This window comes from Coccinella septempunctata, chromosome 9 (genome assembly GCF_907165205.1).
Source record: "Coccinella septempunctata chromosome 9, icCocSept1.1, whole genome shotgun sequence".
Lineage (NCBI taxonomy): Eukaryota > Metazoa > Arthropoda > Insecta > Coleoptera > Coccinellidae > Coccinella > Coccinella septempunctata.
This window is the reverse complement of record NC_058197.1, coordinates 10,224,804-11,307,704: the sequence shown is the minus strand read 5'-3', so window position 1 is coordinate 11,307,704 and position 1,082,901 is coordinate 10,224,804. Positions and strand designations below refer to the sequence as shown.

At 36.8% G+C, this 1,082,901-nt stretch overlaps 40 protein-coding genes and 3 long non-coding RNA genes across 78 annotated transcripts; 11 read left to right on the top strand and 32 right to left on the bottom strand.

The window, feature by feature from the left end:
* Positions 1-76,191: 76,191 nt before the first annotated feature.
* Positions 76,192-83,661, top strand: LOC123320357. The gene is made up of 4 exons (XM_044907654.1): positions 76,192-76,283; positions 80,672-80,844; positions 82,361-82,498; positions 83,085-83,661. The coding sequence occupies exons 1-4, from the start codon at positions 76,202-76,204 to the stop codon at positions 83,349-83,351; spliced, it is 660 nt and encodes a 219-aa protein (XP_044763589.1). The 5' UTR covers positions 76,192-76,201; the 3' UTR covers positions 83,352-83,661.
* Positions 83,662-125,779: 42,118 nt separating this feature from the next.
* LOC123320678 (signal peptidase complex subunit 1) lies at positions 125,780-126,480 on the bottom strand. The gene is made up of 3 exons (XM_044908062.1): positions 126,310-126,480; positions 126,102-126,248; positions 125,780-125,984 (listed from the first exon to the last, which is right to left on the bottom strand). Exons 1-3 carry the CDS (start codon positions 126,337-126,339, stop codon positions 125,877-125,879), a joined length of 285 nt encoding a protein of 94 aa, XP_044763997.1. The 5' UTR covers positions 126,340-126,480; the 3' UTR covers positions 125,780-125,876.
* A 20-nt stretch (positions 126,481-126,500) lies between these two features.
* LOC123320675 (NAD-dependent protein deacylase Sirt4-like) lies at positions 126,501-128,238 on the top strand. 2 transcript variants are annotated; one of them, XM_044908059.1, is made up of 5 exons: positions 126,501-126,639; positions 126,707-126,969; positions 127,020-127,441; positions 127,525-127,591; positions 127,634-128,238. In XM_044908059.1, exons 2-5 carry the CDS (start codon positions 126,729-126,731, stop codon positions 127,771-127,773), a joined length of 870 nt encoding a protein of 289 aa, XP_044763994.1. In that variant the 5' UTR covers positions 126,501-126,639; positions 126,707-126,728; the 3' UTR covers positions 127,774-128,238. The 2 variants fall into 2 exon arrangements, with proteins under 2 accessions (XP_044763994.1, XP_044763993.1); XM_044908058.1 differs by having other exon boundaries at positions 127,525-128,238.
* A 362-nt stretch (positions 128,239-128,600) lies between these two features.
* Positions 128,601-130,936, bottom strand: LOC123320674 (serine/threonine-protein phosphatase 4 catalytic subunit). Of its 2 annotated transcripts, none has more exons than XM_044908057.1 (6): positions 130,914-130,936; positions 130,012-130,161; positions 129,803-129,955; positions 129,446-129,746; positions 129,199-129,388; positions 128,601-129,058 (listed from the first exon to the last, which is right to left on the bottom strand). In XM_044908057.1, exons 2-6 carry the CDS (start codon positions 130,159-130,161, stop codon positions 128,929-128,931), a joined length of 924 nt encoding a protein of 307 aa, XP_044763992.1. In that variant the 5' UTR covers positions 130,914-130,936; the 3' UTR covers positions 128,601-128,928. The 2 variants fall into 2 exon arrangements, with proteins under 2 accessions (XP_044763992.1, XP_044763991.1); XM_044908056.1 differs by lacking the exon at positions 130,914-130,936 and adding an exon at positions 130,631-130,788.
* A 146-nt stretch (positions 130,937-131,082) lies between these two features.
* On the top strand, positions 131,083-379,189 carry LOC123320672 (flotillin-2). 3 transcript variants are annotated; one of them, XM_044908051.1, is made up of 7 exons: positions 131,083-131,294; positions 363,227-363,523; positions 372,975-373,207; positions 375,079-375,198; positions 375,851-376,065; positions 378,243-378,426; positions 378,608-379,189. In XM_044908051.1, the coding sequence occupies exons 1-7, from the start codon at positions 131,246-131,248 to the stop codon at positions 378,815-378,817; spliced, it is 1,308 nt and encodes a 435-aa protein (XP_044763986.1). In that variant the 5' UTR covers positions 131,083-131,245; the 3' UTR covers positions 378,818-379,189. The 3 variants fall into 3 exon arrangements, with proteins under 3 accessions (XP_044763986.1, XP_044763987.1, XP_044763988.1); XM_044908052.1 differs by lacking the exon at positions 131,083-131,294 and adding an exon at positions 324,517-324,702; XM_044908053.1 differs by lacking the exons at positions 131,083-131,294; positions 363,227-363,523 and adding an exon at positions 367,053-367,243.
* On the bottom strand, positions 131,833-145,509 carry LOC123320656 (glucose dehydrogenase [FAD, quinone]-like). Of its 2 annotated transcripts, XM_044908031.1 has the most exons (6): positions 145,396-145,509; positions 142,349-142,599; positions 139,663-140,004; positions 136,531-136,800; positions 133,187-133,345; positions 131,833-133,125 (listed from the first exon to the last, which is right to left on the bottom strand). In XM_044908031.1, exons 2-6 carry the CDS (start codon positions 142,581-142,583, stop codon positions 132,128-132,130), a joined length of 2,004 nt encoding a protein of 667 aa, XP_044763966.1. In that variant the 5' UTR covers positions 142,584-142,599; positions 145,396-145,509; the 3' UTR covers positions 131,833-132,127. The 2 variants fall into 2 exon arrangements, with proteins under 2 accessions (XP_044763966.1, XP_044763965.1); XM_044908030.1 differs by lacking the exon at positions 145,396-145,509 and having other exon boundaries at positions 142,349-142,712.
* Positions 148,387-151,402, bottom strand: LOC123320673 (glucose dehydrogenase [FAD, quinone]-like). The gene is made up of 2 exons (XM_044908055.1): positions 151,029-151,402; positions 148,387-149,365 (listed from the first exon to the last, which is right to left on the bottom strand). Exons 1-2 carry the CDS (start codon positions 151,330-151,332, stop codon positions 148,467-148,469), a joined length of 1,203 nt encoding a protein of 400 aa, XP_044763990.1. The 5' UTR covers positions 151,333-151,402; the 3' UTR covers positions 148,387-148,466.
* On the bottom strand, positions 151,263-154,784 carry LOC123320677 (glucose dehydrogenase [FAD, quinone]-like). Its single transcript, XM_044908061.1, has 3 exons — positions 154,023-154,784; positions 153,332-153,589; positions 151,263-151,628 (listed from the first exon to the last, which is right to left on the bottom strand). Exons 2-3 carry the CDS (start codon positions 153,375-153,377, stop codon positions 151,375-151,377), a joined length of 300 nt encoding a protein of 99 aa, XP_044763996.1. The 5' UTR covers positions 153,378-153,589; positions 154,023-154,784; the 3' UTR covers positions 151,263-151,374.
* On the bottom strand, positions 159,885-161,112 carry LOC123320680. The gene is made up of 2 exons (XR_006538785.1): positions 161,047-161,112; positions 159,885-160,198 (listed from the first exon to the last, which is right to left on the bottom strand). It is a non-coding gene; the product is annotated as an uncharacterized LOC123320680 (long non-coding RNA).
* LOC123320661 (glucose dehydrogenase [FAD, quinone]-like) lies at positions 172,538-176,902 on the bottom strand. Its single transcript, XM_044908037.1, has 6 exons — positions 176,818-176,902; positions 175,458-175,598; positions 175,025-175,258; positions 174,751-174,969; positions 174,132-174,506; positions 172,538-173,520 (listed from the first exon to the last, which is right to left on the bottom strand). Exons 2-6 carry the CDS (start codon positions 175,588-175,590, stop codon positions 172,610-172,612), a joined length of 1,872 nt encoding a protein of 623 aa, XP_044763972.1. The 5' UTR covers positions 175,591-175,598; positions 176,818-176,902; the 3' UTR covers positions 172,538-172,609.
* LOC123320660 (glucose dehydrogenase [FAD, quinone]-like) lies at positions 179,125-181,971 on the bottom strand. The gene is made up of 5 exons (XM_044908036.1): positions 181,812-181,971; positions 181,380-181,613; positions 181,106-181,324; positions 180,484-180,858; positions 179,125-180,078 (listed from the first exon to the last, which is right to left on the bottom strand). Exons 1-5 carry the CDS (start codon positions 181,948-181,950, stop codon positions 179,168-179,170), a joined length of 1,878 nt encoding a protein of 625 aa, XP_044763971.1. The 5' UTR covers positions 181,951-181,971; the 3' UTR covers positions 179,125-179,167.
* LOC123320668 (glucose dehydrogenase [FAD, quinone]-like) lies at positions 192,794-206,819 on the bottom strand. 2 transcript variants are annotated; one of them, XM_044908047.1, is made up of 3 exons: positions 206,620-206,819; positions 196,658-196,922; positions 192,794-194,722 (listed from the first exon to the last, which is right to left on the bottom strand). In XM_044908047.1, the coding sequence occupies exons 2-3, from the start codon at positions 196,911-196,913 to the stop codon at positions 193,128-193,130; spliced, it is 1,851 nt and encodes a 616-aa protein (XP_044763982.1). In that variant the 5' UTR covers positions 196,914-196,922; positions 206,620-206,819; the 3' UTR covers positions 192,794-193,127. The 2 variants fall into 2 exon arrangements, with proteins under 2 accessions (XP_044763982.1, XP_044763983.1); XM_044908048.1 differs by lacking the exon at positions 206,620-206,819 and adding an exon at positions 206,443-206,605.
* Positions 226,728-254,076, bottom strand: LOC123320667 (glucose dehydrogenase [FAD, quinone]). Its single transcript, XM_044908046.1, has 7 exons — positions 253,993-254,076; positions 253,777-253,908; positions 233,444-233,614; positions 232,863-233,031; positions 229,526-229,854; positions 228,106-228,321; positions 226,728-228,020 (listed from the first exon to the last, which is right to left on the bottom strand). Exons 4-7 carry the CDS (start codon positions 233,021-233,023, stop codon positions 226,867-226,869), a joined length of 1,860 nt encoding a protein of 619 aa, XP_044763981.1. The 5' UTR covers positions 233,024-233,031; positions 233,444-233,614; positions 253,777-253,908; positions 253,993-254,076; the 3' UTR covers positions 226,728-226,866.
* Positions 262,658-273,329, bottom strand: LOC123320665 (glucose dehydrogenase [FAD, quinone]-like). Of its 2 annotated transcripts, none has more exons than XM_044908040.1 (5): positions 273,118-273,329; positions 267,308-267,661; positions 266,897-267,252; positions 264,457-264,717; positions 262,658-264,264 (listed from the first exon to the last, which is right to left on the bottom strand). In XM_044908040.1, exons 3-5 carry the CDS (start codon positions 267,047-267,049, stop codon positions 262,810-262,812), a joined length of 1,869 nt encoding a protein of 622 aa, XP_044763975.1. In that variant the 5' UTR covers positions 267,050-267,252; positions 267,308-267,661; positions 273,118-273,329; the 3' UTR covers positions 262,658-262,809. The 2 variants fall into 2 exon arrangements, with proteins under 2 accessions (XP_044763975.1, XP_044763977.1); XM_044908042.1 differs by having other exon boundaries at positions 266,897-267,246.
* Positions 282,884-286,924, bottom strand: LOC123320657 (glucose dehydrogenase [FAD, quinone]). Its single transcript, XM_044908032.1, has 4 exons — positions 286,540-286,924; positions 286,068-286,318; positions 285,409-285,999; positions 282,884-283,919 (listed from the first exon to the last, which is right to left on the bottom strand). Exons 1-4 carry the CDS (start codon positions 286,902-286,904, stop codon positions 283,177-283,179), a joined length of 1,950 nt encoding a protein of 649 aa, XP_044763967.1. The 5' UTR covers positions 286,905-286,924; the 3' UTR covers positions 282,884-283,176.
* Positions 291,661-292,161, bottom strand: LOC123320676. Its single transcript, XM_044908060.1, has 2 exons — positions 292,055-292,161; positions 291,661-291,982 (listed from the first exon to the last, which is right to left on the bottom strand). The coding sequence occupies exons 1-2, from the start codon at positions 292,112-292,114 to the stop codon at positions 291,701-291,703; spliced, it is 342 nt and encodes a 113-aa protein (XP_044763995.1). The 5' UTR covers positions 292,115-292,161; the 3' UTR covers positions 291,661-291,700.
* On the bottom strand, positions 300,243-310,349 carry LOC123320658 (glucose dehydrogenase [FAD, quinone]-like). 2 transcript variants are annotated; one of them, XM_044908033.1, is made up of 7 exons: positions 310,096-310,349; positions 308,888-309,194; positions 306,821-307,153; positions 306,552-306,769; positions 305,712-306,062; positions 303,721-303,995; positions 300,243-300,559 (listed from the first exon to the last, which is right to left on the bottom strand). In XM_044908033.1, exons 1-7 carry the CDS (start codon positions 310,243-310,245, stop codon positions 300,262-300,264), a joined length of 1,932 nt encoding a protein of 643 aa, XP_044763968.1. In that variant the 5' UTR covers positions 310,246-310,349; the 3' UTR covers positions 300,243-300,261. The 2 variants fall into 2 exon arrangements, with proteins under 2 accessions (XP_044763968.1, XP_044763969.1); XM_044908034.1 differs by lacking the exon at positions 300,243-300,559 and adding an exon at positions 303,270-303,576.
* On the bottom strand, positions 312,156-320,839 carry LOC123320664 (glucose dehydrogenase [FAD, quinone]-like). Its single transcript, XM_044908039.1, has 3 exons — positions 320,589-320,839; positions 316,704-317,016; positions 312,156-314,007 (listed from the first exon to the last, which is right to left on the bottom strand). The coding sequence occupies exons 2-3, from the start codon at positions 316,995-316,997 to the stop codon at positions 312,433-312,435; spliced, it is 1,869 nt and encodes a 622-aa protein (XP_044763974.1). The 5' UTR covers positions 316,998-317,016; positions 320,589-320,839; the 3' UTR covers positions 312,156-312,432.
* LOC123320666 (glucose dehydrogenase [FAD, quinone]-like) lies at positions 326,615-333,746 on the bottom strand. 3 transcript variants are annotated; one of them, XM_044908045.1, is made up of 3 exons: positions 333,587-333,746; positions 328,461-328,758; positions 326,615-328,407 (listed from the first exon to the last, which is right to left on the bottom strand). In XM_044908045.1, exons 2-3 carry the CDS (start codon positions 328,752-328,754, stop codon positions 326,842-326,844), a joined length of 1,860 nt encoding a protein of 619 aa, XP_044763980.1. In that variant the 5' UTR covers positions 328,755-328,758; positions 333,587-333,746; the 3' UTR covers positions 326,615-326,841. The 3 variants fall into 3 exon arrangements, with proteins under 3 accessions (XP_044763980.1, XP_044763979.1, XP_044763978.1); XM_044908044.1 differs by lacking the exon at positions 333,587-333,746 and adding an exon at positions 329,553-329,813; XM_044908043.1 differs by lacking the exon at positions 333,587-333,746 and having other exon boundaries at positions 328,461-328,795.
* LOC123320671 (glucose dehydrogenase [FAD, quinone]-like) lies at positions 330,136-332,247 on the bottom strand. Its single transcript, XM_044908050.1, has 2 exons — positions 331,874-332,247; positions 330,136-331,819 (listed from the first exon to the last, which is right to left on the bottom strand). Exons 1-2 carry the CDS (start codon positions 332,159-332,161, stop codon positions 330,278-330,280), a joined length of 1,830 nt encoding a protein of 609 aa, XP_044763985.1. The 5' UTR covers positions 332,162-332,247; the 3' UTR covers positions 330,136-330,277.
* On the bottom strand, positions 334,179-336,222 carry LOC123320669 (glucose dehydrogenase [FAD, quinone]-like). The gene is made up of 2 exons (XM_044908049.1): positions 335,893-336,222; positions 334,179-335,838 (listed from the first exon to the last, which is right to left on the bottom strand). The coding sequence occupies exons 1-2, from the start codon at positions 336,178-336,180 to the stop codon at positions 334,297-334,299; spliced, it is 1,830 nt and encodes a 609-aa protein (XP_044763984.1). The 5' UTR covers positions 336,181-336,222; the 3' UTR covers positions 334,179-334,296.
* Positions 336,534-340,589, bottom strand: LOC123320663 (glucose dehydrogenase [FAD, quinone]-like). The gene is made up of 3 exons (XM_044908038.1): positions 340,424-340,589; positions 338,259-338,562; positions 336,534-338,203 (listed from the first exon to the last, which is right to left on the bottom strand). Exons 2-3 carry the CDS (start codon positions 338,556-338,558, stop codon positions 336,632-336,634), a joined length of 1,872 nt encoding a protein of 623 aa, XP_044763973.1. The 5' UTR covers positions 338,559-338,562; positions 340,424-340,589; the 3' UTR covers positions 336,534-336,631.
* Positions 347,169-351,190, bottom strand: LOC123320655 (glucose dehydrogenase [FAD, quinone]-like). The gene is made up of 8 exons (XM_044908028.1): positions 350,999-351,190; positions 350,092-350,490; positions 349,773-350,021; positions 349,365-349,714; positions 348,543-349,090; positions 348,302-348,473; positions 347,691-347,975; positions 347,169-347,303 (listed from the first exon to the last, which is right to left on the bottom strand). The coding sequence occupies exons 2-8, from the start codon at positions 350,469-350,471 to the stop codon at positions 347,236-347,238; spliced, it is 2,052 nt and encodes a 683-aa protein (XP_044763963.1). The 5' UTR covers positions 350,472-350,490; positions 350,999-351,190; the 3' UTR covers positions 347,169-347,235.
* LOC123320659 (glucose dehydrogenase [FAD, quinone]) lies at positions 352,986-357,870 on the bottom strand. Its single transcript, XM_044908035.1, has 5 exons — positions 357,759-357,870; positions 356,234-356,431; positions 355,971-356,141; positions 355,558-355,911; positions 352,986-354,308 (listed from the first exon to the last, which is right to left on the bottom strand). Exons 1-5 carry the CDS (start codon positions 357,787-357,789, stop codon positions 353,140-353,142), a joined length of 1,923 nt encoding a protein of 640 aa, XP_044763970.1. The 5' UTR covers positions 357,790-357,870; the 3' UTR covers positions 352,986-353,139.
* A 6,407-nt stretch (positions 379,190-385,596) lies between the features above and the next one.
* LOC123320877 (synaptotagmin-7) lies at positions 385,597-804,819 on the top strand. Of its 11 annotated transcripts, XM_044908353.1 has the most exons (10): positions 385,597-385,874; positions 393,494-393,680; positions 527,321-527,574; positions 778,945-778,956; positions 779,626-779,776; positions 798,174-798,314; positions 801,075-801,332; positions 801,394-801,562; positions 801,667-801,879; positions 802,749-804,819. In XM_044908353.1, the coding sequence occupies exons 3-10, from the start codon at positions 527,324-527,326 to the stop codon at positions 802,847-802,849; spliced, it is 1,296 nt and encodes a 431-aa protein (XP_044764288.1). In that variant the 5' UTR covers positions 385,597-385,874; positions 393,494-393,680; positions 527,321-527,323; the 3' UTR covers positions 802,850-804,819. The 11 variants fall into 11 exon arrangements, with proteins under 11 accessions (XP_044764288.1, XP_044764285.1, XP_044764287.1 ...); XM_044908350.1 differs by lacking the exons at positions 385,597-385,874; positions 393,494-393,680 and adding an exon at positions 520,181-520,365 and having other exon boundaries at positions 779,626-779,764; XM_044908352.1 differs by lacking the exons at positions 385,597-385,874; positions 393,494-393,680 and adding an exon at positions 520,182-520,365 and having other exon boundaries at positions 779,638-779,764.
* LOC123320882 lies at positions 438,702-439,876 on the bottom strand. Its single transcript, XM_044908365.1, has 2 exons — positions 439,699-439,876; positions 438,702-439,327 (listed from the first exon to the last, which is right to left on the bottom strand). The coding sequence occupies exons 1-2, from the start codon at positions 439,735-439,737 to the stop codon at positions 438,899-438,901; spliced, it is 468 nt and encodes a 155-aa protein (XP_044764300.1). The 5' UTR covers positions 439,738-439,876; the 3' UTR covers positions 438,702-438,898.
* On the bottom strand, positions 441,648-443,653 carry LOC123320884. The gene is made up of 2 exons (XM_044908366.1): positions 443,536-443,653; positions 441,648-442,214 (listed from the first exon to the last, which is right to left on the bottom strand). The coding sequence occupies exons 1-2, from the start codon at positions 443,566-443,568 to the stop codon at positions 441,852-441,854; spliced, it is 396 nt and encodes a 131-aa protein (XP_044764301.1). The 5' UTR covers positions 443,569-443,653; the 3' UTR covers positions 441,648-441,851.
* On the bottom strand, positions 444,323-446,360 carry LOC123320881. Its single transcript, XM_044908364.1, has 2 exons — positions 446,201-446,360; positions 444,323-444,925 (listed from the first exon to the last, which is right to left on the bottom strand). The coding sequence occupies exons 1-2, from the start codon at positions 446,219-446,221 to the stop codon at positions 444,461-444,463; spliced, it is 486 nt and encodes a 161-aa protein (XP_044764299.1). The 5' UTR covers positions 446,222-446,360; the 3' UTR covers positions 444,323-444,460.
* On the bottom strand, positions 446,475-447,307 carry LOC123320886. Its single transcript, XM_044908370.1, has 2 exons — positions 447,138-447,307; positions 446,475-446,936 (listed from the first exon to the last, which is right to left on the bottom strand). The coding sequence occupies exons 1-2, from the start codon at positions 447,177-447,179 to the stop codon at positions 446,634-446,636; spliced, it is 345 nt and encodes a 114-aa protein (XP_044764305.1). The 5' UTR covers positions 447,180-447,307; the 3' UTR covers positions 446,475-446,633.
* LOC123320888 lies at positions 449,647-451,277 on the bottom strand. Its single transcript, XR_006538814.1, has 2 exons — positions 450,909-451,277; positions 449,647-450,365 (listed from the first exon to the last, which is right to left on the bottom strand). It is a non-coding gene; the product is annotated as an uncharacterized LOC123320888 (long non-coding RNA).
* LOC123320887 lies at positions 451,414-452,148 on the bottom strand. The gene is made up of 2 exons (XM_044908371.1): positions 451,990-452,148; positions 451,414-451,787 (listed from the first exon to the last, which is right to left on the bottom strand). Exons 1-2 carry the CDS (start codon positions 452,122-452,124, stop codon positions 451,614-451,616), a joined length of 309 nt encoding a protein of 102 aa, XP_044764306.1. The 5' UTR covers positions 452,125-452,148; the 3' UTR covers positions 451,414-451,613.
* Positions 548,280-551,695, bottom strand: LOC123320885 (galectin-3-like). 2 transcript variants are annotated; one of them, XM_044908368.1, is made up of 3 exons: positions 551,605-551,695; positions 551,529-551,542; positions 548,280-548,738 (listed from the first exon to the last, which is right to left on the bottom strand). In XM_044908368.1, exons 1-3 carry the CDS (start codon positions 551,642-551,644, stop codon positions 548,430-548,432), a joined length of 363 nt encoding a protein of 120 aa, XP_044764303.1. In that variant the 5' UTR covers positions 551,645-551,695; the 3' UTR covers positions 548,280-548,429. The 2 variants fall into 2 exon arrangements, with proteins under 2 accessions (XP_044764303.1, XP_044764302.1); XM_044908367.1 differs by having other exon boundaries at positions 551,529-551,694.
* On the top strand, positions 637,953-639,546 carry LOC123320880. 2 transcript variants are annotated; one of them, XM_044908362.1, is made up of 2 exons: positions 637,953-638,106; positions 638,189-639,546. In XM_044908362.1, the coding sequence occupies exon 2, from the start codon at positions 638,214-638,216 to the stop codon at positions 639,117-639,119; it is 906 nt and encodes a 301-aa protein (XP_044764297.1). In that variant the 5' UTR covers positions 637,953-638,106; positions 638,189-638,213; the 3' UTR covers positions 639,120-639,546. The 2 variants fall into 2 exon arrangements, with proteins under 2 accessions (XP_044764297.1, XP_044764298.1); XM_044908363.1 differs by having other exon boundaries at positions 637,953-638,761; positions 638,818-638,999.
* Positions 746,638-749,844, top strand: LOC123320879. Its single transcript, XM_044908361.1, has 2 exons — positions 746,638-747,842; positions 749,738-749,844. The coding sequence occupies exons 1-2, from the start codon at positions 746,771-746,773 to the stop codon at positions 749,767-749,769; spliced, it is 1,104 nt and encodes a 367-aa protein (XP_044764296.1). The 5' UTR covers positions 746,638-746,770; the 3' UTR covers positions 749,770-749,844.
* A 2,237-nt stretch (positions 804,820-807,056) lies between the features above and the next one.
* On the bottom strand, positions 807,057-813,414 carry LOC123320315 (neo-calmodulin-like). Of its 4 annotated transcripts, none has more exons than XM_044907617.1 (7): positions 813,390-813,414; positions 811,989-812,104; positions 808,557-808,764; positions 807,878-808,021; positions 807,622-807,819; positions 807,394-807,450; positions 807,057-807,339 (listed from the first exon to the last, which is right to left on the bottom strand). In XM_044907617.1, the coding sequence occupies exons 2-7, from the start codon at positions 811,989-811,991 to the stop codon at positions 807,263-807,265; spliced, it is 687 nt and encodes a 228-aa protein (XP_044763552.1). In that variant the 5' UTR covers positions 811,992-812,104; positions 813,390-813,414; the 3' UTR covers positions 807,057-807,262. The 4 variants fall into 4 exon arrangements, with proteins under 4 accessions (XP_044763552.1, XP_044763549.1, XP_044763550.1 ...); XM_044907614.1 differs by lacking the exon at positions 813,390-813,414 and adding an exon at positions 812,200-812,224; XM_044907615.1 differs by lacking the exons at positions 811,989-812,104; positions 813,390-813,414 and adding an exon at positions 811,102-811,248.
* Positions 813,415-823,847: 10,433 nt separating this feature from the next.
* LOC123320317 (fatty acid-binding protein, heart) lies at positions 823,848-840,659 on the top strand. 2 transcript variants are annotated; one of them, XM_044907618.1, is made up of 3 exons: positions 823,848-824,204; positions 838,402-838,679; positions 840,414-840,659. In XM_044907618.1, the coding sequence occupies exons 1-3, from the start codon at positions 824,048-824,050 to the stop codon at positions 840,465-840,467; spliced, it is 489 nt and encodes a 162-aa protein (XP_044763553.1). In that variant the 5' UTR covers positions 823,848-824,047; the 3' UTR covers positions 840,468-840,659. The 2 variants fall into 2 exon arrangements, with proteins under 2 accessions (XP_044763553.1, XP_044763554.1); XM_044907619.1 differs by lacking the exon at positions 823,848-824,204 and adding an exon at positions 834,266-834,495.
* Positions 840,660-842,214: 1,555 nt separating this feature from the next.
* LOC123320314 (unconventional myosin-XVIIIa) lies at positions 842,215-962,172 on the top strand. Of its 4 annotated transcripts, XM_044907610.1 has the most exons (25): positions 842,215-842,445; positions 853,309-853,474; positions 856,395-856,942; positions 860,703-861,072; positions 861,155-861,292; positions 889,782-889,970; positions 890,030-890,209; positions 890,768-891,121; positions 891,189-891,501; positions 891,555-891,828; positions 892,012-892,413; positions 892,465-892,653; positions 892,712-892,877; positions 893,512-893,685; positions 893,747-893,956; positions 929,167-929,439; positions 946,448-946,537; positions 954,345-954,710; positions 956,963-957,241; positions 957,314-957,629; positions 957,775-957,996; positions 958,081-958,501; positions 958,564-958,956; positions 961,356-961,433; positions 961,494-962,172. In XM_044907610.1, the coding sequence occupies exons 2-25, from the start codon at positions 853,325-853,327 to the stop codon at positions 961,558-961,560; spliced, it is 6,162 nt and encodes a 2,053-aa protein (XP_044763545.1). In that variant the 5' UTR covers positions 842,215-842,445; positions 853,309-853,324; the 3' UTR covers positions 961,561-962,172. The 4 variants fall into 4 exon arrangements, with proteins under 4 accessions (XP_044763545.1, XP_044763546.1, XP_044763547.1 ...); XM_044907611.1 differs by lacking the exons at positions 842,215-842,445; positions 853,309-853,474; positions 856,395-856,942; positions 860,703-861,072; positions 861,155-861,292 and adding an exon at positions 888,992-889,701; XM_044907612.1 differs by lacking the exons at positions 842,215-842,445; positions 853,309-853,474; positions 856,395-856,942; ... (10 more) ...; positions 893,512-893,685; positions 893,747-893,956 and adding an exon at positions 926,799-929,077.
* A 1,753-nt stretch (positions 962,173-963,925) lies between these two features.
* On the bottom strand, positions 963,926-978,892 carry LOC123319758 (SART-1 family protein DOT2-like). Of its 5 annotated transcripts, none has more exons than XM_044906673.1 (8): positions 978,709-978,892; positions 978,530-978,652; positions 977,221-978,468; positions 976,753-977,115; positions 976,376-976,698; positions 975,781-976,114; positions 975,545-975,670; positions 963,926-964,202 (listed from the first exon to the last, which is right to left on the bottom strand). In XM_044906673.1, exons 1-8 carry the CDS (start codon positions 978,773-978,775, stop codon positions 963,988-963,990), a joined length of 2,799 nt encoding a protein of 932 aa, XP_044762608.1. In that variant the 5' UTR covers positions 978,776-978,892; the 3' UTR covers positions 963,926-963,987. The 5 variants fall into 5 exon arrangements, with proteins under 5 accessions (XP_044762608.1, XP_044762610.1, XP_044762613.1 ...); XM_044906674.1 differs by lacking the exon at positions 963,926-964,202 and having other exon boundaries at positions 975,268-975,670; positions 977,221-977,753; positions 977,790-978,468; XM_044906676.1 differs by lacking the exon at positions 963,926-964,202 and adding an exon at positions 975,268-975,480 and having other exon boundaries at positions 978,709-978,891.
* On the top strand, positions 972,290-972,900 carry LOC123319762. The gene is made up of 2 exons (XR_006538644.1): positions 972,290-972,418; positions 972,479-972,900. It is a non-coding gene; the product is annotated as an uncharacterized LOC123319762 (long non-coding RNA).
* Positions 978,893-983,187: 4,295 nt separating the features above from the next.
* Positions 983,188-986,244, top strand: LOC123319761 (larval cuticle protein A2B-like). Its single transcript, XM_044906684.1, has 2 exons — positions 983,188-983,345; positions 985,641-986,244. The coding sequence occupies exons 1-2, from the start codon at positions 983,334-983,336 to the stop codon at positions 986,157-986,159; spliced, it is 531 nt and encodes a 176-aa protein (XP_044762619.1). The 5' UTR covers positions 983,188-983,333; the 3' UTR covers positions 986,160-986,244.
* Positions 986,245-987,163: 919 nt separating this feature from the next.
* LOC123319759 lies at positions 987,164-1,000,175 on the bottom strand. 2 transcript variants are annotated; one of them, XM_044906679.1, is made up of 12 exons: positions 999,931-1,000,175; positions 997,378-997,687; positions 996,568-996,756; positions 996,074-996,299; positions 995,423-996,000; positions 995,111-995,342; positions 994,889-995,048; positions 994,683-994,834; positions 993,141-993,277; positions 988,154-988,306; positions 987,662-987,923; positions 987,164-987,514 (listed from the first exon to the last, which is right to left on the bottom strand). In XM_044906679.1, exons 1-12 carry the CDS (start codon positions 1,000,047-1,000,049, stop codon positions 987,252-987,254), a joined length of 2,781 nt encoding a protein of 926 aa, XP_044762614.1. In that variant the 5' UTR covers positions 1,000,050-1,000,175; the 3' UTR covers positions 987,164-987,251. The 2 variants fall into 2 exon arrangements, with proteins under 2 accessions (XP_044762614.1, XP_044762615.1); XM_044906680.1 differs by lacking the exons at positions 987,164-987,514; positions 987,662-987,923; positions 988,154-988,306 and adding an exon at positions 991,009-991,358.
* Positions 988,435-992,004, top strand: LOC123319760 (lymphocyte expansion molecule-like). Of its 2 annotated transcripts, none has more exons than XM_044906681.1 (5): positions 988,435-988,792; positions 989,470-989,693; positions 989,767-990,106; positions 990,178-990,312; positions 991,713-992,004. In XM_044906681.1, the coding sequence occupies exons 1-5, from the start codon at positions 988,521-988,523 to the stop codon at positions 991,918-991,920; spliced, it is 1,179 nt and encodes a 392-aa protein (XP_044762616.1). In that variant the 5' UTR covers positions 988,435-988,520; the 3' UTR covers positions 991,921-992,004. The 2 variants fall into 2 exon arrangements, with proteins under 2 accessions (XP_044762616.1, XP_044762618.1); XM_044906683.1 differs by having other exon boundaries at positions 988,462-988,796.
* Positions 1,000,176-1,000,202: 27 nt separating the features above from the next.
* On the bottom strand, positions 1,000,203-1,005,412 carry LOC123321105. The gene is made up of 7 exons (XM_044908607.1): positions 1,004,886-1,005,412; positions 1,003,424-1,003,771; positions 1,003,092-1,003,283; positions 1,002,801-1,003,031; positions 1,002,598-1,002,720; positions 1,002,168-1,002,434; positions 1,000,203-1,000,604 (listed from the first exon to the last, which is right to left on the bottom strand). The coding sequence occupies exons 1-7, from the start codon at positions 1,005,387-1,005,389 to the stop codon at positions 1,000,203-1,000,205; spliced, it is 2,067 nt and encodes a 688-aa protein (XP_044764542.1). The 5' UTR covers positions 1,005,390-1,005,412.
* Positions 1,005,413-1,082,901: the final 77,489 nt, after the last annotated feature.

The following is a 1,082,901-nucleotide window of genomic DNA, read 5'->3' as shown; positions in this document are numbered from 1 at the left end:
GGCACTGAAAATGAGTTACAAACTCATAAAAATCTTTCCTTTCACAATAAAAGCAAGACAAAGTATAAATTATATAGGAAACAAACAAGTGCATGGAAAATAATCAAAAATTTACAAAGATTACAAAAAAACAATGGATCCATAAACAAGAAGCACAATACAGAGGAAAGAAAAAAAACACATATAAAAAATTATATGCATACATACATAGCCAATAAATAGAATAAGTTAGATGGCAGAATGACTAGAAAAAGAAGCACAGAACAATTGATAGTTACAATATGAAATTGCTTTACCCACAGTCATTGAAATGAATAAAAATAATCATCAAATTTACACAAATCAACAACGCCCACAGTGTTCTTATGCCTGAAGCTACATGCTACAAAGAGTACATTTTAGGTATTACAACATTGATAGTGATTAACCTACTAGCTTCTTCTTCAATTATTATACCTTTATTATATTCTTTGCTCACTAGTCTTTTATACCTGTTTTGTATTTTACCAGTGGGATCCGACTCTAACACATATAACCAATACTGAGAGATGATTCATACCTTTAAAATTCAAGTATTAGTCGTTTGGTAACAATTTATTTGTATTAGTAACTCATAAATCAGTCAAAGTGGATTCCCAATTCATTTTTTATTGAAATTTAATTGTAATATTCAAAACAACCCTACTTAATACAAATATGACATGGTGAAGTGAGGAAAAATAACAAAACAAAAGGTAGAAATAAACTAATTCTCACGATGACACTCAACAATGTGAAAAAATCGAGGCACAGCTAAAAAATTCACAGTGAAGTTAATTGAGAATAACCTTCCCATCTTCCTGAATTGCTGATAATTTCTCAAACTTAACACACCTGAAACTTTGCTCACCCTGTAAAACCCGGAAGGGCAAAATTTCAAGCCTGTCAAAGATGAGGAAAATCTCGTTTGATGTATTCTTCTTTGGGCGATCTGAAAAGAAAAATTACGATTAATCTCAAAAGAATTAGGTATTAAGTATGTGGCCTAACCCAACAGACTCTTACAAGAATTCATGATTTATTTTCCTCATTCGGGAGGTGTTGAATAGGAACTATTTATTTTCGATTGTTTGTCGACTCCATTTGGCGTATAAACAATCTACAGGCTAATAAAGGTGCTGATCTTATGGTGGGGGTTTCATTATTGCTGTATATACCATGTGGAGAGAGGTAATGTTTGCTTATTACACACACTCACACGAAATATGGTCCTCATGACACTTAATGGCTTTCCAACTTGTACGAGTGTTGAAGTGTGTTGGTTCAACGAAGGTTCTACTCACAACAAGGAGTTTTTAACCGTCTCCAGGTTTCTTAGTAGAACGTGGAATCGCTATCGTACTAGTGGAAGTGCTGTGTAAACTCATTGGCGTAGAAGAGCAAGAGACAACCGTCGCACAAGATAGGCTAAAACGTTTAAATGAACGACGAGCGATTGAGTAGGCAGCAGTTGTCTGTACGATATTGTAATGCTCTCGAACATGAGAAAATTGTACTTATTGAATATTTATGGTCTGCAATGTCACAGCAATTACACCTCTTACCTGACCCGCTGCAGACATTACAACAGCTCGCCAATGCTTTGACGGGCATTTCGTAAAACAGTCCTCAACCTTTCAATGATAACCCCTTTGGCACAATACCGATAGAGTAAGAGTACTGCGCGGAGTTACAGGTGGTTACAACTTCGTTTAAAGGTGCTTGGAAGAGAAATAATCAGGGAAAATCTGTTTTTGTTCATTTCTCTAGCAGGTTAACTGTATAAAGACGCCTAACTTAATACATCAGACAATATACCGAATTGTTTTTCATTGCCTTTTATATATTATTACATGTACGCACATTATCCACTTTAATTGAATGATGAATTTGAGCAGTGTATCGAGGATTGTATTATCTAATAAGTAAGATTCTTCTGGTGCTTATTTTTCCTTACTAGAGGAGATATTCATTCATTCTAGGGGTGAAACTTGGACAGACACTATAAGTTCTGAAACCGATGACAACTACAAGCTTGTTTTTAATGGAAACTTAGTGAAAAATGATAAAACAAAGAAATGAATGAATAATAAAATGAATCTTATTGTTAACATAAATGTTGTAATAGTGTATGAGTAAATTGTGATTTATTCGAGACTGAATTTGTCTTTATTCCACTTGTTTATAAAGTGCTAATTTATATGGTTCATAAGGGACAAAACTCACTAGTAAAATTTTTTCCAATGAAGTTTTTTTCTCTCTTTTCTCTCTAATACTGACACAGAACAGTGGAAAGCATCACTCTCAAATACCGTTCGAAATCTTTGAGGTCCGGGATGCACAAACAAGATCATGTTCCATGAGAACCGTCCTAATAGCGAAGTCGTGGTCACGTTTCGACTTTTTAGGTGCGTGCATCGCCTCGATTTCGAAAGATGCTGGAGTCGCAAGGTTAATGTTCCGCGATGAACTCCATTCCCCCATTTTTCCCCCCCCCGGACCTCTTACGCCCGCCGAGCAACAAAGAAATCCGGTGACCTACTGACATCACGGGGAAACTTCCTACCGTATAACCGCGCTTCTTTGTTCCGCGACGCTTAATAGGACGTCAAAGATTGTCGGAATGATGCGAAGTGAACGCGGAACACGCTATGGTCCTTCCTGCGTGATGAACCGGACGGCTGAAAGGCGAGATTCCAGTGGCGGTGAGGGTGGATGAGGAATTCGGTGGTTCGAGGTCATCTTATTGGTTTCGCCGAATGTAGATTCCGTAAAACGCAGGAAAAATTCAGCGCAGCGAAGCTAAATGTACCTAATACTTACGTAAAGGATGAGATTTAAATTGGTTGCCAGATTGTTTGCCATGAATTCACATGATTATGGGCTTATGGAGCATGACAGGTCTGTCGGAGACAGATGAGAGTTGGTAAACATATATCAAGTAGTCTGGAGGAATCATAGATACGTTCCCAAATCCCTCACATACAGAGCTATTTGGGTATAGATGAAAACACTCGACAGAACAACAATTATTGAGGCTAAAAGAATATATATCTGCGAGAAGAACTTCAACACGATGTTATGTGAAAAGGAAGAATGCTCATGAGGATACGCCAAATACCAAAATCTCAAAGAACAGACCACAAGTGGTCAAGTATCTTTCGATCAGAAATACTCGCAATTAAAAGTCCTGTAGTCATAAACCTGAAAAGAAACTATCAACAATTTGAAATACTACAAATTTTTGAGCAATTATGTGGGAGACAGAAGCTTTAACTTGATATAAACGATGCATACTCAACCACAAGATATCTGGAGGCAGGAGTAATAAAAGGATGAGCACGAGGGCCCTTACTTTACAATATTTATATCCATGGCTAACCAAAGAATCTGAGAAAGATGCTTACAGATGACACCGGAATAGCATTCCGACCTAATAGTTCAGAAGTTATGCAAGATGGTGCATTGAGCGTAACATCAAACCTAAGAGGAGTTTATACCACGGGACTTTCTCGCTATGAAAAGGGAGGAAAGACTACCAGAATATGGGGAGAAGCCAGAACACTTGAACGACTAGTAGAAGTTGCGAATATTACAATAGTTTCCACAATCGTGAATCATAATGTAAACCTTTTCGCCATTTAAAGTGACCACTGAAACGGTGTGGACCACCCTTAATGGAAAAAAACGTTCTACTCAAACGAGAAACATGCTGTTGAAAATTTATGAAGAAGAATTGGGGTGGAAGAATGCATTGAGATAAAAATCTAGGGATCGCACTAAATGAAGATGTCCACATCATTTTCTTCGTTGGCTTACAATGACCAGGCAATCTGACACCAGGTGATTTCGAATTTCATCCTCCCCCCAACAGAATCTGCACTCGTCAGTTTGTGTCTAGACCTACTCTCATTCTTTCCTTGGGCGACAATGGATTCTAAGAAACCCAGTAAGAAGAAGAAGTTGTAGCATATTATTGCTAAGCTCCAGAAACTTCTTAAATCTCGCAGTGTCTAAGTTCCCAAGGAAATCTTTGGAATGTTTCAGTACTGGAAGGTTCCTCCAGTTGAAGCCTCTTTCGGGTTTTTCCTTCGTCTGAACTTATTTCTTGTAGGTACATTTTACCAATGAAAGCATTGGGGCCAATAAAAGGAGTTTGTGCATCTTCACTGACGAGGATTCTAGCCTAAAGAGACCTTGTTATTCTTGCCTAATTCCTTAGAATAAAAGACATGAGATTTCAGAGCTTGAATCACATCCCGACTGTCAGAACGTATCTCCTGGACATAGTCCTTCCCTGCCAGTTTCCATGCCTCTTTGTCGTGTGCTATCTGATGCCAAGCTTTACAAACGCTCTCTTTGACATCATCTAGCCAAAGTTTTTGCGGTCTACCAACACTTATTTTGTGCGTTTTTTCCACCTTGATTTATTCTGACGGGCGACATGTCCAACTCAGCTCAGATGGTTTAAACATTTCCCGTCAATTCTTATGCCTTTTCTATCCCATGCCAGTGTCTTGGAAACGTCTCCTAATTCAAGAGTGAATAACTTTGGATAGATTGTGTCACCCTGCCTAACTCCCCTCTTTATTGGAATTGTATTTGTTTCTTCATCTTCTGCTATTTTTATTATTGACGTTGCGTTGTTATATATATTCTTCAGTAGACCTTTATATCTGGAATCAACTCTTGCATTGTTTAAGGCTTCGAAGATAGACTCTACTGAATCGAACGCCTCATTTAACGTGGATGTATTGATATCTAGTTTGCCTAGACCAGTTCCATGCATACAAAAATATTGCGTTACCATAGCAACGAACAATAACTCATTAGAAGTGTCAGTGTGAAGTTTGAGGTCGAAAAAGTAAACCAGAGTTACGCAATAAATTGGAAGAAAGAAGATGACCACCGGAATTGTGAAAATCGACAAATTGGACTATCGAGCCATCATCAAGTACCTGCATTCAATAGGGTTAAGAAGATATGCTTAATATCCTTGGTGATCGTATGGGACCATGAAAAATTGGACTGAAGCACTGAATATTTCGTACGAACGCGTTCATCATATAGTTCACGTCAATTTGGACATAAGAAAAATTGCTGCAAAATGGATCCCCAAATGTTTGAATGTTGATCAAAAGCGTGCAAGGGTAGAAGCATCGCGTTCGATCTGTGCTCGATTTGACAACGATGTAGACTTCTTAAACCGAATTGTTACTATAGATGGGACTTCGGTACATTTCTACGATCCAGAAATAAAGCAACAATCGATGGAATGGCGACACACTGGTTCTCCAAGACCTAAGAAGTTTCGTGTTCAAAAATCTGCTGGAGAAGTTCTTGCTTCAGATTTTCGGGATTGCCATGGATTAATCATGATCGATTTTTTGGATAAGGGTAGAACAATAAATGGAGATTACTATTCGACATAACTGACCACTCTACGGGAAAAAATTGAAGAGAAAAGACGCCATGTAAAAAATTCGTGATTTAGAATTTGAATTACTGGAACATCCCCCTTATTCACCAGATTTGACTTCATTCGACTATCATCTCTTTCCTGAACTGAAAAAAAGTTTAAAAGGTCGTAAATTTTCTTCCAACGAGGAGGTTATAAAAACTGTGGAGGTCTGGTTTGCAGAGCAAGAAGAAACATTTTTTTTGAAAGGTCTAGAGACATTGCAGGTTCGCTGTAATAAATGTATCCAATTGAGAGGAGAATATGCAGAGTAATAAAATATTTTGACACTGAAATTTTGTTTGGTTCTATAGTAGGCTAAGAATTTTTCAAAAATCCTCGTAGTCAACGAAAGCAAGGTGTTGCGGTTCGTTGTATCTGTGTTTATTCCCACACATTGCAAATATTTCTGCTTGGAAGACACTTGGACAGCGGCCTAGCATTGGTGAGCATCTGGTGCCATCCCTAAATACTCCTGCGCCAGTTTTCGAACCATCTGTATACCATTTGGTAGTTTTGCTTTTGGGAATGGGCGATAATTACACAAAACTTGTTACTCAACTCCTGAGCAGCCATTATCAAACATTCATGTAATTTTGACGGGTCGAAGTATTTTCGGAGCTTCGATACCCGTCGGATACGTCGATATAAGGTTGGCATCCCTAGATCGGACCGAAATAAACTCCCCCCGACCACCTGGACAAACAAATTAAAAATCCCAATTAGAGAACGAAAATAAACCGATAGTTGGTATCGATGAAAACTTATTTTCGTGGTGGGCGGCAACTCCACAGCGGCTCACCGTCCAGATCATCGGAAATCTTATTAATAACTCCTCAAAACCAGTCGATGTTGATTGAGGCACGTTCCCCATGCCACGCTCCTTGCCAACGTAAATTGGATATATTCTAAAAATTCCCCCCCGGTCTAGCGGGAAAAAAAATTGTTTTACTGCCTCCGTATCCGCCATCAAGGTCTACGTGATGTATCGGCTGGGTATAGAGAAAATCAATTCGAACGGTGCTGCCCGAAGAATATGAGATGAGGTGATTCATGAGAGGCTTAAAAATAGATCGTTCCGCATGCAGAAGGAGCAGGAATCGTTGCTTGAAATTCGCGATGGAGATGGATTCGTTGGGAAATTGCTAGATCAAAGGTGACTGGCGAAGAGTGTCGTATTTCAGTGGATTTCTCACGAAACAGAGTGGAAAATACACGAATATCCTACCTACGAGGTATTTTAACCGATGATCACATCCATATATAACTAAAGCTATCTGAAGTACCCAGCAACAGACCTGAAGTTCACTTTCTCACGAAAGTATGGTGTTTTATTTTTTAAGACTCAATAAAGGCCTCTTACACCACCCAATTTCAAGATGAACTCTCCCTAAATGAGGCCTAAAGATGAGTTTACACTTCCTTGCTAATAATTCAGACCTACGAGGATATGTTGAAAAATTCTTCGCCTATTATAGAACCAAACAAAATTTCAATGTCAAACTATTTTATTACTCCACATATTCACCTCCTAATTGGAAACATTTATTACAGCGAACCTGCAACGTCTCTAGACATCTCAAAAAAAAGTTTCTTCTTGCTCTGCTTCTATTAAATCCTCGTTGGAAGACAATTTACGACCTTTTTTGCATGGCAATATGAGATTTTTGTGCAGAGGCGTTGTCCTGCAAAAACAAAACACCTTTGGATAGCTTTCCGCGTCTTTTCTCTTTAATTTTTTTCCGTAGAGTGGTCAGTATTACCGAATAGTAATCTTCGGTTATTGTTTTACCTTTACCAAAAAAATCAGTCATGATTACTCCATAGCAATTCCAAAAAACTGAAGCAAGAACTTTTCCAGCAGATTTTTGGACACGAAACTTCTTAGGTCTTGGAGAACCAGAGTGTCGCCATTCCATCGATTGTTGCTTTGGTTCTGGATCGTAAACATTTACCAAAGTCTCATCCATAGTAACAATTCGGTTTAAGAAGTCTACATCGTTTTCAAATCGAGCACAGATCGAACGCGATGCTTCTACCCTTGCACGCTTTTGGTCAACATTCAAACATTTGGGGATCCATTTTGCAGCAATTTTTCTCATGTCCAAATTGACGGGAACTATATGATGCACGCGTTCGTATGAAATATTCAATGCTTCAGATATCCGTTTTAACCCAATTCGACGGTCTGATAAAATCATGTCATGAACTGCATCGATATTTTCGGGGACTGACACAGAAACTGACCCTTCCCGATCGGTCATCATCTTCAGTGAAGAATTTATCTCTTTTGGAGCTTGCAGTCCAATTTTTCACGGTCGCATACGAAGGACATTGATCACCAAGAGTATTAAGCATATCTTCGTAAATCTGCTAATCTCTTAGTCCTTTTAGATACAGGTACTTGATGGCTCGATACTCCAATTTTTCGATTTTCACCATTTCGGTGGACATCTTCTTTCTTTTAATCTATAGCGTGACTCTGGTTTTTCGTTTTTGACCTCAAACTTCACACTGACACTTCTAATGAGTTATTGTTCGTTGGTCTAGGCTAACTGGATATCAATACATCCTCATTTTTCATCAACAAGTGACGAATTTATGGAGAAAATAAGCATGGAAGAAACTTTTGCTTTGATGTTAAGCAGATAAAAAATAGGAAAAGGAATCTTTTCACGGAATTGAAAAGAATCAGATTGAAATGACACAATTGGTTGAGGAATACTAGACAAAACCCGAAAGATCCACCTATTCTCTATTCAGTTCTATCCGTTCTTTCAGAGGGTTTAGTTTTATACTGACAAAAACAGATTTCACCTTTTAATCTTTCCCCAACGACCTGTTTTTTTGAGAAGGGGAATTAACTCGAGAAAACAATTCGCAGTCATTAATTTTGGCCAAAGCGTTAAATGATGCGTGAATTTGAGCATTATCTCGATGAAAACACAATCTTTCTTCCACCAAATGAAGCCATGTGGGTTGGTGACCGAAAGGTTGATTTCATTTATAGATTAACAAGTTGCAGGAATATGCGATTCAGGCCTGTTATATAAAATAAAATTTACAGGGTGTCCCATCTAGAACATGCCGTCGTTCGTTACTGAAAAACACATTATATCTTTATGAATTTTTGTTTTTGACAGTTTTCAACAGCTAGCGCTTGTTGAGAAGAAATTGAATAGTCCAATATTCGTAGGAAAACGATTCGAATGACTCACAGTAGACATTTCAAGACCCTGTTTCGTGTTATTCGATACAGCTTGAAATAGTATATGATTAATTCTTTTAAGTGCTCTCGAGAAATTGATATTTCGAGGCTGTGTGTCGAAACACAATTCAATCATCCAGTGATGGTTTCTTCAACGATTTATTAATAAATTTTCCCGATATCGACTCGGAGCACGTTTCAACGTAAAACGGGCCAATAAGGCTGGTTGAATGTAGGATAGAACATCTGGAAAGCATCGATTTCCAACGGGGTCACTTTCATTAGCTGCCTTGCTGCCATCTATCGTATAAATGAACATCCTGTGTTTCGATCACGACATAACCTGAAAATGTTGCATGGTCTGACTCTAGGAAAATTCAACAGAGTGGTGAATTACCAGAAAAATTGCGTAGGAGTGAAAGGTTTTGAAAATTACTAAAATCTATATGATCGGGCATACCACCCTGACAATGCCAGAGCACGTCGAAGCACTAACAATATCACAAGATGTTCTTTTGGAATAATATCAACAAGTTTCCTGAAAAATTATAAACTGATCTTCGTGAAACAAGCTGAACCATCTTGGGTTCCCGATTTATTTTGCCTATAAGTGAAAAATACTGTATTTTGCTCTCAAATTGTTGAGAAAATTGTGGAATGAGAGTGAATTTCAGGCTCAGTTGAATCTGTGGGTTGAAGCTCATGCTGATTTTAAATATACAGAGCGAGTTTTTGAGTGGTACAAATGAGTCAAAAAATAAACAAACGATTTTATCCGAATATCGAATAGAACGATTTTCGGAAATAAGATTTTCTTTGATTTGATGAATCTACTCCCAACACTAAATTATATCCAAAGCTTCCAGCTTCTTATTATGACCGTTATAAAAATAACAGAAACTCAAGAAACGCAACTCTTAAAAGTTAGTTTTGAATGCTCACTAACGAATTATTGATTCTGGAAATTTAAACTGTTCTTCATATTTTCTCATATGATGCGCTGTTTTTGAGTATTTTGATATTTAAAAATAAAAAATATCTGTGAAATTCGAAAAACTGGATACCTCGACTGAATGCAACTCTTCAAAAGATCCAGGGGTGTGCTATAGATTAATCTTGTTATTCTGACCCCCCGTTCCACGAAAATTGATTGCGTGATCAACGATTTGACCGAGGATTTGACGGTCACTCGATATCCAAAACGAAATCGCTGAAACTTTTTCATTTCTGAATATATTGAAAAAAATGCAATAGAGAATCATTAACTGGATGTATATGGATCATAATTTGATGCTAGAATGATATTCTCAATGCTCCTGACGGAATTATCGATTGAAAACAAATAAACGTTTATCCAGGAATCAAACGTTGATACCCCGATCAAGCTTTGTGAAACCAGGGGTTAATGTAATTTTGTTTTTCCGGGAATGGCATGTCTCATTATGAAAACCTGAAATATATACTGTATCTGGATTTTCGTCTATGTTATCAATGATACGACGAATTTTTCAGGAATTTGGACTTCAACGCTTTTTTTGTTGAATTTCTTTAAATCTTTACCAACGTTTCGGATTCAATTTGATCCTTTATCAAGGCTAAAAAAGGAAACAAAGTATAGTTAAAATTTGCAGAGTTCGCCCAGGCGAGCAAGAATAAGTACCCACCTCGAATTTACCTCAATCTAACAAGCATTTTTTGGAAGATCTATCATTTTGGAATTTTTCAATGTCACAAGGAAAATTCTTTTTTTTTCTCTCTTTTAGAAGTACGTGAGTGCGTTGAAATATAATATTCTTCTCTAGGTGGAATGGGAAGAAATGGTGAATTAAAAATTTTTTTTTTGACCTCAGTGATCTGCTGTTAAATTAAAGAAGGAACACCTGGGCTAGCTTAACGGTGAAGCTAGTAAAACCCAATTCTAATTTATTATGATTATTCTTGAAGGGTATATCGAGTTACACTGGCGAAACTCTACTATATGCTCACTTAACTTCGTGCGATACTACTCTCATTACTTGTGTTACTTGATTTACGCTTCGGGACACTTCAAGTCTTAAAAAAAACAATCGATGATGTCATATCTCAATGACTAACATTTTTTTACACAGAAAAGAAGGCAATTTGATTCACGGAATATGCTCCAAGACATTCAATGTCTTCTTCTTCTTCTTCTTCCTTTTGCTAGGACAATGTCCTGTCTTCATTCAATGTATATTTCATAAATACGGTTTATCGAATTACAAAGTCAAAATATAAATATTTTCTACACTCACCAACCATTCAGAGTTTTCTTCAGAGATATAATAAACCATCAATTCATTGCAAGAAAGATGACAAACTTCTCATCATTCAAAAATAAATCTCGACTGAACCATAAGTCCGAAAATTTCGAACTATCCAATATAAATTGAGCACAACTGCAACTTATATCATACGTTTCATCATATAATACGCTATATAATGAAGCCCAGATTCCACTGAAACCGACTTCGATTCAGTTAGGTTTCCGATCAATCCCGCCCGAAGGACCAATTTTGTCAAATCGGAACGGACCCTTCGAACCGTTTGCTCGAGCACGCTGCGTTATTCGCGACAACCGATGTAAACAAATTCCAGCGTAAATTGTGCCATAAAGCGATAATACTCGCACTTACATCATCGTCTCACCCTGTAAATCCGCTGATGATTCACCGCCGCCCACCTCCTAATTGGTATTTTGTTCACGGCGGAATTTTTTGCCAGATAAGCGACCCGGTAATTCACCCGAAGACCCCTCGCGCCCCGTACGCCAAGACCTGTTGAATGGAGCGGTTGGGAGGGACGGAAGGCAGCGAAAACAAAACAACGCCGTCTCCACGCTCGCTGCGCTCTCAACTCGCAATGACATAATGCCTGGATGCGCGTGGTGCGCGCGAACAAAGGCCTGCTCGGTCGTGATCTGGTCCGCTGTCCCTCCCCCGCGGGCACGGCCTACTTATCCGAGTCGTCGGAAAATGACTTAAGCTGAGATCGTTCGTAGCGGTATCTGAGGATCGCGGAAAGGTAATTACACGCTGCGCGGGAGAAATTGGACCTTCTTTTGTCCGTCGACTCGTAACTGTCGTTCTTGGATGACTCGGAGAAGTTGCGTTCACGATTAGATTGGAGTTAGGTGGGTTCTTCGTTCGTTACGAAGAGCGGGCATGGCTGCAGGCTGTGTTACGATCGGGTAGTGGGCGAGCGAGGAGAAGATACCTACTTTCTCAGTGGAAGTCGACTCTTCGCTATGTACTCTGGGAGACTCGGAGAGGTACACACCAGATTACTCTCATCTTACATCAGTTCATTCCACTTTGGGAACTTTGGAAGTACCAGGAGCTGAATCACGTATTGAATCGTAAACTGCTTCGTTGAACATGCACGTAATGTTTAATCTTTCAACTGTTGGTCAACTCCAAACAAAGAACCTTGTGAACTCGCAGATAAATCCACACAGATGGAGTCAATCAGAGTTTTCAGATGATTTGAATGAATGTTTACGTCTCTTGTGTAGGTGAGACTTCTAAAGTAGCTGGCAATTGGGATAGTAGTCGATGGGAACTTGAACACATACTGATGGTCGTGCAAATGGTACAATTTTCTAAATCTAGATTTATCTAGCTAGAAGATAACGAAGTAGAGAAAGTAGCTATTTACACTTGTGCAAAAGAGTGTCTCAAAAGGAATCTCAAATGGCACATATATATCACAAAGGACACCAGGCCTAGCTGAGAACCTTGAATTGAAACAGTAAGGTTTCTCTACTGACATGGAAAAACCTTGTGGCTCTCCTATAGATGCCAAAGCGTTTTGGTATCGAAGGAAATGAAAAAGCCAATGAACTTACGAAAAGGGCATCAAGGTTAGGTTAGGCTAGGTTGGGTTAGGTCAGGTTAGGTTAGAAAAGGGCATCAAGGTTAACACCTTCTGGACTTTTTCTGGGCTAGGAAAGCACCAATGTAATACAGAACCTCTGAAGGAACGTTTCTGGACTTGCACAGGCACAAAAATTCACTACCGTAGATTCGGGTGACTTGGGACGATTGTTGAATTCAACTTGTCATATTTTCAAAACGGTGACCTATTTTTATCTGAAAAAGAGGTTCGAATATGCTTAATCACTCAGACTGTTGATTAGGATATATTCCATGCTTCAGAAATCGCAAATAAAGTTTGAAAAAAATGAAATATACTTGTCTCAACTCACCCACCGATTTTGGAGGCTTGGGACAAGAGTAAAAACCATTGATTTCGCAACTCTCAAATGAAATAGGCGACTTGGGACGGTGTATGGTTTCGAAAAATTTGCAAATCTTCCATACTTGCTACCTTAAATGGTCTACACGCCTTTGTACTTCGTCGAGGGATGTTCTTCGTGCTGCTCAGACTTGTTTTGGCTCTTCGAGAACATTCCTCAACACGATTCTTAACCTCACATTTTTGACAGACGTTCCAAGTAACTATAAGGCCAATCTCCCCCTTCCACAGACCTCGTTACCAACGTACTTGATGTACTACGTTCAACAACAAACAACAATATTCAAATAAGACTAATCGCTGGATTCCATCGGCACAGAACAAAACAAATACAACGCCTCCGATCCCGTCTCCCTCCGTCAAATCTCACAATTACGTCCATCTACAGAGGCAACGGAGCGATGTCAGCACCAACAGCCATCAGTTAAGCCCTCTCCGACCGGTAATGAAATCTCTATGTAAATTTTTTAATGGCCTACCGCGATTATAAACAAATTTACCGCGCGGGAGTAACCGTTGTGTAATTGTCGCACGCCTGCTTGATTTTCCGCGGGCTGAATCATCGTCGTAATGCGTTCCAGAAAAATACGTACGTGAAAATCGCGTTTCCTGTTGATGAACGATGCGAGAACGTGACGTAACGTTGCACAATAGTGCGGTCGCATTGTTCGATTGAAATCTCCCCCTTTCAAGTTATTAGGAAGAAAATCTTTGGTCCTCTACGACCATGCCACCTCTAGCAACACTTACTAAACTTTTCCTAGAGTTTTTTTTAGGCAAATGACGGCGAAACACCCAAAGAATGCTCAAGAAGAAAGGTGAACATTAGTGGTTTTCTAGATGCGCTGACAATGAATAGAGAGGCTAACTGAAAAGTTCCAGAATAAGCAAACAACAAGACGTCGCCCAGAGTATTATAAAATGCATGGCAAGGGAGTTTGATACACAAAATGAGATATGTAGGATATTCGATACTATTATGCAGAGTTTCAACTAGGAACTATCTAAGAGAAAGAAGATATCTGTCTCTTGGAGTACCCCAAGGATCAGTATTGGGGCCCTAATTGTTCTTATTTCACGTGCAGTACCTCTACCGGGCTGAACTGAGGCCTAGTGGCCCAAAGTTCATCCGCATACACTCTGAGACACGCCAACAAAAATGCCACAAATCGACAGAGAGTATTGCCTATCACCATAAGAAGAGTGGATGTTGTGTTTCATAGGTGTGCTGCCCTCAAATCCTCAAGGTTACTACAGGTGAACAGAAAATGTTCAAAAGATTTCTGCACCAGGAACAACCGGTAAGTTCAATTCTCTTTGAATTTGTTCAGTGGCCAGTCACTGCACCAGTCTCCTTTTTATCTTAAGGGCCAGGAGTTTTTCGACTTCTCAATGAGAATTCTCGACTTTCCGGGACCACTTCCCGTGCTTCATTCGGAAGAGAATTTTCTGAGTGGCTACACATATGAAGGAGTTGCTGACAGATGTAAGACAGAGCCAGCTCAGGACCAACAAAAGCTGAGTAGTTTCCTGCTTAGCTGGTATGTCAGCCTTCTGGTTTCAAAGAATCCGCGTACCAGACACCAAATAACTTTCACAAAATTACCCGTGCTCATACTATGGGTACCAGGGCATTGTGGTGTTGAAGGAAATGGAAAAACCGATGAATTTACAAGAAGAGAATGAAGGTTAACACCTACTGGACCTGAGCCTTTGTGTGGGCTTGGAAAATACCAAAATGAGGCAGCGTACCATCAATGGGAGTTGAACAACAGAATAACCCTCCGGAGAAACACTCCTGGACTAACTCAGTCAAAGAAATTCGTGATGATTTCACCGATCTACACCAGAAAACTGCTAAAGCTATCACGAGCTGAGCTTCGGCTGATGGTGGGACAGTTGACAGGGCCCTGTCGGTACAAATATCACTTGTACCGTATGGGAAATTCAGAAGCAGACAAAACTGAACACTAAGGATGTTCAGCATGCAGACAAGAACAACGTACAGTTCACCCTGCGCCATGAAACAGTCCTTTCCAAGAGTAATGGGCTTGTTAGAACGAGGTTTCCTCCAGTGAACAGCACAGAGCCAACGGTGAACCAAGTGGAACGTTCAAGAAGCCTGTTTGGTGTAGACCATGGATCTCTATCTTGTAGGGTGGCCCTTACCCCAAATATTTATATCCATGAAGTTACAAAGAATTCAAGAAATCGGTTTGTATTATACGCAGTTGGCACAGTAATAGCAGTCCGACATAACAATCTAGTTTTACCAGGGTGATTTCTAGATGCTATCGATGAAATAAACGACTGGCGCATTGAGTGGAGCATCAAACTCCACAGACGAAAGAGCCAAGCGATTATACTGTAAAAGGAAAAATTGAAAGACCAATTTAGTTATTGATGTATAAAAAGTGCAGCAAAAAAACGAAAAGAGAAATATACCTAAGCATCATGCTAGACAAAGCACTGTCATGCAAAGCAACCAATTGACAAATCCAAGATAGCGATGGACAGGCTATACCACTGATAGGTAGAAGCAGCCACTTGTAGAAAAACACGAACTTGAAAATAATCAGTGTTGTCGCCAAACCTCAGCTGACCTTTGGATCAGTGGCGTGGGGATTCGCGACTAAAATCAATGACAAGAGAATTCGAGACACAAAACAAGATGCAATAGAGCACCTTGGTTTGTAAGGAATAGACAGATCTATCGAGAGTGGATATTCATGAAGAATATAAAGCCGACAACATATTGAAAACGCAGAAGAGACATCCGAATCAAGAACACAGGAGTGAAGTACGAATCGGAGGAAAACAGAGAAACAATGAGAATATACACAAAGATTAAAATAAGTACAAAACTCATAAAAACTAAGTCAAGAAGTTACAGTCAAACAGGATAACCACAAGATGCCAGGAACCAAAGAGAAGAGTTAGGTCTTCCACACTACTACTCAGGAGAGCTTCCTTCATAAAAGATTCCTTATGCTATATAAAAAATCTCCCCTTTTACTCGAAACCTCGTGGTTTTTAAAATAGCTGCATAGAAACAAACTATTTTCCAAGAATTAAATCGATCCTGTTTGAAAGGTCGACCAACCTTCCAAAATAAACTAGCTCGATCCCGCGAAGTGAGAATGGATACATGACCATTTTTTCTAACAACGAAAAATCATCGCTGTACTTTCGTGTTCCCATCCATTATCTCTTAGGTACCGTCATCGCGTCGACAGACTCCAAATTAATCAAATTACGGCCAATCAATCAATCATCAACACGGTCCCCGCACGTCTCCAACGTACCGTAAACGTCCAATTAATTTTTTTTCTCCAGAAGACCGCCGTATCATCTCGGAGCCGACGGGCCGAGTCAAAATCCAATAAATTTCGCCGGCTTCCTTTGGACCTTCTCCAAATCGGATGGGTCCATTTGTCACCGGGATATCCTTACGCACGAGCGCGAAAACGTCTAATTAGGTTTCCTCCTTTTTTACCGCCAAGGATGGAGGCGACATCTATCCGCCGATTAACGAGGCAATTTCCATGGCGTCGTGACGACGCTAACTCGATTGGTAAGTGACGCGATGGGCCGGAAGTCCTTTAATGAGGCACCTTCGGTTGTAAACAACGTCGGAGGAGACGGGGATCAGTGGGATTCCAGTTATGAATATGTAGATCTATTTGGAATTGGAGGAGTAGGTGAAATAAACCTTCAACCAACCCGTTAACATGGCTGGGAACTATATAAATAGAAGAAATTGAAAAAAGGGAGAAAAAACAAGCGATTCTCAGTAATAAGCTAGGCATAATTAGATTCTGTCAACTACTCAAAACGATTTTCAAACTAATCTATATTCCATTTTTAACTGGGTAACAATACCTGTTAACTGCCGCATTTTGATGGCCATAACTGGCAAAAATAACTAATTAGCCAGTTCAACTGGAAGAAGCTTTGCTGGACTACAGCTACAGCCTACAGCTACTTTCACGGCTTCTTTCTCTATTACTTAGCCGATAATATTAGTTTTTAACTAATTTACAATAGCGGCGGACTTGGTAATATTACCTGTTAACTGTCACATTTTCATATGTTTTGCCGACCTTTCTGAAGAAACTTTGCCTGACTACAGCTACAGCTACTTTCACGGCTTCTTTCTCTATTACTTATCTGATATTAGTTTTTAACTATTCTACAATAGCGGCGGACCTGGTAATATTACCTGTTAACTGTCTCATTTTCATACATTTTGCCGACCTTTCTGAAGAAACTTTGCTTGACTACAGCTACAGCTACTTTCACGGATTCTTTCTCTATTACTTAGCTGATAATATTAGTTTTTAACTAATTTACAATAGCGGCGAACTTGGTAGTATTACCTGTTAACTGTCACATTTTCATATGTTTTGCCGACCTTTTTGAAGAAACTTTGCCTGACTACAGCTAGACTTACTTTCAAGGCTTCTTTCTCTATTACTTAGCTGATATTAATTTTTAACTAATCTACAATAGCGGCGAACTTGGTAATATTCCCTGTTAACTGTCACATTTTCATATGTTTTGCCGACCTTTCTGAAGAAACTTCGCTTGACCACAGCTACAGCTACTTTCACGGCTTCTTTCTCTATTACTTATCTGATATTAATTTTTAACTAATCTACAATAGCGGCGGACTTGGTAATATTATGTGTTAACTGTCACATTTTCATATGTTTTGCCGCTATTACCTACTAACAAATCGATAATACTTATTAACTGCCACATTTTGATAATATCCAATACTGCTAAAGCTCCAGAAAGATCGAATAAAGATGGATTATTTTTAGGAGGGAGTATGACGGTTGAGTTCAGTAGAACCCTACAGAAAGCCAGAGAAATTACGCGGTGTATCCCAAATTAACATAACGGACGACCTCTCTGAAGAAACTTTGTTTGACAACTACAGCTACAGCTACTTTCACGGTTTTCTTTCTTTCTTCTTTACTTAGCTGATAATACTACTTTTTAACTAATCTAATGCAATAGCGTCGAACTTGTTAATATTAGCTGTTAACTGTCACATTTTCATATGTTTTGCCGCTATGGTGAGTGATTGACTGGTTAATATTACCTGATACTCAGGTGATATCGAAGCTATGTGTTGCAATAGATCTATTAGGAAGAGTCGGAAATTCCGCAGAGTACACTGTATTCCACTGGAAATAGGAAAGGGAGTTTTTTGAAGAAACTGTTCGAGATTACAGGTTGAATTTCAATCGTTGCTGCTCCTTTTAGTATCCACCTTATATTATTGTGGATTCTTCAAAGCTTCTTTATAACTAACATATCAACTAGTTGATATAATACCTGTTAAACTTTGCATTTTGAAGCACATGAATATTCATGATTAGTTAGCTTATATCAACAATTAACTAATTCAGATAATTGCAGAATGATTGAACACTACTACAGGGTGTTTTCGAAGGCTTTTTTTTGACAGAAAGTAGAAATAATCAAAATAAGTCGATATTGTCTATATAAAATATTCAAGATGGCTGAGCTACAATCCCTACAAATTCGACAAAATTCCAAATACGAGACTGTGGAAGGTGACTCTAGCATCGGAAAAACGTATCAAAACATAAACATATGGCTGGACAATGAATGGTTCAGTACATCCGAGCCTATTTGACTAGCTGCATCAGGTCACTTGAATAATTGTTAAATCGTGTGATTTGGGGTGTAGAAAATTGACACACTGTATTGAAAGTGCTCATGTTGACAAAATTGTATTTTTGTTACCCTATTATACCTCATTTTCACGACGATTCTTGGAAGGTTTCAAAAAGAAGAAGATTGTGATGACCATTGCGAAAAAAATTGTGAATAAAAATAAAAAATGATCTAGGGTCGTATTAAGATTTTTATCATTTTTATTTATTTTTTTCGTCTTTGTCATTCTGAAAGATTTGTATGAGTGATATTTGGCGAAACTCTTTATTTCGACTAGTTCTTCCTTCTGTTGAGAAAAACCCTGTATATACACCCTGTATTATGCTCACAGAAATTTCATTGAAGGAAGATCACTTGAGCAAAGACAGCTATGGTTGGTCAATTAGCTTAAATCACCTTCTAAAGGGGGTTGAAAACCGTAGTAATGAGAAAACCCGAAAATAAGGCTGAGTACAGGGTGTCCCATTAAAAATAAAACGAAGAAGTCGCCTAACAATGGTTTCTCGCTAAATTACTAGATTATTCCTGACACACGCATCGTAGTTGCATGCAGGCCGCAGTGTAGCAGCAGCTTAAGCAGTAAGAACCGGACTAACCGCAATTACACGTCCGTAAAAGGCTGTATCGGTGCCGGCCCTGCCTGCAGATTTCTTCACGGTGCCGGCGTAGCCTTATTATTTCGCCTCTTTACTATTTCCTTTTTCGGTCTAACTGATTCTCGTAGACGGCGCTTTACATGGTCATCTAACACGAATTGCATCAATCTTTCCGCTGTTATTTTATTGGGTTGGGTGAGCATTTTTGCCGACCGCCGCAATTTCCATGAGAACCAGCCGGTCTGTGGGATGGAGGAGGACCGACGTCTTATCTTCTGGACAATCTAGACGATTGCCAAAGGCGTCCGTGTAGAGGAAAGATGTTTGGCAAAGACTGGAGTTGCGTTTCTTTACTAGAGCTACGTTTGACCCAGCAAGGTTCACAAAGATTCTTATGAATTTCATCAAAGCAATCTGCGTTAATGACTGGTGAGAATTGAAGCCATATGGTGTTTTGAGGGTGTTTTTGAGGTATTCTTATATTATCCCAACATCATCATCAAATTAGAAAATTTAAATTGCTTCGAAACATTATTATGACGTTTCCATTTAAACTTTACAAATAGCTATCTACACTCCATTCACTTTTATTTTAGCACTCGGTTGGCCATGGAAATTTGACAAATTTCACTCTGTATACTACGGGTTATGAAGCTTGTCAAAACATTTTTGGGTTTTGAATCAACGCTATGTTGCCAGTTCTACATAAAAGTTTCTGCTATTACGTATTTTATCACAATGTCGAATCTCTTCGGAAAATATGTGACGAACATAATTGAAGTTTATACAGACTGATTGAAGGCATACCAAATCCAGTTATTTGCATGGAAAATACAAGAGATCAGTATAATATCATAATATGCACTAGCTTGAGGAGAGTTAATGTTCGTTATCTTCTTTGGCTAAAGTTTGAATACGTTACATCAGTTGTAGATTTCAAAAATATTAAGCCGAAGATGAAATGTATATGATGCAGTGGTTGGGAATGGGTATCTCCCGAAGGAATAAACAGATAATTACAAGAATGTTGAATTCTTCAACAAAAATCATCTTGCATCAATATAAGTAAAAGGAATTAAAGGAAGTTTCAATCAAGATGAACTTCACCTTTGAACAAAAATTTCACATGAATAAACAATAAACAGGACAACTGGCGCGTATTTGTGGCTGTTCATCTTAATACATTGATATAATAATTAGGAATTTATTGGTACCTTAAGACATTTACAATTTATAGAACAAGTCAAATGAAAAATAGAAAAATCAATTTTCGGAACTTATTCTACGATGACGTTCATCGAAAATCCTGTAGTAAACTTTTTGCATTTTCACTCAAACATAAAATCCTCAAATGTCCCCACTCTTTTGGGTCTCCCACAAGAAGGAAATTCTTTGTCATCCTCTTCATTCACAATCTTTCTGATTGTGGAAATATTCAGCTGAAATATAAGTCGTTTAGATTCAGATGAAACATTACATAAATTCTCTTACATTGAATATGTTCGTTACCATCTGACGTATTGTGTATTTTAGAATATTAAGGTATGACTATTTGAATGAGCGGACCTGAATTCTAAATAGCACTTCCTGAGACCCTGTCTCTTTTTTCAATCACTTTCCGAATTTTCGTAATAAAAATTGATATTAGTTATGGCAACGGCGTTATGACATTAACGACATTTCATGAGTGCCAACCTTACTCCGTTCTAGTTACAAAAACTTGAGAAAATTATTTCATGGCCAACCGACTGCTAAAATAAATGTGAATGAAGTATAATAGTTTGTTCTCCACCTCTCTACCCCCAATAGACAAAAGTAACGCTTTTTCTGTGAACCCACAACAATATTTTAGATTCCGAAGTTTTTTCAGTTGGAAATTCTACAGAATTTCTTTGGTGTTGTGGTTTTTCCAAGTTACAGAAGTCGCTCAAAATATATATTAAAATTCGTTGTATTGGTCAAGGCCTTCTGTTAGAAAAGCAATCTTTCTATTCAGTTCGTAGTAACGAAGCAGAACGCACAATAATGAATGTATTCATTAGAATTTGTTGTATACCAGTAGAATAAGTATGTCCATTTTAGTATGTCGTCAATAACAATTGCTCAAAGTATGGTGGCGCAGTCATCGATAAAAATATGCTCTCCTTATTCATTGCATGATGGATAGATAATAGATAGTGTAACATTTTCAAGGTGAAAAGTTCCAGTAGGTTAATTCAGTGAAAAACTCATTGAGAGAGTTCAAGTGGTGATAGAATTCATGAGGCTTTCTGATGTAACGAGAACTGGTAAATACAGGTTAGAGTAGGGAGAACAGAGTGTTGCATCTGAATGAAATATGATATGGAATAATCAAATGATTGAAGCTCTCGATCAACAGGCCTGAATTGTATATAAATGCACTACACAACCTGCTTGATAAAGGCTATTTTGTATCATAACTTCAATACCCCTTGCAACTTCCATATGATAATCACTTCCTCCACTTACTTCTTTGACATAGCGGTGAAATTCAAAGAAAATCAAACATTTTTTTTAACCACATTTCAGATGAAATACAATACCATTCTGATGACAGTGAGGAAAAAACGTCAATCCCAAAGATCACGTATAAGATGTCTAAAACTCTGGTGTATTCACTGATTCGATTTTGTTTTTAATTTCGTGGGGATATGGGATCAGTTTCGTTTTTTCCACTGTAGGTAGCGCTGTTTAGAATTTGACAGAGCATTGTCATTTGATATTTGAAAATAATTTCCTACGACGTACGAATATGTTGTATTTATAAGCGATTATTGGTGTGTGAAAATGTATTAGTTTCGGGAAAGGGGTGTAGAACATTTATTTATTCAACATGTCGTTCAGTAAGTTCAGTTTTCCATATGGACAATCAAGAGCTACAGCTAAGAATTCGGTGTTGTTGGAATTTGAAGCAGAACCAAATCAGATGAACGAACATTCGGGACCGATATAGCTAAGTTTTATGGAAACTTCAGCAATATTTCAAAGAAACTGTATTGGGAATACGTAATGTGAATTGTGAGCATGTATTGAGAATCAGGAATATATAAATCTATTCGAGTCTGTTACTTCAAATATTCTTCCTGAGTAGATATAGTGAAAATTTCCTTTCCGTCAACTGAATACATTGGATATTTGACCAATTAACTGTGTTTTATTAAAATCATATTGAATTACCCCCCTCACGAATTCAAGTTGTCAAGCGGAAATTATCTTGAAGAAGAACAGTAAATCCTCATTTGAACCCTTATTCGATAGTGTTGAAATATGTATTGACAGATTTGTTTTTGCAACGAAAATTGAACTGTAAAGCACAAATATTCCTTAACAGCTGACAAAATGCACCATTTCAAGTTCATATTTTGAACTCGTTGGACGTTGATCGACATTCGATATCAACGCAAAACAAAACGAGAGAGTATCATTGGACTTCCTTTGGTAGAACAAGGATAGAACGGAGCAAATGACATGGTGGCGCCGCCACGAAACTGATCCCATATCCCCGATTTTCTGAAATGTTGATGCTTGCAAAAAGTGACAAGTGCACACACCAGTGTTTTAGACATCTTAATCACGTATCACACAATGTCAACAGACAAGTGACTGAGACTTACAGGCTAGAATAAAACCAAGGAATCGTAGAAGAACTACCATAATGCAATGTTGTCATCCGCGTCTAATTCAAGGCGTAAACTGGCAGTGAGTGACATCACGTCGATGGTGTGATGAATGAAATGCGATAGTCTTTCTATTGCGGTTTTACCGACAAAGACACAAAGATAACGTATCAGTAGGAATGGCCAGATTTAACACGTCAACAGAATTGAAGAAAAGGCGCGTTTTTGACCTTGAAATGAAATCAAGCTGGATCAGATGCAAAACGGCATGGTGACATCATAGCGAAGATCATCGGTTCCGTCATCAATTCGTCAGCAGATCGATATTATTATCACAATAATATGCAAGTTATGATTCCCACGCTGTTTCTGTGCACTCAAGTCAGCGCTTAACTTATTAGCGCTTATGGAAGAAGTATAAATAGATCATTCATAACATGAGCGACAAGAAACGACAAAAATATCCCAGCTAGCAGGATAAGAAACGCCCATTCATGATATTAGGGAAGACATTATAGTTTTACCATGTAGAAACAGAAAAAACCACAACGTAATTATTCAAACAACCCCCAAAGAGATGAAAAACTGCAGAAATGATAGTTTTCAATAAGCCTGGAAAGGAACGGAAATTTCCTCAAAATTATAGACCAAGCAGGAAACAGAAATGTTGAAGATAATTCCACCCCAACAATTTGGATTTCGACGAGAACATTCGACTGAACTCCAATTGCTACGGCTCATAGAATACGTCACCGAAGGAATGCAGACCAAACAGGCCACAGGATTAGTTCTGATGGATATCGAGAGAGCTTTTGATAGAGTATGGCACGAAGGCCTAATCTACAAGATGAAAAAAGCAGGATATTCGACCAAGCTATGCAAGATTATGAGGAACTATCTGTGGAATAGAAACTTTTATGTGAAGATAGATGGAGCAACCTCTCCAACCAGACAATTGGAAGCGGGAGTGCCTCAAGGATCGGTACTTGGACCTCTGCTTTACGAAATATACGTTCATGATATCCCGAAGAATGCTAAAAATATGCTCATCTTGTACGCAGATGTCACAGGAATAGCGTTCAGACATCGACGCCCAGAGATATACACCAGAGACTGCAGGAAGCCATAGATGAATTACTCAAATGGTACATCAAATGGAAAATCCGAATCAATGAAAGAAAGACTCAAGCAATATTACTGCAAAAGAGAAGATTGAGGATGGAAGAAAACCTTGAAGTTGATGGAGAAGAGGTTGAATGGGAAAATGAAGCAACATACCTAGGAGTGAAGCTTGACAGAGGACTAACATGGAAAAACCACATCAAATGTTCAGTTGATAAAACAAAAGCCGCAATGAGTAGACTTTATCCACTCATAGGCAGAAGAAGTCATATGAATAAGAACATCAAGTTGACGATGATTAAAACTATTGCGCGACCACAACTCACATATGGATCGGCGGCATGGGGCTTCGCAGCCAAGACCCACATCAAGAGAATACAGGCCACTGAGAATAAACTCCTTAGAATGGCGATGGATGTACCCTGGTTTGTTAGGAACAAACAAATCTACAAGGACTTGGAATGGGAACCAGTTACAGAATTTATGAAGAGAAAGGCGGAAAGGATATTCGACAAAGCCAAACAACATCCAAATGAGGAACTACGAAGATTAGTCGACTACGATCCAACAGAAGAAGCTAGAAGGTCAAGAACCTACCACCGAAGACCCAGAGATCAGTTAAGGAATTAAAAGTAACCAAAGAAGAGCTTACCCTATAAAAGATATAGGCAACATACAACTATCAACACGACTATGATCGTTTGAGAGTCCAGAAACCATAAGAGTCAACTGGTTAATAGGTAACCTATGAAGAAGCAGTTAGGGTTTTTAGTGGGTCTGAAGCTCAGGAGAGTGAGAATCCCCACACTTGTTCCCCTCAGGAGAGGGTGTGTTCGTCTGTCTCGCAGATTTTCCCCCTGCTACAAAAAAATCCCTAAATTCCACATATCCAAAGGACTTCTAAAAGACAGTATACTCTGAGAATCTATTTAGTATTGTATTCTTCAAAATATCTGCACTTCTTTCAAAGTCAAAAATTTCAGTTTCATCAACGGCTTTTTCCCATGAAGATTCAACCAAACAATACTGGTACACTCCTGGCTGTGATGGATCTCAGTGATAAGCATGAGAACTGGCTTTGTGTTGATAAAGGTCAGCTTGGACCGAGGCTTGGACAGAAATTAAGGTTTCATGGATGTTGACTGTTGTAAACCGACGATAATGTTTCTCTAAACGAAATATTTCACACAATGTACCAAGGTTTAGCGACAGATTCTCTGGAGAATCCGATTCTACCGGTCACTAAAATTACACCCTTAGTAAGCTGTCGCAATGAAGCTCTGAACAAATCTTCACCGAAAGATATGAAATAGGTTTGAAAAGATCGGTTTCAACATCTTCAATTTTAGGTTCAAGTAATCGCACTTTATCAAAGGTCCATTGGCCAAACATGAAGTAGTCACGTCACTTATTTGAACGTATCTGAAAAAAAGACACAAATAATGCAAATTCTCCTCATGATCTTGGAGATCCCTTCAAATATGTGAATTATTTATGGTTGGCAAATGGATCTTTGAAGTGCAATTACTTTCCTCAGGTACAAGAAGTTGAAATTGATATTTTCGAATCGCCTAGGCATTTGTTTCTCTAATTCATCAGAAGCGAATATATTTTAAGACCAGAGTAATCTTGGGAAACAATGATCTAATAAAGGAACCATTTGAAGGTTTTCATAATTATGAGATTCTTTTAAATTCAATCATCAGATATAGATTCGATAGGTTACGAAAATTTTTGATAGCTTTTGAACCCCAAGAGATGAAGGTATAGTGAAATCCCTTCTTGTCTTTACGAGACATTGTAAATGATGAACATTTTCATTCAGAATTATTAATGCTACCGCTACTAACACTTTGGTAGTTAGGAGATATTACTCTTTCTCTTTCATATTTATTACCCGTATACTTCATTTAAATATCACGGATCAACCTTTTACAGTTTTACGTAATAATGCAGCTTTCAAAGTATGTGGGTAAAATAAATCATTGACCTTTTCTATCATCACCTTTTCAATTCGAAATACCTCGTGCCCTGTCTCGAAGATAAATGAGATGATTAATTGGTTTTACCATCAAAGTATCCGAATCTTCTTCTTAAATTTTTCACTTTTTTTTTAAGTTCTCTGAAATTAAAATTTGCTTGAAAGGACCTCGCATTTACTCCAAACACTGCTCACATACGAGGATGTATTGATATCTGGTTAGCCTAGACCAGTTCTATGCATAAAAAAAAACGAGGAGGTAATAAAAGCTGTGGAGGTCTGGTTTGCAGAGTAAGAAGAAACATTTTTTTGAAAGGTCTATAGACGTTGCAGGTTCGCTGTAATAAATGTATCCAATTAAGAGGAGAATATGTTGAGCAATTAAATAATTTGACATTGAAATTTTGTTTGGTTCTATAGTAGGCTAAGAATTTTTCAATATATCCTCGTATTTGCTGACAGATTCAAAAACGGTATTTGAAATGAATGATCGTTCTGATGAATTTTTCAAGTGATTCTAGTCTCAAAATTGCCCAAATCAGAAACAGGTATTTGAAAAATAGAATTCTTCGAATGAAGCTATAGGAAAATATCACATGGTTTAAGATCACACGATCTTGGAGGAAATTCTTGTTCAATATGGAGGCTTATGAGCTTATCTTGAAAAACGTTCTTAAGAGTAGGTAGCTAAGCTTTGTGCAGCTTTGTGCTGCAGCTCCATTTTGTTGAAATAACTATTGGACCATTCAATTCATCAATAAGAGGCATGATAATTTCGCTTTTTGCATGTCAGAAAAACTATCCAGAACGCAAACTTGACAGTTCACCTGGGAAATAACACTGAAGAAGCTGAGCGTTTAAAATTCCATAGCCTACGTGACAACGAACCGAGCAACGAACTCTCTTGCAAGCAGTCTATTCGAGTATGTGTGTCAGATAATTGTCAAAAGTCATCTGCGAAAATCTTAACACCAGATCCTGTAATGCAGCATCAGTATTTCTTTTATCCACCCTCAATCGAGCGAGCAACAGACCGCAGAAGCAAAATCTCCTCACTTGCCCTTGAAATAAAGTATTGACGTGAAAAGGAGAAGAGCATCAACCTTCATCCCATAACTGCAGTCTTTCATCGGGGCCAAGAAAGCAAAAGTTGCAGTATTCTCTATCGGAGAAAGTTGGGGTGGCTGCCGTTCTTTCAGCGTCGATCAACGACATCCAGAGAATTATCTGGCTTGTTCTCGAGCAGGCAACAGGCAAGAAGCGAGGGAGAGAGGAAATATTCAAGTTAATGCGGCGAAATGTATCGAGCCATTATGTCTTCTCGTGAACGTGAATCGTTGGCCTCAAATGGAAAGGAGTCTTTTATCCGTACCAATCTGAGAGCACAGACTGAATGGTCCGCTAGCGTTTTTAAGAACACGATGTTGGAGAAGTGAGTGCTACGAGAAGAGGCGCAATACCATAGATATTTATTTGCAGAATCGTGACTTAAACCTTCAACCTTTGCTTTCTTTCGTATAAGATAGTCCTTGGAAGAAACATGTTCTGTTCACGAAGGTTTTCATGACGGTTATGGATGCTGAAGAAGGAAAAAAAATAGACCAGGTTATTGGGGATAAAATCCGTTCTTTGAAATGATAAGGTGACCAGAGAAGTAGGAGCTTGAAACCAACCAATATCATCGTGATCATGATGTGAATTGAAGAGCTATTGTGGGTTAGCAAGAAGCTTTCTAGTTGCTCAGAGAAATTGAACCCAACGGGTTTGAAACACTATCATCAGCAGCTTCAGGGCATATGGACCACAAAAAGGTCACGATGTCTCCGAAGAGGAAGTAAAGACCAAAAAAGAATGAAGGCAGTATTGTTGATTTTGACTCAAGGGGAAGTAATACCCAGTGAATTTCCATTCAAAAGCAGCATTCAGTAATTCATAATTTACTCTTGTTATTTTTCACCTTGATAATTGCTTTTTTTTAATTGATGTAACTGTGCCTTATTTTTTCAATTCAACTATTCTTTCAATTGGGAAAAATATGTTGAAATGTTGTAGTACTGAGGTGTCTATGACATGTTTTGACTTTATAACAGTGATTTCAGCGATTCTATTTTCTATTCTCGGTATTTCAAAAGGGTTTTCATGAACTTGTGAAACGACGTACTTCTGGCGTTTGTGAATCATCTGGTTTGGAGCCAGGGTATTATGTTTACCGATCTTCTGATCCAATTGAAAGTTAGATCTACTTAATCTCTTTAAAAAATGCTAGATGGAAACTTGAATATTTCCACCTGTTCGAGGACAGGTACTGGGTGCTAAGAGGTCAATACACCAGAATAATAACTGGCCCAGAACCTTTCTGAGTTCTAGAAAGATTCACCTATAAAAAAGAATTGAACTCTTGAGGAATCTTCAAGGGATACAACATAGAACACTCCAAAAAGTTCCTTGGGAACTTGCCTAGATCCCAACATAAGTTACACTGCCCAAATGGCTTTCCTTCAAGACATTGTAGCCTCAGAAAGCACATGATGAAGAACTGACTTTTGGCGATTATGTGAGGATGAAGAAGAAACTCCCTCTCACTTGATAACAAAAGGCATCGCCATTGCAAGCCAACAGAAAGAATGCTTTGAACCAGACAGTTGTATTAGTGAGGACGTCACCTCCTTGAAACCTTTCCAGATACAGGAATTCATAAGACAAGCTTTAGAAAGCATAGTGAAGGATCAACTATGTTGGAGTGTACAGGAGACCATATGGTCCTCCTTTTCCTTGTTGTACTTCTTGAACTATCACAACTCCTTGGACTGAATTCCGAGTTGAATTTTCTCCAAAACGTTCATGAACTGCTTCTTCCAATATTCCACAATATCTTTCAACTGGAAATCGTCATCCCATACTTTTCTTCCAGTTCTCCCACCTGACAAATTTGTATGGTAGGGATGAACGTTCCTAACAGATATCAATTCAGCCCAATGGTTAACATCAAGTTGAGGGTGCGTGGTGATTCATTTGCGGCTCAAAGAGGAAATTCCCAACCCTAAACGACAATCGAACATTCGATGTTTGTCGTTCTGGGTTTCACATATACACGAAAACAACGAAAGCTAAAAGGGTAGGAAACTGCCGTACCCACACCATTATCCAGGACACATGTTACCTCGCTGTTTGCGTTCAGAATTGCGGGGTTCGACTGGGGGAGGCAAAAGCTGGTAAATGGATGCGGTTCCTATATTTACAGATTTAAATTCCTGATTTGATGTCGTTACACTGGTTGCTGTAGTTTGATTATTGGGCAACATGGTACTGACCTCTGAAATGTGGGACGTGTGACTTGTACGAGAATGAGAGAACAGAGATGGTCTGACTATCAGAAATAATGATTTCGATAGGATTTTTTCTCCTTCAATATTCGACGTTTGCCGTTAGTTTTGACGTCTTCTGTCAATTTTGAAGCAAATTTGTTATTTTTTCTCATCTTTTGTAGCAAATAATCAATTATCTCTAGTGTAATTCAGGGTAAGATCAAAAAGATAGAAATCTTCAAGTATCTTTTGTAACCTTATACGAGGATGTATTGATATCTAGCTAGCCTAGACCAGTTCCATTCATAAAAAAATATTGCGTTACCATAGCAACGAACAATAACTCATTAGATATGTCAGTGTGAAGTTTGAGGTCGAAAAAGTAAACCAGAGTTACGCAATAAATTAAAAGAAGGAAGATGTCCACCGAAAGTGTGAAAATCGAAAAATTGGAGTTTCGAGCCATCATCAAGTACCTGTATTTAAAGGGGTTGAGAGGTAAGCAGATTTACGAAGATATGCTTAATACCCTTGGTGATCAATGTCCTTCGTATGCAACCGTGAAAAATTGGACTGCAAGCTTCAAAAGAGGTAAATTTTCCATTGAAGATGATGACCGCTCGGGAAGGCCAGTTTCTGTATCAGTCCCCGAAAATATCGGTGCAGTTCATGACATGATTTTATCAGACCGTCGAATTGGGCTAAAACGGATATCTGAAGCACTGAACATTTTATACGAACGCGTTCATCATACAGTTGACGTCAATTTGGACATGAGAAAAATTGCTGTAAAATGGATCCCCAAATGTTTGAATGCTGACAAAAAGCGTGCAAGGGTAGAAGCATGGCGTTCGACCTGTACTCGATTTGAAAAGGATGTAGACTTCTTAAACCGAATTGTTACTCTGGATGAGACTTGGGTACATTTCTGCTAGTAACATAGCAACAATCGATGGAATGGCGAAACTCTGGTTCTCCAAGACCTAAAAAGTTTCGTGTCCAAAAATCTGCTGGAAAAGTTCTTGCTTCAGGTTTTTGGGATTGCCATGGAGTAATCATGATTGATTTTTTGGATAAGTATTTTGATATTGAAATTTTGTTTGGTTCTATAGTAGGGTAGGAATTTTTCAATATATCCTCTTATAACAAGTTGATGATAATGTTTCAACGAACAATGTTCCTTCCATGGGAGGATAACTATGTTTGAAAACTCTGGTCTCCTACTGAACGATCAAAATAAAAGCAACAAGAAACAAACTCCAGTGCCAGTGAAGAAAATATTACTTTCCGAGGGAGCTCGTAAAATTCGAAACAGCTTACCGAGTGATATTTTACAACCGTCGCAGATTTGGACGCGACAACGTGATGCCAGAACGGTAAAAAGTCGTCGAAGCTCGTTGACGGCCATAAATTCCTCGTGAAAACCGTCGAGATTCGAAAATCCCACGAATATACATTCTGTACAATGTTGCTTTTGGAGAAGAACTGGGAGAACAGTGCTGGAGGTCGATTTTGGGGAAAAAGGCCATGTTGGGCCACCCTATAGGCAAGAAATGACACGAGGAGCAAAGTTTTGGTCATATGTACCGATCCACTCGGTTCTGCTTAATCCATTCCTGGTCAACTATACTCCATTCACATTTATTTTAGCAGTCTGTTGGCCATGAAATAATTTTCTCAAGTTTTTGTAACTAGAACGGAGTAAGGTTGGCACTCATGAAATGTCGTTAATGTCATAACGCCGTTGCCACAACTAATATCAATTTTCATTACGAAAATGCCGAAAGTGTTTGAAAAAATAGACAGGGTTCAGGAAGTGCTATTTAGAATTCAGGTCGGCTCATTCAAATAGTTATGTCCTGATATTCTAAAATCCACAATACGTCAGACGGTAGCGAACATATTCAATGTAAGATAATTTATATACTGTTTCATATGAATCTAAACGACTTATATTTCAGCTGAATATTTCCACAATCAGAAAGATTGTGAATGAAGAGGATGACAAAGAATTTCCTCCTATTGGGAGACCCAAAAGAGTGGGGACATTTGAGAATTTTATGTTTGAGTGAATTAATGCGACAAGTTTACTACAGGATGTTCGATGAATGTCATCGTAGAATAAGTTCCCGAAAATTGATTTATCTATTTTTCATTTGACTTGTCCTATACATTGTAAATGTCTTAAGGTACCAATAAATACCTAATTATTATTATTATATCAATGTATTAAGATGAACAGCCACAAATACGCGCCAGTTGTCCTGTTGATTGTTTATTCATGTGAAATTTTTGTTCAAAGGTGGAGTTCATCTTGACTTGAAACTTCCTTTAATTCCTTTCACTAATACTGATGCAAGATGATTTTTGTTGAAGAATTTAATATTCTTGTAATTATCTGTTAAATCCTTCGGGAGATACCCATTCCTAACCACTGCATCATATGAATTTCATCTTCGGGTTAATATTTTTGAAATCTACAACTGATGTAACGTATTCAAACTTTAGCCAAAGAAGATAACGAACATTAACTCTCCTCAAGCTAGTGCATATTATGATATTATACTGATCTCTTGTATTTTCCATAATAACTGGATTTGGTATGCCTTCAGTCAGTGTGTATGAACTTCAATTATGTTCGTCACATATTTTCCGAAGAGATTCGACATTGTGATAAAATACGTAATAACAGAAACTTTTCGTAGAAAGGGCAACATAGCGTTGATTTAAAACCCAAAAATGTTTTGAAAAGCTTCATAACCCCACATTTTCGTACTATACAGTGAAATGTGTCAAATTTCCATGGCCAACCGAATGCTAAAATAAAAGTGAATGGAGTATATTGGACAATTACCTCTCTCAAAAAGAGGTCGAAAAGTAAACGCCAAATGTTAACATTACTAATTTGTCAACCTAGTCCTAAGGCGAGTCTTAAAGGCTCAAGGATATCTTTCTGCTTTTTGAGGATCTATCGATGATGCAGTGTATTGATCAGAAGCTGTTTTGAATCCCGTCAACCTTCATAATTGTGCATATAAACAATTATACGAAAAATCAAACATTTTTCAATCGATTCATGTTCGAAACGAAAATAAGCCGAATCTGTCATTTTCGTTGTAAACACACCCTGTCGATGGAAAAGAGCAGAACACACATTATTAGTAGAACATAAATATCGATTTATAGAACTTCTATGTTTACTATTCGTTAAAAATAACAGCGGAACTCCATAATGATGCAAGTTGTGTACATTCCAGATACGGGCGTCGATTTTTTTCCGATTTCCACAATTGCTACCGATATTATCTCGGACAGGCTTCCCTTTGTACGATGTCCAATTGTCACTCAATCAATGTGATTGAACAGCTGAACTGTTATAAACGAATGAAAGCCAACGGTGGTTTTTTTTGTTCGAGAGGGGTGATGATTTTTTCTTGATATTTATCTTGACCATTTGGGTGTTTCTCTCGAGCACGTCGTTAAATTTGAATATCCTCTGATAGTACTTGAGTATACACAAATCAAGACCACAATGGAAGCGTTAAAATACAGGGTGTATTTGAGGCTGAGGCTTTTTTTCAACAGAAGGTAGAACTGGTCAAAATGAAGCGTTTCAACAAAATTCGCCTAAACAAAAGTTTCAAAATGACAAAGTTAAAAAAAATTTACAATTATTACTGAAATACAATCCTAGACCGTTTGTTAGCTGAATTATCGCAAATCAGTAGGAAAAACTCATCTCCTGATTCGACCATGTACTTTCGTGTACGATATTGGCTCGTTCGATATTTAGGGGTAATGAAAATGGAAACTTAGGATTGCCGGATTGTTCTCATCATTCTTTATTAACTTACACGGATACCAACTGAGAGAAGAGACTTAGGACTCAAGTGTAAAAAATAGAATAATACTTCAAAATCTCACCAATAAAATTTTAAATCATTCACGAATTTTTTCTCAATAGGCATCACAACCTTTTTGTTCGTACATTCCAACAATTGTCGTAAACATGGGATGAAATGAGGAAATATCATAGCACTTTTTCAACATAACTAACATAAGCACTTTAATGAAACTGCCTCGATTTTCTAAAAATTTTTTCCACCCTAAATTACACGATACAACAATTATGATTTTCTCAAAAGCGACGTGATGCATCTAATCCGTTGAACTTTATACTGAACCATTCATTGTCCAGCCATATGTTTATGTTTTGTTTCGTTTTTGCGATGCCGTAGTCACCTTTCACAGTCCCGTACTTGAAATTCAATAAAATTTTGTCGAACTTCTAGGGGTTGTATCTCAGCCATCTTGGATATTTTATAGAGACAATTTTTGGTTAAACGACTTATTTTGATGAATTCTTCTGTCAAAAAAAACACACCTTTGAAAACACCCCGTCGACACCCTGTATAGTGTACTCGAACCTAAGGCATCTGACCAGATATTATATTGATTTGAGCTCCCTAGAGCTGGTATAACTATCAATTTTGGATTTTCTGCTGTCCATAATGGACTATTTATTCTAGCTCACTCGCGAAAAAACCAAACGCTAGACGAATAATTTGACACTGATTGGACCTTGCAGCTACCGCCATTTCATTATGGTCTACTAGTTTGATTCAATCGCAATAGAGAAAAAGTTATTTGATGTGATTTACGGTCTGATAGTGCATTACGACGAAAACGTTTGCTGCTACAGTTAAAAGGATGAATGCGTATTTTTTCCTGAGTTATAAACGAGTGTAATAGTATCTTGACATCTGATTCTGCATGTAATTTCAGCAGAGTGGTGCTAACCTAAGTCTAGAAATCAGGGGATGAAACATATTACCTTCGTGAGGCTTTTTTGACAGAGATAAACCACAGAAAATCTGACACAGGGTCATTCATGTCATTACTCTTTATTGTTCTCTTCTGGACGTATTATATTCAATCTGTATTCATCATTTTTTGAACATCTGTGATTCGGCCTCATGAACTGTTGGATGTATTTTTGAGTGAAAAAATTAATCGAAATAATTTAAGCAGAATCTCCGAGATAAAGCAAAATCCCGTAAAGTACTGTTGCTGAGTTGAATATGAATCTGGAATATGCATGAATTTGTAGAGTAAGTACCTACCTACGATATATAATAAATAATAACTCTAATTGATTAATTTTTTGTAGCCCTTCAAACGGTATGATTTCATTTCCGCTTTCCCAACATATTCTTTGTCGGGAAATAAAAGCAATGTAATATTATTACTCGTATTATTATCGGGAATTTCCTCTGGAAAAATTGGATTTATTGAGGAATATTTGTCGTAGAGCCTTAGGGGCTAGCTTGAGGGCTGTCGGAAAATTCGCTCATTACTTCATACTGTAATGAAACATTCATTTACTAATATTTTGAAATAATAATTGCATTTTCATGTACCTTCTTTCTCGAATAGAATTCATTTTATATGTTAATATTAAATTTCATCGATTTATTTCTTAGATTTTCATTCATATAACAAAAAATCGTACATTTCTGAAAAAAGGTTCAAAAATATTCTCTCCCTTTATCGTGTCCTTTACCCTACATTAAAAGCACACACGCAACCCACATAAGAACAGAATAGGGTGCATTTCAAAACTATTCCTCGAATTCTATTCATAATGGAACTACAGGAAAAATAACTGAAATTTCTCAGAAGATGTAATTCTAATGAAACATGTTAAAAATGAATTATTCTCGAAAATTTCGAACAAGTTTACACGAATTCATGGCAACTGAAAATATCCCAGTGAAATATATTTCGATTATGTACGATGTATGTATGATATACATAGGTTGTACACATATACTTTGTTCATGATGATTGGACTTATCGTTACTCAAGAAAATCGATATTTAACAACAGAATCTTTTGAAAATATGCAGATTGAAAATGCAAGTATGTAATTCGTTGTTGGCAGGTGATAAAGCTTCAAGAGAGCCTTATGTAGCAAACTCTTAGTAACCAAAAATTGAATTTTCACACGTGACACTTGAAATTGATTCCAACCAAGAGAAAAATAATTTGGTAAAAGTACACTTCAGTGTAGTGCTTCAGGTTTCACCTCAGATTTTTCTAGGAGGCAGTTGAGAATAGCTTAGTCTCCACCTCGGCACACTGAATTATGAGATAAATATTTTTTTGATTTCATTGAAATACGCGAGATTATCAATTTCATTAATATCAATTTTTTTGGAAGAAATTATTATTTCTCCACTGCCCCAATACCCTCATCAATTTCTAATTGATCTAAGCTTGGAATATTTCGAAGGCGAAGTAACAGATGGAACGTTCCTCTATCTTTAGCAGAAATTGAAGAAAAAACATACAAACCGACTGTGGTCCCGTCTTAAATCCTCAAAAAACAAAAGATTAACAAAGAAAAACAATCGACGAAGAACCCCAAAGTATTAGAGCAGCGTCCACACAAAATAAAACAAAAAACACCGAACTTCCCCGCAGTCAGAACCAAACCCGACTTCACCCCACGAAAGCGAATCAGAAACTGACCGGCTTTTGTTTCGCGCTTTGGCTCGGAAGCTCGTTCCGAGCGTTCGGTCGCTCTCGACCGCCGTCGTTAAAGTTCACAGGCGGCGAACCTGCGTCTGTCGGCCTCTTCCGTCTCTGTTTCGTCCCAGCCCGCCTACTACTCCCCCGCATCAAAGGGTCGGCACACCGATCCGCTCGGTTCCGACAGCACGTCAAACTCCGACGTGTGGTTATCGTCAGGCGGTACGGAAACCGATCACCGGCCTTATGAATATCGAAATAATGCCCCACGATCCTTTCTGACATCGATGTTACCCGATTTCGAGATGGTCGCATTTTACAACGGTTCTTACGCCGGTGCGACAGATGTACGTGCGTTTTTATTACGTTTCCAATCGACTCTTTGACCGCGGCTAACTTCTGTCGCTTTATGAAGGCCCAGGGGGTGGAGAGTTAACAAGTGGTCCAATTCTGTGGATTTTATGGGGGGATGGAAAGGTATAAGCTGCATCCCAGAAGGGTTTGCCGCTTGTTTTTCTTATCCGTGCAGGGTCTGGATGATAAGATTCTATTTTTGATGTGAGAGGGAGTGACTTTTGTCTCAAACTTGAATTATGATAACATGTCATACTAATTTTTTTATAACTATTCTTATATCAAACTACTATGCCATGTCAATAAAAAGGTATTTTACAAACATCAACGTTATTCGAAAATGGAGAAACATTAATAAAATAATTCGGGCAGTTCCAAAATGCACCGCCAATAGCTATTTATGTTATCAGTTACACAGAATGGCATTTCTTAACGTATTACATACAACATTTTTTCTAAGTAATAGTTTTGAATAAAGTAATAGTAAATTGTGGAAATATTACCTAATCAAGTCTCTTGACTCCTACTCCGTCACTTAATGTCAGTTGGATATTTTGTAAATAAAAAAGCTAGAACGCACACGGCTTTTATTTATACCTACTCCATTCACTTTTATATTAGTACTCGGTTGGCCATGGAAATTTGACAAATTTCACTGTATATCACGAAAATGTGGGGTTATGAAGCTTGACAAAACATTTTTGGGTTTTGAATCAACGCTATGTTGTCCGTTCTACGTAAAAGTTTCTGTTGTTACGTATTTTATCACAATGTCCATATACAAACTGATTGAAGGCATACCAAATCCAGTTATTTGCATGGAAAATACAAGAGATCATTATAATATCATAATATGCACTAGCTTAGGGAGAGTTAATGTTCGTTATCTTCTTTGGCTAATGTTTGAATACGTTACATCAGTTGTAGATTTCAAAAATATTAACCCGAAGATGGAATGCATATGATGCAGTGGTTGGGAATGGGTATCTCTCGAAGGAATTAACAGATAATTATAATACAAGAATGTTAAATTCTTCAACAAAAATCATTTTGCATCAATATAAGTAAAAGGAATTAAAGGAAGTTTCAAGTCAAGATGAACAAAAGTTTCACATGAATAAACAATTAACAGCACAACTGGCGCGTATTTGTGGCTGTTTATCTTAATACCTGGATATAATAATAATAATTAGGTATTTATTGATACCTTAAGACATTTACAAAGTATGGGACAAGTCAAATGAAAAATAGAAAAATCTATTTTCGGGAACTTATTCTACGATGACATTCATCGAAAATCCTGTAGTAAACTTTTCGCATTAATTCACTCAAACATAAAATTCTCAAATGCCACCACCTTTTTGAGTCTCCTAATAGAAGGAAATTCTTTGTCATCTTCTTCATTCACAATCTTTCTGATTGTGCAAATATTCAGCTGAAATATAAGTCGTTTAGAATCAGATGAAACATTATATAAATTCTCTTACATTGAATATGTTCGCTTCCGCCTGACGTATTATGGATTTTAGAATATCAGGGTATAACTATTTGAATGAGCGGCCTGAATTCTAAATAGCATTTCCTGAAACCCTGTCTCTTTTTTCAATCACTTTAGGCATTTTCGTTATAAAAATTGATATTAGTTGTGGCAACGGCATTATGACATTGACGATATTTCATGAGTGCCAACCTTACTCCGTTCGACTTACAAAAAAAAACTTCATAAAATTATTTCATGGCCAACCGACTGCTAAAATAAATGTGAATGGAATAATCTCTCACAAAATGAGTGATTCAAGTTCTGAAGAGATGCCAAGTGATGGAATTTGTTTGTCACTAATTGTGCAACTTGTTACACAAAGTAACATAACGCCAATCAGTTCTAAAATGTGGCACCTTATATGTCAAAATTTGAAACAATATGTTTCATTATTTTGTTTAACAAAAAATTTAAATACAAATGAATAAAAAGATTAGCATCGAAATGAGCGAAGATTAGAAAGGATATTAAGGGTACTGCAATATAGGCGGTAAATCAGGACACATATTATGTTATTTTCCTATCAAATTAAAATTTCAATCTTTGGGGTTTCAGTTGACTATGTCATTTTTTCGTTGGTGATAAATAATGAATATTCTTCTTTTTCATTATCGATGATAATAACGAATTCAGCTTGCAACAACCCTTATAAGCCCTAATATTTATTCACAATGAGTAATAATTCGTTGTTCATTTTATTTCTTTCTTAACCTGTATTTGTAAGAAGCTTGGTTTTGTTGTACATTTGCATGTGGTAAACGTCAAAAATGTTATTATTCTTTATTCGTTTTTAGGTCCTACCCCATAGATCTCCTGGACAAAGATTGATCAGCAAAATCCCTGAAATAAGTAGCATAGTCCTGTTAGAACTCATTAGAAATTGTTAGTTGTGTAACTCTCATTCAGTTATTCAAGAGGCTAATAGGGTAGGTATTTCCCCCAATAAAGGGTCAAATTTCCAAATCATCGACAACCTTGAAATAGACCATATGAATATGCGAAAACTACATAATACTTGTTTAATTTCCCGAGGGTATGAAATTCCACTAAGTAAAAGCCAGTCAATTCGGTTATTCATGAAAATTGATGAGATTTTGCGCGCATAACTGTAAATTGCTGATTTTATCTCCGGTATTCACAGATCTCCATGAAACCGAATTGTTGTTGAAATAATATGGCTTCCTAGAAATCCGATGGACAGATGGTTGAATCAAATTATTTCCAACATAAATTATCTTTGTGATGATGTGGTAGTTTTCAGGGTTGCTTTGCCAGATGGCAAAAACTGCCGAACAGAAACCTTTCGCTTTGTCGGTTCATCATTATACGTAAAGATGTATGGGTTAATATTATATCAAATTATTTCTTGCACGCACTGGCACCTTCAAGTTCGAAGTTCTTCTCCTGAAAATGTTCTAAGGAAAGAGAATGTATGCTACAACCACCTGAGAGATGTTTTGTCTAGTTTTTTCGCATTATAAAGAGTCAATTTTTCCTATTAATTTAGGTGTCTACCTTCCCAACAAACACAACACAGTTTCACAGTTTCTGTATTGATAATGCTGCATTTTAAGAATGCAGTATTTGATATACAGTAACTGCATAGTTTCTGTAGTCATATCTAATTTGGTATTCAATAAATGCAGTATTTGATATACAGTGACTGCACAGTTTTTGTTTTGATAATTCTGCTTTAAAAAACGCAGAATATTGATGATTCTGCATTTTGAAAATGCAGGGGTTTCAAGAACTGCTATTTAGAATTCAGGTCCGCTCATTCAAATAGTTATACCCTGATATTCTAAAATCCACAATACGTCAGACGGTAGCGAACATTTTTAATGTAAGAGAACATTAATTAGTTAATGTTTCATCTGAATCTAAACGACTTATATTTCAGCTGAATATTTCCACAATCAGAAAGATTGTGAATGTGGAAGATGACAAAGAATTTTCTTCTATTGGGAAACCCAAAAAAGTGGTGGCATTTGAGAATTTTATGTTTGAGTGAATTAATGCGAAAAGTTTACTACAGGATTTTCGATTAATGTCATCGTAGAATAAGTTCCCGAAAATTGATTTTTCCATTTTTCATTTGACTTGTCCTATACATTGTAAATGTCTTAAGATGCCAATAAAAACCTAATAATTATTATTATATTAATGTATTAAGATGAACAGCCACAAATATGCGCCAGTTATCCTGTTAATTGTTTATTCTATCATGTGAAATTTTTGTTCAAAGATGAAATTCATCATGACTTGAAATTTCCTTTAGTTCCTTCTACTTATAATAATGATGAAAGATGATTTTTGTTGAAGAATTTAACATTCTTGTAATTATCTTCTTAATTCCTTCGGGAGATACCCATTCCCAACCACTGCATCATATGCATTTCATCTTCGGGTTAATATTTTTGAAATCTACAACTAATGTAACGTACTCAAGCTCTAGCCAAAGAAACAGAGTGTATGCTACAACCACCCCAGAGATGTTTTGTTGAGGTTTTTCGCATTATAAAGGGTCAATTCTTCTTAAAGTCACGTATGTGTAATATAATACGAAGAAAAATTAGAAAAATATTCCTTATAAATAATAATATGTACTGATGTATTAATTTAGGTGTCTACCTTCCCAACAAACACAACACAGTTTCACAGTTTCTGTATTGATAATGCTGCATTTTAAGAATGCAGTATTTGATATACAGTAACTGCACAGTTTCTGTAGTCATATCTAATTTGGTATTCAAAAAATGCAGTATTTGATATACAGTGACTGCACAGTTTCAGTATTGATAATTCTGCATTTAAAAACGCAGAATATTGATGATTCTGCATTTTGAAAATGCAGTTTTTTATATAGAGTAACTGCAGAATTATCAATACAGAAACTGTACCGTAACTGTGCTCTTTCACCAAAGCTTCATCTTGGGAATAACCCTTAACCCCCTCTTCACATCTAGATAATAATATTCCATATTCAAAAAGGAATATTTCAGGAATATCATCCCACCATGTCCCCTCCGAGGCGCCATAGACGCCATCAAACCCTCCGTAGGGAAAAATAGACGAAATTTCATTAGAACTGTTTACCCGTCCTGGTCATCATCACCTGAAACTACCCCAGATTTATGTCAATCTAAACAAGGGGCGCAAAGCTCAATTTTACTCTTTATTTCGTCATTTTTATGGCGCGACGTAGGCTTGGCTCGGGTCGTTAAATTAAAATCGCCATGGCTGTGATCCAATTACTTAGACAAGGGGGGCTGTGAAATCGCCAGAAATTGGGGTTGGGTGGGAAGAAATGGTGAAAAATAACATTTCCTGGTGTTGAAGCATTGTTGAAAGGGAGGAAATTCTTCTTTCAGTACTATTAAAGGTTGGGATTGAAAAAATGTATGTTTCAAGAATAAGTATTCCTATTTTTAGTTTTTCGTATCGTTTTTTTGCCGTTATAATGATTTTAAATGATACTAGACTTACAGTCAAGCATGAACGCTTATGCAGAATTCGTGTTAATTACCTGGTTTAAATTAATCTCCATCAGGCTTAAGGAATGAAATTGATTCAACTACTGACATAAAAAAAAGTTCCCTCCATGAGTCGAGGTATACTCCATTCACATTTATTTTAACAGTCGGTTGGCCATGAAATTCTCAAGTTTTTGTAACTAGAACGGAGTAAGGTTGGCACTCATGAAATGTCGTTAATGTCATAACGCCGTTGCCACAACTAATATCAATTTTTATTACGAAAATGCTGAAAGTTATTGAAAAAAGAGACAGGGTTTCAGGAAGTGCTATTTAGAGTTCAGGTCCGCTCATTCAAATAGTTATACCCTGATATTCTAAAATCCATAATACGTCAGACGGTAGCGAACATATTCAATGTAAGAAATTTATATAATGTTTCATCTGAATCTAAACGACTTTATTTCAGCTGAATATTTCCACAATCAGAAAGATTGTAAATGAAGAGGATGACAAAGAATTTCCTTCTATTGGGAGACCCAAAAAAGTGGTAGCATTTGAGAATTTTACTTTTGAGTGACTTAATGCGAAAAGTTTACTACAGGATTCTCGATGAATGTCATCGTAGAATAAGTTCCCGAAAATTGATTTTTCTATTTTTCATTTGACTTGTAAATGTCTTTAGGTATCAATGAATACCTGATTATTATTATTTATCAATGTATTAAGATGAACAACACAAATACGCGCCAGTTGTCCTGTTAATTGTTTATTCATGTGAAATTTTTGTTAAAAGGTGAAGTTCATCTTGATGAAACTTCCTTTAATTCCTTTTACTTATATTGATGCAAGATGATTTTTGTTGAAGATACCCATTCCCAACCACTCCATCATATGCATTTCATCTTAATGATAATAATATTTTTGGAATCTATAACTGATGTAACGTATTCAAACTCTAGCCAAAGAAGATAACGAACATTAACTCTCCTCAAGCTAGTGCATATTATGATATTTTACTGATCTTTTGTATTTTCCATGCGAATAACTGGATTTGGTATGCCTTCGATCAGTTTATATAAACTTCGTCACATATTTTCCGAAGAGAATCGACATTGTGATAAAATACGTAATAACAGAAACTTTTACGTAGAACAGGTAACATAGAGTTGATTTAAAACCCAAAACTGTTTTGACAAGCGTCATAACCCCACATTTTCGTACTATGCAGAGTGAAATGTGTCAAATTTCCATGGCCAACCGACCGCTAAAATAAAAGTGAATGGAGTATAGTTTATTGATATTTGAGTTCTGTTATCTTCTCCACTGTTATTTTTTAAACTTATGTTTTAACAATTCGTTTAAAAGTTTAATTCTGAAAAGAACAAAATGCAGCTTAAAAGTATGCAGATAAATTTTTCAGTGGTTATCTTCAGTGATTTATCAATTTTATCATGTGATTAAATGAAAAATAAATTTCATATGAAGGACTCACACTAGTCTTTGACAAGGAATGACTTTTGAAATTTTTTCGCATCTATTCCTTTACAAGCCTTATAAATATTGAAATCTTTTTACGCCATAATAAAAAAACATTCAGAATTTCTTCTAAATTTCACATTACTTAGATATCATGGAGCTATGACTATACGAGGACTGAATTCTGTGAAATAAGAACCACCCTAAATCCATCTAGGAAAAATCTTCATTTGGCTTAAAACCAAAGCATCAATCACTGATGGTGTTATCATAATCTGCATAAGTAAACATCAATATTTCGATGACAATACCGGTAAAATGCCAAAGTTTCCCATCGATCTTTCGTGAATTCGAGGAATTTTCGGGGCTCGAAGTGCCGGGCTGGGATAGCCGCGTTCCAAGCTGGTCGTGCCGCAGGAAGTGGAAACAGCTGACAGCCAGGGGGACTGGTAGACGGAGTGACAGATGCCAAGGCACCTGCCCCACGTTGTTCTGTTTCGCATCAACAGCTAACCACCTTCATTATTTCATGGTTATCTCGCTCGTACTACTTCGAAATCAATGTAGAAGGAAGGTCTACGAGAACGGAGATAATAATGTTTTTCAACGGATGAAATATTCTTAATTTTAGCTGAATGAAATATGAATTTTCTTGTAACAGTCAAATATTACGCGAAAATCAAGATATTCACCCATTCAAGAATGATTGACATCTCAGGTGGCTGTGGAAGATCGAATTTGAGTTGGTAAGAGCCCAAAAAGTAAATATTTTGGCAGCATTCGAGTTACTTTTGAGAATGAAACCATAGACCAACATAAGTGTCTGCACAGACCGAAAATATTTTAATTTTTTTTTCTGTTGTTTGAGTATAATCGAACAATTCAGGAAATAATTGAATCAACTTTGTTCTGAGTTTGGTATTTCCTCAGTTTTAATATTTTTTTAGGTGATATCCAAATAATTTTAGTTCTATGATTCGAAATAGAATTAACCTGTTCGTAAATATCGAGTATATCATTTTTGTGCGTTAATTTTTACTCCCTGTGTACAGGGAGGGCAAAATTCGTTGTCTATTAAGGGAATCTCGAGAACTATAGCAGCTGGAAGAAAACGGATGACACATTCTCAAGTTCTTTTTTCATGGCTAATCCAAATCTGAAAATAAAATCGGCTAATCATTTTTAGATTTCGAGCTATAAACAAAAACTGAGACTTTGACGAATCCGAAAAGTTCTCATAACTTTTTTGTCTTTGAAGTTACAGATATGAGGATTGAACCTTTTTAGACACTTTCATACGAAGAATCTACTGACAAAAGTTTTTTTTTCTCAAATTCAATAAAAGTTTGCATTTGAAAAAATGAAAGTTCATCTAATGATTCGAAATTAAAAAATATTTTGAGCTCATCAGGGGATTCTACGTGAAAAAGTGCCTCTAGAAGGTTCAAGTTCCAGATTTATAACTTCAGCGTCAAAAAAGTTATAAGAACTTCACGAAATTGTCAAACTCAAAAACGAAGTACCGCAGGAGGCAGCGTTTTTCACCATTCTTTGCTTCTCCGAAAAAGAGCTCGAAAATGTGTCAACTGTTTTCTTCCAGCTGCTATAGTTCTCGAGATCCTCTCAGTAGACAACGACTTTTGTCCACCCTGTACAGGGTGTCCCAAATTCAATGTCCAGTGAGGGAAACTAGAGTAGCTAGTGCAAATGCGATGACATTTTCCGAGATATTTTTCAGAGAAACAAAGAATGGTAAAAACCATAGCCTCCTGGAATTCTTCGTTTATGAGTTATTAGCAAAAAATGAGGTTTTGATGATTTCCAAAAGTTCCCATAACTTTTTTGTCTTCAAAGTTACAAACCTTCTAAAGGCACTTTTTTACGTACAGTCCATTGACGAGCTCAACAATTTTTTTCATTTCGAATATTCGAATCATTAGGCGAATTTAATGTAAACTTTAATTGAATGTGTTTCTGAATTGGAACATAAATTTTCATCAGTGATTCTACGTATAAAAGTGTCTATATAAGAAGGTTCAAGTTTCGGATCTGTAACATCAAAGACAAAAAATGTATGAGAACTTTTCGATATCATCAAAATCTCAGTTTTTGCTAATAACTCAAAAACGAAGGATCGAAGCTACGGTTTTGGTCATTCTTTGTTTCTCTGAAAAAGAGAGATTGGAAATTTGCCATCGGTTTTGCTCCAGCTCTTCTAGTTTACGAGATTCTTTAAATGGACATCGAATTTGGGACATCCTGTAGATATAAAGTCAGAAATTCTTGCATTCCACCTTTCCTAAATTTTTTTTTCTGTTCTAATCTTTATCCGAAATTAACTGTATATTGTGCGTCCAAAATTTTATGTAAACCTACACCCGAAAATGCTATATTTTTGAAATACAAACGAATTCTGATATTTTCCGCTACTGATGCAGGAAAGCGATGGAAAATTGTATATTACCCAGATTCTTATCTGAATAAAAAAAAATTGTTTGGTTTCTAGTTATCCCTTTTACAATTGTTCGCTTATGTGACATGCTTCATGATGACTTATTATGAGAAAATAGATCTCATCTTTTTTATACCAGAACTTATTCGTGAAATAAATTCTTATCGAAAACAGTGCATCTTATACTATCTTTGTCTAAGATATACTTTCTGCTTTATTTTGTTTTGGGAATGCAGAAATGTACCTATAGAAAAATATACAGAGCCTGTTGCTGACCCCTCTTTCTGATATTAATGGTCACTGATTTAATATGAGCTAAAAATCTGAGGAGGTACGAAATTTCACCAATTTTCCTCCTATATTTCGACGACGAATACACCGTTGATTATTTTTTTCACATTTTGATTTATAAAGCGACACTTTTTAGAACTGATTGACGTTATGAATAGTCTCACTTCGAGTACCTACTTGCACAAATGAAAACTATTATGTACCTGGAGACGAAAAATGCCTATTATCCTCTATAGATGCAAAAAGGGATCATAACCTATCCGTTTCCTTGAGTCATAAATCACTCGTGATTCATGGTTCATTATTCACTGGTCTATCAAACTTCATGGTAAAAATCTGTCAGAATTTTCCGTAGCGAGTGTAGAAATATTATTGAAATTCAGGTAAGTTATTTAGGTAATAATTTTTTCACAATGGTCGATAAATTACAGTATTATACTGGCATATTATGGTTATTATTCACTAGGAGGAAAGCCAGAACATGCTCGTTGAATGATTCGAGTAATTATATACGCAAATTTATCAGATGTGATGTAGAGAGTTGGAACTAAGGTGGAAAAATCCCGGAGGGGTTCATACACGCCAATGGTGCGATTTATAGGGGCAAGGGTGGGTGTAGATCGAATTATGCAATAAAATGGCAATCGTTTAGCGATGTAAGTGTCGTTTCAGAAGGGGAAACGGTCCGCTATAACGCAACTCACCTAAAATAAGTAAGGCTCATAACAGAAAGGAATCGCAGATCAATATTACCACATAATGGAGTCCTTTCCTTTGAAAAACGTTCTACAAATGAGGAGACCCGTATAAGTTCGAAGTCGTTCGAAAAATAAAAGATGGATGTGGGTTGAATAAAAGCGACCTCACGTATATTTTGAGGAATATAAGAGGAGAAGCGAGGGAATCGAGGACTGCTTATGATCATTATCTGATTCCATTCTTTCTTCAACGTGAGCTTATCATTTTTTTTTGCTAGGAACACAAGGAATGAATGGAACATATTCGAGTTTATTCTTGTGAATCAAGTCTACTTCGTGCAATTCAAATTGGTTTTTTTATACAAGTTTTTCGCTTGTTAGCCGCTGGAAAAGCAATAAGAATAAATATTTCTCAGGGAAATTTCCTACATGGAAACTAGGTGGGACATATGTGAGGTTATTTTGGGTCAACTTGATTTAAATGTCTAAAATTGCTCACTATCTATGGGTTTAGCAAAGTACAGTTAGTAGATAGTGGAATGGACGATAATGCTCGTCCACACCGGCCAGAATTGTCCACGGCCACATAGAAATGGACATGTCTGGCCTGCAATGTCACAGCAATTACACCGCTTAACTGACCCACCTCAGATACTACAACATCTCTTTAGTGTTTTGACGGAAAGGCACAGCCTGAATCTTCCATTGATAACATCATTGAGAGAATGCCGAATAGAGTATGATGAATACTAAGAGCTAAAGGAAGCCCCACTACATATTAAATCTTGCACGATCTCAAGGTATTTGTTACAGAAGGAACTTTTTTTAAGAGGAGTTTATACCACGGGACTTTCTCGCCATTCGTATAAGCCGTGGGAGAAGAAAGACTACCAGAATGTGGGGTGTTGGAAGAACCCTTGAAAGATCAGTAGAAGTTAAGAATATTACAATAGTTTCCACTTTCGTCGAAAAGATGGCAGCAATTCAAGAACGTCTTCTTTCAATTTCAGCCGGTTTCGAATTATAGCTAATGGTGAGACTTTTCGAGGAATTTTTCTATGTGGAAACTCATTTAAAAAATCATTTCACCTCGGAAAGTCAATGTCATGAATGAGCATTTGTTCTTCAATGAAAAAATCGTTCTATTTTTTTTCCGTTGGACGAATAAAAATATTTCTGGCTTTCCAGACGAACTGATTGAATTGAATTATAATGAAAGATCCTTATAAATTTGTGGTTTCTGACGTAAGATATACCTTTCCTTATTTTGAACTAACTACTGAAACGGTGTAGATCCCTCTTAAGCCCAATTTCTCTTCTATGTGGTCGCCCTAAAGCAGTCTTGCTTTCTGTTGCCATTCCAGGCAGGTTAATCGTATGTAGATACCTAACCTAATCAACCTTAGTTAATACATCAGTTACAAAAGTTTCCCTGATACCTAATGCTTCAACTCAGTCTATTCTACTTTCAAAATACAAGTTATCACTTCGAATATACAGGGTGACAATTTGCCAGTCTTATTATGCCACGATAAGCATGATTTCAGAGGAAATGCTAGAACAGGTCAATTTTTATTCGTAGAGGGACATTTTTGAGCAGAATTGTAAGCCGAAATCTCCTCAACCATAGAGCTATCACCCCTAAATTCTCAATAAGGTATAGGGGGTGAGCTATACCTCAATTGAAAGATTGAGAGAACTTGACTTGCAAATTTTCATAGAATCCTTAAAGTAGTTACAGGGGCTGACAATTTGAAAACTTGCCAGGCCAATAATTATGTCTCGACAAGGATGTTTTTAGAGAAAATGCCGGAACAGGTCAATTTTTATTCGGAGGGGGACATGTTTCTAGCAGAATTTTTTGAAAGTTATAGCGTTCAAGTCTGGTAATTTGATATCCACGAAAGGAAGAAAACGATTATGGCAAATGACTTCAGAATTGAAAATAATTGAAATACTCATACCTTTTATTACAGGGTAGGCAGTCATGCTAAGCAACTAACTATAATTCATAAACAATTCCCCCTACATTCTTCACAGTAATGCAGACAGATCGTTTTCCACTGATTGACGGCATCAAATTTCCACCAGGAGACGCCACTGCGTCACTTTCAAACCCCCCCGTAACAACCCTCCTATAAACGCGATAATGGGTTTAATTTCCTGAGACGACATAATAATAAAGTTGATCGAGAAAATGTTCGACATCCAGATTACAATACGATGCGATGAAAGTTAAAATGCGCATGGAATGACGTGGAATAGAGTGATATATTGAACTTCGTTGGTGGAAAATATTACACCACCACTTCAGAGATTAGATCGAAATGCATTGACCAGCTACCACTTTATGAACAGAAACACCTTTGGATAGCTTTCCCCGTCTTTTTTCTTAAATTTTTTCCCGTAGCGTGGTCAGTAATGTCGAATAGTGATCTCCTGTTATTGTTCTACCCTTTTCCAAAAAATCAACCATGATTACTCCATGGCAATCCCAAAAAACTGAAGCAAGAACTTTTCCAGCAGATTTTTGGACATTCTTGGAGAACCAGAGTGTCGCCATTCCATCGATTGTTGCTTTGTTTCTGGATCGTAGAAATGTACCCAAGTCTCATCCATAGTAACAATTCGGTTTAAGGAGTCTACACTACACTCGATTTGCAAATCGAGCTCAGATCGAACGCGATGCTTCTACTCTTGCACGCTTTTGGTCAACATTCAATCATTTGGGAATCCATTTTGCAGCAATTTTTCTCATGTCCAAATTGACGTGAAATATATGATAAACTCGTTCGTACGAAATATTCAGTGCTGATAAAATCATGCTATGAACTGCATCGATATTTTCGGGGACTGACACAGAAACTGGTCTTCCGGATCGGTCATCATCTTCAATGGAAAATTTACCTCTTTTGAAGCTTACAGTCCAATTTTTCCTGGTCGCATACGAAGGACATTGATCCCCAAGGGTATTAAGCATATCTTCGTGAATCTGCTTACCTCTTAACTCCTTTCAAATTAAATACAGGTACTTGATGATGGCTCGATACTCCAATTTTTCGATTTTCACAATTTCGGTGGACATCTTCTTTCTTTTAATTTATTGCGTAACTCTTAAACTTTTTTCTTCTCTCTCAATCATTCAATTATTGTATCGGACACAGAATATTCTGGTGCTCCATGACCATCATTAACAATATGATAAAAAAGACTTTAAAAGCGTTTCTGACCTCTAACTCGTGAAAATTGCTGTGAAACACAGATAACAACCCCTAGAAACAAGAGAGGCCATAAAATCGTCAGTTTTTCATTTGATATCACCCGAGGAACATCTTCGAAAGACGAAAAGTAACCGTCCTAGTCCCAGTCCTCAAATTCAAATTGAAATGATCTCGCTGCGCGTTAAAAGGCTCGTAAAACTGTCCTTTAATACGGCACTTTTCACAAGAGATGGATTTTATATGGATTGAATCGACCATCCTCTCATTTTAGTGGATATTCTGGGGGATACCGTTACAAAATATCGGAATCTTCAACTCTAAGTGACAGCTCTTCCGCCGTGTAACTTCCTCTATTTCCTATTTGATTGTGGGTTGACGACCAGCCATGTTGGCAGCTCATTTTTATGCACGTTTATTTAAGCATCGTGGGAGGTATGATCAATAATTTCGCCTGCTTCTTGTAGATCTTATAACTAAGGTGTCAGAGTTGGGTAAAGCTTCAACACTAAACATTACAAATTGTGAGATTAATTTTTTTAAATCATGGCTTAACGGTATATACTAATTTCGTGACCACCCAGTGAAATAGGAGAGAGAGGAATATCAACTGAAAAGCCAAAAAAGAAGAAAATTGTGATTTTGACCGTTTACCAAACGAAATTGTAATAAAATCCACAGCAGTTTGACAATGCTGGCTGACAGAAGTGAAATAACCACAGATCACAGCAAGGGTTGATGTTTGGGACAGCTTTGGTCTCCAAAACTATCCTAGCTCTAAACCACCCTGTGTTTGATCATTTCTATGAAGGTTGATTTAGGTTGGAATAGTTTTGAGGTGTGTTGCACAATACATAGCATTGGCATTACTTTGTTTTGCTGCTTAAACATTAAGCACAATCCTCTGGAACAGATCAGATTGCATGCTTCTATCTTTGAAACCACAACCTTCTTGTGATATGTTCTCTAAAGGTTGATTTAGGTTAAGTTAGTTTAGCTTTGGCCAGTTTAGAATAGTTTTGAGGTGTGTTGAACCACACTTAGCTTTACTAAGTTTTGCTGCTTAAACATTAAGCACAATCCTCTGGAACAGATCAGATTGCATGCTTCTATCTTTGAAACCACAACCTTCTTGTGATATGTTCTCTAAACGTTGATTTAGGTTAAGTTAGTTTAGCTTTGGTCAGTTTAGAATAGTTTTGAGGTGTGTTGAACCACACTTAGCATTGGCATTACTAAGTTTTGCTGCTTAAACATTAAGCACAATCCTCTGGAACAGATCAGATTGCATGCTTCTATCTTTGAAACCACAACCTTCTTGTGATATGTTCTCTAAAGGTTGATTTAGGTTAAGTTAGTTTAGCTTTGGTCAGTTTAGAATAGTTTTGAGGTGTGTTGAACCACACTTAGCTTTACTAAGTTTTGCTGCTTAAACATTAAGCACAATCCTCTGGAACAGATCTGGTTGCTTACTTCTATCTTTGAAACCACATCCTTTTTGTGATATGTTCTCTGAAGGTTGATTTATGTTAAGTTAGTTTAGCTTTGGTCAGTTTAGAATAGTTCTGAGGTGTGTTGAACAACACTTTGCATTGGCTTTATTAAGTTTTGGTGCTTTAACATCAAGCACAATTCTTTGGAACAGATCTGATTGCTTACTTCTATCTTTGAAACTACGATCTTTTTGTGATATGTTCTCTGAAGGTTGATTTAGGTTGAGTAAGTTTGGGTTTGGTCAGTTTAGAATAGTTTGAGGTGTGTTGAACAACACTTAGCATTGGCTTTACTAAGTTTTGGTGCTTTAACATCAAGCACAATTCTTTGGAACAGATCTGGTTGCTTACTTCTATCTTTGAAACCACAACCTTTTTATGATATGTTCTCTGAAGGTTGATTTATGTTAAGTTAGTTTAGCTTTGGTCAGTTTAGAATAGTTCTGAGGTGTGTTGAACAACACTTAGCATTGGCTTTACTAAGTTTTGGTGCTTTAACATCAAGCACAATTCATTGGAACAGATCTGATTGCTTACTTCTATCTTTGAAACTACGATCTTTTTGTGATCAACTCTCTGAAGGTTGATTTAGGTTGAGTTTGGGTTTGGTCAGTTTAGAATAGTTTTGAGGTGTGTTGAACAACACTTATCATTGGCATTATTAAGGTGCTTAAACATCTAGCACAATTCTTTGGAACAGATCATATTGCGTGCTTCTATCTTTCAAACCACAACGTTTTTGTGATATGTTCTCTAGAGGTTGAGTTAGTTTAGAATAGTTTTGAGGTATGTTGAACAATACTTATCATTGGCATTATTAAGGTGCTTAAACATCAAGCACAATTTTTTGTAACAAATCTGATTGCGCGCTACTATCTTTCAAACCACAACCTTTTTGTGATATGTTCTCTGAAGTTTGATTTAGTTTAAGTTAGCTTAGGTTTTTTCTGTTTAGGTTTGGTTGTGCTAGGTTAAGACTACAGAAAACTTTTATTGTTTGTTGTGAAGGGCTAAGCATTGGTTTCGGTGCTTAATTCTCTAGCACAGCCCCAATATCTCCCCCAAACCTCTTAACTGAATCACAACTTATTTGAAATATCTTCTGCGAAGGTTAGTTTAGAAATATTACTGCCCAAATGATATGGTCAACCACTAGATATCTTATCATAACATAACAGTTAGGTTAGGTTTGGTTAGATTAGGTTGGGTTGAGTTAGGTTTATTCCTATGAAATGTTCTCGAAAAATTACGTCTTTAATGGTGATATCAAGCAATCAATTCATTAATCCCATTCAAACAAAGCACCTAAGAACTTATCTGATCCCTTATTCGATTGTGGTTGGATTTCAACTGCAATTTATTGTAAACACTTTGTCCACAAAACTGATGTGATATGATAGAACCAAGGTGATCGTTGAACCATGGAGAAACAACCTTAATCATCACCAAATCACTAAACTAGGTCAGATTATGTTAGGTTAAGTTACCCATATGTTATGGGTAACTCTAAATGTTAGGCCTTTGATGAGTCTTAAATATTGCATTAGTGTTGTTTCTTAGTGGACGAAGTTTCTGCTGAAAATTTAAGGAAACCACACATCATTTTCCTTATGTTATAGTGATTGGACAGTTGGAGATATTTGGTAGCTTGAAAGTAACACTTCTTCCACAAAGCTAAGGATATTGTGGAAAAAGGAGACTTTTCGCATGGATCAGAAAGATTTTAGATGACAGTACTGAGACATGAGGGACAGCAGCGTTCAAACTATAACTGCAGGAGCTCCCCACACTCAAATCCTTAGTATGCAGTGAGACCTCTGAAGGTATACAAGACACATATGCATCCTTCGTTCTTCGAGACTAACAATATGACTTCTGTTGAATGTGGAACTGATAATTTCCAAGAAAAATGATTCAGGGTAAAATCGATAAAGAAAAGAAGGACAGACTAAATTTTTCAGCCTAGTGAACTCTGTTCTTCGACGACTCATGTTCCATTTCGTTCTTCGGTCAGTATAGAGGGATGGAATCGATAGCTCGAAACGAAAATTATGAAAGTAAACGGGATAGACAGGAAAACGACTCGGAATCATGGGAGGCACCAGGCCCGAAAACCCATTAGCTAATGGTTGGTTGCGCCCAGATCTGCTTCCGAAGGAGTGGTCCTATCTAATGATGGTTATATTGCCATTATTGCCTGCCGCTCCTAGCCCGCCGCACCCAGAGCATACACGAGACTCTGGGGGCCTTCCACGAGGAGGCGGGGGATCAGTCCAGGCACGCCATCCTCTAACCCTCGAAAATTTGAAAGGGAAACCTGGCAGGGCCCACCGATATCGGTCAGAATATATTTTTTGGAACGTTTAGGGAGAAAACGCTGTTTTTATATTCCTGCTGCCGAAAGAGATTAATCAATTGAGAAAAACAGTCTGAAAGCTATTCCTTAATGAGGATTTCTTTTGAATTGGATGTTTCTTTGTATCGTCTTGTCGATATTCATAAGGATACAAAAAATTATAAGTCAATTGTCAATTAATAACGTAATCTTTTATTACAGACGCCAAAGATTGAAAAAACGAATTTGCTGAAGATTATATGAGCAGCCAATGAGAAGTTTTTTTTAATTTCTTCCCCGTTTTTTCAATTTTCTACTGAATAACCACTGGTATATCTATGGGAGATGATTCCCCAATATAAGGGGAACGCTGTAGCGTTCCTCGAACAACTGAAGAAAAGAAGAATCATCACTTGGAAGACTGGACCTGGTCGAAAGGCCCTCCCAGTCAAAAGCAAGATTTGGCTATTATTAATTTGAGTACTGAAGGCATTTCTAAAGACGAGGGTGATCCTCCACCAAGATCAGCCGAAGATTTTTGATTCCTCGCAATGCAATTGAAAAACAAGTTATGTACCTATGATTATTTATTTTTTTCTTCAGTCATCATCAAGTCTTGAAATAAGTTTGGTTGAAGGCTTTTTAATTCGCCTTTTTTTCTCGTTTTCTGCTCTGTTTCTTTGTTTCAGATATTGTTTCGAAATGGAAAGAGGATAAAGAAATTTTTTATGTCAATGGAAAGGAAGCCCTTCAGTATTTAAAGCTTATTCTGTAAACAAATTTGTCATCACTACACTTCTCACGGGGAGACAGGGTTTTTTTACTGAGGTTTTTCCCTAAGCTCTTGTATCATACTCTAAATTGTATGGTACCCTGTTACACTAACCTCTGCTAAAACTCATACATATGCTATATTGTTTGATAACTAAAAATGTATTGCTGACATTCAAAAGAATATATATATATATATATATATATATATATATATATATATATATATATATATATATATATATATATATATATATATATATATATATATGAGACCTTTAGGACCTGTTGTGTGAGCTAATTTTGCAGAGAATACGTGATGATATAATTAATTACCTGAAGATGCTATTGTGGTAGCGAAACACTTGTAGTGGTTGAAAAACTTATGTTGGAAAAAATTAGGTCATTCAGTTTTTGAGTTTGATTATTGGCCATATTGATTTAATAATCAATATCATGTTCAATACTTCGAATCCCAAGCTCTTACCACTTCTCCAACATCTCAAATCTGATCCTACCTATTGCCCAAAATGAGATTTGGAAAGTATGAAATATTGAAAAATTCAATTTTATGGATGGGTTCTAATACGGTTGCATGTGTAAATACTTTTTGTTTGTTTGTTTTTTTTTCTCTTGTATAGACTTGTTATTGGAAAATATTTTCCGTAATTGTGAAAATGGCTTTGCCGTATGATTGAATAAATAAATAAATATTGACAAATTATTTTTTTCTTGTTTTATAATTTTCATGAAAAGTGTTTCATTTTGATTTTAGCAAAAATTGTTGCTTATAGCATTGGGAGTAAAGCTTGGGGCAATTTTAAATGAGTAATTTCATTTTTACTCAATTGCTGTTGAATTGTCAATTGCTGTTGAAGTCATTTGAATGATTCGTACAAATATTTAAATAGTGGATTCTTGAGCTCATAACTAAAAACAAAACTATAACATTTTTTCCGATTCAGCCCTGATAAAAAGATAAAGCCATTTCGCTATATCTCATAAGTGCCACCCCAACAAAATTACCTTCAAAATAACTAGCCAGATCTGTGACACTACACATCTGTCGATAATTTAAACAGAGTTGTATCCGGCCAAAGTAACCAATTTTTCGAATTTCACAGATCCTTTTTGATTTTTGAACATCAAATAACTCAAAAACCGCGCATTATACGAGAAAAAATGAGGTATTCTTTTGTTTTACAAAACGCTCAAATATTCATTAGCTAGCGTCCAACTTAGTTTCAAGAGTTGGGTTATTTCAATTTTTGCCATTTTTATGGTATAAGCATTGGTCATTATGCGAAAAGTGGAAGACGGGGGTGATATCTTGTGTGAGAAAAAGATTCATCAAATAAATTAAAATCTATATTCCGGAATGCATTTCATCCGATAAAACCGTTTGTGAGATAGAACTAAAAATAATTTTCAACAGCCTGCATCTCTTGGTATAAGAAAAAAGTGTTTCTTTTGACCTCAAGAATCTACTGTTGAACTATTTGTACGAGTCAAATACTCATCATGTATAACAAATAAGAATGTTTTAAATTATCGATGAATATTTATGAACAACAAGAGAATTGTTGAAAAATATCAAATAAGCATGCATTGTTTTCCTCATATTTCAAATAATCGTTGTGTGATGTTCCAAATGACTTAATCAGGTACTAAATGATAAATTATCTTCTCCCAACCTCTCTTCCTTTAATTCTTCAAAATAACACCATCTATTCCATTTACTAGGAAATTCCTGTTCTAGTTCAGCCTGACCAGTTCGTAAAATTGCAGCTGAATGCTGAATAATGTGTAACCTGAATTGGCTTGTCCTTGGCACTCCATTGATTTTAATTAAGTGGAATAGTGGCAGATCAACGATTCTACCAGTATGAGTAATGCGTTGAACGAATTAAGTCATCCCAGCTAGATGAACTTTATGACTTATTTATTTTATGTGTAAGCGTCGATTGTTTATTGTATACAGGGACACACTGAATAGAATAGGAGGTACTTTTTTCTTAAGGAAGCCTAAGGAATGATTCTCGATGATACTCAGGAAAATACTGGCATTCTATTTTCTTTCTAAGCCAACGGAATATGTACACAGAAATCTAAGAGCACTTGTTAAGGCGTGTCGCAAACACTTCTCAGAGGTCGATCGATAGTTTTCCCTGTATAGAATGCCTGTTCGAAGAAGCAAACCACAAGTATGGGCCAGGTGAAGGAATCCAGACTTTATTGATTTTCCTAAGGTTATTTCAACACTGTTGTCGAGGAGTGTTGCCTGCAGAATAGGTGAATGTTATGGATTATTCTGTAAACAAGGTGTGGAAGTTTTATGTGGCATTAGATTCATATATAAAGAAAAGGTTGGTTTTTTTCACAGTAGTGTTGTTAGAGAAGGAAAGCCAAAAACATTTGATATGATATGGCACTTGAATTCAACTTTTTGTTTACGTGATGGAATATCTGCAGGAGGATCAATGGGGATAATAGGCTATTGCAAATTATCAATTGTGGATTAATTGTCACGTGTTGTCTAGAAGCGTCTAAAAGCCTTCCAACTTGCAGCAACAATTGGTGGGTTTTTGGATTATGCATATAGGGGGTAGAAGAGCAAGAGCTGAAGCTACACCTGTCGCACAAGATCGGCTAATGCGATAAATCCGAAATCCTTTCTTCACAGCATTCCGGATAGGTGCATAGGTTCAATTATTGAAGGGCAAGATAATCCGCCAGGCAACCACGCGATTGAGAAGGGAGTAGTGGTGTGTAAGATATCGTTGAGCTCTCGAACAGTGCTGCACTGTACTGATGAGGGACAATAATCCCGAAACCGGTCTATAGTTGTGATATTTCAGCCTCTTGGGAATTCCTGCGCTGATTCATGACTAGATCGCATTGCTTTGAATTAAGGTTATAAAACAAGGAACGCTAGATATATCTCGGCTATTCAGGGTGTATTTGAAGGTGAGGTTTTTTTCAACAGAAGGTAGAACTGGTCAAAATGAAGCGTTCCACCAAAAATCACCTATACAAAACTTTCAAAATGACAAAGTGGAAAAAAATTTAAAATGATAACTGAAATAGATCTTAATACGACCCTAGACCGTTTGTTAGCTGAATTTTAGCAAAGCAGTGGGAAAAAACTTATTTTCTGATTCGACCATGTGGTTTCATTTAGGATATTGGCTCGTTCGATATTTACGTGGTTATGAAAATGGATACTTAGGATTGCCGAATTGTTGTCATTATTTTTTAGTAACTTACACGAGTTTATTAAAAGGCTTATTTCGATACCAACTGACAGAAGAGACTTAGGACACAAGTGAAAAAAAAAAGAATAATACAAAATCTCACCAATAAAAGTCGTCTTAATTATTCACGAGTTTTTTCATAATGGGCATCATAATCTTCTTGTTCGAACATTCCAACAATAGTCGTAAAAATGGTACGAAATGGGGAAACATCATAGAAATTTATCAACATAACTAACATAAGCACTTTCAAGAAACTGCCTTGATTTTTTTATTTTTTTTTTACCCTAGATTGCATGATACAACAATTATAATTGTCAGAAAAGTGACCTGATGCATCTAATCCGATGAGCTTGATACTTGTCCAGCCATATGTTTATATTTTGTTTCGTTTTTGCGATGCCAGAGTCACCTTCCACAGTCTCGTACTTGAAATTCAATGAAATTCTTTCGAACTTCTAGGGGCTGTATCTCAGACATCTTGGATATTTTATATAGACAATTTTTGGTTGAAAGACTCATTTTGATGAGTTCTATCTTCTGTTAAAAAAAGCCTCACCTTTGGGAACACACTGTATAGCTGCTCTGTAATATGGTCACGTGAGCCCGTATTCTTGAGTCCATTAGAATTAAAATCTCATTTTATCGCAGATAAATCTGATGTTAAAATATTTGTACAAGTCAAAGATTCACCAGGTATAGGTATAAAAAAATGAAAAACTGTTGGACCTTTTGTAACGTAGAATTCTAATTTTACTGCACTATTACTGAGATAATAGTTAGAGATGAAGCAACATAGAAACTGATTTGGTGACTAAAGTCGTAACAAACAGCAAATAAACCCGTCATAACACAACCAATAGTCAAGCATCAATGCTTGGCGCGGTCGTTAACCGCCTAATCCTAGTTTCCAAGAACTCTCAACTCTATCCGTCAAACGTCGAGCCGCTTATTACTTGCGTTGGTCACAAATTAAAATGAGGAGTATCCAACCAAGCTCGCATTACGACATTTCAGACATCTGCATGCCTGGATGGTCTCAGACAAGGAAAAACACATCGGTAATGGCGAAACAATAGGCCAACGGACAGGACAATAGGAAATTATAGTTACATCAACGACGGGTTCAGGACGTGGAGCAAGGGGAAGGAAGATGCTGTCACGGTTCAGGTGGCAGATCATTCTATTTGCTTTCCGATATCGAACGTTCGTTCGCCGGAAGTACTTTGGGTGATCGCGAGGCGTGCCGCAAGGTCGCTTTCAAGGGCTCATCGAATCCAAACCGCGGCGTTGCGATGGATCGGGAGGTTCGCCGATGGATTTTGAGGTACGGGGTCGTGAGAATCGGACATAATTCACTCATAGATGGGGATTTTTCATTAGAATGTTTCTAAATAGTCCTGCAAGATGATTTTGTGGCATCTTCCGCAGGTTTGAAGCAATATTTTTCCCCGATGAAGGAGTTTATTGGTGCTAGTTGCAAGTTTTAAGCAGCTCATGGTAGATTGTAGAATCCCTTCCTAATCATTTTTTAGGTTGACTTGCAACGGCGAGGTATTCGGTCTCAAGGTGATCTTCTCTTAGATCCATTCTCATTAGGTGCTCCCTAAGTCTACAATACCCTCTGAGGAATCCAGTAAGGAGGTGAATCATATACTTTTTAGGATCCAGATACTTCTTAGATCAGTGTTAAAGATACCAAGGAATCTTTTGGAATGATTCATCCTCTGAAGATTCAGCCAGAGCGTTTCTCTTCCAGTTTTTTCCTGCACCTGAATTTTTTCGCTGTAGGTGCATTTTCCTTTACCACGGAAAACTCCTGGCCAATGAATCTGGCCTTCCTTTTTCATATTTAAAATGATTGTAATGATTTTATTTATCTTCGCTAGATATAATTCGATGAGATCGTTCGTGCAACATCGAAGTAGTAGCTTTTTGTATCGATTACTGAGTTTCAATTCAAAATCATTCATTGCTGTATTCCGTTACCGGGAATAAATCTACAAAAAGACGTAAAAAAGAACAGAATTTCTTAGGGCTAATTGCGACTGTGTGCCTTCCTGTGACTGAAGAGACCCAACCGTGACTCACAGATGCTTCCATACTCCGGGTATGGATAGTCACCAGCCAGATCTGGCCGCCGCTGTATTCTTCTCGAGTCTCCATTATAACTGTGTATCATAGACCTCCACTGTGATCTATCTAACGCTAGTTGTTCCCAGTTATGATTGGCATTAACTGATTTTAGGGATTGATGTAGTGTATCCTTAAACCGCTTATACTGGCCTTCTGGTTTCCGGGCTCCCTCTGCCAATTCGCCATACAGGGCTATTTTGGGGAGTCTTGTATCTTGCATCTTCAGAATGTGGCCGCTCCATCTGAGTCGGGCCCTCGTTACTTGAGTCTCAATTATTGTACAACTCGCGCGTTGCAAGACTTCTGCATTCGAAACTTGGTGGAACCATCTGATGTGCATTATCTGTCTTAGATGACGTTTTTGCGTTTGCTCAAGCTGTACAATATGTCTCCTGTAGGGCGTTCAGCTTACGCTTCCGTAAAAAAGCGTTGGGAGGACGACTGCTTTGCAAACAGCTGTCTTGGTCAGATTGAGGTCGTGATTTTGAAACACTCTGTCCTTCAGCTTCCAGAATGCCCGAGATGCCGAATTGATACGGTTGTTCATTTCCGTGTCTAGGTTAGCCCTAGTATTTATGAAGCTTCCCAATTACTTGAACTGCTCGACCTGTCCTAGAATTTCATTCTCAAGGATGATATGTGTTTGAAGGCTTTCTGGCGGACTTAGCAGGATTTTGGTTTTGTCGATATTGAGTCTAAAGCTTCGTATATATATTCAAGATCATCTGGTTACAGGATGCCTATCCATTACTAGCCAATGCATCGATTCGAAAGTGGACTACATGAACCAAATGGGTGATTGAAATAAGGAATTGGTCCTCGGCGTTTGCAGATGGAATAATTCTACAGCACGAGATGTTGGCCTTGGAACGCGGAAAATCAAAGCAGCTAATAAAGGTGGGCAGTCAATATCTACTGTTGTGCAGTAGTTTGTGAAGAAATTTAAGGCACGACATCTCTCTCCTACTCTGCAGCGAAACCAAACCGAATTTAGGATGATTCATGCTAGACCGTGTCGGAGCCGGGCCGGGACCGACTCCGGGCCGTTGCAACCGGGTCGCCTCTCTGAAAACACGGGCAGGGCACGTGTCCCAACCGGTGTAGTGTGGATGGGTCAATTGAAATTTCTCATATAATTCTTTTACCGTGTCCCGTCCGGGTCCCGGCCCGGACCCGACACGGTCTAGCATGAATCAGCCTTTTACCAAATAACATACCATGGTCGAATCCTCTTTGTGGATAAACTTCATCCTCCATCCAAACCAAGACTTTCAAGAACCTCAAGGTGGTATTGATGGCAAAAATAAATAGGTCACCAAATCATGCTGTCATATTTCAACTTGTTTCGGATAAAGGAATTGAAGAGACTCAAAAATGTTGAAGTATAACTGAAATACTTGCCATTTCGAACAATGAATCCACATGTTCTCGAGGCAGATGAAATAAGTTGGGAGATATGTGGGATGAACTAAAACTTCTGATAAAAGATCACACCAAGATCTCTTACCCTATTAACACGAGAAAGAACCTTATCCCCAACGACATAATCACACCTCGACACATTTATTTTCCTTGTGAATGTAACAACACTACACTTTGAAACATTTAAACCCAGACGATTACCCGCACCCACCAATTGGCAACACCATCCAGCTCGAGATGAATTCGAACAGTCCTCAAGTAACCGAATTACAGAAAACAATTTCAAATCGTCCGCGAACATCAGATGCGGCCACCCACAAACAGAATGAATAACAGTGGACCAAGATTAGACCGTTGAGGCATCCCAGAGGTGGGTATAAACCCCAGAAGACCGTATACCCTTCTGCTGGTGGAACTGATGAGAATCAACTTAGTAAGAGCATCCAACAAGGCTCTCGAAAAAGCAATTTTAATAACAGCAGCTCATGTGCAACTCTAAGGTTGAATGGCGAAAATATCTTTGGAAAATATGCTCATAACTTGATCCATCGAGACCATAGCAGCAGCTGGCATCGTCTACCTTATATGACTATATTAATATCTACAGAACACTCTTTGATTTTCTTTTCTTATGGCAGTAGACTGGCAAAGTTGGGCAGTCATTCAGTCGTACTGCTCTTTTTCGGGTGGAATTAAAAAGTTTTTATGTATATTTGAGTGCTGAGGTCCAATCATTGGAGTGATATTCAGATCCTGATCTGATACGGCTAGATATTTTTTGTAGGTTTGAACTACTGCTCATTTGCAGCAGAAATAGCAAGAAATAGCAATGCAGACTGAAGAATTACGGGCACGTCAAGGACGTGCAAGGGTTTCTTTGGCTGAAGTACCTCATCCTCTATCTATCTCTATCTATCTATCCAAAATCGAGATAAAGTTGCTGTTTTGTTCATCGAAGCCTTGAGTTGTACCAAATTCTTCTCAACCAGTTTATTCATCTTTTTGAAGTTTCCAATTTGCTGGCATCTATTTAGATGTGACTCAGAGGTGCTCAAAGTGTGTCATTGATGAACAAGAACATCAACGTGCGTTTTTCGGGATAAAGTTGCAACTTGGAAAGCTTTTTGTTGAAGATCGTTCCTTCTACCCAATTTTTCAAAGCATTTTCTATTTTCAACAAACCTAAAGGTATCAGAAAGACAAAATTATTCCCTCTGAGAGTATTCGAAAACAGCTTCAAACGCCCGACTCCCGAACGGGGGAGAAAAGCGTCCCCGACCCGGAGCATATGGACTCCTTCCCCGTAAAGTGGCGGGATAGCGCGGAATATAAATTGGAAATAGGACGACACCTGTTGCAAATGCTAATTTGAGGGGAAGTTCTGGAATTCTGCACCCGTGCCGGACGTCGCACTCGCAGACTCACAAATTACGTTAAAACATCCCCCGGCCGGTGGAACGGCGACCTTTGAGAAGCTTTTCTCCGTCTCTTTCGCGTCTGGTTCTGCATCTTGCTATTATCGGGGGTTCTGGGGATTGTGGACTGCATGAGTAACCTATATTGAGCCACTGCAAATATATACCCTTACAGAAAATATGAATAATTTCTTTTCTTACATATTTATATTAGGGATTAGGTATGGTACAGTTAGTACCATACACATGTCAATAAAAAAGTACTTCTGGTATACCTCAGGGACCTCTCTTGGGCCCTCTTTAATTTGTACAATACCTACAGGATGAGCCGTTGACTTATTTCAACAGAACTTTCCTGTGTTCCAAAGAAACACTTTTCCATTCACCACTTTTTCCAATTCGGCTTGCTTGAAAAAATACAGGCTATTGGAAAAAAGTGTAATGTTCATCTATATCTCTCAAACGTTTATAACGAATGAAATGATTTTCGGAATACAGGTTTTCATAGATGTAATGAATCTTCTTCGAACACAAAATTTCACCAGAATCTTCCAGTTTTTTCATCATGATAAATACCAGAAATTCAAAGCACACAACTCTTTAAAGTAAGTTGAACACTCACTAATGAATATTTGACCACTCAGGAAAGTAAAAGTAGTTTTCACGTTTTCTCGTGTAACTCTCCGTTTTCGAGTGCTTCGATGTTCAAAAATAAAAAATTTCTTATATTCGAAACATTGGGTACTCTGGATGAATGCAACTCTGTTTATGATCCATAGAATTGACCTTAAAATTAATTTCACTTCCTTCAAAAGGCGTTCAAGGGATCTATTGATTACCAAGGTTTATTATTTTTTTGAAGAATATAATGGAGAGTCTATTACCACTTTGAGCTTTTTTCAATAAATTTGTAATCATTACGATATTAGTATCAAGTTCATTTGTACCACTTATTGCTTTTTTGTCTATATTTACTCTTATTTTCGTTAATAGTTGTTTAAGATTATTTCCATTCGAATTTTTATGCCACATAAACCGAGCCGATTGGGAAAAATGGTAAAAAAAAGTGTTCCTTTTGACCTCAAGAATTTACTGTTAAAACATGTGTACGACTCACCCTGTATAGTAGCTTATTTCGAAGATTGAAATTTACAGTAATGTTGCCATATTAGAGGAAAACACATAGCAGAGGAGACTCAGGATAGCTTGGAATACAAAATAACCTACAAGGACCCTTTAGATAAACTAAAATTTGAAATATGCGATATAAAATAAGAAAAAAAAAGAAGGTAAGATGGAACAAAGACATTAAAAAAGTATCATGAAGAAAACTAAATATTTTACTTTCTCATCCTTTTAGCTATACGCTATTATTGCTTAGGTGGAGCGTATAATAACTTTATGAACTCATTACAGAGCTGATAAAACATAACACTGAAAATAATCTTCCATATTACAACCCTTTCCTTGCCTATGGAACTGTTGAGTTTGGAAGCCCTCATATATAATTTAGGAAAGGACTATAAAAAAAATACGAATACTAGGAAAAAAGTTCTGCAGAGTTCATAAAAAGAGTTTGTTGAAGAAACACCTATATTGAAGCCATGAAAGCTGTCAATTTAATGTCAAATGAATTTCAGGTGGTGGTGATTGATAAAAAAAAGAAAAAAGTAGAAAATGTGGATTGAGGGCCCTATATAGAATATCAATGTTTTTGAGGGGTGTTTTTGCTGTGAGTGAGCTTATGAGTATTTTTCTTTTCTGTATAATTGCTTTGTTTCTTGTTATTTTGTTTTTGAATGATACCAGTCCTACGATCAAGCATTGAATTGCTTATGCAGCATTTTTTGTGAATAAATAATTAGAAATAAAAAGACGATAAAAGTAGAAAATGTGGATTGAGGGCCCTATATAGAATATCATTGTTTTTGACGGGTGTTTTTGCTGTGAGTTAGCTTATATGTATTTTTTTTGTATAATTGTTTTGTTTCTTGTTATTTTGTTTTTGAATGAATGATACCAGTCCTACGATCAAGCATCGAATTGCTTATGCAGCATTTTTTGTGAATAAATAATTAGAAATGAATAAAAAGACGAAAAAAGTAGAAAATGTGGATTGAGGGCCCTATATAGAATATCAATGTTTTTGAGGGGTGTTTTTGCTGTGAGTGAGCTTATAAGTATTTTTTTTTGTATAATTGTTTTGTTTCTTGTTATTTTGTTTTTGAATGATACCAGTCTTACGTTCAAGCATTGAATTGCTTATCCGGATTTTTTTTTTGTGAATAAATAATTAGAAATAAATAAAAACAAAATATATATAATAATATTTTCCTCAATAACATCCAGTCTACATGTACCTTATGATAGTCAACGTTTTGAACATTGAAATAACAACAACAAAAAATGGAGTAAATATTGATGCATAGTCTTAGGTGGTTAAGAATATCATGAAAAAATTCACTAAAGTTTTGCAGTTATGTTTAAAAAAATTTTTTTTCAAGAGATTTCATTTTATTTTATTTATAGCCGAGTTCTGATTGTTCTGAAACTATGGGGGATCGCGAAAGATTTTTTCCATCTGAAAAAATTTGGGATGGGGTTATTACGGCTGAGGGGTTGTTGAAAATAGTCAATTTTATTGACAGGAAATGAGAGTAATTGAAAATCAATTTAATGGTTTCGGCGTTCTTATTTTGAGTTATTGGTTCAGAGAAATATTAATTTTTTCCATACTTGTGCCCAACCCTGTTGATAATTAAATACACATACTTTAATGTTGGAATCTAGAGATCCCCAGATATGAGTCGGAATGTAAATCAACCTTATTTTATTCGGTTCATAATCCCTACGTAATAAAATGATAAATGCAACATCTCTAAGATACGATGAGTCTACAATCTACAACAACTTTTCACACACCGTTGACGACGACAGTAGCCATCATCAAAGACCATCAATCAAAACCGCATTTGTTCTTAATTGAATAGAAATAAACACAGAAATTTCCCCAGACTTGCGAAGTTATCGGGCGTCCAACAGACCGCTAGAATGCGAAGAAACAACCATAGAAAACAATGAACAACGCGTGGGTGCACGACAATAATGCCAATTGAATGGGGCAAAGTGTCCAATAAAAATACGCAGAGGTGATAAAATTCATTAGAAGACCATCTCGGAAATTTGTGTGGGGACAATTGGTTCTAATTAATAGAGGGAGCGGCCGATGGGTGTAAGAGGAAAAACATATTGGAACACAACACGCCATATGGGGGTTTTCGATTAAGTAAAATTTCACGTGAGGTTTCTAATTAATAGGTTGATGGAAATGTCCTATTATCACCGATGCAGTGCAACGAAAAGCTGATTGAGGGAGGAGATAACTGCGAACAAGAATAATATCCATTATATAGGGTGTCCCAGCAATAATGGGAATGAATTTAGATAAAAGTTGAAAGTTGAGAACCTCAAAATAAGACGGAAAGTTCCCATTGAGGACTAGATAAATTACGTTGCTTCAAAGGTTCAATTTTCTCACAGTAAGACCAAGATGAACAAATTGAACTTTGCAGAGGTATTTTTCAACCCTCACTTTTCACAGGCTTCGAATACCAACGTTGAAAATTAATCATTGAGAAGATAATTTCATTTGAAAACTTTATTGTTTCTTGAGTTTTTAGCGTAAAATGGATAGTACTTCTGCAACAAATAAAATATATCCTTCGCTCTGTTTCTGAACAACCAAACATGATATTCTCTCGTTGTTTAGGATCGAATTATTATAAATTCGTATGCCAGTTTGATAACTAACATATTATTATGGATTTAGTTCGTTTTGTGTACTTAATTTGTGCACAAATCATGCCAAAAAATTTTCAAATGAGCAATGTGATGTTCAAAAAACAGACCAAAGGATCTAATTTATTTTTTTATGGACACAGTTGAGAGGCAAAAAAAGTTTCCAGATAAGAATCACTATATCAATACATATTTTTTGATGAGCCTGAATGAAAAGTTATGGTGTAAAATAAAAAAGGGTTACCGATTTCACCCCTTTGTAGTCATGGGGCATCGGTGAAAAATTGAATTCTAGTTGAATCTCTATTTGAAAAATACTACTACAAAATTTTATTTGTTCTCCTCCGCTCCTCTGAAAATATTGAATGAATCCATAATCAAATCGTCATTTTTGAAGTAACGTAACTTGGAGCGTTTCCGTTTACTCCATAGGAAATATGTGAGGTTTACTGGACCTATATCCGAATTTATGCACATTGATCCTGGGATACCCTATATACAGAATATCTAACATGAAACTTGTTCTAAATATTGAGCGATCTAAAATCAGTCAGTGTTTTTGGGGGATGGGGGTAGGCCACAAATCAATATATGAGAAATAAATAAATAATTCCTCAAATATAAACATGAAATTAAACAAAACTCATATAAACCTTATATAAATACAAATATAAGTAGGTACCATAAAAGAATCTATCGAAGTGAAAAATCCAGATGATGTTTTTCGTAAGGTAGGTAAGTGGCCATCGCAATTATTTTCATTGCAAGAGAAGTATTCAACATAGCTAAACCTGCTGATCAATTTTCTAATAAACAGGGTGAGTCTTTGACTCGTACTAATATTTTAACAGTAGATTTTTGAGGTTAAAAGAACAACAGATGTGTAGTGTCACAAATTCAGCTGATTCATCCGATACTTCTCTGTGTCTAAAAACTCGATTCTTTTGTTGCAGTGGTCGTAAGTATGGTAGGTACATAAACGGAATGAGTAAAAATTAACACTCAAAATTTATATCTTCGTTATTTACTATTTTGTAGAAAAATGCTATTCATAGAAAATAAACTTCGTCCCTCATGAATACAGATAATAATATAATTGCTTCATAACTAAAAAACGAAAACTTTTGGGAAAAAAATTCACTACGTCACTCGATTTCAGGCAAAAATTTTATTTGAACAGGGATACATTTCAATTCGACTCGGTATCTAAAAAACCAATAGAGCTAGCTTATTTCTGCTCGCGCCATTTTTAATCTAATAAAAAAGTAGCACATTATAGCGAAAACTTGGATACTCTATCTTTAAAGATGAGAGGCCAAAATGGGATACCTTGAATTTCTTCTTTTTTATGCAATATAATTTATGCATGAATAAAAAGCATTAGTCGCTAGTGGTCTTAACTCCAAATGTTAAAGACTCCAAAACGAATTCTATCGAATTTTCACCAACTTGAAAGATTTCATGAGATCTGATAAGTAATAAAATGAGCCTATGCATATTTTCCCCATCATAAACCACTGAAATCAGTTTTTTTTACTGCTTCATCGATGCTTGAAACCAGGATAATGGAAAATATTCCTGTGTGAATATTGAATATTTACGGGATATTCTCCACCTTTTTCATCGAATTTATGGTCTGCGTGCTAACATGCAAGTTTTTACTGTTAGTTATAAAATGGATGTTAACATATGTCCATGTAGAAAAACCCAGTCATGCGAGTTCCATACTGAAAATAACAAATTTTTGCTGATTGAATGGGTTGATTATTTTTCGTTGCGCCCTTCCAAAGCATTTTGTTCGCGAGGAAGTGCAAGGAATAAATTGAATGAATAACTTCCTTCATTTATTTCAAATTCATGCCATCTTCGATGTCGTCAGAAACGATACAAATTTCACTGGTCATTTCAGGATTCTCAGCAAGAGAAGAAAAAAAAAATTCTGCTACAAAAAATTATGGTTGTTATTCAAAAAACTCAACTATACTCCACCTGTAGAGGCTGCATGATGAAATCCTCAATTAAACAGGAAAAGTTACGTTTTTCGAAATAAGAATTGGCCTGATTCAGTAATTTTCGTATGACCAGATACTGAGAAAAGAAGAAAAAACTTTTTATAGGGGAGACATTCAGGGGCTGTTATCCTGAAAGAGGGGGCCTCCTGGCCCAAGTATGACTATATAGGTTGAGTATTTGACTCGTACAAATATTTTAACAATAGTTCAAAAGAAACACTTTTTTCCTGTACTATTTTTGAAGACTGAACCTTGACAAAATGATTTTAAGTGTTTATAATGAGCTGTGGCAACAAAATTACAGTATAACCAGCTGAATCAGTGACACTACACATCTGTGGATCTTTTCAGCAGAGTTGTATTCAGCCGAAGTACCAATTTTTCAAACTTCACCAATACTTTTTAATCGGCGCATTATATTAGAAATTATAAAGAATACATACTTTTGTTTTACGAAAAGTTCAAATATTCATTAGATGGCTTCCGACTTAGTTTTAATAATTGGGTTCTTTGAATTTTTGGTAGGTATTTTTATGGTACGTTATGGTCATAATGAGAAAACTGAAAGACGTGGGTGATATCTTGTGTTCGAAAATGTTCAATCAAATAAATAAAAAACTATATTCTGAAAGTTATTTCATTCCATAACACCGTTTGTGAGATAGAACTAAAAAAAGAAAAAAATTTTTTCATGGGTATTCAACAGCCCAGCCCGTATCTTTTAAACCGAGCTGATTCGACAAAAATGTTAAGTAAAAAAATTATTTCTTTTGATCTCTGAAATATTTGTAGAAGTTAAAGAAAGACTCATCTTGTATACTTGATTCATTTAGCAGAATTTTCGTTGGCAAATATTTCGTTTTTTTATCAACAAATTAGGGAATGAATGGAAAAATTGAAAAAGAAATAACAACAGGTGATGGGAAGAAATCCACGGATATGAAGACAACCAAGATCTTGCCATCGTTTCGAACTAAATATGATTCTTCATCAGGGTTCAGGGAAGTTCCCATAGAGACACCTGCTACTTTGTTGAAGGGGGTTCTTCTAGGGACACCCTACATAACGTGCTACCATGTTTTCTGAAAACACTAGTTGTAATGGGAAAAAGTCGAACACTCAATTTATTTTTGTTGAAGAATATGAAGTGAAAATAATCGATATATTTCTAGAGAAATTACGGATAACTTTCACGGTTAAACAATTTTTTCAATATGAATATTTATGGGATAAATAGTATACAGCTCCTTTAGATTAATTTCGAGTTGCCAGCTCAGCATTTCATCTCCCAAAAATATAATCTACAAATTTTTTCCCCGGATAACTTGCCGTCAGCGACCCTAAAACCGTCGAGACGAAAATATAAATAGTTCCCCCATTTCTCGGCTAGTCTCACATAGCAATTTTCAATTTTCCCCTACATTGCCATCTTCACTCGCACATCGAACGTTCCACAACGGACCGAAATTCTGGCCATGATGGTGTGCGACGCCATAATTTATATGCATCGAGGATTGAGCTATTCGGCCCATTTAAACGTACGCAATTTCGGTCGTTATAAAGTCCTGCTGATACGCAGGATATGGGCCCTTGTTTATGGGGATTATCTGCGGGTTTAATCCGACTCTGCAGCCTCACTTCAGTAATGTATCTAAATTGCGGACTCTACAGTTGGTATTATGCGGACGTCGCACTGGTATCCTTCAGTTTGGTGATTGAAATGTTGTATGGAATCGTAAGTAAGGCTTTTACAGTGTCACCACACATCTAAGGATCTAAGGTTGACCATTCAACGATACTATTCGCATCTGTAACCGAGCGAGGAACATAGCAGACGAAAATTGATTAAGGACGAAAAGTGAATGCGGACGAAAAGTCAAAAATAGTCGACTTTTCGTCCTTTTTTGTTTAGGTCGACGAGAAATATTTTTCCAGGGGAAATACAGACCTCCATTGATCGTTTCAATTCATGTGCTCATTGGCCCATTCCAATCGAAGTTAGTCGAACCCATCCCAAAAGTAGTCTATAATGTAGATTAACGTCTTCGATGAACTGTTTCAATCGAAATGAAAACACAAAAGATTTCAAAAGCCGCTGTTGCAAGATTCGACAAGTACCCAAAGGCTCTCTACAGTTAGACGTATACACAGTCAGAAACCGATCTTGTATGGGAGTGGAAGATCTTGGGCGTCCACTTCTCGGTCTTTCGGTCACGTTTCCAGTTTTTTGATATCGAACGAAACAACGTTTTCACTACCGGTAGATTCAGGTTACTTGGGACAGTCCTGTAACTTGGGATAATTACCGCCCTTGCTATTCATTTGGTATTATCTCTTGGACTACCACCGATTTAGCAGCTTTACAGAGAAAAATAAGGACGATGCTGACTAAACACAATAAACATCACCCCAAAAGCTCAATAGAACGGACAGAGCTACCACGACATCTTGGGGGTAGAGGAATTGTTGATTTGTCCAACCATATGACCCAGGAAATTGACTTCAAAAATATTTCCTGAGCAAGGCTGCTTCGTCAGAACTCCATCGAGTAGTTTGTATTGCTGATAGTTCTACACCCTTAAAGCTACAACAGGATCACTTGGAAACAGTAGAACACTCTGCAGAAAGTAAAATGCAGAAACTGAATGGCAAACCTTTGCATGGGAGGCACCAGAACGAGGTCCACCATGATTACGTCGACATATCTGCGTCGAACTACTGGTTGACTTCCGGAAGGTTGTTTCCTGAGACAGAGGGCTTCATGCTCGCTATCCAGGATCATGTGATTCCAACAAGAAATTACATGAAATATATCGCCAAGGATGCCTCAGTGGCGGACGATAGCTGTCGTTATGGCTGTGCAACACATGAAACTATCCAGCACATCACCGGGGGATGTCAGAAGTTCGCGGGCACGGAGTACAAAAATAGACATGATGCTGTTGCCAAGATTCTTCACCAAGAATTGGCACTAAAACACCAACTTCTAAGCTCGAAAAAGGTTCCTTATTACAATTACTATCCGGATGCTGTGTTGGAAAATGAACATCACAAGCTCTACTGGGATCGCACAGTTCTCACAGACCGGAAAATAACCCACAATAGACCAGACCTCATATTGCTCAATAAGGATGAGGACAGAGCACTTTTCATCGACGTGGCAATTCCAAATAATAACAATCTTCTAGAAAGGCACACTGAAAAAATCTCAAAATACAGAGATCTCGAGGAACAAACCAGAAGACAGTGGAAGCTGAAAGATATCAAGACCATCCCTATTGTCATTTCATCTACAGGCCTGCTACCGAAGAAACTACTAGAGAACTTGAGGAAACTTCAGTTGGACGAAAATATCTTTGAAGTCATGCAGAAGCCGGTACTGCTGGGAACGACGAGAACTGTACGCAAGTACATGGAAAATTCAGAGGAACACCGTCTGCTCCGACAGGAAGTGCGGGCGGAGCAGGAATCCAACAGGGAGCCGAGGAGCGACCCGGACCCGACCACCACCACGAGCCCGAAAACCTGGAAAGGGCTCCAACAGAGCTTAATCCTTTTGATATCTGAGATATCTCGGATAAGTGAATTTTCCTCTGGAGAGGAGTGTGAAAGCCGCAAGGCTAAAGTCATAATATCGCCTTGAAATGAAATTACATTCCGAAATCTCCTCAGCTAGGAGCTATCACCCCTAAATTCTCAATAGGGAATAGGAGGTGAGCTATACCTCACTTGAAATATCACTTGACCCCCTACATGAATACTATGGTTTGAATATTTCTATTGATTCCTTGAAGTAGGTGACAATTTGAAAACTTGCCATGCCAATTATGTCTCGACAAGGATCAATTGTAAGCCAACCTCTCCTAAATCTTAGGATTAGGATTAAATTCTTAATAGGGAATAGAGGCAGAGCTATACATCAATTGGAAGACAATAGTATAGGGCGTATTGTCTTTCAATTGAGGTTTAGCTCACTCTCTATTCACTACGAAGAATTTATGGGTGATAGCCCCTACACCTAGGATTGAGGAGATTTCGGCTTACAATTCTGCTCAATGACCCCCTCCGAATAATAAAATCAGGCTGTTTCGACATTTTCTCTGAAAACATCCTTGTTGCGACATAATTGGCCTGGCAAGTTTTTAAATTGTCACCCTGTATTGAAGCAGTAGCAATTCAGAATAATTGATTGGACGTATGAACATCATAATTTGATGCTAGAATAATACTCTGAATGATCATGACTTAATTAGAGAATGAAAACAAATTGACGTCTATTCGTCAATCAAGCGTTGATTCCTCGATCAAGCCTTATGAAACCCGGGGTTAGACTCCATAAATATTCACTTTCTGGCTCGATAAATATGTCCTTCAGACTCAAAAATTATTTCTCTTCAGGATTAGAAAATGGTTCTTCTCGAGAAGGATTTTTTCTGCGAGTTGATGACCATCATTTCTCAAGGTCGAAAAATATTAACCGGAAAATATCTCTTCTTGGGTTTGAAAGGTAAAACATCCCTTTTCATACCCGAAAAACATGTCTTTTATCGATCGAAAAATCAAGTGCACTCTAGAGGAAGCAACAACCCCTAGATCTGTAATAAACATTCCGGTTCGAATAGAACAGTCTCCAGCTGAGCTGAAACATCGAACGTCGCATAAACACCATCTGCATCCCCATTTTCTTGTCCATTTCTCTGGTGAACGTCCAAGTACCATCTCCTTCCCATGCAACTCGTAAACAAGAAAAAGAGAAGTCCTATGCAACCTCCTGGATAAATGTTCGAATCCAAACATGTGATGTAAAGGCGTCTTCCTAAACCGAACCGCGTTGCCAAAACTGGAGTAGATTATGCGATAATTTGGCATTGCAACGTTGTAACATGGAACTTGTTACATATCCGGTTACATAATTGCGTTGTGATTTGTGAAACGCCACAACCTAGCGACAATTCACAAACGCGATGCTCGCTTGCCTCGTGAAATTGTGGGTGTAGTCATTATTATTCCGGAGTCGACCCCTGCAAGGGGTGAATCTGGGGGTGTGGGGTAGCTTGCGATCGGGTCGTTTCTCGATGAGAATTAAAAATTTAAGCAAGATCTCATTTAGTTGTAAGAGAGCTCGATAAATTTTTAACCAGAAATCTGTTCAAAATGATGCCCTTGTGGGATGGTGCGTTGTGAATTCATTTTTACTAAAATGACCAACGCAGGTTAGATATACGAGGATATATTGAAAAATTCTTAGCCTACTATAGAACCAAACAAAATTTCAATGTAAAAATATTTTATTACTCAACATATTTTTTCTACAAACGTCAAACAATGACAAGGTTCGCGCATTGACAACAATATGCGAAGTGACCCTTTTTTTCATTTTCCTTCGTAACCATAACACCGTGCGCGAAGTAGTGTGCGAAATAATTACTTCGCACACTGCATGTAAACTATATGGGATTTTTATATCATAACCTTTATGTTCCTCAATCAAGCAAAAATCCAATAAATCATTCATTTATTAATGTATAACAATAATTAAGGCTTTCAAATTGTGAGAAAATTTAACACTACCTAATTTTATTTATTATTCACAATGTTAACATTAATGGTGCAGCCAGTGCACAAACCAATAATTAGGTATTCCTAAACCAGATAACTCAGATTCAGCTCGTGATATTGTAGTTTGCAAGCAACTGCCGTAGAGGTGACAGCACTTGATCCTGAAATTTCAATACTCTTTTTCATATTAAGCTAAATATGTTACTTATTTTAGAATAATATTTTTGACGTTTGTAGAAAAAATTTTGTTTGCATCTCATGCGCGAAATACTTTGGTGATCTCGACTATTTTTTTAACTCGGCTGCGCCTCGTTAAAAAAATTCAGTTCTCGATCACCAAAGTAGCATTTCGCGCACTAGATACAAAAATAACTATTCCTCAATTGGATTCCATTCCATTGCTGTATCCCGTTACCGGGAATAAATCTACAAAAAGAAAAAAAAAAGAAAAAATTGCGAACAGACTTGTTATTTCTTAGGGCTAGTTCCGACTGTGTGCCCTCCTGTGACCTGCAGATCCTTCCACACTCAGGGCATGGATAGTCACCAACCAGATCTGGCCGCCGCTGTATCCTTCTCGATTCTCCATTGTAACTGTGTACCAAAGACCTCCACTGTGACCTGTCTAACGCTAGTTGTTCCCAGTTATGATTGGCATTAACTTATTTTAGGGATTGATGTAGTGTATCCTTAAACCGCTTATACTGGCCTCCTGGTTTCCGGGCTCCCTCAGTGAATTCGCCATATAGAGCTATTTTGGGGAGTCTTGTGTCTTGCATCCTTAGAATGTGGCCGCTCCATCTGAGTCGGGCCCTCGTTACTTGAGTATCAATTGTTGTACAACTCGCCCGTTGCAAGACTTCTGCATTCGAAACTTTGTGGAACATTCTGATGTGCATTATCTGTCTTAGATGACGTTGTTGCGTTTGTTCAAGCTGTTTAATATGTCGCCTGTAGGGCGTCCAGCTTTCGCTTCCGTAAAGAAGCGTTGGGAGGACCACTGCTTTGTAAACAGTTGTCTTGGTCTTCAGATTGAGGTCGTGATTTTGAAACACTCTGTCCTTTAGCTTCCAGAATGCCCGAGATGCCGAATTGATACGGTTTTGTATTTCCGTGTCTAGATTAGCCCTAGTATTTATGAAGCTTCCCAAGTATTTGAACTGCTCGACCTGTTCTAGAGTTTCATTCTCCAGGCTGATCTGTTTGAAGCCTGGTTTCTGGCGGACTTACCAGGATTTTGGTCTTGTCGATATTGAATCTAAGGCCTAAAGCTTCGTATATATGTTTATAGGTGTCCATCATTATCTGTAGATCCTCTGAGCTGCTAGCGATGAGTGAACAGTCGTCTGCATATTGAAGTTCCGTGATGAACTGAGGCGCTTCAGGTTAAACAGGCCTCCATCATATATGAATCTCACCCCAACACCTCTTACGGGCATACTCATGTCTGCAATTATTGATACAGCTATGGAGAAAATATTGAAGTAAAGGCGCTAATACGCAGCCTTGTTTCATTCCGGAGTTGGTTGAGAAACGGTCGGTTGTGGAGCCATTATGCTGTATTCTAGCGGTGTTGTTGGTATGAAGGCTTTCACACACTGCTAGGAATTTTTCGGGTACTCCAAGACGATATTGGATACATTTATTACAGCGAACCTGCAACGTCTCTAGACCTTTCAAAAAAAATGTTTCTTCTTGCTCTGCAAACCAGACCTCCACAGCTTTAATAACCTACTCCTTGGAAGAAAATTTACGACCTTTTAAACTTTTTTCAGTTGAGGAAAGAGATGATAGTCGGATGGAGCCAAATCTGGTGAATAAGGGGGGTGCTCCGATAATTCAAAGCCTAAATCACGAATTTTTTGCATGGAAATATGAGATTTGTGTGGGCGTTGTCCTGCAAAAACAGAACACCTTTGGATAGCACTCCGCGTCTTTTCTCTTTAATTTTTTCCCTTAGAGGGGTCAGTAATGTCGAATAGTTATGTCCGGTTATTGTTCTACCCTTATCCAAAATATCAATCATGATTACTTCAAGGCAATCCCAAAAAACTTAAGCAAGATCTTTCCAGCAGATTTTTTTACACGAAACTTCTTAGGTCTTGGAGAACCAGAGTGTCGCCATTCCATCGATTGTTGCTTTGTTTCTGGATCCTTGAAGCCATCCCAGACACTGGAATTGATTAGTCATGAAGGGAGGCATTATAATTTTTGAAGTCATATGTGGGTGGTTAGGCTTATTTCATAATTCCAACAAAATTCGATGGAAAACGTAATGAAATATAATAAAAAAGAGCATTTCTATTTAGAGGAACGCTTTATGAGTATAAAAATAAACTCGACATTAATTTTCACCCAAAATCCTCCAAATTCGCGAGGAACTTGTTGAATCGATGAAATAAAAACCCACGCCTCTCCCAAACCTAATTATATACGCCCAATCTCTTAAACGGTTTCAAATTCACAATACTCCATAATAATAGACGGGGAAACAATGATGATCTTTGATAATTGCCTTTAATATTTAACAAATTATACCATTATCTTCCCGAAATTACCCAGCGTAGGAGCTTTTTCGCTTCAATAGATCCCCATTCTTTATATAAAGGTGCTCTACGGGTTTCTTCTAGAAGTATGCCAATTTTTTCCGGGTAATGATGTCCTATATCGATATAATGGGGGAAAACGATGATTGCAATAGTGAATTGAGTGAACACGGGAGGTTTTTGACCAAAGGTAAGAGCATTCTTGAAACTTCGTACCTATATCATAACAAAAAGTCCCTGATGAAATGACGCTTCATGATTGAAAGTGAATCCTCAAAGCATTTTCAAAAAGATGTCCTTTTCCTCATAAACGTCCACTTAAGCTTCTTTTCGGAGAAATTTATTTTCACCCAAAATTTCATTCAGGATCAGCACTCTATTTCAATAAAGGATATAAATGAATAGTTGCGATAAAAATTTAGGGTTAATTTATGGTCAAAAAATTGTAGAGGTTTTTAATGCAATTTTTTTGAGCTGCTTGAGATACAGCTCCCTATAGATGGCACCTGAAGAGCAATTTTTTCTTAGAAAAAAGAAAAATGACATGAAATTTAGCTATGGGAGCGAGAAAGAAATTGAAAAGTGTTGGATAGTCTTCCCAGCAGCTATTGAGTGACACCTTGTATATAAACGTATAGAATCTATTGGACATTTTGCATTCCACGTTTCAAAATTTGTACTCACCACGTATTGGATAGTAACAGCTCGTTTTCAGCCTCACTTATACCTGAAAGTAAAAATTTTATGAATAAAGTGCGATTAAAATTCAGGATCAATAAAAATGTGATACTAAAATATATTGTTGTGGTCACTTCAATCTTGGAAATCTTTCTTTCTGATTCAGTTAGGAGCGTTTCAGTACTATTCAATAGAAGAAGAATCTTGACAAGGGATTTCGAAGCCAAAATATTATATCTCGATATTCCTCAAGGTGGTTACATGAAACTCTAATTACATACAGGATATAGGGATAGGAAAAATTACCAAAACAATCAGTTTTTTCAGAATATACAAGGGTTTTCAAAAAATGTCCCTGCATATTTCAATTTATCACAGTATGTAGATTTTCAACAGCTCTCTCAACTTTTATGAAAGACATTTTTGGATAACCCTTTCGTATCCTTGAATTTTCTGAACGTTCTGTTATTTTTTTCTCTCCCTGTATTCGTACAAAAGCACCACTGATTACTGATCAATTATATTTCATTATTCCATTATATCACACCACAAATTATGATTCCAGAAATTCATAAACCGATTTTTGTTGAACGAAAAAAAATTCCTCACACACAGTTCAATATACTAATGAAATTCTTCTCTGAGTGGACTATAAGAAGATATAGGATTTTACCAAAAAAAGTTGCGTAATTTCTCTCGAATTGGTAACTGTTTTGCAATGATATCTAGATGAACTCTCATATTCATATCACCAATATATTCTTCAGATAATTTCTTTCATTGAAGTATAAAAAGAAATTATCTCAAAATAAATATCATTTTATGAATATAGCATAAATAATTGCTTTTATTTTTACATTGAAAACATCTTCGAAAAATGTAAAATAATTTATAAAAACATTGCAGATATAAAAATTGAAATTTATTTTTATACTGATAGTAAAAAACATTTCAATATGGATAATTCAAGCAAATGGTTTCAGATTGAAGAAATTTGAATTATGAAATGTGAAATAATGATTAAGATATCATCTAAACCAAAAATAAACAAGTAATAATTATTTAATTTTTGTGAAGGAGACTTCAGAACAAATGAAAATCAATATAATATATTTTATATCATACGAAATATAGAAATTTTCACCAACTTCATGATTTCTTGTGATTAGCTAACATTATTTTCTAATAAAACAACGTTTTGCTTTGGAAAATGTAATAAAAACTGATTTTATGGAAAAATTAGGATAAAAGTAAAAAGTTGTTGACTTACAACCACTGTCAGATATAATTTTCCAGGGAAGTATCAAGTAGGCTCATAATTTAGACCTGAATTACGTCATTTTTCTTATAATAAATTGATTTTTTCACCTCAATCATCTCAGAGAAAAGTTTTAACTGTTCATTTTTAGTAGTTCTCTGGATTGATACAAATGAACAATTTTTTACACTTCGCAAAGTGCTATTTCGATTGAAAATCATATCCTAGTTTCAACAATCCAACCTAAAAATGCTCATAGAAATAGGTACAATCAAATTTACAGAAAATTAGTTTTTCTTCAACTGAGCAGCAACGCAGTATTTATAGGCATATTCAAAAAACTGCTTGCCAAAAGTTCAAGCGGAGTTTAGTGCACATCCGTTAGGTCTAAGAGAAAACCTTGCCTGCCATAAAATGTCCCATGTGAAAAACGACCTTTAAGAAAAACGAGAGAAGGGATATACATCAAAATCTCCCTAAAGACTCATTCAAACGATATTGAATCTCTGATATTTCACAGACGAAAAGCGCCAGAAAAGGCAATTCAGTGTCAGGAGTCACATTTAATGTCCTCTCCATGTAGTTGAAATGTTTCGTTATAATTAGAGCTGGAGAGAACAGCTCTTTGCATCATTACATTTTGCGTGTTTGAATGAACCTATTAGTCGTCTATGAAGCACAGAATTTTTTCTGCATATTAAAATGTTCTCCACCATTAATTTTCAACGCTTTTCGTCTGGAGAAAAATAAAGTGTCATCGACTTATTATAGAGGAAAACGACGCTTCCATGTTTTCACAGATCGAAGGTAAAGTATCTAAGAGATGCCCGAACTATATATTCTGAAATATACACTGTATATTTTTCTGCTTAGGTAATAATTATAAGACCTAGCTCTAATACTTTTTGTGAGAAAATTTCCCCCTGAAGAGTACCTCTACCAAAAATTAGACCTGTATATAGAGAGAATTGTTTGGGACAGCCTGTCAGAATAATAAAAAACGAACATTGTACATTCTTGAGCGTGTCAGATTGAGATATACGAGGATGTATCGATATCTAGTTAGCCTAGATCAGTTCCATGCATAAAAAAAATATTGCGTTACCATAGCAAAGAAAAATAACTCATTAGAAGTGTCAGGGTGAAGTTTGGGGTCAAAAAAGTAAACCAGAGTTACGCAATAAATTAAAAGAAAGGAGGTGTCCACCGAAATTGTGAATATCGAAAAATTGGAGTATCGAGCCATCATCAAGTACCTGTATTTAAAAGGGTTAAGAGGTAAGCAGATTTACGAATTTAAATTTATTTCAAAAGAGGTAAATTTTCCATTGAAGATGATGACCAATCGGGAAGGCCAGTTTCAGTGTCAGTCCCCGAAAATATCGATGCAGTTCATGACATGATTTTATCAGACCGTCGAATTGGGCTAAAACGGACATCTGAAGCACTGAATATTTCATACGAACGCGTTCATCATATAGTTCACGTCAATTTGGACATGACAAAAATTGCTGCTAAATGGATCCCCAAATGTTTGAAAGTTGACCAAAAGCGTGCAAGGGTAGAAGCATGGCGCTCAATCTGTGCTCGATTTGAATACGATGTAGACTTCTTAAATCGAATTGTTACTATGGATGAGACTTGGGTACATTTCTACAATTCAGAAACAAAGCAACAATCGATGGAATGGCGACACTCTGGTTCTGCAAGACCTAAGAGGTTTCGTGTCCAAAAATCTGCTGGAAAAGTAATCATGATTGATTTTTCGGATAAGGGTAGAACAATAACCGGAGATTACTATTCGATATAACTGACCACTCTACGGGAAAAAATTAAAGAGGAAAAGCTATCCAAAGGTGTTTTGTTTTTGCAGGACAACGCCCCTGCACACAAATCTCTTGTTGCCATGCAAAAAATTCGTGATTTAGGGTTTGAATTACTAGAACACCCCCCTCATTCACCAGATTTGGCTCCATCCGACTATCATCTTTTTCCTCAACTGAAAAAAAGTTTAAAAGGTCGTAATGTCGTAAATTTTCTTCCAACGAGGAGGTAATAAAATATGTGGAAGTCTGGTTTGTAGAGCAAGAAGAAACATTTTTTAAAGGTCTAGAGACGTTGCAGGTTCGCTGTAATACATGTATGCAATCAAGAGGGGAATATATTGAGTAATAAAATATTTTCACCTTGAAATTTTGTTTGGTACTACAGTAGGCTAAGAATTTTTCATCCTCTTACATTTTGATCAAATCGTACTTACAAAAAAAAGAAGTGATAACAGGAGAAGAAGTGTCATAATTTTTATTCCTTATATCGGATTTGGTCCATTACGTAAACGATCAATTCGGCCTTCAGTTCAGTAGAAAAGAAATTCTGACGCCGGTCATTTATTCTTTTTGCTACCTTGAATCGAAAATTGCATAATCACCCAGTTAGGTAAAGATTTTTCATCCCTTAACACAGGACTGTTTCATACGCTTTTCATTTCCTTTAGAAGAATGAACCCACACAAAATCGTCAAACTACAAACAGTATTCAGCATTTTCAGCAGACCGTTTCCGAATTAACAAAAGACGCGAATGCGTCAATACGGCGTGTTTCAGACGAACTTATTATGCAACTTCCTGTTTTATATTTTTCAGGAGCCTTCCTACTCACCCCCTCCCACGACTTGAGCCTGGACAAAGCTGCCAACATTTGTGACAAGCTCAACTTCAGGGGGAGTTTTTCTCTAACGAAAACTGCAACTGGGATATTATTCAAGTTTTCGGAACCCGAAGATTTCCAACAAGTATTCAGGAAAGGTTTCCACAAGGTAAAATATTGTGGGCAGAGACAACTATCTGGTTGTGGGTGTTATGTTTTTCTTGAATATATATTCAATTTTACATCAAAAGGTTTATATCCTGAAATAACGTCGAAAAGTACGATGGGGATTTAATGATTGTTGAAAAATACAGGGTGAGTCTTTGACTCGTACGAATATTTCAACAGTAGATTCTTGAGGTCAAAAGAAAAATTTTTTTCTTCTACCATTTATTCCGAATTGGCTCGGTTTAAAAGATAGAGGCTATCGAAAAACCATAAAAAATGTTATTTTTAGTTCTATCTCACTAACTTTTTATCGAATGAATTAAATTTCGGAATATAGTTCATTTATTTGATGAATCTTTTTCGAACACAATATATCACCCACGTCTTCCAGTTTTTCCATTACGATCATTACGTACCTACCATAAAAATACCAAAAATTCAAATAGCCCAACTCTTGAAACTAACTTGGACCCTATTTAATGAATATTTTAAATTGTTATAAATAAAATTAATCTTCATTTCTGGTATAGTGCGCAGTTTTCGAGTTATTTGATGTTCAAAAATCAAAAAGTATCTGTGAAACTTGAAAAATTGGATACTTTGGCTGATAACAACTATGTTTAAAAGATCCGCAGACGTAAAGTGTCACAGATTATTTAGCTAGTTATATTCTGAAGATAATTTAGTTTTACCAGAGGTGGCACAGCTCATTATGAAAACTCGAAATAGCTAAATCTTTTAATCAGGGCTGAATCAGAAAGATTGGTATAGGAAAAAAGTGTTTCTTTTGAGCTGCTGTTAAAATATTTGTACGTGTCAAAGACTTCCCCTGTATATGTCTTGGAATAGATCTTGTCTTTGCTATGAAACCCCCCTTAAAATCAAGCATTTTTGGATTTTAATTAAAAAATGCACACGAAATTGAAAGCCAATTGAAATATTCTTCATCCACTGATCCAGAATTTGTGATTATTTTTGAAAAAAAATTCCCTAAAGAACAGATACATCTAGAAGAAACTTTTTCAATCTCTGGACTAGCTCTTTTTCTACATAAATTATCCGAACTCTTCAAAAAAAACTCGTTTTTTGTTGAAACCCTTCTGCTTCATCGATATTAACTTTCGTCAATGAAAGCACTAATAAAACAAACAAATACAAGAGGCTAAAAGAATATTAAGGCTGTAAGCACCAGTAAATCAGATGCAGATCAATATCAACAGACTTCTTCTGATTTTGATTTGCAAGGAATGTTGCTTAAACAAACAATGCCGATACCATTGTGAAGTTATGGGGCGACAAGTTTGATGAGATTGCATTCTTCAGAAACGAGAGTGTTCTTCAAGAAATTGAGTATCTTTGACGGGCTTTTTATGAGCATTTTTCGTTGTTATAAGTGCAAGACTTATTCCAAAAGTGAAACCAAAAACTGCTGATTCACACTCTATATAAATATAATTTTGCTTGTTCATCTATGTTGAAAATTTCATCTATAATCACTCTTTTATTTCATTTTACAGGTAACAGGAGGACGTCTCTATAGAAAAGTTAACATACCATGCAGACCACAAAAAACATTTTCACTTCTGGTACACGAAGTACCGAACGACCTACCAGAAGATGATATTCGAGCAAGCTTATACAGATTCTGTTCAGTGGTGAGATGAAATTTCATTCCAGCAATCACAATTGAATGTATAATACTAAGGAACGTTTTTTCACAGCACAATTTCCCAAAACTGGATAAATTAAATCATTGCAATTTCTCCAAACTGTTAACACCGCTGAACCAGACAAAAAAAACATTTCATCAGATGTAGAAGGGGTATTACCTCAGCCAACATCGAAAGCTAGTGTCCAAAAAAAAAAGGATCGCTGAGAGAATCTACTTCAAAGACTGGCTTTCGATGTTTGCTGATGTGGATTCTAGGAAATATTTCTTAGAATATGCATCATTTAAGCTGTGGTTCTGACATAGTACATAGTCCAACCAGATTCATCAACTTGTTTCATTACAGAGCCAGCTAAAAAAGTTTTCTTTGAGCCTAGTTGAACACTCCAAAAGCTTCAGCAGTTTAGACGTTGAACGAAAGTTAGTCTTTCCTTCAATCGTAGAATGCAAAATTCCTTTCAGTCTCTTTAGCGAGGTTCATTTTGTCCTCCATAATCTTATGATCCAATGCAATTGGCAATTTTAACAATTTCAGGAAGAACATTCAACTCAGTATAGCTACAAAATTTCAGGTAGAAGTCACCAGACTACCACCAAAGTTAGATCAAAGTCCCGGAACCCCAAATCCCATCCGCGTTACCGTAGCATCTCTGGAAGAATATAACAACTTGCTGCAACAAGGTCTGGACTTCTATGGAGCTACCTACTTCCCAACCGAACCCTTAAAAAAAGACCTCAACTTCAGGGGTAGCAAAGAAAAGCTATTACCAGTTTTCGATTCCGCAGGATTCTCTAGACTTCCACCTCCAGCAAGTAGGACCCTGAAACCTAGACCCTAATACAGGGTTGTCCACTATGAAATCGACATTTACGACCGTAGTATCAACGTTCATCACGAGTATGGAAAATTAGGGAGCTACCATATGGAACCCTTTCAAATCATTCTTATCTGGAAGAGAAGGATTCACCAATCTCATTCACAGCAAATCATTCATGACGTATTGGATAATTCTAGGAGATTAGCTTGGTACCTGTTGAAGTTTATGGCGATAGCTTAGGATTATGCATTTCATCAAAGTTCCTATATAACACTACTTGTTTCTGTCATTGTAATGTTGTAAATATTAACAAATATATGGTTTATCTAATCGTGGTTCAATTGATTTATGGGGGGAAGCCCAGCAAAATGAAAAATCTACCATGTTAGTTAGTGAAGAGAAACTTAAAGGTACCTAAATGCTCACGCTTTATTACCTCTCAAGAACAAGAGACATTTGTAGCGGTAGTGTGTTACCAGCAGACATGCCATTATCCAAAGCTGAGCTTGTGGTTTTAGGAGCCTTTTGGTCATCAGAATATATTTGCCTGTGCAAAACAGGGGGTGTTTCGTCTTAGGTTTGTCCTATTGTCCATTGTTGGACCACTGCCTTTAATTGGCTCACAAATGAGTTCAGGTATCTCCTAACCTTCTCCTAACCTGTCTGAGTGCATTTGGTGGATTTACATCAGACTTAAGACATTTTAATGCGATCACTGAAGGTCTGAGTTTGAATGGAGAATAAGTCATTTCTATTGCTTGCCCATAACCAGTCACTTTTATCAGAGGAAAACCATGCAATCATTGTCATATCAGGATGTCTTTATTTAACAGGTCAACAAGAGAAGGCGTTAAGATCAAAACCACACACATAGACAAGTTAAAACGGATAGCTGTTTGTCGAATTCAAAACAAAGTTAGATTAGCTCAACAAACGCCAGTTCTTTCGAAACCTATGGTTAGTTTATGCAGAGTCTCTATGAACTAATTATCTAAGACAGGGACCAATCTAACTGTGTTTGCACGTGTTTGCCGTCTCCCTATGAGAATGATCCCTTTCTTAATTATTAGTTCTTAGTAACTCTGCATAAACCAACCATTAGAGGCGGTGTTAAACTTACCCCATTTCCTGAGGTTGTTGTTCATTCGTTGATGTTATTGAAGATGTGCAATCTTACACTTGTTACGATTCATGGTTCTTCTCAATATACTTCTCGTTACATTACTAACGAGACATACATAAAAGGGTCGAAAACTGCTAGATTGCTCAAGCAGTGCAGAAATAATGACGAACAAAATCCTTAGCCGGAGAAGTCTCAACGTAGCGGAGATGATAAAATACGATGATGGTGTAGAAGCTCAGTTTATTATCCACACAAAAATACGGGATCTAAATTGGGGGAACAATAACAATATAGTATATATGTTATGCTCCACATCGAGAAATCTGATATGATAGCGAATGTACGCATCACCATTTTTCCCCAGGGGGATGATATAATTTTTCGAGGTCAATAGAGGCAACGGAGATCCACATTTCAACCCCCTGTTATGGGGGTGGAGAAGGAGTGTGTGTTTGATGATACTGCGGAAATTTTTCGTTACGTAAGATCCACTGTTGGAATGGAACAATAATTGAATCAGCCCTTACGGAAAAACGCATTTTACCTATTGATTGGAAACTCTGCATACAGATTCTAAGACTTTTCTATAATAGAGTTTAGTCTCTTTTGCCAACAATAAGCTCATTTCATCCTTTCCTGAGCAGCAAATCATTTCAAATTGAAATTCATCAGGCAATTATGCCTCGTTGTTCAACAAGAACAAAATAGGGAATAGAGGAAGAGAGGCGATAAATCAGAAAAAGATTTTTGTTCAATAAAAAAGGAAAGTTTCGAAAAATGTTCATAAGTTTTCGATGAACTCAATGAAAATGATGTTCTTTTCATTGTTTATCAAAAACATAATTTGCCTCATTAGAAATAAGAAAAAATGTACCTTAATCAAGAAGTAATTCTACCATATATTTCAATATGGAAATTAGATTTCCACCACCTCAGAAAAATGATGTACATCATATTACAATATTCGAATTTCCAACTTATATTTAAGAGTATTTCCAAGAGTCAATAATTTTTATTGCAACTAGACTTAAACATTTGTTGAATCAAAGAGTTTTTGTCCTTTCTTCGCAATTTTTGTTATTCAAAATTTCGGTTGATGCTATGGATGATTTGGTAATTAATAGGTTCAAAACTAAAAATTGGAACTCTATTGAGTTCCACTCTTATTAGAGTGTTCCAGCGTTTTAATTTTAAATTGATGTTCGAGAAAAAATTTGTTTTTTACCTATGCAAGAGACTTTTGCGTTTTTTTCAGATAACAATAAAATAAAAAAAAACACATATTTTGATGGAAGTTCATTTACCGTCGTGATCTTCAACGAGCCCACACAGGGTATATGATTTCATTTGGAAAACGAAAGGTTTACCTGAAGGGTGGAAGTGGCCATCACTGAGTATAAATCCACTCAATGTAGAGGTTAATTAAAAATGAATTGATTTTGAATTATTGATTGAAGAAATATCAGTTTTATTGCCAAACCCTGCGTATTATTATAATCATGTACTGCAAGAATTGTCTGATGTAGGTATTTAAATTCTCCGAGGATATTTTTGTTTACCTAATTTCATTCTTAAATTCAGTTAATTCTAAAAGAAAGATAGCGAATTTATGAATGCAAGGTAGTTTTCTCCTTCAAAAAGCTAAATATCAATAGAATAAGTGATTCTTTAATTTCCATTTCAATTACAATTTGAAGAAAAGGACCTGATTCTGATTGAACGAGGAAATTCCAAAATCTATGCAAGCACGATATTCAATATGTTATCCGATACTTAGATCATGTTTTTCTCCTGCATGTCATGAATCGTAAATAGCACATCAATTATCGGTTTTTCCAATTCAAATTGAACCAACGGTTTAAGGTCAGAGAAAATAGAATGAGTCATATGGGAAATACATTCCAGTACTTAATATTCGAAATTAAAAATCTCAAATTTTTTCATCTACTAAAACGGTTTTTAAATATCAACGAAGTTGATGCCGTCTTCATAAGGAATTTCTTAATAAGAAATATTTATAACTTCTCTTCGTTGATCCACATTAGATTTAGGTTAAATTCTTAGGAACTAAAAGTGGTGGAATAAAATAAAATGTGCAGTTGACAGAAATATATGCATAGATCAGCCTCTCATATCTGTAAAGTTTATACACGACAGAAAAATATTGAAAGGAATCAAATTTGTTAATTTAGTTACACCCCTTTAAAGGTTCTCAACGAAATTGAAAAAATATTTATAGGTTTATTTTTATAACATGCCTAAAAAATGTCAATACCTCAGCTGTCCACCACTTCCAAAAAAAAAAATTATAAAATTTTTTTTCTCTTTTTGGAAAACTAGGAAAGACCTAGGAGCTTTAGTCTATATGGAATACCTCCTTTCATTCTCGAGAAGGAATCAAGAACTTTCACACTTATTTGGTAACACCCTGTATGAAATAAGCCGTTTTTTTTTCGGGTTTTATGGAAGAAAACAAGCCAAACTTCACAACGCTCTTTATATGGAATAATCTCAGTGAAATATCACATTTCCATGGTGGGAGGAACAAAAGATAAGTTTTCATGCCGGAGGTCATTATTTTTAATGAAGGAATCAGATATTCCCTGAATTTACTAGGTAAATTAAACTGATGACATCCAAGACATGAGAAGAATGAAGTTGGAAACATAATAAACTATTTTAAACACATAGTCTTCGTTTCTTCTTGTGGAAAACATGAGATGAATAAGAAATCTTTTCGTATCGATAGAATTTCACATGGGCTACGGGTGAAAATGCATTTTTCTTTCCGCTAACTTCAGAGCTCGCAAGGCACTACGAAATCCACTCTACATAAAGTTGGAAAAGGTCATGCCCCCTGAACTGATTGATCCCAACACCAAAATTTGCACTTCTCGACAACCCCTAACCTCAAAATCAACCCCTCGAACCCACACCCCACCCTTACAATTTCACATCAAACTCACCCTGAGCCTCCAGAACGCTATCGCACAAAAAATCGAGCGGGCCATGCCTCCAAAAACAGCTGAGCGTTAAGGAATCCATGGCCTACTTGTTCGCGAAGTGTCCGAGACTGTCCTTCGTGGAGTGGCTGCGCGCGCAGCCGATTCTGTGTCCTGTTACGATGAGGGCATGCAACAGGCGATCAATATGGAGCTGACGGGTGGTTGTTGGGGGGGAGGAAGGGGCTACTGGAAGTGGTGAGGTGCCGACGGGACGACGCTGGATGGCTATCGAGTAGGCGGGGGGCAAGTTACGCAACGGGGTATATATTGGGACCGCTTCCTCCAAGTCCCATGGGGTTGTGGATGGTGTGGACGACCCCCAAGCTGAGGCGATAAGGTTGCTTCAGGCACATGATGAAATTTCGGGGATATTGACTTGAAGATTAGTGGGCTATAGGGTGTAGTTGTAACGAGAAATCTGGATCTGGAAGTGGATTTGGGGGAAGTGGTTCAGGCATCATTTTTATCATCCCCATATAAATAATTTTTATGACACTGGGTCTCTGGGGAGATGTGGTTCGATGCTTATTGAGCAAATGCATCAAGATTGATCTGAAGAATAGGATTTGAATAGAGAATGGGGTGTTTATTCGAAGGTATAATTTTACCTTCCTCGTGCAGATTCGAGGAAGAAAAAGGCAATCATCTCCATTACCTGGCCTTAGTTTATTATGATGTATATTTCAATGAAAGATTCATATACACCTGAATCTTACCATATCCCCATATTCTTCTTATCTGCGTCTTAACTTCGATACCCATGCTCGAAATGAGTGACAAGGATATAGCCATTGTGGTTTATAAGCTGTATCTGGCTGTTAAGACGATTGACAACAAGGATGCTGCATCAACATTGTCACCAGAATAATCCCAAAATTCGTATTATTGAGAATATGAAAAGTTATGCTGAGAATAACGATTCAACAGCCTACCACAAGTTGATCCTGGTTTTATTGACGATTCTATAGTAAACCAATAAGACCTTCAAAGCTAATTGCTGAAGTCATTAAAGGAAAAACAAGTGAGGCATCAACGCCATTAGATAACAATATACTAAATGTACTATCAACATCCTAGTCATTGAATAGTACAGATGTCAATATTGAAAATAAACAATAATGAACACTGTTCAAATATAAAACGAACAAAATTGTAAATTCAACACTCAGATAGTTGAAATAAGTAGGTAAATAAGTACCCATATAGTTGTTTTCTATTTTGACACATCAATGGAAAATCTGGACTTGGCTTTGCCAAATTGTAGAATATAGATTTTGAGTTGCATTGACTGTGACCTTGAGATCTATTGTGTAGCCCCCATAAAAGCTGTTCACACGCTGTAGTGTCAGAGTTTTAATGGACTACAGTATCTGGGATAGATTCAAGTAGGTTGCTAACTCGCTTATGCAATTTTTTCGTCTAAAGCATTTTTTTGCCTTGGCTTGCAATGTCGAAGCATATCATCACCGATGATCTGGAGATTCTTAGTCCTCCCCACAGAATCTTCACTCGTGAGAATGTGCTAGACCTATTCTCATCAGTGTTTCTTGACACAGCAATGCCCTTTGAAAAACGGAGTAAGGAGGTGTAGCATATACTTGCTAAAGTTTAGATACTTTTGCGAATGATCCAGCTTCGAATGTTTCACCAGTGGTGTTTTCCCCCTACTATTTTTTTTTAGTTATTTTTCTTTACGAGGTTTATAACCATCTGTATTACATTTGATGTTTTTTTTTTGGGAAATTTTGGCAGTGGGTTCTCTTTCTCAATATTCTTCGTCACTGGAAAGATATGCTGAAGTGTTGACCTTTGAGATAAGAGCAGTCTCTCTGATTAGTTATTCTTACATCTCGAGATATTCTTAGATTGCATACATGGCCTCCTGAGCTAATCTATCTATCCCAAGATGACAATGTGTGAGATCTTTAACGATCTTGAGTGCCATAGTTGGGCAAGTTCTCATAGCCTCAGTGATACAAACACAGGCTGGCCTTTGTATTCTATCTAGGACTTTTCTCGTTTGCCTTTGCACGCCAGGCTATTGTCCCATAACTGATTATTGGTCTCACGACATGAATCGGTAGCAGTATTTTTGGGTTACATCCCCAAGTTTCACCAGCCAATTACAAGCTCTTTTTTCAGTAACTCTGAGGTCTTTTGATTTAATCGTATGCTGTAGTCTGAAATTTTCCTCTCACAACCTACTTACTACTTTTGCTAACTTGCAACCCCTCAAACACTGCGTGTCTACCTTGAGATTTTTTTCAAACGAGGGCTATGATCAAAAATATGAGAGGTTAAACAAACAGAATGCATCATAGGCAAGAAGGTAATACCTCTGATGGGGAGCACAATAGACCTTAAGTTCGCATAGAAATGTAACGCCATTACCAAACTATACACTCAACTAAACTAAGCAAGAAGAAAGAATACTAAATCATCTCTACTCATAATGCTGAAGATCACCATCGTCTTCGAGCTCAACCCCCAAACCTTCTCCTTTAGCTCTCCATGAAAGTTGGAGTAAACGATACTAAAACCTTTTTTCAGCAGTCATAGTTTTTCCATAATGTCATTTGTTATGATTCGTCATTAGTCTATCAGTAGATGTATCCAAATCTGATCTCAACATTCTCTTTGTGGAGTCGAAGTTGGACGTTCATGTTTTTATTATACAACGAAACAGTATTCAGACATTTTCTAATAAACCTGAGCAATTAAACAGGTCTCTATTCTTGGGTTGCCTTCCAGCTAATAGCTAAGCAATATGTAATTAATTAGCTGTTATCACTTCTGTAACACGTCTATTGTGGCTCTCTTCAGTAGGAGCACTCTGTATTTGATACCCATCCATGCAATATGATGAAATTCGCGAACATTCTGAAGATTTCGAAAACTCCACATGCTGATAAAATTAGGGCTTTTTCCTTCAGTTTTCCAAGCTCCAAATGAAAAGCCGACAAGTGCCATTAGAGGAACGTGAAGAGAGCCAAAACAGAAAAATTCTACATCCACTACAATTTACCCGGAATCGTTCCTCTTTCGGCCCTAATAGAATTAAAGTAGATAGGAAATTTTCCTAGGGTGTTTCCAATCAAACGCATGTCCATTTCCGCATGAGAGAAAACAGCTTCGTCTAATTTGTCCAGGGCAGGAAATCTGTTTTGTTCGGAGAAATAACGTGAGGAAATAATAATTCAGTGTAGAAGAATTGGGATACGATTGGATCGATTATGTACAGAGGTCCTCAAAGTGAGCGCCTCGGCGCCTTGCAGAATGTTGGCAGTGGCGTCGGAAGTTATTACCTCGTTTCGTCTGAATTCGTCGTCAAGTAGGATATGGAATTTTGAAATGTGTGCTTAAAACTAGAGTTAGGATTGGGATTCGACCGCCATAAAGCTCCCAAAGTGTCATTTTTGAAGAGAATATTAAGAATTTCCTCAAGAATCGTTGAAATTTTTCATGCGTTTGGAAAAGTTATTCCTTAGTCCTTTGATACTTATTTCAAATTTCAAAATTGACTCGAAACTAAATCTTCGATAAGCTAAAGACTTGATTCTGAAAACCTTAAGAAACATTTCACTCCTATACTCACATGAATAGTTGGAAAAAAATATTTCAAATTGTTTCAAAAACCACTTCACGAAACGGGAAAAATGTATATAATTCTTCAAATCATCCCATAAGGATTTAAGAATACATACAGATTTTTAAAACTATACAGCTCTCACACAAAAGGCAATTCAATCAGAAAAAGGTGTTTATTGTGTTTTTGGCCCATTTTCAGCTGGGGAGCCTACGATGCTTAATTTACTCGAGCGTCTTCTTGGAGACCTAGTGGACTTTGAAAAGTAGATGAAAGCGTCTGTAGGTTTTAAAAGCGAGTCAAATTAAGATACTGTATACGCCCTAGGTGTCTCCGATAATAAACTCATGTTAATCTGACAGTTTGCGTGGTGGGACTGGCCGTACAGAAGTGTTGAAAAAGGTAAAAAAAAATTCGAACGTGTCAGTTTTTCAAAGGATATGTTAATTAGGCGCAAGGAAAGCTACTTTTCAAGAGGCTGACAATTTGTTCACGACGCAAGGTCACAGCGGTTCTTTGAAAATACCAAAAAAATCGTTACTTGTACATACTGGAGCGTGTCAGATTTTCCTAAAGAAGGTTAATCTCGGTGTTGCAGATGTGTTGACCCATTAATCTGACAATAATCATCTCAATCTGTCATTTTGAAGATGATAACAATGCATTTCTTCAAATATATAGGTTCTAGTTCAGCCGTTCTCTGCACCAGCCTAGTCAATCACTCAGGTGGAAAAGAAAAACAGAACAAACTACCCTATTTTCACGAATATGGGGCAGTACAATGCTTGGAAAAAGTGGTAACCATGAATAGGTGGAGGTCTGATAGTTCTAGCAATAATTCTCATAGAAAGATGTAGGTGTGCATCAATTTTTTGCACATGAGCACTATTAACCCAAACGGGTCAACAATATTCAACAGCCGAAAAAACCAAAGCGTTCGAACAGTTGCATCAGCACCCCATGAAGTACCAGCTAGTTTATGCAGGATATTATTCCTATTTTTAACTTCAGATGTAAATTTTCCAAACGCGCTTTGAAATTCTGCGAGGAATCCAGCTAAACTCCTGGATATTTTTTATTGAAGTTATGTTCCAGAAAAGAATTACCGAAAACTACGCTCAATTTTCTATATTTTTGATGATTATACAAATGGAAACACGAAATGTAGGTTTTATTTGGGTTAGGACGCAAACGCCACTTGAAAAAGTAATTCCTCAAAATTTCTAAATATATAAATAGATTATTCTCTATTTCGACTGCAGAAGTCTTGCAACGCGCGAGTTGAACAACAATTGAGACTCAAGTTACGAGGGCCCGACTCAGATGAAGCGGCCATATCCTGAGGATGCAAGACACAAGACTCCCCAAAATGCCATATCATAACTGGGAACAACTGCCGTTGGACAGGTCACAGTGGAGGTCTTTGGTACACAGTTATAATGGAGACTCGAGAAGGATACAGCGGCGGCCAGATCTGGTTGGTGACTATCCATGTCCTGAGTGTGGAAGGATCTGCAATTCACGGTTGGGTCTCTTAAGTCACAGGAGGGCAATAGGGAATACTCCTTCTGACGAAAATGATTTTTTATGAAACATCTTTGAAACGTCACATTTTGATATAACCGTTTTCCAAAAACAATTATTTTAAGCACCATAAAATGAAAAATAAAAATGGGTATTCAAAGTTTGAAGCGTTTTGTGAGAATTGTACAAGCTGGCAACATCGACTAAAATATGCCTTGATAATAAAGGACAACAAATGCATTATCTTGATGAGATAGACAAAGACGGCTGACTATGAAGTCTGCAACAAAGGAGGAAGGTCGTAGAATTTTATGAGATTTTTATGGCCGGTTGCAGTTGAAGCTCGTCAGTAAGTACGCGCCTGTAGATCAACAGCTGTTATTTTATAAAAAAGCTGATCGGACATTGTTCTTTTCATTGTCTTGTATGCGCTGTTGCCAAATCATTAACTCCGCACAAAGCGATTTAAATTTTAAAACGCCATATTGGAAGGATGATTTTGAATAGTTTCCGCGGTGAATTTGAAAAAACCACGAATGAAACTCATAATTATTCAGTTTAAACTTGCATATGCAGTGATAACCCAAATTAAGGAGAATTCCCCATTAGCCCTAAGAAATTACAAGTCTGTTCGCATCTTTAATTTTAATTTTTTTGTATTTTTGTATATTTATTCCCGGTAACGGTATAGAGCAATGATGTTGATAATGATTCTCTAAACATTTAAACTCCGAATGACGGAATGCGATGGCAATTTCATCAGCGTATATAAATTTCTCGGAAGAAGTAGTAGGGCTATCATACAGATGTGAATTGAAAAGAAGAGGAGCTAAAACTGATCCTTGTGGAAGACCATCATTCCAAAATTCGAAATTATAATTTGATATCATTCTTGCAGTGTAAACATTCAGTATCTAGAATATCTATACCTACAAAATGTTTCTGATCTCAAACATTGGATTTAATATCAAATTTAATTGGATCCTGTCATGATATAGATGTCACAGTGTCGCTTTGCAAAAGAGAAGTCTTTCCCTTTGTCGCACCTCCAAGGAGTGCCCCCATCACCGGTCCTTTCTTAATTCCGGTGACCATTACCGCTAGTAAATTAAGCCTGAAATTGTGTCAACACACCGAGGATTGATGGCTGTTTGACGACGGGGGGTGGGGGCGCGCTTGGCAGCGTCACGTGACTCGATATCGAATTGTATCGGCTCGCCTTTTCTTGATTACTTTATTAACGGGACATGGGGGAGACTGATGATAGAGTCGAGGGGACAGGGGGTGGTGGTAGGTGTTGATTTGGTGAGGGTATGAATTTTCACGGCTCGAGGCGGGGTTAGGGCGATCGATTGGGATAATTTTCATCGATGACATACTGACGAATGGTTGTTTTTTGTGGAAATGGCCCAGGGAGGGTATTGACAGTTTCCGAATATTCGTAATCAGGAGCAAATGGATATTCTACCATCTTTATTTATCGATATGAGTTGTAGGATTCAAACCCAAAACAGGTCGCCTTGGAAAAAATGAACGAATCAAAAAGAAGGTTTATCACGCACTGTTTTTTCAACTAAAAATCGATATATCTTAGTTAATTCGGATTAATGTGTAGGACATCAGGGATCTTCTGGGGTTGTAACCGAAAAACATGGAACTTGTTCCTCCACCTGGAGATGAGGTGTTGTTTGACAGAGCGTTCTTAACCTGGAAATAAAGTCGGAGAGCATTGACAACTGACTGTATATATCAAAAGGGACTTGAGGGTACAAGCCCGAACTTTAGGTCAATGTAGCTTCGACTTTGTGACCGGGTAAGGAAGGCTTTGGTCACATAATTCGCAAGATATTCTGCTCTTCTTCTTGGGTTGTTCTACGACAAACAACACAAACAATATGGGACCAAGATTCGGACCCTGAGGTACACCAGACGCATACACGAATGAACAAAAACCTTCAACAAATGCAACAGATAGTAGTCAATAAGGGGACATTACAACACTGATCTGAACCCCTTTCTGTTCTCTAGTTTATTAGGCAGAATTTGATGATTCACTCTATCAATGAGTCTTTTTGAAATCTGTATGGATAATACGAACTTGGTCATCTGAAGTTTCGAACAGAAACTTGTAAAGCGAAGTTAATTTGTAACACAAGATCGCCCTGGCATAAAGTCATGATGTTTTTGATTTATCTGATTCTTGAGACATGGGAATATTTTAATGTAAATTATTACTTCCGGGATCTTGGAGAAGTTTGACATCAGGGATATTGGCCGATAATTTTGAATCATGGCCCTATCACCAGTTTTAACGAATGTGTTATTTTTGCAGCCTTTCAGACACTTGAATACATAGAAGAATTTATTAAAATGTTGAGCAGCAATGCCAAAGATGCAGCAAGCCTACCAATTGCACCTATCCTTCACATAAAAACAAGGAGTACCATGTGGCTCTGATTTTTGTCCATTCTTCAGCTTCCTACTGGCCTTGATGACATCGAAAGGATGAAGTTTGTAGTTCGGGGTTCGCAAATTCTGTGCCAAAAATACTGATTCTAGTCAATTGATGAAGAATGAAATCAGATTTGCCGAGATGTTGGTCAGATTGCCTGAGTCACTCCGCTATATTGTGACCAAACAAGCCTTATGTATACTCCATTCAGTTTTATAAAAGCACTCGGTTAGCCATGATATAATTTTCTTAAGTTTTGTATCTAGAACGGAGTAAGGTTAGCACTCATAAAATGTCGTTAATGTCAACACGACGTTGCCACAGCTAATAAATTGATACAACAAAAATGCCGAATGAGACTGAAGAAGAGAGGTCAGAGAGTATCAGTGCTATTTAGAATTGAGGGCTGCTCATTCAAATAGTACCCTGATATTATAAATACTTACATATATCAGATTGTATCGAACATATTCCAGGCAAGTTAATTTATATTATAGTTCTTCTTGGTAAACGACTTATATTTCAGCTGAATGTTTCCACAATAAGATAGATCGTGGATGAAGAGGATGACAAAGAATTTCCTTTTAGTGGGATGCCCAAAAAGGTGGTGGCAAATTTTAAAAATGGACATTTCAGTATTGACGTACTGTGTCCATTATTATGGACACATGGAATGGTGGAATGATATGCGCAGGAAACCATTCTCTATCACTGCAAGAGATGCATTTCATCTCTGGGACTTTTAACCAACTCTTCTCAAGCAACTTCAATTTATGGGTCAATAATTTAATTTTCTTTCATAGCAAAAATTAATACAGAGTGGGTCTTTCACTAGTACGAATATTTGAACAGTAGATTCTGTAGGTCAGAAGAAACACTTTTTTTATACCATTTTTTCCGATGTGGCTCTCATAAAAAGATATGGCTATTTTAACTTATTATAATGGGCTGTGCCACCCCAAACAAATTACCTTCAGAATAACTAGCTAAATCTGTGACACTACACATCTGTGGATCTTTCAAACAGAGTTGTGCTCAGCCAAAGTACCCAATTTTTCAAATTTCGCAGATACTTTTTAATTTTTGAACATCAAATTACTCGAAACCTCACATTATACGACGAAATATGAAGAATAATTTTATTTTAAAAAACGTTCAAATATTCATTAGATAGCGTCCAACTGTCTTTCAAGAGTTCGGTTCTTCGAATGTTTGGTATTATTATGGTACGTAATGATCCCAATGGAAAAACTGCAATACGTGGGTGATATCTTGTGTTCGAAAAAGATTCATCAAATAAATGAAAAACTACATTCCGAAATTCATTTCATTCGATGAACCGTTTCTGAGAACTAAAAATAACATTTTTTTATGGTTTTTCAACAGCCTCTGTATCTTTTAAAATGAGCTGATTCCGAAAAAATGGTATAGGAAAAATGTGTTTCTTTTGACCGCATAAATCTACTGTTAAAATATTTTTGTGAATCAAATGTCCAGTTGCAGGGAAGTCCATTAAGATTTGATGTCCTATCAAAATTCAAAACTGTCATTTTTGAAGGGGAAAATGGAGGATTAAAATTTTAATGAAGTATTAAATTTAAATGGACTTTCCTGCAACTGGACGATTGGACGAAAGACTCGCCAGTCGTCATGTATAATTAAATCCGTTCAATTACTTTTTATAAACGTTAATTATGTTCGTCGCAGATTTACGAATTCATTTACTTTCTGATGTAAATTCCCATTGCGACAAATACGTAATTATTGAGAATGCACAAGATAGCGCTGATTTAAATTGTGTCAAATTTCCATGGCCAACCGAGTGCTTTCATAAAAGTGAATGGAGTATACGTGCTAAATAGCACTTCTAGTCCTTTCAGATCTTCTGAGTAACATTTAGGAGGAGATTCTCCAGAGTCAAGTTATGAATTTGCAAAAGCAGAACCAAGAAACGTAACGGACTACTTCGTATAGTAGAGCCCAAAAACGTATGGTATCAACCCTCGATTTTCCAAGATGCTTATTAACACCCTGTAAAGAAATGATCGTTCAAATTTCAATCTCACTAATTTCCCGGATATAATCAACCGACACATCAATCGCTCACTACCCTCCAAAGGGAAACTCGACAAACCAACCCTTACAAGCTAACCTTCTGAAATAGAACGAGCAAAAGGGCGCCGATTAAAGCGACCTTCTCATTTACCCTCAGAAGACCAAACCTTACGTTCGCGACATTTAACACGTGACTACGCGTTCAAACGGCGTGAATTGTGACATTTTACATCTCATCATAATAAATCCCTGACGACATCGGGGGGGTAGTTGGGAAGGTTATGGGGTTACGTGAAATTTGCCATTTCGACACCGGCTCGTTTCGTCATGGAGAACTTGACTGGAGACGGATGTATTGAGCGTAAAGGTTACGTCTTCATTTGTTCGATATAATAATAAGGGTGGTTTATGGTGCGAAAGGGCGTTACGAAATGCTCTAGGTGTATATCTGACATATTATGCGCTGAGTAGGTCGCTCGGGAATGGTATTTTTTATTTGTCGCGTTTTTTTAAAGGGACAATATGGTTCGAAAAGCATCGGGGCTGTTTATGGGGATGCCATTTAAAGGGTAATTTGTTTTCAGAGCAGCGAGGTGGATTGTTGTGACAGTCGATTTGGCAAATTAATATTTATTTGTGGCCTGTATATTTGGCCGTGCCGTTTGCATTTCAATGAAAATAGTTGGATGAAATTATCGGAATTTTAGTGAAGAAAATCGAAAAATCAATTGGGGATGTTATAATCATCATTATTATTATTAAAAAAAACGAGGACAAGCAGAAGCGTGAAGAGAGGGAGTTAGATAAAAAACGTGTCGTTTAAAAAAAAAAGTTTATCCTACCATAATTCAATAAATTTCTAGCGAGAGACTTTTTGGATCAATGTGAAACTCTTGGAATTTGTATGGATGAGGACCATGAGCTTTATGCAGTTTGCATTATACACTATTGAACGTTTGCTAGGAATCACGTATAAATTTTATTTTCATTCGTGGTTTTTGTCGGGTTATCTGAATCTTCTGTTATACAAGGGTTTTTTTAGTGTTTTTTTCAAATATACACACCGATTATACAGGCCAACACACATTTGTGCCTGCGATTTTTTAACTGTTCCTGAGTAATTTTTGGATGCAGAATGTAAAAAAGTTCTCAGATTTTGTCTATCAGATCTAGTTTTTGAGATTTTTCAAAAAATTTGTGTATATAATTTACGTTATAACTGTTATAATATATAATATTACTATTGACAGTTAAAAAAAACAAAGACACATCGATTTTAGTATTTATTGCAAAAACTTAATTTACATAATTACATTAGTCACTAATCACATAAAAATTTTCTTTTATACGATTTTCTAGAATGGAGTTTACTAGGGCAGTCTCGCTGAAGGCTCCAGCAGTAGTCCGCGATCATGTGGCTATCCCATCGTCCTTGATAACGATCTTCCATAGTTTTAATATCCTGATGGAATCTTTCCCCCTGTTCTTCACTACAATCACCTGAGTTTTCTGGAAAACGATCTAGGTGGCTGTGGAGGTAGTGAACTTTTATACTCATGTTACAGCCGAGAATATTAAAATCTGAAAGCATAGTTTCCACTAATTCTACGTAATTCTCTGCTTTATGATTGCCAAGAAAATTTTGTACTACTTGAACAAATGAACTCCAAGCGTTAGATTCAGTCTCGTTCATTGATGTGGTGAATTGTGGATCTTTAACAAGTTGCCTTATTCGAGAACCATCAAATATACCAGCTTTTAGTTTTTCCGTGATAATGCCAGGAAATTTACGTGACAAATACCCAAAACAATTTCCATCTCGATTTAAAGCCTTCACAAATTGCTTCATTAGGCCTAGCTTGATATGCAAGGCGGAAGTAAGATTTTTTCTCTTGAAACAAAAGGTTCGTTGATCACGTTTTGTATTCCTTGAATCATGACATCTCTTAAAGGCCAATTTTTGTTAACACAGTGCTCATTTTCAGCTCTGCTGTCCCAAAGACACAAAAAACAAGGATATTTTGTATAACCACTCTGCTGTCCAAGGAGGAAGTCAATCATTTTTAAATCAACACAAATTGACCACTGATGTTTTTCGTATTTAATTTTTCTCAAAACTACTGCTATTGTTTCATATTCTTCCTTCATGGTAGTAGAATGACCAATAGGAATTGAGCCATATTTGTTACCGTTATGTAAAAGAACACATTTGTTGTCCTTTATCAGAAAAAATATACCATTTAATCTGTAACGTGTATCTCAGAAACTAGAGCTGATAGAAAAAATCTGGTGGCATTTTTGGAATCAGCACATTAAAAACATCTAAAATCAGATGTTATATTTCCGGCACCAAATTTTTTTTTCATTTTGTTGGCCTGTGTATCCATATATTGATATATATGGGGGTTGTTGCAAGGATATAGTCGTTTCATATCTTTTGTTAATCTGGCCCTGGTCAGCGAGTGGTTCATATGAGCTTCGAATATGACACTATTCTGCCAAATACACTATTCAACAATTTATTTGGGTAACTGTTCTTCCATCAATTTCAAGATTCTTATTCAGATCAGATACCAGAATATTTGTAGTTGATATTTTGTTTTTCCAGAGAAGGAAAAAAGAGTTTCATAGAAAAAAATTTGTATTTCAAAATATGAGAACTTCTAGGGCCAAAGTCCCAAGCTACGTCCGAGGCGAACAGCGTGGGCCGAAGGCACGATGACCTAGCCACTGCCAAGACCGCGAATCAGCTTGAAATGATAAATCTACCTAAATTGTCTTTACCCTGAGGGCTTTCGTAACATGCTTATTAATTTTTTCGACTCGGTGAATCGGAGAGCGCTATGGAAAATCATGGGACGCCTTGGAGTACCCGAAAAATTCTTAGCAGTGTGTAAAAGGCTCCACACCAACAACACTGCTAAAATACAGCATAATGGCTCTATAACCGACCATTTCTCAACCAACTCTGAAATAAAACAAGGCTGCGTGTTAGCTCCCTTACTGTTCAATAGTTTTGCCATAGCTGTCTCGATAATTGCTGACATGAGTATGCCTGTAAGAGGTGTTGTAATGAGATTCAGATTTGATAGAGGCCTATTCAACCTGAAGCGCCTCAGGGCAAAAACCCGTAAGTTTATCAAGGAACTTCAATATTCAGACGACTGCGCACTTATCGCTAACAGCTCAGAGGACCTACAGATAATTTTGGACACCTATAAACATATGTACGAAGCTTTGGGCCTTAGATTCAATATTGACAAAACCAAAATCCTGGTAACTTCGCCAGAAAATGTTCAAACAGATATCAGCCTGGAGAATGAAAGTCTAGAACAGGTCGAGCAGTTCAAATACTTGGGAAGCTTCATAAATACTAGGGCTAACCTAGACACGGAAATACAGAACCGAATCAATTCGGCATCACGGGTATTCTAGAAGATAAAGGACAGAGTGTTTTGAAATTACGTCCCAATCTGAACACCAAAACCGCTTTTTACAAAGCAGTGGTCCTCCCAATGCTTCTTTACGGAAGCGAAAGCAGGACGCCCTAGAGGTGCCATATTAAACAGCTTGAACAAATACAACAACGTCGTCTAAGACAAATAATGCACATAAGATGGTTCCACAAAGTTTCGAATGCAGAAGTCTTGCAGCGCACGAGTTACATAACAATTGAGACTCAAGAAACAAGGCCCGACTCAGATGGAGCGGCCACATTCTGAGGATGCAAGAACCAAGACTCTCCAAAATAGCTCTGTGTGGCGAATTCACAGAGGAAGCTCGGAAACCAGGAGGCCAGTATAAGCGGTTCAAGGATATACTACATCAAACCCTGAAATCAGATAATGCCAATCATAACTGGGAACAACTAGCGTTGGACAGGTCACAGTGGAGGTCTTTGGTACACAGTTATAATGGAGACTCCGAGAAGGATACAGCCAGATCTGGTTGGTGACTATCCATGCCCAGAGTGTGGAAGGAACTGTAGGTCATGGTTGGGTCTCTTCAGTCACAGAGGGTCACACAGTCGTGAATAGTCATAAGAAATCATAAGTCTGATCGCATCGATAGATTTTTTTGAGTCTTTTTGTAGATTTATTCTCGGCAACGAGATACAGCAATGAATGAATGAACTAATTTTTTGATGCCGACTATCAATTATTATTTCTTTTCAATTCAATTTTTCGTAATGAGGTTTGTTGATTTTCTGCTCATTTTCTTTCTTGAGTTATTCTAATTTTATCTTAACTAGCGTTTTACTATGAAATATTATCAAGAAGGGAGATGTGAATGAGTTTGGAAACTACAGACCAATCAGTATTTTACCATATTTTTCAAAAGTATTTGAGCGGGCCATTTGTAACCAGATACTGGCTTTCCTCATGAAGAACCGAATATTCACCAAAAATCAACATGATTATTTGAAAGGAAAATCAATCCAAACAGCAATTTTCAACTTTGTAAGGAAAATAACGGATGCCTTTGAAAATGGAGAGCTGGCCCTGGGTCTATTTCTGGATCTATCGAAGGCTTATGATTGCCTCGATGTTGATAAGCTCTTGCACAAGCTGGAAAGCTATGGAATTATAGGACCAACACTGAATTGGATAACATCATATTTCAGGAAACGTACTCAGCTGGTGGAGATATTTTCAGACGGAGATAGGATAAGATCAGATACAGAAGAATTGAAACTTGGAGTGCCACAGGGAAGAATTGCAGGACCGCTTTTTTTTTTCATAGTAAACCTGAATGATTACTGCTTGAACTTTCATTGGAGTGAGGATAAAGTTGATGTTGAGGACTATGTCGATGACAAGAATCTGCTTGTGATAGAATCTTTGTGGCCAGATCTCAAGATATTAGCAGAAGAAGTCCTACAATATTCTGAAGAATGGTTTGCTAAAAACAACATGGTGTTGAATAAGAACAAAACTAACTTGGTTTTATTCCACCCTCCAAATTCCAAGTTGGAGGTTCCCGAGCATATGACTCTGAATTGTAGCAAGTATGAAACTTCACATAGCACCAGATTCTTAGGCCTACACATCGATGAGGAACTGAATTGGAAATAACATATAGAACATCTGAGTAAGAAAATAGGACCATCCATTTATTCATTCATTCATTCATTAGTGTATCCCGTTACCGGAAATAAATCTACAAAAAGAAGAAGAAGAAAAAAAATCGAACAGACTTGTAATTTCTCAGTGCTAGTTGCGACTGTGTGCCCTCCTGTGACTAAAGAGACCCAACCGTGACCTGCAGATCCTTCCACACTCAGGGCATGGATAGTCACCAACCAGATCTGGCCGCCGCTGTATCCTTCTCGATTCTCCATTATAACTGTGTACCAAAGACCTCCACTGTGACCTGTCTAACGCTAGTTGTTCCCAGTTATGATTGGAATTAACTGATTTTAGGGATTGATATAGTGTATCCTTAAACCGCTTATACTGGCCTCCTGGTTTCCGGGCTCCCTCAGTGAGTTCGCCGTATAGAGCTATTTTGGGGAGTCTTGTGTCTTGCATCCTCAGAATGTGGCCGCTCCATCTGAGTCGGACCCTCGTTACTTGAGTCTCAACTGTTGTACAACTCGCGCGCTGCAAGACCTCCACATTCGAAACTTAGTGGAACCATCTGATGTGCATTATCTGTCTTAGATGACGTTGCTGCGTCTGTTCAAGCTGTTTAATATGTCGCCTGTAGGGAGTCCAGCTCTCGCTTCCGTAAAGAAGCGTTGGGAGGACCACTGCTCTGTAAACAGCTGTCTTGGTCTTCAGATTGAGGTCGTGATTTTGAAACACTCTGTCCATCAGCTTCCAGAATGCCCGTGATGCCGAATTGATACGGTTTTGTATTTCCGTGTCAAGGTTAGCCCTAGTATTTATGAAGCTTCCCAAGTATTTGAACTGCTCGACCTGTTCTAGAGTTTCATTGTCCAGGCTGATATCTGTTTGAAGGCTTTCTGGCGGACTTACCAGGATTTTGGTCTTGTCAATATTGAGTCTAAGGCCTAATGCTTCGTATATATGTTTATAGGTGTCCATCATTATCTGTAGATCTTCTGAGCCATTTATGCATTCAGGGTAATTGCCAAATATCTGAACACAAGAGTACTAAAGTCAGTCTATCATGCAACCATTGAGGCAAAGCTGAGATTTGGCATTGTTTTCTATGGTTCAGGAAATGTTTCATCTGTGTTTATACTGCAGAAGAGAGCGATAAGGATAATGGAAAATTTGAAGCCAAGAGAATCATGTAGAGGACACTTCAAGAAGAATGGCATACTAACAGTGTATGCATTGTATATACAGGAATGTTTAATATTCCTTCACAAAAATAAAGATCTGTTTTTCCAACATTTCAATCTCAAGAAGAACCATAACACAAGAACATTGGCATTCAATCTGCCAAAATATAATCTGTCTACTACGCAAAGGCAAACAGAGTATAGATGTCTGAAACTTTTTAATAAATTGCCTAGGGATATACAAAGGATAGAAACTCTTGAACTTTTCAAGAAAGAAATTTTCAAGCTGCTGCTGAATATGGAACCATATAACATGGAGGAGTTTTTTGGAGGACATTAATCCTATTTTTTTAACTGACACTATTTCATTTCTTTTCTTGTTTTGTAAACATGAACTGTTTTGAAATAAAGAGCTTTCTTATCTTATCTTATTACGCGAGCGAAGCTACGAGTTTAAGCTACTCAATTATAAACCATGTTTTGATGTCCAATCAGCATCGAAATGTATGATAAGGAGAACGCTTAGTGAATAATGAAGGATAAAGTTGAAAAACTCCTCAATCGGTTGAGAGTACGAGGCGATAATTTGGAAGGTCCCAACAACTTTATCCCTAGATACAGGGAGATTTTCGGGGACATTCATATGTTCTTCAATCGGTTCGAATCCCATCCCCCATCCCTATGCTCATTCAAATCGAACGTACCCCAACACCATCCCCCATCTATACATGCACAACCAACCTGTTGCGTCCAAACCATCATACCCCAGGCCGCCACGTCTCCCTCCTCACCCCAATCCACCGCCCCGACCTCCGAACGAATAAACCTGGAAAATCCCACCCCCTGCGTCCGGAAATCGGTTTCGCATTCCCGTCATATCCTCATCATCTCCTCCAGAATCGACGGCCTCAGCGTGGCACCGCGACGTCGACGACGACGACGTCGACGCTAGGCGTCCCCGTCCGCACACACTGTTGATTCAATCATTAAGCTCTGTTTGCCGAATTAATGGCGTATGGAGGCTGGCGCCGAGACGCCCGGGCGTCCCCGGCATCGGCTGGGCATCCGTGTTGGGGACCGGGATGCCGGAAGATGGGACTTTGCGGGAAAACGAACGGGGTAATCGAATGAGGGGCTCGGAGGGCTGACCAGGACGTGGTTCTGGGACAATGGGGGGAGTTTGGAGGTGGATGAATAGCGATTTCATTAATAAAGGAAAAAAATTTTACTTCCCTCTAGCATCAAACACCAGAAATCAGAAATTATTATTATTATTAAACCAGGTTACAGAGTTGAGGTACATTTATAACCTATAAACTCTAACTTAAAAGTAATTAAAAAAACATACATCATCTGCAATTTCGCCTAGCAGGCTGTTCCAATGGTTGAACACACGGTTGCATAGGAAGTTATAGGCAGATATAGAATTGTCCAGTAACTTCTTCCAAGGCTGTGTCCGTTGGTCTTGAAATTTGACACATTACAGCCCTGTACAGGGCAAGATTGGTGATACCTGAACTAGAACTTCTTAACCCAACGAGATAGAGGAAAAGGAATGTGCCATTCATGTCGTCTCTTTACGAGAAACTAATATTTCCATGCATTCCTCTTCATCTTCTGTTGGTTTGGAGTTATAGGCCAAAATTTTAATTCGGGCGATTTCAACTTTGTCCTTATCTCCGTTGTTGTTTGTGCTAAAATGTTTAAATGAAAGCATTACACAGACTCTTTTTTATAGCAATCCAGTGGCATACTGAGATTTTTTCCTACAGGTTTATTTGCTGAGCTATAACATAAAGTTGTGTTTTTTCTTATAAGAACAGTAGTTCAAAATGACTTCAGAAATATATCATATATCGCCCTCAGTCTTTCTAATTCATTTTGAACTACTGTTTTCATGAGAGAAAACATTGTATATTTATGTTCAGCAAATGTACCTAATAGAAAATATCATAATACGCCACTGGATTGCTATCAAAAAATTGTCTAACATTTTTATTTCCGAAAATAAACAGGGTGAGTCATTGACACGTACAAATATTTCAACAGTAGATTCTTGAGATCAAAACAAACACTTTTTTCCTATTCCATTTTTTCGATTCCCTGATTAAAAGATATTTCCATTTTAATTTTTCATAATGAGCTATGCCACCCCTGGAGAAACAAAATTCTCTTCAGAATAACAAGCTAAATCTATGACACTACACATCTGTGGATCCTTCAAACAGAGATGCATTCAGCCAAAGTACCCAATTTTTCTAATTTCACAGATACATTTTTATTTTTTAACATCAAATTACTCGAAAACGGCGCATTGTACGAAAAAATTTGAGGAATACTTTCGTTTTACAAAACGTTCAAATATTCATTAGATAGCGTCCAACTTAGTTTCAAGTGGTGGGTTCATTGAATTTTTGGTATTTTTATGATACGTAATGGTCATAATGAGAAAACTGGAAGACGTGGGTGATATTTTTATGTTCTGAAAAGATTCACCGAATAAATGAAGAACTATATTCTGAAATTCATTCCATTCGATAAAACAGTTTGTGAGATAGAACTGAAAATATAATTTTTTTATGGTCTTCCAACAGTATCTTTTAAACCGAGCCAATTCGGAAAAAATGGTGACGGAAAAAAGTGTTTCTTTAGACCTCAAGAATCTACTGTTAAAATATTTGTACGAGTCAAAGTATCACCCTGCATAAAAACAATAAAAACTAGAGGCACTTTTCCACTGGGAATCAACTTTTTTTTTATCTGCTGTACTAAGGGTTGAAACTTCTTTATCAACTACGGATGGTATCTTTTTTTAATCTCACGCTTCACAAAAAAAAATAGCTTTTCAAAAATATATATCTTCATATATTACTTCTATATTCAAGGCAAAATCATAATTCTAGTAAAATTTCCATTCCTTATAGAAATCTATGAAACCATGAGACTGAAAATGTTAACTTCCAATAGGTAAATCTCCATCTCTATGGTACGAATTGAAGCTTCATTTGTTGGCTGAAACATCTATAATTTCAATAAAATCATGTAATTCATGTTACACTCAATTTGAATAAATATTAATTTTAATAAAACTCAAAAAAAACAACAAATTCAATTCTTTTCTGAATGAACACACTGTATTCAACGGCATAATGCGAGAATGGAATTCCTGACTCTCTCCTCTAAATCAGCCCTATTCTTGACTAGAGTCTTGATTTTTTTTTTAATATATCCCCTTACGAAAAAACCCAAAGGATTGAGGTCTGGCGATTTTGCTCTCCATCCACTGGCTGCCTATGGCAATGCTTCTTTCTGGAAAGAACCTGGAGCAAGAAATTTATGAAAATTGATCTCATTGTATGACTTTTACTATTACAATGTATTGAAGTGTTCTACCTCCACTTTACTCAAAGAATAATGTATGTTGGACTTAACAGTTAGTGATTATTTCAGTTTTATGCTAATTTTGCGTTAAAGATGTAAAAGATATTTTTGAAAAGGTGATTTTTTTGTATGATATGAGATCAAAAAAGGATGCATTCCTATTCAAAACAACGAAGTTGTTTTTTTTTTCAACCTTAGTAGGTAGAGGAGATTAAAAAAATTTGAATATATACTTCATTCACTTTTATTTTAGCAGTCGGTTGGCCATGGAAATTTGACACATTTCACTCTGTATAGTACGAAAATGTGAGGTTATGAAGCTTGTCAAAACATTTTTGGGTTTTAAATCAACGCTATGTTGCCCGTTCTACGAAAAAGTTTCTGTTATTACGTATTTTATGACAATGTCGAATCTCTTCAGAAAATATGTGACGAACATAATTGAAGTTTATACAAACTGATTGAAGGCATACCAAATCCAGTTATTTGCATGGAAAATACAAGAGATCAGTATATCATAATATGCACTAGCTTGAGGAGAGTTAATGTTCGTTATCTTCTTTGGCTTACATCATTTGTAGATTTTAAAAATAATAACTCGAAGATGAAATGCATATGATGCAGTGGTTGGGAATGGGTATCTCCCGAAGGAATTAACAGATAATTACAAGAATGTTAAATTCTTCAACAAAAATCATCTTGCATCAATGGAAGTAAAAGGAATTGAAGGAAGTTTCAAATTAAGATGAACTTCACCTTTGAACAAAAATTTCACATGAATAAACAAGTGACAGGGCAACTTGCGCGTATTTGTGGCTATTCATCTTAATACATTGATGTAATAATAATAATAATAGGTATTTATTAGTACCTTAAGACATTTACATTGTATAGGACAAGTCAAATGGAAAATAGAAAAATCCATTTTAGGGAACTTATTCTCCGATGACATTTATCGAAAATCGAAAGTAAACTTTTCGCATTAATTCACTCAAACATAAAATTCTCAAATGCCACCACTTTTTTGGGTCTCCCAATAGAAGGAAATTCTTTGTCAACCTCTTCATTCACAATCTTTCTGATTGTGGAAATATCCAGCTGAAATATATGTCGTTTAGATTCAGATGAAACATTATATAAATTCTCTTACATTGAATATGTTCGCTACCGTCTGACGTATTGTGGATTTTAGAATATCAGGCTATGACTATTTCAATGAGCGGACCTGAATTCTAAATAGCACTTCCCGAAATCCTGTCTCTTTTTTCAATCACTTTCGGCATTTTCGTAATAAAAATTGATATTAGTTGTGGCAACGGCGTTATGACGTTAACGACATTTCATAAGTGCCAACCTAACTTCGTTCTAGTTACAAAAACTTGAGAAAATTATTTCATGGCCCACCGACTGCTAAAATAAATTTGAATGAAGTATAGTATCTTATTCCCAGTGAAAAAGTGCCTGTAGAAAGTTTTTAGATATTTTCGAAAATATCGAAAATTATGGCACATTTTCGAAATCCACAAAACATCAAAATTTGGTTGTACCCTCAATACAAATGATGATATCGTGAAACCATATGGACTTTTCCACCAAAATGTAGTCTAGAAGTACCAGAAACAGCCAAAATCAAGCAATTTGGGATACCCTGTACAGACCAACCGACTACTTTTCTAAAAGTGAATGGATTGTAATAATTCCACTTCTAGCCTTCCCTTCAGAAGTGTGCGATACTCCTGGTGGCTTTTCTGCATGAGAAAACGCTCTATTCGTCCGATTTCAATCAGACGTCGAATAATCCCCAACAAACCCCTCGCACGGTCTCGCCACTCGTCCTTCCATAACTGGGCAAATATTCAAATTAATTTCACGTCTCGACCCAGGCCTGACCCGGAAGGAAGCAATTCCGGACTACGGTGACGATCCCGCAGCATCCTTGAGGGAATAATGAAGGATCTGACCGGGGATATGTGAAGGAGGAACATTTGCTTATTGAAATTCGGATGGATCAAGACCCTCGTATAATACCCTGGGATGTTGAGGCGTCGAAACTGGAAGAAAAAGTGGAAAATGACAAGTGTAGGAATTCGAGGACAGCAGGTTTATCATTGAATGGGTGAAAATTTGATGAACTCGTTGAGAACAAGCGAATTTGTCAAAAAACATAATAAAATGAATTTAATAAATACCGAGACCATCGTTGGATGAAGAGTTTTGGTAGTACCCATAGACAACAGGTTGTCTCTGGTAGTACCTATCCCTGTCTGTGTTCGGTACTAAACGTTATTTCGTTAAACTGACCTTAATCCATCAAAAGTCACTGTTTGGTGCACCTTATGGGCAGGTAGAATCATTGGTCCTTATTTCTCCGAAGATGATACCGCTCAAAACGTTACCGTCAATGGAGAGGGCTATGAAGCCATGATTGTCGACACTTTTCTTCCCCAGTTGAATGGTATTAATGAGGCAGAGCTGCGCTTTCAACAAGATACAAAAGCATTCATAATAATCTTAGTATCAGCCTATACAAGGTTAATATACCTATAAGGAGGCCATACAAATTCAGAAAATGTTCAAATTGTAATGAATATAGTCTGACTAGTCTGACTAATTTATTTACACTACTTAGTTACTAGTACTTTTAGTGAAGATGCATTTTGCACCTTCACTAAAATATTTATCTACACAATCACACTACTCAATTTACACCCTCCTCCTTTATCCGGGCTTGGGACCGGCAATGGAAATTCATGCTACTCGCATCAGAATTACCAGAGGCGGAGTTACGCGGCCCATCCTTTGACATGTCTCTATTATCTGTCTCGTTTCCCGAATTCGCGTATTAAACGATAAATTTTCCCGAACCGAATCGTTAACCGAGTTGGAGTTCAAAACTCACAACTTCCCCGCATTTTGGAATGTTTATCGGTCGTTGGTGGAAGACTACACCAAACTTGTATTCGATCAATGATGCAACAATGCATCATGCCCACCCTTCAACATGTTTCTAATGTCTGTCTCGTTTCCCGAATTCGCGTATTAACCGATTAGTTTTTCCGAACCGAATAGTTAACCGAGTTGGAGTTCAAAACTCACAACTTCCCCGCATTTCGGAATGTCTATCGGTCGTTGGTGGAAGACTGCACCAAACTTGTATTCGATCAATGATGCAACAATGCATCAAGCACACCCTTTAACATGTTTCTATTGTCTGTCTCGTTTCCCATATTCGCGTATTAACCGATTATTCCAAAATTTCGGAATGTTTATCGATCGATGGTGGAAGACTACACCAGTTATTCGATCGATGAAGCAACAATACATCAAGCCCACCCTTTGACATCTTCCTATTGTTTATTTCATTTCCCGAATTCGTGTATTAACCGATTAATTTTCCCGAACCGAATCGTTTACCGAGTTGGAGTTCAAAACTCACAACTTCCCCGCATTTCGGAATGTCTATCGGTCGTTGGTGGAAGACTACACCAAACTTGTATTCGATCAATGATGCAACAATGCATCAAGCCCACCCCTTAACATGTTTCTAATGTCTGTCTCGTTTCCCGAATTCGCGTATGAACCGATTAATTTTCCCGAACCGAATCGTTTACCGAGTTGGAGTTCAAAACTCACAACTTCCCCGCATTTCGGAATGTCTATCGGTCGTTGGTGGAAAACTGCACCAAACTTGTATTCGATCAATGATGCAACAATGCATCAAGCACACCCTTTAACATGTTTCTATTGTCTGTCTCGTTTCCCGAATTCGCGTATTAACCGATTAATTTTCCCGAACCGAATCGTTAACCGAGTTGGAGTTCAAAACTCACAACTTTCCCGCATTTCGGAATGTTTATCGGTCGTTGGTGGAAGACTACACCAAACTTGTATTCGATCAATGATGCAACAATGTATTAAGCCCACCTTTTAACATGTTTCTAATGTCTGCCTCGTTTCCCGAATTCGCGTATTAACCGATTAATTTTCCCGAACCGAATCGTTTACCTAATTGGAGTTCAAAACTCACAACTTCCCCGCATTTCGGAATGTCTATCGGTCGTTGGTGGAAGACTACACCAAACTTGTATTCGATCAATGATGCAACAATGCATCAAGCCCACCCTTTAACATGTTTCTATTGTATGTCTCGTTTCCCGAATTCGCATATTAACCGATTATCCCAAAATTTCGGAATGTTTATCGATCGATGGTGGAAGACTACACCAGTTATTCGATCGATGAAGCAACAATACATCAAGCCCACCCTTGGACATCTTTCTATTGTTTATTTCGTTTCCCGAATTCGCGTATTAACTGATTGATTTTCCCGAACCGAATCGTTTACCTAGTTGGAGTTCAAAACTCACAACTTCCCCGCATTTAGGAATGTCTATCGGTAGTTGGTGGAAGACTACACCAAACTTGTATTCGATCAATGATGCAACAATGCATCAAGCCCACCCTTTAACATGTTTCTATTGTCTGTCTCGTTTCCCATATTGGCGTATTAACCGATTATCCCAAAATTTCGGAATGTTTATCGATCGATGGTGGAAGACTACACCAGTTATTCGATCGATGAAGCAACAATACATCAAGCTCACCCTTTAACATGTTTCTATTGTCTGTCTCGTTTCCCGAATTCGCGTATTAACTGACTAATTTTCCCGAACCGAATCGTTAACCGAGTTGGAGTTCAAAACTCACAACTTCCCCGCATTTCGGAATGTCTATCGGTCGTTGGTGGAAGACTACACCAAACTTGTGTACATTCAACGATCGGATGACTAACACGTTATATCATTGGATGACGAAACAACGATTCGCGAATATCGGTATAATTTCTGAAAATTTCGGATTTGAACATATATGAATAATACGGTATATATGAATAAAAGAAATAAATAAATAAAATAAAAATAAATAAATTACACTTTTTTCTGCAGAGTGTTCAAATTCCAGAATCCAAAATTTCCACGAAATCTTACCCCTAATATAAAAGCATCCCATCGCTAAGAACACTGGACCGCAACTAACATCACGCGATAAAATGACTAATACGTTATCTAATCGGATGGCGAAACGACGAATGACGTATCTCGGGATGATTTGTGGAAATTTCGGTATATTCTAGAAAAAATACGATATTGTTGAACAATTTTTTCAAATTGATCCGGAATACTATTTACTACAGAGTGTTCAAATTCCAAAATCCAAAATTTCCACGAAATCTTAACCCGAATATAAATGAGTCTGATCGCTACGAACACTGGACCGCAACTAACATCACGCGATAGAATGACTAATACGTTAAATAATCGGATGACGAAACAACGAGTGACGTATCTCGGGATGATTTGTGGAAATTTCGGTATATTCTAGAAAAATTACGATATTGTAGAACAATTTTTTCAAATTGATCTGGAATACTATTTACTACAGAGTGTTCAAATTCCAAAATCCAAAATTTCCACGAAATCTCAACCCGAATATAAAAGCGTCCGATCGCTACAAACACTGGAGCGCAATTTACATCTCGCGATAGAAAGACTAATACGTTATATAATCGGATGACGAAACAACGAGTGACGTATCTCGGGATGATTTGTGGAAATTTCGGTATATTCTAGAAAAAGTACGATATTGTTGAGAAATTTTATTAAATTAATGAGTAATACTACAGAGTGAGAACTGTACGCAAGTAGTGGAATGCAGAGGAACACCGTCTGCTCCGACAGGAAGTGTAGATGGATCAGGATTCCAACCGACAGCAATGAGCCGAGGAATACACTGGAAAGGGATCCTTTTGATATCTGATGTCTGGGATAAATGAATATTCCTCTATAGAGGAGTATGAAAGCCGCAAGGCTAAAGTCATAATAATAACCTTCAACTGATACATTGAAAAGAAAATACTTAAACTCAATCAAAGAAACTAAACAAAATGTTATATTTCAAATAAATCCAGTACCATGATAATAAAAATTATTTTTAGGTGTTTCATTTCATTTTGGATTTGTGTACACAGTTTAACGTCATTTTGACAAAAATGAGGTTTGATCAAAGACAAAGGTGGTTAGTATAGCTGTATACCTATTGACTCCTAAAGCGCAAAGTAGTGTTGTTGGTCTCGGTGTTTAGGAAATTGTTTTCCTTATGGTTTCTTGATACGAATCGATCAGTAAAGGTGGATTTAACAAATAGGTGGGACTCCTGGCCTACCAGTCAGATGTGTAAACTGTGTAAACAAAGAATTAAAAAAGAAACATCATGAGGAAAATACAAAGATCGATGATAATTGAAAAGTATTGAGTAATTCCAAAACTGTTTTATTTCAACATAAACATTCAATGATAAATTGAAATACAGTGTTCAGTGTCTGTCAAAAGATCAAAAGATTTGCATCAATATCAATTTTTAAGTGTAAAGTAATAATAATGCATGTCCCTATCCTAGGAAATAAATTAGTTTTTTTTAATCCTGGTTTTTTTTTCCCCATCAAATAGCCTATGTATAGATTTCGTGGAGCATAAAAAACAACTATACCAACTACCCCTCCAACTCCCCTAATCTGCGAGATTGAGCACGCCCAAAATGAAGTGTTCCCGCCATATAAAACGTCAGGTGATGAGCTGTTGAAAAGTTGGCTATATATTTCGTCGTAAACCGATTAAAACTAGGTTCAGACTACGGAGAGATTGACTTTCTCCGGGCGTTCCGGCATAATTCACTTAGCTTCATGAATATTCAGCGTATTCAGGATACTTTTCCATCCTCGATTCCTCCGCTCTTTGTTGGGGCATCTCTTTTCCTTGGAATCTTCGCCAACTACACGCTTTCTAATTTTAGCGGATCGAGATCAGGCCTGCTTCGATTCTTAAAATGGGCGGTGGGAACGGGGCTTAATTTTGCGTGGCGGGGACTGCTGGAGGGTGTTGAGGGATTGCAGGAAATAATTCAAGTTTTGTCATGAGCTTAAAGGTTTCCTTGAGATGAATCACATCCAGATATCTTCGCTCGACAGGGTTGAGATGAAATTTACGCGAAATGATTTTCCTTCTCACATGGGTCGATTTGAATTTCGGAAACAGATCTTGGAAATAAATACACTGCAGAACAATTGATAGGGATGAGGTATGAATTTAATTAAGTTATCTGGAACATCTGTTATAAATGTGTTTTTTTCAGTATATTAGAGGATATATTGGAACTATAGAACCAAACAAAATTTCAATGTTAAAATATTTTATTACCTAATATATTCTCCTCTTAATTAGAAACATTTATTACAGCGAAACTGCAACGCCTCTAGACCTTTCAAAAAAAAAAATTTCTTTTGCTCTGCAAACCAGACCCGCACATCTTTTCAATAAAAGATGTCATAAATTTTTTTCAGTTGAGGAAAGAGATGATAGTCGTATGGAGCCAAATCTGGTCAAAAAGAGGGGTGTTCTAGTAATTCAAACCCTAAATCACGAATTTTTTGCATGGCAACATGAGATTTGTGTGCGGGGTCGTTGTCCTGCAAAAACAAAACAACCTTGGATAGCTTTCCGCGTCTTTTCTGTTAAATTTATTTCCGTAGAGTGGTCAGTAATGTCCAATTGTAATCTCCGGTTATTATTATTATTATTATTATATTACAATAAAAGTGGAGGTAAACACCTATACACTCAAAAAACAGCGAAAAAATTAAAAAAGTATTCTGCTTATAAACTAGTAGCCTACACCTAAATATGATTAAACTAAAGTGAGAAGAAAAGAAAAAAAAACAATCAACTCTCAACCCGCACAGGAAAATCTCTCCTTCCACCGATCATACCCGTTTTTATATTATATTGTTCTACCCTTATCCAAAAAATCAATCATGATTACTCCATGGCAATCCCAAAAAACTGAAGCAAATTTTTGGACACGAAACTTCTTAGGTCTTGGAGAACCAGAGTGTCGCTTTAATCCTTAAACCCTACTTCAAATGACTCTAAAGGAAGCTTTAAGCTTAAAGTGACTTTAAATTTGACTATGAAACTGAACGTGAATCTTTTTCGTTTCTTAGATATCTGGGATAAGCAAATGTTCCTCTGGAGAAGAGTGTGAAAGTGGCTAGGCTAAAGTCATAATATTCTTTATTTCTAAATGAACCATGTCACAATTTTCAAAAAAGAAATAAAGTCACGTCAGTTTAAGTTTTTACCGAGTATTGCTGCAACTTGCAACTCCATGACCAATCTGAAGATCTTTTGCCTGTATCTGTTTTTTTTTCTGTAGCAGGGGGAAAATCTGCAAATCAGACGAACCACCCCCTCCTGAGGGGGAACAAGTGTGGAAATTCTCACTCTCCTGAGCTCGAGACCCACTAAAAACCCTTAACTGCTTCTTGAATATTGGTTCCGGGCATTTGTCTATAAACCGTTCATCTCTTAGTCGGTTTTCTTCTCGCACACTATTGTGCTGGGATTTATGTGTTTATCCTCTAACAGATAACTCTTTATTGGATTTTTCAATAAGTTTATGTTCTTATTTTAATCTCTTCTTAATTGATCTCTTGGTCTCCTTCGGTAAATTCGCATTCTCCTTTTGTCTTCCTCTGGGTCGTAGTCCACTAGTCTCCTGAGTTCTTGATTCGGATGGTTTTTCGCTGTTTCGAATAATTTTTCTGCTTTTCTGTTCATGAATTCCGTTATGGTTTCCCATTTTAGGTCCCTATAAATCTGTCTATTCCTGACAAACCAAGGTGCATCTATTGCAGATCGTAGCGGCTTGTTTTCAGTGGCCTGAATTCTTTTGATATGGCTCTTTGCCGCGAAACCCCAGGCAACTGATCCATAAGTCAGTTGAGGCCTAGCAACGGCTTTGATTATCTTCAATTTTTTATCTGGTTTCATCTGTTTCTGCCCTTATTTATAGTGACACTCTGTTGAAGTACCCGATGCAGCAATATTTGGGTCCATGCTCAGTTGAAGTCAAACTATGTTGAGGATACTTTAGCTGGGTTGACCTGGTATTCTACGACGTACTTGTTTTCTCTTAAAAATTTTCTCTGTTTTTAAATAGGAAATGTAAGCATTCCTGAATGTGAACTGCTGGTGTTGTCAATATTCTCAATTGTCGGAATTGGTCCCTACAAGAATGCGTAACTCTCATCGTTAAAATTGTTCTAACAACTCGTTTTTGTAATTTGAAAATTTTGCTCGAATTTTTATGACCATATCCATAAAACGTATCGAAATTTGTGTGTGCCAAATTGTCTGACAGGTTTTGTATATGGTAGTAAGCTTTTCATCCAAGTAAATTCCCAAAAACTCTGCTCGCTCAGACAATTCTACAGAGTTGGCGTTAAGTTGTGGAATCCCTAAGGAGTATTAGGTTTTCATGAGCATGGCCTTTGTTTTGTTGAGATTACTGATGATTTCCCTTGTACCATGTGCTGATTGTTTGTAGTTTGTAGCAGACTCTCTGCAATTTCTGATGCTTGAGAAAGGGTTTTATAGGTCCTATAAGGCATTATAGACCGTATAAGGCATTACAGACCCTATAACAAAGGGTGATAACAAAAGATTTTATACTCACAGTGCTAGGGATCATATGTAAGGAAAGTTTTTTTTTGCAAGGACAAAGAGTGTATTCCACAATATCAATATCTAAGGATTAAAGAGTGCAAAGAATATTACCTACATACATATAGTGTATAATTCATTCTTCCTACTTGGACAATATATTTTCAAACTCATTTTCGCTATCAGATCCTAGAATATTAACTCTTTTATGTCATGAAACTGCAGTTTAATGTTAAAAAAGACTTTTCTACAGCGAATCTTGTTTTCGAAATGTAGGAAAAGCAAATCAATTCAAGCTCCTCGGGTTGCTTGTTACTAATATGGGATAACTTAGCCACACCAGAATAGGGTGGCCTGAATCTGAATGTCCATACAGCTATTAATAGCCAATTATGGACGAAGCTTGTTACGCGGATTGTACCTCAGGGTGACATTAACACATCCAAAGGATATCGCCGATATCGGCATTATAATTCAGTTATGTCGGTGATGTATACAGGGTGTAGATTCACCACTGTATACAGGTTTCTAGATTCCACAGAATAATGCTTTCAAAAAATTTTTGTATGATAAAATGCATTTGAATAATGAAACTAAGAACCTGTCTTCAATTTTATTTTCATTTCTGCTTGATTATGAGGAATCATCTATTGAATTTATATAAGTTTCCAATCTTGTTCGTGTTTATATTGAAATGAACTTTGAATCTCACCATACAAGGCAGACATAAGACAAACTTACTATATTGCCCATATTGTAAGAATTGAATCGAATTTTCCATAATTTACATTGAAGATATATTTTATCTGATTTTTTTGCAAGAGAGATTATCGATAATAGAACTATGGGTACCAGGGCATTGTGGTGTTGAATGAAATAAGTAAGCAGATGAAATTGCGAAAAGAGAATCAAGGTTAATACCTGCTAGAACAGAGTCTGTGCATGAAAAATACCAATATAAGGCAGCGGTCCAACAATGGGAGTTGAACAACAAAATAACCTTCTGGAGAAATACTCCTGGACTTACTCAGTCAAAGAAATTCGTAATGATTTCACCGACCTACACTAGAAAACTGCTAAAGCTGTCACGAGCTGAGCAACTCACGAGGTAAGGGCCAAGGCTCCTAAGGATGTTGTCGGTTTTATCAACACCATTGACAACCTCCTTGGGTTCCTATGAGTGAGTAGGATAGAGAACAAAAGATCTACATGGTCGCAGTTCCCGAAAAGATAAAGCCACACCGACCACGGTTTAGATAATAATAATAATAATTACAGGGAGAAATAAGGACGATGCTGACTAAACACAATAAACATCACCCCAAAAGCTCAATAGAACGGACCGATCTGCCACGACATCTTGGGGGTGGAGGAATTGTTGATTTGTCCAACCGTATGTCCCAGGAAATTGAAGTACTTCGAAAATATTTTCTGAGCAAGGCTGCTTCATCAGAACTCCATCAAGTAGTTTGTGTTGCTGGATAGTTCTACACCGTTAAAGCTACAACAGGACCACTTGGAAACCGTCGAACACTCTGCAGAAGGTAAAATGCAGAAACTGATTGGCAAACCTTTGCATGGAAGGCACCAGAACAAGGTCAACCATGATTACGTCGACATATCTGCGTCGAATTACTGGTTGACTTCCGGAAGGTTGTTTCCTGAGACAGAGGGCTTCATGCTCGCCATCCAGGATCAGTTGATTCCAACAAGGAACTACATGAAATATATCGCCAGGGATGCCTCAGTGGCGGTTGATAGCTGTCGTTATGTGTGTGCGAATCATGAAACTATCCAGCATATCACCAGGGGATGTCAGAAGTTCGCGGGCACGGAGTACAAAAATAGACATGTTGCCGTTGTCAAGATTCTTCACCAAGAATTGGCACTAAAGCACCAACTTCTAAGTTCGAAAAAGGTTCCTCATTACAATTACCATCCGGATGCTGTATTGGAAAATGAACATCACAAGCTCTACAGGGATCGCACGGTTCTCACAGACCGGAAACTAACCCACAATAGACCAGACCTCATATTGCTCAATAAGGATGAGACAGAGCACTCTTCATCGATGTGGCGATTGCAAATAATAACAATCTTCTAGATAGGCACACTGAAAAAATTTCAAAGTACAGAGATCTCGAAGAATAAACCAGGAGACAGTGGAAGCTGAAAGATATCAAGACCATCCCTAATGTCATATCATCTACAGGCCTGATAGCGAAGAAACTACTAGAGAACTTGAGGAAACTTCAGCTGGACGAAAATATCTACAGAGTCATGCAGAAGGCGGTACTGCTGGGGACGGCGAGAGCTGTACGCAAGTACATGGGAAATTCAGAGGAACACCGTCTGCTCCGACAGGAAGTAAGGGTGGAGCAGGAATCCAACCGACAGCAGGGAGCCGAGGAGCGACCCGGACCCGACCACCATCACGAGCCCGAAAACCTGGAAAGGGCTCCAACAGAGCTTAATCCTTTTGATATCTGAGATATCTGGGATCAGTGAATTGTCCTCTGGAAAGGAGTGTGAAAGCCGCAAGGCTAAAGTCACCGATAATAGAAAATGGGGTGTTCAACATAGAATACTGTATAAACTGATAAGCTCTGCACTTCAACCCTCAGTCTGAAACAGCAGAATCTGTATGAGCCTTTTTCCAATAACGAAAATCACCTTAGCAAAAATCCTAGCATCCCTCACCCCTCAAGAAAACCGCAGCCCCAACGTCATCCTGTCTGCGTCTTCGTCCAAAACGTCAAAGCCGAAGGATCAATTACTCGAGGGGACGCCGCTGTCGTATAACAGATGTATTCGATCATATTTTGTAGCGTCAAAAGGCCCCTCCAAATCTGACCGACAGACTACGGGGAAAACGACAAAAAAAAGCACACGCGGGGGATGATTGATGTAGAGCCGCAGAGCTGAGGCTCTAAAGGCCGATCGGCATCATCCGATACCGCAATTATCGAGTTACGGACCCCATGTTGAAATTTCCAACGGTTTGTTTGTTGATAGATTCGAGCGATCGATATAATTTTGATTTTTTTGAAAAAAAAGGTGTAATAGATGGGAATACGGTATTATGAGGTAATTTGGATAATTTATCGTTCGGTTTTAGATTGTTGCATATACAGACGCTGAGAAAGTTTCGTTAAAGGGAAATATACAGTGTGGTCCAACGAAAACGATTTTCCGGCTTTAAAACGAAAATGTGGAAAATTGCTCGAACCCGTCAATTTCTGATTCAAGAGGGAGAGACTTTTCCGCTCTTTGTATCCCTGTAACTGCAACCCCCTAACGGGGGTGAGCACAACCCCTTGAGTTTGAATAGGGATAAGGGTTGTTGCGATACCTCATGTTGAAGATCTTATCGAGTATTATCCGATCCTGAAATTTCGCTTCAAAATTTTCATCGATAACGAAATGACAGGTAAAAGAGTGGAAGACTACTTACATTGCTACATGACCTAAGACAGCCACGTCCCTTGCTTCATCTCTTTCATGCACCCTCTTTTTGTTTTCCACTGAACCAGTAGCGTCAAATTTGACAACACATATATTTTGGAGTTGAGAAATAGAGGAAGTTCAGTCCTTTTAAAGTATGAACGGTATTTTCAGAAGGATAAACGATCTTGAGGCAGGATTGAAGTAAAATCGAACATTTTTCGATGAAAAAAATTGTGGAAATACCTGTCGGACAGTTTCATTTTTCAGAAAAACCAACATTGAGTTGGAGCAAAGCTGTATCGCGAAATTTGTTCTTCATATACGAGTTTAGTCTCATTCAAAGTTGACTGCATTGTCCTACAACTTTCTAATGGCGCACTTTCATCGAAGTCGTTTCTGAAAGACCAATAATTTTGAGATCTTTCAGTTCAGGAATTGGTTGTCCAAAATAAGCATTTGATTTAATTTGAGGCAAAATTTAGTTACACTACAACTATCACAATAAGTTTACTCATTCGATATTCAGATTTCTTCTAGAGATATCATTGAAAAACCACTGACCTTCCCTGATGATCAAGTGACTCTACTATGGGTACCAGGGCATTGCGGTGTTGAAGGAAATGTAAAAGCCGATGAACTTGCAGAAAGGGCATCAAGGTTAGTAGCACCTGCTGGACCTGAGCCCTTATGTGGCCTTGGAAAATACGGTTCAACAATAGCAGTTGAACAATAGAATTACCCTCTGGAAAAACACTCCTGGACTCACTGAGTCGAAGAAATTCGTGATGATATCATGACTCTGTGGATCAGAAGAAGAAACAGCTGAACAAATGGTACGCTGGCAGAGCTGGCGGACCTAAGAACTACTCATATGGGGAATCCGGTCCTGGATACTCACGAGTTAACGGCTAAGGCCCCTAAGGATGTTGTCGGTTTTATCAACATCATTGACGACCTCCTAGGGAATCTTTTTAACAAAAAATCTACATGATCGCAGTTCCCGAAAGGCTAATCGAGCCACAACAACCCCGGTTCAAATAATAATAATAACCTGCCTGATAACGAAAACCTAAAATAGTCCCACTGAGTCACTTATGAAAACTTGGAAACTTTATTTGACTTATAGAAATTGATTAACCAAAAATCAAAATATAGCACTTGATAAAGAAAATCTACCATTGAAATTTGTTTACGAGTAAAAAATCCACCCTATATTTCGACTAATCTTTAGCACAGCATCATTAACCTCTATCTTCCGTATCAACCCTCTCACACTCGAAAAACCGACAAAAAAGGATCCCATCGTTTTCCATAGAAACCCTTCTATTCACTCAAACACCTCACCAACCCCCATCAGCCCCTCACCCCCATTCATCGCCAATCGATTAAGAAAAGAACGCCGGCGGTTTTTAAGGGTGTAATATACCCCAGTCACGGATTTTGCATTATCTAATGGACAACCCCGCGACGATATAATAAAACGCGATCCCCATCTGGTTTCCTTAGGGGATGGGGGTTGAAAGGGGGGTGGCCCGTCACCTGAGAAGGTGAAATAGAAGGTTGGCCGCGACATCATAGTCCGCGGCACGCGAACGTCAGCGAGCGAAAAAAACATTAGGGAAAGGGGTTGATATCAGCGGGGGTGAGTGCAGTCGCTTTTATATCTATTTCGGTCAAGGGAGGGAAGGCGCACTTTCGTCTAATGAAATTTATGTAAGCTGATAAGGGCGTAGCTGCGTTTGAATGATGGACTTTAAAAGTGCACCACCGTTGTTGGACTGTGAAGGTATCGCTCGCGAACACGATGGGGTGGAATTAATCAGGGGTTAATTTCAGAGTGCGCTGAAACCTGGAGGTCCCACAGGGATGAAAAGAGACATAAAATTTTTGCGTGGAAATTCCACAATTTGCTTCCTTTCTTATCGGATAATTCAGTCGATGGGGTTCAAAAATAGTCAAAATGTGACCAAAAATTGTTTTGCTCCCTTGATTTTTCCTTATTTTCAAATTTTTGGGTGTGCTGAGATCAGTCTAAAGAAATCTTTGGGAAAATTTAGATTGTATTTGGAAATTCTGAAATAGCATATTCATTTACTTGTTTTTCATATCATTTATTCATTTTATTTTATTTTGGACATTCACTAGGTGAATCCTAAATGTCGAGCAAAATTTGTGAGGACTAAAATAAAAATTGTCTGTATTATTTGAGGATACCAATATTACCAATACATGTCACATTAATACCCATGCTTCTTCGATTTTTTAAATTAATCAAAAGGGTAGTTATGAATATAGATGAGAGATCTTTCTATATTTTCATAATTTTGTTATGATTTTTCTAGAAAATGCGTAAAAAAATTGTGTGCTTCCTTTTTTAGATTAACTAGATTTCAAATGATGATATATCTTTCTATATTTTCATATTTTTTTAGCTTAACTTGGGTAGTTTTCAAAGGATGGGGAATCATTTTATATTTTCATAATTTTGTTGTGATTTTTTCAGAAAATACGAAAAAAATTATATTCTAACTTTTTTTAGATAAACAGGATTTCAAAGGATGAGATATCTTTCTATATATTTTATATTTTCATATTTGTTTTTAGATCAACTTAGGGTAGTTTTCGAAGGATGAGATATCTTCCTATATTTTCAAAAATTTGTTGAGATTTTTTAGAAAATACATAAAAAATTATGTGCTTCCTTATTTCAGATAAACTGGATTTCAAAGGATGAGATATCTTTCTATATTTTCATATTTTTTTTCAGATTAACTTAGGGTAGTTTTCAAAGCATGAATATCTTTCTATATTTCCATAATTTTGTTGTGATTTTTTTAGACAATACGTAAAAAAATTATCTGCTTCTTTTTTTTAGATCAACTGGATTTCAAAGGATGAGATATCTTTCTATTTTTTCATATTTTTTCAGATCAACTTAGGGTAGTTTTCAAAGGATGAGATATCGTTCTATATTTTCATAAATTGTTGTGATTCTTTTAGAAAATGCGTGAATAAAAACTATGTGCTTCCTTTCTCTAGTGAATGTCAACGGTTTTGATGTGTTGTCGAAACGTACATCATCCAATTCCTGATGCCTTAGTTCATAAAATCATAAATAGTCTCAATAATTGTGTCTATCATTCTAAGAAATTCAGCAGGAAATAAAAGAGATCCTCTTGAAACTTAACTTTAGATCCTTGGTAATCTTGCAGAATTGCATTCAGGAAACAAGAAATGTCAACTTTGCCATGCTCTTCGTGGAAAGTGAATGAAAAAGTGAAGTAATTCAGATACCTAACTACCGTTGATATAAAATCGACAAATGTTATGGCTGGAATCGAACTAACAAAACATTATCACTCAAAGTATTACAATTACAAAAAATTACATTTCGTCGAGAAAGAGTAGATGCTGACCATAGTTTCGGTATCATTTGACCTCGACATATCAATACAACTCATACCTCGACGAAAATCCAACGGATAATTCAGATTTTGACGATTTCTCATAGCTTTTTTTTCTTTGAAGTTACGGATCTGAAACTTGAACTTTCTACAGGCACTTTTATACGTAGAATCTACTAAAAAACGTTCTTTTTCCAATTCAAAATTAACAAATTCAATAAGAGTTCGCCTAATAATTCAAAATCTGCTAGAAGAGAAAAAAAATTTTCAGCTCATCAGTGGATTCTACGTGAAAAAATTGTCTGTAGGGCGAAGGTTCAAGTTTCAGATATGGTCATGAAATGTATGAAACAGATCTTCGTGAATAAAAACCGAACTTTTATCGTTTGTATACTGATTTTTTGTACCCAATCGAAGCCACATGTTCATTCTGGTCCACAGGGGGAAATCCTTTAAAAGAATTAATGAAATTGTTTTTAAAAGAAAAACTATTTCGAAAACTATTGCGACAGATTCTATTTCTAAGACACGAAACAATATGTGATACACTGGTAATACCGCCAAAACACAATTAATTTCAACCCTCTGTGGTACACGAATTTGTCGCAAGCTTAATTGGGGAGGCCATGCTAGTTCTGAATGGTGTCTCAAACGTTATGAATCAGTTGATTGAAATTGATAATTGTTACTTAGAGATCAGAGACGCCTCTGATCGGATCTAATTAATTGTCATAGAAACCAAATCGAAAGGAACTTACCTTTGTCAACATGGAATTATAACTCAGTCTGAGTACACGTTAACATTTTTTGCAGATTTCTTGTGTGTGAATAATTGTTATGTAATGGATGAGGAAATCGAACTCCTGAGTTTGTTTCAATTAACGCCAGTTTAGATTATTTGGTTTATTATTCAGGCTGATACACTTTTAGACCTGTCGCCTCACAAAAAAATGTTTCAGAATATTATTTTTCTGATTGCACATTTTGAAGATAATATATATGACATGGTCAAATATCTATAGCTAAAAGTAGATTACAGAGAAAAAACATTCACTTCAGAATGAGTGCAACCCTATTATCACTAAACTTTTGTTTTGGTCATTATTGTACCCCTGTACAGCGTGCTTATGGCAAGGTCTTCAATTTCGACAAATAACGATCACCCAAAATTCAAATGTAATATACTCAAAAAAATTTGATAAATATGTTAAATTTGAAAATAATGACCTTCTCGGTCAAAGTTTCAGGGGAAAATACTTATACTTGAATAAAAATGGAGCCCTGTATTGTGGTGTCATGGCTTGACGTAAAAACTGCTGAACCGATTTCATTCACTTCTTCTTTGAAATATTTCTCATACTTTGTAGAAGGTTTTAACAGAAGAAAAGTTCGGAAAAGATGATTGGAAAACTGGGAAAATCAAGCAAACTAGACTAAATTTAAATTCGTCGCGAAAGTGTACCTATTTTGGGTAGTCTTCTCATCTCTCAATTAACTTCCAATTTCTAAATATTTTTTTGCAATGGCAGGACGGCTACTGGGTCAGCTAGTATTTAAGTAGTTTCAGAGGAAACGACAGAAAAAGGTAGGATAAGAAATTTTCCTAGTTATTCCGTAGCTCGAAAAGCTATTTCAATCATTGAATGATGTTTGAGAAAACGAAACATTAACCAAAATGCATTCTGGGGATTTAGATCAATAGAGTATTGAAAATGGAATAAATATAGAAATAGTCAGGTGCAAATTGGTGGATGCGATAGAAATACCATATTATTACACGCATACTCTGGCGTCTAGAAATTGAGGGAAAGATCCCCCATCTAACGAAATCCTACGTAACATAGTCCGAATGTATACAGTTTTTTATATTGGAAGCACAAAGAAGTCCTTCTATACAGTGACTTTATCATACATAATAAATTGATTAAGTCACTTAAAGATTGTAGAGTTAACTCTATAATAATGTCACTGTACATCTATAAAAAGACTTGTACCCTTTATGTTCGGTAGAATGTTACTAGATGGCGATGTAATAAAATTTGGAATTTTACAATAATTGTTTAGTTTTTCGAGGACTTTTCGGGAAATATCAATCATTCGCATAAACAATCATCAGAAACGATAGCTTTTTCCACATCTCGATAAGCAAAATCGATATATACTTTCGTTATTTTGCGGAATAGAGTATATCGACATTGACAGAAATTGGCGGATGCGCTTGTGTGTACTAAAAAAACAATCGAATTTTTCTCGATTTATATCGTCAATAGTTGACGATCATCGGTTTTTCACAAGCGATCTTTTTCCTTCTACGATCAGAATTGCGAAATGACAATTTGATCACTCATTCTGATACCTACATCTTCATTTTTAAATTTCAACTCAGAGTCTCATCACTTCTATACAAAAATGAATGCTACAGTTTGAAAGATTTGGTTGCAAATCGATGAAGGCACCAGGTTTTCTTTGCCATTAATATTAGTAAAGTATGCTATGAAGTGCTGATTCATTATCGAAGAAAGTTCAAAAAATCATCCACATACTCCTCATTTCATTCAAATGGTCCATCACATTATTTAAACAGAATGGGGAGAAAATTCATCAGATAAAATTTTGTTATATGGTTCTCAGAAATGGAAAACACGATAAAATATATAAACTATTGTCTTCAACAATGGAATTTTTATTGTTTTACCAACCAAATATAAAACTTTTTAACCCTAATACTGTGAATATAGAGGTTGAAATCATCATTTTACTCATTTGGTTTTTTTACTCTTTTTGGAATGACTGTCTTTATCTCTATTTTTGACAGGCTGCCAGTTTAGAGGATTCTTACGATAAATAGGCCATGGTGGAATTGTAATCTGAAAGAAAAGGATTTTACACATCATAACTACCCTTTCTTTGGAATGTATACTAATACATTCCTCATTCTCACAAATGAAAGAATAATATAGTATAAATTGTATAATTGAACTCACCAAAGATGCTAATGCGAAACCGACTCCTAATATGTAGACAGTCATTGAAAATTGTTGAATAGCATAGCCGTAAACTAATCCTACGATTCCAAACAACGTAATAATTATTCGGGACAATTTTTCAGCCCATGCCTGACCTACATAATCCTGCAAAACGTAAAATGAGCGTACTCCAATACTTACACTTACACAAAGCTATATTCTTTACCATATGCCAGTTATCGACGAATTCCAACATCTTGTATCACGAATACCTCTTGCAAATGCTTATCTAATATTCTTTCGAGTCTCGGTTTTTTGAACAAGAATTCCAATTTCTACCTAGCTTTTTGTTTACCGGTAGGATAGGGAATAATTTTATATTTTATATGTACGTATGTCAGATGACGATGATGACAACATTGACAAAAACTGTCACTGTCAAGTTTTCTGATAGGTTATAACTATTTTGGGCATAAGCAACCGATTTTTAATTTTTTATTTGGCCCAAAAATTATACCATTTAATTATTATTAGCAATATAAGCATCTATAAAACGGTGAGTTGTTACATTTTCCAGGACTTTTCATAACTTCACATTCTCCATTTTCTCTTTTATGTTTCAGGTATCCTCACAAGGATAGTTTAATGTTTGAGGGACTTGCTGGTTTTAGCATTTCAGCTGGTTTTAGCATTACAGAAAGCATAAGAAGGAAAATGAATTTGAAATTTGTGAGTAGATTAATTACCCGTTACCACTCTACATCCCTACAATTCGTCCCGAAACATGACACTGTCTCTGAGAAAGATGTAAATATGCTCAGAGAATTCATAGCAAACTCCCAGCGAATGCTCATTCTGACAGGTGCTGGAATCTCTACAGAATCAGGTTGAATGGTAAGCATTCTGAGTGTCAATATACTCATGCGTGCCATGTAGGAATTCCAGATTATAGGTCTGCAGATGTAGGCTTGTACGAACGAAGGAACTACAAACCAGTCAAACATCAGGAGTTCTGTTCTTCCTTCCGAACGCAACAGAGGTATTGGGCTAGAAATTATGTCGGATGGCCAACTTTTTCTCAGCGACAACCTAACGTCACTCACAACTGTGTCAAGAATTTAGAGACGGTTCACAGAAAAATATCTAGCGTTGTAACACAGAATGTGGATAATCTGCATTATAAAGCAGGTAGTGAAGATGTCATCGAATTACACGGCTCAGCATACAGGGTGGTGTGTCTGGGATGTAACAAAAATTACGACAGATACTACATACAAGAAAAATTAGAAGCAGCTAATCCTAATTTTAAAGAAGATACTGAAATGGTCAGACCCGATGGTGATGTGGAAATATCAGCTGTAAGTACCTTGTCGATTATGAATTTGATAATTTTTTTTTCGATTCTTGAAAGTCAGTTAACTATGAAATGTTTTGTTTCCAGGAAAGGCTCAGTGAGTTTGTTCCTCCTAGTTGTGAGGAATGCGGAGGAATTCTCAAGCCAGATATTGTTTTTTTTGGAGATAACGTACCCCGTCCTAGAGTAAATTTAGTTAATGAAAAATTAGCGGAAGGAGATTCTCTTTTGATATTGGGCTCATCATTAACTGTTTTTTCAGCTTATCGAATAGTTCTCAAGGTAGATAGTTACCAAGGCCATTTTGAACTGTTTCTAATAATTTCAATATTTTAGGCTGCAGAGACCAATAAGAATATAGCGTTAGTCAACATAGGTCCTACAAGAGCCGATGATATTGTTGGATTGAAAATACAAGCAAGATGTGGAGAAATTTTGCCTTTAATATGTTAATCAATAGTTTAGTTACCTTAAGAAGGGAATTTCTTCGTTTATCATTTTATTTATATAAAAATTCAATAAATAAAATGGAGATGGGATGTTTGTCAAGTAATTTTTTAGAGAATGTGAAATGAATATACTTTGTTTTTGATTTGATTAAATCACTTTAGCACATAGATTTATTATGCTGTTCATTAATTGTTTAATTTATTAATGACTTTTTAAGTGGTCTAAAATGTTAAAAAGCTTATTTTATTGGATATAATGGAATTGTTAAAAACCAGTATCTTTCTGTAAAAATGTATTTCAGAAAAGGTTACATATTATTTATATAAAGAATAATAAATACAGTTGGAATTACTTATGTTTAAACTTTCAAATACTGAAAACCGCTTTGTACAAAAACTTGATATTCCATTTTGAAAAATTGCTCACCGTATGAAATACGACAAAATTAAAACAATTCTTTCATTAGATGATGAATTTCACATGAGGAACAAATTAATTTTCAAGCCTGTTATTTGATTTTTTTTCTGTAACGAAAATAATTGCAGTTATGATAGAACTTGATATTTTCATTATTTACACAGAATTAAGACGTTTCCATTAAAAAAAAGTTATCAGTGTTGGAAGTCTGAGAATTACTCGAACCTAAAAGTCTACAAAAAAACGCTGCACTCAAGAAAACATTGTAACTAAAAAAAAAATTGAAAAATCCATGATGAAACAAAATTTTCAGAATATTTAATGAAAAAATACAATGTAAATAAAATTTCACAATTTCTGTATTGAGTCATCAAATAAATATTAATATCATGTCACACGTAGTTCAAATTTCCTTATAATATCTTCGCAACTAGCAGGAAGAACACCACGTGAAATTTATGACGTAGAACAAAAGTATGCCCAGAAATTTGGTATGATCACACAATCGTCCCCGATCCAATTGGGAATTTAGCATTCGGATTCAATCCTCTGCTACGCATCGAGTAAAAAAAAAAATGGTGTTGATAAATGTAGGATACCACGCTATAGGTAGATGAATTTACATTATAAAAAGTAGTCCGCTTGTGGAGTTTTCGAAGGCAGTCCCCTAGCTTCCTGAGGCGCAGCCTCAAATATTGTGAAGTCTCTTTGTAAATTTTCATTAAGCTCTAAGATGGCAGCTACATTCCCGCATCTGTAATAGGCAACCAAAAATTATATTTTCATAGATAATTCCAACAAATAAAATTTCATAACAATATTTATGTACCCGATATGTTTTCGTTACTTAATTGATTGAATATTAAATACTTATTGGTGAATTTGGGGACCTACCTATAGCAGTAGTTGGGAGCCGACCAAACAGTTAACACAGTCTCATTAAAATGCCATTTGTAACCTTCCATAACAAGCTGATGGGCTCTGCATATCATATCTATTTCATTGGCAGCATTGAATTGGGCTACAACGTCGGAACCAAACAGGTACCCTGCGCCTCTAGGGGAAACACCCCATCCTTGTGTATCTGACATTATACCGTTGAAACGTTAGTTTTTGCGGCCTGAAAATTCAACTTTCTTACCTTCGGGGTCGCTCCACAAAAGATCGCACATGGGTCCGTCGTGAGGCACCTCCTGCTTCCTATCTATCACCCTGATTTGGTCGAGGGTCTGTATGGAAGGAGACAAACCGCCATGCACACAGAATATTTTTCCATCAATGATTGCTGATAAGGAAAGGTAATCGAATATTTCGGTACAGTATCTCCAAACCATGATAGAACCATATTTGCGGAGACACTCATCGTAAAAGCCGTATACTTGGGTGATTTGTCTAGATTCGTGGTTCCCTCGTATTAGTGTTATTCTATCTGGATATCTGACCTGAAACCATGAGTAAAAGTTGCGCTCAAACATAAAAACACCTAATAAAAGCTTACCTTCAATGCTAACAAAAGCAGAAATGTTTCGACACTGTAAAAACCACGGTCTACAAAGTCACCCATAAACAAATAATTTGTTTCCGGCACATCTCCACCAACTTTGAAAAGTTCTTTTAGATCGTAAAATTGTCCATGAATATCTCCACATACCTGCAATATCACTTAGGGTCAGTTTCATCCTAAATTATTCAACAAATATTTCTTACTGTGACAGGGGAGTCGACTCTTTGAACGTTGCTTTCTTCCACTAAAATTTCCCTAGCTTTGGCACATAGAGCCTTCACTTCTGATTCCTTTATTATTTCACATCTCTTCAGCTGCTCAATTTGTCGGTCTAAATCGCTCGCTTCACACATCTAGCAAGACAAGTTCAGAATATAGTACAACTAACTACTTTGACCCAATTCAAAGAACTTTCACCAATACTTTTTTAATAACGAGCATGGAACTAAAAGTTTTTTAATTTCTACGCGCATTTCAATCCTATAAATGTATATGGGAAAGAAAAATTAGTGTTTACAAAGAAATTAAAGCTCAATATTTGGGAAAGCTATGATTTAGTATTTGTGATATATTTCTGAAAAATGGACTTTGAGAGTCGTTGGTAATACGCCTGTAGTCAGTTATGTGAGGATCTATTGAACTGGTCTTCATACAAGGAGAAAAAATTGATGAAAGCTGAAAAACTCAAACAAATTGTTTCATTGTTAGGTTATGTCATAATCAAACTTAGATTTACAATAACTATAATCACATTCCGGAGTTAATTCCCATGAAATCACTATACTAATCATTGTTTCAACTGAAATTATAAGAATATATCACCTTTTCAACTTAATTTTAGAAGCAACGCGTTTTTTTCAGTCCAAAGCCCTACGAACGAAAACAAACGGACCACAGACAGATGGCAGACTGACAGATGAAAGAGACAGAAGATGGCATAGTTTTTGGAAAAAAAATAAGGCATTTAATTGAAATATTGATTCAATATGATTCCAATATTCACATTAGATATACGAATGGTACTCTCTGGGAGCTGTAATCGACAGATCTCAAAATTCCGATGAGAATTGTGATGAAATGGCAAACTTTAGATAGAAATACTTGCCGAATCATGAGTATTATCGGCATTCTAACCAAAAAATTCCTGACGAGTATCCCGGTTTTCTGAAATATCGTTACCCCCTATGAATGTGGTCGGGAAATGCCCATCCTCTAATGAATTTTCCTTGCTATATTTTCCATTTTTCGAATTGAAAATAGGAACGCATGCGTGTGTCCTGCCTTATCACAATCTGACTTCTTTTCATTCAAGATTCAATCGCTATTTTATCCCAAAAATAGGTTGACGGGTTCGTGTTTCGCGTGTACTAGTGTTTTTCGTTTCTGAGGTGTTTTTGTTTGAATTGTGACTCGAGCGAACTTTTTCAATTTGGAAAAATGGGAAATGTACATACAGTAGGACCTAATGAGGCACTCATAGTATCAGGTCAGTTTTTTCGAGTTTTCCTGGACGAAAACTGTTGAAAAACGCTTCTAAAAATATAGGGAAAGAAGACCAGTAACTTCGACGGAGCACTCTCCTTCCTTGAACTTTAAACGAGCACCTTCGAGAAGAAATAACACAAATCCACCTTTTAATCTAACCTAAAATTGTCCAATGTTTTTCCTATGATTCCTGGGTATATTTTGATGTTATTATTTTGTTTAATTGTATTACCTGAATCCTTCAATAAATTCCTTCAAATGATCCAGTTTCTTTCCTTCCATTATCTTAATTTACGTTTCAATATTTGTTTGTTTATAATTCTCAAGTTGTAGGTAGGCAACACGATTAACTATAAAAGTTTTTTGTATTGCCTATATCGTAACAATTCAGGATGTGGGTGTCAAGGTCTGACGTCTGTAATTAATACAGAGTGCGCTCAATAATTGTTCGAAGGCAATCAAGTTTAATCGTTTAATGCTGACGGTAATAATTCTTTCGTCAAATCGACGTTTTTTCAGTCTTTGAATGAAACACCCCCTGATCAATAAATATCGTATATTATTCTATACCGAGTTCTATACATCTATATAATAAATTATTCCTATCAGACAAAACTTTATAAATAAGAGGTATGTAATTGGATGTGGAAGCAATTATTCCACAAATAAACATCTCCTTTCGATCGACAATCATGGTCAACTATTTAAATATTGTTTTGACGACCAGATACAGGGGTAGATCGAAAAGTGATATGTTTCTTATACTTGAATCACAGAATCATTCCAAAACTAGATGGAATAGAAAAGTTCTTCTGGGTCCTCGAGGAAGGTCAATTAAGAACTTCGTTTCTTGACTTCGTTGGAAGGAGCCACAAGATCTTGTAAAGTGCTTAGGTTAGCATCATTCAGCCATTGCTCCTTGATCATATCAGCAGCTTTTTCACCTATCATGAAGGAAGGTGCGTTCGTATGTGCGCTGAGAGCAAAAGGAATGATGCTACAATCCGCCACTCTTAATCTCTTGACTCCATGCACTTTAAGCTGGTGGTCCACCACGCTGGTGGGATCATTCGAAGGCCCCATCTTCGCTGTGCCTACCTGGTGATGTAAAGTGACGCTTATGGACCTCAAGCAACATTCCCAATAATCGTCGGAGTCGAATTTGAACTGCGTACAACCTGGATGTCTGTTGGGGTTCAACACTGACCCAAACCTTTGGAAAGCGTTAGTTCGAGACAGCCTCTGCACGAACCTAATGGCTGCTATGAATGTTTTTATATCCCTTTTGTAAGGATCCGTGAAGAAGTTTCCGTAGAATTTCGGATAATCCTTAGGATTCCTCGATGTCAACTCCATCCATCCTATAGATTTGGGGTGTAGCAACATAGGGAATACAGTCCAGGTCGGAAGACCGTGAAGAGGTCTGAGCAACCCGTCGTAAACCTTATTGGTTATCTTCATCCCCCTCCTGGTCACTATACCATAATCGCTGGCTAGACTACCCCCCACAAAGATCAACTCGATGTCAGGTTGGGGTCCAGGCTCAGTGGCGTATTGCGTCTTGATGTAACCAATACCCTCAACACCTCCAAGGCTGGTCAGAGGCCCGGTTCCGTTCTGGATGAAGGTGCCAAGGGCATCGCCTCCCATAACTTTGGCCGGTCCCAGCGATTCCGTCTGGTTGATGATGAAAGCCAGGCCAGGGAACGTCAGGTGATCGTGGAGGTTTCTGCCCACCGGGAGGTCTTGGAGTACCTTGATTCCAAGGCCGCGGAGATGATCAGCCGGTCCTATACCGGACAGCATCAGGAGTTGCGGGGAGTTGAAGGCTCCTGGAATTTAAGAAGGCATCGAAGCTTAAAAATATACGTTTTGGATGGTTTCTCAACTGACCTGCAGATAAGATGACCTCCTTGGAAGCCTTGATCTTGTAGATTTTTCCACCAATTTCGCACTCCACCCCGTATACTTCCCTCTTAGTTTTGTGAATTAGGAGTTTTGTCACGTAAGCAGGGTGTAGTATGTGTAGGTTTGTGCGGTTTCTGACAGGCCCTGAAAAGTATAGGAGAATGTTAATTGTTGAGTAATTTGAATCTGAAAAGCCATTTTCTTTGGAATTTTATTAGGTTTTTCTGTAGAAAAAACGTGAATTGATTCAATATATCCTCAACCTGTGGCAAGCAGATCGCTGTTTAAAGGATACAGAATGCAATTGATGAACAATTATTCACGCAATATTGATCTAGTCGAGATGCCATTTAATGAATTTTTTATGAACGTAATTTGTTGTTTGCAGTTGCGAGAACAATAGTATTTGACGTAGATACGATATGGAGGAGAAATTTCATCTGAACAATTGTAATCTCAACAAGGTCGAACTTGAAGTTTGTTCAACTCACAAATATTTACCAGTCCATTTCTAAAACAAGTGCTCCAATGAACTTATCAAAAGTATGACGCCATATCAGCACCATTTTATGTCAATTCATTAACATTTCTTATCGTCGAACACTTTAACAAAAAATTAGGAGATCTACTTCGTTTTAAAGCTACCACAATGTTTAAAACAAGTGTTCAACTTCAAGAAATTGTATGGTTTTATCCAGGGTTTCATAATAAGCTCGCAGGTGACCAGTTTATATCTGTCCTCATTTTCATTGAACCCTTGTGGCTCTGAGATAGTCCTACTAAATATTGCTACTTTCTGTGTGGGTAATCAGAAAGAGAGTATTTCACTAAATAGTGAGACAGTAACTAGAACGCAATCCACAATTGTTCAAAAAATTATTTCAACTCCATATCAAATTAGGACACATACAGAATTTCGTGAAAGGATTAGTCTGCTTTTACCTGTATCAGGTTAAGCATTTGACTGAATGGGTTTCAGAGGAAAAAAGTTAAGCTGAAAAATAACTTGGGTTTCGTTCATCAACAATTCTTGGTCAAAAAAAGAGCTGCAAATTAAAAAGACATTGTTCAATGTCGTGGTTAGCAGTAGGTTCTCAAAAATTCATTTTTTTCATCACCATTTGGGTTTTTTCTCTCCGAAAGTGAGACCACTCCTTTAATTTCTAAACTTCTTCCTTAAAAACCGAAATAATTCTTATAAATCTTGGAATAATCGACCGACTTCAAAGATGTCTGAAACTATGATTATGAAGAAGGTGCTAAAAAATAGTTTGAATGTAGAATACCGTTTTTGAGCTATCAAAAACATCATTTCCTATATGACTCACATTTTTCTCATTTACCTGAGCATTTACCTATATTTGTGAAGAGGTGAAAAAGGCTGTCTATACAATGTATTCAATTTGTACTAAGTATTTCTTTAGTGATGACGAAAACGTTTCGGAAATTTCATTGGTCAATTTTTTCATTAATTTCAACCAAACAATTTGTGGATTGAACTTGTAACAAATAAAACAAGGCAATTAATAATGAAATTTCATAGAAGATGGTCTGAATGGCTTCCATCTACAGCTATGCATGTTTCAGTTGTTTTCGATAGATTTGAAACTTATTTTCCCAACATTTGAGGGTTATTCCGACCATCAGCACATCCTTCATCAACTCGCCGAATCAATTGAGCTCTGTTATTAATATATACAGGGTGACGGGTGACAATTTAAAAAATTTTCAGTCCAATAATGTCACGACAAGGATGATTTCAGAGAAAATGCCGGAACAGGTCAATTTCTATTCTTAGGGGGACATATTTTGAACAGAATTGTAAGCCGAAATCTCCTCAACCCTAGGTGTAGGAGCTATCACCCCTAAATTCTCAATAGGGAATAGGGGTTGAGCTATACCTCAATTGAAAGATCACTTGTCCCTCAACATGAATACTATGGTTAGCAAATTTTTATTGAGTCCTTGAAGTATTTACAGGGGCTGACAATTTGAAAACTTGCCCGGCCAATTATGTCTCGACAAGGATGTTTTCAGATAAAATGCTGGAACAGGTCAATTTTTTTTCGGAGTGGGACATGTTTCTAGTAGAATTGTAAGCCAAAATCTCCTCAATCTTGAGTGTAGAGGTTGTCACCCCTAAATTGTTTATAAGGGAATAGAGGATGAGCTATACAATAGTATTATGTAGAGGGACATATGTCTTCCAATTGAGGTTTACCTCACCCTCTATTCCCTATGAAGAATTTAGGGGTGATAGCCCCTTCACCTAGGTTTGAGGAAAAGTCGGCTTACAATTCTGCTCCAAATATGTCCCCCTCCGAATGAAAATTGACCTGTTCCGGCATTTTCTATGGAAACATCCTTGTTGCGACATAATGGGGAATTCTCCTCAATTTGGGTTATTACTGCACATGCAAGTTCAAACTGAATAATTATGAGTTTCATTCATGATTTTTTCAAATTCACCGCGGAAACTATTCAAAATCATCCTTCAAATATGGGATTTTAAAATTTAAATCGCTTTGTTCGGAGTTTAAGATTTGACAACAGCGCATACAAGACAATGAAAAGAACAATGTCCGATCAGCTTGTTTATTAAATAACAGCTGTTGATCTACAGGCGCGTACTTACTGGCGAGCTTCAACTGCAACCGACCATAAAAATCTCGACGATTTTACGACCTTCCTCGTTCGTCGCAGACTTCATCTTTGTCTATCTCATCAAGATAATGCATTTGTTGTCCTTTATTATCAAGGCATATTTCAGTCGATGTTGCCAGCTTGTAGAATTCTCACAAAACGCTTTACACTTTAAATACCCATTTTTATTTTTAATTTTTAAGTGCTTAAAATATTTTTTTTTGGGAAACGGTTGAAATGGTTATTTCAAAATGTGACGTTTCAAAGATATTTCATAAAAAATACATCATTTTCGTCAGAAGGAGTATTCCCTATTGGCCTGACAAGTCTAAATTGCCTCCCTGTATTATTCCTGAGAGTCTGGTCTGCAATCAGAAGATTCTTTATGATTCTAGCCACGCTTGTGTCTAATAGATTACTAAAAACTTGTGTAATGTAACAATCAACTAGGTATATTTGACAATTATGACTTAAATGTGACAAACATTTATTGTTGAATTACCATCCCTTACTGGATAGGCTCAGAGGAAACGGTACAAAAAATACGGTATAGGTATTTCCCACAACGTTTCATTTAGGATAGCCATCTTCAGAGTAGTTGGTGAAAAAAGGGAAAGTAATCAATTTCTAGTATTTTGCGATTGACGTCTATGAATTTATTAGGGTTGGTCACATTTGCAACTTACTCAAAAACGAAGTGGCAGCACTGTGCCTCTTTCCAGACTTCACGGTGGCCTGCACCCTGGAAACTCCGAAGGGGATCTTTGGCGAATTATAGTCGATATGAGGCAGACCCAGTTCCCCTCCGCCAGCTATGAAGGCGTCTAGAAGTCGCGATTTATATACGTTTTCCACCCCCAACAGACCATCGTTGTTGTGCACGTCAGGGTCCCTTTCAGACAGTCTGGCTCGCTCAGATTTCAGGAAGTAGGGCAGGACCTCGTTATAGGACCATCCTGCGGGAGAAATTGACGAGAAATCATTATTTTTCTTATATTTTCTCATCCCTTTGCACACAACAGAACTAATATACAGAGTGAGTCTTTGACTCGAAATAGTTATTTAATCAACTAGGTTATTAATGAAAGCGATTAATGTTCGAGATCATTAATTGTGTCTTGCGACCTCAAGAATCCACTTTTAAAATATTTGTATACATGGTTAAAACTATTTAGAGGGGACTACAGGGATATAGAAAACCGTTAGAAAAACAGGGTGGCTTGAATTACAAAAATGTTGCGTTATTTAAGGATGAGTGTGTTGGAGCGAACAGTTCCAAAATATCTCTGATAGTTCCTGGGATATCTCGAAAAAAGTGAAAGTCAAGATTATCTTTTTTTTTCATAACTCATTTATTTTTGGAGATAACCACACGAAATTCGGTTTGCAGTCATAATACTATATAGCCATTATACGGGTGTACTAATTATTTGTAATTTAAGACACCATGTATTTTTGACGGTTTTCGATATTCCAATAGTCCGCCTCTAATAGATAGTTCTAACCCTGTGTAACGTGGTTTCCTCGGAGAAACTTATCTCGAGCGCCAGCTATTCTTTTCACTAGGAAGAATAGCAAACCTACCAGAGTAGCTGCTAGTCGGAGACAGAGTTCGCTGTTATCTAGGGTGGTAGCGATAACGAAGTAGTCAAAATTAAATTATGTACCAGTTTATTCACACCTTCGGAAAATGATTATATAAACAACGGAAATATGTGTAGGTATTAAATATGAGCCAATCGATCAGCAAACATAAATTCTGGAAATTCGATCCGACCACGAGCACTTTATAAAGTTTATACCGGGTACAGTGAAAAATCAAAGGTTGTTCAATAAAATGCGCCAACCAGAACTGACGAAATGGATACTAAGGATCACCTCGCGAAGTGAAATGACTTGCTATACGGTATCGGGATGTAATTAATTATATTTCTCCAAAAATAAAAGAAACAACAACCAGGACGGATCTACTCGAGACTTTTATTCACTACCCCAAGGGCTTACGCTCCATGACTGATAGCGAAGAAAAGGTCTATTTTGAGCGCAACTACGGGATTTCACTGACGACGAGCGGTATCTCTTATTCTCTACTCAAAGGGCTTACGCTCCATGGTATCTCTTATTCTCTACTCAAAGGGCTTACGCTCCATGACTGATAGAAAAGAAGAGATTTCTATTTCAACACTTATTACGTGGGAACGCGAACAGGGGGGTTGACGGGACTTCCTCTTCACTACCCCAAGGGCTTACGCTCCATGACTGATAGCGAAGGAAAAGTCAGACTCGCGAAACAGGGTAAAATACTGTAAAAGATAGCTAAACAGAAAGCGATACAGTACAGCAGTGTCAAAGAAATAACCGGTATAGGTCCAATGAAGAAACTGAACGGTATAGAAGGGGACCTACCTCCTTTACTTCAAAGCACTCGCGGAAAACGAAAACAAAATTTAATTTCAAAGCACCAAACCTCGCAAAACAAAATTTACTCTAATAAAACGTCTTGAACTAAAAATTTGTTGAACGGCTCGTCGCAAACACATTTACACTGCTTATCGGAATGAATGCATTGAAGAGTTGAGAATTAAAATATTTTTAAAGGCGGAAATGTGAAATGAAAGGAATGCACTAAAATGAATTCCGATTTTCTCAGAAAATTCGGATTCATTACACCTGTATATAATCACACAAAATACAATTCAAGTACCTATATTAACTTGAAATGAACTCAGTAAATCGAAGACAAAAAATAAACGTGAAAATAAGGCAAAGAATAGCAGAAAAAGCCAAAAAACCGGAAGGTTGATAAATCGAAGCATAAAATGACCTCGAAATTATGATCAAGAACAAACAATTTTCAATGGGTTGATAAAAGAATATAAAATTTTGGCCAGACGAAATCTGGACACCCAAGGTATTCTGCTAGCTTCATATGAGGGTAAGTACATTTAAAATGATAGAAAGCGCCTAATAATGTTGAAAATGTTGTTGGACATAGAAATGTACTTCACAGAAATTCCTTCTTGATAACATAGGGATGGGGTGTAGAATTTTTCACAAGCAACGTGTTCATGGGGAATTCATTAACCCTTTTTCATATTCAAATAAATAAATGCAGATGTGGAAAATATGGAGAAATCCAAATTTGTTGGTCCTTTTATGCTTCCTGGTGATATTCTAACAATCTTCGGTCTAAAACCCCTGGAGTCCTGTAGACCATCTTTTATAAAACATAAAATATTAAGTTTTCCATGTATTTATATTCTAAACTGCCTGCTTTACACGAGGAAGAATATTCATTCTCAAAAAAAGTGTTGCCAATTTCATGAATATAATACTAGGCAAAAAGAAACCATTTGCATTCCAGCTCATAGAACGAGCAAATTTGAGTATTCTCCTATGTATAGTGGCATAAAATTCTACAATCATCTGCCTGATAGACTTAAAACGTTGAAGTTTTCGAGCTTCAAGAAAGAAATAAAAAAAATTCTTTTAGAACAGTGCTTTTATAGTAAAAGCGAATATTTAAATTCAGTGGTAGAGTGATATCACACTAGGTAGTATCTTGGGTGTAAACCGTTATCATTGTTATTTTTGTTTTTTTTTTTCCTTTAATTTTTTGATTTCCTTTTTCTGTCTCCTCTGAGGATAATTAATTAATGTCTAAAGCTATTTATGTTGACTCTTCCTATACATGTACAATGTCTCAAAGGATTCAATAAATTATTATTATTATTATTATTATTATTATTAATCCTCGATATCCCGAACATAAAAAGCACTGTCTTTTTCTACCATTCAAATACATAAAATAGAATCACCTGGATTTCCTTGCGAGGCCCATTTGTTGTAATCCACCGGGTTGCCTCTCGTGTAAATCATGTAGTTGATGGTAGAGGTGCCCCCCAGCGCCTTCCCTCTAGGCCAATGCATCCTGCCCCCCATCAAACCTTCGAACATCTTCGGCTGATATTCTGCGTAGTACTCCCAGTTGTACTTTGAATATTGAAACACTGGGGCTGCCAGGGGCACGTCCATGAAGTTGGTCTCGTAGTCCCCAGCTTCTATCAGAAGCACCTTCCATTCTGGTATCTCCGAGAGTCGGTTTGCTATTACTGAACCCGCAGGACCGCTTCCGACTATGATGAAATCGTAGCTTGTTCCTGAAAAAGTTGAAATACTTTGAAGGAGCTTAAGGTCACAACATAATATCAGGATGTAATGGAGTTTCTTCGCCGGGCGCAAACTATAGGTACTTTCAGTGCTGCAGAAAAGTAGCATACGAGGATGTATTGATATCTAGTTAGCCTAGACCAGTTCTACGCATAAAAAAATATTGCGTTACCATAGCAACGAACAATAACTCACTAGAAGTGTTAGTGTGAAGTTTGAGGTCAAAAAAGTAAACCAGAGTTATGCAATAAATTAAAAGAAAGAAGATGTCCACCGAAATTGTGAAAATCGAAAAATTGGAGTATCGAGCCATCAACAAGCACCTGTATTTAAAAGGGTTAAGAGGTAAGCAGACTTACGAAGATATGCTTAAAACCCTTGGTGATCAATGTCCTTCATATGCGACCGTGAAAAATTGGACTACAAGTTTCAAAAGAGATAAATTTTCCATTGAAGATGATGACCGATCGGGAAGGCCAGTTTCTGTGTCAGTCCCCGAAAATATCGATGCAGTTCATGATATCTGAAGCACTGACTATTTCATACGAACGCGTTCATCATATAGTTCACGTCAATTGCTGCAAAATGGATCCCCAAATGTTTGAATGTTGACCAAAAGCGTGCAAGGGTAGAAGCATCGCGTTCGGTCTGTGCTCGATTTGAAAACGATGTAGACTTCTTAAACCGAATTGTTACTATGCATGAGACTTGGGCACATTTCTGCGATCCAGAAACAAAGCAACAATCGATGGAATGACGTCACTCTGGTTCTCCAAGACCTAAGAAGTTTCGTTTCCAAAAATCTGTTTGAAAAGTTCTTGCTTCAGTTTTTTGGGATTACCATGGAGTAATAATCATGATTGATTTTTTGGATAAGGGTAGAACAATAACCGCAGAATACTATTCGCATTACTGACCACTCTAAGGGAAAAAATTAAAGAGAAAAGACGCGGAAAGCTGTCCAAAGGTGTTTTGTTTTTGCAGGACAACGCCCCTTCACACAAATCTCATGTTGCCATGCAAAAAATTCGTGATTTAGGGTTTGCATTACTAGAACACCCCCCTTATTCACCAGATTTGGCTCCATCTGACTATCATCTCTTTCCTCAACTGACAAAAAGTTTGAAAGGTCGTAAATTTTCTTCCAACGAGGAGGAAATAAAAGCTGTGGAGGTCTGGTTTGCAGAGCAAGAAGAAACATTTTTTTTGAAAGGTCTAGAGACGTTGCAGGTTCGCTGTAATAAATGTATCCAATTAAGAGGAAAATATGTTGAGTAATAAAATATTTTGACATTGAAATTTTGTTTGGTTCTGTAGTAGGCTGAGACTGAGAATTTTTCAATATATCCTCGTAACAGCCTGGGAAAATTAGGTCGTAAAAGAGAAAAACCTCATTTTTTGAAACCTTCTGTTGTTTGTAAAAAAAAACAAGAGAAGAAGAAGAAGAGCGGCCTGAAAAAGTAGGAAACACTGACGCCTTCATAAAAGTTTCGCATTTTTTGGTGTTTGTAGTAGAAATTTATCAAGAAAACGTGAAAAATTTTGACACCCCATTTCTCAGAACGGGTGCATATTCCTATTTGATCTTCACGAAATATTAGTGTTGTCCAATATAATAAAAACGGTGATTCGCTTTAGCTGGAGAAGTAATAGCATAGGATTATATTAAATATGACGGAAAGATTCAAGATTTTTCAGGATATTCGAGATTAATTCACAATTCCATGAGTTTGCAGGCTATGAAAGAAGTCTGAATAGAAACTGACCGGAATTTCTATATTAAACTTGATATATGTAGTTTCTATACGACCTAGCAGAAAACTAGAAGAAAACTGAAGGATGAATTAATATTATCGGTACAAACGAAATCTCTTTATTTGCATCCAACATCGTTTCATGCCAATTTTATGGTGTCTTTTCGGAGAACTGAAAATTGCAACATCAACTATACGGATAAGGTATATAATTATTCAAGAAAACTGGAGATCTATATTTTTACAAGCTTCCGATCTTCTTAACAGACACCTGAAATGAATTTTCAACGAAAAAAACAACAAGTGTTTTGGAGAAATTACTTATCATTTTATTCGTCGAACTGTTTGAAAGAACCGGTTGTGGATAAAAGAAAATGTGATTTATAGGTGAGCAAAATGATTTGATTATGAGGTCCAATGAAAATCTGGAACGTTAAAGAAGTTTCAACTAGTTTTGAAGTCATTTCTTCACTTCACGCAAAAATATATATCTTACTGGCGACCCACTTTAACATTTTTTAACTTATTTTCTCGTCAGTGATCCATATACAGGATACATAAAAATATATGATACACTTACTCAAGGTGAACCTTGGAATCCAGTCTTCAGTGCTCGCCCAGTAATCCTTGTCGATATTGTCGTAAACTTTACTGTATCGATTGACCACGTTGTGTATGTTGTTGAGGAAGGTCCTGACAGTCTCCTCTTCTTGCAGATTTTTTTCTAAAGACGCCACCAGCATATCCTGCACCTGGCTAAGAGCCTTCTCGAATTGTAGGATCGCCAAAAATGCGCAAATGTGGATGATCTTCATTGTGTACCATTTAGAACTGAAACAACACAACATTGGCGCCTTGATTTCGAATTTCCACCACTGGAAATCTCTAGAAAGCAACGACGACGTTTCGTTTTTTTAAAGCGACTGAAGGAATGAGGCTTTAAATCGATCTAGACTGAAGAACGGTATTCGAATGTTGTTGTTGGCCTCTTCTACGATCTACCGGTTTGAATTCTTTTTTTTTTGCCTCCGATTATGAGCGAATATCAAAAGTGTAGGTACCTGAAGATTGACATTCAAATTATCGCGCGATATTTTTTTTATGTAGTAGGGAATCTTTCTTAGATTAGGCTCATTGTTTCACTTTGATTACGGGGAATTTTGGCATGTGTGGGATGATTATTTAACAGAACTCAGATTAGAATTGGGATAAATTATCATAAATTCGTGAAATGCATTCATACGAAATTATTTCCGTAGAAGAAAGGATCCAAAGATTGACGAAAATTTCAGGCACACTTTTATCCTTTGCCAAACGCGAATATGTTCAGAAATATTCGTACTTCGTTTGAGATTAGATTTCCTGTTGTTTTCTCAAAGCTGTGTCCTTGAATTAAATACATGTTACCTACTTTCATCACATGAGATCAACTCCTAATTAAAATTTTGGCCAGTAATTCTATGTCTTCTAATCATATTTTATGATCATGCTGGAATAAATAGGATATGAACTTTTCTCTTTACATTTTACTCACTCTAGCTTAATTTTTCTAAATGAGCAATGTCTAACATCAAAAAAAGTTGAGTGGAATATGTGATTGAACTAATGTAGTTATTTTTCCTATGTTCTTATTTTTCCACATTTTTATTCGATATAAGTCGACAATGAGTACAAACACATGTGTGCGGTTACTTTTTTTCATTTTATGCCATTAAGTGGAAAAATTATCACGAAATGGTTCTAGCATAATAAATCTTCGTATAAAAACAATACATTTTTCTTTCCACTATAGGATGAACCTTGAATCACATTAAAAAATTCCATGACTCGAGGAACAAATTAGAATCAAGAATTTTAAGAACTAATTGGGTAAAACTCATGGAGTGGAATAAAACATTGAAACATAACATATTGAGGGTCTCACAAGAATATCTTGAATGGCTTAGGAATTATAATTTTTTATATCTGAAGTAAATATTACAATTTTCGTCATTTTTATAGTTTATCGATGGAAATTTGGAACTGGGAGGATAATTATCTGATTAACTTGATTTGTGCACCAAATTCTATAAATTCATTTCCAGTAGATCCAAGGAAAAAGTTCGGTTTATTATTACCAATAATGCTCGGGTGCAACATTTATAATGAACTTGTTGAAAACTACATTAATCTGTATCACTAAACATTTTTCATTTTTGCAGTGTCAGGAACAGCCAATAATGTAGGGTCTTTAATAGCATAGTACCTATAGAATTTGAAAATTGATGTCCACTATGAGGTTATATTGATGTATTAAGACCCTGATTATGATGGGCCATATTTATATTTAGGCATTCACGTATTTCCTTATTCTGTGTATTTTGGGAGCAATTTTGAAATTCAATTGATGTCGTCTTTCGATTTACATGCTTTCCTTTCATTCACCATTAACTATTCACTGGCTACTGATGAGCATATTTATACAGGTTCTGCAGTGAATGCCTTCAAGAATAAATCACATTCGAGAAAAAATTAATGATTTCTGAATGAACAACGTTCATCGGCTATTTTCTGATGGCCATAATATCATTTACATAAAAAAGAACATTTATTTAGGATTATGCCACTTTATGTGAGTTGAGAGTTCCAGAGATTATAGATAATCGATATTTTTATACTTCCTCTTCAACTCCAATTTTAAATTGTCTCACTCACCGATTTCTAATTGGAAAACCATTAGGAACTTAATTGATTTCCGAATGTTATACTTGGATTTACCGGTATTCATAATGTATCGAAAAAATCTCAGATAACTTTTCATTACCCTGGAAAATTGGTATTGTTTTTCACTAGATTCATTGCATTGTGGAAAAAAATTGTGCTCGTCAAAATTTATTGCAACTGAATCATATCGATGAAGATTTTTCAAAAATTTCTTTGAGTATTTTCTATAATTTGGTTCATGACTGAACGTATGTTTACTGAATTATATCATCAACTTTGTGCGGGAAAACTTTTTTTTTTTGGTATAATGGTGCATCGAAAGTGTTTCACAAAATTGGACTGAAATGAAAGGAACCTATAAACCTTGTTCGAAATAACGATGAAAAGTATTATGGGTGTTTTATTTGAAAGATACTCTATAGATCGTAAGATGAACGAAAAAAAGGTAGAAATCATGCTCAAATAATTCAAAGAATGAAATAAAATTGCATTGCAGCGTTTTTCTCGAAAAATAAGGCAAATAAACTAGATGAAATTTGTTACAAAAATCGATGCCAGCGATCCTTCAGTCTGCCGGTTCCGATCTATTCATTTTAAGGGTTTGTGAGTCATGAATCGTGAAAAAAGTATTTCCTAAACTGTTATTTCGTGAAGCAGCGGAAATATGAATTAATGAACCGTTGCAAACATCTGCACTTACAAAAATTGTAACGTAGGTCCATTTGGATGGAAAAATTCAACAATAACTCTTCATTATGATTCTTCAGGATAAAATACAGAAATTGAGAATTTGGAATGAAAAGATTTTTTTCATGCAACAAAAAAATTATTTACAGGAATTGGAATTTTTCAGCGAGAAGAATAAATAACACAAGAGGATTGAACCCATGGGGATATGACCGAGTTTTGCAAATTTTTACTCACTTTCAAAATAATCTCATAAAAACTCAGAGTAGGTAATATGAATAATGTAACCCAAGCATACAACACTGAACTTTTTCTTGCACTTGAGCACTTGAAGTTCTTGAAAATACTAGTAGTAGATCGCCATTCATTTATCATTTTATGAAGATCGTTTGTGGTCAAGGAGGGGACCCAATATAATAATATTCTTCTGATCGGTTCAATGAACAATCGAATAATATTACTTCTATTTTGATTTAAAGTTCGTTTCCTCACGCATAATTGACGGAATATAATATTAATTTAATATACTAGTATAGCCAGGAGATCCACCTTGTAGGTAGATTCACCTTTACTGGCAGATTCGCCTTTCGTCCGTAGCTCGGGCCTTCGGCCCTCGCGATACGCCTTTTGTTCGTAGCTCGGGCCTTCGGCCCTCGCTCGATTCCCCTTTTATAAATATCTAGGCCAAAAACGTTTTTTAAAAGCCCGATCGATTTAAGGCACCTCGTTCTGTGATCGCTGCCAAGCCGTCAAAACTGACGTTAACCTTTAAATCACACTCTGACATCGATTGTCAAAGTGCACTTTCACTTAATTTTCTCTGATAATCAATAGAAAATAATTTAATTTTGTGGAATGACACTCGATTTTTAATAGACGTCAAAAATTTTCAAAATTCTTACGCTTTTTTAGGTAATATCGTTCGGGCTCCGGGAAAAAAAACAGGCCTATTTTAATTTCGGGTTCTTCGAGCTTAGTTCGATACCCATCCCGGCTCTCGAGCTACCGCGGATCTCTCAAGCTAATCAAATCAAATTGGTACCTTTTCGCGAAAATCGTGAATTTCGCGATTTTCTCACGCAATTTTCGGACACTTCTAGACGGGGTAAAAATACGATCTAGGCATTTTCGGAAAGCTCGATTCTTACTCTTGCGTTCCATTTACCGCTCTACCCGGCCACGCGCCTTCGGCGCTCGCCATTTCAAATTTCCCATACCCTCCACCGACACTTCAACGTGGCAAAAAATTTGATACGATTCGGTGATCATTTTTTATCAACGTTATAGTATTAACGAGGATATATTGGATAATTCTTAGCCTACTATAGAACCAAACAAAATTTCAATGTCAAAATATTTTATTACTCAAAATATTCTCCTCTTCATTGGATACATTTATTACAGTCAACCTGCAACGTCACTAGACCTTTAAAAAAAAGGTTTCTTCTTGCTCTGCAAACCAGACCTCCACAGCTTTTATTACCTCCTCGTTGGAGGAAAATTTACGACCTTTCAAACTTTTTTTCAGTTGAGGAAAAAGATGGTAGTCGGATATAGCTAAATCTGGTGAATAAAGGGCGTGTTCTAGTAATTTAAACCCTAAATAACGAAATTTTTGCATGGCAACATGAGATTTGTTTGCAGGGGCGTTATCCTACAAAAACAAAACAGCTTTTCGCGTCCTTTCTCTAAAATTTTTCCCGTACAGTGGTCAAAAATGTCGAATAGTATTCTCCGCTTATTCTTCTACCCTTTTCCAAAAAATCAATCATGATTACTCCATGGCAATTCCAAAAAATTGAAGCAAGAACTTTTCCAGCAGATTTTTGGACACGAATCTTTTTAGGTCTTGGAGTGTCCAAATTGACGTGAACTATATATGATGAACGCGTTCGTTTGAAATATTCAGTGCTTCAGATATCCGTCTTAGCCCAATTCGACGGTCTGATAAAATCATGTCATTAACTGCATCGATATTTTCGGAGACAGACACAGAAAGTGGCCTTCCCGATTTGTCATCATCTTCAATGGAAAATTGACCTCTTTTGAAGCTTGCAGTCCAATTTTTCACTGTCGCATACGAAGGACACCAAGGGTATGAAACATATCTTCGTAAATCTGCTTACTTCTTAAACCTTTTAAATACAGTTACTTGATAATGGCTCGATACTCCAATTTTTCGATTTTCACAATTTCGGTGGCCATCTTCTTTCTTTTAATTTATTGCGTAACTCTGTTTTACTTTTTTGACCTCAAACTTTACACTAACACTTCTAATGAGTTATTGTTCCTTGCTATGATAAAGCAAAATTTTTTTTATGCATATTAGAATTTTTAATAATTCAATCATGGAACGATTTCATTAAATTCTTCAGTTCTTGCCAAACGAAAAAAAAATCATTGTCAAATTATCTCAAGTTTGTTTCAAGATTTTTAGAACGAATAGATATATCAAAAGCAAGGAATCTGCTCCTAATTGTGCAAGTGTATGTTTCAAAAAGAAAACTTCCTCAAAACACAAGTGCTTTTGAGAGGTGCATTCAAAAGTGGTCGAGATCGTTAAAATGAAGAATATGCTCACAGAAAGGAGTGTGGGAGAAATCGCAGGTGAAATTCACAAGCTTTCATTTTGTGATATCTTTCGACTTTAGTTGATTGAATATTCAATAATCGAATACTAATTTATTCTCGTTAAATGTTTTCTACAACTTAAAATACAACTCCCTGTAACATGTGCTGCCTATTCAATAATTGTCTTTCGTTTTACTGACCATTGTCAGAAGACAACCAAGTCATTTGTTGCCTTGGCCCCCTAGAACTCCCGATTTTTCACCCATGGACCACGTCTTGGACATTATGTGAAGAAGATTACTCTGTTTACCTCAACCTACATTGACCCTAGCAGCCCTTCGACATAAATCACTTTATTAATTATCATTTAACTGTCCCCATTACACCCTGTTATCAGGGCTACTATTTCTTTAGAACAAATTACATCTATCTACTGGTTTGAACAAGTTTATCAAGGAGAAATTCAAGAATGGTCCGATTACCATCTCTTAATTCTGTACCTGCATTGATGAAAGAGCTCTAAGGTATTGTTCACTTGGCAGTTGTGTTTTTTTGAACACGTAGGTAGTCCCAAAAGTCTTAAAATTTAAGTTCAATAAATAAGTACCTTCTTCTTCCTCAAAGCTACAGCCTCATTCGTTTTATTTTGTCGTTTAATTCCATAAATATTTACATTTCTTATAAATAAATAAATAAGGGGAATGATGAATTGAAATTAATTTACAAACATACTTGGGTCATATCACGTCATATTCTTCCTTGATCATATCACTAACCCTCTCTCCCATCATCATGGCTGGTCCACTCGTATGAGCAGATAACGTCACTGGTATAACACTTGTATCAACAACCCTCAGCCTCTTCACCCCATGCACTCGACACCTATTGTCCACCACAGCCTCCGGATCTTCTCTCCGTCCCATCTTACAGGTCCCCACCTGATGGTGTAAAGTTACAGCAATCAGTCTCAAACAGCATTCCCAGTAGGCATCGCTGTTGAACTGGTACTTTTCACAACCTGGCAGAGGCACATCGTGTAGTACGCTCCCAAACCTTTGAAACGCTGGCGTTTTGGACAGTTCTATAGAGTATCTTATGGCCGCTATCATGGTTCTTAAATCTTCACCTTCTGGATCGGTAAAGAAATTGGAGTACAACAATGGTGGATCGTAAGGGTTTCTAGATCTCAACCTCATGAACCCCTTCGATTTCGGATGCAGCAACATCGGTAGGATAGACCAACAAGGTGTATTCTCTATTGGTTTATAGGTTTGATCATATATCTCCCTTCTGATACCAAGGGTTGGAACGCTTACAATTCCGTAGTCACTCTGCAGACTTCCAATACCGCTGAAAATCAACTCGATGTCAGGGTAATCTCCTGGTTCTTTGGAAACGTTGGTCTTGATATACGCCAGGGCTTCTATGCCGCCAAGGGAAGTGTACGAACCCTTTCCTTTGACTAGGTACTTCAGGATTTCAGCTGGATCGAAAGCTAGCTCCCTCGGTTCTATTGTTTGATTGATTTTGAACGCCAACCCGATGTAGGATATGTGATCGTACAAGGTTTTTCCCACTGGCAGGTCGATAAGGGGTTGTATCCCTAGCTCTAGAAGGTGCTCGGAAGGTCCAATACCTAGAAAATTCTTCATTCACACCAGATCGCTTTGAATGCACACTGCGCAAAAAAATTAACGCACATTATGGAAACCTCAAATTTATTCTACAACTAAAGGTGTTCTCAATGATAATTATTTTTATCAGAATTATGCATGCATATGTTATCCACTTTCAACGGTTTTCTTCAGTACAGATGTTTATTCCCAGCAGGAATAAAAAAGATGATATTATCAGATTTTGAATGTATTGGCTCCATTCTAAAATCAGTTGTTCTCTCGATCAATTCTAGTGATCAATAGTTTTTCTTTCGTTTGATTTTCTACACTCCATCGCTATGCAACGCGAAACACGCAATTTGACCCAACAGGAATGTGCCCAAGCGGTAGTTTTGCGAGAAGAAGGGTGGACATACACAAGAATTGCAGAAAGGTTTGGAGTTTCCCATACAAGTGTGTCCAGAATGTTGCAGCGATTCAGGGAGACGGGTATGAATGTCCGAAGACCAGGACAGGGTAGACCACGGGTAACAACTGCCATTCAAGAACGTTACTTGAGAGTTTCTTCGTTGAGACAACGGTTTGCAACCGCTCGCCTTCTTCAAATTCAGCTTGAGCAAACTCATGAGGTGCAAATTAGCACTCAGACAATAAGAAATCGCCTCAGAGAATATGATTTAAGGCCTCGTGCCGCGGCAACAGGCCCAGCTCTTACCCCAGCCCATCGAAGGGCGCGTTTGGATTTTGCGAGAGAGCATATCCATTGGGAAGAGGCCGATTGGGAAAGAGTTCTCTTCACAGATGAGTCTAGATTCTGCCTCTACCATTGTGATCGACGTTCCCTCGTATACAGACGTCCACATGAAAGATATGCTCAGTGCAATTTCCTGAATACTACTGGTTTCGGGGGGAGGATCGATTATGGTATGGGGTGGAATATTTTTGCCTGCTCGCACAGACCTAGTGGTCGTTGATAATGGAGATATGAATGCTGATAAGTATATAGGGAACATTCTTGAAGAGCATGTAGTGCCATTTGCCCCATGCATTGGTGAACATTTCATTTTTATGGACTATAATGCCAGACCCCATCGTGCGCGCATCGTTCAGCATTACCTTGAAGAGGTGGAAGTCTCTCGAATGGAATGGCCAGCAAGAAGTCCAGATCTCAATCCGATTGAGCAGGTTTGGGACAACCTCAATAGAAGGCTGAGAAGTTCAGAAAATCATCCAGCTACTCTTAATGACTTAGAAATCCAATTCGGAGAAATCTGGGAAGGATTAGATCAGAACATTTTAAGATCACTCATTTTGAGTATGAACCGTCGTTGCCGAGCTGTAATCAACGCAAGGGGTGGAAATACCAAGTATTAAATCACTTATCAGCATTTCAGTATTTTGAAAATTGTTCATTTTTCTTCTTTCACGTAAGATTCGGTGAAATCCTGAATTTTTCTTCCATTTAATGTGTCTTGTTTCTTTCAAAACCTTCCCGAGAGAACATAAAAAATAAGTTATAAAGTCAATGTAGAGTTAACTTTCATTAAAATTGAGATTTTCAGAATGTGCGTTAATTTTTTTGCGCAGTATAGTTTATCGAATGACCCTCAGGGTTCAAGTCTCGGTTCAAGTAATGACTTCTTTGGAATAATGTGAATAATAAAGTAAATCTGAATAGTTCACCTGCCAACATGAGAAGCTGTGGCGAGTTGAAGGTCCCAGCCGACAATATAACCTCTCTTCTGGCTCTAGCTTGATACCTTCTCCCCCTCTTGATGTATTCGACACCAAGAGCTTCTTTGGTGATGGGATCCATCAATAATTTGACCACTCTAGCTGATGTTAAAACTTTCAAATTGCCCCTGTTCTCTACTGGTATGAGAAAAGCATCGGCAACGCTGTGTCTCCTTCCATTTTTGATGTTCGCTTGTATTTTGGAGTAACCCATGAAGTCTACGGTATTGTAGTCCACCTGTCTTGAGCCCATTTGGATACCTGCGAGTTTTAATGTTAAGGGTTGTGATATCTTTCACAGTGAAATAAATTTACCTCCTTGTACGAAAGCGTCTGTTAGAGGGGAAGAAAATGGACGGTCGACGCTCAAGTACCCTCCGGAAGAATGAAAACAATCGGTGCAGGTTTCGAATTCTAGGCGGCAGTCTTCAGATTTTTTGTAGTATTGCAGTACTTCTTCGTATGACCATCCTTCGTTTCGTTCGGACCATCTCCTGTAATCTTCAGGATTGCCCCTCGTGTAGATCATGTAGTTCAGTATAGTTGAACCTGAGAACATTGATGAGAGGTGATGAACAGCTTTGGGTTTTATTATAAATTCAACAAATACACTGCGCAAAAAAATTAACGCGCAAATTTATTCTATAACTGAAGGTGTTCTCAATACACATACACAATAATTGCAGAAAGGTTTGGAGTTTCCCATACAAGTGTGTCCAGAATGTTGCAGCGATTCAGGGAGACAGGTATGAATGTCCGAAGACCAGGACAGGGTAGACCACGGGTAACAACTGCCATTCAAGAACGTTACTTGAGAGTTTCTTCGTTGAGACAACGGTTTGCAACCGCTCGCCTCCTTCAAATTCAGCTTGAGCAAACTCATGAGGTGCAAATTAGCACCCAGACAATAAGAAATCGCCTCAGAGAATATGATTTAAGGCCTCGTGCCGCGGCAAGAGGCCCAGCTCTTACCCCAGCCCATCGAAGGGCGCGTTTGGATTTTGCGAGAGAGCATATCCATTGGGAAGAGGCCGATTGGGAAAGAGTTCTCTTCACAGATGAGTCTAGATTCTGCCTCTACCATTGTGATCGACGTTCCCTTGTATACAGACGTCCACATGAAAGATATGCTCAGTGCAATTTCCTGAATACTACTGGTTTCGGGGGAGGATCGATTATGGTATGGGGTGGAATATCTTTGCCTGCTCGCACAAACCTAGTGGTCGTTGATAATGGAGCTATGAATGCTGATAAGTATATAAGAAACATTCTTGAAGAGCATGTAGTGCCATTTGCCCCATACATTGGTGAAAATTTCATTTTTATGGACGATAATGCCAGACCCCATCGTGCGCCATCGTTCAGGAGTACCTTGAAGAGGTTGAAGTCTCTCGAATGGAATGGCCAGCAAGAAGTCCAGATCTCAATCCGATTGAGCAGATTTGGGACAACCTCAATAGAAGGCTGAGAAGTTCAGAAAATCATCCAGCTACTCTTAATGACTTAGGAATCCAACTCGGAGAAATCTGGGAAGGATTAGATCAGAACATTTTAAGATCACTCATTTTGAGTATGAACCGTCGTTGCCGAGCTGAAATTAACGCAAGGGGTGGAAATACCAAGTATTAAATCACTTATCAGCATTTCAGTCTTCTTTCACATAAGATTCGGTGAAATCCTGAATTTTTCTTTCATTTAATGTGTCTTGTTTCGTTCAAAACCTTCCCGAGAGAACATAAAAAATAAGTTATAAAGTCAATGTAGAGTTAACTTCCATTAAAATTGAGATTTTCAGAATGTGCGTTAATTTTTTGCGCACTGTAGATGATCGAATATTTTCATCGAACAAATCCTGACCTAACCTAACCTAACTTCTCAAATGGAGATTGTCTTATAATCTGAGACCACGCTGTCAGATTCTGGTTTAAGTCTCTCTAGCGTTCAACCAGAAACCCCGACCTAACCTAATCTATCTTCTCAATTGGAGGTTCTCCTCTTATCTGAGATCAAACTGTCAGCTTCTGGTTTCAGTTTCTCTAACTTTCAATCACAAATCCCGACCTAACCTAATGTAACTCCTCAATTGAAGGTTCTCCTCTAATATCAGATCAACTGTCAACTTCTGATTTAAGTTTCTCTAACTTTATGCTGAGGAACAACCGATGATCTCCATTCAACCATAAATTGGCTCTGAACAGGAAGAAGAAGAAGCACTTGATTTTTTAATGAAAGGAGAATGGAATTTCACAAACCTCCCAGAGCTTTTCCTCTCGGCCAAGGGCATACTCTATTCACCATACCCTCACAAATGCCTTCCTGCCTCTCAGTAGTGTAGTTCCAGTTATAACCAGTGGCTGCGAATATGGGTGCCAGAAGGGGTACCTTATTCAGTTCGTTTGCTGCATTTCCCGCTTCCAGAAGAAGAATTTTCCAAGTGGGTATTTCGGACAGTCTGTTTGCTAACACTGATCCAGATGAACCACTTCCAACTATGATGAAATCGAAGATCTCTGAAATATTATGAGTTTATTGTGAATCTTTTCTAAGGAAAATTGTTTTACCTTCGTTTAAAGGAGCATCCTGGATGTGTTTGAAGTGGATACCGTTGTACATGTACTGAGGAAATGGGGGAAATAGAAAGGAAACTGATGGGTTAATCACCAGCATAATCACGGAGTAAAGAGTCTTCCACATTGTTTTTGTTATGAATGGTAGTCTGGAAAAAATCTAAGAAAGTTGCATGCGGAATAAAATAATCTCTTTAAGCTGCCATAAAATAATTTGATAACAAAAATAATTGCTTGAAAATATTCACAAATAACAAAGTTTCGATAAGTAAACGATACGGGGAGAATAAATATATAGAATCTGACAATTATATATATATATATATTTTTTTTTTTGGAGATTTACCTTGTTTCAAAGGAGTTTAAAAGAACTTACCCCTAAGATTGTTGACCACATTCGCTATTTCTCAACTTGGCACTGACTGATCCGCCGGTATTATTCAATTCAAGACCAAATTTGCGAACAGGTTTTCATTATTTTAATGGTTCATCAACCTTGTAATCCCCGAACTCCGTTAAATAGAATACTCCAATTCTACCGGTATTTTGCCCTCGCTGTATGAGGGACACCGATAGAATTTTTACTTCCTGCTAAAGACATGGTTATTAACACAACCAATTATCTGATAGCGAAATTTGCAAGGATATCATTGGATGTTTTTTTAACTTAAGTGAATTATTATTTGCAGCCTATGTAATTTTAGTGAATTGGGGTATCAGCTGCTGATACCCCAATAACCCTGTTCACTGATGTTTTTTAATCTATCCACTTTTTGCAGCTACTGAGGAAGGACGATCCTATCGTTTACCCAATGCCATCTGTTATTATTTAACTCTTTATAGGTATCTTGATGTCTTGATTTCATAGAATTCGTCAAACTACCAAAATATACGGCTGGCTTTGCCTTATTGCCAATTACTGACATCGTACCCTTGGCAGGTCCAATTTGGATATCTCTAACATCATTTATCTTCTTTCATTAGGTGAACTGATCAAATGTAGACCTACTCTCTTATATTTATTCTAAAATAAACAATGAGTACCCAGACTATATTCAGAATATGCCTACGAAGGTTTAATCGAGCTAATGTGGCTTCTTGCAGGGTACTCTGAATGAGTGGTTCATTCTAGGGTCTTTAACATTGGTTGACCACTTCCTTTTTGCTCTGAATACTGACAGATATTTGCTAATGTAATGACAGTTTTCGTTGTCAGGTGCACCATGTCATCCCCTCGCTATGCATCTCTGCTATGTTATCCTCAAAAGTTTTTGTGTTATTTGTGTCTCGTCAACAATACTGATAGCAATCTTCACAGTGACAAAGCTATTTCTCAACTTAGTCTCTAGAGAAAACCTGGAAATGATAATCAGATATTGCAAGGGAAGGAGGTGCGTGCCAGAATTTTTGGAGTATCGAAGTTGATTCAAATTTTTTTATGGCAGTAGCCACAACAAAACTAAACCTAAGGACTGTTCACGCTGATCTAGATAGTATTTTGATGTCCAACACTGAAATTTTCTCTATGTGGCAACTCAAAATTTCCGTCTGTCATGTCAATTTCTTGCATAATTTCTAGAAGTTTCTACATCATCAGTATCTCATCTACACTTCTAGTAAGTCTTACAGCTTTGGCGAAGTATTTGTATGACTGGGCGACACCAGAAAACCTGGACATGATGATAGAATATACAAAAAGGGCTCAATGCATATCAAGCTTTTTGAAAATGTGACAAGACTTGAATGAAGCATCAAGAAGAATATCTGGTATTGAACATAGGCGAGAAGACTTTCAATAGAATATCTTGTAGCGAAGGATGACAAATATTGAAAATATACCTCATATATTCCCTTGAAGAATTTTATTCATATCAGCTTTCGTGTGATGAACGATTTTGAATTTTATGCTACGTTATACATATCACACTTGCTTCCTCATATTCAAGAGCTAGAGTAGTCAGAAGACAGATATATTTAATTCACAATTATGGCTCGATATCAAGTATCATCCACGTTTATTCAAAATCAATTCAGGGTGAAAAGAATTAAAAAAAGATTCCTCTATAACTTTATTAACACATTCAAACGTATCAAACCCTCCAACTCCAAAACTCTTTAATTATGTCTGATGCCTTCTCTCCTATCATGTACGCAGGCGCCATCATGTGTCCAGTGATCGAAACGGGAACAACACTGTTGTCTACTACCCTCAAATTAGTTATACCATACACTTGGAGGTTATTGTCCACCACGGCTTCTTTATCTTGAGGTGGTCCCATCTTGGCAGTACCTGTTGGATGACGTAGTGAGTACGATTGGTGCCTGATGGCACATTTCCAATAAGAATCGGTGTCGTAGTCGAAACCACGGCACTCTTGGACCATCGTAGGTTCTATATAAGCCCCCAGCTTCTTGAAGCTTGGTGTCTTGACGAACTTTTGTACCTGCCTGATACCAGACAGGAGCGTCTCGATGTCAAAGTCTTCCTTGTCGGACAGATGGTTCAAATCTATTAGAGGGGGCGTCATGATGTTGTCATCTGCAAGTTCTATGCTTCCGTAAGACTTTGGACGAAGAAGAACAATGGTGATAGAAATTGCATGAACTCCTATAACCTCCTCATCTTTCCTAGATTTCTTCTGGCTGTCGAACTCCTTCACGTAAGGTACGAAAAGAACCTCAACATCTGGGTAGTTTCCCTTGTCTCTGCTCACGTCTGTCTTCAGATAAGCCACGAGGTCGGTGAAGATGGCAGCTAGGGGACCCTTGCCATTTTTCAGGTACTTGATGAGGTCCTCGCGGTCATCTCTACGCAAAGCTTTGGTGTTGAAGATGAACTGCAAGCCTGGAAAACCTAGATGAGTTCTGAGGGGAGTTCCCACGTTGAGGTCAGATAATGGTTCGATCTTCAATTGTTTCAGTTTCTCCTTTGGTCCCACTCCGGAGAGCTGGAGGAGTTGGGGTGTGTTGAGAGCACCTGTTGATTAAAATCTTTCATAAATCGAAGATCCTATGATCGATTCTTATCGACAATACATGCATGAGAAAGATGATTGTAGCCAAAGATAAAGTAATAGAATATTTCTGATTCCACTTTCGATTTGTTGGAAGCAGTTCGAACGTCATCAAAGGATATTGTGTGAAAGATAATTGAGCTAGAAAAATACATATTGGCCACTGTGCTAACTGAGGAGGAATGCTTACTAGATTCCCTTCTATGCAAACCACCTGGAAAATGAAGACTTGTATGATTCATAGGAAGCGTTGGACACTAGGAGCTCCAGACTTGACATAGAACTGTCTTAATAGTGGGAGAAAGATGATATTAAAGAAAGTCTACAGATAATTCAAGAATGAACATTTTTCGGACAGTGCTTAAATAGTAGCGTTTTTCACAAAGTTACATTTTTGGACCTACCTGCAGACACAATAACTTCCTTCGTGGCCTTGGATACATGCAATTTCTCCTTGTGGATGAACTTGACTCCATACGCAGCTTTAGTCTGCGGATCGATCAGAATCTTAGTCACCAAGCTGAAGGGTTTCACCACCAAGTTTGGTCTGCTCTTAGTTTCCTCCAAGTACCCTTTCGCAGAGCTCCACCTCTTTCCGTTCTTAGTGGTACCCTGGGAAAAGCCGATACCCATCTGTTCCTTACCGTTGTAGTCGACGAAAGGTATGTGGAGTTCGTAGGCCGCTCTCAAAATACCCTCTGTGAGCACAGATCTGTCTTGGGAGTTCTCCACGTGAATTTTACCTCCATATCTATGGTATTTCCTATCGAAGTTGTTGAGGTGGGCGTCCTCCACTTTCTTGAAGTATGGGAAGACGTCGTTGAAACACCAACCCTTGTTGCCTTGGTCTGCCCATCTGTCGTAGTCTCTGGAGTTACCTCTGGTGTATAGCAAGCCGTTGATGACGGTGGAACCACCAATGGCTTTTCCCATTTCTATGACGCATCTCTTGTCGGGTTTTCCTGGAAGGATTATTCAGTAATTTTCATGAGGATATGAGTTGATTACGATCAGAATTGTTGAGAGTCTTATGCAAAAATGTTTATGACATATTGTTAAGCAGAATTTGGTTGAAATGCTTCTCAAGAACCACAAGTTCACAACAACACAACTCTGCAACAGCTCTATATTTTTGTTAAAGATTTTGCTATGTGGTTTTACGTTTTCCATCATTTATAAAATATGGAAATGTTTGATTGGTGGACTCAGCAATGAGGTTTTCCAAAAATATGTTCGAAAAAGCTAGACTTTTTTGCTCTGGTGTTTCATAACACCCACAATTAATGAATATTGATGTTTTTGCTGCGTTGTTTCATATTTTCTTGGTTCGTTAACATTGAACTCAGGATTTATGAACATTACGAATTAAGGCTATAAAGAATATCCTTGAAACAGCTCGATTCAGCTCACATTCAGCTTTGTGCTTTCATCTTTTCCAATATCTATTGAATGTGGATCTCTTATCTCGAAAGATGAACAATAGATATTGCTCCATGACTATTTAACTGCACTCAGCGTTTTTATTTACTCCAATGGATCTTTTGTGTTGATCTATATGCTTCAGTCCTTGACATTATCACCTTTGTTTCTTCATTATAACATAATTATTTTCTCAGCATTCCATTAGCTCGTTTTTAAAATACGTCGACTATCATGAATTCAACAATAGCAATTAATTTATTTTGGGAAATTGTTTCTAGAACCGAATCCTTTTGTTATGCTAAATTATGGTTTCTTCTGGGTCAAGTTGAGAGGTAAGATCAATATAATGAATGTTACAGAAATATGTTCCTCGGACGATTGAGAAACATTGATTCACTCCTAGGGGGCTAGGAACTTGTTTCTTTTTCACAATTTGAAACTCTAACACCGGGTTTCATAAGGCTTGATCGGGGAATCAACGCTTGATTGACGAATAGACGTCAATTTGTTTTGAATAGATAATTCAGTCACGATCATTCAGAATATCATTCTCGCATCAAATCATGGTGTTTATACGTCCATTCAATTATTCTCAATTGCTACTTCTTCACTAAATTAAGAAATGAAAAGGATTCACTGATTTCGTTTTAGAAATCGAGTAACTGTCAAAATCGTTGATCGGACAATCAGAGTATTATGAAACCCAATGTTAATGTCTCGATTAATTTTTTTTCAGCTATTTTCAACCTATTGTGAGGAATTTTGCTCTTCAGGCTGCTCAAGTTTTTCCTGAATTTGATATTTAACAATACGCTTGTAATCATCAAATGAATAAGATTAAATTCATGATTTATCACTTACCATAGCACCATTTTTTCTGGGGGATTGTTTTGTATCCCCAGTTATATTTTGTACCGAGTAAATCGAGAGCATAGTATGGTATACGGGTGATTTCATCTTCATATCCTCCTGCTTCTAATAACAGAATTCTCCATTCTGGTACTTCAGAGAGACGGTTTGCTACGACTGCCCCTGCTGCGCCTGCTCCTACGATTATGAAATCGTATTCTTCTGTTTCTGAAATGACAAAGGATTGTCAAGTTTTTCAAATTTTTACCGAATGAAGTGTAACAGAAAAAAACCTTCTGCGATTCCCTGAAGACGCCTGACTAATTCTAACCGAAACGTTGGATATAATAAACCAGAATGATGAAAATAGTACAATGAATCCCACAAGGAATTTTCCATCATCGAAACCTATGCAGCAATATTTTCACGATTCATATTTACCAAAAAACAATAACGAAAACATTTCCGATCTTTTGACCTACCAAGAATGATAACCATATGATTAAATGAAGGAATCTTCCATAACATCTAGGAAAGAGAACCAAAACGATGGATCAGTGTATCCTCTATTGAACTTACTTCTATCTGACCCCTAATAATACCTAACTACAAAAATGGAACAATTTGATAATGATTCCTGAAGAGAGTTAGCGAAACGAAACGTTTGAAATTATAATCCAAATTGATGAAGAAGCCTCAATGAACCTTAACTTGATTATTTTATTTCGTTTCAAGATTCAAATAGTCTTCATTATATAGGTTCCTTTGGAACAGATTAACATACCTTAACTGATCATTTTCAAGAATAAGGAGACTATAATTATGGCGTAAAATATTGATATGTACCTGGCTTGGAAAGTGACTCAAAATAAATTTCGAAGGATTCTCGAACATAAAATAGGTAACCATAAAAATATTCTTGAGAAAAATCAGTTGGAAAAAAAGGTACTCACCCCCAGTAACTTCCGTCAAATTGTACTCTCCCCTATCGGCCAGATCTGCTTGGGGGGCATACTGAGGTCCCAGGTCCAACAGTTCCTTGATGCCATTCTCGAATTTGTCCACATAGGCCTCTACATCATCGAAGGGAGTCCCCAGAACTTCACCCAAACAGTACAGTAAGAGTGTACATAGCAGAGGAAATTTTAACATTTCAGGATCGTTGACTTGGACGCGAATGATGCGTTTGTGGGGGTCAAACCGTTTGCGTGACACAGATCGAACGGGTCTTCTTCGGTGCTTCTGTTAGATCTCGGTCGGGATTCAGCTGGAAAAACCGATTCTGTTGCTAGTTCATGGGAAGAGACCAGGCGATATGCAAAAATTAAGATGAGGCTACATTTCAATTACTCTATCGATAAACCTATTTAAGACAACGTTGAAGCAACTTTCTTAATACAGAATTTTGGTTCATTATGAAATTTTTGAATTTCATGATATACAGAGGGTGATTCTTTTATTCGTACAAATATTTCAGCAGTAGATTCTTGAAACACTTTTTTCCTTTATCATTTTTTCCGAATCGGCTTGGCTACAAAGATACAGTCTGTTGAAAAGTCATAAAAATGTTATTTTCAGTTGAAACTCACAAACGGTTTTATCGAATGAAATGAATTTCGGATTATAGTTTGTCATTCATTTAAAGAATCTTTTTCGAACACAAGATATCACCCATGTCTTCCAGTTTTCTCATTATGACCATTACGTACCAAAAAAATTGCAAAAATTCAAGGAAACTGAGTTGAACGCTATTATATGAATATTTGAACTTTTTGTGAAATATGACAGTATTCTCCATATTTATTCGTACATATAATGCGCCGTTTTCGAGTAATTCGATAAATTAAAAAGTATCTGTGAAATTTGAAAAATTGAGTACTTTGGCTGATGAATACAACTTTGTTCAAAAGATCCACAGATATGTAGTGTCACAGATTAGGCTAGTTATTGTGAAGGCAATTTTGTTTTTCCAGGGATGGCACAGCTCGTTATGAAAACTTAAAACGGCTATATCTTTTTATCAGGGCTGAATCGGAAAAAATGGTATGAGAAAAAAGTGTTTCTTTTGACATCAAAAATCTACTGTTAAAATATTTGTACCAGTCAAAGACTCACCCTGTATACTTAGTTCAATAAATTGTAGAGAGGATCAGCTCAGAGTAATTCAAAGCTAACTGCGATATTACAATCATTTATAAAGACCTCGTATTCTTATACGCTATTTATAGAGATATTTGGCCACATGAAATTAAAGTGTCTCCCTGTATCGCATCGAGATAATTATTAATTTTAATTGTTCTTCGAAACAATTAGAAATTTAATTGTAAGACACAATTTATTGATTGATCCAAATGAATTAATTGCATCATACAATTGACAATTCAACTGCAATTAATTTCAACTACAATGGAATTAATTGTAATTTATTTGTGAATTAATAAATTGAACCATTGAAACCAAAAATGAGCTCCTACTATGATAAATTCGGTAAGCAATAACCATGAATATTGTCTGACTGAGATACTTAAAATTTGGTCTTCCATTTCTCACAAGTAGAACTTGTTTTCTTCAAGATTCTGTTTTGATTTAGCATGTTCGAATTATTTATGGGCAATTCTTACCTGGAGTCCAAGAGTCAATGCCCTCATCTGTTTTTTAATTCGAGACATCGAAGAATACATCGGTTAAACATCAGTAGGGCCATTATATTGGCGATCCATTTTACATACAAGCTCATACAGCCCCGGGGCTTACTTCATATTAGGTTAATATTTTTTCTTTTGCGTTTTGATCGGACCGTATTGATCAATGCAGCGATCAGGTGTTCGACATTGAAAATTTGTTGCGCTTGTAATTGAACTCACGATTTATGGCTTGACATTGACGAATCGGGTTTGAAATCTACGGTTTTACAACCAAAAAAATTTTTAATTGTGCTAGAATGTCTTCGGTTGAAACGTGTGAGAGTGAGATGTTTCAACATTTGGGTTTATTGGACGATCTTTCATAATGCTTTCGATATATGATGAATAGTATCTCCTGCAAACTTCCTGACTGTGAAACGCAAAGAAAGTGAATGGAAATGTCTAATTCTTCTAATCTACTGTTGAAATATTTGTAACGAGTCAAAGACTCACCCTGTATATCGTAATTTTGTATGGAATGTGGAAAGCCACTCTTTAGAAAAAAGGTACTACATAGTTGTTCTCCCAAGGTTAGAAAAGTAAATTGCTCCACATGAGTTAGGGATATTGACTTAAATTGCAAAAAAATATAGTTAAAATAAGATTTTTGTGATGAAAATTCATTTCATATTAATATGGCAGCGTATACAGGGTGGTTAAGAAAATCCCATGCATGTTCTATGCAATTCAAATCTGGTGAGTGCGGAGGTATTGGTAAATGTGGAATACCAAGCTCAATTATAGCTGCACGGTGCGATCTTGCGTTATCGTCTAGAAATTGAAAAGTTTCACCAATAGCAGCGTGAAAATTTGGCACAATATCGTCAATGACATGCTCCCTATAGTATAAGGCGGTCATATTCCCAGGACAAATGTAGGTAGATCTGTGCGCCCGTTGAAACATATCCCGGCCCATACCATAACACTAACCCCTCGGAATGGATGGACTTCTTGGACATAGCGACAATTACGGGGTATGCGTGGGATTGTCCATACCCTTATTCTTCGAGAATCTGAAAATCGTCCATATCTGGATTCATCAGTGAAAAGGACACTACGCCATTGATCGTTCCAAATGATATGTTGCCTTGCCCATTCCAGTCTTTGACGCTTATGGTCACGTGTTAATGGAACTCCTCTTAATGGACGTCTGGAACCTAGATTCACCTCTCTCAAACGTCGTCTGATGGTTTCGATGGAAACTTGGACCCCATCTGCATTTTGAAGAGTATTCCGTAGCATTCTACACGTAGATGTAGGGTTTCTTCTCGACGAAACGGTGATGAAACGATCCTGAGCAGGTGTTGTTTTTCGTCGCCCACCAAGCCTTGGTCTTTCCAACATGGAACCTGTCTTCCTGAACCTATTCCAAAGTCGAGATATCACACTTTGGCTGACTTGGAGCCTTTCCGCTACAACAACCTGTTAGGCCACCCTGTAGCATTCCGATAGCCCTATTAGCCTCAGCGTTTGTTAATTCACGTCTTGGCATTTTCAGACAACTCGTTTCAAATCGAAGCCATTATAAACTGACTTCATTTCAAAATAAGAACATTCATGAATCCTATGCAAAGAACCAAACTTCAGAAAAAAGGCGACCAGATTGACGAAATGTCTCATACTGATTTTTATTGGATCGATTCAAGTTGTTATTGAGCTTTAAATGATTTAACAGCAATTTTCTCGAAGAATACATACTTTTAAAAACGATTGAATACGATATACCTAACTCTTGTGGAGCAGATTATTTATTTAATTGAGTCAGAGTACAAGAATCCAAAAATGTAGGTAGTACAACTCTGGTTCGAGAAGATGGACTTTTTCACCAAATATTTCAGTTACATGAATGAATCACTTAAAAAATCTCAATATATGTTTAATTCTCTACAAAAATTGAATTGATGTGATCGATCTTTGATGAAAATTCAAAACTAAAGTAAATTACACGATTTTCATTAGAATGAGTTTCATCAAATTTGGTTACGAATTTGAACAAGCACGAAAAAGCTCACGACGCTGCTTTCAATATCTTCTTCTCACAAGTGATGAATGTAGGTAAAGAAATATTGATCCTAAGATGTAGTTCATTCGATGAGAGTTCCTATACTCAAATAATTATTTTTTGTGTAAAACTCACCCAAATCGAACGCGATGATAATGGAACAAAACGATCTCACCATTCACTTCAATCCGAATGAGAGGACCATAATACCCAAGATTACTCAAACAACAACAAAAAATTTCCTCCCCAAGAGAATCATCTACTTCTCCAATTTCCACTTCCACAAATCAACAAGAATCGACGCAAATTTCAGCTGGAATTGCTAACAGTCTGCCTTCGGGTGAGAATTAGGATTTCGACAAGGATTTCCAATGTAGAGTACGAAAAAAGCGAGGTCAAGAATTATTATTGTGGAGCAACTCGGCATTAATTCAGTATTTTCAGCGATTCGGGTAATTAATTCAGTGCAACTTTAGGGTTAAATAGTTATGATTATCTCCTTATCCTTGTTCATCGATCTGTAACATTTATTGGTTTTAATTGTTTTCTTCGAGATTTCAACGCATTTTTCTTAGGTAACATTATGTTATTTCACATGTTTCGGTGTTTTCTAGAATTGAGGAAAAAGTTTGATATTTCAACTATTTGTAGTCTCTTTCAGGTCATTCTGATCAAACTGGCCCTTGAAAATGTAGGGTTTTACGAGACGAAGAAAGAACCCAATAGAAATGACATATTTTTTATTTTACCAATTTACCAATTCAAGCAGAGTGTTTATTGTTCATTATGTACATTCATGCGAATGGACTATTGAAAGTCTACGACCTGTATACACATGCAGTGCTATTTATTTATCCTGTTCAAAGTATTTCTGCCATTATTTGAGTTTTTTCTTCATGCTGAATGAAAGTGTTTCTTGCAAATTCATTATTTTTCATCCTATAACATGAAAAGAATATTGAAATCATGGCTTTCGTAGAAACTGACAATTTCTAAATATTTAATCGAAAAATTCTCATTCCTACAGTGCGCAGTCTCTAACTCGATATAAATTCAGTAAAAAATACAGTTTTTTTGTTGTAAATATGTTCAGACAGGTCCATTAGTATCTAAAATTTGAGGAAATGGTATATAGATTGTCCCAAATTTCAGATTTGACGTCGTTGATAATTTATTTTCAAATGGCAATCCTAATTTCTTCATAACCTTAAAGGTACAGTTGTGTTATTAAACAAACATCAACTTATTCGAAAATGAAGGAATCTGATACAACTCCATAGAAAAACTCAGGCAGTTCAAATATGATATCTCGAGAGAAATTTGTTTATCATTTTTTGCGGAACAAAAACATTAAGTATAGCATTTTGTCCGATTTTTCAACGAATATTGTTTCTCACAAAACTGATGAATATCCTCGCTAACCTTCACTCGATGCAATACTAGTGTCCTTACTTATTTTCATTTAACTTTTTCGTTCGACAAATACATACAGGGTGGGCTTTTTAAAACGAAACAGAAAAGAAAACCATCTTAATTGTTGAAGAAAGTAATTACCAGTAATAATTATTTCGTTGTCTAATGTTGACAATTAACGGTTACCATCGTAACCACAGAATGAATTCATCAAATTATTGATGATTTCACATAGCATGGTTTGCGAAATGACTGATACTGTACGAAATTCAAAATTGAATATCTCGAAAACGAATGCATTAAATGAGAAAAAAATTAATACGCTGAATTCAGGCTAAAAAGGCCTTTCAAATGAGGTATCACTCACCCTATCTTTCCTATTCAAAATTTAGGGGTTGGTGTTCTAACACTAAGGGTTGAAGCGATATAGTTGTGAATTTGACCTTGAAAGTTGTCCCCCTCGAAACAAAAATCGATGTATCCGAGCATTTTTTCGGAATAAATTTATTCCACCCGTTATCTCGTCTGTTTCGTTTTAAAAAGCCCACCTTGTACTTACCACTCGAATAACCTTTATACAGGTTGATTTTTTTGAGTCTGAATTAGAATATGGTCTGATAAAATTCGGCTCTGCCTTTTTCCAATTTTTCTTATTTTGTATCCGAAAACCAAATTTTTATAAATGATTTCAGTATATAATAGTAAACAAAAATTTGAATAATTTTAGTTTACCTTTGTCCGTTCACTTGTCTAACACCCTGTGCCCCAGTGGCTCAAATTTTAATGGGCAATGGATTCTTAGTCAATACATTGTGTTATCTGGAATTAATTTTCTTCGAAAATAGTTTATAAAATATATACTATCGTTCATCAGCCAGGACCAGCAAGGAGGTGATTTTTTGCCAGGAATTTCTAACTGAGCGAATTTATTTTGCAAAATTCAATAAACAATATAGTTTTGTAATGTTTAAGTTTCTGTATTTCATCCATGAACTTTCGATCCACTATTAAACCCTGATATAAAAATCACAATATTTCCACGAAGCCGTTAACTTCAAATTGAAAAAAAAAACTCCTAGTGAAAATCATCGAATATAGTCGAAGTCGACACGAGAGAATTGATTGGGATTGCAGTGTGCGTTGGCCAGTGGAAATAAATGCTCTTCTAAAATGTGTGCTGCATTCTAAGGGAGGCTACTTAGTATGCAACACACATTTTAGAAGAGCTAAATGTTACTTCATTCATGTAAATTTTGATAGGTTAGAATTCTATGTACAGTGCATCCCATTTTGGGTGAGACAGCCAGGTTTCTCGCTTATTCTTTAAGATAGAGCCTTCCCGTTTTCACGTTCTTGTCCCACTTTTTTATGAAACACAAGTTGCCTCAATCAGATTTTGCATAACTGTTTCCGCTTATTATGAGATACAGGGCGATTTTGGAAATTGTTACTTTTCGGAACCCTCCTTTATCTCCGAAGTTATTAAAAATAATGCTGCGCTAAATCTTCGTCTGATACAGAATTTTGCGTAGAATCCAGTGGCGTACTCAATTTTTTTTCTCGGGTTATGGTTCTGAAGATACGACACAAATTTTTTTTTCAATGGAACACCCTGTATTTTATTACTTCGTTGAATTTGTTATTTTTTTTCCTTCAAAATTATGTATAATCTATATAGGTAGGATGTTCTGTTGATGCACGAAGTTCTTCGGGACTGTTGTATCTGAAAAACAATAATAATTCATAGCGATGACAGCTGGATCAGATTTGTTTTTCTCTCTCCAATGCCTACTTGATTGAACAATGCTCCCAAATGCATAGTAGCCATAATAAAAACAAGGATGTTTGTATCATTCATGACTTATTACTTTTAATAATCAAAAGGAATAATCCTCTTATTAAAATTCGGGAAATTCATGGCCCACTAACAAAAAATCATCATTATGTGATGTTTTAGTGTTTTTTTTTCAGCATTTATGAACATCCTACCTATATAGATTATACATGATTTTGAAGGAAAACAAGGGTGTTCCATTGACCAAAATATATGTTTGTGTCGTATCTTCAAAACCATACCCCGAGAAAAAAATTGAATAGAACTGGATTCTACGCCAAATTCTGTATCAGAAGTAGTTTTTAGCGCAGCATTATTTCTAATAACTTCAGCGATAAAGGAGGAGTCCGAAAAGTAACAATTTCCAAAATCGCCCTGTATCTCACAAACGGAAACAGTTATGCAAAATCATTTACGACAACTTGAGTTTCATAAAAAAGTAGTACAAGAACGTGAAAACGACAAATCTCTATCTTAAATAATAAGCGAGAAACCTGGCTGTCTCACCCAAAATGGGATGCACTGTACATTATGTTCAGCCTTATGAGGAGGCTTAGCCTCCTTTGCTTCCTCTGACGAGCCATCAAAGCTGTATTTAGATTTTAAACATTATCAATTACAACAAATCGGATTAAAATCGAAAAAAGAATAGCCAATTTTTTATTTGATCGAAACAAAATCCTCAATATTAATGAACATTTCCTCAATTCCAGAAGTCTTTTATCAAATCGGCTCCTTTCTCGCCAATCATGTACGAAACTGCCATAGTGTGACCACTTATCGAAACTGGCACCACGCTGGCATCTACCACCCTCAAGTTATTCACCCCATAAACGTTCAACTTGTTGTCTACCACAGCCTCCTTATCACTTTGCGGACCCATCTTGGCGGTGCCAGTCACGTGCCTCAAACTCCTACCTTGATGTCTGATCGCGCATTTCCAAAAGTCATCCGTGTCGTACTCGTACTGTTCATCACATTCCGGAGCGCATTCTGCATCGAGATAAGCTCCTAACTTCTTGAAGGCCGCGGTTCTTGCGAATTTCTGAGCTAGCCTCACTCCAGCTAGGATTGTGTCAATGTCGTGGCTTTCCTCATCGGATAAAAGATTAAGATCTATTAGAGGTGGCTTAAGAGGGTCTTTACTGTCTATAGTTAAGCTTCCTGACGACTTGGGATGTAGTTGAACGATTGCTATCGATAAAGCTTGCCGCCAATCTTTCCTCTCCTTCGATTTGTGGACGTAGGGAACGAACAGAAGCTCAACATCTGGGTAGTTTCCTTTTTCCTTCGATTCCTCCGTTTTGACATAGGCGATCAAGTCGGTGAATAACTTGGCCATTGGACCTTTGCCTTTCTTCAGGTAATCAACTAGATTCTCCCTCTCGTCCTGGTCTTCTACAGTGGTTTTGTTCAGTATTATGCGAAGACCAGAAAAGCCTAGATGATCTTTTAGGTTTTGGCCAACTTGGAGGTCAGAAAGGACTTCGATTCCTAATTTGTTTAATGCTTCTGCTGGTCCTATTCCAGATAGAAGAAGTATCTGGGGACTGTGAAGAGAACCTGAAATAATTTAAACATCTTAGTGGACCAGTTTGTAGAACCGTGGTGAAATATGGAGTGGTGTGAGAGGATAGTAGTGGATCCATGTTTATGAATGTGTTATCATATTAGTTACCAAATGATTGGTAACTGAGTGCTATATTGCACAGTTTGAGATATATTTATTTTCTGAACTGAGTCAATGATGGTTGCCACGATATAATCAAGATACTAAGCATCCATAAAAAACATTCACTACCATGCTGAGTAGGAAGAGAAATTAAGACCACCAAGTGCTCTTTACCCAAGAAAGCTCACCAAAATAGGCAAGAATAACAAGGTTTCTTCAGCCTGGGTTTTTAGGTAATTCATTATTTTGGTACCCTTTTTGGTATGCACATATATAGAGGTATATAGAGTTTCCAATGAAAAAAGAAACCAAAAGAGGAACACTGTTGGATCCTTCCAGAAAAACTGGCTCGGATTTTTAATACTGCGAGATTGAAAACTATTTCTTGAGAAGGAATATAAGAATTTTTGAGGCTCACCTGCTGAAAGAATTACATCTTTGGTTGATTTGGCGATACATAACTCCCCTTTGCTCAGATACTCAACTCCATATGCTTCTTTGGTATGCGGACTGATAAGTATCTTCAAAGCCTTGCTATTGGGCTTGATCACCAGGTTGTTTCTGGTCTTGACCTCATTCAGATATCCTCTTGAGGCGCTCCATCTCTTACCATTTTTTGTTGTTCCTTGGGCGAAACCAATACCCATTTGATCTTTTCCATTGTAGTCAACGAAGGGAAAATGTAGTTCCTTAGCAGCTGATAGAATGCTTCCTGTTAGAGCTTGCCTGTATTGGGAATTTTCTACGTGGATATTACCGCCCATTTTGTGATACTTCCGGTCGAAATTTTTGAGACATATATCTTCTATTCTCTTGAAATAAGGCAAGACGTCACCATGACACCAACCTTTATTGCCTTGGTCTGCCCATTTATCGAAGTCTCTGGAGTTACCTCTTGTGTATATCATTCCGTTGATAACAGTCGAACCGCCTAAAGCCTTACCACTTTCTATCACGCATTTATGATCTTTAGTTCCTGAAATGGAAACAGGTTAAAAAGTGGGATTTGGAGAATTTTCGCAAGTTTACCAAGGCACCAGGTGGTCTGTGGTGTGGTTTTGTAGCCGTAGTTGAATTTGGACTGGAGAAGATGGTGAACGTTGCTGGGTATCTGGGTTATGTCATCCTCTTCATCCCCAGCTTCCAACAGGAGGATCTTCCATTCTGGCACTTCTGATAGACGATTGGCCAACACGGATCCTGATGCTCCTCCACCAATAATGATGAAGTCAAACTCTTTGGCATCTATAAAAAAATTTGTCTCAAAAGGCCGCCTCCTAATGATGCTTGATTACTTGTCTACAAAACAACACTACTCTGATGAAACCGAATAAACAGGATAATATTCTTCTTATTCTGATTTTTCTATTCTCACCTTACTTCATTTTTCGTCAATTTTTTCTACGTTAACCACGTTTGGTTATAGTTTTGGATTATTTTCACCAGAAAGAGATATAATACGTATGAAAAAATCTTAACTATCCTGTACTAGATTAGGAATTTTACGTTGAAAAAATCCCTTTTGATAACTCATTCACTATTTTTCATATTCTACATTCAAATGGTTGTTTACAAAAAAATCTGCTGAAACGAAACTAGTGACTGCATTCTAACGAGAACTTTTTAGGGAATGAAGAAGGAATTTGGCAAGTTTTTAATAATTTTTTCATATATGAATTTTGGAATTGATATTAGAAATTGATTTTTCTTTTCTTCATATACCAATTTTTCAACATACTATCATACTTATTCTTTTTCAAAATCTAATACTGGATAGTTTTGCTTTTTCATACATATCCGAGCACATATCATATCTTTTCCTGATGAAAATAATCCAAAATTATAATCAAACTTGATCAGCGTAGGAAAAATTGATGAAGAATGAAGTAAGGTCAGAAACTTTTTGAAAAACACATGAACTCATATATCTCGGAAACTCTTGATTTTTGGTTATCAGTAAATATGGTTCAAACGACAGCAAATGATTGATACTAACACCTGCTTCAAGGTTCTCTCCTTATATTAATTAATATTTAATAATTAATTAATTATTTAATAATTAATATAATTATTATTTAATAATTAATATTTCCGGACAAGAGACTAAAGTTTGCGAACTAAGTAAAGTGTACTCACCTGCCAAAACTTCTGTTTCGTTATACTTAGACCTATCAAATTCTTGGTTCTCATCACGATATGCGTATTTTCCTGAAGAACGCTTCAACTCCTCAATTCCTTCCTCATATTCTTCTATATAATTCTCTAGGGCTTCGAAGGGAGATTCACTACTATAACTGAACGACAATGTTGAGTCTAATGAGAAGATGAGAAAGAGAGAAGTGAATATCAACATGTTTGTTTTAGCCTCTTAACCGGTCATGGGCGACTTGATGAGTGTTGGGGAAGTGATGGAATTCTCATCTTATAGTTCCTGAAGATATACACTGATTATCGGAAAAACCAGTTGTTGGTTTTTCGCAGAACGCTCATTTATGTTTTGAAAGTTCAAAACTCGATTTTTTTTTAAAGGCAAAATTTTAACACTTATCGAGAATAGGAACTCATATAATGGGCATCAGAATTATTTTCAGAAATGTTCAAGTATTCTTGATAGTTAGTAAATTAAAAGAAACGGTTTTCACCACAGAGCTGCTCGGTGTCCTTTGTCTGTATGCCACTGACACAAGGCATTTTTTTTCAATCCCTTCTTGTTGTACAGGGTATGAATGCCGGAAAGCTTACACTTAATCTCCGTTATTTTTTCAAGAAGACGAATTTCACGAGAAAAACGATATATCATAAACTATTTCCATAGTAAGGCATTGTATGTAGAAAATGACGAAAATATTCCTAGGTGATGACTTTCCTCGCGTCAGTTGCGTAAAGACTAAGCAAAAGTGACGAAAAATCCAACATCAGCGAAGAAATTTTGAAGTTATAGCTGGAATTTTCAGAGAAAGGAGTGATTTCATGAAATGGCGATATTTCCATAGCACAACGCATTGTATCCGAAAAGTGGTTAGGAAGTCCCGATCTGTTGACTTAACCATTCACTCATCATAAAAAAAAACATTCCAAAGCCCTCTACCACTCGCCAAAACAAACGGAAATTTTTGGCTGTCCTACATTCGTCCGCTGTACAAAACAGAGATATTGAAAAAAAATTGCCCTCTACACTGCCACACAGGTGAAGGATAATGCTTTGTATCTCGGGGTGAAAATCCACCATTACCAAAGGAATGTCGAAGTCACAACTAGTCAAACTAATGCAATTTTTCAGCTGTCCCAACTTTTGCTGTTTAGTTTATTTCATGTTTAACGTGTTTTTCATTACTCATACCAGGATTCGTTCTCAATAAATATTAACCCATGAACTATGAAGTAATTACGTTGAGGTAATGATTATGACATCATCAAAGATCCGTTATACTCAAATGCAATTTATGATACAATGTGGATGATAATTTTTGTTTATTTTCAGGTGAGGTATGATCGGATATACGACCAAACTCATTCATAAGGTAGGGTTCATTGGAGTGAAAAACAATTTAATTTCTGACAAATTACAATACAGAATATTATATCAAAGATGAGATGTCACAGTAGCTATTTGGTCTGTGGAATATTTATGGAAAGTATTGGATTTTATGAGGTGGATTTTTGATCACGTAGACTCGAGTCAGATTGTTTATATCAATAAACTGGGTTTTTCTCCCCTTCTACTCAAATCCTGATTCGTGGACATCAGGAGATATGAATCGTCAACGTATGTAGAGTCCTGTTTTTTTCCTCCTAATTGAAGGATATTCAAGGAAATTACGTAATTCCAAGATTATAGTTTATTCTCGCTTAATATTTTAAAATTATAACATCAGTTAAGTGCATTGAATTAAATCCGATCAAAATCACAGTGAGCATATGAGCATATGCATGCTCCAACTCTTTTGGTTCTTCAAGTAAGATCTACCTTAATTTCATTATATCAATGGGTGTAGTGTATAAACCAATGAAACATTATCTCAGTCCTTTTAAAATGCTTCTAAATATTTACGCCTTATTGCCCATTCTGACATTCACAAACTGTCCTTGTTTGTCTTCTTCCATTCTTCTTTAATCATATCTGCAGCCTTCTCTCCTACCATGATGGTGGGTGCATTTATGTGAGCCGCTAAAGGTAGGGGTATCACACTGCTATCAGCCACTCTCAACTTCTTGATCCCGTACACCTTCAGCTCATGGTCAACAACAGCTTCAGGGTCCTTTTTAGGGCCCATTTTGCATGTTGACGTTTGGTGATGCAGTGTTATCGCCAAATGTTGTAGTCCACACCTCCAATAATCGTCCGAATCAAATTCTTCATTCTCGCAACCGGCTATGGACCAAGGAACCATTTTAGCGCCATACTTTTGCAGGGATGGGCTGGTGTTCACAATCCTTTGGACTTCGCGTATGGAAGCAATGAGAGTTCTCATATCCTCATCCTCAGGATCCGTGAAATAGTTTCCGTAGAATAAAGGAGCTTCCTGTGGATCTTTAGAAGTGAGCTCGATGTTCCCATATGATTTGGGATGGAGCAACATTGGAAAAATTTGAAAACCCGGTTTTCCTATCAGTGGTTTCCATAACGCGTTGAATGATTCGTCGGTTAAACCAAGACTCTTTCTTACTAACGCCCCAGCGTCTGTGTGGAGTCCTAAACCGAGGAATAGAAGCTCGATGTCAGGTAGAGAGGTCGGCCCCTCTTCCTTAACCTTTATATAAGTGACAGCTTCCACTCCTCCAAGTAAGGTGTATGGACCTCTTCCAAATTTCCATTCAATAAATGATGTTATTGGGAGCACATCTGCAGGTGTGATAGTTATGGATTCGTTTACGCTGAACAAAAGACCTACGAATAAGAGATGATCGTACAATTTCTGTCCCACTTGGAGGTCCTGGATTATGGGAATGTTGAGTGATTCGAGTTGATCCTTTGGTCCGATGCCTGTAATTCAGAAAAAAATGTGAAGAAGTCATCAACCGCAAGGAGATAACGTAAAGAACACCTAACGATTTTGGAACTGGGATATTCTAATAAAAAAATTTAAACATTGCCTGATAGCTCAGAAGGTATCTTTCGCGTTTTATGATTTCCATAGAAATTTTGATCTTTCAGTGGCCCCTACAAGTTTGCTTGAGGTACCCGTGAGATTTAGATTGGGTCACCATTCGTAAAACCTGACCACCTTGTTTTCCAATCATTGATTCCTTACTGCATCGAATCTCTGGTCAATTTGATGCAAATACTTGCTTTTCAATGCTACAAAATATATGTGACAACCAAGAGTAACGAAATGAGCTAATTCTTTCGTTTTCACAGGCTCAAATTTAAAATACAGCAACCATTGTACTCTTCCAAGAGTAAGCTATGAAATCTTTCCAGTGTCCATTCTAGAAATGAGTGTTGTTTTTCATACGTAGTTAATGCTGAAGAGGATAGTTAAAAAACAAGTGTTAGATAGTCCTCATCGAGCTCGAAGTTTTTACTACATGTTCTTTGGAACAGATACCTAGAACACTAATTATGGAATTTCTCAGAATTAAAAGTAAACCTACCTGACAGCATGAGGAGTTGTGGCGAATGGAAAGTTCCAGCCGAAGAAATAACTTCCTTTTCAGCCATGGCCGTGTAAGTACGTCCCCTTCTGATATATTCAACACCGTAAGCCTCTCGTGTTACTGGATCAATGAGAATTTTAGTAGCTCTAGCTCCTGTGAGTATAGTTAAGTTTGGCCTGTCCTTCGCAGGTCTTAAGAAGGCTTTTTCGACGCTGCATCTTCTGCCATTCGTTATTGTTCCTTGAACGTACGAAACTCCTAGCTGCTGTTTGCCATTATAGTCCACGTATTTGTAACCAGCTTCCTGACTAGCTTTCACCCACCCATCAGCCGATTCTGTCCTGAAGGGAACATCTTGGACGGTTTGGTAACCTAAGGAGACATTTAAAAACATGAATTCTTGACCTGCATATTCCAGAAATTCGCGAAACTCACTAATTCTACATTCGTTTCTGTGGTATTGGCAGCGCGAGTTTTCAGTTCAATGAATTAATAAGTCAGGCAACAAGATTAACTGGTAGTCAACCCAAATATGTTACATGAGTTACATGAAAGAAAATGTGACAAAATAATAGTGAAGGGACCTTGATGAGAGGTATCTCTGTCAGATAATCACCTCCCTTCCCATGATACTCTGTGTCGTTCACAGCCAGCATGGCATCCTCAGATTTAAGGAAATATTTGAGGACATCCTTGTATCCCCAACCTGGATTGCCCATCTTCTCCCAGTTGTTGTAATCTTCCTTATTTCCACGTACGTACAGCATATAGTTGATGACTGTCGATCCACCCAAAACCTTCCCTCTGGGCCAAGGCATCCTTTCGTTGACCATACCTAGAGTAAATAATTTCATAAGTCCATGATTCATCTACAAAGAGGTAATTTTTACCCAGAGCTACCCCTTCCTGCTGCTCCATGGTGTATCCCCAGTTGAGATCAGTGAATTGTAGAGCCGGTGCTAGGAAGGGTATGTCGGAGAACCCTGTAGCTTCGCGACCCACTTCTAAAAGAAGGATTCTCCATTGAGGTACCTCGGATAGTCTGTTGGCAATCACGGATCCTGCTGAACCTGACCCAATTATCACGAAATCGTATTTTTGTGGTTCTTCTCCATCTCCATATTCTGAAATTGATAGCGAATGATCTACTGCTCATTAGTTTTTGACGGATCGTGTATGAACAGGTTGAAAGACTTCTTTGAACTCGTCCATACATGTTCCAGCTTCACCTGTATCACAACAAATTTACTGCGCGAGCATTGAAGCCCATTGTTATATGCCGATGATGAAATGAAATTCGAAAAAAAAATTAGATTTGCATACCTCTAAAATGTAATATGTTATTCACTTCTGGTTGTAAAGCAATCTGCTTCAAAATAAAATCTGTCATATCACCATCTATTGAAGAAATTAAGTACGTTGACAATAGGAACAGTAGAAACCACTGTAACTTCATTCTGGTATCTGAAAATAATCCAGTGTTGAGCCTATGCTTACTGAAAATTTGAGAAAGGTATAGTCATCTAGAATTGTCGCTGGAAAACTGGGCTAACCAAAACTAAGTAAACATAACGTACTCACACCTGTCTTTATTTAAAATGAAGAAATTTTCAGTATTTATGATCAGATTTACAACAATTGTTTCGACTGACCATGATTTTGTCAAGCTTACCAAAGTAACTAGGACACATAATGACTTGTTTATAAATATACAACTGACCTAGAGAAAGAGATGATACTCCATAAAAATTGTTCAATAGGCCACTTCAAAAAATATGAAAAAAGGATCTGTCCGAATATATGATCTCTAATTCGACGTTTCTAATAGATTCATATCGAAGGTTGTCTTTTTCATGTTATATTGTGTTTAAAATGTGTACTCAAATTTGTTCTTTCGTCTATTTTTGCAAATTTTGTTTTACTTTCTATTTCTTTTCCCAGAATCTCTTCCTTTTGGATACATTCGTTGAATAATCATGATTTTTTATTTTGTCTTTATATTTATTATTTTACCTTAGCTGTTATTAGTTTTATATGTGAACTTAAAATGTTCATTATTACTTGAAGCTTTGTTCAATGTTATTGTGATTGTACTATAGGTTGGTTTATTGTTTTCGTAAAGGAATTTTACTCTCGCTTTCCAATCGTTTTTTCTGAATATTTCCAATAATTTCGAAAATGCTTGTTGGATTGATTCGCATATTGCGTAGAATAAATATGAAATTCAACAAAAAATTGAATTTCATATTCCCTGAAATTGCATATGTTGGTGAACCAACCAATTATAAGAAAACAATCGATTTAATAAATATAATGCTTTGAAATCATTTGATCTGTCAAATATTCTAGGAATTCTATAAACACTTATGCTCTAGAGTCTTGATTCTAAAATTTCTAGAAGTTTTGAGAAGTAAAATTCTCATCAATACACCAAATTGTTTTCAATTGTGTAAGTGTAGGAGATTGTTATACTATATTTCAACTTTGTTTCACAAAAGATTTGTGTTATGGAACTTTTCAATTTTTGGCAAAAAAAAACCGTAAACGACATTTTATTTTTTATTAAGTTCCATGCATTCATGAAATCCTTCATGTGTTAGATAATAAAACTTCAACTTTGGCGTTTGAGAACAAAATTGAGATCTCATAGAAATACGTGGATAAATGAATAGAAAAAACTCACTTATCTCATGCAACAGACTGCAACACTACTTTTCGATGAATGTTTCAGAAATTCAGTATTTTAGGTGATTTATTTTTACTTGAAGACTAAATAAGGCACGTAATGAAAGAATCCTAAAGTACCTAAAAACTTTTTTCGATTACCAAACTGATAGCACGGAACTTTAAATGACCATTACCTGTATTATGAGACAATTATTTTATCTTAGTGGTAGAACGCTCAAACCATGAGAGGAATAGAGGAGTTATGTTGTTAATATTTTGACCCAAAAAATAGACGAACCATGTTTTGATTTACCTTAATCTATCGTGGATTTTTGAGAACGTTACATTATAAATTTGTAGTAGAATTAAAAGAGTATTCCGTGGAAGAAAGGGTGAAAATAATGAAATTATTTGTTAGATATAACGACTCTGAGCGTAGAACAGCGGTTTTATTCAAAGAACGACATCTTGAAAAAATGTATCAGTAGCTTACCATTTGAAAACCTCTTTTAGTGGGCGCATGACAAAATTCATTTATGATACAATGTGGATGATATTTGTTTTTATTTTCAGGTGAGGGTATTGGATAGGTATACGATAAACCTCATTTATAAGGTAGGGTTCACAGGAGAGGAAAACAATTCAATTTCCTATTAAACACAATACAATAATACTATGTCAAAGATTGGAAGTCGCAGTATTGACTTGGTCTGTGGAATATTTATTGAAAGTATTGGATAAACTTATTTTACGAGGTAGAATTTTGATCACATAGACTCGAGTACAATTTTTTATATCAATTGAGTTGGTTTTTCTCCCTCTCTACTCCAATTCTGATTCGTAGACATCAGGAGGGATGAATTGTTCAACGTCTAGAGTCCTGCTTTTTTGCCATTCCTCCTTCACCATATCAGAGAGCTTCTCTCCTATCATAATAGTTGGCGCGCTTGTATGCGCAGTCACTGCCTTGGGTATTACACTACAATCGGCTACCCTCAAATTCTTCACACCGTAAACCCTCAATTTATGATCCACCACAGCTTCAGGGTCACTTGGAGGACCCATCTTACAAGTGGACACTTGGTGGTGTAAGGTGGGCGAGATGTGTCTCAAAGCGCACTCCCAGTAGTCGTCAGAGTCGAATTCAGCCAGTTCGCATCCAGGTATCGGTGTTGGATGGATTTGGGCATTGTACCTCTGCATAGAAGGAAACTTCATTATCCTCTGCACCTCCCTGATTCCAGCGATGAAAGCCTTGATGTCGGAATTTTCAGGGTCTGTAAAGTACCTCCCGTGAAACTTGGGGTCGTCCAGGGGTGACTTGGAGTTCAGTTCGATGTAACCGTACGATTTTGGATGCATCAACATCGGCAGTACCATAACGGCGTTCTTACCCTCCAGAGGCCTCCAGAATTTATTGTATATCTCATCTGTTATCCCGAAGGATTTTCTGTATATCAACCCTTGGTCGGTGTTGAAACCTCCGCCGATAAAAAGCAGTTCGATGTCGGGATATTTCTTGTTCTTCTCCTTCGATTCCTTTGTTTTCATGTACGTGAAAGATTCCACTCCACCCAGAGATGTCACTGGGCCTCCACCCCGTAAGAACTTCATGATGCTCTTGGGCGTTGTCAACTCTTCCTGCTTGTAAACTATGCTCTCGTTGACTGTGTATGTGAGGCCTACGAATGTTATGTGGTCGTACATTTTTTGACCCACTGGAAGATCTTGAAGAACAGGGATGTCGAATTTTCGAAGATGCTCCCTTGGTCCGATTCCTAAAATTTAGAAAATGAGATAATTCAAATAAAGAACATCACTTTTAGACTATGAGATATGAATAAAACATGTTAGACCTTGCTGAGAGAAATTGAAGGCACGAGGTACCATTTTGAAAAGAAGAAATTGATAATTGGGGATTTCTTTGTATTCTTTACATTGAGCCTTATTTTCAAACTTCGTATTATTTTATCTCACATTTTCTGTAAAAACTATGATGGATGGCAACAATTGAGGGAAATCCAAGAAAATCAATCAATTCCAAGATAATAGTTTATTTTCACTTCTTATTTTAAAATAGTAACATCAGTCAAGTGCATTGAAATTAATCCAATACAAATAGCAAGAATTTTAATGAATTTAAAGCACAGTGGCCACATGAGCTACTTGTCAAAGTATATTCTTCAACTCTTTGGAAGATGAATATGAAGTTGTTTTTAAGTTTCATTTTCTTCAACCAAGATCCACTTGAATTTCACTACATAAATGGTTGTAGTGTAGAAACCCATTACACATTATTTCGGTCCTTTTAAAATGCTTTAATCGTTTTTAAATCACGCCTTGTTTCCCATTCTGGCTCTAAAATTTCACAAACTGTCCTTGTTTATCTTCTTCCACTCTTCTTTAACCATATCTGCAGCCTTCTCTCCTACCATGATGGAGGGTGCATTCATGTGAGCCCCTATAGGTAGGGGTACCACACTACTATCAGCCACTCTCAACTTCTTGATCCCGTACACCTTCAGCTCATGGTCAACCACAGCTTCAGGGTCCTCTTTAGGGCCCATTTTGCATGTTGCCACTTGGTGGTGCAGTGTTTGAGCCAAATGTTGTAGTCCACACCTCCAATAATCGTCCGAATCAAATTCTTCACTCTCGCAACCGGCTATGGACCAAGGGACCATTTTAGCGCCATACTTTTGCAGGGATGGGCTGGTGTTCACAATCCTTTGGACTTCGCGTATGGAAGCAATGAAAGTTCTCATATCCTCATCCTGAGGATCCGTGAAATAGTTTCCGTAGAATATAGGATCTTTCTGTGGATCTTTAGAAGTGAGCTTGATTTTTCCATATGATTTGGGATGGAGCAACATTGGAAAAACTTGAAAACCCGGTTTTCCTATCAGTGGTTTCCATAACGCGTTGAATGATTCGTCGGTTAAACCAAAACTCTTCCTTATTAACGCCCCAGCGTCTGTGTGGAGTCCTAAACCTATGAATAGAAGCTCGATGTCAGGTAGGGAAATTGGTTCCTCTTCCTTAACCTTTATATAAGTGAAAGACTCCACTCCTCCAAGATCAGTGTATGGACCCCTTCCAAATTTCCATTCAATGAATGATTTTATTGAGAACATATCTTCAGTTCTGATAGTTATGGATTCGTTGACGCTGAACAAAAGACCTAGGAATGTTAGATGATCGTACATTTTCTGTCCCACTTGGAGGTCTTGGATTATGGAAATGTTGAGTGATTGGAGTTGATCCTTTGGTCCGATGCCTACAATTCAGAAAAAAAGGTGAAGAAGTCATCAACCGGAAAGAGAAAACGTAAAGACATCATTCGTAAAACTTGACCACCTGGTTTTCCACTCGTTGGTTTCTTCATCGCATTGAATCTCTGGTCAATTTGATGCAAATACTTCGTTTTCAAAGCTACAAGATGTATGTGACTACCAAGAACAACGAAATGAGCTCTTCTTTCGTTTTCTCTGGATCAACTTTGATATACATGAAACATTGTACTCTTCTGAAATCAAGCTATGGAACCTATAATAGAAGTAAGATAGCCTTATCGAACTCGAAGATCTTGTACTGCTTTCACAAGATGTTCGTCTTGATGTTCTTTTGGACAGATTCCTATAACACTAATCATGGAATTTCCCAAAATTAAAAGTAACCCTACCTGAAAGCATGAGGAGTTGGGGCGAATGGAAAGCTCCAGCCGAAGAAATAACTTCTTTTTCAGCCATGGCCGTGTAAGTACGTCCCCTTCTGATATATTCAACACCGTAAGCCTCTCGTGTTACTGGATTAATGAGAATTTTAGTAGCTCTAGCTCCTGTGAGGATAGTTAAGTTTGGCCTGTTCTTCGCAGGTCTTAAGAAGGCTTTTTCGACGCTGCATCTTCTGCCATTCGTTATTGTTCCTTGAACGTACGAAACTCCTAGCTGCTGTTTGCCATTATAGTCCACATATTTGTATCCAGCTTCTTGACAGGCTTTCACCCATGCATGAGCCGATTCTGTCCTGAAGGGAACATCTTGGACGGTTTGGTAACCTAAGGAGACATTTAAAAACATGAACTCTTGACCTGTACATTACAGAAATTCGTGACACTCAATAATTCTACATTCGTTTCTGTTGTATTGGCAGCGCGAGTTTTCAGTGCAATGAATAAATAAGTCAGGCGACAAGATTAACTGATAGTCAACCCAAATAGGTTCCATGAGTGAAAATTTGGAGTTTATAGACACAAAATAATAGTGAAGGGACCATGATGAGAGGTATCTCTGTCAGATAATTACCTCCCTTTCCATGATACCCTGTATCGTTCACAGCCAGCATGGCATCCTCAGATTTCACGAAATATTTGAAGACATCTTTGTATCCCCAACCTGGATTACCCATCTTCTCCCAGTTGTTGTAATCTTCCTTATTTCCACGTACGTACAGCATATAGTTGATGATTGTCGATCCACCCAAAGCCTTCCCTCTGGGCCAAGGCATCCTCTGGTTGACCATACCTAGAGAGAATAATTTCATAATTCCATGATTCATCTACAAAGAGGTAATTTTTACCCAGAGCTACTCCTTCCTGCTTCTCCATGGTGTATCCCCAGTTGAGATCAGTGAATTGTAGGGCCGGTGCTAGGAAGGGTATGTCGGAGAACCCTGTAGCTTCGCGACCTACTTCTAAAAGAAGGATTTTCCATTGAGGTACCTCGGATAGTCTGTTGGCAATCACGGATCCTGCTGAACCTGACCCTATTATCACGAAATCGTATTTTTGTGGTTCTTCTCCATCTCCATATTCTGAAATTGATATCAAATGATCTACTGCCCATGAGTTTTTGACGGATCGTGTATGAACAGGTTGAAACACTTCTTTGAACTTGGCCATACACTTTCCAACTTCATCTGTATCACAACAAAATTAGTACAAGTACTGAAGTCCATTGTTATATGCTGTTTAAGAAATGAAATCCGAAAAAAATTATTGCATTTGCATACCTCTAAAATGTAACGTGTTATTCATTTCTGCCTGAATAGTAATCTGCTTCAGAAGAAAATCTGTCATATCTTTCTGTCCATCTACGACAGAAATCAAGTACGTTGACAATAGGAACAGTATAAACCACTGTAACTTCATTCTAGTATCTGAAAATAGTCCAATATCGAGCCTGCCTACTGAAAATTGAAGAAAAGTATGGGTCAGTCATCTAGAATTGTCGCAGAAAAACTGGGATAACCAAAACCAAGTTAACATAATTAATTTTTTTTTCTTTTTTCTTTATGTTTATTATTTTACCTTTGCGGTTATTAGTTTTATATATAAGCACAAAATATTCATTATTTCAACCTTTTGTTGCATGGTATTGGTAATTGTAGTAAAAGTGGATTAATTTTTTTCTTAGGGTAATTCAATACTTGCTTCCCAAATTTTTTTTTATTTTTCAGGTATTTCGAAGATGCTTTCGAGATTGATTCGAACATTGATTAGAATGAACATATGAAATTAAACCGAAATGCAGAAAAAAAGGAAATATAATTGGCTTAAATCACACTTTACAGGGTGTCCCACAGTGTGTAGCCCACTGAATGGCAGAACGAATCAAAGGACTGTTCTGAAAATTTGAGTAATTGGCAATGTTACTACAAACCTCGTTTTTCAAATACACTTTTCATTATAACTTTTTTCGCTTTTCTATCTCCGTCTTAGTATTATGATCTCATAGGAATACGTGGATAAATGAATAAATAAAAACTCACTTATCTTATGCAACAGACTGCAACACTACTTTTCGATGATTGCTGTAGGAATTCAGTATTTTAAGTGATTTAATTTTACTTGAAGACCAATAAGGCACGTAAAGAAAGAAACCTAGAGTAACTGAAAACTCTTCTTGATTACCGAACTGATAGCACGGAACTTTAAATGACCATTACCTGTACTATGAGACAATTATTTTATCTTGGTGATAGAACGCTCAAACTATGCGAGAAAATTGTTGATTCTACTGCGATGAGTAATTTTCTTGTTTTACAAGTTTTTTTCCGATTCACTTAGTAAATAGTTCAACATTTTCGCGTATTTGATATGGAATACGACACATTCCATAGATGTGGAATGAATACATTCGATATACAGGGTAGTCCAACGAAAACCTAATACCTCGATTTTTCGATAAAAATGACCTTAACGCCCTAACGGGGATGAGCACAACACCATGATCTTGAATAGGAATGAGGGGTGTAACAACAGAAATAGTAAAATAGGCAAGGTGGAATTTATCTCGACAATATTATTCTTATCTATCCGACATATTTCAAAGGTATTGAGTTGTTGATTTTTTGTTGATTTTCTTTACAAAAAAGTAGAGGGACCATGGTTTTGATTTACCTGAGTCTATTATGGATTTTTAGAACGTTACAAGTGTGCCAAAGCGATTGTTAAATTGTAGAAGAATTGAAAGAGTGCATTTCGCGGAAGACAGGGTGATAAAATACCATTCAAAAACCTCTCGTAGTGGGCGTATGAAGAAATTCTCTATCATACATTCAAAAGGTTGTGTGATTTGATATAAAAAGTGACCTATTCGAGCATTTTTTTTACAAAAAAGTAAATACCGAAGATATGAACATAAAATGAAGGATAATGAGGAACAGTTTGAAACAAATAGAAGAAATTTAACTTGTCTATAGTTAAATTTCTCAGAGAGTTGTGTCCGCAAAATTGCTTCAATTTTTTTGGAAATCGAATATATGAATTTTTTGCGATACTTTTTACTACTTTGTATGCCTCGATATATTATTGATTCAGCATTTGAAAAACATAATTTTGGTATCGGTCGCATTTTCTCGTATGAAAAAATTTAATTATTTTTCAGGTAGCTAAGATTAACTTCATTAGGTATTACATCTTTAAATACCTACCGGACATCCAATAACAACAGATGTTGATACTTGACTGTTTGAACTTGAAACACTTTCACAGACAGGACCCGTTCTCATAATAACACGTACCAGAAACATCTGAAGACCCTCGACCATTTTTCTCCAAGAGTTCTTCAACGCAGTCTCGTTGAGGTCAAATAACCCATCGATTCGATTTTCGCCGTGCGTATTTGAATAACGTCCCGTTTATTTTTTTAAATTTCGTACCAAAAGTTTATCGACCTTTTACAGAGATAAAGGAACCGAAAGGATTCCTGTTAATTGAATATCTGTCCTTGTTGAAAGACTCGAATTGGTCAAGGAGCATTTACTCATTCATTATTATTCAATGCTAATTTCAGTTTTACCTAGCGAAGAATTCTCAATTTTACTACAAATTCTGTTGAATAGCATCAATTATGGAATTGTATTCTTTATTGAGAACGAAGAAACAGCGAAAATATGTCATAACTATCAGATGAGTACCGATTTTGGAATACTCTGGAATGTTGCCAAAACAAATTTCCTATTATTATAGGAACATTGCGAACAAATTCAGGATACCAAAGTCTGAGTTGTTTGTATTTGGAAAGGCCCTTAAGACCTTCGTTGGGAAATGCTTCTTTCCCAAGATACAGGGCGTTGAAGTTGAATATATTCCAGATAAATCACGAATTTTTCCATATTTTTGAAACGGCCTGAAAAATTCGATTTGAAAAAATGGATACCTCATTTACGGCCAGTGGCGTGATTGAACTTTAAGTAGGTACCTTTAATTTTGAAGCTTTCTCTAAAACTACTAAAAATATCACTGAAGGAAGCTTTTAGCTTGAAGGGACTTAAATTTGATTATGAATCTGGACTTGAGATGATTTTTTTATGTCGAATACCTCGTTTTCAGCAAAAAATATAAAACTGTTTGGTACTCATAAGAAAACTTGAGTGGAGAGCAATCAAACAATGAATTTTATTTCATCAAAAAGCTTTTAAAACAACAAGAATTAGAAGTAAGGCTATTGAAATAGACAGGATGAGTCTTTGACTTGAACAAATATTTTAACAATCATTTGACCTAAGAAATCTACTGTTAAAATATTTGTAGGAGTCAAAGACTCACCCTGTATAATTCTTATATTCAAATTTCCATATCGAGAGTTTGATTTTTCGTTTATTGATTCTTCCACTTCTGCTCAATTTAGATTATCTCAATCAGATTGTACAATAGTTTAAATTCAGATTTTTTTTATTTAGTATCTTGTGTTATTAATTATAAGGAAAACTCAATAACACCAGTTAATTATTGGATTGATTGTGACCATCGTGAATCCTTACTGATACTCCCATTCATATCCACGATCCAGTCTATATTTTGGTGGTTCATTCGGAACTTGAGGTCTTTCTATCAGGTCACTTCCAGTAATTCGATAATTCAAGTTTTTGCCAGCGACGTAAGATTGTATTTTGGCCGAACCATAGGGATTGTAAAGTGGTCCATCACCAATTTCTTCGACCTCTTGCCTGAAATATAGCCATTCAGGTTATCCGATTATAAACACCTCACACAAAGTACGACATCGTAACACAGTACCAAAACCACACACAGCACATTCACGCCCACACAGAAACACTCAACAACCGGCTACTTAACCTCAACCACAACACACACCCAACTACCCACCCATAATCACAAGCGCAAACAAAGAAACAAACAAACATATAAACAAAAATACACACATACATAAATACACATTCAAAAACAATTCAAAAACAGTTCAAACACACTCACACACGTTTTTTGGTAAACGTAATGTAGCAAGTTTGATGCACTCACTTAACTATCCTGTATCCTTCCTCATCAGCAACGTAATGCACAGTCCTTCTGAAGAAGCCATCTTCGTAAGTGTAACTCCCAGTGACTCTAGTTCCATCTCTAGTCTCTTGCCTCTGATGTAAATTCCCATTGATATCATCTTGGACGTCCGAGGAGAAGCTGTATCTGGCGTTTTCGGCTTGGCTTTTAGATGTAATACGATCCAATTCTTCTTCGGTTTTCTCTATTGTCGCTACTGACTGTTTCACTTCACTCTGCAGCATATTCGTGAAATAATTATCTTTATATTTTCTGGTTACTTTTTCGGTGTATGTTGGATTGTATCTACTTTTATTTCGATTACTCTGAGTTCCTCGTCGAAAATGACTCTGGAGTTGTCCCAACCTCCTTTGCGAACTTGTCCTTGTTGAATTATAATGTGAATATCGAGGTCTGGACTTTGGCACACTTTGGGTATCTCTGAAACGATGCTGGGATTCTTCTTTACGAGGATTTTGCCTATTTCGAGTTTGATATTCAAACGTTCTAGGTATTGACGTTGAAAGAGGCGACCAAGATATTTCTTCCTGTGGTGATTCGTGAAAATGTTTATTGAACTCCTCTTGCCCTTCAATGTAGATATGCTCTTCTGGGTGTCTAGTTACATCTTCCGAATCGAAGTTTTTGGTCGAAGCTGTTTGGTTTAAAGGCTTCTCTTGAATACCTGTTTGTTTCCTCAGTTGTCGTGTGATATCGATGAGTTTTCTTACAACTAAAGGAGATATCTTTTGTTTAAGAGGAGACGGTGGCATGCTCAACGACTTTATGAGAGCTGTTTGTACGAACCGAATAAATTCATTTTTGGGATCATCCGACTCAGATCTGGTATCCTGAAGTTCTTCCATTGTACTGGATTCTTCTCTTTTGATGTTTTCATCCAGTCCATCAGCTTTCGCACTTGTCGGAGATGCATAAGTTGACGGAAATCTGGAGTCATACAAATTTTCTTTTGATGATTCTTGCGTCGTTATACTCGCAGGTGTTTCATCAATTCTAGTGCTGTCTTCTGACTGTGAATTCGATTGGTTGAGATTTGATTGTGTTGATTTCTCAGCGTTTAAGCTGTCATTAGGTTGGTTTTTAAGTACTTTCAAGTTGAAGGTATTTTTGTCATTGGTTTCATGGAGAAGTGTTGATTTCGTTGTCTGAAATTTAAGAAAAATTGATTAAAATTAAAAAATAATTAATAAGTTCGAGTTTTAGAAATGAAAGTGTCCCTTTGTTCCTCATATCTTATATCAGTATTGAAAATATTAATATACAAGATATTTGAGAACAGATTAACAATAATTATGTCAGCAGAGTCGAGTTTTTTTTTTGTTTCTCGGGGAGTCGATCCACTTTGCGAATATATTCATGAGCAAACTTGTTTTCTCTAAAAGAAACGGTACATTCAGCTACTCTTAGGTCAGTAGAACTTATTTAATGTAGGTCCATTTATATTTGCTCAGTCGAGAACATTATATAGGAGATATGTCCCGCATTGAAAATTTGTGTTTGAAAACTATTTCAGATTGGAAATTCCTCCAAGCAACTAAAAATAATTTTTTATTTTCATTTGAAACCAACATTGTTTACCTCTGCATCGACACTTATAGTAGAATGCATGTTCAAATAACTGAATAAATGAATGTGAAAATGAATGAATGGATGAATAAATACGGTTTTTTTCCCCCAATTAATATACACCAAAAATTCTTCGTTACGGAAATACAGCGTGAGAGAATTCATCCAAGAAATATATTTTTTTCAATATTTACATAACCATTTCATATTTTTCTATAATGCGCCAATCAGTAACCTATATACAGAATAACTGATGAAATTTTCAAGAGAAAAAATTGATATACGTCACTGTTCCATCTCTTTCAATTTTATTTCAATATATGTTGTTTCATATGGACGTTTTTTTCTGAAAAAAAAATTAGTACATCGTAATGACAAGGTTCTGAAAAAACCCTCCACTTTATATACCAAACCATAGAATTTACAGAGAAAAAGTTGTACTGGATGAATCAGTTTACAGTAATTTGATATGATGAACCGACTTATATAGGGGGTTAAGTTACCTTTTTTCAACACCCATAATTTCTATAGGTTTCAGATTGTCGTTTTGGGTTTTTTAGGTAGATGCCTTTTATTATAGCTATCGAATTGATGTTTGTGCCAGAAATTTCAAGGAATATCCTAACTTCGACCACCTTTTTACAAACAGGACATGCTGAATAGCTCTAATGAAGTGTTATCACAAAAATGATAGTTTTCTCTTGATTTTCCAAATGAGACGCCCTATATATAAAATGCATATAACATCAATGGCATAACACTGTGTTTTTCATTCATTTGATGGTTTTCATGAAAGTATTCCAGCTTTTTTCATTTTGAATCTAGTTTTTGGAATTCTCCTCTTTCTTAATAACAAGAAGCATAAGTATCTACTCCTAAATGCTAATTTTAAATGTTATTATCAATGATCTTTATATCATGCTTCTTGCTGCTATGCAATAGAAAAACACCATCTTCCATTGAAAACTTGGTCCTTTGGACAAACCTCTGTGAAATTTAAAAAAAAATCGAGAACCATCCAGTAAGATCCTCACCTGCTTTCCGATCCGATCTTCTTATTTCAAGGGTAGAAAATTGAAGGCAGAATGAAAAAAGCTGTAGTTCCGAAAGTGATGGTCATAATGTTGAATAAATTTGATTTCTAACAGACTTATGATAATAGATATAGATGTTGTTGAAGATACCTGTGCTAGTGCGAATTCTACTAGGAGCAAAATAGCGACAAATTTGGTTATCATGTTGCAACACTACTAACGTTTAATTCCGATGCTGGCCAGTCCGTAAGTTATTTAGCCGAATTTTTTTTCGTAGAATGATCATTTTCCTTCAAGTTGAACTAGTTTTGGTTTCAACTTCTTAATTAGATGACGCCCTTCACATTTGATTGGTTATTTCGTATTTTCCTGTTCTTCAGGTGAGTGGTGTGAAATATGTGGAATGAAGTTGAAAGGAGACATCACTCATCGAAAATGTATGAATGCATTTTTGATAGAACCCTTGTGAGCGATACAAATACTTTTCTGAGAGGAATGACTAACCAGAGTTCAGCTTTCAAGATGTTCTCGATGGTTTATCTTTGGAATTGCTATGGCTAACACAATGGATTTTTTACAAAATTCCAGTTCAATCTAAGCATTCAAGTAATAAAGAATTGAAGAGGAAATTTCAAAAAAGCAAAGTTCTTGTTTCTTCATAATATGATGACTCTTTTAAATAATCATTATTTTTCTGTTCTCTATATCTGGTATGGATATCTAGGATGAGTTTGACATTTTTGATGGATTGTGAGAATGTTGTGGAAAGAAAAGTCTACCAGAATTCACTAACTATATCAAAAATTTTATTACAATAAGGAATTGAATGAACACAATAATCAGAACAATGAAAGAAGCATGTACAATCATCATAAATTCTGTCCCTAGGGTAGCCTCATAGTTGTTCATTCAAGTTTCTCCACAACCTTTGGACCAACAGCAGAAATACTTTTCACCTTGTAAGACAAATGAGAACCATGAGCTTCAGTATCTACGGATGCTGTTCCTTCGAGATTTATCTTTGGACCTTCCAAAGGAATTACCTCAGACCTAAAATACAGTTTCTTTATGTTAGTTTTTGAGGGATATAAGTGACTGCATCCCTCGGTTTACCATTTCTGATCATGCAGAAAATGGTAAGCTATATAGGCTATCTACCACCTATAATATCGAATTTAAATCTGTGTCATATGGGGTCCAAAATTCAGAAGAATAGGAGATTGAGTGTATTGTTTCGAAAAAAATAATTGTGTTTGATATATTATACAAATTTTGGGTTAGAACTACTCACTTGACGATTCTGTATCCTTTATCATCTGCAACATAATGGATAAGCCTCCAGAAAAATCCATCGCTATAGCCATAAGAGCCCTCAACTTTCAGTCCATCCCTTACTTCACTCCTCTGCTGTGTTAGGTCATTTATTTTGTCGTCGATGTTCGTATTGAACGAATAACTAAAAATTAGAGTTCACCAGAAAAGATTTTCTCCAGATTTTTTTCAATATTTCTCTTTAACTTAAAGCGATTCAAATATGAGTATGTGTCGTGAAAGTAATGATATTGAAAATAATGATTCGTTTCGAATATCATAATATATCCTATATAGGCTAGGTTTAATTTGTCTTATCACTCATGAATATGTAAAGACTGAAAAGCATTTCACATTGGAAATTCAAAAATATTCAAGAAATTAAAACTCCTTGGTCACTGGCTTGAGGGAAGGAATTTATTCAGTATACGGGTTGTCCAGAGATGACACGGACGAAACTTATGGAACTGCTAATATGTCCAAAACTGCATTGTTACTCACACACAGAATGATTTGTAAATTTGGTCGAAATATGACTTAAAAATAGAAAAATTATCCGATTCGGATTAAACTTGGTCTATGAATTAAAGTGCAAGGCCTTAACGAGTACCCTTCTCAACGAAATCCACATCAGGACCGGAATATTCTAGTTTTTCCTGTTAAGTTCTTGTGAAACTAACTTTCCATCTTTAGAGGGCTGGACCCATACTATTTTTGACAAGGAATCACCCCTTGAATATCTTCGCAACTATTCTTTCACACCATGTTTATAATAATTATTTGTACATTGTTCGCACAATTTTTCAAGGGACTCACTGTGCATTTTTATTTTGCTGAAGCTCTAACTCCGTAGGTTTTTTGAGTATTGATGTTCCATTGGACCGGCCATGAACCGCTCTTGTGCTCTCCTCCAAATTTTCTGATTGTAAATGATGCTGCCATCTTGGGTTAGAAAGTTGAGGTAGGCAGTTTACAGCCACCAGCAAACTGGTCAGCAGAATCTGTTTTACGAAAAGTTATTAATGAGCGCTTCTGGGTAGTATTCTAACATCGGGTAACTTACGATTTTCATGTTTTTGAGGAGTTTGAATTGACAATTTCACGTTCACGAACACTGACCAAACTCATCATTTGGTTCATCATTTATATATGGACTTGTGCTGAAGAACGAAATAATTAAAGAAATTAGTTATTGATGTTATGAACTTTTGATGAGTTTGATATGATCGCTATGTGGAAAAACAGCAAAAGTGATTATTTATTTTAGAAAGTACCTAATCTACAGTTCCTTCGATAATCTATCGCGTTTATCCAAGACAGATCAATTTTATCTTCATGAACACCTCATAGTCAAACTATTTTGAGCATTTTTATTTCTCATTCATACTGCATTTATTGTCACTAAGGAAATGATGAAAGATAGTTCGTTTTCAACTCTGTTGATAGAGTTTATTGATCAAAATCATCCAGTTTTGAAATTTTTGATAGTAGTTTTTCAATTGTGATCAAATACATGAATCAGATATAAAAATCGCGAAAGCATCGATAAAAATGCTTTTTCCAATTTTGACGTATGAAGTGACGTTTTTTAGAACTGATTGACGTTACGAAACGTCTTACTTGGTGTAACTAGTTGCACAAAATTTATTTTGTATTATAAATTTTGATAACACAATTATTTCAATGTTTATTTCTTCCTCAATCTATAACATTTTCAAATGGAAGAAATGTTAACTCTGCCTTTCTGCTAGCTTCTGCAATTCCAATCATCATTACAACCTTAGCCATTGAGTATTCTTTGTCATCAGCTTCTAACAAAAATTTGGCAAAATCTTCATTGGTAAAACTTTTGACTTCTTAGCTTAGCAGTGAAGCCGTCCGATTGCCTTTTACTAGAGGCTATCTAATTTAATTTCAATTGATAATTTGTCTCTTTTCATTGAAAAATAGTCATATAATCATATAAAATGAAAATTGCGTAATCATTTTTTTATACCTCTAAGGCCGAATGTTCAACCTGATAAAAGTTAAATGTTAAAAGTTCGACAGTATTAAAACATTTCTATGTGAGTAATAAAGCAAGCAAAGCGAATAATTGTTGGTTGCCTATGATTCAAATCAAAGCACTCCATTATTTGGGAAGAATCTGTGAAATTATTTTGATTATTGTTCCTACTCAACTAGTCTGATTCAGTTCGTTCATAATCAATTCTAGTAATAATTCATAAAAAAAATTATACTTCCAAATACAGGATGTCTCTAAACAAATGCGAAGGATATAGTTTTATGACTCAGTGTTTTTAAGAAAGCGTAAAAACAATTAAAAACTGTCAACTCGTCCTCGCCTTCCAACAGCTGTATCTTGGGAATCGATTCCGAAAAAAATTTATTGATATTACCCCTACTTATTTTCATCGAGGAAGCATATCCCCAAGTCCTTCGCATTTGTTTACAGACATCCTGTATATACGTGTCGAATACATCAATTTTATAAAATTGAAGTTTCAAATCTCGGTGAGTAACGAGAATGAAAAAAAAAACACGTTTGAGGTTGATAAATCTTTTTCCCATTAAAATTAGTACTAGTACCTAAGTGTTGTTGGATATCACATATCAGTTTCTTCAAATTATCGGCCGAAGTGTTTTAAAACAGATTAGTTTTAATCGATAAGTTTACTTTCCCTGAAATGTGCAGTCGTAACATTATGTCCCATAGACGTTGAATATGAAAAAACATTTACTGGTTCATTTTAGAGCTTCTGAGAAATCTAGAGTTTCCAATATTTCTTGCATTACTCCATTTAATCTGAATTAATTCAACACTTAATTTTCTCATTATTCAAGAATTTCGCAGTCAGCAATATTTCATTTTTTGAACTATACAATTATATGGTTCAACGCCAGAATAACTTTTTTTACTGTTTGGCTCTTTTCGTCTGAATATTTTGTGTTATCAAGTAGTGAATTCGAAATAACAGTGAAATTTATGCCCATAAAATGCTAATTGCAATTTGAGGTACTATAATTATTGAATTGAATTATAATGTGCAGGTTGTCCACCTTGTTTTACGATCTTTATTTTGTCGCAGAACTTTTTTAATAAATATATTGATATTTTCGAGTTTTTTGTTTCTGATAAATGATATCTTTATCCTATGGTCATTTATTTGGAAATCAGTGGAAAACAATGAAATACAATGATAAATATAAAAAAACTATAGTTTGAAAATAGTTTGTTGATTCGAAAACTGAAAAATTCGGCCAACTGATATAACATCATATCATCATTCTTATCATCGTAATGATATTAAATTAAAATTCAGCCTAAAACAATGTTATTTCGATTGTCTGATTTTCATTAAAAATCATCTAATCAATAACGTTTTCTCATCTATGAAACATCATCACAAAATGCAAATTTTTTTTGGAGAGCACCAAAATATTTTCAAGTTTTAAATACATTTCTAGCTTTTTACACAACTGGAAATATCAGTCTTATATTAGAAAGCAAGCTCGTGAACAATACAAAGCTATTTCTTCAATAAATATAATTCACTTTCGTCAACCACCCTAGTTCAAAGTCTTATCACAGATGTTTCTTTCAAAATCAGTTCACTGTTTCCAACCCCAATCTTCCTTTATCATATCCGCGCCTTTTTCTGCAATCATGAAGGTTGGAGCGTTGGTATGTGCTGCTGGTATTTCAGGAATGATTGAGGCATCAATCACCCTCAACCCTTCAATACCATACACCCTCAATCTTGGATCTACAACTGCTTTTTTATCTGATGGTGGTCCCATCCTACAAGTGCCACTCTGATGGTAAATTGTGAATGTTAAATGCCTCGCCATACATTCAAAATACTCATCAGTGCCAAAGGTATACTGTTTGCAGCCAGGCATGGGTATCGTGTGGAGCTTAGATCCTATTTTTTTCAAAGCTGGTTGACTGGTTATGTTCAAAGTCAGCCTTAGACCTTTAATAATCGTGTCCATATCTTTCCTGTCGGCGAAATAGTTAGGGAAAATCCTTGGCTTCGTCTTATGACTCCTGGATTTCAACATAATCCTTCCAACACTCTTCGGCCTCAACAACATGGGGAACACCATGAAGGAATCAATTTTTTCTATAGGCTTGTACACTTCGTCGTAAATCTGATCGGTTATACCGAAATCCTTGCGCAAGAGCGGATCTGAGACTAGCGAACCACCTTGAAAGAGCAACTCCATGTCTGGGTAACCATCGAGATCACCAGGACGTTCGAAATCTGTGAACAGTACCACCTCACAACCTCCAGGCACCGTCATTGGTCCTTTGTGGTGGTTGAAGTACATACCAAGACTCTCGGCTGTAAGCATTCTATCCAGGGTTAATGTGTAGGGCTTGTCTATTATGAAGGTGAGACCGCCGAGAGCTATGTGATCCATTAAGTTGAAACCAACCCTTGAGTTCTTCAACACTGGTATCCCAAACTCCGATAAATGTTTCTTTGGGCCTATTCCGCTGAGCATGAGGAGCTGTGGCGAGTTTATAGCTCCAGCAGATACTATAACTTCTTTTTTTGATTCTATAAGGTATCTTTTCCCAAACCTCTCGAATTCAACGCCTTTAGTTTTCTTGGTGCTAGGGTCGATGAGCAATTTGGTGACCATCGAGTATTTTTTGACATGGAGGTTTGGACGGTTCCTAATTGGATGTAAATAGGCTCTACTTGCACTTTCCCTCACCCCATCTCTCATGCTGACTTGGAGCTGTGATACCCCGATCTGTTTTGGTCCGTTATAGTCAACATAAGGAAATCCAGCTTCTTGCGATGCATCTATTATAGCATCTGCTACTTTGCTTCTGTAAGGGGAATAGCTGACAGCCAAGTAACCCTTGTCGTTGTGGTACTCTGAGTTTTTATATTCGTCGATGGTGAAGTTCTCGATCTTCTTGAAGTACGGAAGGACATCTTCGAAGGACCAGCCTGCGTTGCCAAGGGCGGCCCAGTTGTCGTAGTCTCTGCGATTTCCTCTGGTATAAATCATGTAGTTGAGGACGCTCGAGCCTCCTATGACTTTGCCCCTAGGCCAGTTACACTGCTTGTTGTCCAAACCCATGCAATATTTATCGCTTGGCTCGGTTTTGTACTTCCAGTTGGAATCTGTGAATTGCAAGTAGTTGGCTATGATTGGCATGTCCATCACGTAATTTTCTGGTCGACCTGAAACGAATTCGAATGGATTTCATTATATTTATCATGTTCTCAAATCTGCAAATTTCACTTTTTTCAATTATTTGTCATTTATCAAAGATGCATGGAAAATATGAGTTGAATTTTTTTTTATCCACCATTGATGCATAACGTGATCATAATCTATCCGTTTCCTTGATAATTTATGAAATTCATAAATCACTCATGATTAATGAACCATTATTCACTGATTTTTTATCGAACATTAATCACTGGTGGTTCATGGGCATAATTTACCAAAATTTATATATGTATATATGAAGAGATTTTCGTTATTTGATTCTGTAGTATTCTCTCTACAGGGTGATTCTTTGACTCGTACAAAGTGTGAAATAGAACTTAAAATAACATTTTTTATGGTTTTTCAACAGCCCTTTGAACCGAGCCGATTCGGAAAAAAATGGTAATGGAAAAAATTGTTTCTGTTGTCCTCAAGAATGTACTGTTAAAATATTTGCACGAGTCAAAGTCGACTCACCCTGTATAATTAATATTCTCTGGTAGGGCTTAGCTAATTGATATCTTATGAATTTCACGGTGAAATCACCCACATTATGTTGGAAAAGTGCATATAGTTAGATTTAATTCTGAAAATTGCCAATATTTAATATTTCCGCATCAATTACGCAGATTTCCAGTTTTTATGAGTGCAATTCATTGATTATTCTCCCAGATAATTACTTCACATAATTTAATTAATCTTCAGTTCTGTAAACATTTCAAGATGGATACAGATATGTTCTAAATTTGTAAGATTCAGGTATTATAACCTTGAAATGGGTATTATAGTTGAAAATGTTTATTCGCAACAATTGTTTTAACCCACAGTTATTAACGAACGTGTTTTATATTCGGCTGGTGAATACTTTTACGTATGGTGGCCAATAAAATTTGACATTGTAATTTTGAGGTGATTGTTGTGAGTTGAGAGAGGTTTATCATGTCTTTATTTATAGTGCAACTACTAGAATATTTCATAAAGCGTACCTACTCATATATTGTCGATGATTTAAAGAATGATTCGATTAAGAACTTGCATTGATCACACTCATTTATCTATTAATATCCTAATGCAACTCGATAAATTTAGTAGAAATATCACGTAGCCTAATGCACACATTAATTACCATTCAATTGAATATTATATAGGATGTGCTTGCTGACAAGAATGCAAATCATACAAATCGTGTATAAACAAAAACTTATCGTAACAAGCGTCTTCATTTGAATGAAGGTTAGATTCCACTTTAATACGTTCCTCTCACACTTTCTTTATCAGTATCTTTGTCTCTATGTCTATTTTCATCTCTCCTATCTCTCTATCTCTGAATTTATCTCTATTTCTTTCATTTTCCATGTTTATCTCTAGTTCTTTCTTCATCTCTAGTTTTATGAGTTTCGATTTCTCTCATTTTTATATTTATTTCTCACATAATTTTGACCACAGTTTTTTTGTAACATTTGACTTCATTGTTGTTTGTTTGAATTCGAATTGGCGGCCTTTTACAAATATTTTTATTTAGTCCAGTCGTTCGTTGATGTCATAGCTGCTGCTGTGAGGGAGTTTGGCAATCCAAACTCCCTTGACCTATGTCAAATGTTTCTAGCACTCATTGAGGTCTCTTGCAGAGAAATTTAATAAAAATGTCCTTGCGCATTGTTATAGTACCGCCTTGAAATTGTGCCATTGTTGGTATGTATAGAATGGCTGCTACTTAGACACAACGGACGGCGGAAACGTTTGCTGAGTAACTAGGGCAGCACCACTTGTTTTTTTCACAGACAAGAGATCGTTTATACGCAATTTGATGATAATACCAAATCCTATATAATAATAGTTCATCAAGTGTTGTTTTCAAATCGGGGCCTGCTTATTAAAATTTAACTGTTAATTTTGAACCTCACCTGCTTCGATCAGAAGAACTCTCCAGTCGGGATTTTCAGATAATCTGTTGGCCACAACACATCCGGCTGTCCCTGCCCCAACGACGATGAAATCGTATTCGCTATAAAGATTCTGGGCATCTTCAGGTTCTGTTGTTGCCTGATTTTCGCCTTCCATGACCAACTTGATCATTCCTTCGAGGATTGACTGTTGGTTAGTGGGCCTGAACCAGGTCGTCACCAGAAGACAGTGCCAAAGGAGATGCATCAGCGACATCTTTCGCTTCTGAAAATAATAATGCTCTGAGTTAATGCCAAAAAGAGAATATCATCAGTAACTAATTATTTCCTATAATAATTGTCTGTGGATTACAGCGGTAGTAGATGTATCGCACGGTCATTTAAATTTACTACCGTCGATTTCCAAACAGTTTTAATGTTCCAAATTTCCTTACCTATATTTTCTGTGATATCTGAGTTGTTATTTTGCTACACTCTAAAAATGTTTCTGGCGAGGAATTTTATGAAAACCTTGAATATGACTAAGTTACTGCCTAGAGGAAAATGGTGAAAAATGACCAAATCTTGATTCTTTGGATTTGTCCAAAACTTGATGTCTTCAGAGATAACATATTGTGAATCTCTTCATTCTGAAATTGCATACACTAATTCATATGTGGCGCTCCATTGCACTGCCACCTTAGGGCCTATTGTGCCCTTCATCGTTCAAGGGTAGAAGTATCGCGTTCGATCTGTGCTCGATTTGAGAACGATGTAGACTTCTCAAACCGAATTGTTACTATGGATGAGACTTCGGTACATTTCTACGATCCAGAAACAAAGTAGCAATCGATGGAATGGCGACACTCTGGTTTTTCAAGACCTAAGAAGTTTCGTGTCCAAAAATCTGCTGGAAAAGTTCTTGCTTCAGTTTTTTGGGATTGCCATGGAGTAATCATGATCGATTTTTTGGATAAGGGTAGAACAATAACCGGAGATTACTATTCGACATTACTATGACCACTCTACGGGAAAGAATTAAAGAGAAAAGACGCGGAAAGCTATCCAAAGGAGTTTTGTTTTTGCAGGATAACGCTCCTGCACACAAATCTCATGTTGCCTTGCAAAAAATTCGTGATTTAAGGTTTGAATTACTAGAACACCCCCCTTATTCACCGGATTTGGCACCATCCGACGATCATCTTTTCCTCAACTGGAAAAAAGTTTAAAAGGTCGTAAATTTTCTTCCAACGAGGAGGTAATAAAAGCTGTGGAGGTCTGGTTTGCAGAGCAAGAAGAAACAATTTTTTTGAAAAGTCTAGAGACGTTGCAGGTTTTCTGTAATAAATGTTTCCAATTAAGAGGAAAATATGTTGCGTAAAAGAATATTTTGACATTGAAATTTGGTTTGGTTCTATAGTAGGCTAAGAATTTTTCAATCCTCTCATGTTGTGTTGTTAAAGTCACTGCGCCTTTTGTTTTTGAATCAATTATTTTTACAATCAAGAATATTTTGAAATCTAGTGAACATAAAACTTATCAGTTATGTTTATCTACGGTATAGTTATAGGCGGCAATTTGATTATCTACACACAGCAGAAATTTCTATAATGATGCGTACAAAAATAATGGTGAAAATCATGAATTACTGAACAATTTTTTGCATGCAGCATTTTTTTCATTTCACGTATGGTGCCTCTACTGTACTGAACTGAGGTCCTGTAGCATCTTGGAGAGACTCACACCCTGAAACACTCCAACAAAAATCCAAAGATGTCGACAGAGAATAGTAGGTGTTATGTTTCATAGGTGTGTTGTAGTCAACTGTGTAAGGTGAGCAGAATACGCCGGTTTCGCACTGCACTGTACTGATGAGGGACAATGATCCCGAAACCGGATTACAGTTCTGTTTAGGTGATTTAAACTTCTTTGGGATTTCCTACGCTTGTGCATGATGAGGCCGCATTGCAATTCTAGAATCTCTCCAATTCAGAGTATGTTCAACACTTTCATCACTGCTTCTACACCAGTGACACAAGACGGTGGCATTTTCTTCACATGTTTACTGAACAGTCAATGCACATCACCAGGCTCAGCTTTTTCCTCTCAAGGACCAGGAGATTGTCGATCAAGTTGGACTTTCAGGCACAAAAAGTCTGGTTGGTGTAGGCCATAGATCTCTCTTCAGAACCATTATCCCGTAGAGTTGACGAAGTAGAAGCTTGTATAGAAAAGGGATGCTTTGGCATCCTCCACCATCTTGGGAGCCCTCGCTTCCCTCCCCCCCCCTCAAACAGTCTACCATCACGCCATAGTGCCTGTTCCTAGCCCCTAAGAGCTATCTTCATGGCCACATCGATAACTGAGAGGTGCACAGGAGGTTAGCATTCAGCTTATAATATAACCTCTTATCGTAGTCATAAATACAAATCTTCAAATTGATTTACGCCCTATTGACATTCAAGATTCTTAAAGGGGTTGCCACATATTCTAGAGAGATCATCGTATATCCACGAATTCACAATCAAAAGATATCCTCCTATAAATGCAAATTGGAATCGATCTACTTATCCTACGTAAATTACTATGGAGCACACCATTAAAAGTCTAGTCTTATGTTTTGTTTTTCTTTTTCTGTTCAGCCAATTTTTCCTAGTACCCGATGATTGTGTACTTATCTCATTCTTTTGAACCTATAAATTATTCAATTGATACTGTTTTTTTCACTCGAATCACTCAATATAATTTAAATTGATACATATAATGTGAATTAGATAATTAAGATAACTATAAAAAGGAAATTAATCCACTACATAGTCAATAATTTTCAAACGTAGCTTTTTCTTACTGACGACATATTTACAACTTAAATGGAAAATCATTAGACGAATGAAATCTAAACTTTTACTACGAAAAATGACTCAACTACGATATCTACGCTTAGCATTTCCCCCATGAGGAAACAGTGTAATTGTCTTTTCCGTTACAAAATTGTTCATTAATTGACGTATGAAAATCAGTAATTTAGCTTTGAAAATCGTTATTTCGCACTGTATCATCATTTATGTTGTTATAAATCTGGATAATTTTATCGCATGTTTTTGAGCAACTTTGACGTTTCATTATTCGAAATGGTTAACGTGTGATTTATGGAAAATGAGACTGCTGTGTAGTAATCTGCAATTAGAAAAGTGCATAATGTTTGGTGTTGGGAAATCATCTAGTCAACAACTGGTTTTTATAAAAATACTTTCTGTGTTAAGAAAACAACACTCTCATTAAAATTAGCGTTTTACTCGTAAACGATATTGAATCGCAGATACAGATTCTCTTTCGATCTGATATCGAGTAATCGTATCGCATATTTTGCAAGCTTATTTGAACGAGGTAAATAGGTTCGCTTGGATGAATTTTGCGACATTACTCGATTGAGTAAATAGAACAGTTGGAAATGCCATATTGAATCGTTCAGTTGATATCTTTTCCGATTTTGAATTTACCACGCTGGCCGCAAGGCAGAAATAGATTTCCATGTCGAAACCAGCTGGCACCCAAATAACAAAATCTAACAAGAAACCTAGATCCACGGTAACATACGAGACGTCTCTAGACCTTTCAAAAAATTGCAAACCAGTCCTCCACAGCTTTTATTACCTCATCCTTGAAAGAAAATTTACGACCTTTTAAACTTTTCTTCAGTTGAGGAAAAAAAGATGGTCGGATGGAGCCAAATCTGGTGAATATGGGGGATGTTCTAGTAATTTCAACCTTAAATCACGAAATTTTTGCATGGCAACATGAGATTTGTGTGCGGGGGCGTTGTCCTGCAAAAAACAAAACACCTTTGCATAGCTTTCCGCGTCATTTCTCTTTAATTTTTTCCCGTAGAGTGGTCAGTAATGTCGAATAGTAATCTCTGGTTATTGTTCTACCCTCATTCAAAAAATCAAACATGATTACTCCATGACAATCCCAAAAAACTGAAACAATAACTTTTCCAGCAGATTTTTGGACACGAAATTTCTTAGGACTTGGAGAATCAGTGTGTCGCCATTCCATCGATTGTTGCTTTGTTTCTGGATCGTGGAAATGTTCCCAAGTCTCATCCATAGTACCAATTCATTGTGAGAAGTCTACATCGTTTTCAAATTGAGCACAGATCGAACGCGTTGCTTCTACCCTTGCACGCTTTTAGTCAACATTCAAACATTTGGGGATCCATTTTGCAGCAAATTTTCTCATGCCCAAATTGACGTGAACTATATGATGAACGCGTACTTATAAAATATTCAGTGCTTCAGATATCCGTTTTAGCCCAATTCGACGGTCTGTAATATCATGTCATGAACTGCATCGATATTTTTGGAGACTGGCACAGAAACTGGCCTTTTCGATCGGTTATCATCTTCAATGGAAAATTTACCTCGTTTGAAGCTTGTAGTCCAATTTTTCACGGTCGCATACGAAGGACATGGATCACCAAGGTTATTAAGCATATCTTCGTAAATATGCTTATCTCTTAACCCTTTTAAATACAGGTACTTGATGATGGTCGAGCCATCCAATTTTTCGATATTCACAATTTTGGTGTATATCTTCTTTCTTCCAATTTATTCCGTAACACTGGTTTACTGTTTTGACCTCAAACTTCACACTGATACTTCTAATGAATTATTGTTCGTTGCTCAATATTTTTCCTATGCATGGAACTGGTCTAGGCTAACTAGATATCAATACATCATCGTACATCCCTTTAAGTGACTACTGCATAGAAAATCCTAGAGTATATCACATCTAGACCTAAATATAATGGAGGAAAAAGATCCTTGGTACTTCGGGCTACAAATTGAGCAGGATTTTATCAATAACTTGGTGAAAAATTCTAAAATTTCCTTAGAGGTGGGAAAAACTAATAGGCTTGTGATCAGAAATCCTTTGAATGATCTTTTCTTCCATTTCGTTCTGTAATAAATGCATTTTTGACTTGACCCAAAGTACAGGTTGAACCTTTAGATGCTATCTCAACTATTGTTAAATATTGTTAAATTTGATTGAAGATGCTGCCTGTTCTTTCATGAAATAACGGAAATTTTTTTACTGGTACTGTAATTAGTTAGCGGTATATCATCTCTAGCAATATTTTCTCAATATAAAGTGCTTGATGTGAACATTTAATTGGAGTATTTAGGAAGCATTTAGAAAATTTCCGAAGTGGAAGTGATTAACTTGGATCATAAACACAACCGCGCTGAAATGTCCTTGGGTTCGAATTGAAGAATCGAGGAAATTCCCACAAAGAAGAGGCGAATTCTCCAGGTTCTCCCAATACGATATTCTTGTAGCATTTAAAGAAGGTCTGCAACGATAATGGCTGGTATTTCCCAAGTCCCATCTTCGACCAACTGGTCAACTTCACGACGATAATTGTGGAATCAAATTGACTAGAACTATTGTGAAGTTTGGGTTCGTTCACAGCAAAATTCGACAGAGAACGAAATACTTTTATTCAACAACCTTAATAGTTGACATTATCCTAAACAATTAAAATCGAACATGACTCTTTTACATACCACGTGACATTGTTGATTTTTTTCATGTGCAATCCATTTTCTAAAGACTAATATAATCACAGAATAAAAGAATCTCAAACGATTTTTTCATTGGAGTCTTCCAAAGGTGCCTCTGGGACTCCCAAAAATTTTTTCGAAACACCTGCAGGTATAAGAAAGGCTAAAAGTGCTATATGAAACTGCTGCCTAATAATAACATGCAATAATCACTCAAAATATTCACTTCAATTTCAATAGAACACTGGTGTGGGAATCTAAGGTATGTTTTTGAGTTCTCAATCATCTCTTTTCGAAAAAACTGAAACAGACAATTAGTAAAAAGTCAACATTAAATCCGCAACAAGAGCCTATGATAAATTTTACGTTCTCACGGTATATTCACCCTGATTTTTCGAATCGTAAATTTCGCGATTTTACGATTTAGATATAACAATAACAAAACAACTTTATTTTTGTTTTATTACTGGTGCTACTGCAACGATACTGCAGCTATAAAGCTGACCGGCAGTTCGATCCATTGTTGGAACAATGGATCCGTTATGGTAGGTCAAAGGAAGAGTATCCCATCGTTGAATTTTCAATTTCCTCTCCCTTATCACCTTCTAGCTCGAAAATGGTTAAGAGTGGACAAAATTGCTTTAGACAAAAGTATTTATCAAATCTGTTATCCATCCTGTTCATTGGAGTTTGATAGATAATGAAAAAGACGAAATTTTCGTGTCTGCTTCAAATTCTTTATTCGCCACTCAACAGAAACTCAGTCATTTATGTGTTTTTCTGTGGTTTCTGCGCTTCTTTCTGCTCGTTCTGTTTGCCTTTGTTGATCCCTGATAATTTGACATATTTACTTTCATCTTTTCTTGACAGATGATTTCGGTTATAATTTTAAACATGTAAGTTATTTTCCTTTAATTTCTTTTTACAATTCGACTCTCAATATATATTTACTGTTTTGTCTTTGTACTGTTGTTTTCTCTTTCCATGTACTTTTCTGTTGCTGTCTTTTATTTTATTACTGTTTTCACTACACTACTCACGGGGAGACGGTTTTTTTACTGAGGTTTTTTCCTAAGCTCTTGCGTCACGTACGAACTATTAGTCTCTTGAAAAGTGGTTTTCTACTTTTCCAATTCTTCCGTACGGCTAGCCCCACTACGCAAACTGTCAGATCAACATGAATTTATTATGAGACATGTAGGGAAAATACAGTATCTTTTTTCACATTTTTGAAAACCTGCAGACGCTTTCCCCACTGTTGAAAATGCATACATCATACAATTTTTTTTCTGTCTTCCATCTAATCTTCAAACTCCACTAGGTCTCCACGACACTCGACTAAATCCTGATTTAGCATCGTGGGCTCCCCAACTCTTTTGGTTCGCACTTAGAACTGTTCAGAAGTAGCAATGGTGTGGGAAGTTACGCGCGACCTCACTCTGAATTAATAAATGTGGAACCATCGTAAAATCGAGCAAAAATAAGCTCACTTATCACTTTTCGACCAGAGATAGTCGCTTTTGATGAATAACGCAATCGACAGATTGATTAAAATCGGGATTGAAATGGTCCAGTGGAAGCTCGGAGACTTTGATATGTTTTTTGCTTTTGTTCGGATCCTTGTGGAAATAGCTTTTCCATAGATGACATGGATTTGTCGGTCTTGATGAATCTAACACTGATTTTAACTGAAAACGCACGAAGTGAAAAAGTTCTTTCTTTTTGAAGATTATTCGTTGTGGAGATGAAATTGAAGTGTATATTTTGTTCGAGACAGACAATGGTTCGGTATGATGGCTGTTTGAAATTGAAACTTTATGAAAGTACACCGGAGAATGAGCCTATTTTTCTGAGGAAGCTATATCTGTCACCGTTTTTGGAGGGTGCTGCAAACCTCAAGAAAGGCCTTTCGATAATAAGAACTGTACCTGTAAATTTTCAGAGCTTTCAGAAGGATCAGTCCGAAACTTTCATTGCCCTGTTTAATTCAAATATGCTGCCTATTCTGAGTAGGCGTTTTCAGTGTTATATCATCTCTGGTGTTCCTTTATGCTTAGTTAAACGCTCCTTCTGATAGCATTTGAGTCATCCTGGCTCCTACTCCAATATTTTGATTGATTTTCTTATATCCTGAAATTCGTCGCTGAGCTCCAATGTTCAGAAGTGATGTGAGATGTGTCTACATAATGAGAGGCTATGTTTCTCATCCTCATACCAAAGTGGTATGCAACTTGCTACTCTTCAGTGGCACTTCATTATTATTAGTTTATTGATCAATTTTTTTCATTGACCATATCCTGGTGTCTTCAATTCTCGAAATGCAAGTGTGTTTCGACAAATGAATACGTTTTCAAGACCGTTTGATGCGTTCGAATGTATCACGTGTTTTCAATGAAGAAATAGACTAACCTTGTGAATCTAACTTTGTGGTTTCCTATATAGGCAATAAATACTTCGTTTTTATATATTCTTTGTGATTATCTCCGCCATTTTCAATACCTACTGATGACAGGAAGTATTTACTTCGTGTTATCTAGGAGATGAATTGAAGAAAGGGAGCTTCAAGATTTGAGTTTGAGTTTATTTTTGCGGTTGAATGCCACACTGGATCATATTATGACAGAACCTTGTTTTGATTCGTATGAAAATAACAAAAGTTTCTCGTATATTTTGTTCAGAATGGAATGAAATAATAATATAATAATAATCTATTTTTAAACTCACCCTGTAGATAATGAAAATGTTTATCTACTTCAAAATGCATCTTGAACTATTGGGAAAATAATGTTTTTCGATACTATAAAATAATATCTTATTGAATTCAGTGACATTTCATTCGATTTATACCAGCAAATAATTTGGTATTACCTCAACTCTGAAGCCACAATCATAACGAAACATGTGTAATGGTGAAGATTCCATAATAGTTAGAAATTATGTTATTCATTCCTTTTTCATCGAGTATCAATACGAAACATTGTATTTGAAATATGATTCAAATCAATATTTCATCTGAGAGTGTGAAATGTGACAAATTTTTTTTTGTCTCAACAGAATTGTACGATTTTTTCATATTTCAAGGTGGTCCACTACCTTCGATTTTTAATAACACATTAATTAATTACTTTTGGCTTGCAGTTCCTGCTAACTTGCATATAAATCTGTTTTGGACACGAAAGGATTGGGACTGGCTTGAAATTTCTATACCACGATGTCTATTTACAGAGTGATGCTCAGAATACGAACCGACAGTTTTTGAAGTAGATGAAATAAAATTCTGGAAAAGGATTTTTCTAGGAATATCCGCTTTTTGGACTTCAATAATTCCAAATAAAACATGAAATATTTAATTGCACAGAGCAGAACTACAAAAATATAAATTTGTCGACTCGTTTTACGGCAGTGGACAAATTTTATTTAAAAATTTTTTTTTTTGATCAAATGAATATTTCGATCATTAAAAAGGTTTATGGCTGTTATTTCCGACTTTTTGTCTAAAGATGCCTACCGCAGCTGTCAAACGGTGTAGGTACCGGTGTTAATCTGATAGAAAGCATGGAAATTAGAATTTTTAACAACAACCCCATAGTTAAGGGTTTGCCCGACCCTTATTTTTCTGTGTTTTTTTTTTGAGAAAATATTCTTATCACGAATTTATATTTATCGATTCGCATCTGAGTAATAGTTATAATTAATTAATATTTCAATTTCAAGCGATACTAAAAAATTTTTAGGAATTAAATATTTGAACTTATTGAATTCGAATTTCAATGCTTTCAATTCATTTCGAGGTCGTTGACATACACTTCATTAGTTATTGGCTTTTTTGAAGTCTTATCTGAAACATTCCTTGTCCGCAGGGTAGTAATTAATGAATTAAAATCAAAATTACAAAAATAAATGCGTTCTTCAATCTTTCATCCTACATAACCTACATAAAATGCATGTTTTTGGTAACACTTCAAAGACATCAATCACTTCTAAAGTATAATGTTATATCATCGGCCTCAAAATACATAAAGGAGTAAAAACTCGAATTTGAAAAATTTAAATATCTCTCCCATAATGAAAAAAAGGTTGATAAAAACCCCATCAAACATCCTACGGAGAGAAGGGTCTTTCATGACAAGCTCTCCTGAGTTATTCAGAATAAAAATTGACCTGCTCGAGCATTTTCTAGAAAAAAGTTATTACTTTTTGTGCGTTACTTTTTTTCAAGATTAATCAGTATGAAATTACCTTCTCACCACCCCCAACCTGTGTATGGATCCACCAACAAATTCACTGAAACTACCACTAACTGCTATTACCCATATACTAAAATTTTCCGTAAAATTTGAAAAACCACAGAAACCGCGCGCTCGGTACTCTATGACACTTTGCGCTTATTTGAAAGCAAAGGTATGATGTACTTACTGGTATTGCACCTATTAACCGGCTATTGTAACAGAATTGGAGTGCTTGAAGGTTTCCTTCTCTCAACTCCTACCTATTCCAATCACCTTCGGAACACTGTACAAGTCCTCTCTTCGGCGATGAGTTAGACGAGTTTTTCGGCGTTTTTTTTTTTTCTCTAGTTTAACGCAACAGGAAGAGGTACCACTGATGCGCATGCAGCTCGTCGCGATGTTTTTATGTTTCGGCGTCGATTGGTGACGTGACGTCTTCGATAGGCACAATTTTGCGGTCGGTGGTTTTTCTGGGTTTTCCGGGGTCAAGAACTGCAGATTTTTGTCTGATTCGGAGTCTGGGTTGTATGGTGGATGGATGACGCGGAAATGTGGGTTTTATTGACTGGCGGTTTTAGGGACTGGTAGTTAATAGTATCTTAGAGTTTTCAAACGGTATATAAGTGACGATATTAATGACCATTCAACTGGAAGCTCGAGTGTTAGGTTAGAAATTTTCCATTATGTATATTTTCCATCTCAAATTCGATTCAGAATTTCAGGTTTTCTCCTGCTGATAAGCTTCGAGTCGGTTTGATGAGATGATAAATACTTAAGAGGAGTTTATACCACGGGAATTTCTCGCCATCCGTATAAGTTGTAAAGTGAGAAGACTACCAGAATGTGGGGTGTTGCCAGAACATTTGAACGATAAGTAGATGTAACGAGTATTACAATAGTTTTCACAGTTGACGAACGTCTTTTTTCAATTTCACCAGGATTCGAATTGTAGCCAATGGCGAGACCTTTCGAGAAATTTTTTCATGTAGAATTTCATAGAGGAGATAATTGCACCTCGCAAAGTTAATAACATGAATGGATATTTGTTCTTCATTAAAAAAAAATTTTTTTGCCGAAAAATTGCTCTAAGTGATAGCGGCTAGAGGGGTAGTGATATCGAATTCATTTTTTGACCCGTCCCAGCGTTTTTTCCATCTCAAAGATCCAAATTCGGCGTGTGAAAGTTATCGATGGTCACTCGGTATAATAATAAAGCGATGAAAAAAAAATACACTCATGCAGGAAATTTAATTGCCTTTCCAACAAGGTGCTGCTCGACCCCTTTTCCCTATTCAAAAATGAGTGCTGTTAGGGGTAGTGATATCAAACTCATTTAAACACCCTTATTTGTCTCCCTTTCACCAAAATTTGACCTGTCTGAGCTTCCATCCCAAAGCTCAAAATTCGGGGTGAAAAGTTATGGATGGCCCACCCTGTATGATACATACAAATGAATTGGGAAAAAGGCTGTTTTTTCTTGAAGAATTTGGCAAAGGTACAAGTAAAAAGTTTACTACCTCATTCAATCTGTAATATACCTACCTACAACAAATAAAAAAAAAACTGAATAAAATTTGACAAATTTATTACATTTTATTTATAATAAAAGACAGATGTTTCTTGAAGGAATAGTGATTCGAGTTTCATACTATTTGGCCGAATCAGGAGTAAAAATTTGTTGAAAGTTAAATACTTCTCCAGTTTATCTGTAGTATACACCCTCGTATGCACCAAAAGTTGGAGAAAAGGACAGTTCAACAATTGCTTCTTGAAGGAATGGTGAGTTTATTGTATCACTATTTGGCCAAAGCATGAGATATAATTTGACAAACGTTCTGGAACACTCTATTGCATTTCTAATCCAAAAATAACAAGTTATTGAAAAACAGTGATGCTTGTATCACTCTTATTTGGTAGTGGCACGAATGCGAAGTCGTAAAAACGTTTAAATGAATTTTTTTCGACGAACATTTCGTGCGACTTCGTATTTAATTTGTGATACACATGAAGTTAAAGAAAAATATCGTGGTTTTGAGAAGAAAAAATCATTCTCTGTCTAATTATTCATTTCACTTATATAGTACAGGAATTCATTTCAATTTTTGTACTTATTTAGAAAATGGGATTAAGCTTTCGTTATATTTATCTTTACTCCATTGTCAACAGGTTCATTTCAAATTTGTGGTCGTTTTTTCTAGGTCCAATGCCCCACTTGTAATGCAAAAATGAACGTGTCAACGAAGCACCTGGTTCTGACGGTATTTGACCATACCAAAACAAGTAGCAAAAAGATTAAATATTCGTCTAATCATCCATTGTTTTGGTACTGGATGAATTTTCGATATTTTATCTCCACCAAATTTTTTATTGCCCAATCTGATATAATCTATCGAATAACTCACTAATTGAACCATCTTTGAAAAGAATGGAACTGATGTGGTTTTGTTATCATAAAATTAGTGGGCCAGAAGTTCCAGAAATCAATGACAGGCTAATTGTTCATTTCATTACCTCAACGTAATAATTAGCTGGATTATTCATCGGAATTGTTCACGGTAATTCAATCATTTATACACAGTGTTTCACGGAAAATTTTCCCAGAAAACGATTTTTGATATTGGAGTGTGAAGTTGAAGGTCATGCAATCGATCTTGAAAAAAATTTTGAATCACTAAAGTGACGAAACGAATTGAAAGAAAAATGGGCATAGGTTGGAATTTGTTTCATTTCTTCTCGAAATATGTCATGAGTTTCTCAGAAAACCAAAAAACAATCACTGAATAACAATTTTTTCACCAAAAAAACTTTGTTTACGATATGTAGTGTATCGCATTACGTCTATTAACCCACATAAAAAGATGCTAGCTGATTTTTTAATTCTCTCATTACATTTAGTTGCCCATCATCAAGCTACACTTGTGTATAAGTCTGATGGATATTTTTTCAGAAAATCAGAGCAGTGCCTCTTGTGAATTTTGTTTTTCCAAAGATGAAAGTTTTCCTAATCTCTCGTTTGAAAATTGATGCCGTTATCTAAGTAGAACTTCGAAATTGGTGGTATTTTCTTCACTTGAATCGAACAAGCGTTGTATATTGAGTGAAAAAAATATGTTTACAATGCGGTTCACAGTGGGTAATCTGTGGTATCAGGATAATTATAAGATTGGGTTATTCCAAAATAGTGCACTAGGTACCTCAACAACAAGAACAACTGAACATTATTTTAATTGCATTTACGTAGGTAGGAATTGCAGAAAATTTCCAAATTACAGGGCACTGTTTTTAGTGAATATCTGCGGTCATATTGTATATAATCAACTTTATTCTTCAACCGATAACCCCCAACACATGGTTTTGGAGAGAAATATGGCACCAATTTTGATTCCAATAACATTGCTTTTTATCATGTAAGGATGAAATATCATCTGAAAATTTTCAGGGTCAACTTATCCTAGAATTTTTTCGTTGCTTTTAATTTCGAGTTGCCATTAAAACCATGGACCTTGTCGCGAAATTAATCATTCAACTGGAAAAATTTATAACTTCAAAATAACAAGTTGACTTTGACACTGGAACCATATTTAATTCTTTTATTACCAGTATTTGTGGATTACCCATGAGGAGAGGTTATTGCCATTGAGAATTTGCGACTGCTGCATATACATATAGCACTTAGTGAAAGGTGTGGGTTGATACACTGCCTCAAAAGAATTTCTGCTTCGATTTAAAAAAAAGAAACCCTAGAAAACGAAGAAATTTATTTTTTCTCGCAATCAGAATAGCTCACAGTGCTCTTATGTCCTAAGATAACGAAATAAGGTTAGGCATTTTTAGTTTTCCTTTTTTTTTTGAGTAGGTAGTATATATTAGGAATTAAATATTCATCTTTAAAGTTCAAGGTTATTGATTTCAACTTTGTCTGATTTTCCTTTGTTTGTTGAACCTACACCTCAATACAGATCGCCTTTCTACCTGGATAGGAATGGGATTAGAAAATATTTATAAAAAGAAACAATAGCTACAACCGGGTCTTGCATATTTAATAAAACTTGATATTGTATTCTAGCCATTTTTGAAGAAAGCATGTTCAAAAAATTCGTCGTCAAGTAATCCAACTTCTGGTTTCATCAACACTATAAGGTTACTTAAGTCCAAATTTGTAAATTCGATAAACTGTCCAAGCTTCTGTACTTCTTTGGTCTTCAGAGGGTGGAAGAAAAAGAAATACTAGCATACTCTGGAACAATTCACAACCATTTACAATTTTCAACGTTTATTTGTATCGAACTTGACAGAAAAACTCTGAATTGGTATGGCAGAATCGAAGCACAGTTTATTAACCTACTAATTTCCTAAACCTACGTGAGGTTTATCTTCGAAAGCTCGATACTTCTTGGAAAAAAACTGTGGATCTGTTCTATCTGTTTCTATTTGAGTTAAGTGTTTCTATTGTCGATATTATGAATAAATTGTCTGTAACGAATCAACATAATTCGTATCTGTACGGATCATCAGATTAATGGTATTATTAATATCATGAGCTCCAGACTGTATGATTTTAATGATTCTTACTGAACATCTTGGATCGTTTACACAAACTTCTAATCAATTACATTTGCTTCGTCGCAATAACAGTCACTTTGTTTTACTCAATGAATCCACCTTAGTTTATATTTTCATATTTGATCATTGTTAACCTTATATTGTATTAGCAACCATTGAAACATGTTGAAATCTTCTTCAATGCAAATGTCCTTGTACCAAAATCTCAAATGAACCAGCTTTTTACCACTTCGCCTTTGGCTAACCTGATAATTCTCATGTATGCCTTGTTATTGAGGTTGCTTCATCGCCATTCTTGACTTTTTACTCTCCTTCAGCGGTAGAGTTGAACATGTCGGTAATTTTCAACACCAATGATTCTCTTTGTGGATTCAACGTATACGCTAGTATTACTTCAGATGATGATTTCATAGTCAAGTCCCATTCCACAAATATAATGGAGTTTTCTTTTGAGAATTGATGGAAACTTTTCAATTTCCAAATCATGCAGGGTGTCAATGAATAGCGAAAACATTCCTGGTCAGAAAATAGTATGCAGTGTGAAAATTGCTAATTAGGTATCATCTTTAGGGGGCTGTATCTAAGCATGGGCTGTTAAAAAAAATATATGAAGGACCTACTCTATTTTTTGATAACTCTTAAGTTTTTCGCAACTATTCATTCACACCCTGCATGACAGTTTATCCTACCTCTTTCTGATAGCTTTGAAATTGTTTTTTTTTACATTGAGGTACTGAAGTACCCTTTCAGAAGAAACTAAATATCACTTGAAATAATTTTGTACGAGAATACAGTTGAAAAATTTAAAAGGGGCTGCTTTTTACCTGAAAAAAATTTATTAATCGGATTTAGATGAGTGTTTATCGTTACTGATATATTTTTTTTATATTCCAGTTGGGTGACAGAAATTTTCAGGTTCGATTAATTGCTTCCTAGCAGTGAGAAAACATTCAATTAGCTTTTAAACGCCATTTTTCTTCGTAGACAAATAAGTAGAATAAACGGATTCGAGTACCTATCAGTAATTTTTTCGATAATGAAATTATCATTGAGTATAGGCGAATACATGAATTGAATTCGAAAAATGACAGCTGAGCCTCAATAACATGATTGGTATTTTGCAAGAAAATGTATGAACAATTCCAAACTGGTTGCCACCATGATATCATGGTAACACGATAAAAAGCAATAATTCACCATATTTCTTGATTCTTACTTAATGCTTCGATTTTGCAAGGGACAATGTACTGGAAAGCGTTAGAATCGGAACTAGTATGTAACTGTTTACTTCGGTACTACTCAGGTAGCATTCTTGTCAATGGAACAAGGATACTCAGTTCTTGTTTACTGTGTTTATACGCGAAGAATTGTGAATATGCAGACTTTTTTTCACGCAAAACATTTTCACTTTTGAGTACATTTTGCTGTTCTTTTATATTTCCAGAATTTTTCATATTTATTCATTTTTTTCTAGGTATGCTGAAATATCAAGGCTCATCCAAAGCAGTAAGTTGTTCGAAAACGCATTGCAACGACAATTCAGAATTGTCGAGTTAGTCATGAATCAGCAGGAATTCCCAGAGAGGCTGGAACATATGAAAACAGTGGTGTTTAGCGGTGTTGGGATCATTGTACCTCATCAGTACAGTGCAGTGTTACACATCTCAACCAGAGGATGGTGTCTTTGAGCGTCAATTGAGGTGTCAATTTCGAACAGAAAGTTAAGCTTGTCGATAAAAAACTCAGCTGACCTCTTACCCTCTTGGAGTACATCACAAACTCCTCAATTATTATTAGAAAGTTGCGTATCTTAAATTAAAAATTTGCCTAATCCAGAAATTTTTCACAGAATAGAAAATTCACTGCGCAAAAGAATTAACGCACATTATGGAAATCTCAAATTTATTCTACAACTGAAGGTGTTCTCAATGATAATTATTTTTATCAGAATTATGCATGCATATGTTATCCACTTTCAACGGTTTTCTTCAATACAGATGTTTTTCCCAGCAGGAATAAAAAAAGATGATATTATCAGATTTTGAATGGCTCCATTCTAAAATCAGTTGTTCTCGATAAATTCTAGTGATCAATAGTTTTTCTTTCGTTTGATTTTCTACACTCGATCGCTTCATCATGTCGCGCAGTCGAGGTATCGGTTGCTCTCAATGTTCTATTAAAATAGACAGAAACGATGATTCCGTTTGTTGCAATAGTTGTAAAAAAACTTTTCATATTAGATGTGTCAAGTTATCTGTGGAAAATTTCAACAAGATTCGTGAAAATTCCGCAAATAATTGGATTTGTGGGACCTGTCCTCAACCCGATGTTCCAGAGGTGGGACGAAATGAGTTGGTCGTAACTAAAGAAGACTTAGCCGCTATGAGGTTGGAAATCGTGAGTGAACTATCCTCTGTTTTTCTAAAGGAAATTGATTCCTTGAAAACTATGCTGGAATGTCAAACTAAACAAATACAGGACCTAAAAAAAGAAATATGCGTACTATCTATGAACAAAAACGTTATCACAGAAACAACTGTTATGGGTGATTCCGAGATCCCACATCTTGGGAATTCCGTTGCGGTCTCATCTGGGTCGAATACGTTTCAACCTAATATGGTTATTAATCATAGTAATAAAGAAAATATCAACAAGGGGTTAGCAGTGGCGGATCCGGATGAGAGACGTCTAATGGAAGGCGATGTCACTACAGGATGGAATGTGGTGACATCTAGAAAACAAAAACAAAAACTCCGTAAACAACCTCTTATGCCTGTTAATGTTGGGCCATCCAAAAGACTCTCGAGGCCAATAGTGGGCACATCAAAATCTGGCACCCTTCAAGTCGTCCCAAAAAAACATCTTACGCATTTACATATTTCGCGTCTGAGTCCTTCCACCACTGTGGAGGTATTGAGGGATTTCGTTGGTCAGCTCATACCCGATGTCAATTGTGAGAAACTATCATCAAAAAAACCTGACATTTACTCGTCGTTCAAGGTCACTATACCAGCTGAATCTCTACAAGATGTCTTGGATCCTAACTTCTGGCCAGAGGGTGTGGCTGTAAATAAATTTTTTATGAAACGTCGTCAACCAAGCGTGATCCCTTAGATGATAGATTGAATAATGTTAGGGTTCATGACAGTTCTACGTCTTTCGATAAGTTGACAATAGTACAATTGAATACTCAAAGCATTTCGAATAAAATTAACCAACTCGAGGTCTTCTCTGATCTCGAGAAGCCTGATATTTTGTCTATCGCCGAACATTGGTGCACTGAAATAGAGATTACTTTCATGAACCTCGAAAATTATGTCTTAGCCGCCTCATATTGCCGTCCAACAAGACTATGCGGGGGTACAGCAATTTACGTTAAGAATACGCATCAATTCAAGAATATTTCTCAGATTCAGAAATTCTCACTAGAAATGCACTGCGAATTTTGTGCAGTAAATTTGAAACATATGTCTTATAGCATTTGTGTGTTAAGTGTCTACAGGCCTCCGTCAGGTGACATTGAATTGTTCAGCAAAATGTTCACTTGTGCTCTAAATTTTTGTTGCTCAGGATGGAAGTCAATTTTCGTTTGTGGAGATCTTAATATTAATTACTTCGAATCCCATGGTTATTTGGATTGCCTTCTGTTAGAGTTTGGCCTTAGTACAACTTCTTCAGACGCCACAAGAATTTTCACCAATATTCATGGCAAGACGTCATCTTCCAAAATTGATTATATTTTAACTAACGTTGATAAAGAACTTCTGACTGCTAAGGTTGTTGATACTGATATTGGTGATCACAAAGCAATAATTGTCTCCTTTATTACAAACACAAGGAAGATCCCCACTACTTGTGATTATCGCGCATTTCGGATTTTTTCCGAAGAGAATCTTCTGAATCTTGCCACTACAGCCTCCTCTACTTCATTTGAGGACATATATAGGGAAACTAATTTTGAAGACGATTTTATGCAGTTTTCCAGTATTCTGAAGATTCTGCTTGACTCCGCTTGCCCCATCAAACATAAAAAACTTCTGAATGACCGGAAAACTCAGTGGATAACTGAGGAAATAAGGACAGCAAATCGCGAATTGAAAAATTCTCATTGGCTTTCACAACAGTTGAAATCTGACAGGACCAGAGAACTCTACATCACAAAGAAAAAGGAGTACAAGAAAATGTTGAACCTGGCCAAGTTCAGTTTCCATAAAAATCTCATAGATAGTTCTAGCAACAAGGTCAAAACAATATGGAACCTAGTTCGGAGGCAGACTGCTAACAAGAGCTGCCGTAGTTCAATCACTTTGAATATAGACGGGAGAATACATTGTGACGAATTGGAAGTGGCTAATATTTTCGCTGAATATTTTTCCAACATTTGTTCTGCAAGTTTAAACCAGCATTTCCGGAACGGGCTATCGAGCTCCTGTACAACTGAGCCGCTATCGGATAGAAATTTCTTTTTCTTTCCGGTAGTTACCGAGGAGGTCCATGCCGTTATCAATGGCCTGAAAAATAAAAATAGCTCTGGGTATGACATGATTTCCGTTAGGGTTTTGAGGGTTCTCTCACCTTATATCTCTGAGCATCTCGCCCATCTGATTAACTTGTCGGTCACTTCAGGCAGGTTTCCTAGCGTCTTAAAAACTGCTAAGGTTATTCCCGTACACAAGAAGAATGCTGCTGACGATATTGCGAATTATCGTCCAATATCTCTCTTGAGCACTCTGTCGAAAGTCATGGAGAAACTAATTCTCAATAGAATGTTGGATTACTTAAATAAATTTTCGTTGATCACAGAAAGCCAACATGGCTTTCGACTCAACCGGTCGACCAATACAGCTGCTTGCGACTTGATCAATTTTGTATACGACTGCTTGGATGGCGAATCGCATGTAGCAGGACTTTTTTTTGATGAGTCGAGAGCATTCGACTGTTTGAATTTCGATTTTATTCTGGCTAAGTTGTATAGCCTCGGATTTAGGGGTGTCTTTCTCGACTGGGTTAGAGATTTTCTGGAAAACAGAGACTTCTACGTTCGTGTAGGCCAGCAAGAATCTTCCAAATATCTGACGGAACTAGGAGTCCCGCAGGGTTCTGTATTGGGACCTCTTTTATTTATTTTATTTATCAATGATCTTCCTCTTTATGTTATTGTTTATGCATCGATCTTAGCACATATCAAAATAGTCTTGTTTGCTGACGATACTTCTTTTATAATTCGAGCATCCAGCCTTGTTGAACTCACCGCTAGGTGTGAACTTGTAGTGCGCTGTTTTACTGATGGGTGTTTTCGGAATTCTATAATCCTGAATATAAATAAGACTGATCTCCTGTACTTTCAGTCGCGAGATATGAATTGCCAGCTGAGCTTGAAACTTTCGACAGGTGAGTTGAAGAATTCCGATTGTGTAAAGTTCCTCGGACTGTGGGTTGACGGGGTTCTGAGTTGGAAGAATCATGTTGACTCAGTTTGTTCGAAATTGGGTAGTGCATACTTCGACATTAGGAGTCTCAAGCAGATTCTACCAAAAGAATCTCTAATTTGTATTTATTACTCACTTGTCTTCTCTCATCTGAGTTATAACGTAGTATTATGGGGCGAGTCGTCTACAAGTTATCGTGTATTTATCGCACAGAAGAAGATCATTCGACTCATATTCAATCTTTCACCTATGGAGTCCTGTAGACCCTACTTTGTTGGGAGCAGATTGTTGAGTTTTCCCTGTATTTTTTTACTTGAATGTTTACTATATATTAAAAGAAACATTGGTTCACTGAAGAAATGCTCTGATTTTCATTGTTACAATACCAGGCATAAGGATATTCTCTGTATTCCAAAACATAGAACAACTAAATTTGAGCACTCACCCATGTACTGTGGTATCAAGCTTTTTAATCATCTTCCAGAGAAGTTAAAGGTTTTGGAGTACAGAGAATTCAAGAGAGAAATAAAGGAATTATTGATTGTGAATTGTTTTTATAGTGTTGGTGAATTTTTGAATTTTTCTATTGTTTGAGGTTTATGGATTTTTTTCATTTACTTTTCTTTGTTACTAGGGTATTAATCTATTTTTCTTAATTTTTCATTTTGTTTTCATTTCTGACGTGTTCTATACAGATGTAACCTGTCCTAAAGAATAAATAAAATTATTATTATTATTATTATTATTATGCAACGCGAAACACGCAATTTGACCCAAGAAGAATGTGCCCAAGCGGTAGTTTTGCTAGAAGAAGGGTGGACATACACAAGAATTGCAGAAAGGTTTGGAGTTTCCCATACAAGTGTGTCCAGAATGTTGCAGCGATTCAGGGAGACAGGTATGAATGTCCGAAGACCAGGACAGGGTAGACCACGGGTAACAACTGCCATTCAAGAACGTTACTTGAGAGTTTCTTCGTTGAGACAACGGTTTGCAACCGCTCGCCTCCTTCAAATTCAGCTTGAGCAAACTCATGAGGTGCAAATTAGCACTCAGACAATAAGAAATCGCCTCAGAGAATATGATTTCGGGCCTCGTGCCGCGGCAAGAGGCCCAGCTCTTACCCCAGTCCATCGAAGGGCGCGTTTGGATTTCGCGAGAGAGCATATCCATTGGGAAGAGGCCGATTGGGAAAGAGTTCTCTTCACAGATGAGTCGAGATTCTGCCTCTACCATTGACGTCCACATGAAAGATATGCTCAGTGCAATTTCCTAAATACTACTGGTTTCGGGAGAGGATCGATTATGGTATGGGGTGGAATATCTTTGACTGCTCGCACAGACCTAGTGGTCGTTGATAATGGAGCTATGAATGCTGATAAGTATATAAGGAATATTCTTGAAGAGCATGTAGTGCCATTTGCCCCATACATTGGTGAAAATTTCATTTTTATGGACGATAATGCCAGACCTTGAAGAGGTTGAAGTCTCTCGAATGGAATGTCCAGCAAGAAGTCCAGATCTCAATCCGATTGAGCAGGTTTGAGACAACCTCAATAGAAGGCTGAGAAGTTCAGAAAATCATCCAGCTACTCTTAATGACTTAGGAATCCAACTCGGAGAAATCTGGGAAGGATTAGATCAGAACATTTTAAGATCACTCATTTTGAGTATGAACCGTCGTTGCCGAGCTGTAATTAACGCAAGGGGTGGAAATACCAAGTATTAAATCACTTATCAGCATTTCAGTATTTTGAAAATTGTTCACTTTCCTTCTTTCACATAATATTCGGTGAAATCCTGATTTTTTTTTTCATTTAATGTGTCTTGCTTCGTACAAAACCTTCCCGAGATAACATAAAAAATAAGTTATAAAGTCAATGTAGAGTTAACTTTCATTAAAATTGAGATTTTCAGAATGTGCGTTAATTTGTTTGCGCAGTGTATTTATTTCATATTCGATTCATAACCTTCATTATTGATGATGAGGGGTTGAAAAGGCAAAAACCAGTCAGTTTTTTCGTTTTTATTCCCTTTCTAGTGTGTATTAACGAAGTCGCTCGAGTGAGATTTGCAATACAATTGCGACAGTGAAATTTAAGGTGTACACAACGCATAATTCACAGAAACCAATATCTAATACGCTCCAGGTGATTGAAACAGGTGGAAAAATGCGTACAACCTTGCGTTCACGTTATTTTTGTTGAGAAGGAACGAAGATTCCAAAAGCGTTGCAACGATGTAATTTCTTAACCCGTAAGACAATCGGCAATGAACTTGGTGTGATTAATCATGTAGTTTATGAATTATTCAGGCGGCAGTGAATTGGGATTCGATGAATGCTCTTAGTTCTTCCTCGTACTGATTGAATAACATTAATCTTGATACATTTTACGGGTTTTCTCATGCAAAATCTGAACTACAAGGAAACTCACATTCAGTGACACAATGAAAAAGATGAGGGCTAAACGTCCAAAGATATATTTATGCAAATCATAAAAAACGAGGTTGTTGTCTTTGATATATTTAGATTTCCTGAATATTCCGTTCATTGATGCATTCGCAGTCTGAAAAACTGAACAGGTCGTAAAGTTTAAACAGAGGCGGCTTTAACGAATAGTAATGTAATTTAACCGAATCAGGATAGCTTAAAGTTCATTCTACAGTTGTTGGAGAAACAGCCTGATTTATAATTTATAATAGCAAAAAGTTTGAAACCAGAAGGAATCCATGGAAATTCAGTTATGTGAAGAGAAAGCATTCTGTAAGGTACTATAGTTGTATTTTGTTGTGTTTTTTTATTTTCTTTCTCATGTCTGACCTATTTTCTCTTCGTAGTGTGAATTCGATTATGAAAATAAAGATTCTTGTTATGATTTTCTTCTCCAGAGTAACATTCACTTATCCCAGATATCTCAGATATCAAATGGATCAAGCTCTGTTGGAGTCCTCTCCCAGTTTTTGGCTCATGTTGTTGGTCGGGTCCGGGATGCTCCTCTTCGTCTCTTTGGTCTCCGTTGGGTCCCTGATCTCCCCGCAGTTCCTGTCGAAGTGGATGGTGTTCTTTTCCATGTTCTTCTGAATTTCCCAGGAACTAGCAGTAACGCTTTCTGCAGGACTCTACAAATATTTTCGTGCAACTGAAGTCTCCTCAAATTCTCTGGTAGTTTATTCCGTATCAAGCCTGTAGATGAAATGACAATAGGGGTGGTATTGATATCTTTCAACTTCCACTGTGTCCTGGTTTGTTCCTCGAAGTCCCTATACTTCGAAATGTTCGATGTGCCTATCTAGTAGGTTGTAGTTGTTTGGAGTCGTCTATGAATAGTGCTCCATTCTCATCCTTATTCAGTAAAATGAGGTCAGATCTATTGTGAGTTATTTTCCTGTCTGTGAGAACCTTGTGATCCCAAAAGAGCTTGTGATGATCATTTTCCTAAACAGCATCCGGTTGATAATTGTAATAGGGAACCTTTTGTGATCTGGGTAGCTCAGTGCTGAGGAAGTGTAGGTATTAATTGCTTTGGTCAGGTTCTTGCTGTTTAGTCTTTCTCTCATCCTTCTTGATCTTCGAGTGAACTTCTCAGTCAATTATCTCTTTGTCTGGGTCAGATTGATCCGTCTTGCCTGTTCGATCCCTAAATACTTACTTGTAAGTATCTCTTTCCTTCAAAACTTCGATTTTCGAACCTTCCTTGAGTTTGAATGTCCGTCTACTATTTTGTCACTTTTTTATATTAACAAGACGACATTTTTCTTATCCAAACTTCATTTTCATATCGTGGGAGATGATTATCATTATTAGGTATTTTACTTCGATTTCTATAATCAGCTTGATTTCATTGTTTATTCCACAAAATTTCAGTTGAGACTCGTATATGCTCTCAGAACCCTCAGAAAGTTCCACTGAGAACCTCAGAAAAGTCTGTATCCTACTGAAAGTCAACACTGAATTCTGACCTATCTCCCCAAGTCTTCAACATCTTCATTGGTTACATGTTTTTTGAATAATTCAATTTGGGTAAAACACGAAATATTTCTTATTGGTATACTCAGCATGTATTATGTTGCCAATCCTTCACGTCTCGTAGTTGTTTCTTCAAATTTCCATTCTTCAACTTCTTCAAATGGATTCATGGCTATTCTGTCACGAATCATCGATAAATATACATAAAAACATATCAATCTTCCCGAAGAATGCCAAATAGGAACGCAAATATCGATGTTTTATTCATGAGATCATTGAATGGTGCAATATTCTGAAAATACCATCGCTTTGTTCATCAAGGACAAGGAATCTGCAAGAATAAGTGAAAGAATTGTTAATGGCAGTCTCAAAAATCAAGAACCAGTCGGGGAAGTTCAAAAATAATGGACAAAAAAGTAGTTCAACTTAAGGAGTATCTCTGTATTTCTATCCTAAACTTTATCAATCACTATCATTGATCGATTTATATGAGTTTCCTTATATGATAATTAATTGAAATAGGCTCATATTTCAACAAAAATTGACGTAAATGGATGATTTGATGCCAATATGGTAAACAATATTTGTTGGCATGATTGTGTTCCTAATTTCGGATATAGGATCTCCCAGAAAATAAGGTAGTACCTAGTAGGTATAATGAGGAATCAGACAGATTTTGAGACGACATAGTTGGCTTTGAAAATTCAAAGAGTCCTTCAAATAAGTTCAAGGTATACCTACTCGTAGTAAAGAACTCAGCTGCTCCACAGAATATTGTACTCACTGAACGTGGAATCCCTTAAAGTGTTTTTGTGTTCCTGAGCAATTTTTAAAAATAGTGCTTAGTGATTGGAAAACCAGAAGGCGTTAGTAGTTTGGCTTAGCGATCCCTAAAGAGTGTCCGCATCATTCAACTTTTTTTGTTGTTTTTTAGATCAGGAAAATGATACCTGTAGATTTGCACTTATAGATACGCATAGTGCCTCCGGAATTCATATACTTTTCAATGAAAGCATTACTCTCTCATAAGAAAGAAGTATCAAATCTGTTTTTCTTCGAAAAGTTTTTTTCCGTACTTACTCTGTTTTTTGTCATATTTAATATTTTGTTAAATCTTTCAAATCTGATGAATTTCAAGAAGTAAATCGAGAACTTTTTGTGAAAATCGTTCTCAGTGCTCGTGACACTTAGTGCCCTTTTTTCAGAACTCAATAGCCCTGCTAACACACCAATTTTCACGTATTAAAGAGTTTATTTTGGGAAAAGATTTATTCAATCAAGAATATATTGTGTTTCTTTTCAATTCTTCAAATTAAAGTCAAGGTGCTATTGTAATTGGAATGTGGCGCCATCTGATAACCACCGTTGAAGTTTTCATGGAGTAGTTGTCCAAAAAATCTATTCATGCAATATCCATGGGTATAAAACCTTTGCGGTATAACAAACATACGGCATTCTATCAATCAAGAGGTGAATTAAAGTCGAAAATATTGTTCCATTCACCGAAAGATATATTCAGCATTGCGCATTCACCATATGATTATGCTATTTATGCTCTTTATCAAAAGAATATATATTTTTTACTCTATGTTTTGGGAAAATAGATAGTTTTTTTTCTTAAATCTTTTATGCTTATTGAGGAAGATCTCTAGTAGTAGAGAGGAAGTTTTATCGTTCTTTGATATAGTTTCATTTCCAGCTCAAATAAACATTATTCAGAAAATTTGACGGACTCGAAATGGTTAAAAGAACATTCACCAAATAAATTCAATATGTATCTACATTTTATGTCTGAAGCTTGCTAGCTTCCTTATCCTTAATAATCAGTTCAATCTAACTTAAATAACCTTCTGATGATGAATTTAAGAGATGAATTACCTACATTTGAGCTCAGTTGATTTTTATCTAAATTTCAAATTGTCTAATCGATGTACATCTTACTTGAACAAAAGAATTTTTAGTCATGTGCAGTTTAGGGAATTTACAAAAATACTTTTTCAAATTTTTTGTGTAACTATTTGCACAAAGTGAAATATTATATTATATTTTATTTAACTAGGGATGAAACATAGATTTCATAATTAGTGACAAATTCCATTTATTTAAATGTTACTAGGTGAAAACATAAATTGTAAATTGATTATTATAAATATTGATAACACAATTATTGCAATTGTTCAAATTAGTTTCCGATGACAAACTTGTTTTATGGCTAGCACTGGCTGTTATTTGGGAAGTGGGGCATACTGTATTAGATGTTCCACCAAGTTCATCTTGTGTCTTTTTTTCATTTTCAATGGAATACTCAACATATCTCTCCGCAACAGTGCTTGATTTCCAAACACCGTGCCTCTTCAAGTTTGAAATATCTGATGCGCAACTGTCAGTTGATAAAGTTGCAGAGTTTCTTTTGAAGCAGTGGCCAGTATATAGATCAGGATTTGAAAGTCCAAGAAATTGTGTAATAACTTTTGGCACACTGCTAAACGTGTTACAGGATTCCTGGTACATTTCCATTTACATATTTCGCAAAAAATCTATTGTATTTAAGGTTTTGAAACGCTTTAATATATTTTCTTGAAATTTTAACAAAATTCATATTCATATTTTCAATGCAAACTGCTGATGTATAATTTCTATCATTTTTCTTGACGAAGGGATATAAACAGGAAAATGGCTTCCTCAATCTATAACACTTTCAAATGGAATAAATGTTAACTATGCCTTTCCGCAAGCTCCTCCCATTTCAATCATCATTACAACCTTAGCCATTAAGTATACTTGGTCATCAGCTTCTAACAAAAATTTGGCAAAATCTTGTTGGTAAAAACTTTCGACTTCCCAGTTTTCAGATTTGATTCGGATTTACATTGAGTAAATTGTTCTTAATTTGGATAGTTTTAGAACTTTCTCACACAGAATATCTCGCAAAATTTGGCACAATTATTATATAATTATACATAAATAGCTATTCTTAATCTTTACTGAATATTGATTCCTTTTTTGTGATTATGCCATCAGTTCGAAAAATGTGCTAATCTGAAAAAAAAATTGTGAGCTGTTTTTGTTATATAGAAATGAACGCAATTTTCTTTGAATCCCTAATTTCTTGACTTGAAAATTTTTTCGTTGGAAAAAATGAAAGTTCGATGACATAATCATCGAAAGAATTAGAAAAAAACGCTTCTCAAAATCAGAATTTTTTAGACTGTTCGAAATAGATACACACTTACAAGATGAACTTGAAATTTTCTATGCTTTTATAATAGAATTTATTACTTTTGTACATCAAAATATCTTCACTTACCTTCCTTCTCCAAAGAACCAGCAACAATGTTGGAATGAAACCATTTTTAACGTCAACAATTTTATTGGGAAAATATCAACAAAGATGCTTGATCTAAACAGTGATCATGAATTAATAAAATTATTCTCTCGCTATAATACAACATGTACACATAAAAAATTATCACAACAATATAAAAATAGTCCATTTCTTCACCTAGAGTATATTTACAACGTCGAAAAGCCTCATGGAATTGTGAACCTTGGCAACCTAGTCTCGGTATTCACAAGCTTACAACTACATATCTTCTTCGTAGACTGTTTTTGTTCATCTTAGCTTCTCTTAGCAATATTTCCGATTCATAAAAATTGTTCTGTAACACTAAAGAACCCGAAAACTTGGGTAGCTATATTGCAATCTGCCCAGCACTGAACGGATCAACTCCATTCTCACAAACTTAAAACTATACAATACAAAGAAATTAGCGTCCCATAAAAGGATGCTGATTTTCAATGTCGATTGGTTTCAACGAGATGGGAAGGTTAGCCACCTCGTTTAAAGAACTTCTACCGTTCCTTTGATCATTTACACAACAGGAAGAGCTGAATTTTGTTAATTTTCATATTTTTATAACGATTTTATTCTAATATTATGCAAAATAGTTGCTTCATTGGATACGGAACGAGATTGGAAATTCGGTAAGCTTGAAGGTAGTTCAGGCACGATTGAGTTTTATGTGCAAATCATGATATATACAGCGTGAAATGTCACAAGAGCTCACCAGAGTTTCAATAACTACAACTGAGTTTTCCTGAATAGTTATCTTCTAGATACTAAGCTCATTAATTATCTAGATGAGTTGGAAATTGGTCTACCAACTCTTGCTGAACTCTGGCAGATACAGAGCAATCCTTTGCCTAAAACTAGGGAAACTGATCGAATACTGACCTGGCAATTACTCAAGAATGTTCTTATTTACGAATCATCTTCCATTAAGTGAATCTGTGCTGAGATTTCGCGATCAATATTATTTCGATAACGTGAAGATTCATCTTCGTCTCATTCTACACATATACAGAATATTTTCAATGCGACTTTTTTATGGAAGGTCTCATGAAGTCATTTCACCAAAAATCACTTTTACGAGGTATTTAAGATTGCGGAATTATCATCCCCTCAAGTTTCCATTAATTTTCACTGGGACTGGAAGGCAACACCAGAAGAAAGAAGAATTAAGACACGATATTGAAAGTGCTTATAGTTGTGTTCGTTGTCAAGATGCTTTGTTTGCTACCGCACCTTTATCCCATTTTTATGCACGGTAATACTGTGCGGAAATCAAACTACTTGTGACAACTTTGAGGAAATCAGGAAGCCAAAAAGCTCAAGTTATCATCCCATCAAATGCGATGGATTTTCATTAATTTTCAAGTACAAGACTCTAAGGCAACACCAGAGTAGAGAATATTTAAGACACGATACTCAAAGTGCTTTTAGTAGTGTTCGTTGTCAAGATGCTTTGCTTGCTACCGCACCTTTATCATTTTTTTTTTCAGGGTAATACTGTGCGAAAATCAAACTACTTGTGACAACTTTGAGGAAATCAGGAAGCCAAAAAGCTCAAGTTATCATCCCATCAAGTGCGATGCATTTTCATTAATTTTCAAGTACAAGACTGTAAGGCAACACCAGAAGAAAGAAGAATTGATACACGATATTGAAAGTGCTTGTAGTAGTATTCGTTGTCAAGATGCTTTGTTTGCTACCGCACCTTTATACCATTTTTATTCAGGGTAATACTGTGCGACAATCAAACTACTTGTGACAACTTTGAGGAAATCAGGAAGCCAAAAAGCTCAAGTTATCATCCCATCAAGTGCGATGCATTTTCATTAATTTTCAAGTACAAGACTGTAAGGCAACACCAGAAGAAAGAAGAATTGATACACGATATTGAAAGTGCTTGTAGTAGTGTTCGTTGTCAAGATGCTTTGTTTGCTACCGCACCTTTATACCATTTTTATTCAGGGTAATACTGTGCGAAAATCAAACTACTTGTGACAACTTTGAGGAAATCAGGAAGCCAAAAAGCTCAAATTATCATCCCATCAAGTGCGATGCATTTCCATTAATTTTCAAGTAGAAGACTCTAAAGCCCGTGTGCAACAGCCGAGAATTCTTTACCGTTACATACGCACTTTCGGTAGAATTCTCTGTTCAGTTGCATACAAAATAATCTTTGCCGTTTTCTTATCAAAATTTGGTAGAGAATTCTCGGCTGTTACAAACGGGCTCTAGGCAACACCAGAGAAGAGAATATTTAAGACACGATACTGAAAGTCCTTGTAGTAGTGTTCGTTTTCAAGATGCCCTGTTTGCTACCGTACCTTTATCCCATTTTTATGCAGGGTAATACTGTGTGGAAATCAAACTACTTGTGACAACTTTGAGGAAATCAGGAAGCCAAAGAAGTACGATACAATTCCATTAATCTTCAAATACAAGACTGTAAGGAAACACCAGAAGCAAGAAGAATAGAGAAACGATATTGCAAGTGCTTGTTGTCAAGATGCTTTTTTTGCTACCGCACCTTCATCCCATTTGTATGCAGGGTAACTGTGCGGAAATCAAACTACAGTGACAACTTTGAGGAAATCAGGAAGCCAAAAAGCTCAAATTCCCTCATTCCCTCAAGTGCGATGAATTTCCATTAATTTTCAAGTACAAGACTATAAGGCAACACCACAAGAAAGAAAAATTAAGACACGATATTGAAAGTGCTAGTAGTAATGTTCGTTGTCAAGATGCTTTATTTGCTACCTCACTTTTATCCCATTTTTATGCAGGGTAATACTCTACGGAAATCAAACTACCTGTGACAACTTTGGGAAAATCAGGAAGCCAAAAAGCTCAATATTCTAAATAGAACCATATGGTTGATTCAATTATAACTCGACGAAGTGTTTTCCTTTTTTTTCTGATGAGCACAGTTTCGTTTGGACAATTTTTGGTGAAACGATTTATTTTGACCATCTTGACTATCTTTGAAAAAAGCATCGTATTTGGAAACATCCGGTATGTGAGAAGAGTATTAAAAGATATATTTTAATCACCGTAACCGAGATATTTCGGTACATTCCGTGGTTTACTTTCGAATGGCACATACATTGAGCTCTCAAACATAAATGGTCACGATTTTTCCGTCAGCCAATCCTCCTTGATCAAATCAGCTCCTTTCTCGCCCACCATGATAGCTGGTGCGTTCGTGTTTCCACTCGGTATAGTCGGCATTATACTGGCGTCTATAACCCTCAAACCGCTCACCCCGTACACTCTCAACCTAGGGTCCACCACCGCTTCCCTATCCCAAGACGGACCCATTTTGCAAGTTCCAACCGGATGGTAGATGGTCATCGAGATGGTTCTGATATGGCATTCCCAGTACTTATCACTACCGAATTCAAAATTTTTACAGTTTGGAAAGGCCACCCTGTGTATACGTGACCCGAACTGCTTGAAAGCCTGAGATTCGCTTATCTTGATAGCGATTTTAGCACCTTCCACTAGGGTTTTTATATCGAAGGGGTCATCGAAATAATTCGCATTTATGAGAGGCGCTTCAAAAGGGTTTTTACTCTGAAGTCTGACCCAACCTCGTGACCTTGGTCGCAGAAGGAGTGGCATCAAGGTCCAAACGTCCTTGTTGGCTATTGGTTTGTAAACAGTGTTGTACAAATGGTCAGTCAAGCCAAGGACTTTCCTGACCCTTGCTCCAGCATCTGAGTTGATACTGGCTGGTGCCATATGGAACTGTATATCCGGCCACGTTCTGTTAGCAAGGTAGGTATTCACGAAAGCGAGTCCTTCAACACCCCCCAAGGTCGTCATCGGTCCTTTTTCATTGACCACATACTGCATCGTCATGGGAAACGCTTGGAATCTGTCTTGCACTATTGACACCGGTTTGTCGATCAAAAAAGTCAATCCGCCCATACCGACGTGGTCTTGGAGGTTTTCCCCTACAGGAAGATCCTTGAGGGTTGGTATATTGAACCTACTCAGGTGGTCCTTTGGTCCTATACCGCTCAACATCAAGATCTGTGGGGAGTTTATGGCACCAGCTGAAAGTATTACTTCTTTTCTGGCTAAGACTATCTGTCTCCGACCGTGACGTATGAATTCAACCCCAAAGGCCCTCATGGTGGTCGGATTGATGAGGATCTTTGTGACGTGAGAATCTAAAGCTACGTGGATGTTTTTACGAAGTCTGATAGGACGTAAGAAGGCCTTGGCTGTTGAACATCTGGATCCTCTTCTGATAGTTCCTTGGGCTATCATGAAACCTGCGGAAAATTTATTTTTATTACTATAAAAAAAAATAACTCACAGAAAAATCTGAAACTGAGTAGTTTTATTCTGCAGCTATACCTGCTTGTTCAGCTCCGTTAATGTCCCTGTTCTGATAGCCCATTTCTGTGCCAGCTTGAACGAAGGCTACCACAAGGGGAGTTCTCCAAGGTGATTCTTGAACAGTCAATAGTCCTCCAGTGCCGTGGTAGGGGGTTTTGGCCAGGTACGGGTTTCTGTTGTCCTCTGATTTGATGAAGTACTTGAGAACGTTTTCGTAATTCCATCCAGGGTTACCTTGAATATTCAGTGATGTTCAAAATCAGAATGAGTCTCAAAAAAAGGAAGATTTAGCACTTAACTACTTTCGAACCTATTTGGAATGAAGTTTCAAAGAATATGTAACTGATTTGCGTCTTCAATGTTTCATTAGTTGTTTCAACTGAGTATAAATAGTATTGAATGAAATACGAAAAAGAGTGCTTTTGTAGCTGTACCAGTCCCTTCTTTTTCCACTTGAAGTTGGGAGAAGCTCGAACTTGAATTGACCAAATGAATTTCAGGATGTTAATAGATCCAGCTCACGCAAAGATTATCTGCATTCTTCAGTAGAAGAATGGTTAATCCTTGAAGATAACTACCATGACTGCTTTAATCTACTGTTTGATCAGATTCAGAAGGTTTAAGCTACAGAGTCTGTATTCTTCCTCAGTAGCTCTTTACTGTGTTTCAAACCAGAGATTTGAACCCTGAAATAATAATTTTGATGTTGTTTTCTAGGCACTCTTTTACTTCAGCCCTGCCTGTGGTGGTGTTTATTCCAATTATAGAACAGTAAACGAGGTCTGTGAGCCTTGCTCAGCAAGATAATCTGCCCTTGTTTCCAGAATACCCCTGTGTCTTGGAAACCACACAAGAGTTACTCCTTCAAGGAGTGTCCTTGGCATTTTGAGATCTGCTTGGATCTATGTTACATGCTCTCAAGAGATTTAAAGGCAGCCTTGCTGTCAAGTATATGAGGATTTTCTACCATGATACTTTCTCAAGAGAGATTCCGTTTCTTCTGTCATTTGGTGTTGATGATGTGGTGTCTGGAGTTCTCCATGCACTTGGCTAGTCAGAATAGAGAATTCAGAACTTTCCACTGCACCTTTCATTGTAACTATTTATCTTCAGTCTTGGTAAGGAAAAAATGTATTTAAGGTTAGTTGTTTTGTCCTGTGAGTCAGGTCATGTTTCATAGCTATCATAGTGAGACAATAATGCTTCTATTGTGATTTTTGATCTCCACAGAAGAAAAATTATATTGGGTTCCTACTGAGGTGTATAATGAGAAACTTTTGTGCTAAATCTCCCCGATGATTTGTGATTCAAAGCTTTAAGTAGTAGACTGTCATGATTCTGTTCACCAGTTGAAGTCCGTAGTCCATGTCGTACGTCTTTGGGGAGCTTTCTGAACACTTCCGGCACACTAAAATTAACACTTCTCATAGATACCTACCGAGACTTTCCCAATGATCATAGTCTTTTCTATTTCCTCTAACGTATAGCATGTAATTGAGGACGCTACTTCCTCCGAGAACCTTTCCTCTGGGCCAGTTGCACTGGCCGTTTTTCATGCCAAGACAGGCTCTGCCCGTGTTCATTGTCTTGTAAGCCCAGTCCAGCTTGGAGAGCTGAAGGTATGCCGCCAAAGATGGTACGTCACTGATTTCGTTCTCGTCCGGGCCTGCTTCCAGAAGGAGAACACTCCAGTTGGGGATTTCGGAAAGGCGAGACGCTACCACTGCGCCAGCGCTGCCCCCACCGACTATGACAAAGTCATATTCCCTGCAAGTAGAGGAGGCTTAAGTATTTGATGAAACATATGCTAATACGTGGAAAAAGCTTTGCATTTTTCCAGTTGGTACTTAAAGTTAGGAAATAACGTTTCATCTTAGTACTATGGAAACGTTGATTCTACGTTGCTTACACGTAGAAACTATCCTATTTGTAACCAAAAATCAACGGTGAAATAACGTTGCAAATTAGTTTCGAAATTGCGCTCAGATACGAATTATCTGTTTCATTACTTCCCTGCAGAACAATTTGATGGAGTAAAGTTCAGGTACGTATGATTATACTTAATCCATTGGGAATTTAATAACAATGTTAGTGGTGGGTAAACATGAAATTCAACGTTGATACAACATCCTATTGATTAAACGTTGAAGAGACACGATAATGTCACGTTTTATATTGCTGGCTGAGTTGTTTCGCATTCAACTTTGATGTTCTGTTTCTTACTCCCTGTTGAATATACGTTGTAAAACCACGATGAAATACGTTTCTTACTGGGGTTAGATTAACGCGTTTTCAATAGTTATAAGCTCATTGCCTATTACTTTGATAAACCACAATAAGGAATCATTTCCTATAAGTTGCTACGTTAACAAGTTGTTGAATGAAACTTAATCAACGTTAATATAATGTTTCTTACTTCTTATTGAACATACCTAGTGAGAACACGTTTCTCAGTGGTGACTATGGTAACGAGTTAATCATACGTTGATTATAGTTGAAATGAACGTATGGTTGAATTTAAGTTTCGAAAAACACGTCACAAAATTCAACGAGTAACCTCTATTGAAGATCCCTTACCACATTTAAACGTATAATACACGTTTATTCGTGTATACGAGGATGTATTGATATCTAGGTAGCCTAGATCAGTTCCATGAATAAAAAAAAATTGCGTTACCATAGCAACGAATAATAATTCATTAGAAGTGTCAGTGTGAAGTTTGAGGACAAAAGAGTAAACCAGAGATACGCAATAGATTAAAAGAAAGATGTCCACCGAAATTGAGAAAATCGAAAAATTGGAGTATCGAGCCATCATCAAGTACCTGTATAAGGGTTCAGAGGTAAGCAGATTTACGAAGATATGCTTAATACCTTGGTGATCAATGTCCTTCGTATGCGATCGTGAAAAATCGGACTGCAAGCTTCAAAAGAGCTAAATTTTCCATTGAAGATGATGACCGATCGGAAAGGCCAGTTTCTGTGTCTGTCTCCGATAATATCTATGCAGTTCATGACATGATTTTATCAGACCGTCGAATTGGGCTAAAACGAATATCTGAAGCACTGAATATTTCATACGAACGCGTTCATCATATAGTTCACGTCAATTTGGACATGAAAAAAAATGCTGCAAAATGGTTCCCCAAATGTTTGAATGTTGACCAAAAGCGTGCAAGGGTAGAAGCATCGCGTTCGATCTGTGCTCGATTTGAAAATGATGTAGACTTCTCAAAACGAATTGTTACTATGAATGACTTGGGTACATTTCTATGATCCAGAAACAAAGCAACAATCGACCTAAGAAGTTTCGTGTCCAAAAATCTGGTGAAAAAGTACTTGCTTCAGTTTTTCTGGGATTGTCATGGAGTACTCATGATTGATTTTTTGGATAAGGGTAGTACAATTACCCGAGATTACTATTCGACATTACTGACCACTCTACGGGAAAGAATTAAAGAGAAAAGACGCGGAAAGCTATTCAAAGGAGTTTTGTTTTTGCAGGATAACGCCCCTGCACACAAATTTCATGTTGCCATGCAAAAAATTCGTGATTTAGGGTTCGAACTACTAGAACACCCCCCTTATTCACCAGATTTGGCTCCATCCGACTATCATCTCTTTCCTCAACTAAAAACAAGTTTAAAAGGTTGTAAATTTTCTTCCAACCAGGGGGTAATAAAAGCTGTCGAGGTCTAGTTTGCAGAGCAGTTTTTTTGAAAGGGGTAGAGACGTTGCAGGCTTCCTGTAATAAATGTATCCAATTCAGAGGAGAATATGCTGAGTAATAAAATATTTCGACATTGAAATTTTGTTTGGTTCTATAGTAGGCTGAGAATTATTCGATATATCCTCGTACTTCAGTGGGTAATCGTAAGTGAGTAGCCTATGACCGGTTTCGCTCTTACTTGACCTCATCAGTAAACTGTAATTCCGAAACGAGGCTGCAACCTCCAAGGCTTTACTGTCAGTATTCTCCTCGTTAAATGAAGTTACTGAATTGTTTTAGCATTTGTTCATGAGAAACTTCATTTCAGTACTTAAACCTGAGAATTTGGATAGCCCCTCAGCAAAAGCTGTTATATATTCCTTTAAATTCGAACCAATTGCTTTCTTCTCGTTGGAAAACGTTCTTCTATTTGTTGGAATTTTCATGTCACTGCGGATATAATCATTGAAATAATAATAATTTCGTAAGAAATGTAATAAATAAATCATTAGAGATAAATACCGGTCCGTTTATTTTTTCGACATTTCTATGTACTTGTTACTTGAACTTGCCATAACAGCCACCTTCCTATATAAGTGAAAGTACCATTTGCATAATAAAATTGTTCAAGTTCTTCGAGTGCTTCATATAACCCATTAAATCAGCCATGCTTTCTTTTTCACACCTGCTCAACTATAATATATAGTGTAATGGTGTAAGTGACTATGCAATTAATCGGATTTGTAGGGAACCATAATAGACGTTCTGAATAAATTAGGCTACTGGTTTTGAAATTGTGGAATTAGATACTAGTATAATAGATTGAATGCTTTTTATAACTTCATAATACTGCATTAGGAAGTGATTATCTTCAAGTTGAAGATATATGAAGGCACTACAAATGTATTAACGGTGTTTCTGAAGAACATGATGATCTCCTGAAGCATTGGAATGGCCCAAGAGAAGAACCACTAGTGTATCTACTGTGCACTTCATATTCATTTGCGGTAATGACATTCAGACTTCATAATGTGAAAAAATTAAATTTCTTCTTCAGATTACTCACCTGAAGAGTGTTTTTCTATTGATTACCAGAGCTTCTGGGTCTAATTTGTTGTAATTGAGATAATTCACACTTGCAATAAGAAGAGGAATAATCCATAATGCGCTTCCAACGATACTTATCGTCTTCAGCGCTGTTGTTATCATCACAGTCTCGAACACCATTATGAATTCTAGAAAAAAAGCAATATAATTTTTTTCAACGATGGTGAACTCGAATGTTGATTAGACTGAGTTTTCAAGCTAAAGAGCAAGGGGCTATTGAATTTTTTAAGCCAACCCAAAAAATTTATTTCACCAGAGTATTAGACTCTTCACTCTTGAAATTCTAGATATTCAATGCACATATGTTGTTTAAAACAAAAATCAAGAACGTTTGGCTCTGGCGAATGAAGTTTCCAGTATATTTTTCAGTCTAAACGAACAAGAATCTTCCAAAAAACTCCTTTTAATTGTAACTTCAGAAATAAAGCATAAAAACCCAGTTGGAAGGTTTTTCTTTGACACTATTGTCAGTTTCATTGTGTCACGAATATTTTCGATATTTTATTTTCTTGTTGTTTAAACTATTGTTTATCATTTTACCTTAAATTATATTGACTAGATGCACTGAAATCTTCAAACTACCTCCATCCACTTCAGTCGGGTGGACGAACATTCATTCTTATCTTGTAACAAACCACTGGATTGTGAGTCCTTTGTAGGATACTGAAGAACATTTCTTCAAGTAGTGTGATTGACAGGTACCCAAATAGTCTGGAAAGAAACGGATTTTGTTAGAATATAAAAAATATAGTTTACCAATTTTGATCATTAAAATACTGAAAATGAACGATAGTAGGAAATTCATATAGGTGGGTATATGGGAAATATTTCATTTTACTCGAGAAATAATCACATTCTTGATTGATTTTTGGATCTTCTTATATGAGAATTGTGTTTCATCTTATTGCGAACCGTCAAAAATTATTAGGATCTGTTAAAAAATAGAAAAATAACTGAACTGGATTGATTTGATCATCAAACTGAGGATATTATGCTGGGCTACGCAGGAAATGGAATATACCTCTTTATTATGTATCATTGAATTGTGTTAAATTTGACTTTCTCAGATTTAAATACAGTGATCGAAAATCTGTGGAAGACCAATCGAGACAAATGTAATTTGATTATAACATCTGTCAGCATATGTTACTTTTATCGAACAAGACTTTCTCTCTTTGTATTGTGTTGTAACATTTCGATATATATGCAGAGTAAATGGTAGTTGGAAAGCATTTTATTGTTGTTTAAATGTTCATTTGAAATACCTTTACGATGGAGGAGATAGAATTTGGAAGGTAGTAAGAGTATTCCATTAAATTGATGCGTGGGAAACTGATGAAAATTAGATATCTGTATTCAGGGTATCTGCAATTATTTAATTTAACAAAAAATATGCTAATATTCACATCGATGTGTCCAGACTTTCGAACCATGCCGTATTCACAATCGTTTCTTTCGAAAAAACATACATAACTCGATAATGATGCATCCTATACTACTGTCAAGATGACTCGTACGAATAATTTAACAGTAGAATATTATTATAAGATCAAAAGAAACGCTTTTTTTCTTTACCGTTTTTTTCCAAATCGGCTCAAAAGATACAGGCTATTGGAAAACTGTAAAAAAATGTCATTTCCAGTTATATCCCACAGACGATTTTATCGCATGAGATTAATTACAGAATATAGTTTTTCATTTTCGACTAATTTGAAGTTCAAAAATCAAAAATTATCTGAGAAATTTCAAAAATTGGGTACCTTGGCTGAATACAGCTCTGTTCAAAAGAACTACAGATGTTTAGCGTCACACAGATTTAGCTAGTTATTCTGAAGGTAATTTTGTTTTTCCAGGGGTGGCACAGCTCATTATGAAAACTTAAAATGGCTATTTATTTTTATCAGGGCCGCATTGGAAAAAATGGAAGAGAGAAAAAGTTTTTCTTTTGACCTCAAAAATCGTAATATGTACTAGTCAAAGGCTCATCCTTTAGAGGAATGAATGTTCCATGAAAACCTAATCTGATAAAATATTCTACGCTATAGTGAAATTTCCATCAAAATCGAACATACAAACAGATAAACAAACAAACCATTTATAATATTAGTTAAGGTAAAATGTTTGACAATTTTTTTGAATCAAGATAAACCAAGTAGAAAACTGAACAAGACACATCCTGGAGATGGATGTTGAATGCTACACCTACGGATGCTACGGGTACGGATGATACACGAAATGATGGAAAGAGCTCAATTATTCCAGGAATTAATTTTTTATCAACAACATCAAGTTGACGAAAAATTTTCAGGAAAATACGAGGATCTATTGATATCTAGTTAGCCTAGACCAGTTCCATGCATAAAAAAAATATTGCGTTATCATAGCAACGAACAATAATTCATTAGTAGTGTCAGTGTGAAGTTTGAGGTCAGAACAGTAAACCAGAGTTACGCAATAAATTAAAAGAAAGATGATTGTGAAAATCGAAAAATTGGAGTATCGAGCCATCATCAAGTACCTGTATTTAAAAGGGTTAAGAGGTAAGCAGATTTACGAAGATATGCTCAATACCCTTGGTGATCAACGTCCTTCGTATGCAACCCTGAAAAATTGAACTGCATCTTCCAAAGAGGTAAATTTTCCATTGAGGATGATCACGGATCAGGAAGGCCAGTTTCTGTGTCTGTCTCCGAAAATATCGATGCAGTTCATGAAATTATTTTATCAGACCGTCGAATTGGGCTAAAACGGATATATGAAGCACTGAATATATCATACGAACGCGTTCATCATATAGTTCACGTCAATTTGGACATGAGAAAAATTGCTGCAAAATGTATACCCAAATGTTTGAATGTTAACCAAAAGCGTGCAAGGGTAGAAGCATCGCGTTCGATATGTGCTCGATTTGAATACGATGTAGACTTCTTAAACCGAATTGTTACTATGGATGAAACTTGGGTACATTTCAACGATCCAGAAACAAAGCAGCAATCGATGGAATGGCGACACTCTGGTTCTCCAAGACCTAAGAAGTTTAATAATAATAATAATAATAGTGCCTTTATTTGAATGTTAAAAAAAATACATCCTTTCACAGAACAAGGGCGAAGTCTAGCATAAGCTACTCAACTTAACCCTTCCAAATACATACAAAAAAAAAAAAACAATTAATTTTTCTAATAAAGTACATGAAATAAAACATTTTTAACAGCTTTGTTCGGTCAACAACCGTCCCCTTAATGCCGACCTCAGCGAACTCACGGAGGTCAACTCATACATATGAGCATGCTCATTGTAGAGCTTCACAGCGTTGAACGTAAAAGAGCGCTGAAACGTGGCTGAACGAAAACTAGGCAACATAAGCCTCTGTCCATGCCTGATCGCGACCTCATGAACATCCCCTCTGAAAACAAGTTTCTCTCGCAAATATGGTGGAATGGATGTCTGTAATATGCGATGTACTGCGATAGCCATCTGCAACCTGAAGATATTCTCGACCCTGAGCCACTTAAGTCTATTTATCGCCTGACTCACCCCCCTGTCATACTTCCTCAAACCGAAAATGAATCTGCAGCATGAATTTTGAACCCGTTGCAATCTAGATCTTGCCACGGCATCAAGACAAGGATAAAAAAGAATCAGACCATATTTCAATATAGACAACACCAGGGCTTCACAAAGGTATTTACGCGAGGATATGTCAAGGAAATGTCTTTGTCTATACAAATATCTCAAAGCAAGGAATGATCTCTTCAGTATCAGTGATATATGTTCCCTGAATCTCAGCTGGCAATCAAATACAATTCCAAGATTTTTGCAGGAACTGGAGGAGGGAACCGATTCACCTCCCATCCGGACATCGGCCATCATGATTGCATTTCTGGGAAAGAATGGCAGATAGGAACATTTGCCGACATTAATTTTCAAATTATTTTTCTTACAATATTTCACAATCTCCGACAAATCATGATTTATTTGCTCAACAGCTTGGTCAATAAGAGAGGGGTGAAAGGAAAGGCGAGCCTGAGCGTCATCGCAATAAAAATAAATACATACAAATCTGACTATTCGATACATATCCGCTATATATATCAAAAACAGGAGAGGGCCGAGAATAGAACCCTGAGGAACACCCGAAGTTATCTGGCAATATTCAGAAAAAATTCCATGCAGTCGAACCCTCTGATATCTACCAGAAAGATAAGACTTGAAAAACCTTAAAGCGGCGTTATCAAAACCAAAATAATATAATTTGGCACAAAGCAGATCATGGTCCAAGGTATCAAAAGCCTTGGCGAAATCTAGTAAAGTTAAAATTGTAGCATGACCCCTATCCAATGATCTCAAAATATCATCTGCTATATTCAACAGCAGTGTGGTAGTACTATATCCCCTTCTGAAACCCGACTGCGCGGCAGTGAGAATTCCATTGACTGTGACATAATCATAAAGTTGGCGATATAATATCTTTTCGAGCACTTTCGACATAACAGGCAATATACTTATCGGCCGAAAATCGGATACAGATTCAGGGTTTGCTACTTTGGGTAAGGGATTAACAACAGAGTACCTCCAAGCAGCCGGATAATATGCGGATTCAATACAAACATTTACAATATGCGTCAAGAAAGGCAGAATAACCTCGAGTGATAGCTTGAGCATTTTAGCAGATATGTTGTCAATTCCCTGTGCATTCGAACCAAGACTCCAGACTACATCTCCAACCTCCTGCGCACTAGCTGGTTTGAATGCAAATTCAATGTTGGGATTGAATTTATTGGAGTAATAATACTTAGTTGTTTCTGCGCAGGAGCCTGGTGGGGTGAACACCGACTGAAAATAAGCGTTGAACTCATCAGGATCCCTAAAACGATCCGGTACAGATTTTCCCGAATCTACCACATCGAGCGACCTGAATGATCTCCAAAAAACTCCAGAACCCTCCCTTCTAGCATGAGACATAAAAGCATACTTTTCCCGGCGCACAGCTGAGGTGACAGCATTTCGAAGTCGTGCATAATAATTATGATCCGCTAAGTTCCTAGTGCGCTTGTACCTCGACAGAGCCCTATCTCTATCCTTCATCATTCGTTTTACAGTAGGTGTTATCCACGGTGAAAATTTTTTGGTTATTCTTGACTCTACATATGGGGCGTGCTTGTCAAAGATGTTCGTCAAATACCCACAGAAAATTGAAACTTTCGAATCAATATCATCAACATACAGTATATCATCAAACGATACATTAGAAAGATCCGCCATGAAGTCCCGGTGAGAAAATCTCCGAAAGTCACGATATACTACAAATTTGGGGGACTTCAATTTTTTTATTAAATTGATTTTACAAAAAACGCCTCTGTGGTCAGATAAAGAATGATCAATCACGCCCGAATCAAGAACCAACTCCGGTTTACCAGAGCAAATCACATCCAGCAAAGTCTGCGATGTTGCCGTTATGCGTGTAGGCTCATCAATGAGCTGCTTCAAACCGTAGGATTCCACACAGTCGTCAAAAGAAGTATCGCTAAACTGATTTTCGTTTATATCCCCCGCAAGAACTATGTGCTCATAACTCGGAGAAACAGTAGACAAAAAATCATCCAAAAACGCAATAAAACTTGACAAAGCACAGGCAGATGTACGATAAACCGACCCCAGCAGTATAGTCTCCTTACCAATCATCAGCTCAACCCAAATATGTTCAACCCCAATGGGTGCATCAAAATCATGCAGTACTCGCCTTGACACCAATGATTCATTAACATAAAATGCAACACCCCCACCAACTCGATGGGCCCGATCATTTCTAAAAATTCGGAAACCTGGAATGCGGACACTCTCATCAGGGATATCTGTATTCAGCCACGTTTCAGTTAACATAACAATATCAATATTCTCAGAAAACACCACATCACTAAACTCATTTATTTTCGGAAACAAAGAACATACATTAAAATGAGCGATCTTCAGATAATTCTCCACTCTACTCTGCATAATCAATTCTAGATTTTTTTCTACTGATTTGATTCAAAAAATAATCACACTTGGAGCTATCTGCCCTGTGACACAAGTCGTAAGTAGTTTTAAACTTTGAATTTGAAAACTTACAATTTATACAGCATATTTCCTTCGACTCACATTCATTCTTGCCATGCTTACCTGAACATATAGGACATAAATCACAATCGCTCTTGCATTCCCGTCGGTAATGTCCAAATTTATAACATTTATAACATCTTATTAAGCTAAAATGTTCTCTTACTTGACACTTAGACCATCCCAAATAAACAAACCCCTTTCCCATTACCTCCTTGAATACAATTGGAGTCAGCTCCATAATTAGATTAAAACCATCTCCATTTTTAATCTTAGTAACAATCTTGATATCATCCGATGAACAGTTCAAATCATTTGTAGCAATCATATTTGAGAGCAAATTGGGTTCATCTGCCGAGCATGAATCAACACCATAAGCAATAATACGCGGATTCCATTTATTTGGCACTGAAACATCAAAGACGCCATTCGTTTCCTTATTTATAACTGATTTCAATTTTTCTAAAGAATCATTGTCACCGCAAGATATAACAATTCCATCCCTTATTCTCTTCGTTCCCAAAACGAGAGCACTCGCAGACCTTGGGTTCACTTTCGATTTTATTTCCTTTTCTACTGCAATATTATTTAAATTTTTATCATTCGTTTTTACCAGTAGCACGTGGGAATTCCGCCTGTCTCTCTTAACCGCAGACACATATGATAACGGCGCTGACTCATCTGAAGTCGTCAATCGGGACCTGGCAGTGTTTTCATTTGGAATATCTTTCGTTTTTTTCAAGATATTATTCGTAAATTCGAGCTCAGATACATACTTTTCTAATAACACTTTTTCACGGGTTAGGCATTCAACTTCTTTCTTTAGAACCACAACTTCTGTACTAGAAACGTTATCCGAACTTGTTTCATTTGTTTTGACATCCACCAGACATTTTCGACAAAAGTAGTTATTTTTGTCCACAAAAACAACCCTTCCGATAGCATCCAAGCACTTGCTATGAACTATAGTATCACAAACTTCATTTTTACACTTTATATCATTTGAGCCAGCGAATTCTGAACAAAATCGACATTTCTTGTCAGGAGGATCAGATGTTGAACCGCCTGCCATGACGGGTAAACAAAACAGTTTCGTGTCCAAAATCTGCTGGAAAAGTCCTTGCTTCAGTTTTATGGGATTGCCATGAAGTAATCATGATTGATTTTCTGGATAAGGGTAGAATAATAACCGGAGATTACTATTCGACATTACTGACCACTCTACGGGGAAAAAATAAAGAGAAAAGACGCGGAAAGTTATCCAAAGTTGTTTTGTTTTCGCAGGACAACGCCCCTGCACACAAATCTCATGTTGCCGTTCCAAAAATTCGTGATTTAGGTTTTGAATTACTAGAACATCCCCCTTATTCACCAGATTTGGCTCCATCCGACTCTCATCTCTCTACTCAACTGAAAAAAGTTTAGAAAGTCGCAAATTTTCTTCCAACGAGGAGGTAATAAAAGCTGAGAAGAAACATTTCTTTAAAAGTCTAGAGACGTTGCAGGTTCGATGTAATAAATGTATCCAATTAAGAGGAGAATATGTTGAGTAATGAAATATTTTGACATTGAAATTTTGTTGGGTTCTATAGTAGACTAAGAATTTTCAATATATCATCGTACTCGTTTCGTTGTCATCATCGATATTATACAGTCAATTTGAGTATTTTTCCGAACATTTGAGTTTGAGTCTCAATTGAACGGCTTTCTCGCTCCAATAAACTCTGATCACTTGTCACAAGTACACAAGCATCAAGTACCGTAAAATATCGCCGATGTCTTCCACCTGACAATTTCCATCCCGACCGTTTTCTTGCCACGATACGATAAAGATCGTTCATTTAAATATAAACATGATACGCGCCGGAATTACAGCGTATCCTATCCGTGACGTAAAAAGTAATAACGCCGGTCAATTACCGTCGATCTGGAATCGCATAAACATTTACCGGGCGTTCTTTTCCGGTCACCGGAGCGCCTAGAACTGTTCAGCTCACTTCCCAGACATTCTTCGACGATATAAGTAGGCAAGACCGTTTATTCTGCTGCATAATTCCAACTTCCGATTTCCTTAGGATCGCGGTAGGCTTCGATCACGATTACGTCAATTACTACCGTCAGTACGTATAACGTATTGTGGTCGAGGAAATCGTGAATTATCGCAACTGACATCGTTTCCGACAAGATCGACTGCTCTGAATGAGCTCTGGATGTGTATACGGACAGGATATCGATGTAGGATGCGGCAATTCAGATGGACTTCTTCTTTTAGAAGATCTCGATGTTTTATATGAAGAAATTTCTAGTTGGAATTGGAACATTTCGAACTAATGTGGAATACTGGGTAAAAATATTATTCTATTGCTATTAAATTAACCGAAAAACTGATGTGTCGAAATAAATCTAGAAAAGAAGGCAACAGGGCCAGAACCTCTGACAGTCAGGTTGCGATTCAATTATTGAACTCCCGCATCTCATCAATTCTGAGATCGTATGAGAGTGCTGAAGAAATGGGCAAGAATATCAAGACATGGGCTCTGGGTCACTGAAGAATAAAAAGTGAAGAAGGTCAACACACTAGTCAGGAAAGGGACACAAACTCTTTCCATTGTCCCGGAGCACTGCTGTAGTTACAGGAAATTGTACCTTCAAGGAAGAATTCAAGATGGAAAAAACAAAAAGAGAGATACTCTCCCGTTCTTAGGATGGATCATTTTGAAATAATTCTTGGGATCTTTAACACTGCGAGGTTCAAGAAGTATCACGATCATAGCAGGAATATGGTACACCTCCCTACAAGATTCTCTACAGGGCGTTGTCGCCTCTAATGAGAATGAGTTGAGCAGAAACTGATGAGACGGATTCTGTAAGGAAGAGGAAGAAACTCAAGATCACCTGGTGAGGGAATGCTTCGCCATTGCAAACTAAAAGAAAATGCTACAGACGAGAATTTTCCAAGAGCGAGGAAGTTAACTTTTTGGTGCCATCCTAGATACAGGACTACATTGGAACTCTGGAACTGGATAGGGTGCTGTAGACTAGATAGTGACCAAAGATTATATAGTAGAAAGATAGAAAATGCCCTCATATCTCTAGTACTAAAAACCGACTACATTTTGGTCAGTGAAAACACGCTTGACAATGAGATGGCGCTCAAAACGCACTGTCAATACAGATAAACATTCAATAACAGTTTTCTGTTTTATAATTGAGGGGCGCGAAATTCTAAATCTATTCCTTGTGTAAGTGTACGTTAATAGGAATTAGGAAGGTGAAAAAAATCAACAAATCTTAGCTAATGCCAACGTTTCGCAACATATATTGTCGCTTCTTCAGGGCAAAGCCAAATTATGCTTTCAAAAAATGGATGGTACAAGAAGAGACAGCAAAGAGTGATACATTGAAAAACTTATTATCTTGTAGCGCGTTTGACATCACTTCAACCGTCGAATGAAATTTGTCAACAATATATGTTGCGAAACGTTGGCATTAGCTAAGATTTGCTGATTTTTTCAACTTCCTAATTCACATTAACGTACACTTACATGATGTCAAGAGGAAGTGAGCTTTTAAGTTTTTTATTCCTTGTATTTAATTTCAATATCGACTTTGTTTCGATCAGAAAACAAACATCTAAAGGCCCGATTCCCAAATGTCTATCATTAGATAGTCTGAGGGACCAATAAACATACAATTATTATTATTATATCATAGAATTATAAATAAACAGCCATAAATACAAGCCAGTTGTCCTGTTAGTTTTCAATTCAAGTTCCTCTTGCCTTGAAACTTCCTTTAATTGTTTTGACTTTCATAGAGGCAACGATTTTTGTTGAAGAATTCAGCATTCTTGTAATTATCCGTTAATTCCTTCGAGAGATACCCATTCTCTACCACTGCATCAGATGCATTTCATCTTTGGGTTGATTTTTTTGATTCAACAACTGATATAGCGTCTTCAACCTTTAGTCAAAGAAGATAACCGACATTATCTCTTGTCAAGCTACTGCATATTATGAGTCAATAATTCTATTTTCTTCCATAGCAAAAATAAATATATTTGAAAACTGATCTCTTGTAGCTTCCATGCTAATAACTAGATTTGGTCCGCTTTCAATCAGTTTTTATGAACGTCAATTATGTTCATCACATATTTTCGACTTCAACATTTCCGAAGTGTTTCTACATTGTGACGAAATACGTAGTTACTGAGACTTTTACCTAGAACGAACAACATAGCGCTGATTTAAAACCCAAGAATGTTTTGACAAGCGTCATAACCTCACATTTTCTTACTATACATAGTGGAATGTATCAAAGTTCCATGGCCAACCGAGTGCTAAAATAAAAGTGAATGTGTGATTCATGTTTTTGAAGTGTCACACATCAAAATTACCCTTTTTGAAAGAAGCTCTATAAAACAACATTAAGCACCAAATCATCCTCAATCCATTACAAATACTTATAGCTACCCTCGTATATTGTGCATCAAGTTATAGATGAAAAGTTGCGTAATTTTCGAAAGAAAGTAATAATGTTCTAGTATTTTTCTACGAAATAGTATGAATACCGAACATATAGATTTTTTACGTCACTTTTTACCCACTCTGTATGTGTTAGGAATAGTTGAGTGCCTATAGCCTATTCTTAGATTTCATGGAAAAATTTATGATTTCCCGACCCATTAGATACAAGTTTTAACCCAATATAAATAGAGAAGCAGGATATATTACCTAACTTCATATTTTATTCTGTTGTATTTTAAGCATTAGGTGAAAACGAAACGTATCAGACTATCACAATATTAAACAGGAAATAGGAATACCCATCATTTAACTTGATGGACACACATCTGAATATCGTCATCTACCTAACTTTCCAAGAAAAGCATATATAATTCGAATATAATTTGAAACTTTTGTCTTAGTATTCGGAATGCTTTCTCTAGTTAAATGCGATACTAATTCCATTTATCATCTGAAATTGTGGGAAACCATGAAGGGAATTCTAATATTGTAGTTATTTTTCCTGCTAACTCCGCTGAGGCAGACTTTAACGACGGAGACTTCAACGATGAGACAAGCGAGTAACAGATTGCTTGAAATCGCCCAGATATCTGCGGAGACTTCAATAGTGGATTAGACGCGAAACCGTAACTCTGCAAGTGTGAAATTATTCCCTGTTTGCTTGTTTCCAACTAATAAACTATAAACAACTGAACATATTCTTTCCCACAAAATGTGAAGGACGAAAAGGCGAACACAGTGTTGAAAATTGAGAGTAGGTACTCAAAATGCTTGTGTAATTGTATGTGGTCAAAGTGAGAGTATTGCTACCTCAACTTTGATCCTTTTCACGCTGGACAAGGTCGTTTTTGTGAATTTCCTAGAATTATTCCAGAGGTACCGTTTAAACCCCTACAGGATTCCCTTTCGCACCTTCTTTTGAATCTCTCACTGCGACAACGTACCTCCCGACTAGTTTCCGATTAAAATGATAAATCCCGACGAAAGTACCCGTAATGATATTACGATTAATTTGCCTCGTAATGTTAAAAATCATCGCCGCTTCGACGTTCTAAAGAAAGTAAAGGAGTGAGGAAGTCGGAAGGATAATGTTTCCGTGTTTTTGTAGGTCAGTTTCAGTTACATCTATGTGTACGATTAGATCGTAGATAAATGTCGGCGCGTTCGGAGCTATTTCCTTCTTGAAAGTATTTCTATTTGTGTGAATACGAGAGGTATTCGAACAACTGCAGCAACTCGGTCAGGGTACTCTCCGAGAATCTGTAATGAATTGCTAATCAACTGAATTAGAGGAAATATGAGAAATATGCCATTGTCTTCGTGTGGGTTCTGATTTGGGGGGATTGAACCGGATCTCGTTTCATACTAGATGGCGCTCGAGTACTTCTGAATAATACTCAGAAGCTACTACCATTATTAATATTATTATTATTATTTAATTAAATCCCGTCAATTCCAAGCGTTAATCCATCGGAGAAGGAGTTGTGTTCCTCTAGTGAGAAGTGAGACCGAACCATGCTCAGCGTCTACTCTTCTTCTATGGAACGTTTCTCCTTTCGTTGTCCTGACGAAGACAAATTAACTATTCGATTAAGATAGTTACACTTGTTGATATTCATATCAGCGGATCGTATGCATCGGAAGTAATTCTTATTAGACACTATTACTAGTTTTGTATTACCTACTCTGAAAAGATTCTTGGAACTACGCTGTTCATTACCGAGTATAAGAGTATAATTTGCGTACATCCAATAGTATAACGAAGAGAAATGAAAGAACGTTTTCGTAAATGCACCGATGTACATATATAAAAGTAGCCATCTAGGCGAGTCTGTTTTAGAGTTACAACAAAGTAGAGAGTTTAACAAAATAAAGATTCCACCTGATGGAGTCTGCATACTGCAAAAGAAAACAATAATAGGTAATGAACTATACTTCATTCAAATTTATTTTAGCAGTCGGTTGGCCATGAAATAATTTTCTCAAGTTTTTGTAACTAGAACGAAGTTAAGTTGGCACTCATGAAATGTCGTTAATGTCATAACGCCGTTGCCACAACTAATATCAATTTTTATTACGAAAATGCCGAAAGTGATTGAAAAAAGAGACAGGGTTTCAGGAAGTGCTATTTAGAATTCAGGTCCGCTCATTCAAATAGTTATACCATACCCTGATATTCTAAAATCCACAATACGTCAGACGGTAGCGAACATATTCAATGTAAGAGAATTTATATAATATTTCATCTGAATCTAAACGACTTATATTTCAGCTGGATATTTCCACAATCAGAAAGATTGTGAATGAAGAGGATGACAAAGAATTTCCTTCTATTGGGAGACCCAAAAAAGTGGTGGCATTTGAGAATTTTATGTTTGTGTGAATTAATGCGAAAAGTTTACTATAGGATTTTCGATAAATGTCATCGGAGAATGAGTTCCCTTAAATGGATTTTTCTATTTTTCATTTGACTTGTCCTATACAATGTAAATGTCTTAAGGTACTAATAAATACCTATAATTATTATTATTACATCAATGTATTAAGATGAATAGCCACAAATACGCGCAAGTTACTCTGTTACTTGTTTATTCATGTGAAATTTTTGTTCAAAGGTGAAACTTCCTTCAATTACTTTTACTTATATTGATGCAAGATGATTTTTGTTGAAGAATTTAACATTCTTGTAATTATCTGTTAATTCCTTCGGGAGATACCCATTCCCAACCACTGCATCATATGCATTTCATCTTCGAGTTAATATTTTTGAAATCTACAAATGATGTAAGCCAAAGAAGATAACGAACATCAACTCTCCTCAAGCTAGTGCATATTATGATATTATACTGATCTCTTGTATTTTCCATGCAAATAACTGGATTTGGTATGCCTTCAATCAGTTTGTATAAACTTCAATTATGTTCGTCACATATTTTCCGAAGAGATTCGACATTGTGATAAAATACGTAATAACAGAAACTTTCACGTAGAACGTGCAACATAGCGTTGATTTAAAACCCAAAAATGTTTTGACAATCTTCATAACCCCACATTTTCGTACTATACAGAGTGAAATGTGTCAAATTTCCATGGCCAACCGACTGTTAAAATAAAAGTGAATGAAGTATAGAAAAAATATCATACAACTACAAGAAATGATTTTCGTGTAATTTTTTTCAATTGGGCCTTCAATGTCATGAGTATCATATTTTGTGTGTGCAAACAGTAAGTTCACTTTAATTTTTGAGCAATGTATTTGGATATCACCGACTACAAGCAGTTCGTAGCATACAGGGTGGTCCATATGAAGCTTTCCACCTGAATATATCGTTTGATACAAATGAAATTTTGAGATATCTGAAGAACATGTTGTTTTAAAATTCGAGGTTTTTATTTATTTCCATAATTTCTTTTTTGCTAGTTACCACTCCATCTTTAATCGAGGGATAAACTTCAAATGGTTATAGGCTGAGTAAACATGGTTTGGAACCCTTCTATGGAATCTGAACAAAATATTGGATATGATTTAAAGAAAATTGATTGTAATATGACTTCTTGAAGTGTTGTATTTCAAGTGATTTTTGTCTCATTCCTAGTAACGAGAAGCATATAATTCAGTCCAAATGTCTTTAATTTCCTGGCTTTGAGCCTGAAATATTCTCAAACTATTGTGTTGGGCTCTTTGCTAATGTTATCCTGATCGTGGTCGAATTTTTTGAAGAAAAGTGTTAGGGACTTGAACTCTTCGCTATATCAGTACAGCTTGATATCTGTCAACAATGTTGGAAGTAACGTTTGATTTTTACGTTTTTTTTTTGCATTTTTCGGATACATTTTTGTTGATTAACACTTGTTATTTTCTTGGTCCAAAGTTTTTCTCTGATCGACATAAATAGTTCTTGTACAGCATTAGCTGAGTATAGAATATAATTCTTCGTAATTTCATAGCCTACTAGGCTCATTAAAACACCTTCAATATGTACTAAACACAGAAGACTAAAATTGAACATAAAATTCAAGGACTGAACTATGGCCGAGACCGATTGTTCATATGAACCAGCCAGCAACTTCCTTCCTAATCAGCTGAAGTCTTTTACAATTTCCTTCGCTTCTGTAATTATTTAGTCACAGAACTCAACCAACGACCCTCCATTATTTCCACCACGAGACGATGAAATAATAGAGATGTTCTATGAATAATTTCACACAACTTGATTTTGTGCACAAAGCGTTTGATTCTCTTCTTTATAACAAAAACGAGCGTACAAGTCTAACGTGAAATAATATAATGTGTGGAATAGAAACTGATTAATTAGAAAAGCTCGAGTTTTTATGAGGAAATGCTCTGGGAAGAAGATGATATCGCTGTCACGGTGACTGTGAGCGTAACGGAAAATAAGGGGTAGAGTTTATTGCCCTTGGATGGGCGGTTTAGTGTTTGCAGGTACTTTTATTTCATATTTATACTGAATCTTGGTACCGTTTTTTCCCATTCGGCACTGATAAAAAGATATAGCCATTTTAAGTTTTCAAAATACGCTTTGTCAGAATAATGTTCAGAATAACTAGCTAAATCTGTGACACTCGACATCTATGGAACTTCTACACAGAGTTATATTCAGCCAAAGTACCCAATTTTTCAAATTTCACAGATAATTTTCAGTTTTTGAATATCAAATTACTTGAACACAGGGCATTATACGTAAAAATAATACTTTTGTTTTGCAAAACGTTCAAATATTCATAAGATAGCGTCCAAGTTAGTTTCAAGAGTTCTTTGAATTTTTGGTATTTTGATGGTAGGACGTAATGGTCATAATGAGAAAACAGGAAGACGCGGGGGATATCTTGTTTTCGAGAAATTCTCTTCAAATGAATGAAAAACTATATTCCGAAATACATTCGATGAAACCGTTCGATGAGAGAACTAAAAATAATTTTTTTTTATGGTTTTTCAACAGCCTTTATCTTTTAAGAGCCAATTTGGGAAAAAGTGTGAAGAAAAAAGTGTTTCTTTTGATCTCAAGAATCTACTATTGAAATATTTTTATACTGAAAGTACAGAGTATCCCAAATTGCTTGATTTTGGCTGTTGCTGGTTGCCGAAGATATAACAAAATTTAAAAATTTTGTCGATTCAGAAAATGTGCCATAACTTTTCATTTTCGAGAATACCTAAAAAAAAAATTCTACATGCATAATAATTAAACCCTAGGAACTGAAAAAAATTGACTTTTTTTGCCTCTGTCCAACTATGGAGTTGTCAAGTTTGAACAGGTACGTAAACGTTGTTGATATTGATAGCTTTATCGAATTTACATTTAACTACTTTAAAAATTCTTATTTTCGAAGTCAAAAAATACGCCGAATTCCAAAATATGAAGACGTTCATGATATCCAGAAAATTTAAAATATTTATATTCTGGCTCATAAAAAAAGAAACCCCCTATTCTCAAAGTCATATTCAGATTGGGGTGACATTGGCAAGTATTTTATCAAGTGGTTTATGTCTAAAATTCATCACACTAAGGCATACCATCTTCTCAAGTTATTTTTTCAAGAACGATATATTTGTTTCCAGAGTTTCCAATCATTTCTCCCTTTTTATGTGGGTTGTCAAAGCCACCCCTTAAGATCTAGATTAAAAATTACTCTTCATCGGACTATCCCTGTAAAAGCGAAAAAGCTTTGATTGATATAAAAAAAAACCTTGAAAAAAAAGTGGAGATCACCTTTTCGACTAACCATGGTGCGGATGCTAACGATTAGAATTAGGGGAAATTCAAAATGATACTACAGAATCAACATCGGTATCAAGGTCCCCCTTAAAAACAAGTTCACCCCATTTCACCGTAGTGAATTATATGGCACTTTATCCTCTCAACATTATGTAAAGTGTAAATTGATGAGTATAAGGAAGGGTGGTAAGAAGCGTTTCTTTGCGTTTCTTCAGACCAATTTTGGAACACCTCGTGGAAAGAATAGTTTGGCTTTGCCGTGAAAAAGCAAAAATATATTTGCGAAACATTGGCATCAGCTGAGATTTGCTGATTCTCACCACCTTCCTAATTCCCATCAACTTATACTGTGAATTTATCTCTCTTTGAGTTGAGATCTAAAATGAAATAATGTCTTAGTCGTTCTACGACTTTACTGAATGAGAATACACCACAAAAAATTTACAGCAATTCCAGAGAATTGCTGCTCACCATCATAGCTTTCGTCATCATCAAAACTGAAAAAAACCTCTCCCACTGAATCTCATTTCCCTCGACAAGATATAATGTTAGACCAGCCGTTTTCAAAAAACAACAAGACACCCATTTTCAAATCGACTACGGCTATCAATCATCCCGTTGTCTACCATGATCTACCATCTTCCTGGCGTCAACGAACTCCCAAGAATCTCGCATATCGACAAGAGGTTGAAGACACATTTATCCAAAACCCACGACTACGGAACCGTTCTCCATACGTCAAAACGTCACGAAGTGCATCATTCATCATCCCAGCCACGCCGCTAAGACTAACTGAACGCGTTGGCGCCGAAAAATCGCTCATTACGTTTCGATTACGTAAGAAACTTTCATCAGGACTCTTATGACGCGACCTTTCCTGCAATCGCGGCAGGCCTTGGAAGCGTGAAAGTGGATGCTGCGAAGATTTCGGGCAGGGCAGAGATGCAACAACGTTACATCTGATTTGTTTAACGGGATTTTATGCCACGGCCTTGTCGTGGTTCTGCCCAAGGTTCTTGGTATCAGTTTGTGACTGTTCAGGATCTTTGTTTGGGGAAATTTTATTAGTTGCTTCATTTATGAGCACTATAAATGGAGGGACGTTGGTTATTTTTATAACGGTACCTTTTATTGTTTCGAATTGGTTGGAATTCTCTTGAATCGATCGTTTATATCGGCGGATTTCTCAATTTCTCATGCAACTAATGGTCTCGCCTCCTTTCGAGCTATCAAAATTTTTTTTAAATAATTTTAAGTTGTGAAAACCTGGTTGATTCCATCTTTTCCATCACTTCATTACCTATGGTGAATGAGCTGGAAAACGTGCAATACATTTGCTGAAATTTAACAGGGACAAAATGTAGCACTATGAATTAAGAAAATTTCGAATGATGATCAAACTCTGAGTGACTATGAAGGAGAGAAGTATCCAGAGCTTTTATCAAAATACAAACTACAAAATAAAAATTCAAACTAATTGAATACTATTAAAGCCAAGCCTAATAGTCAGTGATAGAAAAATTTCTTGAACACTGAAAAAATTGACAAAATACTCACAGTACCATGGGGTTACACAAAACATTGATAGCTCGATCAACGATATGTCAGTCACTCAATTTCCTAAACGAATTCGCTGAAACTTTTTCATTTCCGAATATTTTGAAGAAGTAGGAATCATTGTATGGATGAATATAGATCATACTTTGTTGAGAGAATTATATTGATTCATGAATTATCGATTGAAAACAAATTGACGTTTATTCGTCAATCAAGCGTTGATTCTCCGATCAAACCGGGGGTACATTTGCAGAGCTGCAAAATTTGAAAGTTGACATATTCAATGGATTAGTGGTAGCCATGTTGATTACAATAGCTATTTCGAACGCTCCTTATACCTATAGAACTTACCAATTACTAAGATCGCTGAATGTATTTATGTCAAAATTTATTTTACACCACTAATTACAAAATAACTCAGTATTAGGTACCTATTTGAAATACTTATTGCAAATTACATTGGCCCATATATCATACAGGTACACGATTTATTTTTCACTTGAATGCATCCTGATTGGTCCATTTCACTCAGTATCTTGAGGCACGAAGTAATATTATTTAAGGAAGACAATAGAATTGGAGAGCTAATTCAATTTCTGATGAATTTCGCTTCATTAAAATAAAAACAAGTCGTCACATTACGAAATTACTTCTTTTACAGGTTATGACGTAAGATCTTGAAGAATGTGTGTCAAGCATATTCAGAAATTTTAGATTTTCGTCGAAGCTTTGACGGTGCGATGGACAGAATTTGTATTGACTCGCATATATGTAGTTCGAACTGAAGAAAATTCTTATTTTTAGCTGAAGGAATTATGCTGAAAGAGAAAAAATAACGTAGTATTACAGTAATCGATAATTTAATTTTTTTTATCAAGATTTAAAGAATATCTAACTCAGTAAAACATCAAGAAACTAAATGAAACATCAAGGCATCATCAAACTTTTTGGCGTATATTATTACTTAATTTTTCTAATAATTTTTTCCTTTCTATTGAAAATTTTTTGAATAACGTTTGCTTTGAAATTTTTTTATTCAATTTTATTCTTTTCAGTCAACGAACATGAAGAATGATAATTTTTCTCTGGTCAATTTCCGACTTCATTTTCATACAAACTTGCAATATTTCATTTTCATGTGATATATATCTACACAAAATTTCAGTACAATCGTATGCTACCAAATGGTTTGAATCTTTGAAATAGGTTTGTTGATTGCGTCTAAAAGTTGAATTTTCATGAAATGACACGTCAGTTTGTAGATAAAATGGGGGAAACCACTCCTCGGTTCAGGAAAGTTAAACGTGGAAATTAAGAGAGAGCACATTTTGTTTTATTATCTATTGAACTTAACCCGTGAAGTGCATAGTTATTGTTGATAAACAGTAAACAATTGGATGCACTTTAATTCCTGGAATAATGCAAAAGAAAGTCGAGTTCACTCTTGGAAGCTTAAAAGTTCATACTCCAACAGAATATCATGGAAATTGGGAATTTTATACAAATAGTGCCATGAAGGATTGGGAATTTCAACAAAAATGTGGACTCCTTATCATAAATGAACCTCTCGCTTCCTTGTTAGCACTAGGACTTTTCTTTTTATAACGCCGTGTGTTACGAAAATACCTAATACTTACTTTTGACCTAATTCGTTTTGTCTGTGAAACCCTTGTCTTCTACTGAACACGATTGAACATTTTTTGGATTAAATAAATCCATAATTTGTAGATACACGAAGATATCGATGATCTTGACAGTTACTGTCGGATTAGTCATAAGCTCTCTAATTGAAAAAGTTTAACCGATAGATCTAAATACCTTGGCGACTATTTTCTTAGTTTTCGTGATTTTATTGATCTTGAAAAGTAATTATTCTTCACACCTTGAAGAATCTTTATAAATCCTTAACTCTTTCTTCGAATTACCTTCTAAATATACCCCTATATGGTCATAATATGCACTACTTATTCTCGAAAACTAGTATTTATACTTCTGCAGAAATGGAACCATTATTTTTACAGAAAAAACAAATATCATTACTGAGAAGGACGTTCTATCATCAACTAGGGAATTTTTCTGTTGGTGAAATATTTCTGATTTAAATATAAGATTTCGTATGAGTTTGGATGTGGAAATATATTGGTGCAAAAGGCATTCCAGTGAATAATGAAAATTTCGAAGATTAAACTTTTGGGAACTCCAAGCAGCAAACTTGAACTTGTCGTTGTTCAGAATAGAACGTAAGTTTGTGAATGGCATGCTGGCAAAGCTTTTGCAAATAAGCCTGGATCATGATATGTACAAGAAAAATAAGGATTATGATTGATTTTTCGAGGCATTGAAAAATGTTGTTTCCAACTGAATGAACCAGAACCGAACCAAAAAATTACTTAATTCGGTGATGAACCACTGATTAAGTTAGGCATTCAAATTTTTTGTTCATTATTCATTAATTCCCAACATTTGAATTGAATCTCAGAATATTGTTGTGGAGTATAATAACGTGGATATCGTATAATTAGAAAATAAGAAAAAATAGGAAAATGAAAACGGAAAAACTAATTTAAAAAAAAACACGAAAAATTAATGAGAAAATAGGAAACGAACAAAAACAAAAAAAAAATCTAAAATCAACAGACAAAAATTGAAAAATTAACGAAAAACCTACATCTCAGAAAATATTCGCTGATGACGATCAAATTCTGCAACAATTTTCAAGACATCAGTTTTGAGCGAAATGCTCATCGTTTACTCGATTGGATCAATAAATTAGTAAATATTGGTTCAATTGATTTTTTCCTAATGTTTTTCCCATTTTTCTTGTGAGCCCTAATGAAAAGAGTAATATTAGTGAAAAAATAATAATTTTTTTTCAAATATTTCTCAACTCAACATCCTCCCATGATGTGATTTTAAAGCGCAATATCGTAAAATCTGATTTTGGAAAACTCACCCTCAAAAATTTTCTCCGATCCAGTGACATCTTTTCACCGTTTTTAAAAAAGTAACGAAGGAAGAGAAAACTCCAGAAGTTCCTTTAGTTATCTTAGATGCACTTGCACTTTTCACTCACAGGAAAAATGAACTGAAATAAGCAATAATATTCGTTAATTAACCTCAATAATTACCAATTAGTGAGCGAGTCATACTCGTTTTTCACATTAAGTACCTTGCATGTAAAATAACTGTACGTTATGAAGGAAAAAGTGTTTTTGAACAGATAGTTTATCACTGACTGATCTCAATGCCCGGCACATGAAACCAAGTTGAGTACCCAGAATAGGGAGAGAGGGGGGTCGGAAGAAATGAAGAAATGTTACACGCTCGCGACTTCGAGACGGATTGTTGGTGATGGTATGTACGAGGGAGGAATAGAAGTTTGGCAGTTCCTTTTCATCCATAGGTTTTTCACAAAAAATTTTTATTGGTAGGTATATGTTGTGAAATTGGGGATCTGAGGAGTTTTTTGATAATAATCTGGTTATTATGTCCAAGGCTTCTTATTTTATTTGGCAATAACTCTAATTCGATGGCTAGAATTATAACCCTCTTCTAGAATATTCCAAATATTGGACCATTTTTGCAGAAAATTATCAATAAATCCGAAACTGGCAATACGAAAATCATGAAACTACCGGTAGATTAGGGTGACTTGGGACAGTCCTGTTACTTGGGACAATTACCCCCCTTGCAGATTTCATTGTTTCTTACCATTTATGAGTGAAGGGACAATATAAGATTGTGAAGCGTCTTTTCGGTTAGTTTAACAACTAATCCCTGTTGTGTTTGCCATGACCAGAGCGTTTGAATTGACAGGAAAAATTCACGAATTCAGGAGGGTAAAAGCGCGTTTTTTATGGCCCTTATACATTATACATATGTTTCACTTTGTGCATGTGTAATTTTTTTTCTAGATACGTGGGATATTAGGATATTAGATATATCATGAAACAAGGTTGTTTACACATCAAACAGCAACACGGATCTCATTCATTTATTTTGTTTTTTCATAGGGTGATTTGCGACAATGCCGAATAGATACAAGCGGCGCATTGGCAGCAGAAAATATGCCAATTTTTCGCAGGATGTTATTATTTACGTTATTTCCACAAAGGAATCACCAAAGAATGAAAGAAATCAAAGTTCCCTTGTTTTGTTTAGTTTTTTTATATTTGAGTTGAATGATATTTACTTTCGCTGTAATAGGGGTTTATCATTTGATTTCCTTACCGAATTTCGACTATATAATCACAAATTCTAATTTTTTTAAACTATACACCTTCCCAAGTCAACTATTTCATTTGAGAGTTGAGAAATCAATAGATTTTAAATTGTGTCCTAAGCCTCCCAAATCGGAGGGTGACTTTTGTCTTCTTTAGCTATATTCAAATGTTGAATGAAACATAGGGTGTTCTATAAAAAAAGATAACGTATTTCCACTCTGTATACAAATGAGTAAGTCGTATAGCATTAATGAATTATTAAACACTGATTTATCCAGAACAAATTTTCATTGAAAATTTTTCAGGTGGCTTCTATAGTTTCAGATAGAATATAAGGTATAGGGTCTTTGTCTTGTTCATAATATTCTTAGATATTCTTTTTAATATATGCATTAATACTGGGTGTTCTGAAAGGACATTTGACTCACATGGATTCACTATCTATAAGTCCATACATTATTTTGTATTAAAAATTGCTGGCGATGTAAACAACTAATGATGAATAGATTTATTATCCTTGCACGATGCTCAGTCAGCTAATGATTTCTATTTGTTCAATGTAAGACTTGATTTTTTGACTACGAGGATATATTAGGATCCAGTTGCCTCAAACCAGTTCCATGGATGATGAGAATAATAATCAAGAAATGATAAAGTCTTTTTCTACTTCAAACGGTGTCCTACTTTACATCTTGTCTTGTGGTTCTTTCACCCCCCTCCTTTTTTGTCTTCCCAATTTTGATTATAAACCAAATTATGAGAATTCTTCAGGATCATCTGCCGAATATTTTGAAAGATACAGATTTTTCTTTTATTTTGCTAGTAATGTGATCCTAAGAAATTTTTTACATTTAGGTACTGATCTTCAGTTTAATTGAATAAAACTGAGAAATTAAATCTCTTTCTCCTATTGGGAAAAATTCGAAATATCGTGAATTTTTTTCCAATAAAAAGGTGCTGGAAGCTATGAGGCCTGGATTCCAAAATGTAATGAAAATTTGCTTCTGAAAGGTTTTAAGCTGTTGCAGGTTCCTTTCAATGAATCAATTCAGCGCTTAGTGGAACAAAAAAAAAATTCCCATTAAAAAATTAGTATAGTTTTAATGGTCATGAACAAAAAAGATTGCAATGCATATAATCTAAAGGCGCGAATACATGTCAATCTCAATTGAAAGGGGCTTCTAAAGACTTGCAGGTCCAAACTTTATGAGTTGTTGCCCACACATTGGATGTCATTGTATATTAACAGCAAAAATGTGGCGAAAATGCAGACTATCCATTCCTTCATGATGAATTCACTGTGAGTACAACTGAAGGAATATTAGGAGAATAAGCTTGTTTATCCCACAATAAACCTTGAGAGGACCTTCGCGCATTTATCGAAGAGAAATTAACCTTCAATATGGAACACTCCATATTCATAATCGACACTTCCAACAACGTAACATGGAGATATGCCTCATGCTATGTGCCAACAGAAGAAAGTACTTCCACGTCTTAATAATACATTCCATATTATCATACTTGCGTCGAAAAAATATTTCATAACCCGTTGATTAAACAATTCGACCCGTAGTATTATTTACTATTCCGAACGTAACATTCTCCAGTATCTCACGTAGTGGAGAATGAAAGTGCTCATTATTTGAAGATTAGCAAACCTTAGGCAATTAGCCTGCTTCCTTTGCATCTGATGTGGTTAATATGGTGATTAACGGAAGAGATTCTTCCAGAGTGCTTGAACACACCATGTTGAGCAACATCGTATTGTTTGAGGTATTCGACCGTACCAAACTAACGATGTTTGTTCCTGAAACAACCTTGACTGAATTCGGATTTCGCGAAATTTGTTTCCTGAAAGAAGACAACGTTCAGGATACTCAGGATTCGTGTTTGCTCAGTAGATCTCAATTTCACGATTGCTGATATGGTATGGGGGATGCCAAAGAAAACTCATCGAAATATGCAAGGATAACAAGGTCGGTTCACTCAGAAATGTCAACTCCTTCATTTGGCCAGGAATCTTTTTGTGGTGCGGGAAAATCGATCAACAGAAAAGAGTTTCAAGAGAGGCTGGATTATTCCAAAAGTCCCTTCTAGATTTCAGATGTTTGAGGATCTAAGCGAAAATATACTACACCTCCTTAGTGGATTCCTTACAGGAACAGCTCTGATGTACTAGGATATATTGAAGAATTCTTAGCCTACTATATGTAGCACCAAACAAAATTTCAATGTCAAAATTTTTTATTACTCAACATATTCTCCTCCTAATTGGATACATTTATTACAGCGAACCTGCAACGTCTCTAGACCTTTCAAAAAGAATGTTTCTTCTTGCTCTGCAAACCAGACCTCCACAGCTTTTATTACCTTCTCGTTAGAAGAAAATTTACGACCTTTTAAACTTTTTTTCAGTTGAGGAAAGAGATGAAAGTCAGATGGAGCCAAATCTGGTGAATAAGGGGGGTGTTCTAGTAATTCAAACCCTAAGTCACGAATTTTTTGCATGGCAACATGAGACTTGAAGGCCAGGCGTTGTCCTACAAAAACAAAACACCTTTGGATAGCTTTCCGCGTCTTTTCTCTTAAATTTTTTCACGTAGAGTGGTCAGTAATGTCGAATAGTAATCTCCGGTTTTTGTTCTACCCTTATCCAAAAAGTCAATCATGATTCCTCCATGGCAATCCCAAAAAACTGTTGCAAGAACTTTTCCAGCGGATTTTTGAACACGAAACTTCTTAGGTCTTGAAGAACCAGAGTGTCCAAATTGACGTGAACTATATGATGAACGCGTTCTTATGAAATATTCAGTGCTTCAGATATCCGTTTCAGCCCAATTCGACGGTCTGATAAAATCATGTCATGAACTGCATCGATATTTTCGGGGACTTACACAGAAACTGGCCTTCCCGATCGGTCATCATCTTCGATGGAAAATTTACCTCTTTTGAAGCTTGCAGTCCAATTTTTCACGGTCGCATACGAAGGGCATTGATCATCAAAGGGATTAGGCATATCTTCGTAAATCTGCTCACCTCTTAACCCTTTTAAATACAGGTACTTGATGATGGCTCGATACTCCAATTTTTCGATTTTCACAATTTTGGTTGACATCTTCTTTCTTTTAATTTATTGCGTAACTTTGGTTTACTTTTGTATCCTAAAACTTCACACTGACACTTCTAATGAGTTATTGTTCGTTGCTATGGTAACGCAATATTTTTTTATGCATGGAACTGGTCTAGACTAACTAGATATCAATACATCGTCGTAATGATTCACTGTAAATCCCCTTAAAACCTACAGCTTCATCTAGGTTATTCAAGACAGAGACCGCAAACTGGTGAAACCTCTGGACTATACTGCCAAAAATAGCTCTAGAGTAATGGCACCATTAATCTTCGTTTTGTCATTTTCATGAAAGCTACTTCACAAAATGCATCAATTCATGAATAAAATTTTCCAGGATATAATTGATATATTGGATTTGGATCCATACAGTGCACAGAAGATTCGCATGAATGAAGTATTGTCGTCAAATTCATAGTATGAACTTCGCTTGGTATAACAGAGTCGGCAGAAGATCTTGTCATACGTATCTAAATGATGGGTTTATATATAATTGCTAAGAACTAACTAGCAAAGTCCTAACGAGGAAACCAATACAATCGGCAGGCAGGTGTCACGTGATCTTGATCTGTCAATGAGATTTCTACGCTCTCAGATCTTAGTACTTAGAAACCACTATTGAAATTTTCACCCTGACTCTCAAAGACTTAGGAAACCAAACCGCCTAGAACAGTATATAGAACATCGTGTCCCAGGATTAATGGGTATAGAATAAATTTGGTTTACAAACTCAAAATAAGATGTAAAGTCCCCATTGAAGTATGTCTGAAAACGCTTCGTTGAAGGGTTATGTTGCTTCGAAGATGTAGACTTGGTTTTGGATTCATTCAATGCTTTCAAAGTAGGACCAAGATGAACAAATGAAATTCTGCAATTAAGCAATGTAACTCTTCAACGGAGCGTTTCCGAGCATGACTGCATAAGAACTGTTCGTCTTATTTTGAGGTTAGTACAGAATCTATATCCGAATTCATTCTCATTGATCCTATCTATCATTTTTGTGATTAGTGAGAAGAGGAAAGAGGGAAAAGTTTTGAGTATTATAATCCTGATTCTCGTTGACACCAAGGTGGTTGTCTTCGGAATATCTTCGAAGAGCTTGTACGACGTTTGATGTACCAGCTGTATGTTCTGTGCAGACCTTGTGTCTGTGGCGGAACACCACATGAAGCACAGGACTGTTAATATGCACCCAGTAGCATTGAGTTTATATTTTAATACTCAACGCCAGTAGTGAATGGTGGCTAATACCGTTTGAACTAAAATGTTTCTTTTCTAGCCCAAGGATTGAACTTGGAATCTCTGGATACTGAGCCGATTCCCTAGCTGCTGACCATGGGGACTCTCGAGGACTAATTGAAATAACCTTCTTTAAGAACGTAGGATTTCATTGTGTAACTATGTTTGAAGCAAACTGGTATCTCAGTCCCAATAGAGTGCAGTACAAGAATAGGAAATAATCCTTTTTCAGAACTCAGCTATCCAAACATTACACACTGACACAGAACCCTGCTTCCGCCACGTCCGCCAAGCCCTTACGTCACACCCGAAGGTGTCACGCGATTGCAGATTCAGCACAGATACCCAGATCCACTTCCGATGTCGAAAATCGAATCAACAACAACTCCCAATTTGCGCGTTTCGAAATTGGCGTTATGCAATCGGCGAAGGAACGGAACCTCGTGGCTCACCTCACGTAAACCTATCGTTACGCATCTCTTCGACTTTGGTACTTTCACTTTCTTCGTCTCAGAATGCGGAGGAGGTGGAGAGTGGACTGCGGGCAGGTTCGGCTGGCTGCGGAAGCATTTTCGTTTTGGCTTGACGAAGAGATCGGAGGGTTCGGTTTGTTTGTTCGACATGTGGAAGTGAAGGGATAATTGAAAGTAGGAAAGATGGAGACGATGTTTTACCTTTGTTCATTGAGAACATCGATACGATTGTCTTCAACATTCGGGCTGGTGTTTTGAAAAGTTTCCCTAAGGACTAATACTCGTTCTTCAGCATTTTCTATGGAGGCTACAAACCTTGTGCCACCAATTCCCTCAGACTGCTTGTTTCCTCTTATATCCATACAGATTCGATTGAGAAGGATCATTGCATACCTTTCACAACCATTTTAAATTGCTCTTCATAACCTCCCATAGGCAGATGCCTATGTATTAAACCTATATCCACTAATAGGATAAAGCTTCTGGTGAACTGACTCATCGATGATGAGTCATACGTTTATCTCGATGATGATGAACTTTTACGTGTTATTCTATTTAATTATTCTCATACCAATTGAATCACAGCTTGATCAATTCAAAGCAAAAAACTGAACATCCATTTCAGTTTCTAACACAGCTTCCTCGAGATTTTTTTCTTGAGTGAAACCACCTGTGGAAGAACAGTCCTATTTGGTAATTGTACTGTGTTGGTGCCAAAATTGGTACATGAAAGTAGAACCTATTTGATTCAGTGCCTACTATCACAGTTGTTTTTGCTGCTATGTCGTCTAAAGTTAACAGTCCAGTTCCAGAGGTGGAATGAACTCCAGCACTTGGGATGGACTCAACATTGTTATTTCTTCGCTATTCAAGGGTCTCATCCAAACCCTCCTCCCCACAAAATCAGCACTAGCCATTTTTTGCTGAACCCATTCTCTCTCATCAGGGTATGTCCTGTAAGAAATCCAGTAAGGAGGTGAAGCATATTTTTGCTCAGATCCGGATACTTTAAGCAACTGGTCGCAGTGTTGAAGCTCCAAAGGAACTTTTTGGGATGATCCAGGTTCAAAAAATTCCTCCAGAGGAGTTTTTCTCTCCCAGCTCTTTCTTTCTCCTCAAACTCTTTCTTGTAAGCTTCCTATACCACAGAAAGTTAATGTGCGAATAGAGTGGGTTCGTGTTTCTTTCGTGGCAAATGTGTTGACCTCTTTATATCCTCTAATTTCTGATTGATAGGGAATCCAGACGGTAAATATTTTGTTATTCTTGTCTATTTCGTTGTGTTTTCTTCGGCTACCCTAGACCATCTTGAAATCGATGGCATTACAGCTGCTCAGTGCTTTGATCGCAGCCTGATTGTCAGATGTCAGTTGTCAGATCTCAGTTGTCAGATGTTAGTTGTGAGATGTCTGATAGTTTTTATCAAGATTCAATTCTACACATCTTCTAAAAGATGCTTGGACCAGGGTCTGGTAATGGTGAGTATTTGGTGCCAACCTCGTATGCTGCAGCGCCAGTTCCTGTTGTGGTTTTATAACCATAACTATACCATCAATGGTATACATTTTTAGGATGGGTTTCTTTTTCCAATATTCCTTTCAGTCGAAAGCACCGTAGTGAATATCTTCTTCACGTCAATTTTTTGTATCATCTCGTCACTGACAAATTTTACAAATGGGACGTACTTGGTCATTCTCTTATTTCCTGCGCCTTCTCAGGATATTCTTCAAATGGCCTCAAGAGCTGATCTTTCTATGACAAGACGAGGTGGTGTGAGATCTGTAATGATTTTCTGTGCCCAACACTGTAACTCCAGTGTTGCAAACATATCTATCGATCATTTTCCTCATACTCTTCTGAGTTGCCTTCGCATGCCAGACTATTGCCACATTAGTTATTTTTGGTTTAAATCCCCAAATATCACCATCCAAACCTCTGCACTCCATCAGTGTCTTTTGTTAGCAGCGATCTCAAAACGAACCTCAGAGACAAAATGAACATGATAAAATACGAGTATTCCCTGGTTAGGACCGCTGAGTTGTAAATCACATCAGAAATGCATCGACTCTTACTAAATGTGGGCTCGCGAAATATATGTGACAAAAAAGTTGTTGGGTGTCGTTCAATTGCATCATGTTTTATGGAAATCGTTCAGATCCCCCCTTGAGCCATTCATTTGAAGAAGACAATTCATGCAGAATAGCTTGAAGCCAAACCAATCAATCCAGTGGTAATGAAATTGGATTTTGCAAGTTGTTCGAGAGTTTTTACGGAATTCTGTTTTCGCTGTATTCTCAGGGAGCTAGGGGAAATTAAAATTCCCAGAAAGACTTCGTTGGACATGTGTTTTATTTTCTTCCATTTCATTGTTTTTCAGATCGAATGCCAAATGAGTTTTTATGTTGACTACGAGGGAGTTATCTCTCATGCTCAAATGTCAACTAAATCAAACCCCCTGTCATTGGCTATTTTGTCGAAAACAACAAAATTTCTCCTCATTGAGTTGCAGTTAGCAATTATTCGATTCCCGTATCTTCTTTATTGAAATCTGTATTAAGTAAGGAGGAATGATAACTTTTTAAAGCCCTGTAAAAATTAATCCACTTTCGATATTTTTGATTGAGAGAACCGACACTTCTTTCCTCCCAAACCAAACCTATTTCTTCGAAAGTAACTGAAAAAACTAACCTAGGAGGATTACTCGAATATCCCTCCCTTATCATGATCAGTTGAACATTTTGAATATAACTTAAATTAAATACACTCTCTTTATTAACAAAAATATATTTTACAGTATTTATACAACTGGGCTAAGACTCTATATATACACAATTAAATAAATAAATGGAATCAAAGAATCCCGAAATAATGTGGCTTTACTCAAATGACTAGGGCACACCTTGATGCTATTCACAGTGCTACCTCACTGGTATGCCCCAATCTTCTTTTATCATATCCGCCCCTTTCTCGCCAATCATAATCGTTGGTGCATTCGTATTGCCACTCACTATTTTTGGCATGATACTTGCATCTATCACCCTGAGTCCTTGTATGCCGTATACCTTGAGTCTAGGATCTACGACAGCATCAGGATCACTTGGTGGTCCCATCTTGCATGTGCTTGTTGGATGGTAGATGGTAAATGTGAAATGACGAAGGCTACACTCCCAATATTCATCGGAATCGAAGGGATATTGCCTGCACCCTGGAAAAGGCATCGTATGCGGCCTTGAATTGAACCGTTGGAAAGCTTGAGATGCCGATACATTCAAAGCTATTCTTATACCTTCAATAAGGGTGAGCACATCTTCCTTATGCGTGAAATAATTCGGATTTATATCAGGATACACTTTGAAATCCTTCGATCTCAATCTTACCCAACCTGTACTCTTCGGTCTTAAGAGTAAGGGTAAGATAGTCCATGTCTCGGCATCTTTCAATGGCTTATACACGGTGTTATACACGCTATCTCTGAGTCCTGTGATTTTCTTCACTTGTGTCCCGTCAGAGTTCACACTGCTTGGCGCAAAGTGGAACTGGATATCTGGCCAGAGACCAGATTTCGGTGCGTATTTGGTGTTCACGAAAGCTAGACCTTCCACACCTCCTAGAGAAGTCATTGGTCCTTGCTCCCTCATCAGATACTCCATTATAACAGATGGCGTTTGGTATCTGCTTTTCGTGAACGTTATTGGATCGTCTATGATGAAGGTAAGTCCTCCTAGACCAATGTGATCCTGGAGGTTATGACCAACTTTCAGATCACTCAGCACTGGTATCTTGAACTTGGTCAAATCTTCCCTGGGTCCCACTCCAGAAAGCATGAGGATCTGTGGACTTCCAATGGCTCCCGAAGAAAGGATCACTTCCCTCTTGGCTCTCACAGTTTTGAATCTGTTGTTTCTCAGGAATTTGACTCCGTAAGCCTTTTTAGTTTCAGGATCTATTAGTACTTTGGTCACTTGGGCGTTCATGGCTATGTGGAGGTTGCTCCTGTTTCTCACAGGACGAAGGAAGGCCTTGGCTGTGGAACATCTGGAGCCTCGTCTTATGGTTCCCTGGGAGAGCATGAAGCCGGTTTGTTTGGCTCCGTTGCAATCTCGTATTTCGTATCCGAGTTCCCTTCCAGCTTGGAGGAAAGCTATGGATAAGGGAGTCCTCCATGGGGATTCTTGAACGGTGAGGTAACCGCCAGTTTTGTGGTAGGGGGTTTTGGAGAGGTAGGGGTTTCGGTTGTCCTCGCTTTTCAGGAAGTATGGAAGCACTTCTTCGTATGACCAGCCTTCGTTGCCGTCTTCTGCCCATCTGTCGTAGTCCAATTTGTTTCCACGGACGTATATCATGGCGTTGAGGACACTAGATCCTCCCAGAACCTGTGGAGGAATAGTGTTTTTAGAAGTTTTTGGAGGCTATGCAGATGATATAATGAGAATTGAATCATCTGACATTTAAAACGAATGTTTGATAGATTAACAATCACAAGGATACATGTTTTGGTCTGTCTGCGTTATGGCAGTATTCAAATATTTTCTTTGCAAGTAAATAAAATTTTGAAAGAGACTTACTTTTCCCCTAGGCCAATTGCATCTGTCTCCAATCATGGCAAGACAATAGGCGGATTGTCCTGGTGGTGACGTCTGGTACATCCAGTCCATCTCTGTCATTTGCGTGTAACCGGCCAGGGACGGAATATCAGAGATTTCATTCTCATCGCCTCCGGCCTCTAGCAGTAACACAGTCCAATTGCCAATTTCTGAAAGACGGGATGCCACCACCGCCCCTGCAGACCCGCCACCTACTACCACAAAATCGTATTCCGCCCTAACCTGAAAAAAAAGATCTCATTAAATTCGGTAAATGGACAAAAAGGTTGGGAGGAAGTTTAACTGCACGATAGTGTTCTTGGTATGGTCAATCTCAAAAGAATCAATCAGTTCAAATATGTCGTTTTCCTCAATTTTCTTCTAAATCACAATACTAATCATTAAATACAAAATGTTCTCAAAGGTACGTGCTTTTTATCAGCAGATAGAACTGATAAAAATGAATCCTCTAACCAAATACGAGGATATATTGAAAAATTCTTAGCCTACTATAGAAACAAATAAAATTTTAATGTCAAAATATTTTATTATTAAACATATTTTCCTCTTGATTGGATACATTTATTACAGCGAACCTGCAACGTCTCTAGATCTTTCAAAGAAAAATGTTTCTTCTTGCTCTGCAAACCAGACCTCCACAGCTTTTATTACCTCCTCGTTGGAAGGAAATTTAGGACCTTTTGAACTTTTTTCAGTTGAGGAAAGAGATGATAGTCGGATGGAGAAAAATCTGGTGGATAAGGGAGGTTTTCTAGTAATTCAAACTTAAATCACGAATTTTTGTGCAGGGGCGTTGTTCTGCAAAAACAAAACGCCTTTATTTAGCTTTCTCTTTAATTTTTTCCCGTAGAGTGGTCGAATAGTCGAATATTAATCTCCGGTTATTGTTCTACCCTTTTCCAAAAAAATCAATCATGATTACTCCATGGCAATCCCTAAAAACTAAAGCAAGAACTTCTCCAGCAGATTTTTGGACACAAAACTTTTTAGGTCTTGGAGAACCAGAGTGTCGCCAGTTCATCGATTGTTGCTTTGTTTCTGGATCATAGAAATGTACTCAAGTCTCATCCATAGTAACAATTCGGTTTAAGATGTGTGCATCGTTTTCAAATCGAGCACAGATCGAACGCGATGCTTCTACTTTTGCACTCTTTTGGTCAACATTCAAACATTTGAGGATCCATTTTGCAGCAATTTTTCTCATCAAATTGACGTGAACTATATGATGAACGCGTTCTTATGAAATGATCAGTCCTTCAGATATCCGTTTTAGCCCAATTCGACGGTCTGATAAAATCATGTCGTGAACTGCATCGATATTTTCGGTGACTGACACAGAAACTGGCCTTCGCGATCGGTCATCATCTTCAATGAAAAATTTACCTCTTTTGAAGCTTGCAGTACAATTTTTTATGGTCGCACACGAAGGACATTGATCACCAAGGGTATTAAGCACATCTTCGTTAATCTGCTTACCCCTCAACCCTTTTAAATACAGGTACTTGATGATGGCTCGATACTCCAATTTTTCGATTTTTACTGTTTCCTCGTATAGTTTCTATAAAATATTCAAGATGGCCGTATTATCAACCCTTCAAGTTCATTGAATTTTGAGTAGAAACTTCCCACTTGTTTTGATGTAGAGAACTTAACTTGTCTCTTAGGCCATGATAGAATGCACACAGGTGCCACATTTCACTTAGATTAGATCTGTCCTCAATATAGGCTTCTTATAGAATTTTTCTCTCGAACAAATTGAGCAAGAAATTGCAATAGAAATTATGAGCCAATGCACTGTGAATTTATGTGAGCGATGCAACCCAGTTTAATGGACCGATATGTAGGATTGAAAGAACAATGCTACGAAGAATAATATTTTGTAAAATTATCGAGAAGATAATTTTTCATATTTTAACCCTGATTACATTTACATATGCAAGATATAAATATGGATCGAATTGATTTGAAGTACTGAGAAATATGAGTTAACGAAACTTGGTATTGTTAATAATTATGCGTAAAATAGACGACTATCAATTAGAATTTGCTCAGCTACAATGCATGTGAGAAATTATAATACCCTAATTACCTCAACAACTGCCTATTATGAAACTTTCCATTTAGCAACGTAGTTACTCTTGATGCCGGACTAGATGAATCATTCAGTCCAGTAAAGTTCAATTCAAATTATACTTTTGCATTAATTGTATGGCGTAACTGTTATCTTTTACATTCGGCGCGTATCAGCTGAATGAAACCACTATGATATACAAGCAGCCGTGGCTAATTCATCACCTGGATGGATGACCGTTCTGTTTATTTGAGCGAACGCGTAAAAACTCTTGACTTCACCTCAGTACTTTCCTAATTTTTTAAACTTATACAGAAAAAGACAACTTACGTTTCTGACATTCACAGGATGACTTTCTGGGTCGAAATGGAGGTATCGCATGAAAGCCAACCCGGCAGCAAAAACAGGTACCAAACCAATGATGGTCACTGGACTGGTCGACAAACTGACCAGAGTTCCGATAGCTGTGACTATTCCAGACATGTCCAAAATCTCCTACTATAACTTCTTCAAAACCAATATTTCCACATTGCGCGATGGGTGTTCCCCAAGGATCGATTTTTGGCCCCCTCACTTCCTTACAGGTCACTAAAACTGGTCTGGTTCGATTTGTGCTGGAGACTATGTATAGGGTGGAACTAAACTTACATTAACGTCTACTGTCTTCCTCACAATCCTTCCTAAAACTATGAGAATAAATATTGCGACTCTCTATCAAATTTGACTGATTTGGGGGCTTACATCCACATTCCCATATTAACTTCTTGGTTCAGTATCTTCGGCGTGTAATTCCTGAAGGAGATCTTCCTCTGTTGGAACTGCCAGAGCTCGCAATCTGTACCAACGCGGGATTTGATCAAAAGGTTGTGTTTGAGATAGTCGTATTGAGTGGTTCCACTCTGATCTGAGTTTGGTCTCTTCTTGTATCCAGTGTACCTGTCGTTTGGTGTTGTGTTGTAGTAGTTTTGTGATGTCTTGTACTTGTCGCGAAGGTAGATTTCTGTGTTGTACTTTTCCTTTGGGATGAAAATATTCGAGTTGCTCGGCTCTGGGTCGCTCTTTCCCATCTCCTCAAGAGGACTTCAGAAGACTGATCTGTAACACGAAATTGAAAAGTTAGTTTTGTGATATTTTTTTTAAATCGATATTTTTTCAATTGTGGGTATAAATAATTTGACGTATAACTAGAAAGTGATTTTGAAGAAGATTCTTTTTAGAACAGAACATACAACTCATTAATTCATTTCATGAAATATTGTGTAATGATTCTTCATTTATTCATTCTACTTCAGAGTTCAAACCTCGTCAGTGTTCTTTAATTTTAACATAATTTCTGGTTGGCTTGTACTTTGAAAACGTTGAAAGGTCTCGTGGACAATCCACTTTGGACTAACCGCTTGTTTTACTGTCTCTTGATAGTGCAATCATCAGGTTGCAATACATTTCGTACCTAAACTATTTCAATTTTCAATTCCCTTGCTTTTGAATGGTTCCCATGGATTTTAATAGTACGAAAACTGCTTGTTGGGTCATCCCACATAATTCTGCAAGCTTCATTTTTATTTGATTCGAATCTTCATCTAGTAATACCTTCAATTCTTTGTCTTCTACTTTTATTCACAATCCAGAGACAGGCTTGTTTTATTGGAACGTCGAGAGCATTCCCTGCATGATTTATCAGTTGGAGCATTGTCACCATAAACTTTCATACATATCCAACACAGTAGAAACAAGTATGTATGGAATTCAAAGCGATATCAACAGAGTATTATGGATTGATATCTAACCTCTCTGAAGCCACTAAAATCAGCTGCCACCATGAGACAATACAAACAGTCTAAGCCATTTTTTCAAAACGTTCCTAACTAGTTTTCATTTTCAATATTGAAAGAGGCAGATTGGAAATAAAATAATATCACAATATAACGCCGTATGCAACCCTTTACTACATCACAAAAATCCGCACACAAATTTAAACACTTCTTAGAAATTAGCTCACCAGCAAAGGGAAAATATCTGCAACCAATTGACGATTACACTCTTATATTTTCTATAAAATCTTCTGGTTCACACATCCACTGGGTAACGACAGAACTTAACTGTTTGAGATGTTCACATTACACTAACAGGAGAAGGAATATATTCCTTTTATTGCATTAGGAAATCTGCAGTTTATCGATTTCACATGTTGGACGTTACGAAACATAATTGCGTAGGTACCAATGTACTTATTGCTTTCCTCGATTAGTCTTTGCATTTCTGTTTTATTGGTCTTATTGTTACTTCATTTTCCCACTCATGTATCTTTACTCATTTATTCATACTATTGTATTCATTTATGCTGATTTTATACGGGAGGACGCATATTCTAGTAACATAAAAAGTGACTATATACTAGGACATTAGGTGATTCATTTCTGATTGGGACAAAGTACTGGTTCCAAATGGTGGTAAATCCAAAAAAGTGTTGATTTGAATCTTTCGTGGCATAGGCATTGACATGATGGGTATAAACTAATTTGCTCTCATTGGTATATTCTGGTTTACTTTTTAGTCCAAACTGACTTTATGAATGGCTTTCCTAATTCACTGCATTATTTTCGAAGATGACAGTGATCAAAATTATTTGATTCCTTGGGCTGTTTACAAAAGAAGCCGTTTTTGAATGTATAAAAGAAATCTTATGGAATTCATACTTTGGCTAGGAAATTGGTTCTGACCGGTTCTCTTTGACATTTTCACTAAAAATTAGGAGCAAGGTCTTTCAAACTCATTCTCATAAGTACCCCAACGAGTTTTGCAATAACCTCTTGTTTACGAGAATGTGAGGAGGTTTTGAAATTTATTTAATGCTCCTAATTACCTCCAGTAAAACTATTCATTTAGGTTGCCAAATGAGTTATCTCTCAATTCAAATGATAATAAAACATTGTTGAACACAATTTATTCCATTCGTTTTATATACATCATTCGAAGTTCTTTTTTTCGCAGCCTATATTGGAACTTTGGACCAGTACCTATCGAATATCTTCGACCAAAACCTATATCGTTTTGCAGCCACCCTGTCTTCTTGATAAAGATCTTATGTACCATGAGAATCTCGTGAATATTCTGATTTCTGATTGAAATTGCGGTGTCAACAAACTTGAACTGTTTCCTTTCAACTTTCGTTCCCATACAGTCAAGAGGCTTGAGTTTAAATCTGTTCCGTAGTCGAACTTTATCATTAACATCGTTCAAGAATGTCATTATGGTACAAATTATTTACCAGGAGGGAAAGTGGATATGCTTAATCTCGGCTTATATAATACAGATGGAAGAATCTTCTGGTTAATAGAAAAATCTCATGCAACTTCCCATGATTTCTATACACAATGTACATTTGATTCTCAATATATACCTACCTGTACTTATACAGAGTGATTAACAAGTAAGTCACAAAATTAATATCTTTGGTATTAACTGTTTTGTAGACGTGATTTTATCTTAATTTTTTTATGGTTGCTTGAATTGAATTGAGTTTGTCATGCACCCTCTAAGAGGGGCAACCCTAACTTTTTACGTAAGGTTTTTAATTAGCCCTTCATTTGTTTCAGGAATGAATTCAACTTGTTGAATTCTAATTTTATGTCTTTATGTATTTTGAGGTCGGTGACATACAAATCAAGAGTGGTTGATGGTTTTGAAGTGTTATCGAAAACATCCTTTTTTGTAGAACAGTAGTTGATTAACTATCTGAAATTTGAAATTAAAATCACAAAAATAAATGAATATGTGAGAGTTGCTTCATTTTATCTTCCATCAATCACAACCCCACGAAGAAGGCATGTTTTTGGCAACAAAAAAACATCAATTTTTCCTAAAGTGTATGCCAAACATTTCATTTTGATTTGGAAAGAAGGGTTGAAAAGAAAATCTTATTGTTGAACAAATCATTCTCAACAAAAAACGTTTATCCATTCCTGACACAGATTGTTTGGCTTGACATTTAAAAAAACCAAACAACTCAATTAAAAATGAAAAGTTGATTGATTGAAAATAAAAATTGACTTGAATTGGAATAAAGATATGAATTTTGTCTGTTACATTCTGAAGTTAAGGGAAATTAGACAATTTTTTCATGTAAGCTTAGGACACATGAATAGTTTACACAAAAATATTAAGAGCAAAGTGAAAAATGCACAATTTTTCAAAAATCGTTCAATCTACATGATTCTTACTGTTTGAGACATATCTACTTAACTGTACTCGTTCAGTCAAGAAGATTCTGATAATCCTAATATCGAATATTTGTAGAAAGGATCGTTCAACTTCAAGCACCCTACCTTCAATAGTGGAGTAAAAAAAATTAGATGACAGTTTCACGTAGGATAAAGAATTCGTTAGGAACAAGTTTTTATTTATGAATCCTTGAAATGATACTTGATAGATGCAATAAGGTTTTTGGGTCAATTTTCTCCCTTGAAATATACTTAATTAGTTGAAATTGAGCAATTTGTGTAGATTTGGTCATTGGCACGCTCCTAATTGTTTCTTGAATTAATGAATCCTAAGCCAATTATTTGACTGTTTTAATTGAACTGTAAGTAACAAATCTTGTAGTATAGATTTCACTAAGAATGAGTGACAAAAACCAATAGAGTTGTGAATATAATATGTGTCCATTATTCTCAGTCTCTTTTAATTGTCTATTCTCTATTCCATGATTAGATCGAACTATTTTCATACATGAACTCACACGGTCATACCTGAACTTGTAGCTTTGGTAGATTTGATATGTATTTATATCTTTTTGAGTTAAATAACAGTGTCTGATTTTCTTATCGAGTATAGAGTTCTTTGGCACTGTCTCAGTGCATTGCACCTTCTCAATGGTATGATTAAAATGATGCCAACATTCATCACCTAAAAAAGTGCCTTGATCCATCCTTAATACTGTTAGGTATATCAGTGAATTTTTAAGGGAATACTACTTATATTTTATATTGTTAATTCTTGATGGAGTTAAGCGATGAAGTTTGATTTGTCTCATGGGTTCTCTTTAAGGACTTAAGGAGACTGACATATCTTGAAAGTTTTTTCAATGAATTTAATGGATTATGTTTCTCTAATGCTCACTTTTGAATGATAAAACTAATGAAATCTTGGCATTGATAATACTACTGATAAATGTTCACAAAAATTAACAGAGTCTTTAGTCGAAGATCATGTTCTTCATTTCCATATCTTGCTACAATGTAAAAACGAATTATTTTTTATCTTTTGTCTATACTCCTGACAAATTCTCCCTCAGGGAAGTCTATTTTGTTGTGTCTTTTCTGAATTGTTTCGACGGGCTCTCTTACACTCCTCTTATGTGTCTCAACCCTTATTGGTGCTCTGTAGAGAAAGTTGCAGAGTGCTGATTCTAATTTTGGATTGCTGGAAATGATTCTTCGACAAACTCACATCAATTGAAAGCGTGTTCTTCAATTTTTTAATTCGGTTGAGATAAAGGAGAGATTTGTCGGTAAGTACAAGCTCTTGGAGTTGGTAATAGAATAGCACAAAGATGCGCATGAGTTGCAGCCCTATTGCTGCTGGTCAGCAGCTTCCATCACTTTCTGCAGATACAGAAATAGGATCATCGAACGTGATAGGATCTGTAGAACATGACAAGTCTCTTCTCTGTTCCAACGACTGTAGACTGGGAAAAGTTTGGCAGTTCATCACTTTTTTTCTGGATATAATCCAAGAGTTGCAACTAATGTTTGGGTGGTGAGCTCAAACATTTGAGCAATATTCAAGTCTTGCTCTGATCTTTTTTTGCGTTGGGACATTATCCTGCATAAAAAGAAAAATCTTCTGCAAGAGCACCTCCAACAGTCGAATTATGATCTAGAAAAGTTCCTGGTCCATCTGAAAATAGGTCTTTCGTTCATTTTCTTATGGTCTTCTTTCGAAAACCAAGCAAAACCATTCAATCTCGTATTGTCTGGATAGCGGTGGAACTTTTCATTTCATTCTCTGACACAAAGTCATGCTCACTGATATTCTTTCTCATTTTTCTTTCTTATGGAAGTGGTTTGTGAAGTTCTGGATGAGATAATCCTCTATTTCTTTTTGCTAGCTTGGCTAGACGTCTTGCTTGTGGGTGTTATTAACCTTACGATAGCTTCATTTGGCTGATCAACTGTTTGGAATGCACCCTGATCTACTGAACCAATTTTTCCCCCACTTTGCACTATGCAAGTCATTCTTTCCTAATGATATACTTCTTAGAAACATGGATTCAACGAAGTGGAAAAGAGGGGTTGCATTTTTGATGCACATAACTAGAGAGTCAATTTGTTTAGAGATAAAATATTTTCAAAAACTCTAAGGTATTCCATATAAGTTTATTTGGGTGTTTCTTATGGTGCTTCCATAATCGAAATTATATTATAGTATAGCTATTTTTTTCTGCTGAATTTAATGAGAACGTATTTTGGAAACAAATTAGATTGAAATCAATCAAGCAACTTGATCGAAAAAGTTTGAATGTAACTATATGCATGAAGAGATCATTTTACCTTATTAACTTCCCAACGATGCATCTTCGGAGCCACTAAGCGAACATCTGCAACCTCAACAAAATCCCCGAAATCGATTCAAACACAGTGGACACCTTCTTCGAAGTATTCACTCAGAAAAACACACCAAGACGATATCACACGACTGTCCAATTAAACTGCCAGAAAGTGCAGCTCCAAGAGTTATCGCGCCGCCGTTCTAGACGTCTGCAGAGGGCCCGACCGGTGAAAACCACCTTCTCGGCGCGTTCCACCAGGTCGTGGGGATGGGTCGTTCGCGGGGGGATAAGAAAGAAAGTGGTCTCTGGCGATGGTCATCGTCGTATTGCGTTAACAATCAGGAAGTGAGGAAGGAAAGAGTTATAGATGGTTGAGTCGGTGGTTGGGAAATATTCGCGTGAAATTTAACGCTAGAGAGATCGCGAAGGTTCTTGAAGGTTGTCACGATGTTGGATGTCCTTGAATCAGGGAGGAGGTCATTGTCGGATTCGGAAACTTGGTGCAAGTTGATGGAATTCCAGTTTCGACATTGTGAATTCTACAGGGTGTTCCAGGATTGATTGGAATAAATTCAAAGATGATGACTTGATTATGGATTCATTGAATTTTTTTAAGAGGGACAGAGATACCTACGCAAATTAAATTTAGCAGTGGTATTCTTCACATAGAGATACACCTAGAACTCACCGATTCCCCATACCTACAGAGGGGTGAAATCGGCAACCCTTTTTATTTTTCACCATAACTTTTTATTCATGCTCATCAAAAAATATTTATTGAAATGACAGCAGAAGTATTGCATTCAGGTTTTTTAGTAGCGTTAGCTTAATGTCTCTAAAATTTGAAAATCATATTCTAGAATAAAATGTTGATTTTCATTCTATTTTAATGAAGCTTGTCGGGTTTTTGGATGGTACATTACAAAAAACAAACAACAAGGATCTTTGGCAAATTTTTGAACCGCATTTCCAAAATCAAAACAAATATCATTTGAGAAACCCACCCTAAATATTTTCAAAATATTTATCCTCATCAGTTTATGTATGCACATACTTAATCTAATGATCTTCGAGATTATAGGCTTGTCCTCTACTCGAAACAACTATGTAATAAATAAAAATAAATAATAAAATATTATGAAATGTGTATCGTTGATTGTTTACAATTCATTCGAAATTATCTGATTTGAATCACACTATCTTCTATTGAAAAACATACCATTGTAGAAAATACCAAGATTCCAAAAACATCGAATCTTACGAAAATAAAACATGTATTATTAGGAACAAGAAAATGGTATTAAATTTCGAACAGTTTAATTAACACACCCTTGTGAAAGTCAATTCCGTTGTGAAAGTTTCATAGAGGCTGGTTTATGACTTGAAAATTCTAGTTTGAATTTATTCATTTTTATTCACTAGTGTTGTTTACCTTAGCACTTTTTTGTTTGTCCATTGAAATTCATCTATTCTTTATGTTTAAAGCTTTCTATGTCTATAGAGCAAATGATAAGGAAACCTAACTTGACTACTATCAACAGTAAAATGAGTGATTTTCAAATTTCGAAGCTCCAGTGTTTCTATAATAATAGGAAAAACAGAGTGTACATTCTCCATTTCGAAAAATTCACAAAGCTAAAAACTTTTATCCACCGTGTTTTCAATATTCCTAAAAAAATGCCTCTTCCTTCATTCCAAAAAAGCAAATTTTGAAGAGTTTTACAGAAACAAAGAAACCATAATAAATTTCGAGGAACATGAATGCAATTCTCCTACAACAAATAACTATATCGAGTTCTGGTACACGCGTACATATAGCTTTAAAAACGCGGAGAGAAGGGCGAAGAAAATCATAAAAAATATTATCGGGAATATTTTCAAAAATATTGGTCACTTGTATGAATAATTCTCTTATTATTTATATTCATTAGGTCGAAAACTTCACATACATTCTTTGTTTTGTGGAATATTCTCGTAAAAAGAAACATTTTTATAGCTTTTCGAGGATTTTTTTGCAAGTATTTGTTTTCCAAAATTTGTCATTCAAATCACTAATCCCTTTCATAATTCCGTTATTTTAGTACGAGAGAATCATAAGAATGCTTTACAATTCCTCAATCATGTTTTCACAAATATTGGGCACTTTTATGAATCATTTTCAGATTCCATAGACATCCTATCAGCCAATATCTTGAAAAAAAAAGACAATTAACTTTGCGGAATATTTAATTTATAGGTTAGTTTTATACCAGATAACCATAAAAATTCTCACATTTGCTCTAGGATATTTCCAAACATTTTTCTCATTCTCGGAAATAGATTCAATTCAAATCATGAAAATAAAAACGTTCTATTATTTCATTATTTCACAAAATAATTCACTTCGAAGAAAATTTTTCGAGGACATTTTAAAAAATATTGGTCACTCACTTGAATGATTATTCTCAAAATCGATAGATATTTTCTTTTCCTCTTTTGCAGAGTTTAGGAAAATCCTATAGTTTTTCTGTATAGTTCTGTATTTTTCCGCGAAGTGTTTATCAACAATTGCAGATTGACACGACAAATATTTTTCTCGAATGCTTTATGCTGATTCCTAAAATTTTTAAATAAAAAAAAATCATTTTCGAGAATATTTGAAATGGTTCACTTCTAAAAAATTTCTCACATTTTTACCTTCATAAAGCGCACTATCAGAAGTTATTTTGTTCAGTTATCCTATCATGAACCTAAAGAATTCAAAACAATCTCTTCTTCGTCACTGCTTCACCCAAATTTCAAAACGAGTTACTTATAAACATCGCAGGTTGTTCTAGCGACAGTTTCAGTTTAACATTCCGCCACTTTCTCCAAGTCTATTAGCCATTCGGTTTTACTTTTAATTATTCAGATTGTGATCATGCATCACAACTTTGTATTCTAGTATTATGTTGCCACTTGCAACGCCTTATGACATGCGTCAGTTGGTTAACGATAGATGGGATTCAAAGAAAAAATAAGCAGTTATTTTTAGTAACAATAGAGGAGAATTTCTTGTGTAGGAGAGTTGTTAATTTTAAATGTGACCTTACCTTAGGCTTATCACTTTCATATTTCATTGGATCGACGTGAATGACCTTTTATTGACGTTGACCACAATGGCTCACAGTACCAGTTGAAGAAGGGTCATTTTTGTTGAACGCTTCATGACATGATTTCATCAAGATAGCAAAATTAACTTTGTTGCATGGTTGATTTGCTTTCACTCATTGGATTATGAGCTCCAAGTTTGTTGCTATTTGCATAAAGCACCTAGCTTGTTTTTTTTAATGGGTCTGCTGAATTCAGTTCAGTTAGAAATGACGTTGATTAAATTGAAAGTTGTTCAGAAGGGACTATTTTCGAGAAATTAGGAAGATTGCGCACTTTTTTGAACCTTTTAAAAGTTTACTCGTCAGGAACGCTATATTGGATACTTTTTATCATAACTGTTTTTTCTTTTGCAGGTGGGTCATTTTTATTAAGAATCGAAGACTTTCAAGAGGTAAGTAATTCATTCTCTATTTCAATACAAGGTATCATCTGTTCCAGAAGTTTGAAAGGGAATCGAGGTTGGCATAAAGCGTACAATAATAGGTACAATATAATTTTGAAAACTCCCTCAATGCATTTCAGCATTCATATTACATCATTATTCTCGAAATAATCAGTTTGGATGTTATTATAAGAAGGAAAAAAAATTCTTGCGAAACAAATTTGATGGGTGGCTTTTTCTACCCCTTACAATTAAAGGGTGTTTACCACCAAAAAATTTTATTGCATTTTCGCTCAATTTCATTTCTGTCAGTTCTCTGCCAGTTAAAGATAGGATGATGTATTGATATCTAGTTAGCCTAGACCAGTTCCATGCATAAAAAAAATATTGCGTTCCCATAGCAACGAACAATAACTCATTTGAAGTGTCAGTGTGAAGTTTGAGGTCCAAAAAGTAAACCAGAGTTACGCATTGAATTAAAAGAAAGAAGATGTCCACCGAAATTGTGAAAATCGAAAAATTGGAGTATCGAGCCATCATCAAGTAGGTACCTGTATTTAAAAGGGTTAAGAGGTTAGCAGATTTACGAAGATATGCTTAATACCCTTGGTGATCAATGTCCTTCGTATGCGAGTTATGCGACAGTGAAAAATTGAACTGCAAGCTTTAAAAGAGCTAAGTTTCTGTGTCAGTTCCCGAAAATATCGATGCAGTTCATGACATGATTTTATCAGACCGTCGAATTGGGCTAAAACGGATATCTGAAGCACCGAATATTTCATACGAACGCGTTCATCATATAGTTCACGTCAATTTGGACATGAGAAAAATTGCTGCAAAATGCATCCCCAAATGTTTGAATGTGCAAGGGTAGAAGCATCACGTTCGATCTGTACTCGATTTGAAAACGATGTAGACTTCTTTAACCGAATTTTTACTATGGATAAGACTTGGGTACATTTCTACGATTCAGAAACAAAGCAACAATCAATGGAATGGCGACACTCTGGTTGTCCAAGACCTAAGAAGTTTCGTGTCCAAGAATCTGCTGGAAAAGTTCTCGCTTCACTTTTTTGGGATTGCCATGGAATAATCATGATTGATTTATTGGAAAAGGATAGAACAATTACCGGAGATTACTATTCGATATTACTGACCACTCACGCGAAAAAAATAAAGAGAAAAGACGAGGAAAACCATCGAAAGGTGTTTTGTTTTCGCAACACAACGCCCCTGCACACAAATCTCACGTTGCCATGCAAAAAATTCTTGATTTGGGGTTTGAATTACTAGAACACCCCCTTATTCACCAGATTTGGCTCCATCCGAAGGTCTAGAGACCTTCCAGGTTTGCTGTAATAAATGTATCCAATTAAGAGGAGAATAGTTTGAGTAATAAATGTCGTATCTAGGAGTTCTAGGTCCTGATTTACAGAGTGTTTTTCAAATTTGAATGGAAATTAGATACTACATGTGGGCGTTTTTCGTGATCCTCTGGGTGTTTTCTATCTGTATGTTAGTGTCAGTACTTACACACAATACACTAGAAGCCGGTAGTGAAAACACCATGAAATTGGTCTTCAGTAACAAATATTGAACAAGAATGTCAGCACCTTCTTAGCTGACTAACTTCAGTTAGTTAGAACTCACCGCGAAGTTGGTTTACCATCACCAACCTGAAGATGCTATCATTGATGCGAAACACGTGTAATGTTAAAATAACTCATCTTTTAAAAAAAAAGGTTATTTCAGTTTAACTATGGATTTTTATCAGATATCGGACACATCAAGTCAATGTAAATAGATATAGGATAACAAAATGAACTTACGCTCGTTTTAAGGATAACAAAAACTTCAGTAACAATTATCGAATAAGAATCTAAGCTTCTTCTTAGGGTATCCGTACAATAGGAGCCGATAGTGAAAATAGGGTCAATGGGCACTTCAGTACTACTTATCGAACAACAATGTTTCTTTCGTTTTCAATTCCTTTCACCACCTTCTGTCGTTGGGGTACAATGTTATGAGATGTACTCACCGCAAAACCTAGCTCCCCTAACGTTTCATCCAAATCCTCACAGAAAAAACGACGAAATAACACTGGACGTTCTACAACTATCCCGTCAATAACGACAACTCGAATGAATTCGCGAAATCTGGATGATTGCCGTTAGATCGATATCGTTTTCTAAATTTTACATATTTTAGAAATCTAATGGTCCGTCCATTTTGAGAAGCTGTATATGAAGAAGATTACTTAACAAATTGCTGAATTATACGTCTACGGGATGCAAAAAACTCATTATTTCCTTTCACTGCACTTGTCGAATTGTTGGATGAGCTCGTTTATTCTTCGTCTTCTCATCTTAGGGATTAGGTTAGGTTTATTCTCTGCCTTCTTATATAAGGGGTTAGGGGTAAAAACTTTTCATTCAAGAAAAACTGGAAAGATAAACCATCAAAATATTTGCCAAGTCCCATTTTACCTCTCCCTTTTAGTCCTCATCCTACTCAAGTCATTGGGTCATCATACCACTGATGCTAGTTTATGTACGCCATCATAGAAAGCAAAACAATAGACATATCCTCTAGTGATCTTACCTGAGAGCAACAGAATCCAAAAAATATCAGTAATGACCTCAATAGCCTTTTTTTGGACTTGGAGAGGTTATTGTACTCCATACGATTATAATATCCAGCTTCTCAATGTGCATCATGACGCTCTACTGATACTAAACACTAAAGAGTATAGAAGGATTGGCAGAAAAATACATGGACGTACACCAGAGTTAATGGGATCTGCTTTTTTCTTGTTATGAGTAGGTTGTTGTCCCTGACGAGTATTATTCAGCTTTTGTGGGAACTCACGAAAAGAATAAGGGTTCTCTGAACCCATCTTTAACAACTCTGTGCCAACACTGCAAAACTCCAAAAATTCGAGAGTTTAGCCTGAGTAATTATACAGGGTGTATTTGAAATTGAGGATTTAAATTTAACAGAAGGTAGAATTGGTGAAAATAAAACGTTTCGCCATAAAAAAGACAAAGTTGGACTCTAGATCATTTGTTATCTGAATTATCGCTAACCAATGGAAAAAATACTTGGGACCAAGTGTAAAAAAATGAAATATTAGTTCAAAGTATCACCCATAAAATTCGTCTAATTTATTCACAAATTTTTCACAATGGTCATAAATATTTTCTTTTTGTTCGAATCCCCCAACAATCGTCGTAGAAATGGGATGAAATAGAGTAACAATGCTTTGTCAACATAGGCACACTTTCAATGAATTGTCTCACTACAGTGTTTTCACCCCTAATAGCACGATACAACAATTTTTGAAGTGACCTGATGCAAATAATGAGCAATTGAACCATTCATTGTCCAGCCATATGGTTATGTTTCGTTCAATTTCGTTTAATTTGATGAACTGTCGAAATTGTAGGGGTTGTAGTTCAGCCATCTTGAATATTTTATATAGAACTTTATATAGACTTCTACCTCATGTCAAAAACAAGCACCACCTTTGAAAACACCCTGCATATAACTGTGCTTGGGAAAATCAAATACTGAAAGATTGTTTGAAGTTGGTAAATCCTCTGGCAACGTTTGAGTTTGAGCCTTTAGCAAAAGTTTTAAAATGAGAGAGTGTTAAGTGAGTGAGTAAGTTTGTTTTCAAGCATCTCATTGCGATAATAACTCAAGGTCATTTCAAGAGGAGAAAACACAATATGAGTACACATAAACCAAGCCTTCAGCTTCCTCAAAATACAAACATTCCCGTTGGTCGCATTTTCATTGAATTATTCGTGAACAGCTAACCACAAAGGTCGCGCTATTGAAAAGAAAGTTCTCTGAAGACCAACGCTGTTCTGTTATGTAAGCAAATAACCATTTTCCAATGCCAAACATGAAGTCGTTCATACAGGGATAAGTGAGAGTTTTGATGTAAGAAGGGAGATAAGGAAAACGTGGTGTGGGTTCTCTTCTTTTACAACATAACCTCATAAGTAGTATTGTATGAAAGATGACCATTCAGTGATGCTGGAAACGTACCGATTAAGGAGAAAGCAATTGAGTGCTTTCGTGAGAAGATTGTGTTTTGCAACCAATTCAGTTTCAGAAGGGCAAAAGCAAGGTTATGCTAGTTAAACCTTTTAGACCTTGAATTACTGTAAGAATGAAGTGGAGGAACAATTTTTTTTTTCAACAAAAAGGCCTTCTCATGTTATTTGCTAATCCAAACCTTCTTCTATCAATCTGGTCAGCTTTACTTATGTGAGATAATGACATCCAAAATGATGGGCCACTTCTCTCAATAAAATATCTACTAAATTTCAGAATTCGAAAAAAAAAAACGTTGAATTGCTTAACACAAACTCACACAATTGTTTTTCATTAACGAGATATTCAGACAAGAAAGAGACTTGTAAATTTAATCATCATGTCCTTCTTGTGTTTCAAATTCATTCATTCCAAATGCGTCGCAACCTGAAAAAACTCACTCAAGACGTATAAACATCCAATTAGCAGAACTTTTCAAATGTCTACATAATATACGTGAACTATAATGAATGGGATACCTAATTCTGTCTTCAACGAAATTCTCTATTCATTCACTCAGTGAAATATGGAATGAGGAAAATAACAACTTGAATAATTCATAACAAGATGTGCAAAATTACATAAGGTATTGTTCACTTTCACTACAATTAAACAAGAAATCGAACGATTCTTAGCAACACCTATGATGACGCTACAGTATAGAATAACTTATTATGTTCTTCCTTTAAGGGTTTGGATGAAGCTCCACGATGAGGGTATAGCAAAGCTTATCGAAAATCTGAAAAATACAGTTTGGATCTATGATTCCTTGTGGGTCAAATTTCAACGTTACCAATATTATTATTGGTAACAATTGATGGTAGGTAGGCAACGAAAAATAAACAAAATGGATTGGGTGAAATGAAGATGATGATGAGAACCATATCTTCCATCATTCCTAAGATACAGGCTGTGTAGTGCAGTTTTCAAATTATAGCATTTTGTTATGAGTAGATAACAAGTGTGTTTATTTTCACTACCACTCATTTTTGGTGCGAGGTTATGAAAAAATCATTCAGATGTGTCTCGAAGCTGAATAGAGAAGGAATATATTGAAGTTAACTTTCAGGCCGCAACCCATGAAACAGAACACTAGCGCTTCTCACTCTGGCAAGACTTGAAGTTTCCGAGCAATCGTTTTGAAAATTCAAAACTTTCAAGTTCATGCATGTGATTGGGAACCTATTTTTTGTTATATTCCAAGAAGAGAAGTTTATATCGTTCTGGATATACAAGGTGATGATATTTAATATAGGTATTCCTACGTCTAAATGGAAATAGTCCTATTCCTTCCGATATAAATTGATGTCATTACTTGGGAGTTAATAGAGTTTTTCGAATCAGTGTCGCAAAGGAAAACTGTAGATTCCTCATGGAAAATAAAACTTTCTTCATTCAGCCTTCCAATTTTTTTTGTCCAGTCATTCGTTAGAGGTCGGTGGAAGAATATTCAGTTGAACTGTTGCATAATTTAGGGGTGAATCCTATTTGGTCCTTTTTCTTTGAGCAGCCTCTAAATAGATACAACTCCTCTAAAGATGGCACCTGAATTGCAATTTTCTCTCAGTATTTTAAAGCTTCATTTGTGCTGTTTTTGCAAGGAAGAAAATCATGCAACGATTCATAATTTGAATTGATAATTAGAAGTTTAATTTTCAATATTAAAAGAAACGAGGAGATCAATAAACTTTCCGGAAAAAGAAAATGCACCTACAGAAAGAAACCTAAAGAGAAACAATTGCAGAACAGTCATATGCAGGAGTTCCTTGGGAAATTCAAAGTAAGAAATAAAAAGTATCTTACTGCGAATGACCTTCCTCGTAAGACTCTTATGAGAATAGGTCTATAGCAAAAAACTGTGGGAAGTAAGAAGACATTCCTATTCATCTGGTTACAGATTGTAAAAACTGTATGATCGAGAACGTAATTCTCTAGCCATTCCAGTTTCTGAGGTTCGTTGAAACTCAGGAACTGGAGGCTTAGCTGCAGACGATGTAGTGAATTGGTTAAAAGCATGTTGAAATAAATGAATATACCCATACATGAAATGAACTATCAATTCGATACATAAAACTTTATTGAAAAAAGCTTCTGTATGCAACCATTCATTCAAATTGACAAATTTATATATATTATACAAATTGACTTAATCTTAATCAATACAAAATGTACAAAAGTCGTATCATAATAACATTGACGATGCTCCTTATTTCTAGTCAGTGTTTATGGTGAACAAGTCAGAATCAACAATCGTCACACTTTGGTTAATTTCTTTCACTGCTCAAACCGTCTTCACGAAACACAGAGCACATTCAAAACACAGTTGTAGTCTAACATTGAGCAACAATATTGTGATGGCAAATCCTCGACTATTTCAAAAAAATTATGGATTCCTATAGTTAATGACTTAGATATTCTATTGAGCATTTGGGTTCGAAACATTCAGAAGATGGTGGAATTAACATTACTACTTCTAGCTTCTTTTTTTCTCCTTCCTCCAAAACTCCTTCGAAGCCAGTAATTCTTCACCATATCTGCTCCTTTCTCTCCTATCATGATGACAGGAGCATTGATGTTTCCATTCGTTATGGTTGGCATGATGGAAGCATCAATGACTCTCAGTCCAGGAACTCCATAAACCCTCAATTCGGGATCCACGACGGCCATTGGATCATCACGTGGTCCCATCTTAGCAGTACAAGAGTAATGGTAGATGGACAAGGTATATTGTCGTATCGCGCAGTTCCAATACTCGTCCGTGTGCATTGGAAGATGCTTACAATTTGGCAGAGGTGGATTATGAAGCCTTGCACCGAATTTCTTGAAGGTGTCGGTGTAGCCATACGCAATGGCGGCCTTAAGGCCTTCCCTGAGCACATCTACGTCATGTGGGTGGGTGAGGTAGTTGTGGTAGAGAAGTGGGTAGTCGAAAGGGTCCTTGGATCTGAGTTTGATCTCCCCGCGACTCTTTGGACGTAGCATCATGGGAAACACTGAGAAACTGTCTTTGTAGTTGACGGGTTCGTAGATTTCCTTGTAGAACTCGTCCGTTAGACCATGAGCCCGCGCCACCTGTTGGCCACCGTCTGCGTTCACTGAAGCGCTGGTCAACATGAACTCTATATCAGGCCAGTCGTCTGTTTGGTTTGCGTATTTGGTGGATATGAAACCAACTGCTTCCAGTCCTAAAGATAAAAAACGTATAGCATTAGTATTTCTGGCAAGTAATTGATGGTAAGAAATTCATCAGACGCGATCGTACCATGGTTCTAAACAACTGAATAAATTGAGACTTATTCATTTGAAGTATCAATCAATAACTTCCTCGGTTTGATGAGAAGGATTTTTGGAAAAAAAGTAAAGTGTGATATCGAGAAAATGAGAACCCAGTCAGTACAAATACAGGAAAATGTTATTTGAAACATTACTTGGTTCCTGACATATATAGTCACATAGTTTAGTTTATAGTTTGGTAATGGGGTTTCATTCTACTGAAACCTTGTCTATTGGGCCCCCCATCAGAGCTGTTCTCACAACTGCGACATATACAGCTTGCCCTCCACCTAAAAAGCTTCAGTCAACTCCAGTATCGGAGATTGCTTTAAGTCCTCATTCCTCCTATAATTTTCTCGTCCAAGATATCCTTTGGGCAAACTTGCAATGACGAGACTATCTGTAATGAAGTGAAGAAGAGTTTTCTCATCTACTCCACAGAATTCAAACCCGTCAGTTTCTGATAAGGCCATCATCTCATCATATGCTTCCTTAGGCGTCTTGTGAGGAGGCGTGACTCATTCTTACTGTGATGTATAGACTTCATTGATCTAACAGTTTCGAAATGATATTTGTACCGACAGTGCCCTGTCAGCAGTCCCACCATCACCCGAAGCTCAGCTCTTCACAGCTTTAGCAGTTTTCTGGTGTAGGTCGGTGAAATCATCACGAATTTGTTTGACCGAGTAAGTCCAGCAGTGTTTCTCCAGAGAGTTATTCTGTTGTTCAACTCCCATTGTTGGACCCCTTATATTGGTATTCTGCAAGCCCCCAGCAGGTGTTAACCTTGATGTTCTTTTCTTCAAGTTCATCGGCTTTCCCATTTCTTTCAACACCACAATGCCCTGCTACCCATAGTAGAGCGATACGACAATGCAAGTTTCAAGTTATTATATAAAATAGCAAATTCTAGTTAACCTAACCTAACCGAACCTAGCCTAACGTTCCCTTTCAGGGAACATTTCAACTTGAAGTGTTGAAAGCAGTTGATTTGAAGGCAGTGATTCCTCATATTTCGTCATATTTGGGATTTGAATATCGAAGACAAGTGTAGATAGATATGCCAGTCCTGAAAGATCTCAAAAATCTACCAGAAAGAAATGAGACACTCTGATTCCTTCTAGTAGTCTCTTCGTTGAGAATAGAAACGCTTCAAGAGTTTAGGAACAAATTTTTTACTACTGGTATATCTCTGCAAGAACAGTGTTAATTTGGCGTTGATGTAACAGGTTTTTTCTAGTATTACTTATATGGTATATCCAGAAAGAAGACAGTATACCGATAACAAAATTGGGTAGAATCAGTTTTTCTTTCTTGAATGTCATTCATTATAATTTGATCAATGCACACCTTGTATTCATTAGTTCTCAAAGGAGGTTCTACATTTATGAACCTACTCACCTATACTCGAAGTTAAGGGTCCATTCTCCTGTATCGCATATCTCAGAGCTGAATTAATATTAACCAGTCGATTCATAACGATCGCCACCTTTGGATCTATGAGGAAAGTCAATCCCCCAACGGCTATGTGATCCTGCAAATTCTGCCCAACGCCCGGAGCATCCCTGATGACCCTTATACCCTTCTCCTGCAAATGCTTCGCCGGACCGATACCGCTCAACATCAATATATGCGGCGAATTGATGGCACCCGCAGACAGAATGACTTCTTTCCTGGCCATGACCCTGTAGTACTTCCCGTTCTTGAAGAATTCGACACCGTAGGCTCTCTTGGACGCCGGATCTATGAGCACCCTGGTCACGTGCGACCACAAGGACACGTGGAAGTTTTTCCGCAGTCTGATCGGCCGGAGGAAAGCCTTGGAAGTTGAGCATCTTGCGTTCCTCCTCATCGTGAACTGGTAGAAGGCGAAACCTGTCTGTTTTTCGCCGTTGATGTCTCTGATATCGTAGCCCATCTCTTGGCCAGCTTCTATGAAGGCTGGTCCTAAGGGGGTGTTGTAAGGGGCATCTTGAACCGTTTGGTAACCTCCTAAAACCATTAGAAACAATTCAATCACATCTTGGTCCATTTGGATGAAGTGATTCAGTAGACTTTACCTGTTGCGTGGTACTTCGTATTTTTGGCTAGGTAGGGGTTACGTTGATCCTCGCTTTTCTTGAAGTAGGGCAGAACTTCTTCGTAAGACCACCCTGGATTGCCTTGTTCAACCCAATGGTCATAATCTCTTCTGTTTCCCCTCACGTATAACATGGTGTTTAGGACGCTCGAACCTCCTAGGATTTTACCTCTTGTCCAGCTGCATCTATTCTCTATCATTGCTTGACATGCTGTGGGTTGCGGTTCAGTCCTGAAAGACAAATATACACGTTTTTACTCATATTTCCCAAGAGTGTGTGCAGCATTATCTTGAAGACATATTCAGTTGTTGAATGGTAACGAAACTTCAACAGATTGTGGTTAAATCATGTTGGCATTGACCAAAAATGATTATTTAAAATGGTGGATGCTCGAACATGAATTAAATGGTGAATTCTCTGTCATCTTATATATTCTTATACACATACTTACTTATATCCCCAGTCGACTTTGCTCTTGTGCAGGTACAGACTAAGGATCGGGACATCTGTGATTTCATTCTCATGACCTCCAGCCTCGATCAGTAGGACATTCCAGTTAGGGTTTTCAGTCAGACGGTTTGTCACAACTGAACCTGCCGATCCTGCTCCTACAACGATGAAATCGTATGTGTGCAGCAGCTGTTTCGTATCAACTATCCTGTTCTCTGGATCGAACTGATCGTAGTGGAAATAAGCCAGGCTGGCGAATATGAAGGGCAAGAGGGGGAATATGGCTAGGGAAGCAGCTCCTATGCCTAGGATGCCTACGGCCGATTTGAAGGCTCCTGCTACAACGGGAAATGGTACGATGCCCATTTTTCTTTTTGAGGTATTTTTTTTTTGGTGACTAGATAAGTTATTGTTTGTTTGTAGTAATTTCAGTGAATAACATTCATCCCTGGAATGTGAGTGTATTATGAGTATTCTTTAAATAGATTAATGGTGATGATGGGACGTCGCATATCTTCTCGTATAAGACGTGAAGGGTAGTTTTCTCATACTTCATTTTGGAGTTCCTGAAAAAAAGAAAGGTTTCCTATTACTCCTATAGATATTATCTTTCGACTCTTTCGAGTACTAATACAGTATGATCCATGTAGAATATACTTGAAGTTCTAGAGAAGTAAAGATCCATTCAACCAAAGTATTTTCATAGTGGATCGACTTCCCGGGTAGCAAGCGTACGTCATAATGACGTACCTTAAAGGTCATGTCAGAAGTCATATAGAACTCAAAGTTGACGCCTAGATGACGGTCAAATGTCAGCGTCATTATGACGTCAGTGTATGACGTTATTTTGACATCTTATGGAAGGATTAACGCCTTAGAGGAAGGCAATGAATATAATAAGAATTAATATAATTCAGATGCATACCACCCGCCGATACGAATTCGACATGAGTTACGATCTGAATGAGCTAGCCAATATCTCGACAGAGCTACATAGTTTCTTCTCCGATTATTGACGAATTGACGGACCCTTATTCAAAACTGGCACGCGCTACTGAGTACTATGCAGTAACGTCATGTGCAGACGTCTTTATATCGTTCATAGTACGTCATTTTTGCGTCGATGACGTTAACCGTCAGGAAATCACCAACTGAGTACGTCATCTAGACTTACGCTTGCTGCTTGGGTTATAAAAAAAATTCATGAAATGAGTGGAAAACTCTCACTTATAACTAAACAGGTATTTGATAGGATTATAATTGTACATGGTGTTTATGAGAAGGTTGTCAATTTCTAAAAATCAATGAAGATAAGAAACCTCAATGAATTGTTTCACATTTCTCATGTTGATTCTATTCGTAGAAATAATCTGGAACGTATTTTACACTCAAATTGAATAGCTTTTGAGTGTTTCAAGTAAATCGGAAAAGTTCAGTTTTTTTATGGCTTCAATTTATGTTTTCTGATTAACTTTTTGCAAACATTTAAATTAAGAAAATAACTTTTTCTTTGCGATGTGAGAAACCAATAAGGAAAGAGAAGACTTAAACATTACAGCACATTTTGCAATTCTTATGTAGTAACAATTATAAAATAATAATCTAAAATAACCTCCACAAAATGATGGTGGATTTCCGATTAACGAATTTCAAGAACTTGTTTCTACACCCAAATTTCCCATGTTACCTCCTCCTTTCACCGAAACCCAAATATTTCCACGGTTGTCTTGAATTTAAATTAGGGTATGGATGAACTATGGCGTCCCTGAACCTGTCGCTGAATACCAAAATACTTTCTCATTCGGTTTATTTGAATATTTGCACCTATATCTGGACAGTGAAAGTATGACTGGTTTTTTACGAGTGTTACGTTTTCTTTGTGAATCATCAACATTCAATTGGGTCCAGAAATAATTAAAAAAATTTCGATTGTGATTTGTATTGACACAGAACCTTGTTTTAGTGGAATTTTAATCGAAATGTTCGTGTAAAAGTTTCTTGTAGGCAATATATTATTACCTACAATACTCATGCAAGTGCATGTATTATTTTATTGCATCTCCTTATTTTCGAACATTTGAAACAACTAATTATTCGAGATAAACAGTATTGCAACTGTTATTATACCTCTCAAAATATGTAAAAGTTTGGGAGATTAAGACAACCACTTGCCATAGTAATTGGGTAACGCTGAAACTGTCCTCTATGAATTGGAATTGATCGATTTTGCCACAGAAAAAGAAGAATAATCTGTTCGGGCTTTATGGTGTATAAGGACAAAATTTTTTTGAAATAAAACTTTATTCCTTTTCCAATGGTGTTATCAAATTTCATTCAATGTTCAAGCTGAGGATGCAACGACCATTTTGATAAATTAAGGTCGAAAATAACAAAAAAATTCTGACAGCAAAAAATTTAATTTCTACTCGAGTGGAACAAAGCTGTGGGACAAATTTGGTAGCAACTCAGTTTTAGAATAAACGACTGTAAAGAATAATAAGTTGGGAAGTGAGTATAAGTTCTTGACTTACATTCTTGAGGGAGCAATGTGCCATATACACGTTCTGTTCGATAGTGTTATAATTGTGCTCCTTGCTGAATAGGAGGAAAATGAGTCTGCGAAATGAACGATCTATCCGAGGCCATCCAACAGGACCTTCAGGAATAACCCTAAAGCATCCCGACAAAAATTTCCTAATTTCACCAATATTCGTTTCTGCCGTAATAGTAATCACTTATATAAGAACCAATGGGTAGCTTATGTTGAGGAATTTCGTCTCTTTCTGTGGTAACCTGCACCAGAAGCCGACTTGGCTCGGAGAGCGGTTCACCATGAACCTGAACTACTTGGGCAAGTCGTACGGTCTCCGTATAAAAGTAAAATAATGGGCGATGTGGTGTAACTTGCTTTGTTTTGAATTGAATTTCGAATTCATGAAATACTTCGTTATGATAGGTATAGATACCGGTTATGTCGCAATAGTTACAATTATCGGACGAATGGTTATTCCGAGTTTTAAAAAATGTTGGTGCTGACGTGATACGTATCATGTTTGTCAGGTGTTAGGTACCCAAACAATCTCTGACCGAGATTCCTCTTGCAGATTCTAGCCTCTGAAGCGTTCTGTCAATGAAAAACCCGGTCATATCAAGCATTGTCAACACTTCTGAATCAAAGATTATAGAGAACTCTCTACTCTATAATCTTTGTTCTAAATGACTCATAAGAGATTGGGTCGCAAAATAATTGGGAAAATGGAATCTTTCGGTAGACAGGAATGCTCGATGTTGTTAATCAATATTGAACGAAATTGCTTCTTCCGTAACCATCAATTTTCAATTCGTGAAAATATTTAGATTACATAAAATACGACTTCGAACCTGCTTACATCAACTCAAATGAGTTTATTTTTCTAAGTTTGATAGGAGCCTGAACTCAGTGTAATTTTAGATTGATTTCAGTAGCCTCACAGTTGACAGAGAAAAAATTGACAGAAAAAAAATTCGCTAATAACTCCCAAACTGAGCGTCTTTTACCAAAACGGTTATGTCCGGAGTTAAAAAGAACCAAATTCACTACAATTCGTATACATCAACTTTTTGTAAACGTAATATCCATGGTGATATAGCCCAAGTGGACAAAAACGTTTTTCTTCTTTCCTACTGCCTCAAGATCAAGAACAGTAGACTTGTTAACTGTATTCCAATAAGAGTCCATCATAAAACAATCCAAAGTTGACCTTAGGAACTTATACAAATATAAACTTGCCCCATTTCTTATGTTTTCCTCAATAGAAGAAGGAATGCAGTAAATCGAAGCTCAATGACACATTTCTTCCCGTTTCTAATAAAGTAAGAAAAACTGTATTTCGATTAATATTAGGTTGAGAGAAAAAGGTTATACCCACAAAATTGTAGCAAATTCAATGGATTCAATGGTCTACAACAAAAAATGAACCCTTTATTTTGAAACTCTAAAAACAGTCCGACGATTTTGAGCAATTCAGGTTAAAAAACAGTAGCATGCAACTTACAAAACATTTATTGGTCCTGCTTTTCAGACATTCTAGCTATACATATGAAACTTTTATAGATTTCTGAAGACACCTCTTTGAGGACCCTTAAGGTATTATCCTCTTTGTACTTTCTTAACCTATTTAGATATACAGGATGTTTCAAAAAAAGAGGACCCCCGTCTCTAGGATAGGTAGAAGACTGAAAAATAATTGGGGTTTGCTCAGTTAAAAATAATGTCTTTGACTGGTTCGAATACTTCAACATTAGATTCTTGTGGTCAAGTAAAACACTTTTTTCTCTTACCATTTTTACCGAATCGGCTCGATTCAAAAGATACAAGCTGTTGAATTTTTATCGAATGAAATGAATTTCGTAATTTAGTTTTTCATTTAGTTGGTGAATCTTTTTCGAACACAAGATATCACCCGCGTCTTACAGTTTTCTCATATGACCATTACGTACCATAATAATACAAAAAATTCAAATAACCCAACTCTTGAAACTAAGTTGCAGGCTATCTAATGAATATTTGAACGTCTTGGAAAATGAAAGTATTCTTCATATTTTATAGTAAGAAAAATTGAGAAGTATCTGTGAAATTTGAAAAACTGGGTACTTTGGCCGAATACAACTCTGTTTAAAAGATCCTCAGCTGTGTATTGTCTAGTGTCACAGATTTAGCTAGTTATTCTGAAGAGTATTTTTTATTTCCAGGAGCGACACATCTCATTGTGAAAAATTAAAATGGCTTTATCTTGTTGTCAGAGCCGAATCGGAAAAATAATATCGGAAAAAGTGTTTTTTTTGACTTAAAGAACCTACTGTTACAATATTTATACGAATCAAAGACTCACCCTGTATATGAAGACTCAAGAAAAAACCCTTCAACTTCTATTATACAGTTTTCATAAATATTAGTATTATTTGAGGAAGAACTAAGTGATTATCAGTAAAAGAAATAGGTATTCAACATTCCTCCGAATTCAAGTGACTTCTTTCAGTGCACAAAAGTTTGTATAAAATACTTCCTGTTAATCAGATTTTTTCGCAAAAGATTTTATAGATGACATCGATGTGAATCAGATGATGTTTTCCAAAACAAATCGATTCTTATAATTTTTATTTCAAATTAACAGCAGACATTTTCAGTTGAAACACTGAATGAACATCTTGATCTCCTTACTGTCGTAAACTGCAGGCAGTTCTTTCAAGCATGTAATTATCCTATCTGTCTCTGAGTTTAGCTTTTCTCTATACCTCTTCTCCAAGACCCTTCCGTTTTCGTTTATGTAGTTTTCCTTGATTTCCACACATTTTATGTAGTAAAGCAGGGCGTCAGATAAACTCCTCACATCCGTGTAGTTGGCCTCTCTGACTTCCCTCAGGGAGACTTTTGTTTCCGACAAGCATTTCACGTGGAATTTTTTCTAGAGATGAAGTCAAAATCAAGATAAGCCTGAGATTTTTATGAACACAAGTAGACAACTTTGGTCACTTACTTCTAGCGTAGAAGACACGAAGGTAAGACAAAGCAAGAACAAAGCAAAACGGCAGAACATGGCTGTGCGAAAAATGGATTCGACTGATGTATTTATAAAAAACTCTCGTGATTTATGCGACATTTATAGGTGATGCCTGTTTGATCGGAAACGTTTAGCATGCTCAGAGGATGTAAATAAATAATTTGCCAATGATTGAAATATGTGTTATGTCATTGTGTCGATGTAAAAAGGGAACGCAGGCGAACTTGGCGTTAATTATAAAGCATGTCAAACTTAATTCTAGAGCGTTCAATGCCGGTATTCACCAAGTTTTGAGATTATAGTAATTGAACTCTGGCGGCAGATCTCTTTTTGTTACCGAATTATTCAAGCTGAACAACAATTTTTGTTCGACAGGAAGAAATCTAGAACTTTTTCGAATTCTGTTTCTGTCTGTTTTCTGGCTTCTCAAAAAAAAAATTAAATATTGCTTCTCATGTGCCTGCTCGAAAAAAAATTTTTTGAGAAGCAATTACCCCTTCATAATTTTTTCGAAATTATTCATTTTCGCCCTGAGGATCATCATTTTGTGAAAAGAAGAGTTATTGCTATAGAGGGTGCGTCCTTGACTCGTACAAATATTCAAACAGTAGATAAGTCGGGTCAAAGAGAACACTTTTTTTCTATACCTTTTTTTTCCGATTCGGCCCTGATAAAAAGATATAGCCATTTGAAGTTTTCAAAATGAGAGATGTTTTCGAGTGGTTCATCTCTCAATAAAAGTAATCTTAAATGGAAATGTGCTACATATTCTGAAAGAGCAACTCCTCTAGTAATAAATCTGAGAATTTTGTCCATCTCGGCGCAACCGTTCAGTCTTGACGAATTTTTAACTGAACCCATCTTATTCAGAAATTTTCGAAGGTAAGCTTTCGAGTCGTTTATCTCTCAATAAAATCAACCGTAGATGAAAATGTCATACATATTCTGAAAGAGCAACTCTTCTAGTAATTAATCTGAGAATTTTGTCCATCTCGGCGCAACCGTTCAGTCTTGACGAATTTTTAACTGAACCCATCTTTTTGGGAATCTTTCGAAGGTCAGCTTTCGAGTCGTTTATCTCTCAATAAAATTAACCGTAGATCAAAATGTGATACATATTCTGAAAGAGCAACTCTTCTAGTAATTAATCTGAGAATTTTGTCCATCTCGGCGCAACCGTTCAGTCTTGACGAATTTTTAACTGAACCCATCTTTTTGGGAATCTTTCGAAGGTCAGCTTTCGAGTCGTTTATCTCTCAATAAAATTAACCGTAGATGAAAATGTGATACATATTCTGAAAGAGCAACTCTTCTAGTAATTAATCTGAGAATTTTGTCCATCTCGGCGCAACCGTTCAGTCTTGACGAATTTTTAACTGAACCCATCTTTTTGGGAATCTTTCGAAGGTCAGCTTTCGAGTCGTTTATCTCTCAATAAAATTAACCGTAGATGAAAATGTGATACATATTCTGAAAGAGCAACTCTTCTAGTAATTAATCTGAGAATTTTGTCCATCTCGGCGCAACCGTTCAGTCTTGACGAATTTTTAACTGAACCCATCTTTTTGGGAATCTTTCGAAGGTCAGCTTTCGAGTCGTTTATCTCTCAATAAAATTAACCGTAGATGGAAATGCGGTACATATTCTGAATAAGCAACTTTTCTAGTAATTAATCTGAAAATTTCATACATCTGGGTGCAACCGTTCGATCTTGACGAATTTTTAACTGAACCCATCTTTTTCAGGATTTTTCGAAGGTCAGCTTTCGAGTCGTTTATCTCTCAATAAAAGTAACCGTAGATAGAAATGTGATGCATACTCTAAATGAGCAACTCTTCTAGTAATAAATCTGAGATTTTCATCTATCTAGGTTCAACCGTTCGGTTTTGACGAATTATTAGACAGCGTCCAACTCAGTTTCAAGAGTTGGGTTCTTTGAATTTTTGGTATTTTTATGTCAAGTAATGGTCATAATGAGAAAACTGGAAGACATGGGTGATATCTTGTGTTCGAAAAAGATTAATCTAATAAATGAAAAAATATAGTCCGAAATTCATTTCATTCCATAAAACCGTTTTTGAGATATATCTAAAAATAACATTTCTTTATAGTTCTTCAACCTAGCCTGTATCTTTTTAACCGAGACGATTCGAAAAAAATCGTAAAAGAAAAAAGTGTTTCTTCTGACCTCAAGAGTCAACTCTTAAAATATTTGTACGACTCAAAGACTCTACCTGTAGATCTCCTCAACATTGCAATAATACCCACTGAATAATTATTCAACATTCTCAATGAATACTCGAATACATTATTTGGCAACGAGTACCAGAATCTCACGACAACTAGATTTTCCTAAGACCCAATATACAACGTTACTTGAAAACGAATTGGGTAAATTCTGCAATAACGAACGCCACGAAAGTTCAGCACGTTATATAACGTAAATTGGTCAATATATCTCTTGACGAATACGTCCTAAAATTCTTCTCGACCTCGTTTTTCATTCGAGTTTTTTTACACATTGCTATTTATCGCCCATTGATTCAATCGGGTCGTCCATAAATAGCGATTTTACAAGGAAACTTTTATTCATGAGTGCTCATGGATGAGCGCTCTAGTACGTTTTATCGGATTGCGCAGAAATGATAACTCGCAAGATAAAGTTGGATCTCCTATGTTTGTTTTGATACGAATTGCTTCATGAACAAATTCATAAACAAAAAGCTAAATCTTCTTCTTCATCTTTTTCAGGAGTTACAGTTACAAATGACGCAAACTATTACACTTGACACCTATTTTTTTCATGTCAATTATACAAATTATGTAATAAACGTTTCTTTAATAATCAGCGGTTGGAAATCCCTGATAAATTTGTCGGGTGTGTAAATGTGGTCATTAAGTTATTGAATTCGGACATCCTTGTGCATATTTTACCATTAAATGGTATTTTGTAGTGTAAAGAAGAAAATAGTCAATTTCCATGATGAATAATTGCTTATACTTACAGCGGTAATGGATTCTTTTCTATCATCTATATTAGGAGATTAATACTACATAATCATCAATAATTGAGTTGTTGGATGCTTTATGATGCACTAGACTCAGTTGAGGAAGATCAAGATTCAATTAGTACCCTCTAATTTAGGTTACTATTTTTCAGACTCTATATAATCTGTAAATTATGAGAAATAACTGTTATTATTTCGCTTATGTGTTGAATCTATGAGGAAATATGAAAAAATTGAGTTTTGACGTTATGAATTCATCATCTTTGAAGCTGAGAGCTCTGTTCAGATTCAAAATTATCACTTTCCAATATCCAAAACCTTGTCACCAAAAAGTTTTTTGCAAGCTCGTTAATTCAATAGTTATATTTACACCTCAAGATCACTACTCTTCGTGAAAATTTTTTCAATTTAGGATTACGACATAGAAGTTCGTTTGTTATATTTACTAGTTCTCAATAGCAGTCTTGATCATAACTAAAGATAAACATTTTTTTATTCAGAATAATTAATGACTTCTAAAGTTTTTGTCGTCGAAATCAAAATTCATTGAAAAATAAGGAATCAAAATCTATCAATTTGACCAATCCCCTTCAATACATAAATGAAGAGTTGATAAGAAATCCCATGAACGACCAAATCATCCTCATGAATAGATCTAATCCACTTCTTGCACAAAAAGTTATGGTTGCCATTTAAAAACTAAACTACCCCTTCACTGCACTGGAAGAATTCATAACAAACTTTTTTTACAGAAAAGTAAATTCCAAGGATATGAATTTTGTGCATTATTTCCATTCACTCTCTAAATATAGACATACAATAAATGTTTACCTTCACAATGCGTTGATTTTGTTATGCATATTCAGTCGAAGAAATTGTTTCAAATATTTCACAAAATCATTTATCCAATTTTCGAAGATATATCGAAAAAAATTCATTCATTTAAATGTTATTTCTTATTTCAATTCTCGTACTGACCGTATACCGTCAATGGAGGGTTCCATGACTCAATGCTAATATCTAATGGTCAGTTTCATGAGCTTCCTTTAGTCGCATTAAAGATGACACTGAAGGAAGCTTCAAGCTTAAAGGGACTCCAAATTTGATTATAAAACTGACCGTAAGTCAAAAACAGTGCTCGATTTTATTTTTAAGTCAGGTTATATTTAATTGTCTGTTTCCACTTCATTTTCGATATACAGAGTGTTGAAATTTATTCCGAAAAATGAATGAACTAAGTCCAAAGTGTCATAAATTCTCTAGATGTTTTTTCTACAATAAAATTCGTGTCGAATTTTAAGCCTACTAGCCTTTGAGTTCATACAAAATTCTCCTTACTTTCGAGTTCAACCTCTTTATAGTAAAAAGAAGAGTGTTTCCCTTAATTCAATATATTCAATATCATCCTACTCAATAATGAGTAAAATGTGGTAAAACCTACCTCCAAACACTGAGATTTATCAGTTTTCCATAAATCAACACTCACGAAAACATTCCCAAAGAAATAAGCACTAGCCCAATTGTCTTTCAGCCCTTCGCGTCCAATCGCCCGAACGTAGACGCGTGCTCAGCATGTAAGTTAAAGCGCGAAGTCTCCAAAGTCCACGCCGTCTTTGGTGAAAGTAACCGGTGCACTGGTAAAGCCATCGAAAGAACGTGGTTGATAAAGGGGATACCTAAAATTGCCACTAACTATTTCTCAATTGGAGTGTATTGCCCAATAGATCAATGCCGAAGACCCATTAGCTTAAACGGACTTCACGAACGACATACGATCAAGGAACTAGCAGCTATGCAGGTCTTGCTGCATTTTTTTTTCGACGTTTTGGGAGGCTACACGATTAAAATTTCTTCATGTTGCAATGCGGTCTACAAGATGGGTTTATTTGATGAATGATATGATGCAGTGACGTCTTTTGCGTTGAAGACCAAAATACCAAATTTTCAGGAGCGTCGAAAAGAATTTCATCAGTTCTTTGTATGAAAACGACACTTCTTGAGATAAGTCTAATAAGATTCATTGAAGATCTTTGGGAATGTACGGGTGTTTTTTTGACAGAAGGTAGAACTCATCAAAATTTTACCAAAAAATGGTCCATATAAAATATTCAAGATGGCTGAGATACAACCCCTAGAAGTTCGCAAAATTTCATTGAATTTCAAGTACGGGACTGTGGAAGGTGACACCGGCATCGCAAAAACGAAACAAAACATAAACATATGGCTGGACAATGAATGCATGGTTCATTACCAAGTTCATCGAATTAGATGCAACAAATCACTATTGAGAGAATCATAATTATTGTATCGTGCAATTTAGGGTAAAAAAATGGCAGTTTCTTCAAAGTGCTTATGTTAGCTATGTAGAAGAAGTGCTATGATGTTTTCCCATTTCATTCCATTTTTACGACGATTATTGAAACGTTCGAACAAAAAGATTGTGATGCCAATTGTGAAGAAATTCGTGAATGATTTAGACGAATTTTATTGGTGAGATTTTGAAGTCTTATTATATTTTTTTTATTAGGTGATTTTTGGTGAAACACTTCATTTCAACCAGTGCTACCTTCTGTTGAAAAAAAAAAGCCTCACCTTCAAATATACCCTATATGTAAGTTATATTCAAGATCTTATAGTGCTCTCAATTCCGCGAGAGAAAAAAAAAGATGAGTTGATCATGAAACCGATTTCCTATAAATGGTTTCAACAGCTTGTACCTTAAAATGTACAGGGTTTTCCACGATGGGTTTTATTGACACTAAAGTTCAAGGTTTTTTCTCATAAAAAAAACACTGAATTAGGAAAAAAAAGAGACGAGGTGACATAAAGACGTCCTTTTAGAATGCCGTTTTTGAATAGAAATTCTTGAGGTATTACTTCCCCTTAATATCTCCGAAAGTATCAAGACTAGGGATAGGAAAGTGCTAAACAAAAATTCTTAGTCGTACCAAAAAGGTCATAAAAATTATTTTTGAATTCATGAAGACCTAAAAAAGAATACTAGAGGAATTTTCAAGAAAATGTACAAATTGTTAGAAAACACCATCTGATTCAAAATATGGACAAACTTGATCAATTTTACCGCTGAATTCAAAGATCGAGAAAATGCATTCCATCGGAATATTTGGACACGGACCTGTCTTTCAAAGGTGTTGATCCGGTATATCGACAAATGCAATGCATTTGTCACATTTATCGCCTTGCATAATATTCATTTCACTGTAAGATGAATTATTCTTCAATTATTGGAGTACTTACCTAGGCTTGAGACGATGAAGTAATTTTTCTAATGACATCTTAATTTTTATGGTTCATGATTATATCTTTCCCTTAGGTAATACCTCCCAAATTATGTCGATTCTCTTGAGTAATTCGGTATCGGCTAAATGATAAGATTAATTGTGTTAATTGTCAATGCCGACCCAGTTCTGGATAGATCGTTGATGATTTATGCACTTGCCAATTTGTCCAAATGGAATTCTAACAAGACAATAAGCTTCTTGTACTTTCGATTTTCAATTATTGAATGGCAATATTTCATGATATTGAGTAAAAACAATATTATTTTAGCAAGCCGTTTATAATTTATCCCCAAATTCGTTTTTTTTTTTATTTCTGAACTGATATAGGTAGTCTTATAAAATTTTGTTGCTATAGTGTATAATATGTGAAAGCATACCCTTCGAGGCAACAACTTATTTTTAGTCGTTTCATTCAGCGTTGTCTGATCAAACATAATTTTTGAGAACTAAGGTAAAACATGTTTTATTACAAAACACACAAAAACTATCTATTGCTCTATTGCTAACCTTCTGGATTTTTTCTAAATTTATACTATTCCGCCATAAATAGTCCTTTTAAGATTCGAATGCCTCTTAGACAACCTTAAAAATTATTAATAATTCATCTTTCTGCATCCAAATCGTAAAAAATTTCTTCTTGTTTCACTTCACCATGTACTCCTACTACGGTTGAAATATCATAATCTTGATTCATTCATGAAGATTATGCAATGAGAAATTGTGAAGAAGGATCCTCAATTTGAAGTGTTCTTTATGGGTAACATCGTATTTATTGAGTAACTTCAACTCTTCATACCCATATGATCGTTTGAAATAATAAAATATTTATTGCTTTCATCATCCTAGATGGTAAATTTGATCTGACCTACTAGAGGATGAGAACATCTTTTATGGGAATTTCGGGACTAAAATTTCGACACCATTCCAATTTAGCAGTATTTTTTCTTGTACATTTTTTTAATGCATCACCAATTCGTAATAACAATATTGGAGCTAGGAAATCTTGTAACCACAGGTTTCATTTCCATTTATGGTAATGATGATGTCATCAGATAGAGGAGATAGGTTTGCAATTGATGATGTAGAACAATATCAGCCAAATCTTCTTTGATCACGTATTCAGCGCCTTTTTCGAAAAAATTGAATGAATGTTCTTTTAAAATTGTTGAATTCACTATGAAGCATTGAAGCATCAGCAAACGAACCCTATATTTCAATTCATTGAAAAAAATTTTATGATCTTGCTAGACAACTGTATTGTTCGTTTGGGAGAAATTCTTGGGCATTGAAACTTTTCAGACAGAAGAACTACGGTTTTGCCATCTCGATAAACGTCTTCCACATCCAAATCTGTTCATTTTTCATGGTTCAGTATCGCAATCCATTCATTGGAACAGCCGCTCTAGCTACATTGAACAATATGGTCAAAAAATAAATTTTGTCCAAGAATGCACTGAACAATTAGGCGTTATGGATAAAGATTTTCATTGGAAATGCATTCCATGAGCTCCAAATGGTATTATTCTGCTTATCACATAAGCCTCCACTCTACACCCATTCGGTAAAGACATCTTGCTGATGATGTGCATACTTGAGTCTGTAGGAGTAGTGGACTATTCGTAATTTGGCTTCATACGCCTTGCAACAACGCCTTAAACAATTTGGATGCGTTTTTGTAAGGTATATCTACTTTCTACTATAGCAGCTCTGAAATATCCTACAATGAAACGTCTAGTGTGAAAGTTATATCGTTTTATTGACATTTTTTGATTTTTCATGTTTTAAGGGGAAGGAGAATTTTTCTGCTTACGCACTGTTAAAATTTCAAGATTTTTGAGTTGTCAACAGAAGGAGAAGATTATACGAATTTTATTCAACTGGACTCAAGTACAACATTGATGGCCGATTTCTTCTTCCTGTACATCGATAAATAATGAGGGTCCCATCGGTGTCGCAGGACATCCGCAAGTTTCTCACCGAAAAGAGCGTCAGAAGACATTCCATTAGAACGTCCGATGGTCGGTGAAATGCTGACGTCAGCTACTCGAAGACCGCGCACGTGTAACACCTTTTGTTCTTGATCTGTGACTGTGGAATTGTGACATCTGTGCCCCATCTTGGTCACACCGCCCAGCTTCCTCGTGGGCCTGCCAAGATTAACCATCAGACACCTGGAAAGGACATTCGCAAATTAATCAGAATCTTAACATTAGGTACATGAGCCTCTTAGCCTCTAGTAATTAATCATTTAGAGCGAGGGTCTGCAAGTAGGCATCCATGAATACTTTCCATTGGGAAAATGGGGTACCTACATATTTGTGGAAGATTGTTTGGTGACTAGCGAGTAATGAGAATTGTATTGGTTGTCAAATTAGTTATTATATTAATAAATGGCTGTGACTAGTTTCTCATAGTAACAGCCAATTTTGGGGGTTTTAGAGAGGTATTACATCATTGAGGGGTTCAGAGCTGAAGTGAACCAAGTCCATGCAGCCTAGTTTTGAGATGAATGGCTTAGTTGTTTATCACCAATTAATTCAAAAGTGACTTCTTTAGATTTTAAAAGGTTAGAATGTAAGAATATGCTTGCATAAGAATATAAATAAAAAAAAGTCACTTTTGAATTAATTGGTGATGAACAACTTCTTAGCCATTCATCTCAAAAGTAGGCTGCATGGACTTTGTTCACTTCAGCTCTGACCCCTCATAATCAGTTCATACCGGTTTGAATAGGTATCATACAAAAACCTTGTTTTCACTCTGGGTTGTTAGATTATGAGTTGACTAAAAAGCATTTGCAAGAGGTTTAAGTCTTGTTGTTTAAGGAAAACTGCAGCTTGAATGCATCTATGGCTCTTAGATGTTCATGCTTGCGACCCTCTCTGGACGGTCATAAAAACTTGGATAGCAAGTATTGGATGCATTAGTCGATGAAAATCAGAGTCTCTACAGGTTTCTGTACAATCGAAACCCATGGAAAGCAATCCAAAGCAAGATAATTGATGCCCATGCCGAATGGGTAAAGCACAGCCTCCTATGACGGCTGTGACTAAAGTCACATGGCAAGTTCTGGCGATGATGGTGGGATTCTGGATGCTCAAACAAGAATTAAAGGATCATCTGAAACATATGCATGGATTTAAAGATATTTTACACATTGAATTGCATAGAACGATTGGAGGCGACTCATTGATGAAGAATTCTGCTTACATTCAGCTGGCCATTTGTCCGTATCACTTTTAACTCCCGAAAAAAAAATGAATAGCAATTTTTCAGGATAGATTCAGATTCCGAATGCGCCGTTTGTTTTTGGAACAATCTCTCATCTCAACACAAATTACAAGAGGAAAATAATGTGATTCCTTCAAAGGAAAGCGAACAATTCATCGGGTGGATAGGCTGGAGTCTGAATAAATACTCATAAAATCTTGGAGGCCTAGGCTACCATTGGTTTCCACGGTTTCTCATTATCTGCTCCGTTTCAACTTCAATTTTTTTTTACTTCCCTTCAATTAACACGTCCAGTTAAATTACCAAAATGAACCCATTATCACACAAGATGTCTCACTCTATTACTATACTACATTCACTTTTATTTTAGCAGTCGGTTGGCCATGGAAATTTGACACATTTCACTCTGTATAGTACGAAAATTTGGGGTTATGACGCTTGTCAAAACATTTTTGGGTTTTAAATCAACGCTATGTTGCCCGTTCCACGTGAAAGTTTCTGTTATTACGTATTTTATCACAATGTCGAATCTCTTCGGAAAATATGTGACGAACTTAATTGAAGTTTATACAAACTGATTGAAGGCATACCAAATCCAGTTATTTGCATGGAAAATACAAGAGATCAGTATAATATCACAATATGCACTAGCTTGAGGAGGTGTTAATGTTCGTTATCTTCTTTGACTAAAGTTTGAATACGTTACATCAGTTGTAGTTTTCAAAAATATTAACCCGAAGATGAAATGCATATGATGCAGTGGTTGGGAATGGGTATCTCCCGAAGGAATTAACAGATAATTGCAAGAATGTTAAATTCTTCAACAAAAATCATCTTGCATCAGTATAAGTAAAAGGAATCAAAGGAAGTTTCGAGTCAAGATGAACTTCACCTTTGAACAAAAATTTCACATGAATAAACAATTAACAGGACAACTGGCGCGTATTTGTAGCTATTAATCTTAATACATTGATATAATAATAATAACTAGGTATTTATTGGTACCTTAAGTCATTTACAATGTATGGGACAAGTCAAATGAAAAATGGAAAAATCAATTTGCGGGAACTTATTCTACGATGACATTCATCGAAAATCCTGTAGTAAACTTTTCGCATTAATTCACTCAAACATAAAATTCTCAAAAGCCACCACTTTTTTGGGTCTCCCAATATAAGCAAATTCTTTGTCATCCTCATCATTCTTAATCTTTCTGATTGTGGAAATATTCAGCTGAAATATAAGTGGTTAAGATTCAGATGAAACATGATATAAATTCTCTTACATTGAATATCTTCGCTACCTACCTACATACTGACGTATTGTAGATTTTAGAATATCAGGGTATAACTATTTGAATGAGCGGACCTGAATTCTAAATAGCACTTCCTGAAATCCTGTCTCCTTTTTCATTCACTTTCGGCATTTTCGTAATAAAAATTGGTATTTGTTGTGGCAACGGCGTTATGACACTAACGACATTTCATGTGCGCCAACCTTACTCCGTTCTAGTTACAAAAACTTGACAAAATTATTTCGTAGCCAACCGACTGCTAAAATAAATGTGAATGCAGTATACTATACAAATTTGAACATTGGTGTCGGGACCAGGACTCCTTTTTCACAGTAAAAAAAATAGTCTTCTCTAAATCACTTCTATCAAGATATAATGACAACGAATCACATTTGCACTTTATGTTCTGCTTTTCTCTTCTCTTTATAATGTTCCGAATATTTCGAGTTCAGCATTTCACCAAGCTTATCGCCAAAAAGAGCATTTGTCGCCATCCTTCCAGCTCCGAGGTTCATGACGATACTCTGGTCGGCTATCCGCATACTCTCAACCCCCACAACTTTGAAATTAGGATCGACTATGGTGTCGTTCAAATCCGGTTTTCCCATTTTGCACGTACTCGAGCAAGTCCTCGGTGGACCACCCAAGTTGACGATCAAGCACCTGAAACGAAAAAAGTCACTAACATCCTCGCGTCTAGTTTTTGTCAACTTACGCCGATTCTACCAGTGAGATATCAACGAATCGTTCACTTTCACGTCAAGACCAAGACGAAAAATTGGAAATACCGGTGCCAAGTGTTCTCACCTGAAATAGTACTCGCTGCAGAACTTGAAATTTCTGCAATTCGGTATGTCGATGTTGAGGAACTTGGCCTTGTATCTCTGCATGGCCAAACTGTCCGTCAGGCTCACTATCATGGTAACGGCCGCGTACATGCTTCGGAAGTCTATTCCATTCTCGTCGGTGAGGAAGTTTGGTTTGATGACTGGCTGCGCTTGGTAGTAGGTTGAATTGATGTAGACCTCTCCACGGGAGACTGGGGAGATTAGGGTGGGGTAGAACAACATTATGTTGCGTACCTGGAAGAAGCAGGTATGCTCTAACTGAAGAAACAATGATTCTTCATAGAAAGAAACAATAGATTCTTCTCCTGTTGGAGAGGCTTTTGCATTGCATCATAGTAGATTTACAGCTACAATGAAATCTATAAGATGAGGCTATTCTTTGACAGAAGGTAGAAGCTATCAAAATAAGTCATTTCACCAAAAATTTTCCATATAAAATATTCAAGATGGCTAAGCTACATCCCCTAGAATTTCCACCCAATTCCATGAAATTTCAAGTACGGTACTGTGGGAGGTGACTCTGGCATCGAAAAAACGAAACAATACAAGAACATATGGCTGAACAATGAATGGTTCAGTACATCAGTGTCTATGTGATTAGTTGCATCGGCTAACTCAAAAAATTGTTGTATGGTGCTATTTAGGGTGAAAACAGTGTAGAAAATGAAGACAGTTCATTGAAAGTTCTATGTTGACAAAGTGCTATTACTGTTACCCTACTTCACCCCATTCTCACGACGATTTTGGAGGGTTCGAAGAAGAAGAAAATTGTTATGATCATTCGAAAAAAATTGTGAATAATTCAGATAGATTTCATTGGTCTTTGAGCGAATATTCTGCTTTTTTACGCTTGTTTCCAAAGTATTTTTCTGTCAGTTGGTATCGGAGCCATTTCATAAAATCTGTAATGTTAAATAATCATATGGTTGAGACCGTCATCATGAGATTTTCCCATTGCTTAGCGATTATGCAGATAACAAAAGATCTAGGGTCGTATCAGGATCATTTTTAATATTTTTTTGAACAAAGTTATTTTGTGAGTGCTAGAATACAGCATAATGGCTCTACAACCGACCATTTCTTAACCAACCATGGAATAAATCAAGGCTTCGTGTTCAATATTTTCGCCATAGCTGTCCGCCAGTAAGCCTTCAAACACATATCAGTCTGGAGAATGAAACTCTAGAACAGGCCGAGCAGTTCAAATACTTGGGAAGCTTCATAAATACTAGGGCTAACCTGGACACGGAAATACACAACCCTATCAAGTCTGCATCACGAGCATTCTGGAGGCTGAAGTACAGAGTGTTTCAAAATCACAACCTCAATCAAGACCAAGACAGCTGTTTACAAAGCAGTCGTCCTCCCAACGCTTCTTTACGGAAGCGAAAGCTGGACATATTAAACATCTTAAAAAACGCAACTGCATCATCTAAGTCAAATAATGCACATCAGATGGTTTCGAATGCAGAAGTCTTGCAACGCGCGAGTTGTACAACAATTGAGACTCAAATAACGAGGGCCACATTCTGAGATTCTGAGGATGCAAAACACAAGACTCCCCAAAATAGCTCCGTATGGCGAATTGACAGAGGGAGCCCGGAAACCAGGAGGCCGTTATAAGCGGTTTAAGGATACACTACATCAATCCCTAAAATCAGTCAATGCCAATCATAACTGGGAACAACTGGCGTTAGACAGGTCACAGTGGAGGTCAATGGTGCACAGTTATAATGGAGACTCGAGAAGAATACAGCGGTGGCCAGATCTGGTTGGTGACTATCCATGCCCGGAGTGTGGAAGGATCTGTAGGTCACGGTTGGGTCTCTTCAGTCACAGGAGGGCACACAGTAGCAATTAGCCCTAAGAAACTATAAGTCTGTTTTTTTGTAGATTAATTCCTGGTAACGGAATACAGCAATGAATGAATGAATAATTGAGATACCTCACCTTGTTATACTTCAGAACTGAAGCTATGACCGCTGGATGAAACCTCCTGTTTTTCAAAAACTGCTTAAGATAGAAGTCGTTTCTCTTGAAGTACGTGTGGAAGACAGCAATGTTGGGAGCGTCCCTCCTTCTCTGATTGGTGCTGATGTAGGCGACGAAATCGTTGATACCTGTGTTGGTGAAGAACCCGATCCTGTCCATAACGTAGTCCCACGTGTTCTGGTAGAATTCGTGGTAGTCGAAGAAGTCGTTCTGACAGTCGGGAGTGGAGCAGTTCAAGCACTGTCCGCAGCACTTGTCGATGGCGACGAAGATCGGTACCCTGAGGTGCACCTGGAGATTTTTTCCCACCTGTTGAAGCATTAATGTCTTTCATAATCATCGATGTCTTTACTAATGTCCCAAGCACAAACTCGCATCGAATCACCTAGGATTTCCCACAATTTTTAGGTACTTGTTAGCATTTTAGAGCTTGTTTTGTCCCATGGTCTTTCTCAACACAGACTCATCTGTAAGATGGAACCTACAACCTACTTGTTCTCAAGTTTTTCACGAATGTTTTCGTGAAATAATTGGTGATAGCACATTATATGGTAAATGGTGTAATAATGAATACGATTGGCCACCAACTGTCATTATTATATGTCCGCACTGTCTTGATCGACTTTGGTCATGAACTGTTTCAATACTGTATCTTAAATGTTTTACACTCTCTCCAGGCCACCTTATATTATGGTAGAACGCGATATTGTTAGAAAAGTAAACGTGGCAGAAATTTGGAAAAAATAAAATTTCGTCGATTTTTTTCTTGGAAAGCTTACTCTGGTCGTAAATACTCACGGGTAGGTCGGCAATGACTGGAATGTGATTGTTCTCCAAAATCTCCTTCGGACCAACACCGCTCATGTGGAGAAGTTTGACGTTGTTAATTGGTCCTGCGGTCAGGATAACCTCCTTACGCACGCGTACGAACTTCTTGAACTTTCCAATCATGATCTCAACTCCTGCAACCCTCTTGTCACCCGTGAACACAATTCTCGTAGCTGTCGTACCTAAAGCTACAACTCACAATATTAAAACCATCTGCCACTCAAGGTTTTCCACGTTACCCATATGAAAATTGGTCCTCTGCTTTATGGGGCCGAGAAAAACGCGGGCCATGTTCAACCTGATGCTTTTCCAGCTGGACACCAGCATGTCCCTATATCCTAGAGATTTTCCCCTGGTAAGTGGCTTATACCCTGCCGTCTTGTACATTTTCGAGAGTGGCAAGCGGAGGAAATGATCGCTTTTGAAATAGCTAAGGGTCAGGTTGCCCTTCGTGCCGACGTCAAAGGGTGTGGCTGTCTTCCCCACGTATTTCTCCAGGTTCGCGAAGTATTTGGATACCGTGCTTGATTTCCATTCGTCCAGGTCCCAACGGTCGTAGTCGAAAGCGCTGCCTGAAAAAAAAAACCGTATGAAAGGAATATTATAACATAGAAAACATAGAACTGGCACACCAGGAAAAGGCAAGACTTTCACTGATAAATTTCGCAGAAACGCAACGATAAAAAATTATCAATATCAGAAAAGTAACCCACTAATATCACGATCTGAATCGAACAAACCACCATTACTGAGGGTGCCGAACGAAAAACTGTCAGATCGAGGAATAGAAGGCCTCGTTGCTTTGTGTGGCTGGTGAAATTCTCTCGAAGATTATGGCTAATCGTCTAATTCCTGAATCCCAATGCGGCTTTCGACCCAATTTTTTCACTGCGACAGCTGCAAGAGAAGGCCTGTGAACAACAATCAAGGGCCTATATGGATTTAAGTAAGGCCTTGGACTCGATGAATCGGAGAGCGCTGTGGAAAATCATGGGACGCCTTGGAGTACCCGAAAGATTCTTAGCCGGCGTGTAAGAACCTTTACTGTTCAATATTTTCGCCATAGCTTACTCGATAATTACTGAAATGAGTATGCCTGTAAGAGGTGTTGAAATAAGATTCAGATTTGATGGAGGCCTATTTAACCAGAAGCGCCTCTGAGCAAAAACCCGTACAAAATTCATCACGGAACTTCAATATGAAGACGACTGCGCACTTATCGCTAGCAGCTCAGAAGATCTACAGATAGTGTTGAACACCTATAAACATATGTACGAAGTTTTAGGCCTTAGACTCAATATCGACAAAACCAAAATCCTGGTAAGTCCGCCAGAAAGCCTTCAAACAGATATCAGCCCCTGGAGGATGAAACTATAGAACAGGTCCAGCAGTTCAAATACTTGGGAAGCTTCATAAATACTAGGGCTAACCTAGACACGAAAATACAGAACCGTATCAATTCGGCATCACGGGCATTCTGGAAGCTAAATGTCCGAGTGTTTCAAAATCACAACCTCAATCTGAAGACCAAGACAGCTGTTTTCAAAGCAGTGGTCCTTCCAACGCTTCTTTACGGAAGCGAAAGCTTGATGCCCTACAGGCGACATGTTAAACAGCTTGAACAAACGCAACAACGCCATCTAAGACAAATAATACACATCAGAAGGTTTCACAAAATTTCAAATGCAGAAGTCTTGCAGAGTACGAATTGTATAACAATTGAGGCTCAAGTAACGAGGGCCCGACTCAGATGGAGCGGCCACATTCTGAGGAAACAAGACTCCCCAAAAGAGCTCTGTATGGCGAATTCACAGAGGGAGCCCGGAAACCAGGAGGCCAGTATAAGCGTTTTAAGGATATACTACATCAATCCCTAAAATCAGTTAATGCCAATCATAACTGGGAACAACTAGCGTTAGACAGGTCACAATGGAGGTCAATGGTACACAGTTATAATGGAGACTCGAGAAGGAGACAGCGGCGGCCAGATCTGGTTGGTGACTATCCATACTCGGAGTGTGGAAGGATCTGTAGGTAACGGTTGGGTCTCTTCAGTCACAGGAAAGCACAGAGTCGCAATTAGCCCTAAGAAGTTATTATAAGTCTCTCCGCAACGTTTTTTTTTTGTCTTTTTGTAGATTTATTCTCGGTAACGGGATGAAGCAATGAATGAATGACCTACTGGTATTATTTACATCATGTGGTATATCTGAAAGTCTTAAAAACGTATTGAGCTATGAAAGACTGCTTCATGATCCATTTTGTTGCAAATACTGAACCACAAATTCGGAAAGATTGATACTCACCCCTATGATAATGCATATTATTGATGGTCGTAGTACCACCCAACACTTTGCCCCTCGACAGAATGCATCTGCTATCTACGAATCCCTTACATGCGTAATTCTCTTTCGTCGTCAGGAAGCTCCAGTCTTCCTCTGAGTTTTCCAGAGTGGAGAAGAGGAACGGCACGTCAGAGGTGGCCGAAGGGTAACCGCCAGCTTCCAAAAGCAAAATATTGAAATCCGCTGACTCCGATAGGCGATTTGTCAGTATGCAACCCGAAGTGCTGGCTCCTATTATGACGAAATCGTACGTTGGACTGGCGGGGAGCTGAGGGAGGAAAGTTTCATGAGGTTGAAGTTCATTGGAAACAATTTCTGAAAGGGAAGAAGCCACGAAGCGCCTTTCCTTGTTGGTGAGCCTCAAATGGTTCTTCATCTTTCAAGGTCTACTGAGATTTTATGCATTTAAGAAAAGTGGGAATATCTTGTAGATCTTCATGTTCAGAGCCAAGCCACCAAATATTCTCTTCCTTCCTGTGTAGCCCATTATTTCTTCGCATGAAGTTGGAGAGACGCAGTTGAGGTGACATGCTTACAGAAACTCAGTAAAGTTGCTACAAGTTAACATAACGTTTCCAGTAATTTTATCAATGTTTCTGGACCTACAGCACAAGGCCAGTTAGAGCATCGAACTCAGTTGTTCCCTATTTAGGGCCAGGAGTTTTTCTTGACCTCTGGCTTGAAGGACTCCAAATGATTAGTTTCAATTTCCTTAGAGATCATGTCTAATGAGTACCTTCTCCATTTAGAGGAAAAATTTCCTTTATTTTCTTCGAAACAAGCAACAAAAGCTTTGAGGACGTGCTCAAGTATTCTCGAACTAAAGGACAATAAGAATATATTTCTTAAGGTTTCCGACAAACTGCCTCAAATACTATTTGCCATGGAAACAGATATTTCTATAAGATCCAATTCCTATAGATTCAAGAATGGTACCATAGACATGAATTTCAGTTTTACCTGGCATTCAATGTGTTTCTCCCACACAAGTCTCTCTGGCATACAGAAGACAGCAAGCAACTCTGCTTGGACAATGAAACAGTCCTTTCTCGGCGTTTTGGTGGTTAACTTTTTTTCCAACATATTCATATATTGGGAGATGTTTTACAGGTTGGACTTCATAATACCTGAGTAAAGGAGATGCCTGAATCTGATGACAATATTCTTACCTTCAAGAGAGTTTGCGCATAGTCCTTAGGGTACATATCCTGATCTCCGAACTGAACAACGTTCTGATAAATGGCAGTGATCAGCATGATGACAGCTTGACCAAGAGCCCCCTTGACAGGGTCCAGAACGTGAAGGTAGGAGAGGTCCATGATTGAAACAATTCATCGAACAAGAAGACACAATAATTTTTAGCAGTAGCGAGTCCCCTAATCACTCAAGAATTTATTTTAAAATGACGGATCTCGACTTTTGTCATTGCCGGCTTAGTGACTTTTCGACTCTGAGCATGTCAAGTGTATTTCAATCGCGTTCGACTTCGATCTCTGAGTATTCCCTTTTCTGTTCGGGTCGAGACGGAGCATGTTCTCCGATCACGCTCGCACTTCCCCGAGTTTGCTGATAGAGAACGATGGGGATCTGTCAAGTGTGAAGTTGTGACTGCCGTCAGTGACAAAAACTAACAGTACCTCTTTGAAAAACTGCCCCTGCCGCCGTAATAGAAAACAAAATGATTTTTTCGGACGGTTCAACTGAATATGAAGCAAAAATCTCGAAGTTATTGACATTGGGATGATGCCCTATTTGAAAAAATTTGAAGATGTAGAATTCAATCTGATATTGAAGACGAAAGTTTGTACCATTTCAGATGCCTTTACTTTCCTCTTCCTCATAATCCAAAAAGAGTTCAACACTAAAACTTATAATAGCATTGTTCAAATTCATTTCGCACTTTCAAATATCAGATAAACTTTCAAACAAACAAAAATCAAATAGTACAAATAATACCATATAAATAAATGACTAGGATATTACTATTTATTTCTTGGTACATAATTGAATCACACCAGCTAGCAGCACCTCTAGTCAATAGTGACGGCAAATTGAGCTCAGCACAATGAGGTCAGTACCCAGTACCAAATTTCTGTTAAACGTTGGTCGTTGTTTTTTTGAGCTCTGAGGAACTGCGGGAATCTTGAAAGCACCCAAAACAATTTTCAAATCTTCTCATTCTCACATATGTCGTGTTCCACCATATTTCAAAATGATCACTAATTGTTTTTACAAATTGCACTTATCGAATGCATATTATGCATATTAGGTCGTTGGTTTTCACCAATATTTCTATAAAATTATTTTCGGAGTGCCAAAATGGGACGCGGCAGAAAGTTGTCAACTCGTCTTGACAACCATTTGAAACTCCTAGGTGATGTAGACAGAGAACTCCCAGTACGTTCGGGTTTGAAAATGACCGGGAACGAGATCTAATAATGACGTCACGTTCCCCGTGCTCTCTCCGTTCGATCTGTAGAACTTCAAGCCGAACTCAGCCTGCAAGGTAATCTCGAAACTGTGAGGGAAAAAGCTTTTCTTCTCCTTTCGTTCTAATTCAAATATGCCTTTTTATAACACAAATTTTGAGTGTTCAATGCTGATAGGTATTTCATTTTGCCCTATTGTACTCAGTTCAAGTGAAATAACTGTATGCTCAAGATATTTTAATTCATAGTATTCGATTGTTCAATTTTCAAGCATCTTGAAAGGATTCACAAAGCAAATGCTTGCAGTACACGATAAGCAACTAATTATTGCAGACTAGAATGAATTATTCTCTCAAGAAAGTAAATATATTTGGAATACACCATGAAAATGGTGCTTTTGATTTTCTATAAATTATCTTGATCAAAATTAGTACAGGACCAAAAATAGAACCCTTTGGTACACCACAAATCTCTCACTGAAGTCTGATAGTTTTCTTAATCTAGATAATAATTTTGATAGTTTTTTTTCAAACCATGTTCTGCTCTAAATTTGTTCAGTCTCGAAGATCTTTGGCGCTTTTCAAATTTGGTGGCATCTTCAAATAAAGGAAGATACGGGGAAAGGGGAACTACAAAATCATTTATTTCAAAGAAAGAACATCTAGGTATTCTCTGTTTTTACAGAATTGCCGTAATAAAAAAGAATGATACGAATGTTCGTAATTGAAGTTCACTAGTACTTGAAGGAAATGAGGTTGCAGAATGTCCTCTTGTAAGGTTTTCAGAATAAATGAAACTAGTGAATGAAGATATTTTTTACTAAAACTATCGAGATCGAGTTTCTTTCCTCCATTTACAATATCTATTTTTACACATAATTAAGTAGGTATACACTAGTGAGTATGTTAATTCTAATAGTTTCATTATTGATGAAAATTTTTGCTCAGCAACTTAAATAACATGAAATATTTAATCTTCATTTCCCTCCATATTCCTCCAACAATTCAAAATGTTTCGTGTGAAATAACCTGAGTTTCCACGTGGGGTTCAAAGCATACTCGTTTCACCATCCACCACCTACAATTCTGTATGTATAAACTCATGATCATCTAGTACCATCTGAGCCCCCTTTTGACCTATCATGATAGATGGCGCATTAGTATTCCCACTGGTTATGGTAGGCATGATCGAAGCGTCAATCACTCTCAGACCTTTAATTCCACGTACTTGTAATCTTGGATTAACAACAGCCTCTGAATCGTCATCTGGACCCATCTTACAGGTACCAACAGGATGGTAAACAGTCATAGCCAAATTCCTGAAGGCGCATTTCCAATAGTCGTCACTGCCAAACTTTAACTTCTTGCACTTTGGTATTCCAATATCCAGTATTTCCGCTTCCAGATTTCTCATGGCTTCTGTCGCCAGCAACTTCTCAGTGAACCTTAAAGCTTCCAGAAGGGTTTCTAAGTCTTCATCCTTCTCATCCGTGAGGAAGCCACTATGGATCAGAGGTTTATCTTTAGGATCCTTGCTCCTCAATAAGACCTTTCCTCTGGATTTTGGATTGAGCACAGTCAGGAAGAAGGAGAGGACGTTGTTTCTCTCGTTGCTATGGACTATATTGTTCACGATTTGATCATCCAGATTCCAACATTTCAATATATCCGGTAGTAGTATGTCGCTTTGTGGATGCAACGAGAACATATATTGTATGTTGGGGTACTCAGAATCATTCTTGGTGTTGATGAGTCCCTGTAAATTTGTCAACCTGACTTGTCCAACTTCTCCCTGCCTGTACATGAAGTACTTGTAGAATTCGTCCAGGACTTGGTGTGGCTGCAACAGTCTATTCGAGAATTTGTTGAGTTTTGCGAAGAGTGTACTGTACATCAGGTGATCTTGAAGATTCTCCCCTACTTTCAAGTCCTGTATAACTTCTATTCCGTTCGATCTCAAATGGTCTTCAGGTCCTATGCCGCTCAACATCAGTATTTGCGGTGATCCAATCGCACCAGCTGAGAGAATAACCTCTTTCGTTGCTTTTACCTTTATAACTTTTCCACCAACTTCAACCTCCACACCTGTTGCTCTCTTAGTATCCAAATCGATGAGTATTTTTTTCACGTGCGAGTTGGTTGATAATAGGAGGTTTTCTGAGTCTTTGTTATTGCCCAAGAACACTTTGGCGGAGTTCGCACGTACTCCATCTTCAATTGTCATAAGGGCGTCGAAAAACCCTAAGGGTACCTCTTCCTTAGACACTTGGTAGCCCATTTCTTTCGCAGCATTGAGAAGCGCATCCCTTACGGGTTCTGTGTACTCATATCTGCTCAAAGGCAGCAAACCCATTGTGCCGTAGTTGTTAGATTTCATTATTTCCGGGGCTGCTAATCTCTCCGACATCCTGAAGAAGGGCATGACGTTGTCATGGCCCCATCCTTCGTTTCCGAGGGAGGCCCAATGATCGTAGTCCCTCTTGTTGCCCCGGAGGTAGAGGTTCACGTTGATGGAACTCGAGCCGCCGACAACCTTGCCCCTTGGCCATTTGCTGACGCCGTCTTTCATTCCTAGCGAAGATGTTTCGGATGGTACTGTCTCGTATTGCCAGTCTTCGTTCGTACCTTGAAGACTGAAAAGGAGGCTGGGTATCTGAAAAAGAGAATGGGGATCAGAAAGTTGATATCCAGGGTAAGATTCGTGATAGGAGCTTGAAAATTATGATACAGAGGTTCCCAAATGTACAGTTGTCCTCTTACATTACTCAATTAATGTAGTTATTATAGATTGTGGAATATGATATGTAATTCGTCGCTGATTAGTTAACTTGTAACCCCTCCTGTGGAGTCTGGTCATGGACGGAGAGGCTAACAGCAGGTGGCTTTAAAGTCCAGGCATACGCCGACGATATAGTGGTGACTGTGAGAGGCAAGCATGAAAGCCCACTGAGCAGCCTAATACAAACCGCTCTCAGGGTTAACTGTCAATCCCTCGAAGAAAACACTGATTCTGTTCACATGAAAAAGGAATCTCGACTTCAGAGCGCTGCTCCTGAATAGCCAGTCTCTGAAGTTCTCCAGTGAGTGCAAATATCCAGGTTTCATCCTGGACTACTAACTCAAGTGGAGAAAACACATAGATAAGACTCTTTCCAGAGCCACGGCGGCCATGTGGGCTTGCAAAAGACTCTTTGGAAAGACTTGGAGCATGAAACCGAAAATAGTACTGTGACTATACACAGCGGTGGTACGCCCTATTGTCACCTATTCGTCTCTAGCATGGTGGACAAAAACCAAAGAGGTCACCACACGAAGCCGGCTGCAGAAACTTCAAAGACTGGCCTGTGTTGGTGATACGGAAGCTATGCACACAACTCCTACAGCAGCGCTTGAGGTCCAGCTTGATCTGCCTCCCCTACACTCGCATGTGAGTGTAGATTGCTAGAAGCAATCAGAATATCCCTTAACGGTAATCTCCTACCCGGAAACTTGGTTGGACATATGAGGATATTGAATCAACTCGACTCAAACCTCTTGGCAAAACCATCGGATGTTTTGCCAATCATTTTCGCTTTCGAAACGCCCTTTGAAATGGTCATAGCTGACCGCCCTAGTGCAATTAGTTTCGTAAATCGTTTGAACAAAAAGTCATCCACGTGGTTTACCGACGGATCAACATCAGAAAGGGGCACCGGCATTGGCTTATATGGACCTAAACTGAGGATCTCTAAAGACCTCGAAAATGAACCCTCCCTTTTACAGACCGAGACACTGGCTGTTTATGTATGTGCTCAGGAGTGTCTTAAAATGAACCTCAAAGGTGCGCATATCTATATCACTACGGACAGCCATGCCACGCTGAGGTCCCTGGAATCAAACTACCAGAGATTTCTGCTGACATGGGAGCGCCGTAATACCATAAAGCAACTGGCCAGAGACAACAAAGTGACTCTACTATGGGCTATGTGGTGTTGAAGGAAACGAGAAAGCCGATGAACTTGCAAAAAGAGCATCAGAGTTAATATCTGCTGGATCTGAGCCTTTCTGTGGGCTTGGAAAATACCAATACAATGCAGCGGTCCAACAATGGGAGTTGAACAACAGATTAACTCTCTGGAGAAACACTCCTGGACTTAATCAGTCAGAGAAATTTGTGATGATTTCACCGACCTACACCAGAAAACTGCTGAATTTGTCACGAGTTGAGCTTCGGGTGATGGTGGGACTGCTGACAGGGCACTGTCGGTTCAAATGATGTGGAAAATCAGCAGATAAGATGTAGGCTCTGTGGATTAGAAGCAGAAATAGCTGAACACAGAGCTTGCGGACCTAAGAACCACTCATATGGGGAAACCGGTCCTGGATACTCACGAGGTAACGGCTAAGCGCCCTAAGGATGTTGTCAGTTTCATCAACACCATTGAAGACCTCCTTGGGTTCCTGTGAATGAGTAGGGTTGAGAACAAAAGATCTGCATGGTCGCAGTTCCCGAAAGCCTAATAGAGCCACAACGACCCCGGTTCAAATAATAATAGTAATGATAATTACTGAATTAATAGATCTTGTAAGCTTGTGCAAGAAAAAATGGTTCAGAATTGAAATAATGATGGCTGCTATCCCACGAATAAAAATCATTACAGTACATTGTAGAATGTCAATTTTAAGAAGGTTTGCATTGCTTTACTACCTTAAGATCTTTATCAGTGCAGCGTTTCTCTTTCTGCTTCCAAAGTTCTTATGAACTCCAGTATCTGGGATGGCCGCTTCTGCAAGTTTCTCATCCAGCGCATTTCTTCGTAGGCTAGCAAAGGCGCGTCATCTTTTCACAAGGTGATCTGGAGTTTCATCCTCCTCTCCACAGAATCTGGTCTCGTCAGTTTCTGCTAGACCAATTCTCATTAGGTGTTTCCTCAGCCTTCTGAGGAATCCATTAGGAAGCTATAGCAAATTCTTGCTAAGATCCAGGTATTTCTTAGATCTCGCAGTGTTAAAGTCTCCAAGAAAATTGTTGGATCCTTCCAGTCTCAGGAACTCAACCCACACTAGAGAGAAGAGGATGAAACAGGACCCTATCGATAACAGGAAGCCGAGAAGCAGCCTGGACTCGACTATCATCATGAGGCTCCATGATCCTTTTCATATCTGTTATATCTATGATTAGTGAATGTTTCTCTGGAGAGAAGGGTAAAAGCCGGAAGGCTGAAATCATAGCCCCCCATCATTTCCATTACGCTGCTGGTGTTTTCCTCCTGTAAGCCAACCTCAACTCAGTCTGCCTGTACAGGCAGACCTGAATTTTTAACCCACCAACTATTTACTGAAGTTTTTTTGCTTTAGTTTTTAACTTACATCGCTTGAAGCTGAAGGATAGTCTCCCGCCTCCAACACCAACACCCTGTATTTGCCATTTTCCGATAGTCTGCTGGCGACTACAGATCCAGCTGATCCAGCACCAATCACGATGAAGTCGAACTCTTCGTTTTCACTGAGACTGTCGGCGTAGTTGGGTGGATAGACATCTCTCCTTCCAAGGAGACACTGGCTGGCGAACAGTGTGTTGATTAGGGCCAAGAATAGGTTTCCACTGACGCCGTTGATGTTGGCAGGACATGGGGCTTCCAAGCCCTGAATGCCGCAGGTCATTCTCCGGTGATCTGATGATCTGAAAACAGGAACAAGAAGATTAAAATTGAATAGTACACAGGAGTATTTAGAGACACTCCATTTCGACTGAAGTTGAAAAGATTAATCGATATAAATCGGCTAGTTCCTTTCCTCTCATTAAGGGCAGTTATGTCTAATCTCGGTTTATATCCTTGGTGAAATTGGCCCTAAGTTTGATATTGAAACCAGCCGGTAGACATATAGACTAAACTGACTTTCTGGAAACATCTTAACAACCTGAAAGCTGAAGGAATCAATAAAATTCACAACGGAAGTCAATGAAAACAATCCACTTCCATTCCTTAACGTATTGATACTTAAACATCTTTATACCCATATCCTTCTTTTTCTCGTATGATTACTAAAAGACATTTTGTAGTTGTCCCTTTTCTTCATTATGCTTTCTAGGGTTCAGACCAAAACGACCCAAGTAGCATCAAGTGAAACTTTATTGATATAAAACCATCCCGACTGATGTGGAACACTAATGAATGATTTATTAATAAGTGAATCCCATTGGCAGAACTGAAGCTCACTGAGAGCATATTACGAACCAATTACAAGAATTTCAAACGATCTAAACCTAATTCAATCAATAGAGAGTTTGCTATTGTATCAAATTCCATTACTAACATCGGTGCTCTGAGTGCATATATAATAACATAATCAAGTGCTACACTACTTCTGCCAATGGAATTCGTTAAAACAATACATATTTCATGAGCAAATAGTTGCACTTACATAGAGCCTTATTTCTACTGTAAATAGTTATCTAGGGTTGAATTTTCCATATTTTGAACATTTCCCCCTTTTTCCTATTGAAGATCTTGTAATAACTGATATTTGAGGAAACTGTGTGAGCTACACAACAATGTCCTTAGTTCTGGGAAACAGCTGCATGAAAGCGTCATGATAATGCTTTTCTCCCCATGTGTACTGAGTGGCTTTCATACACTCAAAAATATTAGAAATCTTCTGCCTGGATGCAAGATCATTACAATTTTGGTCTAATCGATTTTGCATATCAGACAAAACCGATGCGGTTTTCATTATATTCAAATTCATGCACAAAAATAACATTGAAGAGCTGTTTTTTCGATTTTTGACGAAGTTGAGTTTGGCGTTCGAGGTCACAAACTTGGATTATTCATTAGGCCAACATCATAAACGAGTCTGCAAAAATCAGAACTACCGGATTTGACGCCTGCCTGTTTTGTATAAAGTAACTGAACGATATCTAATTGCCATAATATAGCCAAATCAGGAAGTCGAAATTGTTTTTTGTCAACATTTGGCCTTCTATTAAATCTTCAAGAATTTCAAGGAATAATGTTCTCACCTGTTCGACAAGGGTATAAACTGTTCATTTGGTAAACAGCAAACGCTATATCGCGTGTCTTCATCCACCGATCGATGCAAAATGGGAAAAGTTAGAAATGATCATCCCTTATTTATAAGTGACCCACTTGTTGTACTCTCACAATACTTGATTGGAATTGCGTAGAGGTATGGTCGAGAATATGATGAAATTTTATATCCATGACACATCCAACTTGTACAGGCTCCCAAACTACAGGATTTTTTGAATCGTCTCTCGTTCTCCACTTGTATGTTGAGAATAATTGGGCAATATCCTGAATTTTTGAATAAGTTCCTATTCATAGGCGAGGGTAATTTTTCTTGTGATTCAAAAAGTGATTATCATAATAACCACATATGAGCCGAAGAAAACCCTCACGCTTTCAGTGTAGTTCACCACCAAGAACAATTTTCTCTGAATTTCTGGCTTGGATATGTTGGGGATCAGTTATTAGGTCCAAAATTTCTACCACCTAAATTGAATGAATATACGTACGCTAACTTCTACAAGAAGAACTTCCTGTACTCTTCAAATTATTCTTTTGCGTGTCCAAAGGAGAATGACGTTTATGCATGATGGATAAGGCGAGGTGAACCTCAGTTCTGGCCTGACAATCATCAGGTTTAAATCCTCTGGATTTTACTCTTTGGGGCTATTTGAATCATTGGTTCACAGGACTCCTGTGCAAGACATGGAAGACCAGCAAGAAATAAATATTCGTCGAAAGAAAGCAACAAATGTGTTGGTTACAATCGATCTTTATTCTTACTATTTGTGATGTATTGCATTTGGCCTTTGGGCGTGTGCCTTTTACCTATGATATTTAATTTTCAAAAAGTTTAGGATTGTTTTTTTTTATTATAGTTGGGGAGCCCAAGAGGGAAATTAGGGATTTACTCGTGTGTGTCAGATATAAGGGAAGGTACCCTGGATAATGTAGAGTACCTTTACCAAACCTTAGATCTGTATATAGGGGAATTTATTTAGGACATCCTGTCAGAATAGTGAATGAAAACGATAATTGTACATACTAGAGCGTGTAAGATTAAAATATATGTTGTTAATTACATGTTGAAGAGTATACACTCTTTTAAATTGAAGTGTTTTTTTATCTTCAAACTGTCAGATTAAGAAAACCCCCCTGATTAGTGTCAGATTAATGGTTAAACACATTTGCAACATCGAGTTCAACCATCTGTATGAAAATCTGACACGCTTGAGTATGTAGTAACGATTTTTTTTTGCATTTTCAAAGGATCACTATGACCTTGCGTCACGTCCAAATTGTCACTCTTCTAAAAAGTAGCTTTCTTTGGGTCCAATTAACATATCCTCTGAAAATCTGACACGTTCGAATTTTTTTAATGATTTTCAACTGTTCCGTACGGCCAACCCCACTACGCAAAATTCAGATTAACATGAATTTACTATAAGACACACGTAGGGAATATTATACAGTATCTTAATCTTACACGCTCGAGTATGTACATCTGAAGGTGCATACATCATAGAACCTTTTTCTTTTCACCATCTGATATTCAAAATCCACTTGGTTACCACGACGTTCGAGTAAATCCGAATTAAGCATCGTGGGCTCTCCAACTATTACATTCATTCAATATTTGCACCAGTTCTCAATGAAAATGTCAACTTGACATCCGCCTTATAAATAAATTTAAGGTCTAAAATAATTCCTGCCTCTACGTCTCAGGCGTATTAACTATGTTGATAAATTATTTCTTTCCCCAAAAACCGTGAACTTCGGCAAGACATTACATGAAACCTCATTTGTTGAGGATGAAACAAGCTATCCACAATAAAAAACTTTTATCCTAAAATATGATTATGGAAAGAAGTTTCTTGCGAAGCATGGTTTAGGGGTGGTTGTTTCTATCCCTTGCAAGTGATGAAAATACAAATTTTTCTTCGATGAATTTGTCGATCTTCATATATAACACATCGATATTTCATTCATAAATTATCTGTGAACAATTCAGAGGTTTTCTAAAATATGAGAGAGTAGTATCTTTGACAGAAAATGATTTGGACAAAGTTGGCATTACAAACAGTAAAAACAGACATTTAATATTATCATTTTCGCGTACTAACGTAGCACATTCAGCGCATCATTTCAAGCCTCTCAGAAGAAAGGAAAACATTGTAGGCGCGTGAAAAATCTTGTCGAATCGAAATAATCCAAGATAACTCACACAAAATCCGTAATAACTGGAACCAAACACTGTATATCCGTGTTCAAGGCATAAACGACTGAACTGAATTATCCACAATGTTTATACTGTTCTATTTTGAGTTGTTGCCTCTTGACAATGACCTTAGACACTGCAGCATTCAACGTGGAAGAATCCAATGGACCCTTTCTTCCCGAACAACCGGTTGGTAATATGTATTAGGCTCTGAGCCCGGTGGAATAGGAAACTTAACTTGTCAATTATCTCTAGCGGTCAGCAGAGTAACAGACCTATGTCAACGAGTTGATAAAGGTGCCCATCCACTTGATATCAATTACAGGTGGTCTGTAAAATCGAAGTCTCCTTTCGTCTCATGCAGGTTGTCCGCAAGAATTTTAGCAAACGAAAAACGGAGTTCAGGTTACTCATGGACTTATTTTCTATGAACATTTTGCATAAAAGTGGCTGAATTTCATTTATACAACTCTCAATTTTCTCCCGTAATCCATGGATGTTTCTGGGCTCATCGACATATACCCCATAAAAATAAATCTAATGGTGTTAAATCACACGATGTAAGAGGCCAACTGATTTCTGAAACGAGAGCCTGTATACTGTGTGGCACTGTCTCGCTAAAACCGCTGATTGAGCACAACAATGTAATCCAATTTTGTTAAAAAAAACTCAGTTATTATATCGCGATATTGAGCACCAGTAAGAGTGACTTCTTGACCAGCCTCATCCAGCACAAAATCCCCACCGAACGCTGGGAAACTTTGTGAATATATTTGTTTTTCCATGATAATCAACGCAATCCTTCAATCATTGTTTTGTTTGACAATGACCTTATGTTTATGTTTTGTTTCGTTTTCCCGATGCCGAAGTCACCTTCCACAATTCCGTACTTGAATATTAATGAAATTTTGGTTGCAGTTCAGCCATGTTGTATATTTTATATAGACAATTTTTGATAGAATGACTTATTTTGATGACTTCTACCTTCTGTCAAAAAAACCTATCCTTTGAAAACACCCTTTATTTGAAATCAGAAGAAATGCTTCTATCGATTAGGAAAATTATATACATTTTCAGGTTTAAGATGCTTTTTTTCATTTCCTAGTACTGAATGCTCATAAAAATACTTCATTTCTCCCTATTGAAACGTTTTTGTAGGACCAATATTAACTGAGATAGATATTGAGTAAAATATGAACAATCACGTGGTACAACGATCTGAATCAATATTTTTGAATTTTTACCAACAATCTTCAACCCATCCAGTATCCATGGAATCCTCAATTGATTTATTCACAGCTGAAAAAGTTGGAGCAAAATTTTGACCTAATTTTTAGGGGGCCGTTAAACTTCATAATTTTCTTTATATTTTTCAATAATGAAAATTAAAATACATCGTTCTTCTTTCGTATACTCCATTTTCACTAACCCTAATCTGTCAAATGGATTTTTCAGAGTTAACAACACACATTTTGTATCAATTTTGCCTTCATTACAATGGGTTCTCGAACTGATTGTCTAGTTTCAGTCTAAAATCCCGTGAACAAAAATACTCGACGCCTATGATAACCTTAATGCTACAATTGTGTGTTTCGTGTTGAATTTAATGGTCGAGATAGTTCATTTCCATCTCTTCCTCATCAACGTCATCATCCAGCATATTTTTCGAAGATGTTATCGCTTGACCTAGTCCGCTGCTTTTGATTATCGCCTAACCGCTATCGTAACTTCTTCAATTATTCGGTGAGTTGTATAATAGATGGAGAGACCTAAAATTTTTCACTGGAAATTAATTGGTCGAAGAAAATGAGTTACTGCTCTCATGACAACTGCTTCTTGGGAAACAGGTTGTAAAGAGATTCCCAAAATCAAACCAAAATTTGAATTTGTCACGTTTCATGCTCAAAAAATTCGATTTACACAACAATTGAAGTCCAGCGAATATGCACAGCGAAAAGAGTTTGTTGAATAGCTTATTGAACATCAACAAGTAGGTGCTGATTTTTCCCGCAAAATCGCCCTAAGCGATGGAGCTCTCTTTCGCCTGATGGCTTTGACAATAATCGCCAAAATTGACCCATTTGACTATCGGAGAACACACATGTGACTGTCCAAAAACAAATACATCAACAAGAATTTTCAGTTTAGGTGCTGGTCCATAATAAACATCGATGAATGATTGTTTTGGTCGTGGATCAATGATTTAAATAAAACTCTTTTCTCTCTGGAAACGTATCGAATATTATCTATAATAGTTTATCCTCATGGCTCTATAACAATAAGTTTGTATCTACCATGGTATTATCAGTTTCTCTGTGTCAAATATTGGGAAATAAATGTTCGAAGAAGAAATTTTTGGACTGTACGGACACATAAGTTGTATAGTTGAAGATTAATGGTATCTATATACGTAATACAAGATTACAAGAATGAAATATCTTCTTCAGTTAATGTATTAAACCTGAATGAGTTTGAATTCTGACCAAGGATTTTTATCTAGGTATACCATCTGTCTGTCCTTATTGTGTAAGTTTTATTTTTTTTAGAAACATCTCCATTGGCATCTTTGGTTCAGAAACACTGAATCTTCGGCAAGAGATTTGGTTATCTCTGGGTAGCGGTTACACTTATATTGTTTGTGCCAAACTAATAAATACCATAACTTTTCTTTTGTCGATTCCATATTCCACATTCCTATTGATAATTTGGAGACTAATGAGTAAATTGATTGATTTCCTATAATGTGTTCGAAATAGTTCGAATACTTCGAAGATATCTTTCCACACAAAAGAAAGGGTCAGCAAGTCAACAAGTTTGAGAATGGTGCCTCCCAACCGAGCAAAAATCGAAAAAAGTACATCAAGTCGATCAGAAGTAAACTCAATGGTCAACATGTGCTTTTCTTCGGTGGGACGTTCTCCATTTAGTTGTCCTGACAATGGCAAATTGGCTAGCTCAATGCAGGTCGTAACACTTGCTGATATTCATATCGGCACTTGTTATACTCCCTGTAAACAGCGTGTAATTTGGCCAAGTTGCTTCGCAAAGGAACCAAACATCTTCTCGTCATGACTGATAGCTTCCATTTCTTCAATCATTATCAATTCAAATCGAACATTAGGTGTTTAAACGAGAAAAATCAAGATTAGCATCACATAGTTCATAGTTTTTTCTTCCACCATATATAGTCTGACCAATTAATCTATTAAGGCAACGGCTTGATAAAGTAAAAAGAGAAGACAAAGACAACTTAGAATATCTAATTTTTTATTAGAATACATAAAGGGCTGAGATAAAGTATGGAACCAAGTAGATATCTTTTGAACGAAAAGGACAATATTTATGAAATATAATAAGACAGATGTTGCAGATAACTTAACAGAAGCCACAAATAAAGAGAAATTTATAGGTGACCTCTTTTAATTGTTGAGCAGTGTAGATGTTTTTCACACCGTTGTGAAGCTAGTTGAACATCAATATGTTTATAATATAGAATAAAAATCATATTTGAAACTAATTATAATTATATAGGGTGTTCCAAATTAAGTCGGCACCATTGCCAACTACAAACTAGTAACTAGTAGCATTTTTAATGGCGTTCTCCATGCCGAAAACAAGAACAACATTGAGTTCTTTTTTTTCATCAAGAGGTTTCCTGGTTTCAAGAATTGAGTATAGCAAATTAGCGAAGATATTCAACCCTTCGCTCAACTCGAGTGGTATATAACTTACCGCTTCGATCATCCCTATGCCTTCGGAATATGAGGGGGATTCCACCAACCCTTAGGGGCGCCTGCGAACTTGCTCCCCTAACCACTATCAACCCTCGCACCCCCTCCACGGTTCCTGTTAACTACACACGACGTACACAATTCCATACACGCACAGTCAACGAACTGTCAGTTTTGTTCATGAAATTAAGTGCCTTATTAACAGCGGATCCGTAGTGGACTTACTCAACATCAATGTGTGTTAAAGCACGATAATAAGCTGCGATGCCATCATCAAATATAGTCCAGTTAACATTCCAAGTGCGTGAATTTGAGCAGTGGGTTACGCTATAAGATAGTTATGGGAAACATTTATACAGTGGGGCCCAACGAAGCTCTGATAGTGTCAGGTGAATATTTTCGCATATTTTTGCATCGTTTTCACATGAGTTTTTGGAAGATGTTTATCGAGACGTTGATACTGACGTTAGCATTGTTTTGATGGTTTCGAGTGACATTAATGAGCTTCGATGACGTGTTCACGTTTACTACACCCACGTGTGTAGTATTTATTGATTTCTATTATAAGGAAATACAGAAAGAAGCGCCGCGTATAATGAAGACGAACGTATTAAATGAGGAGTGTAAACAAACCTTGAAAATTTTTAAGAGTATATTTTTATTTTCGAATTGAGCCTGTCGCTGATTATTTATTTTCGAATTTTCGCCTTAACGTGTACCTAGTGAGAAATTAATTTGTTTCTCGATGCGCACTAGTTTTTCGGAAAACAACCACTTCTCAATTAGTTATATTGTTCTTTTTGACTCTTGTGTAAATGAAGAATCCTACCGGTAATTACGAGGATAATAATGTCTTAAAAACAACATCATATTTACATTTTTTTTACAAAAGTATTTTATAGATGAAACAATTCAATGAAATCATTCCGATTTGAAAAAGGAATGTCAAGAGGTATTTGTGGATCATTTAATTCACATTCAAATAATTTAATTACGCAAATAATAAATCTCAAATGTGTGACACACTGTGTAACATTTTCTCACAGCAAAATGAGAGCAATTTAAACTACTTACCGACATATCCAAGCATAATTTAAACAGTAAAACTGTCTTTGAATTATTGCGAGTTAGAGATCGACACTGAATACAAGGATAATCTGCTATTCGTACAAATATTTTAACAGTGAATTCTTGACGTCAAAAGAAACACTTCTTTCCCATCCTTTTTTTTCCGATTCGGTCCTGATAAAAAGATTTAGCCATTTTAAGTTTTCACAATGAGCTATGCCGCCCCTGGAGCATTCCTTCAGAATAACAAGCTGAATCTATGACACTACACATATGTGGATCTTATAAACAGAGTTGTATTCAGCCAAAGTACCCAATTTTTCAAATTTCACAGATATTTTTTATATAATATCAGATTACTCGTGAACGGCGCATTATACGAGAAAATATAAAGAATACTTTCATTTTACAAAACATTCGAATATTCATTAGATAGCGTCCAACTTAGTGTCAAGAGTTGGGCTCTTTGAATTTTTGGTATTTTTATGGTATGTTATGGTCATAATGAGAACACAGGAAGACGTGGGTGATATCTTGTTTTCGAAAAAGATCCATCAAATAAATGAAAAACTATATTCCGAAATTAATTTCATTCGTTAAAACCGTTTGTGAGATAGAACTAAAAATAACATTATTTTATGGTTTTTCAACAGCCTGTATCTTTCGAACCGAGCCGATCCGGAACAAATGGTATAGGAAAATAGTGTTTCTTTTGACCTCAAGAATCTATTGTTAAAATATTTGTACGAGACAAAGACTCACCATCAATAGTATTCATGTGAAAAACATTACCAAAGTTTGAAATTCAGTTAAATCTCTTTCCATAGTTTCGAATAAAGTTGATTTTTCTTCGGTTAAACTGTACTGTCTCACAATATCAACTATATAAATGGATGTGTGTATCTTAGTTAATCTCGTTTACACTTTTTAACATTTTTTCAATCTATTTATTTCTTACTCCAAATAAGTAATCTTAACGAAATGTCCAGAATTCCAATTCAAATCGAAGGTACAATAAAAAATTTAATACTTCTTCGAACTAACCTATCCCAATACTCCGCTCTGCCCTCGTAGAATTAAAATTTCTATTGATGGAGCTTCAGCCAAAGAATGATTGTTAAACCTGAAGCCTCAAAGTTCTTAATGATAAGTCAAACAGGCAAATCATCGTGCTATCAAATTTTCAAAGCGTTTACGAATGTTTGTTGCAAAGCAACCGTTTAAGACAATCAGTAACTTCAGTACAAAATATATTTTAATAGAAAAATTCTAAAATACATACAACAAAACACTTTTACACTTATAATATGTACCTATGTTGGGAAAATAAATCTCGCCTAATTTCTTCTCAAACTCAGCTATATCGATGTAATAATAAAATATTCATAGATGGACCTTCACGATTTTGTAACTGCTCGATATTTGCTGCATCAATATGTGTTTCTAAAGCGTTTGAACAATCACAATTCAGCGTGTTTCTGCTTGTAATCCTCTACAATCATCTGGGCTCCTTTGTGTCCGATCATTATGGAAGGAGCATTAGTATTTCCACTGATTATATTGGGCATAATACTTGCGTCAATCACTCTCAGATTTTTCACACCGCGAACCATCAATCTTGAGTCAACCACTGACCCTTCATCCTCCTCCGGTCCCATCTTACAAGTAGATGTCGGATGGTATATAGTTGTACCAAGATTTCGTACAGCGCATTTCCAGTAGTCATCAGAATCAAACTGTAACTCCTTACAATTCGGTATTCCAACGTCTAGGACCACAGGGTCAAGTTTCTGGAAAGCTGCAGTGCTCAAATGATCCTGAGCGAAACGAATGCCTTTTAGCATGGTTTCCAAATCTTCTTCGAGTGGATCTGTGAGGTACCCAGTATGAACAGCAACATTATCTGAAGGATTCGTTGTTTTCAACAGTACTTCTCCTCTAGATTTTGGTTGTAACAATACAACCAAACTCATCAGTATGTTATTCTCTCGACTGAACTCGATAATATTCCTCGATGTCTCTTGGTTCAGATTGATATTGTCCGAGTAGATCTCCTCGAAGAAATTATCTCCTTTGGGAACCATTCCGAAGGTCATCTGGATGTCAGGATACTTTGAATTGTTCTTAGTGTTTATGAAACCCTGTATGTTCGTTATGCTTATGGTAGACAGTTCGCCTTCTCCGTGTGCAAAATATTTATATAATTCATCGAGATTTTCCCTTTCGTTCTTGATTTTAATCGCTTGGTCGTTCAATTTTGAGTAAACGATGAACATGAGATGATCCTGAAGATTTTTTCCCACTGGAAGATTCTGGATAACTTCGATCCCGTGTTTTTGTAGGTCTTTCTCAGGTCCTATACCGCTCAACATCAGAAGCTGTGGGCTGTTCAAAGCCCCAGTAGAAAGAATAACTTCTTTATCTGCGTATAATCGCAATTTTCTACTACCAATAAGTACTTCGACCCCTTCTGCTTGTTTCTTCTCCGAGTTAATGATGATTCTTTGAACAGTAGCTTTCGTGGCTAGAGTCAAATGTTCAGAATCTTTAACGCTTCCAAGAAAAACCTTCGCTAGGTTAGCTCTGGTTTTTCCATCAGTGTTGAGAGGGGCTTCAAGAAAACCTAACTTGCCATCCTCTTCTTGTACTTCCAGATTCATTTCCTTCGCTGCTTCTAATATAACATCACGTATAGTTTCGTTAACGCTGTATTTAGTCAGTGGCAGTCTTCCGTCTTGCCCATAGTTGTAAGATTTTGCTTGGAGATATTTTTCGATTGCTTTGTAATGTTTCTGGACTTCCTGAAAGCTCCAGTCTTGGTTCCCTGACCTTGCCCAACTATCGTAGTCATTTTTGTTACCTCTTATGTATATCATACTGTTGAGGGTACTGCATCCTCCAAGTACTTGTCCTCGTGGCCATATACAAGATCCATTTTTCATGCCAAGACAAGATTTTTCACTTTGTTCTGTGTAGAACTTTCTGGTTTCCTCTAGCTTGATGGTGTTCTCAGCCAACAGCGGAATCTGAATCAGACCTTGTTAAACTAAAGTTTGTCGTCAATTTTTTCAATGCTCACCTCAGATGTTACCGAAGGGATGCCACCTGCTTCTAAGAGAAGAATCTTCCACTTCTTTTCTTCCGCTAATTTTGAAGAGACAACTGAACCAGCTGATCCTGCACCTACTACTATGAAATCAAAGTGGCTGCCATCTTCAATTGTTGGACCTCTGTCCTCAGGGTAGTTGTTGGGGTTCATCAAAGCACATTGACTAGCGAGAAGTGTGTTCAGTAGAATTAGTAGAAGGTTTCCAGATTGCGTATCCATGTTGGAAATACACGAAGTTTGAAGATTGGCCAAAACAGAATCCATTCTTCTTTTTCCCTATCACAGAAGAAAATAAAATTGTTACTCATACTGGAATGAACAGGAAATTTTGATTTGAGTTCATTAATGATCTAACCTATGGAATTTACAATACACGGTGGTAATTGATAGCTTCGAAGAGAACCAGAAAACGATTTCTTATCAAAAATTAGTGTGGGTCTTTCTTATATTTTTTTGAGCTGTCGCTGCTCGAAAACAGCTCCCTAAAGATGGAATTTGAGAAGCAACTCTTAATATTTCTATTTACAAATTTTTAGTAGTGTTTCCCTATGCAGGATAGAAAAAGCCACGTCTTCTGTAGTTCCTTGCTAAAACTAACGGTTTCTGAGAGAAAAAATTATTAATCAACAGGTACGTAGGACCTATCGGCTTGAATTACCTTCGAAGTTTAATCTACTAAGTAGGCGAATATGCAGACGTCATAGGGAAATATCAACAATTTTTTTTCTGTCGTCTTATCTCTCCTATCGAATATCTGCTCAATTTAATTTCTGTCAGTTTTTTTAAAGAAAAAAAAAACAAAAGTTGCTTTTCCGATGCCATTTTAGGAGGCTGTTTATAAGCAGGGGCAAATATTTGGAAGATCAACACAATTTTTCGCATAGAATCATGCCCGAAATATTTTTGTAACTATTCAAACTCTGTATAAGTTTGTCCTTATTTCGCCTCGTTCATTTGAGTTTTGAATTTGAAAAATCCTTTTTTTTTAATTTTTATATAATCATGAAAACCCTTTTTTCTAAGAATATAATGACAACATTTTGGTTCAATAATTATTCTTACCTTTCTACTGAAGATGGCAACAAACTAAAGTGTGGTCAACAGACACATCGAATAGAATAAATGATGACCAGTTCTCGATTTTTATCTTCCTTCATTCAAATTATTAATCCTGATATCTTATGAAAATAACTAGGGAAAAGAGTAAATGTGAATTGCGATAATCAATTCATATTCGATCAAAATTGTACGAGGTCTTGACCTTAGCGATATCGAGCTATTTTTTAGACATTAACCTTTTCAAATATTCTATTCCGATATTATTCTACACACGATTCTTCTTGTTCTCTCAAAATCTCAACGAAGTTTTTCTGGGCCTGATATGAACCTTCTAATAGCTCCCTCCCTTCCAGTTCTTTCTGAAATTTGATATTTTTATTTTAAGTAAGAATATGCCCAGAAACCACGCTTATTTCATAACTCTTTACTCAATCTGCTTAACGTTTCTCTATGGTAAGACAAGAGAGGTTGTGTATCCTGAGGACTAACATTTCACATTGCAAATAGTTTGATTATGAACACGTAGATGTTACACTAAAGATCACTAGATCATTGTGAAAGCTTCAGAAATTATCAGACCACAATGTACCATGAAATTTATTGAATTAGATAGCCACAACAGGTGCACAAGCTACTGAAACTGATGATAGTTGAATTGAAAAAAAAAACGCAAATCTTGGAATCAAAATGATCTCATGAAGGGTTGCTCCAGTTTGCGCTCTGTTCACTCAGCTGTGATCTCTCACTATCATCTGGCCTGCTCTACGTCCTATCATCATCGTAGGAGCATTCGTATTTCCACTTGTTATTGTGGGCATAATACTAGCATCTACCACTCTGAGTTTGCGCACGCCATGCACTTTCAATCTTGAGTCTACTACAGCTGCTGGGTCGTTAGATGGTCCCATTTTGCAGGTACTAGTTGGGTGATACATGGTTGAACCTAAGTTTTTCACAGCACATCTCCAATAGTCATCAGAGTCGAATTCTAATTTTGTGCAATTTGGTATACCAACATCCAACACTTCAGCGTTCAGCTTTTTGAAAGCTTTGGTCTTTAGTTGGGCTTCAGCGACACGAATACCCCTCAAGATTGTTTCCGTATCTTGTCCATCGTCTGTTAGGTACCCAGAACGTAAAACAGGAGATGACAAAGGATCTTTGCTATCCAAGAGAACTCTGCCACGTGATTTTGGTTGCAATAGTACTATGATGGTTAAAAGAAGATGGTTCTTTGCGTTGGCGAGTTTCAAATTATCCCAAACTCTCTTGTTCATGTTGATTAATTCCATAACTAGGTTCAATGTGTTCAAGTCGTTTTTTCTGATGGTGATGTAGGTATATTGGATGTCAGGGTAATTAGATCTATGTTTGGTATTTATGAAACCGTTGATATTTGTTATACCAACGTTGCTGAATTCACCCTCTCTTCTGGAGAAATAACTGAATAACTCTTCTTCTATCACCGTGGATTTCAAAGCATCATCACTCAGCTTAGAGTATAACCAGTATGTTAAATGGTCTTGAAGATTGTGTCCAACCATCAGATCCTTGATCACTTTGATTCCTTTGTCTTCAAGGTGCTGTTTTGGCCCTACACCACTCAACATGAGTATTTGCGGAGAATTAAGGGCACCGGCAGAAAGAATAACCTCTTTATCTGCATAAACTTTCATTGTTTTATCGCCAATTTTGACCTCCACACCTTCTGCTTCTTTTTTGTTTTCATCTATCATTATTTTTTGCACGTAGGCGTTGGTTGCCAGCTTCAGATTATGCGATTTACTGACTTCTCCCAAGAATACCTTTGCAGCGTTAGCCCTGGTGCCGTTTTCGATCGTCTGAAGACTTTCGAAGAACCCCAAACCTTCATACTCTAATACTGGATAACCGAGTTCCTTGACCGACTCCAAAATTACATCTCTGATGGTTTCATTGACTCTGTAGTTGGTCAACGGCAACAAACCATCTTTACCGTATGTGTCGTATTGTTGTAAGTTGTGAGCAACTAATTTTTCATTTTCTTTGAAGGCTTTCATGACGTTTTCGTAATTCCAACCTTCGTTCCCCTCATTTTCCCAGGTATTGTAGTTATTCTCATTACCTCTGATGTATAACATAGCGTTAATTGAGCTACAACCACCTAGTAATTTTCCCCTTGGCCAGTGACAGGATCCATTCCTCAGTCCAACGCAAGAAGTCTCTGAGGGTTCGGTTTGGTAATTCCATATTTGATCGGTCAGCTCTATGTTGAAGAAGAGCATGGGGATCTATAAGAATTGAATTATTGAGAGTTTGGATACTTGGTTTCGTGGAACTCTTACCTCAGTTGTTATTGATGGATATCCTCCAGCTTCCAACACTAGCACTTTCCATTTTCCACTGTTAACAAGTCCGTTCGTCACCACTGAACCTGCTGAACCAGCACCTACTACGATGAAGTCGAAATGGTCTCCATCTTGGATCTGGGAATTACCATCTGGTGGATATAGGTTTGGATTTGCCAAGGAGCATTGACTGGCAAATAGGTGGTTTATAAGTAGCATAAATAAGCTACCTGATTGAAAATCCGAGTTTGCCAAACATGAGGCTGCTGGGAATTGTTGCAACATTTTATTCAGTTGTACACTAATGATTTCCACAATAATGCAGCATATATCATTTGATCATCGCTCTAGTCTTAGAATTTCGATAATATTGTTTATTCTCATGCTTCGATAATAATGTTGTTTGAAGTGATTTCAATTCACGAAAACATAGGCGACTCGTTTACGAATCTATTAATTATGGAATTATTCGATTATATACTAATCCCTCACTCTCAAAGGTGAACAAAATGTCCCAGTCATCATTCCTTCCAGAACAAATCTTGCTGATCCTAATATGACTGTGTGAATTTAGGTTTGTGTGAGCTTTTATATTATGTGGATTTCTACGATGAAATTTTTAAAAAAACATTGTGTCCAGATTGCGTATCCATGTTGGAAATACACGAAGTTTGAAGATTGGCCAAAACTATATCCATTCTTCTTTTGCGTTATCACAGGAAGAAAATGAAATTGTTACTCAGACTGGAATAAAGAGGAAATTTTGATTTGAGTTCATTAATGATTCAACCTATGGAATTAGCAATACATGGTGTTAATTAATGACCTAACCTAACCTAACCTTTCTTTTTTTTTTGTCCACGAGGTAGGGGGAAACCGGTACCGTCTTCTCCACAGCTGGCGGTTCAATGCTGCGGATTCGTGTAGGGCTCTCACCCACCAAAATCCAACCTAACCCAACCTAACCTAACATATGGAACTAACAATACACGGTGTTAATAAATAGCTTCGAAGAAATCCAGAAGACGATTCATTATCAGAAATTAGTGTGGGTCTTATAATTCTTTTTTTTTGAGATGTCGCTGCTCGAATGCAGCTCCCTAAAGATGGAATCCGAAAAGCAACTCTTAATATTTCTCTCAGAAATTTTGTACAAATCATGTGGGGGCGAGAAGGCAATAAAAATTTTTAGTGGTGTTGTCCTATGCAGGATAGAAAAAGCCACGTCTTCTGTAGTTCCTTGCTAAAACTAACGGTTTTTCAGAGAAAAAAATTATTCATCAACAGGTACGTAGTACCTATTGGCTTGAATTACCTTCGAAGTTTAATCTACTAAGTAGGCGAATATGCAGACGTCATAGGGGAACACCAACAATTTTTTTTCTGTTGTCTTATCACTCCCATCGAATATCTGCTCAATTTAATTTCTGTCAGTTTTTTAAAGGAAAAAATCAAAAGTTGCTTTTCCGATGCCATTTTATGAGGCTGTTTCTAAGCTAATATTTGGAAGACCAACACAATTTTTTTGCATAAAGTCATCCCTGAAATATTTTTGTAACTATTCAAACTCTGTATAAGTTTGTCCTTATTCCGCCTCGTTCATTTGAGTTTCGAATGTAAAAAATCCTTTTCTTTAATGTTCATATAATCATGAAAACCCTTTTTTCTAAGAATATAATAACAACATTTCTGTTCAATAATTATTCTTACCTTTCTACTGAAGATGGCAACAAACTAAAGTGTGGTCAACAGACACATCGAATAGAATAAATGATGACCAGTTCTCGATTTTTATCTTCCTTCATTCAAATTATTAATCCTGATATCTTATGAAAATAACTAGGGAAAAGAGTAAATGTGAATTGCGATAATCAATTCATATTCGAGCAAAATTGTATGAGGGCTTGACCTTAGTGATATCGAGCTATTTTTTAGACATTAACCTTCTCAAATATTCTATTCCGATATTATTACAAACATGAATCCTTTCCGATTTTTTCTTCTTGTTCTCTAAAAATCTCAACGAAGTTCTTCTGGGCCTGATATAAACCTTTTAGTAGCTCTTTCCCTTTCAGTTCTTTCTGAAATTTGATATTTTTATTTTCAAGTAAGAATATGCCCAGAAACCACGCTTATCTCATAACTCATTACTCAGTCTGCATAACGTTTCTCTATGGTAAGACAAGAGAGGTTGTGTATCCTGCGGATTAACATTTCACATTGCACATAGTTTGATTATGAACACGTAGATGTTACACTGAAGATCACTAGATCATTGTGAGTGCTTCAGAAATTATCAGACCACAATTAACATGAAATTTATTGAATTAGATAGCCACAACAAAAACTAATGGAAGTTGAATTGAAAAAAAATTCGCCAATCTTGGAATCAAAATTATCTCATTGTGCTCTTTATTCACTCAGCTGTGATCTCTCACTATCATCTGACCTGCTCTACGGCCTATCATCATCGTAGGACCATTCGTATTTCCACTTGTTATTGTAGGCATAATACTAGCATCTACCACTCTGAGTTTGCGCACGCCATGCACTTTCAATCTTGAGTCTACTACAGCTGTTGGATCGTCAGACGGTCCCATTTTGCAGGTACTAGTTGGGTGATACAAGGTTGTACCCAGGTTTTTCACAGCACATCTCCAATAGTCATCAGAGTCGAATTCTAATTTTGTGCAATTTGGTATACCAACATCCAACACTTCAGCGTTCAGCTTTTTGAAAGCTTTGGTTTTCAGTTGGGCTTCAGCGATACGAATACCCCTCAAGATTGTTTCTGTATCTTGTCCATCGTCTGTTAGGTACCCAGTACGTAAAACAGGAGATGACAAAGGATCTTTGCTATCTAAGAGAACTCTCCCACGTGATTGTGGTTGCAAAAGTACAATAATGGTCAAAAGAAGATGGTTCTTTGCGTTGGCTAGTTTCAGATTATCCCAAACTTTCTTGTTCATGTTGATTAATTCCATAATTAAATTCAATGTGTCCAAGTCGTTTTTTCTGATGGTCATGTAGGTGTATTGGATGTCAGGGTAATTGGATCTATGTTTGGTATTTATGAAACCGTTGATATTTGTTATACCAACGTTGCTGAATTCACCCTGTCTTCTGGAGAAATAACTGAATAATTCTTCTTCTATCACTGTAGACTTCAGAGCATCATCATTCAGCTTAGAGTATAACCAGTATATTAAATGGTCTTGAAGATTGTGTCCAACCATCAGATCCTTGATCACTTTGATTCCTTTGTCTTCAAGGTGCTGTTTTGGCCCTACACCACTCAACATGAGTATTTGTGGAGAATTTAGAGCACCGGCAGAAAGTATAACCTCTTTGTCTGCATAAACTTTCATTGTTTTATCACCAATTTTGACCTCCACACCTTCTGCTTCTTTTTTGTTTTCATCTATCAATATTTTTTGCACGTAGGCGTTGGTTGCCAGCTTCAGTTTCTGAGATTTACTGACTGCTCCCAAGAATACTTTTGCAGCGTTAGCCCTGGTGCCGTTTTCGATCGTCTGAAGACTTTCGAAGAACCCCAAACCTTCATACTCTAATACTGGATAACCGAGTTCCTTGACCGACTCCAAAATTACATCTCTGATGGTTTCATTGACCCTGTAGTTGGTCAACGGCAATAAACCATCTTTGCCGTATGTGTCGTATTGTTGTAAGTTTTGAGCAACTAATTTTTCATTTTCTTTGAAGGCTTTCATGACGTTTTCGTAATTCCAACCTTCGTTACCCTCATTTTCCCAGGTATTGTAGTTATTCTCATTACCTCTGATGTATAACATAGCGTTAATTGAGCTACAACCACCTAGTAATTTTCCCCTTGGCCAGTGACAGGATCCATTCCTCAGTCCAACGCAAGAAGTCTCTGAGGGTTCGGTTTGGTAATTCCATATTTGATCAGTCAGCTCTATGTTGAAGAAGAGCATGGGGATCTATAAGAATTGAATTACTGAGAGTTTGGATACTTAGTTTCGTGGAACTCTTACCTCAGTTGTTATTGATGGATATCCCCCAGCTTCCAACACTAGCACTTTCCATTTTCCACTGTTAACAAGTACGTTCGTCACCACTGAACCTGCTGAACCAGCACCTACTACGATGAAGTCGAAGTGGTCCCCATCTTGGATCTGGGATTTACCATCTGGTGGATATAGGTTTGGATTTGCCAAGGAGCATTGACTGGCAAATAGGTGGTTTATAAGTAGCATAAATAAGCTACCTGATTGTAAATCCGAGTTTGCCAAACATGAAGCTGCTGGGAATTGTTGCAACATTTTATTCAGTTATACACTAATGATTTCCACAATAATGCAGCATAAATCATTTGATGACTGCTCTAGTCTTAGAATTTCGATAATGTTGTTTATTTTCATGCATCGATAACAATGTTGTTTGAAGTGATTTCGATTCATGAAAACATAGGCGACTCGTGTACGAATCTATTAATTATGGAATTATTCCATTATCTACTAATCCCTCACTCTCAAAAGTCAACAAAATACCAGTCATCATTCCTTCCAGAACAAATCTTGCTGATCCTTATATTACTGTGTGAATTTAGGTTTGTGTGAGCTTTTAGATTATGTGGATTTCTATGACGAAATTGTTAAAAAAACATGAGGGAGGCTTCAATTTTTAGTGAATAATTTATTCAACAAAACTACATTATAAAAAAGGCTATTATCGTCTTAAATATTGAGCAAATAATCAAGCAACAAGGACCATTCAGAACCTGAAGTGTTTGATAGCATCGAACCCATTCATAATCAACTGTGCTCCCTTTTGACCAACCATCATAGCTGCAGCAGCAAGTTCACCATAGGTGTTCGTTGGAATTACACTAGTATCTACAACCCTCAATTTACCGACGCCATGAACCTTTAGAAGTGGGTCGACTACAGAATGAGGGTCTATAGACAAACCCATCTTGCAAGTACCAACCAAGTGATATCCGGTGGTACCAACATTCCTTATGGCACATTTCCAGTAATCGTCAGTCTTGAATTTATGTTTCCTACAGTTGGGAATATCCACGTGAACCTGTTTTGCTGATAATTTCCTGAAAGACGTTGTTTCGATTTGTTTTTCAACTATTCTTATGCCTTGGAGTAGTACCTCTACGTCTACTTCTTCGGAAAGGTACCCAGGATCTACTATGGGTTTGTCATGGGGACTCTTAGTCTTTAGCATGACTTGTCCTCTAGATTTAGCATCGAGAAGGGTTATATGGACTAAGAGAAGATGTGAATTCTTATTTGCATCTGCCAAAGATTTGAATGTGGCTTCCTCCAAATTGAATATTCTTTTGTACTGCGTAAGAATGAAGGCATCTTGACGTGGAATAATGGTGTATCCAAGTTTGATATTGGGGTCCATTGAGTGATTCTTGGTACTCACAAGACCAATCAAATTATTCAAACCTGTGGTTGATAATATTCCTTCTCTATTAGCAAAATATCTATAGAGTTCCTCAGTGGGATTGAGTGATAGGTATTTCATAGCGGATTCGTTTACTTTCACAGCGAATATAGGGTACATAAAGTGGTCTTTCAAGTTGTTTCCAACCTTGATATCATGGATAGTATCAATTCCAAGTGACCCCAGGTGTTCCCTGGGTCCTATGCCACTTAACATCAAGAGTTTTGGGGAGTTAATGGCACCAGCAGAAACAATAACTTCTTTTTCCGCATATAAACTTATAGTTCTGTCTCCGATGTTCACTTTGACACCGTTAGCTTCCTTCAGATCCTTATCGATGATGATTTTCTCCACAAGGGCCTCGGTTGCTACTTTGAGATTCGGCAGAGATTTGTATTCTCCCAGGAAAACTTTGGCGGCATTCTGTCGTACGCCTTTTTTGATCGTTTGCAAAGCCTCGAAAAATCCGATTTGGGTTTCGTGGTTGTATACTTTATAACCTAGCTCCTTCGCGGAATCCAAAATTGTGTTCCTAATAGGTTGATGAAGTCTATTTCTGGTGAGAGGAAGGAGACCTTCAGTACCATACAGTTTGGCTGTTAGGAGTTCATGCGCTTCCAATTTCTCAGATTTCTTGAAATACGGAGAGACATCTTGATATGCCCACCCGATATTGCCTTCTTCCAACCAAGCATTGTATACGTGCTTACCACCTCTTGTGTACAGCATGGAATTGATGGTGCTCGAACCTCCCAAGACTCTTCCACTAGGTATGAGGCATCTTCCGTTCTTGAAACCCAGACAGGAATTGTTGGACTTTTCAGTATGGAACTGCCAATCCTCTATCGTCTCTTGTAGACTCAAATGGAATGCGGGAATCTGTGGGAAATAAATCTGATTGTTTTGAAGGTCGACAGGAATAAGGAATACTCACATCGCTGGTAGGTGAAGGGTACCCGCCTGCTTCTAATAAAAGAACTTTATTAGTTGAATTACTGGCTAGTTTCGATGCCACAGTAGACCCAGATGTGCCTGCTCCGATGATAATGAAATCAAATACGTCGTTATCCACCAATGCAGCGCCAGCGTCTACAGGGTAATCATCTTTACTACCTAACTCACATTGGTTCGCAAAGAGAGTGTTTATGAGGGTTAGGAAGAAGATTCCAGCATCCCCTGTCACGCTGCTCGGGCATGATATGGGCTGGTGTTGGTAGAGGCCAAATGCCGTCATGTTTCTGTGGAAAAAGTAATGATATAACAAAAAATCTTCATCTATTCTATTCTGTAGTCATTTGGGAGAGTGATGTTTTCATGAGGATAAACACCCATGGTTGAGATTTTTCCCCTCAACCTAAATCATCAACTTCGCTATATTTTTCATACAAAACATGATTATTTTCATGTTTGGGCACTCAAATACTTATTTGTTAAATCAGTATAACTGACGTTGAGGGCTTAAGAAAAGAGCTTGAAAATTTCAGGGTCAAATGTCAAGGTTCATTGTACAATGCTTCACGTTAAAATAAGAACAAGACTCAGCATTAGCATACCTTCAAACAATTTCTCACAATTTAAGTAAAACTATACATTCCGCTGCTTGTTCATTCTCTTCCTTCTTGACTAACAGTGTACTTTGATCGCATGTTTCAAGCCCTGCAGAAGAAGTACAGCTCTCGTGACGTGTTCATTAAAATGGAAACCTTAGAAGTTACTTATATGTATCAAGCAGTAATTACTAATCTGACAGTTCTTCAATTTAAAATCTTATGGATTGTAGGCAATAATGCCCCTTAATATGCTTTGTTTCAATAGGAATGCTACCTTTCGCTAAGTAAGCAAAATCCAGATGAGTAATTGGGAGTGCAAATTAGTTGGGTTCCCCAAACTGGTCAAAAATGCATTTATTGCAGAACGAGATGAATAAACCGCTCATTAAAAGTATTTTCCATCGCTGGCTGCTTCATTTTTGCTACTTCTCAGACAGTTTTTGAATTAAATCTCGAAAACATGCCTCGTCTTCCGAGGCGATCCAAGTTGAGAGTCAGTTTGCGATTTCTGCGAAAGAAGTGAGTCAGTGACCCGTCAAATTGTGCTACAACCAACACACAGCAACCAGTTATCAAAAGGAGCAATATCTGGAGAATACAGCGTGAGTGTAAAGTATCACATTTGAGCGTTTTTTTTAAATGTGTTCTACGACTTTAGCGAATGAGGCCTTTCAACTTATCCCTTCAATTCTCTGGCTTATGAATTTTTCCCATGGAGTTTAATTATAGTCAACACAAATGATTCTGCAAGCGCCCCTTGCGTTTGACTTGGATCTGCATCGATTTAATGCCCAAAATTCTTTGTTCTCGAGTGTTTTTGGGTGTCGGGAAAGAGGCTTGCCTTAAACGCTGAAATGATCATTTTTGAAACGTCCAAAGCATCTACATGATTTATAAGTTGAAGTACTGTCACTCTGAACTGCCACAAGCATTCGATGCATTTCAGCTGAATTTTTCTTCCAATTACAGCATAAAATAAAAACCTCCCTCAAATGCTCTTTAGTCGAAACATATTTAACTCCTTGAAAGACAAGGTATGAAATTCAAAGCTATTCGAACCGAACATTATAGAATGATATCTAACCTTTCTAACACCAATAAAATCAGCTGCCACTCTGAGACGTTATTAACAGTCAAAGCCATTTTTTCTAAACGGGTTGAATAAATGATAGTAAACTTGAAAGGGTTAGAATTAATCCCTCGACATCTGCATATATTGAATTGGATCTTGTTGGCTTTGATAATATATGGATAATATAAAACCTTCGAATTAGTTCACCAAACACCTAGAGGAAATTGAGAATTTACATATCCCAGCAAGGAGAAATAAGATTGTTTTCCTCGAAAAGTCCTTGCATTGAGCAGTGATAAACTTGAGAAAAAATTAATGTTATTATTCAGAGGAATTGGTATGTATGGTTTGACAAAATTGGCTTGTAGAGTGGTTTCATGTTGAAGAACCTCTCATTAGTTTTTATAAATCTGCTTAATTTTTCAGCTTCCATTCCAACACTATCGATGAAGACATATTATTCATTGAAATACTTACTATGAGACACTTCTCCTCTTCGAAAACAACCACCCTGAACTCAACTGAACTTCTCAAATCGCCCGAAAAACACGTCTTGAGAACTTTCAGCTATCAATTTTTTTTTCCGCGCTTATGACGCGTTAAACCGACCAGGTATAATCCACGACTAGCGCGAAGTTCTTTACGGAAACCCATCAGATCGTTAGGATTGACCAGTTTGCCTTGCTAAGACGTCGAAAAAAATTTCGGATACCTGTAATTTATGCGAGGTATCGGTTTGTTTTTGTTGAGGAAATGTTTTTATTTATGGTATGTTAATTATCCGCTATGGGAAGGAGTTTGCGGTTGGTGAGGTTGTTTGTATGACCCGTGAGGTTGTTCGGGTAATGAAACATTGTAATGGACTGTTCCATTATTGCAAATTGTCTTTGTTAATGGATTCTGGGTTGCGACATCACTATTGGGTGAGAGGTCAATAGTCACTCAGTTCTTGTTTCTTTTTATTTGTACTTTGAATGGTTATTCAGAGTATATAATCTTCGGGATTCCTGAAGCACCATCACTTTATGCATCGCATCATACTCAGTTAGGTGTTTTCATCGATTTTCCAAGATGTATGTTTGCACAAATTTCCATAGCAATGACTTTAGTCTTGCTGCTTTCACACTCCTCTTCAAAGGAACATTTACTTATCCCAGAAAGGATTAAGCTCTGTTGGAGCTTTTTCCTGGTTTTGGGCTCATGGTGGTGGTTGATTGCGCATCCTCGGCTTCCTGATGTCGATCGTGTGTTGTTCCCTCCTCATCTTAGTGGTGCCGGTTGGATTTCTGATCTCTACGAACTTCTTGTCGAAGTTATTATTTCTATGTTCCTTCGAATTCGGATCAGGCCTGTAGATGAAATGACAACAGGGATGGTCTTGCTATCTTGCAACTTCCATTGTTCTTCGGAATCTTTTCACCTATCTAAGAGATTGCTATTTTCTAGAAACGTTACGTCCATGAAAAATACTCTGCTGTCATCTTTATTCATCTGATACAGCAATATGGGGTCAGGCCTGTTATATGAGTTATTTTCCGAACTGTGAGAATATCTTGGCAATAGCATGATATCTACTCTTGATTTCTGTGCCTGCGAATTTCTGGTAACCCCCGGTGAACAGCCATAACGTCTGCCACAGAAGCATCCTTGGCAATATATTTCATATAGTTCCTTAATCCCGGATAGTACTGATGAAGCCTTCTATCTAGGGAAATAACCTTCCGGAAGTCAACCAGTAGTTTCAATATGTTGACGTTGACCTCGTTCTGGTGTCCTCCATGGAAAGGTTTGCCAAACAGTTTCTGCAGCTTTGACAGGGTAGAATTATCAGCATCACAAATTTCTCGATAACGCTCTCATGAAACAATTTTGTTAAGGAAAGATGGTCCAAAATCCTTCAATTTACTTTTTCATACGCTTGGATGAATCCACAATACCTAGCTTTTAGGGTGGTCTGCATTATTCTTATTTTTCTCTGTATTGCTGCTAAATCGGTTTTGGCCCACGAGATGAGATCTCGGCAGCTTTGTGCTGAGCAAGCGTAGGAATTATTGCCTTGATCAGATTCTTGATGTTACAACAAGGTTTCATCATTCTTCTCAATCTTCGAGTGAACTCTGCCGTCAATGCTCTCTGCATTAGACTCTAATTGATTCGTCTTGCCTATATAATCCCTAGATAGCTATACGTATCTCCTTCGTTTAATGCTTCGATTTCCTCACATTCCTCGAGTTTGAATATAGCCTCTTCTATTTTGCATATCGTTTTATCGACAAGAAGAAATTATTAAATTTCGTCATTTGAATTGGACATCTTCCCACACCATTTATCTGTAACTTAATTTGCAGGCAGTCTCCCCAAAAATTTCTTGATGTACTGAGTCCTCGTATGTACCTTCTTTACTTTCTCGTTTATCGAGTAGGCGTTGATATTTTTGCATAGAACCTTCTGATAAATCCAGAGACAACAACGAGACGCCCAACTCCCCACTATATTTCGTCCGATGTTTTGCATCCTTGTCTCACAGCATCGAACCTGTTTGTAGATGGCGCCAAAGGCACTGGTGTAGCGTTTAGCGCGGGAATTATGAATTATTCTTTTGTGTACTACTGTTTTCTTGTTTTGAAGTATGGGAGCGATTTCGCGCAACCATGAAATTGATGCTGAAATTTTTGCTATGTTGATTATTATAATCAATTGGCAAACAATTTCGCTATCAATATGGCTGCGTGAAAATTTTTGGATGGAAATACAACTTTTCGAATGGTGGTTTTACGATTTATTGGAATTTGAATGAAACTAATAACAAACATATAGGAGAACAATTGAAGTATTAAAAAAGGGAAATATAAAACAAAACAAGTAAAATAGAAAGCAAGTAACGTATAAACAACAAAATAGGTCAAATGACCTTCACATATTCTTCATTTTCATCAATTTTTTCGATTTGATTATAGCATTTTTTTGGTTTTTAAATTTCTGGTTTTCCCTTTTAACCCACCAGACTATTCCAATATTTACAATACTTTGCACTGTTATAGTTTCTATCTGTTCGCAATGTTGTTCACATGTTAACCATGAAAAATCAATGTGATTATGAACAAATTTAGAGCCATGATATGGAAGGTCAGAAATATTAGAGTTATCCACCATAAAATTCTCCAAAGAAGTTATACCTTGTGCAATGGATATTGTGAATACAACACTTGGATAATACAAACTCCTCTTATCATCTGACCATTCCTTGTTCCAGATGAACATGTTGTGTGCCTCCAAAACATCTGATGACAATAGAGCAGAACAACCCGTACACGTCATTTTCTTATAGATGCCTTTCAAAATGAAACCAGCAACATAAGCTACTGAAAAAGTTTCTGCACGGCCCCCATTCACATCTGCTTCAATTATGGATACCGTCTCCTCTGTTGATATTTCTGGCATACATATGACTTCAACTTCATTAGGTTGATATTCTCCTTCTTTCTCATCTTTCTCCAGAAATGATTTTAAATTGCTGAGAAGATCATTATTGTCCTTCTCACAGTTTGAATGAGTGGAACAATGAATTAGATTGTTTAAAATTTGGGCTTTCAAACTACCCACAAATTGAAAAGCAGAGGGATTATCATTACATCCTGATCCATATCTGATGCATCCAAATAGGTTCTCTAAAGGATCTTGATTTAGAGACCTTGGACGCAATACTGTAAATCCTTTAGAATGCACATATGCCCAGATTCCCCTGATAGCATTCAGAGATGTAATCCAACCCATTTGAGATGGTGGTGTACTTTGCTTGACCTGCCCGCTTTTTGAAAGCCTTTTAAATTTCCAACTCTTCACCATTTGCAAAGCTTTTGGCCAATATTCAATATGAGGAGAGTTTTCAGTAATATTACATTTCAACTCCTTTCCTGACTGGTTGGTGTTCCCATTAAAACTATCGAACAGCGTATCCACTTCCATCAGGAATGAGGCTGTAGCAATACACTCCTGTTGCATTGCTCCTAAAAATTGATATTCGATGAAAAAATATAAAGATAAATTTGAAATTAATTTTACCATTTCTTATCATCGAGTACAAATATGCTGACACAGTTCTACTCATTACTTGTGCAGCTATGTTAACCTTCATGGCATACTTCATGATTGGGTCAAAAAAATTATCTTTCAGCTTATGAAGGGACCTGAAGACATAAGGAGATGCCTTGTCATGCTCATAAGCCCAACGAACATGCGAGAATTTGGCCTCCATAGTTGCAACGCTTTCTTCTATTTGAACGTTCAGAAATACATTGTATTTCCTGAATAAAGCATAAGTACGCTTTAATAAATGAGGGACATCGTACATAATAAAAATTTTTTTGGCTCCATATATAAAATATGGTTTTTGAGTTGTCACACCCAATTCTTTCAGGCACTTGACATTGTTAACACCCATATCACAAATAGTTGCAACAATGTCTAATTTTGCTACGTTTGTAACAGCTTTGATGACATCAAATAGACAATTTCTAAGAATTTCTGAACTGCAACTCTTGTGGGTGAAGTAATACGCTATAGGTTGCTTCCATTTACGGTTTAGTCCCACAAGCATAAAGGCTAGAACTTTTCTGGCAGCCTGTTTTCCACTTCTTTCTCCTCCAAAGTCCTCAAAGCCAATGATTTTCTTCTGGCCCTTATCGTAGTACAAGTTTTCTTTGATGTCCATTTCATTAAAGAGCAACACGCAACAGCGATCAAGGTCCTCTTTTATGTTTTCATTAATATGCTCAAAAATGTTTTTATTTATTCCAGCATTCAATGGCACCTTTTTGAGCAAGTTCAATACAGTGTTACGTGAAGGAAGCGCAACAAAGGAGCTCAGCAATTTGTAGCATCTGGGACTTTTCTTCAATAATAATAGACATAATTTTATCGTCCAAAGTCCATCTTCTGCCTCTTTTACCCTTCACTTTCGAACATCTCAATTGAGACATCATGAAGTTCCAGGATGTTTTAGGCATGTTTTCATATAAATTTCGAACCTCTGGGGCATCAGACAACTCTAAAACGCTCCTTAAAGTTTTAGACTTTTGTCTACATTGTTTTTTGAGTTTCCGTAAGTGGTCTTCTTTTTGTTGGATGATTTTCACCAATTTCTTTTTCCTAGGTGAAGAGTGTATTATGGAGAAATTTTCTATATCTCTGAAAATTTTTCCTCTTCGTTTGGGTGTTTGTGGCTGATCCAACTGCATACTATTAGAGAACCCCTCTGCATCTAAAAACAATGTGAACTTCAATTTTTATATACCTACAGTTTTTGAGAATTTTCAATTCCTCTCACATTGAAATATTCTTGATAACAGCATACAAACAAAGGAAAAAGGGCGCCAAAGTTTATTTTGAATCGTGGCGTTGTATACACTAGAGATTCGGTCCTAATTTAAAACATACCTGATTCAATAATATTTGGGATATCAAATTCGATTGGCATATCATTGCTACTTTCAGATACAATAAATCTGCTTTCTTCACATTTTTCATCTGGCGTTGCAGAAGTCGAAGCGAGTGATTTATTGAAGAACTGCATTGGAACTGCATCTCTGAGCAGTCTATAATTTATAGAATCTGTGTATGATTCTAGAGTGAAATGTTTAGAGCATATTCTGTAATTTCGGAGATTCTCTCCCATGAATCTCATTCCTAATTTTTCTTGCCAGATTTTGGATCTGAAAATATAAAAAACAACATTGTATTCACAGTTATCACTGGTATAAATATCATTCATCACTGGTATTCGTGTCCTGACCAGAAATAAAGGTCGAAACGTCTGCATCTCATTAAGGATTTTTATTTCCCCTGTCCTCTTTGCCACTACATAGTTGATTATTTATGGTATAAATATCTTCAACTTACTTGTTAATATTAGTTGGAAATCGATGCATTTTTGGTACTTCATCTTCTCCAGCTCCACAAATAAAACATTTAACCATTTTAAAAGAATAATTTGTCACAAACAAAGTCTCACAAAATTTAAATTTCAAACCACTGTCACTCAGTTGACGCATGTGTAGCTGTATTCCGTGTTGCCACAAGTATTTGCACGTGGACTGATGAACATAGAATAGCGCTTTCGCCATTGGAAATGGAACATTGATTTTGTTAATTATCTCGCAATGGCAGTTTATATTTATACATTTGGCAACGCCAGCAGAACCGTATGCAGCGCCTCTACATTCAGGGCCGTTGATGTTAGACAAAGATAGATTTATGTTATTTTCATTGAAATAGACAAAGATGATTGACATAGCCTGAATCGGACAAATTTAGTGAAGGAGTTGACCGTCTCGTTGTTGTCTCTGATAAATCCTCAATTTCAAAATGTCAGTATTAGAATGAGCAGATATCAATAAATTCAAAATAGCAGTTTCAGATACTTTTATTTTTGTTTTTGGCAAATGGAAAACTTCGTTCTAGTTACAAAAACTTAAAGGAACTTTTTCAAGGCTATCTTACTGCTTTCATAAAATGGAATGGACAATATCTAAGTTCCGCTAGTGGTTTAAAATACTCCATGTTTCTCGTGTATTGAGAAAAAAATTGCCGAGTGTGAATTTTACCGTCATATACTTTGACGAATTAGTGCATTATCCGTATTGAAGGCAAGAGTACAAGCAGACATTTCTCAAGAGCTCCACTACGCCAATTTGAACTTAAGAAGATATACTTGTTTAAATGTTCAATAAATGGCCCTTATAAAATCTTATTTTTTCTTAAAATTGAAGGGATATTTTCGCCGAAATTTTTACATTTTAATACTTGGCTTTAACCTCAAATAACGTTTTTTGTGAGGCAATGGAGCACTTGATGACTTATAGTGTTATTCATCTACCGTAAACCGTAAAACCGGGAACTTCAATGTGGTCGACTTTCCTTAAGCCCGTTCGTAACAGCCGAGAATTCTCTGGAGAATTCCCTACCAAAATTTGGTAAGAAAACGGCAGAGATTATTTTGTATGCACCTGAACAATGAATTCTACTGAAAGTGCTTATGTAACTGTAAAGAATTCACGGCGCATGAATTCTCAAGTAAATTCTCTAGAGAATTCTAGGCTGTTGCAAACGGGCTTTAAATGGCAATTTTCGAGTCAAAAACAGTCGACAAATTGATTAATCGAAACACAATTTGGAATGACGGATCAGGAATTTTATTGAGGTCATACAGGGAAGAAAAGAAATATTCTACTGGAACAATATTTATTCTAAACGTCAATTTACAAAAAAGATATCATTATCGGTGCTCTTCTTCACCAATAATCGGGATCTTCATTCCTCGGTGAAGTCTTCTTCATAACTGGTTCATGTTTCTTTGAACCTGCAAAGTAGAATTTCAATCAGAACAGTTTTCTTATAAAATCTCAGTAAAATTCTGAAATTTTTAGATATATTCAAGATCTATGAAGGATTCACTTGTTTCCTTATCTAGAATGAAGCAGAGGATGGTGCTAGTTAATAGGTTTCCGATGTTAACATGCATTTAAAAGTGATGAATAATTAGATATTACACCGGCATTTTCGACCAATCATTCAATCAGTTTTTTTCAATTTGCTTTCAATGAATTCAGCGCAATACGGGCTCGAATATTGTTTCAAAATGCCACTGCAATTTGTAAGAAACACAAAAAAATTATAATTATAACCCTCAAAAGAATAGAATCCAATAGGAACCCTGTGGCACACCATCATTTCTTAAGCAACCAACCTTTTTTGCTGCCCACATAAACATCTCCACCATTTTCCGAATTGTCTTCAGTTCCTATTTCGTTGGAATCTTGGTATTCCTGGTCTTGATTTAAAACTCCCCAGTCTTCTTTGATCATATCTGCTGCCTTTTCAGCAATCATTATTATTGGGGCGTTGGTGTTTCCGCTCACTATGTAGGGCATTATACTACCATCCACCACTCTCAAGTTTTTAACCCCTCTAACCCTTAGTCTAGGGTCAACGACGGCTTCCACGTCTGTGTCGTTTCCCATCTTGGCAGTTCCTGAAGGAAAATAACGTAATATGAAAAAAGTCGTCAAGTATGCTATGGAATTTTGAAGGTCGATATTCTGTGTCTTAACGTAATTCTTAGCTTCTGCTGTACTATTTCCTAGGTGAACTGTCAAGTAAGCTTTCTAGATTGTTGTTGTATTAAAATTATCAGCAAATTTATCATTGAATCCTAGTCTTAAATGGGGAGAAAATAAAAGGGTAGTGGAAAGGCCCTATTGATAAATGTTTCAGCTACTTCAGTTCGAATATCCTAATTTGCTCACTCACGTTAAATGAAAGTTTTTTTTTGGCAGTTAGGAAAAGATGATTACTCACCAACTGGATGGTAGATGGTAAGTGTGTAGTGCTTGGCTTGACAAGCCCAGTATTCATCTGATAAAAATTCGTAATGGTGGCAACCAGGAATCCTGTAATGGTTATAGGTCGCGTTGTATTTGGACATTTCTTTAGACGTCAACATCTTATAGGCCAACTTGGCTCCATCAACCTAGAAATGTACAAATCGTTAACTCCTGTTGCTTAGCAGCACTGTAAATGATGAAATGTTAACACTCACCACCACATCCAAGTCATAGGGGTCAGAATAATAATTCGGGAATATTTTAATGTGACTCTTGGGATTCTTATCTTTCAAAAGCAGCTTCCCTCTACTTCTCGGCCTCAACAGCAGCACAATAACGCTAAACGCATCTTTGTATAAGATCTCCTCGAACACTGCTGAATAGATGTCATCAGTAATTCCAGCAGCTCTCTTACTAAACAATCCGCCATCCGTATTATCAGCGTAGGAGGCGAAGAAATACTGGATATCTGGCCAATCAGCTTCTGGATCTTGGTATTTAGTGTTCACAAAACCCATAACCTCGCACTCTGGTAGCCAATACATTGGACCTTCCTTCTTTTGCGCGAAGGATTTGATGGTGTCGTCGGAGAATACTTTGGGCAGTTCAAATCCGCATGTCTTGTTGGTGTATTCTTCTGGAGGGGTGTAGAGGAAGGTGCATCCTCCTAAGGCTACGTGGTCTTGGAGGTTTCTCCCAACATAAGGAGAGTCTAACAGCGGTTCGATGCCTACTTCTTCCAGGTGCTCCTTTGGGCCGATTCCTGAAGACAAAAAATTAAATCTGGAGTGAATGGATGCAATTGTAGTCTACTAAGATGCTTATAAAATCATTTTGCTGCCTTCAGTCACATTGAAATGTGATAGTCCAAAAGTAGTATAATCAGAATTTGTCAAAAATGCAAAATCATATACGTGTTCAGTGGGTATGCTATTTCTAGGATCAATTTTATGGATCACAGTGTTTATTGTATGGAAATGCAGCCTTCGTAGTTTCTACACAAGAAATCCTGGAATGAACACAAGTTGCTGTCTTACCTGACAGCATAAGAAGCTGAGGCGACTGTAAAGATCCAGCGCTAAGTATGACTTCTCTTTCTGCGTATACCTTCTTCTTCAATCCGAACTTATCCAGAAGAACACCTGTAGCTTGAAGATTATCCTCGTTTATCAAGACTTTCTCCGCCATTGTCATCAGACTGAAATGAAGATTTGGTCTTTTACAACAGGGTCTCAAGAAGGCTTTGGCTGTACTGCATCTCAGACCATCCCTTAAAGTGCCGTGGGATAGGGTGAAACCTGTTTGATATTCTCCGTTCACATCTCTTACTTCATATCCCATTTCTCTGGCGGCATCCAAGAACCAGTTTGCCATTGGTGAATGATATCTATAGTTCATGGACATTATTATAGAAACAATATTTTGTATTTGTATTTCAAACTTACTTGAAATGCTCCACTGTCAAATATCCCCCAGTTCCATGATAGGGATCGTCTTTGAGTTCTTCAATCCTCATGTCTTCAGATTTCTTGAAATATGGGAGAACATCATCGTAGCCCCATCCAGGCAAACCTTGATCTGCCCATCTATCGTAGTCCTTTTTGTTGCCTCTTATATACAGCATGGCGTTCAGTACACTGCAACCTCCTAACACCTTCCCTCTTGGCCAGTTGCAACGGCCACCTACCATAGCTCTACGATTATTTGACATAAAATTGACATTTCATCTACAAATTATACCTGAGGAATAAGAATCTAACTCACTTGCAGTAGTTTTCTCCTGGCTCTGTTTGGAATTTCCAGTCGAAGGGAGACAGTTGCAAGCTGGGAAACATCAAGGGCATATCTGTCAAACTGATCTCGTCCGGACCTGCTTCGACCAATAGGACGTTCCAGTAGGGGTTTTCGCTGAGTCTATTGGCTAAGACTGAACCAGCGCTACCCCCTCCGACTATGATGAAATCGTATGTGTCTTTGAGTAGTCCAATCGGTGTATCTTTAACCCTGTGTTCTCTGTCCAAGATGTCCGGCCTTTGGTTTAGTGTAGATGAGTGTAGGTAAAGCAGGAACCCAAGGCTGGGTCCTAAAGTTAGGGCCATTCTGGTGGCAGAATAGAGGTTGAGTTGTGTATGGATATTATCCATGTTTGCTGACCTTGTAGCCCTGTAGATTGAATCTATTAAATCACTTGTGATTGATGAACCCTTATTCACTGATATATCCAATTTCATGGTCACAATAAGTATCAGAAGATGCCGTAGCGAATATTGAAATGAATACATTCGTTCATTCATATTATCACCTAAAGCATGTTATGAACCATTATAGCCCACAATTTGCATTTAAATTTGTTTAGATCATAACGAAAAGTAGAAATACCTCATTCGCACCATTTGAATTTGATTTGAGGTACTCCCAACAATTTGTCAGTTCGAATCGAAATAAAATTATTCATTCTATTCTTATTCATCGCCTACATCCATGATCTATATCTATGAATAAGACGTTTATAAATTATGCAATACTTTTAAGGATAGGTTTTTTCCTTCTTGTACAAAATTAAGGCAATTTGAAATGAATCTCTTGTTGATTTCGTAATTCTGTTTTGTGGTGAGATATAAGTAAAAGCGATTTAAATTTTTGTTGTTTACGACAAATTAATATTACTTACCTTCTCAAAAAAAATCCTCGAAATTCTTTCAAATAACACGCAAATTCACATTATACTTCTGCAGCATTCACACTATTCCCAATTATTCCGTGAATTGATGAACTCAAATGCAAATGATAAATAAAGTTGCTGCCTTGCATTTTATGTGAGATACGATGCTTTCAAAGTCATTCTACTCCAGCTATATTTTCCGACGTTTCAACGAAAAATTGAAAGTGAATTAGTTGCTCGGTATTATTAATTAGATAAATGGTACATCCATTTGTTCAATTTAAATCAAAATAGAGGGGACTTCAGATGAAATGTATACATAGAAATTTCACAGGGAGTTTTACTGAATTTTATTTCAGAATTTTGTTTTTCTTCGATATTTATCGAATTTATAGGTGAATATACATGGAATGACGTCATCCTACAGAATCAAAATATTTTTAGATATTCTATTCTATTTGGAGTGAAGTGATTTTCAGTTATTTTACACTATTATCCATATAATCAATCATGATTACTCCATAAAAATCTCATCTCATTAAGCTCAAACAGTTTCAAGCGAATTTATGTGCTTGAAACTCTTTTACCTTTGGAAATTGGATGCATTTCTTCATCAAGACCAAACGATTCAACCGAGCTCGGTGTGGTTTCGAGATTTATTACTAGAAGAGTTGCTTCTTTAGAATATACAGGGTGAGTCTTTGACTCGTACAAATATTTCAACAGTAGAATCTTGAAGTCGAAAGAAACACTTTTTTTCAACATTTTTTCCGAATCTGCTCTGTTTGAAAGATACAGGCTGTTGAAACACCAAAAAAAAATGTTATTTCTAGTTCTATCTTCTATTCCACAAATGGTTTTATCGAATGTAATGAATTTTGGAATATAGTTTTTCATTTATTCAATTAATCTTTTTCGAACACAAGATATCACCCACGTCTTCCAGTTTTCTCATTATGACCATTACGTATCATAAAAATATCAACTCTTGAAACTAGGTTGAACGCTATCTAATGAACATTTGAACGTTTTGTAAAATAAAAGTATTCTTCATATTTTTTCGTATAACTCGCCGTTTCCGAGTAATTTGATGTTTAAAAATAAAAAATATCTGTGACAATCGGAAAATTGGGTACTTTGGCTGAACTCTGTTTGAAACGTCCACAGATGTGTAGTGTCACAGCTTCAGCTAGTTATTCTGAAGGGAATTTTGTTTCTCTAGGGGTAGCACTGCTAATTATGAAAACTAAAAATGGCTATATCTTTTTATCATGGCCGAATAGGAAAAAATGGTATAGAAAAAGTGTTTCTTTTGACCTCAGTAATCTACTGTTGAAATATTTGCACCCGTCATGCTAAAAGATTCTAGAAATAATTATTTTTCAAAAATATCGTTCTTCCATAGACCTATTTGAGGCTCTTCATCACAATTAAGAAAAAGATCCATTTTCATTGGTCAGGGACATGTTGTACTTTCTCATAGTACCGATAATAAATTGAACAGCAAAAATGATTACCGTGTACAATGAATTTGCTTTTAATTATGGTACACTTGATAATGTTAACAATTCATTACGGTTCGTTCTCTTTTCTTAAATTTTATTATTCTTCGATTAATTTTTTTTCGCAACTTCAACATGAGATTTCCAATTAGCTATTATTGTTTGCTATATTTCTGTCATTTATTGAAGTAACTACAGAGTTCTCAAAAATTATAACATCGCTGCTGGCTTTGGATCACTCTTTTTTTGACGCTCTTCTCAAAAAAATTTTTATATTTATCATCGTATATTCTTATAATTGACACCCACTGAGTCTTGTCACAAACACTCTCTCTGAATACTAAAATACTAAATTCTTCAGTTTTTAACTTAAATATCAATCAATATCAATATCAACATACTCTCCTAGAAATCTCACCTAACATGATCTTCTTTCGAAGAAGATTCATTTCCATCGAAAAATCGGGGGAATTGCAAAATATAGTAACTTTTTCTTCAACTCCGACATATATTCATTCTTAAATCTAAACGCAATACAATCTAACATATTTACAAAGATATAACTAATTCATAATATACATTTGCACTCAAACATTCCAGCAGCATGTCTATACAGGTAACATTTCTAACTCACGAAGGCTTTCGAATCTATTGCAGTACGTTCATTTTTTGGAAACCACCAAACCGCGATCTTTTTATCCACAAGGATTTGATCAGGTCCGCCCCTTTCTCTCCAATCATAATAACTGGCGCATTCGTGTTTCCACTCACTAACGTCGGCATTATAGAAGCGTCAATTACCCTCAGATTCTTGGTTCCGTACACCCTCAGTTCTGAGTCAACAACCGCATCTTCATCCCAGTAAGGTCCCATCTTAGCTGTACCTACAGGGTGATAAATCGTGGCAGAATAGTGTCTGATCATGCACTCGTAATATGGATCTGTATGGATTTGAATATGGTTGCAAGCTGGGAATGGTAGAAATTTGCTTTTGTAGTATTTAAAAGCAGGTGTCCTGCTCAGAGCAACACCGATCTTAACACCTTCGATGAGTGTCCTCATATCGAAATCGTCTTTGAAGTAATTCGGGTAAATTAGAGGAGGATCAAAAGGATTCCTGCTCCTTAACTTGATCAAACCTCGACTTCTGGGCCTGAGTAGCACTGGAAGCAGACTGAACGAATCCTTGCCAGTTATTGGTTCGAAAACTTTCTTGTAGAAATTCTCAGTAAGCCCGTGAGCTTTCTTCAGCTGAGCACCACCATCTGAATGTGTTGAACCAGAGATGAAATGGAACTCAATATCTGGAAAATCCTCTGAAGCATTGACGTATTTCGTATTAACGAAGGCTAAACCCTCCACGCCTCCCATGATAGTCAGCGGTCCTCCACCGAAAACAGCGTACTGAAGAACTGGTTGCACAGCATATACCCTGCTTAAGAGAATTGATACGGGTTTGTCGATCACGAAGGTCAGTCCTCCCAGTCCCACGTGGTCTTGAAGGTTGTGACCCACCTGTAGATCTTGGATGACTGGAATCTTGAGCTTTTCGAGGTCGGATTTGGGTCCTATGCCGGAAAGCATGAGGATCTGTGGTGAATTGACAGCTCCAGCGGATAATATAACCTCTTTCGTGGCTCGTATGCGGTAGATTTTGCCGTCTCTGACGAATTCGACTCCGAAAGCAACTTTGGTGGAAGGGTCTATGAGGACTCTGGTTACGTGACAACGCATGGCAACGTGGAGGTTTGGTCTGAGACGGATTGGGCGTAGGAAGGCTTTTCCCGTTGAACATCTCGCACCTCTTCTCACAGTTCCTGAAATAATGTCATAGTTAGTTGAAAACTTCTGGTGAATAACCCTAAAATAGGAAGCCTGAAGATTAATATCTTGGAAATCCCTAGATAGCTATCCTCTGTGGAAATCGCTGCTACCAAACCAATAAATGCTCTGATGGCGTGCAGAAGATGGCTTGGCCATTTAACAAAAATACTGCGATGAATGTACGTCTTGACTATGAAACCAATAATCACTTTTGTGGCATGCCAATAAAAGTCTGATCAGCGCAAGGAAAACAATGGACAATACACGAAAGCTAGCCTTTGTTTACATCACTGGTACTATGATAACGTGCCCAACTAAAGCACTGGAGATCACAACCAATCTCTCACCTTTTCATCTGGTGGTAAATGGGTTAGCCCATGAGGCCATTTCAAGAATATTCAGGGAAGGTGAGGGTGGTAAGAAAATTAGGAATCAGAGGTCCTAGATCTTTCTGACCAGATGAAAACTAGCATCGATAATGCACTCAGTAAGATGCTGAGTACAAAAAAAATCTGGAAAGGAAACTCATCAATCAAATCCCCAAAAAAAAACCTTCAAATGGCATACAGATTATTCAAATACCACGATAGGTACTGGTACAGGTCTAATCGGAGCTGGTACCAGATGGTCACTATCGCTAGACCGCTGTCCAAGCGTGTTCAACGTAGAAGTATTTACAATCGGAACATGTGTGGAAATTAACCAAAAAGAAATGTGAAATAGACATACATTCTGACAGTCAAACTGCGATCAAAGCACTGAACTCTCATGTCATCGGTTCTAAGATGGTACAGGAGTGCCGAAGAAAACACAACGGAATAGGTTAGGTTTGTTTAGTCTGCGTTCCTGGTCACTCAGGAATCAAGGTAAATGTACCTACAAGAAAGAGTTTCAGGAGAAGGATAAACCCGAAGGAGAAATACTCAGGAAGAATTTTCTGAGGCTGGATCATCCCAAAGAGCTCTTTGAAATTCAACACTGCGACATCTAAGAAATATCTGGATTCTAGAAGAAGATTATGCCACACTGCATTCTCTACAGAGCACTGCCCTTCAGGAAGCACCTAACAAAAATGGGTCTAGCAGAAACTGACGACTTCAGATTCTCTGGGGAAGAGAATGAAACTCCAAATCACTAGGTGACGAAATACCTCGCCTTTGAAAGCCAACGCAAAAAATTATTTGGATAAGAAACTTGTAGAAGCAAGGGCCTTCTCAAAGATATATTCTGCCATTTTCTTACCTTGGGCCAGCATGAATCCTGACTGGAACTGTCCATTTATATCCCGGTTTTTGTACCCCAACTGTTTTCCCGCTTCCACGAAAGCAGCCACCAGTGGCGTATGGTAGGGGGCTTCGGAAACTGTGAGGTACCCTCCTTCAGAGTGGTACGGCGTTTTCGTCAAGTATGGGTTCTTGTTGTCTTCTGATTTCTTGAAATAGTACAAAGCGTCTTTGTAGCCCCATCCTGGGTTTCCCAAGGATTCCCATATTTCGTAGTCCTTCTTGTTTCCACGTAGATACAGCATATAATTGAGTACTGATGAACCACCTATGACTTTTCCTCTAGGCCAGTTGCATCTACCGTTGTTCATTGCTGAAAAAACGATTATATCAAGATCTCTCGATTAATCGATGAAATTCAGAAAGTCCTACCTAAACAAGCTTGTCCTTGGGGTTCACTCTTGTATTTCCAATCGAGCTGGGATAATTGCAAATAGGCAGCCATTAAAGGTACATCGGATATTTCTGTTTCGTCTCCACCTGCTTCCAAAAGAAGGACTTTCCAACCCTCTATCTCGCTGAGGCGGTTTGCCACAACAGCTCCTATGAATTAGAAGAATTGAGTAAATCATCATGATCATCAGGATAAATGAAACTGCTGTTCTGAGAATATATCTGGTGGTTAAAAGGCTTACCAGCAGATCCAGCACCCACCACTATGAAGTCATATCTCTCGAGTAGCTCCTCCGATGGTACGTCAATCGGCCTTGACTCAGGATCCAGCATTTCGTATTGAAAGTATGCTATTGCCGCCACCAGAGCAGGAAGGAAGTAGGCAAAATTGGATGCAGCTGAGCTGAGGCCCAGCAGAGGCCCTGCTATGGCACTCATCGCTAAAAATTTGAGGTTACATCAGGATCTGAATGAAGAATATGTTATTGCAAATGATTAACAAGAAATTCGTCTAATGGTGTATCTGTAGACCCTTGCCATTTCGCCCCAAATATAATCATAGTTTACAACTTGGTAGTCTAGATTCAGATGCAAGAATCTGTCAATCTCAAATCAATTTAAGATTAAACATCGATACTTTACAAATAAATATGCGTTGAGAAACTCGCGAACACTAAAATCGAAAGTAAAACTGCACCTACCACCCCTAAAAAACACCATAGTATCTCAACCACACATGAACACATCCAATACACAACTGCCTTCTTCATATATTGTCTAATAAGACTTGAATGTTTGGCCAAAATTTTAGTTTTCCTATCACATACTTCACTTTCTATTTCTTCGGAACGTTAAGTAAAGTGTCCGATACGATAACTCTTCATTGGCCAATTGATGAAACAATGGGTGAATTTTAATGATATTTCGGACACTTTTTATGGTAATGCTCTGACTAACGGCACTCCTGATCGATATGGCATATGCAAGAAGTTGCACGTAGACATGGAACTTCAGATACAAAATGTAAAGTTATTATTTCCTTCACCAAGTAGGAGTATTGAATTGGTTTGCATTGCCATTGATAAGCTAGTCCTGTTGCTTGATATTGAAAGATAAATTATAAAAACGTATTCTGGATCGTGGTGAAGCAAATTTTCACCAAGTTAATGCTTCTTTGGTTCATTTTTGTTAGAAATACACAACAGCCCTTTGGACTGTTGTGTACTCCCATCCATTTGAACACAGGCAGTTTGTTTGCAAGATGCTGGTGTCTTTCTAAGTACTAACTTCTGATATTAATTTCTTTGTGTCTAACACATCGAGTAATAAGTATGAAAGTTTTACCTCTTTTGGTATTCATTGTGGGCGTCTATTTTTTCATGCTTTTTGTCGATTATTCATCATTAATTTCAATGTTGTTATTATCACTTTTACTAATTCTATGATTAATTGTAATTGTTTTATGATCTTTAGTAGTTTTACACGTTCAATCTCTACTATTGAAATGAAATATGGTTACTTGGAGTTAAAAGTTTTCCTCAAGTTATTTTTGGTTTCTTACGATCCGAACCCGGACACACCTTATGTATTTATGGAAAATAAGGTAAAAAATTCTTCCTCACTAGGTGTTTTTTGTAGATTGACAGATTGCTTATAAATGATTATCATAATAACGAAAACCAATTTAATTTTTTTTTAACGTTATATTAAGAAAACTCTTTGAGGTACTTGATTGATTGAAAAGATTCGAGTTATAAGTAGAAATACCTGGTCTTGTCCATTTGGTAACCAAACTCATGGGTCAATATATTAAAATCCGAACAATTCATGAGTTCTTTAAACTTATCACTTGGATCGTCATGTCAATGTAAATTTCATGATTTATTCATGGAAATACGAAACTGGAACAATGCAGAAAAGTCTACATTATAAATGACCAAATGTTTTCTCCTATGCCGAAATCTAATGAGAACGGGCATGAATAGATATATTTCAGTTTATTTCTATTTGGGTGGAATTTTATTCGCTATTATTCCATTGTCCAAACTTGCTCGTGGATCTTTGCAGATTGCGGGGCTATTTATGCTGTATTCAACGAAAACGCAGCCACAGATTCATCAACCAAATCTGATCATAACTCTGAATTCCCGGTTGTAAAGAAATTTGGGGAATTTAAAAAATTTGTATTATTTGTTTGGCTGAATTTGGTTACCCACGAGTTTCTTCAGAAACTTCTTAATTCCACTGTGAATCACTAGCAAGAAATCGTCTAACGTTTAGAACAGCTACATATGTTGCCAGATTGTTGTGGAGATTTCTAATAATGACCAAAATTCCCAACTAAAAGAGGTTTAAAAAATCCTGATAACTCATTTTTATTGCTAATAGTGGAGATTCTTGGAATATCTGACAAATCGGTTGAAGGAATTCTGGGAGGCAACTCTCATCCTCCGAATTCTGTTGGGCTGATCAGTAAAGATTATCGCAAGCTATAGGTAATTTTCTGAGCTTCTTATTATCCTTTTACTCATACATTCCCCAGATTTCTCGATTCATTTATAATGATTTATATTAACAAAAAAAATATTTACAACAAAGGACAAAGGATTGCTCAGGATGCTCACGTACCTACTTCTAATTTGAAAAGCATAAAATCACAATTTGGGAAAAGAGCAGTATTTTGTAGACTTTTCGAAAACTATGGTCAGTTCAGGATTTATTTCAAGATTTTTGAGGAATATGCAAGTCATCATGAAATTCTTCATTGCAGTGATTGAATTTTACCTGATACGAGGATGTATTGCTATCTAGTTAGTCTAGACCAGTTCCATGCATAAAAAAAATATTGCGTTACCATAGCAATGAACAATAACTCATTAGAAATGTCAGTGTGAAGTTTGAAGTCAAAAAAGTAAACCAGGATTACACAATAAATAAAAAAAAGAAGATGTCCACCGAAATTGTGAAAATCGAAAAATTCTTGTATCGAGCCATCATAAAGTACCTGTATTTAAAAGGGTCAAGGGGTAAGCAGATGTACGAAGATAAGATTTTTCATGGTCGCATACGAAGGACATTGATCACCAAGGGTATTGAGCAATGTCCTTCGTATGCGACCATGAAAAATGCCAGTTTTTGTGTCAGTCCCCGAAAATATCATGACATGATTTTATCGAATGGATCCCCAAATGTTTGAATGTTGACCAAAAGCGTGCAAGGGTAGAAGCATCGCGTTCTATCTGTGCTCGATTTGAAAACGATGTAGACTTCTTAAACCGAATTGTTACTATGGATGAGACTTGGGTACATTTCTAAGATCCAGAAACAAAGCAACAATTGATGGAATTGCGACACTCTGGTTTTCCAAGACCCAAGAAGTTTCGTGTCCAAAAATCTGCTGGAAAAGTTCTTGCTTCAGTTTTTTGGGATTGCCATGGAGTAATCATGATGGATATTTTGTTTGAAAGTAGAACAATAACCGGAGATTACTATTCGACATTACTGACCACTCTATGGAAAAAAATTAAAGAGAAAAGACGAGGAAAGCTATCCAAATATGTTTGGTTTTTGCAGGACAACGCCCCTGCACACAAATCTCAGGTTACCATGCAAAATATTCTTAATTTAGGGTTTGAATTACTAGAACAACCCCCTTATTCACCAGATTTGGCTCCATGCGACTATCATCTCTCTCCTCAACTGAAAAACAGTTTAAAAGGTCGTAAATTTTCTTCCAACGAGGAGGTTATAAAAGCTGTGGAGGTTTGGTTTGTAGAGCAAGAAGAAACATTTTTTTGAAAGGTCTAGAGACGTTGCAGTTTCGCTGTAATAAATGTATCCAATTAAGAGGAGGATATGTTGAGAAATAAAATATTTTGACATTGAAATTTTGTTTGGTAGGCTAAGAATTTTTCAATATATCCTCGTCTATCATTTTTCTTCTATTGTTATTCATTGTTCTTGAAATTGGATACACCGCCAAATCCTAATCTCACTATCACTTTCTTCAGTCTAGATATTCTAGAATTTTCCACTCCGAATAAGCCTAACAATTGTGTAAGGAAGGGATATAAAGTTCTGGTGATAGAAAAAAAGACTTACCTCATCGATTTCCTCCGGTCCTTCACCCAAACAGAACTGATCTTGCACAATATCCAAAAGACACTGCTGCAACTAAGGCCCAATCGAACATGACACAATTTCAGCAAGAGATACTTCTTCACCAAATTCACACCAAATTCAATTTACCCAAATATCACCAAGAACGTCCTTGAACTTGATATTGCCGGTCCCGAACTTCCTCTTATGATGAAATCCCAATAAATGACTGTTTTCTTTGTGTCTTCTTCGTTCATCTGATGAGAATGTAAGATATGTGGTACTTTCCCAGTCTACTACTCCTCCTGCGGCGATTTTACTGCTGCTTGACACCATTCTTCGGTTAACGGGGTTTAGGTTGATGATGGCCTATACGTTAGGTCAGTCGTATTACATCGACGACTATGTGATCGGTTTATTGAAGCGGAGTTTCGTTAGATATGAATAATTTAAGGGGTATTAATTTTGGGGTGGAGTAGAAGGGTTATACGATGTTGGCTAGATTATTCGACATCGAGAGGGAAGAGAATTAATAACAGTGGTTTGTCTTAGCTGTTCGGAACGGAGTTACTTATATCACATCCGTCTATAGAGATTCATTAGCTTGAGATATATGTGGTTAATTACATGTTGAAAAGTACACATTATCCAAACTTGTGAAAAAAGTCACGTGTGAATTCTCTTACATTTTTTTTCTCATTTTGATTTAATGATTCAAGAAGGACGGATGAATCATAATCAGAGAGTTTCAGCAAGTCGGAAGAATAAAAATTGGCTTCAAAGATCACGAAAATGAGTTATTTCGAAATATCTCCTCTCCTTTGCTTTCAATCGTATTCGCATTCTTCATAAAATTTGTAGAGCATAACATTATCTATAAATTTTGTTCGAAGCAATTTTTTCTACGTTCGAACGTTTTTGAGATAGGTATATGTATAAAGAATATACAGGAGATTAGAATTCTACATGGACTTGGCTCTTTCGCATGTATAGCTAGGCTCCTCGCCCTCATCACTCTGTACTGTCTAGTTCGAAAACGGTTGAAAGTATGTAAAATTGCTTTTTACAAAAGTTGTTTATAATTTTATTACCTACCACTCACAAAAATACGCACATACAAAAACGATTAAAGGTGAGGGAAAGGAGATATTAAAAAAAAAAATGCATTGTAATCATCTTCAAACTGTCAGGTTACGAAAACACCTCCTGAGTAGTGTCAAATTAATAGGTCTACACGTCTGCAACACCGAGATTATTCGTCTGTATGAAAATCCCGAGGAACCTTGCTTCACGTCTGAATTGTCAATCTCTCGAAAAGTAGCTTCTTTTGGCTACAATCAACATATCCTCTAAAAATCTGATGACGTCCGAGTTTTTTTTTTCACCATCTACTTTTTTGCCAGCTCCTCTAGGCAAACTATCAGATTAAAATAAATTTATTATCAGAGCCACGTAACGCATGTACGGTATCTCAATCTAACACGCTCGAGTATTTACACGTAAAGATTTTTTTACATCTTTGAAAAACTGCAGACACTTTTCCCACCGCTGAAAGTGCATACACCACAGAACCTTTTTTTTTACCATCTAATCTTCAAAATCCACCAGATCTCCAAGATGCTCGAGTAAATCCCGATTTAGCATCGCGGGTTCCTCAACTATAAGCTATCCAAATGATTCTCAGAATGAAACATCACCAAGTGATCCGTTTATCTATTCGCAAAAAAATATTGTGGAAGCAAACGAGTGATCAAGCTATTCGAGAATATCCTTCGCACTTCAAAGAATCATTGGTCAAAAACGAAGAAATTTTTTTAAGGATTTTACAAAAACGCAGAAATGACTTCTCTCAAGTCGCGAAAAACAATTCTTCCACAGAGATACCAAGAATCCAACAAATCTGTGGCGTTTGGAAAAATTCCTGGCAAAATTTTAAGTTGTAGGAGTATGGTTTTCTTCCTGAGACCAACAAGGAATTAAATATGATACATGGAATGCCATAACCATGCAGTATTAAATTTTTCATCGGAAAACTGGGACCATCCTTCGGCTTCAAGGCATCTCTGGCGAGCCCACATAATACTAGGACTAGATTATTGCTCTCATGTGTGGAGCAAAGCGCTCGAACAATTCTTGGATTCCATCCAGAAAAGAACAATACGTGCGATTGACTCCCAAACTTTAACAGCCAGTCTACAGCCCTTAGAAAATCGAAGGAATATTTCAGAATGCCAGATTCTCATGCAGCACTAGCACTACACATCGTGCACATCCCTATGTTGTAATTAACCAGTTCTACCAGAAATTTTTCTTTCTTCACACTATAAAATTATGAAAGACATATTTTCAGCTGTTGAATTTTCGTTGGAATATTATTTCCAGCATACTACACTTACTGATTGTGCATTTAGTTCAAATTTGGAATCAACTGAACGCTAAACTTTATACTTTTCTTGCTATTCTCCTCATGACTTGACATGAGAAGTGCTTCTCCTTATTATATTCAGATCATGATTCCAAAATTGAACCCTTCCAATTAACCATCGTTCTGGGAAATGACTGATATACCTACTGCATCTTAAATTCCTTCTCACATCTGCCCTTCATATCACCATTGACTTAACCTCTCCTCGGGTCATCAAATACACTCAAATTTCCGTTTCATTTGTTATTCTTCTCTCGTCAAGCTAAACGAATACGTTTGAAGAACAAGAGTACCAAAGAACGGTTATTGCACTTGAGGAATCTCCTGTGAAAGTTATTTTTCTAGGTGTTATTACCGTTTACAATTACCGGCTACGTGACAAATGGAACGTAGTACAGGTGGAGAAATTGTGGATGTTCATTTAGGAAGTGTGAAAAACTGAGAGTTTTTGATGGGAAAATACTGTGAATTCACATTATATTATGTTAACTTTTCCTCTCGTATGATATTTCAGAACCAAGATCGTTCCTTAGAATATTCCAAATATTTCAACGAACTGTCTTCGCGAATCATCCTGTACACAATCGAATGTCAATATTCATTAGATGATGTGTTCCTCTCATCTTCCTTGTTTGAATGTAGGGTGTAGATTGATCCAATATGTCGATCATTCGCAATAGTTTTCTAACTTTCCTTTTTTTTCATCTTGCAGGAGGCTGCTGTGGTTCTACAAAGAAGGTCACTGTGGTGGGCGGCTGGGCGTGGGCATGGTGGCTGGTGACAGATGTCCAGAGGTTATCCTTGGAGGTTATGACACTGAACCCTTGCTGTGAGAGCGTGGAAACAGCACAGGGTGTACCGCTTACCGTAACTGGGGTAGCGCAATGCAAGATCATGAAGGCTGATGAACTTTTGCAAACAGCTTCCGAACAGTTCTTGGGTAAAACCGTCAAGGAAATCAAGGCTACTATACTACAGACGTTGGAAGGTCACTTGAGAGCAATATTAGGTGAGCATTCAGTGTGTTTACCTCTTAAATCGAGGAAAAACGAAAACAATGAAAACATATCAAAAAGTCAGGGGTTTGGGTATAATTTATGTTCTTTTTTCATTCTCACTTGGGAATTTGATTCATTATAAAAGATTGATAAGGACATAAAAACTGTTTCCCCCCTCTCCTTTCAGCTCATTCTTTATGGTCATGCTCCTTTCTGTCGACTCCCGATTATTGTAGTATCTTGTGTTGCATATACTACGGAGTGTGATTGACGAAATGGTTGTAGATGGACGTATATACAGACCACTGAAAAAAAAAGCGCTAGGAGCATAAACCAGGGTATAAGTAACTAAATAATTCTTGTTATTGTTTATTTCAGTTATATTCTAACTGAACATTCACAAGAAATGGTCTCGAGTTGCGAGCACCTAGTACCGATTTTCCACAAAAATGTGGTAATTACTACGTATTTGCAAAAGTTAGGTACCTATATGATTTTCCGAGCATGCTTTGGATTCGAGATATTTTATTCGCTGTCGTAAGATTAAAATTGTATCCAATTTTTAAAGTCAAGCTTGCATATTTGAAATTAACAGATCAAGTTGTCATTTGTTACAATTTCAAAATGACCCTTTATTTTATTGAAAAATGATCTCACGAATGAATTGTCAAATCCATAGGCGTATCAGGATTTTTACAAACGTTCACAATGGAAAGTATCGTTTTTACAATAACAAAATATAAAAAAATTTTAAGGAATAAGAAAATTGTAATTCAATCTAGAGAGGAATTATGAAAAAAAAAGTTTATTGATTACGGAAACTTTTTACATTTTTACAACAGAAATGTACGTAATTTTTCATGATGAAAGGTTTTAAACGTTCCATTTTGTTCTGTTCTCCTGAACCTGTCTCCTAAGCGAATAAGTAAAATAAATTGAGAAAATCACTGCTGAAAAGTAGGGAGCCTCTTTGCGCTTGTACAAATTAATAAACAGGTATTGAATACATCCAACGCTGGTTGGTTTTTGTAATCTCGTATGGGCAGGGCCAGATTAAACTCTTTTGCTGCCCTAGGCCAATTACAATTTGACGGCATCATGAATTGAGTAAATAATTGAATAAATTTGCAAAACGAGTGATCTTCGCTAAAGAAGTTTATGAATATTTGTCACAAAAATCAAACAATTGAATTATTTTGCGCAATATTTTCATGTTTTTTTAGTATAAATTTTTGTACAGTATGTTTCACGTAAGAGGGCCACTGCATTTTGTAACATATGCTCCGAGCAAAATTAAAATCCGTCAAAGTGATGTTATTTTTTAATCAAAAATCCAAGTATGCTATCGGGAAAATAATGGACATAGGCTTGAAAACCCGTATTCCAAAAAATAATAAATTCTGCAAATTCGAATGGTAAGAGGCAGTCCATTTCAATTTAGGTCAATTTTTCACTGCTCATTATAAATAAGTTATTTTCGAATATTCCAAATGACGATTCAATTCTAAATTGCGGAATAAATATAAATTATATTTATATATCGATTCCAAATTAGAAAAAATTCGCTATATTCACATACATATTTCTGAAAAACAGTTTTTCTTGTATGACATGGCATCAAAAAAATATACGATCCGTATTTAAAATGAAAAAGTGTCGTATTCCTATTGAAAAAGTGCCTTTAGAAAATTCTTATTGTTTTTAGATATTTCCGAAAATAAAAAGATTATGGCACCTTTTCTAAGTCGACAAAATGTCAAAATTTGGTTATATCTTCAAGAGAAATGAAGCGGTTTTCACGAATGGACTTTTCACGAAAATCGAGCCCAGGACTCCCCTCAACTATCTAGTACCTACTATAGACAGCCAAAATCAAACAATTTGAGATACCTCTTTCTTGATTTCAAAATATGGCTAAAACTTTGAAATGTTGAATCAAGTATTTATTGCGCAATAACAACATGGATAATTTCAAATTTCGAATGAGATTCACAACATATTTAAAACCATTAATCATACCTCCGAATTCAGAATTGATTGAGCATTTCGAAAAATATGAAAAAAAGTCCCAACTATCTAGATAAAAGTTTGCCCTTTTTGGAGAAACTGGATATTAACGTGAAAAGAAGTTGAAATTTTTTACCACTAAAAATATCTAAAATTCATGCAAAAATATTCATTGTTCTTTGATTTTAATAGGAGCAATTTTTTTCTATTTATAAAATGTTTAATCTTTCTGCAGAATTCTCTCAAACTCCTGCAATTTCTCCACAAAATTCCCAATTCTAAATAATGTAAATGATATAACAAAGATATATACGTAATACGAATCATTATGTAACTCCATTCAAATTCTTCGATCATCTCCAGACTCCATCTATGAGTTCGCTTCTCTAATTGACTCGTAGGTCATCAAGATGGAGAAGATATTTCACAACCTTGAACTTGACACTTGCCCACATTCATTAGTGGAGTGATATATTACATTTGTCAATTCCGTTGAAGTAGGTTTCCATAAAATTAACTTCGAGTATTTGATTAATCACGTCACTTCTACAAAACAGGGGACACAATTTTTGTGAATTTAGGAAATTAAAAATTATCCTATTAATTATGGAACTGATAATTTTTTTTTACCATTTTAGCCAATATGTTATCCTATTGAATTGACTACGCTACTACGCATTGGCAAATTAGATGCAGAAATAATTTTGTTTTTTGTTTCCTATTTTTTCATCGGTCAGGAGAAACTATGACTATGAGTTATTGATTGAAGAAATATTAGATAATATAAACGATGTTTCGATCTCTCATTTCACTTCAAATCGTTCATCAATGAAAATATTCTAATGATGAATTTGTAATTTTGAATTCACGATTCAGCATCTAAATCATCGTTATCAAATGTGAATATTTATTTTTTTTACGAGTGCCTACTGCAACTACAATAAGTAGTATTGAATAATTGATTGTACATACAATTCGAATAAATAAACAATTTCGTGCTTTTGTGAAGCATACCTGAATAATTAATTTGTTCGTTAAATTATCTTGCAGTTTGCATTAATCAATTATGGGGAAAACTTGATTTTATTCATTTTTCCATGGTTATAGAAATATTGTTCGTTTGATTTAAACAGTTTCATCGCGAAAAATACACGAGACAAATGTAAGAGAATTGCACAACCTGAAGACGTAAGATACATTGTTTATTAGTTTACGAAATGAATAATTCCCTCAAAACAATCGTTATAAATTCTTGATTGATCTAGTTTCGTTCATTATTTACGTTGAAAACAATCCAATCGATAAAAGCATTAAAGTATTCAGTCAACAGTCGTGAATTCAGATGATTTTTGGTCCATGACGATAAGGCCTCCAGCATCCGACGTGAAAATCTGTTGCGAACCTTATCTCCCAGTTGCATTCATGTTCAAGAGAGGTAAATGTAAATAATTGCCGCCCCTTTAAACGCAGCCGGCGGAACGGTGGTGGGAGTCAGTGCTCAAAAGAATATTGTGTTTTGTGTTCAATGCGAAGAATCCGACAAACCGACGTCTGTGTCACACCTTCGACTTTACCTGGTTGTTGCTCTCGTTTTTGCCGAGTTAGAAGTGCCGATTTTTGCCTGTGTTTTTTTTTCTCCATCGGTGTCGTGTCATGGAAATCGTATGGCTGGCAGCGCTGAATTTGACTATGACCATTGGGGCCACTTATGCGATTGTCACGTGGTAAGAATTTTCTGATTTGACAAAAAATTTAATCATGAGAAATGTATGAATTTTGTGATAGGGCTAAGAGCAAGAGTAACTTTTCTGCAATTTGATTTTTTTTTCATTATTTTCCTTTTTTAATTTCGATTCTGAGATTTTTATAGGAATTTTCGAAAGTTCATCGATTAATAAATGCCGAAGGAAAATCAATTAATAATCCATTACTTATTCGATATTTTTTCCATTTGGACTATCTTTTTTTGATTTCATTGTGCCAGTCATTGAATGAATAATCTTGTTCGGTAAGAAATTTCTCAAAAAATATTGAAATAAATCTATAGTCTTTAATTTTTCATCCCTCCAATTGTGCATTGTTATGACTAAATATGCGACTTTGAAACAGGGAAAAAGAAACTGCTACTGCTGTAAAATCCAACTAAACATATTGATATACATACTCATTATATATTCTTCTGTACAATAGAAGGGGAGATAATTCATCATATTGATAATGAAAAAATCAATAAATTACACATGATGGCTTATTCCACGGATAATTTACTGATTAATGTCTATGATGCCGACGCTCTCATTTAATAAAATTTTTCTGCAGAAATTACAATTTTCACGTCATAATTTGTATGTCTATATAACTAGCAAGGTGAGGTAGTGAAAACTGGACGCAACAAGAAAAAAAATTCAAAAAAGAAATAACATTATATTAGCACACAAAAAGGATATATCGATGATATGAAAGCAACAACGATAATAATATAATCAACCGTTAATAAATGCTGTTTTATTTTGTAAAAGGTATGTAACTAGAAGTCTTTCAAGAAAAAAGGGTGTTAATTGATCAAAAAATTGGGACGTGCCTTGAACAAATCAACATCGATATCGAGATTTTGACGATTAGGTAATCGAATTTGTTCCATGAAATTATTTCAAGTGAGATTCCATACCTATAAGATAAGCTCGATTTTTCTCAATATAGTGGATTGAGAAATATCCTAGGAAATTATACGCCTGTTTTTTCTCAATTACATTTTTCTGAATGGGAAGGCGAGTTGACTTCTAAAGTGACTCTAGTATATGGCAGAGGATCAATTCATATATTCATCACCGTATGAATGACGAGGGGTTGCTATTTAGAGACAGTTCTGTTGTTCATCTAAACAGGAAGTGAACTGGCATAGATATTGAGCAAATAAATACAGGATGGGTTTATGCTCCATAGTTGTTATGGATTGTATTCCTTATATTAGTGACGAACCAGTCAGTATTCAACTTCGTTGTTCATTTTTAAGAACTCGCTCAAATTTTGCCACAAGTAAATTTGTTGTCACTAATAGACTAGCTAATCATAGGAGAAATAATGCCAGTTTAATTTTAAATTTAATCAATAACCGAATGAAAAAAAATTCTAGCACGTTCTAAAATCAAGGGTAATTTTTCGGATTTGGGTTATTTGGGTTGCAGTCAAATCAAACAGAGTACTCTTTTTTCTTCAAAACTTCCGTGTTCTTCTTGATGGTTCGTTATGCAATTTCAAAATTGGGAAATTGAGAAATCCAAAAATTCCGATGTTCCGTTACTAAGAAAATAGTGTCCTTCAACTAGGCAAAGTTTTGATTATTATCAGCAAATCAACACTTACTCCTCCTGTCTCTCATTTGATCAAAAATAAGTTATCCTATGTCTGGCAACCACCGTTTGTTACTTAGAGACATAATTGACTTGCTTAAATTCAGCCCACAATTTACATTTTATTAGGACCGTTTCGAACAAAATTGTAACTATAACATTCCCTAAAATTGTTTCATTTCAAAATATGGTTGAAAAGTGATCTAGTTTTAAGCATTATTGTAGATACCTCAAGGAAATGTCAGACATAAACCTTGTACCATTTCTCAAAAAATTTGCCAAATCTTGACTTTGACTCAATTATTTTCAAGGTAAAAAGCATACTACATACAGAAGTGTGGAAGCTGAATTAATGAAATCGGAAATATGTATAGCCAATAAAATTCAATTTATTGCATGATTTTATCTCATTCGGTAAATAATGGAAATTAATCTACTGTTTTACTGTTTAATTAAATTCATTCGTTATGAATCTGACAATATGGATTAGTGCGACGACATATTATGTTCTTCATAACGTCAATGTGAATTCGATATTAATGTAGGCAAAATTTTGCGATGGCTCTTGTTAATTGTGAGGTTCGTGTAAAATTTTGTGTTGATTTATTGTTCGTTTTACATATTTTTTTTTAAATTCTAACCTAGCCTCTTAATAAATGAAGAAATTCTTCTTTCGCCTTAGCAGTTTGTTAAAATTTTAGTACATTTAATTTTTTGCCCATAACTTTTTTACAAAGAAGTATTTTTATTGTTTAACTCATTTCAATTCAGTCCCAAATTTTTTTTGGGATTTCTATAATCAAGTACTCATTCCAACTAACGACGCCTAATAGATATAAATCCAAGAATTTCAACTCTCGTTTCGTGTTCTCCAATAATTACCTGCGCTATTTGTTATTTATTATTCTTTCATTTCGGTCACCTTGCAGATGATTTAATGTGCAAGTTACTGGGCTCCCTAAGGGCCCCCAACACCTGAATCCACAAAATCGACCATTTCGGTATTCCAGGAATAGAAACCCAAACATTTCCTGTTACAAAGATCTTTTAAACGACCGAATCAACCTGATTCTCAAGGAAAAGTACCACGAGATAAGAACAATGATATCTAGCCCAATTACCATTTAAACCTCACAACGAATTGTCGTCCGACAGTTTAATCGTTCCCAATTTTCCCCTCACCAATTGCACCTAATTCAACGGGGTCACTGGGTGAAGGTTAGCGGTGAGTCATAAATCTAGATTCTTCCGCCAAGTCTGGATCTCGAAGATTACGTATACTTTCGCAACATTTGGAAATAAGAATTTAGTTCGCATAGGTGTTGAAACATGGGGACTTTCTCTGAGACAGAAGTTACGACATTTATTCGATAGATGTCTCTTTTATCATTGCAATGAAATTAGAGGGATGGTTGGAGAGCCCACTATGTTAAATCGGGATTTACTCCAGCGTCGTGGATTTTGAAGATTAGATGGTAGAAAAAGAAAAAGGTTCTATGATATAGGCACTATCAGCGATGGGGAAAACCTCTGCAGGTTTCCAAAGATGTAGAAAAAAATCGTACATACTCGAGCGTGTCAGATTAAGATACTGTATATGCCCCACGTGTCTCTGATAATAAATTCATGTTAATCTGACAGTTTGTGTGTTGTGGCTGGCCGTATGGAAGAATTGGAAATGCTAGATAAACATTTTTTTTTCGAACGTGTCAGATTTTCAGAGGATATGTTAATTGGACCCAAAGGAAGCCACTTTTGAAGAAACTGACAATTCGGACACGGACGCAAAGTCACAGTGGTCCTTTAAAAATGCAAAAAAATCGTTACTTGTACATATACTTCATTCACTTTTATTTTAGCAGTCGGTTGGCCATGGAAATTTGACACATTTCACTCTGTATACTACGAAAATGTGGGGTTATGAAGCTTGTCAAAACATTTTTGGGTTTTAAATCAACGCTATGTTGCCCGTTCTACGTAAAAGTTTCTGTTATTACGTATTTTATCACAATGTCGAATCTCTTCGGAAAATATGTGACGAACATAATTGAAGTTTATACAAAATGATTGAAGGCATACCAAATCCAGTTATTTACATGGAAAATACAAGAGATCAGTATAATATCATAATATGCACTAGCTTGAGGAGAGTTAATGTTCGTTATCTTCTTTGGCTTACATCCTTTGTAGATTTCAAAAATATTAACCCGAAGATGAAATGCATATGATGCAGTGGTTGGGAATCGGTATCTTCCGAAGGAATTAACAGATAATTACAAGAATGTTAAATTCTTCAACAAAAATCATCTTGCATCAATATAAGTATAAGGAATTAAAGAAAGTTTCAAGTCAAGATGAACTTCACCTTTGAACAAAAATTTCACATGAATAAACAAGTAACAGGGCAACTTGCGCGTATTTGTGGCTATTCATCTTAATACGTTGATGTAATAATAATAATTAGGTATTTATTAGTACCTTAAGACATTTACATTGTATAGGACAAGTCAAATAAAAATAGAAAAATCCATGTTAGGGAACTTATTCTCCGATGACATTTATCGAAAATCCTATAGTAAACTTTTCGCATTAATTCACTCATACATAAAATTCTCAAATGCCACCACTTTTTTGGGTCTCCCAAAAGAAGGAAATTCTTTGTCATCCTCTTCATTCACAATCTTTCTGATTGTGGAAATATCCAGCTGAAATATAAGTCGTTTAGATTCAGATGAAACATTATATAAATTCTCTTACATTGACTATGTTCGCTACCGTCTGACGTATTGTGGATTTTAGAGTATCAGGATATAACTATTTGAATGAGCGGACCTGAATTAAATTAAATAGCACTTCCTGAAACCCTGTCTCTTTTTTCAATCACTTTCGGCATTTTCGATTTCGTAATAAAAATTGATATTAGTTGTGGCAACGGCGTTATGACATTAACGACATTTCATGAGTGCCAACCTAACGTCGTTCTAGTTTCAAAAACTTGAGAAAGTTATTGCTAAAATAAATTTGAATGAAGTATATTTAGATTGTCAGATTTTTAAGACAGATAGTTAATCTGTTGTAGAAATGTTGACCAATTGATCTGACACTAATCCGGAGGGTTCTCTCAATCTGACAGTTGGAAGATGATAACAATGCCTTTTTTCAAATATCTCCCATCCTGTACCTCTAATCGTTTTTGCATTCAGTATACAAGTTGTAGATAATAAAATTCTATACACCTTTTGTCTGAAGTCATTTTTCATACCCTTATCCGTTTTCGAGCTAGAGAATGATGAGCGCGAAGAGCTTAGCCACACATGTGAAAGGCCAAGGTCAATGTAGAAACCCAGTCTAATGTACATTCATCGCCATATATCTTAAAAACGTTTGAACGTAGAAAAAATTGCTTTGGGCAAAAGTTATAGAAAATGTTATGCTCTACAACTTTCATGATAAATTCGAAAACAATTTGAAGACCAGGGGAAGAGATGATTCAAAAAACTTATTTTTGTGACTCTTGTGGCCAATCTTCTGTCTACATTTCTCTTTCTCTTGAGGTTTCCTGGAATTAAAATGATTATTATTGAAAAAAAAATCAATATTATTCTCTTGAGTCTAGAATGTAGCCTCTGAGATTACGTCAGCATCTATACTGTTTTGAATGGCCTTCATGGGGATATGTTTATGAAAAATTTCTTTTTCATAACTTCGCAAATAAAAAATTCGATTTTACTTGGATGAATTATTCAACCGCTACACTCGTTTCGCTATCAAAATAGCATCTTCAGGTGTGTGAAAGTATACCACCTGAACATGCTACTGTCATAGTGAAACAGGTAGTGTGATCAAAAAGTGTATTGTAGTGAAAATCAAGTTATGGTTTATCATCTCGTATCGGCCACATCAGTCAAACAATTGGCTTTCTTTGGAAGCAAAGAAATATCATTTCATATCAAGTACATACTGGTGTTTCCACCGCCTCTGTTCTCGAGTAAATAAAACGGTACAATGCCCTTCAGCTTCACCTCTCTTCAAACACCATAAACATCAAAGAAAAACGTGCCGACTTAATAGGCATCACATAAAGGTATTTCAATTTGTTTTCCAGGAACTCTTACAGTAGAAGAAGTGTACCGAGACAGGGACCAATTCGCAGCCTTGGTACGAGAGGTCGCGGCTCCAGATGTGGGAAGGATGGGAATAGAGATCCTTTCCTTCACGATCAAGGACGTATATGACGACGTGCAATACCTCGCGTCGCTAGGCAAGGCCCAGACGGCAAGTGTGAAGAGGGACGCTGACGCTGGCGTTGCAGAGGCTAACAGGGACGCTGGGATAAGGGTAGGTTAATAGAACTTATGCTAAAACCCAGTTGAAAGCGATAAAAAAAACGATATACCTTCAGAAATAAAGAGATGAGATTTGGAATTTCTTTATAAATGGTCACAGCTGTCTTTGTCTTTAAGAAGGCTGTGATATGGTGATGCACCGCGATAGCCTCTATTAGACGTTTATGGAAAACGAATCATAATTCTGCTCAGAAAATTTGCATACCTATTTGGGTTTTCGACAATGAACTCGGCAACTTTCGGTAATACCGCAAACTACTTTCTTATTTTGTATGGCACACCTAGTATATCTCCGCATCCTAAATGCTGATTTGATGGCAATTTCAACTGTAGGTTTGCCATACCTTGAGTAAAAACCTAGAGGTTTTATGAGTTATTGGAAACCTTATGAAAAAATGATGAATACGAGAGGTTACACTTTTGAAATATTTCTGTTGAGGAGTGTTTTTCCAAATAAATTCTTGTATATGACGTTTTTTCATCTTTCGAGGTTACTTTACTAATTCTAGCGTTTTGAATGATAATTACAATCGCTTTTGAGTTGTCGAAGGCATAACTGATTGAAAACGAAAGAAAGATCAACGATCGCTTAAACTGACCATTCTGATTTTAGTCGCACATCTATATAGATCACTTTGTTCAGCACAAAACGTATAGAATATGATGACTTGGTTCATATAATGTCATATGACAAGTGACTTTTGCCATAAATCCGGTAAAATTTCATCTATGCAGCCTTCGATGTTTGATTCCATAGCGTCTCTAGTCCCAAGGTTTGTCGACTTTGAATATCTTCACAAATAAAAAAGCATACGTGTGAAATCACAATTTCCCGAAGGCCAGTTAGCAAGTTCCACATGTGGAGATTACCTATTCACACTTTTCAACCAATCACTGCATAATTATGTGCGATAAAAGTGTTGTTTCTCCTTATTATTGTTGTCCAGACACTGCTTGTGGATTGATTTCAATCAATTATCATTTTCAATTTCAAATCATTTGAGCCTCAATTGAATTCGGAAAAAAATTCAATTTTTCGAACTTTATCCAAATTCAAAAATTCATAAAAAAATAATTGTTGATGACAACTTTGGGTTATACCAAAAATTGAAGCATAATTCAGCTTCTTCCTAAAAAGCGAATCAATTATTTGTAATTCGAAATACAAAGTGTTTTTTTTTACCCTGAACACTTTAAATGAAGATTAATGAGTCCGGCCCTGAAATAATGAAATAATTGATATATTTCTGACTTGACCTTAGCATGTGTCAATAACCTCATAAGTTTCAATAATATCCGTCAATAAGTTTGGATTTTATGATGGTCTAAGTATTTCCATGAAGTTGGAAAATCACCCTGTAGCTTTCTAGGGAAATCCAGAAATTAATTTTTTATAGTCAATCCGTAACCAGCTAGTCCAACTCTATCTCTAGTAAGAGTATGTACAGTTATTCCCCGGACACCCTGTATATGGTATTTGTTTGAAAGAAGAATTACTTTGAACCTCATTCATATTTGAAGAGGGAAATAAAATGATTTTCGATATGGGAAGAAGTTCACAAAGGTTTAGTATCATAGCTCCCATGACCAACATTTATTTTCGATTTTTCCACGAAAAAACTATGTTAGTGGCATGTCCCTCACTGAAAATGTCCAAAATTGAAAACATGTCCTCCCTTTTGTGAAAACTTTCATGTAATTCCTCTAGACTGGTGGTTCTCAAAAATGTTAATGGATTCAAACTGCGTGTTTTCATTTATTTCCTTCAAAACTGAGATTCTTATCGAATATATAACATAAAAGGGTCAGTCCACTGAGTTTCCTTGAAACACTTGAGCGATGATTAACAATTTTTTTTTACAGGAAGCGGAATGCCGAAAGACCGCGATGGACGTGAAATACTCGACCGACACGAAAATCGAAGATAATTCTAGGATGTTCAAGCTTCAAAAGGCTAATTTCGACCAGGAGATCAATACCGCCGTAAGTGAAATTATAATTCTACCATGTTGGTGTGTTATTTTCCACTCCCAAATGTCATTTAGTTAATTGCTTGGCCATCGTGTTATTTCCATAATTTGTTTCCAGGAAAGCCATTGAACCTCTTCAGGTTGTATCAAATATCCTGTTCCTAGATAATTATTGTTGTTCTCGATGATTGGAATTCTCAATGAACTTGGTGTGAACTGGGATTTTGAATAAACAGAGTGAATAGTTGCGAAAAAATTTAAGGGGTGGTTCCTTGTCATAGAATAGAAATAGAAACCATGAAATTATAGAAATGAAATTAGAGTGGTCATTCTTTAGGAGAATTAGAAAAAAAATTTTTGGTGCTGTTCCCCTAGGAGAAGAATAAGAGGACACCCCTTAAATTTGTTTCGCAAGAAACTTGTTTCTTGATTCATATTATACCATAAGCTTTAAGTCTGCAATTTATTGTAAAGGATCCAACAGGATAATTTCAAAATCGAATATGCTTTCGAAAAATCAAAAGTTTCGAAACATTTCTTTTCAAAAACGAACGATGAGACAAATTCTCTTCATACGACTCAACTTCTTCTCGTCACTGGAAAATATCGATAGAATTGAGACTTTCTCATCAAATTTCCTCTACAAAAGTTCTTCTATCTTGCAGAAAGCTGAAGCCCAACTGGCCTATGAACTCCAAGCAGCTAAGATCCGCCAGAAGATCAGGAACGAAGAGATCCAGATTGATGTTGTAGAGCGTAAGAAGCAGATCGAAATCGAAGTGCAGGAGGTCATGAGGAAAGAACGGGAATTGAACGCTACTGTTAGATTGCCTGCTGAGGCAGAGAGCTACAGGTTGCAGATGATCGCTGAGGGAAATAGGTAAGGAGCCCTTGGTTTTACCCATTTCCGAATATCTATTGAAATAACTCTTTGGGGAGATCCTGTATCAGAAAATGTTTGAAATGTAAGTTTCCTAGTCTTCAGATGGACATCAAATGCTGACAGTCAATCTGACCTTCGAATTCGATTACAAGAGAAGTAGATTTTTTAAATATATAGGGAATATTTTCATTGCAAAATCTCATTCTTCGTAAAATGCTTGGCCCATCTTCTTTCTTTCGTTTTTGTCATGAAATGAATCGTTGTAGAGATATGAAGTGTTTTATGCTCAGAATGGTGTTCTGATGAAAATCATCTACACAAGAACTACTGAGCTTATATTCGAGGAAGTGAGTAATCATGAAGAGACAAATGACAAGTCGAAAATAATTTCTTTTATTAGAACATGCAAACAAAAATTAAATGGTTATCTTTGATTTAAAATTTGTTGTACTGTACTGCTAAACTTGAGTTCCATCATAATGAAGTCAAATACGCCTTCTTGTTTGTAAATCTACATCCTCTAGAAGACGTGGCAGAATATGAGTCAAAGATTGATATATCCTTTAGAGTAAACATCATTATAAAAAAACTGCCAATGAGGAGTCCATTAACTGAACCACTCCATATAATGACAGTCCAACTATCTTGACGATTGACTGTTAGTGACCAATGATGATTTTGCGCAGACAAATATTGACAGTTGAGAGGATTCAAGTCACCTTCGTTATGAAAAGTGCCTTCATCCGAAAACATGATATACCTGAAGAAATTTGGATCATTTTGCAATCTTCTGTGTGTCCATTGGCGGAATTGTAATAGATAATCTTTTAAAATCAGGTGATAACGCTTAGGTCAGAGTTTAATCTTCAAATTCTTGTAGTTGTTTGCCTGGAAATTCAAGATTAAATTCGAATTTGTGGTGAAACATTAGGCACTGCTGAAACTTCTATTCTATCTTAAGCATAAAACACTTCATACTACAGTCCAACAAATAAAATATACAGCAACTGTACAAATACTGCACTACAAGTGCCACCAGAATGCAGCACACAGATTGCTGTACTGAAACTGCACAGTTTCGTTATTGATAATTCTGCATTTTTGAAATGCAGTTTTTGATGTACATTAACTGCACAGTTTCTGTATTGATAATTCTGCATTTTCAAAATGCATTTTTGGATGTACTGTAACTGCAAAGTTTCTGTATTGATAATTCTGCATTTTCAAAATGCAGTTTTTGATGTACAGTGACTGCATAATTTCTGTATTGATAATTCTGCATTTTCAAAATGCAGTTTTTGATGTACAGTGACTGCATAATTTCTGTATTGATAATTCTGCATTTTCAAAACGCAGTTTTTGATGTATAGTGACTGCACAGTTTTTGTATTGATAATTCTGCATTTTCAAAATGCAGTTTTTGATGTACAGTGACTGCATAATTTCTGTATTGATAATTCTGCATTTTCAAAATGCAGTTTTTGATGTACAGTGACTGCACAGTTTCTGTATTGATAATTCTGCATTTTCAAAATGCATTTTTGGATGTACTGTAACTGCACAGTTTCTGTATTGATAATTCTGCATTTTCAAAATGCAGTTTTTGATGTACAGTGACTGCATAATTTCTGTATTGATAATTCTGCATTTTCAAAATGCAGTTTTTGATGTACAGTGACTGCATAATTTCTGTATTGATAATTCTGCATTTTCAAAACGCAGTTTGTACTGTACATTAACTGCACAGTCCACCGGGACATATACGGTCCTTTTTGGTCCAGTCACTGCATTACCGTCACTGCTGTCAAGTGAAGCAACGATGTGCAGTTTTTGTACAGTGACTGGATTTCAGTGTTTGCTGGGAGAGGATTTATTTTATGCAAGAAACGAAGGAGGCAGAATGCTCTCAGTTTTTCACGAAGATTAGGTAATATTCTGCAGAGAGAAATCCCAAGGTGTTATGATAGTACCTATATCTTTCAAACTGGGTCATAGTGTTTTTGATTTCGATAGAAACGAATATATAGGCAGGCTTAACATTGAGTCATACTCATTTCACTACCATAAGTCGGCGCAAACCGCCATCAGTCATTAGGAGTAACGCACTGAAACGCTCTGAAACTGGTCATAAAAGAATCACTCAACAATGTTGATTATCACTCTGCTCTTTTCAGAACTCAGACTGTTCAAAATGCTCAGGCTGACAGCGAGAGAATAAAGATGGTTGGACATGCTGAAGCCAGTGCCATCTCTAGTGTTGGTAAAGCTGAAGCTTCACGAATGAAGATGAAGGCTGCTGTATACAAACAATACGGAGATGCTGCTATTATGTCGATAGTCCTAGAAGCCCTGCCTAAGGTGAACATTTTCCCATTTCTTTTGGAAAACGAGTATTCAAATATTGATTGAAACATATCCTGGCTGGTGAAACTTCTGGGTTTCCCCAGCCAACATTTGATACAACACATCCTTTAGTCAATTCTTCAGATAGTTTTATCATTTTTGAACTATTTTCTAAACAACTTTTCAATCCCAACAGATCGCAGCTGAGGTCGCAGCCCCATTATCGAAGACCGAAGAAATAGTCCTTATAGGAGGTCCTGACAATACAACTGCCGAAATATCTCGTCTAGTTGGACAAATCCCACCAGCCGTGAATGCCTTAACCGGAGTCGACCTGTCTAAAGTCTTGTCTAGAATACCGGGTGCTACAACAAGCACCCTACAGCAAACTGCCACTGTTAAATAAATTGTACATAAGATACCCTATTGATATCGACGTTATCCGTGCTAAATCGACGATCTGCAAGTGTACTCAGTATTCCTTAATTTTAATTATGAAATACCTCATCTTCAGTTCTAATTTTTCATCGATTCAGCACGTATAACTGATTTTTATTTGATATACTTCACAATTTTTTTATCCAACTGAATAAACTTCAATTATATTATATGAAGCTTCAACAGTTAATATTTCCAACAGCTGAAAATATTCTACAGCTTACAATATACACATTTACATTTTTCTTTATGTGAAGGGAGTACTGGCCTTCTTTTGTGTCTTTTATCCGATCGGTTTCTTGACTCTTGTATATTCATACAATATAATGATACTGCCATTTGTTATTCTCTTACCAAATGCTTGGGAAGGTACTGTTGTCTTTAATTCAATAATTCTTAATGTTATTTGGAAAAAATTCCATTCTCGACGAAAGCACAACTCATACTATCTTCTATCATTCAGGGTTTGAAAAACCAATTCGATGTAATGTTCATTGATTTTAAGCTTTATTCACCACGTATCAAACCCTGAATAATGGAAGATTGAGGTTATCTACGACCTTTGATTCCTTGAAGTTCGTATTGCGATTATTGTTATGAGATTTTTATGGCCATTGCATGTTTGTAGCACCAGTGTTTCTGTGTAATTTTCCAGAACCAAAGAATTCAATTCGAATTGTTTAACGAATGGATGTCATTCCTAACGGAAACTAAGAAAAACTATATTGTAGCTTAGTGTATGATGAATTCCTCCTGTATTTTAGGCAGATGAAGGACGATTCCTGATTCGAGGATCCCTTAGATGAAGAAAAAGTATTTTTCTACAATTATAGATTCGGATATTTTTTTTCGATATGAGGAAAAAATTCTGCGTGTTCTGCATTAAGTCGCATTCCAATATTTAGAAACAGAATTGATTTTTATAATTGTAATATGCATTCGCCGTTCAACAGTTGCTGCCATTCTCTGAAAAACAAGGAAGGACATTTAACAAAATATTAGATACTGAATAATACGTTTATCTATCGCATAATATTGAATTTCAACCTACAGCAATTTCCTTTGCAGCAATAGCTATGATGTGAAGCAGTTTCTGCTAACCTTTGGTATTTACAAAATTTTACATTATAGGAAACCATTGTCTTAAGAAACGGCAGCAAGAAGAATGGAGAAGAAGTCTTCAATAAACACAATCAATTTAAATTCTTTGTTGAATTGTTTTTTACTTGTCTATGTCTATTTTGTGTGAATAAAGTGTATTACTGCAGCACTGCGTTTTAATTTGACCTAACAAGTCTCGATGCGATCTGGAGATTGGAAAATATTTTTGGACCACGAAAAACAAATTTCAGAACCCGGTAAAAAAACCTTTCAACTCTCTGGCAAACAGGCGAGACAATAGATAGTTTTTTTTCTAGGTTTAAAAATATTTCCTCCGGGCTCTAGCTCTGGAGAAGTGTTCCTGATTCGCTCGAAAAATCTAGAGTCTTACGTAAAGAATTAATTCGACAAGAGCAAATGAGATGTAAATTTTTCACAAATTTTCGAGGATACTTTCGAAAATATTGGTCACTCGCATGAATAATGCTCAGAATACATAGATATTCTTTCATTATTTTGCGGAATACTTCGGTCACAAGGTTATTCCGTACACAAAATGTATCAATTTTCCACAATGATGATGGTATATTTAATGTTTGGAAAAAATTCAGTGTCAGGTTTCCAGGGTGTCCTAGCTCATTGAAAAACTTAAAATGGCTTTATCTCTCTTATTTTTGCGGAATCGAAAAAACTGGTAGGGGAAAGAGTGTTTCTCTGCTGTTAAAATATGTGTACAAGCATTGAGTATTAATACTCAATGGTACAAGTCAAAGACTACCTCTGAAAGATCACTTTCGAATTGGAGAAAGCGCTGGGTTTCTTATTCTTCACTGCTTACAAATTATAATCTTTCAGGAAGTATGGTGTGAACTGTCAAGTGCTTACTTCTACATGGAGAATAGCTGATATTATTCACTGCAGTCCACAATCGGTCGGTATCCTTTTTATTTGTATATCAAATTCCAGAAATCTTATTCCACATTTCCCATTTTTGTGATTCGAACAATCCATGCATAGTTTTGGCAATGATGAGGAAAATTCCTCCAACTGGATTCCACTCTCAAAAAATTGAAGGTAATCATTCATGATTAACCTTCTTTGTGTGACTGCCAATCATTGTCACGTTCAGGGAAATTATTGTGCAAAAATATCAAAACTATGTCTTTCATTGAAAATGAGCTTCGATTTGGAATCAGCAACTTCGAAATATTCAGAAAACATATACGGCACTTCAATACCAAGACCTAGCAGATTCTTTCTAATCGACAGAAATAAAGGATAAAATAGGGCAAATAAACTCTTTTTTCTACAAACGTCAAAAAATGACAAGGTTCGAGCATTGACAACGATATGCGAAGTGACCCTTTTTTACTTTTTTTCATTTTCCTTCGTTACCATGACACCGTGCGCGAAGTAGTGTGCGAAATACTTACTTCGCACACTGCATGTAAACTATATGGGATTTTTATATCATAACCTTTATGTTCCTCAATCAAGCAAAAATCCAAGAAATCATTCATTTATTAATGTATAACAATAATTAAGGCTTTCAAATTGTGAGAAAATTTAACACTACCTAATTTTATTTATTATTCACAATGTTAACATTAATGGTGCAGTCAGTGCACGAACCAATAATTAGGTATTCCTAAACCAGATAACTCAGATTCAGCTCGTGATATCGTAGATTTGGGAGTTGGATAAGACTATCCATTTTTGATTTGCAAGCAACTGCCGTAGAGGTGACAGCACTTGATCCTGAAATTTCAATACTCTTTTTCATATTAAGCCAAACATGTTACTTATTTTAGAATAATATTTTTGACGTTTGTAGAAAAAATTTTGTTTGCATCTCATGCGCGAAATACATTGGTGATCTCGACTATTTTTTTAACTCGGCTGCGCCTCGTTAAAAAAATCAGTTCTCGATCACCAAAGTAGCATTTCGCGCACTAGATACAAAAATAACTATTGTAATATCCTATATTCAGAATATAATAATAATATCCTATATTTCAGAATATATTTGATCAGCATGCTTTATATGAAACTGCAATCGAATTATTTTCTTTATTTTACATCCTTCAGAAATGTAGAAATTAAATAGGCAATATAGCGACGAAAATAATTCAAAACTTAGAATACTGAATACCTTTGAAATGTCGGATACGAATAATATTCTCGATATAAATTCCAAATAGCCTTTTTCACCATTTTCGCTGTTATTTCATTATTGATGGATTATTTTGAAGCGAAATTTTAAGGTCAGGTAGGTAGTACTCGATACGATGATCTTCAAAATTAGTTATCGTAACATCCCTCATCCCAATAAAAAACAAGGGGTTGTGCTCAACCCCGTTAGTGGGTTGAAGTTACGGTGATAGAAAAAGCGAAAAAGTTACTCCCGCTCAAATCAAAAATTGATGGGTCTGAGTGATTTACCAAATTTTCATTTTAAAGTCGGAAATAGAGGTGTTAAATTTTCGTTGGACCACACTCTGTATTTAAATTATTATGACCCTTCTACGCCTTCGTAGTTCTTCGAGGATGTTTACGAAAGTAATGTTCACCTTCATGAATTAAACTCTGAATCGATAGATATATGTCCCATCGATCTACATTTTAAAAATCAAAAACGTTCCATGAATACTATCGTTGTGATATCACGTGTGCGGAATCCTTTGAAGTGACATCATGCGTTGTAGTACACTGGTATCATTATTGTGTCTCTAGACAGATGAAAACTCTTTAAAATACGTGGACTAACTTTGAACCCACACTTTGTTGCCGTGACGTGACTTCCCATGATAACACGTGAGCTCATATGTGACGTGGTAGCAGTAGTCTGTTTTCGCCTTTACTCTCAACAATTCGCATTATAGTCGTTATGTGAAGTAGGTTATTCTTCTTATCCTTCATTCCTGAAGAAATTGAAATGCAAGTAGTAGAGACAAGGCTTTTCCTACGATCTCAACCATCATTATCCTTGAATTAATGTCGCTGCACATATTCTTACAGAATATGAAGGGAGACATTGTGTATACCCAACATTCTATCCAGAATAGAATATTTATGATCCACTAAGAAAAAATTCAGTCCAATAAATGATTTAAAAAAATATACACCAAATTTGTCATATGCCTCTTCAATTTCTCTCGAACCATTTTCTGCTAAATAATGTGTTAAATTTTGTCCTTGCCAAGAAGTTTCGAATCAACCCTAGATAATATGAGTATTCTTCCCAATTTCAAAGGGAAGTTCGAAAGGTTTCCTCTACTCACCGTAGGAAAATTCTAGGTAATTATTCATCTGCGATGAATCGATTCATTTTGCATAATTCAGTAATCGAAATAGCACAATTATAGGACCATGTCAAATTTATCGGGATCGATACCAATTTCGTGCTGGAGGCTGTTGAAATTGGGCGATTATAAATGCAATAACTGAAATGTAATATACTGGGTGAGTCTGTGACTCGTACAAATTTTAACCGTAGATTCTTGAGGTCAAAAGAAAGACTTTTTATTCTTCTTTTTCTATCTTTCAGATTAGGCTGGTGGCCTGTCCTTTGATCAAATAAATTCACCTCTTTCCAGTTCGATGTCATCACTACATTTCTTTCTAGGATGGCCAACACTTCGCCTTCCACTTGGTGACTTATCTCAATTCTCATCAATCTGTCCTCCGTCATTCGTCCTATGTGCCGGTTCCATTCCACCTTCCTTCCTTTCACCCACTCGTTAACATTTTCTGTCTTACATGCTCTTCTGATGTTTTTACTCCGTTCTCTATCTCTCAATGTTTTGCTCTTGCTATTCGTCTTAGAATCCGCATTTCTGTAGTCTCCAAGAGTTGTCTAGTCTTGGATGTGTCTGGTCTAGTCTCTACGGTGTATGTCATGATTGGTCTGATGGTCGCCTTATAAATGCTGGTCTTTGTTTCCATTTGGTGATTTCTGCTCTGCCACATCAAGTTGTTTAAACATCCTGCCACTTTATTGGCCCTAGCGACTTGTTTCAGCTTCCTCTACCACGTTCCCATAGTTTGTTTGGCTCACATTCAGGTATCCAAATGATGACTCCTGTTTGATGACCTAACCATCCAGAGACACCGGACAACAGGTTGTCTCTGTAACCATCCATCTCCACTTTGCATCGCGAAGTTTCCTTTGACGTAGTCATGCACTTTTTTCTTGACTGAGATGAACACTTTTTTCTTTACCATTTCTGCCGAATCGGATCAGTTCAAAAATACCGGCTGTTGAAGAACCATAAAAAATGTCTCAAACGGTTTTATCGAATGATATGAATTTTGCAATATTGGCAATATGGTTTTTCATTCATTTGATTGATCTTTCTCGAATACAAGATATCACCCACGTCCTCCAGTGTTCTCATTAAAACCATTAAAAATATCAAAAATTCAAAGAATCCAACTCTTGAAACTGAGTTGAACGCTATCTAATGAATATTTGAAAGTTTTTTAAGATAAAAGTAATTTGATGCTCAAAAATTAAAATGTATCTGTGATATTTGCAGAATTTGGTACTTTGGCTGAATAAAACTCTGTTTAAAAGATCCACAGATCTGTAGTGTCACAGATTTAGCTCTTTATTCTGAAGCTAATTTTGCTTTTCAAGAGGTGGCACAGCTCATTATGAAATCTTTAAATAGAGCTATATCTTTTTATCAGAGCCGAATCGGAAAAAATGGTGTAAGAAAAAAGTGTTTCTTTTTTCACCGCAAGAATCTACTGTTGAGATTTTTGTACGAGTCAAACAGGGTAAGCCCTGTATACAGTCGTACTGAGCGATTGCTTGATCAATGAATTGAATCTGGTGATTCGAAGAGGCTATTATTTGTTCCAACCAGTAAGCTTGAACTTAATTCTTCACAAACTGGTTGACATGGATAAAAATTGTAATTCAGAACCCTTGAATAGAGTTTAGATTGGCCAATCTCCTTATTATTATCCATTAAAACAAAGAAATTTTGATTAAAGCAGGACAATTTGATAAATTAACCCAATAATTCACATTTTTTGGCGACGTTCAGAAGAAAATAGTAGCATCTCTATTATTTCGAAATCTGCGATATTTTTCTAATACAAAGATGACAAATTCAATAACAGTTCATATTCAAACAACAGAACTTTGCCGCAGAATTCGAAACCTAGATGAGGATATTTATTCGTGATTGTCAGTGGATTCTTTGTGAAAGAGAGTGCCTGTAAAAGGTTCAAATTTCCGATTCGCAACTTCATTGAAGACAAAAAAGTAATGAGGTCTTTTCGAAATCGTCAAAATCTCAATTTCTGCTAATAACTCAAAAACGAAGGATCCTAGGAGGCCACGGTTTCCACAATTCTCTGATTCTCTGAAAAATGGCTAGAAAACGTTTTACCCTACCTCTTCTACTTTCCGAGATCTCCTCACTGGACTTAGAATATGGGACACTGATCTTCTTGGAGTTCGACTCATACCATTTTTCGATGAAATTATTTGGATAATCCAACTCTAAATCTGGATATTGCCAAAAGAAGACTTTCTCTCGAAGTGCTGAAGGATATTGTCGACTGATAAGCGCTGATAATCAAGGCGCGCTCGGAGCGTCGTGGCGCTCTTTCGTTCAGTTGTTTCGACAGAGCGACGCATCGTGGTCGTGCTCAGGCGAGGTTTTTCTCCGTGTGAAAATGCGTTTTTACCGAAACGCTCCTTAGTTTTCGAATTAATGACATAGAGATTTAATCGCGTTTTATTTTGTCTGCATATCGCTCGGACATTTCCTGTGCTCTGTGCATTTGGACCAGCGTGTTCTATCGAAGTTTCGTGTTTTTATCGGACTATTTCCGTTTTCAATCATTTTACGTTTGTGATTAGGGTTCTACCGTGTGTGCTTCAGATACTGTTGTGTTTCGGGTCTTAGGTGAGGGTTTCATTGTTGGAAATTTTCGATTAATTTGTAGAAGGACCTCAACCGCAAAAAGTTGCCAATGATGAAGAATGTCGATCTTGATAACTGCAGCTTAGTGGATTCAGACTATAACTTAAAATGTTCAAGATCATGGCTGATCATAAAAAATTTTTCTATTTTATGTAGGAATGTGAAATTTCTACATAAATCCTTATAAATACTATTCAACAACTGAAAAAGCTCATATAGTTTCCAGGCACCTCTGTAGCATCCCATGGCTTGATCAAATTTTTTTCTTTTATCTCTATGACTACAGAGCTTTTTGGAGTTATGGGTTGGATTTTCCCTTTCAAAGGAACTCTCAGTGTTGTAAGCAATAGTTTTCTCTTGAAAGGCTGTGATGTTTTATAACTATATATTGTATTCTCATACAATCTGCAGAAATGATTTTTCATGTTACCATCTCTTCAAAATGAATCTTTGCCCAGAAATGACAATTGGTGATTCCATCCAGCTGTTTTATAGGTGTATCCTGTTAGACAGCAATACATCGCCTGCAACATTTTTTCTGTTGAGACCAATAGATGTTCTGCCTGTTTGGCTTGTTAGCAGCTCAACCATTTTTGCATTTTTGTCTTTTGTATATTTTTTTTCTGAAATATAAAAATCTATCTAAATTTGGATTGATACAGGTTGTTTTGGTGAAAGCTTAAAATGATGTACTGAATAGTGAATACTAAAGAGTATTCTAGGAAACAGAGTATCTTAGTGAGAACTAGGAATAAATTTAGTGTTTTCATGCCTAGATGAGAAATAATATCGATCAGTTCATCTTGTTACATGGGTATTAGTAATAAATTTATGATCTATATGATATGCTCCCCTCAAGAAGATTACTTCAGAATAAAGCATTTTGCAGTTTCATCCTAACCTTTTTTTTTAAAGGAAACCTATGAGCCTCTTGAAAAAGGGCGATTCACCAACTGCACGAACAAAAAGGGATTCAGAAATGCTCAGGAAAGTAGTTTTGAAGATCTTGTTGAACAATTCAATGCTTGAGATATATTATCTCTTCGGTTATTCGTTTGGTATATTAATTGATCTTTTTCATCGAAAACCATGATAAATCACGAAAAATAGCCAATCATTGCTGTAGAATTTTTCTGAAATATATTGCTTATTTTGAAGGAAAGAGAAAAATATATCAAAACGTTGAAAATTCCACAATAACAGTTTATTTTTCGGTTTATAGCAAGCTTAATACTATAAAAGATTTTCAAAATGTCGTCCATTATTTTGCAGACAAAGATATATAACCTTTTTTCAAATTCGGCCCTTAAAATTCATTGAGGAACACTTTACTGGTAATAGGTACTTTTCTCGAATAAATAATAGATGCGTTAATAACAGCGAGCTTATTAAGACAATCAACTTTGATGGGGATGGCAATATGATCTCACAAGAAGACCTCATTCACTTCCAACTGGACCTTTATCTAGTGAAACCATGGGTCACTGATCATTTCCAATAAAAATGGATTGGTAGAAGTAGAAGAGCTCGTTAGACTTGACAATTTTAGGTTTTTTCTTCTGGGGACCTTTTTTTATGCGGTTGTGTATAAAACACATCCCCGAGATGGAGAATAATTGAAATTAAGAATACGCACAGTATGAACAGAAATTCAAGTTAAAATTTTCCAAATCGTTAGGGTTGTATTTTAATAATAAGTAAGATTAGGAAAGGTTATGTTAGCAACAAAATAATAATGGACAATATTTTGAAAATCTTTTATGGTAAGTAATTTCCATTATTTTCATATTTCATTGCAACCCTTGCTACTTGTATATATTCTAGTTAATGCAGTACTGTCAAAAAATCTCAAGTTTAAGGCATTTTCGAAAGGGCAATCGAATTACCTTCAAAACAAAGTGTCATTCAACCCCCTTCCCTTTCAATATTTTAGGGGTTGCTGTCATCACGCTTATACGGTTGATACCAATTGATTGGGAACAACCTTATGAAGTGTCCCCTACGAACCAAAGTTTACATCTTTTGCAAATTTTCAGATTTTGCATGGGAGCCGAGATATTAAAGGTGGAACCTTTTCAAATTGACACACTGTATGCTAGGCCCCATCAGCATCAGCCAATATGTTATCATGACGCCAAATGATATTATCAAAAATAGCTTGTTCCATTGATGACTTTAGCCAAAAATCCGCTCCAAACAAAGATACTTTGAGAGTGCATAAATAACAGACTTATAATTTCTTGGGGCTAATTGCGACTGTGTGCTCTTCTGTGACTGAAGAGACCCAACCGTGACCTGCAGAGTGCATTTAATACATTGACGAAGTTGAAATAATTCCTGTCATATGTTTTTGTACGAAATTTTCACAACACTGGAGATATTGTTGACCGATGAAAACACGTTGTTTTATCGTGTAAAGCCCAATTCCTACTAATCCTTAACTGAAGTGTAAGCTGTCAAAAGGTTTGTCTTCAGAGTCAAACAAATGGCGACAAATTTCAATCTTACGTTGAATTTTGGAAACCCTCTATTGAGAATTAGGATATCTCAGTTGGTGCAGAAGGTTCTATAACCCCCAAAATAAACACAGGAACCTTATTAGTCCATTGCATGTTTATTTCAATGAAAGTCCCATAATTTCCCTCCCTTTATCTAGGCATCGAAACAGCCTTCTATATAATGAAAAACACAACGAGCGTATTCATGGAAGAAAAGGAAAACCGTTTTTCACCCTTCCACTATTTTCTCACCTTAACCCTGCGTCTTTCCCTATTTTCAGTCGTAATAAATCACTTCCTCTCTTCAGGAAGAACAATAGGAGAAAAACAATCTCTAGCGATTTGTAAGGACGCAATCGTACCTCATTTGAATCTCAAGGGACGCCGTTACGCCGGTAGAGACGGGTGGGTTTTTTTTGGAATCAAGATGAAAGTGAAGTGGATTTTGACGTGGTATCGTCAGAGGGCTTCGGAACCGCCACGCGAAAATAAGAAATACTATGTTATTTTGTAGAAGGACGTGGCTTCGAATGATCGATAATGCACTCAGTTGAGCATAAAATGAATTGAATCTTTTGTCAAGTGTGATTAGAGGATTCAATGTTATGGTAGACTATCATGAAATGCTGCGAATGTTATATAAATTGTATTCAGAGGAAGAATAAGAAATAGTTTGGGAAAGCCTTAGAATATGTATTTTTTGCGACGCGAAGTATAGGTATTCACCGGTCAAAATCTCAACGGCGTTTGTATAGGTGATTTTCCCTTGAACTCTTTGGCCTATTTCAGCATTTTCTTTTCAGAGTTGTAGTTTGATTCCTTAGGAACAAAACTGTTCAGATTCTGCCCTCAGATAGATTATTTCTTGTCATATAACTACCGGGGATAAAGAATGGAAAGTCACATTTTATTCAGAATACCCTGTGGAGCCATTCAAAGTGGAGTACGTTCTCTCGAAATTAAGAAACCGCAATGTATGAAGAGAGGAAATGTTCAGAAAAGATTGGGAAATATCTGAGTCTTCTTGAACATTCTCGTTCGTTAACGATGCACTTCACATGTTCTGAATAATGCTCACTTATTTATCTATCTGTTCACCCTTTTATATAACAAGAAACGAAGTAACTGAAGACCACTTTTCGAAGAATCAAGTTACAATAGCTGGAATATCTGGAGAAAAACAGCATTTAAGGTTGACAACAATACGTACTTTAAAGCTACATAACCATGATTATGGAATTCGTAAGGATCATCATCTCAGAATTGAATCAACGATGGGTGACAGAAATGGTAAATTGTGATTCAAAATCAGCTTTCAATAGTGTGAGATATGAATAACTTATTGGTATACTACGAGGTATACTCCATTTCTATAGCATAAAAGGTGCACCATTGTGCATTATATTGGGTGTATTTAAAGATGAGGCTTTTTTTAACAGAAGGTAGCACTGGTCAAAATGAAACGTTTCACCAAAAATCACCTATACAAAAGTTTCGAAATGACTAAATCAAAAAAAAAGAAAAAATGATTACTGAAATAGAACCTAATACGACCTTAGATCGTAGTTAGCTGAATTAGCGCAAAGCAGTGGTAAAAAACTTATCTCCTGATTCGACCATGGTTTCGTTTAGGATATTGGCTTGTTCGATATTTACATGGTCATGAAAACGAAAACTTGGATTGCCGAATTGTTCTCATTATTTTTTAGAAACTTACACGATTTTATGAAATGGCTCATTTCGATACCAACTGACAGAAGAGACTCGGACACAAGTGTAAAAAATAGAATAATAATTCATAATCTCACCATTCGTCTAAATTATTCACGAATTTTTTCACAATGGGCATCACAATCTTCGCTTGTTCGAACATTCCAACAATCGTCGTAAAAAAGGGATGAAATCGGGAACATCATAGTTTCAACATAACTAACATAGGGACTTTCAAGAAACTGCCTCGATTTTCTACATTTTTTTTCACCCTCAGTTGCACGGTACAACAATTATTATTATTCTCTCAAGTGACCCTTAATTCCATGAACTTGGTACTTAACCATTCGGTTTCCAGCCATATGTTTATATTTTGTTTCGTTTTTGCGATGCCGGAGTCACCTTCCACTCCTACTAGAAATTCAATGAAATTTTCTCGAACTTCTAGGGTTGTATCTCAGCCATTACGAATATTCAATAGAGACAATTGTTGGTGAAACGACTTCTTTTGATGAGTTTTATGTTAAAAAAAAAGTGTCACCTTTGGAGACACCTTGTAGTATCCTACCTTTTGACAAAAACAAAAAGTTCGGTGGCAAAAGTCAGAAAAGAAAGAAGTGAAATGTTGAGTTCCCCAGGGGTCAATACTGGGCTCTTTTTTATTTCTAATTTTTATAAATGACATGAATATACTAAATATAGTATGTTTATAGTCGATGGAAGTCAAGGTTCTAATCGATTCGAATGAATAATACATTTAATATAAGGAAATTTTTTATTTATATCAATGTGCCTGATGCATAACTGGTGGATGTTCCTCGAGAGTAGTGAGGACGCATTTTCTCTGATTTTTCACTGTTAATCTTAAACCTTCCTCTTTTGAATGAAAAAAGAATTGAATTTTATTTTACAAAAAAAAAAACGTTTTTACGAATCACATGAAACCTCTAACTGTAAAACCTCATTGAAGAATGTATTTCGAATATCTACAAATCTTACTTTTATTATACCAGTCTCTTTTCGGAAGATGGCTGTAGCCTTATCTTTGCTTTTTATCATCAGTGTTCATCGATAAAGAAGGGATGCCGCTGCTCACACAACGTATCTGGGAAAATGCAATTTCCTCCGTAGTTTTCATCTAGATTATCCAGGAAATTACGTTCCATCGAAGATTTTGCCTGAACGTTAAATGTCCACTATAAAAAACCATATTCCATTCATTGTTCAATTTAAAGTATCGAACATAATGTAAAATTTCAGATAGTCAACAAACTCCAATGGATATGAAGAGCACAATCGTAATATTATAGAGTAAAGCTGATCGAATCATCTGTTCAGGTTATTAACGAATATAAAACACATTTCCTTCAAATTGCATATATTATGTTACCGGCAATGTTTACCTATATTATTCAAACATTCTATACAGCGCCCAGGCATTGTATAGAATTGTACATACAACACAATGAATTAAAAATGATGCAAATTTACGATACGATATGGTAGTGAATGGAAACCGCGCGAATTTCCTATCTGAAAAATTCGATAAGATAAAAGATTTGTTTGCTGGGGAACAATGTTGAAATATTGATCGCATCGTATCAGCATGCATCAATATGGGTTATTCAAATGGGCGTAGTCTATAAAAAAATATAATTTTTTCGAGAAAGAGTCAGGCTAACTAAGAACGATGAATCAGAACCTTCTTTCAATCCACTACACTCACAGGTAGAGAAGGTTTTTTAAGGGATTTTTCCCTTAGCTCTTTCATCATACGTCAAATTGTATGGTACCCTGTTTAGCTAACCTCCATCGCCATTCTAAGGAGTTTATTCTCAGTGGCCTGTATTCTCTTGATGTGGGTCTTGGCTGCGAAGCCCCATGCCGCCGATCCATATGTGAGTTGTAGTCGCGCGATAGTTTTAATCATCGTAAACTTGTGTTCTTATTCGTATGACTTCTTCTGCCTATGAGTGGATAAAGTTTACTCATTGCGGCTTTTGTTTTATCAACTGCACATTTGATGTGGCTTTTCCATGTTAGTCCTTTGTCAAGCTTTACTCCTAGGTATGTTGCTTCATTTTTCCATTCAACCTCTTCTCCATCAACTTCAAGGTTTTCTTCCATCCTCAATCTTCTCTTTTGCAGTAATATTGCTTGAGTCTTTCTTCCATTGATTTGGATTTTCCATTTGATGCACAATTTGAGTAATTCATCTATGGTTTCCGGCAGTCTCTGGTGTATGATCTCTGGGCGTCGATGTCTGAACGCTATTCCTGTGTCATCTGCGTACAAGGTGAGCATATTTCTAGCATTCTTCGGGATATCATGAACGCATATCACGTAAAGCATAGGTCCAAGTACTGATCCTTGAGGCACTCCTGCTTCCAATTGTCTGGTTTGAGAGGTTGCTCCATCTATCCTCCTATAAAAGTTTCTATTCATCAGATAGCTTGCATAGCTTGGTCGAATATCCTGCTTTTTTCATCTTGTAGATTAGGCCTTCGTGCCATACTCTATCAAAAGCTCCCTCGATATCCATCAGGACTAATCCTGTGGCCTGTTTGGTCTGCATTCCTTCGGTGACGTATTCTATGCCGTAGCAATTGGAGTTCAGTCGAATGTTCTCGTCGATATCCAAATTGTTCGGGTGGAATTATCTTCAACATTTCTGTTTCCTCATTCAGCCTTTTAGCGACCTCTCGATGATTTTTCCGAGTGCTGATAGTAGACTAATTGGTATTTAATTTTGAGGAAATTTCCGTTCCTTATCAGGTTGTTGAAAACTATCATTTCTGCAATTTTCCATCTCTTTGGGTAACGTACCTTAAAGGTCATGTCAGACGTAATATAGACCTCAAAGTTACGACTCTTTGAGGTCTAGATGACGGTCAAATGTCAGCCTCATTATGACGTCAGTGTATAACCTTATTTTGTCGTTATTGTATGACGTTATTTTGACGTCAGTATTTGACGTTATTTTGACATATTATAACAGGGATAACGGCTTAAGAGGCGATCGCGAGGTATAATTTGTGAAACTAACAAAATGGCGACTTTCTTTCAATTGAATAGATAATTCTATTATTCTGTTTCATTGACCGATACCAGATTATTATTGATACATACAAAAATAACTGAATCGAGATTTCTACTGACCTAAACTCAACAGAAGAACAAGAAACACATTTCGGTAAAAAGAAAGGAGAAAGAAGGAAAGCGAAAGAATTTAATTCCAAGTTCTTTCCGGATCCACGAAATTTATGGGAGTTCTAAAGAATTATCATCGTGTTACAACCTTGTGCACCATCTTTGTGGCGGAAAATTTCCCGTTTTTGCCCTTTTTCACATTACGAATATTCTCGAATTATACCTTCCGCTTTTCTTTTCCAGATCGATCGCGTGTGAAGTGATACTCTGTGCTTCAGCCTCTTCTGGCGACATTTCCCGTGGAAATACATCGAAACTTTTCCTATTCCGTGTCCGTCAGGCGCCAGGAGTCGTTGTTTTCGCCCTCGTCACCCATATTTCTACCCCATGACGACAAACATGTTGTGAATAATCCAGGGTGCTTCAAAAGGTAAGTGAGTTGAACGTGCCGAAGCTTTCGCAACGAAATATACGACAAGGGTTATTTTAGATCCTCGAATGACATTATTATCATTCTTGTTGGCCAGAGACGTCTTCAGATTTTTAGATCGAGTCAGGGTCAGGGAACAATCACCAAAACGGTCGATTGTTACAAAAAATACAGGGAGTAAAGAAAAAAATTTCTTATGAGAGTCTAAGGGCTGTTAGAAATCTACATATCTATGATCAATTGAAATATACAGGGTCCTCCACAGAGTTGTGAAGAAATTTAGTTATACATGATCTATTTGAAGGTGAACCTTCTATTCTAACAAAAAGTATCACCTATACAAAACTTTCAAAACGACAAACCTAAACAAAAATTTAAGATGATTACTGAAATAAATCCTAATATGATTCTAAATCATTTGTAATCTGAATTATCGCAAGGCAATAAGAAAAAACTTATGTCGTGATGACTGACTCAACCCTATGGTTTCGTTTAGGATATTGGCCCTTTCGATTTTCACGTGGGAATGAAAATGGAAACTTAGGATTGCCGAATTGTTCTCATTATTTTTTAGTAACTTTCACGATTTTATGAAATGGCCGATTTTGATACCAACTGACAGAAAAGTACTTAGAACCAAGAGTAAAGAAATAGGATATTAGTTCGAAATCTCACCAATAATATTCGCCTAAATTATTCACAAAATTCTTCTTGTTCAAATCCTCCAACAAGCGTCATAAAAATCGGTTAAAATGGGGTAATAATAATAGCACATAGGGATATTCAATGAACTGTTTGAATTTTCTTCACTTGCTCACTCTAAATCGCACGATACGACAATTTTTTCAAGTTACCTGATCATCATCATCATCATAACTGTATCACGTTACCGAGAATAAATCTACAAAAAGACTCAAAAGCAAAACTGTCGGTGCGATCAAACTTATAATTTCTTAGGGCTACTTGCGACTTCGTGCCCTCCTGTGACTGAAGAGACCCAACCGTGACCTACAGATCCTTCCACACTCCGGGCATGGATGATCACCAACCAGATCTGGCTGCCGCTGTATTCTTCTCGAGTCTCCATTATAACTGCGGACCAAAGACCTCCACTGTGATCTGTCTAACGCTAGTTGTTTCTAGTTATGATTGGCATTAACTGATTTTAGGGATTGATGCAGTATATCTTCAAACCGCTTATACTTGCCTACTGGTTTCCGAGCTCCCTCTGTGAATTTGCCATACAGAGCTATTTTGGGAAGTCTTGTGTCTTGCATCCTCAGAATATGGCCGCTCCATCTGAGTCGGGCCCTCGTTCCTTGAGTCTCAATTGTTACACAACTCGTGCGCTGCAAGACTTCTGCATTTGAAACTTTATGAAACCATCTTATGGGCATTATTTGTCTTAGATGACGTTGTTGCGTTTGTTCAAGTTGTTTAATATGTCGCCTGTAGGGAGAAGCTTTCGCTTCCGTAAAAAAGCTGTCTTGGTCTTCATATTGAGGTGGTGATTTTGAAACACTCTGTCCTTCAGCTTCCTGAATGCTCGTGATGACGAATTGATATAGTATTGTATTTCCGAGTCCAAGTTAGCCCTAGTATTTATGATGCTTTCAAGTATTTGAACTGCTCGACCTGTTCTAGAGTTTCATCCTCCAGGCTGATATCTGTTTGAAGGCTTTCTGGTGGACTTACCAGGATTTCGGTTTTGTGAATATTGAGTGTAAGGCCTAGGGCTTCGTATGTATGTTTATAGGTGTCCAACATTATCTGTAGATCCTCTGAGCTGATAGAGATTAGTGCGCAGTCATCTGCATATTGAAGTTCCATGATAGACTTTGCACGGGTTTTTTGCTCTGAGGCGCTTCAGGTTGATGCAACTAATCATGTAGACTCGGAAGTACTAAACCATTCATTTTCTAGCAATATGTTCATGTTTTCTTTCGTTTTTCCGATGCCGGAGTCGCCTTTCACAGTCCCGTATCATTTTATGTCAAAATTCATTAGTTTTCTAGATATCATGACTTTTTGATCCAATGACTTAAGCTCGGACTGAACACAAAATATAAAATAAGAATTAATTCAGTTGCATACCACCCGCTGATATATTCTTCATATCAAGAAGTGTTACGATATGAATTGAGCTAGCCAATTTGCCATCGTCAGGGCCACTAAATGGAGAACGTTCCACCGTAGAAGAGCAGATGCTGACTCCCTTCTTCACTTATCCTATGATATGAATTTCATGGAACAAATTATTGCGTCAACAGCACAGAGAGCAAGAAAATTTTCGAATTCATAGCAGTAACCATTGCTCCGCACATGAAAATCACATAATAGATAGCCTTCTTCTAGAAAGAGTAGATACTGTCTTATTTGTATCGATCCCAAAGAGTTCGTATGAAAAAAGTATCAGATGAACATAGTCTACGGATTCATTGTTCCTTACAAAAAATTCAAATGGTATGCTTCAGTTTTGGATACCGAATTCCCATCTTGTTTTACTCCCTTGAAAAACTGACAATTCGTATGGAATTTGGATTGAACGATTCCCCAACTCCACCCTGAAGGGTATAGGAGCTTGGGGGCGGAATATGTCGTGGGACTTATATTTCGTAACTCGCAGCACTCATGATAAATAGGCCTGACGTGGAAACTGGGGAATATAAAAAAAGTAATATTATTCCGAAGCCTGAAGGAATGTTTATACCGATTTATCAGAATTTGTGATGTACGATACGCAGATCCAAGTTAGGAGTGGTGGAAGAAAATATTTCGTTGAAATTCTGTACCAAAAGAACAAACAATGATCTTTCAATTCGATGGTTTACAATTTTTTTACATGAAATTCATCGATGTTCCACATTTAGATTTATGATCATTTTTGATATTAATATAATATCAACGTTTTCTAGTATACAAACTTACCCACAAAGATTTGAATTGGTGTTCTCAGAAAACATAAGCTTATCCCGCTCAAAGGACCAGAAATTTTTCTGATAAAGTGTTGACATATTCTGATAGTTGACTATATCTCTCCATTCCGCATTTTCTCTTATGGCTTACAATTTCACTATGTACTACTAGGTATAACCTCAAAAAACTTGAGTCTCGTACATCTCTAGGACATCATGTTAATTTCGACAGAAGACAGTGACGACTAGCGTAAATTCCGCTTTAATGAGAACCAGGCAAAATTACCTAAACGACATAAATAATTCACTCATAATAACTGCGAACAGTCCTTCCAATTTCTGTTATTGGCATGTTGGATAGATTGCGTTCAATTGCAGCATAAACCTTTCAGTTTGAAGTTCACCTTTGTAACGGTTAAATTGTCCAATTGAGAGAAATAATCAGTTTCGTGATTGTGGGTCAATAATATTCCATCATCATACTGAGGGTGGAACATAAACCATTATTTGGTGTTTATTTGCTTGTCCCTTTCTATCATAATATGTAAATGTTGTGTGTTTGGAAGGAGAATACATGTCTGCGTTTAAAATGAAGTTTTGAATCTTTGGTGTTTTTTTTTGTGAAGGGCTATATTTGCTACGAAGGCGTAGAAGGGCCACAAAAAATACTTTCCTCTAAATTCAGACGGAATCTGAATTTCGAGTTTTATAGATGTTTTCTACTGCCTATCTCCTATCTATGACAATAAATAATTCGTTATGAGAATATTGAGAGACTTTTTCGAATTATTCCTTGAAACAACTGGAAATATATCCATATTCGATAAAATATACTGTAACGTGGGTTCCTCGGAGAAAACTTATCTCGAGCTCCAGCTATTCTTTTCATTAGGAAGAATAGCAAACCTACCAGAGTAGCTACTAGTCGGAGACAGAGTTCGCTGTTATCTAGGGTGGTAGCGATAACGAAGTAGTCAAAATCAAATTATGTACCAGTTTATTCATACCTTCGGAAACTGATTATATATACAACGGAAATATGTGCAGGTATGAAATATGAGCGAATCAATCAGCAAACATACATTCGGGAAATTCGATCCGATCACGAGCACTTTATAAAGTTCATACCGGGTACAGTGAAAAAAATCAACGGTTGTTTAATAAAATGCGCCAACCAGAACTGATGAAATGGCTGCCAAGGATGACCTCGCGAAGTGAAATGACTTGCTATACGGTATCGGGATGTAATTAATTGTATTTCTCCAGAAACGAAAGAAACACAACCAGAGCGGATCTACTCGAGACCTTTATTCACTACCCCAAGGGCTACGCTCCATGAATGATAGCGAAGAAAGGGTCTGTTTTGAGCGCAACTACGGGATTTCACTGACGACGAGCGGTATCTCTTATTCTCTACCCCAAGGGCTTACGCACCATGACTGATAGAAAAGAAGAGATTTCTATTTCAACACTTATAACGCGGGAACGCGAACAGGGGGGTTGACGGGACTTTCTCTTCACTACCCCAAGGGCTTACGCACTATGACTGATAGCGAAGGGAAAAGTCAGACTCGCGAAACAGGGTGAAGTACGGCACAAGAAAGCAGAAAACGATACAGTACAGCAGTGTCAAAGAAGTAACCGGTGTAGGTCTAATACAGAAACTGAACGGTAAAGACAGGAACCTACCTACCTAGCACTAACCCTCGCAACACAAAATTATTTCTAAATTCGTTGAACGGCTTGTCGTGCACACAATGAAAGTCGAATTGCAGAGAAAAGAGAGTACAGAGCGTAAAAGTGACAAAAGAGACTCAAGAGTAGAAGAGAGACTAAAAAGTAAGAGAGACCGTCGCGGGGAAAATCTGCTTTTATAGGCAGATCCCCCCACACGTTAAAATCTGAAAATTCCAGGATGCGACAAGAGTGTTCATCGCATATCAATATCAGAAAAACGTCAAAATCGGCATGCAAGAAAAACAACGTTAAACGCATATAAACGGTTTTTTACATTTACTCTGCCTGTCGGAATGAATGTACTGAATATTTGAGAGTTAAATACTTTCAAAGACGGAAATGTGAAATGAAAGGAATGCACTAAAATGAACTCCAATTCTTCTCAGAAAACTGGAGATCATTACAATACAACCCAGATAAAACCGTGTTTTGACAATATTGAAGCTGAAGAAGTTTTTCATTCAGATATTCCATCCTGGCGTTTCGAATCCACTAACCCAAACCAATATAATCGTGAGGATTACACGTACGTATTCTGGGAGGGATCTTCACAAATATTTTTCCACAAGATACGCTTTCTTCGTGAAACGTCCCCCGGCCTTAATTTCCACTGAATATTTTATCACATATCGGGTATATGGACTCCAAGTTGGAATCGATATGGGATGAATCCATTTGCTGTTTGAATACAACTGTAAACATGGTTTTTCTAGGACATCTTCACACAGTAAGCTCTCTTGGGAAAAAAAGAAAGATTAGATCGTATTTCTTTTATATTTTGTTCATTCGATATACTTCTTCGTAATCTTCGTAGTTGAAAGTTTGTAATCTACTCGAAAAAAAGGACATCAAGTTCTTAGAGTTGCTTCGATTTCATAAACTTAATTTGAGTTCACAAACTTAATCTGAGTTTTAAATCTTGATTCAACAGAAAAACTTCATGTTCATAATTTGATTAAAGTGAACATGCAAATTGTAGTTCACAAACTTGATTTTAGTATACAACTTCGATTTCAGTTCTCAAACTTGACTCAAGTTCAGAAACTGCAAAAGTATTTATAAACATCGTTCTAACTCTCAAACTACAATCAAGTTCGCAAACTCGAACCACTTGAACCAAGCTTCAAATCAATTCAAGTTGAAAAGCTTGACTTGATTTCATAAACTTGTTCGACTCAAGTTCACAAACAAATTCACTTGATTCGAGTGCACAATTTCGATTGAAGTTCACGAACTTGAATAGGAGAGATCACAAACTTAACTCAAGTTCACGATCCTGGTCATAAACATCGTTCTAGCTCTCAAATCTCAAACCATTTTCCCAAACTTGAACCAATTGATTCGATTGAAAGAGCAGAAGCTATAATCATCTCACAAGATCGGCTTATACTGTTAACTCCACGACTAAATACTTCTACTCAGCATCCTGAATTAATAGCACGTTCTGGCAGGCCAGCTAGGTAGGATAGTTTCTGTCTGCATGAGTCTCATGGGCGAATGTTGTTGTGAGGAGAACAGGGTCAAGCATTTGGAAGGCATTGAATGCGTAGTATTAACCGAATGGATTGGCTCGCTGCTTCGGCAGAACATAATTGTATGGCACATGTGTGGTATGCAATGTCTCAGCAGTTACATCGCTTGCATGACCCACCGCAGACATTACGAAAGCTCACCAATGCTCTGTCGAGCATTTCTCAAAACATTTCTCTCACCTTCATCACTAAGATTCAGAAAGAGACCCCAACCGATTAAACCTTGACTTCAAGGTGTTTGTAGCAGACTCCACTAGCTTCAATTTGTTCATATCTGTACTATGTCGTTGCTCTAAAGCAGTCTTGTTTACTGTTGCCATTCCACACCTAACTTTATACAGCAGAACATGATGTACAAAATCTTTTTTCATTTCCGTTTTTATATCACTTCACCTGAGCATGTTTCGTCATAAAAATAGCATCCACTATGATTGCCCAATACGTATACTGGTTGAAACTGATTCTAGTGGTAATCAGTATTCAGCGAATAATTGGTTAACTACGGAATTACTTGAAAAATCAATCGTTAATATAAGGGAGTTTGTTGGGCGAATATTTTGAAGAAAAATTTCGTGTCAAATAAAGTAATAAAGTAATATTTCAGTTGTTTCAGTGATCCAAAAAAGAAGGTTTACTCTAATTCTGGAACTCCAAGAGCTACAGGACAGTTAACTTAATTATTCATTGAAATCTCTTGGGAGAAAGAAGAAACCTTTTTCCTTCGGCATTTCAATAGATCGATAGATCTCGTGATGTTCATCAGGAATATTACGAAACAAAGGCTAGCACTTCCATTAGTTCTTCGCACAGTGATGAGTGTTAGAACAAGATTCTAGATTCTTTCCTCGGATTTCACCGAGTTTCTTTGCGATCCAAAGCCTTTTTCCGATGGCCCTAATTCCATAAATTATTCCAGTCTCTCTTCTTCCGGCGTCATGCTGGCATTATTTTTCACCGATAATTGAGTTCGTTTCCCATTTCCCAATAATTCAATGAAGATTCTTCGATATGATCCGAAGCTGCCATCCTGACAGGAAGATGTGGCCTTGATCTCATTTCCCAAGGGGAAATCGGGTCTGTAACAATTTTCCTCGGATTACACTACACTGGCCCTTGACAGATGACGTCGAGAGACGTCAGAGGAATTGAAATTTACTCGGTCGACTATGCAGGTTAATTTATAAGGGAGAAAAGTGACATCATCGAGCTCTCGCAGTGTGATGTAGAGTTTGGGGGATGGTTTCGAGGAGTTTCTTGAGAGTTTGTTGGTTCAGAATGGAGTTAACAATAGAGTTTATATTGAATGAACTGGTTTCATTTTATCCGTCCGGTCATCGTTTCGTCGATCGATGATATGAAAAATCATATATAAATATATAGGGCAATTTCGGTCAATTTTTATATCACTAATATGTACAAATTATTTACAGTTTATATGTATAAATATATATACATATTCATGCTGTTTTCCCCATATATATTTATACACTGCGCAAAAAAATTAACGCACATTATGGAAATCTCAAATTTATTCTACAACTGAAGGTGTTCACAATGATAATTATTTTTATCAGAATTATGCATGCGTATGTTATCCACTTTCAACGGTTTTCTTCAATACAGATGTTTTTTCCCAGCAGGAATAAAAAAAGATGATATTATCAGATTTTGAATGTATTGGCTCCATTCTAAAATCAGTTGCTCTCGATCAATTCTAGTGATCAATAGTTTTTCTTTCGTTTGATTTTCTACACTAGATCGCTATGCAACGCGAAACACGCAATTTGACCCAAGAGGAATGTGCCCAAGCGGTAGTTTTGCGAGAAGAAGGGTGGACATACACAAGAATTGCAGAAAGGTTTGGAGTTTCCCATACAAGTGTGTCCAGAATGTTGCAGCGATTCAGGGAGACAGGTATGAATGTCCGAAAACCAGGACAGGGTAGACCACGGGTAACAACTGCCATTCAAGAACGTTACTTGAGAGTTTCTTCGTTGAGACAACGGTTTGCAACCGCTCGCCTCCTTCAAATTCAGCTTGAGCAAACTCATGAGGTGCAAATTACCACTCAGACAATAAGAAATCGCCTCAGAGAATATGATTTAAGACCTCGTGTCGCGGCAAGAGGCCCAGCTCTTACCCCAGCCCATCGAAGGGCGCGTTTGGATTTAAAGAGAGCATATCCATTGGGAAGGGGCCGATTGGGAAAGAGTTCTCTTCACAGATGAGTCTAGATTCTGCCTCTACAATTGTGATCGACGTTCCCTTGTATACAGACGTCCACATGAGAGATATGCTTAGTGCAATTTCCTGAATACTACTGGTTTCGGGGGAGGATCGATTATGGTATGGGGTGGAATATCTTTGACTGCTCGCACAGACCTAGTGGTCGTTGATAATGGAGCTATGAATGCTGAACATTCTTGAAGAGCATGTAGTGCCATTTGCCCCATACATTGCTGAAAATTTCATTTTTATGGACGATAATGCCAGACCCCATCGTGCGCGCATCGTTCAGGAGTACCTTGAAGAGGTTGAAGTCTCTCGAATGGAATGGCCGAATGGCCCGCAAGAAGCAGGTTTGGGACAACCTCAATAGAAGGCTGAGAAGTTCAGAAAATCATCCAGCTACTCTTAATGACTTAGGAATCCAACTTGGAGAAATCTGGGAAGGATTAGATCAGAACATTTTAAGATCACTCATTTTGAGTATGAACCGTCGTTGCCGAGCTGTAATTAACGCAAGGGGTGGAAATACCAAGTATTAAATCACTTATCAGCATTTCAGTATTTCAAAAATTGTTCATTTCTCTTCTTTCACATAAGATTCGGTGAAATCCTGAATTTTCTTCCATTTAATGTGTCTTGTTTCGTTCAAAACCTTCCCGAGAGAACATAAAAAATAAGTTATCTATGTCAATGTAGAGTCAACTCTCATTAAAATTGAGATTTTCAGAAGGTGCGTTAATTTTTTGTGCACTGTAGTACGATCATGGTATCAACGATTGTGCTGGTTATGATGTTAAAAATTGCTAATAACCAATAGAAAAATTCGAGATTTACTCGAGCATGTCACCTTAATAAAAGGGAAGTTACCTTGGACCCTGTTGAGAAACTCTAAAAAAATATGACCTATATGTAAGTGGAATTGTCTAGGATAGTTTGTCAGAATATAAAAAAAAACAATCATTGTACATATTTGGGTGTGTCAAATATATGTGGTTAATTTCATGTTGAAAAGTATACATTCTCTTAATCTGACAATTTAAGCATGACGAAAACGTGGGGGAGAGCGAAATGACTCAAGAATAACAGAAAAAATATAATCTGACAGTTTTAGCAAGCCGAAAGAATAAAAGTTGGTCATAAAGCTCAGAAAAATCGGTTTTTTCGAATTATTTCCTTTCCTGGGCTTTAATTAGTTTTCGCATTCAATAGGTCTTTTTGTTTGCATAAAAAGTGTAGCACTTTTCTACACTCGATTTCATTATTCCTTTGCTGATTGGATTTACACCAGTGTAGAGGAGGTGTAGTTTATCTACACCACCTTTTGACTAGTTGTAGATTATCTACACCTTCTTTTGACTAGGTATAGATAAACTACACCTCCTCTACACTGGTGTAAATCAAATCGAGCGTAGAAAAGTGCTACGCTTTTTATGCAAACGAAAGGACCTATTATAAAAGTTGTAGAGCATAACATTTCCTACAAATTTCGTCCCAAGCAATTTTTTCTACAGCCAAACATTTTCGAGATATAGCGGTGAATGTACATAAGACTAGTATTCTACATTGACCTTACCCTTTCGCATGTATGACTAAGCTAAGCTAAGCTCCTCGCGCTCATCATCCTCTAGCTCCAAAACTGTTAGGAGTATGTAAGTAAGATTGCTTGAGACAAAATTTGTATAGAATTTTATTATCTATAACTTGAGTTTATTAAAAGAAGTAACTGTTTGTATAGCTTTTCATCAACAATAATAGAATAAAGTTTCGAAGTGTGGATGATTGAACTTCATTATGCCACTAATTAATTACAAATTGGAAATGCTGGTCACATCTCAATCAAACAATTCATTCAGATACAAAAAAGAGACAGAAAGTGATAATCAAGAGAGACTTTTTTGCAACGCCTCAATTGAAAGCTCGATAAAAAGAGAGTGTTGGAAAATCTCCTGATTTATACACGAAACAGAATTCTGAATATGGAAAATATGAACTTTGGGCGTTACTTTTCACACACGTTGTTTATGATTTTGAAAAAAACATTCATTTTGTTTTATTATATCCAATCAAAAGTGGTCATAGAGAAATAATCCATCAATTTTAACATCACAAAGGTAGATGAATTCCTATGTTATAAACAAAACGCGCCTACGGCTGAGTTCATATTATTATAATTACAAAATTCTAATCACAAAATTACAACATAGTTCGTGTATTACTATTACATAACAAAACATAACCGCCGCATCGTTAATTGAAAACTGGGAATCAATTTAAAATGTCGTTCAACTAATAATATACCACCTAATGAATTTCAAATTCCATATCGGACACCTTCAGTTCTATTATTTTTTCACAGGAACATCCTGATCAATAGATTCACCCACAAGATCCTTTGTTTCAAACTTCAAACTGGAAACTTTAAAGGAAAGCCTCTTTTCTTGTGGCCAAACCAACATTCATGCACATCCTGGGGCGAATTTCCTTTCGAAATAAAAGAATTCACCTCGCCAAGAAGCGCAACCTTATTTTTCCTCAGCTCGCTGGAATACAGCCTTCTAAACAACTCGGATGGAATCAGATTCGGCAATCGTTCAACATGTCCTACTTTTGTATTTCATATTATCGTTCATTTCGAACGGACTCGTATACAGAATGAGATATATTCGGTGAAGATTCCCGGAAGTTTTGATCATCGTTTCGTAGGGAGAATGTGAAAGAGATTCCTTACGTGTTCTGGTTTACGAGATCCAGAATTTAGAGCATGGAGATAGGGAACTCTTCGGGAAAGGCTCGGCGATATGACACTTCTAGCTTGGATCGATAACATTCGAAAAAATCAACGGAAATAAATAGATATCAGGTGTCATTTGCTGAGAAACCTAGAATCAGTTTTGTCGTGAAGTATTTTATTTTTAAAGATGAATATTTTTACACTCGATGAAGTAGTTGAATTTGGGAGCCATTAATTAGTGAAGGAATCTGCAGAGAACGTTGGGTTTTGGTTCAGTTTTTTCTCCATCCTCCGCTCGGAATATTGAGCACTACGCTGTAGTGACGAGGGACAATAATCCCGAAACCGGTCTACCGTTGCGTTTGGATGTTTCGACTTCTCTAGGACATACGCTCGTTAATGACTAGCTAATATTATTGGTAGTTCTTCGGAATAGTTGTTTCCATTAACTTTGATATTTTATTTTTATTTTAGGTCAATAATTGGCTGTTTTGAGATTGTCAGAGGTACACTTGAACCTAGGAAATATTAATAATTTTTTTTTTACAGATTATCATGATTTAATTCCTAAACATTCTTGATGTATGTAATTGTTTCTTTTAGACTTTCCGCAGACAAAGTTCAGAACTCAGATAGATTAATATTGTATTCATTATGGAACTAATTGAATGAACTTTTAACAAAATTAAATTGAATTTCCTCCCTTATAACTTCTAACCCTTGCTTCGGCTTTTTCTGGATTCGACCAATCTTCTATTCCAGCGCCACTGAAACGTAAGCCAAATTAGTTAATTCACTCGAACTGGCAATTGTAAACTGCATTCCAGAATTGACGTTCACCCTTAAGCTTGCCTTTTCTCATCTCTTAGCCATACTTCTCCCTCGACCTCCATCCTATTTTCGTTTGTTTAATTAAATTGCTCAATCGACGCTTCTGAGTTATATTCGATGGATGCCGAAAGTTTGGGAAGTCAAATACTCGTCATCCGAATAGAGAAAGCTTGCAAAACGTTGCAGATGTCACAGAAACTTTCATCAAATCAACTAATCCATCTTCGAAAATTGAAATATTTTTTTATCAAGAATTCCCTATTTCAATTCGAGATGAGGTCGACCGAAAAATCTTGTAATTAACTCGTTTATTAATTAAGCGATTAATCATCTTAATCATCAATCGCTGTCATTAATAACTTAGTTGAGTAAATAACTATCATCCAAGCAATCTTCGAAGCAATGCTGAAAATTAATGTAATATTATATTACGTCCACTTTTCAATATTTTTCTCTTAAAATGAATAGAGATAGGTACGAAACAGTTCGGATTCAGAAGGGAGCATTCGACAGAGCAACAATTATTAAGGCTAACAGAATACATAACAGAGGGATTCCAAAATAAACAAGCTACAGGTCTTGTTTTACTAGACGTCGCCAGAGCATTCGACAGAGTATGGCATGAAGGATTAATATATAAGATGAGATGTGCTGAATATTCGATCAAAATATGCAAGTTGATCCGGAATTATCTCAAAAATAGAAGATTTTAGTGGAAGTGGAAGGAGAATGCTCCACAACAAGAGATATAGAGCCTGGAGCACCCCAAGAGTCAGTACTTGCACTTCTGTACAACATATACATTCACGATATTCCGAAGAATCCAAGAACTATGCTAACGTTATATGCTGACGACAGAGGCATAGCAACTCGACACAGCAATCCAGAAGTAATAGAACGAGTTCTACAAGAAACGATTGACGAAACAAATGACTGGTGCATAAAGTGGAAAATCAAGCTCAATGGACAGAAGAGCCAAGCAATATTACTACAGAAGAGAAGACTGCGACCCACAACGAATCTAGAAGTTGACGGTGAAGAAATCGACTGGAAAAATGAAGCCATATATTTAGGAATAACGCTTGACAAAGAGGCAAAGAGCTACATCAAAAGAATTCAGGCCACTGAAAACAAGCTACTACGATGTGCAATAGATGCACCTTGGTTTGTCAGGAATAGACAGATTTATAAGGGCCTAAAATGGGAAACCATAACGGAATTCATGAACAGAAAAGAAGAGAAATTATTCGAAACAGCGGAAAACCATCCGAATCAAGAACTTAGGAGACTTGGTGACTGCGACCCAGAGGAAGACAAATGGAGAATGCGAATTTACCGAAGGAGACCAAGAGATCAATTAGGAAGAGATTAAAAGAAGAATATAAACTTATTGAAAAATCCAATAAAGTGTTATCCAATAGAGGACAAACACATAAATCCCAGCACGATAGTGTGCGAGAAGAAAACCGACTAAGAGATGAACGGTTTATAGGCAAATGCCCGGAACCAATATTCAAGAAGCAGTTAAGGGTTTTTAGTGGGTCTCGAGCTCAGGGAGTGAGAAACCACACACTTGTTCCCCCTTAGGAGAGGTTGGTTCGTCTGACTTGCAGATTTTCCCCCTGCTACACCAAAAAAAAAAAGATAGGTATGAAATTTTGGCAAGACTGTGGTCTTACTGGGTACACGATCTCTGTACAAAATTTGAGTGTTTAACCCTCAATGGTTTACAAGAAAGCGCCTGGACATGAACAGATTCTGTTTATTCGTTTTGTGTTGCCCACATATTATATCAAATCTTAAACAGCTAAAATTTCAGGAGAAAGATGAACTCATTATTATAAATAACGAAAGAGAAGCTCTTGATGGAACGTTCTACATTCGAATTCAATGAACAACGAATGAACCTGGATATAAATGAAAAAAAAAATCATGAAGTTTTCAAATATTCAGAACTCATTCGGAAAACCAGCAACAAACATGACGTCAAAGCTGAAAACGCGTTTCCATGAAATTACGAAGAGCCCAAACAACCAACGTAAATTTTGGGCCTAAAGCCTGGATGACATGAACGAGCCTTTAATCGTGCTATTTTACATACCTAGTCTGCTTCACGTTGCGTAGGACCGGATCATTAATCGAATGAAATTCATGAAAACCCTTGCTCGAATTCATTTCAGATAGGTATGGAAGCATTTTTCAAAGGATAGGAATTATCTGGACAATATCCCATCGTTTTTCGGATTCAAAATCCACTGGTTTCATTTCAGATGAATAATATTTTGAATAGAATACCTGTGTTCATCAACTTCAATCCTAAATATCCAGACAAAACCCATTTGGAAACTAGGAATATTTTTTTTTTGGTGTAGCAGGGGGAAAATCTACAAGCCAGACGAACCACCCTCTCCTGAGGGGACACAAGTGTGGGAATTCTCACTCTTCTGAGCTCGAGAGCCACTAAAAACCCTTAACTGCTTCTTGAATATTGGTTCCGGGCATTTGCCTATGAACCGTTCATCTCTTAGTCGGTTTTCCTCTCGCACATTATCGTGCTGGGATTTATGTGTTTATCCTTTATCGAATAACACTTTATTGGATTTCTCAATAAGTTTTTGTTCTTATTTTAATTTCTTTTTAATTGATCTCTTGGTCTCCTTCGGTAAATTCGCATTCTCCTTTTGTCTTCCTCTGTGTCGTAGTCCACTCTTCTCCTGAGTTCTTGATTCGGATGGTTTTTCGCTGTTTAGAATAATTTCTCTGCTCTTCTGTTCATGAATTCCGTTATGGTTTCCCATTTTAGGTCCCTATAAATCTGTCTATTCCTGACAAACCAAGGTGCATTTATTGCACATTGTAGCAGCTTGTTTTCAGTGGCCTGAATTCTTTCGATATGGCTCTTTGCCGCGAAGCCCCAGGCAACTGATCCATAAGTCAGTTGAGGTCTAGCAACGGCTTTAATAATCTTCAATCTGACCTCTTTCGGCATGTGTCTTCTTTTTCCTACCAGATGGTAGAGTCTATTCATCGCTGCTTTCGTTTTGTCGATTGCTTGTTTGATATGAATCTTCCAAGTAACTCCTTTGTCAAGCGTCAACTTCTAGATTCGTTTTGGTCGCAGTCTTCTCTCCTGAAGTAATATTGCTTGGCTCTTTTGTCCATTGAGCATGATTTTCCACTTTATGCACCAGTCATTTGTTTCGTCAATCGCTTTTCGTAGAACTCGTAGAACTTGTAGAAACTAGGAATAATATCCTGCACTAAGTAGTTGGTACTTCATGGGGTGCTGATGCATATTATCTTCGAACTGCAGCTCTATTTTTGTTTTTTTTTTTGGGTGCTAAATAATGTTTTTGACTGAAACTATTGAATCTTCACCTATTCAACGATTACCAGTTCTTTCAAACATTGTACCGCCCCATGTTCACAGACACACTGCAGTTATAAATTCTTGAAAGGAATTTCACTGCTTTCCCTATTCATTTCCAATTCTCTAGAATATCTTAATAATACGATTCCAAGTTCAGTAAACCTTCGTATTTTAAATATTTTCCTAATTTGAATTGGGACAAGGGCATTTTGTTGTCTTAATGGAATACGTGTAATATTTGAAACAAAGAATTATTTACTGATCCTTCGAATCGTATAAGAACACAGTAGGTATAGTTTCCTGATGAAATTTGGTTGAAAGTTGTGAATGCAAAAAGCAAAAAAAAACAATAAATCATCTGGTTAATAATTGTTCATATGAATTTGTGGATTAGAATTTTTTGTTTCTTGGATAGTATAACAGATAAAACTTTCGAATGTAGACTAGAATTTTTGAGGCGTAGGTATTCATAGTTTTTTTTTAACAAAGATCTAACTCTAATTTCCTTATGTGCTTCTTTTCCTTACCTAACCTACGTGGTGTGAAATCTAATATGTTGACATGAGTGAGAAAAAAATGCCCGTTTCATTGAGATTCTGAAATATTAAAAATCACTGTTTTTCCATCATTTAATAAAAAATGAATTTCTAATACATTGAAACCAGGACTATTTCAATGTTAACCTCATTACGCCACAACCTGTATGTGCTTTGAAGATATTACCTTGATTTGAAATCTTTTGAGATTTCGACGAATTTCGTGAACAGAATTTTGATAATTTTTAATCAATATAATACTATGTTTGATTATTTTTCGTTTTATTGAAAAGTAGAGACGCAGTATGTATTGGTCTTAGAGCCGGAGAAATAAAAACTCTGCCTAGAATTGACCTTTTTTTTGCCCTGTCCTGAAGCCAATACCAACTTCCCCTCAAATATAAAACTGGTCGAAGAATAGAATAATTATTCACAGTCAAAAATAATCAACGAGAACGTGAGAAAATTTGTTGTATTTAACCATCTCTCATACTTTAATCTGATAATTTATAATCCAATTCCACTCTCGTGAATGAAATTACTTTCAAGATTCGCTAACGAATTCAAATAGGAAATAAAAAGTGGAAAACAAACTTTCTGCATTGTAATGATCTATTCTTATTTTCCGCACCAGAAAACCACCAAAGGTACCTGAAATTTCACGTCCGGTCTGTATTGATTCAGGATTCCGAGGCAGTGGAGTGACAAATTGGAAATGAATGAATATTGAGGGATAGGAAGATTGGGTTTAATATTGAAAGAAGGAGTTGAAAGTAGAAAGGATATTTTCCGAAAGAAAAACTAACATTCTTGGAACGACCTATGCATTTTCAATCAGAACTTCGATTGTCCCAAAGTTTGTAGATGGGATATGGTTATGGATTTGAAATTTTTCGTCCATCTTTCAGTATCTGGCTAGGAAACTTCTGGAAACTTTAAGATGGAAATTTAAACTCCTTAGGTACAGATAAACCTCTACAAGTTTTGACCATATTGAAAATACACTGCTCAACAATTGGATCAGGATGTTTATTTCGATCAGATACCAAATTTTTTTAGTTGATATTCTCCTTTTTTTCCAGAAAAGGATGAAGGTTTTCATAGAAAAAAAATATCAATTTCTCTAGGTTTGAATATAAAGAGAAATAATTAAATGAAGAGAAAATTTAAAGGTTCGGTAAATCTGGCACTCAAGTGGCCCCCAACAAGCATGTCCTAAGCATTCAACTATTAGAGGCACACTTATAAGATAAGAAAATTCATGAAATTCTGGGACAGGCTGTACAAATATTCAGCAGAGCGTTAGGAAGCTGCTCCAGATTGTTAGTGGGTGGTTCTAGGGACAACAGTTGTCTAGACATCTCTTCCCAGACATAATCGATGCAATTCATGTTTGGATATCCAGCTGGCCAGTCCATCCTTTCAAAAGCATGAGAATCATGAGATTTCAGTTCTTCAGTAACCAGGTGCTGGTGAGCACACACACATCAATAGCTGCCGCAAGCGAAACGTTTTTATTCGTTCAATTACCATATCGTGATTCCTCCTAGCATTGATGATCAAAAGGCGATCTTGAGCAGCTGCTGTACTGCTCTGCCAACTTCCTCCATGAGTATAAGATACTGAGTTAAAGAGAAACACTGATACGTTGGGATTTGATTAAGTTAGACAGAAGACAAACATCTTTTCTGCATGATTGATGAATCTATTTCCAACTATTACCAATCAAGTTGAACTTAAGCGTTCAAACGAGAGGTATAGCAGCAAATAGCCAATGCGTTCTTATGCCACCAAGAGTTGTTCATCTTTGCACTTTCAACGTACTTATATTATGTATATATTATATATATATATTACTATATTATGAGGGTTGTAAGTGTCTACCGTTAATATGTGTCAGAGGATCTGTTCCATTTTATTTCTCCTATTTGTCACGAAACGTTCCCTCATTATTCTCCGTCTTATATTCACAATGCCCCCTTACAAACATTCTCCTAATTATTTCTGATAGGAAACTCAGAGTTCCACATTTTTCGCATTATTTCCCGTTGTCCCAGTCATGGTTTGACACCAGAACTCCATATATAATAACGTCAAATTTTCCGTTAACTCCAACGGCTCCACTTCATCCTTCCCCCCATTGGTGTTTTCCCAGATAAAGAGGGATTTTCCACGCGAAATTCCCGATGGAATGGCGCAATTTCCCAGATCGAGATCGTTTGAAAAATCGCGCCACTTAAATTTCCACTCCACCTTCCATATTTCAAAAGGGGCCTGCACCACTTTTTCCCATAGGGAAGTTTTTATTTTCGCGGTGGATAATGAAGTGTTTCGTCATTATGGAGTTGTTTGAAGTGGGCGGTAGAGCGATACTTATCCAGGAAAAAGAGGACCGTTTTCCATGTAAGTCGTTTTTCAGATAATGAGTGTGCCTGAAGTGATAGTAGTGAATGTTCGATTACCTATTCTAATAGATATTCTTGGTTTTTCATTATTGGAAACAGTGTTAAAACAGGTGTTTTTGCAGATCAATGTATCACCATACTTAAGTTGAATTAGGTTATGTCAATTAAGGTTAGGTTAGGTAAGGTTAGGTTAGGTTAGGTTAGGTTATATTAAGTTAGGTATGTAAGATAGTATCATAAATGGGGTTAAAAGCTGAGGGTGGGTAATTCTTGTTCTGACCGCTTCGATATCTTGGTCATTAGAGCAGAAATGGCCAATTAGATATACAAATCACAATGTATGGAGATTAAGTGATAAAATAAAAGTTTAATCATAAAGTTAATCGTTTTTCTGAAAAAAAAGTATGTATTGTAGCATTCTGTAGCAAAAAAGGTGTTTTCATTGAATGTCTCTTATTTTTAGAAAAATTTAAAACTGTTAAATCTGGCAGGTTGTTAACGTTATCAAAAATAATTCCTTGACTGTTTTTGTAATCAAAAAGGGGTGCAAAATCAATAACAATCAAGATAATTCATCTTAAAACACCATTTCAGTATGCTACACACTTGTTTCTTGAAGTTTACTCCTGAAATAATTTGTTGGATAACAAAGAGATGAAGTGATATTCGAACACTTTCCACATACATAAACAGATATGTTAGTTTCCGCTCTAAAACTGAGTTATATGAAATTTGAATATTCGTCATTAAAAGTTATGATGTCATTGGACCAAATCGTTGACATCAGTTGATATGACCATATCAAACACAATTTTTTGTGTGCAAATTTGAAAGTCAGCTACATGAAGAGAAAAACGCCCTTAACAAAAATCATATGATAAGGTGTGCCTCTAATTTTAGTTGAAAATAGCATCAATTTAGACAATCCCTGTATATCCGAAGTAACACCAAAATTATTTTCTGCAGCTATTTTCGAAATTGATTCAGTATTAAATAATGAAGAATATACTATTTTGTCATATTCATACCATAATTTTCAATCTGAGATTTCATATAAACGCTACTAATAAGATCTCTCGTAAGTCCAACTCCCATATATTTGTTTTTGTTAGCAAAAGAGGGCGCTCTCCATTATTTAGGTTCTATTTGACTTCTTCGGTGCCTCACAACTACCACATCGATGGAGAACGTCTCGGAATCACTGGCTGTATTCGGGTTCGAGTTTCGGACAGTCCGAGGATTGTTCTAGAGCTGCGCAAAACTGTTGCGCCCTAGTATCTAATCCTCTGCGCAGTTCTAGAACCATTCTCGAACTGTCCGAAATTCGAACCCGAATACAGCTACTAGATCCCAAATAAATACCAATCAGCATCTGCTCTTCCTTGAAAGAATGGTGTTTAACTATTTCTGTTGGCACTCTCAGCATGATGGTTCGTAGCTAGTTCGGTTCGCATGGTAACATTCGTTGATATCTGCCTGAATATTGATTTCAATATAAGTATTATTTTGATTACACCAACCATCATATGTTTGGTCTGGATCTTGAGAAGATATGGATGAATTGACGTCCATCCTTTCAACTGAATGACATGTGGTCAAAACGCAGCAATAAAATGATAAGAACTAGGTCATTCCAAAAAAGTCACCTATGGTTTATAAAATTTCAAAAAATTCTCGTTTCGAATGATCAAAATTTGGGCATTTTGAAGCAAATGAGTAAATTAGTTTCCACTTAAGTTATTGAACACAGTTTAATCCTCCATTTCAATGATGCTTCATCTCTTGCTACAAACTAAAGTATGGTACTATTCAACATCGGAATTATTGGGGCCAATAGAATTCCACGACAAAATGTTGAATTCTAGTCTCGAATTTATGGCTTCGCTCCACATCCTCCCCTTAATCATTCCCAATAAACAATCCCTCGGGAAAGCTGACACTAAATTCTGACGCCTCCTGCGACCCCTTCCGAATTTCTGCCTACCGAAGGAAATACGTGAAATTTGCAAATTGACGTGGGTAAAATCGTGCGACTCCGGAAACACCGTCGGGGTATAAAATACCGACACTATATCGGAACTGAAAAGAAGGATGTAACGCAGGCAGTAGAGCCGGAAACATGGGTGGAATAATCCGGAACAATGCATAACCATCGGGAAAACAAAGTTCGTCTAGGAATTGGCAAATAGCTGGGGACCCTGATATTCATCGAACAAGTTGGGGATGCCAAAATTCATGGGCTTGCGAATTCGGTCGAAATTTAGTGGTTTGTATTGGCAACGCGAAGTTAGAGGATTCGAAAGAAATTTTTTCTTAGCGAATCATTCGTTTTATTTCAGCATAGACTTATCGTCATAATATATGGCATGTTTTTATAATTGTAGTTTTCAACAGAAAATATATCAAGTCCAATGGAAGCATTTCACCATAAATCAGCGATACGAAAGTTTTTAAAACTGTTGATGAAATGAATCTTTTCATGACCCTAGATCGTTCGTGTTATGAAATATCACGACAGTCTTCTTCTTGTTCGAAGTTGCCCACAAAACCTTACCTGGCATAAAAATGTTAAGAAAATACCTGCCTGTTGTGTCCTTTATTACGAGTCAATGAATGAAATTTGTGAGCTGTGATTTTCAATTTGACCCGTTGTCGCCAATACTCCAGAACTCCGGAACTTTTTCTTGTACTCGAAGACACTGGGGTAGGTTTGCTATTTCCCCCTATAAAAAGAACCTGGCGCTCGAGATACCCCAGGAAATGTCGTTAGAACAGTTTCTTAAAAATTGACTTCAGAATTTTCTATAGAGATTCTCATGTAAAAATTACACTTATTGCGCCAGAACTCTTGTTGCAAATCTACTGTTGATGTCGGCAGTATATCCACTGCATTTAGTTGAGACCATTTTGGGCTCAAAATTTGAAAATTCCAGCCATCGTGGTGAAGTTACGAGGATATATGCAAGAATTCTTAGCCTATTATAGAACCAAACAAAATTTCAATGTCAAAATATTTTATTACTCAACATATTCTCCTCTTAATTGAATACATTTATTACAGCGAACCTGCAACGTCTCTAGACCTTTAAAAAAAAGTGTTTCTTCTTGCTCTGCAAACTGGACCTCCACAGCATTTATTCACTCCTCGTTGGAAGAAAATTTAAGACCATTAAAACTTTTTTTCAGCTGAGGAAAGAGATGATAGTCGGATAGAGCCAAATCTGGTGAATAAGGAGGGTGTTCGAGTAATTCAAACCCTAAATCACGAATTTTTTGCATGGCAACAGGAGATTTGTATGCAGGGGCGTTGTCCTGTAAAAACAAAACAACTTTGGATAGCTTTCCGCGTCTTTTCTCGTTAATTTTTTCCTGTAGAGTGGTCAGTAATGTCGAATGGTGATCTCCGGTTATTGTTCTACCCTTATCTAAAAAATCAATCATGATTACTCCATTTCAATCCTAAAAAAACTGAAGCAAGAACTTTTCCTGCAGATTTTTGGACACGAAACTTCTTAGGTCTTTGAGAACCAGAGTGTCGCCATTCCATCGATTGTTGCTTTGTTTCTGGATCGTAGAAATTTACCCAAGTCTCATCCATAGTAATAATTCGGTTTAAGAAGTCTAAATTGTTTTCAAATCGAGCACAGATCGAACGCGATGCTTCTACCCTTGCACGCTTTTGGTCAACATTCAAACATTTGGGGATCAATTTTGCAGCAGTTTTTCTCATGTCCAAATTGACGTGAACTATATGATGAACGCGTTCGTAGGAAATATTCAGTGCTTCAGATATCCGTTTTAGCCCAATTCGACGGTCTGATAAAATCATTTCATGAACTGCATCGATATTTTCGAGGAGTGACACAGAAACTGGCCTTCTAGATCGGTCATGATCTTCAATGGAAAATTTACCTCTTTTGAAGCTTGCAGTCCAATTTTTCACGGTCGCATACGAAGGACATTGATCACCAAGGGTATTAAGCATATCTTTGTAAATCTGCTTATCTCTTAACCCTTTTAAATACAGGTACTTGATGATGGCTCGATACTCCATTTTTTCGATTTTCACAATTCCGGTGGACATCTTCTTTCTTTTAATTTATTGCGTAACTCTGGTTTACTTTTTTGACGTCAAACTTCACACTGACACTTCCAATGAGTTATTGTTCCTTGCTATGGTAACGCAATATTTTTTTATGCATGGAACTGGTCTAGGCTAACTAGATATCGATATATCCTCGTATAATTCTCGGTTGCCGACAAGTTTGCCCAAAGTCATTTTCAACCGAAAAAAACCCTTCTAGTCCTACGCTCCATATTCCCGCTGAAACCTCCGCAGGAATCGTGCACGTTTCACCTCCAAATCGATTCGGCAAAGTTCTGTGTCAACTCCGCAGTCCAATTATTCAGTAATGCCCTCAGACAGGGGCTGATCCCAGTGACGATCTGCTGGAAAAGGGTCGAACTACATCCTCCGATGACTCGAGAATCAGTTTGCGTTTTCCTTCGAGATCGAATTGTTAATTTTCCAATACGAACGCGAGCTGGTGGCTTATAAACCGGAATCTCTTGACAGCTTGATGTATTCTAGTATTAATCTAATTATCGCAGATGATTGAAGCATTCCATGATTGATATGAGTGGGACCAGATTCTGAGAGGAGCATCAAACATAGCTTTTGGATCGGATGTGGCATCGTATATGAAACTTTATTGATATATGGATACGCTGTTCCCATTCTCTTTAATCAAATTTGGAGGTTTCATATAACTTCATTGTGTCTCTGTTGAAGGAATCATTGTATTAAATTTTGATTATTATTAAACTGGAAGCGAAATACATGACCTGTTATTAGTCTCTTCGAAAGCATAGTTTTGCTCAGTCTTTTCGCTGAAATATCAAAACAGTAATCTTCCTGTTACAATTATTAGTTATCCCCTTTCCTTTACTCGTCCTGTTAACCTCGAAGAAGAAGGAGGAAGTTACTTTATTGGAACATGTCCAAAACTACCCAAGCTTCTTCGTCCTGAAACACGAATTTTTTGTGATTTTGACACACTTTCCTTTGAGTTCAGTCAGCATAAATTTCATAACTCATGTCTGAGAGGTTTTCCTCTCTATTGCTCACCATGTTACCCCTTGGAAAGAAAAGAAGTGATGGATGAATCACTCTTGACTGACAGTTAACTTGCAAAATTTTTAAAAGTTAGTAGTATTATCTACATTAGAAAATTTTGTTTTATCGTCATATATGTTGAAAATCATTGTACAATTGTTATTTCCAGTAACACAGATTTTTGATGATGAAAGAGTTGATACTGATGATGATGAACCATCTGTTGACTCAGAAACTGCTGAACTCGAGGACTGCAGAACATTTGTACTCTCCTTACTACCAAATAATTTGCTAGACATTTCGATTTTTTTGTTGACCGAATCATCGACATAACTCATCGCAATTTCGGTGCTCTTCCTGCACGATTTAGTGCTGAAATATCTCCACCCGAATCCGCAACCATAGTGGCTCCAGTTCTGCAAAAAGAGTGGCCGGTGTATAACTCTGGGTCTTTTAAACCTAAATATTTCGCTATTTGCGTTGAGACACAACCAATAGTGTGCTGGCCAGCATTAAGGGAAATGCACTTTCCATGTCGGTATGTCGAAAAAAATCTTAGGCTTTCTGTTCCAGGAGGCCGAAGATTTACATATTTTCTGTATAACATGCAGGGCTTGAAGCTGCAGCCATCATCGGTTATGGTGAATCTTCTCCCAAATATTGTTACAATTTTCGCCAGCAACCACTGGTCATCAGGAGCATGTAAAAGAAATTGTTCAGCCTTTTCTTTACTTAATACCTTGGCCTTTTTTGGCGTATAAGGCCAATTTTTTCGTTTCAGAAACGCTATTACCTTTTGAAATCTGCAAATGACAACTAAACGTCATATTTTTCAATAAATTTTTCAAGGAAAATAAACCTGCGAACAGGGGCATTTTCTTTCATTTCCAAGCAGCTTTTCAGCATAGACCATTTTGCCCATAAAGTATAAGGGGTGATTCTAGCTGATAGTTGATTCAAGTAGACCAACAAAACATCTTCAGTTAACCCAATCACACTATTTTTGTTTTGCCACTTTTTGAAGTCGTCGTATTCTCGCTCGTACCTTGAAGCTGATTTTGCAGGTAATAAACTTGAAGCTACACTGCTGGCTGCCTCAATAATTTCTTTTGGTACATTCATTTCCGCTTTCCCCAAAACAAATGTAAAGAAAAATAAACAGACATGTTCATGGCAACGCTTCCATAGCTTACGACATTTGCGACAAATTATTCAGATTTTTTTGGAATTTATCTGACCTTTTTACAAATGAGAAACAAATAAAATAGAAAACAATACACGCAAGGTAACGAGTTTTACTGGATCAAGGAGGTAACTGACTCGCCTGCGGCTCGTCAGTTATATCCTCCATTCGCCAGTAAAAACCCTCTTACCTTGTTAGTAATGTTATATACTATTAAAATGACGATGGAAAAATTATCAAGATATCCTAATATGTTCTTAATCTAGTGGTACTCTGAAGATCAATTTATGCCGAATGGATAATCCTCCATATAGTTTTACTTCGAATGCAAGTAAATAAAGTGATGACCGAACCTTTGCTGGGAATTTGTTTTCACCTTTCTGTTGATAGAATTGTATTAGAACACCTTGACCTTTGTCTTTGAAGAGCTGTGCTTTGAATCTTGCGAAGTTATTGTACGTGAATTCAATAGTTGATGTCATTCAAATAGACTAAATGTCAGCAAGTGAGCTGTGAGATATTCATGTTATTTTTAAATGCTCAGAAGTACAAAATTGATTGTATTATTTTTTCTGCAGTTACATATGCGACAAAAGTAGCCTGTATTCAAAAAGCATCCCGTTTTTGGCTTTCAGACTGAAATATAATTCGATATGTCGCTAAATATTTAATATTTCCTATCCAAAAACTCGGTTCTGTACATGCTGACAAATATTTTTCTTTTACTCGTAGAAGAGAGCTGTTTCATTCCATTCCACGATAAATATCACATTAAACAGATTACAGCCCGCAGTCCATGCACAAAAGGAAAAAAATGGCTCGGCTTTGGGAGTTTCACAGGAAGATTTACAACCAACGTCAAAAACTCACAAGGTTCTGAAATTTTAAATGATTGACATCGAGACTAAACGACAAAGACGAAGTAGGCCAGGACTGCCAACGTGCCACATATTAAACAAATTTCATGCCTTCTACATTTATGAGGAATAGCTTTGAAAGTAGGCTCAATGCTTTTAACCTAATTGGACTTGTGAATAGTCATTTACGGTGAAAAACGAATAGGGTAATGTTGGATATTGTGCCACATATCCAGAATTGGACGTTTATATCAATTAAAAGGTTATTTATAGGTTCATTTTATTAACTATGTTTTTTATTTCAATGCCTAAAATCGGACCAAATCGATGCATTTTATGTTATTATGTGAAGTGTGGCTGACTGAAAATTCAATTCAAACGCATTTTCATACTTTGTTTCAATTAGAACAGATCGTTATCATTTTCTGATCCGTTGGAAACTTTAATCCCATTTATTCAACAATATCATTATTTTATGGATGGTTAGAATAGAAACTTGATCGTAAATTTAATGATTTATTGTATGAATCTGAATCTTTTTCGGTTTCACGTTAACCTCAATAACTTCTTATTATTGAAGCACTTTGAGAATTGTTCTGTTAAAAATTTTTTTTTGTCTATTGTGTCCGCCATCAGAGCTATCCTCACTACTACGCCATCTACAGTTCGTCATCCATCTCCAGAGCTACAATGAACTCAAGTATCTCGGAGAGCTTCAAGGAGTCCTATTTCCTTATAATATTTCCTCGTCCTAGGCATTCTTTGTGTTGACTCACAATGACGAGGCACTCATCAACTTTTCTGCACAGAACCTATCCTCATCATTTTCACATCATATATTTTTGAGGCGACAACTTCCTAAATGGAAGTCGTTGAGGAGGCATAACTTATTCTAACCAAAACTTATTTTGATTATAAGAGTGTCAAAATCTGAAGGAACTGTTTGAGGTGATCCTTTCCTGGAAGATTCCGGCAACTCTTTAAAATTCAGTATTCTAACCTTCGCGTTTTCTGATGAAATAAGAGTGTAACCATTGTGTTAATATTGAATTTATTGAACTCCTCAAAGTCTAAGTCTGACATCAAGTGACTTCTCATTTGAACTACTCTGGACCACTTCTTATTTTTTAGTTGAATAATGTCTCTCTGAGTCTATAGATGTTGCTAATATTAGTTTGCTTTTATTGTATTAACTTCATGCAGGTGACATATTCATTTTATGATTGTGAACGATATACAATAAATGTTTTTATGCCATCTCCAACTCAATTGTCTTGTCATACAGTCCACTACTCTTTAATTACAAAATCATAACACCCTCGATTTTGAACAATTACAATAACTATATAACTTTTAATATCGTGTTTTTAGCCAGTTCACCCACTGCCTATAGTGAGAATATGCATTATCCACCGAAGAGTTCTTTCTATCGTTAAAGACTTGATTTTTTGTCGACCAATTGAGAGCACTGGAAGATAGCACCAGCCTGTTCGGATTAATTTAAATATATTCCTGCAAAATTTATATAAATCATAACACACGACAATGGATTACATGGCCAGACACGAACCTGCAGAGATCTGATCCAACAACACGAGTTCTATACACCGAAAGTTGGAGAACAAGTTTAATATAAAGTTCAAACACGACTTGAACAATGGTGCAGTCTGTTTCGCGGCAAGGGTAAAAACTTATGCCTAGTTGTGTACCGGCAGCTTACGATACAGCGATTATTGAGTAGTTTTCGTCCTCGTTAGAAAGTTTTTATTATTTTTTTTTCTTTGAGCTCACGGCTGTACCAACTCGTTTAAGAACGCCGAGGAGATTAATTTTGCGTGACGTCGACGAACGCTTTGATATTCATGAGAAAATTATTCGAAATGTTCAAAGGAGAAGCTTGACGTTAAGAAAGTGCCCAAGAGCATTGGTTCGTATGAGAAAAACTTTAAACCCTTCAGATTATTTTTTTATGATAAGCTTTAAGTATGAAGCGCTAAAAAGTTATGATTCCTCAGTGGTTTTCGCAGTAGAACACCCGCTATTGACTTCATTGGAAAGAGCATCTTGGAATACATTTTTTCTTTAGCCGCATAATCTGCTTTTCCAACAATATGATGCACGACTACATGCAGCCAGAATACCGTTGATTAATTTCGAAGAGAATCAAGTCGATTTGTTGCCTTGGCCCCCTAGATTTAGAATTAGACGTTTTTCTTTAGGACACAGTGTGAACTGCTCAAATATAATTCAACGGTCAGTAGATAGCCATGATACTGGTTGACAGTCTCTCTTCCTGGTTCGACCCTGGAAGGTCTGCTCTGGTAATCGTGTACTCTCTCGATTTATATGTTCTCTTCATTATAATTTGTATTCTCATAGATATATTCTCATATTCATTCATCTTGCTCGACATACCTATTAGTTCTCAAGCCTTCTGCTCTTCTCGAAACCAACGATTAGTGGTTTCCTCATTAGTACTCTCATTTTGTACCTCTCATAATTTATCAATTGTATATTTTTTTTTCTGATGAACGTTCTAATCGCATTCTCAAGAGTAAGTTCAAATGAGAGATTGAAAATGATGAAGGATGATTTTTCATCATCATTTGTATGATCTCTTCATTATAATCTGTATTCTCATAAATATTTTTTCATATTCATTCATCTTGCTCGACATACAGATTAGTTCTCAAGCCTTCTGCTCTTCTCGAAGCCAACGATTAGTGGTTTCCTCATTAGTACTCTCATTTTGTACCTCTCATAATTTATCAATTGTATATTCTTTTTTTCTGATGAACGTTCTAATCGCATTCTCAAGAGTAAGTTCAAATGAGAGATTGAAAATGATGAAAGATGATTTTTCATCATCATTTGTATGATCTCTTCATTATAATTTGTATTCTCATACATATTTTTTCATATTCATTCATCTTGCTCGACATACAGATTAGTTCTCAAGCCTTCTGCTCTTCTCGAAACCAACGATTAGTGGTTTTCCTCATTAGTACTCTCATTTTGTACCTCTCATATTTTATCAATTGTATATTCTTTTTTTCTGATGAACCTTCTAATCGCATTCTCAAGAGTAAGTTCAAATGAGAGATTGAAAATGATGAAGGATGATTTTTCATCATCATTTGTATGATCTCTAATTATGATTCTCATAAATAATTTATCATATTCATTCATCTTGCTCGACATACAGATTAGTTCTCAAGCCTTCTGCTCTTCTCGAAACCAACGATTAATGGTTATCCTCATTAGTACTCTCATTTTGTACCTCTCATAATTTATCAATTGTATATTCTTTTTTTCTGATGAACGTTCTAATCGCATTCTCAATAGTAAGTTCAAATGAGAGATTGAAAATGATGAAGGATGATTTTTCATCATCATTTGTATGATCTCTTCATTATAATTTGTATTCTCATAAATATTTTTTCATATTCATTCATCTTGCTCGACATACAGATTAGTTCTCAAGCCTCCTGCTCTTCTCGAAACCAACGATTAGTGGTTATCCTCATTAGTACTCTCATTTTGTACCTCTCATAATTTATCAATTGTATATTCTTTTTTTCTGATGAACGTTCTAATCGCATTCTCAATAGTAAGTTCAAATGAGAGATTGAAAATGATGAAGGATGATTTTTCATCATCATTTGTATGATCTCTAATTATGATTCTCCTAAATAATTTTTCATATTCATTCATCTTGCTCGACATACAGATTAGTTCTCAAGCCTTCTGCTCTTCTCGAAACCAACGATTAGCGGTTTTCCTCATTAGTACTCTCATTTTGTACCTATCATGATTTATCAATTATATATTCTTTTTTTCTGATGAACGTTCTAATCGCATTCTCAAGAGTAAGTTCAAATGAGAGATTGAAAATGATGAAGGATGATTTTTCATCATCATTTGTATGATCTCTTCATTATAATCTGTATTCTCATAAATATTTTTTCATATTCATTCATCTTGCTCGACATACAGATTAGTTCTCAAGCCTTCTGCTCTTCTCGAAGCCAACGATTAGTGGTTTCCTCATTAGTACTCTCATTTTGTACCTCTCATAATTTATCAATTGTATATTCTTTTTTTCTGATGAACGTTCTAATCGCATTCTCAAGAGTAAGTTCAAATGAGAGATTGAAAATGATGAAGGATGATTTTTCATCATCATTTGTATGATCTCTTCATTATAATTTGTATTCTCATACATATTTTTTCATATTCATTCATCTTGCTCGACATACAGATTAGTTCTCAAGCCTTCTGCTCTTCTCGAAACCAACGATTAGTGGTTTTCCTCATTAGTACTCTCATTTTGTACCTCTCATATTTTATCAATTGTATATTCTTTTTTTCTGATGAACCTTCTAATCGCATTCTCAAGAGTAAGTTCAAATGAGAGATTGAAAATGATGAAGGATGATTTTTCATCATCATTTGTATGATCTCTTCATTATAATTTGTATTCTCATAAATATTTTTTCATATTCATTCATCTTGCTCGACATACAGATTAGTTCTCAAGCCTTCTGCTCTTCTTGAAACCAACGATTAGTGGTTTTCCTCATTAGTACTCTCATTTTGTACCTCTCATAATTTATCAATTGTATATTCTTTTTTTCTGATGAACGTTCTAATCGCATTCTCAAGAGTAAGTTCAAATGAGAGATTGAAAATGATGAAGGATGATTTTTCAGCTCCTTCAAAACTGCACTGAATGTTCGACTCACAAAGCGGTTGACGGTTGCTAACACAGGTTTAGAAGTCTGCACCTCCCAAGGCACACGAATTTCTTGACGCTGATGGGATGTTCTATTTCCTTTCGGATCCGTTTCATTCGCACTAGAAACGGTCCATTTTCCACATCGGCAATTTTATAGATTTTCTGTCTCTGTTACCCTATGATCTTCCGCCAGAACGGGTAAATTCGTTGAACGCTTATTCGATTCAGCGAAGTAGGATACTATCAATTTCAATATTTCGGGCATATCATCATGCGAAGCAAAGTACGTAAAAGCAGGAACGGACATATGATGGATTCACGTTATAAGGGTACAAATAGGAATCTTATTCATCCGGATGTTATTTAAATCTGAGTTCTCGATTCGTATATTGATTTCATCGAAGAAAGGATGAGAATTATAGATGCCCTTCCGAGAAGTAATATTCTTTTTCTATTTATATACATTTCGTCTCTGTTTTCCGGATTGAGTTGATCATTTCCTTGAGTTTTCCAAATTCTTATAATATCTCTAAATTGATGGTGAGTGTCATAATTACTAACTGGATGTATGGGTGGTCTTATAGTTGGAAGGTTTACATCTAGTTGACAATGAAAGGGAAGACTTGTTTTCTCAAAAATATCGCGAATGGAATTATGAGAACAGACCACTACCCAGAAAAATGGAAAGCAGTGGAAGTCATAGTGTTCAATAAACCATTCAAAAAAAAGAAGTTCTCACAAAACTACAGTCCGATAAGTCTATTGTCGGCGTTAGGAAAAGTAGTAGAGAATTATCGCCACGAGGCTAAATGAGGAAACCGAAAATCTGAAACTAATACCACCAGAACAGTTCGGATTCAGGAGAGATCATTCAGCAGAGCAACAATTATTAAGGCTCACAGAATACATTACAGAGGGATTCCGAAATAAACAAGCTATAGGTCTTGTTTTACTAGACGTCGCCAGAGCATTCGACAGAGTATGGCATGAAGGATATTCGATCAAAATATGCAAGCTGATCCGGAATTAGCTCAAAAATAGAAGATTTTACTTGTAAGTGGAAGGAGAATGCTCCACAACCTGAGATATAGAGGCTGGAGTACCCCAAGAGTCAGTACTTGGGCCACTTCTGTACAACATATACATTAACGATATTCCGAAGAATCCAAGAATCATGCTAACTTTATATGCTGACGACACAGGCATAGCAACTCGACACCGCAACCCAGAAGTAATAGAACGAGTTCAACAAGAAACGATTGACGAAACAAATGACTGGTGCATAAAGTGGAAAATCAAGCTCAATGGACAAAAGGGCCAAGCAATATTACACGACGAATCTAGAAGTTGACGGCGAAGAAATCGACTGAAAAAATGAAGGTAAATATTTAGGAATGACGCTTGACAAAAGACTTACTTGGAAAAGTCATATCAAACAAGCAATCGACAAAACGAAAGCGGCGATGAATTGACTCTACTCTCTAATAGGAAGAAGAAGCCACATGTCGAAAGAGACAAAATTGAAGATAATCAAAGCCGTTGCTAGGCCCCAACTGACTTATGGATCAGTTGCCTGCGGTTTCGCGGCAAAGAGCCACATCAAAAGAATTCAGGCCACTGAAAACAAGCTGCTACGATGTGCAATAGATGCACCTTGGTTTGTCAGGAATAGACAGCTTTATAGGGACCTAAAATGGGAAACCATAACGGAATTCATGAACAGAAAAGCAGAGAAATTATTCGAATCAGCGAAAAACCATCCGAATCAAGAACTCAGGAGACTAGTGGACTACGACCCAGAGGAAGACAACAGGAGACTGCGAATTTACCGAAGGAGACCAAGAGATCAATTAGGAAAATTCCAAAATAAGAATATAAACTTATTGAAAAATCAAATAAAGTGTTATTCAATAAAGGATAAAAACATAAATCCCAGCACGATAGTGTGCGAGAAGAAAACCGACTAAGTTATGAACGGTTTATAGGCAAATGCCCGGAATCAATATCCAAAAAGCAGTTAAGGGTTTTTAGTGAGTCTCGAGCTCAGGAGAGTGAGAATCCCCACACTTGTTTTCCCTCAGGAGAGGGTGGTTCGTCTGACTTGCAGATTTTTCCCCTGCTACACCAAAAAAAATGTTTTCTCTTGCACTTCTTTTTCGAAGTGCAACTCTTTGCAAAGTCTGGCAGTTCTCGTGCCATAGACATATTGAAACCGATATATATTTTCCTTCTACAATCCATTCATATGAACGCTATTTCAAGAGCCTTGATGAAGGAATCAACTAAAATTGTGGTTAACGTCATACCTATCTGAAATCTGGGACACGCTGCATAATATGTAAAAATTCACAGTCTACGAAGTTGAAACATCCAAATCGCAATGAAAATCTTTTGGTCTACTGCAAACGACTCCTATTCCGTTGTTCTATTTCAAGAATAACTTCTGCATTCGCTTTATTCTGTGGAAATGGAAAAAGTTTCTAGTCATATGTATAGCGTCATATTGCATGAGATTCGCGAAAAAGATCTAAAGGGTGGCACACATACGACAATCGAATGGAAGAGATGCCCAGTCATAAAAAAATTCATAGAAATTTCTATTTCGTGATGAAGTAGAATCAACAAGACCATTACTCATTTGGATCAATGAGATAATCAGATAAGGCGAGAGTTCAAGCCACGCTGTTAGCAGTCCAACCTTTGCATTCAACTCTGAATAGACGAGTTCTTATATCCGGAAACAGCCCTAGGATTAACCGGGATTCATTTCCCTTGAGCTTTTGAGGTTGTAGTTCACAGAAGTTATCGTCGACAACTCGAGTTATTCCAACTGCATCTCATTGTTTGTCGTATTTCCCACGCGAGAGGTTTTTTCTTGTAGTTTGGTCCTTATGGTCTGAATGCTCCCTTATTCATAAAGTGGAATATGCCATGAATAGACGATGATGGTCTACTGCTAAGTTTCGTTGACGAAAGTTCTCAAGTTTCTATTGTAACGGGGATTAGAACGATTATAATTTTCATAATTTATTCAAATTGATTCGAACATACCTCAAACTTCCAGATTCATTTCATTAAGTGGTCTGCAGAGATGACATGCAATATATATTTTTTAAATTCTACTCATTTGAGGGTGAATTTATATTCAACTTTTCTCCTTGGAAATTTTCATTTCTAGACATAGCGTATTGATCACTAACAATGTTCGAAATAAACAGGATGCGAGTGTTTGTTCGGATAGAACATATGAGCCATTTTCTCGTAACATTAAACTCGAAATTATTGCTAGTTTTGTTGACTCTGAACGTTCTTTGTCTGAATTAACTCCTACTGATTCAAACTATTCGGGAAATGTTTACTTAGTTGAATGCCAGCAAATTCCTGACGTTCATTGAGGAGCGAGAACAGATATAACTAAGTATTATCCCATTATCTGCTCCAACAATTGAAAACGGAACTATTATGGGAGGTATTGATTATAACCTGACTATAAATCTCATTCTCATTCAGAAAATTGGAATATTTATTAACTCCTCGTCAAATGCTAAGGAAATTCTTAAACAATATTATGCTCCACAACATTTATAAAGAATGCAAAAACGATTTGAATCCCAAGATAAGAGATAATTAAAAAAGAAGGATTTTTGTCACATTTATTGCCCATTTTTGTTGTTTTGTCTTGCTGAAACTATCAGGTTCTATTTCTTCTTGTATTCTTGAATCGTTGGCTCCAACATGTAAAAAAATCCACCTTTTTTTTGTGTGTGTAGCAGGAGCAAAATCTGCGAGACAGACGAACATATTCTCTCCTGAGGAGGGACAAGTGTGGGGGTTCTCACTCTCCTGAGCTCGAGACCCACCAAAAACCCTAAACTGCTTCTTCGTAGGTTCCGGGCATTTTGCCTATTAACCAGTTGACTCTTATGGTTTCTGGACTCTCACACGATCATAGTCGTGTTGATAGTTGTATGCTGCCTATATCTTTTATAGGTTGAGCTCTTCTTGGTTACTTTTTAAATCCTTAACTGATCTCTCGGTCTTCGGTGGTAGGTTCTAGACCTTCTAGCTTCTTCTGTTGGATCGTAGTCGACGAATCTTCGTAGTTCCTCATTTGGATGTTGTTTGGCTTTGTCGAATATCCTTTCCGCCTTTCTCTTCATAAATTCTGTAACTGGTTCCCATTACAAGTCCTTGTAGATTTGTTTGTCCCTAACGAACCATCGCCATTCTAAGGAGTTCATTCTCAGTGGCCTGTATTCTCTTGATGTGGGTCTTGGCTGCGAAGCCCCATGCCGCCGATCCATACGTGAGTTGTGGTCGCGCGATAGTTTTAATCATCGTCAACTTGATGTTCTTATTCATTATACTTCTTCTGCCTATGAGTGGATAAAGTCTACTCAATGCGGCTTTTGTTTTATCAACTGCATTTTTGATGTGATATTTTCATGTTCGTCCTCTGTCAAGCTCCTAGGTATGTTGCTTCATTTTCCCATTCAACCTCTTCTCCATCAACTTCAAGGTTTTCTTCCATCCTCAATCTTCTCTTTTGCAGTAATATTGCTTGAGTCTTTCTTCCATTGATTTGGATTTTCCATTTGATTCACCATTTGAGTAATTCATCTATGGCTTCCAGCAGTCTCTGGTGTATTATATCTGGGTGTCAATGTTTGAACGCTATCCCTGTGTCATCAAGGTGACCATGTTTCTAGCATTCTTCGGGATATCATAAACGTATATTACGTAAAACAGAGGTCCAAGTACCGATCCTTGAAGCACTCCCGCTTCCTTTTGTCCGGTATGAGAGGTTGCTCCATCTATCCTCACATAAAAGTTTCTATTCCTCAGATAGTTCCTTATAATCTTGCACAGCTTGGTCGATTATCCTGCTTTTTTCATCTTGCACATTAGGCATTCGTGCCATACTCTATCAAAAGCTCTCTCGATATCCATCACAACTAATCCTGTGGCCTGTTTGGGCCTTCGGTGACGTATTCTATGAGCCGTAGCAATTGGAGTTCAGTCGAATGTTCTCGTCGAAATCCAAATTGTTGGGGTGGAATTATCTTCAACATTTCTGTTTCCTCATTCAGCCTTTTAGCGATAACCCTCTCGACGATTTTCCCTAGTGCTGATAGTAGGCTGATTGGTCTATAATTTTGAGGAAATTTCCGTTCCTTTCAAGGCTTGTTGAAAACTATGATTTCTGCAGTTTTCCATCTCTTTGGTAGAAAAAAAATCCACCACGCTCGATAATGTACATCTAACTTTTTTTTTGCCTTCCCACAAATTTTGGTTAGGCTTGAATTGTTCAGTTTGAGAGGAGTTCATTATACCACGAGACTTTCTTGCCTTCCGTATAAGGCATAAAGGGGGAAAGACTACCAGAATGTGGGGTGTTGCTAGAACACTTGAACGATAAGAAGAAGTTACGAACATCACAATAGTTTCCACATTCAGAAGTAAGCTGCACCTAACAAACGTCTCTTTTAAATTTCACCTGGATACGAATTGTAGCCAATGGCTATTGGAAATTCATAGAAGAGATAATGTCACCTCGTAAAGTTAATAGCATGAAGGAATATTTGTTCTCCAATCAAAAATTTGTTAATTTTTTTTTCCGTTTGACGAATAAAAGAATTTCTGACTTTCCGAGATGACGAACTGATTGAATTGAATTATAATGAAAACCCCATATAAATTAGTGGTTTCTGACGTAAGATATTCATTTTCCCTTTTTGAAATGACCACTAAAACGGTGTAGACTCTCTCAAGAGAATGTTTAATTTTCAACATGTCCAACATGTTCAAGATATCTCCGCTTTCATTAATCGAACGCAGTTGATTGAATCCCGAATTTTCGTTCTGGGCTTTGCCAAATACTAATTTTATCTTGGGAAGTTGTTGCAGTAGTTTCGGGACAGCCTGTATATCATGATGTGGCAATTATAAAATGAAAAACCAATTGATTAAAACGCCGGAGGCTATACGGGCTTCTGGGCTACCTCTCAGAGCTACCCCCCACTCGCCTATAGGGTAGTTCGTTATTTTTCATAATTCAGGATACGGAAACCAACCGAGCAAATTAACCAGGGCGAAACCCAGGGACCACATTAATGACGGACGAATATTCTATGAGAAAAGGAGGAAACGTCGTGCGCGGAATGGGGGCCCCATCAAACAGCCATGCAATTTTAATAGGGACTGCAATTCGTACCACGAGAAGTGTCGACTACGTTTGAGAGGACTGTACGGACGAAGTAAAATCCAACATTCAGAATGGAAACGCCAGTTGTTTGAATCGTATGGAGAGATTGGATGCGCGTGCACTTGTTGAAATGGCACTTGCAGAGCCATTCTGGGAAATGTCAAGTGAAAATGGCAGTCACAACATGAGACTCTCGCAACAATTGAGATGAGAACCATCATAATGCAGCTCCAGAGTTTCTTACTCTTAATTATGTAACATTGACTTTTCGTAACTTTCCATTGGGAAGGGAAGTATCGTATCAGAGTGTTTCAATAAAGGAAACTGATATAACATTATGGAGAAAACTGTGAATTCATCTCAGTAATGAGTTGAACATTCAAGTGCAGCGGTTTTTGAATCAATTGTTGATTTTTCTGATAGACTGAAACCAGCACCAACTCAAAGGAATATTAAAGGAATCAAATCTCATCATGCTGTTTGCTGATGACCATTTTTTTATAGAATTGAGAGAGTTCCTTCTTCTTCTAAGTGCGGTTCTCCACTGGACTGAACTGAGGCCTGGTGGCCCATTGTTCATCCGCTTGTCTCAAATGCTGAGAGACGCTGACAAAAAAGCCACAAGTCGATAGAGGAGAGTCCCTTTCACTATGGGAATCGTGGGTGTTGTGCTTCCTTGATGTGTCATCCTTCAAGGTTGATGTAGATGAACATAATATGTTCAAACGTTTCCTCAGTGCTCCGGCACCAGTGACACAGGTAACATCTGGACAGTCCCATTCTATTTGAGTGTTTATTGAACAAATGGCCATTGCTCATTGCTCCAGTCACTAGACTCAGCTGTTTCCTCTCAAGAGTCAGGAGTTTTTTGACCTCAGACACAGGGAAGGGTCTCTCAATGAGAAGCCTCGACTGCCTGAGACCACTTCTTGTGCTCCATTCAGAGGACAATTTCTTGTCTAGCCATCTATTAAAGAAGTTGTTGACAGATGTACTACAGATGGGCAGCGCCGGTCCTAGATCAACAAAAACTGTGCAGGCTCTCCACTTAGCAGGTATATCTGCCTTCTCGTTTCCCGGAAGTCTCGCGTGTGTCAGATACCAGATAACTTTCATAATATTACCAGAGCCTATCAGCTTCCGCAGAGCCTCCCTGCATTCCTCTGAGTTAACCCTCTCCTGACTGTCACAACAAATACAGATGTGTTTACCGGAGTACCCTCTGCGGATATTCTCCAGTATGCAGGCCAGAACAGAAAACAGTTCAGCCTGCACTATGGAACAATCCTTCCAATCTGGGATGGACAGATTGAAAGGAGGTCCCACAATTCCCACTCCAGTTCCAGTGGGCATCACTGAGCCATCGGTGAACCAAGTGGGACATTCAGCCACAAGAAGCCTGTTTGATAGGGTCTCTGTCAGGAACAGTTACCCTGTAGGGTTCGGCGAAGTAGAAGCTGGTGCCCGCGCGGTCCACTCTATGGAGAAGAGATGTGTTGGTATCCTTCACCATCTTGAGAGCCCTCGCGTGCCCCCTGAGCAGTCCTCTTTTTCTCCATTGTCTCTGTTCTCAAACACTAAGAGCTCTCTTCATAGCCACCTCTGCAAATACAAGGTGTAAAAATGTGAGAGTTGAGTTGAAGTCTCATCTTCTCTCTTCAAAATAAGGTGACAACTGCATCAGTTCCTTCAAGAAAAAAGGTCAATGGGGCAAGTAACCTCAATTGTGAGGTAGGCTTGTCTCTGCAAGCGTGAGTCCTTGTGCTGACCTTGTATTTGCTGAATTCTTCTCCACCAACCTATGGAGCCATAGACTTCACAGTTTATAGCCACTGCATCTGCTTTTTCAGATAAAATTTTTTTTCTCTTCTCCTTTCACATTTTTCTTTACTTTTTGTATTTCACATTTCGCAACCTTTGTTCTGTGAGTTACTAGACTTTAATGAGGGAGGTAGTCAATCGAAGATTGATAAAGATAGGGAAAACTAGTCTGAACAGCAAAATCTGATCAGAGCGATTAATACATACGCTTGCTCAGCACTGAGCTACTCCTTCGGTGTCATCTCTTGGACCACCATCGATTTAGCAGCCCTACAGAGAAAGAGAATAACAATGCTTAGGAAACATTATTAAACAGCAACCAAAAAGCTCAATAGAACGAAGAGAGTGGCCAATTCATCTTGGGATCGAAAAATTGTTGATTTGCCCGACCATATGCCTCAGGAAATTGGAGAATATGTCCTGTTAAATCAGAACTCAGTTTGTGATGCTATTAGTTCTACTTAGTTGAAGCTGCAACAGGATCACTCAGAAATGGTCGAACACTGTGCAGATAGCAAAATGCAGAAAATGATTGGCAAATCTTTCCATGGAAAAGCTAGAATGAGGTCAATCATAAGAACCGCATTTCTGCGACAGCTACTCGTTGACGGAAAGTTATTTCCTGAGACATCTGGCTTCATCATTGGATCAAGTGATTCGAACAAGGAACTTCATGAAGATAACTGTCGTTATTGCTGAGCGACACTAGGAATCCATCGGGCGGGCAAGTATTACCAGAAAAGTCATGATGCTGTTGCCAAGATTTACACTTAGAATTTGCAATGAAATAACAACTTCTGAGGTATGAAATACTTCAAAGTTCTCATCGAACAAACCAGAAGATAATGGAAACTGAACAAAATAAGACCATTCCTATTGTTATTTCATCTACAGGCCTGATACCAAAGAAACTACCAGAGAATTTGAAGAACCTTCAACTGGCCGAACATATCTATAGAATAATGCAGAAAGAGTAACTGCTACGGACGGCGAGAACGGTAAGCAAGATCATGGAAAAGAACTTCGACAAGATGTGCTATGATATGAGAAACCGACACCAATAAGAAAAGGAGAAAACAAGACTAGATTGACAAAAGGGAGCCGAGGAGCAGCCCTGACCTGACCACTACGATGAGCCCGAAAACGGGCTCCAACAGAGCTTAATCATTTTGATACCTGAGATATCTGGAATTCTCTGGAGAGAAGTGTGAAAGCCGTCATAATAATATGTAGTTTCGTTACTTGAAAACTTTTTTCAACGTATCTTTGTTCATTAGAAATTCATTCTTATATTTCTTGTATATAATCTTGTGAAATTTCATGGATTCGATCGATCGTTATATATCACCTCAGACTTGAAAGCTGCAAAATTTATGAAGCTGAATATATCAAAAGTTACCCATCAAACCTGTAACGATTGCACACGAAAAGACGCATCCATAGTTGACACGCACGCTTTTCTTCTTTATCAGATAGCGTGCCAGCCATGTTTTTTTTTCCTTCCGTACACGAGCGAACAATTTAATCGAATTGATTGTGTGTTCTAACAAAACTACATAACTAAGTTAGTTGAAGCTTTCCGTGCTTTCTTCCGTATCTAAACGAAGTTATGTCTTGTCGAGAAACTCTGACGTCTTCGGTATCTACTGGAATAGTGTGGATGTGTCCAGATCCATTTATCACAAGGAATTGTTTTCAGAAAATTGGTATCACGCTCTCTATGAAAAATTGACTTAAATGTGTAAAGGATTGGAATTAATGATGATTCAACAAATTGAGAACTTGCAATCAGTTCTATACCCAACTATTTCTTGACCAGAATAAGATCTGAATTAGCTTCAACGCTGCTTCTTTGGTGCAGGTTCAGCAATGATAAAATCATATTTGTACGTCGAAACAATTCGAGTCTCTGTGATCATTTCCATATTTTTACGAATTTGAGTAGTTTTTAAATGATTTTTGATTCAATATTCACAGGACTGAAGAAGAGAAGTATTTCTCTCAAAACGTGGCTGTGTGGATAATTTGTAAATAAACTACTACCCTGAGACTTCATTCTCTATAGAAAAGTAGGCTTTATGTTGTCTCGAACCTCATGCGTTGCTCAAATAATGTTATTTCAGAGGATTTGTTGCAACCAAAAGCGTGCAAGGGTAAAATCATCGCGTTCGATCTGTGCTCGATTTGAAAACGATGTAGACTTCTTAAACCGAATTGTTACTATGGACGAGACTTGAGTACATCTCTACGATCCAGAAACAAAGTAACAATCGATAGAATGGCGACACTTTGGTTCTCCAAGACCTAAGAAGTTTTATGTCCAAAAATCTGCTGAAAAAGTGCTCCCTTCAGTTTGTTGGGATTGCCATGGAGTAATCATGATTGATTTTTTGGATAAGGGTAGAACAATAACCGAAGATTACTATTCGACATTACTGACCACTCTACGGAAAAAAAAATGAAGAGAAAAGACGCGGAAAGCTTTCCAAAGGTGTTTTGTTTTTGCAGGACAACGCCCCTGCACACAAATTTTATGTTGTCATGCAAAAAATTCGTGATTTAAGGTTTGCATTTTAGAACACCCCCCTTATTCACCAGATTGGGCTCTATCGCACTATCATCTCTTTTCTCAACTGAAAAAAAGGTCATAAATTTTCTTCCCACGAAGAGGTAATGAAAGCTGTGGAGGTCTGGTTTGCACAGAAAGAAGAAACATTTTTTTCGAAGGTCTAGAGACGTTGCAAGTTCGCTGTCATAAATGTATCCAATTAAAAGGAAAATATGTTGAGAAAGAAAATATTTTGACATTGAAATTTTGTTTGGATCTAGAGTACGCTAAGAATTTTTCAATATATCCTCGTATATGGAGTTTTCATTAACATTCAATTCACGCAGCTCGTCAATTTGGAAAGAAGGAAATTTTTTAAATCTTCAAATGAAAAAAAAAAGTTTTTCACTGATGAACAAATGTTCATTCATGTAATTCACTTTCCGAGGTTAAATGATTTTTTCAATTTCCACATAAAAAAATTAATACAATTTTGGTTTTCATGTCAATGTTCCAGATAGCGATGATGCAGACGTGGTTCCGTTTTGTGGATGGAACAGTTTGGTAAACTTTTTTGCTGTTTCAATGAAAAACAAAACTCTGCGTATGGAATTTTTGATCTATGAATCAAATTTTGATTTAGAGTTCAATTTGAACTCTGGAAAAATGAACTTTTGTGTACATTTCGAGGCTTTGTTCCCTCAAAGCTCGGATTCTGATATAAAGAGACCAGCAGAGCGAACTAGACAGATTTCGATCCATTCATCCTTGGTTTCGTTCTGTTGAACTTCATCACTTTCTTCATTCAACCTAACCTAGCGTCTGGTCGATATCGAGCCCTGTTCTAATGCCATTTTGCAAACTTAGTTGTCCGAAATGAATTTAAATATCCGCACAACACGGAACTTCATTTCAATACTCCGTTTCGTGTGCTGAAATGAAATGGTGGAGACGTCTCCCGATCGATTCACCAGGGAGTGGATAATTTTTCATCATTTGAGTAGCAGAATTCACGTTCCCCACATGGAATTTGCATGGTATCAATGTCGGTTTAGCTTGGGATATTCTGCAGAGAGTAGGGAACTTTTCGTTTTTCGACCTAGATTTTTATGTTTTTATTATCGTTGCCTTTCAGCTACCAAGAATTAGATGATTGCATTCGGAAATATACAGGGTAAGAACTATTTAGAGGGGGACTACAGAGATATCGAAAACCGTTAGAAATACAGGGTAGCTTAAATTACGAAAAAGTTGCGTTATTCAAGGTTGAGTGGGTGGGTGTAAACAGTTCCCAAATATCTCTGAAGATTCCTGAGATATCTCGAAAAAACTGAAAATCAAGATTATCAGTTTTTCTCCATAACTCATTTGTTTTTGGAGATAACTACACGAAATTCGGTGTGTAGTCATAATCCTATATGGCGATTATACTGGTGTACTACTTTTGTAATTTAAGCCACCCTTTATTATTAACGGTTTTCGATATTCCTATAGTCAGCCTCTAAATAGTTCTGACCCTGTATATAAGGGTGATTCGAAAGTTATGGGTAATTGAAGAAATTGACAAAATCAATTAAACACTCAGTATCTAATATCTTCATTATGAAGAGAGATAGACACTTTAAATATAGGTTATTCCGACTCACCTCAGTGTCCTTTATATTTTGTTAACAGCCCCTGCTTATGAAGAGTTTCCTTGCTTTCACTTGAAAAGCAATTTTTTTCTTAGAAAAGTATTCGTATTTCTGTACAATTGCAAGGGTAAGAAAAAGGCGTCACTTTCTGGTTTCAGAAAAAAAAATAGAATTGACTTCTCATCAGAAGCGCTCTTTAGCGGGATGTACTAAGCAGGGGCTGCTAAAAAAAAACTTAAATCAAAGACCCAAACTTTTTTGACAGGAAATCAACCCTTACATTTTTTCGATATTATTTCGCGTAGAAAAATAGTTGTGTACAATGGTACCCTATTTTATATCTAATGTTTTCTTTCTCTTGAGAATTCCAAATCTCTTTTATCTGAGGAAATCTCTTATACCTCTACTTATAAAAAGATATTAAGATAAGTATTCAGAAATAACTTATCACCTTGAAACATTTTATTATCTAACAGTGAGTTGCACAACGTTAAATATAGTTTTAATGGATCGTTAAATTAGAATTGACTTATGTGCTTCCAGTAGGTGAAGATGCACAATGAAAGTCAGAGGGAGTGTAAAATGAGCTCTTTGTCATCACTAAGAACATAAGGGCTCTATTATATAATTTTAATATCATTCATGACTCATTAGAAAATTCCCAAGAAATTATATAATCAGAACTCGATCACAGCCTTACATTTGCTTTTTATGTACACAATTATGAATTTTTTAATGTTTGCCTGATTGACGAAGATACAATTGTCATCAAGTAGCCAAGTAGTATCTTACGCCACTTATGGCGTTTTGGAAGTAGAGTATTGAGGAATCCTGTCTCTGTAGTCACAATATGTAATATCAAGAAAGCTGTAGTGAAATAAACTGAATTCATTTTTCCAATTTTTTGATTTTCTGATTGTTTCAACACAATATAACTCCTCTGTGAATTCATATCAGAGTTTTAATTTTAAAACACTTTTCTTCCCTTAGTAATGAATTGATTGAAGATATGGCTTTTCACAGTCAGAAAACTTGTTAAAAATAGGTCCTTTTTTTAAATTTTTTATATGAGACCTCTATATTGTCGAAAATCAAGTTGAAACAATTGGTTTATTCAGGAGCATTCAATATCTGGATAGTCAACAACATAATCTGATACTCACGTAACTATTTTCAAGCATTATTCTATTCCTGTTCCATGTCTATCAGACCCCAGATTCTCAAAATCGGGTAAACTAGGATACATTTTCCTAGTCTTGAGCATGGGAATTATATAAGAGAGGGCAACTGCTTAAATTACTGAAATTAAATCGTGCCAAGTTTAACCCTCCACTTAGAAGGTAGGTATATACGCTTCAAGTACAGGGACACCACACATTAATTTATTATTCTAGTCTTGGTTAATGTGTTTGTTTCCAAGGCCAATCAAGGCGTGGTGCAGAAGATCATTAGAGGTATGCGAATGTGATATTTCATTGGAGCTTTTCATCAATGTACATGTATATCTAGTAGGTATTTCAATTATTCATGTCCAGTTAGAGGAGGCCTATAAAAATCGTTCAATACATCAACACAACCATTAAAAGCGGAAATAAACTACAGTCCTTTTCCTGGCTTACTTTCTTCATTTTGCAATCCATTCTGAACTACAATCGGCTGTAGAATTACAGAAAAAAAATGTTTATTCGTCGATGAAAATAGATGATTGGCTTGACAAGACAAACTGAGTAGGAAAAAATTACAAAATTTTGGTGATCGATTGTGGCTGAACCACTTGAATGATTCAAACGATTTGTCATTTGAAGGGCTATTTCCGTTTCTATAAAAGAAGTAAAAACGAAAAGAAGTGTTGAAATCCGGAGGATTCTTGGTCCCCAAAAGTTAAGCCCTTGAAGAAAATTGGCGCATGCCCTTCGTCTTTTGAAAGCATTATCTTCTTGTAAGCAATTTTTAGGAAACACAGATCTTTCTTGACCTAATTTGCTACTATGGCTTCAACGATATAATCGTTAAAAATATGCAAGAGGGTTCACTTTGAAAATTAATTTTGATCGCATCTGTTGTACTATCTTGGAATTGACAAATTATCACCGAAAAGTAACACCAATTTTCGATATCTTCTGTGAAATAAATGAAAATTATTTACGAATTGATTACTGAAGCAGCAGGTACCAAAATAAATGACAAAAAAATTTAAGCCCATCATCCTGTATCTCCGAAAGGATTCGAGATAGAAAAAATTCCATTTTCAAATACTTCATATCTTATCACTTCCTGAAGTTATGACATGCAAGTTTAAATTATTCATTTATATTATTATATATTTTTTATATTATATTTTTCCGAAATTATTCATTTATTCTGAGGTCACAGATCTGTAAGGAATAAAATTAATTTTTTGAGTAAAATTGAACACCTTGTTATCTCTTTTGGTATAAAGAAAAATATACTCTGAAGTATATTCCCCCTACTGAAAATTCAAAGGTCACTATTTCGGACATTTGAAATTTCTGGATACTATTCCTTTCGAAACATAATTAGATGTGTTTACTTGGATAAGATTTAAAACTCAGTAAAATTTTGTTGATTCAATTGTTTTCTATGGAAAATCTGATAAAAAAAAACAACCAGAGAAAAACAAGAACATCGTGTTTATTGAAAATATTCTCGATAAAATAGAGAAATAAGTTTCAAAATTCCAACACGTCTTCTGTAAATATCACAGATACTGACAATATCAATTGAGTAAAAACATCTCTTAAAATAAACATCTACATGTTACATAAAAGTCCTGAATATTATTGAGATATGAAACGAATCAATTGAAACATCAAGGTTCTCCTACTTCTTGTTCATTTGCTCTTCGACCAAATATTCTACTTAAAGTATAATGTATATGGAAAATCTGAACATATCTGACTAGAGTGAAAAATAACAATTGTGCGTGTATCCAGGAGAAACAAATAATCATTATCATAAACAAATAAATTAATTTCAATAATTTCCAATTATTTGGCATGAGATGGATATTTGAATGATCATTCACAAGGTCTGCAAGAACTGTAACGAACTGAACAAATGAGAATTGAAAACAGCTTGATACGTATATCAGGAAAAAGAAATTTCCTATATCGTATAAGTACCATAACTTGCTTTTGAATTCCGGTAATTCGTCATCTTCTATAACATCCGAATTTTCAACCTCCATTTGAGGGACTTCTATTTGCTCCAATACTGGCTGATTTATTGGATGTAGTGGCTGAAAAAACAAATGATTTTTTATGGGAATATTTTTGAAATGTGTCCAATAAGAAACTGCTCTGTCTTTGAATGAATTTGCTGGAAATATTTGGTATTTTACTATTTTTGCTCAGTGACAAGTAGCAATCTGATCAATCCAACATAAAATAGATTAGTAAGATGGTTAAGTAATTAACAAATACTGAATAAATAGATAAACACCCCAAATCAAAAGAAACATTACATAACGGTTAATATTCAGAACTTTATTTAGCATTTCTACTTCTTTAGAGCTCTATTTAAAAATTGAAAACACACTAAATAACAATCAAGCGTCAGACGAGCAGTATGAAATCATAAAATTAGTTGAGTGATGTTAAGTATAGGTACCGGTTCCAATTCTTCAGGTTGTGGTGTACTCTGACACATTTTATAAAATTTCGAATTTAAAGTGTCGTAAAATAAAAAGGGAAGTTGAATAAAACAGATTCCACGTTACACTTTTCACGGAACTAGTTGCTTTCAATATGGAAAGAAATCATCGAATTTCATCATATGTTGTGGAAAAAAAACGGTCAGCTCTTTATAATGTTCGAGAAGATATAATATAGCTGCTCTCTGATTTGTGGCCATAGAAAATCCTGATTCTTCTTTAAAGGGTCTGAGTACTTTTCCATTTTCTTTGTAATCGAAGTAACAATTTCACAAGAAAAAGTCATGACACAACGAAGGATACATCTTGAATTCACCTTTTAAATTTGTTCTTAATCAAATTGGAATATTGAAGAATTTTGACGCAACATTTTGGGGAGGTTGATTTCTTCAACCCTTTTTATCATATTTTGCAGATGAAAAAAGTTGATTTCCAATAAGCTTCAACTGTCTCTGCCAGTTGGAAAAAGTGTTGGCGACAAAATATTCACTATTTATGAAAGGAAATATTGTGGCTTATTCCTGAATAAAATATAAATTGACAGAAAATTCAAAATAAATGAAGAAACCACTGGAAGAAAATTGAAAACTAAATTGAGAAAATGGAAATTCCGTCGTCGGATCGATAAAATCGAAGAGGACTTCAATAAGAAGTAAGAAATTAACACGAAAACATTGAAAGAAAGGTTGAAAATTACTGAGGTACTCAAATAGATTAATCCTTTCACAGTATTTGTCCCTGTGCAGGCACAACAAGAGTGAGGATATCAGATTTAAAATCGAATTATATTGTATATTGACTATCTGCAACGAAACACCTGAAGGTTGAAGTAGCATCAAGGATGTTTTTTTTTCAGTAGAAAAAATTTTTGAAACATTTTCTCTCTGTGTTACATAATATTGCTCAAAAAAAATTACATTAAAAATAACATATATGAATGTTTGAATGATGAGTCGAAACCTTGTTTTGAGATATGTTTCCACAGAAATATCAATGTCTTAGGACATTAAGGATCTCATAGAAGTTTCTGAAACATCTCTTTCCCTGTGAATGAAATATTTCATGTTGCAAGTCAAATATTTCAGCAATATCACTGAGACGCTTCAATGTTTACTTGGAACACTGGCTTTATATAAATGGGGGAATAATTTTGAACACATTTTCTCATTAAGGTGCAGTGGAACGTTCAAAAAGGTTTATGAGTTGAATCAAAAATTGAATTACTCTCCAAATATCCCCATAAGTTATGTTGTAAGAGGTTCTAGAGCTGTGTTTCTGCAACCTTTTTTGTGCCATGCGTTTTTGAAATTCTTATGCACACCTCCCTTATGTAATTCACACTTAATTCTAATTGAAAAATTGAAATAAATCAAATGATTAGTTTTAGGAAGAAATCATAATCAATTGTTTACGAAAAACAGTAAGTAAATTTACCTGATAACCACATGAAATTCGAATTTGAATAGAAATTTTTGTATAATCATTTATTATTTCAATTTAGAGTGATCTAAGAGCTCTCTCCTTGCTGCACAAACATTTTATATAGAATCTTTAAATGCATTTGAATGGCCGAAGCAAAAACACAAGTTTAAACCATTTGCGTATTGCACCCCCTTAGCAATCAAACTGCTCCCTATGTTGATTTAAAGTTTTCTTTATATTTTGACATACGTATATAAACTATGAAACTTGGCTAGTCGTATAATAAAAGAATTAAGTTTTTAATTGACGAGTTAGTATGTTTTTGTATCGAATGTTTATCAACTATAAATTATACCTACTTCTCATTTTAGGATTTAGGAGTTGAAAATGATAAGGATCTTGAGTAAGGATCACCGATGAATTGAACTAAATACAGTACGAATAAAAACGAAATATGGATTCTGGATGAAACAAAACAAAGAAAATTATGGAACATATTATTCGTGAAATGATATTTACATGGCCTTTCATATTCTGAGTAGACTGCATTTTGATTCATAATATTTCTGCTATAATGCAGAAACTATTAATAAACGAATCAAAATTTGTCCAATCATAAACTTACATCTAACAAGCTGATATCAACTATGAATATCTCAAGAATAAAATACACAAAAATTCACGAATTTCAAGTGAAACTTATATAATCTGATAAAGATAAGCGACCTCTACAGTAGAAAATATATTTTCTAAGAGCTGTCTTAAGTTTACATATTCCATAGACGAAGATGAGCGTTACTGTAAACACTAAACATATCATTGGCAAAATACGACTTTGAATCTTCTTGATTTTGATGTTTACGCTGGCTTCGGGCTGCATATTTCCCCTAATATAATGGTAAGTGTCGACAGCTTTGCCTCCAATCTCCTCCAAAGGTGAGTACAATGCAGAACACAAAAAGCCAAAGCTAAAAACAACGGCAAAATTGAACCACCAGGGAGCTCTATCAGGTAGATTGCCGAAGTGCCGTTGAAGGAATATCCTCATTTCCTAAAATGATGATGGTTAAAACATTTCATGAGCTCATGAAAGGGAATGGAATATTCTATTTCAGCTATACAGGGTGAGTGTTTCATTCGTACAAATATATCAACAGTAGATTCCTGAGGTCGAAATAAACACTTTTTTATTTCACCATTTTTTGCGAATCGGCTCGGGTTAAAAGATACAGGCTATTGAAAACCCATAAAAAAATGTTAATTTTATTTCATTCTCACAAACGGTTTCATCGAATGAAATGAATTTCGGAATATAGTTTTTCATTTATTTGATGAATCTTTTTCGAACATAAGATATCACCAATGCCTCCCAGGTTTCGCATCATGACCATTATGCACCACAAAAATACCACAATTTTAAAGAACCTCACTCTTGAGATTGAGATAGGGGCTATCTTATAAATATTTGAACGTTTTGTAAAATGAAAGTATTCTTCATATTTTTTCGTATAATGCGCCGTTATCAAATTTGATGTTTGAAACTTGAAACCAATCAGTGAAATTTGAAAAATTGGTTACTTTGAGCTGAATAAAACTCTGTTTAAAAGATCCACAGATGTGTATTGTCACAGATTCAGCTAGTTATTCCGGCAGTAATTTTGTTTTTCTAGAGGTGGCTCAGCTCATCAAGAAAACTCAAAATGGCTATAACTTTTCATGAGGCCGAATCGAATGTACTGTTAAAATATTTGACTCACCCTGTATAATGACCTGGAGATGATTCTGATTCTTCTATTTGTAGGGAACATATTAGAAGTACAAAAAATGACATGCTCGCTGACACTGTAGCTTTTTCAGGTTCACAATTGAAAAATGAATTTTGTGGATGTTTATGGACAATATTAATAACCTTATTAGACTTTTTTCTTTGAAAAAGGCGAACCAGAACTTACTCAAGTGCTAGCAAAACATTTTGAATGAATTTAAGGAGGTTACTACTGGTATTTTACAAATTGAAATTGAAATTCTATCAAGTAAATACCGAACCAATCAATCATGTAACAGATTATTTTTAACATCAATTTATCTCAATGTAAATTTGATGTACCTATATATTTAAATCACATTATATTTGAGGAGGATATAATTGACAAACAATGAATAACTACCTACTTAGATGAATATGCAAAAAGAACTATATCCTGACAACAAATAGGTTCATATTCTGGACTTAGGTCAATATGGAGGTAATTCCAACCATCCCATTTTGACAGAATAGATCTGTTTCGAGAATGAAAAACCATACTAACAACATAATTTTCCGACCATCAGAATAAAATCATCAAATTTGTTGTGATGTTCGGTATACAAACCTTCTCCTGTTCTTCAGTCCGTTGCGCACACATTTTATGTAAATATAATTTCGAATTTAAATGGTTGTGATAAATTAAAAGACAGTTAAATACACACAATACAGACAGAAACACTTTTCACGCAGCAGTTTGATCACAAATATGAACTGAAATCTTTGAATTGTATCATATGTTCTGACAAAAAATGTTCTAATGTAAAAATGTAATAAAAAAAAATTCTGTTCTTAGGAAGTGCTTCGGACTTCTTACCATAGATAGCGTTGTTATTGTGCAGAGAACTATTTTGTGAATCAATTTCTGAATGAAAAAAAACCTTCAAAGAATATAAGTTTGATGCGTATTACCTGAAAAAATATTGATCTCACCTTTGGGGGAGAAAAAATGAAAGAAGAGTAGAAATGTCGATAGCAAGAGTTGCAGAAAGAAATGAAAATAATGAAAAATATTATAGTATAAAGATTTTCAAAATGTTGTGCATTATTTGAAGGCAGAAATATAACGCCACTTACGTTTTGGAAATTTTCTTGGCATGCTGTTCTTACTTTCAAATCTTTTTTCATCATTATTATGTTTCATTGCAACTATTGCTATTCGTAACTATTCTCCTCTTTTTATTTTCATTTTTCGGAAGTGCAAACAGAAAAGAAAACTCTTTTTATTCAAGATTTTAGTGGTTGTTGTTATCATTTTTCCAAAGTTGATACGAATAGATTGCAATGATTTTAAACTTGTTATGAGGAAAAATTCAACTTAAATGTGACAATCCAGAAATTCCCCCAAGAAATACAATTTTCATCTGATTCGGAACTTTATTTGTTTCGATGAAGTTCAACAGCTGGAAGATTATAATAATAAATTAATTATGTTGACAAAATTATAATAAATAATTCCTTAGCAATGTAAAAACTAGAGTAAATAGGTTTTCTCAAACTGAATTCTCGAGAAAAACTCGAATACAGTAGTAATGCAGAAATATTACAATGTAAAATACAAACCGCGATAGTATAAATGCCAATTGTTTCCCTATTATCCTCAGTACCCTAAAATTACCTAGCTCTTTTCCTATATAAAGGGATGCCAATATCACTAGTACACTAATAAAAACTTCTGGACGCAGTAAAATTGCACCAATAGAGTACAATGATTTCACGAAGGCAGTAAACATTGCAGCATGGGATCCAAATGAAGCTACTGTTGGCAGATATATTTCTATCAATAGGTTTTTCACGGAATATGCCAAAAATACCCCTGCTGCCCCAAGGTGCAGGGTGATCAGTATGTCAGAGAATAAGGAATAGGTCCATTCTTCTTGTTCACCGCTTATCTGCGAGATCCCACTATCTGAAGTTGTGCTGGAATGGTAGTCTACTGTTTCCAAGGATGTTTCAGACTGAAAAAGATTGTTTATTAGGATATATCATTAATAAAATTTGTTCTTATGAATAAATGTAAATGAATATATACAAGAATGTTTCAGACTGAGAATTAAAAATTGTTATGATTTATGAGTGAACATAGATAGGTATAAATATTATTTCAAATTTAGTGAGGCAATGATCCACGTATCATTTCCAAAACAAATGGATTGGTAGAAAAGGGCTAATCGAATAGCCATCACGCTCACTAGACTTGACACCTTTAAATTTTTCTTTAGAGACATTGAAAGTCGGTTCTGTATAAGACACAGCCCCGAGATATGAATGAATTGAAAGAAAGAATATAAACACCATTCCAAGAAATTCAAGTTGAATTTTTTTAGGGTGAGAATAAATTTTATTTTTCCCTATAAACTAATGGACAATATTCTGAAAATCTTTTATGTTGAAAAAATCTTCATTATTTTCATTTTTCGTGGCAACTCTTGTTATTGTAATTATTTTACTCTTTTTTATATTTTGGAAGTACTAACAAAAAAGTGGCATTTTTGAAAAGGCAATCGAATTTCCTCTTAAACAAGGTGTCACACATCCGCCCTTACCATTCAAGATTTTAGGGGTTGCTGCCATTAATGAGCTCACAGGGTTGATACAAATTGGCACCAACCATATAAAATTTCTCTGTTCAAGGCAAGGTTACTTTTTTTGGCATTTCGTTTCACTCATTTTGCATGACGAACGGGATATTGAAGGTGATACCTTTTCAAATAATTACCTTTTACCGTATAATTGATAGGAATATTAATATTTTATAAATATTATGTCAGAAATCTTTAATTCAATTGTTCAGTTATTGTTGAGTAGTCTAGCATATGCAATAGCAATTTTAAATCAGTAAATAAAGAGTAGTTGCATTTTATTTCAATTCGGTCATCATACAAAATAAAAATATCGCAGATTCAGGCGTCTTTGAGTGATAGAAAAGTTTTTTTCTTTCCTTATGGATCAATCAATTCTACCTGTATTTTCTCATTTTTCTCATCAGAGAATCAAATTATAGATACCAATTTGTCCATAATCAATAAAGGCATCCAACACTCATAAACATATAACCTCAAATTTTTGTTTTCTGGGAAAAACCTTTTTCCATTCTCAATATTCAATCACCAAGTAGTTTTCATTGAAATTAAATCATCTTGAATACTTTTTCAGAATGGAACTCTTGTTTAGTAACCATTCCTGTATCAATAGGGATGGATTAGTTATAGTATAATGAAATAAATACTCACTTCATTAGCATCAGACTGCATCTTTCTCGATTATTATTGATAATATTGTTCACTCTTCCTATTCAAAATTATTGGCTAACAATTGCACATCGGATATCGTATTTTAAGATCGTCAAAGAAAATAGTCTTATTCGACATGGAGCTGGAACTGTTATTCTCAATCATATGCGATAAGGGATACATGACACGTGTTGAAAGAAAGAAAGGAAAGTAAAGGTTATATTCAAATCATTTTAAGGTTGAATTTTCCCTACCTAATAATTAAAGATGCATATCGAAATAAATAATTTATTTACGTTATCACAGTGCATTTGTAGGCAAAGTACTTTGTCATGTATAAAAGAAATGATTTTATATCATTATTTTATATCACAAAATTAGTTTATATTACAAAACAAACACATCAAGTCGAGCCAAGTCATTCGTTTGAAAGTCATTCTTCTGTTGTCTCCAGGTATAAATACGACAATAAGAGGTAAATTCCATATAAAATTGTCAGTCGAATCATAAAAACATTTCTCTTCGTTATCAAGAAGCCAAGAAAAAATGGAGCTATTATGTAGTAGAAAAATTCGGAAAAATCAACATCTTCCTTCTTGAAATAAATATTGATGAAAATGTAAAGCAAAAATGATAGCATCATTTGAATTGTGGATCGTGGATCATTTCCTGGGTTATTTCCTGGGCTATTTCTTCTCCTCCTTGGAGTTCTTCGTCTTTCTGCTTCCATTAATGCCTGAAAAAATATAATTCGATTAATTTTTGTCTTGGATGTTGAAAGGAAATATATAGAGGTCAACAAATACGAAATCATAATTTTTACACAAGCACCATTGATACTGTAATGATTTGAAGTTAATTGAAATAATATTTTTTTTTTCAGTTCGTTCAGTATTTGGAATTTTCCAGTTATTATGAAAATTTTTTCGAATCATACCATCACATAATATCTGTGATCATCTAAATCGTCTGAATCCATTACTGTTGAACTTCTTGATGTTGATTTGTTTCTTCAGCGACTGCTTCGAGATGAACTATATTGTTATCATGAAGGCATGTGGCATTATATTTTTATAGTAGGGCGATGTTCGATTGAAAACAGTACCTAATTATCTTCGAAGAAAACCTCAACAAGGTGATTCGAAAAATAATTGAGAGCATATGAAGCCAGTGCACCAATCACCTTCATGAAATTTTTGTCAAAATTTTTTTCTAAAGATGAAAGAGTTTCTCAAGTCGGTTACTCAAAGAATTGTTTTGAATTATTATCTCAATTGATAATTAGTAAACAATCTGGAAATTTGAACATTTCCTTACTGTATTTGATGTGGAAATAGAATGATAGAGTTCTGAAATAACTTCTTTTGTAAGTTCTTGTAAGTTGGGTTGTTGCTCTTCCGACATGAGATTTTGAAAATTCAGTGTCAATTATACAGTGTGAGTCTTCGACTTGTACAAATATTTTAACAGTAGATTCTTGAGATCTAAAGAATCGGCTCGATTTGAAAAATACAGGCTGTTAAAAAACCATATAAAAAAGATTAGTTTTAGTTCTATATAAAAAACGGTTGAACACAAGATATCACCCACGTCTTTAGTTTTCTCAATATGACCATTACGTACCCTAAAATTTCAAAGAAAGTAAAAGTGAAACTAAGTTGGAGGCTATCTAATGAATATTTGACAGTTTGATGCGCCGTTTTCGAGTAATTTGATGTTCGCAAATAAAAATATCTGTAAAATTCGAAAAATTGGAACTTTGACAGTGTCATTCATTGACATCCTGTATTTTATGTGATTTCGTTTGGTAAAGAAATAAATTTGGGAAAGATATTTACGAAGGAGTAGAAGAGCCACATAATATTTTAAAAATATTTGTGTTACTAGTTCATTTTGCAAATTTTTTCACTGGCACATGAAAATTTCATTGGGGTTCACAAAGAATATCAAAAAAAAAAATTCAAATGGTATAAAATCATTTATTTGCGAATAAAATCGTTGATGTCCATTCGAGCATCCAGTCTTTACATTATCAGGACTAAAACAATGTTACAGATTAAGACATTTGTGAAATCATCTTATACATTTAAAATATAACTCTGATAAGAAAAAGGCGATTCCATAAACAAGTTTCAAACGATCTCCGAAATATCGCTTCGTTAAAAGGACAAAAAGGAATGAAAGCAATTTTACAGTAGGAGTTCGTGAAACTCCGTTATTTTCTAAATAAGCAACGACTATCATATGCAGGTAGAACAACAGAAATGTGTCACAGGCCAGACTAAAATAACTGATATCTGAGTACCCCCTTGTCTGAGATTTGTTTTCTGTCTTGCTCCTCGAAGAACCCTACAAAAATACAGCCATTAAGAGTTAGTTAACACTCCTTTGAAAAAGTTTCGTGCTGGTAAAAAATTTTAAAAATCATCTCTGTTGTAGCTATGAAGTTTTTTAATTTTACAGATTCAAGATGACGATTTTGTTTTAATATTCAGGATTGTACAAAGTTATCTCTACTCTAATTTAATTTAATGGATAGAAAATTTCCATATAATTATCTCACCGATGAATTGTTTTTATCTGCCATTTTGTGTTTATATTTTATAAGCAATCTTCAATGCTTAACATTTATCGGTTAGGATTGGACTAACAACTCTTGAATTAAGGTTCGAAGGAAACACATGAACCTTGATTTATCATACATATGGAAAAGAAAGACGGATCTCCTATGAATTTTCGTTCTTTGGTCTTCTTTTCGACTCAGTGGCGTATCTGAAAAACCAAAAGGGTCTCAAAGTGGTAAGACGCCAAATTCTCAGGATTGCTGTCCGACTCTTCACCACTACAAAAGAAGTGAAGCTATGTTTTCGATAACTTTTTTGTTTATATCGAATTTCAACAATGATAGGGTAATATAGCCTTTATAAATGATTAAAACATTGCAGTTGGCTGTATATAAGAATGAATCTTCATGGTAGTCATGATCATCTGAAATAAGAATCAAGAAAATTAATGAGCATTTAAAAAATGCATTAAATATGATATTAAATTTCAACATTTCATTCCTATAAAATAATTCGCTAATTATTCAAGCTTTGAAATTCTATATTAATACCTTCCTTGTTTACAATGATAACACTGTTGAAAAAAATTGATGTTTTATTAAGAATATCTTTTAGGAGTTATATTCTGCACTTGCATCATTTTTAAAATATGTAAACTTGAACCCTTTCACTTCCAGGTCCCTCAATTTCAGGAATATTACTATGATATAATTTGCTGAAACATTACTAATCATGGGCAGAGATTTTTCAACGAACTGCCAAGGCATAGGTAGAGAAAATTGAACACTTATTATTCAAGAAAAAAATTATTAGTTTATGGATATAGAACTACATATCTATGTACAAATATAAGGAAATTTTCTAGGTAATTAATTAAAAGCCTTTTCGTTCAATAATGTTTATTTTGCAAATTTTTCTGTGATGAAGATCTGTTGACTATAATATACATCAAATATACTCCGATACTCATAGGCACAAAACGATTATAATTTAAAATAACGAATAAGACAACACTGAGTCTTTTTTGATATGAGCTATATAGGTATGCAGTTTCATCTGATATTTCATTTTATACCTAATTTGGTTCACAATCAAATTGTCATTCAACCACAATTCTTAAATATAAAATTCAACTATCAGTAACAAATTCATTTCCATAAGAAGAAAATGAAAAAGTCCAAATAATTAGAATATATACAATTCACAAAAAATAAGAATTCATATAATATTCATGTTTATATCATGATTAGATAAATAAAATGTAGGATTAATATAAAAAATGTTCACGAAACAATATCGCTTTCATTCTACCAAGCCCTAACCAGGTCGTAAAACCATTCCATAAAATATCTCAATTCGAAGAACGTCAACCAGAAACAGAAAGATAGTATCTGGTACACAAAATCGCTTCTCCTCATACGAGGAAATACAATGAGATAGCGACTCAAACACCACCAACCGTCCACACGAGTTGCTCTAGGCCCTTCAGGAAGGGGTGAAAAGTAGTCTGATGTGACGTTTATACATGTTCTGATGGTGTACATGGTTAATACTATGTAGACGAGGTCTGTTAGGACTCTGAAGAAGGTAGGCATGATGAGCTGCAAAATCCACAACCACAATCAGATACCAATATCCGTTTATGAACCGTTTAGCTGAATAAGTTAATTAAAAAAGCCTAATGTGAAGAGACACTCGATATATGTCGAATGAAGAATGTCCCAGAGTGTAAGAATCTGATACAACATTAGTTTATTGACCCTTTGAAGCAGGCTGCGAACAAGTAAAGATGAAACAAGACTAAAAAATAAAAAATTATAACTTTCTACACAGTGAATACCGAAGATAAGAATTTTGTGCATTAGTTTCTACCCACTCTGTACATTAATTTTAATTGAAATTTTATATCACTCAGAAACTAAATTTTGAGTTTGGGGTCTAAGAACTGAAACATCCCTCTTTGAATTGTATTTTTCTTTTGAATTTGATCAAACAGAACTGAAACTTCAAGAATTTCCTGAAACAGTCTGTTTCAGTTCTTCATTTTATATATAAATTTATACATTATAAACTGAATCGAAGATTTGAAAATTTAAAGAAATGAAAAATCAATGAAATGCTCAGAACATAGGAAACCTACTTACCTATTTAGAAGTGCTATAAATCTTACAGGAAAATTTTTTCGGTTTTATTTCGAGCAAACGATAACTTATAATGGAAATGAAAACAACTGAATATTTGGAGAACATATGTTAAAAATTGGCTCCGGAATGAAATCACGGTAGAAATATTTCTTTGTGGTATACCAACACATAATTCTTTCTGAAAATGAAAATATTCACTACGTAACCATCCATCTGTTCCATTTGAATATCACCAAATTCAGGGAATAAAATGAAAATAGGTAAATTATGAGAATATTTTAATTCAATTACCCTGTCATTGGCATATTATCGAACATAACCCAAAACTTATCTGTCTCATTTCAAGGACAGAAAATAAACAGAAATAAAGGAAAATAGGGGATAATGAGAGTATTTTGTGAATATTTTACTACTCTCTCATTCACATGATATTAAACATAATAAACTAGACTCATCTGGCTCACGAAAGGAAATTGAAATGTTTCAAAAATATAAAACTCAGTAAAACAATCACATAAAATTTATTCATCGTGTAAATAAAAATATAAAAATATATTTTATTCACAATAAGAAAATCGACTCGTCATGATTTTAAATATACACAACAAATCAAAACACTCAATGCAGAATGGAACACGTATACATTTTTGATATATATCGTTTCTGTTCTGTTTTCCTAACCTATATCGAGAAAAATTTCAAGATCTATATGATGGGCAAATAATGAAGAAGTAGCCTATATGTAATGTAACCGATGATTGGTAAAGCTGCATCTTGTATTGGAGCGACGCTTAGCACCAATACAGTCACGACTCCCACGTCAGTTAATATTTCTACGTAATTTCGAACAGCAGCCTCTATATCAAGTAGATTATTGACCTGCAAAAAAAAGAAAATTAGAGCTTTAAACGAATGGATGTTGAAAAATAGAATGATTGTTTTCACTATATTCTATGTTGAAATATACGTTCAAATATTTCTGATCATATTTGAAAGTAGGTATCATTAACGAAGAAAAACAAAATTTTCTTGAGGTTATGAGTTCTGCAAGTAAAATGAGTGTGATGAACAATTAACTCACTACATTCACTTCTGATATATTCATTGCAATAGGCTTTCCTTTGAACAATAAATTTTCTTCGTTTCGAAGAGATGAATACTGATGATTAATTGACAATATCATATGAGACATCCTCTTGATAATCTTTAGGTACATATGTTAATGAAGAACAAAGAAATACGAACTGAACAGCAACACAGAACTACGATTTTCTCATTTCGAAGTCACCTATAAAATTCAGAATTTTTTTTCCTCGAAATATTTCATGATGCAATGAGCGAAGATTAATTAAAGTTCCGCTTTTCATTTACGAGGATGTATTGATATCTAGTTAGCCTAGACCAGCTCCATGCATATAAAAATATTGCGTTACCATAGAAACGAACAATCAATAGGATTGTCAGTGTGAATTTTGAGGTCAAAAAAGTAAACCAGAGTTACGCAATAGATTAAAAGAAAGAAGATGTCCACCGAAATTGTGAAAATCGAAAAATTGGAGTATCCAGCCATCATCAAGTACCTGTATTTAAAAGGGTTAAAAGGAAATCAGATTTACGAAGATATGCTTAATACCCTTGGTGATCAATGTCCTTCTTAGCGAACGTGAAAAATTGGACTGCAAGCTTCAAAACATGTAAATTTTTCATTGAAGATGACCGATCGGGAAGGCCAGTTTCTGTGTCAGTCCCCGAAAATATCGATGCAGTTCATGACATGATTTTATCAGACCGACGAATTGGGCTATAACGGATATCTGAAGCACTGCAGATTTCATATAAACGCGTTCATCATATAATTCACGTCAGTTTGGACATAAGAAAAATTGCTGCAAAATGGATCCCCAAATGTTTGAATATTGACCAAAAGCGTGCAAGGGTAGAAGCATCGCGTTCGATCTGTGCTCGATTTTAAAACGATGTAGACTTCTTAAATTGTTAATATAGATGAGACTTGAGTACATTTCTACGATCCAGAAACAAAGCAACAGTCCATGGAATGGCGACACTCTAGTTCTCCAAGACCTAAGAAGTTTTGTGTCCAAAAATCTGCTGGCAAAGTTCTTGCTTCAGATTTTTGGGATTGCCATGGAGTAAACATGATTAATTTTTTAGATAAGGGTAGAACAATAACCGGAGATTACTATTCGACACACACAAATCTCATGTTGTAAAAAATAGTGATTTAGGGTTCGAATTACTAGAACACCCCCCTTATTCACTAGATTTGGCTCCATCCGACTATCATCTGTTTCCTCAACTGAACAGTCTCAAATATTCTTCCAACGTTGAGATAATAAAAGCTGTGGAAGTGTGGTTCGCAGAGCAAGAATAAACATTTATACTGTTATATAGAGTGCGAGTCTCTCACTTGGAATAAATTCGGTAGTTTAGTTGCGAGTTTTTTATGTAACAAAATGTCATACCTACAACGTGTTGAAAATTTGAAATATAACATCATGGATAATTTTTTAATTCGCCATAAAAGAGACGGGAATGTTACATCACATCGTTACTCAACAATTTTTGTTACTTTTATGTAAAATTTATGTCACTTCAATATAACTGTGTTTGCTGAAGCGATGTTTGTTCCGAAAAAATGCAGTTCGTTTATTTGAGCATGTGTCGAGTGCAACGAGTTTTTTTATGAATAAAGAAGATATTGAGTCTGAAGGAGATACTTTAAAACTTCATAAATGGTTGGCTACTATAAATGAACATTTTTTTGACTTCACCAGGATCAGCGGAATTTGAAGAGTTTTCGTATTCCATCTTCTGTTCCACAGATATATGCACATCACTGTTGGAATTGAACCGAAGTGGGGGTTTGAACCTGTCCGAATAACTTTTAATTTTGAATCCATTCGGCATGGATAACATGGAAGCCAGGAAAATGAAATTTTCCCTAGAACTTTGCCCATTATCAGCTCTCCTCTGTTCGCCAAAGGAATATTGGACGTAACGAGATCTCCCAGGTCGACGACCATGATGACTTTTATATATTATTCAGTCCACTCCTGATAGGACGCGTGCGGAATTCACAAGTACCCGAATCTGGATCCACATTAATGAGGATGGAACCTAAATTAGGTTACAGCGATCTGAAATTCAGAACACGTTACACTTTCTTCTGTCTGCGATGGGCTTCCGGCTTGCTCCACACATCAGCAGGACTAAATTATCAACTTCTGAGTCAATTAGAAGGAACTCTCATCTTGAGTTCCGTATGAAGAGAATTCGAGGATTTTAATCTTGTGTCTTGCATCCTCAGAATGTGGCCGTTCCATTTGAGTCAGACCCTCGTTACTTGATTCTCAATTGTTATACAACTCGCACGCTGCAAGACTTCTGCATTTTAAACTTTATGGAATCATCTGATGTGCATTATTTGTCTTAGTTGACGTTGTTGCGTTTGTCAAGCTGTTTAATCTGTCGCCTGTAGGGCTTCCAGATTTCGGTTCCGTAAAGAAGCGTTGGGAGGACCAGTGCTTTGTAAACAACTGTCTTGGTCTTCAGATTGAGGTCGTGATTTTGAAACACTCTATCCTTTAGCTTCCAGAATGCCCGTGATGCCGAATTGATACGGTTTTGTATTTCCGTGTCTAGGTTAGCTCTAGTACTTATGAAGCTTCCCAAGTATTTGAGCTGCTCGACCTGTTCTAGGGTTTCATTCTCCAGGCTGATATCTGTTTGAAGGCTTCTGGCGAACTAACTAGGATTTTGGTTTTGTCGATATTGAGTCTAAGGCCTAAAGCTATTGTTCCGCGATAAACTTTGTTCGGGTTCTTGCTCTGAGGCGCTCCAGGTTAAACAGGCCTCCATCAAATCTGAATATTTTTCAAACTTGCAGGCATAATCATGTCAGCAATTATCGAGACAGCCTGTATGTGGCCAATCCCTGGAAGATTCCACCAGAGAATTTCTCTTCCGGATTTCCTCTTCTCCAACAACTTTTCCCATGGGTGCATTCTTCTTTACCACTGAAAGGTTTTGAGCCATAGTATGTGTCCCATTTCTTTTTTCTATTAATTATATGTTTGTTCGATTGCTCTTATGAATTAGTTTGTACTTTTATGCATCAACTTCAACTACTGTTGTATCAGATGTTTTACCAATGTTCGACCTGTGAAAACATTATGTAATACAATTCATCAGTAAAACTGTCTCTATCTCTCTTTCTGACTTGTTGTTGCCTTCAATTGCCTTCCATGGCCGAGAATCCGGACTGGAAAAATTTTATTCTTCTGGCCTATTACGCTGCGTTTTCTTCGGCACTTCCATATCAGCATTGACTCGATGACATAGGAGCCCAATGCTTTGATAGCAGCTTGATTTATCAGAAGGGACCACTGTATCTTGATGGTTTCCTTACAGGATTATATCTGCAAATCTATGGATTGAAAGTATTTCTGCCTGAAAGACTCGAGCAGAAGCCTAAGTATAGTGGGCAAAAAATTTCATTTTTAGTTCTCACAAACTATTTTTTTATTTGAAAAATTACTTTTGCCGAATAAAACTCTGTTTAAGAGATGTGTTGTGTCGCAGGATGGCACAGCTTATTAGAAAACAAGAAGTTTCAGTGGATTTCTAAGCCATTAGAACTGCAGTCTTAGATTATATTTCAGAAGGAATTGAAATTTGTAATGATAAACTTGAACGAATATCTCATTCCTTGCTTATAGTAATACAATACAGATATCAGAATCTAATTTCGATTCCAATCATTTCAACCAACACCTGGGAAGCTACAACTGATATTCTCGCCCCTTTTCCCAGACGTACACAGTAATTATTACCAGGAAAAACAATAGTCGTTCTTCCATTGTTTACCCCGGATCGTTAACCATGCAATGTGATCTGTTTTTCGAATGGAAACAAAGGATAAACAAGGCTTCACCTCCAGTTGAAATTAAATTTCATGTTTCCCTCAGGTTTTTTCTCCCAATCGTGGACATCGATAAACAATGTGGTTATTTTTTTAACCTACGTCGAGTTGGCGTCCAGAAAGTTCTTTATAGTCTCGAAAACAACTTTATCATTTTTCTCCTCAGAACCGCCTTCGTGTAGCAGGCAGATTTATTTTATTGAAGGTCGATTCCTGCCGGCAAAATTCACCGACTCGTTTCCGCTATATGAACCGAAAATCGACTCTGCGGAGCAAACTGTATCGATTTGGATCGTTTCAAGTTCAGGTGAACTTTAAATGGTACAATAAATCTGCGATGTCAAAGATCCCCCTTTTGGAATCGACCGAGTTGTGTGGAATGGTCGACATCGATATTGCGAGGGGGTTCGTATCAATAGGGGAAGGTTTGGTGGATTCTTCGAAAACCCACCTATTATATACTTAGTGATATTATACAGAAAACACACAGTTACAGTTTTGATATTTCAGTTATATATGGGGAGTCCGGAAAAGTTGAACCCCCTTTTAGTCTGAAGCCACTTAAATTGTATCTGTAAATGGTAGCAACTCAGTTTTTTGCCTGAAGATATCTTGCCCAAATAGGTAACGATGGATAACAGTAGAGAGATGGTGAGATGAACATTTTGAGTAGGTAGAACAATTCGTTCTTTAAAAACCGAAAATTTGGGGGCGAGAGAGACTTAACCATAAGTTTGTTTATCAGAAAAAACATTGAAAGAAAACAATTCCCAATGACCAACGTTTGTCTATGTCAAGGTCAGATGTATCTGCTTCTGAAATACATACATATTTTCTATTTCAGAGTCACTCACCTATTTACGATATGTTTCTTACTTTTTTGAACCTTTGTTTATTTTTTATATTTATTTCTATTTCGAATTTTCTTTTTTTTAAGCAAACTATTGACTCAGTGCGGGAAATTTGGACCACTGATTATGTCTCCCGACCACAGCATAGGTAAAGTCTCTTGTACTCCCTTTCAGTCTATTCAACAGATGTTTCCTTTTACAATTATTATTAAAAACGCTCATCGTTTGCAAAACGATATTAATCAACGAAAGCAATAAAACTGAATAACACCACGCACCTATTGAACTTTTCAGACAGTGTAACAAACAAAAATTATTCAATTTATCACATCCTAACAACAAAATCACGTTCAACCCTCTCACTCCAGAACTGTTCTGATGGCGGCCAAAATGGAGCCGCCACTAGTTGTGCCTTGTTTTGAGTATGTCGCAAGCTATTTACGATACCGGTAACGCGAAATTTGAATTGAAATATTTGAGGTGCTTCAAGTCTCCTACCTGAGCAAGTCTCCTGGAAACAAAGCACGGCGTTGAGAAACGGTTTTCTGGGTTTGCACGCCAGGCAGAAGTCGTACTTCCAGCGAAAAGAACCCCAAAAGGATAAGGGAAAAGGGTGCACGATTATTTACCATTCTGGTTTCTGCTTTCAACGGGTGTACACTCCAGCCAGAAAAAATCGCACTCCCAGAAGTGATAAAGATAGGAGAAAATGCATATTCGTTTGCCCCTCTAGTTTTTGTTTCCAACGGGTTTGCACGCCATCCAGAAAACCTTACTCCCAGAAGTGGTAGAACTATAGGTAAGATATTATCAAGTTCACCAATAAAAACCCAACTCGAAGAAAAACAAAGAAGGCAAATACAATGAAATGTTGAAAAAGAAGTTAAAGATAAGGAAGGTACAACCAATATGAAAAGAGTACAAAAGAGACACGATCAAAAGAAAAAGAACTCAGAAATTCAACACAGGTTACAAAAAAAATGAAAAAGACTAATTTTACTGCATAATGTGCTACAAAAGGTATTGTAAACTCTGGGCACGTGTAAAACGAATTGCTGGCCGAAAAATCAGTTGATGCGTGTGTGATATGTGCCTTTTCTGATATTCTCATTTCATGAAGTTTCCGGTAAACAGGAACCACAGTATTTTTGATTTTGTTGATATTTTTTGGAAACCGTTGATTTTTTACTACCTAGTTTCATTACTCAGTGGAGAACGAGTAAGTATTATTGCATAGAGCGTAGAGCGGTTTCAATTTTGCCTCTGAAAAGTGACGAAAATTATATTCAGTATATCTTTGTTTGAACTTTTCACATGATAATAAATTAAACTGACCGAAAACCGAAAATCTCTTCATTAATCCCCTTACTAACAATACCTCCTGGATCAATGGATCCATTAGCAAACTTCAATAACTTCCCCGAAATCCGGCAAAAAAATCAGACATCACTCTGAAGTTACAACCGTTCTCATCTTTTCAGAAACTTCCGCATTTTATCCTTTATAACTATAACCGAGCCTGATGAACATCGATCGTCCATTTAAACTAATGAAACTGAAAATCCTCTCTGCAGATTCTATAGAGAAACCCATGTTTGGATCCATAAACTTTCGTTTCCGACCTTCACAGGGCTTGAAATAACCGATGTGCTAACAGGAGTTGATGCAGAAGACCGTTGGGATCTTTCACGCAAGGGATCATGTGGAATTCGGGTGTAGGTTGAGTGTTTGCGTAAATTTAAGTTCCCTCGAAGGGTCAGGGAGAACTTTATTGAGTAAGGCATCAACGTTTATGGTCTTAATAGAACGAATGTGTATGCAATGTCACAGTGTGACTGAAAAGGGATGGTCTAGATTGGGACCATATTTGGCCAAATCCTATTTTTCAAAATCGGGGGTGTTATGATTTTGTAAAAAAGAGTAGTGAACTGTATGACAAGATAATTGAGTTGAAAATGGTATAAAAAGATTTATTGTATATCGTTCACAATCATAAAATGAATAAGTCACCTGCATGAAGCTAATACAGTAATAAAACATTTACTCAGAGAGTCATTATTCAACTAAAGGCAGAGATAATCCAGAGCAGTTCAAATGAGAAATCACTTGAGGTCAGATGTAGTCTTTGAGGAGTTCAATAGATTCAAAATTAACACAGCGTTTACAGTGACAGAGCAATCAATAAAAATTGATTGCGATAGCCTCTTTATTCCATCAGAAAAACAGAAGCTTAGAATAATGAATTTTAATGAGAAAACCGAGTAGTAACAGTGAAATAGGCCAAAAGGTGAAACTACATTGTCTAAGGCTGATCATTAATGAGATATCACTACATTAAATAATAATATAATAATAATATAATAATAAGCCATTTATTTCCTACAGGAAGAACCCAATTACAGGAAATGTATAAAAATTGAACATTAAAGCAATATGAACTGAACCCAGAAAAAAAAAAAAAAAAAAACTCACAACCGATCATTACACCACTCGATGGTAACAAAGAAAACTCAGTCTACTGTTCACACTCCAAACTGCATAAAAGTACTTCAATAATACTTAAATGTGAGTTAACCAATAATTAAAATTTTACAATGAGCAGAACATGAATCTTACAAGTTAAATGAGAAGAGCAAAATTAATTAATCTGAGTGCTAAAATAATGTAAATCATATGAGAAGGGCAAGAATATTGAAATGAAATGAGATGATCAAGAAAAATTAATTGAATGAGAAGACCAATCTTAGTTGATCTGAGAAGAACAAAAAGAGTATTGGATTTGATTACAAATCAATTAATTAATATACATTTACATTTACATTTACACAGACGGACTATTCACGAGTAAGCACGATCAGAACGTCCATCAGAAAAACAGAAGATACAATTCATAATTTATGAGAGGTACATATCGAGAGTAATAATGAGGGAAACCACTAGTCGTTGGTTTCGAGAAGTACAGAAGGCTGAAAACTAACATGTATATCGCACAAGATGGATGAACGTGAGAATGTACCTTGAGAGTACAAGTTACAATGAGTAGATCATATCAATTGAGAGTGCACGATTACCAGAGCAGGCCTTCCAGGGTGGGGCCAGGGACGAGAGTGAGTCAACCTGTACCATGGTTAACCATTGATCATTGAACCATAGTTGAGAAGTTCACATCGTGTTCTGAAGGAAAACTACTAAATCCAGAGTCCATCCTGGAGAACATGAGGATTCATTCATCTGAAACTCGACAACTGTAATTAGTCATATGTACGTAAAAGGTGAAAATCAGTGTTGTCTTGAAAACTGAAATAAACTGAATGAAATGATCATGAGAAGACAATAAATCAGTATTCATTATCAATGAGAAGAAGTGAGAAAAATTGAATTCTGATGCTACATATTCATTTCCATGTGAGAAAATCTAGGGAGGTCGAATATATAGTTGAGACTCGAGAAAAAGTGTGAATTGAGCAGTAAAAAATGAAAATCAACAAAATTTTTTGTAGACTTTTTATAGTCTAGCACGTGGACGCATTTCATTCATAATGAAATCATGAAAAGTATAATAGGTACATGGAAATGGATTAATTCATAATTTTGAGAAGACTGAATGTATATTACCTTTTGAGTAGAACAATTTATCACCAGAATTTAATGATAATACTAGAAAAAGAATTACTCAAATGAGGTGAACAGAGAAGTTTTGCAACGAAAGCGAGAGTCAATTCACTAAACTAAAACTATAAAACCATCTCAGTCAATGTGAAATTGAGTTGTTAATTCCGAGAAAAATCATTTATTTTTGCCTACAGTGGTACTATATCATTTTATTGTGACTTATTTTTGAGGCCAATGGACACGAAAAGGTAGATTTTGCCTTCTAGTAATTATTTCATGAAAAAGATTAATGTAGAAAATAACGTGCTCTAGAACATCGCCAAAATGCCTCCTGAAAGATGCCTTCTCAACTGCCATTTATGGAAAGGTTCAGCTTCATTTCTGCTTCAGCTAAGTAAACTTCATCTTCATCATCCCTGAAAAGAACTAACGAACCAAAACTTCTCCAAATCCGAATAACGAATAGCTGCGAAAGAAGTTGATTTTCTTCCGTACGTAAACTCCAGAAATTTGACCTCCCCCTCAGATATCCCGTTTCCAAATATATTGATGCTATGAAATGGGACCACCAGATCGACTTATATAAGACTTTCTCGGAGTTCTCGCTAGTTGTGAAAATATTGGATTATCAAACTTTCATAACTCACACATCGGAAAGCAGAAAAAATTGCACCATTACTGGTTTTTCTTCCAGAAACGTGGATCCTCCAGGATATATATAAAATGAGGTTTTATGAACACTACTTGTTTATTTTAAATTATTTTCAAGTATACATGTCTTCATTATTATTTATTATTTAATTTTAGTGACTTTTAACTGTTTTATGTTCTCTATACATTTTATATCTATCTTATATATTTTATATCTATCTTATTCATATTTATTTCAACTTCTACTCATTGGAGTATTTTTGGTTTACAATTACAACTCTAAATTTTACCAGCCAGATTTATGCACATCATTAAGGTCCTCATGAGCATCTTTCCCATAAATGGAGTAATTTGGTTTCAGGAAAGTACACTCAGAAGAACAACTATTGAAAATAATTATAAAGAAGTAAGCAACAGAAAGGTCTTGAATTACTAGACGTTGCCAGAGTATTCGACAGAGCACAGCAAATATTTTTCATTTAAACTCCCCAAGAAAATATATATAATTATATAGGTTGAGTCTTTGACTTTGACTTGTACAAATATTAAATTGGGCTTCAACTGAATACAACTTTGTTGAAAAGATCCATGTAGTGTCACATAGATTCAGCTAGTTATTCTGAACGTAATTTTGCTTCATCCAGAGGGGGCACAGCTAATTATGAAAACTTAAAATGGCTTCAACATGTATCGACAAAAACGGCATAGGTAAAAAAGTGTTTTTCTTACCTTGAGAATATACTGTTAAAATATTTGTACGTGTCAAAGACTCACCCTGTATAGTACATCCACAGTTATATCAAATGAAAGAAAGTGATTTGGGAATTGAATATCAGCAATAACCAAAAGAGTTTTCGTTATCACAGACAATAAATATTCTGTATATTTCGTATTTATCACAGCGCTGATCTGAAAAACCACGAATCCGATCGAATTGTTGTCTCAAGGTAGTGAAACCGCAGAGGTTTCAGTTAATATGGGAATAAAGTTACAGAGTAATACTCTTAAACCATGTTATGTTTCTTCCTATGGAGTCCCAGCAGCTTTGAAAAGTTATTTATGATTATGGCGACGTCAATGGCAACATATTACCCTACTTAGTTCTTCGGTCTGTTTGTTCGGCAGACATCGGAATCATTTTATGTACACCCAACTATCACTGTCGTATATTACAGAGAGGAAGTTGCGCTGGTTTGGAGGTTTATTTGTTCTTTTTGTTCTATTTAAGATGGTGTGAAATATAGGTTGGAGATCCGATATTAAATTCATGTTGCTCTTCAAATACACCAGAAACGATTTATGGCCCCTTTATTTGGGATGCTTTAAAATTTCAGATTAGGCTGGAAATGGTTTATATCAATAATAGAATATTAATTGTTTCCTTCCCCTGAAACTTATTTACCTACAACATTAATAATTCCCTACTCTCTAGAGAAACTTATGAATTGAAGAATTGAAGGAAACAAGAGACCTAGAAAATGTTCATGGACACATTGACCTACAAAGTACAAGGCTATATTTGGCGATCCATATTCATCAATCACACTTACTAAGCTTTCATCAGCAATACCGTGTCGGTGTTGAATTAATGCTTGTGTTTCAGCGCTAATAAACTTTTTGATCAATAGCTCATACTTCACTAGACGTCAACGATCCACAAACCATTCTGATGGAACTGTTAATTCACCACTCAGGCCTACACACGTGGTAGTTCATTAATTGGATAATTTGAAATGAATGTCCTTCTATTAAGTTCTTCCCTACTGGTTTTATGAGCTTTGGGGCAATTTAAGGTACTCCCTTCATAAAAAGTGAGACAATGGATCATAATTAAAGTTCTTTATAGACAGTCTTTATCGACTGTTCATCGATAAACCCAATTGCTTATCCAAAAACTTGTTTCGATCAAAATTTTTCTTCGCTACTGTCATCAAACTTGCAGCCATAGTTTCAATGACACATTAATTTTCTCTAACTCATTATCGGGAGTTGTAACCATATGGAAACATTAATTTCAAATAACAATATAGCCAGTTCCCTGAATATTTCACCCGAATCATTGAACTCTATGGGAACTGGAATGGCTTCGTAGGTAGCAAAATTCATCGGAAATGGTGACCGAGAGAGAGGGAAGAAGTAGAGCAACCTTTCTCTCTCTAGCGTGTTTTTGTTTACACTATTATAACCTAAATTTAAATGTCATTTTCGTAGATAAATTTTAAATTACATTGTTTAATGTCTTTTTGTCAGTATTTTAGTAAAAATCATGGTGAAAACTTGTTTAGAAGCCATATACTTCCGATTTACATTCCTAAGAAACTCGAAAAATGTCTATATATCAAGTCAAGTTAGCTGTTGAACAGAATTTCTTGTGCTTTTTCAAAGCTTAAATATAGTTTTTTGGTGAGTGTTTTTTAAGTCTATGTGTTTCCCAGAGTGACCAAAGTGGTTTTTGCAGTAACAAAAAACGTTTTGAATAAGAAGAATTTCATAACAACAATGGTCCAGTATTGTGTTGGAAACGGATGCCATAATGCAGGGGACATAAATATAATATAATATTTTTTCTGTGAAGTGTTGGTATCACATAAACCAATCCATCCTGAACAGTTTTACAGAAGTGAGAATCCACAAAAAGAGAGAAGCAGTAAATAATTAGGAATTATGCCTTATGCTTTTCATTTTTTTAGGTTCCCTCTCCGAAAACCTTTTACTTTACAACTTTGGACCAAAGCTACAGGAAGGAAAAATTGGTATCCGTAGAAATACATTTGCAGAAAAAAATTTGCAGTCCCCCACAGGAAACATTTCTTGGCAGTTTGTCAAGGAATTAGAAAAAGTTCAAATGGAGGAAGGTCTAAGGTTGGCTAATTCCCTCTCATCTCAGCATATCAATTATAAAAATAGAATTATGAATGTCAGATTAGCTACTCAAACAATGAGTAATGGGGTAGCAGATGCTATGGAATCTTAATGTGTAAATGTAAGAACTTACAATTCAAAGATAGTGCCGCTACCGTTGAATTCATTAGAAAAATTGATAGAGTGTTTGACATTCTTAATTCTAGAAATCTGTTCCGGAGAGGGTTTAAAGCTCCAATTAGATCTTTTTCCCTGAGGTATGTTGAGGAAATTTTCAGTGAAACTATAGAATATTAAGAATCATTGGAAATTGATGATACCAACATTCTTTTTCACTATCGAAAGACATTCGCTTTAGGATTTATTTCGACCATGAAGAGTGCACTAGGGCTAGTGTAGAATGTTCCATCAATCAAAGTTAATGAATGATGAACTTCATGGGGATCCTCTACTATTCGTCAGAAAATGACTAAATTAATTTTATTTAATAATTGTTAAGCAAATGTAACATTTTTGTCCCAATTATGTTAAATAAAAATATTTCAGCAATTTTGTTCTTTACTTTTTGATATGATTCCTTTTATATATTGAACTATTTGGAATATTTAAAATCTCTCGCACTGACACCAGGGACGACTGTCTCTGCTCCAGAGACAACTCTGTCTTTGCTGACACTGCTTTTCATATGATTCCAAAGCTTTATCCGAGGCTTTTCAGAAGATCATTTCCTATATTCTTGCCTCAAGATTATAATTAATATTTATATTCAAATTACTCTAAGGCTTCTATTTTATTAATTCATCAAAGCTGCAAGGGTGATTATTAAAAATTTCGTTCCCGAAAGTCAGGAAATTATGATTAACATCATAAATCACTAAAAAAAGTGCAAAATTTTTAGAAATTTCGATTAGAACGACAAACTAATGATTAATTATTTTTAGTACGAACCGACTCGTTGAAAGATTTGAACAATTTGGGAAATAGAGAAAGAAGAGAATTTTTCCAATCAGTATCAAACCTTCAAATATTTTCAGTTCGAATATTTGATTCTTTCATTCTTTCATTCCCGCACATTGAAATGTTTACGTTGCTAATAGCAACGGCGTGCGAGAGAGAAAGGTTGCTCTACTTCTTCCCTTTCACTCTTCCTCATTTTGCCTGTATCGCGATGCCATTCCAGTTCTCATAGAGTTCAATGACCCGAATGGACCATGGTACCAGCTTTTTACAGTCTGGAGATACAAGTCTTGAAAAAAATCATGAGATGAGTATTTCTGATAGGGAAGCACATCTTGTTTTTTGCTGCATCATTAGAAAACACCCGCTGCATACAACGTGCAAAAAAAGTAACCTAACTCGTCAATAATTCTTTATTAAAATCCTGGCACCCGTTGACTTTTTATTTCGAAAGCATTTTTTCGTATGCTTTTTTGAATTTGATATTTCTCACCCCCTACACCCCGCACCCCGCTACTCCATTTTTTCAAATGGGAATTTATGGATTGTGATATATAGGTACATCAAATGAGGCTTTTTTTCACTTTGAAATCTCTCACCCTTTACGCTCCTCTATTTTCTTTTTCAAGTAGAAATATATGGATTGTGATATAAAGCATGCTAAAAAATCAACATATTCCCATTTGAAAAAAAAAGTAGAGGGGTGGGGAGCGTAAAGGGTAAGAGCTTTCAAATTCAAAAAAGCATGGGAAGACCTGCTTTCGAAATTACAAAACCATGCGGATTCGTGGATTTTCCTTAATAATAATTAGTAAAATTAGTATGATTGCATTACTCTCCAAGTCTCCAATCACAAATTGTGAATTATTTCGTAATTTTTCAATAAGGAAACGGCACAACCAATTTTTTTTTAGCCAAACCGCTGAATACGTGATCAAATTACCTGTCATTTGAGGTACACAACCCATATATTCCCATTTGAAAAAATAAATTGAAAATAAAATAGAGGGGTGCGGGGTGTAGGGGGTGAGAAACATTAAATTCAAAAAAGCAAAGGATAAATAGTTTTTGAAATTAAAAATCGACTGGTCTCAGGATTTTCCTTAATAATTCTTCGTACAAGAATTATTGAAGGGTTACTTTAATTTTTTGGCATGCTGTATTTATGGTAGTTTTAAATACTCACCTATTTTTTCGATATAAGTGTTGCAAATGCTTCTCTTTGTTAATGATTGTTAATTTTCTGATATGAGTACTTCATGAAGTAAGAAATATTTTAGATTTATCAAAAAGATCTTGTATACACTTCATATAACACCAGGTTTATAGAGAATAAGGTTAACATATAAAAAGATATACCTGTTTACTGCTAGACCGGATGACATCTAATACATCTAGAAAAAGAAATGTGTTAGCCTGTCCACATAAAGTTATTGTTTTATGTCAATTCAAAAGTATCTACACATAACCAAGAGTGACCAATGTGCTTCTATGGTGGCATGAGGTATCACATTGATCTGTGATATATTTCTGATTAATCAAATATTTTCTTGAACCTCCTCATCCAGTTCAAGAATGTTAGAATCTTATATTCACAAGTCTCGGTCCGATGATAGGCTAGGATTATTTTTGGTACCAGTTTCCCGGAAAAAATTAAGGGTTGATGAAAAATAAAAAAATAAAGTGGATTTTACATAGTAGAGATGACACCTGAAAAGCAATCTTAAGGGAACTGTATGTAAGCAGCTCTTAAGCTCAGCTCAAAAAATAATTCATGAAAGACCCATACTATTTTTAGAAAGCGATCAACCCTTAATATTTTTCGCAACTCTTCATTCACACCCTGGGTATAATATTTTTTCGTGAATTGTGTCCCAACGGAGCTCTCCAAAGGTTCCTTTCCTATAATGCAATTTATTTATTTTCTCCGACATTACCACCTCTGAAATGCGGTGGTAAATTATTGAGCACCAATCCGGGGACACCCTGCATAGGCTGAAAAATTTTCTAGACAACAACAGATGTATGAGATTTCTCCATAATATTCTAGCAAATTGGGAAAATTCACAAGCATACATTAAGTCATGAATTATTTCACCCAATCTACATCAAAACATCTCTAAAGATATTCATCACAAAGAAAAGAACTCGCATAACACAATAAGATAATTTTTCCATCAGAGCAGTAAGACCAATTATTCTAATTTAACTTCGATATTCTGTATCATCTCCCGCAGAACATAATTCGCTGACAGCCACCTCAACTTCTCTTTTATTTTCAGGTAACTTTTCCATGAACGTAGGTCGTGAAGGTACTGACCTACATCATGAAACTTGACGTTTTATTATCTACTAGCTCATCTCACAAAGAGCAGAGCTTATTCGACGCCAGGTTGGTGAGTTTCCCATGAATATTATTGCAATAAGTTGATACTGGCTAATCCAGTTAAGGGATGAAGTAGTTTGCTTCAGAACTCATTCTCCGAAAAATATTTAAGGAACTAAAAATACTCAAGTGATATAAAATATTCTCCTTTGGCTACAGGTCAACTATTTACCATTGGAATCTGACGAAACGAATTGGTCGTAAAACGATTTATTAGGAGAATTAAAGGATTTATTGGTGCGATATTTAGGTTTTTATATGCCGTAAAATATAATATGATATTTACTTTCCCAGATGTGATTGACAAAGTCATCAACTGAAAAAGTACTTACCGTTCAGAACCAATCGCAAGATACTTGAATTTGAACAAAACCATGATAAGAACGAAAACTATGGGATTAACTTTAGAGAATATCTATTTACGATCTTTAATTACTCTACAAAATCAAAATGGCAAATCCACGAATGATTTCAGCCCTATCAGCCCAAGTATGTGGGGTTGCTATTTCCTTTTATATACAGTTAAAATCTTTTCTTTCGACAACGTGGAGGTCCATGTCCCCAGCCCCCCTAAATTTGAATTTTTCACTTGTTTTAACGCTATGGTTTCGTACCGAAATGTACTGTCGAAAAAAAAATTGTACCCCAAATTAAAATGACAAAATACGAATTTCAATTTGGGATGCCTGTAGACATGCTCATCCCCCCCCTCTTTTGACATTGCAACGATAACTTTATCTTTAAAACAAGTTACAATTTCAAATTTGGGTGGCTGGAAACGTGGACCTACAACGCGGGTAGAACCTATAATTTGTGTTGCAGTTTGCAGAGCCATAACCAGAAAATCGAGACTATAGTGCTACAAACAATATGTGCCTTCGTGAACGCCATTCGAATGAGCAAAATGGGCCGAAAGAGTAATTCAGACTCGTTACAGCCGATGGAAAATTGCCAGATACTTCTGGAAGCTTTTCACGGAATTATATTTCCCGAACCTTGAAAAGCCATCAATAATCTGGTTTTTGTAGGGAAATATTTCATATTGCTCTCGTAAGGAGGGCAGTTCTTGAGATTTCCGTTGGTATGTGTTGACTCGAGGCCAATTTCTGAATTAGTGGTTAAATAGTGAAAAAACTCATTTCGTAATGAAACAAACAAAGGAAAGAACTGAGATCAGTTGAATTGGTATTTGTGGACATTCATTCTGTGTATTCTAAGTATCTGATTCATCACTTTTTTGCACGAAACAATTTTTTAAATCAATGTAGCCAAACGATATAAATCAGTGTAACATTTCGGAAGCTCCCAGACTTCCTCATCATACAATAAATTGAACTATTTTCCGACGTTTTCTTATTGAGAAACACGAATATCATAGGCTGCATTGTTTCAAAATATTATAAAACTTCTGGCACAGAAGAAAATTATTCGAACAACAGTTTTTCATTTCATTCCTTGTATGTATTATGCTTCACATGTTGTGAAAGAAAAATTCAGCTCCCAAAACATCCTGCATCAATATTTAAAACTAAAACACTCCCTTCCTCTCATAACATCCAGAAATTCCGGGAAATTCCGAACATAATTCCTTCCCTTTGAATCAGGGTTGATGAGCAAGTCTTGAGTAATTTCTACGAAAGTGAATTAAAAAAATTAACGAGATTTCTGGGGTAGTCATTAGAAAATTTTCATCGTGGTACTTGTTTGACTGCCTACAGCGTTATTTTTTTCTACTCATTTAATTAAAGCTCAGATGAATTTATGGCAAGAATTCCAAAGCGTGGGAAAATTATAAATCTCGAGATTCTTTGAGTAGGTACAGAGTTTGATATCATGTAAATGTGAATATTCTCTAGTACACAACTATAATTATAGCTGTGTAAATTTCAATAATATTCAATTCAAATACAATGTGAGTCTTTGATTCCTACGAATATTTCAACAGAAGATTCTTGAGGTTAAAAGAAACGCTTTTCTCCTTCACCATTTTTTCCGAATCGACTCGATTTGAAAGATACAGGCTGTTGAAAAACCATAAAAATGATATTTTTAGTTATCTCAAAACAGTTTTATCGCATGAAATGAATTTTGGAATATAGTATTTCATCGAGTTTTTCATTTATTTGATGAATCTTTTTCGAATACAAGATTTTACCCACGTCTATCAGTTTTCTCATTACGACCATTACGTACCAAAAAAATACCAGAAATTCAAAGAACCCAACTCTTGAAACTAAGTTGGATGCTATCTAGTGAATATTTGAACGTTTTGTAAAATAAAAATATTCCTCATATTTTCTCGTCTGATTTTCGATCAATTTTATGTTCAAAAATATAAAAGTATCTGTGAAATCAGAAAAATTGGGTACTTTGGCTGAATAGAACTCTGTTTAAAGGGTCCACAAATGTGTAGTGTCAAGCTGCATTCACAATCAATTCGCGGGCCGAATTGCACTTCGGCACGAAATTTACCATTCGCAATAATCTTGGAACCAAATACTCAAATGAATCAAAAATGTAACTGATCAAAACATAAGCATCAGCATCATCTATAGCCGGCACGAAATTCCTTGCCGAAGTGATAGTTTGCGACTTGCAAGAAATTTTGTCTTTAATTTCATTGTGAATGGTAACGGAGAACGCCGCGCCATCTGCTAAGCTTCCGTGCCGAAGTGCACTTCGGCCTGTGAATTGATTGTGAATGTAGCTTCACAGATTAGGCTAGTTATTTTGAAGGTAATTTTGTTTTTTCAGGGGTGGCACAGATCATTATGAAAACCTGAAATAGCTTCATCTTTTCATCAGGGCCGAATCGGAAAAAATATGTTTTTTTTTCACCTCAAGAATCTACTGTTAAAATCTTTGTACGAGTCAAAGACTCACCCATTTTGAAGAATATTAATTTTCTCAGAACCTATAGAATTAACATTCAGGAAAAAAAATAGAGAACCATCCCTCAACTATATTCTGACGATAAATGAAAACGGTATACTTAAATAACAAAATCATTGTCCGCATAAGTCTTGATGTTCCTCCGATAAATCATAATAATGTTCAATATTAATATCTAATGAAAATAACTATTAATTCAATGTGAGAATTCAATAAATCATCGATATGTCAGAGAAGCCTTCTTCCACCCACAAACTGCAAATATAAATCAATCAATATTGAAGTAAATTTGCATTTCCTAAATGAGAATAATTCGTAAAGGACAAAATTTACCGGATTAAGCACAAAGGTATATCTAACTAATGAGTGAATCTTAATGCCAGATTAACCCGAAACAACAGACCTACATGGTTTTGTTAAATAATTATAATTGCAAATTGGAAGAATTTTTAAATCAAGTTGAAAAAAATTTGACCTGAAAGTGAAATTCAGCTTGAAACCAAAAAAAAGGAAATACATAACTTAATATAATAATAATAATAAATAGATTGTTTCGTAAGGACTCAAGAAAACACATCCACAAAGATCATACTCGCGCACTTTTTAGTCTGGAGAAAGGAATTTACATGTTACAATGATTAAAGAGTACTCTCTGCTATTTTCATTTATGTCTGCTCCTTCCTTTCCATCCATGCATATTTCTATGCAGTTTTTTTTATCTAGGTCTATCTCCCCTGCTTTCTCTGGTAAACATGAACAATCAAACTACCCTTCGAAGCTAGAAACCTATGTGTGGACTCTTTCTATCAAATATCTGGACAAATTTGAGAAAACTGTAGGATAAGGCTGATTTTATTGGAAATTGAGAAGTGGGAAATGTAAGGAAACTCCGTTATGATACTACGATATGTTGGCGACAGATGGCGTATAATGCCGAGTGCTATATTGATCGTCCTCAACAGGAGCAAAAGATTTCTGCAAGAAATTTCCATCCCTGGATCTTTTCAACAAGAAGTTCATAGGAAAATCTCTAGAGGAAAGTTCAGACATCTGCTGGCTTCTTTCGAAAGCATTCATCTTGAAGAATTTGATGAAAATTAGATATTTTTATTCTTATGTAATACATATATATTCGACTCTTGTGGGTAGAAAAAACAATGCATTCATGTGGTAAGAGGAAAAGGAGTTTCATTTGGATTGGATTGAATGGACAGGATCTAGGTACTGCTCTCTCATTGAGAAATGTTGACATTTGCTCTTCGAAATGACGGTCAATTAGTTTATTGTTCAATAAATTACCATTCGGAGAACATGAGAGCGTAGAATATTCAGAGAAGATTATTTTTTTGTAATCCTTCTGGATATGAATAGCCTTTTGAAAATACTAACGATTAAAAAAGTTTTTATTTTCAAGGAGAAATGTTGAATATCCTAGGTTTGTTCTGTTCGGTGATGTTAATCGAAAATTTAACAAATAAGAGTTTTTCGATAAGAATTAGGACCATCCAACCACCTGATATATGAATTCGAAATGGCGACCAATTATTGAAAATTGCCTTATGATTTCATTGAAGATTCCTGAATTATTCATTAGAATTATCAAATAGTTACATTCATGGAGTGTAACTAGAGAAAGTTCACTTAAAATATCCATTTTTCCAAAATTCTGTGGAAACTTTTATGCATTAACCACCTATTGCTCCTTCTCGTCTATAAAATAAGGAAATGGTTAGTCTGATTTCCCAACAAAAGTTGTTTCTCACAAAACGACAGACAAATAAATATCCTCGCTCATCTAGGCTCCACAAAATGCCACTGCTTTACTTAGTTTCATTTGTGTTTGACAATAAATAATGATGAACAAATACCCTTCAGCATTTCATTTTTGAACTGAACTATTTCATTGAGTTATATCAGATTCCTTCATGTTCGAAGTAGCTGGTATTTGTTGAATATAAATATGTAGGTATCTTATCAACGCCAACGCCAAGAAATGAGAATTTGATATTTGGCACCCACAAGTTCCTCGATATAATTATTTACAACAAAAAACGTGTTTCAGATTGAGCGACTCTATTCAAAGTTGGAAACTCCCACTATATGTTTCGTGATGAATAAACCATTTACTTATTCTCTTTTGGTCTGGTGTTAATTCACTTGGAAATGATTAAACGAGAAAATTGACTTGATGGAAGACTGATCCTCGTTTTGTTGAGGAGAAGATGTGTTAATTTCACTGTTGTTGCTGAAGATGTCAGATAAATTGAAAAAGGTACTGAAGCTTTCCCTTTGAAAACACAGATGCCGCTAACGATAAATCCCATATAAATGTAACTGTTTATGCTCCAGAATCTCTACATGTTAGCGTGCCTGCTATATCGATCTCACACCTGGAGCCCATATATTCACGATGAACAGAGGCAGAGAGAAGCTGCACGTTTTCCATGACTCTCACAGTTCGCGAAGTTGACAGATGCGTTGAAGAATCTGCTGATGGATTTGCAGGATGCCATCAGGCGCAAAACTGAGAAAATTGCGCTGTTTCTGTTTGATCCGATGCGATAAAAGGGCTTTGTGCCGATAGAGCGTAGGATCATTGATTGATTGAGCTGATTTGGAAATTGAATAGTTGATCCCCTTACATAACCACGTTGATGAATTCACCCGAGCGTTTTCGAGATTTGATAGAGCTACAAAACTTCGATGTATTCAGCAGGTCTCGAATAAAATATGCCACCCTTATTACTGATCCATCGATTGATTTCTCCAAAACCATTTGGATCAGTAAGGTAGTCTTGAAATAGGAAATTTCCTTAAGAGTTTTCAAATTGCAGACTTACTTCGATAAAAAACTTTTCACGCAAAAGTTTGAGTAGGGAGTTTGTGTCAATTATCAATTTCTTGAAAGATAGAAGAACCCATACCACACCCAGAAAGAACAAGATTACTAAAACAGGACCTGGCTTCAAATTGGATCAGAAGATCGGTAGATTCAAAACACTGGCTTCGATCCAGAGGATTCACAAACGCCAAAAGCGCTTCATAGTAATATCAATATTACCCCTACATTAATTGCAGATATGTATTGAGACGTCATAACTTTCGCATTCATCACAAATCAACGTAAGAAACAACAATAAACTTGAATTCGGTAATGGAATAAATGCAATACAATTATTTTATCGGCGACATTATGGTCCTCTTTTGGAAGTAAAAATTATTTTGAACTCAATAAAACAAACCAAACGATTCAAAATCTCGCGCATAAGAAACAAGTGCAATAACACATAAATGAAAAACGTACCACTAAAACAATATAAATACAACACAACTTTCATAAGGAGAAAGCAATCAATGACTGAATAATATACAGGGTGAGTATTTGACTCGAACAAATATTTCAACAAAACATTCTTGAGGTCGAAAGAAGCACTTTGTTTCCTTACAATTTTTTCCGAATCGGCTCGGTTTAAAAGATATAGCCATTTTAAGTTTTCATAATTAGCTGTGACACCTCTGGAAAAACAAAATCCCCTTCATAATATCTAACATAATAAAAATAACAAATGTTATTTTTACTTCTATCACACAAACACTTTTATTGAATGAAATGAATTTCGGAATATAGTTTTCCATTTATTTGATGAATCTTTTTCGAATACAAAATATCGCCCACGTCTTCCAGTTTTCTCATTATGACCATAAAAATACCAAAAATTCAGAGAACCTAACTCTTGAAACTAAGTTGGACGCTATCTAATGAATATTTGAACGTTTTGTGAAATAAAAGTATCCTTCATATCTCCTCGTATAATGCGACATTTTCGAGTAATTTCATGTTCAAAAATAAAAACTATCTGTGAAATTTGAAAAATTGGGTACTTTGGCTGATTACAACTCATTTTAAAAGATCCACTGATGCGTAGTGTCATAGATTTAGCTAGTTATTCTGAGGGTAATTTTGTTTTTCCAAAGGTGGCACAGCTCATTGAAAACTTGAAATGGCTATCTTTCTTTATCAGGACCGAATCGAAAAAAATGTTACACTAAACTAAAAAAAATTTATTTATAATCGAGAATTCTGATTTTAAATTGCCAATGCACAGATATTATTACGCATAATGAGATAAGGATTCCAATAACCTTGAATTTGAATCGAACGAATGAAGTAATATCAATATTTACCGATCTGATGGCCAGTTTTCGAGCTTGTTCAATAACCCTCATTAGTTTTTATTTCGAAAACCTTAACGAATAGATAAACTGTCGTTAACTTTATGTGAGTGTCTGAGGTCATTTCCATACCAGTAGTATAGTGAGATTGAATGCCTGTAACGAAATAGGTTAACATAATCCAAAGTAATTAACAGTTTTATTTTCGAACGGGCCTCAGCAACTGAATTACCAGTTATTGGTCCATCAAGTTTATCGAATGGATAAACTTCCAATAAATCGAGCTCAGAAAGCGGTCATTTAAAGTACTCCATCAAAGCAAGACAAAGAAAACAATTGATATTAACATAAGAGAAATTTCAAAATAAAGGATAAACAGTTCTTTCAATTGAAATAATTCCACTTAAATGGGCCAAAAATCAGTATAATAAATTCCTCAAAATAATGTGTGATACCTGGTTGTTTTTCTATAACAAATCCAAGAGTAATGAAGTTGAACACGAGGTTGAAAGTCTACTCCTTTTTCCCAACAGAAAGGGGATGCCTAGAAGCGAGATAGACTAACAAAGGACCCCAGGTCTAAGACGGTAAATTTTTTGCGGAATCCAAGTATTATCTGCCCTCGCGGCAAGATTTAATTGAACCACTTCAGAAAGTCCATTATTGGAGGCGTCTTCGAAGGAAGATTAATGAGTTTTTTTATTGTCTATCAAGATTTATGTTTTGTACACGAAAATTTCTCATCTTTATGTTCTCAGCGGATGTATAACATGTGGAATGGCACTAGAACTCTAGATAAATATCTATGGATTCAACAATAAACCTTCAATATCGGATAATGCTTGAATTGTATTCCTCCTGAATAAAGAGTTAGTAAAAATTTTTTGGTATCTACTATTTCATAAAAAATCCTCTACCTACATATACCTGACACCACTAAAATTGAAACAAATGCGGAAGCGACTTCGATGGCTCGATCAATACAGAAATCCCCAAAATCCGATACACCAAATTCCATCAATCCTAGGCGACTCATTGAAATTCTATACAAAGCGCTCGTAAACGCACTAGAATTTCTGATTCGGCTATGCTGCTCTGAAATGGAAATTGGAATCAGGTTTATCCTTTCGTCACAGGTGGAAATGCGTATTGGAAAATCGAGAACTGAAAGCGTTGGTGAAGCTGTTTTTGTTTCATATAATCCAAAACTTTTCTCGGAAACTGGAACGATTTTGAATGAATCTCGACAAAAAAAAAATATAAAAGCTTCAATCCTTCAATTTATTTTCTATTTGTGGGGGTATCTGCGAGTGAAGTATTACCAATACTCAAGTCATTATTTCATTATTCAGTCTAAAAAAGATATGGAATTTTTTTATGGGAATTCATCTGATAATCGGCCATTTGCTTTTTTGACTGAATCGATCAATGGTTTTGCTTTTAGTTGTGCTGTGTTTTCGATCATTACATTTCATCAGAGATAATGAGACAATAATTCATTCAATAATTCAATTCATTGCAGATTGTTGAATTACACCGCTCGAAATTTAAGTGGTTATTCGAGAGAAAAATTAAAATTTTTAATTTTGCTGCTCATACGATATGGAGAGGCATATGTTTTCATATTAGGTACGCACACAAAAAATGGTCCTCATTACACTCGCTTAGTTTGAAAAACTAGAGTGGACTGACTCGGGTTTGTCAGGCGGTTTTTGTCCCAGTTGCTAGCGACACCTTGCGTGCAGGAACCAAAATTCTCCGCCAGTCAATCATCACGACAATAACAATTTCACTATCAGGAAAAAAATCAGTCCTCGGCAATCTGGATGGTGCCATGCAATATTATTTGGCGAATTGAATAAATTAATTTTACAGTTTACGCAGCAATCGAAGACATCATGAAGTTCATTATACAAGGTGATTTCGCGAACTGTCCAAATTTATGTGATACGGTCACGATCCTGCAAGTCGAATGATATTTGATTACAGTTTTCTGAAACCTCATGGAATCTATTTTCATTCCAAATTTCTTATGAATCAGTGATTCCGTTCAGGAGATAGAGAGTGGTTTAAATTTTTATTCAAATTTTAAAAACGGGCAGAATCAAGAACTTCTAGATACTACATATGGGTTTTTTGAGCCTCTAGGTATTCTCTATCTCACATTGAAATGTTTACCATATTATCGGGGACACCCTGTGGAAAATAGTATTAAATTTACGCAAATTATCCACTTATCCAATTTTAAAGCATTGTTTTTTCGATTGCGATTCTTTGTTCCTTTTTTTTTGTCAATCGTTGAGTAAAATCATAAGATGGCAAACTCAGCATGCCTACCCAGAGTTTTTAGGTATATGAGAAATGTAGAGTCCATATAAATGGGGAGCCGACGATGCTGAATCGGGATTTATTCGAGCGTCGTGGAGATCTAGTGGATTTTGAAGATTAGATGGTAGAAAGAAAAAAGGTTCTTTGATGTATGCACTTTCAGCAGTGGGGAAAGCGTCTGCAGGGTCTCAAAGATGTAAAAAAAAATCGTCAGGTGTACATACTCGAGCGTGTCTGATTAAGATACTGTATATACCCTACGTGTCTCTGATAATGAATTCATGCTTATCTGACAGTTTGCGCGGTGGGACTGGCCGTACGGAAGAGTTGAAAATGGTAAAACAAAATTTTTTTACAGCGTGTCAGATTTATAATAATAATAATAATTTTTGGAGGATATGTTAGTTGGACCCAGAGAAAGCTTCTTTTCAAGGGACTGACAATTTGGACGTGACGCAAGATCACAGAGGTCCTTTGAAAATGTAAAAAAAAAATCGTTAGTTGTACCTACATACTCGAGCGTGTCAGATTTTTATACAGATGGTTTCTCGGTGTTGTGGACGTGTTGACCCATTAATCTGACACTAATCGGGGGGGTTTTCTTAATCTGACATTTTGAAGATGATAAAAATGTTTTTTTTAGAATATTCCCCTACCTGTACCTCTGATCGGTTTTATATTCAATATGAAAGTTGTAGATAATAAAATTCTACACAACTCTTGTCTGAAGCAATTTTACATACCCTTAACCTTTCTCGAGTTAGAGGGCGATAAAGGCGAGGAGCTTAGCCACACATGCGAAAGGGCAAGGTCAATGTAGAATCCCAGTCTAATCTACATTCATCCAATTGTCAAAATGACAAGTTATTATTTCTATGATGACAATTTCGAAATTAGTCTCTGACTAAACCTTAGAATGTACTATTTTCCAACGAGTGAATTTTCGCTTCAGCATGTAGCGCTAAACACCTCGCATTAATCGCCATAAATCTCAAAAACATTTAAACGTAGAAAAAATTGTTAAGGATGAAATTTGCAGAAAATGTTATGCTACAACTTTTATAATGAATGCAAAAAAGATTTGAAGCCCAATGGAGGAGATAATTCAAAAAAACTGATTTTTGTGACCTATATGGCCAATTTTTATTTTTTTAGCTTGCTAAAACTGTCAGATTATATTTTTTCCGTTATTCTTGAATCATTAGCTTCAAAATTAGAAAAAACGTCACAGCGCTCGAGAATGTACACGGGAGTTTTTTTTTGCAACTTTGGCGCCCTCCCACACATTTTCGACACGCTTAAATTGTCAGATTGAGAGAATATATACTTTTCAACATGTAATTAACCACATATATCTTAATCTGACACACTCCAGTATGTACAATGATCGTTTTTTTTTAACTATTCTGACAGGCTGTCCTAGACAATTCCCCCTCTATACAGGTCCAAATTTTGCTAGAGGTACTCTACAGGGTCCAGAGTATATCCCCTTATATTAATCTGACACGCTCAAGTAAATCCCGAATTTCCTTCTTGGGCTCCCCAACTACTAAGGGAAACGTGAAATGGAGGACTTCCCTACATGTTGGCCAACCTAGAAAAAGGTCTAAAAGGACTACCATCAGGGAATGATTGCTTTCTAACGAAACCTACTTCATTCTTTCCGCAATGATCAAATATATTTATGAAATTCTATCGAGCTTTCTAGAGTTTACTGTTGAAAAGAAAAAAAGATTTTCATAACCTCGATTGCTGATTGGTTGAAATTTATGTTGGTATTACTACTTCTTGTGACAATTGACATGTTTCGTTGGCAAATGTCAAGAAGAAAAAAGTAATCTGTTAGGATATGGGCAAAGTTTTGGTTATGTGCACAATCTTTGCTTGAACGCATTCTTGTTTTCTTGTTTTTTGTAAGCTATGCAGCAGACAATATTAATATTATATATATCAGTAAAAATGACATTTGCCAATAAAATATGTCGATTGTCACAAGAAGTAGTGATACCAACATAAATTTCAACCAATCAGCAATCGAGGTTATGAAAATCTTTTTTTCTTTTCAACAGTAAACTCTAGAAAGCTCGATAGAATTTCATAAATATATTTGATCATTGCGGAAAGAATGAAGTAGGTTTCGTTAGAAAGCAATCATTCCCTGATGCTAGACCTTTTAGACCTTTTTCTAGGTTGGCAAACATGTAGGGAAGTTCTCCATTCTTGATACAATATTTCCGGACAATAATTTCTTTTTATTCCTATTTGAAATCCATTACTGTGTATTTCACACAGCGTGATAGGAATTTCTAAACTGTTTTTTTTCTTCATGTTGTGCAAACACACGATATTCCTACTTCATTCTAGAAAGCAGTCTCTTGTGGTCCATCTCTGATCGCTTGCAAAATCCTATTAGTACTAGATCCCACTGCAGAATCACTACGTTCATTACGTACACAGTCAAACACACAATTTTACATACGTTTATGGATAGGAGAATACACTGATAACACCGCAGCCTGTCAAAAGTGGCCGCAAGTAATTTTAATTAAATTAATGTTAATCAATATTCGAAGAGAAATTTCGTTCACTCCGTATTGAAATAAAATATCATCCACATCATAGCAATGCATGTAGAGAATACTAAAATCCATGGCTGCCGTTGCACACTTGGCCGCAACTACCTCGCAGCCAGGTGTAAGCAGGTAACATTTCGAAGTATTTCTACGTTCATAACGTACACGGATGTTTTTGATATCAAATTAAAGCTAATTTTTTTTCGAATATGATGATATATGGCTGCCTGTGAAAAAATGGCGGCAAGTTAGGTCTGCCATCTGTTGAAAACGCGAGATATCCGAAATAAAGTAAGAGAGAGTTCGACTCATTCTACACCATCGGGTTTTTACCCGATGTTCCGAGTTATAGCGGCTACACACTGCCCAACTCGGTCGGGCCGACAAGCCGACTTGGTTGGGTTGGATGTGAAATCGGTCCGTGTGTAGCTATGACCGCCGACAGAGGATTTGTAGGGTCTTGTCGGATCCAACCGCACGACCGACCGACCAAGTTGGATCGTGTCAGCTCAGTCGGGTGGAAACGAGGCAAACGAGCTCATTCTGTATTCAGATGTTGACTGGAGAGGTATTCGCTGCTGCAAAAATGGCCGTCACCATTGATCCGAGCGATGTATACTTCAGCGATCGTGAAATTCAACTGACCAAGTTGGAAGGCGGTCGTGCCGTCTTGACGCAAAGCCCAATCTGGTCGTCCCGACAGTTGGCCCGACCAAGTTGGGTAGTGTGTAGCCGCTTTAACACTGATATAATGGGATCTTTCACACGTGTTCCGGTTTAGTTTCGCACCGGAAAACAACCGGATTGCACTTTCGGCGGCGCTTATCGCCGCGAGATTTCCACCGTACGGATAAAACCCGATGAATAATTTTTCATCCGGTTGTTTTCCGCTAAAAACTCGGTTTCTGGGAACTCCCATACAGGTTGAAAATGTATTACGTACCTCAGCTAACAAATCTTCAGATGATGAAGATAAGTCTGATTGCGACGACGATAATGACAACTGCGATTATGAAAGCAGCGAGGAATCGGAGAAAAATGTAATATACTGATTTGAAATATCACTTCATTCAAGTGATACTTAGTGAATGAACAATTTTTTGTTATAAAATAAATCTCTTTATACTTCAAGTTTTTTTCATAGTATCCATTAGGTAATTATAATTTTAGATTAAATGTAAAGTCGTTTCTACTATTGTTTGAACCCCTTGCTAAAAACCCTATCTATCGACGCACAGAACACAACTGATTCTCCGAACTCGCACAAGCTTACGGAGCTTCTGAGGGGTACTTCGATACCTATGGAGAATCAGGATGATATGAATATATATATAAATATGAATATGCGCAATGGCTTTGAATACTCACACGGCTAGCATACACATTCCTAATCTAACGAGTGGCGTTGCGCGCCATCTCTTTCACTTTATTTCGAATATCTCGCGTTTTCAACAGATGGCAGACCTAACTTGCGGCCATTTTTTCACAGGCAGCCATATATCATAAAATTCGAAAAAAAATTAGCTTTAATTTGATATCAAAAACATCCGTGTACGTTATGAACGTAGAAATACTTCGAAATGTTACCTGCTTACACCTGGCTGCGAGGTAGTTGCGGCCAAGTGTGCAACGGCAGCCATGGATTTTAGTATTCTCTACATGCATTGCTATGATGTGGATGATATTTTATTTCAATACGGAGTGAACGAAATTTCTCTTCGAATATCGATTAAAATTAATTTAAATAAAATTACTTGCGGCCACTTTTGACAGGCTGCGGTGTTATCAGTGTATTCTCCTATCCATAAACGTATGTAAAAATGTGTGTTTAACTCTGTACGTAATGAACGTAAGGATTCTGCAGCGGGATCTTAGACTATATAGTTAGAAGACAGGATTTTTTCCTTTCTGCCATCATGCATAGTGTATGAACCCACTTTTAGCGAATAGAAACCCAAAGATTATACATGCACATATAGGCAAAAGTAGAGTGATATACACTAGCTTTTCATTAAGCTAGCACTCCACTTTATACCACCACTCCGAATTCATATAATCAGATAACTTCATACTGAATAATTCAAGTTTACACCGCCGAACACAATTCGCAAACACAATAATTCCATCCTCACACAACTTCAGATTGTCCTTTGAGCGTTAAAAAAACCTAATTGGGTTTCAGCCTCATCCAAGAACAGACTACCACTTTGACATGGCCATTAACAACGTCGCCCCTTTACTGGAAGCCACAAGGCGACGTTCAACGCGGCTTTTAATGACCCATTTTCATTCCTCTCCTCCTCGTTCATCAGATTTAATTTGTCCCCCTTTTATTTTCCTCGTAATATATAGTGGAGGCAAAATACCATTGCGAAATGGCCTTCGTTACTACTTTCTCGACGTAATGAAAGGAAGATATGAAGATGCTACGAAATCTGAGGTAGGGGCCAGGTTATTCCAGAGTGAGTTTTCTCCTTGGGTTCAGGAAATACACTCTGTTTTTTTTTACATTTTCACTTTTTACCTTCGTAGGTAAGTGAACCAGAGGAATAACGATTTCAGATTCTATTCTGTTATATTTATTCATTACTCTGAGTGTTCTCAAATTCTATTAAATGAAAAAAGGTTTTCCTTTCTCCGAAGGGTGTTTTGAGATCAGCTGACTTGATAAAAGGGATACAATTTTGAGAGTCGCTACATAGAACTGCAACCTGTATTACTTTCTCATTGTTGTTCTGGGGAATTGCGAAGAGAAAAGACTGTATAAAGAGTATATAAGGATTAAAACAATCAACTCACATTGAAAGAAGTGAAGCAATCAATTCAGAATTGAATTGAGTCAATTGCACATAATTAATATCAGTAAAATTTTGGTTGAATTAACACATTATTAGTTGAAAAGAGTTTTCTTCTTCTTCTTTCTGGGGTTCTTCACCAGGCTGAACTGAGACCTAGTGGCCTAGTTCATCCGCTTGTAGTTGGAGAAAATCAAACTCTTAAGGCGTATACTCAGTAGCGAGCAGCAACAGTAACCGCCCATAAAACTTCACGACCTTCCTCGTTAGTCGCAGTCTTTGAAGCGATCCGAGACTTGTCGGTCTTCGCCACTCTCAAAGGAAAGTGAAACCGTTCAGATAACAGAAAACGGTGCAGTATATTGTGGCAAACAAACGAGCTCAAGGAGCTAGATTTCTCTTTACCATCTTCTTGAGCGAAGAGGTAATGTCTGTCTGCCTTCTTCCTCATACAGGCAAGGCTTGCAGAGTCTTTCGTTGACTATGTTAAGTTGTTGAGCTGTGAGTCTGCAGTGCTCACTACGTCTGAAGTGCCAATATCATCCATTTAAACCAGCTATTATTCCGTTTCCTAACGAAGGAAATGAAAATTCCTATAGTTTGTTCCGGAATAATGAGCACTGCAGTAGCATCTTCTCTGTCTAGAGCATCCGATAACTCGTTTTCCCTAAAGCCTGAGTGTCAAGGTAGCCATATGCGTTGTTGTCTCTTGCTTTGTCCTAATTGAGAAAGGTTGGATCTGCATTCCAGAACTTTGGCCGAATTGCATTTATTGTCTGCTGCGAAAAATCCTGTGGCAGCTTGACTCTTCCACGGATTTCTATTGACTATTTCGTCCAGTTCCGGCCAAGAAGTTACCTGGCGCAAATGTTACTGACTAAAATTTCCTTGTGGAATGATATTGTTAGACTAGCCTGACTGGCAGAATAACCCTCTGGAGAAACACTCCTGGACTTACTCAGTCAAATAAATTAGAGATGGTTTCACCGACCTACACCAGAAAACTGCTAAAGCTGTCACGAGCTGAGCTTCGGGTGATGGTGGGACTTCTGACAGAGCACTGTCGGTACCAATATTGCTTGTATCGTATGAGAGTGTCAGCTGATGAGATTTGTAGGCTCTGGGGATCAGAACCAGAAACAGCTGAACACATGGTATGCCACATGGCGTCCAGAGATGGCTGGCCTAAGAACCATTCATTGGGAAAACCGGTCCCTAGGGATGTTGTCGGTTTTATCAACATCATTGACGACCTCCTTGGGTTCCTATGTATGAGTAGGGTGGAGAACAAAAGATCTACATGGTAACAGTTCCCGAAAGGCTAATCGAGCCACAACGACTCCGGTCCGAATAATAATAATAATAATACCCTGACTGGCACCGACCATGGTGAACTGTCTACGACTGTAGACTTCGGATCCAGAGCCATATGTTTGATTGAGACTCTGTCTTGTAAATAAAACTTCCTCTGGCAGTGCCTTATATATCTCTGGTGAGACCGGACTAGTTCCTAGATCATCACCTGCAGCTTCCAACGGCTCTAGCACCGTTTCTTATTCTGGAGACTTTGACAAACTTGCAAGGTCCTCATATAGATAAAGAACCTTGCATTGAGCATACTTGCTGGATACCAGGAAGCTGAAATTTCTACCTGAGCAAGCCGCAAGGCCAGTTTTCATGCTCAGCACTTCTCTCACCAGTGGTTGGTTGTAGCGAAATACTCTTGATATAATGAGAAACGGCTTCCTTTGGAATTTTGACAATTTGAGATGCTCTGAACAGGAAAAAGATCCTTGAAGGGGATGCGGTGAAAAATTCACTTTCTTTATCAATAAAAAATTATCAAAATTTCTTCCATGCTCTTCTTCCTTTTACTTTTCGATTACCAAAACAAGTGTTTTTCGCACTATTCGCAGATTTGCGCACCCTAACTATGTATTATAGGAAAAATTTGAACTCAATGTACCTTATGTGGGAATTCGGGAACGAAATGTAGTCTATTGCCTCCCGACTTTTGCAGTTTAGAAAACAATAACATGAAAAAGGAATGGACCACATGGGGAACGTGCTGCCTGGTGACGTCAATGCTAAATGTGAGCGCGGGAATTACGTCCTGAATTTTTCATGCTGTTCAAATGGTCTCGGTTACACCAAGCCGAAAAAAACTTGTTGAAATATCATTTTCCATTTGTTCAGGCGAGGTCGCATTGCTATTTTTCATATAGCGTTGGCGTGGCGTGCTGATGGATTTCCAGATTAGGAGCTAGTCGATGGAACGGGGTTGAGGTCGTTGTTTTCCATTTCAGCCGGGTATAAACAGGCTAGGTTTATTCGGATAGATAAATATTTCGTTGGTAAAAAAATGGGAACGATTTATGTTGTTTTGGGTTATTTCAATTGGTCTGTTACAACGTTGTCAATAAGGTGTTAGAAGTTTTCTGAATTTCTTTCTAGTTTTTGACTATTTTCTGATGAATAACCAGTGATATATCTATGGAAGATGATACCCCAAAATAAGGGTCCTGTAGCGTGCCCGAACAACTATTATAAAAAACTGAAGAATCATCATTTGGAAGACCTAATCTCGTCAAAAGCAAGATTAATTTCAATACTTCAGGGACTTCTTACGACGAGAGTAAAATTTCCCCAAAATCAGCCTAAGATTCTTCGTCTCAGTTTAATAAATGCTGTATATTTTCTTCTTGTTTCTCGTTTTCTGTTCTGTTTTCTCTGTTTCGGACCTTATTTCGAGATGGAGAGAGGACGAAGAAAATTTTATGTCAATGAATAAAAGCCCTTCTGTAGAGGTTATTCTGTAAATAATTGTCATCACTACAATACTCACTGCGATACAGGATGTCTAATTCGGTTTCTTCTTGAGCTCTTGTAACTTGTTACCTTACGCTAGCCTATACTATATTGTTTGATAACTGAATATGTCTTGCTGACATAAAAGAAAAATATTTGGTATAAAGTTTACAACACATCATTCTTATTCATATTCATATAATTCATTCATATTCTTATTCATATTATACTGATTCTCTCCATAGGTACCGAAGTACCCCTCAGAAGATCCGTAAGTTTGTACGAGTTCGGAGAATCAGTTGTGTTCTATGTAGGTTTTGTTACTGTGTCCTCCTTACGCCACCTTAGGCACAGCACTGTTAATTTGAAACCAACAGTGAATGGTGGTCCGAACCGTATAGATAAGAAAATTCCTTCTCTAGCTTGGGATCGAACTCAGTACCTTCAAGTCAAGTACCACCAAGCTACGGACGCTACTCAACATTCGATTGTTAATATTTACTTCTTCTTTAAGTGTCCACATCCCAGATGGTATTTTCACGTCGATGCAAATTTCACGTAAATATGACAATCATTAGCCCAATAATTGAATTCATTATTCAATCTCGACCGTGCTATGTTCCTCAGAAATAAATGCAAATTTATGAAATAAGAACCATCGAAGGAGGTTAGGTTAGGTTAGGAAAGGTCCATCGGAGGATGTTAAATACTTAACATACTATTTTCGTACCTATCCTATATCAGATTTCACAGCAGTTTGGTCAACATTAATCAACAATTGGTTTTGTACGTCTTTCTTATTTCATATGTTCTGAATTCTTCGTCGCTATTTACCTCAGGAGAAATATTGAAAACAATCAGCAGCAGTATCAACTGACTGAGAAATAAGTAATGAAACTTTTGTAGACATTCAAAACTGATATTGTACTGAGATATGAATTACTCGATTGATCCTTGATACTCACAGCTACAAAAAATAAAACGTCACCTCCATTTTCACGTTCGTCCTCAAAATAATTTAATACTGAAGCTTTGATAAATTTCAAGCCTGATAAAAATGGGAAATTTTCCTCAATTTGGGTTATCACAGCATATGCAAGTTTAAACTGAATAATTATGAGCTTCATTCATGAATTTTTCAAATGCACCGCGGAAACTATTCAAAATCATTCTGCAAATATGGGGTTTTAAAATTTAAATCGCTTCGTCTCTAGTTAACGATTTGGCAACAGTGCCTACAAAAAGAAGAAAAGAATAATGGCTTGTTTATAAAATAACAGCTGTTGATTCACAGCTATCATGAGGCGCGTACTCACTGGTGAGCCTCAACAGAAACCAGCCATAAAAATCCCATAAAATTTTACGACCTTCCTCGTTCGTCGCAGACATCATAGACAGCCATCTTTGTCTATCTCATCAAGATAGTGTATTTGTTGTCCTTTACTATCAACACATATTTCAGTCAATGTTGCCAACTCGTGCAGTTGAAACGAAACGCTTTAAACCTTAAATGCCCATTTTTATTTTTTATTTTTGAGTTCTTAAAATAATTTTTTTGGGAAGCGGTTGAAATGGTCATTTCAAAATGGGACGTTTCAAAAATATTTCATAAAAAATACATCATTTTCGTCAGAAGGAGTATTCCTTTTCTTAGGAACCATGCGACGGAACTTTTTCAATATGAAAATTTAGCATTTCTGTAAAACTAATGAAATATGAATAAAACAGACGAAAATTAATCGAAAACAGTCAAAGCCAAAGTTTATGAAATTAATCTAACTATTTGACCGAAACAAAACGATGGAACTAAATCAATAGTGCACCGGCAACGCAGCATTGTGTTGACAACACAAATTTTAAGAAATCGTTCGGTTTTGCGCGAATTCCAAGGTGGTTATACACTGCGCAAAAAAATCTCTGAAATCTTCTGAAAATCTCAATTTTAATGAAAGTTAACTCTTTTTAACTTATTTTTTATGTTCTCTCGGAAAGGTTTTGAACGAAACAAGACACATTAAATGGAAGAAAAATTCAGGATTTCACCGAATCTTATGTGAAAGAAGAGGAATGAACAATTTTCAAAATACTGAAATGCTGATAAGTGATTTAATACTTGGTATTTCCACCCCTTGCGTTAATTACAGCTCGGCAACGACGGTTCATACTCAAAATGAGTGATCTTAAAATGTTCTGATCTAATCCTTCCCAGATTTCTCCGAGTTGGATTCCTAAGTCAATTGAGTCCTGCTCAATCGGATTGAGATCTGGACTTCTTGCTGGCCATTCCATTCGAGAAACTTCAACCTCTTCAAGGTACTCCTGAACGATGCGCGCACGATGGGGTCTGGCATTATCGTCCATAAAAATGAAATTTTCACCAATGTATGGGGCAAATGACACTACATGCTCTTCAAGAATGTTCCTTATATACTTATCAACATTCATAGCTTCATTATCAACGACCACTAGGTCTGTGCGAGCAGTCAAAGATATTCCACCCCATACCATAATCGATCCTCCCCCGAAACCAGTAGTATTCAGGAAATTGCACTGAGCATATCTTTCATGTGGACGTCTGTATACAAGGGAACGTCCACAATGGTAGAGGCAGAATCTAGACTCATCTGTGAAGAGAACTCTTCAATCGGCCTCTTCCCAATGGATATGCTCTCTCGCAAAGTCCAAACGCGCCCTTCGATGAGCTGGGGTAAGAGCTGGGCCTCTTGCCGCGACACGAGGCCTTAAATCATATTCTCTGAGGCGATTTCTTATTGACTGAGTGCTAATTTGCACCTCATGAGTCTGCTCAAGCTGAATTTGAAGGAGGGGAGCGGTTGCAAACCGTTGTCTCAACGAAGAAACTCTCAAGTAACGTTCTTGAATGGCAGTTGTTACCCGTGGTCTACCCTGTCCTGGTCTTCGGACATTCATTCCTGTCTCCCTGAATCGCTGCAACATTCTGGACACACTTGTATGGGAAACTCCAAACCTTTCTGCAATTCTTGTGTATGTCCACCCTTCTTCTCGCTTCTTCAACTACCGCTTGGGCACATTCCTCTTGGGTCAAATTGCGTGTTTCGCGTTGCATAGCGATCGAGTGTAGAAAATCAAACGAAAGAAAAACTATTGATCACTAGAATTGATCGAGAACAACTGATTTTAGAATGGAGCCAATACATTCAAAATCTGATAATATCATCTTTTTTTATTCCTGCTGGGAAAAAAACATATGTATTGAAGAAAACCGTTGAAAGTGGATAACATATGCATGCATAATTCTGATAAAAATTATTATCAGTGAGAACACCTTCAGTTGTAGAATAAATTTGAGATTTCCATAATGTGCGTTAATTTTTTTGCGCAGTGTGGTTGGCATAGCTGATCAGCCGTTGGTGACGTCATTTCTTATCAACTTATCCTGCATCCACTTCAAATGAATCATTTGTGACCACAGAAGGTATATCAACATCCATCATCAGTGTAAAATGATTGAGAATTCATGGTGGATTAATGACGATGGAATTTCAGACATTTCTGGGACCTCCGAGCTAGATATCCGCATCAAAGAGGAGCGGAAATTAACTAAGCCTCCCTCGATGACCTTGACGCACTCCGCCACGAGAAATAATCCCCTTATGCACTCCAGAGGACCCTCGCAAATCCACATAATGCAGCCAACTACCCCAAAGGCACGCGGAACAATCTTTCGCATAACAGTATGAGTGAGAGATTATCAGAGGCCATCATACGCCCGTGCCAAATTAACGACCATCCCCAAAGTTGGCCGGCGTCCCCGCGGGTTCACCAGGTGGAAATTGAGTTTCCTCCCGGCCCGATCTGGCGCTCCGAGGGTTGCCGAACGGCGTCACCCCCAACTCCAAGTCGAGGGAGGACCAACATCTCGTGTTTATCGTCTAGTGCACTAGGGCCGTGTGGAGGTGAAATTGGCGAAGTTCATTCGGTGAAAACGGCGTCGTCCGCAACGTGTTGCGTCGCTTCGGTCGCCGGTAGCGTCGTTTTTTAACGGTGCGGTGTCTCCTTCACCGGAAGAGGTTTTTGAGTGTGTGAGGAACCCTTCTGGAGCGTGCTGTCGTTTAGCTGGGATACTAAACTGTGGATGAGAGGTGGAAAGAGGTTCACTATGAAAATAGAAAGATCGTTTTCGATTTTTTTTTCACCCAATATATCAAAAAATGTTTAGCTTTCTGAACGAGCAGACAACAATCAATATTCTTTTGTAATACACAAAAGTCTCTCATCTGCATGAAGGTTGTCACTTTCTTGTATCAAAACTATACATTTTTTTAAACTTGCGTTCAAAAAGATTGTTGTCAAGGAGGCTATAGAATTTTGAATGCTCATGTACGTGCATCTCTCCTTGAATCACTTTTGGTTGCCAAAATGAAAATGTTTGAGCATTGATGACATTAAATTTTCTCTTTTTTGGGAGTGGGGGCTGCATGTGCCTCTTGAAGGGGTGTTTTCGCAGTTTTTCTATCATACCTCCTGTCGTATCAAAAGTGTCGAAAAAAATATAAGCCGTAGGGCATTGAATCCTGCTTCTATTGAGAGCAGACGCATCTCTCTAGGATAATCTGTTTTTGTTATACAGGTCATAAAAGTTTGACCAATTCCTCAGAATATGGAAAAATAACAGTTTTTTGGAAATACTTCCTACAATAGCATATCAGTATAACATCTGGAGTAGTTGAGCATTCAATTCTGCATCGAACTTGTGATCAAGAGCGTGCTTTGAACCACCTGTTCCAAAAAAATATTCAATATCAAAGTTGGATTTATTACTCTTGAACATCGGTTCAAGACTTTCTTATATTTAGTTATGACCTTGGGGTACCTACTCAAGTTTTCATTTGACTTTTCCATCGATGTTCAAAAGTATGAAATATTTTTGAAATGGTTGGTACAAAAATACACTGCGCAAAAAAATTAACGCACATTCTGCAAATCTCAATTTTAATGAGAGTTAACTCTACATTGACTTTATAACTTATTTTTATGTTCTCTCGGGAAGGTTTTGAACGAAACAAGACACATTAAAGGGAAGAAAAATTCAGGATTTCACCGAATCTTATGTGAAAGAAGAGAAATGAACAATTTTCAAAATACTGAAATGCTGATAAGTGATTTAATACTTGGTATTTCCACCCCTTGCGTTAATTACAGCTCGGCAACGACGGTTCATACTCAAAATGAGTGATCTCAAAATGTTCTGATCTAATCCTTCCCAGATTTCTCCGAGTTGGATTCCCAAGTCATTAAGAGTAGCTGGATGATTTTCTGAACTTCTCAGCCTTCTATTGAGGTTGTCCCAAACCTGCTTAATCGGATTGAGATCTGGACTTTATCAACGACCACTAGGTCTGTGGGAGCAGTCAAAGATATTCCACCCCATACCATAATCCATCCTCCCCCGGAGTCAGTAGTATTCAAGAAATTGCAATGAGCAAGCATATCTTTCATGTGGACGTCTGTATACAAGGGAACGTCGATCACAATGGTAGAGACAGAATCTAGACTCATCTGTGAAGAGAACTTTTTCCCAATCGGCCTCTTCTCAATGTATATGCTCTCTCGCAAAATCCAAACGCGCCCTTCGATGGGCTGGGGTAAGAGCTGGGCCTCTTGCCGCGACACGAGGCCTTAAATCATATTCTCTGAGGCGATTTCTTATTGTCTGAGTGCTAATTTGCAGCTCATGAGTTTGCTCAAGCTGAATTTGAAGGAGGCGAGCGGTTGCAAACCGTTGTCTCAACGAAGAAACTCTCAAGTAACGTTCTTGAATGGCAGTTGTTACCCGTGGTCTACCCTGTCCTGGTCTTCGGACATTCATACCTGTCTCCCTGAATCGCTGCAACATTATGGACACACTTGTATGGGAAACTCCAAACCTTTCTGCAATTCTTGTGTATGTCCACCCTTCTTCTCGCACAACCACCGCTTGGGCACATTCCTGTTGGGTCAAATTGCGTGTTTCGCGTTGCATAGTGATCGATTGTAGAAAATCAAACGAAAGAAAAACTATTGATCACTAGAATTGATCGAGAACAACTGATCTTAGAATGGGGCCAGTACATTCAAAATCTGATAATATCATCTTTTTTTATTCCTGCTGGGAAAAAACAGCTGTATTGAAGAAAACCGTTGGAAGTGGATAACATATGCATGCATAATTCTGATAAAAATAATTATCATTGGGAACACCTTCAGTTGTAGAATAAATTTGAGATTTCCATAATGTGCGTTAATTTTTTTGCGCAGTGTATTTTCATGACATATATGGAAACCAATCCAGACAAGACGGTTACATTAATTGCTCCAGGAATGATATCTACGTGTATTCTTTCGGCTTAATGGAACAAAAACGCAAACTACAATTTATCTGCCGACGTTTCGTCAAATTCATTGACATCTTCACAGGCTAAAATAAAAAACAAGTGACACAGTAAAAAAAAGAATCAACAACAGAAATAAACAACAAAAATAGATTAATCAAAAACTGAGGAACTAAAATGATTAACAACAAAAATCAACAAGAAGAAACCGAACAGACTGAATGTAAGGAACTACAATGAAAAAGTTAAAATAACAATAACAAGAACGTCAACAATGTTGTCGTTCTTGTTCTTGCATCTCGTATGTTTACGTTTTGGAATCATTTTAATTGTTTATGCTGGTATGACCGATAATGTTTTTCAGCTAGGAACTGAATTGTTTTTGATCATTTCAGTTCCTCAGTTTTTGATTAATCTATTTTTGTTGTCTATTTCTGTTCTTGATCCTTTTTTTTTCACTGTGCCTCTTGTTTTTGATTTTAGCCCGTGAAGATGTCAATAAATTTGATGAAACGTCGGCAGATAAATTGAAGTTTGCTTTTTTGTTCCATTAAGCCAAGAGAATACACGAAGGTATTTTCATGACTTTCCTTTTCTTATTAATATGTTACCATGGAAGATATTTTCAAAAAACTTACGTTAAAACGAATATCCCATTTCATTCTGAAAAATGGGTCGAACTTTGATGTACAGTATGTACATTGTACAGGGTCGACAAAATTCGTTGTCTGAGGGGATCTCGAGAACTGTAGCAGGTAGAAGGAAACGGATAACACATTTTCGTGCTCTTTTGTCTTGAGTAATCCATATGTAAAAACAGAACCGGCCGAACATTTCTAGATTTCGAATTTATTAATGAAAATTGCAATGTTCATGAGGAGTTGCATATTTTAATAAAAAAATTTGCCTGTTTGCGCAGTTTTTCACGAAATAGTGACTAATAACAAAGATATGAATTTTGTGGATTACTACTTTCTTATTCCTTATTCTAATTTGAAAAATCATGAAATTTTTTATCTGATTTCAGATGAGTGGTACCTGATTCTTATTTGAATGTGTGAACACAGATATGATAAACTGGGCCTTTAATATGTAACGCAATATTCTCCTCATTATTTGAATGTATCTACCCAGGTGAAAAACTGTTCCACGAATTTCCATAGAATTTGCTTTTTCACGCATTGAAGCGTTAAATTACTCTCACGCGCTCCTTTTGTATGTAATAGCGATTTCAATAAAATGTCTTGAATGTTGGACAAGTTCAGAGGCACTCAACAATTCATTTTATCCTTATACAGGTATAAATACTGAGTGACCAGTATCTGATTTTTCAATGGGGTATCATTATTTTGACTTATCATGTTTTAAACAAAAAAGTTCAACCTTCCTGAACACGTTACAACGTGATTTATTTTTTAACTGATGGCTTTACAATCGAGGTGTTGATTTGATGGTGTCAAATAAGACAGAAAAACTATGGTCAATATCTAATATTCGTGGATGAAATGAATTTGTTGATTCCTCGAGTGATGGTGGTTAGATAGTACGATTAAGATCGTGAAAATTATGGAAGTTTCAAGCGATCGCGGTGTCTCGTATCTTGATTAATTCCTTTTAATATCCCCTGATATATAAGGAAGCATTATTTTCTTGACCCTTCTTCATTTTTTCCACTAAATAAAATAAAGTAGGCATATCTACAAAACATTTGCAACAAAGTTCTTCGTTTACGATATACCCGGCACGAGCCTCATCTCTTTAAATGATTTCGCTGGAAAATTCACAATCATCCAATTACTTAATGGATCCACTCTTCTCGATTTGAATTTGGGTCTTGTGGATGCAGTCTAGGGAATTCCACATCTACGTGCAGCTTCTACGAATATAGGCTGTGTATATAATGCCCACCTTCAATTTACTATTCTTTCCCCAGTTCAGAAGATGCCATTGTTGGCATATATTACTTTAATGAATTGGAAACAGATCAAGGAGACCCCATATACATTTGAAAGTTGAATACAACTGAGAATTCATTCAAAATTATTGTATTAGCGCGAAATCTTCCGTTCGTTTCAAATGTAAAACAGCTATTCCGATGTTGAATTGATAAAATTTGCTCCATTTCACTGCAATACTACCCTAGGGTTTGTTTAGCCTACGGGGCATCCCTTGGCTTCACAATTCACTGCTCACCAGATTTCCATTGAACTCCAGAATCAGTATCAGTATCGCACCTGCAAGTGTTTTGTCCAAGCAGTTTTTGGCTCAGCTACGAATGGCGGGGAATTCTGTAACCAAATCATCTGGTGGTTCTTCCTTCTGCCAATAGAATCTGCACTCTTCAGTTTGTTCCTGACCTATTCTCATTAGGTGGTTTATGTGGCGAACATCAAGGGAGGCTTTGAGGAGATATTTTAAAAAGATACTGGTAATGATTATGGAATATTTCGTCAGACTTATCCTCTTTTTCTTCCTTCCCTCTCTTGACCTTTTTTCATCCGGACCAATAAAAGACACTCGTGCAATTTCTGGCAAGTGTATTGGCTTCCTCGTTTCCTTCGACTTTCGAGCAACTTGGACCTGATGGATAAACAGTGTCAGAGTTTGTGCAGAATGATGGAAAGGTTTGATTTCATTTGGATGAACGGATTGACCAAGGCTTGCTGTTCAATGTGGAGACGTGTGTGAAAAGCTAATAAAAAACTACGTATAGATATCAATCTGGATAAAACAGTTAAATAGTTTGTAGGGAATAAACGTAAGCTCTGACATTGCCAAGAATAATGATGAGTAAGCCATTCTCGTCCTGAGGGACGAGACTCATGCCTCGAAAGGATGGTAACAAGGGTGGGGTATACCTTTCAGGTCAATTTGTGGATCACAATGGCCCAGCACTAGTCGCAGTAGCAGTTCTGGTAGACCGACCACCAGGTTTTCAATATGGAACGAATAAGCATGAAAATGAAAATCATAGAGGATGTAAATGAAAGAATTCAGGGCATGATTCCTGGCCCAAAAAAATTTCAGTTCTTTCAGTTTCCTGATTTATAAGAAAAAAATTACTTCGAAGGTGCCATCTCCCTGCAGTGCAGGCTCAAAATAAGAATATTAATAACCCACACTATTTTTCGATGAAAAATCAATCCTCAAATGTTTTCGCAACTATTTATAAACACCCTGTATAATCAAGAAGGTTCTAGAAATTCTGCTCATGGGTCGCCATCTAATCACATGTGATGTCTTTCTGCTGTCCCTCAGAGGTGGACTTGCTGACCGAAGACTCGTATAACCCCCAGTTGAGCCATCCCTTTAAAAATTTATCGAACAACCTGGTGATGAATTTATAACGCCCTCTTTAGCAATTTATCACCTGCTGAATTTCCCCTGAAACACTCTCCAAGTTACTGGCTTGTGCTGAGACATTAATTTCAAATGGATGGATACAAGATTGATGTACCAGTCTCTTTCTCTTACGATATTTTTCAGTTACAAAGAACGTGCCAGTTTCACGACGTTCATCATTTCAAAAGGCATCATTATAGAACCATATTTAATAAAATGTTCGTAAAAATTTCAGCATATTGATACTTTCCAAAGATGGATAATATTGCTTATAATTTGAATTTTTCTCTTCAATTAGATGAACTTCAAACGATTATAGACATCGTCAAGCAAATTTGAATCAAGTTTACTCATTGTTTATTTATATTCTATATGAACAGGGTGAGACTTCGACTCGTACTCGTTTCAAATATACAGGCTGTTGAAAAAACATGAAAAAATGTTATTTTTAGTTCTCACAACTCATTGCTGAATCTCGTTACCGAGAATAAATCTACAGAAAGACTATCGGTGCGATCAGACTTATAATCCTAGGGATACTTGCAACTGTGTGCACTCCTGTGACTGAAAAGATCCAACCGTGACCTACAGATCCTTCCACACTCTCGGCATGGATAGTTACCATGGATACCCAGCGAGCACAAACATCCCTGGGATGTTTTGGGATGTTTCGAAAATGTTGGCATGAGGATGTTTCTTTGAAACGTAATATGCACTTCCCAAAGAGGTCTCCAAAGGCTATTAGAAATCTTTATTTGTTCTGATCTGTGCCATCTGTGGCATTTCTTCGTCTACCTACTGAGAGGTACTGTCGTGTTGAAAATAATGTAAACGTGTGGATATCTTCTCTTGGCGTCGCATAGTTTGCCTTGGGAGGTTTATTCCAAATAAACAATATACAATTCACCTATTTCATTTTGCCGCCATTTCCACTTTCTTCGTAGTTTGGACTGTGGACTGTTCGGAGTTGAAAGTTGATTGGTGATTTGTATAATATTAACTACTTCTGTGTTGGTTTTGATTGTGAATTTAGGATCGATCTTTTTATAGTAACCAAATACAATTAATAAGTAAGTATAACATGAATTAAATGTATAGTATAATGTCCAGAAACATACATATAACCTCAAAAGAATCCACGCTGCGTGGTTAATATTATTTGTGTATTTGGGACTAGGTATAAGAGATCATTGTATTTTGGTTGGAGTAATCGAATGGTATATGGAAGGTTATTATAATTATTCAAGAAATAACTTTATAAAGTTTAAAGCCATATCATCGAGGATTTCAACATATTTCGATAATCTATCTCTGCCGTTGATAATTACCAGAATATTTTGTAAGACTCTTCCGACGATGATAATAATCATTCATCACTTGTGAATCACAAAATAATTCAAATTGTCCCAGAAAAGTTCTTGTTTTTGAAAACTCTTTTCAATTGTTGTATTGTATCTTTAAATACCAGTACAAATAATTAAATAAATAAAATCGTTTCGCAAATCAACCTGGTCAGGAGCTATACAACTCGAATCTTCCAGATCCTTTCATGCAGCTATTTTCTCTGTTATTTTAATAGGAAAAAATCATCTTAACATTCATATATTTTGTGAATTAATTGTTTGAATTGCTTTTATTTTGTAAATGTGATCCATAAAAAATTCCAAATCACTAGGGAAGTATTCGAACTCTATGCCAAAGATTGGTTTAGGCATATTAGGCAGAGGAGGAGGGACGATGAAATGAAGGGAAAATAAATTTTTCATAAATTTTTTTTCATTTTCCCTTTCGGTACATCTAAAATTATAATCAGTTTGTTTTCTATTATTTCTGTTTTTTTATGTTAAATGTGATATTTCTTTTTGGTTATTTATGTTTGTTTTATTGAATGTGATATATTTTTTTGTTTATTCTCCCTTTCTGTAGTATAATATTTATCAATTGTTTTTTGTTGTTCAATTTTTTATGTGAAATGTGATTTCTTTTCCTTTTGTACCTGTTGAAGTATCATTAAAATATTTTTATTCTTATATAGTATTCTGTATTTCATTTAAAAACTTTGTAGTTCATTTAAAATTGAATGTGGTATCCTCAAACATTCAAATGAAAGAAAAAAGGCCTCACAAAAGAATTTCATATAAAGTCTTACAAACAGCGATTTCGTGTGCGCAAAGCGCTTTAGAAATGTTCTATTGTGTACATGAAAAGGCTATCAAAAAAACTTCTGAGTAGTTCTTTTTGTGACATCCCAGGGACATCCATATAATAGCCGCCTGCGGCGGACATTGGCTGTTCTATAAAAGTTCTATTCATGTATAAACAGAACATCGCAGTGGATGTTCAATGTCTCGAAATCTCTTACTTTTAACATCTCTGAGATGTTTTTGTGCTCGCTGGGTAGTCTCCATTGTAGCTGTGGACCAAAGACCTCCACTGTGATCTGTTTAACGCTAGTTGTTCCCAGTTATGATTGGCTTTAACTGATTTTAAAGATTGATGCAGTAAATCCTCAAACCGCTTATACTGGCCTCTTGGTTTCCGAGCTCCCTCTGTGAATTCGCCGTACAGAGCTATTGTGTCTTGCATCCTCAGAATGTGGCCGCTCCATCTGAGTCGGGCCTTCGTTACTTGAGTCTCAATTGTTATACAACTGGCGCGCTGCAAGACTTCTGCATTTGAAACTTTCTGGAACCATCTGATGAGCAGTATCTTTCTTAGATGACGTTGTTGCATTTGTTCAAGATGTTTAATGTGTCGCCTGTAGGGAGTCCAGATTTCGCTTCAGTAAAGAAGCGTTGGGAGGACTTCAGCTTTGTAAAGAGATGTCAAGGTCTTCAGATTTAGGTCGTGATTTTGAAACATTCTGTCCTTTAGCTTCCAGAATACCCGTGATGCTGAACTGATACGGTTGTGTATTTTCGTGTCCAGGCTAGCCCTAGTATTCATGAAGCTTCCCAAGTATTTGAACTGCTCCACCTATTCTAGAGTTTCATCCTCCAGGTTGATATCTGTTGGAAGGTTTTCTGGCGGAAATATAGTTTTTCATTTATTTGAAAAATATCACCCACGTCTCCCAGTTGATCTTGATTATTATGTACCATAAAAATACCAAAATTTCAAAGAACCTAACTCTTGAAACTATGTTGGACGCTATCTAATGAATATTTGAACGTTTTGTGAAATAAAATCTTCATATTTGCTTTTATAAAGCGCCGTTTTCGAATAATTTTATATTCAGGAATTGAAAAATTATCTGTGAAATTTAAAAAATTGGGTACTTTGGCTGAATACAACTTTGTTTATAAGATCCATAGATGTGTAGTGTTACAGATTTAGCTAGTTATTCTGAAGGTTATGTTATATTTCCAAGGGTGGCACAGCTCATTATAAAACTTTAAAATGGCTATATCTTTTTATCACAACCGAATGGGAAAAAATAGTTTGGGAAAAGAGTGTTTCTTTTGTTCTCAAGAATCTACTGTTGAAATATTTTTACTTTTTTACTTATCAAAATGTCATCCTGTATAGTTTCATGAATCCAGCAGCAACAGCAACAGTGTTGAAAATGGATGAGTTTCTTCATTGTACGCTTTAAACTTAACTTATAAAACTGAGTATATCGCAGACAAAATATTGGAATTATACTGTCAGAGAAATACCATGATTTTTTCATGAAACTATGTCCATTACCGCAGTGTGAAACTCACGAATTCAGGTTTTTTTTAGAAGGCCTTCATAATTGGTTTTTCGATTAAAAACAAATTGGTGAATATCCCTTTATCAAAGTTCCTCTTTCACGAAATTGAGTTCTTTGGCCTTTATTCAAACGGCAATGCATTTCATGCCCAAATAATCGTTCAGGATTATACGAATTGATTCATGACAATTTCAGCGGCCATCTCTTAGACTTGAAGTAAGATTTTTCAGCCTTAATGTCCTTCAAAACAGGAGTGTTTTCTTTAATAAAAGACATTGATGGCCGGACAAATTGGGGCAAACCTTTTAGCTCATCTTGACCGCCTTGAATTGCTCTGTAGGAATATTTTTTTAATCGAGCAGATTGACATTTTATATAACCTTTCTACTGCGTCGAAAAATGGGACCAAAACTTCTATTGAATGAAAAGGAAGGTTGTTATCAATTGCTGGCGCTTCTTTGACAGGTTCACGGGATAGTGTGTTATGAGATGATTCCTCATTGAAAATTTCAGTTGGAGATTACGAATGCATTTTTACCACCTCGTACTAGAATGTTTTTTACTTCATTTTTCATTCGTTGTTGTAATTTCCTGAAGTCGAAGAAACTTCTGGCGAATTAGCAAAAGAATAAGCCCACTAAGCTGAACACTTCGTTGCGTCCTATTCAAGATTGAAGTGGTATATTCTGAAAAGAGCTAATTAATTTGGGAGCGAATGAAACTTTCGACTTGGAATACGAATGGAGGGTGAAATACAGAATTTCTCCTCGTAATAATCAAATAGGATCTTTTGAAATAATGCAGCATGATTCGATAAAACCCAAGATTTTAAGATTTATTCAAGAGCTAAGGATATTATGACTTATCATATTACTTGCTTATCCAACAGAACATTCATTGCGAATAATGGCTTTCTCTAGACCAGACTTGATATTTGATCGACATGAAGAGAGAGAAGTCAACCAGTGGTCTCGTAGTTTCCTGAATATTTTGAACAATTTAAAAATTTCTTCAAATATTGAATTGATGTATCCTTTACTTGATGAAAATCCATAACTGCACTTGAAACTGTTCATATGATTTTCACAAAATGAGTTTTAAACAACAACACGTGTTTCGCTATCACAATAGCATCTTCAGGTGGGTGAAGGTAAACTAATTTATATTATCTACACTAATATAGACTCAACTGTGAAGCTGCAAACCTCCATTCATCGTGTCAACTCACGAGGAGCAAAGAAACCATTCAGATATAATAGAATAATTTTTTGAAACGTTCACCAAATTGCTGAACCTCTTTTACTTTTATGGAGCAGTATACAAGGTGATTCATTGATGAATGGTTGGAAACTGAGGGGAGATAAAGGACACGGAGATGAGTCAGGAAAACCTATATTCGAAGGGTCTATCTGTCTTTGTAATCATGGTACAGAGTGTTTTATCGATTTAGTCAATTACCCATAACTTTCAAGCACCCCATATAATTTTATGAGATTTGGTGCGTTTACTCTACACAACAACTAGTTTATACTGACATATTAGAACATAATTCCTTAAATTTGACAGGGAAGCAGAGGTCTGATATAGGTAATAAATACATTTTATCGTTTTATGCTGCTGGACCTGGGTCTTTCTGTGAGCTTCGAAAATACCAATCTAAGGCAGCGGTCCAACAATGGGAGTTGAACAACAGAATAACCCTCTGGAGAAACACTCCTGGACTTACTCAGTCAAAAGAATTCGTGATGATCACACCAGAAAACTGCTAAAGCTGTTACGAGCTGAGCTTCGGGTGATGGTGGGACTGCTGACAGGCCAATGTCGGTACAAATATCACTAGTATCGTATGGGAGAGTCAGCAGATGAGATTTGTAGGCTCTTTGCATCAGAAATAGATATATGGTATGCAAGTGTCCAGAGTTGGCTGGTCTAAAAACAATTCATTGGGGAAACTGGTCCTGGATACTCACGAGGTAACGGCCAAGGCCCTTAAGGTTGTTGTCGGTTTTATCAACATCATTGATGACCTCCTTGGGTTCCTATGAATGAGTAGGGTAGAGAATGAAAGATACCGAATAAATTTGTGTTTCATAAAATTTACAGTGTGTCTCGATTGCCAAGAGAGATAGACTCTTTAAATATAGGTTATTCTATACTCACCTCAGTGTCTTTTTCTACCCTCAGCTTGCACCCATTTACCAGTGCATCACCTTCTTTATATAAGCTCTGTTTGAAATTTTGTACCAAGAAATTAGGCAAATAAACCCTCCATTTCAAAACATTTGCAAAGATTTTTGACTTCAGTTATATCGGAAATCAATTTTTGCAACAGATATGACTATGTTGGGTTGTTTTCGAGTTATTCCCTTTTTAAAATGACATATGATGGTTTGAAAGCCAGTTTGAGTTCCTCAATTTTCAGCCTTGAGTCACCCTGCATTTGATTCCTCAATCATTAAAACCCAAAATGAACGACTAGAAACAGAAGCTTGATAGCCGAGTGGTATTATTCGATTCCTTACCATTTCCTTACACATTTCCTATGCAGTTTATGGAAAAAATCAAGCAGCTCTTGTAGTTTCTATGCCTCTGTAACTCAAAATACAAACTGTGAAATTCACGTGAACTTCGTTGTTTTCGTGTCTCATTTCTAAAATTACCGAAACAACACAAAATTCATACTCCTTGATTGGATTTTCACTTTGTGCCAGTCAGCACACCTCTGCCAAACCCAGAGTAATTTGATTTCCATAATTCCTGTTCAGATGCGACAATGTATTTTCGAACGATAATAATGAATACTGTTTCGTTTCAATTCATTCGTTCACGTTCTGATAGAAACTGCATTCCATTAGTTCTGCGGTGCGTGAGTTGAAAATTTCGAATTATTTTGGCATAAATCAGCCAGAATTACAATCTGCTATACCCCAGGGGAACATTCGGTTGTTTCTGGAATCGCGTTCTGTACCGATTATCAATAAATAACAACAATTGAAATAGATATACGTGAATTTATAGTTATGATAGAGAGACGTAGAAAGAACAATGAAATTTTACAGGGCGAGTCTTTAACTCGTACAATTATTTCAACGGTAGATTATTGAGGTCAAAAAAACACTTTTTTTCTATACCATTTTTTCCGATTCGGCCCTGATAAAAAGACATAGCCATTTTAAAATTTGCATAGTGAGCTGAGCCACCCCTGCAGAAACAAAATTCCCTACAGAATCTGTAACACACACATCTGTGAATATCACGGATATTTTTCATTTATGAACATCAAATTACTCGAAAACGGTGCATTATACGAGAAAATGTGAAGAATACTTTCATGTTTCAAAACGTTCGAATATTCATCAGATAGCTTCCATTTAGTTGGGGCCTTGAATTTTTGCTATTTTTATGGTACGTAATGGTCATCTTGTGTCCGAAAAAGATTCGTCAAACATATGAAAAACTATATTCCGAAATTCATTTCATTCGATAAAACCGTTTATGAGAACTGAAAATAACATTTTTTTTATGGTTTTTCATCTTGTAAACCGAGTCGATTCGGAAAAAATGGTATGAAAAAAAAGTGTTTCTTTTGACCTCAAGAATCTTCTGTTGAAATATTTGTAAGAGTCAAAGACTCATTCTGTATATCATTATAAATATTCCCGATCTATACCATGGCAGATCTACGTATTTTTGAAATGTCAATGGAATTAAAAGTGGCTGAAATACGAAATACTACTCTTCTGTGATATGTTTCAATAAATATTCCCCCTCAACTAGCTCTATATTATAGGTACTTTTATTTTTTTTATCATTTCGAATTAAAGAAAAGAAATGAAAGTTTTGAAACTTTATTACAGACATTACAAAGCTTAATTCATTTCAGAACTTATTAATTTCCACGATTTTTTTCCTAAAAGCGATAGATTCCAATAAATCGAAGATCCACTCAAAATTCAATCAGAAAATTTTAGACTAAAATGCCAAATTCCTACTCATAATTATTCGCGAAAAAAAACATTTAACGATTATTAGAGTAACCTTGACCAAGCTTGTCCACCACTAGAACTGGGCAATAATTATGCATTGAGCTCACACAATTTTCACAGTTTAATATCAACTAAACTGTTATAAATCAATCTGGTATATTCCAGCAACTATTCAATGGATGCATGATTAAGCATATTATATGGGCAAATCCGTTGCTGATACATCGATCCAGCGTTTAATGGGGAATGAAACAGGAAATGTGGGTGCTCCAAGTTCTTAATAATCAGGCGTTTATAACACGCTGATGACGATTTTCCATTATCTTGTGCGAACAAAGGTCGTTCATTCCATATGAATGGGTAATTCTGATAGGGTGCCGAATTTCTCCAGACATATCCTTCCTAACCGTATCACATTGCAAATCCTCAATTTGACGCATAAATAATTGGGTTCAACATGTCTGCCATTTCAGACAATAGGGTGATCAATAACATTACCTGCCTTATTATACTAATGGAGGCGAAAGCCATCGCTGATTGGTACCTGGTGTTCATTACCGGTTTCAGAGTAATAAATGTAGAATTCTGAAATGCATTTGTTTATTTACTTAAACAAAAACTGGTCCCGTGATCCGTTTTTCAATTTAAAGGATAGTTGTTGAAATATGGACGCAATAACTGTGTACTTGAGATTCGTCGGAATCATACATAGGCAATATTTTCAAGGGTTTTTCACCATAGGGTGTCGAAAATCTACAGAGGCTGGTTTATTTTGTAAAACTTGACTAAGATAGTGATCCCCAAAATTCCCTGTATATTGGTTTAATAGGTTTTTCCTTTGAAAATTGAAGGGTGGTTGCATTGCTCCGGAACCTTCATCAGTTACAGAGTTCCAATGAACTCCAGTATCTAGGATGGCTTCAAGGAGGTTACATCCACAAGATTATCCCCAAAAGAAATTTTGGCGTTGGCTATAGAAACAGACAGGTGATCTTTAGTTCCCTCACCTCGTTACAGAATCTGCTGACTCGTCAGTTTTTGCATTCTCGTCACTGGAAAGATTCGCTAACTGGATGCACTCTACCGAAAAGGATAAGGCTCTCAAATTCCTACTTCATTATCACCCATGATAATCTATCTATCTATGATAAAGGGGAATGCGATCTGTAACGATTTCCAATGATCCAGTCCATAGCTTCAACGATGCAAACGTAATTTGTTTTTCTCTTACTCTTTTGACCTACCTTGACATGTATGACTATGGACTCATAACTGACTATTTGCCTCACAATCATAACGTACATCTGTCGCAAAATTTCAAAGTTAATACCAGATGTTCCTAAACAATGGTATATACCAGGAAAGCACCAAGTGTACACTAACGTTAGGCTCCTGTTCGAGTGTTTTTCAGGCAGAAATACTTGGAATCGAAAGATGCGTAGACATAAACCTGTAAAGAATCTATTAAGTATGTGACAAAGTGATCCATTGTGATAGTCAAGACGGTATCAAAGCATATCTAGGTAATATGGGAGTGTCCAAGGAAACTTAATGAAAGAGGCAAGAAATACAAGGTCTGTTCAGCCTGTTTTTCTCGGGAATAATAGGAAACAAAGAGGTAAACACACTCGTAAAAGGGAATAGAAACGCCTCTTACTGACCCAGACTCTTTTTGTGGTATAGAAGATTGAACCTATAAGAATAAGTCTCTGGAGAGCGAAGAAATTCAAATGAGAAAAACTCTAGAGGATTCTTCCAAGAATGGATCATTCCAAAAATTTCCTTCAGAAATTTGAAACTACAAGATCCCAGAAGTATTTGGAGCTCAGTAAGAATAACTAACGTTTACTCACTGGCTTCCTCATAGGACATTGTCGCCTTAGAAAGCATGGGGATGGAGAAGAGTAGGAAACACCTGTTCACCTGGTTAAAGAATTCCTCGCCAAGGAATGTCTTGGACGAGAAAATTATAGGAGGAATAAGGACTCGGACTCCTTGAAGCCCTCTCAGATACTTGAGTTCATTGCAACTCTGTGGAGCTGTAGATGGTGAATTTGTGTGAAGAGCTCTGATGGGGGGCATAAATGAATCTAAGTTTTTATCCCTAAGCTTCACCAGCTTACCTTCACCAGACTTTTCGCCTTGTCGCATGTCCTTTATTGCTTTGCCAGCAGTGATCTCAATATCCTCATTCACAGACATTGACGCACCCAACTTCGATAAGTTAAACTGATCGTGCCTTGCAAAAGACGCCTGTGGTGCTACTTTCTTATAGTATGCAGCTATGTCTGACTTCACCCCTTCCTAATGATATATTCCTGGGAGCGCCCTATTCACAAAAGCTTGCTATCCAGGTATATTTCAAGATATGTAATTTCATACATTCACCCTATAATGTCTCCGTTTAGGGAGAGGAATTTCATAGTTGAAAGTTTTTTTCTACGTGAATGAAATTACTGTAGCCTTGATTAGAAAATTGCTTAGCACTACTAACAAGCACCATGACTCAATAATTCTGAAGCCCTTTAGCATTAAATCTCATAGGGTGCTCTCGAATTTACCTTTACTATAAGAACCATGTCCATGATATAGCCTATACATTTGGAGCCAGTATTTACGAGTATAAGCCTTTGGAGCAGCTCATCCACTATTAGGCTCCATAGAAGGGGAGTAGTGCTGTAACGCAGATTTAACTGCTGAACCCTAGCTAGTTAAAAACAATAAGAAGACGAAAAATAAGCGTTTTCTAATTTACTCGTCCTTTTTTCAGTTCAAAATGAAGCACAGTGTATTTTGAGTCCTCAGTTTCACCCTTTCAGTGCCTACAGTTCTCGATAAGCTTATACATGTATATTGAGATATAGGATATATCAATAGCAACAAACTCGCTTGTTCTATCCCTAACAACATGTTCCCTTCATCCTTCCCGAAGACAGAAAAAAATCACGAGGAGCGAATATCCGTTCCTGTTTCATTCCGGCATACAATTCCACGGATAAACAAGCTCATAAAAAGGCGATATATTGTGCCGGCTTGTTATCCAAACCGCTTTTTATTATTTTCACTCTTCCGGGACCGAGATATCGATTTCACGGCAAGTCTTAACGAAGAGTTTTCGTTTTATTCACATTGTAGACGTTTTTCGTTCGAAATGTCAATGCTGGTTCCGTATAATTCAGGCATAAAAGAAACCGTATGGATGTCGGCTAAGTAACGGGAATATACACTGAAAGAGCCGTTGAATTGGGTATTGAAGTTTGGGGAAAGAAGGGAAATTAGGCTTGCTTTTATGAGAAGAGTTTTTCGGAGAGAAAATTCCGAATATGATGATAACAACTGTAAATTACAAGGCTTCTTATTATTATTACCTCTTTTTCTCCTGAGTGGTGCCAATTCCAGCTGAACGTAGGCCATAAGCCTCATTATTTTGCTGGGAAAACCCTTCCTCTATACACTGTATGATTTGGTTGAGTTGCAAAGAGACCTTCTCCATATGAATGAAGCGTCGATATTGCTTCCCTTTCTTCAATTATCTTCAATTCAAATCGAACTATTCGAATAAGAAAAAAAACAGGATTGGCAACAAGTACCACATAGCTTTTTATGCTACCATCTGCAAACCTACTACACTCAATCGATTTCAGATGGCAAGAGCTTGATACAGTGAAAAAAACTGGATTGACTTAAAATATCCCAGTTTTTTTTTAAAGAACACATGTTAAAGATAACTCAAAGTAGATGAACTTGAAAAAAACAACATCAAGGTTAATACCTGCTTGAGTACCTGCTAGACCTGAGCCTTTCTGTGGGCTTGGGAAATACCAGTACAAGGCAGCGTTCCAACAATGCATGGCAGTTGAACAACAGATTAACTCTCTGGAGAAACACTCCTGGACTTACTCAATGGTCTCTCTGTAGATCAGAAGCAGAAACAGCTGAACACAAGGTATGCAAGTGTCCAGAGCTGGCGGGAAACCGGTCCTGGATACTCACGAGGTAACGGCTAAGGCCCCTAAAGAGGCTATCAGTTTTACCTCCTTGGGTTCAAATAATAATAATAATAATGAAGGTTCCTTATTACAATTACCATCCGGATGCTGTGTTGGAAAATGAACATCACAAGCTCTACTGGGATCGCACGGTTCTCACAGACCGGAAAATAACCCACAATAGATCAGACCTCATATTGCTCAATAAGGATCAGGACAGCGCACTATTCATCGACGTGGCAATTCCAAATATTAACAATCTTCTAGATAGGCACAATGAAAACATTTCAAAATACAGTGATCTCGAGGAACAAACCAGAAGACAGTGGAAGCTGAAAGATATCAAGGCCATCCCAATTGTCATATCATCTACAGGCCTGATACCGAAGAAACTACTAGAGAACTTGAGGAAACTTCAGTTGGCCGAAAATATCTATAGAGTCATGCAGAAGGCGGTACTGCTCGGAACGTCGAGAACTGCACGCAAGTACATGGGGAATGCAGAGGAACACCGTCTGCCGTCTGACAGGAAGTGCGGGTGGGGCAGGAATCCAACCTACAGCAGGTAGCCGAGGGGAAACCCAGACCCAACCACCACCACGAGCCCGAAAACTTGGAAAGGGCTTCAACATAGCTTAATCCTTTTGATATCTGAGATATCTGGGATAAGTGAATTTTCCTCTCTAGAGGAGGCTAAATTATAATACAGATAACTCAACAAGACCAATAAACAAGGAGACATTTATACGTGATTTCTATCAATTGTTGATTAATGTATTTCTCGTGACATCAGATGCTTTTATCTTTCAAGGCCGAAATCAGAGCAGAACTTGAATACCTACTGCTCTGATGTGTAGTGGAGCTCATCGTCTGCAGCCAGTTTACAACCGTTTGAACATCAAAGGAATGTTGTTCAATATACAACTGCAAGGAATTCTGTTCATCAAAAACCTTTTATCACCGAACTGGAAAACTGTAGAACATGCTTTCAGGTGGTTTTGTTCCCGAACTGTCAGATATCAAGAAGAGACTTATTGGAAAAAAATAGTCCTCTTGTGTATGCCACTGTTTAACTAGCTTGGGTAGAACACCGTTGTGTGTCCCAGAGTCGGACTCGTAGTATATGGAGCAGCAGTTAGTAGTAGATCTAGTTCTCTGATGAGGAGCTTTATATTCCCAGCAGCCTACTGAATTTAAAAGTGAGGTACCCCTTGTGTAGCCACATTCCAATTTTTGCGTGAAGCTTGTCGATAGCTTTCACCCAACTGAATGCCATTTTATTTGATGCTTGAAAACTGAGCCTCCAAGGGATGTCCCAAGATTTCTATATCTGGTTGTGTCTTCAGTGGAAAGAGTTATGTAGCCTATCCTTGTTGGGAATCAGTTTCGCTCTTCATAAATGAATACTTAATTTAACGCCGAAAGGCTGTGACAAATAACTGAATCAATAGGACTGACGGAAATCTACCATCTGACATCTACTCATACAGAGTACGTGGCAACATCGAAGGTCTGTAGCGATAAAGCGGTTTCGACCTAATGTTTAAAGCCGGTGGCAGCATCGAAGTAATGAATAAATCGATGCGACATCTGCCGTTAAACGACCTAAGCTCTCTCTGACATGGCTACCCAAAAGTAGATATCTGCGTACATTTCTTATCTCCCATCACAGTGTTCTACAACTACTCCAGTCTGGAGTCTGATGCTCGACTACTCTCTATGTCGTTCGAAAAGCGCCTACTATTATATATAATATTTTCTTGACAAACGAGAGCTTTAGGTAATATTTACTTTGAGCCATTGTTCTGAACGGTGATCTCTTTTCAATAAATGTTGTTTGACGTTTCAATACAGTTGTGTTGCTACTGACATTTCTCAAATTTCAAGACTGGCTCTAACTTTAAGAAATATTTGAGGAAATCAATCGAATTCTTGGTGACAAGACATGTTCCTTCGCTTCCGCAAAGTGGTGTTAAATTGAATTTCAACGTGTTAATGGCAGTTTAAGTGTCAATGGCTTCTAGACCGAAAACGGTTTATTGAATTCATTCGGAACGTGACCAAAGAGGACCGGTACATTACTGCCGGAAACATTCACGCAACTTTAAAGGTTGGTAGGGAAGCAATTAGCTTTATTCAACACAAATATTTTCCGTAAGCTTTGTAATCGGTTGATTTCCCACACCTTGACTTCGGCTCTGCAGATCTGCATTGGATGGCATCAAACGTGGGCTCTCTAGTTCGGAGTAACTTCATTACAGATACTGATCATCCTTGAAAGAAGAATCAAAGGTTTTGAGACAAACAAAAATAATGATGCTGAAATTCTAGGTGTTAACTCTTGAATAAAATGTTTATATTTTTCATCGATATAAATAGAAGAAGATATATATTTACAAGTTTATTCACACTCTACTGGTGACACAACGAATTCTACATTAGTTATTTGTGGAAAATTGAAGCATTTGGAAATTGCAAATGAATTTACTTATAACATATTATTCTCGAGTCTCACATACTTGATATTATTTCATAAGTTTCTCCGATTTGTATTCCTACGAAATCAAATCACTACAACCCGTGCATTCATTTCCTTAAGCCGTTGACTAACCAAATATTTATCCTGTTCGTACGGAGTACTGTGGAAACTTTTCATCCCATATTTAATTTCCCAAAACGGAAGCAGATCCCCGTAGTTAATTCAGCGAACGTCTCCCAGCCTCCAGGATCCCCAGACCCCCTCAAAATTGAAATAAAGCCCGGAACGGGCACGTCTCTGGAGCGGCTACAGTCTCGTGAACGGCAAACTTTAATTGTCGTCTGGCTGGATCGAACCCTTTCAGATCTTTATTTCTTCGCCGCCGACGGAAATGCCAAAGTTGAAATTGGGCATTATTTGCTAGTTTCGAAATGTGATGTTTCGAGATTTAAGGAGGGTTGAGGGGTTATAAAAACATTCCTCGTGCTTTGAAATCTCTGGGGAATGAAAAAACTGTCGAAACATCGACTTGAGCATAAAAAATCGGGGGAATCAGTTTATCAATCATCTTTCACTTTTGAACACAGTGAGTTAAATGTAAGTGAAACAACAAATGTTACGATGTAACTTGAATCAACAGACTACCACCACTCAAAGTATTAACAGGAATACCACCTTTCGTCGAGAAAGTGTATATGCTGACCATGGTTTCGGTCTCATTTGACCTCGTCATAGCAACACAACTCATACCATAAAGGCCTAAAGGGAATATTTTCGTTCCATTTCCGTTGAGGTATATGTTGTGTTGCTCTGACCTAGTGAAATGTGAGTAAAACCATAGGCAGTATATACTTCTTCTCGACAAAATAGTATTTCTGTTTACTTTGAGTGATGGTGTCATAAAATGAGGTATTGGTCTTCCCATTTCTCTGATTTGATCATGTTTGGGTGGATATAGCAGAATCTAATAGTCCATGGAAGAATGATTGACATCTCTGGTGGCTATGGAGAATTTAGGATGGTTGAGGTTTTTTGTTGAGGAATTAAGATTGGTATTGTTAATAGACAGTGATCTATAGACGTGTTATAGCCTACATCGATTTAAGTAAGGCTTTTGACTCGGTGAATCGGAGAGCGCTATGGAAAATAATGGGACGCCTTGGAGTACCAGAAAAATTAGCACTTAGCAGTGTGCAAGAGACTCCATACGAACAACACCCCTTGAATACAGCATAATGGCTCTACAACCTACCATTTCTTAACAAACTCTGGAATAAGGCAAGGATGCGTGTTAGCGCCTGTACTGTTTAATATTTTCGCCATAGCTGTCTCGATATATGCTGACATGAGTATGCCTGTAAGAGGTGTTGGAATAAGATTCAGATTTGATGAAGGCCTATTTAACCTGGAGCGCCTCAGAGCAATAACCCGTACAAAGTTTATCACGGAACTTCAATATGCAGACGACTACGCACTTATCGCTAGCAGCTCAGCGTATCTACAGATAATATTGGACACCTATAAACACCATAATCCTGGTTAGTCCGCCAGAATGCCTTCAAACAGATATCGGCCTGGAGAATGAAACTCTAGAACAGGTCGAGCAGTTCAAATACTTGGGAAGCTTTATAAATACTAGGGCAACCTAGACACGGAAATACACAACCGTATTAATTAGCATACTGAAAGCTAAAGGACAGAGTGTTTCAAAATCACGACCTCAATCTGAAGACCAAAAGAGCTGTTTACAAAGCAGTGGTCCTCCCAACGCTTCTTTACGGAAACGTTGATTACTGAAAAGATAGTGCTTACCTTTGATGAAAAAGAAGAAAAATTATATTCTGTGTTATCTGTTTCTAGAAATACACTCTTCTGCATACTCAATCATTTCATGATACCTAGAGGATACATGGCTGAATAGATCTCATAAAAGTGTCCCTCTCATCTCTTTCATGTGGATTTTTACATAGGGTGATGATTGCTCAAGTGGGACAAGTTGTTATAGTTGAATAATTCTGATAGCATTTTAGCAATAGATGAGAAATAGTCTGAAACTTGAAATGGATATGCAGTTTCATTATTCTGACTACCATCTTCTTCTTTTCATTCTACATGCGGTGCCTCACCGGGCTGAACTGAGGCCTAGTAACCCATTGTTCATCCGCTTTTATTTGGAGAGACTCAAACCCTGAGAAACGCTTACAAAAACGCCAGAAGTTGACTAAGAGGATTCCCTCGCACCATAGGAATCGTGGGTGTTGTGTTTCCTAGGTGTGTCATCCTCAACTCTGTTGCTGCAGATAAACAGAATATGTTTCTTGAGTGCTCCTTCACCAGTGGCACAGGGAACAGCCGGTCAGTCCCATTATATTAAGTGTTTATTAAGCAAATGGCCAGTAATTGCTCCAGTCACTAGACTCAGCTGTTTCCTCTCAAGAGCCAGGAGTTTTTTCCACAAAGGACGATCACTCTGACCACTATAGCTATTTGAATTTCTGTATTTCACCTTTCAATTCAAATTTGTTAAAGAAATGCAGACCATAAACGAATTGCTCCGTTGAAATGGCACATCCGTAATCCAACAGATAAATTTTAAATGGAGATAGACTTTACGGCCACATGGTATAGTTTCACAGCATCTTGAAATATTTACTTCCTACTGCTTCGCTATCCACTCTATACTGTATGAACTCCAAACTCATCCTAATACATAAAAGAAATCGCATCCTATATCTTGTCAGATACCGTTCCTACTACCGGGTGAAATCACGTTGAAAATCGACCCACAAACGGGTGGTATTTTTTCAGGGAGTCACGTTCCCTATTTCGTGATTTTCTGTCTGCATCTTGCGGAATTCGCTATTCGCTGGATGGCCTCTACTGACTGGTACACTCAATAAGAAAGCGGATCGCAAAAATAACGATCTGCTGATCGTATACCGAGTGATTTTCTGGGAAATTTCTTGGACTCTTGTTGCCTGAACTTTGACCTTCCGAAGCTTCGTTCTTGACGTTGGATCACGTTTGTTTCGTCCTTGTGATTATCCTCCGGAACGCGAAACGCTTTGAGGGTAGCGTAAAGATAATAGAAATCACATGAGATTGTCTGGTTTTTTATTTAAATGGATAGCCGGAAAACTGTCACATAACTAGTGAATTAATCATCTTGTTTTTTCTTTGCTTACAATTCTTATCGTGGGATCCAACGAAATGCGAAATTTTTACGTGATATTCGTCAGTTCAAAACTATAACTGGGTACTATCATGAGTGCCAAAGACTTTATCTAGTAAAATTGCCAAATTTGCTTTAGGACAGTTGAAATTAGTTGTTCAATTAAATGGAATTGTAATCGCAAGAGATAAATCAAAACATAAATTAAATTAAGCAAGTTAGTACAAAGCTTTACCATAAAATCCACAAATATCTATACATATGCCATTTCCGAATGTGAATTCGAATCCTGAAACTACTTGTGGGTATTGTGTTCATTTAAATTGAGTGTTTCAATTCAATAGCTCGAAAATGTCTAATATTTAATAGACACCTATCCAACGATGAAGACTTGCTTCACTTCCTTGGTTCGACATGTTATATTATATTTTGATTTTTTTCTGAAAACATGTAATAATTCGAATCAATCTACTGTGGGCTTTTTACAGAATAGCCAGATGTATAATAGTTGTTGATGTACCAAAGAAGAAACTGTGTATTATAGTCCAGCCTGCAAATTGATGCAAGCAGGTGAGGAAATAGACAGATTTTTGCCGAGGTGCATAAGGAATTTTTTCGTTGACCTCTTTTTTTTACCTTTATGGAAATATGTACCGTAGATTCGGGTGACTTGGGACGATTTTGAAATCCACCTTGTCATATTTCAAAAACGGTGACTTATTTTCATGTGAGAAAGAGGTTCAAATATGCTAAATGACTCACACTATTGATTAAGATATACAGCATGGTTCAGAATTCGGATATAAATTCAAAAGAAAATAAAATATACTTGTCCCACCCAGTTGGGAGGCTTGGGACACAAGTTAAATTCTATTGATTTCTCAACTCTCAAATGAAATAGTTGACTTCTCATGGTATATAGTTTTAAAAAATTAGAATTTATGATTATATAATTGAAATTCGGTAAGGAAATTGAATGATACACCCCTATTACAGCGAAAGTAAATATATTGCAACTCAAATGTAAAAAAACTAAACAAAACAAGGAAACTTTGATTTCTTTCATTCTTTGGTGATTTCTCTGTATAAATAACGTGAATAATAATATCCTGCGAAAAATCGGAATATTTCCTGCTGCCATTGCGCCGCTTGTATCTATTCGGCATTGTCTCAAGTCACCCTATGAAACAACTCAATAAATTAATGAGATCCGTGTTCCGCAAAGAACCTTGTTTCATGTCACATCTAATATCCCAAAATCTCATACTCATCCACAAAAAAAAATTACACGTGCACAAAGTGAAACACATGTACAGGACACTAGAAAGTATAAGGGCCATAAAAAAACGCGCTTTTACTCTCCTGAATTCGTTAATTTTTTCTGTCAATTCAAACGCTCTGGTCACGGCGAACTCAACAGGAATTAATTGTTAAACTAACCGAAAAGACGATATACAATCTTTTAAGTTTTCGCCTTCAATCATAAATGTTAAGAAACAAAGAAATCTGCAAGGGGGGTAATTGTCCCAAGTCACCCGAATCTACCACCTTTTGCAGAAGTGTTCCAGAACTGCTTGTTCGCCTGCCTCGACTACAATCTTCTATAAAAATAATCAGAGTGCTGCAATAGTGTTGCCCGGTGACGTCACACATGACGGGAATCGCTTGGGCCATATCGCTATCCCTATCCAATTTTGTTTATTATGAAGACCAATATTCAAGTAGGTAGAATATTGTACATGGTTTAGTGTGTGAAATGATATTAACCATCAATTTTTAAAAATTATTATACTTCCAATGTGACAATAGAGTGGCGCAAGGCTCAAATTCTTCGTTTAGTTCTCAGATCAACCAAGAATATCACTGCTGTCTATCTCTTTTAAGGTAGGAACGTTTCTTTCACTTTACAAGGTCCAGAAGATATGCTGCTGTCTTGTTCAGGGCGCAGCATCCAGATATTTGTTCATACTCTTGAATGATTATTATAGCCAGAACAGATCAGTGCTATTGAATGACTGGCAAGTCAGTCTACAGCTGAAATATCAGGAGGGGAATCCCAAACTTCCTCTTCTATGGTAGTGGTCGCTCAGCTACAGGAAATTATGCCAGCTGCTGCACCATTCTACAGAAGGTTTCAGATGTAGGTACAACCCTAAACTTTTTGATAAATTGCTAAAGAACATATCAAAATCCTACAGAAAATGTACCTGAAAACTTCTAGCTGATGTGTCTCCATCAAATTATAATCTCTAGGAATTCAGAGTCCGAATAAACAAGCTTATCACTCAGAGCACCAAATAGAAAAATGGATTTTTCTTTTCCAGCGAAGACAAACATGACAAACAAACAAAAATACATTTCAGTTATTATCAAAAATTTCAGGACCTTGTTCAAGAAGACGACACTCGAGTCGTTTCAGTTTTTATTAAAAGTAAAACGTTCCACATTTGACATTTGAGTCAGAGTGAATGAAGAATATAATGCTCCCAGATTACGTATTCGTCGAGCTTTCGTGTTGGCCTTCAGATTATATCATGCCATATCCCTTTTTCACATGGAACGTTGAATTAATACCGAAGTTTATTCATAATTCCTATTCAAACCTGCTGGCAAAATTCTGAAATATCAGGCAATGGAAAATGTGTAATTGAAAAGAGCCTGAATTACCTGAATGAGGTCAAAGAATGGTCATCATGATTATCTGTACCCTTTATTATCTGAGTTCACTATGTTCAGTCCACCATTACGTGGAACCGCATCTGATATAATGCACTTTTGTCGATGTTTTCTCCAATATCCTAGATGGAAAAGTCCTTATTCTTTATATACATCTGCTTCGCTTATGATTTCGTATACTCAATGGGAAAAGAGAACCTTTGAGTGGCCTTCCGAGATTATTGAAATGTCAGAATTCACACAAAGTTGAGTCAAGAACTATAAATTTTAAATTAAGGTGAAAATATATCGAATAACTAATGCTGAAGGACGGTGTATTTTTTGATTCAAAATTCTGAAGATACGAGGATATATTGAAAAATTCTTAGCCTCCTATAGAACCAAACAAAATTTTCAATGTCAAAATATTTTATTACTCAACATATTCTCCTATTAATTGGATACATTTATTGCAGCGAACCTGCAACGTCTCTAGACCTTTCAAAAAAAATGTTTCATCTTGCTCTCCAAACTAGACCTCCACAGCTTTTATTACGTCCTCATAGGAAGAAAATTTAAGACCTTTTAAACATTTTTTCAGTTGAGGAAAGAGGTGATAGTCGGATGGAGCCAAATCTGGTGAAAAAGGGGGGTGTTCTAGTAATTCAAACCCTAAATCACGAATTTTTTGCATGGCTACATGAGATTTGTGTGCAAGGGCGTAGTCCTGCAAAAACAAAACAACTTTGGATAGCTTTCCGCGTCTTTTCTCTTCAATTTTTTCCCGTAGAGTGGTCAGTGATGTCTAATACTAATCTCCGATTATTGTTTTACCCTTATCCAAGAAATCAATTATGATTACTCCATGGCAATCCCAAAACACTGGAGCAAGAAATTTTCTAGCAGATTTTTGGACACGAAACTTCTTAGGTCTTGGAGAACCAGAGTGTCGCCATTCCATCGATTGTTGCTTTGTTTCTGGATCGTAGAAATGTACCCAAGTCTCATCCATAGTAACAATTCGGTTTGAGAAGTCTACATCGTTTTCAAATTGAGCACAGATCGAACGCAATGCTTCTACCCTTGCACGCTTTTGGTCAACATTCAAACATTTTGGGATCCATTTTGCAGCAATTTTTCTTATGTCCAAATTGACGTGAACTATATGATGAACGCGTTCGTATGAAATATACAGTGCTTCAAATATCCGTTTTGGCCCAATTCGACGGTCTGATAAAATCATGTCATGAACTGCATCGATATTTTCGGGGAGTGACACAGAAACTGGCCTTCCCGATCGGTCATCATCTTCAATAGAAAATTTACCTCCTTTGAAGTTCGCAGTCAAATTTTTCACGGTCGCATACGAAGGACATTGATCACCAAGTTTATTAAGCATATCTTCGTAAATCTGCTCACCTCTTAACCCTTTAAAATACAGGTACTTGATGATGGCTCGATACTTCAATTTTTCAATTTTCACAATTTAAGTGGACATCTTCTTTCTTTGCGTAACTCTGGTTTACTTTTTCGACCTCAAACTTCACACTGACACTTCTGATGAGAAGCAATATTTTTTTATGCATGGAACTGGTCTAAGCTAACTAGATATCAATACATCCTCGTATATTGAATATCGACCAATTGGTATGAGTATCGAAATTGACTCAACCTATATATTCAACCTGAACCATTCTTGTAATTCATCTCCATCAGCTTCATGGATAACTGATTAACTTCCTGATTGTGTATCATCAATCATTTAGTTTTTGATGAAAATTCCTACACCAACTCTGGGTGTAGGTAGAGCAGATAGTATACACCGATTTACTACGAATTATCTGGTGGTATTCTACATAAACATTTGTCTCAGAAGGGCTGCATTCCATTCACCTCCTAGTTGAATTTATGGAGCGTTTGCAGAGCGACGAGAGAATGGATAGAATCATTTCATGCTATTAGTGAAATGGGCACTTCTTGATGTGGTTATTTTGAGTGGACATAAGCCTACGAGTAAGCAAGAATTATACTCTTCAGAAATTCCAAGTTTTTATCGGTATCAAGACACTATGATTGAATAATCAGCTATCGCTTCCTGTCTTGAGTTTCAAATGATCATATTCCTTTAAACAAGGAACTTCTTGTGATGTCTTCACTTCAGGGGAAGTTGAATGTTATCTCATATCTTTGTGGAATTTTCTACTCCAAGCAATTTGATACCCGAATAAAATTGATAATTACAAACTGCCCGGTCACTTCTTGAAAATTTCTGTCCTGTCGCGCCTCATGCAGCTTATTATGTTATTGGTCTGTTACCAAAATATCACCATTTCCCTATGAAACACCTACTTCAATAAGAATCGAATAACTTGAATCAGTATCTAGTGTCATGAGTATTCTTTTGTTGCTCGCGTATGTTGATAATGTCAAGGGTTCACCGAAGTCAAAAGTTACCTTTAGAATAAATTTCGCAATATCAGAATGCTCTCACCTTTTCCACCTAAGAAACATCCTTTTCTTCCACCTTGTTTGAAGTTGATAGTGCTATCACGCAAAATTCTCGTTATCACAGACCAACAAGCGTGAAAACTTTCATTGATTCGCTGGATAACTTTTCAATTTCAGCACCTACCTCGTTTCCTTTTCCTCGAAGAATTGTTTGACTTTCATTTGATGCACGCAGATATTTTTAATGAGAAGGATTCTTTATTTGGAAGGTTGAAGAAATATATGTCACTTACTGAAAAGTGTATACCTGGTACCCATCTCATTCGATTTGAGAGAGCTTGTGAAGCAATCTATGCACTTTTGTGCTCGTAAGTGCAGTCCTTCCAAGCATTTCTTAATACAGTTGAACTCCATATATCGACTGATAAACTCTGTCTAAATGCATATCTGCGGCATATTCTATTCAGTTCAGAAATAAGAGAACACACACAAAATTCAAACCATACATTCAATAAAAAACTGATCCACGAAAACAACCAAAACTACCTGTTTTAAAATAAACTTTGAATGAAAGCATGCTTCTGAAAATTCACGAGTAGTCGCTGCATTGAATAGTTTGAAAAAAGAGTCCTTTGGTCGAGTTTATGAAGCAAATTTCAGGTATGCCCAGTGTTAGAAACACATTTCGTCATGGTTCGGCCCAGCTCTCTATTGACATATTGGCGGTTATTGAAATTTCATACTGTGTGCCAAGCCGAAATTGACGTACTCCTATATTATAGTATATAGCTTTCTGCTCGTATATCTTCCGCATGGAATGTTATATGAATTCACTATTAATTCACTTCAGAATCTTCGAATAAATCCTAATTGAAAACAATTTAGGAGCGATGTCACAATATAAAATAGAGATACTCTGACATGAAGTTGGTATGAGAGTAGACCAGCTATAAATTTCTTGGAATCTTGTATTATATATCTGCAAATGTTTAACTATCATTTATGCGGATGAAATTCAACGATAGAGATGATGGCAAGTTTGATGAAATATATTATTATTTAATAGCCATAAAATAATACTGTACTTTGCCAACAACTGTAAGTAGATTTTTTTCCTTAAATTTATCTAACAGTCAGATATCATGCTGACATTACGAGGATGTATTGATATCTAGTTAGTCTAGACCAGTTCCAAGCATAAAAAATATTGCGCTACCATACCAACGAACAATAACTCATTAGAAGTGTCAGTGTGAAGTTTTAGGTCAGAGAAGTAAAGCAGAGTTACGAAATAAATTAAAAGAAAAAAGATGTCCACCGAAATTGTGAAAATCGAAAAATTGGGGTGTCGAGCCATCATCAAGTACCTGTATTTAAAAGGGTTGAGAGGTTAGCAGATTAACGAAGATATGCTCAATATCCTTGGTGATCAATCCTTCGTATGCGACCGTGAAAAATTGGACTGCAAGCTTCAAAAGAGATAAATTTTCTTTTGAAGATGATGACCGATCGGGAAAGAAGGAAGGATCTATGTCAGTCCCCGAAAATATCGATGCAGTTCATGACATGATTTTATCAGACCGTCGAATTGGGCTGAAACGGATATCTGAAGCACTGAATATTTCATACGAACGCGTTCATCATATAGTTCACGTCAATTTGGACATGATAGAAATGGCTGCAAAATGGATCCCCAAATGAGTGAATGTTGTCCAAAAGCGTGCAAGGGTAGAAGCATCGCGTTCGATCTGTGCTGAATTTGAAAACGATGTAGTCTTCTTAAACCGAATTGTTACTATGAATGAGACTTTCGTACATTTCTACGATCCAGAAACTAAGCAACAATCCATGGAATGGCGACACTCTGGTTCTCCAAGACCTAAGAAGTTTCGTGTCCAGAAATCTGCTGGAGCAGTTCTTGCTTCAGTTTTTTGGGATTGCTATGGTGTAATCATGATTGATTTTTTGGATAAGGGTAGAACAATGACCGGAGATTACTATTCGACATAACTGACCACTCTACGGAAAAAAAATGAAGAGAAAAGACGCGGAAAGCTATCCAAAGATGTTTTGTTTTTGCAGGACACCGACCGCCCCTGCACACAAATCTCATGTTGCTATGAAAAAATTCGTGATTTAGGGTTTGAATTACTAGAACACCCCCCTTATTCACCAGATTTGGCTCCATCCGACTATAATCTCTTTCTTCAACTGAAAAAAAGTTTAAAAGGTAGTAAATTTTCTTCCAACGAGGAGGTTATTGAAGCTGTGGAGGTCTGGTTTGCAGATCAAGAAGAAACATTGTTTTCGAAAGGTCTAGAGACGTTGCAGGTTTGCTGTAATAAATGTATGCTATTAAGAAGACAATAAATCGAGTAATAAAACATTTTGATATTGAAATTAGGTGTGGTTTTAAAGTAGGCTAAGAATTTTTCAATATATCCTCGTATATACCTGCAATCATTTATGCAGATGAAATTCACCGAAAGAGAAGATGGAAAGATTGATGAAATATTTTATTATTCAATAACAATAACATAATACGTATAGAATACTGTACAGGTGTAGGTTGAGTTTTTTTAAATCCATCTAACAGTCAGATATCATGCTGACATTATAGTAGAACACCACCAACATATTCATATATTGTCTTTTAGTTTTTTTCACAACTATTCATTTACATCCTTTATAACTGCGAAGAAAAAATAAAAGTTGACTTACCACTGCTTTGATCATACATTCGGATCTCTTCAAAGAGATTTCTTGATACTTCTTTCTTCCCCTCCTGAAGTAACCCTCCATTTTTATGCATAATACATGAAAATTTTCAGACACCCTCGAAATACTGGAGGTCCGCGAGATATAGTAGAGCGAAATAATTCAGATTTTCTTCTGCTTTCGCTACATCCTTACTCGAGTTCGTATCTAATATATTCTTAGAAAGATTCAGGGCAAAATGCCGATACGGCTGAAGAGGCAGGTGCAGATCTTTCCGCATGACATATATGGCTTGAGAATAGAATGTTCGTCTCTCATATACAGTGACACACAGATCCTTTTTACCAGAGTTTCAGAATGGGGCGTTTTTCTTACGTTCGTTGCTGTGCAAAGTATTTTTTTTAAGGTGATATGAAATTCATTTAAGGGTGTCAAAAGAAAATGGAAGATTTTTTCTTTTCCCAATAATTTATTGATTCAAGCACCCTCAATAATGGGGAATCTTTCCACCTCTTATCTTTTGGAACACTTGAACTGAGTTGTCTTTTGTGTCCTAGAATATGGAGGAAGTTTGAAGATTCAGCTTAGTACTTTTTGAACATTCAAAAATCTGGTTTAGCGAAAAAAGATTCTTGTTCAATTGATCGTTTAGTGAAGAAGTGAACTTAAAACACGTGAAAATGGTGCACTTGGGTATAGGAGGCCAGTATAATCCTGGGGATGCAGCAGTCTACTATTTTCCGACAACTTCCGAAGATGAGATCAACTTTATCGAATCTAAGAAAGTGGTGAGTGACTGACATTTATTTGTTCAACCTATTAACAGGCATTGAATCGACTATTCTCTGTGGATTGATGGACAGATTAGAACCTATACTCTGTTCACTTTTATTTTAGCACTCGGTTGGCCATGGAAATTTGACACATTTTACTCTGTGTAGTACGGAACTGTGGGGTTATGAAGCTTGTCAAAACATTTTTGGGTTTTAAATCAACGCTATGTTGCCCGTTCTACGTGAAAGTTTCTGTTATTACGTATTTTATCCCAATGTCGAATCTATGTGACGAAAATAATTGAAGTTTATACAAACTGACTGAAGGCATACCAAATCCAGTTATTTGTATGGAAAATACAAGAGATCAGTATAATATCATAATATGCACTAGCTTGAGGAGAGTTAATGTTCGTTATCTTCTTTGGCTAAAGTTTGAATACATTAGGTCAATTGTGTATTTCAAAAATATTAAGATGAAATGCAAATGATGCAGTGGTTAGGAATGGGTATCTCCCGAAGGAATTAACAGATAATTACAAGAATGTTAGATTCTTCAACAAAAATCATCTTGCATCAATAAGTAAAAGGAATTAAAGGAAGTTTCAAGTCCAGATGAACTTCACCTTTGAACAAAAATTTCACATGAATAAACAATTAACAGGACAACTGGCGCGTATTTGTGGCTGTTCATATTAATACATTGATATAATAATAATAATTAGGTATTTATTGGTACCTTAAGAAATTTACAATGTATAGGACAAGTCAAATGAAAAATAGAAAAATAAATTTTCGGGAACTTATTCTACGATGACATTAATCGAAAATCCTGTAGTAAACTTTTCGCATTAATTTACTCAAACATAAAATTCTCAAATGCCACCACTTTTTTGGGTCTCCCAATGAATGGAAATTTTTTGTCGTCCTCTTCATTCACAATCTTTCTGATTGTGGAAATATTCTGCTGAAATATAAGTCGTTTAGATTTAGATGAAACATTATATAAATTCTCTTACATCAAGTATGTTCGCTACCCTGTGACGTATTGTGGATTTTAGAATATTATGGTATAACTATTCGAATTCTAAATAGCACTTCCTGAAACCCTGTCTCTTTTTTCAATTACTTTCGGCATTTTCGTAATAAAAATTGATATCAGTTGTCAGTGGCGGCTGGTCTGTGAGGGCTATAGGGCTACAGCCCCCCATACAAGAAATCACAAGAAATCAATCCTTTTATGCTATTTACCTTCCCATACGATTTTCAATGAAAATATTACTTTCCACGGTTATTTATATAATTTATTAATGTAAAACTTTCATGCGACTCCTGCAGTTTTGTTTATTTCAATCATAATCTAGCAGTTCGTCCCTGCATGGGCGATGAATCGTGTAGCCCCGAATTCTTGCATTCGGACAGTCATTCGGCTCCAGCCGCAACTCTTCGTGTCGGTCGTTTTAAGGAGTAAAAGGGCTACGATAAAAGTCGCCCCTATCCGCTTCATTCTAGCCGCTGCCGGCTAGCGTATAGACAACCTAGCGTGCGTTCGTATTTGTTTACGTTTTCAAATCACGGCGGACAATAGTATTCAAAATATTTTAAAAACTGATTTCGCGAGGCTTTCGCTCGCGGAAAAAAGCCGTATTCAACTGCTGGGTAGACCGGATCCCGATTTAAATTTAACCCAGGCAGATAAAGCTCCAAAAACTTCTCAAGACAAGTGTATAACAATTGATAACGTTTGGGCAAGGGCAGGATTCAGAAATTTGAAGCACCTTAATGAAAAAATTATGAAGCATGAGCTATCTGCCAAGCATGTAAATTGTTCGACAGAATTAGCCTTTCTGGTTACGACTAATATCGCTGCTCAATTAGAGTACCGGAATAATATTAGGTATTAAGCACAACGAGCAAGTAGATAAGAACAAGAATTATAAATTGCATAAAATTTTGCGGAAAACCGGTTTTAAAATTTCATATTTTTATTACCTATTATTCTAAAAGTAGCCCCCTAGTGAACTAGATCACGAGCCGCCACTGTCAGTTGTGGCAACGGCGTTATGACATTAACGACATATCATGAGTGCCAATTTTTACTCCGTTCTAGTTACAAAAACTTATTAATTCAATTTAAATTATTTCATGGCCTACCGACTGCTAAAATGAATGTGAATGGAGTATGGATGTCAGCTTCTTTCACTTCAATTGAAATCCAAAATACGCACTTTCAAAATGAAGACTAAATGTTAACGACTACAAATTATATTTTGCCACATAGATGCTGTTTCAGTGAATCAACATTTTCACCTAAAAGCACTCATTCTGCTAGAGCATGCTGATCTGGCTCATATAGGATGAAAAATTTTCATGATTTCCTGAATCTTCACGCATTTCATAGCTCAAAAATTATCCAAATGAATTACTAATCACACTATTGAATACCATCCTTCAATCCTCTCAGTCGTTGAATAATTCGCTAATGTTAAAAAAAAATCTAATGAATGAAAAATGAATCGAATATATAGTAAAATGACTATAATATAATAACTCTAAAAAAACTCATAATGAAAAGAGGGAAAGATTTTGTTATAAAGAATCAGCTGCTGCAAAAATAGCACTGAAAGTATTGAAAGTCTGTTGTTCGAATATTATCCTGCAAAAAAGTGAAAATCACTGAACAAAGTTATTGATATCAATTCATTTATTTCTATATTATAATTTAAAATACTTCGATGATATTCTTGAACGGATGGACAACATTGAACACATCATTTCCAAGAAAATAATAAGAAAACAGTCATTCGCACAGTCTCAACTGAAAACTCCGATACATCTCACAAAACAATAATGTTCTTCGCGTGTTTCAGTTTCCTTTACAGCGGTTTCAGAATTTTCCGATCCATCGATTTTCCTACAGTTCTTTCGCCACCCACTAGATGGCGCTGCACAATGCGTTCCTTCCCTTTCCAGTTTCCATTTTGGTTCATTCCAGTCTCACGTAGATTTCTGCGTTTTCAACATAGATTTTCCAAGTTTCTCTCCGCTTTTTCTCCACCAGATGTCGGAAGATTTTCCAGTTTCCACGAAAGCTGTGGAAACGCGGAAGTCACTGCCAGCAGTTAGATGTCTGCACCTTCTCTTTACATCAGATTTCTTCTCACATCACATATAATGTTGCTTCAATGTGGGCGCTAGGTTCGTCAGTAAATAGCAGAGGAGAAACAGTGCACAACAAGATGTTATGGAGAGCACTAGTACAGGATTCCTTTTGAATACTATCACCAAGAATATACTGAAGAATACGATAACTATTGCAAGAACTGGTAGCACCAAAGCAGCCTCCAACTGTTCGTGAAAATCTGGAAAAAAAATTATTGATATAAAATCTAATTATCTGGAAGAAAATCAAATGATATGTCGTGAAAAATTGTAAGCTGAAAATCTTGGGTTTTGTTGAATTCGATTTTTCTGATTCGATACTTTTCTCATAAACACCCTGTACGTTTTTGGTCCTAACAGGATGCACTCTTATGAAGCTACAGAATGGCAAAAGTGAGAATGGTGAAATTTGTTTGGAAAAAACGTGTCCACCAGAAATGTCGCTGATCACCTGTTCTCACCATTTCATTCATAAGAATCCTAAGAACTCATAATCCAGTTTTTACCCAAGATATTATATAAGTATAAATCAGCTGAAGATGCAAAGATATATAGGGTGTGCCATCAGCAATGGGAAAGTAGTCATTGTCCAAAAACCCCAACATCCAAAGTTTCAGCACAATATTTAAGACTTTCAGGATAAAGTGAGAAAAACAATGTCAAAACAATCAAGTACTAGAACAATTGAATCAATAAGTTTTTGAAGATTTTAAATACATTTTCACCAAAAAATCGTTAGTTTTATTTAAAGCAAGCTGCAAAAAAAATTTGTTGGCTTTGTTTCAAATGGAGGAGTAACAGGTCCCCATAAACTGTACTGAGAATTCATTTCCATAGTCATTTCTGGTCGTTCTTTATCATTTTGTAATATTTTTGACGATTTCTGCAATCGATATTGAATTGCCATGTAAAATGACGGTTCTGCAATATATCCAGTTCTGAAAATGTTTGTGTGATTCCATAGTACTTTCCATACTTCTAACAAGGAAACTAACTTCACTCAAAATAATTAGCTTGAGAGAGATCTGTCGATAGATATATTGCCGATCACACCGAAAAAAAATACCATAAGAGATGAAAAATGTCAAATTTAATCTCCAAATAAGAAGCTCTCTTTGGACGATCAATTCAAACTTCATCACAAATACGCAATACGCAAATCTTAGTGATAATTTATTACAGATCCAAACTCTATCTCTCCTCTAATTAATTACTGAGGCAACACATAAAGTTCTTTTATAGGCACCTTACATCCTACTAAAGGAAAGAATGTCGTGTGAAATATTTAGTGTCAGTGAAATATATTTTAATTACACATAGATACAAAAGCTTTTGTGGACGTGAAATAATTGAATTGTCAGTAGAATTAATCGGGCTGTCATTCAAGATTATTCTCTTCGATGTTTTGGCAAGAATTCGTCAGGAACAAAGCCGTTTTGGCCCTATTGGTTCTGTTATAAGTGGAGATGAATCAAGCAGAAATAATGCCTTCTTGTTATCAGGGTTGGGAATAAGGTATTAGCATCATTAATTGATAATACGAAGCTTCCACAATCACAATAAATTCGCTTTCTTCTACTGCTCATTTATGAAAGGGCAAAGTTCAAGATCACTTTTCTAATGAATAACTTCTTCAATAAGCATACTTTCCCCAGATTGAGAGACAGCCAAATTTTTTTTTCCGAACCATTCCTTCAGTTTAAGTTGAATTGAGTAGTTTACTTACACTGTGTTTCATTCAAGGCGTATTGCCATCGCTGTTGTAGCTGCGGCATTACTCTACTCAATTTCGAAATTTGCAATCACTCACATAAATAGAATTTTTCACTACAGATTATTTCAAAGTAAACAATATAAAAGAAATACTAATTCTCTACTACGTACTGATCTTTTGGAAAATGGATATTCATTCATCAACAAACGACTGTTTGTTATTAAACGGCGACTTCGTTTGAGAGAATCAAAAATTAACTATGGGAATCCTGAAGAGATAAGGGAGGTTATCGCGTTTGATTCTAGAAATTAATTGCCTTGGACATGAACGACTGTTTATCGATGATCAAATGGATTTTTTTGTTTTGATTGTCGTTCTGATGAAATGTAGCATGTCGGAAAGACAACGAAAAGAAATATGAATTTTGTTGATTAATTGATTGATGTACTTGATAATACTTATTCAGAAATCTCAATCACTCTCGGAAGTATGTTTTATTGACCTCATAATACATGAAAAATTAAAAATTCCCATTCAATGAGTTTAATCATTTCATCACTGAAAAAAGCGTTGACAAAGCAACCCCAATCCAGCCTCAAAAATAGGTCTATCTAGTGAAAATGGAGTATACAGTACTCCAAGTGCCAATCGGGCACGTCAGAGATGTCAAACTGAAGACACCAATTCCCAAGAATTTTGTTTACGACTTAATCCTCCGTTTGGAATATTCAGCGCTGCACTGTACTGACGAGGGACAATGATCCCGAAACCGGTTTACAGTTGCGTTCAGATGTTTTGTCTCCTATATGGGATTTCCAACGGCCGTTCATGACTAGCGCGCATTATTGGAACCACAATTCTCCAAAATTGTTGTTTCCAGTTGGAGAAGGTCTGTCGTTCTCGGCACAAAAAATCACAATTATTCTTTCAATCAATTTAATTTAATTTAATTTTTTTATTTTCTGATTTAGATAGTCACATACATAGTGAAAGTACTATTAAATTTTATTACAAAATGGGTGTCCAATCCAGGATTGAAGACCAGAATTCATCGCAGACTATGAATTCTCTCCACAAGGTCAATATTTTTTTTAATCTCTCGCATTGAAAAGAGAATTCAGTCTGCGATGAATTCTGGTCTTTAGTCCTGGTTTGGACACCAATTTTGTAATAAAATTCAATAATGCTCATATTATGTAGGTGACTATCTCAATCAGAAAATAAGTCCAAATAATATATTGACTCAGATATATTCAAACTCCTGAAGGCAGTCTACACTAGCAGAATCAATTTTTCGATATTGATCAGTTGTTTGGAGCTGAGAGTTCAATATCTCTTTACAAAATCCACAGATTGTACAAGTTGAGGGGTGTACATCCACCTAGCTAAGGCTCTGTATGGTCACTATCGCATTAATTATCTCCCAAAGATGATACAGATATCACCCGGTCAAGCCTATTTCGAACCCATTCGTACACTAAGCGAAACACAGCTGGCTCTTTGAAAAAAAAAACAGGAAAACTAAGTAACAATTTTGGATTAAAATCGAGGAAAACTTTACATATATTTTCAATGCGACAATTTATGAAATTTTAGGACAGATTGATCCAAATATCCAGCAAAGAGAAAGCTACTTCAAATTGTTAATCGGTGGTTCTAGAGAGGAGAAATATCTAGACATCTCTGCCCAGACATGCTCGATTTCATTCATACCTGGAAAGCAAGCTGGCTAGTCTATTCTCTCAATAGCATGAGCTTCCAGCGCTTCATGAACCAATCGACTACGGTGATTCACAGCGGGTTTCGCAAAACTTTGATTCTCCGATCAAGGATTTGAAAGTCACTCGATATTTCCAAAACGTAATCACTGAATCTTTTTTATTTCAGAACAAATTGAAGAAGTAGCAATTTATGCTCAGGAATGCATTATCAATCGTCAATCAAGCGTTGATTCCCCGATCAAGTTCTGCAAAAATAGGGCTAAATTGATTTTTAATGAATCAAATTAGTGTCTCTCCTTTGATTATTGCTCATCAGGATATTGAGATGTCCTCAGTCAGAAATAATCTTAATATAATAAAATTTCTCTTTCAGCTTATGATGCAGAAAAGAGACGTAGTCTTGACTGCAGTGTTCTCCAGCCTGGTCGCTCTCCTGATCATAGTAGGCCTGGCAGCAGCTTGTTACTTTTATCACAAACGCCGCCGCAAGCAGGAAGACGATTTCGACGACGACTCTCCTGAAGGCGGGCAATGTTCGAGGGTGGAAACGTCGACTGTCGCTAAAAAATCCAAGCTAAACGGATTTTTGTCGCTGAAGACGCCGTTGATAAGCACCAAGACGTTAGGGTGAGTGATGTCTTTTTTATTGAGGGACGATAAGGCAGAGATGGGTAATATTCACGTTAATGTCAGTAGGTTATGATTCTGTGGTGATTGATGGGGGATTTTGCAGACGTCGTTTTCTGTGTTCTCGCCCGTGTACGTGGTTTATGTCGCTTTTTATCGCACTGATAAATCTTTATTTTCTCGAGCAGTTATTATTATGCATCTATAAAGTTTTGTGGATACTCAAAAGTTTGATTGATGATGATATTAGGTTCCGGATTTACATACCATTGTTTTGATTTCACGAAGAATATTCAGAAGCAAGGGTGTTTCGGTTTCAATTGATTTTTTAGTTTCATTGTAGTAAAAAAGGATATACTAGTCGTTTCCAGTAGAAGTAGTGGACCGAGTGATTCGAAATCAATTCAGACACATATTTATGCTCATATTTATTTATTGTACACTTGAACAGGGTGAATGAATTGTTGTAGAGTTTAATAATTCAAGGGGTTATGCCTTGTCAGTTATAGTTTGGATCTATCACCATTTCTTTTTGATACAGATCCCTAAAAGTGAGCCTGAAAAGCAATTTTGTGCCAGAATACTGACAGAAATATGCAGACTTCATATGGAAGCGACGAAGTAATAATAACAATCTTTGGTGGGGTTTCCCCATAATGTTAGCAGGATATCCCACGACTAGGTAAATTTAATTTCAAAGATAATTGCAGCTTATAGGACTTACGCTAAGTACCTGTTGATAAATAATTTTTTCTCAAGAATCGTTAGTTCTAGCAAGGAATTACAGGAGACCTTATACGTTCAGAAAAAATTGGGAAGAAACTGATTTTTCGATGTTATGATATAGATAAATAGAAAAGACTACTCTTCAATTTCGATCTTTAGGGAAATGTATCCGAATTGGGGCTGCTCAAACAACAATCATTCAGCAAACCGACACTATTTTTGATAAGTAAAAACCCCTTAATTTTTTCGCAACAGTTAACTTACAACCTTCATATTTATTCAAACACTACGTTTTTTACTACACATTATTAGTTTCTTCAGATATTCCCATTAAACATATGGTTGCAGTTGGGTGCTAGAGAGTTTTGAAAGATATTATATGTATTTTTACATGTAAATCAAAAAAAAAAATAATTGTGTATTTTTATATAAAAATATAGGTTCTTTTACTTTCAATGCGTCACTTAGTCTCCACTTTCCTGAAAGATTTCACCACAGTGGATGGATAATGGAAATGGATGATTCAGTCTTGTTATTCGAAGTCCACCAAACTTCAATTATATAATACACTGCGCAAAAAAATTAAAGCACATTCTGAAAATCTCAATTTTAATGAAAGTTAACTCCGCATTGACTTTATGACTTATTTTTTATGTTCTCTCTGGAAGGTTTTGAACGAAACAAGACACATTAAATGGAAGAAAAATTCAGGATTTCACCGAGTCTTATGTAAAAGAAGAGAAATGAACAATTTTCAAAATAGTGAAATGCTGATAAGTGATTTAATACTTGGTATTTCCACCCCTGGCGTTAATTACAGCTCGGCAACGACGGTTCATACTCAAAAGGAGTGATCTTAAAAGGTTCTGATCTAATCCTTTCCAGATTTCTCCGAGTTGGATTCCTAAGTCATCAAGAGTAGCTGGATGATTCTCTGAACTTCTCAGCCTTCTATTGAGGTTGTCCCAAACCTGCACAATCGGATTGAGATCTGGACTTCTTGCTGGCCATTCCATTCGAGAGACTTCAACCTCTTCAAGGTACTCCTGAACGATGCTCGCACGATGGGGTCTGGCATTATCGTCCATAAAAATGAAATTTTCACCAATGTATGTGGCAAATGGCACTACATGCTCTTCAAGAATGTTCCTCATATACTTATCAGCATTCATAACTCCATTATCAACGATCACTAGGTCTGTGCGAGCAGTCAAAGATATTCCACCCCATACCATAATTGATCCTCCCCCGAAACCAGTAGTATTCAGGAAATTGCACTGAGCATAATTTTCATGTGGACGTCTGTATACAAGGGAACGTTGATCACAATGGTAGAGGCAGAATATAGACTCATCTGTGAAGAGAACTCTTTCCCAATCGGCCTCTTCCCAATGGATATGCTCTCTCGCAAAATCCAAACGCGCCCTCCGATGGGCTGGGGTAAGAGCTGGGCCTCTTGCCGCGACACGAGGACTTAAATCATATTCTCTGAGACGATTTCTTATTGTCTGAGTGCTAATTTGCACCTCATGAGTTTGCTCAAGCTGAATTTGAAGGAGGCGAGCGGTTGCAAAGCGTTGTCTCAACGAAGAAACTCTCAAGTAACGTTCTTGAATGGCAGTTGTTACCCATGGTCTACCCTGTCCTGGTCATCGGACATTCATACCTGTCTCCCTGCTGGGAAAAAACATCTGTATTGAAGAAAACCGTTGAAAGTGGATAACATATGCATGCATAATTCTGATAAAAATAATTATCATTTAGAACACCTTCAGTTGTAGAATAAATTTGAGATTTCCATAATGTGCGTTAATTTTTTTGCGCAGTGTATTTCAATAAAATTATGTTCATAAACGAACCAATAATTCCTTATACATGTCAGGCAACAGTCCTGTCGTTGAGACAGTACCTACTATTGAGTAGTTTATCAATATAAAGTATGAAGTTTTTTTGTTGGATAACACACTCTAAAATGAAAAAAATGCAAGCCCACTGAAATATCATAATTGCTGAATCTATAAAAGCAAATGGTTGATTCGATATTTGGGAATGTATACGAAATAAAAAAAAAACATAATTATTCAAAATATTCATATGAAGTCCAGTGAAAGAAAGCACTATTTATAACTTGAAAATCTATTCTAGAATTTATAGCTGATGATGTCGTAATAGAAACAGCCCAATGTATCCTGCAATCAATCAATGAATTGTCTTCATTAGCATGATACTCGAAATAGGTTTGTTCAAATATACTTCTCAGTTTTTTCCGTAATATGAATGAAAGCATCTTCAAAATCAGTTACTGGAGCAACAACTGAATAAACCATTCTAGCAGATGCAGTTTTTCCCATTAATTCTTGGGGGTGAATATTTATATTCAGTTGATAAACATCTCATTTATCCATATTGAACTGTCAAAATCAAGAAACCATTAACATCATTATTCGGTCCTGTTTTCTTCAATGCATTCTTTTCTCCGTTTTTTCCGAGAGAGTTGAGATGTTCCGAAATGAATATTAGAAACCAGACAACCTCAGAGGGCCTGGCATTAAAAAGAGACTGGAATTGAATAGCCAAAACCGACTTCGAAGTTCCCGCCATCGGCCGGAGTCGCTATTAAATTAGAGTTGATTTCTTTTCCTCTCGCCGAACAGTCGGAGAATGCTTTTTTTTTCACCCGAGATAAAGTCACGACGCGTTTCTGAAAACTCTGGTTGCTGTAGAATTTAACTTGTTCAGATGTTAATCCGGGTACACACTCAATTGAGTAGACGTGGTATTTTTACCATTTAAACAGTCAATCAATTTATCAGTTTATTATGATCTATGATTCAATATCAGGGTGAGTAGTAAAAAGTAACACAAGTTCATATCTTCAATACTCCATGAAAATTTTCATGTATAATACAGTAGTTGTTATGCACCCTCTACAAGAGATGGAGGGGGTTGGTGAAGTTTTTTAAATGGCAACACAGATTTTTTGGATAGACCTTTTGTTGCTGGGTTTTTTGATCCACTTTCTGATAGGGGGATCAAATGCTCGAAACCACAGAATTCAAATTTCACTTTTGAAATGAATCTTCAGGTGAATGACATACCTAGGCCTTATGAGCCATTGATGATGAGTGTTATCGGAAACATGGCTTTTTCGTAGGATCGTAATTTATGAATTATCTAAAAGACACAATCACATAAATAAAGAAACGTCTAATTGACTGGTACTTTCATCTTTTATCAATTATTACCATATAGAAAGAAGACATGTTTTCAATGACATTTTAAAACACCGAATACTCCTTAAGTAAAAATAAGTATTCAATGATTTGAGCCACATAACAAATCTAGACCACATAATAAATAGAAGGTGAGGTTGAGTGAGTAATAAGACGAGAATCACTGAAAAATTTTCGTTATCAAATCTGATTTGTATTCTTCTTCTTCTTCTTCTACGTGCGGTGCCTCATTGGGCTGAACTGAGGTCTAGTGACCCATTATTCGTCCGCTTGCAGTTGGAGAGACTCAAACCCTGAGACACGCTGACAAAAACGCCACAAGTCGACAGAGAGGAGTTCCTCTCAGGCCTCTCACCATAGGAATTGTAGGTGTTGTGTTTCCTAGGTGTGTTATCCTTAACTCTTCAAGGTTGATGCAGATGAACAGAATATGTTCAAACGTTTCATCAGTGCTCTTGCACCAGCGGCACAGCCAGTCAGTCCCATTCTATTCAAGTGTTCATTAAACAAATGCTCCAGTCACTAGATTAAGTTTTTTTCTCTCAAGAGCCAAGAGTTTTTTGACCTCAGGTACAAAGGATGGTCTCCATAGCCACCTCTATAACTAAAATACTGTAATACACTTTGTATTACTTTTATTATTTTCCTGGAAGATGAAAGCTATACTCATTCATTATTTGATCATCTGAATATTATATAGCCGTCGAATAACTTGACTAACTGCTGTTTTATTACTTTCTCATTTTCGTAAGAATTGAATAAATCGGCTCTTACTACGGTATATGATTAACTGAAAATTGAATTGATGAAAACTCGGTTTTAGTTGATCTAATACTGTAGATAACTCCGAACTTTATATCCGACTAGTCCGACTATACTAGTTACTTGGGAAGGTTTGCTATTTCCCCCCTTTAAAATAAATAGCTAATCCTCGAGAACAACAGGGAAGAAATCCCGTAACACTCCATTCATAGAGCCCACTGCGAGTCCATAATATGTTCAAAGAATATAAAACTGATTTATTCCAAACCGACGTTTGCCACAATCAAGAAATCACGATAGCCATTATGAGGCTCCGTATTTTTAATTGAATCATTCTTCTTCTTCTTTTTTTTTTCGAACAATTGGGACGTTGAGAAATTTATGACAGAAACCGCACAACCGCCAGGAGATTGTGCCATCTACAAGGCAACGGAATTGAATACCCAAAACGGACTTAAAAATTTTCGCCGTCCCATTCAGGTCTATTAAATTAGAGAAAATTTCTTTTACGTTTCTCTCCCTATATTCGTCTCGGACTTGGTTTCCCTGGAAAATTCGGCGAACTGCGGGTTCATATTTTTAGTTGACTCTTGTGGAAATAGAAGAGAAAAGAAAAAAAAGATAATCCAACCCAGGAAACGAGCTTTTATAGTTATAAGTGAAAACAATAAAATTTCTATATACACTGTAATTATACCACCGAATTTTTTGTTACAAACTAAAGCCATCGATTCTCCATCGTCACGCTCTATACCATTTATCAGCGATTTAAAGAGGGTGCGACGTAGGAAGAACATTCATCCTTCGGCAACAGATGACGCTCCTTTCTGTATATAGCTCAGTGCAGCCTCTCCTTTTGTGATATGGTCTTTCGATGGAAGGAGTGCAGATTGATCTAGTACTGGTTGAGTCAGCCTCACTGATCTGAGTTTGGAGTGAAGAGACACTCAATGCTCTAGATTAGTGAGGTCACACGGAGACCATATTTTATGCTTTCCTGTGTCTGCTGATTCATTATTGGCCGCTGAATTTGTGTCCATTTTGTTGGATGAACTCCACAACTATTTTTCTCGATAGTTCGAAGATTCTTGGAACCCCAATTGGTCAAGCTTTTGAGATCCCTGCTAAGGGCTGACATCATAACTAGTCTCTTGATGTTCAGGTCCTGCTTCTCAAACGATATGGTGGAGTAAAATATACTCTACAAAGGAGTGGATGGGGTTTCTATGTATGCACATAGAGTCATTGATGTGAATCATCAGAATTAGAACTGTAGCAAGAAGAGATCCCTGAAAAATAACAGGCTTTAGCCAGTTCTGATATTAAACATTTTTTCCCAAGAGCGTCAAAGATTTCATTAAGGACAGAGTATATACCTTCCAAAGCCTACTTAAGGACAAACGCTTGCCATTTAGATTCGATCTACTCAATTAATGCATACTACAACGTAGGAACCACTTGATTCCTGTAATCGATAATAATTCATTAGCTCTATATCTATCTGATTCTCAAGTTAGAGAAAGTCTTCTGTGGCCAAATGACCAAAATCAATGACATTTAAAGCCTCCCGTTCGACAAACTTCACGATGTTTCATCTGCCTACATCGAACTCCCCATTGAAGTCCAACAGTTGGCTGACCGTTACATAAGAAAAGACCCCCTAGACCTTCTGTGGGACCCTACAAGAAACACAGTGGGACCTTCTATGTCGGCGAATGCTCAACTGAATTCCACCTACGTTCCATCCCGCCTTAACAGCAAACTTTGACATCAAAGAGGACATTACAATCGTGTATAAACTGACAAAGAGAGGACTCAGGGTCCCTGTGCATAATTCCGCTTTCGTTCAACGAAATGACGGCTAAGCAGAAGATGGATCTAGATATCTTGCATAAGGTTGAATAGAGGGAGATTCTGAATGGAGAAGGACGGAATTTGAATAGAAACAAAAGGGATGATGGATAGCTCTGTAGGAAAAAAATATTTTCGTCTATGAATATACAGAACACAAGTTCTCGAAGGTTGAGGAAAAAATGAACCCTTTCATCGCATATATAAAATGTTCAAAATGGCAGAGCAGTCTTTTCTCAGTTCGAGATAATGGAAAAACGACTATAGTGCAGTATTCTCAGTGAAAAGTGCCCGTAGAAAGTTTTTATGGTTTTTAGATATTTTCGAAAATAAAGTTATGGCTCATTTTCGAAATCGACATAATATCAAAATTCAGTTGTATCTTAAAGATAAATGAAGATATCGCGAAATGCTTTCAACTTACGGGCCCTAAAATCCGAGCCCAGAACTACTCTCATTGTATTCCCTATCGAGTAGTAGTAGAAGTAGTAGTAGAAGTACCAGAAACAGCCAAAATCGGGCAATTTGGCATACCCTGTACACCCCGACGTATTTCATAGAGCAACGTAAGTGCAATAAATATCAATTTTTCTGATTTTTCTCCAATTTTGCTGGATTTCTAACCAGTAAGACACATGTATACAAAAAAAGGTTTCAATTAGGTCATCAATACTAGATGTTCTATGTTCTATGTCACTTGGCTCATGTCTCCCTAACCCATAGGAGATTTGAACAGGGAGCGGGAGAGACGAGACTTGACCATAAGTTTATTTATCAGGAATAACATTGAAAGAAAACAATTTCCATGGACCAACGATTGTCTATGTCAAGGACAGATGTATCTGCTTCTGAAATACATATTTTCTATTTCAGAGTCACTCTGACTTACCTCTTTACGAAATGTTTCTTACTTTTTTGAACCTTTCTATATTTTGATATTTATTCCTATTATTCAATTTTCTTTTTTCGAAACAAAATATTGACTCAGTGCGGTAAACTTGAACCACTGATTATGTCTCCCCACCATAGCATGGGTCAAGTCTCCAGCACTTCCTTTTAGTCTGTTACAAAGATGTTTTCTTGAAACTTTTACTTCAGGCTCATCGTTTGTGAAACAATATTTATCAAGGAAAACAATCAAACTAAATAACACCACGCATCTATTAGACTTTCCAGACAGTGTAACAAACAAAAATTATTCAAATTCTTACTTCCTAACAACGAAATCAAGTTCAACCCTCTCACTCCAGATATGTGTTACATATCTGTTTCTAGCTTCACGTTTTTCTTAATGTATTTTGATTTCGATTATGCAGATCATATATCTTCTAAGGTCTAGTTTGTCATATGTGATTCTTTTGATGCCTTCAATCTTCTGTTGAAAAAAAGCACCTCGAAAAAACATGATGGATCGATATTCGTGATGAAGATTGCATTTGGGGCAGAGGGTTTTGGCAGGCATCCCACTGACAACTGAAGGCTCCATATGCGAGTCTCCTTCAGTTACCTCTTCTATAAGATTATCGGCATCAAACCTCAGGAAATACAGGTACACAAAAACTGACGTCACACCTTGGAAGCGAGTTCAATCACCATAAACTGAATCAACTCTAACAACTTTTCCTGTTTCATCTCAGTTCGAAAATGCAATCACTATACCGTCAGATTTCATCTTCAATTCGGATCATACCCAGTCCCGCATTTCCAGGATGAATTTTAACTCCTCCAATCCTCCTTTCTGCTTAGTCCGGAAGGATTACGATTTTTACCTTTAGAAGGCGATAAAATTTTTGATGGGCACATAGATTTCTCTTGTTCATGATCCGTAGATATCTTATAATGGTTGGAGCGCTCTTGAACATATAAGGAAATATAACGAATCATCACGAATTCGAATGGGGACGAATTCTAGTGGAAACGTGAAGTTATAGTTATCCTATTATATCTTTAGAGTACCCTGATTTCAGAATAACAATCATTCAGGCTTATGCTTGAACAAGTTCTGTCAGGTAGCCATTTCTCGAAAAAATTAGGTGATTCTCTCCACCTTCCTCAGATATAGACTGATCATTGCGGATATTCAGGGTTTCAATGAATGGTTGCGCATAAAATTCAAGGGGTTTTTCACATAATGTGGCATCGGAAGAGCAATTCTTTTGTAGAAACCAAAAAACTGACAATAATAAAATTGATCACACGTTCAATAAGAGGTAGAAGTCAATCAGAATTGTTGGTGGTGTTCCCCTATTATTGCATGGGGAAGAAAAAACCCTGATGTAGACAAAGTGTGAGAAATATATTCAAGATGAAGATCAATATTTAGCTATAAACTGAACTTTTTAACAAGATTTTCAATTGACCAAAATTTTATGGTAGAAGAAAATGAAAAACGATATTTTTCCATTTTGTCAAACATAACAAAATTTATTGAGTTAAAATTACGATTGAAAAGAGGATAAACTCAAAAAATTAGGCGACCAAAAACACGTGAATTGACATCAAACTTTCACAATGATGAACCATTTTGTATGATCGCTTTTCAACTTGCGTCCATATAGTCACTCTGCGAATAAGATTGGAGCACAAGCTAGGCGCCAAAATTAATTGAGAAGTTCAAATTCATTTGCACTGTGAATTATGAAAACATTATGGCATATTTTCATAAAGAGTCAATTACAGAACGGATCGTAATGAATTATAAATTAATATTTTCCTTTAATATCAAATCGACCACAGCTAACGTTTTGCATCTCTGATTCATAGAATCCAGAATATTCTTCGCAGTCTTTGGCTTTACTTGTCGAGTAATTTCGAGATTATTTGGAAAATTTTTGTAGTTAATCATTCAAGTAATTTATAGTTGTTACATGAATGAAGAATAAGTATGAAAATAAATTTGTCTCTTCTCTGAGTTTCACGAAGTTGCCTCAAGTCGAAGACTAATGCATTTTCGAGTAAGAATTTTCTATCTCCAACAAATTTGTTCGTAGGTCCCGCGAGTAATTCAATTTCCAACATAAAAAGCCGGGCAAACTTTTCAGTGGACTTGATAGTGGCGGTTTTCCCAGAAGAACAATTCAATGAGGAAAGTTCCTTAAATCGTGAGACATATCGTATGTCTTCGAGATTCCTTTGACGAAGGGAATTTTTCACTATTGATTCTATTTCTGAGTGCCCTATGATTCGTGTGCAGGGTAATTTTTTCCTGAGATAAAAAAAAATTATTTCACTTTACCATTTTGAAGTGGTTAAAAAGATACAGCTTGTTATGAGGTTTCATTTTTTTACAGACATTTTTATTTCTTTTACAGTTCTGAAAAACGATGTGGCACAGTGAAAAACGTCCTGAATTGGGAGAGTACCGAGTGTTTGTTCGCAAGAACTGATAAGCAGAAGTCAAGACATCGTCATCGAAGCGAATTTTACCGATTTTCGGCATATATGAGAGACATTCCTTTTCCACCCCCCAGCGGTGGGTAGAAAAGGAGATGACCCTTCGCTGATCGGGTTATTCTGATTAATTTTGATTTTGAGTGTTCAGTTTCAATTTAATGAGTTCTGAAAGAATCGAAAGAGTTCGGGATTTTCTCTTTCGCTTTTAGTTCGAGCTATTCTTGAAGTTGCTTCCGTTCAAAGTACGAGTAGGTTTGTAGCCAGGTTTTATTTTTTTCCTCTTTCATTTGTTCTAAGCCTTCAAATTGATGTATGCCACCATGATCCTAACCTCACAACAAAGAGCTAGTGCCAAAACAACTGCTGGAGACTACTCAGTCCTCAGAGTCCAGAGATAAGAAAACACTTAATTGGAAACCTCAGTTTCAACCCTTATTCATACCTATTTCTATCATTTCTGGCAGTGCGCATATCGGATTTTCTGTCTGGCGTGCAAACCCGTTGAAATCAGAAACTATAGTGATAAAGAAGTTTGCCTTTTCCCCTATCCTAATCAGTTCTATCACACCTGGGAGTACGATTTTCTGGCTGGTGTGCAAACCCGTTGGAAGCTTTAACCAGAGTGTTTAACAATCGATCACCCTTTTCCCTTATCCTTTTTGGGTTCTCTTAGCTGGAAGAACGATTTCTGGCTGGCGTGAAAACCCGTTGGAAGCAGAAAACAGAGAGGAGAACCGTTTCCCAACGCCGTACTTTGTTTTCCCAACCTGGAATCCGGTAGTTTTGAAACTGAGCCCGAACTTCATTGCCCGTTGAGTGTGAGTCTTGCTTCTGGCTATCGAACGGATCTGTTACACCCTTGGCGCGTTTGGGATTGGGTTGCTATTTGTATTTTTTTAGAGGAAAACCTTTTTAGTTGTGTAATGTAGACTGTTCTTATTCCAGCCATTGTAATGAGATTTTCGCTTAACTGATTTTATAATAATTCATGTTGTGTTCCTCATTGCGAGTCAACCAATAAAATTTGTGAACTTCGATTTTGACTTTCAATGGTTGTCGCTAACACCCCAGACAGCACAGAACCTTCTCTTTGACCAAGGTAGGTTTGCTATTTGTCCCTTTAAAGAATAGCAGGCGCTTGAGAGAACCGAGGAAACTACAGGCTGTTGAAACTCTATAATAAATGTAATTCTCACAAATGATTTCATTGAATGCATTTTTTTTCAGAATGTAGTTTTTCATTGATGTGATGAATCTTCTTCGAACACAAAATTCCACTCAAATCTTTTAGTATCTTCATTAACCATTACATACATGATTGAGCTCAACTCATTTGAAAGTGATCTGATCGTTCACTAATGAATATTCGACCATAGACCAATGATATCGCCTCTATTTCCTCAATAATTATTGTCAACTCAAATCCGACTCAGGTATTCGATCAAGAAATAGGTTAAGCAATAAATACCACATGGTTTTCTAGGCCATCTGCAGCCTACTACTATTAATCCATTTAAGAGGGCCAGAACTCGAAAAAATAAAAAATATAATATGTTAAAAACAACTCAAAATATCCAAGACTTATTATTTCTCAGACCAGCAAAGAAATAGTTTCCTCCTAGAGAATACACAATATGTGCTTGTGTGTGGGTGTCGTATATTATTCTACAAACGACCGTCGCCAATATAAAGAGCTACGAGAATGCATCTGATTAAACCTGCATATTACACATAATCATATAGGCAAGGATGAACCAAATATCAACGATGTTAGGCATAAAGGCCGCGAGATCGGTAATGCCCTTTCGTAATAAAGAGCATGCTCTGCAATTATGCCGTGAACGCCGTTGAAATTTCCATTGAAATTCCTGCAAGGGGCGCCTCACATATAACAATGGGATGGAAGCCTAATGAACGTTTTACATATGGTATATTCATACTCGATAACATGGCATTGTAGATGATTTTATGAGCGTTCCATGGTGCTTAATTTGGCCGATGAAACTAATGACTTGTAACACTTGGATGGCGACTATTGTTGTAATTCATTCGTACTCTGCGGTGAAACGTGAACAGTGACAATAATATTTACAATTATGGGAGTTATAGATGAATTCTCATGTTAGGGTCATTCTATCCATATGTAGGAATTGCAATTGGATATTGAGGATAAATATTGTCGTTCATGAAGATTTTTAGGAAGCCACAAGGGACTACTTCAGTCTATTCAAGCTTCATTGCATGTTATGTACATGTGGTACTAAGCAATAACAAATAAACTGCTCCACAAGAGTTAGGGATATCGTATTCAATCATTTTTAAAAGTATGTAATCTTCGAGAAATCACTGTAGAATCATTTAAAACTCAATATGAATCGATCCAATAAAAATCAGTATGAGACACTTCGTCAATCTGGTCGCCCTTTTTCTGAAGTTTGGTTCTCTTTTTCTGAAAATGCCAAGACGTAAATTAACAAACGCTGAGGCTAATAGGGCTATCGGAATGCCACAGGTTGGCATAACTCAGGTTGTTGTAGCGGAAAGGCTCCAAGTCAGCCGAAGTGTGATATCTTGACTTTGGAATTGGTTCAGGAAGACAGGTTCCGTGTTGGAAAGACCAAGGCTTGGTGGGCGACGAAAAACAACACCTGCTCAGCATCGTTTCATCACCGTTTCGGCGAGAAGAAACCCTACATCTACGTGTAGAATGCTACGGAATACTCTTCAAAATGCAGAGGGGGTCCATGTTTCCATCGAAACCATCAGACGACGTTTGAGAGAGGTGAATCTAGGTTCTAGACGTCCATTAAGAGGAGTTCCATTAACACGTGACCATAAGCGTCAAAGACTGGAATGGGCAAGGCAACATATCAATTGGAACGATCAATGGCGTAGTGTCCTTTTCACTGATGAATCGAAATGATTTTCGAAGAATAAGTGTATAGACAATCCCACGCATACCCCGTAATCGCCGCTATGTCCAAGAAGTCCATCCATTCCGAGGGGGTAGTGTTATGGTATGGGCCGGGATATGTTTCAACGGGCGCACACATCTACACATTTGTCCTGGGAATATAACCACCTTACACAATAGGGAGCATGTCATTGACAATGGTGTTCCAAATTTTCACGCTGCTATTGGTGAAACTTTTCAATTTCTAGACGATAACGATAGACCGCACCGTGCAGCCATAGTTGAGAATGCGTGTGAGGAGCTTAGTATTCCACATTTACCAATACCTCCGCACTCACCAGATTTGAATAGCATATAACATGCATGGGATATGCTCCAAAGAATATTAGATAATCATCAACCTACCCCAGAATCCTGAAATGATCTGAGAGAGCTTCTGCCCCGTTTATGGGACCAACTTCCTCAAGAAATGTTCAACAACCTCGTGTGTACTATGCAAAGAAGATGTCAAGCTGTTATTGATGCCCGTGGATGCCATACATTGTATTAATAGTCTTCAAATTCTCGAATTCTCTGTGAATGAAATTTCGTTATATTACTCGATTTTTCTTAACCAACCTGTATACGCTGCAGACCTACAAACTAAAATTAATTTGCAACTTGAAATGATATTAATATGAATTTTCATCACAAAAATCTTATTTTAACTATATTTTTTTGCAATTTAAGTCAATATTCCTAACTCATGTGGAGCAGTTTATTCAGAGAAATTGTCGATTCGCCACTAAACAACGAAGGGAATGAAAAAGTGGTGTCATTTGTGGTACATCGTTAGTAGGGATGTAAGTAGAGTCAGAGAATGTAGAGACATTTTTCTTCGAAAAAAAAACAGGAATTTATGGAATTTCCGGTAAGAAATTCTTTTGAAGAACTTATCTTCTTTTAGATGGAAGTACGATTTCTGGCTGGCGGGCAAACCCGTTGGTGGAAAAAATCCATGCATTGTCCACATCCGCGTTGGCGATAATTTTGTGCTAGTTGTACCTCTCCAAAGTTCAGTTGACCCTATCATTATCTATGTATCTAACCCTCCTCGCCAGATTCATCCTCTCCATCCTTTCATAACCGAGATATCTTCCTGAACCCACGGAAATAGGACACTCTACACAACCAATTCTTAGGTCAAGAAGATGTCTCGACTAGCAACAAATCCCACTCTAGTTTCTTCGATCAATTCTCTTGCGGTGTGCACCTCTGCCACATGTGTGGTATTGCTAGACCAATCATCAGAGCTTTCATCGCAAGATCCCAATTTATAATTAGGTTCCTACCGGTAAATTCTGACAGAATATCACGCTCAATGCGGCATCAAATTAATTGTTATCTGATCGCTATCCGATTGGGTGAACTAAATCGATTTCAATCATGAAAACGATGTCAATTCATTGGCCTCTCTATCAGATCCAAACGAATCATCCTGGAAGTACATGGAGCGATTTTAATCTTCCACAAAATAACCTCTTTCAAATAATGAAGTCTTCGAAGAACATATAACGCTCAGTTTTTTAATTTATGAAAGGTATACACCCTCATCGAGGATAGGCTATAGAATTTCCTCATTATTATGGAAACCAATGAACCCTGAAGACTGTTGTTTCGAGATTGAGAACCTTTGATAGTTTCCAGAAATTTGTTTTGAGCCGGATGTAGATATTATGTGCCGCTATAGGTTAAATCGATGCAATTAAATTTGTAGACAGTGTGGATTGGATAATGCAATAGCTGAACATACATTTGGGCAATCCCTATTTCCATCTACACGACATGATAGCCAAGGCTTCTATGAGGACCTCGACATAACTGTTTATCGTTTGAGAATGCGAATAATTGAGTATAAGAACAGAATATCACATTTGATCTGATCATCTGGAAGGATGAATCATAGCCAAAAGACAAAATCTGAATCTAATCTAATTTAATATGGTATGATGTATAACGACATATGTCTAACAGCCTCTGGTAGTTTTGAAGGAAAATTCTAGTACGTTAATAAATTGTGGAGTTTGAACAGGTGTAAAAATTCAATTACCTCACAAAAATAAATTACAATGAACCTTATGTCCACTATATAAATTAATATTATTTCTTCATTAATATTCAGAAAGTACATCACAATATATGGATCTCATAATACATTGAAATCAATCTTTGAAAATTTTGGAAGTGTGAAGTTGACACCCCCAAATGAAAATTTTTAAACCAATATTTCACTGTTGTTGGTCCATCGTAGGTCTATGATTATCCACCTATTTTTTTTTCATTTGTCTAGGCACCATTTGAGAGATGTGGAAGAATTAGTTTTTTCGAGGTATTTTCTGAGCAGCTCAGCCGAATTGCGAAAGCGATGGTAAATATCGTTTGTCGAACGTTAGTCCACTTTTGTCTACCCAATTACTTCATTTGTCTACCCACAGAACCATAGATATCAATCTATGATACATATTGTGAATCTGAAAATTTTATTAATCTCGGCGCAGTCATTCGATCCTGACGAATTTTCAAATGAATTCATCTTTTTCAGGATTTTTCGAAGGTCAGTTTTCGAGTCTTTTAACTCTCAATAATAATACCTGAGAATTTCATCCATCTCGGTGCAACCGTTCGGTTTTGACGAATTTTTAACTGAACCCATCTTTTTCAGGATTTGTCGAAGGTTAGCTTTCGAGTCGTTAATCTCCCAATAAAAGTAACTGCAGATGAAAATGTGATACATATTCTGAAAGGACCAGAGTCGCTGCTAGTCGGACACAGAGTTCGCTGTTATCTAGGGTGGTAGCGATAACGAAGTAGTCAAAATCAAATTATGTATCAGTTTATTCACACCTTCGGAAACTGATTATATATACAACGGAAATATGTGTAGGTATGAAATATGAGCGAATCGATCACCAAATGTACATTCGGGAAATTTGATCCGATCACGAGCACTTAATAAATTTTATACCGGTTACAGTGAAAAATCAAAGGTTGTTCAATAAAATGCGCCAACCAGAACTGACGAAATGGATACTAAGGATGACCTCGCGAAGTGAAATGACTTGCTATACGGTATCGGGATGTAATTAATTGTATTTCTCCAGAAATGAAAGAAACACAACCAGGGCGGATCTACTCGAGACTTTTATTCACTACCCCAAGGGCTACGCTCCATGACTGATAGCGAAGAAAAGGTCTATTTTGAGCTCAATTACGGGATTTCACTGACGACGAGCGTTATCTCTTATTCTCTACCCCAAGGGCTTACGCACCATGACTGATAGAAAAGAAGAGATTTCTATTTCAACACTTATGACGCGGAACGCGAACAGACGGGACTTTCTCTTCACTACCCCAAGGGCTTACGCACCATGACTGATAGCGAAGGGAAAAGTCAGACTCGCGAAACAGGGTAAAGTACGGCAAAAGATAACAGAAAACGATACAGTACAGCAGTGTCAAAGAAGTAACCGGTCTAGGTTTAATGAAGAAACTGAACGGTAAAGACGGGGACCTACCTCCTTTATTTCAGGCACTCGCGGAAAACAAACGAAAACTAAAAATTAATTCCTAAGAGCACTACCTTCGTAAAACAAAATTTATTTTAAATTCGTTGAACGGCTTGTCATGCACACAATTAAAGTCGAATCGCAGAGAAAAGAGAGTACAGAGCGTAAAAGTGACAAAAGAGACTAAACAGTAAAAGAGAGTCAAAGTGGCCGTCGCATGAAAAAATCTGGTTTTATAGGCAAATCCCCCACACGTTAAAAATCTGAAAATTCCAGAATGCGACAAGAGTGAAAAACGTCGTCAGCTCCGGTTTGTCGCATATCAACATCAGAAAAACGTCAAAATCTTCAACGGCATGCAAGAAAAACAAGTTTAACACAGATAAACGGTTTTATGAATGTACTGAATATTTTAGAATTAAATATTTTCACAGGCGGAAATATGAAATGAAAGGAATGCACTAAAATGAACTCCAATTCTTCTCAGAGAACTGGAGATCATAACAAAATATGAGAATTTCATCCATCTCGGCGCAATCATTCGGTTTTGACGGAATTCTCAACTGAACCCATCTTTTTCAGTATTTTTCGAGGGTCAGCTTTCGCATTGTTTATCCCTCAATAAAAGTAACCGTAGATGGACATGTGATACATATTCTGAAAGAATTTCATCCATCTAGGTGAAACCTACTTTTAATAGTAGGTCCTTCGATGTAATTCTAACCATCTTACACGTAGCAACCTTTGTTTCGTGATGAAAATTCTACGAAAATAAAACTTTGGAATTTCGTTTCAAAATAACGTTGGTGAAATTCGAATTCTAAACTTTGGGATATACCATTAGATTCATACGTTGACTTTCAGAATATTATCGGTTGAATCTACTTTGAATTTTCGTATATTCCAATAGATATCGATTTCAATAATCAATAGTAGTATCAATAACAATTTCACTTGACTTGCGTTGAAAGAATATTTCTTTTTTATTATAAATCAACTCATTTTATAAATTTCAAATTACAAAATTACAAATCAAAAATAAATCTGTCACTTGTGGAACCTTTTTGGAATATAAAAACAAGATTCGGCGACAAGGTAACAAGTTGCTTATTCTTTCAAACGAGATACCTAATACTTATACTGTGTGAAAACAGCTCATTCGGAGAAATTTCTCTCATGATAGAAAAATCTCAAAACCGGTGTGTTGTAAAAAAATAATTCACTTTATGTGATCTAGAAGAAATTGTTATGGTGCAAAAATTGCATGAGATTTTATGTCTCATTGTGAATTCACACCTATTGAAGGAAACGCAGCGATGGGAGCCACATAACCAAATATTTTTTCGTTAGTTCACCCAGATACCTCAACATCAAATCTTTTTTGGACACTGAAATTTGCTACGCCTGCGGAGGGATGCTAATTGTAACGTAATTCCACTGTAAACGAGTCACCCCTGTGTGCTAAACCATGTCCATCCGTTTTCCGTTGCAACTAGCCATTATTTTCGGAAACATATCGGCAAACGTTGCCCATTTACTGGCAGAGTGAAACAGCATGTTACTTTACGTGGGTTGGAAATGACCCACCCCCCATTAACTGAAATTAATTAGCAGTCGATTGGTGTAGGCACAGATTGGAGGTTGTACTGTAGCACATTGGCTGTTTTACACTGGTCGTAGGACTGGTCTATTAATTGATTATATGAATACGTCATCGTTTATGGTATATTTGGTAAATTTATTTTCCTGCAATGTGGGGGATTTTTCAAACCAGTGAACTAGAAATGAAGAAAAACTCAACAAGAATGATGTAAACTGATTCACCAGAGATTAAGTGAACTGAATACAATAGATCACTCAGCTTGGAAAATGCAAAAACGCTTACGACGAGAACGGACAGTTATACCTCCACTGCATGGAGCAAACGGAATGGTATATACGAGACTTGAAAAAGCCGAAGCACTTGCCGACTCAATTGAGAGAGAAGCCAGAATAAACTACAGAAATGATGATGACAATGAAGATCTAGAAGAGGAAGTGGAGGCAAACGAAGAACTGATGATGGAACCACCGGAAACCGAAATCATTCCAAAACCGGCTTCACCAACAGAGATCAAAGAGATCATAATGAAATTGAAAAATAGGAAAGCGCCGGGAGAAGATAGGATAACGAATTATATGTTGAAGAAATTGCCTAGAAAAGGAATAGCAGCCTTGACGAACATTACAAACGGAGTGATGAGGACCGAATACTACCCAAAGAGATGGGTACAAATGATAGTTTTCAACAAGCCTGGAAAAGAACGAAAATTTCCTCAAAATTATAGACCAATCAGCCCTGCCATCAGCACTAGGGAAAATCGTCGAGAGGGTTATCGCTAAAAGGCTGAATGAGGAAACAGAAATGTTGAAGACAATTTCACCCGAACAATTTGGATTTCGACGAGAACATTCGACTGAACTCCAATTGCTACGGCTCATAGAATACGTCACCGAAGGAATGCAGACCAAACAGGCCACAGGATTAGTTCTGATGGATATCGAAAGAGCTTTCGATAGAGTATGGCACGAAGGCCTAATCTACAAGATGAAAAAAGCAGGATATTCGACCAAGCTATGCAAGATTATAAGGAACTATCTGAGGAATAGAAACTTTTATGTAAAGATAGATGGAGCAACCTCTCAAACCAGACAATTGGAAGCGGGAGTGCCTCAAGGATCGGTACTTGAACCTCTGCTTTGCGTAATATACGTTCATGATATCCTGAAGAATGCTAGAAATATGCTCACCTTGTACGCAGATGACACAGGAATAGCGTTCAGACATCGACGCCCAGAGATCATACACCAGAGACTGCAGGAAGCCATAGATGAATTACTCAAATGGTTCATCAAATGAAAATCCAAATCAGTAGAACAAAGACTCAAGCAATATTATTGCAAAAGAGAAGATTGAGGATGGAAGAAAACCTTGAAGTTGATGGAGTGTGTTGTGCAGTTGATAAAACAAAAGCCGCAATGAGTAGACTTTATTCACTCATAGGCAGAATAAGTCATATGAATAAGAACATCAAAATGACGATGATTAAAACTATCGCGCGACCACAACTCACTTATGGATCGGCGGTACGGGCTTCGCAGCCAAGACCCACATCAAGAGAATACAGGCCACTGAGATTAAACTCCTTAGAATGGCGATGGATGTACCCTGGTTTGTTAGGAACAAACAAATCTACAAGGACTTGGAATGGGAACCAGTTACAGAATTTATGAAGAAAAAGGCGGAAAGGATATTCGACAAAGCCAAACAACATCCAAATGAGGAACTACGAAGATTAGTCGACTACGATCCAACGGAAGAACATAGAAGGTCAAGAACCTACCGCCGAAGACCGAGAGATCAATTAAGGATTCAAATGTAACCAATGAAGAGCTTAGCCTATAAAAGCTATAAGCAGCATACAACTATCAACACGACTATGATCGTGTGAGAGTCCAGAAACCATAAGAGTCAACTGGCTAAAGGCAAAATGCCCGGAACCTATGAAGAAGCAGTTAAGGGTTTTTAATGGGTCTCGAGCTCAAGAGAGTGAGAAACCCCACACTTGTTCCCCCTCAGGAGAGGGTGGTTCGTCTGATTTGCAGATTTTCCCCCTGCTACACAAAAAAAAAGTTAACTGATTGGAAAATGTTCAGTTAAGACTTCACAAAATATCATTTCAATACATTTGAGTCAAAATATTGGATGAAAATAAATATAATATCGGTATCGGAGTATGGCCTGGAAGTCTCAGCCAGAATGGGTTCAGTTTTTATGCCAATCTGCTTTCCTTTTCAAATTTTGAGAAGTCCATGTAACTTGGCGCCCTGCTTTTTGTTCATACTTGACCTACAGACGGTAGTTTCAAGCTGCACAATCGTGTGCTATGAGTATGGCTTGACTTTCACTGACAAATTCGACATGTCTTCACAACAGCATAGTTGCGGATTCTATTTACGGCCTCATGCTCCTGCTGACGTTCAAACAAGAGTTTAGAAACCAGCAGAAGGACGCCAAGACTGGCATGGTGCGAGAAGCTGGTACTGGGAATCACCTGCTGATTATAGTAAAGATTTTTGATTGATTGATTGTTTGAAACATGAGATCATGGACATTTATAGTGCTCAGTAATTACCACTTTCTTGTTATTGCTTACTTAGTGCTTGAAACCCTTCTCTCCAGCGTTGGGCAATCGGCATGCTATAGGAATATCAGCAGGTCATGTGTAAAATGATGAGAAATTGAAACTCATTATAGTCTATTCACGCCAGTATAAAAGCTCACATTGAATAGTGTTATGAACATTAGAAAAACCTACACCCCAGCATATCCGTCAAGTTGGCACCTTTGGATTTCATGTTGCATATTCCCATACTTATTCCTCCATGAACCTAAGGACGTCCCTGGAGACCTTGTCCAGGTCCTGGAAAAGCACCCTGTCCTGGAAAAGCACCCTGTCCTGGAAAAGCACCCTGTCCTGAAAAAGCACCCTGTCCTGGAAAAGCACCCTGTCCTGGATACGGAATCTGTCCTGGATAAACACCCTGCCGTGGGTAAAACTGGCTGGGGTAACCATAGTACTGGTTGTAGGGAGCGTAAGGGTTGTACCGGTTGACTCCATAAATACCGCTGAGCCCAGGCAGAATATGGTCGGCATTAAAACCGAAGAGAGTTGATACTAGGATCAAACAGATGAAAGCCTGGAAAACAATGCACGATATTTTTATATGTTCAATCAAACTAAAATCCATAACATCCTTTGATATGAAAATCAACAACTGTAACGATCTGAATCGACCTAGACAACCATCATCACTCAAAGTATAAGCAGAAAGACGAGGAAGAGTAGAGACTGACCGTGGTTTCGGTAATATATGACCTCGTCAGAGCAATACAACTCCCATCTCGACGAAAATAGAATGAATTGATCACAATTCACTCACTTCACTCTAGATAGCAGTCTATATCCATTTGATTCAATCTCAGTTTGCAGAAACTGCATATTGCGGTCAACAATCTGTTAAGAAAGAGAGCGGAAACGTTCGCATTTATGCAGTTATCGTTGCGCCGAACATCTGAACCACGATTCTGACTTTAAAATTGCGAAAATATTATATGTTATTATATGCACTTAATAATATGATGATAATAAAAGAGAAAAAGAAAGAAATCCAAGTTTTTTCTCGATATCAATAACAAAGGAATCATAAAAAACAAAATACCGTGCCCAATTGAAAAAGATTCAATAAGTGAATTAGGGGAGAATCAAGAATTATCACGAATGCTAAAAATTGGTGCTTGAATGTTATCGAAAAAATGGTTTAGAATATTTAGATAAAAAAAACATTATCAAGCTTTCCTTCTCACAATATGAACTGAAAGATGGTATGTAGAATTTTGAAGAATGAATTGATATCGATTTTAAACTTCTATTTCTCACCTTGTTCATTAGGTTGAGAAGGAATAGGGGTAATGGCTTTGGTAGACGAAAACTCACTGTCATTACCTAAGACGCGCACTTAACGGACGGGTATCAGACCTCAGCCAGGTTAGGGGATGAAACAAGACGGCACAGATTCACGACAGCTCACCCCTGAGCGTTCTTCACCCCCTGAGTATCCACGCCAGCAGAGGTCTTCGATAACAGCAGCGGTGAGCGTCGAAAAAACGAGGGAGGAAAAAGGATTATCCACTCCAAAGTGCGTTCTGCACCCCGTGAGTATCCACGCCAGCGGGGTGATTCAGCAGTAGGGGTGGACCTTGGGGAGTAAGGGATGAAGGAAGTTTTTCGCCACTCCAAAGTGCGTTCTGCACCCCCTGAGTATCCACGCCAGCGGGGTGCTTCGGCAGTAGGAGTGGAACTCAAACTGGGGAGTAAGGGATGAAGGAAGTTTTTCGCCACTTCAAAGTGCGTTCTGCACCCCCTGAGTATCCACGCCAGCGGGGTGATTCAGCAGTAGGGGTGGACGTTGGGGAGTGAGGGATGAAGGAAGTTTTTCGCCACTCCAAAGTGCGTTCTGCACCCCCTTAGTATCCACGCCAGTGGGATGCTTCGGCAGTAGGAATGGAACTTAAACTGGGGAGGAAGGGATGAAGGAAGTTTTTCGCCACTTCAAAGTGCGTTCTGCACCCCCTGAGTATCCACGCCAGCGGGGCGCTTCAGCAGTAGGAGTGGAACTTAAACTGGGGAGTAAGGGATTGAAAGGGTGACTAAAGTTCCAATGAAGTGACCTGGGGAGGAACATCTGATTTTATACCAAAAGGGGGGGTGCGGAAATCAGATGTGCCCCGACTGTCGAAATTCGGTAAAATTTGCGTCGATGAAGACGTCTTAATTTCGACTTGTCTGTGCTAGCGAACAAAAAACACGGTTATCTTCAAATTCAGGATGTTTTATACTGTGCGACATCGTTTTTCAGAACTGAAAACGGAATAAAAACGGTCCGAATGTGGGAATCCTGAATTGGAAACTGAAAATATTTCTCTTCAAAATTAATTCAAAATAAAATGACTTGAAATGAAACTAAAAGATTATTCTAAAATGAGATTGCATTTTTGTAAGAAAAATACACGTTCATTACAGTACCCTAAAATAAAAATATAATGCAGAACTGAATTCAATCTAGAAAAGATGCCTCATCCTTCGAGGCAATCCAAATTGGGAGCCAATTTTCGATTTACAACATATTTTGCAAACTCCACAAAGTAGGCCACAAACACCTTAATAATCGCCAAAAAGCTCTGAAAAAAATGTCATACAATGGTGAAATGAATACTGAGTGTTGCACTAGAAACAGTCGAGTTATCAAATCAAGTGGATAGTTTGGATGGAAACAAAGTTATGGATCATGTACGCACCGCAGGGTCACCCTCTATATCAAACGGTCGAAATAAGACATTGAATCTGCGTTGGCTAGCCGCCGAATTTTATTTTTCGAATTATTCCATATAAAAGGTATTTCAGTAGAACAAAATTTCCTAACTCGAATTCAATATGGATCAACTTAGAGCCGAAGGTACTTGAAACAAATTAGCGCTGATATGAAGAAAAGTTCCCTCTATGAGACGAGCTAGGTGATGTATCTATTTTGTCGTGAGTATTATGGATACATTATTCATTTGTAACTTTCTTCCATAAGTTGCTGTCCTCCCTTCGTTGCAAACAACATCTCCAAGTACAGGTGTAATACCTCCCAGTTCATTTACCGCGATTTAGGGGATCTAGGCATCGTTGAATGCACTCCGCGAAACATGAAATATCGCCATTATTAAAGCTCCAGAACGGAAATGAAGTTCGGTGGGTCGGAAGGGAGTTTATACAGTCTCGCAGTAGGCTGCTACTCCGTGGAATGGTCCATTTGTCATGTGTTATCGCAGATATTTATCAAATTTTAGTAGCTGAGTGGTACTTTTCGATTCTTTTGAGATATGGAAGATCAAGGAATGAAAATATTATCCTCTTAAATTATACAAATGGACACAATACTCACCATGATTGATGGAGCTGAAAATTCAAAGAAGGAGCCAATAAATTGAAAAATCCCTAATACTAAGAATTTTATGTACATAATGTAATAATTACGAGCCACTGTCTCGTCCTGTGCATTGTGCTAACTGATTTTTAGGCAAACAAGGCTTGGTTCAAACATAATACCAGAAATTTACGAACCACAACCTGTCTTTATCTCAAAATAATAGTTATTTAATCACCTAGGTTATTAATGACATTAATATCTCGCTTCGCTCGCACGTTAAAATTGACTCTCAAACATTTATCGCTCAATTAATAAACGACTTGATTACAAGATTTTTCCGTCGATCACATTTTGAACTGAATGGGAATTCTTGATTGCAAATTTTTTTTATCGATACCTAGTCAAATTTGACACTTCATAAATTTTCTATGTTCATATCGTAATGTTGACATTTATGCGGCCGATTGAACAATTCGAGAAGTCCATAGACGGCATATTCGAGTTGTGACATTTTGAGTAAATCACATTGATATCGTTCCCTATAATATCTCTTAAAGAATGGAGCTGGTGGAAGCTGGAGTTTTAGTCCATAGATATATTGATTACTCTCTAACCAACATAATTTTTCTGCAACCTTTACAATTCATTCCTGCTCAATTCACCCACTAGGTACTACGAAAAGCAATGCGAAATACAAATGAAATAATTATTTGGGTAGCTGGTGAATCATTATCATCATTGCTGTTTTTCGTTAACGGGAATAAATCTACAAAAAGACAGAAAAAAAAAACCGGTGCGAACAGACTTATAATTTCTTAGGGCTAATTGCGACTGTGTGCCCTCCCGTGACTGAAGAGACCCAACCGTGACCTACAGATCCTTCCTTGTCGTCTCAGGTTACCTGTGCCACAAGATAATCTAGTCGTAGCCGCAACCAAAGTTGCACTGACAGCGTTACCAGTGCAGCTTTTGAACACCTTCAGTCGAACAGGACAGATCCTTCCACACTCCGGGCATGGATAGTCACCAACCAGATCTGGCCGCCGCTGTATCTTTCTCGAGTCTCCATTGTAACTGTGTACCAAAGACCTCCACTGTGACCTGTCTAACACTAGTTGTTCCAAGTTGTGATTGGCATTAACTGATTTTAGGGATTGATGTAGTATATCCTTAAACCGCTTATACTGGCCTCCTGATTTCAGGGCTCCCTCTGTGAATTCGCCATACAGAGCTATTTTGGGGAGTCTTGTGTCTTGCATCCTCAGAATGTGGCCGCTCCATCTGAGTCGGGCCCTCGTTACTTCAGTCTCAATTGTTGTACAAATCACGCGTTGCAAGACTTCTGCTTTCGAAACTTTGTGGAACCATCTGATGTGCATTATTTATCTTAGATGACGTTGTTGTGTTTGTTCAAGCTGTTAAATATTTCGCCTCTAGGGCGTCCAACTTTCGCTCCTGTAAAGTAGCGTTGGGAGGACCACTGCTTTGTAAACAGCTGTCTTGGTCTTCAGATTGAGGTCGTGAGTTTGAAACACTCTGTCCTTTAGCTTCCAGAATGTCCGTGATGACGAATTGATACGTTTGTGTATTTCCGTGTCCAGGTTAGCCCTACAATTCATGAAGCTTCCCAAGTATTCGAACTGCTCGACCTGTTCTAGAGTTTCATTCTCCAGGCTGATATCTGTTTGAAGGCTTTCTGGCGGACTTACCAGGATTTTGGTTTTGTCGATATTGAGTCTAAGGCCTAGCTTCGTATATAAGTTTATAGGTGTCCAACATTATCTGTAGATCCTCTGAGCTGCAAGCGATAAGTGCGCAGTCGTCTGCATATTGAAGTTCCATGATAAACTTTGTACGGGTTTTTGCTCTGAGGCGCTTCAGGTTAAATAGGCCTCCATCAAATCTGAATCTTATTCCAACACCTCTTACAGGCATACTCATGTCAGCAATTATCGAGACAGCTGTGGCGAAAATATTGAACAGTAAAGGCGCTAACACGCAGCCTTGTTTTATTTCAGAGTTGGTTAAGAAATACAAGTCAAAATTTTCGTGAACAACGCACTTATGTATTTCTATTTCAACTAGGCTTGCTTGAATTGCCGATATGTATCGGGAGATACCGTTCATTTCATGAAAGTTTCGGCAATTCTTTTGAGAAATTGATATCCAAAAAACTGAACATCAGAGAGTTATACTTACTCAACCCTCAGTTGCAAATTAAGAGTCATAAGAACTATATGTAGTTAACGATTACGTCCATCAGAGAATTCTGACTTCTTTCTAAGAATTCGAACTTGGATTTCAGTTTTTCTGAATTGCAACTTTCAATTGGGAATTTCGACTCACATGTCAGAATGAGTTATTTCTCATAATTCTGACGTGTATCTCAGAATTTCAACTCGCAAGACAATTTATCCCTTGATTCCAACTTGGGAATCAGAATTTTTACAATTTAGAAAATTTGCTTCAACCACAAGGGTTATTAGCGATGGAGTAGTATATGTTGGATATATATAAACATGTCAGTGTATCATTTATCTCCTACTAGAAATTCAGAATTCTGATTTGTAGATTTGTATCTCACAATTCCAATTTTTAACTCATAATTTTACAAGCAAGTCAGCGTATCCCACAATTCCAACTTATATCAAAATATTGACCTTTGTCTCAGAATTCTAACTATAATAGTGTTCCGACTGGAAATGAAGAACTATACTTTTCGAAAAACATAATTCTGTTCATGTGAATCTAATTTATGAAAGTTCTCTCTTGTGGAGCAGCATAGTTTAATATTACAAGTTCTGATAAGTTTTGATAAAATATTCATGAGATGCACTACTGTGCGTAAAATATTCAACTGAATATTTTACGTTGATCATTTATACAATGTTCAAAGAACACGTTATTCATGCTTTCCAAACGAACTGTTCAAGTTCGTAAGGAATTCCAAATTGGCATAAGCCCGATTGTTATCTTCGCGATAGCTAATTCAAACCGATTGAACGTCGACCATGTCCCTCAGCACGCATGGCCACCCTCTCTCTCCCAAAACCACCCCCTATTCGGCTACAGCGGACCAGCCTCCAACTCCAGTCGTGAATGAACTTTGTTCATGGCGAGAAAAGCCTTTACCGATTCTATGTAGTTTCCCCCTTCGCCATTCTATACTCTGTCGCGATCACTGAATTTTCGAACGGTGATTTTTCTCTCTGATCCTCCCGTTCTTCTTTCTTAAGAACACTTAGCTTTCTCACTCAGCTTTCTGTACATTCGTGTTGATCTTTCTAGTTGAAAACTGACGTTGAATTCTTGTTGTTATTTGGAGTGTATTGTTGAAACTTTGTTTTCTATTGGTTCTTCAGGAAGGTGCCAAGTGCTGTGAAATTCTGTTAACCATAAGCAACTTCTGACTGAAGTCTATTGAAGACCTCATTGAAAGGTACATGTGGTTTTATCATCCAATTAAATTTATCATTATTTGATTTTGGAGGCTCAGTTTTGGGATTAAAACATCGACAATGAAATTATATATATAATTAATGAAAGATGAAAGATTTGATTCGAATATTGGTTGCTGTTTTGATAATGCATCAGTTTAACAATAGCAAAACTAAGATTGTAATGAAGAGATGAGTCACTGGACAACACCATTTTATTGAAATCGGAAATCATTTGCTAATCATTAATTTCATTTCGTTATAGATCTGCAATTTTCAATTTTTTTCCTAGAAAGCGGAAAACTGATAGAAAAGAAATTGATCAAAACCAAAATGAAATGGAAAAAGTTCTTAAGCTCTCGATGGTATCCAAAACTATCATCAACCCTTGTATCTCAGTGAAGTTTTTTATTATTTTCTTTTTGAATATTCAAGTCTTATATTTTTTGTTTATTTGTTTTTGTTTATTTTTTTTTAGCGATTACACTGACGAAAATACTACTAGTTGAACACAAATAAATTCAGTAAAGGGGAGTCATTGAGGTCAATCTGGTCGTATATTTATTGATTTTCAAACTTTCAAACAGATTCAGTTTCTGACTTTTAGTTTCTATTTGTGAAATTACGAAGTCTTTGTTGAAGTTTTGCTCAGCATAAGACAGATGCTCACTAAACGTAGAATTTCCAGTGGCTTCTTTTGAAACAATTTCTGTATTCTAATATTATTTTCAGAAATTTTCTGATGAAATTTGTTTCATCAGAGGCACTGAAAATTCTACGTTTGCTGAGCATCTGTTGAATGCGAAGCACAACTTCAACGAAGACTACGAAATTTTTCATATGGAAACTAAAAGTCAGAAACTGAATTTTTCAAAAAGTCAAATAAATAAATATTATCGCCGGATTTACTTATCGACCAGATTGACACAAAAACTTCCCATTACTGTATTTATTTTGAATATTTGTGTTCAACTTATGGTTTTTTTGTCAGTTTATTCGCTAACAAAAAATAAACAAAACAAAACAGAAATATAAAACTGAAATCTAAGTCAAGATTATAGTTTTTGATAACATCAAGGAATAAATATTTCATTGTGAAATAATAGAAAATTAATAGAAAGTACCATTTTCCATATTGTTTAATTACTATCTGTAGTCCGTTTTGTACCTCTCCAAAATTGCTCTGGATTTTCCAAAAACCGTCATTAGGAGTACCTAAGAATATAGAGGGGTCTCTACTGAGTCAAATGCTTGCTTATATATTTTGTTTGGGTTCCAAACATTTCAGTTTACCATCACCCATCTGAAGATGCTATTGTGATAGCGAAACACGTGTCGAGGTATAAAAACTCATGAAAATCGTATAATTTGTTTTCAGTTCAATGATGGATTTTAATCAAGTATCGGCCACATCCATCAAATATTTCAAAGTGATTCCACGTTTGGAATTTGTGGTTTATGTAATGGACAATAAGAAATTTGAAGAAACGATATACAATCGATTCTTGACGGATAATCTTATCAATCATACCAAGCATTTTTGAAAAGCACACAGGTCATTCCATTTCACAAGATTCCTCGAAAAGTTGAAATATATTACATATTCGGTCGTTTCTCTTTGCTTTGTCAGCATTGCAATAATTTGTCCAGAATTCTTGTTTGTTTTCGTATTCATTTTAGATTGGGTGTTCAAAAAAGACCACTGTGGAGCATTGAAATTCGAATTTGTATAATATATCAAAGTTGAGTCCATGTCTATTAACGCCTCGTAGTATTGAAAGATCAAACAAATACAACTCTTCATTAAGTTGAAATTAATTGGCAATTAATATTTCTCTAATCATTGAAAAAGACATTTGGCTTCGAACTTGCTTATATATCTCTCATAACAATGACTGTGCTACTCTGTTGAAAAAAACCGGGCATCAAAATCAACGCAACAAAATAGTTCATTATTCAAAGGGCCTATCATGATGGCTTTTACGATTCAAATGTGAGACACACATGCTGGATCATCTGAGTAAAAGATAACCATAATTATCCAGGAAATAGTGCACTTGGTATACGACAGTGGACACATTATTTTTGAAATAATCATTATCTTATGTTTCTACCAAGGAGTGTTGAACCAACAGGTAACCGATAGAATCGTCACAAGTCCTCATTGTTTTTAACACGTTGATATTCGGTCCCTCCTGATTACAGAGAGAAAAAGGTAGCGTCTTAATCAACACTAGAAGCAGTAAAACGAAGGCAACAAGGAAAGAGAGAGACCATCAAGTAGGAAAAATAAAGTTCAAACAAAATGTAATTAAGTTGTCCTCATTAACGGTTTTCTGTTAGCTCAAGTCTAATGTTGTCAGCACTGAGTAAGATGGATGAATCCTATAATAGGGTTCCGTACATGCCTACCCTTTTCGTTTTGTTGACTTGTGAAATGGTCTTCTGTATCTTTGTCAGGAAAGTAGAAGAGTTAAAAATAAATGAAAAACCATTGTCGAGGAAATTGTACGAGTTTATCATATGGAGGATACAATTTCGTTATGGTTTCATGAATAATTATCATTTAGTGATGCCCATGAGACCAACGAGACGAGACTTTAATGAAGTCTCGTTTCGTGGTTTATAACGTTTTGTGAAAGCGGAATATACATTTAAGGCCTGGTACTTTCACCTTCGAATAAATTTTATTCAACGAATAATGACGTACCGATATTCGATCTATGACAAATAAACTCTTCTAATTAAGTTTCAATGACAGATTTATTCGATGAATAACACTATCTGAAAGTGAAAAGACTGCATTTTTACTAATCTTACGAATAAGACTTAATAAATGCGAATAAATTTATTTATTCGCACGTGAAAGTACCGGGCCTAAATCTAATAATAATAACTGCAGGATATATTTGAATGTGGGGCTTTTTATTCAACAGATGATAGAACTGGTCAAAATGAAGCGGTTCACCAAAAATCACCTAGAGATAGATCCTTATACGACCCTAGACTGTTTGTTAGCTGAATTATCGCAAAGCAGTGGGAAAAAATTTATCTCCTGATTCGACTATGTGGTTTCGTTTAGGATATTGGCTTGTTCGATATTTACGTGGTAATGGACATGGAAATTGAATTGCCGAATTATTGTCATTATTTTTCAGTAACCTACACGATTTTATGAAATGGCTCATTCGATACCAACGGACACAAGAGACTTTTAGGACACCATTGTAAATAATAGAATATACATCAAAATCTCACCAATGAAATTTGTATAAATTATATATGAATTTTTTCAAAATGGTCATCAAATCTGCTTGTTCGAACATTCCAACAATCGACGTAAAAGTGGGATGAAATGGGGAAACATCAAAGCACTTTTTCAACAAAAGTAACATAAGCACTTTCAGAAACTGCCTCGATTTTCTACATTTTTTTTTCACCCTAAATTGCACGATGATGCATCTAATACGATGAACTTGGTACTGAACCATTCATTGTCCAGCCGTATGTTTATGTTTTGTTTCGTTTCTGCGATGCCCGGAGTCACCTTCCAGAGTCCCGTACTAGAAATTTTGTCGTACTTCTAGGGGTTGTATCTCAGCCATCTTGGATATTTCATATAAACAATTTTTGGTTAAACGACTTATGTTGATGATCTTCTGTCAAAAAAAAGACTCACTTTTGAAAACACTCTGTATAACGGATACTCTAGTTAATCTACCGAGTATTTTTTCCAATAATTTGCATTTAGGAGTATAATTATAATAGTGATAATTCTTTTAAATTTGTTAAATGAATAGAGAAAGATTTTTAAATTTTTAGTTGCAATAGACTTATTCTGAAGATAACTTCACGAAAAATTGCAATTTTATGGAATTCATTATATAGTATGTCTTCGAATGTCAGAAAAATGTTGTTTTGCTAAACTTTATTTTATTCAGCTGAATCGTTTTAGCTATGACATTAAAATCTACTGTCGTTCAACTTCAACACCTGATATGTTGTTCTCACAACAAAAGCTTTTCAAGGTATGTTTGATCTTATCTCTATATGTATTTCGATCCTTATTGTAGGTCCTAGCGGTTATGAATCACCATGTATTTTTATCATAAAATGTTTACTAACAATGTTTTCTCAAAAATAATGAGAATAACTGTTCCAACGAAATTATTATTCGTATTATTCGACCAATATATTGAAGGCTAACGAAGTAGTCGCTGCAAAACGCAAAACGCAACTGGTTAAATCGTATTATCATTTTTATAGGACATAGCTGTTTCACTTTATGATCTATTCATTTTTTCAGAGTTTTTATCAATATATATTTATTGCAGTAGAATTAAGAATTTCTGTTCTCGATCAATGTGACAAAATTTTTGAAAAAAACAACTTTTTTAGTGCCTTTCAAATCTTGAATGTATAAAAAAAAAGAAAAAGTGAATACGAAAAAATTTATCCGAATTTTTCAAATTTACGATTCAACAATTGTATGTTTTCCCATAGGCATGTGCTTAGAAATATTTGGGCGATGGTTTGGTAGCTATTGTCTATAATAGCAAAAAAAAAATCACTTCGCAATTTTGTGCATCACTCTTCACATTATCTGTTACTTAAAAATCAATGAGCATCCTTCGTTATTCTCAGTGAATTGTCTTCAGTGGTCGAAGTGATAAAATACACCGATTATTCGCCTAAAACCAAATGGTTTCCGAACAAACCAGAACAAGTGAAGTCTAACCATCTTCAATATTATTCCAACCCCAGTCATATTCTAATCAGAAACCAACAGGGATGCCCTATCTGTTAATTTTATTCGGAGAGGCGCTTCTATTTGCCATGGATATCTTTCCCTTGACTGATCCCTCTCTGGTCTCATCGTCAAGATTTAATTGAAAAACTTCGGTCCATCCCAGCGAAGCACAATGTTGTACGATGTGAAATTCATGGCGCAAGAAGCCAAGCTAGGCCAGGGTAACGATGAATTTTTCATGAGAGTGACCAGTTGCGACTATAAAAGGCACAGGGTATACCCAAGTAATTTTTGATGGGCAGGAAGCATCAAACCAAAACATTTCCTGAAAATTTAACGTGGACAGGTTCTTCAAGCGCATGTATGATGCCAGGTACACGAGAGACTATTCTTTGTGATGTCCATTTGTTGACAACCGAATTACTAGGATCAGGTTCAAGGAATACTTCAAGATTTTCATTCCAATATGTCTGAATTCTGTAGATATTTACTGGCTCTCACATATTTTCCTATCACTGTATAATGACAAATATTGGTATTCGTCATTCTAACTCACTTAAAACAAGGTGAATATTTTTTTCTTGAGGTCAAAAGAAACACTTTTTTCCTATACCATTTCTTTTGATTCGTCCCTGATGAAAAGATATAGCCATTTGAAGTTTTCATAATGAACTGTGCCACCCCTGGAAAAACAATATTACCTTGAGAATAACTAGCTAAATCTGTGACAATACACATCTGTGAATATTTTAAGAAGAGTTGCATTGGGTCAAAGTACTCAACTTTTCGAATTTCACAGATAGTTTTTGATTTTTGAACATCAAGTTACTCGAAAACGGCGTATTATATATGCCGGTGACTACGTGGCAGGTATTTTTTTTGATCTATCAAGGGCGTTCGACACGCTACGGCATGACTTCATTTTGGATAAGATGTATCAGATGGGATTCAGGGGCGTGTTTCTTGAATGGATCAAGAGTTTTCTAACTGAACGTAAAGTTTATGTGAGATTGAATGATGTTTCATCTGATGAGTACACTAACAACATGGGTGTCCCTCAAGGATCTGTTCTGGGCCCGCTTCTATTTTTATTATTTATTAATGATCTGCCTGCATACGTGCTAGCCTATATACTGATAATGTTCGCTGATGATACTTCTATCGCTATAAGAGCCAAAAGTTGGCAGGAATTGAAGTGGCTGTGCGAAACAATAGTTCAGTGTTTCATTGATTGGTGCCACAGTAACGCACTTATTCTTAATCTGTCGAAGTCGGTAATAGTCAGATTCCGGAATCAAGATAATCAGAGTGTTGAACCTCTCATTATAAAACATAAACAAGGTGAATTGAAAGCGACCGACGACGTGAAATTTCTAGGCCTGTATGTGGACGGAAACCTCAGGTGGCATCTCCACATTGATCATGTTTGTGGGAGGCTAAACAGTGCTTACTATGCCTTATTACGCCTTAAGAGTTGTCTCCCTGTCGACGAACTACTGACCATTTATTACAGCATGGTTTACAGTCATTTAAATTACAATGTAGTTCTTTGGGGCTCCTCGGCAGGGGCGAATCGACTGTTTATTTTACAAAAGCGTATCGTACGACTTATTTTCAGACTTCGGCCATGCGATTCATGTCGTCCGATTTTCGCTCAATTAGGTATTCTTCCCTTTCCATGTATTTACATCCTTAATTGCCTTAATTATATCCACCTTAACATCAGTAAATACAAAAGATGCTCTGACTTTCATGGATATAAAACACGTCACGCTGATACCATTGCCTTCCCCAGACATCGTACAGCTAAATATGAGACCTCACCTAGCTTTGTTGGTATAAAATTGTACAATCATTTGCCTAGTAGGTTGAAGTCAATGAATGGAAGGTCTTTCAAGCGAGAAGTGAAGTATCTGTTAAATAACGGATGCTACTATAGTGTTGATGAGTTCCTTAAGGACTCTGTTCATTAAATCTCTTTGCTTTCTTCATATACTTATGTATAATATTTTAAATGACTTGTCCTATACATTTTTAAATGTCGAAAAGGATTAATAAACTTTATTATGACTTTAGCCTTGCGGCTTTCACACTCCTCTCCAGAGGAAAATTCACTTATCCCAGATATCTCAGATATCAAAAGGATTAAGCTCTGTTGCAGCCCTTTCCAGGTTTTCGGGCTCGTGGTGGTGGTCGGGTTCGGGTCGCTCCTCGGCTCCCTGCTGTAGGTTGGATTCCTGCTCTACCCGCACTTCCTGTCGGAGCAGACGGTGTTCCTCTGCATTCCCCATGTACTTGCGTACAGTTCTCGCCGTTCCGAGCAGTACCGCCTTCTGCATGACTTTATAAATATTTTCGTCCAACTGAAGTTTTCTCAAGTTCTCTAGTAGTTTCTTCGGTATCAGGCCTGTAGATGAAATGACAATAGGGATGGTGCTTATATCTTTCAGCTTCCACTGTCTTCTGGTTTGTTCCTCGAGATCTCTGTATTTTGAAATTTTTTCAGTGTGTCTATCTAGAAGATTGTTATTATTTGGAATTGCCACGTCGATGAAAAGTGCTGTGTCCTCATCCTTATTGAGCAATATGAGGTCTGGTCTATTGTGGGTTATTTTCCGGTCTGTGAAAACAGTGCGATCCCACATTTATTATTATTATTATTATTATTATTATACGAGAAAATACGAAGAACACTTTTATTTTAAGAAACGTTCAAATATTCCTTAGGCAGCGTCCAACTTACTTTTGAAGAATTGGTTCTTTGAATTTTTGTAATTTTTATGGTACGTAATGATCATAATGAGAATACTGGAAGACGTGGGTGATATCTTGTGTTCGAAGAAGATTAATCAAATAAATGAAAACTATATTCCGAAATTCATTTCATTCGATAAAAACGTTTGTGAGATAACATTTTTTTATGGTCTTTCAACAGCCTGTATCTTTTAAACCGAGCGGTTTCGGAAAAATAGTGAGGGAAAAAAGTGTTTCCTTTGACCTCAAGGAAATTGGTCACAGATGCTCGAAATAAAATTAAAACACCTACAATTTTTAGTTTTGTCAGGAAGCCCCTCTTTTGGTGTTACAACCCCTTGAATTTCGCCCCTGAAAATAATCTAAGAATCCGGAAATCACTGAATTTGGTACAAAGTATTGCGAAGTCTCAGAGTACTCATCATCATCATCATCATTGCTGTATCCCGTTACCGGGAATAATTCTACAAAAAGATAAAAAAAGAAAAAAATAAAGGTGCGAACATACTTGTAATTTGTTTGGGTAAATTGCGACTGTGTGCCCTCCTGCGACTGAAGAGACCCAACCGTGACCTGCAGATCCTTCCACACTCAGGGCATGGATAGTCACCAACCAGATCTGGCCGCCGCTGTATCCTTCTCGAGTCTCCATTATAACTGTGTACCAAAGACCTCCACTGTTACCTGTCCTGGTTTTCGGGCTCCCACTGTGAATTCGCCATACAGAGCTATTTTGGGGAGTCTTGTGTCTTGCATCCTCAGAATGTGGCCGCTCCATCTGAGTCGGGCCCTCGTTACTTAAGTCTCAATTGAGTACAACTCGCGCGTTGCAAGACTTCGGCATTCGAAACTTTGTGGAACAATTTGATGTGCATTATCTGTCTTCGATGACGTTGTTGTGTTTGTTCAAGTTGTTTAATATGTCGCCTGTAGGGCGTTCAGCTTTCGCTTTCGTAAAGAAGCGTTGGGAGGACGACTGCTTTGTAAACAGAGTACTACCTGTTTTGGCGATGGCCTCACTTAAGACTCATTCATTGCTGTATCCCGTTACCGGGAATAAATCTACAAAAAGAAGAAGAAAAAAAAAAAATTCGAACAGACTTGTAACTTCTTAGTGCTAGTTGCGACTGTGTGCCCTCCTGTGACTAAAGAGACCCAATCGTGACCTGCAGATCCTTCCACACTCAGGGCATGGATAGTCTCCAACCAGATCTGGCCGCCGCTGTATCCTTCTCGATTCTCCACTATAACTGTGGACCAAAGACCTCCACTGTGACCTGTCTAACGCTAGTTGTTCCCAGTTATGATTAGCATTAACTGATTTTAGGGATTGATGTAGTGTATCCTTAAACCGCTTAAACTGGCCTCCTGGTTTCCGGGCTCCCTCAGTGAGTTCGCCGTATAGAGCTATTTTGGGGAGTCTTGTGTCTTGCATTCTCAGAATGTGGCCGCTCCATCTGAGTCGGGCCCTCGTTACTTGAGTCTCAATTGTTGTACAACTCGCGCGCTGCAAGACTTCTGCATTCGAAACTTTGTGGAACCATCTGATGTGCATTATCTGTCTTAGATGACGTTGCTGCGTCTGTTCAAGCTGTTTAATATGTCGCCTGTAGGGAGTCCAGCTTTCGCTTCCGTAAATAAGCGTTGGGAGGACCACTGCTCTGTAAACAGCTGTCTTGGTCTTCAGATTGAGGTCGTGATTTTGGAACACTCTGTCCTTCAGCTTCCAGAATGCCCGTGATGCCGAATTGATACGGTTGTGTATTTCCGTGTCAAGGTTAGCCCTAGTATTTATGAAGCTTCCCAAGTATTTGAACTGCTCGACCTGTTCTAGAGTTTCATTGTCCAGGCTGATATCTGTTTGAAGGCTTTCTGGCGGACTTACCAGGATTTTGGTCTTGTCAATATTGAGTCTAAGGCCTAAAGCTTCGTATATATGTTTATAGGTGTCCATCATTATCTGTAGATCCTCTGAGCTGCTAGCGATGAGTGAACAGTCGTCTGCATATTGAAGTTCCGTGATAAACTTGGTACGGGTTTTTGCTCTGAGGCGCTTCAGGTTAAACAGGCCTCCATCAAATCTGAATCTTATCCCAACACCTCTTACGGGCATGCTCATGTCAGCAATTATCGATACAGCTATGGCGAAAATATTGAACAGTAAAGGCGCTAATACGCAGCCTTGTTTTATTCCAGAGTTGGTTGAGAAATGGTCGGTTGTAGAGCCATTATGCTGTATTCTAGCGGTGTTGTTGGTATGAAGGCTTTTACACACTGCTAGGAATTTTTCGGGTACTCCTAGACGTGCCATGATTTTCCAGAGCGCTCTCCGATTCACCGAGTCGAATGCCTTGCTTAAATCGATGAAGGCTGTATAAATCCTTGATTGTTGTTCACGGGCCTTTTCTTGTAGCTGTCGAAGTGTAAAAATTAGGTCCACCGTACCTCGATTTGGTCGAAAGCCGCACTGGGATTCAGGTAAAAGCCTCTCTAAGAGTGGAACCAGACGATTAGCCATAATCTTCGAGAGAATTTTACCGGCCACATTAAGCAACGATATGCCCCTGTAATTGTTGCAATTCGACGTATCGCCTTTGTTCTTATAGAGGTTGATAACTAAAGCGTCTCTGAAGTCTTGTGGCACATCTCCCTGTTCCCAGATCTTGCGGAATAGTATTAGGAGACTATTGACAATGTCCTCATCCAAGGCTTTGAATATCTCCGCCGGAATGCCGTCTAGACCAGGGGACTTATCATTTTTCATATTTTTAATCGCGCTTATGATTTCCGACATTGAAATTTCGTCATCAAGCGATGTCATCGGACTATACGCGGGAAGCAGTTCTAAAATGGATAAATCCGAGTCGTTATTTTGATTCAAGACCTGTGAGTAATGCTCCTTCCATCTTTCGAGAATTTTTCCATCATCAGTTAGAATAGCTCCATGAGCATCTCTTATAGGAAAGCTAGCTTTTCTGCTCGGACCGTAAACAGTTTTAATAGCTTCGAAAAAACGCCTGTAGTCATGGTTATCGGCGTAAGCTTGTATTTCTCTAGCTTTTTCTTTCCACCAGCTGTCCTTGATTTTTCTTATTTCTTGACGGACCTCGCGTTTTATGTTTATGAAACCTATTTGGGCTGCAACATCGCCAGGCTTGTTAATTGCGGTTTTCATCGCTTTGTGTTTTGCGTCCAAAAGGGGTGCGATATGAGTTTCGCTGTCTGCAAACCAGTCTGGGGATTTTCGGGAGCGTTCCGTGCCCAGTATTTCCTTCGCTGTATTTGTAAGGGATGACTTGAAACGGAGCCAATGAGTCTCAATGTCGTCGTTATAATCCGGTGGTGTTAGGCTATCTTTGACGGCAGCTGTGAATCTGTCCTTTGTAGAAGGGTTTTGTAGTTTGGATATTTGAAGGCGCTCTCTTAGATACTTCGGCTTGCGTTGGTATTTTGGGCGCATTGAGATTTTCATTTTCGAGATTACCAGCCTATGATCAGTCCAGCACTCCAGATCTGCTCTGGGTTTAGTGACCAACACCTCTTTCAGATCTTTCCTTCTCACGATCACATAGTCGAGGGTATGCCAATGCCCTGAGCGCGGGTGGCGCCAGGTTCCCCTTGAATTGGGTCTCGTAATAAAATAGGTGTTCGTTATACACAGATTGTGTTCTGCACAAAGAGCCAGCAGACGTTCTCCATTCGAATTGATGCTGTCTGTGCCGTGTTTCCCTATTATTCCCGGCCATAGTTCTGAGTCTTGACCTCTGCCCACTCTAGCGTTGAAGTCTCCAAGGAGAATTATTCGTTCCCGTTTTGGGATTTTACTTAATGTAGCAACGAGTGTTTCGTAAAAAGTGTCCTTTAAGTTGTCAGAGGAGTTCAAAGTGGGTGCGTATACTGCAATGATGTTCACAAACGTGTTATTCGCTGCAGGAAAACGTAGGGTCATTAAACGTTCTGAGATACCAACTGGATTTTCGGTAAGTTTGGCGGCCAGGTCGTTTCTAATGGCAAAGCCTACGCCATGTTGTCTGATTTCGCCTTCCGGCAAGCCTTTCCAGAAAAATGTATACGCTTGTTCTACCAAGCTACCTTCGTCCGAAAAGCGTGTTTCGCTTAAAGCAACTATTGCAATGGATGTTCGTTGCAGTTCCTTATCGATTAGGGCAGTACGCCTCTCTGGTCGGTCGGCCTTGGGGTTGTCTAGCAAGGTTCTGACGTTCCATGCTGCAAAAGCTATGTGCTTTTCATTGGTGTTTGTTCGATGATTCACTCGCTCAGGCACCCTCCCCCGGAGATCCGAATGGGAGGGTATTTTACCTCCGGATACGAATTTTGTCCTGTTCGACTGATCCATCTTTTTGTAGGAGCTGCGTTAGAAGGTGTTCAAAAGCTGCACTGGTAACGCTGTCAGTGCAACTTTGGTTGCGGCTACGACTAGATTATCTTGTGGCACAGGTAACCTGAGACGACAAGGTCTGAGACGTAACTTGAGCAACGCAGAGAGCCATTTCCTGCTCAAGCCACTTTTTACTGGACCACAATGTTTTTGGAACCACTAAACATCTACCGCTTTCTGTAGAGCACCCATTCAGTGGAAAAACTTTCTTGCGAGATTTTTTAGAAAAATCAGAAATGTTATTGACAAGTAAAATTCAATAAAAATCTTGTAATGCGTTGAATCACATTTTTAGATTTCCTCAAAACTCTTGCGGATATGAAATAATTTGTGACGCTTTTTGATTTTGACAGCGTTGGACGAAAACAATCTGATAATTCTCGAAATAGTATATTATGGCAACGACCAACTCTCTTGGGATTACTAATAAATATATACGTAAATAAGAATAATAAAATTTTATTGAATTCGGGGAATAATAGAATATACTATATGCCTCGGAAATTCCTGTGACGTAATTAATTTCATTGCAGGAACTGTAATTAAGATCCTTGTTATGTTCCGAGAAATAAATTTTATAGCCCTCCACCTTTCCTGACAAAGGGCTATAAATTCAGTTCAGAATTCAATATGAATAACAGTTCTTAGGATTACTACGATAACGTCATCTACAAAACCCATTACATTAAATATCAATGAAACAAAAAGAATATTTCGATTAGTTTTGAACCAGATTTTTTCACAGCTGATGAAGCAATCATGAGTTGCTGATAAGGCATGAAGAGAACGACTCTAAAAAACAGACCGATTTTTCTATCCCAAACTTAATACAATTTCCACATGCCTTCATTGTAGCCTGATCCGATTGTGTCCGACAGAATGACTATGCAAATTAAATTGTCTTTATTTATTTGCCCATCAGGAACGTAACTTCCCTGATCACATATGGAAAAACATCCGCGTTTCCATTCCTAATCGAATTTTGTCAGGGTATTGCATCGAAAAACTGAATTGCTATTACTGTAATTGTGCCTGCGGGGGTAGTATCTCCAATTGGTTTCTGTATTTACAGGGTTTAGCAGTGTTATGTTGCAGACCTATGAATATTTTCCAGAATACAGAACAATTTGAAGTACGAATGGAGTCCAAGAAGTTTCATTGGAAACAGCAGATTTCGAAAAAACCTAAACAATAAGAACTTACAACTGTATCATTTCTCTATGCTGAACATCTTCGCTGTATCTTTTTCCTTTGTTCGTATCGAAGCTGCAGAGCTGAACATTAGTTTAACTAACCATTAAATATTTATGACGATCGGAAACTTTTCCAATCATAATGCTTCCGGAATTCATTAAATTTTGTGACAGTTTCAGACAGAAACTGAGACTCGTTCATCAGAAAAAAGTTGAATTTATTCATTGGAAATATTCACAGAAGCGTTGCGACCTTATTATATCTAATCAGATTATAAGATAGTTTCTCAAAACACAAAACTTTTTCTCTGCACTTACAGACATAGATTCTAATTGTGAACGTTTATCTAAATCTCTACTGGTACCAAGGAGATAGAGGTACCAAGGAGATATAGGACTATATCTCCTTGAGTGCTACCTGGTGATTGTGTTGTTTGATCTAGGGAGTTCAGAGTGTGTCTGTTGGTGTTTCTCCAAAATCAAGAGAACACTCTTAATTCCTTTGGTGTTGTTCACAGTTCGATTAACTAATATAGTCGATGCATTTTAGTCAGTTTCGGAATCCAAATGCAACAATTTGCGAAGATGTTGGTCATCTTAGGATAAATTTTTCGGCAAACTGAAAGCATTAAAGGAATTTCCAGGATATCCCCTTTGCTGTGGTAATGATGAGCCAAGAAGGTTTCTACAGTGACCTTTGGACAATTGGTAACAAATTTGTCAAACCTTGTACGGAGCTCTTCACATCTTCTTGACCACTTCTATATACCGAGATCTTTGCTTTTGAAAATTTCCTCGATATTTTTTCATAATTACGAAATATCAAATAGCATTTCTCTCGTAATATTTTGTGCGTCTATTCATAAATGGTAATTGCTTTAGTGGTTGTGTTTTTTGTGTCAAATTCAAATTCGAGTTTGAGAAAAATACCGTAAAGAATACATGCTCTAGTGAATTCGATAAAAATAAGGCTTCGTTCATGAATTCTTTTGTGAGAAAGGATTCGTTCAGAGGCGTTGTAAGAGCAAAGTGGAGAGCTGTATTTGGAAGAATGCGGATATTGATGTTCAGCTGTCAGTTGTAATATGGAAGAATGAGATTGCACTTCGGTATAGATTGAAGAAGAAAGGAAATAAAATTTTTTCATCATGGGTATTTACAATCCGTTCAATACTGTATAACTTGTGCAACCTCATGTGTATTATCACTATGGAGTAAATTGTTGAAAAAAAGATTTCAATTGTTTAGATATGTGTTTTTTAGGGTTTTCCTTGTGGTTATTTGAATAAAAAGATTTCGAAAATCGATTCGTTAAATGTTTAGTGCCTCACGTTTTCAATAATGAGTATTTTAATGCTTTTGAGCTAAAACGTGTGTGTAGCACCTGGTTTCACCGGAAACAGATTTCCACCTCTTTTCTTTCAAGATTTTATATCACTTGAATGAATTCCTCATATTGAAATTACATTAATTATCTAGAAAACTTGGAGAATACCAAAAATAAGTTCTTGAATTGTGTTACCTAGAGACATACCCTCAATTTCATTAAAAAAAGGATTCACTAATGAATAGTTGAAATGAAAAGTAGTTTATTTAAGTACCTATCGAAGAAATAACTCCTCTTGTTGAGTGTAGGCCATATTTGAAAAAAATAATTAATTTGAAACCTTCATTAATGAAATTTCATGATGAAGACCAGAATGAAGATTTTACAGAAGTTCCTCTGCATCTCAAACTCAATACTATTGAAAAAATTAAATATCAATAATTTCCAAAGAACCAAATTCACATTATTTCTTCGAAAAACTGTTAAAGATCATTATTGTTTTGACTAGTTATAGCAGATGTGTTGCTCACTGATTTTCCATATATGTTTTCAACTTAAACTACAAGATGTGAAGTGGAAAATGAAAAAGATTGTTCAAAACCGTAATTGTTTGAAGCTTTATAATATAGCGAAATGTGTTATGTGCACTGCTCATCATAAATTTCAGCTTTGACAAAAAGTGTTGAACTGAATTGAACATTTACTTCAGGTAAATAAGTATCGACTGTCTGCTTATACTCAATTCTCGATTTCAGCTTATTTAATATTCTTCTTTTCACTGTTATTATAAAATGAAAAAGTTGAGGAAAAGTTTATGAACTCACAATAAAAATACGTACAGACATTCAAAAACACGTTACTAGAAAAGCTACTAGAAAAGCAACTACAGAAACCATATACCTGTAATTTCTGTATTTCCTGAAGAGTAATCAGATATTATTCCATGTAAAGTTATAACAGAAAGTTATAACTGTATCAAATGCAGTATATAAGGGCTGAAGGACTTAGGTCGATAGCCGTTTGACTGGTCAATAAAGTTTTCATTCAGTATTTAAACATTTTCTTGCTGTATGACCAGTCATAAAAGAAAATTGTAAAGGAAAAATATCAGAGCAGATAATTAATGCAGTTTGACAAGAGTAAGTTCTCAACCACAATACTAGAATTGAATGTATACCAGAAAGTAGTTGAAAACTAAAGGATTTTTGGCAGGCACATTGATATGAGCCATTTTCGAATTCATCAGAGAATGGCATAACTCGAACAATTGAGCGTTTCATTAAGGATTGATCACAAGAACAATTGTTATCATTTTTACATAAAGAGCTGTAGTTTGAAACCTTATAAACTTAAATTTAGAACTGAAAATAACATTCGAAATATATAATTATGTATATTAAAAATTAAATGAAGAATTATGGTAAAGAAGAGAATGAATTAATTAAATATGTAGCAGCGGGAAATATATAAATCAATCTTGATGTTGCGTTATCCATTTCGAACAAAAATAATCGCATACAGAGCAAGTAAAATAAGAATTTTTAGAAAGAGAATCTGTGAGTAAATCAGGATTCAATGCGTCCTGAAGGACTCTGCTGGCATCCCAAGCCATTCTCGAAATTCCCCTAAAACCGCTTCACTCGGAGAAATGAAAGTTATATGTAACCTTCACGAAAATGTTTCATCCCCACTGAAAGCTTTTCAGAACAATTCCCCAACCGCCACCTTGGGACATTTTTCATTTTCTGAGTTTTTCACTCAGTGCTCATTAACAAATTCCCACAGAAATCTTCCATAAGGAAAATTCCTCGCTTTTAATGCGATGAGAAGTAATCTGAGGCCTCCGTTAACGTTGGACTTTTAGGAGCAGATTTCCGAACAAAAACTGGCGGGAAAGATGAGAAAACTAGACAATGGTCCTCATGAAGCGTCGTATTTTTATCTCAGATAGACAATGAAGGAATGTGAGACTCGCTTACTGACTGAGGATATCAGTATTTTCCTTCCACGCCTTCATGGTTAAAAACAGTGGAATTTTTTATGTGCACTGCTAGACGAAAACTTGAAAAGATGGTTATTTAAAGTAAACGAAGATTAAGAGCTTGAGGATTAAAACTGATGCAATGGAAAACACGAGAACATTGAAAGGGTTTTGATATTATGTGAAGAAGAAGCCACATCAAATCATGCGTGGTTGAATTCACCAAAATTCTGTTAAAAACGAGAAGGTTAGGTTTTCCTTTCTTGGATCCTGCTGTTTGTCAGTTTCTCATGTTGTCTGGACCTAATTCCACAGGTCAAAATATAAAAAACTCTATAACGTACTTAAGAGAAGTACTTAAAAGCCTAATTAGCATAACCTCGTAATTTTCAACTTGTATGTTAAGTTTGGCTTAAGCGAACATCAATGTCTTTCGACAGACACAACTCGAAATGCAGAAAATATTGTTCAGTACTATTTCGGCAATTGTGTCAATTTGCCTGTGATTGCTATTCTGCTGAACACTAACGATTGCTTCAGAATTCCAAACATGCTTCCTGAAGCATGATCAGAGTTCATATTTTCAAACACCAATGAAATTCTTTCACACACACGAACTCATGATGAAGACAGCTACAGCTGCTTATTCGTCGGCTGTAGGCTTACCTTTTCGGCGATATAAAAAACTTCATTTTATCAAATAAAAAACAAACTGAATATTCATGTTAGGCGTTCAAATTGTTCTGACGTGACGTAGGAATGCACGTCCATCATCATGTCGGATCAGTTTGAACGCTACCGCGCAAAATCCTATGTTAGATTTTCGAATCATGCGCATTATGAAGTGTGCCTACGTCACGTCAGAGTTATCTGCAGGAACCTCAAAGGGTATTTTAAAATTGAAGGATTTCAGTTTTTTCTTATTTAATCACCCCTAATCGATAGCAAATTGGACAGAATCCTATCATATGAACTCAATGAAACACGTTGGCAGTTTTATAAAATATCGCAATGTTCAAGAATAGCTCAGTTGTCTAAACCGTAATCAAGCTTTTTTGATAGATTTGTTGCTTCCTCGACCTGTATATAAAAGTTTCGTATTAAACGACTACATATAGATACAGCCTTTGGAAGGCGATGACGGGTTGACAGTTTTTAATTTTTTTGCGGGTTCTAAAAAAACACTGAGTCTCAAAATTATACATAATTTGAAGCACTAAGGAGATGTTACTCACACAATTTTTTTAGATCTCAAAACTTTATTATTATGGGTGGAAAATAACAACCCCTTATGATTTTCCTTCAAAAATTGTTTTCGTTGGATAGATTTTCGAAAAATAAAATTCTCTCATGGTTTACCATTCAATGCTGGAGAAAAAGAGTCTTCTGCAAAATTTCGATACAGTTGATACTTTTCTCGGAATAAATGAAAACACACAAGCAGTATACGAAGGGCTATAAGGCAGAGAGTTGTTGCATGCAAGTATTTTACTGAAAGTAACAGTGACCAGAACTGCTTGAAAGTTTTTATTTATTCGTGAAAAGTATAGACTGTATCGCAATTTTGCGGAATACTTTTTTTCTCCAGAATTGAATGGGAAACCATAAGAGAATTTTATTTTTTGAAAATCTATCCCACGAAAACAATTTTTGAAGAGAAATCATAAGGGGTTGTTATTTTCAACCACTAATAATAAAGGTATAAGATCTAAAAAAATTGTGTGAGTACCATCTACTTCATATTATGTATAATTTTATGACTCAGTGTTTTTTAGAACCCGTAAAAAAATCAAAAACTGTCAACTCGTCATCGTCTTTCAAAGGCTGTATCTTGGAAGGGAGGTCGATTTCGAAAAAAATTTACAGGAACTACCCCTGCTTATTTTCATCGAGGAATCATCTCCCTTAGTCCTTCGCATTTGTTTACAGACAGCCTGTATAGAAGAAAAGGATGGTGGAATATTTTTCGGCAATCAACTCCGATAGTCCTCAGTTGAGGCAGAATATAAAAAAAGTTCCAACTCTGTAAAAATCTGAAAATTGGAGCTAATGGAGTTCGTATAAAAACGAACAAACAGCCGGCGATGCACCCAATTGATTCAACCGGTATACACAGCCATTTGCCCAGACGTAGGTCGGCCGTTCGGAATCGCTACCCATTATTTCGCTAAATTAACTCGCAAAACCTTCCAATACTATCACTCCGGTCGGACCACAGTCCCACGTGTGTCTGTCGCACTAATTCGTGTCCAATGAGGGGGGAAAATCGGTAATTGCATCCGTCAAATATACTTCTCCGGTTTCTGGGGAATACCTACCCCGTTCTCAGCTAAGGGTTAAGGGATTAAGTGTTTTAGACGAAGAATGAGAACAAATTGAATAACGAGCGATTGACAAAACTCATCGAGAAGTTCTTCGAAACTTTCAGAAAGACTTGTTCGAAAAAACTTGTGAGAAATGCTTGGAAGACTATAAATATACAGGGTGTATTTGAAGGTGAGGCTTTTTCGTTTCAACAGAAGGTAGAACTGGTCAAAATGAACCGTTTCACCAAAAATCACATATACAAAACTCTCGAAATGACAAAGTTGAAAAAAAATTGAAAATGATATTTGAATTAGATCCTAATACGACCTTAGACCGTTTCTTAGCTGAATTATCGCAAAGCAGTGGGAAAAATCTTATCTCCTGATTGGACCATGTGGTTTCGTTTAGGATATTGGCTCGTTCGATATTCACGTGGTTATGAACATGAAAACTTAGGATTGCCCAATTTTTCTCATTATTTTGCAGTAACTTACACGATTTTATGAAATGACTCATTTCGATACCAACTGACAGAAGAGACTTAGGACACAAGTGTAAAAAATAGAATAATACTTCAAAATCTCACCAATAAAATTCGTCTCAATTAGTCACGAATTTTTTCAAAATTGGCACCACTATCTTCTTGTTCGAACATTCCAACAATCGTCGTAAAAATGGGATGAAATGGAGAAATATTGTAGCACTTTTTCAACATAACTAACATAGGCACTTTCAAGAAACTGCCTCGATTTTCAAAAATTTTTTTACCCTAAATTGCACGATACAACAATTATGATTATTTCAAAAGTGACCTGATGCATCCGATGACCTTGGTACTGATCCATTTATTTTCCAGCCATATGCTTATGTTTTGTTTCGTTTTTGCGATGCCGAATTCACCTTCTGCAGTCCTGTACCTGAAATTCAATGAAATTTTGTCGAACTTATCTCGTAACTCATCCATCTTAGATATTTTATATAGAAAATTTTTGGTAAAACGACTGATTTTGATGAGTTCTACCTTCTGTCCAAAAAAGCCTTACCTTTGAAAACACCCTGTATAAATACTGTATAGAGTTGGCAAAATTCGTTGCCTACTAGGATCCCGAGAACTATATCAACTAGACGGATGACACATTCTTGAGTTCCTTCTTTCTGTCTAATCCAAATCTGAAAACAGAACCATACTGAGTTATATAAGGAAATTGAGGAATTGCCATTTTCACTGATGTTGAATCAGAATTAGATGCATAGGAAATGGCCCAGGCGAACCACGAGGGCGGCAGGACCGAGCCACACCCGAGACGCACTACGAGGGCCAGGTTTAGGCGACTCACGAGGAACGCAGGCCTGAGCCACAGCTCAGGCGACCCACGAGGGCCGCAGGCCCGAGCCACGCCTGAGGCGAACAACGAGGGCCGCAGGCCCGAGCCACAGCTGAGGCGAACCACGAGGGCAGCAGGCCCGAGCCACGGCTGAGGCGAACAACGAGGGCCACAGGCCCGAGCCATAGCTGAGGCGAAGCAGGAGGGCAGCGAATTATACCAAAAATGCGATTCAGTCCGAAAAGGCCAATCTACGGGCTCACCAATAGTAGTGTTTTCATAGGAAAATACGAAAATTATTCTATCAAATGCCGTAGTTTTCTCGTCCATGACATATAAGAGAAAAGAGGTATTGTAGGGAATTGAACTAATAATTCAAGCTTTTATAACTATGACGACGTTTTTTTTTTTTTCATATACAAATTGTACGTTTTGCCTATTTTGAGATAGTCGACTGCATTAATATTTCGTTTCAATAATTGCTTTTGATTGTTAATTTCAACAGCGCGAATTTGCTAAGGCGCCAGTGGAACAATAAGCCCATAAATCACAAGTGATTAATCAATGTTGGATGGAGAGTCACTGAGTAATTAATGGTTCATTAATCACAAGTGATTTCTGAATAAAATCTCAAGGAAACGCATAGATTATGATCACTTTATGCGCCGATGGTGGATAAAATGAATTTTTCATTGAGAACTGAATAAAACATCTCTCCCCCCACTATGTGGAGTTACCGAACATGATTGACCAAGAAGTGAGTTTCAACTGCTCCCCTCTCGTGAACTCCAATAAAACTGACATAGTGAAAAATCGTCTCAATTCTGAATCCAAACTCCAGGTCCTTTCCAGCGTCAACAATGATTTATTCGCTCAACCCCGCACTCTACACGTTATCGAACTTTTGCTACGACTACTTATGCGAGGAAATAGAATGTGCAAACACCGAAATCTCTTTTTCAAACCGCAAACTCCCTACGCTCCCCATAACTTAGCGGGACCATCTCTGCGAGAAGTAAGGAGCGGCTTTTCCGGTTTCTGTCCGATAAATTCATAAAGTACACATCTCGATAATGGAAAATGACGGTTCAAAAACAGAGATCCGGTTCTTCTGGATTCGCAGATTATTCCGGATTCCTGCGATATTGCGATCCTTTCAGATCTAGTCTGTGGAGGCAGAAAATATACAGTGGTTAATTTTTTTCATTTTTTAACTGCTGAATTACGTCATGCTTTCGTTGTATCACAATACAGGGTGATTCCTTAGCTCTTATTTATTTATTTAAAGAGTACAATGTTCTACAGGTCAAACCCAACTACAGAACAAGGTAAACAAGAAAAAAAAAACGAATTCAAATATACAAAATAAGACAAGTAAGACAAAGTCAGGCAAAAAAGTATGACTTGATATCTGAGATGCTACAATAAAAAATATCCAAGTCAGGACAAACAGAGTTACAGGCACGACACAAATTATAAAGAGGTGAATATTTCAGTGTATTATTATAGTTTATCAGACCAACGATTGTCTATGTCAAGCTTTTGATCATTAGATGTATCAGCGAATGAAATACATATTTTATATTTCAGAGTCACTCTCACTAATTCACAAAATGTTTTTTCCTTTTTTGAACCTTTGTATATTTTTTATATTTATTTTTTTTATTCAAATTTCTTTTTTTGAGCAAACTATTATATGAGCTCAGAGTGTGGAACATGAACTACTGATTATTATTATTGAAATATTTGAGGTGGTTCAAGTCTCCTACCTGAGCAAATCTCCCAGACTTCCACAACTGCTACAGAGCTGCCATTCAGTCCCAACGAAATTTGCCCTCCCTATACTGATTCATCATAAAACCCAGTCTTATCATCTGGGCCTCCATATTGGTGAAGAATTTTTTTTTACCAGTTGCATGGTTCAGGTAGTCTTTGGTAGCATTTCTTCTCTACGGCATGGAAAACAGAAAAGTGTGGAAATATTATAATTTCCTCACGTTTCCTTAATTAGAAAATCCTCAACGTGTCGATTCCATAATAGTCCAAGCTCCCAGAGCGACTTTGAAACATATATAAAAATCAGCCATGTGAAAATAAGCTGAGTAACACTTGTTACCTTTGCTACCTGGTATCTGCGCAGGTATCACTAGGCAAGCTCCACAAGTTCGCACTGTTCGCATGTATTCAAAGCACAAGAGACTCTACTGAGATCCTAAAGTTTCATCTATGTGAAAATAGGTTATGTCTGGCCGCTCTGGGATCTTACTCTATAAGAGAAAACCAGAAAACCAATTTTGTTAATTCGCGAAACAGAGCTATTTGGTCATGAAACTAAATAGAAGGCAATATTTTCCGATAGGAAACTGTAAAATTTACATTTCACCCTTGGCGAACTGCACCAAGAGATCCATGACGAGAGACATATTGAAACCGAGTTTAACGACTAGATATGGGAGGAATCCGAGAAATGTTGTATATTATTATCCTCTCTGCTAGATTGGTTTCACGGTGGAGAATCGAGATCGTAGAACAGTTGAGAAAATGAAAAATTGAATGCCGACGTTAAATATCGTTCGAATTAGATGTTGTAATGAAGTTTCATTTTTTCGCTAAAAATGTCCGTTTCGAAGATCTTTCTCCGATGATGAAAATCTTAATTAGTCTAGCTTGAAGTTTCAGCTTCTTCTTTCGTTCAAAATCAAAGTTGCCTAGATATCCAGTGACATGTGTAACGTGGTTTCCTCGGAGAAAACTTATCTCGAGCGCCAGCTATTTTTTTCACTAGGAAGAATAGCAAACCTACCAGAGTAGCTGCTAGTCGGATACAGAGTTGGCTGTTATCTAGGGTGGTTGAGATAACGAAGTAGTCAAAATCAAATTGTGTACCAGTTTATTCACACCTTCGGAAACTGATTATATATACAACGGAAATATGTGTAGGTATGAAATATGAGCGAATCGATCAGCAAACATACATTCGGGAAATTCGATCCGATCACGAGCACTTTATAAAGTTTATACCGGGTACAGTGAAAAATCAAAGGTTGTTCAATAATATGCGCCAACCAGAACTGACGAAATGGATAAGGATGACCTCGCGAAGTGAAATGACTTGCTATACGGTATCGGGATGTAATTAATTGTATTTCTCCAGAAATGAAAAGAAACACAACCAGGGCGGATCTATTCGAGACTTTTATTCGCTACCCCAAGGGCTACGCTCCATGACTGATAGCGAAGAAAAGGTCTATTTTCAGCGCAGCTACGGGATTTCACTGACCACGAGCGGTATCTCTTATTCTCTACGCCAAGGGCTTACGCACCATGACTGATAGAAAAGAAGAAATTTCTATTTCAACACTTATGACGCTGGAACGCGAAAGTTGACGGGAAGTTTGGTTGAAAGTTGACGGGACTTTCTCTTCACTACCCCAAGGGCTTACGCACCATGACTGATAGAGAAAGGAAAAGTCAGAATCGCGAAACAGGGTAAAGTACGATAAAAGATAACAGAAAGCGATACAGTACAGCAGTGTCAAAGAAGTAACCGGTGTTGGTCTAATGAAGAAACTGAACGGTAAAGACGGGGACCTACCTCCTTTATTTCAGACACTCGCGGAAAACAAACGAAAACTAAAAATTAATTCCTAAGAGCACTAACTAAGTAATACAAAATTTATTCTAAATTCGCTGAACGGCTTGTCGATCACATAATTAAAATCGAATTGCAGAGAAACGAGAGTACAGAGCGTAAAAGAGACTAAAGAGTAAAAAAGTCAAAAGTGTAAAAAAGGCAGTCGCGGGGGAAAATCTGCTTTTATAGGCAAATCCCCCCTCACGTAAAAAATCTGAAAATTCCAGAATGAGACAATAGTGAAAAACGTCGTCAGCTCCGGTTTATTATTCAATTTTATGGAAGTCAACCAGTAGTTCGACACAGACGTAATTAAGGTTGACGTCACTGTAGTGTCTCCCATGTAAAGGTTTGGAAATCAGTTTCTGCATTTTGCTTTCTGCAGTGGGTTTTCAAGTGGTTCTGTTTCAGCTTCAACGGAGTAGAACTATCAGCATCACAGCCTTGTTCGAAAAATATTCTCGAAATCCTCCAGTTTCCTGAGTCCTATTGGACAAATCTTCAATTAGTCTATCCCAAGGTGTCGTGGCAGCTCTGTTTATTCTATTGACGATTTAGAGTGATGTTTATGATGTTTCATCATTTCCTTATTTCTCTCAGTAGGCCTGCTAAATTATTATTACAAATGATGGCATTAAAGAAATTCTATGGAGCTCACTTACAACAATGAATGAAGAAATATCAAAATCCATTTTTATGGTTCGTAGATATTAAACTGGGCTTCATTCATAGTAGTAACACGGTTTCAAATCTGCGTTTTCTTCATGCCGAGCACAGTCTGTACTCTTCCCTTCTGTTCAACATCTATTTTGGGGTTCCATTAGCAGAAATTTGGTGATGTTCGAATGTATGTAATCTGTATAATGATATGAATCCAGAATCGTGTTTTTATCGTACTTCGAATGAGCAGCGTTCGAAATTATACGAAAAAAATTTCCCAAAAGATTTTCCGGTTCTGCATTAGTTGCACGAATAAAGATGAGTCCTTTTTAATTGAAACATTTCCTCTGAGTGGATAAATACGCCGGGATGATGCGGACGCCATCCTGGCTCTCATATTTTTCGCTGTTTCCTCAAAAATAGAGGAACACGAATATGGAATTCAATTCGCAATATCTTCGTCGATTCCCTAGGGATTTCGTACATTTTACGTGTTTTTCCAGGGGCGATTCGATTACCGGAACTCGGGAAAGGAACAATAGGATGCAGCCAGTTGATTGGCTCACAGCAGTCGCTGTTTTTGTGATGCGGAGCGAGCAGATGAGAACAATGTCATCTGCATGCTGAATTTTGGCGAAATGCCTCAGAATTATGCTATTCATTGTTCGGTACTCATCAACGAACAGTATATGTATACACATGCAGATTTTCTATGGCAATTATTCAATATACCCACTCGCAATGAGCAATCACGATGTCAGCATGAGCGATCAAATCCATGTTCGTAATTATCCATTAATTATTCAGAGAGAAGAGTCAAATGCAGCATAAAGAATATAAAGAATTTAAACGCCGTTTAAATAAAAAAATTAGGATATCCGAATATCTGGGCAGTCCATTGTAGAAGGACGAAAACACTATTAGAGATATAAATACTGATTTCAATTAGTACTCAACATGTTTCGCACTAATACAGCTCATCATTGGAAGAAACTCACACAACTGAAGCTGAAAATCATCGAGAAAACACAAAAACAATCAACCACAATATAAAAAGCTCAACATTGGATATGAAAAAATTAAATAACTCAACAGAATTACACCAATGAAATGAAACAACGGAATCAAAGGGACAAGAAATCCACAATGATTGGAAACTTATATAAAAAACTAGTTATATAAAAGTCATTAATATAAAACATTCAAGTTAATAGTAAGAAAGCTAGAAGATTATTAGATTTATCACTTGATTGTACTTTTGTTTTTGGTGTATTACGTTCACGGCTATCATTGAAACACTCGACGAAGATGAAAACATGGTTTATTTTGCCGAGACCTGTTTTGGTTACAAATGGTAACTTGCCAAATTGATTCTGAATCTGACGAACCACCTTCTCCTGAGGGGGAAAAAGTGTGGGGTTTCTCACTCTCCTGAGCTCGAGACCCACTTACAACCCTTAACTGCTTCTTGAATTTTGGTTCCGGGCATTTGCCTATAAACCGCTCATCTCTTAGTCGGTTTTCTTCTCGCACACTATCGTGCTGGGATTTATGTGTTTATCCTCTATTGGATTAACACTTTATTGAATTTTTCAATAAGTTTCTGTTGTTATTTCAATCTCTTTTTAATTGATCTCTTGGTCTCCTTCGGTAAATTCGCATTCTCCTTTTGTCTTCCACTGGGTCGTAGTCCACTAGTCGCCTGAGTTCTTGATTCGGATGGTTTTTCATTGTTTCGAATAATTTCTCTGCTTTTCTGTTCATGAATTCCGTTATGGTTTCCCATTTTAGGACCCTATAAATCTGTCTATTCCTGACAAACCAAAGTGCATCTATTGCACATCGTAGCAGCTTGTTTTCAGTGGCCTGAATTCTTTTGATATGGCTCTTTGCCGCGAAACCCCAGGCAACTGATCCATAAGTCAGTTGAGGCCTAGCAACAGCTTTGATTATCTTCAATTTTGTCTCGTTCGACATGTGGCTGAATCTCTCTCTGATGATTCTGGCTTGTTACACCTGCCCAATGGGTTCATAGACCTGCGCCAGACAAGGTTTCTAATCCCTTTTTCTGAAGGGTGAAGTTATTGGTGTTAGACCATATCTTTCGGGGCCTAGAGAAGGTTGAGTGTCAGATCTATGAATATCATTGTTACAAAATGAAGATATCTTTCTTCTGACTCATGAGTGACAAACTCGATGTTTAATTGCTTTTGTCACCACAAATTATTTAACTATTTCTTACTAATGGCCTTTTAGCTTTTTTACTTTTGACTTTTGAATGTTCTGTATTTATGACTTTTAGTTTTCAATCATCGTAGCTTTCTTCCCCCTTCGTTTTAGTTGTTTTATTTCATTTGTGTTATTCTGTTGGGTTATTTAGTTTGGTTATCCAATGTTACACTTTTTTTTTTATTGAGTGTTTTTGTGTTTTCTCCATGATTTTCTCATTCTCAGTTCAACTTGTGTGATTTGCTCCTGATGATGAGCTGTATTATGCAGAAACATGTTGAGTACTAATTGAAATCACCAAGGTATTTATATCTGGAATAGTGTTTTCATTCACCTACTGAGAAATATGCAGGTTGCTTCCAACAGTGAGGCTTTTTTCGAAGAAGTAGAGAATTTGATAAAAACAATAACTGTCATTTGCTGTTAAATTAATTATTCACGCAATGTTGGTGTTCAGTATTATCAAAAATGGATAGTGATGGTCCTAGACCCCAGATGCCTAGATGAGGCCATCAATCTGTTAACTAGTTACTTCATAAAGTTGTGTGAGGTTGACGAAAATATGTAACATACAGCTGATACAAAACTGTCTATCGCCTGTTGGCTATCCTCGGCTGCGCCTCGACTATCAGTTTGCAGTCTCGACTGTGATAAACAGTTTATCGTCCTTGGTTGGTTCATATATAATTATTATTTTTGTTACAAGTTCGTCACTTGAAAACATTCTGTTGAACAGAAATAAAATTATTCATAACCCGAAAAAAGTTGACATTTTGTAGAAACTTTCTCTGAAATAAATTGAACCGAAAATCTTCGAGTTCCCTTCCCTTCGAACGACAACAATAAGCGAGCAAATGCCAACTCTCCCCACACAATATCTCGCATTTTCCCGTCGAGAAAATCCACGATAAGCCCAGTTTTCCTTGCGGTTCCACCAGGGCCATCACGGCGGCCGTTTCGGGCTGTCATTCGGCAGCGTTCCCGGAACGCAATTTACAAATTCGCCCTAGACGTCGCCCCATAACGGCAGAAGGTCCTGGGGGCATCATCTCCTGGTCAAACAAAAGATCACGTTACTCAGCTGATCGCTTTCGGTCAGCTGGGAGCTCGAATTTCGTGCGGGAAAATTGGATTCGAAATTGGGTACATGCGAGATTAGGCGGAGTATGGTTCATTTATGGCCAGGGTAAATATGGAGAAATACGAGTTGGGCATGTTCCGCCAGATACTGTTACGAGAAGATGATTCGGCGAGAAGTTGACGGAGTTGAAGTGAAAATTATCTGGCGAATTGTAGGAAGTTATCTGGTTAGGGGGATGAATAATTGGTAACTGCGGAGGATTTTCTGCTTCAGCCAATTTCCAGCCCGCTGTTCGACTAACAATCCGGAAGATCTGAGCACTAAACGGAATATACTGGAGTTATTTGATCGCAGCGGTTAGGAGGGGAGTTCCTGTATTTGTTTTAACAACCCTGGCTATATCGAGTTATGAATTCGAATTTTCCCTCGATCACGAAGATAGCTAGTTCGAAATGCTCTCGCATCATTCTCGAGAAGGAATTTTAGGTTTATTGGCATTAGATGAATTTATTTTCCTGACCACTTTCATGTTTAAACTCAGTGGAAGTCGAATTCCCAGGAGATCACATTACATATAACAGATATATTAGAAATATATCCAGTGCTCCTTGTTTGTAACCTAAATATAGCATGCAGAGCACAAATATAGAGAGTTATATAGCAGCTATGCTCCTATGTCAGACTCAAACTAGGAACACATTTCCTTTCTGAAGAGAGCATATATAGTTCAAAAATCATGCAAATATGTGTTCCATGTGAGATCTATATGTAACACCTTCATGTGATATAAAAAAAGATTTGTTTTTGAGAACACTTCAACAAAAACATAACAAATTATGGAAATCAACATAAACTATTGCTATAATATTGAACTCAAATTTTGTGTTTTCAAAGGGTATGTTTTAATCAATCATTGTTGAAAATAACTTTGCAAAACATCTCACATGAGTTCAATGAGGTATGTGAACGAATGAACTCATATTGAAAAACTTTGTATTCGTATATTTCAGATTACAAAATTGATGTCAAAAAATTATTGAAAAAAGTAATAAAACTAGAAAGAATATATTACATAATGCCAACTGCTGGGTTCAAATTTGTTCTTCAAGAAAAATAAGGAAAGTTCTTTGCACTTTCAATCATTCCATAAGAAGATTAATCAACAGTTCACTAATCTTTTGGCATAGTTAAAAGAGTTTTCAGAAAAATGTTATGCGTTGTGGAAATCAGAAGAATACTACAGTCTTTGACTAGTACAAATATTCTAACTGTAGATACTTGAGGTCAACAGAAACCCTTTTTCTATGCCATTTTTTGCGATTCGGCCCTGATAAAACAATGTAGCAATTTTGTTTTCATAATTATCTGTGCCACCCCTAGAAAAACAAAATAACCTTCAGAGTAACTAGCTTAATTAGTGACACTACACATCTATGGATCTTTCAAACAGAGTTGTATTCAGCCAAAGTACTAAATTTTACAAATTTCACAGATAATTTTTTTTTAACTTCAAATTACTCGAAAACGGCGCATTATACGAGAAAATATGAAGATGTTTTCATTTCGAAATATGTTCAAAAATTCATTAGATTGCGTACACCGTAGTTTCAAGAGTTGGATTCTTTGCATTTTTGATATTTTTATGGTATGTAATGGTCATAATGGAATAACTGGAAGACATGAGTGACATCTTCTATTCGAAAAAGATCCATCAAATGAATGAAACACTGTGTTCCGAAATTTATTTCATTCGATAAAACTGTTTGCGAGAGAGAACTAAAAATAAATTTTTTTTATGGTTTTTCAACAGACTATCTTTCAAACCGAGGCGATTCGGAAAAAAAGTGTTCTTTTTGAATTCCTACTGTTGAAATATTCGTACGAGTCAAAGACCCACCCTGTATATGCATATTTTTCTTCGAAAAATTTGGAATATATAATTTATTCGTTCATTTCTACAAGTTACATGCAGTATGTGAAGGAAACCTTTATCATAATATAATTTTTGAATGTTGGATGTAATAAAATCGTAGCCTTTTATATTTCATAGGATTGCTATGAATACAAGAAATGATTTATTGACCCACAGTTCAACATCCATAGCATTTTCTTTCCAATCATTCACCATTCCACTGAAAAATCCCTGTGACACACACAAATAATTGAAACTGATAGAGTTTCAAGAATTAAATGATAATAAATACATATCCTCTGATCAAAGCGACGGTGTCAATAGCATTTCTCGTCATCCTCAATATTTTTTACGTCTATCAGCCCTAGCCCCCAACATTAGGTTGATAAAACGCTTATTATGTTATGCTCTCTCAGTGAGCTCAAAATGATACAGGGCAAATATAGAACAGAGTTACAAATTTGTTACGTGGATGTTATGGAGCAGAAACATGAAATTTACCAAATGGGGATCTAATATGGACACAACATAGGCACATCCCAAATATTGATCAGACAAGTAATGGTTAAAGAAAAATAATACATGACAAAGTTCCTTATAAGATCTACATAACAGATATGTAACTTGTACCTTAGATTATTTTTCCTTGTACCATACCAGCTTTCTTAGTGAAAATTTTCTGCTGAGTTACCAATGTCATTATTTAGTAAATTATGTCCTTGGGAATAATTTAAATGCTAAACTTTATGACTAATCGGCACCATGTTGACCAATAAATTATTTTCATATATTTTTTTTAATCGTAATCAAAATCCCTTATATGCAGGTAGTAGTCATTTGGCAACTTCAACATTTTTAGTCAATTTTATCGAATCCAAAAACAAATTTTAGCCTTCTGAATAATGTAATGTATTCGATTAGGGAGATAGGTACCATTCGACTAAATTGCTTTGAAAATTTATGTGTAGTGAAATCACCAACACTTTGAAGCAAATATTGGGTTCAAAGTATATTCAGAAAATATGTGTATAGGTGTACTCTGAATACGGATAGTGGCGTTATCAAAGATTCTATACGTCAGAAAAAGATAACAGCGAATGCTCAAGCCCATTACCGAGAAAACTTTTATTAGATTGGTCCCGTTGTGCTTACACAACGCAACGCAAAGAATATTTTTCTTCCCGCAGCATTGACACGTTTCGGGTTCGGATTCGAGAAAGTCTTATGAATTTATGCCTTCTCAGAGAGGGAAGTCCTGGAAGTCGGTCGGGGTTGGCCGAGTTGAATATACTATACGAAATCAAGTTTGGATAAGTTCAGATTCGATTTCATTTGTACCCTCCGAGCAAATTGAGCGTGGCGAGAAGTTGAACTCCGATTTAGTCGTTGTAAATTCACAGATCTGAGATTTTATTCCGCTTCGCTCGTTTCCTTGAACCCGTTTCAAGGCACAAACTAATTTCTACAAATTTAGAGGGTGAAAATCTTTTTTCATTTTCGGTTCCGTTCAATCAGAATTTCGTTTTAATATATTCGAAATCAAAAAAAAATCCGAAAGGTAATATATAGAAGAGAACCTACTCATAGGCATGTACGATTTATTACTTTTTCTCCATAGTAAACATCCTCTGTAAGTTTTTTTCAACTGGTGCTTAGTTGGAGAAGTTCCCTTTTCTGTAACTATAAATAACATAAAAATGGAGTAATTTATAATTTGCAGAAGACTGAGAGTACATGACCTTTTGCGTAGAACTAGGTAGCACCAAAATAAAACGAGTAGCATTTAAAAAGAATTACATGAAATGAGAATACAGAATTTACAATATTTGATTTCAATACGGGTAAAGAGAATTCATCGAGGTGAACAAAAAAGTATTAGAAGGGAATGAATAGTTTTCCACATCGGAAAACTCTGAGAGTTCTGACAGTTCCAGAGTGGGGCTGCTACGTCGGTCAATCAGCTGGTCTCGAAGTACCATAGAATCTGCGTATAGTAATACATTTGGAACTAGTCAGGAGCGTAGACAAGAGCAAGGTCGAAGGAGGCATTGTTCAAATCTGAACACTGTGAATGAATTTTGTAGTAATTCAGCAGTCTATACGGGTTACCATGCATTATAGAGTGTCATGCGAGTGACTTCAAGTGTAGGCTGTGTAGCGGATCCGATGCAAGCCACCACTCCATACTGTCATCTTGGACACTCAGCTTCAACCTTATCATCCCTATTGTGATAAGTGCTAGCTGGTGCTAAAGCCCGTGAACCACCGAAAGCAAGAAATAAAAAGAATTTTCAAGACAACGAAGTGATGAAAAATGATAGATACAATAGATTCTAATACGACTCGACTCTAGATCTTGTGTGATATTTGATATGCGTTTTGAGAATGACGACAATAATGTGAAATCGAGAGAAACACATGATATGACAAGGTGACTAAATCAACCATATATTTTCGTTTGGAATATTGATCTGTTCATGACAATTCTTCCTCACGTGAAAAGCACGAGTATGAAAAAGTGATATTGACTAATATAATTGGTCTGAATTATTCCCGAAAGTTATTCAACTTGTATAGATTAGTTTGATGTCTCTACCATCTCGCCCGATCTAAAATTGAGAGAAGAATGCAGTAGCAATAATAACTTTTTTATGACGAACAATTTTTAAAGCACTTTCAATAATTCATTTTGATCGGTCTTCTCCTGTCGATATAATAGACCCAAACCTGTATTTATATTCTCCTTTCTAGTGCTTGCCCATTCTATTTGTCGTATTGTCTCAAGTTATTCTCTCAATATTCCTTAAACCGAGGAAAAAGTGTGGAGTGAAAACAATTCCATTCGATTCCTATTGTCTCGGAGGGACGGAGAATGTCTGACTCTTTCATTACTAGCCACATCCCTCGAGTTTTTCTGAATCATCCAGAGGAGGTCCACTCTCATTTCCTTCCAAGCCTCATATGAAACTCCGAGTCTCAAATAAAGAAGGGAGGATTCTTTCGCCAAGTATTTTGTTCAAATTATTTTCTGTCAGGGTGAATTTTCCTCAGCGAATATATAAAGGTAGTGTGTCTAGAGAATGTTTCGAAATTAAGAAACTTCTTCTGTTCTAGAAACAATATCTTACTTATTCAAGTTAGTTAGTTATAAAAATAATGTTGATGAACACTATCAATTAAATTCCCATCAAATATTTACATGAAAATGAAAATAGTCCATTATGTAACTTTCTACTTTGTATACGCCGTATAATTTATTCATTGAAGGAAATAATCATTATACTATCGACAGTAATCACATTTTGTATAAAAATCGATGCAAAGAGTCTTTGGTACATCTCTATACAGGGTGTTCTCAGAGGTGAGGCTTTTTTTTGGCAACTCATCAAAATGAGTTTAACCAAGAATTATCTACATAAAATATCTAAGATGGCTGAGATACAACCCCTAGAAGTTAGAAAAAATTTCATTGAATTTCAAGTACGGGACTGTGAAAGGTGACTCTGGCATCGCAAAAACGAAACAAAACATATGGCTGAACAATGAATGGTTCAGTACCAAGTTCATCGGATTAGATGCATCAGGTCACTTTTGAGAGAATCTTAATTGTTGCATCTTGTAATTTAGGTTAAAAAAAATTTAGAAAATCGAGGCAGTTTCTTGAAAGTGCTTCTGTTAGTTATGTTGAAAAAGTTCTATGATGCTTCCCCATTTCATCCCATTTTTGCGACGATTAATGGAATGTTTGAAAAAGAAGATTGTGATGCCCATTGTGAAAAAATTCGTGAATAATTCAGATGAATTTTTTTGATGAGATTTTGAAGTATTATTCTATTTTTTACAATTGTGTCCTAAGTCTTCGTCTCTTCTGTCAGTTGGTATTGAAAAGAGCCATTTCATAATGTCGTGTAGATTACTAAAAAATAATGAGAACAATTCGGCAATCCTAAGTTTCCATTTTCATTGCCACTTGAATATCGAACTAGCCAATATCCTAAACGAAACCTCATGGTCGAATCAGAATCACTGCTTTGCCATAATTCAACTAACAAACGGTCTAGGGTCTTGTTAGAAACTTTTCCAGTGATCATATTCAATTTTTTTCAACTTTGTCATTTTGAAAGTTTTGTATTGGTGATTTTTGGTGAAACGTTTCATTTTGACCAGTTCCATACCTTCTATTGAAAAAAAAAAGCCTCACCTTCAAATACACCCTCTATACAGGATGAATCTTCGATTCGTATAAATACTTTAACACTCATTTCAACAGTAGATTCTTGAGGTCAAAAGAAACACTTTCTTCTTATAACATTTTTCCAATTCGGCCCTGATAGTCATAGTCTTTTTATGCTTTTATGATGAGCTGTGCCGCCCCTGGAAAAACAGAATAACTAGCTAAATCTGTGACACCATACATCTGTGGAACTTACAGAGTTGTATTCAGCCAAAGTACCTGATTTTTCAAATTTCACAGATACTTTTTAATTCATGAACATCAAATCACTCGAAAACGGCGCATTATACGAGGAAAGACTTTTATTTCACAAAACGTTCAAATGTTCATTAGATATAGTACAACTTAGTTTCGAGAGTTGGATTCTTTGAATTTTTGTTATTTTTATGGTACCTAATGGTCATAATGAGAAAACTGGAAGACGTGAGTGATATCTTGTGTTCGAAAAAGATCAATCAAATAAATGAAAAACTATATTCCCAAATTAATTTCATTCGTTGAGAAGAGTTGAGATATAGAACTAAAAATAACATTTCTTCATGGGTTTTAAACAGCCTGTATCTTTTGAACCGAACCGATTCCAAAAACATGGTAAAGGAAAAAATTGTTCCTTTTGACCACTAGAATCTACCGCTAAAATATTTGTACAAGTCAAAGACTCACCCTGTACATCTTTTCGTCGACCATTCATAATTGATTTGAACACTGAAATTGGAATACCGAATTTCAATTAAATACTTAAATTCGATTTTATCTTGACATCCATACTTTATTGAATCTTAAAATATATAGATATGTTGTCAACCTTTGGACAAAGAGTCTACTGTTGGATGACGAATATTTCTCATAGTTTCCATGAATTTACTACGGAATTTTTGGCACAAAGTACTGGAATAATCTACTGTGATTATTCAGCTTCCAACGACCCATAAAATGAGGATAATCACTGTTCCCACAACATGGCAGGCTTCACCATGGAACAAATTCTGGCTGTAAATCAAAACACGAACAGATATCCATCATAATTCCATAAACGAGTGCGGAAAAAGCGGAAACCACACGTCCCACTTCATCGGACATATCCGTTCTCGTGTATCACCAAACATCGAAATCTGCATTGTACGCGCCTTCCCGACCAATTCACCATCGTCAAGCTCCGCAAAGCGTAAACGTCAAATCCGGATTTGATTTATCGATGGGCTGCGTGAAATTAGTCAAGCGGAACCTGGACCTCTGCTCTTCCAGAAGTTGTGGCTAACACCACCGAAAATCCGTGTAAGCAGAGGCCGAAATGAAAACTCATGTGTTGGCCAGTATATATAAATATCCGGAAATGTTTCAATACGGAATTCTTGCAACTGGAAGCGAAATATTTCAGCATTTCACCATGTCAGTTATAGAGGCTCTAGTCTCCATCTGTTCCATAGAGAATTTAAATTGCACTTCGCAACGGCGGATCTGAAAAACTAGAGTGACTAGATAACGAATTCCGAGCTCAAAAATGCACTTTACAGAGAAACCACTCTGATTTATTCATATTGAAAAACCTTATGCAAAATTTATGTCCAAATGTTAAAGTTACTATATTCGTATGATGTGCAAACACTTCATTTATCTCAAGGAGCATCAAATACCTAGAGGGAGTCCGGGAGTCTTGCTCAGGTAGGAGACTTGAACCACCTCAAATATTTCAATTCAAATTTCGCTCTTTCGGTATGGTAAATAGCTTGCGACATATACTCGTAACAAGGCACAACTAGTGGCGGCTCCATTTTGGCCGCCATCAGAACAGTTCGGGAGTGAGAGGATTGAAAGTGATTTAGTTATTAGGAAGTAAGAAATTGAATAATTTTTGTATACTCTGCTGAAAATTTTAATAGGTGCGTGGTGTTATCTAGTTTTATTGCTTTCATTAATTAATATTGTTTTACAAACGATGAGCCTTAGCCTTTTTAATAATATTTGTAAAAGTTTCAAGAAAATATCTGTTGAACATGCTTAAAGGAAGTGCGGGAGACTTGACCCATGCTATGATCGGGAGACATAATCAATGGTCCAAGTTTCCCGCAGTGAGCTTAGATAATAGTTCGCTTCAAAAAGAAAAAATTGAATAATTGAAATAAATGTAAAAAAATATACAAAGGTTCAAAAAATTATGAAACATCTCAGAAATAAATTAGAGTGACTCTGAAATAGAAAATATATATTTAATACGCTGATACATCCAAGGATGAAAACCTTGACATCAACGATCGTTGGTCATTGAAAATTGTTTTCTTTCAATATTTTTCTTGATAAACAAATTTATGGTCAAGTCTTTCTCGCCCCTGTTCAACACTTCCATAGGTTTGGGTGAGATTAGCCAATTTTCGGTTCCTAAAAAAAAATTGCTGTCCTCAAAATTTTCATGTCGACATCATCTATCGTTTTACCTATTTGGACATTATATCTTCACGCAAAAAAATAAGTTGCTACTATTTACAGATACAATTTAAGCGGCTTCAGAGTGAAAAGGGGTTCAACTTTCCCGGACTCCCCATATGTAAATCTGCATTGAAAAACTCCTCACTATAATCGAAATGTCCGAGATTATGAAATTAATGAATTCCTATGGAGGCCTATTTAACCCGAAGCGCCTTAGAGCCAAAACCCGTACAAAGTTTATCGCGGAACTTCAATATGCAGACGACTACGCACTTATCCCTACCAGCTCAGAGGATCTGAAATGTTGGACACCTATAAACATATATACGAAGCTTTAGGTCTTAGACTCAAAACCGAAATCCTGGTAAGTCCGCCAGAAAGCCTTCAAACACATATCATCCCAGAGAATGAAACTCTAAAACAGGTCGAGCAGTTCAAATACTTGGGAAGCTTCATAAATACTAGGGCTAACCTAGACACGGAAATACACAACCGTATCAATTCGGCATCACGGGCATTCTGGAAGTTGAAGGAGAGAGTCTTTCAAAATTACGACCTCAATCTGAAGACCAAAACAGCAGTTTACGAAGCACTGGTCCTCCTAACTCTTCTTTATGGAAGCGAAAGCTGGACTCCCTACAGGCGACATAAAACACCATGAACAAACGCAACGTCATCTAAGACAAATAATGCACATCAGATGGTTCAACAAAGTTTCGAACACAGAAGTCTTCCAACGCGCGAGTTGTACAACAATTGAGACTCAAGTAACGAGGGCCCGACTCAGATGGAATGGCCACATCCTGAGGACGCAAGACACAAGACTCCCCAAAATAGCTCTGTATGGCGAATTCACAGAAGGAGCCCGAAAACCAGGAGGCCAATATAAGCGATTTAAGGATATACTACATCAATCCCTAAAATCAGTTAATGGCCCACAGTCGCAATTAGAGCTAAGAAATTATAAGTCTGTTTTTACCGTTTTTTTTTATCTTTTCGTAGATTTATTCCCTGTAACGGTATACAGCAATGAATGAGTTCCTATTGGCGTGATGGGCTAAAGAAACATACCAAAGTCAGTACACTTATTTCACCACCCAACAAGAGATTGCTAATTATGCCAAACATGCAGTTTTCGAGAACCCTTGTATGAACTGAAAATTCTTAGTATTTTCATTAGTAAGAAATGAAAACTGAAAAAATTACCATGTGCTCAAAATATTTTAGGTACCTTTGAATTCTTCAAACTGACAGAAAGACCCTTTTTCCTTTCCTTTGAAGATATGGTTCCTGAAGCTAACCTAGCTTACTTTAAGATTGAAGCGAATTGAAAGTGAAATAAGCACGAACTTCATCTAGCATTTCCATTTCCCCAAAAATAAATATATGGATGAAAGCGGAAGGCCGAAACAAATTTCCATCGATTCTCACTAATTACGTTTCCTTTACAGCAGAACGGAGTTGCGATAGAGTTGAGCCTCAATACATCCCCGTATTTTGAGGTTATATGTTTCATAATTGGATTGACTTCGGTGTTTTCCAGGCTGTTTCGATTTTACATCCGAGTGAGCACTCCAGGCTGGATTATATTTTCAAATTATACAAGTACGTCATTCGTGCGCATTTACCCCCGATTACAATTTTGTGTTTTTGGCGGTTTCATAGGTAGAATGTCCTTTGGGACTGGCTACATCCATTACTATATAGGCTATTAATCCTTTTCTAGGATAAAATTACACTCTTTGAGGAAATAGTCCTTGTTTGCTCTTTTTCCATCATTGCATATTGACCAATTTAATTAAGATTTTCATCTTGATCAGATACCAGAGAGTATAAGAACAGGTCACGGACGTTGCAATAGCATGCTTTTCAGGTGGAATTCGGTTGAAAGCCCTAGTTGTGAATGCGGGGAACCAGAAGAAACCATAAATCATCTAGTTAATCATTGTCCAATTTATAAATTTCAGGATGGTTTTAGAGCTATACATGCAGTTTCCGAATCTTTTTTGAATTGGGTTGTCAATTTTAGGTCAATCTGACATATTGAATCTAATTTTATTATTTTACGTTTTTCTGCTTTTGTTTTCTCTCTATTTCAGATAAAAGTTTCTGGTATCTTGGAGAAGACTTTCTGGATTTTCCTTTTTGTTGGAGAAAGAATCAATTTTTGCAGTGCGAGATGCCCTTCAATATGAAATATTTCAGCTTATTTCGTGAACAATTACAATCCACTACACTCACGGGGAGAAAGGGTTTTTTTACTGAGGTTTTTCCCTAAGCTCTTGTATCATACACCAATTTGTATGGTACCCCGTTACGCTAACCTCTGCTAAAACTGTATCTCATACACATGCTATAATTATTGTTTGCTGTTCAAGATTGTAATGCTCTATATCAAAAGAATTATATACCAGAGAGTGTTCAGTGAATATTCTTATTTTATTCAGAAGAGAATGAAGAGTTTCATAAAAAAAAACTTTGTGTTAGATCTATGAGGCATTCTAGGTTTGAATAACAGAAAAAACAAATTGAATAAAGAAAAAATTGGAAGTAGTAGAACTATGAAATTTTGAGACAAAGTGCTTCGAATATGCTGAAAGCTGCTCCAGATGGTTAATCAGTTGTTCTAGGGAGAACAGTTCTTTAGAAATCTCTGCCCAGAACTGCTCAATGCAACTCATGTCTGGGGAGCTTATTGGCCATCCTTTATTCCAGTGCTTCATTAACTACCGAGTTCGGAGAGGATGGTCATTTTCACCAATAGCTGCAACGAGCTAAATGATAATTGGTTCAATTATCATAATGTAATATCCTCTGCTGGTCATACTACTCATACTAGCCTTCAGCAAAACTCTTCCAGAAGCAATTGTTGGATCTATAAACTGTTCTCAATATCTTCGATCCCATTTCCTTTAAATAACAGTGCGCCCATTACAGTTGACCAAACTAAATCTAGACTCATCCGTAAACATAAACTCTAATTTTCAACTATTCAATTGCAGTGATCCTCGGCCTACTGAGCTCCCTAGTCAAGCTGTTTTGAAGCCTAGGTGCTCAAGAATGTGTAGTCAACGTCTTACAGTCTGATTAGAAATTATAAGTCCTGTTGCAACCTTTAGTGTCGCCCAGTGATCTGATTGAGTCTGGATGTCAGATATGTGGTATTCCACATATCATCGATGGTCAAAAAATGGAATACTTCTCTCTGGAAAAACCCTTCCTGTATCCATTGTATGATTTGGTGAAGTTGCACAGGAACCAAACGTATTCTCGATATGACTGATGTATGGCAATTCAAATCGATCTTATGCATTCAAACGAGAAAAAAATAGGTTTAGCAAATACACATAGTTTTGGGCCATCATCTGCATCCTACTACAAGGAATCGATTTCAGAGAGCGAGAGCTCTCTCTTTCAATTATTGGATGAATCTATTAGTTTAACGGATTAGAAGCACTCAGATTTCTTCGTACTTATTGGAGTTGGAGCTAGAAGTCCACGTTTGACAGTTTGATGAAGTTCTTATTTATGATCCAGGGAATCGGTCTATTTCCAATCCTCTTACTTATAGTTTTCCGCATCATCGATCTACTTAGTCGGCATGTTTTTGAGTTAAATGGGTAATGGACTGTCTAAAGTTCTCATCATTAATCTCTGTTCGTAAAATGAACCGGAATGATGATTCATTTCTGGTGAAGATTCTTGTTCTGAACATCGGATATAGCTTTGAAATATACTAGACGGGAATCCTCTTTTCATCATGCAGAATAACACGTAAAGTTAAGTACTTTTTTCAGTATTGTAGTTATTGCTTACTGGATATATGAAGTAGGTACATAATTGTGTAATATTTACCGTGCATAATATGATAATCTATCATTTTTGATAACTATAATGGTGGCATCCTCTTAAACTATTATGAACATTTATTGCAAGTAAAAAAGCTTCAACTGCCATCATAGTTGTACTTAAATGAACATCATCTGCAGACAAATCCCCAGAATCGGATTGAAAACTGAAGGCCACATAAACATAAACCAAAGCCGAACGAAAGTAAAATGGTTATTGAGTGGCTTCGCTTTTCAGGTTCTCTGTGTTGCTTTTCAAAGTCTTTCTGCCTGTCTGTCAATCCTATTTGCGCTGTCCTTTACTTATGATGACTTTTTGCAGAGCTACTAAGAAAACTAATCCCTAAGAAGGGGGCCCATCTTACTGGCAGATGGCGTGCACGGGTTTGACATCTGCCCTTGAGATTGGTCCATTTCTTAGGTATTAGTTCTTAGTAGCTTGCATATATTTTGTCAAACGAATTCTACAACAAACGATTGGCGAAACAAATGACTGGTGCATAAAGTGGAAAATCAAGCTCAATCGACAAAAGAGCCAAGCAATATTACTACAGAAGAGAAGACTGCGACCCACAACGAAACTGGAAGTTGACGGCGAAGAAATCGACTGGAAAAATGAAGCCAAATATTTAGGAATAACGCTTGACAAAGGACTTACTTGGAAAAGTCGTATCAAACAAGCAATCGACAAAATGAAAGCAGCGATGAATAGACTCTACCCTTTAATAGGAAGAAGAAGCCACATGTCGAAAGAGACAAAATTGAAGATAATCAAAGCCGTTACTAGGCCTCAACTGACTTATGGATCAGTTGCCTGGGGTTTCGCGGCAAAGAGCCACATCAAAAGAATTCAGGCCACTTAAAACAAGCTGCTACGATGTGCAATAGATGCACCTTGGTTTGTCAGGAATAGACAGATTTATAGGGACCCCAAATGGGAAACCATAACGGAATTCATGAACAGAAAAGCAAAGAAATTATTCGAAACAGCGAAAAACCATCCGAATCAAGAACTCAGGATACTAGTGGACTACTACCCAGAGGAAGACAAAAGGAGAATGCGAATTCACCGAAGAAGACCAAGAGATCGATTAAAAAGAGATTAAAATAAGAACAGAAACTTATTGAACAATCCAATAAAGTGTTATCCAATAGAGGATAAACACATTAATCCCAGCACGATAGTGTGCGAGAAGAAAACCGACTAAGAGATGAACGGTTGCCAATATTCAAGAAGCAGTTAAGGGTTTTTAGTGGGTCTCGTGCTCAGAAGAGTGAGAATTCCTACACTTGTTCCCCCTCAGGAGAGGAAGGTTCGTCTGACTTGCAGATTTTCCCCCTGCTACACCAAAAAAAGAATATATTTTGTCACCGTTTTTATACTGCGACGATTTCGAAAATCTTTACTTTTAGGAAATTCGTCTGTACACCAATTATTGCGAAAGACCTATGCCGATATTCTTGATAGTCAAAACCTACCTTCCCAAAAAAAAACAGCCAATATTATCACGTTGCATATTGAAATTATTTTATCGAGCACAGTAATTCCCCTTAGGCAAGGCGGTCTCCACCTTAGCTAAAACCGCCCCTACACGAATATCATGATCACTTTATGCATCGATGGTGGGGAAAGAAAATAATATGCATATAAATCATGAATTATTGAACGAATCAATTTTTTCAGCTCATTTTAAACGCTGATTCATTCTCGTGAAAAAAGCAGCGGGTTTATGCTAGCCTGGATATGAAGGGACTTCTCCTGTTGCTTCTCACCCCAACACAAATATGATTAACGGAACTCAGTTCGGATCTTTCGAGCACAAATCTCCTTTGGCGTGCGTCCAGAACGGATTTTCATTCGTCGGAGGCATAATAGGCAATTGTTTGGGCTGTTACAATACACCTGTTGAGGGTAGTTCAGATCAGCACTGATGGTTTACTGCTCCGGGCTTCCATTTAGACTGGTGCGGATGATTTTTATGTCATACGCGAATTTTTTCATTGTCCTTCGGTTCGAGCTGTACGTAGGTTTATTGTGCACAATTTCGAAAATTGCATTGTTAATTCTGTGAAGAGTGAATATTTTGCTAATGGACTCAGGTAGAACAATCGATGTATATTCTGAATGAAATATACAAGCTGATTCATGGGTAAATAATCTGAAGCTAGGAGTAAATATAGGACACTGAGGTGACTCAGAATAACTTATGTAAAGGGTCTACCAGGTTATATTAAAATATTTTTAGCCTATTATAGAACCGAACAAAATTTCAACGTCAAAATATTTCATTACTCAACATATTCTCCTCTTAATTAGATACTTCTATTACAACGAACCTGTAACGCCTCTAGACCTTTAAAAAAATGCTTCTTCTTGCTCTGCAAACCAGACCTCCACAGCTTTTAGTACCTCTTCGTTGAAAATTTACGTCCTTTTACACTTCTTTCAGATGAGGAAAGAGATGATAGTCGGATGGAGCCAAATCTGGTGAATAAGAGGGGTGTTCTAGTAATTCAAACACTAAATCACGAATTTTTTGCATGACAACATGAGATTTGTAAGCAGAGGCGTTGTCCTGCATAAACAAAACACCTTTGGATAGCTTTCCGCGTCTTTTCTATTCAATTTTCTCCCGTAGAGTAGTCAGTAATGTCGAATAGTAATCTCCGGTTATTGTTCTATCCTTATCCAAAAAATCAATCATGATTACTCCATGGCAATCCCAAAAAAACTGAAGCAAGAACTTTTCCAGCAGATTTTTGGACACGAAACGTCTTAGGTCTTGAAGACCCAGAGTGTCGCCATTCCATCGATTGTTGCTCTGTTTTCGGATCGTAGAAATGTACCCAAGTCTCATCCATAGTAACAATTCGGTTTAAGAAGTCCACATCGTTTTCGAATCGAGCACAGATCGAACGCGATGCTTCTACCCTTGCTCGCTTTTGTTCAACATTCAAACATTTGGGGATCCATTTTACAGCATTTTTTTCTTATGCACAAGTTCACGTGAACTATCTGATGAAAGCGTTCGTATGAAGTATTCAGGGCTTCAGATATCTGTTTTAGCCCAATTCGACGATCTGATAAAATCATGTCATGAACTGCATCGATATTTTCGGGGACTGACACAGAAACTGGCCTTCCCGATCGGTCATCATCTTCAATGGAAAATTTACCTCTTTTGAAGCTTGCAGTCCAATTTTTCACGGTCGCATACGAAGGACATTGATCATCAAGGGTATTAAGCATATCTTAATAACCCTATTAAATACAAGTACTTGATGATGGCTCGATTCTCCAATTTTTCGATTTCCACAATTTCGGTAGACATCTTTTTTCTTTTAATTTATTGCGCAACTCTAGTTAACTTTTTTTACCTCAAACTTCACAGTGACACTTCTTATGAGTTTTTGTTCGTTGCTATGGTAACGCAATATTTTTTTTATGCATGAAACTGATCTGGGCTAACTAGATATCAATACATCCTCGTATATTTAGTGGTAGGAAATTAAAAAAACTCATATAAAGAATCAAATGTCTGTGGCTAATACAACTGGAAAAAAATATCATTTTCAAAATCAATTAGGAAAACTAACGCATCACTGCCCAAAGCGAACGTGGATAGAATTAACGTGAAAAAGTTGAAGGAACGCAGTTTTTCCTGGATTTTATGAATCAGCAAATGGAATCACCAAGCCCAGGCTCTGTAGATCTAGAGGGCAGTTGAGAAAAACCAATAACCAACCGTTTCATCAGTAAAAGTTTGTTTTTAGGATGAATTTCCATACTTGAAAATACAGAACGTGCTCGGAATCCGTATTTCCGGCATTTTTGCAGTTTCCGTAAATATGGGTTGCGTCTGAATTGGTAAATATTGAATATAGTAATAAAGCGAAGCAAGCAAGAGCTCATACTTTGAGTGTTCTATCGCGAGTGGCAGTTCTGGATGAATTCGGTAGCATAATGTTTGATTTCAGTAGATGCTGGTAGGTAGTTATGGCGCATTTTTGATGTGCAACTGAGAATTTTATTTCATTTGTTTAACTATAACATTATCTAGTTGTAAATAAATAAAGAAGACGAAAGATGTTCAATTTCTTTGCAGAAAAACTGCGCCTCATACGAAAAAAGACAAAAAACTAATTGAATAGCTAATCCAAAAAAGATTTCACCAGATATCACAGTTTTATTTAAAAAAAGCTGAGATTACAAGAAAGGAAATACCTTCTCATCTTTCTCTTTGGAACTGACTTATTTGCGCTCTTTTTCTTATGCATCAAATTATTTTCCGAACTTCCCTATCAATGTTGAGACTCTTATTACTCACATATGTTGTAGTACTATAACTTCCAGACATCTTTAAGCGTTTTTGTTTCTCATCTGAAAGGGTTGGAGATCCTCCATTTCCACAATCAGTATTTCAAACGTTTACTCGTGGCCTCAATCATTTTTATAAAGATCTGTTTTTTCCAAGCCATTCTATAGGTTTTAATTTATCTAGTTCGCAAAGATTTCATGTTTCGGGAGTCCTAAATTCTTCCATAACCATAAAAGTTAAGAGTTTCATTAAATATTGAACTTTATTGTCAAATTATCACCCGATATTAAGCTAATTCAATTAAACTAGAGAATTGTCTGTTTTATGCTTGACGACCTTTTTATTATGCGTTGAGTAAAGTCGAAATTCATCTGATCATACAGTGAATTAATGACATCCTGCATAGCTCTTCCATTTCTGCGAATCATACGAGCATGATGGATTTCTCTTTATGTGCAATCGACAAAGGAAGTCACTCAGACGGCGCCTTTAGTGCTCCTTTAATCCAGTGGTTCTTTCTGGGTTGTTAATCCGAGACATCGCCATAGAAGACACAATTTGGTCGCATTAAATGGAGTCGTATTTTTTTTTGCCGAAAAGAGGGGTAATGGCCCTTACGTGTACAGCATACCAGGATGAATTTCTAGTCTTTTTCATCCACCCCAAGCGTGAAATGGGAAAGAGGGCATTGAGTTAATGGGGCGAGCTCAAGGGGTTTGATAATTACTGTCGGATTTAATTAATTTTTTTTTTCGGTGAGTTGGAGAACATGGAATTTCGCTTTTTGACACCAAAATTCACAGAACGCGTTGAACCTTATTGTATATTGTAGGTATTTTAAATTGGAAAAAAAATTATAATGTTGATGGAGTGGAAAGAAGCATTTCACTCAATCAGTGGTTGACAGGCGGATAATCAAAAATGTTTTACGAAGGTTTTTCCCTTCGATCATCATAATTATGAGGAAAAGAGCGGATATAAAAGAGAAAATAAATATTGAAACATAATTGATGGAATAAGAGATATCCCACCCAGTTCGAATTATATTGAACCTGTTCACCACAAGACTTTCTGAATATTTTGCAAAAAAAAAGGAAACTTTGTAACGGGTTTACTTTGCAAATGGTTCTAATCTCGAGCGCCAGATATTCTTTCAATAAGAAGAAATAGCAAACCCACCCAGGTACCTACTAGTCGGAGACAGAGTTCGGGGTTATCTAAGGTGGTAGCGATAACAAGTACTTTGAAACCGAATTTATTACAATAATCTAAATTACAGTGAACCATAGAATGATTTCCGAGTTAAGAAATCTATACAGCTGATGGCCCAGTTAAAAATGAGGAAAACAGAAATGCAACAATTAATCTGTCCCGATGGTCAGAAATTCAAACTCAACACAGTGAAATCAATGAATTGAACAATATTCAAATAAATTATATTCAGTGAAAATATCAGGTAGTAAAGAAAGAAAGAAATCCATAGTGGTCACTTTGATTCCTTCTGAGACAATGAGGGATGTACGGGGTTTATACAAATTTTACAGTAACCGATTGTCTCAGAAAGATCCAAGTCCCTGTAATGGGTTGATTTAGCGATGGGTTTGATCCCGAGCCTTTCAGTGACTTTCAGTGTACAGGCCAATCAGAATTGAAACTATTCAATAAACGGGACGGGGTTGATTCAGGTGAAACACAATGCAACAATGTACAGGATAACGGGTAGTTTATCGTGGTTCCTCCGTGGCAGCACGCCAAGTACACGCCAAGCATTACCAGCGCATCGACTTCGAGACCTCCGTCGATGATCTTGGTTCACCAGAGAGCCAGGAGACAGAATTCTGCGGTAAACAAGAACACGAAAACGGAACAAAACAGGGGATGGACGGGGTAGGCTACTGTAGTCTTTCTGTGGCAACCTTGGGTGTATACGCCAAGCATTACCAGCGGATCGACTTCGAGACCTCCGTCGATTGATCTTGGTTTACCAGAGAGCCAGGAGACAGAATTCTGCGGTAAACAAGAACACGAAAACGGAACAAAACAGGGGTTGGACGGGGTAGGCTACTGTAGTCTTTCTGTGGCAACCTTGGGTGTATACGCCAAGCATTACCAGCGGATCGACTTCGAGACCTCCGTCGATTGATCTTGGTTTACCAGAGAGCCAGGAGACAGAATTCTGCGGTGAACGAGAACACGAAAACGGAACAAAACAGGGGTAGGACGGGGTAATCTACTGTAGTCTTTCTGTGGCAACCTCAGGTTTACACGCCAAGCATTACCAGCGGAACGACTTCGAGACTTTTTTCGATTGGTCTTGGTTCACCAGAGAGCCAGGAAACATAACGCTGCGGTAAACGGGAACACGAAAACGCAACAAAACAGGGGTAGGACGGGGCAGGCTACTGTAGTCTTTCTGTGGCAACCTTGGGTGTATACGCCAAGCATTACCAGCGGATCGACTTCGAGACCTCCGTCGATTGATCTTGGTTTACCAGAGAGCCAGGAGACAGAATTCTGCGGTAAACGGGAACACGAAAACGGAACAAAACAGGGGTAGGACGGGGTAGGATACTGTGGTCTTTCTGTGGAAACCTTGGGTGTATACGCCAAGCATTACCAGCGGATCGACTTCGAGACCTCCGTCGATTGATCTTGGTTTACCAGAGAGCCAGGAGACAGAATTCTGCGGTAAACGGGAACACGAAAACGGAACAAAACAGGGGTTGGACGGGGTAGGCTACTGTAGTCTTTCTGTGGCAACCTTGAGTGTATACGCCAAGCATTAACAGCGGATCGACTTCGAGACCTCCGTCGATTGATCTTGGTTCACCAGCGAGCCAGGAGACAGAACTCTGCGGTAAACGGGAACACGAAAACGGAACAAAACAGGGGTAGGACGGGGTAGGCTACTGTAGTCTTTCTGTGGCAACCTTGAGTGTATACGCCAAGCATTACCAGCGGATCGACTTCGAGACCTCCGTCGATTGATCTTGGTTCACCAGCGAGCCAGGAGACAGAACTCTGCGGTAAACAGGAACACGAAAACGGAACAAAACAGGGGTAGGACACTGTAGTCTTTCTGTGGCAACCTTGGGTGTATACGCCAAGCATTACCAGCGGATCGACTTCGAGACCTCCGTCGATTGATCTTGGTTCACCAGCGAGCCAGGAGACAGAACTCTGCGGTAAACGGGAACACGAAAACGGAACAAAACAGGGGTAGGACGGGGTAGGATACTGTAGTCTTTCTGTGGCAACCTTGGGTTTACACGCCAAGCATTACCAGCGGAACGACTTCGAGACCTCCGTCGATTGATCTTGGTTCACCAGCGAGCCAGGAGACAGAATTCTGCGGTAAACGGGAACACGAAAACGGAACAAAACAGGGGTAGGACGGGGTAGGATACTGTAGTCTTTCTGTGGCAACCTTGGGTGTATACACCAAGCATTACCAGCGGATCGACTTCGAGACCTCCGTCGATTGATCTTGGTTTACCAGAGAGCCAGGAGACAGAATTCTGCGGTAAACGGGAACACGAAAACGGAACAAAACAGGGGTAGGACGGGGTAGGATACTGTAGTCTTTCTGTGGCAACCTTGGGTGTATACACCAAGCATTACCAGCGGATCGACTTCGAGACCTCCGTCGATTGATCTTGGTTCACCAGCGAGCCAGGAGACAGAATTCTGCGGTAAACGGGAACACGAAAACGGAACAAAACAGGGGTTGGACGGGGTAGGCTACTGTAGTCTTTCTGTGGCAACCTTGAGTGTATACGCCAAGCACTACCAGCGGATCGACTTCGAGACCTCCGTCGATTGATCTTGGTTCACCAGCGAGCCAGGAGACAGAATTCTGCGGTAAACGGGAACACGAAAACGGAACAAAACAGGGGTAGGACGGGGTAGGCTACTGTAGTCTTTCTGTGGCAACCTTGGGTTTACACGCCAAGCATTACCAGCGGAACGACTTCGAGACCTCCGTCGATTGATCTTGGTTTACCAGAGAGCCAGGAGACAGAATTCTGCGGTAAACGGGAACACGAAAACGGAACAAAACAGGGGTAGGACGGGGTAGGATACTGTAGTCTTTCTGTGGCAACCTTGGGTGTATACGCCAAGCATTACCAGCGGATCGACTTCGAGACCTCCGTCGATTGATCTTGGTTTACCAGAGAGGCAGGAGACAGAATTCTGCGGTAAACAGGAACACGAAAACGGAACAAAACAGGGGTTGGACGGGGTAGGCTACTGTAGTCTTTCTGTGGCAACCTTGAGTGTATACGCCAAGCATTACCAGCGGATCGACTTCGAGACCTCCGTCGATTGATCTTGGTTCACCAGCGAGCCAGGAGACAGAACTCTGCGGTAAACGGGAACACGAAAACGGAACAAAACAGGGGTAGGACGGGGTAGGCTACTGTAGTCTTTCTGTGGCAACCTTGGGTTTACACGCCAAGCATTACCAGCGGAACGACTTCGAGACCTCCGTCGATTGATCTTGGTTTACCAGAGAGCCAGGAGACAGAATTCTGCGGTAAACGGGAACACGAAAACGGAACAAAACAGGGGTAGGACGGGGTAGGATACTGTAGTCTTTCTGTGGCAACCTTGGGTGTATACGCCAAGCATTACCAGCGGATCGACTTCGAGACCTCCGTCGATTGATCTTGGTTTACCAGAGAGCCAGGAGACAGAATTCTGCGGTAAACGGGAACACGAAAACGGAACAAAACAGGGGTTGGACGGGGTAGGCTACTGTAGTCTTTCTGTGGCAACCTTGAGTGTATACGCCAAGCATTACCAGCGGATCGACTTCGAGACCTCCGTCGATTGATCTTGGTTCACCAGCGAGCCAGGAGACAGAACTCTGCGTTAAACGGGAACACGAAAACGGAACAAAACAGGGGTAGGACGGGGTAGGATACTGTAGTCTTTCTGTGGCAACCTTGGGTGTATACGCCAAGCATTACCAGCGGATCGACTTCGAGACCTCCGTCGATTGATCTTGGTTTACCAGAGAGCCAGGAGACAGAATTCTGCGGTAAACGGGAACACGAAAACGGAACAAAACAGGGGTTGGACGGGGAAGGCTACTGTAGTCTTTCTGTGGCAACCTTGAGTGTATACGCCAAGCATTACCAGCGGATCGACTTCGAGACCTCCGTCGATTGATCTTGGTTCACCAGCGAGCCAGGAGACAGAACTCTGCGGTAAACGGGAACACGAAAACGAAACAAAACAGGGGTAGGACGGGGTAGGCTACTGTAGTCTTTCTGTGGCAACCTTGGGTTTACACGCCAAGCATTACCAGCGGAACGACTTCGAGACCTCCGTCGATTGATCTTGGTTTACCAGAGAGCCAGGAGACAGAATTCTGCGGTAAACGGGAACACGAAAACGGAACAAAACAGGGGTAGGACGGGGTAGGATACTGTAGTCTTTCTGTGGCAACCTTGGGTGTATACGCCAAGCATTACCAGCGGATCGACTTCGAGACCTCCGTCGATTGATCTTGGTTTACCAGAGAGCCAGGAGAAAGAATTCTGCGGTAAACGGGAACACGAAAACGGAACAAAACAGGGGTTGGACGGGGTAGGCTACTGTAGTCTTTCTGTGGCAACCTTGAGTGTATACGCCAAGCATTACCAGCGGATCGACTTCGAGACCTCCGTCGATTGATCTTGGTTCACCAGCGAGCCAGGAGACAGAACTCTGCAGTAAACGGGAACACGAAAACGGAACAAAACAGGGGTAGGACGGGGTAGGATACTGTAGTCTTTCTGTGGCAACCTTGGGTGTATACGCCAAGCATTACCAGCGGATCGACTTCGAGACCTCCGTCGATTGATCTTGGTTCACCAGCGAGCCAGGAGACAGAACTCTGCGGTAAACGGGAACACGAAAACGGAACAAAACAGGGGTAGGACGGGGTAGGATACTGTAGTCTTTCTGTGGCAACCTTGGGTGTATACGCCAAGCATTACCAGCGGATCGACTTCGAGACCTCCGTCGATTGATCTTGGTTCACCAGCGAGCCAGGAGACAGAACTCTGCGGTAGACGGGAACACGAAAACGGAACAAAACAGGGGTAGGACGGGGTAGGATACTGTAGTCTTTCTGTGGCAACCTTGGGTGTATACGCCAAGCATTACCAACGGATCGACTTCGAGACCTCCGTCGATTGATCTTGGTTTACCAGAGAGCCAGGAGACAGAATTCTGCGGTAAACGGGAACACGAAAACGGAACAAAACAGGGGTTGGACGGGGTAGGCTACTGTAGTCTTTCTGTGGCAACCTTGAGTGTATACGCCAAGCATTACCAGCGGATCGACTTCGAGACCTCCATCGATTGATCTTGGTTCACCAGCGAGCCAGGAGACAGAACTCTGCGGTAAACGGGAACACGAAAACGGAACAAAACAGGGGTAGGACGGGGTAGGCTACTGTAGTCTTTCTGTGGCAACCTTGAGTGTATACGCCAAGCATTACCAGCGGATCGACTTCGAGACCTCCGTCGATTGATCTTGGTTCACCAGCGAGCCAGGAGACAGAACTCTGCGGTAAACGGGAACACGAAAACGGAACAAAACAGGGGTAGGACGGGGTAGGCTACTGTAGTCTTTCTGTGGCAACCTTGAGTGTATACGCCAAGCATTACCAGCGGATCGACTTCGAGACCTCCGTCGATTGATCTTGGTTCACCAGCGAGCCAGGAGACAGAACTCTGCGGTAAACGGGAACACGAAAACGGAACAAAACAGGGGTTGGACGGGGTAGGCTACTGTAGTCTTTCTGTGGCAACCTTGAGTGTATACGCCAAGCATTACCAGCGGATCGACTTCGAGACCTCCGTCGATTGATCTTGGTTCACCAGCGAGCCAGGAGACAGAACTCTGCGGTAAACGGGAACACGAAAACGGAACAAAACAGGGGTAGGACGGGGTAGGCTACTGTAGTCTTTCTGTGGCAACCTTGAGTGTATACGCCAAGCATTACCAGCGGATCGACTTCGAGACCTCCGTCGATTGATCTTGGTTCACCAGCGAGCCAGGAGACAGAACTCTGCGGTAAACGGGAACACGAAAACGGAACAAAACAGGGGTAGGACGGGGTAGGATACTGTAGTCTTTCTGTGGCAACCTTGGGTGTATACGCCAAGCATTACCAGCGGATCGACTTCGAGACCTCCGTCGATTGATCTTGGTTCACCAGCGAGCCAGGAGACAGAACTCTGCGGTAAACGGGAACACGAAAACGGAACAAAACAGGGGTAGGACGGGGTAGGATACTGTAGTCTTTCTGTGGCAACCTTGGGTTTACACGCCAAGCATTACCAGCGGAACGACTTCGAGACCTCCGTCGATTGATCTTGGTTTACCAGAGAGCCAGGAGACAGAATTCTGCGGTAAACGGGAACACGAAAACGGAACAAAACAGGGGTAGGACGGGGTAGGCTACTGTAGTCTTTCTGTGGCAACCTTGGGTTTACACGCCAAGCATTACCAGCGGAACGACTTCGAGACCTCCGTCGATTGATCTTGGTTTACCAGAGAGCCAGGAGACAGAATTCTGCGGTAAACGGGAACACGAAAACGGAACAAAACAGGGGTAGGACGGGGTAGGATACTGTAGTCTTTCTGTGGCAACCTTGGGTGTATACGCCAAGCATTACCAGCGGATCGACTTCGAGACCTCCGTCGATTGATCTTGGTTTACCAGAGAGCCAGGAGACAGAATTCTGCGGTAAACGGGAACACGAAAACGGAACAAAACAGGGGTTGGACGGGGTAGGCTACTGTAGTCTTTCTGTGGCAACCTTGAGTGTATACGCCAAGCATTACCAGCGGATCGACTTCGAGACCTCCGTCGATTGATCTTGGTTCACCAGCGAGCCAGGAGACAGAACTCTGCGGTAAACGGGAACACGAAAACGGAACAAAACAGGGGTAGGACGGGGTGGGATACTGTAGTCTTTCTGTGGCAACCTTGGGTGTATACGCCAAGCATTACCAGCGGATCGACTTCGAGACCTCCGTCGATTGATCTTGGTTTACCAGAGAGCCAGGAGACAGAATTCTGCGGTAAACGGGAACACGAAAACGGAACAAAACAGGGGTTGGACGGGGTAGGCTACTGTAGTCTTTCTGTGGCAACCTTGAGTGTATACGCCAAGCATTACCAGCGGATCGACTTCGAGACCTCCGTCGATTGATCTTGGTTCACCAGCGAGCCAGGAGACAGAACTCTGCGGTAAACGGGAACACGAAAACGGAACAAAACAGGGGTAGGACGGGGTAGGATACTGTAGTCTTTCTGTGGCAACCTTGGGTGTATACGCCAAGCATTACCAGCGGATCGACTTCGAGACCTCCGTCGATTGATCTTGGTTTACCAGAGAGCCAGGAGACAGAATTCTGCGGTAAACGGGAACACGAAAACGGAACAAAACAGGGGTTGGACGGGGTAGGCTACTGTAGTCTTTCTGTGGCAACCTTGAGTGTATACGCCAAGCATTACCAGCGGATCGACTTCGAGACCTCCGTCGATTGATCTAGGTTCACCAGCGAGCCAGGAGACAGGACTCTGCGGTAAACGGGAACACGAAAACGGAACAAAACAGGGGTAGGACGGGGTAGGCTACTGTAGTCTTTCTGTGGCAACCTTGGGTTTACACGCCAAGCATTACCAGCGGAACGACTTCGAGACCTCCGTCGATTGATCTTGGTTCACCAGCGAGCCAGGAGACAGAACTCTGCGGTAAACGGGAACACGAAAACGGAACAAAACAGGGGTAGGACGGGGTGGGATACTGTAGTCTTTCTGTGGCAACCTTGGGTGTATACGCCAAGCATTACCAGCGGATCGACTTCGAGACCTCCGTCGATTGATCTTGGTTTACCAGAGAGCCAGGAGACAGAATTCTGCGGTAAACGGGAACACGAAAACGGAACAAAACAGGGGTTGGACGGGGTAGGCTACTGTAGTCTTTCTGTGGCAACCTTGAGTGTATACGCCAAGCATTACCAGCGGATCGACTTCGAGACCTCCGTCGATTGATCTTGGTTCACCAGCGAGCCAGGAGACAGAACTCTGCGGTAAACGGGAACACGAAAACGGAACAAAACAGGGGTAGGACGGGGTAGGATACTGTAGTCTTTCTGTGGCAACCTTGGGTGTATACGCCAAGCATTACCAGCGGATCGACTTCGAGACCTCCGTCGATTGATCTTGGTTTACCAGAGAGCCAGGAGACAGAATTCTGCGGTAAACGGGAACACGAAAACGGAACAAAACAGGGGTTGGACGGGGTAGGCTACTGTAGTCTTTCTGTGGCAACCTTGAGTGTATACGCCAAGCATTACCAGCGGATCGACTTCGAGACCTCCGTCGATTGATCTTGGTTCACCAGCGAGCCAGGAGACAGAATTCTGCGGTAAACGGGAACACGAAAACGGAACAAAACAGGGGTAGGACGGGGTAGGATACTGTAGTCTTTCTGTGGCAACCTTGGGTGTATACGCCAAGCATTACCAGCGGATCGACTTCGAGACCTCCGTCGATTGATCTTGGTTTACCAGAGAGCCAGGAGACAGAATTCTGCGGTAAACGGGAACACGAAAACGGAACAAAACAGGGGTTGGACGGGGTAGGCTACTGTAGTCTTTCTGTGGCAACCTTGAGTGTATACGCCAAGCATTACCAGCGGATCGACTTCGAGACCTCCGTCGATTGATCTTGGTTCACCAGCGAGCCAGGAGACAGAACTCTGCGGTAAACGGGAACACGAAAACGGAACAAAACAGGGGTAGGACGGGGTAGGATACTGTAGTCTTTCTGTGTCAACCTTGGGTGTATACGCCAAGCATTACCAGCGGATCGACTTCGAGACCTCCGTCGATTGATCTTGGTTTACCAGAGAGCCAGGAGACAGAATTCTGCGGTAAACGGGAACACGAAAACGGAACAAAACAGGGGTTGGACGGGGTAGGCTACTGTAGTCTTTCTGTGGCAACCTTGAGTGTATACGCCAAGCATTACCAGCGGATCGACTTCGAGACCTCCGTCGATTGATCTTGGTTCACCAGCGAGCCAGGAGACAGAACTCTGCGGTAAACGGGAACACGAAAACGGAACAAAACAGGGGTAGGACGGGGTAGGATACTGTAGTCTTTCTGTGGCAACCTTGAGTGTATACGCCAAGCATTACCAGCGGATCGACTTCGAGACCTCCGTCGATTGATCTTGGTTCACCAGCGAGCCAGGAGACAGAACTCTGCGGTAAACGGGAACACGAAAACGGAACAAAACAGGGGTAGGACGGGGTAGGATACTGTAGTCTTTCTGTGTCAACCTTGGGTGTATACGCCAAGCATTACCAGCGGATCGACTTCGAGACCTCCGTCGATTGATCTTGGTTTACCAGAGAGCCAGGAGACAGAATTCTGCGGTAAACGGGAACACGAAAACGGAACAAAACAGGGGTTGGACGGGGTAGGCTACTGTAGTCTTTCTGTGGCAACCTTGAGTGTATACGCCAAGCATTACCAGCGGATCGACTTCGAGACCTCCGTCGATTGATCTTGGTTTACCAGAGAGCCAGGAGACAGAATTCTGCGGTAAACGGGAACACGAAAACGGAACAAAACAGGGGTAGGACGGGGTAGGCTACTGTAGTCTTTCTGTGGCAACCTTGGGTTTACACGCCAAGCATTACCAGCGGAACGACTTCGAGACCTCCGTCGATTGATCTTGGTTTACCAGAGAGCCAGGAGACAGAATTCTGCGGTAAACGGGAACACGAAAACGGAACAAAACAGGGGTTGGACGGGGTAGGCTACTGTAGTCTTTCTGTGGCAACCTTGAGTGTATACGCCAAGCATTATCATCGGATCGACTTCGAGACCTCCGTCGATTGATCTTGGTTCACCAGCGAGCCAGGAGACAGAACTCTGCGGTAAACGGGAACACGAAAACGGAACAAAACAGGGGTAGGACGGGGTAGGCTACTGTAGTCTTTCTGTGGCAACCTTGGGTTTACACGCCAAGCATTACCAGCGGAACGACTTCGAGACTTCTGTCGATTGGTCTTGGTTCACCAGAGAGCCAGGCGACAGAAGTCTGCGTTAAACAGGGGGATTAACGATAAGGATTAACACAATCAAACAAATAAAAGAATGCAACTTTGAATCACGAAGTATGCGGTATCAAGAAAAGACTTACGGTTTGTTCAGGTACGGTCCCACCACCAATAATATAAAAGAAAAGTAAACAGATCACAGGATCTTCGAAACAAATCTTCGAGACAAAACTCTAGACCTAGAACCTCTAAAAACATTTAACATTTCACAAGGCTTTGCAAAGATATGTTAGTTTAGGCTGAATTGGGTGAGATTTGAACTTACGAGATTGAAGATTCACGCCTTCTGTTGAAATCTTTCCAAAAAAATTTAAACAAAACATTATAACATTTGCAGCTTCGAATAAGTTCGTTTGGCTTTATAATACTCACAGGAAGTTACAAGCAGATGTTCCCAAATTCGAACAGAGAAGCACTCAATAATAACAGTAATAATAGAGTTCATCCACGAACAGATGTCGTTAAGGGATATAACGTTTAATCCTTATTTTTATCACCCTACACCACCAATCCCAGACGAATTATAACTGCTGCTGCTGCAGCAATAATATGTTATTTTCAGAACATAATCCCACTGTGAAAACTCGATAATGTTTTTCCAATGAGCTCTGGGATAATCGCTTACTGCTGAAGGGGTAAACATCCCAAAAAGGGTTTCCCAGGGAATTTGGGCATTCAAGAGATACACCTGCGGCTGCTTTCGTGGCTTGATGTAGATACTTTCACTGAAAAAGGGAATTTAATCCCTTGGGTACTAAACCCTGTCCTGATGTACCTAATTAGCAAGGGAGCGGCTCTTTCTAACGCGGTGTCGGTGGGATGACACTTTCTCCTGCAATTCTCAATGTGAATGCCACAGGATTTTTCAATCAGATATTATGATGTATAGAAAAAGAGGGATTCAATCCTTTTTCCGCACGCATTTAAAGTTGTAAAGAGTCACTTTCCCAAACAGTGCTGGAAAAAGCCTGCTATTTCTTTCCCGCAAGCAAATACATACATGCGTTTTAAAGAGTTAATTAATTTCTGTCATTTCTCTATGCACCAAACGCCAACGATGAGATAGCCATGGAAAAGACATGCAAAATTACATCGTTTTATATATGAATCAATCAAATCAAATTTGATTTGATTCGTGAGAGGGATATATTTATATATTTCAAGCGCTGATAGAAAACATATTGTTCCTAACTCTTGCCCACACTGACTTGCATGCCCAAACGGCAGATTCGTGCAGGAAAGTACCACTTTCCACACTTGTAAAAAAAACTTTTTTTGTGTGCACAAAAATTTCATTTCTGTTCCATTCAATGGATAAGAGAAGTTGTGCTTCAATATTCATATTTCACAATAATATAAGTTTAACTCTTGTCAGCTACTAACAACGTACCTAGTGAAAATCGCCTAATGTTTATAAGACAAACTGTACTTTTCCGTTGTTGTAACGATCGAAATATGTAGTTGTCACAATCGGAATTGCCCGCACGGTTGAACAATTCTATCCTTTCTCTGCAGATATTCACACCAATTCATGGCTCCAAATTTTAACTACTACGCTAGGCAGACAACATTCCATCGGGAAAACAGTGAAAATGGAGTACACAGTAGTACATCAAGTGACAACCAGGCACAAATTGTCGTACATTCGTTGACTGCAGGTAGTAATAAAATTTTGGAGCAAAAAATTGCAGAGAAAGTGAGGTGATGACGATCGAGGAGCCCATCCTCTGATTGAAATATTTAGCGCTACAATGTACTGATGAGGGACAATGATCTCGAAACCAATCTACAATTGCGTTTAGATGTTTCGACTTCTCTGGGATTTCCTACGCTCGTTCATGACTAGCTCGCATCATTTGAACGACAATTCTTCGGAATTGTTGTTTCGAGTTTGATATTTTCGACGTTCCCGGTTGGCACCTTGGGTACTGTGTACCTCATTTTCACAGTACAGACTGTATTTAATGTTTTTCATGATTGCAATTATATCCACATATTTTAAAGTTTCTGGATCGTCCATTACTAGATTGCATTACACTACGAACAAGGATATGTGGGATTGATAGTTGAAGATCGTTCATCCTCTCCAACATTCACGAAAATAGTCCATCGATATGCCCCTATCCTGCATATCCTAATGTGGATCGTTGAAGATCCTCATAATATGGAGAATCTTATACGAATCCCAGCAAGCCCTGCTTGTTTCAAACTGTGAAGCCCCACGCCGACGAGTTTCTTCGTTTGCCTTTGGGAGTATGAGCATTTATTGATTACATTTCGTGTTTCTGAGTTTCGGGTATCAGAGGGGTCTTCAGGGAATTTTCTAGATATTCGTGTAACTGTAAAATTAGATGATGGATTTCTCTGAAGTTGTTCTTGAACCTGTAACAGGATCTGGACCTCACAGAAGTATTTCATCCTGTCTCCACTGAAACAAAGTTTGACTGAATAGTTCCAATTGCTGAAAAGATGAAGTCGGGGAATTGAGAGCCTCTTCGGAAAACTTTCTCCTCTGGAAAAAGATGGATCAGAAGGATTCGTAAAAAAATTTTTTTTTTGGTTGAAAGTTCAAAACTTCAACTCTCTTTGAGTCTTATAAATTAATCATTATCACAGTTGATTGTAAAGAGCACCATTCAAATGATGCTAAGTCCAATATTTATCTATTTATATAATAAAACTTTCGGTACTAAAAAAACGTTTTTAATAAGTTGATCAACCTCTCTATTCTTCTTCATGATATTTTATTACAATAATTCTTTTCTTGCCATTAATGTTGGATTATCTTCTATTGCTTTATTTCTCATGCGAGGATTTCATATTTTGTTGATTAAAAAAAAACAAGCATTTTCATCTCATTACCCATGACATAAACAGACATATTTTCACCAAACCTGTGATGGATAATGGAAGAACTATTCTGTGATACTTGGTCGATTGGCTGTAGATACCTCTGAAATATTTATCGGGAATGACTGCATTCTTTTTCTGAACCTGAACTTCCTTTAAGACATCGATGATGTCTGTTTCTTCTTGATGTAAATAATTAGAAAGTATGATGTTAAATTTCCTCGGATCTCAATTGAGAAAAGAGTAATTAGCCAAATGACTCTCTTGGTTATTTCCTATTCCGGAACGAACTTCTGAACTTCCTCGCAAACTTCGCTTGGCCAAACTTGTAATGATGCAATACCTTTCACACAGTCTCCACGAGATCTAATAATCGCTACAAGTTAAAAAGTTTTCCCGAGTATTCCTTTCATCCTCTCCGAGACGGTATCATCTTACGACTACGATAAAAATCCAGGGATGGAGCACACAAAATGGCTGGTGAACAATGCTAATGTTTTGTTTTATCTTGGAAAGCTGAGAAAGATTCAATACTTTGGCTAGAGAGTGTTGCAGTGCAGATTGGTCCAGAAACTGGCTGCTGAAATTCCCTCTCACCAGTAAATACAAGTACACACCTAATCAAACTGGTATCATCATCAAGTTCTAGGCTTATCTAGATAGACTAGCCAAATCCTCACATCCTTTTAGATCTTTTTTCCTTCAACATCTCAAAAAGTATTCACCGGACTATAACATAGCGTCATTTCTCATGTGCATAGGATCTTGAGATGATTTAGGTGTATCTCACAAAGCTTGCTTGTTGGTCACAATAGACTGCATTGGTCCTATTGTCTTACTAATACAATATCGCATGTAATCTTCGATGTATATTCCACAAATCCTAGTTTGTACCTTGGAGTTCCCCAGAGCTCCGTGTTGGGACCACTATAATTTTTATTCATGAAGTATCGACGTATTTGATAGATTGGTAAATTTCCAGTGAAATTATTTTTCCAATACATTTTTATGATTGCTTTAGAGTACGCAGATTAAAATATCACGTTCTATATCTTATCTTCCACTTTATCTGGATTTTCTTCTTTCAACGATACTCTGTATATACTTAGATCTTCTTATCTCATTCGAACACCATACTAATAATGAAGATTCATTAGTATCCCAAAGTTCCAACCTCCAATTACCAAATGATACCCTCTAGGAAGGTGTAGAAATTGCCTAGCTTATTAATTCGAAATTCGTCATTATTTCTCCATTTATCAAACTGATGGCAACCTCAAGGCTGCTGGCGGTGAATGTCATCTTGGCAGGATAATTTAACGATAACTCACTTATTATCTATCACGAAATATCAGCAAAATCCAAAGAAACGAAGTCGGTGTATGCCTTCCTGAATCTTGGTTTTGGACTAACTATCTCAACTATAATGAAGAGTATGGTTAAAATTCTTCGAAGCACTTTGCAATCATAATACAAATATTTCAACTCCATTTCGTACCTTTTTGAATACTGGCGATTTTTTTTGGAAAAATGAATCACATACAAGAATTTCTACTTGTTTATTCATTTCATATAATTGCAGAAGGAATATGCTATTTTTCGATCTCAAGACTGAGCCTTTCTATCAAATCTTTCATTAGAACTAAACTTAAAATGTATCATTTCTTTCCACAGAAAAACTATAGTACCAACCTGTGTGATAAGTGATGCTACGTGATAAAGTGTCCAAAATTTCGAATATAGTGCTTTAAAAAGGATTTTTCTGAAAATCTTGTGATTCTCAAGTGCACTTCTTTGATGGCTGAGTTATAGAGAAGCAATCAATCTACATGGAATTTTTAGGAGGACTAAGGCAAAACAAGACTTTGTCTAGGTTTCTGTCACAATCTTTGTAAGTAAAAATAGTTTTTTTATAATCAAGTTTGAATTTCATAATCTTATTATTCACTAGAGTCTTTAAATATGAGAAAAATTGTGCTTTGGTGGTCGGTAAAAAAATTTCGCTATTTTTGACATATTGTTACTCAAAAGTAGTTATTTCAATCTGAAAAAGTATTTCAGCCTTATGAAAGCCGTCGGTTGGCCCTGGAATCGTTTTTTCAAGGAGTGTTTGGAACATATAAAAAGTCATTAATTCCAAAACGACGTTGACAACTGATTTTCACAAAATAAATTTTTGGATCTTTGAAGATTTGTGTTTCTATATATTTTCACCAAAACTTTTAGTTCAGGACAATAACCAACACTTTCAAGTATCTGCAATTTATGTGACTACAGGACTTAATTCTTTTTCTCATGAATAAACATTTTTACGAAATTTTTTGTCATTCTGATTAGGATTCAAATGATGACATTTTCGAAAAAAAATTTAATTTATGAAATGATATGAGAAGTATCGCTGAGACTGATTGTTGCTATGGTATATTACTCAATCCATAGCAAGAAGAGTAAGATAACCTTCATCCAATCATGCTCATGTTGTTTTATTTCACTCGTGAATTAAAAATGGATAAGCGTCAACTCTCCCTTGCCTTTATGGGTTGAATAATGACGTCATGGGAATAAATATATTCAATCACTGATCTCTTGTTCTTCTCATGCAAATAACTGGATAGGGAATCCCTTGCGTCAGTTTATAGAAACAAATAAACATTAAATCATGTTCGTCCACATCTTTCGAAATTTTCCCATTAACATTGTAGGAAATACAAAATTACTCAGAACGCACAACTACAGTGTGGAATGTACCAAATTTTCAAGCCCAACCGACTGTTTTTATAAAAGTGAATAGATTATAATCTAGAGGTTCTCAGGGCTCAAGAAAACCTAATTACCCACTTAAAAATGCGCTACGGTTGTATAATTGAATGCCAGTAATTCAGTTTATTCTAGAAATCCCTGGCTATGGTGTACCTTTTTCATTTTCGATGATTTCTTTCCTTAGGATAATTAGATTTCATCTGAAAAATTAATAGCAATCAATGATACGTCTCTTCATCACTTTCTTATCTCAACGGCTTCCGAGAGGCATTAAACGTCTCGCCATCTGTAGAACAAATCAGCAATTTCCACTGTCAATAAAAGTGTCGTCGACATGAAGTAAATGATGGAAGTATTTGAGGTTCCGCAGATATTCTTGAGACCACGAATGATTCAAGATTTGAAGTTTTACTTGCTGAACTAAAGAATAGATTTTCTCGAAACTTGAAAACGTTCAAGAAGGCAAATTCTTTATATGTCACTAATATGTATCCTGACTGTGACGCATGAAATTTTCAATTTGATCACAAAGAATTTATAATACCTGACCTCTTTTTACATGAACTCACGAAGAAATCACATTTGGTCGAAAGAATTGGGAAAAATGAAAAATACAATAATGTAATAAGTATTTGAAGATATGAGTGGCGACTTTATTTGACAGCAGAATCCTCGGTATTATAATAGTAATTATAAATTATTTCAACAGCAGACTTTCATTCCTCCATTATTCCCAGAAGCATATACTTTGGGGACAAGGAGCTTGTAATGAGAAATTGCATAAAATGCCACTCTATCAATTTCAGTGGAAGATGCACTTAAAATTCTTCTCATCAATTCAGAAACATCCTGTAAATTTTCAAGCATTCGGATAGCAGAACTACGGCCGATCCATATGTTTGAATTTCCCCAGCAATCCATCTTTCTTAAACCAATTTTTCCTTACGGATAAGGCGAGATAAAGCCATAAATCAATCTCATAAATCGCAACGCTCCTCGCCTCCTATGATTGAGAAATATCCCGTGTTAAGTGGTGATTTCATCTTTTTCGGTTCCCTATTTCACTCCTTCATGCACATGGCTATCTAGGACGCAAAAACAAGTTGATATCGATGAAAAAGTTAGGTTGCGAGGATATAGAATCGTGCACGCCTTTTCAGAGTCTGCATATAAAACGGGATCTTTTATCCGATTGCTTTATTGCTTTACTTTTTTGTTCGCATTAGAGACGTGGTTTTTTGGCATAGGGTTTGGTTGATATCTGTGGAAGGGGATAAACGTCGAGGTTGTCGTCGCAGTCCGAAGAAAAAGAATTTTACGATTACATTTTCGTTTCCGTATCCTCGTGAAGTTATGGTCGAACGAAAATCAAGGAAATTTCTTTATCATTGAAGAACATCAAAAAAGCGAAAACAAGGTAGATTTTAAAATTTTTCCAGGGGCTGTGTTGCACTGTGACCTTGAAATATACTGTGCCCCCATATGATTTATTTCCGCCTATTATATCGTTTACAGATTGCCTTTCAGTTCTAGAGTTCCAATGAACTCTAGAATTTGGGATGGCCTTTCAAGGAGATAACCTACTCGCTCCTACAAGTTTTTCGTCCGCAGCTTTTTTTTTTCTTTTTGGTGTAGCAGGGGGAAAATCTACAATTCAGACGAACCACCCTCTCCTGAGAGGAAACAAGTGTGGGGTTTCTCACTTTCCTGAGCTCGAGACCCACTAAAAACCCTTAACTGCTTCTTGAATATTGGTTCCGGGCATTTGCCTATAAACCGTTCATCTCTTAGTAGGTTTTCTTCTCGCACACTATCGTGCTGGGATTTATGTGTTTATCCTCTGTTGGATAACACTTTATTGGATTAATCAATAAGTTGGAGTTCTTATTTTAATATCTTTTCAATTGATCTCTTGGTATCCCTCGATAAATTCGCATTCTCCTTTTGTCTTCCTCTGGGTCGTAGTCCACTAGTCTCCTGAGTTCTTGATTCGGATGCTTTTTCGCTGTTTCGAATAATTTCTCTGCTTTTCTATTCATGAATTCCGTTATGGTTTCCCATTTTAGGTCCCTATAAATCTGTCTATTCCTGACAAACCAAGGTGCATCTATTGCACATCGTAGCAGCTTGTTTTCAACCTGAATTCTTTTGATGTGGCTCTTTGCCGCGAAACCTCAAGCAACTGATCCATAAGTCAGTTGAGGCTTAGCAACGGCTTTGATTGTCTTCAATTTTGTCTCTTCCGACATGTGGCTTCTTCCTATTAGAGGGTAGATTCTGTTCATCGCTGCTTTCGTTTTGTCTATTGCTTGTTTGATATGACTTTTCCAAGTAAGTCCATTGTCAAGCGTTATTCCTAAATATTTGGCTTCATTTTTCCAATCGATTTCTTCGTAACTTCTAGATTCGTTGTGGATCGCAGTCTTCCCTTCTGTAGTAATATTGCTTGGCTCTTTTGTCTATTGAGCTTGATTTTCCACTTTATGCACCAGTCATCTGTTTCGTCAATCGTTTCTTGTAGAACTCGTACTTCGCCACACAGAAGTGGCCCAAGTACTGACCCTTGGGGTGGATGAATTATAATTACCCTTACTCAATATATGAAAGGCGCTGTTTAGTTCAGTGTTTAGTCGACCAAATCCCAGAGAAAGAGTCTAATACTGCCCCTTTTGTAGATTTGTTTCCCTGCTGGTAAGCATGGTGTTAATCTGCCTGCATATATCAGGTCGAATGCACATTTTCATCTTGCAGAACATGATCGATTAAATCATATCCCACCCAGCCACAAAACCAATGAGGTCCGACTATCCTTATTATGGACCAATACATACACAGTTTGTGACAAGGCAGTGGAATACAATCCCAAATTTCGCAGGTTTATTTCACTAAAAAATATTTCTCATAACTTTCCTCTGATTAGAATTGTAAATTCCTAGAAAGCACGTCCGATCCGTACGAACAAATCCCATGTCATACGTCATATACTCCGGCTTAGAGGCTCGGAGCTGAAAAATTTCAATATCGCAAAGCGTGCGAGAATTAATCTTCGCGAGTAATTGGAACTCGTCGCAGATGAAAAACGCGAGTCTACCGACGCCTGCTCGCCACTGGAAGGTGCCGGGATTTCCTGAAAAATAATTTCCTGAAGATTGATGCCCCGCTGATAGTCGCTTTTAGAGAAGCGAGCGGGTTTGATGAAATGGAAAGTGTCAACGGGAAATAATGGAAAAAAATGGCGAAAGGAAATTTCAGCGGAGTTTATTTCGACAGAATCGCTAATGGTGATTTTGTTGGTTCTTGAGTATTGGCACGAGAGGAAACTTGTTGCTCATAGGATCAACAGATGAGCTGTAAACCCAATAAAAACACCAGTCGTGGATTTTCTGCCTAACCTTGAGTTATAATAAGTAAATGAATCCTGGCAAATTCTCACTTTCTCTCTAAGGAGAATGAGTTGAAATTAACGCACAAATTTCATATATGCATTTTGTAAAAAAAGTGTTCGAGTAGATTCATTTTATTTCGAATCACACTTCTTTCCATGTATAATCGACCAACTCGTCATACACCCTTCATAAGGGGTGGAGGGTATTAGGGTAGTTGAGGTTTTTGTTTGAAAGACAACCATACTTTCTTGCGTCAGAAATTCCACAAAGGTGAGAAAAATGTTATATTTTTAGAATGGAACACTATAAAAGTTGAGTCTTTGACTCGTACGAATATTTCAACAGTAGGTTCTTGAAGTCAAAAGAAACACTTTTTCTCATACCATTTTTTTCCGATACGGCCCTGACAAAAAGATATAGCCATTTTTAGTTTTAATAATGAGGTGTGTCATCCCTGGAAAAACAAAATAACTCAGAATAACTAGCTAATTCTGTGACACTAGACATCTGTGGATCTTTTTAACAGAGTTGTATTCAGCCAAAATACGCAATTCTTCAAATTTTACATACACCTAGTTTTTAATGTTTGAACATCGAATTACTCGAAAACGGCGCATCATACAAGAGAATATGAAGAATTTTTCATCTTACAAAACGTTCATTACATAGCTGTCAACTTAGTTGTAAGATTTGTGATCTTCGAATTTTTTGTATTTTTATGGTACGTAAACATAATGAGAAAACTGGTAGAAGTATACTCCATTCACTTTTATTTTAGCAGTCGGTTGTCCATGGAAATTTGACACATTTCACTCTGTATAGTACGAAAATGTGGGGTTATGACGCTTGTCAAAACATTTCTGGGTTTTAAATCAACGCTATGTTGCCCGTTCTACTTAAAAGTTTCTGTTATTACGTATTTTATCACTGTCGAATCTCTTCGGAAAATATGTGACGAACATAATTGAAGTTTATACAAACTGACTGAAGGCATACCATATTCAGTTATTTGCTTGGAAAATACAAGAGATCAGTATAATATCATAATATGCACTAGTTTGAATACGTTACATCGGTTGTAGATTTGAAAAATATTAACCCGAAGATTATGTAAATGCATATGTTGCAGTGGTTGGGAATGGGTATCTCCTGAAGGAATTAACAGATAATTACAAGAATGTTAAATTTTTCAACAAAAATCATCTTACAACAATATAAGTAAAAAGAATTAGAGGAAGTTTCAATCAAGATGAACGACACCTTTGAACAAAAATTTCACATGAATAAACAATTAGCAGGACATCTGGCGCGTATTTGTGGTTGTTCATCTTCATGCATTGAGATAATAATAATAATTTAGTAATAATTAGGACAAATCAAATGAAAAATAGAAAAATCAACTTTCGGGAACTTATTCTACGATGACATTCATCAAAAATCCTGTAGTGAACTTTTCGCATTAATTCACTCAAACATAAAATTCTCAAATGCCACCACTTTTTTGGGTCTCCCAATAGAAGGAAATTCTTTGTCATCCTCTTCATTCACAATCTTTCTGATTGTGGAAATAATCAGCTGAAATATAAGTCGTTTAGATTCAGATGAAATATCATATAAATTCTCTATTCTCTTACATTGAATATGTTCGCTACCGTCTGACGTATTGTGGATTTCAGAATATCAGGGTATAACTATTTGAATGAGCGGACATGAATTCTGAATAGCACTTCCTGAAACCCTGTCTTCTCTCTTTTTCAATCACTTTCTACATTTTTGTAATATTAATTGATATAAGTTGTGGCAACGGCGTTATGACATTAACGACATTTCATGAGTGCCAACGTTACTCTGTTCTAGTTACAAAAACTTGAGAAAATTATTTCATGGCCAACCGACTGCTAAAATAAATGTGAATACAGTATAAGTAATATTTTTAGTTCGAAAAAGATTAATGAAATAAATGAAAAACTATATTCCGAAATTAATTTCATTCGATGAAACCGTTTGTGATTTTTCAACAGCCTGTCTTAAACCGATCCGATTCGAAAAAAAAAACGTAAGGAGAAAAAACTGTTTGTTTTGACCTCAAAAATCTACTGCTGAGAAATTTTTTCGAGTCAAAGACTTACCCTGTATACAGGTTGTATTTAAAGGTGAGGCTTTTTTTTTACAGAAGGTAGAACTGGTCAAAATGGAGCGTTTCGCCAAAAATCACTTTTTCACAAAATTTTCAAAATGACAAAGTTGAAAATGATTACTGAAATATAAAATGTAGATCCTTATAGAATCCTAGACCGTTTGCTAGCTGACTTATCGCAAAGCAATGGAGAAAACTTATCGAATCGACCATGAGGTTTCGTTTAGGATATTGGCACGTTCGATATTTACATGGTAATGAAAATCGAAACTTAGGATTGCCGAATTGTTCTCATTATTTTTTAGTAACTTACACGATTTGATGAAATGGCTCATTCCGATACCAACTGACAGAAGAGACTTAGGACATAAGGGTGAAAAATTGAATAACACTTCAAAATCTCACCAATAAAATAAAATTCGTCTAAATTTTTCACGAATTTTTATACAATGGGCATCAATTGGTACTCGGTGGACGAGTTCAAAGGCATGAGAATCTCCGAGACCGACTTTCATTGAATTGCAGATCTATTATATATATTTGATTATAGACTTTCAATACTGTATGTTTGTTTGACTATTCATGTAATTAGTGCTATGCTATTTACCTATATATGTGTGTGTGCATTTTGATTATGTGAAGTATTGTTGTAGTATCTGATGTTTCTATCTCTGTACTGACCTGTGAAAGCATAATGTAGTGTGCAATTCATCAATAAATCTCTCTCTCTCTCTCCCTCTCTCTCTCTCTCTCTCTCTCTCTCTCTCTCACAATCTTTTTGTCCGAACATTCCAACAATCGTCGTAAAAATGGGATGAAATGGGGAAACATCATAGCACTTTTTAACATAACTAACATAAGCACTTTCAAGAAACTGCCTCGATTTTCTACATTTTTTTTTCACCCTAAATTACACGTTACAACAATGATTCTCTCGAAAGTGACCTGATGCATCTAGTCTGATGAGCTTGGTACTGAACCATTCATTGTCCAGCCATATGTTTATGTTTTGTTTCGTTTTTGCGATGCCGGAGTCACCTTCCACAATGCTGTACTTGAAAGTCTATTTTATATAGACAATTTTCTGTGGAACGACTTATTCTACCTTCTGTCAAAAAAAGCCTCACCGTTGAAAACAGCCTGTATATTATTGTTCACTTTGATTGTCGACTCATTGACTTATTGATCTCATTCGTGTTTGTTATGTTCCGATTTAGGGTGACAACGAAGCTTTTATGTCCATTCTGACAGAGCTCACTCCGGATGTGCTATAAATCTCTTCAGATCTTTCTCCACCCAAATCCCTTTCCACTGAAATAACACGTGTCACTGCTCCAGTAAACCATCAGAAGATCGGATGGCACCACCAAACCCCGCGTTACCATCCCTTCTCGGCCAAACGTCGTAAACATCCCTCCTATCGTATCCGGGTATTTACCTTGTCCTCCATTTCACTAAATCGTCATTTGCGCAAACATTTTCCTACCGAATTTACAGCCTCCAGGATATCATATTCGGTAAATTCCAGGCTTTTGTGTGTACGCCGTACACTGTATACCCACTCTCTGAAATGAACGAGGCGTGAATTCGCCATGGAATTCCAATGTATGGTGATGACGTGTTGAACCAACAAGCTGAATATTGAAAGTAGTTTGTTACCGGTTCAGCTGGAAACGGGAGAATTGTAAAATAAATTAGGTCTTAGTCAGTTTTTTCTGACATCTGTTACGGTAAAGGGTTGGTATGCAACTGTTACCAACGACAATTTATGCCCAATTGAACCTTCAAGAGCTGTATCGACAGTTGCAAGGAATTGTTTCTATGTTTCATTAGCTTCAACCAGTGTCATATGATACCCTCGTTATGAAAAGCTGTATAACTTATTTCATCACACCTACAGCTAAGCAAGTTTGATAGAGATTAAATAGTGGGCTCACACAAGGCTAGTTTGTCTTCAAGAGAGATAGCTACAAGGATTCACAGAAGTGTAAATATGGATTGTCCGGTATGGAGTCAAGTATAGGCTGTACATGAAGAGCTCGAGGTACACGACGTGTCAGAGAAGAACGATATTGCTTCAAGATCGCCTTGGTCTTTCGACTCTACAGGACCGCTTCACGTTCACAAAGTCCACTGTGGACTAACGGTTTGTAGAACATTAGGAATCTCGGACTCACTTTACACAGTCCTCACTCGTAGACAACATAGTGATCAAGAGGCTTGTTGCAAAGAATGGTCGATTCTTTTATTAAAATAACATTTTCTTCAATGATCAATCAAAATTCTGTTTGGCCATACACCGTGGCCATCCAAGAGAAAGGAGGCTGAAGAAAAGACTAAAGCCCAAACTTTTTGTGCACCACACTGTTCAATATTTTCGCCATTGCTGTCATTGGTATGAATGTAAGAGGTGTTGGAATAAGATTCAGATTTGATGGAGGCCTGTTCCACCTGAAGCGCTTCAGAGCAAAAACCCATACAAAGTTTATCAAGGAACTTCAATATGCAGACGACTGCGCACTTATCGCTAGCAGCTCAAAGGATCTATAGATAATGTTGGACACTTATGAACATATATACGAATCTTTAGGCCTTAGACTCAATATCGACAAAACCAAAATCCTGATAAGTCTGCCAGAAAGCCTTCAAATAGATACCAACCTGGAGGATGAAACTCTAGAATAGGTCGAGCAGTTCAAATACTTGCGAAGCTTTATAAATACTAGGGCTAACCTAGACACAGAAATACACAACCGTATCAATTCAGCATCATGGGCTTTCTAGAAACTAAAGGACAGAGTGTTTCAAAATCACGACTTCAATCTGAAGACCAAGACAGTTTTTTACAACGCTTCTTTACGGAAGCGAAAGCTGGACGCCCTACAGGCGACATATCAAACAGCTTGAACAAACGCAACAACGTCATCTACTACAAATAATGCAAATCAGATGATTCCACAAAGTTTCAAATGCAGAAGTCTTGCAGCGCGCGAGTTGTATAACAATTGAGAGTCAAGTAACGAGGGCCCGACTCAGATGGAGCGGTCACATTCTGAGGATGCAAGACACAAGACTCCTCAAAATAGCTTTGTATGGCGAGTTCACAGAAGGAGCTCGGAAATCAGGAGGCCAGTGTAAGCGGTTCAAGGATATATGCATCAATCCCTAAAATCGGTTAATGCCAATCTTAACTGAGTGGAGTGGAGGTCTTTGGTCCACAGTTATAATGGAGACACGAGAAGAATACAGCGGCGGCTAGATCTAGTTGGTGAGTATCCATGCCCGGAGTGCGGAAGGATCCATCTGTAGGTCACGGTTGGGTCCCTTCAGTCACAGAAGGGCACGTAGTCGCAAGTAGCCCTAAGAAATTATAAGTTTGATAGCACCGATAGTTTTGTTTTTGAGTATTTTTGTAGATTCATTCTCGGTAACGGGATACAGCAATGATGATGATGGTTTGGGGGACGTTGCCTACTGTTCATGGAAGTAGGTGACCCTAGAGGTGGCCTTTGGTATCCATCAGAGGCACGACCAGAAAACCGTGAAGCCTTGACAAACTCTCTATCTCTAGATGACAAAATGAATGATTTGGTTTGGTATAAAGACCTACTCAATTTTGACTGCAAATAAAAGAACTCAAAAGACATATGTGTGAAAAATTCAAAGTAACTAGGATCGTCTGCATTTATCAACAGAAATTCTTCAATTATCACCATTAGTTTGTTGTCCAGACTGTCTTACACAACTTGAAAATGCAACAAAAACACCACAGCAACAATTGCACTTCAGCACCGATCTTGGTCACAATCTGGATGCAAATTCGGTTTTCTCAGTCGTACATAAAACTAGAAGGACCTTGAAATGTATGGAAACTGTGAGAACAGAAAGATGAAACCGAAAGTTTTATCATTGAGAAAGAACTCTGATTTCGTATGAGGGATCTTATTGGTTCACTCTCAATATAATAATGGGTTGACTGAGATATTAAAATCACCCCGATTAGTGAAGAGAGATGAATTGTTTGAATGGGTGTCTGAAGCAGAACTCAATGTGGGGGACCATAAAACGTTGATGTTTATATTCTGGAGATTAAGGTATTCAAGAAACAGAAAGAGTATAACCTGTTTCCCTTCAGTAAAGTGAATTTTTTGCCGATTCCCAAAAGCATTCTCAAATCTCGAGACCCGAGCATATTGAGATGAAGAAACCTTATTATGGCATAACTCGAAATCTTCGTTGTTCTGGGGGAGATTACGTGGGACGTGGAAGCATACTCCTAAGATCCACAAGAAATACCCCGAACACCACGGATACACGAATTCACAAACTTCGAATTCCGCATTTTAATTGAATTTCTGAGTAGCAACCCATACGCCAAAACTTCGTGAGCTCGTGTTATAAGCACCGCACACTTATTAGCAGTCTGATGAAGAAGCCCTCGTAGCTCTCTTGATAACAGCCAATAACATTAGAGGAAACGCGTCTTGACAATTAGGGAAGACCCCAAACTTCCTTCCAACCCATTCGGGATGATATTGGAATCGTTATTTAATTGATAACAAAGAACTTCCGATTTCGCTTTCTACTTAATTGTTTTCGTGACTTATCGTTTTTTTGTGAGGACAAGAATCATTATAGCAGGAATAAAAGGCACTTCATCTGAGGACAGCTTTTCGGAATAATCGGAGATTATAGATTAAAATATCCTTGCCTCCAATCTTTGTATTTATATGGCTGAAGTTAGAGAAAAATGCACTGCTATACTCGGATTTTCATTTCAATTAACTCATTTTTACCAAAAGAACAAAGTTTCCAATATCTATTCTATATTAATTTTCCTTTCAAATGCAGCCTCATCATTCGTCACAAATTGCAATAACAATGCATTTATCAGCATTCTTATAAATATCTGATGAAAAATGAACAGCATGTAGACATTGAGTATTAATACTCAATTGAGTTTGATACTCAATGACGCAGACTAATCTTTGAATTTCAGAAAAAGTATTTTCTTGATCGGGACTTGAACTCACGACCGTCCCAATACCAATCTACTGCCCTACCACTGAGCTACCGGAAGCACAACTGCAATCTAGATTTCACAGCCCTCTTGGGAAAAATAAATTGATGACACTTCCCTTCTGGGTAGTACAGTGGCGGAGCAAAAGTTCTTCATCAAATATAGTTATCACAGACTTCAAACTGTCTTCTTTCCCATTAATGTGGATTGAGATATTCAACATTGAGACTCCACATAGGCAAATATTATGTGTATTATGCACAGAATCATGGTGTCCCTATACTCAACCATATAGAGGCAAAAAACCTGATAATATCAACCAAATTCATGGGAATTTCATATATTTGTTTAAAATATTTTTCCCTCTTTTATATTATGCATCAGAACTTTTCGAAGCATCGCTCTCATCTTCTGTGGATAAAGTTGAAAGTAAAAACAAGTTAAAATGTTATATTTTTCATGCCTTAGCTAACTCATGCAATTGTTTGTCTGATAACAAAGAAAAGTGGTAGTTTTTTCTTGGGTAAATCAATGTGTTTATATACATATTGATTTATTTATTTGTTCATTTCATCCACTGCTTTATTTGCTTATTTTCCCAACATTCACTTTCATGCGTCAAAAAAACAGCAGTAACTGCCATTCTATTATCATCAATGATCTGTCGAATTCCAGTCTTTCAATTTCCCTCATTAGGGAGGTAGGAGTAGTCCAGGAGACTTGGTCAGGTAGGAGACTTGAACCACCTCAAATTTCAATTCAAATTTCGCGCTACCGGTATCGTAAATTGCTTGCGACATACTCATAACAAGGCACAACTAGTGGCGGTTCCATTTTGGACGCCATCAGAACAGTTCGGGGGTGAGAGGGTTGAACGTGATTTTGTTGTTAGGAAGTAAGAAATTGAATAATTTTTGTAAACACTGTCTGAAAAGTTTAATAGGTGCGTGGTGTTATTTAGTTTTATTGCTTTCATTGATTAATATTGTTTTACGAACGATGAGCCTTTTTAATAATAGTTGTGAAAGTTTCAAGAAAATATCTGCTGAAAAGACTAAAAGGGAGAGCGGGAAACTTGCCCCATGATATGGTCGGGAGACATAATCAGTGGTCCAAGTTTCCGCACTGAGCTGAGATAATAGTGTGCTTCAAAAAGAGAAAATTGAATAAAAGAAATAAAAATGAAAAATATACAAAGGTTCAAAAAAGTAAGAAACATTTCGGAAATAAGTGAGAGTGACTTTGAAATAGAAAATATGTATATCATACGCTCTGTATTACATCTGACGATGAAAACCTTAACGGAGACAATCGTTGGTCCTTGAAAATTGTTTTCTTTCAATGTTCTTTCTGATAAACAAACTCATGGTCAAGTCTCTCGCGCCCCCTGTTCAACTCTTCCATGGGTTAGGCAGACATGAGCCAATTTTCGGTTCCTAAAAAAAGAATTGCTGTACTCAAAATATTCATCTCACCATCACTCTACTATTTTATCTATCGTTACTTATTCGGGCATGTTATCTTCACCTGCAAGCAAAAAAATGAACTTGCCCATACTATATGGAATCAGTTTTAGCCTTTAATTAAATAAGTATGGACAAATAATTTTCGATACCTTTTTTTCTCACTGAAAAGGCGTCCCTAGAATTGTGAAACATCATTTTTGAACATGAAAAACTGAGAATTTTGTGTATTAGGCTGATAAGCAGAGTTTATACGCTACACGACGATTTTCGACTAAAAGTTCGTATCATTAACTTCAGTGGTGAATAAACTGAATCATATGAACGGTGCTTTATTTCATTAGTCGAAAATGCTGGCAAATCATACTCCAAAAGTAAACTGAAAACTCGGCAGAAATTTGATGAGAGTCTGTTTGAAGAGTTGTCCGCCAAAAACGTTCAGACTATATATGGAAGTTTTCATCTGATAAGCCAGTATTTCATACGGAAATGATAGTATATTATCCTTTTCCCAGTTTGTTGCCCTGATACGCGCTCTCTGAGCTTGCAGCTCTCATTAAACGCCAGTCGCAGAGTTGCCGTTTTCCAGAAATTTATTATATCGCGATTCGCAATATTGTGAAATAGTCCCTTTTGTGAACATTGAGGTGCTCGACAACATTTTGTTTTCAAACGTTTAAAATTAGTGTCATATAGCAAGGTCGTTGAAATTGCAACACTGAGTATGTTCAGTTCATCTCTTTATAATCTGTTGTTATCTGCTGACCTGAATTGTTGCATTGTTTGAAGAAGAGAGTAATATAGAAGATGAGCATGATTTACCAATTTAATCATTCTGTGGCGTCCTTGCAATATATGAAGTTCAAAAGGATGGGTTAATGGATGATGCAAACTATATGCTCGTCCTTAAAACTGACGGAAATATATGAGCGAAATTGCTACAGCGATTCGCTTTGAAGAAATATATCTTCAATTTTTGAATCTCCTGGAACAGAACTAGGTCTCAACGCATTAAATGGGTTTTAAAAGATTGATTTCTTGACATTCGTCGAAATAAATATGACAAAAAGATACGATCTGAAATGAGAAATAAACACCACAATTCAGGCAACCTAATAGCTTACACGAGGGAATTCAGGGGTACGCAAATTGCCAGAATAACCGCATCGAGTCCATAGGTAAACAGCACTCCGTACTTCCAACTGGAAACCTCAGTTTCAACTCCCTATCCTATTCAGTTCTGCTGGGAGCATGATTTCCTGGTCGGCGTGCAAACCCGTTGGAAGCGGGAACCAGAATGGAAAATCAGAGTGACCCAAAGGCCCTTTTCCATCATCCTATTCGATTCTCACTGCTGGGAGTACGACTCCTTGGCCGGCGTGCAAACCCGTTGGGATAAGACAACAGAGCTGGGAACCTTTTGCCACTGCCGAGCCTTGTTTACCCGACCCGCGTCGAGCTCGACGTCATTGTCCGTGAAGTATGAGTCGTGGTTCTGGCTGGCGAAAGAATCTGTAGCATCCGAGGCTCGTTTATTTCCTTGTACTTAATTCTCTGGTAATTCACCACCTCCTCATAACTATCGGAATAACATTCCTTGAAAAACCGTTTCAGTTCTGTATAATAGAATCTTTGTTATTTCACCACTTGTACTGTAATTTTTGCTTGACTGTCTTCAGTTTAAATCCCTGTAAATTGGTGAATTTTAGAGTTGTGTAACAGTGCCTATTGTGTTCCTTATTGCGAAACAACGAATTCAATTTGCGAAGTCGGATTTTGACTTTCAATAGTTATCCCTAATGCCCTAGATAACGAGGAACCTTGTCTTCGACTCGAAGCCATCAGGGTAGGTTTGCTATTTTCCCTTTAAAGAATAGCTGGCGCTCGAGACATTCCAGGAAACGCCGTCACAACATGTTTGAGTTGTTAAGGGGTGTATTACTGGAAATCTTCAACAAGCGAAGTTTCCAGAACACGGTTCCTTTGATGTTTGGTAGGTGTAGTAGATATTTGGATACAGAATTTACAGAACGTCGCCAAAGTTTTAGGCAGGCTGTGGTCAGCGGTGATTGTGTGAACTTCATTGATAGCTGTGTCAGCTGCTTTGAAAAAGTTCAAGAAAAGGTTGTTCTTCATTTGTGAGTCACTACTGCGATTCGACTATTTCGAGCAGTCTTTTGCTTTCCAGTATCATGGAGAATATGAATGTTCCTTTTCAATTTGGGCTCATGCTGTACGAATAAACGATGTGCCCAACAGTATATCACATAGATAGCGTTTTTCAGTACACCCCAATCTATCGAATCCTTGGGGAATGGAGCGATAGAAGCCAACAAAACCGTCAATTTGCGACAGCTCAAAATTTTATATTTCGATAAACTCGCAGATAAACTTCATGACCGTCTAGCATGAATGTATAGACTATAGATCCGAAGTGGATACCTTCGACAGCGTGATAGCAACGAATAAACGTTGAATAGACTTTATTGTCTGCCTCCATTGAAACCAGACGCGTATATCATGCACGAAAATTGGGCCATATTTTAACGATGATTGATGGGACAGCTTATCGACAGACATGACACCCAGATTAGGTATTTTCTACTATGTTGAAGTGCTATTAGATTCGCTCGGCTTCATTTGGAGTACCTACACATATCATGCACCCCAATGAAGTTATCCCAGTATTCACTTAAGGTTTAACTGAAAATTGAACTCTAACGTTAGTAACGATTATCTTTTAATTATTATCATAAGTAAATGAATACATAAACTTCTTTATTTCTGAAAGTAACATTCTTAAGAATATGAAACTAGAAGAAATTTTGTAAAAAAAATTTCTTTTATTCAGTTTGGGTCAGGATTTGTCTGATACATACAAATCAATTAGATAGTTTTTATATGTCAGTCCTTGTAGCATATTAGGTAGATTGTTGAAGAAGTTAATACATCTGAATTATGTTTTTTTTTCTGTGAGTGTTATTCTTTATGTGAACTGAGTAGGCAGATGTCGTTGGTTCTTGTCTGATAACTATGGCTTTTTTCAGTTTGGAATTCGCTGGTATTTTGTATACAAAATATCGACCATTCAAAGATGTATAAAGCGTGTTGTTAGGATTTTGCGTGCTTTGTAGACTTCTCTGTAGCTTTTTTTAGTAGGTAGTACAGAGATATGATGAATATCTGTTCAGGACCCTGAAAATTCAATACCGTATTTTGCTATGAATTCAAAACAGGCTTGGTAAAAGGGTATGGTTGTTGCATTTTCAAAGTAAACATTGAGAAAATACTTTCAATGTAAAAAAACACTGGATTTCAAGTTATCAATTTGATAGTCATAACGTGAGCTACATACAACTTTTTCTGTTGCAAATTCACAACGAAATATTGAATCTCTCTGATCCTCACATGTATTACGCCAAGTTATTTGGTTCCTTCTAGTCATAACTTCAAATTTAGTAACCGCTGCACGAAAATACTTCCATATAAACTAGAAAATAACTGAACATGAAAAGAACTATTTAAGATTTATGGCAGTGAACACCAGGATGCAACATCACATTCAGTTGTGACACATTACATTGGCGCAGGAATGGTAATGGGCAATTTCCTGCGGGAAACAATGCAGATATTTTTCACTGTCAATTTCAAAGTCCGAAGTTTGCAGGAATTCCCCCAATTTAAACCCGCATCGGCTTGCGAAACAGTATGTCACAGGAATGCAAATGTAGTAGCCCATTTTTATCAGGGTTTCATTTAAGTTCTTCGTTGTATCGCGTTTCTGTTCCAGTTTTTTTCAATTGAAGAAACTTTTGGGCACAGAGTGAAAAAAACAGCATAACACGTCTCGAGTTGAGGCTTTTTTATAACAGAAGGTGGAACTTTTCGAAATAATGCGTAAGATCAAAAATTAAATATGCAAAACTTTCTCGGAAGAACGAAGTCAAAAAAGATGAGAAAGATTAATGAAATAGATCCTAATACGACCCTAGACCGTTTGTTAGATGAATAGGGAATACTCCTTCTGTAGAAAATGATGTATTTTTATGATATATCTTTGAAACATCACATGTTGAAAAAACCATTTAAACCATTTCCCAAAGAAGATATTTTGAGTACTTAAAAATTAAAAATATAAATTGGTATATAAAATTTGAAGACTCGTTTCTATTGCACAAGTTGGCAAGATCGACATAAAGGACAACAAATACACTATCTTGATGAGATAGACAAAGATGGCTGCCTATGAAGTTTGCGACGAACGAGGAAGGTCGTAAAATTTTATGGGATTTTTATGGCCGGTTGCTATTGAAGTTCTACTACAGTGAGCACGCGCCTTATAAACAGCTGTTATTTTATAAACAAGCTATTGTTCTTTTTATTTTCTAGTAGGCGCTGTTGCCAAATCATAAAGTAGAAACGAAGCGATTTAAATTTATAAACTCATATTTAAAGAATGATTTTAAATAGTTTCCGCGGTGCATTTGAAAAATTCATGAATGAAACTCATAATTATTCAGTTTAAACTTGCATAGGCTGTGATAACCATAATTGAGGAGAACCTTCCATTATCGCAAAGCAGTGGGAAAAACCTATCTATTAATTCGACCATGTGGTTTCGTTTAGGATATTGGCCCGTTCAACATTGACGTGGTAATGGGAATGGAACCTTAGGATTGATGAATTTTTCTCATTATTTGATATAAATGATTCAATGATATCGCTCATTTCGATACCAACTGACAGAAAAATACTTAAGACCAAGTGTGAAAAAATAAAATCTCAGTTCAAAATCTCACCAATGAAAATTGTCCATAACTATCAGCACAATCTTCTACTTGTTCGAACCATCCAACAATCGTAGTAAAAATGAGGTAAACCATAAGCACTTTCAGTGCTTATGATAGTGACCTGATCTGATGCAACTAATCAGATAGACTCGAAGTACTGAACCATTCATTTCCCAGCCATATGTTTATGTTTTGTTTCGTTTTTCCAATGCCGCAGTCTTGCAGACTTCCATCTTCTATCAAAAAAAGCCTATATGAATGAATATATGTAGACGATTATGAAAAATTAACTTCGCATTTGAAAAATTGGGTATACATTGATGTTGAGAAACCGCGTATCAAAAATGCCAAGTGATATGCATGATAAGCAAATAGAGGTTATAATCGCTCTATCGACATCAATTTCCCGCTCTCCCACAACAATTTTCCTTCCAATTCTAGATATACGAGAACTGAGATAGCTTAGGAGGGTTTTCTAGCTCTTTCTGCTTGAATTTGAATCAGAAAATAGAGGTGTTGAGGTTTCGTTAGATAACCCTGTATGTATCCATGGGATATATTTGTTATATCTGGGTTTCAAATTCTTCTTACTTCTTGAATTAATTCTTCCCTACATTACGAAAAGGCTTGTAGAAAACTCCACGAACTGTATAAGCAGGAGAAGCATAATCCTTATTACCAAATACAGCTTAGTGGATAGCATTCTTAATAGCAGCGTGAAAGCTGCTTCGAGAACGAATTAATGGCTTCCTAAATGGTGACATATTACCCTCTACGACCAGCTGTCTCCGTAAAATTGTTCAAACGAATCGATTTCCTACTGCGATAATTAAAAAGAAATACGCGGGAAATTATTCTAACTATACCCACGTGTCGTAAACAGATGTGGTGCTTTAAAATTGAAAACTGCCACGAAACGTGAGCGCTTTATATGATCAGAAACTGGATCGATACCTTCAGTTCAGCCAAGTTCCGGTAGAGGGCGCTAGTGGTTTAAAATCGATGGGGATTCCCAGATTTACAGGAAACTGTAGCGACGTTCGAATGTGTAGTTTGCTGTTGGTTCGAAACTCCGGGTTTATTGATCCGTTGGAAGATTTTTCTCGCATTCCAGTAACTTTGTGAAGATGGCAGTTCGGAGCCGAAGTCTAGATATCTGCAGACTCGAATCTTTATTGATTCAGGGTTTAGAATTGTCGCATTGGTATTCATAGCCGGACAGGAGGACTAGAGGCAGATCTAACTTCAGAGGTGTATGTGGGGAAGATTTGCCGTCAGAAAAGCATTATATAATTCGCCAGAAGAATTCAGGATCAAATTTCCTACAGACAATTTTTTGTAGTCTAAAAATACAGAATGGAGAGATGTTTGATGAGAGGTTCATGAAGAAGATATTGAATATTTTTGAGGAAATGTGTCTCCATCTTATCCCGATTCTTCGATTGTGTAATGATTTCTTCATTTCAGATATGTTCTTCAGTAGAAAAACAAAGAAAATAAATTCGCGAATTTTGCCTAAATTAATGTTGGTTTCATATGCTGTCATTTTTCTTCACATAGATAAAAGATAAAGATTATAGGATGAGATATTCTGACAACTGTTATGGAGAGACCAAAGTAAATTTCGTCCGTTGAAAAGAGGAAGATGTGAACATATTTCAGTCAATTCTCTGTCATGGCGTGTGAACCCATGGAGTCGTAAATCTGAATAGTCAGATCCTAAACCTTTTTTGCTTTTATCTATCACTCCAGATCCGATGTTGATCATTTCAATATATGGATTGGATCCATTCATTTCTGTCACTCTCAACGACATCTATAAAGCGGTCATTTTGCTCCCATTTTCCGATACGATGCTTAAACTTGACACCACGGCCTTTGTAAACTGATAACATTATGCAATGTACAATACAACCCGAAGAGCCTAACAAATTGGAGATTCGTTGGTGATTTTTCAACCCGACATGTGCAATTTGTCCGCACACATAATAGTCGTGGTTAGTCCTGGGATGATTTCAGGATGAGGGTCCTTGATAACTGAATTATATCCCAGGGATAATCAGGAAACCAATGTCCATCGGTTGAACATGTTAAACTCTGAGGAATAACGAGCGGGTTTGGCTTTTAATTTCGTTGAAAGTCGTTGATGTGAATGAAAACTTCTGATTTACGATAACATTCATCAATGGAATGATTGAATTCGTGGATAACTTTGAGCCCTTATCATTTGAGATCTTTTTTGTTACTAACTTACCCGAAATCTAATCTTTGAAGATGAAAGGGATATCCTGTTTCCCCGTGTCATAATCTAGATTGATGTTTCACCTCGTTTCATGTTCCATGAAAGCCATATCGCAGTATCGATGTTTTTTATGTAAATTTATATTTGAGAGCCCAACTGAATAAATTATCACATGTAACTAATCCTTCATTTTCCTTATGGAATTTCTGGATGAAGAATAAAATGCCAAATTACTTCGTTCTGGGTACAATGAACTAACATAAACATAATAATCATCTCATAAATTCTGAAACTGCTGGGTGGTCTTATACCGAATAATATCCTATATTTATGCTGTGTTGTACTGCCAGAAAGGGGCTCAGAATTAAATTTTGCGCCAGCTGCTTGCTGACCTGGTGGATTTGTGCGTGAGAATTGTATTTTCTTGCCAGATTGCTTCGCATATAACGCCCTACTTGGAAAGCGATAGTTTGCGGTTCGAGAATAGAGTGGTTTTGGGACATTTGGCATGCTGATTCAATATAGAAAATATTAGCAACACGTAACTAAAATAGTAAGCTAGTAGTAGCCTTGTAGGTATATCCAAATTTCAGAAACATTTTTTTTCACAATCGATATCCAAATTGTAAAAAACGTCATCTTTTTCAAGAAATGTAACTTTGTCGCTTATAAGCGACTAAAAAAGCTACTCATAATTTTATTTGAGTGAAAAATTTCCTGAGTAATAATTGTATATGAGCGTAAAGCAGCACATTCATTCGTTCACTGCAGGTAGCAGTTAAATCTGGGAGCCATGAATGAATGTGTAGGAGTCTGTAGAGTGAGGTTTGGTTCAGTCTTTACACAGTCACTACACTATGCTGATGAGTGACAATGATCCCGAAACCGGTCTACACTTGCGTTCAGATGTTTCCAACTAATATGGGATTTTCTTACGCTTGTTCATGACTAGCTCGCATTAATGGAGCGACAATTGTACAGAATTGCAAAACCGGGTTAACTCTGTTGTGTTATTTGTGCCATCGAGCGTCAAATTAATGCACTACACTACACGCTGTCCTGTAAAACTAACGAGGTATGTAAAAAACAATACTGACATCAGCCAATATACGAAGTGAATCGCATACCTTAAACGCCTATCTGTAGAATACGAACCACAAAAATCATGAACTTTCACCAAAGGAAAATTGTTCAAATTCCAGATGAAATATTTTTCAAGGCAAAGGCAAATAACACTTTTCATTACTCTGTGAATATTAATGAGAGATTTTATTGACAGCTAATATTAATTATGGAAGTTTTCGGTGCATGTAGACGAGATCACCTTGTGAAAATGACTATAGAAGACGTTGAAGACAAAGATTCGCTATTAATATTAAAAATTCCTGATTCAAAAACAAGAAGAATAATAATAACTAATAATTATAAAATAATAATTATAGAATCTGGTAATAGTCCATCGGTGGAGTTTTTAATAATGGTTATAAACAAATAAATGGTCTACTCCACTATATATTTAAATTATGCACTATGCATTTCGGCAAGGTAACTTGCCATCATCAGGTGCTCTAAAATCAAACAATTTGTCAAACAAATGAAAAGATCTTAAATTGAACAAATTATAACCTACCGATGCAGTTGTTAAGACGTCAACGATGTAATATGAGCAAAATGGAATAAAAACAAACAAAATCATCAAGAAAACACACTAATAACGACATCTATGTTTAACAATTAAAATCAAATTAAACATATCCACAATCACATGTTCAACAAAAAGGGGGAGAACATGCGAAAACACACACATCAAAGAAAGAAAACACAGATGTCGTCCCGTTCTCCGATATTGTCTAAAATTATAAAAATGAACAGTCCACGAACAAACAAAAACAATAAAACAATAAAACTCAGCAAAAATCAGGCACCTCGTATAGAATTGAAAAAAGTTGAACAGTCAAAGTTAATCTGCTCATTGACGCAGTTATATTCTTGAGACCTCAACGCTCTGTTGATTTCCAAGATCTCCAGAAGATCCAATTGAAGACTCTTCTCACAAACATGCAAAACTTTGACACCAGTTCTTGGATCGAAAGTGTGGCCTGACTCTAAGATGTGGTTGGCGAACTGTGATGGGGTGTTGACGATATCTTTATCTCTGTTTTTTTCTATATGTTTCAGATGTTCACCAACCCTTGTTTCTATTCTCCTCCCACTTTGACCTACGTAAGTGACATTGCATTGGGGTTGGGAGCAAAAAAGTTGGTAAACTCCAGACCTTTGTGTGATGGGTATTTTATCTTTAGTGTTGATTAGATGTTTAGCCAGGGTATTAACCGTCTTGAAGGTAATCAGAGTATTTTCTGTGTGAGCACTAAACAGTTTTGCGATGCTTACTGATATCTGTCCAAAAAACCTCAAGCTTCTATAGGTCTTCTGTTGAATTCCATCTGTGAGAGACCTATTCAGCTGCCTGTTCATGTGCCTTCGGTATATTCTCTCAATTACGCGCTCAGGGTAACCATTTCCCTCTGCAATCTGTTTTATAATTGACAATTCCTTTTGAAAATTGGAGGGACTAAGAGGGATGTTGAACAATCTATGGAACATGGAATGAAATGAAGAGAATTTTTGACTGTACGGGTGGTTGGATGTGAAAGGTATTACAGAATCAGTAGTTGTTGGCTTCCGGAAAATATCAAAATTCAAACTGCAATTATCCCTCTCAATAATCAGATCTAAAAAAGGCAAGCGGTCATTCACCTCCAGCTCGCACGTAAATTTGATGGAGGGGTGAAGACTATTCAACAAGTCGAGGAAAAATTACATGAGTGCCTTCGCACTCATGTAATTTTAGATTTGTGTACTTTATTAGACCTTGTCCTTAAACAGAATTTCTTTCAGTTCGAGAATAAATATTACTGTCAAGTTGATGGGTTGTCTATGGGTTCCAGCATATCACCGTTTTTATCCGAAGCATTCATGTCAAAATTTGAACAAAACTTGTGTAGAACAAGTTTATTCCTTAAGCACATCTTGAAGTGGTACCGTTATGTCGATGATGTTTTTGCCATTTTTAGGGGCACCCATGGTCAACTGATGAGTTTCCTCGACTTGTTGAATAGTCTTCACCCCTCCATCAAATTTACGTGCGAGCTGGAGGTGAATGACCGCTTGCCTTTTTTAGATCTGATTATTGAGAGGGATAATTGCAGTTTGAATTTTGATATTTTCCGGAAGCCAACAACTACTGATTCTGTAATACCTTTCACATCCAACCACCCGTACAGTCAAAAATTCTCTTCATTTCATTCCATGTTCCATAGATTGTTCAACATCCCTCTTAGTCCCTCCAATTTTCAAAAGGAATTGTCAATTATAAAACAGATTGCAGAGGGAAATGGTTACCCTGAGCGCGTAATTGAGAGAATATACCGAAGGCACATGAACAGGCAGCTGAATAGGTCTCTCACAGATGGAATTCAACAGAAGACCTATAGAAGCTTGAGGTTTTTTGGACAGATATCAGTAAGCATCGCAAAACTGTTTAGTGCTCACACAGAAAATACTCTGATTACCTTCAAGACGGTTAATACCCTGGCTAAACATCTAATCAACACTAAAGATAAAATACCCATCACACAAAGGTCTGGAGTTTACCAACTTTTTTGCTCCCAACCCCAATGCAATGTCACTTACGTAGGTCAAAGTGGGAGGAGAATAGAAACAAGGGTTGGTGAACATCTGAAACATATAGAAAAAAACAGAGATAAAGATATCGTCAACACCCCATCACAGTTCGCCAACCACATCTTAGAGTCAGGCCACACTTTCGATCCAAGAACTGGTGTCAAAGTTTTGCATGTTTGTGAGAAGAGTCTTCAATTGGATCTTCTGGAGATCTTGGAAATCAACAGAGCGTTGAGGTCTCAAGAATATAACTGCGTCAATGAGCAGATTAACTTTGACTGTTCAACTTTTTTCAATTCTATACGAGGTGCCTGATTTTTGCTGAGTTTTATTGTTTTATTGTTTTTGTTTGTTCGTGGACTGTTCATTTTTATAATTTTAGACAATATCGGAGAACGGGACGACATCTGTGTTTTCTTTCTTTGATGTGTGTGTTTTCGCATGTTCTCCCCCTTTTTGTTGAACATGTGATTGTGGATATGTTTAATTTGATTTTAATTGTTAAACATAGATGTCGTTATTAGTGTGTTTTCTTGATGATTTTGTTTGTTTTTATTCCATTTTGCTCATATTACATCGTTGACGTCTTAACAACTGCATCGGTAGGTTATAATTTGTTCAATTTAAGATCTTTTCATTTGTTTGACAAATTGTTTGATTTTAGAGCACCTGATGATGGCAAGTTACCTTGCCGAAATGCATAGTGCATAATTTAAATATATAGTGGAGTAGACCATTTATTTGTTTATAACCAATAATTATAGATATAAAGGTTTGTTGCCCAGAGGCCATCAGATGACGACAACCCGTATAGTCTATTTCTACGATATTGTAGTACTCTAAGCAAGTGATGGGAATGAATACGAGTATAGTTAATGGTGATATTATCCAAATGAAACCTCACAGAGGTTATAAAAGTTCTTCTTCAACCTAGGGACATAATGGCGAAAGCATTAATCATAAAACTGAGATGGTATAGCAAATCAATATTCCGAAATGCATATTGTTGAATGATACAAAGTGCAAATTTTCGGATCAGTTAACAATCGATTGTAAAATATCATGTGTGCAATTCGAGGGCAAATTTATTATCCATTACAAGAGAACTGTCGGTTTCAATCGTCAATATACGAGGATGTATTGATATCTAGTTAGCCTAGACCAGTTCCATGCATAACAAATATTTCGTTACCATAGCAACGAACACTCATTGTCTCATTGGAAGTGTCAGTGTGAAGTTTTAGGTCAAAAAAGTAAACGAGAGTTACACAATTAATTGAAAGAAAGAAGATGTCCACCGAAATTGTGAAAATGGAAAAATTGGAGTATCGAGCCATCATCGAGTACCTGTATTTAAAAGGGTTAAGAGGTAAGCAAATTTACAAAGATATGCTTAATACCCTTGGTGATCAATGCCCTTCGTATGAGACCGTGAAAAATTGGACTGCAAGCTTCAAAATAGATAAATTTCTATTGAAGATGATGACCGATCGGAAGGCCAGTTTCTGTGTCAGTCCCCGAAAATATCGATGCAGTTCATGACATGATTTTATCAGACCGTCGAATTGGGCTGAAACGGATATCTGAAGCACTGAATATTTCATACGAACGCGTTCATCATATAGTTCACGTCAATTTGAACATGAAAAAAATCTCCCCAAATGTTTGAATGTTGACCAAAAGCGTGCAAGGGTAGAAGCATCGCGTTCCATCTATGCTCGATTTGAAAACGATGTAGACTTCTTAAACCGAATTGTTACTATGAATGAGACTTTTGTACATTTCTACGATCCAGAATCAAAGCAACAATCGATGAAATGGCGACACTCTGGTTCTCCAAGACCTAAGAAGTTTCGTGTCCAAAAACTGCTGGAAAAGTTCTTGCTTCATTTGTTTGGGATTGCCATGGAGTAATCATGATTGATTTTTTGGATGAGGGTAGAACAATAACTGGAGATTACTATTCGACATTACTGACCACTCTACGAAAAAAATTAAAGAGAAAAGACGCGGAAAGCTATCCAAAGGTGTTTTGTTTTTGCAAGACTACGCCCCTGCACACAAATCTCATGTAGCCGTACAAAAAATTCGTGATTTTACTAAAACACCCCCCTTATTCACCAGATTTGGCTCCATCCGACTATCATCTCTTTCCTCAACTGAAAAACAGTCCAAAAAGGTAGTAAATTTTCTTCCAACGAGGAGGTAATGGAAGCTGTGTAGGTTTGGTTGGCAGATCAAGATGAAACATTTTTTTTTTAAAGGTCTACAGATGTTGCAGATTCGCTGTAATAAATGTATCCAATTAAGACGAGAATATGTTGAGTAATAAAATATTTTGACATTGAAATTATATTTGGTTCTATGGTAGGCTAAGAATTTTTCAATATATCCTCGTGTATACCTGCAAATATTCAGCTATCATTTATGCAGATGAGATTCACCGAAAGACACCATGTCAAGTTTGATGAAATATATTATTATTTAATAACCATAACGTATAGAATACTGCACTTTGCCAACAAGTGTAGGTAGATTTTTTTCTTTAAATTCATCTAACAGTCAGATATCATGATGACATTACAGTACACCACCAACATTTTCATATATTGTCTTTTAGTTTTTTTCACAACTATTCATTTACATCCTTCATAACTGCGAAGAAAAAATAAAAGTTCACTTACCACATCTGCTTTGATCATACACACATACATTTCTAAGATCCAGAAACAAAGCAACAATCGATGGAATGGCGAACTCTAGTTCTCCAAGACCTAAAAACTTTCGTGTCCAAAAGTCGGCTTCAGGTTTTTACGGATTGCCACGGAGAAATCATGATTGATTTTCCGGATAAGGGTGGAACAAAAATCGGAGATTATTATCCGACATTACTGGCCACTCTACAGGAAAAAATTGAAGAGAAAAGACGCGGAAAGCTATCAAAAGGTGTTTTGTTTTTGCAGGACAACACCCCTGCACACAAATCTCCTGTTTCAAGCAAAAAATTCGTGATTTAGGGTTTTAATTACTAGAACACGCCCTTAATTCACCAGATTTGGCTCTAACCGACCAGCATCTCTTTCCTCAACTGGAAAAAAGTTTGAAAGATCGTAAATTTTCTTCCAAGGAGGAGGTAATAAAAGCTGTGGAGGTCTGGTTTGCAGAGCAAGCAGAAACATTTTTTTGAAAGATCTAGAGACGTTGAAGGTTCGCAGTAATAAATGTATCCAATAAGGAGGAGAATATGTTGAATAATAAAATATTTTGACATTGAAATTTTGTTTGGTTTTACAGTAGGCTAAGAATTTTTCCATATCTCCTCGTATCTTATTCTCAGTCAAAATGAAGATCTAAGGGCTTCTGAAATGAACATTTATACGACCGGTTACAAGTCTACCTATTTTTTTTGCTTTTCTTTAAATCACAGGGCTTATTGGATCATTTCCTCACGGAAATATCACGATAGGCGTTGATAAATGACTCACGTTCATATTTCCCCCTCCTCAAGGTATTTTTGAAACAATCAATTCAGAAACCGTCGAACTCCATATTGCCTGCCCGGGTAACAATTTTCGAATTCTCCTCGTAAACTCCTTCCGCCACGTTCTCTCCGTTCGAATTCTCCCAAAAGGTTGGAATCACCGCTAAGGTTTCCCGTTTTGCGGATTCATTCCGAAAAAGGGATCCGATGCGGGCTCGGAAAAAGCTGGGGCATATCTAGGTCGTCGAGAAATCGTGACGTGAATCTTCTTTGGAATGGTCGTTCTATGAAATTTAATTTATGAAGCGTTTTCGCCCGGTCTGCTGCACTTGCCAAATGGTTTTTTCTAGATAGTGACATCAACAATCATGTATCGACATTATCGTATCGTTGCTGAAATAGAATATCATGAAACATATTAAAAAAATGTTCATCAACTATAAGCCTTCTTTCTTGAATCTTATATGTATTTTTCTTTCTCTTTTCTTTTTAAATTTCTCCCCAATCTGTTTCACTTTTCCCGTAACCTTTTGGAATATATTTTCCCATTTTCTGTTCCTCATGTTGTTACCATTTTTTTCTATTTATGTTACTTCTTCATCGTTCAACCATAATAATGCTTTAGCTGACATTCCTGAACATTTCTATTCAATAACACTGGTAGGGAGTGTTTTCCTTCAACTTTAGCAATGTAATTAAATTTTTATACCCTGAATTAATGATTTCAGGTGAAGAAGAATTTTCCTTGTGCATGAGTCTTTCTGATGTTTCAGTTTGTTTTTCAACATTCTCCTTAATTCTATTTAATATTATCGTCCAGGAGTTACTGGCACTAATCATTTTGGGATTAAATTTTATAATAGACTTCCATCAAAAATGCGGATGCTTCCACGAAATAGGTTGCTGAAGAAGATTAAGGAAACGTTAATTAAAAACACTGTTTATAAGTTCGAAGAATTCTGGAACATTAAGTTCGATGAATAACCGTGCTTACATTTTTACATTTACATGTTTGGACTTTTTGTATTTGTATTCAAATGTTTCTCGTCTTTTATATTTATATTTTATACTGTTCTATTTTTGAACTTATTGTATTTTGTCCTGCCATGTTATATATTTTGATGGTGAATAAATGATGATGATGAGTTCTTGAACCTCTTCTCGAATATTATTTTCGGTAAAATCTAAATCTTTCCAATTTCTCATCCCGGCTGTTTCTTCAATGTATTTTGTTGATTTTTCTTTTCATTTCTCCCAGCACATGCTTTGATTTTTTTCTATATACAAAGTAGTTTTCATTCAATTTCCTGAATTGTTCATTTAATTTAAAGATTGTCCATCTGTTTTCATTTGTTTATATCCTCCTTCGTCTTCAAAAGAATATCCAATATATTCGTCTCATTATTTATTTGTGTACCTTTTCCTTCTCTCATTTCTTCAGCTCTAGAGGTTTGCCTCTAGAAATCATATTTAATTTTTGAAATCACTCTATTCATATATTTCTGCAGTTTCATAAGTCCCACATTGGGCGCCAATTTGTTACGATCCGTTGCAACTTATTTTTATTTCATGTATTTTATTCAAATTATTCTTTCAACGAAAACAATTCAAGTATTTTCATAAATATTATATTATATTCTTCAATACAACTGACTTCACTAAAATACTGATTGAAAATTATCATACTTTGGACGAGGCTGTTACTTTCTTGCAGCCATCCCGAATACTGCCTTCAAATCTAGAACTGGATGGTATGTAGAAGACTTACCGGCGAAAAATAGCTTTGATGGGGATAACAATATATTTTAAGATCGCACCCCAACGTAACCCCCTTTTGAAATTTAGAAAAGGGTATGAATCATTGTTACACAGATATTTCATAATACACTATCTTACACACTCCCAGTATATTTTGAGCACAAAATGTTATTCAAAACTCTATTAAAAAAATTGACGTTCATCGATAAATATAACATGATTCAATTAAATGAATTAAATGAATCACAAATTGCTTCATTCAAATCAGCCATTTACTCCACATAACTTTCAATACTCCCTTTTCATTCATTATTGACAACAAAAAGAATAAAACTATCACTTCGATATTAATCAGTATTGATACATCGTGTAATGAAGTTTTTTTCATAAAAATGCACCCCCATCTTTTTTCTCGTTTTGGTTTTAATTAATTAACATACCTTTCATTCCAATTCGGGATTCAGACACCGTTCGAAACTGTAAACAATCCGGAACGTTTTTATTTCTTTTTCAGTTATGAAAAACGATGTAGCACCGTGAAAAACATCCTGGATTTGCAGATAACCGAGTTTTTGTTCATTAGGACCGATGAACCAGTGTGAAGACATTTTCAACCACACTAATTTTATTTTCAGCACATGAAGGGCAAACCGTTCATTCACCCTACCGGTGCGTACAGAAGGAGCTGTCCCCCCTACTGATCCATCATTCTGTACTCAGTATTCTGTAATAAGTAGTTATTCTGTATTTAGTCGCGAAAGTGTATAGATTGATTCTGATGAATTTTCTGATTAATCCTGATTTCCAGTATTCTGTGGTGGTTCTGACCTTTGATTATTCTTTCTGATTTCAATCAATTTTGTTTTAAGTAGCGATTCCGATTATTCTGCTTACGCCATATCGTGCCAAACCCATTTTACGTGAAAATCTGCAGTTTTCTGTGAAGGTACGTCCAATTATAGTTGATTGCGGGAAGGAGTCCACGGGTGCAGAAAACACTCAGAGGTGAACCGTTGTTTTCTGTGCCATCTTGCTGTAGCTCTATCCCTGCTGAGTTTCCACTTCATTGTCCTATAAGTGTAAGTGTTGGTTCTGGCTGGCGCACAAATCCGTAACACCCGTGGCGCGTTTGAGATCGGATCCCCGTTCCTTTCTGTTCAGCTCATTCCGTTAATTTACCACCTTCACATTGCTATTCGTATAAAATTATGACTGATTTATTCTATATCCCTTTAAATCGGTGTATTCTTAGAAATGTTTAATAGTGCCTATTGTGTTCCTCATTACATAACAACGAAAAAACTTTGTGAACTCGTATTTTGACCTTCACTAAATATCGCTAATACCCCAGATAAAAAAAACCTTGCCTTCCTTTTGCCGCTAGGGTAGGTTGTCTATTTTCCTTTTGAAGGGCGCTCGAGACATTCGAGGAAACGTCTTTACAATTGATATGAATATTTGTCATGCCTCAAACAAGTTGCAACTCCAATTGCTTACAGGTGATGACAGGGGATAGCGTGAAATGAAGCTAGCATCAGAACTGCCAAAAATTGCTTTCTTGTTGTTTTATTGCGATGTTCTGCTACTTCAATTCGATATTCTCTGAGGAACTACGAAGTCCGAACTCCAGGAACAGATATTCTGCCAATTCTCTGCAATTGAATGAGCGAAGATTACCTAAGTTTACTATATTTGCTTTATTACTATCATGAATATTTCATCTAGGTTGAAAGGTACATGGAGCTATTCAAGCTGCACAGTATTGAATAATTAATGAGAATGTCTTCAAATATTCCTAGTATCAATTATTATGGTTGCGCCTTCTAGGAAACCTTCTCTGATTATTTGGTATTTCTACCATATTCCAAACCGAATGAGAACTGTGTTAATTAATGATGAATGAAGTGCTTTATTTGTTCAGGTCGGGGGATCCGCGAACCCCAGAAATATGGGGATTATTGACATTTCCTAAAGTAATCATAAAACTTTCCTCACAATGAATATTCCAGGAAATCATCACTGCCATCACTTTTCGAGTCGTTGTGGTTTTTCAGAATTTTATAGCTCAATACATCCAGGAGATTTTTGCCAACTGATGAAAGTGCCCTTATGAGTGTCAAAATATCAGGATATCTCATAGAAAGGGTGGACAGCTTTTCTAAATGGAAAAAATTTATTCTGCAGAATTGCTTCTTTAGGCCTGAGTATTTGGTATTGTAGAAAAAAAATTCTACATGAATACTTGCATCGTGACAATGCAGAAGTATCATCTTCAGTTTTAAAGAGTAGAAATTTAGATGTTATCCAGCCATAAACTGACAAAGTAGGAAATTGGATGTTGGAAGCAAGGTAGCGACAATTTTATGCATGAGTTAAATCATATCCTATATAGAAGGATGAAAGAGCCTCCACATAATTCAGGATTATATAGTCTCATCTTCAATTTGGAAAAGTTGGAAAATTGTGAATTATCCCGTTAACTGCCAAACTTGGAAAGTTGAGCATTATTATCCCATTACTGAAAGAATCTACTAGATACTCGCTTCCAATATCCAAGTTTGCATGCTTGAGGAAAGGTAATTCCCTATCTGGATGATGGGAGAAACTAATTTATGGATGTAACCATCGAAGAGGGGATGTAGAAGACAAAATTCAAGTGCATCTAATACATAATTTTTTCATGAAGATGCTAGTAGAAAAACAGTCTACTCTCCAATAAGGATATTAGAAAATATATAACAGCCATCAAATATTATATGATAGCATTGATAGATTTGACTCAAGCTAACAAGTGGAAAAGTTGTATACGAAAACACCAAATACATTCAATCTTACTCATTTTTTTCTGCCATTCCCAATTTGTGGATGAATTTCAAGATATTTATTGAAGGGCTGGACCTGGAATGAGACTTTTTTATTATGTTAATCGATAGCACTCCTGACAAAGAACATACGAATCACAAAAATGTATAGTATAGTAGTGGTTCATAAGTCAATTAATTGACAAAAGGGAAAAAATCAGTAAAGCAGCCTGTATCTTGGTTATAAAGAATGGTAGACCCATAAAATATAGGTTATTCAGAAGCACTTAGGTGCCCTCCATCTACCCTGATTGTATGCGCATCTCCCAATGAATAATCCTGTATAAAAAACCTCAAAATTCCCATATGCATACAGAACTCTTTTCGACAAACCCTTTCCCGAACGCTCGAACAACAGACCTGAATTTTCTCGAAGGAAATTGATGGGAGTTCAAACAGCAAACATATCACATGTCACCGTCCTACCATCTTCACCATCCAGTTCGTGAGAATTCCATATAAGCTCAAGTTACCCAAAGTTCGTAGAACCACAACACACAAACAATGCCGAAGGGTCAACTGATGAATAATAGCTGGGGAAAATTGGAGAAGATGAAAACAAGAATGATGAATCGATATGTTCCTGTAGGATGAACGGGATATCTGACCTGGTCACGAAAGGGCATCGCCTTCGGTGTCATGTGATGAGCTATTTTGAGATGTGAAATTCAGCAGATCCAACTGAAGTTCTTTCGTCGATTAGAAAACAACGTTTCATCAAAATATTCATGAACAGGCATGTAATAATACATTTTTGATGATGAGCGAAAATATTTATAATTTCCTTTCACATTTCAGGATAGTTCGAGGATAATCATAAAGACCTTAACTAGAAAAAAGTTAGGTTAACACTCACTGTTACTTATAGACGTACAGTAGAACTGTTCGAGAACATTTTAGACAGTTGCGCCCTCTGAGATTCAATATCTTAACAAATACACATTTTCCTCCATAATCAGAGTAGATGCTGAAAATATCCATCGTTGCTTTGATGAAGTTTTTCACTAATTCAATTCCTTTGTTGGTCCAAGGGGAAGGTGTTCGAAAAATGGAACTTATCAAATTAAACCATAGCAAAAAATCACATGGTGTAAGATCACACGACCTTGGAGAATATTTATGTTTAGTAAACGCCCGCCGATGTTAAATCAACAAATTTTACGAGGCAAACCGAACTAACAAACTACCATCACTTTATTAACAGAAGAACCACTTCGCCGACAAAGAATATATACTGACCATGGCTTCCGTCTCATTTGACCTCATCAGAGCAACACGACTTATTCCTCGACGAAAATGGAATGATTAGCCAGTCTCCTTATTGATTTAACATCGGCGGGTGTTATGCATCTGAATTATTTCGTTTATCATTCACCTGCCTTACTCTTGAAGGCATTAACCATTTATGATGTCTCGGGAGGAACAGTTAAGGCCATGAATTTGGAGCCCTTCTGAGCTCTTTCTCTTTCTGAGAATCTGAGAATTTTAGCAAATGTATACATCTTACTCTGAGAGGAAGAAAATTGAATTGAGTTGGTCATCGTTTCAGATGTCTCTAGGATGTATTCATACATCATATCCCCTACTGACATCGAATAAAGAGCACCATTTTCGTCGATGTATGAGTTGTGTACCTCTAGCAAGGTCGAATCAGACCATGGTCTTTCTCGACGAAGTGGTATACTTTGAGTATTGGTAGTTTTTTATTTCGATTCTGAGTTACTGCCTTACTACCGTGCTTTTCAAGGGTAAGCATTTTTCATTTATGTTCAGTGTTTAGTTTAATATGCGGAAATACATTTTTTCTTGGACCTAAACAAAGAATTGCATTTTACGAACTAATTTCCGATCGAAACCCGACTATTTTTAAAGGCAAGTTCTTATCGTCCGCATACACTATTCGTCCGCAAACTATTTCAGTCTGGCAGTTCATCACTAGGTTACCAATACAAGTAAGAAGGTCGATTGAATACAGAATTTGATGAAGTCATAAGTGCCTGTGAAAATATTTACTAATGTCAAATTAATTCTTTGAGAATTTGCTAATAAAGCGGCCTAAGTGCACGTCAGCAACAAACTGTCTATATTAACTCACCTGCTTGCTATCGTCAGCTACGCCTCGGCTATCAATTAAGGTTCGACTATAATAGGCAATTTTTCGTCCTTGGTACAGAAATAACCATTTTAGGCTTCTGCTTCTGTATACAGGGTATAACCTGGCTTAATTTTGTCTAAAATACCAACGAATTCATCAGAATTTAATTCAGCTATTAAAGGCATATTGTTTTTATCTCTATAACGTTCTTTTGAAAAAGTTTTATCACAGAAAAAAAAGCCCTAATTCACATCTGACTGATAGCAAAACAAGAGAGAAAGAATGTGAAATGTTGACTCTATGAAAAATGTTTTGGTTGGTTTTTGACTTCTCCACATCCTCATATGTCGAGAAGGAGGAATTTTGGCTTCATTAGAAAGCAAAATTTGATTCAGGTTATCTATGAATTGGTTGAGAAACCACTGGTAGAAAACCATCCTAGAAGGTTAATCTAATTCTGAATTTTTTCAATAACATCTGATATATAAGAAAATAAATGTATGGCTTTCATAGGCTGTTCAATTAACTCCCGAAACTTTTGTATACCAAAAGTCATTCCTCCACCGAATTGAAAAATTGTGGAACAGCAATCAGCTCATATGCTTCCGTCGATGTGTGTTGCACAGCGAAAAGAATAAACGATCTGCCAATTTCTCTTCTGGAAACCAATTTGGGGACTTGTCCGTGTTATGATTTGTTATTTTTTCAATCAATTTGTCTGAAAAAATTGCGCTAATTGATTTACCAACACATTGAACTAATTCACATCAACCTATTGAGTGACGGCAATGAATCACGTGTCTGCAATGTCACATAAATGTGCTTATGGACTTCATTATAGATCAAAGGAACTGCCTTTATGGGTCAATACTGACAGAGTAGTTTCAGTGGAAACAACCTGGCAAATTGATCAGATCGTAGTAGTTGTCTTCGCACAAAGAGCCCGCCTTGGAGAGACGTAATCGACTTTCTCTGTCATTAGCATCCGCTAACGTCGAAACGTTGGATATCTCCGAACACCCTCTCCAGAGAGGTCTGATTGTTCTAAGGCACGAAACGGGTGAAAAATTTGCGTTTTCAATTAGAAGAGAATGCTGTGAAGAGAATATAATTAATGATGATTGAACAGCCAGTTGATTTATTGGATATATCTGTACGAGAGGAATATAAGCGATTAAATAAACTGCTCCACATGAGTTAGGGATATTGACTTAAATTGCGAAAATATAGTTAAAATAAGATTTTTGTGATTAAAATTTATATTAATATGATTGCAAATTAATTTTGGCCTGTAGGTCTGCTACGTATACAGGGTGGTTAAGAAAAATCGAGTGAAATAACGAAATTTTATTCCCAGAGAATTCAAGCGTTTTAAGACTATCAATACAATGCATGGCCTCCACGGGCATCAATAACAGCTTGACATCTTCTTTGCATACTACACACGAGGTTGTTGAACATTTCTTGAGGAATTTGGTTCCATAAAGGAGGCAGAAGCTCTCTAAGATCATTTAAGAATTCTGAGGTAGGTTGATGATTATCTAATCTTCTTTGGAGCATATCCCATGCATGTTCTATGCAATTCAAATCTGGTGAGTGCGGAGGTATTGGTAAATGTGGAATACCAAGCTCCTCGCGCGCATTCTCAACTATGGCTGCACGGTGCGGTCTAACGTTATCGTCTAGAAATTGAAAAATTTCACCAATAGCAGCGTGAAAATTTGGAAAAACATCGTCAATGACATGCTCCCTATAGTGTAAGGCGATCATATTCCCAGGACCAATGTGTAGATCTGTGCGCCCGTTGAAACATATCCCGGCCCATACCATAACACTACTCCCTCGGAATGGATGGACTTCTTGGACATAGCGACGATTACGGGGTATGCGTGGGATTGTCCATACCCTTATTCTTCGAGAATCTGAAAATCGTTCAATTGACATGTTGCCTTGCCCATTCCAGTCTTTGACGCTTATGGTCACGTGTTAATGGAACTCCTCTTAATGGATGTCTAGAACCTAGATTCACCTCTCTCAAACGTCGTCTGATGGTTTCGATGGAAACTTGGACCCCATCTGCATTTTGAAGAGTATTCCGTAGATACACGTAGATGTAGGGTTTCTTCTCGCCGAAACGGTGATGAAACGATCCTGAGCAGGTGTTGTTTTTCGTCGCCCATCAAGCCTTGGTCTTTCCAACATGGAACCTGTCTCTCTGAACCTATTCCAAAGTCGAGATATCACAGTTTGGCTGACTTGGAGCCTTTCCGCTACAACAACCTGAGTTAGGCCACTGTGTAGCACTCCGATAGCCCTACTAGCCTCAGCGTTTGTTAATTTACGTCTTGGCATTTTCAGAAAACTCGTTTCAAATCGAAGCCGTTGATAAACTGACTTCATTTCAAAATAAGAACATTCATGAAGCATATATGCAAAGAACCAAACTCCAGAAAAAGGCGACCAGATTGACGAAATGTCTCATACTGATTTTTATTTGATCGATTCAAGTTGTTATTATTTTCTCGAAGATTACAAACTTTTAAAAACGATTGAATACGATATCCCTAATTATTCCGAAAATACACACTGCTCAAAAATTAAACTGGATAATTTGGTCTTCATTCGATCAACCTGCCTGAAATGGAAAGAGCAAAACTACTTAGAGAAACAAAATAACAGTGTAATGAAGAGAACAAACATTTAACCTCGTTGAGTCCACAGGATTGAAAAAGTTTTATTTTCGGATATCACTTCGTGGTATCGTTTTAATAAGTTTCAGTACTCATTTCAATCTCTCCTCAATTGATCACTTGTTCTCCTTCTGTAAACCCTCATTATTCCCCTGTCTTCTGACTTTCCGAGATTACGAACTGATTGAATTGAATTATAATGAAAACCCCATATAAATTAGTGCTTTCTGACGTAAGATATTCATTTCCTCGTTTTGTACTGACAACTAAAACGGTGTAGATCCCTCGTAAACAATATGAATATCTACTTCCTGTCTTTATAACAAATTATTAACAATTGCACAACTTTTAAACAAGTTGAGGCCCTGCTGATACCACTCAGAGACGAATTCATTTGAAAAATTTAATTCAATTCATGCGTACAAAACTCGAAGATGAAGAAAAATGCCTCGACGTTAATATCATAAAAGTTTAAGAACTTTCCCTTCTTCTTGCTCATGTTTCACGTATTCGCAACATTTTTCATCTTGGAGAAAACGTCCCAGGTGGGGTGAGGTCGGAAAAGTGTCGACCTCTTCCACCCTCATTTCCCTAGACAATTTCCTTTCGCATCATCCCGTAACGGAAATGCCTATGTGCGACCCACATCGAACAAACCGAATTAAAATATCCAACCGGAATATTCATGTACAATCAGTGACGCAAATTAGAACCATTTGTTTGGCAGGTACTCTAGCTTCATTCGTATAAATAATGCCGACGTCTCCAGTTCGTTTAGGATACAATTATGGGTAGAGTTAACTGGAAAGTAGGTCATTATGAATGATTAATGAGTTAGGAGGAGAAGTTATGCTTCTTGGATGGATCTCATGGACTGTTTATGGGGTTGCCGGTGTTTTGTAGGAGGTTTTCAGGAAGGGATGGAAAATTGTGAAAATTATGCAATTAGCAGAAAGCAAACTGTTCTCATCCTTCTACAAGGTGGATGAAAACAGAGTACGAAGAATCGAACAGTATAGTCCATCCATTTTTATAGAAAGACCATTAAACAATAAACGAAATTTTTCATCAACAAAACAAAAGTTATTCTTCATTCAAGCTATCATATATCTATAGGTTGAATTCTTCTTTCCATTTTGGGCACAACAGAAAATTGAAAATAATAAATGAATTTGGAGGATATTTCTGGACTGTGGACTATATTCACACTTTTCTCGAAACCTCTAAACGAGAGAAAAGAAAAGAAAATAAAATTGAAACTTTCTGCAAATGTGGCTCGTACTGTATTATACTTGTAAAAAATACTGAACTTTGTCTATTCTAAACTTTTACGAAATTCATTGAGTCGACTGAGTTCTCCTATACTATCCTATAATGAACGTTATACTTCAAACTATACTTCGAAAGATTTGTTAGGCTCTGAACAAAAATTATAGAGTATAAAGATGGGAAAGGAAGCGACTAAAGTGATGTGAGCGCCATCTGTGGGTCAACTGTGATTTCAAGATGCCAGGACTGTTTAAAATATTAATTTGAGTGCCATTTGCAAAAAAATATAAAATTTTGTAAGATTTCAGATATCCATTTTGATTGAAGAGGTTTTGAATGTTCTGATTCTCGTACCGCTTTTAGTTTATCCAGCTCATTCTAGTTGCTGATTGTTGAATTTTTTTTGGGGTAATCACTTGGTGAAATCCAAAAATATCGTTAGAAAATTATTGAATAGTGAAGAACTGTGGTTCAAATAAGAAAATGGATTTTACGAAATCAAGTTTGTCACTCAAATAAAAAAAATAGAAGCGTAAGTATTAAAACTCGTAACAGGTCAGTCGGTCATTCATTGATTTTTATTATCAGTGCTCCAAAGTTTATTAAATTTTCGGGACGTTAAGAAAATGACTTCAGCTAACACTACTAACTACACCGTGTGCAGTAAACATTTTACTGCAATTCAAGAGAACTGTTCATCCACATAAATTATTGTATGCAGGAAGCATCCCTTGCATGAACGGCCCATTAAGGGGAAATACCTTCACAGATACATTCAATGATTCTCAGTCTTTCAATATATTCAGAGGTTTTATTGATTTCGTTGTTTGGAGAGCCGAAGTTTTATGAAACCTGCTGTGAGTGTTTTGTTCATTTATTAATCAATTTTTATATTGTGTCATAAAGAGACCATATCATAAGGAAATCATAAAAAAGCATAAAGAAACTATACTGACAGGCTTATATGCAGGTGTCATATACCTCTGTAAGGATTTTTTTCAGTGTGGTTCTGAAAATTTTATAAATAATACATATGTAAAGAAATGAAATGTGTATGCTATGATGATATATTGAATATTGATTCATATTGATTTCTAATATCTGTATATTTTACAAATTCAACTAAGTTTATCAATTCCTAGTCAAAGCTTTATTTGTTGTCCAATTTTTATGAACTTTTTATGAATTACAAATGAAAATACAGCTCATCCAACAGAGTGTTTCATTGATATTGATTAATTCCAAAAAATTTTCAGATGAAAACTTACATCCTGATCACAAAACAAAACCACACTTTTGTTTTGTCGCTCAGGATGTTTGTCCTCTGGTCTAAACATAGTCGATATTAAAATTCAATACAAAGGAAGATAATTCGAATTTCGCGCCCCTCAATTATAAAACAGAAAACTGTTATTAAACAGTTTTTCTGTATTGAAAGTAAGTTTTGAGCGCCATCTCATTGTCAAGTGTGTTTTCACTGACAAAAATGTAGTCGGTTTTTATTACTAGAGATATGACGGCGTTTACAATCTGTCTACTCTATAATCTTTGGCTCTACATGTGTGAGATACTCAATGCATTTATTCATTGCTAAATTTAGTTCGAATAATAAATAAAAATAAATAATTAAATAACAAATCTACAACCAAAAATGAAAAAACCGGAGTATCGGTGCTAACAAACTTATAATTTCTCAGGGCTACTTGCGACACTGTGCCCTCCTGTGACTGAAGAGACCCAACCGTGACCTACAGACCCTTCTTTTACACTCTGGGTATATATGGTCACCAACCAGATCTGACCGCCGCTGTATTCTTCTCGTGTCTCCATTAAAGCTGTGGACCAAAGACCACCACTGTTATCTGTCTAACACTAGTTGTTCCCAGTTATGTTTGGCATTAACTCATCTTAGGAATTGATGCAGTATATCCTTGAACCGCTTATACTGACCTCCTGGTTTCCGAGCTCCCTCTGTGTATTCGCCATACAGACTTTGGGGAGTCTTGTGTCTTGCATTCTCAGAATGTGGCCGCTCCATCTGAGTCGGGCCCTCGTTACTTGAGTCTCAATTGTTGTACAACTCGCGCGTTGCAAGAACTCTGCATTTGAAACTTTGTGGAACCATCTGATGTGCATTATTTGTCTTAGATGACGTTGTTGCGTTTGTTCAAGCTGTTTAATATGTCGCCGTCCAGCTGTCTTGGTCTTCAGATTGAGGTCGTGATTTTGAAACACTCTGTCTTTTAGCTTCCAGAATGCCCGTGATGCCGAATTGATATGTTTGTGTATTTCCGTGGCCAGGTTAGCCCTAGTATTTATGAAGCTTCCCAAGTATTTGAACTGTTCGAGAGTTTCATCCTGCAGGATTTTGGTTTTGTCAATATTGAGTCTGAGGCCTAAAGCTTCGTATATATGTTTATTGGTGTCCAACATTATCTGTGGATCCTCTGGGCTGCTAGTGATAAGTGCGCAGTCGTCTGCATATTATAGTTCAGGTTAAACAGGCCTCCTTCAAATCTGAATCTTATTCCAACAACTCTAGCAGGCATACTCATGTCATCAATTATCGAGACAGCTATGGCGAAAACATTGAACAGTAAGGGCGCTAACACGCAGCCTTGTTTTCTTCCAGAGCCTTGTTTCATTCCAGAGTTGGTTAGTACTAGAGATGTGAGAGCGTTTCCAATCTGTCTACTCTATAATCTTTGGTTCTACATATATAAGATTCTCAGTGGATGTATTAACATTAGACAAGTCGCTTGAAACAAAATGGTTGTGCTCCGGCGATTATCAGATAAAATCTGATGGAGTGTTCCTTATAGTATTAGCAGAACCGCAATTCGAATCCGCCGGAAAAAAAACCCAGCGGAATAAAGTTAGTCGAAATCCTCCTAATCGCTTAATAACCTCTGTCAGTTGAAGGTACACCGAGTTTTTCTGCATTTTCCGCTCTGGTCTCCGTAAATACCGGAGCGCAAGTTCGTTAATTGAAAATCGAAATGATTCGAACAGACGGACGTAGACTGCGTCCCTCCCCCAACGCCTGCCAGCGGACGGCCTTTTCGCGATCCAATAGGCATTGCCTATCGATTTTTAATAAATTTGGCATATCGATATAGCGTGCGGAATGCAGATATGTCAGGCCGCTGATAGTTTTTCACGTGGATTTAATGGGGTACGCAGTCACCCGCATAACTGGGGTGAAATTTGCCCATCTGAAGTCAGAGTGGATGCCACTATTGTTGGGGATAACTGCCATTGTTTCTTTCGAAAGGTAATACCTTCAGCGTTATTGAACCGTTGAATATTGAGAAGATACTGAATGAAATCATGAAATTCAAGAAAATGTGATACAATCAACACTGGAATCAAATAACGTTTTTAACGCATTTCGAAGTTTGATAAACTTTCATGTCCTATGGTAGCTTGGTGGCAGAGCACTTAATTGGCAATCATGAGGTCTCGGGTTCTAATCCCTCCTACAGAGGTACTTTTTCCATAATTCAGTAATTTTTCTGTAGTGAATTAATCACAAACATTGACCCATTATTCTTGATTAAGAAGATATGTTATTGATAACTTTTCGATTCGAAATTTTCAAGAATGATATACTCTCCTGATGGAATAGGCTTATGTACTCGAAGTAATTAGGAGTCTTGAAGATTTCATATCTTTATCTGGGCTTATACTGCACTGCAAACTTGAGGACTATGACAGCTCTTTTTACCGTTACACTATCTACAACTCGCTCTCCGGTTCCATGGCTTTAAAAAGATTCAGCATATGGTTAACCTGCAGGATACTATGTCTTTTCTTCAAAAAGTGTTTAGCCTAGAGCATTTTTTGCATTGTGTAAGAATACGAGGATATATTGAAAAATTCTTAGCCTACTATAAAACCAAAAGAAATTTCAATGTAGAAATATTTTATTACTCAACATATTCTCCTCTTAATTGGATACAGCGAACCTACAACGACTCTAGACCTCTCAAAAGAAATGTTTCTTCTTGCTCTGCAGACCAGACCTCCACAGCTTTCATTACTTATTCGTTGTAAGAAAATTTACGACCTTTTAAACTCTTTTCAGTTTAGGAAAGAGATGATAGTCGGATGGAACCAAATCTGGTGAATAAGGGGTTGTTCTAGTAATTCAAACCCTAAATCACGAATTTTTTGCATGACAACATGAGATTTGTGTGCAGGGGCGTTGTCCTGCGAAAACAAAACACCTTTTAGCTTTCGTATGCAGGGGTGTTGTCCTGTAAAAACAAAAAATCTTTCGATAGCTTTCCGCGTCTTTTCTCTTTCCCGTATAGTGGTCAGTATATTCGAATAGTAATTTCCGGTTATTGTTCTACCCTTATCCAAAAAATCAATCATGATTACTCCATGGCAATCCCAAAAAACTGAAGCAAGAACTTTTTCAGCATATTTTTGGACACGAAATTTTTTAGGTCTTGGGGAACCAGCCATTTCATCGATTGTTATTTTCTGGATCGTAGAAATGTACCCAAGTCTCATCCATAGTAACAATTCGGTTTAGGTTCAAATCGAGCCCAGATCGAACGCGATGCTTCTACCCTTGCACGCTATGGTCAACATTCAAACATTTGGGGATCCATTTTGCAGCAATTTTTGTCATGACCAAATTGACGTGAACTATATGATGAACTCGTGCCTATGAAATATTCAGTGCTTCATATTTCCGTTTTAGCCCAATTCGACGGTCTGATAAAATCATGTCATGAACTGCATCGATATTTTGGGGGACTGACACAGAAACTGGCCTTCCCAATCGGTCATCATCTTCAATGGAAAATTTACTTTTTTTGAAGCTTGCAGTCCAATTTTTCACGGTCACATACGAAGGACATTGATCACCAAGGGTATTAAGCATATCTTCGTGAATCTGCTTACCTCTTAACCCTTTTGAATCAGGTACTTGATGATGGCCTGATACTACAATTTTTCGATTTGCACAATCTCGGTGGACATCTTCTTTCTTTCAATTCATGGCCTAACTCTGGTTTACTTTTTTGACATCAAACTTCACACTGACACTTCTAATGAGTTACTGTTCGTTGCCATGGTAACGCAATATTTTTTTTTTGCATGGAACTGGTCTAAGCTAACTAGATAGTAGTATAGTATAGTATAATTTATTGATCCTTCCAGACATAACAATTTTATGTATAGGACACGTCATAGATGAAATAATCAATTTTACAATGAATTTTCTAAACTATCATACATGTACTCATTTATCGTGTAATACCCTTTTTTTAATAACAATGTCTTGACAACTTTCTTATATTTACTAAGAGTTAAGGTTTGTACACTAAGTGGAAGATGATTGAAGAGCTTAATACTTTGATACATCGGGGACGTCTCAAACTTAGAAGTTTTGTGTTTCGGATAGGATATTATTTCCTTGTTTCTAGTGTTATGAGAGTGAAAACTAGAAAGTTTGTTAATACAACTCTCATTCTCCTTTATGTATGTGAGACATTTCAAAATGAAAATGGAGGCCAAGGTGAGGATACCCTTCTCAACAAAAAGAAGTCTACAAGAGGACCGCGGAGCAGCACCGAACATCATTCGTAGTATTCTCTTCTGAATTATGAAGGCCCTGTTAACTTCCGAGGAATTTCCCCATAACATTATATTATAGCACAAATGACTGTACACCAAGCTATAATAGGCACTTATAAGGTGTCTCACAGGAAGCGTATCCTTAATTCTTGCTATTGCATAGTAGGAGCTATTAATTTTTTTGCACACTGCATCAACATGTGTGTTCCATTTCAGATGTTGATCAATATGAACACCGAGGAACTTGATGCTATCGTTCGAAGGAATACTGGTGTCTACAACACGTATTACAAATTTTTTAGAACCAACATTTGTCAGTGAGAAATGAACCAATTCAGTCTTGCTGACATTCAGCATAATAGCATTCAATTGGCACCATTCCACAAAGCTCTGGACCAGAAGTTCACACAAACGCTGTAACTCCTCCAATGTGTTCGCAGAAACAGCTATAGATGCATCGTCAGCGAACAAAATTATTCTTATCATCCTCAGCAAAGCCCGGTTTCCACGAGAATGTCTTAAAATTCTCCTTCTTAGATAAGTTGGTAGGTCATTGATAAATAACAGAAAGAGGAGTGGTCCCAGGACCGATCCCTGTGGTACACCCAACGCTATATCATGTTCAGTGGATACAACTTCTTGAACTCTCACGGAAGCTGTTCTACCAGTTAGATAACTGTGAATCCAGTCTAGGAACACCCCCCTGAATCCAAAATCATAGCATTTGTTCAAAATGAATTTATGGGAGAGACTATCAAACGCCTGGGATAGATCGAAAAATATTCCTGCGACACAATCGCCAACATCAAGGCATTCATAGATGAAATCCACAAAATGCAAAGCCCCAGTTTGAGTTGAGAGGCCAGGCCTGAAGCCATGCTGAGCACTATCAAGTATCTCAAACCTATCCAGGTATTTCATCATTCTATTGAACACTATTCTTTCAATTACCTTAGAGAATATACTCAAGATGGATATGGGACGGTAATTCAAAATATCATGAATACTATTCTTTTTATGCAATGGAATAACAACTGCCTTTTTGATAAACCGAGGAAACACACCTGAAACAATTGATAAGTTGACAATATGAGTGAAATGCTGTTCTATCTCTGATCCTATCACCTTCAGAAGCCGCGCAGATATTCGATCAACGCCTGAACTCTTTTTATTTTTGAGGGATCTCAAGACATCGTGAACCTCAAGCTCTGAAACTGGATGAAAGAAAAAAGTTTGAGCCTGAATACCTGAAGTAGTACATGAAGAGGATAATGAACCCTTATAATACTGGTAGAGGGTGGTCTCAGCAATAGAAGTAAAATGGCTGGCAAATATTTCCGCTAAAACTCTCGGCTCCTCATACATAATACCATCAATTTTCAGTGAAATGGACTTCTGTTCCGCGCTCTTACGGCCTGTCAAAGCATTAACCAAAGACCACACTGTTTTATTTTTATTGTCTGATCTTTCGACAAGGGCACTATGAAAGTTATATTTGGCACTTTTCAATAAGATATTATAAGAAGCTTTGGCTTTTTTGTATAAATCAAGGGTGGATGGGCTTTTGACATTAGTATATAACCAGTGAATCTTCTTCAGTTCTTGTTTAGCATGCCTAATTTCAGGGGTGACCCATTTTTTAACATTTTGAACATGATCGGTATATCTGATAAGCGGGCAACATACTTCAAAGTTACTCAAAATAATATTCGTGAAAGCTTCAAAGCAATCATCAACATTAGAGTGAAGGTAAATATCTTCGAAACTGCAATTTTGAATTTGATCAACAAATTTGCACAGGTTCCTCTGACTCAAATTTCTCACTAACCTAGTGACAGGTTTTTTTCTCAAGTCAGGGCCAATGGACAGTTCGAGCGAAATAGCTCGGTGATCACTCAGAAACGCTTCAAAAACCTCAGCATGACAAATTGATGGATCTGCATTATTTAGAATATAATCGACTTTAGACACAGACGTATGACCCGTTATATCAGTAAATACTCTTGTAGGAATGTTAGATGAGATGTGTAGATCATAACATTCCATTAAATCAATAAGTAATTTGTAGTTTATACATTTGTCCTTCAGAAAATCAATGTTCAAATCACCACACACAAATATGTTATCGGTTGAAGCACAACAGTAATTCAATGCAAGTGATAGTCTATCAAGAAAAATTTCAATATTACCAGAACATGGCCGGTAGACACTCAGAATACCCATCCGCATGTTATTAACAGTCACTATTGTTCCACATATTTCGCACTCCATTTCTTCCGAAAATCTGAATACACACAAATTCTTCGTTTGCAGACCAGACTTAACGTAGATTATTGATCCACCATGTTCTCTATTTGGGCGACAATAACAGGCAGCTTGTATATAACCAGGAATGGTCATGGTTTTCACATTTTCCTGCTCACACCAGTGCTCTACAATGCTTACAATCTCAGGATCACGCTCTGCCAAGATTGATTCCACGGTCACTATTTTATTTTTGATACATTGAGCATTCATTTGTAGAATTTTAATGGAAGCATCCTTCACAACTTTTAAGTTGCTTGATTGTTCACCGCTCACGGGCGAAAAAAACGATGAACACTGGCCTTATTTGGCCAGTTTGAACCGTCAAGGGCTCTTTCGTAATCAGAATTAGGAAGAAGTACCTTGAAAGACGAATAACTTTCCGGATATCTTGACGAGAGTTTCTCACACTTCACAATAGAGAAGTTTTTATTCAGAAAATTTTGTAATCAATACACACTCGTATATCGAGATGTGAAAAGTATCTGGATTTCAGCCCAGTGTTCACACTGTCATATTTGAATTCCAATTTCTTCTTCAAAATATAATTTGTAGTTAACGTTACTATCAAGAATGTTTTCATTCAAATATATAAATATTCAGGAAATACAAAGGTTTCAAATTCACGAGAGATAGAAATTTCACACGTTTGTGGAGTTTTCTCTTGGAATTGTGCCATCGAGTCTCTATACTCTATATATACCCAATTTTCACCATATTTTGGTTCAGCACATTCTCGTTGTATAAATTCACCCAGCTCACTGAGCCATCATCGAGTTGTTCCAATATATTGAGGCAAATGAGTGTATGGTAGATTTTTCAATTTCCATTCATACGATTGGGTTGCGAAATGGTTGAATAGGTACGTAGCTAACTGTTATTTGTTTGTAATTCCCACATCAGTACACATTTCGTCAGAAACAAATTTGTTGTGTAAAATTTCGGATGCAATATCATTCGATTAATCGAGTATTCAGCATACAAAATTTCTGTTTGAAATGAATTTTTTTATCCTGAAATGAATCCGATCCTAGTTTTTATATTACTGGATGAAGCTACCCATGATGAATGTTCGAGAATACCTTAATGCGTTTGCGATTTTTTGAAATATTTGGTGTATCATGAAATATGGGTATACAGTGTAAAAAAATTGAGACTTGAAAGAAGTTGTGAAATGTTTCTTTGTCGTTGTGCCATTTTTCTTACAGTTTGATCACCAAACTTCAGACTGGTAGACTGCACAATCATCAAATTGATTGAAATGACTCGAAAAATGAACAAGCGTGACTTGATCAAGAACAAGAGCTCTGAGACTGTTATATGTGAACTAGTATTCGGAAAATATAGAGGAATGCATTTTGTCGCATCACATATATAAAGAGATAGGTAGTATAAATTATATCTCATATTCGCTTGAACAGGTAGAGTGCTCACGATACGTTGTAAATCATTTTTAACAACCAAAAGCGGCTATACCAAATGCCACGATGCATTAAATCTTTCCAAACGATTTGTCAATAACTTTTACGTTTCCGACCTAGTCGATAAAATATTAAAGGTGGATATTTGTAGGGAACTTATATGCCACTGAATTTTCGGGATTTAAACTGAGAATTCAAAAAGTATATATAACTGTTTAAATTCTCTCTCAAACTCTATAGGATGTCCCGAAATTAATCCAACTAAACTTGGTCACAAGTCCCGAGAATCTGTGACTGACTTTCGTTGCAGTCATTTCAGGACAGCTGTATATAGAAGTGATTATTTCACATGCTTCAGAAAGCTGAGGTCGTATTCTTCAAATGGAGGAATTAAAAGTGAAGAGACTTAAGAGTACGCTTGGAATGATTCGACTGACGCTGTTAAAAGGTCAACCCTTGTAGATTAACCAAGGGACCAATAGCTATGGAATTGAAAGATAGACTAGCGATCAATTTCCTTGGCCGGATGTTTTGCACTGTTTCATCTTCTGGAGAAAGAATCCTTAAAACATTCTGAATAGAAAAAAATCGGTTCATTTGATCGTTGGGGGTGGCGTTCTAGGGCTGTCAGAATGAAAAAAATTTTCTGAGTAGATTCTGATACATTTCTCTATCTACCAATTTTCTTGGCCGGCCATACTGAACTTAAAAAAATGAGGAATAGGCGCCTTATCGTAAAATGAATAGTTCATTTTGATCTTCGAAGCTGTAGTATGAACAAAAAATTATGTTAGGATATTTAAGTCATCCCTCTATGTACTTTAGCCACCAATTTCCTCGACCGATCATTTTGAACTGACTTATCTTCTTCAGAAGGAATCCTTGAAACATTCTGAATGAACTACTCAAATGTGATGGACTAATAGAGAACTAACAATATTCAAGTTTAATACGGGAGAAATGAATTCATCAACGTGAAAAAAGAGAATCTGAGAAGAGAATGAATAGTTTTCCGAAGTCCCTGAGATTTCTGTTAATTCCAGAGTGGGGTTGCTGCGTCGGTCAATCAGCTGTTCTCGAAGTACCATTGAATTTGCGTGTAATAATACGCATTCGAACTGATCAGTAGTGTAGACAAGAGCAAGGTCGGAGGGCTGTAGTATGAACAAAAAATTATGTTAGGATATTTAAGTCATCCCTCTATGTACTTTAGCCACCAATTTCCTCGACCGATCATTTTGAACTGATTATCTTCTTCAGAAGGAATCGTTGAAACATTCTGAATGAAAAAAAAAACAGAATATCGGTTCATCTTGATCGTTAGAGGTGGCGTTCTAGGTCTGTCAGAATGAAACAAATTTTTTTATGAGTACATTCCGATACATCCCTCTATACACCAATTTTCTTGGACGGTCATTCTGAACTCAATCATGAATCAATTTGGAATGTAAAAAAGAGATGAAAACGCTCTGAAATATCTATGGTGTCCAGGCTAACAAAAACTGAAAACGGAGAAAATGGGCTTATCATCTCGAAATGAGGGTTGATTCTTGTTGAAAATCAAACATTACACATCAATTCGTTCATCATTTCATATTTCATTTGCTTCATGAACTCACCTTGTCCAAATTAATGAACCATCCGCTTCTCTAATGATTTTGATGCTCCTCCAGATATTTCTAATATAATTTAATCAAGACCCACGTCGTCGTTGTATGGTCACATCGCAAATTGTGCTTGTGTATTGTCTGAAGACATAAAGTACAACATTGAACTTAATGAGTCAATTTCAGCTAATTCATCACCCCATTTACATGCACATAAACAAGACGTTACCCCTCTCAATATTCAGGAATTCTCGGGTGATATGACAATGTCGTCACCACCAGCCCCCACCCGCCAAATTCCACCTAGTTATATTAGCCGCCCCCTGTTGCTCCCAGGCCCCATCTTTTTCATCCAATTACCTCTTGTCTGGTCTGTCTGTCACCCGGAACGAGTGAGTGGCGTCAGGAGACGGAAGACGACGGCAGGGGTTGTCCCGCATCGCCACGGAAAACTTTTGTCAAGGTCCGTAAGGGGTGGTGGTGGGAAAGGGGGTTAGTGGCTGACTCTTAAGAATTCGATTGATTAATGAGAAGTGTTGATGCCTGATAAATTCTGCATGTTCCTAAGGAAAGCAGAGGAGGACTCGAAGTAGATTCTTTCATCAATAAATCGCCTATTGAACTTTCAAGATGATGAAATAATTATAAATAACTTGATATGATACTTCTTCTGTGATCTGTGTTCAAAATTGGGGGTATTCAGATTTTATGAAATTAATGCAGTGGACTGATAAGATAATTAAGTTAGAGATGGTAGCGTGAAAAATTTATTGTATATCTTTCACAATCATGAAATGAATAAGTCACTCGCATTAACCTAATACTGTAATAAATACAAATGTAAACTCAGAGTGACATTATTCAACTGAAACAAAGGTAATCTGGAGTAGCTCGAATGAGAAGTCACTTGAAGTCAGACTTAGAAATTGAAAAAATTCAACAAATTCAATATTACCACAACGTTCACAATGACAGTTCAATCAATGAATAGTTATTTTCCTATCAAGTGCGGAAAGTGATACTTGATACTTGGCGTTTTTCCCGCACTCTTTGGGAAAGTGACTCTTTGCAACTTGGAATGCGTGCGGGAAAAAGGTTGAACGCGCACGCTTGTAGAAAAAATTTATTTCGAGAGCCTCTTTATTCTGTCAGACAAAGTGAAGGTTAGATTAATGAATTTCAATGAGAAGGTTGTAATAATAATAGTGTCGTCATCAATGTGATCAATACATCAAATATGAGTAATTGTAATTATAATTAATATTAATACCGTTGGTCTTGAACAGTGCAAAATTCATCAATGAATACAACATTTATATACACGGACTGATAACAAGAATGCACGATTAGACGTCCATCGGAAAAATAGGAAATACAAATGATGAAATATTAGAGTTACAAAATGAGAGTACTAATAAGGGAAACCAATAATCGTTGGTTTCGAGTAGAGTAAGGGGCTTAAGATTTAATCTGTATATGGAGCAAAATTAATGAATATTTGAATATTACAGTGAGGAGATCATACCAACTGTGAGAGTACACGATTACCAGAGAAGACTTTCCAGAGTGGGACATGAAGGAAACAATAAATTAGCCTTCATTAACAATGAGAAGGACATGAGAAAGTTAAATTTTAGTGCAACATACCCATGAGAGAGAGGTCTGAAAATCTATTTGAGTTCTAAAACATAATGAAATATTTATTCGTGAGGGGCACGTAAATGAGTTGACTCGGGTGAACATATCAATTGGGCAGTAATAGTAAGGATTACAAATTGGTTTGAAGATTTTTTATAATCTCGCACGTGGACACATTTCATACATAATGAAAGCATGAAAAGAACATGAAAATGGAGTAATTAATGATATATAGAAGACTGAGAGTACATTACCTTTTGCTTAAAACTAGTTAGCACCAAAATAAAACGAAAAGACTTTGAAGAGAATTACTTAAATGTATTGGACTAATAGAGAACTAACAATAATCAAGTTTAACAAGAGAGGAATGAATTCATCAACGTGAACAAAGAGAATCTGAAAATAGAATGATTGTTTTCCGCTTTCGAAAACTCTGAAATTTCAGAGTGGGGCTGCTGCGTCGGCCAATGAGATGTTTTCGGAGTACCATTGAATTTGCGTATACTAATACGTGGCTCGGCAGGAAGACGATCGATGGACAAAGAAAATTGTATATTGGATACCACGAGCACATAAACTTAGTTTAGTTTATTTATTAACTAAGTATAGGAAGACCACCAAAACGCTGGTTAGATGACATCAAGGCAGAGGTTGGACGATGCTGGCACCAGTTGGTCCAAGACCGAATGAACTGAAAGATTCAAGGGGAGGCCTATATCCAGGCTGTTGAAGAAGAATACGTTGACTTTGGAACTAGTCAGGAGCGTAGACAAGAGCAAGGTCGAAGGGGTCATCGCGCAAATCTCAACAATCTGCATAATACGACATCTCTTGATGATTGTATCTACTATATGGTTTCTTTCACCATCGATCTATTTGGTTTTTGAAAATTTGATTTAATGTTATATCCTTTAAGTTCAATATCTAATTCATGGATGACCTCAGACTTAATTATTGAGTAAAAATTGAATACCTACCTACTTTGGCTGAATATAACTCTGTTCGAAAGGTCTACAGATATGTAGTGTCACAGATTTAGCTAGTTATTCTGAAGGTGACTTTGTTTTCCCAGGGGTGGCACAGCTCATTATGAAAACTCAAAATGGCTATATCTTTTTATCAGATTTGTATGAGTCAAAGCCACCTCCTGTATACGATAAGATGATACTGTCCAAACTACCAGTCATTTCCTCAGTTGCTTTCCAAATATGTATCAATATATTTATTTAATGCTGTCCAGTACCTATACATTTTTCTTCAGAATGAGAAGTCTTTAGTGTCACCAGGAAATATCATCTCATCAGGCCATACCGTTTAGAGCTGTCATGAGATGTATCCAAGAGTACTCCTACAGAACGAGCCAAAAAATTTTTGGAAGCAAAGTCAAGCTTCCAAATTCCAAGCCAAACTTCTTGGTTTGTTTTTGGATGATTCCGAACGTTGTACGGAAGTCACAGTCGTGAATGTTCTCATAAATCGTCACTTAATGTCGCAAGCAGTTTAACGAATCATCCTTATCAGTCCACGGCTTTCCAGCCTTCCGAAAGATCCGCAGGACTTTGGGGGATCCCGCAGGAATTCCTTGCCCTCTGTCTATCCTCCCGTTCGTAGCTTCGACAACGCCGCCACGGTCGCAACTCCCGCAAAGCATGTGCGTCCCCCGATTTGGCGAATATACACAGCATTCCATCCTAGCCCACTTGATAACGTAGACTCATCATCCCTATCCAAGAAACGGGAATCCTGCCGGTTGTTTTGTGATCGCGAAAAGTTTTTCATTGTGTGATACTCGAGGACGGTCGGAGATGTTGTGATCATGTACTATTTTATGACAGGAGTGGTACAAAATTGCGAGAATATATTGAGGTGAGTACGAGAGATGTGTTTTCGATGCATTTTTGTTTACATCCGCGACAGTCGTGTTACGTAAAGGGGGAGATCTTCCGAAATTGTATCAGAAATTGTAGCTATTCTCCGTTATTGGCGTCGAATCACAGACTTTTATCTGTGATTTTGAAAAAAAAAAAAAAAAATAAACACAAAGTTTTCGAAAGGAAAATATTCATGTCTATTCAAGGTTATCTATAATTTCCGGATATTCTGATAGTGTGGATGTAATTTATAAACTCATATGAACATTTCAATTTTTTTAAAGTACATGAAACACAGATACAAGGGATCTACAGATGCACTGATGAGAATTTTTCGCGTTGAATTTTTTTTATTACTATACGTTCTAACTGAAAGAAGTATTCATGCTGAAAGTCAAACAGAAGTGTTTGATCAGAATTAGATGCTCTTCAATTCAAAGTTTTCCAAACATCGATAAATTTTGTGAAAGTAATTTTTTTAAGGAAGTTTTTGGGGTGGTGAATATTCCCTAAGTATAGCAATTAAATGCTCTCAAAAGATTTTTTCCTATAATTCTGGCTCATCGAGTGATTCAGTCAAGTCAGATATTCATTATTAAATGGTAAGTATACCTTAACACATTTTACTGAGCTGAAAAGTAGAAATATGACTTTGAACGATATTGTTACGAACTATTTTTCGCAATCTCTTCGATGATGTATCTCCTAGAAAATTCAATTATGTTTCGATATCATAATTTCTATTTTGATAACAATGCTATGTTGAATGGGGTAAGGAATTCTATAAGCTGATTTCCTTCTGTATAATAATTCTGATAAATTCTGTAAAATTCAGGTCAATAATATTCAAATAAGACGACCATTTTGATAAAATAATGCAAACAAAACTGGACGCAGATACTGGTTGGAAAATGGTTTCGTCAATTTTTTTATGAATATCAATGAACTCATGATATCGAAGGGTGGTAAAAAAAATTGGGATCATTTCAACCGACTATTGCATGTGAAGTTTGAAATATCCATACAGTCACTAATTTGGAATGAATTCAATATATTGATGACAATTTTTTTGCTGTGTTGAAAAGTTATGCAGTTTGTCCGAATATGATGTATATTGTCATCGTCAATTTTTTTCAAATGCAATTTTATTTTTGATGAATAGTCTTGAAGGGTACATCAAGTAACACATGATTACCTACAAAATATCAAATTATTTTTTCTTCTCATTGAGAGATATCAACAAACATCAACTAATCCGTAAATGAAGGAAATAATTTTACATAATGAAATACTATAATCAGTTCAAATTGAAAGAGATTCGTAACCAAACAAACATGGAAATAGAGATCATATATATTTGTACTAACCAATTTGCTTTGTTGTTATAGCATTCATTCTGTTATTTTCCTGAGAGATTAATACCCGGCTATTGTATATTTTATTTAATTTTTTTGACTTTTTTTCGAACTCAAAAATTGGACTCACCATTGTGAACAGACTGAAAAGATATTTCTTTGAATTGGATCAATTGGCTAGCATTTCTCAATTTTAAGTCTCACTTGTAGTTGAATTGATTAAAAATCGGTTTTAATTACTTATAATCGCTGACATCATAATCCCGAACACTAACTGGGTTAACTATTTCTCACTCTTTAAGAATAGCTCTCCATCTTTCAATAAAAATTGAGAGAAACCTCGTTACAAATCATTCGCAATGGGTAATTGCTAATAACATATAGCATATTTAGAGAGTAAATTCTTTGTCCACTGAAGTTTTGTAGCCTTATCGGGCTACTAACACATCTCAGGAAAGAAACAAGCAACATTTCATTCCTTAGGTGTCATCTACCATCATTTCAAAGTCGATTATCATACTTATAAAGGAAATTATTCATTACCCCAAATTTATTCACACTATGCCACTATTCTTCATTTTAAAGATTCCTTGTGATCTGGCAAACAATATACAGGGGGAGTCTTTGACATGTACATATATTTAACAGTTTATTTTTGCGATTAAAAAAACATTTTCTCCCTACACCCTTTTTCTCGAATAGACCCAGATAAATAGATACAGACATTTTGAATTTTCATAGTTAACACACTCCTGGAAACCTGAAGGTTTTTCACGTATTAGATATACCATTTCAACAATTTTAAACATTTAAAACAAGCATAATATCCTTTTTTTTTCATTCTGTCTGTCGAACTTAGTAGTATTTATTATAAATTAATGAGTTGGTTATAAATATCGACTATTCTCCTCTTGAATTTTGTTTCACTTTCGATAATGATAACGAATTAAGCTGGCAACCACTCATAATAGCTCTGATATTCTTTTCCATCATGTAATATTTTTAATCGTTGTTTATTTCATTTCGTACAAAAGTAACCAAATTCGTACCTAACCTATTTAAAGATTCATTTTCATACAAATAAATAAATGATACTTTCTCTGAACAACCGAACTTTGCCACGGAAAACATAGACACATGAGGACAACAAAGTTTCCTTCAGAATAACAAGCTGAATCTTTGACACTATAGGCTTGTTCGTAGAGTGGTTCACAACGGTTGTGAACTGTACAGAGCAAGCGCAAATGGATTTTCGCTACCCTGAAATGGATTGCGCTTGCTCTGTACAGTTCAGAACTCTACGAACAACGCTTATACATCACACTTCTGTAATGTGTTATTTGATTCTGTGCATCTTAAACAGACTAGCATACAGCAGCCAAAGTCCACAATTTTTCGAATTTCACCGATATTTTTTGTTTTTGAATATCGAATAATTCACAAGAAAATGTGAAGAATACTTTTATTCATCATATCAATAAAAACTATACCAAAATCATTTTATTCGTTAAAATCATTCGTGAGATGTAACTGGGAACAATATTTTTTCATGGAATTCAACAGCCTGTAATTTTTCAACAAAGCCTCTTTGGAAAAAATGGTAAAGGAACAAAGGATTTCTTCTGACCTCAGGGATCTGTTGTCAAACTACATATACGAGTCAAAAAATGACCTAACAGCACTTTTTTACAGTCGAGAAGTTCGGAAGTTTGAATTTTTCAATACCAGATCCTTCTCCATTTTGCAACAATGATCTCAACATATTCGAAATGCGCATTTCAATCGAAAACCATCGAAACCACCTATTTCCTTTCCCCGAATGCCTTCTCTACAGCCTTCACAATCAGCGCTCCCAGCCAGAGGGTCTGCGATTGTTTACTCTGTAAAAGTTGAAGTGAATTTCGATTCTGCTCTGATTCTGTCCGCCGAACCTTGTTGCCGGAGGTAAATTAGTTCCTTACTGCCGAAGTTATGGATTGTTAAACAGTTTATTGTCTTGAGGTAGAATGGATGAACCCCGTCCAATTTCTTGTTGTGACAAGAAAGACGTTTCAGTGTGATCGATTCACGTTGGGGATCGTGTAGTTTCATCAGAGTTGAATTTGACGAGGGCTGCTAGTTTGGATCAGTGTTAGATTATCGAATTTTCTTGGATGTTCTCACCCGCACTATAGCTGATTGAATTCCTTTGAAGCCGTGAGTGGAAACTTTGGTTGGTTCATGTCAGGGGCGTACAGGAATTTGCACACAATTCGAGAATTCATTGTGAAGTTATAAACCTTTGTAGTAAAGTTTTTATTTTTATGTTGAAAGTAAGTTAGTTTTTTTATTTTAATGATTCATAGGACCAGTTGCAGGAACGTTCATCAAGATTCAATGCTCCATTGAAATTTTAAACTGGCATCTTGGACGAAATAATGGAGCATCAAAATTTTAGTGGAGCATTAAATTTTAACGAACTTACCTACAACTGGGCTTAAGTCAGTTTCATTTTCAAGTCCTGCTGCTTTCGGATTTTTTTTCAAGAATTTCCCAGTGGGTGAATTTGATTGTGAATCCTCATCGCTGCCTTCAGAAGTTATAATCCAGTTTAATTTATGTTCGTATTTCCTCTTCATTTCGAAATAAGTCTACGATTTTTTCCGTTTTTGTTCTGATTATAATAATTTTAAATCCGATTCAAAATTCAGAAATTGTAAGAATTCATTAACATACCAAACCGTTTTTATATTTTTTTAATTTCTAAGAACGTCACAGCACCGCTTAAAACATAAAGAATTTGAAAATAACTACGCTTATATTCGTCAGTAGATACCGATAAATTGGAGCAAAGATATTCCCACTGCCAGATTTTCTACCATTTTAGCACATAGGAGACATTCCTTTTCCTCTGCCCCCCAGGTGGCATATAGAACAAGATCTTTTCTTGCCCGAATCGTAAATTCTTGTTTCTTGATTAGTTACCTACCGAGTGTTGAGCTGCTTTAGGGTTGAGAGTATTTTTTCTTACCTGAGTTATTGCGAATAGCGCTTCAAACTGGATTGCGAGTCCAATTAGCAAGGCTAATAATAATTTTGAAGAACTTCCATAGACTTCGTGACAGTCAGTGCTGTGAGTTAAGTGGTAAGCCACCCACTGTATACCTGTTGTTAAATTTCAACCTCACCTTAAGCTGTCCGAGTTCTCATTCTACCAGATGAAGTTTTTGTGCCGATGAGACAGCCCCTGAAAACGAGAAGGGAATGGAGAAGCAACCCCGTCTTGTCGAAGTTCTCTCAACAACGAAAGTATTTGGACTGTTGGTGCGGAAGCCCCTGGAAAGACGAAAAGGAGCGTAGAACAAACCCCATTCTGTCCGAGTTCTCTTTCTACCAGAAGTAACCTGCCTGGCGGTGCGCAAGCCCCTGGGAAGAGGAAAAGGTACAGAGAACCGAATCCTTCGCTATCCGTAAATGATAACTGGTAAATCGTTTCTGTGTTTAAAAGACATACAGCGGATTTAGTGAAACTTTGATTGTCCGATCAACGATTTGACGGTCACTCCATTTCTGAAAAGAAATCACTAAAACCTTCACATTTCTTAATTTATTGAAGAAGTAGCATTTGATAATAATTGAATGAACGTATGAACATCATAATTTGATGAGAGAATGATAATCTGAATGATCATGACTGAATTATCGATTGAAAACAAATTGACGTCTATTCGTCAATCAACCGTTGACTGTCCGATCAAGCTTTATGAAACCCTACTTTTATTCGTATATCCATAACCTGATCCGAAAACTTTCACCTTACACTTTTTTCATGGCTTGTAACCTCCTGAAATTGGGATCAAATAGTTGTGTTTATACCAGAACCTACAAAATATTGGAGCGAAGTCTAATAAAAGCTACTTCACCCAACAATCCAAAATAAATTCACGCGAAAAATTGCACTGAATCCTTGGGATCTATTGTGCTCTTCCATGGCGTGTGAATTCATGAAGCTGTGAATTGAAAATGGTTTTCAAAGAAGCAACGCTTTCAAATCAAAATATGTACCTATGTACCTAATCTTCTTTTGTGAACTAATTTTCGAAACTTTTAATGAATTCGGGATAATTCTTTCGAATCCTCAGTTTTAGAATTAAGAACATGAAGCATATCATCAAATTGCAACACTTCCTGCATCCACATTGAAGAGTTTCAAAAGCTGCATCTACTGATGAACGTTCTAGTCTTAGAAAAATAAAGCTCCTCATGAAAAAGACTAGTTTGTCATAATCATTTTTACTTCGCCTCAGGCTTGTTTTGAAAGCTTCATTTCCATGGAAGCCATCATCTCTTTACCAACCCCACATTATCCATAATTTAAAACTGAAATATTCATGTTCACCTAATAAAAAGTCCTGCACACTTTCTATGAAACGAAGGAATATGAATTCACAGAGGATTTTCATGTTATCTAGTTTGATCAAATTTTCCTGTCCGCCTACACAGTTGTTGACCTATATTTATATAACCTGCAACAAGGCACCTGAACTGAGTGCAATGCCCTTTTGCCCCTGTACGAGCTCCAAGGAGATGAGATGAACGAACTGCATTTGATCTTTGTATTTTCCTGCCCATTATATATAGTTCAGACATATTTTCTTGTCGAGGAAACATGATATGACTTGTTGCGTTCGGAAATTGGGAAGAAGAGACGTTTGATACTTCAGAAGTCGGTTAAGGATGTTGTTAGAAAGTGTAATAGTGATCAGAAGGACCTCGAAAGTTGGTTGAACTTTGTTGTTTTCGATCCTGCGAAGTTATTATTTTGAAGTTGGAAAAAAGTTAGATAACTAAGTTTCATATTTATTTTCCGCAGACGCAGCATGGAAAGAAAGGATTTTCAATCGTTATCAGAGGGGTTCTGGGTTCTTTACTATCTCAAAGTTCCGCGCCGATACGTAACAAGATTCTCGTACGAAATTGAAAATATATGGGGTTTGAATCTTCTATATGTCTTTGAGCTAACAGGGATATCTAGAAATAAAGAATGTGTTTACTTATGTGGGGCTCTAGGTACTGTTACATCCATAGAAGGGTTAGATAAAAATTGAGAGTTTATTCGACAATGGTGACATTTTTTTTCTGAACGAAGTCTTTCAACAAATTATATCGAAAAACTATGAACAAAATGATTCTGGAACCTTTTCTAGCCTAAATGTGACTTCTTCACAATGAATTGTGAATCCTCAAAATTATTATCTTGGATGGTCCTGCTGTCAATTCCAGAAAACATGACGCAAATTTTACCGAATTTCGACAGCCAGGGCACATCTGATTTACGCCGCCCAAAACCGCCCCCCCCCCTGTGGGTATAAAATCACATCACATGTCCCCCTGCAGGTCACTCACTTCCATTTTAATCGCCGAAATTGAGTCTGCGTTACACACCCGCCGTATTACTTGAACTATTGAGAATTTACCATTTTTGTTTCATTTTTTTTACTGAGGGAAAGTTTAGAGGGTTGGCTAGTTTATTTTGTTTTTCTGCTACTGTTCCGTTATGGTTGCATTAGAACTCAGAGGTAAGACGACACTGCGTTTTTTTACATTGTTGGAACTTCAGCCTCCATCTTCACCCCTCTCATGCCACAGTCTGAGTTCCACCCCCACTGTCAATAAAGTACCCTGCTGGTGTGGACACCTGGGGGGTACAGAAGGCACTTTGGGATGGCTACCCTTCCTTGAGTTTTTCCGTTCGTTCCTGTGTTCACCCCTACGGTTAGGGAAGCACTCTGCTGGTGTGGATACCTGGGGAGTGCAGGACGCGCCTAAGGACGATAGGATATCACCTCCTAGCATCTATTAAATCAATGAAAATATAATCAACGCATACTGAGGAAATTTCAGGACTCTGGACAATATTCCCGTTTTCTCTTAACCCAAAAAACGAGAGGAGGAAATCGATATAAAATTGGAACTTTCACGAATACCAGATATCCACGCACATAATTGGCTGATTCTTTCACTCACTACACTGCTCAACTAAATTTCCCGCATTTTTTGGCCGCAAACGATTAGTGCTTATTCGTTTCGCCTCTATCCGAGACAAAAGTGCATAAGACTCAAAAGCAAACGAACATCACCGTTCAAAAAATTCACTAAAGTCAACCTCATTTCATTGCTCTCTTTGTGTTTCCTTGCACAAAAAAGCCATTTCGAAAAAGTGTGTTGTAAGGATTCACATTATTCTTTGAAACGGCAATTCGTCATCCTAAATATACCCTCTGCCTCCTTTCCGTAATTCTTTCGGCATCATCAAACGAATCCACTAATTCAATCCTCGATAAATCAACCGAATAAAAGGGGACCTTTTCCAATCGAATATCTGATTAGGAATTCCTCATCAGATCTGCGCCTGTGTCTTTCAGCTGGCTCCTCTGTCTTTCACGTGATAAATCTGTGGAGGCAATCATCTCCGTCGGAAAAGTCAGCGTGGAAAATCAGGCGGAAATATGAATAAATGTGCAGACAGTGCACGTTCACTCAAATTGCCCTCTTAGATGGCACGACGTGATTTGAAAATTTCACGACATTTTTCGTCAGTCTGAAACGAAGACGGTTTTTCTACTTGGAGTTCAGGAAACTGCGTTAGACTGGATCATTTCAAATAAAATAACCTGAAAAGGATCTCGAAGCGAATTTTGCAATTGAACCAAGGACCAGACTTCATATCATTATGATTTGGTGGGTGGAAAAAGAAAGAAAGCAGAATTCAATATACCTAACACCTGGTAGTCTCTAAATTAAAAATAGGATCGCAAGACATCAAACATGAAGATATTGAAATTGCAATTTTCGAATTTTGAACAGGAAGATTCCGTCATAATATACCTTATAGTTTATCAGACGTCGTAGTATTCACAGGCAAGTGATCAAGTTCAAAACTTATATCGATATCTAGACTCAAACATATAAAGGAGTAGTTGGCCATAGGTGAATGCAGGTCACCCACGCCTTTCAGAAATCTTGCTTGTTTTGTATCCTATCGCTATTAGTTTCGGAGATACCTAAATTTGTGATAGCCATAGTGTCTGTCACTGTTTCACGCACTCCCAGTGGAAACTGAGGGTTTAAAATGAAAAAGAGTTGAACAGAATTTAAAAAACTTCAAAATCCCGACCGAAGACAATAAAAAATATCACCAGAAGAATAAGAACAGGACCGCATTAAAAAAAATGAATTCGTCTGATTCCTATTCCCTTGCGACAAATATTCTTCTTCTTCTTCCACATATCATAAGCCTTAGGCCTGTGTTTTCCAACTCTCAGTTCTCTTGAGATATCGATGACCACGAATCCATTAATCTCTTTGGGGGTCTTCCTAAGGGGCGTCGTGTCCGTGGTTTACCATCCCTAGCGATTTTTGATAGTCTTCCCGTAGTCATCCTGTCCACGTGATCATTTCAGGCTCTCCTACGCTTACGTCCCCACCTGACAATGTGTTCTACTTGACATTCGTGCCTTATGTCAGTGTATCTTTTCCTATCTCTCAGTGTGTAGCCTGAGATATTTCTTAGTATTTTCATTTCAGTTGTTCGAATGATATTTTTGGTTTTTTTGTTGTCAGCTCTTGTTTCTATAGCCTATGTCAACACCGGTCTAGCACAAGTTTTGTATATCCTAACTTTAGGCTTTTTATTCATAAATGTATTATTCCAGATGACGTCCCGTAGTGCACCTGATATTCGGCTGGCTTTATTAGCTTGTCCATTCACTTCATTTGTTCTATTTTGGCTTGAAGTAATTTGTATGCCTAGGTAGTCGAATGACATAACTTGTTCGATGATTTTATTTTCCAGAGAAAGTTTGCATCTCACTCTTTCTTTGGAAATGACGGGGGTTTTGGTCTTTGTGATGGATATTTGCATGTTGAGATTTTTAGCTTTTACATAGAATGCGACCAGCAGCCGTTGCAAATCGTCTTCGTTCTCTGCTATAATCAAGGCGTCATCGGCAAAACAGATAATTTTGATTATGCCCGTTGTGAGCGCATATCCTACTTTTGTACCTTTTTTTTGTGACAAATGTGCCATACAAAGTAATAACTGAATTCCTCAGAATGAATTATGTAGTTCTTAATGGCAATACCGAAATTTCTGTAAAGGATGTGAAAAATATAGATTTTTGAGCTTGAAAGAAAAATCATGATGTTCTGAGTACTGCCCTGAAAATATTGGTATTTTATGAGCCGTTCAAGACAGCTTTCTGAAGTGAACAAGCCCATCAAATTTGGTCGAAATTGGACCTTGCATTCTAGAGTTATGGCTATCGCAAATTCAGGTCAATATTCATGAGCAAATTTTCTGAAAGACCTGGATGACCTGCCTTCACCATTAGGCTATGGCCAACGACTCATGAAACACCCGGTAGAAATGAAAGCGTTTCCCTTTTAATTTTGAATGGAAAATGATGTTGGCTTCCTTCTCAAATTATAAGAAATTACAAAAATCTCGATTTTCTTCAGCTTTTTCTGCTGTGATTTGTTCACACTCGCCTTTCCTGAAAAAATACTTTTTGGTCCATTTCCATGGTTTTCCAGATCCCAGAATATTCGCTGGGTAAGATCCGTTTCCTTGACCTCCTCTTGATTCCATTTGCGATCTGTGGGTCGTAGCGGTATGCTCAAATAATGTAATTCACGAACCCTTTGAATATATTCGTCTTCCTTCTTGTCTCTTCCACTTGGTGCTTATGAAATTAGTCCAGAAAGCACATAAAATGCCGACACTCTAGGTATATTCGTTTATATTCATGAACACTGCAACCACTATGGAGATTACACATTTTTTGATATTAAGAAAAATTCATTCAGGTGAATGAATTCGCCGAAATGAATATCGACAGGATATGAATGAGCCAGCCAATTTGCCATCTTCAGGGCCACCAAATAGAGTAAACCCTATCGAAGAAGAGCAGATGCTTTCGACCTCGTCAGAGCAACATAGGTTCCTCTCCAATGAAGTAACGTTTGGAATTGACAATACTGGCACGTGCTACTGAGTACTATGCAGTAACTCATTGCCTTCCCCTTGAGGCGTGATCACTTTCATTATTTTTGGATATCATAACTATAATGGTTTAAGTAGAGATCATATTTGAAAACCGCTTGAGATTGACGTAAGATTTTCTTCTTTGAATTCCAGAAGAGTTTTCAAGTTTTCTGCTTTTCATATGAAAAATATGTCGGATAAAAGGAGAGTATGTCTTTTGTACCATCCATCACAGAGTCTAGGATAGTTAAAGCAAGTTCAAGTTGTTAGAAACGTGGCGCCACAAGTGAACATCGATCATGCCACTTTGTACATGCCTATATACTTGAACACGAGTGTACTCAGCTACTGGGGCGACCAAACAGATTATTAAAGTGTTTCAACTAATATTTAACGCAAATATTACACACGATCGATTATTTCCTAAGGGTATAACATCAATGTCACTGCGTGTAGTTGCGGAACCAAAACGTGAAACACTAAATTAGTCCACGCCTGCAGAATTTCATTAAAACCAACAGTTCCAAGTTCAATATTCCCTCCAAACTCGGCTCATTTCCAAGATACATATCTAATACGACCCTGTTCCGGTTCAATAAAGGCGAAGCCAGGAAATCGCCCTAATAGCTGGCGATACGATACAAATGGAAATTATCCCAACGGTCGTTCAAACTTGATTAACCGATATAAAATTCACGGCCACCTAAATTTCGGCAAACTGCTTTGGGGAACAGCTTCGGGAATTTCTACTTTTTCGAGGTAAAAACTCGTCTGCTGAGTGTGAAAAACGACAAACGATACAGCCCGATTTAATTTCGTATTTCCATGGTTATCGCGGTTTGTGCAGCAAATTTTTTGTCCTCAATTTGGTATGAATTAATTGGTAAAACGTCGTTGCTTTTCGTCCAGCAATACCACCGGTATAAAAAAAAGTCTTTCAACTGGTTAAATCAGTGTATAAACGTTGAATTTATTTTATTCAGAAATATCTCAGAATGCTTCAGTTTCTTCCGCTAGTACTAATTATTCATCACAATTCAGTAGTTGAATTCATCATGAGGAGTAGAAAATAATAACCACCCTTCAGAACGATTTTTCAGGCGCTGAAATGTAAGCGCGCTCCGCTAGATATATGCCCCCAGAAATGTCTAATTAATGGGTTTCTCGAGGAATTTTCTTCATTACCATATTTCACCAGTTAAATATGACTTGTTTTCATCGAAATATCGCTTCTTTTTATTGCCGTAATTCTTAGATTACTTAAAGTGAAATTTATGGAGCGAGATGAAATCGGGGATGCTGCGACGTTAGGGATGTTTCCGTATGCCAGGATTTTACGATGCGGTGGAAACTTATGTAGAGAAGTTCCAGGTCCACTAGAAAATAAACTGTACGAAATTTGAATCATTTGAAAAACGCAACAAGTAGAAATTTGTGTACCAGAGATAACATTCAATTACTTAAAGGTGGTATCTGGAATATTGAAACTTAATAATCTAAATGCAGAGTTTAACTTTGGGTTAAGATCGTGGCTAGTTCAATTTCTATTGTTCACTTTTATCTCTTACCATTCTTTCTGTTCCGGTCTAGATAAAAAGATAAAACCATTTTTCATAATGAGCTATTTCACTTCTGCAAACCTAACACTAAGCTCTCCTTAGCATCATATATACCATTTAAGCCCTCGAAACGAGCTACTACAACTTCTTCTGGGACAATTCGATGACCAGTCGTCAAATTGTGTCGTCTTCCAACTCAGCAGATTGCTTCTGGTTTCTTTTGTTTCACTCCGTTCGATTCATCCTGCTGAAGGGACGCTTCAGGGCGGGCGGCATGTCCGATCATGAATGTTAGCCTGAATCGGGTTTGTCAGGCGTTATTTGTCCCAGTCGCTAGTTGCACCTTGCGGGCAGGAAAAAGAACTCTTCGTCTATCAATCTTCACAACAATAATAATATCAATAATAAGGATAAATTCAGAGGCATACCACCCGATGATATTAATATCAACAAGTGTTACGTTCTGAATTGAACTAGCCAATTTGCCATCCTCAAGGCCCCAAATGGAGTACGTTCCATCGAAGAAAAGCAGTTGCTGACCATGGTTTCGGCCTCATTCGGCCTCATCAGAGCAACATAGCATTTTTCTACGATGGAGAACGTTTGGAATTGATGGAACTTTATTCAATATTGGCAAGTTCTACTGGGTACTATACATTTACCTTGGCCGAACGTTCCGAAAGATTTTCAAGAAACCGAGTAATCCTCTTATATATATATAGCCGCAGTTATCGCACATTTGTCATCTATTGATGATTGTGAAATCTTCATATTGAGTCAACCCTTGCGAACCATTTGATGAATACAATCAACGGGAATCTATCTCCATCTTGAATTGGTCTTGCGGTTAGATTAGGGGCAAAGCACTTGACTGATAAAATCAGGAATGGGTTCGCCTCACGCATGATGAAGTACTTTCCCCAGAATCCAACAATAATTTGTCTAAACTGCATTGTAGTACAATGTATAATTTGTCAGTGTTTCTTCAATTTGCTATTTTTTCCTCGTGCTGATTATGATTCGTATAATATCAATACATAACCCACTACTTTCCATCTGAGTTTCAACCTTCAAATACATTTCTGGGGGATGTGAACCGAATCTTCAGACACAATCATTCCACCTAATAACAACACTACGCCGAGGTTTCTGTATATTGAATACAGAAACTCCAATAACATCAATAGAGCCACATACCAGGTAACCAGACAATTGGAAGAATGAAGTGGCTCGAGAATGGTTAGGCCTCTCCCTTTTAATTAAACATGTTTAGGTTGTCTAGACTCTAGACTTTGAAATTCGCTTTGAGATATTCTGCGATGTTCCTAAAATCGCGCCATGTAAATGATTTCCTACGGTTGATTCGCCCCAATTTATGCCAGTAGGAGTTGTCGCTACTATTCTGCAATTCAAATCTTGAACCTGCGAAATGAGGAATGCATATAGCACCACTTCTTAGAAGTGGATCGAGAAGGCCTGGCGATATTTCAATTTCATCGGATTGGACCGCTTGCCGCTTTTCTGGTGATTTATTTTCCGGCTGAGCTATAAAAGGGTAGCTGAAAGGGTTGATAACCGGATTTATGGAGAAATTATTCAATTTTTTTTCTGTACCCCGAATTGGAAAGTTTCCATTCTAAAATTGATTACTTTTTCATTTCATATTATACATTATACATGTTATTCTATACACAGGATATTGACCTGCATGAAGCTCTCACAGTTATGAATACAAGTACTAACAATATCTATAGACTCGGTGAGATATTATTCAACTTAAAACAGAGAAAATCAAGAGTAGTTCAAATAAGAAGTCACTTGAGGTCAGAGTCAGGCTTTGAGAAAGTTCGTTAAATTCAAAATCAACACATCGTTCACAGTGACAGAGTGATCAATTTATTATTGATCTCATTGATTGCAAGAGCCTCTTTATTCCATCAGAAGAAGAGGTTAGAATAATGAATTTCAATCAGAAGGCTGAGTTGTAATAATGATGCAGGCCAAGATGTGCAAACTAAAATGTCTAAGTGTGGTCATCAATGAAATCGATACATTAAATGTGAGTCAAGCAATAGTATTATAATTCAAATATGAGCAGAGCAAGTATGGTATAATTCAAATATAAGAAGAGCAAAAATATTATAATTAATATCAATAACTTAAAGAGTCCAAAATTTATCAATGAAGACAACATTCACTGAGATAGTGTACATACAGGTAAGCAATAAAATACAATACAATTGATAAATTATGAGAGGTACGAAATGAAAGTACTGATGAGAGAAACCACTAATCGTTGGTTTCGAGAAGCGCAGAAGGTTTGAGAACTAATTTGTATGTCGAGCAAGATTAAAATGAGCATATATCTATTGAAATACGAAGTATACTGAGGACATCATACTAATTGAGGGAGTACACGTTTACCAGAGCAGACCTTTTAGGGTAGAACCAGGATGAGATACTCTCATCCAGTATCATGGCTTACTACTGACCGTGAGGAAAACTACTAGTTTCATAGTCCACCCTGTAGAATTTGAGGATTCATTCATCTGAAACTCGACAACAATAATTAGTCATATGTACGTGGGAGGTTAACAACAGAGTTGACTTGAGAGTTGAAATAAACTGTTTCAAACAAATGATCGAGAAAACAATAAATCAGCGTTCTTTATCGATGAGAAAGACATGAGAAGGTTCAATTCTCGTGCTATATACCCATTCAAATGTGAGGAAATCTAAAGTAGTCTGAAAATCTAGTTGAGGTGTGAAATATAATAAAATATTTATTCATGATTAAGGTGACTCGAGACAAACTGTAAATGAGCAGTACAAATATTTTTTGTAGATTTTCTATAATCTCGCAAAAGAGCACAGTTAATACATAATAAAATCATGAAAAGGACATGGAAATGGATCAATTTATAATTTCGGGAATAACTTTTTGCGTTCAACTAGGCTTTGAAGAGAATGACCTAAATGAGAGAAACTAACTGTTAGAGAAAATAAAGAGAAGTTATTTCAACAACGTGAACAAAGAGAATCTTTCCTGCTTCAACGTTGTTTTGATGAGACAGTTCATGAAATTTCGAGACAAATTTTTCCAAATATCCAGGAGAGAGTTAGAAAGCAGCTCCATATAGTAAATCGGTTATTAAAGAAAAAACATTTGCCGAGACATGCTCGAAGCACTTCAAGTCCTAAAGAGACCTGGATCTGATAGTGTTCTAGAAAACAACCAACTGTGTTCGACGGTTAAAACGAATGCCACCCCATACACATATGAGACCTCCTTCAAAAGCGGTTTGAAAACCATTGAGTCTTGTGAATCTTTTTTACCTATTCCCCTCAAAGCAAGAGTGCACCCATTGGAGTTAGCCGAAAGAAATCTAGACTCATACGCAGATGATTATCAACTCCAATCTTCAACCGTCAAACTGCGGTGGTCCTCGACCTACTGCCTCGGCATACTCTGTACTGTCTGATGTTCAAACTGGGATGCCGTGCTCGCCTACGAGCTCTCGAGGAACGTTCAGTCTGATTAGAAATATGAACACCTGTTATAATCCTTAAATATCTATCGGGCCAGATATATTGGATTTCTCCTAGCATTGATTATGCTTGAGCCTCTATACTGCGCTGTCGACTTCCCCCATGAACATAAGCTATGAACGAACTAAGGGAAAATCCTTCCTGTATCCACGGTATAATTTGATCAAGTTGCACAGAAGCCAAACGTCTACTCGGCATCACTGATGAATCGATATCACTTCCCTTCCTTCAGTCATCGTCAATTCGACAAAACAAGTTCAGTAACAAATACCATCTGGTTTTTTATACCACCATCTGCAGATGGATTTCTGACATCAAAAGCTCGATGAAGTAAATGAAGAAAACAATAAGAACAACTGAAAATATCCCAGTTTTTCTTTGAAGAACTCATATATAACAAATGTTTATAGTGAACAAAAGCTGTGCGATTTTCGACAAATGAACGAGATACCTTATGCCGATAGTGAAACTGAAAGAAATTGTACGGCAAGAATCTGTTGAATTCTGAAAGCAGTAAATCCTGATTGTAGGTCAAGTGCTCCACCATGGGATTATCCAAAAGAAAAGTTTCATCCACATTTTTAATAGTCCAACACCTCATAAACACTGTAATTCGTAGATGTTACAACCAACTTCAAATTTTCGATAAAGAGATTGCCTGATATGATGCAACTGGTCCTGCTGCAGGTAGCTCAGTGGCGAAATACTTGACCGACAATCAATAGGTCCTAGGTTCGAGTCTCGCTCGAGTAGGAAATTTTTAGGAAATTCAATGTTTTGTCTGCAGACCTCTTATTTTCCACCAGTTTTAATCATCACACTCATTAAACTCTCTTCTCCCAATCGATGATTCGCATCCTGGAAAACCAACGTCCTTTCAAATTCACTAGGCAACACCTGGCCCTACCAATATCACCTGACGCACCCAAGAATTCAATACCATCACGTTCATACCGTACATAATTTTACGCCTCGATAATCCAGAGCGCTGTTCGGCAAATAGCCCGAGGCGTATCAAATGCTAGCACGATGAAAATGATGTTGCGATGCTTTTCGAGCCATATTCGATATGTAACCTTGCATCAACCGTGGCAGGTCACATATTTGCAGAAATATCCCGAATATGAAAATAGCCCTGTAATATCTGGTTTATTGGTTAAACAAGAAGTACAGGAAGAAGATACACAGTGCGTTCCAATAGATTGGATGGAAAACTATCTGAGTACAGATTGACTAAAAAAATAATGATTTCTGGCTTTCCCGAGAAAGCTACACTCGGAGTTTCGAAATTCTAGGAAATACTCGGACCATCATCGAAGCCAAACCTGTCTATGAATTTACTGAAACTTGGGACGTTATTTACACATGCTTTACACAGCTTGTGCACTTTTTTTTTTCATTTGTTACCCAAGAAATGAATCTCAAGAAGACGTGTGCCATAATGCCATCCTCATTAAGAGATCAAAGTGCGTTCTGTACCCCCCGGTATCCACACCAGCTGGGTCTCTTACTAACAGTAGGGGTGGAACTCGAACTGTGGCATAGGAAGGGTAGAAATGGAGGCTGAAGTTCCAACAATATAAAAAAACGGAGTGTCGTCTTACCTCTGGGTTCTAATGGGTGGTTCACTCCCACCGGAACGGCAATAAAAATAAACTAAAACTTGTTATAAAATTCCCCAAAGTAAAAAGATGAGCCCAGAAAATGTAATTGACACAGAAAATTCTCGGTTGATCACTGCGTATACAAAGTAAACTCAGAATTTCGCACGGCAATTCCCGAGCCCGGTCGGGCGGACCGCCCCTGGAGCTTTTCCAGTCGACGGGTCGAGCATCCACAAATTCATATGCCTAAATTATAGATGACTAGAGGAGAAAGGCAGGAAGCTACCGCATTTTCCTCCCTTTTCATCTCCAGCGGTTGCTGTCTATTATCGGATCTCCTACAGAGGGCTGTATTGAATTTTCGAACTGAATATTGATACAGGTTTCATCAGCACATCTGATAGGGCGGGCCCCACTCTTTATCGGCGAAATGTTCATATTTTAGTCAATGCCATAAAAATACGAATCTCGCAGTGAATACTGTTTATACTATATAAGCAATGTATTTTTACTAATCAAACAATAGATATAGCATATGTATGAGTTCAGGCAGAGGGATACCACACAATTGTTACAAGAGCTTAGGGATGTCAAATCAGTAAAACCTTGACAAAATTTTTTTTCTTCTTCTTCTAGTGCCTCTTTTAATGAAGATTGGCAATGACCATAGCAAATGCGTCCCTATTTTGAACGGTGTGAACTTATGTTTGGTCGTTCATCTCAGTCCAGTCTCTGACATTTTCCATTCAGGAGTGTTGTCTTTTCCTGGTCCTTGTTTTCCCTCAATTTTGCCCTCAATGATCAACTGGAGTAAACCATATTGATCACCTCTCAACACGTGCCCGAAGTAGGCCGTTTTCCGTCTTAATAGATTTTAACAGTTCTCTGTCTGTATTAATAGTACATTACTAATTTTTCTTCAACTACTTATTCTGGTCTTCAGACTCTCGGAATATTTTCGAATTTTTCAGGGCATTTCATTGTTTCTTTTGACCTTAAGAATTTCCTGTTGAAATATAGAAGATATGAAGAATAGAAGATTTTAAATAATTTAAGTATTTTTAAGAGAAAAGTAAGAGAACTTGTTATTGAATTAAAGCCATATTCTTTCTATGATTATTTGTGCTGAATGTTGTTGACACCATTTCTTTTATGTTCGTTTACATACTATGAAATAAAGATACCTATCTATCTATATGTACAAGTCAAAGACTCACTATGTATAGTACAAAGGGTATTTCAGGATGATAAATGAATGCGAACGCAAAGTTCGGTAATAATAAATTGTTGAATATACGTATCCCAATATTTATGTGATGATTAATGGAATAAACAAACTGTTTCCTCCCTGTATGGGCTTCATTCAAATCTGTGTGGATACGAATTATACAACTCAGAATAATGGAAGGGGAACGGCTGGGTATTATTTCATCACACATACTATAGCATAACTATGTGGATTTAGCACACACTATAATATGAACGTTTTTGTGTTCATCAGAAAGGAAACATACAGACTATAACCATCCAGCAATGAGCTTTTTCACTGAAGTAAGAAATGTAGTCATCTGAATTTAATCAATGATAGGTTAAACGGTCCCGATCGAGCAGTCACAGGTGGTCGTCAAATTTAATATTGAAAGTTAACGAACACTTTATAGAGAGGATGAATATATGTATAGGTCCTAAGTCTAATTCAGTTGACTGTGTCATTTCTGTTGAGGACAACACAATAATAGACCCTTTTAGAAATTTAATTCCTGGTCCCTTAACACGTGTCTACAGTTAATATTTCTCAGAGGGTTATGTTCGTTGAATTTATTCTACCACATTAAAGAAGTTCGCATCGCGTTGTCAAGGGAATAAGCGAAATCCAGGGTCCATCTTGAAATAATTGATTCAAATAAATGAGATGAGATGAGAAAGTCATGAGAAAATACATATTCCTGAGGGGGCACATTCATGAGTTGACTCGAGTGAACATATCAACTGAACAGTACTATTTAGGATTATAACTCTGTTTTCGGATTCTTCTATAATTCACACGTGGATACATTTCATACATTCTAATGAAAGCATTAGAAGAACATGAAAATAAAGTAATTGATAATTTTGCGAAGACGAAGAACTAGTTAGCGCCAGAATTGAACGAGAAGACTTAAAAGTGAATTACTCAGATGTTATAAACTGATATAGAATTTACAATAGTCGAGGTTCACACAATGAGATATTAATTCATCAACGTGAACAAAGAGAATATAAGTCGCTCCAGCGCAAACGGAAGAATCTTACATCTCTGGAGTGGGGGTTCTGCGTCGGTCAAAAAGCGTTGTCTTATGCATCATAAAGTTTGCACTTGGGATTTGGGTACTTGTCAGTAGCGTAGACAAGAGCAAGGTTGGAGAGAGCCTATGGCTTGAGTGGTTCCGCTTATTGTCTGTATATCAAAGAAAAGCATCCCTATGCTCGTCGAGCTGCTCGAGTCATGTTGATAATAAACCTACACATGAAGCGGATCCTCGAGAGTCAAGTAATCAACAAATTACTCAGATGATGTGGACAATGATAGAACGAACACGACCGCGAATCAGACGAGCCACACCAGCCTATACTTCATTCACTTTTATTTTAGCAGTCGGTTGGCCATGGAAATTTGACATATTTCACTCTGTATAATACGAAAATGTGGGGTTATGAAGCTTGTCAAAACATTTTTGGGTTTTAAATCAACGCTATGTTGCCCGTTCTACGTAAATGTTTCTGTTATTACGTATTTTATCACAATGTCGAATCTCTTCGGAAAATATGTGAAAAACATAATTGAAGTATATACAAACTGATGGAAGGCATACCAAATCCAGTTATTTGCATGGAAAATACAAGAGATCAGTATAATATCATAATATGCACTAGCTTGAGGAGAGTTAATGTTCGTTATCTTCTTTGGCTTACATCATTTGTAGATTTCAAAAATATTAACCCGAAGATGAAATGCATATGATGCAGTGGTTGGGAATGGGTATCTCCCGAAGGAATTAACAGATAATTACAAGAATGTTTAATTCTTCAACAAAAATCATCTTGCATCAATATAAGTGAAAGGAATTGAACGAAATTTCAAGTTAAGATGAACTTCACCTTTGAACAAAAATTTCACATGTATAAACAAGTAACAGGGCAACTTGCGCGTATTTGTGGCTATTCATCTTAATACATTGATGTAATAATAATAATTAGGTATTTATTAGTAGCTTTAGACATTTACATTGTATAGGACAAGTCAAATGAAAAATAGAAAAATCCTTTTTAGGGAACTTATTCTCCGATAACATTTATCGAAAACCCTGTAGTAAACTTTTCGCATTAATTCACTCAAACATAAAATTCCCAAATGCAACCACTTTTTTGGGTCTCCCAATAGAAGGAAATTCTTTGTCATCCTCTTCATTCACAATCTTTCTGATTGTGAAAATATTCAGCTGAAATATAAGTCGTTTGGATTCAGATGAAACATTAAATAAATTCTCTTACATTGAATATGTTCGCTACCGTCTGACGTATTGTGGATTTTAGAATATCAGGGTATAACTATTTGAATGAGCGGACCTGAATTCTAAATAGCACTTCCTGAAACCTTGTTTCTTTTTTCAATCACTTTCGGCATTTTCGTAATAAAAATTGATATTAGTTGTGGCAACGGCGTTATGACATTAACGACATTTCATGAGTGCCAACCTAACTTCGTTCTAGTTACAAAAACTTGAGAAAATTATTTCATGACCAACCGACTGCTAAAATAAATTTGAATGAAGTATACTTCACAAGCCCAAGCAAGGCCTTAAGGCGTACCACATTTCCATCACAATATTGTAATCGGACTATTCAAACCGTTTGCGAGTTGTGGAATGAGTGAGTGCTACGAGTCAAGCCTAAATTGGTCCTCAACCAGTTATCAATTTTTCCAATGTAACGATTTATGAATGCAATAGAGAATGGAAGGAATTCTTGTGTCACAGCGAGTCTGTCGAGGCAGCATCACTCTGATAGAAACTTTCACCTAGCGGGAAACGAAAGCCTTTTCAGTGCAATCACAAAAATCAAAACTCCCGGAATTCAAATTTCCCCAGGCACTGAAAATAGCACGTTTACAAAATAATTGAACAGCCCTTTCAATAATGGATCACTGGGTCACAGTAGTCTGAAGGCGTTAAAAGGCTCTCTAGAGAATTACAACGATCTGCGGTCTATTCCTGACCGTTATCGTAATTGACCTTTGGATGGTTACGACCTGAATTGGGGTATAGCGTATAGCAGAAGTTGTCTGCATTTGTTTTGAATTAATTCGCATTGTTCGGACTTGCAAAGGTTGTTTACTTTTTCCGAGCGTTATCGGTTGATGTAACTCATATCTGGAACGCCGTTCCACGTGAGAAACCAAGAGAGGTCTGAAAATTCATGTGAATTGTAAAATATAATAAAATACATATTCCTGAGAGGGCACATTCATGAGTTCACTCCAGTGAACTTATCAACTGAGCAGTACAAGTAATTAAGGATTATAAATATTTTTAAAGATTGTCTTAATATTCACACGTGAACACAATTCATACAGAGTGAATGCATGAAAATGACATAAAATGGAGTAATTTACAATTTTGAGAGGATTGAGAGTACATTACGTTTCGACTAAAACTAATTAGCAACAGAATTTAACTAGAAAACTTTGAAGAGAATAAGATCAACTGATAAAGAAATATTACCATAATCGAGGTTATCACATTGAGTTGTTAATTGATCAACGAGAACAAAGAGAATATCATTCTCTTCAGCGAAAACGAAAGGATCTGACATCTCTGGAGTGGGGCTTCTGCGTCGGTCAACTAGGGTTGTCTAAGGCAAGCTCGGAGAGGCAATAGTCAATTTTTAACATGTGGAGTTCTCACAGGTAAACGTCAGTTTGAACAACGACAAAGATGAGCGGGTAATACCGATTCAATTCACAGAGCGGAAATTTGTCTTTTGTGTCCGATATTTATGAACTTCAGTCCATTATGGTTTTTTCAGACAAATCGGCACGAGAAGGTGAATATACCAAAGAAGAACACAATTCATACAGAGTGAATGCATGAAAATGACATAAAATGGAGTAATTTATAATTTTGAGAGGATTGAGAGTATATTACGTTTTGAATAAAACTAATTAGCACCAGAATTTAACGAGAAAACATCAAAGAGAATGAGATCAACTGATAAAGAAATATAACCATAATCGAGGTTATCACATTGAATTGTTAATTGATCAACGAGAACAAAGAGAATATTATTCCCTTCAGCGGAAACGAAAGGATCACACATCTCTGGAGTGGGGCTTCTGCGTCGGTCAACTAGGGCTGTCTAAGGTGAGTTCGGAGAGGGAATGGTCAATTTTTAACATGTGGAGTTCTCACAGGTAAACGTCAGTTTGAACAACGACAAAGATGAGAGGGTAATACCGATTCAATTCACAGAGCAAAAATTAGTCTTTTGTGTCCGATATTTATGAACTTCATTCCATTATGGTTTTTTCAGACAAATCGGCACGAGAAGTTGAATATACCAAAGAAGTTAATCTACTGGTCTACTAGTTCTGTTCATGAAATACTATAATGGATTTTCATCGAGGGATCATTATCAAAATTATACCACTTGGTGTATTTTGAAGAACCAAGGTGATTAAAAAAAAAACTTAAACCAAAATCTCTCACTAGTTCGATCAGCTTGTGAATCCTTCTATACTACTCCACATATAGCTCGGTAGGAACTGATTCGATTTCACCCTCCGAAAACGGTATACAAATGAAGAAAATTCGTTGTTCTGCAATTCAAATTTCCGAATTGAAATTTCCATACATTGCGCGAATCAAATGCGATCGGAAAATTTTCAATCTACCTTCAGTCCCCCATCTGAACAGTTTCCTGGAAAACAGCAGCATAGCTTGAACGCCATTCCTCCATTCCTTTTCCGCACGATAAAGAGGTGAGTGAAATTCTTTCATTCGAAGTTCGGTCAGAATGCTCGGTTGAATGCTGAATGGTCTGGTATCCTGTTTTTTTAAGAGGTAAATGTGAAGGAATTTCTAGGGAATAATTGTGCTCGTTATACAAGAGCGAGAACTGAAGTGGAAGAATGATGCGGTTCGTTGCAATACGAGAATTTTTAATTGATGTATTTTCAAAACGTAGAATATGCCAAAACTTCGTTTCTTCTTGTAGGTATTTGGTTGCTTTTCCAGTACTCTCTCTATTATTACTCCTAAAAAAACTCTCTCAGAATGATGAAAAATAAGAATGACTGGAATATTTCAACTGTTGTATATAAACACGATCATATACCTAAAGGTGTTATACTTGAAAGTAATAATATTTTCAAGCCAAATAATAAACACTTATTGACGAGTAAAATTTAAAAGATTTGAGAAAGATGTTCTACGTAGAGAACATGTCTGGGACATTATGAGACTTTGATAACAACCTTCACCCTTCACCTACACCATCTTCTGCAAACCCGACATGAGGTATGGTAAGTTGCCTGGGAGGCGATTCCTCAAGAGATAGTAGATCATATGTCCATAAGACATCGTGGAGATCTAACACAGATTTTTCCTTTTTTTCTAACGTTGGATTTTTCCCAAATTTAGTTCGATTACTTGTAGAAGTAAAGAAGTTCATTTTTCGTGTAAGTGGCAATTTCGAACATTGAAACTATTTTAGACAGACAGATCGGAAACGTAAATCTTAGCCCTCAAATTTTTAGATCAATCCTATGATCTGTTCTTTGTTCTCCTAAACTAACTAATCGGCCCCCCACCTTGGGAAACCCTGTATATTCTTTTGAATATCAGCGATAAAAAAAATAAAAATAAAACTTCTAATTGCTTGTTCAGAATTGTGCTTTGTACTTGTACACTGCGCAAAAAAATTAACGGACATCATGGAAATCTCGAATTTATTCTTCAACTGAAGGTTTCCTCAATGATAATCATTTTTATCAGAATTATGCATGCATATGTTATCCACTTTCAACGGTTTTCTTCAATACAGATGTTTTTCCCAGCAGGAAGAAAAAAGATGATATTATCAGATTTTGAATGTATTGGCTCCATTCTAAAATCAGTTGTTCTCGATCAATCCTAGTGATCAATAGTTTTTCTTTCGTTTGATTTTCTACACTCGATCGCTATGCAACGCGAAACACGCAATTTGACCCAAGAGGAATGTGCCCAAGCGGTAGTTTTGCGAGAAGAAGGATGGAAATACACAAGAATTGCAGAAAGGTTTGGAGTTTCCCATACAAGTGTGTCCAGAATGTTGCAGCGATTCAGGGAGACAGGTATGAATGTCCGAAGACCAGGACGGAGTAGACCACGGGTAACAACTGCCATTCAAGAACGTTACTTGAGAGTTTCTCCGTTGAGACAACGGTTTGCAACCGCTCGCCTCCTTCAAATTCAGCTTGAGCAAACTCATGAGGTGCAAATTAGCACTCAGACAATAAGAAATCGCCTCAGAGAATATGATTTAAGTCCTCGTGTCGCGGCAAGAGGCCCAGCTCTTACCCCAGCCCATCGAAGGGCGCGTTTGGATGTTGCCAAGAGAGCATATCCATTGGGAAGAGGCCGATTGGGAAAGATTTCTCTTCACAGATGAGTCTAGATTCTGCCTCTACCATTGTGATCGACGTTTCCTTGTATACAGACGTCCACATGAAATATATGCTCAGTGCAATGTCCTGAATACTACTGGTGTCGGGGGAGGATCGATTATGGAATATCTTTGACTGCTCGCACAGACCTAGTGGTAGTTGATAATGGAGCTATGAATGCTGATAAGGACATAAGGAACATTCTTGAAGAGCATGTAGTGCCATTTGCCCCATACATTGGTGAAAATTTCATTTTTATGGACGATAATGTCAGACCCCATCGTGCGCGGATCGTTCAGGAGCACCTTGAAGAGGTTGAAGTCTCTCGAATGGAATGGCCAGCAAGAAGTCCAGATCTCAATCCGATTGAGCAGGTTTGGGACAACCTCAATAGAAACCTGAGAAGTTCAGAAAATCATCCAGCTACTCTTAATGACTTAGGAATCCAACTCGGAGAAATCTGGGAAGGATTAGATCAGAACATTTCAAGATCACTCATTTTGAGTATGAACCGTCGTTGCCGAGCTGTAATTAACGCAAGGGATGGAAATACCAAGTATTAAATCACTTATAAGCATTTCAGTACTTTGAAAATTGTTCATTTCTCTTCTTTCACATAAGATTCGGTGAAATAATGAATTTTTCTTCCATTTAATGTGTCTTGTTTCGTTCAAAACCTTCCCGAGAGAACACAAAAAATAAGTTATAAAGTCAATGTAGAGTTCACTTTCATTAAAATTGAGATTTTCAGAATGTGCGTTAATTTTTTTGCACAGTGTAATAATAATGTTCATATCCTTTGCACAATTGCGAAATCTGTCTAATTGTTGTGAATGGTGAATCATCATCATCAAGAAAAACTCATTCAAATTTTAAAAATCTACCTAGGACAGGGATCTACTGTGCTACAGTCTGAAAATTCTCAATGACAGTTGATATGTGTCGCACCCTTTCATGGACGATAAATTTTATTTTCCCCTTCACCATCTCATACGACGATGTCAACATCTTAGACGTGGAAATAGCGTATGACGCAACAAAAGCTTCGTGAAACTCCCTTTAAAACGTGAGTGGTCCTTCAATTTTCCAGCTATTGTGTCCTAAAAGTGGAAAAAGTTCTGCAACAAGTTGTCCGGATCGTTGGATCACGTGATGAAAGAGGAGTCGAGAGGATGAATTGGAGGCAAAAACCGTTTGGCTTCAGAATAGTGTCCTAAACGATGAATAGTTCGGAAAGTCACGGCTTTTATCCGGAAATAATTCAGGGAGGTTTTCACAGTAAGAAATTTTTTCTTGTCGAATGAATCCTCATTTCAGTATTGTAGTTTAATGTTATTCTATGCCTGAATAATATTCGATATTTCGAATGGATACTCATTCAACGGTTTATTCAGAATGAGTAGATCGAAAGCCAAAATTCAAACATTTCTACGACACTGAGCTTATTCAATGGTCCAAACGATGCGAGGTAGGCTGGCCGACCTAGTGTGTATCAAGCGACGTAATATTGTAGGTACAGTTCAACTTAACTGCGTGCGTCGATAATTGCTGACTTGAGTATGCCTGTAAGAGGTGTTGGAGTAAGTTTCAGATTTGATGGAGGCCTGTTTAAGCTGAAGCACCTCAGAGCCAAAACCCGTTTATCACGGAACTTCAATATGCAGACGACTGCGCACTTATCGCTACCAGCTCAGAGGATCTACATATAATGTTGCACACCTATAAACAAATATACGAAGCTTTGGGCCTTAGACTCAATATTGACAAAACCAAAATCCAGGTTAGTCCGCCAGGAAGCGTTCGAACAGATATTAGCTTGGAGGATGAAACTCTAGAACAGGTCGAGCAGTTCAAATACTTGGGAAGCTTCATAAATACTAGGGCTAACCTGCACACGGAAATAAACAACCGTATCAATTCGGCATCACGGGCATTCTGGAAGCTTATGGACAGAGTGTTTCAAAATCACGACCTCAATCTGAAGACCACTGTTTACACAGCAGTGGTCCTCACAACGCTTCTTTACGGAAGCTAAAGCTGGACTACCTACAGGCGACATATTGAACATCTTGAACAAACTCAACAACGTCATCTAAGACAAAGAATGCACATCAGATGGTTTCACAAAGTTTCAAATGCAGAAGTCCTGCAGCGCGCGTGTTGTACAACAATTGAGACTAAAGTAACGAGATCCCGACTCAGATGGAGCGGCCACATTCTGAGGATACAAGACACAAGGCTTCCCAAAATAGCTCTTTATGGCGAATTCACAGAGGGAACTCGAAGCCAGGAGATCAGTATAAGCGGTTTAAGGATATACTGCATCAATCCCTAAAATCAGTTGATGCCAATCATAACTGGGAACAACTAGCGTTAGATAGATCACAGGGGAGGTCTTTGGTCCACAGTTATAATGGAGTCTCCAGAATAATAAAGCGGGCGGCCAGATCTGGTTGGTGACTATCAAAGCCCGGAGTGTGGAAGGATCTGTAGATCGCAGCTGGGTGCCTTCATTCACAGGAGGGCACACAGTCGCAAGTAGCCCTAAGAAATTAGGGTTTAATAGTACCAATTTTTTTTTCAATCTTTTTGTAGGTTCATTCTCGGTAGCGGGATACAGCAATGAATGAATGAACTGCGTGCGTCGTAGGTGTTATGTAGTACTATAACTTGCTCTAGCCTGGCACGGCTGGCCGATCCAGCGAGATTAGTGGACCGGGGGGCCATGTAGATCGAAATAAATTTATCGTGATTGGAATATCGGAATTGTTCATTCTGAATAACTTTTGAAGAATAAAATCTTTATAATCATTTTCTATTTTACCATTATTTTTGGGTCGGCCCGACCGATCCTGCATACCCTGACGAGACGTCATTGCATCGAGGATCTACTCTTCCTCGATGAGACATCAGTCGCTTCCTTTGGCGCCCTCAGTAATAGTGGTTAGATAGTTGTATTCAGATCGTAGATAATATTTGCGGATATTTAAATCGGCGGGTGTTATGCATCTGAGTATGTTATGTGTGTTATCTATAATTCAGTTTTGAGTTCAATTATTATAGATTTTAATCAAGTGGTGTGGCCACATCAATGCGATAGAAGTGTTTGCAGAGCTCAACTCTCTTCTCATTCTATTTTGTTCTAGAAAAAAATTGTTTCAAACTTGCTAGGGAATTTTTTTCCTGCATTATTTTACCTCCCTAAACGATTCGATCGCGTGCAGGAAATTATAGATAACTTATTCGAAAACTGTCTCCACTTCTGAACTAAGTATATATGGATGGGACACGACTTGCCATCTAATAATTTATTCACAATATAGCTACCACTCTATGTTATAGGTAATCTGAATATTTATTGAATATTATAATAGGTTGTAGTGAAGCCTTAACGAAAAGTTTCGTTAGAATTGATCAACGAATACCGCGAAAAAAATACATATTATGCTGGGTCTCTCAGAATGAATAGATAATTCTGAAACACCTCATAGCTATCGGGCACTCCCAAAATGAAAAAAATTTCCTCTGGGGAACTTGCACTGAGATATGTATCAAGGAATATTCCAATATACAGGGTGAGTATTTGACTCACAAATCATCATTTATAACGCATTCTAATATATGTAGTAATGTGGACATTGTATACCAAGTTAAACTTTTCACATAAACCATTAATAAAAAAAAAAAAAAATACATGATATTCAATCAAATTCATAATTAGTTTCATTACTGCGTTATGTTGCTTCCTTGATACCTCCGCAGTTCGAGAAAAGTATTTAATATTGCTGTATTCAGCTTCAAACCTCCTTTGAAACTTTTAGCGATAACTTCTTGTTCACACAAGGTGTGAAGAGTATGAAGATGCATTATATCAGTCTGAAATGACGCTATTCGAGCTAACATGTATATTTTTTCACCACGAAAGCTCAAACTTAAAAAAAAAACATCACATTCTAATATTATTTTTTCTCAATAGTGGAAAGAGCTATTAATATATTTTAATGCATATTTATTGGTATATTCCATAAAGAACATTCTACATAGAAGGTGATAAATTTTATTTACTTATAAGTAAATGATTTCCATACCAAGTTACTTTTCCGAGAACCACGGTTATATATAACCGTGGTTCTCGGAAAAGTAACTTGGTATGGAAATCATTTTGAAACAGAAAAGATTTCCGCAGGGGATTTCTTTTTTCAAAGCACCCAATAGCTGGATTTCTTTTAATTATAATTTTTGTGATTCCCAGAATGTTTCATATGCTTATCAGACGCTCATGTCTCATAAAAAACATTATATATATATATACATTTCTAATCAAAACAATTCATCGAGATTGCTCCTTGCTGTATTATTCTGCATTTTAATGATTTTGACCCTTCATCATGTACTTGCATATTTTTCAATCTCGATTATACTTATAATTAAGGGATTAGCATTAAGTTTTATGACCCTCCATAAAGATAACAATCACAATGTTACTAAATTAAACTCTGTCACTGCCTCTCATACACTCAGTGACAGAAAAATTTGAAAATGAAGTATGCATTTTCAAATTTTACCAAATTAGGGAATTAATGTATCAAACAAAATAGTCAACCAATGAAAAGTTAAATGGACAATTTTAGTTTTTTTATAGTAGGAACAAGAAAATTAGGATATTTATACAGCTGCGACTTTCAGAAGTAGGTAAGCTGGCTTGATATCACCACATTTCTACTGGTTACTCGCTATTCGATAACACAAGACGTGATTAAACACGTTCTAAAAACCATGCGTGAATTAATGGGGCTAATTGAAGTACAGCACCCCACGTTTAATTAAAATAATGTTATTATTTTGTTAGCTTTCCAGTAAATATGAACTGATCATTGTTGGGTGAACATTTCTGCCCAATTTGGCCAGGAAACTTTCGTCTACATAACATTTTATCATTTTCACGCCACATAGTGTAACTTTAATCAAACTCCAACTCTGAAAGAGCTCTGACCTAATTTTTCACCAGTTACCGCAACCTACCTCACACCTATCAGAATCCTCATCTCCGTAATATTTTAAACATGCGAGCTGACGTGATTTTAAATGAATTCAGTACAATTTTGCTTATCTCCTTACCCTGAAATGCATAATCTGCAGAATTCAAGTTGAACCGAGCAAAATATACCATTCTTTGAGGTGCAGGTGGAAAATATGAATCCGCATAATACGTATATTTCCGCTTTCTGCTTCTTTCTTCGTCATTTCTTCCTTATCGCGAACACAAATTCTTTCTCCGTTTTCCCTATTAAGGGAAAAAACTTCTGAACTTTCCCTTGCTATGACCCATTGTTTTTTTGAATTATATCAAAACATGAAGCTCGAAGAAAGATAGGACTCATGCTGAGAAAATTATATCAATGAACATTTTTCGAAATGAATATTTTACATGTTAATTAATACAATTTCTTTTTTCAGGTAAGTTGAATCTTCTCCCTATCAATGTAAGTAAGGAAATTAACAATTTCGGTGAATTATACCAGTGGCAGGTAAGTCTGTGCCTATCGTCACGACAGTGATTGTCAATTCATTCAATTCCATCTCCATAATCTCCAAAATACTTTACTACTTACTTACTTGCCATTCTGTATTCAGATGGATGATTCCTACCTCAAACATAACGTTATGAATTTGTGATAACATATTATGTTGGATGGATGTGAGATTTTTCAATTCAGCTATAATTGTTTAAATGTTAGTTGCACATGACAATATCTGAGTTCGAAATAATTTGCACATGGAAAGCTCTTCTCACCGTGTTTTTATTTTCATACTTAAAACAGTCAGGAAATATGAAACTATGACGAAGAATAAAAGAAAAGAGAGAGCGAAGAAACATCACACACTGAAAATCGCCATTCTACAGATTACCCCATTCCTAAGGGGAAAATCATCAAAGTTGGAACGCCATTTCAACCCTTTTATACCGTTTTACCCGTAATAATTCGATTGACTGAAGGATTGCGTGTCTATTCCTTTGCGAGTCCAAACGTTTTAATTAGGCCTGTGTTTATAATTCCACAGGGCCCGTGTTTTGCACGGAAATAATCAGCTAATGAAAAGCCTCACGGGTATTTTCGATTTTTTTTGTCGTTATCTAATATTAGGGTATCCATGAAGAGAATAAATGTTGGGAGTATTCCAGAAGGAGCTGACGCTTAATTGTTCGCTTCTGTATGGTTGCTAGATAGTATTGGGAATACCTCATCAGTGTTGTACTTTTTTCTGCTAGAATAATAATCTATTATTCTTCAGAATACGATTGCATCTCAGAGCATAAATGGATAATGGAATTTTGTTTACTTTTATTGTAGGATTGTAGGAGAGAAAAGAAACAAGTGTCATTTTGACCAGCTGCGTTTCATCGACCTTGAGTGTTCCCTGGATACTGGTAGGAGATGAACAAGAATGCTGATGTTCGTTGGGTTCGCAACTCTCAATTTGATTGGTCGCACAGTTTTATCGGTTGTTTGTAGTGAACTCTGGTCGCAGGGTAACTGGCACGTAACGTCTTCTCACTTCAAGGTTCGAATTCCAAAGTCAGATCTCACTCTGTAAATTGGCAGTGTATAAACAATTGTATAGGTGAATATTTTCGCTTTGTGGTTCGCCATTCTGGGGAAACCAGTGTCTCCCACTTGATGTAGGTACTCATCGGAAATAGGCAACCAACTCATATTTTGGACTGCTGGGCATTGTAATCGATAGCAACATTTTTCGTATTCGATGAGAGAAAAATTTTTAGTGAACAGGAGTTCTTCTTCTTGTTCTTCTTGTTTATTCAACATCATAGATCAGAGATGAGCCTACAGGGGAATCTGGCCAAGGCTGGCATCATTTCCACTACGCAGCTGGGTGGAGCAGTGACCTTGAAAATATCCGTACCTTCTGCCATTTTGTATGGGGTGTAAAAATTTGAATGAATATTCCACACATGGAAGCAGTAGCTAAGTCCTGGTATGATTTGGGCGTTGTACCATGAGAGATTTCGATCTTGTGAGATATATTACCTAGCTTCAGCACATATAACAGCTCATTCGAAAAAAGTGGTATTGTTCACCTTACGAGGATATATTGAAAAATTCTTACGGCCGGTTTCATAATCAAACCTAAAGCCGCTTTAACTTTAAAGCTTCCTTTAACCCTACTAAAAATGACATCAAAGGAAGCTTTAAGCTTAAAGTGACTTTTGATTATGAAACTGGACGTTACCCTACTATAAAACCAGGCAAAATTTCAATGTCAAAATATTTTATTAGTCAACATATTCTCCTCTTAATGGGATACATTTATTACAGCGAACCTGCAACGTCTCTAGACCTTTCAAAAAAAATGTTTCTTCTTGCTTTGCAAATCAGACCTCCACAGCTTTTATAACCTCCTCGTTGGAAGAAAACTTACGACCTTTTAAACTTTCTTCAGTTGTGAAAAAGATCATTGACGGATTGAGCTAAATTTGGTGAATAAGGGGGGTGTTCTAGTAATTCAAACCCTAAATCTCGAATTTTTTGCATGGAAACATGAGATTTGTGTGCAGGGACGTTGTCCTGTAGAAACAAAACACCTTTTGGATAGCGTTCCGCGTCTTTTCCCTTCAATTTTTGCCCGTAGAGTGGTCAGTAATGTCGAATAGTAATCTCCGGTTATTGTTCTACCCTTATCCAAAAAATCAATCATGATAACTTCATCGCAATCCCAAAAAACTGAAGCAAGAACTTTTCCAGCAGATTTTTGGACACGAATCTTCTTAGGTCTTGGGGAACCAGAGTGTCGCTATTCCATCGATTGTTGCTTTGTTTCTGGATCGTAGAAATGTACGCAAGTCTCATCCATAGTAACAATTCGGTTCAAGAAGTCTACATCGTTTTCAAATCGAGTAATTAAAGAGTAGTGGACTGTATGAAAAGATAATTGAGTTGGAAATGGTATAAAAACATTTATTGAATATCGTTCACAATCATAAAATGAATATGACACCTGCACGAAGCTAATACAGTAAAAGCAAACTAATATTAACAACATCTATAGACTCAGAGAGACATTATTCAACCAAAAAACAAGAGCAGTTCGAATGAGAAGTCACTCCAGGTCAGACTTAGACATTGAGGAGTTCAATTAATTCAATATTAACACAACGGTTACACAGTGATAGAACAATAAATTGAAAATTGATTGCGAGAGCCTCTTTGTTCCATCAGAAAACGCGAAGGTTAGAATAATGAACTTTAAGGAGAAGACGCGAGAGTACAGTGAAATAGGCCAGAGGTGAAACTGCAATGTCTAAGTCTGATCATCAACGAGAAATCGATACATTAAATATGAGTTGATCAATAAGTATAATGTAAATATGAGCAGAACAAGAATCGCACAAGTTAAATGAGAAGCACAAAATTAATGAATTCGAGAAGCCCTAGAATATTAAGAATAATATGAAAGGGGCAATAAATTCTAATTAAATGAGAAGGTCAATAATAATTTATCAAATGAAAGGAACAATCATAATTAATCTGAGAAGAAAAAAGTATAATTCATATACATTGAGTTGGTCTTGAAGAGTGCAAAAATGTATCATTGAATTCAACATTTACAGAGAACTGCTTACAAGTAAGCACGATTAGAACGTTCATAAGAAAAACAGAAGAAACAATTGATAAATTAAGAGAAGATCAAGAGAGTACTGAGTTATGAAAAAAATCACTAATCGTTGATTTTTGACATGTGCTGAAAGCTGAGAAAACTTACATGTATGTTGAGTTGATCAGGATGATCAATACAATTTTCCTCCAACAGAGTTGCCAAGGATATGCATGGACCTTAGCTAAATCATCTGTCGTGCACTGGGTTTATCCAGAAAATATTCTTAGTTTCTTAGAAGCATCGTCTTCAAATTTATCTTCTTGAGATCTTCGTTCAAGGAATGAAATAGGTGTCATCTATGGAGTTGAGTTCGATAGTGATATTGCAGCATTGTAGCTTGTATCTTTTATTATTTGAAAAGTCTCGAAACTGGTAGTCATTAACACGTAATAAAGAATGTGGGACAAAAGGACTTTTTCTACGAAGCCTTAATCTAGACGGCGATTTTGAATCGCAGTCCCGTAGCTTCTCTTAGAATTGCCCTGTACAGAAAAACGGAGAATCCATTCGACTTCAGCTTTTGTTTAGATACTGTGGAAGCCAATGATTCGCTCAAGAAATCTCCTTGATCCTCACTAAAGCACGTAATTTGTGCAGCCTAATTGCGTGAACTTTTCGTCCACCCTCTTCCACACTTCCCTCTCCCCTATTAACTCCCTTATTAATCTCCACCCCCAATTCCATAATTACATTTCGCATTTCGTCCTTTTCCAGCAACAAAACACCGTAAAAGATATAAAAACTCCCATTATCCGGAGTAATTACACGGGGACTTCTTTGTTAGCCACCTTCCCCCACTCTCTTTGTCGTGCGAACAAATCTTCTGCCAAATGATGCCTGTTGGCTGAAGGTGGTCCATCTACCGAGTAAAAATGGCAAACGTTTTCGAAGACGCAGAAGTCGGCTGGATAGGACCGGGCTTTTTCGCAGGCAGCAGTGTGTTCGATATTGTCATGGCAACGTAGTACTCGCAGTTGTGTAGAAAGGCATGGGGATGCAGCAAGCGGCTCTCTTCCGGAAGAAACGGGGGAAATACACTGCGCAAAAAAATTAACGCACATTCTGAATATCTCAATTTTAATGAAGGCTAACTCTACATTGACTTTAAAACTTATTTTTTATGTTCTCTCGGGAAGGTTTTGAACGAAACAAGATACAGTAAATGGAAGAAAAATTCAGGATTTCACCGAATCTTATGTGAAAGAAGAGAAATGAAAAATTTTCAAAATATGAAATGCTGATAAGTGATTTAATACTTGGTATTAAATTCCAGCCTTCTATTGAGGTTGTCCCAAACCTGCTCAATCGGATTGAGATCTGGACTTCTTGCTGACCATTCCATTCGAGAGACTTCAACCTCTTCAAGGTACTCCTGAACGTGCGCGCACGATAGGGTCTGGCATTATCGTCCATAAAAATGAAATTTTCACCAATGTATGGGGCAAATGGCACTAAATGCTCTTCAAGAATGTTCCTTATATACTCATCAGCATTCATAGCTCCATTATCAACGACCACTAGGCTTGTGCAAGCAGTCAAAGATATTCCACCCCATACCATAATCGATCCTCCCCCGAAACCAGTAGTATTCAGGAAATTGCACTGAGCATATCTTTCATGTGGACGTCTGTATACAAGGGAACGTCGATCACAATGGTAGAGGCAGAATCTAGACTCATCTGTGAAAAGAACTCTTTCCCAATCGGCCTCTTCCCAATGGATATGCCCTCTCGCAAAATCCAAACGCGCCCTTCGATGGGCGTAAGAGCTGGGCCTCTTGCCGCGACACGAGGCCTTAAATCATATTCTCTGAGGCGATTTCTTATTGTCTGAGTGCTAATTTGCACCTCATGAGTTTGCTCAAGCTGAATTTGAAGGGGGCGAGCGGTTGCAAACCGTTGTCTCAACGAAGAAACTCTCAAGTAACGTTCTTGAATGACAGTTGTTACCCGTGGTCTACCCTGTCGTGGTCTTCGGACATTCATACCTGTCTCCCTGAATCGCTGCAACATTCTGGGCACACTTGTATGGGAAACTCCAAACCTTTCTGCAATTCTTGTGTATATCCACTCTTCTTCTCTCAAAACTACCGCTTGGGCACATTCCTCTCGGGTCAAATTGCGTGTTTCGCGTTGCATAGCGATCGAGTGTAGAAAATCAAACGGAAGAAAAACTATTGATCACTAGAATTGATCGAGAACAACTGATTTTAGAATGGAGCCAGTACATTCAAAATCTGATTATATCATCTTTTTTTATTCCTGCTGGGAAAAAACATCTGTATTGAAGAAAACCGTTGAAAGTGGATAATATATGCATGTATAATTCTGGTGAAAATAATTATCATTGAGAACACCTTCGGTTGTAGAATAAATCTGAGATTTCCATAATGTGCGTTTATTTTTTTTTGCGCAGTGTATTACTGGTGGAGTTATGGGGTTGCTGGAGCCGAATTCCACGGAGTATAATCGAGGATTTGGTTATAAACGGTCGCATTCGTGTCCTTCGAGGGTGTTTTTCGATGATAAATTGTACATTTCAAATCGACATCTATCACAGGATATCGAAAAAATCTCAATTTTACTCTGTACTCAATTGCCAGCTTCAACGTTAGTTGAAACTTCTGATTCTAGCAGTTGTGTTCTTCTGATCACACATTTTATACATTGTGTCATTTGAAAAAGTAGAAAGACCACCCTTAATATCTCAGTCGCCATGCAAAATCATGGAAAATGCAAAAGGCGTTAAAGGGGGATATTTTTCATACAGTTGGCTTCAATCCATTTGTACCCTGTGAGCATGATGAAAACAGGTTAATCTACTCTTCAGAAATGCCATACATCCGACCCTTTTTGTTAGAATAAAAAAAAAAAGAATAGTTACGACAGCAAAAGTTGCAACGAAACATGAAAATAATGGAAAAACTTTTATTGAAAAAGATTTTGAAACTGTTTTTCATTATTTCATAGACAAAAATACATCATTTTTCAAAATTTGTTCCTTTCGTTTTCGAAAACTTCAACTTGAATTTCTCGGTAGTCTGTGCGTATTCCTACTTTCAATTTTTCAACATTTTGGGGTTGTGTTTTCGACTTGAATGTACACAGAGAAAGAAATCTGGTGTCAAAAAAAATTATAATAAAAACATAATTTTCAAAAACAACGAGGCCAAAAACATCATTCTATGTATCCGATCGATGTAAAACCTTGGAACATAGATACATGGAATAGCTATTGCAGAGCTACTAACTTATAACGATACTTCTCTATCCAACACGACCATAAGGCAGTAGCGTTATATGGATAAATTTATATACCTCCCTTCTTTTCCGTAGTGAAAATGGAGAATTCACCACAATTTGGGTTATCACAGCTTATGCAAGTTTAAACTTTATAATTATGAGTTTCATTCATGATTTTTTAAAATGCACCGTGGAAACTATTCAAAATCATTCTTCAAATATGGGGTTTTAAAATTCAAATCGCTTGGTTTCAAGTTTACGATTTGGCAACAGCGCCTACTAGAAATAGCTTGTTCATAAAATAACAGCTGTTGATTTACAGGCGCGTAATTGCTGGCGAGCCTCAACTGCATTCGGCCATAAAAATCCCATAAAATTTTACGACCTTCCTCGTTCGTCGCGGACTTCATAGACAGCCATCTTTGTCTATCTCATCAAGATAATGTATTTGTTGTCCTTTATTATCAAGGCATATTTCAGCCGATAATGCCAACTTGTGCAATCAAAATGAAACACTTTAAATTTTAATACCCATTTTAATTTTTCATTTTGTGCTTGAAACAATTTTTTTGGGAAACGGTTGAAATGGTTATTTCAATATATGACGTTTCAAAGATACTCCATAAAAAAAAATCATTTTCGTCAGGAGGAGTATTCCCTATTGAATTGATGTGATAATGATATCAGAGTCAACTGTCTCAATTGTGATTGGCGACACTAAGCAACTATCTCCCTTCAGTCTTTCGATAACAATAAATTGATGTCAAAAATTTTTTTTTCTTATGCATTTAGTGGGTATTTCTGGGTAGTTTAAGGGGCTGAAAGTGGTAAATAAGCATAATTACGTCTTTCGTGACGAAACATAGCTTGTCCCCGGTTCACTAAAGGACTTCGTGCGATCTCCTCATTCCATATTATTATTTTAGACGACTTCCCAGGCTTCGATCTTGACGTTCTATACCATAATGAAAAGGGCGTTTCTTAAAAGAACGAACTCTCGCTTCGCTTGAGTCCGTGTTGAGTATCTTCTATATCAGTCCATTTCTCTTGGAAATGATCTGTGAGCTATTGCCTCATCAAAACCAAAATCATATTTCCATCTACATCAAGTTGATTTTCTGAACTTAGTGTCAATAACAGTGCTTCTACATGAAAACCTTGTTCACTTCCAACCAGAAGGAGCTGCGTCCATTGCTGTTATCCAGTGAGACAACGGCTCTCTGATACTTTCCCAAAGAAATGGATTGGTATAAGAGGGCCAATAGAATGACCACCATGATCCCCTGATTCCGCACCTTTAGATTTTTTCTCTGGGAACATTTAAAGTCGTATATACCTATATTGAACACATCCTCGCGATGTAAAAGAATTGAAAGTTAAAATACGCAAAGCATGCCGAGTAATTCATGATAAAGTTTTCCAATACGTAAGGATCGAATAAAAAATTTTAAATTTATAATAAAATTTATAATAAAAATTTATTCATTATTTCCAAGATTCGTAAGGACTCTTGCTCTTGTAAATATTAAACTCTTTTCTTATTTTTCGGAGGTACTATTATAAAAAAAACGTAGAGCATCTAATGATTTTCCTATAAGAAAACCTCATGGTTTCGGAGATAAAGTCAAATTTTCATAAAAATGAGGGTTCTCAGCGTACGACTTCTGTTGCTACCGTAGAATTACTTCAACGTTAACTTCGTGAAAATTAAAATCATTGAAAACTGAACTGAAGGTGTTTGTCTCATTCATACATACAAGGAATTGTGTTTGTTAGACGAAATTAACAAGGAAATTTAACTTTTTCTCCGAAACTATTAGGGTTTTTGTGCAGAAACATGATACATCCTCAGGTCCGTATTTTGATATTTTCTGGAAATATCAGATAAAAAGTAGGGTGTTCTATTTGAAAAAATCAACTTTCTGCCGTTTTTGTATAAAGTGAGAAGAAAACAATTTTGGAATACCTTTCATAACACAAACCAAGTTTTTTCTACATGTAACTCATCTTCAGGATCTTAGTGACCTATTTTCAAAATCCCTTGGATATATGTTTTCGATATTTTGTATGTGGAACACCATTAATATTTTCGAATGTATCAGAAATAGGGAAAATGAAGTACAAAAATATTCACATGAGGATAGTTGTAGTAAATAGGCTGTCCGATTTTAAATATCAAAGTTTGTAGTATCTTCTCGTATAAGCATGGACGTCACAACATTGAAAATATTTTAGTCAGATAGATCAGAAGCGTAAAACCTAGTATCCAAATTTTTCAAACAATCCTATGAACCGTTCTCCGTGAACGTATTTTAGGCCACCCACCGTGGAACACCAGGTATATACCGATACTATTAATTTATATTATCCTATTATCCGGAGGTTATCTCAAGCCTGAAACGATAAGATTTTTCTGATTTGAAGCGAAATATCACAAAAAATCAACCTCATTTTGCAACAGCATCCTTCTTCTGTTGGCAATTGAATCAAAACATTGAATCAATATCAATAAATTGGAAAATATCGTGATGTATTCGCTAGTGCATTCGCCAATTTGCAACTGTTTGGTCAATGTTATATTGTTTGATCTGTTTGCACTACTCGAGATCATAGATTGCAATTACTCATCGATGTAAATTAACAAAAAATACATAGCTTCGTGAATGCAGTCGTGGATTCATTTCAGGAGGGATTTCAATCAACACAATAAAAGTAGAAACAACATGAATGTCGTCTGATTTCCTGCCAACGAATTAATGAAATTATTTCATTAACAAATTTTTGAGGATGATGATGATTTTCAGTCGAAGATTTACTACCTACTTGACCATCTATTCTCTTTTTGATTGTATTTCTCTGCAACCCTTCAGAAATTTGAAGATCATATTCGCTTGCTTACTCACAATATCTTGACCCCTAGAGGTCTTCATTTTCCAATTAGCTTTGAGCTTTTTCACGTCTGAATCCCACCCTGTCCAGACCGATGAGAAACTCTCCTTGCTGGATATCCTCTTTTGAAGATCTCTTTGCTTCATTCCAGATTTACAAACTTCCTCCATTCTTCAACATAAACGATACAGATAGCAGAAATACTAGAAAAATTAAACGGAATACGAACAGTGATACTCTGAAATGACCCCTGCTTTTTTCGAGCTTTTCCTTCAACATTGCGAAGAAATGACCTGGTTTCAGTGGAATTTCATAATTCTCCATATCTCAGCTTTAATTGAAAAAATTAGTATTCGAAACCACATTGCATTCTGTAAGGAAGAGGACTAGTTACCGCTTCTGCTACGCGCCTGGATGCTTCCACAACTTTTTCAACAAGCTGCGTTCCCCCTCAAGATTAATGGTGCATGAATAATTAGTTATTAATGTCTCCAAGGTAATTTCTACTTGAAACAACAGCTGCGGAAAGTCTATTCAGCTGTTTGAACATGCATTCGCTGGCCGGTATTGTTTCAGTTCGATTTCATATTCAAGGGTTGTTTCACTCAGACACAGATGTTTTTGTGTTCCATCGAAGAGGACTGGAGTGGTTTATCTTCATTTTGTTCAAGTTCATAATCAGTTCTGAACATTTCAAGCAAACTGTTCAACTCCAACAACAAGTTGCTAGTTCATATCAGAGTGATGATACATAATACGATGATATATTGAAAAATTCTTAGCCTACTATAGAACCAAACAAAATTTCAATGTCACAATATTTTATTACTCAACATATTCTCCTCTCAATTGAAACATTTATTACAGCGAACCTGCAACGTCTCTAGACCTTTCGAAAAAAATGTTTCTTCTTGATCTGCAAACCAGACCTCCACAGCGTTTATTACCCCGTTGAAAGAAAAGTGAATTGAACTTTTTTTCAGTTGAGGAAAGAGATGATAGTCGGATGGAGCCAAATCTGGTGAAAAAGGGGGGTGTTCTAGTAATTTAAACCCTAAATCATGCATTTTTTGCATGGCAACATGAGATTTTTGTTCAGGGGCGTTGTCCTGCAAAAACAAAACTCCTTTGGACAGCTTTCCACGCCTTTTCTCTTTAATTTTCTCTCGTAGAGAAGTCAGTAATTACGAATAGTAATCTCCGGTTATTGTTCTACCCTTATCGAAAAAATCAATCATGATTATTCCGTGGCAATCCCAAAGAGCTAAAGCAAGAACTTTTCCATCAGATTTTTGGACACGAAACTTCTTAGGTCTTGGAGAACCAGAGTGTCGCCATTCCATCGATTGTTGCTTTGTTTCTGGATCGTTGAGAAGTACAAAAGTCTCATCCATAGTAACAATTCGGTTTAAGAATTCTACATCGTTTCAAATCGAGCACAGATCGAACGGAATGATTCTACACTTGCACGCTTTTGGTCAACATTCAAACATTTGGGTATCCAGTCTGCAGCAATTTTTCCTCTTTGACGTTAACTGAATGGTGAATGCGTTCGTATGAAATATTTAGTGCTTTAGATATCCGTTTTAGCCCAAATCGACAGTCTGATGAAATCATGTCATGAACTTCATCGATATTTTCGGGGACTGATACAGAAACTGGCCTTCCCGATCGGTCATCATCTTCAAAGGAAAATTTACCTCTTTTGAAGCTTGCAGTCGAATTTTTCACGGTCGCATACGAACTCGCATACGAAGGACATTGATCGCCAAAGGTTTGAGCATATCTTCGCAAATCTGCTTATCTCTTAACCCTTTTAAATACAGGTACTTGATGATGGCTCGATACTCCAATTTTTCGATTTTCACAATTTCGGTGGACATCTTCTTTCTCTTAATTCATGGCGTAACTCTGGTTTACTTTTTTGACCTCAAACTTCACACTGACACTTCTAATGAGTTATTGTTCATTACTATGGTAATGCAATTTTTTTTTGCATGGAATTGGTCTAGGCTAACTAGATATCAATACGTCCTCGTATTTAAGCACTTTTTTACATTGCTCCAAGTACTTGTATCTTGTCAGTGATTCCTGATTTGCCTTCCACAAACGATCAAATATTTAGTATTTTCTGAGCTGAATTAAGGAATGGTTTTATATTAAGGTTTCTTCGAAAAAGAAAAGTATCAACGTCTGGTTTTATAACCAAATTCAAAGTCACTCCAAGGAGAAAGCTTCCTTTACTGTCATTTTCTCATTAAAACTCACAGCCCCACTGATAGACAGCATGTTGAACGACCGAGTCTTTCGGGTGACTATGGGATCCGACATCAGCTACCCAAGAAAAATGATGAATGGGATACCGCAGGGATCAGTCCTTGTCCCAATACTCTTCAGCCTTTACATTGCAGACATGCCTGGGACAAGATCGAGAAAGTTTGGTTCGGTTACGCTGATGAGTGGGTGCTTGCAACAAGGTGCAATTCGTTCGAAAAATCAGTAGAGAGTTACTTGCTTTCAACTAGATAACAAGATCACCAGAAGAGAACCCAACATACTCCACACTGACTCACAATGAAACTCCAAAGTATCTAGGCATAACCCTTGATAGAACACTATCTTTTAAAAAGCATCGGTAGCAAACTGCTGAAAAATGACAAACAAGAAACAACATAATTCAAAAACTGTGTGGCACAACCTGGGAAGCATCAGCCTCAACCCTGCGCTCTCCTTTTCTCGGTCTTGTCTTCTCGGCTGCTGAGTACTGCGCTCCAGTCTGGTTGAACAGTCCACATGTACTGAAAATAGAAGCACAGCTAAAAAACATCATGAGAATGATAGCTGATGTCGTCAAACCAACTATCACTCTATGTCTTCCAGTCCTATGCCACATCCATCATCATCATCATCATCATCTCCCACCCCTTCAACTGCGACGAATAAATGCTCTCACAAACGCATATAAAAAAAGTTGTGGACAATGAAAACTTGCCCATCCATAAAGACATCAAAGATTCTTGGTTCACCTGTAGTACCCTTAAAGCGACTCCTCTTTGTCTACTACTACTAGTAGCATGTTTGTCAGCGCGTCTAATGGTGCATGTGAGTCTCTTCAACTGCAGGCAGATAATAAACAAGGCCTCAGTTCAGTCCCGAACAGGAAACGCACGTAAAAGAAGAATTCCCCATATATTTCTCCCTATTTGGCATTCAAGATTTTATAATTAACAGCAGCTCATCTATGCTCTATAAACCAACTCAATGTTGACATTTTTCACCCTCCAAACTCTAATTAGAAACCTCTACTATAAAACACCGGCACTCAATCAAACCTGAAAGTCAACACCCGAAAATCTGTGAAAGCGCGGATCAAATGAATTGCACCATATTCTTTCTTATAATAGGAGATGCCAGAGGAAATGAGTAGGGAAGGCGTAATTAGAATTTTTGGAGGAGATTCTTAATTGGGATCTCCCGTCATCGCGTCGCTGTGAAAAGTGCGTTTTGAAGATGATCACGCTGCTGCCAAGTGTACACTTCGTTTTAATTGATGACACTGGAGGAGATGATTCTTCCGTTTCGATTCGTCCAATTTCGTTACGGGGCGTTCTGGAAGGGTTGAAATGATCGTGGTGTACGTGATTGAAATTTATTGAACTACGACTGAAGAATCGATGCTGGGTTCTGTAAAACTGAGACTTTCAATGATGTATAGGAAACCAAATTATGTCTTAACTTTCCTCGAATGCAATCTAATATTTATATTTGATTTTGATATTTAATTAGAAGAGCCAGATCCGCCAGCACTTTAAGGCAAGAGGTTTCAAGTGTCAAACACGCTGATGGACAGGAAATATAAACGAATATACAAGGTGATTCATTGTTAAATGGGTGGAAGGTGAGGGTAGATAGGGTACACTGGGACGAGTCAGAATAACCTATATTTAAAGGGTAAGGCTACCATCACAGAACAATAATATACAAAAAGTGAAATGTCCTAAGTAATTTGAGGTAACACCAAATGTCATTTATATGCTGTCATATTTGGTTGGGAAGTAGATATATGAATGGTGGGAATTTTGACTTTACAGGTGTTTGTCTACTATACCTACATACTTTTCGTTGTATTCACCCTCAATGTAAATTGACACCTTCTATCATGAACATTGATAGAAGCTGTAAATTTACATTACATCAAAAATAATATCATAATAGCAGAAAGTTAGCACTTCAGCAAATTATTTTTTATTATTAGTTAAAATTCAACAAATAGTATTTTCTAGAAGATCACATTTATGAAACTAATCATAAGGCAGCAAAATGCAAATACATAGTGAGGATGAAACATATTAAACAATATGAAATATGAGAAAGAATAGACTTATTGATCGTGATAACCTGTTCCCCATATAAATATAAAATCTCAGTATAGGCAGAAGATTTGAAAATCAAAGTAAAATCCTTAGGTATATGTATGATAAAAAAGAACTAGGATAAAAACCTCAGCAAAAATCTGTCCTCATAAAAGCGTATCATATTTAGTTTTTTCACATATAAGCTATTTATATTATCAGGCTCTTTCATTGTGATAAATGTTCTTGTTCCTTTCTCCATCTAAGAACTGCATCTGAAAGAGAAAAAAAATGAAAAAAGAAAAAGCTTAGTAAATAACATAACAGTAACAAAGCGATAGATGGAGTATGGAAATTACTAGAAATTTAGAGATCGAAAGTAGCTCTTCCTGTCCAATCACAACGAGTATCAGAAAAGATTAAATATTCTACTTCTAGGTACATTCGGTCGTTTGTAAGTTACAGCTCCTTGTATCTGCACGTGAATCTCCTAAATAATACACCTCGATATGAAGTATGGAAGTAACTTCAGTTAAATAATGAAATGTTAAGATTAAAAACATGGCACCTCAACATGACATTTTTTTAAACCTCAATATGTTGTCAACCAAAAGAATTAGGTTACTTTGGTTTTAACTGTCGCTGTCACTTCAACCGGAAATTAAAGTCAGTCATATTATTTGCTTGGAGATTGAACCATACGAGAGCGAGTTTCACCCCCCTGGGTGTGTTTATAAACTTACTCCGAGAGTAGAGTATGAGTATGGTCATGCTCAGAGAGCATACTCTGAGGAACTAAAAGTACGTTTGTGAACGCTTCGGGTAATCAGAGCTTACTCAGAGCTTGCTCTGAGTAAGTTTGTGAACGCAACCCCTGGCTACCATTATAATCAAGTGTTTCATTGATTTTGTCCATTTCTAAAATTACCCATAACTTTCGAACCAGCCTATATATTTTAATATTTGATGTGTTCATTCTCCGCAACAACTAGTTCATACTGACATGCATACTGAACTGCATTTTTTTTTTCATTTCCGGCCTAGGAAAAATATATGAATAAAATTCAACCCAAAAAAAACCCTGTATATCAAAAACCCTCAAATTTGATACTTTATACCAAAAAACGGGAAAGAGCTTAGGGAAAAAATATATTATAATAAATTATAATTATTAATTTTTCCGATTTAATTGAAACCTCAGCCTCTTATCATTTCCATACTTTTTGGGCCACAAACTTGACACACAAAGAAAAAACAATCTTTATTTGGATAAATCTGCTATAATTTCAAGTATTTTAGTACTGAACAGGATAAGTTTTATTTATTAGATACTCTAGTTTGACCAATGAAATTAGCACATTCACGTCTTGACAAACATAACATCATTTCGAAAACTGTTCAATACTTCTGAAAGTGCAATTCTTTCTTTCTGTTTCAAAGAATTTTTTTAAACATTAAGGTTTTTCATGAGGATGATTTTCAGAACTTATTTTCTTGTGGATTTCCAATTACGATATCTAATAAATAAATGTTACCTGAGTGTTATTATTTTCAGTTGTGAATAATTAATTGAAATCATTACAGATTTCTTCGAATACCTACAAACCTCTGCTTTCGTAGTGTTTCAAGTTTAGGCCCAAAAATTTCAATTAAATTGATAAAATTCGTAAATACCGAATGACCAGGAAGAAAATTTATTTTCTATATCAGTATTTTTGCTAAGAAAACATACCAAATATCGTCAAAATATAAAGGGTGGTTTGAAAGTTATGCGTATTTGAAATTCATGAAATAAATAATACACTGTGCATCTTGATTATAAAGAGAGACTCTCCAAATATAGGTTATTCTGTACCTGAGTGTCCCCTATCTACTCTTAGACTCTACCCATTCACCAATTAATCACCTTGTATATAAGGACAGTGTATATGAAAACCCCGAACCTAATTTTTAAACATAAACAGATTTGACCTTGTTATGGCATAGGGTGAAAACTACCAAGTCTGAATTCAATTAGTTTTATTCTTCCAAATATTGTAAAACAAATCGAAGAAGCATACAACTTCTGAACTATTAGCCGAATTTAACCCATTTCCAACCGAAGTCTAAGCTTACCCTGAAAATTTCAAGTTTCATGTTCAATGAGTCGAACCCAAGCTTAGGCTTCAATTTCATAAGTAACAGGCTTTTCAATTCCTAGTTAGGTACAAAAGCTTCAAAATGGATTAGAACCTCGCTCTAGAAAAAAAGGTAATTTTGACAAAACGCGTGGGAAACAAATAAAAAAACTCGTATTTATAAAACAGGATGTGAATCTTAAAAAAAGACTGATGAATCCGTAATTAGAGAAAATCTGCGGAGCAAGAAACCCACAAACATTTTTAATTATGTCTCTCCCTTCGCAGTTTTCATTTATATTCAAAACTTGTCAGACTTCCGCCAGTCTGTTCAGGTATGGACGGAGGGAGCAACATATTCCACGAATATTCATTAACCGACAGCGAAGTATTCGTGGAAACTCCGAAATTGAAAATTCGGGAAGTTTATAAAGCATGGCGATCGGCACCCACCAATGCGTTTCGTATTAATTTTCCGCAATTCAATCTGCCATCTGCTTCTTTCTTTTCGGAAATTTGAAAAGTTTTGGCCAGAAACGAAGCAATGCCGACGGTTTTTATATTCGCCGAAATATTGGGTCTTACTGATGCCAAGGGTACATCAAAACTCTTTATTTGATATGTTTAAGGAATTTGATTCATTAATTCATTCTTCATTGCTGAATAAATCTACAAAAAGACTCAAAAACAAAACTATCGGTGCGATTACACGTATAATTTCTTAGGGCTACTTGCGACTCTGTGCCCTTCTGACTGAAAAGACTCAACCGTGACCTACAGATCCTTCCACACTGTGGGCATGGACAGCCAGCAACCAGATCTGACCACCGCTGTATTATTCTCGAGTCTCCATTATAACTGTGCACCAAAGACCTCCACTGTGATGTGTTTAACGAAAGTTTTTTCCACTTATGATTGTCATCAACTGATTTTAGGGATCGATGCAGTATATCCTTGAACCGCTGGCCTCCTGGTTTCCGAGCTCCCTCTGTGAATTCGCCGTACAGAGGAGCCTTGTGCCTTGCATCCTCAGAATGTGGCCGCTCCATCTGAGTCGGGCCCTCGTTACTTGAGTCTCAATTGTTATACAACACACGCTCTGCAAGACTTTGAAATTTGAAACTTTGTGGAACCATCGGATGTGCATTATTTTTCTTAGATGACGTTGTTGCGTTTGTTCAAGCTGTAATTTGTCGCCTGTAGGGCGTCCAGCTTTCGCTTCCGTAAAGAAGCGTTGAGAGGACGACTGCTTTGTAAACAGTTGTCTTGGTCTTCAGATTGAGATCGTGGATTTGAAGCACTCTGTCCTTTAGCTTCCAGAATGCCCGTGATGCCGAATTGACACGTGTATTTCCGTGTCCAGGTTAGCCCTAGTATTTATGAAGCTTCCCAAGTATTTGAACTGCTCCACCTGTTTTAGAGTTTCATCCTCCAGGCTGATATCTGTTTGAAGGCTTTCTGGTGAACTTACCAGGATTTTGGTTTTGTCAATATTGAGTCTAAGGCCTCAAGGATCTCGATAATGTGTAATATAACAAGCAGAGGATGAGCAATTCAATTCGAAGCTGATCTAAAGTGTAATGACGTAGAAGTTGGCAATGTCAAGCCCACTGGTAGAACTTCTTAGCAGTAGCGTAGCATAGAGAGTGGGTAAAGTAATAAAGAAGGTGAAAAATACTTTTCTATTATAGAAGCTCCTGTAGTAGAAAGAGAATCCAAAATGAAGAGAGCTGAAAGAATCAGTGTTGGAGATATTTCGGGATTTCAAGATCACCGAACTGATTTGTAGGTACGCCCAATATTAGTATAGATTAAAATATTCGTATTAATGGAAGACAACCTCGGTTATTGATCACTTTTTTGACCCTGCTCAAAGCAAATTGACTCAGTCAGTCACTCAGTCCATACACCATCCCAAATCGAATATCAAATAGCCAAATGAGTGAGGTGGATAATAAAAAAATAACGAACGCGAATGTTCCAATTAAGGCTTCTGCTGATTGCAACCTCAGGGAATGGGGATGCTGCGAATTTATTCAACCCTGCGAGGCTCAAGGCTCCAACCCAATGCTAGCTGTCCTTTCATCTGAAACAGATGGCAGACACTCGGAGGACTTCTGAGAGTTTATGGTTTTCCTGTTCATTATGTTGATTTATTGCGATGATTGGTGTGGAGAGCGAAAAATGGGATATAAATGAATTAATGATTCCGCACAGCTATGTGGCACATATTTGGCTCAGAGACATAGGGTGGACAATTTTCGGATGTTGAGATCCTTTTCGAAATCATCATTAGGGGAAAGGGATAAGGTTACAGCGCCAACGGATATAAAGTCATTCCATTTACATTCATTTGAATACTAGGTCGCTATTATGAAGTCAGACAGTGGACCTGTTGGGGCTAATTTCAATTACATATATATTCTAATATTCTCCCTACTCTACGGCTTATCGATCCTTGTCACGCACCAGGACTCAACTGGAAAAACACTGTCACGCCAAAAAGAGCATTTGGACGTTTTCCCATCAACAGGTCGGTCTTTTTGCATGAACTTTACTGCTCACACAGGGTTTCAGTTGTGGATCATTTTTGTTTACTTATAAAGCGGGATAACTATTTTCGAGTTTTTGATATATGCAAGGTACAAGTATTTCAACAGATGATTTCTGAGATAAAAAAACGCTTTGTTTCCTTATAGGCTGTTGAAAATCCATAAAGATGTAGGTAATTTCAGTTACATGTCACAAACTATTTGATCGAATGGAGTAATTTTCGGAATATATGTTTTCATTGATGCGGTGACTCGTCTCTAAACACAAAATTCTACTAACATTTTTTAGTTTCTTCATTCTAACCAACTCTTAAGAGTGTTAGTTTAACGTTCACTTCATTGATATTCGACCATTTTGGAAAATGGTATTCTTCATACTAATTTGATATACAATAGTGGACAAATATCTGTAAAATAAGAACAATTTGGCACTTTGGCTGAATGCAACTCTGTTTAAAAGATTCACAAGTGTGTGGACTGTGGAGTCATGGATTTAGATCGTCATTCTGAAGGTTATTCTGTTTTTTTAGAGGTAGCATAGCTCATTATGAAACCTTGAAATGGCTTTATTTTTTCATGTAGGCTGAATCGGGAAAAATGGTGAGGGAAAAAGTTATTTCTTTTGACCACAAAAATCTCCTTTTTAATATATGTACAAGTGAAAACTTTAACCTCATCCAGTTCAATATGACGTGCTTTGTGTCAATCGTGTTTGCTCATTCTAGAAGTTCGATTTTCAGATAATCTACCACCGAAGTATCGCAGATATTTGTTTCATATTCACAGTTATGAGGGACGTTTAAAGAAGAGATAAATAAGCCCAAGTTACAACACACCCTATGTACTACGGCCAGTATTACCTTCTGCTATTGAAAATTTTTCTCTGCTAAAATTCATTTATACGGTCTCTCAACATAGGAAATATTTGAATATGAACCGATGTAGAACGTTTGGAATTGATGGAATCTTATTCAATACTGGCAAACGCAAGCGCTTAAGTAAGAGTCCATCAATTCCAAACGTTCTCCATCGGAGAAGAAGCTGTGTTGCTCTGACGAGGTCAAATGAGGCCGAAACCATGGTCTGCATCTGCTTTTCTTCAATGGAGCGTACTGCATTTAGGGCTTTGACGAGGGCAAATTGGCTAGTGCAATTCAGATCGTAACACTTGTTGATATTCATATCAGCGGGTGGTATGTATCTGAATTAATTCTTATTTTTGTATTCATTGTCTTACTGTTTAGGCGTGATCCTTATCACTTCTGCACCTTTGAAACTTAAAAGGTTCATCTGTTGTTGTTTGTGTAATGAAAACATGGTTCATGAAGAGGCAGTTGAGTTCTGGCAGTGGATATGATGATTCTACACAATTCTGGTCACACACCAAAACCACAACACTTCTCTGGCCCTTCCATGGCGCAGATTTTTAGAGAAGTTGAGAGTTTTGAACGAAAATGTTATTCAAATGGTCTGTCTTTGGAAAATCAGAGATCTAAATGTCCGTTTCATCGATTCTCTTTGCTTTCTATCCAAATCTAATCTAATAAAATATGGCTAACGCCAAACGACTAACGTTGAACGCTCTAACTTCCAACAAAAACAGAACAACTTCCAACAATACAAAAACTGTGCAGCAACTTCATTTCAAATAGCAGAATTCTCAATACAGAAATTGTGCAGTTATTGTATGTCTAATACTTCATACTTGAAGTGCAGTATTACCAATCCAGAAACTGTACAGTAACTGTATGTCAAAAACTGCATTTTTAAAATGCAATATTATCATTACAGAAACTGTTCAGTAACTGTATATCAAAAACTGAATTTGTAAAATGATGAAATATGAATACAGAAACTATGCATTTTTAAAATGCAGCAATAGCAATACGGAAACTGAGCAATTTTCAGTAAAGAAATTTCTGTGCTGCATTCAGGTGGCACTTGTAATGCAGTATCGTGTTGTGTTTGTTGGGTGAATCTTTATAGATTGACAACGCAGGCCTATCATGGTGGCAGATAGTGTTTCTTAGGATAAAAAAAAGTATTTTAATGATGTCTGCCACATAAACAAATCATACATGAATTTCGTCAGCCATCTGCCTAGTTATGACAAGAGCAATCAATAAAATATGCATGAAAAACTTCGATTCTCTGTTGCCAATCTGTATCTGTACTTAAACAGGGTGATCTAGGAATATTTTTTCTTCTTAAGGTGGCTCGTTCTAGTGAAGGTTGATTGGTGTTCCTCTTCCAAGCAATTTCTAATCCATCAGGGCCACGTTCAATTTCAATGGTTTCTTTCATAATCAGTTGAAGTAAACTATTTCATTCATGTATAAGAATGTGCCAACGATCAGATGTTTTTGGCCTAACTATATGGAGATTGCGAGCATTTAAGCAGAATTAATATCAGCAGAACTACACTGCATTGTTAAAGATATATTTTCATGATGTCATCTTTGCCAAATTAGCCAGGAACTTCGAAAGTCGGGTCCTTAATGAAAATTTTGTAAATTGTAAATTCTCCTAGATCCTACTAGGAGACCTCTTAGATCAGGTTCGCCAGCACTAGTCCTGGTACCAGAAGACTCAAACCATGGTGGATATCAGCGTCCTCTTTTCTGAAATGAAGTGCTCAATACCCTTATAGAGAACTAATTAGAAATAACTCAACATAACTTTGAATTTATATTATTAGGTATTGCAGTCAACTCAGGCATTCATCATTGGCGTTCTCAGCGCTATTACTATATGAAAGGAACATCGTGTAAAGCTAGAATAAAAAGGGGAAAAATTGTTTTTTCAATGATTTTTCATCATGACCAACATCGACCTCAAGGACGCCAACCTATTCATCTCTTCTCACATCGCCTATTTCCTCCCTTTGACCTTTCTATTCAGCTCGGCCTCAAGTGCCCCATACCTTTGTTATTATTCATCACGCTCTCCTTATTCCATCCACCCAAACACGCTCGTTAAAAAGCAGAAAGAAACGTGGTCCCGTTTCCATTACACCACAACACACACACACACACACACCTTTCCAAGTGTCCCAACCCCTGCCGCCCCAGCCAGCCGCCCGCCAGAGGGCGCAACACTCGGGCGTCACATGCTACAAGTGGCGGTAAAGTCTCCTGGATCTAGTCTCCTTCGTGCCATCGCGAGGTCGTAAAGCTTTTCATTGTGAATAGGGCCGATAAGGGAAATCGGAAAAACAGTTTGAAGGTGAAAAGTGACGGAAAATAGTGATTATTATTTCATATTTATGAACCGTCGAAGCTGGGATACGCTCTTTTGTTACCTCTATTACTTCCGGGGTAATAAGTGGTAACAATTAAGGTTTGAAATATTTGGAAATACGTTCGTTTCTAATTTAGTAAATAGCAGCTAGTCTGATCAGAGGGGTTGATAGGAATTCTATACCTACCATCTGTTGAGCGTCCAAAATTAAGGCAATCGATATGGTCGAAAAAATGTTCAAAAACTGTCAATTATACTGTGAAAAAACATTTAGAATATCCAGAACAATTCGAGAACCGAATTTGCCAGCAGTTGCAAATCTGTCCCTGAAAATTCCGTGAAATGCCCATTGATTTCTTCCTCACGCGCCAGGAATGACTCGTCATAGAAACAGCCCCAGTTGTTCGTTGTATAAAGAAATACAGGGAAGCATCAAGCTTCTTTTCTCTACATCAACGTTTTTTCATTTCCCGCCTTCAATGAGTTCCAATATTCATTTCCCTGAGTGATTTCTTGAGGAATCTAAAGAATCATTTCTTGGGTTTAATTATCAAACCCAGATCCTTTCGATCTTGAATTGTTTTTACTGTGAAGGTAGCAGAAAAAACATGGAAATTTCCATATTTTGCTACATGTAATTTTGACTGATTGAGAATACTATTTTTGCCCTTCAATTGTTGAAGTAATGGCAGATTCTACCATCATTTTGAGCTGGTTTTAGGCTATCGTTTAGAGCCACTGCTTATTTTCCTTGTTTACGTTTCTATCGAGAATCTTTTCGTTAACTTGTTAGTCTAGCAAATCCCAATTTAAAAAAAATACTTCAGGACCAAATCAACTAGATGAATAATTGTGGGTCTATTCAAGTTGGTTTACGACCCTATTAGAAGAATGATCGTGCAACAATCAAGAATAATATAGTGGCAATAATGGGGATTCAAACGAAATACAGATAGTTCCCATATATTTTTCTTGATTGTCAAGCTAAAACTCTTCAAATAAGTCAGAAATTCTGTATAAATTAAGTACACACTTACTATCCAGGTGGATTTATTTAAGGTGTTTTATCGTAACCCTGGATTGAAGAAAGACGAATGTTTCAAGAAGAACGTCCACAAACTTGACGTTAACGTAGTGACTTAAATCGGAAGCATACTATATTTTACAAAATTCACAATTAGTTTCGCCTGTATGTACCTTCTGAAGGAATTGTGATTGAGAAATGGGATTTGGACAATAATTTATTACATATTTATTACGACTGACTCATGGATTCAAATCCTAATTTTGATAATTCTAAGCACGTCCCATCCTCGATAACAAATATTCTGAGGAAGTATATTGCAAGAGTTAATATCAAGGAAAAATATTTAATTACAGCAGACCACCTGAGGCTGAATGCTCATTATACCCTTCATTATACAGGGCGAGCCTTTGACTCGTACAGATATTCGAACAGTATATTCTTGAGGTCAAAAAAAAACTCTTTTTTCTACACCATTCTTTCTGATTTGGACCTATTAAAAATATATAACCATTTTGAATTTTCATAATGAGCTGTGCCACCCCTAGGAAAACAAAATGACCCTCAGATTAACTAGCTAAATCTATGACACTACACATTTGTGGATCTTTCAAACAGAGTTATATTCAACCAAAGTACCCAAAGTACTAGTGCTAGTTCTAGACTCTTCACCAAACAGACTACTCACATCGAACAAAAGGATAATCAATTCGTTTAATTTTCCTCGAGGAACGAGTTGTGTCGCTCTGACGGGGTCGAATGAGACCGAAACCAGCGACAGCATATGTTCGTTTCCGATGAAATGTTATCTTTGTTAATGATTTGATATATGGCAGTTTGCTAGTTCGATTCAAATCGTGATATATGTATTTCCATTTTATAATGGCGGTTGTTATGAATCCAAACGCATTTCGTACATTATTAACCTGCCGAATGGCATGAGTATTTTTGATGTTTATTGGTGGAAGTAAATCAGGTGTAAAATTAGTATTACAGTATTTGTTGCTAAATTTTCCAGATCCAATTCATACTGAATACACCGCTGGGTACATATTTCTTCTTCGCATCAAAACCACAAACTCATCAATCCAAAACATTCAAACCATTGGTTCACCCTCAAATATACAATTTACTGCTTTTGATAACATAAAAAACACCATAACTCTCCAAGTATTCTCTCGAAAATCTCATCCTCCATTCATATAATAAATGACCCCAATTTATCAACAGGAAAATTTAATTAATCCAGGAATTCCTCATTCTTCTGAATATATCACATTTTTCATGTTCCCGCATTTTTCAGGAGAGTTTATATCTCCGAATTTTTTTTTAATGATCATTCCAATTAAATGTCTGAGATAAAACAGCACCTATCACATGACGTTCCTGATGAATTTCGCTCTGAGACAGATGGAATGCATCAAATAATTCATTTGAACTAGAGTCTCCTAACATAATGAAAAACTCTGAAATCTTGTCGCTCCTGTGGTGAAGCTTGAAAATAATCAATAGGACACACACGATTTCATAACGAGGTTCGCTACTGTAGGCAACAGCGGACAAATTCTCTGGTTGGAAGTCGAGAGAAATGTTTGTAAGTTTCGAAGTAACTGAACCATAACGAAATTTTTTTTTCCTATGAACAAGTGCGTTATACGTTGTAATTTTATCAAATCTCTGTGATTTTAGAATTTTGAACCACCGACAAATTTCTTTGTGAGGAGAAAAGTTAGAGACTTAAGTGTAAATTTAGGCTACCGATGCGTCGTTAATAAAAAGATTTACTCAATGAGTAGTTGTAAAGTACCGATACAAAGATACGAAATTTTGTGAGGAAAGTAAAAAATAATAATAAAATACAATCCGAAAAGTATTTTAATTTCGGACACTATTCGGTAGGTGATACTCGGATGTTATTTTTGAGACAAGTTAGTACTATAGTTCATCCCGATCGGATCTGTACAATGCAAGTTATCTCTAGCCTTCAGTACAGGAACTGTACAAACAAAAAAATTTCCAAAATGGTACAATTTCCTTCCGTTGTTAAATCATATTTCGTAACGTTCCACATATTTTCCACTAAAAATGAATAAATAATTTAAAAACTATCGTCTCAATCAAAATTTGTGGTAACGGTAGATTCGAGTGACTTAGGACAGTCCTTTAACTTGGGACAATTACCCCCCTTGTAGATTTCTTTGTTTCTTACCATTTATGAATGACGGGATAAACTTATGACTGTTGAGTTTGCCGTGACCAGAGCGTTTGAATTGAAAGGAAAAATTAACGAATTCAGGAGAGTAAAAGCGCGTTTTTTATGGCCCTAATACTTTCTAGTGTCCTGTACATGTGTTTCACTTTGTGTAGGTTTAATTTTTTTTCTTTATACGTGGGATATTAGATATGTCATGAAACAAGGTTGTTTACAAATCAAACGACAACACGGATCTCATTCATTTATTTTGTTGTTTCATAGGGTCACTTGGGACAATGCCGAATAGATTCAAGCGGCGCATTGGCAGCAGGAAATAGGCCGATTTTTCGCAGGATATTATTATTTACGTTATTTCCACAAAGAAATCACCAAAGAATGAAAGAAATCAAAGTTCCCTTGTTTTGCTTAGTTTTTTTACATTTGAGTTGCATAATATGTACTTTCGCTGTAATAGGAGTTGATCATTTAATTTCTTTACCGAATTTCAACTATATTATCACAAATTTTAATTTTTCAAAACTACACACCGTCTCAAGTCACCTATTCCATTTGAGAGTTTAGAAATCAATGCATTTTAACTTGTGTCTCCCAACTCATCGGTCACTTTTGGGACAAGTATATTTTATTTTTTTTTTAAATTTATATCCAAATTCTGAAGCATGGTATATTTCCTAATCAAAAGTCTGAGTCATTAAGCATATTCGAACCTCTTTTTAAGATAAAAATAGGCCACCGTTTTGAAAACAAGAAAAGTTCAATTCAACAATCGTCCCAAGACACACGAATCTACAGTACAATATGGAATAAGTTTTCGATTAGAATTAAAGTTTTCAAGATATACCTTGGTTTGAGTGGGAAATTTTTGACCTTTATTTTGAATGCGTATAGCGTTACGGAAGTTTTTTACTGAGCAAACTCCAACTATTCTTTAAATTTCTACCTTTTTTGAAAACACCCTGTATTGTACCTAAACTTGGTCGCAAAGGGTTGGCTACCAATTTCAGATGGGTCTAATTTCGGATATTGAGCAGAACTGAACAGGTGAAAATGCAAATACTTACGCCAACTGGCTTGAGAAGAAACCTAGGCGAATCTCCACTGTTCTGGTACCAAAAAGGGGGTGCCAAAGGGAAGGGAAACAGGGAACTGACCTTCCTTCCGTACAAGTTTCGTGGCACCTGTCTGATCGAGAAGACAGAAGACACCTCAAAGTTGCTCAATATCACTCTGGTTCAACTAATAGATGATTTCAGTAGAGATGGCAAACTGCGGTATACAAAAGGACCACTCGGTTTCTTAAAACCTTTTATGAGCGTTCGGAGACTACACTAATATTGTTGTGATGATTGACAGAAGACGAGTTCCTTTTCCTGCCCGCAAAGAGTCGCTAGTGACTGGGACAAAAACGACTGATGAAGCCGAGTCAGGCAACCCTATTCACGATCGGGCAAACTATATAAACTGATTGTGAAAAATCTTCGATTAGAAGCTGAGGATAAAAAACAACGACTACTAATTTCACTGCTAATAAATTGAATAGGTGAAATGCAGAATTTGCTGTTGAAATTGCTGAGTTCTTCGAACAGACTATATACGTCGAAGAAAAATAGAAGTGCACTACTCGTTCGACGGAATGTTCTGGCGGAAAATTCCCAAACTTACAGACTTTGAGACCCAGCCGTTCCGCCGAGAAAGAAAAGACTTTAAAGATGCCATCCGCCAAAACAAAGCACCCCCAACTTTTCTCCGCCTTCAGCTTTCCGCAACAGTTCAATCGTTAGGGCCGAATCAGGGCTCATGAATAACCCGCGACTGTCAGCTGTCACACGTACAAGGAGGGGGCAGGCCGTAGGTGGGGGTGGGAGGAACGCGGGGGGTGAATATCGCGATTCAGCTCTCCCAAAGCCAGCCGAGCGGAACGGGGCTGTTCGATGGCTACGAGATATATTGAAATTGTGATTTATTGTTAGCAGCAGGTTCGCAAATATACAGCGCGATCAACAGAACCGAGTTAATTCCGATTGTCATTCATGGATTTGTTTTCGGATTATTTTTGCGTCGGGGACGGGGGAGGATTTGATTTCCTCATTTCCCGACAGATTGGATTTGATTTGCTCATTCGTTGACAGATATACTGAAATGGGAAATATGGATGATGATGAATTCGGGTCAGAAATTGAATCTTGTTTTTTCAGCGACGTTAATCCCTTGAAGCTGATACACAAAGCGTGGCATTTAAAGGGATGTTTGTCCTGCTACATCCTTTGAAATTCCACAATATGCGAACATCCTACTTATTCCTTTTAATCGCAACGATTGCAACTAGATTTTCCTGAGTCTTTTTTTTCGTGGGGTGAAATAGCAGTTTGAATTTCCACTCTCTAAAAGAAGCCAGAAATACCTGAAAAATGCAAAGAATAAGATGAAAATTCTGAGATTCGTCCTGAATAATTATTTCCTCTTCGAAAAAAAAAGCCATCGAAAATAAATTAATTAGTCAATTTGACAACTGTTAGGGTTCATTACGCCTGAATTTCATTACCAGTGAATGAAATTGGAATGTAAATGGGTCTAAATTGATCGGATTTGTGCATAATATTTAGATTTAATTCCCCATTAAAATTCAAACTGTAATTGTTCAAGGAAAAACTGGACAATTAAAATTTCAATGGAGCATTAAATTTAAACGGATTTTTATGCAACTGGGCGTTAGTCAATGTTTTTATGCATAGTTTATGAACCGGATCAAGCGGAATGGGGAACTTCTTCAACAACTAGACATAATTGTTTACCAATCTTCCAGTATTTCACATCCGAAAATACATATGAGCAAAAATACATATTTGGGTGATTATCATATAATCAATTTTACAGGAAATTCAATATATTCGAAGGAAATATGAATTTCCATATGCATATGTGGAGAATCGATCAGATAAGTTCATTCCACGAAATTATGAATAATATTCTGGCTAACATTATTTTCGAAATGAATTTCTTGAGATCGAGGTGGAATATGAAAAGATATTTAGTGAAACCTTCATGACATTGAATCGATTGAAATATCGCTCGACAAAACTATTTACAACATCGAGGTAAAGTTTCATTCACTTTACATTTTATCTGGTCTGAATATCAAAACATACAGGTTAAGTTCACTAGTCAGTTTATCGACAGAAATTAATTAAATTGAGATTAAAATGGGTAAAGTTCACTCTAAACATATGAAATGTATAAAAATATCAAACGATGGGTGATTTTTTCAGGACTATAAGTTATCGAATAATACAAAAAATTCTTCGATTATACAGGGTGAGTTTTTGACTCGTACGAATATTTCAACACTAGATTGTTGAGGTCAAGTGAAACATTTTTTTTTATAAAATTTTTTCCGATTTGGCCCTGATAAAATTTTTCCATAATGAGCTGTACCACCCCTGGAAAAACAAAATTACCTTCAGAATTACTAGCTAAATCTGTGACACTACACATCTGAGGATCTTTTGAACAGAGTTGTATTCAGCCAAAGTACCCAAATGTTCAAATTTCAGAGAAAATTTTCAATTCTTAAAGATCAAATTACTCGAAAACGCCGTACTATACAATTCATTAAATAACGTCCAATTTATGTAGCTTCAAGAGTTGGGTTCTTCGAATTTTTGGTATTTTTATGGTACGTAATGGCTACAATGACAATACTGGAAGACATGGGTTATATCTTGGTTCGAAAGAAATTCATCAAATAAATGAAAAACTACATCCGGAAATCAATTTCATTCGATGAAAAAGTTTTTGAGATAGAAGTTAAAATAAAATTTTTTCATGGTTTTTCATCATCGTGTATCTTTTAAACCGAACCAATTCGGAAAAAATGGTAAAGGAAAGAAAGGTTTCATTTGACCTCAGGAATCTACTTTTAAAATATTTGTACTAGCCAAAGAATCACTCTGTATATTAGAATTGGCGCGAAATTCGAAATATTCTGCGAAAAGATATATGTACCTATTTCTACCTATAAGGTGTATCTGTCAATGAAGGACTAATCTGTCCGCATAGGCGAATCTAAGGACTTTCTAGTAATAAAGAATATAAAACCAAGAATCCTGATAGAATATCTTATATCGATGAACTGTGATCAAGGACGATCTTCTTTTATAACCTTCGGAGGCAAGGAGAAGGACTTTACTAAAGAAAAGTCTCGACAGTGGAGTTTTTTTGGCAAATAAACCGAAAAACCATACCAAAATTGAGATTTTTTTATGTTTATCAAACATAAATACACTGCGCAAAAAAATTAACGCACATTATGAAAATCTCAAATTTATTCTACAACTGAAGGTGTTCTGAATGATAAAATTATTTTTATCAGAATTATGCATGCATATGTTATCCACATTCAACGGTTTTATTCAATACAGATGTTTTTTCCTAGCAGGAATAAAAAAAGATGATATTATCAGATTTTGAATGTATTGGCTCCATTCTGAAATCAGTTGTTCTCGATCAATTCTAGTGATCAATAGATTTTCTTTCGTTTGATTTTCTACACTCGATCGCTATGCAACGCGAAACACTCAATTTAAGCCAAGAGGAATGGGCCCAAGCGGTAGTTTTGCGAGAAGAAGGGTGGACATACACAAGAATTACAGAAAGGTTTGGAGTTTCCCATACAAGTGTGTCCAGAATGTTGCAGCGATTCAGGGAGACAGGTATGAATGTCCGAAGACCAGGACAGGGTAGACCATGGGTAACCTGCCATTCAAGAACGTTACTTGAGAGTTTCTTCGTTGAGACAACGGTTTGCAACCGCTCGCCTCCTTCAAATTCAGCTTGAGCAAACTCATGAGGTGCAAATTAGCACTCAGACAATAAGAAATCGCCTCAGAGAATATGATTTAAGGCCTCGTGTCACGGCAAGAGGCCCAGCTCTTACCCCAGCCCATCGAAGGGCGCGTTTGGATTTTGCGAGAGAGCATATCCATTGGGAAGAGGCCGATTGCGAAAGAGTTCTCTTCAAAGATGAGTCAGATTCTGTCTCTACTATTGTGATCGACGTTCCCTTGTTTACAGACGTCCACATGAAAGATATGCTCAGTGAAATTTCCTGAATACTACTGGTTTCGGGGGAGGATCGATTATGGTATGGGTTGGAATATCTTTGACTTCTCGAACAGACCTAGTGGTCGTTGATAATGGAGCTATGAATGCTGATAAGTATATAAGGAACATTCTTGAAGAGCATGTAGTGCCATTTGCCCCATACATTGGTGAAAATTTTTTTTTTATGGACGATAATGCCAGACCCCATCGTGCGCGCATCTTTCAGGAGTCTCTCGAATGGAATGGCCAGCAAGAAGTCCAGATCTCAATCCGATTGAGCAGGTTTGGGACAACCTCAATAGAAGGCTGAGAAATTCAGAAAATCATCCAGCTACTCTTAATGATTTAGGAATCCAACTCGGAGAAATCTGGGAAGGATTAGATCAGAACATTTTAAGATCACTCATTTTGAGTATGAACCGTCGTTGCCGAGCTGTAATTAATGCAAGGGGTAGAAATACCAAGTATTAAATCACTTATCAGCATTTCAGTATTTTGAAAATTGTTCATTTCTCTTCTTTCACATAAGATTCGGTGAAATCCTGAATTTTTCTTCCATTTAATGTGTCTTGTTTCGTTCAAAACCTTCCCGAGAGAACATAAAAAATAAGTTATAAAGTCAATGTAGAGTTAACTTTCATTAAAATTGAGATTTTCAGAATGTGCGTTAATTTTTTTGCGCAGATAAGCAAACCATGGTACCAGAATAAACCCTCACCTGACGTTTCTTACAAATACAAGTTAACGTCATTTTGACACAAAGGAGAGGTTAGTTTTGAGCACTGGTGATGCCCACGAGATAAAACTTTACTGAAGTGTCATCTGGCCGATAAAACATGAAGTCTCGTCTCATTCGACAGTCTCGTAAAAGTCTCAATTTTTCCTGATTATCGATAACAAGTCTCGTTTTCGAGACGTAAGGAGACGGGACTCTAGAAAACGAGACTGTTACGATTTATTAAGCTCGTGAAATTCCGAACTGTTTAAATAATATATTGTGAAAATATATGAAAATACGTCAACGCCCACATCAGGGCAGATGTAACATAAACATGAACATGACAACAATTCACGCTAAACATAATTCAAACAATGAACGAGGGTAATGAAAATTTAACCGCCTATTATTGGTGTAAACCCAATTTCCCCCCGAAAAAAGCAACGTCAGTTACAGTATTTGCCTCAACTGGAACACTAAACAATCAATCAACGATCAGGTGGAGCACATGTTCCACATAATGGATCCCTAAAACCTGCAGTTACTTGCGGCTAACCTGACTGCAAATCAATTAATTTTCCCGTTTTGCCGGAAGCTGCATTTATCCAACAGCTACGTTGTCCTGTCCAAAAAACGCTCGACCCCACCCACTAACGAAGCATGAAGCAGAGAGGAAATACCTATTTTTCTCCCTGGAAAAGAAGCTTTTTCTCTCTCTAAATCTTGTCGGATATGGGTTTGACACGTTTTATTGCTCTCGGTGATCGATTTGGATTAGACCTGGAAGTTTTTGAGTAAATCGGCTTATTCAACTCTCTTGTAGAAGGTGTTACTTTGCGATATAATTAAATTTATTGCTTCGTTTCTCCTCAGCAGTGCGTCAAAGAATATTGGTCTCGTATGACCGAATTTATTTGTAACTGTGTTGTTGATATTAAGGGAGTTGAAGTTCATTTTTTAATGATGATCTTCTTTCATAGCATCCTTTATAATCCATCGATTATACTTTTCTCATAAATTGACGACAGAATAATCGTTATGAAATTTACCCTAAATTCATTGTAACTAGAGTCAGAAAAACTTTTCAGTTACAGGATTATCATCTATGAAAATATATTGCATTGATATCTGAATATTCAGTTTACGCCCAATTATCAATTCCGATTCAGACCGGGAAGATTAGCATTTCATGAATTCGAAATTGCCAGAAACATCGATTCACCTGCAAGCAACTTCATTTATCCGTAATTTTATTCATGTGAACAGATGCTCGGAAGTATTGAATTTACGACTTATGTTTCACCGTTCAATCAAAATAATGATGTTTCGAACTACGAATCAAAAGAAATGTTATTTAATATTTTATGTATAGGGGAAGTATTGATTTCGATGCAGAAAAAGATTTTATGTCTGCATGTCCATAATGAAATTCGCTTCTTCGATATTACTCCTGGAAATATGACATTATTGATGATGCGTCGAATGAAATCGAATTAAAATATCATTTCTCATCGATCAACATGTACTACTACATTATCGAACTAATACTTTTCGAATGATCATTGGTTTGAAATTTTTGACTGTCGTCCGGTTCATCTGTCATCGTCAATCATAAGGTCGACAGTTGTGCAATTCAACCAGAGTGGTCGGCCCATTAGTTGCTAATACATTGAATCAATGCTTTGATAACCGATAATGAATTGAACGTTAGGTTGGTTAACTGTTCGGTTACTGATACATTTAACATCAAGGGTCTGACTGTTAATGGGGTTTATTTTGACGTTTGACAACACTGTAATCCCAACTATTACAGGGGGATATTGAAGGACAGAATATTAATGTAGAGCTTCACTTTCATACTAATTTTAAGCAAAACATGTTTGCATATGGGATGTTTTTGCAATATGTAATTTTTGAAACCAGTAACCAATAACAATTATAGCTCTTGCTTTTCTGCCCCTATGAATATATGTTTATGCACTTTTGCTAATATGATAGCAGAAATGTCTTTGGAAACCCTAAGACGATTAGCAACTTGATTGATTTAAACCTTCGTTCAATCAACACACTAATTGTTCAATGTTCAACTGAAAAGGGTTTTAAACGCATGTTGAACACGTGACAACTAATCCACTACAATACTACACAACACTAGATAAGTTGCAAGAGCCCATTATATGACCACAAGAAAGTAGCATACACCTACATGAAGTGAGTTTCTCAAAAATTTTTGGTTGATCCAATAGGCGTCATGAGGTCATATTTTTTGTTTATCTTATACTTAAGCATAAGCCTCGCCACATGCTATCTCCAGCTATACTGAAAATTTGATTCAAGTGCAAAATAGCTATTTATGTAACAAGTACATAAATTAGGTCTTTATGGACGAGTCCAAAAGTTTGGCAAGTCCATAAAGCCTAATTATGTACGAGTTGCATACAAAGCTTTATGTTCGACTGCAATGCAGAAATTTTATTATCTGGAATGGCTTATTACTGAAAAACTGAAAAACATTGTGTGCTTTTGAATTTTTTACCTTAGTAACCAGCGACCTTAGCAACCTTAGTAAACACAGTTGTTTACTTCCTTAATTTTATGACAAACGTCATAATAATCCAAAAAATGGATAGTGCTGGAGAAGAAAGCGTAGAAAATTTAGCCGTAAGCGCCAAAGAATCTCTCTTACCCACTAAATCTAAAAGTGCTATAAAAAGTGGTGTAAAACGAAGAAAATTGTAAAATCGACAGAAGACAGTATTCTCGCTCACTTCAATAGTGAATTGAAAGCTCAGAAAAGTTCTTCGCTATGGACTACATAGATGAATTGGAAAGTACTAAAATAAGTGTTGCCACCAGAATATTGGGCCAGGAAGTAGCTGATGCTAGCATCAAGAGTATTGCAGATCGAAAACTGTGCTTCCACTTCGAGCTCGACATCCTCAGCAATCATTTTTAGAATAACAAAGGATGTGTTTTTAATATTAACTACTACACTAATTTTCAGAATAGTAATTCATAATTTTGTTTTTAGGTCGAAGTTCAATTCTTCTTCCTTAAATAAAGTGTTGTTTGCATCATTTATATTTACTTGACAGAATGATAGTGACAGTTGAGTCGAATAAAGTGGTGTCCAATAAAGTAGTCAATTATGGACACTAAACGAATTCATAAATAAAGTGTTTATGATTCAGTCGAACATAAAATAAGTTTTTCAAATTTTGCATATAAAGTGACACATTTTAGAACTGATTGGGGTTATGAAACCTCTTACTTTGTGTAACTAGTTGCATGAAGTGAAATATTATATAAGCGGGGATTCCACAATTATTTATTTGAATATTATAACTCAAGAGGAGAACATGAATTATTAATTATCATAAATATTGATAACACAATTATTGCAATGGTTTGAATCAATTCCCGATGACAAAATTGTTTATAGCTCACACTAGCTGTTATTTGTAAAGTGGGACACACTGCATTAGATGTTTCACCAAGTATTCTTTGTGTCTCAACATACCCCTGCGCAACAGTGCTTGATTTCCAACAACCGTGCCTCTTTAATTTTTAAATATCAGCGCCACTGTCAGCTTATAAAGTGGCAGATCTTCTTTTAATGCAGTGGTCAGCGTATAGAGCAGGATTTCTCATGTGAAATGCACACTTGGTAGAATCAGGTACATCTACAGCTACCAACTCCTCAATGATGACTCTTAACCGATATTTCAGTGAAATGAATTACTTTCAGCATATAACAGTTCTGAATTGGGTAGGGTTCAGGCGGTTGTGGAAAGGTTTAGACTCAGATACAAGGGCATCCGGCCTTAGGTTTAGACTCAGATACAAGGGCATCCGGCCTTAAGGGTGAGAGACGCAGATACAACGGTATCCGCCCTCAGATTTCGACGCAGATACAACGGCATCCGTCCTTTGTATACTCATATATGGAATTCACAGGACAAAATATAAAAAAGCAAGCTTTGTCTTACTCAAAATTCACTCTAGAGAAAAACTAACAGGAAAAACTGGTTTAACTCGTTTCAAGAAAGGACGCTTAATGCCTCCCTTCTTCATTAGGAATTTCTTGCATTTCAGACCTCAAGTACCTACTTGAAAAAGAGTTCTTAACGCCTGCGCCTTCTCCCCTTTCACTTCGACAACTCGTATAGAAAACCCTCTCTAACATTTCATTTCTTACTGATGGTCTTTGATCGAGTCCACTAGAGAGCAGTCGTTATGTCAATAGTGAAAAAAAAGCAGTCCACTACAACAGGTAAAATTTTCTCAACGAAGCTATTAGGTTACGTTAAATATTATGGCTTCTAATTCTGCATAATTTGTACTCAAATATACCCAACGCTTCCCAGTCCTAGTAAAAAAAAATCCAGGGTAATCTTCAGATTAATATCCATCAGATCTTCGCTTCCGAACAAATAATAATCAGGCTCTCTCGACTTCCGAATTTTGAATGGAAAATCGGAGCATTTTCCAATTAGAAATTCGGGTCTATCTACCCCCTACAGCGCCCGTATCTGCAAGACCAGAATTCCAGAACTTCCCGAAACTTCTAACCCGTTTAACGCTGCGTAATTGTGTAAACGATCTACAATCCCGCTTATAACGAATCATCCCGATGGTGAGGCGTTAAGCGTTGGGAGATACGTGGGATTTGGGGCTGGGGGAAGGTTCTTGAAGGAATTCGCGTTGTTAAAATCAACATGATCGATTCCTGGCGGGCTTCATGGCGACACGTGTCGGTTTATTGGGGTGGGATCGTTAAGTAATTAATTTCCTAGGGTGGAGTTTGGGGTTATTTCTGGTTATTCATTACTGGGACATTGTTCACAACATTGAACGCAAACCCATCTTCTATATAACGGTATATTACTTCTGGAGATGTAATTACATCATTCAATCATTCCTAGAAGCGAATTCATGGAAAGCTTTATAGAGAAGCACGTGTATAGTGACAAGAAACTCATTAGGAGTGCTGATTTGACAATTTTGTGTGAGAATAAACATGAATGTCTAATAGTTAACATAACAAAAGATATAATAATCAATGAATTGTGTCGTATATCGCAGTAAAGACTGCTCAAAAATTGGGGAGGAAATTCGAAAGAAAACTTACTTTTGACACTTGATCAAATTTTCAGACTGGCTGTACATACCACGTGGAGAGTCATTTGTTTGCATATTACACACATACACAATGTGGTCCTCATGACACTTACCCAGGTGACCCAGATCAAAAAGCAGCTATAAAGCAGAAATATATACAGTGTTCTTTGTTTTGTAACCTAAATATAGCATTCAGAGCACATATAGAGAACAGTTTTATAGCTATGCTCCTATGTCCGCCCCAAATGAGAAACATGTCACCTTTCTGAAGGGGGCATAAATAGTACAAATATAGATCATGCAAATATTTGTTCCATAGAAGACCTATATATAATACTTCTATGTGTTGGGAAAAAAGATTTGTTCTTGAAAATGCTTCAACAAAAACATGAAGAATTATAGAATTCAATATAAACTATTACTATAATACTGAACCCGAATTGTGTGTTCACAAACGGTATGTTTTTATTGACCATTGTTGAAAAGGAAATTCCAAAACTCCTCAAATCAGTTCGGTGAGGTATGTGAACGAATGGATTCATACTCAAAAACTATGTTTTAATAAATTCCAGATTACAAAACTGATCGTTAAAGTCTAACGCACACGAACGACAATCGGTGGGCGACTATTTTATCGCTTAAAATGCAGAACATGTATGTTAATGCACCAACGCGAAGGGCAGTTAAGTCGGTTCTTGATCTCTATTCTGTTGTGATTTACTGTACGCGAGCGTTTTAAATAGTAGATACACGATCAAAAATGGTTATAGACATTGAAAACTCAATCTGTGAGGTACAGAAGATTAGACATTTATATGATACCTCAACAGCAGAGTACTCGAATAAAATACTGAAGAAAAAACTTTGGGAGGAAGTGTCTGTTCAGTTCATTGATGACTGGAATAAATTCAAATAGAGTATAAAATTGGCTTTTCAATCGACTCGGTACCTCAAATAAACCGCAAAATATCTCAATCTCAACGTATTCCTATCCATCTCCTATTACTGTCACCGACTGAAAGATCGTTCGTGTGCTTTGACCACCGATTTTATTGGTAGACTGTCGTCCGTTTGCGTTGACCTCCTACAAAATAGTCGTTCACCGATTGTTGTTCGTGTGCGTTAGACCTACTGGTTCATACTCACTCTGTGATCTCAAAATAATACATAGCAAATAGAGAACAAAGTTACAAATATGCCACTACAATATCATGGAGCGGAATTATGAAATTTGCAAAATGTGGATATAATTTGGCAAATCCCAAATATTGTATTAGAGACGTAATGGTACATAAAAAAGTTCCCCATAAGATCTCCTAAGAAAACATAACAGATATGTTACTGGTCGCCTGGGGGCTTAATTAAAACATATTACAAAAAACTCATTTCTTGAACGTAGATATATATTTTTGTGGTGCGTATGTGTGGTTTCCAGCTATTTTCACGAGATTAAATAGCTTTTAGACGTCTTTCAAATTGACCAATTAGTGTATTGGTGAAACGAAGGTTTAACTCAACAAGAAGTTTCTAACCGTCTCCGCAAATAGTACTAAGTACAGTATAGAATCGCTATCCTACAAGTGGAAGTTGGGTTTTTCTTTATTTCTTCAGAAGTTTTATATTTTACCTTTGTTGACGAAAACTATACGTGGCATTTTAAGGAACAGAAATATCCTAATATATATATATGGAATTTCTATCTACTCAATGTGAACAATGCTTCAACAAATCAACCTGTTGAAGAAATCAGTGATTTTCAAAGTTGTGCATATTATTGGATCTTTTATTCTTAGTGTAAGCTTCAAAATGGGTAAACACGCCGTACGAACATACGAAAAGTCATGCTGTCTGATCAACAAATGGATCCATAAGAAGAGAAGTATGTGAGTCATGTATATAAAGCTAGATGTCTCTATGGCCAGAGGAACTGAAAGTGAAATATATACACATTCAAGGTGTTACGAAGCCACTCTTCATCTTGGGCCTCTGAGAAATAATCATTTAAATTGAAGTACATGAGAACTACTAAGTGTGGTCCTAACCTAGGTGCTCTCAAACAGATGATAAGTCTAGAGTTTCCCGACACAACAACGGTTGTGGATTGATATTCAAAACTACAAAGTGTAGTTAACACTTAGCACACCCATCAGATATTAGGAAAGTTCCCATGTTTCTTGGGATACAGTTAGGAAACTCCATTCCAATAGTGAGTTACTATTAGGTCGTGATTCCACAAGGGCAATTTCTCCGACTTACGTTTTGGACGTACATTAAATGGTAATTCCCAAGACGAATGCAGGTTTGGTTAAGTTTGTGTAATGCAGATTCGAGTTCTTCATCGAAAATTGTTTCTCTTTCGTAATGTCACCATAATGTTTGTCGTTGAGACGCAAAGTTGTCTGCTGCCAACTTTATTTCAATTGGTTTGAAGTAAATTTGTTCTAGTGACTCATGGGGGTGGCTAATTGCCCCCATTACTGTAGTCAATCAATAGTAAAAGTTTCGTTGGAGAAAATAAATACCTACATAGTCACAAATTCTTTATTTCTGTACCAAATGTAATCTGCGCAAAAGTTCATTCTGTTTGAAGCCTTCGACGGTACATCGATTTCACTTCTTCCTGGATCATCTTCAGAAAGTTTCGAACCAACGTTGCGTGTACCTAATATCGTCCAAAAAGATGGATATCATGGGCCCAATCATCGCATTCATCGTCACCATTTACCTTAGAAGCAATATTGAAACCAATCATCAACTTCCAAGACAGACACTTGAATCTTACAGTGAGTTATGCAATAATTGATAGCCTTGATACTTACAGCTGCAAGATATACCTTTTGGTGAGCAATTAGATCATCTCTGTCAAAACCACTCGCAGAACACCACAAGGAGGAGTAATATCTCCTCTCCTATGGAGCTTGATAGTGGATGAACTACTGCACAAACTAATCAAGATTGGCTTCAAATGTGCAGGGTATGCCGATGACATTGTCTTAATAGAAAGAGGTAAATTCAAAGGCTACCCTTGTGATTTACTACGTCAGAGTTATTGAGCAGTGGTGCTTGTGAGTGGGGCTAAACATTAACCCAACCAAGACTACAGTTATTCTCTTTACTCGGAAAAGAAAACTTCCAGCTATTATATATGAAATCCATCTCGTTGAATGGTTGTTGGTTATATTGTAGAATGGAAGTCGGAAGTCAATCTGGGAATAACCCTAGGCAGCAATCTTCTGTGGAATAAGAATATAAGAAATACTTTTAGTAGTGCGAAAAGAGCCTAGATGGCGTGCAGAAATCTATCCGGTAAGACTTGGAGCTGTAACCCTAAAATACTACGATGGATGTCTCGATTTTGAGACCGACAATAATCTATGAGGCAGAAGTCTGGTTTGCTGAAGCAGAGCAAACGAGCAAGAGAAAAATACTCGACAAGGTAAAAATACTTGCCAATACGTGCATCATTGGAGCTATGCAAACTTGTCCAATTGGAGCACTGGAGGCTGGAGGTCATCAAAGATCTTACTCCTCCACATCCAGTGATAGATAGGGTAGCCTAAGGATATCTAGGGAAGGTACAAGTAATGACAGAAGTCAAAGTCGAAGAGCCTGGTCCTCTCTAAACAATTAAATACATCCCATCAGCGAAGCTATCTAGTGTTGTTATGATCATAACATCGAGAAAAACTTTAGCACTATACTGTATAAAAGAGAGGAATGGGAAAAGGAATACTCTAGCGAGAATTTCAAAGTTTTCAAGATTTTTATTCAATAGTATACGAATGGTTAAGAAACCACGATAGGGGTTGGAACTGGAATATACGGAACAAGCACCAAGTGTAAACTATAGTTAGGCTCCTGCTCGAGTGTTTTCCAGGCAGAAATACATGAAAGGAGTCTATCAAGGATGTGACATAACGATCGATTCATATAGTCGGACGCTATCAAGGCACTGAACTACTATGTCATCGACTCAAAGCTGATATGGTAGTGCCGAAGAAAACTCAATGAAATAGGCAAAAACAACAAGGTCTCTTTAGTCTGGGTTTCAAGTCACTCTGGAATCAAAGGAAACGAGGAAGCTAACACACTAGCCAGAAAGAGAGCTCAAATGCCACTTACTGTCCCAGAAACTTTCTGTGGTATAGGAAAAGCACTTATAGGAAAGAGTTTCTGGAGAAGGAAGAAAAAAAGATAAACACTCTGGAGAAATCTTCCAGGAATGAAAATTTTTAAAACTCCAAGAACCAAGAAGTGTTTGGATCTGAGTGAGCATATGTTTGCGTCTTCCTCACAGAATATTGTCGCCTCAAAAAGCATATGGTCTTATCAGTAACTGACGAGTGTAGATCATGTTGGGAAGAGGAGGAAACTCTTGTTCCACCTGGTTACGGAATGCCTCGACATTGCAAGCTTGCGCGAGGAATGTCTTGGAGGAGATAATTATAGAAGGAATGAGGACTTAGCTTCCTTGAAGCCTTCTCAGATACTGCACTTCATTGTAACTCTGGAGCTAAAGGGTGAGCTGTAGAGGGAGCAGTTGTGACAACACCACTGATGGGGGGGGCACCATAGACCTCAAGGTCACAGTGAAAAGAAACCTCCTTACCAAACCATAACTATAATCTCCAAAACATTTGGCATAACTGATCCGCTGTTCGTACTTATCCTGTACCCACTTTATTTACTATTTCAGAACCAGACTAACCCTCTGATTTTTAATCAGAATCATTGGTCGTCATTACTCGTGACATATGATACGTTAGGAGAAAACGTTACGGTGAAACCAGTCGCTTGCCTCCTACATTTCGAATATCTCTATGAAAGCGCCCAGTTATAACGTTCAATTTTCAAATCCCGTCCCCAACACCGTCGCCAGATGGGCATACAAATGAATCCATATATAATGCGTGATTCAATTATCCAGTGATGCATCTGCGGCAAATCCGTAAACAGGAAATACTGTTTGCGGTACGAACGGCTGTAGCTGTAACGAATTTTAATCGCTGCCGCGCCATGATTTTCGAGGATGGGGCGTTGATGACCAAGTGGTTAGTTTATTATAGTCGTTAATGCAACTCGGGGCTGTTATAATCAACGTTCAATTTCTATTTGCTCAATATTTACGTGAGATAATTCATGCTGAAGTTAGGGGATGCATATCAGGTTCTGGCAGGCGAATTTGTAACTGGATATTCGTATCCAAAAGCGGTAATCACTGTTATCCCTCACTTGAAAAAGGTAAACCGAGAAGATGAGAATATTTGGTAACGAATAAAATGTGAGGCAGCATTCAGAAGTCAATGTGGCTTCTGGGCTAGAAGAAAACCAAACTAAATAAGCAAGAATAACAAGGTCTGTGTAATCTGGGTTCCCAGTGACTATGGAATCAAAGGAAATGAAGAAGCCACTTGCCCGGAAAGAAGCTCAAACTGCTTCTAGTGGACCAGAACCATTCTGTGGTTCAAGAAAATGTTACTGCAAGAAAGAATTTCAGAATGAGGAAAAAACTGGAAAAGAAACACTCCAAGGATGGATCATTCCAAAAAATTTAACACTAACAAAGAAGAATCTGGAATTCAGCAAGGATACGCTATACTTATTGGATTCCTTTCAAGGCATTGTTGCCTCAGGAAGCATCTAATGGGAATGAGAAGAGATTCCAGATCACCCTGAACGCCTCGGCAACGAAAGCCAACTCATAAAAATGCTTTGGACGAGAAACTTGAAGAAGCGAGGAAATCACCTCCTTGGAGCCATACCAGATAAAAGAGTTCATAGAAACTATAAAACTAATTGGCCACACAGCAGTGGAAACATCTTTCAATCTTTACGATCGAAATTTGCTTCCAATGAAGAATATGATGAGACAATAGTCAACAATGAAATCTTTAAGAAAAGAGCCAGACCAAGGAGGTACTCTTGGTAAACAAAATTAAATAACAGACCTAACATCAAGAAAGGATAACAATGGTAATCCCAAATCTAAATACAATACAAGAAGATGAAAAGAATACATACATAGATAAAAAAATTTTGTGAGGAAAGCATTCAAGGGTGACGATATCTTCAGGGTTAACTTCAGTTTATGTACATCGTGATATTCAAAATAAAAAAAAGTGAGAGCTGCGTTAATGGGAAACTATGGATATGGAAGAACCTATATTGAAGAAACGAAATGTCCTTTATAAACACGTATAAAAGATATCCAAAAACTAGCTCAACAGGGATAAAGTGACAAATCGATGCCCATCCAACATGTTTCGAAGACCTGAGGTTCAAATAAGACGAAAATCACATAATATTGTGAAAACAAAAAGAAAGAACACAACAGTTAAAACTTTAAAAAAATTGGTTTGTAACCTTTTCAAACCATGGTGGATACATATTTGAAGGACATGATTAGAAATCAAATCTGAATATTCAATTACGACTTTAAGCAAACAGACACAAATTGAAAAGAGAATTATGACAAAACTGAAATACAGAAATGAAACAAGTTAATCGATGAAGCAGAAAAATAAATGACAATCAAAATAACCTGAATTTTACTAAAACAAAATCGAGTATCTCACAGTATATTTCAATAAGTCCATTACTGTTTTCTGAACCCAATTCGTTGAGCTGATGAAAATAATAATCCTGAAGTTTCCCATGTTTATTTCAATGTAAACATCATTATTTCATCATTTGTAGAAGTTTCATGTCCTGCTTATGTGTAAATCAGAATGGAGAACAGTTTTTCTCCACATATATTGGGTGAGTCTTTGACTCCTACAAATATTTTAACACTAGACTCTTGAGATCAAATGAAACACTCTTTTCTCATTCCATTCATTCCGAATCGGCCCTGATAAACGATTTAGCCAATTTTAATTTTCATTATGCGCAGTGCCACCTCCGGAAAAACAAATTCATTTTCAGAATAACGTTCCTGATATATGTTTTTCTTCAAAACTAGCTGAATCTGTGACACTACACATCTGTGGATCGTCAAAACAGAGTTGTATTAAGCCAAAGTAGCAAATTTTTCAAATTACACAGATACTTTTTAATTTTTGAACATCAAATCACTTTAAAACAGCGCATTATAAGAGGAAATATGAAGAATAATTTTATTTCACAAAACTTCTAACTCAGTTGCAAGTGTTGGGTGCTTTGAATTTTTGGTACTTTTATGGTATGTAATGATTATAATGAGAAAACTGGAAGACGTGGGTGATATCTTGGTGTTAGGAAAAGATTCATCAAATAAATGGAACTATATTCCGAAATTCATTTCATTCGATTAAACTGTTTGTGAGATAAAACTGAAAATCAAATTTTTCCACGGATTTTGAACAACCTGTATCTTTCAAACCGAACCGATTTGGTAAAAATGGTAAAGGAATAAAATGTTTCTTTGGAACTCAAAAATCAACTGTTAAAATATTTGTACAAGTCAAAGACTCACCCTGTATAACTGGCTGGAAACTGTTATGTTATTAAGCACGAACAACACATAAATATCATCTCCCACAACTTCATGGTAAACACCTTTGCCTGCTCAAAACGAACCGATGCCATTAACAAATTACTTCAATGTTCAAAATGGCGCTACTTCGTACTCTACCTGATATAAAGTCGTTAGTTGGATGAAAAATTCGATCGCAGATAGTTGTAGACATGTTTAAGGTTATAGGTATCGATTCTACAAAAACGTGAAACGGTAAATTTGGTGTTTGAAAAATACGGTCTCCACCTCAAACAGCGAGATTACCTACCCTGGAATCGAATAGTTTCTTTTTACGAGGAGAATTGGATGGCGAGCTTCGAATTAAATAGATGAACATCCGGAAGTTTGAACGGGGGTTGAAGTCAATTTACTGAGTCCATACCTTCGTAGGATGATAATTCGATTGATCTTGTGTTTCCCTATGGGAGGTATTAGAAGTGTTTAAGGGGAAAACTATACGACTGAAGGTTGATTGAGATTAGGGAAAAAACCAATAACGTTTTTTTATTAGCTCTTTGATTCATTTGAATGAAGAAGGTATGAAACTCAGAAATCCAGCCAGTTAATTATTTGCACTAACAATTGCAGGGATTATAGCTACTTCAATTCAGAGCTGTGCCGAGCACTGAAAAAAAAATGCTTCGAGCACTAAGCACTGACAAAAAGTGCTCCAAATTCTCTCGATTCTAAGCACCGATGTTTCACAAAAAGCTTGCGATTACTAAGCATTTTGTGAAAGTAATTCTATTTAGAAATAGGATAAGTTTTTTATTACAAATACTATATTGAAGGTGCGAACACGGTCCCACTAATATAAATCGATTTCAAGCGAATAACTGCTAATTACAGCAGTTATTGGTGGTTTGGTTATATCCCTTAAGGCACAACTTTCAACCTCACAGAACACACACAGTCACAGAACACTACCCAGAAAAATGGAAAACAGCGGGAGTCATAGTGTTCAATAAACCATTCAAAGATAAGAAGTTCCCACAAAACTACAGACCGATAAGTCTACTGTCGGCGTTAGGAAAAGTAGTAGAAAGAATTATAGCCACGAGGCTAAATGAGGAAACCGAAAATCTAAAACTAATACCAGCAGAACAGTTCGGATTCAGATTATTAATCAATTATTATCAATTATTAAGGCTCACAGAATGCATTACAGAGGGATTCCAAAATGAACAAGCTACAGGTCTTGTATTATTAGACGTCGCCGGATCATTCGACAGCGTATGGCATGAAGAATTAATATATAATATGAGATGTGCTGGATATTCGATCAAAATATGCAGGTTGATCAGGAAATAAATAAAAGATTTTACGTGAAAGTGTTAGGAGAATGCTCCACAACAAGAGATATAGAGGCTGGAGTACCCCAAGGGTCAGAACTTGGGCCACTTCTGTACAACATATACATTCACGATATTCCGAAGAATCCAAGAACCATGCTAACGTTATATGCTAACGACACAGGTATAGCAACACGACACCGCAACCCAGAAGTAATAGAACGAGTTCTACAAGAAACGATTGACGAAACGAATGACTGGTGCATAAAGTGGAAAATCAAGCTCAATGGACAAAAGAGCCAAGCAATATTATTACAGAAGAGAAGACTGTGACCCCCAAAGAAAATAGAAGTTGACGGCGAAGAAATCGACTGGAAAAATGAAGCCAAATATTTAGGAATAACGCTTGACAAAGGACTTACTTGGAAAAGTCAAACAACAATCGACAAAACGAAAGCAGCGATGAATAGACTCTACCCTTTAATAGGAAGAAGAAGCCACATGTCGAAAGAGACAAAATTGAAGATTATTAAAGCCGTTGCTAGGCCTCAACTGACTTATGGATCAGTTGCCTGGGGTTTCGCGGCAAAGAGCCATATCAAAAAAATTCAGGCCACTGAAAACAAGCTGCTACGATGTGCAATAGATGCACCTTGGTTTGTCAGGAATAGACAGACCTAAAATGGGAAACCATAATGGAATTAATGATAAGAAAAGCAGAGCAATTATTCGAAAGAGCGAAAAACCATCCGAATCAAGAACTCAGGAGACTAGTGGACTACGACCCAGAGGAGGACAAAAGGAGAATGCAAATTTACCGAAGAGATCAATTAAAAAGAGATTAAAATAAGAACTGAAACTTATTGATTAATCCAATAAAGTGTTATCCAATAGAGAATAAACACATAAATCCCAGCACGATAGTGTGCGAGAAGAAAACCGACTAAGAGATGAACGGTTTAAAGGCAAATACTCGGAACCAATATTCAAGAAGCAGTTAAGGGTTTTTAGTGGGTCTCGAGCTCAGGAGAGTGAAAATCCCCACACTGACTGCAGATTTCCCTCCCTGCTACACCAAAAAAAAATTCAACCTCACTTCAATAACCAGACGTGGTTTAACCCACATCTCGGTAACTTTCGGTCATCTGCTGTTCAAAATGATGACGTTGAAGGTCTAGTTCATGGTGATTACAGGGACAACTCAGAAATGAATCAGTGGGGATATACCTAGAAAATACTATACTTCATTCAAATTTATTTTAGCAGTCGGTTGGCCATGAAATAATTTTCTCAAGTTTTTGCAACTAGAACGGAGTAAGGTTGGCACTCATGAAATGTCGTTAATGTCATAACGCCGTTGCCACAACTAATATCAATTTTTATTACGAGAATGCCGAAAGTGATTGAAAAAAGAGATAGGGTTTCAGGAGCTGCTATTTAGAATTCAGGTCCGCTCATTCAAATAGTTATACCCTGATATTCTAAAATCCACAATACGTCAGACGGTAGCGAACATATTCAATGTAAGAGAATTTTTATAATGTTTCATCTGAATCTAAACGACATATATTTCACCTGGATATTTCCACAATCAGAAAGATTGTGAATGAAGAGGATGACAAAGAATTTCCTTCTATTGGGGGACCCAAAAAAGTGGTGGCATTTGAGAATTTTATGTTTGAGTGAATTAATGCGAAAAGTTTACTACAGGATTTTCGATAAATGTCATCGGAGAATAAGTTCCCTGAAATGGATTTTTCCATTTTTCATTTGACTTGTCCTATACAATGTAAATGTCTTAAGGTACTAATAAATATCTATAATTATTATTATTACATCAATGTATTAAGAGGAATAGCCACAAATACGCGCAAGTTGCCCTATTAGTTGTTTATTCATGTGAAATTTTTGTTCAAAGGTGAAGTTCATCTTGACTTGAAAGTATCTTCAATTCCTTTTACTTATATTGATGCAAGATGATTTTTGTTGAAGAATTTAACATTCTTTTAATTATCTGTTTATTCCTGCGGGAGATACCCATTTCCAACCACTGCATCATATGCATTTCATCTTCGAGTTAATATTTTTGAAATCTACAAATGATGTAAGCCAAAGAAGATAACGAACAATAACTCTCCTCAAGCTAGTGCATATTATGATATTATACTGATCTCTTATATTTTCCATGCAATAGATTTGGTATGACTTCAATCAGTTTGTATAAACTTCAATTATGTTCGTCAGATATTTTCCGAAGAGATTCGACATTGTGATAAAATACGTAATAACAGAAACTTTAACGTAGAACGGGCAACATAGCGTTGATTTAAAACCCAAAAATGTGTTGACAAGCTTCATAACCCCACATTTTCGTACTATACAGAGTGAAATGTGTCAAATTTCCATGGCCAACCGACTGCTAAAATATAAGTGAATGAAGTATAAGTAGGATATCCAAGGGATATCCTAATGATATCCTTGTACACGACGGTACACTTTGGAGCATAAAAGGGACGTACGAAGGTTATTACTGTGTTGTCAGGGAAAGCTCCCACGATACTATCAAGAGTACTTCTCTTTCAGTTAATCCTTCTATTGAAACTATTTCCCGTCAATTATCTACAATATGATACAGTAGGAATTGAACAAGACGAAACCCAATATTATCCTCCCAAGTGAATAAAACAGATTCAGAAAACCACTCTTTCTCCACGCCGAAAACACCCCAGTCCCCAAACACCGCGAAGAATTCCTATCTGCCTATCCACACCTCCATCCTCCCCCGATATCAATTTCGTCTCATCCTCCCCCACCTCGGCAGCGAGGGTGCCGGGCTGAGTGCCATTTCCGGTCGGAATCCGGGTGCTGGAGGATACTCGTGGAGTGCGTTCGGTTACTCCGTCTGGATCCTTGTCGATATAACCCGGGAAATTTGGAATTGTTGGCGGGAAACACGCGCACATTCTCGCACCGGGATCGAATTTCCCGTGAGATGGGGAAACGGTGTCGCGAAGTTGGCGACGAATCGATTACGTCCCGGAGGTTTATTTCCCCCGGATTTAATGATGTCGTCGCCTCCTGCCGCTGTCGAGTAAGACGAAAGTTTCGCTGAATCTACTTCATGGGATCGTTTTGGGTTTCGAATTGTGATGCGGCGGATTTAATAGATTGGTGTACTAAGCTAGGAGGCTCATTAGTACTCCCACGAGATTTAATCAATTGGATCAAGAGCCTACTAACTGCCATTTCCATTGGATTACCACAAAGGGTCCCACAACAGTAACGCTCATCTCCAATGAGAAAGCAAATAGAAATCTATTTTAATATTTTTACGTTAACTAACAGCTCAGTAGTCCAGTAAAATAAGGATAGGACCTCGAAGTGACCTAGGTAAAGCTGGAAGTCCTTCTAAAACCTGGATAGTCTTGAAAATGTCTTTTCTGTCTTTTTACCCACCAGGAGTTGAGCCTAACATTTGGTGGCCCAAAAACTTCCAAATTTTCGGACTTTCGTTAGTTTTTCTCATATTACTCTACAACAGCACATCTAAGAGTAACCCAACCGGACCTAGCCTAACCTAACCTTACCTAACCTTTTGGTGAGATTATTTAAAGAACATTAAATTCTGCGTCGATTGATGGTACCAGGTAGGATTCTTCATCGTTTGTAGAACCCAAAGTACTGGTCTGTTTAAAACACTCTTGTTATTAAATAGAGAATTTAACTGCGGGTTCAAATAAAGAAACATAGAAAAACGGACATTTTGGACTAACGTATTCCAATATAAGAAATATTCAGACTCTTCAACTCTATCCAATTGAGTCATTCTTTCAAGTGTAGGTACTTCGAACAAATATCGCAAGAAATAATTATCGACTCTTTTTATTGAGTATAATAATGCAGGTATCTTTGTCAATACGATAATTTATATTGAAAGTTGCAGTTCTCTTATGAATATTGTGATACAAAATTCAATTCGAACCAAATAGAAATTTTTCTACAAATAATGAAGCAAAAATGAAAAAATCTCAGGTGAACGCATTATAGGTCAGCTATATAGCAGAAATTTATCATTATTTCATATGTTGTAACCTAATTATAGCATCCAGAGCACACATATGGAACAGTTATATAGCAGGTATGCTCCTATGTCCACCTCAAACAAGGATCTTTTTTCTGAAGAGAGAATAAATACAAAATGTAGTTCAAATATGGAGCATGCAAATATTTATCCCAAATGAGATATACTGTATATGTAATACATTAATGGGGTAAGGAAAAAATATGATCTTGAGAACGCTTCAACAAAAACAAATCAAATCACGGAAATTAATATAAACTATTGCTATTGTTCCGTTTTCTAATGCAAGATCGTAGTATCAAGGGTTCAGTTGCCATAGATACAATAAAAAAAAAGAGGAGAGTTCACAAGATTTTGTCTAGAGCAGTAAAATTGTAGAGCTTCGAAGAATAAACGTTCTGCTTATAAAAGAAATAGTCTTTATTACTTGAAATTGTACATTTTTGGCGACCGTGACAGGACACATTCAAGACACACATTCAAGTAAGAATTATGGATAAGGCAAAGAAAGCAAGAACAGTACACCGAAGAATTTTCACAAAAATCTACAATAATATTGAAAGCCGGATTTCCAATGGGAATTTTAATAGTGATGAAGTTAAAGCGGCTTTTCAAGTTCTGGAGAGTAAATATGAAGAGATCAGGACCTTAGACAAGGAGGTGTTTAACTTCATGATAGAAGAAAATATGAGTGACACCGATATTGAAACAGACTGTGATAGTGTGGAAGAATATTCATTGAAATTCAATATTATAAAAGAAAGATTTTCATCTTCCACAGAAAAGGTTCGCGAAATATCTTCCTCAGAAGGCGAAGTTGGTACGCTCCAAAGAAAATTTAAGCTTCCACAGATAGAGTTGAAAAAGTTTGGTGGTGATATTCGAGATTGGCTGCATTTTTGGGGATTATTTAAGAAACTAGATGAAGATCCCACCATGGACAATGAGGAGAAATTTCAGTACCTAATTCTATCGACAATACCTAAGTCAAGAGCAAGAACTGTCGTGGAGAGTTTTCCACCCACCTTCGAGAATTATCCTAAGGCAATTGAGGCTCTGAAGTCCCGGTTCGGAAGAGAAGAACTCCTTATTGAATTATATATAAGAGATTTGATAGGATTACTAACATCAAACACAAAGTCCCTGTCAATGTTATATGACAAGTTGGAATGTCAGTTGAGAGCTCTTGAATCACTGGGAATCACATCAGATAAATGTTCAGCCATGTTATTTCCATTGGTAGAATCCTGTCTTCCTGAGGAGCTCTTGCGGATATGGCAGCGTTCGTATTCGGCAGATACAGCGGCAGCGAAATCTCAAGACAAAGTGAAGAAACTTATGGATTTTATAAGGAATGAAGTTGAGAATGAAGAGAAAGTTTCAATGGCGAAGTCAGGAGTAGGATCTGCCAGGGCGAAGGAACAGAAGAAGATGATGACGACAGAAAACAACAAAGCAACTCCATATACAGCTTCTGAACTCGTGACCACAAATAACGAAGTTGTTTCTTGTATTTTTTGCGGACGTTCAGAGCATAAGAGTTTTGAATGTTCGAATTCACAAGGTATTTCTCTTTCTGATAAAAAACAGCTCATTTTAAAAAAGGGATACTGTTTCATATGTCTCAGACGTGGTCATACTGCCAAGAAATGTAAAGTTCACATGAGATGTGAAAAATGTCGAAAAAGGCATTACTTGGTGATGTGTCCAATGACAGACGTTAATTCAAAACTTCCAACGAACGAGTCTAGTGCTTGTAAGGAAAATTCATTGACTAGTCTCACTCGAACAACGAGAGTTTTTTTACAAACATTCGTAGTTATTCTCAGAGGAAGTAAGGGGTTTGAACGCCGAGGCAGAGTTTTAATTGATACAGGTTCTCAAAGATCTTATGTCTTGAAACGTACAGCGAAAGAATTAGGATTACCAGTTCAGTGTGAGGAAACAATTATTCACTGTTTATTTGGGGGTTTGAATACAGGTGAAAGCAGTCACAATTCATATCGAATATTTTTGTGCGATTTGGATAGAAAATATTTTTGCAATTTCCTTACTTTAGACCAGGAGAGAATTTGTGGTAGAATCGGTTCCGTGTGTCAAAGTTCTCTAGTAGAAAATTTATTGAATAATGATGTGATCATAAGGGACGATGAGGCACTCGAAGTAGAAATTTTAATAGGGGCAGATGTTGCTGGTAAATTATTGACAGGTAAAATTATTCAGTTACCTTCAGGAATTACAGCAATTGAAACGTTTTTGGGTTGGACTCTGATGGGAAAAAATAATGTTTCAAATTTCGATCAAACTTCAACTGGTAATGTTATGTATAGTACTTCAATGCTTGTAGATGATTTGAAAATCAAGGATTTATGGGATTTGGATATTTTAGGTATTAGGGATCCAGTTGAATCAAAATCTAGAGAAGAGATGGAGCAAGCAGCATTGAGGCATTTTAAAGAAACTGTAGCAGTTGAATCTGATGGTAGATATGTTGTTCATCTTCCTTGGATCGAAGGACATCCACCGCTTCCATCAAATTACAAATTGGCTGTTCGTAGACTCAATTTTACAATTAGTAAGCTGATGAAAGATGGGTATTACTCAAAGTATGAAGATGTGTTCAAAGATTGGTTGTCTGAAGGTATCATTGAAAAAGTTTTCCACGGGGAGACTGGTATTAGTGGTCATTATTTACCTCACAGGCCAGTATTGAAGATGAATAGTACTACTCCAGTTCGACCAGTTTTTGATGCATCTGCGCATGAGAAACACAGTCCTTCTTTGAATAGTTGTTTGGAAAAGGGCATGAATTTAATTGAGCAGATTCCTTCAATTTTATTCCGATTCAGATTTAGAAAATACGGTGTTGTTGCTGATATTAAAAAGGCATTCCTTCAGATAGGTTTGAGTGAGTCTGAACGGGATTATTTAAGATTTTTGTGGAAGGAACCTGATGGTAACTTATGTGTGTTCAGGCATCGTCGAGTAGTGTTTGGAGTAATAAGTAGCCCATTTCTTTTAGGTGCTGTAATTCAATACCATTTACAGAAAGAATTGGAGATTTCTTTGAGAGACAAGTGTTCCTTTTCATGTTATGTTATAGAAAAGCTCATGAATAGTTTCTACGTTGATAACTGTGTAACCAGTGTAGATAGTGAGGAGGAACTTTTGAATTTCATTTCGAGAGCTAAAGATATAATGAGTAAAGCTAAATTTGATTTGCGAGGGTGGGAGCATAATAGTTCTTTTTACCCATCTGATAGAATCGACAGTATTACTAATGTACTTGGTTTACTATGGGATAGAGAGGAAGATACATTAGCCATAAATTCCAGTAACTGGGGCAATCTGAAGTTTGAGAAAATAACTAAAAGAACTATTTTATCGATAGCACATAGAGTATTTGACCCTATTGGTTTTACTTGTCCCGTAACTGTTTACCCCAAATTGTTGTTACAGCTCACATGGAAAGAGAAAATTGGTTGGGATGATGAGTTGGATGGATCAATCAAGAGTGAATTTCTGAAGTGGTTCGAAGGAATATCATATTTGTCTTCAATAAGAATCCCTCGATACTTTTCAGCTTACAAGAATAGCAGATGGTTGAAACTAGAAATTCATATATTTTGTGATGCATCTCAATCTTCTTATGCTGCTGTTTCCTTCTTGCGAATTCAGACGGAATCGGGCGTTGTTGTTCAGTTGCTTCAAGCTAAGTCCAAAGTTGCTCCTTTGAAAAAGATGTCTATACCGCGTTTAGAACTCATTGCGGCGACGATTGGATCGCGTCTAGTTAGAAATTTATATGAATCGAATGTTTTCCATGATGCTGAATATTATTTTTGGACAGATTCTTCTACAGTATTAGGTTGGATTAGACAAGACCAACAGTGGGCTATATTTGTTCGTAACAGAGTCGATGAAATTTTGAAAGTTTCTTCAAAGGAACAATGGAGATTTGTTCCAGGGTCTATGAATCCTGCTGATTTACCTTCCAGAGGATGCACAGCTAAAAAATTGTTAGATTCTGCATGGTGGGAGGGACCTGAATGGTTGAGGTATTCAGCAAGTTATTGGCCAACAGATAGTTTCTGCTATGACGAGGAGTTAGTAGCACGAGAGAAGAAAAAGTTTACCATTTCTTGCGTTGTTAATAGCAATACTGATGACTGGTATTATAAATATTTTTCAGTATTCCACAAAACAGTCTACATGTTGGGGTGGATTAGAAGATTCCTTCATAATTGTAGGTACCCTAACGATAAACATTGTGGATTTTTATCAGTTGAAGAGATAAATGATGCAGAATTGGTTATTTTTAGATTGATTCAGCATGATTCATTTAGTACTTTGAATGATGCTATAAAGAGTTTGTTTCCTTTTAAGGATGAATCGGGTGTTTTGAGAATAAGAACTAAGTTGGTAAATCTTGAAGATAGTTTTGACTTTCGGTATCCAATTGTTCTTCCCAAGCATCCCTTAGTAGTGAGATTGATACGCGAAGAACATGAAAGAGCTTGCCACGTAGGTGTTCAAGGATTGTTGTGTCGGCTGAGAGAAAAATATTGGATTATTGGTGGACGTAAAACGGTGAGATCGGTTATTTCCAAATGTGTGATATGTAAAAGGTTTATGAGTAAAAGATTGGAAACACTACCTAGTGCACTACCTGAAGATCGTGTTAGGGATGTTTCGGTTTTTGAGGTGATCGGAATTGATCTAACTGGACCTGTCCATTTGAGAGACGGCCGGAAAGCTTGGATTGCTGTTTTCACCTGTGCCGTATATCGAGCAATTCACCTGGAATTGTTAACATCTCTTTCGACCGAAATATTCATACAATCTCTTCGTCGTTTTATTGCTAGAAGGGGTCGTCCAAAAATTATTTATTCTGACAATGGGACTAATTTTGTAGGAGCTTATAATATGTTCAAGAGTTTGGATTGGTCCATTGTGACAAAATTTTGTTCTTTGGAGAGGATCATATGGAAGTTTAATCCTCCAGCTGCTCCTTGGTGGGGTGGATTTTGGGAAAGGTTGATTCGTATATTGAAAAATTTATTACGTAGAACTCTAGGAAAGGCTTCTTTGAACTTCGAAGAAATGTTTACAGTATTGTGTGATTGTGAAGCAGTAATTAATAGTAGACCTATAACTTTTTTGTCTGATTCTGTTGACGATTTATGTCCTTTGACTCCAGCTATGTTTATTCAAGATATAAAGGAAATTGGTGTTAACGATTGCGATGTTGTCGAGTGTAGTAAATTGACCAGACGTGCAAAATACAGGCAAAAGTTAGGTGAACAACTGAGGAAAAGGTTTCGAATTGAGTATCTTGGTCAATTGAAACATCGTTTCAAAACACAATCCGTGAGACAGTTGAAAGTTGGGGAGGTTGTATTGGTTGGAAATGATAATTCCAAAAGAGGAGATTGGCCATTAGCTTGTGTTACGGAATTATTTCCTGGTAAGGATGGTTCGGTAAGATTGGTACGTTTACGTACAAGTGCAGGAGAAATTCTTCGGTCAGTTCAAAGAATTTTTCCATTAGAATTAGACTCGTATGAGGAAGAAACAGAAATATCCAATATCAAAGATAAAGAGCATGAAACTCAGGTATCAGAAAGAGCAGATAACATTTTGAGTCGAATATTCAGAACTCGAAAAGGTTGTCAAACAGTCAAAAAATGTTCGGGTTAACTTTGTCATTTGTAGTTTTTAATTGTTCAAACGAATGTTGCTATTTCATGAAAGTTTATAAAATAGCAAGGTGGGAGAATGTTCCGTTTTCTAATGCAAGATCGTAGTATCAAGGGTTCAGTTGCCATAGATACAATAAAAAAAAAGAGGAGAGTTCACAAGATTTTGTCTAGAGCAGTAAAATTGTAGAGCTTCGAAGAATAAACGTTCTGCTTATAAAAGAAATAGTCTTTATTACTTGAAATTGTACAGCTATAATAATAATAATTAGACTAGAAGAATGTCGACTGCTGAACATAACGAAAAGGAAAATAGAAGATGGTACGTTCAAACCCAAGGAAGGTGCAGAAATTGAAGCATCAAAGAAACAAGACACATACAAACCTCTAGGAATAAAACAGGCAAAAAAAATCAATCAGAGCCAGATGAAGAAATAACTAACAGAGGAGTTTACCCGAAGATTGAGAGGATAATGAGAACTGGCCTTAACAGCAAGAATCTGATAAAAGCGATTAACACCTACGCTTGCTCGGCGCTGAGCTACTCATTCGGTATCATCTCTTGGACCAACACCGATTTAGCAGCCTTACAGAGAAAAATAAGGACGATGCTGACTAAACACAATAAACATCACCCCAAAAGCGCAATAGAACGGACAGAGCTGCCACGACATCTTGGGGGTAGAGAAATTGTTGATTTGTCCAACCGTATGTCCCAGGAAATTGAAGGACTTCGAAAATATTTCCTGAGCAAGGCTGCTTCGTCAGAACTTCATCGAGTAGTTTGTGTTGCTAATAATTCTACACCGTTAAAGCTACAGCAGGATCACTTGGAAACCTTCGAACACTCTGCAGAAGGTAAAATGCAGAAACTGATTGGCAAACCTTTGCATGGAAGGCACCAGAACGAGGTCAACCATGATTACGTCGACATATCTGCGTCGAACAACTGATTGACTTCCAGAAGGTTGTTTCTTGAGGCAGAGGGCTTCATGCTCGCCATCCAGGATCAGGTGATTCCAACAAGGAATTACATGAAATATATCGCCAAGTATGCCTCAGTGGCGGACGATAGCTGTCGTTATGGCTGTTCGACACATGAAACTATCCAGCACATCACCGGGGGATGTCAGAAGTTCGCGGGCACGGAGTACAAAAATAGACATGATGCCGTTGCCAAGATTCTTCACCAAGAATTGACACTAAAACACCAACTTCTAAGTTCGAAAGAGGTTCCTTATTACAATTACCATCCGTATGCTGAATTGGAAAATGAACATCACAAGCTCTACTGGGATCGCACGGTTCTCACAGACCGGAAAATAACCCACAATAGACCAGACCTTATATTGCTCAATAAGGATGAGGACAGAGAACTATTCATCGATGTGGCGATTCCAAATAATAACAATCTTCTAGATAGGCACACTGAGAAAATTCCAAAGTACAGAGATCTCGAGAAACAAACCGGGAGACAGTGGAAGCTGAAAGATATCAAGACCATCCCTATTGTCATATCATCTACAGGCCTGATACCGAAGAAACTACTAAAGAACTTGAGGAAACTTCAGTTGGACGAAAATATCTATAGAGTCATGCAGAAGGCGGTACTGCTGGGAACGGCGAGAACTGTACGCAAGTACCTACATGGGAAATTCAGAAGAACACCGTCTGCTCCGACAGGAAGTGCGGGTGGAGCAGGAATCCAACCGACGGCAGGGAGCCAAGGAGCGACCCGGACCTGACCACCACCACGAGCCCGAAAACCTGGAAAGGGCTCCAACAGAGCTTAATCCTTTTGATATCTGAGATATCTGGGATAAGTGAATTTTCCTCTGGAGAGGAGTGTGAAAACCGCAAGGATAAAGTCAATATGTACTTTATTGCGAAAAGATCCAGAAGGACACCGACCGAGGTTGATTATTTTACAACTAGTTTGGAAAACAAATGAATAAGAATATTCTACAAAAAAAAAACAGTAATTTTCAATAGCTTAAGCTATTCATGTAACATCTGAATAATCTCCCATATGGTGTTTATAGAATATTTTCTGTGTGGACTTAATTCTCGTTTATATGTGTGCAGAATTCTCTTAAAATTTGTATATCTATTCTCTCAGCGAAAATTTTGTCGACAGATCGTTCAGACGTTGTTCAATTGGTTTGATCTGGGTTTTTTCGTACAGAAGCTTGTTGAAGGGCTTGTAGAGTTCATTTCTTGGATGCCTCATTTTAGTAATGGCTCTGAACGAGGTGGTATCTGCGCTCTGGAACATTTCCTTGGTATTTGTATTTGATAATCGCAAGAAAACATAACAGATATGTTAATGGTCACCTGGGATATCAAACAGTAAATAACACTTTGATTAGAGAGCTGCTGTCGCCAAATCTCCCCTATTTTCACTCAGTGAAAAAACATATTCCAATATTGTTTTGATCCCGTCTCAAATTCTTTCCCAGATTCAATATCTGGATGCCCAAAAAAAGCAACCATCAAAAACATGCTCCATCCCTTCTCAATCCAGACAACCGTAAATAATTCCAATTCCTCACTCAATATTCGACAGAATTCTATTAGCCGTACAGGCCTCCGTACGCTTTCCAAAACATAACCATTGAAAACATCTCCTTTCCTATGTTCCTCACAATCGAAGCGGGATACCACGTAACGTGCGTCTCCGATAAACGGAAAATAATACAGGCGGAAAAACAATTTTCCGGCTAAAATATTAGTTTCAGTTCGTGACAACAGGTGGGTGTGAGGCAGCGTCGTGCAGGTGGAAGGAGTGGAGGATAAAATCGATAATTGCCCCTGAGGGGATAAGTGGTAATAGAGGCGCTACGCGAATTATGGAAAAACCTGAGGAAAATGTTACCTGTCCGTTTTCCACGACCGACGTGAGAATGATGAAGAGCCGTTTAACGCGTATATTGACGAAACGAGGTCTTGTGTGAACGAGGATTGGATGACTGATAAATTGTATCCTCAGAATGTGATAAGACGAGTGCTACAATAGGGAATACTCCTTCTGACGAAAATCATGTATTTTTTATGAAATATCTTTGAAACATGCAACGTCACATTTTAAAATAACCATTTCAACTGTTTCCCAAAAAAAAATTATTTTGGGCCCTTAAAAATGAAAAATAAAAATGGGTATTTGAAGTTTAAAGCGTTTTGTGATAATTTTACAAGCTGGCAACATCGACTGAAATATGCCTTGATAATAAAGGACAAAAAATGCATTATCTTGATGAGATAGACAAAGATGGCTGTCTATGAAGTCTGCGACGAACGAGGAAAGTCGTAAAATTTTATGGGATTTTTATGGCCGGTTGCAGTTGAAGCTCGCCAGTAAGTACGCGCCTGTAGAACAACAGCTGTTATTTTATGAACAAGCTGATCGAACATTGTCCTTTTCATTGTCTTATTTGCGCTGTTGCCAAATCTTAAACTCCGCACAAAGCGATTTGAATTTTAAAACCCCATATTTGAGGGATGATTTTGAATAGTTTCCGCGGTAAATTTGAAAAAATCATGAATTAAACTCATAATTATTCAGTTTAAACTTGCATATGCAGTGATAACCCAAATTGAGGAGAATTCCCCATTGTTGTGGTCTATATTCTATACAGAGTGATTCATCGTGATGGCCTATTAGACGTTTATGGAGAACTAATCACAATATTGTGCTGAAAATTAAAATGTTGAATGAACTTCCTCCCTAAAATTATTTCAGACTTCTGCAACTTCCAGGAGACAATCTAGTACTTTCTTATTTTAAATGGCACATCCTGTAATACCTTCGGCAAAACTCAATAGTTTATTACCTATAGGGATTCTTATGAAAATAATTGGAAAAAACGGAAATTTTACAAAATTACGACATCAAACTCGCAATTTTATTTAGTTCAGACCATTTACGAGGTGCTCTATAACGACGAGGATCAGTTACCGAAATACAAGTTGCTTTTCTACAAATATTGATATTCATATAATACTAGAAGTTCCCACATTTATGATGAATTTATGATTATGTACACAGGGTGTTCTTTGAGTTTTCTTCTTTGAGAGGTCATAACAATGACATGACAACCTTTTACAGGGTGTTCCATAACGACATGGATCTTTTTTTTATATATACAAAATGCTCGTGAGGCTATCCCAATGGACAAGTGTTTTTTGATTTTCCTTCAGGTTTCTTACATGAAGAGGTCATTACAACTGTAAGAAAACCTTATATAGTCTGTCCAATTGTTTTTGTCACCACAGTCCCTATCGATTTTAATACTATCCTGTACCTACATATGGAAAACTAGTTTGTTATAAAACATTCCTGTTTATCGAGAAATTACCCAAGGCGGCATAGAACAGCCTGTACAAGATTTTCATAACGTTTTATGATTTCATCATTTAAGGAGAGTTGAATAATATCAAAGAACATCCTGTATAAATAACCATTCATCAATAACACATTCATCATAACAGTGCAAACACACAATATGAATGAATTTAAGATTCAATTATTCAAAAAAACCAACCTCTTTGGGGTTGACATGATCTATGTTGTAGGACACCCTGTGCATCTATTCTATATCAGTCCTACTGAAATAATCTCTTAATCTCAAAGTTTTAACCGACATTTTTAATTTTTTCAGTCGATTCAACGTAAAAAAAAAGGGGTGTTGACTAAGTAGACCAAAAAACTTAAAATATGGGAAAACAGCCTTTACGAACTTTTCGACTAAAATTGATATTCCAAATGAATAATTTTGACATTCCATGAATTGTTGATGGAGTCTCAACAATCCTAACAAACAATTTTCCAGATGCAGCTCTTGAAATGTCGAAATTATAGTGAGCCATCTGCCAATAAAATTGGCCCCTTTTTTTGGTATTACTTCTAAGTAACTCTGCATTAACTCATCCTCATTTGACAGAAAGTAGAATTTTAGTTTTGTCTGTAGTCAGAGACTGAGCAAGCAGTTTGCAATGTTTTCCCTTATTTCAAGTTTTTGTTTTATTATTAGTTTTCCATAAACGCACAATTTCGAGATTTGGTCCAAATTTATCCAATTTCTAGGAAATGATCTTATACTTTGTCGAATCGACCATTTTGTACCTTTTGTACTGGAAATATTTGACTGAAAGTCACACTATGCAACTCAAATCGAAAACTAAGCGTTGTGTTTGGAGATTTGTTTCAAGATGAATCAAAATTTTTTAAGAAAATTACCCCATTTTTTCGGATCGAGCATAGAAATTTCCACTTGTGGAAGTATCGAAACGAAATTTACAATTTGAATGAGCTTTATGCCTAATTTGAAGTTCTTGTAAAAATTGAAGAAAATGATCTCATCATTAGTCTAATCAAACATTTAAAACACTATCCTTCGGTTGAGATGTGTAACACTGCACTGTACTGACGAGGGACAACAGAAACCAGTCAGTCTACAGTTTGTGTTTAAATGTTTTAGCCTATCAAGGAATTCCTGCTCTGTTTCATGACTAGTTCGCATTAATGGAACGACAATTCTTCGTCTCCATTTCAAATATTCACTAACTTGGGTCGGTCTAGCTATGATATAATTTGTCATGAACTCTGCCCAATAAACACACACACGTGTATTATACGTTTATATGTGGTGGGGGGCGTTGATTCAAGGTTACTCGTTCAATTTTGTAACGTTATTTCGAAACCTAAATTCCACCTTAGGTTGATTTCACATATAATCAACGTTTATGATCAAGCTGGTTACTGAATCCACTAACATGAAACGTTGTTATTTTAGTGCACCCTCAACGTGTATTCAATAGGAAGTGAGAAACATTGAATTAACGTTGAATACAATATCATTCAACAACTCGTTACTGTAGTCACCAATATGTAACGTTTCTTTAGCGTACTTCCTCAACGTATATTCAATAGGAAATAAATAACATTACATCAACGTTGTATACGAAATCATTCAACAACTCGTTACTGCAGTCACGAATATGAAACGTGGATATGTGGTGTTTTCTCAAAGTATATTCTATTAAAAGCAACGAACATCCCCTTCTTGTAGCCACTATTACAGAACGTTTCCTTGTCTTGCCAAGTAGTATATATCGAAAAAAAAATTAGTGTCCTGTATTTGGCATTGTAAGAGCAATAGCGATCACTTTTTTATAATGGATTGAGTATGTTCTACCAGTTACCATTAGTTATGAGATCTGCTTATAATTTGAATCAATTCAAGAGACTGGTAATGGTAATAAAGAATATGTATTGAGCGGATGACTGTTGATGTAGATATAATGTAAATATAATGTTATGAACTTTGTAGCCTTAAGCTAATGGAATATTCGCTACTACTGCAATAAAAACTATAGGGTGCAGTGGTCTCGTTGGCAGCGATGTAGGGTAGGACGCCAGAGGTAGCAGGTTCGAATCCCGGCGGTGATGAATGTTTGCGGTTGTCTCGATGAAGAGTGGGAAGTGTGGGAAGAGATATAATGTTGGCTAATGGGAACTATAACAAGACTAGTGGGTGCTGGGCAGAAAAAAAATAAATATTTATTTTAGAATCAACATTTGAATTTCGTATTGTAGCAACGTTATTTCAATCGAATGGCAACGTTATATTCTCGTAGAATTTCCATTCCAAAAAGATTGTCCGCTACGTTACTGTACCACTAGAACGAAACGTATTTCCTAACGACATTTTGCCGGTTTCTCAACGTAGCGTTACTTGAAGAACTCAACGTTACTTCTACGTATCTGTGTTTATTGGGTGATGAAAGAAAAAAACCGTGAAATAAGAATAACCTGTTCCTTTTACATCTTTCTTTCTCCCGAATACGCATTAATCTTCAGGTCTCTGCAGGCAACTCCAAATTAAAAGAGTTCCATATTTTCCATGTTTTCTAATTCATTTCCTCGCTCTACGCCCAACATCGCAGCCCCTACAAGATGAAAAAGTTCCCGACAGTGAACCTTCCATTCATTCATGCGCATGTATACCTCGAATAACCATTTTATTCACACAAAAGTCATTCGAAAGCCCTCGGATGCACGGATAACTCGTTATCAACAGCGACTATGCACCGACTCGTGAACAAAAACGTTTCCGGTCGTCTGTTCACGCCGGAAACACGTGAGAACGGAACAAGAGACGCTAGCAGGTAGCTATTTACGTTCGGGCTTCTTTGTTTCGTCCAGAAACCAACATGGCCGACTTTAGAATGCTCCGATAGACCGCGAATTGAAGCGCGGCTATAGAACTTCAATATCTAGCAATCGGGGGAAAATACTCTTGACGGATATCATTGTCTGTGGATGAAATATGGCGGAATTATTGGATGGGGACCGCATTGTGGGGTTCGCATACAAATTTCGGTACTCCACGAGGGATAACAGGCAGAAATCTGCTGTATTGAGTGGGATAGGCTGACACAATACACAGATATACCTACAAAATAATTCACGACGAATATTTGGATTTTCTGGTCCATTATGATTATCGTATATTGAATTCTGAGAAAAAATATATGCTGAGCATGTTTTCGGTCTCATTCGACCTCATCAGAGCAACACAACTCGTACCTAAACGAAAATGGAACGAGTTGATGGCCTCTTCATTCGATGTCAGGTAAAAAGCTAAAAAAGATGTGTTGAGTTGTTGGAAAAGCTTGATTATAATTATGCAAGCAGTATCATCCTCAACAAATGTTTCATTCATTCATTCCATTCATTCATTGCTGTATCCTGTTACCGGGAATAAATCTACAAAAAAAAACAAAAAAAAAGAAACAAAAAAAAAAACAGGTGCGAACAGACTTGTAATTTATTAGGGCTAATTACGACTGTTTGCCCTCCTGTGACTGAAGAGAGCCAATCGTGACCTGCAGATCCTTCCACACTCAGGGCATTTATAGTCACCAACCAGATCTGGCCGCCACTGTATCCTTCTCGAGTCTCCATTATAACTGTGTATCAAAGACCTCCACTGTAACCTGTCGAACGCTAGTTGTTTCCAGTTATGATTGGCATTAACGGATTTCAGGGATTGATGTAGTATATCCTCAAACCGCTTATACTGGCCTCCTGGTTTTCGGGCTCCCTCTGTGAATTCGCCATACAGAGCTATTTTGGGGAGTCTTGTGTCTTGCATCCTCAGAATGTGGCCGCTCCATCTGAGTAAGACCTTGTTACATGGGTCTCAATTGTTGTACAACTCGCGCGTTGCAAGACTTCTGCATTCCAAAGTTTGTGGACCCATCTAATCTGTCTGACAGCGTTTGTTCAAGCTGTTCAATATGTCGCCTGTAGGGCGTCCAGCTTTCGCTTCCGTGAAAAAGCGTTGGGAGGACGACTGCTTTGTAAACAGCTGTCTTGCTCTTCTGATTGAGGTCGTGATTTTGAAACACTCTGACCTTTAGCTTCCAGAATGCCCGTGATGCCCAATTGATACGGTTGTGTATTTCCGTGTCTCGGTTGGCCCTAGTATTTATGAAGCTTCCCAAGTATTTGTACTGCTCGACCTGTTCTAGAGTTTCATTCTCCAGGCTGATATGTGTTTGAAGGCTTTCTGGTGGACTAAAGCTTCGTATATATGTTCATAGGTGTCCAACATTATCTGTAGATCCTCTGAGCTCCTAGCGATAAGAGCGCAGTCGTCTGCATATTGAAGTTCCGTGATAAACTTTGAAGGGGTTTTTGCTCTGAGGCCCTTCAGGTTAAATAGGCCTCCATCGAATCTGAATTTTATTCCAACACCTCTTACAGGCACACTCAAGTCAGCAGTTATCTAGACAGCTATGGCGAAAATATTAAACAGTAAAAGCGCTAACACGTAGCCTTGTTTTATTCCAGAGTTGGTTAAGAAATGGTCGTTGTAGAGCCGTTATGCTGTATTCTAGCGATGTTGATGGTTTGAAGGCTTTTACACACTGCTAAGAATTTTTCGGGTACTCCAAGGTGTCCCATGATTTTCCACAGCGCTCCCCGATTCACCGAGTCGAAGACCTTACTTAAATCGATGTAGGCTGTATATATCCTTGATTGTTGTTCACGGGCCTTTTCTTGCAGCTGTCGCAGTGTGAAAATTAGATACACCGTACCTCGATTTGATCGAAAGCCGCACTGGGATTCAGGTAAAAGCTTGTCTAAGAGTGGAATCAGACGATTAGCCATAATCTTCGAGAGGTACATATGGCAGCACTTGTATTTCCACAGATCAGAGACTCTACAAGTAGACAGGATGTGCATAGCAATTTTTGCTGATCAAGGCATGCTCAGGAAGTTGTTGAAGTGTCCACTTTCATTAAATTCTTCTCTTACCATCTGGTGTTTGTCACTCCATCTTGATAAGTCATAATAATCTCATTTATGATCTTCGCTTAGTGTCTTCATTTGTTCTTGTCTCAGTGTAACGCAGTCTAGTTATAGCTACTTCAATGAATACCACTTTCCTCAAAGTTTCATTTGAGAAGTATCGTTAGAAATTTATAGTTAATTCCTCTTTAATTGGGTTTTGTTCTCGAATTTTGTTATAGGTTGGTAGAATTTCACGATTTTCTACTTACTGAATGAAATCTTGTTATAGAGAAACATTCATCGAGGAAACAGAATTATAAACGTCAAATTTTCCTAAGTTCCAATCGCTGTTTAATCAGTTCAGATACTCTCACGAACTTCGAAAAGAAGGTTAAATCGTTGTAACGTTACGTTACCAATAATTCCGGTCTAGAACTCTCTTTGTATATCTACTGTCACAGACAACAGTTCCTCAGAGAACTTTATCGAGAAGATTCGATATGTATGAGCATAATTAACATTTATATATTGACTTCGTGAAAACTATGCCTGATTGCATCGACTTATTTAAAGTAGGTTTAATGTTAAGGCTTACTTATTTATCTGATTTTTACAGTTACCAAAGCGATCACTGAAATTAACTTAACGTTAAGCATGCCTTGAAAAAGTCGGTGCAAACAGTCATTAGTCTCTTATAGTTTAATAAAGCGACCTCTGGATTTTCAATCGATTGCCTTAAGACTAACTTACTTCATCATAACATTTCTACTAGTTACAAAACATTCTTTTTCATATCCAATAATTGAAATGGTAAAAATGTTTCCTTCGAACATCCGCTAACCGCCATAATCCTTTCAGCCCAATCGTCTTCTTTCATTTTCTATAATCAATAATACTTCTATTAACATATGAAGATCATCGAATAAACTGTAGTGAACTGACGCTGTGTTACATAGATCATAACCAGTTCTCGATCCTCATTACCTCGAGATGAAGACAATAACTCAAGTGTTTAAAGTGCAGTGTTAGGTGAAAATTTTGCAGCGTACGTGGCGAAACTCTTGTCCTGAACGCAGCAACCAAAGTGCAAGGCCCAGGATTCCACCCTCAAGAGAGTTCAGGGGAGCCATGAGGAGAGATGTGGCAGGCTTTCTCAAGGTCACTCGAAATTCTCGTAGCCTTCTTCGAGTATTATTCCGCCAGGTAATTAAGAGCTTAATTTTGATGGAATGGGGCGATTAGACGGGAAAGGGGTTGTTTATTATGTTTTGGTCACTACGTGAGCCCCTGAGAGGGTTTCACGGCGTATAAATTCAGGGGTTATTCATTGGCAGAGAACCGAGAAAGTGGAAAATGGGGTAATTTCAAACAATGAATTGGGGTTGCTGGAAATTTTGATGAATTCGGGGTGCACGATGGGCAATGGTGGGGAAAATCGTTTGTTTTTCTCCATGTTTAGATGTTGGATGATCCAAAATGAAACATTTTATTACTTCAAATGATATATTGTACTCCCAGTAACATTTTATTCTTCATTCCAATGAAATTAGAAATTACACTGTAATTCTAATAAAATAGTGGCATTAGATAATCAACTTATTCCATTTGGCTTTTCCACACTGTATGTCTGGAGCCAACACATTAATTTTCTAACAATTTATTTTGTGCTGAATTGTGCTAGGTTTGTGCTGTTTTGTGCCTTTGAAATTGTTTCTTCGTTGCATATGGTACATGTCATGTGTACCGAGTCGAAAATCTCAGCGGAACAACTCAGCACTACTATATTGTTTTCTTGACAAAGGAGAGCTAACTTCTTCCCAAAATCTTCATTTTCTGGAAAATTCGCAATATCTTGGTGGCAATTTCAGAGGCACATGTAATCACTCTTGTAGCACAAGTACAAAACCAATCTCGACAAAGAAAATCGAATTTGATGGCAGTATTTGCGTGATTAGGCACAGATCAGCACACGTACAGAATAATTTTTGCTAAGAAAAAAGTGCTGGGCCAACTTCACAGCAGAAATCGGCACAGAGGTGGCACAAATCTCTTTCTTTTTTTTCGAGAAGTTTCTTGTTGAATGAAATAAAAATATAATTTCATTATCAATCAGATATGAAAAGGACCAAGATCAAAACAGAATACTCATCAAACCCGTCGAATGTTCGTTCGCAACACCTTTCCGGTTCTGGTATAAACGTGTGAATTTCTATGGAGTCAGATAAAAATGTTCAGAACTCATAATGGCTACGTCAAGAAGTGCTAAGAATTGGACGTCAAGAAGTTTGGTGTGATGTGAAAAGGCGCCGAAGTACAAAAGAATTCGAATAGTTTTCAACCGAAATGACAACGATAAGGCATGCGACTACTGATCCTCAGTAGAGTTCTTAGTTTGGCGGTGATCTTAGATATATAGAATGGAAAAGGAAGAAATCTCTATTGTAACGGATCACGAAGGGTTTTATGATAGATTCCGAACGTTATTTCTTCCCAGTTACATTGAAAACCATTTTGATGTCATTTCACAAATGTAAGTCATTTATTTTCAACATCTGAAAACGGATATCTGAATCACTGAATATTTCATACGAACGCGTTCATCATATAGTTCACGTCAATTTGGTCATGAGAAAAATTGCTGCAAAATGGATCCCCAAATGTTTGAATGTTGACCAAAAGCGTGCAAGGGTAGAAGCATCGCGTTCGATCTGTGCCTTATTTGAAAACGATGGAGACTTCTTAAACCGAATTGTTACTATGAATGAGACTTTTGTACATTTCTACGATCCAGAATCAAAGCAACAATCGATGAAATGGCGACACTCTGGTTCTCCAAGACCTAAGAAGTTTCGTGTCCAAAAAACTGCTGGAAACTTTCTTGCTTCAGTGTTTTGGGATTACCATGGAGTAATCATGGTTGATTTTTTTGATAAGGCTAGAACAATAACCGGACATTACTATTCAAAATTACTGACCACTATACGGGAAAAAATTAAAGAGAAAAGACGCGGAAAGCTATCCAAAGGTGTTTTGTTTTTGCAGGACAACGCCTCTGCATACAAATCTCATGTTGCCATGCGAAAAATTCGTAATTTAGGGTTAGAATTACTAGAACACCCCCTTATTCACCAGGTTTGGCTCCATCCGACTATCTCTTTCGCGACTGAGAAAAAGTTTTGTAACGATGCTTGAGTGTTTTGAATAAGGATCAAGCCTCGTTTTAAATATCCGTTTCCCTGAATTTTCCAGTTGAACCAATGCAACGCTGTCTGATGGAGATTTCAGTTATGATGTAGTTATGCCGTTTCATTTTAGAAATATATTTCAGAATCCTGATTAATAAATTCAAATTCCGTATAATTGAAATTTCCATCATTAATCCACCGTAAGAATCCAAAACAAAGAAAAAGTGTCTTTCTGCATTCGGCGTTGTTTTTCCGTCCATAAAAACACACCGAATTCAGCATAAAACAACGTGGATTGCAGATAACGACAGTTTCTTTTACCGATAAAGAGATAACCGCCACCAAGAATATTTTTTCTGGGGAAAATATTCGAGAATACCGAATTTTTGGATGCAATTTTGATCACATGACCGTCACATGTTGGAAAGTTGATAAATAGGGCCACACCACCAGACGAACGTCATTCATTCTTTATTCTTGAATCATTCATGATTCGTTATTCTTGATTCATTCTTTTTTCATTCTGTATTCATTCATTCATGTTTCGTTATTCTTTATTCGATACTGTGTTCTTAACTAATTCATTTTTGATTGATTCATTCTTTCTTCCTATTAGAGTTTTTTTTCTTTTTTTTTCATTTCTCTAAGTGGTGGTGTGACCGTACCGGAACAAACCGTAAGTCTTTTCTTGATACCGCATACTTCGTGATTCAAAGTTGCATTCTTTTATTTGTTTAATTGTGTTAATCCTTATTGTTAATCCCCCTGTTTAACGCAGACTTCTGTCGCCTGGTTCTCTGGTGAACCAAGCCAAGACCAATTGACGGAAGTCTCGAAGTCGTTCCGCTGGTAATGCTTGGCGTGTACACCCAAGGTTGCCACGGAAAGACCACAGTAACCTATCCCCCTGTTATACTCCGTTTAGACTTCTCGTTTACTGCAGAGTTCTGTCGCCTGGCTATCTGGTGACGGAAACCAATCGGCAGAGGTCTCGAAGTTTTTCTGCTGGTAAAGGTTGGCGTGTACACCCAAGGTTGCCACGGAGAGACCACGATAAACTACCCCGTTATCCTGTGAATTGTTGCATTGTGTTTCACCTGCATCAACCCCGTCCCGTTTATTGAATATTTTCAATTCTGATTGGCCTGTACACTGAAAATCACTGAAAGTACTCGGGATCAAACCCATTGCTAAATTGACCGATTACAGAGACTTGGATCTTTCTGAGACACCCGGTTACTGTAAATTTTGTATAAACCCCGTACATTCTTTATTGTCTCAGAAGGAATCAAAGTGACCGCTATTGATTATTTTCTTTCTTTAATGCCTGATAGTTTGACTGAATATAATTAATTTGAATATTCTTTAATTCATTAATTTCACTTTGTTGAGTTTGAATTTCTGATCACCGTGACAAGTTAATTATTGCATTTCTGTTTTCCTCAATTTTGAACTTGGTCATCAGCTGTATATATTTCTTGACTTGGAAATAACTGTATGGTTCACTGTAATTTAGATTATTGTAATAAATTCGGTTTTAAAGTACTTGTTATCGCTAACACCTTAGATAACCCCGAACTCTGTCTCCGACTTGTAGGTACCTGGGTGGGTTTGCTATTGCTCCCTATTGAAAGGATAGCTGGCGCTCGAGATTAAACCCTTTTACGATTTATACCCGTTACAGTTTAAAAGGTCGTTAATTTTCTTCCAACGAGGAGGTAATATAAGCTGTGGAAGTCTGGTTTGCAGAGCAAGAAGGAACATTTTTTTGAAAGGTCTAGAGACGTTGCAGGTTCGCTGTAATAAATGTATCCAATTAAGCGGAGAATATGTTGAGTTTTGAAATATTTTGACCTTGAAATTTTGTTTGATTCTATAGTAGGCTAAGAATTTTTCAATATATGATCGTACATATGAGGAGGAGCTACATGTCTAAAAACATAACTGAACTAGTTGGTTCTATAGTAGGCTAAGAATTTTTCAATCTTTCCTCGTACATAACTGAAAATAGTCAAAGACGTCACCAGCTGACCAACAGAAAACAAGCAATAAATGCACTCTGCTTCGTTGGGAGCAGACAGATCTATCAAGATTCGAAATAGAACACTATCATGAAACTTCTGAAGAGGAAACTGAAAAAGATAAAAACATAAAAACATATCAGGACAGTGTGCAAGAAAGAATATACTGATCTAGATACAAAGAGTACCTAGAAGTTCTTCCGATATCTTTGCTTTTGGCCCGCTGATTAAGGCCTCTGACACAGTCCTTAAAGACTTTCTTCTACCATTAGTCGAAACTCATATTAAAATTTGTTACACTTACTAGCTTCACAAAGGTGAAGTCAACTTCCCTACACGGATGAAGTTTGAGAACTTATTGAATTCCTCAATAGGAAGAGAGGTGAGGAGATTATGACTCAAAAGTGATAAAAAAGTAGAAAATTCAATGGCGAAATCTGCAGAATCCTCACTGAACCTCACAGAGAGAGAGGCATCACCTTTACTGCCCAAATATCCGATGAAACATCCTGTGAACCCATCTCTCCACCCGGGCATGGCTCTGACATAGGTGTATGCAAATATGAAACCCATTCAATTTTCTACCCGTCAAGAAAAGTACAGATCGGACAGGAAATTGTCAGCCATTTTTCCAACGCCGTTTAGCTGCAGGAAGATAGGATGCAAATCAACTCTGGAGTTATGTGCGTCGTGTCGGTGAATGCGGCGAGAAAGATGAGCCTCATTTTCTTTGCTGGAAAACAGGTTTATGTCAGGTACACGAGCGTAATCCGTTATAACAGTCTGCGGAAATGGGGGACTCGAATTTGCGGGTTGTTAAACGTGATGTATGTGGAATTAATGATCTTTTCTTTGAATGGCGATGAAAGAGTGATGGGAGAGAGTGGAATTCAAATTCGTGTTCATGTTGTCACAACTTTCTATGAATTTTCTGCATAAATTTTCATAGTCGATGAAACTGCTCTCAAAACATTCAACAGATAATCTTAGAATAGCAGATTGATATACAAATATAATCCATTCACTTTTATTTTAGCACTTGGTTGGTCATGGAAATTTGACACATTTCACTCTGTAAAGTACGAAAATGTGGGTTTATGAAGCTTGTCAAAACATTTCTGGGTTTTAAAACAACGCTATGTTGCTCGTTCTACGTAAAGTTTCTGTTATTACGTATTCTATCACAATGTCGAATCTCTTCGGAAAATATGTGACGAACATAATTGAAGTTTATACAAACTGATTGAAGGCATACCAAATCCAGTTATTTTATATATGGAGAATACAAGAGATCAGAATAATATCATAATATGCACTAGCTTGAGGACAGTTAATGTTCCTTATCTTCTTTGGCTAAAGATTGAATACGTTGCATCCCTTGTAGATTTCAAAAATATTAACCCGAAGATGAAATGCATATGATACAGTGGTTGGGAATTGATATCTCCCGAAGGAATTAACAGATAATTACAAGAATGTTAAATTCTTCAACAAAAATCATCTTGCATCAATATAAGTAAAAGGAATTAAAGGAAGTTTCAAGTCAAGATGACACACACTTCACCTGTGAAAAAAAATTTCACATTAATAAACAATTAACAGGACAACTGGCACGTATTTGTGGCTGTTCATCTTAATACATATTGATATAATAATAATAATTAGGTATTTATTGGTACCTTTGGTACATTTACAATGTGTAAGACAATTCAAATGAAAAATAGAAAAATGAATTTCCGGGAACTTATTCTATGATGACATTTATCGACAATCCTGTAGTAAACTTTTCTCATGAATTCACTCAAACATAAAATCCTCAAATGCCACCACTTTTTTGAGTCTTCCAATAGAATAAAATTCCTTGTCATCCTCTACATTCACAATCTTTCTGATTGTGGAAATATTCAGCTGAAATATAAGTCGTTTAGATTCAGATGAAACATTATATAGATTCTCTCACATTGAATATGTTCGCTACCGTCTGACGTATTGTGAATTTTAGAATATCCAACTACACTGCGCAAAAAAATTAACGCACATTCTGAAAATCTCCATTTTAATGAAAGTTAACTCTACATTGACTTTATAACTTATTTTTTATGTTCTCTCGGGAAGGTTTTGAACGAAACAAGACACATTAAATGGAATAAAATTCAGGATTTCACCGAATCTTATGTGAAAGAAGAGAAATGAACAATTTTCAAAATACTGATATGCTGATAAGTGATTTAATACTTGGTATTTCCACCCCTTGCGTTAATTACAGCTCGGCAACGACGGTTCATACTCAAAATGAGTGATCTTAAAATGTTCTCATCTAATCCTTCCCAGATTTCTCCGAGTTGGATTCCTATGTCATTAAGAGTAGCTAGAGGATATTCTGAACTTCTCAGCCTTCTATTGAGGATGTCCCAAACCTGCTCAATCGGATTGAGATCTGGACTTCTTGCTGGCCATTCCATTCGAGAGACTTCAACCTCTTCAAGGTACTACGATGCGCGCACTAAATCCTCTTCAAGAATGTTCCTTATATACTCATCAGGATTCATAGCTCCATTATCAACGATCACTAGGTCTGTGCGAGCAGTCAAAGATATTCCACCCCATACCATAATCGATCCTCCCCCGAAACCAGTAGTATTCAGGAAATTGCACTGAGCATATCTTTCATGTGGACGTCTGTATACAAGGGAACGTCGATCACAATGGTGGAGGCAGAATCTAGACTCATCTGTGAAGAGAACTCTTTCCCAATCGGCCTCTTCCCAATGGATATGCTCTCTCGCAAAATCCAAACGCGCCCTTCGATGGGCTGGGGTAAGAGCTGGGCCTCTTGTCGCGACACGAGGCCTTAAATCATATTCTCTGAGGCGATTTCTTATTGTCTGAGTGCTAATTTGCACCTCATGAGTTTGCTCAAGCTGAATTTGAAGGAGGTGAGCGGTTGCAAACCAATGTCTCAACGAAGAAACTCTCAAGTAACGTTCTTGAATGGTAGTTGTTACCCGTGGTCTACCCTGTCCTGGTCTTCGGACATTTATACCTGTCTCCCTGAATCGCTGCAACATTCTGGACACTCTTGTATGGAAAACACGAAACCTTTCTACAATTCTTGTATATGTCCACCCATCTCGCAAAACTACCACTTGGGCACATTCTTCTTGGGTCAAATTGCGTGTTTCGCGTTGCTTAGCGATCGAGTATAGAAAATCAAACGAAAGAAAAACTATTGATCACTAGAATTGATTGAGAACAACTGATTTTAGAATGGAGCCAATACATTCAAAATTTGATAATATCATCTTTTTTTATTCCTGCTGGGAAAACACATCTGTATGGAAGAAAACCGTTGAAAGTAGATAACATATGCATGCATAATTCTGATAAAAATAATTATCATTGAGAACACCTTCAGTTGTAGAATAAATTTAAGATTTCCATAATGTGCGTTAATTTTTTTTCGCAGTGTAGTTTCTATGATAGCTTATTGGTAGATGATTTGTAATTTCTAGATTACATGATAATCCATTCCATGAAATTTTTGAGGTCCCAATCTGGACTAGACGAGTTGTTCTGGATAGTTTTATTTCATTGTTATAAGAAGGGTAGGATGTTTGGTGATTATTCTGAAAGGGCAAGTTTTTATCAGAGCATTAGTCATTACAGGTATTGAACCCTTCAGGTGCATTCCAAGAAGCTTCTCACCATTCCTCATCAAGCGCACAACAAGAAGTTCGAAGGCTTAAGGACTCATCTGAGCAAACTGTGCTCAATATACAATCCCGAACAATGAGCCACAGATCATCCGTTAAACTTTCTACGGATTACTGTTGAAAATCCGGCTCAAACTGGAGGCATGGAGCTTGAATACTCAGGATGACCTCGAACGAAACTTGGGGATTTCCAGTTGCCTCTCAGGGGAGAACTTTTAATTACATTTTTCGCCTTCTTTGAAGGCGCATTAAGACCCTCATATTGCGGAAAATTAATAATGATATGAAACAGTAACCGGGCGCCTGAAAACCTTGCGGTAAATTGGATAATGCCCTATGCCTTACATAACGCAGCTTTCTTGTTGGGGAAAGTTATTGGGTTCGCCGAGGTAGGGGATAGGGAACGCACTTATTTGTCAAGCCCGGAAACTGCTTGGAATCCAATAAAAGTGAATATATCTAGCTGGCGTAGAATTTTCACTGGAAAAATTTATGAGATTGGGGATTCGCCCAAAGTTTTCGCTTCGGATATAATTGAATTTCAATTTTTTTTGTTGGGTTGAACATAAAGTCTCCCTATTGAAGAAAATAAAGGGATTCTGCTGGGAGTTGCAGGGGTAACCTAGTAGGTATCGTTATTTGGAATTGGTTCGTCGATGATTAGTGCTCTGCTTTCTGCCTCACTGAGCAATATGATGTCAGGTATGTTGTGAGTTAGTTATTGGTCTGTGAATACCTTAAGTATTTATTAGAGGCAACCTGACCGGTGTTCCTTATATCCAGGAGGTGGTGGCACCCCATGTTCTGTCTTATAGTCGGAAGCTGTCCAACCGACACAAAAAATGCACGACCATATGTAGCTTAAATTAGGTTGCCTCATTTCGACGAACATCTGGTTTTCTTGCGGCACTTCGACATAAGGTACAAGTTGCACACCTCAAGAAAAAATCGACCTTATTAGGTGTATGTCTCAGCGTATTTCTGAGTGCATAGTGGAGGTCCAAAAGTCTATTACGAGGATATACTGAAAAATTCTTAGCCTACTATAGAACCAAACAAAATATCAATGTCAAAATATTTTATTACTAATCATATCCTCCTCCTACTTGGTTACATTTATTACAGCAACCTGCAACGTCTCTAGACCTTTAAAAAAAAATGTTTCTTCTTGCTCTGCAAACCAGACCTCCACAGCTTTTATTACCTCCTCGGTTGAAGAAAATTAACGACCTTTTAAACTTCTGTTCAGTTGAGGAAAGAGATGAAAGTCGGACTTTTTGCATGGCAACATGAGATTTGTGTGCAGGGGCGTTGTCCTGCAAAAACAAAACACCTTTGGATAGCTTTTTGCGCCTTTTCTCTTTAATTTTTTCCGTAGAGTGGTCAGTAATGTCGAATAGTAATCTCCGGTTATTGTTCTACCCTTATCCAAAAAATTAATCGTGATTACTCCATGACAATCCCAAAAAACTGAAGCAAGAACTTTTCCAACAGAGTTTTGGACACGAAACATCTTAGGTCTTGGAGAACCAGAGTGTCGTCATTCCATCGATTGTTGCTTTGTTTCTGGATCGTAGAAATGTACCTACCCTAGTCTCATCCATACTAACAATTCGGTTTAAGAAGTGTACATCGTTTTCAAATCGAGCACAGAGCTAACGCGATGCATCATCTACCCTTGCACGCTTTTGGTCAACATTCAAACATTTGGGGATCCATTTTGTAGCAATTTTTCTCATGTCCAAATTGACGTGAACAATAAGATGAACGCGTTCGTATGAAATATTCAGTGCTTCAGATATCCGTTTTAGCCCAATTCGACGGTCTGATAAAATCATGTCATGAACTGCATCGATATTTTCGGGGACTGACGCAGAAACTGGCCTTCCCGATCGATCATCATCTTCAATGGAAAATTTACCTCTTTTGAAGCTTACAGTTCAATTTTTCACGCTCGCATATGAAGGACATTGATCACCAAGGGTATCAAGCATATCTTCGTAAATCTGCTTACCTCTTAAACCTTTTAAATACAGGTACTTGATGATGGCTCGATACTCCAATTTTTCGATTTCCACAATTTCGGTGGACATCTTCTTTCTTTTAATTTATTGTGTAACTCTGGTTTACTTTTTTGACCTCAAACTTCACACTGACACTTCTGATGAGTTATTGTTCATTGCTATGGTAACGCAATATTTTTTTTATGCATGGAACTGGTCTAGGCTAACTAGATATCAATACATTCTCGTACATTAAGGATAGAAATATATCTAACGATAGGATCAAAACTGGGTGTTTCGTGTATTTGTGAACCAGGCTGTGTTTTGTTTTTCATTTTGAACATCAACATCGACTGCTTGATCATTAGCCGTTCAGTTTGAGTATATCAATCAACATTAAACACCATATACTATATGAGAATACATATTCCTACACGTATACTTGCAAAAATAATAATGAAGACAAACTGTATATGCAACAAGGCTGTTTTAATAGGATGAATGTTCACTCATACCTACAATTCTTCGTTAAACTTCCAACGTTACCTGTTCTTCATGGAAAATCGCCGTTTCAGCGGTAGAAGAGGATAATTTATCGTCCTTACATACAAAACCCTGCAAGCTCCACCTCGAAAAAATATTGCCTGAAACGTTCACTTTCCGTTGGAATTCCCTGCGCGCCATAAAAATTCACTCGGCCAAATCAGGCGCAATATAAAACGCCGGAATCACACAATAAAGCCCAGATAAATTCGTCCGCCACCCCCGGTCGTAACCCCCGGTAATATATGCCACCTAAAAATCGCATCCCATTCTCCTGTGCGCATATTTCAGGATGTTTTGGGTCGAGTTAAAATTTCAAATCGCCTTTCCAAACACGTTCCTGGTACATGCTGGGCCGTCCCGTTTACAGTTTTGGGACTATATTAGGGGTGGAAATGGATATCGAAAACATCGATATACACTGCGCAAAAAAATTAACGCACATTCTGAAAATCTCAATTTTAATGAAAATTAACTCTACATTGACTTTATAACTTATTTTTTATGTTCTCTCGGGAAGGTTTTGAACGAAACAAGACACATTAAATGGAAGAAAAATTCAGGATATCACCGAATCTTATGTGAAAGAAGAGAAATGAACAATTTTCAAAACACTGAAATGCTGATAAGTGATTTAATACTTGGTATTTCCACCCCTTGCGTTAATTACAGCTCGGCAACGATGGTTCATACTCAAAATGAGTGATCTTAAAATGTTCTGATCTAGTCCTTCCCAGATTTCTCCGAGTTGGATTCCTAAGTCATTAAGAGTAACTGGATGCTTTTCTGAACTTCTCAGCCTTCTATTGAGGTTGTCCCAAACCTGCTCAATCGGATTGATATTTGGACTTCTTGCTGGCCATTCCATTCGAGGGACTTCAACCTCTTCAAGGTACTCCTGAACGATGCGCGCACGATGGGGTCTGGCATTATCGTCCATAAAAATGAAATTTTTACCAATGTATGGGGCGAATAGCACTACATGCTCTTCAAGAATGCTCCTTATATACTTATCAGCATTCATTGCTCCATTATCAACGACCACTAGGTCTGTGCGAGCAGTCAAAGATATTCCACCCCATACCATAATCGATCCTCCCCCGAAACCAGTAGAATTCAGGAAATTGCACTGAGCATATCTTTCATGTGGACGTCTGTATACAAGGGAACGTCGATCACAATGGTAGAGGCAGATCATCGGTGAAGAGAACTCTTTCCCAATCGGCCTCTTCCCAATGCATATGCTAACTCGCAAAATACTATTGATCACTAGAATTGATCGAGAACAACTGATTTTAGAATGGAGCCAATACATTCAAAATCTGATAATATCATCTTTTTTTATTCCTGCTGGGAAAAAACATCTGTATTGAAGAAAACCGTTGAAAGTGGATAACATATGCATGCATAATTCGGATAAAAATAATTATCATTGAGAACACATTCAGTTGTAGAATAAATTTGAGATTTCCATAATGTGCGTTAATTTTTTTGCGCAGTGTATTTCGTAATTCCATATTCTGGCTATTTTGAAATATCGAGTTTTGAATTTCGATTCATTTCTATCACCTATGTATTCAAAACTGATTTGGGAGTGCCGGAACAAACTCAATGAAGTAGGCAAGAAAAATAAGGTCTCTTTAATTTGGGTTCCCGGTCCTTCGGGAATAACAGGAAAGGGGAAGGCCAATACACTTGCCTGAGAGAGCTCACAAACGTCACTCACTGGCCCATAACCCTTCTATGGTATAGGAAAATGCACCTACAAGAAGGAATTTATGGAGAAGGAGAAAGCCGAAAGGGAAAAACTCCCAGGAATGGATCACTCCAAAAAGTTCCTTCGGAACCTTGAGACTGCTAGATCCAAAATATATCTGGATCTAAGTAAGAACCAACTACACCTACTCACTGGCTTTCTCACAGGACATTGTCGCCTAAAGAAGCATCTGTTGAGAATGGGTTTGTCGAACACTGACGAATTTAGATTCTGTGGGGAGGAGGAAGAAACACCTATTCACCTGGTTACGCAATGCTATGCCATTGCAAGCCACAGGAAAGAGTGCTTTGGACGAGAAACTTGTAGAAGTTGGAATTATCCTCGTTGAAGCCGTCCCAGATATTGGATTTCATCAGATCTCTGGAACTGAAAGGCAATCTGTAAAGGACGCGATGAAAACAGCTCTGTTAAGGGGCACAATAAGGTCACAGTGAACTGTAACCCCTTCTCACTATAACTATAACTATCACCTATGTATTTGATATATCACCGCGAAATGGAGGTAAGATACTAAGTGAACACTCACTCATAAACGGCTGGGGCGATTATGATGAAATATGATGAAATGTATCAGTGGAGGTTGAGGTGTACACCCTGAATGGTTCAGATTTTCAGTCGAGTTGTTTGTTTTTTGACGGATTTCTATAACATTGTGTGTGAGTTGCAGTTAACTTATAGGATCTATTCTCAAAGGGTTTTGATGAAATTCAGTTTCGTAATAAATCGGAATCCAGCTTCTACTTCGCCGAACCTTACAGGGTTCCTGATTTCATTCATTGTCATTGCTGAATCTCGTTACCGAGAATAAATCTACAAAAAGACTTAAAAACCAGACTATTGGTGCGATCAAACTTATAATTATAATATATTATATAATATATTATAAAATAGAGCTGCTCGGGACTATGTGACCTCCTGTGACTGAAGAGACCCAACCGTGACCTACAGATGCTTCTACACTCCGGGCATGGATAGTCACCAACCAGATCTGGCCGCCGATGTATTCTTCTCAAGTCTCCATTATAACTGTGGACCAAAGACCTCCACTGTGATCTGTCTAACCCTAGTTTTTCCCAGTTATGATTGGCATTTACTGATTTTAGGGATTGATGCATTATATCCTCAAACCGCTTATACTGACCTCCTGGTTTCTAAGCTTCCTCTGTGCATTCGCCATACAGAGCGATTTTGGGGAGTCTTGTGTCTTGCATCCTCAGAATGTGGATACTCTATCTGAATCGGGCCCTCGTTACTTGAGTCTTAATTGTTATACAACTCGCGTGCTGCAAGACTTCTGCATTTGAAACTTTGTGGAACCATCTGATGACGTTGTTGCGTTTGATAAAGCTGTTCAATAAGTCGCATGTAGGGCGTCCAGCTTTCGCTTCCGTAAAGAACCGTTGGGAGGACAACTGCTTTGTTAACAGCTGTTTTAGATTGAGGTCGTGATTTTGAAACACTCTGACCTTTAGCTTCCAGAATGCCCGTGATGCCGAATTGATACGGTTGTGTATTTCCGTGTCCAGGTTAGCCCTAGTAATTATGAAGCTTCCCAAGTATTTAAACTGCTCGACCTGTTCTAGAGTTTCATCCTCCAGACTGATATCTGTTTGAAGGTTTTCTGGCGGACTTACCAAGATTTTGGTTTTGTCAATATGGAGACTAAGGCCGAAAGCTTCGTATATATGTTTAAAGGAGTCCAACATTATCCGTAGATCCTCTGAGCTGCTAGCTATAGGTGCGCAGTCGTCTGCTTATTGAAGTTCCGTGATAAATTTTGTACGGGTTTATGCTCTGAGGAGCTTCAGGATAAACAGGCATCCATAAAATCTGAATCTTATTCCAACGTCTCTTGCAGGCATGCTTATGACAGCAATTATCAGAAATCTATGGCGAAAATATTGAACAGCAAAGCGCTAACACGCAGCCTTGTTTTATTTCAGAGTTGGTTAAGAAATGGTCGGTTGTAAAGCCATTATGCTATCACTAAATGGTTTCTACAAGTGGTTGTTCACTTGTGTTATGTGAACCGCACTTACAAGAATACATCAGAACAGAATGAAGGTTCAAAAGCTTCATTTTTTACGCCGAATATATGTAGCATAATTATGGTATATCTGCATATCGTTTTATCGATAAGCTCCAGTGAGTGCTGATCCCTAATTCTGCCAATGCACCATTAAACATGAACGGGGAGTGAATAAACGGCCTGTTTTTGGGCGCGAAGTAAAGGATCGACATCAATTTCACCTTTTGTTCGCTCGAAAATGAATAGGTTAACCCCAGGGACCTAAATACTCTTCGATAAAGATAGGGCAGGTTGGAGTTGTGGCACTAAAAACTACTTTCAGGTCCCAACAGTGGCTATTTATCAACAGTTCATTATATAAATTGGCAAAGGGGAGATACGTGTTGTTATCACCCTAAAAGTTTGAATAATGGCTGAACCCTGAAGTTCTATTGCTGTTGTTTTAATTCGAGCTGCGATGGAAATTTCGTGGATAGTCTAGGTAACTGATTGGGATCATAATAACATTCAAAGGATTATCTTTCTGTGGTCACGATAATATATCAACAATGCTTAGTAAGATTTCTTCAGTGGTACTATAAGTAGTAAATCACACAACATACGTGCATTCTTATTATAAATTACCAGCTGTGCCCGCCTGCTTTGAGAGACGACTTTTCACAGTGGAGACTACATCCAAGATGGCGACGAAAGGTCTAGTTTAACTAGAGTTTTCCTCGCAGATTCTATATACTGCGATATATTGGTTAGAAAACTATGATGCTAAAAACATTTTTCATCGGGAGTGAGTGGCGTTGATAACTGTCATGCCATGCCAGTGAAAAGCCCTCTGGAAAAGGAAAATTATTTCGGTTTGTACAAAATGTTAAAATTGGACACAAGTCACACACAGGACTTCTTCATAGAACTTTTCCATATCTACATGATCTTTTTTCTTTATCTCTTATAGTTCTCTCTACGTCAGTAATTCATAATTCATTCACTTGTTTACGAAAAATCGATATTTCTCATTCTCATCATCTCTTCATTATACAGGGTGAGTCTTTGACTTGTACAAATATTTCAACATTAGATTCTTGAGAGGTCAAAAGAAGAAATTTTTTCTCATACCATTTTTTCTGAATCGGCCCGGTTAACAAGATACAGGCTGTTTAAAACAAACATAAAAAATTATTTTTTGTTCTATCTCGCAAACGGTTTTATCAAATGAAATTTATTTCGGAATATAGTTTGTCATTCATTCGATTAATCTTTTCCGAACACAAAATATCACCCACGTCTTCCAGTTTTCTCATTCTGACCATTACCAAAATTTCAAAGAACCCAACTCTTGAAACTAAGTTGCACCCTATCTAATGAATATTTGAACGTTTTGTAAAATAAAAGTATTCTTCATCATATTTCTCATATAATGTGCAATTTTCGAGTAATTTGATGTTTAAAAATTAAAAATAACTGCGACATTCGGAAAATTGGGTACTTTGGCTGAATTCAACTATGTTTAAAAGATCCACAGATGTGTAATATCATAGATTTAGCTTGTTATTCTGGAGGGAATTTTGTTTCTTCAGGAATTGCAAAGCTCATTATGAAAACTCAAAATGATAGCCATTTGGCTATAATTTTCATCGAGAAAAATACTGTTGAAATATTTATACGAGTCAAGGACTCACCCTGTATAGTGATAAATTCCACACGAAAACCTTGTCGACTTAATTCTCCATACAATAGTCAAATATCCATCAAAATTGGACATCTTGTTCCGAAGTTATGTATGAAGAAACACAAAAACTAACAAAAACATTGAAAATACCATCAATCACAATCAAGCATAGCTTTTAACACTCAGGAATAATGTACTTCTCTATTGGTGAAAGAATTATCAAAACCGTTCCGTAAATCCAGAAAGTACTTCCTACAAACCCACAAATTAACAAACTCTCCAACTCATGAACTTTACCTCGTTATAATATTAGTGTGGATGGCCATTTTACAACAGTGGACACACGCATAGTCATTTCATTGCATCATTCTGTAAAACTAATTCGATTTAATGAATTTTAATGTTTTCCTGTTGTCGAACTCAGTAATTACACATTCAGTACAGCTATATGAAAGGAAATGGAACATATTCTATGTATATACGAGAAATTATCGTTGAAACAAAATCAGCTTCATAATTTCCTGATGTCCATTCCACACTTCAAAATAGATAAGCTTGTTGGTAGTGAATTGAAACTATTTCACGATATAAATTTTCCATTCCAATTCGAATTATACCAACACGATAATCCAGAAAAGTCACCGTTGTTGGTCAAAGAAAAATATTTTCACTAATCTATTTTTCTTCTTTTTTTCATGTCTTCCTCTCCACTATCAACGTTGGACCTTCTAGAGCGCAATTAGAGTGAGTATCACCATCTAACCTTCAAACATTTACTCTGCGGATTAGAATTCGAGATTAACCATCTCGACAAATTAACGTTTCTGTTTTTCTTCCTAGCCTATATTTACTTTTTACCGTAGGGCTTGAAGATAAATCGAAAAGATTCCTGGAAAATCAATACCCTGTTCACTTTGTAGGGAATGTGTTAGTTGTTTGAAATTCGAACCATTCCTGGTCACTATACGGGGTACTTACTTGTTGATGCAATATAGAGTTGAAAGAAAAACATTTTTGCTTTTCGACAGTCTAACAATAACTGTGAAAATTATCATTCCGTTTTAACAAAGATTATACGATAAAGATTCAAAAATGACTTGAATATTAGAGATTTGATTTTCTGGTTCTTGCCTCGTAACATAGCAATGCACTCTACAACCAATGCTGGGTGTTTTTAAAGGTGAGCCTTTTTCCAAACAGAACGTTGAGCTGGTCAAAATGAACCTAACTAAATGCGAAGCTGGAAAATGATATTTCGAGAGAAAACGAGAAAATGTTTGTAGTATTGCTTTTTATACCATGTGGTCATCTTCAATCATTTCAATTGCTGTCTTACATCGTGTTCAGCACCAAATTGAAACTTTCTAAGAGGGCCCACCCTTTGAAGATACCAATATGATAATTTTATTGAAGTTCACTTTCCAGAACCACCGGAAATGCACCCCAAGCCAAGTCGCCTGCAGGAAGCAGCACAGGAGCCTTGCCCCCAGAGGCAAGGACTCCCACAGCGTCGAACAAAGCTTTGCAGAACGTCAAGGGGGACCACCCATCGGTAAGCCAGGATGTAAGCATGATCTGTTTTTCCTTCTTACCTAGAACTTAAGAGATGAACGAACTGAGGATGAAATTCTTTTTGGTGTTGCTCGATTCTATGTTTAGCCGTTTCCCATTTCCGTTTCGTTCGTCGGCATTGTTAGGGATTGGTGGGCTTACACATGGTTCTATTTTTGGTCTCTCCTTCAACAATGTGAGGGGAGTATTGTTGAGAAATTTGTATAGAAGATAGAACTGTGATTCTGATTAAAAAAAAGAATGATTAAGCAGTGTATCAAAGAGTAAGGCACCAAGTTCTGCTTAGCCTGGGTTTTCTGTCAAGCTAGGAAAGGAGCACAAATCGAAAGAGGTTAACACTGAGGGAATCTTCCTAGACCAAAACATTCAAAATAAAATGTTCTTTGGGAACTTCAACACTGCGATATGTAAGAGGTATCTGAGTCTTAGCAAGAATATGCTACATCTCCTCACTGTCACCTCAGGAAGCACCTAATGAGAAGAATACGATGGGAACAGATTCCGTGGGCAGAAGGATGAAACTCCGGAAAACCTGGTGATGGAATGGTTCGCCATTGCTAGCCAAACCCAAAAATGCTTTGGACAAAAAACTCGTAGAAGTAATCTATTTGAAGCCATCCCAACTCCAGAATTGGAGAGCTTTGGACTACTTAATGGCGAAACCTGCTCTGATGGGGTCCAGAATAGACCTTAAGGTCGCAATGAAACACCCCTTAAATCTACATGTACATGAATCAACTTTTTTCAACTACAGATCTCGCAGTGTATGAATCATATTAAGGCAGGCCTAGCTGTCAGACCAAAGTAAAAGCAAATCTGTCGAGAAGAACCAATCTCGAAATGTCCTCGCCTGGAGTTTTATTTGGATAGGATCAAAAACAGAGAAGAAAGTAGATGACGTGGTTTTCACTAGGATGAGATTTTTAACCATTATGATTACCTCAAACCTTGTGAAGAATCTACTGTGATAGCAAAGCACCGGTATAGTGGTTGAAAAGGCTACTCCTAGTGAAGATCTTGTAAATCAGTCTTTTCAGTTAAGAACTGTGTTGTTTGCACCACAAATCCCAATCTGGTCGATGGAATTTCAAAAATGTTTCATTTCGGATATGTGAATGACTTTGTGTTTGAATTCATGTGAATATATATGTCGAATGTCGATATTTGGTGTTGTTTCAATGTTTTTTCACGAATCCCAATACTATCTTGATGAATTTGTGTGTCCCACGATGAATGTCCTATTAGATGTTTATGAAGAACTAACCACAATTTTGGGCTGAAAATTTGCTACTGTGAGTATTCGACTACAAACTTTCCACCTAGAATATTTTCAGACTTCTGCAGCTTGGGGTTATACCGGAAACATTCCTGTATTTTTTTAATTCAAATAGCAGAACCAGCATATCTTTACATCGTTAGATAGCATATTTTTTGGCAAATTAACAGTATGTGATAGCGTGAGTAAAAAGCAGAGTGGACCTTGACAACTCTGAAAATACAGTCGACTATGAGCAAGTGTCGACATTGTCAACAATGTCTGTAGCAGGTCGCAAAGTCGATAGTTTGAGGTTAGGTCCATGAATTGTTGTTTCTTCCGATACTTTTTTATCCCTTTTTATCCCTTTTTGTCCATCCTGTTGATGTCGCAAGCAGTTCAGTTGACTTCAGTGCATATTGAACACATAAACGAAAACAATAAAGAATGATCACGCCTATTACAGGGAGGCAATGAATATAATAAGAAGGATAAATTCAGATGCATACCACCCGACGATATGAATATCAACAAGGAATTAGGGAAAATATGGGACATATGCTATTGTCTTCGTCTTAGTTTCTATCTGGAGGGGATTGAATCGGACACCATTTCATATTGGGTGGCGCTCTAGGTAAATAATACCCAGTAGAACATGCCAATATTGAATAAAGTTCCATCAATTCCAAACGTTCTCCACCGTGCAAAAATGCTATGTTGCTCTGATGAGGCCAAATGAGGCCGAAACCATGGTCAGCATCTGCTTTTCTTCGGTGGAGCGTACTCCATTTGGGACCTTGACGATGGCAAATTGGCTAGTTCAATTCAGATCGTAACACTTGTCGATATTCATATCGTCGGGTGGTATGCATCTGAATTTATCCTTCTTATAAAGCACTTTCTCTTTTCTAAGATATTTCCCCTTCTTTTTAATTTCAATCAATAAGCCTCCTATACATTTTCTATCCAAAAAGCAAAGAGTGTTGTAATACTACATAATGGCAGAATTTTAAATGGTAAAGATTATTTCGAAAAAAAATCTCCCAAGCAGAATTATTGAAGAATGTTTGACCTTCTGTTTTCACCAAAATCCCAATAACTCATAAACCGTTAACTTTTCACCCAAGGTATGGAGTACTGTTGAAACTGTCATTGAATGAGCTAAGATGAAATAAGAGAGTATTAGACTGGTAAGGGGATGATCAGTGTAGTGTGCTGTGTAGGTATAAAAATATTCTATAGAGAAAGTTTATAGTGGAAAACCCTAACAAGCACATTTTCAGCACGAAATTGTAGTTAGTTCTTTATAAACACCGTTGAACGCCCTGTATATATAAACGAGTATAGAGGTAAACTGGTTGAAAGTTCTGATGGCATAATTTTTACCTTATTCAACTGCAAGCTGAATGTATTTCAAGCCTCTATCCTCTATCTCTGTGACGTTAATGGAACAGCATAGATCACGGCAGTTCTCATCATTCTCCGTGAGAAATATTTCACATTATCAAGATGTTGAGAGTTAACCTTCTCCCTTTAATCCTTCCATAAATCACCTAGTCGCATGGAGAATAAGTTAAAGTAAGTTGGTGATTTGGAAAGAGCGAGCTCACTCTGGAGCTTGTCAATAATCCATGTTGCGTCGCAATTCTCTCGGGGCCAGCTGAAAAATCCCTAGGTTAAACATAAACTTTCATTTGAAACTGATCCTACCGGGATATCAATCAGATTCTCCTGCTGCCATCATCCATCCCAATTTGATCCTCTTACCGACAGACGGACAAAGGGACAGACTATTACGGGATCACTACGATAGATTGAGGAATTTTACGATCCAGAGCGGTCTCTACGGATCCAATAAAACGGGATAACGTACAATGTGCGTTTGCCGGAGTTTATGTGTAGTAACATGGAAGATACTAACCCACGCTTTTCTCTAGCTATGGCTGAAGTTATGACGATCCTATTTGATAAATTTCAATATTTGCAGGCAGACAATTCCACTATGTTATAGGTTTATTGCAGAATACGTCTAGGGTTGATTACAGGATACTTTGAGGAATTTCAATTGAAATTTTCTGTGTAATCAGGTCAGTCAAGTGATGGACGCTGAGGCCATGCAAATCCTCACAAATACCCTGCTTGAAGATCAACCGTGCAACCCCTCGCTGTTTATCCCTTTGTCTGCTTCACTTCCTTCCTGGGTGCCACATCCAAATTCTTCTTCTTCTACGTGTGGTGATACAGCGTTCTGAATTGAGGCCTTGTGGCTCATTGTTCCTTCGCTTGTAGTTGGAGAAATTCAAACCCTGAGACGCGCGCCGTAAGTAAAGGGAGAGGAGTCTTTGTCACCATAGGACTTGGTAGTGTTGTCCTTTATTCTCTGAGGTTGCTGCTGGTGGTGCAACAATTTCATCAGTGCTCCTGTACCAGTGGCACATGGAGCAACCAGTAAATCTCATTTTTGTAAGGGTTATTTAACAGGAGGCTAGTCATTCCACCATTCACGAGACTCAGCTTTTTGGAGGGTCTCTTGATGAGAAGTCTCGACTGCCTAAGATTTTTTTGTCTAGTCTGACAATAGAGATGGTCTAAATATCTTTCAGCTTCCATTGTCTCCTTGTTTGTTTCTCCAGATCTGTATTTCGAAATCTTCACATCCGTAGCAATTCGGCATCACAGGCATTCTGGAAACTAGAGGATTGAGTGTTTCAAAATCACGACCTCAATCTGAAAACCAAGACAGCTGTTTACAAAGCAGTGGTACTCCCAACGCTTCTTCACGGAAGCGAAAACTGGATACCCTACAGGCAACACATTAAACAGCTTGAACTAATGCAACACCGTCATCAAAGACAGATAATGCACATCAGATGGTTGCACAAAGTTTCAAATGCAGAAGTCTTGCAGCGCGCGAGTTGTATAACAATTGGGACTCAAGAAACGAGGGCCCGACTCAGATGGAGCGGCCACTTTCTGAGGGTGGAAGACACAAGACTCCCCAAAATAGCTCTGTATGGCGAATTCACAGAGGGAGCTCGGAAACCAGAAGGCAAGTATAAGAGGTTCAAGGATAAACTGCATCAAATCCTAAAATCAGTTAATGCCAATCCTGACTGGGAACAACTAGTGTTAGACAGATCACAGTGGAGGTCTCTGGTCCACAGCTGTAATGGAGAGTCGAGAAGAATACAGCAGCGGCCAGATCTTGTTGGTGACTATCCATGCCCAGAGTGTGGAAGGATCTGTAGGTCATGGTTGGGTCTCTTCAGTCACAGGAGGGCACACATTCGCAAGTAGCCCTAAAAAATTATAACTTTGATTGCTCCGATAGTCTTGTTTCTGAGTCTTTTTGTAGATTTATTCTCGGTAACGGGATACAGCAATGAAGGAATGAATGAATGTGAATGTCTACTAGATTGTTATTATTTGGAATCGCCAAGTGAAAATATTGCTCTACCAACATCCTTATTCAGCAAGATGAGGTTAGGTATATTTTGAGTTATATTCCGATGAGAATTCTGTGAGAACAGTACGATCACAGTACAGTTTGTGATGATCTTTTTTCATTAGAGAAACTGGATGTTAATTGAAGTAAGGAACTTTTTTCGACCTTGGAAGTTTGTATTTTTTTTCCAATTCTTAGCAACAGCATCATGTCTATTTTTTTCTTCGTATCAGCAAACTTCTGGCATTTCCTGGCAATGTGCTGGATGGTTACATGTGTCGAACAGCCATATGTCTATCCCCCACTGGGGCCATATACTACATATGGTTACTTGTTGGAATCACAGCCCTCTTTCTCAGAAACTAACCCTCTAGAAGTCAACCAGCAGCTCGACGCAGATATGTCGACGTATACATGGTTAACCTTAATCCATAACAAATTTTGTTTCTGCATTTCACTTTCTGCAGAGTTTTCGGCAGTTTCTAAATGATCTTGTTGCAGCGTTAGGAAGTAGAACTATCAGTATCTGAAATTAATCGATAAAATTGTGATGAAATTTCCTTGATAATGATATATTCTCAAAGTGTTCCAATTTCTTGAGACAAGTCAGTAACACCTCAACCTCCAAGATGTCGTGGAAGCTGTGTTCGTTCTATTGAGCTTGAGTCGTCAGCATTCAAGAGATGATTCCGATTGAGTAGCTCAGTGCTGAGCAAGAACTTTCATCAGATTGCTTTTGAGACTAGTTTTCATCATCCTTCTCAATCATAGAGTGAACTCCTCCTTTGATTCTCTCTTCAGCTACCTTTGATTATTCCCTAACAACCTAGATACTTGTACGTATCCTCTTCCTTTAATGCTTCGATTTCTTCACCTTCCTTGATTTGAATATACTGCCCTTTCGTTGCCAGTCGATATATCAAAAAGAAGACATTTATCCAGTAATCATTTACTTTTATTGATAGTTTTTTCCAGGTTTATATCTTCACATCATTATATTGCAAGTATTTCTACCTAAGCTAATAAATGAGCCTAAAATTATGTCTAGAAAAAGGTCCAAAATATCAGTATGGTTCTGCTAGCCTCACAGTTCTCTGTGTGTGTTGAAAAAAAGATGATTATAACTGCAATTTGAAAATGTTTTGTTTCGAAAATTTCAATTTTCTCCGAGACCTCGCTGCTTGGTATTCTATGAAAGCAATAAAGGACAGTTTGCCTTCAATTCTTCCCGAGACGGCGTGGCACAATGCACTTTTAAAACGTTTCCACCAGTAACCCCACGCGTTGGCTCGGCGAAATTGCGAAAGGGTGGAAACTCATCCATTCTAATGGGCAACTTCAGAGAAGAGTTTTTCATGGAAGTTATCGCGAAAATGGACGGGAAGAATCATTATCCGATTTCACTTATAGAAAATGGGGTTTTTGATGGAACGTCGAGAGCACCCTTTCCGTGGAAAACTGCGAAATATCAATTTCCTTTAGGGACGGTTATTCGAGAATTGAGCGATAACTCGCATTTATGATGGAAAATGCGTAAATTCGAGATTAGATTGATGATTCGTGACCCACATATTGCTCCTTGAAAAGACGTATTTGAATTTTTCCACCTTTTAAAGCTTACTGAAGATTGCCCTTCTTCTCTTTATATTCATAAGTTTGTGAATTGGAAAAACAAGATTTTCATTTAAATTGGAAACATAGAGAAATGGAAAACTTCTATGTCGTAACCGAATTGTTTACATCTGCATACGAAAGTACCTTTTTCGGAGTCTTCCTCATCATTGAAGTAGTAATGAGAAGCTATTCCATTGTTTTGGGCCAATTTGCCTTAAAAAACGTAATAAAATAAAGTTCATAAACACCGGAGCCAAAAACATTACTCTTTGCTATCAGTGCGTCTGTCTGTTATCGATGCTAACCTCACTTTCGTTAGTTTTGACAACTGACGTTGATTTGTATCTGCTGGACACGCTCCAGTTATTCGTTTTTCTTTGGCATTTTTCGCTGCCCTCAATATGTATACAGGCTGTATTTGAAGGAGAGGCTTTTTTTTAAACATAAGGTAGAACTGGTCAAAATGAAGTGTTTCACCAAAATCTCCTATACAAAACTCTCAATATGACAAAGTTGAAAAAAAAATTGAAAATAATTACTGAAATAGATCCTACCTACAACCCTAGACCATTTGTTAGCTGCATTATCGCAAAGCAGTGGGAAAAAACTTATCTCCTGATTCGACCATGTGGTTTCCTTTAGGATATTAGCTCGTTCGATATTTACGTAGTAATGAAAATGGAAACCTACGATTGCCGAATTGTTCTCATTATTTTTCAGTAACTTACACATTTTTATGGAATGGCTCATTTCGATACCAACTGACAGAAGAGATTTAGGACACAAATGAAAAAAATAGAATAATACTTCAAAATCTCAGCAACAGAATTCGTCTAAATTATTCACGAATTTTTCAACAATGGGCATCACAATCTTCTTGTTCGAACATTCCAACAATCGTCTTAAAAATAGGATGAAATGTGGAAACATCATAGCATTTTTTCAACAGAACTAACATAAGCACTTTCAAGAAACTGCCCCGATTTTCTACTTTTTTTTCACCCCAAATTCCATGATACAACAATTATGATTCTCTCTGAAGTGACCTGATGCATCTAATCCGATGAACTTGGTACTTAACCATTCATTGTCCAGCCATATGTTTATGTTTTGTTTTGTTTTTGCGATGCTGGAGTAACCTTCCACAGTCCTGTTCTTGAAATTCAATGAAATTTTGTCGCTAGGGGTTGCATCTCAACCATCTTGGATATTTTATATAAACAATTTTTGGTTAAACGACTTATTTTGATAAGTTCTACCATCTGTCAGAAAAAGGTCACCTTTGAAAACGCCCTGTATATATAACGATTCTTTAACGCTTCATATGTATAATCTGATGTTCTCCTCTGACTTCTACCACTCTGTGCTTACGAAATTATTCGAAAGGAATTTCTATATTCTGGCATTGACACGAAAAATGAAAAAAAACATAGCCTAGCTCTTGCTCGTGTAAATGACTCACATTCCGGTGAAACATTTGATATTCAAAAATTTTAAATATCTGAGAATTTCGAAAAATTGGGTACCTACCTACTTTGGCTGAATGCAACTCTGTTTAAAGGTATAGTGTAGCTTGTTGTTCTGAAGAAGGTTTTTCCAGGAGTGGCATAGCTCCTTGCTGTATCCCGTTACCGGGAATAAATCTACAAAAAGACAAAAAGATCTGTGCGAACAGACTCATAAATTCTTAGGGCTAATTGCCACTGTGTGCCCTCCTGTGACTGAAGAGACCCAACCGTGACCTACAGGTCCTTCCACATTCCGGGCCTGGATAGTCACCAACCAGATCTAGCCGCCGCTGTATTCTTCTCAAATCTCCATTATAAATGTGTACCAAAGACCTCCTTTATGACCTGTCTAACGTTAGTTGTTCCCAGTTATGATTTTAGGGATTGATGTAGTATGTCCTTAAACCGCTTATACTGGCCTCCTGGTTTCCGGGCTCCCCATGTGAATTCGCCATACAGAGCTATTGTCTCAATTGTTATACAACTCGCGCGTTGCAAGACTTCTGCATTCGAAACTTTGTGGAACCATCTGATGTGCATTATCTGTCTTAGATGACGTTGTTACGTTTGTTCAAGCTGTTCAATATGTCGCATGTAGGGCGTCCAGCTTTCGCTTTCGTAAAGAAGCGTTGAGACGACCACAGCTTTGTAAACAGCTGTCTTGGTCTTCAGATTGAGGTCGTTGTTTTGAAACACTCTGTCCTGCAGCTTCCAGAATGCCCGTGATGCTCATTATGAACACATATTTTTCTTTTCTGAACTGAATCAGGAAAACAGTTGAGGCGAAAAGTATTTCTTTTTATCTCAAGCATCCGCTGTAACAATCCACCCAAAAAAAGAAATCCATTATTTGAACGGAAGTCAACACAGAGAGAAAATTCAGTACATTTTACAGTATTTTCTGAAGAAGGCGAAATTGCAAGCCAAGCTGCTGAAATTTTAAACGGTCTTTATGGTCCAGATGCTGTAAGACCTAATAATGTGCAATTGTGGTTTCGTAAATTCCATTCAGGTATTTTTAATTTGGTTGAAGATGCACCTCGCACAGTTAGACCGGTGGTCGAAAACATGGTTGAAAATCACTAAAATAATCGGAGTTTACCAGCATGCTAGCAGCCAAAGCATCGCCATAAGGATCTAAAGATTGACCATAAAACAATCTACTAGCTACACTGATCATTTCCAAGAAAAACGGATTAATAGTAGAGGGCAAATTGAGTGGCCATCATGCTCTCCAGACTTGACACCTTCAGATTTCTTCCTCTGAGTACATTTAAATCGGTATAAAACACAGCCCCAAGAGACAAATTTTTCATTATTTCCATATTGCCTTGCAACTCTGGCAATTGCAACAATTCTTCTCTTTTTCTTCCACAAATGGTAACAAGAAGTTCAAGTGTATGGAATTTTTAAAAGGCAATCGAATTCACTTCGAAACAAGGTGTCAGTCAACCATTCAATTCATATCGGCTATAGGCACGATCTCGTCGTGGTCTTGAAAAACCATCAAAACCGAAGAGAGATTGGGTTTTCTATGGAATCCTTGTTAGAAGGAAGTGTACAGTGGATGTGGACAGAGCGAGTTGCTTCCAGATCGGATAATTCCCAGCATAACTGTGTTATCCCGTTCAACACAGTGTAACATCAAGCCTGCCATGCATCCTGTCAAACTTATCTAACTCCCAAAACGTGAAGTCAACTAGACATCCTGCAAGTTAAACAGGCCTACAGTTTGGACAGAAAGGTCTTCATAGTTGAGATAGTTGTGTTTACTTATCTGATTCCTTAAGTTTAGGGTTGAATTGCAGGGAGTTATTCCGCCTCATGAAATGGTGTTCGAAGCGGTCTATTTATGACTTGCTTGGAATCGACAAGTGCACTAATTGCCTATCGATCATATGTTTCTGAACTTGAAAAACTGGGATATCCATAAATCCCTATTCCGAACAAATTTCAATTCACGGACTACCAGATCCAGGACAAATTATAACCAGTACAACAAATCTTGGAAATTTGGTCTGGACGTTATTCCCCAAATATCATATTATTATGATATATTTCTCATTTTTGTGTATTTTTATGTCAATATTCTTGTTTAGATTATCTTCGGATCTTGACTTGAGTGAAGTGTCCATAAGGTGGATACTTTTGGATCTTTCTTACCCTCAAAATATGAAAATAAGACTTTCTCTCTTATATGTTTTATCTTTTTCTCACACCGAGTTATAAATTTGTCGTAAGCCAAATCGCAAACTACCTTTGACTTTTTGGGAATTACTGATAAAAAGCATTAGGTACCTGCTGCGATTTCTTGACTGATAAGGTACATAAATAGCTATTCTTTAATCGTTATGAGTTCAAGTAATCGAAAAAGAATATTGAGATAATACAGAAATATTCATCTTTTGAAAACATCAATCAAAATTTGACGACCAGTTCAGTTTTAATCACTTGTCGTTCCCCAACACAAACAATAATTGCTATAGTATAAGAGGATATATTGAAAAATTCTTAGCCTACTATAGAACCAGACAAAATTTCAATGTCAAAATTTCTTATTTCTCAACATATTCTCCTCTTAATTGGATACATTTATTACAGCAAACCTGCAACGTCTCTAGACCTTTCGAAAAAAATGTTTCTTCTTGCTCTGCAAACCAGACCTCCACAGCTCTTATTACCTCCTCGTTGGAAGAAAATTTACGACCCTTGAAACTTTTTTTCAGTTGTAGAAAGAGATGATAGTTAGATGGAGCCAAATCTGGTGAACAAGGGGGGTGTTCTAGTAATTCAAACCCTAAATCACGAATTTTTGTCATGGCAACATGATTTGTGTGCAGGGGCGTTGTCTTGCAAAAACAAAACACTTTTGGATAGATTTCCGCGTCTTTTCTCTTCAATTTTTTCACGTAGAGTGGTCAGTAATGTCGAATAGTAATCTCCGGTTATTTTTCTACCCTTATCCAAAAGGTCAATCATGACTACTCCATGGCAATCCCAAAAAACTGAAGCAAGAACTTTTCCAGCAGATTTTTGGACAAGAAACTTCTTGGTCTTGGAGAACCAGAGTTTCGATATTCCATCGATTGTTGCTTTGTTTTTGGATGTACCCAAGTCTCATCCATAGTAACAATTCGGTTTAAGAAGTCTACATTCAAATCGAGCACAGATCGAACGCGATGGTTCTAGCCTTGCACGCTTTTGGTCAACGTTCAAACATTTGGGGATCCATTTTGCAGCAATTTTTCTCATGTCCAAATAGACGTTAACTATATAATGAACGCGTTCGAATGCAATATTCAGTGCTCCAGATATCCGTTATAGCCCAATTCGACGGTCTGATAAAATCATGTCCTGAACTGCATCGATATTTTCGGGGACTGACACAGAAACTGGCCTTCCCGATCACTCATCATCTTCAATGGAAAATTTACCTCTTTTGAAGCTTACAGTCCAATTTTTCACGGTCGTTAATCTGCTTACCTCTTAACCCTTTTGAATACAGGTACTTGATGTTGGCTCGATGCTCCAATTTTTCGATTTTCACTATTTCGGTGGACATCTTCTTTTTTTTAATTTATTGCTTAACTCTAGTTTACTTCTTTGACCTCAAACATCACACTGACACTTCTAATGAGTTATTGTTCGTTGCAATGGTAACGCAATATTTTTTTTTATACATGGAACTGGTCTAGGCTAACTAGATATCAATACATCCTCGTACAGTAAGTAGTAAGTTTGTTACTCTCATTGGTAATCTCCTTGTATTCCAACTTATCATACAACCCGAGATACAACTCTAGGTACGAAATGAAGCAAGCGTTTGTGTTATTCCGACAAAACCCGCCAGGGAAATAACTTATACAGTGAATGTTCGACAGCCGTTTTTTCTCCCGAAGCAAAATTGAAGTTTTCCCACTGCAGACCTGACTTTCAAAAGGCGGGAAGCGAAAGATATAAGTTTGTTTTCTAGAACAAGGATTAAACGAAGCTCCTTCCAGTTTCCTTTCTTGTTTCTTGGCTCCACAACATTGTTAGTAGACTGAAAAGGGTTGATAAAGCCACTTCGGCCACAATTAGGATAAGCTCCAACCCCCTTTAGGGACTTTCGGTACAGAAATATAAAGGGTCAGAATTGTTGAAGTTTCAACTTGTGGAAAGCGAGGAGCTTCTTGTCCGTGAAATTTAGCACGTACTTTTTGAAGAAGTGAATAAGATTAACGAACTTGGGTATACAGTGTTGTTACCCGAACATTAGGATGAAGGCGTTAGCATTTCGCAAAAGTGATTTTTGAATTCATAAATTTATCTTTATTTGCGGCTTCTGTCAAATTGTCTGAAATATCTATTATACCTACATGTGTTCTTTGAGAAGAAACTGGGATGTTTCAAGTTATTTTTGTCATTTTTATTTACTTCATTCAGCTATTACCCTCTGAAGGCGATTAAGTGTAGTAGGCTGAAACAGAGAAGAAACATGCATATGTTTCTTCTCATTCGAACGTATAAACTCGATTCAAATTGACAATAATCGAAAGAATGGGAGCAATAACGATGCATCTATCATGCCAAGAAGACGTTTGGTCCCTATGCAACTCGATCATAGGGTATACAGAAAGCGTTTTCCCATCTTGAAGTGTTTTTTTTTGTAGCAGGGGGAAAATCTGCAAATCAGACGAACCACCCTCTCCTGAGGGGAAACAAGTGTGGGGATTCTCACTCTCTTGAGCTCGAGACCCACTAAAAACCCTTAACTGCATCTTGAATATTGGTTCCGGGCATTTGCCTATAAACCGTTCATCTCTTAGTCGGTTTTCTTCTCGCACACTATCATGCTGGGATTTATGTGTTTATTCTCTATTGGATAACACTTTATTGGATTTTTCTATAAGTTTATGTTGTTATTTTAATCTCTTCTTAATTGACCTCTTGGTCTCCTTCGGTAAATCGCATTCTCCTTTTGTCTTCCTCTGGGTTGTAGTCCACTAGTCTCCTGAGTTCTTGATTCGAATGGTTTTTTGCTGTTTCGAATTATTTCTCTGCTTTTCTGTTCATGAATTCCGTTATGGTTTCCCATTTTAGGTCCCTATAAATCTGTCTATTCCTGACAAACCATGGTGCATCTATTGCACATCGTAGCAGCTTGTTTTCAGTGACCTGAATTCTTTTGATGTGGTTTTTTGCCGCGAAACCCCAGGCAACTGATCCATAAGTCAGTTGAGGCCTAGCAACGGCTTCGATTATCTCCAATTTTGTCTCTTTCGACATTTGGCTTCTTCTTCCTATCAGAGGGTAGAGTGAATAGACTCTACCCTCGCTGCTTTCGTTTTGTCATAAATATTTGGCTTCATTTTTCCAATCGATTTCTTCGCCGTCCACTTCTTGATTCGTTGTGAGTCGCAGTCTTCTCTACTGAAGTAATATTGCTTGGCTCTTTTGTCCATTGAGCTTGATTTTCCAGTTTATACACCAGTCATTTGTTTCGTCAATCGTTTCTTGTAGAACTCGTTCTATTACTTTTGGGTTGCGGTGTCGTGTTGCTTTACCTGTGTCGGCAGCATATAACGTTAGCATGGTTCTTGGATTCTTCGGAATATCGTGGATGTATATGTTGTACAGAAGTGGCCCAAGTACTGATCCTTGGGGTACTCCAACCTCTATATCTCTTGTTGTGGAGCATTCTCCTAACACTTTCACGTAAAATCTTCTATTTTTATATAATTCCGGATCAACTTGCATATTCTGATCGAATATCCAACACATCTCATCTTATACATTAATCCTTCATGCCATACTCTGTCGAATGCTCTGGCGACGTCTAATGAAACAAGACCCGTAGCTTGTTTATTTTGGAATCCCTCTGTAATGTATTCTATGAGCCTTAATAATTGCTGCTCTGTTGAATGCTCCCTTCTGAATCCAAACTGTTCTGGTGGTATTAGTTTCAGATGTTCGGTTTTCTCATTTAGCCTCGTGGCTAAATTCCTTCTACTACTTTTCCTAACGCCGACAGTAGACTTATCGGTCTGTAATTTTGTGGGAACTTCTTCTCTTTGAATGGTTTATTGAAGACTATGACTTCCGCTGTTTTCCATTTTTCCAGGTAGTATTCTGTCCTCAATATTCCATTCGCGATATTTATTAGAGCAGCTATACCTTTTCTAGGTAATTTCTTTAACATGACATTCGTTATTTTATCACTTCCGGGAGCTTTCCTTTTCTTCAAACTTCTAATTATTTCCCTGATTTCATTTGGCGATGTTGGTTTGTCTATTTCAGCAGCTGCTGGTAATTCATTCATTTTTTTCTTTATTTTCTTCATCCAGTTCTTCCAAATCTTCATTATCGTCGTCTATCCTGTAATTTATAATCGAGAAGTGTCCCGATGGTTAAATGTGTTTGAATCCAGTAACACAGCGTACTATACAGTTACCAGAGCGCCACCCAGTATGAAAGGGTGTCCGATTCAATCGTGATCTGAACGTGTTTCCAAACTTCTCAATTCGTCACACGTCTGTTGTTCGCAAAGTAGGCCGATTGGCCTACTGTAATAGAGAAATAGAAGAAATATGGGACATATGATATTGTCTTCGTTTGGGTTTCTATCTGGGGGGATTGAATCGTACACCGTTTCATACTGGGTGGCGCTCTGGGTAAATGTATAGCACTCAGTAGTCGCTGTTTTACTGGATAGTACTCAGTATCGCTTGCCAGCAAAAAAACCTATGTTGCTCTGATGAGGTCAAATGTGACCGAAACCATAGTCAGCATCTGCTTTTCTTCCATGGGGCGTACTCCATTTGGGGCCTTGACGATGGCAAACTGGCTAGTTCAATTTACTTGTTGATGTTCATATCATCTTATTATTGTCTAGACTATGTCACACAATTTGAAATTTTCAAGAAGCCTCAAAACTGCTTCTTTCATTCGAAGAATGAGAGAATTTTATCCCGTCGAAAATGTAGCCCTCAACATGAAACAGTCAATTTTTTTCTAGAATCTCAGTAACGAAGTCCTACATTTTAGGAACCGATATAGGCGAACCCAGGTTGTACAAGTTCAACTTTTATTTGCTTGGTTGAAAATCATTCCTTTGTTAACCTCACGAACTCATTAATGACTTCAATTCATTTTCTGAGAGAATGTATAATCTGCTGTCCATTTCATCTCCAGAATGAAAGAAACTCCATTTTTCGGATTCCTCATTTACCTTTGTATAAAATGGTGAATTTTCCGCCTTTTGCAGCCACATTTCTTCCTCAATTCAACAAACTTGAGCTACAGGCGGAAGATCCTGTTCTTTATATCCCAACTCTCATAGCAATTACGAATGGCAACAGGGAGAGCTTACCTCTCAGAATACCACCTCGGTCGGTCTAGACACCGATGCTTTTTTCAATACCAGAACCTCTGGGAATTAATGAAGTTGCCTGATGCCTCCTTTCAAACCTCCAAATTGCAGAGGGTCCACGCTAAACCGCTTTTCGTAGCAAACAGATCAAAGCGATTCTTCTCCGGTTCCGAGGAGTTCCCAGTAAATTGAAATAGGTTCTGTCATTAATTTCCATTTCCGACAGTCCCTGTTCGAACATCAATAAATAATTTAGACCATTAGTCTTGGAACCAGGCCAGCAAACACGAACTACTATGTTTTGTCACTTGTAGAAGACGCTCTCAAGCACACTCAATCATTTTTTGCCCCAATCAGTTACTCTCTATGAGCGAATATTGGAGAGAATGACAGAAAGCAACATGTACTCTTCGAAATGAGAATCTCATCCCATTTTATCTCTTTTGGATGGTGGATGGAAGAATTTTTTACTATTATTCCCTTTGTTCGTTGTGATGAAGAGTACAAAATTTCTCCAACCAACTGCTTCTTACTTCCTATCATATCGATTTACAGGGTGAGTCTTCGACAAATATTTAAACGGTAGATTCTTGAGGTCAGAAGATACGCTTTTTTCTTATACCATTTTTTCCGATTCTGATAAAAAAATATAGCCATTTTAAGTTTTCATAATGAGCTGTGCCAACCCTGAAAAAACAAAATTACCTTCAGAAAAACTAGCTAAATCGGTGGTGCTACACATTTTTGGATTTTTCAAACAGGGTTGTATTAAGCCGAAATACCCAATTTTTTAAATTTCACAGATACTTTCTACTTTTTGAACATCAAAGCATTATACGAAAAAATATGAAGAATACTTTTATTTTACAAAACGTTCAAATATTCATCAGATAGCGTCCAACAGTTAAAAGAGTTGGGTTTGTAACGTGGTTACCTCGGAGAAAACTTATCTCGAGCGCCAGCTATTCTTTTCGCTAGGAAGAATAGCAAACCTACCAGAGTAGCTGCTAGTCGGAGACAGAGTTCGCTGTTATCTAGGGTAGCGATAACGAAGTAGTCAAAATCAAATTATGTAGGTACTAGTTTATTCACACCTTGGGAAACTGATTATATATATACAACGGAAATATGTGTAGGTATGAAATATGAGTGAATCGATCAGCAAACATACGTTCTGGAAGTTCGATCCGATCACGAGCACTTTATAAAGTTTATACCGGGTAATGTGAAAAATCAAAGGTTGTTCAATAAAATGCGCCAACCAGAACTGACGAAATGGTACTAAGGATGACCTCGCAAAATGAAATGGCTTGCTATACGGTATCGGGATGTAATTAATTGTATTTCTCCAGAAATGAAAGAAACACAACCAGGGCGGATCTACTCGAGACTTTTACTCACTACCCCAAGGGCTAACGCTCCATGACTGATAGCGAAGAAAAGGTCTATTTTCAGCGCAACTACGGGATATCACTGACGACGAGCGGTATCTATTATCCTCTTCCCCAAGGGCTTACGCACCATGACTGATAGAAAAGAAGATATTTCGGTTTCAACACTTATGACGCGGAACGCGAACAGGAGGGTTGACGGGACTTTCCCTTCAGTACCCCAAGGGCTTACGCACCATGACTGATAGCGAAGGGAAAAGTCAGACTCGCGAAGCAGGGTAAAGTACGGCAAAAGATAACAGAAAGCGATACAGTACAGCAGTGTCAAAGAAGTAACCGGTGTAGATCTAATGAAGAAACTGAACGGTAAAGACGGGAACCTACCTCCTTTATTTCAGGCACTCGCGGAAAACAAACGAAAACTAAAAATTAATTCCTAAGAGCACCAACTTCGCAACACAAAATTATTTCTAAAATCGTTGAACGGCTTGCCGTGCACACAATTAAAGTCGAATCGCAGAGAAAAGAGAGTACGGAGCGTAAAAGTGACTAAAGAGTAAAAGAGTCAAAGTAAAGAGACCGAAGTAAAAAGAGTGACGTCGCGGGGGTAAATCTGCTTTTATAGGCGAATCCCCCCCACACGTTAAAAATCTGAAAATTCCAGAATGCGACAAGAGTGGAAAACGTCGTCAGCTCCGGTTTATCGCATATCAATATCAGAAAAACGTCGAAATCTTCAACGGAATGCAAGAAAAACAACGTTAATCACAGATAAACGGTTTTTTACACTTACTCTGCCTATCGGAATGAATGTACTGAATATTTGAGAATTAAATATTTTCAAAGGCGGAAATGTAAAATGAAAGGAATGCACTAAAATGAACTCCAATTTTTCTCAGAAAACTTGAGATCATTACAGGTTTTTGAATTTTTGGTATTTTTATGGTACGTATCTAATGGTCATAATGGGGGAAATGGTCGTCTTGGGTGATATCTTGTATTAGAAAAAGCTTCATCAAATGAAGCAAAAACTATATTCCGAAATTCATATCATTCGATTAAAACGATAGAACTAAAAATAATTTTTTTTATGGTTTTTCAACAGCCTGTATCTTTTAAACCGGTCCGATTCGGAATAAATGGTGAAGGTACAAAGTGTTTCTTTCGACCTCAAAAATCTACTGTTGAAATAATTGTACGAGACTCACCCTGTATACAGGGTGTCCCGGATAAGATGGCAAACATTTTGATGGGAGATAGAGAACAAGTAGAGGATCACGAAAAACCCCCATCTCTAGTATGTAAGAACTCTAGATTCTGGTTTACAGGGTGTTTTTCAAATTTGGATGGAAATTGAAACCACACTGCTGAACGGAATCACCGAAATTCGGAAAACTGCAATCAAATATCTATTGATTTGCAGGACGGTATCACATAAATTTGGACAGTTCTTTGAAGATTACGATATCACCCTGTATAATGAATTTCATGATTTCATTTATATCTGCGAGAACTGTAAGATTCATTTATTCAATTCGCCAAATAAAATTGCATGGCACACCCAGATTGCCGAGGACTGCTGAAAATATCGATATTCTCTTATATTCTTATTATTTTGTACTGTTTTTAATTTTTTTTTCCTTATGTCGTCACTTCACATTGTTCAAGGTAAAGGTAAATGATAATTGTCAATGCAACATGTATTTTAATTTATTCCACCTCTCAATGTCCTTCGTTTGTTGAGTGTTAATCGTCTCTGGATATTCCTATGTGAATACAGAACTCTGTCACTGAGTAAGAACTAAACATTTTTTTCTACTTTCAGATGGCTTTCCTGCAGAACAGGTCGATATCTCTCGTGGATATGTACATCGACAACTCAGAACCCTCTGAAAACGTAGGCCAAATTCATTTCTCCCTCGAATACGACTTCCAGAATACCACCCTCATTCTCAAAATCATTCAGGTAAGTACCACAACATAAAGAAAACTCGATACATTTCAAGGGCGTAAGAGATTGGGGACGATATTTGGGATGTAATGTCCTGGCTTTGGCTAGTATCCAATGGGGAACGCTTCTATGTAATCCTACGTTGGCCAGTCAAGTTGGGGGATTCGAGGGGATTTAAGGATATTATCAGGATACGGTAAAATTTATTCAATAGAGTGAAAGATTGCTGGGGTTGGAGAAGGAGATTTGTGAAGAATAAGCAACTAAAATACTGAAAGTTAAAGTAAAACTGACTGCAATAAAATCGTGGAAATCGATAAAGTTCACTGAGTTATAGCGGGTTTCATTGAACTTTGATTGTCTGATCAACGATTTGACAGTCACTCGATTTCTGAGGCGAAATCACTGAAACCTTTTCATTTCTGAATATATTGAAGAAATAGCAACTGACAATAACTGTATGGACGATTAAACATCATAATTGGATGCGAAAATGATATTCTGAATTATCATGATTGAATTATCGATTGAAAACAAATTAACGTCTATTCGTCAATCAAGCGTTGATTCCCGGATCAAGCTCGTGCCTCAGGCAAAGCTCCAAATTCATGCCTTATCACTCAACTTCAATGTTGGGGGTGATTCCATTGCGAAAATTAAAGGGGGTTTTTAGGTAAATTGGTAAATTGAAAAAGCTCTTCCTTCAAAAAGTTACAAGCTGACAAAAATTCTTATTATTTTTTCTCGAAAGTTCTGAAGTGCTGAACAAATGTAATTTTAGGGTTATGATCTACCAATAAAAAAGCTACCATAGAAACCGAATCGATTTTATAGACATTATGCTGGATATTTTCAATTCCATTCATTCAAGATCCGTTGATGCACACAAACATTTCATTTTATTGCAATGAATCGTTCTTTCCAACACATATTCAATATCAGATATTCCTGTTTATTTGGTGGACAGTTCTAATTCTTGAATTTCAACTCAAGGGAGAAATGGTTTTTTTACTGGGGTTATTTTCCTAAGCTCTTGTGAATACTCCGAACTTCATGATACCGTAGATTCGGGTGACTTGGGACGATTTTGAAATTCAACTTGTCATATTTCAAAAACGGTGACCTATTTCATGTGAGAAAGAGGTTCAAATATGCTTAATGACTCAGACTATTGATTAGGATATATACAATGCCTCAGAATTTGGTTATAAATTTAAAAAAATATATATACTTGTCCCAAGTCACCCACCGATTTGGGAGGCTTGGGACACAAGTTGAAATCCATTGATTTCTCAACTCTCAAATTGAATAGGTGACTTGAGACGGTGTGTAGTTTTGAAAAATTAGAATTTGTGACTATATAGTTGAAATTCGGTGAGGAAATTAAATTAAACATCTTACAGCGAGTAAATATATTGCTACTCAAATGTAAGGAAACTACACAAAACAAGGGAACTTTGATTTCTTTCATTCTTGGGTGATTTCTCTGTGGAAATAACGTAAATAATAATATCCTGCGAAAAATCGGCATATTTCCTGCTGCTGATGCACCGCTTGTAACTACTCGGCATTGTCCCAAGTCACCCACCCTATGAAACAAAACAAATGAATGAGATCCATGTTGCCGTTTGATTTTTAAACAACCTTGTTTCATGACATATCCAATATTCCAATATCCCACGTATCCAGAAAAAAAATTACACATGCACAAAGTGAAATACATGTACAGGACACTTGAAAGTACAAGGGCCATAAAAAACGCGCTTTTACTCTCCTGAATTCGTTAATTTTTCCTGTCAATTCAAACGATCTGGTCACGGAAAACTCAACAGGAATTAATTGTTAAACTAACCGAAAAGACGCTACACAATCTTATAAGTTTCTCCCTTCACTCATAAATGGTAATAAACAAAGAAATCTGCAAGGGGGGTAATTGTCTCAAGTTACAGGACTGTCCCAAGTCACTCGAATCTACCGGTACTCCTTCAAGCTAACCCTTCTGAAATTTGATCTCATACGCATGCTAATCATGCTATACATATTGTTTGATGTTAAAAATTGTTACATCCTTTATCAGAAGAATATTTTGTGCTGTTCTGTGGTGTTGAAATTTCTTCTTCATTCTATACGGTTCACAAGATATTCCACAAAATGTATTGAACTGGCTAGCTCAGCACCTCTCGATAATTTGGGTTTGGACGGTTGAACTAGATTGAAAAGTGATAAAATTTCATCGCAATCAACATGATAATCTCTCGAAAATATTGAGTCCAAATGTAAACTGAGTGAAATCCAACTCTTTCTTTGTACCGCGTAGGCTGCAGGTAAATACCACACAAAAACGGGAAAATCCTGCCGAGGGAAGTATAATACGTCTCAATTTATTCAAACGCTGACCGTACCGTAAAATTTTTCGCTTTCCTAAAATTTACGACGGCTTCCGATGATCGATTTAACACGCTCACGTGATCAGTTTTCCGGTCCAGTTGTCTCATAACTCGATTACGTCATCGGTCAGCGGAGATCCCTCATCTCCACTGGGCATATAAAAAAAAAGATTTCGTGGGATATCGGCTTTGTTATTTTTGGGGGCTGAAAGGGCGGAAAGATGCTTTTGGTTGAATTGATTGAACCTTTAGAACTGGGAAAATAGCAAGATATTCCATTCTCAGCAATAAATGGTGGCCCACATCGTCATGACTAGAAAATTTCTGGTTCATGATCTACAGTTTCTTCATAATTAGACCGCTTCTTAAATTTCGAAAATATTTCCAGGGAAAAGACCTCCCAGCCAAAGATCTATCCGGTACCAGCGACCCCTACGTGCGTGTCACTCTACTGCCGGACAAGAAACATCGTCTGGAGACCAAAATAAAGAGGAGGACGCTGAATCCCAGATGGAATGAAACTTTCTACTTTGAAGGGTTCCCTATACAGAAACTCCAATCCAGAGTCCTACATCTGCACGTATTCGACTACGACAGATTTTCCAGAGACGATTCGATTGGTGAGGTCTTCTTGCCTCTCTGCCAGGTGAGTTATATTAATCAGAATTTGAAGATCGCTGGTATAAACTGGACTTGACTGTGCTTAGGTGGATTTGAGCGAGAAGCCCTCCTTCTGGAAAGCCCTGAAGCCACCAGCGAAAGACAAATGTGGAGAGCTCCTAACCTCACTTTGCTATCATCCCAGCAACAGTATCTTAACTTTGACGTTGCTGAAAGCAAGGAATCTGAAGGCTAAGGACATCAATGGCAAAAGTGGTGAGTTGGTACACTATTTCCAAGTAGAAGAACTGTTGTAGGAAGATAAAAATGCATGATCCAAAGCTTAGTGGTGGAATTAAATATTTTCATGATAATTTCAGACCCCTACGTCAAGGTGTGGTTGCAGTTCGGCGACAAACGCATAGAAAAGCGTAAAACGGCTGTGTTCAAATGCACATTGAACCCAGTGTTCAACGACACCTTCTCATTCAACGTACCATGGGAGAAAATAAGGGAGTGTTCACTTGATGTGATGGTGATGGATTTTGATAATATTGGCAGAAATGAACTCATTGGAAGAATACTTTTGGCAGGTGCGAACTTTTTGATTGCAGTATGGTGTATTGTAATTACCAGGTCGTGTTCATTCTGTGATTTGATTCATAAACTATTACTTCTACCTCATTGGTCTCTAGCCTTTTAGGTGAATCAATATGCTGGAAGAATCTTGTTAACAAACCTGAGCTCCTAAGGAGGATGTTATAAGTTGAGAACATAGATACTTAGAGTGGTCATTCAGTGCTATAAATGAATGTTCTGTAGTATCTACACACATTCGATTTCTCTGTCTAGCCGCTAGCGCGACACTAAGTGGGAGCGCCCACCAAAGTAGCGTAGCACTGACATGGCGTTGAATAATGTTCAGATATGCAGTTAGAATGACATATTTCACTCAACTGACACTTCACTCAGATGTGTGATATCTGAAAATTTTGCATCGCCTTTGTCATGTATGTGCCATGTCAGTGCTACGCTACTTTGGTGATGTCCGAGTCAACTGTCTCAACTGTGATTGGCAACACTAAGCAACTATCTCACTCCAGTCTTTGGAATGTTTACTTTTCATGCCATGTCTCTATGTTCTAAGGTTATACGCGTCTCTTCAGATTTTTAAATCTTCGTTTCGAAGAACATGGATTTGGAATCCGTGAAAAAATGTCTGTCTGTGTGTCTGTTCGTATGTCAACTGTTTATATGTATCACCTATTTTGAATCAAAAGTTTATTTCCTTTTAGCGACACTAGCACTATCTATTGGATAAAAAATGAATTATCTACTGGTACATAATTTAGGAACAAATTATCTGTGGTCTGCAAATAGCGAATGTTCCCTTTCTCTCTACTCTCCATATTAAAAACCAATAGCATTGACATAAATATAAAAGGCTCTCTATGCTTTCTAGGAAAAAATGGTTCCGGTGCAACAGAAACGAAGCATTGGCAGGACATGATTACGAAACCAAGGCAAACCATAGTACAATGGCACAGACTAAAACCAGAGTAAAAAATTCTTCTTCTTTCATCTGAATTATACTGGGTGTAGCTCCAAACGCACATGGTGATTTCACATGGGACATTGCTGCATCTTATTATAAAATGGACTATATACTGCGTGTTCCAGAAGTTTAGATAATGGTTCAGATAAGTGGGCCGATAAGTATTCTTTGTGATACCTTACAAAGTAGAGTCGACAAATTGTAGTATATGTGAAAATTCGTTAGAAGCATAGATCCCAAAACTCCTTCAAGGTGGTGCGCAAATTTTCGAATTAATTTTAATGCATATAAAGCGTTTATAGTAGAGAGGTTAGGTACATATCAATGTTACCAAAATGAAAAAGAAATATGTAAAAGGTTCTCGTGAAAGGAGATGATGTTGAATGTATAGTACTTTTAGATATGGAATTCTGGTTGAATATTTAACACGCATGCGTATAAACCACGTTGTTCTTTCTAAACTGGAAGATCAACTGGGTTGGAAAATTATAACGCACAATCAGAGTGTACTTGTTGTGTGAATTCACTTTAGTTTGTATTTAATTTTGATTTCTATCTCATTATCTGATTGAATGATTGAATTAATCTAATCAGGAACATATGAAACCACGGGTAAAATGTATATTGGAAAAAGATTGATATATAGCCACATGTTCATGCACAGATCTTTAAAGTAGTGTTTAATTTTAGGGATGATTCTTCGATTGAACAGATCTGGTTTTCGAAAGTGCAAAATTGTAGTCTATTTGGTAATCGTGCATGTATCCGAAAAACTAGAAATTGTTGTCATGTGCTTCTCAATACCAACTATCCCAGAATGCTTAAAAAAATAATCCTTACCTACAGTTGTATCTTGGTGTTATCTGTTGTAAAAATATTTCACTAATTTCTTCCTAGTTAGTGCGTTTTTGGGAGGAAAATAACAGAAGATGCTCGATCGGTCATGCAAAGTCAAAGTCGGGAATTTTCTGTAATTTAAAACCCCTGTATGCTTAGACTGGTATCTTTGAAAGAAATCACACTGTAGTGCCTGAATGAGACGTATCGAAAATTAAGGGATGACACTTGAGAAATCGTGAAAAATAACATGATTACTTAAACTAAGAACAAATTATTTTTGTGTGTTGCTTAACCCATATGGTTTTTGATAATGATCGTCTTAGTTTGACGTTTTAGCTAATAAAACTTACTCGTAAAAAATATAATGTATAAATCGTGATGTTTCTTCGAAGATTTCTAGGCATTTTTCATGTTTACTACATTCAAAATTGGGGAAATTCGATATCCTTGAAATTTGTTGTGGTTTTTTGAAAATATAACGAATGATCATTGAATGCATTCCTTATTTTTCTTTGGTAGGTGCTTTAAACTTGTCCATTGAAGTATTGGGAAAAAACCTTATCGCTATCGTGCTGTGAGCCGATATTTGGGAAGTGAAAGTAGGCTGGTAGTTAGAAGAATTGAAGAATTGGGCATGTTCAACGTTGTCCTGAAGATTTCATTTCTTGATACATCCAGAAAATTTCGATTCCTCCAATTTTCAATTGTAATATTCATGAATATAAACCTAACGAATGTCCCAGAGATGACATGCATGGATATCGTCGAGAAATCTTTAAAAGAGAACAATGTTATCTCGCAGAGGCATCACAAAAATAAGCCAAAGTTAAGATTGCGATATAAAATGAAATTTATATTTATATTTGAGTCATTATTGATAAATTTCGTTTAGTCTATTCAGACATTTTATAAGAAATGTTGCTGATGTACTATAACATAAGGATTATGATAATAAGAACAAAAAATATAACAAAAAAGATGTATGTTTATTGTAACAGTTAAGGGAGATGTAAATGTTGTTAAACAACATGAAATGTTCATTGAATGTATGTAAATAAATGTTAGTTCATAGTGGGATTTGATGATTTATCAATATGTAGATCCAATTAGTGATTTGAATAAACGTATTTGATTTTAAGAGCTTTTGTCAGTACTCGTATATTATATAATATTTTTTTTTGTGTTGCTGTGGATGATTGAGTCAATGGTGGTTTTTCATCAACCTTCTTTACAATGTAGGGATGAAATGCCTAAACTTTACTGACTTCGAACTTTCAATTTTTGATGTACACTTCAAAAACATCCAAAACATCGAACAAAAATGTAACTTATAATAAAATACATACAAAAAGTAAAGATTCGAATTCAATAAGATATTTAATTATTTCATTCCTCGAATAAAAAAGGGGATGAAAGAAACCATCCATTAATAACCAGATCATCATCAACAACGAAATGTCGATGCATTTACTGGCACAAAAAGTTAGCTTTGTCATATAAAAAACTACACTTCACCAATGTCGATAATTTTTTAACAAAATAAACACCGTAGATTTTAATTTTATTCTTCACTCACTCTGAATAGTGGAAGTCAAATTTAATCCTGAAAAGCAAAAGATTGTCCCGAAAGTGGTAAGAATGTTAATTCGAAATTGAAAAAAATTTATTGTCCTCTATATTACCTACTAGTCCTACCATGTGACCATTATGAGAAAAAATTCATACTCCAAAATACAGTTTAGAAATATTCCATATTCGACATCGAAGAAGTCTGATACAATGCTTTCACATGAAGCATCTCAATATAACACCGCTCTTCTGAAAGCACATATTTAGTTTTTCTAAAGGATAGATTTTCACAGGTAAGTGATTCGTGAAAAAACTCAATGCTAACGTTTATCGCGTACCTATTTCCACTTCAACAATGCAACAAGGTTGGCTTCGACCCCGCACCATGTCAAAAAAAAATACTTACGAAAGTAAAGATTATGTTTTCTACACAGTGGGTTAGAAAAATTGCTCATTTGAAAAATTCAGTCAGAAGCAGACATCAGAAATTATAAATACTTCGTCAGAGTTCTCCATGGAAACAGTTCTCTTCACAGTCTAATACAAACTAGACCATCTATTCATTCATTGCTGAATAGCATTGCCGTGAATAAATCTACAAAAAGATTAAAAAACTAGACTATCGGTGCTATCAAACTTATAATTTCTTAGGGCTACTTGCGACTGTGTGCCCTCCTTTGACTGAAGAGACCCAACTGTGACCTACAGATCCTTCCACACTGTGGGCATGGATAGTCACCAACCAGATCTGGCCACCGCTGCATTCTTCTCGAGTCTCCATTACAACTGTGGACCAAAGACCTCCACTGTGATCTGTCTAACGCTAGTTGTTTCCAGTTATGATTGGCATTAACTGATTTTAGGGATTGATGCAGTATATCCTTGAACCGCTTATACTGGCCTCCTGTTTTCCGAGCTCCCTCTGTGAATTCGCCGTACAGAGCTATTTGGGCAGTCTTGTGACTTGCATCCTCAGAATGTGGCTGCTCCATTTGAGTAGGGCCCTCGTTACTTGAGTCTCAATCAATTGTTATACAACTCGCGCGCTGCAAGACTGCATTATTTGTCTTAGATGACGTTACCGCGTTTGTTCAAGCTGTTTGATGTGTCGCCTGTAGGGATTTCAGCTTTCGCTTCCTTAAAGAAGCGTTGGGGGACCACTGCTTTGTAAGCAGCTGTCTTGGTCTTCAGATTGAGGTCGTGATTTTGAAACACTCTGTCTTCAGCCAACAAAGCTTCTCTTTACATTGTTTCAAATCAACAGTGGCTCACCAAAAAAAGTTCTAGTGGAAAACAGGGGACAGTGTTTCAAAAACTATCACCCTGTAGATTTTCTATCGAAATGAATGTGACATGGTGTGAACGATCAATTATAATATTTATGATAAATCTCAGTTGAATCTCTTGTAAAGTGTAGATATAAGACTATAAAACAAAAACTTTAAAAAAATTCTAATTTTAACACACTCTGTATCTAGTAAACGAATCGTTTGCGGTCCCATATTTATAAGACTTTTTTTCCTGAAACTAATCAAGGAATATCTCCTCTTTTTTTGTATCTTCAATTCAGGAACACCCTGTATAGTATAGTATATAATTTTTCATTGGGGTCAAAGAGTTGTGGTCACCTCACCATATATATCTTTTTATTTGTAGAATATTTTTGTGATGTGATTACGACAGCATTTGTGAACGAGCACTAATATTTTTTAAACTAAATAATCGATAGAAAAATAAGATGGGAAAATGGAGTAGGAAGATTCTGTGATTCATTTCGAGGGATTATTTCGATAAATACACCAGCTATCCGGATACAACTTTTTTAATTAACACATCTTGTATAGGTACGTTGTATAATTCGTAAATTCAAAATCTCTTAAATTCATTTTTCAATTCCAAGAATAATAGATAGGACGAGAGTTTCAATAATGAAAATAGTTGTGCATTAAAACACTGATATTCATAAGTGATATTATATTTCGACCATAATAAATTCCATGCAAGGATGCTAGTTATGCACCAATAGTTTCTTCGTCGTCATCATCGACGCTGTCTTCGTTGCCAGGTTCACCAAGTGCATTCACGAATTCTAAAAAAAATATCCAGTTCGGGTCGTGAACTACACTATACCATCGGAACTTACCATAGAAATCTATTCTTCCATCGCCATCGACATCGACTTCTTTGATCATGTCTTCGACTGGAAAGAAATATTTAGTTATCTCTATACTGCATTTCATCAAAATAGAAAATACCAATATAAAAATTTTATAGTTATCATTCAAACAAATTTAAATAAGTTTAAATGAACCAACATATTGTGAAAAATTTCAAAGAAGAATTTCATTGTCAGAGCTTCAGTCAAACATACTTTCTTCTTCCGACAAATCTTCTCCCAAGCACTGAAGCACTGCCCTCAGGTCTGAGGCGGTAATGTATCCTCTATTGTGCTTATCAAAAACTCTGAATGCATCACGAAGCTCCTTTTCTTCTTCTTCTTCTTCCGGTATAGATCCAGCAGCTGTCCAGGCAATGTCAACGAATTCCTCAAAACTGACGTTACCATCACCTATAGAAAATCTGGTCAATAAGTAAGATGTCGTGAAGACTCTTCGAGGATGACTCACCATCAACGTCAATTTCTTGAAGCATTTGTTGCAATTCCTCGCTTCTTGCGAACTGTCCAAGAGATCTCATCACCCTCCCTAGTTCTTCCTTCGTTATACAACCGTCCCCATCTTTATCAAAAAGACGAAAAGCTTCTCGAAACTCTGATGTGAACAGAAAAAAAAGTTAAGAAAAAAGAATAAATGAAAATGCTTCTACTATATGAAATATTTGATCGAATAGTCATTTGTTTATTTTTTGCAACTTTCAGTTATTATTCGTGGACCACTAATCCCAAAATTACTGAGAAATTTTCATAATGCGAAAAAGCCTTCTTCACGTCGATTTTTTCAAATGCTTCAGTGTCTACGTCTGTGATCATTTGTTATGGAAAAATTTCGAGGCAATTCTTCAGGACCTTTTTTTGGAGAATTTCCGTTTCAAAAATGTTAATGATCATGTCTAATTTTTTGAATTGGCAATTTTTTTGGAAAATTTTAATGAAAATCTCCTTCGAAAATTTTGATGATCTTTTTTCCAGTCGTTTTTCAGATTAATTACAACAATAAAATAACTTGGAGTTTCCTGAAAATAAAATTATAAACGGAATATGATAATTTCACGGGCCCGAGGACTGAACCATGAAGGTCCCCTTAAATATGAGAGAGATAAAAGGAGCTCTTTCTCTGTGGAACTCACCTTTCATCTGCTTTTTCGTTATACCAGGATGCTTCAACATGATTTTCCTATTTTCACAAACGACGTATTCTCTGGTGTTCCTCCTGGCAAGAAGCTGCTGATTCGATGCGAAAAATTCTGCCCCCTCCGTTGGACTTATGGGGTCGTCGTCTGGCGAGACTCTGATGATTGTTCCCTGAACACCGTCAGATTGATCGCTTTGTCTTGTCTTGAAAAGAAAAAGATTTTTTAACGACTTAAAACATTCCAATCTACATCAACATCCAAACAAAAATCCCTTGGAGATACAACGCCATCGAGGCGTTGAAAAGCGGTCGGATGCATTTGGCACCGAATCTGTGTTCGTATGAAATCATTGGCAAACGAACTTCAGTCTGAACTTGTAAAAAATTACTTCTCTTCGAAGATTAAAAACAAAATTGTGAAATATCGTCCAAAAGTTATTAAAAAAAAAAACAATCTTATTCGAATCCATAAAGCAACACTTCTACTGCTTTATGTCTACTTTCTTAACAGTTCTTTATCCTCTTTTGGCGTATTTGCAGTTAATTTAACTTCATAGCCATTTGGGTTTTCACGTGTAATCCCAAAGAAAATGAAACAAAGGTGTTAAAAATGATAATTTGGCAGTCTGTAAAATGGCTGTTGGAAAATTTCGTTTAGTGTAGTGCTATAAGACATAAACTTCACCTAACGATATTGTCGATATTGAAGACCATTCGCATTAACATTATCTATGGCAAAATTTCCAAAGAGGCGAAAATCAATTACATCATCACTACATGATGCGAAAATAACATTGCTTAGACTGCACGAGATTGTCATGAATATTCTTGGATTTTTTAATCACAGGTAAGACGATTGTTTAGCCAACACTGAACATTGGCGTCTCGGCAAAAGTTAAGATTGCTAGGTTTTCTCACATATCAAGAATAGAATTTTGAACTATATAAACTATTTTGAAACGCCAGCAACGGTTCACATAATTTAAAAAAAATTGTTGAATAAAATAACGAAACATAATGTACACAATTTTTGACAACATATAAAGAATTGTGATTTGTATTAATCGAAAATTTTCAAAATCTTGGTTAAACGGCTTGAACATCCGCAGATAAGGATTACCAGATAAACTCTGTTGAAAAATTAACAGCAATTTTCTGGATTATTTTTTTTCTGCTTTTAACGGTTTCCCAGATAGGTAAATGTAGAAGACATAATTTTATACAATGAGGAAATCAAGCTTTTCTGATTTGGAACTACAACAAAAATGACTGCAATGAATTTGTGGTTTTTCCTTCAGCAACTGTTTGCAAGTAAAATAAGTTTGCAAATAGAAAAAAATTCGATTATAATGATAGAAAAGACTCACATAATATTGTCGAAAAGGACATAATTTTAGAAAATTCAACTTCGTTTTCATGATTCTCTCACCAGCACTTGTGACAAAATGAAAATTACCATGAATATTCTAAACAACTGGAAATTACCTCAGGTAATAATTCTGGCCGCAATTGGTCACAAGACAGTATAGTATCAAGGTAAAGTTGATACTTTTACATCATCATTTATAAAACAGAAGGAACTGGCTTTGGCAATTCAAAGTGGAGAGAAAACGATGGAAAACGAAATACCATATTTCCAATGGAAGAATGATACATACACTGAGTGATTCGTAAAGAGATATCTTCATATTATGAACGGCTTCCTTAGAAAAAAATAGGGATAGTTCAAAATATTAATTTTTAAGATGGCATATTAAGATCGACTCCTTCATAAGATAGAACAATTACACAATTGCAATTTTTATTCTCACGAACTCATAATAGCATGTGGACGAAATTTGAAAGAAATCTTTTAACACTCATCAAATTTTTCAATAGTTCACGAAGTAGCCAATTATCGTTTTCCTGTATCTCTCTGATCCTACACCAACTAATCATCTTGAAATATTATTTTTTCGTTCAATTCCTGAATTTTTGTCGAATCAGTAGTAAAAGTAAGTAAACGTGTCCCATATACAGGGTGATTCATAACTATTGGGACATAGGCTAAGGGCAGATTGTTTCGACCAAAATATGGCGATAGGACCAAATATACCTCAATAAAATATTGCTGTGGGAAAAAATATAGGGCGTTAAAGTTGAATTTTTTATAAGGGGACAGAATAATATTTTCTTCGAAGTTCGAAAGTCCTTTATTAAAAGAATAAAAAAAGGCATAGAAGTCGGAGGAGGCCACGTAGAACATTTAATGTAAGTTTATTCATTTTATGTTACATTGTTTTTAATTATGCTTTATCGTCGAAATAAATAAATAAAATAAATAAATCGTTACTTCAAATCCCCTTCCGATGCTCTGAACTGTTCAATTGTGTTTTTCTTGAAAACGGATGAAACGAAAAAAAAATTCCACCTTAACGCCCTCTATCTTTTCCCACAGCAATATTTTATTGAGGTATATTTGGTCCTATCGCCTTATTTTGGTCCAAACAATCTTCCCTTTGCCTATGCGCAAAATTTTTTGAGGAAATCGATATACTTACAAACATTTTTCTTTTAATTGAGCGAATAAAATTTTTCTGAAGACATAGACACATACAGAATTTGAGTCGTCACTACCACCTTCTGACAATATTCAGTGCAGGATACACAGAAATACATACATGTGACGTACGATTCTGCAATGAATTATTGCATTCAATTTTCACCACATGAAGGGAAAATATTGCAGAAATAATCATCAATGGGATTACTGAATTTTCCGGTGCAAGCACTGTTATTAGCAATTCGTTCGTAATTAATTATTAAATGAGAAAAAAAGTATTTGGGTGGTGAGGCGAATTAATTTTTCACTATGAGGAAATAACGAGTTTTTTATAATTAAATCTATCTAAATCGAGTTTTTTCGTGATCCAAATAACAGTACGAGAAAAGCTATGCATACAATAAAACTGTGTCACTCTTTCTTGTTCAATTCATACTCTCGTTTTATTTGGAAATTTAATTTCTAAACTCTCCATTTTACTCAGCATTGTGGATTTTTAGTTTCACTAACATTTTTTCTGTTTTTACGAAAAATTTTTGTTTTCACGAAAAAGTTTTGTTTTCACGAAAAAGTTTTTTTTTCACGAAAAATTTTTGTTTCACGAAGAAAAAATTCGGTTTCAACGAAATTTTCAGAAAATGTGACAATTTCATTTTTCGATGACAGTACGAATTATTTAGAGAAGTAGATGAAACATTTGCATACATTTCACCTAAGGTTCTTTCGGAAATCACGAAAATTTTGTCCCAGATATAATTTTCAACCTAAAAAATTTCAATCGCTAATTAATAAAAATAAAATTGAAATAACATCAATGATAATTGAATGCACACTTTATCTGATAATAAATCTATCAGTTGATTGTACATTATTCTCGATACTCACCATCAGATCCCTGATTTGATTCACAATAGAAGAAGAAAAAAAATTGTTAACGGCAGAAAAGAGTTTTCCTTCTAACTTCGCCACGTTTGGTTCTTGATCTGACCGGTTCCTAAAATCTGAAACAAACTAATTTTTGAATCACACCACCACATCCACAGAATTGTTCGGTTTTAGAAAATTCTTAGACCGAAAGGTATACACGAAAACATACGACAGAGCATATTATTGTTCATCCATAAAAAATGAGCCTGAATATGATCTCATCCTAAGTATGCGTTTCTTATTTATTTATTTTTCTCGATACATCAGCTTTTAGTTTATTTGCTGAAGGATCAGTGAGATCACAACTCTACGTTAATTCGTGGTACAAACACAAATAGTTGAAGAAGTCACGAGATGAGTCGTGAATATATACAAGGTGATCTCGTAATAGCTGGGGATGCTATAGCGAAGTGTATTTATGAAAAGCTGGTTCGAATCAAATTTTAATTCACCATCGATGCATAAAGTGATCACAACCTATGCGTTTCCTTTAGTGTTATGACATTCATAAATCACTCGTGACTAATGGTTCATTATTCACTGATTGCGCATCAAACATTCAATAATCACTTATGATTTATGTGATTTATTCACTGGTCCATCGTCCTTCATGGTAAAAATCAAGGACATAGGATCAAAGATTATAGAGTTAGGTAATCTATAATAATCAATCTATCTATAATAATCTTGGATAAGGATGTTGGTATAAAGGTCTTAGGAATATATTTTATGATTAATTTTGAGGTAAAAATTTCGTATAAACATAGGTCAGCAAGCGCTTAGTTAAGGAGCTACGGGGTGTTAAATATTTTTGATTTTTTTTTAGTTTTTTCGAGCTAATTATTTAGCTCGAATTTGAAAATGTCTTGTATTGAAACTTCTCCATGAACCGTAAATTTAGGATAGTTACCGAAAAAATCGTCTGTGGTATGGAATACCTAACAAGAATACAAAACTAATTTGTTTAGAAACAAATATGCACTATTATTCAATTGTCAGGAACTTAATTTCTGATAAAAATTTTCGAACATAAAATTCGAATTGTCAAAATTTTTACATCCAAAGAATGATTAGGAATTTTTTTTATCAAAAATATATTGTGAAACATGATTCTCAAATTCAAACAATTTTCCTTCATGATTCTCTAAGGTCTAATTCGATATAAATCGAAGTAAAATCAGTGAAAAAAACTACTTTATTATCGAGATTGAATATCCTCAGAGGAAAAACGAAAAATAAATTTGGAATTTTTTCTCCTTGAATATCTCGAATAATTCGAGGATATTATATATTCTTTCGAAACTTCCTTCAATTTGAATAAATATAAGAAATATTTTGAATATTCTAATCTTCACTCACCTTTCCAGAAATAATTCTACAAATTACCTAAGGAATCCTTAGAATATGGTGTTAATCTTCGATCGAACCTCAAATGTCTCTCGCATCCCCTTCCAGTGTATCCCGAAATCTATTAAAAAAAAGTGATCCAATGTTCCTTTGGTGCACAACTTGTCTGATGTCTTTTCATTCAAGAAATAAACACGCGGTTCTATTACGACAAATTGACAGTTCGTCTTGTGTATCGACATTCGGGGGCTGGTCCATAAGGGATGCTGCAGAGATGAGCGTGCGCACCTCGGAAAACTGCAGGTGGAAAACATCGAACGGGCATGGGAGTCTGAAAAAATTGGAAAACGATGCTTTTTCCTGGCTGGAATTAGGATAATAACGAAATAAGTGTGATTAGGGGTAGTAAATTGCGTACTGATCCAGTTATTTTTTCCCCTTCCGAAATTATGGTGGAAGCTCTGGAAGGTAACGAACTAGAATCGTAGGAGTCAGATTTATTCGGAAACTACGGGCTATAATGATCCTTATTCGAACATGTTACCGTTGAACTGAAAAAAGAATAATGAAGGGGTGAAATCTGAGAAATGTCGTTTTATAAAATTTTGGCGGATGCTCGGTTCAGAGATAGACAAATTCGTGTCTAAATCTTAAGGATCAAATTTCAAATTTAACATCACAAAAAGCATAATTCAACTCCATATTTTTGCTCGGCTTTTCTTTTCAAATAACCAATTTTAGGGATGAAAGGGCAAACTAACAGATATGTAATAATGCAACTCCTTTCATATCATTTTTGAACGCGTTACACTAATATTACGGAAGCACAATATCTGAAAATATAAACCAGGACAGTCAACGTTGAAGTTTTCACATGAATACAGTTTTTCCGGAAAAACCCAAGATAATTCAATTTCTGCTTAAATGGCACATTTTCTTAATCTTTCGAAAATATATCGAGAAATTCGTTATTTATTTGGATTATATTCAACTTCCTGTATCTTAAAAACGAAGCGTTTCTAGTCAAAAACCTGAATGATCTTACCGACCCCAAGTATCAATTCAGAGAACAATATCTTGAATTTGTTCGCTATTTTCATGAAACGTTCTGTATAAATTCAGTTGATTGACAGGAAAAAAGAAACGTTTATGGAACAAAAACCACTCCTCAAAACAATGTCGACTAGTTTCGATTTTATTTTAAAATCATCCTCAGGGCTATTTTTAAATGGTCTGAGTCATGTAATAAAAAAATTAAAACTACACCTCACAACACATCGAGAGAAGGCGGATAGAAAACAACAGTTTTAACTGGTTTTTGTTCTATAAACCTGACCTTTTTCCTGTCAATCAACTGAGGAATCTAATAATAAAGGTCTCAAATCTATACGTTCTGTATAAATAGTGTCAAAGATTTAGCTAGTTCTTCTGACGGTCAAATTTTTTTTTTCCAGGGTGGCATCAAATCGGAAAAAATGGTATAGAAAAAATGTATTTCTTTTGACCTCAAAAATATACTGTTAAAATATTTGTACCACTCAAAGACTCACTCACTGTATATTCGAACTCAGAATTGATTCAGAAAAAGAGGGAAAAATCCTAAAATATTTTAAAAGAAAAAATATTGCTATTCTCAGGACAAGGGAAATTAAAATGAAAAACAATTTTGTCAGATATTGCGTTTATACTATTTAATTTTGAGAAATTGTCAAATTGACATAATTAATTGAAAGAAAAACCGGATTTTTAAACATTTCGATAATTTTCTTAATTAGTTTTTTACGATAGAATATTTGGAAAACCAAAATCTATTAACCATATTTCGTGAAACACATTGTAGGTACATATTATGTTTTGATAATTCACATGATGAAAATCGTCATTATATCGCTATTCTGATCAAATAGTCAGTATATGTATATATTCAAATATTAGGTCGACGGCCATTGACGGTAATCAATAAAAAACAATTATTATTTATATTGAAATATAAAAGCTTCAACGAACCCAGTGATAAAAAATATCAGAACAGAAGAAAATATTTTCCACTGATATTCAATAATTTCGAATTATAAAATTATATTTTAACTGCAGTATTTATCTGAATTAAAATATTTTTAAGTTCAATAGTGCCATTATTTTCTTAGCGCAAACAACGACCAATATCGATAAGACACTTCGATTTCGACATATATCGAAGTCAAAACGGATAATTTTATTTACAAATATTCGAATTGTTTGAGTTGAGAATGTCCTTATCGAGGAATAACAGAAACCTACATGCATCGATAAAAGAAACAATTCGGAAATTCACTTTCGAAATATTGGAGTTCGATTCAATAGAAACAAAGGTTTCATACATGATTTATAATGAACAAATAGGCTCATTGTGATTTGGAGCTGAGAATGTTTGGATAAGTTCTATTCATAATCAAAATCCACAGTCTCCGTGTTTTTCCTGTGTAAAAATTCAATTGAAACTACTCATAATGATACCCTTGAATAAAAATTGAAATAACTTCAAATAAAACAGTACATATATATAAAAGTAGGAAAAAGGAAAATATTTTTTTATGTGGAAAATAAAACAAACACTGAATTCATTAGTTTTCAGAACACCCACATTCGATTCTCTTGTAATTTATTGGTGAATATGTTGGTATGCGACAATATACCGGGAGGTCAAACAAAAACTTAACACCTGGATTTTCCGACTTTAAAATGAAAATGTGGAAAATCTCTCGGACCTGTCAATTTCTAATTCGATAGGGAAAACCTTTCCGTTTTTTTTTTCATTCCCGTAACTATCACCCTAACAGCGGTGAGCACAACCCCTTGATTTTAAATAGGGATGAGGGATGTTGCGATATCTAATTTTGAAGATCGTATCGACTATCTGACCCTAAAATTTCGCTTCTAAATATCCATCGATAATGAAAGTTTTTTCTTGATCGGTCTAGAAGAAAGAGAACGACATTTGTGCAGGTCTTGAATCTTCAAACCTAAACTCCCCACTGTAGGTACCAGGATTTTTATCATCATAAACCCTGCTGATTGTATGAGTAACTTCCGCAATATTTGACTCAGTGAGGACGTTTTCTAAATTATCTATTAAATTTGAGTTACTCCCTGCATAATGCAATGATGCTCATTATGGCTATTTGAAAATTATTCGATAGTTAAGTGGACACGAAACATTTATTCTTCATCTAAAATGCATGACAGCATATCTTTTACATGTGTTAAATAATGATGAATATACCTACTTGAAGGATTTTCATCAAATTATCTTTGAAATAACCATCACCTTCCTGGCTACTGTCTATAGAATATCATTGAACATTAATTGCCTAATTTTCGTGCCAAATATCTATTCGATATTTTGTTGAATGAGATTAATGACCTCAGGCATATTTATGCGATTGTTTTTTTGTATAATCTGAATTCTCAATTATTCTGATTAATTTCCGATTGCAAAAACTTTTGGATTTCGAAATAAGTGCTATAATTATAAATGTACAAAAATATATTTCAGTCTTTGAAAAGATTCAAAAAAACAAATTAGAAGGGTGGCTTTTCTACCCCTTGTAATTGAACCAAAGTTTTTTTATTGTGTATTGGCTCCACTCAATTTCATTTCTGTCAGTTTTCTGGTTCGTTGAAAAAAGTTGATGCTTTCCACGTGCCAACATGTGGTTCAAGCTGTTCGAAAAAAAATATAACTGAAAGATCCACAATATTTTTGACAAAATATCATCCCAAGTTTTTCGCATCTATTGATGTATACCCTGTATAGCAATTACCTACTGTGCTTCCTTTTGAATTGTGCAGTCAGGTTTTTTACTCTTTGATAACGCTATTTTTCACGAAGGAGTAGAAGAGACACATAATACTTTAATATATTTTTCGCAAATTTCCGACTTTGAAGTCGGAATTTAGTTAAATTCCGAGTTCAAAGTCGTAATTTAACAAAATTCCGAGACTGAAGTCGGAATTTAGTATAATTTGAATTTGAAGTCGGAATTTAGCTAAAAATATTATCAAAACATTATGTGCCTCCTCTACACCTTCGTAATTTTTCCACCGAATTATTCTCAAGCCATCAACTTATGGCTCCTTCCGTTTTCCGATGAGATATCATATCCTCCGACGTAACAAATAGTCACAAACAATAAAGGGGTTTCAAATTAATGAATTCTGTTGAAAATACAATGGCGTTCTTAAAATAGAGTACCTAAATGTATAATCTTGCATTACATCTAATCGGCTTCAATTGCTCTTGTTATTATTCAATCAAGCAATTCCAGATGATTGATGTGATTCTGAAACTGGCTTTGAAATCTGATGATTCCTTTGTTATGAATTGGGAACATACAATAGATTTAGGAAGAGTTTCATCTGTCTTGATATAGGTACCTCCCTTTGCTCTTGGAAATGTTCCTACAGGATCATCATCCCACATTTGATAGAAGCCTCCATAGGAATTCATAAGTGAAGCAATTTTTTTTCTTTGCTTCTGATGCTCAAGATCAAGGGCATCTATTGAGGGATGAAAGGACTACCCCCACCAGACCAATTCCGATTATGGTCCAAATGGATAAATAATTCATTATGTTCAAGATTGAATAGTTAATTTTTTCACTCACTCTATATTCTTTCAGTCTTTTTAATGGATAATAGGTCGGTAAAAAAAAGAAGAACCTGAATTGACAAAAATTTGATATACAAACGTTCAAAAAAATGTCTAAAGCTGGCGTGGCTACCCCTAGGTTAATGATGTGCTTAGTCTATATTTTTCATTCGTAATAGGAGGCATTAGAGGATAATTTACACGCAGGGTGATTCATTGGAAAATGCGCATACATTCAGGGTAGATGGAGTAAATCGGGATGCTTCTAAATAACTTATATTTTATGGGTCTGCCATTCTTAGTAACTAAGATACAGGCTGATTTTTGAATTATAACTTATGAACCACCCTATCCATCTATATGCATTTTTCTGATGTTTGATTTATATATTCTTTGTCAGGGGCTATCGATTCACGTAATAAAAAAAGTGTAATTCCAGGTCTGGCCATCAAAAATTTAAGAGTATTTTTCCAGTCGAATGTCGAAACAACACCCTGTATGTCAATATTTTGAAATTTCATTCGTAAATTTAGAAAGAATAGAAAAAACAAGCGAGATTGAATGCATTTGGTGTTTGCGTATACAACTTTTTCGCTTGTTAGCTTGTGCCAAATCTAGATGTCTCAAAAATAAGGTGGCACAAAATTTGAAAAAATGAATTGTTTTCCCCAGATAGTGCTTTTCTAGTTGAATTATCAACTATTTTCATTCTCCTCATTTCTAGATCCCAATACTGGGGAAATTATCATAAAGATAAAGAAGATTCTAATTTTTCGATCTTCTGTTTTGTTCAATCTTGGTAATGTAGATTTTGTTCCACCATTATTTTTGTATAAAATAAAGCTATGATTTCTTCGGAATGAACATGATTCTCATTTTTAATTCTTTTTTCAATGTTCTGCGACGAACACCTACTAGGATCATTTTTTTACTCATAAGGGATGTTTGGGGCTCAGTTATGGTTAATAATAATTTGCCCCAATAACGAACATTTTCTCTTGTATTTCAGAGATATTGGGATCTAGTAATTGAGAAAATAAGAAGGATTGAATCTAGAAAAGTAATATTTGGAAAAGCATTTCATTTTTTTTCAATTATCTGCCATTTGATTAACGAAACATCTAGATTTGACTCGAGTTAAAAATTGAAAAACTTGTATGCGAAAAAAGCAAACATATTCAGTTATACTAATTTTTTTTCGATCTTTCCAAATTTTTTAATAAAATTTTAAAATATGCATATACAGGGTGTTCTTTCGATCCAAGACGTACTAATTAATTTTTTTGAGGCCGGACCAGAAAAAAGACTTTTTAATTATATCTGTCGACTCAACTGAGGCCAAAGACTTCATAAGCGAAATATTATAATAATATGTAGAGTGGTCCATAAATTACGATCAATCGAAAACATGGGGGAAATCGCTAAAGCACCCTGTATCCTAATAATAAAGACAAATAAACCAATAAAATATAGGTTATTTAGAGGCACCTTGATGTCCTCTATCTACCTCTACTATATGCACATTTCCCAATGAATCACGTCCACCAAGAAAGTCTTGGACTTGAACATACTGTATTTCATTTTAGAAAAAATGTATCCTTTTCAAAGAACGAACTAACACTAAAAAACGACAAAGTTGTAACCTGTAGATAATATTTTTCGTAGGAAAAGATGTCAATCTTTTGGCTCGCAGCCAATGCAATTTTGGACTATCTCATTCATACATCACAAATTGTACAAAACCAATTCAAAGGTGATTCGGATCAGACAGAGATGGATCTCCTCGACCCCGTGTTTCTGTTCTCAGATAAACTGAAACTTTAATCACATAATATACAGGGTGTTTTCAAAGGTTCGGCTTTTTCTTGACAAAAGGTAGAACACATCGAAATAAGTAGTTTAACCAAAAATTGTCTATATAAAATATTCAAGATGGCTGAGATACAACCCCCAGAAGTTCGACAAAATTTCATTGAATTTCAAGTACGGGACTGTGGAAGGTAACTCCGGCATCGCAAAAACGAAACAAAACATAAACATATGGCTGGACAATGAATGGTTCAGTACCAAGTTCATTAGATTAGATGCATCAGGTCACTTTTGAGATAATCATAATTGTTGTATCGTGCTACTTAGGGTGAAAAAAAAATGTAGAAAATCGAGGCATTTTCTTCAAAGTGCACATGTTAGTTATGTTGAAAAAGTGCTATGATCTTTCCCCATTTCATCCCATTTTTACGGACGATCGTTGCAAAGTTCGAACAAGAAGATTGTGGTGACCATGGTGAAAAAATTCGTGAAAAATTTAGACGAATTTAATTGGTGAGATTTTGAAGTATTTTTCTATTTTAACACTTGTATTCTATGTCTCTTCTGTCAGTTGGTATCGAAATGAGCCATTTCATAAAATCGTGTAAGTAACTAAAAAATAATGTGAACAATTAGGAAATACAAAGTTTCCATTTTCGTTACCACGTAAATATCGAAGATCTTTAACGAAACCACATGGTCGAATCAGGAGATAAGTTTTTTCCCATTGCTTTGCGATAATTCAGCTAACAAACGTTCTAGGGTCGTATTAGGATCTATTTCACTGATCATTTTCAATTATTTTTTTTCAACTTTGTCATTTTGAAAGTTTTGTATAGATAGGTGATTTTTGGTGAAAGACTTCATTTTGACCAGTTCCACCTCCTGTTGAAGAAAAGCCTCATCTTCAAATACACTCTGTATTTATGGCAGACAGAGTAAAATAACCTAAGAAACCCGTTTGATTTCAGCCTCTTTATTCTCTAGATATCAGGATCAGGCCAGTTGAAAATTCGAAGAATGTCAATCTAGGTCCTAGGACCAACCTCAACTACTCCATCCTTATCCGAACCCAAAGCTCTCTTCCCATCAGACACCGCAATACCTTAACAAAACAGATTATTGATTTTTTTATCTCCCGAAACCGGAAACCTTTCAGACAGCTCTTGGATGCGAGGCACTGGTCCTATACTATTCATATGGAAAACTAAGAAATTCTTGACTCTTGAGTTACATAACTATAACGAAGATAACTTTCTAGTCGTTCGGTGTTGTGTTCAGAGCTCTGCACTGCGGATGCTATCGATTGATGGAACATGAAGGAACTGGAGTTGCTTTTAACTGTTGATCCTGTGAAATTGTTTGTCTGGACTGGAGTTAATATAAGCATTAGGAATAATTGTTTTTAAGCCGAATAATGAGGAACTTTAAGTGGAAGAAGGCCAATTCAATTACAAGATAATGAATGCTTGCTGTTTCCCTAATTAATTAATTAATTTAAGATCCACTTCTAAAACCTTCAAGATACTTTTGGAACTGACCTTCCCAAACTCTCAGTTCATGTTATAATTCGTTTTATCGTGGCTGAAGTGGCGATCAAAAAGGTTTAGTAGGGAAATATGGAATGTTTTCGAATTAAAGGCTTTTAATGATTTCCTTCTGCTTTCAGTTTATTCTTTTTTCGATGATTTACGACTATAAAAAATTATAAAATACTAAATATTTTTCTAACGACAAGCAGACAATTACTGAATTCTAAAAATTGTGTATTCAAGAAAGAATATTACAAGAATTTTCTGAAATTGTTCTCGTGCTTATAATGTTGGTTCGAGGAACAGAAATTTCTTGAATTATTATTGATTGATTGCTGGTTATGGGAAGTGTCAGGAAATCGTCTGAGGAGGTGAAAGTAAAATGACCGATGTTGGATGTTGAATTATTGACAAACAATGTGTGTCGGTAAAACAGAACTAGAAGAGCTAGAATGAATTGACCAAAATTTTCCAAGGCGTTATTTTTTGAACTAATTTTGAATGTCGTTGATACAAAGAACATTTCAATTCATTTTTCTCATTTTCTGCCATGCAATGCCGTTTGTAATATCCCAGAATCATTTAGTCTTTATATAATGCCAGAAGATTGATATATTCTAGATCGAAAATATATCCAGATTCTCGAAAACTTGTTGACAGTGTTATTTACTTCACTGAACAGTTGCCAAATGGCCACAGGTGTGAAAACTGAAAGTATGGAAATTTAATTTTCTATTTACTGCACTTTCGTGTGGTAGACGTCAGATTATTTCTTCTCTAAATAGCGAATATTCTCTAAATGTTTCGTTTCAAAGCATCATCCATATTCTATTTCTGTATAGGTACATCAATTCAGATGGTATATATTTATGAACAAAGTTAGACTTTCAGTGAGTAGTGGTCTCATTTAATTACACGATAATATTGAATTAATTATTTTACATAACACTTGTTTTCAAGTAGGTAATGCGATTTTGAGAAATGTGTTGGCTAGATACAGTATTCCTTAATGGTGGAGTTGAAATAATTTGATGATTTTGAAGACTCTCTTACGAAACTAGTATTTTTTCTCAAAACAGTAATAGGCACTAAAGGAGAACGACGTCTAAAAACTCTCCTAATATGTGGAACTATTATTTTATTCATCTAAGTCTGAAATGTTCTGAAAATTTAACCAAAATTTTTGTTAGATTTTCATTAAGTTTCTTGTTGCGGTCTTGGTTTGTTACGATGACTGTACTGGTTTAGTAGAACAGTTTATCCAGGCAACTTGCTTGTTTTTATTTTTGTTTTTATTGTTGTTTTATATTTTAGATCTTCATGGTTTTTGAGAATGGCGAATGCCGAAACATGTCAAACCTAGATAAATAAAATAAGGGTTCCACATATTGGTAGAGTTTTTAAACATTGTTTTCCTTTATTTGATCATTCTTCGGCATGGAATTCTACGAAGTGATGAAAGTAATAAGAACGATTAACAGTTTATAGGTTCTATAGTTTCACCTCATTTCATTCTAGGTTATTGCAATTGAAAATTTGCATAATTCCCTGTTCTTTTGGGGACTTTTTTCTTCGAATCAATATTTTAAATCAACACAAAAATTTTCTTTCATAGATATATTACTATTTCTCTATCAAGACGATAGTTTTTCAATTTTCATTTATAATATGGCAAGTCGAAGAACGAAATCAATTTTCAACCTAGATTAACGATAAGTTTCGGTTCCTGAGAAAAAAAATTATTGTTCAGCAGGTACGTCGTGAAGGCCGGAACTTAACTTTATACCTAGTGAGCGAGTATCATTTATTGACATCCACAGAATGTTAGCTGAATTCAAATTCTGTCAGTTTTCTGGTTGGTATAAAAAAAAATGAAAAATGATTTTCAGGTGCCATCTTTATACAGGGCTGTACAAAGCAGGGGCAGTTCAACTGTTCAACACAACTTCATGATATTTCATAAAGTTTGACAAGGAATCACCCGAGTTTGCACCCTGCATTAACGATAATCAAAATGTCATTGATTATCAACCACGCAAAAATAGTCCTTGGCACAAGAAAATCCTTCGACTAGTTTTGGAGGTACAGGGTGTCAATAATGAAAAGTGAAGCTTTGGGCTCAAAATTTTCAATATTTTCGACAATTGAAAAAAAGCAAGACTCCTCATGGATTGTAGAATATCAGGGTGATGTTTTGTCCACTATAATTTTTCATTTTGTTCTTCGTTACAAAGCAGAATTCTATTCTATAAATCTCAAACCAGCCAGAGTGTGAGTTCTCTCTGATGAGAATTGGACAACAAACACAATTTTCGTTAATTCAAATTTCCTGCCACCAATCAATCCAACACAAAGGAAACTTGAACCAGACCTAGTTCAGGACCTGCTTTCAACTTTGCCGCATCCCCCTCCTCCCAGGATCCCATGTTACCGGTTGTCCCCTCCAACTTAAAGACGGGGGTGTACGTGGTCAGATTTTAAAACCGGCAATCCCTGTCGATGGACCATAGATTTCAAAAGCTCGCGCCAGCTGTCACATCATCAGAACGGATTGAAAGCTCGTATTCTGTCCAGATTGGCTTTCGTGTAAGACCGGTAGCCTATATTCGAGGGGCTCGGGCCAGCTTGTAGCTGCGTTTTCGTAACAGGGAAGCCGTTTCGCAGATTTTCGAATACGCCGGTCCGATATCCGTATTTTAATGCTGTTCTATCAGGCGGTACCATTGTTGTCAGTGGTGGTTTTCCTAGCGGGTAGGAGCGAAGCAGCAGACGGAAACATGAGTTTGGACGCGATTCTGGGCAAAAAATACAAGCTCGCCGAGAGCGACAACTTCGACGAGTTCATGAAGGCGATTGGTGAGTAAATTTCGAGATATTTTTCATTCACGATTTCCCCGCCCGAATTATTTCGACCCCCTTTGCGTTTCGTGACAGATTGCAGTGGCGATCGTTCAAGATCTGACAGCTCGTTGGGAGTGAATTCGTTAAATTTCGCGTGCTAAAACATTGCAATTCTACAAGTATTGATTTTCTCCCGACAGTTTAAATTTGAATATTCATTTGATTCAATCCCAACGCAATTTCCTCGGAGCTTTGCAAGGTTCAGTTTGATTCATTCCATAGAGTTTCATTTGAATAAATTTTTTTAACAGATTTTTTATATTCACATAACCACACCTATTTCTTCTTTTCGCCCAATTTTATAACAAGAATTGCGTTTGTTCAACTTATTTTTACCTCTTTATTTTTCCTACAACTCGAGGAAAAAAATTTAATTCTGAAATATATCGAAATCATTACGAATATTCGTAATTACTTCGAAAAAACGCAAAATCCAATTGTCCAATCTGATAAACAACAAATAACCATAAACTGAGTTAATACATAACAATAAAAACCAACAAATTCAAAAAGTTTCGTAATAATTAGAAATAAAATCTAAATTTAAAGAATTTCAGATGAATTTAACAGATGTCAGTTTCAATCTCTTTCAATTAATTGCGTTTGCTTATGATTAACGAAAAACGTACGCAATTTTTCATGCTATTGATTTTTCTGTTACTTACAGAAGTTCATTGTAATTGAAACTTATGGATTTTAAATATTTTTTTCTACTCTCCCATCGAGTATTGAAACTCGAATGGAACATTTTCAGTGGAGATCGTTCAAAAGAATATTTTTTCCGTAAATTTCAATGTAATGAAAAGAAATCACAGATTAAAATAAATTTAATTAATTATAAGGTCTTCATGGGTGAGTTTTTCATATTTGAAATCTATCTTAGAAATTATAAAAACAATACATGAGTATTTTACTTCATTATCAACATGGAATTAAAATTAAAATTTCGGATGGATATTTAATTAAAACTTTTTTGTACAAACAGTAGCAACATTCCAATGTTCACGGTATTGATTTTTCTGTTCTCTGTACGAGTTTATTGGTAATACAAAGTTGTGCATTTATAATTTCACTTTTTTACTTTCTCTTCGAGTATTGGAACATCTTTAGTGAAAATCTTTCACTTAAAGTAGGTACTTACACGATTTTCGGTTTTTTGTTTATTTCAAGGCCAGAGTATTAAAATGAAAAAAAAACAGGAATACAATAATACAAAATAAATTTAGTCTTAATTGGTGACTTTGATATTCAAATTTTCAGACGAATTATTTTCTATTCAATCTCGATTTTCTGAATTTTCTTCCATTAAATTGATCAACTTATATAACGTCCTTGATTGAGCCATAAGCAATGTCTGCATTATCAGGGTATTTATTTTTCTTATTGTCTCCACTTAAGGTAATTAAAATTTGTTGATCTTTCTTTTTCTGCTTTAGTGTCAGTATTGATCAGTTAACTTTCGTCATTGTCAAACTTGAAATTAACGAAACCAGGAAATTCAGTACCCTTTATTCATAATTCGGTTCCAACTTCCTCTTATTGTATGAAAACTGGAATTTTTTCCCATTCTTTAAATTCGTAATAATCCGATGTTGAATGCAGGCATGGTAGGAGTTCAGGTTATCGTTTATATTTGAAAGGGAAAAGCAACATATTTTGTGTATGTACTTTTCATATTATTGCTGAAACATTATTGGTGAAATCTCCTAAACTTTTCCTAGAATAGTTCTTACAGTTACTCGAAATAATTCGATAGATAAAAAAATATTAATAATTAATATGAAATTTTCATTATTAAGGAGAATTATTATTTTGATTGGGTTTTTCTCCCCAATAAACAACTACACACTGATAAAAATGTTCCGAAAATCTCCTGTTGCTACTTGGCAACTGAATTTACTTTCTGTTATCTATATCACAAATTCAGAATGAGTCATATATTGTCTTTTCAGCCATTCGCAATAATAATTATAGTGTCTTCGAGAAGGTATAACAAAACTGACCTTCCCGAGCTGTCTAATTGAAATAGATTGGTTTTGAGCTATTCCAGTTGTAGATTCACATCTACATGGAATTGCAATTAAACGATTCAGTGACGAGTATTTCACATCAAACAAATTATCTCTGTTCCCCTATATGGATGGATTTTTCGGTGAATGATCGTTCTCTAGTTTGTTGACCCAAATTATCTGATAGAGTGGTTTTCAATGACATATAAATATATCAGTGGAATCTGTCGTAAAAGCTGACTGCGAACGTGATTCAATTTAATGTAATCTGTCGAATTTTTTAAGTTCTTTGTCGGTTTTCTGTCTAGATACCTACTGTTAATGTACATATTCAAATGATATCTTTGAATTTTTTATTCTTGTTTTGGAATCTACGATTGAAAATTTCATGGGAATTTAAAATTTTATTTTCGTGCAACAGCAAATTTCCTTTCTCATGCTCAATTCCAAAGGTTTTCCATGCAAAAAACAACTGTGGGATAGATATTGCTGTCTATGATAAAAGGCATTAGTGTTAACACTGAGTTATTGTGGAGATACAATTAAATTTCGTTAATTAACCTCACAAAGGAAATGCGACATGGGTACATGACTGCCTCTAATGGAAATAATTAGTTTAGAACATTCCCCTAAGTGTTACTACAATTTTTTCGATGCATTTTAAATTCTGTAACAGCGGAATTGGTAGAAGTGATTATGTGGAAGAAATCAACGGGAAACATTTATTGATAAGGACGTATATTTATTTAGGTACCTATAGGGAAAAGATTTAAATGATCGTTCCATCAGTATAATGACCGATATTGCATTTGAAAACAATGGGCAATATAAGTTGAACTTGAAGTCCTTGACTGCTATTCAAATGATTAGTGATGAACTTGATAATTCAATCATGATGGGGAATTTATGACTTTGGTGGTACTTAATGATCGCCTTATTCGGAATTGTTACATTTTTGAAGTGAAAATTTCACCATGTCTTTCAGAGGGAATATTTTTTCGTGTTGGATTCATTGAAAGAAAAGTAAAGAGAGTGAATTTTAAGCATGCGGAGTCACTAGTGAAAGGGAATTCAATTTCGAATATTTTTCTATTGGTAGTCAAATTTGATACAAAGCATTGTTCTTTTTTTTATAAATATTCATATTTATTTTTCATTCAAAGTATAGAGGAACAACTTCTGGTGGTTTCTACTTAATATTTATGGACCTATAAGTTCATTCATTACTAATAATACCCAACAAGTACCTCACAGAGTGTTACATCTACTCCATTTACAAGGGGAACTGTTATTCCAAGAATACTATTATGTATTAGTCACCCAAATTTATTGTATGGCTTCCATCGTTGGTCCTTCCCAAAATAATACATGCTTACGGATAATCAAATCATTGCACTATCAGTCAAGAACAAATTCTAGTATCATACATTATCAGGACTAAAACATACACTGAGTGATTGATACTTTTTGGTTGGGCACTAATTGATGAATTGTCTGAAACAAAGTTCACAATTACTCACACAAATATATGAAGATATACTCGATACGTTTTTCATCTTTAATCGAAAAATTATAGTAATTCAAAAATATCAATTGCTCTTAATGTGTAAAATATCATTGACCTCGAAATATATATATAAATATATACAAAATTTGGTAGGTAACAAAATTCACGAGACAAAATTAGTAGTAGTAGTTTGATTTTTGTCAGGACGCCCCCTCTATCGTAGTTAGAGCCCCTGAATACCAACCCTGAAAATAGTCTTTTTTTATCTAAGAATCCTGTCATATGAAAATTGCTGAATTTGGTACACAGGAGCTTTTTTTTATATGTAAAATATCATATGTTTTATTTTGGCGCCCTTAGTCATTTTTTACTGGGCTACAATATCTTTGGAACCACTAAACATTAACCGCCTATTAACGCATTCACCTGAAAAACTTTCTTGCGATTTATCCATGAAACGCCAGATTTTTGAGGAGGATCTAAAAATTAACCATATTCTTATATGTAGGCACAACATATTTTTCAGAAGTGTTCTTAAAGTTCTTACAATTTTCAAACAATTCAAATACTAGGTTAATGTTTAGTGTCTTGTACATTGTGGTCCTGTAAAAAGTGTCTTAAAGGGGGCCATCGCCAAAATATATAGCACTGTACAGGGTAAGTCTTTGACTCGTACTAAAATTTCATCGCTAGATTCCTTTCCCATTTTTTCCGAATTGACTCGGTTTAAACTATACAGGTTGTTGAAAAACCATAAAAAACGGTTTTATCGAATGCAATGAATTTCGGAATATAGTTTTTCATTTATTTCCTGAATCTTCTTCGAACACAAGATATCACAGATGTCTTCCAGTTTCATCATTATGACCATTCAGTACCATAAAAATACCAAAAATCCAAAGAACCGAACTTTTGAAACTAAGTTGGACGCTATCTGATGAATATTTGAAAGTTTTGTAAAATAAAAGTATTCCTCATATTTTTTCGTATAATGCACCGTTTTCGAGTAGTTTGATCTTCAAAAATAAAAATTATCTCTAAAATTTGAAAAATTTGGTATATACTTCGGCTGAATACAACTCTGTTTAAAAGATCCACAGAAATGTAGTGTCGCAGATTTAGCTAGTTATTCTGAAGGAATTTTGTTTTTCCAGCTGTGGCACAGCTCCTTATGAAAACTTAAAAGGACTTTTTATCGTGGCAGAATTGGAAAAAATGGTAGAGGATACAAGTGTTTCTTTTGACCCCAAGAATCTACTGTTAAAATATTTGTACGAGTCAAAGACTCACCCTGTATATGATTTCGCATACCATAAACCTTCTATATACGAAATTCAGTGATTTTTGTATGACCGGATTCTAAGAAAAAAGATTAAGACTTTTTTTAGGGGTGAAATTCATGAGGCTGTAGCTTAGACACCATACGTGTTATTCTGAAAAAGAGGGCCTCCTGACAAACATCAAAATAGGGTTCTCCTAATTTTGTCTCGAAAATCTTTGCTAAATTTTGTTGTATTAATTTCTGGACACACTGTCAATGATTTCAACCCGTACTCATGATAATCCAATGAGCAAATCAAAAAAATGACTATGACTTTCAAGCTTAATGCTGACAGAACTATGCGTTACACGTTGTTGGAAGATAACACAGGCCAACACACATTTTGGTGCCTGCGATTTTTTAACTGTTCCTGAGTAATTTTTGGATGCAGAATGTGAAAAAGTTCTCAGATTTTGTCTATCAGATCTAGTTTTTGAGATTTTTTTAAAAAAATTGTGTATATAATTCACGTTATAACTGTTATAATATATAATATTACTATTGACAGTAAGAAAAACAAAGACACATGGATTTAAGTATTTATTGCAAAAACTTAATTTACATAATTACGTTACGTTAGTCACTAATCACATAAAAATTTTCTTTTATACGATTTTCTAGAATGGAGTTTACTAGGGCAGTCTCGCTGAAGGCTCCAGCAGTAGTCCGCCATCATGTGGCTATCCCATCGTCCTTGATAACGATCTTCCATAGTTTTAATATCCTGATGGAATCTTTCCCCCTGTTCTTCACTACAATCACCTAAGTTTTCTGGAAAACGATCTAGGTGGCTGTGGTGGCCTAGATGGTATGAGTAGATGGCCACTAGATGGTATGGTAGATGGTAGAGTATAAAAGTCCACTACTTGGACTTTTATACTCATGTTACAGCCGAGAATATTGAAATTTGAAAGCATAGTTTCCACTTATTCTACGTAATTCTCTGCTTTATTATTGCCAAGAAAATTTTGTACTACTTGAACAAATGAACTCCAAGCGTTAGATTCAGTCTCGTTCATTGATGTGGTGAATTGTGGATCTTTAACAAGTTGCCTTATTTGAGGACCATCATATATACCAGCTTTTAGTTTTTCCGTGCTAATGCCAGGAAATTTACGTGACAAATACCCAAAACAATTTCCATCTCGATTTAAAGCCTTCACAAATTGCTTCATTAGGCCTAGCTTGATATGCAAGGGCGGAAGTAAGATTTTTCCTTTTGAAACCAAAGGTTCGTTGATCACGTTTTGTATTCCTTGAATCATGACATCTTTTGAAGGCCAATTTTTGTTAACCCAGTGCTCATTTTTAGCTCTGCTGTCCCAAAGGCACAAAAAACAAGGATATTTTGTATAACCACTCTGCTGTCCAAGGAGGAAGTTAATCATTTTTAAATAAACACAAATTGACCACTGATGTTCTTCGTATTTAATTTTTCTCAAAACTAATGCTATTGTTTCATATTCTTCCATCATGGTAGTAGAATGACCAATAGGAATTGAGCCATATTTGTTACCGTTATTTAAAGGAACACATTTTAAACTACGTTTTGTCCTTTATCAGAAAAAAATATACCATTTAACCTGTAACGTGTATCTCAGAAACTAGAGCTGATAGAAAAAATCTGGTGGCATTTTTGGAATCAGCACATTATAAACATCTGAAATCAGATGTTAGATTTCCGGCACCAAATTTTTTTTTCATTTTGTTGGCCTGTGTAATTTTTCAGATGTCGAAAAGATCTACAGAAAAGTCCCGAATGATATTTTACTTACAAGTGTGACCCATACTAATAGTAATAACAACATTTCATTGGAGCAGGATTGAAGGAGATTGGAAGTATATTCTGTTTGAAAAGATTAAGCATTTCATATCGAATGATTCTCTGTATTTCTTTTCTAATTTTAAGCGACGAATTATCGTAAAGAATTGGAGAAGTCCTCTATATCAAATTGGACAATCAAGGAGAGAAAGCATTACAGCATAGTCTTTCTATTTGGCATTTGCATCGAAATACATATTGCGAATCTGGTAGAACGAGAAATCGATTATTGCATTTCGAAGAACCAGTTTTCCAAGTGAAACTCGATCGTTTTCGACCGGAGGAGAATCCACCCAGTATCCATAAAGTAAGTCTGTTCTGTGCCAGTATCCTCTATAAGCGGATTTCGGTAAGGCGCTAAATTTGGCGAAGGAAGTTATAGTTTGTTGAACCCGAAAAAACTACGATGACAAAGATAGACTGGGCGAGGAACCTTTCAAATTTCAAACTATTGTTTGTTGTTGTTTATTGTTGCGGTTCCCACTGAGATGATAGAGAGTAGAACTTTGAATATGTCATTGACTCGTACATTAGTTTAAACCTCGGTTTAAACAGTTGGTTCCGTGCTTTAAATAGAATAATTGGTTTGTTTCACTCCCTCTTTCCCCTGTGAAAAAAATCTGGGCGATTCATTTCCTGGGATACAATGGTGGATATTACTTTCATTTTTCCCAGAGGTCAAGAATGCTTCCTCATTGGTAATGAATTATGACGAAGAAAGTGCTTACCACATATATTCAGATTCGAAAAAATTGTGAACGTTGTGGATTTTACACAAATATTGTTATTCTCAGACATGTGTGTCATCTCAGACGAGCCACTCTGTACATTTCTCATTCCATAGTGATTGGAAAAATTTCCCGAAACACGTCGAATGATTCTGTTTGGGGGACATCTTTTGACATATGTTTGAAGCTTGAACGATCCCAATTTAATGAACCTCCAGATAACATCAGTTTTTTTTTGTAAATAATGTTATGATATTTAATGAAAATTATTAATTAAATTTCAATTGACAACAGTTTTTTTAATTCTTATTTATTGGAAGACAAGGAATCATCTTGTTTCATAAAATTTGTATTTCAATCGAAATTCAGCGCATAAGCAATAATCTTGTAATATATTCGATACAAGAAGTATTAATTATTTGTAAACCATTTTGAAATATTTATATTTCCATGAATTATTAAACACCAAAGACGTTTTATTATATCGATTTTGATATATGGATATTTTCGCCAAAAATTGTAAGGATAAACATATTTTGAATAGAATAGGGAATATTAAGCTACAATAATCCGATGGTTTTCATTTTTTCTAGTCATAGTCATAGTGTACACAAACGTAAGAAAACATTGAGAAATCTTCGAAAATATTATATCTCAGGTAATATTTGGGGTGAGAAGCAAATCCATTTTTTTCTTGACCATAAAACTTTATATACAATTCGATCTATTCTGAATATAATAGCAAAATTGAGTTTCAAAGGACAAGTTCAGAAATGAAATGTGAAAATCTTTACATGTACCAGAAAATTACATCCTACACAAGGAGAAGAATATATCCTAGTATAAGTTTAGGAAATTAAGTTAGGTATCTGTAGGATAAAAAAGAATATTTGCGAAAAAATTTAAGGGTTCAATCTTTTTCAGAAAATAGTGTTGGCTCTTCATATTTTTTTTGTGAGCGAGGGCTGCTCAAAAAATTCACATGAAACACCCGCAGTTTTTTTTTTCAAAAGATTGAACCAAGGATTGAACCTTAAAATTTTTTCGCAAATATTCGTTTTTATCCTACAGATACCTAACTTAATTTCCTGAACGTATTGTAGGATATATTTTTCTCCTTGTGTAGGATGTAATTTTCAGGCACATGTTGAGATTTTCCCATTTCACCTCAAATTCTTCACAACTATTCATTTGCACCCTGTGCTGGGTGAATCTTTGACTCGTACAAATATTTTAACAGTAGATTTTTGAGGTCACAAGAAACATTTCTTTCCCATACCTACCGTTTTTTTCGATTAGGCCCTGATAAAAACAAAAAGATATGGCAACTTCAAGTTTTCATAATGAGCTATCCCACCCCTAAAGAAAGAGAATTCCCTCTAGAATAACAAGCTAAATCTGTGACACTACATTTCTGTGGATCTTTTTAACATAGTTGCATTCAGCCAAAGTAACCTATTTTCGGAATTCCACATCAGATATTTCTTTTTTTTGAACATCAAATTACAAGAAAACGGCGTATTATACTAGAAAATATAAAGAATATTAATTTTACAAAAGGTTGAAATATCATTATAGCGTCGAACTTAGTTTCAAGAGTTGGGTTCTTTGAATTTTTGGTATTTTTATGGTACGTAATGGTCATAAAGAGTAAACTGGAAAACGTGGGTGATATCTTGTATTCGAAAAAGATTCATCAAATAAATGATAAACTATATTTCGAAATTAATTTCATTCGATAAAACCGTTTGTGAGATGGAACTAAAAATAATATTTTTTTATGGTTTTTCAACAGCCTGTATCTTTCAAACCGAGCCGATTCGGAAAAAATGGTGAAGGAGAGAAGTATCTCTTTTAACTTCAGGAATCTACTGTTGAAATATTTGTACGAGTCAAAGACTCGCCTTGTATATACCTATATCAGAAAAATGTAGCAGAATAATTACGACCAGGACGGATCTATTGGTTTTGTTTTTGATTAAAAAGCCGAATATAACGATAGAAGTAGTATCCCATTGATTTTTTGCACTTGTACATGCGCAGAGTATTTTTTAGTGTTCAACAGACTGGTTTTGCATGTTCGACATTGTGAAAAAATTGCCAGTGATTCGATTTGTTCAGAATGACAAAGGGAATCAAATAAGCGACGTTTATCAATAGATAAAACTAAACGCAGCGCGAAAACAGTAGCTTTGACTGAAAAACTGAAGAACAATTACATTTCCAACGGTATGCAGCGATTCAAAAATACTGAAAATTTAATTATCAGATCAATTAACTGAAATTTTTCATGTTATTTCATAGTACCTCACTCACTTGAAATGTTAAATGTATCTAATCTGTTGGTGAAAGCCTATATACTGTTGAAATTTTTCTCATGTCTTAAGGCACATCCCGTGAACGAATAATAGATACATACAGTGCGTATAATAAGAAAACAAATCCCCCAACATCGCGTGAAACGATCATCATTCAAAGAACGCTAATCGTCATCGTCCTTGACAACGAAATTAAATACAGCCAAGGCAGAAGATGATTCCGTGCTTCTATAAAAAATTCCATCCCGACGTATAACGCACGCGGCATTATCGATCCCCCTGTTGCATCTGTTTTCGAAGAGCAACAAATCAAATTTTCGATATCGGTCAGTGGTCCATTGACGTCCAGAGAGTAAAGTGCACGATCTAGTCGTGACTTTGGCTTGTAGAAAATCTGATCTAGTCCGAAATTTCAATATTTGGCGTTAAGCTGTCATCGTGTCAATAACTGTCGGGAACATGGCGAATATAGACGATTTCCTGAAGAAAACCTACAAGCTGGAGGAAAGCGTCAATTTTGATAATTACATGAAGAGTTTGGGTGAGTTCAGAAACGCCTAACAATTTTTTTCATGGAATATCCGGTATTTTTTTCGCGGTAAAAATGGTTCAATTTATATCCAGTATTCTTCAATCGATAGAAAAAATCTATGTGATTCATAAACGAGTTTCTAATCAATATTTAAGATTATATTCGGTAAAATTTTCCCTCATCAGAGGTGATGAAAATCATTCAAAAATCGTTTCAAAGATGCGTTCCTTTCTTTCATTATTACTCATTTTGATTAGGAAGACTGACGAAGATTTCAGCATAACTTATCGAGTTTTTTTACCATTACCAGGATCAGACATTTCTAATTAAATATATCCTAGATCCTGGAATTGCAACTCAGCTATTCGTTAGGAATTTACTGAACTTATTGAAAAAGTATTTAATACTTTTAATAACATAATAATATTCATAATGAGAATCAATCCAGTCGTTTTCGAGTTTTATAGAATTTACCGGAATTTCGGTTCCCTCTTCAGAAATTCAATTTCAAAAATGGCGATGCAGCCACACGCTATATAAAATCGGTAATTTGGAGTTTTATTCAACAAAACCTTCAGAAAATGCTCATTTTGATAGATTTTTTTTGTTCATATCATGTTGCGCCAACTGTTTTTAATTTTTGTAACAAGAGTTGTTTGGTTGTTTGTTGTTTATAGCAGAAATTAATTATCTGTCTTACACATATTGTGAATAAATAGAACTAATCGAAAACATAAAAAATATTGTATCAAATTCGTGTACACTTATAATATCTTATCTATTCGCTGCAGATCGTAAATTGCTGAAATACGTGTCCACAAATTTATTCATTGAAGAAGTACAAATAGTTTTTGGATTTTATGTATTCCCAATTTAAATTCTAATTTAATGGAATGAAATATTTTCTTTTATTATTCGAGTGCTTTATTCACTATCAAGCTCGTAAAATGTGTATGAGTACGTGATAAAGTTTCAAGATTTGAATATGGAAAACCGGTAGTGCATTATTTTCCTTGTTTAACATTAAAATATCCGGAGTATTCATTTTGGGACATCTAGTTATTTTTCAAAAAACTATGAAATGCTGCTTATATACTTATTCTTTACGATCCGACCATCTTTTCAATCCAAGCTGCTCATTCTTGGTGTTAATTGAGGAACGAAACTGAAATTTTTTTTATTTTGTAAAGTGTTTCAATTCTGACCTCTAAGATTTGAAATATATATATAATCTACTTTCTGAAACCCAAGTGTTGAGATGTTGAATCATTCGTTAATGGGAACTAATTAAATTCTTTGTTCTTATCAACATTTTGTAGCACTTCAAGTGCTATAAAAGATCAACAATAACAACCAATCTTTAATTTTAACATCTTTTAGTGATAAAATTTCGTTCAAAAACTCGAACATACTCTATCCTTTACTCCCAACTAAGTTTTTGCACTAAAATGAACGCTATGAATTTAGCACAAGTATTATTTCGTATAAATCGAAACAAATTTTGCTGGAAATATTTAGGGGTAGTTAGCAGAAGAGAACTTCTTTTTTTTTTTCCTTTTGTATTGTTAATATCTTGATCATTGGAGATATTGAACCTTGTATTGTTAAATTTACCGAGTTCTTATTTTCGGTTGTATATTAACGTGCGAACGACTTAGTTCAGACCTCAATTGAGAACCTTTGGTCTCATCCATTTAGATGATGGACATTCTAGCGTGACTAATCCTCCTTTATTAACTTAACAACCAGGCTTAAGTGCGCTTGCACTTTGCCCCTGTATCTCCAAGTACCTAACAATGGTTTTGTTGTATTTATTCAAACGCAACTTTACATTCATCAGACTACCGCGATCAACCAATTTAATCATTTCCTGTTTTCCATGATCGCCCACTTCCAATTTTGAATTTTTTGTATTCATTGTTTCTACGGAAGATTCACTTATAACTTCGTGCAGGAAAAATGATTGCTCAGTCTGAACGCCTTCAGAAGATTGTGTAAGGTCTTGCTCATCAGTTAGCAATAAAATTAATTTCTGTCATCCCTTCTTACAAATCTTTTTCGTATTTCTTTTTTTTCTTTAGAGTATTCGTGTATTGAACAATTCCTGAAAGCAGTAAAAATATAGGAATTTTTTCAAACGAACTGCCGTATTTTACTTGCACTGACTATATTAGCCAGAATTAATAAATCATTCAACAAATTCACGATATAAAAGTTATTCATACAACAAGTGAGAATGAATAAACATTTATAACTCACGTGTTGTATACAGAATTTTATTCCATTTTGATTCGTATTCACATGATAACACTTTCCAAAGAATTATCTAATTTATGAAATGACATGAATGGTTCGCTTCGATTGATTGTTGCTAGAGAATAATTCAATCCATACCAAGATGACGTTTATCCGCTCATATTCATGTTTCTTTATTTCACTTGTGACTTGAAAATACTTATTTTACGGAATCGTCAACTTACCCTTGTGGTTAGGGTTGAATAATGTCGTCCATTAATGTCAAAATTTATTCGAAGTTTATTTCACTTGTGAGTAAAAAAAATTTTTCCACCAATGCATAAACGTCAAAATACGGAATGAAAAAAAAATATGAAGTTGTAGTTAGGTTAGGTTAGGTCAAAATTTATTCAAGTTTATTCCACTTGTGAGTAAAAAAAATTATTTTACCAATGGATAAACGTCAAAATACGGAATAAAAAAAATATAGAGTTGTGGTCGGATGAGGTTAGGTTAGGTTAGGTCAAAATTCATTTAAAGTTTATTTTACTTGTGAGTAAAAAAAAATTATTCCACCAATGGAAAAATGTCAAAATGCGGAATAAAAAAATATGCAGTTGTGGTTATATTTCGTGTACTGAGCTCAAGGTTGTAAAGTATATGAATTACTTTCAATTGAAATACGAAATTGAAAAACAAATAATAATAAATTTGGTATCTGTAGTTTAATTATTTTTTTTTTACTACTTTTTGGAAATTTAATATACGATTGGCATTTCGAATATCTGGCGGTGAGTATTCACAATACTCGTAGCTTCAAAACATATTTTCAAATATTTTTTTCGATCCTATTAATTGCTGAGTTCTGGAGAAAAAAGCGTTCGAAAATTTTCGTAAGCGAAATGGAACTGCTTATCGGCTAAATGTCAGTTGTCAGTTTTTATTTTAAACTTTGCAAGACGTCAAATTGTCAAGTATGTCATTTATTATATTATCAGTGTCCTTCTTAAAAGGTTGTTTTCATGAAGTTGCTGACTATTCATTATATTATTTATTCTCTACAAATGTCATGATTTAGAATTTTTTTTTCTTATTTTCATTAGATAAGAGATTGCATTTTGTATTTTATTGGAGCAAAGTTTGTGTTCCACCCATCTCGTCTCATCCTTTTTCAAATTTGCACAGAATCGTATCAGACTTTTGGGGATAGCTCCGCCATCTTGAATATTTCATACAGCTATTTTTGGGCAAGTGTATCAGGTGGCCCAGTTCTATCTTTTACCAGATAAAATTAAAACAATATTCATTTATATACGTTCTTTTCTTTCATTAAATGTCATTTTTTCTCGTTCTTTACTTCCATAAATCGTCTTGGGAGAATGTAGTTAGAAACTATGTTGGTTAAGTTAGAATTATATTCATTTTATTCTGTTGAATTTGTTCATTATTTTGGACTTTAAGAATCATCAGATTTACGCTGCCTACCTTCTTTTAAAAGTTCGTGTGTCATTTATGGTGTGATAATTTTATATAATTTTTCTTTGACTTCTTCACATTTCTGGAACCTGAACTCTTGCAAAAGTGTTACTATTATTGTTCAGAAACTTCCAATTATCGAAAAACCTATCACATTTATACAGTGAAAATTGCTCCGTACTAAATTTCCTTATTTCCTTCCAGGTGTGGGTTTGGTAACCAGGAAAATCGCAAATGCGGTATCCCCAGTTCTGGACCTTTCGAAGGAGGGAGACGAATACATCATCACCCAAAAATCCACCTTCAAGAACATGATCATCAGGTTCAAACCCGGAGTGGAGTTCGTGCAAGACACGCCCGACGGTAGATCTGTCAACTCTGTCATCACCATCGAGGGCAACAAGCTCCACGAGGTTCAGAAGGACGAGGGCGGCAAAAACACCGTCATCGACAGGGTCTTCACCGATACCGAAGTCAAAATGGTGAGGAAAATCTTTATTTTGAATCAATGAATCGTTACTATAGCAATACCTATGTATCTAGGTTCAGAGTCTATTATGTCTCTGATTCTGACTATAAACTTTGATATAGGACAGTGATTAATGGATGTTTGATAAAAAATCATTATTAGTGTTCTTTCGTACTGATTCAACTAACGCAACTTTTGTTATTTCAGCGATTTCACATTCATGCACTCCAATTTTATCTTCACCACGAGAAGAAGTTGTTTTCTTGAGCTTATTTATAATAACATGTCGTTTTGTCATGTTTCGAGTTTATTTTACTAATTTTAACGATTTGAATAATAAGTTACAATCACGTTACGAGTCTTTGACTCGTACAAATCTTTTAGTTTCTGGAGGTCAAAAGAAACACTTTTTTCCTTTGCCATTTTTTCCGATTCGGCTCTGATAAAAAGATATGGCAACTTTTAATTTTCATAATGCCACCCCCAAAGGAACAAAATTCCCTCCAGAATAACAATCAAAATCTGTGACATGTGAATACATTTCTGTGGATCTTTTGAACATAGTTGCATTCAGCCAAAGTAATCAATTTTCCGAATTTCACAGATATTTCTTATTTTTGAACATCAAAAATGGCGCATTATACGAGAAAATATAAACAATACTTTTATTTTACAAATCGTTCAAATATTCATTAGATATAGCTTAAAACTTAGTTGCAAGAGTGGGGTTCTTTGAATTTTTGGTATTTTTATGGTACGTAATGGTCATAATAATGAGAAAACTGGAAGACGTTGGTGATTTCTTGTGTTCGAAAAAGATTTATCAAATAAATGAAAAACTATATTCAAAAATTCTGGTATAAAAAATGGTATAGAAAAAAAGTGTTTCTTTGGGCCTCAAAAATCTACTGTCAAAATATTTGTACGATTCGTAGACTCGCTCGGTATAGCTCGATAAGAAAGAACACTACAAGTGAAAACTGATTCATTAATCATGAGTGATTTATGAATTAGCTCAAGGAAACGCATAGATTATGAACACTTCATGCGTCGATGGTGGTTAAATATGTAATACTTTTATTATTTTTTATTATTGCATTTTTTCATTTTGATCGGAATGTAAGTAATAAAAACAAATTGAAATGATGGATTAAAAATATTTGAATTTCTTTCAAAATTTGAAGTTAATACATCTTAATTATTCACTGATTATTGGTTCACTGATACTCCATTATATTTTTTATTACTCTGCAGTTGTGTAGTAGAAATTTAATGCTTATACTTGGTATTTCAAAAAAGAACATCACTTATTTGAGATTAGATGGATTATTCAAATTTATTCCCAGTTATCAGTGATAAGTAAGAGAATATTTCGAATACGGATAGTGAATAACATGAATACATCCTTAAATTATTTTCCAGGTCAACTCAGGGTGATTTCCTAAATATTCTTTCTCACTTGTTACGTCCTGTGACTGATAAAATTGAACTTTTTTCTGATTGGTGTACGCTGAGCTGGAAAGGATTACTTCGCTTTAACCGAAGTACAAATGATAAAATATGTACTTCAATAATTACTATCGTGTGATATTAAGGAAAAATATTTCAATTTCAAATTGAAGAAAATGAGTGATACTTTTCAAAATAATTAAATATTTCTTGTCAGAGTGCTTTTAAAACACCGAAAAAATGTTTTGCATTTATTCGATACTGTACGAATTTTTTTAACGCTTCTTTTTATTTCCAGACCATGAACCATGGTGAAGTCTCAGCAACCAGAATCTACAAGCTTCAAGAATAAGAACTTCCATCTCCAATTTATTTAGGCATAGTTCCTCGTTCATGTCGAACAAAATCCATCTGTTAATCTAGGTATTTTAGGTTATACACACACGTCACTGGGAATCATAAGTACTGTGAATTCTCATGTTTTGTTTAGTCTGATTTTATATAATGTGGCATTAAATTAAAAAATAAAATATTATTTTAAAAATGTGGTTTGAATCTGTCATGAACCTCTTTTGACTATTTATGGTGCGTGTATATAATAATGAAAGATTTGTTTTTATTAAAGTTCAACAGTGTTCAAAGGGTTGAAATTTATCAACGTTTTGGTGATCCTTTCAATAATAAAAATTTTTTTTCTACAAGCGTGCGCGTTCAACCTTTTTCCCGCACGCATTCCAAGTTGCAAAGAGTCACTTTCCCAAAACGTGCGGGAAAAACACCTGCTATTTCTTTCCCGCACGCATTTGCGTGCGGGAATGGATTAGCAGGGGTTTTTCCCGCACGCAAATCTTATAGAATAAATTAAATTCAATCATGTTTCTATGCACAGAACGTCAACGATGAGAAACCCATAGTAATGACATGCAGTATTACGTCTGTCATTATATATGAATTAATCAAATGAGATATGATCTGTTTCGTGAAATGGATATATTTATATATTTCAAGCGCTTGTAGAAAAAATATTGTTCCTAACTCTTGCGGAAAGTGTCTTGCCCGCACTCAACTGCTTACCCGAACTCTGCTTCGCATCGTTCGGGCAACGGCAGTTTCGTGCGGGCAAGTATCACTTTCCGCACTTGATAGGAAAATAACTATTCCCTACAAACTTTTCAAACTCGGAATCTGAGAGAAGTCTTCATCTTTCCAAATTGAAGTTAGCTTTAAGGGAATCACAGAGAGGAAATTTAGAGAAATTTCATCTTTCTATTGGTCCTTTATTTTTTTTTTTTGCCCTGTTTGAAAGGGTGGAAGTTTTTCCTGGCACTATTTGGAAGGATAATTATTAATTATGGATTTGAATCGAGAATATTTCATGTCTTTCCTGTCGCCTAATCATAATGATCTCTGTAGAAAGTTACTCGGATGGCTCTAAGATATAAATGATACAATAGATCAATTTTGTCGCCATTTTGATAGGCTGAACTCTAGCCAACCAAGACAAAATGAAGATGGAAAAAGCCCTATTATATCCTACTATTTTAAAAAGAATAATCATCATATTAAATGATGTCTCTATAGAAAAGTGTAATCTAATTTTTCGTGATGAATAAAATGAATTTTTTTCTCTAGTGAATAGTTTTGGTAATCCAGAGCATCCACCAATTAATAGAATAATTTTTTTGGCGAACTAAGATATCGAAAATAATCATTTTAATAGAATACTTTTCTCCTCTTTTATGGGACAAAAATTTCAATTTTTAGGTCCGCTTAAGGGCAGCATCCGAAAATAAAACTTTGACCAAATCTTCACAACGAATAGCTTAGGATCTCTAAATTCGAGGGACTCCGAATGGAACCCTGTGGGTTCCATGCACGCGGCCATCTATGGCCCACTAGCGATACTTTAGACCTGCAGTATTCTATGGAACATAGAAGCATGACCAAGGTCCCTCCTATCCCTATCAGTTTCATAACGGGATATCTTTTATCACGAAAATCTATCCATCCTCTACTGATTCCGCTTTTTACTTACCATGAACAAGGACGTGAAACGGTATTCTTACTTCACGTAGTTTACTATCTCCCAGATCATAGAGCATGAATCAGTTTTGTTTTGTGAAAGTTGTAAAGAGTGTATGACGTTTCTCCAGCCGTTCTGGTCCTTGTATCTGTCAAAATATCCATAATATTGGGTTGTAATTAGGTTTTTTGCGTGTATTTCCGGTATTTCCGTGTGATTTGGTGTTTGTTATGTGTCCGTGTGAAAGTGAATGCGAAAATTTACGATAAGATGCCTTTGGAATTCGAGTAATTTGCGAAAAATACAGGTAGATATGCAAACATTGTATTGTTTATATCGTGTATATTCTTCGTTTGTTTAGTGTTATTGTCGAATTTATGTGTACTTCCTCATTTTTTACTTGAGCGTGCGACTCGTAAAATAGTAGACGTGCGTTATTTAATAGGGTGTTTCTCAGATTTATCGATTTTTGTACATAACCTGAAAAATTAAAGACTGAGGAAGTACATTGCCGTTTCATATCTATTGGCATTTAAAAAAAACATATGTAGCCAGCATTGATTATCGTTGTGTCTACCGCGATAGTTCTCCCGTTCAATGACACGATTATTTTTAGAAAAAAATCGAGTTATACAATTCATTTATATCCCTGATGTAATGCTTATGTTTATCCACCTGTAGTATAAATACTAAATATTTGGACTAGCCGATTGGTTGACTCATCGGCATTCCTTTATTCTGATCCTTCATACATTTAAAAAAATGATAACATCCATAATTTTTTTTTAACTAATTTTTTTTTTAATTAAGAGAATAAAAAATAATCCTCTGGTTTCAAAGTGGAGAAATGTGAATTTTTAAAATACTATAAGATAAAAAAAAAACAGTTCTGAATTTCTGTTTACGAGGAATTCATATGAATTTTTCTTCGCAATTATGTACTGTCATTTGTATTTTTTTTGAAATATTGTAAATTTTTCATAATTTATCACGGAAAAATTCGTCGATTTCTTTTATATGTATTTCAAACGAATCTCTTTATTCTTCACATAAATTCTTGCCAAGAATGATATTTTGATATATTCCGGTTCAGTGAGTTATTCTACCCTTATAAACCGTTGAATTCCTACCTAGGTACATGAATTGTATTTGGGGGTCACAAAGATTACTGAATAGAAATACGATTTACCTGGTTTCGTTATAGGTGTTGGGCTCGAGTATATATTTATGAGCAACCCTATATAACTTCCGGCCCTGAATTAATTGTTCCCTATTATTACGTTTCATTTGAATTTCGAACCCATGCTTATAATTTGTTTCAAAAAATTTTGTATCAACTATGAATGGTTAGATGAATGGATGACATTGAGTATCATTATTTTTTTCAAGGCTCATCTGAAAGATCTCCTTTCGTCTGTCGTACTGAAATCGAGATTGAAATGAAATATTAAACCACGAACACGAAGGGCAGAACTGTATATGATTTTATTTGTTTCGAACTATTTATATAAACCACAACAATTCAAATATAGTTTTAGTCGATTTATTTAGTGAATGAGTGAGTTCTCTAGAGAATAAAATGAGAAATAAGCACAAAATAGAGAAGAATTGATGATCGTTTATTCCATAATAATCTCGATAATAATAAAAAAAAAAATTTGCTGGCTGAGATTTTACCTCGGATTTTACTATGGAAGTTAATGGGAAAAATTTGCTTTTCCTTCAATCAAACAATATTGCTATATTTAAGATTTTGGATATCTACCTATAAGTTAAAATTGGTGAAATTCAAAAAATTTTTAAAAATAATTTCGAAGCACTTTTTTTAATTCTATAAATATTCAGAAAACAAATTTCAGAATAATTCGGATATTTCGATCCACCTAATGGCGATTAACGAGGCAATCTCGGAGGCAATAAATAAATTGTGCATACCTATAACCTCGCCTATAACAATAATTAAATACTGATAATTCAATTTATGATGAAATTTTATATTATTTTTCATTGGGTTCGAATGATTGAATGATTTTATTCGTGATATTGATGAATATTTTTTTATCCTGTTTTAGCTCGTGTTTTAGCCATCCTAAAATTCTGTACTGTTCGGACAGGTTTCAAAATATTTATTAGGCGAAAACAACAATGTGCACAATATAGTTAAAAAATTCTATTTCAACATATTTTAGCAATATTAATTGCTTGGATTAATAATTTTCATTACTTTTCAACATTACCCATTGATTTAAATAACGTTAAATATTTTGTATTGATTCTATTGTTATAAAAAACAATATAAAATATGTTAGAGCTACTTATATATTTCAAAATCAATATTTTGTGTCAAAGAAATAACAAACTTCAAAGGTATTTTGTAAAATGTTAAAATTCGGATTTATATCGACATATATTTGGTCTATCTTCATTTATGAGGATAGTAATAATAACAGTGTTGATTTAATCGAAATTATATGAAATATTGCTGTCGGACCAAACAGCGTCTATAAAATTTAAGTGCTTGCGCGATGTCAGTATATAATCGGTATATACGAAGTACATTGAAAGCCGTATTGGGTGGCCAGGTCAAGTCCGAATTTTATGATCATTGGCTAGGCCAATGAGCGCTAGAGCGAGGTAGCGTGGGGGACACCCGAATGACCCCGAGCACTACCGATCTCCTATTGCGCCTCCTTTCCTTTTTATATAACTTCTTTCTATATACCAAAGACAACCTTGTCTCTGTATATATACTAATCGATTATACGGTATATTTCGAAATATTTTTGAAAAACGTTCACGCCAAAATACAGCTTTGATGTTTTCTGAAATAAATGTGACTAAATTGAATTTCAAATGAGCATTTCTTAAATTAAATTGGCGCCGGTCTCTGAAATGTATGTACTTGAGAAATCTGAATTTAAATTGATCATTTCTGAATTACAACTGGGAATGGTATGTAGTTCAATAAGTATTTTTGCGATTTTAAACGAAAAATCGTTACATTATTTTCAAAAAATTATGGTTCTTGTTTTTTCGTGAGAACTGCGCTCTTTCCATTTGGAAATTACGGTGTTGCCAGACAGCCATTTTTCGAGAGAATTGTTTTCTTAGAAATCGAAAATTACATAGATGTGATCAAAATGATAGCGAGAATGATAACACTCGCATTTCTAGTAAGAAGAGCGCAAAAAGCACTTGACTAATTGGGATGAATTATATAAATATATTTTGATATTATATAGCTACACACAACCTTCACATTCGATTTGTCAGAATCTAATTATAGAAGACACTGATGACAGGTTGCCGTTTAAGCCAGTTGAGGATTTTCTGTCGCTTAAGAATTAAAAGGGTGATATGCTCGGAGATATGTCTCGAATTGATATTACTCCCAATTAAAACCAAACGATATTTCAAAACTTTTACTCTAATTCGTGGATAGATGGACTATAGGGCGAGTTGATGAACGTCCCCGATGTTTCTTCAAGAAAAAAACAGTTATTTCCAACGAATTTTCTTGTTAACTTGCATTGTTCTCAATCCGTTACATACCTGTTGTAAAGTGTCATTACGTTGAATGAAGCTTCGCGAAGAGTTGAAGAAGGAAAGTAGAATATTCATGCGGTACTTAAGTACTACCGATAAGATGGAAATGTTACCGACACTGGGGGGTCACAAATGTCATAATTGCGAAGATGTTCTCAGATATTGCATACAATTGAAGCTCGGAGCTCACGTTCTTTGTGATTCTTTTTCTTGAAAGGTCGGAATACTAAGTTTTTCAAAATTTAATCATCTGATCTATTTTTTGAACGAATGTCAAATAGTAGGTATAAAAAATAAGGAATGCACTGTAGTCAGGAACTTCATTGCAATTAAAGCACGTCTTGATGTAGATAAGAAGCGATTATTTATTCATTCTTTGAGACAGAGTAGGTACAACTGTACAGAATACGTCAAAAAGGAAAATACGAAAAAAAGTAGATTACATCTTAGTAGGTACCTAATGAAAAATACAAATTTGTGAAAAGAAAAAAAAGGACGAAATATATTCAATTTTTGGGTTTCTATAATGAATAATTTTTCGACGACTTTATGATCATATTTTGACATGGGCAATTTACTTTCCTATTGGGAATTCAGATGTAGATTGCAGCGACATGTTGATGACAGTTCGAAGTAAAAAGTTTATGCAGTCATTGTCATTTTTGAAGGGGATTTTGAGATTTTCTTCAAATAAATCTTTTTTTCCCGGTTATTAGTTGTTTTTTCTCTCGTTCTTTCTCAATTTTGAAAATTGGTTGTCGAAAATGAATTCGAGTGTGTTAATTATTATCAATTTTAGGTCAATAAATGTCGTGAAGTCTTAGTACGAAAAAAATTCCGAGTATGTTCTGAATCAGTTGATAAAAAAGAGCAATATTTTTTGAATCCTAACTTCTTGGCTCTTTACACGATCATGATAGAAGGATATTCATTATATGAAGAGCCACAACTATATATCTTGCCTTCTCCATTATATACAATGGCTAAAATTGCAACATTGATGATAAGAAAACTTGTCCAAGTTCAACTGGAAATCAGAAATAATTTTCTAAATGAATTTAGTGTGGATTTTATCGAAATTCATATGTATATCAACTAACTAGGAGAAAAAAGTCATTTCTAGGGGAAATAGATTCGTTTTTCGCATGAATCCTTTGATTTTGAGGTTACATATTCAGGTTAGATAATTTATCTTCTATTCTTCGTAACCAATTTGAAATAGGTATATAAAAACTGTACCGTGCTATAAGGACGAGATATATATTACTCGTATGTCCTCAAACATTGAGTAAATGTTCATTTCCTCATGGAAAATATTAAAAACTGACATCTTCACAAGAAAGTCGTAATCGAAGATTTGCTCAAGGGATGCAAATTATGAAAACTTCACTAAGCTTTCCCCATTGTCACGAGATAGATTAAGATATTTTCAACAGAATTTTTCATGAAAACTCTTATTGAAACACCAAAATAGTATCCGCTCCTCGATGTTAACAAATAATAATAATTTATTTACAAAAATTGACACGAGGGAGCGTATCTCTTGTTTGGAATTCCCAATACAGAAATGGTTGACCAAGTTGATGAGACTGACGAGATCTACCAGTTATAAAATTGTTAAAATCTTAAATGAAATAGTACCTATAATAGTTAAGTAGAAGAATATACAGAGTCTTTGATTTGTAAATATATTTCACCAGAGGATTCCTGAGGTCGAAGGAAATACTTTTTTCCTTTACTATTTTTCCCAATTCGGCTGTGTTGAACAAATACAGGGTGATTCATAACTATTGGGACATTAGGCTGTTGAAAATCCATAACAAAGTCAGTTATATCTCATAAACGATTTTATCGAATGGAATTATTTTCGGAATATGATTTTTTGTTGATGTGATGAATCTTCTTCGAACACAAAATTCCACCTACATCTTCCAATTGATCCAGTTTCTTCATTATGACAATTATACATACCATTAAATACCAAAAACTCAGAAAAACCAACCCTTGAAATTAAGATCCGCAAAATTAATCTTAATACAAAACAAATTACAAATTAATGTGTAGTGTCATAGATTTTATTCTTAAGGAAATTTTTTTCCAGGGGTGGCATAGCTCATTATGAACATTTAAAATGTGCCCTAAGCGACCATATTAATTCTATAATTCCTCAAACATTCGCTCAAAAACCTCTAGATTTTAGTCAGAGACGTATTTCTTCTTCTTTTCCTTCTGCGGAAATTTCACCGCGTTTCCCATACGTATTTGGCATCTGTGTCAAACGGAAGAGGAATCAACGTGATACAATGTGTGTTGATCGCAATTAATGTCGCATTGTTCCGGGCCTTTTTTCAACGTTTTCTGTTGACTGATCGAGTAGGCCATCGTTGTTGTGTGGAAACAATAGAACGTCGAGGGGGTTTTGCAACATGATCCGATATTTAACGCTTCTAGTTCTGCGTGTCGAAAGTGATATTCAGATCGCATAGATGTAGAGCTGAAGATGAGGTGTATCCTTCACCTTCTAATGGTTCTAATGGTCCGTTTCTTGGGAGAGAAGGTTGAAACGCTTTGATCGGAATAGGAAAGAGCTGCATGATGTGTACATACAGCAGTGAGGGTAATTCATGATGAGAAATTTGATAAGGTTCACACTGCATGAAATATCTTCTTGATGATTTGCAACTGGTTTTCTCAAGGACGCTGTCGACCTAATTTTGGTTATAAATTCCATAATTTTCAGTTTTGCATCCCAAAGTTGGGATGCGCTGTAGAATATTTTCGTCAAAAAGATCGAAATTTGAAATGATCATTGGCCGGTGCCAGCATACGATATGTACAACAACAAGAATTGTTCATAATTTACTGAATTCTTTTCAAGTATATAGTATATTTGTTGTATTGCCTATCTGAACTTGAAAACTTGTCGAAATTTTACTATTTTTGGGTGAATACGTTTAAAATTATTTCTATTTCACATTGAGAGTAAAGCGTGTTTTTTGGTTTCTGACACTTTGATTTTATATCCTCCTACCGTTCTTCATTTTCGAGTTATTAGCAAAGAATGAAATTTTGTCGATTACGAGAAGTTCTCATAACTTTTTTGTCTTAGAAGTTACAGATCTGAAACTTCAGGCGCTGACAAAAGATTTTTTACCAATTCAAAAATTACGAATTCAATAGAAGTTTGCATTTAAAAAAACGAAAATCCGCCTAATGATTCGAAATGAAAAAATATTTTGTGCTCGTCAGTAGATTCTACGTGAAAAAGTGCCTGTAGAAGGTTCAAGTTTCAGATCTGTAACTTCGAAGACAAAACACTTATGAGAACTTTCTGAAATCTAAATAACTCAAAACCGAAGAATCGTAGGAGCCTATACGGTTTCCACCATTCTTTGTCTCTCTGAAAAAGAGCTAGGAAATGTGTCATCCATTTTCTTCTAGCTCTTATAATTCTCGAGATCCCCTCAGTAGACAACGAATTTTGCCCACCCCTTACATCCCGAAAGGAAATAGTACATGTAAAATCAGAATAGGTATTTTACATTAGCATTTCAAATAAAGGTATGTAATTACAAATTCTTGTGAATTGCTAGATAATTGAGTAATCGAATATCAGATAATTGAATAATTAGAATAACTCTCGGAATAACTATTCCAATCATTCTTTGGTTGCCATCTCAATTGGACCAATTCTGGTAAAGAAATCGTTTCATCTTACCCCAAAACCCCTTCCTACTACGAGGGTGTATTGATATCTAGTTATTCTAGACCAGTTCCATGCATGAAAAAAATATTGCGTTACCATAGCAACGAACAATAACTCATTAGAAGTGTCAGTGTGAAGTTACTTTTTCCTTCACCATTTTTTCCGAATCGTCTCGGTTTAAAAGGTTCAGGCTGTTGAAAAACCATAAAAAAAATATTTTTAGTTTTATCTCACAAACGGATTCATCGAATGAAATAAATTTCGGAATATATTTTTTCATTTATTTGATGAATCTTTTCCGAACACAAGATATCACCCACGTCTTCCAGTTTTCTCATTATGACTATTACGTACCATAAAAATACCAAAAATTCAAAGAACTCAACTCTTGAAACTAAGTGGGACTGTATCTGATGAATATTTGAACGTTTTGTAGAATAAAAGTATTCCTCATATATTTTTTTCGTATAGTGCGACGTTTTCGAGTGATTCGATGTTCAAAAATCAAAAAGTTTCTGTAAAATTGAAAAATTTGGCTGAACACAACTCTGTTTGAATTATCCGCAACTGTGCAGTGTCATAGATTTAGCTAGTTATTCTGAAGGTAAATTTGATTTTCTAGGTGTGGCACAACTGATTAGGAAAACTTAAAATGGCCATAGCTTTTTATCAGGTCCGAATCGGAAAATATGGTATAGGAAAAAGTGTTTGTTTGTACCTCAAGAATCTACTGTTAAAATATTTGTACGAGTCAAAGACTCGCCCTGTATAAAAGATACAGCTGATGAGCTAATGAAAGCTTGTTGAAAAAATCTTTCTATCAACCTGCCTCCTTTCAGGCTTTTTCTCTGAAATTACTAGGTTTAATTTGATTCAATTCGGAGTATTTTATAACAAGATTAGCTAGTCTTATGTAACGAAAAGTGTAAAATCGATCATTATCCTGCCAGTACGTGTCTCGATAATTTGTTTCCGAGAAACTTCCTATACGCATCAGCTGACAGTTATAGACAGATTTTTTATTCGTTTTTCGTAGCCAAAATGCCTTCAAAAGTCACCAGTCCTCCGCTGTCACATGAGACATCATCCGCTACAATATACCTAATTCTACTTTATTCACAATTGTCTGGAGTCCTATCTTACCCAATAATCCATTGCTGTAATTTCCGATATCTCGGTTTGTTGTCCTTGCAAACATTGTAAAATTGCCCTTATCGATCCTTGACTTCGCCCGATTATCTTTCGAACAACTTAAGCCAATCGGCTGGGCTATACAGGCGGCCCATAATTCACTGCTCGCCGCACTACCCGAATTACAGGATAACGCCTATCGCGACAAGTGTCGATAGCGATAAATATCATCGTTGGAAAGTCGTAAATACCAATAATCTAACTGAATATTCAACCATCTGTAGGTTGGTCTGAGTAAAGGCAAATCGAACCAATAAAATGTATATAGACAACGCCCTGGGTAAGGTTTAATTTATGTTCGTGTATGCGTGTCATAATTTCCTCTGATACCTGTCTGACTACCGAGCGTTACTAAATCGAATTAGGTTGAAAATAAGGTGGATAGATCGTTCTTATGTTTGGTCACAAAGCCTCAACAACCTACCCCTTACAGGGGTGGAAAAACGAAGAACCTACAGAGATCTCGATTGGATAGACTTTATCTGTTGCTATGTCTTGAGGCGTACAATAAGGATCTAACGAACAGTGGATTTTCCCAATGATGCAACACTTCATGTACAGGGTGTCCGTCAGACAAGGACACTATACCTTATCTTATATGCCAATCTATAGAAGCTACCGAAGAACTTTTCAAGTCAAATTTGTTCTGGATAAATCAGTCATCAATAATAATTCATTAATATAATACGACTAACTCATTTGTATACAGAGTGGCAATAAAAAGTTACCTTTTTTTAAATGGCAATATAATTCATTCGAAATTTGAATAGAGCTAAAGACGACGAAATCGAATAACTAAAGTTTTATGGGTCTCTGATTGCCTGTTTCGGATTTATTGATAATTTTCAGCAAAATGGTCCAATATTCGAGATACTGTGAGTAGGTTAGGCTATCTTTCCAGCCATAGAATTGCACAATGTCACAAAAATAAGCAAAATCAAAATTCTAGTCCTTTCTATAAACAGATCATTCCTGAGAGGTTTAGAACAGTGTTGCTACATTTTCAAAATTTGCTGTATGATACATCGTGTTGCTAGAAAACAGCAAAAAAATCAAAACCATTATTCAAAATGAACAAGGCATTTATAAAAATAATCGAAAGAACGAAAATCTATTTATGACTGTGATGATATATATGGTTAGATTGAAGAGCTTTTAAATTATGCCATTTCATATGTGGTGTCCCATTTGAAGAAAAAAAAGGAATGATGATGTGGCAAAATGGCTTTTGAGCTTCCAGAAATGATTTGTTTATAAAAAGAGTTGAATGTTCCTAATTTTTTTGGTCAAAAACTGCATTTTGATGGCGGGAAAGATTTCTTACTCATGGTATTTCGAATATTGGACAAGTTTTGCTGAAAATTATCAATAAATCCGAAACGAGAAATCCGACAACCATAAAACGATAGGCAGGGTGAGTCTTTGATTTGCACAAATATTTTAACAGTAGATTCTTGAGGGCAAAAGAAACACTTTTTTCCATCATTTTTTATCATTTCTTCCGAATCGGCTCGGTTTAAAAGATACAGGCTGTGGAAAAACCATAAAAAAAGTCATTTTTGTTCTATCCCACAACCGGTTCTATCGAATTAAATGAATTTCGGAATATAGTTTTTATTTATTTGTTGAATCTTTTTCGAACACAAGATATTACCCACGTCTTCAAGTTTTCTCATTATGACCATTACTTACCATAAAAAATATCAAAAAACTTCATGTAAAATAAAAGTATTCCTTATATTTTCTCGTATAATGAGCCGTTTTCGATTAATTCTATGTTCAAGAATAAGAAATATCTCTGAAATTCGAAAAATTGGGTACTTTGACTGAATGCAACTCTTTTCAAAAGATCCACATATGTGTAGTGTCCCAGATTTAGCTAGTTTTTCTGAAGGTAATTTTAATTTTTCGAGGGTGGCACAGCTCATTATGACAACTTAAAATGGCTAATTTTTTTATCCGGTCTGAATCTGAAAAAATAGTATAGCTATAGAGTATTTCTTTTGACCCCAAGAGTCCACTGCTGAAATATTTGTACGGTCAAAGACTCACCCTGTATATATGATTTCGTCTTGGGTGGGAAGTGTAGTGTTTTTATCCTCGACAATTATGAAATTAATTTTATTATTTTTTTAAGGCAAATATCGAACCGGTTTTGAAAATTCTTGCACCAGTAATACTTCTAAGCTACATTATTCCAGGCTATATTTGATGACAACAGTTATTGTTGAATGTGTTATGATGTATCATAAGTCTAAAAGTTCGTAGGTTTGTTAGTTTATTGTTTGTCCGATTTTAATGGGGATTTCCCCATAGTGTAGAGAATTTATTAGAGCGAGTTTTCTTGTGAAAGTCATTTCGCTCATTCCTAGAAACTAGACCGTTATCAATGTTATCATTTATCATCTTTCTTCTGAATTTTGTGCTGAAAATTGTCTCAAAGAATCGGGTTGGACATACATATTAATGAAAAATTTGTTGTTTAATTAAATGTCTCTCCGACTGGCCGTCCAACAGAAGGATTTTTGTGTGGATTTTTACTAGATCGTACCACTAGAAAATTGAAAAAATGTATCTGAAAAGTAGCGCTCAAATTAAAAATGATATTTTTCCTCTTGCCTCGATATCCACAATTCACAGTTTTACGTGCACAATCTACACTTGACCCAATTTTCGCCTTATCTAATACCGATATCACACTTTGAGGTTTTGTTCTTTCTGATACAGATAAGGGCGAGAGAGAATGTTCAACTTTATCAAGAAGGCGGGTACCGGAGTTACGTACGATAAAGATGACAAAGAGAAAAGGAAGAGGGAGAAGAAAGAGAAGAGGGAAAAGCAGAAAAGAGAGAGGGCCAGCTTGTCTACAGAGGAAATCCTGAGACTAGACGAGGTGAGAATTTAAGTTAGTAATTATCAATGCAATGATCTGTTTAGAGTTCCATGTTTTCTCGCCCTAATGATATCTCTTGATATTAGACTCTACTAATTGAAAAAAGATTATGAATACAATTGAAACATAAAGGAAATTGAAGGAACTTCAACTCCAGACATAAGCTAAGTGAAATTAATTTGAAATACGTCTAATACCAACAGACATTATTGCTTTGAACTCAGGAGCTTCAACAATTTTCAAACCAATAAGACAAGATGTTCACAAGTGTAGTATATATATATATATATATTGAATCTAACAAACTGGTAGACGAATCACAAATTCAACCTGAAATTTCTCATCCACATCGGTGTAACGTTTTCAAAATGTTGTTTTGATGAATTGAATCAAAGTCTCCGATCCCAGAAGTTTAGAGTATTTTTATTCTGAAAATGGTAATGCATTGACACCTTGTCCTGAAGATCGTGTAGTTTACTACTCGGGCAAGATAATCAACTTCAATATTGATACCAAAATCGAGTGGTATCATCGGGAACCTTCCCTATATTCTGCAGATCGTCGAGTAGAAGAGGCATAACTCGTCCTGTCTTCGTTTATTGATCAATCTGCCAGTACACAGCGGTCCCATTTTCATGAAATGTTTTTTGAACAGGTCAATGCACAAGTCAACAGACTCAGTTCTTTCCTCTCAAGGGCCAGGAGTTTTTTGCCTCACTTTCAGAGGACGGCCTCCCAATGAGAGATATTTGGAAGACTATTATCTGTTTAACCTTCTAATAAAAAAGTCCTTGAAGAGCTAGTTCCATACCAACAAAAGCTCAGCGGGTCACCTGCTGCCCCAGTGTGTCTGCCTCCTCATTTACTGGAACCCCTGCGTGTGCCGGACAAATATCTTTTAAAACGTTACAAGAGCCCAGCTCACGCAGTGCTTTCCTGCATTCGCTGACTCAATAGTAGTTTATATCTTCTTCAGAAAGGTATTTCACTGTTCCCTGAGTGGTCCATTGAAGGATGTTGATCCTCCTCCCACCAGCATGCCATTTCATTATTACCATGAACTATAGAAAGACCTGGCATTCGGCAGAGATGGTTTATTCGATTATTTACTCTGAGATACAAACTTTGACCGATCTCATGGAGAATCAAACGTTAGAAGGGCTGCTTTGCTGCTGTCAGTAGTAGTTTACATATTCTTCAGAAAGGTATTTCACTGTTCCCTGACTAGTCCATAGAAGGATGTTGATCATCCGCCTACCAGCTTGCCATTTCATAACCATGAACTAGAATGACCGGGCATTCAGCAGAGATGGTTTATTTGATTATTTACTCTGAGATACAAAGTTTGACCGATCTCATGGAGAATCAAGCGTTAGAAGGGCTGCTTTGCTGCTGTCAGTAGTAGTTTACATCTTCTTCAGAAAGGTATTTCATTGTTCCCTGACTAGTCCATAGAAGGATGTTGATCCTCCGCCTACCAGCTTGCCATTTCATAACCATGAACTAGAATGACCAGGCATTCAGCAGAGATGGTTTATTTGATTATTTACTCTGAGATACAAAGTTTGACCGATCTCATGGAGAATCAAGCGTTAGAAGGGCTGCTTTGCTGCTGTCAGTAGTAGTTTACATCTTCTTCAGAAAGGTATTTCATTGTTCCCTGACTAGTCCATAGAAGGATGTTGATCCTCCGCCTACCAGCTTGCCATTTCATAACCATGAACTAGAATGACCAGGCATTCAGCAGAGATGGTTTATTTGATTATTTACTCTGAGATACAAAGTTTGACCGATCTCATGGAGAATCAAGCGTTAGAAGGGCTGCTTTGCTGCTGTCAGTAGTAGTTTACATCTTCTTCAGAAAGGTATTTCACTGTTCCCTGACTAGTCCATAGAAGGATGTTGATCCTCCGCCTACCAGCTTACCATTTCATAACCATGAACTGTAGAATGACCGGGCATTCAGCAGAGATGGTTGATTTGATTATTTACTCTGAGATACAAACTTTGACCGATCTCATGGAGAATCAAGCGTTAGAAGGGCTGCTTTGCTGCTGTCAGAAGTAGTTTACATATTCTTCAGAAAGGTATTTCACTGTTCCCTGACTAGTCCATTGAAGAATGTTGATCCTCCTCCTACCAGCTTGCCATTTCATTACCATAAACTGTAGAATAGCCTGGCATTCAGCAGAGATGGTTGATTTGATTATTTACTCTGAGATACAAACTTCGACCGATCTCACGGAAAATCAAGCGCTCGATTGAGCGCTAAGAAGGGCTACGTTGATGTCAGCTTCCAATAATTCGGAATCTCCGCTTTCCACCGTCGCAAATCAGTCAAAAGCTACTTCATGAGATTGTTCGATAGGGAATTCTCCCCTGAATTCAGCATTCCGTTGATCGCAGGCTCTAGATGCTTCTCATTGACTTGTTTGGTGAACATTCGAATAGAACGTAGTTGAGTGAGGTCCTCATACCTTTCGTGCATTCAGGAAACATCAAAATTTCCCAATTCCTATGATAAGAGGAGCCCCTTCGAGGCATTTCTGTCAGCGTGTCTTCGGATCCGAGTGTCCCTTACTTAATGTGCTAACCAAGAAGAAGACCAAAAACCGCAACGCAATCGCGGTGGAAAGAAATCCATCTTCGCCTGTCTTCTACTGCGCAATTGCCGGAGCAATTCTAAACCATAGAAAAAGAAGGATAATAGTGCGTACTCAGGATTGAAGCGCCCTCATTGTCTTGTCACGTTTTTATGTTGTGTGAAATTTGAAAAATCCGGTAGAGTTAAAGGTAGTCTAGTTTCAAATGTGTCCTCACAAATTACTCAATTTGACTGTATATTTTGCTCAACACACATTCTTAGTGAATCAATTATTCATCAGACGAAAGAGCCCTCTCCCTCACGTTTCATTTCCAGGTTAGGAAATCCCTGAAGATCGGCCGGAGGAAGGAGAAGGAGAAACTGCCGTCCGGCATAACCGCCGACTACACCGCCGACTTCCTGGCCAGCCTGGAGCGCGACGACCAGACCTCCTACACCATCCAGGACTCCCCCTCGCACGCCGGCCACCTCCAGGACGGCTACACGCAGAGCGACAGCTCCGAGACCAGCCTCAACTCGCTGAACCAGCAGCGGCTCAAGGCGCCGCCCGCGCTGCCTCCCAAGCCGCCCAAGAGGGGCATCCTGAAGGCGCCCAGGGCCGCGAGGACCGGCGGCGGGGGCGAGAACGGCAACGCGGACGCGGCCGACCACGCGGACCTGGCCAGGAACACGCTGCGCAACGAGGTGATCGAGTACCAGAACCTGCAGAACGGCAGGACGAACGGCAAGGACGTGTCCGAGCAGCTGCTGGTGATCACGTCTACATCGCCCAGCGGCGACTCCTTCTCGGACACGACGAATTCGAGTTTCGCCACGCCGCCGTTCTCGTTGAGTCCGATCGGGGAGTCCCAGGGGTTCCATCGGTGAGTTGGATGTTTGTTTTTCGGTAGGGCGGTTTCGCTTCTTGTCGGTCTAGTTGATGCGAGAGTCACTTTTAACCTTTATCCAGCATCAGAAATAGTATTTTCTTCCAGGACGATTGTGATTAGAGGTAGAGGTGTCAGTTCCTCTGCCAAATGCTGATAAATTATCTGCTCAAACTGTTACAAGAGCTTTTGATCCGAATTCTGGAGCGCCAGCTTGCCAGCTATTCCTTATAGAGAATCTAGCAAACCTACCTTGGTGGCTCCTGGTCGGAGACATGGTTCTTTGATATACAGGGTAACTATTCAAGGTGTAACGTGGTCATCTCGGAGAAAACTTATCTCGAGCGCCAGCTATTCTTTTCACTAGGAAGAATAGCAAACCTACCAGAGTAGCTGCTAGTCGGAGACAGAGTTCGCTGTTATCTAGGGTGGTAGCGATAACGAAGTAGTCAAAATCAAATTATTGAAAAGTTTATTCACACCTTCGGAAACTGATTATATATATATATATACAACGGAAATATGTGTAGGTATGAAATATGAGCGAATCTATAAGCGAACATACATTCGGGAAATTTTATCCGGTGACGAGCACTTTATAAAGTTTATACCGGGTGCAGTGAAAAATCAAAGGTTCAATAAAATGCGCCAACCAGAACTGACGGAATGAATACTAAGGACTTACTATACGGTATCGGGATGTAGTTGTATTTCTCCAGAAATGAAACACAACCAGGGCGGATCTGTTCAAGACTTTTATTCGCTACCCCAAGGGCTATAACGCACCATGACTGATAGCGAAGAAAAGGTCTATTTTTATCGCAACTACGGGATTTCACTGACGACGAGCGGTATCTCTTATTCTCTACCCTCGTCTCTACCCCAAGGGCTATAACGCGCCATGACTGATAGAAACGAAGAGACTTCTATTTCAACACTTATGACGCGGGAACGCGAACAGGGGGTTGACGGGACTTGCTCTTCACTACCCAAGGGTTTACGCACCATGACTGATAGCGAAGGGAAAAGTCAGACTCGCGAAACAGGGTGAAGAACGATAAAATATAACAGAAAGCGATACAGTACAGCAGTGTCAAAGAAGTAACCGGTGTAGGTCTAACAAAGAAACTGAACGGTGAAGACGGGGACCTACCTCCTTTGTTTCAGGCACTCGCAGAAAATAAATGAAAAAAACTAAGAATTAATCCCTAATAGCACTGATACTAGCAACACAAAATTATTCTTAAACGGCGAATCGCAGAAAGCACGGAGCATAAAACTAACTGAAGTGAAAGAGCAGTAAAAACGACTGAAGTAACAGATCAAAAGTAAAAGTCACCACGTGAAAGACTGAAGTAAAAGAGCCAAAATCACCGTCGCGGGGGAAAATTTGCTTTTATAGGCAAATCCCCCACACGTTGAAAATCTGAAAATTCCAGAATACGACAAGAATGAAAAACGTCGTCAGCTCCGGTTTATCGCATATCAACATCAGAAAAACGTCGAAATCTTCAACGGCATGCAAGAAAAACAACGTTAAACACAGATAAACGGTTTTTTTTTACATTTACTCTGCCTATCGGAATGAACGTACGGAATATTTGAGAATTAAATATTTTCAAAGGCGGAAAATGTAAAACGAAAGGAATGCACTAAAATGAACTCCAATTTTCCTCGGAAAACTGGGGTTCATTACAAAGGTCAAGATTCGAGTTCACAAATTTACCAATTGAAAGAAATATAAATTAGCATCAGTCGAACAAGATAACAGTTAAATAAATGAAAATAACACAGAGTTAAACGATTCTTCTAATATTATGACAGCAGTGAAAAGTGCGGTAGCTGATCAAGAATCAAGAACGAATTACCCGAGTAAGGGTACTCTTTCATATCCTACCTGAAGGGATAGGAAATGGAATGTCTTCCATGTGCTAAAAATGGTGAAATTCGTATCGTTTAAAACGTCTTTGCTCCGGCTTTTCGGTACTGACGAACAAAAACGCGATCATCTCCGAATTCATAATGTTTTTACACAGTTCTGCATCGTTTTTGGAAAAAAAAGGATGAAAATGTTCTGGAATGTTCGCGGTTTCCTACAATTTCCGACTCTTGTATGGAAATTGAAAATATAACAATTAGAACAAAAATGAAAAACAAAAATCAATTATTTTAAGATGAAGACGAATTCAAAATTAAAATCAAACTTCATTACACTGTATTGCTTGGAGTGCTATCTTATCCATTTGGATAAGATAGCTATATTTAGAGGTTTTGGTTCTTTGAGGAGCCCACTGTTCAGCTTACCGACGAATCATACCACAAACTGGTGTTTCCAACTTATTTGCATGATTGTCAGAATGTATACTTACGTTTCTCACCTTTCTTTTGACGCCCCCCATTCTTTAGCTCATTCTTCTGTTCAAACTGGAGGAATAGAGAGTTACTTCTCTATGTTCACGTCAGCTGTTTATGAACTACCGCCTTGTAGTTGGCAAGTGAAGGGTTATTTTCAATAAGATGTCTACTTTTGAGGTTTTAAAATAAAAATGATGAGACCATATCACACCTCCAGGTTTGCAGGAACATACAATTTCGATGGAATTTTCCATTTGTCATCCAGGAAGAATGAATGCTGACCATGGTTTCGACATTATTCGATCTCGTCAGAGAAACACAACTTCCACCTCGATGAGAACAAATACTTCCCGACTATATTGAATGCTGCCAAGTTATACAAAGTATCGAAATACCAGCAGCCAACAAACCAAGATTGAATTGCCTCGATGAGACAGTACTGGTGGTTAGCTAGTTTGATTCAGATCGTAAGAATTGTTACGATCTTATTTGAATCCATATCAATCCTGCCTTACTATTTAATAATTATTGAGGGTTATTTTCGATTTTAATTCTCCGCATTCCATTCCTCTATTTCCCATAGAGATTTTGAGTCCTATTCTTTCCCTCGTATAACTAGAAGAAACTGTTATTCAATATCTTGTAGTCATAGGTCCATAAAGACTGAGTATTACAGTTCATCTTCCCTCTCAGTCTTTCCAGACTTAGTCAGTTTCTTAGCACCATAGCTGCTCATCAGCTCAAAATGAGTGTTATGTTTTGTCTGATGATGTTAGAAGCCTTAACCTAACAATCTATCTGATAACCTGCGTTAAATAATATAAGGATTTCGATGGATGTTCGGCAGTTCATGCTGCATCAGTGTCAGTCTTTATTTCCTGGATTCTCTTCACCTCATTTGCTTCGTCCTTTCGTCTGTTACCTCTTGAGAATACATACGACGATAAGGGGTCAAGTTTGTACCGCCTCTTTTGCCAGTCATATCGGTTCCTTCCCTCTCTTTAATATTTTTTCATAGCTATTTCTTAGAAGAAACATGATGCTATGCTCGTCTTTCGACACTGCTCAATTCTGAAGAGGATCGAATTAACTTATTGGTCTTTTGGTCTTCATGTCTTGCTGCATGAAGAGTTGATAGTTGGTGATCTCTCCAAGGGTAGAGAAACTCAGCTAGGTTCCTGAAAATTGTTTGACCAAGTCTCCCCATTAAAACTTGTTCTGTCTGCAACTCCACACAGCAGACTGCCACAGAATTATATTAGGCACCTAGCGAACGGTCCTTTCATTTCACGATCAAATTGAAACTACTGGGGGGACGATAGATGTGTAGAAAGCATCAAGGGAAAACCTTTTCATTCACTTTCTAGATTTTCTAAGAAAAACACATATCATATTTTTACAGATGGAACCGAACGTCGAACCTAGAAGACCTCAACCTACCATTACCCGCCATCACACCTATGGTCCTTCCCCCACCCCGGACACTAACCATCGCCCGCCAAAAACCTCCCCGCACCGATTTCGGCTTCTCCCTGCGTCGAGCCATGGTCCTGGAGAGAACGCCCGCCAACGATGGCGGCGGCGCCTCCGGCGTCGTCAACATGAGGGCGGTCATCTTCGCTGAACCGGGCGCCGTGGTGCAAAACGTCAACGAGACTGGCCTCCTCCCCGGGGATAAGCTGCTCGAGGTCAACGGCGTCTCCGTCCACGACAGGACCAGGGAGGACATCATCGACATGATCAAGGCCAGCGGCGACTTCGTGACGCTCAAGGTACGGTGTTCCGCAAGGGTCTGTGTTTGGTCCCTTGTTTTTCTGGTCGGTTTGTGGGATTCTAATCCGGGTTTTTTCCCAGGTGCAACCGGTGGCGGAGTTGAGCGAGTTGAGTCGAAGATCGGCGCAAGATGGCGGAGAGATTGTCCTGGACGATTCGAACATCAAGGGGGGCACTTTGAGGAGGTCCGGGAGCTGCAGGTTCAAGAATTCAGCCACGGTGAGTGAATAAACGTGATTTGTTATTTCTAATGATGAACCTTTGGATTTGGGCTCAGAAAGAGTTTGAAATTTTTCGTAATAAAAACGAAACGATAAAGATAGTAATAATGAAGTACAGATTTTAGGATGTTCCCAATAAAGCGCTCCACTTTAAATGGTTATGACATCATTCTGTTGTAGATGCGTTTTAATCGTGACTATTTGAGCATGTGTTTCAATTGAAGCTAACATCCGGAGTCTATTAATTGGGACAATGGATTTAGGAACAGTATAATATGGTAATGTTACACGAAATGAAAGAACCTGGATCGAAATGTTACAAGAAGTATTTTCATCGCAATTCGATGGAAAAAAATACCAGTGACCACGTGATATTTCGTTATGTTTGAGTTCGTTTTATACAGTACTCATTATCCATATTTGCTTATTAAAAAACGACTGGAGCTCGATTTAAATGCAAGACGAATATTAAGTGGTAACGGTTAGGTATGAACACTCTCTCAGGCATCATATAACATTCATCATCATGAGCGCTCGTGTGCATACCGCAAATATCAACATTTTCTTCAGATCAAGGCTACGTAGAACAACTATAAATCGAAAATATATTTTGAAACGGATAGAAGAGGTTAGAAGAGCAAGAAGGCATTGAAACGGAAACGACTCGAACCCATACAAGGTGTTTTCAAAGGTGGGGTTTTTTTGGATTGAAGGTAGAACTCATCAAAATAAGTCGTTCAACCAGAAATTGTCTATATAAAATTTCCAAGATGGTTGAGATACAACCCCTAGAAGTTCGACAAAATTTCATTGAATTTCAAGTACGGAACTGTTGAAGGTGACTGCGGCATCCAAAATCGAAACAAAACATAAACATATGGCTGGATACTGAATGGTTCAGTACCAAGTTCATCGGATTAGATGCAGCAGGTCACTTTTGAAAGAATCATAGTTATTGTACCGTGGAATTTAGGATGAAAAAAATTTAGAAAATCGAGGCAGTTTCTTGAAAGTGCTTATGTTAGTTATGTTGAAAAAGTGCTACGATGTTTCCCCATTTCATCCCATTTTTACGACGATTGTTGGAATGTTCGAACAAGAAGATTGTGATGCCCATTGTGAAAAAATTCGTTAAAAATTTAGACGAATTTTATTGGCGAGATTTTGAAGTATTATTCTATTTTTTACACATGTGTCCTAAGTCTCTTCTGTCAGTTGGTATCGAAATGAGCCATTTCATAAGATCGTGTAAGTTACTAAAAAATAATGACAACAATTCGGCAATCCCAAGTTTCCATTTTCATTACCACGTAGATATCCAACGAGCCAATATCCTAAACGAAACCACATGGTCTTATCAAGAGATAAGTTTTGTCCCTCTGCTTTGCGATAATTCAGCCAACAAACCGTCTATGGCCGTATTAGGATCTGTTTCAGTAATCATTTTCAACTTTGTCATTTTGATAGTTTTTTATAGGTGATTTTTAGTGGAACGCTTCATTTTAACCAGTTCTACCTTCTGTTGAAAGAAACCTTCAAATACACCCTGTAGTCTATTCACTTTTGAAAAGCAGTTTCTCGGCCTTGGAAATTTGACACATTCCATACCGGTAGGACGAAAGTGTGAGGTTATGACGCTTGTCAAAATATTTTTGGGTTTCAAATAAGCATTAAAAAAAGCAGTTCCCTATAAAAATTTATAAATAAAATCTGATTGAGTATTGGAATTACCAAGATCTGCTTAGCAGCAGGCTCATTCGGCTGATGTGGAAATTTGTCTGAATGGCTTAAGCAGCCGTGGACATAGTAAAAGGAAGAAGGTGAAGAAATAAGCACTATGTCGCTTGTTCTACATAAAGATCTTAGACCCGTTTGCACCAAACGCACTCAGTGTTAAGTGTCCCTTAAAATGAACCCTTAACTTAAATTACGTTGCACCAAGTGTTAAGTGACATTCAAATGGCTAAAGCTAGCCTTAAATTTGAGCGCTCCTGTAATGACCACTTAGGTATTTAAGGGCGGGATTCTAACCTAAAATAATTTGTTGAACACATAAACTGGCTGCAGAACTGCTGCGGTTTTTCTAATAACGTCAAGTACCTTTTATTTGACAATCCATATCATTATCAATAATAATGCGAATTCAGCAACAAAAAGTTGTCACTCTTTGATAATAATATAATAGTTTACTTGACACTGACTCACTGACTGACAATACAATAAAGTTGGGTTAATGAAATGACAACGATCATCGGCAACCGGCCAACCAATGAAAAGGCTTTATTGGACTAGAATGAAGTTGCACCAAAATAAAAAACTGAAATATCACTAGATATCAGAACTTAAGGGCCCCTTACTTAAGATTCTGTTAAGCCGCAGTCGTGCAACTGGCAATAAAATTAAGCGTCCATTAACTTTAAACTACGCTTAGTTGAGTACTCATTTTAAGGGGGATTGGTGCAAACGGGCCTTAGTAGTTACGTATTTCTCACAATGTCATTTTTTTTTCTTGATGTTGTTCCATAAATACGAGGTGTTCCAAGAAGGATATGGCCTTATGAATGTTATTGGGAACAGACAATACAGTTTATTCCCTATTTTCAAAATAAGTTACAGATGAAGGCTTGTAAGAAACTGTTTATTTCTCAGGAATACAATGCACAGATTTTTTTTATCCAGTTTATTACTGGGAAGATACTCAATGCTGTTTATAGCTACTAATAGGATTTGATATCAAATGGGATTTTCAAATTCCGATTTCTGGATAAGGTTATGTCAGAAATGCTACACTGATGTTACTGAATATTTGGAGCCTTTGATTCTAGTTCTTATTCTACCGAAACTGCTTGACTTCAGACCTAAGATGGAGGTTTCAATAACCCTTAAAGAGTTGACTTGTGCTTCAGCTTTGTTCCCATGGACATCCTGAATGCAGAGAGATGTTATTTCGGACGTGAGCTACCTAGTACATCGAACACCAATCGTATCATCATGCTCATCATTATTCCCAGCCATTACCCTGCGTTTCCGTCCGAAACTCATCGTTGATCCTCCAGCTTACTAACGGTTACCGGAATTTTGACCGCGCAAAATTGGAAACGCATCGATGGACGTCGGAGTTCAGTTCCGCCGCGGAACGTGAAATTAATTCGCTGGCTGGTAAGGCACAGCTGTTTTCATCATTAAGAGGGTCACGGGCAGTGAAGAACAAAGCGGGTTGTGTCGAATTAACGTCTGCAATTTATCGAATTATTGTACTTTGCTACGCCAACTACTAGGCACTGTGGTATTCGTGGAGATGATGCTGATTGAAATGGAAGATCTTTACCAGTAGGTTATAATACAACGTTTCATCAACGTTCCAGTAAAGTATTGGCGTGGAAGAGTGTGACTTGGACCGACAACACTGCAGTCCTGATCAGCAACTGGTTGGTGCAGGTGCTGGTACTAAGCCTCAAAGCAGTGTGAAAGCTTTGTACACTTACGATCTTTTACACTGCTAGCCCTCAATATCTAACTTAGATAACTGAAACAGTGGCCCAACAATGACCATTTCTCATCCTGTCAAACCTTAGCTAAGTCTACAGGGCTTTGACTCACGCTAATTTTTTAACAGTAGATTCCTGAGGTCGAAAGAAACACTTTTTTTCGATACCTTTTTTGCCGATTCGGCCTACTTCAAGTTTTTATAATGAGCTGTGCCATCCCTGGAACAACAAAAAAACCAGCTGAATCTGTGGACACCACATTCATTTTACAAAACGTTCAAATAGTTATTAGATAGCGTCCAACTTAGTTTTAAGAGTTGGATTCTTTGAATTTTTGGTATTTTTATGGTACATAAAGGTCAAAATGATAATACTGGAAGACGTGGGTGATATCTTGCGTTCGAAAAAGATTCATCAAAGAAATGACAAACTATATTCGGATATTCTTTCCATTCGATAAAACCCTTTGTGAGATATAACTAAAAATAATATTTGTTTTATGGTTTTCAACAGCCTGAAACTTATCCGATTCGGAAAAAATGACAGAGGAAAATAGTATTTCTTACGACCCAAAAATCTATATTGTATATATATATATTCTTTTGAAAAAGAGAGTTACAAACTTTTACAATCTAAAAATAACAATGAAGCGGGTGTAAAGAAATGGAACAAGAAACAGATCCTAAAAACCTGTTCCACGTTCCAGATCTCAGTGTAAGCAGAGGAAAAATGTCAACGGGGTACCATACATATCTCCGTATGATACATGAAAAAAAACAGAGATAAAAACCTCAGAAAAAACTCTCTGTTTGCCCGTATAAGTGTAATGATGATGTATTTGTGTAAAGAATAAGCTGTATACGAGTCCAAGACTCACCCTGTATGGCCCATTCACTTTCATAAAAACAGTCCGTTGGTCATAGAATAATTTTGTGTTTTGTTACTATATTGTATGTGTCAATAATTTAATATTATACTTAAATACTGATATTTTCCAATTTCCGTTCAACTTGATAAGGAATCTCTACAATCAGTTTATATCTTCGAACATAGATACATGGAACGGAGAATAAACATTTGTTGTTATCCAAGGACTGGAGTGAGATAGCTACTTAGTGTCGCCAATCATAATTGAGAGAGTTTTGACTCAGACATTGTTGTCATATCAATTTTCTATTGAAAAGATAAGATAGGACAGTAAATAAATTTCTACATGTAACGCCACTGCTTTTATCTATGTTCCATGGTTTATATAAATGTTAATTATGTTCATCATATATTTTCGAATTCAATTATTTGCCGAAGTAAATTCATATTGTGAGAAAAACGTAATCACTAATACCTTTAACAGCGCTGAATTAAAACCCAAAAATGTTTCAACAATCATCATAACCTAACATTCTCTTACTTCACTGTTGAGAATTGGTCAAATTTTCAAGGCGCACTGACTGCTTTTTCAGAAGTGAATAGACTATATTAAGTGAATTTTCTTGAAACTCATTTTTGGTTTTCACGCCCATCGTCTGAAGCATAAAAAATAAAAATAATAAGATATTGTTTATATAGAATGCAACTGCATTATTACCTGTTCGTCGAAAGCAAATTTTTTAACAGTTATATTGAAGTGATATTATAATTCTTGGCAATAAATTGAAATCTCCAGAGTTATTCTAGTCATATTGATATTTTTGAAAATTCAAGGAACAGATTCACTTAAGAAAAAGAAGTTTCTACCTCTATTTGAACCTAATCTAGCCAAATTTGATCTATTCCTATTGGGTAGTTGGCAAAATTTTGTTTTTGAATAAATTCGTAATGAATATCTTTTTCATCAAAATCTTTATCTTATACCAATATTTCTTGAGATAATCATTAAAACCTTTTTTTTATGAGTACATCTGAATCTGAATCTGATGATGGTTTTAGGGACTCCCATATGCCATGTACTCTTTTTGTTTACCTGACTGTGATTCATCAAGTGTTGTAATCGATGCCAACTTTACTTTCGTCAAACCCACGTTAAGTGTTATACATCGTAATAAGATTTCAAAAATCCTTAACATTCTCTTCTTCCCTTTCTTCGTCCTTTCTATGTTCCCGGCAATATTGGCCATCCAGGCAAAAGCTTCTCCATTCCGTGAAAGTCTATAAGCCAGGACAGCTCAGTGCAGAAAGACGTAGAATACTTACCTACCCTTTTCTTAGCATTTTTGTAAATTTTGGCGTTGTTTCGAAGGAAAATTACTCTAAGGAAAAGATCGGTTATTGAACAACGTTCCGACACATTGGTCTACCCTGATGACGAGACACCTGCTACCACGATTTCACATTTGGCGGAAGGGCAAAATTGGTCATTTTTGTTTTAAATATCCCAGAGAGGTCACCGTGGGAGTGAATATTAGATAATGAATGTCTAATCACGTTTTTGAGTTTCTCTTAAGTTAACGAGCTTGATACGAATCTTGAGAATGTCCACTTATGTGGTACGTCTTTGGTCAGTTTACTCGGTATAGGCAACTAATGATACAACATGACGTATCTTGTGTAGCTCGGCCAACGTTTCTTCGCGCAAGTCTGACTATTTTATGAGTCAACTAGTACCTAAAACTCGTACGCACGATTTGGAAATAATAGGAATGCAAGAAGTAGCTGCCTGGAATTTTAAAGTTCTGTTCTATTCCTTTCTGTGAACGGAAATCGATGAATCGTTGAGAATAAATGCTAGACATAGCTTGAGGACGAAGGTTGAGAACGTTTTCATTCATAATTCTCCTTCATTTCGATCAGTATTTGGATAATATTTATACAATGCGAAGAATGTTCGAATTGTAGGTATGCCTTCTTCCATACAGATTATTATCTTGGACTCCGAAATCTTCTAGCTAACCTCGAAAAGATTCATTACCTGAACCGTGGCAATTGATCTAAGCCCTTCTATGATTTGGTTACCTGTTTTTGCCAGGATCATTCTGCTCATATTCGAAGAATAATTGCAGGGACTTATGACCACTTTTTGTTGATGTTTTTGATTGAAATATCTTTTTTCGTCAACCTCAACAGCTACTGGCTAACTAGTAACGAAATATACAATATGAAAATAGTTTAGGCACATTGTATTGTGTTTTTAAACCGTATCGCAAAATCCAAAGGAAAGAGCTTTTCCTAACTAGTGAATCTTCGTGTGTTCGATATGCATACAATTTTCAATCCTTCATCTTCTTTTAAAACATAACAGTATTGTTGACAATTGGGGCCATTCTGTTCCTGAAGAAATGATCTCTTCCGGTCTGTAGATAACCAAATATAAAATAAATCATCATTTCAAGTATAAAATTGGAAGACAACTGAATGAGATGTGGGGATAGCTGGTCGACTGCATTATTAAATGACCATTTGAATTCATTAAAAATGTTACGAATACGTACGGCTTAGCAGAACAGCGTAGGCAGAGAAATATACTACCGGTTGACTGGTGTTAATTTTTTCGTTCTGTGAGACGGCTCAGAGTGCCATTACGTGTACTCCAAGCTATAAAGATATTGGAGTACTGGCAGTACTGCCCACCCATGTCAAGTCGAAGTATATTTGTGACAGAAGTAGTTAAATATACGAAATATTCCAGCGTTTCCAGTATGACGGGATATACAGCGTGCCAAAAAAGTAACGCAACAAGCAAGTGATTCTTGTACGAAGAATTATGGAGGAAAATACTTGCACTTGTTCATTTTTAATTTCGAAAGCAAGGAAACCTATGTCTTTTTGAATTTGATGATTCTCACCTCCTAAGACTTACACCCCACTACGTTGTATTGAATATGAAGTAGGTATATTGTGATACAAGTGTAGAAGTGAACTTTCAAAGCACTCGCAAGGAGTTTGGGGACACGACAATGGTGTATTTATGTTGTCTTCTGGTAAAGGATAAATAAGTATTGAAAGTTCAAAAAAAAAATAGTGCACCATTTACTTATTTCCTGCTAGTCCCACAAACAAATGATAATTTTTTTTATGTTAAATACAGCAAAGTAATGGACATCTGATAACAGTAATTGTCCTTGTAAAGCTCAATTCATATAATTCGTAACTTCCAAATGGTTTCGAATCTCCCATCCGATATTCTGAAATAAGCCGAGTAGTTAGGGAGCGCAAGAGGGAAATTCGGGATTTACAGGAGCGTGTTAGATTAAAATGAGGAGATACCTTGGACCCTGTATAGTACCTGCGAGGATGTAAGTATTGATATCTAATTATCCTAGACCAGTTCCATTCATAAACAAAAATATTGCGAACAGTAACTCAGTACAAGTGTCAGTGTGAAGTTTGAGGTTAAGAAAATAAACCAGAGTTACGCAATTAATTGAAAGAAAGAAGATGTCCACCGAAATTGTGAAAATCAAAAAATTGGAGTATCGAGCCATCATCAAGTACCTGTATTTAAAAGGGTTAAGAGGTAAGCAGATTTACGAAGATATGCTTGATACCCTTAGTGATCAATGTCCTTCGTATGCGATCTTGAAAAATTGGACTGCAAAAGAGGTAAATTTTCCATTGAAGATGATGACTGATCGGAAAGGCCAGTTTCTGTGTCAGTCCCAGAAAATATCGATGCATATGCTTTTATCGACCGTCGAATTGGGCAAAAACGGATATCTGAAGCACTGCATATTTCATACGAACGCGTTCATCATATAGTTCACGTCAATTTGGACATGAGAAAAATTGCTGCATCATGGATCCCCAAATGTTTGAATGTTGACCAAAAACGTGCAAGGGTAGGAGCATCGCGTTCGATCTGTGCTAAAATTGAAAACGATGTAGACTTCTTAAACCGAATTGTTACTATGGAACAATCGCTGGTTCTCCAAGACCTAAGAAGTTTTTTGTCCAAAAGTCTGCTGAAAAAGTTCTTGCCTCAGTTTTTTGGGATTGCCATGAAGTAATCATGATTGATTTTTTGGATAAGGGTAGAAAAATAACCGGACATTACTATTCGACATTACTGATCACTCTTCGGGAAAAAATTAAAGAGAAAAGAGAGGAGAGCTATCCAAAGGTGTTTAGTTTTCGCAGGACAACGCCCCTGCACACAAATCCCATGTTGCCATGCAAAAAATTCGTGATATAGGGTTTGAATTACTAGAAAACCCCCCTTATTCACCAGATTTGGCTCCATCCGACTATCATCTCTTTCCTCAACTGAAAAAAAGTTTAAAAGGTCTTCCAACGAGGACCATAGAACCTTTCTTATTTCAACCATCTAATCTTCAAAATCCACTAGGTCTTTACGAAGCTTGACTCAATCTAGATTTAGCATCGTGGGCTCCCCAACTAGAGGAGAGAAATCCAGAAATTCGCCTATAGAATAGTGTTAGAAATGAATAAGTGATGCTAACGTGTATAATAGAAATATACCAAGAAAAATAAATCTTTTTCACCTCCATTCAACACTGCAAGAGATGATGAGAACAACAAGGGTAATAGATTCGACATCCTACCACAAGTTGGTTCTGGTTTTATCAAGGAGCTTGTTGTGGGTATAATGAGAATTTCAAAGCGCATAGCTGAAGTCCAAGAACAATAAATAATCCTTCAAACTTAGTTCTTGTGTTAACACCAATCAAACAAGGACGTTTATCTAAACCCTTTCAATACATCGTTTCTAATCCATTGCTACCCGGTGATTGAATTAGAAACTTTACCGATCGATCACGTCAATTAAGACCAATTCGTGACTCAAGTCTCGAACCATGTGCACCGAAAGTTGCAGGAAGAAGTTGGTGAACGGTCAGAACAGTCGGACGTTGCGCATTTTAATTTTTTCGTGTCAATGCACCGCAAGAAATGATACTGAATGTTTGGTGTTACTCCATCCTATTCGGTGATAATTAACTCTTTTTAGAGAACCGATGGGGATCATGCTGTGAGAGTCAAGATTTTAATTTACTACGATTGGGCAATTCACCTGTAGTTTCATTCCAGAAATTGTCTTTAGGTTTTTATTTATTGGAATGAATTTCGAGCTTAGTTACAAGGTTAGATTCTTCCAATCTGCGTTTGTAACAGCCGAAAATTCTCTGAAGAATTTTCTACAGAATTTAAGCAAGAAAACGACAGAAATTATTCTGTATGATCAGTGAATTCTACCGAAAGTACGTATGTAACTGCCAAGAATTCACGAGTAAATTCTCTAGAGAGCTGTTGCACAGGGGCTTTAGAGAGCAAGGTCTACATTGATAAATTCAAAAGTATTGGATATCGATTGAAATTTATTTTGGGAGGATTTTGCATCTCTTCACAAACCTTTTAGGGCTTTCACTCCCAATCTCTGAAACAAAATCGTTGATTTCATTTTTAATTGATTTTGTTTCAGAGATTGGGAGTGAAAGCCCTAAAAGGTTTGTCAAAAGTATTGACCATCTGACCATAGCCATTATAAGGATATTGATCAAAATATCAGCCTACCACATTCCTACACCTTGTAATGCATTTTTGTTCGTCTTAAGGCCATAATAGTGGCAGAAGGTGGCCATATACAGGCTGGTACTTCGACTCGTACAAATATTTTAAAAAGTAGATTGTTGAGGTCAAATGAAACATTTTTTCCGATTCGGCCCTGATAATAGGATATAGCAATTTTAAATTTTTATAGTGAGCCGTGCCATCTCTGGACAAACGAATTTACCTTCAGAATAACTAGCTAAATCTGTGATACCACGCATCTGTGGATCTTCTAAACAATGTTGTATTCAGCCAAAGTACCCGAATCTTCAAATTTCACAGATACTTTTTAATTAATCAAATTACTCGAAAATGGCGCATCGTATGAGAAAATATGAAGAATACTTTTATTTTACAGAACATTCAAATATTCATCAGATAGCGTCCAACTTAGTTTCAAAAGTTGGGTTCTTTGGGTATTTTTATGGTACGTAATGGATATAATGAGAAAACTGGAAGACGTCGGTGATATTTGTGTTCTAAAAAAATAATCAAATAAATGAAAAACTATGTATATTCCGAATTCATTGGATCATTCAATTGGATAAAACTGTTTGTGAGATACTACTACTAAAAATGACATTTTTCTATGGTTTTTCAACAGCCTGTATCTTTTACACCAAGCCGATTCGGAAAAAATGGTAAAGAAAAAAAGTGTTTCTTTTGACCTCAAGATTCTATTGTTAAAATATTTCTACGAGTCAAAGACTCACCCTGTATAGTCGAAGTAAACACCTTATGGTTTTTCGGATATTTTTTCAATTCTTTGTTTTTGAATGAATAGAAAATAATTTTCTGGTCGACCTAAAAAAAAATGACTTTTTACGTATTTATTTTCGAACGAAAATTCTACTATTTTGAAGGCAGAGTCGTCCGCATACACTTTTCGTCCGCAAACCCCTTTCGTCTGGATGTTCGTCACTCACTTAGGCCTGCCGCAGATATGCAAATTTTAGTTTTGCAACTGTTTAGTTGCAGAAGTGAGTACAATGCATTCATATGGGGCCGCGCAGACATGCAACTGAAAAGTTGCAGCGATTTCCTTTGTGTGCGCCCTTGAAACGCTTGCAATCAAACTGTTGCGTAACTGAAAAGTTGCATGTCTGCGGCAGGCCTTAGATACCAATATTAGACAGAGGGGCGATTGAATCAATTTTGGGAATACATATTTTCATGAAAACATAAGTGTCCGTGACAATAACTGTCATTCGCTGTTGTCAAATTAATTCTTTTCGAAATCTGCTAGATTTCACGAGTAAATTAGGTACGTGATTTGAATGTTAGTGTTCATTATAATCAAGAATGGACAGTGATAGCAAAGAGTATTAACTCTTTGGTGATAGCGATATGAATATCAGTAACACTACTACAAAGCTGAGGGAATTTGCAAGTACGGCGACCTAGACTAGGCCATCAAATGGGTAACTAATTACTTTCATAAAAGTATGTGAGATCGACGGAAAAATCTTAATAGACATGCACCTCAGCAAAAATCTGTCTGTCTCGCCTGATTGCTAGCCTCTGCTGCGCCTCAGCTATCAATTTACAGGCTCGACTTCGACAGGCAGTTTTTTGCCCTTGCTGTATAAATATCTATTTAATGCAAAAATTATGACCTTTTTGAAAGGTAACACCTCATTCTCCGAGCCCAGTATTTTCAATAGCAAAGCTTTATGTGTTTGAGACCCTGCATAATTTCCGAAAACGACCGGTGCTTCATAAAAACGCAACTTCCCATGAATCACTGAATTCGTGCTAATGAAAAAGATACCCGGAGTGCAAACATAACATTACATCTATTGGGTCCCCGGAGCCAATTAGAGAACCGGTGAAAATTTCTTCCATAAATCAGTGAAATTTCGAAATTTCGCCGCTTGTTTACCGAGTCAACAGGTGCAACGCGGCTGGAAGGACCGGCAGAAAGAGAGACGGAACCTTTCTAGATGGCAATCTGTTAGGAGTTTACGTGCATAACTCAATTCATAGGTTACCGCGATAAAATCTACGGGATATGACATGTAAATTTCAGAGTCGTGACTGCGGGCCGTTTCTCCACTTTGTTAAACACGTCAATGGTGTTTTATACCAGGGCTGACCGAAAAATATGGGGTTTATGTTCCAAATAAGCCGAATCATTTAGAAAAATATAGATATCCTGAAAACGTTGAGGGAAACAGAGCTGTGGCGAGCACTAAAGAATCGTGTCAAGTCTGGGGATCGTGTTGACCATCCTATTGGCTCTCTTCTACAATTACATCTCTCTTGAAAATGATCAGTGAGCCATTACCTCACCGGATGAAAGTAATGAGGTGGAACTTAATCCTGTTGGAAGTGGATGAGGTCTTTTTGTAGAAGTATAAGGGTAGAAATATGACTTTGAAGTTACTGAGGCAATGGCTCACAGATTGGTAGAAGATTGAATGGGCACTTCGCTCTCCAGACTCCACACCTTTGGATTTTTTCCTCGAGGGTTATTCGATAAACTCGTATAATCATTACAAAAAATGTATTACACTCTGTATCTCTAAAACGAATCGTTTGCGGTTTTATGTTTATGAGTCTTGTTTTCTCAAAGTAACTTAAGGACTCTCCCCTTTTCGTTTGTACTTACAATTGAGGAACACCCTTTATACCAACCAAAGAACTATTAAAAAATAAATACATCCACAACGGCCAGTTAGTTATGTTTCTCTCAAACCGACATACTTTTAATGTTAAATACGCTGTTAGTCATGTTTCCTCCGTGATCTAAAAATTATACTTCGCAAATATTGAAGAGCTGATTATATACTCCATTCACTTTTATTTCAGCACTCGGTTGGCCATGAAATAATGTTCTCAAGTTTTTGTAACTAGAATGGAGTAAGGTTGGCACTCATGAAATGTCGTTAATGTCATAACGCTGTTGCCACAACTAAAATAGGTATCAATTTTTATCACGAAAATGCCGAAAGTAATTGAAAAAAGAGACAGGGTTTCAGGAAGTGCTATTTAGAATTCAGGTCCGCTCATTCAAATAGTTATACCCTGATATTCTAAAATCCACAATACGTCAGACGGTAGCGAACATATTCAATGTAAGAGAATTTATATAATGTTCCATCTGAATCTAAACGACTTATATTTCAGCTGAATATTTCCACAATCAGAAAGATTGCGAATGAAGAGGATGACAAAGAATTTCCTTCTATTGGGAGACCCAAAAAAGTGGTGGCTTTTGAGAATTTTATGTTTGAGTGAATTAATGCGAAAAGTTTACTACAGGATTTTCGATGAATGTCATCGTAGAATAAGTTCCAGAAAATTGATTGTTCTATTTTTCATTTGACTTGTCCTACACATAGTAAAAGTCGTAAGGTACCAATAAATACCTAATTATTATTATTATATCAATGTATTAAGATGATCAGCCACAAATACGCGCCAGTTGTCCTGTTAATTGTTTATTTATGTGAAATTTTTGTTCAAAGGTGAAGTTCATCTTGACTTGAAACTTGCTTCAATTCGTTTTACTTATATTGATGCAAGATGATTTTTGTTGAAGAATTTAACATTCTTATAATTATCTGTTAATTCCTTCGGGAAATACCCATTTCCAACCACTGCATCATATGCATTTCATCTTCGGGTTAATATTTTTGAAATCTACAACTGATGTAACGTATTCAAACTTTGGCCAAAGAAGATAACGAACATTAACTCTCCTCGAGCTGCATATTATGATATTATACTGATCTCTTGCATTTTCAATGCAAATAACTGGATTTGGTATGCCTTCAATAAGTTTGTATAAACTTCAATTATGTTCGTCACATATTTTCCGAAGAGATTCGACATTGTGATAAAATACGTAATAACAGAAACTTTTACGTAGAACGGGCAACATAGCGTTGATTTAAAACCCAAAAATGTTTTGACAAGCGTCAAAACCCCACATTTTCGTACTATACAGAGTGAAATGTGTCAAATTTCCACGGCCAACCGAGTGCTGAAATAAAAGTGAATGGAGTATATATGAAAAGCTGGCTCTCAACTTAGAATTCGAGAAAGATTTCAGTTTATGTAAGAACTAACGCCTATTCCCTACAACCAATTCCCAAGAAACCTTCTCGCGCGACATTTCCGCGCGATTTTTTTACCTGCATTCAATTTTTCGAGCCCACGTGGGTTTCCTAACGTGTCCTCGAAAAAAATTGCCCACGAAACGTGGGTCATTGCGACACGTCTCTTCCTACGCGAATTGGCGTGTGAACCGATAAAGAGCGGCGATGTTATCTCCCAAAAGTACCATCGGTGGTACCTGTTGAATGTTTTCCTTATTTGCGTGAAGTTCGACGGACGCCAAAGACGACCTCCGACCTTGATGACCGTTAAACAGACGTTAGTATGGCTCGGGTCCCGATACCGGTTAATTGGCTATGAAAAAATTCACATCTATTCAAAGATCGCTGAAAATGTTGTTTTAAACGACAACGTTTAAGGTAATTTATGAGGGTATTAGGACCCTGAAATACTTATAGAATAGAAACGACGAATACAGGGTGAACTTCTAAAAACGATGAGGTAACTGGTACAATGAACTTGTTTCGAAAAAATGCTCGTGCACGTCGATTTTTCATTATTATTTATTTCATTCAACTTCTGACATAAAATTCACAAATGTAACGTTAATTGGTTCGTAAAAAAAGGTTTGCGACCATTTTCAGATGAATATTATTGTGGATATTGAGCAACTGAACAGGCAAAAATGCAATTATTTACCTTAACGGGCTTGGGAAGAAACCTTAGCTAATCTCCAATGGTCTGGTAGTAGAAAGGGGACTCCAAAGGGTAGAGAAATATGGAACTAACCTTCCTCCCGCACAAGTTTCCTGGCACCTAGCTGATAGAGAAGACACAAGGCACCTCACTCAAGTTGCTCAATATCACTCTGGTTCACAATATAGATAATTTCACAATATTAAAGGTGTGATAACTGCTGCGATATATTAGAGGATTAGGTTTCCCAGCGTTTGGCGAAGATATTATTAGTGTTGTGTCGATATACTGACGAAGAGTTCTTTTTCCTGTCCGCAAAGTGTCGCTAGCGACTGGGACAGAAATCGCCTGACAAACCCGAGTCAGGCAACCCTAACATTCACGATCGGCAATCATTTCAATCCGTTACGAATTTTGTTTACGAAAGATAATGTAAATGATACCTCATTTGATAGGCCATTGGATTCTGCGTTTAGCATATTTGATTTTTTAACATTTATATTTAAATTTTGAACAGGGTGTTACGGCTTGTAACACTAAGGGTTGAAGTGATATAGTTGTTTTTGAGTCAAAAATCGACCTGGCGCAGCATTTTCTCGATGAAAAATCATTCCCTCTGTTATCTCGTCTGTTTCGTTTTTAAATATATTTAAATATTTTTAATATACCACCCTGTATATTGGCAAGAACTGCCATTTGAATTGAAAAGATACATATTACCTCGCACATTTCCTCAACACAATGAAGTTTTTGCTTCATATCAATTACACGCGTATCGTACATATCACGAAGCATAAGCAAGAAGGAGGAATGCTTATTGTTGTAGGTTATATTATCTCTGGTATCGTCGAAGTATAATGTCTACTAACATAAATGAGATGTGTGAGGTGTTCAGAAAGTTCATGAAACCCAACCTATAATGGAAAAATGGCACCCTCAAAATGCGAAGTTAGTGCCTACAATTTCAAAAATTCTCCATTTCTTTTTGCTTCCAATAGCACTTCGTTAGTAAGTATTTGTAAAGCCAACATGTCGTTCGTAACCTATAATAGGATATTGGCATTAATGCCACTAACCTATTCAATTTTAGGGTACACGGTACAAACAAAATATTCTGTGTTATAAATACCTAGTTATTAACGAAGTACCTACTATTGGAAAAAAACAAAACATGCAGAATTTTCGAAAATGTGGGTGCTAACTTCGCATTTACCATCATCCCATTATATGTTAGGTTAGCACCCAGCGGAATGCTTTCACTATTTTTTAGGTAAAAACGAAAATTTTGGTGTTACATATAGTTACTAACGAATGCAAAAATTAATAGTTGGGGAGCCGACGATGCTGAATCGGGATTTACTCGAGCGTCGTGGAGACCTAGTGGATTTTGAAGATTAGATGGCAGAAAGACAAAAAGTTTCTATGATTAATGCACTTTCAGCGGTGGGGAAAGCGTCTGAAGGGTCTCAAATATGTAAAAAAAAAATCGTCAGGTGTTCATACTCGAGCGTGTCAGATTAAGATACTCTATATGCCGTAAGTGTCTCTGATAATGAATTCATGCTTATGTGACAGGTTGCGCGGTGGGACTGGCCATACGGAAGAGTTGAAAATGGTAAAGTAAAATGTTTTTCCAGCGTGTCAGATTTTTGGAGGATATGTTTATTGGACCCAGAGGAAGCTACTTTTCAAGGAAGTGTCAATTTGGACGTGACGTAAGGTCACAGCGGTCCTTTGAAAATGTGAAAAAGAAATCGTTACTTGTACATACTCGAGCGTGTCAGATTTTCATACAGATGGTTAATCTCGGTGTTGTAGACGTGTTGGCTCATTAATCTGACACTAATCAGGGGGGGGGGGGTTAATCTGACACTTTGAAGATGATGAAAATGCTTTTTTTCGAATATTTCCCTGCCTGTACCTCAAATCGTTTTTGTATTCATTATGAAAGTTGTAGATAATAAAATTCTATGCAACTTTTGTCTGAAGCAATTTTTCATACTCTTGACCGTTCTGGAGTTAGAGGGCGATAAGGGCGAGGAGCTTAGCCACACATGCGAAAGGATAAGGTCAATGTAGAATCCCAGTCTAATTGACAATTGTCAAAATGACAAGGTATTTCTACGATGATAATTTCGAAATTAATCTCTTAGACCCGTTTGTACCAAACGCACTTAGTATTAAGTGTCCCTTAAAATGAACCCTTAACTTTAATTACGTTGCACCAACTGTTAAGTGACATTTAAATGGCTAAAGCTAGCCTTAAATTTAAGCGCTCCTGTTATGACCACTTAGGTATTTAAGGGCGGGATTCTAACCTAAAATAATTTGTTGAACTCATAAACTGGCTGCAGAACTGCTGTGGTTTTTCTAATAACGTCAAGTACCTTTTATTTGACAATCCATTTCATTATCAATAATAATGCTAATTCAGCAACAAAATGTTGTCACTCTTTGATAATAATATAATAGTTTACTTGACACTGACTCACTGACTGACAGTACAATAAAGTTAGGTTAATGAAATAACAACGATCATCGGCAACCGGCCAACCAATGAAAAGGCTTTATTGGACTAGAATGAAGTTGCACCAAAATAAAAAACTGAAATATCACTAGATATCAAAACTTAAGGGCCCCTTACTTAAGATTCTGTTAAGCCGCAGTCGTGCAACTGGCAATAAAATTAAGCGTCCATTAACTTTAAATTACCCTTAGTTAAGTACTCATTTTAAGGGGGATTGGTGCAAATGGGCCTGACTGAACCTTCGAATGTTATTTTCCAACGTGTGAATTTTCGCTTCACCATGTATCGTATAACACCTCGCATTAATCGCCATATATCTCTTAAACGTTTGAACGTAGAAAAAATTGCTTACGACAAAATTTGTAGAAAATGTTATGCTCTACGACTTTTATAATGAATGCGAAGAAGAGTTGAAGCCCAGGGGAGGAGATAATTTGAAAAAACTGATTTTTGTGACCTTTAATGCTTGAATCATTACCTTCAAAATAAGAAAAAACGCCACCGCGCTCGAGAATGTAGACGTGACGTTTTTTTTTTGCAACTTTGGCGCCCTCCCACACATTTTCGACACGCTTAAATTGTCAGATTAAGAGAATATATACTTTTCAACATGTATGTATGTACAATGATCGTTTTTTTTTCTACTATTCTGACAGGCTATCCTAGACAATTCGCCCTATATGCAGATCTTATTTTTGGTAGTGGTACTCTGCAGGGTCCAAGGTATCTCTCCTTATATCAATCTGACACGCTCGAGTAAATACCGTATTTCCCTCTTTGGCTCCCCAACTATAAACTTCATTTTCGAAAAGAAGGGTGCTCACTTCACTGTCGGGAGTAGAAGATGATAACTCTTTAGAGGTGATTTTCGTTGAAACGGTCTATTCGGACAGGTTCTAACTTCTTTGAAGAAAGGAACCACCTTTAACAACACCGTGAATGAATGCTAGCATAATATACAAGATAATTGACAAGTTACCTACGCTACTTCGAAGTCCCACATACATCTGACAAACAGATAAAGAGATAATTGTTCCACAGTTCGCGTTATCTTCAAGACCAACCTGTTGACATAATAGACGCTCGACCAAATACGGAAGATCGCTCTCGACGAGCTTCTCGAGAGTCCCTAATCAAATTAGCGTCCTCTGATTACAGTCACACCTATTTGGTGCATCTCGACGAGTCGTCATAATCAAGACAACAACAAGGCACGGTCGGTACCACCAGGTGCTCGTCTATCAGTACTCCGGCAGCTCGGAGAAGGTGTCGAGCGCTGTTATCTCACTGCCACGGTCCCGGTACCGAAGATACGGTAGTACCCGAAGCTATGGCTCGGCGCTAGTTGATTTTTTTTTGAATTGGTGTTGGTGCGGAGACCGGTGAAACACGGTGTGTCAGTTGAAATAGAATTTTCCCGGTGTTGTGTGATTTTCCAGTGGAAATTGGCGGCGTACTGATGGGTGTTGGGGTAGGAGGGAAAAATTGAGATTTGGTGATTTTCCTACTGTAATAATCGGAAGGAAACTGTTTTACGTAAGATGAATAGAATCAAAAACACGATGCAATTCATGGACTCAGTTGAAACCTCGGTTGAAACTCAAAGATATTTTTCAAAATTACTTATTGAATAACATGAATTCATAAGATGCTGCTTTTTCTAACGGATGAAACGGAAACTTAAAATGCACGAAATCAAACCCATAATTATTCACCCAGTATATCTATCGCAAACCTTGCTAAAAGTTAGAAAGATTCCTCCTCAAATAATAACAGAAGTGAGTATAGATGTTGAATCTGAAAGAAAGCTTCACGAAGAATGAAAAAATTCTAATATAACAACTCTTCAGCATTCTCCAATATAAATAATGATGTATATTTCCACCCTTGCCCCAAAAATTCATGGGGTCATGACCTTCCACAGCATTTTCATTTTTTTTTATCATACCTGCTTCAAAATCCTCCACTGTGAAGCGTAATACTGCAGAAACCGTGTTTTGAAGTTTGATATTTGGATCCTACATGCATCATTGACATCTGCCTTCTCACTGGACATACGAACGTGTTTATACAGGGTGGCCATTTGAAAACGAAACAGACGAGATTACAGACGAAATAAATTTTTTCGATAGAATTGCTCGGACAGGTCGATTTCTGTTTCGAGGGGGACAACTTAAGATATAGGTTACGGACGCATAGCGCTTCAACCCTTGCTACTACAACCCTTGCTACTACAACCCTCACCCCCAATTTTTGAATAGGGAAGATGGGGTGAGTGATACCTCATTTGAAAGGTATTTTTATACTGATTTCAGCACAGTGATTGTTTTTTCATTTTATGCATTAGTTCTCTAAATATTCTCAACTAATTATTTGAAAATGAAGTGGTGTTTTCATGGCACTTGTAGTGTTTTTTTGTGAAAAATCGACATTTTGAGCTTCAAAACAACCATGACTGTGGCTTCCTTTGAAGTCACAAGTTGATTGAAGAATTCTGCGGTTCTATTCGCACATTGATTGTTTGCAAAAAAAAGTGAAATTATATCCACCCGCTCTGCAATTGAATAAACCATGTCGAACAATGAATTAGAACACATACAAGTCTCGATTCAAAACTAAGAATAATTCACATGTCAAAGAACCAGTAAGCCAACTAAATGATCTGTTTTTCGAAAAAGATATGAATTCAATAATCAACAAAATGAAAACATTCTTGGAGCCAACTGAGAAAACACTTCATAATTCAGTCGGAAATCGTTTCACGAATTGGGACTGGAATATTTCTGTGGCATCATTAATGATTTGATTTTCTTACCTGGTAATCTGATTAGAGATATGTACGTATTTGGACTTTTTGGAGATTTCTATCGATCAAGTGTTACCGCATGTTATTGGGAATACTGCAAATTATATCGAAGATAATTTAGATTGAGTTTCAGCAAGATTGAGCTCCTTCGCAATACGCTTTGTTCGTTCGACATCTTGATTAAAGATTTCTATGTCAGTGGATTGGAGGAAGGAAGCCACAGTCATGGTTGTTTTGAAGCTCAAAATGTCGATTTTTCACAAAAAAACACTGCAAGTGCCATGAAAACACCACTTCATTTTCAAATACTTAGTTAAGAATATTTCGAGAACTACTGCATAAAATGAAAAAATAATTACTGTGCTGAAATCAGTATAAAAATACCTTTCAAATGAGGTATCACTCACCCCATCTTCCCTATTCAAAAATTGGGGGTGAGGGTTGTAGTAGCAAGGGTTGAAGCGCTATGCGTCCGTAACCTACATCTTAAGTTGTCCCCCTCGAAACAGAAATCGGCCTGTCCGAGCATTTCTATCGAAAAAATTTATTTCGTCTGTAATCTCGTCTGTTTCGTTTTCAAATGGCCACCCTGTATGTGGGCCACTTACAACGAAACAGCTGCTTTGTATATCGGCAGAACCAAATTATACAGAGTGAGTCTTTGACACGTACAAATATTGTAACAGTAGTTTCTTGAGGTCAAAAGAAGCATTCTTTTCCTATACCATTTTTTCCGATTTTGCCCTGACAAAAAGATATAGCCATTTTAAGTTTTCATGATCAGAGCTCTGCCACCACTGTAAAAACAAATTTTGCTTAATCTGTGACATTACACATGTATTAGGATATAAGGTCCTTTCGATTGCATAGAAAGTGTAGCACTTTTCTACACTCTAATAATTTACACTCGATTTTAGTATGTTTGCTGATTGGATTTACACCAGTGTAGTTAATCTACACCTAGTCAAAAGGAGGTGTAATATTAGTGTTCTGTGGTGTGAAATGCAAAATTTGCTATTGATGTCACGGACGTCACAATAATCTACTTCAAAATGGATACAACTAAATTTAAAATTTGCGATAAGTTCATCACTTTATAAGAGGATGAAAAAGTAACAAATCTTCTGAGAAACGTAACCACATTTCGAATTCGAATTATTAGTCTATGAGCGTGACAACCTAACGTCAGTGTTTTTTTCATTCGTTTGCAATTACACCGAAAATCAGCTGATTTAAAGTGCAGTGTAGATTACACTACACTGAGAAACAGACGAAAGGACCTAGAGTGAATAGTCCATTACGTTACACGCGTATGAGTACATTTAAAGTACCTACAACGTTGAAGGCATTCGCTACAAGTCATGCCCACAAATTTCTTTAGCAAGCTTTTAAGGCTCACTTATAGTCCCTTCACTTTCATGAAAGCAATCGGTTCGTCATGGAAATTTGCCACATTCCACACTGTATAGTTCAAAATTGTGGGGTTATGACGCTTGTCAGAGTTTTCGTAAATCCACATTTCATCTGGGAATACAAATCTTATAAATGAATTCTCAGTCATGTCCATGATTTAAATTTTCTGGTCTCCAATTTGTTATTTTTGACAAATCTTATATTTTCAACCAAACATTTATATTTTAAAAATTTTCGCAAAAAAGTAAGTTTGGCTGCAAATACATGCTCCTTTCACATGTTTGTTCGCCTTTTTGCATTCATAATCACCACATTTTCCTTTTGAAGTCGGAAAATTAGGTTTCGTTGGACCACACTGTATGTTGTTTTCTTCGAAGGAACGAAGTTTTTTTCAAAAAGAGTATTATCTAATCAGCAATGAAAGTAATTGTAGCTAGTGACACTAAATTTCATTGAAGGAGTATAAGCCATTTCATTTACGGCTTGTTTCAGAAGAGTTATGGTTATCTCGATTTGCTAAAAGATGTTAACAGACCAAAATATGAAAACAATGAAAATTTTCCAGGTTTTCGAGGAATCGAGAGAATATTTATCTACCCATATTTCGCGGATATTTCAACTAACAACCATCATTTGCTAGCGAACCAGACACAATGGGAAAGAGATTCTCTATCGTTGTTTAATCAGAGGACTCGAGAATTTGCAGGCATATTCATCGTACAGATTTTTTCCTATTGTTTCCTGAAACTCGCGATTAATTCCAATCAACCTACGGTGAATCACTAACAGGTAATATTCATTATGTATTATCAACGTTTAAGGAAGATTGGCCGACCACTCCGAGATTAAAAAAATTCAACGTTAATTCTCATTCAGTCGGCCATACGTCCTTGTATTTCCAACTTCATATCTTCCTTGGCGGAACTTCCTACACGCTTCTTCAACTAGGAACCTACGGGTTAATTGGTTTTAATTAGCCATTCGGTAGTTTAAATTAGACGTAGTGGAGAAATTCTGTAGACGCGATTGAATGCTTGTTGATTCGTCCTAAGTATTAATTTTCGAAAAAAATTAAGTTTTATTAACTTACTATTTGGTTATGAACTTGCTCCACAGAATATGGCTGTTGAATAGCTGTTTAGACTGCTCAAAAATTGAACAGGAGCGGCGTATATTTGCGTATCACATACACACAAAATATGATACTAATGACACTCTAGCTAGGGCTTAATAAAAAAAATTACAAGAAACTTTCAAATGAGATCAAAATCGTTTGAATTATACTAGTGGTTCAGCCACAATCGATAGCCAAATTTTTGTACTTTCGTCCTACTCAGTTTAAAAGAAGGTGAAATTGACTTGCCACGCCAATACATCTATTGTCATCGATGAATAATAGTTATTTTTTTTATAGAGTGCGGAAAGTGACGAAACTGCCGTTGCCAGAACGATGCCAATCCTGCCTTTTTCAGGCAGGAAAAAATGAAGTTTATAAAGACATTTAGAAAAAGCCCAGACCTCCGCAATACCTCCTATTTTCATGTAACCCAAAGCCACAACTGATAATAATAGTCAATAAAGCGTACAATGCAATGCGCCTGTCTATTGAGGTGTCAGCAACAAACAACTGAACGACATTTGGCTGCAACTGTTTGAGAAGTCCTTTCAAAAGTGAACTTCAAACTTATGCCACAGAAACAGCTGCAGAAAAGCACTCTCTATGGAAATACTAGCAGGTTGATCACTTATTCTCTTCAATACTTTGTAGATTCAATATTGAAGTATATAACAAATTCCTGCCAGATGCTCTCTTCTGAGTGAGAATAGCAAAAAAGTGCGGAAATTCCGAGGTTTCTTGGTCCCCAAAGGTTAAGCCCTGACATAAAGTTGTCGTTAACTTCACTTATTGATATTTGAGATGCACTCCGTCGTTTAAAACCATTTCCGGCAATTTTGAGGAAAAAATACCCTAATTTGCCTTGGCTATCAATACATAAACAAAAATTTTTTCATTCCCCTTTATATATTATTATTACATTCATGCCAACTTTAGTTTTGTAGCAGTGTAGGATATTGCATCTTATCAGCGAAGAATGGGTATATTGTCTTATTTGATGAAAGGAGCTCAATATTAGGATAGAATAATGAAAAAGCTCTAAATGATGTTTATTTTAGGCATTTTATAAGCAAATAGTATTCTTGCAAAATATAACTTCTTCTAAAATTTCTGTGTCACGTAATAGGCCGAAAGTAGTAAAATTTTTATATCCTATTAATGCTGCTACTTCTAACAATCATTTCACGGTTATGATCGAACGTTTTTTAGGGTGAATTGTAATCTTTCATACTCCGTGGAGAATGTTATGAATCATGAAATTTGTGTCTCAAAAAATATCCTCGTTTTTGGCGTTTCAATTTGCTGGAGGTAAAAAATCATACCTGATAGGTTATTATGTGGCAAAAAGTGACTGAATTTGGATGATTCTTGTTGCTGGGAAACAGTAGAAACTCCGAAAACTAGATTCAAAATGAACAAGAGCATTTATGAAATAATCAACCGATCAAAAAACCTAGCTATATGACTGTGATGATATACACGGTTAAATTGGGGATTTAAAGAGCTCTCAAATGATGCCATTTTATATGGGATCTCCAATTTGAAGAAAAAGGGAAAATTATGCATGTGGCAATACTGCTTTTGACCTCTCAGAAATGATCTGTTTATAAAACAGGCTCAACGTTAGATATGCCTATATGTTCTATAGGGTCGTTTTTCTGGAGAAAGTTGATAGCCATTGTATACAGATTGCGTAGAAAAATGTAATTATATTTGAAATCATGAGAAGTCTGAAACAACCTGTAGTCTTTCTCATTAACTCACGGACGGCATTCAAATGAAACCTGAGATCATTTCGCATCAATTGAAAAGCTCATTTCCTAGAAAATATCAACCCAACCTCGATCTGAATGATTTCCCCACGTCTGCCCACGGGCCTTCTCATTTGAATATCGAAAAATCAACGATTGTTCTTGTAACTATTCGTTGCATTATGACTCTACTCTCTTTCTCTCTCTCCACTTTAACGTAAAGGCGTGACATGTAAAATTAGCATATCACAATATAATAAGACGTATTCATAAATTCTCACTAAGTCGCTGTGTGTAATACCGAAACTACGGCGTTCTGGTCAAGGTTGATTTCTTCTATTTATAAGTGGATTTAGGAGATTCAAGCCTTGTTCAGTCTAATGATAGCGTAAAGCGCTTATTGGAATTCGAATTGTTCATGTACGCAGATGGTCTAAGGATGATTTGAAGGTTATCTTGGTTTCTACAGGTGTTGACTAGCGATTTTTTACGTATTTTCTACTATAAACCGACTCCATAGCGAAACAGAATTACATGAACATGAGTTATTCAACCACGATACGTGTTTGGCTGGCACAGTAGCATCTTCAGGTGCGTCAAGGTGAACTGAAATATTTGGTACCCAACGAAAGGATATAAAAACCATAAACAAGTAATTAACTCTAGTTTTTATTCATCTAGTGGCGGTTATGATTGATTCCAGGAGGTTCAGAGCAGGTTCAAATCTGAGGGCAAATATAAAAAGGAAAGATTACTATCAATGCTTTCGAAAAATAACAAATAAATTCATTATTGCTGAAACTGAAACAGTTGACCGAGAGTGTTTGGTATTATTGTCAGATAAACACTTGAAATCGATTGTGTAACAAATATGGGTGTATTTCAAAAAGTGTACGATTTTAAGTTAGTGGTATCCTTCTCAAAAACCGTCGAGATTATAGATTAAAGTCTCGAAGCCTTCGACGAACTGTTTCAATCGAAACCAAAACACGTTCAAAAGCAGCTATTGCATAATTCGACAAGTACCAAAAGGGTACACACAGCCAAAAAGCGATCTTGTGCAAGAGTGGTAGATCTTGGGCATCACTTCTCACATTAGGAGGACAAATACAAATATTTCAACACTAAATACTTGAGGTCAGGAATAACACTTTTTCACTTACCATTTTTTCCGAAACGGCGTGGTTTAAAAGATACAGGCTGTATTTTCAGTTTAATTTCACAAACGATTTCATCAAATGAAATGAATTTTGGAATATAATTTATCTTTTATTTGATGAATCTTCGAACACAAGATATCACCCACGTCTTCCAGTTTTCTCGTCATGGCCATTACGTACCATAAAAATACCAAAAATTCAAAGAACCCAACTCTTGAAAATTTGTTTGACGCTATCTAATGAATATTTGAACGTTTTGTACAATAAAAGTAATCCTCATATTTCCTCGTATAATGCACCATTTCGGAGTATTTGATTTTGAAAATTCAAAAATGATCTGTGAAATTTGAAAAATTTGGTACTTTAGCTGAATACAACTCTGTTTGTGTAGATTTAGCTAGTCCTTCTCAAGGTAATTTCGTATTTCCAAAGGTGGCAGAATGAGCTCATTATAAAAACTTAAAATGGCTATATCTTTTTATCAGAGCCGAATCGGAAAAAATTGTATAGGTATACTTCATTCACTTTTATTTTAGCAGTCGGTTGGCCATGGAAATTTGACACATTTCACTCTGTATAGTACGAAAATGTGGGGTTATGAAGCTTGTCAAAACATTTTTGGGTTTTAAATCAACGCTATGTTGCCCGTTCTACGTAAAACTTTCTGTTATTACGTATTTTATCACAATGTCGAATCTCTTCGGAAAATATGTGACGAACATAATTGAAGTTTATACAAACTGATAGAAGGCATACCAAATCCAGTTATTCGCATGGAAAATACAAGAGATCAGTATAATATCATAATATGCACTAGCTTGAGGAGAGTTAATGTTCGTTATCCTCTTGGGCTTACATCATTTGTAGATTTCAAAAATATTAACCCGAAGATGAAATGCATATATTGCAGTGGTTGGGAATGGGTATCTCCCGAAGGAATTAACAGATAATTACAAGAATGTTAAATTCTTCAACAAAAATCATCTTGCATCAATATACGTAAAAGGAATTGAAGGAAGTTTCAAGTTAAGATGCAACTTTACCGTTGAACAAAAATTTCACATGAATAAACAAGTAACAGGGCAACTTGCGCGTATTTGTGGCTATTCATCTTAATACATTGATGTAATAATAATAATTAGGTATTTATTAGTACCTTAAGACATTTACATTGTATAGGACAAGTCAAATGAAAAATAGAAAAATCCATTTTAGGGAACTTATTCTCCGATGACATTTATCGAAAATCCTGTAGTAAACTTTTCGCATAAATTCACTCAAACATAAAATTCCCAAATGCCACCACTTTTTTGGGTCTCCCAATAGAAGGAAATTCTTTGTCATCCTTTTTTTTTTTTTCTGATTGTGGAAATATCCAGTCGTTTAGATTCAGATGAAACATTATATAAATTCTCTTACATTGAATATGTTCGCTACCGTCTGACGTATTGTGGATTTTAAAATATCAGGGTATAACTATTTGAATGAGCGGACCTGAATTCTAAATAGCACTTCCTGAAACCCTGTCTCTTTTTTCAATCACTTTCGGCATTTTCGTAATAAAAATTGATATTAGTTGTGGCAACGGCGTTATGACATTAACGACATTTCATTAGTGCCAACCTTAATCCGTTTTAGTTACAAAAACTTGAGAAAATTATTTCAAGGCCAACCGACTGCTAAAATAAATTTGAATGAAGTATAGAAAGTGTTTTTTTTTTACCTCAAGAACCTACTGTTGTAATATCTGTACGAATCAAAGACTCACCCTGTATAAGTAAGTATTCATAAGGTACATCGGTGCCTCGCATCACATCATCTTCAGTAGAAATTTGGGTATATGAAGTGTAAATAAACTTCAGTTAAAATTTTGTGGAAATTCCGAAAATGTAAAAATATAAGTTTGGCTCTAGTTCCGGTATGACTTAAAATACCAATGAGACGGCAGTGTTTTAGTTGAATAGATGAACTCTTTATGATTATCCACAAATTTTCTGACGAAAACCCCATTTGGTTATCTCAATACTTTTAGTGGTCACTTTACGCGAAACACCCTGTATATTTCTCGATAGCAGTAGAAAATACTTTCATTCTCGATGAAAATCATTCATCACCGAATCTCCGTTTGATCTATACTCACCAACACCCAAAGTATCTCCGTCAATCCTCAATCTTACAGTTCATGAGTGCCAATTTGTACAATCACAAACTCTGATCGAAATGTTCGCATGTCCCAACATTTTCGAAAACTCGCTACGCGGAAGAGACGTCGTTCCAATCGAAACCAAAGATCCAAAGAACCACGCCGGTTGCAAGGGAAACTACCACGGTCAGGGAAATTACAACCCGAAGGAAAAAACCCAAAGCTCACCCTTCGTGAGGGGCGGTTCTCTCAGGGGCTCCAGGAAGAGCGACAAACCGAAAAGATCCGAACCACCGAAAATCGACAGTCTCCAGAAGAGCATCAACTCCGAAGGAGCCAGCGAGAGCGATTCCCTGGACTCGATCAAAAATTTCGACGCTGTTAGCGATGGAAAACTCAGATCCTGCAAAGACGCCTGCAGCAGGCTCTTCGCTAACCCTACCAAAGCGTCGGAGGCTAAAATGAGGCATCTGGACATCTTCGACGTCCAAGATGCCAGTTGGGAGAACGCCCTGAGAAAGACCAAACCTACCAAACCGGCGAGAAAGGAAGGAAACAACGAAAATTTCTCGAGATCTTTGAATGGATCCTTCAGGAGGAGCTTTCGTAGGAGCTTCGATTCAAAGGGTAAAGAGGTAGATTGGAAAAAGGTCGATTATATAGCGAGCATAAGGAAACACAGTGGGTTCTTTAAATCTCTAGATGAGAAGAATTGTTTCAAGTATTACTCGGAGGGCCAGCAGATGGTGAGAGAATTGAGCGGCGTTTTGTTAAATTTCCCATGTTTTCCTATGCTGTTTCCCTGTACTGATCAGATATTTTTTAGGCTAAGACGGAGGAGCATCTGCAGAAGGAGAAGCAATGGTTGGAGAAGGAGAAAGTATGGTTCATGCACAGGGGAGGCTTCACGCTTGCTACAAAAATTCAGAATGAGCATTTGGATTCCGGCAAAGTGAAAATCCACATAGACCAAACCGGCGAAAACCTGATTGTGGACGAAGATGATATTGAAATTGTGAGTTATTGCGATGTTATAAACGGTCAAGGTATCTAATAGGCCATTATATATTTCAGGCTAATCCACCTCAGTTCGACAGGGTGGAAGATCTCACTCACTTAAGACGCCTCAACGAGTCAAGTGTCCTCCATACTTTGAGGCAGAGGTTCGCCTTCAATTTGATCCACACCTACGCCAGCAATTCCACATTGATCGTGATCAATCCCATGGCACCATTGGCCATATATTCCGAGAAGGTGAGTAGATATACAAGACGCTTTACGGTGACTCTCTTTTTAATAGAATGTAGAAATTTTCAGAACAAACTTCATTCTTGACTTGTTGGCCATTGGGTGTCGCTAGAGTATTTCTATTCTGTGTAAAACTTGGCAGCATTCAATATAGTCACGTAGTTCCGTATCTGTTCTCGTCGAGGTGGAAGTTGTGTTGCTCTGGCGAAACCAAATGAGATCGAAACTATGGTCAGCATCTACTCTTCCTCGATGGGACTATTTTTCTTTCGGTCCTCAGTAATCGTGGTTAGCTAGTTCGATTCAGATCGTAACATTTGTGTCTATTTATATCGATATTTCATCTGAATATCATTATTTTATTGAACTCTTGCCTTTAAGTCTTTTAGACTGCTGTGGCTCACTTTAAATAGTTCTTCTATGAATGTTTCACTTCATGCTGTAAAAAAAACTACCTTGTTGAATCTACCAAAACATCTTCTACAAAATTATTCACAAAGTTCTAAAAACCTACCACAGTAGGGTTCCAATTAGATTTCATCTAACTTAAGGCTTTTCTCTTAGGTGGTGTCCCTTTTTAAGGGATGTAAAAGTGAAGATATGCCTCCACACATATATTCGATATCCCAATCATCCTACCATGGCATGGTTGCGACAAGGAGAGATCAGTCACTGCTCTTCTTGGGCAGGTCCGGCTCAGGGAAAACCACGAACTTCAGGCATGCCATCCAGTATCTAGTCACGTCTGCCGGGTCCTTGAACAAAGCGGTCACGGTAGAAAAATTGGCAGCCTTGTGGACGGTGCTGGAAAACTTCGGCAATTGTAAGACTGTGCTGAACTCCAATGCCACTAGATTCACGCAGATTTTCAGCCTTGACTACGACCAGAGCGGTGTTGTTACTTCGGCGAGCATACAGGTAAAGAAAAATGTTCATCTCATGGCCAATAAGTTCCTCTCAAAATGTGCATTTCCGAAATTCGCAGGTACTTCTGCTGGAGAAGAACCGAATCGTCAAGAAATTGGACAATGAGACAACGTTCCACATAATGCAGAGGATATTGTGTGGAGTCGAAGGTAGACTGCGCAAGGAGCTTCTTCTGGACAATGTTTCTGGTACTGAAACTAATCAATTCTTCACACCCCTCCAAAAACATGAAGAAAGACAAAGGGCCCAGACCGAATTCATAAAAGTCTGCTCTTCTATGAACATTCTGGGAATCACCGAGACCGAACAGAAGGCAATCTTCATGGTGTTGGCAGCGATATATCATTTGGGTTGCGCTGGAGCTGTAAAAGGTGAGAATACCTGGGTTAGTAATTTTCAAATTTGATAATTTCGATCTTCCTAGCCCCCAGCAACAATAGATATCAGTTCGCGAATCCGCAAGCAGCACACAGGGCTTGTACACTGCTCGGTACAAACGTGGAGGACCTCTCAAGGTTACTTTTCAGTACTACGTCAGGTGGAATGGTGACTCCAAATGCTCCAAGGGCTCCATTCAGGACTCCGTCGCCAATAGACAAAGGTTTCGATCGGGAAGCTGTCGGGATGGAAGCTATAGAAGGCCTAATTATTGGATTGTACTCCGAACTGTTCAGCTGCGTTGTTTATCTATTGAATAGGTAAGCATCTTGTTTTTTCTCAGCTGATTCAACTAGAAATACAGTCGAACGAGTCTAGCCAATGGTTCAACGATTCCTCGAGGTTATCCTTCGTACAACACTTGTTCACTATCTCCAGTTATTCTTTTAGTTTCTTTCTTTAGTTACTTTTAGTCATTAATGTTGGCATGTTGCAATTTGTAGGTCCCTATCAGCACCAACGCACTCTGTTACGTCCATACTCCTTGTCGACGCCCCTGGCTTCCAGAACCCAGCCTCCTGCGGACATCAGATAGGCGCCACATTCGACGATCTATGCCACAATTATCTGCAAGAAAGGTTGCAGCTGCTCTTCCACAACACCAATCTTGTCGCGCCCAAGGACAAGTATGTTCAGGAGAACATCGAAATCGATTTCGACACTAACGATAACGAGAGCCACGTGAACCCCCTGCCTCTGGTCAATCTACTGGACAAGACCGCTCAAAATAGCGTGGTGAGAACTTCTTACACCGACCTGCACGAGGCAGACAGACGGGGTTTGTTGTGGCTGTTGGACGAAGAAGGCATATACCCGGGATCCAGCGATGAATCCTTCATAGAAAGGTTTGTTCTGTGTTAATTGGTTCTATCGTTCTCTAATCTTGTTTCTTGCAGACTTTTCACCCATTATAGCGATAGAGATCATCAGTTGCTGCTGAGGAAGGCTCCGGGGAACAACCAGTTCATGCTTCATCATCTCCAAGGTACCAACCCCGTTCTTTATACCGTCAAGGGGTGGTTGAAGAGTAGTAGGGAGAATCCTATGGCTAGAGCCGCGATGGGTATACTGTTGGAGAGTTGCAAGTGAGTTTAAAGGTATGAATTTTGGGAGGAAACATATTCATACTTCTTTATGTTTCAGGGAAGATTTGAGCAAGCTCTTCGTGAATGTTAGAGGACTAGGGGGCTCTGGTATGAGTAGTTCTATGTTAGCAATCGATGGTTCGCAGTCTTTGAAGCGAGCTTCCAGTATGAGGAGGACTTTTGGTGGAAACGCCGCTATGAAGAGAAGGAGTGTATGTCTACAGGTATGGAAATTTTTTCAAAACAAGGTTAAGGTATTCTGAGAGAGAATAAATAGCTATTTCCTTCATAAAACTCGTCATCTCAGTATCCTCACAAATCACTTGTTGACAAGCGCTTAGTGTGAAAATTAAAAGTCGCAATTTTGAAGCTTGGCGTTAAGAAGCCTGATGACGATTTTGGCGAATATCGGAAAAGTGTTTTTTGACTTATTCAATTTTTTCGGAAAAATTGTTCTGGGCAAGCTACAGTTTGCAATATTCAGTCTATCGATGAGAAATTTTGCAAGTTTAGAAAATATTTGTATGAACTCATGATGATCCGTGCTTTTGCGCTTGTATATCCACGAGCTCTAAGCATGTGTATTAAATCTGCCGATTTCCTGATCCACTTCAAAAGTAGATCTACTTTTTTGTGAATGAAACACAAGATTTTGACCACTGGTTAATCTAGACTTCTTTGGAGATATTTGTTGTTTGACCGTTGAAACTGAAGGCATATCAGAACTCAGGTGTTAATGTTGCGTTTTAGTATATAATTAACTTTTTCATGGTAATCTTTCTGATTGTACTCTTCCTACAGCATATTTCGTCCACTATGGGCATGTAAGTAGAGCTCAGAGATTAATTTTTCTTCCAGACAAAATTCACCATCGACGGTTTGATAGAGACTTTGCGACGTACGAAACTTCGATTCGTGCAATGCATGTTGCCATCTCACGATGCAGCTTGCAACGACGTCAGTTCTAACCTCTTGGGAGTGAAGAACGACGGTATCGACGACTTGATCAACTTGCCTCTGCTGAGATCGCAGGTGAGTCTTTGCATCATCAGAACAAACACTAGAATGTTCCGATCATTGTTGTGAATTTCAGATAAGGGGAGCTCAGATCTTGGACTCTGTGAGGCTCAACAAACAAGGCTTCCCCAACTACATGCCTCTAGGAGAATTCAGGAGACGTTTCAAACTGCTGTCCGGCGATATCAAATCGTCAGGACCAGTGCTGGATGAGAGAAAAGCGGTAGAGGACATGTTGCAGACATTGGATCTGGAGCTTACCAGTTATAGGGTTGGACTGAGTGTGGTAAGTGGAATTCTTCATTCAATAATATCGCTTGAGAGACCATGTTGATCGATATTTATATTGAATTATTGTAATGATTTTTAAATTTGATGTTCTTTGTGGAATGTTATAATCACTATCAGATCAACCGTTTAGGTAGATCAGTTGGCTGAATGTTTCGAATTCGATGCAGATTTGGTTTTTGAATGATTCAAAAGACTCAGGCCCGGATCTAGGGGGGGGCAAGCGGGGCGCTTGCCCCGGGCGTCAGCTTAAGGGGGCGCCAAAATCAACCAGAGGTTAAATTTTTTTTTTTAGTTTCTCGGAAAAAATTAATTTCCTAGTGCTAAAATCGAAACTGTAGAATGGAAACATGATAAACCATCACTGTGCCAAAAATCTTCAAAATCAATGAGGGATCAATTAACTGTATATGTATTATTCAGTCATCTCTAGGAATGATCGCCACACTTGGGTGAAATAGGTTAAAAGATACGAGAAGGATATGTCTACAATGTGTCGCAAGCATAGGGCCAGTAATCTCTTTGCCTGGGGAATTACCGACTCATCCCCATTTCATCTGCAACTAAGGGCCAAAATTTCCGATTTTTTATGGACCATAACTTAAAAACTAATCCTTTCAGCAAAATTCTGTTCGTATATTCGTAATCTACGCCCTCGATTTAGTAAATACACCAATATTGGTGGAAATGTCAGAGATCGAAAATTATTCAAATTTTACATACTGTATGAATTTTTTGAAAAATATTTTTGGTCTCCGATCGAAACTAAATTCGTACTGTACACTAATACGAGTGCACGAGTGCGCAGAACAAGAATATGCAAACAGATATTTTTTAAAAATTAAGTTTTCAAGTAATGGTCGATGGAAAATTGGAAATTTTGGACATTCGCGAAAAAATTATATAAAATCTAATCTGTTAGCGGTAGATGAATGAAGTGTGGTTTTTTTCTATTCGCAAAGAACCAATCTATCACAAAAAAACAGCATATGACTAGTACTTTTTTTCTGGCTGCTACACCTCCTCAAAGTTGACCAATTTCTTCGAAATTTTGCACTAAAAGTGATCTAGTTCTCAAAATACTGATCCTACAAAAAATCAAATTGCATAATAGTGATCTACAACCTCGAATTAATAAGTAACCTGGTCGTTATATGTCGCTGAAAAAATTAATTTTCGTTCGGAATAATTTCGTTCGTAAAGCGCGGGTAAAAACGATAGGTGTGCGAGGGTTGCAAACGACATTCTTGTGAAAACAAACTTTTTTATTTTTCGAACGACTTCAACCTGAGTCATTTTTTCTACTAATTCGTGGTCGAAGATTACGAATAAGCAATTAGATTTTTCCTAAGATGAGTACTTTGGGAAAAATATAACTTTTAATGGAACAATGGGAAAAAAATAAGAGGAAAAACTCATTTTAGGAAAAATCTAACTCGGGTTGAAATCGCGATGACGAATATGCAATGATATGTTTCCTAAGAACCTTTGGGGGGGGGGGGGCGCCATCATGAATTTTTGCCCCGGTCAGAAAAAATCGTAGATCCGGGCCTGAAAAGACTGAAAGCGGATTGTGCGATTTGATATAGTTTATTTTGAAGTAAACAAAGTGCACACTATGACCATTGGAGGAAATCAATCAACAAATGTGGTATTCAACGATAAAGTAGGAACACAAAGTACTTTGAAGGATCACAATCATTTTCTGTTTAAATCAATTATTGCCACTATACGTTCTGAAGAAGAACATCCTGCTTTACTCTTCAACAATGAGTTTAGTGAAAGGGAGCAGGAAAAATTCGTCTCCCCAGTAAAATGTACACTCGGATTTGTCTTCGCGTACTATGGGAGGTGAGGTTATAGGATATTGACTTTAACAGACATTCAATCTAAACCTCCTTCCCTCAATTATCTGTAGCTTCAGAAAACTTTGATTCGTAACCTCACAGATCCGATCATTTATTTGATTAAGGTGCAGTAGGACAGAACTGCTGTCTACCGAATCTAATTGAGGTCTGGTCTGGCCTGGGTACCACCTCCTAGGTATACCTACTATGTTTGGAAAAGTTCTAAAACCGGATCTGGTATTGTTTTTCCTTCCAATCAGACTCAATTCCTTTTGCAGTGGTTTTCATTATCACGACTTCCGGCTGTGGGCCAACGAAAGAGGTCTTAAAATCTTTTTTAGCGTCTGTCCTATCGTTGCCAACGATTCCACTGTGCCTCGGCATCCAAACAAGAATTTGGGCGGATTGCCAGGATAGTAAGAACCTCTTTGCATTCCAAAGCTGTTTGTTACTGTGTTTCAGGCTAGCAAGTGCACTTCGGACAATATCGACCGTCACAGCATATATTTTTTACCCTTTAGTTATCTTCTCAAGTTTCACTTTTATCTATCTGTATACATACTGGAAAAGTTAACCAACCGATTTCAGATGCTCTACGAACAATCATCGATATTCTCGGGAGATAACATCGTCATATGTTCTCGACAGTTAAACAGTTCGTACATAGAATGATTCTGGGTAAAATACTTATGTTTAATGTGGGTTACATCGCCTCCAACAAAGCTAAGAATTGACAGCAAATAGATGTATGGACTATCTTGGTTGCAGCAGCTCAGGGCCCAATCAAGTCAACAGCTACGAATTGGGATTTTAGAGAAAAAAAGTTTACTGGGTCTGGAAGATTTGAATTTCACCTCATTAGTTTATGTTCTCGAAGGTGTGTCACTCCTCACAAAGACATTACTACAGAGCGTACTTTGGTTTGCATTCGAACTGAAGTGTTTATAATGGACAGGAAGACAGGAGAGTGGCAAAACTGAGCCTTGTGTCTCATTATCCACAATTTCTGATTGCCATGTGAGCACTGCTTTGCTCCTCATGTAGGTTGAGGCACTACCGTGATGCTTTGTTCCTCATGTAGGTTGAGGCACTTCCGTGACGTTTTCAAATTGATAAATACCTTTTATTCTAGTATTTGTCGCCTCTTTAAGGTTTGTAGAGATAAACGAATATCCTGCTTTCTCGGATTTCCATGTGCATGTGTTGTCTTGAACTCTTTGAGGTTAGTGGCGTCAGAAGGAGCAACCACTAAGTCTCATTTTCTCTAAATGCTTATTGAACAAGTTGCCATTCACAAGACTGGGCTGTTTCCTCTCAAGGGCCTTGAGGTTGTATGATCCCACAATCCCTATAGACAGCACAGAGCCATCGGTGAACCATGTGGGATATTCAGCCTTTTTGGTGCATCATAGAACTCTCTCAGAAATAATCACCCTATGGTTAGGCTCCTGCTCGAGTGTTTTTCAGACAGAGATACTTGCACAGATGTGTGCACATAAGCCAGGAAAGAAACTATCGAAGATGTGACATTGTGATCCATTCTGTTAGTCGAGCCGTCATCGACTCAAAGCTGATATGTAAGTACCGAAGGAAACTTACTGAAATAGGCAAGAAAAACAGGGTCTCCTCAGGCTGGGTTCCTAGTCACTCAAGAATCAAAGGAAACGAAGTCAACTCACTCGCCAGAAAGGGAACACAAACTATTCTTACTGGCCCAGAGCCTTCCAGTGGTATAGGAAAAAGCACCTATAAGAAAGAGGGGAATCTTCCAGGAATTGATCGTTCCAAAAAGTTTTTCCAGAATTTAAAAACCGCCATATCGAAGTAGCGTTTGAATCAGAGTAAGAATCAGTTACGCCTTGGAAAGCATGTGATGAGGATGGGCTTACCAGAAACTGAGGTGTGTAGATTCTGTGAGGAAGACGAGGAAACACCTGTTCACCTGGTTACAGGCAATTGCAAGCCTGTGATAGGAGTGTCTTGGACGAAAAAATTATAGGAGTAATGAGGAGTTATCCTCCTTGATGCCCTCTTGGGTAATTGAGTTCCATAAAACTGTGGAGCTGGAAAGCGAGCTGTGGATAGCGCAGTGAGAACAGCTCTGATGGAGTGCACAATAAGTAGCAGAAAAATGTAACCTCTATATAACCTCTATAGAATACTACACCCATCCATGACTCCCAGATATATCTACCACCTGCAGTGGTACAACTATTCATCAAGAGACCGCTGGATAGTTTAAGGATTCGCTCGCAAGACCACATTCGGTCAGGAGATAAATGGAACTGGAGCACATAGTACTCCGCCGCCAAGTGCCACGGAAATATCAAAAATGGAGCCCAGAAATCAAAGAATTTTTGTTCCATTAATGCGAGGTTGTCATGAATCAGGGCAGGAATTCCCAGAGAGATTGAAATATCTAAACACAAACTGTAGACCGCTTTGGGGATTATTGTCCCTCATCAGTTCAGTGCAGTGATAAACATTTCAACCGGAAGATGGAGGATGGGAATTATAATATGTATACCGAAAATCTTGAGAATACATTTTTCTTCGGTTCTATACGAAAAAACAAGGACTCGGATGATTAATCGAGAAAGAAATCCGTTCCTCATCGTCAATCGTCTACTAACGGATTATTTCACCACGATTCCTGTGTATCGGCCATTAACTCTGAACTATCGTCGAATCTAGAATGTGCACTTAACGTCAACATAATAATATTTAGTTGTGTACCGCGGATTTTTCATGTTTTGAAAACGTATGGTTGGCTTTCACCATAACATCTTGCATCTTATGAATATTTAACGGCTTTGTGAGAAGTCGTTAAAGGCTGGTTTATCATCGGCGAGCATACTCTCTTCTCGAGTTGCATTATGCGGCCGCTAAGGGGGCTCACGCAAAGAGAGATCGCCTAATGAATTTTGCAACCTTCGCGAAAAGATTCAGGTCGAACCTCACTTCTCGAAATTTTTTGATTGAGTAGCATTTGAGGAGAGAAATCGTGAAAATACGGATATACAAAAAAGTGCAAATCAGGGATATACGTTCGAAAAGATTGCTATTTGCTATATTTCGGATTAAACTGGACAATGTATTATAGATTTTTCATGCACATATACCTGGAGTTTTTCTCTGTCAAGGAATGTGTATGGACAAGACGTTCCTTCGAATGTCTTCAAAATAATGCGAATTTCTCTTTTAAAATTAACACATTTCATGACGTACAGTCCATAAAGTAGGAATTCTACTCTCTTCTAATCTTCCCCTACTTGTTTCCTAATATTTTAGCCTTCTGGAATTGGTCTGAGCTTCCACCTCAAACGACAATACCAAATATCATCAGGGAATCAAAATTTGCAAAGTAGGCAGACCTCACTCGCCGAGACAGTACTTCCAGCATATACAGAATTCGATTCAGTTTTTTACTGAGTTCACAAATGTGTTGGTGTCAGTTCAAAAATCAATCAACACAAACTCCAAGAAACTTGTCGAGAGTGCTGTGCTAACTGCCGTGTTATCAAAGTCAACAAAATCTGGAAACTTATCCCTAGATCGGTTAGTTCCAAACAGGGGCACTCCGTCGTATTGACATTCAGGAGGAGCCAATTCTGGCAACATCATTTATTTATTTATCGCTGAATCTCGTTACCGAGAATAAATTTACAAAAAGACTGTCGGTGTGATCGAACCTATAATTTCTTAGGGCTACTTGCAACTGTGTGCCCTCCTGTAACTGAGGAGACCCATCAGTGACCTACAGATCCTTCCACACTCTGGGCATGGATAGTCACCAACCAGATCTGGCCGCCGCTGCATTCTTCTCGAGTCTCCATTTTGGCTGTGGGCCAAAGACAACATCACTCACTCATCAAATAAAAAATAATCTTGGTTTGCTCTATGCTTATCATGATTATTTAGTATTATTTGAACCGGGGTCGTTGTGGCTCGATAAGCCTTGCGGGAACTGCGACCAAGTAGATCTTTTGTTATCTACCCTACTGTTTCATAGGAACCCAAGGAGGTCGTCAATGATGTTGATAAAATCGTCAACATCCTTAGAGAAATTGGCCGTTACCTCGTGAGTATCCCAACCGGTTTCCCCATATGAATGTTTCTTAGGCCAGCCAGCTCTGGACACTTGCATACCATGGGTTCCAGCTGTTTCTGCTTCTGTTTCTGCCTTCAAATCTCATCTGCTGACTCTTCCATATGGTACAAATGATATTAGTACCGACTGCTCATGTCACCTTTAGCATTTTTCTGGGGTAGGTCGGTGAAATCATCACGAATTTCTTTGACTGAGTAAGTCCAGGAGTGTTTCTCCAGAGAGTTAATGTTGTGTGTTGTTCAACTCTCATTGTTGGACCGTTGCCTTATATTGGTCTTCTCCAAGCCCACAGAAAGGCTCAGGTCCAGCAGGTGTTAACCTTGATGCTCTTTTTGCAAATTCATCGGCTTTTTCATTTCCTTCAACACCACAATGCCCCAGTACCCATAGTAGACCGTTGTTGTGCTGTAACCTCTCAGATAACCATGCTGGTTCCTCGAAAATACCCCAAACCTATGGAAGGAATGAAGGATCCTGTTCACCACATTTAACCATCGTTATCTACTCGCTTTCAGAGACAGGAAAATAATAGATTCATTATTTTGACAACTGACAGCTAAACAATCCTGCAATATACTTGATTCAGTATTTGCTGCTACTCCTACATTAGCTCAGAATCTTTCGGAAGAGCTTCTTCAGGACCCATCACATCATCACATGATTGAGAATATTTCTTTAACGGCCAATGAAGGTCGATCTCCGTCAGGAATATTTCGAAATCTCCGTGATATTGACCTCCGCAACGCAACCCATCCGCCAATAATCCGAGATCTGCATGTTATATGTTAAGCCGCCTGGCGAAATGAGCGGATTGCCATAAATTTTGATAGCTTTCTCCGTGTGCCAAGTACCGCCAATCCGATGTTTTCACGTGGTTAGGTAACTGCCGCGTACGCGTCTTTTAATCCTTTGGTTATTACGTTCGGCCATTAATCATTTTTTTCAATGTTTGACCCTTAGACCTCCACGTTTATCGTAATTTAACGGTAGGCTAATTCGATCTGATGAGATTCACGCAATGGATATTATATCAGCCATTAGAGATTCTTCTTTATAGCTACAGGAAGGAATCTGCATATCAAATTTTTTATCCAAATTCTCGTGGATTAGCCCGCAAAAGTATCCTATAGCTTCAATGACCAAGAAACATTTTCAAATAGATGGTTTGGCGCTGGATGGGCTCGCGCCATAAGAGAATGAAGGCGACCTGAGGAAACGTCTTTTAAATCGCGAATCAGGATGAGAGGAACATCTGTAGTTTATCTCAGTCAGTTTCTACTTCTTATACACATAATTGCTGAGGAAAATTTAAAGATTGTTTTAGTTCAGTTAGTGAACGCTTCCATTAGTGCGATCATTATGAAGTAAGGGAAAGAAACACACTAAATATTAAAACTTATTATCTTTGGCGATCGATTTTGGCTAAAGTACCATCAGCAAGACAGCTGAAATACAAAAAACATACATATAGACATTGTTCGAAGGAACAAACAATTTTGATGCCCACTTGGGCATATAAGGAAAATTGGTCGTCCTGTGTCATGTGTGTGGGAGGGTGCTTGAGTTGCAAAAAAAGTCACGTGTACATTCTCGAGCGCGGTGGCTTTTTTCTTGATTTGAAGCTAATGATTCAAACAGTTTCAGCAAGCCGAAACAATAAAAATTGGCCATAAGGGTAAAAAAAATCAGTTTTTTTGAATTATCGCCTATCCTGGGCTTCAAATTGTTTTCGCATTCATTATAAAAGTTGAAGAGCGTAACATTTCTAACAAATTTTGGCCGAAGCAATTTTTCTACGTTTGAACGTTTTCGAGATTTTAATGTCTACGTTTTTGAGATATATGGCGATAAATATACATTAGACTGGGTTTCTACATTGACCTTGGCCTTTCACATGTGTGGCTAAGCTCCTCGCCCTTATCTCCCTCTAGCTCGAAAACGGCCAAGAAGAGTATGAAAAATTGCTTCAGACAAAAGTTGTATAAAATTGTAATGTCTAGGTTTTCTAGATATATGGCGATGAGTATACATTATACTGGGTTTCTACATTGACCTTGGCCTTTCACATGTGTGGCTAAGCTCCTCGCCCTTATCTCACTCTAGCTCGAAAACGGCCTAGGATATGAAAAAAAGTTAGAACTTTCCATTCGCAAAAGATCAATCTATCACAGAAAAAAATCAGCGTATGTCCCTTGCTTTTATTCTGGATGCTACAGCTCTTCAAAGTTGACCAATTTTTTTGAAATTTTCCACAAAAAGTAAAAATAAAGAAATTATAGCACATTTTTAAAATCGACAAAATATCGAAATTTGGATATATCTTCAAGACAAATGAAGACATCGTGAAACTCTTCGATCCCAGGGCTCCTTTCGACGTTTTTCACAATGTAGTACCAAAAAACCAAAAAAAGTTTGACGACCCTCGGAGAACAAAGAATTTGAATTTCGAAGATCAGCTGATTCCCACCAGATTTTTGGAATCGCTATCGGAAGGTGCAGGATCTATCAGACAATCTACATCCACGATACCGTAATATCATTGTATAATAAATCAATACCAGGCTGTTCATTAGAAAATCACATAAGAGGGAAAAAGTCGAGGAACCTCTTCCACTCCTTTCGGATGATATCACACTGTTTATATACAGACTTTCCAACGGAGGAATTCTCGCCGGCACTTTCAGCGGACAAGTGTCCCTGCCTACCAGAAGAAACGGGATACTTTTCCTTTCAACGTCACCTCTCGTAACCGCCTCATTCTCTCTGCCAGCCTCTATCATTAAGCGGTACACAATTAAGAGTCTTCGACAACGAAATCCAATCGCGATTCATTAGCGATCCGAGACGTGTTTCACGGCTGGAGGGGCCCGTAGGGCCCGCGGGCCCTCGGGCGTTTAGACAGGTTCGCGATTAACTAGGTTAGAACGGTGTTCCAGTGGCAAGAGAGGGGACGACACACGGTTGTTGACTCGTTCTCGAGACCGACCGAGAAGACGTGGGTAGAAAGTGGATGGCGTGGGCGAGACGCCCTTTGACACGGTTGCAACGGATCATCTTCCCAGAAAATTATGCGGGTTTTGTAACGAGGACATAACGTGAAACACGTTGGGGGTCTACGGTTTGGATGACGGCTATGGGAACTTCTTCCTGTTTACGGACGCCTCATTTGCCTACTGTCTAACCATGGCCAAGAATTGTCGATGTTGGCCGATCTAGGTTAGTTTGTTCCTCGAGAGGATTCGAGTCGAATAGAGACCACACCTGAAACCATTGTCTAGTGGTTTTACGAGATGTTGGCGAGGAAGAGCTGATTAACAGTTGGTGCCTTCGAAACCGCTATTGGCACATTCCAAGGAGGAGTTAGATCTTCTCTCACATGGAGTCTGGTAATGGGCGAGCTACAACAAAGGCTAACGGAGCTTGGACTCAAATGTGTCGACTATGCGAACGACAATAATAGCCCTGTCTCTATTATTCGAAGAAAGTTTAAGGCCGTAAATCATGAGTGCCGCAAAAGAATCGTGAAAGGTGATGAACGTTGGGGAACCATGGGCCCAACTTATACTGGAGTTGATTCTGTAGACGGCGGTTAATGGGGGGAACAATACATGGTGTCTGTAAACAAATGCGAAAGACTTGATGAAAATAAGCAGGGGTAGTTCTTATAATTTTTTTCGAAATCGACCTCCCTTCCGAGATACAGCCTTTGGAAGGCGATGGCGAGTTGACAGTTTGCATTTTTGTACGGGTTCTAAAAACGCTGAGTCATAAAACTATACATCAAAGATTATAGAGTAGAAAGATACGAAACGACCTCATATCGCTAGTGTTAAAAACCGACTACATTTTGGCCAGTGAAAACACATTTGACAATGAGATGGCGCTGAAAACGTATTGTCAATACAGAAAAACTGTTTAATAACAGTTTTCTGTTTTATAATTGAGGGGCGCGAAATTCGAATTCTATTCCTTCTATTGAATTTCAATATTGACCTTGTTGAGACCAGGAAACAAACATCCTGAGCAACAAAACAAGAGGATGGTTTTGTTTTGTGACCAGGATGTTAGTTTTCATCTGAACATTTTTTGGAATCGATTGGTATCAATGAAATACGCTGTTGGATGTGATAAATTTTTATCTGCAATCTATAAAAAATTTACAAAAATTTGAAATTATGGACAACGAATAGAGCTTTGACTAGGGTACAAGACTACAAGGTTATCTGCTGTGGGTACGTGAAAGGTGTTTTTTCTGTGAAAACGTTTTGAATTAATAAACTGAGTTGAATTTGTACATTTTATATCAGAAATTGATACGAACCAATATTCAATTTAACGTCATAGGATACACATTTCTGTTACTTACATATTATTTACAAAATTTTCAGAACCACAATTGAAAAAACCTTACAGAGGTAGACAAGACCGTCAGTATAATTTCTTCATGCTTTTTTATGATTTCTTCATGGTATAATATCTTTTTGGCACAATATACAAATTGATTGAAGAATGAACAAAACACTCACAAAAGGTTTCATGAAACTTTGACTTTCCAAACGACAATTTGACAGTCACCAGATTCCCAAATCGAAATCCATAAAACTTTTGCATTTCTGAATATATTGAAGGCAATTGAGAATCTTTGAATGGACGTATAAAAGTCATAATTTCCCCTAAATGAGCCCTTCATGTAAGGGATGCTTCCTGCATACAACAATTTACGTGGATGAACAGTTCTCAATCGACTTGCATTAAAATGTTCATTGCACATGGTGTAGTCAGTAGTGTTTGCAGGCCTTTACGCCCTGAAAATGTTATCCACTTCGTAGCACTGAAAATAAAAATCAATGAATGACCGAGTCACATGTTACCAGTTTTAATACTTACATTCCCATTTCCTTAGTAAAATTCGTTTCATTTGATCCACAGTTCTTCACCATACAATAATTTTCGAACGATATTCTGAGGTTTTCGCCAAGAAGTTACACAAATTTCAATAATCAGCAACTAGAACGGGCTTGAAAAACAAAAGGCGATACGAGGTTGTCTAGGATACGAGAATCAAAACATTCAGAACCTGTTTGATCAAAATGGCCATATGACTCTGACATCTCGCAAAATTTCATATGTCCCACGAATTAAAATTTTAACCAGTCGTAGGGCCTTAAAAACATGTTTGAAACACAGATGGCGCTCACATCACTTTAGTCGCTTCGTTTCCTATCTTTCTACTCTATAATCTTTGCTATACATAATATGAAGCACTAAGTAGATGTTACTCAAACAATTTTTTCAGATCTCTTGTTGGTCTCTAAATTCATGTTAATCTGACAGTTTGCTTGGGGCTGGCCATACGGAAGAGTTGAAGATGGTTTTTTTCGAGCGTGTCAGATTTTTAGAAGATATGTCAATGGGAACCAAAGGAAGCTACTTTTCAAGATATTGACAATTCAGACGTGACACAAGGTCACAGTGCTCCTTTGAAAATGCAGAAAAATCGTTACTTGTACATATTCGAGCGTGTCAAATTTCCATACAGATGGATAATCTCGGTGTTGCAGACGTGTTGAGCCATTAGTCTGGCAGTAACCAGGGGGGGTTTTCTTGATCTGACAGTTTGAAGATGATAACAATGCATTTTTTTCAATATCTCCCTTCCTGTACTTTTAATCGTTTGTGGATAATAAAATTTTATAGAACTTTTGTCCGAAGCAATTTTACATAATCTTAACTATTTTCGAGTTAGAAGTCTATAAGGGCGAGGAGCTCAGCCGCACATGCGAAAGGCCAAGGTCAATGTAGAAACCCATCTAATGTACATTCATCGCCACATATTTCCAAAACGTTCAAACGTAGAAAAAATTTACTTCGGACAAAATTTGTAGGAAATGTTGTTCTACAACTTTTCTAATGAATGCGAAAACTATTTGAAGCCCAGGAGAGAAGACACTCTGATTTTTGTGACTTTTATCGCCAATTTTTATTGTTTCGGTCGATGAAACTGTCAGATTATATTTTTTTCTTTATTCTTGAATCATGAGCTTTAAAATGAGACAAGAAGCCACCACGCTCGAGAATGTACAAGTGACGTTTTTTTTGCAATTTTGGCGCCCTCCCATACATTTTCGTCACGCTTAAATTGTCAGGTTGAGAGAATGTATACTATGCAACATGTAATTAACCACATATGTCTTATGGTTGTATTCTGCTTTTTATCTGTATGTTATAAATCTATAGCGTACGATCGATCTGTAAGTGTCCGATTGACAGATTCGTAAATAATGCTATTTCGGAAATGTTCCTGTAACTATCTTCTTTACAGTGTTACTTTTGAACTACTTATCTTAAATAGTTACGGATTCTTGTAAGCTACAGATCACTGTAGAAACATCCAGAATTGCAATTTTCCAGTAAGCTTATGAAAAGTTACAGATTGGCTTACAGATAAAAGCAGAATACCCCCATAAATCTGACACGGTCGAGTAGCTATTCTGACAGGCTGTCCTAGACAATTCCTCTTATATAGATACAGGTCTAATTTTTGGTGGAGGTACGCTACAGGGTCCAAGGTATCTCCCTTTTCATGAAGAAAAAAAAATTCCCCCTGAGATGATGAAGACAATTTATGACAATAGCATCTTCAGGTGGGTAAAATAAGAATCATGTAATTCAGCTTCTAGTTCATCTGAAGTGTTTCCATCCTGGATATTGTCGACTCAGAAATCACTTAGTGTGACTAGATTCAGCAGAGGATGTTGAGTGTAGATTCTGGTGGGGAAGAAGAAGAAACTACTGAGCCATTTTAACCAACTCAAAGGTTATTTGTACAACGAAGTTATGAAGTAATTCAAAATACATTTCTTGAAGTTTCCGAATATGGATGAAGAAGTTCATCAAGATCCGAATGAAAGTTACGCAATCACACTATTTGATCAAACAGCTCATGAATCTGTACTCAAATTTAACTGTACCTTTTATATTACTCCTAAAATCGAAAGGCATTCTTCTGTTCCGCGTTAGATCAACAGACATCGGTTATTTTCCCACGTTTCAACTCCTCGAGACCTATATCGTCCTCTTCAACTACAGGTGCAATCGACATCTCGTAGCTTTCTGTTGACCCAACCAACGCGTTAAGTACAAAACAAACAGGCTCTTCTTCCTTGCCTTCATCTCTCGCGTAGATCCCAAGAGCCTCTTGTCTTCTCTCTCCCCCATTCAGACTGATCGAAAAAGAGTCAAAAGTGAGAGGCTTCGTATTTTTTTGGTCGACGGAAGGAAGAGATGAACTCGCGGGGTTGCCATGAGAAAGGATGGCTCTTATTGTTGGTATGAACTCTGGTCTTCCTATAGTCTAATTGAAAATGATTTGATCGTGTTAAATCATTTTAATTCGGAGCGAAAATACACGCTGGGGCTTGTGTGATTATTCACATTGAATACGTTATGATAAGTAACGTTATACAATATTGCTTTACCCATATAAAACGTTCAAGATGGCGGATCTACACTGCGCAAAAAAATTAACGCACATTATGGAAATCTCAAATTTATTCTACAACTGAAGGTGTTCTCAATGATAATTATTTTTATCAGAATTATGCATGTATATGTTATCCACTTTCAACGGTTGCATTCAATACAGATGTTTTTTCCCAGCAGGAATAAAGAAAGATGATATTATTAGATTTTGAATGTATTGGCTCCATTCTAAAATGAGTTGTTCTCGATCACTTCTAGTGATCAATAGTTTTTCTTTCGTTTGGTTCGCTGTGCAACGCGAAACACGCAACTTGACCCAAGAGGAATGTGCCTAAGTGGTAGTTTTGCGAGAAGAAGGGTGGACATACAGAAGAGTTTCCCATACAAGTGTGTCCAGAATGTTGCAGCAATTCAGGGAGACAGGTATGAATGTCCGAAGACCAGGACAGGATAGACCACGGGTAACGACTGCCATTCAAGAACGTTACTTGAGAGTTTCTTCGTTGAGACAACGGTTTGCAACCGCTCGCCTCCTTCAAATTCAGCTTGAGCAAACTCATGAGGTGCAAATTAGCACTCAGACAATAAGAAATCGCCTCAGAGAATATGATTTAAGGCCTCGTGTCGCGGCAAGAGGCCCAGCTCTTACCCCAGCCCATCGAAGGGCGCGTTTGGATTTTGCGAGAGAGCATATCCATTGGGAAGAGGCCGATTGGGAAAGAGTTCTCTTCACAGATGAGTCTAGATTCTGCCTCTACCATTATGCTCAGTGCAATTTCCTGAATACTACTGGTTTCGGGGGAGGATCGATTATGGTATGGGGTGGAATATCTTTGACTGCTCGCACAGACCTAGTGGTCGTTGATAATGGAGCTGTGAATGCTGATAAGTATATAAGGAACATTCTTGAAGAGCATGTAGTGCCATTTGCCCCATACATTGGTGAAAAATTCATTTTTATGGACGATAATGCCAGACCGCATCGTGCGCGCATCGTTCAGGAGTACCTTGAAGAGGTTGAAGTCTCTTGAATGGAATGGCCAGCAAGAAGTCCAGATCTGAATCCGATTGAGCAGGTTTGGGACAACCTCAATAGAAGGCTGAGAAGTTCAGAAAATCATCCAGCTACTCTTAATGACTTAGGAATCCAACTCGGAGAAATCTGGGAAGGATTAGATCAGAACATTTTAAGATTACTCATTTTGAGTATGAACCATCGTTGCCGAGCTGTAATTAACGCAAGGGGTGGAAATACCAAGTATTAAATCACTTATCAGCATTTCAGTATTTTGAAAATTGTTCATTTCTCTTCTTTCACATAAGATTCGGTGAAATCCTGAATTTTTCTTCCATTTAATGTGTCTTATTTCGTTCAAAACCTTCCTGAGAAAACATAAAAAATAAGTTATAAAGTCAACGTAGAGTTAACTTTCATTAAAATTGAGATTTTCAGAATGTGCGTTAATTTTTTGCGCAGTGTTATATCCCCCAAAACTCAAATACGATTTCCTAAAATTTCTAGTACGGGACTGACTTTTTCAACTTACTTCAGTTAATGATGCAGCATCTTTCCGCTGAGATCCTCTTAAAGAATACTTGAGTATATGGAAATAAACTGCTCGTCAATAGTTGAGAATGTTGAATTAGTTTGGGTTTTCTCTACTGAAAAGCGAAATTTCCTTTGTATGTTTGTAGGGGGAGTCCGAGAGACTTGCTCAGGTAGAAGACTCGAACCACCTCAACTATTTCAATTCAAATTTCGTGCTACCGGTATTGTAAATAGCTTTGCAGACTACTCGATATACATGTTTTCAGCCTTCTGTTCTTTTCGAAACCAACGATTAGTGGTTTTCCTCATAAGTTCTCTCGATTTGTGCCTCTCATAATTTATCAATTTTATCTTCTATGTTTCTGATGGACGATCTTATCGTGCTTAGTTGTGAGCAGTCTTTCTCTGTAAATGTTGTATTCATTGATAGCCGGTTAGTTGAATCCCTGACTACTTAGCCTTTAATCAATGAGTATCAATCCTCAATGCCTCAACACAGAATTATCTGTGGAGGTCTGTTGTCTTTGAGATCAAAATATGAACCAGGCTGTGATGCATGCCATTGCCATGCAAATTTATGAATGCTCTTGTAGGTAACTCTCGGCCGAATGACCTGGCAACTCAGCGATATCAAGAACGGGTTCTCGATCTTCTGCACGGAGAATACGGACGTGTTTTATTCATCATTCTCTTCGGACCTGCCCGAAGTGTGAAAAAAAAACCACCTGTTGTTGTTGATGTTGTTTCTGCTGCAACTATTAAGCTCTGCGCCCGATGCTGACGGTTGGGGGGACTACCGACGCGGTAAAAAGTTCGAAATCGTGCCCCGAAGGCAGATTTCACTACTAGTTTCGATGATTGCCACGTTGGGATGCCGGTTATGAAATTAAGCGAAAATCGGCGAGGATTTGGCTGGCCTTCTGGCGGGATTGGAGACCATTGTTTGTGTTTTGAGTTGAACTTGGCCGTTCTAGGTTAAAAAAACTCGTTAGTTCCTTAGAATTCCCATTGAGAACAAAGATTGTATGAATTTTATATAGAGGTTCACTGTTACCAATATCCTCCAACTTTTTCTTCACAATTAACAAAAAAATCGTAGGGTACCTGGAGGACTAATTTCTTGTTATTTGTTCTTCGAAATATGGTGCCTTCATGGAGCTTTAGAATTGGGAATTATCGAAGAAATGGGTTTAAACAACTACAGAACTAATTAGGGCAAGTTCAACTCCAGGCCTGAACCATGTTGTTGGCAGAAAAATGAGATACATAGCGCGCAGGGTGATTGACGTAGATACTCCACTTGAAGTTTTTGGAGAACAAGAGACAACATTCAGGGGTACTGTAGACTGAGTAATTCTTCTACTGCCTTTTCTTCTTCTATTTCCATAAAAGAACAGCTTCCTATTGAATGGTAATCAGCATACTACATTTCCGTTTTTTTCAGTTCTGTTCCTTTGAAAGGTCCCCTAGGGTTTCCTCTGAAGCCTGAGTGTCCAGTAACCTCAATTATTTGCAGTCTGTGATGATCATTTTTCAATTCAGAATCTGTATAGAAATTTCAATAAAGAACCTTGGTAAACCTTAGAAGTTGCTATTTTTTTATTGTAACATCTTGGTAGCAGCATCATGTCTACTCTTGTACTGCATGCCTGCGATCTTATGGCATCCCTTGGTAATGTGTTGGACGGTTTCATGTGTCGCACAGCAATCGTACGACACTGAGGCATCCTTGACGATATATTTCATGTGTTCTCTGTTGGAATCTCGTGGTCCTGGATGACAATGATGAAGCTTTCCGGATGGCAATCAGTAGTTTGACATAGATGTGTCGACCAAATCATAGTTGACTTCGTTCTGGTGTCTTAAGTGCAAAGGTTTGCCAATCAGTATCTGCATATTGCAGAGTGTCCAACGGTTTTAAAGTTGTCCTGCTGCAGCTTCTACGGAGTAGAACTATCAGAATCACAAACTACTCGATGAAGTTCTGATGAAGCAGCATAACCTCACAATATTTTGACAAACAGTTGGCAGCCATTGAATACTAGCTTGTACCACCTCGAAACACTGATACTTATATGGTTTCAATTGAGTCCTAATCATACTTTTTTATATATGAAATGTCTTCGAGTTAGAAAAAACAAGTACCTAATAACCAAATACTTAAAAAAACAACAGGTCAAATTTGGAGAAACTTCAAATACTCATGATTTTCTCAAAACTAAAATAAAATGTACTTGTCTTCCTCATATGGTCTACGCCAACTCATAACGCAGGTTGAACTGTTGTCTGCAATCTTCAAAATATCCGGAGAAAATACTCCGGAGTGTTTCCTTTGAGCTCAAGAACCTGCTGTTAAATATTTGTACGAGTCAAAGACTCACCCTGAATGTTGTGACTCTGAGTGAACACTGAAGTCCTTTTCTGAGTAAAAAATAGGGGAAAGCATGAAATCTCTGAGTTAGCCGGACTCCAAAACGTCTCGTAAGATTTTGATATGCGGCAAAAAAGGAGGGAGACGCATTGGCAGTTTTTGTTGGTCCAGAAACAGCGCTGCCAATCTATTTTACATCTGTCAGTATGGTAAAAGGCTCCTTTCTGTCGACTCGTGGTGTTTGTCTCAGGATGTGAGTCTCACCAACTGCATGCAGATGAACAATGGGCCGCACAGCCTTAGTACGGTCCAGAGAAGGCACCCTCACGTATAAGAAGAGGAAGAAGCCATCCCAGATACTGTATTTCATTAAAAATGGAGAGCAAGCTGTATTGGCGGTTAGGGGAGAGTTCCTTTGAATTGGACAGCCCATGAATCGGACGCTACAGTTTTCTACTACACCCGTTAGTAATTTAGCATCATTGAAATAATATTTTACACCAAAAATAATTAAATTGTCCGTTTCAAGGGAACTCTCCCCTACAGCTTCTCGAAATCAATGTGAGAATGAGATCTAACAGAGATTTGCCCTATTGAAGCGATCACATTTAATCCTGCTCCTTTATTTAGTGCTCGTCAAGTAGAAAAACGCAGTTTTTTCGTCAAGTTTTCCCTTCTACTTGACGCTCCCGATACCAACCTGAAAACCGATCACCGGAAAGGAAGCGTTTACGCCATTTGCCCCTTACAAGGCAGTGACTACCGCTCATTTTCACGACCCGTCGCGTACGACCTGAAATATGGTCACGATTGCGCATTTTTTCTAGTTATTCAGGGCTAAAACTGCAAGACCCATCAACAATGACCGACATACGATCACGTACGGTCCCGATCGAGCGCGTACTTTTATTATAATCGGCTATAAATATCGATTGTTATCGAGCTCGACGATGCAGCTAACGCCTCGCTTAAAAGAGCCGACCACAAATTAGCCAGTTAGCAGGAAAGAGGGGCAACTGTGGGAAATCACCCTGTGTAAGACCACCAACCTTTGCCTTTCAACCCAGTATTATATCCCCTTCAAAATTGTGACAAAGATGTACAGCATGTTTTCGAGAAGAAGTCTCAATCTAATTGGAGGGCAGATTTCATTGATATTCCTTTCAGTTCTTCCCACCAAAAATCCAATTTGTGTAAGAGTTCATTGTTCTTTCAGATCGTCTCGAGACCGCAAACTATGTGTAAATATCCCCAATTAACAGTCTTCAAACAGAACAATAACAGAAACGTCTGTCAAGCCTAAAAATCAGCCAGATTTACGACGTTCAATCCCTGAGAATTTCCCTCTCGACACCTCGGCCGCAACGTCTCAATCCATCTTCTTCTTGTCGGCGTTTGTTCGGCGTGGAACATGGTTAGGACTGGTTCTATATTCCCATTTGGCGTTTAGACAACACAATCGAACGTTTAGATTCTTATAAGGCGCTATAATTCTTCTCACAATGCCGTTCCCTGCCATCTTAACCGTTTTTTTTTCTGCGGGGACTCGGTATTCTCCAGTGTACCATTCGGAGCAGAAGAGACTATCTTTGGTCGTTTGTTATTCGCGATACGTTGGTATTGATAGGGGCTAATGGTGGTCAGTGCGTACTAAACGGCGCGCTCTAGATGGTTCGATAGGTTCTCAGAAGTTTCTTCAGGTTACTCTCGAGAACCGCTTCGAGTACAGTTTTTCAAATGGTTGGAAACTGAAATCTGAGGTTATTATTCGCTCTCTTGGAGATGGATTTCTTATTCAACAAACCAATGTGTAGTTCAGAGTTATCACCCTCATCAGGGCCACTCATCCCTGATCTGGGATTATTGTGTTGATTGTCTCACGTAGGCTCAAATTTAATTTGATCTATTCATTCTTAGAAGAATCATAGCTCAAAGTAGCATTGACTACAAACACAGATACGTGGAAAAAAATTGCGTATTTCATTTAACACTACTACGTTTCATCCTACCTTCATAATAACGCTACCTCTCACGTTTATTCAAGGTTTCTTACACGTCAAACAATCTTTCTGTGACACAAATTCTACGAAAATAAAACGTTACAAAGTCCTTTCGTTATAACGTTGTGGAGGTACGAATTCTAAACGTTGACGTTGACTCTGAAATTACACTACAATTATATGTTGAATTTGAGAATTTAGGTAAAGTTGTCATTATCGGTTGAATCTACGATGTCATTGGTTTATTTGAACCGATATTGCTACCAATTTCAAATGTTAAAACTATGGTTTTTGTTCAAATAGAAACATTACGTTAGATAAATATTGGTAATTTCAGTCCCTACACAGGTTGTTTTCACATGAGTTAGGTGTAGTATACGCCCCAAATAATTGGGACTCATCGAAAGAACTCCAATGAAAAGAGAGACGGTAAGAGTATTAATTGTGACAAAAAGTTTATTTTAAGAGTTTTCGTAGTAGTAAGTATTCGGTCTTATGTTACTCACATTCGGTAGAGGAATAAACGGTGCTTGAAGAAACCTATTTCGGGTTTGCGCAATAATAATCAAGCTTGACACTCACCAACTCATCATCAACGTTAAAACAACGTTTAATAAACGTTGAGGACGATAAAGACACGTTTCATATTGGTTGATCAAGTAACGGGTTGTTAAATAGTTTAGTGTTCAACATTGATGTAATGTTTCTTACTTCTTATTGAATTTAGGTTGTGCAGTGACGATCAGGAACTGTTTCGTATTGGTGGTTGAAGTAACGGATGGTTGAATTGTTTGGTATTCAACGTTGGTGTAACTTTTCTTACTTGTTATTGAATGTACGTTGAGCAAGCACGATGAGAAAACGTTTTTACTGATGGTTAAATGACATGTTGAATTTTTTCTTATTCAACCTTGATGTGATGTTTTAACTTCTTGTTAAAGAGAAATTGGGAAAACACTATGAGGATAAGTTTCCTATTGTTGGTTTAAGTAATGAATTGAATCATATACCTTGATTTAAGTTTAAATCGCGTAAAGTTGAGTTTGGATTCCGAAATACTTGTTAAAGATTTTAACGAGTAACCTTCATTTACGAGTAAACCAAGTATAAACGTTTAATAGATCCAACAAATACACATGTTGTTCGTGTTAGATGTAGGTATACGAGGATGTATAGATCCTATATCGATTAAAGTAAGGCCTTCGACTCGGTGAATCGGAGAGCGCTATGGAAAATCATGGGACGCTTTGGAGTACCCGAAAAATTCTTAGCAGTGTGTAAAAGCCTCCATTCACAACAATACCACTGGAATACAGCATAATGACCGTACAACCGACTATTTCTCATCCAACTCTGGAATAAAGCAAGGCTGCGTGTTAGCGCCTTCACTGTTCGCCATAGCTGTCTCGATAATTGCTGTCATTAGTATGCCTGTAAGAGGTGTTGGAATAAGATTCAGATTTGATGGAGGCCTGAAGCGCCTCAAAGCAAAAACCCGTACAAAGTTTATCACAGAACTTCAATATGCAGACGACTGCACACTTATCGCTAGCAGCCCAGAGGATCTACAGAAGATAATTTTGGACATCTATAAACATACATACGAAGCTTTAGGCCTTAGACTCAATATCGACAAACCAAACTCCTGGTAAGTCCACCAGAAAGCCTTCAAACAGATATCAGCCCGCAGGATGAAACTGTAGAGTTTCATCCTGATCAATCATTTCAAATACTTGGGAAGCTTAACAAATACTAAGGCTAACCTGGACAGGAAAATAAACAACCGTATCAATTCGGCATCACGGGCATTATGGAAGCTGAAGGACAGAGTGTTTCAAAATCACGACCTCAATCTGAAGACCAAGCTGTTTAAAAAGCAGTGATCCTCCCAACGCTTCTTCACGGAAGCGAAAGCTGGACGCCCTACAGGCGATATATTAAACAGCTTGAACAAACGCAACAACGTCATCTAAGACAGATAATGCACATCAGATGGTTCCACAAAGTTTCAAATGCGGAAGTCTTGCATCGCGCGAGTTGTACCTATAACAATTGAGACTCAAGTAACGAGGGCCCGACTCAGTTGAAGCGGCCACATTTTGAGGACAAAACTCCCCAAAATAGCTCTGTATGGCGAATCCACAAAGGGAGCTCGGAAACTAGGAGTCCAGTATAAGGATATACTGCATCAATCCCTGAAATCAGTTAATGCCATTCATAACTGGGAACAACTAGCGTTAGACAGATCACAATGGAGGTCTTTGGACCACAGTTATCATGGAGACTCGCGAAGAATACAGCGGCGGCCAGATCTGTTTGGTGACTATCCATACCCAGATTGTGGAAGGATCTGTAGGTCACGTTTGGGTCTCTTCAGTCACAGGAGGGCACACAGTCACAAGTAGCTGTAAGAAATTAAATATATTATTATATGAATTTGATAGTGCTGATTTATTCTCGGTAACGGGATAGAGCAATGAATGAATGAGGTATACGAGTATAATTTTCCTTCGCCTATGGAATGGTTTTAATCCTGTTTTCGTTCTCCCTCATTTCAAAATTGAAAGATATCAATCGAATAAATATTGTTGATTTATCATCGATGCACGAATGGAACCTCTTGACTTACACAAGTAGTTTCTTTACTTACGTCCATTTGCAGGAAAGTCCATTAAAATTTAATACTTCATTAAAATCTCAATCCTCCATTTTCCCCTTCAAAAATGACAGTTCTAAATTTTGATGGGACATCAAATCTTAATGGACTTTCTTGCAACTGGGCCTTAAACTGATGTATCACAAAAAAATAAGGCGTAGAAAGTTTGACAGAAACATTCAACAACAAAAAATAACAATTTTCTTAATTGTGTAGACAGAAAATACAATTTAGACATGCTGTCTAATAATGATGGCTCATTATTTCGGAAATGTGAAATATTTCTGATGAAACCGCCGCTTTTCTGACCGAATATCACAGGTTACGTCCCTAAGCAACCTCCTTATCCTTCGATCACAACTTTCTCGTCTCTTTTTCGCTTATCCGAACGTTCCCGTTTCACGATGGCCGGCGATACACCCAAACTCGCTTCCGGCAGTTCGGCTCCGCTTGGACCCGCGGGCACGATCTTTCGCTCCACCGGTACCACCTGTCGATGATCGTAGTGCCGGGGTACCTTCGCGGTTCGCGGTCCTCAAGATCAAGTGCACGCTTCCAGTCAGTATATTCTTCTTCGGCGTGACGGACGGCGCGTGTCGAAACAACCCGTGGTGAATGAGTTTGGCGGTCAGCGATTATAATCCGAGTTTCTGTGTCACGTGTGGAGGTTTCCAGAGGGTCCGGTGGAGTTGCAGGCAGGTTTGGGGTGTTTTTCGGCTGATACGAGGTTTGCGCTTGTCGGTGGAGAGGTTTTTGGGGGCGGGAATGAAAATTTGACAGTTTCGTAGCGTTTGACTGATATGAATACGATTTATTAGGGTGGAAAGTTTGATTTTCGAATAAAATTTTAGCTGTTTGGGAAATAGGAACACTTCGTTTGAATTATTAGAAAATTAAAAAAAAATTGTGTAATTCATAACTTGGGATTCGTTTTGGAAAATTCTCCGTATTTTTTCCATTCATTCAAATAATTAGGTCCTTCAGGAGAATTATATTTCAAATTCCCACATAAAAAATGACAAAAATTCTCTGACTTCTAACATTTCGAATGAAATGGAAACAACAACAGAAATTAGGAACCAGAAAAGAAGTTTTTGGTTCAAATATGTACGTATATCACACACGATTGATGCCTTATTCTTTTTAGTTGTTTTATTGTGCTCTTGGAGGCTTTATAAATCCCCTGAGTGAATGTTTCGGGGTGGTTTTTGATTTATTACTTCAAATTAAGATCCTTCAGAATGGGGTACAAGAAAATTTTCAGAGTTCAAGTTGTGAGGCTTTCATTCAGGCTACCTGGAATTTGGTACAAGAATCTATTGCCATCTGAAAACGATTCTTCGAGCACCTCGCTCATATTAACTCATTTTGAAAAAGATTTGAAACAAGTTTCTGTTTTGGCCACCCTCTCGTAAATCGAGGTAACTTTGAAATTACATTGCACCAAAAGGCTTTTAATTCATCGTTTGTGAGCTCTAATGGTAGTGTCCCCTAACTTTTTTACATTTGAAAATATGATTCGAATTGATCAACAGTTTTCAAGAAATTAAATTGTTGGATCGATCAATGAAATCACCTAAATAACCTCTTGTACCTACTGCAGATGTTTCACTGAATTCTTCAAAATGCAACTCAATATTGAAAACCATGCAACATGTCGTTGGGAAATACGTTTCATCCTAATCTCATAGCAACGTTACCACCTCAGACATGAATTCTAGACTCTACAACAGTGTTTTTTAGTGGTATGCATCTGAATTTATCCTTATTAGTGTTTTTTAGTTTTGTCAGCTAAGGTTGGTAACCTTCCTATTCATCCTTAGTTTTGTCATCTATGGAGATGAATCATCAATCATAGTTTTCATTCATACTTGTTCGACTCATACCACTCATACCAAGCCAGGACTCAAACCGATCAAATCGAGCCAGCTACAGTGCTACACAATGTTTCTTGAATTGGAATCGGCGGGTGTTTCTATTTTTATTACTTCCCTGCAGATCAATTAGATGATGTATTCTTCAGAAAAATAATTCGGGAACTTTCTTCATCTATTAGGAATCCATTTATGACGTCAGTGGTGTTCAAACACGAAATCCAACGTTTATGTTACGTTTCTTAGGTCCTGGTGATTAAACGTTGAAGGGACACGATAAGAACACGTTTCATATTGGTGGCTAAGGTTACTGCTATAGAATAGTTGCACCTTCAACGTTGATGTAATGTTTCTTACTCCTTATTGAATATACATAGGTACGTGGTGGAAACACAATAAGGACACTTCCTTATTGGTGGTTAGATTAACACGTTTTTCATTAGTTCCATATTCAAAGATGCTGTAAAGCCTGTTTGGAGAATTCTCTACAAAATTTTGGCAAGAAAATGGCAGAGATTATGCAACTAAACAGTGAATCCTACCCAAAGTACGTTTGCAACTGCAGATCACTACCTATGAATTCACGAGTAAATTCTGTACAGATTTATAGGCTGTTGCAAACGGGCTTGTAAATAACATAACAGAAGTGAGAATCTCCCTAGTGAAAATAAGTTGTAAAAGCACTATGAAGGGACGTTTCTTATTGGTAGCTATATTATATTTTTTTTGTGTAGCAGGGGGAAAATCTGCAAGTCAGACGAACCACCCTCTCATGAGGGGGAGCAAGTGTGGGGTTTCTCACTCTCCTGAGCTCGAGACCCACTAAAAACCCTTAACTGCTTCTTGAATTTTGGTTCCGGGCATTTGCCTATAAACCGTTTATCTCTTAGTCGGTTTTCTTCTCGCACACTATCGTGCTGGGATTTATGTGTTTATTCTCTATTGGATTAACACTTTATTGAATTTTTCAAGGAGTTTCTGTTGTTATTTTAATCTCTTTTTAATTGATCTCTTGGTCTCCTTCGGTAAATTCGCCTTTTGTCTTCCTCTGGGTCGTAGTCCACTAGTCTCCTGAGTTCTCGATTCGGATGGTTTTTCGCTGTTTCGAATAATTTCTTTGCTTTTCTGTTCATGAATTCCGTTATGGTTTCCCATTTCAGGTCCTTATAAATCTGTCTATTCCTGACAAACCAAGGTGCATCTATTGCACATCGTAGCAGCTTGTTTTCAGTGGCCTGAATTCTATTGATATGGCTCTTTGCCGCGAAACCCCAGGCAACTGATCTATAAGTCAGTTGAGGCCTAGCAACTGCTTTGATTATCTTCAATTTTGTCTCTTTCGACATGTGGCTTCTTCTTCCTATTAAAGGGTAGAGACTATTCATCGCTGCTTTCGTTTTGTCGATTGCTTGTTTGATATGACTTTTCCAAGTAAGTCCTTTGTCAAGCGTTATTCCTAAATATTTGGCTTCATTTTTCCAGTCGATTTCTTCGCCGTCAACTTCTAGATTCGTTGTGGGTCGCAGTCTTCTTTTCTGTAATAATATGGCTTGGCTCTTTTGTCCATTGAGTTTCATTTTCCACTTTATGCACCAGTCATTTGTTTCGTCAATCGTTTCTTGTAGAACTCGTTCCATTACTTCTGGGTTGCGGTGTCGAGTTGCTATGCCTGTGTCGTCAGCATATAACGTTAGCATGGTTCCTGGATTCTTCGGAATATCGTGAATGTATATGTTGTACAGAAGTGGCCCAAGTACTGACCCTTGGGGTACTCCAGCCTCTATATCTCTTGTTGTGTAGCTATATTAAAAAGTTGAAACATTTATGTTGATTATAGGTGGATTCAACCTGTGGTTGAATTAAGGATGGGTTCATACAGCGTTACTATGAACTAAGACCTAAGAAATGGTAAATGATTAGGTATCAGTTCTTAAGGGCTCTGCATTAACGCACCATTAGGTTTCGAAAAACACTTAACGAAATTCAACGAGTAACCTCTATTCAACGTCACCTACGACATTTGAACGTATAATACACATGTATGTTTTTATTGGTAGTCTACTGTGTGGTCTTTCATCTTCCGTGATGAATCTGCATTAGTAGTTTTCTTCTAGGCGTAATTGCACGAGATATCTGCTAGGGTTACATCCATAAGGATGAGATGAATTGCTCAACCCACAATCAAATCCTCTGAAAACGGAATATTAATGATCGAACCCCGTATAATTTCGTAACCTGATATATTGCACCTGTATGCAGGCGTATGTTACCCAACACCCTCGCAATTAATGCCCGTTTCATCGGGAATAATGCAATCGAATGCCCATTGTTCGTCATGGGTAGAAAGTTATTGTCGTCAGATGAATTCGTCCGTATACCGGGCGGGAAGGAAAAAATGCGAGAGAAACATCATTAGAATTTTAAATGAACGCACGCCACGTTATACGCGGCCATTGGGATTCAATTCAGCTTCTTTCTCGAGGAACAATGGACTGTTTGAATTATCGCGGCAACGTGGTTATTCGTACGTTGATTAATGTTGGAGATGAAGATAATGATATCCTGGTTTTCGATTATTGGTATTAGGCTACGAATTAGCGTTTTCATATTGGGTTATTCGAGATTATCAGCGAGTTGTTTGAGGTGCCGTTAGGTTTCAGATTGTTTGGGTTACGCAGTACCTATACGGAATTCTTTCTTATGCTCCCCTATGAATACAACGTTGTAAAAACGTTGCATTTTTCAGGTTACGCTACTATTATTCATCGTTGAATGAACGTTGATTATAGGTTTTCGACACGTAACATATATCCTCTTTGTAACCAAAATTCTACGAATAAATAACGATGCTAATCGGTTACGTTTTTCTAGAAGCTAAAACAATGTTTTTTTTAGTCTTGTCGGATAAGGTTGATAACCATCACTTTAATCATATTTTACAATCATCCTGGTTTTGTCGTCTATAGACATTAACCATGAATTACACAGGCCAACACACATTTTGGTGCCTGCGATTTTTTAACTGTTCCTGAGTACTTTTTGGATGCAGAATGTAAAAAAGTTCTCAGATTTTGTCTATCAGATCTAGTTTTTGAGATTTTCAAAAAAAATTGTGTATATAATTTACGTTATATTATAACTCTTATAATATATAATATTACTATTGACAGTTAAAAAAAACAAAGACACATGGATTTAAGTATTTATTGCAAAAACTTAATTTACATAATTACATTAGTAACTAATCACATAAAAATTTTCTTTTATACGATTTTCTAGAATGGAGTTTACTAGGGCAGTCTCGCTGAAGGCTGCAGCAGTAGTCCGCCATCATGTGGCTATCCCATCGTCCTTGATATTCCATAGTTTTAATATCCTGATGGAATCTTTCCCCCTGTTCTTCACTTCAATCAATTTTCTGGAAAACGATCTAGGTGGCTGTGGAGTTAGTGAACTTTTATACTCATGTTACAGCCGAGAATATTAAAATTTGAGTCATTTGCTCATCGAATTCTGCACCTACAACGAGCTAAGAATCAACAACACATACTTTCGTCACAAACCTCAACATAAGATTACTTTCCGTGGGAGCAGGGGTGTAACTTCTACAATAGACTACATCCTTACGAATAGAGCAATTGTACCAGAACAAGTGTTAGATATTAGATCATTAACATCGGCAAACATAGGGTCTGACCACAATTTGGTGCTAGGTGTGATATCTGGAATGAGAAGACCAACAAAAGCGGACAAACAACACGATCCAGTAACAAAGTTCAACATCGAGTCCCTAAAAACAGAGAGCATACTCGACTTATATAGGAGACGTTTGACAAACAAAATAGAGGAAACAACAATCGGTGACCAACATACGGTGAACGAGGCGTGGAAAATACTCCTAAAGAACATAAATGAAGCAGCCGAAGAAGCGCTGGGGAAGAGAACAATCAAGGCAACCTCACATCAGCGGAGAGAGAAGCCCTGGTTCACATCGGAAGTAAAAGATCTGGCACAAGAAAAGAAGGAGGCACATCTAACCTACATAAATAACAAGACGCCGAGAAACTTTCTAAAGTATACTGAAATTAGGAACAGAGTCAATAAAAGAATTAGAGAGATAAAGAAAGAACACTGGGAGAACTTTAGTCGAGAGATGGAAAATGACCTATATGGAACTCAAAAACGCATATGGAAGATGCTCAGAGCCGCGAAAAAAGAGGTAAATGAGACAGTGCAAATACATAACATCACCGCGGATAAATGGAAAGAGTACTTCACAAATCTGCACTCCCAGGATAATGACCAGCCACTAGAAAGGAGACAAAAACTGCGGCGAGAATATGCAATAAGCTTGGAAGAGGACAAGCGGGTTACAACAGAAGAAGTGATGGACGAGATGAAACATCTCAAAAACGGAAAAGCTCCCGGTCCAGACAACATTCCTAATGAACTGTTGAAACAAGGAGGAGTAAGATTGGCTGAACAGCTCACCAAACTATTCAATAAGATTCTAGGGAGCGCAGTAATACCAGACGAATGGAAAGAGAGCATAACAATACCTTTATTCAAAAAGGGAAAAACATCAGATCCAGCAAACTACAGAGGAATATCATTGCTGAACACCTCCATGAAACTGTTCACTCGCATACTGGGACAACACATATTGCAACACACCAAGCTATGTGAAGAACAACAGGGCTTCCGCAAAAATCGTTCCACGGTCGACGCTGTATTCGTTGTTAGACAAGTAATAGAGAAATCCATTGAATATGACAAACCTGCGTACTTGTGCTTCATAGACTTGAGTAAGGCATTCGACAGAATACAACTGACGGATGTTGTGGACGAACTGAAGCACAGAGGAATACATCCAAACATTGTAGAGACGATAAAACAACTAAACACAGGCAACACTACCACAGTCAAGACAAGAGCAACCACAACCGATAAAGTAAAGATCAACCTAGGAGTGAGACAGGGAGATAGTCTTAGTCCACTGTTATTTAATCTGATAATGGACAGGATAATACACAAAGAACGAAGGGTGAACCAAGGATACAGAATGGGGAACGAACTATTGAAGATCTTGTGTTATGCAGATGACGCAGTACTATTTGCAGATAGTGAAGACGGGCTGCAATGGTTAATACAGGCATTTTACAGGGAGGCTCTGGAGCTCAATATGGTAATATCAATCCCTAAAACTAAGAGCATGGTGATCGCCAGGGAACCCCGCCGATGTAAGCTGGAGATAAATAACAAAATCATCGAACAAGTATTCTCCTTTAACTATCTGGGCGTAACGATATCGCCATATGGAAGCTTAAAAGATAGTGTAAGACATCAGATGAATAAGGCAGCCAGAATATCGGGGGCCCTAAGGAATATCATCTGGAAGAACAATTGCATGACAACAACCAGTAAAGTGAGAATTTACAAAGCATGTGTCAGACCCATAATGACATACGCGGCGGAAACAAGAGCAGAAACAGCTGAAACTAAAAGAATGGCACGAACAAACGAGATGCGAGTTTTGAGGGCAATCACAGGGAACACATTGAGAGACCAGAGAAGAAGCGACGAGATCAGAAAAGAATGCCAGACGGAGGACGTAGTTAGATGGACCCGCGCGAGAAGAAGGTTCTGGAATGAACATGTCTCACGTATGTCAAGCGACAGAATAGCGAAAATCGCGAGAAACGGAAGACCAGCATCCAAAAGACCTGTAGGGAGACCCCCAAAAAGGTGGAAGGACAGCTGGACCTCAATATCTCAAGAACGAGAGGAGGAAAATGGGTGAAACAAGCTAGCAAGCTTTCGTAAAGTAGAAGAAGAAGAAGAAGAGTCATAGTTTCCACTAATTCTACGTAATTCTCTGCTTTATGATTGCCAAGAAAATTTTGTACTACTTGAACAAATGAACTCCAAGCGTTAGATTCAGTCTCGTTCATTGATGTGGTGAATTGTGGATCTTTAACAAGTTGCCTTATTTGAGGACCATCAAATATACCAGCTTTTAGTTTTTTCGTGCTAATGCCAGGAAATTTACGTGACAAATACCCAAAACAATTTCCATCTCGATTTAAAGCCTTCACAAATTGCTTCATTAGGCCTAGCTTGATATGCAAGGGCGAAAGTAAGATTTTTTCTCTTGAAACCAAAGGTTCGTTGATCACGTTTTGTATTCCTTGAATCATGACATCTCTTGAAGGCCAATTTTTGTTAACACAGTGCTCATTTTTAGCTCTGCTGTCCAGGTATCCATTTGGCTAATTAGATTCTGGGAAATTTCTATTTTGACGATTAAGTACATATTTATCTCTTTATTTGTTGTCCTTTATCAGAAAAAAATATACCATTTAACCTGTAACGTGTATCTCAGAAACTAGAGCTGATAGAAAAAATCTGGTGGCATTTTTGGAATCAGCATATTAAAAACATCTAAAATCAGATGTCAGATTTCCGGCACCAAATTTTTTTTTTTTTTTTCATTTTGTTGGCCTGTGTTATAGTTTCCACTCACACCTTTTAGACAACACAACCACCCATACCAAGCCAGGGCGCCGTTACTGCTAGTCAGATACTCTACTCGGCCGATTCTCTACACAGTGATTCTTGAGGCAAATTTTGGCGCTAGTGGTTAACTGTGGTTGAGTTTTAGTTAAGTGGGTAACCACATTTTGGCCCTGATAACCATCTAAGTATGAGGTAACAGAGTTAACCACGTAGTCTTCCTCTTGAGTAGGGTTACCAGTATGGTATATAGGTTGAGTCTTCGACTCGTACAAATATTTTAACAGCAGATTCTTGAGGTCAATAGAAACACTTTTTTCCTTTACCTTTTTATCCAAATCGACTCGGTTTGAAAGATACAGGCTGTTGAAAAACCATAAAAAAATGTTATTTTCAATCTTATATCACGGACGGTTTTATCGAATGAATAGAATTTCGGAATACAGTTCTTCAATTATTTGATGAATCTTTTTGCAACACAAGGTACCAGCCACGTCTTCCAGTTTACTCATTATGGTCATTACGTACCATAAAAATACCAAAAATTCAAATAACCCAACTCTTTAAACTGAGTTGGACGCTATCTAATGAATATTTTAACGTTTTGTGAAATAAAAGTATTCTTCATATTTTCTCGTATAATGCGCCGTTTTTGAGTAATTCGATGTTTAACAATTGAATCTCTGAAATTTAAAAAAATGGGTACTGTGGCTGAATGCAACTCTTTAAAAGATCCACAGATGTGCAATATCACAGATGCTAGTTATTCTGAAGTTGATTTTGTTTTTCCAGGGATGGCGCAGCTCATTATGAAAACTTACAATGGCTATATCTTTTTATCAGGGCCGAATCGAAAAAATGGTATAGAAAAAAAGTGTTTCTTCTGACATCAAGAATGTACTGTTAATATATTTGTACGACTCAAAGACTCACCCTGTATAGTTTTGTCTCTGTAATGGGAGTACTTCTCCATTAGCGTGTAGAATAAGTAAGAAGAAACAATAGTGACACACTGTTTTTATTGAGCCTAATGATGGCATTATTACTGAAATCAATCGCTGAATAAAAACAAACAGTGCGTCATTATTGTTTCTTCCTAGTTCTGACTCTCTATTTGAACTTATTGGACCAATGGATGTTCTGTGAGGTTCACCAAGTTTTGAAACTATAGAAATGGATGGTATAACGTAACTTTATCTCTTTCCAACTTCAAATCACGTTCGAATTGAGATTGAACAAATTCAAAATGAAAATTTACAACTTCAAAATGGCAAACACAATCGAATTGGGAATAGACACAATCAAAATGGGACTAAACAATCTCATATTGAGAAAAGTCAGTTTCATTTCATATTTCAAGAGAATTGTCCAGAAGAAACTAAGAATCCAAATGAGAAAAAATTCATTTTACAAGGCAGAGGTGTATATAAACTCAATCTGACTCAATTTTATGAATACTTCAGTTGAAAAATTTGAGAATCAATACTTGACAATATTTCTTCTACAATGAGAATCACACAACCATATCAACTAAGGTTAGAACATCAGGAAAATATGAGATTGTTTAGTTGATTAGTCTCAATTTGAAGTTGAAAAGATAGACAGTTAAAAGCAAGTATCTGTTTAACAAATCCCCAACTTAAAATGAAAAATGAAATAGGTCTTTTAGCAGGTTCTCTTTCGAATAGGTTGTACTGTACTATACTATTGCACATCTTCCTTTGAGCGAAACAATGAAAATCTCAATTGACCATTAAATGTCCTTCATCACTAATATCAAAAGTTTTGCTGTTCATTACTTGAGAAACATGTGCAATGAAGCTCAAGTTCCCAACTGCTGGAAGATATGTGTGAAATTGGATTTAAATTTATATCATTCAGATGGGCAGAATATGTTCTTCGATTTGGACACATAAACCAAAGTTCTTATACGCTACCGCGTGAATCAACCTGTACATTTCATCCCACTTGCGAATTGACCGCTGAATTATGTTAAACCCACTCAAGCAACCCCCAACCAAATCAGTCAAACGTCTATGTGTCTCCACCAACAAGCATACAACCTCGAAAAAGTCTTCTAAAATCGAGAAATACAACTGATGATAAAATTTCCAGGTTTACTTTCCGATGACTGCAACAGACCAACAGAATGATTTCGTTAAACCCCAAGAAAGTTTATTCTTCTTGTCTGAAACCACGCACCAACTACTAGCCTGTATATTCCTGGTGATTATCATATTCGGCAGAACGAGGTTGTTGAATTAAATCCGCTAATATCGAGTTATGAAAAGTGCAATCGCCCGTGAAACAATAAACGTTTTCAATCTGGTGAAACAATAGACGCCATCCTCCAATAGGAAAACGTCCACTCGGCCAATTTAAATCGAGATATCGCTATCGAAGCAGCTGGAGAAAAAGTGCATCGTATGAATTTAACATGAGGAAGATCTATCCAAGATATATCGACTGACCTAGAATATACCGCAAAGTGTCGTACGAGTTCTAAGTGCCACTTCCGCCTATAACGGAACAATTCGTGTTTTTTAACATTCCTGACTCGCCGAAGAGAGATACATCATGATCAGGACGCAGGTTCTGCTTAAAGAAGATTTCGCCGTGTCGAATCGCAAGAACGTCTCTTTGAAGTTGACCGCCGTTAACAACGTTCAAAGAACGCCGACAAAACCCCAAGTTAACGGCCCCAACAACGATGCGAAACTTTCCAAAGCTCTGAAGGATTTCGACCAGATCCTGAACGATTTCGCAAGCTCCACGCCCCAGGAGAAGATCTCGAGGATACCCAAGCTCCAGAAGTCGAAAACGTGCTGCGTCATCGAATCTAAATGCGTGTACAAGAGGACGTTGTCGCTTCCAAGCGGAAATTCCACGCAGTTGAACGTCAGGACCAAAAGTCTTCACGATCTGGACAAGGAAACCACGATCAACACCAACTGCAGGAGGCTGGACACCAAGGGTGACAACGTGAAAGACGCTATACAAAAGTTCAACAGTCTTACTTCTACACCATCTCCTCCTATCAGAAAAAACACATCAGCGTCCAAAGCGATGAAATCCGAGGAGGTTACAGACCGTAAAACCCTATCCAGGACTACCAGCATAGGCTCAGAGTACTCAGAAGAAAGGAAAAGCGTCGTGAGCAGAATTCCAGTCAATACCAATTTACGGAGATCCTTTCCAAGCACTCCATTGGGTCTGAACAAGTTAGACCTTCCAAATGGAAGTTTACAGAATGGAAGGACGGACTCGAAGATGCAATCAAAATTCAGTAAGAGTGTTCAAAACCTGAACAAGGCTTCGAAAACATTATCGCTCCACTCGCCAAAGTCCAACTTGCCGAAGAAGAACGTGGAGATGAGCAAGAGCGTTCAAAACCTCAGTTACAAATCTTCGAAGATGACTCTATCGGTGCCAAAATCTCCAAGACATAATTCAGAGTTGAGCAAAAGTGTCCACAACCTCAATAAGATACCACCGAAAACTCCACTTTCTAGAACACCGAATATAAATTCAAGATCAACCCTGAACCTAAGTAAAAGTGTCCAGAACCTCAGTCAAAACAAACCTAAGCTGAGTGCTCCGAAACAGTTAAAACCGGTTAAGAATACCAACCCAGAAATGAGCAAGAGCACCATGAACTTAAGCAAATTGACGTACAAAACCCCAAATGCTACTTTGAAAAAAGCTGAACATAGCAAGAGCGTACAGAACTTGTCTAAACTTGCACCAAGATTATCGCTGCCCATATCGTCTGATCTTGGTGGAAGCGTCCAGAATTTGAAGAAACAGGTTTCTTTAGGGAGTACCTTCTCCAATACATCCTCCAATAGGAAAAAGAGAGATTTCGTGAACCCATCACTTAAGTCCGCTCGCTCTACTCCTGATCTCCACATAGAATTGAAGATGAGAGAAATGAAGAAAGTGATCGACGCCAAAATTGATCAACAACTGAAAGAGCTGAGTTTGGACGATCCCGATGAACAAGTGCAGAATAACGTCAAGACTAAGATCGAGCATTTTTCCAAGACTTTCGAAGAGGAAAAAGTCAAGGACAGTAACGTTGTTCCCAAGGTTCCTCAGGATAATGGAATCAAAGATATAATCGAGAAGTTCTCTCCAAAGAATGGAGATGAGCCTGAAAATGTAGCACCTAATAATTGCGATACCTTCAAGAAGAAAATGAGTACTTTCAGCTGTTTTTCTGTCACTGACCACATCGACCTAGACACGCCACCGAAAGTTATACCAAGGACTAAGAAAAAGAAGAAGTTGTTGGCAGAAATGGAAAATAGAAACTTGGAAGAAAAAAATGAGAAGAAACACACGGAGGTAGAACTGGTAATTCAGAACAACAACGATGACCTGTTTGGAGTGAAGAAATATATGGTCGAACCTAGGTTCACCGAAGTGAACATGAAGAACCTGCTGCAACAGAGGAAGAAGAACTTTGTGAGAAACTTCGACGTCGAGATAGAGAACGTGGAACAAATACGTAACATCCTGAAGGATAAATCTACCAAGGTTAGAACAGAAAAAAGGGAATTGATCAAACATATGGATTCCAGCTTGAGCTATGGATCAGACGACAGTTCTTCGGACGATTCTGGCAATATATCCACTGAAATAGAGAATGACGACGTGTTTCCTTTGGATGTTGTGAAGAAGGATTTGGTTGTTAAAGCGCCTAAGGTAGACCAGGTAAATTTCTCTGGGTATTCTCAACATGGTCTCTTACTCAATGTTTTTTTTTGGAACAAAATTACTAACTTTTTCTTTTCTTCCTCAAGGTGTTCCTCAGAAATGGTATACTCTCCCAGCTGGAGTCGCAGAGGGATGAGTGCCTTGGTGGTATGGTGGTCAAGCTGCAGGCTCACTGCCGAGGCTACCTGGCTCGTAAGAAACTGTCCCAGAGGAAACTCCAAGACCTGGCCGTTAGGTGTATCCAGAGGAACGTTCGGAAATTCATGCTCGTTCGCGACTGGCCATGGTGGAGGCTTTTGGTCAGGGTAACTCCCTTGCTCAACGTCCATAGGACTGAGGAGAAGCTCAAGATGAAAATGGTGAGTTAATTTATGCATTTCATGAGTTGTTCCTGTGTGAGATATTTGATTTTCATTTTTTCTGATTTATCACGAAAGCATGGACCGACAGTTCGTGAAATAAGTCAAATCAGGAAATTCTTGTACTTTAGGTTATTTTTTTCGTGAAACTATTTCAAAGGAGGGTGTTAATGTGTGGGTCCATCACCCAAAGCAATCGATATATCTTATTCGAAATGTTTTATTTCGATTATCACAGCAACTGTTTTCGTGAAAATAACCAATAATTGAAAGATCATTTTAAAAATAGTCGAAAACAAGTGATAACATCTGCCAGTTCGTGATATATTTCAAATCTTATTTTTTTTTTAAATTTTCGTGAAAATGAATAATAATCAAAAGAGAGTCGATGAGAATACAATGGATATCGATGATTTCTTACTCCTATCTTGATAACAGAAATACCATATTCGTTGCATTTTCAGGAAACTTCTTCAAATTTCACATGTTTTCGTGAAAATAAGCCAAACATATCTTGACTAACTAATACGAATTGGTCGGTAAAAGCGATGAATATAGATATTTTCAAACACCTTATAAATTACGCTAAACAATTTTCAAATTTGCCGATTCATGAAACTGTGAAATATAATATTTCAAAGAGTTTTCGCTTGTTCTTATGACTTATTTTTACTTCTTATCTGTGAGAATTGAACTGAGCAATTCATTAATATCTTATTCATCATAATTTGACTCAATCAATAGAAGTGCCCATTAGAATATCCATATAATATTCAATTTCAAGGAAGTTTCACTATATTTTTTCGTGAAAATATGAGCAAATCAAAATGTTATTTCATGTAGTTTTTCTTGAGAATTCCTATCTCTTCATACTCTACTTGTACGTATGTATAACTCATTGAAACCTACACATCCCATTCGTGAAATATTCCTTCACAAGGAATTTTTGCTCTCCTCAGAGTTCGTCACTGTTTCCAAGAAATAATGGAGACTCTCCTAGAATAGAATAGAATAGAATAAGAGTTTATTCAGGAAAATGTCTACAATAAACTCTGAAATACTGTAGAGTTAATTTTTGATATTAACTGTGAACAGTAGTGAAACATAATATTTTTTCTTTTAATCCGCCGCAAAATAATTCATTTTCTGTTTACGTATACTCCCAAAAAAAAACATGTGTTCCATCGCGATACGTGATACAGATATAGGTCAGCATGTCGAAACCATTATATAAGTGTCCATATCTATCCTTCTTCGTCGTCAAGTCCGGGTAAGTGTCAAATCCAATTTTGAATATGTCTGTCAAAAATTTCGGGAATTCATTACTAACTTTGATTAATCAATTTATGTATTTTGGTTCTTTCATAATCCATTATCCATTTTTTTAGTTTTCTCTTGAAAGATCGTTTATTTCTTAAATTATTTAATTCTTCGGGTACCAGGGGGAACAGTCTCGGAGCTATGTAGGAGCAGCATCTTTGGCCAATTCTTTCTATAGATCTTGGACGTTCAAAGTTTTTTTCAGCAGCTCTGGTAAGATATTGGTGGCTTTTTTTTTAATATGAATTTTTCCCTCCCAGGTGCTCATGACAATCTTCATCGCAAATATCTGCCTTATATCGGGTACTTTAGCCAATTCATAAAGTTGTTTACTAGGGAAGGTGATTTTTTTACGATGTATTATTTTAAGGAAATCTCGTTCTCGTAATCTCACACATTCTCACTTGTTTGGGGAATGTTTCTTTTGCACTTTTTCCATGAAAGTTATCCTGAAGATCCAAAGTTTCACGATCATTTCATAAAGCTGATGATTATTAAATGCCTCATTCTATCAAAGTCAAAATATCTAACGATATGAGAATGAGTGAAATATTTGATGTTGAGGGCTTGTTCATTTCCCACTCTTTCGAAAAACTCGTGATACAAATCAGTTATTGTATGAATGATATCAACAAAATGTATAAATCTGCCACTTCTACAGAAGAATTCCCATAATTTCTTCCTAAGTTTGCGCTTTTTTCGTGAAAATAACCCGAAAAAGTTTCTGGAAGACATATTCCAAGTCACTTAAAACACCCTAATCCATGAGTCAAAGCATATTTTTGAACCGCAAAGCATATTCTTATGCCTGATTTGCATGATTTGTTACAAAACCATAAGGAAATGCATGAAAATAAATAGATGTATACGAAATATCATATAAATAATTCAAAAGGAATGTGCAACATAATTCTTTCGAATTTTATCTGAACTAACAGCAATGAAGCGAAACCTGTCATTTTTCAACCCTGGAATCATGCAGATAATCAGGAAAACGCTGGTTTTCCTCGTTCAACAGGTATTTTAGAAGATTGTCGTTGTTCATAGGGAATATTGATATGTGAATGTTAGTGTCGGTTCACCATGAACTTTTCGTAACATTTATGAAGATACTAATGGGTTTCTCTGGATATACCGAAGAGGCTACAATACAATCATCTTTTATATCAAGATTCACGCTCATTAATGGTAATGACACTTCACTTTCTCGAGATCTTTATGAGGCGAAATCTGGACAACTTAATAAATCAAATTATGGTGTTCGAGTACGTGAACAAAAATTCTTCCGTTGTACTTGAGATGAGCGAATTTCATCGACAATTCTATAAAATTAGCACTCCTCATGTGGAATTTATTAGTGGTTGATTTATACACATTTATACGAACAATCGTTTCTGAATATAATAATCTGCAGTCTAGAAGACAATATAAAGTTGTCGTTGAAAACCTTGGCAAGGATGAATTTTATGATCTTTATTTATATTGAGGACAGAATAGTATTCTATTGATATTGGGGAAAGCTCATGTTGGGGCAAAACAAAGTTAATAATAATGATTTCCCAGAAATAACTGAATTCCAAAATGGATCTTAAATTGAATCTTGTCCTTATATTAAAACTTTGGAACATAGATATACTCCATTCACATTTATTTTAGCAGTCGGTTGGCCATGAAATAATTTTCTCAAGTTTTTGTAACTAGAACGGAGTAAGGTTGGCACTCATGAAATGTCATATCGCCGTTGCCACAACTAATATCAATTTTTATAGGGAACTCTAACGATTTGTCAAAATCAGTTATTATTATTATTAAGCATTCGCTGTCGTGGGGCACACAAGCTTTTCCCTCCATTGATTCGCATGCTGTTTTGGTCGAGTATTGTGTTTTGTGCATGTTTTTGGAAAAAATGTTCTTCCCTTCGTTAGATTAGAGTGATTAGACTATAACTTCCTAAGAAATGCCTCTTTACACTGATAATAAAAAGCTTTGTGTGCCCCACGGCAATGAAGGGCCAGCTGATTTTGACAAATCGTTAGAGTACCCTATTAGGAAAATGCCAAAACTGATTGAAAAAAGAGACAGGGTTTCAGGAAGTGCTATTTAGAATTCAGGTCCGCTCATTCAAATAATTATACTCTGATATTCTGAAATCCACAATACGTCAGACGCTAGCGAAAATATTCATTGTAAGAGAATTTATATAATGTTTCATCTGAACCTAAATAACGACTTATATTTCAGCTGAATCTTTCCACAATCAGAAAGATTGTGAAGGAAGAGGATGACAAAGAATTTCCTTGTATTGGGAGACCCAAACAAGTGGTGGCATTTGAGAATTTTATGTTTGCGTAAATTAATGCGAAAAGTTTACTACAGGATTTTCGATGAATGTCATCGTAGAATAAGTTCCGAAAATTGATTTTTCAATTTTCTATTTGACTTGTCCTGTACATTGTAAATGTCTTAAGGTACCAAGAAATACCTAATTATTATTATTATATCAATGTATTAAGATGAACAGCCACCAATACGTGTCAGTTGTCCTGTTACTTGTTTATTCATATGAAATTTTTGTTCAAAGGTGAAGTTCATCTTGACTTGAAACTTCCTTTAATTCCTTTCACTTATATTGATGCAAGATGATTTTTGTTGAAGAATTTAACATTCTTGTAATTATGTATCTGATAATTCCTTCGGGAGATATCCATTCCCAACCACTGCATCATATGCATTTCATCTTCGGGTTAATATTTTTGAAATTTACAACTGATGTAACGTATTCAAACTTTAGCCAAAGAAGATAACGAACATTAACTCTCCTCAAGCTAGTGCAGATCATGATATTATACTGATCTCTCGTATTTTCCATGCAAATAACTGGATTTGCTATGCCTTCAATTGGTTTGTATAAACTTCAATTATGTTCGTCACATATTTTCCGAAGGGATTCGACATTGTAATAAAATACGTAATAACAGAAACTTTCACGTAGAACGGGCAACATAGCGTTGATTTAAAACCCAAAAATGTTTTGACAAGCCTCATAACCCCACATTTTCGTACTATACAGAGTGAAAAATGTCAAATTTCCATGGCCTACCGAGTGCTATAATAAAAGTGAATGGAGTATACAAGGAATGGAAAATAAACTTTTTTGTTGTTGTCCAAAGACTATAGTGAGATAGTTGCTTAGTGTCGCCAATCACAATTGAGATGAAATGTAGGAGCTATATATAAATTTATATAATTTACGCCACTGCCTTAGTGTCGCGCTAGACAGAGAAGCATCGAATATTTGTACCACAACAAATACATTCATAGCACGTCAATGACCATTCCATGTATTTATGTTCTAAGATTAAAACACTCTACAATCAAGCCATGTCCACCATCAACTTTATTCAACGCAGATTTGTTAAATATATTGTTAAGCTTCTTCATATTGGTTTTCTGAACCATCAAGAGAAGCGTTTTCTTTGTAGTCGCCCCACGTACAATTACACGTAGAAGCAATCAATCTCTTTCACTCTTCCAAAGAGCAGAGACATTTCCGATTGAAAATTGATCCGTTTGAAGCGCAATAACGCATCAATCTCCATTCGAAAAGAGGTTAAGCGTATTCTGATTGAGGCAACGTCCATCTTCTCACCGTAAAAGTGGGAAATGTAGGACGTCAAATCGCCCGTTGGCTCTTGAAGATGATCCGCGGATTTCAAGAATCCATCTACAGAGGTGTGAAGTAACGAAATATGAATGTAAATGTTCCTTATTAATTTTTTTCGCGCCATTAGGCAGCTATAGCAATTCTTGGGTAACGATGGACATGCTACGATAAGAAAGGAGTCGAAAGCGATTGAAAGGAGGTGAAAAACGACGGTTGAATTGTTGATGAACGTTGCTGAGATTGAAATTCGAATTCATACGCATTATCACTTTCTGTAAACTTTACATGTCTTATGATAAGATATAGGGGAGACTGGGGAGGGTTGATACGTTTTTTGGAATTTTCATTCTGGAAACTGAATTATATGAAGAAGCAGGACTTTTCTTATATTATATAATTCTTCAATTAATCGTTCAACAAAATAAATATAGAAGTCGCAAAACATAAACATCTTATTCTGTACAGAACGTTGAAAACAAAAATATGCAAACTGTCTCAAGCCTCCCCACATATGGGAGGATTGATACGATGTACTGGGAGAGTAATCGAGGGGATTATTCAGCTCAGTAGGTAGGTCAGCAATGATACTGGCTTGCTTTGGTCCTATAGGTGTAGAAAAATCAGGAAATTGTCAGTTAGTCACTTCCACACAAGAAAAGTCGGCCTCGTTAAATATATAGGGATTGTACGGTTTTTAAAAATCCCTTTGATATGTTGGATGGTGAAGACGCCTTCATGTAGGCCTATCCAACTAGCTACGGAATATTTTTTGAAGATTATACATGTATCAGGCCTCCCCACGACAAATGTCTCAAACCTCTCTGAAAGCAATTTTTAAAGTGATTTATGTTTTCATCTTATACCCATATATTTTGAAAAGCGAATAAAACTGTAAATTGAGTAGTTTTATGCATATTTTCCAGTGAAATGTTTGTTTATGCCGAAGAATTAATGCATGATCATAAAACCCTTAGGTAACTTGAGTAAAAACTTACAATTTCTCACCTCGAAACACTCTTCGTTGAATATTTCACAAACAAACTACTGTTAGCCTCACATATTAACGTCACGCAATGCCCTCTGCCAAAGAATAGTGTTCACTAGTATAATACTTTTGAAAACGGCTAGAGATCGCGGATATAAGCCTGTATCAAGCCTCCCTATGTATCAATGCTCCCTAGTCTCCCCTAATAGGTTTTGACCGTCAGTAGACGATTAGTTTCAAAGTCAAAAATCGTTCAATAGAGACATATTGGTTATTGACCAAAATCTTCTGTAGTGTTCTCGTGAATTTGATTGATGTGATGAATCTTTTCCGGACACAAAAATTACATCTACATCTTCCAGTTTCTGCATTATGACTATTACATAGGTACTACAAAAATACCAGAAATGCAACGAACCCAACTTTTAAAAGTAAGGTGAACGCTAACTAAGGAATATTTGACCTATAAAACGCATCCTTACCCCTTACATCGCCATAGGTGTCTCGATAATTGCTGACATAAGTATGCCTGTAAGAGGCTCTGGATTGATATTCAGATTTGATGGAGGCCTGTTTAACCTGAAGCGCCTCAGAGCAAAACCTGTACAAAGTTAATCAAGGAACTTCAATATGCAGACGACTGCGCACTTATCGCTAGCAGCCCAGAGGATCTACAGATAATGTTGGACACCTATAAACATATATACGAAGCTTTAGGCATTAGACTCAATATTGACAAAACCAAAATCCTGTTAAGTCCGCCAAGAAACCTTCAAACAGATATCAGCCTGGAGGATGAAACTCTAGAACAGGTCGAGCAGTTCAAATACTTGGGAAGCTTCATAAATGCAAGGGCTAACCTGGACAAGGAAATACACAACGTTATTAATTCGGCATCACGGGCATTCTAGAAGCTAAAGGACAGAGTGTTTCAAAATCACGACCACAATCTGAAGACCAAGACAGCTGTTAACAAAGCAGTGGTCCTCCCAACGCTTCTTTACGGAAACGAAAGCTAGACTCCCTACAGGCGACACATTAAACAGCTTGGACAAGCGCAACAACGTCATCTAAGACAGATGGTTCCACAAAGTTTAAAATGCAGAAGTCTTGCAGTGCGCGAGTTGTATAACAAATGAGACTCAAGTAATGAGGGCCCAACTCAGATGGAGCGGCACATTCTGAGGATGCAAGACACAAGACTCCCCAAAATAGCTCTGTACGTCGAATTCACAGAGGGAGCTCAGAAACCAGGAGGCCAATATAATTGATTCAAGGATATACTGCATCAATCAATCAATAAAATCAGTTAATGCCAATCATAACTGAGAACAACTAGCATTAGGCAGATCACAGTTGAGTTCTTTGGTACACAGTTATAATGGAGACTCGAGAAGGATACAGCGGCGGCCAGATCTAGTTGGTGACTATCCTTGCCCAGAGTGTGAAAGGATCTGTAGATCACGGTTGGGTCTCTTAAGGCTAAGGACAACACAACTGGGTAACCAAACACCCACCATGGTGATTGGGACTCCTCTTAGTAAACTCGTGGTGTTTTTGTCAGCGTGTCCCAGGGTTTGAGTGCCACAAACAAACGGATAAACAATGTGCCACAAGGCCTCAGTTCATCCCAGAAGAGGATAGCTTTCTGGTAATGGGAAAACAAGAGGGGTCTTCTCAGCTTTTGTAGGCCAGAAACCAGCGCTTTCTATTCCTCGTACAATAGGCCTTATGGTCTGCAAATTGAAGCCGCGCAAGAAGTAGTAGAATGAGCCAATGTTATGGCAGCCTTATTGTCATTAGTACCACTGGTTTATTGCTTCAGGAATTATAGAAATATTCACTTTCTTCCTTAATTGTTACTGAAACACCAGGGAAATGCGCTTGGCAGGGGACGTTTAATAGTTTCACTGAAATGAATGTAACGCTATAATGCAACGTGAAATTTGAATTTCAAGCGCATCTCTGCAGTTCGCGGTTACGTGTACAAATGGTGTATTTGAGTCTTATTTGGAACCAAACGATTTCCAGCCTTCTCGCTTCTCTCCAATAAATCTTTTATGACGAATGAGTAAGGGAATCTTTTTCACTTTCACAGATTTAGAAACGACGCGATTTTCCCATCGATTCCGTGAGATTTTCGATGCGCAATTCAAACCCGAATTCGTTTCGAAATCTGTCCATAAAATCGTAGAACAATAACGAGTGATGAATGGCGGTAATGAATCTTACGATATCGGATGTGGGACAAATTTTCTACTGGTGGCCGCGGGCGATAAAAGTTTTAATAGTTGTACGCACACGTACATAAATATACAACCCGTTACGGCAACGCCAAATCGGGATATGGGTTTTCTTTCTCGCCGAGCGAAGGTGCAACTTTCTTGGGCTGTTTTGGCGCACAGGTGGTTGGGAGGCGACGTATTCGTCGGTACACCTGTATATGGAACGAATTCGAAAGTAACCAGATATATCGATGAAAAATCGTTGACCCTTGCGGTCGCCGAGAATCGACCTGATTCGTAAAAGATTCGCGGCTACACTGGCAGACAAATGAAACGGTTCCCCGTCGAGAAATGACAAGCTTAACAAAATCACGCAAAAATAACAGATCGTAAAAAGTGGCCTCATGGGAATGTTACAATCATTTATGAAGACCCTACTGACCCAGTATAATTCAGAATGAAAATTATGTTATATTTTATCGTACAAATAACTGTGTACCGGTAGATTCGGGTGACTTGGGACAGTCTTGTAACTTGGGACATTTTCCCCCTTTCAGATTTCTTTGTTTCTTACCATTTATGAGTGAAGGGACAAATTTATAAGATCTTGTAGCGTCTTTTCGGTTAGTTTAACAATTAATTCCTCTTGAGTTTGCCGTTATCAGAGCGTTTGAATTGACAGGAAAAATTAACGAGAGTAAGAGCGCGTTTTTTATGGCACTTATACTTTCTAGTGTCCTGTACATGTGTTTCACTTTGAGCATGTGTATTTTTTTTCTGGATACGTGGGATATTAGATATGTCATGAAACAAGGATCTCATTAATTTATTTTGTCGTTTCATAGGGTGACTTGGGACAAGGCCGAATATATACAAGCGGCGCATTGGCAGCAGGAAATATGCCGATTCTTCGCAGGATATTATTATTTACGTTATTTCCACAAAGAAATCACCAAAGAATGAAAGAAATCAAAGTTCCCCTGTTTTGTTTAGTTTTTTCACATTTGAGTTGCAATATATTTACTTTCGCTGTGATAGAAATTTAATTTTCGTACCGAATTTCAACTACACTGCGCAAAAAAATTAACGCACATTTTGAAAATCTCAATTTTAATGAATGTTAACTCTACATTGACTTTATAACTTATTTTTTATGTTCTCTCGGGAGGGTTTTGAACGAAACAAGACACATTAAATGGAAGAAAAATTCAGGATTTCACCGAATCTTATGTGAAAGAAGGGAAATGAACAATTTTCAAAATACTGAAATGCTGATAAGTGATTTAATACTTGGTATTTCCACCCCTTGCGTTAATTACAGCTCGGCAAAGACGTTTCATACTCAAAATGAGTGATCTTAAAATGTTCTGATCTAATCCTTCCCAGATTTCTCCGAGTTGGATTCCTAAGTCAGTAAGAATAGCTGGATGATTTTCTGAACGTCTCAGCCCTCTATTGAGGTTGTCCCAAACCTGCTCAATACGATTGAGATCTGGACTTCTTGCTGGCCATTCCATTCGACTTCAACCTCTTCAAGGTACTCCTGAACGATGCGCGCACGATGGGTTCTGGCATTATCGTCCATAAAAATGAAATTTTCACCAATGTATGGAGCAAATGGCACTACATGCTCTTCAAGAATGTTCCTTATATACATATCAGCATTCATAGCTCCATTATCAATGACCACTAGGTCTGTGCGAGCAGTCAAAGATTTCACCCCATACCATAATCGATCCTCCCCCGAAACCAGTATTATTCAGGAAATTGCACTGAGCATATCTTTCATGTGAACGTCTGTATACAAGGGAACGTCGATCACAATGGTAGAGGCAGAATCTAGACTCATCTGTGAAAAGAACTCTTTCCCAATCAGCCTCTTCCCAATGGATATGCTCTCTCGCAAAATCCAAACGCGCCCTTCGATGGGCTGGGGTAAGAGCTGGGCCTCTTGCCGCGACACGAGGCCTTAAATCATATTCTCTGAGGCGATTTCTTATTGTCTGAGTGCTAATTTGCACCTCATGAGTTTGCTCAAGCTGAATTTGAAGGAGGCGAGCGGTTGCAAACCGTTGTTTCAACGAAGAAAGTCTCAAGTAACGTTCTTGAATGGCAGTTGTTACCCGTGGTCTACCCTGTCCTGGTCTTCGGACATTCATACCTGTCTCCCTGAATCGCTGCAACATTCTGGACACACTTGTATGGGAAACTCTTCTGTATGTCCACCCTTCTTCTCGCAAAACTACCGCTTAGGCATCGTTGCATAGCGATCGAGTGTAGAAAATCAAACGAAAGAAAAACTATTGATCACTAGAATTGATCGAGAACAACTAATTTTAGAATGGAGCCAATACATTCAAAATCTGATAATATCATCTTTTTTTATTCCTGCTGGGAAAAAACATCTGTATTGAAGAAAACCGTTGAAAGTGGATAACATATGCATGCATAATTCGGATAAAAATTATTATCATTGAGAACACCTTCAGCGGTAGAATAAATTTGAGATTTCTATAATGTGCGTTAATTTTTTTGCGCAGTGTATATAATCACAAATTCTAATTTTTAAAAACTATACACCGTCCCAAGTCACCGATTTCATTTGAGAGTTGAGAATTCCAAAATCGTCCCAAGTCACCCGAATCTACTATTCAAGAAAAAATCGAGTTTATCGAAGAAGAACCATCTAACTACAGGGTTAGTCTTTGACTTTTACAAATATGATAACACTAGATTCTTGAGGTCAAAAGAAAAATTTTTTTCGAATCGGCTCGTTTTTAAAGACGTAGGCAGTTGCAAAACCATGAAAAAATGTTATTTTTAGTTTGCGCAAAATCTCACAAACGGTTTTATCGAATGAAATAAATTCGATTTATTTTTTTCGAACACAAGATATCACCCACGTCTCCCAGTTTTCTCATTACTTACCATAAAAGTACCAAGAATTTAAAGAATCCAACTCTTGAAACTAAGTAGAACGCTATCTAATGTATATTTGAGCGTTTTGAAAAATACAAGTATTCTTGATACTTCCTCCTATAATGCGCCGTTTTCGAGTTATTTGATGTTCAAAAATTAAAAAGTATTTGTGAAATTTGAAAAATTGGGTACTTTGGCTGAATGTACCTCTGTTTGAAAGATCCACAGTTGTGTGATGTCACAGATTTAGCTAGTTATTTTGAAGGTAATTTTGCTTCTCCACAGCTCATTATGAAAACTTAAAATGACTATATCTTTTTATCAGGGCCGAATCGGAAAAAGTGGTATAAGAAAAAATTGTTTCTTTTCACTTCAAGAATCGACTGTTAAAATATATGTGAAATTCGAAAAATTGGGTACTTTGACCGAATGCAACTCTTCAAAATCCACAAATGTGTAGTGTCACAGAGTTAACTAGTAATTCTAAAGGTAATTTCGTTTTTCCAAGGGTGGAACAGCTCATTATGAAAACTTTAAGTAGATGGAATAGACTCTTCAGTTACAACACGTATCCTAGCTCAATATCATAATTCTCAACCGTTTTAAAGATATTTGCTATCAAAGTTTTCACTTGCATCTTGAAATATTAAGTTGTACAGATGATTTCTGTGTGTTATTACTATTACGAATAGGCTTCAGTCCAGTGAAATGAAAGAGTTCGCCTGTTTTCAATATCAACATATTTAACTCAGCTTCCCCTGCTTTAATCTCTTCAACTGCTTTTTATAAGGAAAATTTAGCTTAATCGTCATATGATAAGGTGAACGATATCTAGTTTCTGGATTTCTCTTTGATTTTCAATCACCAAATAAAAAACCTTCATCCATATAGACAATAAGGATTAGTTGAAATAAATTGCAATGTTTTTGGAAAAAAATCAATGGAGAAAAAATGAATGAGAAAACTAGACATAATTTTGAAAGCCAATGTTTTCTGGTGTCAGTAGACGGAAATTTTGATATCGAAATTCAAAAATGAATGTATGTCTTATTTATAGTCGTTCCAAGTTAAGATTTCGTAGAAAATATTTCTTCGTCGTCCAATATTGATACCACGTACATTCCGCATTCCTTTCCTCAAAAAAGAGATCCATCAAATTCGCTTCTGCCCTCCTCATTAAGGCGTGAACCTATTAATCAAATTCCTTCTGTTCAGTCAACCCGGACAGCCACGATAAGAACTTTCACTCATCAATTGCAGATGCTCGAAATCGATCGTTTCCTGAATAAACCTATACTGGGCAGGTTTTCTTCGGCACCGGAACGAAATCATCGACAAAAACCCGAAGCCGACGGGTTAACAACCGGACTTTCTTGTAACGTGGCCCCCGGGGCCTCCAGATACGACCACCATTGTTAATTTTACGGTTTAGCCTTCTTCGCCTCAGGTTCTATCGTTTCCTATCGGATATTACGCGTATAGAGGCAAGTTCGCGAGATGGATCTGTTTATTATTTATTCGTGGAATATGTTGGGTTTATCTGGGGTTGATGTGGACAAAGCGAATACTTCTATGAAAATATTGTTGCCATTTCTCTTCGTTAAAAGTATTATCGGTATTTGCTTTATTCAACAGTACAAACAGTAATAAAAAACTTTGAATAAAGTAATCACGACTCCTTTTTACATCCATGTTTTGATAATGGTTCGAATTTTCGAGAAATACGCAGTCAGTTTCTACAAAAAACTGAAATCGCGCGATTTAAACGATTTTATAAGTGTGAAAAAAAGGCCTGGAAGACATACACTTTCATTTCATGAAATTCAGCAAGGGAGATAAATAATGGATAGATATTCCTAATTTCATATCACCTTTCAAGTTCTAAAAAATGAAAGTTCATAAATCGGACGCCTACTGTTCAAGCAATATCACTTTGAAGAGGGTCATGTTCCGGTTGTGTTGAAAATTTAATTGTGAATGTTGATGTTTTTAGCAATTCGTCTAAAATGGTAAACGTTATTTGTCCCAAAGAAGGAAAGAGTCAACAGAAAATCTAAATTCGTTCTCTCCAATGAAAATTCGAAAGACACTGAATATAATGAAAAATTCAAATCTTTAACGAAATCAGATAGATTCTGAAAAAGTTTTAACGAAAAACCTCTCAGGTATATACTCGATTCTCATACAGGGTGACAATTTGAAAACTTGCCAGTCCAATTATGTCACGACAAGTATGATTTCAGAGAAAATGCCGGAATAGGTCAATTTCTATTCGTAGGGGGACATCTTTTGAGCAGAATTGTAAGCCGAAATCTCCTCAACCTTAGGTGTAGGAGCTATCACCCCTAAATTCTCAATATTGAATAGGGGGCTGGGGATGAGCTATACCTCAATTGAAAGATCACTTGACCCTCTACATGAATACTATAGTTTGCAAATTTTTATTGAGTCCTTGAAGTAGTTACAGAGGCTGACAATTTAAAAACTTGCCAGGCCAATTATGTCTCGACAAGGATGTTTTCAGAGAAAATGCCTTAACAGGTCAATTTTTATTCGGAAGGAGACATGTTTTTAGCAGAATTGTAAGCCAAAATCTCCTCAATCTTAGGTGTAGGGGTTGTCACCCCTAAATTCTTAATAGGGAATAGGGGTTTAGCTATACCTCAATTAGAAGACAATAGTATTATTTAGAGGGACATATTGTTGTTCCAATTGAGGTTTAGCTCACCCTCTATTCCTATGAAGAATTTAGGCGTGATAGACCTAGGTTTGAGGAGATTTCGGCTTACAATTTTACTCAAAATATGTCTCCCTCCCTTTAAAAATTTACCTGTTCCGGCCTTTTCTTTGAAAACATCCTTGTCGAGACATAATTGGCTTGGCAAGTTTTTGAATTGCCTGTATATAGAATTATATGAATTCACGCCGATACTTTCAATCTATTTTTAATCGTTCAAATACCCAATTTCCCTTCCAATCTAGGAAATTCTGTGAATTCGAAGGATCAAACCGAGAATACAGAAAGCTTTAAAGTTCGAGTAAAAGAAAAGTTATTTCAGGAAATCAACAAATGAAGCTTCGATTGATTCGAAAATAAAACTAGCAAGAAATTAAAAATCACAAAAACTTTCCAGATGTTGTCATACGCATGACATCAAACGGTAAAAAATATATTTCCAATAAAAATTGAGATTAATAATTTTTTTCGAAAGGCATGGGGACTGAACAATTGGCAAATTTTCAATTTGGAGATCGAATGGCGATGCTTTTCTCTTTCTATTACTCTTTCAGGTCAAATAATCCACCAGTAACTCCATAAAAAGTATAAATAATTATTCACATGTTACTCCAGATACAAATGGAATAGTGAAGTAAACTAGAATAGTTGGGAAAGTTTTCAACATTTTATACAGCGCAAAAATATTCATTATCCCACATGAAATTCAAATAAACAATCATTTGTCATTTTACCTCAATTAAAAACTTCATGGTCTAGATATTTTCACAGCATTTGTATGATTATACAAATAATAATAATAGATAGAGATAGAATAACGCACAAAATCCATCTTCGGTATTAACTTTTTTGTAGAAAGATGCTCGAACAGTTAATTCTTTATTGCATATTACGGAACTTTTTATGAATAATTGAAAAATTTGTCATGCACTATTTACGAAGGGTGGTAGATATTTCAGTATATTCTTTGGTTCTTCATATAGTTTTTGTGGTTTTTATTATAAGGATGAAATTGTTAAACATTTGAATTTTTGCTTCTTCAAGTTTTTTCTGCTCAATAACATACACTTTAGAATTGATAGTTTTGAAGTGTTACCTAAAACATGTATATTTCGTAGGGTAGTACTTTATAAAAGAACATATCAAATATACCTATGTTCTTTCATTTCTATAATTAATTATGATTTTCATTCGAGGTCAGTAACTAGACAACGGAAAAGTAATGTTTTCGATAACTTCCAAACATCAGTCACTAGTGTCGTATGTTATTGACCTCAAAATATATGAAAAATTCCATATAGTAAAAAGCAAACAAGTAGATTAGGATTTCGATTAACAAAACCTCAATTATTCATGAGAAGTGGCATAATTCAAAATATTATTGAAAGTTTCTTCTTTAAAATCGCGATCTATTCCAAAGTTTGGCGAGAATTCCGCAGTTCCATGATCATCATTTGAAGTGGTGAAGCATAACAAAGATATACGGATGAAATCGAAGTAGGCCTGTTGAATAATTCATTTTTTATCTGGTTCAAAACGTCCATTAATATACACGAAATCATGGGAAATACCGTAAAAATTAACATAAATGTTAGAAAATAAGAGTCGGCGAGCTGTCACAATAATGTCGGATATATCGACGGTTCATCTGTTTTGAATTTCAGATGAATGCGCGGGAGAGATGATAAAATATTGGTCGGTTGCCTAGTTTCGGGACTATTTTCGGATTATTGTAATTATCTTCGACGGGTTATTATGTTAATGGTTCTCATGGGGATTATTAGGTAATAAAATTATCTAAATTACGACGTCGCTTGAGATGTAATCCGTATAGGAAATTTCTAATCATTTCCTCTCGCCCGAGAAAGTTATATCAATTTCCGACTTTATTTTTTTCACCCGATACAATTTGGCACTTTAATCATCACATTATAGTTTCAAATAATGAACATTTTAAATGAAGCCCAAGAAAATTAAATAAATAACGCGACACATATCAAGGGAATATTTTCTATGATAGTTTTAACGTTATATTTTTGTGTTTTAGAATTGAAATTAGTCTTTCTATTGTTCTTTTTTTTTGGAAAATATTGATGGTTTTCGGGATTTTCTGCATAACTTTTTTTTTCAATTTTTATTATATCTGAAATAATTTTGTACAAAGTCTCATTGAACCACATTCAAGGCCACGCTGTCGATAAAAATTTGCAATAACATTCTTATTTCAAAGGCATCACATAGATGCATATTATCGATCCATGAGAAGCTATAATTTATTTGTTATGATTGCCATATTTTATTATATGAATGATTCATTATGAATCATATAACGCTCCCTTTATTTTTAATTTGTATGCTGTGTTTATGTCGCATTTTTCTCAATAAAAAATCAACGAAATATTTCCTATTGAAAGGAGAATTCCTCATTTGAATGTTGCAATATTGAACCGAACATAATTATTAAAAAAAAATGTTGCGAATAATAGTAGGTATTTATAGATAATTTCATTCCGTTCGTCAATATTCATAAATTAAAGAATGATGTTGCTTATTTAAATTCTAAACTGGAAAACTATTATATACCAGGAAAGATTCAATGTGAATTGATCATGAAACTTTAATAAAATAGGTTGTTTTACCGAATCGAACTGCAGATTTTTTTTATTTTTCATTCTTTCAATTTTGAGTTTGCGAATTTTATACATCATTTTTAGATTGATAACAAAAGACATATCAACAAAATCATAAGAATTATACATTTTTTGTTTTCATCTCATTTTATTTATAAATTGTGAATAATTTTTTATTCTCTATTTAATATTGTAATCATTACATTAAACCTCAAATGAGAGGAATATTTTTATAACTTTTTTTTTCATGGTCAATATCATCTCTTTTTTCTGTCCGATATTATAATTAACCGAAAAACACTTCTCTGGTTATGGAAAAATGTATTCTCTATAATTTATATCAAACTACCCAACGTTCCAAAATTATAATTCCCCCTTCTTCAGGGCTTTTCCAGAAATTTGAACCAGAATACGAAAAAATAAGAAATATATTTATCGAGAAATTTCAACGATAAAAAAATGTTCCTTTTGCTAATGACGAAGCAAAGTAGGTATAAGATACACAATTAACTGTCCCTTTTCTTACAGGAGGAATTAGAGGCGCTGAAGGCCAAATACGAAAAAATAGAACAAGAAAGGACACTACTCAAACATGAGAACGACAAGTTGGAGGCTAAGGTGAGTGCCATCTTTTTCTCCTTGCAAATTAAAATTTATGTAAAATACAAAAAAAATACTAATGATCGCAAAAACTAACTAGATACATAAAGAAGAATTGAGCAATCATAGGAATTTGGACAGAATGAATCATCAATCAATACTATAGAATGAAGAAGAATATATGCAGAGAAATTGAAAGCCTTAAAATTCAGAAATAGAAAATGTCTCATCCTACTCTTTCAATTAATATTTTAAAGAAGTAAACGATTTTATAAATTCTTTCACCAGTAGCAAGCTGCAATATTCATAACATGGTCTATACAGTGTGTCCCAGGGTGGATGGCATAGAATTGTCCTGAAAATTTGGGTACTAGAGTTTGCGCTTCTGATCTATCTGACTTAAATATTTTCAATGTTGAGACGTTGCCGCTTATACGAAAAAAATACTGCAAACTTGGTTATTTCAAATGAGACACCCTATTTATTATATCTTTTTTCGCTTCTCTATCCCCCACCTGAATATTTTTGTCTATTGTTTTCCTCTCTCTATTCCTGATACTTCCGGAAACATTAAGCGTTTTTCATAAAAAATTGCCAAAAACCTATCCAATGAAATAGACATAGAAAAGACATTTTATATTTTAGGGAGAACTTTTGCCGTTTTTTTGTATAGAGCGAAAAGATGAAGAATTTTGGAACGCTGTGTTTATGACAAACCAAATTTTCTTTACACTAAACTCATGATCTTAGTAACATATTTTCAAAATTTCACTTGCTAAAATATGTCTTGTCGATGTCCCTTTCATTAGTTCCATGTTTTTGGCAATTTTTTTTGGAAAACCGTTAATATCTCCGAAAGGATCAGGAATAGAGATAGAGAAGTACCAGACAAAAATCACAGATGGGGCTAGAGAAGCGAAAAAAGTTATAATAAACAGGGTGTCCCATTTGGAATAACGAAGTTTGTAGCACCCAAGTACCCAAATTTTCAGAACAATATTTCTATGATATTTGATTGTTATTAATGTTACTTTTCAACGGGAAATAATGTATTACGAATGTGGAAGTCGATGTGTTTCTCAGTGTTTTGTTTGTTTTTACATAATTTCGGAACCAAATGTAGGATTTTGATGGAAATTTGACTAGCCTAACTTTCGATGATATTACCAATTTTAACATTTTTAATCCAATCCATAATAATGTTCCATTTTGAGGGAGCTTTCGACTCTGGCATGTAATAAATTGATATAACAATGAATGTGACCCTCATCTGTACCATTCGTTCCTGATGAAAAATCCTAGCTTTTCGAATGTTTCTCGAGATATAACAGGTTGAAGAGATACAAATTAAGGCAAGAAATAAAATCCACCTGTCTGACTGTCACGTGACGGCTACTTCAAGTCTCAACCGATTATCACGATCTTTGACTATTGGAAAAAGGAATCTCCAAGGCGTCCATTTGAACGCCTTGAAAAAGTAATCATAGCAAAAAAATTCTTCATGCCTGGTACAGCTAGTCATTAATAAGTTGGATTTTTTGGAGTACGCGAGTCTGACTCACACTTTCATCTAAATCTCTACATTCACAATCAAAACAAAGACGAAACCATAAATTAATCGCTTACAAAACTCATTCATGTCATTTCGAAACGCGTCTCTAAATATATCTGCGATCTCTCTCGGCCAACACTCAATTATTCACGTTAGTTTCGGACCATTAATTTCCTTTCGCTCCCGGTATTCACGAAAAATCCGAACCATCCATTACGGTCTGCCAATTAGATCGAAAATTCTGCCGCGTGAAAAGGGCGCCCAACTTTTTCGATACACTTGCCCAATCGTAGTACGCCCACTTGCGGAGATAGTGAAGTCTTTCTCCTCATTATGCAGCCGACGCGAAAAAATTCCCTGGCCCGTTGCCCGGTTTCGCTGCACGTCTTATTTTAAGAGAGAAAAAATCGTCTAAACGAATCAATTTATCTTGCGGGCCGAGATGTGCTGTTACGTCATCGGCTTGACGGACGCTGTTGTTTTGCATGCTTCGACGGATTTACGAGACCGTGTGGAAGATAATAGGAAATAAATTATTTTGGTCCATGTATATCTTGAATTGCTATCAGGTGCAAAGCTGAGAAATATGCTTCCGAAGAACCTGGAATTTTCTTGTAAAAAGTGGTTTCTTTGTCTCCCCCTCTTGTGCCTGGATCTATCACCCTTAATGACGATGTACATAAGAGAAAGCATCGTTGTATGATATCTGCAGTAGAGTAAAATGTCTAACTTCTTGAAAGCAGCTTGATTATTTATCAATTTCCACGTAAAACATGAATTCTTGTGAAGCAGTACAGCAACTTGTGAAAACCCCAACCCCAACACTGCTCCACAAGTGTTAGGGATATCGTATTCAATCGTTCTTAAAAGTATGTAATCTTCGAGAAAATCGCTGTGAAATCATTTAAAACTCAATAACAACTTGAATCGATCCAATAAAAATCAGTATGAGACATTTCGTCAATCTGGTCGCCTTTTTTCTGAAGTTTAGTTGCAGCATATGCTTCATGAATGTTCTTATTTTGAAATGAAGTCAGTTTATCAACGGTTTCGATTTGAAACGAGTTTTCTGAAAATGCCAAGACGTCAATTAACAAACGCTGAGGCTAATAGGGCTATGGGAATGCTACACAGTGGCCTAACTCAGGTTGTTGTAGCGGAAAGGTTCCAAGTCAGCCAAAGTGTGATATCTCGACTTTGGAATAGGTTCGGGGAGACAGGTTCCGTGTTGGAAAGACCAAGGCTTGGTGGGCGACGAAAAACAACACCTGCTCAGGATCGTTACATCACCGTTTCGGCGAGAAGAAACCCTACATGCTACGGAATACTTTTCAAAATGCAGATGGGGTCCAAGTTTCCATCGAAACCATCAGACCACGTTTGAGAGAGGTGAATCTAGGTTCTATAGACGTCCATTAAGAGGAGTTCCATTAACACGTGACCATAAGCGTCAAAGACTGGAATGGGCAAGGCAACATATCAATTGGAACGATCAATGGCGTAGTGTCCTATTCACTGATGAATCCAGATATGGACGATTTTCAGATTCTCGAAGAATAAGGGTATGGACATCCCACGCATACCCCGTAATCGTCGCTATGTCCAAGAAGTCCATCCATTCCGGTTATGGTATGGGCCGAGATATGTTTCAACGGTCGCACAGATCTACACATTTGTCCCCTAGAGGGAGCATGTCATTGACAATGTTGTGCCAAATTTTCACGCTGCTATTGGTGAAACTTTTCAATTTCTAGACGATAACGCTAGAACGCACCGTGCAGCCATAGTTAAGAATGCGCGCGAGGAGTTTGGTATTCCACATTTACCAATACCTCCGCACTCACCAGATTTGAATTGCATAGAACATGCATGGGATAAGCTCCAAAGAAGATTAGATAATCATCAACCTACCCCAGAATCCTTAAATGATCTGAGGGAGCTTCTGCCCCGTTTATGGAACCAAATTCCTCAAGAAATGTTCAACAACCTCGTGTGTAGTATGCAAAGAAGATGTCAAGCTGTTATTGATTTAACTATTTTTTTTGCAATTTAAGTCAATATCCCCAACTAATGTGGAGCAGTTTAGTTGTGATTATCGATAATCATTTCACTGACCACTTCCTGACACAGTTCCTGAAGCAATCGTATCTTATAAGGATGGAATTTATATTGTTTGAGGATTCTCATGATTGTTTTGCGTGAAGAACCAGATACATCGGACAATTTCCTAGTACTCAAGGTCGGATCCATTACTACATGACCTAAGACAACCACGTCCCCCGCTTCGTCTTTTGCATGCACCCTCTTTTTGTTTTCTACTGAACCAGTGTCAAATTTAGCAACCAGTTGAACAACGTAAGCAGCGGATACATTTTTTCAAGGATGTTGTTTGTTAAATAAAGCCACTGTTGAACGAGGATACTTTTCTGGACCTTTGCTAACATAATAATGTCATAGCTTTCAGTTTCATCCATGATTTATTAATAAATGAAACTCTATCAGGCAAGTGGACTATTTTTTATTTCTCGGAATCTTCTATATAAAAATTTTTCCCTTACTTTTCGACAACATTTGTGCCTTTATCAAAACCCATTTGTGTTTCAAGAAGTTGAAGAATAAATGATGAGGATTCTTATAATAGTTGACTGAGTTTTAATCATGAAGAAGTTTAAGAAAAAATGCTGTAACATGATATCTTTTGGATTATTCAGGTACTCCTTTGCCTTTTTTTCGCATCACATTCCAATTGCACCGGATCAAGAGTACACATACAATAGAATGCGCATTCTGTTTTTTTTTTTCTGTCCACCCAATCGGACCAGAATAAGTCGCGGGATCTGAAGTAGGTTCTGTGCAACGGATCTATCAACTAATAGCAATCGGATAATAGCATAGGAAACGGATCTAAATATACATCTCCCCAAAACCCACTCGATTACGTTAGTCAGTAGAACGCCACTGGTGCAACGAAACGTGCGAATTTATAAATGACTCCGCGATAAGATCGAGTGTGTGTGAATATACGAAAACCCTTTCTGCTATGTCACACCGACTCTGAAGAATACCGAGAAGAAGATGCTGTCCGAATACTCCCTTGGAAGGGGTGCCTCGACGTCCTCCTACAGGGAGGAATCGCCGAGGCTGCTGCCGCGATTCAATTCGAGGAGTTTCTCACCCTCCAGTTACTCCTCCACCTACAACAAGATCTACAACTCGGAAACCTACCCCATTTCAGGCGCGACCTCCACTTCCAGCCTGTACTCGGAAAAACTCCCTCCAAGGATCCCCCAAGACCTCAGGAGGCAGAAGAGGACCTACTCCCAGTCCGAGGATAGGGTTGGTTTCACCCCCAGATCCATGAATAAATTGAGGGTGATCGGTAGGGAGTCGAGGGAACGATCTGAAAGCTTGGAACCTAGGAGGTACTACCCTCAAAGCAGCTCAGACTACGATCTGAGCGACCTGGAGGACAAGGACGATTCCTCCATAGTCCTGGACGCTAACTTGTCCTTCGTGTTGGGCTGCAGGACCAAGATGAGGCAGAACGTCAAGCCTATACCGGCTCACCAAGCTGATGGTACCGCCAATAACGCGCTGTCCAGTAAGATCAAGAATTTCTTGAGGAGGACCGACCATGTGATGGACGAGTGGACTAGGATGGGAAAGAGAAGGGGAGGGAGGTCTAAGAGAGAAATTGAAGAAGAAAGGGAAGCCCTTTCGAAATCTAGGAGCGAGAGGAATATCATGATCAAGAGTCTGAAGATCTATAGCAGGTCTAGCAGCGTTGCTAGGTCTAGTTCTAGGATCAGCAACGATGACACTATAACCGACTGCGGGGATGCCACCTGTGCTGAAATAGACGAGGTAAACAAGGGTTTTCTTGTGGATATACTGATTTTTTAGCAAGTTGTCCTGAGTGTATATGAGCTGTACACGAATTTATTTCAGTTATACTTGAACTGGTAATCTTCTGGTGAACAGAAGACTTACTCTTATAATATCACTAATACTGCGTCATTCGAATAATGTGAGCACACGCCGGTAAATCAACGATCCACAAGTTTTATCAACCAATTAAGTTATTTCACACTGAATCACTGAATGAAAATAGCCTGTGTCACTCAGGAATAACGAAGCTTTCAAATGGTAGTTGAATTTTTCCAATCGATTCAACATTTCCAAAGATTATTTCCTACTCACTTTAACCGGTGTGAAATTGGCAGCCATTATCCAGCAGCCACTTTCGCTTCAACAGCCACTTTGCTTCAGCAGCCCTCGTGAGTGTTCAAAAATTATTATTGCTCTTTGTTTTTTGAATGGGGTATCGTGTGCATGTATTAGACATAAAAGTTTATTATTTATTGCATTTATTTCGGGACACCTGTGTAATAGAGAATGGTATTTAAGTATAGATTTTACTACATATTTGCGATGTGCAGTATGTAAACAAATATTATGTTGCTGATCATTTGCATCGTAAAATAAGAATAGATTTCAAGGCAGCAACTATTAATTCGTTCAGAAATTTTGACTAATTTTTTGATGTACCTACCTTACGTTAAAAGTTTGACTGGAGCTCGTATACGAACTTTTTCATGTATTTTAATTGATTCAGTCCCTGAATTTTGAGAATTTCCTCCTGAGCACCACTGAAATTATGTTGGGTTTGGATGGACGATCATGAAAGCGCAAGACTTAATGAGCTAGGGCGCAAAATGAGTCTAAATCTGTATAGTTTCAAGGAAGGGAACGAAAACAGCTTGACATGCGTATCATACCGACATAGCTTCTCTTCAAATTTCCATCTAGCCATTAATATATCCATCTATCCTGAGAAAAACAATTAAAGCATCCCTAATGTTCTGACTTTCATCAATACCAGACACGACATGGGATTATTTTATGTATACCACATCATAGCACCAGCAGATACGAGAATGTATTGATATCTAGTTAGCCTAGACCAATTCCATGCATAAAAAAATATTGCGTTAATAGAGCAACGAACAATAACTCATTAGAAGTGTCAGTGTGAAGTTTGAGGTCAAAAAAGTAAAACAGAGTTACTCAATAAATAAAAAGAAAGAAGATGTCCACCGAAATTGTGAAAGTCGAAAAAAGTATCTAGCCATCATCAGGTACCTGCATAAAATGGTTAAGAGGTAAGCAGATTTACGAAGATATGGTTAATACCCTTGGTGATCAATGTCCTTCGTATGCGTCCGTGAAAAATTTGACTGCAAGCTTCAAAAGGGTTTAATTTTCCATTGAAGATGATGACCGATCGGAAAGGCCAGTTTCTGTGTCAGTCCCCGAAAATATCGATGCAGTTCATGACACGATTTCATCAGATCGTCGAATTGAGCTAAAACGGATATCTGGTGCACTGAATATTTCATACGAACGCGTTCATCATATAGTTCACGTCAATTTGGATATGCGATAAATTGCTGCAAAATGGATCCCCAAATGTTTGAATGTTGACCAAAAGCGTGCAAGGGTAGAAGCATCGCGTTCGATCTGTGCTCGATTTGAAAACGCTGTAGACTTCTTAAACCGAATTGTTACTATGGATCAGACTTGGGTACATTTCTACGATCCAGAAACAAAGCAACAATCGATGGAATGGCGACACTCTGGTTCTCCAAGACATAAGAAGTTTTGTGTCCAAAAATCTGCTGGAAAAGTTCTTGCTTCAGAAACATTTTTTTGAAAGGTCTGGGGACGTTGCAGGTTCGCTGTAATAAATGTATCCAATTACGAGGAGCACATGTTGAGTAATAAAATATTTTGACATTGAAATTTTTTTTGGTTCTATAGTAGGCTAAGAATTTTTCAATATACCCTCGTATGAATCATCACCTACTTTTGCGGGGATTCAGTTATACAATCATCTTACGAAAGAACTGAAATCGTTGGATACCAGAAGTTTCAAGAAAAAGATCAGATCTTTATTTATTAATAAATGCTTGTATAGCACCCAGTTTTTGTGTGACTCATTAAGTTGATTTATGCTTCTTCTATCTCTGTACTATTGTCGATTGCATTTAATTGTTTATATTCATGTTGTTCTTTTTTGCTTATGTTGACTTGCCCTATTCTATGTCCAAAGGATGAATAAAGAAGTGAATTGAATTGAATTAATCTAAGCATTTCCCAATATTCAAGTTGATATCTTGATCTGACGCAGTTACTTTACGGACACTCTTATAACCCCCCCCGCGTGACCAGCTGGTGTTATCAAACTCACCTTATCACTTCTTAAATTTCCAGATGAGCGACATGGCCGCCGACCTGGCCGAAGAACAGTCCGCGGCGACGTTGGCCACAGAAAGGCTGGAAGCCGAGACCGGCGAACGTTTGAGGCTCGAACGAGAGCTCTCGGAGGTGACCACCAAGAACAAGGAGCTGAACAGGGCTAGCGAGAGGCTCGAGATGGAACTGCTGTACGCGAGGTCCGACCTGAACGGCATCTCCGAGGAGGACGACGACGATAACGAGGCCGAAGGTGGCGGTGTATACAAACAACGTTACGAGAGGGTGTTCAGGGAGCTGGAGTTCACCAAGAGGAGGTTGAGGCAGCAGCACGAGGACGATCTCGAGCAGCTGGTGGGGCTGAAGAAGCAGCTGGAGAAGAAGGTAGGTGTGAGGCTCTAGCGAGAAGCGAGATAACCTTTTGTTGTTTGTTTTTGAGGTTAGGAAAATAGTAGGTATGGGGTTATTACTTAGAATATACAGGGTGAGTCTTCAACTCGTGCAGTATTTTCTTGAGATCAGAAGAAACACTTTTTTCCTTTACCATTTTTTCCGAATCGGCTCGGTTTAAAACATACAGGCTGTTGAAAAATCATAAAAAAAAATTATTTCATTCCCACAAACGGTTGTATCGAATGAAATTAATTTCGAAATATAGTTTTTCCGTTTATTTGATAAATCTTTTTTGAACACAAGATATTACCCACGTCTGCCAGTTCTCTCGTTATGACCATTTCGTACCATAAAAATACCAAAAATTCAAAGAACCCAATGTTCGAAACTATAAAATATTTGTGAAATTCGACAAATTGGATACTTTGGCCGAATGCGACTCTTTTCAAAAGATCCACAGATGTGTAGTGTCACAGATTCAGCTAGTTATTCTGAAGGAAATTTTGTTTTTTCCAGGGGTAGCACAACTCATTATGAAAACTTAAAATGGTTATATTTTTTCATCAGGGTCAAATCGGAAACAATGATATAGGAGAAAACTGATACTTTTGACCTCAAAAATTTACTCTTGAAATATTTGTACGAGTCAAACACTCATCCTGTATATATATATATCAGATCATTTGAATGCAGTAAATAAAAGATAAATTACTGAAATATAACCGGCTCAAAATGAGTAAAAAGCACAAATTTTTTCCTTTACCCTATATATTTATAAGGATTTGGTTTCTCACATCAGCCAAGAATGTTGAGAATATAATGTGTGTAAATAGATATGAGGTATTTGCAGAATATGATTATACACAGTGAGTAAAAGCAGCACAAAATTCATGTTGAAGAAAAGCTCTCTATTAATCTTATAAATCTTCATTTCAAACTAGATGACTAGCTATCATATCAAGGGGATATTCAGTAAATTGAGGTAAAATGAGAGATGAAAAAATTAATTCGCAGAATAGTAGGAAAAGTCGAAAAAATTCTGTTTCAAATTTTTTATTGAAAATAATAATTAAATACATATTTGTACATATAATTTTGAGAAAATCCGTCATAATATTATGTAAGTATATTTTCCATTTAAATTGAACATCCACTTTTTCATTGCAATGCTATTTTGTGAACAAAATTGTTGTTTTATTGTCTACATACAGTTAACTTAGCGAAATTTGAAGTAAATTGGCAATTGCAAAACAAAATCGCCATGCATATCTACTTATAGTACTCAATGTAATCAATGTACTGATCAATAATCCTTCAGACTCACAACAATCAATTAATTGTTAACATAAATTCTGAACTTTGAGAACGTTAAACCAAAATTGACGTGTTGATCATTTGTCATCTGCCAATAACACGGCGACTAACCTAACCTTACCTAACCTAACCTTACCTTTTGTGAGGGAAATTGCTAGACCCTTTGTTGCTTGTTGCTGAGAATGATTTAGTCATGCATCTTTATCCTCAGTCTTTGCTGTTGATTCACCCTTCAAATTTGTTTCATATCTCAATGGGGAATTCTTCGCAATTTGGGTTATCACTGCATATGCAAGTTTGAACTGAATAATTATGAGTTTCATTCATGATTTTTCCAAATGCACCGCGGAAACTATCCAAAATCATTCTTCAAATATGGGGATTCAAAATTTAAATCGCTTGGTTTCAAGTTTACGATTTGGCAACAGTGCCTACTAGACAATAAAAAGAACAATGTCCGATCAGCTTGTTCATAAAATAACAGATGTTGATTCATAGGCGCGAACTTACTGGCGAGCCTCAACTGCAACCGGCAATAAAAATCCCATAAAATTTCACGACTTCGTTCGTCGCAGACTTCATAGACAGCCACCTTTGTCTATCTCATCGAGATAATGTATTTGTTGTCCTTTATTATGAAGGCATATTTCAGTCGATGTTGCCAACTTGTGCAATTGAAATGAAACGCTTTAAATTTTAAATACCCATTTTTATTTTTCATTTTTATCTGCTTGAAATATTTTTTTTTTGCGAAACGGTTGAAATGGTTATTTCAAAATGTGAAGTTTCAAAGATCTTTCATAAAAAGTACATCATTTTCGTTTGAAGGAGTATTCCATATTCGGGCTCCTGTACTACCCCTACTATTACTGTATTCATCTTTAGATATATCTCATGCGCCAGAATCATCTGATACAATCTTCTTACAGTTGAACGATGCTTACGAAGAAGCTGAAGAACAGAGACAGGTAGTCGGACAGTGGAAGAACAAGGTGCAAAAATTGAACGGCGAAATGAACGATCTTAAACTGCTGCTCGAAGAGCAGAACGCAAGGAACAATCTGCTGGAGAAGAAACAGCGGAGGTTCGATTCGGAGACCCAGATGCTAAACGACGAACTGAAGAAAGAGAGGAACGCCAAAGAGAGAGCGGTTCGAGAAAAGGAGGTGTTGATAACAGAGAAATACAGCGTGGAGACTGCCCTTGCGGTAAGTGGTAGTTTCACATAAACTTAAAGTTCACGACGAAGGTATTTTACATCATAATCTCTCATTCTTTAGGACACCAGGTTGGAGCTGGACCTCAAAGAGCAGAAGCTGAACATTCTCCAGAGGGAATACGATGAATTAACTTGCGGCGAAAGGACAGAAGAGGAAATAACGAACCTCAGGAGACAGAAGATCGAGCTGGAGAGGAAAGTAAAGGACCAGGAGGAAGAACTGGACGAACTGGCTAGTCAGGTGCAGTTATTGGAACAGGCGAAGTTGAGGCTGGAGATGACCGTTGAGAGCATGAGGAAGGAGGCCAAGAAAGAGGCAAATCTGAGGGACGAAGAAATGGAGGAGATGCGAGGAAATGCGCAGAAAAGGGTCAAAGGTAAGGTGGTTTCTAACAAAGAAAGAGGGAAAGGCGGTATGAGAGTATATTTCGTGTTATTATGAAATTTAAACTAATTCTGCCAGTTCCATTACGTGAAATCTTAGATTATGTTCCTAAAAATGTGTTATTTCTGCAATTACAGCTTTGGAGGCTCAACTGGAGAACGAACACGAAGAAAGGACTATGCTTCTGCGTCAAAAACACGAATTGGAGCGAAGACTGGCTTCTGCTGCCGAATCCGAAAGGCATGATAGGGAGGGTGATGAGGTGCTGATCAGGAGGCTGAAGAACGACTTGAGAAAAACGAAGGCATTGCTCAGGGACTGCCAAACGCAACTGGACATGCAAAAAGCTGATGCTCCAGGTAATTTTGATCTTGCTAACTTAATACAACACTCTTGTATATATCTGAGAAATGCGTAGTTTATATTGGTCATACTTTCTTTAGGAAAGAACGTTATAAGGCAACTGAAGAACCAAGTGGAAGACTTAGAGTGCGCCAGGGCCTTGGCGGTCAAGATCAAACAAAGCCTCGAGGCCGAGCTCTCCGACACTCAGTCTCAGCTGGAAGAATCGAACAGGCTGAGGCGAGACGCCGAAGAAAAGGCCAATCACCTGGCCAGAGAGAAGGGCGAGCTCCAGTCTCAGCTGGAAGAGAACGAAGAAGAACTGGCCGAGGTGTTCAAGAAGTACAAGGCGGCCATCCAACAGATGTCGCTGGACCAGATGGCGCTTCAAGAGCAGGTGTCCTTGGTATCCGAGTTAGAGGTGGAAAGGAACCAACTGAAAGAGCAGCTGGCGGAGTTGACCACGAAGCTGGAGAGCGCGGAGTATATGGGCGATGCTTCGTCGAATCTCCTTGCCAAGAGGTATTTCTATCAATTCTATCAAGCTTCTCCGATGAATGACACTGATTTTATCTCCCTTGCAGGAACGAGTTCAAAGTGAAGGAGCTGGAGTCCAAGTTGGACCTGGAGCAATCGACCAGGAGCAGGTTGGAGATCCAGATATCCCGTCTGAAGGAATCGGTGGAGAAGCTCCAGTCGGAAGTGACCGCGTGGAAGACGAAGGAGCAGCAGGCCCAAGACCAGATCAAGAAACTTCAACGGTCCCTCAGGGAAACGAAAGAGGAGCTGAACAACGCCCTATCGAAAGAGATGGAGGCCAGCCAGAGGAAGAAGGACCTGGAGAAGAGGCTGGAGAATCTGGAGACGGAGGCGGCGAGCGAGAGGAACGATCTGAAGTTGGCGAAGAAGCGAATCGAAGATCTGCAGCTGGCTTTGCAGGGAGAGCTTGGGGATAGTGTTTCAGATCATTCCGAAAGGTGAGTGGATGATTTGTTTATCGAATTACGTTAATCGTTATGGAAATATTGGGACTTTTTTTCAGATAACAAAATTTCATAAATATGTATGTTGTTATTCAATTGAGATCTTTGATTTTTGAATGAGTAATTCTTATTATCAAAATTTCAACTTTGCTCCAGTAAAATCGAAAAAAAACATGCTGATCGCGTACTCTGAGCTGAGTTAAAAAAAGGGGTTTCAACTCAGTTATTTCGTCGAAATTTAGTCTCAATGACGTGGATTTTCCATGAAAATATTATTCAAATTGTTGATAGCGTCTTCTTTATATCGAAAAGAATAGTTTTCTACTTTGTAATAGCTTATTATAAGGTAATGAGAAAAAATATTGAGATTTATTCATTTCAGTACATGCTCAAATAGGTTGAATTATGTTATTCCAATAATTACAGTGACTATATACCCCCACAGTGGCGACAACGGGTCATAAAACTGTCAAAAATCCGCCATGTTTTGTAAAGAACGTAGACGAGTAATCATAGAAATATTAAAATAGGTTAGAAATTCTATGCAAATACCAGTCATTTTGACGTCCGACAAAACATGGCGGATCAACCAATAGAAAATTAGACAGCCCATGTCGCCACTGTGGGGGATATATAGTCATTGTACCAATAATAACTCTACGGTGCCACCTGGTGTCACTTTTTGTAACTAGAATTAGTGATTGCTTGGAGTGACGGAGAAGATCTTTTGGTCCGCCTAGACTTTAACGGAAGGCGATTTTTGGAAATTTGAGCTGAGCTAAAGCTAAGGTTGCAACTTAGTCATTTTGTCACAATTCACTCTCAATGTGGATTCGTCATGAAAATATATGCGTACTCTATTTAGTTGCCCTGACGATGACAAATTGGCTAGTTCTATTCAGATCGTGACATTTGTTGATATTCATATCAGCGGGTGGTATGCATCTGAATTAATTCTTATCATTGAATTCATCGCCTCTATGTTTTAGGCGTGATCCTTTTCATTATTTTACCGCATCATTTCTGCCGTGATCTGAACGGGTTCCCAAACTTCTCAATTCGTTACACCTATGTTGTTCGCAATGATCGAATCGGCGTACTGAAGTAGAGGAAATATGGGACATATGCTATTGTCTTCGTCTGGGTTTCTATCTAGAGGAGATTGAATCGGATATCGTTTCATACTGGGTGTCGCTCTGTGTTACTGCATAGTACTCAGTAGCACGTGCCAGTTCCAGTATTGAATAAGGGTTCATCAATTCCAAACGTTACTCCATCGGAGAAGAAGCTATGTTGCTCTGACGAGGTCGAATGAGACCGAAACCATGGTCAGCATCTGTTTTTCTTCGGTGGAGCGTACTCCATTTAGGGCCCTGACGATGGCAATTCAGATCGTAATACTTGTTGATATTCATATCAGCAGGTTGTACGCATCTGAATTAATTCTCATTGAATTCATTGCCTCACTGTTTTAGGCGCTATCCTTTTCATTATTCAAATCGTTGACAGCGTCTTCTTTATATCGAAAAGAGTAGTCTGCTACTTTATAATAGTTCATTATAAGGATTATCAACTGAGAACCTACTCAAATTTTTTGTACTGAAGTTTCTACTTTTATAATTTACTAGCTGAGCCTGCTATAGTGAACTAAGTAATTGGAAGTAAAATGAGCGATAAAAAAAATCATTTTACAATAGCATGAAAAGTAAAAGAAGTTTAAAAAAAATCATTCAGTAGGTACATATTCACAAAATTGAGCGTTTGTTGACACAGGAACGGGCTACATAAAATTGACCGTGTGAAAAGCATGGACTTTCGAAATTAATGCTGCAAACACTCAAGGTCGATCATTTATTATCATTGCTTTTGCAATTTGCAAGTCTCACTGAAAAGCGCAGAAGACTATTATCTTTTTAACGTAAATGTATTCGTGATGTATACTTAAGGTACTTAAAATTAATATACTGATCGCTCAGACTCACAATAATCAATTAACTGATAACCAAAATGCTGAACTTAAAGAACATTAAATCAATATTATTATCGTGTTGTTCATTAACATCATTTTCGACCCTCAGCAAGTGACAATAACTTGTCCTTGTAGTTTAGATTACCCAACAACACTTACGCTCGAAATTTGAATTGCGTTTAGTTTTTTTTTTACAGTTTCCCAAACAACTTTTCTAATTTTTTTCCGTTAAAACCTTCTACAAAGTAGGTATAAGGAGATTTGAAAGAAATGAATAAAGTCGGTTCAGCCGTTTTTACGTAATGCGATGACAACGCAAAACCGTGCTCTATTTTTATTCATAATGCTTCATAAAACCTATACTGGTGTAAACATCAAAATCATGTCTCTTGCAAATTGAGGCTAACGCCTTATCTTTTTTCAGTGACCCTGGCGATTCAGACTGCGATTCAGTCGATACATATCTTCCCAACAACAGAGGTTCATCATTTGACGGAAGAAGGTATAGTAAACAGCATCTTTTCGAATGAAAGATTTATTGACGGATTAAATTTTTCAACAGATTCGACAATTTGAGCCGATCAAGCACATCCTCCAGCAATCTAGGAAAGGAGGCGTCATTTACCTGAGTAGCGCAGAATCTGTGCCGGACATTTTCTTGGTTCTTCTATCGCAGAGATGGACAAGATGAAGGCACAGATGACGCGAGAGAAGCCGTGACGGAATTTGTCTGATGGAACCATCATTATCGGATGTGATAAAGAAATTGTACTGTATAAAAGTATGAAGGTTATAACCTCAGACCTCTTAAGAGTTCGACAGAAAGATTCGAAATTTTATTATTTATTATGTATCATTTTAATATTGTAATTTTTGTATATATTTCACAGAAAGGTCGTTCGTACATGAGAATCGGTGGAGGAGATTTGTCAATTTGTATGACGAGAATGTATTTAGCATTTCTTCATGAAGTATATTTGTATATAATGCATCGCGAAATGGACTTCTGTTGTATCGTCCACCAATGTGGCGTTTGTTATTCTTGTCACTATTTAGAGGGCTCATTTTAAGAAGTCGTCTATAGTGCCTTTTATGAAGGAGTTGTTCATATGAATTTCAGTTAAATATATTGTATAGAAAATATGTATGTGTACCACTGCTAGCTTTGTATACCTGTATATTTACCATGTAAGTTATTAATAAACGCTCTGTTCAAGGAGAATAGAGGAACCTCTCGTGAACTCAAATTTATTAATTACTAGCTCACCCAGCAGACGTTTTCCTGCCCCAGTCGAATAATATTTAGTTATTGGAAGTAAAATTGATGACGTAAAAGTGGAGTTAAAATAGTATGAAAAGTGGAAAAAGCTTTTTTAATTTCATTGAGAAATGCGCCTTCATCTCAGAATTATTTTTTCGTTTTGATTTTTAATTGGAATACCCACTTTTAATTTTCAATTCACTATTCCGTGTTTAAGTTGCGAGGTTTGCCACCCTGAATTTAACCGCTCAACAAGTAGCTAGTGCCAGAGCATTCCCTGGAGAACGTCCATACACCGAGTCCACATCCAGAGGTAAGACAGCACTCCGTATTTTACTTAGGAACCTCAGTTCCATCACCTTATCCTATTTAATTCTACCACTCCTGGCAGTACGATTTCCGGCCGACGTGCAAACCCAGAAACCACAGTAGAGAACCGTTTCCCAACGCCGCGCTTTCTTTCCCCCAACCTGCAATGCCGTAGTCTTGACTGGCGCACGAATCCGTAACACCCGTGGCGCGTTTGAGATCGGATCCCCCCTTTTTCTTTGCGTCCGATTCGCTCCGTGAATTCACTACCTTCGCATATTGCTATTTTTATTTCATTTCGAAGAAAACCTCCTTAGTTTTGTGTGAAGTGGACTGTTTCTATTCCACCAATTGTATTGCGCTTTTCACTCGACTGATTTTATAATAGTGCCAGTTGTGTTCCTTATTGTGAGTCAAAGAATAAAATTTTTAAACTTCAACTTGTTTTTACGTCCTTCCATTATAACGTTCAAGGGCTATTCACGGGTTTAGGACAGTCCTAAGCCTTGTCTTCAACTAGAAGCCACCAGGGTAGGTTTGCTATTTTCACCTCTAAAGAATAGCTGGCGCTCGATATACCCCGAGGAAACGTCTTTGGAATAGTTTCTCCCAAATCGACTTACTAGTACATATCAGTTCTCTGTGGCTGCCACAAGCATTCCCATTGCTTATCGGCTTATCCGGTGAATTCTAAAAGACCTGGAAGGGCCTCTTAGGGACCGAAATACGAGGAAAAGTGTGTCGAATTGAGAGGGAAGATGTAGGGCAACCCATCTCTTTCTAATGGTTCGGCAACCAATCGATTAACCGTATCAGACGTCGGATGTAGCAGTCGTCTCACTTGAACGCCCCGGGTTGTTTTTGTTTACATCGTTATAAACCAATTGACAGATCGCAGAGAAAGATAGATTGCTCTACATCTTCCTTCTCAGTCTTCCTCAGTGTGCCTACCACAGATTACAGAGTACTGTAATCTGTGGTGCCTACATCTAGATGCCGTTCCAGATCTTTTAGAGTTCAATGTGTTTGTCATTTATGTTCTATGGTTGGCATCGTTGTTTGAGTTATGTGGTACTGATCCACGGATATCCAAATAAATACATGTTTGAGTATCCGTGCTGCTGATCAAACATTATTGGCAAAATTACAGTGACTATATATACCGCCCCATATATATAGTTCTATAATATATAGTCACTGTATGCAAAATAAGATTGCAGCGCCACGATGAGCAGTTGCGGAACTATAGTATGGCTGTATGACAGACAAGGTTGTTATTGTTTTTATAACCTTAAAAGCTAATATTCCATAATCGTCTTTCGAGTTTGAGATCTGATCCGTGCTTTGTTGATTAAAAGTAGTAGTGAATAAGAATATAAAGCGGAGATAAAAGAAACCATTGGGTCCATAAGAAAAGAATACCAGAAAATTTATACATTTATTTACAGTGCCAAATTGTATTTTTTCAAAATAAAACAATAAATAACTATGTACAAGAGGTTTTCAGATTTTCACCATATCCCTTAATATCGTGCATGTTCGTGTTTCTAAACCCTAACACGATATCGCCCTTGATAAGATGTCTGTATGAACTCTTTGGGTTCGCACTGTTAGCTTTCTTCATCCAAGGTGGCATTCTACCGAAATTTGCGTACTTGAATTTCAACTTCACTTCACCACTCGGTAAAATTTCGTTCTCACCTTCCGCATCACCAACTCCATTCGTGTTTTCTTCGATTCGATTTCCTAAAAATAAAATTAAGATGAAATTCAGTCTTAGACTAAGTATTGTCACTTTTTTATTTGACAGTAAATTCTCTGATAGGTTATGTTCATCCCATTCAAAAAATTCTCACCAAATTGATCGTAACCAGCATTGTCTAGTCCCCCTTCGCCATTTTTCCTCAGATCAGCCGGACTATCTGTTTTATTAATAAATATGCTTTCATTAATATTACTAAACCTCACACTCTTTCTTCGTTGTAATTTCGATTCATTGTCTTTTTTTATAATAGGGGTGCAAACTATGTTCAACATAAGGCTATCATCACAAACCGGCAATTCTTCTCCCAAGGATAGGCCTTTATCGTCATCTTTAAGGTCGAGACCTGGGTTGATGATTCCCAAGTTTTTTTCCTTTTTTTTGTCCCGCCTAACTTCGTATTTGTTGTTTTCTGATTGAGTGTCTCGATATATCTGAAAATTATTCTAGTTTGAACAAATTGCAAGAAAAAAACGATAACTTCTAAACAAATGGAAAAGTGTTTATTGTAATAATATCTTCTCTTAATTTTAAATCGAAGCTGGATAAGTTTGCGAAAAATCTCAAGACTCCTCAAGTAAAAATATTAACAGTAAAATACCAAACAACTTTTAAATTTCAATATTTTTCCTGAAAACTACAATCGTTCAAATACATTGAAAATTATACCTCATTCGTTTTACCAACAATGCTATTTTCTGTAACAAAGGACTCAACTTCCTCTCTTGCCCTTGCTTCATCTTCAAACTTTTGTTCATCTTTGTAATTTTCATCAAATGCTGAGTTTTCAACAACATTCGTGAGATGCTCTTTTTTCTTTTTTGATTTTTTCGATTTTTTTCTCTCTGGAGTTTCGCAAACATCAGACTCATCTTTGGGTTGATGCAATACCTCAATTGTGGAATTTTCTTCTACGGATAGATTGGCCTTTGACTTCTTCTTCTTCATTTTCTTCTCAATGTTACCTAGAATTGTTACAGTTGTTAGTAGGTCTCATCAAAAAATGAAAAATCAAACTACTGACTTTGTAAAGATGTGTTTACCACTACAGCCTGTTCTCTACTTTCAACGATAGTACTTTCAACAGAATTTTCTGTTTCCTCAACAATAGCATCTAAATGGCGTTTTTCAAGAATTATTTCATTGTATAACGGAGCGAATGCTGGATTGGCTAAACCATTCTTCTCATCAATCTCATCACTGCAATTTTTGGATTGTTTTTTACGTTTACTTTTTTTTGAATCTTTGTCGGGAGTTTGAACTATTTTTGCTTCGTCCTGAAGTGAATGAAGATCTTCAAAATTTTTAAATTTTTTCGTCACAGGTGTGAAAGCAATATCTATTTCTGACTCAGATTTTCTCTTCTTTCCTTTTTTAGCATGAACAAATGTAAAAGTAATATGGAATTAATTTATAATACCAATCATCGTAAACCATAAACTTAAGCAAATGTAGAAAAAAATTAAATATATACTGATAATCTGTAACTTACTTTCATCAACAATAGTATCATCCGCACCATCGTTTTCGTCTCGACTTGTTTTATTTTTTTTATTTTTTACTTGGGGGCTATTATTTTCAACTTCAATATTACTCTCATTACCATCTGAGACAAAAGACACAAATGAAGGTTTAAGATTTTTATCCTTTTTCTTCTTTTTCCGTATCACTTCATCATTACTCACATTGGAGATACCTAATCCATTCGTTTTCATTTTTTTAATTGTTTTTGTGTCCTCATCTTCATCAATACTTCCTGCATCATTTTTTTTCTTACGTTTCTTATCCATTTTTGAGACATCTTCATTCAATTGTTCTTTTATTTCACTGCCTTCAACACCTCCGCTGACAAAAGTCATAAATGAAGACTGTTTTTTATTATTATCAGAATTAAAACCAAATCCAAAAACTGATTTTTTGGAATTGGATGATTTATCTTCAGTTTTTTCTTCATTATATTTGGTGATTCCAAACTTCAATGGCGCTTTTTTGACAATAGTCTCAGTTGCTTTTACGAAGGATGAATAATCAGTTTTACGATCACATTCATCCCCATTATAACGGTCATATCCTAAACCAAAACAAGGTTTTCGGAAATTATCAACATGATCTTTCTTTCCTTTTTTTTTATCTCTTTTATTGCAATTTTCTGACACATCCTCGTCTCCTACTCTTTCTTCTTTTTGAGTAAACCCAAAACCAAAATTTGTTCTCCCTGAATCCGATTCTGAATCGTCATTCTTTGAACTTCCTACAGGCATACTTTTCTTGAAAGTTGGTAATTTATTCTTGAAATAATCCAGCATATTCCCACCATTAAGTGTGACAACACCAAAACTCTTATCTGCTTGGTTTTCCTTTTCATTGAAGTTTTCCTCCTCAATACTTTGAGACTTTGATGATAAGTCTTCCAAACTTTTTTTGCCAAAGATATTGGCTAAATCTTTCTCACTGTATCTAGATAAATCTTTGCCTCTGGTAAATTTATGATAGTGTACTCTGGCTTTCGATACTTGGGACTTTTTTTCCAAAGATTCAACTTTCAGTTCCTTGCTATTTTCAGCTCCTTTACAGTCTTTTGGACCAACCAATGTATTCAGCAACTCCGTAAAATTAGATTCATGTTCTGTCCACTGATCATCTCTGTCTTTATAACCCATGCCTGATAAATAAAAAAAATGGATAAGAACCTGAAGGTAATTATGCAGTGTAGAGAGAACCGTGCCAGGTCGGTGAAAAAAATCGTACTCACAGATTCCGGGTCCCAGATTACGAAAATGAAAACGAGAAGTCTGCAATTCTCTTAGTTTTCCCAAAAAAAAATGAGAAAGTTTCCTTCTGGAACGTGAGGTTAGTGATAGTTATAGTTTGTTTTCTCCTTTTTTCTTAATCAATACTCATTGGAAATGTTCGATTTAGGTAATCTCAATCATTTCCAGTCAAAAAAAGGCTTTCATTTAGCCGAAAACGATGATTTTATATATTGTTTACATCCGTATGAGTCGTCATTGCCGCCATGATATTTCAACATACGAACTGTCAAACATTGCAAACTATGCAACGTTGCCAATAGTACATATGTGTAGTTAAATTGAAGAAATTAGTTAGAATATTGCTTGGGAGAATATGTTTTTAGTTCTTATACAATATTTTCACGCATTGGCATATCAAATTATTATAGAGCTGCACAATCCCTATAACCACCTAACCCTTCCATTAGGAAAGGTTAGATTAGGTTTAAGGGTTTTGTCATGGTGTTTTTTCAAGGATCATTTTTGAAAACGCGGTCAAATTCGTAATGGCAAAATGAATCGAGTCTTTTCAGAGTTTCCTACACCAAAAAAGTATCATTTTAAAGATATTAATAACATGAACCATTCAGGAATAACGACCAGTACCTATCATAATCAAACTTCTAAAGTTCCCTTTAACCCTGGTAAAAAAAGACACTGGAAAAAGCATTAAGCAATGTGACTCAAAATTTTATTAGTTAACTGGCAGCTTACCATAGATTAGCATAGGTTATCTATGCAGCTAACGCATATGGAATAGTGAACAAAGATATGCTTTTCCTATCCCAACAGTTCGAAAGGAATTTGCTGACCAACCAGTTTGAGACTTGGCAACGTTGCATAGGAACAGTTAGTAGCTCGAAACATCAAAGAGTAACCAACAAGAGGATGCACTCTGTCATTTTGGCCGGTTGGGTTTCAATGACCTTGAGGGAATACTCATAATTCGATATTCGAACTATTTTGAAAGAAGTCGCATTATTTTCATAAACGGAAATTGATTCGTTTCCGACAGGATACGAAAACGAAAGCCGATATCTGCCGATATTCGTTCGGTTCGCAACTCGCAATTTGATTGGACGCCCAGATTCTCCATTTGACTGCGGATGATTCTGTTCGCAGTATTCTGGCGCGTATCGTGTCCCCACTCCAAGGTTAAAATTCCATGAGTCAGATTTCGCCTTGTAAATTGACAGAGTGAAACCTCTTGTTGGTTACTCTTTGGAAACATCATGGCGGCCACGATGGTTCACAACGGATGTAAACAAAGTATAAAATCGTCGTTTGCGACGAATTAAAGGCATTTTTTTGGCAGGATGATCTTGAATGTTGATGAATTTAACATTTCCAACGAGTATTTATTAAAAAAATAGAAGAAAACTAGCTCTAACTATATATAACCTTACCTTCCAGAGGGGAAACTTTTCCATTTTTTTTTGGAAAAACTGAAAGGATTGCGGAATTCTCGTTTTCATTTTCGTAATCTGGGACCCGGAATCTGTGAGTACGATTTTTTTCACCGACCTAGCACGGTTCTCTCTACACTGCATAATTACCTCTGGAAGACAACAAACATTATAAAAGCTTTACAACAATTTCATTAGAATTTATTACTTTCGCTCCAATCTTTTCCTCTTGGATTTAACGACCATTTTTGTTTCCTTTTGCGTTCAGACATCATTTTGGTACACAGAATTTTTCAATTAAAGTATAACATTAATTCAATTCCAACTCGAAGCCATACAGTCTTTCCCTCAAAAAGCGAGGTTTCGATAAGTGAGGTTAGCAAAACCTAACCTAAGACAGTGACACTTGTCCATAGAAATAATCTTTTCTTTCTTTCTCGATAGGTTTCTAACGATTGCGGTACTCAAATCGAAAAGATATATTATGTTTTGATTTGGACCTTCTATAAATAATAAAACTTATGTATCTTTGCTGTAATAGTATAGGTTATTAGATCTCAGGAGAAGTAGAGACTGTGGATAGATAGTGCTGCCACCAGGCCTACCTCATGGCTGCTACAAGTTTTGTTTAACATTTACTCCATACCATATTTGAAAAATAGTTTTTATTACATATTATGAATTAGTCATTGATTCTCAAGAATTTTTTCGTGACCCCAAAATATAACCTTCTTCAAAATCAGTCTCTTGAATTGTGATTGTTTTAAAAAATCCTCCTTATGTTTCAATATGAATTTATTTGGACCTATTGAAACTTGACGTTCATATTTGAATCTATTGATTGCATTGCGTCTGAAGGAGGGTTAATACATAAATAATATCAAAAGCGTTGTGTACAACGAGATCCAACACGTGGTTATAATATAAGAATAATTCAGCTGCACTGTTTAGAACCCTGCTATCTCGGAAATCTCGCGTTTTTAACAGATGGAAGAACTAATTTGCGGCTATTTTTACACAGGCAGCCATATATCATCATATACCAAAAAAAAGTAGCCATAAATTGATATCACAAAAATCCGTGTAAGCAATGAACGTATACATAGATCAAAATATTACCTGCTTACAGCTCACACCTGTCTGCGAGGTAGTTGCGGCCGAGTGTGCAACGGCACCTATGGATTTTAGGATTCTTTACATGTATTGTTATGCTGTGGATGATATTTTATTTTAAAACGAAGTGAACGAAATATTGATTTGCATTAATTTAATTAAAATTACTTGGGGCTACTTTCGACAGGCTGCGGTGTTATCCGTGTATTCTCCCGTCCATAAACTTATGTAAAAATGTGTGTTTGACTAAATACGTAATGAACGTAGTGATTTTGCAGCGGGATCTCGTACTATCAATAAAATCTTCAAAATGAGGTATCTCTCATCACTCATCACTATTCAAAATCAATGGGTTGATGCTCGTGTACATTCTCCAGCGCGGTGGCGTTTTTTTTTATTTTGAAGCTAATAATTCAAGAATAACGGAAAAAATATAATTTGACAGTTTTAGCAAGCCGAAACGATAAAAATTAGCCATAAAGGTCACAAAAATCAGTTTTTTTGAATTATCTCCTCCCCTGGGCTTCAACTCTTTTTCGCATTCATTATAAAAGTTGTAGAGCATAGCATTTTCTAAAAATTTTGTCCTAAGCAATTTTTTCTACGTTCAAACGTTTTTGAAATATATGGCGATTAATTCGAGGTGTTAAGCGATACATGCTGAAGCGAAAATTCACTCGTTGGTACATTCTAAGGTACAGTCAGAGACAATACTAAAATTTTCGTGACTAATTTCGAAATTGTCATTTTAGAAATACCTTGTCATTTTGACAATTGGATGAATGTAGATTAGACTGGGATTCTACATTGACCTTGCCCTTTCGCATGTGTAGCTAAGCTCCTCGCCCTTATCGACCTCTAACTCGAGAACGGTTGAGAGTATGTAAAATTGCTTCAGACAAAAGTTGTGTAGAATTTTATTATCTACAACTTTCATAATGAATACAGAAACGATTAGAGGTACAGGAAGGGAATATTCGAAAAAAAAAGCATTTTATCTAAGTGTCAGATTAAGAAAACCCCCCCTGATTAATGTCAGATTAATGGATCAACACGTCTACAGCACCGAGATTAACCATCTGTATGTAAACCTGACACGATCGAGTATGTACAAGTAACGATTTTTTTTACATTTTCAAAACACCGCTGTGACCTTGCGTCACGTCCAAATTATCAGTCCCTTGAAAAAAAACTTCCTTTGGGTCCAATTAACTGAATTAACATATCCTACAAACATCTGACACGCTGGAAAAATATTTTTTGTACCATTTTTAACTCTTTGCCAGTCCTACCGCGCAAACTGTCAGATAAGCATGAATTCATTATCAGAGACACGTGGGACATACAGTATCTTAATCTGGCACGCTCGAGTATGTACACCTGATGATTTTTTTTTCATCTTTGAGACCCTGCAGACGCTTTCCCCACCGCTGAAAGTGCATAAAATAGAACTTTTTTTTCTCTACCATCTAATCTTCAAAATCCACTAGGTCTCTACGACGCTCGAGTAAATCCCAATTTAGCATCGTCGGCTCCCCAACTACTAATAGCTGAACACCTTCCTCTGATATTTTCGCTTTGAGGGAAAGTAATTGAAATTGGGAAGAGGAACAACGAAACAATAACATTTCTGAATGAAATTGTCTTTTCAGTGTATAATTTTTAATGAAATTCGAAGACTGAAAAGTTATGGTTGAATATCGAAAAGGGTTGTCGATTCCACCCCTCTCTGACTATATGTGGGATGAGTGAGACAGTTAGTTTCAGGTGCATCTCAATTCGACAAATACCTCTTCAAAATTTTATTTGTTAATCATACCCTGCATAGCGGTCGAAATGAATCTATTTGTTATTTTTGGGTAAAAGTACGTCCATACAAATGATTAAACTTTTTATGTGGAAAAACTCAACAAAACTACACTTTTATGGATGAGGAGGATACACATTGAAAATGGAATTTTCTCATTAGAGTCAATTTCAATCGAACAAGTTATATAATAGATTATTAGAAAAAAGACTTTTCAAAATCCTGAAGGTGAGCCTTTTTATTCAACAGAAGGTAGAACTGGTCAAAATGAAGCGTTTCACCAATACAAAACTTTAAAAATGTTGAAAATTATTTTTGAAATAGATCCTAATACGACCCTAGACCGTTTGTTAGCTGAATAATCGCAAAGCATTGGGAAAAACTTATCTCCTGATTCGTCCATGTGCCGAATTGTTCTCATTATTTTTGAGTAGCTCACAAGATTTTATGAAATGGCTCATTTCGATACCAACTGACAGAAGAAATTCTTGCACTAATTTACGCAGGAGCAAATCGTTTATTTCATTTTTTTAATTGTTTATTTCATTTTTTTGATTGATTTTGTTTGAGAGATTGGGAGTGAAAACCCTAAAAAGTTTCAGAATATTATCGTGTTGTTCATTGACATCATTTTCGACCCTCAGCAAGTGACAATAACTCGTCCTTGTAGTTTAGATTACCCAACAACACTTACGCTCGAAATTTGAATTTCATTTGGTTTTTTTTACAGTTTCTCAGGCAACTTTTCCAATTTTTTTTTTCGTTAAAACCTTCTACAAAGTAGGTATAAGGAGATTTAAAAGAAATGAATAAAATCGGTTCAGCCGTTTTTACGTAATGCGATGACAACGCAAAACCGTGCTCCATTTTTATTTATAATGCTTCATAAAACCTATACTGGTGTAAACATCAACATCATGTCTCTTGCAAATTGAGGCTAACAAATTATATTTTTTCAGTGACCCTGGCGATTCAGACTGCGATTCAGTCGATACATATCTTCCCAACAACAGAGGTTCATCATTTGACGGAAGAAGGTATAGTAAACACCATCTTTTCGAATGAAAGATTTATTGACGGATTAAATTTTTCAACAGATTCGACAATTTGAGCCGATCAAGCACATCCTCCAGCAATCTAGGAAAGGAGGCGTCATTTACCTGAGTAGCGCAGAATCTCTGCCGAACATTTTCTTGGTTCTTCTATCGCAGAGATGGACAAGATGAAGGCACAGATGACGCGAGAGAAGCCGTGACGGAATTTGTCTGATGGAACCATCATTATCGGATGTGATAAAGAAATTGTACTGTATAAAAGTATGAAGGTTATAACCTCAGACCTCTTTAGAGTTCGACAGAAAGATTCAAAATTTTATTATTTATTATGTATCATTTTAATATTGTAATTTTTGTATATATTTCACAGAAAGGTCGTTCGTACATGAGAATCGGTGGAGGAGATTTGTCAATTTGTATGACGAGAATGTATTTAGCATTTCTTCATGAAGTATATTTGTATATAATGCATCGCGAAATGGACTTCTGTTGTATCGTCCACCAATGTGGCGTTTGTTATTCTCATCACTATTTAGAGGGCTCATTTTAAGAAGTCGTCTATAGTGCCTTTTATGAAGGAGTTGTTCATATGAATTTTAGTTAAATATATTGTATAGAAAATATGTATATGTATGTGTGCTAGCTTTTTATACCTGTATATTTACCATGTAAGTTATTAATAAACGCTCCTGTTCAAGGAGAATAGAGGAACCTCTCGTGAACTCAAATTTATTAATTACTAGCTCACCCAGCAGACGTTTTTCTGCCTCAGTCGCATAATATTTAGTTATTGGAAGTAAAATTGAAGACGTAAAAGTTGAGTTAGAATAGTATGAAAAGTGGAAAAAGCTTCTTTTTTAATTTCATTAAGAAATGCACCTTCATCTCAGAATAATTTTTTCGTTTTGATTTTTAATTGGAATACTTTCAATTTTCAATTCAGTATTCCGAGTTTAACCCTCTAATGCCCAAGTTTTTTTTCCTTTTTTATAATTATTTCCGTATAGTTTCAAATTAGCTTATGTAATCTACATCTTTTTTTCGCAAATAGTTAACTGATTTACATTAACACCTGTTCTCACAAAATGAACCTATACTGAAGGCGGACATGGGCAGAATAATTTTGTATCCACTTATATGCAACCAGTCCCAAGGCGGACTTGGGTATTAGAGGGTTAAGTTGAGGTTTGCCACTCTGAATTCAACCGCTCAACAAGTAGCTAGTGCCGTTGGAGAACGTCCATGCGCCGAGTTCAGATCCAGAGGTAAGACAGCACTCCGTACCTCACTTAGGAACCTCAGTTGCAACCCTTTATCCTATTTAATTCTACCACTCCTGGCAGTACGATTTCTGGCCGGCGTGCAAACACGATGGAAACAGAAACCACAGTACAGAACCGTTTCCCAACGCCGCGCTTTCTTTCCCCCAACCTGCAATACCGTAGTCTTGACTGGCGCACGAATCCGTAACACCCGTGGCGCGTTTGAGATCGGATCCCCCTTTTTCTTTCCGTCCGATTCGCTCCGTGAATTCACTTCCTTTGCATATTGCTTTTTTTATTTCATTTCGAAAAAACCTCCTGAGTTATGTGAAGTAGACTGTTTCTATTCCACCATTTGTACTGCGCTTTTCACTCGACTGATTTTATAATAGTGCCGTTGTGTTCCTTATTGTGAGTCAAAGAATAAAATTTTTGAACTTTGATATTGACGAATGAAAGTGAAAACGCCTCTAGAGGAAGGCAATGAATAATAATAAGAATTAATTCAGATACATACCACTGAATAAGAGGAAATATGGGACATATGCTATTGTCTTCGTCTGGGTTCCAAACTGGGTCTTCGTCCTGTTCCATTCTGGGTGGCTCTCTGAGATTCTTCATAGTACTCAGTATAGCACGTGCCAGTATTGAATAAGTTTCCGTCAATTCCAAACTTATTACTCCATCGTAGAAGAAGCTATGTTGCTCTGACGAAGTCAAACGAGACCGAAAACATTGTCAGCATCTGCTTCTCTTCGATGGAGCGTGTACTCTATTTTTGGTGGCTCTGACGATGGCATATTGGCTAGCTCATTCAGATCGTAGATATTCGTATCGGCGGGTGGTATGAATCTGAATTAATTCTTATCTGATATTGACTTTCACTGGTTATCGTTAACACCCCAGATAACACTAAACCTTGTTTTCGACTAGAAGCGACCAGGGTAGGTTTGCTATGTTCCCCTCTAAAGAATAGCTGTCGCTCGATATACCTCGAGGAAACGTCTTTGGAATAGTTTATCCAAAATCGACTTATTAGTACATATTAGTGCTCTGTGGCTGCCACAACCATTTCCATTGTTTATCCAGTGAATTCTTGAAGACTCTTAACGTTCCGAAATACGAGGAAAAGTGTGTCGAATTGAGAGGGAAGATGTAGGGCAACCTATCTCTTTCTAAATTCTAGCAGTCGTCTCACTTGAACGTCCTGGGTTGTTGGTTGGCATCGTTGGTTGAGTTATGTGGTACTGATCCACGGATATCCAAATAAACACATGTTTGAGTATCCGTGGTGCTGATCAAAGATTATTGGCGTTGCAAAATTACAGTGACTATATACCCCCGTATATAGTCACTGTATGCAAAATGAAATTGTAGCGCCACGATGAGCAGTTACGGAACTATAGTATGGCTGTATGACAGACAAGGTTGTTATTGTTTTTATAACCTTAAAAGCTGATATTCCTTAATGGTTTTTAGAGTTTGAGTTCTGATCCGTGTTTTGTTGATTAAAAGTAGTGGTAAGGCGGAGATAAAAGAAACCATTGGGTCCATAAGAAAAAAATTCTGGAAAATTTATACATTTATTTACAGTGCCAAATTGTATTTTTTCAAAATAAAACAATAAATAACTATGTACAGGAGGTTTTCAGATTTTCACCATATCCCTTAATATCGTGCATGTTCGTGTTTCTAAACCCCAACACGATATCGCCCTTGATAAGATGTCTGTATGAACTCTTTGGGTTCGCACTGTTAGCTTTCTTCATCCAAGGTGGCATTCTACCGAAATTTGCGTACTTGAATTTCAACTTCACTTCACCACTCGGTAAAATTTCGTTCTCACCTGCCGGATCACCAACTTCGCCCACCATCACCTGCATTTTTGCTTCATTTAAATCGTTTTCTACTTCCGCCTGGTAATCGTCAAGTTGTTTGCTCAATGTATCTATGTTTTCTTCGATTCGATTTCCTAAAAAAAAAAATAAGATGAAACCCAGTCTTAGACTAAGTATCGTCACTTGTTTATTTGACAGTAAATTCTCTGACAGGTTAAGTTCATCTCATTCAAAAAATTCTCACCAAATTGATCGTAACCAGCATTGTCTAGTCCCCCTTCGCCATTTTTCCTCAGATCAGCCGGACTATCTGTTTTATTAATAAATATGCTTTCATTAATATTACTAAACCTCACACTCTTTCTTCGTTGTAATTTCGACTCATTGTCTTTTTTTATAATAGGGGTGCAAACTATGTTCAACATAAGGCTATCATCACAAACCGGCAATTCTTCTTTCAATGAAAGGCTCTTATCGTCATCTGTGAGGTCAAGACCTGGGTTTAAGATTCCCAAGTTTTTTTCATTTTTTTTGCCTCGCCTAACTTCGTATTTATTCAGTTGACTGTCTTGATATATCTGAAAATTATTCTAGTTTGAACAAATTGTAAGAAAAAAATGATAACTTCTAAACAAATGGAAAAGTGTTTATTGTAATAATATCTTCTCTTAATTTTAAATCGATGCTAGATAAATTTGCGAGAAATCTCAAGACTCCTCAAGTAAAAATATTAAGGAATAACATATACAAGGAATTTGAACAGTAAAATACCAAACAACTTTTAAATTTCAATATTTTTCCTGAAAACTACAATCGTTCAAATACATTGAAAATTATACCTCATTCATTTTACTTTTTTTCTTCTTCTCTTTCGTTTTACCAACAATGCTATTTTCTGTAACAAAGGACTCAACTTCCACTCTTGCCCTTGCTTCATCTTCAAACTTTTGTTCATCTTTGTAATTTTCATCAAATGCTGAGTTTTCAACACCATTCGTGAGATGCTCTTTTTTCTTTTTTGATTTTTTCGATTTTTTTCTCTCTGGAGTTTCGCAAACATCAGACTCATCTTTGGGTTGATGCAATACCTCAATTGTGGAATTTTCTTCTATGGATAGATTGGCCTTTGACTTCTTCTTCTTCATTTTCTTCTCAGTGTTACCTAGAATTGTTACAGTTGTTAGTAGGTCTCATCAAAAAATAAAAAACTACTGACTTTGTAAAGATGTGTTTACCACTACAGCCTGTTCTCTACTTTCAACAATAGTACTTTCAACAGAATTTTCTGTTTCCTCAACAATGGCATCTAAATGGTGTTTTTCAAGAATTATTTCATTGTATAAAGGATCGAATGCTGGATTGGCTAAACCATTCTTCTCATCAATCTCATCACTGCAATTTTTGGATTTTTTTTTACGTTTACTTTTTTTTGAATCTTTGTCAGGAGTTTGAACTATTTTTGCTTCATCCTGAAGCGAATGAAGATCTTCAAAATTTTTAAATTTTTTCGTCACAGGTGTAAAAGCAATATCTATTTCTGACTCAGATTTTCTCTTCTTTCCTTTTTTAGCATGAACAACTGTAAAAGTAATATGGAATTAATTTATAATACCAATAATCGTAAGCCATAAACTTAAGCAAATGTAGAAAAAAATTAAATATATACTGATAATCTGTAACTTACTTTCATCAACAATAGTATCATCCGCACCATCGTTTTCGTCTCGACTTGTTTTATTTTTTTTATTTTTTACTTGGGGGCTATTATTTTCAACTTCAATATTGTTGTCAGGTTCTACTGAATCTATTACTTTATTTTTACATTTATTCTTATTTTTCTTTTTTTTAACATCAGTACTAACACTCTCATTACCATCTGAGACAAAAGACACAAATGAAGGTTTAAGATTTTTTTCCTTTTTCTTCTTTTTCCGTATTACTTCATCATTACTCTTATCGGAGATACCTAATCCATTCGTTTTCATTTTTTTAATTGTTTTTGTGTCCTCATCTTCATCAATACTTCCTGCATCACTTTTTTTCTTACGTTTCTTATCCATTTTTGAGACATCTTCATTCAATTGTTCTTTTATTTCACTGCCTTCAACATCTCCGCTGACAAAAGTCATAAATGAAGACTGTTTTTTATTATTATCAGAATTAAAACCAAATCCAAAAACTGATTTTTTGGAATTGGATGATTTATCTTCAGTATTTTTATCCCCATTATATTTGGTGATTCCAAACTTCAATGGCGCTTTTTTGACAATAGTCTCAGTTGCTTTTACGAAGGATGAATAATCAGTTTTACGATCACTTTCATCGCCATTATAACGGTCATATCCTAAACCAAAACAAGGTTTTCGGAAATTATCAACATGATCCTTCTTTCCTTTTTTTTTATCTCTTTTATTGCAGTTTTCTGACACATCCTCTTCTCCTACATTTTCATCTTTTTGAGTGAACCCAAAACCAAAATTTGTTCTCCCTGAATCCGACTCAGAATCATCATTCTTTGAACTTCCTATAGCCATATTTTTCTTGAAAGTTGGAAGTTTATTCTTGAAATAATCCATCATACTCCCACCATTAAGTGTGACGACACCAAAAGTCTTATCTGTTTGATTTTCTTTTTCATTGTTATCCTCCTTAATATTTTGAGACTTTGATGATAAGTCTTCCAAACTTTTTTTGCCAAAGATATTGGCTAAATCTTTCTCACTGTATCTAGATAAATCTTTGCCTCTGGTAAATTTATGATAGTGTACTCTGGCTTTTGATACTTGCGACTTTTTTTCCAAAGATTCAACTTTCAGTTCCTTGCTACTTTCAGCTCCTTTACACTCTTTTGGACCAACCAATGTATTCAGCAACTCCGTAAAATTAGATTCATGTTCTGTCCACTGATCATCTCTGTCTTTATAACCCATGCCTGATAAATAAAAAAAATTGTATAAGAACCGATGAATGCAGAAGTCATTATAATTGTTTACCTTGTGTATCATTTTTATATGCAACTCTTATATGCTCGGTCATACCATCTTCCTTGGCACCTAGACCTTTTCCAGTACTCCAGCCCATTTTCTCCATTAATTTTTGCCCAAATTTGTTGGAATCTGGAAGACAACATATATTATAAAAACTTTACAACAATTTCATTAGAGTTGATTACTTTCGCTCCAATCTTTTCCTCTTGGATTTAACGACCATTTTTGTTTCCTTTTGCGTTCAGACATCATTTTGGTGCACAAAAGTTTTTAATTTATAACGTTAATTCAATTCCACACTTAAAGCCATACGATCTTTCCCTCGAAAAACGAGGTTTCGATAAGTGAGGTTAGCAAAACCGAACCTAAGATTATGACAGTTGTCCATAGATAATTAAAAATTCTGTATTCTTTTTCTTCTCGAAAGTTTTTTAACGGTTGCGGCACCCAAATCAAAAAGATACAAAGCGGGTTTCATAAAAATTTGATTGTCCGATCAACGATTTGACATTGACTGGATTTCTAAAACGAAACAACTGAAACCTTATTATTTCTGAATATATTGAAGAAGTAGCAATTGGGGATAATTGAATGGAAGTATGAACATCATAATTTGATGCGAGAATGATATTCTGAACGATCATGACTGAATTATCGACTGAAAACAAATTGACGTCTATTAGTCAATCAAGCGTTGATTCCCCGATCAAGCTTTATGAAACCCGGGGACAGTTTTTTGATTCGAACCTTCTCTAAGTAATAATATAATTGTGCATCTTTGCTATAAATGGTTATTAGATCTCATGAGAAGTAGAGACTGTGGATAGACAGTGCTGCCACCAGGCCTACCTCATGGCTGCCACAAGTTTTGTCACTTACTACCTATATTTTCATTACATATTATGACTTTGTCATTAAATCTCAAGAATTTTTTCATGACTCCGAAATATACGCTTTTTCAAAATCAGTCTTTTGAATTGTGATTGTTTAAAAAAATTCATCTTATGTTTCAAAATGAATATAATTTGAACCTATTAAAACTTGACGTTCATATAAATCAATTAGATGCATTGCGTCTGAAGGAGGGTTAATACATAAATAATATCAAAAGCGTTGTGTACAACGACATCTAACACGTGGTTTTAATACAAGAATAATTCAGCTGCACTGTTTAGAACCCTATCTCGATCTCGGATATCTCGCGTTTTTAACAGATGGCAGACCTAATTTGCGGCTATTTTTTCAAAGGCAGCCATATATCATCTTATTCGAAAAAAAATTTGCCATAAATTGATATCACAAACATTCGTGTACGCCATGAACGTATAAATAGATCAAAATATTACCTGCTTCATAGACTAATAATTATTATTATTAGTCTATGACCTGCTTACACCTGTCTCCGAGGTAGTTACGGCCGAGTGTGCAACGGCACCTATGGATTTTAGGATTCTTTACATGTATTGCTATGCTGTGGATGATATTTTATTTCAAAACTAAGTGAACGAAATATTGATTAGCATCAATTCAATTAAAATAACTTGCCACCACTTTTGACAGGCTGCGGTGTTATCAGTGTATTCTCCTATCCATAAACTTATGTAAAAATGTGTGTTTGACTCAATACGCAATGAACGTTTAGTTATTTTGCAGTGGGATCTCGTACTATCAATAAGATCTTCAAAATGAGGTATCTCAACACCCCTAATCACTATTTAAAATCAATGGATTGATGAACGTGTACATTCTCGAGCGCTGTGGCGTTTTTTTATTTTGAAGCTAATGATTCAAGAATAACGAAAAAAATATAATTTGACAGTTTTAGCAAGCAGAAACAATAAAACTTAGCCTTTAAGGTCACAAAAATCAGTTTTTTTCAACAATTATCTCCTCCCCTAGGCTTCAACTCTTTTTCGCATTCATTATAAAAGTTGTAGAGCATAACATTATTAACATTTTCCAAAAATTTTGTCCTAAGCAATTTTTCCTAAGTTCAAACGTTTTTGAGATATATGGCGATTAATGCGAGGTGTTAAGCGATACATGCTGAAGCGAAAATTCACTCGTTGGAAAATAGTACATTCTAAGGTCCAGTCAGAGACAATACTAACATTTTCGTGACTGATTTCCAAACTGTCATTTTAGAAAACCTTGTCATTTTGACAATTGGATGAATGTAGGTTAGACTGGGATTCTACATTGACCTTGCCCTTTCGCCTTTCGCATGTGTGGCTAAGCTCCTTGCCCTTATCGACCTCTAACTCGAAAACGGTTGAGAGTATGTAAAATTGCTTCAGACAAAAGTTGTGTAGAATTTTATTATCTACAACTTTCATAATGAATACAAGGACGATTAGGGGTACAGGCAGAGGAATATTCGAGAAAAAAGCATTTTATCTAAGTGTCAGATTGAGAAAACCCCTTCTTGATTAATGTCAGATTAATGGGTCAACACATCTACAACACACCGAGATTAACCATCTGTCTGTAAATCTGACACGATCCAGTATGTACAAGTAACTTTTTTTTTACATTTTCAAAGGACCGCCTTACCTTGCGTCACGTCCAAATTGTCAGTCCCTTGAAAAGCAGCTTCCTTTGGGTCCAATTAACATATCCTGCAAAAATCTGACACGCTGTAAAATTTTTTTTTTTACTATTTTCAACTCTTCCGTACGGTCAGTCCCACCGCGCAAACTGTCAGATAAGCATGGATTCATTATCAGAGACACGTACGGCATATACAGTATCTTTATCTGACACGCTCGAGTATGTACACCTGACGATTTTTTTTTACATCTTTGAGACCCTGCAGATGCTACACCGCTGAAAGTGCATACATCATAGAACATTTTTTTCTCTACCATCTGATTTTCAAAATCCACTAGGTCTTCACGACGCTCGAGTAAGTCCCGATTTAGCATCGTCGGCTCCCCAACTACAATGAGCTGAACACCTTCCTCTGATATTTTCGCTTTGAGGGAAAGTATAGGTAATTGAGAAGAGGAACAAAATACCCATTACTCTGAAATTGTTGATAACACAGGCCAACACACATTTTGGTGCCTGCGATTTTTTAACTGTTCCTGAGTAATTTTTGGATGCAGAATGTAAAAAAGTTCTCAGATTTTGTCTATCAGATCTAGTTTTTGAGATTTTTTAAAATAATTGTGTATATAATTTACGTTATAACTGTTATAATATATAATATTACTATTGACAGTTAAAAAAAACAAAGACACATGGATTTAAGTATTTATTGCAAAAACTTAATTTACATAATTACATTAGTCACTAATCATATAAATGTTTTCTTTTATACGATTTTCTAGAATGGAGTTTACTAGGGCAGTCTCGCTGAAGGCTCCAGCAGTAGTCCGCCATCATGTGGCTATCCCATCGTCCTTCATAACGATCTTCCATAGTTTTCATATCCTGATGGAATCTTTCCCCCTGTTCTTCACTACAATCACCTAAGTTTTCTGGAAAACGATCTAGGTGGCTGTGGAGGTGTTGAACTTTTATACTCATGTTACAGCCAAGAATATTAAAATTTGAAAGCATAGTTTCCACTAATTCTACGTAATTCTCTGCTTTATGATTGCCAAGAAAATTTTGTACTACTTGAACAAATGAACTCCAAGCGTTAGATTCAGTCTCGTTCATTGATGTGGTGAATTGTGGATCTTTAACAAGTTGCCTTATTTGAGGACCATCAAATATACCAGCTTTTAGTTTTTCCGTGCTAATGCCAGGAAATTTACGTGACAAATACCCAAAACAGTTTCCATCTCGATTTAAAGCCTTCACAAATTGCTTCATTAGGCCTAGCTTGATATGCAAGGGCGGAAGTGAGATTTTTTCTCTTGAAACCAAAGGTTCGTTGATCACGTTTTGTATTCCTTGAATAATGACATCTCTTGAAGGCCAATTTTTATTCACCCAGTGCTCATTTTGAGCTCTGCTGTCCCAAGGGCACAAAAAACAAGGATATTTTGTATAACCACTCTGCTGTCCAAGGAGGAAGTTAATCATTTTTGAATCAACACAAATTGACCACTGATGTTCTTCGTATTTAATTTTTCTCGAAACTAATGCTATTCTTTCATATTCTCCCTTCATGGTAGTAGAATGACCAATAGGAATTGAGCCATATTTGTTACCGTTATGTAAAAGAACACATTTTAAACTACGTTTTGAACTTGAATATACCATTTAACCTGTAACGTGTATCTCAGAAACTAGAGCTGATAGAAAAAAATCTGGTGGCATTTTTGGAGTCAGTACATTAAAAACATCTAAAATCGGATGTTAGATTTCCGGCACCAAATTTTTTTTTCATTTTGTTGGCCTGTGTAATAGATCCTGGAAATTAGAAGTAATGATTTATCGTTATTGATCATTTCAAACTGCTCAACTTCAACAAGGCAAATATCCCCTAAGGTCCGGATAATAATTCAACATCGAGTTCTGAATTCCTCTTCGGCAGCGTGAAATAGATCCATTTAAATTGCGACCTTCAACCTCCTACAAGTTCGGTTATCTCCTATCCTCGATCTGGTTCCCATAGATGTGAATATTTAAAAATGTCATCTCAATCTAATAACTTCTTCGGAATCCTGACAAAAATTCGTAAAAAAAAAATTCCGATTAACCTTTCAATATTTACGACGTTTCCGAAATGAAATCTTGTTCTAATTTGGTTTTTGGGCCGACCGGAGCATCTACCTTGACGATTTTAGTATAAAAAGATGCAGTGCCTTGATTTTTGTATCAGTATTCACATCAGCATTCTGGTAGAATCATCGACATGTCTTTCAAAGTGAGTATTACTTTTGTAGTATTTTTTTTTAACGGTTAAGGTGTTCCTTGAGCAAACATATTTCACTTTTTACAGAAATTTGTAGGCACTATCATTTTTACGATGAAAACTCATAAAACAATACATTTCCAAATAAAATTGTCTTTTTAATGACATTCGAAGACTGAAAAGTTATGGTTTAATATCGAAAAGGGTTATCGATTTCACCCCTCTCTAACTATGAGGCATGAGTGAGATAGTTAGTTTCAGGTGCATCTCAATTCGACAAATACCTCTTCAAAATTTTATTTGCTCATCATACCCTGCATAGTGGTTGAAACGAATCAATTTGTTATTTTTGGGTAAAAGTACGTCCTACAAATGATTAGATTTTTCATGTGGAAAAACCCAACAAAACTACACTTTTATGGATGAGGGGGATACACATTGAAAATAGAATTTTCTCATTAGATTTTCAATGGAACAAGTTATATAAATTTATTAGAAAAAAGACTTTTCAAAATCCTCGTTTCTATTAGTTATACCTCATCAATTGAAATACCTAAAAATACATAAAAGTCAGATTTTGGATTCAATAAGTTCACCCATTTAATCCCTATAACAAAAAAAGGTCTAATAACAAACCCCTTCAATGAAAAGTCTATCCATTTTTGGCACGAAAAGTTAACATTGAGATTTAAAAAAAAATTCAAGCACTCTCAATCATCCCTCGTAGAGAGGCAATTAGCCATAAACTTTAAACAGATTAAACGATTTTCACAAAAGTGAAGTGAGTTTTTAAACCATGACACGGTTTTCGCTATCACAATAGCATCTAGCATCTTCAGGTGAGTGAAGAAATATTTGGTACAGAAACAAAATATATAAATATAATATAATATATGTTATATATACGGAGTAAATTTGAACGTGAGGCTTTTTATTCAACAGAAGGTAGAACTGGTCAAAATGAAGCGTTCCACCAAAAATCACTTAAACAAAACTTCGAAAATAATAAAGTTAAGAAAATATTGAAAATTACTGAAATAGATCCTTATACGACCCTAGACCGTTTTGTTAGCGGAATAATCGCAAAGCAGTGGGAAACACTCATCTCCTTATTCGACCACGTGGTTCAGGATATTGGCTCGTTGGATATTTTCGTGGTAATGAAAATGGAAACTTAGTATTGCCGAATTGTTCTCATAATTTTTTAGTAACTTACATGATTTTATGAAATGGCTCTTTTCGATACCAATTGACAAAAGAGACTTAGGACACAAGTGTAAAAAATAGAATAATACTTCAAAATCCCACCAGTAAAATTCGTCTAAATTGTTCACGAATTTTTTCACAATGGCCATCACAATCTTCTTGTTCGAACATTCCAACAATCGTCGTAAAAATGGGATGAAATCGGAAAACATCATAGCACTTTTTCAACATAACTAACATAAGCACTTTCAAGAAACTGTCTCGAGTTTCTACATTTTTTCTTCACCCTAAATTGCACTATACAACAGTTATGATTCTCTCAAAAGTGACCCGATGCATCTAATCCGATGAACTTGGTACTGAACCATTCATTGTCCAGCCAAATGTTTATGTTTTGCTTCGTTTTTGCGATGCCGGAGTCACCTTCCACAGTCCCGTACCTGAAATTCAATGAAATTTTGTCGAACTTCTAGGGGTTGTATCTCAGCCATCTTGGAAATTTTATGTAGACAATTTTTGGTTGAAAGACTCATTTTGAAAACACCCTGTATAATATAACATATTATCTACCCCTAGATTTCGAAGTTATTTATTTTTTCCTTCTTTTAATATTCAAATGTCATGGATATTTTTTTGTTCTGTTTATTTCATGTTTTGAATAAGTTTTTTGCAAACATTTTGTCTATTAATTCCGCATCATAACTGTTATTTACCGCGATCTGTCTCATTATGTTTGATTCTTCAGTATCTAAAGTTACTTTTCGAGAGAGGAATATTTAGTATTTACGAATTATGCCTGAAAAGCTGCCTAGTTGAAAAAATTATCTTCTATTATCTTTATTTGCTGCCTTACTTTATACTAACTTCAACCAATGAAAGAGGTCAAATTAGATTGAACACCTGGAAAGCTTGTCCTGAAATGAATAATTGAGAATGAAAACTGAAAATGAAAAACCAATTAAAGCGAAAATTTTCGAAATCCATTCGAAAAGATCCAAAACCCCCTTAGTTCCAACGAAACAAACAGATATCTAGTCTTGTTCTGTGAAATCCCATCCCAATAGGTAAACCAATCAGGTAGTAAGGTCAACATTTTTTTAGGTATTCGCCCTAGTCGCCTTGATGGCTGTAGCTAACGCTGCTGTGGTTCCTAATGTCCACCTCATCTCCGAAGAAGCCCCAGCCCATTACAACTTTGGATACACCGTTAACGACCCATCGACTGGCGACAACAAGCACCAGGAGGAGACACGCAACGGTGATGCCGTCCAAGGAAGCTACTCCTTGGTCGAAGCTGACGGTACCAGACGTATTGTTGAATACACTGCTGATGATGTTAACGGATTCAACGCTGTAGTGCACAAAGAACCAGCTGTAGCTGCCCCTGCTGCCCACCATGTAATCGCCACACCTGCTGTGCACCACGTTGCTACCGCTCCAGTTGCACACCATGTCGTAGCTACCCCAGTCGCCCACCATGTTGCTACCGCACCCCTTGTTTCCGCTAGAGTAGCCACTCTTCCATCAGTTACCAGCTACTCCGGATTGTACTCCCCATTCCACTCCTACAACCACCCTGTATACACCCCATACCACCACGTCAACAACTACGTATTCTAAGATGTGTGTTTTGACTCGTTGTTAATTTTGGCTGATGATGTTTTCGTGTGTACAGTTAATAAATGAAGTTGATTTTATTACAAAATGTATTTCTTTGTTTTACCTTTTTGTACCTTTTCTTTATGTTTGCACAATTTAAGAGTTTGATGAAAGAAGCTTCACAAGAAAACGGAACGGAACAGATTTTATAAAGTGCTGCATTTGCACATGTTTAAATTTCATTTGTGGTCTTCAGACAGAAGGTTTTGATGTTTGCAGGAATTGAAAGTGAATTGAATCGACAAAATTACACAATGTGTCGATTTGAAAATGTACCACACCTTCAATATCTCGGCTACCATGCTCAAGCAAAATCAGAAAAAATACAAAAATATTTCAAGTTTGTTTCGTAGGGGTACATTTTATAGGGTTGGCTCCAATCAATTTGAGTCAACCCTGTGAGCGCGATGAGAGTATCCCCTACTTTAATAGGAAGGGGAGTTAAATGACATCTTGATTTGAAGGTAATACGGTTGCCTCTTCAAAAATATTATACTTTGACCTTTTCTGTTAGTACTTACGAAAAATTGAAAAAAGTGTAGAATATTTACAATAGCAAGGGTTGCAATGAAGCAAGAAAATAATGAAAAATTTTTGCATCCTGTATATTTTTCACTGTGGAATAAAAAGTTCTTATTGATTTTGAATTAATAGGAGGGAATCTGTAAGTGATTAAGTAAAATCAAAAATGTTCTTGCAAGAGAGTTAATAAAGTGTTCAATACTATAAAAAATGTGCAGGTGTGATGAAGATTCATGATGTGTATACCCAATGGGGTGCAGAAAGCACCTAGGGGTTAACCGTCGTAGGTCTGTGCCGTCTCACTCAAACCCTAACCATCCTGAGTTCCGGAACCATTGTCCGTTAAGTGTGAGCCTTAGGTTCTGGCTGGCAAACGAGTCCGTCCAGTTTGCTAGTTTCCCTTTAGAGAATAGCTGATGGCGCTAGAGTACCCGGAGGAAAAAGACGTTACACAGGTATTTTCATTTAGACAAAAGTAAACAATAACATTTAGTAGTTTTATCATTCTGCTTCTCATGCTTCACCTTCTGTTCACTTAATTTCTCCGAGTATGATGAAATCACGCAGAAAAGAGGAAGAACCAATCAGTAGGTTGAACTTGGCTACGAAGGTCTTTCCAATATCTTCCTCGTTCACCTCCACAGCAGTCTTTTTTCGGTCTTTCTTCTTGAGATGCGTATCAGACCTTGGGCTTTCAGATGAGGTTGGTCCGAAACCAATTTTGAAAGTCTTCTTCGAGGACTCTGGAATCGTCAAATATGTGTCCTCTTCTATCAGCTGGAAATATGGAGATCCTAAAGAAAAATAGAGCAATTATTCAATTTACTTGTAAAGATTGGCATGAAAACGAACAAACTAGCGACATCTCCACCTATTCCAAATAACAGTACACAGCACTCTACTCAAAAGCAATAAAGTATCCTGAAGCCGTAAGAACGAACCTTTTTTGATCGAAAATTCGTTTTCAATGGAGAATATCTCTTCTTCTGTCAGTTCATCGGAGAAACTGGATCTGACATGTTTCTTTGGTGATGAACCAGACGTTTCATTGCCATCGTCCTTTTTATTCTTGGTCTTTTTCCTCAGGAAGGCGTTAGAACGACTCTTAGACTCTCCCTCAGAGGGCAAATGAATGATTCTGCCCTCCAACTCACACACTTTTTCCAAGGAAACTTGCACAGCTTGGAGTGAGTCGTTCACCACCTGTGGAAAATATTGTCTACTTATAAAGTACCGATATGAAGACTTGAAATCACTCAGGAAATATCCGTGAGATGACGTTTAAAATTTGAAATAACTTTCAAAACGTTATCTTTCAGCAAAGTACTAGTTTTCAACTTGCTATTTCTGGATACATCTGTCAGATAATTGTTTTTGAAGTATCTTCCAGTACGTTTATGACTTTCCGAAGAAAAAAAGTGGATAATTCTCACCTCAAAAGGAACCTCCAAATATTTGCCCCTTTTAACAACCACACGTAAAACTTTGGAAGATGGGTCTAATCGAACATTTGGTGTAGCTGCTTCTGCTGATAGTAAGAACTGATATATAGTTCTTTCTGCTTTTATATCCATGTACTCCAAAACCTAAAAAGAATAAGAAAAGCTGGAACATTTTCATCAATCTAACTGAAAGACTTCTTTTCAATATTCTTCCCCAATTTCGAAATTATTCATCATTAGGTAAGGCTGAATCAACTATGAAATTGTGGTGGCAAAACGTATTTTTTCTTCCACCAGTACCAGCAGGAAAACATTAGGTGTCCCCTATATATGAAATACCTGGATAATTGTCAAGCCTATGACAACAGTTGTCATCAGAGAAACTCTTTCGTCAGTTTTGTACCCTTACAATTTTTTTTTCAAAATGGTTAAAAGATCGGCCGATCAGTCCAAAAACAAAACGATAACGCCTCGTGGTTTTTTGAGCTCCACACCACGTTTCGCTCGTCTTGGTCTTCATCCTTCCTTGGACACGTCTGGAACCTTGAGAAAAGTCAACAGTCGAGGAGGACCGGGACAGTACGACATTGGTTTCGTACGATGTCCAATCAAAAAAACCGCCGAATGCAAGTGGGTGAGCATTTTAGGTCCTGGATAATTCAACCAAAGAATATATCAACTCTTGATACTTTTCAATACAAGCCTCAGTGTGTGCTTGACTTGTTGTGATGTCGAGACTCTCGTCGGAAGTATACAGTTTAATAAACGAATTAATTCAGATGCATAACATCCACAGATAATTAAATCAACGAATGTTACGATCCAAATCGAACTAACAAACTACCATCGCTCGAAGTATTACCAGAATTTTCATTTCGTCGACAAAGAGTAGATGCTGACCATGGTTTCGGTCTTATTTGACCATGGTCAGCATCTACTCTTTGTCGACGAAATGAAAATTCTGGTAATACTTCGAGCGATGGTAGTTTGTTAGTTCGATTTGGATCGTAACATTCGTTGATTTAATTATCTGCGGATGTTATGCATCTGAATTAATTCGTTTATTATTTACCTGCCTTACTGTGAAGGCGTGATCCATTTCTTAGTATACAGTTTAACTTCACCCACCTGAAGAGGCTATTGTGATAGCTAAACACGTGCCACATCGATTCAATATGATCAGTTGGCTGCTTGAATACTTTTCCAGTTCTTCCCTCATTGTCCAAAATCACAACTCATCCTCAGAACACCGTCTTCCAGATGAGGTTGGAGTAAATTAGTAAATTGACATCATCCTTCGTTTTCAGATGGACACGCATGGTGGAGCTGGAGGAATTTTCAAAATTCTTAGGCTACAGGAATGCCCCCATCCTGGAAGCTAGGGCGTTCCAGAGGATACACAGAGGCCCAGGGACTTACAATATTCCTGACGACATAGATAAGCGAAAATCATGTTCTGTGGTCGAGAACAAAGGCTTCACGACCGAGCGGAAGTTCTGTAGCCACTTCAAGTACAACTTCCCTCCAATGAGTGAGTTGAAAGAATCTACTCCTGTGCCCACGAAAAAGTAAAATTGATATACTCAAACACTTTTTCCCAACAGACACATACTTCCGAGACATCTTTGCCAAGCACCCATCGTCGAAGAAACCCTTCGGCAAGGTACAACGTTTCGAATGGGATGGCCTGGTGAAGCGCTTCAAGGACACTGAACCATCCTTCAAATTGCCGCCCAACGTATACAACGTCCCTGATCCCAAGAGCCTCGAGGCACTGATGAAACGCGTGGTGTCAACCAAGGGTCCCTACAACCTCTTCACTGGGAAAAGAGACGGCACTTCCATCAAGAACCATTTCTCCCCACCATACACCATCGTACCAGACTGGTACCATTTGGAACCTAGCGATATTGACGTTATGTTGCACCATCCGATGAAGAGCAGGTGGTTTTTCTTCGTTTGAACAACATTTATATAGATAAGGTTGATATATACGTTGATAACTTCCTTTTTAGATATGGAAAATTTTTCCAAGAGGAACGTTTTCCTAAGAAGCCCACCTCGAGGATGCAGATAGCGAATTTGACGATGTGTTATAAAGACCCCGAAGAGCCTGGACCTGGTCACTATGATCTGTCCAGAGAATATAGGTAAAGACATCCCATTTTTCTAACGATCCTGAAATTGCAAATGTGTGTTGTCACGAAAGACTCTCTAAGTACGACTCTCTAACGTCCAGTTGCAGGAAAGTCCATTAAAATTTAATACTTCATTAAAATCTTAATTCTCTATTTTCCCCTTCAATAATGACAGTTTTAAATTTTGATAGGGCATCAAATCTTATTGGACTTTCCTGCAACTGGGCCTAGGTCTTCAAGTTTTGAACAAGTTAAGGTGAGGTTGGGTTAGGTTAGGTTAGGTCTAAGTCTTGGAGTTTTGAACAAGGTTAGGTACCCATAGAACTATTTCAGGCCATTCTTCTTCCTCCTGCGGCCCTCCTTTCGGGCTGAGCTGAGTCTTGTGACCCATTGTTCAACCGCAAGCAGTTGGAGTTACTCACATCTTGAGACACGCTGACAATGCCACAACTCTACAGAGGAAAGTCCCCCTCTTCATAAGAAAACTCTTATTGGCTTTGTTAGGCGCATTTCTCAACTCACTGAGGTTACTGCAGGTGAACATAATATGGCACAAAGAAAAACCTGTAGGTACCACTGCTTTTAATGTTTATTGAACAGGTGGCCAGACTGAGTGACATACCAGACTGAGGTATGTCCTCCGAAGGGCCAGTAGTCTTTTCACCTCAGGCTACGACTGCTTGAAATCTCTTCCGTACTTCATTCAGAGAAAAATTTTCTACCTGGATGTCGAAAATAGAGGCTCCTGGCAGATGCACGACAGATGGGAAGCACTGGTCCTGGACCAGCAAAGGCAGAGCAACCCTGAATTCCCCTATTAACTGGTAGAAATGCATTTCAGGCTTCTTCGACTACCACGGCATACATGGATGAATCTTCTGGTGTATGCTCTTTGGATATTTTTCAGCGTACAGACAAGAAGAGCATACAGCAGTTACGGTATAAGCACCATAGGACAGTCCTTTCTGAGGGACCATTATCCCTGTTCCAGACTCTAAGAGCTCCACTTTCGTGACAGGAGGTATAATATATTGATCAGAAATTAAGAAAAATTGCACCTGTGAAAGTAAAATGTTTGATAATGGAGGCTGCATAGTTGCTGGATAATTACTTGGGCTGTTTCCATCATCTCATCTGTTTTCGAAAGTGATCCTTCTATACTGCGGTCTATTCGGCAGTTTTTCAGATTAAAAACCAAATCATTTAGAACAAATGTTCATTTGGATACCAATTCAAAGTATCGGCATCGCCAGGAGCATACAAAAAAAAAACCAATGCTCAGAGCATGATACGATTCTTTTTTACCGATGTCTGCCTAAAGTAATTTTCTTATCGCAAACACGACAACTTTTTTTTCAACACATTGATTGAATAGTAGAATATAAATTCACCATGAGTACCATTTGTTCCAGTTTCAAGCCTCAGGAAGAAGTTGTGCATGCCTTCGGATCCTCGAATATGAACCAAAGGCCTCCGACACCCTGGCCAATTCATCCCGGTCCTGGAAGATACTTCATCAAAACACCGTCATGTCGAAAGAAGACCAAGCCATCATGGGTGTTTCTGAGCAAACTCGAAAGGGCTTTTTTCGACAAACCAGAATCCTACGCGGATTTTTGATGGTTGAGATTTTATTCCGTTGAAAATTCGAGCGTCTGCATTCGAAGAATCGAATTTATTTATTCCAATACATTCTCACCTCAATGTTTTAGTTATTTTTGTACTTTTTTCAAGCTCTGAAGAATATCTATCTACTCTACTCATCATAATTATGTAAAAGGAACGGTTCAAATATCATTCTAATTAAAGTTTTATGATATCTTTATCATAAATAAATAAATAAATAGAATAAAGATATCATAAAATTAGTAAAACTTCCACACATTTTATGATTTGATAGTGATTACATATAATTTGGACAGCAATTTCGCCCCTTAAATGTAACATTGGAGGAATTGTCCTACAATTCCGAGGACGAGGAAATCATTGTTCTCTAAACAGAAGTTAGTTTATTATGCAATTATGCATCAACTTAATCAGGGTCTACAATATAAAAGGCATAAATTGGCATTTGTAGGTAGGTAAAGAGAGTTAGACGAGTGGAAAAGAGAGCCTATCATAGGTGTATTGGGAAGACAAATATGCTACACCTACTCACTGGAATCCTAACAGGACATTGCCGCTTCAGGAAGCACCTAATGGAAATGAGTCTAGTAGAAAATGACGATTTCAGATTCTTTGGCGACGAGGATGAAACTCCAGATAAGCTCTTGCCAGAATTCTTCACCATTGCTAGCCAATGCAAGAAATGCTTCGGATGAGGAACTAGATGGATCAAGGAAGTAACCTCCTTGAAGCCACCTCAGATACTGTTATTTAAGTTTATTGAAACGATGGTACTGGTTAGTGAGCTGTAGACGAGATGGCGGGGAAAATAGCTCTTATGGAAGGAACAGTAGATCTTCAGGTTGCAGTGCAACGCAAAACCCTTTAGAATCTATAGCCTAGAATTTGTTTCAAAACAAAATTAATGTGCAGATCATTATCCATCGCTGGCTACCACTTTTTTCCATCTCTCACAGGCAATTTCCGGATTTCATTTCGAAATAATGCTTCTCAGGCGATCCAAGTTAGAGGAAAATTTTCGATTTCTGCTAAAGAAATCGTACTTCAGTTCACATGATTCTGCAAGCCCCCCCTCACGTTTGGTTCGACTTAAACTCAGCTTGCCTTTAAACTGTACAACTTAAGTGTTGCCTCAAGTCATCATAAAATTCAATAAATTCCGACAGCAGTGATTTGTTTTTCTTTGTGGACTTCACATACGATGAAATACTCACCGATTCGTTATCTGTAGGCGTGTAGGTTATGGGAATCTTCAGGAAACACTCACTTGGTAACTTTACAGAATCAAAATATGGACAAAAGAAACCACCTTCCGGTCTTAAAATATTGGTAGTTACAGTTATATCGTGATCTGAAACAAACAACTCAAAAAATAACCAAGATCAAATCTTGTTCACAATTATATTAAGATTGATGTCCTATAGTGACGAAGAAAATAGAAGAAAAAGATGTGTTCCCATCACTTCATTACATTCTGCCATATAAGGTGATTTTTCAACATGGGATTCAAATTATAATTAATGAACTGAAATCAATCGAACTCCATAAGAGACGTATGTATATAATAGAATTCATCTACATTATTGACGAATCTACTAAGCAGGCTAATCTACATAATTACCACATCCACCTACTATATAGGGGGATCTACTTAGTAAGTGAATGTACTGGCTCAATAGTATAGGTGTTGTAATATTAGACTCAATACGGAATGAATTACTATCTACGTCTCTGCTTACTAGGCGAATCTACCTACTATTCGAATCTACGTCTGCTCACTAGGCAAATCTACCCATAAAGTAAGTCAACCTTCTACACGAATCTACGTCTCTGCATACTAGGCGAATCTACCTTCTAGACGAATCTACGTCTGCTCACTAGGCGAATCTACCTTCTACACGAATCTACGTATCTGCTTACTAGGAGAATCTACCTTTTAGACCAATCTACGTCTCTGCTTACTAGGCGAATCTACCTTCTAGACTAATCTACGTCTGCTCACTAGACGATTCTACCTTCTAGACGAATCTACGTCTGCTCACTAGGCGAATCTACCCTCTACACGAATCTACGTCTCTGCTTACTAGAAGAATCTACCTTCTAGACCAATCTACGTCTCTGCTTACTAGGCGAATGTACCTTCTAGACGAATCTACGTCTGCTCACTAGGCGAATCTACCTTCTACACGAATCTACGTCTCTGCTTACTATGAGAATCTACCTTCTAGACCAATCTACGTCTCTGCTTACTAGGCGAATCTACCTTCCAGACGAATCTACGTCTGCTCACTTGGCGAATCTACCTTCTACACGAATCTACGTCTCTGCTTACTGGGAGAATCTACCTTCTAGACGAATCTACGTCTGCTTACTAGGCGAATCTACCTTCTAGACGAATCTACGTCTGCTTACTAGGCGAATATACCTACTAGAAGAATCTACATATTTGGCGGGTCTACCTACAAGGCTTATCTACATAAGGGGCGTGTGTGCCTAATAAGTGATCCACATTATCGACGAATCCACCAAGCAGCAATCTATATATCCACATACTAGGGGTTTCTACATATACTTTTTGGACTTTTGGAACTCGCGGATTATTCCACAATTGTGATCAGTCATGAATCATGCTTTATGGTCAGCTTAGTGAGCTGTAGATTCTGTATCCAAAATTTCTCGTCTACATAATAAAGAAGAATTAGCTGTTTATCTTTAAGGAGTTTTTCGAAGCCGAGTATTTGCGAGGTGATACTTACATCGCAAATTTTGAATTGTTACAATTTTCCTCTTACAATCACCTATAGGCACCTGACCAAAGTCCAAACGTTGTACCTTCTGATCGTGAATGAAATCTGGGGAAATAACTTTGCACACTGTTGCTAGGGAGAATATGTCAGGCTCGTGAGTCCTAGAACAAACCGATGAAGTCTATATGTTAATATCGCAATCATCATTTTGTTACCAAGGCTCCTCCATCTCGTAATCGATGCGACAAACAAAATTGGTTTTTAGAAAGTAAGGCTCAATACTGCGCCATATAGCCAATTCTGCAGGATATAAGTCCGGGTATTCTACCTCCACATCTTTGGACGATATCTCAATTTGTATTTCCTCTTCAGTTACTGAAAAAGACAGGGGAAACACCGTATAGCGTTGATCTGAAGTTAACACAATTCTCACTAACCTTTGGTCATCTCTATGTCGATCGAACTTTTCTCCTTTTTCGCTTTGGACTTTGCTCCTCTCACCTTGGTTTTAGACTTCTTCGCCTTCTTATGAGTCAAATTATCCTCTCTTTTGCGTAATTCTTCCTCCATTTTCTCCTGATATAAAGCGTTTTTCTTCTGTTCCAAAGCATAAGCAGCTACAACGTCTTCGCTCATTTTCGGAGTTGCAACGACAGTAAGTTTTATCGACTGCAAGAAACATCTTATTTTAAAACTTCCCTCCGATGGAACTTACTAAGTGTTCGTTGTAGACATAACGTCACACTTACTTCCCCATGTTCTAACACTCCACACATTGGTTCTACTCTCATTTCTTGAGTACTCCCAGCTATTCTGAAAGTTGATCTGAATTTAGGTTTTTTCCCTTCCGCACCAATACCACACGAGCCAGTCTTCTCGGACTTCTTCAGTGGCCTCAATTCTGTCATCATCATCGAGTAAGACCCGCCAGGAGTTACTGGGAACTCGAGGTGGTTGAAGGAGAACTCGTAAAGAGGTTTGGCGAACGTCATATTGAACCTCAATTCTCTAGATAGTGTTTCAGCTAAGTTTATCAGAGGAACTATAGGTACGACAGGGGTGTGGCCAGTTGACAGACGCTGAATGGCTTTCTTTTCCAACAATGAAGGCTGTCGGTCTTCAACGGTGAGGGTTATTTCGGGCTCTGATATGCTCTTCACCCTAGACCGTTTTCTTTTCATGCTCGAATCCGCACTTGAACTCTTTTTCATACTGAAAGTATCTTCATCGCTATGTTGTTTCGAAAGATCTGAAGTACTCATTTTTTTCTTCTTTTTATGGTGATGGCCTATCTTCGTGATAGATTCTTGCTGCTTCATGTCTGAATCTGAAACCAGTTTTTAATCTCACACGAAACTGAATGAAATTTAAACCATGGATTATTTATGGCAACCACTAACCTGCAGCATCTTCGTTTTTATTCAATTCTTCGTTTTCTTCTTGAAGGCTCAACTTTTTGCTTGGTGACTTTAACAGTAGAGCACTCGAACACGTGCATAGGTCGAACTCTGTTCTTATATCGGACTTCGCAGCGAAAATGCTCTCTAAAAGGTCGATGTTTGTCGTTATCGCCATTTCTTCCAGCATGCGTTTCATGAGTTTCAGCAGACGATTCATGTTGGGTTTCTATGGAAATGGAAAAAAAGCTATGATATGTTTTATGCTAGTTCTAGGGTGGTCACACCACAACCGAGATAGAATGGAAGCACTGGCAGTCCTATCAATAAAAAATAATTTCATCCAGTCCCAGATTTGGCAATAAATCTCCACAACTTGAAATGCACGAAAAGGAAATTACAAAATAAAGCAAGAGTGTGTCTCTTGTGAGAACATTTTTCCATAGCCGCCCCTGATGTCCACTAAGAAGAAACATCATTAATTATTATGTACTTGCCCTTCGATATTTCCCAAGGTTTGCTATAGTGTCCACGCGTATTGTGACGTTTCTATTTTGGCGATATTTATCCTGATTGGAAGTTGCTACTCTGAAATCGTCAACTTGGGGATGAAAGTAGACATCCAAGGTGATTTCTTGGAAGGCATTGATAGATCCGAAGCCGCAGTTTGGCATGATGCTTATATACTGTATTGGAAAAAAATCATAGTATCATAATGTGAAAGTTCTCCTATTATTTTGTACTCAGCAGTTCCATATAAACAACATGGGCTGTATCGAGGCTAAAAAAATAGAAATACACTGCTCAACAATATAAGGGCCTATTGAGCCTAGTGGTGTAGGTTTCTCAGTTACTCATGTGTTTTTGTTTTGTTAAGTTATCTGGAATATCTGTCATATAATTTTTTTTTGAGGAATTGTTTTTATCATATCCTTCTTCTACTTTTCATTAAGCTCTTGTTTTCTGAAAATGATTACTTCGAGTAGGCTGCAGATGGTGGCATAAAAAACAATGTGATGTTTTTTGCTTAACCTGTTTTTTCTCGTTTGTAAGCAGGAATAAGATTTGCATTGACAATAAGAAATGGAAGCAATATCGATTCAGAACGTAACTGGAGCTCACGTAGAGCTTTGATGCTGTTGACTTTTCTCCAGAAAGAGATTTCACTGTTGTCTAATTGTCACAACATTCAAAGATGTGTTAAAGAAGTTAATACTGAGGACCATGGATAATTCCAATCGATTATGTTTATATGGTAAAAGTATAAACTAACCAATCATCTTCAAACATATTTCGTTCGTTCTCACCCTGGGTAAATCCAAAAACCCATAATATCTTTTGGAATATGACGAATTTCTGAGTACGACTTTAGTGGTTACTGCTTCAATCACGGAGATTTCTCCCACATCTAACACCATCTGTCCATCGCACATCTCGTAATGCTCTCGCTGAGGATCTAGAGTTAGGTCTGAGCAGTCGTTGACAATTGCATAGCAATGTTCGATTGTAGGAGGAACTGGTGCATATTTCTTATCCGTGAGTCTTACCTCGATGGGGAAGTATAGAATAGAAGTGTCCTGGTCGAAATATTTGCATTTCTCCGACATGAGATCGTTACTGAAAATATGAACTTACATAAAACTGGTGAACAGGGTTGAGGGATCACTCAAAAAGCAAAGAAATTATACTGTCTGCAAGCTCAAAACCACGAAGAAGTTTGATTAAAGATTAACTAACAAAATTTTTGTGAACAAGAAATATTTCCAGATCTTAGGTTGAGGGGGCTGTCCATATTTTTCTTTAGGAGATGCTGCTCAAAACAATGAACTAGAACGTCTTGCCTCCTCTCTCCAATGGGACATGAAGTCTCTTCTCAAGTCTCGACTCGTGGTCTCTAGTCTCGTCTCGTAAAAGTTTCGTAGGTTCGTGGTTCATAACGTTTTGAGAAAGCCGAATATTTATCTAATTATAATTATAACGCATACTCTAGTTAATCCGGGTAATTTTTTCCAATTATTCTTCTTTGAAAGTATAATTATAATAGCGATAATTCTTTTGAATTTGTTAAATGAATGCTTCCCGACAAAGATTTTCAAATTTTCGGTTTCAATCAAATAGCTATACCTAACTCTTTATTAGGGATGATTCGAAAAAAATGGTAAAGAAAAAAGTGTTTCTTTTGGCCTCTAGAATCTACTGTTAAAATATTTTCACGAGTCAAAGACTCAGCCTATCTATATACAGGGTGTTTTCAGAAGTGAGGTTTTTTTTACAGAAAAACTCATCCAAATAAGTCGTTCAACCAAAAATTGTCTTTATAAAATATCCAAGATGGCTGAGATACCCCAGAAGTTCGACAAAATTTCGTTGAATTTCAAGTACGGGACTGTGATATAAACATATGGCTGGACAATGAATGGTTCAGTACCAAGTTCCTCGGATTAAATGCATCAGGTCACTTTTGAGAGAATCATGATTGTTGTATCGTGCAATCTAGGTTGGAAAAAAATTTAGAATATCCATATTGAAAGTCCCATAGTTATGTTGAAAAAATGCTTTGATGTTTCCTCATTTCATGCCATATTTACGACGATTTTGGAAAAATTTGAACGAATTTTATTGGTGAGATTTTGAAGTATTATTCTATTTTTTACACTTTTGTGTCCTAAGTCTCCTTTGACAGTTTGACAGAGCCATTTCAAAAAATCATGTAAGTAACTGAAAAGTTATGAGAACAATTCAGCAATCCTAAGTTTCCATTTTCATTACCAAGTAAATATCGATCAAGCCAATATCCTAAAGGAAACCACATGGTCGAATCAGGAAATGAGTTTTTTCCCATTGCTTTGCAATAATTCAGCTAACAAACGGTCTAGGGTGTATTAGGATCTAGTTCAGTAATCATTTTAAACTTTTTTCTAACTTTTGAAAGTTTTGTATAGGTGATTTTTGGAGAAACGCTTCATTTTGACCAGTTCTACCTTCTGTTGAAAAAAAGCCTCACCTTCAAATACACCCTGTAATAGATATGTACACTCTGACAAAAAAGCATCCGGAATTTATTATTCAAATTTCCCGCGTTGAGTATTTTTAAGTGTTTGAAGTTTCTGTAGGTTGGTAGGACTGTCCGTGATTACTATGCTAAACATGAGCGCATTCTGTCGATTAGTTTGTTTACGACAGCTGTTGAAACCAATCGACCTCAGTGGAAGTCTGCGAATTTTACAATGGAAAAAAATATTGAACAAAGAGTTTGTCAAATTTTATGTTTTCAACGAAATTTCGTGTGCTGATTCGTTGCGAATGCTAGAAAAGGCTTATGAAGACTCTGTTTTATCGAAAACCCAAGTGTACAAAGTCTTTAAAAACGGTCGGGAGATCGTCTAAGATTTGCTTCGTTCAGGACGACCGTCGAACTCTTCAACCAACGATAACGTCGAAAAAATCAAGGAAATTGTGTCAAACGGTCAATAAGAACTTCTATTTAACTGTTTCGAGACGAGCCACGATTATTAATAATCTTGAGACCAAATACTCGATAAATACCATCGACCAGCCACCTTATTCGCCTGATCTAGCTCCGTGTGACTTTTTTCTTTTCTTCAGGATGAAATTACCGCTCCGGGAAACCAGAGTTGACTCCATAGACTTCATAAAAGAAAATTCGCAGGAGCTGAATTCCAGCCCTGAAAGCGCCTATGAAAAATGTTTCCACGATTGGAAAAAACACATGTGGCACATGTGTTGTGCGCTTCAAATGGAGCATATTTTGAAGGAGATTCTATAAATATTGAAGAAGTTTAATATTTGTGCGTTTTATTTCAAATTTCCGGATACTTTTTTGTCAGTCGTATACTTACCTAGGTAATAGTTTAATTGTAATTTTCCTCTTTTCTTCAGATTTGATAACCAAACTATTTTCATCCAAAGAAACGTAGTAGTTCAGCAAACTTGGGATCCTGACAGACATAAACTGCATGGTTTTAGAATTGTTGATGACGCTAAACGAAGCCTGGTACGCTGTTCCATAGAAGCATATCCCGAAATCAACACAAACGGGGTCACATCTGATGAAGTGATCGGCGACTTCGAGAGAAAGCACAATCTCCTGAATAAGAATTCAATTCTCAGTTCATCGCCTGCATAGTTCAGTTCTTTCACCAAGTTTTACCTGCATTCCCTGATATTCTTCAGCGTCCTCCATCATCTTATAAATATCTACACTATACTTTTCGAAGTAAAAGCCTGAATGTCCAATGCCAGAAACAGATATCTTCAAATTTTCTTCCCCAGATTGCTCCTGAACCACCAGGAATCTTTTATCGAAATGGAAACGACAGTCTATATCTCTCAGGATGTCTCTGATTATCTCTTCCATTTCCAACTGAATAGGTGTCTTTTTCTTCACAATCCACTCTTCAGAAGATGAGGAATCTTCGGAAACTATATCTTCATTTCGCATAGACTTCAATTCTAAAGGATCTCTCACTTTTTTTATTATCAATTTATGGGCGTACTTCCCACTGCATTTGACCTGCAAACGAAAGAGTTAATATCTATTGAGTTCCAGACAACCTCACTTCAATATTTCCAAATAAACTGCTCCACATGAGTTAGGGATATTGACTTAAATTGAAAAAAAATATTGTTGAAATAAGATTTTTTTGATGAAAATTCATATCAATGTGATTTCAAGTTGCAAATTAATTTTAGCCTGTAGGTCTGCAGCGTATACAAGGTAGTTAAGAAAAATCGAGTAAAGTAACGAAATTTTATTCCCAGAGAATTCAAGCATTTTACGACTATCAATACAATGTATGGCCTCCACGGGCATCAATAACAGCTTGACATCTTCTTTGCATACTACACACGAGGTTGTTGAACATTTCTTGAGGAATTTGGTTAGATAAACGGGAAAGAAGCTCTCTCAGATCATTTAAGGATTCTGGGGTAGGTTGATGATTATCTAATCTTCTTTGGAGCATATCCCATGCAGGTTCTATGCAATTCAAATCTGGTGAGTGCGGAGGTATTGGTAAATGTGGAATACCAAGCTCCTCGCGCGCATTCTCAACTATGGCTGCACGGTGCGGTCTAGCGTTATCGTCTAGAAATTGAAAAGTTTCACCAATAGCAGCGTAAAAATTTGGCACAACATTGTCAATGACATACTCCCTATAGTGTAAGGCGGTCATATTCCCAGGACAAATGTGTAGATCTCTGCGCCCGTTGAAACAGATCCGGACCCATACCATAACACTACCCCCTCGGAATGGATGGACTTCTTGGACATAGCGACGATTACGGGGTATGTGTGGGATTGTCCATACCCTTATTCTTCGAGAATCTGAAAATCGTCCATATCTGGATTCATCAGTGAAAAGGACACTACGCCATTGATCGTTCCAATTGATATGTTGCCTTGTCCATTCCAGTCTTTGACGCTTATGGTTACGTGTTAATGGAACTCCTCTTACTGGACGTCTAGAACCCCTAGATTCACCTCTCGCAAACGTCGTCTGATGGTTTCGATGGAAACTTGGATACCATCTGCATTCTGAAGAGTATTCCTTAGCATTCTACACGTAGATGTAGGGTTTCTTCTCGCCGAAACGGTGATGAAACGATCCTGAGCAGGTGTTGTTTTTCGTCGCCCACCAAGCCTTCGTCTTTCCAACACGGAACCTGTCTCCCTGAACCTATTCCAAAGTCGAGATATCACACTTTGGATGACTTGGAGCCTTTCCGCTACAACAACCTGAATTAGGCCACCCTGTAGCATTCCGATAGCCCTATTAACCTCAGCGTTTGTTAATTTACGTCTTGGCATTTTCAGAAAACTCATTGCAAATCGAAGCCGTTGATAAACTGACTTCATTTCAAAATAAGAACATTCATGAAGCATATGCAAAGAACCAAACTTCAGAAAAAAGGCGACTAGATTGACGAAATATCTCATACTGATTTTTATTGGATCGATTCAAGTTGTTATTGAATTTTAAATGATTTAACAGCGATTTTCTCGAAGATTACATAGGTACTTCTAAATACGATTGAATACGATATCCCTAACTCTTGTGGAGCAGTATAAATACACCTTAACGGACTTAGAGATGTCAAGATGATTCTTCAAGAACTTCCATAGAGGAATTGTTCCAAATGATATACTCCTGGGCTCTATAGTAACGTCGGAAATTACTGGGGTACATTTGATGGGTATTACGTATCTGTAAAAGGTGGATTTGCAGCAAGTTAAGAAAACCAATTTGCCAAGGATCGCAGCAGAGTCTTTGGGAGCTCGAAATTTAATTGTCAAGTCCACTGGTAAACCGGGTCGAGCTATCCTCATCTCATCTGGAATAACCTTTAACATTAAAACGAAGGATTAACAGTTTTTCGATATGCTGCCAACTGAACCGAAGAGGATGATAGCTCCAAATAGAAGAATGGGAGATTCAACTTAACTATATACATGTGTTCGAGCAATAAATGAAGAATAAAGAACAAGATTACATATTCATGCATACCTCGAAGAGTATCGTATATTTAACTTCATCAAAATAGAATCTGAAGAACCTTATCCTGACTGAATTTCCACTTGTATTTCGTAAAACCAACCTCTTATTGTATACTTTATCAGTTTGATACTCCTAAAACGATTAAGAAGAAAGTTGAAGAATCAAGCCATTTCCCCGAGAAGTTTTACAAATCTTGTGAGAAACTGAATCACCTTGAAATCGATCTGACGAGGGGTTGAGATCATTGTAAGGTCGTCTGTAAAATTGATTTCAGCATCTTCTTTATCCTTCCTCTCTTTCTCACAAGTGCAGAAAAAATGCCTAGCCTCCAAGAGGTCTTCGAATTCAACGAATGATTCCATCGTTCCCAATTTTTCCTTGGCGTTTTCGTTCAGCATAATTTTGAACTTATTGTCCTCTTGTGGGATTTGAAAAGAAATATTCTGGAAGATAATCGTAACTGCGTGATCATTCAACTAGAGAGATGTGTGAATCGCAATAACCTTCATCGAACTCTCTTGCAAGCCTTTTTCCTTGGTAGTGAAAGGAATATCAGTCGAACAGGCTTTATCCCAGAGGTTTCTGGGGATTTCATCTTTCTCCTCTTTCAAACAGACCCCAGCCTCTCTGAAAGCTCTAATGATTGCGTCTTCTTTGTGCACAAAGTGCAATGAGGACAACATAAGGTTTGAACCCTACGAGAAAGAAAAAATGTTTCAGCCGAATCTTACAGGGTCGCACCATGCAACTCAATTCGAAAACTTACACATAGTATTCCAAACATATTTTCCACCTGTTTGTTGTGAAATAAGCTGACATTATTCAATATACTTACTTTTATACCTTTTATATGCATTATTGTTTTCTTACAAACGCCTTTTGCTCTCCGTTTGAAATTGTTGTTTTCAATTTTATTGTCTCGTTTCTTGTTATGATTATATTCCTTTACCAATCTCTCGATAATACTCCGAATGTTATTCTTATGTCCTCTTCTCTTCATCATCAATTTCCTTTCAACATCTAGTATCAACCTATCTAGCCTCTCGGTGGTTATCAATCTTGAAATATCTATATTATAACGACTTATGAACTTTTTTATCAAGTACTGTTCTCTTTGCTTTCTCAAAGCCAATTTATTTTCATTGTGGCATATGAAAACTTCCTTCACCTCTGCTATCTTTTGCTGAGGACAAAAGTGACTGGATTAGGTCATGAAGATGCAATTTCTGAGAATAACATTGTAATGTCCGAATCCCCTGAATACGCTGCTGCCGTCGCTCGAAACAGGGGCGTATCGAAATAAAAGATATGAAAGGTGGATTGAAGGGCAGTTAGGGTTCTGAGAAGGCTCGAGTGAACAGTGAATTCCGAAGACTTGCAAAGTGTTAAGTAGTGAAAGTAAATTAGTGAATGTATAAACCAACAAGTAGCTAGCGCCACAGGAACCGCTAATTCCGTAGACCGAGTCCAGAGATAAGAAAGCACTCCTTACTCCGTTTTCCAACGGCTTTGCACTGCAGAAAGCAGAGTGGTGAACAATTTTTGCGCCCTTTTTCCCCTTATTCTTTTGGGTTTCTCTTCGCTGGGAGAACGATTTCTGGCTGGCGTGCAAACCCGTTGGAAGCGGAAAACAGAGTAGAGAACCGTTTCCAAAAGCCATGCCTTGTTTCCCTCCAATCAGCAATTTCGTGGTTTTGAAACTGAGCCCGACTCCATTGCCCGTTAAGGGTGTTTTGGTTCTGGTTGGCGAACGAATCCGTAACACCCGTGGCGCGTTGAGATCGGATCCACTCTTTTCGTTTTGTCCGATTCATTCCGTGAATCCATCACCTTTACATTGTTATTTTTATTTCATTCCGAGGAAAACCTCTTTAATTGTGTGGAGTAAACCGTTCCTATTCCACCCATTGTATGGCGCTTTTCACTCGATGACCAAAAGCATAGCAATAAACGACAGTTCCTGTATATCACACTATTCTTTTATGGTGAACCGTGCACCTCTCTGTCAACTCTTATGTAATTTTTTTTGACATGACTTAGGTTGTGAGTCTCTCCAAACTCCAAGAGGAATAGCACGAAGAAAAAGAACAACAGCAAACGCATATCAGAAAGAAAATATTCAATGTCAACATTTGGCGAAGTCGTGAAGTTGTTGAACTTTTCTGGAGCCAATTCGCTTTCATTCTTCTCTCTACACAGTCTCTCAGAGTGTCGAAGAGTGATATTAACATAACATAAATTGAAGATTAAGTGAACTGACCTTCATTTCATGACTGTTCGAAACATTTTTCTCATACCCTTATAGTCTCGATGGCTTCTTGCTGTTTCTTCAAGATTTCCTCATTCCTCAAACTCTCCAAGTATTTCTCTATCTGGACATCCAGAAAGAAGACTCTCAGAGCCCTTCGACTCAGAGCTCTCAAAACATCAACCTTCCTCTTCTTGGGCAATTCGGTATCTACGACCTCTACCAGATCGTTGATGTCATACTGAACCTCCTCATCCTTCTGGACGATATTCTTCTTGAAGTCCAAATAGTCCTGGTACTCCTGCGAGGTCACGAAATCGCTGACGAACTCAAAGATCTCGTTTTGCAACCTCTCGCAAGAGCAATGGGCCAGGTGGATACTTTGATGTGCTGAGTTGTTGCTGCTGCAGGAATTTCTCTTTCTTGTCCTACCGTTTTTACCGAGCTTCTGTCTTTCGGTAGATGCCACGGAGCTGAATTTCGAGGAAGAACGATTTTTTTTGACATCATCGCTCTTCGGTGTGTTTTGGGGAACTTTTAGTTGCTTCGCCATCACACACGACTTTGTCGAGTGTTTGGTCGAATAGAAAAGTCAGTGACAAAATTGATATTATAATTTCGATGTCAATAATTTTATTTTACAACAAACCACTCTCACAGAAAAATATCGAGATAGTTCTGCTATAGTCAAACAATATTTTATTGAGACAATATCAGTATACAAAATGCTTAAAATGGGTAGAATCGATTAACCTATTTCTAGGCTTTGGCAGTTTTTAATTGTATAGTTATAATTCGAAGGAAACCCGTATGAATACAACCAGAATACTCATCATAGTTTTAGTCTGTGGTCCATGTCAAGTTTTCATTTCATGTTGGTATTTACTTGTTATAGAACTACCAGTTTATTGACCTACAAGGCATTTCAACTATCATGAATTAAAACTATCGTTTATCGCACCTACCACTCACTAGAACTACCGCTAATTACTCCACGGAAATAAACCTTCTGACTTATGGTAGTATCTTTACTAATATTAAGTGTATATTTTAGTTTGTCAGTCTTTCCGTAACATCGCAACCAGATGTCCGATTTTGATGGGAATTTAAAATTTTATATATCGATTTTCTTCTGAATAAGTCGTGTATGAAGCAAGGCTTTTATGGTTGGGTGAACTACAAGAAATAAAAAAAGTACAACCGATAACCAATTTTAACATTTTCGAGTCAATGCAAAATAATATTCTATTTGAAGATGTTCTTTACATAAAAAACTCCCGAGCCAGATGTCCGATTCTGAAGGGAATACACTATAGTGTAGAGGAGTTATTCGAGTAGGTTTATGTGTGAAATTCTTCCCTAAGAATTGACAAAAAAATCGATTTTTATAATAAACAAGTCGTTAATGAAGCCTTTGATTTCAGGCTTTCAAGGCCAACGCTGGGTAAATTATGAGAGATAGAGGAAAATGATCTCGCAAAATTTTGCAGAGCTAAAAATTTCTATCTTCGAATAAAGGGGGGTTTATGCAGAGTTACTTAGACTTAAGAAAAGGACAATCTTATTGGTAGATTGCGTTCACGTGTTCACCGCCAACCAACCAATGTAATTCGTCGAACACGCGAGCGACATCTTCCAATGAGATCAGTTACTTTCTCTGGTTATAGGTACTTAGAACTCTCCATAAACCCACCGTTACAGGATACTGTTTATATGAAGTTAGGTACTGTAGATATCTACTTTAGTTACTGAATCTGCCACGAGGCGGATAATACAGAGTTTGAGAAACTTCCACTGGGTGCCACCACCATGATAATTACAACGAATAATCGAAATATCATTTCGGAATAGGGAAAGAGGAATTCACTCAAACATCACTCACCTTTTTCCTTGTGGCCCTTAAAGTCTTTCACCTACTAAACACCCTTTTATTGCATTTGTTAAGCGTCTTCTTATGTCTACTGAAAACTGAAAAATCTTGAAGCATATTCCTTATTAAAGGTCTGATCCTATAAAACACCTATATTCCTATATATATAAGGTGAGTCCTTGACTCGTACAAATATTTGAACAGTAGATTCTTGAGTTCAAAAGAAACACATTTTCGTATGCCATTTCTTTCGATTAAGCCTAGCCATTTCAAGTTGTCATAATGAGCTGTGCCACTCTGGAAAAACAAATTTATCTTTAGAATAACTAGCAAAATCTGTGACACTACACATCTGAAGATATTTTAAAAAAAGAGTTGCATTCGGTCAAAGTACCCATTTTGTCGAATTTCATAGATTATTTTTTATTTTTCGACATCAAATTATTCGAAAACGGCGCATTATACGAGAAAATATGAAGAATACTTTTATTTTACAAAACTTTCAAATATTCATTTTATATCGTCCAACTTAGTTGGGTTCTTTGAATTTTTGGTACGTAATGGTCATAATGAGAAAATTGGGTGATATTTTGTCTTCGAAAAAGATTAATCAAATAAATCGAATACTATATTCCGAAATTCATTTCATTCGATGAAACCGTTTGATACAACTAAAAATAACAGTATGTATTTTTCAAACTGAGCCGATTCGGAAAAAAATTGAAAAGAAAAAATGTGTTCCTTTTGACTTCAGGAAACTACCGTTGAAATATTTGTCAAAGGCTCACCCTGTATGTACATCAGGTCATTATTTGCATGTAGTGAATAAAAGATAAATTGCTGAGATAATTTTTCCCCTATTTTTTTCCTTTGAGATTAAAATTGCATGCAGTAAGGTGAACAAAAGTCTTGAAAATTACTTTTCAAGTATCTACAGTAGAATCCGATTATTATGACGCCGGCTATATTGACCAATCGCTTATTATGACGCAATTGCAGTGTTAAGTTTGGTTTCATTCAAAACTCCTTACAACAGGGTTCGGATTTAATGACTTCGCTTATAATGACATGTCGCTTACAATGACATGATTTCAGATACAACAACATTATTTGTAGAAAATTTATCCGGTTATAGTGACATCTCGATCGTTTTCTCAAGCCACCCCACCCCTTTTCATGCGACGAGGTTTGATACGATACGAGATATATCAGATTTTTTTGTGAAAACGAAAAAGTTCTTCATATTTAGCTGGTAATTTTAAATTTTTTCAATAAAGGAAACATATAATTTGTCGTTTTTCTCTCAACTTGAATCCATAAAAAATATCATCAATTTTGCTTTTTGTGACTTCCGGTTATTATGACGTGTTTTTCATTTCCCCTCGATGTCATTATAAGCGGATTCTACTGTAGTACCTATATGTAACGTTTATTGAAATTGTCATCATTTTCACCACATCTATTTAAAATATTTTCATTAAAGCATGCCGCATTTCTGAGACGCGTGATCAAATTTCTTCACATGAAAGCTCAGATCAATTTCCCGATTGACTGTTATCATCGCCATTGAGATAATGTAAGAGTTTTCCGTGAAGAAATGCAACAACTGGGATTTTGTGATGATTAAACACGTTACCAAAGAGTTATTTCATCTATATCTCGAAAATGGTCAATTTCAGACATATGCATCGGGTTTCATAAAACTGTGATTGCCCGATCAACGATTTGATAGTCATTCGATTTCTCAAACGAAATCACTGAGATCTTTCATTTCTTAATATATAGAAAAAGTAGCAAATGAGAATAATTGAATGGATGTATGAACATCGTAATTAGATGCGAGAATGATATTCTGAATGATCATGACTGAATTATCGATTGAAAACAAATTGACGTCTATTCGTCCATCAAGCGTTGATTCCCCGATCAAGCTGTATGAAACCCGGGGATAGTAAATAACTGAACTTTTCATTGCTATGATCATATATGTGATCATCCCGATTAGAAAATACATATTTGAATAATATATCTAATATGTCTGAAGGGATATCACACTTATAGGTACTTACTGGTAAGATCGGGGTACTTTTCGTCACATTTGGCAACATTGCGAAAAAATCGAATTCCCCATTTCTTACCCATCACGTTTCTCGAAAACCTTTTTTTAACGACCCACGTGGATCGCCTTAGCTGTTTCGCCCTCAAAAAACACGTTTATCAATTTATCCAGCGCCCATTAAGACTTGACGCAACATTTGTATCTGAAACCGTACGTCATCTTCACCGCGAGGTATTAAATGGGCATTAAATCTGTGTAGGTAGAGTGCCATGGCCGAAACAAAAGAAGCGGTCGACAGGCAGTGCTGCCACCCACGGCGCTGGCCGGGTAACAAATGGAACTAGCCATGTTACCGCCACCGAGGCACCTAATACGTTCTGATATATTCCTCTATGGTCGGATCGCGAGGGACTCGCGGACTGTTATATACCGGTCGGACTGTTGTTTCTCAGGGGCGATTGACAGACGCCATCGATTTCAGTGACTTATCTTCGTGGAGAAAAGCTGACTGCGTGTAGAAGGGTTTCAATAGCTCCAGCAGATCGGTAGCCAAAGCGTATGCATATTATCTAACGAATTGCTGTGAAATTCTTCCTTGTTGGCTGCGCAAAATTTTATTTTTGAATTTTCTATGGTTCCATTTACATTCTTAAGAAATTTCTATGCTCATCTACTATGAGCCTACCTACCATGAGGCCTATTAGCACCAATCCCCCTTAAAATGAGTACTTAACTAAGCGTAGTTTAAAGTTAATAGACGCTTAATTTTATTGTCAGTTGCACGACTGCGGCTTAACAGAATCTTAAGTAAGGGGCCCTTAAGTTTTTATATCTAGTGATATTTCAGTTTTTTATTTTGGTGCAACTTCATTCTAGTCTAATAAAGCCTTTTCATTGGTTGGCCGGTAGCCGATGATCGTTGTCATTTCATTAACCTAACTTTATTGTCCTGTCAGTCAGTGTCAAGTAAGCTCTTATATTATTATCAAAGAGTGACAAGTTTGTGTTGCTGAATTAGCATTATTATTGATAATGAAATGGATTGTCAAATAAAAGGAACTTGACGTTATTAGAAAAACCACAGCAGTTCTGCAGCCAGTTTATGAGTTCAACAAATTATTTTAGGTTAGAATCCCGCCCTTAAATTCCTAAGTGGTCGTTACAGGAGCGCTTAAATTCAAGGCTAGCTTTAGGCATTTAAATGTCCATGCAACGTAATTTAAGTTAAGGGTTCATTTTAAGGGGCACTTAACACTAAGTGCGTTTGGTGCAAACGGGTCTAAATGGCATACAGATGGTTTGAATGAAACTATAGGGTATGGTACCGGATGCTTACTTTCGGAGCGTTTCTCAGTTAGAGTGCTGAAGGAAACTCAACGAATTATTCAAGAATAACAAGGTCTGTTTAACTTGCCAGCGAAGGAGCATAGACACCTATCATTGGCCTGGAACCTTTCTGTGATATAAGAAATTAGGAAAATGTACCTATACAGTAAAGAGTTTCAGGAGAAGGAGAAGAACCAAACAAATAATCTTCCGAAATTGAAACATTCTAAAAAGTTCCGGAACTTTAACACTGCAAGATCTAATGGTGCCTGTCCACCTGTGACAAAATAGTCTCAAGGCCAGTCTCAAGCACTCTCCGACACAAGTCAATACTAGTCTCCGAGAGTGGACGTGTCTCAATTGCTAAAATGAACAACGCCCTGAGATTAATCTCGAAACTTTATCTCGAGAATTTATCTCAGGTGGACACTAACCATAAGAAGTATCGGATCTCAGCAAGAATAAGCATCACCTCCTTATTGAACTGACCACTGCCTGTTCTATGTGGAGGAGCATGAAACTCAAGATCACCTGGTGACAGAATGCATCGCCACAGACAAGTAACCTAACCTAACCTAACCATAAGAAGTATCGGATATCAGCAAGAATATGCAACTCCCCCTTATTGAATTCCTTCCAGGGCATTGCCACCTCAGGAAGAACCTAATGGGAATGTATCTAGCAGAAACTGACGACTACCTGTTCTGTGTGGAGGAGCATGAACTCAAGATCACCTGGTGACAGAATGCATCGCCACTGACAAGTAACGCGAAACATTTTTAGGGCAAAAAATTTGCAGGAGCGAGGAGATTACCTCCTTGAAGCCAGATACTGGATTTCATTAGAACTCCGGAACTGGCGCCGAAAACAGCTCTGATGGTGGGCATAATAGATCTCAAGGTCGCAGTGCAACGCAACCCCCTTTAAAATCTCCTCTGAGTTCGGTAGCCACTAAACCTAATCTGCTTCTTCATGGATCCAGGGCATTCTTCCCATGGGTCGTAGTTGCCTATTCTTCTAAGTTCTAAGCTTTACTCTTTATGAATTCTGTAATGGTTTTCTATTTTCAACCTCGATAGGTTTGCCTTTATCTAACAAACTAGGTTGCATTGCATCTACTGAACATGGTATTAACTTGTTTTCCATCGTATGAATCCTTTCGAAATAATTTTTTTGCAGTGAATTCCTTGGCAACTGATACACAGGTCAGCTGAGGTCTAGGACACCTTTCATTATTGTCAGTTTTGTCCCTTTCGACCTGTGACTCCATCGACCTATTTCAATCGCTTGCTTCATATCGCTCTTCCAAGTTTTTTCAGGCGATTCGGTTTTTTTCAGTAGTAGTACTATTCGGCTACTTTATCCATAACCTAGTTCAATTTTCACTTAACGTTCCTACCAGTAGTTCATTCAATCGGCAGCCTCTTTCAATATTCCTGCTATATAACCTATTACTTCGATACTTCGATGTCAGCTGCTTTTCCAGTGCTATCTGTGTACTTATAATGCAAGCATTGGATTCTTAGGTACGTCATGGATTTAAATATTGAAGAGTACAGGACCTAGTACTGACCCTTGGGGAACTCCTGCTCCCAGATATCTTGCGGTTGAGCCATTGCCGTTTATTTTTATGTAAATGCTTCTGTTCTCAGAGATTCCCTCAATGATTTGCATAGTCTCATCGAATATCTTATTTTGTATTCAGGTATATTAATTCCTCATGCCATACTTTGTCTATAATGCTCTAGAGACTTCCAGTAGGTAATACAAAGCCAGATGCTTGTTTTGTTTTTGGAATCCTTCTGTAATGTATTCTGTATGCCTCAATAATTAAAGCAAATGATGATCCAACTTATAATTTCTTAGGGCTACTTGCGATTGTGTGCCCTCTTGTGACTGAAGGGATCCAACCGTGACCTACACTCCGGGCATGGATTGTCACCAACCAGATCTGGCCGCCGCTGTATTCTTCTCGAGTCTCCATTATAACTGTGCGCCATAGACCTCCATTGTGACCTGTCTAATGCTAGTTGCTCCCAGTTATGATTGGTATTAACTGATTTTAGGGATTGATGCAGTATATCCTTAAACCGCTTATACTGGCCTTCTGGTTTCCGAGCTATACAGAGCTATATATTTTGGGGAGTATTGTGTCTTGCATCCCCAGAATGTGGCCGCTCCATCTGAGTCGGCTCCTTGTTACTTGACTCTCAATTGTTGCACAACTCGTTTGCAAGACTTTTGCATTTGATACTTTGTTGAACCATGTAGGTACCTATATTACAATACAGTGTGAACGAGGAGAAAAAGTCTTTTTGTCCCACAATCTGCATTAGCTGTTAATGACGGCTAAAGTTTCGATACATTCAAAACAGTATCATTTTCATTTTCATGAAAAGATACAATTTACATTGCTGAAATACTTCCTATCTTGTCAAAATCAACCAAATCAAATGGCGTCAAGCCGTTTAAAATGGAATAAACAACTAGTGAGTTATAACTCTTGATACAGTCGGAGAAATTATGAATGAACGTTCATTAACTCACTTGTTTAATACAGCTACAGTGTATTTACCGAAAAGTCGAAACAACGTATTTCCAAACTTCATCACCCTTAAATACCTCATAACCTCCATTTACCAAAGTCATCCTCGTGAAATGAACATACTGAAAGAAGAAGCAGATGTGCTCGGGCCCTTAGTGCACCAAATTGGAACTAACCGAAAGGTGTAAACACATGTATCGATTCCCGAACGAATACAAGTCATTAATTCAGATCATTATCTAGCCTTAGGATCTACGCCAATGGACATCCGTGACCAGGGTCCGATGAGGCACTGGCGCCACCACACGGATTCCTGGCATTCCTCCAAACTGCTGCAATTACATGTCAGTATCGGGTAGATTTTCAGGTTGGGCATGGGTATCTTGATGGAAGAATTTGGTCTGATCATTTCAGGAATAGCCAAAAAGTTTTCAAGAATCAACCGAGAAAGAGTTTTCCTTAAAGAATGGATATTACCAGGCAGATTATCGAAATTGTCTGTTGACTAATGGTGTCAAGGGTGCAGAAATTTAGAATTTTTTTTCAATTCATGTTTTCACGTTTTTCAAATTAGATTCTGATGTTTCGTTCATCGATAATGCTGCCATATTTATTGTTGTTCTCCCATGGATAAACGATCGAGAGTCTTATTAATCGATGATGAACAATTAGAACCATCGGCGTCGGCTCCATTTTGTCGTTAATTGCGGCAAGTTTTAGAAAATTGGGACCTCCGGCGAAGGTCTGTGTGAAAACAGAGATAGGGTCAGAGGTTACTCGATGCTTAATCATCTCAAGCTAAGACGTTAATTACCGATATGTATGCAAAGTGAAACATTTTTCCTGTTCACGAGGCGGCTGGTGTGGATGATGACCACGTTAATTGATCCAGACAGTTCGGTTGATTGTTTCCGAAATTGGATCTGATATGAGTGGACTTTATATCTGCCATAATAATGAAATTATTTTCTGGATAGGTATGCAGCGGGGTGCCTCATCTAACAAACGACTCGTTATGTTCCCAAATCTTTCCTAAAAATCATAAGGTATTAATCTTTATGGCATTCAAATTCACATTAATTACTTCTCATCTGTTAAATAATGTCATTGTTATGTATAATTTCATTATATGATGACACATCTGATAAAAATCTATGAGGTATCAATATCTCGTGTATCATGAATCTAGCCACAAACACGTACCTATATCCATTCTATATCTGCAGGATATTTATCTGATAATCATTAGTTATAAATTCAATAGATATATGAAAAGTGGGTGAAATATGCATGCTATAGATATCTTGGATATCTTTGAGATACAAGATACACATTTCTCTTAGCGACGATCACCAAGAGAGACCAAAGGACCAAGGAGACTCGTGCTCGTCCTCGACAAAGATTTTTAAATTTTCGGTTTCATTCAACTTATTCTGTTGATGCTATAATAGCATGAAAAATTTTAGCAAATGGAAATTGAAATTCAAAGGACCTGTAATATACAGGGTGAGTTATTGACTCCGCTTCAGAATCAGCTCGGTTTAACTGATACAGGCTGTTGAGAAAGGTTATTTTTAGTTCTATCTCACAAACAGTTATATGGAATGAAATGATTTTCGGAATATTCTTCCAGTTTTCTCATTATGACCATTACTTACCTTAAAAATACCAATAATTCAAAAAACCCAACTCTTGAAACTAAGTTATTGGTCGCTGTCTAATCAATATATGAACTTTTTGTAAAATAAAAGTTTTCTCTATATTTTCTCGTATAATGCGCCATTTTCGTGTAATTCCATGTTCAAAAATAAAAGAGTATCTGTGAAATTGGAAAAATTGGTTATTTTGAGTGAATACAACTAATTTTAAAAGATCCGCAGTTGAGTAGTTTCACAGATTTATTTAGTTATTCTGAAGGTAATTTTATTTTTCCAGGAGTGGCATAGCTCATTATGAAAACTTAAAATGGCTTTATCTTTTTATCAGGGCCGAATCGGAAAAAATGTATGAGAAAAAACTGTTTCTTTTTATCTCTAGAATTTACTGTTGAAATATTTGTACGAGTCGAAGACTCACCCTGTATAAAGCCTTCTATTCAAACAACTGAAACGCAACTGAGTGCTTCATTGTCGCAGGGAAATTTCAATTTTATTTAATTCATAGAAAGTATGCTTTCGAATGTCAGAAAAATGTCAAATTGCTAATTTGATTTCTTCAGCGGAATATTTTTAATATTGTTCGTTAAACTGTAACACTCTGTTTATAAGTTTTTTCCATAGCTATAACTTTTCGAAAAATATTTAGTCGTATCGCTATATTTCGATCATTAGTGTATGTAGCAGTAGTTATGAATGACTGTGTACTGTATTATCATTGAATGATAAATAAAAATATTTCCTCAAAACTAATGAGAATAACTGTCCTTAGGAAGTCTTCAACAAGTAGAGAATAGTTCATTTCACCAATTTATTGAAGCCCAATAGAGGGTTTTGCTGGCATTTCTTTTCTTGGCTTGTTACCGGAATTGTTCTGAAATAAAGACCTATTATTATTATTATGCTGCAGAAAGCAAGATCCTAATTCAGTTGAATCGTTACAGCTGCATCACTTAACGATCTATTCAGTTTTTCAGAGTGAACGGTGAACGCCCAAATGAATGAAAAATTTATGAAATATATCAAAGGTCACCGGCTTCACATAAATATACCTTGAAAGTTTTTACCAAGTGCGTTCGTTTCGGTATGTTAATTTCAGTAGAGTGAAGAATGTTTTCGATGAAAACAACTTATTTTTTCGTACTTCTGTAATCTTGTATGGGAAAAAAAGGAACAGGGGTTATGAATACGGAGAAATGATCTCAAAATTCGGAAGCAAAAATGTCCAAAATGCTCATGAGACTACTAGACCCCTGCGAAACTTTCTTGGTCTCTTATATTCTGATGTATTTTATGTTTGCGGGAATATCCATATACAGGGTGAGTCTTTGACTCGTACAAATATTTTAACAGTAGATTCTTGAGGTCAAAAGAAACTCGGTTTTCCTATACCATTTTTTCAATTCTGCCCTGATAAAAAGATTTTAATGTTAATAATGGGCTATGCCACTCCTGGAAACTGCCTTAAGAATAACTAGCTAAATCTGTGATACTACACACCTATTGATCTCTTAAACAGAGTTGCATTCAGAAAAAAGTACCCAATAGTCCAAATATCGCAGATATTTTTTATTTTTGAAAATCAAATTACTCGAAAACAGCGCATTATACGAGAAAATATGAGGAATATTTTTATTTTACAAAACGTTCAAATATTCATCAGATAGCGTCCAACTTAGTTACAAGAGTTGGGTTCTTTGAATTTTTGGTATTCTTATGGTACGAACTGTTCATAATGAGAAAGCTAGAAGACGTGGGTGCTATCTTGTGTTCGAAAGAGATTCAACAAATAAATGAAAAACTATACTGCATTCACATTTATTTTAGCAGTCGGTTGGCCATGAAATAATTTTGTTAAGTTTTAGTAACTATAGAACGGAGTAGGTAAGGTTGGCACTCATGAAATGTCGTTAATGTCATAACGCCGTTGCCACAACTAATATCAATTTTTATCACGAAAATGCCGAAAGTGATTGAAAAAAGAGACAGGGTTTCAGGAAGTGCTATTAAGAATTCAGGTCCGCCCATTTAAATAGTTATACCCTGATATTCTAAAATCCACAATACGTCAGACGGTAGCGAACATATTCAATGTAAGAGAATTTATATAATGTTCCATCTGAATCTAAACGACTTATATTTCATCTGAAAATTTCCACAATCAGAAAGATTGTGAATGAAGAGGATGACAAAGAACGTCCTTCTATTGGGAAACCCAAAAAAGTGGTGGCATTTGAGAATTTCATGTTTGAGTGAATTAATGCCAAAAGTTTACTACAGGATTTTCGATTAATGTCGTAGAATAAGTTCCCGAAAATTGATTTTTCAATTTTCCATTTGACTTGTCCTATACATTGTAAATGTCTTAAGGTACCAATAAATACCTAATAATTATTATTATAACAATGTATTAAGATGAACAGCCACAAATACGCGCCAGTTGTCCAGTTAATTTTTTATTCATGTGAAATTTTTGTTCAAATGTGAAGTTCATCTTGACTTGAAACTTCCTTCAATTCCTTTTACTTATATTGATGCAAGATGTTTTTTTTTTGAAGAATTTATCATTCTTGTAATTATCTGTTAATTCCTTCGGGAGATACCCATTCCCAATCACTGCAACATATGTATTTCTTCGGGTTAATATTTTCGAAATCTACAACTGATGTAACGTATTCAAACTTCAGCCAAAGAAGATAAGGAGCATTAACTCTCCTCAAGCTAGTGCATATTATGATATTATACTGATCTCTTGTATTTTCCATGCAAATAACTGGATTTGGTATGCCTTCAATCAGTTTGTATAAATTTCAATTATGTTCGTCACATATTTTCCGAAGAGATTCGACATTGTGATAAAATACGTAATAACAGAAACTTTTACGTAGAACGGGCAACATAGCGTTGATTTAAAACCCAAAAATGTTTTGACAAGCGTCATAACCCCACATTTTCGTACTATACAGAGTGAAATGTGTCAAATTTCCATGGCCAACCAACTGCTAAAATAAAAATGAATGGAGTATATATTACGAAATTCATTTTGATCGATGAAACCGTTTGCGAGATAGAACTAAAAAAAAATTTTTATGGGTGTTCATCAGCTTGTATCTTTTAAACCCAGACGATTATTAAAAAATGGTAGAGGAAAAAAGTGTTTGCTTTGACCTCAAGAATCTGCTGTTAAAATATTTGTATGAGTCAAGGACTCACTCTGTATATTTTCAATGGATTTACTCGGTACCAAAAAAGATAAACAGGGCTATTTGGGAACTTTCGTCCGAACTCCTCAACTTTGAAGGCCAAATATTGTTCGTGGCAATCTTCTGTCACCTTCACAATAAATGGGATGGCCTTTAATTGAATTCGAATAAGGTTGCCCTTGAATCGGTGATATATCGACGAAAGAAGTCGTGTGAGAGTATAGCAGTTATCTCAGCTCCCAACCCAACACGAACCACAGAAACGATGCACGTCCGATCGCGAGACACAGATATGAAACGTCTCAAACATCGAAACTACTAATTAACAAGGTATCGATTACCATTATCGCTGGCCCCAATCGGACGATTACAACCCGAAATTTCGGATACCCCATCCAGCAATCCCGCGGACGTCTTAATCATGCCCCCTCGACCGTCACGGACGGCCTACCGCGATCGATCAAGATGTTTTAACGGCGATTCACCGGCCGTACATCACCATCAGGGTGGCCGTGGCCGATTTGCCCTCGAGAAACCCCAAAAACTACGCGTGCAGCGCCGTTTTAATGGATCGGACCCGTTCATTTCTTAATTATCGCTAGTTGTTTGTGTGTGTTCCAGGATTAAACGCGACGCGCACAGAAGACGGCCATAACTCTTCGATATCGGACCTCTGTCTGTGATCCGGCCAATGGCGGGGCGTGAGCCCCGTGAGCCGTACGGGGCTGCGTTCAGGAAGTGACGATTGACGAGGGGGTTGGAGTGCGTGAATTTCGAACGTGCTGTGCGAACTATCAACTTCAAGGCTGACGTTGATGCGTTAGGGTGGATTCGATGCCAATCTAGCCACTTGACTTGACCACAGTTGACCTATCGGCTCCTACTTCGCAAATGTGGGTTAAGCTGTCAACAAAACAAGAACATAATTGCGTTATCACTACTATCTACTTCTTCGGATAATGATTTTTTATGTATTCTGTAGGTACAAGGCACCAACTCCGTTATCCTTTTGTTTATTTATCTTTTACAGTTTTTTTATAACTCATTATTGATGTTTTATCCACGCTTATGAACCGTATAAGTATCGCATTATGCACTAGTGGAATAATGAAAAGTACAAATATGTAGCAATAACATTTTACTTATTTATTATTAGCAATCTCAAGGACTTGTAGTGGTAATCGATTTCAGAAGGTGAAGAGTCTTTTGAATCTCTAAAATCAATGTATGTCTGCTCTTGTGAGGAATGACGAGTAGCAGAGAAAACTTGGATTTTCCTCCTTAGATAATAATCGTACACCATCTATGAGTTTCTACTACAGCTTTTTCTTCACGTTACCTTTTGATTTTATAAGATTAGGTAAAAGCCATCATTTAATTGCAGAATATAATGGAAAATATATTGGCTTTGATCCTATGCTTTTTCCTAACGTGAATAGATAAATTACTCTGGCAAATGTAGAAGATTTGAATGTTTCCCTTTTCGTGAATTCACTTGACGTTTTTTTCATAAAGTTATTGCGATAGAATTAAATTTTTTACACTATGATTTCAGTTTTGTTTCAAGAGGAGGTAATAGTGGTTTAATGTTATCGAGAAATATAAAATGCTAACCAGCAAACACCGAGTGTTTATGGAATCTTGAGATTTTGCAAGGTTTTTAATTCACAGAACGAATGTTATATAATAATTGAGGTGTGATACAAATCATTTTGAAATTCCAAAAACAACCTGAAATGAATTCTGGGTTGAAATTAGTTACAATTTTGATCTAGATCATCGACCTGTGGATATCTTAACATCCAGAAAAGCTGATAAAGAGATAAAAAGAATAAATATTATGCATGTAGATAAAGTAGGTCAAAGTCTTTTCAGATTAAAAACTCAAGATGAAGACTCAGACTATTGATAAGGAAATACACGTTGATTCATAACTATTGGGACATAGGCTAAGGGCAGGTTGTTTGGACCAAAATATGGCGATAGGACCAAATATACCTGAATAAAATATTGCTGTGAAAAAAGATAGAGGGCGTTAAAGTTGAACTTTTTATAAGGGGACAGAATAATATTTTTTTCGAAGTTCGAAAGTCCTTCATTAAAAAAATTTGATAAGGCATAGAAGTCGGAGGAGGCCACATAGAACACTTGATTTAAATTTTTTCTTTTTATGTTACATTGTTTTTAATTATGCTCTATCGTCGAAATAAATGAATAAAGTAAATCGTTTCTTCAAATCCCCTTCCGATGCTCTGAACTGTTCAATTGTGTTTTTCTTTAAAACAGGTGAAGAAATATACAGTGAAATTATTAGCAAAAAACGAAAAAAAATTCAACTTTAACGCCCTCTATCTTTTTCCACAGCAATATTTTATTGAGGTATATTTGGTCCTATCGCCATATTTTGGTTCACACAATCTGCCCTTAGCCTATGTCCCAATAGTTATGAATCACTCTGTATACCATGCTTAAGAATTCGGATATAAATAAAATATACTTGTCCCAAGTCTCCCACCGATTTGGAAGGCTTGGGACACAGGTTGAAATTCACTGATTTCTCAACTCTCTAATGAAATAGGTGACTTGGGACGGTGTATAGTTTTGAAAAATTAGAATTTGTGATTACATAGTTGGAATTCGGTAAGGAAATTAAATAATACATCCCCATTACATTTATTAAACTAGTCAACAAAAATAAATTTATTAATAATCATATTATATTAAATATAAAACAATTATTTACTTATACCAAAGTTATATATTTATGTGAAAACCTCAAAGAGATATTTATACACTCTACTAGCAAGACTAGATTTAAATGTGTGCAGATTCCTACAGCTAGGAAAAAAATTAGTGACGAATGTTGCTATGCTTGTGCTATTAAAATTGCACTAGAACAATTTTCATCATGAGCTCAAAACATTAAATAAATGAAATAAGAAAATGAAAATTAAGCAATGGGTAGCAGCAAATGAAGAAACTTCACTATTAAAGAAAAAAATTCACCAAAGCTTTGGTGTGATAATTTTTGTAATTCGAATAAATCTATTAGAATCTTCTTTAGATTATTTAGCTTTGAGTAGTCTTAAGTTGCATAATTGTATAATTTTGTAGTTTTCTTTTTTTTCTAACCAGTCCTGTGAACAGGTAGCGTAGCCTACCTCTACAGGTATATTTTGCAATTGTTAATGCTCTTGTGAATATAAATATCTGGTTTGAATAAATAAATATTACAGCGAAAGTAAATATATTGCAACTCAAATATACAAAAAACTTAACAAAACAAGACAACTTTGATTTCTTTCATTCTTTGGTGATTTCTTCGTGGAAATAATGTAAATGAATATCCTGCGAAAAATAGGAATATTTTCTGCTGGCAATGCGCCGCTTGTATCTATTCGGCATTGTCCCCTATAAAACAACAAAATAAATGAATGAGATCCGTGTTGCCGTTTGATTTGTAAACAACCTTGTTTCATGACATATCTAATATCCCAATATCCCACGTATCTAGAAAAAAAAAACACATGCACAAAGTGATATCATGCACAGGACACTAAGAACTATAAGGGCCATAAAAAACGCACCTTTACTCTTCTGAATTCGTTAGTTTTTCCTGTCAATTCAAACGGTCTGATCACGGCAAACTTAACAGGAATTAATTGTTAAACTAACCGAAAAGACGATACACGATCTTATAAGTTTGCCCCTTCACTCATAAATGGTAAGAAACAAAGAAACCTGCAAGGGGGGTAATTGTCCCTAGTTACAGGACTGTCCCAAGTCACCCGAATCTACCGGTACTTTAGAAAAGACTTTCTCATTAATATGTTTTATCTTCTTCTCATCAAACAAGTTATACATTTTAAGTAAGCCAAATCGTAAACTGCCTTTTACTTGTTGGGAATTACTGTCAAAAGAACATTACCTGCTGTCACTTCAATATCGCTTGGCAGCTCCTCAGAACTTGAATCATTTTGTGAATTTTCTAATCGGTTGTGACGTTTCTGTTGAATTAGGCAACAAATCATGATCTGTCCTAGGATCTCCTCATCTTCAATCCACATACCAGCTAGATAATATAGAGGTACGTCATGGACGTAGTCACAGATCCAGGTCTACGTCATTGGGCCCCCAGGCCTGCTATAATCGAGTTGGGGTAACGTCACGGCAAGTGATGATTTCGCTAACAAGGTGCTCAAGAAATAGGAGGGCTGGCCTCGTATAATCACAGGTTTATAGACACGGTTATAAGTCATGCTGGGAGGTCCGATATTGATATACCTGGGTTGTCTATACGCACCAGGACGAGGAGGACGCCGTGGCTGCGGCTGCCGATGTTTATGATTGAAATTATCAACATGACCGGACCATGGGAAGAAGGGTTTGTTGGAGCTGCGCCAGATAATGCTAGGTTGAAGGAAAGATAAGAGGTATCGTGTTACGAAGTTGCATAGGAAGATGATCGTCCGTTCTTGTGATTTACGCAGAGCAGGAACTGCACAGACCACTTCACTATTTTCTTTAGAATTAAGAATAAAACACTCAGTTGAAATTACACCTCCAAAAGGTCAAAACGTATCTTCTCTATTGGAGTACGTCAATTGAATGATATTCATGTCATTTGACATTAAGAAATATATGGAATATTTCCTGGGAAATGTAGCTTATATTTTGGTTTGGATGCTGTTCTTTCGGAATGATAGGAGAAGAAGATTACTCTATTGTAGCATGACCAAATGACCAATGACCAAGGTCTTCCAGTTCCAGCCTGAGGAGATAAACCTTGAAGTTTATATAAACCGCATGTTGTGGTCGACAAGCAATCGAGAGGGAGGGTAGAAACGTTCGAATTCATGGTAGTAACACTACCCTGGATATCAGTATCAATCAATATTTGTTTATTTGCATATCAATGAATGCAATGTACCTGAATTAATTTAATTTATTATTCATCTTTGCAGGCGTTATTCATTTTATGATTGGTTCAAACTTCCACGAGGATTGTGCACTAGGCGATTTGATAAAATTGCTTTTCACAGCTCAAATAGGAATGAGTGATTCGATGAAATATATTCAGAAGTGAGATGGAGGTTTGGATACAAATTTTATAATAAAAGAAAAAGCTTTTTTGGTCTTTGACAACATTCACGTGAAAAAATATTTGTTCATCTCTATGAACAAAGGTCAGTTACTCATATAAAAAGAGTGACTAGAGGCTTGCAATAATTTATAAAATTGGATTCTTTATTGTCACAGATAGAAACAATAACAAGAATTAATTTAAAATATATAGGTAAAGGTAGTCATAGAAGTTAGCGAAAAAATATCAGTCACTGAATATAGCCAATAGTTGGAGAGCCTACGATGCTAAATCGGGATTTACTCGAGCATCGTTTAGACCTACTGAATTTCGAAGATAAGATGGTGGAAAGAAGAAAAAAAGGTTCTTTGATGTATGCACTTTCAGCGGTGGGGAAAGCGTCTGCAGGTTTTAAAAAATCGTCAGGTGTACAAACCCTAGCGTGTCAGATTGAGATACTGTATATGCCCTACGTGTCTCTGATAATAAATTTAGGTTAATCTGACAGTTTGCGTAGTGAATCTGGCCGTACGGATGAGTTGAAAATGGTAAAAAAAAAATTTCGAGCTAGTAACATTTTCAGAGGATATACCTATTAATTGGACCAGAGGAGGCTACTTCTCAAGAGACTGACAATTCGGACGTGACAGATTTTCATACAGATGGTTAATCTCGGTGTTGCAGACGTGTTGACCAATTAATCTGACACTAATCAGGGGGAGGGTTTCTTAAGCCGACAGTTTGAAGATGATAACAATGCTCTTTTTTTATATCTCCCTTCCTGTACCGGTATTCATTATAAAAGTTGTAGATAATAAAATTCTAATTCTAAATTTCTAAAATTTTGTCTGAAGCAATTTTACATACTCTCAACCGTTTTCGAATTAGAAGCTGATGAGGGCTAGGAGCTTAGCCTCACATGCGAAAGGTCAAGGTCAATGTAGAATATCCGTCTGATGTACATTCATCCCCATATATCTCGAGAACGTTTGAACGTAGAAAAAATTGCTTCGAACAAAATTTGTAGATAATGTTATGCTCTATAACTTTTATAAAGAATGCAAAAACAATTTGAAGCCCAGAAGAGGAGATAATTGAAAAAATCTGATTTTTGTGGCTTTTATTGTTTTGAGTTGCTACAACTGTCAAATTACATTTTTGTCCGTTAGTTATGAGTCATGAGTTTCAAAATAAGGAAAAAAGCCACCGCGATAGAGAATGTATACCTGAATTGAACTTTTTTCGAACTGACGTTCGTTTGGCAAGTGACAGTTAGGCAACGTGTCCCAAGAAATCACTGGCATCATGCCATTGGTGAAATAAATTACAAGATTTCCTTATTAACATTCCTGAAATATGCAAAGATAGATGATATACCTCAAGTATTAATACTACTTGGAAATTATATTAATAACTCAAACATTACCCTATATATAGTTTAGTTCAGCAAATCGTACTTATATGGATCTATCAAAGGGACGATATTAGAAGACTATCAACCCTAAATTAAACGTTTACCCCATGTGAATCCCCCAAGAATAATAGATAGATGCTTTATTTCCAAATGAGCCGGTATAGTTTAGGTTTGCAAAGATAGTACAGAAACTTGGAATTATGCAATATTTAGTAGCTCCTTTTGACCACTGGATTGTTTTGTTCCGGTTTGTTTCTAACCCATAATTTGGCCTGCGGGTATTTCATATTCTGGGACGCAAGTTTTGGAAAGCATTTTTCCTAATGTTGTGTGTTTTATTCACGATCATGTTATATTCACGCTGCATGATGGGACTGTTCGAAGTCTGATATATTTCGACAGTTTGGGGAGGATTTGTTGGATGTTTTTCTATTGGAATCGAAAATAATTCAACTTCTTTCACGAAAATCTCACCTGTTTTATTTATTTGGACTCAGTTTTTCCATTAAATGTATTGATTTTTATGGGTTTTTATACATAATACGGGTATACGTTCAAACTATCGAATAATCAGAACAACTTTCCAAAATTCCTACATGGTGTAACACAGAATAGGAATCCCGAAAAATTAATCTGTCGATTCGACTGAGTTATCTTTACAGGGTGTTATTCGTTGTAAAGGATCCACTGACATTCTTCAGACCCGACAGAGGTACAGAATTATTAATTAGTTTGAATTCTATTAGAGAGGCCGAACAAGTGAATGAAATGTTCTACACGGGACAGAAATCGAAAGATTGAAATGGATCTTTCTTAGGTAGACATAAAGCGGATGACGAAAAAACCGGATAAATTTGTGATGGAATATTATCACATTGAATTTGGGCTTCTCCAGTGCATTCATTGGGTTGCTATGATCCTTTATTGTATAGGATGGGTTATTTAAAGTTTCAGTACAAACATTTTTGTGAGCCTTTTGTTGTGGTCCGACCTTAGAATTTTGGCACCCACTAGATTATTTTCTTGTGGGGAAAATTAAAGGTTTCGCTAGATTCGGGTGACTTGGGACAGTCCTGTAACTTGGGACAATTACTCCCCTTTCAGGTTTATTTGTTTCTTACCATTTCTGAGTGAAGGGACAAACTTATGAGATTGTGTGGCGTCTTTTCGGTTAGTTAGTAGTTAGTTAGTAGTCAATAACCTTCCAAGTTCCAATAAATTCCGCCAATATGAGTTTGGCTTCGATAATACTTGCAGTATTACCATTTATTTCGAAAATCACCCAGTAGCTTTCAAGGGAAAGCCAGATTTTATTTTTTTTAGTCAATCCGTAATCAGCAATTCTTCTCTGATAAGAGTATGTACAGTTACACCCTTAGGACTATGTCGCATATGTAATTCCTTTATATTAAACGAAACTAATTTATTATGTTTCTATAAATTGGCCGAACAACCTTTGCGAAAGTATCTTATGTCACCATTTTCAACTTTTTCAAGTTTTCATTACATCATTCTTTTCAATAACTTTCAAAACAGGTAGCCCGATATCCAGGGATGCAAGTAAACCCTTAATTATGTTTTGGATAAACGGTAATTCATTTTCGTAACCTAGCATCAAACAATTTTTAAATTGATAATCAGTTTACCCATTCTGATCGATTGAGAGCCATCCATAATTTTCGGAATGATTTTCATGGAGATTGACTGCACGCTCTCCATACTAAACGTGGTCATTATTTATGTTCCAATCCGTGATGAGAATTACGAAAAGAACTGTTGAAAACTTTCATCTAAAGATTTATATCTATAACGTGTGGAATGGGTCAACTGAATTCTTCTCATATCTGAATCTTCGGCCTATTTATTTCGATGATTTCACGAATCAAGCTCAAAAATCGGGCAGTTTACTATGCTCTGAACAATATAATACCATATAACAACTATATGGTAGATAAAAAAAATCCATTTTCTAGTCTTATTAACCAAATGAACAGATTTTTTCATACTTGACACAAGGAGATATTAATTCTCTGTGTTAGTCTAGAAGGGAAAAAGCTAAGAATACTGCTAGAGGTTGATAGCTCTTCTTTCTCATTAGCAAATCAAAGATGGGTGTAGGTGCAACTGTCTGGAGAACTAAAGGACCAAAAACAACTACATACAGATGGAACTGTGAAAGTAGAAACGCCAAGAGAGTCACACTCTGTCCATGATCTCAAAATGGGACATCACAATTAAAGACCAATGTTTCAAATATGTTACGTATATATCATGGAGCTTAAATATGAAATTTACGAAATGTGGAGATAATTCTGTCACCAGGTGATCTGAAGCTTCTTTCTCCTGCCCACAGAATCTTCGCTTGTCAGTTTCTGAGTTTTTACTAGTATATACAGTAAAGTATGAACATATGTACATTAACATTAGTGAAATCTTCATATTCTTTATATATAAATAAAAATGGATCCCTGCTTTGTGGTGTAATCGCTTGACGTAAAAACGGCAAAACTGATTTTATTAATTTTTTCCTTGAAACCTTTCTCATACTTTGTAGATGGTTTTAACGTAAGAAAAGTTGTATATGCAACAGACAGATCGAAAAATGTTGATAACAAAGAGGCACTGCAATGAAAAAGTCGATGTTCATAAAAATGTACATAATATGTATTATATGTATGAATACGTACTCAATAAATTTTTCCAATAAAAAGTTTAAAATGAAAACTTTTTTCACTTTTCATATTATTGTTTTTATTAACTGAATTTTTCTCTTGTATCTCTCAATGCACCTACAATTCCTAATATAGGAACATATAGGTCCTAATAGGACAACGTTCGCTGGTTCAGACAGTTTTGAATAAAAATCGACTTGTGTTAAATAAAGAACTTTGTGCCCTACTTTCAACTCAATCTATACATACCTATATTGAAACCCGAAATTGCTTGTTGGTTTCAGCAATCGGGTTCAAAAATAAAATAAAATCTAAGATTATCCAAAGCTTTTTCATATCTTTCTAGTTTCATTATTGCAATGCAACCTATATATACAGTTTGTGGTTCCCTCGATTGAAAACAAGAAACTCATCCTTTCAGTTTCGCTTGATCTCCCTTACCTCGAAGAACCGTTCATCTCCGAACTTTCATCGACCGATAAATAACGTAAAATATAAAGCGCGGTTAAGGGTCCCAGCATCATTTATCTAAGAAGGCTATGGTGGCGCCCGTCTGGCATTCATTCAGACCGCCCCGTGTCCCATCTTCGAGATTGCCATGCCAAAACGGTTGCTGGTATGTAAATCAGTTTTGGGCTCCCGAAAACGATTCCTTATCAAAAAATAGTATGGTCTTTCATATGATTTTTTTCTTAGAAACCGGGAAACTGACGAAAATGTAATTGAGCATACATTATATGGAAGCCAGGAGGTAATCAAAAAAATTTGATGGTGTTCCCCAATAACTGAAGCGTAGAAAAAGCCACCCTTTAAATTTGGTGGAAGATTTTGGAAAAAAAAAATAACAACAGTTACGTAGTATAGGCTAGAATTATCTCTGTACTTAAGTTTACCTGGTAGGTGCATATTATAGGGGAGCACCCCACCAATTTTTTTTTATTTCATCCCATAGAATGGCTGCTCGATTTTATTTTTGTCAGCTTTTCGGTGTTCAAGAAATAAATTAACAAATGATTTTCAGGTGGCATCTTTAGAAAGCTGTATTTGTGCGAGGCTGCTCAACAGAAACAAATTATATGAGCACAGTATTTGTTGAGTAGTTTTTCGTAACTCTTCATTCAAATTGTGTGTATCCACTGATTGAAACGAAAACGACTGTGTCAACTGCATTTCTCACAATCCTCCATTTTTGTCTACGTCTTGCAGCGCCCTCAAAAGAAAGTCATACTCTCTATATGATCTCAAAATGATACATCACAAATATAGAACAATGTTCCAAATATGTCATTACGTAGATATCATCTAGCCAAAATATGGAATTTACAAGTAGAGATAATTTAGTAGAGGGGGGGAGGGGGGTAAAATGAGCCCCCTAAAATATGCTTTTGTGTTTTCGCGGTTTTTCGATCATATCTACTGTGGAACTGAAAATTTCGCAAAAATGCTTTCTATGAATGTTTGGGATATTGGCTCGTTCGATATTTACTCGGTAATGAAAATGGAAACTTAGAATTGCCGAATTGTCCTCATTATTTTTTAGTAACTTACATGATTTTATGAAATAGCTCATTTTGATACCAACTGACAGAAGAGAATTAGGACACAAGTGTAAAAAATAGAATATTTCGAAATAAAATTCGTGTAAATTATTCACGAATTTTTTCATAATGGGCATCACAATCTTCTTATTAGAACATTCTAACAATCGTTGTAAGAATGGGATGAAATGGGGAAACATCATAGCACTTTTTCAACATAACTAACATAAGAACTTTCAAGAAAGTGCCTCTATTTTCTACATTTTTTTTCACTCTAAATTGCACGATAGATACAACAATTATTATTATCTCAAAAGTGACCTGATGCATCTTTTCTGATGAACTTGTTACTGAACCATTCATTGTCCAGCCATATCTTCATGTTTTGTTTCGTTTTTACGATGCCGGAGTCACCTTCCGCAGTCCCGTACTTGAAATTCAATGAAATTTTGTCGAACTTCTAGGGGTTGTATCTCAGCCATCTTGGATATTTTATACAGGCAATTTTTGGTTAGACGACTTTTTTTTGATGAGTTCCACTTTCTGTTACCTTTGAAAAAACACTGTATAATGGAGAAGGCAAGATATCATAGTTGTGTCTCTCATATGATCAATTTTTTTCTATTATGATCGTGTAAAGAGGCAAGAAGTTCGTATCGAAAAAATAGTGCTCCCTTTCATTAGTAGATTCAGTCGGTATTTTTTCATGAATACTAATAATGACATTGACCTGAAATTGATAATAATTAACACACTTGAGTCCAATTCCAATCTTCAGAATTGAGAAAAAACAACTATATACTCAGAAAAAAGGATTTATTTGATGAGAATCTCAAAATCTCCTTCAAAAACGACAATGACTGCATCATCTGTCAACTGTCATCACCGTGTCGCTGCAATCTACATTGGAATTCCCAATTGCGATTGGCGACACTAAGCTAAGCAACTATCTCACTCCATCCAGTCTTTGGCCAACAATAAATGTTTATTATTCATTTCTTTATGTTCCAAGATAATACACATCTTTATTCTCATAAACCCGAAACCCAGTACACCACTCACTCTATTGGGATAATTTGTCTTTAAATTTTCATATTCTTCAACTTATTTTTTTAATTTTGTCAGTTTGCAATATTTTTGAGGATCCAGAATGACACTAGGACAGCTGAAATTATTGAAAAAATCGGTAATATGAATTTTGACCAAACCTCCTGTTCCTTTTGCAGGTCTTTTACGTTGAAACAAACCCTCACCACCATTAAATCTTTTGTTTTCTCAGAAGCGCCTCATCCCTCACGAACTGCTACCGCGGTTCCCATTAAATCAAATATTTCCACTATTTGTCATAACTTTTTCGCGTCGGCCGCCCCCCTGGCGCCCCCCCCGTCGACCAGCCCCTCGGAAATAATTCAATTTTACCCGGAACCCTACCTGAGATCGGCACCGCCGAAAACGCAAATTGAATAGGGAATATTTCGGGCATTAAATCCGGTTTTACGACTGTATCAGAAACGATGACGGGTCGTTAACGCCCATGTCGTAACTCACGCGGGCGGGGCGCCCTCTTTAAGGACGCGGCAAGACGATAACACATAAATTTCGAATTTCCGAAATCGACCCAGCAGAACGATTCGGGTGTCTTGGGTAGATTCGCAGGGGTGTGTGTGGGTTTATGGAGGTGACGCTCTGAAAATCACTGACTTGTAGGGAGGAGTTTCTGCGAATTCATAACCAGGATGGTCATCCATCCAGGTATCGGAGTTGCTTAACATTTATGTCCAGTTATGATTTGAATGGAATAACTTCGAAAGTTTTGAGCTGCTACAAATTCAAAGCATCATTTATAGTGATCAAACTGCAGGAAATTAAAATTGAAACAGAATTGTTTTTTTTTTAACTTTCATGCGCTTTGTACATTCCATAAAATAATTGTGAATAAAAAACCACCTTATCTCTTCAATAGGTTGCAGTACAGAACTGATGTCCACAATGTTAACATTAGACATAGAGGCTTACTTACATGCCCTCACCATCGAACCTCAACCTTTCAGAGAAGTTTTAGATGCAACATCTATAAATTGTATAATGAGATTCCTTACGACTTTAAACAACTTAAAGATAGTAGATTCAAGAATAAAATCAGAGAATACTTGCTCAGTGGTTCGGTATAACACTTTTCAGTTTCCGAGAAGGCAAGAAAATGAATAATATATTTTTTTTCTGTTTTATTTTTTGCTCTATTATTGTTCTTGTGTTTATTATTATTATTCGGGATGGATTGCACACATAATTTTTTATTCATGTAAAAACAAGGGTTAAGTGGAAGAACACCTTTGGGTGAACTTCCCCTTGAGATTTCTGTAAAAGAAATAAAGGCCTTATTTATTTATTTATTGAATTTTTTGGCATTCCAATACTCCCACTTAAATTTAACTCCAAAAAAATTACAAAGAAATCACCTAGACTTCAGTTCGTAAATTATCTGCTCTTTTATTCATATTGTCACCATATTATATTCTCATCAATTATTAAACCAAGTTAATATACTATACAATTTTTAATATCAAACAATAATTAAAGCATGAGTATGTGTATAAGATACAGTTTTAGCAGAGGTTACCGTAACGGAACACCATACAATCTTGCGTATGATACAAGAGCTTAGCAAAAACCCCAGTAAAAAACCCTTCCTCCCTGTCAGTGCAGTGGTTTGTGAGTGATGAAACTGTTGACAAAATGGACTGGAATATTTCATATTAAAGAGCATTCGCACTGCAAAAATTGATCATTTCTTAGAAGAAAAGAAAAATCCAGGAAATCTCCAAGTTACTAGGAAATTTTATCTGAAAAAAAAAACAGAAAAATGTAGAAAATGAATTAAGTTTTATATATCAAATTAACCTAAAGGAATGAAAGTTTTAGCGGCATGCAGACAGGAATTGAATTCATTTCATTCCATTATATTTTCAGACACTAAACTATCATCGTAATTAACCTAAAATTCACACACAACCCAATTAAAAAAAGAACTGCATGAATAGCTCTGAGACCATCTTGAAATTTATAAATGGGACAATGATTAACCAGATGATTTATTGTTTCTTCTTGTTCACCGCATTCAAAACTATTGCTTTCAACTGAATTCCACCTGAAAAGCATATCTACTATTGCAACGTCCGTGACCTGTTCTTATACGATTCAGAATACAGCATATTTTCCTGGGAAGATCAAAGCCAGGAATTCTATTCGAGGGATCACTAACTTATTCTTGGTTGAAAAAACTGGCAACCATTGAATAGGTGAAGATCTGATATTTCCAGTATCGATTCTGATTTAGCTGAAAGATTTAGCTGTGCATAAATTTTTCGCACATGAGCAATATTAACCCAAACGGGGCAACAATATTCAGCAGTCGAAAAACCAAAGCTAGGGCTACCGTTTGAAGAGTAGTTGCATTAACATCCCATAAAGTACCAGCTAGTTTATGCAGAATATTAGTTTTTAACTTCAGACGCAAATTTTCCAAATGTGCTTTGAAATTCAGCGAGTAGTCCAGCTTTACTTCTAGATGTTTAGGATTGAAGTTATGTTCAAAAAAAGAATTGCCGAAACCTACACTCAATTAATATTTTTGATCATTATTCAAATGGAAACACGATGGCTCGGTTTTATTTGGGTTAGGACGCAAACGCCACTCGAAAAAGTAATTTCTCAAAGTTTCCAAATCTGTAGATAGATTATTCTCTATACATCTAAAATCAAAATGATGGAATGTGGGGGCAATATCATTAGCGTATATAAATTTCTCAGAAGAAGTAGTAGGGATATCACACAGATATAAATTGAAAAGTAAAGGTGCTAAAACTGATCCTTGTGGGAGACCGTTATTCAAAGTTTTGAATTGAAATTACTAGTGTTATCATAAACAAAAACACGAAACCTTCTATCTTCTATCTGACAGAATATTTCCTACTGTGCCAACCATCTTTCCACACTTCAGATGAGTATAAAGTTTAAAAATCGTTTCATACTATGTCATATGCTGCAGATAAATACACAAATGCTGTTCCTGTTCTGGGATCAGAAGAATTCTTGCTACGTTTTAAGATTCCTATGACTTTCGCTTTTCGGAACTCGGCGGGAAAATTGCCAGTATTTAGAATATTATTATAAAAAGATAATAACCAACAAAACGCTCTTTTGCCTGAATGCTTGAAGAATTCCGTATAAATTCCGTCGAAACCTGCAGCTTTTCGATATTTAGTAGATTTGATTGCTGCTTTCAGTTCATCCATGGTGAATGGATTAGATATGATATCCACGGCTGGAGTTGAGGTCCGAGAATTGTGTAGATTATGCTTCTTATCTTTTACGAGGATGTATTGATATCTAGTTGGCCTAGACCAGTTCTATGCATAAAAAAAATATTGCGTTACCATAGCAACGAACAAAAACTTATCAGAAGTGCCAGTGTGAAGTTTGAGGTCAAAAAAGTAAACCAGAGTTACGCAATAAATTAAAAGAAAGAAGATGTCCACCGAATTTGTGAAAATCGAAAAATTGGAGTATCGAGCCATCATCAAGTACCTGTATTTAAAAGGGTTAAGAGGTAAACAGATTTACGAAGATATGCTTAATACCCTTGGTGATCAATGTCCTTCGTATGCCACAGTGAAAAATTGGACTGCAAGCTTCAAAAGAGGTAAATTTTCCATTGAAGATGATGACCGATCTTGAAGGCCAGTTTCTGTGACAGTTCTCGAAAATATCGATGCAGTTCATGACATGATTTCATCAGACCGTCGAATTGGGCTAAAACGGATATCTGAAGCACTGAATATTTCATACGAACGCGTTCACTTCAATTTGGACATGAGAAAAATTGCTGCAAAATGGATCTCCAAATGTTTTAATGATGACCAAAAGCGTGCAAGGGTAGAAGCATCGCGTTCGATCTGTGCTCGATTTGAAAATAATGTAGACTTCTTAAACCGAATTGTTACTATCGATGAGATTTGAGTAAATTTCTACGATCCAGAAACAAAGCTACAATCGATAGGATGGCGACACTATGGTTTTCCAAGACCTAAGAAGTTTCTTGTCCAAAAAATCTGCTGGAAAAGTTCTTGCTTCAGTTTTTTGGGATTGCTCTGGAGTAATAATGATTGATTTTTTGAATGAGGGTAGAACGATAACTTCAGATTACTATTCGACATTACTGAACACTCTATGGGAAAAAAATTGAAAAGAAAAAATGCGGAAAGCTATCCAAAGATGTTTTGTTTTTGCAGGACAACGCCTCTGCACACAAATCTCATGTTGCGATGCAAAAAATTCGTGATTTGGGGTTAGAATTACTGTTACACCCCCCTTATTCGCCAGATTTGGCTCCATCCGACTATCATCTCTTTCCTCAACTAAAAATAGTTTAAAAGGTCGTAAATTTTATTCCAACGAGGAGGTAATAAAAGCTGTGGAGGTCTGGTTTGCAGAGCAAGAAGAAACATTTTTTTTGAAAGGTCTTGAGACGTTACAGGTTCGCTGTAATAAATGTTGAGAGGAGAATATGTTGTGTAATAAAATATTTTGACATTGAAATTTTGTTTGGTCCTATAGTAGGCTAAGAATGTTTCAATATATTTATCCTCGTATCAATGAGAGTAATTAGACTCTGTTGTTGGTCTTTCGTGAGGCAATTCCTGCACCATTCCATCCTTCCTGCTTTTTTGCCAAGATGACCACAATCATTCGTTAACCAAATCCAACATCCATCGATATTATCTCGAGATCAAATTTTCGAATCATCAAAAATTGCGTTCTTCCGTGTTCCAACTAGGGGACGCAATGAATCATCCCATTCATCGCATACCTTTTTTCTTCGGATCGAAAACGCCCCTCTGTTTGTTTGTTTTTCGACTGATCTCCTGATGACGTATAATTTGGCGATTGTTTAACACTTAAGTTTTTACATCCGGCTCTTTGGGCAGGTGTCGTGCAGGCTTAATGAAGGTCGGAGATGATCACAGTAATCGCGGGATGATGAGGTTACCTTCCATGCCACCCCGTCTCGGGGTTATTTGTTTTAAACAACGGACGTCTGATTATGGTGAAGAGTGGGTATTATGGGGCTTGTTAGGGTGAGCTGGCGCGAGGGTAGAAATGCGGACGGGATCCTGCAGTTTCGGAATTTATTGTGGATTATTATTTTTAGGGGTTTATGGTGGGAGGGGCTGGGTCTTGTGGGATGAAGCTTTAATTTATGAACTTCTTGACAGCGAGGGAGGTTAATGGAAATATTTGATGAGCCTCTGACTCCAATAATGATATTTAGAAGAGGAACTATTTAATTACAAATTCAGAATAATATTTATCATTCGGCGAAGGAATGTTAGTATATTGTCTTAGTAAATGTAGGTACTGTTTTTTTATTATTAAAACTGTGTGTGAATTGAAGGCTGTTATCGATTGAAATTTATTCTGGGAGGATTCTGCATCTCTTCATAAACTTTTTAGGGAGTGAAAACCCTAAAAAGTTTATGAAGAATTGAAGGCTGGTTGTTATGATCAGATTCTTCATTACCAATTCCAATTATGTGGAGATTTCATCATAATATCAACTCAATCCGAGACTCCATGAGTGGTTAATATTAGATAAGATGATATGGTATAAATTATTTCATTGTGTAATTATATTATAGATTTATTGAAATCAGCCAAACAGCAAACGAAATGGGACAGCTGAAAAATTGTCTAATTTTGATAATTTTGACTAGTTATACCTTCCATACATTTTTTTTTTTGGTGTAGCAGGGGGAAAATCTGCAAGTCAGACGAACCACCCTCTCCTGAGGTGGAACAAGTGTAGGGATTTTCACTCTCCTGAGCTCGAGACCCACTAAAGACCCTTAACTGCTTCTTGAATATTGGTTCCGGGCATTTGACTATGAACCGTTCATCTCTTAGTCGGTTTTCGCACACTATCGTGCTGGGATTTATGTGTTTATACTCTATTGGATAACACTTTATTGGATTAATCAATAAGTTGCAGTTCTTATTTTAATATCTTTTTAATTGATCTCTTGGTCTCCTTCGGTAAATTCGCATTCTCCTTTTGTCTTCCTCTGGGTCGTAGTCCACTAGTCTCCTGAGTTCTTGATTCGGATGGTTTTTCGCTGTTTCGAATAATTTCTGTGCTTTTCTATTCATGAATTCCGCTATGGTTTCCCATTTTAGGTTCCTATAAATCTGTCTATTCCTGACAAAATAAAGTGCATCTATTGCACATCGTAGCAGCTTGTTTTCACTGGCCTGAATTCTTTTGATATGGTTCTTTGCCGCGAAACCCCAGGCAACTGATCCATAAGTCAGTTGAGGCCTAGCAACGGCTTTGATTATCTTCAATTTTGTCTCTTTCGACATGTGGCTTCTTCTTCCTATTAGAAGGTAGAGTTTATTCATCACTGCTTTCGTTCTGTCGACTGCTTGTTTGATATGACTTTTCCAAATAAGTCCTTTGTCAAACGTTATTCCTTAATATTTGGATTCATTTTTTCAGTCGATTTCTTCGCCGTCAACTTCTAGATTCGTCGTGGGTTGCAGTCTTCTTTCTCTTCTGCAGTAATATTGCTTGGCTCTCTTGTCCATTGAGTTTGATTTTCCACTTTATGCACCAGTCATTTGTTGCGTCAATCGTTTCTTGTAGAACTGGTTCTATTGAATATGGGTTGCGGTGTCGAGTTGCTATGCCTGTGTCGTCAGCATATAACGTTAGCATGGTTCTTAGATTCTTCGGAATATCGTGAATGTATATGTTGTACAGAAGTGGGCCAAGTACTGATCCTTGGGTTACTCCAGCGTCTATATCTCTTGTTGTGGAGCATTATCCTTCCACTTTCACGTAGAATCTTCTATTTTTGAGATAATTCCGAATCAACTTGCATATTTTGATCGAATATCCAGCACATCTCATCTTATATATTAATCCTTCATGCCATACTCAGTCGAATGCTCTGGAAACATCTAGTAAAACAAGACCTGTAGCTTGTTTATTTTGAAATCCCTCTGTAATGTATTCTGTGAGCCTTAATAATTGTTTCTCTGCTGAATGCTCTCTTCTGAACTCTAACTATTCACTTCTATAATAGTTTGAAAAAAGATTATATAGAGTTAGGAAGATAGGAAACGCCCTCATATCTCTAATAGGTACTAAAAACCGACTACATTTTTGTCTGTGTTTCACGCACTGGGAAATTAGATGGCGCTGCAATCGTACACTCGAAAGAATATCTGAAAAAGGGGAAGTACTTGTAATCTCATTTCATAACAAAACAATTAATTCAATATAATGAATAAATTATCTTATACATAAGATAAATGAGGAATTCCTTCAATTATTTTTGTCACAGGATGACTAACCATCGGTATTTGTCGTAACACTTTCAATCTGCTCGCTTTCCATCTCATATGGACTCCTCCATGAAAGGAATGCTTCCTGTCTACGAAAAAGATATGCATTCAATATTTGATAAATGAGTAATGCATACAGTAATACATTGCAGATATCTAGGAAGACTTACCATCAGTATTCGATGTATTAGTTTCAAACTGCTGGCCCTCCATCGCATGTGGTCCCTTTGGTGGCCCTTTCATGCATGGGATGCTTCCTGCATGCAGCAACTTACGTGGACGAGAAGCTTCAAATTGACTTGAAGTAAAATTTTCACTGCACATGGTGTAGCTTTTACTCAAGTCATTGTCTTGACGCCCAGAAAATTATATCCACTTCAGAGCACTGAAAATAAAAATCAATCAACATCCGAGTCACATGGTGCGAGTTTCAATACTTACGATTCCATTTTCTTTGGTAAATTTAAAAAACTTATATTCGGAGAATCTCAATCACTTTCCACAGTTCTTCACCCTACAGCAAAGTCTTTGATTTTGAAGTTTTCACTGAGTGAAATACACGAATAACTTTGAAATTAGGTGATTAGGACGAGCGAGGTAAACGAGCGGTACGAAAATCAAAACATAAACAAAACGGCCATGGGCAAATATCTCAATGAAATGGCAAATAGCCCTCGAATAAATATTTTAACCAGTCTTAGTATTTTAATACACAACTGAACCACTCCGAGGTGTAAAGCATTATTTTTCGCCTCTATGCCCATCAGTGTCATAGGGCGATCTTTCCTTGTTGTACAGGGTGTAAATTTGAGGCAGCCAAAAATCCACCTTTTTTGTCGAAGAATTGGTAGAGAGCTTTACAAAGTTTCAGATGAATGTAGTGATGCTCAATAATAGTTTAAAAAAATTAAACAATAGCTTGATTTTAAAGCGTGAAAATGGAAGAAGGGAGATTTACTTAGGAAATAAGCTCAGGTTACCTTCGAGCATCTTCTGCGACCACCCGTGGTGATGCCCATCTTCACGGAAACGTTGGCCCTTCGACCTTTCACCCTTTAAGACTAGAATCTCCTCAGATCTCACTCTCATTCGAATGCACAACGCCAATTATGTCATCGTAGACGTTAGTCTTATCGCCGTTGCGGAAGGAGAGTAGAGTGGCCCAAAAAAAATGTTCTCGAAAATTTTATTATTGCCGGAAAATATAATTCTACGTGGTATGAATGTGTAATGGGGGATCGTGAAGAGAAGTGAAATATTCAAATTTCGAGGATATGGATAACCCTTCGGTAGGAGAGGATTTTGTGCGTGGCTTCCTTCGTTTATGTTCAAGGTTTCGACTTCGAAAATTACAATTACCATCAGGTTCATCTGTCAGCGAAGATGACAGATCAATTTTTGGCCTCTGGAATCCATAATAAATAGAATAATTTTTTTATTTTTGCGTAAAGCTTCATTGAAAAAATATTCGATGAAAATAATGATTGAAGATAAATAAAATATCAATTGAAAAAAAATAATTCAATAAAAGGTGAGTACGTCTCGTGCGTCTTATAGGCTGTAATTGTTTTCGAACAATTATGCTGACATCATACAGGGTGAGACATTGACTCCTACAAATATTACAACAGTAGATTCTTGAGGTCAAAAAAACACTTTTTTCCTATACCATTTTTTTCGATTGGACCCTGATAAGAATAAATAGCCATTTCAAGTTTTCATAATGAACAGTGCCACCCATGGAAAAACAAAATTACCTTCAGAATAACCAGCAAAATCTGTGACACTACACATCTGTGGATCTTTTGAACAGAGTTGCATTGTGTCAAATTACCCAATTTTTCGAATTTGACCGATATTTTACTATGAGAATATTTGTATGAGTAAAAGACTCACTCCGTGTAGGGGTACACCAACAAAAACATTTTTTATTGCATTCTTACTCCCACAGAAAGTCTGCTGAATTTAATTTCTGTCAATTTTCTGGTTACTAAGTAGTTACAAAGAAAATATTTTTCAGGTGCCATTCAGGAATCTGAATCGAAGCATGGGCTGCTCCAAAAAAAAATTTCATAAAAAACCCACATTATTTTTTGACAAGAAATGGCCCCTTACCTTCGCCTTCATTTTTTTACACCCTGTATAGTAACTCACTCAACTTTTTTGTTTATTTCGGTTGCTTGTAGCAGATTAAAATATGTTTTTCATTGGGGAACTATGTCGAAAAAATGTATATTTCTTGTATGTTTCATTTTAATCTGCTCTATATACAATATACATGATACAATTAAGAAAGATCGCGCATGTGGACATAAAATTTATTAGAACTAAGCCTCTATTGTCTATTTCTTGATATTTGATTTTATTTCCTCCACTCTTATATATTTTTGTTTAGGTGAAAGGTTATATGTGAGCATTCGTTATAATGTTTTCAATAGTACGAATGGTTCTACAACGTTTTTTTACTTATTTAATCCTTTTTGACTTCTACAATTTTTATCGTTATTTCTTCTAGTTGCATTTATCAACTAAGAGCTTGTTTGATCTCTTTTATTTCACTGCATTTTATTTTTCGCACAGTTCAAAAATAGTGAACTGAGTAGATAAAATATGATTTATCTTTGCTTCTACTGATTTCACATATCATACTCATGTGGAAAACTATCATGAAATTGAATTATTTCGCTGTCATTTAAACAATCTTCATTTCAAATTAATAAGTAAGTATATTACCTTATAATAGCCCAAAAGATTCCGTAGAATAAGAAAATATAGGAAATAAAAGTAATTGCGCAGAATATTGTATGCAATATACAATCAGAATGTTTTGTCAATTTGAAACTGAGTAGGAATTCATTATAATCCACACATGTTATCAATCATAAAAATCAACTACATATACAAGGACCATCTGAATCAGAAGTTTTTGATTCATTCTTAAACTTCAATCCATTATTTAAATTTTTTATTGCTTGAACAAGTGCAAATTGAAGGATTATCCTTTTTCACAAAAATTCATTTTGATACGAGACCTCCTTTCTTGGCCTTTCATTTTCGAAATTTTCAAATTTCATTGTTCAGTGTTTTTTACACACTAATTCAATAAGATACCTCTATTATTATATTTTTTTAAAATTTATTTGATGTTTCAATATACTACGTATTATTATGTGTTTTCATAATGACTTTATTTGATTTTTCACAGATAATGAATATGATGAATTATGTTATATTGAATGTCGATAAATATGAATTGAATTCATACGGAATTTTCGTTGACTTCAATGGTATGATGAATTCACATGAATCTCTTTCAGTCTTTCTGTCTCGTAATCTCAACATTCGTCAATTTTGACATATGTCATATGTCTTTTTTGGGGAATACGAAAGCCTCTCGTTCAGTCCCACCGATACGTCTCGTAAACCCTGTGATCGCTCTGAATAATAAGAAGGGCCATACGCTGTTCGTCGAATACAATCATCCCCAGGATCTAGATAGCCGTGGACCGCTTACAAAAGGCCCGTTATAAATCTCGGTCCATCTTTTGGATTATCGCGGAAATGGATCGCGACCTGGCGCCATTTTAGACCACCGACGCGACAGCGGCCACAGATTTTTTTTTATTCATAGAGATTAAATTATCCGTGGAATATTAATATGGGAGTAGGTCTCCGAAATAACAGCGGAAACGGGGGGTTCATCACCTTTTTTTATGACGTCGTCGGTTGTCGAAGGATTATATTTAAAGTTTCTCTTGCACGCGGTTTTGCTTCCGTGATATGTGTACTTTCACAAAAACAAACTATTACCGGAGAACATTATTTTATTCTTCTTCCAAGCGTTCACGGCTGCTTAACCTATTCAGGCATATTTCAAAAATTACCGCTACTTGAATGTGCTTTATTCCAATAATCTTCTTTGATCTTTTTGCAGCGATCTGCAAGAAGAGTTAAAATAAATGATTCTATTGATTCTTGTAACTATCAGTTACATAAACATATTATCCTACACCTCTCGTTGACTCTCATTTCTCGATGGGACTAGAAATCAGTGCAATTGATTTTCCAAGATTTACAATCCTCTCATATTGATTGAAATTGAGGAGAAGTGTGACGTTTTTGATCAATTTCATGCTGAGCCAGAATATGCTGGGATGAGAACTGTCATGAAATTTCAACGCACTACTGTAATTTGTCAGGATATATTTGGAAACTGTGGGTGTTACCGCTAATAGAGAATATTATCCATGTCATCACAGGGCATTAACTAGGGGTTCTACATTTTTATTCACAAAATCGGCAGCGTTTGAAGCAGATAGGTACTTGAAGATATTACTCGCGACATTGATATTATTTGAATACTCAATTATTACCTACAATGAAATTATCCCTGTAATAATTAGACATGAAGTGAAATTATGGCTCTTTTCCAGTAATAGATGAAGAGTTCCTGAGAGAAATTCCATCACAAGAAATTACGCTAGATTAATCGCTGTAATACTTTGAGAAAACATTGCTTGTAGTAGAAATGAGAGAAATATTCACTGCATTAATATCATCTCACTAAGCAAATGGCACGCTGAAAACGAATTGCTCATAAAAAGCACGAATCAAATATTCACTCTTGTTCGTCTCCTTGCTAAGTAATTGTCGCTTGTCGCTGTAATTTATGCTGGTATTATTGCTTATAGAGGTTATAATAAAATGTTTGCCCTCATTCATTATACATATCACAATTTAACTGTCACAGTAATTCATTCAGAATGCTTCTGGAATTCACAGGTAATTTATTCGCTGTAATTCATACCCCTATAGAAATTTCAGAAACTGTAAGAAGGCATCCAAAATTGTGCAATTACAATTTCACATGTTACAGACAACTGAAGTTTGGTGAGGAAATACATTGTTATGATAAATTACCAGGAAATATTTCCTGATAGGGGTAATATACGAACAGACTTCTTCACTGGAACTGTTATTTTTTCACCATGTCATCACATATACTCATAAAATATATGTATGTTTGTTACATAATGAAGTATAGGTGCTACCTTCTCATTCATAAATCCTAAATTATTTTCAAGAAACACGAAGCTCCTGAATATAGTATCAAGCTTTAAAAGTCGTTGTAATCTCTTCATTGCGTAATACCATTAAGCAGTGCTCTCAATATTACCGATAGTATCTCTGTCAGATCGAGTTTGAAATTTCTGACAGAACTCTCCAGGTGTTAGTATTTAATTTGGAACGATAAACGTCTTGAAATTGTCGCTGTAATACTTCCTTATGAATTGAAATGATGGCTTTATCTTAGTGATAAATGCTCCGTTCCTGAGAGTTACAATTCCCACTGTGATAACTTAAGAACTCGTTGTAATTCAGTGAAAAAGAGCAATGTTCTTAGGACAAAGATAAGATAACATGCGATAAGAGTCAATGTATACAACGATGCTACATATAATAATGAAACACGTAAGTATATAAACAAAATAACAAATACAAATTAAGAGGTAGCAAGTCACTCGAAATTATCGTTTTGATAATTACCATCCAAGAATTCTTTCACAGAATAAACGGCTCTAGAAGACAAAAATTTTCTTACTTTGAACTTGAATTTTTTTACTGACAAAGATCAAAATATTTACTGCATTCAATACCACATTATTATCTTACAAAGTAATTGGACGCTCAAGACACCTCATAAAAAGCATGAATCAAATATTCATTCTTGTTGTCGTAATTGTCGCTGTAATTTTTGGGCTATTTTATACCTGATAGAGTATATATAGAAATGTTTGCCCTCATTCCTGATAGTAATTCAACTGTCACAATAATTCATCTTGAATATTTTACTCCAAGAATTTATAGGTAATCTATTCGCTGTAATTTATACCCGTATAGACGTTACGGACCAATGAATCGAAAGAAATTGGACGGAGTCATCAAAATTCCCACAATTACATTTCACGTGTTTCTGAAAACAGCAATTGTATGAGAGAATACATTGTAATGATAAATTCGCAGGAAATATTTCCTGAGAGGGGTAATATTCAAACAAACTCCTTAACTAGAAGCTTGTGCCATATTATCACATGTATTCATAAACTTGTTTCTTGTATCATGAAGATGAGGTTCTAACTTTTCATTCATAAAACCTAAAGAGTTTTGAAAAACTACCAAGCACATGAATATAAGCTACAGTACTCCATAGGCACAGATCAGCAAGTTGGCATTATCGCTGTAATACATCCTTCTTTTATCTTGCTGCAATTTTTTTTTGGCGATTTCAAATATGTACCTATGATGTATTACTACTCATAAGAAAAAAATATGAGCTTTCTTCTGCTTTCTGCTTCACTATTGAATGGGATAATAAGATAAGATAATAAGTATGTAGGCGCTGCCATAGTGACTGTTAAATATGCCTTTGTTTTTCGTTGTCTCAATACTCTGTATTAGGAATTATCGATTGTAGAATCACTTGTGCTATAAATTTATTTCTACTTTCTTATTTTTGCTCACAAGTCAAGAACAAGAAATTATAGGCTGGTTCTGTTTTCAGATTGGGATTACGTCATGCTTACTTTAGTTCTCAATATCTCCTCAGTAGACAACGAATTTTGCCCAGCCTGTACTTGTGTATCATTCTCGCCGTCCCTAGCATGACTCTATAGATATTGAATTGAAGTTTCTTCCAATTCTCTAGTTGTTTCTTTGGCATCAGGTGTGTAGATGGACTATAGAGATGGACTTGATGTCTGTCAGCTTTCATTGTCTTCTGTTTTTCCTTGAGATCTCTGTATTTCAACACAACACTTTTCAATGTGTCTAACAAGTAGATTCTTTTTTCAGCAATCTGAGGTCAGGTGAGTTTTTTATACGGACTGTTAGAACCGTGCGATCCCAGTAGAGCCTGTGATGATCATTTTCCGATATCAAATCTGGCGGTATATTTTATACAGTTTCTTGATGGATTCACTAGATCCTGGATGGCAATGAAGAAGCTCTCTGTCTCGGGAAACAATTTTTCTGGTAGTCCACCAGCAGAACGACGCAGATATGTCGATGTAATCATGGTTGACTTCGTTCTGGTGTCTTCCATGCGAAGATTAGTCTATGAGTTGCTGCATTCTACTTTCTGCAGAGTTCTACGATTTCTAAGTGATTCTCGTGCAGCTTTAACGGAGTAGAACTAAGAGCACTTCAAAATATTCGATGAGACAGCCTTGTTCGGGAAATATTATCGTACCTCAATTTTCTGAGACAAACGGTTGAACAAATCATCTATTCCTCGACCCCCTGTCATCAGCTCTGTTTTTTCTATTAAGCCTTAAGGGTGAGCTTAAAGATGTTCCACCAGCATTGTTTTAATTTTTCTCTGTAGGGCTGCTAAATCGTTGGTGGTCCAAGAGATGACACAGAAGGACCAGCTCGGACGAAAAGTGTTTGCGGACAAAAAGTGCTTGTCGACTCTTTCGTTAGGAAATAACTAGGCAAAATGTCTTTTTTTGTGCAGGTCGACGAAAAAATTGTTTTCATATCCAGGAGCAAGACGTTTATGATCGGATCTTTGTCCTAAGAAAGTCATTCTCATCTCGATTTCGTTCCCACGCACAAAATTTTCACCTCTGTGGAATTTCTCACGAATATTCTCAGAATTAAAGGTCCCAATACATCGATTTTACCTTTGCGTGTCAAAAATCGAATCGGTAAACAATGGAAACTAACTAGGGTACAATAGAAAACCACACAAATTCGTTGAACAAAATCATGCACATCCTTTCTTAATTTTCAGATGATCCCAGATGCACAAAAATAACAAAGTGGATGACTTCAGACAACGGTCTTGCAGAACGACCACCATATGGCATGTCTGTTTGCGATAATCAAGGAGTAGTTTACCACAAACGCCAATTATCAGTTAGAGCACGTATAATGATACGTGTTTATGTCTGGTTGTGGGGTGGGCCGGCAGTATTGGAAATTTCACCAAATACGTTGCGGTTTTATGCATGGTATCTCGGGTTAAGTTAAAGGAAAATTCGTTGCTACCTGCACATTGCTGCAGCTACCTGATACGTTGTTATTAATGACTGTTCTCTAGATGTTAGTTTAAAATTGCAATTGGAGGTGTGACCCACAGAATTACGATTATCAACACATACAACATTTTTCAGTCCACCAATTTCGAACATTCTTCTACAAAATAGTGAATCCCGAGATTAACAGTTTGATGCGTTACTTTTTACCGTATTTCAGGATGTGTTACTCAATAACACAATAAAATGCACCCCTGAGTCCTTATACAGGGTGAGTGTTTGACTCGTACAAATATTTTAACAGTGGACTCCAAAGAAACACTTTTTTCCATACCGTTTTTTCCGACTCGGCCCTGATGAGAAGAAGATTTTCTTCAGAATAACAAGCTGAATCTGTGACGCTACTACACATCTGTGGATCTTTTAAACAGAGCTGTATTCGGCAAAAGTACCCAATGTTTTAAATTTCAAGGATGCTACTAATTTTTGTACATCAAATTACTCGAAAACGGCTCATTACGAGGACGTATTGATATCTAGTTAGCCTAGACCAGTTCCACGCATAAAAAAAATATTGCGTTACCATAGCAACGAACAATAACTCATCAGAAGTGTCAGTGTGATGTTTGAGGCAAAAAAGGTGAACCAGAGTTACGCAATAAATCAAAAGAAAGAAGATGTCCACCGATATTGTGAAAATCGAAAAATTGGAGTATCGAGCCATCATCAATTACCTGTATTTAAAAGGGTTAAGAGGTAAGCAGATTTACGAAGATATACTTAATACCCTTGGTGATCAATGTCCTTCGTATGCGACCGTGAAAAATTGGACTGCAAGCTTAAAAAAAAGAAATCCCCGAAAATATCGATGCAGTTCATGACATGATTTTATCAGATCCTAGAATTGGGCTAAAATGGATATCTGAATCACTGAATATTTCATAGGAACGCGTTCATCATATAAGTTCACGTCAATTCAGACATGAGAGAAATTGCTGCAAAATTGATCCTCAAATGTTTGAATGTTGACCAAAAGCTTTCAAGGGTAGAAGCATCGTGTTCGATCTGAGCTCGATTTGAAAACGATGTAGACTTCTTAAACCGAATTGTTACTATGGATGAGACTTGGGTACATTTCAACAATCCAGAAACAAAGCAACAATCGATGGAATGGCGACACTCTGGTTCTCCAAGACCTAAGAAGTTTCGTATCCAAAAATCTGCTGGAAAAGTTCTTGCTTCAGTTTTTTGGGATTGCTATGGAGTAATCATGATTGATTATTTTGATAAGGGTAGAACAATAACCGGAGATCACATTACATTACTGACCACTCTATGGGAAAAAATTAAAGAGAAAAGATGCGGAAAGCTATCCAAAGGTGTTTTGTTCTTGCAGGACAACGCCTCTGCACACAAATCTCATGCTGCCATGCAAAAACTTCGTGATTTAGGGTTTAAATTACTAGAACACCCCCCTTATTCACCAGATTTGACTCCATCCGACTATCATCTCCTTCCTCAACTGAAAAAAAGTTTAAAAGGTCGTGAATTTTCTTCCAACGAGGAGGTAATAAAAGCTGTTAAGGTCTGGTTTTTAGAGCAAGAAGAGACATTTTTGTTTTTGAAAAGTCTATAGACGTTCCAGTTGAGAGGAGATTATGTTGAGTAATAAAATATTTTTACATTGAAATTTTGTTGGGTTCTATAGTAGGCTAAGAATTTCTCAATATATCCTCGTATAAAGATAAAAATGAAGCTGTATTGTTTAGGGAATGTAAGTAAATATAATTGTTTCAACAATAATTGATGTAAAGTCGGTTTAAAAATACTTTTGAATAGGGACAGGCCAGATTTGGGCTGATTTTCAGTAAAATTCACTTATTTCTTGGGAAAACAGCTCTGCTCTATACAGAATTGTGAACAGCAGAAAATAATCGTTTGAATAGAGTATTTACATGTGGAAAATAAGAAAAAAAATAGAAATCCACAATTTCGACATGTGAAAATTTAAAAGTTGATCAACCCTATTTCAAAGTTAGCTTGATGAAATCTCAAACGTTTTTTCATAATTAAAGCCTTCTCGAGGACCGAAGAAAGTTGGAAAAGCCTAAATATTCTTTCGACCATTATATCAAATCTAAATGTTTGGCTGGTTCATGAAATAAAACCAACTTTTCTGTTGAGCCTTTGGCTGTATCGAAGCCTAAGATCCCAACACTTTTAAATCGCATCATTAAAGACTCGATGAACGATTAATACGTTGGCAAATTTCCTCATAAAAGCCTGGAGTTCATTGAACACCGATCGCGGTGGGCGCCGCCTGATCTCCGTCGTCCGGACCACCAATTAAATCGGACCCTTTGATATCGTGCCGCCAATGTACTCGAAATTAAATCGTGATGAGATTCAAATCAACATTCTAATCACTTAGCTGAAATTTACGACGATCTGGAAGGCCAGTTACGCTGCGAGAAAGAGGCGCTCAAAGTCATAACACGCGCCGGTACGGGAGAGGCTAGGTTAGGTGGAGTTCGTCATGGTGCGGTTTCGGGACTCTTATTCTTCCGAACTCGTTGAGTATGTGGGAATGCATGCAATATTGTGCAATTCCAGTAGTTGAGTGAGGCGTTGAAACTACACTTCTCAAAAATCAGAGTGAATAATTTGCGTATATAGGGTGACATTTTGAAATCTTATAAGTTCAATTATGTCATGATTTCAGAGAAAATGCCGGAACAGGTCAATTTCTATTCGTAGGTGGACACATTATGAGCAGAATTGTAAGCTGAAATCTCCTCAACCCTAGGTGTAGGAGTTATCACCCCTAAATTCTTAATAGGGAATAAGGGGTGAGCTATACCTCAATTGAAAGATCACTTGACCCTCTACATGGATACTATGGTTTGCAAATTTTTATTGATTCCTTAAAGTAGTTACAGGGGCTGATAATTTGAAAACTTGCCAGGCCAATTTTGTCTCGACAAGGATGTTTGAGAGAAAATGTCGGACAGGTCAATTTCTATTCGTAGGGGGACATATTTTGAGCAGAATTGTAAACCGAAATCTCCTCAACCCTAGGTGTAGGAGCTATCACCCCTAAATTCTCAATAGGGAATAAGCGGTGAGCTATACCTCCGCTAAACCTAGGTTTGAGGAGATTTCGGCTTACAATTTTGCTCAAAATATGTCCCCCTCCCTTTAAAAATTGACCTGTTCCAGCTTTTTCTTTGAAAACATCCTTGTCGAGACATAATTGGCCTGGCAAGTTTTCAACTTGTCACCTCCTGTAATTACTTCAGGAATTAATTTAAATTTGCAAACCTTAGTATTCATGTAAAGGGACAAGTGATCTTTCAATTGAGGTAAATCTCACCCCCTATTCCCTACTAAGAATTCAGGGGTGATAGCCCCTACATCTAGGGTTGAGGAGATTTCGGCTTACAATTCTGCTCAAAATTTTTTTTTTGGTGTAGCAGGGGGAAAATCTGCAAGACAGACGAACCACCCTCTACTGAGGGGGAAAAGTGTGGGGTTTCTCACTCTCCTGTGCTCGAGACCCACTAAAAACCCTCAACCGCTTCTTGAATTTTGGTTCCGGGCATTTGCCTATAAACCGTTCATTTTTTGGTCGGTTTTCTTCTCACACTATCGTGCTGGGATTTATGTGTTTATCCTCTATTGGATTAACACTTCATTGAATTTTTCAATAAGTTTCTATTGTTATTTTAATCTCTTTTTCATTGATCTCTTGGTCTCCTTCGGTAAATTCGCATTCTCCTTTTGTCTTCCTCTGGGTCGTAGTCCACTAGTCTCCTGAGTTCTTGATTCGGATGGTTTTTCGCTGTTTAGAATAATTTCTCTGCTTTTCTGTTCATGAATTTCGCTATGGTTTCCCATTTTAGGTCCCTATAAATCTGTCTATTCCTGACAAACCAAGTTGCATCTATTGCACATCGTAGCAGCTTGTTTTCAGAGGCCTGAATTCTTTTGATATGGCTCTTTGCCGCGAAACCCCAGGCAACTGATCCATAAGTCAGTTGAGGCCTAGCAACGGCTTTGATCATCTTCAATTTTGTCTCTTTCGACATGTGGCTTCTTCTTCCTATTAAAGGGTAGAGTCTATTCATCGCTGCTTTCGTTTTGTCGATTGCTTGTTTGATATGACTTTTCCAAGTAAGTCCTTTGTCAAGCGTTATTCCTAAATATTTGGCTTCATTTTTCCAGTCGATTTCTTCGCCGTCAACATCCAGTTTCGTTGTGGGTCACAGTCTTCTCTTCTGTAGTAATATTGCTTGGGTCTTTTGTCCATTGAGCTTGATTTTCCACTTTATGCTCCAGTCATTTGTTTCGTCAATCGTCTCTTGTAGAACTCGTTCTATTACTTCTGGGTTGCGGTGTCGAGTTGCTATGCCTGTGTCCTCAGCATATAACGTTAGCATGGTTCTTGGATTTTTCGGAATATCGTGGATGTATATGTTGTACAGAAGTGGCCCAAGTACTGATCCTTGGGGTACTCCAGCCTCTATATCTCTTGTTAAGGAGCATTCTCCTCCCACTTTCACGTAAATTCTTCTATTTTTGGCTGCTCAAAATATGTCCCCCTCCGAATAAAAATTGACCTGTTTCGGCATTTTCTCTGAAAACATCCTAGTCGCGACATAATTGGCCTGGCAAGTTTTTAAATTGTTGCCCTGTATGTATTAATGTACAGGGCGAGTCTTCGACTTGTAAAGATATTTCAACAGTAGATTCTTGAGCTCGTATCTCCCTTACTTCCATCTCGGCCATAACCAGGTCATAAACAAACCCGGTCATACGTGCGCCTTTGGTGAGCTTAAATCTCTTTATGCAGGAGTAAAACTCGGGTGCGAATCTCCTTTGTGCCGATGCCGATGCTCTTTGTCGGCTCCACCAAGGCCAATTAGATAAATATGATCGATGAGCCGGTCTGATCACGCAAACCACCGGGACGATTATTGAATATTGTTCGTTATCGCCGAAGAAAACGCTGGCGAGAGGAGCCGATATGGTATGATCTCAAGATCTGCAATGTGAATGCAGAGAAGTTGGAATTGTACTCGAAATCAAAACTTTATTTTTTCAATTCTTCAAGGAAAATCAAATGAATATTTGAAGATCACCAGCAGACTTCGGATGATTCGAACAATTAGGTTTCAGCTCTTGAGGGTCGGTTCAGCTGTTTTTTTCAGAATAAAATCCCAAGCAACGATAAGGAAATAAGAAAAGTATTATTTGAACAGGAAAGTTGAGCCTTTTGCCAGATACATACAGGTCATAGTTTCTTCAACTACCAGAACAGAACTCACAAAGAGAGAATATTCATCGAATGGAAAACACACTTAGCACTCTTCTTCTTGCTAATGGTAAGCAGGGTGTTTTTAAAGGTGAGGCTTTCTTTGATAGAAGGTAGAACTCATCAAAATCAGTCTTTTCACAAAAATTGTTTATTTAAAATATCCAAGACAGCTGAGACACAACCACTAGAAATTCGAGAGAACTTCATTGAATTTCAAGTATGCGACTGTGGAAGGTGACTCCACGAGTCAACGAAACAAAACATAAATATATGGCTGGACAATGAATCGTTCAGTACCAAGTTTATCGGATTAGATGCATCAGATCACTTTTGAGAGAATTATAATTTATGTATCGTGCAATTTAGGTTGAAAAAAATGTAGAAAATCGAGGCAGTTGCTTGAAAGTGCTTATGTTAGTTATGTTGAAAAAGTGCTATGATGTTTCCCCATTTAATCCCATTTTTACGACGATTGTTGGAATGTTCGAAGATTGTGATGCCTATTATGAAGAAATTTGTGAATAATTAAGACGAATTTTATTGGTGAGATTGTGAAGTATTATTCTATGTATTTATTATACTTGTATCCTATACTGGTAACGAAAAAAGGACATAAATTCTAATTGGTCATGGATAAGCAGGAGATGCTTACAGAAACATCAGCAGAAGCCTTGGTGGACATAATAAAGAAATAATGAAGGTCAAATAATAAAATTTATGACCATAATGAAGATTCGAAAAAAAAGGTAGAAGAAAATGAAAAAGATGGATAGAAAATAATAAAAGACGAAATCTTATAAATAAGAAAAGGCCCCAGGCTTAGATAGAGTCAATGCCAAGAGAAGGATTTTCAGCTTTAAAGAATGAATGGAATCATGTAGGTACTTGTATGGTGTTTAACAAAACTGCAAAAGTTCACTTAGGAAGCAGGAAGAATAACCGCAAAGGGACTTACTGAAGAAACTGAATCCTCAAATCTACCTACAGAGCAATTCGGGTTCAGTAGAGGACACAAGGTAGAACATAATTGATGATAGCATAACAATGAAGGATTTTAAAATAGGCAAGAAACAGTTCTTTTATAACAGATCATTCGACAGGGTTTGGCATGAAGGTTCAAGATACAATTTGCGTGTAAATAAACGACGAATGCTTTAGCAGTGGTAGTAGGTGTACCACTAGGATCAGTACTGTGCTAGGCTAGATATATGTACTCTGGTTTGTCAGCAACAAATCAATCAAGGGTGAAATGCAAGACGTGCTCTTGGGTGACTGACAGAGTATTAACTTGGTCAGTTCCCAGGCTGTCAATTTCCTCTTCATTTAATTCCTTCTAACCTCTTATCCCAAGCTAGATATTCTAGATTTTCAGTTGGGTCTATGAAACTCCACATTCTTTCATTTCTTTCTGGAAAATCCAAGAATATCAAATGAAAATACCTGGTATATGATAAACATAAACATTTTGAGGCGAATATTTCTGAAACAAATTTATGAAAGGTTAGTGATTCCTATCACTTGTGGAGTAGTGTATTTTGGGAATTGAGGGCTTCCATTTGGGGCAGTGATGCGTTCTGATATATGGTTTTTCCTAAATTTTCAGAAACAAGGACGCTGAAATGAATTTTCCACTCGGATCGCTGAGCATATCGATATCTCACCAGGAAGCATCCTTCTGCCAAAACTGTAACACTTAATAAACGTCATAAAACCTCCTGTCCGATCCATCACCGGGTCCTCCCACGTACCCAGATATCCCGTTGCCTTCTCCCATCTCGTAAAACGCAATAACATTTGTCATCGGACATGTTTATGCAAATAATATTATATTTATAGTGTACTTGATCACGTTGCCTCTCATTTTTATGAATGGAACCACTCGTTAGCCGTACAGCACCGGCGATGGCCGTAACCAGTCGCTACCTAAGGCTCAATTTCGGGCAGCCACAAGCGATACGGATCATTCACGTTCTTCGTGGTGTTGAACGGGATCATCCGGGAACGTGAAAAGTTCAAAGATATAAAAACTAATATTCGTGGGATTCTGGTCTTATTCAAATGACGCAGCTCGTTAGTTTCCATGCCAAATATGAATGGAGATGGTATCTTTAGCGTACGTACCTGATGGTGTCGTACAATTCTTTTCCCATGGCTGGCGAGGTAGTAATTGAGTTGTTACCAAAAGTGGTAGAGAAGATTTACGAATGTGGAGGATTTGAGGTGTGCATAATGCTGTTTTGCATACGGAGGATTTGGTTGAATTTTCATGTGTCTTTCAACTTTAGCTTCTGGGAGGAAACACCCAGGTGACCAGTAATATATCTGTTATGCTTTTATGGGAGATCTGATAGGGAACTAGGGTTACATATAATTTTTCTTCAACCATTATTGAGACACAATATTTGGGATGTGCCTGTGCTGTATACAAATGATATCCACACTTTGTGAATTTCATGCTCCTGTTCCGTAATATCCACGTAACATATTCGTAACTTTGTTCTTTATTTGCCATGTATCATTTAGAGATCATGGAAGGAACATGATACCATTAGTGTTTGAAGTACGAGGGCATTCCAAGAGGTTAACATATATGGAGGATTGTGAGAAATACTATTGACACCGTCGTTTTGATTAGAGGATATGTATTTGTTACAATTTATTTTTTGAAGTTTTCTCAGTTATATGGATGTTTTATCAGTTGAATAGTGGATTACTGAAAGTGAAGGGTTTAAATAGTTATTCGTGTGTCAGAGTGATTTTTCAGTGAAATTGAAAAAAAAAGTGCTATGGATGTTGGACTGCAGGTCAATGAATCATTTCATAGCAGTCCTATATATAAAACTTAGAACATAGATACATGGAATGGTCATTAAGTGCTACAAATGAAAGTTTTGTAGTACAAACATTCGATGTTTCTCTGTCTAGGGCGACACTAAGGCAGTGGCGTGATATTGAAAAATTTAGATACTTCCTATCTATTCGTACTGAAATTTAATATGACAATGATGTCTGAGTCAACTGTCTCAAGTGTGATTGGCGACGCTAAGCAACTATCTCACTCCAGTCTTCGGAATATTTATTTTTCATTGCACGTATCTATGTTCTAAGATATAAAAGGCTATGATATTATATCCATCATATAAAAATTATATTTGAATATATAATGAGCTGTTTGGTGCAGATTATGATAAAGGTTTATTCTTCACATGCTGCACATAATTTGTAGAAATAAATGAATAAACCATACATTCGAATTTTCTTGGTTGAATCTTTTTATGAAATGACCTTTTCTATTTTTTCCTGGAGAACAGTTATAAACCCGGCATGATGCAATCTATTCCTTCTAGTTCCATTATTTTGTGCACTAATCTTTCGACATCGAGTTTGCGATCTGAAATTAATGCAAACCTATAGTTTTTGAACATGAGTCCATTCGTACACATACCTTACCGAACTGATGCGAGACGTTTTGGAATTTTCTCCCAAAAATGATCGATAAGAACACAAGTTGGAAACACAAAATTCTAATTCAACATTATAGCAATGGTTTATATTGTATTATTTTCCATAATTTTTCATGTTTTTGTTGAAGCATTCTCAAGAACAAATCTTTTTCAATATCACATAAAAGTGTTATAGATAGATCTTATATGGAACCAATATTAGCATGATCTCTATTTGAACTCTTTATGCTCTTCCTATCTTCAGAAAGGAAATGTGTTCCTTGTTTAAGGCGGACCAAGGAGCATAGCTGCTATATAGCTGTTCTATATTTGTGATCTAAATGCTACATTCAGGTTACAAAACGAAGAACACTGGATATATTTTTGCTATAAAGATGTATAGGCTGCAATGTAGTCATCTGGGAAGTAGCTAAAAAGATCGGTAAAAGGAAGTTTGTGAGGACCCAGATTTTTTGAGTGGACAGGTAAATTATAAAGAAAGTGCCACGAACTAGAGACAGCCAGTTTATGATCAATTCTAAATCCGCTTAGAATTGAAAGCTTCTTTCACAGCCAGTTTCATAATCAGTTTCAAAGCTCTTTAATTCGAAGCTTCCTTAAGTTTTTCTTTTAGTACTAGTGAAATAGCTTCAAATTTAGATGGATTTTGAAGTTGATGATGAAATTGGATGTAAGGTTCACAGTGCACTTCTCTAGCTCGGAATAAATTCAGTAAATCAAGACAGTATTATCTTATAAATATACACGTACATGTCGATTAGTTAATTAGTTTCACAGCGTGTCTTGAATTTGAATTATGACGTCAACGATAATCTTTTTCAATCGCAATTCTAATTTTGACGAAGTAAAATTTTCATAGGAATATATAATATTAATATTATATAAGAAAATATAATAAATACTTTATATATACCTAATTATATATAAAAATATAATAGGTTATAATGGAATATTTTGTTGAAAAATAAATTCATTTTGCATTTTTCATCATGCAGCTGTGCACTACTTGGGTATAAAACACCCTTAACTCTAACTAAGGTAATCCATCAGTTGATGGAATGGACGGCCACGCTTTCCTCGTAAATAAAACTCACATGGATAATATGAAAATGCCGAAATGAAAATAATTTCACGGAAACGCCAATAGTGTTTTATCTTACGTAAGAAAATACACCATCACGTTTTCAATCCCGCTAAGCACTTTTCCTAACCTACAACACGCAACTGGGATACACCGTATAGAATAATTCCCATACCTAATCAGGCTGATAGAGTTCTAGGTGTAGTCAAAGCGGGAAAATGATATATCGGAGCAGTCAATCTCATTAAAAGACAAGAGTGGGGCTGATAATTACCTCAACCCTCGACAAGATAAGAATTGAACAAAAAAACTCATTATATTGCTTTATGACTTTCGATTTCTGTCAGTTCAGCCTAAAGTTAGATTTAATTTTTCTGTTGAGCAACTGGAGAAATGGTTTTTAATTCTTTATGAATATAAACTCATGAAAAATTAAAGGGGATATTACGAAATAAACTTATTTCTTGCACTTGAATCAAAGGTACTACGGTACCTAATGATGTACAGTCCATGAGGAGAGACGTATGTTTGCGTATCACACACACACACACACAAAATATGGCCCTCATTACAGTTGATGGCTTAATCAAACAAAATAACTCAAGGAGAAGGTTCAATTCGATATCAAACCTTCAATTCAAGGTGTCTATAATAAAAGGAACTTTTTCTGAGCCTACAGACTCGTTTAGGTAAAATCAACACAACTCTTTCTCAGATGGCAAACGTTTGGAATTGATGGATGATGCTAATTAAATACTCGTAGTAGCTTCTGAGTATTATCAAGTACTCGAGCACCATCTAGTATGCAACGGGATGCAACCAGCATTTTCATTGTCACCTACCGAATTGTATTTTCTCTGAGTATAAAATGAGTACTAAATGCAGAGTCCTATGCCAACCCTATAATCAAATCGACACGATTGTGAAGTACACCGATAGAATGTTCAATAAATCTCTTGGGGAATGAATTCGAACGAAAATTGATGCTTTTAACACTCGATACTAGTGGGCTTTCGCAAAATGCACACCATACGGTCAATTGTTTTCGATGCGTTTAAATCTGGTTTCCAGAAATCGCATTTGTTGGTAATGAAAATTGTGTTACACTATTGGTAAAGCGGGTATATCCGTTGAAAAAACCGATATCCGCCACTTTAGGCTATAATACTCTGGTCTTGAATAATTATTACTTGGAATTTCCCATTTGATGAGGGATAAAATTGAAAATGATAAATCAATATTCAGAAACGTTGATGTTCATATGATAATATAAACTACCGTTACATTATTCTTCTGATGTTCAAATGATATTTTCACATCAATGTTTTAACGCTAAGCTCGAGATTTCTGAGGAATCATATGTGACAGTGTCAGTAAAATTAAATTCTTGGTAAGCTCTCTATGAAAATCTGAAAGAGTTCACGAAATGATCTTATTATCGAAATCAATTCAGATACACAACTGCTACTCAGTAGAAATCAAAAAAGCAAACCCCCAATACAGAAACACCATTCCATTCGACCTCGTCAGAGCAACACAACTCATACCTCTACGAAAATGGACAGAATCGATGGCTCCTTCATTTATTGTTAGTAGTAAGTATGGTAAAGGAATACATCCTAGCGTCATCTGACAGGAAGAAACTTTTCAGTCCACTTTCCTAACTCTCAGTATGTATCCATTTGCGTAAACTCTGAGATTGCAGTTATCGTATATCACGATCATCAGGAGAGTTCGAGATAGACATTGCAAATTTCGACCGCTTCAAGAGTTTCGATTCTTTTCAAATAATTTTTTAAATATGAGAAATCCAAATACTAACTCACATATCGAACACATTCTTCTGGCTATTTCTTTATAAGTTTCACAGTTTCAGCTGAAATTTTTTAGGAATTTGTAGTACAGAATTTGTTCAATAAATTTCCTCTCCTCCTCGAACATCGATCACAGCCTTGCAATACTTTTTCATCAGATTGTTGAGGTAGGAGAACTTGATCCATTCCTGTTCAGAGTTGCGGTAAAAGCCGTCTATTAAAAATTGACCGTGCCCCCTCCGATCTTGCTCTTGTCTACGCTACTGACCAGCTGCCAAAACTTCGAGTGCAAATTTATGGTTCCTTCGACAACGTTGCTTGACTGACGTAACCCCCTCTCAACAGATGTCAGATCTTCCCGTCTGAATTGAACTTTCCTCATGTCTTGATAATGAATGCTAATTTATTGTTTTCTCATGATCATCTCATTCATTTGAATCAGTTTATTTCATTTTTCAAGTCAACTTTGTTTGTTAACTTCTCACTTACATATAACTAACTGTCTACTTTCAGATCCTCATGTTCCCCAGAGTGGACACTGAAATTAGTTGTTTTCCTTCAGAACACGATGTGAAGTTCTCAAATATGGTTCAACGGTCATTGGTGAGCCATGACACTGGTTTATAGTCCCTCGTCCTGGTTCCACCATGAAAGGTCTGCTCTTGTAATTGTTTAATCTCTCAATTGGTATGATGTCCCCACTAAAATTTATATTATCATTGATATATTCTCATATTCATTCATCTTGCTCGATATACAAGTCTTCTGCTCTTCTCGAAACCAACGATTAGTTTTTTCCTCATTAGTACTCTCATTTTGTACCTCTCACAATTTATCAATTGTATCTTCTATTTTTTTGATGGACGTTCTAATTGTGCTTACTTGTAAGCAGTCCTATCCCTGTAAAATGGGTCATTCATTGATGAATTTTGCACACTTCAAGCCCAACATTATATTTTTTAACTATAATATTCTTGCTCTATATTACAACTCAGCCTTCTCATTATTTTAACATTCTATTTTTGTGATGAAAAGACTCTCGCGATCAATTATTTATCATAGATTGCTCTGTCACTGTAAAAGTTGTGCTGATTTTGAATTCATCGAAATTCAGTTGCCTTGAATTCGTTTTGGAAATCGAGTGACTGTCATATTGTTGATGAACAATCAGAGTTTTGTGAAACCCGCTTTACATGATTCAAAATTTCTTAGAAATGCAAACGACAAAATATAACCTGAAACTGAGAAAATTATCAGACGAAAAGCAAAAAAAAACATTTAGATATAAGAGAGTAAACAATGAAATTTCACATAAACGAACATTTATTTGGTGGATAAGGATCGGCAACTTTGATCTGAACTCGAAGCAGTGTGTTTGGTCTGATTAATATCACTAGAAATTAGGGAAAAGTATCAAGTAAAAGTTTATACCCGAGAAACTATTTCAAAGATAACGGATGATTTTTAGGAGACAAGGGACGTTGGCTGAGTTCAGTATCTGAATTTTAATAGCACAAAAGTTTTGACTTCATCCCAGTGATCTTACCATTTTATTAGTTGTCACTTATCATCTGTCAAAAAATGTATGACAGCAACCAACTCACTGGGCTATTCAGAACGGAACTTTTAATAAAAAACCTGTTACTTCGAACGGTCGTATATTTTTTACAGAGCTGACAGTGGAAAACTGTGGATTGAAGGATGTGTTACTGTTTTTTTTTCTATTGGATGCCAGAAAGCGGAGCCTGCGGACCAAGTGGACCCCACCGATTTACCTCAATTACCAGAACCATTGCGGGGTCAGCAGTGCATGCCCCATAACAATGCTCTGCAGGCAGAGATAGCTCGCCACTCTGAATAATTCCATAGGCGGTAGCAGCCGAAGACCAAACTAACATAAATAACCCTGACACACACACACACACAAACACATACACGGACTGAGGACACGGAGTGAATCACAATGCAGAAATTACATCGTTTTCGGATGCTTTTCAGGCCATTTGCAAACGTGAATCAGCAAGCGATGAAAACGGATTTGGGTTATGGAAATGAGGCTCGGAAAATCAGACGGTACGGTGGACATTCCGAGTTTACAGCTGCGAGGATGAATGGGATTCCGGTCAATATCTATAAGATACATTGATCAAAAAGTGAGGTGTATACTGTGCTTACATAAAAATACCTAATAATATAGAAGTTCAAGAAAAATTACCGGAAAAGTCGATTATATAATCTCAAAATATACAAGCGTTATCAGAAAATGTCTTATGAAGAAGTTGAACGTTGCTAAGTATCTACTTATACTCTACTCAATCTGTACTTATACGGCCTTTGACTAGTACGAATATTTTATATTCTTGGAGTCGAAAATTACACTTTTTTCCTATACCATTTTTTCGGATACAGCCCTGATAAGAAGATAGACGTTTAAACTTTTCATAATGAGCTGAGCCACTCCCGGAAAAACAAAATTCCCTTCAGAATAATAATGAAAAAAGTTGCATTGGGTACCCAATTTTTCGAATTTCACAGATATTTTTCAACTTCAACTTGTGCTCGAAAAAGATTCATCAAATGAATAAAAACCTGTATTCCGAAATTAATTTCATTCGATAATATCGTTCGTGAGAAAACTGAAAATAACATGTTTTGATGGTTTTTCAACAGCCTGTACCTTATAAACCGAGATAATTCGAAAAAAAGTGAACGAAGAAAGTGTTTCTTTCGACCTCAAGAATCTACTGTTAATTATAGTTATGATACTGCTGATTTGAATAGTCGATATTTTTTATCGGCAATATGTTCTGCCTTAATACGTTAATTTCTACCAATTCGCCGTTTCCAAAAGCAAGAATAACATAGGGACTGGTTTTTACTATCCAAAGACATTTTTCAAATAATTTTTAAATATCATTTTCATTTTTTGTAATAAAACGAGGCTGCGTGTTAGCGCCTTTACTGTTCAATATTTCCGCTATAGCTGTTTCAATAATTGCTGACATGAGTATACTTTATGCTGACTTATCGCTAGCAGCTCAGAGGATTTACAGATAATGTTGGACACCTACAAACATATATAGGAAACTTTAGGCCTTAGATTCAATATTGACAAAACCAATATTTTAGTAAGTCCTCCAGAAAGCCTTCAAACATATATCAGCCTGAGGGGTGAAACTCTAAAACAGGTCGAGCAGTTCAAATACTTGGGAAGCTTCATGAATACTAGGGCTAACCTAGACACGGAAATACACAACCGTATCAATTCGGCATCACGGGCATTCTGGAAGCTAAAGGACAGAGTGTTTCAAAATCACGACCTCAATCTGAATGCCAAGACAGCTGTTTACAAAGCAGTGGTCCTCCCAACGCTTCTTTACGGAAGCGAAAGCTGGACGCCCTACAGGCGACATATTAAACAGCTTGAACAAACACAACAACGTCATCTAAGACAAATAATGCACATCAGATGGTTCCACGAAGTTTCAAATGCAGTCTTGCAGCGCGCGAGTTGTATAACAATTGAGACGCTCTATTTGGCAGTGTGTCAAAGAGTAACAATGTAAGTTTGAGGAACGTTTTGCCAAGAATAAAATAGTTTATTCCATAAAAAATATCCTACATCATCTTCAGGTGGGTGTTTACTTGACTTTCCTGAAGATGTTATTGTGAAGCCTAAATTTTCTAGTTGAATCTGAATCCGTCTTTCATTTTAACTTTTCCTTTTTTTTCAACTGAGTCTTTTCCCTCCTGAACAACAAATGTATTGATTGCGTGACAATCGAAAACCGTATAATTTTGTATTAAGGTAGCGTGTCTCAAACGGCGTTTTGCGACCTCCTTAATAACGCCACTTTGACGGCCTGTGCGACTTGCACGTAAAGGGAAAGACCGTGTTCAATTGTCTACTGTAGCTATATGTGCGTTCGATGCTACGGAAGAAAATAACACCTAACAACATAATTAGTAACGTGGATGTGAGAATCGCCATATGTCGTTCAGGGTAAATGCGGTCAACTTCGAACAAACCCTTCGCCAGATAAGGGTGATTATTTACGGAAATTGTGGATTTGTAGCCATAAATTCCTATTAAAACTGAGATAGTTGCGGAAAATTCATGAAACATTCTTCACTAAAATAAACCATGCAGGTTAGAACTAAATCACCTGAATAGGTATCGTGGCTCTGGGGGTTTACCGGAGAAAGCTCCCCAGGAAACAATATCACTCGGTATATGAGATAAAAAAATTTTGAATAGATATTAAAAAAAAAGAGCGAAATACATATTTCTAATCACGTGTGTGAAAAATTAGGTAAGGCTAAGAATGAAAAAGGTTGTCCTAGAAAATGGAAAGAATTAGATAAATAGAGTGTGACAGCATTCAAGACCTAAGGGTGAGGTAAGATGGGGTTCTGGATTTTTTTGACAGAAGTTGTGATATTTTGTTCTTCTGCAAAAATAAAAATCTTTAAGTTTATTATAGTCAAAGTGTGAGCATAGTTGTGAATAAATATGTATTAAAAATAATTGACAAGGACATTCTATAATACTCCAAACCTATATCCTGAGCAGAGAAGAATGGATCAGTTCAAATCGATTTACTTCCAATAATAGAAATTCTCCATCTCATTCATTATTTTTTTTTATAAAGACGCTTCATAATATTATTTTGGGTGAACTCTCATACTATATTTGCAGCGAAGTACGAGACTATTCGTTAGGCAAATTAAGTCACACGATCTCAACATAGCCCCCTCCTTGCCCCCTCTGGCCCCCTCGCGATTATGAGGATGGAAGTTCCCAGTGAACATAATTCAAAAGTGCACCGCGGAGTTGGGTAATCTGATAGCGCCGTTTATGTGGGAGGATTGCATTCATTCGAGCCAGTAAATGAACTTTTTCACGTTTTTTCTTTTCGGCAAGATGGGCACCACACAGGGCTTTTGATCGGGACCGACAAAGGCTCAGCGAAAAATATAAGAAGGCGCTGAGAACGGTTTTTGGTTCGTGCTCTCTGTACGATGCCCAAGAAGGCGGTGATTGGTCGATTTCTTTCACGAGGAAGACAATGAGATATCTGGCACTGTACAGGGAAGGAGTATTTGAATTTTTGGTCTTTCATTAGAAATTTTTTGTTCAGTTATTCAAAGTGTCATCAAATTAATGCGGAAGTTTTTTTTTATTGTTTATTGTCTACAGAATTTTTTGTGCCACCTTTTAAAAAAATATTTATGCAAAAGATCTACAATTCAAAAACATTCCAAATTTTTTTTCACATTATATACGAGGATATATTGAAAAGTTCTTAGCCTACTATAGAACCAAACAAAATGTCAATGTTTAAATATTTTATTACTCAACATATTCTCCTCTTAATTGGATAAATTTATTACAGCGAACCTGCAACGCCTCTAGACCTTTCAAAAAAAAAAGTTTCTTCTTGCTCTGTAAACCAGACCTCCACAGCTTTTATTACCTCCTCGTTGGAAGAAAACTTTTTTTCAGTTGAGGAAAGAGATGATAGTCGAATGGAGCTATCTAGTAATTCAAATCCTAAATCACGAATTTTTTGCTTTTGCATAGCAACATGAGATTTTTTACAGGGGCGTTGTCCTGCAAAAACAAAACACCTTTGGATAGCTTTCCGCGTCTTTTCTCTTTAATTTTTTTTTTCATAGAGTGGTCAGTAATGTCGAATAGTAATCTCCGGGTATTATTCTACCCTTATCCAAAAAATCAATCATGATTACTCCATGGCAATCCCAAAAAACTGAAGCAAGAACTTTTCCAGTAGATTTTTGGACACGAAATTTCTTAGGTCTTGGAGAACCAGAGTGTCGCCATTCCATCGATTGTTGCTTTGTTAGTGGATCGTAGAAATGTATCGAAGTCTCATCCATAGTAACAATTCGGTTTAAGAAGTCTAAAACGTTTTCAAATCGAGCACAGATCGAACGCGATGCTTCTACACTTGTACGCTTTTGGACAACATTCAAACATTTGGGGATCCATTTTGCAGCAATGTCCAAATTGACGAGAACTTCATCGATATTTTCGGGAACTGACACAGAAACTGGCCTTCTTGGTCATCATCTTCAATGGATAAATTACCTCTTTTGAAGATTGCAGTCCAATTTTTCACGGTCGCATACCAAGGATTGATCACCAAGGGTAGTAAGCATATCTTCTTAAATATGCTTACCTCTAAACCCTTCTAAATACATGTACTTGATGATGGCTCCATACTACAATTTTTCGATTTTAACAATTTCGGTGGACATCTTCTTTCTTTTAATTTATTGCGTAACTCTGGTTTTATTTTTTTGACCTCAAACTTCACATTGACACCAATGAGTTATTGTTCCTTGCTATGGTAACGCAATATTTTTTTATGGATGGAACTGGTCTAGGCTGACTAGATATCAATACGTCCTCGTATAAAGTTTCGCAAAAAATCTGAAATTGATCCTATTTCCTTATTTAAACTGGACACCTCATTTTTCATCTAATCTTTTCATTCTTTTGAATAATCTGAATGTTTTTCAGCGTCAGTATTATCTGTCAACACATACATAATTTAATTGATTTATTTCTGAATTACAATTGACTATTTCTGAAATAAATGTAACTAAACTGAATTTCAGAAGACCATTTATGAAATTGAATTGACTAGTCTGAATCACATTTGATGCCTTCTGAAATTGAATTCACTTTTACTAATCTGAATTGGAAAATTCAATGGGCTATGTCCAGGAGTGGATACGAAAAGGCTGTTGAAGAAGAAGAAGAGAAGAATCTGAATTACATTCGATGTTTTCGGAAATTGAATTTATAAACTGAAATACAAGTTATGCTTTCTGAATTTCAATTGATTATTTCTGAATTACAACTGGAAATGGTGAAGCTAGACTTTTATTCAAATCCAGAAATACAAAAGTCATCCCTCAGATAAACTATTCTCCATCGATCGTAAAACCCATTCCACCTTTTCATACTGTATGCTGACCCACCAATCCATCAATGCATCTCCTGTTTTACTTAAACTCATGTGAAGAATAGAGCTGATCAGCATAATTTTTGCAATTTCTGTAGGTAGAGCATCTCAATATCCAAGTTCAAATTATCTGGAAAAATTTGTCAGATTTGACAGTTAATAATCATCCAAAATGATAGAAATAGCCTTACAAGGACTTTTCATTAAACTAATATTTCAACTTAAAAATCTCAACCTATGATTTGCACCGGACGCCAATGACGGCTTATAAAACCTTGGTGACTAAAAGTCCCACAAAAAATTGTGGGTCTCAATTCTCAATCAACTTGATTCGAATAGATCAATTCAAAAGGAACTACCCATCTTTCTCCCGATGAAAAATCAGAGCCATCCTAATGTAAATAAAAGAAACGCATCCGTATTCATCCGGCACACTAAACACTGTGTCTGAATCAGATCCAGCTGTCATTCAAACAGGGGAGGCAAATATACTGTTCGTAAAGCTTGTTAGAACATTCCCCTACCCTCAACAAGATTACAGTGTCAGTTGCATTTAATCTTCTCTAACAAGCGATCAATGGAACCAGTTTAACGTATTATTAGCATTTGTTGGTGGCAGATAGAGGAGTCTAAAGTATAGGACTTGTGGCGAAGATTAGTATAGGGTGTTCTGATGAAGTTGCATCTTCATTAGTATCAACATGAATATCTTTAGGCCAGGAGTTCTTACAATATACTTGATCAGAATAAAACTACCTATTTTTCTCTTTTTATTGCATTTAAATATGAGCGTGCTTTTGATTTTTTTTTATATTATTTCATTTGGTATATTATTATGATCCTCTCCATTCTACATCAAGCAATGAATTCTCGAACTAATAGCCATCCCAATCGATTATTTATCAATGGGTTGGTTCCTCCGATGGACTGCGTACCTGAATCAGCGTAACTGGGCCGGTAAAACAGGCACTGATTTATGCGACCAAATCCGGACCTCCTACTTGGAGATATGCCGGCTCTTTTTTCCAATGACACACGTACGTACGTACATACACACAGAGGCCGGCGGTACAAAGAAATCGAGAACGATTCATAAAAATATTAGAACAATAAATAAGACGGCCAGGACAACTGCTGTTTCAGTTAATGAACGGTAGTTTGTAGAGGGCATTCTGTATAACAATTCAGATCATTGGTTTCGGCGATCGTCCCTGGATGTTCTAGGGAATGCTGCATGAGTATTTCATGCAGCGATATTCACAATCATTACTGAGTAAGTAATAGATTTTCAATAAAAGAGGAATCTGTTCTAATCAAACTTTGTTTCAAGAGCTGTTTCAGGTGACTAGAAACATATCTGCTATGTTCGCTTGGGAGATCTATGAGGAAACTTTGTTACGTATTTTATTTCTGTAACCATTATTTGTTTGATACGATATTAGGGATGTACCAGTGATGTTTCTAAGTTATCTCTTTTTTTTTCCAATTCTATGTTCCAGCTCAATGATATCCAGGTGACATATTTGGAACTTTGTTCTATATTTGTGATGTAACATTTTGAGATCATGGAGGGAGTATGATGATTATTTATTATCATTTAGTTTTTTCAGATTCCAAGACAGTTTTTCAGTTGAATAGTGATATTGAACGTTTTAATCTTCCTGTGATAAGAGTTATGAACACAGCAGTGGATATTATTTTATGTTTCATTTATGTAATTTTGTCCCCCGATATTTCTTTCTCAACTTTGTGATATGAAGTTACATGAAAATAGTTTTTGAAATTACATCGCCAAACTAATGTGAAATATTTTAGAAATTCCTTTTCACCAATGAACGATAAAGTCCTAAGACAAGTCTGAGATAAGAACACAACCTTCGATAACCCGAAATTCGAATTAATTATTGTAGCAAACGTTTATATTGATTTCTGTAATTTTTCATGTTTTTGTGAAATAGTATTCAAGGACTGATCTCTTCTTATGTCACGTAAAGGTATCAGCGAAAGAGTTTATATGTAACAAATATTTGCATGATCCATATTCGAACTGTTGATGTTTCTTTTAGAATGGACGGGACATGTGAGCCTAGGTACATAGCTGCTCTATTTTTGTGCTCTGAATTTGTTACCTGATGTAGTTCTGGCTATTAGTAATGTGTTAATGGTAATGGACACAGTTCTGAAATTAGGTTAGTGTAATTGACATTGTAGTGAAAAGATAATCACTAATCACTAGCTCAAAAAACTATGAGAAAAATATAATTTTATAATTTTTCCTATTCTGGATTTAAGTGTTCTTTGTATTTAGCTACATAAATCACAAATAATACAGGATCTTTATGAGCGATTGTAACATCACAGATGGCTTTGCATAATTTCGTGTCACTCCACCCTAGAGGGTTTAAAATTAAGTTATTAAGAAGGAAGAAATTTCAAAATTGAAGCTCACCATGATGCTTCAATCATTTTCAATGATTATGAATAAACTAGAAGAATGAATCAATTTCCTTTGCAACTCCCTCTGCATTCGAACATATCGGATGTTCGTAGAATCCTGATTAAACCCAGCAATTTCCATCTTCGTCGCATAACACAGTCTGGAGGGGAAATTGCTACCCATTACCCTGACAGTTTCGGAAAACTAACAGCGTATGACCGATGTTGGCCAACAATGCTTTCTACCTCTTGATTAAATAGAGTAGAAGCACTAACTGCTGCCTGACAATGGTCATGTCGTCTTTTGTTGAAATGCAACCCACTGAAAACCGGACAAAAGGCGTACTCGATAGAGAGGGTGGAATAGAGCTAGAAGTTTCTAATTTTCCTAATTTCAAAACAAACTTGGCATCGAATAATATGAAATATACCGGCTGAGTCTTTTACTTGTATATAGGGGGAGAGATTTTGACTTGTACAAATAATTTAAAAGTATGTTCTTCAGTTCAAAATAAACACTTATTTTGTGTACCATTTTTTCCGATTCGGCCCTGATGAAGCTATGATGACACTACACATCTATGGATCTTTTAAACAGAGTTGTATTCAGCCAAACTACCCAATTTTTCAAATCTCACCGATACTTTTCAATTTTTGAAAATAAAAAAACTTTTTCACCAAACGTTCAAATATTAATTTGATAGCGTCCAAGTTAGTTTCAAGAGTTGGGTTCTTTGAATTTTTGGTATTTTTATGGTACGTAATGGTCATAATGGGAAAACTGGAAGACGTGGGTGATATCTTCTGTTCGAAAAAGATTAATCAATTAAAGGAAAAACTACCTTTATTTCGAAATTCATTTTATTCGATAAAGCCATTTGTGAGATAGAACTAAAAATAAAATGTTTAATGGTTTTTCCATCGGCCTGTACCTTTCAAACCGAGCCGATTCGAAAAAAAATGGTGAAAAAAGTGTTTCTTTTGACATCAAGAATCTAAAATCAATTAAAATATTTGTAGTAGTCGAAGACTCACTCTATATAGCTGATATAACCTACAAACATTTTTATGAGATTCTTTTCTCCGATATCAGGCAAGTCATTCAGGTATATTTTGAACAACAAGGGACCCAATATAGGTCCCTAAGGAATCCCAAACTCAGCAGTTCAGTAGGTCAAAAGCTTTACTGAGATCCATGAACATTCCCTAATTTTTCATCCCATTATTGATACTTTTATATAGTTCGCCAAGAAAATCATATATTACTGTAATCGTTGATTTTTTTGCCAAGCAGCCATGTTGAACTGGGTTTGCAATTCGTTGTTCATTCAAGAAATTGATAATTTCATCAAGTAGTGTTCTCTTCACCACCTTCTATGTAACAGGTACAAGGGCTATAGACCTGTAGTTTTCTATGAATTCCGGATCTCCTTTTCTAAGAATAGGAACAATCTTGTCTGTTTTCAAAACCTCTGGTTTTGGAAGTCATTAGAACTCTGTAACTGTAGATCTGTAAGGTTGTTTCTCGAGACAGAAGGTTTCATCCTTGCCATCCAGGACCAGGTGATTCCAACAAGGAACTACATGAAATATATTGCCAAGGGTGCCTCAGTACCAGACGATAACTATCGGTTATCAGGTGATAATGAGAACTGGTCTTATAATGATACCTACGCTTGCTCAGCACTGAGCTACTCATTCGGTATAATCTGTTAGACCACCACGGATTCAGCAGCCTTACAGAGAAAAATAAGGACGATGCTGACAAAATATAATAAACATCACCCCACAAGCTCAAAAGAACGGACAGAGCTGCTACGACACCTCGGGGATAGAGGAATTGTTGACTCATCCAACCGCATGTCCCCAGAAATTGAAGGACTTCGAAAATATTTCCTGAACAAAACTGCTTCGACAGAACTCTATCGAGTAGTTTGTGTTGCTGAAAGTTTTACCCCGTTGAAGCTACAACAGGACTACCTGGAAACTGTCGAACACTCTGCAGAAAGCAAAATGCAGAAACTGATTGGCAAACCTGCATGGAAGGCACCAGAACGAGGTCAATCATAATTATGTCGACATATCTGCATCGAACTACTGGTTGACTTCCGGAAGGGTGTTTCCTGAGACAGAGGGCTTCATCCTAGCCATCCAGGACCAGGTGATTCCAACAAGGAACTACATGAAATATATTGCCAAAGGTGCCTCATTACCAGACGATAACTGTCGGTACGGCTGTGCGACACATAAAACCATCCAGCATATCACCAGTGGATGCCAGAAATTGGCAGGCACAAAGTACAAGAATCGACTTGATGCTGTTGCCAAGAATTCACACCAAGAATTGGCAATAAAATACCAACTTCTAAGGACAAAAAAAGATCCCTATACAATTACCATCTGGATGCTGTATTAGAGAATGATCATCACAAGCTCTACTGGGATCGCACGGTTCTTACAAACAGGAAGATCACTCTTAATAGACCTAACCTCATTTGCTAAATAAGGATCAGAACAGAGCACTTTTCATCGACGTGGCGATTGCAAACAACAACAACCTACTAGATAGGCACATCGGAAAGATTTCGAAATACAGAGAACTGGAAGAACAAGCCAGGGCACAGTGGAAGTTGAGAGATATTAGGACAATTCCTGCTGTTTTCTCATCTACAGGTCTGATACCGAAAAAAAATAACAGAGAATTTGAAGAAACTTCAGCTGGACGAAAATATCTATAGTCATACAGAAAGCGATCTGCTAGGGATGGCGAGAACGGTACGAAGTTCACTGGGAAATGCAGAAAAACGTGAAAAGAACACCATCCACTTCGGCAGGAGGTGCAGGGAGATCAGGAACCCAACGGACACCAGGACAGGAGGAAGAAACAGGACCCGATCAAAATTAAGAAGCAAAGGAGCATCCTGGACTCGACCACCACCATGAGCATGAAAGGGCTCCAACAGAGCTTAATCCATTTGATATCTGAAATATCTGGGATAAGTGAATGTTCCTCTGGAGAGGTCAATCTTCATCTACATCAAGCAATGACAGAAAGCCAACCCTGGTGAACACTTCCAGAAAACTAGCGTTTTCCTAGTCTACTTTTGTTGATTTTTGACGAAACATTCATGAATCGTGAAGTTTCCAAGTAAACTATCAAAATTCCAACTCCCAATTGGTCTCACTGACCTCAGGAACCTCATTTCGATGCAATGGAATCCGAACCTTTCCAGAAAACGCAGCAGACCCGGCAACGTCTCGTGGACCGTTTAATTCATCTAATTCCGAAATGTCTCACGGTCCTCTGGACCGTATCCTCCAACCCTCTCCAGCCATCCCGGTCCCCCATCTTGGCCCCTGGTGTGGCTGAACAACGCCACTCGGCGCCGTTCCAAACGGGGTGAAGGGGGCGTCGCTCGTAGGCGCCTGGCGTCGCGTCAACTTCCGACGCCGTTCGAAAGCTCTGCGCGTCGTAAAAAGCCCGCGATGCGTGTGTATGTCGCTGGCCGGTCTCTCATCTATTTGCCCGACTGGTATTTTCGATCTCTCCCCCATTTTACTCCTACGTTCATCGTTCAGCTCCTATAACGATCCGATGGGGTGAGTGGGGATGGGGGAGGGGAGGGGAGGGAAGATCGCTTCCGGCTAGTTTTCCAGGAACTGGTCCTTTTTGCTAGATGTGCTATTTGAGGGATTCTCGGACTTGGTGACTATGAAATTCTTGGAACATATGGTTTTGACCTTTGTGGGGAATTGATTGGGAAAGCAGGAAATATGAGTTGAGGAATTTTGGTTTGCATTTCAGTTTGATTCCGTTTTCAATTGAGCATTCATCAGGGATCTAGCCAAAACTGGAAAACCTCCGAGATATCCAGTCGAAAAAACCTTTTTCCTCAAAGCATACAGCTCAATATGAAGGCATCTGATGAATAACTGACCATTGCACGTTTGATTGGGTTATTGCCATCATTTTGATATTTCATCCTCAAATTATACAGCACGTGGTTGAGGGTAGATATTCACTTCTGGCAGAGAATCGAATTAATCCTAATACACCTTTTCAAATTCTTCAAGAGGGCAGACTTCCTCATCTTCACAAGACCAATGCCATTCCATGAAATTTGGGGTACTGAATTGATGTGGCCGATACTTGATGAAAAACCATAATTGACTTTAGAACAAATTATAGGATTTTCACAAAATGAGTTTTTAAACCACGACACGTGTTTCTTTATCACAATAACATCTTCAGGTGGGTGAAGAAAAAACTGAAATATTTGGTAGCGAAACAAAAATTAATAAGCATTGACTCTACTAATAATGGTAATTTCCGAAAAAGTAAGAGCAATTACAAGGTGAGTTGTAATCGGAGGTTCGGTCATAAGATAATATAGAAAAATTTAACTTTCTATTTGTTCATAATAAAATTTTTCCTCGATGTTATCAAAAACTATCATCTACCCTTAGTTATCAACAAAGTATTTTTTTAACATTTATACTTTTTTTGATGAAGATACTTCTAGTTGAACACAAATATTCAAAATAAATTCAGTAATGAGGAGTTATTGAGGCCCATCTGGTCCTCCGTCCAACGATAACTTACATTTATGGATTTCCAAACATCCTGAGAGATTCAGTTTCTGACTTTTATATTGTAAAATATACCCCATTCACTTTCATTTTAGCACTCGTTGGGCAATGAAATATTTTTAAAGTTTTTCTAACTAGAACGGAGTAAGGTTGGCACTCATGAAATGTCGTTAATGTCAACAGGACGTTGCCACAACTAATATCAAGTAATATTATAAAAATGCCGAAACTGATTGAAAAAAGAGAAGACAGGGTTTCAGGAACTGCTATTTCGAATTCAGGTCCGCTCATTCAAATAGTAGGTAACCCTGATATTCTAATATCTACAATATATCAGACGGTAGCGAACATATTCAATGTAAGTGAATTGGTATTATGTTTCAGCTGAATCAAAACAACTTACATTTTATATGAATATTTCCACAATCAGAAAGATTGTGAATGAAGAGGATGACAAAGAATTTCCTTCTATTGGGAGACCCAAACAAGTAGTGGCATTTGAGAATTTTATGTTTGAGTGAATTAATGCGAAAATTTTACTACAGGATTTTCGATGAATGTCATCGTAGAATAAGTTCCAGAAAGCTAATTTTTCTATTTTTCATTTGAATAGTCCTTGAGGAATCAATAAATAGAACAACAAAATGAAAAAAAAAAATTTGGTGCCGGAAATCTAACATCTGATTTTAGATGGTTTTAATGTGCTGATTCCAAAAATGTCACCAGATTTTTTTTATCAGCTCTAGTTTCTGAGATACACGTTACAGGTTAAATGGTATATTGACAGTTCAAAACGTAGTTTAAAATGTGTTCTTTTACATAACGGTAACAAATATGGCTCAATTCCTATTGGTCATTCTACTACCATGAAGGAAGAATATGAAACAATAGCATTAGTTTTGAGAAAAATTGAATACGAAGAACATCAGTGGTCAATTTGTCTTGATTTAAAAATGATTAACTTCCTCCTTGGACAGAAGGGTGGTTATACAAAATATCCTTGTTTTTTGTGCCTTTGGGACAGCAGAGCTTAAAATGAGCACTGGGTTAACAAAAATTGGCCTTCAAGAGATGTCATGATTCAAGGAATACAAAACGTGATCAACGAACCTTTGGTTTCAAGAGAAAAAATCTTAGTTCCGCCCTTGCATATCAAGCTAGGCCTAATGAAGCAATTTGTGAAGGCTTTAAATCGAGATGGAAATTGTTTTGGGTATTTGTCACGTAAATTTCCTGGCATTAGCACGGAAAAACTAAAAGCTGGTATATTTGATGGTCCTCAAATAAGGCAACTTGTTAAAGATCCACAATTCACCACATCAATGAACGAGACTGAATCTAACGCTTGGAGTTCATTTGTTCAAGTAGTACAAAATTTTCTTTGCAATCATAAAGCAGAGAATTACGTAGAATCAGTGGAAAATATGCTTTCAAATTTTAATATTCTCGACTGTAACATGAGTATAAAAGTTCACTACCTCCACAGCCACCTAGATCGTTTTCCAGAAAACTTAGGTGATTGTAGTGAAGAACAGGGGGAAAGATTCCATCAGGATATTAAAACTATGGAAGATCGTTATCAAGGACGATAGGATAGCCACATGATGGCGGACTACTGCTGGAGCCTTCAGCGAGACTGCCCTAGTAAACTCCATTCTAGAAAATCGTATAAAAGAAAATGTTTATGTGATTAGTGACTAATGTAATTATGTAAATTAAGTTTTTGCAATAAATACTTAAATCCATGTGTCTTTGTTTTTTTCAACTGTCAATAGCAATATTATATATTATAACAGTTATAACGTGAGTTATATAAACAATTTTTTTGAAAAATCTTAAAAACTAGATCTGATAGACCAAATCTGAGAACTTTTTTATATTCTGCATCCAAAAATTACTCAGGAACAGTTAAAAAATCGCAGGCACCAAAATGTGTGTTGGCCTGTGTAATTATTATTATTATATAAAGTATTAAAAATAAACAGCCATAAATACGAGCCAGTTGTCCTGTTAATTGATAATTCATGTGAAATTTCTGTTTAAAGGTGAAGTTCCTCTTGCCTTGCAACTTCCTTAAATTATTTTTACTTCCATTGATGGAAGATGATTTTTGTTGAAGAATTTAACATTCTTGTAATTATCCGTTGATTCTTTGGAGAGATACCCATTTCAAACCACTGCATCATGTGCATATTATCTTGGGATTGATTTTTTTTTTTTGAAATCTACAACTGATGTAACGTCTTCAACTTTTAACCAAAGAAGATAAACAACATTAACTCTCCTCAAGATACTGTATATTATGGGTCAATTTTCTTCCATAGCAAAAATAAATATATTCAAAAACGGATCTCTTCTATTTTCCATACAAATATGTAACTAGATTTAGTATGCCTTCAATCAGTTTGTATAAGCTTCAATTATGTTCGTCACATATTTTCGACTCCATATTTTCCGAAGTGATTCGTCATTGTGATAAAATATGTAATTACGAGTCTTCTAGGTAGAACGGACAACATAGCGCTGATTGACCTTTACGTACCTCAAAAATACCAAAACTTCAAAGAACCCAACTCTTGAAACTGAATTATACGCTATCAAAAGAACATTTGGAAGTTTTTTTTTTTAATATTTTTTTTTTATTTTCTCGAATAATGCGCCGTTTTCGAGTAATCTGATGTTAAAAATATCCTGGAAATTCGAAAAATTGCTTTGGCTGAATACAACTCTGTTTGAAAGATCCATAAATAAGTAGTGTCACAGATTTAGCTAGTTATTCTGAAGGAAATTTTGTTTTTCCAGAGATGACATAGCTCATTATGAAAAGTCAAAATGGCTATATCTTTATATCAGTTTCGAATCGGAAAAAATGGCATGAGAAAAAAGTATTTCTTTGACCTCAAGAATCTACTGTTGAATAGTTGTCAAAGTCTCACCCTGTATATTCGCATCGATTCTCCAGCCTGATTTAAAATCCTATACGTTTGATACGCTCATGATAACCAGGCTCTAACCATAGAAACCTCTCGTAGCAACTCTCATTTATTTCGGATCTCGCTAATTTCGTCCCCATATCCGACATCTTCAGTCTTCTTGATATGCATCGTCAGATGCCCTCAAGTTCATATGGAACGGAACCCAAACGTCGTGACATCGTGCTCAAAGGGTCCTTACTGAATGGGATTAATTAAACATAGTACATTTGTACTCGCGGCAATTTAATGTAACATATTTCAAACTTGGTGTTTAATGACGTGTATCAAGATACGTATATTATGCTCGCATTTATATTAAGACGTCTCGCTGAAGGCCTACGTTCGGGTGAAAAATAGACGGGGGTTATCGTCGAGAGAGATGAAATCTGACGTTTAGATGACAGTTGAGGTTAGATTTAATTTATGGCCGGTAACGGATGGGAACGCCGGTTATTTCGAAAGATCGCAGGGTGTTCGAGGGAAATGTGGACTCTTAAGCTCGGAATATATTCCTAGATAATATTGCAAGAACAGAACAACTCATGTATCCGAATTTTATCAAGTTGAAAAATACGAGTAAAGCTGTAGATCTACTTCTGATCACAAATTCACTTTTCATGGTAGATTCGCCTGAATAATATAAGAATAAAAAAAATTCATAATTTCGGAGTCAAAAATTGTTCAATTACAATTTTTCTATTATATAGTTTTATAACCCTGTTTGCTCTTTAAACCTAAAATGTACAGAGTGGTCATGAGAAGATCATCAAGTTAGACGAATTGAATTCATTAAAACTCAAGGTTTTCAAATTACAACTTTACTTACTTACTTTATAGGCGGTGACGCACCCTGTATAGTTACAAAATAAAACGTTTCAAAACGTCCATGTGTTTTGGGAAATGTCACTTTATATGTCAAAATTCGTTTGATTAGATTAAGATGTCTAAAACTCTGGTGTATTCACTGATTCGATTTTGTTTTTAATTTCGTGGGGATATCGGATCAGTTTCGTTTTTCCCACTGTAGGTAGCGCTGTTTAGAATTTGACAGAGCATTGTCAATTGATATTTGAAAATAATTTGAATACTTTCCTACGACTAACGAATATGTTGTATTTATAAGCGATTATTGGTGTGTGAAAATGTATCAGTTTCGAGAAAGGGGTGTAGAACATTCATTTATTCAACATGTCGTTCAGTAAGTTCAGTTTTCTGTATGGACAATCAAGAACTACAGCTAAGAATTCGGTGTTGTTGGAATTTGAAGCTGAACCAAATCAGATGAATGAACATTCGGGACCGATATAGCTAAGTTTTATGCAAACTTAAGCAATATTTCAAAGAAACTGTATTGGAAATACGTAATGTGAATTGTGAGCATGTATTGAGAATAAAAAATTGATAAATCTATTCGAGTTTGTTCTTCAAATATTCTTCCTGAATAGATATAGTGAAAATTACCTTTCTATCAACTGAATATATTGGATATTTGACCAATCAATTGTGTTTTATTGAAATCATATTGAATTACCCCCTCACGAATTCACGTTGCCAAACGGAAATTATCTTGAAGAAGAACAGTAAATACTCCTTTGAACCCTTATTTGGTAGTGTTGAATTGTTGACAAATTTGTTTTTACAACGAATATCACAAATATTCCTTAACAGCTGGCAAAATGGGCCAGTTCATATTTTGCACTCGTTGATCGATATTCGATATCAACGCAAAACAAAATAAAACGAGAGAGTATCTTTGACTTCCTTTGATAGAACAATGATAAAACGAAGCAAATGACATGATGGCGCCGCCACGAAACTGATCCCATATCCCCGATTTTCTGAAATGTTCATGCTTGCAAAAAGTGACAAGTGCACACACCAGTGTTTTAGACATCTTAGATTAGATATGAACATATTACAATTTATGACAACTTTAAATGATCTGTAATTTCTATGACAAATATAAAGATTCAAAATACTTACAATCGTTGACCAAATTCCAGCCTCATTCCCTGGAAAGATATCCAGTCAATACTCACCACTTCTCCGAACTAAATTCGATTAGAAACTCGAATATGTTCAATAAAATACATGATTCAACTCTTATTTGAGTTGATCGAACCCACAATTAAGTAGATTGACATACAGTAATAACAAATGAATGTGAGAAATGTTTTAAGGTAGAAACAAATTATGATTGTGTTAAACGAAGGGTGATATGGTACATCATGAATGATCGTTTTGTTGCAAGTTATCCCAAACAAACAACAGAAGAAATGTCAAGGTGTTATTAAAAACGAATCAACTGCCTATTTGAAGTTCAACAAGTTCAGAAACAGTGAACCGTCCTACTGGTATAGAAAAAGTCTCAAGAGTCCATGAAGTATTGAATACGTTATCTAAAAACTATTAAAATATCGTTAAGTTTGAATATTTTATAGGCCGATTAAGGCGGGAAACCGTAAACGTTCTTTTCTACAAAGTGACGGAGTGCATAAGGAGAAATGACCATATGATATGTTTTACTCGCCTTCAAGATGGAAGAATTAGCTAGTTTTTGTAATCCACGAATTTTGTTTGTATTCATATCTGTCTTTCCTTATGTAAAGACATAAATTGACATTGCATAGTCAACAAGCATGTGACACTTCTCTGCGCTGCCATAAAAGCAGGGATTGGTTTATTTAAATGTCTGAATCAACCTAGTGAAGCGTTCTTTATCATAACCCAATCACATACTTTCGTTTCTTCTTTCTCTTGCCGCTTGAACTCTTTTTGCCCTGCATTTCAGAAAAGACTATCAGATTGTTTCATCAAAGGCACTGGAAATTCCATGTTTGCTGAGCATCTGTTGAATGAAAAGAGCAACTTCAACGAGGACTTCGAAATTTTACATAATATACTCCATTCACTTTCATTTCAGCACTCGGTTGTCTAAACAGGGGGGTCATAACGCTTGTCAACAGCATTTTGTAATATTAATTAGTTGTGTCAACATGGTTAGGACATCAACGTCATTAACCATATTTCATGAGTCCCAACCTCACCCCTTTTTAATTACAAAAACTTAAAAAATTATTTCATGGCCATTCGAGTGCTTTTATGAAAGTGCATGGAGTGTAAGTAACGATTTCAAATGGTTTCAAGGTAAACCAGAGTTTTTCAGACAGATGTGTAATTAATTCAAGGTAAAGTAAAGAAAAGTAACCGAATTTTTTTCGAAGAAAATTTCAGGGGTGACATCGAATTTTTCGTGAAAATACCTATCCTGAAATTGAAATCAACAAAGTGAACAGTCGTCGTGACTGAACCTCCACTTTTTTCAATCTCCGCAAAAACGTTCCGCAACCCCCAAACGCCACCCCTCCAATAATAACCCCGAGAAAGAACTGCCTCATTTATCCGATCAGACATCCCCCAGAATAAGAATCCCTTCAAAACCGCCGCAACAAACCAGTCGTCCCATAAAAATAACCATAAAAACAAAGGACTCTCGAACGCAGAAACAAAAGAGAAACATCGACAGGGTGAAGATGTCAAGCCTTCGGAAGAAACATTGTAAAGTCAAATGGGACACTAAATCTCCGACCAAACCCGCCCCCCGCTGCTCCATCAGACGCGAGGGGGAAAATTAAATTCTCCGGCGGCGCTGGGGGCTGCGAGGGTTGACGGAGGGGGTGGGGGACGGTCGCGGAACTAGCAGGAACTGACACCGCGAGTGCGGTTCCACCGGAATGTTGTGTATTGGGGTCTTTATTGGATTTTATGAATTGTTATGTCGCTTCTGATATGTGAGATTTTCTTATTAGGCACGGTTTGGTGGTTCGAGATTTACGGCGTCTCATATCGTTGGAAATCGCATTCGGGAGGCTTTGGGTGGCTTTTGTGCCCCGTCACTGTGACATGCTCGCACAAAGGACGGGAAGGGGGTTTGTTTCAATACGAGGGAAAACGTTCGAATTGAAGAAAATCGTTTTCGAGGATTGTTGTGCAGCTGGTCAAAAAAAGAATTCAAATCACTCTAGCTTCAAAATATCTTAAAAAAGGTAATTAGCGAAATAATTTGGATAAAAAGTATTAATCTTTCATCCAAAAAACTAGAAGCAGCATGCTTTTGGTTTAACTATACTACACTCACTTTTATTTTAGCACTCGGTTGACCATGGAAATTTGACACATTCCACACTGTCTAGCATGAAAATGTGAGGTTATGACGCTCGTCAAAGCATTTTAGGGTTTTAAATCAGCGCTATGTTGTCCGTACTACGTAAAAGTCTCAGTAGTTACGTATTTCATCACAATGTCGAATAACTTCGGAAAATATGTGACGAACAAAATTAACGTTTATACAAACTAATTGAAGACATACCAAATCCAGTTATTAGCATGGAAAATACAAGAGATAAGTTTTCAAATATATTCATTTTTGCTATGGAAGAAAATTGAATTATTGACACATAATATGCAGTAGCTTGAGGAGAGTTAATGTTGGTTATCTTCTTTGGTTAAAAGTTGAATACGTTACATCAGTTGTAAATTTCGAACAAAACCAGCCCGAAGATGAAATGCAAATGATGCAGTGGTTGGAAATGGGTATCACTCGAATAATTACAAGAATGTTGAATTCTTCAACAAAAATCATCTTGCATCAATGGAAGTCAAAGAATTGAAGGAAGTTACAGGGCAAGAGGAACTTCAGCTTTAAACAAAAATTTCACATGAATCAACAATTAACAGAACAACTGCCTCGTATTTATGGCAGTTTATTTTTGATACTTTGATCAGATAATAATCATTATATAATAATTGATCCCTTAAGACATTTACAATGTATAGGACAAGTCAAATGAAAAATTGACAAATCAATTTTCGGAACTTATTCTACGATGACATTCATCGAAAATACTGTAGTAAACTTTTTGCATTAATTCACTCGAACATAAAATTCTCAAATGCCACCACTTTTTTGGGTCTCCTAATAGAAGGAAATTCTTTGTCATCCTCTTCATTCACAATCTTTTTGATTGTGGAAATATTCAGCTGAAATATAAGTCGTTTAGATTCAGATGAAATATTATATAAATTCACTAACTTACATTGGAAATGTTCGCTACCGTCTGATATATTGTAGATATTAAAATATTTATTTATTTATTTATTTATTTATTTATTTATTTATTTATTCAGCAATAGTAACAGTACTACAAATTAAATTACTTACTATTTGAATGAGCAGACTTGAATTCTAAATAGCACTTCCTGAAACCTTGTCTTCTCTTTTTCATTCACTTTCAGCATTTTTGTAACATTGATTGATATTAGTTGTGGCAACGGCGTTATGACAAACGAAATTTTATGAGTACTAACCTTACTCCGTTCTAGTTACAAACACTCGAGAAAATTATTTTATGCCCAACCTAGTGCTAAAATAAAAGTGAATGGGCTATACTTTCTCTATCTCTATCGATGCATTTTTAAGAAAGGTGCAAGTGTGTCAAAGCGATTGTAAATTTTTTAATAGAATTAAAATGGTATAGAAAGAAAGGGTGGAAAAAATTTCATCATTTATTTTTTAGGAATAACGATTCTGCGGAAACAACAGCGGCTTTAGGTGAGAAACGACATCCTGGAATCCTGGAAAGAATGTATCCGCTGCTTAGGTTGTGCAACTGGCTGCCAAATTGGACGCTACTGGTTCAGTCGAAACAAAAAGAGGGTGTATGAAAAAGACGAACGAAGGGACGTGTCTGTCTTAGGTCATGTAGCAATGGATCTGACCTTGAGTACTAGGAAATGGTCCGATGTATCTGATGTTTCACGTACAACAAACATGAGAATCCTTAAACAACATGAATTCCATACTTTTAAGATACGATTGGTTCAAGAACTGAATGAGGATGATCCCGATCGTCGACTCCAGTTCTGTGAAGTGATCAGTGAAATCATTAACGATTATCAAAACTACATGTTCGATACCTATCTGTTTTTCGGACGAGTGTTCATTTTCCCTCAACGCGAATGTAAAACGGATGAAAATCCAAGATTATTTAGTGAGGTACATATATATGCAGCCACCCCAAAAGCTGAATGCTTTTGTAGGTTTTCATGAAAATCACGTTAATATCGAATTTTTTTTATACCCGGTAATCTCATTGGTCAAATTCATTGAGATTTATTGGAAAACGCTATTTAACCAGCCCTCGTGCAAGTATTGGAGAATGCAGAAGATGATCAAACGATCATTTTCATTCATGAATTTTTCAAATGCACCGCAGAAACTATTCAAAACCTTTCTTCAAATATGAGGTTTTAAAATGTAAATCGCTTCGTTTCTAGTTTACGATTTGGCAACAGCGCCTACTAGAAAATAAAAAGAACAATGGTATGTTTATAAAAAAACAACTGTTGGGTTACAGCCATCATAAGACGCGTACTCACTGGCGAGCATCAACAGTAACCGGCCATAAAAATCCCATAAAATTTTACGACCTCTCTCGTTCGTCGCAAACTTCATAAACAGCCATCATTGTCTATCTCATCAAGATAGTGTATTTGTTGTTCTTTTTTATCAACGCATATTTTAGTCGATGTTGCCAACTTGTGCAATAGAAACGAAACGCTTTGAATTTAAAATACCCATTTTTATTTTTCATTTTTAAGTACTTGAAATAGTTTTTTTTGTGGGAAACGGTTGAAATGGTTATTTCAAAAAGTGACGTTTCAAGGATATTTCGTAAAAGATACATCATTTTCGTCAGAAGGAGGACATATTCCCTACTACCTATTATTCATTTGAAACTTAAACCTACCAGCCATTACCATTTCTAGCAATGTTCTGATCAACTTGAAGGCGAATCTGCCAATTTTCTGTTTCATTCAACAACTCCATGGTCTATTGAAGGGATGAAACTTCTCGCGAACTAGTTAGAAATGAAACATCAAAATATATGCAGCCCGTGGAATACTCACGTCATCCCTTTCTAGATCAACCGCCCGAACGCAAGCAAACATTGGGGAATTCCCATCTGAGATTTCATTAGATTTATTTGATCGGTGCATTAGTAATCTATACGTTCCGTTGGGGTTGATTGTAATGAATAAATTGGGTTATGTTATAGCTTATGGGTACATTCTTTCTACGTTCTAACCAAGCGACTGTTCTTTCACTCAGATGGAACTGGGGAAGGGCTAAAATTAAAAAAAATGTTCACGAAACGATCAGAAAAAATTTGATGATTTTTTCAAGACATATTGTCTTTTTTGGAAAATTTTCGAATTTTAATATCGAAATTCGAATAAGTGGGTACGTATTATATCTTCTCACACAACTGAATGTTTATGGGCTCAGTTGTATTGAAAAAAAACTAGTTAAACTCAACATGAATCGGAAACTTTTGAAAAGTTGACGAAATTTCTAAACTTTTGTGGAGCAGCATATTTGAGGCGATTCATTTGTTCATTTCTCAGAGGTCACTATCTGATACTAATCCTCATTTTCGTGCCTAGTTCAGGAAGCGATGTTCTTCGCTTATCTGGTCATTTTTCACCTTGTCTAAAGTGTGTCTCGACTCACCACGGTATGAAAGAAGATTGTCGCTTCCATTAAACCGCTATTTAAATATTCACACAGAGGTGTCCAGTCCCATTCACCCTCCAGTGTGGCGAACAATCAAGCAATCGAGATTCCCTACACACACTTGTTTACTTAAGTATCTTTGTTTGTATGTGGTCTATACACTGTAGCTTCTGCTGATAGGGGCGTATGCAAATTTAATTAGCCATCTGATTGTAGCAACAACGTTTGACGTTTAGAAAAACAAGTATTTGTGAATTGATATGTCGAAACATTGTTCGTTGAACTGTTGTTCACCAAAGAGATACATTTCAATTTGGTTGGAATATTTTATCCTGATCAGTTTTAGCAGATGTGGCCTAATTGTCTATAGAACATTTTCAAACCTTCCTTAGTTATGAGAAATTAGCATTAAAGTAGATTGTGAAAATAGATCACGAGAGTTTTTCGCCAATAGGGACAAAGACTTCCATGAGAGAGGCATCATGAAGCTACTTCCAGATGGCAACAACGGTGCATCTTTCACCTGAATCGCATAATTTAAAACACGCCAAATGAAGTCAGTTTTCATTGTTTAATATATTTACAAGGCTAATCCTCCAATTCTTGGTATCTAATTAATTGAATAAAATAAACTCCAAAGTGACTAAAGTTTATTAGTGAGTACTTATCGAAGGTTATAAGAAACTACATTTACAAAACGCTCACCTATGAATAAAGAAACGACACGAACAAAATTAAAATTAAAGAAATACAGTTTTTTTGCATATTCTTTATATTTTAATCGCATATCCAGAATTTGGAGTCACCAAATTCTTGAAAATTTCAAGATCTTGTCTTCATTTCAAGAATTTTAAGCCAATACCAGAAATTTTACGTCAATACCAAGATTTCTTGTCAACAAAACAAGAAATCTTAAAAGATCTTGCCTAACCTACGCTAAAACAAGTTTATCTGTGGAAAAGAACATGTATTTCAACGTGAAATACCCATTTCTATTATTTATTGCAGAAGTTTTTTACTAGAAAAAATCAAATTGGAAATAATAAATGATAATGTTGTTAAAACAAGATTTGACTTTCAGGCTTACACTTTCCTATGAAAACATGGTATAATTTTGGCTTTTTCATCATTTTCGCCGTTGGTATTTGTGTCCACCTGTATTTCGAAAGAATAACAGAATTCATTTCTGTCAGTATTGCCACTAGTACCGTAGATTCGGGTTACTTGGGACGATTGTTGTATTCAACTTGTCATATTTTAAAAACGGTGACCTATTTTTATCTGAAAAATGGGTTCGAATATGCTTAATCGGATATAAATTTTGAGAAAAATAAAATATACTTGTCCCAAATCACCCACCGATTTGGGAGGCTTGGGACACAAGTTAAAATCTATTGATTTCTCAACTGTCAAATGAATTAGGTGACTTGGGACGGTGTATAGTTTTTAAAAATTAGAATTTGTGATTATATAGTTGAAATTCGGTAAGGAAATTAAATAATAAACCCCTATTACAGCGAAAGTAAATATATTGCAAATCAAATGTAAAAAAACTAAACAAAACAATGTAACTTGGGTTTCTTTCACTCTTTGGTGATTGCTTTTTGGAAATAACGTAAATAATAATATCCTGCGAAAAATCGGCATATTTCCTACTGCCAATGCGCCCCTTGTATCTATTCGGCAATGTCTCAAGTCACCCTAGAAAGCCCGTTTGCAACTGCCGAGAATTCTCTGGAGAATTCTCTACAAAATTCTCGCAAGAAAACGGCAGAGATTATTTTGTACCCAACCGAACAGAGAATTCTACCGAAAGTGCCTATGTAACGGTACATAATTCACGGCGCATGAAATCTCGAGTAAATTTTCTACAGAATTCTCGGCTGTTGCAAACGGGCTTTAAACAACAAAATAAATGAATGAGATCCGTGTTGCCGTTTCATTTGTAAACAACCTTGTTTCATGACATATCTAATATCCCAATATCCCACGTATCCAGAAAACAAA

What these genes read in the sequence shown, in the direction of transcription:
- LOC123320357 (XM_044907654.1), top strand. Translation starts at nt 76,202, where the DNA reads ATGATGTCCTATATCGATATAATGGGGGAAAACGATGATTGCAATAGT. An exon ending in CGGGAGGTTTTTGACCAAAG is followed by an intron (nt 76,284 to 80,671) that starts GTAAGAGCATTC and finishes TATATTTTTCAG; the next exon opens with GAGCCTTCCTACTCACCCCC. An exon ending in TCAGGAAAGGTTTCCACAAG is followed by an intron (nt 80,845 to 82,360) that starts GTAAAATATTGT and finishes TTCATTTTACAG; the next exon opens with GTAACAGGAGGACGTCTCTA.
- LOC123320678 (XM_044908062.1), bottom strand. Translation starts at nt 126,339, where the DNA reads ATGTTGGAATTCGTCGATAACTGGCATATG. An exon ending in TCGTCGATAACTGGCATATG is followed by an intron (nt 126,249 to 126,309) that starts GTAAAGAATATA and finishes TACGTTTTGCAG; the next exon opens with GATTATGTAGGTCAGGCATG. An exon ending in GTTTCGCATTAGCATCTTTG is followed by an intron (nt 125,985 to 126,101) that starts GTGAGTTCAATT and finishes CTTTTCTTTCAG; the next exon opens with ATTACAATTCCACCATGGCC.
- LOC123320675 (XM_044908058.1), top strand. Translation starts at nt 126,729, where the DNA reads ATGTTTGAGGGACTTGCTGGTTTTAGCATTTCAGCTGGTTTTAGCATT. An exon ending in TGGAATCTCTACAGAATCAG is followed by an intron (nt 126,970 to 127,019) that starts GTTGAATGGTAA and finishes CGTGCCATGTAG; the next exon opens with GAATTCCAGATTATAGGTCT. An exon ending in GTGATGTGGAAATATCAGCT is followed by an intron (nt 127,442 to 127,524) that starts GTAAGTACCTTG and finishes TTTTGTTTCCAG; the next exon opens with GAAAGGCTCAGTGAGTTTGT.
- LOC123320674 (XM_044908057.1), bottom strand. Translation starts at nt 130,161, where the DNA reads ATGTGTGAAGCGAGCGATTTAGACCGACAAATTGAGCAGCTGAAGAGA. An exon ending in GAGTCGACTCCCCTGTCACA is followed by an intron (nt 129,956 to 130,011) that starts GTAAGAAATATT and finishes GTGATATTGCAG; the next exon opens with GTATGTGGAGATATTCATGG. An exon ending in TTTGTGGAGCGACCCCGAAG is followed by an intron (nt 129,389 to 129,445) that starts GTAAGAAAGTTG and finishes GTATAATGTCAG; the next exon opens with ATACACAAGGATGGGGTGTT.
- LOC123320672 (XM_044908051.1), top strand. Translation starts at nt 131,246, where the DNA reads ATGGGAAATGTACATACAGTAGGACCTAATGAGGCACTCATAGTATCA. An exon ending in TGAGGCACTCATAGTATCAG is followed by an intron (nt 131,295 to 363,226) that starts GTCAGTTTTTTC and finishes TTCATCTTGCAG; the next exon opens with GAGGCTGCTGTGGTTCTACA. An exon ending in TCACTTGAGAGCAATATTAG is followed by an intron (nt 363,524 to 372,974) that starts GTGAGCATTCAG and finishes TTTGTTTTCCAG; the next exon opens with GAACTCTTACAGTAGAAGAA.
- LOC123320656 (XM_044908030.1), bottom strand. Translation starts at nt 142,616, where the DNA reads ATGTTGTGTTGTTTCAGTTCTAAATGGTACACAATGAAGATCATCCAC. An exon ending in TGCTGCCACTTCGTTTTTGA is followed by an intron (nt 133,346 to 136,530) that starts GTAAGTTGCAAA and finishes TATACTTTTCAG; the next exon opens with GGCCTGTCAGAAACCGCACA. An exon ending in GGAGGTCATCTTATCTGCAG is followed by an intron (nt 133,126 to 133,186) that starts GTCAGTTGAGAA and finishes CTTAAATTCCAG; the next exon opens with GAGCCTTCAACTCCCCGCAA.
- LOC123320673 (XM_044908055.1), bottom strand. Translation starts at nt 151,332, where the DNA reads ATGGGCTCAAGACAGGTGGACTACAATACCGTAGACTTCATGGGTTAC. An exon ending in ACAGCTTCTCATGTTGGCAG is followed by an intron (nt 149,366 to 151,028) that starts GTGAACTATTCA and finishes AGAATTTTCTAG; the next exon opens with GTATTGGACCTTCCGAGCAC.
- LOC123320677 (XM_044908061.1), bottom strand. Translation starts at nt 153,377, where the DNA reads ATGGTGAATAGAGTATGCCCTTGGCCGAGAGGAAAAGCTCTGGGAG. An exon ending in GAGAGGAAAAGCTCTGGGAG is followed by an intron (nt 151,629 to 153,331) that starts GTTTGTGAAATT and finishes CAATGTTCTCAG; the next exon opens with GTTCAACTATACTGAACTAC.
- LOC123320661 (XM_044908037.1), bottom strand. Translation starts at nt 175,590, where the DNA reads ATGAAGTTACAGTGGTTTCTACTGTTCCTATTGTCAACGTACTTAATT. An exon ending in GCAGGAAGGGGTAGCTCTGG is followed by an intron (nt 174,970 to 175,024) that starts GTAAAAATTACC and finishes TATTTACTCTAG; the next exon opens with GTATGGTCAACGAAAGGATG. An exon ending in AGAGTATCATGGGAAGGGAG is followed by an intron (nt 174,507 to 174,750) that starts GTGATTATCTGA and finishes ATGTCTCCTTAG; the next exon opens with GTTACCAAACCGTCCAAGAT.
- LOC123320660 (XM_044908036.1), bottom strand. Translation starts at nt 181,950, where the DNA reads ATGAAGTTACAGTGGTTTATACTGTTCCTATTGTCAACGTACTTGATT. An exon ending in AGGGTATCATGGAAAGGGAG is followed by an intron (nt 180,859 to 181,105) that starts GTAATTATCTGA and finishes ATGTCTCCTTAG; the next exon opens with GTTACCAAACCGTCCAAGAT. An exon ending in CCAACTCCTCATGCTTTCAG is followed by an intron (nt 180,079 to 180,483) that starts GTAGGGTTACTT and finishes TCTGAATTGTAG; the next exon opens with GCATCGGACCAAAGGATCAA.
- LOC123320668 (XM_044908047.1), bottom strand. Translation starts at nt 196,913, where the DNA reads ATGTCGCTGATGCATCTCCTTTGGCACTGTCTTCTGGTGACGACCTGG. An exon ending in AGTTCTTCTGATCGAAGCAG is followed by an intron (nt 194,723 to 196,657) that starts GTGAGGTTCAAA and finishes AATTCGTTTCAG; the next exon opens with GTCGACCAGAAAATTACGTG.
- LOC123320667 (XM_044908046.1), bottom strand. Translation starts at nt 233,023, where the DNA reads ATGGTGTTCGAGACTGTGATGATAACAACAGCGCTGAAGACGATAAGT. An exon ending in AATAGAAAAACACTCTTCAG is followed by an intron (nt 229,855 to 232,862) that starts GTGAGTAATCTG and finishes CTCTACTTGCAG; the next exon opens with GGAATATGACTTTGTCATAG. An exon ending in TAACGGAGCTGAACAAGCAG is followed by an intron (nt 228,021 to 228,105) that starts GTATAGCTGCAG and finishes AATTTTCCGCAG; the next exon opens with GTTTCATGATAGCCCAAGGA.
- LOC123320665 (XM_044908040.1), bottom strand. Translation starts at nt 267,049, where the DNA reads ATGTCTGGAATAGTCACAGCTATCGGAACTCTGGTCAGTTTGTCGACC. An exon ending in ATCCTGTGAATGTCAGAAAC is followed by an intron (nt 264,718 to 266,896) that starts GTAAGTTGTCTT and finishes CTTTTTTTTCAG; the next exon opens with GTTAGGGCGGAATACGATTT. An exon ending in GCAATTGGCCTAGGGGAAAA is followed by an intron (nt 264,265 to 264,456) that starts GTAAGTCTCTTT and finishes ATTCCTCCACAG; the next exon opens with GTTCTGGGAGGATCTAGTGT.
- LOC123320657 (XM_044908032.1), bottom strand. Translation starts at nt 286,904, where the DNA reads ATGGGCATCGTACCATTTCCCGTTGTAGCAGGAGCCTTCAAATCGGCC. An exon ending in TACGAAGTACCACGCAACAG is followed by an intron (nt 286,000 to 286,067) that starts GTAAAGTCTACT and finishes TAATGGTTTTAG; the next exon opens with GAGGTTACCAAACGGTTCAA. An exon ending in ACCCTTAACTTCGAGTATAG is followed by an intron (nt 283,920 to 285,408) that starts GTGAGTAGGTTC and finishes TTTTATCTTTAG; the next exon opens with GACTGGAAGCAGTTGGTTTC.
- LOC123320676 (XM_044908060.1), bottom strand. Translation starts at nt 292,114, where the DNA reads ATGTTCTGCCGTTTTGCTTTGTTCTTGCTTTGTCTTACCTTCGTGTCT. An exon ending in TCGTGTCTTCTACGCTAGAA is followed by an intron (nt 291,983 to 292,054) that starts GTAAGTGACCAA and finishes CTTCATCTCTAG; the next exon opens with AAAAAATTCCACGTGAAATG.
- LOC123320658 (XM_044908033.1), bottom strand. Translation starts at nt 310,245, where the DNA reads ATGGACCTCTCCTACCTTCACGTTCTGGACCCTGTCAAGGGGGCTCTT. An exon ending in ATGCGCAAACTCTCTTGAAG is followed by an intron (nt 309,195 to 310,095) that starts GTAAGAATATTG and finishes TTCCTCCCTCAG; the next exon opens with CTCCCCGCCAGTCCAACGTA. An exon ending in CAGTCATTGCCGACCTACCC is followed by an intron (nt 306,063 to 306,551) that starts GTGAGTATTTAC and finishes ATGCTTCAACAG; the next exon opens with GTGGGAAAAAATCTCCAGGT.
- LOC123320664 (XM_044908039.1), bottom strand. Translation starts at nt 316,997, where the DNA reads ATGACCTGCGGCATTCAGGGCTTGGAAGCCCCATGTCCTGCCAACATC. An exon ending in ATCCTTCAGCTTCAAGCGAT is followed by an intron (nt 314,008 to 316,703) that starts GTAAGTTAAAAA and finishes TCTCTTTTTCAG; the next exon opens with ATACCCAGCCTCCTTTTCAG.
- LOC123320666 (XM_044908045.1), bottom strand. Translation starts at nt 328,754, where the DNA reads ATGGATTCTGTTTTGGCCAATCTTCAAACTTCGTGTATTTCCAACATG. An exon ending in TCCCTTCGGTAACATCTGAG is followed by an intron (nt 328,408 to 328,460) that starts GTGAGCATTGAA and finishes GGTCTGATTCAG; the next exon opens with ATTCCGCTGTTGGCTGAGAA.
- LOC123320671 (XM_044908050.1), bottom strand. Translation starts at nt 332,161, where the DNA reads ATGTTGCAACAATTCCCAGCAGCCTCATGTTTGGCAAACTCGGATTTT. An exon ending in ATCCATCAATAACAACTGAG is followed by an intron (nt 331,820 to 331,873) that starts GTAAGAGTTCCA and finishes CAATTCTTATAG; the next exon opens with ATCCCCATGCTCTTCTTCAA.
- LOC123320669 (XM_044908049.1), bottom strand. Translation starts at nt 336,180, where the DNA reads ATGTTGCAACAATTCCCAGCAGCTTCATGTTTGGCAAACTCGGATTTA. An exon ending in ATCCATCAATAACAACTGAG is followed by an intron (nt 335,839 to 335,892) that starts GTAAGAGTTCCA and finishes CAATTCTTATAG; the next exon opens with ATCCCCATGCTCTTCTTCAA.
- LOC123320663 (XM_044908038.1), bottom strand. Translation starts at nt 338,558, where the DNA reads ATGACGGCATTTGGCCTCTACCAACACCAGCCCATATCATGCCCGAGC. An exon ending in ACCCTTCACCTACCAGCGAT is followed by an intron (nt 338,204 to 338,258) that starts GTGAGTATTCCT and finishes TATTTCCCACAG; the next exon opens with ATTCCCGCATTCCATTTGAG.
- LOC123320655 (XM_044908028.1), bottom strand. Translation starts at nt 350,471, where the DNA reads ATGGATAATATCCATACACAACTCAACCTCTATTCTGCCACCAGAATG. An exon ending in CCTATGACTTGGATGTGGTG is followed by an intron (nt 348,474 to 348,542) that starts GTGAGTGTTAAC and finishes GTACATTTCTAG; the next exon opens with GTTGATGGAGCCAAGTTGGC. An exon ending in TACCATCTACCATCCAGTTG is followed by an intron (nt 347,976 to 348,301) that starts GTGAGTAATCAT and finishes ATTTTCCTTCAG; the next exon opens with GAACTGCCAAGATGGGAAAC.
- LOC123320659 (XM_044908035.1), bottom strand. Translation starts at nt 357,789, where the DNA reads ATGAGTTTGGTTACCAAATGGACAAGACCAG. An exon ending in GGTGGGTGCTGGATCTGCTG is followed by an intron (nt 356,142 to 356,233) that starts GTAAGCCTTTTA and finishes TCTAATTCATAG; the next exon opens with GAGCTGTTGTGGCAAACCGC. An exon ending in AGGATTCATGCTGGCCCAAG is followed by an intron (nt 354,309 to 355,557) that starts GTAAGAAAATGG and finishes ACATTATTTCAG; the next exon opens with GAACTGTGAGAAGAGGTGCG.
- LOC123320882 (XM_044908365.1), bottom strand. Translation starts at nt 439,737, where the DNA reads ATGTGTCAGAGTACACCACAACCTGAAGAATTGGAACCG. An exon ending in AACCTGAAGAATTGGAACCG is followed by an intron (nt 439,328 to 439,698) that starts GTACCTATACTT and finishes TTGTTTTTTCAG; the next exon opens with CCACTACATCCAATAAATCA.
- LOC123320884 (XM_044908366.1), bottom strand. Translation starts at nt 443,568, where the DNA reads ATGTGTGCGCAACGGACTGAAGAACAGGAGAAG. An exon ending in GGACTGAAGAACAGGAGAAG is followed by an intron (nt 442,215 to 443,535) that starts GTTTGTATACCG and finishes TCATCATTTTAG; the next exon opens with GAAATGAGGATATTCCTTCA.
- LOC123320881 (XM_044908364.1), bottom strand. Translation starts at nt 446,221, where the DNA reads ATGCAGTCTGATGCTAATGAA. An exon ending in TGCAGTCTGATGCTAATGAA is followed by an intron (nt 444,926 to 446,200) that starts GTGAGTATTTAT and finishes AATCTTTTTCAG; the next exon opens with TCTGAAACATCCTTGGAAAC.
- LOC123320886 (XM_044908370.1), bottom strand. Translation starts at nt 447,179, where the DNA reads ATGGATTCAGACGATTTAGATGATCACAGATATTATGTGATG. An exon ending in ATCACAGATATTATGTGATG is followed by an intron (nt 446,937 to 447,137) that starts GTATGATTCGAA and finishes ATATTTTTTCAG; the next exon opens with GCATTAATGGAAGCAGAAAG.
- LOC123320887 (XM_044908371.1), bottom strand. Translation starts at nt 452,124, where the DNA reads ATGTACCTAAAGATTATCAAGAGGATGTCTCATATGATATTGTCAATT. An exon ending in ATATATCAGAAGTGAATGTA is followed by an intron (nt 451,788 to 451,989) that starts GTGAGTTAATTG and finishes TTTTTTTTGCAG; the next exon opens with GTCAATAATCTACTTGATAT.
- LOC123320877 (XM_044908349.1), top strand. Translation starts at nt 520,258, where the DNA reads ATGGTGCACTTGGGTATAGGAGGCCAGTATAATCCTGGGGATGCAGCA. An exon ending in TTATCGAATCTAAGAAAGTG is followed by an intron (nt 520,366 to 527,320) that starts GTGAGTGACTGA and finishes TTTCTCTTTCAG; the next exon opens with CTTATGATGCAGAAAAGAGA. An exon ending in ACCCATCGGTAAGCCAGGAT is followed by an intron (nt 779,777 to 798,173) that starts GTAAGCATGATC and finishes TTCTACTTTCAG; the next exon opens with ATGGCTTTCCTGCAGAACAG.
- LOC123320885 (XM_044908367.1), bottom strand. Translation starts at nt 551,606, where the DNA reads ATGTACATAAAATTCTTAGTATTAGGGATTTTTCAATTTATTGGCTCC. An exon ending in TTTCAGCTCCATCAATCATG is followed by an intron (nt 548,739 to 551,528) that starts GTGAGTATTGTG and finishes ATTGTTTTCCAG; the next exon opens with GCTTTCATCTGTTTGATCCT.
- LOC123320880 (XM_044908362.1), top strand. Translation starts at nt 638,214, where the DNA reads ATGAGTTTCCTCGACTTGTTGAATAGTCTTCACCCCTCCATCAAATTT.
- LOC123320879 (XM_044908361.1), top strand. Translation starts at nt 746,771, where the DNA reads ATGGATAAGGCAAAGAAAGCAAGAACAGTACACCGAAGAATTTTCACA. An exon ending in TGAATGTTCGAATTCACAAG is followed by an intron (nt 747,843 to 749,737) that starts GTATTTCTCTTT and finishes TTGTTGTTACAG; the next exon opens with CTCACATGGAAAGAGAAAAT.
- LOC123320315 (XM_044907614.1), bottom strand. Translation starts at nt 812,221, where the DNA reads ATGAACAATAATATGCTCTGTC. An exon ending in TCAAGAAATTGACGTTGATG is followed by an intron (nt 807,820 to 807,877) that starts GTGAGTCATCCT and finishes GATTTTCTATAG; the next exon opens with GTGATGGTAACGTCAGTTTT. An exon ending in TGGAAGAATAGATTTCTATG is followed by an intron (nt 807,340 to 807,393) that starts GTAAGTTCCGAT and finishes TATTTTTTTTAG; the next exon opens with AATTCGTGAATGCACTTGGT.
- LOC123320317 (XM_044907618.1), top strand. Translation starts at nt 824,048, where the DNA reads ATGCTGTTCTATCAGGCGGTACCATTGTTGTCAGTGGTGGTTTTCCTA. An exon ending in CGAGTTCATGAAGGCGATTG is followed by an intron (nt 824,205 to 838,401) that starts GTGAGTAAATTT and finishes ATTTCCTTCCAG; the next exon opens with GTGTGGGTTTGGTAACCAGG. An exon ending in CCGATACCGAAGTCAAAATG is followed by an intron (nt 838,680 to 840,413) that starts GTGAGGAAAATC and finishes TTTTATTTCCAG; the next exon opens with ACCATGAACCATGGTGAAGT.
- LOC123320314 (XM_044907610.1), top strand. Translation starts at nt 853,325, where the DNA reads ATGTTCAACTTTATCAAGAAGGCGGGTACCGGAGTTACGTACGATAAA. An exon ending in TCGAATCTCCTTGCCAAGAG is followed by an intron (nt 958,502 to 958,563) that starts GTATTTCTATCA and finishes TCTCCCTTGCAG; the next exon opens with GAACGAGTTCAAAGTGAAGG. An exon ending in GTTTCAGATCATTCCGAAAG is followed by an intron (nt 958,957 to 961,355) that starts GTGAGTGGATGA and finishes ATCTTTTTTCAG; the next exon opens with TGACCCTGGCGATTCAGACT.
- LOC123319758 (XM_044906673.1), bottom strand. Translation starts at nt 978,775, where the DNA reads ATGATGTCTGAACGCAAAAGGAAACAAAAATGGTCGTTAAATCCAAGA. An exon ending in ATATAAAAATGATACACAAG is followed by an intron (nt 978,469 to 978,529) that starts GTAAACAATTAT and finishes TTTATTTATCAG; the next exon opens with GCATGGGTTATAAAGACAGA. An exon ending in AAAAAAGTAAAATGAATGAG is followed by an intron (nt 976,115 to 976,375) that starts GTATAATTTTCA and finishes AATAATTTTCAG; the next exon opens with ATATATCAAGACAGTCAACT.
- LOC123319760 (XM_044906681.1), top strand. Translation starts at nt 988,521, where the DNA reads ATGACAACAGTTGTCATCAGAGAAACTCTTTCGTCAGTTTTGTACCCT. An exon ending in GTACAACTTCCCTCCAATGA is followed by an intron (nt 989,694 to 989,766) that starts GTGAGTTGAAAG and finishes TTTTCCCAACAG; the next exon opens with ACACATACTTCCGAGACATC. An exon ending in CACCATCCGATGAAGAGCAG is followed by an intron (nt 990,107 to 990,177) that starts GTGGTTTTTCTT and finishes CTTCCTTTTTAG; the next exon opens with ATATGGAAAATTTTTCCAAG.
- LOC123319759 (XM_044906679.1), bottom strand. Translation starts at nt 1,000,049, where the DNA reads ATGCAGTTTATGTCTGTCAGGATCCCAAGTTTGCTGAACTACTACGTT. An exon ending in ACAATTAAACTATTACCTAG is followed by an intron (nt 997,688 to 999,930) that starts GTAAGTATACGA and finishes TCATATTTTCAG; the next exon opens with TAACGATCTCATGTCGGAGA. An exon ending in TACGAGATGGAGGAGCCTTG is followed by an intron (nt 994,835 to 994,888) that starts GTAACAAAATGA and finishes GGTTTGTTCTAG; the next exon opens with GACTCACGAGCCTGACATAT.
- LOC123321105 (XM_044908607.1), bottom strand. Translation starts at nt 1,005,389, where the DNA reads ATGGCGAAGCAACTAAAAGTTCCCCAAAACACACCGAAGAGCGATGAT. An exon ending in TGCATATAAAAGGTATAAAA is followed by an intron (nt 1,003,284 to 1,003,423) that starts GTAAGTATATTG and finishes TCTTTCTCGTAG; the next exon opens with GGTTCAAACCTTATGTTGTC. An exon ending in AATATACGATACTCTTCGAG is followed by an intron (nt 1,002,435 to 1,002,597) that starts GTATGCATGAAT and finishes TTAATGTTAAAG; the next exon opens with GTTATTCCAGATGAGATGAG.